This window comes from Pogoniulus pusillus, chromosome 6 (genome assembly GCF_015220805.1).
Source record: "Pogoniulus pusillus isolate bPogPus1 chromosome 6, bPogPus1.pri, whole genome shotgun sequence".
Lineage (NCBI taxonomy): Eukaryota > Metazoa > Chordata > Aves > Piciformes > Lybiidae > Pogoniulus > Pogoniulus pusillus.
Genome location: NC_087269.1, coordinates 45,033,761 through 46,187,193, shown reverse-complemented (window position 1 = coordinate 46,187,193; position 1,153,433 = coordinate 45,033,761). Strand labels below are relative to the sequence as shown.

Sequence of the window (1,153,433 nt, the reverse complement as noted above, 5' to 3'; positions counted from 1 at the left end):
CTTTAGAGATGAAAATGCAGTGCCACAAGTACGAGAAAACACGCAGCGTGCAGTTCAGGATTTTCACTGCCAGATACAGAAGCTATCCCAACTTTGGTCCATGCTACCTGACCTTATCCCAGAATCTACAAAGAAGAAGTCATCTAATATGCTGGTTGGTACCTAGTGCCCTGTGCTAGCTTGTGGACCTCATTGCTGTCTACAACTACCAGAAGGGAGGAGGTAGCCAGGTGGGTGTTGGTCTCTTCTGCCAGCCAAGCAGCAACAGAACAAGGGGACACAGTCTCAAGTTGTGCCAGGGGAGGTCTAGGCTGGATGTTAGGAGGAAGTTGTTGGCAGAGAGAGTGATTGGCATTGGAATGGGCTGCCCAGGGAGGTGGTGGAGTCACCATCCCCGGAGGTGTTCAAGAAAAGCCTGGCTGAGGCACTTAGTGCCATGGTCTGTTTACTGGCTAGGGCTGGGTGCTAGGTTGGACTGGATGATCTTGGAGGTCTCTTCCAACCTGGTTGATTCTATGATTCTATGAATTATAGTGCTAAGAATACTGACAATTCTCCTTCCTTCCCTCTTGCTCTGCTCAGATGTTGCTGTTTTTTTTTCAGAAAGCCTTAGTGAAGAGTTCATGTTAACTTAGCAAGACCACTAAGGACACTAGTAAGGAGCTGTTGGCTGCAAGAATCTTGCTTATGAAAGTCAGGACATGCTCAGAGTATGCTTATGAAGTGTGAATCCTCTCACCCCAAAAAGTAACAAAACAGTTAACTTGCAGAACTTTTAAATAAGCAATGTAGTAAGGGCCAGACGAGGCACGCAGCCAGTGTATCTTCTGGTTTTAATAGTTCCTGTTTAGATCTACACAAGCTGCAGAACTAGCAAAATTTGAGGGGTAGGGAGATGCATCTGAAAAAAAACTGTAAAAAAGAAACCCACAGTTAAGTGGCATCATAAAATACAGGACTGGGGTTTGCCACTTAAATGAAGTGTGTGACCTTTGTTCCTTGGTGATAAAAGCTACCACTTGTGCAAAGCGAAGTTTGTAAGAATTCAGTGTGTTCCTTAAATCCAGTTTGAAGCTAAAGAGATTTTCTCTTTTTTTTTTTTTTGCCTTAATCTGACTGGACTTTGTTAACCTGAACTTTATAAATAAAGCCCTCCTGATTTTTAATGCTGGAAAAATTACTCTTTTGTTTCCTGCCACTGTTTCAGCTCAAAAACACTTGTGCAAGGTTTCACAATACTCTAAAGCCCAAAATCTGACATCATTCAGATAGCTGTGTTGGTAACACAACTACCAATGGTAGCAAAAGTCAGAGGCCTAACATCCACTGCTTCCTACCATCCAAACCATTTCATTCTATAACCTTGCTAAGAACAGGATACCACAGTGATTACTGAGCTACTCTTGCTGCTCATGTTGGTTGTAGTGAACTTGTAGTACCAAATCAGGAAGTGAAATGTGCAATTAAATACCTGCTGTGTTGCAGCTTAGTTATCATTGCATGTTAGCACTCTGTAAAGTCCGCCTCACAAATCCTCAACAAAGCATGTAACATGAGGGATATAAATAAAACCCCATTATTACACTTAATCAGTGAGCTTTCACCTCTTCAAACCTTACCTTTATGCCTCGTTTATGGGAGTCATGCAAAATGATCAGACTGAACTTATTTCAGCAGGTTTTGCTTGAGAAATGTGCCCCTCTAGACCTTTTTGGTTGCTATGAGGAAGCTCACAGCTTCAGCTAACAGAAGGGCAGCACCACAATGGCAGGGGCAATGCAAATTCATCCTGAGTAGCAGAAGCAGAAGCGTGGGCGCACATTTGAGTGTATTAGCTGGGTGGGCAGATGAAGAGATAAATGTGCACAGTCACTGCTCATACACAAGGAATATGATACACAACTTCAGGAAAAAAGACAGGAGGTTTTCCCTTGGCCTTCAGAAAAGCAATCTCATTAGGTCCATGGAAACACGTGCCAAAAAGCTCACTGTTCCCCGCGTCATTTAGCTGGGTCTTGATGGTCTCTGCACAAGCTTTATCGTTTGGTCACGAATTATTTTAGATCCTTGATCAAGGAAAATCCTCAGGCTTACAAAATTCTCCTTGGCAACACACTGAAAACCCAGCGTCCTCTGATGCCTCTGATTCTTATGTGAGCGGGGACACTAATGATAATGACCCTCTGCTGAGTATGCTACTTGTCTAGAGGCCTATGTCAACTACACCACTACATTTCAGAGTGGACAGGGACAAACTATTTGTTTGCTCTTCAAGCCCCTTGGGCCCTGTCATATGCTATTTGTTCTTGCATTAAGAGGTAGTTTGACTCAGCTGTGCTGACATTTCCTTCAAGTCAGTGTATTCCGCTCATGCAGTAGCAGCTACTAGAGCAGTAAGTGCAGACTTGAGCCCCAGCAACAATCCTTTTAAGTGGCTTTTTTGATTCATATCCAGGGCTTTTCACATTTTTACTGGTCACTCTGGAATCCAAAATGACACTATTTTTTTTAAGCTAGCTTTGCTATTTGATATTCAGGCAACATAACCAGTTTATTTTTAACATGCCTGTTCGTCAGTAACGTGCAGCAAAACCTGTGACTGTGAAATGATGAACAAGTGATCTGATATCACTGCATGGCATCAGAGACACCAAATGGTTCTACTCTTCTTCTCCATGAAAAGAGAGACCTGATAGGTGATTACTCTGCTACTCACAGCTTTACTGCCTTTTCTTTCCACTTGCTAATTAAATTCTACTTCTTATTGGAAGAGATGCCCTTCTGTTCACACCTCCACAGGAGAAGGATCCATTTTTTTTCCTGTTGGAGCTCCAGTAATTTTAAAATTATACCCACATCCTTGTATAGAATCATAGAATCAAGCAGGTTGGAAGAGACCTCCAACATCATCCACTCCAACCTAGCACCCAGCCCTAGCCAGTCCACTAGACCATGGCACTAAGTGCCTCATCCAGGCTTTTCTTGAACACCCCCAGGCACGGCGACTCCACCACCTCCCTGAACAGCCCATTCCAAGGCCAATCACTCTCTCTGCCAACAACTTCCTCCTAACATCCAGCCTAGACCTCCCCTGGCACAACTTCAGACTGTGTCCCCTTGTTCTGTTGCTGGTTGCCTGGCAGAAGAGACCAACCCCCAGCTGGCTACAACCTCCCTTCAGGTAGTTATAGACAGCAATGAGGTCCCCCCTGAGCCTCCTCTTCTCCAGGCTAAACAACCACAGCTCCCTCAGCCTCTCATTAATGGGACAGACTTCTGTTGATGTAAACTAGATAGAAATAACCATGACAATGTAGAGCATTTTCCCAGTTAATTTGCATTTGTAGCTATAGTTGGGATTGGAAGGCTTCATTTGTGATTGACTGGATTCTTCTGTGCTGCATCAGTGTGATTCTGCTCGTGTCATCTGATGTGATGCAGGAATTAGTTCGAACAGGGCCTTTATACTTGTGACTCTAGACCATCTGCATACAAAGCACATTTGTATGCCTATCATCTATTTATTCAGCTAGTAATTTATTGACATTTAGAGATGAGAACATCAAAAGGATGACACTGAAAAGATGCCTTCTATCTATGCATCTGGATCATAATTGGCAATACACTTTCTACTTATGTGTGAGTAAATCTCAAAAATTCCCACATTCTAAGTCTAAATAAGCAACTCTGCAATCTCCTGTCAAGATGTCCCAGGGAATTGCTAAGATACAGCTTCTGTTCTCTGTTCTAGTCCAGTCATAAAGTTTTATCTCAGGATTTAAAACCTCTTCCTTGATTTGACCCTACCAGCATGGAGATCTACAGAGCACTTTCAACACTACCTTAACTCTAGGGCTGCTCAGAGCTGAAGTCACAGCTCCGATTACCACTCACAAATTAACTCCCCACATATTCCTCGTTTGCGTGTTGCACCCTTTTTGTTCTCCCCATCCTCTCTAGATTCAGGACCACAGCTGAACAAAAGTCTGTAAAGTAGCCAGCTGTATCTGTGGGAGGGACAGGGGTGAAGACGGCTTTGAAAAGAAGCTTTTAAAGTAAATTTAGGGAAAATATTGCAAAGATAAATATCAGCCCGAGACATGACAGTGCTTTAGCTGATTTACCTCTGGTGCACTTTCAGCTGACATACACTAAAGATTTCTGGGCAGGAAAGCAAGTACCTGTCACTTCAGGTAATTTACAAGGACACAAAATAGCAGATAATACAGCCCACCTTTGTTTATCTGAAAGGAGAAAAGCGCTTGGCCATTACACACAGAGCTTAACAGAGCTCTCCTCTGATTCAATCCACTTTGTCTTATTTAGCACCCTGAACTAAAGTTTAGTCAGTGCAGATAAAGGGTAAGACAAAGAGACAGTTTGGTCTGGGGAGGGGCTGAGGGTGCCAACAGGACGCCGGTGAATAAATTTAGCAGCGAGGGTGAAGAGGAAGAAAACAATGTCTGGATTTGGAAGCCTGGCAAGTTCTCCAGTCGCTGCTCGACCTGTGTTTAGCAATTCTGATGTGCTACTGAGCAGACAGCTCAGGCTCAGGATGACTACTCTCCCTCAGTCCCTCTCCGGCAGGCAATGAAAGCAGGCTCTACTTTGAAAATCTTCCCCCATCATGCAAACTGACACAGGCATGCTTTTCAAAAACCCACAGCCAATCTGTTGATCATTACTTATTTACAAAGGCCTTCGGGCAGAAAGTCCTGTAAAAACCATACTTGATACAGTATACACTAGCTTTTTCTGCTTGTGGAAAAAAGTACCCCTAAGGCTACCTCAAACCATCACTTTCTATTGCACATAAAATGTACCGTGTAACACTAAAGTATTTAATATATATGGTATAATATATCTACAGGAAAGGCATTTGGGTAGAAGTATGTTACCCTGTATTTGGTAATTTGATGTTTTGCTGAAGGCTATGACTTGAAAAAGCCTGCACCTAGTACAGAGGACCTGTCATCTCAGTACCCAAGAGCCAATAGAATAAAGAAGTACCCTTAAGCAGCAAAACTTTGACACAGCTTTGAAGCGTACGAAAACAGTGTAACTCCCCAGAATTATTATTACTCAAGATCAAAGAAATGAGGCATACTTTACATAGCAAACAGGGACAGTGTGCTCAGCTCCAAATGTTTCAGCTCTTTCCCTCTCTCCCTCTCTTTATTTCCACTTCCCCAAAATTAAGGGGGGAAATCTACCACATATTTAAAACTCTAAGTGGTTAGAACTGCTAGCACCGGATAAGAGTGATGTCCAAAGGTAAGTAAATTGAAAACAATGCTAGAATGACAACTGGCACCATAAAAATGAGAAGCTTGCCAGAATGTTTGAATTATTCTTCCTCATGAACTGTAAACAAGCATGTAAATCACTGTCATATGGGCAAAGCTGAGCTAACAGGAAGGCAGAGAACTTTTAATGATACATTTAAGAGAAATAGATGGTCAATAGGAAAAAAAAAACATCCACATCTGGGTGCATTTTCCTGTGTGAATCAATCTCAATTCTGGTTCTGCAGTCTAAACAGAGATGAAGAGGACTAGTAGAAGTGATGTCCTTGAGTATGCCCTATATTGTGGTAACAATGGAGAAATATGGATGCTTTTGTAAGTGGTCAAAGAGAATTTCCCTCTACGTACTGAAAAACAGACGGGAATATGAACTAGCTGGATCCAGAACAATCAGAGAATAGAATCACTGTCAACAACAAAACAAAAGTCAGGAGCACTTTTCTATATGGAAGGAACTATATGTTCCTATCAACTTTTTTCACTCTGTGAACACATAGCAATTAACAGTTACGCATACACTCAAACCCCAAACCACACAAACGTTCCTGGGTTTGTAGGCAAATAAGCTTACATTGTCCTGTGCATACACATAGATGCACGGGAAAATCTCTGCTGTGACACTTAGCTCTGGATACAATTATGGACCCAGATTCTAGCCTAGGAATTCTCAGTCTGCAAACCCGGAGCAGAAGCAGCCTCCTTGTAGAAAACTCCACGTCTACCATCTGACCGTGGTCTGACTCCCTTCGGCAAGCAAAAGGTGGAGCACGGCCAGGCAGAGTGCTAATGCCCTATTAATTTAACAGATTCCAATTTCTTGATGTAGTTACAGTTCTAACAAATCTCTTAGAGGCAATCTGTCCTGTGGAAGGAAACTACATAATTACACAAAGGCATACTGGTGTAAAATAACGTGCATGTATCAACGGGGGGAAAATATCACTAACAAGATGATCTTTTTATCATCCACTTTTAGAGTATACACTTCCCCCTCAAAAATCCCTGTACTTCATAATTGATGTGCTTTTAGCCTGAGTAAAACTGCATTAGTTTTGAACTTTGCTTTGGCAAGTACATAGATTATTAGACTTTTTTATCAGTCTAAATCAATTAACAGAAATTTGATTTCAATCGACAGGATAAAAGGAAGGTAATATTCAGGTTCATTTTTGATTGTGATGATACATCTCACATATGGCCTTAAGTACAGAAAACAGTACTCAGAGGGAATCCGACAAAAAGAGAATTGCCTAAGGCAAACGAACCACATGAGTTCCCCTGATTGGTTAGTGCTATCATTAGTGCCACTGCTGTTTAAGAACTACACACGGACAGGACAGGGTGACAGCTAAGACTTTAAAGCCTATGTATTTTTCAAACAGCTTTTCAAACTGTTTTTCATGACAGAATTTTTTTCAGCTCTATCATTAACTGCTGACAAGCTGACAGAATAAATACTTCAGCCTTTCAGAAACCATCTAACAATCTTTTCTTCCTCCCCCTCCCCTTATTTTTGATGTAGGGGGAGGAGAGGAGGAAGGAAGGAAGGAAGAAAGGAGATGAAGATATGAGTTTCTAACAGACTTACCTCATCAGTTTGGGCGAAGAGTTGGGTGAATTCCGCATGCCTCCGTTGCGCTGCTTTTTTTTGGGTGACAGTGTCGAGGGCTGCTCATCTTCAACTGGAAATACAAGGGACTCGTGAGATGAAGTACCGCTCCGAGTGCAATACCAAGCACAAGTGAAGTACCAAAGAACACACACTCTATGTCCATTCACGCACTGATACTTCATTGCTAACACAGGCCCAACAGTAATAGAAGTCAAATACAAGTTAGTTGAAGAGATTGGTTTGAAGGAGAAGCAGGGAAGAATACCAGGGTTTGAACAAAGGCGTTCAAATTGGGTTCATACTTCAAAAACAAAGGCGAGGGAACCGCATTTGGGTTATTCTTAAGAGTTATTTTCAGTTAATCTGCGCTACAGAAAAGTGGAATTAGTGCTCTGCTATATCCCCAGAAAGATAAAGCACTATTGGTAATACCAACAGAACAGCTGCCAGCCTGCTTTTGCTAACGAACTAGACACCAGTTGGTTCTTGCTCCTCACATGCCAAACAACAGAGTCTTCATGAAGAGATGTAAAATATTCAATGCCTTGATGTTCAATGATTCAGTTAGTTGGGAATGTGAATGCAGCCTGCCATTGTGCACGGATCTCCAGCACAAGTCAGACCTCATCGCTCTGCCCTTCTCACAAAAGGGAATTTTAACAGGAGTGAACAGAATGAGGTTAAATGGAAGTGGGAAGACAATACCTGTATAACAGAGGATGCATGTGTTATGCAATCTTTTAACGAGGATGAGGTGCATTTTCAACGACAGATCAACTTCCAGAGGTAAAATCATTCACGGTTTTGCCAATCATAAACTACTAGCAGACAACCTACGCCACAATATGTACTGCTTAAACAAGGGCAGCTTCCTAATAACTCATCTGTAAGAGTCAACCATCATCTTCACTGTTTCAAGATTGTTACAGCACTTGATAATCTCTGCAAAAAGTTTTCATGTGCTATCAAAGGGAATTATCCTATGCCTGTTTTCACAAATTCACACTAATGCTGGATTATTCTAATAGAAGGAAGGAAAAAGAATGGGTTTTCTCATCCTATTGTTATCTGAAAAATTAACTAGAAGATGATGTAACTCATGTCTAGGAAGCTGTTGCTTTACAGCTAAAAGGGAAGAGATTAGTAGCAGTAGTAGTAGCCATATTAAAAAGAGCTTAATACACATTAGGAGTGCACAAGCAGAGGCTGGAAGAAAATTCTAATTACACAGGAACAACAACAAAACCTGGATAAATTTCATCTGGCACAGTCTCATCTGGGAAGAAAATAAGCAATATCCTTCTTCTATAACCCTCTTCTGACACTTTTTTACTACAGACTGGATTATGGCCTGTCATGTCTGTCTGCCCAAGTACTGCTATGGAACTTCATTTTGTCTTGGTCCTGACCAAAGGACTGGACCCTGAAAAGACAGATGTGCTGTCTTTTGAAATGACCTGGCATCACCTAACACATCAATGGAATCAAAACAAAAGGAAATACTGCCCCCCCCCCCCCCCCCCCAAAAAAAAAAAAAAAAAAAAGAACTCAAAATCTAACTCCAGAATAGATGCCCCAAAGCATGGTAATTCTTAGATCAGAGCAATGACTGTCTAGTAAGGATTCATTACACTTCTTTTCTTCTCAGGCAGCATCACCAAAGAAAAAGCCACTTCATTATCGTTCAACTTTCCTCTTTTTCCAACTCGGAGTCCTATGGTGGAAATGCTCATTGATGAGTAGCCAACTACCATTCCTTGTTTGGCTGAACACTCTCAAAAACACAAACTGACTTTTTTCTTCCTTTAACAGTATGCCTGGGTCAAAGTAGATCACTTCAGTATTTAGCTTGTATTTAGTTTGTAACATGAAGTGAATAAGCATGGAATTATTTTGTTAGTAGTATCTTTCTATTTCCAATTCTAAGGCAATACAGACTACCCTCTGCAAATCACTTTCTTGGAAATGGCCTCATCTTATTTTAAAGTTGTCTATCCAAAAGTTTTCTGCATACTATCCCACACAAACAATAGGCTGCTTTCAAGACATAGAGTGTGCTCTCTTGTTCTTTCTAGGATATAAATACTCAGTTCCAATCTGTAAATCCACCACATAAAAGATCAAAGCAACAAGAAGCACACAAAAAACCTGACTTCCAGAAACTGCCTACAACTGATACATTTTGCTCTCTTGGTAGTAATAATAATTCTCAATTTCACTCAATTTATCCTGCTACCATGGGGCTACAGAATATTTGTCAAGAGATGCAACGTTGCACTAGAAGTCAAGTGTATTGTTATACTACGTTAACAGTTTAAGTGACAGATACAGCCATCAGGACCACCTGCAAAATCTTACATTAACACAAGGCAACTGTAGACCACATCATAGCCAGAAATATTTCTATGAAGAGGAGTAGATACTACTAAAATACAGCACTTTCCCAAGTTTTTACCTATCTAATAAGACTACTGTTTGAGCCTTCTAAATAGTGAAAGTTAGCACAATAAGGACCTTTTGTACTAGATGGTCCAACATTTTTGCTCTGCAGTCCTACCAGGTGGTGCTACACTGCAAGCCAATTAAAAACCCAAAGCCTTACTAGTAATCACCCTGAATAACCATTTGTAGAACTAGATTTTTAACAGTCTGCACTTACTTCTGATACTGTATTTATAATAAATAAGGCATGTGTTTGTCATATTCAAACCATGCCTGGAAAGTCTAAGGTTAATGTGACTCATTAGTCAATACCTGTTAGAACAAAGCCTCCTACGGAACCTCAATTTGGTGCTAATGCAATGCTTTGCTTAAGCAAGAAGGGCATTTCTTACAACTGCAGCAGTAAAAGGTGATTTATCTCAATTATAGCACATCCAAAGAAGATTTTGTTTTACAATGAGATCTGTGAGTAGATTTTACAGGGAACCTGCAACTTAGAAATGTGGCCCCCTAAGAATGAGAGAAGGGAATCCACGAAGCTGAAATATGTGAATGGTATATAATGGACACCATTACTTATGGCTTTGTTCCCAAAACTTGTTGCAATGATAAATCACAAGTGGTTTCTTAACAGTAAGTAGGATATAAAATATATTTAATTCTTGTCCTTCAGATATTCTTATCAACTTCCTGCATATGTAAAGAAATAGATCTAGCAAAATTTTTAGTAAAGCCATAAAATATCATTTTAGTTTCATGGTTCCTGTGCCTGCACTGATTTAAAAAGGAGTCTTAAATTTGCTTGTTCTTGTGAAAGACAACTGTACTTGAATAATGGCCTGTGGTACATGACAACTCAGCTCTGAAGCTGTATGTTTGACCTAGTGCTTCTGTTAATGAGTCCTCATTTCTAGTATTTTATGTCTTTATGCTACAGCTTTTGTATTAAAATGCAGTCATATTATTTTGTGCAGACTTTCTTTACCAGCTTTCATAAAACTTGCAGATAAGTTCAAGAACTGGACACATCATTTTACAGAATTGAACTTAATCCAGCCTCTGAACTGTAAAAAAAAGTCAAGACCTTCTTTGCACATCCCTAAGTATAACACTTAACAGGCTGTTGTAACAATCCAGTGCTCACTCATCTAATAGGAAGAGAACCTAATGGTTTTGCAGTTCAGGAAGACTCTGTGCTAGGGAAATGTCAGGCGAGCCTAACGAGGCTTCAGATGCTCCAGATTACGGTGGAGTTTACAGTTACATCGATGTTTTAACGTGTTTGCTTATTCTTGAGTAAAGATAATTCATTATTTCAATGACATAACCTCCAGACTATGTTCCACGAATTGATTAAAGATGTGCTGATAATTTTTACAGCCTTAATGTGGAACTGAACATCTGTAACAACATATTCCTTGACTTTTATCCTCGTTTCATTTTTTTAAGCAAAATAAAGGGGATGTCTTTCAGAGGCAGTGGATGAGTTCATAACTTTTTTCTTCATCATTTTGTTGCTATTTTTTAATCAAATCTGTCTCCTTCACTGCCTCTCCCATGTCACCAGCAGAACAGTTTACAGACACTGCTCTTTAGACCAGATACTGGAAATAACATGTATGTTACTGAACATCATACAAGCTGGAATACCTGGTGAGCTCCTTCTGCCTAGCTTGTAAACCCTTCAGAGCAAATAAGCCGTATGAAGGTAAAGCACAAACCACTCAGAAACATTAGTTGACTAGCTATCTCAATTAACTTATTAATCACCACATCTTGAGAAACCCACATCTGTAAGCACTTAACAGAGCATTAGTAATGTCACAGATCGAAAACAGACTGCAAAACCATGCACAAACCAATCTGTATTGCCTTATGCATACAACTATGGGGCTACCTACGGAGATCTTGGTTCAACCCCGGCTTTTGGGAGTGGTAGCGGTATTTTACAGGCAAGCTGAGTGCCCTTTGCAATCTACAGTAGGTAGATTTTCCTTGTTCAACAGAACTCTCTGAGTTATGTTGCAGCAGCGAGGGGTTGTTGGGTAGGAAGAGGCTCCCTTTACGGTTATTAACAAGTGGAACGGGTTCCGAGATTCCTTCAGTGGACTTGGCACCAACCAGTGCATTAGTAGTTGCATTCTTGAATTGATCTGAACCTTTTGGGTAACTTGATCTAGCTGCATTCTTTACTTCTAAATAATAAGAAAAAAATTACATTAATGTCTTAGTACCAAAAATTATTTCCAACCACAGGCATGAATCAGTTTTGATACTATATGGAATTGCAAGAATCTAAAGCTTAAAGTATAGGTTTCTACAGCTGAAATAAAGGTTCATATCTCCAGCTTTCTTAAGATTTTTTTTTAATGGCTTTTTATAAAAGAATACTTATAAAAGGATTATTCCACAATATTATCATCTTGAAGCAATAATCCCATCCTTGGGTAAGTGTGTCTGAGGCAACACTTATTTCCCACATGTTGATAAAGGCTTTGAGATTTACTAGCTGTGGAAGATGTTGATTCCTTTGAATCTACTGAAAATGACAGGGGAGACAGAGCACTCTGCAGCTATTAAAATAAATAAGGAACCATAGAAAAAAGTCAGGTCAACACTTCCAAATTGTGCACACATACTTATGGAATTAAACTGATGTTTTGAAATCTCCATCAAAATTGTTGGGTGTTCAGAAGGGCTGAATACTGTACATTTCAGAGGTCATACATAGCACCTCAGGGGAAAAAAAAGCTGCTAATAAATTTATATGTCTTAAATATGGCTTATACCTTGAAAATGTGCTTCTTAGTCTTCCATATCTAATATATCAAAGCAAATTAAACAAACAAACAAAAGCCAGATGAATATCTCTAACAAATGTCATCCTCTGTAAATAACAACACTAAAACATTTTGCTGGTAAAAAGATGCAGTAACAATCTTCTCCTAATGAGTATATGGCAGAAAATAAAGTATATTACTGAGTCACTGAGATCTTAGGAGGTGAGGAAGTTAGGTAGGTAGTTTATGGACTGAAAACCTTGCAGCATTATTTCCATACATTGCGATGGCCTTAAAGTTTCCACAAAGAACTTCAAGTAGACAGCAGCTCCCAATTATTTGAGGAGACTGGCATGTTTTTTGGCATCTTGGTCTTGTTTATCATCAGCTAGAAGCACTACCTAGTTTGCCATTGGTGTTCAAGCATAAAATCTGTTTTTCTCATGAAAAATGGTGATAATCCTTGAATTACACAAGTGATCTGAATGCGTTTTTTAAACAGGTTAAACTATTTGCTGACAAAGTATCCATTGCCAACCAAAGATAGCTAAACTGATACTTCGTTACTTCCACTCTGAGGTGCACAATGAAACAGTGAGAACAGAACCGGAGTTATTCTGCTCTTTGCTAATAGTATTAACATCTAAAGTGTAATGTTAGTAACACGAAGCCATGAGAGTTCACATAGACTTTAAATCACTGGAGGATGGCATATACCTTTGATTAGCAAAACTGTCACAAAGAAGTTGTGCATCATATTAGAGACTCAACAATTACCAATCTTACCTCAGAATTACTGGGGTTTTGTCAAATCTTGCACTTCTATCTTTCATATTCTTTCAGTGAAACAGTTTTCAGGTGATAGAATATATCTGCAGAGACCTATCTCCCTGCAGAAGTCACCGGTCAAATCATAGAATCATAGAATCAACCAGGTTGGAAGAGACCTCCAAGACCATGCGGTCCAGCCTAGCACCCAGCCCTAGCCAGTCAACCAGACCATGGCACTAAGTGCCTCATCCAGGCTTTTCTCCAGGCACAGCAACTCCACCACCTCCCTGGGCAGCCCATTCCAGTGGCAAACCACTCTCTCTGGGACGACCTTCCTCCTAACATCCAGCCTGTACATTTAAACGCTTTGAGACGCACTGATCCAGTTCTCTTTTTAAACTACAGACAGTGATACTGGAAATAATCTTTGTAGACCTACACGTCTGCAAAGTATCTTCAAAGGCAGTGGTAGAAGACCAAAATCTATTAATAAAGCTTAATCACCCTCCAATCAAGCAGGTTAAGAAACATCAAAATCTTTTTGCAGTCTCTTCTGGAGATAGACTCAGATACAAGACCTGACTACTAAGCACTAAGCTTCCATAACAGTGCGTGTCTCATGGCACATCCCATGCAGACATAAGCAAGCCTTCCCAACATTCTGTGCTTGCAGTGGCATAGCATGAGCCAGAACTAAAGTACCTTGTCTTTTGTTATGCCTTATTAGCTTGAGTTTGGCATCATATTTAATAGCATCACATGATCCTGCTCAGGATTAAGGCAGACTGAGCTGCTTAATACAAGCCTACTTCCCCTTATTTCCAACAGTGTGGATAGGAACTGCCACTGGAAAGCAAGACATTAAAACGTGGGGATAACAGAGTTGCCCTTTTCTGGTCAAAGTATTCCATATTTAAAAGTTATAACTACCAATCTCAGCCCACGAACTCCAATCTCCTGCCTCTGACAAGACCTCAGCAGCTTCTGATGAAAACGGAAGACACTTCAGAGTGAATGACTAAGAAATACCTCACTCATAGGACAAACTCCTTTCTAGCTCCAACAGCCTATGGCTCTTGTCTTTTTTCTCTGTCTTGAAAAGCAATGCTCACAGTATAATCCATCTTCAGTAGAGATAATTATCTCTTTCTTGATTCCTCTAATGTAATAATGTTTTTTTTTTTACTCTGGAAGACTAGAACTGTTTTTTTTTTTTCAGTTTAAACAGCCTGCCAAATTATACATGCACACTGTGCCACAAGCACAAACTTGTCAGGAAATGTATGGATCTATATGTGCAAACACACAGGTGCAATTTTGAACACATGCCATTATTGTGCTCTCAGGTTAAGCAGTATTACACGACTAGGTGAAAAATACAGGCCAATAAAGTCCCTTATGCAGAAAGCAAAACATTTATGCTTTTATAGCATCCTGTTGCTCATCAAAGGCACTTTCTTCTTCTTATAATTTCTTAAAAGTCTGATTGGATGCTTGCATCACCATGTGGGTTGAGTTCCAAAGAAAACAGATTTAGGAAACAAAGACTGCTGTTAATCATATGGAACTAAATACATCCCTACATACCGGCACTGCCTCACTAGGTTTGGCAACCAAACTGTCTGGGCTCGGGTAATTTGTTGTGCCGCTGCGCAACGTTAAACCGCAGCCTCTAAATCCACAAGAGTTCTCCTCCAAGTAAGTGATGAGTTTAGCACCGCTGAGTCTACTAAAAGAAAACTGCTTTCTAATCATATCACGTTAGTTTTTCCTCTAATATGACATATGTCTTCATTTTCAGTGCAAATGGTCACAGGACAAGCGTGCTGCCTGCATTGTTTATCGTGCCAAATTTCATGAGAACTCTTCAGGACACTTGTCATGAATTTGTAAGGCATTATTACTGTTAACTAAGAATAGAGACAGCTTCTGGCCATTCTGAGAGCAAACTGTGAATAGCTTTTTGAGAATGATAGAAAGAAGTGAGTAAGAGTAGAATAAGAGTAAGAAATTCCATTTTTTTTCTACGGCATTTCTTAATTGTACCCTGGGCGAACACAACCTGCTTTTGGTAAATGCTGTATGGAACTTGCCCAAGAAAGCTATCAAGACAGATACAAAATAATGTGTATTTAACGTGAGATATAAATATGCTTTACATAAAAGTATTTTGAAGCTGCATATTCTTTCTCCCACCCTGAAAGACTCCCTTTCAGGCTGAATGGCTATACACTTGCCTACAGACCGCATTAGGGAATCATGTCTGTTTCTATTTCTATACCTTTTATTTAGTATAATGAAGATAATTTTAAATGCAATCTGCAACTCCCTGAACATTTTTAAAACAACCAATGCAGTTAATTTAATGCCTATGGCAATCTCTGTTTATTCTCTGTGAGTGTACACTTGCCATAACTTACAACAGGGCTGAGCTTTAATTTAAATGGAACAAGGCAGAATACCAGTCCAGTGCTTTCAACAAAATGGCTGAAACTGGCTTCAGCATGATTTGCCTGGAAGGGAAGATGAAAATGTGTTTTAAAGGAGAAAAAATATCCTGACCAAAACCAGACATTCTAAACAACCACCACTGATACCCACTGCTCCGTGCCTCCCCCATCTCTATCAGCTGCCAGGCTTGCAGCACCGTTTTTCGCCAGACACTAGCACAGTGTTTTCCTTCATAGTCAGCCATCAGCCAGGGCTGTCACTTGCAGATACTTCATTTTTGTTTCAGTCTAATTCATACTGCACCCCCTTAATCTCTGTAGTGAGTAATGCCATGTCACTGTGCAGATATGCCAGATGCACTGCCAGTAGTACTGAGAGCGTTTTCAGCGATGAAACAACCTTGGTTTGAAAAAAAAATTATTCCTCCCCCCAACTTCACTGCTCTCCTTCTCCTAAGCATCTTCCTAGCTGACCTCCAAAGGAACAATCATCGTTCTGCAGTCTGGCATGTCTTCCACAAAGCTCAGCTTTCATCTGGTGGGTAAAGACAAGCTGAAACTCTGTACTATCAAATGGAAATGGAAATAATCAATCTGTTAATCGAGTTTTTGGCTACCAGAGTTCTTTGGATGGAAGTGGCAGTCCCTCTTTCAATGACAAGCCTCTTTAGGCTTTGCTACCTACCACTCTGTGAATAAAGCAACTGAAAATACCCACAGCAATTCCTCCAAACTGTCAGCTGTTGCTGTGATTCCACCCAGCACCCCCTGTACAAGACAACAGATTAACCATTAGGCTAGATATGTTGAAAATATACAGCTTCAACCTTTCCCCAGCTAGCTCAGAGCGATGTATAGATGATTATTTCAACCGTCAGCTGCCGCATAGACTTAAACCCCTGCACAATAACTCCTGGATTCATCTGCCCCTTGTCAAACTCACACAGCTTTAGTTTGAGCATACAGAGTGTGGCAGTTTCACTGCGGATCTAGAATAATCCAGACGGCTGCTGTCTCTTTGTTAACAGGAAGCTAAACTGATGAGTTTGTAATGCATTTCTTATCAAAGGTAGCTTTAGAAAAGAAAATATGCCTAATCAGTTGGCACTGGAATTTAGCAAGGTACTGAGATATGGTTTGTTATTTGATGGGGAAAAAACATAGTATTAATCCCCTTTTAAAAATCACTTTACACCAGTAAACTATTTATTCTACACATTTACATGATTTTTTTGGTGGTAACAGAGGTAATGAAATGATTGACAAGAAACTACAATGCAATGATTCTTGATGAGATCCAGGCATTTTCATTTTCCAAAGTGCTGAGCACTATTTGCTTGGTGTCTGAAATGGTAATTCACATTAATCAGGATTACTGTTTTGGTTTCCATGTGCATTACAAACTCAGGGGAATGATATATATATATATATAAAGAGAAAATGTATATAAAGAGAAAATTATATATATAAAGAGAAAATTATATATATAAAGAGAAACAGATAGGCTGCATATCTCTACATACTAGCACCACTAGAAAAGCAGGTGAAGCTCACTCGCTTTTGCTTGCAGTGTGTGCTATCTGAAGCAGATAAGAAAATATCAGGATCCAAGAATGTCAGGAACACATCACCTCAGAACATTTTACAAAGATGCTTACATGAGACGTGCTCTTTGAAACACAGCAGCCCAAGAAACATCTTTTTTTGTTTCCCCCCCACCTTTTGGTCCCTGGCTCGCACGTTTTAGCTAAAGGCATATAAAACTGAATGACAAAAGCATTGCTTTACTCCTACTTTTCCTCTTGACATCCAGTGCTTAAATTTTAGTCTTAATTCTCCTCTCACATAAAGGACTGGAATTCAGCTACAAATATAATCTTCACTTTTGTTTTTCCTAGAATGATGTAAAAAAATAGTCAATAGAAAATGTGGAATGTTGCTAGGCTGGATCTTGTTATGTATCCCAGACAGCTGCTCTGATACTCTCTGAAACGTAAGCTACTGAGCTTTTAGGGTTAAATGCCTATAGAATGAAAGATAGACTGCAAAGGTGTTTATAAATGCAGCAAAATATTTTCATGAAGAAAGTCCAGGGTATGGTTTCACATTATTTTTAGGGGCAGAGCCACCCCCTACAATTACTTCCACAGTTACTTGCTCTTTTCTTCTCTGGTTTAATTCAAGAGCATAATTATTGAGGATGCTTTACAGTTACACAGCTATACCAGTTGTTATCACTTCTCTAATACTTCTCTATTACTATGTTCTGTAACAGCAAGTAAAGTGATTTAAAGCTGTTCAAATTGTGTCAGAGAAAACACAATGACTTCAGTGGGCTGTAGATCAGGAGTTGTTCATAGCTCATGCATCAGGGTGGAAGCTGATAAAACGGGGCAGGAAGAAAGCCTTTCCCATATACACAGCATTTTACAACTGACTTGGAAAATTTAGAGAAGAAAAGCTTCAGATTTCATCAGCTTGGTTTCTTGTTTCTATATAGCAGTATACAGACATTAAGAAACTATTTGTACGTAAGAACCATCTTTTCTTTCCTCTGACAAATGTGTGCAGTAGAAAAAAGAAGCTGCTTTATGTATTTCCTAATAAAACCCTACATTGTATTTAGATTGTCATGGGTCCACTGAATTTTGAACATCCTTCCTTAATCAGATACTACTATTCCCCACAGATTTTTATGATTTTTAGTCTCCATTCTCCACTGCCTCTTCAATTCATGATTCACTCTGCAACTATTTAAGTAATTACTTTGTTATTGGGAAAATGTCAAAAGAAAAGTTAAACCACCCTCACATCAGAGGCTTATTTTACCTCTGTCCATTTAATTGTCCAGTTGACTTCTGCACATGTTGCACTTATATGTACTATTTGGGTGAAGTGGTTGAGTTTTTAAGTAGCAAGGTGGGTGCTGGTCACATCTGCCCAGTAACAAGTGACAGGATGAGAGGAAATGGCCTCAAGTTGTGCCAGTGGAGGTTTAGATTGGATATTAGAAGAAACCTCTTCACTGAAGGGGTTCTCATACACTGGAATAAGCTCCCCCAGGAGGTGGTTGAATCCCTATCCCTGGAGGTGTTTAAAAGATGCAGAGATACAGTACTAAGCTTTTGCACCAACAGCAGAGTTAGACAGCAGTTGGACTCAATTACCTTAAGGTTTTTTTCCCAACCAACACAATTCCATGATTCCATGAAAATAAAATATGGAAAAGAGTGAAGAAAGGGAGATGCACCTAAATTGCAGGACTTGAAACAGAACATGGTCTGTGTCCATGGGTGTAAGACATGAAGACAAACATCAAAGTGAATTGAACTTTATCTTTTGAGGGTGCACTTTGGAGAACAAGGAAGCTGCAAGTCTCTCATCAGGTATGGCAAAGTGTAAATCGTCTGAGTTAGCTTTCAAACTTCGTCATTTGAGTCTGGAAAGCTGTTCTGCTGTCTGAACACAGAGAAGGGATAACAGCAAAATCTTAGTCCTATGTGTCAGAAAAGAGCTGCTCAGGCTCTGTGCATCTTACTGCGTCACAAGCAGCTCCAATTCTAGACCTCCAGCTGCCCCATGCAGCAAAACCAAAGTGCAAAAGGATTGGTCAAAGCCATGTTAACTTTTTAATATACTACCTGATGATGCCACGATCTGCAAATCTCTTGACTTACATTTAGTTCTACTGCTGACCTGTTAACAACAGCCTTGGGTTGCTTATGGCCTCAGAGAGGATTTTGAGACCAACTGTAAAGGACACTGAAGAAGAAGCTGCAGCAACGAAGGTAGACTGTAGTTACTTGGGTCTGCCAAACTGCAGGGGAAGTCTGTCCTGTTTCCAGAAAGTAAGGGAAGTCTCTCCTTTGTGACTCAATACACTCACAATCTGCTCAACCAGTGAAGACAACAACTATTTCTGAAAGGCAGCTCATCACTGTGGCAATTCAGTGGGAAAACAGACAAACCAGAGAAGTAACTGCAGCAAAAAGTAAGCACAAGAGTCTTTGGTGATTGCTCTGCTCCTTGGGATTTGAAATCTTGTACTCTTCCTCAGAAAGAGAGAGCACTTCAGCCCAGAGGAAAGCGACAGGTATATCCTGACTCCTTTGGAATAGAACTACCCAAATTTCAGCTAGGTCTTCTAACTGCTTCCTTCCTGAGAACATTGGGAAGTGTATATTTCAGCCTGCAGAAATCTAATCAGAATTGTTACTTTGTTTTCCAGTTCTAAGTGCCAATTTGTCTCAATATATTAAAGATTTCCATCATCATTCCAACCTGCACATTCTGAAACTTTACACTTATCTTTTACCTACCCTGCTCAAGGTCAGAAGTAAATCTGTGACTGAAGTGTTTTGATTAACACATTTCCTAAAGAAGATACAGTAGGTCCCCGTGCCCATTTCCCTACCAGCACAGAACAGATTTTCATAAACCTCCTATAAATCTAGAGGACTTATTCTTAACTCATAAGATTTACCACTTTAATTCTTCCTCTACTTCCCTGTAAGTTGTCTTGATTCTCAAACACAAAACCTAGAGGACATCACAGTGTCTGAGGTCTTGGTGTTTTGGTTTGTTTATTTTAAGCTCTTTAAACATTTCTCCATTCAATTTATTCTCTCTTTTGGCTGTTGTTTACCCTTGTTTAAAAAAAAAGTGTAGAAGGATCTGTCTCTGAACAACTGAAATCTTGACATTTAAGTCTGGCTTTCTTATAGTTGGTCTTATCCAACTTTCATCCACATCAGGGGAAATACTTCCATTCATTAAATTTTTATAGGATCAGGCTCAGTGCTTCTCAATACTCTTTCAAGTTCAGCTGTAATATTCATCTGTAATATTAATTCCTGGATGGAAGTTTCCACACAAGTGTTACCTGTGAGATCACAATAGCAATGAAACTAAGTACAAATAGCTGGGGATGTCTACAAACACACTGGTTTTAGAGACAAGTGCTTATACTGTATATACCTATATGGAAACACTTCTATACGACCAAAAAGAGCCATATGAAATATTACAAATCTGGGCTCCTTTTTAACTAAAATCGTTTCCTCACAAAAGCAAAAAGATAAGGAAGTTTTTGGAGGCTTTTGAGTCACCTCTTATTTCTAAGCCAGCACCACCACCTGCTGGTTACACAGGGCTTCAAGCTCCAGTGCTGTTTTTCTGTCTTCAGCTCTATGCAGCAGTCTAGAACAGTTAATTCTCAGCTGCTCTTACACACAGAAATATTATCGCCAAAAGATAGATCTTTAGCAGGTTGTTTGCAGTTTAACAATACTGTTACCTGAAGTACAGCTTTCATAAACGCAGGGAATATGAACTGTTATTAAACCAATTCTCTTATGCAAAGTACTGTAAGTCACAGGGTAAATATCCACATTTATCAAACAGATTGAACCTGCTGTATTAAAAAAGGGTTAGCACACGTTGCTTTTACCATTAACAGATATACAGTTAAATACACTTTGCAATGCTAAGAAATCAGTCCTGTTATATTTAGAATAGAACAGAATCAACCAGGTTGGAAGAGACCTCCAACATCAGCCAGTCCGACCTAGCACCCAGCCCTAGCCAGTCAACTAGACCATGGCACCAAGTGCCTCATCCATGCTTTTCTTGAACACCTCCAGGGATGGTGACTCCACCACCTCCCTGGGCAGCCCATTCCAATGCCAATCACTCTCTCTGTGAAGAACTTCCTCCTAACATCCAGCCTATATTTCCCCCAGCACAACTTGAGACTGTGTCCTCTTGTTCTATTGGTGCCTACATTAGTGAGTTCTATTCTTGGGTAGCTCTAGTTTTTCTCTGAATAAATGCATCCAAAAAAATAATAACACCTGGAAATATACTAATATTTTTTAAATATTTAAAAAACCCAAAACAATCAAACAAAACCCCAACCATCCAAAAAAACAAACCCAAACCCCAAACCAAACAACTCTAACAAAAAAAAAACAACAAACCAACAACCACAAACCCAAAACAACGACAACAAAACCCCACAAGGTAAAAATAATCCTGATTAAATCTATCAAATGATAGCAAAAAGAGCAATAGCAAAAAAGGAGATAGAATGTAATTCCCTGTTGTGGGAAATTAGGGAAGTGTAACACACAACCTCCAGCTGAACAATGGCAAAACAAAGGAACTACGCCAATGCAATACTAATTACTGTTTAAAAAGCAATGGAAATGTGCTGTCTACTTCTGACTCTATCTGCAAAAGAAGCAAAAAAGAACGAACACTTACATCTCTGCCAAAGCAATCAGTAGTTTGGCTGAAATCTATTGCTATGAGGAAGCAAAGGTTGGCAATATCACAAGAGTGAAAATAAAGAATAAGCTGCAAAATACAACCTCAGTAACTAATAGCAATGTTACGTAGAACAGTGTTTTAATCTCTCACAGACAGTGTACTCTAAAGGATGGATGGATGTAGCAAGGTTCATACCTGTTGTATTAAACCAAAATAAGATCAAAATATCTCCACACAATTTTCTTTAAATTACTTTCACAAATTCCCTCTAATTATTTCTCTAATACTATAAAATGCTGCACTGATAACAGTGTAGAAGTTAGAGCTGAACTATTCAGAATTATTTTAAGAGGCATTTCACATTCTCTTCATGTAAGTCTAACTGTGAAAGCACACAAACTAACAATGGAGAGAGCAAATGACAGTGAATCTACCAAACTAAACTCATAGAATCATAGAATCAAGCAGGTTGGAAGAGACCTCCAACATCATCCAGTCCAACCTATCCCTCAGCCCTAGCCAGTAAACAGACCATGGCACCAAGTGCCTCATCCAGGCTTTTCTTCAACACCTCCAGGGATGGTGCCTCCACCACCTCCCTGGGCAGCCCATTCCAATGCCAATCACTCTCTCTGCCAACAACTTCCTCCTAACATCCAGCCTAGACTTCCCCTGGCACAACTTGAGACTGTGTCCCCTCGTTCTATTGCTGGTTGCCTTGGAGAAGAGACCAACCCCACTTGGCTACAACTTCCCTTCAGCTATTTGAAGACTGCAATGAGGTCGCCTCTGAGCCTCCTCTTCTCCAGGCTGCACATCCCCAGCTCCCTCAGCCTCTCCTCATGGGGTTTGTGTTCCAGGACTGTCACCAGCTTCATCCCCCTTCTCTGGACACGTAGCCAGCTTTCCAAAACACAAAGTTAAGTATGTTCTCCCACTTCATTTTTCAGTTTGGTACTAAAGCTACACATGGATGTTGAGCTTGCTTTAGTTCACAAGGATTATGCCAATCATGCAAAGAGATCACAAGACATGACCAGGGATGGCTCTAAAATGAAAACTTCATCTAAGGTGAATACACTGTGCTACGTACTCCTGGTTTCATTAACCCAATCCTGATGAGGATATGGACATTACCAGAGAAAGTGATGGCAGCCTAACACCAGCACCCTCCCTGTCACATAATGCACCAAAAGGAGAGAATTTTGGATAGGAACCTGTCAGTAGTGAATTAGCCACTAAGGTTACTTAGTTGTGTCCTGCAGAACACTTGGTGTGCTCAGTGTTCTATCAGGGATATAAATTACACTGTGTGAGTATGGAATTAAATACAGAGGATGTCCACTTTCAAAGCAGATAGCACAAGAAGGAAAGAGGAATGACTTAAGAAATTGAAAAGAAAATCCTGCAGAAAACCACTGAACTGCCAGCACTTCTGCTATCATTATCACACAAATTCCACAATAAAGCCCTTGGTCACCTGGAGGAGGAGTAACCCTCTCCAACAACAGAAAAGACTGCTATATAAGGTTTTCTAAGATTTACAGGTCACTTACTGCACTGAAAGTAACTATATCAACTACAAATGCCACAGGATGTCAATACATTTGGAAATAGTAGTGCTGCCAGATGTTTTAAGAGTCAGATACTGAAAGCATCCAGCAATCCAATGCTCAGGAGACACTGACAGCTGTCAAGAAAGTCATCTTCCAAAAGCAAATTGCTTGGAGTTCTACCTCTAAAGATTTTGTCCTGCTTGAGGAGAAAGAAGAGGACAGACAAAAGACTCATATGCTAAAGTCAGATTACAAACAAATGCATATTTTGACATATTTTATATTCCTCATAGGCAGAACTCAAAAAGACACTGCTGAAGAAATCCACCGTCCCCAAGGGACAACTCCAGGAAGCCTGTGGGACTTGACTGTTGAGGCTGAATACATAAGCCTACAGCTAACATTCTTGCACTCCCTCAAGCTCCAATTTTAGATGCAAAGGAAGAGCTTATCTGCCTAACAGCAGAGCTACCAGTAAACCTGAATGAATAAGCTGCAGCATTCAATCAGGCACTCAAAAAGACCATTAAAGTTTGATCAGCTTCTAAATGTGAAATCCTGAATCCAAAACCAAAGTACATATTTTCAGTGAAGCAGGGTACTGTATCTTCAGAACTCATTCAGAAAATAAAGGGGGGAGGGGGAAAGAAGTCTGACAGACCAGGCTGGGTGTCTGGAGTTCCAAGAATGGCAGAGTTACACAACAATGGCATACTGCAATGCACAGATGCGGCACTAATTCGTACTACATAAATCAACATGCAGAAGGATCTGGTGCCAATGGGTTAAAAGAATGTCAGTTCCTGCCCTTACAAAATTACAGACCCAGGTAATACTAGAAAAAATTAGGCTGTAAGAGCACAGATCCTTGGTTTGATTTCTGCCCCTGCAAACCCTGTGTTTACCTCTCTTCCTGACATAACCAAAGGATTTTGCCGAGTCAGATAACTCTTCAAAGTGCAAGATGCTGGTAAGTTGGGCTCCTGGCATGGAAGGATCCTGTTTACCAACTAGGATTACATTATTGACTACAGTCTCTGCAGATCCTTGAGTTATGATTATTACCACAGAACCTGTGCTGACAAAAAGACTGTCCCAAGTGCACCCTTTAATTGCCTTCCCCCTTTGTCTGAACAGTGAAATCAGGAAGGTGTATCTTATTACCCAATCAACACACACACAATAATTTAGGGTTTTCTTCATTTTCCCTTGGACTATTCTTCTATGGAATGTAAGATCTGGGTGCAGTTGCTCTTGCTTTTAGGAACTATGGAAAAAATTAGACCTGCTTTAGAACTCATTTAATTTTCACCAGATGATTTTTTGCAGGAAATGAACCCAAAACTCCATTTTAATTTCTACACAAAGTATAGTTTGTCAAAAATTGAATTTCAATAGCACTCTGAAAAGGTGCAACCTCACACAACAGGATACATACTTCTCTGTGGCATATCAAAAGCAGTTATTGGCATCCAAGACTAAGTAAAATGCATTTTGGTATTTTATTGCTTCTCTTGGCATTAGAAAAGTTTGTTGACTTTGTTTAGTGCCAAGTTAAACAGGAGGTATCTCATGTGAAAAATAAGACATGATACAAAACTGATTATGAGTCCAGTTTGACTATTAGTGAGAAATACTAGCAAGTCATCTGAAAAGCTGGGAGATGTTTCCTGTATGGTGGGGAAGTCTAGGCTGGATGTTAGGAGGAAATTCTCCCCAGAGAGAGTGATTGGCATTGGAATGGGCTGCCCAGGGAGGTGGTGGAGGCACCATCCCTGGAGGTGTTCAAGCAAAGCCTGGATGAGGCACTTAGTGCCATGGTCTAGATGACTGGCTAGGGCTGGGTGCTAGGTTGGCCTGGCTGAGCTTGGAGGTCTGTTCCAACCTGGTTGATTCTAGGATTCTATAAGGACAGTAGATAGTGGAAGCCAGAAAAGCTTTTCAGATGGTAATCTCACTACTTTTCACCCTGCTGCTGTTTCCTTATGGGAATTATATGTGAACACCTGCATCTCTCAGCACTGTACCACTTTGTTGCCACCCATCCTGTAGGCTGACTGATTACAGAGAGCCTGTCAGTCCCTGTGTGCTCCAGTAGATCAGGAATAACTGCTATAGAGATAAAGCATGAATGAAAAAAAACACAGAATCATAGAACAGTTTAGGTTAGAAGGGACCTTAAAGCTCACTGAGTTCCAAACCTTCACCACAGGCAGGGACACCTCCTACTAGAACAGGTCGCTCAAGGCCTCATCCAACCTGGCCTTGAACACCTCCAGGGAGGGAGCAGCCACAACCTCCCTGGGCAAACTCATTCCAGTGTCTCACCACCCTCACTGGAAAGAACTTCCCAACATCTGGTTTAAATCTCCCCTCTTCAAGTTTAAACCCATCACTCCTCATCCTCTCATTACAACACCTTGCAAACAGTCCCTCCCCAGCCTCCCTGTAGGCCCCCTTCAGATACTGGAAGGCCACTGCAAGGTCTCCTCGAAGCCTTCTCTTCTCCAGGCTGAGGAGCCCCAACTCTTGTAGCCTGTCCTCAGAGCAGAGGTGCTCCAGCCCTGTGATCATCTTTGTGACCCTCCTCTGGACTTGCTCTAACAGTTCCATGTCCTTCTTGTGTTGGGGGCTCCAGAACTGCACACAGTGCTCCAGGTGGGGTCTGCTGAGAGCAGAGTAAAGGGGCAGAATCCCCTCCCCTGCCCTGCTGGCCACACTGCCCTTGCTGCAGCCCAGCACACAGTTGCTGTCTGGGCTGCACTCACACTGCAGGCTCATGCTGAGCTTTTCATCAACCCAGACCCCCAGGTCCTTTTCCTCAGGGCTGCTCTCAGCCATTTGCCACCCAGCCTGGGTTTGTGCTTGAGATTACACCAACCCAGGTGCAGGACCTTACACTTGGCCTTGTTGAATGTCATGAGGTTGGCCTGGGCCCACCTCTCCAGGCCCCTCTGGATGCCATCCTTGCTCCCTAGCAAGTCGACTGTACCACACAGCTTGGTGTCATCTGCAAACATGCTGAGGGTGCACTGATTCCTCTGTCCATGTTGCTGACAGAGATGTTAAACAGCACTGACCCCTGAGGGATGCCACTTGTCCCTGGGCTCCAGGTGGACATTGTGCTGTTGATCACCACTCTCTGCATGTGACCATGCAGCCAATTCCTTATCCAGCAGTGCTCCACCCATCAAGTCTGTGTTTCTCCAGTTTGCTGACCGGGATGTCAGGTGGGGCAGAGTCAAATGCCTCAGTCAGGTCCAGGTAGATGTCAGTTGCCCTTCCCTTGTCCACTGTTGCTGTGATTTCACTCTAAAAAGCCACCAAATTTGTCAGGCATGATTTGCCCTTGGTGCAGCCATTGCTGGTTACCACCAATCACCTTTGCTTTGTTTTCTATTTGCCTTAGCAGAGCTTTCAGGAGGATCTGCTCATGATATTGCCAGGCACAGAGGGGAGACTGACTGGTCTGTAGTTCCCAAGGTCTTCCTTTTTTCCCTTCTTGAAGATGGGATACTCCCATAATTACAAAGAAAATTAAACCTTACTGTAAGACACCACTGAGAGAAAAAGTCTACATTACTCTGATCAGATTAGCCCATGAGCCTGTGACAAGCTGGTGAAAAAGGGCAGGTTTGGGTCAGGTCAGGAGACTGATTACAGGCACTGAGAAAGGCTTGTTAATGAAACATGCTATCAATTTGCAACTCTCACTTTTGCCTCACTTTACTCATGGAACAGGAATAAGCACCATTTCTACATTAGGCTCAAATTGTTTTTACTTCCAGAGGACTCCTAGTTCTATTAGCTGATGGAACTTTATCAGCTAGGCAATTGCTTATCTTGACTGCTAAATTGCTGTCTGTGCTGAACAACTTCTGTTTTTCCTAGAAGTCCAAGCAGCATGTCCTATATGGGATCATTCAAGCACCACAGGAGAGGGCCTGGCTGTCGAATAAACCATGCACATTGTTAGATGGCACACCTACTATTCCACTCTGCCAAGGGTTTGCTCAATAACAGAACCTCCATTTCTTGTTGCCTGTCTTCCTCCACAGTACAGCTATGATGATGTGAAATCTCTCTTCCCATTGTCAGACATGCTATGTCAGGCAACACAGAACACCACCAAGTTAGGGAGTGAAGATAATGTCAGGAACATGAAAATGCAGAAAGCAACACGCTTAGTGCAAGCAAAATCTTCTATGCAAGAAGGAACAAAGGAAATTGCATGACAAAGATCAAAGCTGTTATAATGACTTTCTGGATTTCCTTCAGCAGTTTCTCACAGTAAACAAGGCCTGCATTCCTGCTGAACTTTAGAAGCAGCTAAAAGCTGCAGAAGGCTTCCTAAAGCTTTTTTCCCCCCAAGTCTGGAAGCAGACAAACGGAAGCTATTCGAGTCCTCCTAGATAGGATTTCCTTTCAAAACCTCCCTAAATTAGAGAGTAGCAAGGCAGTGCTGGTAATTTCCCCATGCCTCCTTTACAGCATGTACACAGATCACTTTCCTCTTCTCTTTGCTGTGTATCTATGACCTCCTTCAGAAAAGCAGCCTCTGCAGGGGAATTGCTACAGAAAAGGACACCTAGGCTTGAATCCACTACTTCAAAACGTAAAGATCTCAAAGCATTTCCTAGCACAAAACATAATACACTGAGAATAGAATAGTCTCAGTCTCTGGATGGAAAAAGAACTATAGAGAATCAGTGGCACAGTCAAGATTGGGATCTTTGCCTTGTGCCATTTTTTTACATTTGCATGGGTCACACAAACTAAACTGTCTAGGTTAGTTTTTAACCAGATGACACTGGCCACTTTGTACACTGTAATAATGCCTTTCCCACCCTTCCTTGTCAGAATAATTGTACTGTGCTAACAAAACCTGACTGGTAACAGCGAAGCATGTGTGCAAGGCAGCATACAGTATGTTTCCAAAAGTCACTGATAGAATCATAGAATCAAGCAGGTTGGAACAGACCTCCAAGGTCACCCAGTCCAACCTAGCACCCAGCCCTAGCCACTCAACCAGACCATGGCACTAAGTGCCTCAGCCAGGCTTTGCTTCAACACCTCCAGGGATGGTGACTCCACCACCTCCCTGGGCAGCCCATTCCAATGCCAATCACTCTCTCTGGGAAGAACTTCCTCCTAATATCCAGCCTATACTTCCCCTGGCACAACTTGAGACTGTGTCCCCTTGTTTTGTTGCTGGTTGCCTGGGAGAAGAGACCAACCCCCACCTGGCTACAGCCTCCCTCCAGGTAGTAATGAATCACAGCATTACAGCATTCAGCAACAAACTATCACGAGTTATATCACTGTATTGTAAAAAGGAGAGCTAACAGAAGCTAGTGATTAGTCTCAAATGGTACAACTGAACTTCAGAGAAATGAATGCATCTCTGATTTCTTACAGAGAAATTGAAACTCCTCATCTGTCCAACCCTCTCCCATCTACTATAACCTCAGTCAAAACAATGATACAGTATGGTTGCTTGTTCAGCGACACCTCAAGACCCACATATGGAGTTATGTGACAACCACCTCCTCTTTTCATGTAGCACATAAACATTTCATCAGGTTATGTATCCTGCCATGTACAAATACCTGACAAGTTTCTAGGTACTCAGAAAGTACAACGACTCAGAAAAATGGGTCTTGCAAGCTGCTTCCAGGCAGAGGGCTGGGCCACTCTGTGTACCTACATGGAACCTGACCAAATCTGGAGATCTCTGGTTCTAGTTCAAAGGACACTCCTGCTTAAGGTAAGCCTTAGGCTGGTTGCCTCAGGTTCTAGTTGTAGCAGTATGAACCACATAATACTGCAGAACCACAGAATATCTTAGATTGGAAAGGCCCTTCAAGAACATCGAGTCCAATCATTAGTTTCACACTGACAAGTCCCTGACTAAACCAAATCCCTTAGCACAACATCTAATCACTGTGAATGGCTATGGTTGGAAAGGACCACCAGGATCAGCCAAGTCCAACCTTCATCCCAGTATCCTTCATCACTAGACCACAGCCTCAAGCACCATACCCACTCTCCTTTTAAACACCTCCAGGGATGGTGACTCCACACCTCCCTGGGCAGCCTGTTCCAGTGCCTGACCACCTACTCAGTAAAGAACTTTCTCTGAACATCCAACCTAAACCTCCCCTGACACAACTAACATGACATTAGTGGTCACACTGTAGCTTAAGTGACTATTTACCTGATTAAACCTATGCATATATGAAATACACTAGGGATCTCAAAGGAATAATTGGATGGTGGAAACACTGCTTGATTTTTTCCTTCATTCTGCTGTTTTTATACCAAAATGAAACAAAAAAGCATCTGCTGGAGAAGGTCCAGTGGAGGGCTACAAGGATGATTAGGGAATTGGAGCACATGCCTTATGAGGAGAGGCTGAGGGACATGGGGCTGCTTAGTCTGCAAAAAAGAGAAGACTGAGAGGGCATTTAATAAATGTCTATAACTATCCGAGGGTTGGGTGTCAGGAGAGGATGGATGGACAGGCTCTTCTCACTTGCTCCCTGGGATAGGACACGGAGCAATGGATGTAAGTTGCAGCCAAAGAGGTTCTGCTCAAGACAAGGGGGAACTTCTTTACTGCAAGGATCACAGAGCACTGGCACAGGCTCCCCAGAGAGGTTGTGGAGTCTCCTACTCTGGACACTTTCAAGGCCTGTCTGGATGGGTTCCTCTGTGACCTGAGCTAGACTGTGTGGTCCTGCTCTGGCAGGGGGGTTTGCCTCGATGATCTCCTTGGGTCCCTTCCAACCCCCTGCCATCCTGTGACAAACAGGAGCAGTCCTGTTCATAACAAGCTGAGCACATTTTAATTTGCTTTGCAGGGCTTTTAATCTATTTGTAAAATAATAAACTGTATTCTACTTTATATGTTGATACTATGTTGTGGACTGGTATATATTTTGGTAAGAATCTCCTTCTATACATTCCAATAACTTCAGATCACACAAAATGCAGAAGACATAGGCCAGAGGACTTCTTTTTTATGAATGGGAAGGAGAAATAGTCCCAGCCAGTGAACCTATTCTTCCCTAAATTAAAACAGGAGCCAACCAATAAGGATATCAAATGAGAAGAAGTGTTCTAATACAAGAGTATGAGAAGTACATGCTTTATGAATTAACTATTCATTTTAATTTGGAAGCAGTCTGAAAAGAACATGAACTACACATCAAAGTGTATGAGCTGATAGCTTTCTGCTGTTGTTGGTTCAGTATTAATTTGAGACCTTGCCCAATAACATCAACACAAATTAGCTAAGACTCAAAACAGCTATCAGCTTCGGGGACCTATCCTGAAAAGTGGTGCTAACAACTTCCCAGCATCAATGAGCTTCTCGATCCTGCAGCTGTTTTTAAAAGCTTCCTCCCAAAGGCACATTTAGAACTGAATTAAATGCAACTTTGAGTTAATTAACGTTTTAAATGATAATGAATACAATGTAGATTCATAGAAGGCATTTACATTGTGTTATAAAACTGATAAAAATTTAATAAGTCTTTGTTAATAAGTTATGTCTCTCCAGACTCATAAAGCCTAAGGCAGTCAGTGCTGTAGTCTAGGGTCTAATCCAGGTTCCTAATGCCAGTGGTATAACGAAGCAGAAGACTGACTTGACACTTGACATTTGCTCTAAGCCGGCTCTGGATCAAGCCACTGCTTGTTCATAAATACTTTATTTCATATAGTAAAGGTCAGAATTTGGGCTCAAGGCAGGACTATGACAGAAATGCTCAAGCTGAAACCGAGCCAGCTCTGGCATCTGTCGCTTGAAATAGCTTGGAAACAGCAGAGGAGGAGACCTAACCGGCTAGCATCTGTCCCACACCAAGGAGGTAACAGGAAGAATCTGCTGCCTGGTGGTAAGGAACTGTCATGGTGAGTTTCATGACAACCAGCCACACTCAGGAACTAAAAATGCAAACATAATTTCCATGTCACCTTGCATAAGACCCTCTGCTAAATTCACTCCACAGGATGCAGCCAGCATCTCTTCTAGCTTGTCCCCATCAAAGCAAACCACTCACTAGTCTCTGTGACTCAGGTAGGAATCACTACTCAATGTAAAGGCCTACAGGAACTACAGGCAGACTTCTGCTTCTCCCACCTTCCTAATTCTTCAGATGTTCTGCTGAACTTAGCAGCGCCTCTATCCCATGCTGATGTGAGAGTTCAACTCCTTGTTACAGACACTGCAGATAGGCCAGAGCTCCCTTTCATCAGCCCAGTGGTACCTGTTGCATCACAAAACTCATAGGAAAAGACATCTGTTTCATTACTGATATTTTCTAGTCATGAGCAATGAATCGGATTGCCTCACATTTACCATTCTATCATCTGAAAAGGAACAGCCTGGTTTGGGAGGCTTGTTTTGCTTTTATGCTGCTCTTGCATTTCCACATCTATATGGCCATATTCTATCCAAAAGAAAGCTACAAAATGTAGGGTCCCTGGAGATTCCTCACACTCACCAATGTCAGCCTTCACACAGACTACCAGAGCATGCCAAAACATGTTTTCTCACAGGCTGAATTAGAAATGCCTGGGTCTAGTATCAAGAATGTCCTGGGAGGTGTAGATTCCCATGGCAATGGGCACAGTTCTCCCTTGGAATGTGAGCTTTTGCTGTTCCTGAGAAGCACAGGCATACGGTGATAAAGAAACAAAGAAATGACGTGGTTCAGGTTAAGATTCTGTCTGTATCAATTAATCATTTGCATGGCAATCCCTAAGATTTGGAATAGACCTAAGCAGAAACATCACACTTATTAGGAACAGAATTGCACTGAACATCACCCCAGTTTTTTCAGTGGCTAAGTGCCCCTCTTCATTATAATCTGCTTCAGTCTCAAGGGCAAAAAACACTTGCACTGTTTGACTCCTATTCATGTATCAATCTAGCAAAAACAGTTCAACCTGAAAAAAATCAGACCCACAAAAGAATTTAAATTCTATTTCCTTGCACCTAGAAAGATCATATCCTTTTTTTTTTTTGTCAGACAACAGCCTATAAACTCAAAAGCTATCTTAATATGCTTGTATTAAATCAAAAGATGATTTCCATTTGCTGGAAGTACAGGCAACAATATAATAACAGAGGAACTCACTCACAGTGAAAAATGCACTCCACTGTTACTTTCTCTACAGACTACACAATTAGTACACTAAATCCTGTGTGCACCATTAAACATGTAAATTTATATCACCCACTCCCCATCAGATTCCTACAAACAGCATTCATTCTTACAGAAGCTACTGATTGTTTCAGGAAGTTTCACACAATGGTTTGTGATTTTATTTACCTTGGGGAAAAAAAAAAAAGCCTACTTTTATAACAAAAAGGGGGAAAAAAGGAAGAAGAAAGAAAGAAATGCATTAAGCAATTGCAGAAGCAAACCAACGCAACTGGGGCACCACGACCAAAGCAAGCCCTGTAATAGTATAATGACCTTTAATGAGTGTCTGGGGAAACAATACAGTCCTAGCATAAAAGACAAAGGGCAAAACCCATCATGGCTCCACTGACACTAATTTAAAATGATTTTCAGAACAACTAAAGAATGTAAGAGAGGTAATCTGATCCACCAATCTGACCTCACTTTGATTCTGGGGCCCTGCTGCTGCCATTTCTAATTGTCAAACACTCTACATTTCACATCTGCTCATATTTAATGAAAAGCTGACTCTTGCCACTACTCCTGGAGTTAACTAGCTCTGTCAAGATGGGCATCAGGCGACCCCTCTGCACCGCAAAGAAAACACGCTGACTGCTATTGAAGCCCCGCCAGCAAAACCTTGCCTGTGTCTATATGCATTAATTGGAAAAGAAAGGCTTATGCTGCTTTGCACAGAGTGTGAATTGGTATTGATTTTTGTACTTATTACTAACAAAGGTGACTAGTCTCACAAGGGGAAGAGTGAGATCCCTTTTGAGTTGATAGAGTGATGAAAGGGGGAAAAGGCCTTTGAAAGATAGGATGCTAACATTCCACAAAGCTGTCAATATCACTTATCCTTCAAAATACAACATGGATCTAATGTGTTTCCCAAAAAGATTGGTTTTGGTGGAAATAATATCACTACTGTGGAGGTTTTTGGCTCAGCAGGCAACACAAGCACAAGCGTTTACTTTATATGCCTCTGTAGAGTCTTAAGTGAACTTGAAAGTTATGGTAAATCTACAAATTACGTTTTTTCTTTCCTTGCCAAGAAGTGTTGACAGCAGAAATTTTACCCACTTTTAAGGGGCTTACTCATTTAGCCTGCTCTGGTTGCTGTTAACACCAGCACCAGGATCCAAAGACATACTCTCTGTAACGGTCACTGTATGGAAGCTATACCAGGCACTGTGTTACTGAGGCTGTTAGGCCGTGTAAGTGACACTGTCTGCAGCAATTCTCAATCCAGGAACATTTCTTTTCCACTTTTCTTAACAACATAAACTTTGCTACGTTTTACTCTGACAAAGGCTACACTTTAGTATTTAATCTTTAAAGCATAAAAGCTCCTCTAACTTAGAAGAGGACTTCAAACTGAGGGCACTCTCCCCTAAAACAGTGAGTTACAGTGAAGTAGATAAAACCAAGGACAATCAGAGTGCTCATATGCATACACTGAGAGAAGATTTCTGGTAAAAATCTCTAAGAAATTCTGATCTATTTTTTTGGTAACATTTGACTGACACACTCTTCAGACAAAAAACTTGGTATTGTTAAATGCTCCAGATTTATAGGCGGAAAAATAGTTCAAATGTCAGAAGTCATTCACTGTTTCAAAAGTACACTACAACACACATATGGTATCAAAAGGCAACCAGATGCATCCTCTGCTAGCTACATTATACTCTGAGCAGTGGAAGGCATTTTCATCTGTGATGACTTGCAGTGTGAAGCGGACATGCTTCCTGATCCAAACTTAGAAACAAATCAGAACAACTCTAAGAGTTTTCCTGTACCATTTGAGGAGGGAAAGGAAAATAATTCTCCTGACAAGTTCTACTTCTGCCTGTTATGAATGTCTAAAGAGGATCAGAAAGTGAAGAAAAAATATTTATATCACTGTCTCTTTAAACAATCTTCCTCAATTGTTGACACCACACTGACAACACAAGCTTTGGAAACCCAAAGAATTAACAGCTATGTAGCACTGTTGTAAGTTCTCTGTCTTCTCCCTTCTTTCTAAGGAGGTTCTGGGGCATATTCCAGAATGATACTGTCCTATGGAACAGATTCTCCAGTTAATTTCAAAAGGTCTGCATCAGGAATCATAGAATCAACCAGGTTGGAAGAGACCTCCAAGAGCATCCAGTCCAACCTAGTACCCAGCCCGAGCCACTCAACCAGACCACGGCACTAAGTGCCTCAGCCAGGCTTTTTTTGAACACCTCCAGGGATGGTGACTCTACCACCTCCCTGGGCAGCCCATTCCAATGCCAATCACTCTCTCTGCCAACAACTTCCTCCTAACATCCAGCCTAGACTTCCTCCGGCACAACTTGAGACTGTGTTCCCTTGTTCTGTTGCTGGTTGCCTGGCAGAAGAGACCAACCCCACCTGGCTACAGCCTCCCTTCAGGTAGTTGGACACAGCAATGAGGTCAGCCCTGAGCCTCCTCTTCTCCAGGCTAAACACCCCCAGCTTCCTCAGCCTCTCCTCATAGGGTTTGTGTTCCAGGCCCCTCACCAGCTTTGTTGCCCTTCTCTGGACACCTTCCAGCACCTCAACATCTCTCTTGAACTGAGGAACCCAGAACTGGACACAGCACTCATGGTGTGGCCTGACCAGTGCTGAGTACAGGAAGTCTACATCAGGCCAGTCCTTCTAAAACGGCACAAAGTACAACCATTTCTACTGTTTGTGGTTGCAGTATCAGGTGGAAGTTCCTGCTTCATAGAGAATACTACAAACAAAAATAAAGATAATGGTAGAGGTATAGAACAGAACTCCAGCTGCTACAGTTCAGTTACTCACTTGTATCCTGCATGCTTGCTGCCTACTGAATGCTGCTCTAGTGGCAGAACTGTTAAAGCTGCCTGCTTGGCACCAGTCACAGATGTAGATATAGGCCAGTCTGTCTGCTGCAGCGCTTATTATTAACTAGTGACAACTCATACTGTATGAATTGAATTAACGTCACCAAACCACACACCTAAAAGTTCTTGTGTGCTATTGCAAGAGCATGCTTCATAAAGAGCATACAAAGCAAAATAATGGGTTACATGGTTTTGGTATAAAAAAAAATCAACTAAACCAGAAATATACATACAGAGCTGGACTGAAATTTGGGGTTGGCTTGTCAGAAAAGCATCAGCCCAGTAAAACTCACAGAATTACAATGTACGACACAAGACAGGGATGATACCACAGACATCACAGACATGGAACAGCATGTGTTGGTGTAAAACTTACAGGCACGTAAACTGGTGGAGCAATCATTAACAGAGACAGAAGAAAGTGGGAAGGCTCTCTCAAGGGTGTCCATGTTACTATGTACATTGCCTGACATGCAAGAGCAGTCACGCTCACAGCGTCCGCAATCAAAACAACATGCCAGTTTCATTCTCTTGTAGATGGACATCTTGGCTATAACCATGTGTTGGATGGGAGGAGAGGAAGAGCAGCAGGTTAATGGCAAGGTTATATATATAACAAGGCAGCTGGAAGGTAATTTAAGGGATTTAATACAGGCCTTAGTTCATGTTAACAGTCTTGACCCAGGAAAAAAAAATGCAATGAAATTACTGATAACACTTTGGCTGTACATTAAAAGTAGGGCAAAAGATAAATTACTCTTTCTTTACGTTCAGTCTTACAGGGTGACCACAGACATGGGTGAGAATTACTGTTTATAGTCAAGTATTTGGATCAAAAAAAGAACACAGCAAACTGAGAAAATTCTAAGAATATTTGTTTTCCCTTGGCACAATTAATATTACTGGGCTAAAATGAAAACAAACATCTCAAGTTGCTAATTAATTAAGATATTTTTGGTCTGTCCTGTGAAAAATAAAGACTTTAATGTATATATATACATATATATATATATATGTATGTATGCATGTATGTATACACACACGAAAACACACATGTATTCTGATATACACACATCCACACACACATATACATTTTACACATACATATGTATATATACATATATAAAAATATCTATTTACACTAATAATTGCTCCAGATTAAACTGTGCCAGGGAACACTTTTCTTGCAACCAATTACACATCACTAAAAGAGATACAAGAGGTTTGTAAAACCCTCTGGAAAAATTTACTTCGTTTGAAATAGATCTTCGGGAATTCAAATTGAGTCTTGACCAAGTACCAGAGTTTGTCCATATGAGAGACATAACTAGTAATGGTAAATATGCTTGACATTAAAATCAGTTCACAAATAAGGCATCACCAAAAGCACACAGACATTGGTCCACTGAAACACACTGAACCAATCACTGGCATGTTTTCTGCTCTGCACTGAAAGGCAAATCGAGAACCACGTAGCTGAACGTCCAAATGGGGGCTAATTCCCACAGAACTGACAAGCTAGACTAGAACATTTGTACCCTCAGTCATCCAAAGGCTCTTGTCACGTCTTTCTAGAAGGATGTCTCACCCCATTTTAGAAATGTCTGTGTCATTGCCACTGGCCAATTTGGTACCTAAATCAGAGGTACGTTTCAGGTCGAGGAAACGCAAAGGCCACTGAGATCGTTTCACTTGTTGCACTGAACCAACACTTTTGGTAATGGCTTAGACTGAACTGACTCAATTGTACTAAAAACAAAACAGAACACGGACAGGCAAAAGCAAAACTTTCAAGGGAATGCAGAAACAAGGTACTGTTTCTCTGGCCTGTACTTCCCATTTAGGATGGCATATTTGCCTTGTGGTAATAGCATTCAGTTCAAAATCATTTCTCTTATTTTTTTCCCAGTTAATGCCACAGTCACCTGAGAAGAGGGACTGAAATCACTCAAATGGGTCAAGTCCTGTTCTAAGGCCTTGATGACTTGCCATACAGTGTACTTGTCAAGCAAGGGTAACATTATGATAGTGGAAAACAGGCATTGAGGGAGATGAATGAGTGATCTCTTCAGCAGCGACTCCATTCCTCTACAACTTTGCCCACATGACTAATGCCAGGTTCTTTTGGCATCCTAGAGGAGTTATCTTACAGCTGTTCAGAAAGTCATCATGCAGCACCAGGCTTGTTCATTGCATTGTACACCATTCCTCAGAGCTTGGCTTTTATTAAGAAGGTTTCCACTGCAGCTTTTGATGCATAAACATTCCAAGTACAGAGAAAATTCAAAACAGCATTTGTTTTCCTACGGTTTCCCTCTGTCTAATTCTTTCCAATACATTCTTTAAAATTGAAAAGTTGGGCAGGAAAAGAACAATTAAATATGTTACTAAAAAAGTGAAAGTCTTTCCATTGTGCCTATTTCATTATTTTCACTTGAGAGAAAGAAAGAAAGAAAGAAAGAAAGAAAGGCATCTTTGAGACATACTGACAATAGATGAGGTAAAAGGCAGGCCCATTTTCTTCTAATTATAGCTGTTTTGAAGGACTTTGTATAACCAAATGCTGTAGCAAAACACACTGCTCAGAACTTCTCAACTGCTAGGTCACTGGTTAGTAACAGTCCCTGGCTTTTGTTCACTTGCAGCCATATCTTGTAAACAGTCAATAACAGGGTTAGGACACATTTATGAGAATTAATCATCCTTAAGGACAAAGACAGTTGGGAAAGAAAAGTTTTTGTACCATTGTCAAGAGACTTAAACCAATGAAGTGGGAAATTTAAGCCCTTCTGCTCAACAGGGAAAGGACTCTGCGGTGCCTCTCAAAAGCAATGCCCTTTCAGGGACTGTTTTTAACTATTATTATCAGTTGTTACAGAGATCATGCATCATTTCAGTATTTCACACAACCAACATGCAGAAAACAGGCTTGAACCTGGAAATATAAGTAGCAGAAATGACTGGCAATAAGGGTTTCAACCAGTATATAAGCAACTGCATATCAGAGCAATACATCTTAGAAAGAAATCATGCTGCAACTCTTCATTCCTTTTACACAGTCATTGTTACATTCATACCAAATACAATACTCATTTTCTTTCCAATAAAACAGAACAATGGATTGTTAGTAGGGATGAGTAGTGACAAGATCAGACAGACAGCGATGAGTTTAAATGGTACAGCCACACATACATGATTTCCTATACAACCTCCAAAAACACTGATGGGAAACACAAATCAGCAGAGAGACAGAGGGACCTTAAGAACAACCTCTGGGTGGGTGTTACGTTCATTTGACACCTGTAGCACCTGCCTAAAGATCAACTCATTTCTACTCATAGAAATGTTATGGATGTTGAAGAGAACTGTTATGTGCAAGTAGGGACATAAAGGAAATGACTTCCCTATTTTCAACTGAATAATAAGTGGATGGAAAGGGAGAACAGATCCTTCTACTCAGTATGATGACAATCCCACAGCATCTATAAAACGAATTAGTAAAAATATCATGGGGAATTATCATGGCCAAGGAAATGAGACTACTTCATCTACTGACAAAAGAAGGCATTTCTGGCCAAAAGTTGTCCCAGGCCTTCCCTTATTCTAATAAGGAAGGAATGAGCTTTAGATGTCTAAACTAGAAAAACTTTCCCATAGCAAAAGCTCCAAAAATTCAGTAAAAATTTCTAGATTGTCTGGATCTGAGGTGTTACTTAGAGTTCAGAAACAGCACTTGGAAAGATTTCCAGCTGCAAAAATAAGCCAAGGAAACTGTAGATGGTTCAATACCTAGGACGTCAAGGCACAGCTCCTTCTTTAAAAGCAAGCATTACAAAGCATCCCTTCATCTTTGCTGGGGTTTTGTTGCTGTTGTCGTGGGGGGGGGGTTGGTTTTTGAAACCAGAGTCTCCTCAATCTTCCTCCTCCACTCAGCTCTACGGCAGCTCTTGTGACCTCAACAATGAGTAGATCTACGAGGACATCTAGTGGCTGTCTACGAGATAACAGCTGGTGAAGAACATGAGCTGAGGTTTCCAGACCAGCAGAAGGCAGAAAAAGGTCTCACCTCACTTAAGAATTGAAATGCCTACAGTGTCATTTCAATTCCTCAGGTTCTCATGATCCACACTGTAAGTAAAACAGCAGCATTAAAGGACGACTAGACTGATCTGATCGCCTTATAGCAATGCTGGTTTGCATCATGAGACTGAAACACTGAAAGGACTTTCCATGGTTCCGGTCTCCTGAAAAATACAGCAGCGTATCTCAAACTGTTTGTGAGAATTTGTTTTCTCTTGACACAGCTGGCAAAGCAGAACAACTTCAAGACCATAAAGACAGTTTGTTCACTGCCCTGCAGTTCTTTCAGTCAAAGGCAATTTGTTGCTTCTTTTGCTGGAATTCACAGAGTCCTCTGTCAAAACTGTACAAACAGCAGGTGACCTGAGTGAACATTCTGCACTATTTTGGTAGCTGTAAGAATGACTCACAAGTTTCGAAGCAAGGGCGAATTTATAGACCAATTCATTGTCATTTTCAAATCTGATCATGACCTTTCCTTCGTTACCTTAAAGAAGACTCTCAGCCAGTGTACTATGAAAGCTAACTGTACTTCTGAACAAACTGAAGCTATTGGGGAAATGGAAAAAACCCCAAAAGCACCATGTCCAACTATATGGTCTTTTCTTTTCTTGTACTCTTTTAGAATGAAGAGATCTTATTTGCTTATGTATTATTATTTAAACTGATTTCTCTGTACCAGAAAGACCTTGGCATAGAAATGTATTTTTCAAAAAATACATTACCTCAAATAAATCCAAATTGGTTCTAGCATTTTCCCTCCAACTCAATGCAATTCCTCATTTTATCCATGGAAATGAGTTTCTTTCGGGATTATTACTTGGCATTGAGTATTATCGTGTTGACTTGTTTCACAACCTCCCTTTCTGTGCTGTCCTGTGCTCCTGCTGTGTCATTCCATTGTCTGAAACCAGATCTTTTGGAGACATTCCTCTTCCTTCTCTGTATCCTTTCTACTACAAGAGTGTCGCACTCCTTTAGGGCAGCTTGCAGACACCACAATTAAGTTAAATAGTAAATAATGGTAATGAATCATAAACTGAGAGTATCTGGTGCAATACTGGGAAAGTGTCATAGCTTCACTTATTTAGAAGAGCTGCAGATACATGGTATGCTCAGCAGCCTCAGTCTGGTACAGTAATGCCTCACTGCAGCTATGAAACATCTGATCCCTCTTGCTGTTTGAAAGAACAAGCCCACATAATACCAGCACTGCCTTACAACTAGTACACGTCTCTGCAGTGCTTGTATTTCTAAGCAGAAAGTTCTTTCCATGTCCCAAATGCTCTTTTAATTTAAATTATCATGACTGTACACACCAAGGGCCTGACAAGAGCCTTCATAGATTCTGTACGCTTTAAAGTTGTATGACTTAGATTGATATGAAGTGGTCTATAAAGTTCATATCCTACACATAATAATAATACTACTAATGTAAAATGTTACCATGTAGGTACTGAAAAGTGAGTGTGGTTCTACTCATGTGATAAATTTCAAAGCCAGTAAGCTGAGGAAAACAATCACTGCAGCTTGTTTTGTGTTGGAAATATCGGTAGGTTTATACACACAAATCTAACTCTGTCTGGCTGCCCCCTAATCTCCCTTTTTCGCCTGTGAGGAGAAAGGAGTCAGAGAAGGGCAGTAAAAGCCTGCTGTGCTGCTCTTTGTGTCAGCTATGCAATGGAACAGACACAGTACAAAAAAGTACCTGAAGACGGATCTGACACTTAACTGGCAAACAGTGCTACAGTGGTAATTGTCCCAGCCTGACTGATACCCTATAAACTCTCCAGATACCTCTGGAGCAATTTGAAGGAAATAACTACTGCCAAGATCTCACTTGGAAGTTGGGATTGAAAAATAAAGTTGTGGGAAAAAGGTGGCAAAAAGGTGCAAGACAGGAAAACTGCTGTATTTTCTTCAACGTCACCCTAATGTCCACGGGTGTAAACGATGAGAAACTTGTGGGTATGACGTCACTGCTACATGCAACATAAAGAAAGAAAAGAACCAAAATACTGAACAAAAATACTCTCTGCTAGAGAAAGACAGGTTGGACCGCACTCTGGGCTACAGGGAACCCATTTTTACTCACAATAGATCACTATCAGTGTGCAGTTAAAATATAGTAGGGGCCGTGTTCCAAGGCAGCAAGAGGAAAAATAAATCAAAAGTTTGTCAATTGTCATAGGTTACAAGAAATTCCTTCAAACAAATCAATGTACATATGAGACATCCCCTCGGGGGTTCAACCCCCACCTCTCACAGCAAGCACTGGAAAAAATATAGAGAGAATTAGACCATAGCTGTTGCACAAAATGAAAGAAACAGGAGTAGGAGGTCGTCCAGCTCAGAGATTTCATCCCAACATGGCTGTGCTTTATACAAATATACACATGTATTTGGCCCCTTGTTGCAAAAGCTGCAGTTCAATGGAATAGGAAGGAGACTGGAAACATTTCAGAAAACATTAACAATCTGTGAATAAAATTTCCACATCAGCTTTTCCCCAGACAATGTGATGGCAGCACTCTAGGTTACTCAAGAAGTGTGATGGGTAAGGAGAAAGGGATGACAAAGAATCTGCAAAAGGAAAGCGAGGTTACAGTTATCCCCAGCCTTGTGGAAGAGTACTGATCTGCTCTGAATTATTAACATTTGGCCTAACAGGTTTGGACAAATGGCTGTGTAGGTCATACTCACGTTTGGACCCCACATAAGCACGAGCTAATCTTCAGACACTCTCTAAATTACTGTGCAACCTCAGATGCATTATTAAAGAACGCAGTTTTCAAGTGTCACAGGAAGATGTATTAATTAATGCCACCATAATTAAGTTTCCCATGTAAAAATGTTCTTTCATGTCTAATTCACCTGGATGTGTCAATATGTTTGCATACAACCTTTCAGCTCATTTTCCCCTTTCAGCTGCCTCTAGACACTGTGTTACTTGGTAATTAAAATACATTTATCATATAGGACTACATACATGCATGTGTAACGATTTGCAGCCTTTGAACATCAAATTGAAGTACTAGCTGTTGACAGATCAGTTGACAGCTTCCTAATTCAGCAGGGAAGAGCTTTCTTAATTCATGCTTTGTTTTGGTTAGGCTGCATTTTTAAGCCCCATGAGTTGCATAGCTTACAGATGGGTAGCACAGCAAAGATCTTTTCAGAAGTGATTAGTGATTTGAAAGCTAAAACTAGCGTTTTACTTGAACAGTAGACTGCACCAGAATCAGGCCCCATAAAACAGATCTCAAGGCTGCCACCAAAATTCCAGAGACAAAAATTCCCTAACTACTGTTGAAATTTTTCATTGACACTTTCTGCCCATTGACAGAACCTTCAAAGCGAAGCAATTGTCTTATTCCTCATAGTTGTGAGCACGCTCCCAAATGAAAGCTGTTCTCAGCAGGACTGAGCTGGCAGCTATCATGGAATCTGTACCCACGTGTGTGTGCAGGTAGGAAAGTAGAGGGGCGTGGGCAGATGAGGGCAAAGGGAAGGCAGTGAAAGATTTTACTCTCACTGAAAGTATTTTCTATTTTCAACTGACTCAGAGGATTCTCTCCTTAACGAGAAGTGCCTTCCTTCAGTGCCCGCTGTAGGAGCAATGAGAGCTGCTTCCTTCCTCTGCCTCACTAACTCCATCATTTTGTTTCTCCACTTTTCCAGTATCCTTTAATTTACTGGACTGATACATGTGACCATGCCTTTTCTTGTGCTACAAGAAGACGTTGCCTCTCTCACCTCTCCATGGCCCTACTGCTGATTAGGTATCCATTGTGTTCACTGCCTCCAAGGATACTGTTCTGTCCCTGGTTTCCCAGTACTGAGGAGGTTACACTGATTCTCATTGATGTACAATGAAAGTTTCTTGCCTTTTAGAGTATTAATTCCTGATTCCTATCTGATAAGATTTCAATGAAAAATGCAGGTCTCATAATGAAATTAGAAATATTTAGGAACTCTCCTAATACAGCATGTGTAAAAAGCATGCACTATACAAGGGAGCAGTAGAGAAGAAAATACAAAATAAATAGGTTTAGGGTTTTTTTGGGGGGGTGTTGTTTGTTTGTTTGGGTTTTGTTGGTTTTTGTTGTTGTTGTTGCTTTCCACAATTGAACAGGTAACATATTTCTCTTTAATATATTTGAGTGTGCAACTTACAGGCAATCTGAGGCATCTGCAACTGGCTTTACCAAAACTTACTCAGCAGCCTCAGTGGCTTTGGTCTACTACTTTGTTGCACAAAGGGAGAGAGAGGTAGGAAAGGAGTTTCTTGTAAAACTCATGTGATGTTTTTTTATTTCCAAAATCATCTTCATAAATTCTTCAATTTCAGACACCTTCTAAAGGCAGAGAATGTCCAGTTTAAACTTTCTTCCATCCTCTTAAGACAGCACAGTGATAAGACTATGACTGAATGCATAAATGAGAGAGAGGTTCTTCCCTTTTCAAAATAATGGTAAAATGGATGTGATCAAACTCTTCTGAAATCTTTCAGTTAGCCTTATCAGTACTTTTGAACTGAATGATCTTTGCCATGACAGCACACTAGGAGATGTACATAAATATTTAGACATTTGTCGAGAGATGGATCCCTAAGTCCTTTTGATATCCATTTTACCAATACTCAAGTCAGACACATCTTTGGCTAAAATATGGTTCTGATAGTCCCTGAAAAGAGTCCTTCCAAAGTATAGATAAAATGCTAACCTCTAGGTATTTATAAAAATACAAAGTCTAATCACAATTCCAAAACTCAATTATCTCTTCATGAAATGTTACAAACAATTGAAAGAGTAGACTTTAACCAAACGAACCACAGCATCACAGCTATTGAATCGTCTAAAAGGGCGTACGTAAGAGGCACTAAAATTTCATCTCTTCCAGATAATCCCTTCTTCCAGTTAAATTAATTGTTTCTTTCAAGAGTTATATGATGTAATATTATAGTTGTGGGGTTGTTTTTTCCTTTCACAGTACAGTGTTGAACAAGACACACTAAATTTCTTTATAGAAAACTATTGCAGTTGCTGGATTTCTGCATGGTATGGGTGAGAGCAGAACTTGACTGTGACCTTGTTCTTAACTGAGAAACCTCCACTGCTACATATAGCTAGATTGAATTCTTCAGATTTTGGTAGCTTTGGACCACAATGAACTTTTTAATGAAGAAACAGGTGTGAATGGTGTGAAATACAACAAAAGCATAGGGGCTTCAGAAATGCAAGTGGTACTTACTATGTCATTTCTTAGCACCATGTAAAACATGTAAAGATATGTACAGCTACCCCTTAAAGATGAACACTTCATGAAAGGGAGAGGCAGTGAGAGAAATATTACTTACGCCGTTTGCAGCCACATTTTTTAATCCTTTTGGGATCAGTGATGTCATCATGACAGGCCTTGCAGTAAAAAAATGCCCTGGAGAGACAGAATGGAAAAACTGACACATTTCTTAACACACAGAAATTAAATTAGTCCCACATTTCCTCTTGTTGCAGTGCCAGATTAATGAAACGTGCCAGCAGTAATTTCCTTTAATCTCTGAAAACGCTTCAACGTTGAAAGTAGGAAACATTTGCTGCAAGAACATTCATTTCAAACATAAAACTCCAAATCAGTGCTTCTTTGAATATACTTCTATTAAAATATAACAGGGCGAAGGGATGATAGTTATGACACAGCGTATCAGTTAATTTGTCTTTCATCTTAGAAAAAAGAGCATCCAATGAATTTTGTCACCAAATACATAATTCATTCTTTGTTCTTATCAGACATATCAGCTTTTTTGTATTAAAGGCTGTCTAGCACCCTGGGCCAACCTTTCATGCTGGTCACAAGCAGGACTTCACTGAATATGAACATAAATATGAACGTGAATGAAACGAGAGATTGCAATGTGACAGTAACATCAGATATGCTCTCTACAAAAAAAACCCAAACAAAACCAGAAGGGAAAATCTACTCAAAATAAGTTCCTAAGTAATAAATAAATGAAAGAACTGAAATAATCTTGATTCAAACTAAGTTTCGTCCTTCACCGTCAAGGTTTCTATTCCTGCTATCAAATGGCTTGCCACTAGGTGAAGCACTTGGTGAACTAAGGAAGCAGAAAAAGGTAAACATTTGACTTTTACATATGATCAAAACAAAATTCCAGTTTAATAAACTGCCCTTAGACTGCCCACATGAAGGGTTTATCACACCTGTCAAGATAACGAGTCACGTAAGGCTGCTGTGACACACTGCACGAGGATCACCAAGCTAGGCTCTATCTGGACAGTTAGAATTCACTAGCATTTCTGACAGTGCTAACAAATTATATCTCCTCCTTAACCTGCTGACATTTCCCTGTACTTAACCACATTCAAGATAAGTCAGCTCAATGCCTATCTTCCCAACCCTCTCCCACTGCACAGTTTTCAACATAAACTGACAGTAAGAACCCGAACTGCCACTGTGCCCATGGGTTTGGTAACAGTATTGAATGGATGGATTGCTACAACAGTAGGGAGATCACTAGAGCAGAACAATCTGTAGTCCAAAACATAGTAAGAAGAAAAAAACAATATTAATACACAACCTCTGAATAAACACAGCCTTTGGCAGTTCAGCTAGAATGACTGCTACCAATCCTTTTTAGACTAATTAGTGTCCATCCCAGGTGTAACTGTGTTAAAAGTAATGTTCAGAAATATGAACTGGATACCTAATTCAAGCAGTTATCTGAATTATTTTCACATCTGAATAACAGCCCTGGTAATGAAGTGGCTCATCAGGAGAAAAGTCTAGCATATGAGACATGCACCACAGAATACAAATTTACATTTGCAGTAAGAACTTGCTGAGTGTTATTAACCAAAATGGTATGCTGGTTACTAATAGAAGATGTAAATCCTAATTGCAGCAAGCTTAATTCCGCAAATAAATGTTGAGGAAGATTACTCTTTCAGACTGTGAAATTGTCTGACTATTCCAAGGAGGCAGAATGTACAATGGGAAAGCATCCTCTGTGCCATTTGTATACTTCTCTGAAAAAAAATGTCTGGATTTCATCAATTGTTTTGTTTGGAAAAGACCTTTAATCATCAAGTTCAACCATGATCTGACTCTGCCAAGTCTGCTCCTAAACCATGTCTTTGAGCAACGTATCTGTGCATCTTCTCAACCACCTCCCTGGGGAGTCCATATCAGTGTTCCCTTTTTAGGGAAGTTAGTTCTAACATCCAGCCTAAACTTCTCCTAGTGCAAATTGAGGCCATTATTATTCAGGAGAAGAGACATACATTCATATCAGTACAATCTTCTTTCAAGCAGTTGTAGACACCGTAGGGAGGTAACGGTCTTCAAAATCTCCTTCCATCAAAAAGAAAACAAACTCTCTCCAAGGATATTAGAATTAGTTCTTTCTTCTTGAGTTGTCATCAAGACATAAGCAACTGTCTCCAATTATTACAACTTCTCCTCAATCCAACTGTAAGCTCTTCTATTGAATAAGAATACACCATCACTAACATTTCCTCAAACTTAATGCATGAATTGGATATAGTCAACTTCTACAGATCCTGTTTCTAAAGTCCACAGCAGGGCAAATGTCCTTAAGAGTACCTTCAATCTTATGTGCAGTGGCTGAAGCAGTGATTAATGTAATAAAATTATGCTTAGAATTATAAAATCATAGAATCAACCAGGTTGGAAGAGACTTCCAAGATCATCCAGTCCAACCTCATAGCTGTCTACAACTACATGAAGGGAGGCTGTAGCCAGGTGGGGGTTGGCCTCTTCTCCCAGGCAACCAGCAACAGAACAAGGGGACACAGCCTCAAGTTATGCCAGGGGGAAGTCTAGGCTGGATGTTAGGAGGAAGTTCTTGCCAGAGAGAGTGATTGGCATTGGAATGGGCTGCCCAGGGAGATGGTGGAGTCGCTGTCCCTGGAGGTGTTCGAGCAAAGCCTGGCTGAGGCACTTAGTGCCATGGTCTAGTTGACTGGATAGGGCTGGAGTCTAGGTTGGCTTGGATGATCTTGGAGGTCTCTTCCAACCTGGTTGATTCTATGATTCTAATTCCATTGAGATGAATTATAGAGAAATCCTACAAAAACAGTCTAAACTTTCTAGCAGGATTCAGAAAACAAAATTATTTTCTCTTTGCATCTCCTGTAACATTATTTGGCTTCCTTAATATTTGGGACTGCAGGCATGGTTGGTCCACCAGAGCATCAATTTAATTTCCCCTAAGAATCTTTCAACAGATAACAATGAAGGAGATGTGTTTACATGTGAAGGAAAAACCCCAAAATTAAATACCTTATGTTTAAATTTAAAGATAAGAAGACACAAGTTACCTTTTTACTTCTTTGGCATCACTTGCAATGAAGAATCCTAGAGTACCCTCTTGAATCTTGACATGGTTTCCAGGATTGATTAATATACTGCTCAGTGAAACAAGAACAAAAACAACAGAACATAAGTTTAATTTATTTCTAACTGGAAAGTTTAATTTCTTTTAACTGATTCTGTCATAGGGGACCCACTAGTTAGGAAAGGCTGCAAAGAAGTTTCAAATCATTCTTCCTTGAAATTTCTAATCAAATAGCAGTTTTCCATCCTTTTTACAAAATCTGAAGTTTGAGATATGCCTCTGCCTATAATCACATCATTTAAGTGTTTAGAACTGTTTTCTTGTGTTTTACATTAAATATTGACTATATGAAATAACAAAGAATCTCTAAAACACAAAGAGTGAACCTTAGCATTTCAGCATTCTTGCTCTGTCATACGAAGCGGTGAGGAACTCACAGCATGGTGAAAAGGGAAGAACCAGCAACCACCACTTAATACCAATAAAAAACAATTTAGGAAACTAAACCCTTGGATGCAAATTTTGGCCAATTGCTAGCGAAATCTCATGTTAATGGGACCCCTATCTGAACATTTCATGTTATTGTTTAAGATAATAAATGCACACATACACTGGAGGGGAATGGTACAAGACAACCAGTCACGACAGCTGAAACAACAGAAAAATGAAAAGCAACTTGTAAAAACACTGCTAAGCAGCCATCAAAGAACAAAAATAACCCAACCACGCTGACAGAAGAGCCTTGCCTAAATCTGATGAAGGAAATCATAAACTGCTATGTAGAAGTGAGGTACTCCATGTCTCCCTATGAAACATGATTTTTATTTTCATGAAAATGTAACAATAGTTTTTAGGCAAGGCACTGGGAAAAGTACCAAGTTGAATATGAATATACAGATAAATGTAAATGTATTCTCCAGTAGATTTTATTAATGTGTGATACAACTAAGCTTGTGACTTGTTAAAACTTAGCAATGCTTGACAAAACTTCTTTGGTTTTAATCTTTTATGGAAGCTTAGCCTTTCTAAGTCCAAAGGTAGTATTCAGATACACAGCCAATTCACAGTAAATAAAGACTACCAGCAATCTAAATGCTTGTGGCTTTAGGGCAAATTGACTTTGGGGAAATAGAGATACAAAATTAAATAAAGCTCATTTCTGAACAGACATGTTACTAACACTTGAAAGTCTTTCATGTTATTGTTAGGTGGAAAAATAACAGCTCTCAACATGTATCTCAGCATCTATTGATTCTATGATTGTAGGATCTCATCCAAGGGGTTACTTATCATCTACATATTAGCAATAAATTAGTGTGGCAACAAATCTACCTAGAAGCTTTATGAGCACATGGGTTTGTGTGATTACACACACCCATAAGACCCTATGGGAAGAACAGGCAGGCAGCAGAACAAAGTGCTCATGAATTAAGAACTAAAAGGCTGGTTGTGCAGCCATAATTCAGCCCCCATCAAGTAGATGCTTGGATTATGAAATAATTCCTAATTCAATGGATGCAAATTATGAAATAATTCCTAATTCAATGGATGCAAACTTTATCTCTCAGAGTCTGGAAACTTTGTACAGTGGTATGTTATTGTCATTATTCAAGGTATGGCTTCTTGTAGTTTAACTTCCTTATAAATCATTGGTAAACTTTTCTTAGGTATTTTTTATGCAGTGTTCATCACTACAGCACTCAAAACCACCACTAAGTCTTTCTGTCCAAAGCATTTATCGTGTTTGCAACTGTGCTATGTTTCAGTCTCTACTGAAAACATGGAGACTTGCTTCTTTCCTGTCTGCTAGTACTTAATCTGCTATTATACTCTAAATTTAATTTGTTGTATCAAAAAATATTCTAGAGATGCTAGGCTCATTTATTTCTACTATGCTGATCTTTCTAAAATACTCATAGACTTGGAATATGGTTTGCATTGGGTATTTTGGTACAAATGGGTACTGCTCTGTCAGAAAAACACTCTCTTTTTGACCCTATTTCATCATTTGTCCTTAATCACAGAAGTGATTTTACAGCTTTTCAGTGAAAATAGATGAAACCTTTTCTTTAATGAGATTCATCTTTTCCCTACCTCCTCTTCTTTAATTAGATGAATCTTTTCCCTACCTCTCCCCCCACATTCTTAAATGTAGATAGCCAAAAATCCTACTAAAAACACTTAAACTCCACAAGCTGAGTCAAACAGTGAAAATGTGAATGTTCACTCCCCCTCACAGAACTTAAAATCTGACAAAGAAACAAGCAAACGAAGCAGGTCCTTAAAGAAGCAGTGAACATAATCTTATGTCAGAAGTAAGCGGTTTCCTTTAAGATGTAATATATTGTGACCAGGATTTTGTATCTCAAGGTGTTCTGAGACACACAGAATTAATCCAGATGGGTCAGTGTATAGACTTTATTTTTGGTCAGCTTTTATACTTCATCCACATAGGCTTATTTTCACAAATACAAAGTATTTATTGTCACAAAATATGGATGTGGTCACAGTGTGATCTAAGCGGCAAAATCTTCTGCCGGGGACAGAAATTATCTTGCCCCATCACTGCTACTGGCAGAGTTAGAGCAAAGGCTCATAAAGCTTATACTTAACTAGAGCAAAAGCTTGAGTAATTACTACTGAGTCTACATGGATTTATTAAATATGCTGCTTATTAAAGCAGCAATTGAATGATTTCTTGTGAGACCTGTAGTATCATTAGCTAAAGTTATGCTTTGATAAGCACTGACTCTAATATGTACAGCAAGGGAAATGTTTCAAATTAAAAGAATAGAATAGAGAGAACAGAAGAGGACAGAGAAAACTAAAACAGGCTCATGAGCATACCATGAAGAATGTATGCATCGATTACTAAGATATGTGTGCATCCAGTTAAGCAGCTCATGAAGATATGCATATTTAGATATCCCCACAGCTGAGAAGATAAGTACATGGCAAAGTAAATTAGAGTTTTAAGCAAGAAAGCTTCAACTAATATCTCATTTTTATGCATCTCCAAGGTTGGGGAGTTTTGCAGATATAGGAAGTTGTAGAAAAAGGGAAATAAGGACTTAAACTCATTATGTCTACCAGCAATATATCTATATATCTAATACATATGCACTCTCTGCCATGCATTGGGGGGAAAAAAAAGCTGTTCCAAGTGACATCCCTGACTTCTCCAAATGCATCCTTTTATTATAAAACATAACTGGATTTTTTCAGTCTCCTAAAGCAGCTCATGAAATTATGCAAGGAAGGCCCACATATTTTCAAACCTTCTAAGAATTTTGATCACATTTTATACCTTTTTCACATTTCTAGTTTAAGTTACCTCAGAAACTAACAAAGTTAACAGCAAGCTCAAAGAACTTTTAGTCATAATTTCCTTAGCAATTCCACTTCCAGAACAACATTCCTCTGCACAAAGCTTTTCATGACAGAGATCACATGTCACTGCAAAGAAATAATTACCTCCTGCTTCTTCACACAACATTTAGAACACGTGGCCATATAAATAACATGTTTAAGAGGAATTTAATGTACTTCACCAGCATGAAGAGAAGCCAGTTCCATTAGTCTATGATAATACAACAACTTGCAAGCCACTTCAGAACAGAATATGCAGTCTGAAAATCTCCACTTTACACTTATCTGATGTCTAGCAAAAGTTAGTCTATTTACTAAAGATTTGCATGGTGACTACAAGCAAGATCACACAACTGAGAAGAAAGAAAATGTCACACATCAAGAAATGTAGACATCACCCTTGAATTTGGTTCTGCTTTCATGAATCACTGAATAAATCACAGAATGTTTTGAGTTGGAAGAGACCTTTAAAGATCTTCTGGTTCCAACACAGAGAGGAGTATTTTACAACAGAACAGATTGGGCATATCCAACCCAATCTTGAACTCTTAAAGGTTAGGCACAACACTACCTATACAGTTGAAACTGAATTCCCAGACTGAACTACTAGCAGGTGAAGCACACATGGAAACTGGTGCACATTTTACATGCACAGCTGAGAGGAGAGGAGAGGGGAGGGGAGGAGAGGAGAGGAAGAGAGGAGAGGAAGAGAGAAGAGGAAGAGAGGAGAAGAAGAGAGAAGAAGAAGAGAGGAGAAGAAGAGAGAAGAAGAAGAGAGGAGAAGAAGAGAGGAGAAGAAGAGAGGAGAAGAAGAGAGAAGAAGAGAGGAGAAGAAGAGAGGAGAAGAAGAGAGAAGAAGAAAGGAGAAGAAGAGAGAAGAGAGGAGAAGAGAAACATGAAAAAATCAACTGCAATCATGAAAATTTTAGACAAGTGCTTAAGGATTTCTTTGACTGTGAAATGAAAGTGTAAGATTGGACATTATGTCAATGGAGAAGAGAGATCTGTTAGCATCTCTGACAGTCTGTTAATTTTGTTCTGTTTACTCACTGATTGGATTATATATTTCTGATGTTTTAAATATACATACCACCATCAGTAAAATAGAGATACATATAAATATCTGTTAAGCAATCCTTTTTTACCTGAAACTAGCCCAGAATATGAGCATTGCTCAAGACCTTTTTGGTAGTGTATGGCTGGTTTATTGGCTGCATAATATAACAATATGACTCAGATAAATATGGTATTATGTCTTCCTTTAAAGCATTGAAAGTGAGCTGAGTTTTTGATCACCACTTGCAGGTCTTCTGAGTTTTGCTGAACTTAAACACATCTGATGGAGAACCTGACAGTCGAAGGTTTGAACTGTAGAACAACTCCTGAACACAGTTTGGGGCAGAACTAATTCCCTCCAACTATTTATTTTCTACTCATTTCTGCTGTTGGATGGTTTTATTTGTCTACTGCTTTCAAATATCATACATGTTGGACTCAAAGTATGCTTCTTGGGTTGAAATAGCACTAGAAACCTTGAAGGCTGATATCTTTTCATAAAGACACAACCAATCAGCTTTAGTGTCTGTGTATTGGTCAGCCACCTGCTAAGTGATCTGACTCTGCAATTTGCTTTGCATAGTTTGAGTAGGCTTCCATTACTGCTGAGGTTGTAAATGTACAGATCTTTGAACTCTTAATGTAGACACAGCATTTATACAGTAGATGACTCTCAGCTTTGTGTAACTGTCAGTCTTCTCTGAGAGAAAAACTGGGTTCTTATTAAGATGGTAAAGGTACAGCGAAGGTCTTGAAACTGCTGACAAGGGCATGTGGAGATGCCTGCTAGTACAGCACAGAAAATAAGCAATGGCAACAACATTTTAACAGCACTATAGGAAGACTGAAAACTGGAAAATGAAATTAAGGTCAATCATCTGTAGAGACTTACTCTTCAAGAATTACTGTAAGAATTTTCTTTGTCAACAGCCTCATTTTTTGTATTATTTTTGTTCTTACTTGGAAAGCTACATTTTACAAAGCACTAAAGGTGGGATTCATCTCATCTGTCTCAGAATGGAAGGAGCTCTCAAGAAATTTCTCTCTTCCCTTGCAATCATGGACTTGAATAACTGAAAGAAGATTAGACACCTAATGTTGAGATTGATAGAAGTTAGGTAAAATGAATCCCCATTATCAGTGACCAGCTTAGCATTCCTGCAGCAAGGAAACTTGTCTGATTCAGTAAAAGGCCCTCTATTTTAATTTCTTTTCCAGATTTATGGCTACCCTTGGAACTGCCATCAGCCTTGTCTTTAAAAAAAATAAAAAGAGAGATAGGAAAAAAAATATCATTTTTGGAATTAAATGTAACAAAAATGGTAAAATTTTGACTCAACAAATGACAAGAGCTGCAACAACTCTGTTTGAAACCTTGTGGTAGATGTGCTGTACCATTCCCCATGTGACTGAAACAACAGCAACACCATCTAGTAATAAGGAAGATGTTATGTAATTGTTATGAACATATTACCTCAAGCAGGACTATGTGGTAGTACTGACTAGAGATACCACATTTCCACATAAAAAGACAACTACTGTTCTGGATTGTTTCCTGCCATGCCCAGATGAAATCCACTGCTATGAGCATAATTGCCTCTTAAAGTATACCATGTCCTTTGCACAACCAGAGAACTGGAATCACAAAATTAGCTTGAGACAGTATTTTTTGCTTCAGGGTACGCTTTGACACGGAGTGTGAGGGTAGGTGCACAAATCCCACAGTGGGAGTTGCGTGCGTACCAGCTTCACACTGATTGTAACAAGTGTTGCTTCTTTCTTCTGGGCTCTATCATTGGCATTAATTCAGATCCATATTGCTCTACACACAAAAATCCAGGAAGACAATAAAAAGAGTACAAGGCAAAAGACACAATGCACATTACATGCTACAATATAGTAAAGCTTAATTCCTATAAGCATATAAAAGGTTGCTCCCAGGAGTTAAGTAGTCTACAACATCAACTACAAAGTTAGGATCTACAGGATGTATGCGAGGTATTTTATTGAGGCATAGTCCAAACTAGTTCAATGGTGCTGGTGAATTAAATACACTTTTAAACAATGAAATTACTTCTGGTTCCAGAAGCACAATGAAGCAGCACAATGTATTTTATTCTGGGAGCAAGCAACTTCACTTGGTACAGCACTTCTTCATACTGCTCATCATGCCAGCATTAACATGCCTTCACCACAAGATAATATATACTTAAAAGCAAGAAGCAAAGTAGAGGTGCAACAACTACAGATCCTTGAAGATGCTAAGTGTTGCAGTAACTTCTCTGCAGTTGGATCATATCAATAATGCCAAGCTGACAGGAAGCCACCTCTCTTTTCACACATCTACCCAGAAACCAGAGGAGAATTAAAACAAATGAAATAACACATACAACACAGACAAGAGAACAGACATGGAAAGTACAGCTTGTAGAGTATGTCTGGACAATGAGAATGTGCCTCCAAAGAGGAACACTGACAGTCAGACGGACTTGTATTAGCAACTATGAAGACAAAGCTGGGAGGAGGAAAAGAGGCAAGAAGAGGATGTAAAAGAGTACACCTTATTTCCTTCATCCAAACCAACAGCGGCGAGACAGAATGTAGACAAGAGAGGGGCTCACAGTATGGGATGTGAGAAGGAAAATGCAGAACATGCCATCTCAAAGAAAACCAAAAGCTGATACAGTCAGTGACATTTTGATCAAGAAGCTTAGTGTCATTAAAATGAACGTGACATACAGTACAAACTGTCCGTGATGCTTTCACTGGACCAGTACAACAGCGTTAATGAATACTGCACTATGAATAACTAGGCTCAAAAGAGGACCAACAATGCAAAATGAAAAAGGTATTTGGTTGTTCATGGAAGATGAGACTACAAGAGAAGATGTATTCTAAGACACGTTTTGAAGAAAGACTCTGGGGAAAGGACATCAGTGATTATGGAGACAGTAAGGCCACCCAAGGGCCGGCAAAGACAAACCACGCATCGTCATGATGATACAGAACAAATGAAAAAGGAGGAGGGGAGATGTTAACTGTAAAGTCTGCTTTTCAAATGTAACAGTCTGACACAGCAATGATTCCACAAGGGGAAAGAAAAAAGCCTAAAAAACTTCATAGTGTTTTATTTTGTACTTCCTGCAAAGAAGTTAGTGCGTGAGTCACAAGAACCAACGGAGAGATGAAATGCTATGCTCTCTCCTCTTTGAGACTGGGGGCTCATATATAAATATACACACAGATATAGAGAGATATATACACACACACATAGACAGCTAAATATATATATATGTATGTATATATGTGTGTGTATATACAGAGAAAGATAGACAAAGATGTTATCTTCCTGTGTTCTTGGCAAGGAATTAGTCCTGAAGTTAGAAGGAGTGGAGGTAGGATTGAGGTTGGAAGGAAAGGTAACGAAGAGGGCATACCGCTTTCGGCTTCTGCAAACGACAAGAAAAGAATTGCAAATCAAACACTTGGATAAGAAATCAACTGACACCAAAGCAAAAGCAAAAAAAACCTTTAGTTAGAAGTCTTCGAGGCTCAAAGGTTTTTCTGCCGAGAATGAGAACAAATATATGGACAGACAAAGAGAAAATTTAACAAGAGGAGTAAACAAGGGTTGCAGGAGGGAAGAATTCTGGTTAGGATTTCCTTGCTTACTAATGGGAAAAGACAAAAACAACCAAACCAACAAAACAGGAGTAAAAGGAAGGCAAAAGTATCTCTAAAGGAGACTTTAAAGAAGGAGCTTGAAAGGCTGTATTTCGAACTAATATATTTTTCTATCTATTCAGCCAGCTCTGCTGAGACATTTTCAGGTTGATGTTCTCCATGTTCTTCTAACATTTTTTTCTACAAGGGCAAAAAACCACCCCACCTCTCTACAAATGAACTAAGAAAGACCAATTTTAAAGCTGAAGTATTTGGCTAGTATCAGAGACACACAGACTTAAGAAGCGTTTCCTGCTCTTAATAACTTACTATAATATTCCCAGATACTAACTGGAGATGAAGGAATGGTTAACACACTGTGGCCTGGAACTACTTAAAATAGCAGTTGGTCAGAAACCTACTAAATTCAGTTAGCATTTTGTCAATGCAGAGGTTTCTTTGATATCTGAATAGCAATTTAAAACATTATTAAACACATAAAAGTCTTAAAAACTAACCAGTTTTAGTTCATCTTCCAGATATCTCAATGAGAAACAGCTGCCCAGGTATGAAATCTTTACCCATCATTTGAAAACAACTTTGCATTTACCATATCTGTGACTGTATTGCCTACGTTTAGCCTAGAAAAAGATTAAATCCTGCTTACAATTAACAAGCTAACATTGTCAAAACTTGTTATCAAGGTGTGCTTACTGTGTCCTGCACCTTTATTTGGAGTCAGGAAAAAAGGAGAAAAATAAAAGGCAGCTGCAAGCAGGAAGCTCAGCTATCTCTAACTTGTATATTAACCTTAGCTTGAGTAGAGTTCTGATGATTTCTAATTACTGTTGATCTCAAATTCCCCATGGTTGAGATAACAGAAAATGGCTGCAAATCAGAAAGCTTTAGAAATCTGTCATCTAGGAGACTGCCTGAAAATTAAAAACAAATAAAAGAAAAAAGAAAAAGAAATGCATATGCCATTCCAAATGTAATAAGGACATTAACAAAGGGAGTGAAAATTCTGCCCTGACTTAAAATAGTACTAGGATTTATCATTAAAACTGAAGTGAAAATTTAAAGGAAGGAATTTCAATCTAGAATGGCCTCACATTGCCACTCTTCTGAATTCACTTTGTGCTGCTGTAGCTCTGAGTGCAATGTGATGATGAAACTAATCTTAAAAGGAAATTCCTCATGTAGAAAGAAAAAATGGGACACAAATTTTATGGATAGAGATATTCTATTATTATTGGCTAACAAAAATTCAACTGATAGGGCTAAGATCTTCTCATCCATTAGGCAGAAAGAATGATTTGAAAATCTCCTCTGCTCCTCAAGGCACTGGTCCTAGATCTGTTTCAGTTTTGTGAGGAAACACTAGCTTGTAATATTCTCAATTCTTAATTATATTTGTCTTTGTAAAACCTCTCAACAGTTTGCAAAATATGAACCTAAACTACACTCATAAAACAAATCAGCACATATCTACTGCTGCTGGCTCTCGCCAAGAGCAAACACTAAACGTTTTTAAAGTGAAACACAATCAGTTTCTCTTTCACCCTTACAAAGAAATGCCAATGAAGAACTTATGATATGAAATCAAATTAAATATTTCCAAAGTCAACATCAATAAGGACGATTGGCAAATGACAAATGGATCTTGTGTAAAGGCAGTTTGCATTTGCAAACCATGTCCTAGTTTTTATCTTCATTTTCCATCTTTTTGTTTATTATGAAGTAAAGAAATGCAAGTACACCCAAGAAGTGAGAAACTGAAGTTCTGGGCTGTTACCTTTCTGGTTAGACTAAAAGGCTCCAGTTCAGAAAACCACAAATATGTACTTAACATATTTGGGTGGAAGAGCACAGGGAAGATACTCTGCAGGTAGCTATGCGATTCACCAAACTGTGATTATAAAACTCTAAGTGACCAATAAGACAGCAAATATAACTGTGGATCAGAGTTATAAGGAAATGCAAATGTGTAGCCTACGTGTTCTCTTCTTGTTACAGACATAGTCACAAAATCCAGCTGTTAACAGCCCTTTCTTAGTATTGCTTCCTGAAATTTTAGGCCCTTTTAATTACAAACTGTTACCTGCATGGCTTTAAATAAGAAGGCACATGTGATTGTATCACATTGTGTTACTCTTTTTGGAATCCTCTGCATCACCTTGTGATGAAGAATTCAACCCAACTCCCACTGAAGTTAGGGTAAAGAATTATATAGGAGCCATGCATTAACTGTTATTACTGAAAAAAGACTGTGATATCAGCACTTATGTAAGTAAATGATAACTGGAGTCATGACAACATGAAGTTGAGCAATAAATCTCAGGAGAATCAACAGAAGCCTAATAGTTTCTAGTAATGGAAATACAAAATCTGGAAAACAGTTCCATTGATGTTCCTGGTGTACTTTTTTTTTCTTAGAAGACAGTAAACCGTTCAGAGACAAAAGAGTAATTTACCATTTCTTTTACATCAGCTAAAGTTGAGTACGATCACTCAGTGGCAAAGTGGCATGAGAGCCCATGAGAATTGGAAAAACGTTGGAAAATTCTGGTATTTCAGAAAAAAAGGATTTTTTAAACAACACAATGTGGATGGAAATAACATCCAAAAGCACATACACCACTTCACACATCATTTTATAATATATGAAAGAACTAAACAAAAGCAACCACTTAGCACAGAAATCTCTTCTAAATTGTTGCAACATTGAATTTTCATTGTCGAATGCTCCATGTTTTATAGGTATTAATAAGTAAACACTACAATATTTAACAATCATCATGAAAATAATATTCCTGCACCTCAAGATTTGTGGCATGACCTGCAGTGACATAACTGTGATGAGAAACAATTGCCTTCTAAAGCTTCTGTAACCAGTGGTCAAAGGTAAGATGAACTAACATGCAGCACTTCATCTTTACTACTGCAGTCCAGAATACAGTTTCTGACACAAGTAAATAAACTTGAGCTCAGAGTCAGCGCTGTTGTATTTCTATTCTATGAACCTCCACCTATTGCAGAGCACATTTATAACACTTTTGTTTTACAAAAATGAATGTACTGTAAAGCCCTGATGGTCAAGCTGATAGAAGAGCGACGTATCCTTGGATCTGTACGGGCTTTTGTAAAGTAACCCCCATAAAATGCTTTTCCTATCTATCAAACCATACTAATAATATTTTTTTTTTGAGAAAAAGAGTCATCCAGTTGGTAATTTCAAGGCTAAAATTAATCTTTTCTGGTTTCATGATGCTACAGTCTACAACTACCTGAAGGGAGGTTGTAGCCAGGTGGGGGTTGGCCTCTTCTCCCAGCCAACCGGCAACAGAACAAGGGGACGCAGTCTCAAGTTGTGCCAGGGGAAGTATAGGCTGGATGTTAGGAGGAAGTTGTTGGCAGAGAGAGTGATTGGCATTGGAATGGGCTGCCCAGGGAGGTGGTGGAGTCACTGTCCCTGGAGGTGTTCAAGAAAAGCCTGGCTGAGGTACTTAGTGCCATGGTCTAGTTGAGTGGCTAGGGCTGGGTGCTAGGTTGGACTGGATGATTTTGGATGTCTCTTCCAACCTGGTTGATTCCATGATTCTATTTGTGTAAAAAGCAAGTTTTGTCAGAATGGATACCATATAAATTCTATGTTTATCCTGTATTTTTGTTTGTCTTGTATTCTGTCTGGCTCAGCTCTTACAAACTAATTGAAATTAAATTACTATTTGAGAATACACATAGTTACAATCAGTTTTGATGCCACATCTGTTTCCTCCTTTTCCATTTTCAGTAAAAGAAGTTAAAACTGATGGACTATGAACAAAAAGATTGTAAGTTTTAAAGTAAAACTTAACTGCACTTCTAGACATGAGACATATATTGCTGTCCCTCAACCTTCCACTAAATGTTCTAACTTGAATTAATTTTCAAGGAGAAGAACAGGGCAGAAATAAAGGCTATATGAAATGGTGCAATATAATGGTATGCTAATTATACTCTGAAACATTTGAAAAGTATAAGAATAGCTATGCTCATTCGGGGGGGGGGGGGGGTGGGGGGGGGGGGTGGGGGAAGGGGGGGAGGAAAAATAAGAAAAAAAAGAAATAAAGCAGGCCAAATTCTTCAGAGTGCATTCCAGAAAGTCAAAATTTCTAGGCATAGGACATACCTGCTTTCTCGTTTTTCCGACTTGTATTCTATGGCTATCATTAAGAGCTTTAGTTTCGCAAACACCAGTCTGAAAGAAAAGAGACCCAGAGTCAATCCTTTTCCCTATCAACATCACTTGGGTAGAAAGGGGTGCAGGGTTTTCTCAGAGGACTTCAGTATCTTCCCCCACTTTTTCAGTTATCTAAACACAGAATATATATTAAGGTTTGAAGACAGCACACATTTTCCTAAAAATACAAACTGCCAGATTGAGAACAGTAGTACAAGCACAGCCACACCATGCCTTAAAAACAGAAGTCATGATGTAAACCAAAAAATTGCATTTCTCTGTAGTTATGGATGTCTTAAAGTAAGTTTCCAAACCTTTGCTGGAACTCAGTGACATCTGTTCCTTATAAAATGTGTAGGCACTGAACTAATATGACAGTATACTAATGTCAGTATTTGCCAGCTACAGTCACAGAGGAGTATGACTGGTAGTAATATCTGACCAGTATATAGGAAGTACACTCTGATACTCTAATATAGATTTTTTTTCAGTAATACAAGTGTCCATTTATAACAAAAACCTCAAGGATGATGTTCATAGACTTGTGACAGCACAAGGCTATTTATTTCAAGCTAATAGGTTCTGTGAGAATAAACAAACCAATCATTTAGGAAAAAACAACTCCAAATCACTTCCCATTTTTTGTGACTGAAGTGTGTGCAAATCCAGTGCCACTCACTTCCTGTTCCATCAATTTGTCACAAACTATTCTAGGGCTCACTTTCCAATCAGATGGGTGCCATCTGCTGCGGCACAGCGCTCACTGCTTCTCTACAAACTTCCTCGCTTCACTGTTATTAGCATTTTTAAAGATACTACAACAATATTCATTGTCTTCAAGCAAATTAAGCAATATTCTGCACATTTCACATCACTCACATACTTAGCAGAAAACAAGGAGCTGTCTGAACTGATAATAATCCTTATGTGACTTATATCTGTCACAGTAACACGACATACACTGCCCAGGGTAACACACATCAGTAACATCCAATGTTGTCTGTATATACACACAAATTAGTGTTATGTACCAGCTTCAGCCAGTGGTGGCTAACAAGGCCAAAAGCAGGTGAGCAAAATCTATTTGCTGCTCACAGCGCTGCATAGCACCACCATTACTAGGTGAATTTGAGCTGAGTATTGAACAGTTTTTGGTTGCTGACCTGTCAGTACATTACGAAAACAATGACTATAAGAAATGTCAATACAGAACTCTACAGTGATTTTTTTCTTCTGTATTACCCACATCAAATATTATCTTGGTTCCTCATTTGAAATTGCAATTGAAGTGCTGTCAAGCAGGAATAGATCCTACTCCAGTCCACATTTGGCTAGGGATTTTCACATATTTTTGTGTGTTGTTCTGCTAAACAAAGCTATCATTCCACTGTTCTTTCTGCCTCCTATGAAAGTTCATCAGGTTGGAATAAGAAAACTAAGTAATGACATTGATCCTAACAGAGCTCTACTGAAGATTTTAAACACAAAGAAACCAAGCTTGCTTTATAAAAGTGGGCATTGTTACTTTTCTAGGTATGGAGAGAAAATAACGTCTGCCACATATAGAGTCCTGAAAGAATAAACCACAATTTGTCCAGTACTTACTAACCCAGTAAACATTACTTGTGCCAAGAGTAGTGCAAACCAAATTACCCAAAACCACAGTTGAATAATAGCCTAGGATAAAGCTCTTAAATTAACAGGACTGGTTCTTTCAGAGAGTGAAGTGAGTCAAGAGTCAAAAAGTACTTAAGATTCCTTTCACCCTCTAAGACAATTCAGAAATCTAACTAGAGAGAATGATCCAAACACAGAAGCAAGAACTTAGCAGTTACAGGTTGTTCATGTTGTCCTTGCTTTGTGAAAGATTGCTTTGTGCTACTGCAAAGATCAGAAAAGTTGGGAGACATGAGAGAAGCTGAGCCAAAATAATTTTTCTTTACAGAACAGACAGTATCTTACTACTATTTCCTCTTCTAAGAATACAACCTGTAGAAGATTTTCTCAGTTATCTAGTCAGACACCAAACTCTTCAGAGTCGAGTCTCTCTCTTTCTAAGTGACTGAACAATGCTAGGAGAAGAGGAAATATGACTATCCTAAAGTACCTGTGTTTGCAGCCACAGTACTTACCACAGAAAGTGTAAGGACTTTCAGTCTCAAGACTGGCTTATGCTATGGTTATATACTATAAGCTGCAAGTAAACTTTCCTCATCTCAGAACTAATGTGTCACCTCACTTTTTAGAAGTGGTTTGTAACAAGTTCCAAAGAGGTCTGGATGCCACACTGCTTATATGGCTCCACTACATCGGTTTTGATCAACAGTTTCCTTGAAATGAGACATAAGCCAAGACAGTGACACTGACAATCACTATTCAAAGAATGGGAACCATCACTCGAAACAATAGGACAGCACTCATGAGTGAGTAACTCAGTTTAAACGGATTCCTAATGAATTTGTTCAGCACTGGAAACATTCATGCCTTCATTTACAGTCAGTTAGCTCCAAATCTCTTCTGGAAACAGTCATTACAATGTTTGGAGTACTTCCATGTTTATTTTATTGGATCCCATCTGATGCAACAATATTAGGACTGCAGCAGAGTGAAGAAGTCTCCTACAGAAACCCTAGATGTCACTTTGAGTGAAAGTAAATACTTATGTGCTTCACATGTATTGCTACTTACTCACAAACTGCAGGGAAGGACAAACCCACAAAGGCACTGGACAGATATTCTGTATACATTTCATTTGCAACTCCTTCCAAGTAGTACTTCTGCCACGTATCCTCCTCAATCTGAAACACAAAAACACAGATGCAGTGTTCTGAGTACAACCAAAAGCCTTCTTCAACATTTACAATTGCTTAAACATGAATCAGATTTTAACAAATAAGTCAGTAGAGTGCTACAGCAATTAATATGGCTGGGTTTTTTTTTTACAGGATTTCCTATCTTGTAAAACCAAGTCCATGCAGTTAGAAAATCAAACACCTGATGTAAAAACAATACACTTAATGCTTGGAAAGCACATTCAGCATGAGGTGAAGGTAGTTTCTCAGTTTTATACTCCTGAAAATTCTCCAGTGAAATGGTTGCATTATACTGTTATATGTGAGTCTCTCCATTTTCACCTTGTTTAGAAGCTGATCAGCAGTCAAAACTCTTTGTTTTCTTCTCAGTGTCTATAACTAACAGGAAAACATGAGAAAGGCACTGACCAAATTTATTCAATGGTCACCAGTGCTTTGGGACAACAGCTGGAGAAAAACCTTTACTGCAAATTTCACCTTTACTGTTGAAGACAGGAAAGAGAGTCAGGAGTGCTGCAGGACTACCATCAAAAGTTCAATGTATTTTCCACGTGTGAGTTTCCAGGGATATTTGAGATCTGCATGGAATCCCACCTAGCTTCCAGCTGCTGTCCTGGCATCTCTATAAAGTTTTTTTCTGTCAATTAGCATCAAACACATATATTAAGGCAAGTGGATCAAGTCCCTTAGTATCTACCAGCAGGAATTGACATATAATTCAGAATAGCATACACAAAGCTAGCTGATACGGTGAATGTGGCATAAGGTGAAGCTGTTCCTGTTTTTGCTGGTTTGAGAATAATTGGCATATTTTTATGAGAGAAATTAGATCATTGGTTGTAAAAAGAAAACCATGATTAAGTCTATATCATTCATGGGTTTGTTGAAAGGGATAAAAAGCCAAAATGTAAACAATTTGCCCCACTTTGCTCTGGGATGCTTCTCCCTTCCACATCCCCTTCACTCTAATATAGTCCACTGACCTTGGCTAACCAAGTAACAAGTAAGCTTTGCTAGTTGTTTTGTCTGTCTGGGAAGGAAGAGGGAGAGAAAGAGGTTTTGAGCCCCTTCTGGGCAGTTTTCTTGTCTGGGAGGGAGTTTGGATTCCTGTATTATTTCTAATTTGTATATAACTGTAAGTACTTGTAAATAACGTGTCTATATATGCTTGTACATTTTGCTGTGCTGTAAATAAAGCTTCATCTGACTTCCAAGCCATCTGAGCTGGAGGGGGCAGAGGAGAAGTTCCTGACCCCCCAAAACTGTTGAAATCCCAGCTCTCTACATGTCTTCCATGACATTTGCCTGAAGTTTCACTGTGATTCCCAGTGAGAACTTCTCAAGCAAACTACCACAAAAAACATGCAGCCTGAAAATACCTAAGGCTTCACATCAAACAGTTGCTTCCCTATTTATTACATCACATTAAAACAGAGCAAAACTTTCAACCACAACAGGACATTTGTGATGGTTTGGGTGTTACTCGCTGGCCCCTACACTTTGGAAATCAGCCAGACTACACTCAGCCAGCTCTGGAAATTGAATGAAGCTTATTATTTACAGCTTAGCACAATATACAAGCAGATACTCAGTTATATACATATAACTGAATATAACATATTCAGTTACAGACAGAAATATACAAGTCAAAAGGTAATACAGAAACACAACAGCCCTCCCAGAAACCTGAGTCCCTAAAAGGGGCTCCCAACCACTCTTCCACCTTCTCCCACTCTTCTCTACCTCACCCCAGACATTGCCTTGTGCCCAAGGAAGAATGGAGGGTCAGCTGGGGGGTTAGGAAGCAGGTGGATTAATCAGGTCAAGTTAGAGAAGAATGCAGCCCAGAGCTCGGACAGAGAGCAACTCCCTTATCTATGTTTGGATTCTTGCTCTTACACCTCTCAGCAAGCCTATGAAGGAAGTAGACATCACCACTGTTTCCCTTTCACAGCCTGTAAATCTAGTTCTACTCACCAAAACATTCTAGCTAGCTTCAAACTAGCACAACATTCCTGCACCTAATTATGTCTCTGGCTTTATTCCCTTACTGTGCTATATAGTGTGAACAGAGAACTTCGTATTTGCAAGAATTATACACAGCACCAAAAATATCTGTATGGTAATTCAGCATATGTACACACAAAATATCTGCATGGTAATTCAGCATATGTACACACAAACTATCTGTATGGTAGTTCAGAACATGTAAAGTTAGAGAGCAATATACCAGACTAGGAAAAAACAATGACAGATATATTTACATATATAATTTACTATTGACATGACCACCACATTTTCATTAATCACAGCCTATCTGATGAAATGGTTAAAAAAAAAAGTCAAGAGAGATTGAGAGATTGGCATTTTCTTTAAACAGGCACGTGCTTTTTAAGAGAATGGAAGTATTTATCTTGCAATTTAGTTCACATCTCACATCTGTACTTTATTCTTTGCCAAAAGAGAAAGTCTCTAACTCCACTGGTTAGGTAGGCCCATTCTACATTTTACAGGGAAGAAAGTCAGATAGAAGTGAGTTAGATGTGAAGGCCAAAAAGTCTGGCATAATGAAAAAAACAGTGTATCAAAAAATATTGGTTGAGATTTGCAAAGCTACCTGAAAGGCTCAAGTACTGAATACTGATGGATTTAGAGAAGAACCTGGATAACTACAGATCATAGAATGGTTTAAGTTGGAAGGGACCTCAAGGATCATCCAGTTCCAACTCCCTGCCATAAGGCAGGGACACCTCCCACCACAACCCCACTAGATTACTTAAACATTTCACAATTGGTGCTTTTCTTACACCTGAGCTTTTCACAAAGCTGAGTGTGTTTTGTGTAAAGAGAGGACAACACTAATCCTGCAGGGCAAGAGAGCTGTAGTCAGAGTAAGTGAAAGAAAGAAAAAAAAGAGGCATGCTTCATAAATTAGTGCAGGTAAGACTCAAGTGCATTAATCTGAAGTCACAGAGACAGAGTAATGGAAACTAGCTATGAATGAGACAGATGGAATTTTTTTCCCATTACATAGAGAACTCTCAGCATTAGAGAAATTCTTAACAATGACCTGAGTCCAGTAACAGAAACAACTTGCTACTGGCTTGAAAATTTCACACAGCTACATTACTGCCTACTACATCAAATGCCCTGAACAATAACCAGCCAATGATTCAGTAGTATAAACCACCTTATGGCAGCAAAACGCAGGCCTGTGTGTTCTTTTGGGTAAAAGCATCATGATGCAGCAGGAGGAGTACAGGGACTGTTATGAACATAAATCAGAAATGACAATATAAAGGTACATGTCTGTCACTACTCAAGAAAAAGAGTAATACAGGGGATGTGAGTGACTTGGGTAAAGCTGTCTGAATTATTTTGTTTTGCTATTCAGCAATAAATGAAACCGAGAAAAACATCTTTAAGTAAAAATGTATCTTTGTTGTGTCAAACTACAGCTGCTTTAAAACAGCATTAACACAAAAAGGTATTGTTTAACACACAGAACTTAAAGGAAATTCAAAAACAGATAAACATTTAAGATGGGAAAGCTTAAAGCACATACTCTGGTCACCAGATAGTTCAGGTCTGCCACCAGCAAAATAGTCTATGCATCTACACTGTATCCAGCAACTGGCATTCTGCTTCTCCAAAAACTAACTCACAGCCAGCAGTCAAGACTTTTTTAATTTCCCCTGGGTATTAATTCTATTTTTCCTTAAACTGCTTTGCTTATATTTTTGCTTCATCAGTTGTAATTACTGGGATGTACTGAGAGTATCATAGAATCATAGAATCAACCTGGTTGGAAGAGACCTCCAAGGTCACCCAGTCCAACCTAGCACCCAGCCCTAGCCAGTCAACCAGACCATGGCACTAAGTGCTTCATCCAGGCTTTTCTTGAACACCCCCAGGGATGGCAACTCCACCACCTCCCTGGGCAGCCCATTTCAATGCCAAATCACTCTCTCTGGCAAGAACTTCCACCTAACATCCAGCCTATATGTCACAGAACTCTGAACCCATCCATGCCAAGAGCCTAGGTGGCTGAGTTATGAGCAATACCAGTTTCAGCAGCATAACATGTGCTGGTTTACCATGGGGACACCCTACCTTTTGTGATGGCAGCTGACCAGCTCTACAATCTATGCATCTCCAGTCAGATAGGGCGAGCATCACTTGCCGTTTGATCAATAGAGTCACTCAGTATCCTCTGCTGTATCTTGTTCATCACTGTAGTTTCCAGTATATGTATCTCTCTGGGATTCCAGTATTTGAGCTATAATAAACCATACCCAGTTGGAACTGTACCCAGAGGGGGTCACCTGTGTGTGTGCACTTCCTGGACCCTAAAGAACCCACTGGAACAAGAACCCACTTGCATATGTTCCTGTGTGGCCTACTCTAGCTCTAGCAGGGGGGGTGGGACACAGTCTCAAGTTGCGCCGGGGGAAGTACAGGCTGGATTTTAGGAGGAAGTTCTTCCCAGAGAGAGTGATTGGCATTGGAATGGGCTGCCCAGGGAGGTGGTGGAGGCACCATCCCTGGAAGTGTTCAAGAGAAGACTGGATGAGGCACTTAGTGCCATGGTCTAGTTAAGTGGATAGGCCTGGGGGATAGGTTAGACTGGATGATCTTGGGGGGTCTCTTCCAACCTGCTTGATTCTATGATTTTGAACTCCTTCCAACCCCTAACATTCTGTGATTCTGTGACACTGTGAATGTTCTCAAAAAGAGAAGAACTGGATTTTTTTTTAGGAAAACAGTGAAATATAAATTAATTAATTAATTTAAAAAATATTTTCTTCTCCTGTTGATACAGAATCATAGAATCAACCAGGTTGGAAGAGACCTCCAAGATCATCCAGTCCAACCTGGCACCCAAGTAATCAGATACTTTAGTTCTGGACAAGTAAACAACTGCAAAAATAAATTACAGTATGGAGATGTTTCAAATCAGACATTCCCTGATGAGTGGGCTGCAAATGATCAAGAGAAACTTCTTGCACAGAAATTGCTTCACCACTCAGAGAGCATGTAGGATGCTAAAAGGGATTTTTATTGTGTTACTCTCCATCAGAGAGAAGTTAGAACACATTTTTTTTATAACCTTTTTATTTATGTGAGCCTTGCAAATGTTGCTGATCAGCAACACTTTATACACAGAAAATAAAGTGCAGGCTTGGTAAGAAATAAGGGCAGGGCCATGTTTGTAACCTCTCATCTACTTTGTGGCTTCTTGGATTAATGCCACATGGAATTGGAACAAAAAAAAATACAAATAGATTATGTGTTTTTCCTTTCTACTTTCTTCCCTTGCCTTCTTGTCTTCAGGCAGACGGTTTTGGAGTAAGAAATTGCAGATTAGACTTCAGTTAAGGTCTCATTCTTAGTCAAGGACCAACAAAGGACTGGAAAAAAACTAACTCATCCACAAAGTAAGGACCAAGTTTCATAGATACTGGCTAGTGCTAAATTCATGTAATCACTAGAATGCTCTGTGAGATCTTATGGCTCAATGTCTTTCTTGTAGTGAGGCCCAAAACTGAACACAGTATTCAAAGTATGGTCTCACCAGAGCTGAATACAGGGGCATGAACACTTCCCTTCTCCTGCTAGCCACACTATTCCTCATAGAGGCCAGGATGCTGTTGGTCTTGGCCACCTGAGCACACTGCTGGCTCATGTTTAGCCAGTTGTCAGCCAGCATCCCCTGGTCCTTTTCTGCTGGACAGTTTTCCGGCCACTTTTCCCCAGACCCAAATTTAGAGCCAACACTTGGCCTTGCTAAAATTCATGCAACTGACCTCAGCCCATGAATTCAGCCTCTTGAGATCACTCTGCAGAGCACTCCTACATTCAAGGAGATCAACACTCACAAAGATATAAATGTTGAATAAGAACACAACAATTAAACAAGGACAACTCTAATCCAATTAAGAACATGCTAATCAATTGAGGACAGGTCTATTCCTTTTTTTGATTTGGACCTCCTTTACTCCTTAAATATTGCACACCTCAAGCACACCACCAGGCAGTAAGAAAAGGCACTTCCACATGCCTTTTCTTACATGAAATGAGCATCTGTATTTATGAAAGACTGCATGGTTCAAAGGAGAAAATTTTGCATATTATTCTGTTGTTTTTATCACTTAAATTAAATAACCAACATGCTTCCAGCTTATACTGTGGCAGGATGAGTAAGTGCAACATTCCAGAAGGACAAAAAGACAGTGCAACTGGTGTTTGATGTAGTAACAAGGAATCATTCACTAACTTTTAGTGGTGACCACATTATACATTATTAAGTACACAGTATTTTCTATTTACTTGGACATGAAATCATAGCAAAATGTTACCTCAGGATGCTCTGTTGGTTGGAATGAACAGTAAGAAACAGTTTTTTTTTTTCAGAAACCTTATAAAGCCAAGAGGAAGTTTTAACACATAGGAACAAAAAAATAAGTTATTCCTAGGAAGAAAGGTAAAGAGTAACTTGGACCTCACACAGAATGAGCCATACCGCCACAGTGACTTGAATCTGTATCTTTCGAGTTCCTCTCTAGTACTCTAAGCACATGTTTCTTTCCCTATGTCACATCATAATTCTGTCTCCTGGATAGTAAAAAAAACCCAATTATCCACTGATTTAGTAGCCTGTATGAAGAACAGTTGGAAAACCATGAGGTGTATCTGGAAACAAGAAGAAATTTAATCTGATCCTTTTTCCAAGTCACTCCTAGTTAGAGTCTAAGCTATTTCCTAGCTAGACATGGCAACAGAGACATGAAAAAGCAATGTACATCTTGCAAGAACGACCATTAGTACTGCAGGAACAAACACTAACCCTTAATAGACTCAGGTCTATGCTCTGGCAGTGAAAATATCAGCAGGTCTGTAGCCCCAGCTGATGTAACAATGCCAATAGCTACATGAGAGAGATTGAGCATATCTGAATCTGATAATCATAGAATCAACCAGGTTGCAACAGACCTCCAAGATCACCCAGTCCAACCTAGCACCCAGCCCTAGCCAGCCATCTAGACCATGGCACTAAGTGCCTCATCCAGGCTTTTCTTGCACACCTCCAGGGACGGCGACTCCACCACTTCCCTGGGCAGCCCATTCCAGTGGCAATCACTCTCTCTGTCAAGGTCTAAGTCTCACTGTCAAGACAGAGAACTAATGCTAAAGTTGAAGTGTGACCTAGGACCTTTAATTTTTCAAGAAAAACCAGAGAAAGGATGGTGTAAGGAAGTAATACAAAGAAAATTCCTTTACAGCACAATAAAAGCAGCTGTAAAGTTGCTAGCACTTGAACATGCTCAGCTCATCATCACCAAGGAAAGAGCACAAGACAGTACAAATCCCTTGAGAATAATTTCAGCTGTTTGGAAGAAGATCATCCATTGGATATTGTAGAGGTATTTTTATTCCATCAGTGAACCTTACCTAACTCCGTAATTAAAAACTCACAAAAAGTGCAGCAAATTAATGAGTTAATTCTATTCACCACCTCTATAGCACTTGAGTCTTTCAGTTACATTGTTAAAGTGCTCTTCATTGCTATGGTCTAATTTTCACCATACGTGCGCCACTATGTGGTATTTTGTCTATGTTAACAGGCAATGCAGGAGTTCTCAATGGTCTTCCCAAAATTACAAAGTTCCTATCAAAAAGTTGCTACCCATTTCCTTTCCAAAACAAACATAACATTTTCTCTACACCAGGGCAATCTTCTTGAGCCTTTTTAACAAGCTGTTTTCATAGAAGCACAGAATCAACCAGGTTGGAAGAGACCTCCAGGATCATCCAGTCCAACCTAGCACCCAGCCCTAGCCAGTCAACTAGACCACGGCACTAAGTGCCTCATTCAGCCTTTTCTTCAACACCTCCAGGGATGGTGACTCCACCACCTCCCTGGGCAGCCCATTCCAATGCCAATCACTCTCTCTCTGCCAACAACTTCCTCCTAACATCCAGCCTAGACTTCCCACAGCACAACCTGAGACTGTGTCCCTTGTTCTATTACTAGTTGCCTGGGAGAAGAGACCAACCCCCACCTGGCTACTTGTAAATGGCAAACAGGTTTTCAACCACAGCAGTTTTTAATCCCCAGACTCTATGATTAAATTTACATTCGAGCAGATCTCTTAGAGAATAAATGTCCTTGGTAACAGTCTATGTTAACATTTGAAAGGAATCAGGAGCAGCAATTCCTTTGTATATAGAATGATACTTGTTGCTATAAAAAGTCTGGGCAATAGAAAGTCAGGTCACAGGTGTAATGTTGCTTTTTTTTCCTTAACATATTATTTGTTGTGCAACTGATCTTTTTTGCTTTGAGCTTTTACAGAACCTGAATCTTTCTGAGCTGATTTCCTTTTTGCTCAATGTGGTGCCAAACAGAACATAAAAGATTCCATGAGGGATCACATTACTAAAACCAAAAGGAAACTATTAGGAACAAGTAGAGTATTTTGAGGTTTCTTCATTTGTTTCACCTCTGCTGCCAGGCAGATTGCTTACACAAATCATTTTGCTATGAAGTAACACACAATGAGTTGGATGCGTACAGAGTCACCATCAATCACGTTCCTTTGTGTTTGACTGACCAAGTATTTATGGCATGCTAGATTAGCAACTAATCACATTGTGAAGGAGGAGGAACAAACATACATTTCAAGCTTTAAAAAAATACAGAAGTTTCAGTACATTTTCCTTGCATCTCCTAAATTGTGGAAGACTCCACTTCTAACCTTGACCTTATGAAGGTCTGAGAATGCTCTAAATGAAAAGGAGTGTTAGTTCTTTTAGGGAGTGAATATCTTTTCAGTAGAGTCTTTTTAGAACAATTCCAATCAATGTAGCTGCTCTCCTACAATACACTGGTATTTCATGGCCACCACTCACTAAGAGTCTTCTCTTTCAGATAGTCTTTAGAGTGAGGCAGCATGAAGAAAACATCCTTTCAACCAGGTAAAGAAAAAAATTGTTGTCACCAACGAAGTAGGATTCTCATGAAGAAATGTGTCTCAGTTCCTGCATGTTTATTTTGATTTAGAAGTCAACAGACTCAGAGATCTTTGGAAATTATGACATGCATTTTACTTACCTGGAAAATTAATTCTCAGCTAAGTAGCAGACAGTTTTTGACTAGTACTAAGAGAGTTTTGCATTCTCCCAACTCATTAGTCTATGACATTTTTTCTCTCAGTGTCATCTGAGGATGACATCTGAAGTAACACAAGTTGAGGTATGTCTGCACATGATTCTGTTTATAACTGTACATCATCACAGATACAACAGAAAAGCTGCTATTAATAGCTCCTTCCAATCCCATTGCTGGTTTTATGCTTACTCTGTGTACAAAGAAATGGTAAGATATCATCCAAGCACTGTAAGGCCTTGCAAAGCTGAACCTTCAGCTTGCAACTGCTCATCAGTCAGTCAGTCCAGTCTGTCACAGCACTTAAACCGTTACAAGAGTGTATTATAAAATAAGAAACTGTAGGACTGAAGGTGAGTAAGACACAGGCATAAGTCTTTAGATACATTCTCTAGAAAGATGCTGCAGATTTGCTGGGTTTGACTTGTTTCAATACCTTAACTACAAACAGAGGCCATAAATGTCTCTAATACATAGTCACAGCCGGTTCTCAGAAGTCTGTCATTACTGAACTGGAACTTCTTCTTTTTCTCAGAACATGAATAAAGACACAAAACTCCTAACTGCAGACAGCACAGCACAGAGCCCAAGCTTGCTTCCATAACGAAAACTGACATTTTGGTGACTGTATACAATAGTTTGGGAAAACTCTGACACACAGGAGACTGCTGTCTCCAGAGGATACCTTAGGATTTCAGAACTCTGTAATGAGAAAATGCACTCACTGTCCTGCACTAAGGTGCACTTGAATGAAAATCTGTCCCCACATGAGAAAGGCAGGACTATGGCTGGTTTTTTTTCCCCAGGCATTGCAGAAATGACACAAAGTGGACCATGGCCTGTCTTGTACTGCAGTGTTTCCCATCCCATTAATAAAACTCATGGGACTGGAAAGTGTTTTATGGAAAAGTCATTTATGTTTGGAATCAGTGTCCCAGAAGGGGTTGAGGAAGGATGCCCTGAGTGCTTCAATCAAGGCTTTGGTCTAGTGAACTTGTAGAGCTGCAATGTAAGTCTGGGAATAATTTGGTTTATATTTTGTCATGTAAATCCAAAAGAGCACATTGAGTGAGGAGAAACAAACACGCAAAAGATGTTGTAGGAAGTTCAGGCTTCAGTTCCAACACATGTTCCTTATTTACTCTCACAGCCAGAAATCCACTGTTTATTTCATATGAAAGACCAAAAATGCTAAGTTCTTTTTTACTGGGCACATTGCTGCTATATGAGACATATATAAATCATATTTCTGTTTTAGCAGCAGGGGCTTTTCTCACAGATAAACATGTGGTTTGCTTAAAACAAAGCAAAACACAAACCATCAAAAATACCTCCCCAGAAATGGATGATACTTTGAAAAATCATTTAAAGGTCAAACACTTGCTAAGTAAAACTGAAAACATCACTTGACAGAACTTGGCTCATAGCCAAATTTGCAGTGGAAAACTTTTGTTTGGAAGTATGTACGAGGTTTTCTTTCTGTCTTACAAAATCTGCTAATGTATTCCTATCTGCTTTGTATTTGAGGCATGTTCTCTACTCAACTCACTGACAACTCGAATTGCAGACTAATACGCTCTAACGAGACAAGACATTACCTTTATGAATGATCTCATAGAGAAGAGGTTGGCTAACATTGTTGAAAGGCCTGGTGCCAGGCAGCTCTGGGCTATGAAACCCAGCTTGAGCTCAGCAAGACAGATTGCATCGTCCCCTTCTTTCCAGTTCCAGCTTGGGATATTCAGCAGATGGGCCTGTAAAACAAACACACAAACAAAAACATCCCACATGTGAAGAACCAGAAATACTTCCTGAAAACCAGGACAGGAGTGAGGGAGAGAGCAGTGAATTGTTTTAACTGTTACTGGCTTGACTTTTCCTGAGGCAGAAGCACTCCAAATATCCGAGAGTTAAATGATCTGATAAGAAATTATTACACACAAAACCATACACTTCTCAAGCCATCTTCTGGCTGTGACTCTCTGCCCAGCTCATCCTCACACCGGAATGAGCCACAGACTGCTGCAAAGTTTTTCTTCCTCTGGCTTATATAGCACTTTGAGCTACTCTCTGACCGATAAGGCATGTACATAATGCACAGGAACCCAGTGTAACTGTGGCGGTAGGCTTGATAGAGCAAACATGGGCTCATCCATGCCCAGACACGTTCCCCTGCCCCACCCTCCTTCTGTGCTGAGCAAAGAGGGCAAAAGCCCTGACCTCACCTAATAAAGTGAAGCCTGGCAAAACACCATTCTGATTGACTCATCTATGTGCAATGCTCCATAAGTCTTGGGCTGCATATGGATAAAAGGGATAAGCAGGTAGCACAGGGCTGCTGCTGCTTCATTTTACATCCTGAATTTGCCTAAGGAACAAGCTCTAAACGCCTGCATGCAATTGGACTGCATAGCCAGCCAAACCTTGCGCTGCGACTGCACATGGCAAGACATCCTGGCTGCACCTGAAAGTCTCCTGCTAAGACCAGAAGTGCTGGAGATACACAGATCGTCCAGAGGAGCCAGGAGACAAGGTCAGAGATTGTCTGCCTCCTTTCCCCAGAAGTCTGGGAAGAATCAAGCCTCAGGGGCCAACAAGACAGAGTTCCACATGCTTTGGGCACTGCCTGATTTATACTTTGTGAGGAAATACTTAAAAGCCTCTTCCAGTATAATATTTGCATTTGCCACTTTAAGAAATAAATGATCTAGTTTTGCCTGTTCCCTGCATGTATAGCTTTCCAACCCATGTGCTTCTGAACCTGTGAATAAGTTTTCTGGGAAGTTTTAAAGTTAATATATAGTTTTCATAGTTATTAACAATTATTGCCTGGATATCAAAATTAATACAGATTATTAACGTTGCATAATCCCTCACAAACTTAAGCTACAACTCATGTAAAGTTGCAACCTTTATAGGTATACAACATCTGTCTTCTCAATTTCATTCCTTCCATCCTGAAGCACAGCACTTGACTTAGTGAAAATCCAAACTAAAATCCAAAAGTATTTTTTTTTCTTCTTTTTGTTTAAAGGCCACAAATCTACCATCAAAACTTTGCTAAATTCCTTTCTAACGTGGACTTAGAATTTTGATCTCCACAGTAATTTTAGCAACAAATTCCACAACTGAATATTATTTTATATGAAAAAAAATCCTTATTTTGTAGCTGCTACTTAGCAATTTCCAATCTACATTGTCATGTAAGAAACAAAAAGATCACAGTAAGCCTACAGGAAGATGATAATTCTATGCAAGTTTTTCTTGCATCTTGAATCTACATAGAACTGACTTCAGGTGACTTTCCTAGAGGACACCAATTTATCTGGAGTGGCCTTAGTGTAATTAGCTAAGCAAAACTTACAGAAGTGGATTATTTAAAAGGTCATCTGGAATCAGTAATAATCATGGACACTGTAGCTTTAAGAGGTAGATCCTAGATGATCTATCTCCTGGATTTTGTTAAGATCTCTTGAATATATAAAAACTGAAACACTTTGTAACTGGATTACATTGGCTTATTAGGATGTTTTTGTCTGGAGAGAAAAACACTACCAGAGGGTCTACTAAAACGTGGCACAAGTGATTGTCACACAGCCAAAAACTCCAGGAGGAGACACTTTTGGTCTTCACATTACCTTATTGTGATACTGCAGCATCTGAGTGATAATTCTTATCTTCGGGTGGTAATTCTTTATGGAAATAACTCTGAAAATAAAATACAAAATTAATTACAACAACTTCTAGATGGTAGATATTTAGACAACGTTTCTCAGTACCTCTACTTTACTGTGCTGTCAAGTGGCATAATTAAAACTTCACCCTCTTGTCCACCTGACTGAAAAGGATCACAGAGAGAGTGATTTCCCATTGGAATGGGCTGCCCAGGGAGGTGGTGGAGTCACTGTCCCTGGAGGTGGTCAAGAAAAGACTGGATGAGGCACTTAGTGCCATGGTCTGGTTGAGTGGCTAGGGCTGGGTGCTAGGTTGGACTGGATGATGTTGGAGGTCTCTTCCAACCTGGTTGATTCTATGATTCTATGATACTGATTGAAGTCAGACCTATATAATACTTATACCTAGCCAAATTCAGTTAGGAATTATTGACTAATAGTAGAGAATATAAAATTTCAGGAATTATTAAATAGAATAGTTTGCTTTAATGGAATTTGCAGATAGAAGAGACTTGTCTGGGCAGCTGTGTTCAGATACTATACTCATTCTGTTAACCAAATAATACATTTGCAATTATATTCATTTCTTCAAATCAACATAATTGATCAAGTTTAAAAAAGAAAAATAACAGCAGAACAGAATCTCTTTCTTTCTGCACCACCCTATATAGTTTATAGTTGCCAGATATTCATCAAGTTTAAGTATCTTATAAAAATCCAAATGTAATCTCATCTTAATTGTAATGACTGACTGTAAAATGCAATATTAAAACTAATGCTTGAACACTGAACTCGTCAATTATGGGGCTACCTCCATAATCTGCAGCTTGATTGCATTCCTAATTATTTAATGATTTTAATACATACTCAACTGTTTACAATTTAGCAGTGGCTGGAAAGAAAAACGTTTGAGGAATGAGTGGATTCATGATGTGTTATAAAGAGAGAAATATACAATTTAAAAACAATAATGTCCTGAGAAAAAGAAAGGAACAAGCTAAAAAACTCTGTTCTAGAAAACCAAGAATCAAACCAACCAACCAAAACCTGATTTATTATGGAATCACCAGTCTGAGAAGACTGAAATCCATATTTGCATTAGTGTTTTGCAGTAAGTATCTTGCAAACTGCTAATCTGGGTTGTGCTTTGAAGCATATCAAAGCCAGAGTATGAAAGAGGTTTGCAAAAAGTTGTGTATGTGATTTTAATTAATGTTATCTTTTGGATGGAGAAAATAAGTCTTCCTCTTAATTTTCCATTCCTTGCTCAATTATTTAATCAAGCATTCCATTTAGTTGAATTAAGTTCATACACATGTGAGAGAACACCAGAGAATTCCACTCTCAAAATTACACTTTGGCATTTTATTACAGTGGATGAATTAAATCTGTTAAGAAGGCACTAATCTGCAACTGAAATATTGTAACGTATTTATGTAATTAATGTCAAAAATGAAGTGATTCACATTGCAGCTCAAAAGCATGCCTGGGAAATTAAATTAGGCATAGTTAAGTTACCTACCTTCCACAGATAACCAGATCTATTTTGCACAGAGAACTTTTTCCAGAGGAGTAATTTTATTAATTAAGAAAACCAAAAATATTCTGCCCTTCCTTATATTCACAGCTTGCAAAGACCTAACAGGCTGGTAAAAGTGTTTGCTAACACTAGCCTATTCTGTGTTAGATCATTTGCAGCAAATTACTGACATTTTAAAAAGGACAGATCATTAAAATTTGAGTTGTATTAACAAACCACAAAAAAGGGAAGGGCTTAGGCTTGTTGCAAGTCAGGCTGTCATCTCCTGAGTGAATCTTTCAGCTCCTTTTATTACAAATCATAAGGAAAGAAGCAGAGTATGATCTGATGATCCCTAATGTGGTCAATGCCTTGTTAAGCAAAAGGAGCAACTTTTCATCTTCAGTGTAAAAATTAGGGCTGGAGCAAGGAGACCACTGTATCACTACTATCACAAAGTAGGTAACTTGCTACCACCTGTAATTGTAGTGCAATTACTTGCAGGAGTAGATATATCAAGAGGCAATGAGGTATAAAGTGAGTAAGGGTCCTTCTGTCCCATCACTGACAGAAGTCCATGCAGTACGTGCACTCACGTAACATACTGTTGTGACAAAGCAACTGTGTTCCCTGTCCTCTGATCTCTCCTGGGACTGTGGCCAACTACAAATATTTAAACCTTAGGTCCTACAAAATGAGGAAAAGAACCAAAATCTCTGCTCCAAGCCACCCTTCCAACACACTCTTTCTAAAGCAGTTAATTAAAACAATTCAGGCAAGGCTTTAGGGTATCCTTACCGTTGATATTTTGGAGAAACAATTTGTGTGCTAAAAGTAATCTCGCAATGTTCCTCAAGCACAACAGATGAGCATTAAAGCTGTGTGTGGCAACTGCCATTCCAGACACCTATTCAGAGTCACAGGCTCAAAAAACCTATGAAATTACCTCATAATGTTGGAGGCATCTTCAGCATCGGGGTCAGCGCAGTATTTGTTGGCAAGGATTAGGCACGCATCTGCCGACTCTATCTGAGACACCCAAGAGAAAGCCAACATGAATAGCAACATCTCTTTCCAGGTCTTCTTTTACCGTGCAGTACTAGAGAATTCAACACTGCCGTCACAAGTGTGGATGCCAGTTCTCAGTACTGCTAATAAGAAATGCTCAGGGGCTAACCTGAGTTCATGTGAGTGATTACAACACTCTCATATAAAAACTGCAGTCTCTTGAACACTGTTTGTGATGCCACCCAGAGGGACCTGAACGAGCTTGAGCAGTGAACCACATGAGGTTCAACAGGGCCAAGTGCAAGGTCTCGCACTCAGGTTCAGGCAATTCTTGGTATCAGTATGAAGGAATTGGGAGTGGCCTTCTGGGCAGGACTCCAACAGTACTGGCAGGTGAGAAGCTGGACATGAGCTGGCAGTGTGCACTCGCAGCCCAGAAAGTCACTCATATCCTGGGCTGCACCAAAAGAAGCTTGGCCAGCAGGCTGAGGTGGGTGATTCTGCCACTCCATTCCAATGAGACCTCATCTGCAGTACTGTGTCCAGCTCTGGAGCACAAGAAGGAAATGGACCTGCAGAAGTAAGTCCAGATGAGAGCCACAAAATGACCAGAGATGGAGCACCTCTGACATAGAGGAAGGCCTGGACAAGAGAGGGCTCTGGAGAGCCTTTAGAGCACCTGTTCAGTACTTGCATGGGGCCTGTCAGACGGATGAGGAAAGGCCTGTTGTGACAGCAGGGAACAGTTTTAAACTCAAAGAGATGTAATCAAGAACATTTTGCACAGTGAGGGTGGTGAACCACTGGGACAGGTTGCCCAGAGAGGTGGCAAATACATCATCCCTGATGGCTTCTGAGGAGAGGCTGGGGGACCTGGGGCTTTTCAGTCTGGAGAAAAGAAGACTTAGAGGGGATTTGATCAATGTTTGTAAGTATCTGAAGGCTGCCAGGAGCAGGGGGACAGGCTCTGCTCACTGCTCCCTGGGACAGGACAAGGAGCAACAAGTGTAAGTTGCAGCAAAAGAGGTTCTGCCTCAGCACAAGGGGGAACTTTACTGTGAGGGTCCCAGAGCACTGGAACAGGATCCCCAGAGAGGTTGTGGAGTCTCCTTCTCTGGAGCCTTTCAAGGCCTGTCTGGATGTGCTCCTCTGTGATCTGTGATAGATAGGATTGTCCTGCTCCAGCAGAGGGGTTGGACTTGATTATCTCTTTGGGTCCCTTCCAACCCCTAACATCCTGTGATCCTAGAAACATTCATGTTCAGGTTAGATGGAGCTCTGAGTAGTTAAGCAGTTAAATTATTAAGTCAGCTGAGACATAAAGGTGTGAATGGACTTATTTTCTGTAACAAAATATTGAAATTTATACCCCTCAATGCATAGGAAGTTTCCAAGTATCAATATAACACTGCCACAAGTCCTGCAGCTTTGGAATGTGTACAGCCACCTATTAGATAGGATGAGGTGCTGAACTGACGACTGAGCACCAGTTTCAGAAAGCATTAGGAGGAGAACTGATCTGCTCATGGGATCTCTATGATTTCAAAACCTATAGCCCTATTTAACTCAAACAGACGTCAAAGGTATTTTTTAGTGTATACAATCAATAGACAGAACACAACAGAAAGAACACAAACCAGAAAATAGCAACACACAATGAGATGGTCATAATTAACACATTTTGTTCTGATGAACTGAAACGGTTTCTGTAGCCAAAGTGGACAAAAGAAATGACTAGTGCTCCAGAGAGTGATAATGTTGCACTAAAATATTCTTGGATTAAGCAGCTGCTTTATATCCCAGTGACTAGAAGTAGAAATAGGAGGAGAAAAGAGTTAATGCTGTAATGGACAGCTTGCTATCTTTGGGGTTTATTTTTTCAATTTAAGGGTCATTCTTTGCTTCAAATAATTTACCACGGAGAATTTTAGACAAGAAAATAATCTCCTTTTAGCTACCAAAGAATCTTAAATTGGATTCTTTTCTTTTTTTACAGGACTCTAGATAATAGAAAAAGGATTTGACAGGTGAAAAATTGTTTTCTAACCTTTCTGATGAGGTTAAGTATTTAAGCAATTACTGTAAGACAATGCTCTATTATATCAAACATTAATGTGAAGTAGACTCCTGAACTAAACTCCAGTGAATATTTTGTGGAGTTCAATGGCAGGGCAGACAATGTCTCTTAAGTCACTGTTACTGTAACATTTGGGATCTACAAGTAGAAGATATGAAGATGCAAGGAATAAAAGGTTTATATGAAAAGATATTATTTATTAGACAAGCTAAGAGATGGAAAAACAATCTTTGGGGGTTACTTGATGATGAGTTTTACTCTTTATGTCCAAATAATGCAATGCATACTTAAAAATAAATACATACATGACTAAATAACAATTAACAGGACAACAGAACAACATAGCTATTACCTTCACTCTTGCCAGGTCATGGGGATTAAGGACTGAACCCTGATAAAATTCCACCTGAGTGAAGTGTCGTTTAAAAAGAGCTTCCAGCTCAAGGTTAGGGGAGATACTGTAGACACAAGAGCAAAGAAGTCATCAGTTTCCAGATCTGTCCCATTTCCTTGATTTATTCATTTTAGGCATTCAGATGTCTGCTGACACTTTTACTGTGGTATGGAAAGAGTATGCAGTGTTTAAAAGACAAATAATATACTGCTTTCACTTCCTTACCTGTTTAGAGGGTTTCTAGCCCACTTCTCTTAGCCACTGCACACTCATCATAGACATGAATCCAGAAGAATTGATGCTAACACCTGAAAATGTCCTTACACAGTGCTCTCCACAGAAATTGTCCGGTAAGACAATCATCCTCTCCATGTCCCCACTATCCTCAAAACACTTAATTGCTTCAAATAGGAGAGAGCAATGCAGGATAAGTAAAACCCAGAAAAGAAACCCTACAGAGACCCCAGAGCCTATATAATTGCTTCAGGTAACAGAGATCAATGCAGAATAAGTAAAACCCAAAGAAGAAACTGTGTAGGGACCCTGGGGGCTGTATGAGCTAAAATTACAACAGTGATGCTATGACTTTCCGTTGTCCCGGCAGGGCATGGATCCTGCTAGACTACTACGCTCCCCCTCCCTTTGCAGGGTGCAGCAGTTGAGCCCAGGAGCGGACAAAACAAACGATGGAGGGCTGGCTCTAGTGAGCCTGCCCTAAGAGGGTAGCAATCCAAGACCATGCTCAGGTGTCTCTTGCAACCCCAGCCACGTGTCTGATTGCCTTCCTGGGAATATATGTGTAGCTCACACGAGGCACAACTCTCTGAGTTCACTGGCCAAAACTCCTGATGCTCGTGCCTATTGGCCAGCTGGATTTAAAAACTGCATTTAATAGGAGCATGATTTGAAGAAGCCCAACTTTCTGGCTTTCTTCTTCAGCCTCTCTTAGCAACTCATTAACTAGGTTCCTGCCTGCAGCAAACTTACTCACAGCAGCCAGGGTTCTGCAGCAGTAGCAGCTTACAGCGACTCGGTTTCCCTCTCCTTCCCTCTGCCTTGGAATGTATCATATTTTACCCTCAGGATTATAACTGTGGTTTTTCGGCAGTGTCTGCGTACAGGAAACTTCCTGGGAAATCTGCACATTGTGAGTATTTGGGCCAATCTGTGCTACTCAGCAAGCATGTATGGTCCACCTTGTGACCTGTGCTGCCTGTGGCATAGTTACAATTTTCCTGTCTCCACATATCTATTTTTCCAAGTTCTGACTGTTGAGACTGTTTAATTCTGTGCTCAGAAATACCCCTTCTGTACGTACTTGCTGTTGACTGAGAATCCAAACAAATTTCATGCAATCCAGTGAATTACTGAATATTAATAAACACTATTCACACCAGGAAATTAATATCCCTATTTCATAATTCAATATTAATCATAACATCTGTCTCATTTAATTTTGTTACTAATAAAAAACATATTAAATGGATCACAATCTATTACCTAATGTGGCACCAACCTGGTGAATACCTTTTCTGATGCCATTCATTATAAACATAAGGGATTTAATAGCCATATAGTTAAGTGCATGAGATCTTTGTCATGCCAGATGCTGCATTCAGTGAGAAAATGAGAGATGCACACAACTACTTGTCTGTGAAGGCACAGAAGAAAGCAGGCACAAACAAGAAGCCAGCTGGCAAACTCCCTTCATGTACATATACAGTCTCCTGATTCCTATCACCAAGCATTTCTGCCATGAAATATGAATCTCCACTTTCTCTCACAGGTAATTCTTGCTGCTTCTTAGAGAAGTGAAGAAAGCAAGCAAGTTACTTGAGGATATCATCTGTAGCTCAATTTGAAAGGACAAAATAAAATCATTGTGGAAGTGCTACTGATTCTTAGTTCTTCATGCTCCTTTGCTGAACCATCACAAATGATTTGTTAACTTTCTTTGACAAGTACAGAACTTGCTACTAAAAGCAAAAGTATTACTGATTCATATGTTCCATCATTTCTAAATAGATGCCACTCCCTCCACAGCAGAAAAATCTTGCATACTGTCTTCTTCTCTAGCAGCTTTTCCCATAGGCATAACTACCTGAAGTTCCATTACGTTGCAATGCAGAACCTGCTACAAGCAGCAACCACCCTAAGACACCTCTGCAAATCCCACACCAAAAATATGGTTAAGCATGCACACATGGGCAAAAGAGTGGCATTAATTATTGCAACAGAAGAATTATTTTCTACACTATGCCTGTAATGTATCTCCTTTATATTGACACTAATTCTGCACCTGTGTTTTCTTTATGTCAGTAATCTGCAATATGGAAAAAGGATTTGCGCTAGCAAAATCAAAGGTAAAAATGTGTTTTCAGAGAGCATACCTTCATGTGATGGACAGCACCTTCCACTAAATTCACTTAAGTTTTTTCATAGTTTCAACAGAAATATTTGCCACTAAATTATCACATCTTATTTATTAGTATTTCACCATATTTCATCATTCCATTTCCACTTCAACTGCACTTTTAGGTATCTACCTCACAACCAAGACATTTGGGTCTGAACTCTGCTTAGAACACTTATACTTAGCAAAGGTTTATTAAAAATAGCAGCAAACAACTCTTTACTCAAACTAGATTGGTAACAAAAGTAATTAATTTTTCAGCTATTTGGAGCTTGAAAGATCCTCTGGCTTCTCAAAAAAGGATACAGCTTCATTTAACAAGTTTTAGTACCGATTATAAAACTAATCTTGAAAGATTACTCACTTATGCAGAAAGACGATTTCTACGTTGACATCATCCCTATCCTTGTGCAGAAAGTCCTTCAGGAAGTTGGACACACTTTCAAGTGTTATGTGACCACAGACAACTATGTGCCTGTTACAGAAAAATCAGAGTTAATCTTGCAAAAAAGGTAAAACAAACAAGCTAGAAAGCAGAGAAGGAAATGGTAATTTCTTGGCCAAAAAAAGAGCATTAATCTCTTCTTGATGCTTGTCTAGAGCCTATTCCATGAAGTCAGAGAAGGAAAACATCAGTTCCAACAGGTGCTTTGCAACTGCAAATAGACACACACTTGCAAAGACTACTACAAAACATTCAGCTAAGTTGTATCACATATTTAACAGTAAGTAGCATAATTTATATATATGTTTATACACTGTATTAACCACTCTGTGTTCCAGCCATATTTATTCCTTCTACACAGCTTTCTCCACATATTTCCTCCTCCACTGAAATTTACTGTTGAAATTTTTGAGTTATGACATAATGAGACAGCAAATCTCTCTAAAATGATTCCATTTTTTCCCACAGTTTGAACTAGCCACTTAGGACCACAAACACAGTACAAGCCATGCCAAAAAAGGCCAAAAATCTGCAAAAAGAGGAAATCTTCTTTCCTTTTAATAACTCCCATTGTAACTCCTACTATTGCATCACTGCAACAGACTGATTGAAAAGAAATAGATCAGTGTCTGCATAGACTATGACATCACAGGTGTTTCTATTGTTCCACACTTTCATTACTAGATGTATCTGACCATGTAAGATGGAAGCACAATATAAATTCTGAAAGGCTAAAGAAAAGGCCTAGGACATTGCACTCTTCCTCCTTCCTTATTGTAAAGTCCAAAAATTTGTGATTAGAATATCCTATACTGCCTCAAAACTGCCTTCAGGGAATAAACTGAACTGCAGCTTCCACTACTGTCCAGGGTTTAAGATGGGGATTGATTTTGATAACTGTTTTACTAAGACTTCCCACAACCACATCGCTCTCAGAAGTCAGAAAGAGAGTATGGAGACAATTCCTGATCTAACAGAAACTTTGTCATATCCTCTATGCACAAACACCACAAATAAGCAAGTTCACAAACTTATTTGGCACCTGAGTTGCCAAACGTGAAGTATAGTCGTGACAAGGGTAGACCATCCATGCCTCACCTACATCATAATTGTTCTGTGAGAAACTCAGCGACGTGGAACCCTCACTGGTTGGAAACATCAAAAAATAGATGGCAGCAATAATTATGTAACGAGTTATGAGTCTGTTCTTGTTTTGTAATTTGATGCTAGATGAAATGTGTTTGAGAAGTGCATAGAACTCACTGGAGAATCGTGCAGAACAAAGAATAAATCAGTGGTATGCATTATGCAGAGAATATCACCATCATATGCAGTTACTTTTGCAATGGGTTCAGATTATGACTAGGAAAGCAAATCACGATAAAGCATTGTATCAGTCCAGCATATCATATGATACAGTTTTACTATTGCCACTTCTTAAATAGCTCAGTGCAGTTCTCAAGCTTCATTTTGGACTATGATAAACTCAACTCCTTTTGCATGAGTTCCTACTGCCATCACTGGGACTCAAATGCAAATTCAGAAAAAGCAGCAATCCAAAACTTCAGGAGGTTAATTCCTTTTAACAGACAGGGAATATGTTTACATGAGACTCAGCACGCTGGCTTTTACAAACATGGCACTCTATATTACAGACATTTATTCCAGAACTAGCTATCCAGAGGGTCTGCTTTGGCTTCAGTGAGATTTTGAGTAGTAAGCATACAGATCAATGAGTTCTTAGACTGTAAACACTTTTAAACAGAGAAGAAAAAAAACCAAACCAGAGTTAAAGATTCCCTGGGTTATGACGTGGCAGGTACAGTGGCAGAAAACAAAATATAAAACATGTTAGTTCCTTCTCTTTTGGTATAAGAGGTCCTTAAGAGCTTTCCTCTGGGATCTCTGCAGCTTGACAGAGTCTCAGTAGCCTCTGTACTGGATAAATCATGTCTGTATTACACAGTTATGATGCACTCTTGCTGAGTTTCTCTAGTGGTCAATTTCCTGAGCTGCCAGCACTGTTTGTATGTGTGATTGCACTCACGGTTAGGTCAAGATAACAACCTTCAACAGAGGAGGGTAAAATAGTATTCCAAGCACCAAGACACAGATTCACCACTCTACAGATCAATGTAAATGGAAAAAAATGAGGAAGCTCAGATTCTAAAGAGATATTTAAACTTTGTAATTTACTGGATCTCAATTCTGAACACATTGCACATGACAGACTAAGTTAGAGTAATACATTAGGATGTTTTAGCTATTCAGTGTGTTCAGCTGTTAAGCTATTCAGCACCCTTCCTGAGTGTAAAGCCATCTAGCACCAAGAGCTATGCAGGCTGAACAAAATTATAAGTAACAACTAAAAATACTAATTTAGAAGTCATAGAATCAAGCAAGTTGGAAGAGACCTCTAAGATTATCCAGTCCAACCTAGCACCCAACCCTAGCCAGTCAACTAGACCATGGCACCAAGTGCCTCAGCCAGGCTTTGCTTGAACACCTCCAGGGACGGTGACTCCACCACCTCCCTGGGCAGCCCATTCCAATGCCAATCACTCTCTGTGAAGAACTTCCTCCTAACAGCCAGCCTATACTTCCCCCGGCACAACTTCAGACTGTGTCCTCTTATTCTGTTGCTGGGTGCCTGGGAGAAGAGACCAACCCCTACCTGGCTACAGCCTCCCTTCAGGTAGCTGAGGACAGCAATGAGGCCACCCCTGAGCCTCCTCTTCTCCATGATAAACAACCCCAGCATTCCTTGGACTTTCTGTTCTTGCTTTCTAAGATGATCAATTTTAAAGTATGGGTAATATTTTCTTCAAATGTTTCCATCTATTACTAAGTAAGAAATTAAACTTTTCCATTTGCATAAATAATGTCAATTATTTTAAATCAATTTTTATACTAGAAAAAAATCTTCTTGAATGCATCCACTTTGTACAGGTTTAGCAGAATCTCTTGAAAGCTCTGGTGCTACACTGCATTCCTGTGCAGGCAATTTGCCTCCTACCTAGGAGATTTCACTTAATATGAATTTTCTACCATTCATCAGAGTCAACATTTTAAAAATTCAGATAAAGTGAGGAGAAAAACTAGAAGCCAGCTAGAGCCTGCAACCCAAATTACTCTGCTATGGAAGGAATTTTCATAGGAAAAAAAAAGATGACAAGGTAATTAAGGTAGGAAAAGATCTCCACAGTTTATCTACTGCAAAACAATCCCACTAGAAGTAGATACATTTGGTATTCAGTCCAATTATGATTTTCATTCAGTAGGGTTTCATAGCAACCTGCTTCAGTGAAAAGAAACCCTTTGGCTGTCAAATCCTCTTGCATCAGCATTGATTCTTTTGAAAGTGCCAGAAGGTATCTGCAACATAGTTTGATTTTAGCACTCTGATCTGAGGCTGGATGTGATCTATTCTCTTTGCTGCTCTTAAATAGTGGAAGACAGCATGTGTACAGTGATTGCAATAAAAACTCCTGGGTTTCAAACAGTAGCTTTTGATAAGATCTTAGCATTAATGTTTGGTTGAGACACCCCCAAAACAAAAACAACAACAAAAAAAAGTCTCCTTTTAATAGAAATTATATTTTAGCTTTGAAGTAGAAAGAAATTGAGAACAGATTTCCTACTTGCCCAGAGAGAGTTATTAGGTACATTACTTAAGAAAATCTGGAGAGTTTATATTGTTCCAATCTGTCCTGTATATGATTTGAAGATTTATAGCTTCCTCTGTTTGTTCTAATAACCATTCCCTTCCCATATACAACCCAATTTTTTTCCAGGTACTGAGAGTTTAAGTAAAACCAAGCCATTGGGTATCTTTAGCATTGAGCCAGAGTTGGTTGGTAGGAAAACTGTATTAATACTTCTGAGTCAACAGAAATGTCTAAAATATGCCTGAACCTTTTGTTTATGAAACATCTCACCAAGTAAACAACCAGTATGATTGATTGTTTAGTTTTTGTGGGGTTTTTTCCATTCTTTATAAACTAAATTTAGTAATTCCTTTGTAATATTGAAAATCACAATTCAGGAATTCAGAGATTTTTAATCCTGACAAGTATTCAGTAGAATTAAGGTTTCCATTAGATGTCATATAACAGAGGTGAAACAGATTGAATGTACCAGTAGAAATCCCTATTTTATGATAGTGATGCTGCAAAAAAAAAGTTCTGTTGCTGAATCAAAACCTTATCCGGAGCCATAAAGTCAGACTAATCCATTCTCTCACATAGCTACTTATCATTCTCAAAATCAGTGGCCAAATATGAAGAACCAGCTGATTCTACCTGTGAACCTACATAACTGAAATTCTCTACAGTGTATTTTTTCCCCACTCAATTATTGGCACGATGATACATTTGCTATGAATACACTAGCTTGTAAAGTCAACAAAAATAGTGATAAATGGTCCAAAGCTACCACAGATACAAACAGCTTTGGAAAGGAAAATAAATAAGCAAAAGCTAAACCATCTAGAATTCCGAGATGAAGATAATTGAGAACATGCACTTCATCCATGCCAATGAAAACAAGAGTCGCTGTGCACAGAATCCTTCAGAAAGTATCTCTGCATGGTTCTTCCTTCAGAGGACACAATACAAAAGGCAAATCTTTGGCCTGTTTATTTTTAAAGAAATTACAGCCATTTTATTGGAATGAGTATAAAGAACTTGAAAAAACTGACTCTAACTAGTGTGTCATAATAAATCAAAGACAAGAAACACAAAATTCCCTGCAGCACTCAGTTGAATACATGGTGTTCGCTTGTCAAGTGAATAAATGAAGTGTGATGTGTATTGATCTAGATGCCTGCATCAAACTATAATATTTATATCAAATACATATGCACAAATCTTCTGCCAGGCAACCAGCAACAGAACAAGGGGACACAGTCTCAAGTTGTGCTGGGGAAAGTCTAGGCTGCATGTTAGGAGGAAGTTCTTGCCAGAGAGAGTGATTGGCACTGGAATGGGCAGCCCAGGGAGGTGGTGGAGTCACCATCCCTGGAGGTGTTCAAGCAAAGCCTGGATGAGGCACTTGGTGCCATGGTCTGGTTGATTGGGTAGGGCTGGGTGCTAGGTTGGACTGGATGATCTTGGAGGTCTCTTCCAACCTGGTTGATTCTATGATTTCTGTTCCTAGTTGTCAGTTGCACAACTTGAGGCTGTGTCCCCTTGTTCTATTGCTGGTTGTCTGGCAAAAGAGACCAACCCTGACCTGGTTACAGCCTCCCTTCAGGTAGTTGGACACAGCAAGGAGGTCACCCCTGAGCCTCCTCTTCTCCAGGCTAAACAACCCCAGCTCCCTTAGCCTCTCCTCATAGGGGTTGTGTTCCAGGCCCCTCACCAGCTTTGTTGCCCTTCTCTGGACACATTCCAGCACCTCAACATCTCTCTTGAATAGAGAGGCCCAGAACTGGACACAGTACTCAAGGTGTGGCCTGACCAGTGCTGAGTACAAGGGAAGAATAACCTCCCTCGTCCTACTGGCCACACTGCTCCTGATGCAGGCCAGGATGCCATTGGCTCTCTTGGCCACCTGGGCACACTGCTGCCTCATCTTCAGCCTACTATCCACCAGTACCCCCAGGTCCCTTTCTTCCTGGCTGCTTTCCAGCCTCTCTGTCCCCAGCCTGTACTAAAGCTGCTGTGATTAATTCTGACAAACCATCTGCTCTATCCCAGAGGTTCCATACCCTTTGGAATCTTTCTTATACTTTAAGTAAAGAAAAAGGAATCAGTTAATACCAGAAAACACTAAGAGCTACACTCAGTATACATTACAAATAAGTGGATGGGTCATTGTTCATGTGAGGCATTTGAAAGTTACCTCTGATGCAGATATTTACTTTGTGACCAATACAATATACAGAGAACGAAGAATCAAGAAGTAATAATTTCAAATGCTCTTAAACATAAAATTGGTAATCCATGACAAACAGTCACAGAAGACCCTAATTAGCTGTGCATTATTACAGCTATAAAATTAAACCAAGTGCACTTAGACAAATCTAGGTTTCAGTCTTGCTCAGTGAATACTGCTCATGTGTCGCAGGTAATCTCTAATTAGAAATTGTTTCTGAAGCATATAGATACAGGGCACAGAAAAATTCACTTACACAGGTCCTCTAGTATTTAATGCTCATCTAAGGGTGATTTCTACTAGACAGGGTGCACTGAAGATGCTTTAATTCTGGGTAAAAAGCACACTCTCTTGTTTAAACTGCATGTTAGCACTTGCACCTAAGTCTGTTTGCAACAGAGCATCATCAGAAGAGATTCACTGTGAGCTGCTCTCTCTGCTTCACCTTAGTTACAGCTAAATGAGTTTACATTACATTTTATGATCCTAGGAATTGCACAATGTTTGCTTCTAAAACAAGTTAAGAAGCAATAGCTAATATCCTTTGGTTGATGTATACCTTTGAAAATGCAATAAGAAAGCACAGGGATTTGTTTCTCCCAGGGTCTGGATTAGTTAAGAGGCTTGCCCTGTACTTTAAAGTACAGGATGAATATTCATTCAGTCTTGATGGCAAGATTACTTAGAGTATTTCTGCTTCCATAAAAAAAGGCTACAGAATTTCAGCACAACAGAGCTATGTTACCACAGAAGTAAGCTCATCAGGTAGTATAAACCAAATTAAAAACTGTTAAATGCTGTGGCATGCACAAGAAGTCCACATTAGAAATCTTACAGTAAAATGCAGGAGTAAGCCACATCTCTATCATTAGCATCTCATTTGAAAACAGACCTTAATCTGCTGTTCTAATCCCTCCAAAACTTGGGCTTCCTTCTAATGTTTTCTGCAGCAAACACCACACACACAAAACTCTTTGTTACTAATTTTGAAACACTTTGCAAATCATTTCCCTATAAAAAATTGTTATGGGCCCAGCATTACTCATCTTAAAATTGCCTTATGCAGTTTCTGAAAGCTCAATGCATAAGCAAATAAGTAAAGCCTTTGTAAACAACAGAGGAGTTAGCCAAGGCTTTAAGACTGTGGAGTGTTTCATTGCTGACCAGAGCCAGTGCATTTCGCCACCAAATATCACAGCTAATTTTCTGTGACAGAACAGGAGTGAAAACAAAAAGTCATCATTCATTCAAACTTACTGATCTATTGATCTGTTCACCAGTTCTGCCCTCTCATCATGCACTGCCTGGAATGCCCATGCTTCAAGTCATGGCCTGTCTATTTTGCAGATTCATAAAGCAGATTCAGTATTTCCTGGGTCAACATTTGGACAGCAACAACTGCTCTGCTGATGCCAGACAGAAGTTTCTTTAGAGTTTAGGCAGGACAAAGGAAAACCTGATTTTTTTACAATCCACACTAGAAATATCCAGTCTGTGTTGCTACTGTAGGAGTGGAATGTGACTTGAAATGTAGAATACACATTTTTTAAGAAGTCATAATGTTGTTATATGTCACTTCCCACATTTTCCTGGAGCATAAACCCTACGAGTAGAGGCTGAAGGAGCTGGGGTTGTTTAGCCTGGAGAAGAGGAGGCTCAGGGGAGACCTCATTGCTCTCTACAACTACCTGAGGGGAAGTTGTAGCCAGGTGGGGGTTGGTCTCTTCTCCCAGGCAACCAGCAACAGAACAAGGGGACACAGTCTCAAGTTGTGCCGGGGGAGGTCTAGGCTGGATGTTAGGAGGAAGTTGTTGCCAGAGAGAGTGATTGGCATTGGAATGGACTGCCCAGGGAGGTGGTGGAGTCACCGTCCCTGGAGGTGTTCAAGAAGAGCCTGGATGAGGCACTTAGTGCCATGGTCTAGTTGACTGGATAGGGCTGGGGGATAGGTTAGACTGGATGATCTTAGAGGTCTCTTCCAACCTGCTTGGTTCTATGATTCTATTATTTTCTTTCTTGCTTTTCATTATAGTTTAATGTGCATGCAAAATTGGGGGGGGGGGAGTTTGTCCTATTAGTTCTATCTGTCAGTCTAACACTCATCAGATTTTCTTTATCACTAAGTGAGACTTCATTTGGAAGAATGGTTAGCAAATGGGAAATAGAGACACCTCTGGGAATCATAATGCAATCTCTGTCACATTCTCTTACTACATTCTCATCCCACTGGAAAACAATACATATTGTATTGAATTATTTAATATAATAATATATCTCACTGTCACTGGAGCTATGCCTCTCATTACTGCAGCAAATGGACCTCTGCCAAACTAGTTGGATAAGCCTTACATTTTTTTTCTTCTAATTTTAATCAGATTCAAATGTCTAATGAGTCCAAGATGGCCTGTCAACTTCAATTATCCGTTTGTCTTTCTGTTTACCATATCTATCTGTCTACAGTTTTTATTTTACTCTGTGAAGTCTAGATACTGAATCCCATGTTTCCTTCTGGAAAGAATCTCTACCAGATGATTGTTCCTGTTGATATGTTGATGATTTGCTAATTTATGGCTTGTAAATATAAGAAATATGAAGAAATCTCTGGGAAGCAGAGCAGATCACGACAGAAGACAAACAAGAGTTTTTACTGTGACTTCATTAAAATATAGTTTTGAATCTCATACATTAGCTACAGTACTGCCTCTGGATTTTATTGTGATGTTTTTAAACTGTAGCAGTTTAGCATAAAGCATGAGTGTTTGCTGTTGGGACAACAGAAGTAGTTTATATATCCACACATATGCACACAAAATAACAAATCATCCCTCTTCCTGCCAATATCTATTCATGTAAAACCATGTTTTGTTTGCTGCTCTCATAAAGAATTTCCATTGGATTGGACAGCAGTTTGCATGAAGAAGGAAAAAAAATGACAGTGCATGGAATTAAAAGTCAACAATTCAACGTAAAGTCTGAAAAAAATCATTGTTATGCAACCCCTCTTTCAGCCCAGCAATTCAGAGATGTTCTTCCAGTCTGCTTTGCAAAGCTTTGTGCGGGCTGATTTACAGTAAGCTCATGTCTTCCACTGGAAACTAGCTCACAGAGTTAAAATCCAGTCTCATCACATGAACACAGAAATGAAGCAACTGAGCAAGAAAAATTCTCAAGTCAATTAGCAAACGTAGAATAAAGGTTAATTATAAACTAGCAGAGGTGAAACCAATCCAGATCTTTAGCTAAATCTCAGACCTGTCCTGTGTAATGTGAACATTATAAATAAACAACCCTTGGTTGCTGTTGAGGGATCTTTTGCTTAAAGAAAGTAACACAGGTGATGTTATAAATTCTACTTTGGCTAGAACTGAATGTCTAACTTCCAAATATCACAAAAAGTGTGCAACAGCAAAAGTCTACTTACTCAAACCAAAGAATTTCTTAAAGGAAATCCCTGTCTCCTAATACTGACTGCCTGAACTTCATCGGTAAGAGGTCAGTTGGAGCACTGCTGAAAAACCCCAAATGCTCACTGACTCTGCCAGCCTCCCAGAGGCAAACATGCATGAGATAATCTGTAGGTTTGTTGCTATATTCTAAAATACCCTAACAGTCTACAAGCTATGGTGATAACAGTGGCAGACAACTGTTCAGACTCTTGCAATATTTCAAATTAAAAAGATCACTTTAAAATGATCCATTGAGTACTAACACCACAGACAGGTTACAGGAAGAGCCTAAACAGAATAAGTAAAAATTGAAAGTCCTGAAGAGAAATGAGCTAAATGTAGATAGGGTGTAGGAAGTAGCTAATGGCAAAGGGGAAAAACTTCATTAACACTCAAGCTATAGACCATTTCAGTTTGTGACTGATGAAAGAATCTCAAGCAAGCAAAAAAGCATTACAGTTCCTCTTCTTTTATATATATAATTCTGTCTTATTTTCTAAATTGAAGTGTATAGAATTTTTATAATGCTGGAATAGAAGGTCAGGTTTTTCCCTTCTCCATTCAGCTACATTACACATTCAAACAGAATTATTATATCCTGGTTTTTAGAAAAAATGAAGATGAACTTTGCACAATTAAATTTAGCTGCTGCTGAAAGTGCTTTCCCAATTCAATTTTCAGTGTCTGCTATCTTCATGAAACGTTTTTTTATGGCTATCTTTGCATCATTTTATTCAGTAACGACTTCAGAAAGAAGCAATGGCTTTTTGTGCTGCCCATAAGTAACGTACAAAGGCCAGTTGAGCTTGTGCACTGACCATCTGACTGCAGCGCATCAAGGCATACAGTAAGAAAATTAGAGTCTCCCGATGAGTGGATCTGCCTGGTTTGGCAACACTTTCATCACCTACAGAGCAGATTTCATGGCTTGTACATTTGAAATCCAAGACAAGGATTGTTAACTTTTTTGTAACTTAGCATTTTTTTTGCACAAGGTTGTGATTGGATCAAAGTCACTGCCTTGCTTGTCATTTAACCTGTCTGTTTGGTCTCAGTCACATTCTGTATGGGTTTACTTGTATATATTCTGGTGTATATATATATACAAAAATGAATACTGTTATTTGGTGAAACTGAATCAAATATTAATGTAAAATCAAATTCCTGCTTTGCATTCTGTAAGACCTCAAAAGTCTCATTAGATAAATATGTTGCAACATATGAAACCAAAAATTCCCCATGGACTTTTTAAACAAAACTATCTAGCATCTTCTAACTATTGGCAATTCCATATTGCCCACAAACTACTTCTGTATCTATGTGTCTCTTCTGAGACAGAAACAAGCTTTGTTATAATGCAAAATGATTCCTATACAGATTACAAGTCCTTTGAAGACTCCACTGACTGAAAAGCAAAATGAAATGCCAGACTGAATCTGCGGGCATGTTGGTTGTATCTTCTTCAGTAAGTAGTTTGGAGAAATAATTCTTATGAATACACTCTAGATATTTCAACAATTAAAATTCTAGACAAAAGCTTAGTATTGCTGTACTAAAAGATACATAATCACATGTTAACTTCCCACCTAAATGTTTAATCATCATATAGAAGCATGTTATTCCACAGACACAGTTCATAAGGCAACATGTATAAACATATATAAAAATGCTACAAAGCAGATTCCATGTAGTTATCTCTTGGAGAAAGTTAAAAACTCTAAGCTTTTAAGAGCTGAATCTACATCTTTCAACAACTCTTTCAATGTAGCTGTTTTAATTTGTACATGTATTTAATTTTATCTGATAACTTTGTGATGTTAGCAATAGAACTGTAGTTTCTCATTACATTTGCTGCCAGAATCTATGCTTAGTTGCCCAACTAAAGACCTTATATTAATAATTACTACCACATGCCCATGTCCCAAGCAAAGGAAACCATTGGTTCTGACAATCCATTATCAAAACACTGAATTACAAATGAAAGAGAAATTGGCCAAACACAACATTTCATCAGTCTTGTTCTACTGACTGCAAAAGCAACACCAAATGAGGGCTGCTAATGGCATTTCACTGTGCAGTTCCCAAGCTTAGACCCACGTGAGTAAAAGATATCTTTAAACTACTTAGTAATTAATAACTGAAGCAGAAAACAATGCATAAAGTAATTCAAACAGCTTGTATGTTGATGATAGAGCTGAATTTCAAATGACAAGTTATAGGAGCAGCTAGAGATGAGCAGAGAAAGGCCTGCCAAGAGAGTGAGCTAAAACCAAACAGCACGTGGAAATAAAGACAAGGCCAAAAGATGAAAACAAAAATAAAGCAAGCCCCAAAGCTAGCAGAAGCCTGCAATCCGACATTGAGCTTTTCATGAGCTGAGGTTCTGACTGAAGGTCAGGTCCAAATTTAGAGATGACTGAGCAATGCTGGGTACTAGTGACAATGGAGAAAGGGAGAAATAAAACTGGATGTGAAACATACTTTATCCATCTATCCTTCTGCTATAACTCCTTTGGAGCCTCAAAAACAGAGGTGTAAGTGCTGTTTGAAAAGGTTTGGGGTTTTTGAAATCAAGTATGAATACTATATGAAACTGAGTAGGCCTCTGTCACAAATAAACATTTAGGGGAATTAATACTACTACTCCATCTCAGAAGTAAATTAAGCCCTTCCAGAAATCTAGTAGGTGAATTATGATGCAAGTTTCCAACATTAGTGTTTACAGAAAAATATTATGAGAGCATCTCAAAAAAGAGAAGTACTGAAGTTTTCAATTGTGTCATCTAATTGTTGGAATATTACTGAACATGCAATATAAGAAGCTGTATCTAAAGGAAAATCTTTGATTTGTCCATTCAGTGTTGTAAAACGGTACTCTTAGAAGTATTTCTGGGCCATTTGTAGTCTTTCTGATCCACAGAGAGAAGAAAAAGCTTCATAAAGTCATAATCCACATTTATAAAATGATTCATAGGTGGTGATTTTACATTAATAAAGTAAAACCACATCTTCTTAAAGTAAGGAGAGGGATAATTAATTAGATGTGTTCAGTGAAGTACCATCTGTATGTCATATGGGAAGGATCCTAAATGACTTGTCTTTTAGGGCAAATATCTCTGCCAGTCAATGTCTCGATGATATGTAATTAAACAGAAGACAGCAAGACTAAAGGTGATATAGAGGAGAAACTGCTATATCATCAAGTAGTTCAATAAAGGATGTATCCCTACAGGTCTTGATAATGAGAATGCCAGAAAGAGCAGGGAGGTGTCTCCGCCCATGGCAGGGAGGTTGGAGTAGATAATCTCTGAGGTGCCTTTCGACCTGAGTCACTCCCTGTGACTTTCTGTGTATCTGCTGTTCAAACAACCTGAGTCACTCCCTGTGACCCTTCTGTGTATCTGCTCTTTGAACAACCTGAGTCACTCTCTGTGACTCTCTGTGTATCTGCTGTTTGAACAACGAGAAACAGCACTATCAGACTTCTGACATAATCACTCTAATGGAGTAACCTGATCTCAACAAATCTCTTATTTTGCACTGTAATAAACCCAAGTTTTCTGATCTGAGCTGTTTGAAAATAATTTGAATTATCATTGTCATGGGTTAAGAGATGACCTCTTGATAATCTGATGCTCCAAACTATGAAGCAGTAAGTCACCCTTGTTGCAGAAGCTAACTGCATATGCAATAGCACCAGTTTCTACAAGGCACATCAGAGTTGTCTGAGTGGTAGCCAAGGTCTACCAAAGTAGGGACAAAATGTTGTGACTTGTACCATAGCATGGCCCAGGTCTCTAATTACATAGTGTGACAACTTTTTAGTGGTAACATCTGATGGCAAGGAAAACAGCCTCATAAGCTGCCAGCCAGCTATTACCACCTTCAGGGACTCTTCAAAGTCACACAAGCACACCTGGTCTCTTTTGACTTACTTTCTGCCTCGGGTTGAGTTAAAAGTCCCGCCGTATTTCTTCCGATTAAGGATGAGAGCAGCAATTTCTGGCACGTAGCGAGCAAACATTGCCTACATGCATGGAACAAGAACACAAAAAAAAAGAAAAAAAAAAAAAGAAAATGGCATGCAGAGAGTGTTCTACTGCAGCAGAGCCAGCAGAGCCTCTTGGGATACTTACTTTCTTCCACTAACCGCACTATAGGAACCACCATATTTCTTGCGGTTTCCTATTAACTCTATGATTTCAGGGACGTAGCTGGCAAACATGGCCTAAGAAGAAGATAGGAGACAGAAGAAAAGACTAAAAAGAGAGGCCAAAGAAAGGGGGATGCTGAATATTTTCAGAAGGTATGTATCTTTTAAGATCTGAAAATTCAAAAGATCTATGAGGTTGTTTAAAAAGAAAACATGAAAAATGTAAAAGTTCTTAGCAAGCAAAACAAGAGGGTTCAATGTAAAAGTTTGTCCTGGAGAAGGTACACACCTTATAAATTCAGAAAATGGTCAAAAAAGGAAAACTAGGCACACAAAAGAAAACAAGAACAAAATTAAACTGGTATCTAATCATAAAATACAGTTGTGTCTAGTTCTTCCTAAAGAAGGGAGGGTTAAAAAAAAACCATCCAAGCTCCAGTACAAAAAACACAACCCAGGTGATACCATGACTATTACATTTCTATTTTAAAAGACAGAGTTGCCCCCCATCCCAGTCATCAGGATTCAAAATAAGACAAAACCAAAAAGGAATTGGGGGTTATACCTCCTGTAAAGAAACAAAAAAAAGTCACTCCCCCCGCCCCAAAAAAATATTCTTTCCAAAAGGTTCTGGTTTTAAAAGGACTGGAATAACACGGGATAGGAAAAAAAAAGCTCTGGAGGAGAAAACAAAAATCGTTCTGCCATGTTTTGTCCAACAAACATCTTCCTTGTGGCTGGATACTTCAAAGAGCTACTGCCAGTTGACATGGGTTTTGTCTTCATGTGTCATGAACATAGAGGAGAATGCATATATTTATGTTCAGATATATACAGTCATATATATGCATCTCTGTGTGTCTCATACGTAGCATTCCTAACGTGAACAATATACATACCACCTCTGGAAGATGTATGTATATGTGAAACCAATACATGAGAGTGAAGTAACAACATACACATGTATGTGCTGGATAGATACTGGGAGTCGTCCCTAAAGCACTTACCTTGCACAGTGTAAATATTAAAATAAAGCCTGCTGGTTTAGAGAATAATATTACCACAGGTCCTACAATATTACAAACAATGACAAATAATACAAAAGTTGACATAAAGCAATTTGTAACTTTTGTGTTATGTACAAAGGACGAGAATTTGGTGACAGGAAAGGATACTGGTTATGGCCACATGACAATTTGTGAGTTCAAATTGTGCCTACATGACATGAAAGGATGTCTGAAATTAAAGCTGATGCAGTTTGCCATCATTTTGATCAGACAAGCTGCTCTTTAAGGCAGTCCAAAGCCACAGTGTTTGTTGGAATTCCGGGAAGGAACACAGAAGGGAGGGTAGGACATCTGAAACCGCAAAGTGCCTTTAAGTATCAATAGCAGCCTCCAAAAAATGCACTACAACCACTACATGTACTACATTACAAATAACACTATTAAGTTGAAATATTAAAGCACTTTATGTATTCACATGCATTACTCATTTAAATGGATTAGAATAAGTCTGACTTTACTAAACTGGGCTAATTTCACAAGCTCTGCCAAAATATTTCGCTACAGAAGAAAAAGCCAAATCAACTACAGCATATTAAACATATTTAAATGTTTTATAATTAATTGTAATTCACTAATCCAGGATTGAGCTGGATAGGATCAACTACTAAGGTAACTGGAATAATAATAACTATGATTAATAATTCAAAAAAGAGTTTTTACCAATCCCCCAAGGATGAAGAAGACCATGAAAAGGCGCCCAAGTGTTGTTTTTGCATAAACATCTCCGTAGCCAACAGTGGACATTGTGACCATCAGTAAATAAACACATTCCCAGTATGTCAGTGGTTGATTATTTTGGAAATTTTCCCATGGATCCCCTGAGTTCTCCACCTAAATTATACAAGAAAACACATGATTAATTGACAGAGTCATACCACAAATTCTTTCTACTGATGTATGCATTTGTGCATCTGGCATGCAATATAAACTCTGGACACTTTCCTACAGTTTATTTTGAACAAATACAGCATCTAACTCCATCCCAACCATAGCACTATAGTCCTTCAACCAAAATACATAGCCTTACCACTCTCACTATGTATGAGAGTTAGCTTTTCCATGCACCACTAAATAATATAACTTACTAATACAGATAGGTAAATTCATTTTATAACAACTTCTTTGGAACTTCTAAAGTGTCAATTTTACTTGTAATGTAATTATTGCTTCTAACTTAAAGCATTATTTAGTTATTCAAGTCATTAGTGACATGCTACATTCCGTAGTAACTACTTCTTTTCCAAGAAGCACACTGTTTTATGTAACAAAGACATAAATTTATCAGTGGAAAAGGAGCAGGTGCTCTAAAATACTTTTCATAGTAGAAAGTTTGATTCCTACAGTAGAGAAAGTTTGATTCCTACTTATGCAAGAACAGAGAAGCTTAATTAAAACAAAACAAAAAAGCCCCTACAACAACAATAAATAAAACCCAAAACCCCAACCAACCAAAGAATTCCCCAAACCCCCAAATCCAACAAGAAAAAAAACCCCAACCCATCCAACTGATCAAAACCCACCACAATCCAAGCCTTAGAAAATAAAATTATCATGTCTTTTGGGTTGTTGTTTAAAAATAGAGAAAGATGTGTCTGTCAAGTGCAAAAATGTGGTTATCTATGAATGAGAAATAGATCATAAATTAAACACACAAAATTCCAGTGCAACTTTCTAAGAGCAAAAATTAAATGACTGCCTGGCACAAGAAGAAGATAAACATTCTGAATTTAATCTTTTCTGTCTGGATGCAGCTCAAGGTAATTCAAGTGAAGTCAATGAAATTGCTCAGGACTAAACATCAATAACATTAAATTACACTATTAGCCCAAAATCATTCCTAAATAAGTTAGCACTGCCAGCAGCTTGACATTTTCCTGATTCTAAGCTGATCATAAAATGTACTTAAAGGACAAACACTTTACCACCTTAAGCATTAAAAACTACTAGGTTATAAGGCTTAAAATACATAACTGACATTACCCATAATTACCTACATAGGTATATTCATATTTATGAATTCATGTAGGCTTTTACACTATCTAACTGGGATTTTCCAGGTATTGTTAAGTGCAGAACAAAACCTAGTACAAAAGTACATGTTATTAGTGAAGTGAAACTGAAAGCCACACCAAAAAGATTTGGGATTTAAAAACGGAAGTGAAGGAAATCACCGCTACAAAAATTTCTGTCTACAGCATTATCCACCCCATTACTACTGGAAATACAACAGAACTGCTTTCTTCTGCCACAACCATCGAGTCCCTCAGTATAACTTCAGTTCTGCCATCCCCTTCCAGGAAGCACTCCAAGCAGTTGTTTAGGAAACGTTGCCATCTACTGGTACTTTGTAATTGATCAAGAAGTTCCAATAGTTCCAAGGTTCATATTTTATCACTGAGGTTAATGATGTATTACTGTTCAGAATCAGTTTTGAATAGAAGCCTAAAATTTGGGCAGCTGTGATGTCTCTTTGATTGTAGCCTCTGTTCTGGGATTATCCAGAGCATGGCAAATTCATGTAATAAAGCAGCTCAAGAGAGCAGATGATTCACAAGAAACAGCCGAGGAAGTATCCTCAAAGACACTTACCAAATGTATGAACCCAGCTGCTGTCAGCCACGTGCTGATAAATATAGAGCACAGATTCACTAGCTTGATGGAATTACTGAAAGCAAACAAAACCCAGGTTAGTTTCTGGTAACGGGAACTTCAGCCTGTAATTCATCACACACTGTTATTACGTAGCTGTATACGAATGCACACTTTAGACTCAAAGACTCTGATGATGATTTATGAAGAAGAGCAGGCTCCCTGAAAAAATTAATCAGAAGCTTGTGCAAAATATGTATTCTTTTGTCCTTGAAGAGATCACATTTGCATAGGTAGCTTGAGAAGAAAATCCCACTGCTTTTGAGTGCAGTAAGAGAAAAAGAAACCTTAGCTACATCTATTCATAATCAAAGAAATAGAAATGAATAGCACTTTTTCATCCATAATGAGTACACTCATCTTATTTGTCATTACTATACACTTCAACAATTAGTTTCATGTAAACCTTCATGCTTGCAGGTCCAGTGAATTAAACTGAGCAATGCCAATCAATGCTAGCTGCTGAACACTGACTGACTTTAAAAGACTTTTTCACTTTTCATAGGATTCTTCTCTGTTCTTTGGGCTTTTGACCCCAGATGTGCAGAGGCTTTAAACAATAATCACAAGAGGTTGTTCTTGTTGGATACTTGCCACATGCTAACAGTTGCAACCATGACCACACAGTAAGACTATTTTCCTGCACTTACAGCAAACAACTCCTGAGCTACCACAGCCACTCTGTAAAAGCCACATTGTTAAGAATGAAAAAGAAGATGACTCCCAAACTAAATAACTTAGGCACTTTACAGTTCCTGTGTGAAGGTCTCGGTAATTTCTGCCATTCTGCTCACTTGAACTCCTACAGACTTCTTTGTGGGAATTCAAGTGAAGACAGAGGATTTGATATTTGACATTCATTTCTTAAATGAAAATTTCTATTTTCTCATTATTTGTATATATGTAACCACACACACACACACACATATACACACACACACACACACACATTAGCCAAACTTTGCAAACTCATGTTTAGTCTGAACTGTGTGCCATGTTCATTTTTGGGCCACTCACTACAAGGAGGACATTGAGATGCTGCAGTGTACCAAAGAGCAACTAAGCTGGTGAAGGGCCTTGAAAAGAAATCTTATGAGGAGCGTAGAATCATAGAATCAACCAGGTTGGAAGAGACCTCCAAGATCATCCAGTCCAACCTAGCACCCAGCCCTAGCCACTCAACCAGACCATGCCACAGAGTGCCTCAGCCAGGCTTTGCTTGAACACTGTCATGGAGGGTAGCAGAAGCCCTTAGCAGGCCTCCCTGTTGTAAAAGTTGCAGTGTCTCACATTTTAAGCCAGAAGCATCGTAAAACCAAAACAATCTTCCAGTCCCATGAGAAGTTTCCTCCCTAGAGGAGGTAAAAGGTAAACATGGGCCTTGTTTTCCAACTTTTGGCCTTGGTTCCCATGCACACTGAGCACCTGCTGCTGGGCCGAGCTTTGGGTGGTCCTACAGGTTGTTTTGGTAAGGACTGTCCAATTGTATAGGTTAATTGTAATTTTGTGCCAATCTGTAAGAATAACGTAAAATAGCTTGGACTGGAGGGTTACACCTCTTTTGAACATTATAAATGGTGTGCCTGCCTGGATCGAAGCTTGCTTGCTTGCTTGAGCTTGCTGGTACCTGCTCCTACCTGCTCGCTCGCTCGCCTGCCTGCCTGCCTCGTTCCTGCCGCGGTGCCCTCACGTTCCTGATCGGCCCTGCCCGACGAGGGGCCCGCAGAGGCCTGAAGCTGCTTGGGCCCGATCCTGACGAACAAAGGGACACCGCCCAAACCTCGAACCCTGCTAATCTGAACCGCTGAATCGTGAGTAAACCAAAGAAAGAACTCCTCACCTAAAGACTGAGTAACTTTAAAGACTCAAAAGAACTCTAAAGAAATCACAGACTCTCCTTTATCTGCTATTTTCTGAACTGTTATTCTACAACTTCAATCCTAAAAGAACTCAGGTGGGGAATTTAGTTCGGGAGGGGATCTCCGTGTTTGAGCAATAAATCGCTTGAAATCCACAAGTGAGCCTTCGAGTATTTTCCCCACAACCTCCCAAACTACCTTCCGTGACAAACACCTCCAACAGAACAAGGGGACACAGTCTCAAGTTGTGCCAAGGGAAGTCTAGGCTGGATGTTAGGAGGAAGTTGTTGCCAGAGAGAGTGATTGGCATTGGAATGGGCTGCCCAGGGAGGTGGTGGAGTGGCTGTGCCTGGAGGTGTTCAAGAAAAGCCTGCATGAGGCACTTAGTGCCATGGTCTATTTGACTGGACAGGGCTGGGTGCTAGGTTGGACTGGAAGATCTTGGAGGTCTCTTCCAACCTGCTTGATTCTATTGTATTCTAAAGCTCCATTATTACAGACTAAATATCATCCACCTGAACCTAGGAGAGGCTCCTGTTACAAATAACATGTCAGTCTCCACATATTAGTGTAATACAAGTAAATGACAACAGCCATTAAGAATAAACATTTACATTACTTATTTTGCACAGGTTTTGCAGATTCATTGAGCATTGTAGCTTATTTCTCCTCTATGAAATACTCCCTCTCATTCTGTCGGAGTCTAAATATAGATGAAGGATTAGTCACAAAATTTTCCTCCTCTTTAAGCTTTTTCCAGCATCTGTACAAAATCCCTTACTGTGAGTCCTGCCTAAGCCTCTGTAGTTTTGTTTGGAACATCAGAGAACAGTGAAGGAAATTTCTGACTGAACACCACACCATTTCTTCTATTCCATCAAGCAGAGGAGGAAAAAAAAAACCATTGAGTAAAACAGATCTCATTTCAAATTGGGGAAGCATACAGATCCTTGGCAGAGTACAGTCTTTTAATATGACATTCTAAAATTTTGACTTAGTGGTTGTTTTCAAACATAATTAAGATTTTTTTTCAGGTATTTTAATAATTATCTTAACTTTCCCATGCTAATCTCCTCACTGACTCTATTTTTGCATCCTTTCATCTCTTTCCTTGGATTCCAGTGTTTGGAATGGCTTTTCTACCTATTGCTTAAACAATATGTGCTCCATTCATCCTCATAGCTCTGTCACTAATTCCAGGAATAATTCTTAGAATGAAATAATTTCTTTATTAAGGTGAAAGGGAAAGGAAGACAAAATTTCTTATTTAATTACACAGAATATTAAAAAACACAGCAGTACCATTTATAACCTAACTCATCTTCTCAGTGATTACTTGTCATCATTGCTGTCTGCAACTACCTAAAGGGAGGTTGTAGCCAGGTGGGGGTTGGTCTCTTCTCCCAGACAACCAGCAATAGAACAAGGGACACAGTCTCAAGTTGTGCCAAGGGAAGTCTAGGCTGGATGTTAGGAGGAAGTTGTTGGCAGAGAGAGTGATTGGCATTGGAATGGGCTGCCCAGGGAGGTGGTGGAGTCACCGTCCCTGGAGGTGTTCAAGAAAAGACTGGATGAGGCCCTTAGTGCCATGGTCTAGTTGACTGGCTAGGGCTGGGTGCTAGGTTGGACTGGATGCTCTTGGAGGTCTCTTCCAACCTGGTTGATTCTATGATCTATACCATGCGCACTGAAATGCCTCTAGTTGAATTAGTTCCCTATTCTTCTCATATAAACATCTCTTGCCAAATATTTCAAACAATAAAAAGTGTACTTTTTTTTCCATCTATCACTTCAGAGCTAGTAACAAGGTATTTCATTTGCTCTCTTTTCAGTAGTTCAAACCTTGACCTTATTTTTTGGTCTTTATGCTCACAAACAGAATATTCCCTTGAAAATTTTGCTAAATTCTTAAAGATAAATTGCATGAAATGCTAATATATCTTGATGCTATATGTTTTTTAACCCATCCCTGAGCCACACAATGTTGCAATAGCTGGTCAAAAGTATACAACACAGTATTGGAGTTTAAGGTAATAATATCAGTTTAAGACCATTGTATGTAACTGAAATTACTGCTTGAATTTAGTCATTTTTATTGAATTAAAAACAAATTCACTGTGATTACTACTTGAACTGTTCTAACTCTTGCAAAATTACACTACAGATTCTTCATTAATAACAATTATCATTCTTTTTGTTGTTGTTGTTGTTGAGAAGAAATAGAAACTCTCAATTAAAAAGTAGTTGAGTACTGTAACAGAGAAAGCATACCCAGCACAAGAACCTTGTTTGTGGTGATACACAAGAATATGTTGACAAGGAAATTTCTTTTTGAGGTTAGCAGCAGCAGGAATGAGTTCTTCATTGTTTTGCTTTCTAAAACTCATGCAAGGCAATAAATAAAACCCAAGGCACTCACACGGTCAAATTAGTCTGGTGTAACTAGAATTTTTCTAAAGTAAACATTGTTCTGTTGATTTAATTTGACTCATCCATTTGAAACAAAAAAAACAACCTTTTATGAAACTTTATAGTTCCTAATTCAGGTACAAACCAGAGCTGATATGTCCCTCTATTGAAAAAGCAGGAATAGGGAGAGACATAAAAATATCTTTTGAAGCACAGATGGGTTTTAATATAGATAAATAGTGATTATCTTCTGGGGTCAATCGAGCAAACTGACAGAGTCAGGTAAGAAAGCTTTACAGTAACCTAAGAAAACTTTACAGGCTTCCTGATATCAACATTTGAAGCTTACAGATATTTAGACATTCATATAAAGAATCATGGAGATGCTGATATCTAAACTGGGAGTAAATTTTGCAGCAGAGAAATTGTATTTGAACAGGTCAGCCTTCAATAAGCTAGCTCTGAATACAGTGAATGTGACTAATGAGGTATTCTTTCACCTTTGCATCTTGAAGTCTATAAATCCAACACTCCTGAGGGAGGTTTTAGCCTTTATCCAAAATCCTTTCAGTTGATGTGACTTCACTATTGACTGGCATTTCTTTTGGTGAGGTGGTTCTGTCTGCTAACTGCAAACTCACTGAATATTCTAAGCTCCTGCACAAATTACTCTCTTTTAACATCCTGGTAGTATTCTTAGCTACTGCACTGCATCTTCCTGTATATACTTTGATTGCTTTATTTGACAAGAACTGGATTCATTACAGTCACACAGGTGAAGACAGATAGTGTGAGAGTTTTGCAGCTAAAAGAATAGCTCCAAGGGTTGAAGAAACAGCTGTTTACCTTGAGGGTGCACAATCTCAAGGATCTACTTCCCCATCACTACCAATTCATACGGCAAGTAAAGGGAGTTGCTTGCTTATAAACCCCTTATATATGCATCATCAACTGGTGACGAGAGCCTAGGATTTCAGAGTGGAACTGAGTTTACAGTAATTATTGGAAGCTGAATTGAATACTTCACCTAGAGCATTTTAAGGAATGATGAAAGGCAATGTGTCCTCAGCTGCAAAGCATGGGACAGTTCTCATTTATTTTCTTCCAAGTTATCTTTTTGTTCACAACTGTGTGCGGTTGTTCACAACTCTGTGTGCTGCTTCTGCACAACTGTTGTGAATTAATAGCCCACAGCATCAGTGAAAGCCAGAAAGTTCCTTGGGAGTACAGAAATTAAATAAATGCTAATTACAACTATTGCAATCTTAAGATAGTTCAGTGTAAAATTAATTTTTGATAGGTTTTGTTGAAGAAGGCTGCTCAGTTAAAAACAACAAACCCAAACCAAAGAGGCCACAGTGATTATTTCTCAAAATACTTTCTAACTGTATTCTGTTCAATCAATTTTTATTTTTGCTTTTCTAAGGCAGCAGAATATGGACTGATTTCATGGAAAGAAGCAATAGTTAATCAGTGCAGAGCTCTGTAATTCATTTTGCTTTTAATTTATCAGCACACAGTCAAGCACTTCAATTTAACAATAACCTAAACGATTCATGTTGTCACCAATGCAACTAACTCAGTACAGGAGAAAAGGTCTTACCTTGTTTTAAGAATATTCAGAAACTGCAAAATTTCTGAAAACTGTATCAGCCTAAGGGCTCTTAAAAATCTTAAACCTGCAATAAAGAAGAAAAAAAAAATCTAGTAAAGAATAATTCAGATTATAGCAACATTTGTCACTTACAATGACAGTGATCAATTAAATCAACACAGGTAGCATACCTTTGAAATGTTCTTCCATTATTTAATGGTTCCAAGCTCCTTACCAGGTCTACTGCAAATGGTTTTAAAATTATTTCCCTAATAGCTGAAGTATCCTACCAGAAAGCCTTAGTTTATGTAGGCAGCCATGGGATGAGATTTAGCATAGGAGCTAAAAGCTACAGGGTAAAAATATCGCTGAGGCTCTGCTGGCAGATCTAGTGCATATGTCCTTCTCTTCCAGGCTGTCAATGACACATACAGATATGAAACTCCCCAATTCTCCAGGCTCCTACATTGCTTAGTGAAAACTAAGAGATTATGGGCAAGAGAGCTGATAACCTGGGTATATACCTGATTAAATTGGTAAATCTTAATGACGTAAAATCTTTTATTGTAATAATGCTCCCTCTCCCCACCCTAATTTCAAAACTCTCAAGCAGACCAATTACACAGTCTCTCTTTTAAATGGCCAATCTGCTCTAATTCTTCCCATCAGACTCCACCTACAGGAATTGGTGACACTTTGGCTATTAAAGTAGTAACTATTTCTAGGAAGAAACAGCATTTTGGTGTTGAAATCAGGTTGTGTGAACAGCAGCTCCCACACAGCTACAGAGCTGGTGAGACGTACACAGAGAGAGTGTGTGCAAGAGAAAACACTATAGAAGATTAAGGGCTTAAATTATTAAAAGAGACTTATGCTGATAGTAGATAATTTGCCTGCATATCTTTGGCATATGAATAAAGTACATTGTGTATTATACACATGCACAGCTTATAAAATAAGGCTTTCAGGATCATTTTTATTAGACAGTACAGCCAGGAGTTATATAAATATTGTGTAACAGGGTATTGTGACTGCCACAGTTAGGCCCAGGACAGCTTCTTCTCATGCATACTCTATTTTATCCAATTCCAGTCCTGTAACCATTTTAATTTCCAGAAGCTTAAGGAAAGGTTCTGACAAGCATATAAACCTGGTGACAGCCTTCATCATCTCAGCAGAGCTGAGAGGTTTCCCTCATGAGCAAAGATGTATATATTGAGATGCATTTAAAGCAAAGCTTTATTTCTGCAGTATTCTTGGGAAGCTGTTCTATCCAATTTTTACTCTTGCTAAGACTCAAAAGTAACTTTAACAAAGTAAAAAGAAAATCATTCCTATGGCATAAATCTAAAGCTTCTTTTTAATTACTATGGTACCTCTGAAGATCAATCACAACTTGAAAATTGGATTTGGGGATCTACATTTAAAGTAGTAGAATTATCCTTAATAAAGATAAACTTCCCACCTATTTGCAAATACCCAAATTCTTACAATGCATAAAAGAGACTGGAGTTGCTGAGAAATCAAATGATAGAATGAAGAGACTATGGCTTCAGAGTATTTTTTGTGAGAAACGAAAATCATCACGGAGTAAGCTCGGCACAGTTTTAAAGCCTACGCTATTTTAAACAATTCCTTTCAGAGAATAGGACTTGTTACACTTCTCAAGACTCAAATAGGTCTATTATTGGAATGCTACATCTGTATGATAGAATATAGACACATATTTCACAGAATGGGTCGGAAGGGATCTTTAAAGATCATTTAGTCCAACTCATCTGCAGTGAGCAGGGGCATCTTTAACCAGATTGGGTCAATCAAGAGATCCAGCCAGCCAGACCTTGAATGTTTCCAGGCATGGGCCTTCTACCACCTCTTTAGGCAACTTGTTCCAGTGTTTTACCACCCTCAGCACAAAAGATTTATTCCTGTATCTATTCTAAATGCACCTGTTAGGAGGAAGTTCTTCCCAGAGAGAGACTGGCACTGGAATGGGCTGCCCAGGGAGGTGGTGGAGTCACCGTCCCTGAAGGTGTTCAAGAAAAGCCTGGATGAGGCACTTAGTGCCATGGTCTGGTTGACTAGCTAGGGCTGGGTGCTAGGTTGGACTGGATGATCCTGGAGGTCTCTTCCAAGCTGGTTGATTCTATGATCACCAAGAGTCAGTCAAAACAACTCTACGTGTTAGAGACAAATTCTGCCATTCGATGCAGCAGTGTGCACATGTCCTGTAACATCAGGTTAGACACGGGTGGTCTACTGACAACACACACTAACTCTGGCTGAACCAAAACAAGGGGGAAAGGAACTCTTATTCTTGAGTTGTTACTTCTAAACTTGATTGTGAAGGGGATAAGAGATGCTGTGTTTGAATCAATGTGTTTGGTTCTAAAAATATTTCATCCCATTGACCACGTGACCCTCTAGCAAATGATGTGCATTTTGAAAGGCTGCAGCTAATTCAGAGGTTTGAGCCTTCAAATCGACTGCAAAAAGCTGCTGCTAAGAATAAACTGTAAGCTTACGACTCAGATGAAATTATTCTGCCCCTAAATGTATGATTATTTGTATCACCTTGAACTTAGCAAGGGGATGATGAATTAACTGAATGAATCCTAAAGGAAAAGTCCATAAACCAATTCATTCTGATGCTGATATTCATGAAGCACGGACGTGTGCTTGCACTAATGCATGCATCCATAAACTGATGACACAGTAAACCTCGCAGCAATAACCTTGTTGCAATGAGACAGTAGTCAAACTAAAACCAGCTTAAATTATTTAGTAGGTATCTCCCTAGGAATCTACATAAGATCCAAACAAGTAAACCAGAAGATATTTAGATGGATCTGATGAGTAATTATTGACAAAACATCAAACATCTTTAAAAATAACCTGCCTCTGACAACTGAACATCTGTAATCAGTACCAGAATCTCCCAGCCTATGCTCCCTCTCTGTTTTGAAATGAAATCTGACTCAGGACTGAAAAGATCAACTGACTGAGAAAAGAGTTTTTTCCTATTTACCTGTGCATCCAGATCAGTAAGCAAAACTCTGTAATAGGAGCACTAACAAGAATCCCCATTTTCCTGCAGCTGTTTCAGCTACAGATACAAATGTGTACATCTCTCTTTCCTCAGCAGTATTTGGGAAGGTGTTTTATACATGCGGGGAAGAATTCTTCCTTAATACGAAATAACTCCAGAAGCATAATACATTTAAATGATAAAATTAGTAGCTGAGAGAGGGTAACTTGCTTCTGTATTACAGTAAGGTCTACCCTAATGTTGCCCATTTCATAGGACTCTACCTGACAAAGTAAACTGAAAACTGCAGGATGGAATTCTCAGGAAATACTTGCTGGTTTGGCACTATTATGTCACTAACTTTCTTCTTGGCAAGAGTTGTTCTATCAGAATTTTCTTATGGGATCTGACTGGAATAGGATACAATCTTCTATACTGTAATTTGTATAAAAGAATAGCAGAATATTTTATTTACCTAGAAAACACCTCTAACAGCAGGTAAACTAGACAGATAAAACAAAAGGTCTCTTCAGTTTGTCAGTCTTCTGATTCTAAACTGATGACTACAGCATGCTTCTGAGCATATTTCAGCTGCAATGCCTTGAATGAAGCTAAGACATTTATAGATTTCTAGACCAGTAAAAAAAATTGGGGATTATCAAACCAGATTTCTTTACCAATATGAGACAAGTCATTTTAGTCAATAGTTACCGCATCATCTACATTCACTGGAATTGCACAACTTCCCCATATACCACAGTGAAAGTACTCGTTTAGACAGCTGTGTTGTCTGCACAACTAATGGAGCATTTTCAAAGTACACTGAAAACTTCACGTGTCTAATATAATTTTTACTATGTAAATTCCTGGATAACACACATGGTTTCATTTTACTTCAGATTCTGAGCATTCAACCTGGGATCTTTAAAAACATAAACAGCAACAAAAGCAACACCTGACTCCCAGAGATCAAACGCCTACCTCCTGAAATTTAGATGTGAATAACTGTCACATCCACACCCTCCAAGACAGTTTTAAAGGGTCATTAAGAGAAGCCAGATACTGACCAAAAAAATGAATCTGTCCCAAGTATTAGAAAAATCAGTGATCTCTGCAATAAGAAACAACACATTTTTGTTAAAATGCTGGGCTACATCTAGAATATAACAGGAGTATTTTTACTCATTTCAGTTCTGTAAGGTGAGGTGCTACTGCTTTCTGACTCTTTACTAATCATAGAATCAACCAGCTTGGAAGAGACCTCCAAGACCACCCAGTCCAACCTAGCACCCAGCCCTAGCCAGTCAACCAGACCATGGCACCAAGTGCCTCATCCAGGCTTTGCTTCAACACCTCCAGGGATGGTGACTCCACCACCTCCCTGGGCAGCCCTTTCCAATGTCAATCACTCTCTCTGCCAACAGCTTCCTCCTAACATCCAGCCTAGACCTCCCCTGGCACAACTTCAGACTGTGTCCCCTTGTTCTGTTGGTGGTTGTCTGGGAGAAGAGACCAACCCCACCTGGCTACAGCCTCCCTTCAGGTAGTTGTAGACAGCAGTGAGGTCCCCCCTGAGCCTCCTCTTCTGCAGGCTGCCCACCCCCAGCTCCCTCAGCCTCTCCTTATGCTTTAGACCAGAACAGCAATATAAACATGACAAATAAGCTATCTGCCAGAAGAGGTAAAATTACAGTAGAAAATTATTTTTCTATAAAGTTTACAAGAAACCAGACAACATTATCCTAAGATTTACAGCCTCAAAGGTACTGAAATGCAGTATTTTCCTGTCTGACAGTTTTTTCAGTCTGTCTGACTGATGATTTCCATGGGATTCACATCCAGCAGCAGCCAGGATTACTCAGAAGTTACAAACCCCCGGAACAAGGAAAACTACCATTCTATGTCTATGAAGGGTAAAAGGAGGAAATCACAACAAATTCCTCTGTCTTTAAATAGATTCTAAAGAAGAAACAAACTGACATATTTCTTCACACAACATGAGAGGTCAATCAACCAGAAGGGAATCAAGCATTCCATAATTTGTCATCAACAAGGTAGATAATCCCTTTCTTGCTGCCATATGCTGTGTTTTCTTGCCTACTGACAATACCATCTCCAAAATATTGGTGTAAGGATTAAATAAGCATAGACTATGCATACCATTTCTGACAAACTATTCACCCATTCACCAGAATGCTATCTTCACCACAGCTATCAATGTCTACTGGGGTTGTTTAGCCTGGAGACGAGGAGGCTCAGGGGGGACCTCACTGCTGTCTACAACTACCTGAAGGGAGGCTGTAGCCAGGTGGGGGTTGATCTCTTCTGCCAGGCAACCAGCAACAGAACAAGGGGACACAGTCTCAAGTTGTGCCAGGGGAAGTCTAGGCTGGATGTTAGGAGGAAGTTCTTCCCAGAGAGAGTGATTGGCATTGGAATGGGCTGCCCAGGGAGGTGGTGGAGTCACCATCCCTGGAGGTGTTGAAGAAAAGCCTGGCTGAGGCACTTAGTGCCATGGTCTAGTTGACTGGCTAGGGCTGGGTGCTAGGTTGGACTGGATGATCTTGGAGGTCTCTTCCAACCTGGTTGATTCTATGATACTTCTACCCTGTATCTCATTAGTTTAAGTAAGACTGAACAAACCAGAATCCACATTTAGGAAATCACAATCTTTTTCTGAGACACATATAAAAAAAGACCTAATTCTTAGGATGCAAAATAACCCTATCCTGAATGCCTTCACATAGTGCAGCAGGGCAACCTGAGATTTCACGCCACATAGATAGGTTTGAAAATGAAAGCTCAAAGGAAAACGTAAGAAATAGCATGGCAGGAAAAGAATCTGCAACTCTTTGGTAGTAACACAGCCAAAATATTGTGATATATCTCTCTGCTGTTGCTATGCAAGTGTGTAAGCAGATAAAACAGTCCACAGCATCAAAAATACATCAGTACTCTGTGACCCATCACCGACAAGCTGCTTCAAGTTCAGAATCAGCATCGATGGTACACTAACTGCGTTCAAACAGTGCTGTATCAAAGACTTACTAATAACCTCTCCACTTCATGCCTTCACATGTTTAAAATAACAACAGACATTATCAAAAGTATTTCCTCATAACTCCAACCTTGCAGAATATTACATCTACCCTTCAGTAAAGACTGGGTTACTTGATTCAGGTCAGCACTGAATTCTGAGGGAGATAGGAATGCACTACAACCTGAACTCCTACAGCATTGTCATGAAGCTGAAAATTCAAACACCTTTTCAGAGAAAGAGCAACGCTAGCACCAAAGTCAGAATCACAAACCACCGCTCTGAAGAAGCAGTTTAGAGCTGGACCTTACCCCAGTACGAGCCAACCCTGTAACAAGAGGCCAAGGAGTTTCGAAGAGTTTGCTGCTCCTCCTTGTCGGGGAGGTTGTGTCCCGCTTTGAGACGGTATCCATTTGGGAACAGTTCGCCAAGGGATTTCTTACGCCTCCGGGGACCTTTGTACGTTTCTGTACGTGTGCCTCCAGAAGCGTTGTGGTAGACTAAAATCTTGCTGGGAATCATGACTGTGTAGCTTCAGGAGCACTGCATGTAAGAACTGTGGTCCAGTCTTCCGTCAGCATCCACTAACAGTGAAGGCAGTCATATATTTACCCTTCCTTTTGCTAACAGCAACGCGCAGAGACAGCTCAGAGGTCCTTCTTTAACAGGACTTCTCTTTGGAAACAGGTTTATCTAACAGTACACATGACCATGTGAAATCCACCTTTACATGTTGTCACCAAAAGTATAATCTAGTCCATTTCTGTCAGCACAAAACAAATAGAATTGATTCACATCCAAAATTCAGCCTCACAAAATGGACTAAGAGTATGACAAACTGCGTGGGCAAAACAAATCACAGCAGCAGGCAGGCAGTGCAGATGCTGCTCTGATCTGTGATGTATTAGAGCTTAAAATGCATCTTCTATCCGGATATTACCACATAAGCTTCTTTCAGATACACCAAACAACCACACTTCATTGATCCAAAACCCACAAAGGTGATGCTGTTCACTTTGAATGAGCAGGTACTCTCATAAAGAATATAGTTCTTGTAGTTTATGTACATAAAGGGAATTGCTTACTGTGTATTATTTTCTTTGGCAACTTTACATATCTGCCTTGCAGTTAAAGCCAGGATTCAGAAGGCACAGGTCACATAATCAGCCAACTCTCACAGGATTTATCCCAGATGAAATTAAAAAGCAACACAAATAAACACAACCCTTCATCTAATCCCAGTTAATGACATCTGTATTACTAAAGGGAAAAACCATCAACGATTTAGCCAGAGCAAGAAAGAGCACAGTGAATAGAGACTGGATTCTCGTTCAGTCATCTCCCATCTCATTCAGTCAGAAAAAGCTCTTCACGGAAAGTGTAAATGGGAGCTATTATCTCCCACAATATGTGATATGTTTGCTTAATCAATTTGCCTGCTTTGAGCCTAACACACAAACCTCATCTTGAAAAATCTACCTTCATTTCAAGGAATGTGCTTCTGATTCCCACGTTTTGTCCCCAGAGGAGCCACAAACATGTATATGCTAAAAATACACCAATGCCATCTGGAGTACAATGCAAAGCACACACAAAAATAGGCTGCAACATGTGCTTATAGGAAATGTGCAGGATCTCAAAGCACTTTGGAAATGTTACTAAAGGGTGACAGTGCCAAATATAGAAATGGAGAGAACAGTACAGACAAATTGCAGATTTCAACTGAGTGAATCAAAGGTAAACCACTTCCATGACTCCTCTGCATTGTAACCTGCACACTGTTTTTACAACCAACACAGTCACCTTGCCACTGGCCACGCCAGTAAAACTTCACTCAGTCTAGTAGCTGTTGGGTTTGACTCTTTACGTGTGCATGGAGATATATATAATCAGTCTGTGAACACTTGAGAATCGTTCCTCTCAAACTGGAGAGCCTGAACAAAGCAGTACTTATCTGTGCTACTAATCACATCTTGTAGAGCTCGAACTGAAATAATGTCCTACTTACTTTTTACCATATAAGGGATATCAGATATGATTTTTCTTTCTTATTGTATTGCATCTTGAATAGTAGCATAATCTTGGTATTATACAATTTAATGGATGAAAACGTTTGGGTGTAGAATCCATTTACCTTGTGAGCCTGGAACATCTCTAAAGAAAAGAAGCACCCAAGTAATAAATAGCAGGAGCCAAGCTGTTTAGTTTACATAATCTGTGTTTTGGTTTTAGTAATTTGACAGCATTCCTGTAATTCTGTCATCTCTCTGACACGGCTAGATTTTTATCCATTTCTTCCCTTCTTACAGAGCACTGCAGACACCACAACCTGAAAACACAAATTAAATGGCAAAAGCTGGAAATCAAGCTAAAAGAAAAAACAATGAAAACAAAAACCGTCTGAATTGCAGCAGCAGCAGGATGATGACAGATTGTGCTTGAATCACAGAGCCACACAGTAGTGTGCATTACTTTCCTGGGCAGATATTTCTGCTTTCAAATGGAACAACTTTTAGCATTTTGTCTTACTACCTGGTTACACAAAGCAGCTTCTTGTTTGCAGTGAAAGTACAGTTCTCTACCATCTAGATTACCTATTACTTGACCAAATTTTTGTTATTAGATGCAAAATTCAAGTTGCTCTCATAGGCTAAACTATTTTTTCTTCAGTTGCCAAGAAAACTACCTATTAGGTGGCCCACCATCTAGCTCAGATTAGCATGACTGAAAATCTGAAGCCCTGATGCGAGCAGGTTAAGACTGTGTCAATACAAAAACTGTGCTGTTTCCAGGATTTCTGTACTTTTGCCTATCTCTATGAAGGATGCAGTTGACAGTCTCCTGGTCTGAGGTAGACTTAAGAAGTTCTCCACTCCGCGTTACCAGAAACACCAAAGATGTGTGCAGATTGCTCTAAAACATTTACTCCAAGAACAGTAATTCTGTTCTAAGGAGCTGTAGGATACCTAGTTAAAATCTGTTGTAACTTCAGTGTAGCCAAGCTATGTAAAGCTTGTTACAAGTGAAGGTTTTCATATTTTTAACCTAAGTGTATGACTGGAGCATAGCCTTCCATGACAGTCCCTGAATCTGCCAAACAAATTAATTGATTGCTACAATTAGATAACTACTTGTTTTCAAAGTCCATCGTAATGTGAAACTATTCACCTCATAGGCAGATGAAGAAAGCAGCCTTCTCAGCACCTGAGCTCCATTTTACCTTTGCCTACACAAGAACCTTGTCCTATTTTACAAGGCTGCCCAGGGAGGTGGTGGAGTCACTGTCCCTGGAGGTGTTCAAGAAAAGCCTGGATGAGGCACTTGGTGCCATGGTCTGGTTGACTGGCTAGGGCTGGGTGCTAGGTTGGACTGGATGAGCTTGGAGATCTCTTCCAACCTGCTTGATTCTATGATTATATAAGAGAAGAATACACCTGTTGGCATAGACAACTAATGTATTGGGTAGAAGTGGGTGTCTAAGTTATTGTTCTCTAAAGCAGAAGTTAGAAAAGGGATAATGGTGGTTTTGTAGTGTACTGTCTGAACCATAGAACAGTTTGGGTTGGAAAGAAACTGCAAAGGTCATCTAGTCCAACCTTCCTTCAGGGAGCAAGGACATCCTCCACACCTGTTTGTGGCTGCCTAGAAGCATCACCTGAAAAAAAATTAAGGGAAAAAAAACCACCCAGAAAAAAAGAAGGAAACCTGATAAGGGGAAACCTACTGTAGAGGGAAGCAACTCTATTATATCCAGAGACCATTCTCTCCTTGGAAATCCATTTCTAATTTCTTTTACAACAAGGTAAGAGAGAATGTTCCACACATTATCCTTCCTCTTTCAAGTTGCTGCCTCTGAAACTACTTTGCAAATACCAACATTTTACAATGTAAAATTTGCAATGGTCCTATTGTTGTATTAGTCATAGGAAACAAAACACCAAACTCCAACAACACCAACACCAAAAACCCACCGACCAACCAAGCCACCAACCAAATCTCTTAAAAAGAGCAAAACCAAACCAACCAACACCAAAAAACCCTCACCCATCAATAAAAAAACCCTCGTGTGTTTGATCATAAAAACCTATTCAGGTTGGCAAAAAACTGACCTTTTTGGTACAGCTTTGTGGCGTTGTCTGTGGGTTATGATGGAAACAGAACAATCTAATGTTCATTATGTGAGGCATTTACTTATTAATGTCACTAAATGATTTAAAAGGTAATTTCCTAAGCCAAACTTGACTTCATGTTGTTGCATTAGTTACTTTTTTTTTAAAATCTCTCAGTCTTGAAGTCTTCAAACTAGCAAGAGAAAGCTTGGCAGTATTGATAACGAGAACAGTCACCAGATATGAAAACATCGACTTTGTGACTTTCTACCACTTCAGTCAACGACTATCTCCTATTCCACAGGACAAACAGTAGTGAAGGAATAGCAGATCTTTACAGAAAATCAGAATGTATTGTCTTGCAAACATTGTATTTCATAAAGGAAGCTTTAGACCACCAAATTTATCATGCTTCTATTTTTAACAAGAGACTGAATGCATGAAGAGGAGGATAAACAATATTTATGTTTGCTTCTTAGGGAAAATAGAGCTAGGGAGAAAATAAATTTATTCATCTTTTTTTTTTTGTGTGTGTGTGTATTTGCTTTTTTATGTTACAGTAATCCCTTCTAGATACTGAAATGATTTTTTGAGAAGTGCTTACTTTACTGATGATGCTATTACAATCCAGAGAGCCCTTGAAATAGGAGGTTACACCTCTGCGAGCTACCGTTGCAGAAAGGTGGCACTGAAGGTGAGAAACCTAGGGTTTGCTTTTCAAGCTGCCCATTACAACTCAAGAAAGAGTAATTTTACTTCCTGAATAATTAGGAGCTAGAATCTTGTACAATTTTCCCTGGCATTCACCAGGAACAAACAGCACAGGGATGTGCTAGTCCCAGAGGCTGTGATCATGGGGCAGGACAAATGCAAAGGACAAAGGCCATATCTAAAGCCTGACTCATGCTGCAGAACGTTGGTTTTTAAAAAGACCTGTAATTCTGCCTATCTTTGCTTCTCTGAGTTAGAAGGCATAGGCCATAACTGCCAAAGAAACAATGAAATAAGACTTGAAAGGTTGTCAAATATGTAACTCCTAATAAACTATTATGAAACAACACATCCTAGCCATAGAAGCTTCTTGAATTGTATGAAGACAACATTTAAAGGATAAATATGAGCAGATACATGCAGGTATTAATCATGAAAAAACACATCACGGAATTCTGTATGTGATTAGATCCAAGTGTAAAAAAAAAAGTTTCTGTTTTCTGACCAGATCAGATTCAAGCTTCACAAAATATTTATGCCTGTCCAAGAGAATGGATGTCCATTTACTGAAAGTATACAACAATTCCTTGCATGTGCTATAAATTTACATTCTAATAGCAAGGAACAGAGTATTTCACAGCAGCCACAGCATTAAGAATGTGGGCATAAAACTTCAAAGACTACAGAGTTTTAACTGTTTTTTTGCAAACATGGCTGCTATATCAATCCATACATCACTTACCAGTATCCTTTATTCTACCCCTGGCCAGTACTAAAAAACAGCCTTCACCTACTCAGTACTACTGCATCCTTCTAAAATACAATTTCTAAGAGCTGCAAGTCAGTTCAGCACTAACTCTGAATCAAGAATAAATCCAGTAAAGAGAGTAGCATTCACAAGTCTTCACTTCAAATTCATGTCAGGCAGAAAATTCTGTGATCTGCCAACCAAGAAGCAAATCCTCAGAAAGCTTCAAGTGCATCCAAATGCTTGTACTAATTGGCCAGTTACCAAATCACTGAGAACAGCCAGGCAAAATTTCTACATTAGAGTACATTACAACCAGTGCCTACAAAAGCAGGTGTCTGGTATTTCCTAGAAGATGCTGTTCCTCCAAATCTGTGTCATTTGCTATTGTACTCCAAAAGCAACATATTTCTTCTATGATTTTTTAATTCAAGCTCAGCCACCTGCAGTTACTTCATTTATCACCACTAATCTTGAATCTGTTCTATCTACCACTTAAACTAAATCTATTACATTAAATTTCTGAACTTGTTTCAGTGCAAGTCCTTACTGAGGCACCAGAAAAAAAGCAAACCTTAATTCTGCCAGTTTCATTAAGAGTCTTGGGGCTCCAAGACAGGCATTAAGATCTTACCTGCAACATAACACAGGAACATGTAACACCTCAACATTCAGAGTATGAGTATTTTTTGGGCTAAGCCTGTCATTCACTCAGGAAAAATCAAGGTATGTCCTCTACCCATGGGGACAAGAGGAAGCAATGACAATTGACATTAGTACTGTCCTTGTGTTTCTCTGCTCTACTGTCTTTTAGCTAACTTGCTTGACTTTTCATCAATGGAGGAGAGACAAGAAGAAGCAGATTATCATGATTGTGTGCCACAATATTCATAAGAATTCTTCCTGAATGTTATGACAAATAGGTATTTGTGCAATTAACATTGTGAGAACTTAAATGCCTATTGTGAATATCACTTGAGCTCATACCCTGCCAATGCCTTCTCTGTGAAAACTGAACTGATTAAGGTATCTAGAAGAAAGCAAAAATGTGTTGTCTTCAATAAAATATAAATATGATACAGTCCATTCAGTGACATATTAACAAGGCACCAGGCAGATTGAGTATTCAGAACCAAATTTTCACTAAATTGCTTCTGATCCATGTTTGAAGGCATACAAAGAAATGCTACTACAAAGAAAAGCACATAAAAAAAACAATCCTAAGAAAGTTGACAGCATTTAGCTTCCATTACATATAAATAACTTATAAATGTAGGTAAAATTACACAAAACACTTTAAAGCTTCATAAAATACCCTAGCTTTGCGAGAAATAGAGAATTTGGATGTGTATTCAAAGTTTTTGCCAATAGATGGCAGGAATACACAATACTTAACCAACAAAACCCCAGCTAATGATTGCAAATGTAAGGTGCTAAGAGAGGGATAGTTTGGAGACCTCTGGATGCATTTATGTTTTGGAGCTCTCAATTTTCCTCTCACACTGCTATCCCTACAATTTAACTGTCAGAGAACTCATCTGCATACCTAAGGTGATGATCTAAGTTCCATTATAATAGATAAGTTTTCTATAAGGAATCAAGTTCTGCAGATGAAAATATGGTTACAGAATGATTTATCAGGAGAGGTTACATCAAAAACTTCTACAGTGTATAGAAACAAATGTTTTCATGTCACAGACTTAAAGCTTCATCTTGAAGCACACTTCCTAGATGGCCAGGTGGCATTCACACTATCAGTTTAACTATCTTAAGACATTCCTTTTTCTTCCAAGCCATGTATCTCTTTTGACAGAGTGAAGACAACTTCACTCTCTGACTCACAAAAATATCTTAAGGTCTACCAGACATATTGGAGAGTCTTCTCAGACCGGGAACTTATACTGAGTCCACAAGCCTCACCCAAAATTAAGATGTCTGTAAGAGAACTTGGACAAAATGTAACAGCAGTCCCCTCTTTCCCACAGTTGTGCTAATCACCACAGTGAGAGATTTGTTGTCCATACTGTACATATGTCTACATTTGTACCTGTTGTCCATCTTCTTCACTGCACTGTAAATCTGGAATTATTTTCTGAGCAAAGCTTCAGCAGCATATAATAAAATGGGTGTCAGGGAAGAAGAATGAGGAGAAAAAAATCTTCCCTGCTTAAAATTCTGTACAGTAGAATAGAAGAAGCATATGGTCAGGAAAGGGAAATGCACTGTGTTTTCTATCTTTAATTTCTGTGATCCAGCAGATGAGACTCTGTCAAATCCATATATTAGGCTTTATTTAAACCACTGTAGTTCTAAGGCTGGTTACTCCTCATTCACATGCCCTTGTAAATGTGAACCCAAGATCATATTTCATACGTGTAATCTTCCCCTAAGAACAGCATTCTGCCAAGGCAATTGTTTTCTCAAGTCAGTCTGCTTATAACGTCAGCATTTCCTTTTTTATAAGCACACAAGTACACAATAAGCTTTTCAGTTATTTGAGGAATCTTTCCTATCAAAGATAGAATAGCAGGTTTAAATGGTGAGTAGAGCTTTTGTAAATCATTACTCGATGTAACCCTAAGATGTTCATTTGTTGCAGGGCTCTCCAACTTGGCACACTGCAAGATATCCAAAGAAATGAAGATATGAATCTGAAACTTAGTTATGATACTCAAATCTTGACTACTTTTTGTTAACAAAATGATTTTTACCATGGCATTGTTTCTCCCATTGGAACTTTTTTGTTTTCATCCAAAAACCCCTTTTTAGCCTCCCTTCACTCAGAATATAAGGACAGTATCCAGACTCAGCAATGCACCATTCGCTTGACATTAACCCTCAAAATGATCTGCAAAATTTCAAGAGCCAGAAATTCCACCCTTTCTGTTATCATTCTTTTCTTGGGAGGATTCTCTCAACTCCACAGAATCCTGCATTTGAAGTGGAAAACTACTGTCACTATCAGAAAGTTCCCTGTACTGTGTTGTGCAAAGAAATATAGAATCATCGAATCATCAAATCAACCAGGTGGGAAGAGACCTCCAACGTCATCCAGTGCAACCTATCCTCCAGCCCTAGCCAGTCAGCTTAGACCATGGCACTAAGTGCCTCAGCCAGGCTTTGCTTGAACACCTTCACAGACAGCGACTCCACCACCTTGGGCAGCCCATTCCAATGCCAATCACTCCCTCTGGCAATAACTTCCTCCTAACATCCAGCCTAGACTTCCCCTGACACAACTTCAGACTGTGTCCCCTTGTTCTGTTGCTGGGTGCCTGGGAGAAGAGACCAACCCCCACCTGGCTACAGCCTCCCTTCAGGTAGTTGTAGATAGCAATGAGGTCACTCCTGAGCCTCCTCTTCTCCAGGCTAAACACCCCCAGCTCCCTCAGCCTCTCCTCATGGGGTTTGTGTTCCAGGCCTTTCACCAGCCTTGTCGCCCTTCTCTGGACACCTTCCAGTATCTCAACATCATAGCTTTAGTTTGTGTGTCAGTATCTACACAAATATTACTGTTTACAGAAGAATGTTGGAAAAGTATCACAGGGATCTAGATGAAAACACAGTGACATTCGTATCTGCACAGGTTCAAGTCAGAGTGCAAAACTTTTTTACACTAAATGTCAAAGCAATGTATATATTAAACTGCAGGTTCTTTTTTTTTTCTTACTCTCCACCTATTATTTCAATAACATAATGATCATTCCATGAGCCAGCTCTATTATGCTCATGTACTTCCTTTTCTTACAGTGTCATGTGCTTGCAAAAATGATATCCCAGAAGTTCTAACAGATTTATCAAATCTAAACAGTTCATATTTTGAAGGCATTACATGATGTTGTTCCTACTACTGTATTTTAGACAGTGGTCATCCTACCAGTCCTGGAAACCTCTTGATGCAAAAGCAAAATCTAATCTGTCTTGCATGTTGAATTTGGCTTGCACATTGGAATCTAGGTCAAAGATTAGGTTTGCATCTGAGTACTGACTATTATTTTTTATTCAGAAGTCAGCATTTTGAGACAATAAAATGTATTTTATGAACAACTGAAAGCAAAGTAGTAGCAGAAAAGGTAGAAGGCTTCACATGTTAAGAGCTACATGGAAACAGTGTAAGATTAATAGCTTTCCACTATGGTACACTAAAAGATCAGACATTCAGATGGCACATCCTCTACTATACATCTCTCAATGACATTTAACGCTCCAAAGGCAAAAGTTTATTTTTTATTTAGGATGTTTGGGGGTTTTTTTGTTTGTTTTGTTTTGTTGGTTGGTTGGTTGGGTTTTTTGCTGGTTTGGGTTCTTTTTTTGTTTGTTTTTTTAACAATGAGCTTATGGTTTATTATCAGTTAACTAAAACAGGACAGTTCTTGTGAAATCAGAGAGCCACATTCTAGTGACTTGCATTCTGTGTAGTACTCAGATAAACTTGGCACAGACGACTGATACCAATCAACACTGAAAGAAACTGGAAAGTCTCTGATGCTTATTATACACCAGACAATGTATTCATCTGGGCTCCTAAATAATCTTGAAACTTAAGGCATATAAAGGAATTCTGCTTAATCAGTAACACATTCTTAAAACATGCATAGAATGATTGGGATACACTGAAGTCTGAGCTGTTAAATGACTTCCACATCACCTAAGATCGAACACTCTCTACTTAGCTCTCTGAAGTGCTAACCTCCATGTGAACCCTATTTCCACAGAGACACATCACAGTATCATCAGGGTTGGAAGAGACCTCACAGATCATCAAGTCCAACCCTTTACTAGAGAGCTCAAGCCTAGACCATGGCACCATGCACATGGTGCAGAAACTAGAACTTATATACTCTGAATAATCCTCAGCACAATGACATCTCTTTCAACTACAAAAATAAACCAGAAAATAGGCATCTGACCTGAAACTATAACCAATATCCTTCAAACATCCTCCCTTCTCTTCCACAACCAGTCCTGTCATTGTGTTATCCATAACTATGCCCAAAGTATTTGAGCTCCAGTGGCAGAGTAAATGTTGCTATTTCTTTAAAAGGTGTCAAGGAATAGAAAAGCTTCATTAATTCACTTCAGCATATCAGACTCTCTTTCACAGCCTCTGCAAACTATAACTTACTGATGTAGATTACACTTGTGTCAGGAACTCCAGTAAATCCTGAACTAGTTAATGATTTTACTATGGAGGATTTTCCCTAAAGAGAAAAGCCCTTTGGAATAAAGCTAGTGGAAGCAGGTGCAAAGCTCAAACACTGAAATGCGTCAATAGGTGCTTATTTAAAAACAAATCTGTGCATCAGCAGGTGATAAAACTGTCAGAAGGATTCCATGCAAAACCAGGTGAAGTGTTTTTACAAACAAGAAAGCAAGAAAAGGTCACTTTGGTGTAATGAAGAAAGATGGAAATCCTTTCAGTTCTATGAATAAGTGCAATGTTTAACTGCTGGCAAAATGACATAAATCTGGTAAAAACTATGCAGCAGAAACTGCTAAATGGGTAAATTCATTGTTTCTGTTGGCACTGTTAATTAGATTGCTGTGTCACCATGAGTCAAGTCAATTATGCAGTCACTTTGACAAAGGGTTATTTGTCTCACATAATTATCTCTTTGCTTCATTTACCATATTTTGCAGGTTTCCTAATTTTTCATTTCATATCACTGTTCCTTAGATTCTGTGATTATAGTTTCTGACCTCTAGATTGTTTTCACCTCCAATGATTTTAATATCAGAGTTCTAGGAAACTGTTACATCACATTCAAGTGTGAAAATACATCTCTAATTCAAACAATTCAAAGAATCTGGGACTGAGTTACAGCTAGTGAAATCAGCAATTTTCTTTTAAGCACAAGCTTGGTTTAGATTCACATACTTTCATTTCTATTTTATTTCCTATCATAATATGGAACTGGATGAGATTTTCTCCTTCTGAAAGCATTACTTCATTTTATGTACTCGGCAGAAGCATGTCATGAAGACAATAATCACATGAGGATCTGCAGTGATCTTTTCTGGCTGTTTTATCACTTTCTTCTATGGCACACTAATAACCACTGATGTACACAGTATGAACTCTAATGTGTGTGCGTTATGTATTTATTAATCTTTGTTTTCCCAACAGCAATTCATCAATAATTTTTGCATCTCTACATTTCTGTATCAAGTTGAAAACGCATCACTACAAAAGATTATTTCTTTTACTTTCCATGTGAAACACTTGAAGTGACTACTTCAGTTTTCAGGGATGAGTGCCTGTATTTCTGGAGAGATGGATTGTCAAATAGTGATGCTTCACATGTTGTCTAAAGACACAGCATTTACAAAGTATGCCACTTCTAGGAACTTTCCCCTGAATAAAACCTCACAAGTTTTGACCTTCATTTTACTTAACTAGAGAGAACACACAATTTCTACAAGAAACTTCATATGCTGCATTATGTGTATTCTTGAACTGAGTTATTTTCTCTGCATTGCTTCATTTTGTATACTCTTACATACAGCATAGGCTTTTCTAATGTGTTTCTACACTGTATAGGTACATCAGTGTTTCAAAAATGTTGGTAGCAGTCTGAGGTATTTGCTACTCACAAGTTTCTAAACACATGACAGGTAAGCTCAGCAGGTACCTACACAAATTTCAGTGCTTTTAAAATTCAACTACATTGGCTCGACCTGTGAAAAAAACCCCTAGATTTCATTGTGTACAGCAATTGATGGCAATCCAGTGCAGTGCATTAATGCTCTGGATCACCTGTTCAAGTTCAAGTAAGCTGAAACAACTATATGAAGTTCACAGTTCTATTAAAAATCAGGCACGTTACACAGTAATTTACCACGGGAGTTGACCACCACTTAAGAGTAGGAGATTATATTAATGAATCAAGAACAAAATGGATTTAAGTGCTTCTTCTGACATAAACCCACCTTTCTGCTAAAATGGTGAATTCATTGCAAAACAAACATTTTTCTGCTTCCATGATGTCACAAGATGAAGTATTTCTCCATCAGAATGTTAAGAGTTTAAGTATTTTTATAAGAGAAATTAAAAGGAAATAATATTTTACTTACCAAGCCAACTTCTGTTTAAATATACTGACACAAACACTGGAGGAACCGTGAAGAAATCAACTACTGAATTAACTTCTAGCCAAAACCATAGCTTGTCATTGGCTGCTATGAACTGAAAAAGAGAAAAACAACAAATGATGTGATGAAAGAATCAGATTGTGCTGCTGGTGGTTTCAAGCATGTGCAATATCTTCCATTCTAAAATATTAAACTTCAAAGTTAGTGAAGAAGCAATTGATGCTTTAGGTCAACTCAGACAAAATAACATGTGTCAACCACCAAGTCTTTCTCGTGCATTGCTTGGTAAAAGATCATTTCTATGATGAGTTGTAGTATCTGCACTGAAACACATTTTCTCTGCATTTTAACAACATGTCAGTGATTTTAGAAGAGTACAGAGGTATCACATTTGCTGTAGCACACCAACATCTTGGTGAATTTACTGTTCTCAAGTTTGTAAATAAGTGATAGTCTACAAAGAGTCCCATTGTCATCTTGCCCAGAGGTAATCACCAGGATGACTTCTACAAGGCACAACTCAGGACTAAGGACACTTCTCCTTCCTGACTACAAAATCAGCTTAGAGAAAACTGGCAAAATTGGATGACAAGGTCATCATAGTTCCAACTTGCCTATTCACCTGTGTGCTTAAATGAAGCCAAACTACTACTCACACTCAAGTAATAATTAAATCATATGCTTTTATATACATATGAAATATAAATACAAACAAAAAAAGAATTACTGCACCACAGATATTTAACAGAGAAATTTTACTCATGGAAATCTTAAAACATAGACAAAGATATTTCAAACCAGGGTGCTTGGGTTTTAATTACTGACAATGTGCACGGTCTCTTTTGCAAAGCAAATACTGACATTCTCTAGCCACTTAATCTACTTGGCCCTAGAATCACTTCACAGCTTGAACAGAATTTTGTTATGGTGCACACTAACTTTGCTCTACATAGAATATTAAGAAAGGAGACTCTACTGATATCAAGAATGTCAAAATTATACTTAAGAAGACAAACAACATGAGCAGCATTTGCCTTGGAAAAGAGTCAAACCCAAAAATAAACTGACGTTTTGTTAGTTGTATTTACTCAATATCAATGCTCCAGCATGGAAACGATACAAAAATATCCCATTTCAGCAGAAGCTTTCTATTCACTTGTGTTGAATTTAGAAGTAGTCAAAATATTTGGAAGTAAAAGCTCTTTAAGCTGTCAGATTGATATTTTCATAACCTGCAATATATGTTCTAATCAGCATTTACCTTTCCACAGTCCACAACGTTTAGGCTTTCAAATAGGTTAAAGGGTTATCAAACAATGAAAATAAAGTCAGCTGAATGTAAAGGCTGCTCATATTTTTAGAAGGAAACTAGCAACTAAGAAAAGCCAATTTAATTACACAAGCAATGCTATCATGCTTGACCATCCTGTTCTTGTAGAAGCATTAGCATAATTCCGTCACTGACAAAGAATTACTTCCATACCTGCTGCATCTTTGCCATACTCTATCACTTGACTGTGTGCTAGCTTGCGCAATTTTAACTTCGTCAGCAGTTTGTAGACTTCCCTTCTGAGTTCTCACATAGTTAGATACTAGCCAACAAAGATTTTTAAATGGATATGTGCATGTCTAAACAAGTATTTTCTAGAACTGAAAATAAGCTAATATTTATATAATTGCTGGAAGAACAGATGGAGAAGGATGGGACAGTAAAATACTCCTTCGCTTTGAAGAAAGCTCATCATCGATCAGTGCTGGGTCCAGTGCTGTTCAACATCTTCATCAATGATGTTGATGAGGGGACAGTGTCTGCTCAGCAAGTTTGCTGATGAGACCAAACTGGGAGGCTTGGTTGATGTAGCTGAAGGCTGTATAGCCATCCAGCAAGACTTGGACAGACTGGAGAGCTGGGCACAGAGGCACCAGATGAGGTTCGCTAAGGACAAGAGCAGAGTTCTGCATCTGGGGATATTTACTATTACTACCTAAACGTTCTCAATCAAATGCTTTGCTCATGCCATTTAGCAATCAGTTTAATTTTGTCTAGCCATTGTAAAGCCACCCTATATTCAAATAGTCTAATTAGCTATATTGCCTCTCTGTCCCCTCAAGAGACATACCAAAGATATGCTACTTACACGCAGGCCGAAGTAGAGTAGGAAGAACACATTGAAAGCCATGTCGATCTGTAATGTGAAATCTTTGTAGAAATTCTGGCAAGATTCTATTGGGCTATTTGAAAGAAAAAGAAATCAGAAGAAATTGTCAGTATTTGAGTTTCTACTATATGGAATTTTTAATGTATTTCTTTAGAGACCAGGATTCAGAAATCACATCTCTGTTTTCCAGTTGTTCACGAGATACGAGCAAGCATTTCAAATCAATTCATTCAGTTAGTCATTCATACAGTCTTTATATTCACCTCTTCAGGTAATATGTGAGAATTAACATGCAAATACCTTTAAGTTAAGGACAAGCAGGAGAATACCTAAGGATTCTTTAGCCCCATATTAACCCTTAAAGAACTGACTTCTTTCTATAGGAGACATACCTATGATACTTTAGCAGCAAACCTAACAAGCACAAAGTCACGGTGAAACGTTCCATGTTCTCAATTGATGTAATTACATAGAACCTTAAAGGAGAAGGAGTTGCTTAGGAATACATTACCCATTAGCAACCTAGGGTACTTAGTCTTGCAGAATCCCTTGTTTACAAGAAGTTGGTTTGGGTTTGGCTTTTTCTCCTTGTTCTGACTTCTTTTTTCGTGTATAGCTATTTAATGTACTTTATGGACAGTACTATGAACCGAGTAGAAAAGCAGCATAGCCCACTGGTAAAATTAAATAACAACATAAATTGAGGAAGAATTTGAAGCAGTACTCTAAGGGTTAATTTCTGCATGCAGCTTAATTTAAATACCTTTGTGTGTGTCAGGCAGCCATTGCAAATTCTAGCTTATTATATTGTGCTTTATTTAACAGTGAGACAGGTCCAAAGCATACTCTATACAAACTGGTACTTAACAGTTTCATCTAAGGAAGGGGCTAATTCCCAAAAGCATGATGAGTGATTTATTTGTGAGGTTGCTAAAATAGGTGGGTGAAGCCACAGAACAATGTTGACGTCACAGACCAAACTGAAAGTCGTCCCAATATATGCTGGTGTATATACTATATATACATAATGTCCCCCCATATATACATATATATACACACACATATATTGCAAATGATCATGTCTCATCACAAGGTAATAAAGTGGAAAAATAGAAAATTTGATCATTTGGAGTTCAGGAAAACATTCTTTTTGGAAAGAAGAAACTTCTTTGGCTTCCCAGCTCAAATAAATCACTGGATGTAAAGGTAATACCAGTTAGTATAGCTGTAGCTCTGCAAATATAATGCTAGACTGCTCAACAAGCAAGAGTCTATGCCTTATGAATGTAAGTTACCTAACTGAAGGCATAAAGGAAATTACCTGGGCTACCAGGTCATTACACATGCAGCCATATTTTCCATTCCTTGTATACATTACAGGTCAAACAAGTTAAGTACAGCATGCCCTCTCCTTTCTTTAGATGCATGAATGTATACAGCAAAATTCTCCTTGATGTACAATAGGTTTATATTTTATGAAGCTTCAGTGCTATTGGAAATTAGATTAAAATAACTTTTAAGCTATCTGCAAAGTCATTTAAGTTATGAAACACTTCTGTTATACTTCAAACAAAGTTGATTTACAAAAGCAGGCAAAAGGGAAGAGAAGTTAAATGTTAACATACAGGACTGAAAACAATGCCTCATACTTTACAAATAAAGTGGATGTCATTTCAGAACCAAACAGGATCATTTTCCGGATGTCATTATTGAGAACAAAGGATTTTGTCAAAATAAGGTAGGCCACTCAGCCACCATGGACTCTACCAACAGACATCACAGGAAACAGAGCAGAAGCAAATGGAAGAGGTGTGCACCACCCCAGAGGCTTGAACACTTAATTCCAGGTTAGGTTCCTGTTAAAGCTGCAGAAATCTACTGAAGCTAATGGTATTCCATAGATTTATAACCAGGACAGAGAGAGTTTCATTATCTTCCTTTCCACAGTTATTTAGTACCTGTAGTGATTGTTAGGTAAGGTCAGCTAATGTTGCAGCTAACAAGTGTACTCTTGTACCACTGGCTTTTACAAAAACCTACAAGGTCTGAAATTAGCTAAAGCACATTTTAATCATGTTTGCAAACCACTCAGCACAGCAGACCACAATTCTGAGTTCATACTTTTGGTTAGCTAATACCAGAGCAACTTTCTCTACTAGTCATACCCCTAAAGCACCCTTCATGCCGTCAGAGGTGATCTCTCTCAATTTTTGTTATCCACTTTGATGGCAAACAAAATGTCCTTTACTCTTCTCTTTCGTTTTTTTGTCTTAATAATGATTATTTTGTCAGAAGGGCATGGCACTAAGGCTAGAGTACTCACAGGATGCTTTATACAAGATTGAATTTTTTCCAGATTAAATTTTAGTGACATTGTTCAGTTTGGATTTTTATTGTTTCATCAGGAGCACACATATGAGCCAAGAGAAAATTATATGGTCGCTAGTGTTCATCATTGCATCATTTGGTCTGCTGCAGAAAGGAAGTCAATTTGAACCTCCTCTTTACACTGCGTTTCCCAAAACCAGAAGTGCTCTAGTTCTTAACAGTCCCAGATAGTGATGTGCTGAGGTCTCCATGACTAACATTATCTGTTTTAAACTAAAATCAGATGACTTGTCCTATGGAATATCAACCCTTTAGGTCAGCAAAGGGTTCACCTTTGAAGGAAGTAACAAACAGTTAAAAATGTTTGTATTACTCTTCAATTTAAGCATGCTTCACTGTAAGCATGGGTTTAATGCATTTATATTGCTAAAATCCAGAATAAAACACACTAAAATCAATGGAATAACATTATAATAGCAATTATAGGAAAGATTTAACAGAACTGGATAAAAATTACAGTAAGGATGTAACTCTAAATGCAATATATATGTGTTATATGCATTTGTGATGGTTTGAAAGAGCCTCATTAATTTGCTACCATAAACTTAGGGAAAAGAAACCCCAACAAACTGCTGCAGCCATGACTACTTCTGTTTTAAAAGTAAAACCTCACAGCATCAATTTCAGTTGAGCTAACATAGGGATACTCTGCTGATGTTCTATCAAGGGATACAGTTCCTGCAGTTTCCCTTTGCCCCACCATCTTCTTACGCAAATGAAGTAACTGCTACAATCATGCCTGGGTTACACAAGCAAGACTTGAGAGTCTGTTTTGTTCAACGTTTACACCATGTCGTCCTCTGCTGAAACTGTGTGCTTTGGCCTACAATCAACATAAAAACTGCATCTAGGGAAATAACAATGGAGTTAGTTTGCCTAATTTGTGATAAAGACAGAACCTTATTTGGTTCTTCAGGCATACACTGCAGTCTGTTCATTTTCTCCCTTCCTCTCCTGCTTTTTAAACACTGCTATTCACTTCAGATTCACAGAATGGCTTAGGTTGGAAGGGACTTCAAAGATCATCCAGATCCAACTACCTGCCATAGGCAGGGACACTTCCCACTAGAACAGGTCATTGCATCCATTTATTTTTCTGTTCATTAGTAGTGTATTTTTATAGTAACACCAGCAGTTCTAAAGCCCAATTAAACAGGCATTAGAGACAAACTAGTCAAGCAAACAAGAGTGATTAAAAGAGAAGTAATAAAACTACTCTAGTTAAAACTGCACAGATGGAGCAAAATTTTGACCAAGTGTTCCCAGCACCCTTAAACACTTTTCACAGCCAGCATTTAAGCAATACTTTTCATGACACCTTTATTGCAGCTAAACAACTGATCAAACCCTGTGATCACTGCTGTTTAAATAACTATTTTTGTCACAAGTTTATTTCATGTATTTATTGTTCTCAGTTAATTCTGCTTCATTTGAAATTTTTCTAATGCATTTGAAATGCTTCTACCAGCATTACTCTTTCAGTAGCCACAGAATGAGTAGGAGAGGGCAAAAACCAGCATGCACTTAAATATTTGCTGAAATTACTTGTTTCTGTGAGTGTATTAATATGAAACTTCACACAAAAACACTCTTCATAGAGAACTTCCAGGATTCTGCAACTGCAACAGAGTTGAAATAAATCTTGAGTGTTTTTTATCATTTGCCCTCTTGACAGGAGCTGTAAATCCCTTATCTCCAACTTCAGATCAAAGCCTAGACATGTCTTAACGCCACAGTACAATCACTGCCATTATGAACACACGGAAGTAAGGGGAAGAAATTCTACATTTATTCAGACTTCAGGCCACTTTTGCAATCATCATGACATCTGTCTGAAATATGTGGCACAAAAAGAATACCCCACCCTAATAGGAAAGGTTGTGGACACCCAGTTTGGCATCTGAAATTGCTATCCAACAGAGAATTTAAAGTTCCCTGTTCCAAGGAAGTGAACTTGTGAATTTTTGGCATGCCACATGGGTCAGCTCCTTATATTTTTGTTTGTTTTTTTTTTAAACAGGCCTGCAAAGACTAAGATGGATGAAAATTTATATCTATGTATAATTATATATCAAAATACAAAATATTAAGACACATCAATCTAGTTAAATTTGGCCAAAGGCTTTGAAGACAGAAAGTTTTATGCAAAAGAAATCAACCACCACAAAAAAACCCTGTAACTTCAGGAACTTATGCTAGTATCATACCAAAGCTGCTACACCTTTGGAACTTTAAGAAGTTAGTGAAACAAAAAAAAAAGGAAAAAAAAAATCAGTGGATTGTCCCAGTTTAGGTTTTTAATTTTGGGAAGGAAGGTTATGTTCTGAGAGGTGGTACAAAAGCTAAATCAATTACTGAAATCAGACTTTTAAAAATCTAAATTCTTGTATCATGTAGAATGTAAAAGTCCAAAAAAAAAAAAAAAAAAGAATAAAAAAAAAACCTGCTACAAACTTCAGGTGCCCAAGAAAGAAATACAACTGCCTGAACAATATGACAAATGAGGAGCTTCTCATTTTCTCTGCTCATGACTGTTTTTATATTGCAGAAAAGTACATGATATGAAAAAGCAATAGTAAAATGTATGCTTTCTATCAGAAGCAATGTCCACCAATGAAAGCAAATTATAAAGGAAAGTGTAAGTATGTATAAAACCAGCAACATAGGCTGCTAAAATATAATCAACATAAGTGCAAAACTCATCAAGATCACTCAGTATTCAGAAGCACTTTAGTACCTCATAATTTAAAGACATTCCATTCACCTCTTCTCACTTTCAATTTTTATTTCAATGCAATTAATACATATTAATTTGGCAACAATTACATATAATTAATACATATTAATTTGGCAACAAAACTGTCTATTATGTGTTTTTTTAACTATTCTGTCTTATGGCAAGCTCCTCTTTAATACTGAATTTCCCCAGACTTATAGGCAAATCCAAATTTTATGAAGTTTAGAGTTAAAAAAATGCTTGGCACAACTTGGCCATGATTATTTTTACTCCTTTCATACACATTTTTAGCAGTATAGCAAAAGAAAATTTAAGGGAACAATGGTTAGGCTTTTTGACTGTGTTTCAGTGATGTAGTACTGAAGTAGAATTAAAGAAAAAGCCAGATGTATCTTCTAGTAAAAGCAACATTAATTTGATGCAAAATACTTTCTGTACCTTTAACCATGGTTTAGTTGTGCAGCTCAGAAGGAAGTAAGCAGTTAACATCATCTTACTGGAACAGGCATGAACATAGAGCAAAATTGTAAGCGTGGATGCCTATTAAATGTCAACCTAGTAAAACAAATAGCATAACTGAAACAACTCAGGAAGAATAAACGAGAGCCAAAGGTGTCAGACACCTCACAGTGATAGTATTTTTCTTACATCAAGTGGCTTTCATTATTAATTAAGGTAGTCACACAGTGGGGGGAAGAGGAGAGGGTCTTTTCTTGCAGCATGTATACTGGTCAGAAGGTGCCTTGGTAAGTGACTCAATTTAGAGGGCCTTTCATTGAGTCATAACATCAATGAGTTCATTATTTTTTTCAAGGCAAATATCTTCTAATTTACTTCACTCTCCCTTCACAGGGAGTTCCTCCAACAAAAGTTCCTCCAACAGGGAACTTTTCATTCAGTTAGAAATGCAGGATACACAGAAGGAGTTAAGTTGGTTCCCTTCCCAAAATGGAAGAATAGCCAGTTAGATGAGAAAAAGTTGAGGGCAAGGGGAAGACCCACTCTGCCTATAGCAGCAGCACAGTGTAATCTGCCTTCACAGCCCTGTATTTTAGGATCCATAGGCCTGAGAATCCCTAGTTACAGACATTCTGCATGCCTGGAGCTAGTGAGTGAAGCAGGAACAAACCCTTTCTCACTGCATATTGCAGACAGTTACGAATTGATAGCCAAGGACAATGCTGTGATTATATCTTCTGTCTTCTTTGTCATTGATAAAGATTCATTTAAAACATTTTTGACCACTCAGCCTCTTACTTCTAAATCCCCAGCTAACTGCTTATCCTATGCACACACATGTACACTGCTGGAGAACTTTGGGCTCCCAACACATTGCAGTGTCAAGTCCTGCACCTTCTCTCTTACATTCAGAGCCAAGATGTTGATCACGCTTGGTTGTCTCTCTCTCATCTTTTTTCATTGTACCTTCCTCCTACCTGGACTACATACTGGCTGTTACCTATCTTTCACTTCCTCCAAAAAACACCATAGAAACATTCCTGCACAACTCAGTGGGACTTTGCCAAGTACCCTTCTTTGATTCTCCATCTCTCCTTTGCTTATCGAATTAAACTGCATTTGTCTTTCTGGCCACAAAAACTCTGCGATTTCATCATGTGTTGAATTCACTTTGGATTCCTCTGCCTACTATCTCGTTTCCAAACCCATTCCTGCCTTGGTGGAGTGGCCTCCCTTCTTCATTTTGAGAGGCATCTTTCTCTTTCACATTCCTTTGAGAATGCATTGCTGACATGATTGACAATCAGCATCCTCATTGTTCCATTTTGAAGTAAACAAGCAGAATACAAGTCTGATCCAAACAAAAGATGAATTAACAAATAATGTGAAATGAAGCTATCTGCTAAGATTTCTTGACTACACCTTAATCTACACTTTATAAATTAAAAGCACCACAAGGAAAATGCTCTATAGAAACAAAGCAGGAACGTCTGTAGCTCTGCTTATCCCTCCTTTCTTTTCCTAACTCCTATCACAACATCTTCTGTCATTCTTTTTGAAATCTGACAGATCACAAACAGGCATTAGAAAACTACCCTTCTATTTCTAGCCTAATTAAAGAATGAATCACAACTCATCTGTTTTGCAGATTTCTTCTACAACTAAGTACTTCTATATTCTCTCCCCAGCACATAAGCTTTTTAGACACATCTGGGGCAAAAATTAACAGATTCCCTTATTCTCCTTCAAAAAAAAACTAACTAAAAAAAAAAAACACCTACAGAAAAAACAAGCAGCAACAGCATCACTTAGTAAAGATTTTTCTAAGAATCAGAGACATAGACATTGTTTTTCCTTCCAGCTCTTTCATTTTTCTGGATCTCATGGTAAAAGGATGAAGTATAGATGTGGGATTTTTTCAGTGGTGGGCAGCACACAGAGCATATGTTTTTTTGCAAAACACACTATTGACATCTTCACTGGTATTTCATAAGGTTTGTTGAGAACCACATACTAAGTAGGAAAAGTGTATTATTTTGTTTAGCATTGTTTTTTAATTGCTTACCATAAGCTGACAACATTACCAACTCTAAATAGTACTTACATCACCTTGACAAAACCTTTCTGAAGGCAAGCCAATTTTAAGAGAGCAATAGAGAAACAATGCCAGGGACCACCTTTTTAATCAAAGACTTCTGAGTGATACCACTAACATATTAAAGAGAAAAAACAGCAGTATTGTTTCAAATAATATTACTAGCTTTTTTGACAGGAGTTAATAAACTACTTCATTCAATAAGCATTCAATAAAATGCTTATACCCAATATGCTGTGTTATAGATTCTGTTCAACTGCATATTGTATTTACTACAGCTGACCATTTTGCATGTTTCTACTTTGTAATGAGACCTCTTTCTCTTAATCTCTTATTATTTAATGTGTTCTTTAATATTCTTTAGCAGTGTATCAAGGAGTAGTAAGTTGTTGTATCTGTTTTCTCACCAAGGAACAGAAAATTGGTGACATGAGAATGCAAACACGATATGATGCTGCAAAAAGATCACTGATCCCTTTTCCATGTTGACAGTGAACTGAACAAATGCAAACGGATCAACTTTTCAAGAAGTGTATCAGAAGCAAAAGAACTTTTTCAATCAATGAATATATTTAAACACTGGAAGAGGTTTGTAGGAAGAATGGTGAATCTCAGACTGTTAAAACAGTGGTTAAGTACATTTCAGCCTTGACTATATGGACCACTTAAAGTCCTTGTGTTTGCATACATCAACAGAATAATCTACATATGGATATTTCTACAGTCTTCTGCAGGAGAGGACCTACAAGTCATTGATCTCTTATTTAAGTCTTTGAATAAATTTATGTATAGCCACTCTTACCTTGCATCTGAAGGAAGAGTGACAGTTCCTGAGACTCCTTCTTGTTCTATCTAATCTATTTTGCAGCTGCTGTCTTTTAAAACTACTCAGAGGTGCTTTCCACGTTGGCTATCCACTTTCCTCAACATCAAATTTTCAACAGCTCACCACCATCACTGGTTTCCAGCTCTAAACACTCCTCCAGGACAGTGTCTTTTAATTACCATACTATTCTGTTGATCCTTTTAAAACTTGAACTTTTAAACTTGTCCAGCATCTGACTGCATTTTCAAAACACAGGCACCATCTCCAAAAATGAGTCTGTCCTAAATCTATACTATTAGACTCTAAATTAGCATTCTTTCCTTTTGTGCATCACAATAAAACTGAGCTCTAATTTTCTGCTTGACACACAAAACAGATTACTCCAGATGATTTTAAATATTCTTTTCATGTTTCATGCTTCTTTGCAGACTGTAATTAAAAAGAGATAAACTTGTCCTATGAAATTTAGTCTAAATTTAACTGAAAATAAAGAATATCAGACAAACTGGAGTGTTAAAATACTTCTTTCATCTGTCTTTTCTGCACTTCCTTTCTGCAATGCTGCAATGAAATTATCTGGCTACTCTCTACCTTTTACTGAGTAGTAGTAAACTTCAGCTTAAGCTATATTATTTTACCTAAATGTCAGTGGGTAATGTAATTAAGCAATGAAAGCCAGAAGTACTGCAAGTGGTAGAAAACTGACATCACATTATGGGATCAGCTTTTCTTGACAGGCTTTTTAGTGCATGCACCCAAATCTATTCTCATCTATAAAAAGCTATCTGCATTGTGTTAATGGTAACTCTAAGGCAGTCCCTAAACAATGGTTACACCAAGCAGGAAATGTTTCATATTTCAAACACACACATAACTGTAAGCATCAATCATCTACATTCCTTTGAAGCATCTGCATAAAGCCAGAAAATATAGTCCCAAAGTCATTTTCATTATTCCAGATTCATTCTCATTTCCTCATGAAGATCTTTTGGCTTTATCAGCATAAGAGGTTTTTAAGCACCCTAGTCATTTAATACCTGAGATACATTCAGGGTGCCATTAGGTCACGGAGCTCAACTACTTCCAATACAAACTACAACACACTTAGTATCCCTGTAAATTCTCACAAAGAAGTCTCTGATTTTATACTTGTTCCACTTCACTAAGAATAGTTAACAGGTGAGCTGAAGTAAAATAAACGTTCAACTACCAACAGCAACCATCTTAGACCTCTGAACACATTCTCAGCATCACATCAGATTAAATCTCAGCATCACATCATACCAACTGCTGACTTAATCCAGGTACTACTCATTCTCTACAGATATGAACACTTATGGTAGGCCCTCCTGTCAGTTTCCCTTTTCCTTTCCCTGGACTCATGGAGTATTACCACACATACCTTTCTAACACAAAACACATGTACACAGTTTCTGGATGCATATACTGTGGCTTACTTCCCACATGCATAAACCTGGAATCTAGCAAATTTTTCTACATAGAAATTTTCATGTCACAGCTGTTCCAGCTGTGGGACCCAATTATTTACCAGAACTGTCTTAAGAGCAAATTACCACACTCTTACACAAAAAAATGCTGCTTTTATAAAAGGCTTACTGAATAGCCATAATTGCCAAAAAAGAGAAAGACTTAAAACCGTAACAGGAAAAAAACGACAAAGATATTTCAGCTCATTTCTAGTTTAACTTTTCAGACATGAAAACTAGCCTGGATCCTGAGTGACAGTCACAATCACAGTGGCTTTTCTGAGTGAGAAAGGCAAAGTACTTTTTAGGCAGATTAATGACACTATGCCTTTCTTTTTTCAGCTGTCATGGTATTTCCATTAACAACGGGAAGAAGGTACTGCCAACACCTATAGCAGTTGCTCAGATCAATTATCACAAGCTTGATGCACAGTTACATGGCATCAGTGTAAGAAGAGGATTATAATTATGTTAAAAATTAATATATAGTGGCCCCCTTTTTTCCTACTATCATCTCAAAATGGCTTGCATTGTATCATCCAACATCTTTTTTCTCCTGGCTGCTGTGTGTGGGATCTGTAGCTAGGTTTATATACTGACCTACTAGAAAAATCAGAAGGACTAACTTAGTAATCCAATTTGCAAATGTTTCAAGAAAAAGAATTCCACATTGGCATGTGTCTATGCTTGATCAGTTTTACAGTCCTAAAAGTATTTTTGTCTGTTATAAGAAAAGCACCTGCTATTAGGTGGACTATAGGAAGAACCTCAACATTAAAGAACAAAAACACACCGCCTAAGTAATCCCAAATAATAGGTACTCTCAGGGCAGCAGAGCATCAACATGTGGGTAGCATGACAAGTTATGGCAACTGGTGTTGTTTTGTATTGTTTTGAAACTAATGCAATTTTTCAGTTCCTGCTTAAAAGTTCCCACTAAGAGTATGTTTCCTTTCTATATAGCAATCTGTTCACAATGATGGTTTCTCAAAAATCATAACATGTTATATTATAGATCCTTGAAGTTAAAATGCATGGAATAACGTTTATTCATCAAGCACAAAATGTAACCTCTGGAAACATGCACTCTACATTTGCACTGACAGACAGCACTACCAACTTGTGTTCAGACACAGTGTTTTGAGTCACTTTCCAAAGTGCTGTTTCATCATTTTATCATCAGGAACAATAGGTTTAGCATTAAACCATTAGCTTCTACTGTGCTGACAAAAGATTTGAGTACATTTAAGCACACAGGAAATACAGGTTGTTTAGGATGGTCACAAGGTCATTTTTAAATGGAACAGCGAGCAGTGTTACAATTCTTCACGTAAAACTTTCTCTCAGTGGGCTTTTGTAAATCAGAGCATTTTAAACCATTTTGCAGGCTATTAAATGTGATAAAAAACCCTGTTGTGCTTCGAAATTCTTCACAAACTGTGACTTTGGAGAAATTATTATTCAGAATCTTACCTCTTTTCTCTGTCCACCTGCTGCTGAAGCTGACAGCAGGGAAAGGTTTATCTTTTTGAACACAACTGGCATCATTCAGCCATTGGCAGAAGAGAGCAGTTATTAACATTCTTTCTTTCCCACATTTTGACCACACTGCGGTTATCTACCTTGTCAATAAAACACCGTAATATGCAGGAAATTTAAAGTAGATAGACCTGATACATATTATGCCCTATTCAGTCTAGAAAAGCTTAATTAAATATATTAATAAGCATAATTTACATCTGCCCAAGCTTTCTAATTTAATGGATTTTTTTAAACTCCAGTTCATGCACTTAATGCTGTAGACTGCATTCAGTGTAAACGCCATTATGAGAAGCTCTTTGGCATGCACAGGCAATACAAGAATAAATTATAATTAATCCCATAGACAACCAAAAAAGGTGAAGTTGCATCATGCAATGAAACCACAGCTTGGCCTGGGCTGCCATGCAGAAAAAAACCTACATCAATGAGTCTGCTGTACGGCTCCTAGGTAAGAGTTGATATGAAAGAGGTGAGTTATTTCAGCAATGAAGTCACAGGCTGAAAATGTTTATATTACTGTCAACAAAATACTGTACATAGCACCAGTATTACTCTGAGGGGAAAAAGATGCTTGTAGAGAGGACAAAAAGGATGAGAAAGAGAAGGGAAAGGAGGAATTATAAATTACAGTACCAAGTCTGAAATCCAATTGGTCATTTTTAATAAGCATTCTGTTATTTCACTCAGTGTAATCTCATTGGAGTTTTGAAAGTAAACCTCAATTTTCAGTGTATTTTGCAAAAAAACCCAAATGGATGAAATGAGATACAGGGTAACATAAAAATGTCCACAGTGCTCAGAAACTCAGGAATAACTGAAGATAATAAATACATAGGTATGTAGAAGTGAATTTTTCAGGGCAGTGCACAAGATCTAAAAAACCAGCTTCTTCTGACTTGAAGGCATAATGTATTGTACTGAATGAATATGGGTGAAACAAGGAATGCACTGGTATGAGTGATTTATTCAGCCACCTTCTGCTGCTTCTCTAGCAAAAGATATCTTTCTGCTGAATAAAGCAGGGTTTTTTGCAAAAATTATGGTTATTCTGAAATTGCCTTTGTCTTACTCACCTTCATAGCTGTGCTGAATGTAAAAATGTGACCTGAACCACTGGGAGTTCACCTAGCCTGTTTTAAAGGCATGTACACTAGGCATGATTCCATGAAATAGTTGACCAGGTAATTTGTTTTAATGCAATGCTTACATAATCAAACCTACCCTGTGCTATAAAAAGTATGATGCTGTAACACTACAACATGTCATTATGTGTGTCCTATTACAAGGTTTTTTCCTTGTTTTTCAATATGTATTCTATTTTCAAGCAGCTTCTCTTAACTGGCCTTTTATCACACTATTTTTATCACAGTTCCCAAATATATCAACTAATTATGCAGGACTACTCCTCAAGGCACAATAAAAATCATTTTATCATGAAAAGTAGAATTTCATCTACTGTATAAAGTTTTATATAGCATTTACTGGTGTTCCATTGGCAGAGCAATTGGTTTTGGTATCGTTTTTATGCACTGATACCTATAAAAAAATCTCATTTAGCAAATTGCCAGAGAAATTGATATAAAAATAAAAATCAGCTTCACTGAAAGTAAAATTATTTTGCAGAATCCAGAAACTGCTCAAAAGATTTGCAGAAGAAATTTTCAGCATCTTTTGACAGATAAAGAAATACTACATATTCCAGTTCTTAAAACCTTCAGATGTGCCATTCTTAAATAGTGAAATATGCATTCTTTTTCCAGCAACACACTTCCATCCTTTTCACAGGACAGAACTTGCAATCATAGAAGCAACGAGGTTGGAAGAGACCTCCAAGCTCATCCAGTCCAACCTAGCACCCAGCCCTAGCCAGTCAATAAGACCATGGCACTAAGTGCCTCATCCAGGCTTTTCTTGACCACCTCCAGGGACAGTGACTCCACCACCTCCCTGGGCAGCCCATTCCAATGACTCATATTGCTTTTCCCACTATGTGCTATCTAGCAAGGCTAGCAGGATGCTTTATTAATTGTACACCAAAGCTGTGAATATTTTCTTGGATACAGAGGTATGCACTTACAAACTGCTGCACTGTTCATGCAAATGTTATTGACTAGGAAAAAGGTTACAGACTCAAGATAGATTTAAGCACTGCTGACACGCCTAGTAGTAACCTAGTAAGTTGTTTAAGGCAAGCAGATGAGGAGCCCAGCAATCTAGAAACTGAACTTGCGAAGGTGTACCATCCAAAGGGGTACTGTGCAGTCAGTAACAAGAATTACAGCATACACTGTAAATCCTGTAACATGTATGTATGTACCACAACATAAAGTACATCATGTATGTATGACTTTCCCCCATTGTTGTGGAAATAAAATAATCCATTTTCTTCTTATTTGACAAACATTGAACTAGCAAAAGATGAAAAGCAACCTCTATATTTACTCTTAATAAAAATAATAAACAGGTAATGTTTCATCTAACTACAGCAGAAAAGCCCTCAAGACACAGCAGAACACTGAGCTGTCCTCAATGCTGTGGTTTCATCACTCTAAATATGAACATAACAATGTAAAAACAAAAATGAGACAAAGCATGTCCTTGGTATCTGCTATTACTGCAGCAGAGGATAAGAGAACCTACAAGGACTTCTGAGGATCAGGTTAAATTACATTTTAACATACACCTTCATATCAGTTTGTTGTCCTGTCTTGCTATAAAAACAACCAGTCTTGAGAGACCAGGTTATTAGGTTAAAAAAGAGATCCAGTGGTCAAATTAGTAAATAAAAGTGACATGAACAATATTCTGCCAAGCTGTGTGCTAACAGAACTGTTACTATCTGTATAATCCCTTTAAGTCTTTTAACTGGGTTTCATTTAACCAGGTGCCTGAGTTGCTAAGTTTGAACACTTCTAAATTGATGACAATAAACAAGTGATAGGAAGTAGAGAGTGACTGGGTTCACATCCATTACACCATGCTGATTTGAACAATTACACTGCTGCTGCATTTTAGCTACAAAATCAAATGCACTGGAGTTTCAAAATTTCCCTAGGTGGCCAAGGTTATTCAATTCTCATCAGACACAGGCTTATGACAGAGAGCTGGTCTAGAGAAAAAGCATTCTTTTCCATGAGCAGTGCCTTAAGATGTTCTGCTAAAAGAGGTCTCAGGGAGAGCACTCAATAGTGTGGGCAGATCTATTTTCCTGATGATGCTGCCTAAGTATGTTTTATTACAAAGCTGTCAGATTGACAGACCTAAAATTCTGTGTTAAGAACTGGCGAGGAGTTGCAGCTAACTGAAAAAAACCACACATTTTCATAACAGTTTTATTAAGGGGAAAAAAAAAGCCAATAAAGCCTCTTTAAAAAAATAATTATTTAAAAGTATTTTGCAATTATTTGTCCTAGAACTGCTGGAAACAAAATTTTTCATGTGACAAATCTATGCATTTGACCCCAAAGCAGTAGCACCTGCGGGCAAAACTTTCATATCCCACTTAATTCAGCAGGAGTTCTGAGTGCTCAATACTTCTGTGAATTAGAACATTAAACCATTGGGCTCAGATGTTTAATTTTGGATACTAAAATTTAAAGATTTAGCATTTAAGATTACTACAGGTAAGAAACATTTGTGCATTATAATTTGAGAGGATTATTATTTCTACTGCCATAGAAAATGATGCAAGCATTTAAATAATTTCCTTGCCTCATCACAAGCAATAAAAGAATTCTCAGTTGGGAGAAAATAAGCAAAGCTTGCTTTTGGTGAGATCAGATATTGCTGCACTACTTGAAGTCCTTCTATCTGTGCAACAACAGAATGCATGCACCTACCTTTAATTCAGGGTGCGCTAGTTGTTTCACTTGTGACTATTATTCTCTGTACTCTTTACTATCTCTTTGGCACATCTCACAGAAGGCACTCTGGAAAGCTAGAAGAACTAGAATTCTGAACACCAAGGAAAATAACCTCCAAACTTCATTACTCACAGAACCATCAACCCATTAATACTGCACATCTTGGCTCTAGCTGAATAAGAGCAATTAGACTGGCCTGACAAGTCCATAGAGGTCTTCCATGCCTTCTTGCTTCTTGTTTAGATGGGATGGACTACCATAAGCAGTATCTCGTAATTCATTCAACCTTATCCAGCAGTTTGCACGCATCCCTGAGGCCTTAAGAGGCTGTATTTATCCTACATAATGGCTACAAATCATTGCACTTCACTGACAGACGTGCTTTTACACTCATAATAAGTCTGACAGCAAGCCTTAGGAAAAATAAAGGAGTTGAAAGATATGTTCCCAACTGTTTGTGACACTACTTCAGTTCTGTACCAGTAAATAAACATATGCATATAGAACAACTCTATTCTTCCATAAGCATTAAAGTTTGCTGATCATTTACATTCAAAAGCTACACTAGGCTACGCAAGCAGTATATTGTTTTATACCTTCCCTTTTCCATTAGTAAGACTAATGAAGTACTGGGCTTAAAAAAAAACAAAACAAACCAACAACGACAACCACCAAACAGTAGAATAAAATATCTTAAACTTCCTCCTCTGATAATGTTTTCAGAAAACCTGAGCAAAGTTGTCATGGCAGCATTACTATTCTGCACGTGCATCAAGGAACACTGCAGTTAAACATATTGAAGGATTTAATACTATGGAAATGCATAACTGAAGAGTGATAGATACTCATTACATGCACAGCTAAAATAATCTGTGTGCCTGCAAAGTGTGGAAAGTTTTTATTTACTAGACTGACAATGATTGTGCTTTGCTATAGACTGGGCATACGTCGTCAGTGCTTATGATTTTATCTTAACTGGTAACATAAGCAGTTATAACGAGAAGCATAACAATTTTGTTATGTTCATTATGTACAGAAATTAAGTATCAATTTTTTTTTCATTCCATACAAATATGTTACAATACTTTTGTTTTGTATAGACAACAAAGCCTAAACAGTGCACAAGAAAGAATTTACTGCATATTTTCATTGTTCAAGGGTCTCCTTCTAGGCTTGTGCAAATTTTAACAACATAATCCTTTTCTACTTACAGGTATTTAGATTGTGAGTGTAGAGAGGCAGATATAAACAATTTGAATATTAAATGCATTTCAAGTTCATGATGTTCACATAAATGACATTAGAAAAATGCATATCACATATCATCCATGCTGTAAGTCTTGCATTGCCTTCAAACTTATTTTAGAAAGAAAAGGTAAATGATGTACTAACAGACTACCTTTTCTTGATATAGTATTTATATAAAGTTATGAGATAACTAATTGAGATGATTGACAATTCCCCTGGAATTTTTTGAGGGATTTCTCTTACAAATTTTCTCATTTTACTTGACAAGGCTCAAATCTGTTGACCTGAAGGTACACTCATTTTTCCTCCTATTTCTTTTACTTCACAAGGAGGCACAAGATGTCAGGGGTTGGAAGGGACCCAAAGAGACCATCAAGTCTAACCCCAATGCCAGAGCAGGATCATACAGTCTAGCTCAGGTCACAGAGGAACACATCCAGACAGGCCTTGAAAGTCTCCAGAGAAGGAGACTCCACAACCTCTCTGGGGAGCCAGTTCCAGAGGTCTGTGACCCTTACAGTAAAGAAGTTCCCTCTTGTGTTGAGTTGTTGTACATCACAAGCCACTAAGCTACATCAACTTGCTTCTGATGAGAGCAAGCATTTGCATTTTAACTGAAGTACAATTTATGGTTTGATAAAGTGCTTCTTTCAGGGAAAAAAAATCATTCCTCATGTGAACAAACACATAATTGAAAACTCCTCTTTTTATCTTCACAGAATATTTCAATGGGCAGCCACTCACATGTTGATATTTTACTCCTTATTTCCTATTTGACTTTGTCCAGAATCAGCTTAGAATCATAGAATCATAGAATCAACCAGGATGGAAGAGACCTCTAAGCTCATCCAGTCCAACCTAGCACCCAGCCCTAGCCACTCACCTAGACCATGGCACTAAGTGCCTCATCCAGTCTTTTCTTGAACACCTCCAGGGTGACTCCACCACCTCCCTGGGCAGCCCATTCCAATGCCAATCACTCTGTGAAAAACTCCCTCCTAACATCCAGCCTATACTTCCCCTGGCACTTTTATTTCTTCCTCAAAGACATAACCAAATCACATATCAATCCTCAATAAATCAAAGCCATCAAGTTTCCTACGCTCTACACCATTCACTTTTTCTGTCCCTATTGAGTGAGTATCTGCAATCTCCCATATATGCTTCCATAGAATAGAGGTAACAAACCAAGCTTCAAAGGGCTTTGGGTATTTAGAATCTATAAAGCTCTACAAACATTCTTTGATACAAACTACTTTTTCCAGTGGAAAATTGCTATCAGGCTGGAGGTTGATGGCATGCTTTAGACAGCATGCATGTCATCTTCTCATATGGGTTAGGAAGCTGCAAACCTTAAAAAACACTGGTGCAGATCCTCAGATACACATTTTAAATCACTTCTGCCCAAGCCTTTTCAAAAAGCTTCCAGATACATGTGTAAAATGAAACATGGCAGATTTCACACCTTTCCTTTGCTTAAGAAAAGGAAGACAGGCTTACAAAATGCATTCGTATATACTTCATCACCTACTTGCAACCCTCTGTGAATACCAAAAAAGAATGTAACTCCAAAGACTGCTTACAAAAAAGTTGCAAAAAAAAAATCAATCTTCAGTGTAATGTTTGTCAACTTTAAGATCTAAAATTCAGACACTGAAAAATCTGCCTTTAAATAAATGTTGTCAATCTGACAAATACCTTTTTTTCCTCCCCATTCTTGTGGTCTTCCCTTACCACTACCTCTAAACTGCTCCTGTTTGCTTGTTTACTGAAAGTTGACATTTAATTTTCTGTTGCCTTCTCCCTGTCTCCTCTCAGACCTGGAGGCATTCAGACTTGAGGGTTTGGTTTGAGGGTTTTTTTGCCTGTTGGCAGACAGTAAAGGAGAAAGCACCAAATGTTCACCAGGTGCTACCCCTTGAGTGAGAGACAATGTTGGATTACTCTCAAGAGATTCTGTTCTTATGCAGTCAAACCATTTCTTTTCATTTCTCTCCTGTCTGAGAGGTTATTCCACTGAATAATCTACACAAGCAGGTTCATTCTCACCTCTGCAAATCTGATAAATCTGTTAGTGACACTCCAAATGCATACAAAAGAATTCTGATTTACTTTTGTTAGTCACTTACATGAAAAACCCAAGATTTATCTATGTAGCAACCAGTGCCTGAGAATTTCCTTCCTAAAACTCACCTACATATCAACATCTCCTACAATGCAAAAATGCACTGACAGATGCATTAGTTATGATTACAAAGGACAACTAATAAGAACAAGCGTGTCAAAAATGCTTTTAATAGTTTGCCTTATTAATAGTGACCATCAGACCAACATCTGTCTAAAAATCAAGAGAGAATTTAGAAGAAAAACAGTATTTAGAAGGGTAGAAATTCAACCAACTTTACAAAATTAATGCTTAAGAGGGAATTTTGCCTGATTTTAACAATAATAGCAAGAATTTACCCTAACAACTTCATGGGGGGGGAGGAGGGGGGGGAAGAGGAGGGTCAGAAATGGTGGAATGGTGAGGGAGGGTTGGCATCATCTCCTGAACAAAAAATACATATTAAAAAGCCCTTGTGACTGGAAGAAGAAAAAGAAACTCATGGAGCTAGATGCACCAGTGAAGAAAACCAGTCCAAGCAAGTGAATATTCAACCCTGTGGAAAATTTTAATGGCTGAGGTGCAAAGGAGTTTTTGGATGAAACTATTACCACAGGCTTACGTATAGGAGGTTAGCCAGGAGGTGCAAGGTTATAAATTGCTGCTTTTACTTTTAAGTAAGAGCTGCAAAGTATTCTTTGGGATATTGATTTCTTAATCTCTCTTCCCCAGTAAGTGCTCCCAAAATTGGCTTCTGCACTAAAAATTAATTTACAGGTCTTTAAGCAGAAAAAAAAAAAAAAGGACAACAAAAAAAACATTTTATGGCTCTTATACTAACGTAACTAAGATGGAACAAACTCAAAATGATCACTTATATGCACTGGTTTATTTTGTAGTACTACCTAATGTTATTTTCCATTAAAGCAAAAAAGTAATTACAAATATATGCATCATTAAGAAAATGTCCTTCCTATATAGCCTATGCTTTCTGATGGCACTGGCAAACAGGCAGCTGCAGTTTGACCACACATAATGAAACAGAGGACTTGCATTTCCCCAATTCATCACATCATAAAGGCTACCTTGATTGTTGCAGAGGAAGCCTACAAGTAAAGGATCCTATTGTTTGGATGTGAGTAGATCTCTGTAAAACTATCTGTATAAATATTAGCAAAAGTTATTCTAATATTAAAAGGCAACAATAATATGAAAGAAAACCAAGGTAAAATGCTAACTGGTACTTTGATAACAAAGGAAAGCAATACAAATATATGTAGGAAGAAAACATTCTGAAATCAGTTCACAGAAGTTCTAGAATGACTACTGGGCTGCAGAAATTACATCGTGGTTTTCCTGAGAAAACAATTACAGAAGTCCTTAGGTCCACTCTTTCCTACACAGAAGAGAACTATATTCATAACAGTACTGGTGCTAGAGATTCAAGTTTAAGACTATTTAAATTCAACACTTACATTAGCATAAGCACTGAAGGATATACAGATTTTAACATTTATTAATCTTCAAATTATCTTATCAAGGTTTAACCTCTAAATGAAAACCAATGAAACAAAACCTAAAGAAACCAACTCCTTGACTGTTTCCCAAAACACCTACAAGAAGTCTGACTTTTAACTAACAATTTTTAGTATCTTACTCCTATTTCCAAACACATCATAATCAATATCTGCTAACAGAAATCAACTACAAAGAAATCAGTCTTTTTTGTCAACTTTTTTCCTTTAGTAACATTTTACATATTAAGACTGCCTGAAAGCTTGAAGAGTGATATACCATCACACTGACAGCTTACTGAAGTTGTGGAATAATTGAGTTCTCCTGATAAAAATCTCAGTGCCAGCCAGTGAGCTCATGGAAGCCTGAAAGGTTCCCTGACAACAAACATCACCATTATTACAGCAGAAAGATTTACTCTAAGTCTGTAACTCTGAAGTTCTCACTGTAAAACATCTTAATTCAGCAGTCAGAAGTCCTTCACCTCTCTACACAGAAACTCTTCAGTTGGCCTTGCCAAGTCATCTATAGCTTGACACCCAGCAGAGATTTCCAAGCCTGCTATATAATATAGTCTGAGTTGATGGCAGCCACAAGTACCTTAACATGCCACATCTTTGCAATCTCTGCTGTTAGCAGTATTTTAAGTCTCACCAAACAGATGTCATTATGTGTAACGTCTCAGTAAGAGCCAACACATGTGTTACATAGCTGATAGATTTCCTGCCAAGATAAATAGCATGGACATCATGCAGGCAGGTCTATTACTGCCATCCACCATGTGGCACACTACAGCACTTGCACACGTGCAAGAAAATGTTCCAGTATAACCTCCAGACCACAGACACTGAACTTAAGTGGACAGTGGTTCTTTGCAGACTAGAAACATCTGAGTGCTCTATCCATATGTCTATCAAATGCATGGAAATTCTGTTTAATTTAAACAAATTCATTCATCTTGCTACAAATTGAACTAATAACTTCCAGTCTATTAAATAATGTTCCAAATAGATTTAGTACTAAATCTGCACATATGTCAGACCACAAGGGATCACCAAAACATTAACATCAGTGATCACATTCTGAGACACTCAAGTTAGGAAGCTACTACTTTGAAACCCATAACAATTATAAAAGGTCTTATCCAGTATTGTTTTGAAATGTATGCAGCTATTTGGCCACCTGCATTTAAACCACTTAAAACAGTCAGCTCTTTTTCCTTCTCTTTTCAGAAAGCAGCAGTTCTCTCCAAACATTCTATTTGCACAAAAGAAAGGTACTCCACCAAAGCAGAATTATTCACTGCTTCCCTAGTTTGGGAAGATTCCAATCTCCAGTGCAATGAAAAGATTAAAACTTTAGTGGTTACATCAGCCAAAAGAAACAGTCCACAAATGAACTCCAGTGTACAGCAGGATACGCAGCCAATCACTTGCCAGTTCTCTGATCTAATTTGTTAAAGGCTAATAAACAACTTTGACAGACTGAAGAATGGTCCTAATCTTAAGTGGGAGCCTCATTACTCAAATGAAGAGTTTTCAGTCTTGGGATGAGAGATCAATATTATCATGAATTATTTAACAATAGATGTTGATATTATTTTAAAGGGCACATACTGCATGACACTCGAGGACTAAGCAAGCAATCACCATGTGAAACAGTGACTTGTTAACATGCAATTAAAGAGATTTACGTTTCTACTAGATAAAAAGTACTGGCATGAATACAAAGGTCTCACAACTATCAATAATTTTGTATCTATTATTACTACAAAAGACTTTTGTCAAAATGATCTTATGGTTTTACTGATTTGCTTTAAAGCAGGAATCATAATCACATTGTTAGATTGTGCCAAATCCTCTAATGCTTTAATGTATTGAACAGGTATAGTATGACTCTAACAGCAGCACTGGTTCTGTGACCAGTCAAGCCATGCTCTAGGGAAAGGTGCATGTTACAAATACTAAAACTACCACAGAAATAATTCTTCAGCAAGGAGCAGACAGAATGAATTCACTTTTTATATTACCATGGCAAATAAAGCTGACTTCCTTTTCAGCCATAGTAAAAGCCTGTTGGGTGCCCCCTTCGTTTAAATGTACAATTTAAACACCCAGTGGAACGGCTAAGAGCTGGTCCAGAGAAGCTGCTATTTTTCTCTTGACTAGTGCAAGGAAGCAAAAGGATTCCTTTCCCACATTACTGGCAATATATAACTGTCCTGGAAGGCCAATAGGCCTGAAACACATCCTGGCCTGCACCACCCTTCCACTGATGGGGGGTGCAAGGGTGGGAGGAAAACTAAGGCTTGGGCCATTATGTCCCCTCCCAAAGTGATAAACAGGTACCCACAGGTGTTTAGGTACTTGTTGGTGTCTTGTCCAAGGAAGGGTAAGCAAGCCCTGGTTTCACCTAATACAGTCAGTTTGGCAAATGCCACTTTGATTGGTGAATCTCTGTGGCCAAAGGAGCCAATACACTCGGGCAAAGAATATAAATTGAGCTAAACTGTAAGCAGTTGAGCTGCTTCTGCCCCAGTGTGTGCTGTTCTGCTCTGCTCACACAACGTGCCCTGCCGCACTGCTCTTGGCTTGGACAATGTGTTCTGCTCTGCCTGATGCTTCAGACCATCTTAGACTTCATGTTTTGGGCCTGAACTACCTGGAAACTTAAGTGCCTCACGATGTGGTGAGAAGTGCCACTGACATCATGCTCTGCGCATATCTGCAAGAGATCCTGCCTGCACTTCCACATCAAAAGGAACTGGGATCAGGTCAGAGATCATTTGCCTCTTTCCCAGCACCCTGCTAGAGCCTGGGAAGATCTAGAAGCCTCTCAACTGCTATCAAGACACTAGGTAGTTCCAATACCACCATAGAGGAGCCAGGGACTATCTCTGAATTCTTACTCCACCGCTCTGAGTTGAACAGAGTTTCCATAGGGCTCCAGGCTGCTTGTTTATAAGTGGGGCAGAGCCATTTTGTGGCTAAGCCTTTCCAGTGTTCTGATTCTCCTAAATTACTCAATTGCCCATAAGCATCCTTGTGAAGATCTTCCCAATGGAATTACAACCCAAATTTAACTAGTTTGTATCTAGTTCATGGGCAGGGATTTTTTGGAAATAGAGTAACTACGTATTTTATAATCCCTGTTTCATTAATTGCCCAAACTAAACCATTTATGGTGCAGTGAGCACAGGGTAATTCAGTTGTGGAATTTCTTCACAAGAAAGGATGCATTATCACAGGAATCCATTCAACCTGGGTGGAGGAAAGGCGCAAAAGTCCAGAGACTATTACAGCAAAACTAGCTAAGGGTTATGACCCTGGGATTTATGAGTCTACACCAGTCTCACGAATGGCAGCAGTTTATGGCAGAGGCAGGTCCCTGCAGCAGGCAGTCAGGATGTGATAGTCCAAAAGCAGGGACCATGCGCTTTCTTGTTACAGCTCTTCCAGATGCTCCTCAAGATCCCCCTCAAGGTCCAACTAGGTAATGTGTCCAGCTGTCATATATATATATATATATATATATATATATATATATATATATATATATCTCCTGGGGCAATTTGCTCTTCCCTGTTCAAGCCTGCAGGAGTGGGAGAAGGAACTTCATGCCTACTTCTATCGACATGCCAAACCCCCAGAGCTGGAGACAGCAGGGTGGAAAACAGTTTTGTGCTCCATTCAAACTTCCAGAAAGACAGAGACTTGGGTGTGCCCTGCCACAATAACTTAGCAGTAAATATGTATTCAACACTAAATAACCACTTAGTCCTTACATATGTGGGATTGGTATTTTATACATGCACCTCCTTTTGAAAGACGTTTTCCTCCCTTAATTGCTGGTTAAATTGTGTATCTATGTATTTATCTGAATACAGTGGCCTGAATTTATCTTTTTTCTCCCTATTTCTGTTGGCCTCCAACAGATCTCTATGTCTCACACAGAACATGTCAGGGCCTAAATAGTTGCTGTTGCTTCTACCATACAATATCATCACCCTACCTTCCTCATTCCCTGTAATGCCTTTTCACACACAAGGATTTAAAGAGTTCTGTCTCAGATGTGTTCCTACATCAGTTTCTTTGAACTGACTCTGAATTACACCATGATCACATCATGATTCTTTCCTCATGTTGTATGTTGTTTCAGAGCCCACAAGTTCAGGTGGTCTCCCTAGTTCACATAAAGTGTATCCCATTCTATCAGTATTTGATGTAAAAGCCTGCATCAGATGCCAAGTGGGGGATGGAAAAGATCTGGCAGCTGGCATGAGTGGGAGTAAGCAGCCTAAGGAGAGTATGCAAAATGCAGTAATGAATGACACTTTTTATTGTTATCAGAAAATAAGCCTGGGTTTGCCAAAGAATCTGACCTGCTATTCAAAACTGTATTTCTAACCTGCAATTCTATCTTACTGCTGTTGTACAAATGGAATGTTGTATATCACTAATATTTGGAAAAGGAGGGAAAGGTATCAGCCTAAAGAATGTTATTGTTCTGCCTTTTTTGGGGGCCTGAATCCGTTAGAGCTGAGAATCTTCGCTGCTTTACCTGTGTTTGGTGGTTCCCTACAGAACATGTAAGTTTTAAGCATATATGGATGCACACATACATCTAGAGAAATGAGAACATATCTATGTATTACATGCTAAAAAGCTAAAAAAAACCCAATGCAAAACAGAACAGAAACATTAATGTGTATTTTGTATTTGAGAGCAGTGTGCTAAGCAGCATAACATATATACTCATATTAAAGCCTTATTAAATGAGCTTGCCCTAGTAAAAGAGTTTCTTTTAAGCAAAGATCTGTGTAGTGTATAGCATCTGAAACATTTAGGTGCTAATAATGTTCATTTCCTATTGACCTGAATAAAGTCAGAACCACAAAATATTCCTTTTGTATTACTTGAGCAAGTGTTTGAAGAGTGAAGGCTTGGTTCTGTGTCTGTGATTAATATAGAGAGCTAATTAAGGGAATAATCTTTTTAAGTTCAGAACACCAACACTGCAGATGCCAAAATTATTTGCCTATTACTATAAGGTCTTCCTGGTGCTGTTTCATTTTGCTTTAAAAGGATCTTTAGTGAATCTCTCCTAAACACATGAGGAAAGAATACATTTGCAACATGCCTTGACATAATTGATTGCATATCCTGGTTTTGTACATATGGATCTCAACTGAACAATTTCTAGCTGTAATTGTTGTCTCTGCATTATCTTTTGTATGTAGCACTCTCCTTAGCTGTTTCAAAATATATTTCAGGATAGACAAGTTGCAATTCCCTACTGAAAGTAATTTCTTAGTATGAAAATCACTTATCAAAGGTGCTCCATCTAAAATAGTTCAATTTCTATCACTGTTAAGGAGGAAAGTCGTAGAAGTTCGCAAGTAATCTACAACATGACCACTGGGGGTCATTCATTTTACACAAACAACCTAGTACAGTAAAGTATTTACTGGTTTTGAACAGGACTAAAGTTTCTAGTATTATTTCTGAAGAGAAGAACACTCAGAGGTTAATACCCAGAGATGAACCACCTCTGTTCTCTGACTTTAAATGGCAAGGGGGGGGAACATCATGCTTAACTGTTCAAAGAGCTAGCCAGAATAGGATCAAAAATCTGAAATAAACAGGCATATCATTCAATTCTGATATAAAAAAAAAACCCAACTAAACAAAATCCCAACCAACCAACACCACCACCTCCCCCCTGCAAAAAAAAAAAAAAAGACTAAAACCAACCAAAGAAACCCACAGCTTTTCCAGACTTTTCCTTAGTTTTCAAGGCAGCAAACAGGAAATTGAAGCTCCTCTTATAAGGATTTTGAAAAATGAATCTCTCATCTACCTTACATGATTTACAAGTGCTTTTTTCAAACTGCCTGCCCTCTTCCCAAGCACTGCACAGACATCTCAATGAAAACAGACATGAATGTCAACACTGGGTGAAAAGCAAGCATTTGATTCATGAAGTCGTACGTGCCAAAGAAACCCCTGTAGAGTCTAGATCCTACGCGCTCGTTTGGCAGTCCACTGGAAAGAGCACTTTAAAAATTAAACTGCAGTTTTGAAATAAAACCCAGGTAATGTTCACCAAAGGTTCCAAAAACTTCTGTAAGGAAATAAAGCCTAGGTGCCTGCACATAATGCCTCACATCCCAGATCTGTAGAACTTCAGCAAGTAGTTCATTTTATCCTAAATACAATCTTGATTTATATACAGAGATGTACTCGTAGTTAAGAAAATGAAGGACACACCCCCCCTAAAACTTAGCTCTTCCCATTAGGAAAACCAACTGGGAAGCACAAATGTGTAGGCAGTATTTGTCCCACCTTTGGAGTAAATCCAAGTTATCCTTTGCCTTTGAAAAATCATGAATTTTGGGGCTGAAGTTCATTGCAGAAATGTATGACATCACATCTTTGGAATAGCTTACACTTTCTAATCTGTTCTGCTTAAACACCCCACCTGCACTTTATTTCAATGCTGCCAAACCTGCCTACACATCACTGCATTTAAAAAAAAACCCAACCAAACCCAAAAATCAACCCTTAAACTTTCTTTCAAAGGCAATGTATCCCACCCATCTTTGTTTAAAATTTTGCACTGCCAGAAAGAGAAACAAGTGCCTCCCTCCTGCTTAAGGAATCCAGTAGTTTAAATTTAATATAGACTCATTGCCATTTATGTCCTGGAAAAGATATCCTGTACTGACATATTTTTCACAACCCTGTGACTTAGCAACAGTGTTTGGAGAACAGAGAAAAAAAAAATACCAATCCACACACTGTTCTTGATATTCACTGGTCTGCATCTCATATTACATGCCATGGTGAGAGCTATTCAGGTACATTTGTTCTTCTGAAGGTTAACAAAAGTATTATTTACTTCCACATTATGGAGTCAAGCATCATATGTATTTATTTTGAAGAAGAAAATCCATATCCAGGAAGAACAATGCCTCTTTCTAATGGTTTGCTGAGTGTCTAGGACTATTCTGTTCCTTCCTCTTTTACAGAATTTCACAAGGCACCACAAACTTAGGCTGTTGCAGTGAAACTGTCTAGTAAAAGTAACAACACAGATTTTTTTATTCTATCCATTAAAGCCTTTGCATTTTTTTCTTCATATTCTATACATCACAGGAGTGGTGTGACAAACTGGGCAAAGAAAGCAGAGAAATGCAGAAGCAGCTACAGCAAAGTATTCTGCTGCTCTACGTGCACAGGATAGTCAGGTTTTAAGAGCACATCTTTAGAGGCTTCATCAGACTGAAAGAAACTGAATCCTGAACTTTGGTTGAAATAATAAAAAGCTTCTGCAATGTGAGCTAAAGAAAAACTTTTCTTCCAAACTAACAGCGTGTTACCATTTTTGTTTTATCTTTGGGCAGCAGTAAAACCAGAAAGCACTGTATCAACTTGGCTTTTCATGAATAACAGGAGGACAACAAGAAAATGCAGAGTTTTTACTGAAATGAAGCCCTCAGAATCACTGAAATACTATGTACAGCAGTATCTAACTGGACTGCAAAATGCTTGAACCAGAATGTTAATCTTAAATGCCAAAGTGCTCTGAAAAAAAAAAGCTGCTACAATGACTCAGTCTAAAAAGTTGTACTATTTTAAGAAAATTAAAATGAGATTAATAAGTGCAGTCACTATAAGAAAAAAGAGGATTAAAATGTGACTTGCACATGGCTAGAGATATCTCCACAAAACATTACAGTGCAAGGATCACTAAGAGGACAAAGGAAGGTAAGTGGAAGATGAAGAAAAATATTTGCATTGAAAGTTAACACTTTTTGACAGCAAGGTCAGTTAACCACTGAAATTAGTTCTTTACATAAATGGGAACTTTGCTTAACACATCACAGCTGTAAAATGAAGTCTTTGTTATATTTCTGGTCAGAAGATATCAGTTTAAAGCAAAATACTGCAGGAGCTTCTATATTAAGAAATGTGCCAAAATAATCAAAATAGGCCCTTTAGAGTAAATCCACTAAGCAGGGGTACTTCAACAATCTCCTTTAGTCTTTTGCACAATCCACAACCATGGTAATTAGGGGAAAAAAACCCAAACAACTACTTACAAAAACCTGAACTTGAGAGATCACAGTATGTTTATATGCATTTAAGCACGGACTGAAAATGTTAAGTATGCCATAATTTTACAGGAAGCTATTACCAATAGCTGTCATGAGAAATTTAAATCTTAGCTGTATTTCTTCTTTTGAGCACCAGACTACCAGACTCGCATTGTCTAACGACTCTTATAGGTGTCACACACCTTTGCAAACTTCTGCAATCTTCTACATGATAAGAATTAATCATTTCAGGGATGCTGCAATGAAACCAACTTGTACAGAACCCACTATTTCTAATGCTTATCAAGGTGCAGATGATGTAAGAAATTTATCAGTGAACATCCTGGAAACAACACTGCTTCGATACAGTTTTATGCGTCACCAAAATGTTTTACACAAGTGGCTGTCCCCCTTTTTTTGAGGCCAAGTAACTCCCTCCAGTACCTGATGCATAAATATGCCAGAAGCTCAAAGTTTTGCTAAAGGACAGCCAGGCCTACTGCCTCTAGTTGCACCAGGTTTTATAAGAGGAATAAAAACTTTGAGTATTGAAGTGAGCAAGATCTACTACAATGTAACAAATGGCATTCTTAATATTAATCACCTTCATATTCTAAGTTATCTCACTGAGGCATGTATATCCATACCCTATTAAATGTACCTTAAGCTGCATACAGATGATCACTTGGTCACCATTAACTTGCAGCACACTGGCTGTGCAGATTTCAAGTGCCTCACAAACAAAAGGACACAGTATTGTAATGGTCTGTTACAGCTTCTGTACACAGTAATCAGATATTACAACTCCCTTTGTGAAGCTTGTGCTCTGTCAGGGCTCAAGAGGGTGTTAATAAAAAAGGAGAGCAGAGGGAAAAAAAAAAGAGTGGGATTGTGATGTTCACTGAATTGCTCAAAATGCTAGCAAATGACAGGGGAGAGAGGAAAGCATGCAGGTATTCATGTTCATATAAAGGGGATTTCTTTTTGCTCTCTTTCCAGCATTTTTGGATGTCAGCTCTGAGATCTACTGAAGACATAGCTTTTTTTCTTCCCCAGCTGCTTAATTAACATGGCAGCTGGCCCTGTGACTATGTCAGAAACAACATATGCATCAAAAGTGGAATGGGTGTCCTTGCCACAAGGAATTCTATTTTAAAGCAGAAATGACTCATTAACTACTGGGGTGTCCCAAAAGCTACAATTTGTCAAGCTGTCAGGGATAAGGCAGGAAAAAAAAGGAAAAGAGGTCATGTCTTTATTTGTGTCTGTAGCTTGAAAAGCAGAGAGTACAACACTGTACACCCAACTCCACTCTGAAAGGGAATCTTCTACGCAAGCCATGATTTGAAAACAACTCTATGGTGTCTGCTATTCCTAAAACCTTGTCTAAGTTATCTACTCTTTTATTAGACAGACTTTTAAATCTGCCTAGTGGTAAGAAAGAATGCTATTGAGTGTGCACAACTAATCTGTCTACAAGGAAAGAAAGGATGCAATGAAAGGATTTGCAGATGTATCACATGCTTTGGGATAAAAAAAAAGTAGAGATTCACTTGATTAATTGCAAGAGACCTCCAAGCTCAGCCAGTCCAACCTAGCACCCAGCCCTAGCCAGTCAACTAGACCATGGCACCAAGTGCCTCATCCAGGCTTTGCTTCAACACCTCCAGAGATGGTGACTCCACCACCTCCCTGGGCAGCCCATTCCAATGCCAATCACTCTCTCTGGGAAGAACTTCATCCTAACATCCAGCCTTAGATACCCTTGCCACTCTGCAGGCTTAGATTCTCAGAGCAACAACACGATCTTTTTCTTTCAGTGTCCCAAGACACAGTCTCCTTTACATTACAGAAGACATACCAATCAAATAGTCTAATAGTCCTACATAATAATCAAATAGTCCTAGATAATAATCAAATAGTCAAACAGTCCTACCAACGAGGCTATCACCAAATATACGTACAACTGAGATAGCAGGTATTTTATTTTCTTCCAAGCTCATTTTTGCAGGAAATTCCACAACCACTCTAGGTTATCTATTCCAGTATTTCACTGCTGTCACAGCTATCAAACATTCCTTAAGATCCAAACTAAATCACCACGGAGGTGACCTTTGGGTAGTTTTCCATTTATCTCTTGAAATGGTGCCATGTCTGCTCTCCCTGCATCACTAAGTGGAGCGTTTTTTAATTCCCTAGGCTAAAAAAAAACCCTTTCCCAATAATCACTCCTCAGTCCTTCAACTTAGCTGGTACAAGAAATTTCTTAGACTTTTCTGCTAGTTTGAGCCTAGCTAGAACATTTTGGTAGAGAAGGATTAGATTACAGGCTGTGAAAGAGAAACAGGAAGATGTCAACTTCACTCATAGGCTTGCTGAGAAGTATAAGAACAAGAATCCAAACATAGATAGGAGTCATTCTTCTACTTGGGAGCTCTGAGATGCATTTTTCTCTCTAGCCTCTCTGCCATCTCTCTGATTAATCCACTTTGCTTCCTAATCCCCTGGCTGAACCTCCATTCTTCCTTGGGACTGGGGTAAGGTTGAGAGGGGTGGGAGAAGGTGGAAGGGCAGTTGGGAGCCTCTCCTGGGGACTCAGATTTCTGGGAGGGCTGTTGTGTTTCTGTAGTACCTTTTATCTTGTACATTTCTGTATATACTGTAAATATCTATACATTGTGCTAAGCTGTAAATATAAGCTTCATTCAAACTTCCAGAGCCGGCTGAGTCTAGTCTGGGTGATTTCTAAAGTGTGGAGGGGCAGGGAACACCCAAACCATCACAACTTTTCATTATACTTGTTTTTCCCCAGACTCTCTCATTAGCTTGTCTAGTTTTGATACAGTGATGTAGAAAAAGAAGCACGCTTTAAGGCCTGACCAAGGCTTAACATAGTCTTCTGGTACTAGTCTACAAACTGCACCACTGTGAAATTTTTCCTTTCCTTGGCACAAAAAAACTGAAAGCAAGGCTTGAGTGCAAAATCCTCCTTCCTCTGAAAGTTTTCTTATGCAACTAATAGCCTGCAGCTAGCAGGCGATTCAAATTAGACATCACTTAATTTGGCCTTCAAATTTCTACACCTAGAGGTAGAGAGCAACATACCATGCTCTCCTGTAAACATGCCAGCGACACAAATGTTTGCCAGTACTGAGACAAATTTAATTGTTATCCAGTGGAAACTGGACAAGGAAAAATTAATACTGAAAGGCATTAGCAAATTCCACCTAGTCCTTAAAAAATCTATCTGATTCTTGAAATATAATACTCTCATTTATCCAGCTAATATTCTAACAGCACTGGAAATTTCAACTGTGTAAGAATTTTCCTGTGAAAAAATGAGGACTCACCTTCCTGAAGTCCAACACTTAAGCCTGTTATGTTCAGTATAAACACTATTAATTCAAGATACAGATATTCACACAGAGACCTATTAGGTAACACCGTGATACAAATAAAGTAATTAACTATCAGTGTGTGTATAGAGTTTTGCTGTTTAAAATTGCTGCACTATTTTTGGACTAGCAAAGCCATACAATCCTGAACTTCAGTGACTCCCTAGCACGCAACTGACAGCAGTTACAAAGCAGCTTTGCAGAAAAGGATCTGATGATCTTGGTATATAAGTTGACTATAAGCCTGCAATGCCAAATTCAGAGACACAGCAGCATCAGAGCAGCCTTCGGTCTCTGAAGGTAAATTAGAAAGTCTAAAGACAGGAGGAGTCTCCCTTGGAAGAGGAAGATGATTACATTAGAGACCATCTAATCAAGTTGGACACCCACAAATCTATGGGAACCAGTGTGATGCACCCACAAGTTCTGAGGGAGCCTGACACTATCCATCATCTTGAAAGGTTACAAAGAACAGGAGGTGAATGAAGATTGAAGGAAAGACAGTGTCACTCCCTGCATCTGATAAAGGGTGGTAATTTTCCTTGCCTTTCTTTTTGTTGTTAATGTATTTGTAAAAACTATTTTTGTTACCCCTCACAGGAGCTGCCAGGCTGAGTTCTAGCTGGGCTTTTGCCCTTCTTCTGTCCTCTCTGCACGGCCTAACTAAATCCCTGTACTTTTTTCAATTGCATTATCCTATACTCTTGAACAACTAATCCACAATCCTAAACAGACCAAGTCTCTTACTCCCACAGAGCAGAATGTGATCAGTGTCAATGAAATCTTACTTTGTGGTGGCTGAAAGTACATCTTCAGACTCTTTCTCTCATCACAGCATTGATAAAATGCATATGGAAATAAGGAAAATCTGCAGAGTCACTTTTGACAGCTTCAGAAACATTGAAAAGTACAAGGAATGTATAGGATAGACACAAAGCTCATTTTAAAAAATCCATTTAGAAATCAAATCACACATCAGAAAAAGGCCATTTCCCTTATGGTATATTGAAGACAAATTCTGTAGGTTTACATTTTGGAAGTATTCAAGTGGGTATAAGATATAGATAAAGGAGATTTTCTATTATCAGTGTGCAAAAGAAGCAAGTACTTCTGAAATCTCAGATATGCAAAGACATAAATAACATTAAGAAATTAGAGTTGCCTATCAGCTGAGCTACTTTATTTTCTACACATATAAAGAAATAAAGCTGTCTGATTAAGAATGCAACACTTGAGAACAAGCTCAAGGCTTGGCATGGATCTATACGTCTGTGTGTATGTTTGTATAAATCTCCCTATTCACAGTGCCACTGCTGCTCTTACATCCAGCTGTTTTACACTCATTGCCAGATGGCACTTTGGTGTACAACTCCAATCAAGCACAATATGTGACACAGTAGTAAAAAAAACCAGTACACTGATGCCTCTGAAAATAAAAACTCAGGAAAACTACTCTGAAAAGCACATGTGACTAGAACATATCAAGCAAGCAGTGAATGTTCTTACATTTTCACTTTGCCTCTGATGAGCTTTGCTACTTCTACACTGACAGCAGTTTCCAGTGAAGGAAGTCCAGTAAATGAGGTAAACCTCAAGAGCCAGGGTATTGTTAACTGCTCATTAGAAAGCAGTTCTCTGGCAAAAACAAAATGAAAATCAATGCCTATAAAAATTTAGATTTATGGTGGCATTTCACATTGTATTGTACCCCAGAATAGGAAGCAAAACCAGAGTATCAAAGGATACTCACATCACAAACAATCTCCATTTTATTGTCATTGTAAGAAGTAGTAAATGGGAGCTGTTGCTGTCTTAGTGAGTCCTCTGCTAGTGCTTTTACTCACCATGCCTAAAGACAATCATGACTAGCAAATATCATTCCCTACTCTGTTGGAGTCACTAACTCAGTAAAATATGTGGAAGGCAGCATGACAAACATAACCAGAAAAGAGCAATTCATCTTTAATGCCAATGCAAATAAAACTCAGAGAAGTATTTCTATGTGCTAAAACACCTTTCACAAGCAGAAAAAGAAACAGAAGTGGGCACAGGAAGAGAAGTCTGTTACAACTAAACATGTATGGAACATGAAGAAGTATTGGCACTCATCAAGTTCTAGTCTACTGCAGCATATTCATCACACTCTGGAGAACCAACTCAAGACTGCACATCAAGGCAGATTATGTTCTTAAGAATTAAGAAAAAAATCCATTATTTCTTCACCTTGAGAAAGTAAATTATATAAAATTTTAAAGGAACTGGGAAAGAATCATCATTAGCCCTAGTCTATATTAAAATGAGTTACTTCCTTAATCAAAAATACTCTAAGTCAATTCTTATGACTTCATAGAATGTTCTGCTACTATTCAAACTAAAGCTGGAAAACAAATATTAAAGCGAACAAAACTCTAAAAGTAAAGAAGTAATTATTTGGTTATTTGTTAATTAAAGATTAAAATAATTCATGCTACTGATACATTATATTATCTGCTTGACACATGTTCATGTTTAATTGCTATTTCCAATATTTAATATCACCATTGTTCCAAAAAAACAGTATTTTATGAATGAAATTCTACAAGTAAAGGGATGAAAGCATTTAGTCCTCACTAAAAGTGAGAGATTTCCTACCAGAACGTGACAGGATTCAATTGACAGGATGCCAGCAGCAACTTCTCTTCTAAATATAGTCTCGATTTAAAGACTGAAATATTCCATTAATTGCTACTATGCATCACTGAAAATGTACATATTCACTTTAAAGAAAAAAGTTCTTCTATATATTTTGCAGTATTAGGAGACTATGATTGAACCTGGTGACTTGTAAGTAGAAGCATTTAATAAACAAATATTCTTAGTGAAGGGTACTGAAACAATCCCCCACTTCAAAATTAATGACCTTAATTCTTTCCACTAAGAATGATTCTTTTTGTGATTTAAGTTACAACATTCCTTAAAAAACAACCATTGCTTCTTACCAGGAAAAGTCAACTCATATTAGATCAGATGTATTGGCTCACAACTGTGCCCACATTTCATAAGGGAGTACGATGCAAGGATCTCCAAGTTTGTGCTAGAACCACAGTTAGTACAGATGTATTATGGCAACAGAGAGCTGCTTACTTGGCTCCGCTGAGATGCAGGACTAACTGGTACGGATGATGAAACCATACTATTTTCTGACCTCATCATGCACTTAAGGATCTTAAATAGACTGATATGTAGCTACATTTGATGAGACGTTGCTGAAATAGGTCTTGAGTCAGCTGATTACAATACAAAAGAAATGAGAAAGTAAGCCAAAACAAACCAATCCAACATAAAAATCCCCACAACAAATCTACCAAAAAAATCCCAAACAACCAAAAACATAACAAAAAACCCTACCCACATACAAAGAGAGACAAAGACATGTGTGTGGGGAGAAAGCAGGGTAACAGAAAGGGCTTTTTTAAAAAGGAAGTGTGCAACTGGACAACATTAAAATGAAGTCGCAGAATTTAAACTGCATCCAAAAGCTAAATGCCAGCTGAAAACCCACAGAAACCTACAATCAAAACATGGCTCTATCCCCACTGAAAGATCAGCCAAAAAGCTCATAGTACTACATGGATCAGGTGGCCCATGGAGAGCTTGTGCACACCAATGTCCCTTGTTGTCAGTTTTCCTGATTTCCACAATGCAATACCTAAAATCACCACATAATCCATTAGTTTCACAACAGACAATCGTTCCAACAAACAGCTGCATTTTGTTGGTCTGAAATTGCAATTGAAGTAGAAACAGGTTTTATCCTATTTGACATTTTTTACCTAGAAATGTTAGGCACCCAGAAGCTTTGCCATTGTGCTTTAAAAAGGTCTTTAAAATATTGTCAGAAAATCACCACCTTATCTGCTTCAGTGGCGAAGCAGATTCTTATTCAAGAAAACAACGTTACAATTCCAGGAACATTCACCATAATGGTAAGAAGGAAAAAAAAAGTGTTTTCGTTTCAAGGGAGCTCAAGATAGACTTTGAGTTTTCTCACCACTGGGTTCTCCTTCACAAAATCTCTGCCTTAGTTATTTGTGTTATGCTTGACACATGTAGGCTACAATGGCATTGCCTGAAACACCCAATACAGAGCTGGCATCAAGCATGCCTTTACTAGTGCTAGCACCTAAGTGTCAGTGTGTACAGGTGTCAACAGTCAAATGCCTGCTTTTGTGAGTCGTGTGACCACTGCCATTACAGTCAGCTAGGCTGGTGACTTCAGCACACTATCTTAACCCTTGCATTAATGGCAATACTAAAACTAGTACAGCAAAAAGCAGCCCATAGGTAGTATTAGAGCTTTAAAATGCTGTTAATACTTCAGAAAATCATCCTCCCCACAGCAACTAGATTCAAAAGAATAATATTTTAATATTATATTTAAAGAATACCTTTTTAATGGTTTCTTCTGCATTAGGCTACTGATTAGCCTGTTACACCACTGAGAGTGTTGAGCTTGATATGAAAACACAGGTGGAGTATGAGAGAGGATATTCTTAGTTACACTGGTTTGTATCAAATCACCACAGAGCCTAAAATACCAGGATGAAATTTCCTATTGCCTGGGCAAAACTGTAACAATATATGACAATAATGATGGAAATCTGGGGGGAAAAAAAATGTTCTGATGCTTTGCAGATTTTTACTGGCTCACCTTATCTTGTGAGAAATCTATCAAACCCAGGAGCCGGAAATGTGAACAGACATGCAAGATGCGATGCTCACACCATCAAGTTCATTCAGAGTTTAGCAGAGATGCTTCTGTCAGTCTCCTAAGACCTTCTTTGCCTGGAAACTGTACTTTTCAGCAAATAGTCTTCCCTTTGTTTCTTATCCTAGTCTTGATTTTGAAAGATTCTACATTTCCCAATGAACAAAAACCTGTAATTTTGCAACAGTATATATAATTTCAATACAGGAAGTATATCTTCTCTCTATTCATTTCATGAATCCAATGTGACTGTGTTTGGTCTAGTGTATATAAGATCTTTTTCCCATTACTGAGTTATTTTAGCAGAGCATTCACTATTACAACATTGTTTGCACTCAGGTGATGAGACCAAGCTTTGATTTGAAGTAGATGAATGGAGCAACTTAAAGATGTGCAACTACTGTAAGAAAAGAGGGAAAGGAAGATGTAGCAGAATACTCACTTTGACGAATCTATGAAGTATATTACAAGAGCACCAATACTAAGAGCGAAGACTAAGACAACCTACAAAATAAAAGAAGAGAGTAATTATTCAGAAGTGTTGGAGTGAAACCTGCTTTCCTTAACAAACAAAAAAGGGCAATGAAAATAAACCATAACATTTTCTTCTTGTTTTGGCTGTTATTTTCTTTAGAAAGCTTCTCCTCCATGCATTTCAAACATTATATACTATCACTGAGTGCTTCCTTGCATTGAAAAAGAGACAGAATTTGAACTCTCAATCTGGGAAAAATCTTCCAAGACACTGCTATCATAATTCATATAACTGCCACTAAAATACAAGTATCTAAACTTTGCAAGAAGCTCCAAATACCCATCTACACCAAACGGTGATGTGTGTATGCAAAACTCTATCATTCCTCCGCTATAACTTCCCTGATTTTAAACCAAGGCTTGTTTTCTCTTCTGTTGCATTGCAGTTGACATCTCCCAAAATCACAGAAAGGGCATCAGAAAAGAATGGTATCTTAAATTCTATTTTTATCCTGCTTGCAAAGAAACTTGTTTTTTCTTTGTGAAGTAACAGAAGCATTGAGCTGAAACTGAATACGTCAAGTGTGTGAAGAAAAGCAAGACCTGACCCAATCATGTTAATGCAGTATTACAATCAAATGAAAAAGAAAATTACTATGTTTCCATGCTATACAAAATGATCCTCAGGTGCAAGTTTTTCTTCCATGTTCCCAGCTAAAAAAGCTGAAGGCAAACTTGGTTATTCTAATCCATGAGAGACAATTGCCGAGTCTAGTTGTGGATTTGGATTAGTCTTTGTCAGAGGGGCATGGGAGAGAATATGTAATCTGGGAACTTATGATGCTTGAAAAAAAAGCATGAACATAGACAAGCTGATGCTCCAAACTTCCAGCACCTAGAATCTAAGGGAGGAAAAAGGCACATGCAAATTACTGCCTTTTCAAATAGGCCATGAGAAGAAGTTGCTTCCTCTATTTATTATTCTAATGCATTTGGCACAACATTGCAATTGCTACACATCTATTATAACTTCTCTCTGTCTGGCAGCAAAGACTCTTTTCATTTATAACAACTTATTGTTTGTTTGAGAAATGTGAAGTTATATGCTAGCAGCTATGCTGACTAAACACTTAGTATCAAGCCAAAAATAAACACCAATCCAATTAAAGAAGGGGGAAAGCAAACCACGGAATAGTTGCCACCTATCCTTAAAAAAAAAACACATAAAAATACAAATTTATTTACAGTGCCCAAAAAAACTGTACAATGCCTTTTATAGGCAGGAGTCAGGTAAAGAGCAAATGAAAGCCAATTAAAGAGAACTGTAAAAATGCTTTGTTACATACTGCTAGCAAGTTGCTCCAGAAGAGCTTTGACTGCTCTGTTGCAGTCAAACTGCAGTAAAGCTTTAAGCATCCGCAGAAAGGGAAGAGAGGGTGGGGAAGGGAGAACTAAACAAAGAGACAACAACAACAACAAAAAAATGAAGCAAAACAACCAACCAACCTCTGGAAATTTTATTAAGAGAGCAACAACATCATAAAATTGCAGGGAAAGTATAGAGTCATTGAGAAAATACTTCCAAAAGTAAGCCTGCCCAGATTTCCTTACTAGATCTACGTAACAAAAGGATACAGTGATAACCCAAGGGGTGGCACTGTTTCCCTTTACAACTTGCACCGAACTCGTCCCGGTACTACTGAAGAAGGATGGGACAACGGAAAGGCTGTTTACGGTAGGGGAGAGCTAGGGTTCCTACCTCCACAGCAACAAGTAATGTAAGGACACTACTGCAGGAACTTCAATCTCTGGTTACTATGCAGTATCTGAATGTTCCAGAGAACAGGGACCAGAAGTCACTTAGCAAATTCTTCCTTGTACAGATCAGAACTATCCAGACATCATTAAAGTAAGATAGCATAAACCTCAAAAGTAAAGCAAGAAATTTAAGAAAAATGAGTTGTCCATTGTTATGTTCCTCTTAAGTGTTAAAATAAGAAGCACAAGGAAAAAAGCAACAACGTTCAGGAGTCCTGTAACCTCCAGTACTTTAGGGCATCCAAGAGTCAGTCCTTTGTTATCTGATATCAATCTGTTGCATACTGTTCCTCAGAAATATCTGTATGAAATACTTATTCTAAGGTTAATTTTTTCAGCACTAAGCCTACGGCACTTCATGGAATACATTAAGTAGTTCATTATTAATACTTTTATAGTCAGTTTTAATTTCTAAATCCACACAGTCAACTACAGAACTATTTAACTTCTTCATAAAAGGCTTTAAAATAAGACTCTATTAGCTTTTATATTTCAAAGTATTTCAGGAGAATACAAATTATTTATTACCATAAGACTACATCCTCAAGAATCTACTAATTTTCCAACATCAATTTGCCTTAGTAGTATGTCAGTAGACTGAGATTTCAATGTAACTTGAATGAAAATTTACATACTTCAAATACAAACCCCAAGCTTCCTTTACAAATTATTCCCATTTTGATGGTTATTTTTCTAACATAAAAACAGAATTTACTTCTCTGGGTTTGTTAGGAATTATAGGATGGATGTTAGGAGGAAGTTCTTCACAGAGAGAGTGATTTGCCATTGGAATGGGCTGCCCAGGGAGGTGGTGGAGTCACCATCTCTGGAGGTGTTCAGGAAAAGCCTGGATGAGGCACTTAGTGCCATGGTCTAGCTGACTGGCTAGGGCTGGGTGCTAGGTTGGACTGGATGATCTTGGAGGTCTCTTCCAACCTGGCTGATTCTATGACTCTATGACACGCCAGTTGCAAGTTCACTCTAGGACACGCACCAGCATCTGTGCAATTGTAACAGCAAGACTTGAGCAAGTATAGACTACGGAAGAGCCAAAGTGGCTTACTTAAACTGATGTCTCATTAACTGATACCCTTTATGCAAACAACGAAATTCAGAAAGCATTCCATGTAGGCAAGGACATAAGTGCTACTAAATTATGCACCACAGCTGCTATAAGCAGCTGAGCAATTGATATCACTTAGGTTACTATAAATATAAATGGAGTAAGTGCTATTTACTATGACACAATATAGATTCTTGATCTAAAACATCAGTGTTCTCCACTCACTATTTTTGGTAGCACTTGATTAAGCTGTTTTTATTAATATTACCTTTGAATAGATCACAGTAAACTAATGCAGCTGTGTGATGTTAAATTATACAACTCATATTAATTCATCTAACCACACAGACTTCAGAACTTTTTGATTGTCAAGGCAAATAAAAAGTTAAATATGGTTTTGAAACAATCAATAGTAAATTCCCACCATACCCAGACAGCGAGGAGTGAAGATCTCTAAGATCCATAAGGAGAGCCTGGTGCTGTGCTCTGGATGGAACTGTATATTGCTGTTTTCCTGGGTTTAAATATATTGCCCCATCTCCAGTCTTTTTGCTTCTATTTCTTTACCCTGTCCCTCCCAGGCCAGTGTATAAGTAACTAAAACCACAAAGGCAGAAGTACAAAATTGCTGCCATTTTACTCTCTGAGGTCATGAATTATCAGGGACTCTTGTTGGCAGCATGGGTTCACAAAGGGCAGGTCCTGTTTGATAAACCTGTCCTCTTCCTATGACAATGTGACCTGCTTAGTATATGAAGGAAAAGCTGTGGGTACTGTTTACCTGGACATTAGTAAAGCCTTTGACTCTGTCTCGTACAGCACCCTCCTGGAGGAACTGGCTGCTCATGGCTTGGATGGGTGTGTATGCTGAATGGCTGGGCCCAAAAGCTGTGTGGAGTGCAATCCAGTTGGCAGTCAGTCAGCACTGGTGTTTGGCAGGGCTCACTGCTGGGGCCAGTTCTTTTTAATGTCTCTATAGAAAAGCCTGCATGAGAGGACTGAATGCACCCTCAATGAAGTTTGCAGTACCAGGTACAGTGTGACAAGCAGGAAGTGGAGAAGCCACACCTTGAGTACTCTGTTCAGTTCTGGGGCCCCCACTACAAGAAAGACATCGAGGGAAGGGCAACAAAGCTGGTGAAGGGTCTAGAGAACAGGAGTGAATGAGGGAACTGGAGTTGTTTAGTCAGGAGAAAAGGAGGGTGAGTGGGACACCTTCTCACCCTCTAGCTGAAAAGCGGTTGTAAAGAGTTAGGTGCCAGGCTCTTCCCCCTAGTAACAAGAGATAGGAGAACGACCTCAAGTTGCTCCAGGGAAGGTTTAGACGGGATATCAGAAGAAACATCTTCACTGAAAGGGTTCTCAAACCCTATAACAGGCTGACCAGGGAGCTGGTTTAATCTCCAATTCTGGAGGTGTTTAAAAGACATGCAGATGTGGTGGTAAGGGGCACAGTTTAGCACTGGCCATCTTAGAGTTAGACAACATTTGGACTCAATGATTTAGATCTTCTCCAACTAAAACGATTTGAAAATTCTACAAATAGTTCCTCGTTTTGTCTTCTTTTTTTAATACTAAGTCATTTTTTTCCCTCAGCTTTCCACTGACATATTGAAAAGAAAATGAACATTTCTGTTCAATCCATAAATTTGACAAGATTGAGATTTTCTAATTAGTGAAAAAATACAAGAGAAAAAGTCCCATCTGTTAACAGTGTTCTCTAGCGTGCAGTTAATTAGGTTTGTTTGGAGAGTGCCTGGCAATAAGACCAATTAAAGTGCATGCAACTTTTCCAATTCAGTATTTCATCTCCTTAGTCAAAAAATCAGCAGTACTTTCTATCACAATGTGTTCTTTTCTAGAGCTAACTGCACAGCATTATATATATGTAAATATGCATGTGTGTGCACACACATACATACATATATATATATATATATACATGGAGGTGGCATTTTGGGTGGCTTTGGTTGTTTTATTTTTGCTCCTTCCAACCTAAAGCATCAAGGAAAGAGTCTTACTCTTTCTGGTGTAGCACCTACACAAAAAAAAAACCCAAATCAGACATCTCCACTTGAGCATTGAATATCTTTAAAGCATAAAAGTGCCACTAACTTATAGAATTAAAATGGCCTCAAAGTCATAGCCAGAATCTGTATACTCAATATAGAAAAAAAAAAATCTAACTATAAGGGTTAAAGAATAGGGAATTTATTACCTGAAATGAAAAAGGAAATCAAGTAAGTAATCATTTGCCAACAGTTACCACACTCCTGTATCTGAAATACCACAATACAGAAATGAAAATTAATAAACTATTAAAAAATACTTGTGGTAAATGCTATCTTTTTAAATTAAGCAATTTTTGTATTTTTAAGTGGTATTTCTTTAAAACAAATGAAAAACCAAACCCCAAGCAAATTAATTTCACTGCTCATCTCTTTACTTCATCGTAGTATATTCCTCATTAGTCCCCATCAACAATTTTTTACCTGAACAACGACACAAGAGAACATGTAAAAAAAAAAAATCAAAGGAAAATAAGATGGAAATGAAACAATGGTGATAAAAAGGCCAAAAAAAGAGTAAAATAACAGGGTAAGGAAAAGGCTGTGCCTTCTAAATTATGAAATCTGAAATGTGTGTCTAGAGATAAGGGTTTGGGGTAAAAACAAGCACTAGCAATTGCTCTCAGGAAGAAGTAAAATTGCAAATGTGGACCTTATGAGTATTTAGGCATGATTCTGAAATCCATAGTGTGTTGTTACCATGTCATACATACCAACACTGCTGCTAAAGGAACTTCAACTTTTATTGCAATGTCCTAAGAAATATCTAAAAGGAACTTCTTTGCGAATGGATTGCTTCAAGGATACCATTTAATGACATTATCTACCTTACACACTCAAATTATAAATCCACATTTTATGGCAGACAAAAGGAATCCTCACATTTCTCAGTCATTTAGACATTAGTCTGACAAGCAACCTATAAAACAGACACTTGTGCCAATAAATGTTGGAAGAGAAATTAGAGGATTAATTCAAAGAGGTTAGTTCCTCTTGCCAAGGTTTTATGGTCAAACGAGCTGTGCAAGTTGTTTTACTCAGATTCACTGTTATTATTTCTAAATTCTCAAATAGCAGATCTCTACATAGAAACATTTTCACATAATCACAGCATGTTGGGGGTTGGGAGAGACCGCCAGGGACCATCAAGCTCAAACCCTCTGCCAAAGCAGGATCACCTAGAGCAGGCTACACAGGAATGCATCCAGGCAAGTTTTGAAAGTCTTCACAGAAGGAGACTCCACAACCTCTCTTCTCAACTGTTCCGATTCTTTGTCACAAGACACATGCAGCAAAGGGGGAGGCATTTGTGGAAATAGTCTCTGAAGACATGGAAAGTTCTTGGTCTCAATAAAGCCCAGTGAAATTCTATTCACAAAAAAGAAATGGTCAAATTGCTCAGCACACAATAAAGCACTTGAAAACTTGTCAACGAACATACACTAAAAGAGTATGAAAACAAGACTGTCACTGCTAACTGCATCTGATTAACTGCACAAACAGTTGACTGCTGCAGTAGTCAACACTACAGCCCTCATTTTCCATTTAGCATTACCTAATGTGGTGGGGCTTTTCTTAAACATTTTGTAAACTAATTTCCCCAATCATAGTATTTCCACTTCTGTGTCCAGAACAAACGTGGAATGTAACAACTGTTGACAGCTACAAATTAAGGAAGCCTTGTATTCATTGTCAAGTTCTGTTATAGATCTAGGAAAAGCTACAGCTGTTTTTATAAACTTCTAAAGAGAAGTAGCCATCAACAATGTGACTTTTTTAAACAGGGATCACTACACCTGCAGAGATTTCCATGCTGATTTGTAGAAGCCCACTGTTCCTCAAGTCACAAGGTCTACCCAGTGATTAGGCACAGCTTACTGGTCTAGTTGACTGGCTAGGGCTGGGTGAAAGGTTGGACTGGATGATCTCAGAGGTTTCTTCCAATCTGGTCGATTCTAAGATTCTAAGGTACAGTTACTGCCAATACCAATACCTACTAACTGCACCAGAAACTTTTTTGTGGCAATGAAATTAAGTATCAAATAATGGACATCAATTAGGGTTTCCCTTTTTCTCTGATGTTGTCCTTCAGTCATCCTTCCAAAACTGACAGCTTTTACTGATAAAGGAAGATCTCTCTTATACCAACCTGCTTTAAAGACTGAAAAAGTGACCTTTTTTGATCATTCTGAATGAAATCAAACCTATTTAATCAACCAGCTTTATGTGAGAAATTGTAAACACAAAAAGCTGCCTTTAATTAGCATGCAGAAGAAAACTATGTAGGGAGCAAATCTGAGCAATGACTGGAAACTGGCACCAGCTAGATTTCAGACACTGTACTAAATTGAGATATCTGATAATTCTAAACAAGAGAATTCACCTTATCTCACTGGAAAACAGAAAACAAGAACAGCCTAACATTTTTCCAGGGGCTATTTCAAAATATAATTCTAATCAGAACTCTCAATTGACCAGGGAAATGTAAATATAGACAAATGTGAGCTCTTTTGTTTTTAGACTAATTTGAACTGAAAAGCCTGCCAATTAATTCTCTGACAGAGTCATTAATCATGTGATATGAGATCTCAGTGTAATTAGATAATACAATTTAGCAGTTTCACTGGAGCAGTAGTGAAATGTTCAGGGTTGTGGTGATCTCAGTTTGCAGGGAGGAAAGCCATTCGCAACGGGCTTTGGAAGTAAACAGAACAAACATTCATACAGTATACTGATGGGTGGAGCACTGCTGCATAAGGAATTGGCTGGATGATTGCACACAGTGAGTGGTGATCAACAGCACAACGTCCACCTGGAGCCCAGTGACAAGTGGCATTCCTCAGGGGTCAGTGCTGGCACCAGTGCTGTTTAACATCTCTGTCAGCAACATGGACAGAGGAATCAGTGCACCCTCAGCATGTTTGCAGATGACACCAAGCTGTGTGGTACAGTCAACTTGCAAGAGGGCAGGGATCCATCCAGAGGGACCTGGACAGACTCATGACATTCAACAACCCAAGGTCCTGCACCTGGGTTGGTGCAATTCCAAACACAAATCCAGGCTGGGTGGCAAATGGCTGGAGAGCAGCCCTGAGGAAAAGGACCTGAGAGTCTGGGTTTAATGAAAAGCTTAACATGAACCAGCAGTATGCTCATACAGCCCAGACAGTGAACCATGTCCTGGGCTGCATCAAGAGAAGCATGACCAGCAGGGCAAGGAAGGGGATTCTGTCCCTTTACTCTGCTCTTGTCAGACCCCACCTGCAGTACTGTGTGCAGTTCTGGAGCCCCCAACACAAGAAGAACACTGAACAGCTGGAGCAAGTCCAGAGGAGGGTCACAAATATGATCAGAGGGTTGGAGCACCTCTGTTATGAAGACAGGCTATTAGAGTTGGGGCTCTTCAGCCTGGAGAAGAGGCTTCAAGAAGACCTTGTAGTAGCCTTCCAGTATCTGTATGACAGGATGAGAGCTAATGTGTTTAAACTGGCAGAGGGGAGATTCAAACTAGATGTTAGGAAGAAGTTCTTTACTTGGAGGGTGGTGAAACACTGGAATAGGTTGCCCAGGGAGGCTGCGGATGCTCCCTCCCTGGAGGTGTTCAAGGCCAGGTTGGATGAGGCCTTGAGCGACCTGTTCTAGTGGGAGGTGTCCCTGCCTCTGGCAGGGGGTTGGAACTCGATGGTCTTGAGGTCCCTTCCAACCTGAACCATTTTGTGATTCTATTCTATGATCCTACTCCTTTAAAACACATGAGCATAATTTTTCCATTTCTCTTATGCAAACTCTGCACAGGTATAGTTAGTTAGATGCTACTACAGGTGAAATCCTGATTCACAGTCTGATATAAGGCTACTCTGACATGTAGAGGGTTTTTCACACTTTGGTATTTCAGATAAAGGCACAGAAGCCTTTGATGCCATCACTTACAGGCACAGGTGATTTGCATACTGAACCATGAAGGAAATGCTGAGGATATGCTGTGAGTACTGTCAATCTGGAATTATGATTCAACATCATGTACCAGGTAAGAAATTCACATGAAGTATGAAGTGGAATCAATGATTTGCAACTGTCACTAAATACTAATGCAGAAAAAGGACGATGCAGCAAACAGGGATGTAGGCAATAACATGGCAAGCAAAGGGAAACAAGTTGTTTTAACACAACAAACCTTTACTTGTGGTGAATGCTTTTTCTGGTCTATGAGGACACAAAGACTGGTTTATTCAGCAAATTTTCCTGCAGATTATCTTTCCTGTGTTGCTATGTGGCTGTAATTCTAAAAGTGAAAGCTTTCTAATGAGCCTTTGTAATGTAATTTAAAGAAAAAAACTGTACAATTAAAGGCTTGCAGAACCAACTTCCAGTGTAATTCTGTCTTACCTTTAAAAAACAATACAGCAGTAGCCACTAAATGTGGCCTTGAACCCAACTGTTACTTCAGCTGATCCTTTTCTCTTGCTACTGAGAATACTATGTCAGGTCCTTTATCTTTCACCTGGTGTTATTGCTTTTGTTGTTTGGTGGTTGGGGGTTTTTTTTACATAATAGGAAGAGTTTAATTCTAAGACAACTGCATATACTGGGGTTCAAGAATTGTGTGTGCTGGAAGGAAAAAGAGTATCTCGTGTGAGCTACAGAAAATCTAGCAGCAAATGTTATGAGAGAGAGAGGGGTTTTCTCTGAATGAGTAGTGCAGAATCTGGCCCAGATTCAGACCAGGTAAAGTATACCACTGAAGTACAAGCTCTCTTCCTTTGTGTTTTTTAATGTGCTTTCTTTCCCTCCCTCCCTCCTGAAACTCTACTCACTGTTTATCTCCTATACAGACTTAGTCATATGCTGCTTTACTTAAAGTTTTGAAACAGGTCATCCAGAGTCTAAGGCAGAAATTCTGACAGCCATATGTGAGGAAATCACCTTTTTACCACATGCTTTTTAGATATAACAGCCATTTAAGCCCTTAGCCCAGGATGAGAAATTTCTCTCCAAGTGGTAGGCTCCTAACCGGCTCCTTTCCTCCGTGGCACTGCATCAGAAGACTCACTTCCTTGACGCTTAATCTCCTCTAAAGACATTGCTGCTATCATTCAGCAAGCATGAAGGAAAATGTAGCAGGTGAAAAAAAAGCAGCATCAACAATAAGTGGGCTACTTGGTTTTGTATCAAATCAAAATGGGCTCCACCAACGACTTCCTCCTTCTGCTACACCAGCTCAAGACCCTCCTGCTTAAGACCAAAAAAACCCAACAAACAAACAAGGAGACAATCAAAGCTAGTCCAATTAACACTTAAAAAAATGCTTATACCAAATCTGAGAAACATTTATATTCTGGTGATGACACTGCACGTGAATAAATACTAGCAAGCCTAATGCTAACAATTAATTTGCTTTCTGAAAAGCTTGGCTGACATGCTTCCTCTCTGACTCCCAGACCGAGCTGGATGAAAGATACCTTAGTATTCATAATTCCAAACACTAAATTAAGTTAAAATTCCTTTTGCTGATTGCCTAAAACCTCAGAACACCCCCCTGATCAAAACAATCTTGCAACAAAAACCTATGTAAAAGTCTGCCAAGGCAACTGAACACTGCTGACTCAGTAAGGAAGTCCACCTACTGATTCATTAACATGATTGCCAACAGCGCTGATGTATTCCTTGGATGTCTTTTCTTTAAGCAGTTTCTCCACTCATACTTTGGATTCATATTGCAGTTCCAGGTATATCAAGCATCAGGAAGACTAAACACACATCCATATCTGCTTGCATACCTGACTTGAAAGCTGCAGGTTTTTCTTAACTACAAGAGGATGTCAGTGATAAAAAAGGACTGGTCACTTGGCAGAAATAAATTTATATATTCACACTGTCAAACCAGCCCACTTGGAATTAAATCTGGCAAGGGATGTCAAACATACCAAGGAGGGCTTCTGCAAGTACATCAGTAGAAAAAGGAAGACTAGGGAAACTGTGGGACCACTAGTGAATGAGGTGGGTGACCTGGTGACAGAGGATACAGAGAAGGCATAGCTACTAAATGTCTTCTTTGTTTCAGTCTTTACTGCTAAGACCAGGCCCAGGAATCCCAGTCTCTGAAAGTAAAATAGAAAGTCTGGAGATACGAATGCTCTCCTTCATAGAAGAGAACTGTGTTACAGATCATCCAGGCAAGACAGACACTCACAAATCCATGGGACCTAATGGGATGCATCCACAAGTTCTGAGGTGGTCAGTAGATGCTACTGCTAAGACACTATGCACCATATTTGAAAGGTCATGGAGAACAGGAGAGGTGATTGAGGACTGGAGGAAAGGCAATGTCACCACAGCCTTCAAAAGGGGCAACAAAGAGAACCCAGGAAACTACAGGCCAGTCAGCCCTACCCCCATCCATGGAAAGGTTATGGAATGGCTCACTCTGGAGGTTTATCTCTAAGAATGTGGAGAAAAAGAACGTTATTGAGAGTGATCAGCATGGATTCACCAAGCAGAAATCATGCTTGGCCAATCTGATAACCTTCTATGATGGAATGACTAACAGGATAGATGAGGGAAGAGCTGTCTGCCTCAACTTGGGCATGACTTTTGACACTGTCAGCCATAACATCCTCATAGGATGAAAGAAAATTTATTTTCTTACAAGTCGATGGAGCACTGTAGCAGGCTGCCCAGAGAGTGGGAACTTTCAAAACCTGCCGGGACATGTTATAGGCTGGATGTTAGGAGGAAGTTCTTCACAGAGAGAGTGATTGGCACTGGAATGGGCTGCCCAGGGAGGTGGTGGAGTCACCATCCCTGGGGGTGTTCAAGAGAAGACTGGATGAGGCACTCAGTGCCATGGTCTAGTTGACTGGATAGGGCTGGGTTCTAGGTTGGACTGGATGATCTTGGAGGTCTCTCCCAACCTGGTTGAGTCTATAATTCTATGTTCCTGTGCATGCTTTAGGTGAACCTGCTTTATCAGGACGGTTGGACTAAACGAACCCCAGAGGTCCACACCAACCCCTACCACTCTCTGATAACAAGAACATTCTGCAGGGCTACTCCTTGATGTAAAACATGGCCAGGAAGACTGGCTTTCATGAATGAATAGACATTTGCTGGAGCGGGTGACACACACAGTTTGAACTATGCAGCTGTAAAACAGGCGCTGTGCCACTGACAGTGCGCTTGTAAGCTGCACATTAACAGAGCAAGCCATCTTATTTTTATTCCAGTTTGTTGGTGGATTAGGAGTAAATGACCACTGTACTGAATACACAGAGCATCTGTTTAGATTGTGTTAATGCTGATCACTTCTCGTATTTCCCCAGAAGAAAGCCTGTTGTGTGATTCATCAAAACTTAAGTACAACTCCCTTCCTCTTATCTATCTGAATTATGTCTGAATCAAATCTGAAAACAGCAAATCTCTGCACTAAACATTTTTAAACTGCATGAAATTAATTACATGAAAAAAAGAAAATAATTCAGACTAAACTAGTTGTAAAATAGCTTATTAATACTTCTAAATTCTGGACAAAAGTAGAATAACTATTAAACAGATGCATAAGGCTAACAGAAGCAAACCCCTTTGACTGATCTTTAGCCAAAAAGAATTAAAGATGGTAAAAGCCAAGCCCTCCAATGCCCCTCAAAAATGTAACCTTTTAGAAAAGCCTTAACTTCTAAAGCAAAAACTTTCTTAGGTAAAAAATAACAGAGAGCAGATAAAACCTTCTCCCCCAGTTTCCTCAGAATTCTATATTTATATCTAACTCTTCACTTAAGTGTACAAACAGTAGGAGTCAGTACATTCATGCATGTTCAGTCCATGTTTTCAAAAGCTTGTCCAAGGCCACAGAGGCTAGAAACTGAAAGTGTTAGAAGTTAGTTTCTAGAAAGCATGCTGGCGCCCAAATAACCTAAATCGACCCTGCTCCAGTATAAAACCATTGCCCCTCATCATATTGCTGCAAGCCCTTCTAAACAGTCCTTCCCCATCCCTCATACACAGCCCCTTCAGCTATTGAAATACAGATACAAGTTCTCCTCAGAGTCTTCTTCAGACTGAACAATCTCAATTCTTTCAGCCTGTTCCCACAGGACAGCTGTTCTAGCCCTCTGATCTTCTTGGTGGCCCTCCTCTGGACTCTCTCCAACAGGTCCACATCTCTCTTGTACTGGAGGCGCCCAGAGCTGAACACAGTACTACAGGAGAGGTCTCACCAGAGCAGAGTGGCAGAAATACCTCTCTTGAGGTGCTGGACACCCTTCTCAAGTTGTGCCAGGCAAAGTATAGGCTGGATGTGAGGAGAAAGTTCTTGCCAGAGAGAGTGACTGGCATTGGAATGGGCTGCCCAGGGAGATGGTGGTGTCACCATCCCTGGAGGTGTTGAAGAAAAGCCTGGATGAGGCACTTGGTGCCATGGTCTAGTTTGACTGGCTAGGGCTGGGTGCTGGGTTGGACTGGATGATCTTGGAGGTCTCTTCCAAGCCGGCTTACTCTATGATTCTGTTGATGCAGCCCAGGATGCAATTTCCCTTCTGGGCTGCAAGTAGTTGGCTCACGTTAAGTCAAATGTGTATTATTAATAAAGATGAACAACAAAATTAATCTCTTCTGTGTTACTTGCAGTCCACTCGTGATAGCAGCATATAAACGTAGTCTATCACATCTTGCCAAACTGTATCAGTTCGGTCTGTCACTACAGTTTGAGAGACATAATATGACCATCACAAAACACCACAAAAAAAAACAAAGCCCCCACAGCCCAACCACTATTTTTTTCGGTCCATCTAGTGATAAAATTAGAAAGTAATAACATTTTGCCACAATGAATCATTTTAATAGTAGAAAACTGTGATTTCAACATGTAGAAACCCCACTGTTTAAAAAATTGTTTTATTATGAGGATAATCTGGATATAGACTTGGGCATTGTAAATGCTTTGGAATCTTTTATTCATAATATTGCTTATTGTAAGTTACAAAGCTGGTGATCTTGAACACCATTACAGGACAGTTTAGTTTTCATAGTGCAGTCTGTGCAACAATATTCAAGTAAAAAATACATTTAAAAAACTATCAAAATCTATAAAAGCCTCTGGGTTCAAAATGTACCAACAGATGTTCTGTATGCTGAATTTATAGCAACAGCTTAAGTCCTCCCACCACAGTAAATTACTGGGAAATGGAAGCATTTTTTTGCAATAATAGAATAAAAGATAACCATATGCACTATTACAGTATAGATTTCATTATTATAGTAAGGGTAAATGAAACCTAACTCTAATGTCAAACCACAGGAGAAAGACAGTTGTCAAAATACAGAACCATAGAACCAACCAGGCTGGAAGAGATCTCCAAGATCATCCAGTCCAACCTGTCACCCAGGCCTAGACAATCAACTAGACCATGGTACTAAGTACACCAACCAGCCTTTTCTTGAACACCTCTAGAGACAGCAATTCCACCACTTCCCTGAGCAGCCCACTCCAATGGCAAATGACTCTCTGGGAAGAACTTCCTCCTAACATCCAGCACAGACCTCCTCTGGCACAGCTTGAGACTGTGTCCCCTTGTTCTGTTGCTGGGTGCCTGGGAGAAGAGACCAATCCACCTGGCTACAGCCTCCCTTCAGGTAGTTCTTTCACATGACCCATATTTTTTCAAGAGGTCAAGCGACACCAAAAATGAAGATTGAGCACAAAGATTATGTCAGGTTGTGATGACAAATTTCCTCTTTCCTTCTCATAAATACAGAAAAATTCAGAAAAATACATATGTTATACACGATGATTGGATCAATTTGCCATCCTGGGCGTTTTCAGGCATGTTTATGTTCAACAGCATTACATTTTATGACAATAAAAATAAACCTCAATTAATTAGCATTTTGGTGGAAACATACACACAGAGGTAAGAGGGGAAGTCCATCCATTCTACAACAGCCAATGACCAGTGGGAAGGTTACACACCTTGCACATAGTGCACGAGACTCTTATTTTTTTTTAAATCAGAGCCTCCACTGCATCTCTCTCAATGCCTCTAAGCTGAAATGTTCTGGTATGTGTAAATAATTAAATACCCTTTCAAAGAGAAACGTGCCACATCTCTCACACCCAACTTAAGTGATGAGTTAAGTCATTATTAACAGCTCCAGAGAACTGTTCTTACAGCCTCTTTTCTCTTCTCTCTCTCGAGGTCTCCTTCTTTTAATTTTGAATTATCATTTCCAAGCAATATGGTTTACCCAAAAGTATAGTGAAAATTACAAGCAGATATTTACAGTATATACAGTTATATACAGAAATATACAAGATAAAAGGTAATACAGAAACACAACAGCCCTCCCAGAAACCTGAGTCCCCAGGAGGGGCTCCCAACCACCCTTCCACCTTCTCCCACCCCACAGCTCAGGCAGAGAGCGACTCCCTTATCTATGCTTATACTCTTGCTCTTATACATCTCAGCAAGCCTATGAGTGAAGTAGACAGCACCACTGTTTGTCTTTCAAAGCCTGTGATCTAGTTCTTCTCACCAAAACATTCTAGCTAGCTTCAAACTAGCACAGGCTTGGTTTTGTTTTGCTTAGTACTATATAGAGAACATTTAGATTAAGACAGTTTTCACTTTACTATTGTTTAGAGTTACTATGGCACTGACCAGTGGAAAGCTATATCGCTAGGGATAGTGCAAAGCTACCTCATTATAATTAGTCTATTAGATGGGGGGAGTTGCACCATTCAGGTGTGATCAGGAGTAGGAACTCCTGTGATTTTACTAAGTGGCAGTTTTGTTCAAGATGAGACATTTATTGAGTAATTTATACCTTAGCCTGCTTCAAGGACTCAAACTGAACTACAGGGCAACTTTGTGTGAGGGAGGCTGAGACTATGTGTCCTCATATTCAGGACAAAGCCTGCGTTTCAAAACATCTCCATTACATCCATGAATGCAAATATTTTGCTTTTCTGATAAACCTCTGACCTAACATTAATAGTTTGGGTTTTTTTTTAACTATAGAACATTCCCATGCATTTGGTCTTTCATAAAAGTAGACCTTCATACAAAATCTTTGTTTTGAAGTTGAGTAATTGGCAAAGAGCAACTTCTGGGCATTGTGTAAAAGATGATAGGCAGAAACAGTTTGGGTTTGTCTTGGGTTTTATAGCAGCCAGTTTCGCTCCTTTATCTCTTTTTGGCAATGAAAAATACCAACTTTTTGCCAAAGGAAATATAAGCATTGACAATGCGCTGAGGCAAGCAAATTATGTAGGACTTTGTTTCATGAAAGTAAATTGCAACAAGACTGCCAAAAAAACCAACAGTGATCCATTACACATCAAAAGACAGTAAGCTTAAGCCCAGCTCCATTTATTATGCAACAAACTGAAGACTCTAATGCCTTCAGCATAAAAGTTTGATAAGTAGCTGTCCATTTCAATCAGATTTGTGCAAACTGCTTTACTTCACTGGTTACAGGTTTGAATTTTTGTGTTTAACTTACATAGTCAAATTCATTTCATTATGCAAATCTTCCATTAAAAATATTAATTAGGTAAATTCAACTGCTATAGACAAAATTCTGAGTTTATACTTTAAAATGTTACACAGAATTTTATAATACAGCAGCACAATACCTCTAGCACTAAATAACCTACTTTTCTGATACTCCATCAGAGTTTGTACAAGGAAGGAAAAGGAAAAAAAAATCAGGATAATAATCATCAGAAAAAAAACAAGTTAGAGAAGAGTAGTTTTAGATTGAATGCTAGGAACAAGTTCTTTACCATGAAGGTGGTAGAATGCTAGAACAGGTTACCCAGGAAGACAGTTGAGGCCTCATCCCTGGAAATATTCAAGGTGAGGCTCAAGAAGACTCTGGGCAACATGATCCAGGGGAGGATGTCCCCGCTTACTGAAGGGATGATTGACTAGACCTTTGGAGATCCTTTCCAAATCAAAATATTCTATGATCCTATAGGTTTATTACTTTCCATTAGTTACAAAGCCACAGTAATTAAAACAAACAAAAAAAGGCAAAAAATTAAAACAAGCTTTACTAGTCCAGTGAGCTACTCCATCTGTCCCAAGAAGCTAAATAAAAGCACAAGTAGAGGTGTAACATCAGGGGGTTCATCACAATAACCTTAACCTTAAAATGACTGTTAAAAGTTTTCATCTGTTGCTCGGTTTTGGGTTTTGTTTGTTTGTGGGGGTTTCATATGTTTGGGTTTTTCATTTTTCTTTTTTTTAGTAAGTGCTCTCCAAGGACAGTGTGTATGTCTTGTATGGAAAAGCAGGAGTGCACAGCAGAATCACTCCTCTCTCCCTTGTCTTTATCCAGCCAACTGATCATGGCAAGATCATGGAGCAGATCCTCCTAATGGCTCTGCTAAGGCAAATGGAACACAAAGCAAAGGTGATTGGTGGTAACCAGCAATGGTTTCACCAAGAGCAAGTCATGCCTGACAGACGTAGTGGCTTTTTAAGATGAAGCAATAGCGGATAAGGGAAGGGCAACTGACATCTACCTGGACCTGACTGAGGCATTTGACTCTGCCCCACCTGACATCCCGGTCAGCAAACTGGAGAAACACCGACTTGATGGGTGGAGCACTGCCGGATAAGGAATTGGCTGCATGGTCACATGCAGAGAGTGGTGATCAACAGCACAATGTCCACCTGGAGCACAGTGACAAGTGGCATCCCTCAGGGGTCAGTGCTGTTTAACATCTCTGTCAGCAACATGGACAGAGGAATCAGTGCACCCTCAGCATGTTTGCAGATGACACCAAGCTGTGTGGCACAGTCGACTTGCTAGGGAGCAGGGATCCATCCAGAGATACCTGGACAGGCTGGAGAGGTGGGCCCAGGCCAACCTCATGACATTCAACAAGGCCAAGCAGAAGGTCCTACACCTGGGTTGGTGCAATTCCAAACACAAATCAAGGCTGGGTGGCAAATGGCTGGAGAGCAGCCCTGAGGAAAAGGACCTGGGGGTCGGGTTTAACGGAAAGCTCAACATGAGCCAGCAGTGTGCATGTGCAGCAGAGACAGCAACTGTGTGCCGGGCTGCATCAAGGGCAGTGTGGCCAGCAGGGCAAGGGAGGGGATTCTGTCCCTTTACATCAGACCCCACCTGGAGTACTGTGTGCAGTTCTGGAGCCCCCAACACAAGAAGGACATGGAACTGTTAGAGCAAGTCCAGAGGAGGGTCACAAAGATGATCAGAGGGCTGGAGCATTTTGTAATGACACGATGAAGAGTAATGGGTTTAAACTGGAAGAGGGGAGATTCAAACTCGATGTTAGGAAAGGACTTTTTACAGTGAGGGTGGTGAGACACTGGAATAGGTTTGCCCAGGGAGATGGTCCCTGGAGCTCTTTCCCTGGATGTGTTCAAGGCCAGGTTGGATGAGGCCTTGAGCAACCTGTTCTAGTGGGACGTGCCTCTGCCTATGGCGAGGGGTTGGAACTGGATGATCTTTGAGGTCCCTTCCACCCTAAGCCATTGTATGATTCTAAGTGCTGAATACCCTGAGATTCTGTCAGTCTTAGTGTATCCTCACTGTCACTGTACTCCATTACTGACACTAAAATACAAGAAATCACATTAATAACTAATGTTTACATTATAAATAAAGCCAATTAAATGGTTTAAAAGTAGACAAAGGAAAAAAAATGCTATCACCCAAGTAAGTTCTATTGAACTGCACTTAGAATCTATAAGGAAGCAATGCTACTCCTACCATGAGTATCTTCAGTTTCAAATAAACTAATTTTGGCATATGTAAACGAGATGCTTGCATGTATTAACTTTTATTTAGCTTTAAAACTCCACATCTCTTAAGTTTCTCTGTTTATAACATAGACATTTTCTTCACACCACTTCTTTCACATCATGCAGGCTGACACAGTTGAAAAGTAGGCCATCCAAGTTTTGCATGAAGAGTGTACTTCAAAATACATTCTGGCACCTTATAGTGAAAGACTCAGGTTATCCTTTGCTAATACTTGCACAGCTGAGATGTGCTTTGAACTACCTGAGAGGAAGACCATAACTCATCGAGACTCTGTGAAAATGGAATTTGCTTTAAACACATACAGATTTTTTTTTTCAATTACTAGCTTTATGTTTATTTTGAATTTCTTATATCCATTGCATATTTGGCTAAAATTCACTTCAAGCAATGAATCTGACAGAACCTGGACAGTACCAAATCAAATTCTAGTTTGAACCAACATCTTGCACTCACCTAGTGTTATTTTCCTATTTTTAGTGGTATTACAACTTCAAGTTCTGTAGTTTTAATTATCAACAGTGTAGCAGCATGCATTAGCTTTTTGATGTCACTGCAAGAAAGTTGTATTATTCATAAGCTTCTTGTTGATATGACTACAATAACGTTGTAGCTATGAGCTTGAGAGCTTCTTTAGTGGCAACTACATGGAGTCTGGTTTATGACACATCCATGCTTATTTTTCTGCACAATTTGCCACCCATCACCAAACAACCCAGAGTGAACTTTTTAGCTAAATATTTTCTTTCTCATTAAATTATACTGAATGCTGTCATTGATAGTTTTGTATTATTTCTTGGAGTCAAAATTTGGGGAGGCCTGAAAAAAATGGCTGATGTGACAATAACCAATATAAACCAGATACAAAAAGAAGTTTCGACTTTGGAGAATGATAACGATGGAAATTGTGCACATTCAGTAGTATTAAAATGAGACACTTGTTCAAAACATCAAAAAAAGCTGGTGCATACAAAGAGATAGAGGGTAGAAAACAACATTCAACAAAACTTAAAACACCTGAAAATTATTTAAAAATATTAATCTTTATATACTATTTTTTCAGCTTAGGAATGAAGACAGAATTTTTAGCATCATTCAGTTCAGAAAGCTTAAACTATAGTTAAGGATAAATCATACAGTAGAAACTACTGATCTTCTGCATTCACCAACTGAATATGCTATTTTCACCCAGTACATCTTCATTCAAAAATACACATTTGGTATTTTCTGGTATTAAAACAAACATGTATTTTCCCATGTTATTTGGAGAAAAAGTCAATGTATTATTTCAATGAATTAGAAAATAAATGGACTTAAAATTTGATTTCAGAAATGATTGTATTCTAATAGATAAATTTTATGTGCTATGTATGAAAACTACTGAATCATAGAATCAACCAGGTTGGAAGAGACCTCCAAGATCATCCAGTCCAACCTAGCACCCAGCCCTATCCAGTCAACCAGAACACAGCACTAAGTGCCTCAGCCAGGCTTTTCTTGAACACCTCCAGGGATGGTGACTCCACCACCTCCCTGGGCAGCCCATTCCAATGCCAATCACTCTCTCTGCCAACAACTTCCTCCTAACAACCAGCCTAGACTTCTCCCGGCCCAACTTGAGACTGTGTCTCCTTGTTCTATTGGTTCTATGCAACATCTAAAACAGTACCAAATGCAACCTTAATTGCACCAACTTGTCAGAGGCACAAAATAATCTAGCCTTTTATCTATTTCCATCAGTCTAATTATTCTTTTACAGTCTTTACTTTGTTTCAAAGTGCAGCTGCTTATTACTGTTTAAGTATTATCCATCTGGAAATGCATCTTCCTCTCAAGGGCCTTACTGTTTTACTAACTAGCAATAACTAACTTCCTCAGTGAGTTTCCCATTGCAAAGGCACTCATTAAATTTCACATTTTCAAGTGTTTACTGCTTTGTTCCCAGAGTAAACACTGGGAAGTGTTGCTGGGGGAAGGAAAATAAATAAACCTTCCTGTGTATGTTATGAATAAGTAACAAAACCGAAAGTGCATTATCAGGTTTGGCTTATTGTTCTTAGCTCCAATACACTGTTGCAGCATAACAACTTATTATGTCTATGCATTAGTAGTAATAGGATCACTTGCCTTCACTTGAATTAATTCTGTCTCACTGAATGTCTTTTTCTGAGATCTACATAGTTGGTACAGGGGTAAAGAGAACCTAATATTGTTTAATTTTGTCGTGTCCAGAGTGACATTAAAGTTACAAGTCTTCTGAGAGAGCCAACTTGAATTTTGACTGAATAGCCAACTCTACCTTTATCCTGACATAATGTTAATGTCAGGCAGTATCTAATTTAAACTAGCAAATATCTTCTAAGCTTCTATGAAAAAATAAAAGGCAAAAATATTTACAGAATTTTCCCCTCATACCAACATAATTCATTTTTAGCAACTTTCTTGTCATCACAAACTACATTAAACAAGCTAGAAAGAAGTAGAGCCTATTGTCTCTTGTCACTTACATCAATAGTTCTTTTTCTGTCAGACTCTGTTCTCCTTTCTTTTATTGTTTTACATTCTCCCACAATTTCTCCACAGACATTTTCTTCTTCATGAATAATGTTCTTCAGACTTCTAGGTAAGAAGATGCTCTATGTCTGCAGACAACTTTAAATAGGTATGCCTGGGCTGTTTGGCCCCACTAGGGACAATGGCTGACTTTGCCAGTGTGGCAATTCCTACCTGGCTCCCTGCCTCTCCACTATCTGTTAACTAGACATAAACGTCTGGGACAAACATGCTTTTTCTGCCTTTTACAAAAGAGCTTCCACATGGGAAACACCTCCTATTCAAAGTAATTATTTGGGTAGACACTTATGTAAGCCATGGATTAGTGACAGCACACAGATAGACAACAGCCCTGGACTGAGAAGTGGTACATTTCTGGAGCACATGTATGGCTGCAGGAAACACAGGAAAGCAGGACCTGAATGCATTAGACACAGTGATACGGGGAAAATAAGGAAGGAAAACCAGGTATGTTTTGAGTGAAAGAGTAGTTTAGGGTTCTACCTTAAAGATGCAATACGTGGGGATGTTCAATAAGGTGCTGGGGAAAACAGGCTAAGTCCAGTAGTAGTTTGTAGAAAAAGGAGGATGAGATATTCCCTGTAAACTACAAGTGATATCACATATTTCAAACTATTCTGATTTTCATCAAGTCAAGCTGCCAAGTCTCCTCCTATTTAGTCATTAGTTGTACTAAAATAACCTTATATGAACTGCTTCCTTATCATCAATTGCATTGCTTCCCCATAAAGCTTCATAGCAGAAAGTCCACAAAATTATGGCAAAAGCAATAGCCCAAGGAAACAAAAAAGCCAAAGGTGGATGGAATCATAATATATGGGTCAGGTAAGGGGAGAGATAGGCATCTAGGATAATACATATCACACTAAAGTTTGAGATCTGAATACAGTTATTTACCCTTGAAACATTTAGATTACCAAATCCTGACCTCAAAACAGTAAAACAGCTTCCCCTTTCAGCAAGTCAGCAGTTGACAGCCTACTCAAAAGTCTTTACAACAATGTCATCAGAATCTTGTCTATTTCACTCTAGTGCAAAACATTTAAACACTATTTAGTTTCAGACTCTGTGAAGGGAGGGCTAAATATAGGATTCAACATTCTACCATTATTAAAGATTATTTTGTTGAACATACTCAAGGTACAATGCAAATGTTAAGAGGATGCATCCAGTACCTTTTGAAAAGGTAAACCAAGCTGTGGACTTGGACAGATAAACATTCATTTGCAAGGTGTTCAACCCCAGATTACAAGACAAACCTGTATTTTGAATTGTAACCAATCTGCTTCCTGTGTGCTCTACCCCTTCAAGAACAGGTATATTCTTTTAAACAGGATCTCAGTCTTCACAAACAGCTGGGAGAAATTTACTACTAAAATAAAGTCTGGCACTGGTATATGCTGTTATGTAGGTGTATCTGGTAAAACAGCTCTCAGAAGTTTTCCCCACAAATTCAAATCATTGAATTGTTTTGGTTGAATTGAACCTTAAAGATCATCAAGTACAACCATTACCTGCCAAGTTTGGTACTAAACCATGTCCCTTAGCACCATATCTGTGCATCTTCTAAATACCTCAACCAGCTCCCTGGGCCGCCTATTACAATGTTTGAGAAACCTTTCAGTGAAGAAGTTTCTAAACCTTCCCTGGAGCAACTTGAGGCCATTTCCTCTCCTCCTATCCCTTGTTACTAGGGGTAATAAAGTGACACCTAACTCACTACGACCTCCTTTCAGCTAGTATTAGAGATTGACAAGGTGTCCCCTCAGTCTCCTTTTCTCCTGACTAAACAACTCCAGTTTCCTCAGACAAACCTCATCAGACCTGTTTGCCTGACCACTTCACCAGCTTTGTTGTCCTTCCCTGTATATACTCCAGCGACTCAATGTCTGCCCTGTAGTGAGGATCCCAAAACTGAACACAGCAGTCAAGGTGTGGCCTCACCAGTGCTGAATGCAGGGGCACAATGACCTCCTGGATCTGCTCGTCACAGTATTCCTGATACAGCCCAGAACGTTCTTGGCCTTACTGACCACAGTGATGGCTCCTGTTTAGGCAGCTGTCAATCAACATCCCCAGGTCCCTCTCTGCTGGGTGGCCTTCCTGCAATTCTCTGCCAAGCCTGCAGCGTTGTACAGGCTTGTTGTGACCCGAGTGCAGGATCCAGCCCTTGGCCTCAGCCCATTGATGCAGCCTGTCCAGGTCCTTCTGTAAAGCAGATCAACATTACTTCCCAGATTAGTGTCATCTGCAAACTGAGCGGGCACTCAATCTCCTTGTCCAGATCATTGATAAGGATATTAAGCAGAACCGGTCTTAATACTGAGGCCTGAGGAACACCACTTGTGACCATCTGCCACCTGGCTTTAACGCCATTCACCACGACTCTTTTGGTGAAACCAACTATTTATTCATGTTTTTACCCAGCAAAACATCCACTCATCCAAGCCATAAGCAACCAGCTTCTCCAGGAAGATGCTGTGGGAGGCAGTATGTCAAAGGCTTTACTGAAGTCCAAGTAGAAAACATACACAGCCCTTCCCTCATCTACTATGTAGGTCATCTCACTGTAGAAGCAGACCAGGTTCACAAAGCAGGACCTGCATTTCATGAACCCACACTGACCAAGCCTCATCACCTGGTTCTCCTGCATCTTCTGTGTAACGGTACTTAAAATTATCTGCTCCACCATACTCCCAAGCACTAAAGTCAGACTAACAGATCTGTAGTTTCTCAGATCCTCTTTTTTGTAGGTGAGCATCACATTTACCAATTTCCAGACAACTGGGACCTTCCTGCATATCCAGAACTGCTGATAAATGATGTAAATAATGTATTTGTTAGCCTGAGCAAGACCAAAATTTCAGCTAGGTATTGAGCATGCATTCCCTTGCATTTTCAGCAAAGATTTTGATCTCTACTGCTACCTAACAGACAGTAAACATAAGTAGAAATATATTGTTGGCAAACAAAAATAGTGATAGATACAGAAACCAATCTTCTATTTAGAGAAGAGAAAATCCCCATTACAGCAGAAATGAAACATCACCCATTATATTTAAGAAAACATTTACCTATAGAGCTGGTTTAATTGATTATAAAGCATCATGGAAGTATCTGAACTTACTTTACAGTGGATGACAGATAAGAACTTGATTAAATGAAAGCTGATTTTCTGGTTTGGCACACAGACATCTACTTGCTTTAAAAGAAAGTTCATGTAAGGGCACTAGCATAATCTCCTTTGAGCATGTCTAAACCTCCAAGCTCCCTTGATACATCAGCCAGAAAACCAGACAAAAAGGTTACCATCACTTTTGTGTCAAAACCTCTTTGAGTGCTTTGCCACATGAGGTGAATATTTGACTCATCTGAAAATTCCTGGCAAAGACAACTACAATATTAGCAGAGTTTAGGGGTTTGTTACTGCTTATTAACAGCACATAGTTTACTTCCTTTAGATGACAGCAACTCTATGGCACCACATTACATAACGCATAAACTTCCCAAGAAACCAGGTAAATGACCAGGCATGTAATATATTAAGCTCCAACTGCACTCTCTATACTGCCACAAACACCTCAATTGGCTTTCATAAAATTAGCTTGGATGCCTTAGTATCACCAAATAGACTCTAAAGAGCAGAACTGATTAATTCAGAGTTAGATAACATCTTGAAAACAACAACTGCGCTGTGCTGATGGACGTGTAACATAGATGTACAAGTAACACTCTATTGCTGTAATCCAAACTGAATAATGGCAATGTGTTTCAGTGGGTTTACAGGGTAAACTAAAAGCATCAAAGAGCACTGCTCAAGCAACTACTGAACACTGTCATCTTTCATGTTAACTACTACTTTATATACCAAATTTCTTAATGCAACAGAAAGACTTAGAATACAGTGTGCAATACCTGAATGGGGACAGATATGCACGAGGCTTGCACACAAAAAGCTACTCAACCTACATGAATGTTGTGCATGGAAGCTCACTGACAAGCTAAACAAGATAAATACTACACATATTTATTTGTAAACCAGAAACAAGATGTTACAGCATTTAAAGCTTTTTATTAGTATACCTATAAGTCCTCCAACATGAATTTTAATCACACACACTTGCCTCTAGCATTTCAACAGAAGTTCTTTCAATAGAAGGGAATTTTTTTCACCTACCAGTGAAATCACTCTCTCTGCCAACAACTTCCTACTAACATCCAGCCCACACTTCCCCCCGCACAACTTGAGACTGTGTCCCCTTGTTCTGTTGCTGGTTGCCTGGGAGAAGACACCAACCCCCACCTGGCTACAACCTCCCTTCAGGTAGTTGTAGACAGCACTGAGGTCACCCCTGAGCCTCCTCTTCTCCAGACTAAACACCCCCAGCTCCCTCAGCCTCTCCTCACAGGGTTTGTGTTCCAGGCCCCTCACCAGCTTCATTGCCCTTCTCTGGACACCTTCCAGCACCTCAACATCTCTCTTGAATTGAGGGGCCCAGAACTGGACACAGCACTCAAGGTGTGGCCTGACCAGTGCTGAGTACAAGGGCAGAATAAACTCCCTTGTCCTGCTGGTCACACTATTCCTGATGCAGGCCAGGATGCCATTGGCTCTCTTGGCCACCTGGGCACACTGCTGACTCATCTTCAGCTACTCTCTACCAGTACCCCCAGGTCCCTTTCTTCCTGGCTGCTCTCAGCCACTCTGTCCCCAGCCTGTTGTGCTGCTTGGGGTTGTTGTGGCCAAAGTGTAGAACCCTGCACTTGGCCTTGTTAAATCTCATCCCACTGGCCTCTGCCCACCCATCCAGCCTGTCCAGGTCCCTCTGCAGGGCTCTCTTACCATCCAACAGATCAACACCTGCTCTGAGCTTGGTGTCATCTGCAAACTTACTGGTGCTGGACTCAATCTCCTGGTCCAAATCATCAATAAAGATATTGAACAGGACTGGGCCCCGCACTAATCCTTGGGGAACACCACTAGTGACAGCTGCCACTTGGATGTGGCACCATTCACCACCACTCTCTGAGCCCTGCCCTCCAGCTAATTCTTGACCCAGCACAGAGTGAATCTGTCCAAGCCACAAGCTGCCAGCTTTGCAAGGAGCTTGTTGTGGCAGACAGTGTCAAAGGCTCTGCTGAAGTTGAAGTAGACTATATCCACAGCCTGACCCACATTCACCAGGTGGGAAACCTGATCATAAAAGGAGATCAGGTGCATTGTGCTTTCTTTTCAATCACAGAAATATTGTTTGAAATGCAAAACTTCATCAGGAAGCTGAGGCATCCACTGCCAGCCACTAAAAAATAAAAATACTCCATCAAGAGGTCGGCACAGCACTCAAACTTTTCCCAAAGAGATTATGGAATCTCTATCCTCAAAGGCTTTAAAGACTCAGCTAAATGAAACCAGAGCTGACTTAATATGTTTTGTAGTTCACCACAGCAAGGATTCACTCATGCAAAACTTTAGAAAGTTCTATAAAGTATATCTTACAATAATCTCTTGGGGTTCATACACTTAAGGAGCCTGAACAGCTCACCAACAGAACTATCAGTAAGATAAAAGCAGAAACTGAAAGGACTGGAAAATAAAATACAGCAAGTTCAATTCACCACTCTATAGAAAATGCACAAAATAAAACAAAAATAGCTGAAAATTAATATTTAGGCTTTCTCATTCAAGGCAATGGTAATAACATGGGTAAGTTGGTATTTTCAAGTTGTATGATGTTGTTTCTCATAGTAATATTCCCTTAAAATCAAGAGGTTTGGCAGTTACATGATTGCAAAATCTATTTTAATTTTCAATAGTCTTTTCAGCTGGAGACCCTGAGGTCTTTGCTGCAGTTCTTATAAATAGACTTTGACCTCAATATCCTGAGATTAGGCAAGCCCTTAAAGAGTTACAGTTAAAAGCATTACCTTTAAAGCATTAGAGTAGACAAGTAGTCACATTTCATACCGAACTATGACTTTCATCTAACACAAGTGTCACGTTAATTTAGGAAAGGTATCTGTACAAGAAAAACAGCACTCCTCTCAACCAGTTTTCTCTGAACCATGTGGCTCAGCATATTTGATTTCACTCAGCAAGTGCCATATATATATACACACACACATATACACACACACATATATACACATATATATATAGAATCATAGAATCAACCAGGTTGGAAGAGACCTCCAAGATCATCCAGTCCAACCTAGCACCCTGCCCTATCCAATCAACTAGACCATGGCACTAAGTGCCTCATCCAGGCTTTTCTTGAACACCCCCAGGGACGGTGCCTCCACCACCTCCCTGGGCAGCCCATTCCAATGGGAAATCACTCTCTCTGTGAAGAACTTCTTCCTAATGTCCAGCCTAGACCTACCCTGGCACAACTTGAGACTGTGTCCCCTTGTTCTGTTGCTGGTTACCTGGGAGAAGAGGCCACCCCCCACCTGGCTACAATGCCCTTTCAGGTAGTTGTAGACAGTAATAAGATCACCCCTGAGCCTCCTCTTCTCCAGGCTAAAAAGGCCCAGCTCCCTCAACCTCTCCTCATAGGATTTGTGCTCCAGGCCCCTCACCAGCTTCATTGCCCTTCTCTGGACATGTTCCAGCACCTCAACATCCTTCTTGAATTGAGGGGCCCAGAACTGGACACAGTACACACATATATATATAATAGGGATGTGCTTCACGAAACTTTGCAACGCTTTATTCCACTGGATGGAAAGCCAGACAAACACTTAGGACTGTATTCTCCCCTTAATGCATATATACCTTCTGTCATTTCTAATGATACCTAATTACACTCAGTGGCCTATTCACCACCTCCTATTCAACTTACTGACTGAAACAGGGCTTGTGCCTTAGTGTGCAGTACTACCTAAAGCCCATGCACAAGGAAGCAATTGCCCTTTCTCCATATTATTAGATTCTCTTGCACCTTCCAAACACTGCATTTTATTTAGAGGTTGGAGGATGGCAAATATAAGCTAATCTAAAGCAATACAAAACAAAAAAAATATTTAATATTATTTGTTTAAATTATTTTGCCTCTTTGCTGCCTATTGTATCCTGGTAAAAGGAGTTGGGACCATAGTGCATGTATTTTTGCCACAGGTTATCTGCATCACTGTAAAGCACTAGCCTGCTGGAAACACACAGAGAAGAGAAACAGCATGATCACCTTGCTTCAAATCAAGTTAACTTATAAGTAGGTGCAGAAATCAAGCTATCCTTTCATGGACAGCAAGTTGAATATATTTTCTTTAGCCCAGCACTGGTAAGATATGGGCGAAGAGGAGAAAATAGTTTATGAGGAGAAATTACAAAGATTTAGCCAGGCTACAAATGCAGCAATTGCATTACAGAAAGAAAAGCTACTACCACTACAAAATCACTTTAAAAATAAGGTTATTGAGGACTTGGCAGTTTAAATACATACTACAGTAAACCTCACTTGCAGGCCCTTCTACTTTCTACGAATGAGGCTGCAGCATTGAAAATACTTGGAAATTTATCAATTACAGCTAGGGCCTGAGCATTACATGGCTTCCTAGCATCATTTATTGCTGAACTGAGATCCCAAGTCAGAGCTTTGATTTCTTAAACTGTCAATGACATGTACTCAGGAAAAAGTGAATCGGCAGTGTTACCTGCTTCACACTTGAAACAACATGAAGCAATTGCCTGGACAAATACAAGCTGTCAAAATAACCTCCCTACAGTTAAGATCTTATTATCTTCTAAACACTTCTATTCTGTAAATATAAGGTTATGAGTTTTCATTTATTAGAAGTCTACAGTTCCCATTATGTTGAAGCCAAGCCCATCAACATTTTATATTTGTTTCCTCTCTATTTTATCCAACTTCTCAGTAACTAGAAACCAGTTGATACTTCTGCATTAGCCTTTAGAGGTCAGCAGATTATCAAGGAGACAGTGATAGGAGTCAGAAGAACAACGTATTTAAAATAATAAATACAGTTCCTTAGGAAATAATGTCATTCAGGAACAGAAACATGTGAAGTGGAGCAATGGAATGAGACTATAAATTCTCTTTGTTCTAAGTGGAGATCAAGGATATCGCTGCAAGAACTATGAATAGAAGAATGATGAGCAGAACTTCAGATTCTTTGACACTTTTCCTCAGTACATTTTCATTAGCCTTCTAACATACGCTGTGGAAAAGGACACTATCACAATAACATAAGCTAAAATAGAGAAATTAAGGGTAATGAAGCAAATTCACCTTGTTAAATATCAGAATTGATACTTGTATATTACAAGATCATAGAAAGTGTCAATATTTTGGTAAAGTTTAAAGAAAAATGTATATTCATTCAACACTTTTTTTCTGACTCAAGTTCTGTCCAAATTCAAATATCCCTATCACTTAAGAAATAGTTCCAGGGCTTGCTAAAGCTTTTACCACAGTCCCATAGTCACAGTAAATAACCTAAATAAATAGAATATATATACCATATCCAGAGCTGGCATACACAGAAGCACCTCCAGTAACCAGTTACGTTGCCATTACAGCATTTTGGGCCTTTACAGATCTCCTATAATCAAAAGCATATTTTCACATTAAAATTAACAATCAGTGCTACAACTAATCCTTTCTTCTCCACGTAACTCCAGGACACTGAAGTAAAGGTGTTCTAAGCAAGAATGTGTTACTTATATCACACATACATCAGCTCCAGCAGAATGTTTCTTTATGCCTTTATCAGGTGGACTTCCTGCCCAAAATTTGACAAACTGCCTAACTTTAGAACACTTTTAGGAAAGAAAAAAAATATTTTTTGTTTTAATAATATATATATTTTTGTAATAATACATGGATGATACAAAACTAATGTTTCACTTAGTTCTCTAAATGATTTAAGCTGGAATATCATGTACAGACATCCAAAATTTCAGAAAACACAGGTGAGTCTGAGAGCTTTCTCAACCAGTTATCACAGCTGGCAGAGGATTCTGTCCTCCTTCAGGAATGGAGCTTAAAGGAACATGCCAACATTGCCTCAGCAGCTGAGTATTACATATGCCTCCTCTACCTCTGCATTTTCCTGCAGTCTCAGACAATCTAAGTTCATCTTGAGCAAAAGGAGAAACCTCACATTAATTTCAGAATGATGGTTGGCTTGGACCATTAAGTAAAAAGCACCAATTATCGTAATTGGCCTGTGGTAAAGGTAATGCCTAATTCTATAATCTGGCACCATTAAAATAACAACATTAATGGGGAGGTGGATTCTTTGGTCTTTAAAAAGCCAACCAAGAAACAACAAAGCAAAAAAAGCCAACTTAACAACAACAACAACCCAACCCAGCAGTATTACCCTTTTTTCTTGTAGAGTTAACTTTATTTGTTTTCTAGCAATAATTATCATAGCCTCCAGAAACTGTACTCATGGGTTAGACTCCTAGGCTACTTAAAATTATATTATTAGCTTATCAGGATAAGGAAAGCAAAATGTTAATTAAGGGTGCACTGCATTTTCTACAATTCTTTTCATACAGAATGTACAATCCCTGCTCTGGTCTTTGCCTGAGCTCTGCTGCAGCTCAGTCTCTGCCTGGCTCTGTATCTCGTGGACCCAGACCCTGATCCTGTCCCACTGACCTGACATACACCTGACTTTTTCCCATAGATGAGTTAATACTGACTTTTTCCCATAGATGAGTTAATACTGACTTTTTCCCATAGATGAGTTAATACTGACTTTTTCCCATAGATGAGTTAATACTGACATGTAAAGCTCTGAAATGGAGGGAGATTATTAGAGGCCAATACAGATCAATGAACATGTTCAATTTTGGAGGCAATGTAAGAGTAACAAACAGCAGAGCTATGCCTCTCACTGCACTGCATATTTGTGATTAAAGACTACTTTACATTTGTTTTCCATAGCTAAGACTTCCTGTCCTGTACTGACTACAGGCTCATTATAATCCATTCAGCACTCCTGCTGTAACATTCATAAGGTGATTCGTAAACACTGTGACATGACTGCATAAAAGAAACAGATGTGAGGTCCCAAGCACTGGCTGGATAAATGAGGAGAATGAATTGCAATGAGAATTTCTAGTGACTAATGTAGCAGCAAGAAAAACTCAAAGACTCTTTTGGTATACGCCACTACTTCGTATTACAGAATCACAAAATTAATTAGGTTGGAAAAAATCAAGCCCAAGTGCCACACCCAATATCTTTTTAAACACTTCTAGGGACGGTGACTCCACTATCTCCCCAAGCAGCCCATTCCAATGCCAATCACTCTCCTGCAAAGAATTTTTTCCTAATATCCAGCCTAAACATGCCCTGGCACAGCTTGAGACTGTGTCCTCCCATTCTGTCACTGGGTGCCTAGGAGAAGAGACCAACCCCCACCTGGCCACAACCTCCTTTCAGATAGTTGGCAGACAGTGACTGCACTCAGGATGATCTGTTCCATTTTGCATGGCACTGAGGTCAGCCTGACAGGTCTGTAATTTCCTGGGTCCTCCTTTTAACGCTACTTGTGGATGGGCACCACTCTAGCCAACTTGCAGTCATCAGGGACCTCTCCAGTGAGCCATGACTGATGATAAATGATGGAGAGTAGCTTGGCCAGCTCATCTGCCAGGTCCCATAGACTTGAGAGGATCCAAGAGCCTCAACAAGTCCCTGAATGCTTCCTCCTGGATTACAGAGGGACTCTTCTGCTCCCTGACCCCATCTACCCGGTCAGGAGGCATGTTATCCTGAAGACAACCTATCTTACTAATGAAAATCAAGTAAAAAAGATGTTGATTACCTCTGTCTTTCCTCATTTTTCATTACTATGGTCCCTTTCACATTCAAGACAAAACTTATTACTTTTGCTCAGCTTCATTGTGTAATACACCTTATTTCACTTGATCTGTTCATAGAAACATAAACATCAAGGACATGGCACATGAAATCATAGAATCATAGAATCAACCAGGTTGGAAGAGACCTCCAAGATCACCCAGTCCAACCTAGCACCCAGCCCTAGCCAGTCAACTAGACCATGGCACTAAGTGCCTCATCCAGGCTTCTCTTAAACACCTCCAGAGACGGTGACTCCACCACCTCCCTGGGCAGCCCATTCCAATGCCAATCACTCTCTCTGCCAACAACTTCCTCCTAACATCCAGCCTAGACTTCCCCCAGCACAACTTGAGACTGTGTCCCCTTGTTCTGTTGCTGGTTGCCTGGCAGAAGAGACCAACCCCCAGCTGGCTACAACCTCCCTTCAGGTAGTTGTAGACAGCAATGAGGTCCCCCCTGAGCCTCCTCTTCTCCAGGCTCAACAACTGAGGTACAATGCATTCAAAATAGAACAAAAACTTTTAAAACCCTGGAAATATATCATAAAGTAAATTCTTTGCTCCCTGTAAGCAATTCATGCATCATGCAGCACCTGAATTGGCTAATGCAGTTTAAATTCTTGACTTAGAACCCAGTAAGCTCAATAAAAGTCATTCCACTGATGTCATTTGGCTTTGGATTAGGCCCTCAGCTGACAGATGTCATTAAATTATTGACCTGTTCCCTGTGCTTCTTCTGCCAGTCACTCCACTTCCACCATGATTCCACACAACCCGTCACAGAAAATGGATGGACTTTTTACACAGTCACATTAACAAATCCTGATAGCCAACAGAAATACTCAATTGCATTGCCAATAGCAATATTTAAGTGTATAGGTATTCATTTTCCAGCATATTCCAGCTAGTGCTACATCTTGGCTTAGTCAGCTTGCACCAATGAGATCATTTTTGGCTTTTAATTTGCAATTTAGTATTTGGAAATTAACAGCTTTGAACTCCATTAAGTGGAGTTTGCAACATCCCCTAATCATTCCAAGCACCTTTTAATTCCTAGCTTATAGAAGTCAAATTTTATAATGCACAATTTATACGCACATTATGACACAGGATAGGGTGAATACTTGAATTTTATTTACTTTCCTATAAAAGATTTCATTCTTTTATGCTTTTGTCCTTATCTTTATGTGGTAGTTTACTTTTTGCCTATCACACACTGTTTGTCTGGGTACTCAAGAACAAAGCAATAGCAACAAAAGTATTTCAGATAATTTGGGAACACTGAATGCCAACTGCACTCTCACCAAACCTCAGGGAAAAAGGTACTTTCAAAATGTATTTTATCTGTGAATAGTAGTCATATAGTGCTTTAAATGACAGCAGAGTCAATGTCTAGAAAGTCTCTAAAATCTATTCCATAAAAAAGGCAATTTAGTGATCCTGGAGGTTTGAATACATCACAAGCAATTAAAACTGGGTGTAAGGCAGATTGTAGATCTCTCTTCCTTTTAAACCACTGTAGGCTTGGCAATGGTCCTCTCAAGACTCTCCACATGATCCAGAAATAAACCCTGCTATATAGGTTAGAGTGAAACATGAGAGCTCACAGAAAAGGAAATACTGCTTTGTAGGAGAACTGTGCCCAGAAGAGCTTCAGGCTTTAAAGAACTAATAAATCTGGCCTCCTGCAGATGCTATTCTAGTAACATAGCAATTCTCCCCTTTGTGCATCTGTCTGGTTCACTACATGCCATGAAATGTGCTATGAAGTTCGTTATGTCTGGTTAGCAAAGCTAGTAGTGAATGGGAAATAGCACCATCTGAAAAAAGAGTATGACAAGCAGGAAAAAACTCCCTGATGCTTCTTAAAGTATCCTATAATTCTGCTCTGCTATTTTCTTTCTATTTCTCTAAAGACAATAAGAACTGGAGATAGTTATTGATTATACACTGTTACTACTTTCAACATTTCAAAGAATTAGGTATGTGATTAGATATAAGAGGGGTTCTTGATTTCTCCATGCACTAAAGAAAACAGGTATAAACCTGTCTGTGATTTCTACTGAGAGACTTGAGGGGCATCACTGCAAAGTAAATCAGTCAACAACCAATTTAGTCACAAAACAATAAAGAGATTACCCCATGCGCCTGCACATAAGAAAACAGCCTGAGGTTAATCTTGCAAATACAGTAATTAGGAACCTTATTTTGAGGAAGTTATTACACTAAAGAAAGTGCCTCTTCACTAAGACTATTGATTGCAGACTAATGAGCTTTCTAAACTGAAGTTAATAAATAAATCAGTTTGGCAAGATTCTGTTTTACACTTTAGAACAGTTAAGTCCAAAAATGATTCTTCTTTCAGTCAGATTTTGTCTCCCAGGCACCATGCAGGATAATGCTACGATGAGCAATGCAAGAAAATAAAAATGTATGTTAAACCAAGCTTTCTTGTTACTACTTCTTATATTGTATTCTTACAACATGCATGAACGTTCATTTTAGTAAATTCAGTCCAAGCACTGAGACAGAAGAGAGGGACAGAAGAGGATGCAATGCTATCCTTCTTGTTCTTGCCAGTAGTTCCTATTAAAAGACCTCCTCCTAATGGAAGTGAGAATGTATTACCTTGATTGACACACACTGTCTTCTCAGTGCTGGTGTTATGTTTCACTTTGACCACTTACTTCAGCAACCTGTGTTTTTCATTTCTTAAAATCATCTCCACTGTACTCCTGAAGCATTTGATTTGAACAATGTTAATGTCACGTGGTGAGGTGGGAGCAGAGTGCCAAAGGGAAATGCTACACAGACTTACCTCCCACTTTCACATCATCTTATAAAGACAAATGACTGCAAAATAAACAATCATTTTCTTAATCATAACAGTTACCAGGAAAAAGGCTACCTCTAGATTTTAAGCCCATAGAAATTACTGAAATGGCACTTCAGTTAGAGACAATGAGCCAATGCAAATATTTTTATACATACGCACAAGCACATGGATTTATGCAAAAATGGACTTCAGTGGAAAAAGGACTAGGTTTTTCAGAAGCATTTAAGAGCTTTGGTAAAAACTGGTCTCAAATACCTACGTAATTTAAGAAAAATAAAGACAATCTACTTTTCTTGATACCTACTAGTTCAAAAAGACTTTAACCACAACTAAATATGTAAGTATGAATGGCAATCTGTTTTCCAAAACAAAAATCAACAAGAAAAAAAAATGTCAGAGTTCAAATTCCATATGCTGGTAGACTTTTTCCAAAGTCCAAGCAGAAGGACTTTTATAATGGGATTATTGCTATCATGGATTGAACCTCACAGAAAAAAAAAAAAGAAAAGAAAAGAAAAAAAAAAATCACAAGAAAAATAAGGAACAAGGCTGAGTCCCAAAGGACTAAGTTCTACAGAAAGCAATTCATGGCTCTGCTCATGGAAACAGCATCAACAGAACCGGAAGACAAACACAAAGGGATCTGCAAATGTAAACCACATAAAACTTGGGTAAGAAAGACTTTCAGTATTTAAACAAGATGGTCATAAATAAAGTTAGAAAGAAAACTCCCTAATTATTATTTTCATGGTAACAGAACAAATTTTTTGGTTGCTTTTTCTAACACTTATGAAGAGGCTGACCTTGCCAACAGTGGTAACAGCACTGGTGCCAGCTCTAGGATTTTTAAAGCTCAAGGCAAGCTAAAATCTATCTGGCACAATCCAGAAATTGTTCACACAATAAAAAGCCCAATGAAAACTTCTTTGCCTCTAGCCACCACCTGTTCTGCCCATATGTGATCATTGAAAATCTAGTATAAACCATACCTTCTTCACTAGTCATTATACACAGATGAAAGCAATCTTTCCTTTTTAAAATGCATAACCAGTATATAGAGGAGAGAAAATTACACCAGATCTCACTCACTAAACTCAGATTCCCACCTTCACTTGCTACAGTGATGTACCCCTTTGGAGCATATCCCACAAATACTTGTATTGCATTGGACATACTTTTATTCTATAATCTGGATTTAAAAACCTCTAGAAATCTAACGTCAGGTTCTAGCAGAACAGAATTAAGTAGGTGGGAGCATGGAAAAATCACAAAGCAAAACTTTCCTTTCTTTTCATATATTACAATCTCAAGAATTTACTTTCTAGTGCTGGCTCCAGGATCTCATGATTCCATGAACTGCAAGCTCAAACATGCAAAATACCACTTAATGAGGGGCTTTAAGAGCTGGTCATGGATAACTGAAATCATTTGAATTCAGCAGATTCCTAATCCTTTAAATATGTCCTAAATACTTTAATATTAGTTCACAGAATGAATTACAAAGTTTATTTTCACTAAGTTTCTGCCCCTTCACACTAGGCAGCATAATTCATTATAAGGCTGCTTGCATTCATCTGCCTACTACTGTGGCATAGTGTTCACTGAACATTTCAGGTTTCCCATTACTTTAAGTTTTTCTTTTTAAGCATCAACAGCCTGGATGTAATTAAATGACTGTAAAATACAACAGATGGATTCAATCCTTATATATTGAGGAGGGGAAATATATATATGTATATATATCTCAACAGACAAGGATAAGACGGAGTGCATGTGTGTGAGAGGAAGGGGAAGAATGAAGCAAGCCTAACCTTTAGCAATAGAAGTTCAGGGGTTTGGAATCTGCAGTCAATGCAAAAAGTGTCTAAAGACAGTTTAAAGTCCATAAAGAAACTAGTTATTACAAATGACCAGTTAGGGAAGTTAAGAGACACACAGAACAAGATTAAAAGGAGAACTTTATCGCAATTCTTGAGAATTACAGTTATTGTAAAAGGAGCTTCGCCTCTACCACCAATTCAACAACTCTGCAAAAATCTAAAATTGGGAAATTTCTGACCTAGTATTCCACCTCAAAAACTTGCACTCGGCTCATATGGATAGACCAAATGAATGATAGCAAATGAAGTTTTTCTAGTATAACACAGTGCCCATCTGCATCTAATCTTTACTTATGTGTTAGTGCTCAAACTTTTTGCTAGCATCCTCATAAACCATGAAAATCAGGCAGCACTGCTAGAAAGCAGCTCCTGACAGTATACACTGCCAGAGTCTTAACTGCATTGGTACTGTGATATGAAGTCTTCAGTCTTCTCAATTGTCAACCTTGTGCTCTTCTCCAGAATTACAAGGAAGAAAAAAGACGCAAAATAGTATGATGTCTGCATTTAACTTCCTGAGATTAAATATGCAGCTAATTGTATATGTCACTGAAAATCTTCGCCAATACAAGTCTAAGTCAAAGTGATTATCTGTGAAGTTTTCCTTTTTGTCACAAAGTGAATTAAAACATTCATGTGCACACCATAACCAGGAATCCAGTCTTATTCATGACTTTTTGAAAGCAAGTGTCTCTTTGCACTTCATGTAAAGAACATCAGATCTACATAATAAAATGCATGATGTCAGCTACTGTGTCTGGATGCTGTAAAAAGATGCAAAACATCTTGATGCTGTATTTAAATTGACAGGGCTTACTATATTGGGAGGTTTTGCTGTCTCAGTGGGAGCCTGAGGATGTTGCTGTCAAACCAAGAGGCACAATTGCCCTGTGAAGGGAGCCCTGTCAACTTCTTTTGCATCTTCCACAGTAATTTCTTTTCCATGTTGTTCACACTTGGAAACTCCATGCACTTAATTCATTTTCAGATCCACATCTTCAAGTTGTCAGTCATTTGAAACGAATTCCCCACACAATTCTTTTCCATCAAAGTTAAATAGTAATGGAATCACATCAGAGCTATACTTTCTGGTCAGAGTCAGCACCACCAGAGCAATTAACTGTTACTTACTGAAAGGCAAATGAAAACCTCAGCAGCAGTGAAACTATTGAGCAAGCCACTGTACATATAATAATATATATACACACTTATACTTCATAGATTTCTGCTTATCAAAAGTTAGATCTCATGCAAATCAGATTAAGATGCATTATACAAGAAAAGTCATACATTCAGTACAGTAAACAAACCCTCTCTGACCCAGGAAAAAATAATGCTGCTTGTGGCATATCTCAACTTTGCAAAATCCACTTGACAGTTCAGTTTGGTTCAAGTAGACTGAGAAGGAAGGGAAAACAACACAGAAACAAAGATTTCTCTAAGCCTGACATTCAGATACGTTTTTACAACCCTCCATTAAGCTGTCTTACCTGAACCCAGCAGAAATGGAAAGAAAGGTAAGCTGCCCTTCAGATCCACAAGAATCAAACAAAAGAGTGGTTAAAAAAAAAAACTCAGTTCTATCCTTAGTCTCTCTGAACTCCGTGTTATTGATACATGATATAGAATGCTACACAAACCTCCCATAGTTTTCTATCCCAACAAAGGTTTTGAGATTGTTGAATAAACATATATTTCACAGTCATATGTACTTTTGGAACCTTTTAGTTGCAGGCATTAGAATTCCAATCCTTATTTACAGATCAAGAAACCAATTGAATTAAGGGGTTTATTTCTAAATAACAATTTCAGGCCTAGATCCATTAAGGTGGACAAGTACTACTATGAGTGAATATCCCTGCCACTGGACTCTAATTGTCTATTAGCCTTAGATACTGGTTGTACTTCAGTATAGACATGGAAATGGAGGATTATTTTCTCTTGTAAATAAAACACAACTTGAACACTCTTAAGTGGGTTTAGAAATTAACATTCTAATTATCTCTGTATTAAAACATAGGTTTGTCAATGGGTTGCTGGTGGTGCTGTGCTTAATTGACAGATAACAAAAAATTTAAGTTAGATGACTACTGTCAGTCAGAAGAAAAAAAAGCTGAAATTTGCATTTTGGAAAATTAAGCCCTAAGGTCAGGTAATGAAAATAAAACAGAAAGAACCTACTCTGTCCTCTCCTACTACATGATCAGATCAGTGCTTTGCCTTGGGCCTTGAGCATGAGCAGAAACAAAAAGTGAGTCACTAAAAGAGGTGTGGGCTTGGAGCACAGCAGGCTTCAAGCCCACAGAGAGCTCTGCCTCCATCATCTGCATTACATTCTTGGAGTGGCAGCACATTTGGTCAGGTTACCATCACCGAAAAAGCTTTTTTTCCAAAAACCAAGTCACTAGAGTCAATGTTCAGTTATTACTGAGTCCCAAAACAGTACATCCATCCGCTGAAAGAAGTGTATAATTAAAAGCTCCGTTACATCAACCATACATTCCATACAATTCCCTTGTCAATTGTGGAAGGCATTAAGCCAAATTCTCTTCTGGGGCTTCCCTTCAGTGCAATTCAGATCGACTCACGATTCAGCCCATCTCTTGGCTATTAACAAGCAGAAGAGACTGCGGGGGTGTGTCTAAACTACAACAGAGAAACAATTCATCTGCAGAAGGGCCCATGGTTCATTACTTTCTGAACAATCCCATTTCAGCCAAGTCATCCTTGTACAACTGCAACTACAGTGAAAGGCACGGCTTTTGTGTTTGCCTCTTCAAAAAGGGATCTGGGTTTGAGGACAAGACTTGTTCACAACGCTACACACTGTGGCACACGCAATCAGACTCCAAAAGATTCCCTGTGACAGAACGCTGTGCCATCTAGAGTGAAACAATAGCATAAGTGTTAGGAAGTGAGTTAATGCCTTTTAGCCTCGTGGACTGACTTAACAGTTTTAAAAGGCATCGGCATTTAGGACACCGAGTACAATCTTTTCCCGATGACATGAAGCTTGGGCTTTCACTGTGCTACATAGCTGAGGCTTAATACCCACTAGGACAGCTATATTAGCTCCACAAGAGTACATCCCACACAACACCTACTGAGGCTTTACTCTGTTTCTATTTTTCTAAACTACCTCAGAACTGACTTACATCTCTTTATAAACATAACAGAGTTTATAAATGAAAAGAACCCTTAATGAATATTGAAACAAACAAAAATGAAATATAGTGTAACGCTTATATCTTTGCCAACAACAGGCTGTAACAATGCATTCATTAATTTTCCCTGTTATCAGTGATTGCTGAAACAATCTATTCAACACATTCTTTTCACAGTTTTCATATTCCATGCTTATGTTTGTCCCAGGATAGAAGATATCATGCTTCAACTAAAACTGCTTTTAGACAATAAGAGTTTTGTCAGTATTTAACAGAATTGATGGCTGCTTATGTTCCAGGAATAGGTACACATTAAGAAGAGCTCTGAATGTAACACAACTCCCTCTATATGGACTAAAATCTGCTTAAGAGGTGAGTAGTTCATAGGTTATATCTTCAAGAGTATATATTTGACTCAGGCTTTTCAATAATGGCAATCACCTAACAATGAAAAATTCCCAAAATCAGAAGTCTATCAACCTTCCTATCAAAACAAATGCATGAAAGTTGACATCTATATGAACTCTGCTATGCTTTACAAGCTAAGGCAAGTTTAGCCCTGGTGCTAAATTTCACAAATGTAAAAGTAGACATGCAGCAAATCACATTTCTTCCCCTCCAGGTATGACAAGTATTCCTATGCCATTTGACAGAATTAACATTTATTTATATTGCTCATAAAACTATACATTATTAATCAGCTTTTCACAGCCCAAATCCTTTTTCTTACATAAGAATGATGCATAACACCATTCCCTAGAGAAGCTACTGGTTTTGATAAGCAAAAAATCCAAGGAAGGCTTGGATGGATCCAGCATTTTGTAAGTGGAAAACGTGACTATAAAATATCTATAAATGTATTTTTAAACTATGAGATAAACTCACCAGATTAGGGTGAGATTATTGACACCATTAAATTTATTTGAAACTAATCCCTTGGTCATCAATTAAATTTATTATTTAACCAATAAATTATTAGCAATTTTTGAGTACTAATTTCTTGATTGCCATAATTACTAATGCAATAATATCATGTACTGCACACTTACTGGCATACCAAAGGAGGATTAGTTAATATGTAAGCATAGCACAACAGGGAAGGAGAAGAGAAGCAGCAAAAAACATGGCCCTAACTACATTTGCCTCAAAACAAATCAATACAATAGCAGATGTTAAGGATTCACATTCTATAGATTGTATTTTCTTAACTTCTTCAGTCTGAAAGGAGGAGATGCAACTCTTTTTATCCTTCTGTCACAGAGTATGATGTCAAACTCTCTGGGGAACTGAGGCATGCTTTACACGTACATTTTCTAGGATTAGAGCCAATGGCTGGCTCTTAACAGTTGCAAATGGAAATTTACTCTTCACATTAAAATAACTTTTCACCCTTATTTATACTTTTTGCAGTGGAACTGTATTTGCAAGAGTCAAAACACGGGTTTTGTATCTAATTCAAAACCTTTTACGCAAGTAAAAGCATCAGGACAATCCATGCAAGCTTCACTCACTATGCATTCCTGTATAGTGCTCAATAACTTGTAGCTGAGTTACAAAAAAAAATACTATGGACTGCAGAACTAATCCTGTATACGATCCAGATACATACATCTACAGGGAATGTCTCAAACATTTATGTAAAACTACCCTAAAATGTTACAATCTTTGTGTTTCTCAGCTTAAACACTCTGGAGTCTCACTATTGAGATGCCTCAGTCACACATTTCTACTCTATGTAAGCAACTAACCAAAATTCATCAATTGATTACATAACAAATACTTGAACTATGAAGGCATCACTCCTGTCTGAAATAGACAAAAGTATTTAAGAGAATGTCTTCTTGCTGTTGTTGTTTTGGTTTTCTTTGGTTGGTTTTGTAGCTTGGATATCAAACTATATTAGAGGTGTGGTGTTACTATTATAAACATAAAACTGAAACACCTGTCACTTTTCTAACACTTTATCACAGTGGTACTGGGTGAGTGAGGTCGGGGGGTGTCAGTATTTAAGTAAATGTTTGAATCAACAAGTGTATTCAGTTTTTAGGATTCTCCTACAGTTAAGGTTATCATTTTACAACAACTATTTGAGGATCCTGGAAGGACAAAGGAAAGACAGAGAACAAAGCAGAAATAAATGGCATGAACAAACAGACAGAAATATTTCTGGACAGATACTGATTTGCATTCTAGTCTTGGATTTATGGCAAACTAATAGCAAAACGTTCAAGGAGTTTGTCAAGGGAAGGAAAAAACAAAATTGTTAGGGAAAGGAGAGTAAGAGCACCCCAGGAATCGTCTACAGTCCTTCAGAAGATGTTTCTGGCATATCTTTCAGTCCTGCAGCTTTACTCTGCACCAGAAATTCCACATTAAATTTAAGTATCCTACTTACTTTTTATAGCCCCTGTTACCATAGTATCTAACCACCAGTTATAGGAAACAGCAGGTTCCACAAGGTAAGGAAATGCTGTAAGACAAGTTTCAGAAGGGGGAAGACACGCTGAGTAGCTGAGTGTCTCATGCAAGGTCCCTTACAAAGCCCACTGCAAGTGACAAGAATAAATAGCTCACAAAACCCATACTACTTTATAAAGTGTTGGGCCATCTTGCCATCTGAAAGGGAAAAGGAAGATCTCTGAACAAACACTCATGAAACCAACAGCTCTGGCTTCATCTTCTCGTTAGTGTTGTTCCTTCAATTAACACAAAACTGGTATCTGAAGGTAGCAGTGCCAGTGAGTAAAAAATCATTATTAAAAGAAGAAATGCTATTCCTCGCTGAAGAACACAACTCCTGCCCATTGCAAGGGCCAGCTGCACTGTCTGACGAGCACAATGCACTGCCATTGCCTGCCAGTGCTATTCCAGCTTGGAACAAACATCACAGCAATTGCTTTTTCCCTTTGGAAGAGCCTTGGGATTCACACAATGACTCCAACGGAACAATGCCAATTTAAGAGGCAATACCTATACACAGACACTTGCTCAGGAGGGATTTCAGGCCAGCTTTCCTCCTGCAAAAGCTACTGTGGTCGTGTGAGGGGTCCCAGGTTCCCCTGATAAAACTACAGCGACCGAGGCCCATCCTAGGGGCCGGACCTGGTGGCCTCAGGATGTTGCAATATTGTTACCGTACTCCATTTTCCAGTAGCACAGGTTAAAAGCTGTGCCTGGTTGATACCCCTCCCTCTGTCCCCTCTCTTCTCGGCGGGAGGAACGCACCTCCCTCCTTACCTGGCGGCTTCTGCCGGGAGACGGCTTCCAGCCGGCAGCCCATTTCGAGCTGCGTCACGCAGGCTGCGGCGGCCTGCAGGCCCCCCACGGGGCGGGCAGGGGGCGCTTGTGGCCTACCCTCAGGCCTGCCGAGGGTGGGAGGTGTGGAACGTTCTAGACGGCTTCAGTCCGACAGACTTAACGTGTGGAGGCATTCATTGCCCCCGCCTGCCTCCTGCACACATGCACTAGCACATGGCATCTCTCTTCAAACTTGCAGTCCCCTGTGCACTATTCTCATTCTCACTCCCTAAAAGGGGTAAGAGTCACTGCTGCTGCCCAGGGCTGGGTAGCTCTTGGCCTGAAACCACAGCAGCTACCAAAGATGGCATCAGACGAGGAAGCGGCAAGAGTCTCTCTGCCTTGTGTTCCCAATCCACACAAAGTTTGGGCAGAGATTAAACACACAAACGTTTAGAACGAATCTGCCTCAACAAAAGCCACCTCTGCTACAGATGGCTGCATTTCAGCAGTGCCTGCAGCAGCAGTCAATCAGCAAAGAAACACCCAAAGCCCAGTGCTAACAATGCACCACACAGTAAATAAATGCTATTTAGCAGATGTCCCTTCAGCAGGAATGCAGCTTAGGTAAGAAAGAGAAGACTTCTGCCTTGCTGTCTGAAAATGATGGACTAGAGAACAGAGGAAACATCCCCTACCAGCTCGGTGCAGACACACAATGTTAGAATAGGCTGGGTTAGGTTGGAAAGGATCTCACAGATCACCCAGTTCCAACCCACACACACAGGCAGGGACACCTCCCACTACAACAGGTCACTCAAGGCCTCATCCAACCTGGCCTTGAACACCTCCAGGGAGGGAGCATCCACAGCCTCCCTGGGCAACCTGTGCCAGTGTCTCACCACTCTCACTGCAAAGAGCCTTTTCCTAACACCTAGTTTAAATCTCCCCTCCTCCAGTTTAAACCCATTAGTCCTCAGCTTGTCATTACAAGACCTTGTAAACAGTCCCTCCCCAGCCTTCCTGTAGGTCCCCTTCAGATACTGGAAGGCTACTCTAAGGTCTCCTCAAAGCCTTCTCTCCTCCAGGCTGAAAAGACCCAACTCTTGTAGCCTGTTTGACCATCTTCATGGCCCTCCCTTGGACTCACTCCAACAGTTCAGTGTCCTTCTTGTGCTGGGGGCTCCAGAACTGCACACAGTGCTCCAGGTGGGGTCTGCCGAGAGCAGAGTTAAAGGGGGAGAATCCCCTCCCCTGCCCTGCTTGTCACACCTGTCTTGCTGCAGCCCAGCACACAGTTGCTGTCTGGGCTGCACACGCACACTGCCTGCTCCTATTGAGCTTTCCATCAACCAGTATCCCCAGGTCCTTTTCCTCAGAGCTGCTCTCCAGCCATTTGACACCCAGCCTGTATCTGTGCTTGGGATTGCACTGACCCAGGTGCAGGACCTTACACTTAGCCTTGTTGAATGTCATAAGGTTGGCCTGGGCCCACCTCTCCAGGTCCTCATGGGTGGCATCCCTGCCCTCCAGCAAGTCAACTGTGCCACACAGCTTTGGTGTCATCTGCAAACTTGCTGAGGGTGCACTGATTCCTCTGTCCATATTGCTGACAGATGTTAAACAGCACTGGTGCCAGCACTGACCCCTGAGGGATGCCACTTGTCACTGGGCTCCAGGGGGGCATTGTGCCACTGACCACAACTCTCCACGAGCAAACATCCAGCCAATTCTTTACCCAGTAAGACACGGTTCAACTGGCTTGTGAAAAATGTCAGGCAGGACTGTATCAATCTTCTATCTGCACTTGCTGTGAGATCCTCTAAACCAGCCAAGTACTCAGCTTTCAGTATTTCTGTTCTTTTCAACTGTCCAGCTGACTGATTTGTCTACTCAGAGGCAGGCTCTGCAGAGCAGACATCCCTTCTTAATACTTGTAAAAGTTCCTACGTGGAACCAGTCTCAGCTTGGTCTTTTAAACTGCAACATAGTGTCAACGCAGGAGTTAACTACAATGTGGCAATGAGGTATTTAAATGCGCCAATGAAACCTGAACAAAAACCTTCTGGGTTTGGAGACAGAAAACCCACCATGAACAGCTCTGGTAGAAGTATCTGAAAAAGAGCCAGGCTCTTAGCTGGTATTTTTAAAGTGCTTCCCTGACAGGAAAACTATGACCATTATATCTCTGACCCTCATGATTTCCTAGGACAGAGAACAGATAGATACAAGACTAATCAAACTTAGGAAGTAAGCTGAGAAATTGATGATGCAGATCATATTTACATTACAATAAATATAAAGAGCACCAACAAAGTGCTATGGCAAACGTTAAGAATTGAGCAAGCCAAAACAGGATTAAACCATGTCAAGCACGTATCTTCTGTTTTTAAGAGTTCATCTGGCTGCAAATGGTTCTCATCTCTAATCCAAGTAGTGCAGTTGTAACAGATGTTGCTTTAATAAAATGATCTGTGTCGGTGATGCTTATTAACCTGAACACAACAACATGAGATGTACTGTGCCAGTGACCATCCCCTTTGATACCAATTTCTGCTCCTCTCAGTGGAAATCAAGTTGGCAAAAACACATTTCAAAACACAGTGCAACAGGCCTCGGAAGATCACCGAGGGAATAGTTTAAAGGATAAATTTGTGCAAGGCATGGACATCATACCAGGCAGGATGCCCAAGACAGCTGCAATATATTGCTTTGAACACCTATTTTGCGCAGCTCATTTATCTATCACATCATTACCAAGGACTAACAGACCTATTTTTAGAGCACTGCTTATAAATAAATACACGTATACAAAAATAGATGTCTATAATATAATACAATAAAATGTGTGTTATTAGTATAACAACACATCTTTATTCTTCAACCACCAGATATGACCATTATTTGACAATTAGAAGCAGGGGTGGAAAAGTCTGACATCTGCAGGAGACCTAAGGACTCAGCAGGGTTAGGTAGACACTACACACAGAAAACTCAGTATTTGTTTGTGGATAACCCAAACCCTCTTCTGGGGCTCTGAAAAAGGCCTTAATTTTTAATGGAATTTTAAAATTACAATAAAGTATTAGCCTTGCAAACAGAGCAGAGTTCTTATTGCTAGCTCATTAAATGATTTGCAAATTCTGCTCCTGATCATGCTGCTAACTCCTAACTTCACTCAGCACATATTTGGTTAGATGAATATTCTCCCTTTATTGCTGAGGGGGTTTCAATAGTCCATGCAGATATAAAACCTGGAATGGAAGTTCATTCTAGTATTTTGCAGTTAGACATTGTGAAAACTCAGAAATCTCCCAACACCTTATGAACAAGTATAAGGAAAGACCCTACACTTATATCTGCTTACTATCCAAACTAAGATCCCCTGAAAAAAATGGAACTGAACATGTCAAAAAAATGTCACTTATAACCAATGCTGCTTCTTCCATGCAAGCAACATCTTTCAGAGAAGAATAACTCTACCTTTCATCTGTAACTTGTAGAAATGGTCAGATCTCTTCCTCAATATATACTAAGTACAGAATTACAGATTGGAAAATAGAGGCAAATTTGATGCTGAAGACCTAAGTAATGTATGTAATGGTATAATAGATCTAATCTCTCTCTCCATAACAGGCACTGCCTCTCTAGCAACCTTCCTCCTATTCCTGAAAATATCTGAGCATTTTATTCTTTTGTTATTGTTCTTTGCCTTAACTTCTGAGAGCATCTCTGGCCCTTTACATCTCCATGTGCTCATCCACATGAGAGTTCAATAATGCTTTCTACACACATCTACATAAGAGTCAGCAGTGTCCAGTCACAATATGCAAGAACTGCAGTCAGAATTCAGACATGCATCAAAACTAAAAAGGGAATAAGAACATCCATGTTTTTATTCCAATACATTAAAAATTAGTTTTAAAAAAATAGTAATTTTGCTTTTCATTATATTAAATTTATGAAGCTGTATTCAGTTTAAGGAAACTACAGAGAAAAAAAATAGACTGATTTCAAGGTTCAGACACATTTCCAGTTCAAGAACTAAGTCCCAAGATAATTAATTCTCAATAGGAATTTATTACAGTTTGTAAATGAAATCATCTATTCACTATCTTTTCCCTGACAAAGATTCTTGATACATAAATTAATCTCTCAATTTGACCTCAGTTCCATCACCTCCTACTCTCACCTCTCCTCAAATATGAAGAGTCATTCATTTGGAAATCCTATTAGTTCTCTATTAATAACAGAATGACCTTCTAGTCAAAATGACTGTCTTCTTAAGTAAAATTTGTTGTTCACTTGTATTTTGCAATAGAGAATTGCCACACTTAACTCTGCTGGCACTTAAATCATTACTAAACTGGATTAACTTCATATTTGCTTCACAATTCACACACACTGCTACGTCAGTTTAACCAGCACAGATATATAGGCTGGATGTTAGGAGGAAGTTGTTGGCAGAGAGAGTGATTGGCATTGGAATGGGCTGCCCAGGGAGGTGGTGGAGTCACCATCCCTGGAGGTGTTGAAGCAAAGCCTGGCTGAGGCACTTGGTGCCATGGTCTGGTTGACTGGCTAGGGCTGGGTGCTAGGTTGGACTGAATGATCTTGGAGGTCTCTTCCAACCTGGTTGATTCTATGATTCTATGATTAATGGGCTTAGATTAGTGGGCAGTTTCATACTCCACTCATTATTCATGTCTGACAACATCAAGGTCTTCAGGAGAAGTTCTGAAAACAACTGAGGAGTACCTAGCCTTTACAAGTATTTTTCTTACATCAGGCAGATGGCAGTCACTTTCCATGGCTGTTCACTGTTTCCACATGTTTCACACTCCTGCTAAACCTTGGTGGGGAGGGTTAGGTGACACAATCCAAACTATTCATAACATAACACACACCACAAATGTGTATACCATACAGGCTGACACAGCTTAAACATTTTTAAAAGCTTCCTGATGGAATTGCTCTATGTTAAATCTGCTTCCTGCCTTCCATACTGAAATTAGTGCAGAAAGGTTACATTATTTGAAACAGGTTTTCTCGTTCCATGGGCTCTAACCTTCCTGTGATTAGAGATAGGAGCTCAGAACCCAGCCCACTTCTGAGAACTTTTACACACAAAAGACTTCTTATCAAGGGTGGTTCTAAATTTTTTCTGCACCATTATTGATTTTACTTTTTGGACACTTTTGTATGTTTCATAATGGTATTATCTAAAATTTCCTGCCCTTATTAACAGGATATTGCCCTGATTGACTCTAATACTAATATCAAGGGTAAGGAAATGCTGCCCTACAGCTGGGTAATATTCCATTACCATGTTATGTAATACTGAGGCACTTGTTAGTATGCAGCTTAAGAAAGATATTTGGCTTATCTGGAACACCTGCTTTGCTTTGAACGAATATTGAAGATAGAAGTGAAGACTGAATATATGAGGGAGCCTGCCTCACTAGCATAGTTTTTGGTAAGTCTTGTCTTACCAGGGGTTTTAATGCTGGGCAATATAGTCCTAGAGGATTTTTCAGCAATTAAAATTTTCTTCCCCTGCTCAAGAACTCTGGAAAGAATATTCAGCATTGCTTAAACTTCCCCAAGTAAACCACTACATCTGATGATTTGAGGATTAGAAAACAGCAGTAAAGGCACACAACTTGAAGTTTTAATGCTTTTATTCTAAATCAGGTCATTTATTTCTATTCTGTTATACACTATGCAGTAGGTATCTATGTCAGAGATCTGGAACTCCTTCTACTGAATGTTTAATTTAAGGCAGTATTTTTACAAGCAAGGAATTTTGCATCTCCAAAATAACCTACCAAAGAGGCTCCTGAAGCTTCTGCAAATAAAAGGTCAACAGAACTACTGATAGTTACTTATTCCTCCTGAAAGTACCCAAATTCTGGCATTTTAGAATAATTCTGTAAGTAAAATATATATATAAATATGCAAATTAAATTATATTTGATTATTTTAAGGTAACAACAGTTGAAAACTTCACATCTGGAAGACAGATACAGTCTCAGACAATACCCTGGCAATGCATTTTCCTAATGATTCCTAATGAAATGTAGGACTGAAATGACATAGTAAGAGCCAAAGCATAGTTACTGTATGTATCCTAGCTAGTTACAGCTTGGAGTATGAATTTATTCTTAGCTAACTGAAAGTTTAAAATGACAAAAAAAAACCCAACCAAATATTCACAGAGTTAAAGCCTTTCTTTGCTTTCCACAGTAGAAACGGGAATTACCAATGACAATAAACTATAATTGCCGGGCACTCTAGTTAAGTATCAACTTACTGCTTTTAACTGTACAAATGCTAAAGAAGCAATGGGGAGATTCGGGATTTCTGTAGCATTATAATAAGATGCAGAATTTACTGGGATGATGCATTGTATCAGTGATAAACTTAAATTTGAAAATCATGTCATTGGAAGCAAAATGGGGTACAGTGTTGTGTGACAACGCACTAGAACATAAATGTAAGGGTGCTGAAAGCAAGGGAAGAGCTAGGAAACTCCTCTTAGTTTCCTGACCTCCCAGGCACCAGAAGCAGACAGGATGAAGTTCATTTAATGAGCACAAAGAGGCCACAAAGCTGTATCCTGTGATCATCATGCTCGCAGGTATTCTTCCAGACTATAGTCTGTATATGCACTCCAGATCATCATAAAAGAAGTCAGGCAAGAGCTAGGATTTCCCGTCCTTTTGCAAGACTGCACACTGTAATACCCAATGCCAACGTAAAATGACAAGGAATTTGAGCTTTAGCTATCTTGTGGGGGTTTTGTTTGTTTTTTTTTTTTGGGTGGGAAGAGTCTGCTGGGTGGGCTTCAGGTTGGGGCATGGGGAGAGGTCGCTGGCTTCTGCCGTCTGCACTTTTTGCTTCACTTTTGTGCACATCGTCTAAGGTAATTGTGCATTGTATCATTTTCAGTAAACCTCTTCATCTCAACCCAAAGGGGGGTTCTGTGTATGTTACCTTCTCTCCATCTGGGAGGGGAGGGGGGGGGGGGGGGGCTGTGAGAGCAGGCTGTGTTAACCCAGTAAAATGCCTGCTACAGACCAAACCTAGTTCAATACATTCAGGGAAGAGTTAAAGCAAATGAGCTAGCAAATGAGTGACATCCCGGTCAGCAAAGAAGCTTCCAGTCCTCCAAAGCAAATTGCTAAACATGCTCAGTTTGCTGATTTTTCTATCTGAATTCAAGCCACTATCTCTGCGTTCAGATGTGCTACATATATTGAACTTTTCTGTCTATATATGGATCTTTTATTATTTCAGTCACGTTTCAATATTGACCTAGTTTAACACAACTGGAACGCCACTGAAATCAGTTAAATTCAGACATAGAGTGCCACAAGATGAAACACAGTGCAGATCCTCAGCTCTCAGAATCATTATGAAATTAAAAAATCCATCTTAATCCACAGGAAATGTCATATAAATGTGTGTACAGCAAATGCTGAGGTTTGAGCGCTTCTAATTGTTCTCTAATGATGTGGTATTATTTACCTGAAAACCAGAGGATTCTTTAACAACCCACATCACTTATGTCATGAAAGACTGATGTGAATTTTAGCTGCAATACCTGGAAACTCAAACTACCATATCAGGAGAACCTAGTATCAGCCTTTCTATGGCTCTTTCAACCAGTTAATGTCATCTTGGAACACAAGGCAGCCACCACCCAACTACTGAAAGGCTTTGTTCTGCATCACAATCCAAGAGAAATTACAGGAATGACAGCAGTTACAGCAAGTTAACAGCAACTCACAGAGGTACACAGGGACAGATTTCTCATATGGGGACTAATGCAGCATTAGCTTTTTCATTAGCTACAGCTTTCTGTTCTCACATCATACCATCCACAAATGGCTACTGCAGAGTGCCACAGCTTCACCACGGAACTCTAAAGCAGCATGATTCAGTGACTTCCAAAAACTAGCCAAATGCTATTTTATGACATGAAAATATCAACTTGCACAACGTTATTTCTAGAAAACCTTCTTGCATAGGAACTTAAGGTGGGATTTCCAAATCAAATACAAACCACTATAATCCAGGTATGCTTCAGTTATAAAGTAGTTCAATTTCACTGGCTTTCAGCAGCATTGAACATGGGGAAACACACAGATTTGTCTTGTTTCTGGAAAACTGACTGGAGAATTATCTAATACTGTTTTCCCTGAGGGCCATAAGCAAACAGGCATCAAGAGAATGAAAAACCAGAAATAATACAACAACCACATACTATCACAGCAAGATAATGAGACATCCACGTACACTCCCTGATAGTCACCAAGAGAGATTTCCCATAATTAAATTAAACTAAATGTCAAGTTAAATCAACATCCATTCTTCAGATGCAGGGAATATACATAATTAAGGTTTATCTCTATTTTATATCATTCATAATGTTTTGGGGAAAGAGGTGAATATTGCATATGAACAAGACACAAACAAGACTAATTAGACTAGAGTCAAAACAAATGTAATAAGACTTCTGTATAAATCCCAGGACAAGTTATAATGCCAGCTCTACCTTCCCTTGCATCTTTCTTTTATCTCACAAGGGGGACAAAGCATAGCTATGTTTCTTCATAGCATCTGGACAACCTCAGGATTTCCATTGAGCAGCAAAATGCCTTCAACTTTTCTCTCTTTATTTGATGAAATAAACTGCATTAAAGTACACCATAGAGGGAGTACAGTTAGATCATTCCAACTTGGTAAATGTCACATAACGCAAACAATGCATTGAAGAGTAATGCAGCTTACTACCAGGTACATCACAGCCTAAAGTCTATCCCTTTTATAACATCACATCTTACATTTTGCTTTGAGTCACACTAGATAGGTGGTGTTCCTTCTGACTGACAGGGAAAATCTTGAGTCATTTGCATCGTTGTGACAAGCTAAGATTCTTCTGGATTATAGAACCAAAGAATCAACCAGGTTAGAAGAGACCTCCAAGATCACCCAGGCCAACCTAGCACCCAGCCCTATCCAGTCAACCAGACCATGGCACTAAGTGCCTCATCCAGGCTTTGCTTGAACACCTCCAGGGATGGTGACTCCACCACCTCCCTGGGCAGCCCATTCCAAAGCCACTCACTCTCTCTGCCAACAGATCAACACCTGCTCCTAGCTTGGTTTAGACATGTTCAGACATGACTACAAAGCAAGGTGCAAACAGGGTTTGCCATGACTCTATACTTCCAAGACACATCAATTTCAAAGATTTCAGACATATTTTTAAGCATATGGTCAATAATAAATTATTTTTTTGGTTGAACTTAAGAGGGAATGGAAACATGTTCAGTTCACAGGTACAGTGAGCTCTGAAGTAAAACAGACTTTCAGACATTAAATATACTCTTTCATATAGGAAATACTAAGTTTTAATTCCTCTCCAAGTTCTGATACCCAAGAAAGAGTGAGGAAATATCCACTTCTACCTACAGCAGTGGACAATCTTCTATACATGACTCACAGAATCACAGAACTTTAGAGGTTGGAAGGGACCTCCAGAGATCATTGAGTCCAACCTCCCTGCCAAGGCAAGATCACCTATGGTAGGCATCCCAGCAGGTTTTGAAAGTCCCCAGAGAAGGAGACTCCACAACCTCTCTGGGCAGCCTGTAGGCCACAATTTATTTAGCTAAAAGTTTCTTAGCACATATTGCACTATTTAACCATGCAGAAGGCATTCTGCTCTAGATACTACATCACAGCAGCCTTCTCCCTAAGCATTTTACAGTCTAGATAGGGAAGAAAACAAAGATGGTAGTCAGTGCTACAGCCAACACTAAAGCCAAGGAAGATGCACAATTGGTGCTGCAGAATGCATCAGTGACACCCAGTCCCAATTTGCAGCATTAAGCCACAGACACATTCTGTACATCATATATACATACTGCATATATTACACAGATATTCTTCTATGCTTCTATACATAAATACGCACACACACTCTTTTAGTGATCCACTAACCTATCTTGATGTCATTTCCTACTCAAAAATGCCAGTACAGTACCTATTCCTTCCATTTGCATGTTAAGAACAATTCCCTCTGCTTTGATAAGCAAAACAATCAAGGCCAATTTAGTTTTGCCACAGCAAGCAGCAAGATCCTGATGAGTTCAGCATAATGGGAAAATCTTCTGCCAACTCAGAGACATAATAAATTTTTAATGTTAATTAAGAACTGAAACACAATGTGACAGTGTAAGCTTTTAAATTTAAGACTCTTGTTGAGAGCTTACTTCAAATTATACCTTCCTTCTCTAATATTAAGAGTAATTAAGTAAATAGGCTGAAAATATTTACAAATTTGTCAAGCTTGGGAAAAAAAAAGGTAGAATGCAGGAGCTGGAACTGATATGATCCTCCAGCTGCTCACAGACTGAAAAATAAATAAATAAGCTGTAATATTTAAACTGGTTCCACTGAAGATGTGAAATCAGACTGGAGAGGAAACAAAGCAGTCTAGTCTCTAAATTACTCCAAACAGGAAGAAACAGGTGTCTGGTTTAGGTGCTTCCACTGTCACCTACACGTAGCCCAAATAAAATCATCATGGGATCAGAATAGAGACCACATGGTTAATTCTTCTCAGTTTAAAGCATCATCTCTCTTTTCCTTACCTCAAGTGCATTGGATCAAAAAGCAATAGGGGCCAAATGTGACAACTTCTATTGTGCATCTGGTTGTGATTCTCACGAAACAATCTCAGGATCACTGAGGATCAGTTATGTGGGTGGTGGCTGTCAACAAAGCATAATGAATGGGCACATGAAGAAGCCCAGAGAAATAAGCTTAGGCTTTCCCTCTTCCAAACATGATTTTTTTGTCTTCACTAAGCCAGCAAGTGGTGCCACTTCAGCACACCCAAACAACCACCTCTCCTCACTGTATCTCCCTATATATTCCCCTGAGACAAAGATATGTGAAATTCTTTAAGCCTTCTTGTTCAGTCTGGAAAACAAGCGAGTTTTCAAGTTGTTCAGCTTCACAGCTAAAACCTTTCAGTGCATTTCAATCCAGAGTCTTCTCCATGCAATTTAAAAAAAGCGAAAAGCAGTATAAAAATGGTGTTAAGGAGCTTGAAGAGAACTAAACACCAAAAAAGATAAAAACCCAACAAGATAGGGACTCACCTGAAATATGGAAAGTGTGAGTGGATAAAAGGAAAAGAAAAAAAATGGGCAAAGTAAGAGAGACGTTGAAAAAATAGAAAAGTATGATGAGAGAACAACTGTCATTAGATATTTGATGGGAAAGAGATAAGCAGAGAGGCTGATAGCTGTGCAGTAAGACTTGATGCCTCAGGAACTTCTTTTAAGCACAGATTTGTAATACTGACGCAGTGCAGCATATCTAAAAGCAGAATTAGCAGGATGTTGTCAAAGATTTTTAACCTAAGTCTCTGCATATAATGAAGTATTTGGATATGTGGTTAAAGAGATAAGCAAATAGTACTGTCAGAATAGAAGCTACTAACAATAATTTGCTTACAAAAGCAAGGTTCTCTCACTTTCAGTCACCTGAACAGACTACCAACTAATCAAATATTGAGATAAAAACCTAAGGAATTATTAAAGAGTAGGGACCAAATACAAGCTTCTGCAATTGTTGTAGTATAAGATCATAATTTAACTTTAATGATCAGGTAGAGTGTTGAATTCCTAGTGTCTTCTGAATTTTAATCCTGTCTTCCTGGGTTTGAGTCTCCTATCTTCTTTCCAACATAACTGAACTGAAAGCCATCTTGGAAAGTATCTTGCATGCACTTGTGTCTTTGAAGTGCTTAGCAAAGCATAGCTCTGACTCAGGAGACAGCATGAAAATCTTACCCTTTTTACACATTTCTTTGCTTCCTAAACCTAGTCAAGGCTTCTTTAATTTATTTTTTTAGCCACAAAACACTAAGAACTTAAGATCTATCGTATTAGAAGCACAGTTCAATCTAACAGTTGTTCAGTAGTGCTGAAGTGGCAAACGAGAGGCAATATAACAAATGAATAAATACACAGACGAACACACATAAAGCCTTCACATTCTGAGCACATATGAAAAGCTATGTGGAAGAAGTGATTTTCTTGACAACTTCTAGCTTAGGTAGGTTGTTTTTTTTCCCCTTTGCTGGTAGATATGTCTGCCTTTTACATGAACTCTCAGCCTGTGTATCATGATGCTGACACTACCTCTGTCTTCCTGGAAAAAGGGGTTTTTTCCTTTTTTGAACATTCTATGCTCTTTTGATGTCTAACCTGAGTGTTTATGTTAGAACTGAGGAATGTAAAAGAACTTTATCGTTTGCTCAATGTTAAGAAAAGTTACATACTGAAGCATTCTTACCATAATGAAGGTGTCTTGCATTAGCAAATCTTGCTGATGAAACATCATTTGTACTAGGCAACTGCTTTTGCCATTAGAAACAGACTTGCCTGGTAAGATAACCTCTGCCAAAGTAACTGCACCTGCAATAGGACATCTGTAAGCACAGATATTTTACCATCCTATTCCTAACTGCTGTACTGGGGATGGGAGAGGAAATTAGTAAGTCACTGAATCCTAAGTCATGCCTTAGTGGCCTGTGGTCATCATCTCACTGAACAACACAGAGTGGATCACTGTCTTCCATGAATGGTGTCAGACAGCCACATGAAGTGTAGCACTGAAAAGTCAAATATTGCTGCCTCAGTGTGAAAAACAACTTTCCAGGTTGTGTCTTACACACACACAATCCAGATGAAGCACTGTTACATATCTGTCAGAATGTTAAGCTATGCTACTTCTCTTCTGTGGCAATTCACATCAGGTAAAGTTACATTTCCAATCACAGCTAAGTGAAACCATTATGTTGTCAAGACATTTCATAATATTAGCAGTGGATTGATAGTCTTTTCAAGTTACTCTTTCAAAATACTTCTCTGAAGAAATGTTTTGCAATCTATTATACTAATTAATACATTACCAGATCTATTGATTTTTAAAGAAAATGCTGCTACTAATACAATGCTTTCCTGATAGAATCTATTCTCTTTCCAGAAGAGTGGCTTAACCTGGAATAAACCTGGCCAAACGTGGGGGATTCTAGCACAAGAAACAAAACATCATCTTCATTTTGCTTTTCAAACTGACATCAATAAAGCTGAAATATGCCTCCCACACAAGAAAATCTATTCATTTCTGCTGTCTCTACTCAGTAAAATACTATGGGGCTTCATTGCTGCAATGTTTTGGATAAGCACAAAAAGAAAGTACTTGGAGGAAAGGAAAAACACCGAGCATTCTGCTCTGCATTACACCTTGCTTTATTACACAGTAGTACTGAAAGCTCTACATGAGTGCTGGGAAGAAACTCATCTATAGACCAAAAGATAATACCTGATGCAGTAGCAGGAAAGCAGGCAATATTTCACAGGAAATTTGCCTTTTTAACAGTTCTTCCAGAACATTGGATCTGTCAACAACCCTAAGTTTTGGGGGGGTTGGTTTTTTGAGGGTTGTTTGGGTTTTGGGGTTTTTAAGTTGTTTGGGTTTTTTTTTTTCAGTGATTTCAACACCAAGACTAAAACTCCTTTTATTTATTGTCTCACATGGATTTATCCATGACAGTTGAAGGGTAATCTGTGTGGCAACAAAGAGAAATATCCTTACTGTCCCATGTCAAGTTCTATAGGACACACAACAAAAAGATTGTATGCAAAAAGTCAATCATGAGAGTGGTTCCAAAAGTGCTTTCTTCCTATGATTTCCTATCAATGCTTTCAACAATTTTAAATGAGAAGCAACACCCTGCTTGCAATTCATTCCTAGACAGAGAAATAGAATTACTTCAAAATTCAACCCTTTGCTACCAAGTTTTCTCAAATGAAGAGACTTCTAAGTAATGTTTATTAATCCAAGGAAATTTTCTGTTGAGCATTATTATCAAATTTGTAAGTACCTTAATCTCTGCGTGATGCAGAGATTCAGAAGTGAGGAAATCCTGTGTTTGTGTAACATTTAGTAAGACCCAGTCAAAAAACAGATGAAGTCATCACATTGTGCATTAAAAAGCAGGTATGTTTCTGTCACTGTACTGCTGCAGAAGCCTAATCAAATCTAACTCTTACACTTGAAAACCTACACATACAGTTTAAATAATTTACTATTATGGCCAAACTCTTCTCCCACTGAATAAACAGAAAACACTCACAGAATCACAACTTTCTGTTTCCTTTGTCTTTTGAGACTCTATGTACTGAAGTAAGAATAACTATTATACTGATCTACATAACCATACTTGTACACTCATCAGACCTTCAGCAGTCTGTAAGCAGAACAAATGCCACCAGGTAATCCTATACGACACTGCATTTACCCTGACACTTTCTGGTTCACCTCACCTTCCTACAAAACTGTGAAAAGGAACAGAAAGATCCAATTCATTATTTATTTCCCAGCATATACCAAGGAGGAAAAAAAGTGAGGAGGTTGGGGGGTGGGGAGGGTGCAGGGCAAAGGCTTCCAGAATGATGCACAATAAAGACCTGGTAAGTTTGAAAATGTTTAGTAGAGTTTTCAGTGTCAGCTTCCCATTTTGAAACTCAGAGACTGCAAATAGAAGCATGGTATTCCAGAACTGAAACAATCCAGAGACCTGAAAGTGCATTATAGGACCATATAAAACCAGCATGTCTCCAAGCACATAAAAATATGTTTCAGCCAAATTTTTTGCACAAACTGTTGCTGTTACCACCATTAAATAGGAGGAGTTTTAACAGGATTTCACTTCCATTCCACACCATCTGAACTTCTGCCAAGTTCCCTGGAGCAGGCAAGTTTTTCTGCCTTGTTTCAGTTCTAAAGCCTATTTGTCTTCCTTTAAGAAAAATCTCATTACTAGTTTAACCTCTAGACTTGTTTCTGCATTTCTTCTAAGACGACAAGTGTCTGCAGTTCTGATGAAGTGTCATTTGACTCTGACAGGAACAAGCTTTCCCCAATAGGTTATGCTCATCCTTGAAAACAGAAGACTACAACTGTCCTCAATTAAACCAGTGTAAATATGGATTGACTGCACTAACTCTGATGAAATTACACTGTCATGGCTGAGACCAAAATTTGACCCAGAGGTTCGCATATAACTTTTTGTTTTGAAATGCTTCCAGTTTTACAGTTCCAGAGGTTCTTTTTTTCCCCCTCTTCTGGACTAGTTTTTGACATTCCCATAATGAAGCATATTACACATTTTTTTAACCCAAACAATTAGGTAGGGAAAGGTAATTCAAACAACACATTGGCAGCAACAACAAATGTAATCACTTTGTAAGCTAAACTACACTTTCTATACACTCCTCTTTTTTTGCTATCAAATACAGAATGCATTTTCTTCCTACAATACTCGACTGTGTTTCAATGGCACTTGGAAGTGCTCTTTAAAGCAGACTAATCTCCTGTCACCTTTTCCTACGTGGGGAGTTTAAAATTGAAACTAATTGCATCAAAATAAATAAATAAAACCCCCAAGCAACAAAAGCTTATCAGCTTTTTAATCACCTTGCTCAAGACAGCTTTTCCTGGATGTTCAAAATGCATGTCTACTTCAAAATACAGAAAACAGCCAAAAACTGAAAACCAGTCAATACTACTTTTCTCCTAGTACAAGATCATAGAGTTGGAGAATAGCTTAGGTGGGAAGGAACATTAAATATCATCTACTCCAACCTCTCCACCATGGGCAGTGATTCCTCTCAGCTAGACTCAGCCGCTCAAGGCCTGATTCAACCTGGCCTTGGACACCCCTAGGGAGGAGCACTCCTGGCCAGCCTGTTCCAGAGTCCCACCACCCTTGTACTGAAGAGCTTCTTGTAAGATCCAGTCTAAAGATGAAACAGTAGAACTAGTGTTTAGTTCATCTTTAATCAAGGCTCCCCAAGTGAAACCTATGCTTTAGCCAAATTCTAGTCAGCTATTCACTGGCATTCAGCAGATCTCTTTTGCATCTCTCAAGCTCAAACTAATCTGGCATCCAAGACCAGTAAGAGAGGATCAGAAGGCACTTACTGTCCTTCCTTTGTCATCACCTTTTTAATGTCTAAACCAGAATTCTTGGACACAGCTTTGCACTTTGCTAGAGAAACATGAGGACTTTGTACATGAATAAAACTCTAGAAAACTCACAAGAGAAGCATATAACTTTCTGAAAGTGTAAGAGAAGCAAAAGTGTACTGCTTTCTTTTCAACCTGACAGCAAGCCATAGTTTCTCAAAGTACACTAGTTATTGTTTGCTACCTCTTCGGGGTAAAGCACAAGAAATGACAGCACATTTCATACTAATAAATCACATACATTAACTGCATCTTTAAGGCTACGAGTGCCTTTTGTTGTTCTTATAGAGAGTCTGCCAAAGTATAAAACCATCAGGTTCAGTCCTTTGCCAGCCCCATGCTCACACTCCTATTGAGGACTTGGAAACAGTAAAATAGACACTATTTAGCTGGTGCACTTTATCACCTTTCAGTTGAAGGCAACTCTGTTTGTCTAACTGAGTGGATCAGGACTCCCTACAAAAAGATGCCTTGGCAAGCAGATCCCTTTCTCCTATCTCGTAGACTGGAGATAGTCTAATGTTTATAGAAAACATGCTTTTGTGGAGTACTGTTTAAAACAAAAACCTCTACTGCTAATTTAATCCTCATTATTATCTCAAGTGTATAATGGGGAAAAGAAGTTAAAGGACCAATTTTACAAATAAAGTAGTTAATCTGCCACAGAAACAGTTTCTGTTCCTGATCTGAAACAGAATCCTTGAATTTACCATTGAAACCTCCCAGTCTGGTAATACCTGATATATGTTTTAATGAAAACTACATATTAAATCCTCGTTATGTTCAGTATGCCATTATTTGCTGAAGAAAGCTGGGAATCCTGACACCTGAATCCCAAAATATCAAATGGGGATGTCTAATGCAAAAGAGATGCAAAGAGATCACATTAAAAGAAAGAAAAGCAACACCAACCAGATAATACTCAACTCACCCTCAAAAGAAAACTAGGGTTTTTTTAAACCAGTTAAAGAAACCCCAAAAGCCACACCAGCTGGAACTCATTAAAGTAGCTAGTTTTTAACTACTTCCCCTAGTTTTTCTTCTGGATAAGCAAGACAGCATGACTGCATTCCATTGTAACACGATGCAGTATGGCTGGAGTGGAAAACTGTTCAGTTTAACTGCTCACTGGTCTCAAACTTTTGTTGGTCAAACAAATCTTCATTTCAGGATTGTGTTTAAACTATTTGTTCTATGCTTGTGTTGCTAACATAAGCAATAGAACTTCCTTCCAGTAATGCCATTACATTCAAGTCACAAAGGAATAAATTAGGCTCCTGAATTGTGTAACGCATTTGAGAGGCTTAAAAAAGGTCTTTGACATCAACTAACAAAAATGGAAACATTAAACATGTTACTGGCTAGAGGCAGCTTATAAACTATTGGGGTTTAGAGTCATTTTCATACCTAACAGGTTGCTAAGGGTTTCATTTGTATTAAAATCACAAGGCTTTACCAAATGGGCATCTGAACTGCAGAAAAATGATCAGTCTGATATCTTATAGACAGCTCTCTTAATGTATTGTATTTTATTTCACACAGATACTGTTTGTTGTTAAAAAACTTAATACTCCTGACAACCTACCTTTGTAAACCAGATAAAACTGCCATGTCTAATCTGCAGCAAAGACTCCTTATACCAACCACAGTATATATTTTCCAAGTATTTGTATTCCATGGAAAGGCAAATCTATCTAATTGCCAATTCTCATGCCAAGGCAAATATTGCTGTATAATATTTAAAACCAAATGAGTACCTGTAAATGAAACCTAATAGCAGGTAATAAAGCTGTTTACAATTAGCATGCTAATTCTGAAAGTGCAACAAAAAAGGAAGATTTATTTTCCAATCCCTATTCCTCAATCAGAAAGAGAATAAAGAACTCCCTTTTGAGGAGCTAATATGAGTATACTTCATGATACTGAGTAATATAAAGCTAACGTTTCTCAGGCCAATGATTACTTTGAGGCAAACAGAAAGGTTTTCAACTCTGGCTTCTCCATATTCCTGCAATTCCACATCAGTGAATTAACTCATGTGATTATGTCAGATTTAGCTTTTTTACTTTAACTTCAAGATACATTCTCTTACAGGAAATCAGAAAAAGATCTCATATGGGCAGGCATTTCATTTGCAGAAGTTCAAGGGGTTCAGACTGCAACAGAACTGCATGATTAAAAAATAGTTCCTTTCATATCAAGACCCATCAGCCACAAAGAGACTAAGAGTAACTAGTGTTGATGCCCAAGGCTCTTTCCAAAAGAGAATACATAATGAGACTAATGGACTGAATGGTAAGGAAAAACTCAGATTGTTTATCTGTCTGCACCTATCAGGCCCAAAAGGGATAAAAAAGCAGAAGTGCCAAACAAAAACGTGAAGAAACAGAGTCTATATAGTATAAACATATTTTGATACATGAGTAGCCTATGTCCTGAACAAAACCACAAAGGAACAGAGCCTACATAGTACAAACTTATTTTGATACATGAGTATGCTATGCCTCATTTCAAAATATGGAAGTAATTAATATATATAGAAATATGGTATGTGTGTGTATAGATAGATATATATATGCATTTATATAAGAAGAACATAACATACAATTAATAACACTACCTAGATTTCACTATCTAGAACAAAAACATATTTTGGACCTGAAAGTGTGCATTGCAAGAAAGGGGAAAAAACCTCCACTGAATTCAGCATTTTTTCTAAAGTTGACTTATAGTAACTTTTTTACAAGCCTGAGTAACAATTCTTAATCCCAGACTGCACAGAGGGAGAACAGCAAGTTTAGGCACAAGTTAAAAATCACTCCTTAATGTTAAGAGTTGAGAACAGAAGCCATGCTAAATGTCCACTCCTGTGCTGCGTTCATTGACTCACACTGCTCATGTTAGGAAATTAAGAGGTACTGTTAGGGCCTGCACAACCTATTGTACGTCCTCTAGCTGGCCCTTCAAAGAGAGGATTCTGCTCAATTAATTCCTCCCATGGGTTTAAGCCAGTGGCTGACAACTTTTTCCAGTCTAGAGACTCCCACAAATCTTCTGCTGTACTTAACAAACAGCATTCGGCAGCTGTAAACCTATAAACTGCTGGCATGGTTTTCTTGGGTTCTTTTCACAGCTTTCTACAGCAGCAATATGAAAACCAAACTCACCCAACACAACTTTGCAATATTTACAAAGCAAAGAAACGAGGCAAATCAGAAAAAATGATCTCTACAAAAATCTTACTCCAACAAATTTCTGGAGCTTGCCAGTAAACCATCTACAGGCTTCTCGAGCACCTGCTGATGTGACATGCAAGACCTCTGTTCCACATGCTGATTTGTGGTGCTGCTCTGTACTGTGGAAGAAATCCTGATCTGTGTGTACTTCATGATTGTCAATAATATCTCAGAATCCTTTAAGTATGGTCCAGTTGATTGGCTAGGGCTGGGTGCTAGGTTGGACTGGACGATCTTGGAGATCTCTTCCAACCTGCTTGATTCTATGATTCTATAGCCAAACCTCTATTTCTTCCTTGGGACTGGGGTAAGGTTGAGAGGGGTAGGGGGAAGGTGCAGGGGTGGTTGGGAGCCCCTCCTGGGGACTCAGGTTTCTGGGAGGGGAGTTGTGTTTCTGTATTACCTTTTACCTTGTCTATTTCTGTCTATAACTGTACATAATGTACATATCTGCTTGTATATTGTCCTAGCTATAAATAATAAGCTTCATTCATATTTCCATAGCTGACTGAGCCTACTCTGTGTGGTGATTTCTGAAAGTGTGGGGGGGCAGGGAATACCCAAACCATCACAAGCGAAGAGCAGAAGTATCTTGATGTAGATCAGGATGCTCAGAGCCACATCCAACCTAACTTTGAATGCTTCCACAGATAGGGCTTCCACAACCTGCTCAAGTGTTGAACCACCTTCATCACAAAATTTTCTTCCTTCTATCTAGTCTAAATCTCTCATCCTTTAGTTTAAAACCATTACCTCTTGTTGTGTTGCAACATGCCTTGCTAAGAAAGATGGTTCCCATTTTTCTTATAGATCCCCTCTTTATGTACTGAAAAGCCACAGTAAGATCTCCCAGAGCTTCCTCTTCCCCAGGCTAAAAATAAAATTTAAAAATAAAAAATTCTGCACTTACAGAGTGCATCTTGATCATATTCACTGAAACAAACCTTCAGACATAAGCAATGACAAATTTGCTCAGTTATTTGGTGAAAACAAAAGCACTCTTGAAAAAAGAAGTGAGGAAACTCTGCTAATATTCAAAAATGACCCAGATGAATTCATGTTTTTTCACACCTGTGCTGGGTTTCCATAGAATCAACCAGGTTGGAAGAGACCTCCAAGATCATCCAGTCCAACCTAGCACCCAGCCCTAGCCAGTCATCCAGACCATGGCACTAAGGGCCTCAGCCAGGCTTAGCTTCAACACCTCCAGGCATGGTGACTCCACCACCTCCCTGGGCAGCCCATTCCAATGCCAATCACTCTCTCTGCCAACAACTTCCTACTAACATCCAGCCTAGACTTCCCCCAGCTCAACTTGAGACTGTGTCCCCTTGTTGTGTTGCTGGTTGCCTGGGAGAATACACCAACCCCACCTGGCTACAACCTCCCTTCAGGTAGCTGCAGACAGCAATGAGGTCCCCCCTGAGCCTCCTCTTCTCCAGCCTAAACAACCCCAAAGATAACACTAGGCCAGGCTTTTGAAGAGTAGCCATATGTGACACTTGAGCTTTTTAACACAGCTTAAAGCAGAGCAGTGAAATCTCTAATTTAGCCTAACCAACAGAAGTGACTCTTTCAGGTTCTATACACATACGCATGGTTGCTAAGCTGCAGCATGAAGTAAAAATGGCAGCAAGTAGCAGCATTCACCCAGCCCAAACACCCCAAAACAAACACAGATCAACTGTCCAGGCGGCACACACCCTTCAGTCTGGAATTCAAGATTCCCCACGCACAGTTCACCTTGAGAGAATTTGGCTTGCTTAGATCTAAAAACTAAAACCAAGGCAACCAAAGGTGCAAGGCCAGACTTAGTTCCTTTTCCTCAGAGGCTGGTTTAAACAGGATAAATCAGAAAATTAAAGAGAGAAAAAAGCTGTTGCAAGCATTCTGCATGAACACCCAAGTGTGCGCTATGTGCTCTTGATTGTACCAAGATACACAGCTACACTTTCTCAAGGCACACTCAGTAGCATCAGAATTCATGTTATAGGATTGAATATAATGGGGGACAACAGCAAGGGAAATTATGCTTCTCTGGGCCAAAACTTAGTGTTCTGCTGCTCTCTGCAGCAGGCTCATGATGGTATCCCATTTTGTAGGTCACAACAATAAGATACATTGCTCAAGCTACTTAGGTATGAAGAATGTTTGAAGATTTTTACCCTGACAGACATAAACTGGTTATTTTTAGCTGTGTGTAGGAGTCTCATGTTTTCAGATGAGAGGACTATGGTCACCTGACACAACTGGGTGGCTTAGTTTGCCAGCAGTGTAAAGAGATACTCATCACAAGGTACAATTGGATCCCATACTGTGGCAGAGCTAGCTTATAGCTTAGCAAAGCATGGCATTCAACTCATTCAACTTCAACAAAAATTACTGAATAGTTGTCAAAAAAAAATTGATTTTAGTAGACATAAAAATTAACTATTAACCCAGTGGTTTTTGTTTGTTAGAGCCACTACCTTAGCAGTTGGTTCCATTTGCTGCACACCAGAGCACAAGTCATTGATGGCAAATCTGCAGAAATCATACACAGATTTAGCTTCTAAAATGTGTGTCATCACATCAGCATTTTGAATGCACATGCAAAGAGACAAAAATAAAATACCAACTGCATCATGAGAGCAGTCCTTTACATGGGAATGCTATAAACACCTGGAGGGGAAGACACTTGTCTCCTCTGGTGAGCTCTGCAAACATGCTTCATTTGCAATGGTTGTCCCCAGATCTTTTGTTTGATCTCTGACTATTGTCAGTGGCCCATGGGGGGAAGGCCAATTTCCTTGGCACTGCACTCTTATGAGGACAGAACATAGCATTATCAGAAGGAACACTTCTGCATTTATGTAGCTTCCATCTAGCTGTACCTAAGAAGCAGAAAGAATTTCTACATGCATAATTGTAGTGATATGGTCTTAGATATTTTTCAGCAATGAAACAGAAGTCACACTCTATAACAGCAGCTTCCCTCAGTCAGTTTTGCTACAACTAAACACTAACCATGTTTTTGACTTACTCTAAATAACCATGCTGTTCAAAAACTGACACAACATGACTTTTAAAAGTGTTTGCTCTTCTCTCTTTTAATGACAGAATGCCACAAATGCCTTAATTTAGAAACAGAGGGATTGGCAAATGTCAAAGATGTAGCATAGTGTTAATTATTCCCACTGTAGAAAGCCATGTGCTTTATAATAACCACATAGATTCTTCCAGCATGGGCACCTATATAAAAGTCCCTGCAGCAAAGCAGAAAGTTTCTGAAGATAACCTCACAGTAGGTGACTCCTATGGCAGCAGCTACAAGCTGACTGAAACCTCACAGGAGCACAGTAGACTACAGTGAGATTCAACTTACAAAACAAAGGCTGTTACAAATTATCAAATTTAGGATAAATATCTATGACTTAGAAAATGAAGTGCATAGATCATACACATTTCCATACTCAGAGAGATAAGAATTCAAATGCAAGCTTTAAAGACCAAGTAAGGCCAAGTTCTTAGTATAGCTCATGTCATTCTTTCATGCAATGTGTTCACCTTTTTCTTCAGCCAAATTTCTTCCTATATTACATAATGACAGCAGACAATAATTTCTCAGTTTTGCCTCATACTGATAAATTCTCTAACACTTTTTTGTTGTTGTTGTGAGAGAAGGTCCACTGAAACCATAGCATTTTCACAAATCAGGAGATGACTATCTTACAGGTGTATTGCTAACCAGGAATAGCACAGCTACATCACAATGCTGAATAGTATAATGCTAAAGAAATACATACACTAAAAGAACTTTCTCCCTCACAGAACTGTGAGTGGAAGCTCACCCCCTGATCCACAACAAAACCCTTGCAAAACATTCCTCAGCACTGTCAATAATAAATCAGCGTTAAGGAAAAAAGAAAATGCATAAATGGAACTTAAACTAGCTGCAGTTACCATAGAAACCAGCAAGACTTGCTTAACACTTCCTACTCTATTCCATTATCATTCAGTATCTCATGAACACAAATGGAGAAGCATTATTGCCATTCCTATGGAAACAGCCCACATTGTTGTTAGAGGAGATTAAAGCAATCGAGAAGACACCTCTTGGATGTGCCGCCAAGGAGTAATTAATAAAAGAAGTCCATTTTCAGTAGAGAGAAGCAGAATCCAAACTACTCCTCCTGAATAACACTTAAGAAACAAACATCAGCAAGCAGTTTATAGCCTGTGAATAACTGTGTTGAATGGAACTGCACAGTTGCAGTAACACACTGAAAAGGTGCATACTGCCTTTGCACAAATGTCTTGATCAGAATCTGCCCTTTAGTCTTCACGACATTTCTCCTGTTTGTTTACTAGGGTGAGAAAAATCAAACTTCTATGCATATAGAAGTCTACAGTATCTATAACATATAATCTAGGACATCTACAACACAAGTTTTACCATCCAGAAGACCAAAACCGATACTGTTAAAGAAGATTCATGTACATTCAAATGACTGTGTATGAAAGCTAAGATGCTTTCCCATCACTACCTTCCAACTAGATAAATGCCACCTAATTTTGTTTGTCTCTGTTAAACTTTTGATCTAGTGCTTAGAAAGTATGAACGTAACCTGTTAAGAAAGCTGTCCAGAGCCAGTTCAGTTGCCTGTCTAGCCCACAGACAAACTTCTGACAGTATTAATATGAGACATTTTCTACATCATCTGTTTATTTACCATATCCAGAGACAGTATTTATTTCAGGGAACTTTTCATGATCATGTCCAAATCCTTCCTCAGCTGTATCTACCAGTTCCAGCTTCAGATCCATCTAAGATTGGATTTTTTTCCCCCTTGATACACTGCCCTGCTGGTTCTTATTTATGCTCACACACCCCTCAATGACACAGGCTGAATTTTGATTGAATAGCTAGGACACTGCACTTATCACTGGGATTTAGGTGATTTCTAGCCTTCAGGCTTAAATTAGAGCAAGAAACACAGCTCTGAGATTTGTCATTTTTAATGCTGAAGATGTCAGAACTTGCAAAAGATCACTGCAACACTTCTCAGATGATCACTACGTCAGTTCAACCAAGATAACATGTAGTGCTAAAAGCAGCAAAGGGAACATGCTCTCAAACCACTGACAGAAGTCAGCATTTAGCATAACCCAATGGGCAGAAGGTAGCTTTAGGGAAAAGTAATCAAAATAGTATTATTGCAGAGCTAAATAAGACAATAGCAACTGAGCCTGTAAAAGATTTGACTGAGAAGTGCAAATTCTTTTCTCTTCATCCCTCCCCCAATCCAAACAATGGCTTCATACAGAAAAACTCACTCACAGTAAAATATTTCTTAACCAAACTAGGAAAAAAAATCAGGAAGATAACTTCTCTTCCAAAGAGAAGTTCCAAAGTTTCCCTGGGACTCTCTGAAGTTTCAAATGAGATATAACTGACTGCAGCCACTGTTTGGCAAGAACATACGTTCTAACATGTGAACTCATCATAACCACACAGGGGACAGATTTTATCACAGTGACCTCCACAGAAAACGTCTATCAGTTAAGTATGATTTGACCTGGTTATGAAGTAATTGTATTCAAATAAAGTGAAAACTGTAAAGCTTTTCCAGTGGCACTTCAAACCATGGACTATCAGTACCTGATCTGTGACTGTATTTGAAACATAAAACTGTTCACAAGTCTGAAGCACTTGAGTTAATAAAGAAGGAAACATAAAATTGTTGCTAGTCTAACAGAAGTACCACAAACCCCACTGCATGGTCAAGTCAACCTTTGCTTTGTATTCTGACCACTAGCTACAGTTCTAACCCTGTGCTTATTGTCTAAGTTGGCTCCCATTTTTGCTAGCATAACTTTACTGCCAGAAAAGTAGGCCTAGCACAGTTCAAGATCACGGTGCCACAATACTGAAATAGGCTGAAAATCAGTTAGCTTTTCTTACTTACTGCCTCTGCTTCTCTCTTGCAGTGGGAATTGGTTTACTACTTCACTTCTAAAATGGAAATTTGGGAGTGATGCAATACTGCTGCAACAAACCAATCAAGAATTCACCACTAATGGTGGGATGCAGCTTCTGTTTAAAAATCATCTATGAAGTAAGAACATAGGAAACTTACAAGTACTCTGCCAGTTAATGTCTGGGCAGATATCATGACTCCTGCCCAATCCTTCACAGAGGTCATCCATCCCACTTCTGCTGCCACATTCTCTTCTTTTTCATCTGTTGTTTTGCAGGCCCCATCTGCCTGTGTATCTCCTGCACCATTGATCTTCTGGGCCTCCTACAAAATAAGTATTCAGATTAGTTAACGTTTAGCAATTCAAATGTGAGAGTCACTTAGCAGTTGAGGCTAAAAAACGCGATGAAAAAAGCAAACCAGCCTTCCTGGATTCCTGCTAGATGAAATGAAGCTTCTAGTTGGCCATATTTTTGTAGAGATGATACAAACAGATGTGTTCTATGACGTGCCAGGCTAACAACTCCATAATACTACTCTCCTTGACTCTTACAAACATGTATTTGGCATCAAATATGCTCTATGTTCCTTTTTTGTAAGCACCGTAACTGTCAAGCGATACATACGCACTTATTGAGCTACACACAAAGGAGTTTATCAGCACACACCGAAGGACTTCTGGATATGTTAGCTCTAGGTGTGAGCGTATTTTATGTACTATTTTAATTTGCTCTCACTAGAATTAATTATCATCAGGCTGGTGAAGGGCCTGGAACACAAACCCTGTGAGGAGAGGCTGAGGGAGCTGGGGGTGTGCAGCCTGGAGAAAAGGAGGCTCAGGGCAGACCTCATTGCTGTCTACAACTACCTGAAGGGTGGATGCAGCCAGGTGGGGTTGGTCTCTTCTCCCAGGCAAGCAGCAACAGAACAAGGGGACACAGTCTGAAGTTGAGCTGGGGGAAGTCTAGGCTGGATGTTAGGAAGAAGTTGTTGGCAGAGAGAGTGATTGGCATTGGAATGGGCTGCCCAGGGAGGTGGTGGAGGCACCGTCCCTGGAGGTGTTCAAGAGAAGCCTGGATGAGGCACTTAGTGCCATGGTCTGGTTGACTGGGTAGGGCTGGGTGCTAGGTTGGACTGGATCATCTTGGAGGTCTCTTCCAACCTGGTTGATTCTATGATTTATGATTCTAAACCTTCACTGAGAAGCATAATGGAACAAGACAATAATTATCAAGTGTGGGGGGAACAAAATAGACCACAGAGCCTCCACAGAGACCTACCATGCTATCAGTGAACCAGTGTTTCAAACAAAGTGCTTAATATATCATAGAAATTTTTCTGTCAGTAAATGGCTCTCAAAGAACAGAGAGATGGAAATTAAAAAGGTGCCTGAGCTGCAGTGAACTGCCTGATGAGTCAGATGCACTGGAATTCCTATCAGTCTCTCAGGGATGCTGCAGCAAGGACGTTGTGCTCTGTCACTGCCTGCTACGTGCTAGTCACAGATGCTGCACAAAAAGCAAGGGAAATGATAGTAAAAGCCAGCCTGCAATGCACAGTGTTTAAAACATATCATATGCAAAGTATCAGCCTGTGCCATGAGTATGCCTTTGGTGACAGCATGATATTAATGACTTCCTGAATCCTTGACAAGTTATGCTAAACAAGTGCAGGGGAGACAGCAAAACCCAGTGCTGAGGCAAGTACTGCACCTATGTGCTTCAAGCACTCTGCATACACCAACAGCTGGAAAGAGCTTGTTGGTGGATGACTTGTCTGCCTCCACCAAGCAGGAAATCAGTTGCAGCTCATTCCCTTTGGGATATCCACTACACAAGCAAAGATGTTTGACGCCGCTTCAGTGATGATTACTACAGTAGGAATATTACACCATCATGGTCAAAACACAGAGCTGTGAGATGGCCTTGAGCACCCAGCTGGACATAAAGGCACAGGTACTTCCTGAACTAATAAAGCAGTTGCACTGAATCTGTCAGCAAAGGATAGTAGAGTAAGGCTAAAAACACAATATGGAGACCAAGAGTTGATTTTAGAAAAGCTCAGCACTGTAGCTTAATTAGTTAACCAGATTCTTCTGCTAATTCCCCTCCCAAAATGCAGGACCTCTCTTCTTACACACTGTACACTGTGGCTATAGTCAAAACCAACCAATTACTCAGTTACAACATAATCCCTAAGCAAATAACCAAGGAGAATATAAAGGCCACACTGTATTTGCATAACTGGACCTCATTCCCTGACAAATTTGGGTGCAGTCAATCAGATGTTCTGCACCCAGCACACGCACAGAGCGCAAGCCACAAACGTTAGCTCATTGCTCAGCACGATGACAAATGGCACAGCACAAGCCATTTAGAGAGTAGTGCTTGGCTAAGGACAGTGTGTGTGACCCATATCACCACCAATTCACACAGATCAGCTCCCATATGGATCAGCCTTGACCACCATCACTGTTTTGATTATACACCAGGAAAGAGAAATCTCGTTCCTTTGGGGTTGTTGAGTGGCTGGCACAGCTGTATATGCCAGACATCAGAATGCAACAGAAGGCTGAGGTTCAGGCAACCTAGATACATCTCCAAGACCTTGGCTGCACTCACAGGCCTCTCTGGCCCTGGCCACTTTACCCCACCGTCTGCTCCAACCCTGCCTGTGGCCCAGGACACAAGCCCAGCCCAGCCCAAGGCCACCAGTTCCCTACAAGTGCAGTTCCACCCAGCCCAGGGCCCCTTCCCACTGCTAACTGTAAGAACTTGTCTTTCAGCCACATCAGCTTTTACTGCACAGTCCAGCTCTACACAGCACAGCAGACTCTTTTACTCCATACAAATTTACAGTAAATAAGAGTATTAATATGACTTCACTCTGAAAGGAGGTATAATTACACCTTCCTCTCAGATTAGAGCTGAGATAGAACTCAGTCACCAGAGAAGTCATCGTGAGGATAAACTACAGACTTCCTTGGATTTTGACACCAGCACTGCTATTTAAAATTTTAGAGATGTACACATGGGTGAAAACATTCAGAATCGTAGATTTGGGCATTTTAAGTTGCAGGCCTACAGACAGCTACAGACAAAAGCAACCAAACCAAACCATCAATCAAACAAAAGTCAGTCTTACGGTAGTGAACTGGAGAGTACTACAGCTGGAAAATTCTGTTACTGTTGACATCCTTCGTCCTTTCCCCCAAGCTTTTTGCTCACTATATCAAACTGACTTTTACAGATATCATTACTCACAGGATTGGAAAATAAAAATTCCCAAGAGTCAATAAAATAGTAGACAATTTTTTTCATTGAAGAAAAAAAAAAGGTAGCTTTTATACTTTCAAAAGGTTCTGGAGTCCTAGAGCTTCTGCTGTATTGGTTTTTGGGTGCCAACAGAACAGAGCAGCAAGACATGACAAAGCTATGCAGTACTTGATTCTCTGAAGGTACTGAGGTCTGTAATACATGTGAATTGCTGTACTGCTGCATTTGTACTACTTGTTTTGCCTCCACTGAAATCTCCCACCCATATTATTTCTTAATTAAAACACAAATTAAACAATCATCCCCTGCCGAGCATCATTTGGAGCAGAGTCCCACAATCAGCTACAGAGCAAGCCTAACTCCTGCTATTACTGCAACAGTAACTAACATACTCTGTTTCTTTTTAGATCTCTCTACTGTATATATTTTTGCTACAATTGGTACTATGCAGCATTCACATGCGTTTGGATATTGCACCTTTTTTTTATCTACATGGCCAGCTGTTTACTTAATAGCAGTTAAGTATCAAGAAAAGTTTATTCCCAAGTCACTATGCCATCGTGCAGAGGCCACGTAAGGAGATTGAAAGGTCACCACTGTTCACACTGTGTACAAATCAGCCCTGGTATTAACTGTGTAGTCCTGGGCAATTGCTATTTCTCCACCTCAATGCACTGAGTAACCAACACCTGGAAAAGGTGCCTAAAAAAATAACCTGACTGTGATGGTAATTGCTCAATTATTTATAGGTTCAGCAGCTACAAGTAAGGTAGTAGTAGCTTTATCCACTCTGCTCACCTGTTGTTTCACAAAGCAGTCATTATTTTAATTACTTGACAGTGACTTTTAGGCATAATCTAAGAAGTGTATTTTGTGACACATGTATTCCCTGAAATTAATGATAAAATGGAACAGTAAGTATGATAAGGTAAGCACCTTACAGGAATGAGGACTCAGTGTTTTAGCAACAGAACCACTGATTTAAGCAGGTTGGAAAAGACCTTTAGGATCATCAAGTCCAACCTATCACCTAACTCTTCTGACTAAACCCTGCCACTAAGAGCCTCATGCAGCCAACTCTGAAACACCTCCAGGGATGGGGACTCCACCACCTCCCCAGGCAGCCCATTCCAGTGGCCAATCACTATTTCCATAAAGAACTTCTTCCTAATGTCCAGCCTAAACCTGCCCTGGCACAGCTTGAGACCGTGTCAAAAAGGTCACACAGTTTGACATAGACTTGGAACAGAAACTGCAATGCTTGGTCTCAGATTTTCACCAATAACTATTAAGATTACACAAGTAGTGTGATGCTTAAACACAGGAACATTAAGCAAGCAGGCTTCAAAAAAGGAAGAGACACTAAAAACCAGTTATTGTTTTAGAAAATGTAGTCCTGCCTGCTCAACTTTATCTCTCTCCAGAGAATCTATACAAACACAGAATTAATGCACAAACAGTCTATTGAACACAATAAAAACAGCTGGCTGAGTGATTTCTAGAGCAAAGAACTGGGAGACATGCCAAGTCCCTCTTCTGCCATTTTTAAAGTCCTCAGTTGCATTCAAGTCTTCACCACAGAGCTATACTACAGAAGAAAGAGCAGTTTCTGTTGAATAGGGATCTTAAAAAAGAAATACATTTAGGATTTTAAGTGTTTCATTATTACACATGGTAGACGATGTGGGCCACAGGATTGCATGGACTCATTAAGTAACACACACTCAAAAGATACTGATAAAGATTGTTAGAGTAGCTACACAAAAGAACTGCAAGACATAAGTGTGAAAAAGAAGCAATGAAGACATGAACTAGAAAACCCAAGTCTGAGTAATGATGCAGGGCAAATAAAAGCAGATGATAAAAACAGAGCTCACTGAAGTTAAAGAAAACAGGGAGAATGCAGGAGGATTGCTCAGTATGACCTTTCAACACCAGCTGTTAAAATCACACTTAGGCAAACACACAAACAGGTTCAAGTTAGCAAAGCTTTATAAGAGGAGTTACATAAGCTTTATGTTCAGAAGTTTGTGTGAATAATTTGCTTTGTATTTATTAACAAAAATCCTTTTTTTGGCCTTTCTTACTGATTCATGAAACTGGCCTAAAACTACATAAGTTAAATGACAGTCTGCAAGAAGTAAATAAATAAACCAGGACAAGTCAGTGACTCACAGGTTAGAAGTGTTAACTAAAAACATTCCCCTCAGTTTTAGTCCATATTAATACATTTATTTTCTTTAGTCAACAGAGCATTTCTTATTAATTTCCTTTATGAAGGCCAAATTATCATCACATTAAAATATCCCCTAAAGAACCCATTCAGTTTAAAAAATAGCAGACAAAGGGGCAAATCAAGCATTTAGTTGTATTAATAGGGACACTACACTTAAATCAAAGGAGATGCCATTGTTCTTTGGCCACTACATGCCATACAACTACTCACATTAGGCAAATTAGACAATTCCTATGCAAGAGAGAATATTATTAACTTCCAATTTATTAGACAGGGAAGGGATTCTTAATAGTAAAGCATAAAGAAGGGAGAAAGGGTGCATGCATTTTCCTCCTACTTAATACAAGAGTGCTGTGTCCAGTTCTGGACCCCTCAATTCAAGAAGGATGTTGAGGTGCTGAAGGTGCCCAGAGAAGGGCAATGAAGCTGGTGAGGGGCCTGGAACACAAACCCTATGAGGAGAGGCTGAGGGAGCTGGGGGTGTGCAGCCTGCAGAAGAGGAGGCTCAGGGGGGACCTCACTGCTGTCTACAACTACCTGAAGGGAGGTTGTAGCCAGCTGGGGGTTGGTCTCTTCTCCCAGGCAAGCAGCAACAGAACAAGGGGACACAGTCTCAAGTTGTGCCAGGGGAAGTCTAGGCTGGATGTTAGGAGGAAGTTGTTGGCAGAGAGAGTGATTGGCATTGGAATGGGCTGCCCAGGGAGGTGGTGGAGTCTCCATCCCTGGAGATGTTAAAGAAAAGCCTGGATGAGGCACTTAGTGCCATGGTCTGGTTGACTGGCTAGGGTTGGGTGCTAGGTTGGACTGGGTGACCTTGGAGCTCTCTTCCAGCTTGGTTGATTCTAAGACAATTCAAAGAAAGCACTGAATTGAAAATAAAATTGACAGAGACATTATCATGAAACGAACACTACCAAATTAGCTACATCCTATTGACTAATTAACCCAGTAGAAATGTCTTTTGTTAAAGATGATAAAACAAGTATAATTCAATGGAAACTTGTCACAAGCAATACAAAGCACATTTCACTTACTGTCTACATATGTAACTCATTTTTGTGATGCTACATAAATCCAAGTGTTCCAAAGTGCTCAATGAATGGGAAAAAAAGGTCTTAAAAGATAAGGGGGAAAGTAATAAGCACTGGGGAAATTACCTTGCTTGTTTAGCTTGATTACAGGAAGTACTCCAGATGATTGAATGTAATTTTGTTATTGTTAACATTAATGCCCAACTCCAATTCAACTTTTTCAATCACCACCTCTTGGCACATTTTTTACTACTCTAAAAGGATGAAAAACACATTGAAAAAATAATCCCGTTGATTTTGGTCCATTTTAAGAGAAGAATTATCAGTAAACCTCTGAGCATCTAAATTATGGGAATAGTTTTGACAAAACAATTACGTAGCAGATATTCAAAAGGGGAAATTGCTGGAAAAAAAACTTATGCTATACCAGGGCCATTCCAAATTAAAAAGGTCACTAAAAGATTACAAGAGTAGGTGGCTTATTTTGCTAAGAAATATATATATATTAATAAAACATAGGAAAACAGTATTAAACTGCTTTGTCAGTAGGATTAATTAGCAATGTTTTTTCAGTTGCACACTTCAGCCTTCTCAGTTACAGAAGAGGAAGCTTTTACCTATTATCAAACAGCATGCTTGCTTTGATTATATTAACCTCCTATCACTTCCTTGCTTCTTGTATCAGAGGTACCTGAGAGAAAGAGATGCAAACTACATTGTAGAAGGAATTCTTCCCCTCTTCTGTGTATTGCAGAATAATAACAACTGCTACTCAAAATCTCCTTTGTGATGCCCAAAAATCACAAAGACTCATGGAAAAACATTGCATAGTTTCAGAGAGTTTCTAAGCACAATGGAAAATAATACTCAAAACTCCCTTTGTTGAATTGTGGAATTACCTTAATAATGCAGTGATGTTAATTTCAGGTATTCATTTGATTCAAATCAAACATTTTCATGTGTAAGGTATGGATTTAAGCCCTTGTGGTCCCTATTTCACAGGAAACAGCAAATTACTAGTACCATGGGGGAGTATAAGCACCACAGTATCATAAAGCATGTGGATCAACAATGACTTGAAATGTGATGGAGGATCATCCTGTTATCTGCCAAATTAGATAAACCAGTCCTCTCTAAGGCCTCTTCTGATTCAAGGATCATATAAAATATTTATGCTGATTGTATTAAAATGTACGAGGAAATCACAATGTATTAAAAGCAACTCTCTGTAGGATACAAAGTGTTACATATCTAAGCCTTTACTGACACACAGAATTAATTTCCAGTGTGCAGCACAAATATTTGAAGAGCTGCAGGTCAGCCAATAAGTAATTCAAAGTATTTAACAGAACACAAGTGTTTGCACCTCAGCAAACACAGAGTGTAATGCAGCTTTCAGACATGAAAAACTTAGTGGGGCAGTGGAGTTCTGGGGGGAGAGGAGAAGGGAAAGAATCAGAGAGCACACAGGAATTTGGAGCAATGTCATACAGCTGTAACTACCAAAAATATTGAACACTAAACATTTCCCCCTACAGGACCAGCCATTTCACACTGCTAGAAATATTTAAGTGCTATTATTCAATCAAGTAGCTATGATCTTATTCATTACCCACTGCTATGGAAACAACTTTGTGTAATCTGAGCCTCACAACTCCCTTGCATAAATGATTCAGCAGACAAAAGTTTTCAGACCTAAAAGAAGAAAAATCCCTGGTAGATAAATTTCTTTTAGGTAATGTACAATACCTTGGTGCACTTCCCAGACACTAAATATCAGCATGCAAATTATCAGTACTTTTAGACTACAAACACAGCTGGTACATTTAGGATGGAAAGTGATGTGCAGTTCCTGCAAATCCACAGATACTGACAGAAATGTAAGGCAGAGAAGAAAGGCAAGTCAAATTCTTGGCCTGCATACTAGGGCTCCATTAAGTTTTAATTACACCATACAGAATGAGGACAAGGTCAGCAAATTCTCTTTGACTTTCTTAACCTCATCATTTTAAAGAACAGGAATAACCTGAACTGACACAGGGATCATCTGCTTCTCTTGTGGGTGTACCGGTGATGCACTGCTAGGAATTGGTGCATGACTGTGACATTGAACACAGCCTTCATAAGCAATCAGAAATTGGACTAGTGGAAAATGAAGATACACAGTGCCCATTCTTGGCTGTCAAAACACAAAGAACTTTATCTAAGTCTTCTTGCTCAGGGCAGGATTCAATCTGCCTGGACCAAAACTTGTAGATAAAGCTTCTACTCCGACTAATCATTTTCTAAATGAGCATCGCAAATCTTTTACGTTCCTCACAGACCTGAACTGTTAAAAGCAGAGTTGTGTTAGCAGGACAAGGCCAGTGAGGTGCTTAAAGGCAGACATTGGTCTGTCTCATGAGTTTGCAGGTTTGGGCTTTAAGATTTATCAAACTAACAAATAGTGCAGAAGTCACCAAAAAAACCATCTCTGAATACTAACTCAGTTTATGAAGTATGCATGCTACAGCAAGCAGGTATTGTTCACTGATCAGGAAAGGTAACTAACAGAGGTAAGAAGACAGGCAAATGTTTAGGCCTTTTGCCAACATTAAACAGTAGCAAGAAAGAAAATAAAGCATTTAACAGTCATTAAATCATCAGAGAATACTGAGTTTAACTAATGCTTAACCTTTAGAAAAGCAGAAGTTAACAAGAAGTAAAAAGTCTAATGGTACTACAGAGCTTTCAATCTTGAAAAGAGGTGAAAAATCAATCATGACTTCTGTTTCTATCTTGTAATTTTATGATCATTTGGTAACTTCATCACAGGACCTAGAACTCCATTGTTTTCTTTTAGGTTTTACATGAACTACTGCAGTAAAGAGTTTGCAGCAGCATCAAACAGCTAACCAAAGCAGGCTGTCATACTTTACACTATTTGCAAGGTGTGTTTTACACAATCTCCTCCTCAATTTGAAGTCTTCATCTATGGTGCTTCCTAATTTGCTCACACAGCTTCCTAAGATACAGGTGCCCCCCCCTAACTTATTTGTGAATAAGATTAATTGACAACAGCCCTGCAGTATAGTATAAAGTTTTCAATTTTACCTTTACAAGTTCTTTAAAAAAAAAAAGGGGGGGGGAGAATTAATAAAGCTCTAGTTAAAAAAAAATGAATTATCCTTACATCAGCAATTCACATATTCCAAATCACCAGACTTCAGTTTGTTCAGTTAAAAGACACTGAGATTAGACATACAACTAGAGGATGCATTTGAGAAATCATAGAACCAACCAGGTTGGAAGAGACCTCCAAGATCATCCAGTCCAACCTAGCACCCAGCCCTAGCCAGTCAACCAGACCATGGCACTAAGTGCCTCAGCCAGGCTTTTCTTGAACACCTCCAGGGATGGTGACTCCACCACCTCCCTGGGCAGCCCATTCCAATAGCAGGAATGCACTCAGAGAAATAAATATACTTCAGATTCAGCTCATGGAAAACAGAAGATGTACAAAGTCTAAGAACAGCTTATTTTCTAGTTTAAAAGTATGAATTTCATCTTCACAGACTTGTGTAACACAAAAATTGGGATCTCCAGGCTCCAAAAGGCGTAAGTCATAGGAAACATGATTCCCATTTTCTCTACCGATACGTGGCTCTAAGATGAAGTTTCAAGGATCTTTTTCTTCCTGGCCACTTTCTAAACCCTCACTGTCACCATGAGATGCACTGTGCATAATTCAAGTGCTTGGTTTTACTAATGCTTGTGAAGTGCTCAGGATGCTAAACGTGATGTGCAACACTTAAGTAGTTCTACTTTCAATTGCTGATGGTGTCTATATTGGTACCAATTACTGCCTTGTCTTAACTAAAAGCATCTGGAAATCCTCACCCTAGGTTGCAAAAGGCTTCCACTGAATAGAATTAAATTCTGGTGAAGAAAAAAAGCTTCACCCTTAAGTTATGTATCATATTCTACGAGAGGGCTCTCTGTGGAAACAAGGTTTCCTTCTTGTTCATTGGATCGATAAAAAATGTAGAGAAAATTCAAATGAAAAAATCTTACCTTAAATTCAGTTCTTCTTTCTTTCAAGATTAAAAATCTATAAAACAATTTCATTTCTGCAAGTTCAGTTCAGAGCCTCCATGGGATTGTTTAGCCTGGAGAAGAGGAGACTCAGGGGAGACTTTATTGCTGTCTACAACTACCTGAGGGGTGGTTGTGGCCAGGAGGAGGTTGCTCTCTTCTCTCAGGTGGCCAGCACCAGAACGAGAGGACACAGCCTCAGGCTTGAGATGAGGAGAAAGTTCTTCACTGAGAGAGTCATTGGACACTGGAATGGGCTGCCCGGGGAGGTGGTGGAGTCGCCGTCCCTGGGGCTGTTCAAGGCAGGATTGGACGTGGCACTTGGTGCCATGGTCTAGCCTTGAGCTCTGTGGTAAAGGGTTGGACTTGATGATCTGTGAGGTCTCTTCCAACCTTGGTGATACTGTGATAGATTTTCTAAGCACCTTCTATTGCCACTTCAAGTGCTAGCACTGAGTACTGGAAAGATGAGCAGCAGCAGCACACATCCTTCTGGATGCAATTCAGCCAGCCTCCTGGGGTGACAGCAGATGTTTCTGTTATTCCTCACGTATTGTGGGAGCCAATACTAACTCAGGGTAGGAGCCAAACACTGAAATAAAGACTGACAGTGGGAATAATATTATGGTCCAATGGGCACTGAGGTCACTGTTTAACTAAGTTAAGGCATCCATGAAAGGACACGTGCCAAATGACCAAAATGGTTACACAGCCTTGCAGCTTGATGGGAAATAATAATAATGATAATAAAACAACACCTTCAATTAAAAACTACCATTAGGGAGAGTCTAAACTCAGTAGTGCATGTGACAAGGCTACCACAACTGCAACACTGGCATAAGAAAAGCTACCAGATCTGACTCCAGAGGAAGCATGAAAGTTGCATTCTTTCATACAAAGAAATTCAACCATACAGGAATTCTCCCAGATTAGCAGTCACATACTTTTAGTTTATGTAGTGAAGTTTTCTTTTTCTGAAGATACATTGAATAGCAGCACTGAACATTTTCTTTTTTAAATATATTATGAAATAATGACAATTTCAGGAAGAAATTTAACTCAGAAGTGAAAACTTTCTTGTGGGCTCTGTCTACAGTGATTACTTTAAATTACACAGAAAATAAGATTATAATTTTCAGAGAAGTTCTAAGGGACAAGTTGAAAAACCAAACCACCTCACTCACTGTGACATCTTTTCCAAGCCATGACAAATGTCATGTTAAGAAGTTTTGAAGAGACAGTTGAACTATTTTATTCTAAAAGCTATCTGAAGCATGTCTTTTTTATTTCTTTTAAGAAAAAAGGCCACATACAACTTTCATTTTCATGGGGTGCTTCCCAAATACTCTATTCAGTTCATCTTAAGCTTCATTTTCAATGGCACTTAAAATAGCTGTAAGACAAGCTCCTGTACAGCTAGAAGAATGGAGGGAAATAGAGTTATTCAATTCCCACACACCTCTGTTAGAAGTAGGACAAGCTTCCCATTGCAAGTGATATTCCTAACTACATTAAATGACTCACTTCAGTTCGTAGGAAGAGGAGCATCACAGGTATGAATACAAATCATGTTCCTGGCTAGCAAGGAGTTTTCAGACCTTTTAATAATCAATTCTAGGTTATTGGTATGCAGCTTTGAGTCTGCTTCCTGACACCTCAGCTACCCAGCATCCCAATGGTGGTGGCATCACTGGCTTGCTGCGATCCAGAGCCTGGAGCTCAGAAGAACGCCTTCACTGCCCAGAGGCCTAACAACAGTGATACTTATTATCACCAGTCACCAAGAAAAAAACTAAACCCCAAGTTTTTAAAAATGTATGCTGTTCTGCTGTGCTCTGCACTCCCTGTCATCAGGGAGGTCTGCTGGGATCCAAGTGGGGCAAGCTTTTCATCAGCATAGGGAGATCAATTATGAGAATGCCAGCCCTGCTGGAAGCCAGACTTGAACTGCTGTTTGTAAGATGGCTGAAGCAGAACAGCAAAAAGTATAAAACTAAATGGAACACTTAACAGGCCTGCAGGTCTTACTGTAACAGAAGTGTTCTCCCTGCCCCGTTCCTCCAGATGGCATACAGCAAGACAAAAGTCAGCTACTGATAGTTCCTGAACATAACCTTTGTTTTTAAAAGTGCAAGGAAGTTGAGGATGCTACTGTGGTCAAAATGAAATACAGACACTTTTATTTCCACAATTAAAATGTACCTAGTAATAAAATGCTGCCTGCTCTCCCCAGCCATTCTGTCTTAGAGATGGAAACCTAACAGTGCCTTCTGTTGTAGGCTTTGCAGTCACTGTGGCTGCTCTTTTAAGTACAGCTTTGCCTTTCTCTAGGAGATTTAGGTTATTATTTCAAGCCCAAATGTACTTAACAGATAAATGTCTACTGCTCTGCAGACTGTGGCAGTCTGTGTGTTGCAACAGTAGCATAAATTGGAGATTATTTTCTGATTCAGAGCACTGCAAATGTTTTTAAACAAGTACCATGCCCTTCATGTCATCTCTAACACCAGAGATGAGATCAATCAATTTTGCTTTTATCAGTATGTTGTGCTCATTGCCAGGTGCAAGTTAAAAACATTACAGTACATAAACCAGTAATGTTTGATTACCACACCTGGATTTTCCAGTGCTACTCTGTTGTGTAGCTGGGGGCAGGGTGGGGGTGTTACTGTTTTACACAGTGAAAGGATGAGAAAGTCTGTAACATCTTCTGGGTACAAATTAAACAACAAAAGAACATCAACATCACTAGAGATTAAGGAAAAGATGAGTTAAGGATGGATACCTCTCCCCTTAAGAATAATTGAAAGTAGAAAGAAATTTCTTTTTCTTAGCTTAGGTATATCTGCTGCCTCTAAACTTCAGCCCCCCTTATATCTTGGTGCCTGTTGTGCTGTCATTTACCTGCTTACCAGCAACCTAAAGATACAATGCTAGACTACATTTACTGTATCAACTACATTGCTGAGTCACACTCCAGAACCCTATAGACATTTTTACCATGCAATATTCATGCCAAGTGATCAATTATGCAAACATAATTTTTATACATAAGACCTTTATGGTTATTTCATACAAAGTTTAAATCTATTTTAACTAAAAAACATACATACTAACTTAAAATCACAAAAATCAATCAGGTTGGAGGAGACCTCCAAGATCATCCAGTCTAACCTAGCACCCAGCCCTAGCCACTCAACCAGACCATGGCACTAAGTGCCTCAGCCAGGCTTTTCTTGAACACCTCCAGGGACAGTGACTCCACCACCTCCCTGGGCAGCCCATTCCAATGCCAATCACTCTCTCTGCCAACAACTTCCTCCTAACATCCAGCCTAGACTTCCCTTGGCACACTTTGAGACCATATCCCCTTGTTCTGTTGCTGCTTGCCTGGCAGAAGAGACCAACCCCACCTGGCTACAGCCTCCCTTCAGGTAGTTGTAGACAGCAATGAGATCCCCCCTGAGCCTCCTCTTCTCTAGGCTAAACAACCCCAGCTCCCTCAGCCTCTCCTCATAAGGTTTGTGTTCCCAGCCTCTCACCAGCTCTGTCACCCGAGAAGTAACAACTGCTTCCATCTGTTTTGATTTATGAAAACCAGGATTCCATCTTATGTCTCAGCACTGGTAACATCCAGCATTCAATAAGCTGAAGTATCACTTCTATAACCAGTGTAGTGAACAGTTAAGCAGGCCAACCACAGAAGTGCAAGCAGAAAGGGCCTATGTTCAATCCTTAATGCACACCAAGAACGGCGATATTTAGTCATGGAGAACATCAAAACATCCTCGAGCGTTTCTGAAGCATTACTCCAGGGTTCAAATGGTGTCAGGCAGTTCTATAACAGTTACTATTTTAACAACAACAAAGAAGCAGCTACATGGAAATTTCCAAACAGTCCTATAATAGTAACTCATTTACTATTTAGTAGCAACACTTCTGAAAGGTATGTTTGTAGAACAGAGCAGACAGTTCATGGAAGCTCCACTACAGAGTACTTCCCTTTATCTTCCTTGGAGAACTGCTATATGAACATCAGATTGAATAGGTCTTTAAATTCTTATTGTGCTCATTAGTAGTACTTTGCTTTTATTGCATTCAAATAGTCTTCAAATTTATTTTGTTTTGGCTGTTGGATTAAATCAATAACACAATGCATCTACATCAGATTGAATTACAGGCACCAGGATTTGGTTCGCTGAACTCAAATAGTGCTCATTCAATATTCAAAAAGTTCATGAACAAAACAATTTTGCTTGGGGTTGTTCAGTGTGGAGAAGAGGAGGCTCAGGGGGACCTCGATGCTGTTTACAACTATCTGAAGGGAGGCTGTAGCCAAGTAGGGGTTGGTCTCTTCTCCCAGGCAAGCAGCAACAGAACAAGGGGACACAGTCTCAAGTTGTGCCAGGGGAGGTCTAGGCTGGATGTTAGGAGGAAGTTGTTGGCAGAGAGTGATTGGCATTGGAATGGGCTGCCCAGGGACGTGGTGGAGTCACCGTGCCTGAAGGTGTTCAAGAATATAATAGAATCACAGAATCAGCCAGGGTGGAAGAGACCTCCACGATCATCCAGTCCAACCAAGCACCCAGCCCTAGCCAGTCAACCAGACCATGGCACTAAGTGCCTCAGCCAGGCTTTGCTTCAACACCTTCAGGGATGGTGACTCCTCCACCTCCCTGGGCAGCCCATTCCAATGCCAATCACTCTGTCTGTGAAGAACTTTCTCCCAACATCCATCCTGCACTTCCCCCAGCTCAACTTGAGACTGTGTCCCCTTGTTCTGTTGCTGGTTGCCTGGCAGAAGAGACCAACCCCCAGCTGGCTACAACCTCCCTTCAGGCAGTTGTAGACAGCAATGAGGTCTTCATACAGGATGAGAAAAAGAAGTCTAGAGCACTTGGATTTTATTGAGAGAACACTTTCCACCCAGTTTTAATTTGCTTAGATAACAAATGTTCTGTGATAAGCAAATGCAGATACAGATGTAGGAAATGGCAGGATGGAAGCAATTTCCCACCCAGTTTGATTGCACCCTCCAGGATTTGGGCTTGTGTAGTAATGAAAGTATCCATCAACAACTCTTACACAGTTGTGTAACACTGATAAAGCTTCTGCATCTCCACAGCCTGAACAAGAAAAAAATCAACAACTTCTTGCATGCATGGAAACTCAAGTGTGTGCTAATCACCTACAAAATACAACTTCTTGAGAATGACCTTAAACTCATCATGTTTTGCTTTTGCTTTCACATATGCTACTACAAATTATCTTTCCCATGAACTTCAGAATGCATTTCTATTAAACTTTACCCCTACATAAAGGAGTTTTGAAACTTTATATGGGTTTAGACAGCAGCCTCTACAGTCAAAAAGCTGAATGTTGATGCTGCAGATGTTATCTATACATAAGGCTACGTCAGGGAGTATGTTCCTTGCATTATCCAGCTTACAGGTAGAAGGAAAAAGAGCTACAAAATACAGACAAAAAGTCAAAGAAATCTGACTTGAAGCTTATGAACACAATCGAGCCTCTACACATCTGTGTTTTCACTGCCTTCACATTTGCACTGTTGCTACACCTTGGGGGAAAAAACCCAAAAGAAAATAAGAACCCCAGAACAGAAATATACATTCCTGATTGTTTTTAAGAGACACATGAAGCTTGCATTGGCTCTGATGCTTTTCATTTGTCATTCTTCATGTGCTCCTTTAAAAAGTCTCCTGAAGCACTGGGGGAATCACTGTGTAACAACATCATTTCACAAGGGCAGAGATAGAAAGTGTCACTCTGTAATTGAGGGACAGCTGGCTGTTACTATGATAATGATATGTCAAATGAAGTTTTTTTTCCCCATTGGACTATGTTGCTACCCCTGATAATAGGTTAAATTCCCAGAATTAAAACCCCATTGATAAGGATTTGAAAGCCTCAGCTTAAGACTAGTCTTCCATATGTGCCTGCTCTCACAGAAACCAGTGAATTCTACTCCATATCTGCCCACAAAAGCAAACGACCAGAACCAGAACATAGTTACAAGGAACACTGTTAGACTATAAATGGTTATTAACTGAGACAAAGTGCATGCCATAGATGCACCTGATTGTAGTCTAGAAAAATGTCTGTGACTGGAAAAACACCAAAAGCCTGAACGTTTCATTACTTCATCTAAAACATCAGAGCAACAGAATTATTTCTTAGGCATATTTGATGCCACTGGGCAGTATTTATTTTTTTTATAACTGTTTCTGCCACGAAAATTAAGCAATAACTGAAAAGACAGAAAAAAGAAGAACTACGTTTTTTAACATATTCTGATCTGACATAAAAGCCAACAGTGCATGAGAAAAGTGTATTTGCAGTTCACAGTGTAAGCCATCATAAACTACAGCTCTCTTATGTCTCAAAGAAACTAGTTTCCCTACGTGTAAAAGGCAGCAAACTCCAACCCTGACCTAAATGCAGTTGGCTCTGAGTAACTGAAGACCACAAGACAGCGCTCATGAGCTTTGGTCTCAAACACAGCACTGCATCTCTGAATGGGTTTCTCTAACGTCTAAACACAGCTCCATGTTGGAGAACAAGTTCCAACTGATTTTAACGGGAGCTCGTTTTAGGCTGGTGTACACAAACACCACATGTTTACCATTCACTACAGATGCTAGATGCATCATATTGCCCACTGAATTTACAAGGCTGAGCTGCTGCAGGCTAGAATAATACCTCCTTTGCACCAAATGAATTTTGTTTACTGCCTTCGCTGTTCAGTGAGTGAAAAAAACATCAAGTTTGGAGCTGAAAATGTAATAGAATCAGTAGATAAACTCTGTGGCTCTGTGCAGCTAATTGTTTTGCTTTTGGCTATGGCATATGTATTAGTCGACTGCTAATTTCACAGTCTGATACTGCTTCTTTATAGTAGCAGAGGAAAATGCTACTCTAGTGACCCCTTCAAATAGGCTGATAAATATGTATTCCACCCTTCTGCAAGCTGCTTGATGCACTCCTCACCCACTGTTATTCTTCCCTTTGATGGAGCCTGAAACAGTCCCCTCTTTTAGCTCAGTCTTGCCATTGTCAAGGCAAATTCATACATGCTCCAATTTATATACTCCTAGCTTATTCTATATGCAAAAAGGAATCTGAATTTTCCTGTTGACAGAAATCCTCTCACAAATCTATGGTGCCTCTATTTAGGTTTGAGGGGTTCACACTGCTATATACCTGTAAAAATCTTCAAGACAACTATCACCAGCACATTTGTCTGCAGATGGACAAATCAAGACTGAAGACATCTCACTACTGTATGTACATGACTACACTCTCCAGTTCTATTTGAGATTAATATTCCTTCTAGGAACAGCAAGCATGGCTACTGCAGTTAATTCAGACCTACCTAGCTCTTAAGGACTGAGACGAAGACACAACACTGTAGCTGTAAGGGTGGCTGAAAAAACTAAAGCTTTGGCTAATCCCCAAATTATTTTAATACCATGGAGTGAAAGCAGTGTTTCTAATGTTATCTTTAGAGCAAGTAAAATGAGAAGAACACTCAAACCTATCAAATCCATACAGAACAGTGGATCACACAAGAACAACTATAGTAAAAGAAAACAAAATCAAGAACAAACAGAACAAAACTAAAAAGCAAGTCTGAAGAGACAAACCCTGCTGGTTTAATTCAAACACATATTTCTTTCCATTGCAAGACCAGAGTACAATTGTATGCTCTCCCACCACTAACATACCAGGAGTTATCTGTAATATTTCAGCGTGGAAGAACCCATAACTGTTGCAGTCCAATATTTAAGTGAAATGTCTCCTCTGTTTTTTTTTCCCTGAGAGTTATTTTGGTTTGATTTCTTTAAGGAGAAGGGATTCTTGCATAATTAAGGTGAGGATGTCAAAGCTAAGCAGTAAACAGGAGATGGAAAATGAGCAGAATTAGGGGAATTGAGACACTCACTCTAGACATGTCAAGAACAAGAGGACCTGGAATGCCTAAGTGTTTGGTATACTTATGTATGAAACCCAAAACATGCAAAAATAATCCCCATGCATTCAAACTTTCAAGTTCTTACTTATTAATTTAGTAAATACATATAAAAGCATGTATATACATAAAACACATGCAGGGCAAGCACACAATTTTAGATCCTGGGCAACACAAATCTGGTTTCCTATAGAACAGATCTTCACCATTGCCTAGCAACCACAGCTATTTTTATCAACTGTAATAATTCAACATTTAAGTTATCTTTACTGAGATTTGGGGGGAGATCAGTTAAGCCTCACCTCTCCCCATCTGTCTCTCCAACACTCTGAGGTTTTAAACACAAAAATCAGTCCTTCATAGAATCCAAGTCAGGATAATTTCAGCACATAAAGTGCAAATTAGAGACCAATTCTACGTGACAGAAGAGGAGACAATTCAGCAAACACTCTTTAAGGACACATTTATAGATAGTTGACTTTTACTTCCACTTCCTATTTTCCAAACCTGTAGATCCCAACACACTAAGAAAGAGTCAGTGCAGCTAATGTTGTGTCACTATGCATGGCACAACTGCTTCTTGTTTTAAGGGCCAACTCCTAACAGAATAGCTTCAGAGTAAGAAAGGCCTCTCACTGCATGTTAGAAGCTGCTGCAGTGATTTTAATTACAAAATCCACTGGAAGTGAACCAATAGTATTACCAGGAGATTTTGTACAAACAAGTGGAAAGAAGTGAAGTTGCCCTGCAAGGATTGGGTCAAAACACGACACAGAAGGGGGTGAGAGTTCAAACCAAGAAAACAGGTACAGTGCTTTCTTGTATTTAAAGCCTGTGGCCATCAACATAAAAGATATATTACATGAGAATAATATCCCTCTTACCCTCCTCCCCTGACACTATGGAAATCACCCAGACTAGACTCAGCTGGCTCTGAATATTTGAATGAAGCTTATATTTACAGCTAGCACAATATACAAGCAGATATTTACAGTATATACAGTTATAGACAGACATATACAAGGTAAAAGGCAATACAGAAACACAACAGCCCTCCCAGAAACCTGAGTCCCCAGGAGGGGCTCCCAACGGCCCCCCTTCACCTTCTCCCACTCCCCTACCTTAACCTAGACATTGCCTTGTGCCCCAAGGAAGACAAGAGGGTTAGGAAGCAAAGTGGATTAATCAGAGAAATGGAGAGTGAGGTTAGAGAGGAAAAATGCAGCCTGGACAAAGAGTGACTCCCTTATCTATGTTTGGATTCTTGTTCTTATACATCTCAGCAAGCCTATGAGTGAAGTAGACATCACCCTTGTTTCCCTTTCACAGCCTGTGATCTAATTCTTCTCACCAAAACACTCCAGCTAGCTTCAAACTAGCACAGTGTAGAAGATCTGAGAGGTGAGGTATTAATAGACTTGGTCTGGCACATTCAAACTACTTGGGATATCTTGAAGACAATCCTCTGTATCTTGCTGCACATCTGAACACAGGTTTATGTATTTTTAACATGTTCTGTCATTACTTTTTGAAAAATCAGAATCAAAAAGACCAGAAGTACATAGTTTAAGTGAAAAACTAAATTGTGATGCATCCACACAGCACCAGAGGGAAAAAGATGTCTCTATGGCAATCCTCACGATGAAAAGAAGCGCTGTTAATACATATATAATCTGAAAATGCACAAGATGGAAACCTCTGAAGGAAAGATGAACCCAAATACAGCCTTTACCTACAAGTTTCCACAACTACTACATATAGGTGTGAAATCTACAGAACCTTGCTCCAAAGTACCCTCCTGGAAAGGTTACCACTTCCCACCAACTAACACAGTTGGGTCACAGAGTACAATCTTCTGCACTGTCTTCAGGTAAGAACATGAACACCAGCGTGAGAAAAACTCAGAGGTTCCTCTCAAATAAGCATTTTTCTTGCTTTAGAGTCAGGGAAACTGCAACACAAGGAAGTTCAGGCATGGGCCAATGACACCAGCTTAATTTTCAGTACTGGATTCCTGGAGCAGAAACTACCTAATTGCTTTCTCATGTGCTACGGTTTGGAAAAGTGAGCAATTAAAACATCACAGAGAATAGAACTGGGGGGAAATTAGCTAATGCTACTTTCATAATTAGGGTTATTTTCTCTTCCCCAGTAAGTTAGTATGTATGTTGGGATATAAACCAAAAGGCAGTTGCAATTGATTCTTTCCTACGAGATGCACGAAGTATTTGCTGTGTGGAAACTGAGGCAATGCAGGTATTTTCTCTGTAAAACACTATCAAGGCCTGTAAAATTGTTTTACTCTGTGGGAGCTTTCCCAGAAATGTGTTCAGGCAAGGGAGTATTTCTCAGCTCTTTCTTTTGGAATTTTAGTTCTTTCTACAGTACTTCCAGGAAGCCTGATGGAAAACAGGCTGATGCCCAAGAATCACATTCTGTCATGCTTCACTGTACTGCCTCAGAAAAAAACATGGATATACACAAAAGCAAAATATGTATCATTTGATCCTTTAAACACCTTTTCTTTTTGCTCTCCACTACAGTGGGTCAGTGGTAAAACCACAGCTAGCCTCACTCATTTTACTAGCGATTATCATAGAATCAACCAGGTTGGAAGAGACCTCCAAGATCATCCAGTCCAACCTAGCACCCAGCCCTAGCCAGTCGACCAGACCATGGCACTAAGTGCCTCATCCAGGCTTTTCTTGAACACCTCCAGGGATGGTGACTCCACCACCTCCCTGAGCAGCCCATTCCAATGCCAATCACTCTCTCTGCCAACAGCTTCCTCCTAACATCCAGCCTAGACTTCCCCCGGCACAGCTTGAGACTGTGTCCCCTTGTTCTGTTGCTGGTTGCCTGGCAGAAGAGACCAACCCCACCTGGCTACAGCCTCCCTTCAGGTAGTTGTAGACAGCAATGAGGTCTGCCCTGAGCCTCCTCTTCTGCAGGCTGCACACCCCCAGCTCCCTCAGCCTCTCCTCACAGGGCTGTGCTCCAGGCCCCTCACCAGCTTTGTTGCCCTTCTCTGGACACCTTCCAGCACCTCAACATCTCTCTTGAATTGAGGGGCCCAGAACTGGACACAGCACTCAAGGTGTGGCCTGACCAGTGCTGAGCACAGGGGAAAAATAACCTCTCTTGTCCTACTGGCCACACTGCTCCTGATACAGAGAGTCCAAGAGTTTAATTCTACATAGGTGTCATGTCAGAAAGTTCAGATCTCTAAACCATGCCATCCATGCAGGTGTGTTGGAAACATTTAAAATATTATTTCCCAAATAGAAGTGAAGTTTAATGATACTTTAACAAAAAAACCTTCCTGGCTGAGATACTCACAATGTTTATGTCTTACCTTATAAACATCATTTTGAGTATCTCCTAAGGTACAAGTGTGCTAGTTTGAGCCTAGCTAGAATGTTTTGGCAAGAAGAACTAGGTTACAGCCTGTGAAAGGAAAACAAGGCTGGTGTCTACCTCACTCATAGGCTTGCTGAGATGTATAAAAATCATAACATAGATAACACACTCAACACTTATGCTAGGTACTGGCTGAGCTATGTCTCTAACCTCACCCCTCTCTGCCATTTCTTTGATTAATCCACTTTGCTTCCTAACCCCCCTGACTGAACCTCCAATCTTCCTTGGGACTGGGGTAGGGTTGAGAGGGGTAGGGGGAAGGTAAAGAGGTGTTTGGGAGCCCTTCCTGGGGACTCAGGTTTCTGGGAGGGGAGTTGTGTTTCTGTATTACATTGCAATTTTTACATTGTATATTTCTGTATATACCTGCTTGTATACTGTGCTAGCTGGAAATATAAGCTTCATTTATATTTCCAGAGCTGGCTGAGCCTAGTCTGGCTGATTTCCAAAGTGTAGGGGCGGGGGGGAACACTCAAACCATCACAAAAAGGTTTGCTTTTGGAGCTTTGGGTATTATTATAATTGTGAATTATTATCTCTTACATTGGCTCTGTTCTTCCAACAGCCATCAAAAGAAGAATCTTCAAACTACCTATTTTCCAAAGACATGTCCTAGTTATCAGTTTATTCATGCCTAGATTTCTATCATTACACATTTTCTCCAACGTTATCATGTGTGGTAATAGCAGTGTAAATGAGGAGCCATGCCAATAAAATTTTAGGTGAAAAAAAAACCAAGAATAAGCACAAGGAACAGCAGCTCTATGACTTTACAAGGCAAGTGGGGAAAATAAATTCCAAAAGGACTGTAAAACTTCTGGCCTCAGTAATTTTTTTTCAAACTATAATCTCATAAGGTCACTAAAAAGGAATAACTTGGTTTGGTCTTTTTCCCCTTGAACTCCTCTTGTTCTCCCCCTTGGAACACTTTCCAGTCTAGGCAATGAAATGGTTACTTCATTCCTCACTAGTAGTTGGCTACCAGTTGACCAATAGCTGTAATTAACCATAAATCTGGCCATAAACAGAACAGAGATGTTTTTCAATGCAACAAGAGGACTATTTAATAAATAGGATATTAAAAATTAACAGATTCAACATGTAATAAAGTGAGCTGCATTTACTGCCTATGATAATGTGGAATAAAATTTTTAAAATGAGAAAGAACTTCTACACATTTTAACCTCTTTTTTTAAGCTGTTGTTTCAGTCATTCAAGCTCGTATGAAAACTAGGTCAGGTCACAATTTCATTCATGTAACTCCATGTTTCTCTTTCCATTCAGTTTTCATTCTTCTGTGGCTTCAAAAATTGGGAAAATTACTGCAAGGAATCATTCAGAATTGTGCAGTTTGATTTATTTACATTTTTTAAACTGTTTGAGTGGCTTAAGATCAAGCCAACTTGATGCAGTGTGCCCAGGTGGCCAAGAGAGCCAAGGGCATCTTGGCCTGGATCAGGAGCAGTGTGGCCAGTAGGACAAAGGAGGTTATTCTGCCCCTGTGCTCAACACTGCTCAGGCCACACCTTGATTCCTGTGTCCAGTTCTGGGCTACTCAATTCAAGAGAGATGTTGAGGTGCTGGAAGGTGTCCAGAGGAGAGTGTCAAAGGTGGTGAAAGGCCTGGAACACAAACCCTATGAGGAGAGGCTGAGGGAGCTGGGGGTGTGCAGCCTGGAGAAGAGGAGGCTCAGGGGGGACCTCATTGCTGCCTACAGCTACCTGAAGGGAGGCTGTAGCCAGGTGGGAGTTGGTCTCTTCTCCCAGACAAGCAGCAACAGAAGAAGGGGACACAGTCTCAAGTTTTGCCAAGGAGGGACTAGGCTGGATGTTAGGAGGAAGTTCTTCACAGAGAGTGATTTGCCATTGGAATGGGCTGCCCAGGGAGGTGGTGGAGTCACCATCCCTGGAGATGTTCAAGAAAAGCCTGGATGAGGCACTTAGTGCCATGGTCTAGATGACTGGCTAGGGCTGGGTGCTAGGTTGGACTGGATGCTCTTGGAGGTCTCTTCCAACCTGGTTGACTCTATGATGCAAGGAAATATTCCCAGCAAATAAGCATTTCTGAATCAGAATAAAAATCTAAGATTGTACTTTCTACTTGCTAGCACTCTCCTCTTCAGAAAGGGGAGAAAAGAAACAAGAAAGGATGCTAAGAAAGATCGGAGTGAGTTATCTCACAACTTTGCACCTAATGTTAGAGTAGCAGGAGCAAATCTCCACATTTTTATAGTCAGAACTTTCCATCAGAAGTTGTCATTAAGAAGACCTGATAACTGTTTTAGGATTTGCTTAAGCATCTGAAAGAAACTGAGAAAACCCAAACCACAAACTTTCTGATGGACAGCTACAGGATGGCATCATTTGTTACACTTAACTTTACCCATGTTCTTGCTATTAACCTCGATTTCTGTCTACTGAACAAGAAAAGATCTCTGAGTACGGAATAAAATGTAAACTCTTTTGTTGATTGCACTGTAAGTGCAGCTGATTTTGCAGAACACAACGTTAATTAAAACTTCCATTTTTGTTAGGCAGAGTTCAGACACATTTAAATTACCACTCGGTTCAGAGCCACACCTAAACCTCTTTCACAAGGCTTAATTAATGAACATTTGTTGCATCCTCAAATACATAGTACAACTGAAGACAAACCACACTATGCTATATCACAAAATAAAAGCTGCATTGAACACTCATTTGCTTTTCAAATTTGTAGCTTATGAAACAAGCTGTCTGCGATGAGTTCTAAGCACAATGCTCTGGAAAGGTGTTTGAATGCAGATGCTAGACTGGCAAAGACAAGCCAGAAAACCTACCCTAAAACCACTAACACTCAATTCCACTCTGTCTGCTGGTAGACTAATGCTTGAGTTAGAATCATTAATGCTTTGTCACTTTCGAAGCAATGGAAAACTTTATGCTTCCTCTAGCTTACCAAGTCCTGGGACTCCTCAAGGCAAGATAGGACGTGGCACTTGGTGCCATGGTCTAGCCTTGAGCTCTGTGGTAAAGGGTTGGACTTGATAATCTACGAGGTCTCTTCCAACCTTGGTGATACTGTGATACTGTGAAGATGTTACCAGGTATGACCTGAGGACGCAGTCTCAAGCTGTGCCAGGGGAAGTCTAGGCTGGATGTTAGGAGGAAGCTCTTGACAGAGAAAGTGATTGGCATTGGAATGGGCTGCCCAGGGAGGTGGTGGAGTCACCGTCCCTGGAGATGTTCAAGAAAAGCCTGGATGAAACACTTGGTGCCATGGTCTAGGTGACTGCCTAGGGCTGGGGGATAAGTTTAACTGGATGATCTTGGAGGTCTCTTCCAACCTGCTTGATTCTGTGATTCTATGACAACAGATCTAAACCTTCCATTATCCTGGAGATGACAGACTTAGTCATTTACAGAGTTCTGCTATTACAATGCCAAACAAGCAGTATTACATTTAAGATTTTCAAACCACTTACCACTAGAAGTACACTACAGTTTGTCAGTTTTTAGTCTGTGATGTCTTAAATGACCTACTTTTTTCACAAACTGAAACAGCTAAGTATACACCTTCCTGAGGGGGGGGGGGGGGGGGGGGGAAACACCAAAAAACTTCAACTAACTTAGAAAATCCTGACCATTTATGAGCCTGCTTTTAATTTTCCTTCAGTTGCTGATGTTTTGGCTGTTTCAACAGCAAGGTGTTGACAAAAGTGAAAAGGCTTTCAGAGAAAAATGTTTTAAATCATCAACTCTTTGAAAGAATTACTTAAAAAGGAAGATCCACAATCGGTATTTGTAATTGATCACTAAACTATCTAAAGATTGCTGCTTACATCAACAGAAGTAACACCACAAAAGACAGAAAAATCTTGTAGCTATCAGAGTAATACAAGAAATGATACCAAATAATCAGGTTTTTAGAATTACTCAACCAGAATGTTAAGAATCAGAACTATTTATAAAGGATGATGGGAGATGGAAAAGTTTATCACTGGCTAGGATACATAGAAGAAAAACCTAAAGGACTGATGCAGAATAAATGTGTACCATTGCTGTTAAATAGCTAGAAATGTCATTCAGCTTTCTAAAATCCTGAAGTAACATGCATGCTTACAGAGTGAAAAAACTAAATGCACAGCTGAATTTCTAAGTGTGGGCACTGACCTAGAATTGTAGGTTAATGTCACAATTTAAAAGTCACAGAAAAAATTGTTAGTAGCAGCAGGGAGAATATATTTGGGTTGAATAATGCAATCACGAATGTATGGAAGTTAATTTCTGGTCACCTTACTCTGCTACTTCTAACTACAGGATAAATTATATATGCTGCCCAATAAATAAAGCAACAGTGCTTATTCACTAAGCAGCAAGAGTATCTGTATTGTCGACATAAACACGGGCAAACGGCAAACAGGAAAGCAAGCCAAGAGAGATTTAATTGGCATCCCACTGAGGTCTTGGCTTCTGTGATTCAGAAGCTCTAAAAACTGGGCTTTTTCTTCCATATAAATATTTCAAGGGAGACAGGATCAAAGTCTCTTCCATTTTGCAGGTATCTTAATACCTTTCATCCCAACTAAATGTAAAAATAGTTAGAAATGACACTCTGAAATGGCAGCCAGAAAACTCTTCCTCTGAAAAGGGCTGAGTGGAACCATCTAAACCAATTAAAGGCACCTGGTGATATGACTGGCAAGCTCTACAGAATCAAATGCAAAGTGGCAAACATCCAGCAGAGACAAATTAGGATGCGAGACAGGGAATTATGAATTTTTAGACTCTAATGCTGAAAACAGACCTCAAATGGAAAATACTCCCATTTCACTATTCTCTCTCTCCCTGCCTCCTCAGCCTAAATAAACAATCTAGGTTTCATTTCCTGAAAACAGGTTCTTGCAAAACTTCCATCCTTGCTCAAGAACAGGAAAGGATGTGGAATACTACCAGAGTGCACAATGCAGACTACATCCACGGACTACATCCATATGTTCTCCACTTCATTATCAACCCATGCATTCTATCTGCAATTCTCCGTCACAGATGAACTGCTTCTGAGATAGTGTGCCTACTTAGCAAGCTTCACTTGCTAATCAGAGCTCTAGTACAAGATCTTGTTCAGAAAGCTAATGGAGAATCAATAACACAACTGGATGAAGACACACACTTCAGACTTCCCAATTGACCGTGCATGTATTTTATTCATTCAACGTCAGTTGAACAACTCAACTCCCCAGATAAGTGGTACAGTAAGATGGTTTTGTTGAACTAAACATGATAGGGAAAAAAACCCACAGATTATAAGCAAATTGGGCGGGGGGGGCTGTTTTTTAGGGATTTAAGGAGTGAAAAATAAATAAAATGAAGTTTGCTGTCAGCCACAGGAAAAGATAAGGTCAAAGTAGTTACGAGGACAAAACTTCTCTGTGCCTTAGAAAGGTTCTCAGAAACAGACCTATTTGAGCCTTTGCCTACACTAGATAGGTTACTAGCATATGCAATATGCAGAATGCAGGGAGACAGTTCTCCCTGTCACGAGTGGAGAAAGTGTATGGATGTTTCAAGACTACTGGTCTATGCCATGGCTGCCTGTGGATTCATAAGCACCTTGTATCTTGCCTATTACACTTGAGTGTTTTTCACATTGGAGTTGTTGTACTGATTACATACAAGAGGTGTTTGAACTTCTTCAGCTCACAGCAAAACTCACACAGAATGAGCATAACTCACTGTATCTGAACTACACTAGTACTATGAGTAGTTTATTGCTATTCCAAGGGGGGGAAAAAGGTAAAACCAGGAATTAAGGCCACAGTAATGCTTGACTGAAGAGGTTTCCATGTCACGTTCTACCAACGTTAGCAGGCTAGGCATCATACACAGACCAGCTACATCTAATTCAAAAATAATAATTACACATTGCTTTTGAAATTCACTTTTCAAGCCAGTAGGCACAGAGACAGTGTGTAAGAGTATGGATTTCATGAAGGTTGAAGGAAGCAATGAAAGACACAAACAAGAATGACGAAAGACAGTATCCAGAGGAATGGGACAAGCTTCCTGCTGAGACTTTAAATGGAACAAAATTTGAAATTCATTCCACCATAAATAAGCCCTGTTAAATTCATAATTGTCATTTACACTGCCACAGCACTGCACTTAGAATTTAAAACCAAATGTAGTTTATGGCATCTACACACAAGAATTGAAGTGCAACATAACTTCATAATAGCTCATGTTTCTGAAACTATGTCCTACAGAGATCCAAACCTCTCTATGTTCAGACCTCTTCTTAATGCTAAGCTATTTATGACCAGCAGTAGGGTAAAGTGTACTCCATCAACAGTCTAGATTCTCAGGTAACAGCACTTACAGACTGGTGATGCTTAGTATCTCCAAAAAAACTCAAACAGTAATTCTGATTTACAGGAGGACAATCACACATTAAATGGAACCAAGGCTACCCTTAGTGTGCAGAAATTACTTCCATTACTAAACAGAAAAAGTTTCAAGTAATCCTGTTTAAAAAGTTTAGTCATGTTGAAGATATCAAGGTGCTGAAAGAGAAGTACCAAGAGTCCTTTCCAGTGGCAATGTTACAACACCAAGTCCTGCTTACCTTACCTACTGGCCCATGTCCCACTAGACTGTGAGAGACTGAAGACATATCACAGTGAACTGGGCTCCTTCTTCAGCTCTGACTTCTAACAGCCGCAGCAATCTATCAGCCAGTCACTATCTTTCTTAGCAATCTTATCTTTAGCTGCCTAGCAACAAGAGACTGCTTTGTAAAAACCCTGATAGAACTTATCAATGACTTAAACTCCCACACAGTTACTCTATGCCCCCTAAAAAACCAAACAACCAAACCCAAGAAAACCCACAAACAACCCAGGGAAATCATCTGCCTTAAAGGCCCATCGATAGCAATTAACATTATCTTTAAAACATACCAAAACCATTCTAAGCAGATTGGCAAAGTCTACAGTTACCAGAAGCAGATGAAGAGCTATATTCAAGAGTGCATTTCATATTTGGGATAGGGAAATTCTAATGCCCACACGACAGTCCTGCAATCTACAGTGCATGTAAATTAACTTCTAACTTCTTAACAGATAACCATTGGCAAGAGCAAACTGGAAGCCATGTTTCCACTATTAACTCCTCGCCCACCTCTCTGATAAATTCTATTTATCTGGGCCATTAGGAACCATAGAATCATAGAATCAACTGGGTTGGAAGAGACCTCCAAGATCATCCAGTCCAACCTATCACCCAGCCCTAACCAATCAACTAGACCATGGCACTAAGTGCCTCATCCAGTCTTTTCTTGAAGACCCCCAGGGACGGTGCCTCCACCACTTCCCTGGGCAGCCTCCATTATGTTAGGATTTCTTCATGTTTCCTTATGAAGCTGCAACAAGATCATAATATCAATCAACTGCAAACAGGCCACCAATCCACAGAGATTTTCCCAGTACCAACAAAAAAGCCTGTGACATGACAGAGGTTCTGAGGTCTCCCATGTCCAAAAGGCTTTCTCATCTTTCCTATTTTGCTTTCAACAAGAAGGACTAAAATGAAGTAATAATAACTGCAGAATAACTCCTGCCATGGTCTGTCTTGTCAGCGTGACCAGAACAGCGACAAGAGAACCTACTGTAATATTGTTGTTGTCTTCATTTCCAAAACCTGTGGGTTTATATCCATAGTGACATGTGGAAAGCTGCCAAGGACAGCCATAACTTCATCATATTTCTAGGGGCTGGGGGATAGGTTGGACTGGATGATCTTGGAGGTCTCTTCCAACCTGGTTGATTCTATGATTCCATAACCACTGAGGGTGTTTAAGAGACACGTGATTATGGAGAAAACAACCAAAACACCACAGTGTACTTTCTTGCTCCAGAGATATTAAGCACCAAAGACTACCTGCAATAATTCCCTCTCAAACCACACAGACTCTTCAAGTGTGACCGACCACTCTGCAAGTTCCAGCACGTAAGAAAATGAAACAAGCAGGAAATACTGTACTCATGTTTCAGTAAAATAACATGCAGGTTATCTAGTTAAAGACACCAGCATTTTTCCAGGGAAGATTCTGCTCAGTAGGAGCCAACTTCCTCATTCTGGGGTTGCATTTATTTTTACCCCTTTTGCTCTGCAGCCTCGAAGGCTTTTAAGTAATTCAGAATGAGCATTACAAAAATTAGCCTAAATCAGTAAACACAGAGTTGAAAATCTACTTTAATGATGACATCATTTTGAGCTATATCAACAAAAAAGCTGTTCTGAATATTCAGTTTCCTTCAAGCTAAGAGAGGTAAACGTCCTATCCTTATCCTTTAAGGTCCACACGTGCAGCTCTTTAACAGTTTGTTTTTCCTTCCTAATAATAGAGTAAGGAAAAGAAGTGCTCATGCTCCTGTAGCAGTGTTACTCAGTGTTCCACTTAGAGGGAGCACAGAGTTCAGTCAGTGAGCTCTTTTAGCACTCCTCTCCAAAGGCCAGACAGCAGAAAGGGCTTGATGGCAATTAACTTTTTCCAAATACACACCAGAAAACTTCATCCTTCAGTTTGTGCTCATATTTATACATGCACATGCTCAAGATTCCTATATATTTTCATGTGTTAAAATGTCTTCTTCATTAGGCACTAAACAAAATAGACAGCACGCACATTACCCTTATGCAAGACGGAAACAGAGCTCCAAAGTCTCAAGTACCCTATGGGAAATATTGGTGGAGCACAAGTATTCATTATAGAAACTGATTATATTCTCCCTTCTTAAAGCCTTAAGGTTATTTTCATAATCTCCCTTCCCAGAACTGGGTCACCTTCACTTCTTGCTCCGCATTCCCTCTCCGCCCCTACCAACATATCTGGTTTACTAGCACTAATTACCTTCGTTTATAATAAATTCAAATAAGAAAAGAATGAGGAAAAGTATTCCAGCAATGCAAGAACTGCCTCTAAAAACAGCAAGGGGATCAGAATCGAGCAGGAGACAAACTAAATCCTTTCTTCTCAAATTTCTAACAGAAGCACAGATCAACTTTCAGGAGAGAAAATGCAAATCCGACTGTTACCTGTACTCACTGCTTTCACTCCATAATAACTGCACTGTTGCCTCTTCTGGAACACCAGCACATCACCCACTTACATGACATGTTTTGTTTGGACACAGTTTGGCAGTACACAAGGTAATGGTACACTGTGAACAACAGACATTGTAAGATTGAACCAGTATGTGTTAAACACAGTTCTTGAAGCAGGAGATGAACAGCAGCCCATCCTATGGTCTCTCCTGGGATGACCATGAATTACAAATGCAAGGCACATAAGGCAGGCCCACCTGGGGAGAAGTAACACACATTAGGGGCAAGGCAACAATCATAGAATCAACCAGGTTGGAAGAGACCTCCAACATCATCCAGTCCAACCTAGCACCCAGCCCTAGCCAGTCAACTACACCATGGCACTAAGTGCCTCAGCCAGGCTTTGCTTGAACACCTCCAGGGATGGTGACTCCACCACCTCCCTGGGCAGCCCATTCCAATGCCAATCACTTTCTCTGTGAAGAACTTCCTTCTAACATCCAGCCTAGACTTCCCCCTGGCACAACTTGAGACTGTGTCCTCAGGTCCAAAACTAGAAATACAGGAGAAAATGATAAAAGGGTAAGAAAGAAATGAGCAGCTAAGACTGGACATTACAAAACCAAACAAACAAATCTATGCAGCCAAGATGGCAATGCCTCCAACTTCTGAAATTGTGCACTATGTAAACGTAGGGGGAAGCAAAACACAGGGAAGTGAAAGCAGTAAGGACTAGAGGAAAACAGGAAAGTTGGTTCTGCCGGTGATGAGCAATTAATAGAATGAGGGACTGCAATCATAGTAAAACTATTTCCTAATTAAAATAATTATAATAGCTGGCCTTTAAGAAGATGTATTTATAGTAAGTGTGACAAGCTATTAGGGATTCAATTTAGATCAAAAGTCTCAAATGATGTCTTTAGGTATGGGGGAAGTGGGTTGCTGGTAGGCACAATAACTCTTCTCGTATTAGAGTAATTTGTCTCTGGCAAGAGACATAACTGAAAGTATTCATCAAGATCAGAATTTAGAAAGCTTCTGTGCACATGGATACATGAAGACTGCAAAGCACAACACATTCAATAAACTACTGAAGTCCTCCTCAAATGGCACTCCATTGAGGATATTTATGTCATAGATTTTCTTATACAAATAGCACCTCTTCAAATTCTTCAGGTTTGATTCGCTTGCTCCGTTTTTAATGCATTTCTATACAGCATACATTAAAACCTACAAGATAGAATCAGAAGATTCTCATGGTTGGTTTCTTTGCTATAATACCTGAAACCTCTTATGTCTGAGAAATTTTTACAGATCCAGAAAGTCTAAAACAGTAATATTAAGACTGAAATTGTCTACATTGAGGTATCTAAAAAGCATGGAACTTTAGAGGCAAGTGAAGAATACAGGCAGGAAAAAAAATCCCATGAAAATAATCTTAAGGTTTTCCAAGTTCTCTATTTTCATCACCTTTGATGGTAACAAAACCCTTCTCCTGCCGTGTATATTGCTCAACCAGGTGTGTCTTAAAAAGTAAACATACTTTGTGCTGCATGAGATCTCTTGAAACCTGACCAAGAGGTGTTGATAGTAAACAAAGACCTTATTGCCAGCAGCATTCAGCAGAAAAGCCAGTTCACATCACTCCAACCTGGTAGACTACACATTCACATTTTAATTCATGTAATCCATCCAAATCTTTTTATCATTCATTTACTCACATGTCAGAAAGTACAGCAATACACAGAAGAACAGTGTAAAATTATGAATTCTAAGAAAACTACCCTGACTGGTACTTCTAAATTCAGCTGTTGTCATTAGCATTCACTCTCCAGCAACAGCTTTGTCTCATCACATTTCCAGTGCTTGTCTGCTCCATAACCCTAAAGCCTTGCCTCTAGACAACTGAAGGCCATTTGACTCACCTTTTTGATTCCATTTCATTCCTCAGACACTACTTCCCAGGAGTCATTTTTTCCTCTGTAACTCTGATTGCTGTGCCATTCCATGTGCTGATGTACATTTTTCTTCTGCCCCACCATTATTATCTACAGTGATTTATTGATTTTGTCCCCTCGGCACAGCAGCATATTAATAATCCAGAGATCAATATGTCAGGGTTCCCTTTAGCAACATGGGAAACTCATTCACTACCACAGATAACAAAATAGAGCTCTCCTGATAACAGGACTAAATGGATAAGTAAAAGACTAAGTGGTCCTGCATCTAGGAATTATACAATCAGTCAGGGTTGGAAGGGACCACAACAATCATTAGTTCCAACTCCCCTGCCATGGCAGGACACCCTACCCTAGATCAGGAATACATAACCCAGGAGTGCAGCTCAGACTAGGATCCACCTGGCTGGAGAAAAGTCCTGTGAAAAGGGACCTGGGGGCCTTGGTGGACAAGCTGAGCAGGAGTGAACAATGTGCTGCAATAGCAAAGAAAGCCAATTGGATGCTGGGCTGCATCAACAAGAGTGCTACCAGCAGAAAATAAAGAACTCAGCACTTCTTAGGGCACTGCCAGAGTATGCCCTGCAATTCTGGTCCCCACCGTACAAAACAGATGCAGACAGGCTGGAAAGTGTCCAGAGCAGGGCTGCAAGCAAGGTTGAAGGGCTAGAAGACCTTAGGGGAGAACAGGGTTTGTTCAGCCTTGAGAAGAAAAGGCTTAGGAGATGCACTATTATCATGTACCAGTACACAAAGGGTGGCTATCCGGACAATGGAGAGTCCCTCTTGACAAGGAGTCACAGGGAAAAGACAAGGAGCAAGAGGGACAGGCTGCCCCTGCAAGGAGCACTTAGACTAGAAGACTAGAAAGGTTGAGCCAGATGACCCTTGGGGTCTTGTCCAACCTTCTGCCCTGTCATATTGTGATAATCTAGCATACCGCTGGCATTAATTGGAGCACGTCACAGTGATTATTAAATTGGCAATTAATAGAATCCATCTCCCAAGGATCTGCAGAACAATTATCTAACAAACCTATGAGGTAGACTAGGCTTAACTCTCAGCTGTTCTCAAATTCACCTTAGCCTGTGAAAAACACAGAAAGAGTGAAAAAGTTCTACTTTGTCCCACTTCAAAAAGGGCTTCAAGACCCAGGGGGGATTGGTCGAAGGACAGGTAGCACAGGTAGTGTTTTCTTTAATACCTTTAGTAGCAGGAAAGACTCCACTGAGCATGGAAAGGAGTAGGCAAACACAGGTAACATTTATGTGGCACCAGAACTACTGGGGACAAAGAGTCCAGCTGTCTCAAAAGGGGAGAAAGTTTTTTGTGTACAAGTTGGTGAGGCTCCTTGTTAGGTTTGAGGAGAGAGTTGTGGTGGACCAAGTTCACTGGGAATAAGCCTGGGGATGGCATGCCCACATTGGGTAAAATCAATAGCCCAGCTCAAGTGCATCTGTACCAATGCACGCAACAAGCAGAAGGAACTAGAAGCCACTGTGCAGCAGGACAGCTATGACACAGTTACCATCACAGAAACGCAGTGGGATGACTGTCATGACTGAAGCACTGCAGTCAATGGCTCTAAGTTCTTCAGAAGATTGTCTACAACTTGGCAATTGTGATGGTAAGGTCAGGTGCTTATGGGTAATGATTTGGGGGGGGGAGGAGGAAAACAAGGCAGATACCCTCTGGGGAGTCTGTTTCAGACCAACCAACCAGGCCAGCCACTGTTCTCACGGGAGACCTTAATTTAGCAGATATCTGCTGGAAACACAACACAGAAGAGAAACAATCTAAGAAGTTTCTGGAGTGAGTGGAAGATAACTTCCCAGCACAGCCAGTAAATGAGTCTAGCAGGGGAGGAGCCTTGCTGGAGCTACTGTTTACACACAGGGCAGGACTGGTGGGTGGTATGGTGTTTGGAGGCCATCTTGGGCACAGTGACCATGACATTATAACATTTTCATATCTTGAAGTAAGGAGTTGGGGGACCTGGACGGTTCAGGATGCTGGTTAAGAGCATCCCTTGGCTAGCACAGCTTGAGTACTGGGCTCAGTTCTGGGTGCCACAGTATAAGACAGACATTCAGATCCTGGAGCATGCCCAGAGAAGAACAAGGCTGGCGAGAGGTTTGGAGGACAATTCATATGAGGCATGGTTGAGGGAGCTAGACTTGTCAGTCTGAAGAAGAGGAAGTTAAGGGGAGACCTTATTGCTCTCTACAACTACCTAAAAGGAACTGGTATTGAGGCCAACAAAAGGATGAGAGGAAATGGGTTTAATTGTTCCAGAGGAGGACATTACAAAAGCCTTCTTTGCTGAGAGAGTGGTGAGGCATTGGAACACACTGCCCAGGGAGGTGAAGGCATCAGCATCCCTGGAGGTGGTCAAGAAGCATGTAGACATGACACTTAGCCGTGACACTAAACTATAGTTTAGTGGTAATGGTAGTTGGGTTCATATGGGGCTCAATGATCCTGAAATCTTTTCCAACCTTAACGATTCTATGATGTTAGTGACTTTTGTGGAGAAAAACAATATGGGTAGTTGTGATTCTGCTGGCTTTGCTGTCTAAGTTAATACATCAAGAACTCAATGGACAGCACCAAATCGTTCTACACAAATCATATCAAAAAGATAAGACAGATTACATACTCTTCAAAGGTATAAATCATTAAGCACAACACTTTCAAAGTATCTATATTCAACTGTTTAAGTCTAATTATTTAAAGTATATGTACCATCAGCTTCATCTCTCCACAGTGTTGTTAAGCTTCAAAGGTTTCACTATGCACTTAACACAGCCATTAGTGCACCACTGTCATGAAATTACTTCAAATCAGCAATATTTATTATGTCATTGTAAGTACACACACAACAGGAAGAAAAACTGCATCATATGTCCCTGAATTCTAAAACTAAGTTATTTTTAAGCTGTATGCTATACTTCTTCCTCAAATAATGTAACTTAAGCATCTTCTATACTGCATTCTGAATAATACACTGAAAATAAGAGTAGTTAACAACTGCCTCTGCTGACAGTACTTCAACTCCAATTTAGACAGATCTGATCCAAGAGAGGAAGAACATGCACGTCCTTTGCACACTTCTATCAGAAAGACTGATGGCAGTGAAGGTTAACAGAACAATCCAAAAGCACTTTATTCTACAGCACTGCAATGAGTTCTTAAGTCCCTTCGTTTTACTTAATCAAAGCAGAGAATTCATTTTAGATTTGCAGAGTTCATTTGTCAAACTGAATTAAATTTTTGATAAGCCATAGTTAAATTTTTCATAACATAATGACCTGAAGTGTAATGGCCCTTTCACTTGCTTCTCTTATGCCTTCCCCCATTTCCATGCTATCAGCCAGAGTGAAGGGCACAAGCACTGAAGGAAGAGAGACATCAGCTGCTTTTAAACACTGAATACTAGACTATTCACAAAGCTTTGGGCAAAGCATGAATATTCATGAAGCAGTATGTCTGCACATACTGTACCATGATTAGGATCAAGAGTGGCATCCAGGAATCAAACTTTCTTAACAGTACATCCAGATTGACTTTTGAGGGTCTGTCCCTCACAATTTTTGTTATATATTGCAGATGCAACAAATTAGCTATTTCTTACCTATTTGGTCAGACAGTTTTGCATTAAATCCTTTCCCACCAAGACTAAACATTGAGGAAAACTATCTTTTTTTTTTTTTTTTTTTTCTGAGCTTTCTCCACAAACTAAGTTTCTAACCTTTGCCTTCTACTGTTTCAGCTTCTCATCCTCTGGAAATTCCTGCAGACTGTTCTGAGGCAACCACGGTCATGCAGACTGCACTGGAACTAAAGGTTCTTGCTACAGGGTTCATGACGCCTGATAGTTCTATCAAACAATTTCTACTGCCAAGGTCAGCCCTGCTTGAATTTGTGACAATTAAATTAATGTGATATGTAAAAATGCAAATCTACCTATGGAATGTATATAGATTACATGAACACACCAAAAATACCCCTGTCATTTGGCAAGAGGAAGAGGAGGCAGAGGTAGGTGTGTCTGACTTGTTTCTGACAAGCTTCCAGTTTCACTAACTCCATACAGCATTTCTCTAATTAATTTTACCAAGTGCTCAAAAAGCACCTGTTTTCTTTGAATTCATATAGTCAGCAGGGAGTTACCTTTTCTTTTATATGAAACACTGTGTTAGTGATGCATCAAAACCAAGTTTTGGATCCCCAAACCACTTTAATAGCATTACTCAAGTCAGAGAATCATAGAATCAACCAGGTTGGAAGAGACCTCCAAGATCATACAGTCCAACCTAGCACCCAGCCCTAGCCACTCAACTAGACCATGGCACTAAGTGCCTCAGCCAGGCTTTTCTTGAACACCTCCAGGGATGGTGGCTCCACCACCTCCCTGGGCAGCCCATTCCAATGCCAATCACTCTCTGCCAACAACTTCCCCCTAACATCCAGCCTAGACTTCCCCCAGCTCAACTTGAGACTGTGTCCCCTTGTTCTGTTGCTGCTTGCCTGGCAGAAGAGACCAACCCCACCTGGCTACAGCCTCCCTTCAGGTAGTTGTAGACAGCAATGAGGTCCCCCCTGAGCCTCCTCTTCTCCAGGCTAAACAACCCCAGCTCCTTCAGCCTCCCCTCATAGGGTTCATGCTCCAGGCCTCTCACCAACTTCGTCACCCCTCCCTGGGCAAGCACCTCAGAAGGTCACCTTGTCTGCTCGAAACAGGGATGATATTGAATTCAAAACAGGCTGCTTTGGACACTGTCCAACTAGGTCTTTAAATATGGTTCTTTGCCCTGGATGGTGTTCCCTCTCTCCATTGCACCAGAAATCCTTGTCAGAATATACGGCAGGATATGCCGTAGCTGATGACTGCTTTATAAAGTAGGCAAGTTAAGATAATCATTTCATTCTGTCTCAATTTATCACAAAGCTAATGAGAGGATTCACTTATATCCCAGGTTGATACAATTCAGCATTCATTTTAGTAATGAGTAGGAAGACAAATGTTATTTCATTGGCTTGTGCTGCTAGTGGAATGTTAAATGGAGTCACCGTCCCTGGAGACGTTGAAGAAAAGCCTGGATGAGGCACTTAGTGCCATGGTCTAGTTGACTGGCTAGGGCTGGCTGCTAGGTTAGGCTGGATGACCTTGGAGGTCTCTTCCAACCTGGTTGATTCTATGATTCTATGCAATCCACTTGCAGCCTTCTTATTAAACTAGCAACTATTTTTTTCTACTTTCCTTCTAGTTCATAATAAAGCTAAAAGAAAAGAACAAAGCAATGTTAAGCATCTGTGAATAATGAGGAGACTGTTCCAGGCTTCCCAGTACAATAAAGATACAGGATGCTGGTCTCCAACACATAAGGCTTGCCTGACTGAAGCAACATCTGTATCTGAATCTAAATAGCTTACATGCTATTGAAATAAAACAGAACCACCACAGAACCATAGAGCCACAGAATTGAGTTGGAAGAGACCTTTAAGATCATCAAGTCCAAGTGTTAACCCAGAACTGCCAAGTCCACCACTAAACCATGTCCCTTGGAACCACATCTACACAATCTGAAATTCACTCAGGGATGATGACTCCACCACTGCCCTGGGCAGCCTGTTCCAGGGCTTGCCAACCCGTTCAGGGAAGAATTTTTTCCCAATCATGCAGACTGACAGAATGATAGGGGTGGGAAGGGACTTGTGGAGATCACCTAGTCCAACCCCTTTGCTAAAGCAGGCACCCCTAAATCAGGTTGTGCAGGAATATGTCCAAGTGGGTTCTGCAAGTCTGCAGAGCAGGATACTCTACAACCTTCCTGGGCAGCCTCCTCCAGGGTTCTGGCACCCTCAAAGTAGATTCTCCTTGAATGCAACTACATGACAACAAACCATTACTACAAGCAATTCAAAAGTGGCTTTGGTGTTACTAAATCTTCAGTATGACCAGCAAATGACTACACATGAGATTAGGACTCTCATAAAAGATTCAGCCTCCCTTATGCAAATAGCCACCTTCCATAAATAAACTGTATTTGAATAAAAGCAGTCCTCCGTGCCATCAAAACTTAGTTTCTGTTCAGAACTGACATGCTTCATAGAAGTCACCATGGATTTGTAAGAGCAAGTACTGCCCAAAAAATAAAAAAGACCATGCATGGAACCCATATTTTCCGTGTCAGACTATAACTTTGATGCCAGCCACCTGTGTGAAGGTGACAAAAGTTTCAGAGATGTTTTCATGTGTTCAAATCTGCACAGAATTGAAATTGGGATGCATCAAGAAGAGTATGCCAAGCAGCTAAAGGGAGGTTAACCACCCACCCCACCCTGCCTGGTAAAGTCACATCTGGAATACTATTTCCAGCTCTGGGCTCTCCATTTCAAGGACATGGAGTTGCTGGAAAGGGTACAGAAAATGCCTACAACCATTAATAAAGGACTAGAAGATCTCCCTCATGAGGCAAAAATGGAGAATGGGGTCTTTTTTCAGTGTGTACACTTGTACATTCCAGAACAAGTATCAGGATTTAATTCAACAGAAATGTGTTTCAGAAAACAAACATTATCCAGAATGAAGAAAGACTGCTCAAGGAAACAGCCACTAGAATTGCTCAAGGACAATGTCAGAACTAATGGGCTGCCCAGGGAGGTGGTGGAGTCACCACCCCTGGAGGTGTTCAAGAAAAGATTGGGTGAGGCACTGAGTGCCATGGTCTGGTTGACTGGACAGAGCTGGGTGCTAGGTTGGAGTGGATGATCTTGGAGGTCTCTTCCAGCCTGGTTGATCCTATGATTCTATTAGATTTGGTTGGTTTTGAACTCAGATGAACTAAATCTACACATCTCAGTTGAGCTAAGATAGAAAATGAGGAGGAAAACATGCAGAAATATGTGTTCTTAAAACTTAAAAGGGGAAAATGTTTTTCTCTTGGGAATCACTGCATTTGAGTACCCACTGGAAACATATGCATCGATGAAACATCTCTGATGGTCATCCAGAGACATCAGATCAATGTGCATTCCTTTAAAAATAATTACATTTTAAAGGATTTCTTTCTAGTAATGAGACTACTTGAAGAACATCTTATCATTAAGTACCAGTAAACAAACACCTACAGGACAGAAATGCTGATACTCACATAGATGAGGCAAGGTGACCCATCCACTGAGGAAAACCAACAAAAGTCCATATCAGACCAAAGCACAACATGCTCCCAAATGTTGCTCTGATATTTAAAATGCAGGGTAGCAGTACTTCTCCCTCATTTACATAGCAACAATAGGAAAAACAACCAAGGTCTCTAAAAAACTAAAGACAATTTCCCTGGCAGGTCCAGAGGCGGGCCATGAAAAAGATATGGGGTTTGGAGCACTCCTGCTATGAAGACAAGCTGAGATGGGATTGCTCAGCCTGGAAAAGACAAGGCTCTGGGGAGAACTAATAAGTCTTCCAGCGCCTGAAGGGGGCCTACAAGAAGGATGGAGAGCAACTGTTTACAAAGCTGTAGTGACAGAGTAAGCAGCAATGGCTTCAAACTCGAGAGAAGCAGATTTAGACTGGATGTTAGGAACAGGTTGCCTGAGGAGTTGTTTGGGACCCCATCCTTGGAGATGTTCTAAGTGCGCCTCAATGGGCTCTGGCAACCCAAGAGGATGCCCCTGCTTACTGCAGAGGAGATTCAACTAGATGACATTCAGAGGTCCCTCCCAACTCAGACCATTCTAGGATTCTATGAAAAAAATCCCAAGGCAGCCACAGACCCACCCACAGTCCAGATATTTCTTCAAACTTCTTCCACCTTGTAGGAAAGTATGAAGACCTGCCTTGTATTTATCTGAAGCTCAAGAACAGAATCACAGAGCAAGGTAAAACAGATTTCTGTGTTTCCTCTTCTGTTTTCCCAAAAGGCATCCCATAAAGGAATCTTATAACATGCCACACACAGCCTATTTCACCAGCTAGGTGTACATCTAAACAATATCCTTCCCAAAGCTGCCTGCCTCCTCTGAAAGTATTCAAGCAAATCTTTCTCCATACTCCCAAGGTGCTAAGTAGACAAACTCTGAACAGTCGTTTAAGAGCCGCTCCAAGACTCCACAGCATTTTCCCTGGGGTACTACAGTCTGTGGTTTGCATATCAGTGTCAGATAAGGCTGACACTGTTTGGTGCATCCAGGAAAAAAAAAGACAAGAGCATAGCAATGGCTCAGATTTACACAGTTTTAATCCCGCATAATTCCACAATAGGCCCCGTGCCGGTTGGTTCTCATTGGTTGGCTCTGGGCTTCCAAAGGCATGTAGCCAGTAGGAAACATTAGACAAAAAGACTTAGGTGGAATTAGGTGGCATTTAGCCTGGATGAATCTGGGCCATACTATGCTATCCCATTTCTGAAAGCCCTCACAGTGCCAGTATATTCTGACCAACAAATACGTAACAGATGGATTACTGGAGAAGAACTGCATCTGAGTGACACCTCATGCCAAGATCTTTGCACATAGAATCAGTGGCTGGTTCCCATACGTATCTTCAGTTGCTCCAGCAACACTAGGTTCACAGCATTTCATGGCCTGGGGTACAGTGGGATAGGAAAGGAAACATCCAGTTCACAAACTGACCTTTTTCCTCACTGATACAGCCTATGTATAGCAATACCAAAAATAGCTGATCTGTGACATGCTGCTCAAGCTTTTACCCTCTCCCTTTGCTTAAAGGATTCAATCTTTCCGAACTGTTACTGTCCAATTACTGTAATAATAAAAGCATCAAATAGATCAAGAGCCAAGGGAAATTAGCAGCGTATCTCCCAAGAGTGCTAAGAGCAAAAAACTATGTTCAATCCATGTCACTACAATCATTTATTGTACCCCTAAACACTTAAGATATATTATTTTTAATATATATGTCCAAATAAATTAGAAGATACACAGACTGCTATAAGGAATTTATTTGAGTTTCATCATAATCTTCATACTACATTCCCTTGTACTTTTGCTTCTCTGATGTGTGATGCATAGTGACAGAGCATTACCAATTTATTTCCAGATGTGTCATGGCATAAACCCATCTTCTAACAATGGGAAAGGCTGGAGACTTAACAGCGAGGCCATAACTCAGTGGTCTTCATACCGGGGTGCTCAAGATAATCCATTGGGGTGTAGGAAGAAAGTATTAGAACTTCAGTAGCACATCTGGTTAAGTAAATACACATCTATTCAGGCTGCAAGCTCAGCAGTCTTTTTTCAGCCATGGGGTATATAATCTAAGATTTTTGGAGACCACTGCCCTAGCTGATTCTCCAAACCACGTGGGGGCATGTCATTCAGATGTTCACCCCCAAGTAGTGAAAAACATTTGCCTTCACACTGGGTATATGCAGACCTCCTAAGCTTTCTGGGGAAACCACTTCACAAAAAAACAGGAGCTAAGTATTCTTCATCAGGTTACAAGCAAATTTCAATTCAAATGTTTTCCATTGCTATGGAGCAGGCAATCACTCGAGCATCCAAACCACATTTTTTCTTCTTTTAAGGCAACACTTCTCTTTAGCTTTGCCAAATCTGAAACCCAACTATGATTACCACGTTCAATCATTAATGTGTTTTGATCTTATACTTCAGTAAATTCTCAGCTAAGCCAAAGCAAGTCTTTGAGAAACATCACAAATACCTCAACAGTTCTTCGGTATACTGAAATAAAAACTTGATCAAACTGTACATGACTGTCATTCTTTTAATTAACTGGGAATTTTCCATCATTTAGATTAATATTTCTAATATTTTAGGGTGGTTCAATTAAGTGCAATTAAACATGCACACACTTTAATTAAATGACTAATTACGAACAAGTGATGTGTACGTAGAGAAACTTTTAACTTGAAATCTATGCAGTTAGACAGATGATCACTGATGAGCCTTTGACAAACTCAGCAGAGACACCATGAGAAATAAACATTCTTACTTCTTACAAACCTCTACCAAGACTCTGTAACACAGATGCTGCTGTCACAGGGGAAGGCTTTAGAATGGTAAGGCTGAGATGCCACACCACAGGCAACTGAAATCTTTCTGTGCAAATTCTGCTGTGTTACTTGCATAGAAACTATCAGCAGCTTTTGTTAATCTGCTGCAACTAGTCTGGGATTAGGAGAACTCAAATGAGAACATGCACTAATGAGTACTGTTACTGTTACACCTGTATCATTTTGTACTCTGGCAGAGATTTACTTTCAAGGCAGAGAGGTTATCTATTATTTTCCTCTACACAAACCGTCCCATTTACAAGCCAAGCACAGAAACAAATTACTCCTCTAAGAGTCATTCAAGCAACACTGAAACTGGATGGGGCACTTGGTGCCATGGTCTAGTTGACTGGCTAGGGCTGAGGGATGGTTTGGACTTGGTTTGGATGATCTTGGAGGTCTCTTCCAACCTGGTTGATTCAATGAGATTCTGTGATTCTATGAAACACATGGCTCTGAATACATGGTATGGTTTTAAGATTTCTTCCATAAACTGTCTTTGATCCACTGACAGAAACATCAAAGAAGCATTAGGGATATCCTATAATCCTTCTAACTATTCCATACATATCAATGCCACACTTAAACCTTTACATTATACAGCTATAAACAAATTTGCTCTTTGAGGCAAAATAAATTCAGAAAGAAGATCTCTTACCACAAGACAAAGCTCTGTAACCTCAACATTAATACTCAGGGCTCAGAACTAGAGCATGCTGAAATGCAATGCATTAAAAATTCAAGTAAACACACAGTTGGAAGATCTCAGTTGATCTCCTTACTACTTATTTGTGCAAAACAGTTCTAGTTCCACAAGAATAATAATCTATCCTACTCAATCTCCCTGCATAGGAGAAAAACAGATGAAAGTTCCAATACAGGTATGGGATTCAAAGTCAGCAAATGAAAGAAAACCTCATCAAGACTCTAAGGATTTAGAGAATAGGTAGAACCATAAATTAAGGGAAAGGGGATAGAGCAACTTCTGTGGTTAAGTTTAGATACACCATTTCTCTGTATCTTCTACAACAGATGGAGCACAAGTGATTTCAAGGACACACAAGAAACTGTTAGAGATTTGAACTTTTCAGTCATCAGCATGGACCTAGTTAGCATAATCTGTCACCTGTTTAGTAACAAGCGATAACAATTACATCTCCATAAGTAATAAGTCCAGGTCATAGAACAATACACAGTGTTGGCATAAACCTCAGTGGAACACACAAGAACCAGTGCGACAAGGAAATGAAATTATCTTCTCAGAGCCTCAAGAGGTATCTTTGCAGTGTGACCTGGCATGCACAGCCACATCTTCTCAGGAAGAACAGGTTACATTGCATTTTTCTTTGCACTGTGCAAAGGGAAGCCATTTCTTTTAGTGCCAAGTCAAATACCTTTCATAACAAATACTTCAGTGACATGGACAGAGGAATTAAGTGCACCCTCAGCAAGTCTGCAGATGACACCAAGCTGTGTGGCACAGTCGACTTGCTAGAGGGCAGGCATGCCATCCAGAGGGACCTGGACAGGCTGGAGAGGTGGGTCCAGGTCCCTTCCAACCTAAACCATTCTATGATTGTATTTAAAGAAGAGGAGAAAATTTGAAGACTGAAAAGCAGAAGCATAATGCATTAATCAGTGTTCCCATTTCTGAAGCAGGTTTGTTGGTCTTTGTCCCACTCTGACAGCTAATTAACACCTTACAGGAGCAGCACCAGTTTCTTAAGTCACATATTCACCTTCCATTAGTCTTCATAGCAAATTACTGGAAGACAGCACTCTTAAGAAACAACCACACTAATTCTTACTCTCAGATACTTTGAAATGAAGGTGGAATCTAGATATCATTTGGAACACTATTTAACAACTATTTATTTGAACATGTTAACAAGCAGACAGCAACCCAATATGTGTAAATGACTCTTGACAACATGGTTTAATCTTTCAGAAACAAGGTAGGACACAGAGCATAACAAGCTGTGCGCGTTGCACTTACCAAACGACAGACATCATCAAGAAATACTGGCTACATCTTTCTTTTAAGCAGTCCAAGCAGCTGGGATGTCAGACACAACAGAACAGGAGTTGCAGGTGGGAAAAGGATCACATTTATTACTCATTATTGAAAACTTCAGCTTCCTGTTTTAGTTGTGAGGGTTTGTCTTCAACCCTCACAACTGATAATGCAGAAGGATCTACTGTCATAGTTCACACTGCATGCACTTCTATCCTGCCTTTGTCTATTTAGTTTAACAGTCCTCTTAGCAATGGGCTTAAAAACACCCATTTCAGTGCCCAATCCATGCAACTGCTACATGACCTAAGAAGTCAAAAAATAACCAACTTAAGATTCCAGTCAAGTATTTAAACATGACCATAACTCAAGTTTTAATCCTCTGACAATCTCCTTTCTAGAAGCAGAAATATGGGAAGAGAGTATTTTCCATTCCGCACTTCAACACATCCATCCCCTGTGACCGATACACAGTGTATTCTCACACACACACCAGCTGTAACATTAAGTCTATCTAAATAAAAAAGACAGACCAAAAAAGAAGAAATGTTGTCTATCTCTGCATCACTGAAATTCATATTATGTGTTCAAGATGTTTTAGACATGAGACAAATAAAAAGGTGAGACCCTTCTCACCTCTACAGAATTACCTAGGAACTGAAAAACAGGTCACTGAATTTTAATTACAGATAGAGTTGCTCTCTGTATCAAACCACAGTTTAACTTCTCTTCACCCCAAGCACAGGAAAAACTTTTACAGAGCACAGATGTAAACACAACTATAGCTGCAAAGCTGGGGGTTACATCAGGCACTGCAGCTTGTGCAGGGCATGCGAAGTTTCTTCTCTAATGGAAGGCTCTTCAGGCACAGGCAAGCTGCCTTTCTACACAATTCCTAAAGGCTGTCCTTTCTACTAGTATTTTCCAGCATAAAAAAGTCATTCTAAAGAACAGCATTCTAGAATTAAGCATTCAAACTCTGGAGGCTGGATTTTCACAGAGTCACAGCACAGTATGGATTGGAAGAGATCATCCAGCTTTAATTCCACGGGGACCTCAGCTTTCCTTGTTGCATCTCTACATACTCTGCCAGTACCCTGTACTCTTACTAAGTGGCTGGTCCTTTCTTCCACATAATTTGAACTTTCTTATTCAATATGAGCTTATCTAGGAGCTCCTTGTTCACCCACGTAAGTCTCCTGTCTCTTTGATTGACTTCTTCAAGAGATGCACTGCTCTTGATCTTGTGGGAGGTGGTGCTTGAATATTAACCCTTCCTTCTGTAGTTCTAACACATGGAATTCTTCCAAGTAGGTCTCTGAAGAGGTCAAAGTTGGCCCTTTTGAAGTCCAGGGTTGCAATGCCACTAATATACCCTGCTACTTCCTTATGCACTCCTGAACTCAACCATCCCATGCTCACTGCAGCCAAGGCTGCCCAACCTTCATGTTCCCAACTACACTTTTGTTCATTAGCACAAGGTCCAGAAGTGCACCCCCTCTCTTAAGGTCCTCCAGCATCTGTGTCAAAAATGCAGTGCAGGAGGCTCCTGGGCTGTTTGTGCCTTTCCAGCAACTATCAGGGTCAGTGAGGTCCCCCATGATGATCAGGGCATACAATGGTGAGGGTACTTCAGCTGTATGCAGAAAGCCTTATTGGCTTCCTCTTCCTGGATCAGAAAGTCTGTTGTAAACATCCACTACAAAGTCACCCATGTTAGCTTGTCCCTGAGAAGCTGTGCCTGATGGTACAACAGAACACAATCAACACTTTTGCAGGGGCATGGCTCTCTGTTGACAGCTCAATCAAATGTACACACAGTCTTAGACATACTGCCACTGGCTAAAACAGATATAGGTTAACAGAGAGCAAATTCAAGCATTCAAGCATAAACCATTCCAGAAGCTAAAATAAATCAGTAATTAAGTGACACTTTTCAGAAATATAATTTTAGTTCTCATTTCCTTCTTTCTAAATACTTTGCTGGCTGTTATTTTGAGAGGGCTATTAACTGCTAGGTTATTTTTAATGTCCTGCATGTGACAGATGTCTCTGAAATAAAAGGCAGCTGAAGGACAGATTCTTTTTCCAGGATGGCTTTTACGTCCAGTGTAGCTGTGAGAATCAACCCCAAACATCCTCTAATCAACACAGAAATCACCCTGACAGCTTTCATACAAATGGCTCTTTAAAACCACTGTTTTTCCTCTTCTTAAAGGAGGTCTGTGTTTGCAGAGAAGAAAATATGGTTAACTGGGAAATTCACTACAAGTGGCATCTCAGTCAAAATTGAGGCAGGGCATAAGGAAATTTGAGCTAAAAAGTGTCCTACAGCCATAAATCTGTAATTGCTTTTGCTGCCAATGCCATTAAAATGATAAGCAGGACCACCATACAGGCTCTTAAGTCAACAGTTCCTGACCAAGCAGCCAGATACTAAGTAGTTAATATGGAAAAAAGAAGAGGAAAAGGGAGAAAAGAGAAAAGCAGACACAGAAGAACCTCTGTGGTAAAGACAGTAGTAAATGAGTTACTCATTACCGTCTGGGTTACTGTAAGAACTAAAAATGTATGCATAACACAGTATCAGACTGGGTCTGCACGACACAGACATTCCTGAAGACAGCAGATAAAGGACAGATAAAGCAGACAGTAGCACACAGCCCCCATCTCTCGCTCAGGCCAAAAAGAAAATCAGACCACTCAAGAATAAAGTGTGGATTCTGTACCAAAATGCTTAAGAGCATTAAGAGCAATGCATAAGAGTAATAACCAGCCCTACGTGGTTTAGACAGAAGATCCCTTCCTCTGAGTCAGCATCTGGGCCTGGGTATTAGTGAAGTTTGAAATCTTCCATTACATGCTCAAGAGCCTGTTCATACAGCTGTGAAGCAGTTCATTGTTCACTGACAGGCTCTTCCCTGCCCTGGTACCGTTGCACTAGTACCACAGCCTTAAGTCACACTTGGATCACAATGAAAGGATAGCTGTGATGAGAAACACAGCCCATCATTACTCCTTTTTGAGTAGGTTACATCAGTCCTTTTGGATGTTGCTGAGGCAGAACGTATAACAGGTGCCAGAAAAATCCATCTGTACTCCTTGGAAGTGCCAAAACACACAGAACTGGAAAGTGCTGCCACAGACACGCTCAGGTCAAAAACGACCACAGAAGACAGAGCAAACCACCAGCCAAGCAATCTACTAATTTATGGCAGCAGCTCTATTCTTGCCCCAGTTAGAAATAAAAGGCAAAGTTTCACAGTGCCAGTACTTAGTTGCCTGGTATTTGTTATTAATCCAATGTTTAAAAGATACAAGCTAGATGTTATTACAGTTGTTTTGCCTACGGAGCTATTGCATGAAAGCACAGCAAAGGAGACAGACAAGAAGGACAAACATTGCACATTTCACTTGCATCCTGTATATTAGAACCTACAGTACCAAAATAAATGTGAATGCACAAATGCTGCCTTAGAAACTGCTGCTGCTTCAATTCTGATTTGACAAAACTAATTCTATGTCAATCTCTTGTGAATACTTTCATTATTTGCCTGTGACATAACATGAACCTCAAAATGTTTATATACAAGGAACCTAAGTGATCAGAAACCTTCTTGCTACACATACTGGGGACAATGGAAGGAGGAGCTCACTGAACCTTCCAGTCTGCTAAAAAGCTAGCGATTATTGGAAATTAAAGCCATTTCTAGGACTTGAATAACTAATTTCACCATTCACTTACTGGCTTTGACTCTTATGGGCTGTATACAATTCATGAGCACACCACAACAACAATCTTACATGAATCCTAAGATATAATGTGACGGCCAAAGCAGAGGCTGAAAAGTCTGGAATAGCATTCTGGACAGAATTAGAATTAGATTACTGCCTCAAGCAAAATACCTTCCTTTATCATCATTTACATATTCCTTCTATTGCTTTCTACTGATGGTTACATTACACACTCCATGTGAAATTCACCTTAGTTTTGGAACATCTAATTAGAATGCCAGTCTCAGATGGAAAAATAAGATGTAAGGAGTTAAAAAGAAGCACTTTTATTTTGAGTGACAACGCAATGGAACAGGCTGCCCAGAGAGGCTGTGGAGTCTCCTTCCTGATGGTTTCCAAAACCAACCTGCAAGCAATGTGATCTAGGTGAAACTGCTTTAGCAGGGCTGTTGAACTACATGATCTCCAGAAGTCCTTTCCAACCCTTACCATTCTATGACTCAAAACCCTAATGACTTTTCCTGCCAGCTTACACTTGGATTACGAACGATACTGCAGGTTTGTAAGACAATCTGAAAACCCTTTTATTAACAGGCAATACAATATAAATAACACTTCTCCATTTTGTCATTTGAAGTGGAAAAGAGAAATGAACACGTGGCATAGTTTCTGAACTCCATTCAAGAATATGGTGACATGAGGACATACATGATATGATGTCCTTCAGTAAACTTGTGCATCTTAGTAGACAAGATACTATTTACTACGGGTTTTTTTAGTAAAATAGATTAAGCCAGTTAAGTTAAAAGAATGAATTCTTGGTGAGCAAGCCTAAATTCTCCATTTAGGCAGTGCTTCGAAGACAGAAATGCTTAGGTGATATGTCCTCAGACAAAAGTTCTAATGCAACAGGGCAACAGCTTCCTTTGTAAAGATGCAGTTTTACATCACGTCAGCTTCAGAGTCACAATGTGCAATGACTTACATCACACCTTTTTACTTCAGGAGAGACTCAAGGAGACAGCAAGAGAATAAAGCAATTAGCTACACCAGCTTTGAGCCCTCACATGCCTATTCTTTCTCCTGGTGCAAGAACACAAAGTTAATTGCTGACACAATTTTCAGCTAGTAGGATTTGTATCTTTAGCTCAGCCGGACCTGAATATTATTTTCAGACCTGAAAGCACTATAGATAGCTCTTGCTATTTCCTAACTGTCATACAAAACTATAAAGGACTTTCAGAAAGTTTGTATAGCCCTGGGAGCAGTCAGTTCTCATTCTCTGGTGAAGTTCAGTCCCACAGTAATAGCTGCTCACGGCAAAGCTTAAGACACCTGGAAACTAAATTTTCTTCTCTAGCAGAGTTTCCCCCTGTCATTCCTCTCCTTTCCACTTCAGTAGCATCTTGTGCCCTTCCTTCTTTATTCTGCCCTTTCCACTTAGTTTGTTTCTCTGTCAGATTAAGCAGATTCACACAGATTTTTTCCACTGTTAGTTAAAAAAATCCAAGCAAGAATGAAAAAAAAAAAAGAAAAAGAAAAAAAACAGCAAAACATTGCCACTGTTTGATGGCATATGTGGAGATGGACTGCCTCCTCTCTGGGGGGAACATCTGTAACCACATCTGAATCACAGAATCAACCAGGTTGGAAGAGACCTCCAAGATCATCCACTCCAACCTAGCATCCAGCCCTGTCCAGTCAACCAGACCATGGCACTAAGTGCCTCAGCCAGGCTTTTCTTGAACACCTCCAGGGACAGTGACTCCACCACCTCCCTGGGCAGCCCATTCCAATGCCAATCACTCTCTCTGCCACCAACTTCCTCCTAACATCCAGCCTAGACCTCCCCCAGCACAATTTGAGACTGTGTCCCCTTGTTCTGTTGCTGCTTGCCTGGGAGAAGAGACCAAACCCCCACCTGACTAAACACACACTGCTGATTTGCAGTTGAAGTTACCAAGCACATAATTTACTCTCCGTGATGGCTAGTTACAACCCTGGACTAGCACTGGACAGATCCTTCTAATAGCATAAACGAAGGAGGACAGGTGGGGGCATGCAGAATAAGCCACCAAGTACAGTAACAGAGTGACAGCTAGCACAAGAACATACAGCAAGGCACCAACCACAGTTCAGGCCTGGCTGCAGCCAAACCCCATGCAGCCTCTTACAACAGCTCACCAACCCTCGCTGGGATGGGGAGTAAAACTGAGAGAAAGTGGCAATGCCCTGCATGCTGAGTTAAGAAGAGGCGAAGACAACAACCTCAAGACATAACAATGAGGGAGAACAGTAATACTGATGAAACTAATACATACAGCAAGTGACACAAAATGCAGCACTGACAGCAATAGCCCAAACTGTCCCAGCCAATTCCTTATCCAGCAGTGCTCCATCCAGCAAGTCTGTGTTTTTCCAGTATGTCATGTGGGACAGAGTGAAATGCCTTACTCAGGTCCAGGTAGATGATGTCACTTGCCCTTCCCTTGTCCACTCTTGCTGTGGCTTCATAAAAAGCCACTACATTTGTCAGGCATGATTTGCCCTTGGTGCAGCCACTGCTAGTAAACACCAATCACCTCTGCTCTGTGTTCCATTTGCCTTAGCAGAGACTCCAGGACGATCTGCTCCATGATCTTGCCAGGCAGAGAGATGACACTAGTCTATAATTCCCAGGGTCATCCCTTTTTCCCTTCTTAAAGATGGGGGTTATGTTTGCTCTCTTCCTGTCAGCAAGAACTTTGCCCATCTGCCATGACCTTCCAAACCTAATGGACAGTGGCACAGCAGCAACACTACCAAAAGGCTACCAGGCTTCCAAAAGTAGCATCCAGGCTTCCAAAAGTAGCATCAAGCAGAAGTGGAGCTGCCCTTGGAAAGGCATTTGCCTCAATTATCTTCACTAACATTCTCAGTTGTACTGTTCCAGTTATTTTTCTCCTATCTAGATATATTTGGTTAATCTTGGCCAACATAACAATATTCATAGCTGTAAGAGCTAATTTAAGACTGGGAATAAAAGCATCTAGCAGTTATCATTTTTTGAACAGTACAGACACTCCAGCCTTAAGAATCTACTCTCCATGACATAATAGGACTGCACTGACTGCCTCTATTTTATTTCTCCCCTCTTGGGGAAACACCACAAGATTAAAACACTGAACAAGTAGTGTTCAGGTTTTACAGAACAGTATTTTCTTTAGTCCTTGGAGAAAGAAACCTACTTTTTCTAACACCATTTTTAATTATACTTACTTAACAGGGATATTCTTTTGTATTGGTAAACCTGAGCAGAGCTTCATTACTAAAGAAGAACTGTCTGGTCCAGTCTAACATTACTGAAAAATAACTGCCTGGTCCAGTTTAACACAGTATTCTCTCTGCTGGTGATCATTCAAAACCCACTATAGACACCAAGATGGATGCTCTACTAGAAATCTAGACTGAAGGGCCTTTGACAGCTTTTCAAGTTTGGCCTTGAACTGCTCTCAAATATCTGTCCATTACTCATTCCCTATCTTGCATTGCAGAGAAGATTCTGGAGCCAAAGCATCCCAGTTTCAGTACTGTCTGTGGATTTATTTCATAGAATTGTAGAATCATAGAATCAAGCCGGTTGGAAGAGACCTCCAAGATCATCCAGTCCAACTTAGCACCCAGTCCTAGCCAGTTAACTAGACCACGGCACCAAGTTACCAAATAAATCACTCTATGTCTCAAAACAGAGTTTAAAGCAATTAGTATTTCTGGTGCTTATAACTGAACAGTTGATAGACATCCATTTGTGCAGACACTTAGGAACACAAATCACCTGGCACAGAGAACAAAACAAATGCTTGAGACCTCAGGGGAACCAAGGAAAACGTTCAAGCTATGTAATGACCTGAAATGATCTGAAATGAATATTAAGCCAGAATTACAGCAGATGCTTTGAACAGCTTTCAAAAGATTAGAATCCATAGGATTGACTGAAGTAGACTACACGCTTTCTAGCTCGGTGGTGCGCTATTACCTTACATTCACTTGAAGTGAACACTTCACAGTTATTTGCACACTACCTTGCAGCACTGCAATCCACACTTCCCCTGTTCTGACTCTGCTCACAAAGACTGGTGTCCTTTTTCTGAACTGATTATGTAAAAGCCAAACAACCTCTACTTCCCAAGATACAAGACCACAACTGTATGCTGTCCAACATACAGCACAACTGAAGACGACAACCATCTTTCAGAAAGAAGCTTAAACTGATGTTTAAGTCTGAGCTCTATGGAAACAGAAATGCTACTTCAGGTATTTTTGTGTATCACTGTTACAGTTGTCTGAACAAAGTAAAAGTGTTACTGGGCAACTCCCATCAGTAAGCCACACTCATTCATCACAAGACTAACAGGTCTACCGTTGACTTAGCCGAAAGCCTATTCACTCTGAAAGAGCTTCACAAGAAAATAAAACAACTTCATAAAACCTGTTTTGGAATTTCAGCACCATTAGCCCAGAAGGAGCTAGTTTAATCTGTTTTTTAACACTACTGCCCAACTTGGAAATGATGTTGGAATGTTTTCCTAGCTAAGTAAATGATCCTTTTCCCCTGGTTCTTCTGCAGTTATTGCCTATTTTTTCATCGACTAGCTCCTTGGTGATGACTTCTACTTAGCTATTTCCAGACTCAAAGTCATTCAGGATTATTTAAAAGTCAAACCATTGGAATGTAAAGTTATTTTTACATCTGTATTGAACTGTTCATTATCTATCTGACATTTGGAGAATAATTAAGGACAGGCAGCTAAGGTAATTTTTCCTAATTAGAACAGTATCTGTACAGTTTGTGACAAAGCTTGAAACTGAAAACTGTTTCTTAAAGGATTGTTTTCTCTATCTGAAACTAACAGACCTGATCCAGACTCTGGAAGACTGCTGGAACTGATTGCATTTATATTGATAAAAACATCATGAAAGCATTTCCATCTGAAAAGCTGGAAGTGAAAAGATATTTTGCTAATTCAGAAGAAAATACTCATGACAAAGGGCTCACATAAATTAGACAAGGTCAGTGTTGGGTAACCTTTTTAATGTTGAAGACTCTAGCATTTATACACCTCAACCAGAAGTGAAATTGTTGTTCATTATGCTAAAATTATTACTATAAAGTAGTAACAATATTACTACAATAAATATTTTTTTCCAGGAAGAATAGTTTCAGTTCAAATAAAGCATTTCAACTCACTTTTGATTTGAGAAATTTTCCTTATAAAACACCCTCACAGCTTCAATTTATTTAATCAGGTGAAAAACACGGCAAGAAGTACATCACTACATTATACCATATTATTTATCCATTTCCTTTTTCAAACACCACTGAAATGCACAGTTTGAGGTCTGCTTTTCTTTTAAGCAAGTCTTAATTTTTCACTGGTTAGATACTATAATCATTCAGTGCCATCCACTGATAAGAAACATAGCAACATGGCAATCAGTAGGCACCGCTCACTCAAGTAGTGGGGGTTGAAGGATATTTTACCATTCTTAAACACTGCGCCCTAGATAAGAGAAACCCTACCCTTACAACCTCACTGCAACTATTCAATGCCTTCTACTGAAATACACAGGTACTAAGCCATTCCTGGAACTATCCGACTGTGAAAGCCTGCTCTGCACCAGTGCTGAAAGCTCCCCACACCAGCCATTCTGGATGACATCTTCTCATGCAGTTATGATTTCTGGTTTGTGTGGCCTCATCTCACTCTTTATGTGGAAAGCTCTGCTTCAGAAGACTAAAGAAACATTTGAGAAAAAGGCTGCAATTGCAATACATTATTATTTTTAAAAAACATATAAATTTAGAGCTTTCAGCTTCATGTTTTTCCCCATTCTGTACTGCTCAATCATTAGCATATTCATATTTTCTGGATCGTGCTATCAAAATCTACATAACAGAGATGAACTCCCTCACACAGCAAATATGTGTGAACATCTCTTAGCAACAACTGGTCATGAGCCAGCAAGGAAACTTAACAGTGATCCCACTTAAAACATCCCACTTATGCATACCAAATGATAATGCCATCAGTAAAAATACAAACTGTTCACTAAAGCAGCATGCGCTTGAATGCTTGAAATTGAATCTTCCCCGCAGAAGACAGACACCAGAAGGAGCTGTGCTTTGTCCTTGACAGCTATTCCAAGAACACTTGCAAGGGAACAGTAATGTGTGCTCCTGTCCCCAACTGTTTCTTTTCCAAAATCTTTCACATTCAGGCATTGCTTAAAATTCATACGCACATAATAAGCCTTCATTACCATCACTGGGGCAAAAAAGGAAGAGAAAGAGGGAAAGCATTTGACAGCTTTCTGTGTTACTCAACCATCTGGTAGTTTTGCCAGACTAATATAGGTACCAACTACTGCAGCATTTAAAAAACAACAAACCACAGACTTCCTAAATGGCCTCTATAGAGATGCCCAAAAAATAAGGGTGAGCTTAACGTCAGTAGCCTGCAAACTGCACGCATAACAACAAGAACAACTATCAGAATGATTTTAAGGTTCTTAAGTCAAGGCAACTTTATGCATTCCTCCTACTGAATGGATGGCTCTAGCAAAAGAAAACAAGTTGAAAATAATTAATCTGATCTCCCAGAACATTGTCTTCTCTCACCCTCTTCTGTCCAGTAAAGCAGGTTAATCAGAGAAATATTTATACCTTCTCTCCTTTGTCATCATAAAGAGTTCATCACTATGATGGACATTTATACTTCAAATGCAATAATCCTGTCAAAAGTAATGTCACATTTATATGCCAACAGAGAGATGTGGTGAATTATTTCATGTGCACACTTTGTTTTCTGCTGTTTGCCTTGGACAGAAGGTTTAGCTGCTCATGGCAGTTAATTACACTTACTAGAGTTACACTGAATTTACCTGGAACTTTTGGCAGCTTACTGTAGGCTACAGAACATGCTTAGCTCCATGTAGTATACTTCTCAAAGGGTTGCTATATATTAGGTCAAAGGCATTTAAGTATTCACAAATGTATTTGGAGCAGGTGGGAAGAGACCACTGGCATTTTAAGAATAAATGACAAAGAGATGAGTGAACTAGTTCAGAAAGCTGCCTAAAAATAAAGTTTGACCTGACTTTTGTGCAATATGTAGATCACACATGAGTGGAGAGGGACCAGAACTAACAGGAGTAAATTTTCCCTGAGCAAGGTAATAAGTAAGTCAAACACCACAGATGATGTGCTGTGGAAGGAAGAGAAGCAAGTGTAATGGGAAAGGAAGCAAAAAACCAAGCAATGCCTTCACTAATTTTAGTCCAGTGTCTTGAAATAATTCTTTCGCTCAGGCAGCAAGTTGCAATGGCCTAGAATGTATGAAAGGACACTAACCACTAAAAACAGAGGCACTAAGAAAGATACTGGAGAATATTTGCAAAGTACCTTTTCAATAGAAATGTGGCTGCACATCCTCAGAAGACATATTTACTCCAAAAGATGTGTTCAGAGTTCTTAGGAAAAGGCACCACACACTTTAACAGAGAAGTTAGTGCCTACATTAAATGGAAAACTAAAGCTATCTCAGCTCATTGCACCTTCTGTAACATCTAACACCTTCTGAAGTACTCCTGGCTTTTGTCACCTTTTATTTGCCCTTATCTCAACAACAGATATGCAGTTTTTCATCTTTAATTCTTCGATACACATGGACTTGTTTGAATTACAACAGCTTCACTGAATATCATATTGCCATTCAGCTAGCTGTGACAGAAATATCAGTCTGAATTACCACGTAGGAGAAGCAGCCCCTTACTGAAGTTAAGACCATTATCTCTGCCAGATACTTGATTCAAAAGCACCCAGCTTCAGTGTGGGTTGTATAACATTTTTAACACTAGCATATATTGAGTAAAAAGGAAATTATTCTTAAATATTCAGTACAAAACTATCAAAATGTTTAGTAGCTTATCAGTTCAATCCTTTCATACTCATTTTAAGCATATACTATTGAGAAGTCTCTGAAACTACAAATACTTGTTCCAAAATTACTTGGTAGATTCTAATACCTGTTATCAGGCAGCTATAAATGGTTCTCCTCCATATACTGGAAGACCATTTATACATTATCCATATCTTAGGAACTCTGAAGTCTTAAGTTGACTTCTCACAGATGGCTTAAGTAAATGTATTTGCTGGCTATATGAGCAGGACACTTACTATGCAGATGTGATTCTATGAAACCATATATCAGTAAGTTCAGAGTAGCTCTGAGGAAGTGCTCTAAGTAATAGACATGGGTATTAATGAGCTGTGTGCAGACTCTGCATAGCTTAAGGTAAAGCAGCAAGTCTATGTTGAATAGCAAGAGAGTACAATGCATAGCCATACATAAGGGATGTAAATTACTTCAACTACCTTAGTCATCTTCTATAATAACTTAAAAATAAAAAGGAATTAAAACACATTTGCTTGTTTTGGTTTTTGTTTGTTTTGGTTTTTTTTCTGATAAGTCAGGTTCCAAGAATCTTAACAATTAAGAAAACAGTCTGAGCTGAAGCTCTATTTTGCTGCAATCCTGTTTGCAACTTCATATACGTTGCACAAATTAAGTCCTCTGCTTTACTAAAGCAGGACAATGTTTTTACCTTTAAGCACATCTAAGGCTGAGAGTGGATTAAGTAAAGCCAGCACACAAAGCATACTCCCAATGCTTTCCAATAATTATGAAACCACTTGAAGTGTGATGCTGGAGAAAACCTTGGGGCACCAGCAATTCAAACTGGGTTTTAAGAATTAAGGATGCATATGCCACCTGCCTAGATGCATGAGCAAGTTAGAGGCTTGGTGTCACTAGGTACTGGCTTCTGAGGCAAGAGTGCCCCCAGCATGCAGAGGGTTCATACTTACAAATATATCCAAGCTCATCCCACAGCCAAAGTAGCATAGACATAAGTCAGCACTGAATAAACATGGGCAACTAGTAACCTTCAAAATCAGTACATGAAATTAATGAACATCAACAGAAGGGCACTAGGAATTCCCCATCTGTACTGCACCTTATGATTCACTCCATCACCATGTGAAATGGAGAAAGACAGCATGTCTGTTTCATGAAATATGATGGCCCATTTTTGGGACTTGAAAATTTCTCTCTTCACAAGGTTGTTAATAATGTAGCCTCATGTAAGCCTGAAAGAGGACATGGTAACCATGAATCACCTGTCTGATGAGCAGGTATTTGTAGACCACTGGAAACTGAGGATGGTAAACGATACCATAGACAACTACCTGAAGGGAGGCTGTAGCCAGCTGGGGGTTGGTCTCTTCTCCCAGGCAACCAGCAACAGAACAAGGGGACACAGTCTCAAGTTGTGTCGGGGGAAGTCTAGGCTGGATGTTAGGAGGAAGTTGTTGCCAGAGAGAGTGAGTGGCATTGGAATGGGCTGCCCAGGGAGGTGGTGGAGGCACTGTCCCTGGAGATGTTAAAGCAACGACAGGATGAGGCACTTAGTGTTATGGCCTAGTTGATTGGATAGGGCTGGGTGCTAGGTTGGACTGGCTAATCTTGGAGGTCTCTTCCAACCTGCTTGATTCTATGATTCTCAAGATAACCACCACCAGTACAGTATCCTGCAAGACTTGAAAGAGCTTTTCATCTAAAATCTGCCAATGCCAAGAACACTAAATTATCACAAATTGCAAGAGGAAGTATACAGAACAAAATTGGCTTAAGCCCACAGTGATACTTTCAGATAAAAAACTCTTACCAATATTCTAAATTAATACAATTTTACAATGGATTTATTCTGTTCTAGTCAACTAAAAGCATACGAGATGCACAGTCTAACAGACTGAAGCCAGAGAATAAAGCAGAAGCCATTCTCTTCTGATTTGATTAGTAATTATGCATGCCATTTGTTGTTATGCAGCTGAACTGACTCAAAGTTCTGCATTAGTCCTCATATTGCAGCCCTTTCACATGGAAAATGGCCAGCTTGAGTGTACTCCCACATTGCAACGATCATGCCATGAAATGGCTGTGAACCACAGATGGTGCCAGCAGAGATCTATCCATTCCCATCTTTAGTCAGTCTGCCAGCAGGGAAGTGCATTGGCTGCAGAGTACCCACCCCCCGGAGCTCCAGCAGCAGCACCAGTCTGTTTGCCACAGACAAGCGGCTTACCTGCCCATGCCTGTCTCTCTAGTCTGAAGATGCATTCTGCATTCCCTGCACTCAAAATCCCCTGTGCACTGCTGACACTGCAGCACTTCTTTCAACTCCTTATTAAGCTACTTATCTCCTGCTCTGGTCCACAAGCCAGTTCTCACTCACAGACAAGCTCAGTGCAGACATTAAGGACACAGTGACCTCTAATACTGCTCCAAAACTGGTAAAGCCTCAGCTTTTCTCCCATGTAACTGTTTCTTTAGGTGATATCTTTGTGAAAGTATCAAATATTTCAACATAACTAACATTCATTATTTTCTGAGTAGCCATCCAACAAGGAACCGTGAACTACTAAGCACAAATGATACCATTAGCATATGGCTCCATCTGTTTAAAAACCTTCAGTATCCTTTCAAACGTGTGAAGATAGTCCTGTATTATGGTTTTAGCAAACATCCCATCCTTCCTTTCTTATCATGATTAACAGATAGCAAAAGCCCAAAGCATTAGCCTAGCCAGCAGAAATACCAGGTGTCTAGAACAGAAATTAGGACAAATGCTCTCATAGCATTGAGTTAACATAGTGGATAAACAGGGGAGAAAAGGGAAAAACTCCAAAGTATTTAACTGGCTCAGTCTAAAAGTGGCCTAGGACACAGTGCTGAGACAACAGCAGAAAGCAGCTTTGGCAGCACAGCCTCTGGTCAGCAGAGAACAGGGCAGGTGCAGTTCAACGGCATCTGCTTTATTATTGTTCTGCCAGTAAAGCACACCAGTATCTCAGAAGGCTAAAACATTCATTATAGACTAATACACAGAAATCATATCTTGCCCATCCTGTCAAAATACCAACAGACATTGATAGGAGCAAACACTCACAGATGTGTAATCGTGCACAAAGATGTGTAATAACGCACAACAACTCTCTTCCACTTACATTTTTCTGAAGAGTTTGCCTGTGAAGTCCAGCCAGATCCTGCTTTTCCTTAGTGCTCACTTCTAGCCTCAAAGACTCGTTACTTTTGCATAATCTAAACCACTGACCACTGTTACTGAGCACTATTTTGCTAGCTAAAAAAAAAAAACAAAAACAGAAGAAATCCGTGAAAAGCTACAATTGGAAGGATGTTTGCATTAAGGATGCTCACATTTATCACTTGCAGAAGACATACAGCAGATATTATCCAAGTGAGAACTGGCAATATTAGGTGCATAAAGTACAAAATCGTTACCTGAGTGTAGTTCAGATTGGTACATGTAAGTTCACTTGAGCACCACAGGTGGCCACAGTTTCACACAAGACTGTGTGATGCCTTCTGCAAGCAAACAGGGGCTTAGCGCTGCAACTGTTATGTTACACTGTCAGTTAATACTTAAATGCAAACTATTTTCCTATCAAAAAATGTTTCAACTAAATAAAACTGAAGTAATAAAAAGAATCTATTTTTATCTGTTTTCAGTTGTCCCAGGGCAAAACTGTGGGACAAGTTCACATGCACACAATTGTAGGATCAAAACGGGGTCAACTCCATTTTTTCTCCAACTAGTGTCCATATCACATATTACTGTTCATACAGTAGATCACAAAGCCTAAAATCTTAAAGTGAGCTAAAAATTACCTCTTTTTCTTTCCACTCTCTTTAGCCACAACCTACACTAAATAAGGTGAAATCATTAGGACACACCATCACATCTGCATCTGCTCAGCAGTTTGTTCTGCAACATGCAAAAAGATACAGAAAGAGAACACCAACAGAAAAAACAGAAGGTTTATGATGCAATCTGCTGTCCATGGCCACTGTCTGCAGAGCTCACAGGAGCATGTAACTGGCACCTACTTTCAGCCACAGAGCAAACATCAAGCTACTTAGAAATAAAGTCAACTAAAAATCTTTACTGTTCAGCATTTTCCTCTATGACTTAGGATAATAAAACTGTTCATAATTTTTCTCTCCCTTTACAAAATATTTTAATAACTGCTCAGGGAAGGGCTATGCCTGTCAAAATACTAGACAAGTAGGCTACTCCTTGTACTACACCCTGCTCTGGGGCCTAGAGTAAGAAATACCTCTTGTGCAGCTCTCCATAGAGTCAGCAAAAGCATTGCTAGAGGCAAAAACACTCCCTCAGCTGCCTGAGCTGGAGTACACACCAGATCTAGACATGGTCTCCCCTGGGCAACTGGAATGCTTGGAAATAAACAGTATTTTCCAAACTGCTTTGGAAAGAATTGACTATCTATTACTGACCTAATCATTCTGGTGACAGGGAGAGGTATTCATTTATTTTAAATAAGGGAAGGGATGAACAGTGAAATATTTCACCCCTTGAGGCAAGCCAGGCCAAAATTCCTCCTTCAAAATAACAGAAAGGTAACTTTTCACTCTTCCTAAATCAAGATTAGGCTTTTCATCTGTGATCTTTCACATTCTCAACCAGTGTCTTAACAGAGTTCTGTTCTATCACAAAGAGGAATACATTTAAAAGAACCCCATCACATACCAAAAACCAACCACACAAACACCTTAACAAACCCAACTATCAGCCTCTGTGCACTCAATTTGTAACAGACAGGATGTTAAGGAGGAAAGAAAAAAAACACAGACACACACCACCACCCAAACATGGCTCAGGAAAGTTTCAGTCTTCAAGCTACTTGTGAAAAATAACTGAGATCAAACAAGCAAGGAAAAATTCAGAGTAGAATTTACATCTCTAAGCAGCATGGAAGTTATGCAGTCCAACAGTCCACATCACTCATTTGGATGTGTGAAATGCCCTGGAGAGGCTTGAATCCTAAAGCAGCTCTCTCAAAGTAAAGGATGAAATAGTGCATGATAAACCAACTTGCAGGGATCCTTTTAAAGCTATTCCAACTGGAAATAAGCAGTATTCTCAAGGAGCAGCAAAGGAGAAACAGTTATGCCCGATATGCTTTGCTTTGTTTCTAAGCCAGAAGGAAGTAGTCTGAAGAGCCTCTTTCCAATCTTTAAGAGATGTGTTAACACAAGGGGACAGGGAAAGATTCCTTGTAGCTGCAAGGAACTCACCACATAGTAAATGGATTACTGCTCACAGGAGAACAAGAATGGCCAACAGGAAGAACTGATATAATTGACCTTCTTAACTTCCCAAAGGGAGAAGATATTACATTTTTTTCCTGAAGGGGTTTATAAATAAAGATAAAATAAAGACTCTGAAACCAACACTTAACAAAAACAATTTTCTGTATAGGCCATAGTCTGATTTTTTCCATTATGCAAGTAATCCACTCTTCAGCATCTTCTACATAGTTAATCTTGGCTGTAAGATACAACGTTTTGATAAGAAGTTTCCTGTTTCAGTTAAATTCAGTAGAATTACCCAGGTGAGGAATGATGGCTTAGTCAGTGGCTAAGATTCTGACAAACAGTTTCTGTCAACAATGGTAACAAAATAATAATCACAATCAAGGAACTAGACATTTTAGGAAGTTAACATACTTGCTAAACACAAAAGCATATAAAAGGTGACATGGGGTGTATTGGGAAGAGTGTGTCCAGCAGATCAAGGGAGGTTCTCCTCCCCCTCTACTCTGCCCTGGGGAGACCTCATCTTGAATACTTCCTTCAGTTTTGGGCTTCTCACTTGAAGAGGGACAGGGATCTGCTGGAGAGGGTCCAGCAGAGGGCTACAAGGATGATTAGGGGACTGGAGGGCATGGCTGATGAGGAGAGGCTGAGAGACCTGGGGCTGCTTAGTCTGGAGAAAAGAAGACTTAGAAGGGATTTGATAAATCATTATAAGTATCTGAGGGCTGGCCAGGATGGGGGGGGGACAGGCTCTGCTCACTGCTCCCTGGGATAGGATAAGGAGCAATGGGTGTCAGTTGCAGTAACAGAGGTTCTGCCTCAACACAAGGGGGAACTTCTTTACTGTAAGAGTCCCAGAGCATTGGAACAGGCTCCCCAGAGAGGTTGTGGAGTCTCCTTCTCTGGAGACTTTCAAGGTCTGTCTGGATGTGTTCCTCTGTGATCTGTGTAAGATAGCAGCTGGGAGAGGACAAAGAGCAAAGGGAGAACTTAGCCCAGGCACTAGCACTCCTTCAGACCACAGGGGTCAGGCAGCACACAAGCCATGCTGCACCTCTGCTTGTGAAGCCGCCAAGGTTTGCTAGACCATGCTGGTTTTACTCACACCTCTGAAATCTCTAACAGCTCGCTCTTGAGTTTTCCCTGAACACTTAGCATAGGTTTTAACTTGGAAAGGAAGAGTTAATTAAGGTTTCTCTCCTTTTTTTTAGTTCATCTCTGCCTGCCTGGTTACAGTAAAACAGCTAGATTTCCAACTACCAACACATTGTGTCTTCCCATGCTGAGAGCTGTTCGATGGACAACCTGTATAGCTTTAAACATGTTCTAAATCCTTCAGTTTGGCAGAGTACTTTGTTACACATTAAACATGCATTACATCTTATCAGTAGTACCTACCATCTCATTTCCAGAATAACAGGAGAAGAAAAAAACAACAAAAAATTCAATCAACTAAAGCTGTGCAGACACAGTATAAATCCAAGTGAGATCTTAATCCTTACCAGTTACAACTGATTAAATAACAGATGTTTACTACATTAAGGAACATTTCCTTTTAAGACATTGACAAATGAGACACCTAACTCTCTGAAATGCTAGGCAAAAGGCTTCCTCAGAAAAAGTAGTAGTTAAGTAGTTGATGGAGCTGCTGTCTAGATGAATACTCTTCAAGTATGAAAGTTCATTAGCTTTCATCCTTATTATTCCGTTTCCAGCATTAGTTCAACAAAGAACCTGAAATTCTAACTGCTGTCAAGTGAAATCTGATCTTCTAGGGATACTTATTGTAAAAAGGCACAAATCTTACAGTGTTACTGTTTAGTGTTAGATAGTGAACAAGTGAGTAATACATTAACTTAGCAAGTCAAATGTCCTCTCTTATCAGCAGTCCTGAAGGTCCGTAAACATGAAAAAGGTTTGAAGCTTTAGTCAGGTTTCTCTCCATTGTGATCTTTGTAACTCAGAGAAGCAGAAAATTCTCCAAATCACCTCGCAGCCCAAGGTGAAGAAAAGGCATCTGAAATAACTAGGGCTCAAGTTACTATCTTCCACTGAAATTATGCTCCTTAGTTTTTAATCCAAACTTTCATCTACATGTAAGAAACCAAAGACCTCTAGATTTTCTGGGCTTAAAAAACGTATGTTTCTGTACAAATCCTGCTACTTCATTTTATTCTGGGCTGTACAGAATTTTCTTCTATCCCATTTGTTACCCCATTCTATTTCTTCCCTTTGCTGAATCATCCCCTCTCCCTTCTGGTAATTTACCTTATGGAAGGCCAATGCAACAGTTGTATTTTTCAGTCTCTGTCTCTTCCTCCTCGTCTTTCCGACAGCAACAATATATTCTACTATTGTCATTTAATGTCTGGAGTGTTACATCATGATTTATTGAAGCAAAACAGAGCTAAATTGTAGTTAAGCCTCTATCTTAAAATCTGTATGTCTAGAGCTGTAGAACTTGGCACTTAAGCCTGGTCTATGAGTTGCATGTGAGAAGAAAAAGAGGAAGAGCTCGCAAATCTTGAAATTCCAACAGTCTGTTCTTCATTCACATTTAACTTAGCCTAAAGAATCTCCCCTCTTGAACAAATGAGAGATTTTACAATAGACAAAAGTTAGTTTACACACTATTCTTTAAAACACACAACAGAGGATATTACAGAGAATTGGAGAGGAAGATTATAAATCCTGCCTAAATTTCAGGTATGTACTTAGAAGGTACAGACAGCAGGAAAGGTAGCAGCAATTCCAAACCAGGCTGATGTCCATCAGAAATAAACTGTGAGGATCTAAGAAGTTCAAGTGTGGATGAACAACATGCACAAAATGCAGCTTATGCCCACTGTTTTGTCACTGAATTAGTCACCAGCGATTCCTCCTGAAACGCTTCTGAAGTTTCCCACACTGTGGTGTATTTTCAGAGCTTTCTGAGTCATTGGGCCAGGAAGGAGACACTCCTGGGTACATTATCTCCCGGAAAAAATGTCAAGACACACTAAACCCTATTTACCATCATAAAGTACATGCTTCCCACTGGAACCCAAATCCAGTTTCAGAGTGAAAAGCCAAGAAGATGGAGAAAAAAAATAAAGAAGCAAAAAGCAGTCCCTCAATTCTAAATACTAGCAAATTTAAGTGTGACAGAAGAGATATTTCTGTTATTATTTTGAAGACAGTTCAATTCCTCTCTCTGCAGAGTACTTTCAACAAAGCCCAGAAGTACCAATTAAGCTATTTTGGTTTTATTATTGTTTGGCTGATAAAAGCCACAAACTAACTTGAGGTAGATTATACCACCTTCAGCCATGCTAAATAATAGCTCGTCTCTGAACAATTTAATATGATTTGATTTTAAAAGACCTATAGTATCAGTCAATGAAATTAAGAGTACTAAACCTCTAGTTATATTTATGCTACTTTTGTGTGGCATTTGTACATCTGCTCCAAAAGACATGAAACCAGATATATTTTGTTTTAAGAAGTGCTCCAGTAAGATGTATTGCTAGGTAGAGGTGCAACTTCAGAAGGAAAGAAGGGATGACCATGATAAGAGTGAAGGAGCTTCCATCACTAAGTATCATATTTTCTTTACTCACTGCAGACCAAACTATTTTCTGGTATTCTGCAAACAACAAAAAGTGAAGAAGGTGGAGGTAATTCCATAGGCTTCAGAACCCAGCCATAGATTCAAGCTAGATTTATCAGAGAAAGCAGTCTCTGCATCCACACAGCTGGTTAACAAGTTAGAGGTGTACTCAACATGTACACTATTCAAGATCAGTAAAGTGTCAATACTTCCTGAAAGGTGGGCATTCATTTTTCTTGCAGCACCTCCATTCCCCCCAATCTACCATTCAATTGTCTATCAAATCTAAAACCAAGGACCTCTAAAGAACCAACAACATATCACTGACACTCAGAAAAACCCAGAGAATCTCTCCACTCACTGCTCTTCTGAGAGCAGCAGGCAGAACAGTCATGAGTCATGCTGGTTTATCAACCATGTTCCAGATCAGGGCATCTCATTTTTCAGTAGGGTTTAGATGACTGAGTAGGCACTGGAATGCTTTATAGCAAATGTATTAACCTAAACTAGCTTAACCTTATATAAGTGAATTTAAACTGTCAAGCTACTGGAAAACAGAACAGGAAAGAGCAGTAAACACTGTGAAGAGTCTTATATCAGCAGGCCAAAAGGAGTAAAGTATAGGAAAAGATGCACACTAGCAGCCTGGATATGCTTTATGATGATGATAAAAGAAAAGGTCTCTGGGTTTTGAGCTTCACCACAAGATTCTGAAGATTAAACTACATGCTTCTTTTATGTGTTATTTTCTTACATAGTTTTACAGCAACAAGCTTTTACACTCCAATTGTTTGGAGGGTAGAGGGCCGAGTTCCTTAATTTTTTCATTTGTATTTGAGGATCAAAATTGGGGAATATATTTTTTTCCTCCTGACAGAGAACAAAGTAAAACAAAGATAAGAATTTGCCACGTTCAAAAACCCAAAAAAACCCACAAGCCCAATCAGTAAGTCCTGCTCGGCGTTAGGATGACTCCAGATCCCATTCCACAACTAATTTCCTTTCCTGCTTATGAGTCATTTACCTGGATGAGTCTATGTGCTAAATAAGGCTTTGCTACTCTGAATGTGTTGATTTTGTCCTTGCTAGAATTCTACATATGTTGTTACTGTTTCTGCTCCATGTCCCATAATTAAGTCAGAAATGTTTCTAGCACTCCAGAGTGGTTTCTGAGGTAATGCCACAGAAAGCCTTCATAGGATTGTGGACAGCACACAGCATATGCTACAGGAGTAGGCTATCCTACTCAACGTTAACATTGATGGCTGCAGTAAAATAAAAGCTATTTTCTCTGTTGTATACTACAGCTTCCTTACTCAAACAAACAGCTGAAACACGTGAAAAGAGTTCCAGCACTGCACATTTCTGTGCAGTCAGGGGGACAGTGGAAGTAACAAGCCAGGAAATGAAAAAATGCATGGATGACAGCATCTCACTGCATGAAAACCAGAACTGACCTTCAAGATGATTCAGTTACTGGTGGTATCTTTGCAGTACTTTAGCTTCTCAAAACAATCCATAAAGTTTACAGTTAAAAGCTACTTTAAAATGAGTAAATTCATATTCATATTGTATGAAATGCAGAAGCAAATGCATCTGGGATGCTTCCTAGCAAAATGTTGCAAGCTGAGTTTGTACAAAGATCAGCCAAATGATTCAGATTTGAACAAGTCTCCTATTTACAAATATCACTTCCTGATGTCCCTCTGCAGTATCTGTGTGAGTGAGAGGAAAAAGCAAAAATTCTGCTGATGAAATGATGAATAACAACTGCCACCAAGAGCACATCACACCCTTTCAAAATGGATTGCATAGGTTGTATCTAACTATGGAAAACACTGCAGAACAGACAACAAGATCATGATTATTTCTGAGGACTATCTCCTTTGCCATTTTACTTTACAACCATGACTTCTTGCCAAGCTATGTATTTTTATATTGACATACACTACACAAACTAGTGCTGTTTTGATACTGAAAGCAGCAGTATCAGAGGTAAATGCTTCCACAGGTGAATGAGGAAAACAAAACTTCAGTGATAAATTTGCACAGACACTAGGAGAAAAATCCTCATTACTGCATTCTCCACAGCTGTCAATCCTTGTCAGTGATGCAGTTTAACCTTACAAAAGAGATTTCAAACCAGTATATTCTGCTGACTACCACAGCATTCATCAAGCAGAGATGGTACCACTCAATACATACATATTCTGACTACAGAGGGACAGTCAAAGCAAAATAAGACAGTGGCTTATGCAGTGAATAGGCAAAACTGACCCAAGATACTAGAATTAAATCATTCCAGGTTGTGCACTTTCTGTGAATGTGATTAGACCAATTAACAATCCAATACTTACATATCCTTTAGCACTGTCATTACAAGCACTCTTGTCCAGATTTAGACAGCACTGTCTGCATTACTGATCTTTTCATACCTCTTCTTACTATGAACTGCTATTCTAGAAGATCTTAGGCTATAATTTTTTTAAATGCATAAACATAGTAAATACCAACAAAATAATCACACACTGTGTGGAACATAGCAGAATTTGTTTCCACTGCAGCATGGTAGGACTTTTTATTCTCAACTGAATCCTGCAGCTTCACTATATTAGATGCTCACAGAAAAATCTGTGCTTTCTTCTCATATAAAAAAAAGTACAGCCTACATAATTTGTGCAGAACAGAAACAGCAAAAGCTTGCTTTGGAAAAATATATCCTCTATTAATCTATGGATCAACAAGAAAAAATATTCCTCCACATATTGACCCTGAACCACAGGGAAACAACTACCCCGATGTCATACCAGTATTTTATTCACTTGCCTTCCCATGTCTACATACTGGGGTTGTAGCAACAAAGTCAGATTACACTACCACTTGTTTAAATTGCTTCTGAAATGAATCTGCAGATGTCAAATCATTTTAAGTTATGACTAATCAATGTAAAATCATCATGTTGCAAAATACAGTAACTATCTTCTCTACTGATTGCCAGAAATCCAAGATGACTCTGACCTTTTCTTACTTTTAAAACAAATGTCTTGTCAGCAAAGATTTTACCCTTAGAAACACTTTTAAATAATTATTATAATGCATATTTGTATATCCTTCAATATTTGCCATCCTGATTACACTGGATGTCTTCTGTTATGTTCCCCTTTTATCGCAGCTTTATTAGGAAAAAGAAATGTTAAGTTTTCATAAAGGCTTTGCCCTTTCTTTGATACACATCCTCAATAAATAAGTCCTCACATGCTGACCACTTGAAACGTAAGGTGTCATATTCTATCTTCTTGCTTTGCCACCTGACACTTTAGCCAGAAATCTGTATCATTGGTCATACTCAAGACTTTTCCTTATATCAACAAAAAAAACTAACCTTTTCTCTAATTTGAAGAGGCAGTACCTTCTGGGCTCTAAAATCTGAATGGCAAGAAATAAACAGGTGTTTTTAGCAACCTCCTGAAGATCAAAAGCATGAATTTGCACATCTCTCGCACAAGGTTACAGGACAAAGCAAAAGCTGCCCAGAGGGATGACTGAACTACTTCAGACTGAACCACTTGCCAGAGCAAGGCAGCCCTGCCTCTTTGTAGCATCAAAACTACATTCAGCAGCTCTTGTTCTACAGCAGGCACAAACATAAGCCAGCAGAGCCCTCTAATTTAATTTCCAATCAAATTGTTCTCCAACTAGGTAAGAAAATTTAGTCTAATCGATTTCAAATCCCTTAGGCTGCTATGGAAAAAAAATCATCCATGTAGTCAAGTCATAACTACTGACAAGCACCTGCCTGATAGCTGGGAGACTAAGAACATTAGAGGAGTTGAGAAGATATCACACCACTCTCCTCTATTAGTGAAAACCAATTCATACACTAAATAGTTATCATTTAAAAATATTGTCCAAGATGTCATTTTCATACATTTATTCTCCATAAAATTCAAATACAATCTGTAGGCCTTGGTTGGTTGGTGGAATAAGGGGGTTTTGCTTGTTCTTATTTAGGGGATTTTTTTAAACCTGATTTTAACATCTGTTTTCTGCAGAACTATCTTTGTTTAGGTTTCAGTGCTCTGGATTTCTCTTGAAGGGAATTTAGACCTCAGTTACAAAATCAATGCTCATTTTTTGAATCTCATTAAGTACTAGACTGAAGTAAATGTATAAAAAGTATAAATGCATATATAATTATCTAAAAGAAAAAAAAATCTAGGTTCATTTTTATGACTTGGCCTTCATTGGGAAAGGCAATTCCAAGGCTAACCTAACTTATTCTGACCCATTAACAGACCTCCTTTTCTCTGCACACATTACGTATTCTGCACTAATTAGAAAGTTAATATGCACTCTGTGTAAGGCAGTCTGCCTGGCTTGAGAATAGGAGCTGTGCTTCATCTCCTCTCCAATCAATAATCTATAAACTAGGGTTGAATGTGCAGCTTGTCTGCCAGTAAGCTGAAGCTGAGATCTCCTCATCTTTTCTAAGTCTTTCCTTTTACTTCATGGTTCAATCACCTCTGTGAAAAGGACCACTTCATAAATAAGTAAATAAATAACCAAAGCTTTAAGTACTCTAGATTGTCATTTTTTTCCCTGCAGAACATTTTTCAGAGGTAGTGAATACAGATTTTAGTGAAGTCTGGAAAACACCTGTAAAAAGATGTGTGTTGTCCAGCCTTCCACTAGAAATTGAGGTCCACTGTGAAATGCAGTACCTCACAGAGCACCTTGTATGAAGTTCTACTGTTGAAGTTATTAAATCTATGGAGATACAGGAATTTGTAAGTTTTCAACTTCAAAGGTATTCCTTAGGTATGCAACACACACACAAGACTGCTGTATACAAAACTCTATTATTTCAGCTTTCCATTAATTTATTCATTTTACCACCATACAGGTACATTTTGGCAGTTTCCCTTCACCATGCTTAGCATTTAAACCCTGGGATCCACAAAGCTACTATAGCTGACAAACTACTCAGACTAGTGCAGCCTTTTCTGTGACCTCAGAATTTAGACAGGTATGCAGAAGAGCTGCACAGATTTTTAAATGGCAGTAGAAAAAAGAAAAACACAAAAAGCAGTAGAATGGTATTATTATGATTATGTCTACAGGTCTGGCAGGTTAGCTGATATCAAACATTCTGTTTTATGCAAATGATCTAATTCTTTCTTGTACTTATTCTGTTGCTGCATTACAATAATTTCATAAAGTAGAATCAACCAGTTTGAAGAGACCTCCAAGCTCACCCAGTCCAACCTAGCACCCAGCCCTAGCCAGTCATCTAGACCACGGCACTAAGTGCCTCACCCAGGCCTTTCTTGAATGCCTTCATGGTTGGTGACTGATATTTATGTCTTCACTTATGGACTCATGTTGCCATGTAATTAATATTACTAAGTTTTTCCAGGAATTCTTTCCAATTTTTCCTCACCCTGGAAGATGAAAGAAACCACAGTCTTTAATAGAGAAGACAGCTAGGATGGATTTTTGTTCTCTTCTTCCTATTCAATACAAATACAACTGTAAAGAAACCAGAAAACTACATTATTAAGAGTATAAGAACTCCATAAAGTAAATACTTGTACCTATAGATCCAGAAAGCAAATACCTATCTACAGCTTCTGCATGAGCAAATCTCTTCCATGTAAGATTTCTTTGGGAGATGCAAGTGTTGTGTGTAAACACACAGTGCATTAGCGATAGCCTGAATTGTAACTGATACTTGATCTTCTCAATTTATGTTCAGATAAGAGGAGACTGGGGAAGGGAGCACTCTTACAAGTCTTAACTTTAAATATTTAATTTTAAGAAGTGTTATTTTAGCTACAGTGACAAAACTAAAGCTATCTATGCATTTCAGTTATTTGTCAGCTCTTGTCCCATAAGTAAACACCACGTTACCAGGAAAGAAAAAAAAAGTCATTTCAAGGTTATAAATTCCTTCAGAGCATTCCAGTAAATAGTATTTGAATTGACAAGCTGGGTTTGGGAAATTTCCAAGTTTACCTATGCACCCCAGTTAAGTGAAAAGCAGACAGGTGGCTTACAAATTTACTGCTACAACGTGTAAGATATGAAGTTAAAGCAACCAGCAGAGTAGCAACATGGTATTCTCCAAAAATTTTAATGCAGATAGTACTAAGATCAATTTAAAAGAAAATACTAAAAGGCTATGAAAGAGGAGAACCTGAGTATTCTTGTGCTTTTGGGCTCTTCTAACTTTTGCATCTGCCTACTGGTTTAGCATTCCAGCTTCTTAACATAGAATCATAGAACCAACCAGGTTGGAAGAGACCTCCAAGGTCATCCAGGCCAACCTAGCACCCAGCCCTAGCCAGTCAACTAGACCATGGCACTAAGCGCCTCATCCAATCTTTTCTTCAACACCTCCAGGGACGGTGACTCCACCACCTCCCTGGGCAGCCCATTCCAATGGCATCAATCCCAGCTTCTCTGCCATTACTCCAGCTGTAACTTGGGGAGCAAGCTGTCATTTAGTAACTGAGTGCAGACTATCGTGCACGTTACTGTAAAAGCCCTGCTATGAGTTGTTTGCTTTGTTTCCCATTCTCTCCTCCAGCCATGCCCTGAAAGATGGTCCTCTGAAGGAAGAGAGAAGACATCCAGCATTTCCATCGCAATGCACTGCTTCTCAGTTAACTGTCACTTCCTACGAAGTTCACACTTGGCCATTAATCTAAGGAGGGACAGAGAGTATGCCATACATCCGGAGGGAAGCATCACTGCTTCCCCACCCATAATGAGTCAGATAACCCTCAGCATGGAATCTAAAGAAAACAGAAACAATACACAGATGCATTTGAATAAAGCAAGAGGCCAATTGCTGCTGTAGCCAAGAAGGAAAAAAATAATATTTAAATCACACAGACTCACTCATTCTAAAATCAATTTCACATAGGGAAAATGAAACAATCAATAAGAATCCCATAAATTTTCTTTTTCCTTATTTTGCAAGGATAAACAGAGATCTGGATGATTCTGTGAGTTTTAAAGAAACCCACACGTTCCCTGAAACTTTCAGCCTGTCACAAGCTCAGCTTGGTAGAAAATGTTTCCATCTGCAGTTGAAATACTCACGGGGTCAGGAGAACTACGGATTTCTCTGTTGTTTCAGATCTCAAGACACTGTGCTGATATTTAAAGCTGCACTAAGGACAGCATCCAAGAGGAATGTTTTCGACTGCACTATAAATGCATAGCAGGACACACATCTCTGTGGGGCAAACAGCTAATTCTGTCAACACCTGCAGCAGAAAACCTGAGGGGAAGAGCTGCACAGATGCACTTGCCATAGAATGTAAATTAAAAGTCACAGGGGACAACACAAGAATGAAAATCAAGAGGGACAGTATGAAAGCCAGAAGAGGAGATCAGGTTTTACATTTCATGCTCACAATTCTAAAACACTTGCCACCAAACCAGTCATACATACTGCTGGCAGACAGACACTGCCTTTGGGACATGACTTCTATTTTTAATTTCTGGGGCTCTGCTCTATTCAGTGTGCAGGCAAGGATGGGGAAATTCCTTAAATGAAAACCTCCTGAAGACTAAAGCAATTCAGCATGAAAGTGATTTCTAGATGCACTATCTCCTCCTTCCTACATTTTGTTGAGAAATAACTCAAATGCCTGCCTCAGAGCTGGAAGCAGTCATCTGCTTTTACAAACCTAGCTGATCAGACTTTACTTGCTGTATTTTGCACAGTGACATCATGATTTAATTTTATTGCTATGGTTGCATATACTGTGTAACAGCAGGACTGTTACTGCTCAAGATAGAGCGCCTATCTGGATAACAGGGCCATGAAATATTGTGCTACCTCTCCAAGATCAATCTCAATCAAAACTTACCTAGCAAAAGCATACCTGGCACGAGGGAGCTCAATACCTCTCTAAGCTGACTCAAGGAGAAAAACAGTTTAGATTTCATTCACTGACAAACAAGCAATCATTTAAGCAGCTCTACACTGAAGAGCAGAATGTATGCACTTTTTCCTCTCCCTGGCTCAAATCTTATTGTTGCTCCTTCTCTCTGTTAAGATTTTTCCTTTACAAGAAATGCTGAAATCCAGTGCAAATGGGAGAGGAACCCAACTTCTTAAATAACAGCATTTTATTGGAAAATAAATGTTTAGCCTCTCTTCAAATGATGCTTTAAGGATGCACAAAATTGTCTGTTCTGCACAACCTCTGGTCTGGGTGAAGGGCAGTTACAAGCACGCATGGAGTGGGTAACAGCAGCAGGTTTCAGCAACCACTCACGCACTGAGCGCCGAGGGCTGCATCTGGGATCAGTAAGGGCAGTTTTACCTTAGAGGGACACTCCTGCCATTCCCTTCAACCCAATGAGCTGAAAACTCCACGTGGTGAGGAGCACTTCCCACCACAGGAAACCTGTGAACTATCTTTGAAAGTTTCCAGTTACAAGTGGCATTTCAGTATCAGTCAGCTGCCAGGAAGAAAGCTGTGACAGATCAAACCTGAGTCCAAGGCAACTCCATGAAAACCTCAAGTCCAAGTGAGCATTTGGCCATCCTTTCCTCAGTTAGACCATCTCTAAAAAACCCAAAATCAAACCTAAAATTCCTTTAAAGGATACAGAGCTTCTTTTAACTTCTTTTTAAATGTAGTGGGAGAGTATTTTTTCCTTCTATCAACTTGAAAGACTTTATGCAACAAAGCTCCAAGTAAATTCACAGTAATGTTTCATAATCTGCTGTAAATAACAAAGGATCTACTACCTCAGTGTCCTCACCCAACATAGGTCTACTAAAATCTTGGGCAAAGAGCCAAATTCTGGATTTGTGAATATGCATGTGCCTCTCATTGACTTCACTGTGAGCCATCTGAATGCATCTGAAAGCTGAAGTTGTCTCTAATTCAGGTTTCAAGCCTGATGAACCAGTAATAATCAAGTGATCTGCTCCATTTTTGCCCTGTATTTTTAATAAGATACATTAACAGTAAGATTAGGTAAAACAAATAAAGCACAAACAGAAATTTCAATATACAATACCTCACTGAACATTTTAAGCATGTTTAAGTCAAGGACTGGAGAAGTTTGGTGGAAAAAAAAGAGATCCATCCGTGATGGCTATAATTTACAAAGCATATTTACTGCACACAAGAACAAGGTAAGTAATACAGATCAGTTCACTGGGTTCAGTTTTACTTACTGCATAAAACACGTATCAGAAAAGTGTCCTATCAAGAAAGCAAAAAGGCCCAGTGCAGGGAAAGTGACTGACAGTAAAACCAGCAGGGAGAGTAGAAAAACACACGAGGGTCAGATGGAACAGCAGCAACCTGATCAGTGCAAGGGAGAGGCAAAATAGCAGGTAACAGGTGCAACTCAATTCTCTGAACCAAGGCCATGAAACTGGATTTTCTCATTATGTTGCTCTATCACATCTTGACACTTTGAAGTATGCTTTAGATCTTTGAGATGGTGTATTCACACACAGACATTCACACATGCCCATCTAACAATTAATGCTGCTAAAAACTGCCACAGAAAACTGCTGTAAGCATGGTAATGGGGCTCCCGTGATACAGACTGTGGTCTGAACTAGGATTGCATTTTCTCTTTGTCCTGGAAGGACAAAAATCCATCTGTATTCTCTGTAAGGCAAACATTTCACTAAACAGTTTCAGCAAATGTCAATACTGTGATTCAAACTTACCATGCTTGTTAGTTGCACTGTTTGCTAAACCAGATTGATAAGATTTGATTGATTGCAATTTTCATAATAAATCTGACAATACCACCAATGTTCATGTCAATGAGTAGCTTCAAGCCACTACCACTGATTTCTAAATAAAGTTCAAATCAGTTGTCAGTTAACATCCCCTTGAGGATATTTTGGCCCACATAAATACAATTCTTCCTGATTAATTTATAGAAACTAATTTAATAAGTAATGAGACTATTCTCCCAGTTGAGCTGAAAAAGTGAAACAAAATATGCATGTGTCCCTTGAGAAGATGAGATAAAATGGAAGTACTTATAAACCAGGGACCTTCCATTTTGGTGTAGAAAGTAGTTCTAAACATTGCTGTACCTCTGCACTTCTAACACTAGAACTCCGCAGATGACATGACTGCTGCAAGAAAAATCAGTCCAACCTCTGAGACAGAATGGCACCAGCTTTTCCTGAAAGCAAACCAGCAGCAGTTGAAGAATGACCACAGATTCCTTCCTTGTCAGCACCAAAGGCAGTCAGGTTTCCCACCACCAACCCAAAACTCCCAAGAAATCACAAACAGCTTTTACAACACTGACCATCAGCAATTTCTTTCTTGCTTTTAGCAGCACTTCACAAACAAGGCAAATACAACTGGACATAAGCTTCCATGGACTCTTCTTCATGACAGCATTTACTAAAGTGAATCTTCTACAAGTAACCACAGAGATGAACAATATTAAAGCAACATTTCAATATCACTAAAACAAAGGGCAAAAGGTAGTCCCTTGAAGATGGTAACTCGGCATCTGCTGCACACTATGGGGGAAAAAAAAGAACCCATATGCCAACCCTGTTTTCTAAATGCCAACCCTGTTTTCTAACTGATCCATTACCAGTTGTTTCTCAACTGAAAACGAGTTTCATGTTCCCACTAAAGCATTCCACAACTGGCTCCAAGACTGCTTATTATGGGAAGGTGAGGTCTCTTTACCACATTTTTTCCTGATCAGCCTTCCTGCTGTCAGCATACCCAATTCTTACCTCGAGTGAGTCTGCTCACTCCCTCCTTGCACTCCCAAAGCTGCTTCTACCTGAACAAGCTCATTGTTCCCAGGGCAGAAGAGTCTCCTCTTCCCTTGAAGAAGCCATTTGACCTGACCCAGGCTATCACGGGCTGCACTGCACAGAACTGTCTGTCTTCTTGTTAGTCATACCCTTTCAACAAATGTAGCAAGTTATAAATAGACATAACCAATATTTCACCATAGAATCACAGAATCAACCAGGCTGGAAGAGATCTCCAAGATCATCCAGTCCAACCTAGCACCCAGCCCTAGCCAGTACACTTCTATGGTCAACTGTCCTAATTTAGCTTAGGGTGACCTGCTTAGTTCCAACTACTTTGGACTCTTGTTGTGTTGGGTAGTAGTAATTACTCAAAAGCTACTCCCCACTCCCAGTAAGAACATTTTCCATTTGAATTTTGCATTTCCATACAAATATTAAGTTCATCATTAACTAAGGCCAAGATTTTATTCTGAAAAATAACTCTTTTTTTTTTTCATTTTGGGGACTCACAGGAGGGCTGGGGAGGGATTATTTACAAGGTCTTGAAATGACAAGCTGAGAAGTAACGGGTTTAAACTGGCAGAGGGGAGATTTAAACTAGACATTAGGAAAGGATTCTTTACAGTGAGGGTGGTGAGACACTGGCACAGGTTGCCCAGGGAGGCTGTGGATGCTCCCTCCCTGGAGGTGTTCAAGGGCAGGTTGGATGGGGCCTTGAGCGACCTGTTCTAGTGGGAGGTGTCCCTGCCTGTGGCAGGGGGCTGGAACTGGGTGATCTATGAGATTACTTCCAACCTGAACCATTCTATGATCATATGATTAACTTAGAAGGGAGTTTCTAATAAATATATCCAGAAATAACCATTTCATAGAATCACAGAGCAGTCTGGGTTGAAAGGCACCTCCCAATGTCATCTAGTCCAACCCCTTCTGCAGCAAGCAGGGACATCTCAACTAGCTCAGGTTGCCCAAAGTCCTGTCAAGCCTCATCTTAAATATCTCCAGGGATGGGGCCCTAACCATCCCCCTGGGCAGCCTGCTCCAGTGCTCCACCACCATCATGGTAAAGAACTTGCTGCTAACATCCAACCTAAAACTCCTCCTAGAAACTCTGGTTTGAAGTCAGTGCCCCTCATCCTCATCACAGGCCTTTGTCAACAGTCTCTCTCCATCCTTCATGCAGGCCTCCTTCAGGTACTTGCAGGCTGCTACTGGGTCAGCCCAGAGCCTCCTCTTTCCTAGGGCCCAATAGTTCCAGACCCCTCAGCCTGTCAGAGGTGCTCCAACCCTGTGGTGGTTTAAAACTAATACTTCAGTGTCTTAATTACAAACAAGACATAGGAAAGCTCCAAAGACAACCAGAAAAACTAGTACAGAGTAAATGCAGTAGGCTGTTGGATGCTGACCTTGGCTGAGACTTCTATTTACGGCCAAGTAGGTAGCAGCAGTGAGGTCTGATTTCTCTCTGGGGGGAAAGCAATTCCCTTGTCCCTTGTCCAGAGGGGCAGGGGAACAATTTGAGGGGTTTTGTGTTATTTCTGATTTGTAAATATAATTGAGTATGTGTTTTGTACATGTACATCACATTTCATGCTTTTAGACTTTTTAGCTTGCTTGTAAGTATGGCTTCATTTTGCTTCCAAGCCTTCTGAGGTGGCCTGGTTACTTGATTTTGGGGGTGATTTCAACCCACCACAAACTCCCTGATGACTTTTGTGGCCCTCCTCTGGACCCACTCCATCCAGTCCACATCTGCTCTGCGTTGAGGGCTCCAGACACAGAGCAGTAGCCCAGATGAAGCCTCACCAGAGCAAAGTGGCAGAATCACGTCTCTGGACCTGCTGGCAATGCATCTTTTGATGCAACCAGGATGCAATTGGCCTTCTGGGTTGAAAGCATGCACTGTCTGCTCATGTCCAGCTTCTCATCCACCAGCACCCAAGCTATTTTCTACAGGGCTACTTGCTATCACGACATCTGCCAGTCTGTGTTGACAGCAAGGATTGTTCTAGCCCTGCACTTGCTCTTGATAAACCTCATGATTCACCTGGGCCCACGTGTCCAACTTCTCCAGGTCCCTCTGGATGACATCCCATCTCTCTGGGATATCAACAGCACCACTCAGCTTGGTGTCATCTGCACTGTTCCCCACCCCTTTTTCCTCCTTCAGTCTGGGGATGGTTTTAAAGGCACCAATATCACAAGGCTTTCCCCAAACAAGCTTGACTACCCCTAAATGATGGCCTGCATCCCATTTCAGGACCTGGTTGCTTCTCTGATGGGTATGTCTCTAGTTACCTTAAAATCATCTCCAACTGGTATTGAAGGAAGGCTAAGTATGACAGCCTAGAGTTCAGCATGGGCTCCAAAGCCTGCCTTACAGAAGCAGCTAGCCCAAGCAGATCAGCGTGCTGCCAAAATGTCTCTGTTGTTATTACTTGAACTATCTAAAGTTAGCAACGCTGTCCCCACCAGCTTCAGTTCCACCTATGACTGCTGTGGAGACACTCTGACTATTCAAAACACACAGGTTCTCCCACAAGGAGTAATTTTCACATGATCTGCAGAAATACATGGTTCTGTTCCTCCTTTCCTCCCCACCCAGCTGCCAAAACAGTAGGCATTTCCTTAAAAACACCCTGCTGAATTTCTAAAGATGGTGTACATGTATAAATAGAAGTGGTTTGGCACAGTAAGATCCCAGGCAGTAAAGTGGCTCACTAACTCACAACACAGAAGAAAGATAGCCAAAAGAATGGCAGAGATGTATAGTCAAAATTACTTTCAAACTATGGAGGAGAAACACAAACTTGAAAGTAATAAAAAAAAAATCTCTCATGATTTCTAAAAGCAGTGAGAGTTAATTCCCAAGGGTGAAAAGAAGTTAGCTGCCTGTCTTCTGCAATGGAAAGTTATTTGATCGGGCCCAAAGGCTATTTTCATAACCTGCCACCTCCATTTAAAGCAATTATCTGTTCTATAGGTCCAGCTCCCTTTTGCTCTCACTGACTAATTCTAGCCATCCTCAGAAATTCTATTCTAAGCCTTATTTAGGAAGAAAAAGTCATGGTTTTTCCACAGATATTAATCATATTAAAAGACTTCCCTTATTTTGCAGCATCCTATATTCAGACAGAATTTCCAGGATAAAGACTACTAGCATGCATTTCACAAAGAATTATGTAGTGGCATAAACAGAACCCATCAGAGCCATGTGTTCAAAGGCATCCCTTTTTCTGCACAATTACAACACCTGAACCATGGAGGCCCAAACAGTAACTAGTACTGCTCAGAAACACTATCTACCAACACTGCAATACCTATTAGGAGGACCAAGTGAGAAGCTAGGACACTGCTGAAACATTAACTTTGCAATTCACTGACTAGTTACTTTATCTTTGATACAACAGCTGCCCAGAAGCCCAAGTCCTCCCTGCAAGCTCCACTCCAGCAATTATCTCCCTATGGATCACTACTGGGGGACATTACTATTGTTTTAAATTGAAGAACAGGGGGAGGAATCATTTCTGAAAACACAGAGCTTGACCTGCTGATCATTTCAAAGTTTGGAACCTACACAAAAAACATCCAGCACAAGTTGTACAAGCTGAACAGCAGGTGCCACGTTGTACTGGAGATGGTTAAGATCACCAAATCCAGCCACTAAACCAACACTGATAGGTCACCACTAAACCATGGCCCTAAGCTTTTACACATCTTTTTACTATCTCCAGGGATGGCAACTCCACCACTTCCCTGGGCAGCACATTCCAATGCTTGACAATCTTTTCCATAAAGACATTTTTCCTAATACCCAAACTAAACCTTCCTTGGCACAACTTGAGGCTGTTGCCTCTCGTCCTGTCACTTGTTACTTGAGAGAACAGACTGACTACCACCTCACTATGATCTCCTCCCTCAGGTAAGTGTAAAGGAGGTTTCCTCTCCAGCTGCTTTTCTTCATATTAAATCCCAGTTCCTTCAAGCACTCCTCATAAGCCTTGGTCTCCAGACCTTCACCAGCTTCGCTGCCCTTCCTTGGGCACAACCCAGAAACTCAATGCCTTTCTTGTAGTGAAGGGTCTAAACTCACAGTATTTGAGGTACAGCCTCACGAGTGCCAAGTACAGGAGGTCAAGCACTTCCCTAGTCCTGCTGGCCATCCAGTTCCTGATGGAGGCCAGGATGCTGTCAGCCTTCTTGGCTACCTGGGCACATTTAAGCAGATCATGATGAAGCCCCTCAGGTTTCCTTCTGCTAGGCAGCCTTGTAGCCACTCTTCCCCAAGCCCATAGCACTGCATGGGGTTGTTGTGACCCAAGTGCAGGACGTGGCACTTAACCTTGCTGAACCTGACACCATTGGCTTTGCCCGCGGATCCAGCTATCCAGATCCCTCTGTACAGCCTCACCTCCTGCAAGCACACAAATACACCCACCTAACTGGGTGGCATTTCCTGGCTGGTACTCCCTCAGAGCTGTGCCTCTTCCCTGAGCCCTTTTGTGTTTGAACACACAATCCCCTATTCATTTTTCCTGCGCACACTGGATGACAAGTTCTGCAATACGGATGCTGAAACACAGCCAATATTTACACAAGTTTTACTCCAGCTTCTGTGCAACAAGAGCTGATAAGGTACTTTTTCAGGTTTTGTTACTTTTAATTTTACAGAGTACAGATAAAACTAATCTACATGCCACGCAAGGAGCTAGGTCAGATAGCAAGAAAAAAACCTCTTAGCTATTATAGCAGCAGCATTATGTAAGTATTTGATGATGCACTTGATTGCCTCGGCTGGTCTCCTGCCAGGCTAGTAACATTCCTGTCTCAGGTAGCCTGGGTAAAGGCACTGAAGATTTAGGGATGGATACAAAGAAGTATCAACTAATCACTGCAGTGGGTTTGCTGTATAACATGTACATTCGCCTTGTCAGCCAAGAGCACCTCTTTCTCTACAGGTCAGTGTGATGCAACTGAGAAACTAGGAGCAGAAGCAGCAACACAACCTCTTATCCAGGATCGCATACAAATTGAAGTGAAAGAAGGTACAGTCACCATGTTCTCAGCTCAGGTTCACTATGTCATACTCACTATCACAGGGCAGTTCTTAAGATGGCAGAAAACAAATTACTGCTTTTCACTCATCAAGCCTGTCTGTTCTAGCTTTGCCTCAAGAGAATTTTCTGATTCCTCATGGAAGCTGGGAAGTGGCATACTCTCAGAGAGAGAATATGCTAGCTAAGCAATCCTCTTCCTGCCTTGTAAAAATCTTGCTACTTCATCTTCCAGACATTCATGCTTACGAGTCCTATTTAATACTCCTTAAATATTCATGTCTTTTTAGTCATACTGCCCTCAGTGCTCTGCACTCAGATTCCAGCAGCAACCACACATGAGCCACACTGCACACTCCCATAGTGGTTTGTAAACTTCTGACTTCTGTTGTTTTACAGCTTTTACCAAATGAGGGTCAGCACTCTTTCAAAACAGACTTAAGTATTTTATCAGTGGGCCTTTGGTAGCATCCAAGTTCATCTGGACATGAACTTCTTCTACCAGAGTCAATTACAGTCAAGGACAAGGCAGACAAACTGCACTGGACAGCAAACACATGGGAGCAGTCACCACTGACCGCTTGACTCCACAAAGCCAGGCTGCTACTGCCGTCTGCTAGTGTGACAAAGTGGTTCAAGTTCAAAGGGCTGCAGCTATTGCTGAGATGAACCATGAAGCAGTAGCCACTGTCTGATCCTGCTCTTTTGTCAACAACAGCACTGTTAGCCCACTCTTACATGCCCTTTCCATCTCCTTCCTCTTCTCAGCCCACTAGCTCTCCTCATCAGAACACCAGGATCCAGGTCCTTTATCTCTTCCCAAGCCAGTTCTCTCACACCTTTTATTTTTGCTGTCTTTATTTTTTCTTACTCTTTAGCTTATTCTCTTATAAACAAGTCCACTCTCAAATTCAAAGTATCAGTAACACAACACTTGCCTGCCACCCCACTGCTTATCCTGCTGATCTGTTACAGCTTTTCCTTTATGTGTTGTCTCCTTATTTCCACTGGTCTGTAAGCAAGGGGAGACAGGCTGATATGCAATACTGACTTTTTGTGCACTGTCTTCTTCATAACTCCCATCAAAATGCTGCTGCTGCATTTCCTGTAATTATTTGTACATATATAAATATATATTTATTTCACCTTACATGGAATGAGATGATGCAAGTATCGATGGTTTAAAGCCTATTTTCTTAACAGCAACATTTTTAGTTTGAAAAAAACAAACCCTTCTTTTTTCTTTTTCTATTCAGATCAGCCTTTCCCATAAAGATGATCATACCTTGACTGCAAGTGGTAATATTTGTAAGATGCACAGGGAATAGGCCCTTGGAAGCAATCTGTAAGAATGTTTTCTTCTGACTTGATAAAGTCTCCTGATATTCAAGCATTACCACTTATTTGAGTGTTCTTGGGCTAGAGGTTGCCAGTGTTTGTCAGCCCTTCAGAAGGCTGGCACTACTGCTCTGGCAAGTTTGTTGTTTCAAAGACTCTCATTACAATAGAGTACCTAAATCAAAGCCCAGGGCAGTATTCTAACAGTAAATATTCCTTGTTGAGGTACATTTGTACAATGGTATCACTGCAGACTATCTGCGTGTTCCTATCCTGCCATACCTATGGGACCCATAGCACCTGCTGAACTCCACAGTGGTACCTAATCAGGAAAGGGCAAAGGCTGCCAAGGTACTACTTTGACTAGCAGACTGAGCTCAGTGCAAACACCAACTACTGTCACGGAGACCTTAACTCTCACAACACAATGAAAGACAATGAGCTTGACTGACAATTAGGAATCCCTCTTCTAAATCAAGCTTGATCTTCTAACCAATGCAAGGGCTGGGCCAAATTCATCATCAACACATGCCTGCTACCAACAGTGATATGGAAGAGACCAGTCTTGAACAGATCACTTGTCCTACTTATTTGTAAAGTGCTTTACAAATAAGCCACAATTGGCAACTCAGAAGATCAAGATATGCCTCTCAAGTTAACTGCCTAGGTAGAGTCTTTCAGAAGTTACCTAGAGTCAGCCTTTCACAGATCACAGACAATCCACTTTCAGAGCAACCACACATGTAAAGAAATGCTGAATTCTTGAGAACTGAAGGCAACCAGGGCAGCACAAAGACCTGTCTGTGGCCACTATGGTACAGAACACCTTCACTTCCACAGCCACTCCATCAGTGATACTGAACCCAGCACTCCTTTGCAGAAACTAGAAAAAACCAGAAGCTTCACTAGCTTGGAGGCACTCACTTTAATTGTTCTTTATACTTGCATACTATAATTTACAGCAGCTGAATGATCTAAACCATCTAGTCTGGCCATCTCACCTCACTGTGCCAGTGACACCTAGGTACTTTTCTTCACTTTCCTTAGTGATTATGTTAGGCTGATTTAATAGATACATAGAAAGAAAAAAAGTACTAAAATTTATTTTGGATCTCAGCATTTGGGAGGAGCTGTCAGCATTTCTGCACTCTGCTTCTCAACATAACCTGCAGAAAGTCAGCTAAGTAATAACAGAATCTAATCAACAGGTTTAATAAACCCCCATGCTTTAGACTCCTCTCTTTGAAAGCTGACGATGATCTGTCCGCAAGCACACAGCATTACCCTCACCCATGACCAGTTGACAGCACAGCCATTAAATGAACAGCACTTCACTTCCCCTAAAGCTGCAACCTGCTTTTCTTGAACAAACATCTACATAATTCATTTTAGGTAATTAAATCCTGATACAGCCTTTGTTTCACAACACTGCATTCTCTTTTCTCATACTCCATAGGTACCTCACTTTCAAACTAGGTTTTTCATAAGCATCCCACAAGTACAAACTGTTCATGTATTTTGTACTTCACAGTGTTGCAAGTCTAGTAAAACACATGTTCTTGACAACAGAAACACAGACAGCTCCATCATGCTGTTTAAATTGCTCTAAGTGCATTTAACCCAGTCAGCTTCTCAGATTACTAACTCTCTGCATCTTTAAAGGACATATTACATGCACAAGATATACTATGTAATTTCTCCCTCCTTAAAGCCACATGCCACTGTGTCTACAAACATTATGTTGTGTTTACTTTGTTGGCCTGGTGAGGGGCATCCTCATCCTGAATCATAATTTCACTCTATTTTCAGTTTTCATGACATTAAGTAGCTGGACTAGCACCAATGACCTGCACATATCTAAGTATCTTCAAAAGCATTCTTCAAGTAGCTGTAATACATAGTATACATTACAGCTAAGGATGAAGAGAAGACATTTCACAGCAGGTCTGTTAAGTGAACTTAGATTCCTGACTTGAGCTCCAGTGCCAAGATGTACTGAGAGATGAAGCATCAGCAGTGCAACAGACCAGTGCTGCCGCAGACCTCAGTAGCATCAAAGCAATATCCAAAGGACAACCAATTTGATGTGACACAAAGGCTCAAGGCAACTTAAAACACAGTGAAATTTAAGCAACCCATACGTTAATTCAGCTCTTCCAGTGAGAGCAAACCAAACTATTTCAGTTGTTTCTTTTTAAAAGGGATTTTTTTCCCTCAGAAGTTCTTTTAGTCAAGACTTTTGGCCAGCTTTAGAATCACTGATTTTCAGCAGGAAACCAAAAATACTCTACTGACTATGGAGAAGCTCCTGTGGTTCCATCTTACACTGTACCTTCCAGAACTAAGAACAAGAGAAAAGATGAAGATGACATTTCCACTGGTGGCAAACATCCTAGTTATGGCATCCTACACTAGGCTTTGGGGGATATAATTAGTTAAGCTGCACTTGAAAAAAACATACTCTGTCAGAGTTAAAAGGACAAAAATCAAAGGCTGCTGAGATAAAATTTAACTCAACACTAGACACTACATTTTACTGGAAACTCTTGGGCTATGTATTTTTTTCTTTTGAATTTACAAAATCTTTCCCATCTCTTGCATCATCTTTTCACATCTACAGCACTAATAAATACTATTTGGCGTTTTGTAAATATGACCAGGATTAAATTATCAGTTTAAAACTAGCAGCAACAAGTGATAACCATTATCTGGCATCTGCCACTTTGTAGCCTGTGATATATATTAGTAGGTTTATTGTTGGCTGTGATGGAAATGTGCCAGAAAGAAAATGCATCACATAGATGGTGACACTTCTTGTCTTCAATGCTCTGGTCTAGCACCTGAGTTGATGAACATGACACTGCAAAATTCCTTTTCCCTGAAAAACTCCCATCACTTAAAGAAACACAACTTTCCACTACAGAAATTACCACGTGCCACTGGAAATGACCACATTCCACAGCTAAGCTCACAGCAGGATTTCCCTCTTTCCCCTCTTTAAGACCTTCATTAATATATGTGTGCAAACACAGAAAAATGTGTTAGGGTTTGGGTTTTTTACCTGGGGTCTACTCAACAACAATCTCAACATGAACTCAACAGGTGCTCATGAGGAGTTTCAGTCTGCACTAACTTGAAAAAAGTATACCTGGACACAAAGCTAAGAATTTGTGTTGCTGAAATCCCAGTTTACTGCAAAGTAGAGAGGGGGGGAAAACCCACCCACAAATGATGCTAAATAAAATTCAATGCTTTACACGTCACAGAAAGTGTAAAGAAATTACCTCTATTCTCCCATTCTCTGTCTTGTCTCTTTTCAAATAAAGTTATAGTAGAAATAATATTTCCTCTCCAATTATATGTACAGGTGAGAGATACATACACAGCTATGGTGGATTAGGAACTCTGCCCCCCACTCTCTGATATTTACCAGACCAGCTCAGAAGGTCTGGAAATAAAATGAAGCTGTATTTAGAGCATGGTAAAATTCACAAGCATAAATACACAAGTGTTTGCAATTACATACACCTCAGAAATAAAACAGAAATCCAAACTCCCACTTGGACAAAGGAAACTGCCCAGAAGGGCCCAAAGCCACACACACATGCATACCCTTTTTTCTTCCCCCTCTAGCTCAGACAAAACAAAAGCAGAAGCCAGCAAAGCTTACCTCTTAGTTGCCGAGATTAGAGGTGAGGTATCAGAGCAGATCAGGGTCAAAAGGAAGTGATTATATCTAAAGACACAGACCAGACAGAGACACCAACAGGACAATGTCCCAGGGCAAAGTGAGAGAACTTTGTTTCTATTTTGACTTTTTATCCCTCTCAGCAAAACAACGAATGGTACTGACAATCATCACTATTTCCTTTTCACAAGCAACAATCTAATTCCTCTCATGAAAATATTCCCACTGGCCTCAAACCAGCACAAGGGCAATCTCTCACACACATACCCCTCCCGTGGTTTCTTTCCTCCTCTTTCCAGAAAAGAAACTCTTTTCTTCTGGTATCTGAAGGTGGAGATTGATTATGCTAGTCATTCTAAAATACAGCAGGCATTTCAGACGAGTTCTTCAAAGTAAGTTGAGCTGTGATTACTGAGAAACAGAATCAAAGGGAAAGAGGAATTTGTGACTGATCGTTGGTTTGGTTGGTTTGCTATTCACAAAACCCCACAGCCTTGATTCTGTGCAGCTATGCTTTAAAGTGTCAATAAAACCAACTTGGTTTCCCCCAGCTTTCTCTTCCCAAAAAACATTGAAAAGATGTTTAAATGTGGTGTCACAAAACCCAGCTTCAGAAGAAACTAAGCAAGTGTAATAGGATTAGCTGTTGCTACTATACTACACAACTTTTAGGCAAGCAAAGCAAATCTATAACCTGTTCACATGCTTTTTATATACTAAGTCACCATATATGCACGATCACACAGTTCCCATACGTGCGTGCATGCATGCTATGCTTATACCACAACCTTTGTAACAGCACATGCTATGGAGTCACCACTCAAGTACTAACCACAGCTGAAACTGAAGTTCCACACTTGTGGAATCACCTTAAGGAAGTGTACAGTGAAGGAATTCTGTTCATCTCCCGTTCCCTCACTTTGCCACAAATGGTTGATGTAAGGGGAGCAGGCTCATTTCTTCTCAAGTGTAATCCACTTGCCAGACATGAGAAGACCCAGAAACTCTCTACTAATTATTTTGGCTAAATGCTTCCAACCAGAATCAGCTTACACAAGCTGAATGGTACTGAAAGAGCTGAAAGCATTAGCCAGCTGTGCCTCTGAAACAAGTGATTTCCAAGACGATAGCGTCTTCCAGCCAACTGATGCAAAAGCAGTATTCGGCACGGCACACTGCAAATGAACAGAAGAATCACCACTGCTGTCCTCCAAGTACTGAGTTCAATTTTATTTGCACTTGCAGCACGTTTGGCTAAAATACAGCACACTTGATGAGTGCATCTTCTCAGTTCTCACAGCTACAAGTCCGACAGCCTGCGCTCTTGCCCACCTCCCTTTGAACGGGCAGGACACAGACACACTACATCATGCTACAAAGCCTCTAAGGTTATCAGATACCATTTGGGGCAGCAATGCATACTCCTTACTACCACAGACACTTGTCAAGAAGACTTTTGGACATGCATTTTAAGACATTCCTTCCTGGTTTTCTAGATATTCCTAACGTCTTTCCATTCCTTCCACTGCAACCTAAAAACATTCCCAAAAATCAGAACAGCTGATCTTTCATAATGAGCACATTGTTCTTTGAAGGAGACTGATTCTGGTCATGCTGTGGGTGCTCTTTTTCTTGTTTGTGTTCAGTTTTTACTCAAGCTAATATACAGACATGCAAGCATAGCTTCATTGGTATTCATTTTTTGCCAGAGAAGTTATGTCAGTTAAAAAGTCCTTATTTTAAAGACAACTGCCATTCTTCCTTGTGAAACAAATACTGTGTAACACAAAGGCTTTCTAGCAAATTTAATAAGGCACTTTCAATTTTAACAATAACTAATAGGCCTGTTTCATGTTTCATATATCTAGGACCTTCCACCTTACCATAAAGAAACCCCTCAAACTCTCTTCTTACCTGAAGAGACTAACACCCATCAGCATCCCATTTAACTAACTATAGGAAAAGCTCCCTTGACAACTGGAAATAATTTAACACTATTGCCAATCATTAAGAAGCAAATCCAGCACACTCTTTAGACAATTCTTCTAGAAGTCACTATAAACTTTAGGTATGTATGCACAGTAAGAATTTACATAAATTCACCACAAGAAAAGATTTCAGAGAGCCACAAAGCAAACCTCCTATGCATCAAGCCTTTGTTAAAAGCAGAAGCTTCCCACTAAAAGCGACAGATGAGAAGCAACACTATTAGGAATCAACACTGCTACAACATCAAGTAGAAAGGACAAATGAGGAGGTTGAATTCATACACTTCTGATATCAGGGCTGTCTTTCCTTAGGAAATTCCACTACCCAGGGCTGCTTTGATTTTGACACAGGTTCATGTGACAATTACATCATCCACTACATTTATCATCATTTATGTAATTTTTATCAATCTTGAAGTAACATTTCTTAGAGTAGACATTTAGACAACACCTTTGATTTACTCCACTAAATAAACCACTACAACATAAAACTTGGGTTTTTTTTCCCCTCTTCTCCTCAAAATGTCCCTAGGTCTATCTCGTATTTTCATGACATCTTACACACCAAAAATCACCCTTTACTTCACAATCTTCAGGTGTCACCCATCTTGCACAAAACCATTCCACAGGCAGGAAACTGGCCAGACAGATACTACATCTCTTAACTAAAAGAAAAAAAGGCAAACCTTTGTGCCTCCTACAAGTATTTTTTGGTGGCCAGAGCAACATATTTGGGTTTAAAACACTGTCCCAGAACCTTACCGGCTTACTATATAGAGAGATGCTGATTTTTACTTGCTGAAGTTTTCTTTACCAATACTCATCACCCCACAAGCATTAACACAGGCAGGCACAGATTCTGGTGGAGCTCTTGGTGATTCATTACCACATACATACTTTCCACCAAAAAATATTTGTTGGTGGGGCTCTCATGACTCACCTTCAATGCACTTTTTCTCCATTATCATGGTCCCTTGATGGAGTGTTGGTGATTCATCAATGCACAATCAGTCATCATAAAACTCAAGCAGTTTGCCAGGTGACTACATTGTGGCTTCTGCTTGCTGAATTAATTCAAGTATTCTTCCCCACCAGTCAGTATCACACAGGTGAGCTGTGTCATTGCTATTCCCATGGTCCCAATCCTTCCTGGTTTTGTCTTGGCCACGTATTACTGGGGGCCAATGGAACATCTTTTCTTAGCATTTAATTTCTCATTTTCTGTGTGATAAACTAACTACAGATAAAATAAACACTTCAGAAAACTAACATCACTGTGAAGGTACTCTCAGGTAACCCATTAGGCTGAATCTCAGTATCAGGAAAACATTATGCCAGTTACAACATTACAGAAGTTAATGATGCTAACCAGAAGTCCTGCAGTACACAGTTTATGCTCACTAACTATAGACTTGTCCCTAGCCCAGATCAGTTTTTTTTTTGTCTAGAAGAATATAACTCTATTGTAAGACAGTGGGAAGGAATCTTGAAGCAGAGGCCAGGAATTTCATATTCTTTTAAACTTTTAAAAATAAAACAAAGCCACCTTTTTTTTTTAATGGAGGGGTGGGAATTCAACAAAAAAATATCTCCACATAAACCCCACAGAGAGCAAACTCCAACAAAGCTCCAAAAGAAGTCTCTGCTGGATAAAAACCATGAAAACCTCTGAAAGGGCAGAAGCAAAGGGCATAGGTACAGAACAGCTGAAAATGTCCCAGCACAGAAAGCCCAAGTCCTGCCAATGCATTAGCCTGTAAGAGTCACATAGAACAGAAAGGATGCTGCATGGAAGTAATAGTGCTGCTCTAACAACATTCCTCATTGTGCTGCTCTCTACCCCCAACACCCAAAACTTGGGAGTGTTCACATTTTGACCAACCAACTGAAGACACAAAAGGTGCTGAAAACTCTAGAAAGGAAAAATAGTTCTGTAGTCACCATTACCAATATGTTTAGGGAAGACTTTTAGACTCCAAATTATTAGTAGAGATCACTGTCCCCCTTGGTGTCCTGTCACAAGCTTCTCCTTTGCCGTGTGTTTCCAAATGGCCTCCATATAGAATCAGTCACTTAAACACATGAGTATCAGGTATTTAATCACAACCAAAAGCATTTCTCAAAGGAGTTATCTCTGATATACTTCCACAGCTGTAAAAGTGAGACTATAAATCACCCTTTCTACACTGTGCTGTATTTGAGGTTACAGCCTTCAATTACCAGCACTCTTCCTGCTCCTTGCTCATTTGCACCACAAAAAGAAGTCTAAACAGGTAATATGTTTTGTGCTGCTGCCAGTGGCAAAGACTTACAGCCCATGTATGGAATTATGAACTGGATACTTAGGTCATATCACTTTAGTTGTGGTCCTCATGATGTCCTTCAGCAAGCAAAGAATGCTATCGGTGCACTTCAGAGGGTGAGTATTAACACTGACTGCAGACAAGGGAAGTTCTCAGCAGTATGATCAAAGTTGTGTGACCAGAGTTTAAGTTTCTGTTTAAAAGGGAGAGAGGACATCTCACATACCCCTCTAACTACAACAGGCTGCACCTGGAAAAGTACACTAAACCAAACAAACCACAGGAAATACAGAGCAAGACCTTGTGCAGCTCCACTGTCTCCCAAAAATGATTGCAGCCAGCATTTCTGTGCACACCCTCTGACTCAAACTGGGATCTAATGGAAAAGGATGAATAAAACAAGTACCCACCTCAAGTGGAATAAGGAAGCAAGCTATGAATTCTTGATCAATTACTCAAAGCTCAGCAAGACATGAGCCCATAGCTTCCGCAAACTCATGCCAGAGTGGATGTGGTTTTCCAGTTGCGTAGATGAGTAAAACCTCACTGCTGTTAGTCTCTCCCATAAAAATGTGTTTAGATTTAGATACAAGGCATGACTCGAGAGACTGCTTTCATATAGAAAAAAACAGTGTCAATTTAATCCAGACAGAGTTGGAGCAAAACAGCCTGATCTCCAAGGCTGTCAGGAGGACACCCTTTCACCCTCCTGCAACCAAGAGGCACACTAACAAGCCACACATCAAGAGAACCAAGTGGAGCCTTTTAACAACAGTGAATACTCACAACCCAGTGGAAACAGCATGCCTGAGCCGTGGTTGCTACTGCTACTTGTGATGTAGGTTATGCCTTCCATCATCCAACCACTACCTCATCACCAGAAGATTGTACATAGAGCCCTAGATAAGTGCAACACAGCATATAATCAAATGCAAAAGCATGACAAAAAAAACAAGAATACTCTCAGAACACTACAAATTTCTCCCTAGATGACACTAAGAAAGCTGTGCTTCATCTGCATATTTGAGTGCCAGATGTGATAAAAATAGACCAAAACTCTAAGATTGTACAGAAAAAAGGAACTTAGAAGTGACTATATACTGTTGCACATTATATCCCACAACACAACAGGTCCAAGAACATACAGCAGCATCCTTTTCTCCTCTGTTACCCAATTACTTAACTTGTACAGTCATATATAAAGCCTGGTCAATTTTAATTGACATTTAAAGATAAACTTTTTAATTATTGCTTCTGCATCTTTCATGAGACTACATTCTAAAAGCAAAAGTGAGACACCAATTAGAACATATTTTAGGGAAGATAAACTAACACTGGTTTCATGTGCTAATAATCAAATCCAGCTAAACAGCCTTACTGGTTATGTACTGCATATAAATTGAAGTTCTACACTACTTGTACTTTTTCCCAACTACATAATTACAAAAGCTTGAACAATAAAAACTGTGCTTTTTAGGCCAGAGTTCCTTAGACATAATTGCACACAAAGCTTTGTGAAGCATATGAGAAATTACCATAAAATGGTAAAAAATACCCATAAAACCAGGCCATGCAGCCACTACAGAAAAAGCAGTCCTGTATTACCCATTAACTTAGTTTTCATAGCATTACCCAGCATATCTTTTGTTATGACAGCTGCAAAATTACCCCATTACTCAGTCCTCTTCTCCCTGCTCGGTGCTACATCCCTGTTCGCCTTTTGCACACATCCATCCACATATGCCCTGCTGCACTGGCAAACTCAGATCTGTATTAGCTGTGGCACTCGTATTTATTCCTTCTTCCCTTCAAATCAGCCCCATACCAATTCATCACTTCCCTAGCCTGCATCGTCAACGTAACTCATTTCAGCTACTGCACTTCCCTCTCAAGGTGCCTTTCATCACCACATCTAGTCCATGTCATTAACAACTGCCTTCTCTTGCACTAGCAGAAGGATGGGGTTGACCACGCTCCCCTTGTTGTACGCTGATACACTGCAGCAGCTTTGCTAACATTCAAAGAAACTCTCTCTTCACAGTGGCATGATACAAGTGTGTAACATTGAGGTAAACAAACACACTTTGAGAGCCATCTCTCACTGCTGGACAGTTCTTCCAAATATAGCTAACTCATTACAAGCTAACGGAGGCAGCTTTCAGACTTGGGAATCAGACCCTGGGCTCGCCAAGATCATAAAAAGTAACAAGAGTAATATCACAGTTCATTTTCTGCCCTAAATCGTTATCTTCCTACATAAAACTGGCAAAAAGCCCAACTCAGGTGCTATTAAAAACACAGAAAGGAATACTGAACCATGCCAGTAAGAGATCAGATTTCACAGATCTTGCTGAACTGAAAGTTTGCTTATCAAATGTTACAATTCTCTGCTCACTGATAACCAGAAAGAAGCTGTGCTTCCTAACTGGGTTTACCAGAGCAAAATGCCAATATTTAACATATTCTGTAGAACTTCACTAAGAATTTTAAAGACAGCCCTCTCAAAAAAGTTGAAACTCTGAGGAACGCACAAAAATAGTTGTAAAAAATGTTATATATATAATGGGAGACAAAGCAAACACAATGGCAATGCCAGTGTCATAGTTGTCTGGATGCCATTTCAAAGCCAGAAAGAATTCAAAATACAACCAGTAAACCATACAGTCCAGGTTGATCTTAGGTCATTTTCTCTTAAAGCTTAGATGACCAAGCATCTTTGTGCACAACAAACCAGACAGCCCAGGAGTTTCTGCATCATACCTGCATCCACATCATGGAAGTTTTTTAGCATTGAGACTTCACTCTCACAGGTATGAGGCCAATATGTTTTCTATTGCTCCATACTGGGCCATATGAGACCATTACAAGTAAAAAACGTGCTCCATTTAGGCAGGGCCAGATGCCACACAGGTAGTGTTACAGAACGACTCCCCCACATCTGGCCACAGCTACAACACAACCCACTGCCCAGCACACCACATTGGCAGAAAGGGTGGAAAAAACAACCAAAAATGTCCTACTTGTACCTTTAGGCTTTTCATCAGGTGGCTTTTTGTTTTGACGCAGGAGTGGAAATTTCCTGCAATGATGAAGGCTCATCACTAATAGACTGTGGGCAAAACATGCTTACCATCTTAAACCATATTCATATTTGAGATAGTTCTATTTTGAACAAATTAGAAGACCAGTGCAGAAACTCAGACCACGAAACTGTTTTCTCAAAATAACTGTGTGTGGTCTCAGAGGTCGACTCTCACCTAAATGAACCCCTTGTCCTCATTACATCGGAGCAACAGGGGTGAGGGGCAGGGAGGATGTGGCCAAATGTCACAGGACAAGTTATAAATTTGGTCATATTCAGCCACTCTGTACTATCATCTCATATAATTAAGATCCCATTTTCACCCCATTTACACAAGCAGCTTCAGTTGCCCACTGTGCTATCATCTCAGTCTGACTGAAGACAAACGCACCTAAAGCTTCTCCTTAGAGATAAACTGAGCTACACCTGATGCCACATCTTAACTTGCCTCAGACTTGGCATTGGTTTTGCATGACTCAATAAATGAGCTATTAGAGATAACAGCTATAAATGTATAATCTGATCATGTCTTCTAGATGACTAACAAATTAATCAATAGTATGCCATTTTACTGTCCCACTAAAGCCAGTGCTACAATCTCTGTTAAGGCACACGTTGTTGTGATGAAAGCACACATTTCTGTGTTCCCTCATGTATGTAAAGACTGTTATGTGGGGCTACAGATATTAGAAGCACCAATATTTTATCTTCTTGTCTCCACAGAACAGCAGATGCCACCACAACAGAAATATTACTATGGGAAATGGGTGAAGAATTACATTATCACAGAATGTTAGGGTGGGGAAGGGACCCTGACAAATCATCTAGTCCAATCCCTTTGCAGAGTAGGATCACTTATACCAGATCACACAGGGACACACACAGGCAGGTCTTGAGTAACTCCAGAGAGGGAGGAATGCTGAAGAGCCTGCTTTCTAGAAGCTCATGACAGTGTAGATCTAGACTTAAACTTTTAGTTTACATGTTGCAAGCATTAAACGGACTTGGGAAAGCTTCTGCCATCTGTGGCTCACTCCGAAAAAGTGCTCAAGGTAGAAAAGCCTAATGAGGTGTAAATCTCACCTGTGTGTTTTACATCCTTCTCAAGCTGCATCATCTGCCTTCACATCTAACCCAAGATCTTCCATACAGACTCTACAAGGCTGGTTTACACTTCAAGTTTTTTCCACAGTACCAGCTTTTTTTTTTTTAAATATATAATCTACCTTTCATATTTTTGACTATGAAGCTTTAGAGACTTGAAGCCTGTGCTTGACTAAGGGTCAAAGCTTGATTTTCATTTACTCTGTGCTGATGTCTAAGAGATACTGGTGCTAGATTCATAGAAATATGTGGCAATCTCACATGGAAAAATCATTATGTAGCTCTCCAACTTACATTAAAATATCACATTTTCTGGTGAATGGTAACAACAGAGCAGACTTCCCAATTACCTTACTCCAAAGTAAATGCAAATAAGGCATTGAGGGAAGGAAGGAAGGATGGATATTGTGATTCTTGTATTTCAGTGTGGGGTCACAGCTGTGCCAAGCTTACCTGCTTCTACTTAAACCCCAATTATCTAGTAAAGCTGAAATAGCTGCAAATAGGACCATCACTATACTCTGGAATCACACAAGTTTCTCCTTTTTCCATGATGTAGTATATTCTTAGCTTCTTTCCTAAAGCTTGAATAAAGCCAAGCATTTTTTTTCCATGCTTTTTTCTTGGAATTTCCATATGTTGTTTGTATTTAGGAAATCCTTTCATCAACAGCAAACAAAAAATACTCTCCTCACACGGCTGCCATTCCAAAGGTCACCAAAAAAAAATCATTTTTTAAAGCTGCCTTTTCTAAGATACATACAATGACTCTGTAATTTCAGCCTCCATTTTCATAAAGCAAGCTTCTGGTTCCTGTGGTGGGCTTGAATTATTCTCATTTCACTACATATATTTGTTTCCTTTAGTATCCCAGGCCTGTCTTAAACCCCACAACTTTCACATTAGCCTTCAAATGCTCTACAGAAACATAAATGGCAATCTATTTAAAGAACTGTTTTTCTAGCACCAGAGAGCAGCAATTTAACTTTGGATAGAATGCAAAGTCAGTGAAAGAAGTGTTTGGATGATAAATCAAGACCAATAATGACGTTCCACAATCTTTCCTATTTACACTGGATAAAAAGAGGGCCCTGGACACTGACCAAGCAAATGTAAAAAGAGTTCTTTTTCTCTAGCAACAAGCTTCCTACAGACTTTCCAAGCCTCCCGCCCTCCTTATTGAATCATTCATCCTGAATGATGTGGTACCTGTTGGCTTTTCCCCCCCACCCACCCTCTCTGCTTCTCATCTTTTAGGGCAAACTCCTTTAAGAAAAACACTCCACCCATAGCTGCTATTCTTCACTCCTTTTCTGCTGAAGTTTCAGTGTCTTCCTTGCTTGGGCAGCAAGAACAAAAGCTGCTGAATTCCTCTGTATATTGCAGTTTGGCTTCCTATAAATCAGGCCTGTGACTAACATCAATTTCTGATATTGCTGGGTTTAGCCAAGCCTCAAGAATATTTTCAAGTCTACCACTGTACCCATTCAGCACTCTGCTTTCCCTGTCCAAAGCTTGAGCATTCTCTCCCACACAAATGTTCTGGGATGGCAGATATGCACCTTCTTTGCCTAGGTGACTTCCATGCCTTGCTGCTAAGGCTCAACTGCCTGGATCTCTGTTTTCCGTCAGCAGGTTTTGGTTGTTCTCCCTCCTCTTCAGCAAAGTTACAGAATGCACAATTTCAGAAGAGCAGATGCAGGAAAAGTCAGTAAGAAATGCCATCTTACTCGTGCAAGATGAACAAAGGAGGTCTCCACAGAGGCTCAGGGGGCTGGGCTGATGGGATGCAACAAGGATTGCAGACACATGTGGTGCTGGGGGAGACGCACAGAGGCATTTTGTAGGTTCTCACATGGTCTGATATTTCTCATCTTCTTATTCTCCCAAACTCAACTTTCCATCCAAACACAGAACTGACTTATTTCCTAGCTTCATTCCCAACTCTCAGTAATTACGTATGTGTATTTATGCTTGGGATAATTTTCACTTGGAGCTTCTTGCCAGATTTCATTTCGGGTAAACACCTTTGAGTACCTGAAGCTAAATCTGTTAAGTATAATATTCCTTGCTCCTCTCTCTTTTCCTGGAGCGCTTCCACGTGCACTTACACAGCTGCTATACTCCACTTAACTGATGACTGATGTTTTTCATATCCATGTATGCTTTTCCTCAATAGCTGTTGTCCAGCTCTAACTTCCTATTCCTACATAGCAGTAACACTTCAGCAGCTGCTTTCGCATTACACCTGGATATTTTATATCTGTACTTTACAGTGATCCTAGAGCAGCTACTTACAACACATATTGTCTCATTTCAGATTAAGAGAGTTCCTGTAAAGAAAAGAAATACATTTGTTCAAATTTTGGACATCTCTCCTAAACTTATTGGACAGGCATTCTTGTTTCAATAAGAATCTTCTCTTCCACCATTATGCAGCCCTACATTATGCTCCAGGATCTGTAGGTACCTAAAATACTGAGTAACAGTACAGAATTCAGTAATTATAAGGCATATTCAGTACTTCTCTTTGGGCTGTTTGTTCTTTTTTTTTTTTTCCTCCTCCTTCTTTAATTATTCATCTCTATGGAAAACTTCTAATAGTCACAAATTCACTATAAAATCAAGAGATTTCATCTGGAAAGAGTCTTCTCAGGGGAACACCAAATCCCTGCCATTCTTGGGTTTTTAAACTCATTAACCTCCTTACAACTGTTATCAGGAGACTTTCAACACTTAAATAACCCAACAGCTAACACTTCCAAAAGCTGGAATGTCACTGCAAATGGCTTTGGACCTGGAGTGCTGGAAAACTGCCAGTTCTGGACAAGGACTGACTGAGTTTACATAGAATTCTTGGACTGGATTCTCAATCCCCATATTTGGATTTCAGGCTTCGACACTGACCTATTTGTATCTCTAATAGTAATACATTATGCAGTTAAGAATTTCATACTAATGTAAGAATGTCACCTGACATGGGCTTCAGTATGAACTGGGAGTTCTCAGAATATCACAGAATGATGTTTATGTTCTAATCAGACAACAATTATTAAGTGCAAGTTCAAATTTTTCTTTCAAATACTTGCTAAGTGCATTATAAAAAAACACAAACACCACAACACCATCACCACTTCTGAACCTACGGAGTGCTACTTACCTTCAGGAATGAGGAATTACCCTAGCAATTTCTACCACCTTCAGTTCTGAGGAAAGACCTTCAGTTAGTCAGCTCAACACAGCTGTAGGACTGCTTCTGCAGAACTCCTTTACTGAAGCCTGCATCAACTTGAACTTCAACTCAAAACTGCTGGGAAAATTATCAGCATGAGACTTCATGAGTTGTCCTGACACTTGGGTATCAAGACATCTTGTAAAACAGACTTCAGTAATGACTGAGTAATGAGGAACTCTAAAAATCTTTAGACAAAGAAATATACAGACTGCCAAGAAAGTTGCACCCAAAACTAGACAGATCTCTATCATCACACCCCAGAGCCCTGCAGCCAGACATCACCTTATTCCAATTCCTGTACGATGCACGCACTACCTGGAACTCACCACTTACCCCCAGGGTACCAACACCATTAGGAGAACACCAAAAGAGCCTGGACACAAATATGTGCTGGTACTAAGTAGCATACTGTAATGTATTACTTAGAGTACGCCCCAGCTTTGGATTATTTTGAATGAGTATCACCCCAAGACAGCCTATTCGAAGTTATCTGTGCAAAGTCACAAACGGCTTTCTTAGCAAAAGGAACAGAGCACAGGGTAATGAGAGGAAAAGCAGGGGTAACAGAGTTGATATATGGTGGCACAAATAGTGAGGATTTTAAATCTGTGGTGATATATAGATTTCATTGCAAAATTACTCAAACAGCAAAGTGTTTAGCACTACAACAGAAATGAAACTAGGGAGAACAAGAACACTATTTTTTGCTATGGCATCTCTCGATGCACTGTACCACAGTACTGTAGTCCTGAAGGATAAAATTCAACTAAAAAGAAATACTAAATCTACATTAACAGAGCCCTCTGAATGGCATCAGCTGTACATTCACCAGCTAGAGTGTAAATGCCACACGAAGATACTATCTCAGAGAGCACTAGACTCTGGTGACTAAAATGGCAGTAAGTATCCAAGGAAAGTCACTCCAGATAACACTATCAAAAGTTCACCTTTTCAGTAGCGTTTGACTGTGTGGATACTTTCCAAAATTTCACTCTGGACTGACAGAAACGGCAGTTTCCCAGAAGCACTTACACAGTACATACTTATAAAGTATCATTAGTGGGCTGTGATCAAAAAAATATACTCTAGCTTTTCTTCCATGCAACCACATGTAGAAGTTTTAAGAGATGGCTTATTTCAAATGACCAAAACCTATTTGATGCTAACTTCTGAAACCTATTTCTACCAGTAACTGCATTAAGACATGCTGCTACTATCAGTGTGTAAAATTCTTTTAAGAACTTGGTTATCCTCAATTTTTTTTTTAACCAGGAAAGGATAAAGCAGAAAACTTCTGTTTTAAACATTATCTGGTCACCGAGGTAAGCACCTACACACACCGCATGCTTTACTTCTTAAATTCTATAGTAACAGAGGTTCATCCAAGCAGGGGAAAAGAATCACAGTGTACAGCACTAAGGTAATCAGAAAACCATCTGGATAAATTCAAACAGTTAAGATATCATTTCTCAAAGAAACTGAGCACTCACAGCTCCAGCTTAAGTCAGACTAAAAACATCTTGCTACCTTCAGAAGCCAAAGACTTCAGGGCTTCTGCTTATTTCTGCTACACTGATCAACCAGTTCCAACTTGGAAGCCACTTTCCTAGACTAAATCTAGATCAGCACAGACAAAGATGCTCAGTGAAGTACTCATGAGAAGGCAAGAGAGAAAAAAGTGAGACATGCTACTTTCTGGTGGACCAAAACACCCTAAGGGCACTTATTTTTAAATTAAGACTGCTATATTCTGATGTTTTAATCTACCACACATTTTTCTACTCATCTGACAAACCATGGAGTACCCAAGTTTCTGCAAATAACTATTTCAGACTTCTCTCTGCAGAGCAGCACAGCCTGGGGTGTCATCCCTCTATTTCCCACACAGACATACAGAAGGTTTGGTGCTCTTTCTGTAACTCCTGGTAATTAACCTTGCCAAAACTCTGCCACTAGCCAGGCACTACGAACTGGAACTGACTGCCCTAAGAGACTGTGGTGTCTCCTACGGAGAGATTCAATTTCAGTCGCACATGTTCCTGTGCAAGCTGCTCTGAGGTAGTAAACCTGCTTAACAAAGGGAGTTGCACAAGAGATGATATCCAGAGGTCTTGTCCAATCCCTACCCTTTTGTCCGTCTGTGATTCTATTATGACACTCAATACAGAAACAGGCTTTCATGTTCTAATGTCACCACTCAGGAAAAAAAAAAACAGTAACCTGCAAACATGGAGTGATAGTCTCTAGGTAGATTGCCACATGTACCTCACTCTGCGTTGACAGCATCACCTTCAGATATGAAATAAAACACAATTCAGGAGTTAAATCCATAAACACTGCCTTGAAAATTTAAGTGACCGCTGCAATACAACAGTAAGCACTGATCAAAAACAGTGTAGGAACAGCCTAGAAAAATCATGAATGTAGCAAGCACTTAAAAAAAATTACATAACATTCAACATTTTCTTTTCACTGTCTTCTCAGACAGAGCCATACCTTAACCAGGGAAACATGCAAAGAATACAACTGGTCAGAGAGCATAGACGTTTTACATAGCCTTTAAAGACAAATCAATTAACACTCCCCCAAAGCTACAAAGACCTGTAAAGACTTACCAAAGTAAGATTTATGGAAGAATACTCTGAATCAATCTTAGGTCTTAACTTTGTAATATGAAATTAAAACAAACATTTAAAAGCCAAATATTGATCTCCTATCAAAGTCAAACAAACAAACCAACCACCCCACACTTCAATAGCCTCCTTTCATTTCCCTAAGTTAAAAAAAAAACACAAACCACCAGTTAAAATGACAGTTCTGTAACTACTCTCTGGAAACTATACTCTGAAAACTATTTAACAAAAATGGATTCAATCCTCTCCAGTATGAAAAGATGATCAACATCTATACAGTCTTACAAACCACCTAGAATCTTCCATTTCAGAGCTGGAAATTCAAATGAGACAAATGAGGTAAGTGCCTTCCAAGCTTCACATGAAATACTCTCCTTGCAGTTTGTTTTGTTGGCTAGGATTGTTTCAACTACAAAAAACTGAAGTGAGAGGTGGGTAGCAAGAAACAAAAGCAGAGAGAATAGCATTTGACTTACAGGCTGGTAATGAGATCAATTGTTTTTGTTAAGCTGGATAAAATTTTAGCTACTAAGCTCCTAAGTTCACAGAAAGCTCTATGGTCTACTTTCTCCACTTGTTGTAAAGTCATGCCAGAAGGGTCAGGCACCTGCTCTGCCCAGATGAAATGCATCTCTTCAGAAATGATGCATTAGAAGTCCTCTATCAGCCATTGGCTCCATAACATAGGCAACGACACAGAAATCATCCCAAACTGGTGCCACAATAAAAGGGGAATGTGTGCTAAGGAGCCCTGCCAAACTACAAACCCTGCACTGCAAACAGATACTGCCCTTTAATCTCTTTGAGGCCATTTCTGTTCTAATCTAATTCACTTCTTCCCAGCATTTATACTGCTTACCTTTTGCATGCCTTCCAAAGTGGTAATACAATTCAATTTTTACAGTCATTTTTACATTCTTATTCCCACTGATGCAATGACTGCATTGGAAGAATTGCAGAGAACTTCAAGAGCAAGGGAACTCTGGCAACAAAAATGACTGTGTAGTGATTTTTGTATTCTTCTTACATAAATACAAATCTGGGAGCAAAACCTAGCAGGCAGGAGACTTTTCCTGATTTTTCCCTTGGATAATAGCTTTTCAAGCTTTAAAAAGGTATTTTCCTGAAATACGACTCTTTTGTTTTGTTTCAATGTCAACATATATTTGCTTTCAAACAAACCCACACAGGGGATTTTATGTTGTTTATAGGTTAGGTGAAATGCATTTTTCTTATTAATAATGCTTTTCAGCAATACAACAGGAACAAGCATTTCAAACTATTACATTAATCCTTTCGCCTTAAAAGCAACACTATATAAAAAGCAAACAGCCTAACACCAAGATTAGTCTTATGCTTGTGATGTGTCACAAGCAACATTAAGGGTTATATAATGCAATATATGTTTATTCTGGCTCAAGTTCTTTCACCTGCTCTCCGTGGCATTGCTTGCACTACTACATGAGTCTATGTTAGATGAACTGATTTACCCCATATCATAGGCTTTCAAAGAAGTAAAGTACTAACCAGAATTGTTTCTTTCCTAGCTTGGATACCAATCTAGACAGAGAGACAATTTTCCTTTAATAACTGAATACAATATTCACAAATGAGCATCTGGGGAGAAGACATGTTCATTAAAGCAGCTAAAAATAGTACTACCAACAAGCAGATCTTGAACTGGAAACCTCCCTAGATTCTAAAATTAACCTTATTCTTTAAGTCCAGTGTGGATATGGTTTGGTTTGTTTCTAATAGCAATGCAGTGAGCACATTCAAAGTGCCTGCATATAGATTAAGTGAATACCACATACCAAATACTGAGCCAGACAGATTCCCTCCTGGTCATCAGTCTTCATTCCCTCCATTTTGTTAGTTTTCTATTCTTAGAAATTCACCAACACACTACAACTAAAATGTCTTTTTACCCAAAATAAAGATTGCTATTCCTTTCATACTCTGCTTGTCTGGAAAAAAAAAAAGGCACAACCAAAGTCAAAGCACCACCACAAAAACAAACCAGTTCTCATTAAGGGAACTTAATATGGTACAGTAAGTTTCAACCACCTGTAGCTCCTTAAAAAGAGCAACTCAGCATCCCTTTATAAATCTAGAAAATGGGGCCAGTGGATGTACACTACCAAAACCCATCTGTTTGATGGGTTGATCACTGGGTTGCTTTCACAGAATCACAGAACATTACAAGCCAGAAGGGACCTTCACAGATCAAGTCCAACCCCTGCCAAGCAGGATCACCTAGAGTAGCCTGCACAGGAATGCATGCAAGACGGTTATGAAAGTCTCCAGAGAAGCAGACTCCACAACCTCTCTGGGCAGCCTGTTCCAGGGCTCTTTCACCCTCACTGTAAACAAGTTTCACAGAACGTCAGGGGCTGGAAGGGACCAACTCCACCACCAAAGCAGGTTTCTCCTCATGTTGATGTGAAACCTGTGTTCCAGTTGGTAGCCTTTGCTCCTTATCGCTGCAGACCACTGAAAAGAGATTGGCCCCATCCACTCGACACCCACTCCTCAGATATTTGTACATATTGACGAGATCTCTTCTGTGGAGTGGGGAAAATCCTGCCCATCTCCTGGCTTTCTCCTCACTACCTGCTTTCAGATCATATCACATATGAGGCAGAGGATCACCCTCCTCTTTCAAGTTGGTAACAAGCTCGGCATAGCTATTCCTGCAGCTCTATGACCTCTGAATACCACAATGTAGAGTTCAGATTGACCTAGCATCTTATAAAGTCTATTTCTGACTTTACAGTGCTCCTTGTGGAGAGTGGAATATTCAAAAAAACACTATCCTAGAGCCCTATTAATGACTACTTCCCACTTGCAGAAACACACCGAAAACCACAAGCCTTTCAGCCCTTGAAATGGAATTTAAATGGCACACGTGCATTGACACAAAGAGGAACGAATGTTCTCTCAAACATACCAATAACAACCAGCTTAAAATGAGTGCTGCCACCTCTCTGAAGCCTGTCTCCATAAAAGATGCACTACATCTCTCCTGATGTTAAAATATTCTCCTAAGTTTTTAGCTCCAAGTGTCACAGAAATGGACAAGAATATCCAAGTTTACCTTCAGAGGTCTGGTGACATGTTTAAAGAGTGTTAGCTCACGACTACATAACCCAAACAGAAACTTGAGGCCAGCAGACAAATAGCAACAACTTGTAAATAAATCCTGAAGAAACTAGTGATTTGTTTTTAAAACACTTTACATCACCACAGCATTTTCTACAGGACCTGCACTGAATTGAACCACTCTTTTAAAATTCCTGAAAGTATCTTTTGTTAACATTAGAATGATCTAATCCTTAACCATTATTTATTAGAAATTAACCCAAACAAACCAAAATAAGATGATCATGTGCATTCAGGCATCCAGGAACCAACATCAATTTAATTACAGGAGTGAAGTACCCTCTATTTTCACCGATATAAATGACTAAAGCCTCACTATGGTGTTAAGATGTGATTTGTTCTGAGACCAAGTGATGGCATTTCCATCAGCTCTTGGAGCACATCCTCACTCACCTAGAACTGTTAGAGCCAGCAACTCTAAAAATCTCAGGCATTATATTTTTCTGTAGGAGTTACACAATAGCTTACACTAAGAGACTATTTAAAATCCAAAGTGTATTTTACAAACCAACAGAAACTACAGCCTTACACTCACTGCTGAAAACAAGCCATTCCCAGGACCAAAGCTATTTGTCCCAAGGAAAAAAAACACAATCCCATCTCAGAAACAGTTACAAAACTTCAATAGTTTTTTTTTTTTTAAAGCCAGCATTTAAAATTCCTCCTCTACTTCTTGTTCATAAACAATCACCTGAATCTCTCCTAGAACTTTTAACTGTAACTGAAGCTACCACTACCTTTGACTACCCTTCTAATAAATGTTTGGAAAATAAAGGCTCCAGAGTTCTCAGTGACAGCAAAAGCACCCTGAAAAGTCTCAGTTTCAACCTCTTACCACCTGTTGTTTCAGACTAGATCAAACAGGCAACTGCTTCAAACAACCTGTCTCAAACCCATTTTCCTCTCCCTTTTAGCCAGCACCTATGGATAATGCCTTCACCCACACAGACTCCATACGCTTGCCAAAACTCTCAGAAAAATCAACTGAGAAAAAAAAAATAGTAATAGTTTTGGTACTGTCATTCTGAAATTAATCAATAGCTCTGTGACAAACCAACATCCATGACATTTTAAGGCAATAAGATGTCATCCAAAGCCACAGACTTACCTCCATCTTCAGCGTTCTGGTTCTCTGACCCAGCCCCAGCAGCCAGCCTGAAGCAGCTCACCAGGGCCAGCACAGCTGAGGCAAATTGAAAGCCAATGAGCACAAGTGTAAACCATCCCAAATCATCACCGATTCTGAAAGTTAACTCCTTATTTGGCACTGCAATTTTTCATGCCTAAGCACCTGTTTTCTGCAGGTGTTGACCAAGGTTCCCCACACTGAGCTAAACAACAGTGAGCTTTCTTTTTAAAATACACATAACAAGCATAATGTCTTCAACTGGAAAGCAGAAAAACCAAATACTTTGTCCCTTCAACTCACATATCCTTTAGCTGGCAGCTCAAAAAACACCAAGGTTTTCCTATAGAACCTATCATTTCACTTACCATTACAACTTTATCACACATTCCAGCAAAGCAGCTATCATTATTCTAGCAAGTATCAAGACTGTGCTAGTTTGAAGCTAGGTAGAATATTTTGGTGAGAAGAACTAGATTACAGGCTGTGAAAGAAAAACAGTGGTGATGTCTACTTCACTCACAGGCTTACTGAGACACACAAGAAGAAGAATCAAAACATAGATAAGGCACTACGGCTGCTAGGGAGCTCCAAGCTGCATCTCTCTCCAATCTCTCTGCCGTCTTTCTGATTAATCCACTTTGCTTCCTAACCCCCTGGCCGAACCTCCATTCTTCCTTGGGACTGGGGTAAGGTTGAGAAAGAAGGGGGGAGAAGGTGGAAGGGTGGTTGGGAGCCCCTCCTGGGGACTCAGGTTTCTGGGAGGGGAGTTGTGTTTCTGTAGTGCCTTTTACCTTGTCTATTTCTGTCTATAACTGTATATACTGTAACTATCTGCTTGTATATTCTGCTAAGCTGTAAATAATAAGCTTCATTCAATTTCCAGAGCTGGCTGAGTCTAGTCTGTGTGATTTCCAAAGTGGGGGGAGTGGGGGGGGTGGGGGGGGGGGGTGGGCAGGGAACACCCAAGCCATCACACAGGACTGTGAAGATTTTTGCATTTTCTTCTCTCAGGGACAACAGATCTGTAAAATGAAACCTGCTCTTCTGAACTCATGAAAAGACAGCACCATAACTTAGACATTTAAAGCAGAGTCAGAGAAAGAAAATCAGCATTTAGACAAGAAAAATTCTGTATGGCCTTAAACTAAAAGCAGGACCCTTTCTCAGTCAGAGACATCATTCCTGAAGCATATAATCCACACCTCCCTAGAAAAGGCACAGCATAACAAAGTGACACAACCTGTGTGCTAAAGACAGCAGAGAAATAGCATTACCACAGAGAACAAAAGGAAAAAGTATGCATTATAGCTGAAAGCAAAATAATGTAAACATAAAACCAGTAGGCTACTCCTTCTGAGGCTGAAAGAATCAGAAGGCTTTCAAAATAAATGGGAATAGAAGAAAACTAATATGAAAAGACAGAAAAACTTCACACATAACAAATCCATTTATCAGAAGCATATAATCAAAGTATTAAAACTCTCCCTCGTGTGAAAAGATGTTTGCATCACATGTAGACAGACACTGCAATATTTTCTTCCCAGTTGTGTTCTTCTGATTACAAGGAAAAAATAAGGTGCTTTCCTCCAGCCCTTACAACCCAAGGCTTTATCAGCTGCCTTACAAAACAATATTTACAGCATAACATAGAAAATGCGAGAACATCACCCATCTGCCTGTTGATCAGCAAACTCCCTTTCAAAAGAAGCCCTGTTAAACCACCCACAGCCAAAGGATTTACCACATAGGGAAGCATCTGACATGCTCTGTATCAGCTACAACACCCATTACAGATCAAAGAAGCTAGTAACCTGTTTCAAGTGATCTCTAACCAGCAGACTTACCCATGCACAAGCACAACGCGACTGACTTTAATGGAGCTCGTACTAGAAACATCTACAAGGTACTTGAACAAATGTCAGAGGTCAGGGCAGGGCGGGCCCCTAAACGAGCCACAGGTGTTCTCTATTGACCTTCCCCAAGGGAAGAGAAAGGCAGTAAGGGAGAAACACTTTTGAAGTGGAAAACTACTGTCATGAAAATAATGATAATTAAACACATACAAACCCTCTATTGAACCTAACTCCTCTGACAGCAATTACCATTACTAGTGATGCTGTGGGCAGGTACCAGGGAAGCCCCAGACTGAATTTGGCAGCAGATGAGAACTGGATTCAGAAACTCATGGATCAGGATTGAAGGCAGAAAAGGCAGAGCAGTCTCTGGATGCTGATCATTGAAGAAAAGAGTTTAACCCTTCTGATTTCTTAACTTTATACTGACAAATATGCAATGGAATACCTTGTTGGGCAGTTTAGGGACACCTGAACTCTACCCTCCTGCCTCCTGGTGCAGCCTTTTACTTTCTGCACCCTCAGTGTAATACAAAGATTCAGTGGTGAATTTGGTCTGTACAGCAATCTTTAGTACTAGCTAGAAACATCAAGCATTGTCACTTACAGAAGCAGACACTGTCTGTGAAAAAATGCCATTAACTACAGAAAGTGCAGTTAATCAGCAAAGACTGAGCTGAAATGTAAAATCACTGAACAGACTTAGTTCTGCCCTAACGCAAATCAGGACAACACAGAATAAATCTGATATATTTCACTCTATTTTTGTAACGTTAAGGTCACCCTAAAATTATTTAGGGTTTTGTTTTTTTCAATACTTATCTGCAATAATGATTCCACTAGATTTGAAATATGAAATTAATACAACACTAACAGTGCTAGTCTCATTAATAATAGACAATTTAAAGTGAGCCAGCTTTTTAGTTTAACAAATAAAGGCTAAACCCTTACATAAAACTGCAAAAGTTATCATGAGAAATGAATTAACTGTAACAAGAAAGAAAATGCCAAATAGTTAGCATTTGCTTGGACAAAGGGGAGCAAAACTCTGTTACAAATTTATTCCTCAGTATATAAAAAGCAATACAAATATAACACAGTAGAGTCCTATCTTAACAATTATAGTGACAAGCCACTCAAAATTCTGGCTGTTATGCCACAATTGTTGATGATCATAGAATCACAGAATCAAGCAGGTTGGAAGAGACCTCCAAGATCATCCAGTCCAACCTAGCACCCAGCCCTAGTCATCTAGACCATGGCACTAAATGCCTCATCCAGGCTTTTATTGAAGACATCCAGGGACAGTGACTCCACCACCTCCCTGGGCAGCCCATTCCAATGCCAATCACTCTGTGAAGAACTTCCTCCTAACATCCAGCCTATTTCCCAGCTCTTCTGGCCTGGTGATAAGACTTGGTGGGCTTTTCTCTACTCCATACAGATATGATATGTAAATTACGTAGTGAAGCTAATGGCATGCAGAAGGACTTGCAGGACTTGGGGCTGCAGCTGCATGTGTCTCTGTCCTGCAGGTGATGCAGGGGGCCAGGGACCTTAGCCAGTACCACTAACTGTGCACGTACTGCAGTTCTAAAAAAAGAGCCAATATTTACTGTTGCACACCAACTTGCAGCAGAGGTGCCACGATAGTATATTATCAGCAGTTCTCAAATTCTCATTTCTAAGGGACGCTGGCAGAACGTTTCAGTCCTGACCAGAATGGAAACATACCTCCTAAGATTTTTAAATATTATGCTTCTAATGTTGAAATCTCTGACAAAATGGCCACAAGCCAAACAAATACACCTTCCTGCAATAAAAGAAAAAAGCTTTTAAAAGCTTAAAATGTCAACATAAGACTCAGTCTATTAAGACGCCTGATTCATCTAGAACACTGTGAACATTTAGGCCTGGCTCCAAAACCATTAAAGTTCTCAGGACTGCCTCCCTCTACTTCAACAGGCTTCAGATAATGCTCACCATTTCTGTAACTCTCAAACAAATACATGTAATATATCATCTCAAAGCAAACTGAACTCAACACATTTCAGTGGCAGCACATTTATTTAAACAAAGCCGTGCATACTATAAATGGAAATGAAGCGTTCCTCTCAAAGATGCAAACCCCATGTGTTCTCAGGCTATAAATACCACTGTGATTCCAAATGGGCCCTTCCTGACCAGTTCATCTCCAACAGGCTTGGAAGATCAGTATCTTTCTTTCCTATTTATTCATCCAGCCATATGAGTGGTGGAAGTGCTAACTTCTGCTGCATTTCCATCTTCTGTTGCTACCCAAGGTGAGCCACGTGCTGCAAAGTGCTCACACTTACAAACCATGAGGTCCAATCTGCAACTTGTGTGCTAAGCCCTGTGTAAAACTGGCATAAATGCCAGTCTAGTCTCCTGATCTAATCAAGCCTTGAACTCACTTGGCAGACTGGAAGACTTCGGCACTGCAGCCCCATAAGGAAGGTCAAGAAGTTGGTTGGACTTCACGATCCTTATGGGTCACTTCAACTTGAGATATTCTGATTCTAAACTTTCAATGTAGCGCCACATGAACTCATTCTAGAATCACAGTATTTTATATAGTCCTTCTCCTTTTGTCACTGAAATGATATGTGGGGGAGAAAAATATTCTTTAACCATTAACACCCACGCATAATGTTTCAGCAATCTTTCCCTTAGAAAAACTCCGCAAGCAGTACTCACTGTGTCCTTCTCAGACTTCTGATAATTCAGTAACTTTCATACATGTCAAACAGATAATGTTATGCAGCATGACTTGGTATGTCTAATAGAACCAGAAGGATACCCCACTCTCTCATCTCACCAGGCTCACTCAAACTGCTGCTGTACAATCTCGTACTACAGAATGTCCCACTGGTGCTGAATGAGCCCAGGCTGACCTTGTCAAGGCATTATTACTGTTGTGGAGTCTGAGCTGTGTTGCACACAATAGCAGTGCCAGTCTCTGATGAACACTGACCAGTGCTCTCTATTTTCTCTGCTGACTAGAGATTACTGCTGCTTTTTCAGATTTGTCCCAGGAAGGGCACTCCATGACTAAAATTCCCAATCCACTTTCTCGCAGTAGTCCAGGACAGACATGTACCATCATTGTTTTGTTCTTAATTTTACTCCTTAGGTTCTGCCCCGTGGAGATTGTTCTTAGGACTAGCACTCTCCACGTTTTCAGTGTTTCTATATCTGCACCTGCAAACTGTCCTCATTCTGCATGCAGAAATTCCGCCACAACAAAACTGCGTACGTAGATCACCGTCACTTAAAAGCTTTTTGTTCTGTATTACTGAGCTAACATGGGAAAAGATGTGAAAATTAATGTTTTCCAGCCAGCATTTTCAGCTTTGCAAACACGTAAGACTTGCAAATTCTGAGTGTAGATTTTCTCCTTAAATGTACATTGCAAAGCCTTGAAAATAAATATGACACTGCATCAAAATAACGCTCTGGTAGAGACTGCTTGGATTACAGCTTAAATCCTTGTCCTTACATTTTCTTTCTTCTGTATGCATAACCAATTTTAGCATGTAAAATGTGAAATCCTTTCTGAGCTCCAGAGACCTAAAGGTGTCTTCTCAGCACACATCTCTCCATACCAGTACCTTTTTTCAGTTCTAAAAAACCCATCTGCAAAGACTTTTTCTTCAGTCCTTGACCACTCCACTATGTCCATCTCTCAACTGGCAACCTGTCTGATGGGACACTCTCGGAGTAATTACGTACAGACCACCTGATAGCCATGAGACAGGAACAATTCAGCGCCTTCAGCCAGGCTGTGCATGTGACTAATGAGCAAAATGCATTACAGTCTGCTGCTAATCCCATGAGCCCTGCAGTTGTTCATGTGCCTCTGCTCAGTACATCTTCAAGAGTCAAGGTGAGGTTTCCATTACTAAAGGGATCTCCTGCATTTTGTGCCCACATGCACTCATACTTTCCTCAAGCTGTATTTTGAGAGTATTGCCTTGTTTTGAGCTTGTTTCTTTAATTTCACTTGGAGAGGATGTTTATGCAGGTACTGCTAGGAAATTGACAAACCTAGCACTGTGACAGCCAGTTTAGTACAAACAATTTTTTAGGGGAAACTTACATTTTTTTCACTTCCAATTTTTCTCAGGCCTTAAAGGTCTGGATGAGAAATCTTACCTTTGCAAAGAAGACTTCTGCAAATACTGTACCTCCAGAGAAAAAAATTCCCTGCATAACAAATGGGAATGTTGATTGGTTTCTGCTGACCAAACCTAGCGCTGTGTTCTTTATTAAACTTCCCAAATACATAGACCAATGTAAAAGAAGACAACTGTGGCTTGTCATTTCAGGCTAGCAACATCATTTAATTTCGTATGTGTGCATAGTCCTGGGTTGTGGAGAGGAAAAGCTCTTCACAACACTGAAATCAAGTGAACTATAGCATAGCAATAAAGATTACACTTTAGCTGATGAGCCTTGAAGGCATAAGGCACTTAAAGGGTGCCACTCTTTAGGGAAGCAAGAAGCAATGACACAGGGTCCAGAATCACATTCTTCCAAAGGACACAAAATTCACTTCATTCTGTACTGGACAGGAGCCATCTGGGGCCCAAACTTTTGCTCTCTTAGTCCACTGCTCCTGCCTACTAGTTAGAAATTCCTTTAAAGCAGCATAGGCATATCACAGTACCAGATAATGTGAGTGGAAAATGCCTTTCAGACACATAAGAAAGGGAATAGAAAATTGACATAAGCAAAAGAACTACAGATTGTGCAATACCCATTTAGTTACTCTGTACCATGCACTTCACCATTCATATTTATTTTATTTTTCTGTTACATCCAGGCACAAACCTAACTTATGGCATCAGAGTCCAGCCCACTGAATTTCAGTCACACAGCCTACTCCTCATGAAATACGAGGAATGAGTTGGTCAAAGGACAAAGAAAAAGTGCAGTTCTTTGACAACATCTAAGCACTCCTCCAAATGTGGACACTGAGGAGAAAACTAGTGTTTGCTAGGTTACTGCAATGTGATTATAAATACTTTGGAAAAAAATATATCTGAAATTATATTCCATATTAAGTAAACGAATATAAAGACTTCAACTGTAATGATTCACTGGAAAGAAACTGAAAACACAGGTCAAGATTTACAATTTTCTTCTTGACAGATCTTTTTATATGTTAACTTGCAATGCAAGCATGGAGCATAAACCCCTTAAAACGTCAGCAATCATCTTTAGCACATGATTAATATTTATATTCTATTCAGATATGACATAAAATGGCAACATTTACTGTTCTGCTCCCCAAAGTTTTTACATTCTCAACTCACATTATCTTGCCTTTATCTCCAAGAAAAAGAAAAGACCAACCCAAGGTAACATTTCATACTGCAAAGTGTTAAACTGTTTATATCATGCCTTACAACTCCAACCTTAAATTCAATGTCTTAAGGAGGGAAAAGAAAAAAACAAACCAACAAACACAAAAACCCACAGTCTAAATCCCTCTATGCAGCCATTTAAAAGGGTAACAGCCCCAAATCAAGTCAGCAATCACTGATGAATCTGAGGAATCCAATTAAGTGCTTAGAACATAGCAGGGGTAAAATAAAACCTTTTGCAGTTCCTTGCAATAACATATATGGACACAGGTGTTAGCACAGGAACTGAATTATTTACTAAGAAGCTACAGAGCATAGACACAGGAAAGATTTTGTTTTGCTCCCTCAACGGGACCTTTCTTCATGTAGATGGTGAGACAGTGTTGGATAACCCAACTCTGGTAGCAACCTGTAGAGCAGCAGATGAGGCAGCACCAAGAAGAAAAGGTTGTAAGAGGCAGAAAACTTCTTCAGTCCCACAGTGGGAGGAGCTACTTCTTGTAAAATTGCTTTTGCTATCAGGTCTGATATAGTTGGAATTCACATTTTTCACCCAAGTTAACGTGCAGCACAACGCAGGTGTTTGATAACAGCAAAGTTTAAGACATTTTCAGTTGTTTCTTTATTTAGCCTGTATACTCTAAACCCTATAAAGGTCTTTTGGAATAACTATTTACTACTTATACACACAAAATTCCCTTCAATTCCTTAATTTAGCATGTAAGGAATGCAGGACTAGCCCTTGAAAGTTCTTTTTCATCAGAGGTTTGAAAACCCTTACAAGCGGAACAGAACCAGTCTATAAAGAGATTTACATCTCCCCCTACCTGCAAAGTCTTTTGTCCTCTTGACCCCAGGGAACGATATTCATGGACAGGGACACTTCAGGTCTTAAATGCAAAATAAACTTAACTCTCCCAACCGGACAGGGCAGTATGCCAAATCATTCAAACTAGAAACGTTGGAAACCCTCAATGATGCCTGTCATTTAGCAAAAGTTTTAAAGGCAATCTGGACATGGCTTTTGGCCCTGGTTAAGAAGTGAATGCTCTGCTTCAACTACGTCCCAACAGGGGACTGTCAGACCACCAACACCTGCAAAGACACTGCACAAGAAGCTTGTGTACAAGTCTCTAATTTTTCATTCTCTCAAGGAAAGAAGCATGAGACGACAACTTGCAGGATTTTCTTTTTCATCATCCCTGGTAGTCCTTGCAGATTTGTCTCATGTGGGAAGGAAAATGCTAAAGACAGAAGGAACTGCATAAATCTTTAACTATCCACATATTCTTCAAGGCCACCTTTTACTGTGGCCGGAAATGGTTATTTTACTGGACACACGTTATCACAAATCCATTTGAGCTTTGTCATCATACTTGACTAGCACCTCTCTAAGAAAGTTCAGGTTTGGTCTTGAATGAAATAAAGAAATGCCTATAGAGAAGCAATACTGTGTGGTAAGCTTTCTGATGTCTGAGGCCAAATTAAAGAGCTTTTATTTATTCCTTCTCTCCAGCAACCACTTATCCCACACATAGGCCAAGTTCACTGCAACTGTTCTACTTCCACCTGCAACGAGGTTTGTTTATGCAACTGGAACTGGATGCCCACCACACTGAACCCAAACAAACAACAAACAAGTACCACAACTTCTCACACTCTTGTTTCTTGTTTGCCCTAAGCCTGAGATCTTTTGTACAGCTGGGTTACATGCTGTACAAAGTGTTTTTAGTGAAGAGAGGACCAGAAAATGGAGAAGACAGCTTACTGGATGTCAAAGCAAGCCAGCAACCCAGCAACCATATATTAAAAGGTGTATGTGTTTTTGAGGGTGTCTGTGTGCCAGGAATAACTGAAGCAGATATTATTCCATTTGTAATCCAAAAAATGTGAAAAGGAAAGGGGAGAAACTCCAGCTGCTGGTCTATTCTGGGGTCTGTCAAAATACACTTTCACAATTACAGTCTTAACACTTTCTATCCCGTTCGCCTTAAGTGAAGATCAAAGTCTGGACCCGAGAAAGTTCTTAGCGCTCTTATGTCCCGGTGTGAAAAGAGACGCTTCAACTTCAGGTACTAACTCGGCTTTTTTCCAAGTGGTAATATACGAAAATCAAAGGGGCAGAGAAGTTTCCTCAAAGATTTTGCACTTAAGCTAAAAGAATAGTGACCTAGTGTGTTACTCGCCAATGCACTAAGTACTTCTAAATTCTGCAAGGGATCTGATCAAGCACAAGTGTCAACGATTCTCAAGGACTGGAACTACCTTTTAAAATACTTACTTGAGCAGTTTACTCTTTCGGTTTCCAAAGTTTGCCATGCCACAAGAGAAGTGCGAGTTTTGATCAGCAAACACACACTTCCCGCCCCGGCACCAACTGCGGTGGAGGGAAGCGTGTTAATCAACTTCGGAACCACGCTGCCCCACCACGCCGGCGTGTGCCTCGGCAAGAGCCAGCTGACGCAGGGTGCAACTTAAACAGGGTATCCCTCTGTGGGCTGACAGGGAGAGGGGAGGGACAGGGGGACACCGTCTCAGGGCTGCACCCAACATCTGGTGGCCTTTCCAGCTACGCTCCCCCAAAATGTTGCTGCCGACAGCCTGTGACGACCCTACCACAAGAGCAGACAACACACAGCACACTGCCATCCATCAACAGTTCTACCAGCGTTTCCTCCAGAGCCGCTTCGCCCAGGTGCCCTGGTCTACGAAGCTGGGCTCCTACTACTTCTCACCACCACCACCACCGCACCAAACCACCACCGACACCAAAGGGCAAAGTGGAGGGGGAGTTACCTTGTTTTTGACTCCGCAGTGGCAGCAGACAGTCCACAGGTACTTGAGGGTCCTCCACAGCAGGATGATAAACAGTCCCCCAAAGAAAGTGACCATGGATGAGGCGAGGAAAGCCCACCACATGCGCTGTCCGCGGCTATCACAAGGCACCTCCATGGTCACCGGGATGATGAGCGCATCCATCTTGGGCACATTGACGGGGGAGGAGGACGAGTCTGTGTTGAGATTGTTGGCGTTGATATTGTTACTCATTCTAATGCCGCCGCTGCCGCCCGAGTAGGAGCCGCCGCCGCTGCCATTTGCCATAGCTAACAGCGAGCCGGGCGCGCAGGGGCTTCCGAGAGCTCCTCCCGCCGCCAGCGCCCCCAAAAAAACCCATCACCAGCCATATTGCTGCTGCTCCTGCCGCTGCTGCTCAGCACAGAAGGAAAAAATGTATTTTTTTTTTAAGAATCAAAACAAACAAACCAACCCAACAGAAAAAGAAGATGTAAAAAAGCGACGGCACAATGGCCGGGTCCCTCTTGGGAACCGACAGGCCGGCGAATTCCGAGCGTCCTCCTTGTACGGCAAAAATAGTATTTTAAAATTTAAAAATAATAGCAAGGTGGTCTCCTCCTCAGACTCCCACCCCTTCCTTCTCCCGCATACACAGCCCCCACCCCGCCCACCCCCAGGAAAAAAACCATCCGCCACCACAAACTGATGCCTCAGAGCGTCTCTCCAAGATACCCAGCGCTGCAACCCCGCTGCCGCCAGCGGGATCTCTCAGCCTCCGCCGCGGATCTTCCCCGAAGTCGTCTGTTATTATTGTTAATAGTCTTTAACTTGTTATTAGCGATACTCAGTACCCACGCACACCCCCCTTCTCCTCCTCCTCCTCCTCTTCTTCCAAGTCCAGCCCCTTCCTCTCCTCTTTTCCCCTCGGTGCCGGCAGCAGCCTCCTGTGGCTCCTAAGGATTCATGCTCCGCTGGCCCATCTGTGCGTGCGCTGCCGCTGCTGCCGCCGCCTCCTCGCCCATCCTTCAGGAGCTCCCTCCAGGGCGCAGGCTGTCGCTCAGGCTGTTGCTCCCACACGCGCAGAGGCGCCTCTGCCGCCGGCTCCCCGCCCCTCCCAAGCTGCCGCCGGGGAACGCGACGGCCCCGCAACCGCGGCCCTCTCCGCAGGGAGAGGATGCTGGGCCGGCCCGGGACGCCGCTCTGCTGTTGCCACCGAGGGTGGGGGCGCCGGCTCAGGCGGGCTCCTGGCCCCCCATGGGCAGCGCCGTTGCGGCACCGCCGCGCTCCACACCCTGCGGCGCTCGGTCCCGCTTGCGGGGCCGCTGAGGCACTAAGCGATGGCTCCGGAGGACTGCGGAGGGGTGGGCAGGGGCGGGAGGGTGGTGTCGAGGCGCCTCACAGGTGGCGGCGAGGCGGTGCCCGGCCGCGCCGGGGAGCTGCAGGTCCAACAAGTCCCTGTGGCCCAGGCGGGTCCATGGCGGCCGCCGGCGCGCAGCGCTGTCCGCAGCCGCGGTGGGGCGGGGGCGGGCGGTGTGGCGGCTGTCGTGACGCAGCGGCTAACGCACGGCGCTGCCGCGGCCCCCGCACCCGCGCGCTGCCTCGCGCTGCCCGCCTGCCCCACCGCGCGCCCACCGCGGGCCGCGGCAGCGCGAGCGCAGCCCCCGCGGGGTGGGCGGGGGGAGGCAGTGCGCGCGGCGGGCGCGGGCCGGAGGCGGCTGAGTTGCAGCAGCAGGTGCCCGGGGAGGCGAGGGCGGGAGGGGGCAGCGGGCGGGAACGGGATGTGCCGCGCTGGAAACGCCGGGAGGGAGCCGCCGTGCGGGTCTGGCCGCTGCGGGCTGGCCTGCTTTGTCTGCGACTGACCGCGGGGAATACTGCAAACGCACCGCGAATGGCTGCGCGTCCCAGGAACGTTCCTGAAATTAACCCCCAGAGATAGAAACAGCCCTTTAAAATGACCGCCGGGGAGGGCAATCCGGAAAGAACACCTGGGGAGCTGCCTGCTGTGCGCTTTTCCCATTCCCACCGCCAAGCAGGGGTGTTTGTTTGTTTGTTTGTTTGTTTGTAAAGATTCCTGTTCGCCACATGGGCTGCTCCCGCGGTTGTCGGAACAAGGTGTTACGGGATCATCCTGACGCCGTTCCAAGGGTAAAAGACAACAGCAGCCTCTCTGGGGGTGACATTTCCTTGTCTGACCTCGTCACTACCCCTGCACAGAGCCACCATTATGAAATAATAATCGCTTAACCTTTACTAGGAGTTCCTGTTGCTGCATCTGGCTGAGGTCGGCTTATCTTTGCTTTCTACTTTAGTGATGGTAATGAGATTTTATGAGTTCTCAAAAGGTTTTTATGGGGCTCTCTAATGCACACATCCACCTCCACTGTTTTGTGCAGTACACCACCAGTTGTCTAGCTGTGTGAGTTTCTCACATCTCATTCTAATCTACTCCTTCAGTCCATTCCTTTAAGGGAGGGCTTCTTTTCTCCAGAGGGGAGGAAGAAGAGGTCTCTGAATAGAAAAGAATTCAGACAGTAACATGGAGATGGGAAAATACTACATTACTGTAGTCCAGTGCACCTCAAGCAGTTCCTTCCCAGGAGGCTGTTGTAGGGGAATTAAGCAGATGACTTTTAGATGCAGAAAACAGGTTGTAAAGAAACTGCATGGCACAGCTGCCACATGTAACCCCAAATTGGGCTGCCACATCTGCTACACCCCTTCCCATGTCTTCCAAATGTTATGACAAGTTCACATCCCCCTGGACATGGGCACAGAACTTGGTCCTGACAGTCGTTTGCTCCGTGTCCCTGGGATGGTGTTTAAGGAGAACGCTTTTCACATCTGAACACATGCATACAGATCCTTTCATCCATCAGTGAACACCAGGAGAGGAACAAGCGCAGGAGCAGCATCTTCAGAAAGTGCCAGGTACTTGAAGTTCTTTCAGCTAATGGAAACCACAAGCTCTGTGCAATGAACAAGACCTGGCCAATGAACAACGGTAGCACAGCACAGCTCAGAAGCTTTTACATGGTGCAGCTTCTTCTATATTCTGGTCTGGTAGATGACAAGGTCTGAGTTTCTCAAGCCACAGATGTGGCATATGTTTCCCTTGCTGTAGTTTCAGAAGGCCTAAAAGATTTGCCAGGGAGGCTGAAATTTTAAAGTCTCTTCCTCTACTTCATGCATTCAGAAGATCTGAGCTAGCAAGTATTTATTTGACTCTATGTACTGTTGCAGCTGAGCACTGTAGACACTGGTTTCATGAGCACTTCAAATGCAAACAGGACCACTAGCCATCCCTATAATACTGTACTCATGAATACAAAGGATGGTCCTAAACAAAAACACAGACTGAACCAAAGCAAATATACCACAGGGTATAGGGTGTACGTTAAAAATAACATCATTTGAATGCATTTGTGCATTTTCACACAGATTTGAACAGGGATGGGAGACTTATTATGATCACTTGTACAACACTGATTTTAAATCCTGCTGCTCAAAAAGCAACAAACACATACACTGAGAGGTCTTGTTTATAAATGTCACACTCTATATCCAGAGAAAAGACCTTTCTGTTACCTGCGTAACTGTTATCTGTTGCTGTTACCTCTATAAACAAAACTCCTCTTGTTTATATAAACAGGTCTCCGTTGTATAAATATTTATGATTAAACTCACATACTGAGGTAAACTCCTTGATATCAACTGCTGAGACTTACATAACCAGTGAAAAGCTTGCTAAACTGGAATGATCTGCTAAAGACAAAGCATATGGAAGGTAGGTTAAGTTTTTTGTGTGTGTTCACCAGTTTGTAGGCAGAGGTACAAATGATACATCAATGAGTATCATTCTAGTAAAGTACCATTAGAGCTAACTACTTCATGAGTAAGTGAAGGCCTGCTTTCTGCTATGGATTTTATAACGTGGAGTTTGAAAAAGCACACAGGGGCTGCATGTTTCATTTACTGCATGTCACGTTGCCTTTGGGCCAAACAAGCTTTTCTCTCTCTGTTTCCTGGAGATGCTTATTCTGAGCAAACATAAAACGTAGGTGGATTCATTTTCAGATAAGTTTTCTATTTAACATTTCAACACAAGAGCTAAAATTTTACTTATTTAACTGCATCCTATTTACGGAACATAACGAGTGCTGTGTTTACCTGTATTCTTCCTCTTGCTATCATAAAGCATAGTCCAGGGTGCAATTATGCCAGCTCAACGTAAATCCAGAGGGTTTGGTTCCACAGATCTGTATTTTAGCAGCAAGGAAAATAACTCCTCTTTATGTAAAACAGTTCCCTCTTGTGGATATTGTGTGTACAGATAAAGTATTTAAAATATTCTTCAAACCTGGATCTTTACAATGAAAAACAAAACAACCACAGAATACCACCCTCCATTCAGCAACATTCTCAACACACAGGACAATCCAGCTTTTAGCAATTAAATATGCAATTAAGGAATGCATTTAATCAGATATAACTTACCTGCCTTTTCAATAGCAAACTATTTAATTAAGTGCATTGAACACAACAAAGCCAAATGAAGTTGCCTGACTGTACCTGTATAAATCAAGTATAAATCACAGTGGGGTTTTTGGCTTATACAAGGGAATCTTCTGCACATTTCAATAAAGAAAAACACACAGTATATAAAGAACAGGAAACCAGTTAAGATTTCCAAGGGTTCATGCACAAACTACTGAAAACACAGAAACTCTTTGGAGTGGTAAGCCTTTCAATTACAATTAAAGAATCCATGCAAGTAAGTGATGTGGCTTCACTAGTTACCAAATATTGCACCAAGAAGTAATGTGGTATGACAGTTAAAAAAAAATATATTAATGGACTAATAATACAACATATTTATTTCCTCTAAATGACTAGATTATGTGTTTGGTTGATTTTTCCTCACAAAATCAAATGTGAAAGACTAACCATGTAGTCTCCAGTTTTGATGAAAGTCATTTGGTCTGAGACTGGAGAAATGACTGGAGAAATGGTAGGAAATAATTGTATGTTATTATCTTGACAAGAATTACATTTGAAAAGGCTAGAAAATCTTTACCTATACCAAGATAACAACTTTCTTTGCCACAACTCATTTGTTCAGTGATTATATGTAAAACTTTCCTGTTTGGTTAAAGGCATAAACATTGAAGAAGCAGCTCAAGGTTTTCTAAAGGCAAATACTTCTCCAGGGTATAAAAGTCGAAGTTCCAGCTAGGTATGTATCTATCCTCTCACCACCAGGCTTCAGGCTGCTACTTGAATAGTCCCTTACACGATGCACTAGCGTTACCTCATGTAATAGTTTAAGCAGCATAAATATTTACTGTTTGTAACCCACAGCTTCCTTCTGTACATTGCTGCTGTCCCCACAGAAGATTCTGTTGGGTTTTCTGCAATGTCAGTAGCAGTGGCAGAGTAGGAACTTACACATAGAAGTAAAATTTTCAAAATAGTTAACACAGTTTGCTAGTCAAGGGACTAGGTCTGTATTCCTGAGTCAGCAGGGTATTGGATCCTGACTTCATGTGATGGAGGCACAATGTAAACCAGACATATAATGCATAATTAATTCCAAGCTTCACTTTCTTACTATACATTACTGTTCCTACTTTGCACATGGGAGAAGGGTGAAAAATAAGCTAATTTGTAGTAATTAGATGCGTACTGGAAACAAAACAGCATCATTAAATAATTCTGAGATCTTTTTGTTGTAATGCAACAAAATGTAATGTTTGCTCTCTGAGACACTGAGGAAGATCTTGTGTCAATGTAAAACGCACCTAAGTGCGGATCTGCTGTCCTCGAAGAATCTAGAGAGGAAATATTTTCAGGCAGTAATACTAACATGCATAAAAGAGTAGCATGGCTGCATGTAACTATATTAGCATATGGCAAATTGTTATCTTTAGCATTTATTCTTTTCATGGAACTCAAACTATTTCAATAGAGATTCATTGAAAATACTCTTTAGATATTTCACATTTAGCCAATCTGTTCAAACAGTGAAGTACATATTTAGCATGATAATAGACTGACCTCTCTAACACTTTCTTTTATCAAAGAACTTTGCAAATATGAGTACATTCAACTTCATCATATCTCTCTGTAACAGTATATCTGAACACTATTCTTGGCTGTGCGGTTATGCAATGATTTCCTTGAATTAGTTAAAATGTTCATATTGAAATCTGCTTTGGCACTTAACCCTGGCAAAATGCTCCAGCTGGCAGGACAACAGCATCTCTCAGCAGAATGCTTGAATGGGTCACTCAGTCATTCCAAGTGATCATCTCCAGAGTACTGGAACCCTCACACTCAATCCAGCCAAATAAAATGTTAAAGGAAATCCCTTGTTCATGTCAATCCATACAGCATGAATAGAAATTTAATAACAAATAGGACTGACTTCTTTTTAAATAAGGTAATTCTTGGATGTTCTTATATTTTGTTTCATATTTAGGCCTAAGTGTACTTCCTTGTCTTCCCTTTCCTCTTACCAAATGTTTTGAAATATGTGATGTTTGGTTAGATGTGATATTTCTTGCCAGCAGGACCGCTTCATATTGGAAAATGAGTATGGGTTATGCATTAGCAGAATGTTAAGGAGATATGGCTAGCATTTGAGAAGAGTGACAGCTGAAATGATGACTTTAGGAGCAATCTTAAGTAGCTATACTACAGACTCCAGTGTCTCTAAGTGCATTTAACAAATATCAATCTGCACTCTTGATTCCTGCAAACCAGAGCCAGTTTATTAGCATTTGTACTAATGTGGTTTTTTTCCTTTCAGTCAGGGAATTTACCACAGGAGAGAAGGAGGAAGATATCAGGAGATATTCTGAAGACAGCAGCAGTAAGCACTGTTAAAACACACGTAGGCTAAAAAAGAAGACAGAGAACCAGCAGTTAAACAATGCACCAAAGCAAATCAAATAAAGGAAAAAGGACCTTTGAAATGCCTCCCAAACCATTAGTTCCCCTTTTTTTCAGTAGTCCTTGACATTCATCCAAACCGTGGAAGCAGCTAACCCTCCACACCACACTGAATGATAATGAGAGAACAGAGAAATAAGTTCTGTGAAGTGGTATACAGAGATCGAACCCAGAAGTAGAATAAAAACTCTCTATTTTTTTTTGTGTTGATTTTGTGGAGTTGTAGCAAACCAGTACTGTAATATCACCCTTCAAACATATTGGTGCAACACCAGGACTTTCTTTGGCACCACTTCACAACTTTGTTTTGTGAAAGATGCTCTTCAGTTCTTCATGAAACATTGGCATTCTTTTGTCCTTCCAGATAGGCCTAGAAATTTCTAATGGAGTAATAGAGCAAATATTACAGACATACAGGAAATACTTAAGTCCTTTATGTGCCACCACCAGGAAAACACAAAGCAGTGTCTCCCATACCTTTGTGCAGTTTACAGCAGTGGTGTTCCCACTGTGGCTACGACTTACTGGCTACAAAGAAATCATCACAGAACCACTCAGATATCGCCATAGTGACTGCAAAGATCTTTTTTTACTGTATTAAATTTGGAAGAATACATGGTTATCGTCTCATCTGTTAATATTGTCCCTTTCATTTTACTTATCATCTTGCATACTGAAAACGCATAGGACCCATATCTTTATTTAATTGTTTTTAGGAACCATTTGGCTTTGACTCTAATCCCTTCTAAGACACGATTAAGAGAGAAGAGTGGATGAAGAAGCTTCACTGTAAAACATAAGTCTGAAGATGCCTCTTTGCATTGGGCAATTCTCTTAAGTCCAGTGCTAGCTTTGCCATGTGGCACTTGCAGAAAGATTGCAATCAGCAGCCCAGCCTTAATGTACTGTAAGGCTCCAAAGTCTGAAAAAATTACTTGGATAGCAAAGTAATAGTAGCAGGACTATAGTGCTGCTCTACTCCAGCTAGGCCAATGGGAATCTTCACAGGAGTCAGTTAATTGTGAAAAACAAAGAAAAATATGAAGGTGTATGTATACTGAAACCAGGCTCCCAGAAAACCAGATGTAAATCTGCTTAGCCCTGAGAAATCAGACATCAGACAAAGTGAAACCATAGAGGAGAGCCCATAAGCTTGCAAGCAGCCACTCCATTTATTCTCAGTTTATTGCATACTTACACTTTGTTCTCTCCAGGATATACTCAAATGTAGTGACTTGGTGGTTTTGACAATAACATCATTTCAGGAAGAACAGAATTTGCTTTGCTTTCTTGTCTCTTACCCTTCTCTGGATCTTAACAGCTGAAAACTGAAAATTTGGAAATGAAATTAAATTAGAACAGAAATAAATCAGGACCACTTTATTTATCAAGCATCAACCCATACAGTAAGGTTTGAAAAGCCAAATCTCAACGTAATCAGAAGGGACTCTTTTTCATCTCACTATGTAAGTGTATATCCACCATAGAGTTTTTCCAATAGTAGGAAGAGATAGAGTCCAGTTAATGAGCCATCCTGCTTTGATCCAGCAAAGCACTTAAACAGGTGTCTAATGTTATGCACAAGTAATCTCACAGAATCCCATCACTGAGTCACATGTTTAAAATGAAGCATGTGTTTTAGGTCCAGAGTGACAAGACTCAGCACCTTGTATGATTAAGTGACTGGTAAGCTGCAGGGGTTGTGTATAAGTCATGTCCTCAGTTGCTTGCTGACTTCATCAGCACTTCTGTCTTACCAAGGTAGTGTGCGATATAGAGGTGACCTTTAGTTGCAGAATTAATATAGCTTTAGAATTTCATTTCTTATTTGGAACTGGATGTTCTTCAATTAACAACATAATGAAGAAAACAATGCCAAATTTATCCACACTTTTGGAAGGACTGGTGATTAACTGACATGATTTTTCACATTCCTGATAAAAGATGAGGCTCTGGAAGACTCTTCTAAAGACATACTTTTCTGTTTTCTCACCAAAAGATCCAAATATGTGCTCTCACATGTCAATGGCACTGCTAAGGATCAAATAAATACCAGTAGTCACAGATATGTGTCAGATGTCAGAGCTCTGCTAGTGTGGCAGTCTCATATGCAGTATTAAGCCTCTAGCAGGCCATTAAACAAAGTACCTTCATAATGAATTCAAACTAACTGAAGCTAAGGCCACAATAAAAAGGCAGTATTTTCCAATAGGTCTTATAATCTTCTTTTCTTATGTGAAATTCAGTGGAATGTTTGGGTATTTAATGGCAATCAACAAAAGGAAACGTCATCTATGACCTTTATCTGCAGCTTCTGAATGGTATAATAATGGTGGAAGCAAAAGTTATTAACTCAGTAGCCTCATATGCCACATCTACTAATATTCATGGCTTTAACCTGATCCTCAGGCAGATGTTAATTTCTGATTCTAATTCAAAATATGGTCAGAAGTTATCTAAGTCATATGGAAAAATGCATAGCTGGTTTGTGGTTTATGTGGTGGGTGCAGTTCTGCCTTTGAATACAACTCTAGAGCCACATCAGTGAAAGATACCCATAGACATCTAATAATAATCATAATAATAATTTACATGTGCATATCTAATAATAGGCTCATTTGTGATCAGTGTAGCAATATTTTTGGGGAGAAAACACAATAAAACACCTCTTTTCATAAATGTTCACAGGTAGATATCCTACAGATAATTTTCAGTTATTAAAAACATGCAGTTTTAGGCAATGGAATGCTAAACTGTATTTAAGCTTGAGATGTATTAATCACAAACCATCCACCTAGTCACCACCTCAGCTAAGTCTCATTTAAAATCTCTGACAATAAGCTCTTGTCTATTGTATTACTCTATCTCACAGAACTGGATTTTCCAGCATCTCTTTTACTAAAAGGAAGTTCACTGCTATGCATGCAATAATACATTATTGTGCATCCAACCTCAGTATGTGAGAAACAAATACAGAACCACAGCATTTCTTAGATTGGAAAAGACCTTCAAGATCATTGGGTCCAATCATTAGTTTCATACTGACAAGTCCTTGACTAAACCAAATCCCTCAGCACAACATCTAATCACTATGAATGGCTATGGTTGGAAAGGACCAATAAGTACAATCTCTTGACAGTAACTTAATACTTTTAATTTTTACATAGGGGTTGGTTTGCAAGTTTTATGGTAGCTGAACATAACCTGTTTTTCATTAATTATGGCTAATTGATAAATGCATATTATGAAATGCTACTTAATGTAACAACATTTATGAAGTTTGTAATCAATACCTTTTTTTTCCCCTCTGAATTTTCACAATATCATATTTCAAGTGTTTTCCTTTTTGTGTGAAGATAATAGCTAACTTAGAACTTTTTAAGGTCTATAAATTGATGAAGTTTTATAAGCATCTATGTCTCTTAGGATCAAGACAGATGAGATGCAAAGATCTGTAAAGTGTTTATCACTCACAATTGAAAGGACAACATTTTAAGTACTAGAGAATCTTTAAGACATATTAAAATGCCTTAATACAGAATCATTGGTAATTCAGTAGGCTAACTATGGTCCTGAAGGAACTCTAGTCATGTGGTTATACGTACTCTGATACAAAAGAGAGACTCACTACTAACTTGCTTTCTTTGAAGGAAACTCAACTTCCTTATCTAAACAGAAAGCTCATAAAACAATATCTCTTTTGTTTGCGGAAAGATTCAGCTAAGTAGAGAGAGGTAATCATGAGCAAATTATTTACTAACTGCAGAAGAGCAGTAGGACAATGGAAGTTTGTCAAGGGCAGGTCACCATTAATATAAACACTGGTTTAATAAACAATATTTAGACAATACACTTCATTCATTGTGCATCAGGTCAGTGCCTTTCAATTGACAGGCACTGTCAACTATTAAGGATGTATTTAAATCCTAACTGATGTGTCAATACAACACAAATCTGTGTGCACTGCAAGAACCACAAATAATATATTAAAGTAGGGGGTTTTTTCACTATCAATAGAGTAAAAGACATAACCTAGACTGTATTAAACTTTGTGCTTTAAAAAGAGGGTGATTTTGTAGCTACCCTCTGATAGCAACTAAAACATACAGCCAAGCTCTGCCTTCCCTTTTGTAAAACCAATAAATGCCCTCCAGACTCTAATAAATTCAGTATTATCCATTCTGAAGCACTGAGTGCCATCTGTCCAACTGTGTCTGGATTAATACCAGGTCTAAGGAAATAATAAAGGTAGAGCTATTTGATTCTTTGGAGAATCAGATCAGGGCTTCTTTACTTTCTTCACTTTGTTTCAGCTTCTTCAAAACTCCCATGTTACCTGATTCTGACCTTAGACTTATGCTTCTGCAGTACAGAAACATTTTTTCTTATCATCTCAGTCTGAGTATAACAAAAATATCCCAGTTCTGTAGCTTGTTAAGCTCTCCTAGATGATGGATGAGATCATTATCAACTCAAGAATCTGAGGATAAAACATATTGAGGATAAGCTGTATATTGAAGTCGATGTTTTTCAGTTATTCTACACTATGACCGAAGACAGCTCTAGACTTGGCCCTCCTAAGCAGGAAGACATGAGGCAACATTCAATCAAGGACTCTACAATGGAAATGGATGTTCAAGTCCAAGATAGCTTTTTTAGTATCTGGTTACAAAGGAAATGGATGGTGTAGGTTCAGTTATATTCCACTGTTTTTCCCAGTTGATGATCTGAAAATTCAGACTGGCTTTCTCTTCAGCTGTGGTCCCTTGGACGTGGGTCAGTGCACACACATTTCCTGTTGTATTTGCCTCACAACGCCCAACATCTCTTGTATAATGAGTACATGCTTTTGAATACTAGACACAGGCATTTAGACATCTTCTAAACCAGGCAGTGTAACTATTACTAGAAAGCACTACAGATGGCTGACTAATTGAACCATGGAAAGCATTATCACACCATTTCTCAATTTAGAGCTCAGCATTCATTTGAGTTTAATCCCATTTCATTACTGTTATAATTCTACATGAAATTAAAGGGAATTTAAGATTTGCACAACTGTGTGTGGCCATTTTGCAGTCCTCTGAACTACACTTCATTTCCAGCCAGTCCTAAGAGACCACTGAAAACTATGATTTGTTTATTTTGTGAGGGTTCAGGGTCGTAGCTTGGTTACTAAAGCAGAAGCCCCAAAGCCAAGATGCACAGGCAGCCTTGGCTCTGTGACCTTGAACAAGTCACATGTTTCTCCATGAGTTTCACGCTTGCTTCTCTGCAGAGGGTATTGTGGGGATCAACATTTCTACCACATTCTTACACCTTTACATGGGAGGCACTGTAAAAGCTCAAAGCACAACATCCATAATATCTACACACATATTTTTCCAGTTTATCTCAAACATCCAGCATAGGCTTCTGTGTTTGTACTAACCTTCAGGTCTTCTCCAATAAAACAGACTATAGCAACTACTTGTTTAAAGTTGTTTTGCACTAGATTAACTGAATGCCAGAGAGAATGATACTAGGTCACCTTCTTAAAATGGCCTGAATACCAGCAGAAGATTAAGAAATGGTGGGAGCAACTATATTTTGTTACACTGAAAGCATTACAGGCAAAGTGTATATGAGCAAAGTGACATTCAGCAACAGATTGAATTGCGTTATGATAAACTAAAAATGGCAGAGAGACTCAGCCCTCTGGAAGATTTTCCATCTTGATAATCAGTTGATTGACATGGGTGGGTTCCACTAAGAAACTATGATTTTTAGGTTGTAAAAAAGCCTCCTTGTGATCTAACATGGTTTTACTCTTACCACAATGGCATTGTGATCTGCAGCTGCTTTTCAGGAACCACAGGATCGCAGGATGTTAGGGGTTGGAAGGGACCCAAGGAGATCATCAAGTGCATCCCCCCAGGAATCCTGGATCATTCTTTTAAAAATCATCTAATTCTTAAATTTCCCAGCAGTGGCACAACAGCAGCTGAAACCAAATCCTCATTGTACCAGATCATACATGACATGAATATGGCCTTACATCTGGCCAGAACACCTGCAGTGACAGCCTATAATTAACTGTTGCTATGACTTTATTTAAGGTCATGTGTGTCAAAATACAGTTTGAGTTCCAAGGTTCTCAATACTGTACATTTATGCAGCTTGTGGTTTCTCCTGGACTATGATAATGCAGAACCTGAGAATGTGGGTTACTTTAATAGCACTTATAGAGACACGCTTCAGAAAGCAGCCCTTTGTGCTGTGTTAGTATAGGTGAAACAAGGAGAGGAATGGAAAATACCCAGGAGCAGACAAAGCTTTCAGTGACAGCTTTAGGAGGAGAGAAACAAACACAGGACAGTATGGGCCAAAGAAAGACAGAATGAAAAGACAAACACTTCACTGAATTTTTCTGTTTGTACAGTGAGTTACCTTTTCCATATTTTTTGGCTGTTTTCCTAAATGAATAAAAATGTGTGCAAGGCTTTCTCCAGTCAAGATTAAGCAAGTAGCAGTTTGTTTACAATGTATAATCCTGGGTGATGTTTCTAACTGATACAGCATGATATTATTGGACTATTAAGCATGACAATTTGCACTCTGTATTAAACTTCTAGTATGTCCATGTGTGTGTATTTTATGGAGATTTTAATGAAAGACAGGATGCAATTAAACCTTCACTTCATGTGTTGCACTTTTAATATATTACAGGATCAATTTCCTGCATTATATTTCAGACTGAATGGCTGATGGACTTTTTGTTTGGTTTTGGTTGGTTGGATGGATTTTAAGTTGGCTTTTGTGAAAGAAAGGTGAGGGGTGAGAATAAACTTCCTAACTAGCCAGTATCAATGAAAGGAGAATATTATTTTGCAGGCCTAGAAACCTCCAGCTGAGAAGAAAATCTGCTTTATTCGTGTACCATGAGCTAGGTCAGTCAGTCACTGGCAGCTAGCAAGCAAGTCTCAGTGGTCTACAGCAATCCTGCTGCTGGATCATATTCTCTGAGAACATACATGGACAAAGGTACAAATTGCATCAGCAGCAACAGCTGGGTGAAATAAGATTTAACTGCTTATTGGAAGCAGATGGTGGGCTGCTAGATAAAGTCTAAAGCTGCCCTGGAGGAGCAGGAGCAGACTTGAGAGATGTTGCAGCAGGCAGGAACTGAAAGCATTAATATAAAGACTTTGTAGGATGAACATGCTGAGGCACTCGTTCCCAATGTCTCCCTACCTCTATTGTGAATGTTAAGGGCTGCAAGCAGGAGAAAGACAAATTATAGAGACAGATGGAGAGTCAGTGAGGCAGAGAAATACAGGTGCTATATGAACAGATGGAGTAAGGTGCGGGGGGGAAGAAATGAAGAGTGCTAAGTCTGGGAGTCACTGGCCTCTGCTTATCTCTGGATGCACAAAATTCTGCAGGTGTACAACAGTTCAGCCTTGGAGGCATATTCAGAAATTAGTTACAGTACTGTTTTTTTCAGATAATTCATTCCTTCACACAAGGGACATTCCCTCCACTACATGCATTAAAACAAGTTGACTTAGTTTGAATACATCTCACTGCTACAAGATTTCCCAAATGATATCTTGTGACAGAGCAGAACTAAATATCACTAAGAGCCCTTTTCTTATCAGTCTCATGGCAATGTCTTTTTTTTCCTCACTCTAGACCACATTAGTTTGCAGACTAGTGTTAGACACAGTGGCAAAGCTGGAATATTCTAGTTTTCAATCCCAAGACTGATAGTATTTCTGTCCCAAAACATGATGCCAGTAGAGGTACTCAGTTTGGTCAGTCATATGATAAACTCAAACTGCCTTCACCAAATACCATATCAAAACTTCACCTTCCCATTATACAGCAAAGCACAATCTCACCATCTGACATTGATCACCTCCATTTCCCTTTTGTAGCAAAAGGTCAAAACCCAACTTTTATCCTCAAAATAATTACTTGACAACTTAGAAAACTGTGACTTAACTCTCAAAATCAAAATGACAATTTATTTACTCTGTACTTTCACTGATTTAGCACAGGGAAATGTGATTATGATTGAGAACACCCTGTAACAGAGCTTGCTCTGTGAAACCCAGAAGGTTTATCTTAACACAAGTGCTCACTGGTATCAGTCTGGGTTTTTGAACTAGGTTGGCTGGAAATCTTTTGATTGACAGATTCAAAAGCTACAGCAGCTATGCCTAAGTTCAGCTAGGGAGACAGCTTCTCAGTAGAAGCTGGACTCAGGTTGAGGCCCTTAATGTCCAAGAAGCATTTCTTAACTATTCAGCTCTGATTAAATGGCACACTTGCCTATCATCCCGAGGGCTCACTTTTGAATGCCCTCTTAGAAGCAATGTAAGTTTGTAAGAGAGGCATGGCATCTTCTTCCATTTATTACTATGTTGTCTTCTATTAAACTTTTGGAAAACAAGGATTTAGTGTTCCAGGAATTACTTACTGGTTATCACTGATCACAATGCTCTCAGCTTCTCTAATTTTGAAGAGAGTCTCTGGTTCCTTCCTGTAGCAGCATGTCTATTAAAACAAACAAACAAAAGGTTATTTATTATCTTCTCATTTAATCCAGAAGTTAGAAGGGAAAGTATCTCTTGTGTCAACCAGTCTGTACTCTTTCAGGAAGAAGACTTTTTCCTTTCACACATTTTAAAATGTAAGCTTTGCAGGACTTAGATACTTCAGCTTGGTTAAGAGCATTGTCAGTGGAAGGAAAATGTTCCATCTTGAAAGACTATTTTTTGAGCTCCAACAGAGATATTAAAGTCTGCATTCATAATTTCAGCTTCTGTGTCTTGTCCACTGCAACACTTCCATGCAAACACCTGATACCATTATAAATACTGATATTAAACAATGTCAATGCTCAAGTCTTTTCTGGCAAGAGAGCAGAATGAACATGAATGCACACAAATGCTACAGAATAGACCGGGATCCCAAGGCAGCATCCTCGTGAGCGCTGTCACCCTCAATTTATGAATGCTCTTTTGAGACATTCTGTATAACCCTTTGTAACCCTTTGCTTGGTCTTTGGTTCCACCTTGTTATCTCAGTTTAGTTAGCTTTAGCTATCAGTGATTTACATCAGTATTTCATCATAAAATCAGAATGATATCACAAGGGTCTGCCAGCTGGCTGATGAGCAAAGTTGAATGCTTATTAGATTTTGAAGGCAAGAGACTACCATTTTAGTAGAATTATGCAAGTCATGTAGTCCTACTACAATAAGATGTCTCATAAAGTATTAGCTCTGGGAACACTGCAGGATAGAGCATACATTAAGCAGATTAAAAACAAATAGGAGGTGGCAAAAGGCAACTGCAGCCATTTAAGGAATGATCACAAGATCCATTGGACAGAGTCAACACCCTTAATGTGGAATCACTCTTGCGCAAAATTGAGCATTTGAGCCTGCTGTAGAGACATAGTCAGAGCAGCAGCAAGAAGACTGTCACTGACTACCCTGAGAAACAGTGAATAACTTAATGCAAGCAACCACCAGTACCACAGGATGCTCCTGTCCTGAAGCAGCAAAGTATCTGAAAGACAGTTGTATTCTAAGAGAGTAAAATATTAAGATGTGTGCATCTGCACAACTACTGTTTCTACAGTTGCAAAATCCTTCTTTGCTCAGCTAATGTATTTAAAGGAATTTATTCTTTGACTCATGCAACACATGCAAGAGCTGAAATCTGGGACAAAAAGTTGATTTTCAGCATGAACTCAATTATCAGAAAAGGTGCCCGTAGAGAGGAGAAAAGGGACTTTACCATCCAACCTGCTTTTAAAAAGTGCTTTGGCCTCATTCCATATGCTTGATCTTTTATGATCCATGGAGCAAAGAGGGTAAATTCACAGGAGCAAAACTGTTCAGAATTTTGTTTTGACTTGTGCACAAATACACACAAGAAAATGTATCAAGCTGACATTCACTAGGATGCCAGATGCACCCAAGGTCTTGCTGACATTGGCAGCCCTACAGGGGCAATCTGTATATAAGGACAACATGTTCTTGAGCAATTCCTCCTAATGAGGTAGGCGTGCAGATTAGTTCCTTTAATATCTCTGGCATGAAGTCTTGTCTTTTTTGCTTATGAACTGAGCACTGCAGAATCATTGGAGGACGATGGTGAATAACACCACTTGTTAGCAGGTGAATGAGACCCTGAAACAGATATCCAAAATCTTCCTCTCCATCTAATATAAAATATTCTCCCCCTCTTAAATGGAGACAGGCAGCTTACTAAAATGGTCCAAAAAAGCCTGTATCATAAGCATTTTACCATCTCCCATGAGCATGGAATTACAAAAGGGAAATCATACAGGCTGTAAAAATTAGTCTTAAAACTATTCTAATTCAAGCATGCCATATAAAACACTAAACTATGCATCTCCTGCTTTTGGGAACGGATGTTCTCTAGACAAACTGAGTTAATTTCAGGCCTGTCCAGTTTTATTTCAGTATCTCAAATTAGTAATATATTGTAATACTTTTTCAAAAGAACACACTAAACGTCCTTCATTTACTTAGGAACTGGTTGAATGCATCACAGCTTATCTCTCATCAGAAATGAGCAATCCTGCATAAACAGTTGTGGGCCAAATAGCCTCTGTTATGATACTATGACAGTGCAGTATACTCTGAGTTCTGTTGAACTACTCCAAGAAGCAGCAGCATGCAGTAAGAAATAAATGGCTTTCAAGTATTTCCTACTCTGCTCACAGTGGTAGAATGAAGCAGGGAACCATGACTACAAATTTAAGGAAAGCTGTGGCAAGGTTTTCCCCTACAAAAGATTTTAAATGCTTTATGGGTCAGGATTAAAACATTCTTCACCTCTATGGTCCTTACACATGCTGCTTAAATCTGGTTTTGTGAATGGAACAATTACCCAGGAAAATAACACCTATTTCTCTCATCCCTTCCCCTCAAAAGGTCTTATTAACCTTAGAGTTCTTTAGCCTATCAATATATTGCTGGTATCTTTCCAAAGTGAACACTTTGCTTTTCTAGCTATAGTTCTAGGAGCAAATCCTACTCTATTCTGGCCAAGTGAACTCATGAAGTGTGAATTGCTGGCATGGAAAGTGCTGTTTCATACTGAACTGCAGTAATTTCATTTAAAAGAAGAAGTGGGGATTTTAATTTAAACGTTATTTAATACTTCCCTTATGGTCCCTCAATGTGTGCATCCTTGATACACAAGAAGACAGGTGAGGATTTCTCCCTACAGTCTTGGTTGAAAAGCTGCATTAAACATAACTATAAAGACAGCATATCTAGGTATGTTATTGATTTAGTCATGGAACTTGGATGTCCTAATCAGGATGAGTTGCATTGAACTGCAACTCTATAACTATCATCCATTCATAAACCTTTGGTTTGCATTTCCTTCTCATTTCACAAGGTTGCTTAATGAAGTGAATACTCATAGCTTCAGTCACTATTTTTAGCAGCTGTTTCCTTTACAATACCTATTGACTCCAGTTCAAAACTTAACTACCTTTATGAAGACAATTGTGCTCCTCCTTCCACTTAGCAATAATTATTGGCTTAGTTCAATCCTTCAACTTCAATGGGAGAGCCCCCATTGGGATGATCCACGTTAGCAATACAATCACTTAAATTGTATTATTCATGTTTCCTGGCATTGACAGAGGCATTACCAGGTGCTTAAGGCAATCATATGGCTAACAAGATCAGCTAGTTATTTCCATCTATGTGACATGAATAGGCTTCACCAAAGTGAGAGAAATGCCAGAGTTATGAAAGGCAGAGCAGAGACATCATATTTATTTTGTGCTTCAGGCTCATTAGCTCTAATTAGCTGTCAAGCCAATTAGACTGAACAGATATACCAAACCTCCTCCCTATAAGACCAGCTCAAGTACCTGAGCCAGGGACTGGGGAACTTCATGACCACTTGATGTTTCCAGTCTCTTTCACTCCTGTAGTGCAGTAGCAGGAACAGCAACTTGAACACTCGATTTTGCAATGGAATGAGGAAAGGATACAGCATAAAGCAGTGACAACTTGAACTTGATGTAATACAGAGAGAGCCCTTGCTGGGTCTGCCTCAATGATCTGCAAATTGCTAAACATTGTGTTTCCTTTTGTTACCTTCCTATTTATTACAAGACATCCCTAAGATACAGGGAAGGGACAGAAATCTCCCTGCATTTATTCTTCAGCTGAGAACCAGCACAGGGTTTATGTTTCCCTTAAACCCTCAAAACAAGGATTAAGTGTGACTTGACTGCTGTTGGCCTAGCTAGTTCTTTTACAGAGGTGTGAAATTCATCTGATCTGATCATAGCAAAAATATTTTAATCTCCTCTCCCAACTGGTATCAAAACTAATTTCTGCAGAACAAACCTTTTACAGGAACAGCTGCAATAGCCATAGGTGTGGGGACAGAAGGAGAACCCTTGAATTGCACAAGCAGTTTTAAGCTCTACTGAGGCCTAGAGCTATTTTAAGGGAATTGTGTTTGTCCTGTTTTTAAAGCAGCTAGTTTTGTGTGTTGTGCATCTTGGTTTATTCACATGTATTATGACTATATTTCAATTTTATTCCACTTCCTGAAAAAATAATACATTATTAACTCTGTACTATTATGTTTAGTCTAACAGTTTTCTAAGTAGGATGGTGGTACTCAGTTATCTCATTATGAACTTGAAAGCTACATCTTTAAGTCCTCATTTAATGTTTCAGGTAAAATCAAAACATTGACATACATAGCCTGGAAAATTAAAAGTATTGACCCAAAGATGGCTGAAGGTCAAGTTGTTATGACAGTGACTTCTGAATAAACACATAAATAAACATCACTTACTTATCAGATGGGAATTATGACACTGGAGTTGAGGTCATTCTGAAATTAGACCTCCTACATCAAAGGTTTCAATCAGGCTCCCAGCACTAAAGATTTCAGTAAAGCTCTAACAGAGCTTTTGTATATCCAATCCTCACTGTGACACCTGTAGAAAAGTATGACAAATATTGTCTCACTCACAGCTGGAATATATGGAGACAGGTAGGTTAACCTACACAAAATGACAAAATCAAATGTGTACTAAGCAGCTAGGAATGACAGTTCTCATTCCCACTCGGTGATACCTAATTGGAACATCTCTCTATGTGCTGCATTGGCATGTTTTACTGTGTAGAAGAGGTATGCACATGCTGTTCCACACTCATTACTGAAGCAAGTCAACTTTCCATGGCCCCTCTAACGCCTCACAAGCGTGACATGTCTGGTATGCATCACTCCAAACATGTGAGCTGTTAATTGCCACAGTACAAGATTTCCCTTGGAGGAGAATTCCCATGGTGAGGCTGGTCTGCAGAGCCTTTTCTGTGCTCCTTAGGAGACAGCTGTTAGAACAGATGACAAAGTCTGAAAACAAATCGAGACAAGCATGGCTTTGAGATGTGGAACTGCTGGTTTAGAAATGCCAAGAGATTCGCATTAGAGCATGGCTAGAGAGGTGGAGTTCCTGCAAGACTTCACGGTTTGCATTTGGCACACACAATGTACACTAATTGAAGGACACACAGCTGGGAGGAAGTGTTTGACTGTACAACATGTATGTCATCTATGTTTTTCATGAAGGTAAGTGATAACACCAAAAAAAAACAATCTATGCAGGCAAGCAACCTGCTTCGTTTGGGCACCACCTGAAATGGGGACAGGGACTCTACAGATTTAACATTAATGATTATCATTAAGTTTCCCAGAGTGATTTTGGGTGCCTTCAGGATGCCAAATCTGAGACACTGTTAGACATGACTGTTGCTCCAGTAAATTCTTCTGAAATCACTTCCAGTGGTCACATACTAAATGCCCAAAATAAGATGCAGCCCAACTGAGTGGTCAATTCTAGATTTCCTGACTTCTGTAATGACTGATTTGTCCCTTTTCTTTTTGGAGTAAAGAGAATTCAACACAATTCTACTAGAAGAATATCCAGTCCCTACAGGCAACATACTCTGTCTGCTTCAGCCACAGAGAATGAAATTTTGTAGTAATAGGCAGCTGGCAATATGTCTCAGCTGGCAGAGTTTTAATAAGTAAATAAAATGCCTGAAATTACAACATATAATTCCAAGAAAGTGAGAGTACCAAATTACAGCCTGTCTGCTGAAAAATATAAACTCATGCAGTGAGGGGTAATATATTCTACTACATGAAAGCTGTTTGTAACTACTAAGTTATGACATGATGTTTTCTTTAATTGGGAGTTATGCTTATGCTTAGATTGTCATCAATTCTTTGTTGCAACTTACCTCTACATTTTTAGACAGAAGCTCAAATTAAGCTTAATATGAAATTATTATAAATATTCAAATATTTTTTAATATATCATGAAATAATTAGCAGAGACCCTCAAAGGTCACCTTGTCCAACCCCTCTGCTGTGAGCAGAGACATATCTAACTAGACCACCCTGCCCAGGGCCACATCAAGTTTGACCTTGAATGTCTCCAGGGACAGGGCCTCAACCACATCCCTGGGCAGCCTATTCCAGTATTTTCCCACTAGCATTATAAAGAACTTCCTCCTAAATATCCAACCTAAATCTACTCTGCCTTAATTTAAAACCACTGCCTCTCATCCTATTGCTACGAGCCCTTCTAAACAGTTCTTCTCCAGTCTTCCTTTAGGCCCCCTCAGATGTTGAAATGCAGCTATAAGGTCTCCCCAGAGCCTTCTTTTCTCCAGATTGAACAGACTCAATTCTTTCAGGCTGCCTTCATAGGACAGGAGCAGTAACAACAGAACAGGCACTTCTTTCTTTCTTTCCAGTCCACAACACTATATGTGCTCAGAAGGACTTTGAATAAGAAGAATTTGTATTATTCTTTGAGCTGTGTTGGAAAAGAGATTCTTTACTATAAAATGTACATTTTCACCTTCCAGCAAAGATGAGTGGATTTGACTGCAACTGCTAACAAGAAAACTAAAATTGAAACCTGTATCCAGCTCCTGAAAGGTTCTCTCCATCAAGGCTATTTTTATGACCTTTACAAGAAATGCTAAATAGTTAATCTGGACCTTCTAAACAAGGCAATATTTTCTTAGACTTTTTAACCAAAAAGTATACCACTTTTTATGGTAATGTGCATAAATCAAATTATTTTCACATCAAGCCTGCTTTTCCCTAGGTTTTGCTCAGCTAAAATGGTATTTTCTAAGGCAGAAACATGATCTTCTATATGAGAGAAAAAAAAAGTGCCCTTGTTGTATTGAGTGTAATTTTCTGAGTGGTTCATCATGATTGAGCCTATGGAAACACTGTAACACCTTGAACAGCACTGACTAGGCAGCTGAAACAGGATAAACATGTTAGAAACCTAGCATCTTGCCCAGGGAGGTGGTGGAGTTGCTGTCCCTAGAGGGGTTAAAAAAAAGACTGGATGAGGCACTCAGTGCCATGGTCTAGTTGAATGGACAGGGCTGCCTGCTAGGTTGGACTGGATGAGCTTGGAGGTCTCTTCCAACCTGGTTGATTTAATGATTTTATAACATTTTGCTCTTCCTTTTTAGAATAAAAATAATTTAAATTAAAAACAAACAACAAAAAACTAAACCCTGACAAACAAGAATAAAGCCCAAACACCCCAAAAAAGTGAAGCAAATCCTGTAGTTATCCAGTGGCTAAATTTTACTGCATACATAATTTGCCTACACTGAATAGTTTTTACAGGGAAGGTATTTCCTCCTAGAAACATGTTCTGTCATGGCAACCTCTTTAGGAAGCAGATTATTTCTTTGCAGGTTCCTATGTAAACAGAACAATCTAACATAACATAATGCAATAAAGACAATAATAAATAATATAATCTGAGGGGCCTGGAGAATAAATCTTTTTAAGAATAAATCTTACGAAAAGCAACTGAAGAGCTGGAGCTATTTAGTCTGAAGAAAAGGAAGATCAGTGGAGACCTGAAAGGATGTTGTACAGAGTTTGGTGCTGGTCACTTCTCACAGGTAATTATTGATAGAACAAGAGGAAAAGACCTCAAATTGCAGCAGGGTTTAGACTGGACATCAGGGTAAAAAAATTCACAGAAAGAATAGTCAGGCGTTGGAATGGACTGCCCAGGCAGGTGGTTGAGTCACCAACCCTGAATGTGTTGAAAGGTTGCTTAGATGTGGTGCTTAGAGATGTGGTTTAGGGGTGAAATTTGCAGAGTAGGGTCAATGGCTGGACTTGGTGATCCCAAGGGTCTTTTCCAACCCCAGTGATTCTGTGATAATATAACATCATATAACATCATAAGTCATAATGACATACTTCTGAAAGTAACATGTAGTGCATACAGAATATTACTCTGTGAGGTTTTTCTCAGACTTCCAATTTTTTTAACCAACAGTGGATTTGTCTTACCTCACAATAACCTTTTACCTGGAGAAAACCTAAAAATAATTCTGACCTCTTTGTAGGTGACATCAGAAAATAGAAATGCTTCTCCAAACAGCTAATTGCTCCCCTTCTGCCCTTTAACTGCAGTATCAGAACCTGCCAGTTCCTCCCATCGTATCTTTGGATCTCCTGCTCCTCCCAGAGTCAGCTCTAAAATGTAAAAACTACACAATTTGTTGTCTTGAAGCTGTCATAGTTTTGACATCTCCCTTCTAAAACCAAACTAGTTAATGAGTAAAACAGGTATTGATGCTTCCTCAAAGTGGGCATTAGATTTGTTGATTTCTCAGTAGCAATTTTTGCAGGAAAAGGAGACTGTCAACTGTCATCATCACAGCTTTTTGGAGGTTCAACCAAGATGAAAAGTGAAAATTTTCAACTTAGGCTCCAGCATGTCCAACTTTACATGTGTCTAGTTCCAAATCTTTTTTCCCCAAATAATTTAGTAACTCCTATGAATTAGAAACCTTGACCTATGATTTTAGTTGAATCCATAAACACACAGCAATCGATTGTCATTTCAAGTTGCAAAAATGAACTTTTGTGTTAGATACATAGGATAAATGCCACCTGATTTTAGTGGCATAATGGTTTTAAACTGTTATGCTCCTTTTGCAATTGCTAGCATATGTTAGTCAAAAATATTTCAGCATAAAAATCATAGAATCATAGAATCAAGCAGGTTGGAAGAGACCTCCAAGATCATCCATTCCAACCTAGCACCCAGCCCTAGCCAGTCAACCAGACCATGGCACTAAGTGCCTCAGCCAGGCTTTTCTTGAACACCTCCAGGGACAGTGACTCCACCACCTCCCTGGGCAGCCCATTCCAATGCCAATCACTCTCTCTGCCAACAACTTCCTCCTAACACCCAGCCTATATTTCCTCCAGCACAACCTGAGACTGTGTCCCCTTGTTCTATTGGTGGTTGCCTGGGAGAAGAGACCAACCCCCACCTGGCTACAGCCTCCCTTCAGGTAGTTGTAGACAGCAATGAGGTCACCCCTGAGCCTCCTCTTCTCTAGGCTAAACACCCCCAGCAAATGCAACCAAGTAAATAGCAGCAGTGCTAATGCAAAGAAAGTTAAACTTTTGAACCTCTCATGTTTCTTTAAGCCCTGCAAAACTGAGGAGAGAGAATATTTTTCATCACTACACATAAAGTGAAGCACACTCATTTGTCATTTTGTTTTTCAAACATTTAGTTTTTATATGAATGAGTTTGGCCTCTAAAATCACTGGAACTAAAAAATGGTAGAGAAAATGTTAAACAAATCTAGCCTAATACACATTTTAGCACTGCTTTAGGCAGCAACAAAAGTAATTTATTTTTACTTTTAACTCTAAGAAAAAGCCTTTTGCATTTAAAATGTAACTGTCTTTGTGGAAAAGACCAGAATCAGCTGGTGTCAAATGAAATGCCAAAATGTTTGCAAAATACAGAGAGTAAGATAAAATTCAGTCCTGAGTCCTAAGTAAGCCAGACTGTGTCCACAGTGCTCTTATTAGCCTATACATAAAAAATGGGTTTGCTTATTTCAGACAGTTGTCAAATCTCAATCCATTGACTTAATTTCCTTGAAGCAATGATTAGTTACACTGTTTAATAGGAATGAAATCATACCCTGGATGATTCTTCTGAATTTTGCTAGCCTAACACTCCAGGTTGTTGCTAAATGCTGGGTTTCACTGTTGACAGTCTGTGCAGTTTCACAGTCAAGACAAAAAAGAAGCTTTTGCTGACTTATACCTGGGTGTATTTCGACCTGTGCCATTTCCCTGATAGCCCCTGTGTGATAGATAGTTAACATGCAGCATATGCAATGGTGACAGGTCTACTTGTAACAGAGAATGGGGAGGGGCCTGTGTCCTGGGGATTACAGACTTAGTTTTGGGTTGGGGGAAAATTCAGGGGGTTCTCTATGGATTTTGTATTTGCTTTGTAATTTCTTTCTGTATCCCTCTTTCCAAATATAATTCTGTTTTCTCTCCCATTCGTTTGAGAGCATCATTCCGTCTGCTCTTTAAAAAACATGACACCCTCAAACTTTTGAGCCATGATCCTCTAACTGTCCATTACTCTGACCCATGAGCAAGGCTCCAAGTGGGAACAGCAGGCCTCCACACCTGCTGTCATCATTTATTCTCCCTTCAGCTGCCATGCTTGGGAAAACACACGGAGCTGTAGCACTGGGGCATGATACATCCATATGCTATAAAGAAAAGGCAGGTTCAGTCTGGCTTCAGCTGGCCAGATTCACCTCCATCTTCTCAGGCAAACATCTTAGCCTTGGCTACTTTATCTCTGACTCTTTACAGTCTGCTTCTTCTTCCCTGCGTGCCTTTAACCAAAGGAAAGATAGTATTTCTTTTGGCAGACAGGCAATTACTGCTTTCAGCCACACAGCTCTCTCCCAGCTATTGACTGCATTACCTTCAAAACAAGGTAGTGTCAGAAAATTTATGTAACAAGTTTAGGCTCAGTCTTCCATTTGAAATATCAGGCAAAACAAAAGAGCACATCTCAGGTTAATGACAAAGAGCTCCACTTAGAGCAATTGCTCAAAATATGCTCCCAGGGCCTTTATTTGACAGTCTGCATCAAGAATTTAGAGTATTTATCTTGATCACTGCATAAAAAGAATGGTTCCCTATTGTAAATATAAAGCATTTTCCTATTTCTTAAAAGGAATTTGTGAATTAATCCTCCCTTAGCTCTCTTCCTTCCATAATCAATGCAAGAAATAGTATTTGAAGCAGACAAATTGTATGGCTTGCACTAATATACTCAACTGATAGTCAAGCAAAGTTGTTCTCAGGTGGTAATGTACAGAAAATATTACTTTATCAGAAGGCAAAAAATATGTCCTGATTCTTAGATGTGATGCTTTAAAAATCCACAGTAAAGCTGTGGTGTCTGAGCTGTGTGGTTCCCACTACTTAATCTATCACAGTATAAAACAGAACAGCACATGATGAAGTAGAGTGCTAAGTAGAAGAGACAATCCATGTGCTACAGGAAGAGCTTGGAACATTTTGGCTGACTCGGTTAGCTCCATCTTACAACAAGCTTTTAAATCAGGGATGAGTGATTGGCATTGGAATGGGCTGCCCAGGGAGGTGGTGGAGTCACCATCCCTGGAGGCGTTCAAGAAATGCCTGGATGAGGCACTTAGTGCCATGGTCTGGTTGACTGGCTAGGGCTGGGTGCTAGGTGGGACTGGATGGTCTTGGAGGTCTCTTCCAACCTCATTGATTCTATGATTCTATGTGCATGGGTTCTGATGGCCACTTCATTCTAAGATACCAAAGCCCCAGACTTAGAAGGCTGAAATGATTTCACTTACTTGAAGTTCTCATATTGATTTCAGTAGTAGTAATAATGTCCAGCCACACATATTTTTTAAGAACAAATTGGCAGTTATTAGCATTATTGGTAGGAATGTTTTAATTGCTGCTTTCCTTATTATTTTAAATATTACTGCAGCATAGGAAAAACTTCTGAAACACATTTTTCAAGCAAATTTCTTTAAGTTACTGGCAGCATATGTGAACATGCTCTTTGATATCTATAGTAAATGAGTTTACCTATTGAAAAGATTCAGCAAATAACCTTGGAAAGATATTCCCTACAAAAGACAGTCTTCTGAGACCATTTCATTCAAGGTCCTCTTTGGAGAGGGGCAACAAAGATTCATTTCATTCAAGGTCCTCTTTGGAGAGGGGCAACAAAGATTCATTTCATTCAAGGTCCTCTTTTGAGAGGGGCAACAAAGATTCATTTCATTCAAGGTCTTCTTTTGAGAGGGGCAAGAAAGATTTTTTTTTTTCCAAAAATTTGTTTCCCCTTAGATTGGGAAATAAACTTGAACCACAACATCATCTCACAGAGTACCTCAGATCACAAACTACTCAGTCAGTGATGCCAAATCTTCAGAAATAACCATTAGATCAGAGTTGAAGCCATGACTGAAAGTGACAGTTTCTATATTCCATCACCAAATCCCTTTGGGTCCATAATGCAACCATGTGTCATGAACCAGCTGCTGTGGGAGGAAAGTCTCTTCACTTACAGGCCTTCTTTATTCTCCTGCTCCAAAGCAAGGGGGCACCTGCAGATAAGTCTTAGTAGCCAACACTGTGCTTCTCTGGAAAGCTACAAAAACCTCCATGTTCACATAAAAGGTATTGAGAGAGTAAAGCTGCCTGCCCAACAGTGGCAGTAGGAACTGTATGCCACAGTTGTACCCAGCCTTGAATTTTTACTGCATGCTTGCAGAGGCCAGCTCAGCTCTGGTGCACTGCTTGCTCTTCCAGAAGGAAAGGCTTTAATCCTTTTATCCTGTGGAGCCAGCTACTTTATGGCAAGAGTCATTACAGTGTTATCTGTGATTAGCAATCGTCTTCTCCACTGAGCCCACATACTCTCACTGAGGCAAAACAAAGATTTTCTTCTCTCAGGTTTCTTATGTCATCAAAAATAGAGCTGAACACACCATACTCAGCCATTTTGTACATTTGGGTACTGCTCTGTGCAGTATGTGTGAGCTCTTTGCTCAATGTATTTTCAAACTCTTAAGCATCTGCTACTTAAGTAATGGATCTAGCTGGAAAAAAAAGTTTCTTCTTTAATCTTTACAGGGACATATGAGTGCATTCCTCCTCCAAAGAACAGAAGTTAATGGCTTTCTCTTTGCAGAGGTACATTTGATTATTCATTTCATATGGACAAGGGCTGTGTGGGTACTCTGAGATGTAATATTTGATTTCTAGGCCCCTGTCAGAAACAGCAGTTAAGATCATTCAACACTTTCATTTAATAAAGGCAGCTAAAAAGGGATAGCCCTAATGGAAACCCTGGCACATCTTATCCATCCTGAAAAATGATGTCTCTCATAGGAAACACTGTGGCTCTAAAAAACAAGATCCCTCACTGCCCTTAGCTTTCTTTTGAGCAAACTGAAGTCATTCAGATTCTACAGACACTATTCACAGTACCTTAAAAAGGGAAATCTCATCCTTGCAGGACCTGCCAAGGGAGAACAAAATAATATGAGGGAAAATTGTGTGAAGGGATTTGAAAACCCCAAATCCACAAGAGAGCTATTATTAGCTGACAGATTCAGATTTCATTTCTGCTAGAAAAAAAATCAGACATTAGGGACACTTCATCATTAGCAACAGAACAGAAAATAAAATGCAGTGACTTTTACCCTATATCTTAGTTGAAACAAAACAGACACTTGAACCAAAAACCGTTCTCAAATTAGAAGTACAAATCAATATAGTCAAGACAGGTTACTGGAGAGTTTGCCAAATTATGTCTCAGAGGAAAAGCAAAAGTTTTAACCTTTCCTAATAATAGTTGTTTCTCATGAAGAAGCTAGGTTGGCCACATAGGCTTCCCAAAATTAGTGGGTTGAACTGTAACAGGAGACTAAAAGTTCTTCCATAAATGACTGAAACACTTTTTGGGGGAACATTTCAATAAAAGTGGCAGAAAGTAAAAAAATAACTTTCCTTTCTTCCCCTGTTTCTTTTCACCTTTTCTATTTCTGTAATCTTTCTGCTCATAGAAAAGAAGCACAGAGAAAAAGAAAGCAAACAGCTTTAAAACCCAAAAATATTGCTCTTCTAAAGAGCTCGGAAGTTTCATCAAGAACAAACAAACAAATAAAACAACTTTAAACTGAGTAAGTGTAAAAAACCTGTTTCATTGTTTCACACCAACTATTCAGTAGCCAGAAGCAAAGAGGACACACATGTAAGTTACTGAGCTATTGCGTTATTCTTTCAAGCTTGTGTTCTCTTCCTAGACTTGACATTGACCTGCAGGAAGATCTTTACCAAACCACACCTTTCATGCTTTTTTTTCCTGCCTTCTTAACGTTCTTGATGTTTTATACTGTACAATAACATGATGCTAAAATCACAGCCATACCTCGGGATGCATGTTCTGTTTGATGTCTCTCCTTCTTCCATCTAACTAGGCAAGGTTAAGGAAGAGTTACACCTCTGTAAATCTTGACATCTTCCATATTTTCCACTCAAATATGGAAAACTAAAATTAAAAGGCTTCATAAATTGCTATTTTCCATGAAAGTAGAAGTGATTAATAATTCAAAAGCAGCATTCAAATAATGGTCAATCTTAGGCTGTGCTTGGTAATAACTAGGAATAACAGTAATCATAGAAGAATCATAGAATCAACCAGGTTGGAAGAGACCTCCAAGATCTTCCAGTCCAACCTAGCACCCAGCCTTGCCCAGTCAACTAGACCACAGCACTAAGTGCCTCATCCAGGCTTTTCTTGAACACCTCTAGGGACAGTGACTCCACCACCTCCCTGGGCAGCCCATTCCAATGTCAATCACTCTCTCTGCCAACAACTTCCTCCTAACATCCAGCCTAGACCTCCCTCAGCAGCGACAGCATTAGAAAATGCTTGTATAGTTTTCCTCCTTAAGCCCTATAAAACTTGCATTCATATTTCATTTTCTGTTCCTTACATTCTAATTCTTTGTTTTTCACATGCATCACTATACAACAAAAAATAATCACAGAATGAACCAGGTTGAAAGAGACCTCCAAGATCATTAAGTCCAACCTATAAATGTAACAGATTTCTTACTTCTTCCTTTTCCTCTTCCACTAAAAAGCTGATGAGCAGGGAGAATGAAGGTTTTTACATTTACTGATATTCCTCTCTTCTGTCTAATGTGTCTGTACAAATGTTGCTAGCAACATGAAATACAGAAAGGGGAGGGTCCAAAACTAGAGGCTCTGCAAGGAGCTGGTTACATGGAACAGCCAGGGCACAGGAATTCAAGGCAGGAAAGCCTACAAAGCCCTACAAAGCTTTATACCAATAGTTACCATCTGTTAATGAAAAAAAGAGAGAGGGGCAGCTTCTGCAACATAGACCACTTCTGTGGTTAAGATCTTCTGTAACACAATGCATTTCCTCCCCTTTTCAGCTTGAATGTGCTAAATAAATAACTAGACTGTAAAACATGGCAGAAGAATATTAAAGGCCATTAAGATGTGAAATGACCTGTCTGCTGGTGTAGTTCTAACCCTCTGTTGTGAAAATTTATGTAATTCATATGGGACTCAGCACTGCCAGAAGTCTCTGATGTGTGAGAAATGAGACAAACTTCCAGCAAACTTTCTTCTGCCAGTTATATGTTCCACTTATACAAGTATAGATATGTGTTACAAGGTTAAAAACCAGTCCAAAGGCAGAGAGAAGTCAAGCCAGGAACCCAAAATGCTCTCTATGCTGCTGGTTATTAACCTAGCTGTGGCTTGAGCTCTACTTTCCACATTCTGCTGGGAAAAGCTCTGGAGATCTGCTGACAGACTGATGCACAGAGCTTATCCAGATCAAAGGGAGAAAAGCTGAAGTTCTCACAAAGGCAGCAGATGTGAAACAACTTTGAGCATTACCTGCTACTTGGCATGTCTAGCAAAGCATAGCCTTTCACACTGCCACTGCAGCTGAGTTAACTTCTGAGATCAAACTAAGACACACGAGGAAGCAGAACGGGACGTGTAACAGCAGATCTCTGCTTCCTCTTCTCAATGTGGGCAGTCATGGGAGCCATACCTGGACCCAAGAGTATCCAGAGTCGAAATCTCTGACTTGATTTGGACACCATATTCTCCTCTTCCTTTCATTCTGAGGCCCAGGCAGGCAAAAAGCCAGCACTGCTCCACAAAATCTGCGTAGCACTTTGCGCTTTCTTCTAACAACTGTTCCAGTGCTTCACAAACTTCTGTGCAGATTAAGAAGAAAATGCAGAATGAGATTAGTGTTTAAAAATGGCAATTTCTTTTAGAATTATTTTCCTTCTAGCTTCTTTAGCCTGAGGGGTTGCTCTTTGCCAGGGGACACTCACTTTTCAACTCCAGTTCTGAACTGTGAAAGTAATAATACTCATTTACATTAAAAGTTTCCATGTTCTAGACTACAGCAAAATCCATGTAAGAAATGTTTCTGTTGACTGATGCTGTTACTATGCCAGCAAAAGACAGCACTGTACAACTCTTCCCATTCTGCCATCTAAAAGCAAAACTTTACTGTATGGCCTTATTGCAACAGATAAAGCTCTTGGATCTCTGCAGAGTCAACTTGCTAAGATACTATCCAGATGTACATGCTGTTTCACAACTTTCCACTTGCTCTGCAGCCCACATATATAACCTAGCACAACCTGAAGCCCCTTGGGATCTATAAACTGCTAAGTTTATAAGCACCACTGTTTCACCTTTCTCTAGATAGCATTTTGCATTAGAATCATAGAATCACAGAATCATTGAATCAATCAGGTTGGAAGAGACCTCCAAGATCATCCAGGCCAACCTAGCACCCAGCCCTAGCCAGTCATCTAGACCATGGCGCTAAATGCCTCATCCAGGCTTTTATTGAACACCTCCAGGGATGGCGACTCCACCATTCTACTTAAGCATTTAAAATTTCCTTGTGTAAAAGCATCAAAACATAAAATACTTAAAGGGAAAACAGCTCCAACTGATACAGGTACAGAGCCAAAAAGCACTTGCAAAATAGGAATTGAGCAAGAAGGAGAGCACAGTGAATTACAGAGGTCTGAGGAAAAAAATGTTAAGTCAAGGAGGAAGAGAGTTTGCTCTTTGAAGTCAGCTGAAGAACTATCAATATAACTTGTTTCACACTAACTTCTTTGGCTTACATTTCACATTCTTTTTGTTGATATATGTGTGCATATATACTCAAACACACACACAAGTGAAACAACTGAGATTTTCCAGATTCATCTGGGACAGTGTCTCTTTTCACAGTATCACAGTATCACCAAGGTTGGAAGAGACCTCACAGATCATCAAGTCCAACCCTTTACCACAGAGCTCAAGGCCAGACCATGGCACCAAGTGCCACGTCCAACCTTGCCTTGAACAGCTCCAGGGACGGCGACTCCACCACCTCCCTGGGCAGCCCATTCCAGTAGCCAATGACTCTCTCAGTGAAGAACTTTCTCCTCACCTCAAGCCTAAATTTCCCCTGGCACAGCCTGAGGCTGTGTCCTCTCGTTCTGGTGCTGGCCATCTGAGAGAAGAGAGCAACCTCCTCCTGGCCACAACCACCTCTCAGGTAGTTGTAGACAGCAATAAGGTCACCCCTGAGCCTCCTCTTCTCCAGGCAACTGGAGATTACTGACTGTAATCTCTTCCATTGAGTACTGGAATATCTAGAAGGAATATATTTTAAAAAGACAGGAATGAGTTGAAATGACAGACACATCAACTAATCCTTGTAATCCCTAACACTGCCATACAGTATGTGGTATATCTGAGGAACAAAAGGCATCACAAAGGGTTTGGTCTTGCAGGAACATTTTACTTACCTGAGCTTGAGGAAAATGAGAAGAAATAAAAGCACAACTGAGGAAACAGGAAGGTTTCAACTGAGTTCACAGTCTGTTGGAGATGCTAATTGCTGGGAAGGCTGCTTTGTCCATTCCTTTTGGCATCACTAATCAAATAGCTTCCTGGGTCAGCTCCTGCAGTCTGTAATTTGTAACAGAGTGTGTTTGATAGCTATCCAGCACTGTGCTGCTACCATGCTGTAAGAACTTTGGAATCTACCACTATCTACAAGTTTCTCATTCCCACATCCCTTCTGCTAATGCTTTTCATTAGAATGCACTGAGCTTTTTTTATTAAAGGTTATCTATTTTAACACTTGTGCTATGAGTAGGTAGTGATACATTTCTTTCTTCCCCTTTCCTGGAATACAGCTGCTTTGGGAGTTAGTTTGTTTGCCTAAAGTTGCAAGATTTCGGATAGCTCACATTCCCAATGTCTAGTTGGGGATAAAAGCTGTGAATCTTACCCTGTACATGACAGAAATGCAGATTTGCAGAGCTTTGTGACCGGCAGTGAAAATCAAAAGTTGCATCTTTTGACCAGTCCCTCATATTGCTTTAGTCCCTTTACTTTGGTTGAAAGTTATTTCTTCTAACTTGTACCACATAAGGCTAATGCATGCAGGAAATTACTGGAGAACACCTTGTGGGAAGGATTATCCAAGAACATCCAACACTCCTGTGTTCATGCCCGTCATCTCTGTTCTACATTCCCTGCAGCTCATTTGCAATTGTTAAGCTTGTCCTGTAGGTTAATGCAATCATTCACCCAGCTAAGTTCAGCTTCTGCTAGCCATGTAGATGCTGCAGACAAATTCAGCTAGAAAACTTGCCTGGGAAGCTAAATAAATACTCAGACAGTGAGCCCACACTGAGCTCCAGTCTGCCACAGCAGTGCTGGTAGCAGTATTTCATTTGTCTACTTTAAAGGTAGTTTCATTACTTGTGTGTTAGATACAGTCATGACAGTGTTGATAATGTTCTCAAGGGACGTACAGGATTGTAGAGCAGCAGGAAATCTTGGAACTGAATCCAGCAAAGGCTGTAATATACAACAAGTACTTCTTCAAGTACATCAACAGGAACGGGAGTCCCAGGAAAAACGTGGCCCTGCTGCTGGACAAGCTGGTCTGGAGCACGAGGCAGAGCATGATAGCAGAGCACCACGAGACAAAGCACGATGGCAGAGAGCACGAGGCAAAAGCAGCAAAAGCACACTGCTTGCAACTTAGCTCCATTTATTAACTGCCTGAATCTAATGGCTCTTTTCTCCACAGACATTCACAAATTAGAATGGCTCTTTGTCAAAACTGACCATATTAGGTGAAACCAGGAGCTTGCTTTTCCATCTTTGGGAAAACACAGGGCATGCATAAACGAGTGTATGCACCCTGTTTACCACTGCAAAGCAGAACAAGACTGGGCAAGTCTTGGACCCTCAAACTGGGTGTCTCCAAGCCTTTTGTCTTCTCTCCCGCACTTTGCTCCCCAGCTCAGCAGAGGGAAGAGGACTGTGGGACTGAGCTTGAGCAAGCCAGGACATGTATCAGGCCTACATTGGACTTCCATGACAGATGCCATTGGCCTTCTTGGCCACCTGGGCACATTGCTGGCTCACATTCAGTCTGTTGTTGACCAGGTCCCATTCTTCCTTTCCTTCAGTGGTAGCCAATGAGCAACAGGTACAAAACAGAACACAGAAGGTTTCACTTGAACTTGAGAAACTGATTTACTTGGAGGGTGACAGAGCACTGGAACAGACTGCCCAGAGAGTTTCCTCCTTTGGAGGCTTTAAAAAAACTACCTGGATGTGTTCCTGTGCACCCCGCGGGACCTAGGGGTACTTGCATTAGCAGGGGAGTTGGACTAGATGATCTCTAGAGGTCCCTTCTAAATTCTGCCATCACCCAACTCAGGACACCCATTTTCAGGCCACCCACTTTCAGGCAACCATGCAATAGATGTCTGTCTAGTTCAAGAGCCACACAACATCTGTTCTACCCTTACGGTACAGACCACAGAACAGCACCATAAGGGTACCACAGTAAAAGATAGTGTCAATCCTCATGTGCCTCATGAAGAGAACAGGATGGGTATGGGGAAATCACACTTAGAGCTTCATAAATGAAGCTTGTGAATTACTTTGAGTAGTGATTGTGCAGAGAGGGAAATGGAAATCTGCAGTGAAGCTTAGCAGGCTGATCAGGGTCCTCCTCACCTTGACTGAAGAAAATGGTTTTACATAAAGAATGGTTTCTTATCTACAAATGACTGTACAAGTTACAATGAAAGAAATTTGAGTTTGATGTCTAGCTTCTTAGTTCCTGGGGCAATTTGCTGGGAAATTGCATCCACAGCCCTCTGCCAAGGTGATCCAGGCTGGAGAAAAACCTTGGTGAGATTCAAGAAGCCCATTTATTTCAGTTTTGGGTGCAGTTAAATTTAGCATAGATAGGCTTTCTTAATAGTAATTATTATTTTAAATTGTCTGAAGTACTTACCAAAGAAAATTTGTGCCCACTTACGCCATCCTGTATCTAACAGCTCAGGCTCTGATCTGAGTCTTAATGCAACTCATGTGGTATCAGTTATAAATGGGAACTGTGCAGAACAAGTGACATAGTGTATCTGAGAAGAAGCTAGCAAAAAAACCAAAAACCAAAAAGGCAAAAGAAAGCTAATTCTGAAAAGAAGATTCTTGGAATAGAATTTGAATATGTTGATGGAACTCTACAGAAAGCAACATATTCCTCTGCAAAGACCTTGCTGGAGCCAAGAACCTCTTTTCACTCATCTTAAATTATTACATTATATAAATGCAGAAGTTGTCTGTGTTTTTAGAAAAGAAAGAAAACTCTCTCTTAGCAATATTCACATACTCTTGGGGATGCAGAATCTTTGATCAGCCATTACATTATGCAGCTTTTCAGATGTCTCTACCTCCCAGATTCTGATGACTGAAACATGTTTAGAACAAGAAGAGCTATAATTGTAAAGATTTGTGCCTTTTGGAAAAGTCATAGCTAATGATAGTTTTTTTTAATGAGCTTCTCAGCACTCTGTATCTTCTAGAGGGCTTGTGGGAGGAAAGGATTATGTGTTCCTGGCTGCTCCCTTTAGTTCCTCATTCTGCTTCTGAAATCTCTTCTATACCATTCTGATGTAACTACTGTGAAAAACAAAACAACCCTCAATAACAAGCCAACCAACTAGCAGAGACCTGGAGTGTTTTGTGCATTTATCAGTTGCATCTTAGCCCATTCAGAGAAACAGAGAACTACTGTTTTTTGGAAGCTACTCACCCAAACAGTTCCTGTGAACACAAGTGCTGTCCATTTTTCTCAGGTCTCTTTTCTCTACCTTGAAAACAGAAAACTGGCTGACATTTTTCAGTGCAAACAACTTTGTACCAGAAATTTTAGCTGACTGGTTAAATGTGACTTTTTTCAAGAACACTGATTTTACATAGATTTATATGAAAATGCAGTAGCTTTTATTATTCATTTGAATGTTGTCTTAAAGAATTGCTCCAGTGTTTCATACAACAAACTATTTATATTCTTTAGCATCTTTTCTCCCTCAGGAGCTAGGATTCCTCACTGAACTATGTAATGACCAAGATTCCCTATCCAAAGGTGACTATGGTGTGCAACCATTGCCATGTGTACCAGCTGTACAAGAAGTGCACCAATCCATTTTAAGTCTGAAATAGAGCTGTTTTCATCCAGAATATTGCATGGGTTATTTCCTGTGGTTTCATTTATGTAAATTTTCTCATTGTTCATATAACAACTGAGATGTTCTGTGGTAAAATTATTCAGTACAGATGGTGTGATATGTAATCCAATTAATGTGATATGAGTTTAGTTCTATTCATAAACAAATTCAAACCATTAAACATACTAAACATCAGAGACTTACTACTATTAATGAAACAAAAACCAGGTCTAATTGATGTAATTGTTGAAATTATGGTAGCAGCCTTCTCCCTCTATTCTATGGCTTCTAAATTCACAGAATCACAGAATGAGGGGTTGGAGGGGATCTCTGGACATCACCCAGTCCAGCCCCCCCGCTAACACACGTGTACTGAGATCAGGTTGCACCAGAATGTAACCAGGAGGGTTTTGAAAGTCTCCAAAGGAGGAGACTCCACAACCTCTCTGAGCAGCCTCTTCCAGTGCTTCATCACCTTCACTGTAAAGAAGTTTCTCCTTAAGTTCAAGTGAAACCTCCTGTGTTCTAGTTGGTACCTGCTGCCCTTTGTCTTATTATTGGCTACCACTGAGAAAAGCCCAGCCCCCAACCTCATAACCTCCACCCTTTATCTATTTACAAGCATTTCTAAGATCCTTTCTTGGGTTTCTATCTTGCAGACTAAAGAGCACCAGATTTCTCAGCCTTTCCTTGTAAGAGAGATGCTCCAGTCCCCTGATAATCATCGTAGTCCTCTACTGGACTTTCTCCAGTATTTGAACTGGGAAGCCCAAAACTAGACACAGCACTCCAGGTGCAGCCTCACCAGGGCTGAGCAGAGTGTGCAGAGAACCTCCTCCAACGTGCTGGCCACACTGTTAATACACTGCAGAATACTACTGGCCTAAAAGAAAGATGTGGACACACTGGAACATGTCCAGAGAAGGGCCACGAGGATGATCAGAGTGCTGGAGCACCTCTCCTATGAAGACAGACTGAGAGAGTTGGCACTGTTCAGTCTGGAGAAGAGAAGGCTATGAGAAGACCTCATTGTGGCTTTCCAGTATATGAAGTAGGCCTACAGGGAAGCTGGTGAGGGATATTGTAGTATGTTGGGTAGTGACAGGACTAAGGGGAACGGAGTAAAACTACAAGTGGGTAGATTCAGAATGGATGTTAGGAAGAAGTTCTTCACCATGAGGGTGGTGAGACACTGGAAAAGGTTTCCCAGAGAGGTGATGGAAACCCCAACCCTGGAGGTCTTTAATGCCAGGCTGGATGCGGCTCTAAGCAACCTGATTCTAGCATGAATTGTCCTTACCCATAGCAGGGGGGTTGGAACTAGATGATCCTTGAGGTCTCTTCTAGCCCTGACAATTCTATGAATCTCTGATTCTTGACCACGAGATCAATACAGTTGCTTCTACAGACATATTATATAGTGGTGAGAAAATGAAGTTCAAACTCCTTTTAAAAAATCCAGAAGTCAGTACAAACACCAACAACAATCTCGTTATTTTTTAGTTGCTTTAGCAGCTAGCACATTTCTGCCTGAAATGAAGACACCCCCTGCTTTTTCTGGTAATTAATGTCAGAGTGACACTGAGAACATGCATTTCTATTATCTAAAATATTTGACCAGAAATACTTCCTGCTCCTTTTTATCTCAGTAAACATCAGGGGAAAAAAAAATGTATTGGCTATCTTTCCTTTGCACTATTCATTTGAAGATGAAGAATAACAGGAACTGCAAACACAGAGTGGGGAACAGTCACACCCATGTCAACTAAATTGACAGTATATGGAAAAATGCTAGTGAATTCACTACATATTTAATTTTACAATCACTTCAGCTTGAACAGCATATCTGGGAAAGCTCCTTATGTCTACAAGGTTTTATCAGAAGAGAACATTTATTATAGTTGTCTAGGCAACATGAGCCCTGTGGAAATATAAATCAGAGCTTAAGAAGGTTTTGTTTTTAAACTCTGAAATAAAACAGAAGAAAAATAAAGACAACTAGGTGAGCAGAACTTTATGATCTGGTCTCTGTTGAATCCATGAAATGACCAGATCTATTGCAGGTTAAAGTATTCCACCTAGCTTTGGACTGATGAAACTTTGAATGGAGTGCAGTCTTCAAACGAGAGCCAGGACCAAAGCACTGAGAAAGGTGCAAGCAAGCTGAATGAAGCCCCACATTAAAATATCAATCAGAGTAATAGGCTTACAGAAACAGACCCTTTGCAAAATTACAGGGAATTGAGTAGAAAATAGAAGACTGAAGGCATTCATGAATGTGATGCAAGAATTATTTAATTGTTCCCCATGGCAATTGGTATTCCCACCTTCAGAAGCAATGCTAAAATAAATCCAGCTTAAATAGAGAGATTAAGCTGTTAATTAATTCACATCTTCAATATCAGCAGTTTCTGAGCACAGACTGTATGAAAGATGTTGATGTGGGGTTTTTTTTGTCCTTGTAAAGTTGTAAAGAAATAGTTTCAAAAGTTTACAAAAATAAAATACATTCTATCCCATGAATATATATATGGGATATAGTCTGTATATTGCTGGGAAAAAAACAAACAGTAATCCCTTTCCCTCGTGCACTGCCCAAGACTAGCACAAAGTTGGGTGTCTGCAGGACTGTCACCTGTGCAGCAGATGGACTTGGACAGGGCTCCGCCTGAGCAGGCACGCAGTCTGTCCTGCAGAAGTATCTGGTGCCACCATTACCTTTGTATTAACATTTACCTGGAATCATGAATTTGAAATCATGAATCAAAGTCTAATAACTTTTCTGCTGTTGTTTTAATTAAAAGGTTCATCTAGTGGCAATTGCAGAGGCAGAGCAGAGACTATTTGCAACCCTAAGGAAATAGCCCTCAAGAGCTGCTACTGCTCTCATCACTAGTTTTGGGGCAATAGGAATCATGTGGTGAAAGTCAAAGATACAGCTGAAAGATTTCAAGCTAAACAGCATATAAACCTAATTGCAGCAGAAGACAGAGAAGAAAGTACTCTAGTACTCAAAACCCAAATTGACTCACCAGTGATTTCAGGCTGGAAAAAGATTTCAAGTTAATTTTTGTCTGCACTTTCCCAGGATGCCAGCTGTGGCATGTTATGTAAAGATCTTATTTTCTGTTCCTCTTGCTAGACAATAACTGTAGTACATTTCTAGCTTGGCACCAGCAAGGCCAAATACATTTCTTTCCTCTGTTAGCAATCACTAGTAAAATGACACAGGAAACAATCAGTTAAACCTGACCTGACACCAACCAGATATCAAACAGACTCAATATGATACATTCCATTGTTGTGATCTTACTGATGCTGTTACTTTAAAAAAGAAACTGTGATCTAAAACAAATTAAAAAAGGGATAGTCAAAGACTGAAGTTACTCTAACTCAGAGTGAATTCCAAAAATTTCACTAGCACCTTTTTTAGAACTTTTGTCCTTTCTTAGTCTCAAAACCTAATCTTATTACAGATAATGTTATCAAAGCATTCTCAAGGACACTAAGAGATGAAATTTTATGAAGCAGAAGCATGTCTGGGTAGAAATCACTCAATGTCCCAGTAAGACATTTCTGTTCTATCTCAAAGAAAAGCTCAAAACCTCCTGATTTAAAAAAAAACTTGTTTCTGTCAAGGTAAAAAAAAAAGGAGAACTAATAAAAATTGACATCTTCCTGTACTTTTCTTTATTGTTCTTCCTTCTTTACCACAATGACCTAGTATGTACCAAACCACCTTGCATCATTAGTATCATAGAATCAACCAGGTTGGAAGAGACCTCCAAGATCATCCAGTCCAACCTAGCACCCAGCCCTAGCCAGTCAACCAGACCATGGCACTAAGTGCCTCATCCAGGCTTTGCTTGAACACCTCCAGGGATGGTGACTCCACCACCTCCCTGGGCAGCCCATTCCAATGGCAAATCTCTTTCTATGTCAAGAACTTCCTCCTAACATCTATGCATTAGGGCAGATATGCAATGCCCACCAATGGTTTTGAAACTTGTTCTTGCCTTCAGTTTAGATGTAGTAAGGTACAGTAACATCATCTGCAAGAAATACTTTTTCATTTGTGATACATATCTGTATTAAGAGAAAACTGCTCCCAAGTACAACTTGCTCAGCCCAACAAAATCAAAGGGTAAAGATGCAAATGACTTAAGAGTACTTACCAAAGCTCTGTAAGGAAAGAACATATTTTTTCAAGAAGCTGGCATACCTCAGGATTACCCATTGATGTAAGTCTTCCTTTCGTCTACTCACTGGTTAAGAATTTGCCTTGGTTAGACTTGCTAAATGTTATCTTTCTGGAGGTAGTTGTTGTATTTCATTCTTCTATACTGCCCATTACTATAGTATCTGTGATGCAGTTATCTTCAATGCAAGCTGGTGAAACAAACATTTTATTGATGGGTAATAGACATAAAAGGCTCCTAAGACTGCACCCAGGATCTCAGGAAATCTGACATGTGAAACCTCACTACACACAAACTATTTTCTCTCTTTTGCTTTCTTCTATTTTTTATGACAGTTTAGAGTCTGTGGGTGATTCCTGATAGTAACAGTAGAAAAGCAGGGGAAAGGAAACCTAAGGTATGTTCTGAGTTTCTTGATACACAAGAATCTTCCTTCTCATTTAGATGGGGATGGTTTGCAGTGCCAGCAAAGTCTCATTACATTGAATTAAACTGGACTGTGCTTGAAGCAGTTGTTTTGACTAGACTTAAATGCTTCATCCATTGTGATCCTGTGGATTCCAAATAAAGACAAGTAAATGGTGGCAGGATCATGTAGATATTCCCAAAGAAGTTGCCAGACTTTGTTTTGTTTCTTGTCTCACAGGTGGAAAATTGTGCACTTATAGAAGTAAGAAGGAAAATTATGTTATGCTGACTTGTCACAACTGCCTGCAATAAAGTGTTCTCAATACACTCTAGTGTAAAAGCTGCCACAGTGTCCTCAGAGACAAGGTTTGCTCATGACAAGGTGGTTGAATGATCTCAGTACCTGAAATGGGAGCATGATGACAAGCACAGAAGACAAATAAAAGTAGTTGCTCACTAGTTCAATCTCTTTCCATTTGATGCTTGCTGCTGATGCCATTGCAGATGAAAGCATCGTATATCTTGTGCAGAACCTGTCTGGAGACTCAGACTTGGCAGCTTTAAGAAAAAAACCCAAAGTGATGGTCACTATTCCTCTGATCATCAAGAGATCCTTCTGCTTTACTAATGGAATCCAGTGAAAGTTTGTTGGAGGATTTTCCATGCATGGGAATATCACAGGATCACAGGATGTTAGGGGTTGGAAAGGACTCAAGGAGATCATTGAGTCCAATCCCCCTGCCAGAGCAGGACAATCCTATCTAACACAGATCACAGAGGAACACATCCAGACAGGCCTTGAAAGCCTCCAGAGAAGGAGACCCCACAACCTCTCTGGGGAGCCTGTTCCAGTGCTCTGGGACCCTTACAGTAAAGAAGTCCCCCCTCATGTTGAGGCAGAACCTCTTCTGCTGTGATTTACACCCATTGTTCCTTGTCCTGTCACAGGGAGCAAGTGAGCAGAGCCTGTCCCTCCCCGTCCTGGCCAACCCTCACATACTTATAAACATTTATCAAATCCCTTTTAAGCCTTCTCTGTTGCAGACTAAAAAGCCCCAGGTCGCTCAGCCTCTCCTCATAAGCCATGCCCTCCAGTCCCATAATCATCCTTGTAGCCCTCTGCTGGACCCTCTCCAGAAGATCCCTGTCCCTCTTAAACTGGGGAGCCCAAAACTGAACACAGAATTCAAGATGAGGTCTCACCAGGGCAGAGTAGAGGGGGAGGAGAACCTTCCTTGGTCTGCTGGACACACTCTTCCCAATACACCCCAGGATCCCATTGGCCTTCTTGGCCACAAGGGCACATTGCTGTGCCATGGGTAACTTGTTACCCACCAGGACCCCCAGATCCTTCTCCACAGGGCTGCTTTCCAGCAGATCACCTCCCAGCCTCTACTGGTGAAGAGTATTATTCCTTCCCAGATGCAGGACTCTGCACTTGTCCTTGTTGATCTTCATCCAGTTCCTCTGTGCCCAGCTCTCCAGTCTGTCCAGCTCTCTCTGGATAGCTGCACAGCCTTCCAGATACAACAACTATCTGAATAACTTTACCAGACTTTACTGCAGCTGCTTTAAAAATGTGCATGTATTCTGAAACCCCAAAACAGCTGCAGGCAAACGAGACCAGATACTGTATTGATATAAGGACTGTGAAGGAAATGAGGAAGACAAAGACGATGACAAAGAAGAAATCAGCTTTTGACTGTCTAGGTTCATCCTCCAATTATTTTATCTCAGGTAATATTTCCATTCTTTCAATACCCATTATAATAAACTATAAATAATCTCTGGTCTAGCAGCTGAAACATGTCATTAGACATGCTGTTTTCATAATGGTAACTCTCATCAGAAGCAAATCAAAGACTGTCAGTTAGTATTTGGGTTTAACACAAACACATTCATTTTGTGATGGTTACTAAATGTTTTGTGCTTCTACCAAGTAGCATTTGTGAAGTATAATGTGGGGTGATAGTCTTAAACAACTGGAAGTAAAACGTAGAAGTATGATGCTATATTCCAGCTGGTGAACTGGGTGGTCCATTCTTTCATTTCCTGGTATTTCCTGTATAAATCTGGCTGGCAGCTTTCCAAGTCTAGACATATCAAGAGATTTTTTTGATTTTTATTTCTTAATATCTCATGACTGACCTCCTCTCCAGGTGGTTACTTCAAAAGCAGGGGCTACTTTCATTATACTGTGGCCTACAGTTCCAACTTGATCTGTTTGTTATGTCAGCCCATGAAGTGCTGCGTAGCATTGTGCTCTCAATAACTCCTGCTGTGCCTGCATGTATAAAACAAGATTGCCAGAACTAGGAAACAGCTTTGGTATGAATAACTACTTTCTCTGACCTTCACCTTTGTGTTGTGAATTACAGCATTCATTTTATATCATAATGACAGCTAATATAAACACATAGTTAATGTATTTTAAGGCTGTGTCTATGAGGAGGGCAGACATGTTACTACTTAGCCATTGCAATAAGGCAACAGTAAAGCTGCAGTCAATGTAGTAAGGAAAAAGGATATCTGAAATAATTATTCAGTATCACATATCAGTTGGGGAAAGCCATCATAAAATAAGCAATTTCTACTATAAACTGATTTTGGACAGGTTTGTTGCCTGATCTGTTCTCAACACAAATGCTAAGACACACAAAATAGAACGGAGACAACAACATTACCCCATCATGTCTGACTGCATCCTGTTCTTAAAAACTACACCTTTAGCAAACCTCTACATATCAGGAAGTCACAGGCTCAAAAGGATCAAAGCAGGAGTGGCATCCTGTGGAGGATATGTAGAATTAAAAAAGTAAGAACATATCATGCAATGGTTAATGTGAAGCCTCTTTTCCCTGTACAGCTATGTTGAGCTGGTACATCAATACTTGACAGCAACCTCTCAAATATTTTGTCAAATTAAATTACACTGTTAGAGCTCTACTACATGTTTGTGCAGGAGTCCATTTTTTATTTGAACCACATCAAACTAAGCTCTTAAAATTTGTTAAAGATGCTACTCAGTGAGTTACTGGGTGTGGGAGAAATGTAACTTTTCACCCTCAGGGCTCTTTGGTTGCAAGAGCACTCATAAAATATCACAGAAATGATCTTTAATGATAGGATCCCTTCCCTCCAAACCCTATCAGAATTATACTTGGTCCACCTAGCTTATGGAGTTAATGTTCATAAGGACTGTACTCCTGGTAAACACCTCAGTAATTTAGCACTTGAGAGAATCATACAAAGCTGAAACCCCTTGTCTATCATTGTTCTGGATCCTTCAGCAGTGGCATCTAATTATGCCACAAGAGGACATTCTCTCTTGATTTCAAAAGAATGCAAGATTACACCTACTGAGAATAACATTTTCCTGTTAATTATGCTATGTTTTACATTACATGAAATGATGAATTAGAGGACTTAAGGCTTTGCAGAACAATGACATCTCTGAGTGTGAAATGAGTTAAAAACTAAAAATAAAATGCAAAAAACTTAACAGCATTCCAAACTTCTGATTATACTCTAAATATATAGAACCCCTTATGTTCTATTACGTGCCATATTCTGATACATTCTAAATACAATGAAGATGTATCTGTAGCTCATAAATGGGAAATGCTGCTCACCAAATATGTTTCTGTCTTGATAAAAGCACACAGGCTGCTACACACTGAAGCCTCCTATTAAAATAACATAGGAATAATAATGTACACAAAGCCCCACTAGTGTTTGTGTTTTCCTCAGTATAGCCCATGGCAAAACCTCATGGATTACAACAGCAGCTCTTCTCAGTGAGCAGTTCTGCTTACTTTTACTGCAGGTGAAACTGTATCTCTGTAATCTTTGGAACCCTTAGTATTTTCCATTGCCACATCAACAGCTGCTAGCAAGTGCTCAGCCTTTTTTTCGAGTGCATGACTCTCTGCCCATGTCCCCAGTCAGCTTGCTCCACGAGGTCACATCAGGAGTACACTTGTTGCACTGTTTGAAGTGTCATCTCCTCCCATCTAGAAACTAATCTCAGCACCTGATTTATGCCAACCCAAAGATGGAAGTAACAACAATATTTAGGTGTAAACCACTCTACATATACTCATTTTTGGGGCAATAGACCAATTTAATTAAGACCAGTGAGAAGCCTGTTTTAGCTAAATGAATATTAATTACTGAAGTACAAAATAATAATGCAGTTATGAGTTTAGGCAATGGTTGTTTTAAGTGTGCTTTCTATTAATTTGGTTCAAATCAGTTTTGAGTAGGTACCATGTAAGGGCATAGGCAGCCAGCAGATTACTCTTGCGTGCTGTATGAAAAATGGGATATTGAACTCCATGACCTCCTATCTGTCATCATCAGTTCCTTTCCAAGAGCATCAATTTCCCTCCTCTCATGGTCACTCACTCTGGGAAGAGAATCATAATAGTATAGTTCATGTAACCAAACATAGTCAGACACAAAACAGCATATATTTTTTAAACCACAGTAGACCCTGGAGTTTACAAAAAAGTTAAAAATCCAAATTAAAATCACTCTCCTTAAAGTGTTCCTGAATTGAAAAGCTCCTAAGCTTCTAAACAAAACCACGTAATAAAAGTTTACATAAATTCACAGGGGAATTGCCATTTGGAATCACAAGCAATATGCCAACTGAGGGACATAGATGTACACAGACATCCTGTTTCAGATCATGGTCTGAGGTAGCTGCTTTAATGGAAGATGCAAGGAGCTAACTATATACAGGGGAAGTTGTGTAAAACAAAAATGCCTGCAATGCCAGTAACTTTCCTGGTTCTAACAAATTCTTGGCCCCAAAGATGAGTGTTTCATATTTACTTAGCCTTGTCACAGGAAGACACTGATCATGGCAAATTCCTTGCTCTCACATAAGTGATTTTCTCCTTTTCTCTGCTGAAGCTTCTGTACTCTTCATTTGATACTCTGAGTGAATTTCGCCTTTTTCAAACAGAGAAATGGAGCTGAAGAGATGAAGAGTATAATAAATCCCTTATTACAATGGAGTGATAAAGTTTATGGCCTTCTTCAGCTCATACCATTTGCAGATATGGGTCATCATTTATAATGTGAATCACTTATAATGACACCATCTGGATATGCTGAAGATACTACTAAACAAAGCTGCAAAACACAACCATAAAAGTACACTCATTATTGTTGTTATTATTTGGTCTCTTTTAATAAAGTGTGTGTCCAGTGTGCCAAGCCATAACAAGTGATATTAACAAACTTCACCTACTTTAGAAAGAATCTATTATCATTAATGAAGACAGTCACAGATTTACCAGTGACGTGTGTAATGACAATGTCCCTTGGACAAATAACTTTTTCTGGTTACAACATAAAAGATTTGAAGGTATTATCAAGCTGACAAGGCTGCCAACATAAAGTGTGCAGGCAATTATTTGAGTACATTGATGGCTGTATTATTCACATCGAGTATTCAAACACAACAGATGCTCTTTTCTTTTTTGATGGACATGATTTTCATAAGCATTATTCTTTATGATGCAGAGCAGTATGTAAGTTGTTTGGTTTGGTTTACAAAGGGCTAGGCTTAGAGTATTTTGTTACTATGAAGGGATATACTCTGTGCAAACCATATTTACCTGCCTTGTTTAATTCCCATTCCATTTGTCTGTTTCTGCAGAACCTAGAAAACTGTTCAGTTGTCTGCTGTCTCATTAAAATAATAAGAAGCTTTGAGGATACATCATTCAGGAAATCCACTTGTGGAGTTTGCCAGGTCCACAAGGACAGCAGTAAAGTTAACACATACTGACATGTACCTGAATGAAATGGGTAGAGAAGAATTCGGTGACCAGAATGGAAGTAGAATGAAAGTTTATCACAGAAGCAGTTTTCCTGTCCAATCATTGCTTTGAGAAGTTGTTAATGAGATAAATCCACATCAGATCCTGACACTAAAAAAATTGAAAAACTAAGAAGAAGAAGAAACAACAGTCAATGTCTTGTTTCACATGGGAATGTATATTTTAGTTTTTAATGTGTTCTACTCTTTGATGCTGTTTCGTTACTTCTGTTGCAGAAGCATTAACCTGAGAATGAGAGCGGTAGCCACTCTAGACAGCATCCTCCCTCTTCCCATAGGCACAATTAGTAGGTGCTGATGAAAGAGCAGTGCCCAGGATGGGGCTTCCTTGTTTATGTTTTTCTTGCCAATAGCTGTGTGCAGTTCACATTTAGCAATCACTGATGGACTCCAGACCTGCAGATCCATTTGCAAAGCCAAGCATGCTCTTCACCCCCACAAAACTTGTAGCAACAAATATATGAACAAAGGAAATTTTTTTGTGTGTGTGTGTATATACACACAGAGAACAAAAAAAGTAGTATTTTATTTTGTTCACGTGATGCACAAAAATCCATCTCAGATTTTGAGATGTGGGATAATTTATTTCTATTCATCTTCTCTACATCATTCATTAAGGGCAATCAATATTCCCCTACAGAATTCTCATCTGTTTTTGCATCTCAGTAGTTTCATACCTTTGATTTTTCTTATTAGAACTAGAAAACTTTTAAACTTGTCATTTTAAGAGGCTCAGAGCCTCTGACAAAGCACATAGTGCCAAGGACTATGTTTCACAGATTTGTACAGAAAATGTTTACTATTCTAATTCCTTATTTACATTTGAACTACAATAACTGTTACATTGCTCAAAAAGTATTCTAGAAAGGTCAAAATATGTAAGAAAGAGTCTACACACAGAGACAAACTATTAGCTATTAATCACATTAGCTACACGTATCTGTATTTTCCACCCTCTGAATATTGCCTTGCAATTGCAACTGCCTGTTGAGTGAATCACCTCAAAGAACTTGGGTCACCCTTTTTCTCTCTTTTATAGATAACAGAGGAATATGCTACTGGCAACCTCCTGGTGAAAGCCAAAGAGTTTAGTCCTCCCCTTTGTTTTCTATTATTTGGCTCTTAATTTTGAGGTGCACTACTTTCATTTCAGGGTTACTAAACTGCCCTCATAGACCTCACAAAGGGCTTTATTCCATGCTGTCTGAAAACCGTAACATGTACTAATAACTTAGAATCCTTACCTCAGGAGGCCTTTGGCAGTGCCAACAAGCACAGAGGTGTGAGGTGTGGCTGTCTCTTCTATAAAGGCTCTCTCACCTCTTCTATAGTGTATTGTAGTTGTCTCTGTGTCTGCTAATTATATTCTTTATTACAATTTCTACTAATTTGCCTAGTATGCAAGCCAGACCAACTTGCATCTACAGTTAGACAATATGCAGTCATCCCTGGATCCAAGTTGTAAACATTCCAACCTCTGTGCCTCTGACAGCATTTTGAGGAGCACATAACATACCATATTACTACACAAGCAATTTCTTGAACATGAAGCTACATAATCTCAGATCCTGGCACTTTTTACTACCATGATGGGCAGACTTCTGTAAAACACACCTCTTCTAGGACTTCTTCAGATTAAGACCTCATCACTTAATACTTCACTAAAAAAGTCTGGAAGAACTTCAATCACCTTCTCCTTGAATATTGATGCAACCAATACATTTAGCTGTTCAGCAACAGCTTTTATCTTCCCTGACTGCTCCTTTGGTACCTGGATCAAGTGCGCTCCAAACACCTCTCAAAACCTTCCCAGCTTCTGATGTGATAAAACTAAATTTTGTTTCTACTTCTCATCTCTCTAACAGGATGCTTCAGTTTTATCTTTTACTTGCAAAAGGTTATGTTTATTCATGGTTGCCTGCTTGGAAATAATTTCTGCTTTGAAGACACTTTTTATTATCTTATTTCCTTTCAACTGCTATGCAATTATATTGGCTTTTGAAGGTCATTAAAATAAAATGCTATTGCAAGGTATTTGTTTCAGCACTTTCTCTCACAAGAAATACTGTTCTTTATAGACTGTCCCTGCTACTGTTTGATCTTAAGCTAGTACATCTGATGGCAAAACAGCAAGTCACAGCACAGTATAGAATGCCATAATCTACATTGTGCTCCTCATCCCATTTCTGTAAAATGTCATGATATATTTTCCTTTTAATGCATAAACCATCTGATTTGATTACGTGATACAGGCTGACATCTCTTATTCATTGGATAGCTCTCGATACATATGAACACCAAAATCAAGGACACCATTTAATAATTTCTTCTTCCTAGATAAGCACTCAGCATAGTAATTAGAGGAGCAGCTATTTTCTAGACATGTCTCTAAGCCTGGAATGATTATTCTATACTACAGAAAACAGATGCTCTTTTAATTAGAAGCAGAAAATCTGAGTTTCCACTAGCAACATCCAAGAGTACGTTTTACTCTGTTGGAGATAAAACACAAACTTCACAAAAGTTCTACCATCTTCTGTTATGTAAATGTCTGCTTACATGGACATCTGCTAGAAGGCATCAGCTGACTTTAAATATGTGCATCTCCATGTGGCTCCAACAGTCATCCCCTTTATGGGGAAAGGACTACTGTGAGCTGCTCTTTAACATTAGTGGTCAAGACCTGCCGCTTTTTAAACAGAGGATCCTGGATTCTATCACCAGTGCTGTCTATATGCAACTTAGCTGCTGCAGTCCACAACTATATATAGAACCAGATTTATTACTATGGCTGTGTTACCGAGAGCAGATCCAGCATGATAGAAGGAAAAACATTCATTCTGTTGTGTTCAGAAACATCTCCTGGACTCTGCTTATCTTTCTCTCTTTTATAGCCATGACGGCAGTGATAGATGCCTAAAAAATACCTCAGCCAGAATACATCTGGGCAGAGAAGACAAAATGAAATGTGACCTCTCAAAAACCGGTAGTTTTATAACAGCAAAAAGGCAATAGCACCACATAGTAAATGACCACTTCAGGCACACAAAGAAACCAAACCCATATGATCAGCACGAATCATTCCATGTCTAAATGTGGACAATAAGAATGAGAAGGGAAAAGTACAGTCTTGTTTACAATACCCTCTCTTGAGTTTTGGGCAGACATCCCAAAAATAACAGCCAACAAGTCACAACAGAAAGCATGGCCTGGACCTTAACTTCTTTTGGCTCTACATAAGGTAAAAGTTAGCTACAGCATTTTTTTGTTCACGGTACAGGGTTGTCCATGACTACACAGTTAAGACAATTCTTCCACATTGTTTTGACTGTCTGAAATTGCATCCTCTTCACCAAGCATTTCTAAAGGCAGCAATATCCTAACAGTGCAATTTTTCCCAGTTTGAAGTCTCAGTTGGAATCTGAGAGGTAAGAGTGCAAGAGATACCCTGTTGGCTTAAGACAACGCAATCAATCATGAGACTTGCCTAAGCTGACCCAGTATCTTAAATACTCTGAAAGCCTTAGAATCACTGGTGTCTACCAAAGTCTGATAGCTCTCATGAAAGGGAGACATCTCCTTCTTCAGCTCTTAATTACTTTAAAGAATGAGAAGAGGACAATCAACTAACGGAACATTACTTCAATTGTTTCACTAGCCCTAATGACAGTTGTGGTAATTAGCTCAATACACTCTCACTGGATATGAGCAAAAAGAAGTTTCGGGTGTTTAGGTTGTACTGCCATACTGAATATGTACAATATCTCAACTAGCTTGCAGTGTCTGCCCTTAAGCAGATCACAGGACATCTGAATGCCGACTGTAGCTGCTTGTTACTATAGAGAGGAGAGTGTGGGAGGCAAGCCGTAGAGTTTTAAATAGGCTTTAAGACCTAGAAAAAAGCCTGAGTCAACTGCAGAGAATAGGGGAGAGTGAAGGGAAGGAAAACTGATATAGTGAGATGCATAAGCAGATGGGCAAGACTTGTAACAGTTGGTGTCTTCCTCAGGGCCTCAGTGTTTAGAATTAGGGACTGAGAGAGACTGATTTAATATTAAAATATTTCTAGCTCTTGCCCAGATGATTTCAACATGAAATTTGTAATGGCCTCTCTGAATTTATACATCATTTTAATGAAAACAGTGAATCCTTTAGAGAGGGGGGAAGATTTCAGGGGACATGTAATTCATACTATTTATCTATTGAAAGCTAAAACTTTCTTACTGTAAATATGGTCTCTTGAGGGTCAGTACTACTTTGACAGAATGACATGTAAGTATAAAGGGAACAAGTAAGATAGTGGAGAGCAGAAAGGTAAGAAAACACTCTTGTTTACTTCCTTTGTAATTGTCTTAGTACACAGTAAAATCTAGCTTCAAATTACATAGTGACATCCAAAGTGCATCTAGGAATCATGGTAGTTGGGTGTAGAGATTGGAGGACGGATTGTAGCTGTGTCTTCATTTTCTCTGCCAAGACAGAAGATGTGATATTTCCAAGGAATAAGCTTTTCTATAGTAAAACCCTTTTTATTTTACAATTCAGAGAATAGAGTGGCAAATATATCTGGGGCCTCCCTCTGATCACTATCACAGCTCTAAGGATCCTCAAGCACTGCAAAAATGAATTCTTCCATTCAGATGCAAGAGTGACCAAACCAGTCTTATACCTACATTGGAGAAGCATAAATGGTGGTTTGGGCATACTAAATGTCAAGCTCAAGGTCACGTAGCAAAGGAGAAGCAGATCTTGGAATAAAACAGGACAAGCCTATAATTCCCGGTCCCTTTTGGCTGGCATTCTTTCCTATTCCTATGCTTGAGTCTGATGACTCTACAGCACTGCAAATACCAGCCAGTCCTTCAGCACAGAAGGACAGGGTTTGCTTTAATGCTATTTTTAGTTAAGCAGATCCCAGTTTTAAATCTGCAACGCCTTCATTTTCAATATCGTGATTATGTTTAATGTTCCATGAGAAGATGAGGGGATTAGTATGAATCAGAAAGCACAATGCAGCGTAGGCAGCACCATGCTGCCTTCTGAAACACCAGCACAGAGCAGGCAGGAGCTCCAGTGGTGGCTTTATATGGGGAGCAGGCATTAGGCAGCTGGACATGTCAGCTGGGTGCCTCATCAGGCAGCTGATGCAAGTGGAAGGTCAAGAACACATTTACTATTTACTGAATTTGTAAATTACTAATTATTCACCTCACTAAGCAAGGCAGATTCATTGACTGCATGTGACATCCCCCCTCCTAACTCTAAGTGCATGTGGAAGAGTAAGAATTCTCAGCTATATTCTGATAGATGGAAGTAATTAAAGTGGCATAAGGGCATAAGGAGTTATAATTGAAGGGCACAAGGAGTTATAATAGGTAGGTCACTTCCACATTTGTCAGAAAACAGGTGTAGGAATAAAATCCTGCTGTGCACTAAAAAAAGCAGTGCTCTCTGACTGAAGCCTTGCTAACCAGGAGAAGGTAAGATGTGGTATCTGCATCTAATGAAAGCAGTGGCATAGGAGTTAGAGAGGCCTTCCTTTACATTTGCAGGTTTCAGCTGTGGGAGATGAGACAGAAGACAGAAAGGCTACCTCTGAGCTTGGGAGATTTCAGCAGTACTGGACAACAGAAGCTATGGGAGCTACAATGCATGAAAAAAGCCTGCCAAGAGAAGCAGCAAAGAAAGAGTCTGCAATATGACAGTCAGAGTGCCTTGAACCAATAAAACAGATTTTTTCTTCTTCCTGCCCTATGTCAGCAAAAGAGATGGTTTTGGAAATAAACTATTCAAGAATTAGTAAGAAAGAGACCTGAAGTGGAGTATATCCTCATCACAACTTGGGAAATGACTAAATTTCTTTTGCCTTCAGGTGCCTTTTGGTCTGCCTAGACTGAGGCAGGCATAAATAAGATGGATCAACAAAGACATTGCTAACATAAGGATGCTCCACTGTGGAGGCTAGGAAGGTGGTAGCTTTTACTGAATAAACCCAAATGAAAACTTGAGGAGACTATATCCAACTCCTTGCTTGCAGTTAGTTATGCCAAACAAATGTCTAATCAGACAGGTCTTCCTCTCCAAAAGCATATTCTTGTGCAGGGAAATAGATGCCAGAAGAAGAATCAAAGCACGGCACTTCTGTAATGAATAGAGTTAAACAAAGCAGTTAAACTTTCTACACAATCTTTGGTTGCTGCATTATTTAACAAGATCCTTGGGGAAAGGGGATGAAATATTAACCACTTCCTGTACTTGACTGCGCAGACAAGAATGGGAGTGAAGATTAATAAATGAGCAGATCTTCCAAGGATGAAGATAAGGAGGGCAGTACAGAAAGCTCAAGAAAATAACTTCTCCAGTAAAGACACTTTATACATAGTCAATATTCGGCATGGAGGAATGGAATTAAGGGTCAATAGTAGCCCATGAATGTGACTGGTTTCTATGCTATTGGAAAAACAAAAGCAAACATTCCATGTGGGATAGATGAACTTTAAAACTAACAAAAAACCCCAACCCTAAAGTGCTGATTTCTGGGGGGGGGGAACCACAGTAGTGAAAAGCAGCCATTAAGTTCAAAAGAGAGTATGAAAGTAAAAAGTATTTTGAAGAAGAAGTTCTATATCAAGACAATTCTAAGCAAGTAATTCAATTCATACATACTACTAGAAGCCAGGCTTTAAAGACAGTCTTCACACACTGCAAGCAGGGGAAGTGAAGCAATGCACTCAAGAGAGGCAGCTGAAGAGTACTCTGCTAGATATGGCAAACAGCACTGAGTTTTGTGATGGCAACCTTTGTTTCTTGATTCTGGATGTGTATTAGAAAGTGTATCAGAAGTAAGGTGGCTTTGCGATTACAGAGCTCTGCGGCTTTCTCCTTTTTCTTTTTAATTCCTGTCCTTATTTTTTAGAGTTGGAATACTTTAATAAAGACATTCATGGGAAGAGGCAGCTCAAGACTTTTTCAATCACAGTTTGATTTGCAGACCCTACATTACCTTAAAATGCATGAAATTACACCTGACATTTTGAAAGATCTATTTCAAAAGGTAAAAAGTTCTGCCAGCTTCAGAAACCATTTCATGCAGCTCAAGACCCAGTGGATAGATTCCTAAGCCAAGGCACTGCCACAGAGCATTTCAGTCTTGCTGCATATGTACCATGCATATACATACACTGTTTCAGACTATATGTGACACTGTTCCTCTAAGCCTTCTGAACACAATTCATGACATTAAGTGCATCCCAGATTTTTTGTAGGTGCTGTTGCAAGTTAAGATCTCATGTCAATTACCGGTTTCCTACCATGGCTCTATGGTAGGCAACTTCAGTGAAGTTTGAACACAGCTCTGGAGAACTAAAGTTGTAAAGAACACTTGAAAAACTCCATGATGACATGCTGAGTACATCTACAGTACTTTGAAACTGTTCATATTAAAGGATAGCACACTCCAAGGGTAGCAGCACACAGGTCAGTGGGGCACTAACTCAGTATGGGAGCTGACTTCTAAGTAAGTTGAAGAGGAGGCAGCAGGTCATGTCCTAATTACAGAAAAGTTTTCTTTTAACTGTTCCTTTAAAAGCTGTCACATTATAAAAGAAGTAACATTCCCATTCCATTATGAAAGAGAATTATGGGACAAAACCTGACAAAACTACTGTGCAATATAATGCAAACAGTAGAGACAGAAAGGCAGGCAACTACCTCCTATATGCGAGTATGTCTAGAAACTGCTTATCCTTTGTTTTCATCTTCTCCCAACCAGAAAAAAGCCACACAGTGATCCAGGGAAACTCTTGACAGACATAAACCTCACACTTGTCATGCAATATTCATATTACCTCTGAGTCTGAGCAGTACCTTAATGGCCTTGTGTGCTTCACCTTTATTCCCTTCTGGCATGAATTTCATCTGTTTGCCTTTTTTGCTGAATAGAATAATCAAAAAGTGATACTCACTAGACTTAGAGATCCCTGGGACATTGGGGATTAACATGATTATGGATCCTCATAGAATCATAGAATCAACCAGGTTGGAAGCGACCTCCAAGATCATCCAGTCCAGCCTAGCACCCAGCCCTAGCCAGTCAACTAGACCGTGGCACTAAGTGCCTCATCCAGGCTTTGCTTGAACACCTCCACGGATGGTGACTCCACCACCTCCCTGGGCAGCCCATTCCAATGGCAGTTGTTGGAAGGAACAGCAAAATGTGATGGATTAAATTGCAATTACTTATCAAGTCTTTTAAGTAAACACACTCTCTCTCTCTCTCTCTCTCTCTCTCTATATATATATATATATATATATATATATATATATATATGTGCTACAGTTTTCCTTTGTTTTCCACAGACTGGAAGCTTCTGTTGGAGAAGAGAGGCAGCAGGGAGATTCAGATTTTACATGAACTGCTAGTGACCCCCAGGTGCTGTTTTGTCAGTGCCTCTGCTGCACTGCCTCAGAGCCTCATCCACCCACAGGCTGAGCTTTCATAAGTCCATTAGAAATAAACTGCAAAATAATTACTGCAGTGCTTGGCTCCAGATCTAACTTGAAAAGTGCTAAGTCATCAACTCTACGAGCTGTAAATTATCAGTTATGATCACTCTCAATGAAAAAATATGAGAGCTACAGCTTCTTGAAAGCACATCTAGACATAGCTTAAATCCAGTTCAATTAAAATAAAAACATATGAAGAAAATATATAATGCTCTCTCCAGTGGCTTGTGGTGCCTTTGGCACAAAGAGAGGAGTGGATAAGGACAGCTTTGAGCCTGAGCTCATGCCATCCTGGGTATGTGGGTCATTGTGGTACTTCTCCATATTCTTAAAGAGAATTGTGACCACTTTCCTTTTCTTAGTTCTATTTCCCTTTTTTTTGCCTGACTCAAGGGAAAAACTAACATCTAGACAACGGATTAATAATCCAGGAGACAAAGGTAATAGAAGAAAAAACAACTGTATGAATTTCCTATGACTTCCACATTTACTAATATTCTCTAAGTCATTTCTGCAGTAAGTTTCTGACCTAAAGACTCTACATAATTTAAATGTTTTTTGAAACCCTAGCCTTGCAGAGCCCTTGATAAATAGCTCATGTGAGCCATTTCCATTACTTTGACTGATGCCAGGCTCCTTTTGCAAATAGTTTTGTCTTAGAGTTCAACATTTGCCTTCTTTAAATACTTTACTTTTATTTATCTAGGATTAGCTGTTTCATAAACATTCTTTGCCACAGATTTCTTCAAACCTCTTATGTTGACAGAGTACTTCAGCAAGGAACACTGCTCATAGACAGTATTATCCATTTTCTTAAAAGAGAGACAAAATGTACTTTCAGTTAGCTGCCCATCTTTGTTAATAGGTTATTAATGTTCCATCTTTGTTAAGAGGTTATTAATGTTAAACAATTAAGAAGTGTATATCCAGTTATTGTGGAAACTCCAGTACCAGCACACTTAAGTACCTCAGAATCTGGGCAGAAAATCATAGAATCAAACAGGTTGGGAGAGACCTCCAAGATCATCCAGTCCAACCTAGCACCCAGCCCTAGCCACTCATCTAGACCATGGCACTAAGTGTTTCTATGAGGAAAGAAGGTACTGATGGTCCTACCTTACAGCCTAAAAGCAAAGCCTAGATAGGCCAAACAGCCTTCTAGGAATGTCCTGAGGCTTCAACAGCAAGGAAAACACAACCACAGCCTCGGAGAGAATTTTTCCTCTTTCCTGAGGAAAAAGGAGAACTGTTTTACTCAACTATCTCCTTCACCCCTGCCCCTCTTTTCTTGGGGATTTTTTCCTCTTTCCCAAGGAAAAAGGAGAACTGTTTTACCCAACTATCTCCTTCACCCCCACCCCCTTTTCCTGGAGATTTTTTCCTCTTTCCTGAGGAAAAAGGAGAACTGTTTTACTCAACTATCTCCTTCACCCCTACCCCCCTTTTCTTGGGGATTTTTATCCCTTTCCTGAGGAAAAAGGAGAACTGTTTTACCCAACTATTTCCTCCACCCCACACCCCCGTGTAAGCAGGCTGCAAGCAGTAAACTCCCAGCAGTGAGCCTGGTGTGGTACGTCCAAAATCCCAGACCAGCAGGAAACAACCTCCCAGTGTGAGCCAAGAGCTGCCCAGGGCTGGATGGCAGCAGTGACTCTTGCCCCTTCTAGAGAGCAGGAATGAGCACAGTGCACAGGGACTGCAAGTTTCCAGAGAGGTTCCATTTTCCAGTGCCCATATGCCAAGGGCAGCCAGGGAGAGCGGGGACACGCACAAGCCAAGCCAAGCCTGTTGGACTAGAAGCATCTAGAACCCTCCAGCCCTTGCACCCTCGGCAGGCCTGAGAATAAGCCAGGACTGCCCCTGCTCCCCCCCACCTTAGGCCTCCATGCCCGAGGAGGCCGCATGGCGCAGCTCAAGCTCCCTGCCAGCTGGAGCCATCTCCCACACACACACACACGGAGCAAGGAGTGCAGGGAGAGGAGAGGGAAGAGAGCAGAGACAGCAGCCAGGCCCCAGCTGATGCACCGTGATGCCGGAACACAGGCCAGAGCAGCAGCATTAGCACACCCTGGGACGGCCCCGGCCAGCCCTGCCACAGGCCCTGGTCTCTGCAGTTGTGTTAAGGGAACCTGGAACCCCCTCCACCTGCCACACAGTGCTCAACAGAGACCCAGCCAGCCCCAGAGCTTGGGTCGCAGCCACCCCAACGGCAGCAGCTGCAAAGCCAGACGGCTCTCCTGCTCCCTGCCTTGCAGCTGCATCAAAGCCATTTATCACTGCAGAGCAGTGTGGCCGACACCCAGTACACATGGGCCCTGACAGGGGCCAGCAGAGGCCAGCAGCAGCCTCCTGGGGGGTGGCCTCTTCTCCCAGGCAACCAGCAACAGAAGAAGGGGACACAGTCTCAAGTTGTGCCAGGGTAGGTATAGGCTGGATATTAGGAAGAAGTTCTTCACATAGAGAGTGATTTCCCATTGGAATGGGCTGCCCAGGGAGGTGGTGGAGGCACCGTCCCTGGGGGTCTTCAAGAAAAGCCTGGATGAGGCACTTAGTGCCATGGTCTGGTTGACTGGATAGGGCTGGGGGATAGGTTGGACTGGATGCTCTTGGAGGTCTCTTCCAACCTGCTTGATTCTATGATTCTATGATTCCTAACGCTTCAGAGCCTGCTGGCTGGACACGGTCAGGCACACAGGCTGTGGCCCTCTGGCTAACAAGTGCCCAGAGGGGAAAACCAAAGCCCTAGAGGACACACGGCCTCAGGAGGGCAGACGCTGCAGAAGGTGGGTTGGAACACTGGAAAGGGAGCTGTTCTAGCTGACAACTAGTCAGCAAAACATGACACGTTCTAAACGTCCTGGGGATTGCTTCAACTCAACTACCTGTCGGGAGTGAAGTGCTTCTGTTCTGCAGGCTCCTGCTTACTCCGTTTCAGCAGCAGTGTGAAGCACTGCAGCGTGTCCCCACCCTCACCCCTGCCCAAGGTCAGCGCTGCAGCTGTCCTTTGAAAGAACTCAGCAGGCATCACGGGTTTGCTGTTAAAGGAGGCTGCTCAGGTAGAAGAGAGCGTCATCTTTCCTGTGCCACAGCAAGGAAGGATTCTCTTCCTGCTAACAGCAAACAGGAGAGATGGGGCTGTAAAGCTGCACCTGCCCTTCCCTGGGCTACAGGATAATGGCTGAGAAGGGCCAGCAGAAGAGAAGAGACAGGCAACAGCACTGTGAACCCCACTCAGCACTGATGCCATCAGAGTCACTCAGGAATATTCCAGGCACGAGCCTTCGTTTTAGTGTCTCTGACACTTGGTCTACTTTCTGACTCCCAGGGGTACTGAGGCAGGATGTATTTTAGCACACCATGAAAAGTCCCAAAGCATTGTGAAGGATTTACTGAGATAACTTCCAATGAAAAATGCAGGAGTCTTTACAAGTATCCCATTTACTTCTAACTCTCAAGTTAAAAAAACCACAAATGCTTTGACTAGATAAATATTTATAATAGATTGTCATATGCATGCAATGCATAATGCCTTCCAAGTGCTTCCACAAGCTAGAAACAGAGAAACAGTCAAAGCTAAAAAAGCCATATTTGGAGTGAAAAATGGAAATAGTTTAAAAAAAAACCCACCCCTTCTCTTAGAAGAGAAATTTTGATGTATGGGCTGTTGCAAGTCAAGCAGGCTGTAAGGATTATAGTTAGAATTTGGCCAGAGTATCAGCCAGGATATCATACTTGTAGAAGAGAATAGCTGTCAGTAATAGAAACAAATAAGCAACAGGAGCCTGCCAAAGAAAGAAGACCTCTGTACCTGTGAGTAGCCTGGAACCTGTGCTCAGAAGTCACCTGTGTACAGCACTTTTGGAGCTCCTTCCTGCAATGTCCTGGGTTTCCTGGTAGGAAGTATCCCCTGAAATAAATAATTTACTGTCCAAAATTAGGTGCATGATGCCCAATATATGCAGTGTAATTGTACTAATTTGTTTTACAAAGCCCTTGGAACATAGATGGTTCTCAGTTAGTGTAGGTTTTTCCTCACTCAAGCAGCAACCCCCACTTTTCTGAACACCACTGCCTTTTTAAGTCAGACTTCCATGGACAAACTGCCAACACAACAGCAACGTTAACAGGTGGAAGCCCTGGGCTCTTTCAGTGCACGCCTACATCTTCTGCAGCTATAAAACATCTTTGTGAGCTCATCATGCTGGCAAAGTTAGCCAAAAAGATGTGTATTCCAGTGCTGCTGCTGCTGCTGTCAATAGTCACTTGACAGCCTGATGGCAGGAAGGCTTACTACTGCAGACCTGACCTCAGCCTTTACTGCTCTGAGTACTTCTCAAATATCAACTTCCACTTTCTCTCATGTCACAAAATGGCATTTTCTTTACTGGGAAAGACTGAAGTGACATACATTTGCTCCACAACCATTAAAGTTCTCTTCAGAAGCAAAATTTTGGGTAGACAGACACACAGCTAACTGTGATAAGTGCTCTAAGGTTTGCACTAAATACATTCATACATATTCTGTTAGCCAGTTTACTGCAGCTTAGCTACTGGAAGTTGTATCTGTGAAATGCATAGCTTCATTGCCTATATATTAGAAATTGCACTGTTGCACTTGAACCCTCTCTATTTCCCTGCTTTTAAAGTCTGATTGCCAAATCTAGTAGCTTTTGTAACAGACAGTGGGTACAGATGAGTTAAGGAATTTTCACAATGATGAAAAAGCATTTGACCATTTGACTCAGCAGCAAGGCAGAACTGAGAAGTCAGCAGGGTGAAATGCTGCTTCCCTCCTGTCATTTTGCTGTTGAAACTCAGCTGGGTTCTGCAAAGCAGCAAATACTCTGTGACAAACAAACAACACCCTCTATTTTGCATCTCAGCTGCTGTCTCAGCAGCTCCAGACCATCCCCCTTCACCAGACAGACATACTACTTAAAAGGATTTTATGTTAACATTTTCTTCCATGTACAGTAGTTCTATAAATTTTCCTATTCAGGCTACAACACAGGATCCACAAATGAGATCACAGTTATACAAAATTATAGATCAAAAGCTACAGCCCCAAGTCAACAAGACTGCCTAGGAAATGGGGATAGCATTATTCTTCAACCAAGCTGACTTAGATTTATGCTAGTGCAAGGATATTATGGCTGTAGCACTTTCCTCTTCTCCTTTCAACTCTGCTGAGATTTTCATGGGATATCTAACGTCAAACCAAACTGAGCTGCCTGGGAATATTCCAGACAGCCACCATTTTCCAGAAATAGGGGATAATCTTTAGGTCCACATCTAGTAACTTCTGATTTCCTTCCTTATTTGTGCCTCTTCCAACACCATAGTATATTGAATGCAACCTCAGCTTTGAACAGAAATATCAGTTACACACAGAGGGAACAGCCATCTGTAAGCTACTATCCTTCCTCCTTCTAGTCACAATACACATCAAAAACATCTAAACAGATAAAAGTAACTTTCAAAACCATGTGGCTGGTAGAATCTTCCTTATGTACAACTACAGGTGAGCATTTCTTTGAAAGCATCCTTTGTGATCCTCATCCTAAGCTAGTGTCACTCTAGATGGTTTTGTTCACGTAAGTCGCAGTACATTCACTAACTCTCACTTTGGTAAAATAGAAAGCTACTATGTCAAAGGAAGATGTTCTGAAGGGGTTTTAGCTGGATGTCTTGTTTTATGTAACTTACAGACACATTTCTGACAAGCAGCACATTAAGGCAAACATGAATGGTAACTGAGCAGGATACAAAGAGACTGTTCTCAGAAATGTCTCATCAATAAACACCATAAAAGAGTTGCGTCAAGAAAGAGCAGTCCATCAACCAGCACGCGCCATCTGCAGTAAATAATGAAAACATAAACAGGAGAGCAATAAGGAAGGGCAGGCAAGGAGTACAAATGATATCACTGAAACACAAACAAAATAGCAAGGTGACTGGAGAAATCAGAGGGTATCTCCTGCAAAGGGAAATTGTGCATCTTCCCATGATACGAGAGATAAGTACGGGAGTAGAAAGTGAAATGCATGGATTCGTTCTTTTATCAAAGATGTTAGAGTTAAGGGAATTGAATCCTTTGTGTTTGCAAAGTCACTTGAGAAAAATAATGTGAACTTATTTTTAATTGAAGTGCTTACACATATCTCATGGCATCAGGAATGCTCTCAGCAGAATTCAAGAAGCTTCTGTTTCTGCAGTGTAACTCACTTCAAAATGCTTCTGTTCTTCAGTGAGTGTATCCATGCTGTCCATTTTGGTCTGAGTAATCAATGTCAAATTCAGCTGTCTACATTAACTGCCTGAAGCACCTCCAAACAGGCAGGAAGTAAATGAGAAATGGAAAAGAGATGCACCAAAGAAGAAAATTACAGACTATGAGGGCTCATTTTATCGTGTGCTGCAGGCAGAGTTTGTCTCTCAAGGTATTGAGTAAGTACAAACGCAGTCTTAGATTCACCCAACAGATGCACAAACCACATTGCACAGAAAACAAGATAGCATTCTCACTAGAAACATCGTAAGAAACTACACTGAAGATAAAACTTGGAATCTATTTATTCTCGAGTTCTTACAGCACATGCATTTTATTTATTAGAAGCCAGCATCCACATATGAAGTGCGACCTTGTAACTTTTAGTAGCCGAAGCATAAGCACAACCAGTTGTGATGGAAACTCCAGATTATCTGTTCTCGTCTTTTGACCTTCAAGTGCCATGTTTCTATCTGTATTTAATATCCTTGTATGACAGGGGCAATGACTTTGTAGGGAATGTCAGAAACATGGGCACTAACATCCTTTCGCACTGTCCCAAGCGCTGCAGGTTGAGCCTGTGTTGAAGGCTGCTGCACACCAGTAGCTGAGCAGCTGGCACTTCTCCTTTCTAGACAAAAAAGACTGACCACAGAAAATCAATGGGAAGCACCTCCAGTTTTCAAGCACATTGAGGATAGCACTAGAGAGTTGATCTTGTAGTGATCTGCATAGCATGATGCAGCTTCTAGTCATGAATCCCTTTCTGTCATTAATGGAAGGGGGAGAATATTGCTACTTGGTTCTTGTTGGAAATCAAGGCTGTAATATCACTGCCTGTCAGCTCTCCTGCATGTAAAACTACATAAAGGGTTTGGCTGAGCTGGAGTTAATTCTCCTAGGAGCATCCTTCTAGTGCTGTGTTTTGCAGTGCTGTAGCTGAGTGTTGATAACACATCATTTTGGCTATTGATGAACCAAATACCAAGGCTGTCTTTTTCCAACATTTCCCTGTCCTGAGAGTAGAATGAAGGGTGTGGAAGATCTTGGGAGGCCGCAGAGCCAGGCCAGTTGACGCAAACTAGCCAAAACTGACCACATGGCATCAGCGCAGATATAAAAGGTAAGTGAAAGAGGGAAGTGTGGGGGCATTTGTTGATGCCATTTGTCCCCTGGAACAACTGCTACGTGTCTTGGAGCCCTGCTTCCCAGGCGTGACTGACCACTGTCTGCTGATGGGAAGTGGAGAACGAGAGCTCTTTTTGCTTTTGCTTCACACTATTAAAATTGCTTCTAGCTTATTACCAGCCTTGTCTTGGATTTTCTTCTCTCCCCTGTCTATCTAAGAAGGGGAGTGATGGAACGGCTTTGGTGGGCATTTGGCCCCCATTCAGGGCCAAACCACCACAAACTACAACTACCAAAAGGACACCTAACAAAGACTAATCTTCCAGTATCAAAGAGCAGCAGATCATAGCTAACTCCATTAAGAAACTAAGCACTCATGTGGTCTATTTTTCCTTCAAATTGTTGCCTTTGTTCAAGTTTTCCTAAAGGAAAAAGGAAGCACCCTAAAAGAAAAATGCTTACATCTTGTTGGAAAGGCTGATTTATGTCCATCTCTGCCTCTATCAGGTTAAAACTGACTGATGCTGACTGCAACTCTGGATGGAGACCACAGCAATACCCATTATGTGTACTGCCCAGATGTATAAATTCAACTTTACCTAGAAAAAACCCAAACAAAACAAAACCCAAACAAAACCCCCAAACGACCCCAAAACCCAAACAAAACAGAAAGAGAAAAGCCACCAAATCCACCACAAGAGTAACACATTTGTCTTTTATGTCTTCCTGCATTTAAAACATGAAAAAAAAGTATGTTCATGCCCCTACCATCCCGTTCCTCAAAGATAAGAATTTTTGAGCTGCTAAGCAATGACAAAAGGCTGTAACAAGTTCTGCCTCTGAGCAGCAGGAGAAACTCTATTGCCTTCACTTTCACTAGAACAAGAGTGCAAAGCATCTTCTGAAAGGTCAGAAGAAATAAGAACAGAATGATGTAAGAAGTAAACTCAGAGAAATGCTGATTATGAGATACTGAAATGTTATTTCCTGGAGTAATTATTTGCCTCAGTGAGTGCACTGAAATCAGCAACAGTAAGGTAGTTTGACACCTTACACTATGTCATGTAGCACAGTTCCATTAAGCTACATACTCAGAATAAATCTCTCTCCTTGATGTAACTACAGAGTATTATACTAATATACTCTTCTTAAAACCCCTTATGAATTGTTAAAAGTTAGTGTCTCTACCTGCTTCTCAACATCCTAGCTGTAAAACAGGACACAGCTCTGCATCTGTAAGACATCTGTAAGAAGATGCTAAGCTGCACATAAATGACTCTGTAATCCCTTGGGATAGAACACAGGCTCTTCCAAGAATCAGACACCAAAAAATGCCCTTGCAAACCACCAGTAACATGGAGGTCTGCCTCTCACAGATCACTTGGCTGTTGAAGCTTATTTTCCTGTTTGAAACAGCAGGTAACCATTCATTCACCTCCCTGCTTCAATCTCTCTCTATATGTGGCTACAGTTTGTACAAACAGGTAAGCCACCTGTAAAAACCAGGCAATTAAAACATCTTTAGAGTGCACACATGGTCTCAAAGCAGATGGGGGAAAAAGAAAAAGGAGAGGCACTCTGGGGCCCCAGAGTGAGACAAGTAAGAAACGCAGCCACTGTCCAGCAACCCAAAGCACAGCAAGCACAGAGGCAAGGAGAGCTGTACCACAGCCCTGCTCCTTGTGCCAGAGTGAGACTGCTTCTTTTGCCCTTTGAAGGTAGAGGTTAGCACTGGCAACAGGACACAGATCACTTTACAACCTGCATAGAGAGGTGCCTGTAATTTGAATAAGGAAATTTAGAAGAGAAAGGTCATGGCCCAATACACAGATTGCCAAAGTAAAGATATGTAGCCACTTCTCATGAGGCACTGAGACAATATGCATAAGCTGCATACAAGACAGCAACACATGGCAGAGGAGTCTGTTGACAGCTGTATTACATTAGTGCCTACACAAAAGGTTACAAAGCCATTACTTTTTTTCGAGAAGCAGTCTAATGTTAGAAGTTGGCACCTAAAATGTGTATGTGTCAGCAGGAAAAACAAAAATAACTTTTATCACTGAATTCTGGACCCTTAAGATATAATGCTCCAAAGTCAACATAACTAAATAATAATATTTCATATACTTGCATCTCAAATGACTTCCTGCACAAATTTGTGTGGCTATACCTTAAAAGACTGTAGAGAGCTCCAACTATGCCATGAAAGGAATGCTACTCAAGCTGTACGTGTTTCTGTAACAGGAAAAGCTGCATATCTGTGCAGGCTTATACAACAGTGACTTCTGCTGTGAAAGCCTTGTCAAACCAGCATATCTGTTATGAAGGTTAACACTTTCAGGTATTGCTGCAGTAACTCAAAAAACCTGCATCTATTTCAAACAGAATTTAACAACATGCTTGTGGCAGGAACATTTACAGTGTGCAAGTCTTCAGATCCTGTTCTACTCCTACAGCAAGGGGCAGTGTTTGTATTACTGGGACAAAGATGGGAACAAAACCCAGACAGTTCACTAGTCCCAAAACAAAACTTTCTCATTACCAGGAACTTCTGAATAGTGAATTTTGAACACAGGTGGGTTCAAAACAGTTTTCAGTGCTTTTATCTGGTATCTTGACCTGATACCACTGTATCTTATCTGAGCTAAAAGCAGGAGCAGCATTAGTGAACTTCTATGGTGCCCGCATCCTAGAAGCAAGCAGGGAAAAGTCTAACACCACATTTAACAGCCTTCACCAGTAAGGAAAAGCATGCAATAAAGTAATAGACTTTGGAGCTCTGAAGAAGTTCCTGTTTGTTTTGGTTTTGAGTTTGTTGTGAGTTTTGTTTTGGTTTTTTTTAATATTCATTTTAAAAGAATAGTTTCAAGAACAAACCTACCTATGAAAAAAGAGCCCATGAATCCTCAGAAACTTTCACAGGCCTGTCTTCTGAAAACACAATTGCTAATGAAGGAAAAACATCTGTTACCCATGAATTAGAACTAGTTAAACGTCCATCAAAAGAATATTTGACTAAACACAAGAACTGTTTGTACTCCTCTATGCTTAAAGCCTATTTCCTTGCCTCTGTATTCATGAATAGGTGGAAAATAACTCTCTGCACAGTCTATACACATTGAGTTAGTCAGCATACACAGTCACAAAGGCTTTCCATTTTAAGTCATACCTTTTCAAAGTAGGACTTGACACCAAGCCAGGCAGCTTGATGCTCTCTCATGCTTTTTGCATACTTTAGAGACTAGATTATTATTGTCTAGTCTCGACTAAAGGTCTGTGGCCATACAAGGCTCAGTATGCCTTCATCAATTTAGAGTGATTGCTACAAAATATCCCTGAATAAATGTTTGGATTTAGCACTAGAAATGTGAGATTTACAGATCAGAAAAATGCAACACTTCTTAATATACATTCAGACTCAAATGATTTTGTTTTTACATGCCCTGTGTGACAACTGTGGATTTACAGTCATCCCAAAGGCTGCAAGTTCTCACCACTGACTTTGCTGATATTTTGTGTCTTATGGAAGAAACTGTTACAGAATACATATTCTTTTGTTTTCTTAAACCTAAATATGACTGGCTAGTTTGGGTGGTTTTGATCATTGAAGTACTGAATGAGTGACAAAACCAAGAGACACATTTTCTGCCACGCTTGTGACCGTGGGGACAATAGTTTAACAGCCTGCTCTTAAACTTGCAAGAAAACCCAGTGCTATACAAAACACAGCTGTCAATGAGCTGTTGCATCAATAAAAAACAGAGTGTCAGAGATAGTTTGGTGTGTCACTTTGTGCCAAGGAAGAGTTTCTTGAAGTTTTAAAGAACAATGAAATGAATTGAAAGTTGTCTTCCATGTATTATTGTTTCTGCTGAACAAATAATGTTGAAATTTTTTTTCACCTGGTGGGAGGTTTTTTTTTACTGACTCTTAGCATACTGGGAAATGAAAGATTTAGTCTCTATCACATACCAGAAATACATTTTTTTTCCCCCTTTTATAGCACTACATTCTGTCCTATACCCAAACTAAACTTTTAACAATGAATAATTACACAGTAATAATTCTTGAGGAGCTGGTTTAAGGCAGCTTTCAAAAGGTGCTTTATTTCTAGAAATTATTACACATTTCCCTGAAAATAGTGAAAAAGGAGGAATAAGAGGAAATAAAAAGCATTCCTTCCATTGAAACTTAATGCCTTGTTTCAGCATTAATCAAATAAACTATTAACTTCCAATTCATTTACATGCTCCAAATCTGACTCATGACCTCCAAACACCTTTCTCAGGTATGCATATTAAAAATCAACCAGAAGGCTGAATAACTGAAACCCAGAAGGTGAGAGTGTTGTTGTTTTATGTAACCCATCAGCTTTGTTCTGAACCAGCTTGCTATTTCTCTGTTTCACACTGACTAATAAATCATCTACTGGTCATTCATTATTTGCAGTTAGCACTGAGTTGCAGGGTTTTTCTGATACTTGCAGAATTAACTCTTTTCACACAAAGAACCAATCATAAAGACCCTCTAAGTTAAGAAAATGATTTGGGGTGTCAATGAATAATAATTTCATTAGTATTTAATAATTAATAACCCATTCATAACAGGTGGAACAAACCCTTATTTAAATGAAGGCCAAATCCAATAAGGACACAAAAAAGAGAAGTAAACCCCAAATGGCTGAAATAGACCAGGTTTACATTTAACATGCTTGGAAGTTGTTTCTGCATTGAAGACCTCTGTATGAATTCAGTGAAAAAATAACAAACCATCCCTGTTTGAAAGAGTAAAAAAAGATTGCAGCAGAGCTAGGAACTAGCTGTAAACAGACTCTTCCTCACTCCAATAAATTTCACTGCCCTGTGATAGGAGAAAAAAGTGTTGTTTTTATTACCTGGAAGGCAACATTTTCATGTATCCAAGTGGTAGTTAAACTAACTTCCCAAAGTAGCTTGATCAATCTAGAAAAGATGCAGAGAAGAGGCAGCAAGAATGAAAAACCTGCTGTTTAAAAACTTCAGTTTGTTGCATCTAGTAACTATAAAAGCTGGAAGCGCTCTGCAGCACAAAGTACATATATTGAGGCAGAGCAGTTAAAATGGTATTTTGCAACAGAAAGTATTAAGATGCCACAGATCAAATGATTTCTAAAAATTAGGAAGTCAGTTTTTGAGAGTCTCATTGTGAGAATACTGAGAGCAAGACAGAAAACTACTTTAAAACTCTAATTCATTTCCTATTTGCTGCAGGTAAGAGATCTGAGACAGGTTTTAACAGCCCATGACTTTCAACATCCAGTACTGCCTGTCTGCTGTTGTTCTTTCCACTAATGACTGACAGTACAGAGGGCGTAAAATGAAACCTGGGGCTTAGTGCAAGAGTAAGGTGGAAAAGAAACAATAAATATGACTGTTTCCTTGGAGTTCCGGTATTTCAGAACTCTTTTAATAAGCTTGTCTCTAGCAGCTTCAGCTGCTCCCAAGTTAGAGCAAAACCTGTTAAAAGTCCAATAACGAGAGTTTCCTTCTAGCGAAGGTAAAGCACCGTTTGTGTATCTCAGTAATTTGCATCTGTGCTATCACAGAATCAGAACAGTGCAGAGGGAGAACCAAATTAATTCAAGGATTAGAGCCTCTGCAAGCCAACAAAAGGTCATCAAATCCTACAGGAGGCGTGTGGACTTTCTCAAGTCATCTCCTACTGCTTACAAAGTAGGTTCTTTTACAACTGTACTGCTGACACTGCTGGAAACACAGTGAGGCATCACTTTCAGAAACTGCAGATCTGGAATCTTAAGGAAACATTCTCTGAAATTGAAGGATACTGAATGCTGGAGTGGATCAGCTGCCACTGTTCACAAGATCATCAGCACAGAATCACAGAATTAACCAGGTGGAAAAGACCTCTAGGATCCAATCTATCATCTAACTCATCTAATTAACTCAACCACGGCACTAAGTGCCTCAGCCAGTCTCCTTTTAAACGCCTCCAGGGATGGTGACTCCACCACCTCCCCAGGCAGCCCATTCCAATGAGCAATGACTCTTTTCATGAAGAATTTCTTCCTAACATCCAGCCTAAACCTGCCCTGGGACAGTTTGAGACTGTGTCCCCTTGTTCAGTCACTGGGTGCCTGGGAAAAGAGACCAACTCCCACCTAGCTACAATCTCCTTCCAGGTAGTTATAGCAATAAGGATAAGGTCTCCCCTGGGCCTCCTCTTCTCCAGGCTAAACAACCCCAGCTCAGGTTGGTCAAGCAGGATCTGCCCCTCCTAAATCTGTGCTGGCTGGGCCTGACCCCCTGGCCATCCTGTAGGTGTTCTGTGATTGCAGTCAGGATGATCTGCTCCATTTTCTCGCATCAACTGAGGTCAGGCTGACAGGTCTGTAATCTCCTGGGTTCTCCTTCTGACCCTCATGCATGGGCACCACATTGAACAGCTTCTGGACTTCAGGGACCTCTCCAGTGAGCCATGACTCTTGGTAAATGATGGAGAGCGGCTTGGTGAGCTCATCTGCCAGCCATCTCATCACCCTAGGATGGATCCCATTGGACCAGATCCCATAGCAGTGATCATAAAAAGGCTATAGAATGAAACCTGTAATTATTACACAACTGCACAGTGTGCTTTATTAAACAAACAGACTTCACATAATATCCCAAAATACTTTAGCATTAGAGAACAGGGTGAGGAACAGGGTTATTAGGTTGCACCAGCAATGGAAAAAAATATTGGAGTTTAGATGTGCAAGGTGTTAAGAAGCAATGTAACAAGTGAATCATGAAGCAAGGAATTGCAGCAAACAGGAAGGCTGCACTGGATAGGACAGACCTCAAAAGATTTATCTAGCAGGAGGAAAACTATAAAGCCAAGGTAATTCTCACAACTGGCATCTCACTCCCATGCTGAGAAAAATGTCATGGAGCACTTGCCAAAACTGTGTGTGGTTAGACTGAAGAAAAGCAACAACTGGAAGGAAAAACACAGAAGCAGTTGTGGATCTGAAACCTCGTTTTCAACATGGAAGGCACAAAACTACCACTGTGGAGCCAGGACTGGAACCATCTTGCTGGAGTTAACTCACAATAAGACATTATGAAGTATCCCACAGAGAAGCACAGCTGTGGACTGGAGCCAGTGCAGCCCTAAGATTTCCTTACTTCATGCCATTGGAAGACAGCTCTGATGCCATTCTGTGCAGGGACAGCAGAGCAGTACCTGCAGCAGGAATTCAAGTCTCTTGGATTTCCAGTCTTGCAGCTCAGAGAATCTCTACCATGTAGGGCCAGGAAGGGAAGGATATACACCTGATTCTCAGAACTTCATTTCTGTTACTTCACAGCTGTGAAATTGTCTCTCTGGCATAAAATATGTGGTACCACCCAGAGAAATTAATTCTAAATAACTGAACTGCAGATCAGTCAGAGCAGGCCTCAGCATATCACACTGCATTTGCAGCTATTAAACATGCATTCTTTACTACAGTACAAGTGAGGACATCAAAGTGTGAGTATCCATTTGTATGTTAGAAACACATCTGCAGCCTAAAGCTCCACAAGGCCACACAGTACAGTCAACCCCAGGTAAAAGTCACAGACATTTGCACTATGGGATCAACCTTAAGGCTGCTAAGGACTTTGAACCTCTGCCACTGTCCTGGAAATCAGATCAGCCTGTGGTTTCTTCAGTAACTGCACTTCCTCCTCTTTGCATCACAAACCTAGCTGTTAGTATAATGATGTGAACGACTGCTTGCACTCTCAAGTCATAACATTCTAATAAAAAAACAACTTTCTACCTTTTGCCTTCAGAACTTGTGTCTGACTCCATGGGAACAACCCCCTCAAAATGCTGTAACTAACTCTTTTTATCACAGAGCTGTAAGACTTACAATTGCATTTAGAGTCCTTGCACATATTTAGACAAAATGATGCCTTTTCAAGCCTCCTATGGTTGACACTGACCAAACAGGATGAAAGATAAAATCTTAGGTTTGTCACAGGTAAACCACAAATAGTCTAATTAGGATAAACAACCAGATGATTTGAGCACCTAACCGCTAAGTTCAAATGCCAAGAATCTGTGGAGCAGGCACACTTGGCAAATAAAGAAATGACAGTGATTTTAATTGATGGACAATATTGCTAACAACATGTGATGAATCTGCAACACCACCAGATGCAAAAGTTGGGGGGAAAAGGTCAATTCTTCTGAAAATCCAAGTCATCATCTGCAGAAAGCTGATCATCTCCTGCCTTAGAGGAAGGGCACAGAGGGGACTGCATAACAAATGTCATTCACATTTGTACTGAAAAACAATTTAAAAGAAGAAAGTGATGGCAAATAGAAATGAAAATTCATCAAGAAGGATTCTTCTTCAAGCTACTGAAAGTATAAAATGTTTTCACAGACTTGTTTGCAACTTAGGAGACATCAGTGTGTTGTTAAAGATGCAGTATGTACATGGATTAAGGTAAGAGTAAACTGCTCTTTTAGTTTTCTAAGCTTTTAGTAGATCTTTAGGAAGATGGGGACAATGCAAAATGATAAGAAAGAGCACACTGGACAGTTAGGAAGTGGAGTTTGGGAGCAGAAAAGTAGTTTTGTGCTTTAAGCTGGGTGTAGAGAAGATGGTGGTGGTGGTGGTTCAGCGTGGGATTGTTCATTTTCCTTAATTAGCAAAACAGTATTGGACCTTCTCTTTATACCGTGAACAAGCAGAGGAAAAGGCCATAAATTGAGATACTGTAATCTGGAAGCTTCCCCAGCCACTGCTAGCATTCCCTGCAGTATGAGCAATGCACTTCCAGCATACAATGTACTGTTAACAGAACACAGCAGTAACAGGTCACTTGCTGTAATACAAACTAAGTCACAAAACACAAAGAGTTTGGTTATTTGCTTCCTAAAATAATGATTACATCTCTGACATTTTCCTTCCTACATTTTAAGGAAAAGAAAACCACCAAGCCCACATATATTTTCAGAACTTGTGTGTGTTAAGAAAATAAAATCTGAAATAGAACAGGAAAATTAATTCCACACAGGGGAAAAAAAATCACTGCACCTCAAACAGGTGTATTTTGCTGAGAAAAATTAATTACAAACACTTACTTGAATGAGATCTACTGAAATCAGAACACCTTTAATACCCCTAACTTTTAACCTAAGTTACAAGAGTGAAGAAACAAAATACAAAAATCAAAACCAAACCAAACAACCAACCCCCCCCCAAAAAAAAAAAACCAAAAGAAGAAACAAACAAAAAGACACACACACAAATTTCTGTATTGGAGGTCTAAGAAGTTATTTTCAGTACTGAAAATACTTTTAATTGTTTTAGTGATAAAATGCTTTTTATGCACAGTTGAAAAGAAGAACAGCTTTTAGATACAGAACTACAAATTCATCTAAAATAACTTGTCAAGTAAAAATGAATGATTCTTACAAGAGAACTGAACAATCCCAAATTCAGTAGGTATATTCACACTTAAGTAACAGGATCCCTTATTCAGGTGGTTTTTAGATGGCTCACGTCACTTGGGTTGTGCATTTCATAGAATCAACCAGGGTGGAGGAGACCTCCAAGATCATCCAGTCCAACCTATTTATAAGAAAGAAGTCCAACTGAACAGCTCACACATCTGCTACCAAAATGTACTTTCTCAGTGAAGAACACCAAGACATTTTCTAAGAAAAAGTACAAAGTTTTTAAAAAGAGACCACTTGAAAAGCATCCTACTGTAGGAGGAAGCATCACTGGAGCTGACAGAGGAGCTGTAACAGAATGCACAGGAAGCGGTGCTTTTTAACTACTGTTAGTTTCCTACTGTAGGTCTGGGACCCTTACCAGTTGCTGCACAAGACCCAGTGTCTGCCTTGTTCAGTACCTGTATTTTTCACAGTAGTCTCTTCAGTCTCCAAGCCAGTGCACATTTTTCCAATGCCAGTGTATTTTCAAAGGAAATGGAAGAAGAATCTTAACAATGACACAGAGCTTTATACATAAGTCTTGAAAAGTTTACAAGACTGTATTTCAACCACACACACGCATTTAGGAAGGCTGTTAAACACTGCTTAAGATAACACTGAAGGATTATGACACGGCCTCCAAATTTACCAGACACTGAAAAAGGACTGTCATCTGAAGAGGAGAGGCTGGAAGCTGTCAGAGGGCGATTCTGGACCTGGCAAGTCAGGTCAATGTGAGCAGAATGGAAGGTTTGAAAGCACGCAGACGCTTGTTAACAACAGATCACACATTTGGGCTGTAATTAGCTTCAGCCATTATATGGCAGTTTAGCTACAGGGAAATAAAATTCAAAGATGATGATTTCCAGCTGACAGCTAATATGCTGCATGGGTGCTGATGAGCATGAGGATGACACTTTCAGACCTTGGTCACCTTGCTATATTCAAGTACTTTTTAAATGCCCCCAGAAGTATATCCTTTATTTAAACATCTACACATAATCCCTCATTTCAGAACGATGGCCAAATCTAGTTGCCACGTGTAGTATTATAAAACAAAATGGTGTGTCAGGGAACTGTTTCACTGACTACAGGAATCTTTCTAGTGTTTAACCAAGACTTCCATTCTACTTCCTCATCATCAGAAGATACGCAAGGTATAGCTGTTACTAACCTGCCAGAACGTGCTTATTTTCTTCACCCTTCATTAGAGGATAGCATGATGGTGAGTTGTTTTTTTTCAAGACAAGCAGATTAGGTGCAAGTCCCATCTCAGGCCTGAAAGCTAGGTATGCACCAATCCTAATTAATACTGAAGGTGACTACTTGGCATCTGAGAATAAAGCAAGCAGAGAATTCAGTACACAACTAAGTTCCCCAAGCTTTCACATAACTAATTGGACAGAGCAGATTGGTCTGTATGAAGTGTAAAAAACTGAACTACAAACTTCTATGCTGTGCCTTTAAGCTAATGATTCGTGTCTTGGCCTGTTAGGTTTTCCCTGGCTTTCAGTGACACTTGAAAATAACAGTGGTAGACTTGCTCACCTCTCGAGGCCTCCATCCAATCAATTGCATTTCCACTTGAAATTCTCAACACCACTGGGCCAGAATGTTAAAAATATGTAAATATAAACCAACACCTCACTTCTTGTCTCCTATGGGTTTTGAATATCTTCAGTATCTACATATGAAAGACTTGTCAAACCCACAAAATTGCAGCCTATTCTGTCCAAGGTGAGCAGCTGAACCTGTATGCATCAGTTGTAGACAGAAGATAAACACAAAGATGATGTTAGCTATATGCACCTTTTACACAGAAGTCAAGTTATAGAAATTGACCTTTATTTAGTAATCAGTTTCTTTAACTTCTTTTTCAGTTTTTGATACAAAGTGACATTTCCATTTTAGTACAGAAAACTCATGTCAGAACAGTACCTGTCTGTTTCAGTTGTACCACTGGAGTCTACTCTGACCTCAGACTTTAAAGAAAAAAACCAAACAAACAGTAAGATAAAAAAAAAACAAACTCTGTCCCTCATCATGAGAAGTACTTTGGACCAGGAGTTCATCCATACCATTTCCTACTTTTTCATTTCTATATATATATATATATATATACAGTATTAGAATAGTATGGTATAATACTATCTAAAATACTATATATATTTATATGCATTATAGTTCAAAATCTTCTCTCTCTATAGTATAACAACTATATAAACCCGACAAAAAGTATTTTGAACTATAAAACAGCATCTGTAAAACAGGATTTAAATTTAGGATCTATCTTCCAAGAACTGTGCAAGAAGAATCCCTTTTTTAATTAAAAAAAACCCTAAATCTGCAAACAGAAGCAAAACTACAGCCTGTAGTGTAAAACTAGACACCGTATACAATGAAATGTAACAATCAGTGACCAAGAAGCAGTTCCACCCAGGTGGTATTATTAAAACCACAATACAGTACCTAAGAATCATGGCACTAGAGACAGAAGAGACAGGTACAAAACATGTGTTAAGAACAGAGTCAGAAGTGCAAAAAAAAACCACCAAAAAGGGACCAGATACAATGGAGTTTGGTACAACAAGTCAATAAGTATTGCAACCAAAACTAAAGGATCACTTATTCTTGGACAGAGGAAACACTAACAATTTAGTACCTTTCTAAAGGCTTTTAATCAAAGCCCTAAAAGTGTGGCTGCTCTTAAATAAAAACAATCTATGTGAATGCTACACACTGAAATACAAAGCTTAAGAATTACCCTGCATAATTGCACCAACATAAGCTTTCCATATTTACAGGATCTAAAAGTGACAGAACACAGCATGCTGGGCCTAGCTTATGATGCTTCCCCACCAGTACTTAATCCAGGCCCAACAACCAAAAGTCGGTGTTGCTCAACACACATTAGGCTTGGATTGTTCAGATATATTATAACATTTAAATATCAGATTCATGCATAAAACAAAAAAAGAGATCTTTGACAGACAAGGGTTGAGAGGATAGAAACAGTGGTCTGCCCTGTAAAAGAGTGTACTTCCTTAGGAGCTTACTCCCAAGACGTACCGATTCAATCCCACATCATCACCTGGACGTCAGCCATGTGCTTAGAAACGTTCCAAATCACACCTAAGAGTCACATTGTGCACAAATCATTTGCTCCTATTCACAACTTTCACCCCGTTCTGAAGAGTTAGCTCATGAATTGAAAGAACACAAAGTTCAAAACAAAACAAACCCAAAAAAGCCAACAAAACGAGAAAAGGACATTCAAGTAAACAACAACCACCAAATACTTCGAGAAGGTTTTGTAAACTTGTCATTCTACAGGGTTTTGCAGCATTGTTAAATTCATTAGTCATGGACAAGTACATGCAGGTTGCAACCCCTTGTGACAACCTGACATGTGGACACATACAATGTAAGAGACAAGCGCAGAAGTGATCTACCCCTTTCCATACGCCTCCTTGAGTCCTTGTGTGTTCAGTGTTATCATTCCCCTTCGTGAAACAGAAATCACTTGTGGCTATCTTTAGAAAAGACAGGGTTCATTGGATAGAAAGTTAGTTATTTACATCTGCAAAGCAGTTTCACAGCAAAGAAATCTACAGTGGGCCAGCTGGAATCCACAGGACTTTGTTTTGTTCTTGATCAACAGTTGTCATAATTTGAGTGCAAATGCTTGAAAGTGCTCCTCCCTGGACAATACCTACGGAAAAGAACACATCACACACCCCCAACAGATTAGACTGAAACAAACAGCTACGACTAATTACAATGAGCAGTCATCCTCATTTTTCTGCAAAGAGTTTCATCAGGAGACTACTACACAACACATCATTTGTCAGATGCATAACTTAAAACAGGAGTACACAGAGCAGACAGAACCAGCATTCAATGTACAAGTTTTTTCTGTGAGCTCTTAAAACAGGCCAGGAAAGCCACAGAACTGATGCCTATAATCAACTGAGACAAGTGTTTTGCTAGCAGCCTCCATGTACTATTTTCAGAGGCATTAGGTGGCAGAGTTTAAGGCTAAAGATGGTCAGAACCTGCAATAATAAACCTCCCCTGCTCAGTATGCAGCGTTAAGAGTTTTATATTTATGTGGTAATATACACAGAGACTAAAGCTGTAGCAACTAGACATTATTTACAAATATTACAAGTAAATTATGAGGCAGCTCAAAGACTCTTGAGCTAAGTAAAGCAGCAGTGCTTGCTACTTCAACTCTTATTTTCAGCTACATTCAAGGAACAAAAGGCCAACAGCAAGCAACTCTCTGAAAATCAATTCAAAAGACAAATGAACACCTTGCATTCTACCGTGGCCAAACATCACAGGCATAAAAAGTAGAAATGCCAACACTGACACAGGAGAGGAGACTTTAAAAGTGTGGAACTTCATGACATGAGAAATATGTCAGTAAGCTTCTGGCCTCAGTTACCACTAATGCTGGAAAAATACACAACGTCTTACAAATGTCTTTTGCAAAGACAGAATTTGATCTTGCATAAAATACTACTTAACTCTGCAGCATATTCTACATTTTATGATGTCAGCTGAGTTTAGATCCAGAACACAGTAACATGCAAGGTCTAGGAAAGGTGACAAATAGTAGTAAGGAAGTGCTCACAACTTGGTACACAAAACAAAACTAGCCTGAGTCATAAGCCCCAAAATGTACTTGGTGAAGTAGTCCCAGAGCTCATCCGATAGAGCATGTCATAAAGCTTCATGTGGAAGCTATCATGTCCAACATACCCAACGACAGGCTTATATGCACATCATCATAACTTCAACAAGCTTACATGCCAACACATTTTGAACACCAATCCTCTCTGACTACCAGCATCTGGAAATGCTGATGACAGCAGGAGTTACTGCACTTGGCACTAACAGAGGAAGGTCCTTCCCACAGGGCATGTGAGCAGATAGACTCAGGGCTCTCTTGGACTGACTGTTCGGTTTTGGTTTGCTTGATTTGCAGTTTGAAACTAACATACTCCCTACCTGGTATAAAACCAAAAATACTTGGTTATAAACAAAACATTTTCAGAATCTCACCAGGTCACAAAGTTCATCACATGCTAAAACAAAACCATGTCAATGCAAGGAATAGTACTTTTATCTTGAGGTTTCTTCTCTCAATAAAACAAAATACAAGAGCATGAAGCTGCCAAAAGTAGAGTGCTCTCTGAAGGAACACAGGATTTTCTGAATGAATTACAGTGTAACTGTTCCTATTAATATTTTGATTAAATACTAACCTGTAAAGTACTTGCTATACTCTTGTTCTATTTTTAGAGCTGTCTCAAACTGTTCTTTGGAATGTTTTTGTGTAACTTTGTCCCTCAGGAAGATTGGGTCCTTTTGCTCTCTGCAAGAAAAAGCAAAGGAGGAAAGAAGAAAAGAAAAACCTTGTGTAAGAGCATATCTTTTTTTTTACGGACTCGCATCTTGAGGAAAATGCACAAGCCTTCTTAATTAGCAAGCACAATCCCGTGCAGAGAGTGCCATCTACTGCGTTTCCGCAGTATCAACAGAGTTACCAGCAGCATTTCACTCCTAACAAGTTCACTTTCCATAAGAGCACTCCTTTAAAATCTCAGAGAAAGGGGGCCGGGGGAGAAAGAGTTTCATTTTTCCAGTTCTCTCAAACACTCCAGTACTCCCTACACAAAGCTGGGCTCAAGGGCCACTCTTTTAAGAGCTCAATATCAAGCACTGAATCAGCCTATGCATGATACTTTTTGAGATCACAGTTTCTCTGTTACCCAAGCTGTTGGAAACACTAAGAAAAATATATAGAGAAATGCAAACGGTAAAATAAATCAATTTTATTCTGATCAAAGCTTGCAACACTCTTCTCAAAATGTGACTTGGGGTCCCCCCCAGGGGCTAGAATTTATAATCTATTAGTAAGGTCATATAGATGGGTAGTGAAACAAGATAAGCATCGTTTGTGACAGCAGTGAGAAAAGCAGCACGATTTTACTTTGCTGCACGGGGCTTTGGAGAACGGCAGCAGAACCAGGGCTAGATCAAAAAGGCTGTTTTGAAAACCTTTGGTGCTCATAACAGGCAGAGACAACATGTCAAGTACATCATATTTTGATGGCTGCTATAAATCCCTGCTTGTCAAGCTCAATTGCTCTCTATTACTTTCCAAAAAGAGATAGAACTGTAATGCTCACCATTCCACTTCCAAAAGAGCTCAAGATTTGACAATTCTATTTATCATTCAGGTGCATGATCCTGCAGTGGTGAGCAAATACGCCTTACTACTTTGTCTTGCTTCTGCTCAAAGGGTTGATACTTCTCTATTAAATAGATAGTCTATATACAGATGAAGAATATTAGTGGTCTTCAATTTTCATAATGAAGACAGCAGAAGTATGAAATCTCTCCAGAGAGTTTCTTAATACTTACATTAGGAGACTGTACCAGTTCTTGGCAAATAAATCTATCAAAATGTGCATAGGCCTGCTCAAACATTAGGGGAGGGACTGGGGATTGCAACTCTTGTGTTCTGCTTCTGGCTATACTTGAGCAGGAAATTTCCAATACTGAAAAAGCATGACCTGAGAAGACACAGTACAGATAGTCCATGGCAAAAGGGGATTCCTTTACTGTTTTCACTGGAGGATGAGGGTGGGAAAGCTGAGGTTACGAATCATATTTGGTTCCAGTAAGAAGATGAACAGCAGTTCTTTGTCACAGTCACCACTTAATCCTCAGTGGATCTCACTGGTGTCTGCCTTACTGTTTAACACAAAGGTGAGCAGAAAAGATCTGAAAGTCTTGTGGAGTACATAACAGTTTAGTCTCAGTTTCTTGGCAAATTTCACTCAATTGTCATGCAACCAAAGCAAAGTTAAAACCATTTACCTCACAGCGCTTTCTGTAAGGATTACTTTTCCCCATTTTAAAGAGATTTAAAACTGACTAGGATGAAAGAAACCAAGGTAATGAGCTTATTTTAAGCTAAAATAAACAACCCTGAACTATACCCCTTCTCAGACTTACTTGATTTGCTTAGCATTTTTGTAGCGAATAAAAATGACAATAGGGTAGATATGAACACTGTGGAGCCGTTCGATGGCATGAGGAGCGATGTCAAGCAGACAATGACAATCCTAAGATCAAATGTAAATGCAAAACACTCATTCAGTTAAAGAGCACAAGCACACGTGCAAATCCCTCATTTCTTCCCCCTATTTACATCACAGCAACCCAAGAGACTTTTCTTGTACATTTAGCATTTTGGGGTTAATGAGCAATTTAGACCCAAAGGATTTCAAACAAAGAGAAGATGACAAACTGCAAGAAATTGCATTCATAGTCCCAAAAGCATGTGCTGATAGAAATAAAAGTATTTGAAGAGCTAATGAAATGAAAACTCAGACTGGAATATATGTAATAAATTGCTTCCAATTTTAAATTACACAGAATCACAGAATGTCAGGGGCTGGAAGATACCTTCAAAGATCATCCAGTCCAACCCCCCTGCCAGAGCAGGATCACCTATACCAGATCACACTGGAACAGGTCCAAACAGGTTCTGAATACCTCCAGGGAGACTCCACAACCCCCCGGGGCAGCTTGTTCCAGCATTCTGTCACCCTCACTGTAAAAAAATTCCTCCTCGTGTTTATATGGAACTTCCTGTGCCTCAATTTCCACCTTTTGTCCTGGTTTTGGGCATTACTGAGAAGAGCCTGGCTCCAGCCTCCTGGCACTCACCCTTTACATATTTGTCAACATTGACGTAGTCACCCCTCAGTCTCCTCTTCTCCAAGCTAAAGAGCCCCAGCTCCCACAGTCTCTCCTCACAAGAGAAATGTTCCATTCCCTTAATAGTCATACTGATTTTCTCTTTCAGAAATCGTAAGCAAATGTTAGTGTTGAAGGACTAAGACTTTCTGTGTGGCTTGACAGAAAACTGTAAGCCATGTACAGATATTTGCTATCACCTACCCCCAGGATTATTAGGGTTTTTCATGTTCCATAGGACTGCATTAAATAGAAGAGTAAAAATAAAATTCAACTCTCACTTGGGGAGTAGGCAGTTGAATCTCCAGAATCTTAGAAAATAATTGCTATCTTCATGTAATAATACAACCATTCCTTCTTCCTACAAAGGTAAGCTAGCATAAAACAAGCTTTGGACACTAACATGCCAAAGCAAGGTAACTTTTACTTTACTCAGCAGCCTGGGGAACCATTCTCTGAATGTCTCAAAGAAAGGTCAAAACTAACAATTTCCAGTCCCCCAACAAACTGTGATTGTATACTGCAAATTGTACAAAGCACTGTAGCACTAAAAGTCACTCACCTTTTCTGTTATCTCTTTTATGGAAGCTACAGTTGTAACATCAAAATGTCCACTCCTCCGTTTATAATCAATGAACAGACAATCCTTCACACCCCGTTCAATGGCTTGCTGGGAAGCTTTCATAACCTCTGTTTGATAGAGCCAGAAAAGATTCATTCTCACTACTGCTCCTAAGGCACAGAATAGGTCTAACAAAACAGCGTCTCCTTAGTTAGATTCTTAAGGTTCATTTCTATGTTTGTGGAACATTCAGTTCAGCTACAGACCTGTTACCAAAATGCAAGAGTAAATCAGTTGCATTTGCATACTTACCAAGAGGACACCTGCAAAATTTCCCAGGAGATTCTTTGACCAACATGTCTTTCACAGCATCAAGTAAAGGTCCTAGAATAAGGACAGGTCTGGGCGAGGTACAGTCCACTTTCTGTACGCGCTGGTACGCCAGACTGGCAGAATCTACACCAGGAGAAGATGCATACAACTATAAATGCTTTTCCTGACACACCTCAGGTATAGATGCATAGACATAGTGGGTATAGACAGATGCATACTAACACTGATGATGAAAACAACTCCCTCACAAGGGATAAGGGCCTTGACAAGTAAAAAATTCTCACTAGCCACTATTACAGTTTTTTCCCCTGACAGCTCAAAATAGACTATTTTTTCAATTGAACCTGGTGCTTCTCCCACTACCCTCACCTGCAATTTACCACAAACAATTCTTCCTTTCTCCTAAGAAGTGTAAACAAGATGCCATATTTAGTTCTCTGGTTTGGCTTGCTGAGCTCTTTGAATGAAGTGAGCATTGTAACCCCCATGAGTTTTGTAGGGGTGTGAAGAAATAAGTGACAACTTTGGAGTGGTGTCCAGGATTTAAGTCTAGACTAAGCGACCTGGACAGAAAATAAGGAGGTGAAAGGAAAATCAAAACCATGCATCAGAAAGCAACCTCCCTCTGCAAATGGCAATTCATGCTAATGGCCCTAAAAACAAGCTATGAAAGCCAAACATTAATTTGAAGCACTCTGGTTTGTTATTTTCTTTTAATTGCTATTAAAACTAACATAGATAATGGGATATATGATCACCATCTGTAACCACACCAACCAGAAAGCAACAGTATTCAGTGTGTCATGCTGCAGTTGTTTACAATGAAAGAGAAGGAAAGTCAACCTCCTGCCAAGTATATAACAAAGGTACTTACCATCCAAGAAAGGAATTGAGTCTGTACTGATTGTATCAAGAGCCAGTAAATCCTTTCCATCTTTGGAGCCACTTCGTTTGTGCTTGTGCTTTCTTCTGAAGAATGACCGCCGTGCTGCAGCTGACAATGTCTTAGATGAACTGTTTTCATCTTTAGCCTCAGACATGCTGTGTCTCCTGTAGAATTCCTGATCCATCCTATTATCAAACAAACCATCTGGTTGGTATTTTAACTCACACTTTGAATTTTTCTAACAAGAAACTGCAGTGCTGCTTCTGGAACGCACTGGAAATACTCATCTCGAGTCTTAACCAAGTTTCATCATCGAAAAGTAAACAGGAACAAACTGTAACACACAAAATAATAAGCATCTGAAAACCACACACTGTCACTGCTTCCTCAGCATACTCACACACAGCACAGGGGGTGACCACTCTGATAGGCAGGGCAAAATTCTCCAACACAGCAGTGTGCGTGTACTTGTCAGTGAAGTCAGCCTCATGCAGAGGGCAAGATCCTATTCTTTCTAGGAAGCTGTGTAATATATACACATCCTAACAACTAACTTAACAGCAATCAAAAATAGCCATGTTATTCTACACAATTCTACACCAGCACAAATATTTTGTCCACTTAACAGGTGTAAAATGTATTTGGTTTTACTGTCCATCTTCCAGTAACAAGTCCTATCTATCAATGATGTGTATGGGTCTGCATGTGTATGTTGTACTTCCACACATACCATGTAGTACTACACTTCCAGAGTCAGAATTCATTTTCAGTTATGACATGGAGAAAAGACTATTAGAAAGGAAGGAAGGAAACAAAAAAAAACAAGTAAACTTAAAATGAAAAACATACTTTGACCACTGAGTGACAACTAATGTGATTTCAGTAACTATATAAAAAAGTCAGTTCCTGCATACTCCTTTACTAACTGCTCTAGCAACATTATGACACTGTGGTGTCAGCTGCTGCCCATAGGTAAGTAAAGACAATGGTACTTTCCAAGAACTGCTGTGATATCCTTGCATTTGAGCATTTTTTGCTCTGGCTACTCTTGATCTTTTTCCTTAATTATTTATCACAACATTGGTCTATGTATACTTTCAAATATGGCTTCTAGTTTACTATTTAGTAGCACTAAAATCAACTTGACAGAGCAATATATTTAATCTAACATTATTAAAATCTGCCATCCCTAAAATGACATGTCTAAGAATTACTGTGTCCCAGCAAGAAGAGAAGCAAAGAAGCTCTTCATACTACATCTAACTATCATAGAATCAACCAGGTTGGAAGAGACCTCCAAGATCATCCAGTCCAACCTAGCACCCAGCCCTAGCCAGTCAACCAGACCATGGCACTAAGTGCCTCATCCAGGCATTTCTTGAACACCTCCAGCCATGGTGCCTCCACCACCTCCCTGGGCAGCCCATTCCAATGCCAGTCACTCTGCCAACAACTTCCTCCTAACATCCAGCCTGTACTTCCTCCGGCACAACTTGTGACTGTGTCCCCTTGCTCTATTGCTGGTTGCCTGGCAGAAGAGGCCAACCCCACCTGGCTGCAATGTCCCTTCAGGTAGTTGTAGACAGCAACGAGGTCACCCCTGAGCTTCCTCTTCTCTAGACTTAACAACCCCAGCTCCCTCAGCCTCTCCTCACAGGGTTTGTGCTCCAGTCAGACTTCAAACACAAAGGCTGTAACTGAGGTCACTCACATGTATTTACTTGGAATCTGTCCTCTTTCCAGCTTCTGAGCATTTTCATCGAGCTGCCAAGCCATCCAGCAACCAAAGTTTCCCTGTGGTAGAGTGTCATCAACATACAAAATGTCATCCTTCTTAAAGCTTAAATCCTGATCCACCTCTGCGAGACGGTCATAAAGTGCTCTGGAAAGAAAGACATAAACAGGCTCTGCAACTGATCTCCAAAAGCTCAGGAGAAAACTATACATACTTATCTAAAGAGAAGTTGATGAGATTAGCAGCACACTCTACCTTTCAAAAGCATGCAAGTTTCCAGTGCAAGTGCAGACTTACTATGCTAGAGATTGTGTGTTCACAGACAGAGACTTGCTGGGATAAAGCAGTAAACTTTGAACTGAAAAAAATTAGTCAAGGTGCTGTCCTATCTCTCTCGGGATGCTCAGCATATTATCCTAACAGCCTTATGCTGTCATTATCAGCCACACTCAAATACCTGATATAGAATCCATCTCCAGGAAGCTCTTTTATCTTATTGAACTCTTCTATTCTGTATTGAGTCTTAATTTTGATGTTTTCTCCAGGCTTCAACATTTCAAGATAAGCTTCCTCAGCTGTTTTATTTCGCATATCAATGGACCCATACTGCAAAACAAGGAACAGAAACTCTGAGGTATCAAATTGTATCTTAACAGGCAATAGAATTAGACAAGCTTAAAAAGCATGAGAAACAACTTTTTCCCCTTGTCAGGCTCTTTATAGAAGCAACTCTTGCCACTCAGCTCCACTACAATTTGAACCTCAACACGTCCATCAGGAGACAATACCCAAGCGAACACAGCAGATACACACACAGAGACAGTCTGAAATTTTCCAAGTGTAAGCTCAGAATCATAAAATTAACACTGGAAAGAATCTAGTATTTTTTACCTCAAGTATCATGTCACCCAAGACTAGTCCATCAGGTCCTTTTGCTGGGCTATCGTCATCAACATCTGAGACAAATATGCCATACAGGTTTCCACCACATATCTGGATTCCAAGATCCACTTGGGACTTTTTAACAACAACAGTTCTAGGTTCAGGGGTCCTTTTGTTTGTATTCACAGGGCCCCTTTTGACAGGAAGAAATAACACATGCACTTCAGCTTTAAAACTTGCATTACATGCAATCAACTAGTCATCTGAAAAATACATATTTAAGTAGTTAGCACTCAAAATAGGTCACCTACAGACACAGCCTTCTAAGATGAACATCATATACATAACAGATCTTCTTAAATAAACCAATGTTGTACTAAACTTATTCATGCCTTGCAGTTTGAAAATGTGCTAGTTTGAAGCAGGCTAGAATGTTTTGGTGAGAAGAACTAGGTTACAGGCTGTGGAAAGAAAACAATGATGATGTCTACTTTGCTCATAGGCTTGCTGAGATGTATAGGAACATGAAATAAAAACATTAGGTAACCACTCTCACTTGGGCTGATGGCTGAGCTGCATCTCTCTAACCTCACCCTTCATTTGGACTAACTCACTTTGCTTCCTAACCCCCTGGCTGAACCTCTGTTCTTCCTTGGGACTGGGGTAAGTTGAGAGGGGTAGGGGAAGGTGAAGGGGTGGTTGAGAGCCCCTCCTGGGGACTCAGGTTTCTGGGAGGGGAGTTGTGCTTCTGTATCACCTTTTACCTTGCCTATTTCTGTCTATAACTGCATATACTGTAAATATCTGCTTGTATATTGTGCCAGCTGTAAATAAACAGCTTCATTCATATTCCCAGAGCCGGGCGAGTCTAGTCTAGGTGATTTCTAAGGTGTGAATGGGAGGGTGAGGAACACCCAAACTATCACATCCATTTAACTTGCCTGCTGACTTACTCCAATCAGATACAGCATTCACCTTCACTTGTTTTTTAATAACCTTCACATCCACCCTAGTATTCTTGTCCATAAAGCACAAATGTTACTCTCTACCTTAAGGAATTCCGGGGACTGGTAGTTGGTGTGGTTTGCTTGGATGGAGGCGTCATAGTGCCTTCATCCTGTTCACTCACAGTATCGATTACGGAATGATTGTCAGGTGTGGCAGCTCCACTGCCTTGAGGAGTGGAATGATTACTCACAGGTTCCAGTCGAGAACTGAGAGAACAAAAAAAAAATGAAAGGAAGACTGATGGGTTACTGTTCTGCCAATGGCAAGTATTTTCCACATTAAGTCTTGAATTTGGCTGTAAATTAAGTATAATGTAACAAAAAATCCTCCCAACAAGCCAGCATACTAAATAAGAGATGGTCACCATAAGTCTGAAAGAAAGCTAGAGCTTGGTTTTAAAGTGTGGTTGTGCAGCCAATTGGAATGGATTTCACTACTAGGTTATGTGCCTTCTCTAATTAATTTTTGGAAACTCCAGCTATAGAATCATAGAACCAACCCGGTTGGAAGAGACCTCCAAGATCATCCAGTCCAACCTATCACCCAGCCCTATCCAGTCAACTAGACCATGGCAGAAAACATCAAAACCTTTTTGAAGTACTACAATCTCCTAATCCTAGGAAGAAGTCATCTTTTGTTTGAGCTTAATGCATTTAAGGATCATGCTCAAAGAAGAACACAAATATAGCTGATGCATCAAGCGTTTCTTGTTGAGAAGCACGTTCCCTTGTTACATTGCTAAACAGACACACTTATCAGCACAAATGTGTGGATGTTTGCAAACATTACCTGTACAGAAGCTATCTCCTAGTTAAGTAACTGCAGGGAGCAGAGAACTGTTTTGTTGGGTTTTTGATCAAAGCCTAGCCAGCCTTACCTTGACCGCGAATGATTTCCAAGCTGGTACATATGTGGGTTGTACTGAGCCAGAATAGTAATGGTGTCGCACTGCTGCCCAATGATTAGTCGAGCCTGTTGCTCTGTAGCATTTCTCAGATTTATTCCATTAAACTACAGGGGGAAAAATGCACAAAGCAGGATCTCAGGTTTTCAGATCAAAACTAGCAAATTCATTCTTTCGGTCTCCTCATTAAACTACTGTCTAAATGCTGATTGATTGCCACTGGGGTAATTGGGAAGGTGGAAATGCTGCTACACAATGCTTCCTGAAGTTTACTCTTCAGAAAGAATGACTGTAGTTTAACAACTGTTTGGTAACCTGGCCATAAGTTCAAAAACCTTTTTACTGTTTAAAGACATATGTATCCCAAGCTCTGCTAGGATTTGGTACAGCTAATCTGAACTAACTACAGATTTTCAGATTGATGATCAATCAGGTTCACTGCAGTATCATCCCCACACTGTGCAACAGAAGATACTTTAACATTCACAAGCATGAACAGGTCTAACACTTGCAAAGTAGCTCTGTTTTCTACAAAATGCTCCTCCACATTTAGCTAATACTGTAGAAATAACTGGGCTGTAGGTAAGGCCTGCCTTAGTACCTTTTAAACCAGGTACCTCAGGTGAGGATATGGGCACAGCAAGAGCAGCATGAAACCTGATGCAAGTTACCTGCATGAACTCACCTTATCAGGCAGAGTATGGCACTGGAATTCTAATAAGTACCAAAACTAGCTACTTTATAGTTTAATTATATATATATAAAAATGCAATGCAGACCTATCACCAATTGACATCATATTTTATGAGAAAGCCTGACAAAGTCTCAACCAACACAATTATGACATGTACCCTTTGCTACATCTCACAGCACACAAGCTTCCACACAAGATACTCTTGAGGAAGGCAATTTAGTCTGCAGTTATGAACTGGTTTCACTAAGCCATAGGAATAATAAGCAAACAATTACCTCTAGCAACTGATCACCATACTCAAGGCCAGCTTGATGGGCAATGCTCCCACCTGTTACTTTAGAGACAAATATTCCACCGTTTTCTCCGCTCACGATGGAAATCCCTAGTGGCTCTGAACCCTTCTGCACTTTAACATGACGTGGCTCTTCCATGTAGGGCCTTTTAGAGGAGACAGTTAGAACTCACTTGGACAAAATTGCACTTGAACCATCACAATGTTGAAATTACATGCAATACTTTGTGTATGTCTGAACTGTAAAAATACAATAGGTTTAAACAATCACTGAGAAAAGTACTGCCAACTGTCTTAAATGCATTCCTTCAAGACATGCAACATACAGTGGCAGAAGTTGATATAACAAGTACAGGACTGCTCTAAAACATTATGGGAAATGTGAATTATAAATAGTATGGGGATGAAGTAGGTAGGAAAGAAGCTTCCAGATGCATATTACGTAAAAATAACTGGACCACTGTATATATGCCATGTACAAACTATATTCCAGAAGTGAAGGCTACAAATATAAATGCTGGGAGTCTTTATTACTACTGAAAAGAAACTTCATAAATAACAAGATGGTAAAGCAAAGGACACAACTATCAGATTTCAAACTTGTATGCAGGGAAACATAAATTAGTAATGAAAATAAGCAGTTGCAAACTCAAGCTATTAAGACAGCTGTTTGCATGGTAGCATTACAATTACCATGCAAATTGTCCTCAGGGCAATCATCCAAACATGTAAAATAGCACCAAGTGCGCAATACTGCTCGAGAAGGACAACCTTATATCAGGCAAACCTCAAACTCCTTAGTGATGAGAACCTAGGCCTAGGAGCCAGAGGGATTCTGAGAAAAGACCTATTACGGAACAGATATCTGAAAGACGTAGAAAATTGGAAAAGACAACACTTAGAAAAAGACACACAGCAGTAAGACACTAGTGAGTACAACAAGAGAAAGGCTTACACCAAGGAAAACCCTGACACATGCCTCTTTTCTACCCCCACAGTCAGGATGTATTCACCTGTACAAACAGGGCTGGTACCTTCATGATGCATACAGAAAAACAGTAGCCTCCCAAAAAACGCCAGTCCACATTACCGTGAACTTAATAATGTCTACACAGCAGCAGGCATCATGAGGTAGTAATAGCTGAGCTTCTTCTAAATGAAACAGCTTGGGTACCAGTGGCCAGTCCAGTTTTCATTTTAATACCTTTATGCTAAACTTCCACTAATTGGGGTGTTCTCTTTCCTCCCATCATTGTGTCATACAAGCACTCTCTGACTTGTGCCAACTGCTTCAACTATTTTAACTGTGCTATTTAGAGACCTGATGCGTTAACTCAACTTCACTCACTGCTACTACTGTGAGCCAGGCTGAGGACAGGTATCTTTGAAAAGAGTAAGATTTGGGGAGGCAGACAGAGAGAAGATGACAAATATACTATGCTTACTGTCACAGCCTTGGAAGACATCTATTTGGTAGCCTTGTGCAGCAGGGGCATAGTAATTTGACAGCTTACAAACACATAAAAGATCAAACTGGCTACTGATATAACATCAACATCACTGTTAGAGGCAATGCCCTCAGAGCTTCTCTCTGGATGTGATGAAGGTATGGCAGGTTCACTACTGCTCATTACAAGCACCTAAGACATATTACCTGAAGCTTAATACCACAAAAATCAAGGCATTCTACCTCTAGAAAAAATAAAATTGCATCTTTCTGAAATGTATGTATTCTGCCTTTCTGGTTTTTCATCTACACATGCATTTATTTTGTCTGTATTGCACTGGAATAAGATTCTAGTAAATGCAAAATGCAAGGTACCTAGTAAAGCTTGTAGTAGGAAATCAATAGTGAAACCAAATGGTAACATTAAAAACGCATCTTACTTGGTAGGCAGTGTTACTAAAATCAAGTACACTCTTCTATAGCAGTCAGACTGCTTGCCACAATCACTAAATACTTATTAGAAAGTCTTTGTTGATCCAGTTTTTAGTTCTCATTTAAATTAAAATCAACAGGACAAACAAAAGCACTGATGGATTTTTTCCATCTGTATTACTGTTACTACTACTACCACAGTTTGGGGGAAGGCCAAGTGAGCTCCTTGTGCTCTGTGGAGAACAGAAAGCATTTTAAGAGCCATTTAAAATACTACCTAGACATTTCCAAACATTTTCTTATAATAGACTTAAATTAGCTACTTCTCTAAATTAACTCCTTGTTTTACTTAGTCTTGGGGGGGTTTCTGGGATTTGGTTTTGTTTGTGGTGTGTTTCGGTTTGGGGTTTCTTTGTTGTTGTTGTGTTGTGTTTTGTTTTAAAAACCAAACAACCAACAAGCAAAACAACCCACAACTTGGAATGACATTGGTTTTAGAAAGTCAATTAGGGCAGAGTAAAAGCCAGAGTAAAAGGGCTGGAACCTGACTGTGCTTCAGTGAAAAAATCTCTTATTCCCCAAAGATCAGAATATCTGTCTTGCATCCAGAGATACAAAGTTATAGAGGTGTCAAAGCTGTAATTTTCAGATGAACATTATGCGTCATCAGTCGTGTGAAAGAAGGAATTCTGACTTGGAATTTGCAAGTGACAATTAGAAGAACACTTATATGAGAACAGAGAGTACATGTAGCACAAGTCACATTGAAGAAAATTCACACACTTCCATTCCCTTTCAAAGTAACACTGCCCTTCATACACAATATACACTTTAGAATTACTCAGTAATAACCAGTACTTCAAAGGACACAGAAGTTTCACATAAAATTGAATGAGTAACTTTTTATTACTACCAGAGAACTTATAACACACACTATCCTTCCTACTTTACCATCCACACTTCTTATGGCCAGTACTTCCACAGAAATCAAGCAATACAAAGGGGTCGTGATGGCCACACACATGTACTGTGTTGCAACACATCACAGCTCCTTTACACTGCCAGAATGGCACTCAACTGCCCTACTATAAACAAAAGCATGATTCAGATCGGTGCTGTAGTATTCAATGCTTTCAATTAATGCAAACCTATTCCTATATTGTCAGCACAGATCATGGTAAATTAAAATCACATTTCTAAGACAGACTCCATAAGCAACAAGCATATAAAATATTAATCATGAAATATAGAAAGTTGTTAAAACACAAGGCTCGTGTTTTTAAGAACTATACCAGGTTCAAATTCTGCAGGCACATACTTAACACTGTTGTTACTAGCAGTCTGGTACAAAGGGATCACTCACAGTAGTAAAATAGCATCTGTACAAATAGCATTTGTACATAGGCATATGTTCTTGCACAGTTATGTTTTCAGTCTTTCACGTTACCTGGCTAAACTGAACCAAGGCACAACATTCTCATATTCTACAATGCTAAGGCACCTCATACTTAGCTATCAAATGTTTCTAGAACTTAACTTCATTTACTTTTTCAGAGTACAGAACAAGCTGAAGGTGTGTGTTTCTATTTAGGTCACTTACTTGGTGTGGCTGTTAATCCAACATAGGAGAAATAAAACCTTTATGGAATCCCTTAATTCTGTAAACTCAAGAGGCACTATTCAGCTTTGAACATTAAAAAAAGCCTGTGTAAATATCTCTCACATACTTTGTAAAGAAAACAGAAACAGTAAGAAGGACCTGAAGTGCACTACTGCCCCCACATAGGTGTCAGTTAAAATTAAATGCTCACATTCCTTCACCCCAATAGACAAATGTACAGAAATCTCTCAGACACATTTGTACTGAAGGCAAATACCATGGGGACCTTACCTATCTTTTCTACGTTCTCCACCAGACACTGGGCTAATGGAAATCCTAGGTAACGTAGAAAGGGAGTTCTGAGACTGGCTGCTGGCGAAGGAAGATGTTTCCAAGTTAAGGGGTGACTGTGGAGGAGTAATCAAGCTGGGACTGCTACATTCAGAGTGTGACAAAGAGCCTATGGAAAATTAACAGTTGAGTTTTTGTATCCTGCATCTGCTGTAGTCTGGAGATATACAACATAGTTGAAGACACCATACACATTTGAGACAAGAAAGAGGATCAATTGTTCATCAGTATTCTATTAACCATGTATAGAGCTTATGGAAATCAGGCAACTATTTTCAGACAGTGCAAATTTACTGTCCTTAATATCTACACATCAAATCTGTTCTCTCTAAGTATGCATGCAGCTACTACCATCCTCAACAAGGATAGGTTCCAGACAAGCTGGCAGAGTTGCCGTCTCTCGAGATGTTTAAAAGGAGACTGGATGTGGCACTTAATCCCATGGTTTAGTTAATTAGAAGGTATTAGGTTATAGGTTGGACTTGACCATCTCAAAGTTCTTTTCCACTTTTCCAACCTGGTTAATTCTGTGATTGTTACTTTTTTAATACACTACTTAGGTGACTTTAGAGCATGGAAAACTCGTAACAGTTTTTAGTAGAAAACTGGAGGTTTTTAACATCTCTATGGGAAAACCCAAACTTTTTAACCTGAATAAAAAATTGTCATCTTTAGATTTTGGAGCAACCTGATTGAACAGCTGCAAATGCTTTGGATTGGCAATACTAAAAACAGTATGACTAAAATTACTTATGAAATAATTCACCTCTGTCAGAGCCCATCATGGACCTTGGATATCTTGGTGTTAAAGGGATCTTAATTCGTTCTGTTCTGTATTGCAAGTTGCTCGAAGAACCTATTTGTACAACAAGAAAGCATTACAATGACAAAGTAAAAGTAAACACATGTGACAAAGAAGTACATTAAGATTCTGTTTCTTTTCTGGCCTCTAGATATATGCACGAGCCGTGGTGGCTACGCCCATACGTATCATGCACATCACATTTCTAGTAAATGGTCTTGATTAAATACTCAGTATGAGCAGGAACACAAACATGCATCAAAAAAAAGTTACTGCACAATGGAAAATTCAAAAACCCTCTAAAATGTTAAAATGTCATTGCTACAAAGCAAGCATTTGCTTTGGTATTACTAGGATAGGTATAAAAAAATCTTGTATGTCTAGCAAGTAAACATAAGTAATTCATCTTCCAACAATAAAGTTTACATTAGGCCATTAGTCACCCTTGATTTTTCATTCTGGGGGCTCTCTCTTCTTTCCAGCTCACTGAACTTCAAAAATGCCTTCTTTTTATAAAGGTAATTTCAAATGGTGACAGGCACAGAGAGGAGCATCACTCACATAGACAGAGCATTTTGACAAGACTAAAGAATGAAATCAAGTCAGCTACTTCCAGGGAACATCTTTACTCACAAAGCAACAAGAATATGAAACAAAAGGAAACACAGGAAACCTTTAGGCATTGATAGCATTATGACAATCCCATAATGCATCTACTTAAGGAATTTTCCATTTATCCTTCACCTCCAATATACAACAGTCCCAGAGGAAATAAACCAGAAAACCCAGTTACCAAGTCTTGCACTGGAAGGCAATGAATTTGAGCCATGAGATGCTCTTGTGCGTGAATTTTCAGAGTAGTCGTTGGAGTGTTTATGACTCAGGTCCAAACTCAAGCGACCTTGATGCTGGGAACTACATAGAAAGAAAAGGAGAATAGGGCAACACTTAGAACTAAGCAAAGCACCTCAGCAAACAACAAACTGGCCAAAAGTTATCCTTGTGTCACTAACTAAAATGAACGCTCCTCTCCTTCCTACTTTCCAGTTGTGCCATCACATTACAGTTGAAAAGAAATCAGAAAGGAGTATTGCCTACAGTGCAAGGATTAAAAGGGAAATAATTGTTTCAACAAGAGTAAGAAAAGCATTATAAAGTATTTCATAAAGATAATCGTTTCTTTTTCAGTATCAGCCAGTGGAGCAGAGGGAAACCTAATGCACTGTTTACCCAAAGACAGATAAGCAGCTGGTATATCACTTATATTCTGGCACAAAAGAACACACTACACTGCAGCTGCACTCTGCACTGTATTAAATGAGTACCAGAAGCAGTTGCACCCTCATGAAAACAAAAATAGAAGGAGATACAAATTTCCAATCACCTGGGATGCAGGTGCTGATGGCATATTTGGCTGGCCACTGACGGGCAATTGCTGGTGTGAACTCTATGGCTCCAGGCAGTATAGATAGGATTTCTCATGACAGCAGTTACTGCAGGGCATGGTGCTAAGCTTCTTGGTACTGTACCTGCTTAAGATGATGAAATCACATTCTTACCAACCTAATAAGCATATCAACTAAAGATTTATAATACACTTAAATACTTCTATAATTATGTTATGTAGCAGTCTGTAACATGAACATAAATACATATTATGAGCATACAAATACATTTCTAAGCATCACATGGCACCTAAGTAGCTTATTTGGTTTATGACTAGATCATTACAGAATTATACAGTGAAATCATTCACATTAGAAGATTTTTAACTGCACTGCTACCTAAAAGATGTTCTCTGTTTTCAAATATCAAACTTTTTTATACAGCAAAATAATTCCACATTTCTCTTTGACCAGCCAACTGACAGGAATGACAGTTTTTATTTGGTGCTTGAACTGACTGCTGCTAAAGCAATTCTTCTGTTATCTCAACGACTTCCACTTCTAGTGTGTCCTATGACTTCAAATGATAGCATTTAAATATTTATGAAACGTAATACTCAAGTTGTTCTTTTAAGTACACTCATCCTTCAGTACTCAGACAAAGCCCATTTAGCAATTTCCTCCTAAATGAGTGGGCAGCATACAATAGCATACCCCTGCTCCCAATATTGAGACATACAATTGTATTGACTAATGCAGGTTTTACTTGGAGTTAGTATGCAAAAGTACCATGATACATCTTTTCCTTAGAAAAAAAGTATTATTTCTACAATTACCAGAAGACAGACAGAAATGTGAAAGAAATCACAGAGCAAAAGCTTCTTCCATCTGAGCTACTGGTGAACACGTCCTTACTTCCTGAAAATTGACTGGACCAACTGAAGCTGTCTATTGTTCCAAATACACAAGTCATTATCTCTGTTACAGGCCACCCAACCAGGAAGAGAAGGTGGATGTATTATTCTATAAACAACTGCATGTTGTCTCAACGCTGCCAGCCCTTGTTCTTGTAGGTGACTTTAACCTGCCAGATATCTGCTGAAAACCTAACACAGCAGAGGGGGCAGTCTAGAAAGAGCATAGAAGGTAGCTTCTTGACACAGCTGCTGTGCCAGCCTACTAGAGGTGAGGCTCTGTTTGACCTGCTGTTACAAAGAGAGAAGGGCTGGTGGGAGATGTGGTGGTTGGAGGCTGTCTGCGGTGCAGTGACCACAAAACAATTAAGCTCTCAATACGCAGTGAAGCTGGCAGGGGCACCACCAAAACATCCACACTGAACTTCCAGAGGGCAGACTTCGGCTTATTCAAAGAACTCAAAGGGTACCGTGGGAAAAAGCCTTTAAAGACAAAAGGGCCCAGGATGGGTGAGCCTACTTCAAGTAAGAAATCTCAAAGGCACAGGAACAAGCTGTGCCGATTTGCCAAGGAATACGACCAGCCTGGATGGGAGTGGGACTTGTGAAGGGATTAAGGGAAAACCAAGACCTTCATTTCGTGTTCACTTTCAGAAATACAGGAAATCTTATCTGTCTCCCTAATGGATAGGCTACCTCTTGTTCACCATTAGTGTACTCCAAACTCCTCTGCACAGAAACTGACCAAATGTCCTCCTGCCAGGAGTTGCTCAGTTTCCTTAATGGTTCTTAAGCAGAGTGGACTTCTACAAAGTCCAAAATCTGATGAGATTACAGGACACCATAGGAATAGGTTTTGTGAGTCATATTTGTCACAGCTAATTCCCAACATTACCCACTACGGACAAATTCCTTGAGACATTCCTACAGAGTATCTACACCTCCTGCCACTCACTTGCTGACATGCTGCCAGCATATAACGCAGCAGGCACAAAGCCATCACTGTGCCTAGCAGACCGTTTTGGTGAGTATGGTGCCCACTCCTGTAGCTCTGGAGACAGATGTTCCTCGCTAGCTGGAGCATACTTCTGCACCTACAAAACAACACAGAAACTGCATTACAGGAAGCTGGAGAGGCAGTAAGAAAGAAAAGAGAAAGCCAAACTCTCTAAGTTGTAAGCAACTTCCAACTTTCTACTGTGTGATTCTGTGAACGTGCTTGCTATGCCTATATCTTTCACTGATGCTACTCACTTCCACAACTTCTTTCTCCTTTTTAGGCCAGTGTTTGAAACTACTTCCCTTCACAGTAAAGCATGCAGCATTTAGTTATGGTTCTCCTTTAAAACATTGCTTTCTCAGGACATTTTGACTCTTTCTTCAGCCACTATCACAAGTTCTTCCTAAATAAGACCTGGCTGACAAGTCACAAAGTATCCTCCTCTGAGCCTGTATTTTCAGATACCTGTGGAACAATCTCACTTCAACAAAGCAATTCAGGTTTTGGAACCGGACACAAGAATAGCTCAGATACTGACAGCAATGATAGGGAGCTACAAGTTCAGAGCTCAGCATGCAGAGTTTAAAAGTTTAAAATGCACAACCTGTATCAGGAGACTCAAGTCTGTAATAAGTGAAAACTATTACAGAAAAGGTACTTACAGGTTTTGTGGCAACTGTTATCCCTTACACAGTGAGTGTCAAAACCACTATGTCCCAGCTAGCAGACTTACTGCCCCACTGAAGGAGAATGAGCGGTTGTGTGGGGCTTGGTTGTTGGTTGGGGATAAACCACAATAATAACGCAGAATTTTCTGGACATTACTATTAACAAAAGGCTTAAAGGTCTCTCTAACTATTGTACCTCCAAAATTTTAAGGAATGCAAAATGGAATACAACAGAAGCAGCCAGAAAAAGACAAACCAAGTTGCCATTTGTTCTCTTATATCACTATTTTTTGCAGAATAAAGCTCCAAATGTTGCACTACTTCCAATTCAACTCTGCTGTCTGCATTGCTCCTAAAACTCCATGAGGAGTTTGAGATTCTCCAGGTATAAACAAGTATTGGAAAAGAAAATGATACTTTAAGTCATTATTTATGTGACCATATCCAGGCAAACACAACACATTCTGAAACTTCAGATTTTAGTAGACAAGAAATTATCTGCCAGCTGAGCAAATCTGAGGCTGTGAACCTGAAACTACATCACTACATTATATAAGCAGCATCATCAGTATCTACTTCCAAGATCACAACACTTCTTTTGCACCTGCTGTGGTAAACATGAAACACAAGCTTCACAGCAGGGTTAACAAACTACACTTTCATTCTGAACTGCACTATTAAACCATACTCTCAGAAACAGTCCAACTTTATGGTGTTGTGTGCCTAACACCATATCAATTTCAGACTACATCTACAAAATTACACAAGAACTTAGAAAAAACAACAGTAACTTGCACTGTCAGATGGGCACCCAATCTGACTTCTGTAAAGCTCCACGGGCTTTCTTTTCAGCTTTTCTTTGTATTTTGATTTACTTTTTTTTTCCTCTAAGCTGTCAAAACCACCCAATAAAATCCAGATCTCCCAAAAAGTAGCACTACTGCTTCCCTGGCTGATATGCAGAACCCTATTATTCTGTTTGGTGGCCATCACAACCTGCAAGTCCATGAATTGGCTTTGCAATTTGTGATACTCCAAGTGCCATCTGAGTCTGAGGAAGCTTCTCAAGGCACCTGGATTTTGAGAACATGCACCCAAAACCACACTAAAAATTCACTTGAAGATTTCTAGTTTTGTGACTCAATATAAGAAGGTTCTACCTGAAGTGCAGGATTAGGAATGGGCATAGGGGTTATTTTATGCCTCAGAGCAGGAGCTGATTTGGGCCTTGGTCTTTTAATTTCTGGCTCTTCAACTCTTTGAAAGCCAATGTCGTCTTCACAGGATTTCCGGGAAGAGAGGTGAGAGCAATCGATTCCCTCCTCCCGATAGTAATGCCCAGCATTCCTGCTGCGCCCCTTGAGAGTAGCAGAGTCCTGTTTGAGTGCCAAGGAAACTGGAGCTTGGGCAGTGGCTGGGCTGGTAGGTGGTGAACCAGTTGTTACTGTGGACTCCGATGCAGAGCTTGCCTGCTGCTTATGTTTAAATTTGATAGAGTCACTTCTCTTAGGAGGAGTTGGAGGAGTTGAAGCCACTTCAGCTTTTGATGGCTGAGGTGAATGGCCTGTGACCTGATTAGGGGCAAGGTATTCCAGTTTAGGAGGAGTTGGTGGTCTTTTGAAGGTGTCTGGGTCAAAGATAGATTTCCTTTGTTTTGGCTTTTTGTACACAGAGAATTTTTCTGTTTCTGTTGCTGAGATATTAACCATGACTTTCGGCCAGGTCCCACCACTATGCTTACTGCCATGTGCTTTGTCAAATGTGGTCTCAACCATCATACAGTCAGCTCCTGTGGGTTCATAAGGCAGCCTCCTGTTGTTCATGTCAACAGCTCCATAGCCTTGCTCTCCATATGTCTCTGGGTTAAAGGAGCTGAGACTGTGTTCTGAATTACTGTGGCAGCTGTGCACTGTGTTCCGCCGTGAGTCTATTCGCAGCGTGTTACTAGGGAAAGCTTTGTGATCACAAAACGAACCGCTGCCCTGATCACTTTGGACCTTCTTCCCATCCAGGATGTCTGGATTGAAAATGTCAGTCTGAGTGGAGCTATTGAGTTTCATATTTCTTTTATTTTGGGCTTGTAATTCGGGTGCATGAACCCTGCAGTTGGATATTTTCTCGGAATCCTTCAGATTTTCAAATATGTTTTGACCACTCCAAGATGAACTTTGAGGAAACACCTGAAACAAAACACACACGTGACCAACTTACTATTAGCTGATTGCTGCTTTGTGTGAGGCACATTCTAGCCTCAAAAATCAAGAGGTTTACCTATAGCTGAATCTACACTAGAAGGAGTACAGATACAGTTGGGAAAGGTCTGATAAAATGTTACAGATTCAACGCAGAGAGTATTTGATAAAATGAATAATTCTAGAAGGGCAGAGCCACACAGTGACAGAAGCACTGAACTGACAGTGAAGGGGCCTGCATTTTGACTCTGCCTCATGTTAAGGGATGCTTTCACTGCTCATTTCACCTTGAACATTTTACCTTTTTACTCTCTTAAAACCTCAGGCTCTCTGGAGCTGGACTTACCCTCAGCAAAATGGGATTCCAAACTAAATATGTGAGACAGAACAGTATTTTTTATAGCAATAACCCTCAATGAGGAAGTCTTGTACTTAATCCTCACAACAGTCAGAGTTCAGTTTTCTGCACAACTCATTCCTGACTAAAAGCAAACCTCTCTGTAGTCAGCAGGCAGTTTGTCTTTAATGTAAAAAACTGCTGCAGTTCTGAAGCAGAAACCAAGAAGAAAGAACAAACCATGTTAGGAGCAATTTCATGTGACCAGCAAACAAATGGAAAAGAAGCAAAAGCAGTAAGATTCATTTCCTACTGGGTACCAAAACAGTCTTACTTTTAGAAATAACTCTTGAGTGTAGCACCAGTGAAACACATCCCAATAGTCTTATTTTTAGCACAGACTATCTCATGACATTATATTAATTATTTCATATATTCTTCCCTAAATATCTAAAACAATTCTGTATTAGTTCAAGGAAATGATACGAATTCCTACTCACCTTCATCAGTGACAGGGTAAGGGAATCCCTACAGTTCCGTAGCAAAGCTTCGCATTCAGTAAGCGACTTATTGTCTAGTGCAATGCCATTGATCTACACACAAAAAAACCCACAAGAGCCATCTGTAAATCCAAAGGTAGCAGGCAGGGAGCACCTCTGAGATGGGGAAAATACTAGTTTTATACATACACATGACTTAAGTCTGGTTGACCTTATCCTGTCATCTTCCATTCTCCGCTAAAAAAAACCCAAGCCTTCTAACTACAATTTTGCTGCTCCTCCTAGAGACAGAGAGCAAGACTTGCTTCACTACCTTAGGCTCTATGCATGTACATAGCTACAGTAACCACCAGCCATTTCACAGCAGTTCATAAATCAGGCTGGTAAGGCTACAAATGTACACATGAAAAAAATTCCTCCTCGAGAAGGATGACATTTGTGATACCATAGTTTGAAAGGAACCTTTCATCCAACCAAGGAAAGCGTTTTTGGAACTGACCTTTCTTATTCAGTATAAATATCACAAGTATCACTATATATGTATAAACACAGGTCTGAAGAGTATGTCAGCATGTCTCTCAAAAACTCTCATATGAGCTAACCATAGACAATAGCCTGCACATGATATTGCTCACAGAATACACACACAGTATTTTCTAATAAGCATTGACTGAATAGTAGGAAAAGGTGTAATACAAAGAAAGCAAATAATTAATTGGAAAAGTTTAGGATTTTAAAGACTGGCAACAATGAGACTATATTAAAAAAAAAAAGAAAGAAAAAAGATAATGCATTCCTAAGACTTACAGCAATTATTCTGTCTCCCACAGAAAGGGAACCCTCTTTGGCAGCTGGGCTTCCTGGCACAAGAGCGGCAACAAATACTCCATTTTCTAGACTGACCCCACTATCTGAAAGAGACACACAAAAAATTCATTTACCCCTATCTTCAAATACCTGCATTATGTCTGACCTGCCTGCACAAGAAAGAAATGGAACCACCACAGCAATTGAATTTCCATTTCTGAAAATCTTTCTGAAGCACTAAGAACACAGGGGGACAGAATAAAGATCTTGGGTGTCTGAAAATCTACTAGAGTCATACAAAGCTAGGGTGACTGAAGGGTTTAACAGTCTTGTTTAGACTCCCAGTAACACTTCAGACAGGCAGCTGGCTACAACTGAGAATTCAGAAAGCAACCAAAAAATCAGAAGCCATTACAGAAATTAGAAAACCTGTCCTTACAGAATAAAACCTAAACTGACAAAATAAAGCTAACACTAATATCAGCATTCATAGTTTGCTAAAGGCAATTAATGAGAATCTCTATCTAGGAGGAAATAACCATTTAAGTGGAATTTCAGTAAAAGCTCAGAACATGTACCTTCATGCTAAGATCATTTTTGGCTGACCAAACAAATACCATTTACATATGTCCTTTATAGTCATTACCTTTGTGTCCAGAAACATTGATGTGAAGTGGTGTTATCACTCGCCCACCTAACGATTTCCTTCTTCGAACCACCATGTTAATAACACCTCCTCCATTTAGAACAGCTTTTATAACTTGCTTTTTATCCTTATTTGTAAGATCCACATCATTTATCTTCAGCAACCAATCATTCACTCTAGTGGAGTAAGATAAATAAGCAGGTCAGGGTTATAAGCATACTTTGCTAGATGCAGCATATCAATAACATTCCCCAAGGGATGCAACAGAGCCGATCTCTATACACTGGTCCTTAATTATTTGGAAGTCTCAGTTCCTGTGAAAGCATTAAATAGTAGATAAAGGAAAACCCAGACTTCTAGTTTGCACTTAGTGGACAAAAATATATCTTCACATCACTCACAGACTTGTAGAATGGTTTAGGTTGGAAGGGACCTCAAAGATTACCTGGTTCCAACTCCCCACCATAGGCAGAGACAGCTCCCACTAGAACAGGTTTTCTTTGTTGCACTAGTCCTAATTCCTGGTGCTGGCTGACACGTGCTGGGCAACTCACCAGGTAGACTTTCCCCTACATCCTCCTCTACCTGAGCCTCAGTTTCTAGTGCCCCATATCTGTCGTACAAGGGCAGCTGGTTAGACTGAGAACAGCAGGCTACTCCTTATTTAAAAGTAACTCTTAGCTACTCCTTATTTCAAAGTAAATCTTTGGAATTATTGACAACCTCATATTGACACTGAGAACAGAAGCAGGTTTCCAGTTATGCCATGCTCTACTCTCCTTCATTCTTGTCCTCACCCAATAGCTCACCTTCACGTTATTCCAAATATGTCAATAAATAGATCAGTTTATGGAGATAATAAATGGGAGCAGGTGGGACACAGAAACAAAAGAACATTTCACACACTGTTGACTTTTAGGGGATGAGCCAAACTGTTTAATTTCTGTACTGCTTTTACGCATTGACCTTCTCACAGTGCAATTTCCCAACTAACACTACTAATATACATAAGACCAATAATAAAAAATAACCTTCACAAAAAGAAAAACAAAAAAAAAAGCCTATTTACAATGTGATCATTTTTATATCACCAACAAAAGACAAGCATATTCCAGAGTCAAACCCTACCTTAATCGACCATCAGCAATACTTCCTTTGTCTACTTTGGTAACGAAGATCCCACAGTCTCCAGGGAGGTATGGTTCATTCACGCCTTCTGCCACATCAAAGCCAAGTGCCTTTAAGTCCATATCATCCTAATAAATATTATTAACAAGTGACTCAGTTGCACTGGCAAACATTGTGTCTGTTAGCAAGAGAGATTACTGCTTTACTATGCACTGACATTCACGGTGTAGCTGTTCGAGGCAAATTCTTATGTCTTGTACTTCAATAAGTAAGTTCCCAACTGCATTAGTTGTTAAGGTATCCTCTGGTATTAAAGCAATCATTTCCTCTCAGATTTCAGCTGAAATACTGGAGAAAAGGAGCTTCACCACAAACAAACATGAAAGCAGAAGAGCATGTGAGAAAGCACTTTCAGGCAGAAAGTATTGTAAGGTAAGACATTTGATGTGCAATGGGAGAACAATGTTCCCCAAGAATAGGCATACGGAAAAAACAACTAAGTAAGGAAACATCACTGTGTCTCAGTGAGGAACTCAGAAAAGCATCTGCTTTGATATGACTAGTGACCAGAAGCAAATGGCTCTAACATTACAAGTGTTCATCTCTAAGTACAGATTACAAGTGATACTCTACAAACCCTGGACCAAAATATTCCATCTGCAACATGAGAAGCGAAAGACATATTTAACAAATCAGTCACTGAACTGAACAGGGAAATTTCAACTCAGTGCTCGCTTTGGTTAATAACAAGTCACTGTAAAAAAAAACTATAATTAAAAAAAAACTACCCCAAAACCAAAATGCAAACACCTAAACTCCTAAAACAACCTAAAAACAATCAAACAAATGAAACTAAAGAAAAAAAAAAACTAAATCCAAATGATGAAAAAAACTCAAACCACAACCAAAAAAAAAAACCCAAACCAACAAAACCTCACACAAAAAAGCTGTTAAATAAACTGAGACCAGCTGATCACAAACTGATTTCTTACTGTTTATTTTCGTGTTCAATAGTACACATAGAAATTAGGGAACTCTTATCTGAAATAATTCATCTCAGTATACCAAAGAGAATCAATCAATCATAGAATCAATCATAGAATCAACCAGGTTGGAAGAGACCTCCAAGATCAGCCAGTCCAACCTAGCACCCAGCCCCAGCCAGTCAACTACACCATGGCACTAAGTGCCTCATCCATTCTTGACCACCTCCAGGGATGGTGACTCCACCATAGACCTTAAAGTAGATATGCACAGCATGGTTCTAGACGTGGTTCGATGACTTATCCTCTTCAAATCAGAAGAGCATGAAGTCTTGAGGGAGTGTAAAAAAATGCCCAATCAAAGCTGAAGTTAAACCATGCAAAAATTAGAGTAGTCACCAGAAATTAAATTGAGCTGAATCTGCCAAAAATATACTGAAGTTGAGTCTTGCAAATGCTCTAAGAGAAAACTTTCAGGGGCAGGGCATGGGGCTGTCACAAAATAAACACTGAGTAGCAATCACAGTACGATTGCACAGCCTTAGAACTGAAAAATCAATATTATTTCCCTCAGTGTCCAGCTGAGTGATTATGCAGAACAAAAGCTTAAGCAGCCAAGTGAAGCTAAATCAAAACTAAAAGGATTTACATGTATTCAAATGTGCAATCTCCATCCTGAAATTTAAATGCTAGTAGGTCAGCAAAGATACCTCATCAAGCCTGACACAAAATTATTACTACAATTTGACAGCGACAAGTGAAAGAGATCAGCATCTTATGTGATCCCAGATTTTCAAGGTGACTGACAACACTGCACTAAAATATGTGTTGTTCGTGAATAAATGCAATACTTGAAAAATTCTAACCACTAAATCTAAGTAAAAATAGGAGACAACTTAATGTAAAATCTTAAGCACTTCATGCATAGATCGTGACATGGCCTGTAAGTGACATGGCCTGTAAGAACAGAGGACTGGGACCTCTGACATGAGTGCTGCTCTCAAATCTTGTTTCAGCTGTTTCAGCACTGCCATTTTTTAAATGAATTGCTAACTGTAAGATCACTAAATGTTCAAGTTTAACATTTTAATAATACATGAGTAGGAGAAGGTACTCTGCATGATCCAATGTCAAAACTATTTTTATTGATTATTCAACTGAAGAAAAAAACAGAGCTTGTGTGTAACAGCTTAGATTACCAACTACTGTCACCTACATGTTACTGCACATGCTGCATGCGTGCATGAGGTGCCTTGCACAACAACAGTCAACTTAAAAACTATGGATCCCAGCTGTTTTTAGTCATACCTAGCAGCAAGATGTTATAATTGACTTCAATGCTGTCCAGTAAACAAGGCAATGCAGTTTATGGTTTTGACTTACTCTGTCTTTTTCAAATTCAACCACTTCTGTTTCCCATTCCAGAGAATCTGTGTCTATGGCTGAGTCATGGGAACTATGGGCCATCAACTGCCGGAATCTGGCCTCCTTTTCTAACTGATTCTCCATCTTCTCCCTAGACAAAGAAAAGGTTTGCAGACACACACAGCCCTTTTAAATTAACTGATTCATGTTGTTGTTGTGAGATACTTTATATCTTGCTTTCCAAACCAAAAATCCAAGCTGTGCCAAAGATCTGCCCCATGCTCCCGTATTTCCAATGCTGTTGGGCAGCAATCAAATTCACTTTCCTTTTCTACATATTGTCCTAACACAGTCTTAGCTTTTTGCATTATTTTTACATGACTGAAGTGCACAACCAGACTTCTAACATCTCCCAAAATACATTTAATATAACCTCAGATGAGCTGCATGATTTTGCTCAGGATAAGTTGGGTATGATAAATATCAAAAGCAAACACAACCCACTGAGATGATATATGATGCACACATTCCTTGCATTCACATATCAATGAGAATACAGCTGGAAGGAACTGACTGGAGTTAATCTGACTTCAGTGCAAGAATCACATATTGCCTAAGTGAATTTCCACAACACAAAGCTTAGAATATGTTTCTAATTAATATGATAAAAGGGTTAAGATAGTAAGACTTTGGATCCTTCCCTTCACAATAACTGCCACAACAACTAAACGCTTCCACATGCGGTATCATGAATACCTGCTAACCACAGCTATATAACATACAGGTCACTTGCAAAGACAGCTAACAAACCAGAGGTTTTATCACAAACTTTCAAGCAGCTTGATGATTTCTCTTACTTCAGCTCCTTCAGTTCACGGACAGCATCATTTTTCTGCTTTCTCATGTCATCCAGATTGCGAAGGGCTTCAGCCAAGTCACTCACAGCTCGATCTCTTTCCCTCCTTAGGTTGTCACACAAAGTCCTTCCAAAAGCAAACAATTTCTATTTAGTTACTTAAAAACTTATAAAAAATAACAAACTGGTTTTAACACTTCACATAGTTAATGTAAAATTTCAAGGCGGTTGCAGAAGATCACTAAAAAAGTGTAAGAAAAAATATAAATCACACACATTAGGCGAAGATAATAGAAACTTCCTTTGTCCCTCTAAAACTTTATTTCTACTTAAACTAGCTAAAAAAATATATATTTTTTCCCTTGGTTCCTTACATATGTTTAATACTAAATACATTGAGTGCTTTTTGTGAAATGCCCCCTGCAGGCTAAGAACTATTAGCAGTACTAAAACTAGGACAGACTTAGCTATGTCATGCCTAAAAGAAGATGCAATTCGTTGTGCCTACATAGCAATGCTGTCAGGCTCCATGGTATTTACTCAAGACATGCAGTGTAAAGTATCTTTTAAGATGGCTTCAACCTCAGGAAAAAAAAACAACAAAACAAGACAAAAAACACCAAACCCCACCAAAAAATCCACCTAACCTCCAAAAATCCCAGCAAAACAAAAAGGAAGCAAACAAAGCCACAAAGAAACTATTATCACCCTAATGCAGATATTGAACAAAGTGCCAGTGAAATTCAGCAAGTGTTAGAATTACACAAGCTGTTACAAAGGTCATTCACGAACCCTACAGCATGCATTTACCGTATACTTTCCCTTTCTGCAACAATCTTATCCCGCTCTTGGAAAGCCCAATCCCTCCTACACTTGGCTACTTCTGCTTCCTGGACAGCTTCCTTCAGTTCTTGTGACATGGCCTCATATTGTTTCCGAAGCATTTCAATTTCTTTGTTTGCTCTTTCTATGTCTAAGGTAGCAGAATCTTGTATCTAGGAATCAAGAAATATAGTTCAGTATTTCAAGCACATTTTTAGGTCAAGCATACATAAACAGCTTTTACTACACAAGTTGCCTGGTGTATTTAATTTCCATGTTTTCCCCAAAAATGTTTCTTTATTTTAAAAGCAACTTTGGGGAAAAAGAAAATAAAAACTGCTGTTAGTAGATTTCATTCAGCTGCACACAAACTTGTGCAAACACAACCTACATGAACAAGAAACGTCAGCTCAAAATAATATTCCAAGCTTCTGTCTTGTTCTGTTTAGCAGAAAAGAAGTCAGGAATGTTTAGAAATCAGATATACTATTATACACAGTTATAATATAGATCTCCTGTATTAACATCTGTTATTTACTCTGGGACTAGACATACACACTCACATCACAGATGTGATTCACACAGGACCCTTAACTCCAAACCAGAGAAAAAGTATTAAAAAAACCCTGTTTGAATGGTTCTTGGTCTAGGTAGAACTTACTTTCTTCTTAACTTACTCCTTTAACACTATTTTGAACAAAAGAGATGATGACAGATAGCCCTGTAAAAGCTTGCAGCACAATAAATACAACCCAACTACAACAGCATAGCACAACAGGAGCACTGAAGAGAGATGCTTGAAAACAAGTGTGTGTATTATATTCCAATAATATAAATCAGTCTAATGAATTTGACCAGATTTGTCATTTGATTAAACTCTGGAGCAAAGTTCTTACAGACTAGAACGCAAGTACATCAAAGAGAGACTAGGAAGCCTCAATTAATACACTTTAAAGGCTCTTCTTCTCCTCTAAGTCCACTTGCAGGAAACCAAAAAGTCTGCATCAGGAAGTTTACTACCCACAGAGAGGCATAAATTATCTGAATATCCTATTTATACTAAGAACATGTACACTTAAGCAAATTTACAATTACACTTCAAATAACTTCCTTTATACAGCATTAGGAAGAATTAACATCTTGAGCTGGTCACAGGCATGAACACCACAGGTAACAAATTGCCTAGCCACCTGTTCAATCACAGAATTTCATTTGCCATTTATTTTTACAACCAGAAACTTAGTATGAAGCATGACTGTATTTCTTTCAAACAAAAAGGTCCATTGTTATATCTCTAAGAACCTATGTGCATTTACATGTAAATGTTTTAGAGTGACTCGAGGAAGAATGTGAGAAGACCTCTAATATGTCCAGACCTTCAACTAATTCCTGGAAATTAAAGACCTTTTGAAGCTAAGAGAATGGTACCATGAAGACTTGCAATACCTGACGGGCTTGATAATATTCCCTTAGTAGATGGTCTCTCTGGATGATAGCTTCTGTTCTCTCTTTCCTGGCAACATCTCTTTCTTCTTTCACTGTCTCTATATCCTTGCAAGCTTGGTCAAGTTCCTTTTGGGCCTCGGCTTTGTCCTTTACTTCATGACAGTACTTTTCCAGCAGTTCATTCCTCTCACAAATTGCTCGATCTCTTTCCACTAGAGCAGAGTTCAGCTCCTACAAGAAGATACACTGTTTGCATTATGCTAAGTACAGAGGGAAATGGCTAATCTTTCCAGCTGGAGATACACTGATGCCTGGAAAGCCTCAAGAGTTTACCAGCAATATTGTAAACCAACGGGAGCAGAACATGATTGTGCTTGCATTACATACAAGTAAGTACCAGCAAAGAATATTAAATGTAGGATTAAAGATATCACACCATCACATTAGCATAGTGCTGTGCTGAAAGTAAGCAAGAATCTGAGAGTGCTTAAGGTTCTGTACAATCTAAATGAGGGATGATTATTAACTAGTCAGACTTGGTGTTTTGTTTTGCATGGTAGCTTTTTCATTTGGTTGGTTGGTTTCAGTGCTGTTTGGTTTGTGTTTCTCTTAACAAAAACACTTCAAATACAGCAAAGGGTGAGGATATATTACAAGTATTTTTAAGCAATTGTCTCAGTTTATAGTAGTGAAATAATTTAGACAACCCAGCTTCATCTTATAGCTTCCCCATGAGTGATACAGGGAAGTTCAAGTCACATCAGTACGATATCAAGAGGTGAACTACAGTTAGAAGCACAGTATGACATCAAGTAGAATGATAGTACATTCAACTACAATAATTAAACTACTTTGTAATTTAAGTAAATGAAGAAAAGGCACAAATACTTAAGAATAGAAGGACATGATGCCATAAAAATTACTTCAATTCTATTTTTCTCTAGTTTGAAAGGAACCTAGATTATTTGAGGTATCAATGGCAACTGCATTTTACCGTACTAACATAAGTGGGTTTGAGATACAGCTTCTAATTAAGACTGTTAAAACACTTCTGTAACCATACTAAAAAATATGTCTATATTTTGCTGTAGAGTAGCAGACAAGCACTAGAGTGAATGACTCTCTGAACTTTAGATATATCCAAGCATGCAAATTACTACAACACTTCTAAACTTTTCAGCACCAGCAAGTGCATCTGTTCTTCAGCACCTTTGAAGAGAGAAATTCCTGACCCACCTGGTGATGCAGAAATGTTTTAGTACTGGAGGTAATGTTTTTCACAGCATAATGACAATCTGTGTAAAATGTGCATTCAAAACTTACACAAAATTATTAAGTCCTTTCCTGCATGCAGCTGAAAGTCATCAAGTATCAAAGCAGAGGAAAAGTTTTCAGCAAGCCCTTCATCAAACAAGAATTTAGAGTACTTCAAGGTGATTGGACAAAATACATATTGCCACACTTTATTCCAGCATACTCAATATCAACTGAGTAAAAGCAGCCATTGCCTCCAGTGGTCAGCAGTAAAATTTCACCTCTGTCTTTCCTGTGACATTTGCACAAAATTACAACATGACAGCACAGGGCAATGTGCCATTTGAAGCTGACTACAACAGCTTCTGCTTGGAAACATTAGAATAGTTTGGTTTGAAGAATGATTCTGAATGTGTTAAGATTTTTTATGTCTGAAGGAGGTTTACAAATCTAAATATAGCACAATAAGGATAAAATTTAGATTAAAACACAACAGGTCTACTAAAACAGAGGAGAAAGCTGAATACCACTGAGGTGAAACACGTCTTTCTGACTATTTGCCTAGGGAAAAGTTTATGACAAACAAAAACGAGACTGGGGAAAGCAGAAGAGGAAATCTAGAACATCCAGTCCATAGCTTTGAGTGGCCAGACTCACGAGAGCCTAATCCCAAACTGTCCCTAAGGCAAAATCCTGAGACTGCTATCATTTATGAATGCCAGACTATTTGTACATTTGTCATGTAAATCAACCCATTACATCTGGGCATCTCTAGCTAATAAAGCTTAGATATCTAACTACAAAACTGACTGACCTCATCAATAACCCATCACAATACAATGCTTAAAAACCAATGACTTCGTTTCACTCGCTTTTGCTTTTCTTTGGGCACAAAAAGACTGGCAAACTCACGCTCTGGGGAAGACATCACATTTAAACTTACCTAAACAGACTCAGTGTTGTTTTAATCAGTTAATGGGCACTATATGTATTGGGACACTTAAAGCTGCTATACCTCCTAAGGAAAGCGGAGACCGTTACATGACATTTTGGCAAGCACTAGACCAAGTGACAGGATTAATCCTACATACGTAGGGGCATCTTTCTGGATACTATTTCAAGTGAATGTATCATTTGACCAATACATTTTTTCCCACCTTTCAAACATTTGCCTTGCCAGCCTAGAAAATTCTTTAAGCATTTATTGCAGCGAGCCACTACTGTGTGACACAGGAACACGTCTGTGCAAAAGCAGAAGAGTCACAGCTTCAGGAAAGATAAAAAAGAAACAAAAAGAACACTCCCAGTACTGATATGTCATAGAATCATAGAATCAACCAGGTTGGAAGAGACTTCCAAGCTCATCCAGTCCAACCTATCCCCCAGCCCTACCCAGTCAACTACACCATGGCACTAAGTGCCTTCTAGAACATTTTAGATGCAGGTGTTCCTGCTTTCTGAAGGGACAGCTCTGAGAGTGAAGAAAAAAGTGCATATTTGTGCCCTGCCAGCAATACACTCACCAGTCCTAGGCTGCTTCTGGTTCATTAGCACTCCTTCACGTTCTCCAAACACTCCACGTACTTACAATAATTTCTTGTCCCTAAAAGCACTTTTGGCAGTCACACAATGACAGATAGATCAAACAGGAGAAGAATGACCAATTGTGGCTATTTTCATCAGTATTCCTTATCAGCAACTTTAGTTCTGCTGAAGTCAATGGACATTTCTATGGCTTCATGGCTTTGACAAAAGTAGAAAAGGTAGGAAACACAAATTTAAACCTCCCTAAATAGGCTAAATTACTCAACTCAACTACAAAGGGTTGAAAATTCAATTCTTAGAAAGAGAAGTTATTTTAAAAGCTCTGATGCCATACATCACAATCCACATTATGTCCCTTAACAATGGTGTCATTAAAATTAAGTTTCCCACCTTTTTTTCCACATCTTTTAATAAAGGGCATTTTCTTCAGACCTAACGCTATGAAAAAAGTAACATGAAATTCAGAGGCAATGGACTAGGTTTGCTTGCATCTATTTCATGCTAAATTAAGTACCTGTAAACCACAGGCTGAGGTGAATGCATGTCAGCTGAAATGAAACAGCAGCAAACTGTGGTTTGGCAATCTTAATGGCATCCTTATAATATAGTTGGATTTTAAGCATTTCAAGAACATACTGCTAAGAAATACAACGTTCACTTTAAGGCATGCCTGCGTTGTAGTGAAAAATGGTCAAAATATTCTCTTTACAGGCAGAAAAAGGGCAAATGAGTTAAGAACATGCATGTCTTAGGCTTTGCTTAAGTAATTGAGACTACTTTCTGATGTACCGTTTTAAGGCAGAGCAGATAGCGTCCTGTGGGTCCTGTAGAGGTCAGAAGTAAAAAAATAATGTTTAGAGCTATACTGTTACAGGGCACAGAAGACTAACACAGTGAAGGAAGCAGAAGAGAATTAAGTCTAGTGAAGAGGAAATTTAAACTGACAGGTACCCTACTCAAACACAGAAATTCAATGAATTGATAGGACAAAGGAGTGCCATAGGAAAACACCAACACAAACTCCTCTTTGCAGCGCATTCTGATTTCCCATTAATCAATTACACTTTGTGATTTTGGCACCAACAACCTGTACTTATTTCCTTTCACCACTGTAGCAATAGGTTAGTACCTGTCTTAAAGCTTCCATCTCCTCACTAGCCACTCGCTTCTCAGAAGAAGTGTTCTTCAGTTTGGACTCTGCAAGCTCCAGCTCAGTTTGAAGCTTATCTACCTCTTTGATTACTTGATCTCTCTCACTCATAATGAGGCGGTATTCATTGAAAACAGAATCTCTTTCTTCCTTGTATTTTTCTGCATCCTTTGTTGCTTTCAGCTGCATTGTTTTGAACCTTGTCACCTCTGACTGCAATCGCTCCATCTCTCTTTGCAACTCTTTGTTTTGTGCAGTGGCACTGCTTAGTTCCTGCTGTACCGATTCAAACCTAAAACAAGCAGAAACACGAGTAAGATACTTGTTCCTAATTTTCAGACATGAAGGATTTGGCTGGATAGCCAAATGTATCCACTGCTAAAACACAACTGAAGAGGACTTCTTAGACAATGCACTCTCACTGTGGCAAAATACCAGTGACACTTCAGGAATATAAGAGAAACTTTTCAAGGAACTGAAATAATTGACAAAAATATTGTCAGAAATAATAATTAATTCCATAAATAAATGTCTAATGAATCACTCTGAAAGGATCACAGAATGCTGGTACTGTTTACCAGCACAAGTTTACCTTGTGAGATGACCTCTGCTTATTTTATAAGTTAATTCCTTCTAGCACAGTCTCAGATATGTTGGAAGAGGGGACACTACTACAGAAACTGACAAATACACAACTTCCACGTGCTCAAATATGTGGAGGAAATAGAGGAGGATAAAAAACAAGTCCACAACAAAAATATATACAATGGAACTAAGCTCAGGCCATTAAAACATTACTGTTTGTTTTCATCAGTAGATCATCCAGTAAAACTACAATGTGAAACATCTAAACACTTCAAAAAATTACTTTCAACACTAACAGATAAAAATATGTATTTTACCACTACAAGCTACAAAGCTTGCATCAATTTATGACAACAAATAATTCCACACACAAGTTCAGAATTAGGTTTGAAAATCAGCTTCTCCAATGAGCAAAGCATAAGCCACCAGTGTGCCCAGGTGGCCAATAGTGCCAATGGCATCCTGGCCTGGATTAGGAGCATTGTGGCCAGTAGGACGAGGGAGGTTATTCTGCCCCTGTACTCAACACTGCTCAGGCCACACCTTGAGTGAAAAAGAAGTCCAGAACTAAAGCAAAGTGATTAAAATGCAACCATTTCTGAAGTTCAGTTTGATCACTGGTTCACAGGAATATGAATAACTTCCATTCAATTCCTACCAGTAACCTCTTCTCAGTACCAAACCACACTGCCACCTCAAAGAGACCTACAGAGCAAGGCCATATATAAACCAAATGCTTCTGCATGCATCAGCATGGTTGCAGTGTTGGTTGGGGTACAGGTGAGGCTTTCCCTAATTTTCAGCAATCCATGGCAGCTTATATTACATAATTTATTCTATTATTACACATATTTTCCTATAACTCAATTAGATAACTCACAACTAAGCACATGCTACTGATGTGTAAATTATCTATGCTCAATCTCACCTTTTTCAAATACTAAAGTGTATGGATGTGGAAAAAAATCCCTGGGCTTTTTTTTTCCTGCTTTGGGTCTGTGGGATATGTCACTGAAAACATTCTCAGTACACTCATGGATGTTCTTTGGAGTCCTCAGGTATATTAGCACATATGGTTAATGCACACAGAGTTAGCTGTGCAGGTTTAGGATTAAGAAGTGAAGGGAAGTTAAGCATGGTGTGACATGGTGTCTGTGCAATTGAGTTGCTTGTTGCAGCAGCACCTCCGCAGTGCTTCCCAGACATCTGCCTCCAGTGAACTTTGCTGCCAGCCTGAAGCTCTGTCTCAGGAGTTGCACAGCCTGCAGTTCTTGTATAACTAGAAAAACTTATGTTTGGGAATACCTTCATTTGCTAAACATCTTGTAGAAATTATATCCTCTTATTGACTTGGATTTTTCCACTTAAATGAAGATATATATGTTGACAAGCTCACTACCCACTAAGGAGTTAGTCTGGAACACTAAGTATAAGGTTTAACAAAACTCTGGGTGTATTTGACTCCTGTGTCTACAACTAGAAAGGAGTCTGAAATGCAGAATATCCCTTTTCCATTTGACCTAAACAACAGTTACAATTCCTTATACAACTCCAAAACTCTAGTTGGGAAATCCTTTCCTCAAAATACCCCATTTTACCCTAGAAAAAAAAATCAAATAAATTAAATATTCTTAACTAGAAAAACCTGCCTATTCATCACACCAAAACAACACACACTAGAGAAGAAGTTCTAAAGAAGGTGACACAAAGTATTGGCAATTTTAGCACAGAGAAGGGAAGATTATTGATTTATAGTATGGTTTGGGTTGGAAAGGGCCTCTAAAGGTAATCCAGTCTAGCTCCCCTGCAGTGAGCAGGGACATCCTCCACTACATTGGGTTGCTCACAGCCTTGTTGAGCCTGACTTTAAATATCTCAAACGATGTGGCCTCAACTATCTCCCTGGGAAACCTGTCCTAGTGTTCCACCAGCCTCACAGCGAAGAACTTCTTCCTAACATCCACCCTAAACCATTTCTGTAGTTTCACCTATCACCACAGTCTCTCTCCAGCCTTCTTGTAGGCTCTCTTTCAGGTACTGGAAGGTGGCTCTTAGATCTCCTCAGAGCCTTCTCCTCTCTGGGCTGATCAACTCCAGTTCCCTCCGCTTGTCTTCACAGCAGACATGTTCCAGCTTCCCGATTACCTTCCTGGCCCTGCTCTGGATGGGCTCCATCAGGTCCATGTCCTTCCTCTGTTGAAGGCTCCACAGCTGGACGTAGTGTTCCAGGTGAGGTCTCACCAGAGCAAAGTAAAGTTGCAGAATCACCTCTCTCAACATGCAGACCACACTTCTTTGGGGCTGCTCTCAATTTCATTATCCTCCAGCCTGTACTGATACGTAGGATTGCCCTGACCTAGGTACAGGACCTAGATATTACATGAGAATTTTTTTACTGCCTTCACAAAATACCTGAAAAGTATCAAAACTTGGTTATACCTTCTAAGAGAGGATGAATATTGCTGCTGAAAATGTATTGCTGTGTCCCTTTGCTTCATTAACATGTCAATTTGTTTCTGAAGCCGTCTGTTTTCCTCCTCAGCCTGTTCTAGGCGGCTTAGATCCGTATTGTGACTTGCAATCTTCTCATTGTACCTTTTCCTTAGGGCATCATAATCCTTTTTCACACCCTCTAACTTGTCCATTGCAGTATCATAAAGTTTATTTAATATTTCTGATGATCCATTTTGCTTCATAACCTAAGGAAAAAAAAAAGCCAGAAACTGTATTACTAAACTCCGATTTTAATCAGTCCAATAAACTCTATGCAAAATGTATATGAAACATTAGAACAAAAATAAATTAACTCATTCTAATAAATATTTTTAATGACTAAGGAAACACTGAACCTCTTGAATTCATTTAAGGAAGAATCTGTTTTATAACAACTTAAAAGAGCACAAATTTCTTAAAGTCTCTCTCTAATGCTGTTACCAAAAGCTATCAAACCAATGTTGTTTCCAAGCACATCTTAGTTTTAGCAAGAGACATTCATAGATGAGCAAGACGATAGCTGTAATTCAGGAAACGGCCACGAGGTGGCACTCGTGACAGGTTGTCTGCATCCCCCATGCAGATTCAACAATGGAAGACTTCAAGAGAAGAAAATCTACCCTAAAAACATGACTTGTGCGTACATTTTAACATTCGCACACTACTGTATCTGAGAACGACTTAGACAGGTTCCTGTTTCAAAAGCTATCTAAAACATGTGAACAGGAAGTGAAAAATCCATTTAAACATTAATAAATCTGACCTCAATCTTAGTTTCAAATTAGTTTCTACTGCCATAAAATCCATGTTGTAAACAGAATTGTTGATGATAAATGGCCAGCAACAAACATCAACAGGAGACTACTAATGAGCTTCAGCAAAACCAGGCCTTCCTTCTCAGAAGGCAAAAAAACATGTTCCTGAAAGGCAATCTTACCTTTTTTTTCATTCTTTTCTTTTAAACTGTAACCTGGCTTCAAAGAAGCAGTGGGAAGAAACAGGAATGCTCTGTGTCAAGATAGGCCAATTTACAGAATCCTAATATTAGCCTACAAAGGTTATGCCCCTAACTAGCTGAAAACCAGTGTTAAAACATTAGCAAGAACAAGACAGAAAACATGAGCTCTCCATAAAAATGAAATCAAACATACAGCATCTACCCTACATGCACAAACTGGCTTATCTTCTTGTGTCTTAGAGTAAGGACCAAGTCCCAAACATGGAAGAACCTGGATGTCTGAAGAACAACAACCAAAAGATGACCAATAAGAGACTGACTGCTTTCTGCCTTCTACTTACTGTCCACACCTAGCAGATAACTACAAAGGAAACCACTTCTCTATATGAACAAGGTAAGAAAGACCAAGTTCTTCAGCTTGATATTGGTCTCCTCCAAGATATGGAAAAGCAATGTGGTTCCTAAGTTCATAGAATGGTCCTGCAGCAAGGCTGCACTTTGGTGAATCTCACTGACATAGCTATTTCCACATACATCTCTACCCTCAGGGGATTCATCAGCACAACCCATAGAGAGCTGGACCCATGAACAGTTAGCAAACTTGACTGAACCACTTCAGATAAGTTAACCTTGATGAACCACATGCATGAAGTGTAAAACACGTAATGATTTCAAGCTGCTCAAGAGAGCTGTTCTTCTGAAGACTACTTCCCAAAACATTCTGAAAAGATGTTTGAGAAGCAAGTATTTGAGAATTCCAACAGAAACAAACCACTTCAGACTGTCTAAAACATATATGGAATGCCTTTTCGATGAAAACACTAAAAAAAAAGGACAAATATACTAGAAACTGGATGGAATTCAGCATAAACTTGCTAACAGATTTGACAGAGGAAGACAGAAACACCATAAACAGGAAGCAGCATAATAAGGAAAGTCTCCTGTTCAAAATCCCAGTCTGAGAACAGTAAATAGTCCCAGCTGGACAAAAAAAAACAGCCATGGCAACAAGAAACTTCATATGTGAGCACAGCAGATTGCACCAGTTTGAAGCTAGCTAGAATGTTTTGGTGAGAACAACTAGATTACAGGCTGTGAAAGGAAAACAATGGTGATGTCTACTTCACTCATAGGCTTGCTGAGATGTATAAGAACAAGAACACAAACATAGACAAGGGAGACGCTCTCTGGCCGGGCTGTGGGCTGCATTTTTCTCCCTCTCTAACCTAACCTGCCGTCTTTGACTAATCCACCTGCCTCCTAACCCCCCCTGGCCGAACCTCCATTCTTCCTTGGGCACAAGGCAAGATCTGGGGTAAGGTAGAGAGGGGTGGGAGGAGGTGGAAGGGTGGATAGGAGCCCTTCCTGGGGACTCTGGTTTGGCCGTTGTGTTTCTGTATTACCTTTTACCTTGTATATTCTTGTCTATAACTGTATATACCATAAATATCTGCTTGTCTATTGTGCTAAGCTGTAAACAATAAGCTTCACTCAATTTCCAGAGCTGGCTGAATCTAGTCTGGGTGATTTCCAAAGTGTGTGGGGGGTGGGGAACACCCAAACCACCACCCAGATACTTAAGCTGGTCAGCTGCTGCACAGCAAATCCATGACAATCCCATGCGAAGAGTAACCCGATCAAAACGTTTTGCTGTTTGAGGCCACCAAGCTGTTATGTTTTACTATGTCCTGATGACAAAACAACACATACAAGGGACTAACAAAGAGCTAGACTAATTCAGATGAGCACTAATGTGGACAAGATTAACACTCTTGGTGATCCTTCTGATATGCTGTGACAGAGAAGACACACAACTTTCTCACTGCGAATTACCTAGACAGTCCTGTGTCAACATCATCATTAAAGCTCTAAAGAAAAATGAGTGTCTTGAAATCAATGCTGACAGTGGCTCTTCAGCAGTCTTCTGTGCACCCAGAATTTCAAATGTCAGTGAAGAACCTCAAAATACAACAGCCTTCTCTTGCAGACTGGGAAACTGAGGCATGGAACAATTATGTCATTTGCTTGGGTTTACACAGCAAACTACCTCTATCTTCAGAACCAAGCCACTGAACCATTACACAGCAGAACTCTCAAGACAATGTCAGAGAATGCAATCAGAAGGAAACACAAACCTTCTCTCTTCTTTGCACCACCTCTCAAGCACCTCCAGCTGGCTCTGACCTTTGCCATCCTACCCTAGCAAATAATTATTTTTGTTTGCATAGGTTTTGCTTCTGAAGCCTAATGTTGGACTTGCAAGTTTACCCCTGTGGATTAGCCTACACAGAGTAAACCAAGACAGCCTGTTTAACCATTCCACGTGTTACTGTAACTACTTCAAGTGGCTTTTCCACAGGTGAACTACACACCTGGTAAGACTAGCTGTTCCCATTCATCTTACTTTTTTTGTGTTCTCAGATTGTGTGCACAACATTGGCCTGGAGACATGTGGTCTGCTACATACAGTTCTGAGAAGTCCACTTCTTCCAGTCCTGAAAACCTTGTCTGTTTTGTTTGTTTATTTCAAGTTCACAAACATTTAGCAAGCTGTAGCTTTGCTCTCATTGAATAGAGTCTGCAAGCTCAGTCATTTCATTAATGCTTATGGTATAACCAGAACAAATTCAAACAACAAAAGCCACAAAAAACCCCAAATCCAATCAAGACCAAACAAATCTCATCCCTGTTGCTTATTTTTCTACTGCAGTCTCTTCCAAAACACAAACATAGAATACAAGTTTAAAGATAGCCCTGTTCCATAAAATACCCAAGAATTAGAATTATTGCTTAATCACTTTGCAACTTCAAGATAGATTTTTGATGCCTGTCCACCCACTCTACAAAGCACAAACAAGCATATACAATCTTCCTCAGGTACATTTATTTCATCTCTGCATCAAAAACTGTATCACCTAAAAATCTGTGTCTCATTCTTTTTCCCAGTTAGAGAGAGAAAAGCAATTAGTACCCAACATGTCCTTTTCTCCCCTAGTGCTGCAAAAGGTAAGGGGGATGTTTTAAAATCAGCAAGATAAAATTTTATTGGCTTTTCAATGATCAATTTATGCAATTCTTCTGGCATAAACATCACAAGCTAGAGCTTACCTGCTGCTGCTGGCTGCGCAGGTCTGTTATCTCTTTCTGATCCTCGTCATGAAGTCTCTTCATCTCCTCACAAGACTGCTGGAGGTGATTGTGTTCTCGCACCAACTGTGTGTTTTTCCTCTTCAAGGTATCCATGTCCTCCTTCAGCTGGGACTGGTCGTTCAGCAGCCGACTGTGCAACGTGCTGTCACAGGACACAAACAATGCTCTTAAGAGACCAATGTGCAAGGGCAAAGTCCCGGACAAATTCATTTCAACAATGAGTTTCCTACCAAGAAAGAAGGTCAAACTAACTCCATTGTGCATATTTCAATTTTATAAGCACCTGAGAAAGAAAACAAACCAACTAACCAACCCCTAAACCAACAACTACTAAAAACCCCTCAGAAACCAAGAGGAGCATAAACATGAGAACAGGTGTAAGTACAGAGTACTCAAACCACATTATCAGAGGTGATGCATTTGTGCCCTCCACCAAAGCCACTTCATAATGTTGTGGGTTTAAGACTAGAGAGTTCCTTAAGGTCATAGAATCATAGAATCAACCAGGTTGGAAGAGACCTCCAAGATCATCAGTCCAACCTAACACCCAGCCCTAGTCAATCAACCAGACCATGGCACTAAGTGCCTCAGCCAGGCTTTGCTTGAACACCTCCAGGGACAGTGCCTCCACCACCTCCCTGGGCAGCCCATTCCAATGCCAATCACTCTCTCTGCCAACAACTTCCTCCTAACATCCAGCCTAGACCTCCCCCAGCACAACTTGAGACTGTGTCCCCTTGTTCTGTTGCTGGTTGCCTGGCAGAAGAGGCCACCCCCCTCCTAGCTACAGTGTCCCTTCAGGTAGTTGTAGACAGTAATGAGGTCCTCCAGAAAGGGCTAAGTAGGTCCAGAGTGGACTGGAGGAAAACATAATCATTTGTTATTTCATGCCATAATGCCTGCATCTCCTCTTTCCAAACGTGCAGCACAGGCTGCTTCAGTTCTTTGCCTCTCTTCTCCACTCTGGACATGTGTGATGTTGTCTCCTTGTGGCAGAGAGGCCCTGCTCTGGCCTTGGCTGGCAGCTACACCACTGGGCCTGTTAAGGCCTGTGGTGGGCCTGGGTCTAGCGTGGGGGCAGCTCAGCCTGCTCTGGGCCCTGCTGAGGCTGAGTGGGGAGGAGGTTTTCAGAAGCCCCTGGAAGGTTTTGGCCCAGTGGTCGCAGGTGGAGAGCTGGGCCTAACTCATAGATGAACTCCTTTTGCCCGAATATCCTTTGTGTAGAGGTGCACACAGAATTTCCATTTCAACAGCCAACCAGTGGGGAACACTCTGATCTGAAGCCTTGGTAAGGCATAAAATACCTTTTCTGTCCTTTTGCCCCGGGCACCTCGTGGCTCAGAACTAGGACACACACAGCTATTTTAAAAGCAAGCAGCCAGACAAACACAAATGGTGGAATGTGAGCATCAGGCACTCCTGGAGATAATGGGAATCACTTCCACTTCATCTCGGGCCCTCAGCTAAGCAGCAGCTAACTGAATTACCAATGAGAAGTATAAAAATCTTCTTGCATGTCACTGTTTTGCAAACCAACTGAAAGACAGTAAAAGCACACTATGTACTTTGCAACTACATTCAAGCAGGTCAAATGCTATCAAAGTTCCCCCAAGCTTCGTGACCCAAGCCACAATTATTTAAAGAAATACACTGTCACTTGAAAATTAAAGCACTGAGAGCCTCTCAACGTGCTAGTTTGAAGCAGGCTAGAATGTTTTGGTGAGAAGAACTAGATTATAGGCTGCGGAAAGAAAACAGTGGTGATGTCTACTGCACTCACAGGCTTGATGAGATGTATGAAAATAGAAGTCAAAACACAGATAAGACACTTGGCACTTCACTCTCACTGGGGCTGCTGGCTGAGCTGCATCTCTCTAACCTCACCCTCCTTTTTGGACTAATCCACTTTGCTTCCTAACCCCCCTGGCTAAACCTCTATTTCTTCCTTGGGACTGGGGGAAGGTTGAGTGGAAGGTGAAGGGGTGGTTGAGAGTCCCTCCTGGGGACTCAGGTTTCTGGGAGGGGAGTTGTGTTTCTGTATTACCTTTTTCCTTGTCTATTTCTGTCTATAACTGTACATACTGTAAATATCTGCTTGTATATTGTGCTAGCTGTAAATATATGCTTCATTCATATTTCCAGAGCCAGCTGAGTCAAGTTTGGGTGATTTCCAAAGTGTGGGGGGGGCAGGCAACACCCAAACCATCACATTCAAGGAGGATACAATTCAGATTATAATTTAAGGTAGTAGGTTAAAAGTAGACCACACCACTGCTGAGGAAGAGCAGAAAAATCTGTTGAACTTATTTTACTGCTACAGGTCAAACAGAATGACACTTGCTGAACACCAGCAAGTATTTTTGTTGTTGAGACAGAATGATCCTAAGTGAACACTCACATCTGCTGTGTTTGAAATCAATGTTGATTAAAAAAAAGGTCCCACAAGACTGAATAGAACTACTTGATATTTGAAGACAATATATTGCTCCCCTTATGAAATGTCAGTGTTGTCTGCACAGAACCAAAAGCATTTCTTAAAAAGGTTTCTTTAAAATCAGAAGAGCTTGCTCTACATTTCTGACAAGTTATATTCACACAATTAAACGCATATAATCTTTGCATGCAGTTTATTAATCTGATGTTATGCAGAAGAATATGGTATTTTCAGTTCTTTGGAACGGGAACTTGTTTTGGTTTTGAAAGCATGGAGATGTAAAAACTGCTGCAAAAGAAGATAACATCTGAATAGCATATTCTACTCAGTTCCTCTCTTCACCCAGAGAATTAGTCACAGGATGAGCAGGAACTGCACACATGGCTTTCAACATGTTTGCTCATGTTCTGGGTACCCAAACTCTGTTAGTGAGCTTCAGTCATCCTGAAGTTTTCACAGTATCACAGTATCACAGTATCACCAAGGTTGGAAGAGACCTCACAGATCATCAAGTCCAACCCTTTACCACAGTTTCAGAAGGAAACCAAATTATTTAAATTCAAGTAAAAAGGTTCTTCTGATAAAAAGAACTACCTCTTAATCAAGTCAAATTTGCTATACTGTACTTTCTTCTAACTAGTGAGCTTGTACTAAGTGCAAATTGAAAAGCCTGTACTTGTATATACACACCCTTTTCCAGAAGCCTGGATTGTTTGCCTATATTCTGGGTATATTTTGAGTATTTCAATAAATCTTTCTACCTTTTAAAGCTCAGTTTTTCTCCTAATATGAAAGGGTAAATCATAGGATGGTTTAGGTTGGAAGGGACCTCAAGGACCATCCAGTGCAAACTCCTGCCATAGGCAGGGATACCTCCCACTAGAACAGTATAGGTACTATAAATACTGTTATATATAGCATAAATCCTTTTATACTGTAATGAAAATACCTAAAGAGTGTAACACAGTATGGTTTCAGGAGCAACAAAACTCTTACAGAAGGTGAGCAAAACTCTTCTTTTTTGGGCATAAAGAAACATTTGACATCAACACTGGAGAGATGTAGGTAATTCAGCTCTGAAATAAATTCATCTACAATGTTCAGAGCACTAATGCTTTGCACTGTATCAATGAGCAAATTAAAGTACTTGAAAACCCTCAAAAAGGAACTCAGCTCTTTATAAAGAATCCCCAAAGCTATATCTGCACCTATCAATAACCTATTTTCAGGTTTTGAAAGCAGACTGTGAGAGAATTGTGCCTGTATTTAAGGCTTGAAAAGCTATACATGAAAGTGCTATGTAAGAACAAGCATTCTGCAATGAAAACAAACACTGTCATAAAATACTAGTCATACTTCACAGCCATATACTCTATCTGACATGTGGATTTAAATGAAACTTTAAGAATGTATTTGCATTTCTATTTCTGAGCTTTCTTCCTTTGAAAGAATACACATTCCTACTCATAGCAACAACTCATTCCTAAACAGAAACACGTGCTACAATCACCATTTTCTCTCTATTTTATGGCATTTTAATTTACAATTGCCCTAAGCCTGTGCTACAACTTAGAGAAATCATGAGATCTATCAAAGCCTATTTAAAAAAGAGGAGATTGCATTCTCACAAATGAAATTCTCCTCACCAACCTGGCAGTGAGACTGCTGGATGGCAATTGCAAGTCAGTAACTAGGCTTTCCTTGTCAGTGTCCCATCAAGAGATCAGAGATTTCCATCTCAAATTCCTCAAGATAAAACAAGCAATCCATACTTAACCATTTCAAGTAAGCCAAAACCATTTTAGCTGATGTAGGCAAACATAAATTTTGCCATGACAGCAGACAAACAGAATAAAAAATTGAATGTGTTCTAATACTTTATGAACTGGAGAAGACAGGTAAACTCTTACCTTGTACAGCTTTACGAATACTTACTGATAAAAATCTGCCTCTTTTGCCGCTTCTTCACACCTTTTTAGTGTCTTGGTGTGTTGATTCTGCAAAGACTGTAAGTCTGACATGGCCTTCATGCACTGAATCTTCAGTCTTTCATAATCATGATTTGGTTTTGGACTAGGCCTAGCATGAAAAAGCAATATGAAGTTAAGCATCAGCTACTACAGAGAAGGAAAATTCAGGACAATTCCTATCCAGTACAATCACATAACTGCACCTTTAGGTTACGTTTATGATTTAGTTTACATACAGATCACTTCCCATTGAGATGCAACCACAAACAAAGATTCACTGCCTTTAACACATTCTAGTTTTACATTGAGATGTAACATCTAACAATGAGAAAACTCTGCCCATCGCTAAGGCAGCCTCTCTTCTGAGCAGCAGCATTATCAGAGTAGAACCACCACTTGCTGCAAGAATAAGGCAATCATAGTATGCTTGACTTCCAGGTACTATGTCATAAAAACTCTGAAGGAAAAAGCATTGAGCTGCAGTGACTGTGGCTGAAAAGAGGCTGCCAAAGTCAAGTGGAGGCACGTGGAGACCTGGCCTAGAAAAAAACTACTCATCTAGGCAACAGCTGGAGGACTTTGGCTATAGCTCCCCATGAGAAAAATTAAGGTTAGGGTTGAGAGAAAAACTGGCAGAAACTGAGCAGTTTCACTAAGTAAGCACTGAATTGAAATGATGTGAGCAAGCTGCTCTGATGGATTACACATTGCTGTTCTTTTGAAGTACTACAAATGAATCAGAGAACATGTCAGAATCTACCTCGCATGTCCATAGGGAAACCCCTATAATACAATCCCCAATAAGCAATTTTTAGTATGCTGAATAAAACCAACATCAGCCAAAAGGAATTTCTGACTTTTTTTTTTTTTCAGTGCATCAGGATGATTGGGAGAGTAGAAACTTTTAAAGATAATCTACCTTGTCAAGCACTGACCGATACAGATTACGTCTACAATGTGTGGTTCTTGAACACAGTACCTTTATTTAGCAGAAAAAATGATAAATCACACTAGAAACTAAAGCAGGATTATGTCTTCTGGTTTTGAAACACTAAGCTTCTAAAATAGACTCTAAACTGAACTGTTGCTCTTATGCAGAATCATACAATTGTTGCACCAGAGAATTTTCTCTTTTCAAAACAAAGGTTCCGACCTCTGTCCCCATGTCATCTCCTATGCCTAGGCAAAGAAAGAACCCAAACAAACCAACAACCCCTCCCTCAAAAATATCTGCCACAAACACACCCCCCCAAAAAAGTAACTGCTTTCTAATTGATCTCTGTTTATTCTCGTATCTCGTTTTCTCCACTGCTGTACAGATCTCCCTCCTTCCCTTCCTTCCAAGCAGCTTCAACGTAAGCACAGCCTGAAAAGCAATCAGAACCATCTTTGCATCAAATGCAAACCATGAACAACATGGATTCTGGAACAGAAATGCAGCTGGCAATTGAATCAGAACGAAAATAACTTCACACTGCTGCAATGGGGAGAGTCAATGGGAAGAAATAAAATTCACAAATGCCAGTCACATCTGATTCACAGATTTTCTGCAAGTGTGCATAGGGAACAAAAGCAGCTTACAGCAACCCAGTTGCATTTCTGTTGCTGAGTAGCAAGGCATTCCATTGTAAGTCCTCTTTTTCCCTTTTTCAGAGAACTACTGCTGGCAAAAAAAATTGAAAAACAAACAAACAAAACCTTTAAAAAAACAAAACAAAAACAAACAAGCAAAAAACCCAAACAAAACCCAACCAACCAAAAAACCAACCCCAAAAACCCAACCACCACCACCAAAAACACAACAAACGAAAACCACAAAACCAAGACAAACCCCCAAACCTCCTGGACTGAAAGACTTTCAGCAACAGTTAAAAGCTACATTCACATAAAAGGAACCAAATACAATCATAGAATCAGCCAGGTTGGAAGAGACCTCCAAGATTATCCAGTCCAACCTAGCACCCAGCCCAAGTTACATCTACAGGGATGTCTTTTAGGGTTTGTTTTGTAACTCACTCTTCAGAGTTATCAAAAGAAGTAGTAAATTAATCCAGTGTTACAGATATTACCACAACTACTGCAGTGTTTTCTCTTTTAAAAGTTGAAGTAGAAATAATTTTGAAATGTTCATGCCCTTGACAGAATCTTTAACCCCCCCAAGTATGGACTTAAATTAGACTTCAAAGTGCAATTGTTTGAAATTGACACCATCTGTCACTAAAATGACATTTACCTAAGAACAGCTTAACACTCAGATGAAACATTATGCTTACTGAGACCCATTAACACACATTCATATTAAGCTTACAATCATAAACACAAATTCAAGCAAAACATTTCAGTGCATACACTTTTTCTAAAGGTCAACTACTGGCTCCATCTCAAACCTATCATGAGAGTTTGTTCTATAAGTCTAACATCCATCACAGTATTTATATAACCCAGGTAATATTCTGGAAAGCAAAAGCAAAACCCACACAAAACCGAATCAAAAAAAACACAACTTGTTATAAACATATGGATACCATGTTAGTAGTTAGAGAAGCTAGCCTACCTCCCCAGTGAGGAAGGAACAACATCCAGCAGTAACATCCTATATTTTAACTCACCTACAAGAAATAAGCACCTGGATAGACAAAATTCTGTGTTCCACAGTGCTGCTCCAAGCAGCAAGAGAGAGAGGCCCAGGAGGAATATTCAACAGAAGTCAAAAATCAAAATGATTACCCCACAGTGGTTCAAGTGCATATAGTGGCTGACTATTGTTTAAATAAGACCACCACAGTTTCCTGTTAAAACGTCTCACAAAACACAGAAAAGTATTATTTTAATGAAAGATATAATAGTGTCAGTCACTATTTTGGAAGCACTGGTGCATATGTTAGCAAAATTTCAAGTGCTAAAGGTCCAACTGTTTTTCTGACTTTCATATAACAACACTAAAAACTACTTCTATTCCAGTGGAATTACCCTTAGCATAAGTCAAGACCACAGCAAGACTAATATTTACCTTTCCAAGGTAAAAAGCTAATGCCAATGGTGGATTCAACACAGAGGCACCCCAACTTTGAAGCTCACCCAACAACTTGAAAATGTTGTAATTTACTATCACAACAAGAATTCTAGATTACACACAAACCAGTCTCCTTTCAAAAAACAGTTTTCAGAGGTTTTACCTGTATTGCAGTTCTCATCTACTAATAAATAAGTAGTAACAACAGCAAGTTTTAAGTCTATAAAACACGCCTTGAGGACACTAAATTATTTGGTCAAATCTCTGCTTCATCACCACAACACATGCACACATACAGTCACTGTCAAGTGACAGAAACAAGCATATTATAAGCAATCCTAATTCTGTCCAGCAGGATGACACATGTCCATCTGATTCAGCACATCACAATTCACTTCTGTGGCTCCTCTTCCACCACTCTAGACTTAGTCAACACTAATTTTGGAAAACAGCTCAGTTTTGCAGCTGCCAGTCTTCACAGCCAGCACAGCACAGCCTGTGACTGCGCTGCAAGCTCCAACTGTTTTGAAGCTCACCATTGTGAGACATGTCAAGATTTGCCTCTACACCACCTGGTACGGCTACAGTAAAAGCAGCATCCACATCCAGAATCATAGAACTGTTTCAATTGGAAAAGACCTCTAAGATCATAGACTCCAACTAAAAAGCAACAGAAGCTTTCCAGAAAAGCAACAGCCATTTCTGGGTAGTAGAAGTCACCATCTGAAAAATAACCTTTCCGCTATCACGTAACAGTCGCAGTATTTGGGCTCTGACCCTTAGAAAGATGAAGAGCAGTTTTACATGAAGAAAGAATGCAAAAAGAAGTTAAAACGGTCCCAAACCAAAACAAATACACAAGAAAACTTTCTGAAAACATAGGTGTGGATGTGAAGAGTCGTTGCTTTTATACTGAAGGCAAAGAAGTCTACTAGTAGACTTCATTCATCTCCCACACTTCCAAGACTTGTTTGTAAGGCAGCATCCTTCATCTAACATTTGCTGTCCAAGCACTGTGCAAATGTTATGTTTGTTTTGATTAGTTGTTCTTTAAGCTGTAAAGACAACATACAAACCTTACACTGGCAGCAGAAGAGTAATTTGACAATTAAAAAGAAAGGTAAAAAAAAACTAGACAGCTCATCAGAACCTTATTAATAGCATCCTGGACTAAGAAGAATATAATTGTGAACTGTAAATCGTCAGTGCCTAAGCTTTAGTGACTTTAAATGAGAAATCACACTGTATAAATAAGCAACTGGAAACTATAGATAAGATGCTGACATCTGAAAACCTTTTCCTCTCACCCCTGTAACGCTTAGAACACAACACTCTTAAAGCAGCACTCAGAACTCATGAGAAGAGGAAGGAGGCATTAACATGACTAGCATAGAATTGAATAAAATGCCCATTCCAGTTCACTGGTTCAAATCTTGACCTTATCTCATAAGGACAAAAAGTTAAATTAACCACCTGACCACATACAGAGTTGATGAAGTAGTAGGTACCACTGCCACCAACACACGGAAGTTCAGAAAAGCCATGCATCATGGCAGCAAGCCCCAGAAAAATCTGTTCTTGGCTCTTATTTCAGACTGACTTTCTCCAAGATTCAAAAAATCTGTCTTACATGTTCTTACTGCAGACAAGAAGTACCTGGCTCAGCATGGCCAAAGTCACATGTATAATTCTAATGATCCTTAACTCTCTAAAATACATAATTCTGTCACCTAGCCAAAAAAAAAAGCCATACCTGCAATTAACTCAATCTGCCTGAATACCATCTTCATAATTTATAAACCTTCAAATCTGAATGAGCTGTATAAGACTGTTAGACATGAACTGACTTTCAGGACATGTTATTTTCATTTGGCAACATCCATAACTTCTCAGTGGAGGAGAGCTTCTTTTTCTCAGCATGTTAATGCTTTGCCATGGGAAACTGTATCCCCTAAAAAACACTCTCCCCTCAACACAAGTCCAAACCTCTCTCCTTGCAGAAACGTGGCAATAGCTGAACTTTTTTAAACTCTCCTGATCTCTGTCCTACAGCCAAGTACTCAGAGCTACTTCCCTCTCTTCACTCTTACTTTCAAAACAATAAATGCTTGAGCCATTGTCATCTTTCTCTTCCCACAAAATAACTTAAGGAGCCTCAACAACTTGTTTGCTTTCTTTGCCAAGAAGAAAGATGACTCCTATTCCTCTCATTCCCAGTGCAAAATTCCTGGAGAAAGTGGGAGTAGATATTCACAGGCAGCTCAGAAACTCATATGTGGTCACCTATGCATGTACCTCTCACCAAGCTACAAGTAGGTTACAAGCAACAAATACACATTGGAGTATCTGCAATACCTTGCTGTTTTCTTTACAAGAAAGCAGGAATTAAGACACTTGAAAACACCAATGAGGACTAAAGTACAATGTTACATTTCCTTTTTCTTCTTTTTTACCTGCAGTCATCAAAAGTTGATCCAGGAGACGACAGAGCAAGTTGTTTGCGCAGCTCATCCCTCTCTCGAGTTACCTGTCGCAGCTGATACAGTATTGTCTCTAGCTTCTCACTCATCTGTCTTGTCTCTGTTACAGGTGGTGGAGATGATGGTTTACCACTCGTACCTGACCAAGATAAAAAAGATCTGGCAATCAGAGAGCTCCTCAAAAGAACAACACAACTTCACTTAAGTAAATAGTAATTAAAAAAAATTGATCTGTGGTTTTCAGCTTTTATTTTCATTGTAGAATCTTGTTCCAAAATTAAGCAAGCCATGAAGTTTTCATCAGGGAGCTGACACAAGGGTAACTCCAGTCAGATTCCAGGCTAGCAGAAAGGCCCTACATGTGTTGCAAGTTAATCTGCATGCATAAGTTCCTTGCTCACTCATTAATTTACAAGTTGTCCAAAAGGCAAATTTGCTGTCACAAATGCAAATACCTCAGATACAACCACACTGAAAGCAGTCATAAGTAGGAAGTTATTCCAATACAGAACTATGTTCTTGCTTGAGAAACAAAAAAAAGTTACCTTTACCTACTGATATGAGCAACCACAAACTGCTTCAGCACAGGGGCTCTCTAGCTCTTCCTTTATCTAGTGCCATACTATTCTGGTATGAGCTACTGCCAGCTTTTCTTTTGTGCCTAATTCATATGTTCTCACATGTTGTAAATGATGAGCACAGTACATGAAGTTAAAGATCCGACTTTTCAACAAATCATGAGAAAGGGGTTTTGTTTGTATCAACACTCCTTAAAATGATCAAATTAGTCACTGCAACCAACTGGACCACACAACACATTTCCTCCAATGGGTAGAGATACATTAATGAGCTTTGTAAGAGCTTTTAATTTTCAGCTTTGTTAATAACAGAGCTGAAAGATGATGCTTACTGTCCTCTCAGACGATACCTATGCAAAAAGGTCATCTTCCACCTTAGAGATGAATCTAGTATGGTCTTTCACAACATGGGCTGCCCAGGGAGGTGGTGGAGTCCCCATCCCTGGTGGTGTTCAAGAAAAGACCGGATGAGGCACTTGATGCCATGGTCTGGTTTACTGGCTAGGGCTGGGTGCTAGGTTGGACTGGGTGATCTTGGAGGTCTCTTCCAACCTGGTTGATTCTATGATTTTATGCTGACCATGTACTCAACTGTAATTTTTGCTCTGCTCATTTTAATTGCAGATGCACAAGAGTAAACTCAAAGATATAGGTCGTAGATGTGAAAGTTAAAGAACTAAAGATATCACTATTTTCTATTCAATGGAGAATTCTAGAACATGTTTGCACACTTATACAAGTGAAACAAGCTGCTGACATATGCATTAACTTGTTGGGATGTGCTTTTATTATGCCTACTTTTAAAATGAAGAAACAAGAAATACAACAGTGAAATAATCATAGAATCAGCCAGGTTGGAAGAGACCTCCAAGATCATCCAGTCCAACCTAGCACCCAGCCCTATCCAATCAACTAGACCATGCTGTTCTCTGATCATTTATTTTCAAAGGAAGAATTTAAACCCATGTTATTTCATCTGATCAAATGCTAATGAGATGAAGGATTGGCTTTTTGGAAGGAAAAAACTCCCTTCAACTTCTAAGTAGAACTACCTATGCTTTCAAGGTGTCACACCAAGAAAACTGCTACCATACAAATAGCATCTAGCATAACAGGATCCCTGTTCTTGTTACTTTCAGCTGTTACTGCAGTAATTCTGTAGTGAGACTTTCTGAGCAGACTGTTCTACTCTGCTGCATAATCGTGTGTGTAAATATGCTGAACAGGAAACTGAAGAAATAGAAGTATGCATTCTGCAGAAAGGCACAAACTTTTGTCACTCAGGAGAATTCTCAATGGAAGCTGCATTTGGGCTTTCTCCTACTACTTTGCTTTGCTCCTTCATCCTGATGGAGCCCCTTCCTTTATCTACAAGGGCTAAGACTTACTTTTTCTTTTTGAAAAAGAACCATTCCACATATTTTTGAGGCAAGATTATGTAGAAACCAGTAATAGTACAAATTCACTACCTTAGGTTCCTGATGTGGGGAAAAAACCCAAACAGACAGGTGAAAAACTCAGAATATGCACTTGTTTGGAATATTTTGGACACATCTGTGAGCAGGGAATTTCATAAACAAGTGAAAAGGTAAAGGCAATAAAACCTAATTCAGGCACTGACAGACAGCATGGTCTTGGGTAAGCTCAGTGGCAACCTGCACAGCTTCTCACTTGAAGTCACATCAAACTACATACAACCCTGAAAAAGTCCACCTCTCTTCCTTACAGAGAAGTTCAAAAGCTTATCTGTCATCCTGGGGCTGTTTACAATCAAAAGAGATGAACAGAATTGAAAGGGTGCAAGACAAAGAAGAAGATCATCAGGAAGGCTGCAGTACTTGACCTGCAGAAAAGAGCACTGGATTAACAAGAGAACATCACTACTACCAGTGTAAATCCCAGCAGCAGTTCCATGAACCATGTTAACTAGACGAATCCCACACAGGCATCCAACATTTGCTACCAGAATCTAAAATGCTGCAAAAGGAGGCACGAGTTACATGTTGCCCCTACCTCTTCCCCCACACATTTAATAGCATCACAGTGGGAATCACCTTCAAGCAAGGAGAACACTTGTGCACATCGTCCCAAAAACATGCCAGAAAGCACAAGAGTGCTTTAAATAGGGACAGGGCAAGTAATCTTGGTAAAGAAGCCTTCTCAAATAATGCAGACTATTTGCCTTAGAGAATCATAGAATCAACCAGGTTGGAAGAGACCTCCAGGATCATCCAGTCCAACCTAGCACCCAGCCCTCGCCAGTCAACCAGACCATGGCATCAAGTGCCTCAGCCAGGCTTTTCCTGAACACCTCCAGGAATGGTGACTCCACCACCTCCCTGGGCAGCCCATTCCAATGCCAATCACTCTCTCTGCCAACAACTTCCTCCTAACATCCAGCCTAGACCTCCCCCAGCACTACTTGAGACTGTGTCCCCTTGTTCTGTTGCTGGTTGTCTGGGAGAAGAGATCAATCCTCACCGGGCTACAGCCTCCCTTCAGGTAGTTGTAGACAGCAGTGAGGTCCCCCCTGAGCCTCCTCTTCTCCAGGCTGCACACCCCCAGCTCCCTCAGCCTCTCCTCATAGGGTTTGTGTTCTAGGCCCCTCACCAGCTTTGTCGTCCTCATGTGGACACCTTCCAGCACCTCAACATCTCTCTTGAATTGAGGAGCCCAGAACTGGACACAGCACTCAAGGTGTGGCCTGACCAGTGCTGAGTACAGGGGCAGAATAACCTCCCTCGTCCTAATGGCCACACTGCTCCTGATGCAGGCCAGGATGCCATTGGCTCTCTTGCCCACCTGGGCACACTGCTGGCTCATCTTCAGCTACTATCTACCAGTACCCCCAGGTCCCTTTCTGCCTGCCCGTTCTCCATCCGCTCTGTCCCCAGCCTGTAGCGCTGCTTGGGGTTGTTGTGGCCAAAGCATAGAACCCTGCACTTGGCCTTGGTAAATCTCATCCCATTGGCCTCTACCCACTCATCCAGCCTGACAAGGTCCTCTGCAAGGCTCTCCTACCCTCCTAAGTACTAGAAAAGGCTGGTTTTCATTAACTTGTCACTTTGTAGTACTACATCAACAAATACTTCAATTTCAAATGCCATGACACTGCTGTCAATGCCCAGAGATGTGTATGTTTTAAGTGCTGAAAAAACAGCAGGTCAGCATGTATTCCACCTCTTAGCCTCAAAATGAGTACAGAAAGTTTACCTTGGCTTGATTTAGTTAACATCCTTACGTTTTCAACAGGTCTCATACATCTTAAGTCAGATTTGTGGATGTTCAAAACAAAAACAAAACAAAAAAAAAAAAAATCAAATCAGTAAGCTCTAATTAGAAAAATTCAATAGACTTCATATCCTTTGAAAAGGCTTTTATAGTTGAATGCTAAAAGCCTTTAGTTGCATCTGACATCCTGATGCAGTAGGGAAATGCTTACAGTTTTGGTTTGTGAGGTTTATCTTCCCATTTGCCTACAAGTTTAACACAACAGTATTTCCTTTCTGCACTTTAACCAGTCAAACTGGTCTTAGAATATATGAGCCTGAAGGCTAAATCTCTACTGTGCCAACCAGTGCTGTCCCAGACAACCTGCATCTGAAAACGTATTTACTGCCTGTGCAATTCATTTATCTGCTTTGACAATATGCACAACTCATCCCTCATGTGAACTACACTTGGGTTTTGAGATGTCAGTCACATTGAAGTCACCTTCCTGGCCAGCCTGCAGGTAAGTGGCAGTCCAACTCACTGAAGCAGCTAAGAGCAGGGATGTGTCATGAGGGCAAAATTCTTTTTGTGCACAACGCAGTACATGCATTAGGTCCTGAGTACGCAGTGACCTTACCTAAAGTAGAATTTTGCAGGAAATCTATCACAGAAGAGCCTAAATTTTTGCAAGAAATCCATCAGAGAACATATCTGCCATAATTACAGTCCACTAGTCAGCTTCAGAGTTAGGAATATGGTAGCACATTTCTTGAAGGGGGGGGGGGGGGGGGGGGGAAATTAAGATAAAGAGGCCTGGGAAACTTGTCAAACTGACCAAGACATAGCATAATGCCAACTCCATATAATGCTGAAGTGGGAAAATAGCCATCAGCAAAAGCAGATACTCTCAAGAAATATTATGAACATATTTCAAAGTATAATCTCATTCCTCTTTAAGAAGTACACCTGTATCAAAAGTTCAACTAATGCAAACCAAAATTGCTCACAAGCAAGCAGAACACCTGAATTTTACAATGAGTTTTTAAACTCATTTGACAAATTTGTGCCTGTTCCTGCTTGCAAACAAGGAGAATATTCCTTGTACAGTCAAGCCTTTGTCATTCTTTTCTTTCATAAAAAATAAAACCAGCAGGAATGTTTATAAAACTGTTTCTTTATGGCCCAGTACATCATGATAGGAAACATTTTAAAGAGAGACTTGCAAGATACACTGCAAAGCATGACCAAGAGGCTTTCTCTCCAAGCTCAGGAAGAAAAGATTTATGCCCATGTACAAAAACATGTGCTAAAATATTTATTTCCTTTCAATAATTTATGAGGACCAGAACAGGACTGCATAGCAGAATTTATCATTTAGATGCATTTTTCAGATGTACCTTTTCAAGTGGTCTTGAAATAGTGGAGACCACAGAACAGACTTGCATGCAGGTGAAATACAACATCTGTAAAACCCAGCAGCAGTACACCGAGGAAAAGAAACTGAAAGGTAAAATAAGGAGCTGTGGAAACAGTTTGATCTGACATATAACCCAATGGGTTATGAAGGCAGTGAGGATCATGAAACATGCAAGAACAAAGGAACGGGTAGCAATTCAGTATTTGTTTTAACGTGGAATATAACAATCTAAACAAACTCAGCAGCATGTAAAACAAACTTTCAGCTTCAGTAATTTTAAGACTACAGAAAGAAGTGAACAGTGATTCCAGAAAGATGAACATGAAAGAGAATCTACAACCTAATATGCAAACCCAGCAAGACGGCTAAGTGCAAACAGCAAACACACCAATTTGAAAGGTCCTTGATGAATTTCACTAACATTACACACAGCACAATTCATTGTCAAGACTAAGGAAAACACAGCTGAAGCTTCTGAATTGGAATATTTGGGAGCTTCCTGATGGGAGAGCTCAAACTCTACGTTTGTCAGGCTTGCAACTGACCCAGACAAAAGCGTCCAATCCAAACCCAAGGGGGACAACATCTAGGATCAACCACTGCACACCAACCAACAATAAGAGACTTGAACACTTGTTCCTCCACACCATCTCCATCACAGAAGTCATACACATCACCTCACCATACTGTTTCATAGACCAAAAAGAAAATTGCTGACAGAATTGATTTCCTGAATGTACAGACTGATAAAGAGCCTTAGAGAGTACTGAATGGCACCACCTTGCAGACATGCTGTCTGAAGTGAAGAAAAAGGGTATTCACACACACTGTATTTCAAGTCAAAACATTACAGTCTAACCAGCTCTTCAGAAAGCTCTCCAACGAGATGTCAAATATTAAGATGATGACATAGCAAACAAAGTACTACAAGGTACACAGTTATTCATTAGTGGTTCTTAACCCACATGTATGCAGAATCAAGAGAACTTAAAGAGACCAAGAAGCAACTCTTTTGTTACATGAAATGGTAAAACACAAATAACAACAGAAAAAAAACCCTGCACAAAACTCCATCCAAAACCCCAACCCAATGCCAAAAATAATCTCAATGTTTCTCTGAACTTCTGGACTTTTTTTCAAAACCAAACCAAACAAATAGGGCATCACATTCACTGAGTAACTCTTGGGTACCTCTGACATGACAGAAGCTAAGCGAACACTACACTGCAACTGAGACATGCCTTGAAATGGACACGCCAAAAGCCAGTGAAAATCTTTTAAAGCTATTTAAAGTGATTACTTAGAGAGGAAAGTTATTAACAAATACAGTGAAAAGCAGGTCAAGGTATTAAGGATCAATCCTGAAGACATCTATATGATTCATGAACACACAGTATCACAGTATCATCAGGTTTGGAAGAGACCTCACAGATCAAGTCCAACCCTTTACCACAGAGCTCAAGGCTAGACCATGGCACCAAGTGCCACGTCCAATCCTGCCTTGAACAGCTCCAGGGACGGCGACTCCACCACCTCCCCGGGCAGCCCATTCCAGTGTCCAATGACTCTCTCAGTGAAGAACTTTCTCCTCACCTCCAGCCTAAATCTCCCCTGGCGCAGCCTGAGGCTGTGTCCTCTCGTTCTGGTGCTGGCCACCTGAGAGAAGAGAGCAACCTCCTCCTGGCCACAACCACCCCTCAGGTAGTTGTAGACAGCAATAAGGTCACCCCTGAGCCTCCTCTTCTCCAGGCTAACCAATCCCAGCTCCCTCAGCCTCTCCTCGTAGGGCTGTGCTCAAGGCCTCTCCCCAGCCTCGTCGCCCTTCTCTGGACACGCTCAAGCATCTCAATGTCCCTTCTAAACTGGGGGGCCCAGAACTGAACACAGCACTCAAGGTGTGGTCTAACCAGTGCAGAGTACAGAGGCAGAATGACCTCCCTGCGCCTGCTGACCACACCATTCCTGACGCAAACAGAATAAAAGAGATGGAGAGTGAAGTTACTTTTAAGTTTGTGGAAAAAAAAGGTTTGCTTCACAAAAAGTCTTAGTTCCAGTAAATTAAACAGTCATTATTCAGAGCAAAAGACAAGAAAATCACACAGGAAATAAGTCTATACAGAGAGGTTTAATTAATCATTGAGGTCAAAAGTTACAGGAAAATGACTGTAAATAAAGAGACTGATTGGAAAGAGGTGGAATGTCAAAGGCAATCACTGCAATACAGGGAAGTACCTTTTCTCATTCATTTGTGGCCTTTCAGGAGGTGCAGTATTTTCACTTGTTCCTTTGCTAATGTGTTAATTGTTGATATAGTTACCAAATATAATTTGTGTTTCACAAAAATAAAAGAGAGAGAGGAAATAAAAAGCAAAGAAATATAAGAAACTGCCAGGGAGAAATAAACAGAACACTTTTAGATAAAGAAAGAGCATTTATCTTCCACTGAGAGAATATCACAAACAATTGCTTTATTATACACAGCTGCAGAAAGCATGAAAGAATAAATCACAAACAAACATAAAAGGACAGCTGTCAGAGTGACCAACAGGAAAATGGGAAAACAAAGAGTGCACACTAATAAGGCATTACCATCTGATATGAGGGGAGTGATGTTTGCTTTGCAGACTGAGTAACTTGAATTGCAATTAGTGAAAAACTAGCTGTAAATAGCTTGTCAGGCTAATAAGCTAACAAAGCACTATCAAGGAAACACTGTCAGCTCAAGTCAAAGCTTGATGAGCTTGGTAAGGATAGAAATACAATGGCTGGAAGCAAAAGACAAAATTGCAGTGCAAGGGTTGGTGTTTGTTACAGACTGGTATACAAATTCCCACAGGAAAAGGCAGCACAGTGATGTAAACAGTGGAGAGGAAGAGAAAACACTTATGACTGACAAAATAATACTATTTTTGAAGAACTGAACAACTGAAAAAATAACAGTCTGATAAAAGTTCAGAGATGCAGCTGATAAAATGCCATGTGGAACGACGAGGACACAATATCGACAGCTGTATTTACAGCAATGCAAAGAGGCTGTGGAATGAATTTGATGTGGAACAGAAGGCATTTTCCAATCCAAAAATCCTCTCATTAGGATCTTGGTGTATTTTCAAAGAATGGAAGAGCATATACAATGCCTTTCTGTTAAAAACTCACCAGGAAAGAGTCAGAGCCTGATTCCTACATGCCAGCTGCTGATAGGGCCGGGGGATAGGTTGGACTGGATGATCTTCAAGGTCTCTTCCCACCTGGTTGATTCTATGATTCTATAAAACCACCCCTCAATCTATCAACAACCACCAACAACCCCAATAAGCAAAACTCATCAACAACAAAAAACAAACCACAAAAACAAACAACCAAGCAAAATAAAATAAAACCAAGTCCCCCAAAAGCTGTGCACTGAGGAGGGGAGGAAGAAGCAGGGGTTTTAAGCACTGAAGAAAAGTGCCAAGTTTCACTGTGGTTCTAGACTAAGTAAAAAACAGCTTGATTCCAGAAATGACAATACTGTCAATGCATCATAGTGCTTAGGTCAGTAATATGTACTGGAGGTTACGCAAATAATATTAAGAGTCTTGAAACCTACCCTTTAAAGTCAATTCACAGAGGCTTCTTTAGGCAACATGGGCCAGAAAAGTAACTTAATCTGGCTTGTGAAAAAAACATGGAAATAGAAAGCTGGAAATCATGAGTAAATAATTGAGAGGTGCACATCAATCTCCACAGAGTATTCTCTACTGGGGTACAGAAACATCTTATCCAATCTTCCTGTTCAAGCAGGACCACCTAGAGACACTTGTCCAGATCTGGTTAGAGTGCTTGGTGAGCATTTATCTTCAAAATTATAGATGTCAAATGATTGATTGCACTGTACCCACTGGCACTTCCCCCTCCAACCCCCAAAGGCAGTCTTTATTCTGTGTTTTTTTGCTCGCCTTTATCATGAGCATTCACTTGGGAGACTGGCCAGTGACTGTCATGTGTAACTGTTATTGGTGACACTGTTGTTCCGTGCCTGACAAGCCAGACACTGAATCTCCATAAATAATTATTCTGATGTCAGAGATGCAGGATTGTAATTCCGTTCAGAGTCTGCCAGGCACGGGGAGTGGACAAAGAAGGATGTATCTGTTTACACACAAAAATCTCTGTCATTAGCCATGAGCAAAGAAAGAGAAAATACAGAGAGGGCATGACAACTTAAGGAGTATCTGTTCCTTTGTGGGGAAGAAGGTAGAGCTAAAGCACAATGGTGGGATGGAGATATTACAGCAATTAATATTGTGTCTCCTGTGGCAGTCATCACTGAATGTCTGCCATTAAAAGCATCTATTTTACATGCACAGCATGAACTTTACCAACACATGGGAAAGAGAAGAGGGAAAAAGAGAATACTGTCATCTAAACATATTTTCAATGGCAAGGAAAAAAAAAAGACCAATCTGGAAGGTGCAACAACCTGCCCTTCTGCATTTTCATCACATATGATACAATGATAAAGGCACATAGACCTATTGTGAAGGCAGATAAACCCATGAAGAAGAGTTTCCTGTCCAGCGTTGCTTCCCTGATGCTACACAGGTGGGAAAACAGGCTCACACTCAACTGCTTATTCTATCACATGCAGGGGAGGCTTGGACATTAATTCCTGTTGCATCCCTCATGCCTGCAGCCCTATCTGTGCTGGGAAAGAAGGAAAAAAAAAAAAAAGCTTGTATGACAACACAGTAATCAGGTTAGCCTAGGCCTAAACTCTTCTGAGTCACATTGCTTCCCTCCTCTCTCATCTTTCCCTCTTCCTTTCCAAATCCTAACATTAGGCTTAATTTGATTGAGAGTTAACCCACCTGCTCTCAGAACTACTGTTTTGAGAACAATCATCTTAGTGCTACTTAAACTTAGTTCTCAGACCAGCATCTTTTTTTCTGAAAAAAAAGTGCATTGCTATATATGTCACCTTCATAAATTAACTTGGAAACCCAGGACAGCTGTAAAGCACAGAATCCTATCAGTATCCTGGCTTATCATAAAATTAACCAGGTTCGAAGAGACCTGCAAGATCATTCAGTCCAACCTAGCCCCAAGCCTTGCCCAGTCAACTAGACCATGGCACTAAGTGCCTCAGCCAGGCTTTCCTTGAACACCTCCAAGGATGGTGACTCCACCACCTCCCTGGGCAGCCCATTCCAATGCCAATCACTCTCTCTGCCAACAACTTCCTCCTAACATCCAGCCTAGACTTCCTCCGGCACAACTTGAGACTGTGTCCCCTTGTTCTATTGCTGGTTGCTTGCGAGAAGAGACCAACCCCCACCTGGCTACAGCCTCCCTTCAGGTAGTTGGAAGTATTTCAGAAAAAGATCATTTAAAACAGACTGCTGGCCAGAGAAACCACCTCCAACAATAGCTAGGGTGACTAAGGTTGGAAAGAAAAGATGGTGTACATGGATATATCCTTCCCTAGTTACTTCCATTAACTACAGAGTTGAAAGACTGCAAATGAAAGACTTTATGATCTCCCCTAGATAGATGTTACACTCTCTGTTTCCTCCTTATCTGGACTTAACTTGTGCTCCAAATACCTTTCTCATTTCTTCTGAAGGGTCAAATGTTTCTCAGCTGTTTGACAAACAGCAGCAAGGTAAACCAGAAATAAAAATTCATTAAATATTAATGAAAAAAACCTGTTTCACACTCAGAAATAATAAAATAGAACCCTTTCTCAGCTTCATCATGACAGTCCATGTAAGTGGGGAAATGAAAACACCGCTTCATATATACATGCAGCTATTAGCGGTGAACAGAATCTATTCCAAAGCTTACACTGTCTCTAAACAACAAGCTATTGACTTCTTGTCACTGATGCATTAATTTCACAGATTAAATTTAGGCTTTCCACTGCACAGAATATCCCATGTGAATATGTATTCCAGTGAGATGGTGATGAAATAAGGGGAAGAGGTATGTGAAATTCCTGAAACTCTCTAACAAGGCAGTATTTGTTGGGATGCCATTCAAAGTAGCTACAAGAAGCCTTTAGGGAACTGGCAGGCAGTTTCAGTTACAACGGTCTGGCATCCAACAAATCTGACTGAAGCATTGCAGTGACTTGTAAACTGCCTATCAGGGTACACTGGTAATTAAGCAAATAAATCTTGCTACTGCTATCACACCAAAAATATTCTCTCTTTCAGAACAAGATGCAAAGGAGGAAAAACCAGTTGGGGAAAAAAGCTTGTTATTAACAAGCAATACTTGTTAGCAACAAGTCTGGTTATAGACCACAAAACAAACAGGCCAACTTCCAACATCCCTGGCAGCTATTGGATTAAATATCTACCTCACTTTAACCACTTGGATTGAAACTAAGAAGCAGCTAGATGACAAGTTTTAATGGTGGGTCATGTAATTGCTCACTGCACATACCAAAGGCATGCAATACTTCCAAGGACAGACTCCTCAGATAAAATACACAAATCAGAGTTCAGTATGAGCTTTGATGTTCTCACATATGATGAAAGTATTGTTGGAAAGAGTTCAGTTCTGACTCATATATAGGAATAAGGGATGTCTCAGAAGGTACATGCCAATTTCCAAGTAAGTGTTTAGAAACAAGAATCCCACACTTGCATAAGATCCTTTTGTCAAGGAAATCAACAGAATTGAAAACATCCAAGTCCTGTGTTCAGAGAATAGGGTACAGATCTGAGAACAGATCTGTAGCTTGCAAGTGGTCACTGATAAAGCAAAAGTTCTCTTCATGATGGCAAACCCTAGCTGTTTTCCTGCCTACCTTGTAAAGTGCAGTGCATTAAGAGAGTTACAAAACTTGGAAAGACAATAACCACAAAAATCCCCCCAAAACATATATGTTTAAGTGTACTTTTCCATTTTAAAATCAGGAACATGTAACTAGAAAGGACCACCTGCATCTTCTCTCTCAGGCATTACTCCATCCAATTATTCCACAAACTTATTTAACTCCCTTCTTTGGAAGGCTCTTTTTTCATTCTGGTTGTCCTAAAACTGTAGGAACTTACTTCTTCCTGTTTTCAGCCCAAACTTATTCACAGCAAATTAATCATACCCTTCCTTCAAGTAATAGCATTCAAGTGTGATCTTGATAAAAATCAAACTAACATGTCACAGCTTCACATATTTTCAGCAAATACTTCTTGTTCCTGCATGCTGGAGGTAAAAGTTCAACTCAGTGACTGCAACAAACACCTACTCGACAGACAACTGACTTGCCTGGTGCTGTCAGGGAAGTCTAGAGATGGCAAATGCCACACTGGAACTTTAAAGATGCAAGAGCCTACACGCCCTATGTAAGCAAATGACTTTTACATGGATTATACAAATAAATTCTACTGTGAAAGCAAAGATGAATAAAAGGGACGACTAACACAGAATATAAAGCCATTCATTGCAGGCAGGGAAAAAAGAGGTTAAAGCTTGCAGCCACTTCCAAAAGTTTAAAAGGCTGCCTATGACTGTGACTAATAATATTTCAAACTTCTATGTTATTTTTCACTCTTGACTACAATTTTCATATCTCCACATATACATATATGCATGCATATATTTTATTTGCACAGATTTGTATATGCCTAATGTTGCCATTTTTACATCATTTGACTAATTAGTTCATAGAGTAGCTGAGTATATAATTTAATACACCCCAGTATAAGAGATTTTATTTGCAACAGCTGTACATAGCCACAAGAAGGCTTAACTTGCACTCTTAGATGATGGATATACTTCTTCTTGGTGAAGATGCATGGTTACTATTGTGAATTCATGACCAGAATTCCTCTACCCTAGCAAGAAGCAACTTTAAAAACGTTTATTCTCCCAGCTCCCTAAACACACAGTTATGAAGTTGACAGATTCATACTTTACTCACCAACGCTACTCAGAGAACTGCTGCTTTCAGAATCAGAAGGCATTATTGACAGCACACTGTAAGTGGACCCTAAAAACAGGAAAAAAAGAGAGTATTACTTTTTGTTGTTTTCCTTTCTCCCAAACAAAGCTCATCATTCCTTTTCTTGATACCATACACGTCAAACACAGTAAAGAGAACACAGATCACTAATGCATTAAGTCCCATAGGAACACTAACACTGCACTGTGTGCACCCAGTACACACTCCTGTGTACTGAGTAGGAAATGATTTTGGGTGAAAGGGTAAAAAACAGTTCAGCAAAACACTGAACTTGTACAGTAGTTATTCCAGACTTGTTGAAAATAGACAATATGTTTCTATATTGCAAAGAATACATATGATAGCTGTGACAAGTCTAAGCTATTTTGGTTTCATACCTTCTTATACAAACCAACTTCTGTTTCATTGTGTGATTCAATTCTTATTCTCAAACTTCCTCCAGACAGAAATATCATTTAGTTTGTAAATAAATTTTGTTTTCAACTATTTACCAGTTTTCAGTATCTGACTTTAAAAGCAAGGACCTACAAAGCCATCTACTGTTACAGGCTATACTAAGTTTTTCACCTATTAATAGACAGAGCCCCCTATTATTTCAGTTAGGAGTATGCTAGATTTTACTTACTAGAAGAACTAGAAAAACAGGTCCTACTTCAAACCCTTTAAAACTATACAGCTCCACCATCCCTCACAAACAGGATAAACATGCTGCACTAAAGACAGAGAGTGATTATGTGCTAAAGTCATTTGAAATCCAGTCCATTTTCAGCACTAGCCAGCATGCAAGACATGTCTTCACAAAAGCCAAGCTCAGTTGCAATGCTTTCAGGAGCTGCCTTTCCTATAGTTCCCCTTATGTCTTACACTCCTTTCTTCCAGTCTCCCTGAAATTAAGAACTAAAAGCTGAGAAGCAGCAGAAGATTAAATATATGGATCTAGCACTGAAATAAAGAAAGGACAGGCTAGAAAATAAAAAAGCAATCCTAGTTTTCACTCATTTCCTTTGCTTCTTACTAGGGAAAGACATGACATCTCTAACTACCACAATCCTAAACACAGGAAATAACAAAAGTGTGAAATAAAAGTGAATTAAAAAAACACAACCAAACACATTCACTTAGGGCCAGATCTTCAGCTACTAAGTAACATGGACCCCAACTTGGATGGTGCCTGTGTTTATTATCTTCAATTTGATCTGAGGAGTTGCATAGGCAAAGGTACATTTAAACAACTAGTTGAATGTAATGAAAATTCCCTCCAAGCAAACCACTAGTTTTGTTAGCAGACACTGAAGAGAAGTACCAGAAGAGAGACTGAATCTTGAAGCAGAGTGTTCAACTTGAGAAACCTCTGTGAAAGTTATTCAAAACACATTGGTTACAAATAATTCCAGGTGATTGTATGGGATGTAGTTTTTATTTTGGTTCTGATTTCTAAATGAAACATCTAACAAGCATGTCACTAGAACATTGGCTTCAGATGAAAAAAAACAATCTGCTGGGCCTTGCTGCTTCCATTTCAGACATTTTCACAGAACAGTTTAGACTCTGTCTGCATTTAATGAAAGCTTATTACAACCAAAATGCTTTCTGCATTAAATAAAATCAGCCTCTTTGCATACTCTAAACTCATATGACTTGTAGTATGTCTTGTAGTCTGGACTTAAAATGATTAAATTCACAAGGAAAGCTCAAAAAAGCAGACAAATATATTAATGTATGACCTGTTTATGACAGACAACATGTACCAGGATGTTATCAAAACTGCTTGGGACTTAAGCACAGTAACATCTTGTGCTGAGATATGACACTGCATTACACCCAGCAATTTAAGGCAAAATTGCCCACTTCAGTTTCCCTGAAAGGAAGAAGAAGAGTCTCACACGAGAACTTTTCTGATTGTGAGCTGCTTTCACTTCTTATTTAAGAATGGAGAAATAGACTAAAAATCTCATCATCTTAGCTGATCTTGCTTTTATTTACATTCAACCAACATTAATCCTCTCCTCTCCATTTCTTCCTGCATTAAAAGCCAGAGCCAGGACTTACAAGTTAAATTCTGGTCTGTGGAGCACATAAAAAGCTGACTTCATGAGGGGAGGCATATGACTCTCCCCAGTGATGTTCTTAAAACACCAGCTTAGATTTGCAAATGCAAGACCTGGTATGCATGGCACGTTATCACAGGAAAATCTACAATGGTTGAGAGAGGAAAAAATCATCTGACTCATTCATAATTCCTTACTTCTGACAAAAAAAAACCCAAAAACCCACCAAACCACACAAAACCACCTAACAAAAAAAAAAAAAAAAAAAAAACAACCCACCCTAGCAGCATTTGTCTAGCTTGCAAGGCTGTTTGTGGGTGTGTTTGGTTTTAATTTGTTTATAGGCTACCCAGGATATGAGTCCATCATCTGTAACGGATGTTCCTTCTGTCATCAGAAGTGCTATCAGTGAGTGATGGAAACAATAAGCAGAGGACACTACATCATTTTTTTTTAATACTAAAATTCATCTTTAGGTATTGAACACATTCAGGCTGAAGTAGCATCATACCCAACATATTTGACTTGATCAAACCAGCAATACCAGAAAATGATCCAAGATATCATTTCCTCACCCTATAGGATGCCTCCTCACAAAGGAAAATGCCCCAAATCACCCCAACAGAAATCCATACACAGGCAAAAAAGCAAGGAAAAAGGCCCAAACTAGGTTCTGTGAATGAAGACTTTTTCATGAGCTCCACGACCACAGTGTTTTAACAAGTTGTTGCAAAACTATCCTCTCTTCACCACAGACTTGCTAAGCTATTTTCCAATCTGTTTCAAACTCTTCAAACATTTTGACTGTCCACATTTCCACATTGCACAAAAAAATAAGATAATACAGAGAAAAAAAATCATGAAGGCTAATGTTGAAAGTGCCTCACACCTAGGGATTCACATGTCTTTCAAGGTACTTTTTCCAAATGCTTCTCTCTTATATTTTTTCACTACTATTCACCTCTCACACCAAAGTCTCTCAGTATAAAAACTTGTTAGAAGTAGTGAATTAAAATAAAATGTAGCAATTGCTACATAATTCTTAAAAGTCAAAATCATAACTTGAAATAACAGGGTTCTGACAAGCAAACCAGATACTATTCATACTTAATTAAAAGGAAAATCAAAGCAAGCACAACTGTTTTTCACATATACACACTCAAACAGAGAGGGGAAAAAAAGAGGAGAAGCATCCTGTCTTTGAGGCTTGCTTTTGGGCCTCTTTTTTTGCTCATGTAGATTTAAGCTTTGCATCAGCTCCTGAATGCATTCAAAGGCTTGACCAGCGCAAAGGGATTTAAATATTGCTAGAGTACACACTTGAGAATCTCAAGAACCCTATTTCCTTCCATTTTCAACAATTCAAGCAAGGCCAATTTCCTTATTACTGCCCTTATTTGTCAGATGACTGGAGGGTCACCTAGAAATTTGCCAATTCAGTAAAGGAACTAGATGCTTAGCTGTGGAAGTCTCCTCCAGGGACAGCAGAGGAACAGGAACTGCAGTTTGCCCCCATCTTTCACACACTGTACACACAGAAACAGTCATATATACTATCCTTGCTAAGACAGACAGTGATGGTGGAATGAAAACAATACAAACACCCAAACAAGTTATATATCCAAAGACAGCATCTTTTGTCCAAACAATGAATTTCCTCATCTGCAATGACAAACCTAGACTGATGGAATTGAATTCCACTAAACTAAGACAGAACATAATCACAGAATGTTAGGGGCTGGAAAGGACCTCCAAAGATCATCTAGTCCAACAGTCCTGCCAGAGCAGGATCACCTATATCAGATCACACAGAAACACATCCAAGCAGGTTTTGAGTATCTCCAGAGAGGGAGACTCCACAAATCCCCTGGGCAGCCTGTCCCAGTGTTCCATCATCCTCACAGTGAATATTTTTTTTCATCACTTTTATGTGGAACCTCCTATGCCTCAGCTTTCATCCATTGCCTCTTGCCCTGTCACTGGGCACCATCAAGGAGAGCCTGGCTGCATCCTCTTGATGATCACCCTGTACATATTTATATACATTAATGAGGTCACCCCTCAGTCTGCTATTCTCCAAGCTGAAGTGCCCCAACTCCCTCAGTCTCTCCTTGGACTGTTGGACTCTTTCAAGTAGCTCCCTGTCCCTCTTGAACTGAGGGGTCCAGAACTGGACACAATACTGCAGATGTAGCCTCACCAGGGCAGAGTAGAGGAAAACCTCTCCTGACCTCCTCGCCACACTTCTTGTAATACACCCCAGAACATTTTTCTCTTCTGTCTTTCCAATACTTAACTGTGAAACACCACATAACACTGCACATCACCTGTACTTCAAGAAGGGACTAACCTCAAAGTGAAGGTTCCAAATCAAATTTGCACTTGATACCTTCTTGAAGAACATAGCACAAAGGATCACTTAAAATATCTTTTAGGACAAAAACACAAATTATTGAATAAATTCTGTGAAAAAAACCACACTGTCTTCAAACCTCCTTATGTTACAACAAGCTTAATATCAGGATTGCCATGGTTGCACAGAAAGTCCATACAAATACCTGTACACATGCAGGCTCTGCTCAAGGCTGTAAGATGTACCCAAAGGGACTGCAGTGGCAAAATAATATGCAACGATTCAGCTTTTCAAGATTCATTGTACAAATGCTTTCAATTTGTGGGATCTTTTTATCCAAAACATGTATTTCACACTCAAATATTGATAGTAATATCTATAATTCAAATAAAGCAATTTCATCTACCAAAATCTGCTGTTTTAACTAAATGGCTACCTATAAATAATTACTTCGCCAGACAAATTCAGCATAAGGGCAATGAGGCAAGTGTACTGAATTTGTTTCACTGTGGGAAGAAGCAATGCTTTATTCAAAAAGCAATAGGTGTTTTTCCCCACAAGATGGAGAGTGCTTTGATCTTAGCTGCAAAGCTCTTGGTACACAGAGAGTGATTTGCCATTGGAATGGGCTGCCCAGGGAGGTGATGGAGTCACCGTCCCTGGAGGTGTTCAAGAAAGGACTGGATGAGGCACTTAGTGCCATGGTCTAGTTGACTGGCTAGTTGATCTTGGAGGTCTCTTCCAACCTGCTTGATTCTATGATTAATCTGTCAAGAACTGCATGAAAAGCTGTGACACACAACTCGTCAGTTAAACATCTTGCCCAACAAGGAACACTTAGCTCATTGTACAACTGAGACTGGAAGGAGCATTTCTCCTGCTGAAATGTCTTTTGCTACACCTCTACTTTAAAGAATGATAAACAACTGCCTCTGCTCCCCTGCTGTGTCATTCCCATTGTTAATTAAAGTCCCCTCTCCCTCCCCAGCACAGTGACTGCTAGCTGATTCAGCTTCTCAGCAAATGAATTTTCTGATGGAGGTCCAACGCACCGGATGAGAGGGCAGCATGACAAACATTTGTTTATTCACATCTCCATGCACCAAACCAAACTGACTTTGGCAGGGCTCCTACTTGCTGTGGGGGAACAAAAAAGTTTGATTAAAACTGGAAATGATCCAAATTACAACATTTCCATTGCTCTTATAACAAAGCTACTCAAGGAACCTAAGACCACACCAATCTGGCATGCTTCATCTCTGAGGCTATTCTTTCCTTGGCAGCCTGTGAAACCAGGTTTGTTAGAAACCATGAGACTTTCTTGCAAATTGTAAGATGTTCAGATGCTAAATTCTGACCTCACACAAGGTCATCAATTGGGTATTTGCTTCCAGCCATGTCACATTTATTTGACGTTTCACTGCCATCTATCTTTAAGGCAGCTGTCACTAGTGGTCTTCCCCAAGGATCAGAGCTGGGCCCAGTCCTGTTCAACATCTTTATGGATGATCTGGACAAGGACACTGAGTCCAGCATCAGTATGTTTGCAGATGACATCAAGCTAGGAGCAGGTGTGGAGCCATTGGAGGGTAGGAGAGTGCTGCAGTGGGACCTTGCCAGGCTGGACAGGTGGGCAGAGGCCAACGGGATGAGATTTAACAAGTGCAGGGTTCTACACTTTGGCCAGTGGCATCCTGGCCTATATCAGGAGCAGTGTTGCCAGTAGAAAAAGGGAGATTGTTCTTCCCCTGTACTCAGCACTGGTCAGGCCACACCTTGAGTCCTGTGTCCAGTTCTGGGCTCCTCAATTCAAGAGAGATGTTGAGGTGCTGGAAGGTGTCCACAGGAGGGCAACAAAGCTGGTGAGGGGCCTGGAACACAAACCCCATGAAGAGAGGCTGAGGGAGCTGGGTTTTTTTAGCCTGGAGAAGAAGCAGCTCAGGGGGGACCTCATTGCTGTCTACAACTACCTGAAGGGACATTTTAGCCAGGTGGGGTTGGTCGCTTCTGCCAGGCAAGCAGCAACACAACAAGGGGACACAGTCTCAAGTTGTGCCAGGGTAGGTCTAGGCTGGATGTTAGGAGGAAGTTGTTAGCAGAGAGAGTGATTGGCATTGGAATGGGCTGCCCAGGGAGGTGGTGGAGCCACTGTCCCTGGAGGTGTCCAACAAAAGGCTGGATGAGTCACTTGGTGCCATGGGTGCTAGGTTGGACTGGATGAGCTTGGAGGTTGTTAAAATGGAAAAAAAACTATATGCACTGTCATGCAGAAGAGGGCTCATATCCCAGCTGCTTCTCTGATTACACTGATTGGTACTTGAAATGGCAATAGAATGAGATCTATCTAAGCTAAAAAATTTGATCTAAGATTTATTATCTTGGCTAGTTTACTTCCCCCCCTCCCCAACATTCTACTTGATTTAAGAAAACAAAAAAAAGTAAGGAAGAATAAACCATACAGCTTTTCTACCCCTCCTGTTCATGTAGAGCAGGAAACCCTGCTGTCAGCAGTCATTTCATATTAAATACATATGTATTTATTCTATAGGAACAGAGTCCATGGCTCAAGTCAGTAAAAAGAGATACAAGTGTCTGTTACCAACAGGTTTCAGGCCTAAGTCCTCTTCAGGACGTGCAATGACAAGGTCATCAGAACTATGTGAACGCTATTAGCACACAGCAAGCACTGAACAACAAAAGAAACGTTGAGTTCATGGGAAAGTAACTCAAGCCCCTGTCTAAAACTGGACGAATTGAAGCAAGCGTTCTGCACGCACCTAGGCAGTTTCTCTCTGGACATGGGCAGGTGTTCACAAAGGTAACAGCTTCACCAGACACCTCTGAAAACTGATACCACCTCAGAAGAGCTGGGGAGCAGGTAACGACATCAATTAAGAACATCTGAACCACAGACTGTACTTTTGCATAGGACAAACACGCAGATAAAAAGAAATCACACCTAAGCCCTCATTTAAATAACGCAATTAAGGATGTCCTGAAGTGCCCTGTAGTACTGAGTGCTTATTACAGAAGTCTACTACATATGAACTATTCACAACAATAATTTGTTGCAGAAATCCCCTGGGGTAAACTTCATGCCTCTCCTGGTTGCAGCTGCACCACCCACAGGAACTTTTAATCCCTCACCAGAGATAACCTTTGGCTGTGATGATGGCAGCTACAGGCTGACAATCTCCTCCACTGGCACAGGCACTGCCAGAGCATGGGAGTCCATCTTCCCCCAGTATACACAGAGAATAGCACAGGAAAATGCTTCTTAAGCTTCCTAATGGCAGAAGTAATGTAACACTGAATACAGTAAGAAGGCGTTCTCCCCTACATACCAGAGTGGGCATGCATACAAATGCTCACTCTACCTGGGAGCTATGAGCAGAGAATGCTGCAAAGTACAGAATTCAGCTGGAAGCAATTATGGTACACATTCCTCTCCCTCTTTTTGCCTCTCCTCTGCAGGATGTGAGTGCTGCTACTTTCCTTCTCTCACAGTAATGGCAGGGCAAGGAAGAGCCAGCATTATCAGCCTCTGCTGTGGCTTGACAGAGTAGGGATGCAGCCCTGCATGGCCACAGGGTGCTTGACAGTACTGAAGTTTTCTTTTTTAGACATAAATATTCCCAGTGCCTACTCCTTCTGGCTTCATCTTTTATGTAATTCCTTGATGACAGACCCTGTTTGGAGACCAAACCAATTTTAGCCTAGAGAGCATTTCTCCTATATAGCAAAGGTATCAACACGCTAGACAGGCCTTTTAATCTTCTGGAAATCATTATTTTGGGAGAAAGCAACTGTAACTGCTGCAACTTTAGCAAGTCACAGGGGTTAATTACTTTTAAATGGTTTAACTATGACCTTTTAAGCCAGTAGGTATGGGTTACCAAGTAAGTAACTGCAGCAAGCACACAAAGAGGAACCGGGAACTTGAGGTACCACAGACATCCTGGTAGGTCTTAGCAAGGGCACGATTCTTCCAAGCCAAACATTCACCATTAGTTCAGCTATAATGAGGAAAACAAAGCCTGTAATGCAGGTAGCCAAATGCTATCAGCTCCATCAATTCTGGAAAAGGTTTCAAAGCTTATTGCTTTGATGATAAATCTAGAGCAGACTGAAATCACACTCTTAACCAGGAAGCATCATGCTAGTTAGCATTAGGTGACAGCACACACTGAGCCCTGGAGTCTGAGGAAGAGATTAATGCCACAATTTCAGCAAAGGCACCTGCTGTCCAGCATGCTACTCCAAAAGCAAATACAGTGTCCTGGTCCACTATGACAGCCACAGGAGAAAAGAGGAAAAAACTCCAAGACTACAGCACTGTAGAAGTATACAACCTGACATACTGGACAGCACAAGTCAAAGCTGTTGAGAAGAGAAACAGCTTTCCATCAAGAGAGATGATTGAGGCAATGAACAAGCCACAGAACATGAAGGATTGGAAAGGACCTCAAAAGATCATCTAGTCCAATGCCCCTGTCAGAGACGGGTCACCTAGAGTAGGTCACTCAGCAATGCATGCAGGTATGTTTTGAATGTCTCCACAGAAGGAGACTGAAAAACCTCTCTGGGCAGCCTGTTCCAATGTTCTGTAACCCTCACAGTTAAAAAAAGTTATTTTCTATGTGGAATCTCCTATGCTCCAGCTTGCACCCACTGCACCTTGTCCTATCACTGGATATCACTGAGAAGAGTCTGACTCCATCCTTCTGACACTTGACCTTCCACAAGCTCATAAACAAGTCTCCTCCAGACTAAGGAGATGCAGCTCCCTCAGCCTTTCCTTACAAGGCAGATGTTCCAACTCCCCAAAATCAACACTGAATAGTACTCGTCCCAGTACTAACCCCTAAGAGAGACCACATAGATGCAGGCCTCTAACTGGATTGTCTCACTGACCACAACTCTCTGACTTCTTCCCTTTAACCATATCACAGTACACCTCACTACTTGATTGTCCAGCACTTGCTCAGTTCAGCTGCAAGGATGCTGTGGAAGACAGTGTCAAACACTTTATTGAGATCAAGATAAACCACTTCTACTGCACAACCATTATCTATCCCATCTATCCACCTGGTTATGTCCCCATAAAAGCCTATCAAGCTGGTTAAACATGACTTTCTCTTTGTTCTCAGTTGGGCACTGAACAAGTCAAGATCTGTTGCGCTTGGAAAGTTACCTGTTACACTGCTGCTGTTTGCCCTCACCCTCCTCTCACTTGCAGAGGATGCTGCCTTCCCACCAGCACCATTTGTCAGGAATGGAGGTTGAGTGAGGACAGCTTTAACATCCAGGTTCAGCTACTGGTGCCAACACAGACTTAAATAAGCATGTCAGGTGGTCTGAGAGAGCAGACAGACTGCATAACACTTAGCAACCTCTTAATTTATTCACAAAAATACTCGCATACTACTCTGCTCATATCATCAACAGAAGAGGCAGTAAAAATAATGCCTCCATAGGTAGCCTTGAAATAGACTTTATAGAGATTTAACAAGAGGCTCTGAGACCTTCTCTTCATTTTAAATCTCTGGTGAACCAGCCTTCTTTATACCTTCCTCCTTCAACAGGTTCTGAAGGTGCTGGGGATGGCTCTGAAGAAGACTGTGTCACCAAGAGCAGCTGCCATTGGGATCAAGGGTTTAATTTCATTTCCCATTTCAGCAGTAGCCATGAGAGCATCAGTGAGGCCAAAGGTTTGCAAAGGACAGAAACAGCAGAAAACTGCTGCGTTGCGGTGATTTGAGAGGTCGCAAGTTCCCTTAATACCACCACAGTGACAGGGTCCCATCTCAGGGGATGGGCCTGGTCATCCCCAGAAATCACGACTTTGTTATTCAATCCCATAATCCTGCAATCATTTTCTAAGTGGGAAGCAAAATCAAACCTCTCTCCTTACCTTTCAGCTCTCTGGAGAAACTCTCATCTGGGTAACTAATGGGATAGTAAACCTGCCTGCAGCTTTCAAGGCTGCAGTGAATTTCAAGCTGCACAATAATGGCCTGCTTGAGCCTAACGAGACACAACAGGGGGAAAAGAAAACGAGCACTGAGGTTTTTGTGGTTTAGCCTGGTATGGGAAGATTTTGGGGGAATTCTCATGCATCCTGTATCTGGTTTTGGTGTTAAGGATTCATGTAATCCCTATCTTTTCCTCTACATCTTTAACATTTTTCTGTATTCCTCTCCAATTCAGCATTATTATGTTACTGCCTGTTTTTTAAAGTGAAATAATCAAGTCTGTCCACTCTTAAACAAAATGTTGACAAGGACCCACTTGTTCCCCCCAAAAAACGCCACACATAACCAATCAAACTCACAAGGAAACGACCAACCAAAATATAACCATTGCACTTACCGTTTGCATCACACACATGCTGCTTTCAGTATGAAACACTGGCATGCAGTTAAGCAATGATTAAATCATAATCAAACTCATGCAATTCCTACACAGGAAGAAAAGGTTCTCTTTCAACCCCCCCCCCCCCCCAGAAGAACAGGTTGAGATGAATTAGCATGGCAATAACAATACATCTCATGTACACTACAATGAAGACCAAATTCAACATGAAGAAGTGCTTAGGAAATCATTACATAAACACAAGTTGAGCCTGAGCACTGTTTAGAAGCACAGGTTTAAAATCTACCCTATCATGATCTACAATAATCTTTGCTATTGAATTTTTTTCCTACAACACATTTCACCATTTTGTTTATTATTGCATTGTACTGTATCATCTCCTGTTGTTACAGAATTACTTTGATTCTATATTTCTGTAAGATGAATCAAGAGTATGCAAGATACTTCAATTATCAACAGCTAACTTACACTCTTTTTTCCACATCTGTTACACTGCTGCAGGATTGTAATGTTAACAATACCTAGTTTAAAAGAAAGTAAAATACACACAAAGCAAAACTGTAATACAAAAAACCCCACCCACAATCAAACAACTGGAAGCAATTGTTCAAAGGTCAGTATAGGAAAACTGAACTGATAACTGGAGCTCAATTTAACAGTTCTTTCTATTCCAATCCTGTTATACACCTTCTCAGAGGAAGTACTCTATGTTCTTTCTGTTTGAGTAATACCTCCCAAAAAAATGACATTTTAAGCACAGCAGAACATTCATCAGAAACAAGTGAGAATTTTAGTTTTGTTCCATTAGGAAGTGGTTCACATTTCAATATCCACAATGCAGCAAATCCCCAAAGGTTTGTAATTTGTATGAAAGCATGTAACCATCTCATTTCTTTCCTATATAACATCAGTGGAAAACTTCAGAGAAAATTTCAATTTAGTGCCCAAAAAAGAAGGTTCATAGCATGTAACTCTTTATGGAATTTCTCTCTCTCTCCCTGTGCTACACTTTATCCTACTGGGAAAACAAATCCTGAGGCTTTCCACTTGAAGAGATAAATTTGCTTAATAATTAGTGATGCACATGTAGATTCTGTTTTACTTAAAATGCAGAGAAGCTTCCAGAGATACTAAATAAATCAGTGCTTTAGAAAAAGGCAGAGAATGGAGAAAATAAGGAAACAAGGAAGGAAAATAAATCCAAGACAACGTAGATATCCCTGAAAGAAAAAAAAACCAAACCCAAAAAAATCCACAAACCCACAAAAAAAAAAAAAAAAAAAAAAAAAAAAAAAAAAAACAAAGAACCCACCCCCCAAACATATCCTAAATTTGTTTCTAACCAAAGAAAACCAGTCTTCATAGACCTTTAGATTCCCAGATTGTTTTGACAGAGGGTCAAGACAGATAACCTACACACTACCATCCCCGGTATGAAGACAATGGGACAAGCCAGCAAGAATGAATCCAGACAGCACTGTTGTTTTTCAGCACATTCTCTGCATGTGTGTAGTAACAGATCCTGAAAGGTATGCATTTGCAGACTGATCACATCATTTTTCATTATCATGAAAGATGCTCTTCTCTGTTCCCTAGACAAATGATCAGAGACACAACTCAATGCAGAAATGCAAATGAATACTTGGGAAAACAAACAGAACAGTACACAAACACTCTCCTCTCACATGAGATCTACCTGTCATAGTCTTCTGTACTAGAAACAGGAGTCTTATAATAAATAACACAATAAAGTTGCTGTCTTCAGGAAGGATGTAAGCTGAGGGACAGTTGCTAAGACCTCTGCATTGCCTAAGCAAACTCTCTGTGCTACCCAATCATTTAATGAGAAAATAAAGCTGGTGACTTGCCACTAGCTCCATGCATGTGAAACATCAACTGATTGTTCAGTATTTTTAGCTATCCAAGAAAAACTAAGCAGGAATATCCTCCCAGGCATACAAGAGAATGCTTACAATTCAGAACTGAGCTCAAGTTGCCATCAAAAAGATCTGGAACCTGTTCCATTTTGAAAACATCTGAAGCTTCCCCATTAAAAAAAGCTAAAACATAGCCTCAAGTTCTTTTCGTTATGCCATGCAAAAGCAATTATCACATGGAAAGTGGGGGAGTCAGGAAAACTTGGAAAAATGAAATCTTGGATAGCTGAGCTGACATGTCCCTTTGGATAAGTAAGCAAGATCTCTGGAACAGAAACCTGTACTAGGGAAGCTAGGTTTATTAAATAAGGCAGAGAAAGTGCCCTGGCTGGTTACAGAACTCACCTCACGCCTGCTCTTTAGAGGTTGAACTCATGCACATGTTCCTGGAAATGTAAATACTAACCTCTACTATGAATCACTTCATATTTGTGCACAGTATATCAGCATCATCTTATTTTCAAGATGACATTCATGACTTATATGCTTTTAAAAATGTGTTATTTCTGGTTCCTCAGCTTGCCCTACGAAGAGAGCCTATTTTCACAGATTAAACGCTTACCCACTGACTCATGCCTGCATGCTCAGTATGTGTCCTCTGGCCAGAGAGGTTCATCATTCATCAGAAAGAATATGCTGGCAGATTTGGACTTGGGATGGTTTACTCACACAAGTAACTGCACATTTGTCACCTGCACAAATTAACAGAAGCTACAAATATAAGCACCATCGAGAGAATAAATAGCAGTGGTAATGGGCAGCTAAAAAGAGTGCAAAACTTAGTACTTCATATAAATACTGAAAATAAACATTTGAACAAACTATAGATCAAGGAACCAGGCCATCATGTTTCATTGGACATGCAGAGAAGCACTAGAATTTGCCTTCCATTGTACTTACAAACCATTCTACTCACATGAAGCAGGCAAGAAAAACAACTACTAGAGCTAGCAGGAACAGGATAAGGAAATCCACACTGGCATCAGCAAAGTTATTCTTGGTCCACATAGGAATAAAATGTAAAAGAGACAACCATACTCCTTTATATTTCCCTACTACTAGAAATCAGACTACGAAGGAACCTGTTGGCCTTGTAGTATTCTCACCCCTCCCAAGATAAATTGGCTCCTATCCCTTCCTTAGATCTCACCATAGAAAGAGACCCAATCCTAGCTCTTCATGACCATCTTTCATCTGCTTCCCAAGACAGTTTAGCTTCATCCTGAAAGCAATCTCTTCTAATGCTTTAGTTTTTGGTTTTGCCTGTCTTAGCAAGTAAATGGCAAGTACCTTCATGGCTGTGGGGAGAGGGAGCCCTGAAAGGGGGACTGCACCTTCCCTAAAGTATACATTATCATTTTTATTTTAAAGAGCAGGTCTAATTTCCCCATGTCAAACCTCTATAGTTGCAAGGTCAACAGGCAAGTGCAGCAGCCTACACTTAGAAGAATATAAAAACATGTCTAGTGATGACTCAAAGACAGTATGCCCATTCATTGCACACTAAACATCTTTTGTCCTTCCCACAAACAATGACAATGAAGTCTGAATGATAGCTGAGGGGTTTAGACAGCCAGAAGTTTTATCCAGCACTACTCAACATGGGAGGTGGGGAGGAATCCATCAAGCTTATGAACTGTTAAATTATTGGACATATTCTCCAAATTTAATGGAAATTAGAAAGCTTTCCAAGAAACTGCCAGCACAGTAGTATCACTCACAGCAGCTCAAAGTTTATCCAATGATAAAGCTTTGACAGACCAGAAACATCCAGAAATACTGCACTGTTGGGAATAATGCAGGCATGGAAGAAGATAGCACAAAAGAACTGGGAATAGACTGTTTGCAGTGCAGCACGGGAATTAACAGCAGGAACAGTCATGAGGAAAATCCTGTGGTGTGAGAGGAAACTCACCTACTGAGGAGCAACATCAGTGCTAACACATGCATCAGTGTCACACTCTCTATGGCAAAATTCCAGGGCACTTGAAGGAATGTGTTGTGTCTCTGTGACCAGAAAGTACAAGCACAGATAGCCTCAAATGCCTCCCAACTAGCACAAATAACAAAAGCAGGAGGAATAACCAAGGAAGTTTTCTTGAATGTGCACTCTGAACCTCTTTATGGCACAAGAGCTCTCCTGCTGCTGTGACTGCTGATTTCGCAGTGACAGCTCAGCCTGAAACACAGCTCTGAACTTCACATACTGACAAACAGCAGGTACAGTGCAAGAAAAACCCAGAAAATAAACCACTGCCCTGTGAAGCAAAATAAATCTCTAAATGGTTGACGTCTTCCCCGTGCATTTTGGTATCATGATAACACTTTCTAAGTTAAAATCTAGACACAGTAAAACACCAATGTGAAAACCAAAAATTAATGTTAAAACAAGGACTTTTTTCCACTGAAAAAAAACAAACTTTCAGCAACCTTGAAGAAAATAAACAGACAAACCTGGACAGTAGAGCCTACAACTGCAATTTAGCATGCATATGCTTTCCACAGCAACACTACAGCTTTAACTAACAGCATGTTTCAGGAGCAATAATATGCATGGACCAGGAGACCTAAAGCAGAAACCACAACTCTGATTTTAAGAAGTCCTATTGCCTCTGTGCTTTGCCATGAATGGCAGCAAAGCTGTCAGCATGGATTGTAGAGAAGAAAACTATAACGACAAAACTCACTCTGCTACCAAAACAGAAGTTCCAACACAGCACTATTGTGGTTGTTAAAAAGTGAGGCCTAAAAAACTGTGCTTATTGTCAAAGCAGTGGATGTAGCAAAAGTTTCAGAAGAGTGAGCTTTGGGAATGCTTTTAGACTGCCAGAGAAAGGGATGAAATTGAGAACCTGTAGAAACTGGAGCTACAGCTGGTGCCAATGTGTTTTTGCCTTAATGCTGCTATGTCAGCTCAGACAGCAGATGGTGCCACCAACAGTGGATGCCAATTGCCATTTAATAGACTACCTCTGTCTGAAAAAGAAGCTGCAGACTGTTCAAATCTTAGTCTTCACATGAAGCTAACTGTGGTCCCCATTCTGCTTACTTTTCCTCCTCAAAACAGTCGTAGAATCTCTTTATGATATGCAGGAGGCACACTACCATCTCAGCACAGCCCCAGCAGAAGACAACTGCTGTGCACCAGTAACTCCCACTTTAAACCGGTCACTAGTGGTGTCCCTCAGGGATCAGTGCTGGGCCCCATCCTCTTTAACATCTTCATAGATGATCTGGATGAGGGCATGGAGTCAGTCATCAGCAAGTTTGCAGATGACACTAAGCTGGGGGCAGGTGTGGCTGGGTTGGAGAGCAGAAGGGCTCTGCAGCGGGACCTTGACCGCCTGGACAGATGGGCAGAGTCCAATGGGATGGGGTTCAATAGCTCCAAGTGCAGGGTGCTGCACTTTGGCCACAACAACCCCATGCAGAGATACAGGCTGGGGTCAGAGTGGCTGGAGAGCAGCCAGACAGAAAGGGATCTGGGGGTGCTGATTGATACCCACCTGAACATGAGCCAGCAGTGTGCCCAGGTGGCCAAGAGAGCCAGTGGCATCCTGGCCTGCATCAGGAATGGTGTGGTCAGCAGGAGCTGGGAGGTCATTCTGCTCCTGTACTCTGCACTGCTTAGACCACACCTTGAGTACTGTGTTCAGTTCTGGGCCCCCCAGTTTAGAAGGGACATTGAGATGCTTGAACGTGTCCAGAGAAGGGCGACGAGGCTGGGGAGAGGCCTTGAGCACAGCCCTACGAGGAGAGGCTGAGGGAGCTGGGATTGGTTAGCCTGGAGAAGAGGAGGCTCAGGGGTGACCTTATTGCTGTCTACAACTACCTGAGGGGAGGTTGTGACCAGGAGGAGGTTGCTCTCTTCTCTCAGGTGGCCAGCACCAGAACGAGAGGACACAGCCTCAGGCTGCACCAGGGGAGATTTAGGCTGGAGGTGAGGAGAAAGTTCTTCACTGAGAGAGTCATTGGACACTGGAATGGGCTGCCCGGGGAGGTGGAGGAGTCGCCGTCCCTGGAGCTGTTCAAGGCAGGATTGGACGTGGCACTTGGTGCCATGCTCTAGCCTTGAGCTCTGTGGTAAAGGGTTGGACTTGATGATCTGTGAGGTCTCTTCCAATCCTGATGATACTGTGATACTGTGACTACTTTAGTGTGGAACAAGAAGCTGATAGGTAGGTTGAAATGCTATTTGTCTTTCAAAACTTAGCATGTGATCATTTACTGCAATTTGCTCATTCTAAAATCTGTTCTCACTTCTCAAATGATACACTACTGCACAAGTAGAAGACACATTAGAATGGGTATTATTTAGGTTTCATATCTTCAGCAAATAATGCTGAATAAAATCTCCTTCATCTGAATGCAGTGGTATACATTACAGGTGTGCCTAGCAACCCAGGTGTGTAGGTACAAAAAGGCTCTGGGAATGTTTTGACATCAGCTACACACACCACTGTTTTCCTTGCATTCTTCACAATAAGCTCATTTACAAACAAGAGTTTCATAAAAACCAACAGCTCCAAACTGCAGCCCCACTTGTGACCAAACCTACCTTCTAGGACAGCCTGGCAAGCTTCAGAATTGACACTTGTCAGCCATGCCCCACTCGAGACACTGTACAGAACCAACATTGTGACAGTAAATTAAATTCTACAAGAAAAGCTAGGCATTAGTGGCCCTTGTTCCATCCAAAATACAGGTCGTGGTGTATCAAATACAGCAATTTCTGATTGATTTTACAGCTGCAAACTCAAGACTTTGGTTGAAGCACTACAAAAATTCCAATGGGAATTAAAATGAAAACACCACAAAACTAAACAAACAACAGATGAAACAACAACAACAAAAATTGGTGGATGAGGAATATACAGAAAGGCTAATGCCACACCTGAAGATGGTGACTAGGCAAGAACTCCTTTTGCATAGAAGTCACTCGTAGAAAGCCCAAGCTGTCAGAAAAAAAAAGGTTTGTAATGCCTTATTTTTTTCAGTCTCGGCTGTTATTAAGATTATATCCTCATTGTATAAAGGACAGAAGCTATAAACTGATTCACACATCCAGAACTTTAACACCACACTTAAGACTTATTTGTTCCATGAAACTATGATTTAGTTATGAGCCATACAGATCGATTAGTGCCATGGTCTAGTTGATTGGCTAGGGCTGGGTGCTAGGTTGGACTGGATGATCTTGGAGGTCTCTTCCAACCTTGCTGATTCTATTATGTTCTTGAGAATTTTCCCATGAGCTGCTTCAGCTATCGCCAGTCTGTTACCAGAAATCAGTTAATAGTTTGTCTCCAGAAAAGCTGGCTTTGTAGAAACTGATAGAAGATCTGAAAGGATACATGACTGCCTGCTACAGGTTCTGTACAAAGCTACCAAGGTAACACGGCTCTAGAAGAAATTACTCCACAACACGTATATGGCTATAATGTATATGAGGTGGACAGGGCAGAACACACACACAAAAAACAAGTACTTTCATTTGAAGGAAAAAAGAATTACTTTCCCCTATGTGTGGCTTTTAATCAAAACCACAGGAAGTCTGAGCGGTTGGGACTTCAGCTAACAGCCTCCTATGCTACAGAACACTGAAAGACAGAGTGAAATACGACATCGTTATAGCCAAACCATCAGAAAAGCCTGATTCTGGTCTCACAATGTTTTCACTTATTCAATGCTGCAGAATTCCTACCAGGAACCACACAAGGTAATCACTGGACTGGACATCAGACTGATTTGCCAATAGAAATGTTTTTCCTTTTTCAAAGGGATTTAGCAACATATTTCCACTATGGTTTGTTTGTTAACAGCAACTTCCTGTATTTTACAGTCAATCTACTGCAGAGAATGTCTGAAATATGCCAATACACTTCTCGAGACCAATCAATGCTGTAATCAAAAGCCTCAGAAGGGGAATAGCATAAAGGAGGTATAAAAGGAAAAAACATAACATGCATTTTTTCCATTTCCCTTCCAAAACCAAGCAGAACTCCCACAAAGCCACTGAGCACCCATGCAATCAGTCCAACTTCCCAATACCTTTCAGCACAGTTTTACAGTAACACATTTCTGCCTCTGCTCTCTTCCAACACCTCTTCCATCACAACTCCAAAGATTACAAGTTGACCATACTGGCAGGATCTCCTTTATGTTGCTCTCAAGCCAGCAAGGCTTTGTCATTATCACATCATTATTGTTTTCCTCATTAAGTCTGAGTTTCACAAACAGGCCTCTGACTAAAGCCAAACAAGTTTGCTTAATCATCATAGTCATTTATTACCTGGTTTCAAGTGCTTGCAGAATGTATTTGTATTAAAGGGGCAAGAAGATATACAATCAGCATTAACAATCCCAGGAGCAATATCTGAATAAAAATCAACACAAATTCATCTCTTGTATGCAAATCAGTTAAGATACAGTTTCAAAATACCTCACATGCTTCCTGGCATGACCATAAAACAGAAAGCTCTTATAAAACAACATCTCCATTAACCTCAATTAGTGGTTTTCCAAATCCTTGAAACGATAACACAGTGTGCATGAATCAACATTTTTCTGCTTCAAATTTTATTCTCAGTACTAAGGTATTAATCCATACAGGTCTGGAGAAGGAATCCTAAAATTGATTTTAACTATAAAAGGATTAAGAGTCTTCATGCAAGAGCTGTTGAAGAGAAGCAAAAAAGCTAGAAATAAACAAAATAAACAAAAACCCCACACACAACAACCACCGACAGAAAAACAAACCAAAAAACCTTAACAACCCTCCTAGTCAGCTCTATGAGGAAAAAAAAATCCCGAGTTTAAGACAAGACACAAGCATAACACCTGCAAAAACCCAGATTGAAAAGTCTAAGTCTCCTAACCCACTTCAAGCTGCACATACAGCACAGAGCAGCCAACTTCAGAGAAGAAACCCAACAAAACACACCGTAGATATCCTCCTGGACTTTGTGCTGCTAGTGGAAACGTAACCCGAACTGCACGTTTTACTGAAGCCCAAGCCAGCAGGGGGCTGGCTGCTGCTCGGGTCCTGAAGCAGTGCAACCAGCCAGGCACACAAAGGGCTGTTGTTCTAAGGCAGCACAAGGGTGGTGGCTGAACCAGTTGGCCCAGTACCTTACCGTGGGGCCTGTGGGACATCAAAGGCTAGCTGTGACCTGAACAGACAATTAGGATGTGTTGGTGTAGAGTTACAAAGTTCTAAGAGGTCACTCACCATGGTAGTAGAGCAGCACACCCCCTTTAAAAGCAGACTACTTGCTCCTTCGCAAAATTAGCTTTCAGGTTCTCCCCAAATCTAGAGAAGCATCTTCCACACTGGGTTTCCCCTGGATAAAGCTTGCTGCAACACTAAAAGTGCAATTACTGCGAAGAGCTTGAACATACATGTAACATAAAAGTAGATACTGTGGTTATCTTAAAGATCCAGGTAACCATGTTAACCAAGACACTGGTGAGGAAGGGGGTGAGCAGCTGTGGTCTAATTAGCAAAGGCAAAAATCACATCCCTATGCAGCGAGACTCAAGATGCAGCAATAAAGTACAACATTCCCTTCAGAAAAAATAATCACCACATAAAGTAAAGGTTATGTTTTGTACATATACTAGAAAAACAGTTCAGGACATAACTTGTCACAAAGAAATCCAGTTGGCTTTCTTCTCTGTTAAAAACTCTGTCAGAGCCGACATCATCTATCCCACCACTTGACACTGCTCTTTCTCATCAACTCAAGTCCCATGGGGCTGTCCTACAACTACTTCATCTCTCAGTAATGCTGCTGCCCAAGACAACTTCCCCCTTGAACCAGTAGTTCTAGATGTGCATGCAAAACTATTTCAGACCTGAAGCAACCCAAAATTGTCTAGTCATCTAGTCCAACCTCCCTGCCAGAGCAGGATCACCTATCCCAGATCACACGGGAACACATCCAGGCGGGTGGTGAACATCTCATGCACATGCTTATGCACCTTGTTAAACTGACCTTTTTAAGTGATGCTGTTTAAAGAAGGTCCCTGGGAATTTGGTTTTTTCTTCCTCCTATTTTTCTTTAAGACACGAGAGGTTATCTCTCGAAACCTCAACAAAATGCCTTGCATCCAAACCGCTGTTGCTACAAAGTTGTAAAAATCAGCAGCAATAAACAACCACCCACAACACAACAGTTCTAAAGTTACATTGTAACAGCTGAAACTAACCAAAATAGAAGACAAGGGTGTATTTTCCCCTCTTTCTCCTCTTACCACATCAGCAGAAGAGATAGAATTTCCATGTTCACAGAGTGCATCCTGTTTCCAGAGCACACTGAATGTTAACTCCTTTCCAAATAACAATTCTTAGAAACAGATGAGATTCATCCAGAACACCTCTGGAACAGAAGAGTTAAACCAACAAGGCTGACATCATAGCTCAACCTCAGCATTGTAGTTTACAAAATAAACTGTTTATTTTAGGAAAATGTAATATTTTTCAGAAGTAAAAAGGTTATCATTAATAATATACACCCAACTCAAAGGGGTTCAGAATATTCACATCAATATCAGAGCTATGTTCAACAGCATTAAATTACAACACATAGAAAAGGACTATTTTTAATAGCACTCAATAATCTTTGAAAACATTACTATGATCAGAAAAGTAATTTCTACTTGCTTTTTCCTATTATTACAAAGGCAAAGAGCAGTAAGTGGTATGGCATAAGAGTAAGATCAAGAGAAATAAACTAGATGGCATGGGAATATAGTTATATATACTTAAACTATTCCTGAATTATTAAAAAAAAAGGAAAGATCAAAATGTTTCCATTTGCCCTGTAACCACTGTTCTTTTAGAAAGGACTTTTCAGCTCTATTTATGTAGACTGTGAATTCTAATTAAGATACAGCTGTAAGTCAGGATCCTCCATCACACAATTAATCTTAAACCCAACCTCCAAGTGAGTAGAGTACAGACGAAGCTCAGACAGATGTAATCACAAAGCCCATCAGCAGTAAGCCACTGGGAGAGGCTGCAGGCTTTTCTCAATTTCTTCTTTGTACTGGGTGGGTGGTTGTTTTTGTCAAAATGTCCTAGGAAGATGAAGCTATTGTGATACAGTCATGGCACTGTAGTATTAGCTTTAGTTTACATCATGCATTTTAAGGCACTGATTTTGAAAACAATGACAATTGCACCCCTATTTCTGCACTAAGACAAGGCTGGAGAGGACACTGCATTCCCAGATTCATTTCTGTTCTTTAGGATGAACTCTTCCCTGTTTAAAATCTCTCCAGCTGTAAAACTGCATTTTATCAGTATTCTAAATCTGTGAGACTTATTGTTGAGAAAATATAATTTTTAACATAAATTGCACAAAACCTCCAAAATGTGACCTGGCAAGTCATTCATGCTTTCCTAACATGATCTGCTCTGCCATAGAATTGGGGCTGTTCAGCCCAGAGAAGAGAAAGTTCAAAGGAGACCTTATAGCTGAGGGGGGACCTACAGCAAGGCTGTCTGGAGACAGACTGTTTATAAGGGCTTGTATTGGTAGGACAAGGGCCAACGTCTTCAAACTGGAGCAGGGCAGATTTAGGTTAGACATGAAGAGGAAGTTCATTAAAATGAGAGTGGTAGAACAGTAGAACAGGCTGCCCAGGACCCATTACTCAAGACATTGAAGATCAGACTCAATGTGGCCCTGGGCAACTTCATCTACTTGAAGGAGTCCTTGCTCACTGCAGGAGGGTTGGACAAGATGACCTTTGAGGTTGTCTTCCAATCAAATGCAATCTCTGAATACATAAACAGCATTCATATTCCCATATTAGCTTGCTCTGAGTAACAGAAACCCTCTACAAAAGCCTTCAATTAGCTACTATTGCTAGAATCCATCCATTCATGGAAGTAAGCAATTTCTGCCAATTTTGAGAAGAGACAAAAATACCCTGATACATCTAAGAATCAAATTTCCACGTGAAAGTAAACTGACTTCTTCAGCTCAAAAGATAAACTTGGCAATCCCATTTCTAAATACAGTACAGCAACACTAACTTACAGCATCAACGCTGAAAAGGAATATCCAAGAGTAAGGCATATCAACATCTGATATTTTTCACTAACTGTAAACTCATATAGATAACAGAATGAGACTTTGAAGGACTCAAAGTTCCTTTGTTTAAACTCAGTTCCTCATCTGAGGAAGTTAGAGAGAAAAAAATATATTTGATAATTTAAATTGTGGTAATTTATCCATACTTAATGAAAAAAACAGAATTACCCAAGGACTAGTTAAGAAAGAAATCTGTAAAATTTCCCCAGGCTGATGTAAAATTAAGATTAAAAAAATCCACTTTTACTTTTAAGTAAGTTTTAAAAAGAAAAAGTAGTTTCAGTGATATGAACAAGCATTACTTTCACATACCCAAATTTTATCCTCAGAAGGCTGTGGGTATACATATTTAAAACATACTTACTAAAAAATGTTGGAACAGAAAGATGTAACTTCTCTAAATCACTTTTGTCTAGCATAACAGAAGAAATCAAGGAAGATTTCATTTGTCCAAGAACATTCAAAAGTCCTTTTAGGAAATACCCAGCTACTGGTGCACTCTGCAACTCAACAGTCAGGCACAGATAATGAATTACAACTTCCCAACATGCCCCACCTATTTACTGCCCTTATCTACTGCCCAGAACAACTCTGTTAGCCACAATAAGTTTGTAACAAACATCAGACATCTTCTATTTTATGTAATTTCTTGAAATCAGAAGGTGTGTGCTGTGTTTCTTATATGTTTATCTTCTACACAGCAAAAGAGAGAACAGCAGAAGCAGCTCCTATATTCCTTAGTTTACTGCCACACAGGATCTTACCATAAGTTCTATTTAAGATCACACTGCTCAGAGGGATAGGCAGAACAACATTAAACATACATTTAGATTCAAGTTCTGTAGTGCTGAGCAAGTATTCACTTAAATCAGTATATTACATTTCCTTGCCCTTTAATGTGTATAAGTTTGTGTGCCTCAGGAGTGCATATACATAACAGGTCCCCTAAGACCAAATCACCAGGAAAGGACACCAAACGGTCAGTAAAGCTAAGAAGCCTTCAGAATGTACTGCATGTGAAATGAAAAAACACAAGGACACCAAAAAAATGAGAACAAAGACTATCTAGCCAAATAAGACTGCCCTCCATCAGCCAACAAAGGTCTCTTGAAATCACTGAGACAACTAAGCACGCTTTTAGTGATTTTCTTTGATCTAGAAAAGAAAGCATTTTTAACACTATGAATTCTACAGAAGATGCAGCTATTACCCAACAACTGACACTAGTTAAAATTAAATCCAAGGCCAAGGTCTCATGATCTAATCTGCAAGGTCAGAAATCCTAAAGCCCCAATGATTCCAAGTCACCTCCTCTCACTGCCACAAGGCTGGGGAATTAGTCTTTAAAACTGTAAAGCTCTAATCATGACACATACATTATCCTTCACAAGCTATCATTTTACCACAATGTGCTATGAAATTATTTTAGCAATTACTGTGGGTTTGTGTCTTTCACAGTCATGATAATGTATGCAAACATACTTCAGCAAAATCTTAACTTGGAGTTGGTGGTTTCATGTTGTTTTGGTGGGGGGAGGGGGATGGGTTTTTGTTTGTTTGTGCTTGGCTTTATTCTTTGTTGATTTTTTTTTTGGGGGGGTGTTTCATTTTGTTTTTTCTTTATTCTTCTCTTAAATGCACTGTAGGAATGACGTAGGTTATTTTGATAAAAGAGAACTGGTCTTTCAAAGTTCCAGCTACTTTACCAAAAATTTCTCATTGCAAAAGCATGTATTAAAAATTTCTATGCATACATGTATGCACAGAAATGCATTTGATGACATGAATCCACAGAACATTTTATGTGGATTTCTTACAGCAGCTGCAGCAGCTTTCAGGTACAATCTGGCTCATATGTCCATGAGAAAGCTAAACAGACTCAGAGCAAAACCAATAAACTCAACAGTGTATTGTCATTAATGCAGGCTTGCTGAAGAAAAAGAGTACCCTCCAGAGATGCTGAGTGTAGCATCCTCAAAATCCTTACAAGAGAGTGCACTGTATAGCAGAGCATGTGCAGTAAATTGCTCATCACTGTAGCCAAGTAATAGCCATGCTGCTATAGTCCTTTCTGTTAAGAGGGGGAAAAACTATGAGCACTGTCAAGTGAAAATGTTCTAAGTGAATTCCTTCCTAAGAAGACCTCTTTTGTGATTCTGAGGGGCTTTACTACTGCTTTTTGTGATGTTATTATTCCTAAAATTTGGGTTATACCTACACAGCTTATTCCAAGTCAAGGCCAACTCAAGAAATGCATGATAGAGCAGCTGACAACACCAACCCAGGTGAGTAATTACAAGGAAAAGCCTGCTGTTGTTTAAGGTTTGCCAAGGTTTTTGCTTTCTTTGAGGGGTGAGGCTGTGATTTATTGGGTTTTTTTTGCTGTTGAAGATTAAGTTTCATATTATTTTTAACTACACCTACTTAAGTCAAATGGCCTTTAACAAACTGAAAGAGCAAATCTGTTAGAAGTACAGATAAAGGCTAAGCAAGCTCCCAAATAACAGCAGTCTTCTCATATAAGCAGTCAAAAGGGAAAAAACAGACTGGACATTCAAGATTATTTTAATATTAATAAGTCATACCTGGTGGTTTTTTGGTGATGCACATAGCCTCAACGAAAACCTTTTGATAAGTTGATTTCACTACCATTAAACATATACACACCATCTGAAAAACAGACTATCATCACAATCTAAATGTAGAATAGATCTCCTTTAAAATCTTTGTGAATGTTCACAAGATCATGTACAAGGTGCTTAAGAAAACTTTAAAACTACATCACAAGAAGATTTCTTGAAAGAAGTCACTAAAACCACATCTGTCAATATCCTGTCAACTTCTCGGTGAACAGCTCCCCACAGCTCAGTCAACTCCTCCTTCTGCAAAATGTGGAAGGAAAACAACTTGAAATTATATTACTGCTCCAGAACAGCAAAATCACATGGTTACCCATATCTCTTCCTAGAGTTATTTTTCTTTAACAGTATGCAACAGGAGAAAGTTATACAAAAGAACAAATAAGAAACAACAATCCAAAAAGGAGATAAATAGCTTTAGGATTAGAGATTTACACATTATTTTGCTGTGTGGAAGTTGAGCCAACTGTATTTTGTAATTTTGATAAGGATAGGTTCCACACCAGCTTTATTAACCCAAACTAAAAGTTGTGATGCTTTTATAGAAAACCATATATACTTGCTGCCTTGTCTGTCTCTAAAGGAAATAATACACTTGAAAAGCAAGGACACTAACATCAGCAGGACACAGCTCATCTACACCAAGCAAGTCCAGAATTTCAATTACATCAATCCCTAGGATAATGCCTCTTCCTACAGTACAGCTACATTTTCCCAAACTCCATTTTGAGCACTGTTAAGAAGCAAACAGCCATTAGCCTCAATCTCTGAGGCTCAAACATACAAGCAATACTTTACTGAAGACATGGTCCAATTCACACAGCTTCGCACGCAAGGCGTGGACCCCACCAACAACTGCACGTGCCTAACTTGATGCGTGTAAGTGGGGATTACTCACATGCTGGAAGGTAAGTACATGAATAAGAAGCATGCTCATGAATCAGCAATTATATGCAGGTAAAATAGAAAGGCAAAGTAAAAAGAGATGGGACAAGAAAGTAATTATAATGCATTAATAATTCTACAAGTGAATGCTCCCAACTGGACGGTACAAAAGCTAAGTAGGAAGTTTAAAGAACGCTGGCTTGGAGTGTCTGGGGTGGGGAGGAAGAGAGAGCATTCATTTATCATGCAAACACAATAAATTGTCAACTATGTAAAACGTCTGCCCAAACCCAACCTTCAGATTGCCCCCCTTTACCCAATCCCCCCAAAACTCCCCAGCTGAAATACTCAGTGGCTTTACATTCCTGCTTGCTTTCTCTAGTTATAGACCACTTGCAAAGCTTCCAAATTGCAGACACATACAACTTTTAAGGTTGGAAGTGAACTCTCAGATCAAGTCCAACCGCCTGACTAGAGTTCCCCATCTCACCCCTACTACCGCACCACCGCCGCTCACACTGCTGCCCACGGCCTGCCTGCCTGCCCGCCCCCTCCGCTCACACTGCTGCCCACGGCCTGCCTGCCTGCCCGCCCCCTCCGCTCACACTGCTGCCCACGGCCTGCCTGCCTGCCCGCCCCCTCCGCTCACACTGCTGCCCACGGCCTGCCTGCCTGCCCGCCCCCTCCGCTCACACTGCTGCCCACGGCCTGCCTGCCTGCCCGCCCCCTCCGCTCACACTGCTGCCCACGGCCTGCCTGCCCGCCCCCTCCGCTCACACTGCTGCCCACGGCCTGCCTGCCTGCCCCCTCCGCTCACACTGCTGCCCACGGCCTGCCTGCCCGCCCCCTCCGCTCACACTGCTGCCCACGGCCTGCCTGCCTGCCTGCCCCCTCCGCTCACACTGCTGCCCACGGCCTGCCTGCCTGCCCGCCCCCTCCGCTCACACTGCTGCCCACGGCCTGCCTGCCTGCCCGCCCCCTCCGCTCACACTGCTGCCCACGGCCTGCCTGCCTGCCTGCCCCCTCCGCTCACACTGCTGCCCACGGCCTGCCTGCCTGCCCGCCCCCTCCGCTCACACTGCTGCCCGCGCCCGGCCCGCCCGCCCCCTCCGCTCACACTGCTGCCCACGGCCTGCCTGCCCGCCCCCTCCGCTCACACTGCTGCCCACGGCCTGCCTGCCTGCCCGCCCCCTCCGCTCACACTGCTGCCCACGGCCTGCCTGCCCGCCCCCTCCGCTCACACTGCTGCCCACGGCCTGCCTGCCTGCCTGCCCCCTCCGCTCACACTGCTGCCCACGGCCTGCCTGCCTGCCCGCCCCCTCCGCTCACACTGCTGCCCGCGCCCGGCCCGCCCGCCCCCTCCGCTCACACTGCTGCCCACGGCCTGCCTGCCTGCCCGCCCCCTCCGCTCACACTGCTGCCCGCGCCCGGCCCGCCCGCCCCCTCCGCTCACACTGCTGCCCACGGCCTGCCTGCCCGCCCCCCTCCGCTCACACTGCTGCCCCCGGCCTGCCTGCCTGCCCGCCCCCTCCGCTCACACTGCTGCCCACGGCCTGCCTGCCTGCCCGCCCCCTCCGCTCACACTGCTGCCCGCGCCCGGCCCGCCCGCCCCCTCCGCTCACACTGCTGCCCACGGCCTGCCTGCCTGCCCGCCCCCTCCGCTCACACTGCTGCCCGCGCCCGGCCCGCCCGCCCCCTCCGCTCACACTGCTGCCCACGGCCTGCCTGCCCGCCCCCTCCGCTCACACTGCTGCCCACGGCCTGCCTGCCTGCCCGCCCCCTCCGCTCACACTGCTGCCCACGGCCTGCCTGCCCGCCCCCTCCGCTCACACTGCTGCCCACGGCCTGCCTGCCCGCCCCCTCCGCTCACACTGCTGCCCACGGCCTGCCTGCCTGCCCCCTCCGCTCACACTGCTGCCCACGGCCTGCCTGCCTGCCCGCCCCCTCCGCTCACACTGCTGCCCGCGCCCGGCCCGCCCGCCCCCTCCGCTCACACTGCTGCCCACGGCCTGCCTGCCTGCCCGCCCCCTCCGCTCACACTGCTGCCCGCGCCCGGCCCGCCCGCCCCCTCCGCTCACACTGCTGCCCACGGCCTGCCTGCCCGCCCCCTCCGCTCACACTGCTGCCCACGGCCTGCCTGCCTGCCCGCCCCCTCCGCTCACACTGCTGCCCACGGCCTGCCTGCCCGCCCCCTCCGCTCACACTGCTGCCCACGGCCTGCCTGCCTGCCTGCCCCCTCCGCTCACACTGCTGCCCACGGCCTGCCTGCCTGCCCGCCCCCTCCGCTCACACTGCTGCCCGCGCCCGGCCCGCCCGCCCCCTCCGCTCACACTGCTGCCCACGGCCTGCCTGCCTGCCCGCCCCCTCCGCTCACACTGCTGCCCGCGCCCGGCCCGCCCGCCCCCTCCGCTCACACTGCTGCCCACGGCCTGCCTGCCTGCCCGCCCCCTCCGCTCACACTGCTGCCCGCGCCCGGCCCGCCCGCCCCCTTGGCGGCGTTCCCTAGGCACGTTTAAATAGCCCGCGGTTGCTCCCGGCAGCACCCACGCCATGCACGTCCGCCTCGCTCCAAGAGGCTTCCGGCGGGACTGTGCTCCTACCCTGGATGCCGGTACCGAAAAGCCCCCGGCCCGCCTCCAGCTAGCAGCCAGTGCTTACTGGTACTGCTACTGAGACCACGCCGAGAGGGTTCTATAGGAGACTGCAGCATTATACACGAGGAGAGCGTTATGAGGAAGTGCTGCGTTATACCTGTCGGTGAGGTACTGCATTGTAGTCAGGTGCTCCTTTCCTATAACGTGGCATACATCCCCATCCCACACCGCAATGATGCACCCATATACGACCTCGCACCCCTCTGTAACACTGTGCTCAAACACAGAGGCTGTCGCCTATCTGCACACACCCAAGGGATCTGCTTCCCAGCATGGACGGAGCAGAGCACTCAGTCCACCTGGTTGCCCAGCTCAGCCCTTCGATATCACAGCATCGAGAGGGTGGTATTCTTGGGCAGTGGTCTGGTCTAAACCAAAATGCTACTAAGGGAAGAGAACTGCAGAATGAACAGCTTCCCACCACATTCTCCATCAGACGTGGAGTTGTATAGAAGTACATTGCTGTGTAAGGATGCAGTGTTACAGAACACAATGCAACACGGGAGTACCTAGTACACATTGTACCATGCGCCTCCTTCAACACTTCAGTAATTCTATCTTGCATTGACAATCATTAATATGCCAAAGGAACTCTAAGAACTCCACAATACAGCTCTTTTGGAAGAGCTGGGCTCCAACACTGAGGACGCAGGAACACCACTTGCCTCTTCAGTAGACAGCTCTTTACTTTTACGTGCTTTCATTACCAAACAATCAGCCTCAAGCCAAAGCTCAGTCAATGTGATGCTTCCAGCCCCCACATCAGAATGATTCAGTTCTAAATTATCATGGTTCAGAAAAAAAGCAGCCAAAGACTTGCATCTTGAAGGTCACAATGTTTCAGCACTGACTCCTCCATATAATTTGGAAAATCATGGAAGCCTATATGCCTCCAGTTCACTATTATAGCTCTTACCATCCAGTGTTAAAACTAACAAGGTTTTTCCATCTTGGTCAATATTAAAACCACTTGACATAAAAGAATTGTTTTATGTATAGCATATGAAGACTGTTCATATAAAAAAAAACCCAAACAAACCCCAAAATACAGGAACTAATTGCCTCACACTGTTAACACCAAAAACATGCTGGGGACTGAAAGCTCTGAAAAATTAAACTCATGTCTTTGAGATAGTACAGTCTAAGAACTTCTTTGGGGAAAAAAAAAGCATAAGTAGAAGGAATTTATCAAAACTTACAGGTATCTTTCTAACAACCAGAGGTTTGAGCAAGAAATTATAATACTGTAAATTAACAACAGGTAGGGTTAGGACTAAAAGAGAAAGATAAAAAAAAGTTAACAGGGAAGGGAAGCAAGGAAGAAAATTTAAAGAAACAAAGGGAAACAGAGGCTGAGGGAGCTGGGCTTGTTTAGCCTGGAGAAGAGGAGGCTCAGGGGTGACCTTATTGCTGTCTACAACTACCTGAGGGGTGGTTGTGGCCAGGAGGAGGTTGCTCTCTTCTCTCAGGTGGCCAGCGCCAGAACAAGAGGACACAGCCTCAGGCTGCGCCAGGGGAGATTTAGGCTTGAGGTGAGGAGAAAGTTCTTTACTAAGAGAGTCATTGGACACTGGAATGGGCTGCCCGAGGAGGTGGTGGAGTCGCCGTCCCTGGGGCACTTCAAGGCAAGGTTGGACGTGGCACTTGGTGCCATGGTCTAGCCTTGAGCTCTGTGGTAAAGGGCTGGACTTGATGATCTGTGAGGCCTCTTCCAACCCTAATGATACTGTGATACTGTGAAAAGACAGAATGTGGTAAAAGCAAGTAGGGAAAAAACCCACAAACAGCAAACAAACAAACAACAACAAGAAAACCAAAACAAGAAACCACACCACTTAACTCAACTGCAGGCTGCTACCAGAACTGGACAGCCCAGAGTCGCTAGCCATACAGTGCCTGTTGTCTTCAGTACCCAAATCTGAGGTCCAAAAACCTAACAGCAAACATCACTGATGAAAACTGCAGACAGCAGTGAGACCGAGAATGCTAATTAAATCAAGCTAAAGATGTGAACCTTTAAGACATGCAATCTTTAGTTTTGGCATATTAATAAGGAGTGAGTTACAGAAAGTTGTTGGCTTATTTTACTGATCGTGTTCGAAACTTACGCTTCTATTTCAGAATACTCATCCAAGTAACAAGCTAGAAGAACCTCTCAAAAATGTATTCATCTCTTGTTTTCCCTAACTTTGTAAGACAACCAAGTCTAGTATGTGTCCAAAGCAACTTGACAGCTCTATGCAATGATACCACAAAAAATCATTACCATTCATTTTACTCTGATGAAAATTAGGTCCCCGTGAGTTCACTGTGGCCAGCTTTTTTCCCCATCCCCTCTCTCAGCACAGCAAAAATGCAATTGAGAAGTACTGTCATTTCCTTCTTTGGGATTGAGCCTGCTTTCATTCACTTCTCATTAGCCATTTCATTGGGAATATCCCTCTAGACACCTGACTGAAATTTCCTGGGGTTTTTTTTAGCTGGGCAATGCCAAGAGTTAACACAAATGTGAGATCATCGGAAGACATGGGTACGGCAAAACTAGCACTGGGCATTTTCTCAAGTTTAATTATTGCTCAGCACTGCCTAAGATCTGTACTTCTCTTAACATGACTTTTGAACACTGCCTGATTTTTCATCTGCACAGTTTATACAATCCTGTAACAAGGCCTGTGAAGCTACCCCGGAAACTAATAACAGGTCTGGAAAAAGCCACACACCGTGCTCCATTTTTCCCACTCTTCAATGTTCAGCAACAGAAGGAAGTGTAAATGGTAGTTAATTGCAAAATTGTCAGTTCAGTCCTTGAGTCAATAAATTATGCTTTTACAATTCCTACTCATACTCTCTCCTTTCCCAGGGAATGCACACTTGCAGCATTATTAGTCATCTCCGAGTGCTTCTACTGTCTTCTTCCCTTACCTCACAAACAGCCTCTCTAGCTTCCCTTTCTGCATTTCCTCCTAACAGACACCACATCCCACCTCCACATCTCCCATCCTTACTCCATAGTCTCTCAGCTTCTCACTGGCTCAAGTTCTCACTCCTCTCACCATCTACCAGTCAAGGTTTTGATGGGATTGCTCAGCAATTTGTGGGTGACACGGAAGAGGGGGTGCAACAGAGGCCTCAGCCCCAAGGAGTCACACTCCCAGCTCCTCAGAGACAACCCTGGAACTACTGTTTCTTGTAGGTATCCTCAGTGTTGCCAGCAAGATTAGTGGATCCCAGCTCTCCATCTCCTAAATTCACAACATATTAGAGCTTGACTTGGTTGTTTGTTTAGGTGAGTTTTCTGTTTGTTTTGTTGGGTTTGGCTGTTTTTTTTTAATACATTGCAAGACTCTGCAATGTTTAAAAGAGAACTGTGACCAGATGAGATAGTCTGAAACAACTTGCTCCTTTTTATAAAGCAAAAAGAGGAAGCTGATATAGTCCTTTTGAAAAGCTACAAAAGTTAAGAATTCTAACTTTTCCCTACTCCTATAAGTGCCTACATTTAGGTTTTGGATTGGAAATTAACATCTCTAACTGAAGTCAGAAAAATAAGTCTTACTAAATAAAAGGAAAAATTTCCAAGTCAATCTACAACCACTTTCATTCTTTCCCCTTAAATGTCTTACTGAAAAAAAAAAAACACCACACCCCAACAAAGTCAGTTTAGAAATTCTGAAGTCTTTAAACTGTTAAATAAAACACTCCTGAAACCTAACATGCTCTGCTTTTAAACTTCAAAATGATGCTCAATCTTTACAGTTACAAAACCACTATGTTAAACTTACAGGCACATACTCACTGATGGCAGCTGTATGGGTACAAAATAATATACTAAACCGACTGCTAGTATACAACTGAAAATTGTGTACTTCTGAAACCAAAGCAAAGATTGAAGATAAAGCACCAGGAGCACCACTGTAGCCCCACAAGTTCATCTTAGGAAAAAATTCCCACCTTGCCAACCAAATCTGTCTTTTTCCTATGTTTTAAATATAAAAATGTAAATACAAAGCTTTAAACTATCTGAAGCAGTCTAAAGCCTACATAGTCTCATTAGATCTCTGGTACTTCAAAAAAGAAATAAAGGGCTAAACATCTCTAATAGTATTTGTCTCTATAAAGCATCTTCCACTGTATTCTCATCTTGGGCAAACTTTACCTCACAAAACCCAAAGGATATCAACTCTAAGAACGAATAATTATCTGCTTTGCAAGATATCCAAGAGATAATTAAATGTTACCAAGTCATTTATTTCCACATTAGACGGGATATGGCATTTCACACACGCATAATTGAGGTCATTTGCCAAACGAAGGATTTAATAATAATCCGTCAGTTCATCCCAAAATAAAGAAATAAAAGCACTTTGCATAGTAAAGAAATTAAATCACCCCCTGTGCAAAGTAATGGGGAGGTTTTTAACTGGCCAGGCTTTCACGTGGTTGGAGCCAAATTCTCACAAAAACATTGATACATACAAAGCAGAACCTAATAATCAAAGGTCTTATTCAAGAAAGTACTAATGTCTCTAACCACGACTGAGTGAAACACAGCAGACTACACTTTATCTCCTGCTTTGACAGAAAGTAGTTCTCTGCTTGATTTTTCACTCTGCTTACTGACACTGTTAGGCACAGAGTGTTCAAATCAGAAACAAAACAAATTTAAAACTATACATTTCACTGGAGAAACTGTGATCTTCAAAGCACTATATAAGCTTAGATTAAAACAAGCAATTACAAACTTCTATAGAGGACAAATATATCCAAGTAGGAACTGAATGGGGGGAAAACTCTAAAGATTTCTATTAGGAAAGTTCCTTGTACTGGTAAAGACAGTTATCTATACTGGAAGTGTTTTGGCAATTACTAGGATCTCAGTTCTTTCCCTTTAGCAGCCCTACTGCTTACTTCCCTCTACATTGCTTAGACAAATACTTAATAGTGTCAGCTCTACAAGAGCTGCTGGTATAAATAACAACCTGAGCTTCCATCTGAGTTTATATATCACCCTTAGAGTACAATAGGAGGTGATCCTTAAAATGAGAAGGAAGAAAACATAATAAAACAGGAAGTAATGGTACATATTAACACATACTGAAATGGAAGGAAACTCACTCCTTTGGTATAGAGAGCAGACTGTATGCTGACTCTTGCAACTGTGAACAAACTTAGGTTGACAATTACCTTCCCATTTCCACCTCAACAGCAACAGATCAGAAAAAGAAATTATCAAACAAGAAGTTATTGTTTACAAGTAATTCCTCCCTTAACAAGGGAATGTACTTCACGCCAGCCTCTTCTTCCAAACAACAGTCAAAATAAGTGTACTTTTGTACGATGTACTTCTTTTGTCAAATACTAATGCTAATTTAAAAATTAATTCAACTGGATATGTTCAATTAAAGTAAGTCTAAGATGTGCCTTTCAAGAACAGAGGCATTTTAAGTAATACATGCCGATGACTGTTTCGGGTCATCTCAGGTATTCAGAGATACGGAAACCAAGAGTTGTCCTTGCTACCTGTTTACAGTTTGCTGCTACACGAAAAGGAACTTGACTCATCAGCCTTCAACATCACCAGCGAAAAAGAGCAGAACTCCAAAGCAGCAAGTGAAGACAAGTGTTCAGACTTCCTACACCGAGGTACTAGAGTGAAACTCATTTACACCTGAATGCACATACAAAGAAGAACCTTTCCACCCCAGTTGCCCTTAGACATTAACTCTTTGCACAACATACTCAGGACAAACTCACACATAAGATTTTTCGGAGGTGTACAGTGGGCACATAAGCAGCCTCAAGACTTGTTAGCATGAGATCTCATCAGAGGGTAAAGTTGGAATACGTGCAACAGTGTTTTAAGGCTCAAGCTCTTCACCTTCCTCAGTGCATGAAGGTTCTTAAACTCGCTCTTAGCAATCTCCTATGTACTACTTCATAAACATGTTTACTGCAAAGGAAACAAAACCATAAATCTCAAATTTAGTTCTTTATTACTACTGATAAATTAAATAAATGATGTCAAGGAAACATCTTTCCCCACACAGATATTAAACTCAAATCAGTCTTATGAACACGTTGGGTCAAGGAGGATATCGTTCATTTTGCCAATCAAACTACTTTTCCCTTGAGAGCTCAGTGTTGGGAGACATTTTGCAACTCCCAACTTGTATTTTAAAAATAAAGAATATTAATAAAGCCAACATCTACTTCATTTTTTCCCCTGCCATTCATGTTTTACATCTCTGTTTTCAAGGCTAGGAAAGTTAGTACCCCAGTACCATTACTGTACCTTCTTAACAAGATAAGACCAAGCATTACCCTAATTATATAAAAACACGATGGGTCCAATCCTGAAAAGCAGTGAGTGCCCTCATCTCCCATTGATGTCAGACCACATAATGTTACGAGTGTTGACATCTATTGTTCAGTCCATTTTTGCCCCTCCTGTGAGGTCCTGCCATATAATCATTACAAAAGGCCATACACTGTAATATACTGATATAAAACAAAACATAAGACCCTCACACGTTGTTTTGTGCTTAAGAAACTCATAGCATCGAGACCATAACTGAAATAAGGGCAGATTACACAACTGCATATGCAAATACTGCTTTCCAAACAGAAGCAGCTCTCAAAGGGTTTTATGGTCTTAAAGAAATGGTATAGTTTGTAAGAGCCAAGACGCCCTACCAATACAGCTCCTTGTGTAAACAGGTAGTCAACCTGAAATTCCCAAATCTGGAAGGAAAAAACAAAGTAAGAGAGACCTCACATTTCTCTATCAGTCAGCTTAGACACACACTGGAAGAAAACACCTACACATCACCTAGACAAGAGATATTCCCTATCTATAACACAAAAACTCTCATTTACTTGAAGTATTCCTTGTCCAGTAACACAGCTGCACTTGCAAGGCCCTGTGTATCATCACTAATGCTTTTTAAATTATGATTACAAAGATACTGTCCATTACAAAGATACTGTCCATGTAAAAGTAAACTGTGATTTGGTTTGGAAGGGAATACACAGACCTATGGGTCAAATGCCCAACCAAGTTAAGAAGGAGGTTTATACTCGTATTCTTCTGCCGGCAAGTCAGCTGTTTTCCTGGTCTAACCACCAAGAACAGTTACAACACCACAGACTAAAACATGTGTTTGTCCGCAGAAAAACAGTTACAGTATTTATTCAAACGCGCATCTGCTGGAGTCCTGCCAGCCAGCCTATTCCGGCAGACTGGCTGCAGGAGGGAGTTACACAGCTCTGCCGGGTCAAGAAGCGACTCTTAACACCACCGGCGGCCCTAGAGGAGCTCAGGGGAGGAAAACTCTCTCGGGTTAGCACTCCCTTAGCCACAGGCATCAGGGAGTGGGAAGAGCAGCAAGAAGCAGGCTAAAGAAGTGGCTTCTCCGAAGAGCACAGTACAGCATCCCCAGACCTCTCTGGGACCAGTACCAGCGCGCTCGCCCGAAAAGGAAAGGGCCGGGAGCACAAAACAAGAGCCGAGAGCTCGGGAACAAGCACATTTAAGTTCCCCCCATCCCGCCAAACAAAACGGGACCCCCACTCACAGCCGTCCCGCTGCTTTCCAAACATCAGGAGGGGAGGCCCCGAGGGGCCCGTATTACCGAGCCGGCCCTCTGCCTCAGCGGGGATGGGCAGGGGATGCCGCTGTCCTCTTCCACCTTCCCCGTACCCCACGGCCCCACTCACCGGCAGTCTCGGCCGCCACCGGCGTCCCCGCCACGCCGTTCAGGTAGAGGATGGAGAGCAGGTGGGGCTGCGTCTTCTCCAGAGCCACCCGCAGATCCTGGAAGTGGTCCCGGTCTTTGGCCAGCAACAAGGCGATGAGCAGCTCGGCCTTCCCGCCGCCGGCCGCCTCCAGGTCGCGCAGGTCCCGGGGGCCGAGAGCGCCGGCGGCCTCTAGTAGCTCCACTACCTTATCCACCTCGGTCATGGCCTGCGCAAGGCTCTGACGGCACTGGGCGAGCAGCTCCTTGTGCTTCGGCTCCATGGCCGCGGCAGGCCGCCGCCAACCAAACTTGGCCCGCCGCGGCCGCGCACCACCGCCGCCCCCTGCCCCCGCCGCTCCTCCACCGCCACCTCCGGGGAGGCGCGGGCCGAGGCGGAGCGCTGCCGGCCGCCCTCCTCCGGCACCCCCGCGGCGGCCCCCGGCGAAACTTCGTCCCACGGTAGAGGCGCGGACCTCGGCCAGGACCTGGGCCGAGAGCGGCTTTGCTTCTTCCTCCTCCTCCCGCGCTCCCCCTAAAGCGGATGGGGGGCGAGCAGCTGTCGGGGGCTGCTACTCCTTTTCCTTCGCTAGCTGCCGACCCTCTCGTCTCCTTGCAGCTTCCCAACCCCGAGCGGCGTTAACAACTTCTCCTCTTCATTGCTGCCACCGGGAGCAGGAGCTACGGGAAGGACCGCTGCCGCCTCCTGGGCACCCCCCACCCCCCTGTGGGGCAGCCCAGACAACTTCTCAGCTCTGCACAGGCCACACGGCCGCGGGGCGAGGAAGGGGGGTGGGGGGAGACGGCCTCAGCTCCAAGCGCCTCCTTTCATTCGCGGGCGCACGCAGCCATATTGGTTGCACAAGGCTGCCGCCCGCGCCGAGGCAGAGCTGCGGCAGCGCCTTGTCTGCCCGCCCGCCTGCCCACACGCCGCAGCCGCTCCCCCTTCTGCCCAGCTCGCTCCCTGGCCCTCAGTCAGGGGATTCCCGCCGCTCCTCGGGCACAGAGGTTGGGCGCCAGCACCCGGGTGGGCCGAGTGTCGGAAGGCTCACATCCCTTTCGTTTTCTCCAGTCATCCCGTTCCGCGCCAGGTACAGGCTGACCTGTAGGAGATGGCTCCACTCCTGCCCCCGGGAAAGTGAGGCTTCTCCGGGGCCGCAGGGACAAGCCCCGGCTGTCCCAGCGGCGAGACAAAGGCTCCGGGGCGGTGCCCATCCCCGGTTGTGGGGGGTCGGGTGGGCACAGAGGGGACCAGGGCTTGTGGGCCATCCCGGGCCTGAAGCCGGCCGCGTCGGCGGGAAGCTGCCGCTGCCCTCGCCTGGAGCGCGGGAGCCTGTTGCTAGTGCCCGCGGTGGAGCTCCCGGGCCAGGCCTTCACCGGGCGGCCGCTTCAGCCAGCAAAATGTACCGCATCTGAAGCTGGGGAAGGTAAAACATCGAAGTAATAACAGACCATATGGAGCTCTGTCCATTAAAATTTACAGAGCCCTGAAGTTTACAAACAAAAAGTCCAGTCAATAATACCTGTTAGCTCCTCTGCCCCCTCAAATGTCGGCGTTTCGTGGGTAGCCAGACACCACACCTCTCAGTCTGAAGGTAAACAGTCTGCCAACACTGTTTGCACCAAATGGTACCTTAAATGGCATCGACTGTGGGATAAACACAAGCAGTTACCGTCTTAAATTCCTAATTTATGTGACAGACTTGTTCCTGGTACCTTTCACAACTAATGGTGGCTCCCAACAGGGGCATTAGCAGTGTCTGTGTTATCCCCATTACATCTCGCAGCACCTGAAACCTTCTGAAAGCCCCCTGCCCAAACACCTATATGCCTTATTTAGTCTCCGGAGAGCTGAACTTAAATGAGGTCCAGGAGAAGGCAGTTGTTCTCTAAAAGTGCAATTTATCACACCAATTTGGGGAACGCAGGTGATGACCTCAGTTTCAAGTCACCTTATGTAGTTGAACGGGTGGTGACAATGATGATATCTCTCAACGTGAAAGCAGTCTTGGGTTATGTACATAATCATGGTATGCATTCTTACTGCTATTACTGGAGGCAGATACAGAATAAAAGGGTTTAGAGATTTTTCTCAACCCTAAAAGGCATTACTTAAAATAATACTTAGAGTATAGCATGGTTTTGAAACAAGTCTTTTCATGTTTGGTCCATTGTTTCTTGCGCTCTTGCAGATGCTTCTAATATTGCATCTATGGTTTCTTAGAAACATTATTAGAAGAAATACACTGAGATTAGCTGTGTTGGCCAATGACTAATGTAAATTCCTGCAAACTGAGTTCTTTCTAGACGGTTCAAATCTGCCTTTTTCCACTATGTCGGGCAAAGTTGTGTCAGGGAAGTGGTTGTGCATTCCAGAAGCACTAGTTAACACCATTATGTGTTAATTGTTGTCTTCAGATCAGCAAAACGTGGTGGAAACAAAACAGAATGAAAAGCTACCTGTGAGAGATGAAACCTATCTGATGTCACCTAGTGCATTTGATGTAGACACCACTCTCAGGTGGCATGAAGGCAGTCCTCTCCTGTGCCTGGAACAGAAGGTAGGATGAGTAATTGTGTGATTGAAGGCTTTCATAAGGCAAATACACAAGAAGACCAAAGATTGCACAATTTTTTCAAACATTTTGTTGTTGTTGTTGTTGTTTTTATCTTAGTGGTCCTTTAACAATATTGTTTTAGTGTGTGTGTATTTCCTGTTAAGGAAACAAGTCACCATGTTTCCTAATTGGGTGTTATCGGAAGAGCTGTACTTTAGATCTATGCAGCAACCCTCCACGACTTGAAATAATAAAGAACGGTCTTGGTTTTCATCCTCTGCCTGGCTCTTTGCTGGAGGTTGCAGCAACATAGGAAGGCATAGTTCAGGCAGGGTATAACTCCAATATTTTGAGTCCCATTCAAAAATCTAGAGGGGAGTGTGTCTTGGCAAGTGTTTGCTTTGGACTCAGTTTACTCTTGCTTTTCCCCAATGTGTGTTTTAGTCCTTTGCCTTCTCTTTTAGATAAATATAATTCCTTTTACCCTGCAATGCCTGCCTTGCTTGCAGATTACATCTCACATTGCTATTGCTCAGATGGTGCCAGGGAGAGCAGGTAAATTCCCATCATAGCAGGCTTCTTTCTTTCTGTGTAAGAAAGGGAGCTTGCTGCTACTTCAGTTGCTTGACTTAAGATAGATCTTCCCTAGCAAGTGCAGGGAAAGTCTTCAAAAGACTTAGCGACATATATCATGTTTGAAGACACACTAGGAAACATGTACATTAATTATGCCAACTCTTTATGAAGTGATCAAAATTCAGATCAGTACAGTACCCCAGAATCTACAGTTCTACTGCTAAAGTATGCCTTTGAAGTCTGAGAAACATTTGGGGAAGAAGATGGAGACATGTAGAGAGAAACTGGGATTTGTTTTCATTCAAATCTTCTCAAAAAGTACAGGAGAAACACTGGTGGTGGCATACATAAATCAAATAGAGATAAAACATGCAAGGCTTAAGAAGGTGTCAAACTCTGGGAGTTTTCAAAAGCACAATCTGGAATTTGGAAAATTGAGTGTCTGGCATATCTGCTTCTGCAAAACATCCCTCTGTCTAGTTAAGACTTAGGCAGCAAAGGATTTTTAAGTCCTTGCAGAAATTTCTGTTTAGAGGACAGGATCATCCTCAGCACAAGCATTAGGTTTCAGCAAGCCACAGACCATCAGCTAGACTTTTTGTTGTTAAGTTCATGTAACTGTGCAGTATATGAAATCACAGAATATTAACTACAAAGAAAAAAAGGAAAATATGCAAACTTTGAAAATATTAAGATCAATAACATGATTCAGCCTGTAGTGTAAGAAGATTTTGTTCTTGTAATTGCCAATATATCTGTTTTATTATGCAATAATCATCTTGTTTGTGTATGTGAACTCAGCACATTTCCTGAAATACAATGTTGTGTCATACATTCACATTAGGAACTAAAAAGAGATTCAGATTGACATAATCTAGCACATAGTTCCCTCTATAAAAGTCTGTCTCCCATAAAGATCAGAGAATTTCAGGCTGGAACAAAGAAAGCTCTGAGCATCATGGCAATCAAGCAGGAAAGGGAAATAGGAGAGCAAAGAGAAAGACAAAGTAGAGGAAGAGAGAAAAGAAAAGCCTACCTGCTTTCAAGATGTATTTCAGTAAGACAGTATAGGATGTTACACCTGCAATGGCAGGGTTTGCACCCAGTAACTGTTCTTCTGTCATGCAGACTCTGCTTGCAAAAGCTGTTAGGTGATGAGACATATTCTACATCAGTCATCCGTATATTGAGCAACACTGTTGTATTACCTTACCCAGGTATTTTCTGACAAGGCACCCTTTAGAAACATCTGGGCTTTGAATTAGATTTCTTATACATACTTTAATAGGACCTTTAATAGGATGACAGTTCTCCACACCAAAAACACCTGTCATTCCTCAGAGTCCTCCTCCTCCACACCTACCTGCCTACTGCTCGCTGAGACACAGCAGCAGCTCTGCTGCTATGGTTCTACTGGTAAATCCCTTCCTCAGTATCAATCTGAACCAGTTAGAAATTCTAACAGCCAGAAGCTGAGGATTTTCTTCAGAACTAGAAGGGTTTTCCTACTATTTTTAAATACATGGGAGAAATTTTAGTTGTATTTTAATTTTGGACCCCTTATGATATATGTCTTCAGACTGGCAGCCCTGTATGCTAAGAACTGTCAAGCTAAGCTTCTCATGTAATCATATGATTTAAGCAGAAATGGGTTTAGAGAAAATTATTGAGAGATTTAGAGCAAGTTAATGACACCACTGTGAATCCTGGGAAGGAAGATTATACGGTCTCTAAGACAGCTATAGCAAAAATACAAGTGATCATCAAGTTGAGATTAGTGCTGTCTAGATACAAAGTAAGCATCTAGATACAAAGTAAGCACCACAGAGATTTTATAACGGGTGTTATATGAAGCACTAGCAGCTAAGCAGTTCTCAGCACAAGTTTGTTTTGTCAAGTCGATGTAACTGATAGACAATTAATGAGCATTTGCACAGCAGACTAGTCTAATGGGCCAGCAGAGCAAAAGATCTTATTTGCCCATTAAAGGACAAAAAAACCCCAACACGAGCAGTCTCTGCACCGTCCTACTTAAATATCACCCCAGAAATGGGCTATGCTCATAGATCCTGTGGTCCTCAGCACTCCTGCTGATGCTGAGGACCAGGGAAGCTGCTGTCAGACCCTCACAAAAGCATAAGGATCATTATCCCCCTAAAAATGTGTAACTATGAACTCCAGGTAATGGTTCAGCACTTTTTAAAGTGAATTTATGCTGTGAAGGAAAGCAGACTAGAGGATTATATTACACTTTTTGGTGTTTGTTTTGGTGTTTTGTTTTGTTTTCCTTTCCTTCTTTCCATATTTTAAAACCTATCAGCCATTTAATCTCACATTGTACTAGGCAGTTCTCAGAGAACAGTTGTTTTGGCCCATTCCCATGCTAGGCAGGGTCTGAACTGGTAATTTGAATTGAAAAGATCAGACAGTTGTTTCCATTAACTTCAGCAAGAAAAAACACCACCATCCAGAGCCTGTTGAAAAAGCTAATAAAATAATAACACAAAAATGTACTTCATCAACTAAGTATTCACCTGTTAAAAGAGGAAGAAAAAACCTGGAACACAAACCCTTGAGAGAGACTGAGGGAGCTGGGGTTGTTTAGGCTAGAGAAGAGGAGGCTCAGGGGGGCATCTCATTGCTGTCTACAACTACCTAAAGGGAGGTTGTAGTCAGGTGGGGTTAGTCTCTTCTGCCAGGCAACCAGCAACAGAACAAGGGGACACAGTCTCAAGTTGTGCTGGGGGAAGTCTAGGCTGGATGTTAGGAGGAAGTTCTTCCCAGAGAGAGTGATTGGCACTGGAATGGGCTGCCCAGGGAGGTGGTGGAGTCACCGTCCCTGGAGATGTTCAAGAGAAGACTGGATAAGGCACTTGGTGCCATGGTCTAGTTGACTGGATAGGGCTGGCTAATCTTGGAGGTGTCTTCCAACCTGGTTGATTCTATGATTCTTCCTCTGGGACAGAATACCTAACAGGAAGGGTGATTGGTTGTTTGGATGTCTGGTTGAGGAGAAGAAAAGCTGGGCTCCTCCTGAAGCTGTGAATACACATGGTCTCCTTTGTTTCTCAGACAACTGCTTCTCAAAAACAGACAGCAAAACAAAACCAGCAATGCTACAGAGACACATTAGTGGTAATTCTACAGGGCTGTAAAAATATCAGTTTCCATAAGGAAGGTACCCTGCAAGCACAACTCCCAGTACCCATCTGCTTAGAACTGAAGAGGAGAGCAGTTTAATTTTCTTTATGAAACTGGACTGATTTGTGATGTGGTCAACTTTAAGAAGTGAGATGTTGAATAGCATCTTTAAGAGCTGTTGCTTGCAGTTTGTTACCCAGTTCAGTTTTCAAGTCAAGCCAAGAGAGGCTTTTTATACCAACCATTTGCTTTTACTTCTTTTAGCACTAATGGGGACATAAAAGCAAATGGGTGCCCTAAACATCCTGGGGGGTATAACTTCTATAAACAAGCCATGCACAAGCAGGGAATTTGTAAGAGAACCCAAACTGCACTTGAAGGAGGTAAACGGATGTAACAGTAAAGACTCCAGAGTAAACCTTGTCACAGTTTTACTAGCTTCATTTGCTGTCAGCAATGAGTATTTTCAAACTGGATTTGAATCTAAAATCTCTTGAAGAAGGAAAGGTATTTTCTTACGTTCCACTTCATATTTGAAGCCTCATCTGCTAAGAACTACGTATGTACTTTTAATAGCAAGTAGTTCCTTCTCCTCCCTAACAGGATTTAAGAGTTGAACACATACCAGTTAAAAGCTAAGTTTTTGAGGGTCTTCAAATCAAATAAATGACCTAGGGATTAATCCAAGACTCTTTGAAAAAAACACTGATCTTCCTATTGATTTTAAAGACCTTTGATTCAGTTGTCTCGGTCATTATCTACCAAAATATACAGAGTTTATTCTACCCTTAGAAAATGTAGTATGCTAGAAGAAATGCCACCCAAGAGAAGTTGTTTTGATAAGAATATCATTCCTGCCAGACATTAGCCTAATGGCTATAGAAAGAACAAAAAAATTCTCATCATGCCTAGCAGGTAGAATGCTTGCAGAGCCACAGGAGATAGTGCCTGAGACTCACAAAAATCATAGAGATGGTGAGCATGGGACAGTGCTTTAATTGTGGGACAGATGAAGCTGATGAAAGAGGTTTCTGATGCTAAATAGAAGCCAATAATCCTTGAAAACTCCAGGGCAGACCAGATATCTCTAGTCCAAGCCTAAATAGCTCTCTCGTGAAATGGAGACAGGTATGCATATAACTGTGGTTTGCTGTGTTTAGATACCATGCAACACCTGCCTTTTCACACAAGATCCAGTCCCACAGCTTGTCCTTTTTGCAAACCTTAAGCTAAACAGGTAACACAAGTAGCAGACCAGCTCTTAAAAAAATCTGTACCCAGCAGATATGCATATAAGAATAGACCAATACTCAGATTTGGGTGTACTCCAAAAGCTTATAATGCACAGAAGCAGATAAGCAGGATTGTGGGGTGCATCCAGCTGGAGGGGATTACTGTTGCTTCATAATGAAATGCTCTAGCATTCTAAGTTAATCTGCCTTATGATATAGGAGAAGCATTTCTATTGTGCTCTCATGAATTGTGCACAGTTTTACAAGTGAAAACTGCAGAAATGTAGATTGTCAGAAGGTTGAAAAATATGATGGTCTTCAAGCAGATCCTGTGTGTCACATCCATAGCTAAGACTTTTTGTTTCTGTAGCCTTAAAGCCTATCAGTAGAGTTTTTGTTCTGCTGTTTGACAGATAAATTGGTTTCTGTTTACATAAATACTATGGAAATTCCATATACTTCTGCTTTGAGAACAAAGTTACTTTTAACATTACAGGACATTCCTTGGGCAGGAGGGGGAAACGAGGTAGGATGTGAATGACAAAGAGGATAAAGTCAAAGAGAAACTCTTTTACAACTTGCTGTGTTCAGTTTGATCGAGGAAAGCAGACTATGGGCCAAGATGCAACTAAAGACTGAGGAGTGTTTAACATGACAAAAATACTTCACTTAACTAGACTCAGATCTGAAAACACTAACACAAAGTAACTGCTAAGTTTTGCTCTAATTTAGAAGGCAAAAGAAATACAGTCTCTGCACTAGTCTACATGTTTTGGATGGAAAAGCCATCAGAAGCTTCCAGAGTGAAATAATGTCTCAGCCTGGCATATTACCAGCTTCCACAAGGTTTGGTCATCCACTTTAAACTGAGCTTCACATCTCCAACACATCTGTATTTTTCCCCCTCACAACACTGAAGTAAAAATTAAACATTTAACAGTTCAAGTCAACCAGTATTCTTAAAAGAAAGATGCCAGAATCGTAATTTAAAACTTAAATGACTATGAATGCTCAGAATTTGTCAGAATTAAGCAACAACAACAAAACAAAACCCCAACAACTCCCAAACCAAACAGAAAACACCAAGCTTAGTACTAATGGGAAAAGAATATATGCAGCATGCCCTACAATGAGCAGAAACACCTGAGACAAAGTTCTGAGCAGCGTGGAAGACTTCAAAAGGATTTAGGTTAAAATTTTATTCTTTCTGAATGAAGTCTGCAGCAATGATGCTTAGAGAAGTGTTGTGCAATTGTCTGAAATTTACAAAGATGCATTAACTGGTAGGAATTTGATGGATAGAAATGTTTAATATAATGCACATATCAAAGCTTATTCATTTCTGCCAAGTTCTCTAATTGGTTTCCAGGGGACTTGGATTAAGCCTCAATTTGGTAATAAAATTACTGTGCAAAAGTGTAACTTAAAAAGTCTTCAACTCTAGTAGGGATATTCCACAAGGACAAATACACTTCATCAGCAAGGCAAGCCAAATATTATCCTTTTTACCATGGTCTATTTGTACTGTTAGAATTTTTTCCCCTTAACTCATCTCCAGAGTTGCCACCCTCCCCTTCCAAGAATATTAATGGCAGGAAAGAGCTTCACGACTTTGCCCTGTCCTTTTCCTGCTGAAGTTAGTATGTGTCTTGCACCTGACTTCAAGAGCAGTAAGGTCTACTCCTTTTCCACTTCATGTGGAAGATGAATCAACAAAAAGGACTATACATGGCAAGTGCTAATCAAATTGTTTAATCCACACACCCTGGCAGTTAAAACCTAGGAAGCCAAGCACACGCCATTTACCAAGTGTTCTGTATGACATGTAGGTTTTTCACAAGCACAGCTCCTTCACTCATCTTGATGAATCTATGCCTTTCCCAGTCATGTTGCTAAGGAGAGACTATTATAATTTAATAGTATTTAATAGAGTGAATCTGAGGTACAAAGAGCCTAAAGATTTCCCCAGGTCATACAAGTGTGCAGCAGCAGCATTTAACCAATTCTAGATGTGCCAGCTACATACCCAGCTGATGATTGCTTCTCTTGATTTTTATTCTAAGCAGAACACAGACAAACACAAGCAAGGGAAACAATGTTGGTGTCACATAAGGGGGAAGGACCAGAAGCAGTCAAGAGAGAAAAGCAGAGAATTAAACTGCTCAACTACTGTTTTCAGTGCTGAAGCAGAGGTGTCTTCCATTTCAGTTTAGAACACAAATACCTTCCCTCCTGTAACAGAGTCATTTTTTTTCCCAAAGGTATTTGACCAGAATTGTAATTTTGATGGCAGTAAATTTCCACATCCAGATGTGCTGAGGAGGTATTTTTTCCTTGAATGGTTTAATTATACTGCAGGCAAAGGTTCATGTAACATTGCATGGCTGAGCTGAAGCCAACTAGTGGTGCAGTACGGTTGACAGAGCACCGCTGCAGGAAAACAGTGTCACCAGCAGTGACAGTCACTATAGGCCCAGAAGGGAAGAATCTGTGTGAGAAACAAGGGCAAGGAAGAAGAAATAAATGTAAGGGGGAACTAGAAAATGCACAGCAGTGGCATATGTCAGAAGAACTAAGAATCTTCTTGAAAATGGAAGTTTAAAAGGAAGCTTCTGATTTAACTGAAAAATACCTGCACGATCTGTGTTGAATGCTCAGCTAACATTTTAGCGTCATTGCACTGGAGAAGTGCAGGGGGCAGGGTGCAAGGTGTGTATGAAGGAGATACTCCACCCTTCAGCGGCAAGTCACCCAGTATCACTGCTGGTGCACCCCATTATGCAGTATCACTGCACTGTGATATGGCCAATGTTAAAGGTTAAGCCTCTAGGGGGCTGGGAGATGGTCTGGATCCTGACTCCAAGTGCAAAAGCTTAGCCCACTCCCACTTTCTGTCTGCAACACTACAAAAGCAGGTGAACTTCCTGCTCTCTCTCTGCTTGCCTCACCCGAAGAGCAACACCCTTGCTGCTCCAGCTTTGCTATGTGGCCAGCCAACCACGTGGCGGACCAGCTACCTTCTCAATCTATCTCCATTCATTGTCATCCATCTGGTTTTATATATGTATTTTTTGTACCTGTTTTTCCCTGCTCTTATACCTCTGTAAACTCCATTACTTGAAATACCCTTTATTTATTGTAAGTTATTTTTAACATTTTCAAACTTGAGAGGCTATCCACCTGATCTTCATAGATGTTGTGGATCTCTCTTAGCACGAGACACAAACCCAAGAATCTGGTTGATGGAATTTCTGCAGCTTGCCCCAGGAGCGGCAATTATATTAAAAACTCCTCCAATAGGGATTTTCCAGGAACGATTCTGATTTTACTGCACATGTCAACACTAAAAGACAGTTGTTTATGTGCTCTCCTTACAGACAGACCTTCCATGTGGGCTGAACCAGAATGCAGCAAGCACAGCAGTTTTTACATTTAACCATAATTGTGTACACTTGGTTGAAAGAGTCAAACAGATATAACTACTGAAGACAATACTTCAGAGTTATTACTCATTATTAAGAACCATCTAATGAATAAATGATTTAATTATCAGTTGTCACAGCCAATTACAGGAATCTCCAGTAGAAATGAAAAAAATCTCAGTCCTCAGGAATTCATACCTGATTTCCACTCATTTCCATTGCTTGCAGTGGGACTCCTTGAAGAGATTACAAATCTTTGCCTATCACTTTTCTCAGCTGGTACTTTCCTGTTTCTCCCTAAGTGAACATGACCTTGGACTCTGCTGTGCTGCTGTGTCCTCTTGCTTATCTTTACATTCCCTGTCTTTTCAGCTTTCTTCCATCCATCCTCAGCACCTGCAGAAACCACCATATTTCTGTGCAACCTCCTGTGCAGCGTAAATCATTGCTTTGAAAAGGGACATGCAGTTACTCCTGGTCTTGCACGCTTGGACTCACAAGGACTCTTTGGATTAAGAGACATCTTTCACCAACTGTTACACACGGTGGCTTTACAGCTAACTAGATGAAACTAGTGATGAACACTGTACAAAAAGAACCTTATGGCCAAGAGAGTCCTTAACTACAGCCAGCCAATATGATGTTCTCACTTTAAAGACCACGGTGATTTGAGTAACGCATATGACAGGAACTAACAAACTAACAAAGCTAAAGGCAGCCCTGTAGCTTTCAGACATGAAAGAAGTCATTGTTCATAAATCTTGCTGTTTTCAGCTGTCTGTATACAGAGAAGACAACCTGTTTCATATCATTTTCACTCCTAAACATTGGTCTCTTACATCCCAGTATCACCTTCAAATGTTTTTACCAGCCCTGCTTTCTGCAGTAGCTGAAGAATGTGAGATGCTACCCAGTGAACTGCCAGAACTTCATGCTTCAGAGAAGCTCTGGGAGCTATATTTAAGTACTCACTATAGAGAACGAACGCAGACGGTAGCAATCACTGCTGCATGGAAAGCGCTGTGGCAGAAGACACCTTTCCTTTCACAGTACAGACACACAGTTCTCCCACTTGTCAGGAGCAACTTGATATGTTCCTTTGAGAATGACTTCAGCCTTCTACTTAAGTGCTACTTTTTTGTTGTTCCCATCTGGCTTAAAGAAAGATAAACAGTCCTCATTAATGCATTACAAAGCATATCTGGATTCTCTTTCTCCTTTTTAGGAAATTGCCTTAATCTGCTCCCTCCTCTATATGATTGTAACAGGTAAACTTCCTTCTCGTTGTTGTCTTTCAGCCCTGATAATGCAAAAAAACATCTAAAAGAGAAGAACAAAGCATTGCTACCCAAACACCTCTTTTCCCAAAACAAAACACTGCTCTCTAGTGGAAGATGGTGAAATGATCTAATTCCCTTAGAAGGGATGGTTTACTTATTTTAATCAGTTGCAGGAAACCAATTCATTTTCACAAGTACTGGCATACAAGAACAGGAGGGTTGATTTATTTCAGTTGTTCAGATGAGATTTGAGTATTTAATCCTCAAGATAAATTCACTATGCATTTATGTCAATGCAGTAATCACATCCAAATAACCTACCAGGTATTTGTTAACTCATTTTCTGATTTGATCCCTTTTAGTTTTGTCTGATCTTAAACACTGTAAGAGAACACAGGGCAATCTTTCCTATTTTCTTACTATTCCCCACACATATTTAATGACTCTCAAGACTTTTCTAGTTCCATATATCTTTAGCTAATGCCTTTGAAGATAAAATATTCCTATGTTGCATTCACAGGAATTTAGGCAAATAGGCAGGTACTGTTTACTATGAGTTCCTAGCTGTTCCTGTCTGTAAGCACAGTGAAATAAAACTGAGGAATTATGTGGTGCAGGGTATAAGCAGAAGGAACCACAAGTGCTCAGACATCAAAGAGTATGTGTATTCACAGAACTCGATTTTATCCTACTTGAGTTCATTTCAGCCTTCATTTGCTTCCCCCTCCCTCTTATTTTGAAAAACCCAAAACAAACCAAACACTCCCCCCCACCCAAAAAAAACCCCAAAACAAAACCACCCCCAAACCCCACCAAAACAAACAAGAACTCAAAACAAAACAAACCCCACACCACCAAAAAGGGAATAGCCCATACTAAGCTTCTTCAAGTTAGGAACTAAAAGCAGCCCAGTTCTAGGTTTATTCCCAGCTTCCCCTAGTGATAAGAGGAAACCTACCCAGCATGTGCTGCCCTCTTCTCATCTCTCATCAGAGACAAGACACAAAGCAGCTTCCTGACAAACCTAAGAAAGTAGGTTTGTACTTTTTGCTCAGTGTGTCATGGTAGGCCTGAGTAGGCCAAAATAGGTCTGTCCATGTCCTGGCCTGCCAAAGCATGTTTTTCTCTCCCCCTCCTCCTGCCATGGGGAGAAGTAATCACATCAAGAAATAAACAAGAAAGGTTTACAGTTTCTTTATTTCTGCCCTCTTTTTATTGTCATATTAAAGACAATGATAGCAGATGTAATTTACTGAATAACATGAATAAGTAAACCCACCACTTAAATACAGTGAAATGCATCTTTTTACATGAAAAAAGGTGGTTACTCACTCTGAGACCAGTTCTGCTCATTTACACCTTCATAAGAATATTTATTCACAAAACTACCAAGCACTTTGAGTAAAATTTGCCCAGATATAGTGAAGTGCTCATGCACAGGAAGTGTTCTGGGCTTCCCTCCATTTGGGCCCAGGTGTATTGTACTTACATCTTATCAAAGAAATTGAGCTAGACTTCTATACAGATACATCAGCCATTGGCAATCTCACTGAGATCACAAAGGAAATGAACTTACTCTGATGTTTCTGTTGTTAAATGGAAGACAGCAAAATACATATGGCTTTTAGTGCAGAGAATGCATTACAGTCTCTATCTTTACCCTGCCAAAATTTAGGCAGAAGTTCACCTCAGTATCGCACTGGAAGTCCAAAATAATTTGAGAATAGCTATGCTGAGTTTCACTCCAGGTCTTCTCTGCATGGAGGGCAAGTGAAAAAATAAACACCATGGCACCTTAGGACTTACAGCAACTAATGTACATTCTCTGACTTTCAGTTGATACATGAAGAAAAACTGCAGCACAAAATCATTCGTTTTCAAATGCAAGATCCTTCAGCAGCCTGCTTTTATCTCATCACTGAACAACTTCAGCTTCTCTCACTGTTTGTGCTGTGTGGTTTCTCTCTAACCTTGACCCATGTTATGATTTGATACTGAATATCTGAATAATGCTGAGGGAAAATAGAAAGAAGATACTTTTCCTCCAAATGTAAACATACTACACTTGAAGTAACTCAAAAATCTCTACTCATTCTGAAGACTGCTCTAGTGGGCTAAAGATTACCATAGTTCCAAATTATTTCATGACAAGGCATGAAAACAGCTTCATTTTCTATGTGAAGTTTATCTATTCAAACAGAACTAGGTTGTTTGGATGATCTTGAACAGTTATGAAACTTTGCCTTAACTAAGACTGCTAAAAATGACAGATTCCAACAGCATAAGAGCTGCTATACTATGAAAAGCTATTTATGATTTGTAATGCTTTTATAACAGTCTTCTCAGAACTTGTTAACAGCTTTATGATCTGTAGCTTTTTGCAAGTACCTCACAAAGCACAATTCTGGGGGAAAAAACAAAACAACAAACATTTACTGGATAGTAATTTAGGATTAAAAAAACCCAACAAAACACTAGCAAAGAGCAAATGTTTCAAACACATTCAACAGCACTCCCTAAGTTTACCTCAGTATGAACGACTCAGAGATCCAGCTGTAGCTTTCTCACATCCCTGATTTTAGCAGCTAGATTGACCTCTGCAGCTCCACTTGAAAGGCCATTTTCAAGGCACTGTGTGCAAGCACACAGAACTGTCTCACAGTTTTGGTTTTATTTATCACATCCAATGATGCATGTCTGATACTGAGTTAATAAGAACAGTTTCCACCCATTAACACAAAGATCCAGTTTTAGCACATAAAAGGAAAATGTTGTCAGCTTTTGCTTTGTGGTGCAGAGAAGCCTCTCCTTTCAAGATCTGTAGCAGCAACAGGAGGTAAACAATGGGAGGATCCTTTGGATGGTATTTCACGTAGCAGTTCACAGTAATTGAGGCTGACAACTGATAATACACATTTCTTAACGTCAGTTAAGCTTTCCAGCTATTTCTTCTTTTGCTACCTTGTACTACCTTCAAGTGCTATGTAACAATGGGAATATGAAACTCATTGTTATCAAATATCAGAGGCCTCCGAGGAGGGGTTGATTCTTTGTCTGCTTTGTGCAACAGTTTAAAAAGCCCTGTTCCAATATTCATCGGAATTCCCATGATGATGCACTCAGAAACACCTAGGGGGAAAGAAAAGACAAATTAAATACCTGAAGAGGAAGGATTTATTAAACTATTTTCATTTGCCCATTCTGTGTGCATTGTCTGTCAAGTCTTCTTGAACCCCACACATTAAAACCCAAGGTCTCTTCACTAACTGAAATTAGATTTTATGGTAATCAGTTCAGTATGTTATTTCATTTGTGCTGTTTAAAACTCCCAACTGGAAAATCTCAACCTAACCTAAAGAAAGAGCTTCAGAAGGTTTGTTTTTGGAGAGGACACATTCCAACTAGTACCAGTAACAGAAGATGAAAGGCAAAGGTACTTTATGACTATTCTCCAACTCAGCGCTAAGACTTCAATCAAATGTGGCCTAGTTCCCTTGACACCCCAGCAGCTTCTCAGTGGAAGAGACATGACACTCCTTTGCATGTTCACAACTCAACAAGTGCTTGGTTGGCATGTTAAGATTTCAGTTTGCCCAGGTTATCTTTGATGGCTGTAACATTTTCACAGCAATGCACTGACACATTTACACTCCAGATTTACTGATGTGTTCAACTTCTCCAACGTTCCACATGAAAAACCATCTAGCAGATACCAGTGGTTCCTTCTCTTGGCATGCTGTTATGATCCAAATGACACACATTCTCAGGAGTAGAATTACATTCCTTCACTTAGAGGTTTAAGAAAACATGAATAAATGCCTGTACCTTTGAAGGCACAAAGAATGAAAATCGATTTGCTTTAAAATTCAGCAGAGATTTGATTGGTAATTGAAATGCATATGAATGAAGATTCTGTATCTTTGCTCTTAGACTACTGCTGCATTTCCACTATGTATTTTCCAACATTATATAATTATAGAATCAACCAGGTTGGAAGAGACCTCCAAGCTCATCCAGTCCAACCTAGCACCCAGCCCTAGCCAGTCAACTAGACCATGGCACCAAGTGCCTCATCCAGGCTTTTCTTGAGCACCTCCAGGGATGGATTTAAAAATCTTGTGCAAAACACAATTCTTAGGAGTCACTATTTATTTCAGCCCCTAACGCATGCCAGTTACAATCAATAAACCAATTGTTTCTAACACCTAGCACCTACAGTTGACTTTGAGTACACATCAGCTTTCCTTGGCAACATCTAAAAATTGTTCCTGCTCTGGAGATGCAAAACTTGGAGTGTTCAGAGTTGCTTTTCACAGCAATTCAAAGAGATAACTAGTGATAATCAGGGTAAGGCAGCTGCACAGCACCTTTTCATATGAGTATCACTTCTTCAGTTTAGGAAGACAGACAACAGTTCTCTGTTCTGTCCTTTCCTTTTCCTTATTTGAACCAAATCATTTTTATAAAGGGCAACTTGAAAAGATCTTTGCTCTCCACTTTATTCAAAACAGGATTTTATCAGCTCAGAGAGAACTTAGAGCAAACATTTTCTTTTCCTTACTGTCCAAGATGGGATCAGTCTCCCATAGAATTTTTGCTTTAATCACTGGCACATACTAATTGAACAAAAAACCCCAACCAACCAAAATAACAAAAATATAAACCCTAAAAATCCCACAGGCAGAAAGTGGCAGAGTTCTTAAAATACAAACCAGTAACACAAAGGTTCCTCACAGATTTCATCAATTCAGAACATACACTGTCCACAAAGCACTGGTTAACACTGGCTACGCTTTCTAAGACCACCTACAAACATGAGCTAGTAACCTCCACATAATACACTCGTAGTTTTGTACTTCACTAGGACCTGGAAACTCCAAATGAGCAGTTACAGCTGAGGGATGAACAGATGAACAGGTTGAAACCAACTTGATTTCATCTTTTCTCTATTTAACCTACCAGACAAAGACTTGTTAACAGATGTATGTAGCTTAGAGGAGAATGAAATCTGGCAGGAATGGAGATGAAGGAGATTTTCTCCAAATGAAAATTCAATTCCCAATATTAGAGTACATAGCAGAAATACAAAATTAAGAGACTAAACAGAATGGCAAAACTACTCTATTTGAATTTTCTGTTTGGCTGTAGGAATGTCTGCACACACGCATCTGAATTTAAACTTCTATCAGATTCCTTCATGAATTCAGTGAGAAAATGATTCAGTGGGTATTAATGAACTGAGCTTTAAAATTGCAAAGCAGATAGATCTAAAAAGGAATTTCTCAAGACATGGATCTTCTCTCTTCTGTTAATGGAGCAGGATAAACAAGGCTTGTAATTAAAAAAAACAAACACAACTTTTATCTGTTTACATGAGAACTAACTGAAGAGTTACGTGACTCCACTCTAAGCCATCATTCTGCACAGTACACTACTCACATATGTATGAAGACATTTATGTCTTCCTATCTCTTGTTAGGAATGAAAATACAACCTAAATACTGGATGGGGCACAGGATTCTTTAATCAGCCCAAGGTGTGGAAGACACACAAACTTTCCAAACTGAAAACACTGAACTACTGTTATCAGGACAAATTTCCTGGTATTGCACTGGCCAATGTGGTGAGAAGTAAAATGGAAGTAATGAAAGTCTACCCTAAGTAACATCCAACAAATGTCCAATTGACTTAAAAATCTCCAACTGAGACTAGAATTAGAGAAACATTCACCATACTTCTAGGATCAAGTAAGGATTAGCCTTAGACGTGAAGTTTTTGACATTTAAGATGAACAGAAAGCGTAGCAAGGGCAAAAATCCAGTGCTTTGAGGAGGTTTACAGATGCTGGGTAAAGGCCACAAACTGCAATCAAATTTGCAATACCTACCACAAACAGAATCCTTCTGTCCAAAGTAAGCAGCATCAAAGAGATGGTCTGCAGTCTTTTCAAAAGAAGCCAGCATCAACACACTTTCCTTCATTTTTGCCAGTCCAAACCTGGTAATGCCCAGCACTTCACCCTTGATTGATGGAAAAACCAAAAGAAAGACTATCATAGTACTGGCTGGAGGTCAGTTCTGTTTGCTAAAGCAGCAAATGAAGCAAACAACAGAAATGTAGCTTTTATTCTAATGCACACAAGAAGCAAGTAATAAGGTTACCAACTCCAATACAGCACTGCCATAATATGCTACTTGACAGTTAAACATCCTGAAGGTTAACAGCTTCATAGTAATCAATGTCTAAATAAACCAGAAGTGATTATTCTTACAACACAGAAACTGTTAGAAACGGTTAAGAGGCTTGGAGCAAGAACATTTTAAAGAAACATGGCCATGAGGAAAAACACAAAACAAAGAACACAGAATTATAAACTAGTGGTCAAGCTACAGGGTTCCATGTGGTGGGAGAGCACTATCTGAAGGTACTGCTTACTGTCTACTGATAAACCTAACTTCAGCTGCCCAGAGATTCCAGATGTTAAATCTTCACTTTTTCATTCTCCAAAAAGAGAGTCCTTAGCTTTTCAAATTAACTTGGCTGGCTTCGGCCTCTTTTTCTAACATCCTAAAGCACTGCACACTGATGCCCTTTTCCACTGCTGTGTTGCAGCCACACACAGTCAGCCCTGGGGACTGCTGCAGCTCAGTACAACAAAGCCCTACAGTTGTGAGAGAAGTCAGAACTCCATCCACTTCACTCAAATTAAACCCTTGCACTCTGGCAGGCCAAGTGGAAAATCTTACTTCACCGAGTGTACTCAAATCTAAAACCCACATCAGTTGCGAAGGACAGAAAGTCAATCAATAATGATCTGATATTATAATACTAACAAGTTGTGGAAGATGGTTCATACTCCATATGTAATCTGATTCTATTTGTAATGTCTGCATCCTCTGGAGTCTTTAAACAGTGCAGCTGCTGTGAACCACACCCCGTGTGGCTTTCTGCACAGCAAGCCTTCAACTGCCTGCGTGGTTACCCGAACGGCTTATTTTCATACCACACTTTTTAGGATTCCTGTTTCAAACATGAAATTATGATTCCCTACATACCATGGAATCACAGAATTATCAGGGTTGGAAGGAACTTCAAGGGTCACCTAGTTCCAACTCCCCTGCCATGGGCAGGGACACATGACACTAGATCAATTATATCAACTTGTTCTCAGTTCAAATACACCTTGTCCTCTCTGTACTAAAGAGCTTGACTAATCAAGCATTTTGGTTGCTAAACAATGGTATTTTCTCAGTACAATTTGTAATTGTTTTAACCTAGAACTGATTTTCATCTCCCAGGCTCACTCATCCTTTCCAATCTGGTAACAGTCATTTGTATAAACAGGCACCATTTAGAAAAGGCAGAGTACAAACCTTGTAAGTCATTAGGTCAGACAGCAACATCACATGTCTCCTGTCAATGCTCATGCCGTGGTTCACCATTGTATACTGAATCTCATTGATAATGGTTGTCCGAGCAGCTTCAATTCCCAGTGTCTTCTCTACCTATATGACAGATTATGTTAGACTACTGAGGAGCCAAATGTCTGCAGCAAGTACATGTCTGGAACATGCACCATCTGATCCAGCACATTTCCACTGCTAGCATTCTGCATTTCTGTGTTTTAGAAGTGTTTACAGAAAAAACTTCTGTAACCCAACAGTGCTGCCAGTTTGGTTATTCTCTTGTGTTAATGCATTCTGACAACTATTAGTGAAATCAGGCTTGATATCAGCTGCTGCATCAGAACACAAAAACTCCCTCACAGTACCCATTTAAATATTACCTCGTAAGTGTTGTTGGAGGATGTTTTTGTTCCTTTCACTCCATGAGTCGCCATAACAGCTCGTAGATTATCTCCTTCAACTAGAAGCTTGTATTTTTCCTTTCCACTTTGTTCATCAATATGAATGACAGCTCGGGAAACCTCTGGTATACCTTGCACTACAACCTTCACAACACAAAAAGGAACTTTTCTACTGCATTACTGTACATAAAGAGTAGTCAGTAGTCTTTATCAGCATACAAATCTATATAGAAGCTGCCACCTTTAGAGTAAATGCTCAGTTAAAATATGTATGAACTCAAATTTCCTGCTTTTGAATACACTACTGCAACCACAACATTCACAATGTAATATAAACTTCACTCACTACCTATATATTACGTCTTATGCCAGGTGTTGTCATACTCAGATCCAGCTCTTAGAATGCTGGTAGAGCTACACAATCATAGAATCAACCAGCTTGGAAGAGACCTCCAAGATCATCCAGTCCAACCTATCCCCCAGCCCTATCAAGTCAACCAGACCATGGCACCAAGTGCCTCATCCAGTCTTTTCTTGAACATGTCCAGGGACGGTGACTCCACCACCTCCCTGGGCAGCCCATTCCAATGGGAAAGCACTCTCTCTGTGAAGAACTTCCTCCTAACACCCAGCCTATACTTCCCCTGGCACAACTTGAGACTGTGTCCCCTTGTTCTGTTGCTGGTTGCCTGGGAGAAGAGATCAACCCCCACCTGGCTACAGCCTCCCTTTAGGTAGTTGTAGACAGCAATGAGGTCAGCCCTGAGCCTCCTCTTCTCCAGGCTAAACAACCCCAGCTCCCTCAGCAAGGGCAATGAAGGGCACCCTGCCAGTAACAGGGTTCATTTATCACTATTTTAAGTCTAAAGTAGACAGTTTACCCAGAAAGCTGCAAAAATGCCATATCCTGTCATGTAGTTCAATCCTAGATGCAGCTGGAAAAAGACACAACTTCCAGGCAACTGTTGCAGTCAGAATGCTTCAATAGAGGTTCTAAGGCAAGCATTACAGCTTCAGCTTCATTTATAGAGATCAGTAATGGAGGCTTAGTTTCAGCTGTACAGCAGTAGCACTACAGTCCAAGAACTATGGATTCAGACTATCTTCTATGTCAGTGCTGATGATGATTATTTTATCTTTCACCTTAGAACCCTAAACTGTTATTGCTGATGACCTCCAGCAAAGCGTGAGACAGCCTGTTTTACCTTTGGTAGTTCTTCCTTCAGGGACTGCAATACGTAGTACATGGAACTCTTGCTGTTTTCCCGAGGGGTCACACACACAACTGCCTCTCCGTGGACCGCAATATCCCCAGGCTTTACTCTGAGTTTAGATATGCAAATGGAGTAGCGCACGGTCTCTGCATTCACCTGTGGCAGAACCCACCCAGCAAGCATCAGGGCATCTCTCTTAGCTTATACACAACTGCTCAAACACATGCAGCAGTCTCTCAACAGAGTATCAAGAAGTATAAATTAGAACAACGAACAGAAATTGTTGCTGTTAGAAGTTGCATGCAATATTATCAGTCTGTATTTCACAGCACTTGCATCTTTGTATTTAGAAAGACACAGAAAACGAATGTCTGTTCCCTCACTCCCAAACAAAGGAAAAACTATTCACTTCATAAGGAAAAAGGGGAAAGGAAAAGCAATCCAGATGTCATGTAGTCAAAGAACATCCTTCATTCACTTACTTTTTTTTAACTTCCCCTGGTCTGATTTCTGTTTTCTGAGATAAGATTAAGAGATGCTTTGGAACTTACCCAAAGCAGATTTTGTTTAAGATTTTAGCATCTCACCTCTAACCTCAGTAGTCTAATGCGCTCTAGAGACAGCTTCACTAGGATGAAGCAGTCATCTGGAAGAAACACTTCCTCAATGTATTCTGAAATCTTGAAGAGATAAGGACAAAACAGCGTAAGGAAATTGTTGAAGTACCCCATTAGCAATTAGCTAATGTTTACATTTAAAACATTATCCATAATGCAATTACTCCTACCTCTCCTAATAAAGTTTTCTCAATCCTTCCTTTAACCAGACGGGCAAAATCAGGATCATCATCTTTGTCCAGCTGTGCTGTTATAATAGGGGTGCTACAAAGAATAAACACGCACACACAAGACAGGAAATTCTCAGATAGATTACTGATGGCAGTTTTGAATTACAGTTTGCCTTATGGCATCTTCTGGAGACCATTTGATAAGCACAAGAGGCAAAAGAGACCTTCAGCTTCCTCAGGCACATTTAAAAAACCCTACTGTTTATGTAAAAAACTAAAGATACACAAGATTGTAAGAGCATAGATCAGTGACTATTTTCATGTGCTAATGCAGCACTATTTTAAGTATGGCTTCAAGGATGCCTAGTAATAGGCATGCCTCAACTACCATTGAACACTAGAGAGTTATGCAATATAAAAGAGACACCCAACTTAATTTGGTTTCCAGGAAAACAAAATCATCCCTTCTCTAACTTCAAGCATCATGGTTGGACAGACATATGATTTCTTCTGTTTTTGTATTCCATGGATTTTATATTGTTTACTATATTAAAGAGAACAGGGAAATGCTACCACAGACTACAAATTTATCCATCAGGTTTCACTTAGGCAATGGGAAAAAAAACCCAACCAAAACCAAAAATCCCCAAACAACACAAGTACCTAATGGCCTTTGAAGCATTAATGATTTCTTTGATTCTTGGCACACCTAAAGTAATGTTCATTGAAGCAACGCCAGCAAAATGGAAAGTCTTGAGAGTCATCTGTGTGCCGGGTTCACCAATGCTCTGTGCACAAAGAGCTCCTACTGCAGATCCAGGCTCCATCTGTGCCCTGGTAAAGAAAGTTCATTTTAAAAAACACAGGAAGAGATGCAGAACTCAAAAGGTACAGAATGCTAAGCAAGCAAAGAAAGAAACTATTCCTGTAGATACGAGAAGTTTGCTAATGGTTTCTTAAATAAACACATAGAGGAGAGGTTAAAATGTCACCAATAAGCAAGACACAGATCTCATGCAAGTGAAGAAGATAATCCCATTATGCAGGCATTCCAGAGATCCTGTGTAACATTCCTAACAGAAAAGACAACTCTGCTTCCTAAGCAGGAAGCTGTAGATTCAGGAAAATTCCACATAGTAGCATTTCCAAAACTACTCTTACATGTTTAGCATATGAGAGCTTTATTAAGTCTTTTTTAAGAAATTACTACGCAGATCAGTTTTTAATCAGAACAAAATCCAGGCATTAATGCCTTCTTGTTTTCAACTTATGCAAAAGTCCTATACTGATGACCTACTTTCCATCCAAGTTATGGCTGTAATGGACTCATTCACACATCTGCCCGTTTCTACATGTACTCTGAAAACTGCTTGTCCTTATAGAACAAAAAATGAATCATAGAATCAACCAGGTTGGAAGAGACCTCCAAGATCATCTGGTCCAACTTAGCACCCAGCCCTGTCCAATCAACTAGACCATGGCACTAAGAACCCTGATAAGACAACGGCAGTGTAAAGAAGAAGAGCACTACACTGGTTTAAATCCTCTATGATTCTGTTCAGGTCCTGCAGTTAGCACTCTTCAGCCTGCAGAGAGTGCAGTGTGATCTGCATTTCTGGGGCAAACACAGCTTTGAAGTTAAAGCACAACACCACTTCCTACAGCAATCTAACTTACAGCAGCTTCTTGCATTTTCCCAGATGAGTTCTTATGAATTAATAATACTGTGTAATAGTGATCTAACTTGCAAAATCTAAAGGAATTAATTCTGATCCACTGTAACAACACTAACTGAATAGAGGGTTTTTTTCCACTATTATTTGGAGATGTCTTTATTTTCATGTTCTATTTACTAAAAACTGCTGAAATCCTAGCTGAGAGATTTCTCTTGGTAAAATGACAGTAGTCTAGAAACCAAAAACAGTCATCATAGCAATTAGATCCTTTCCAAGGGCACCAACTTTCAGCTGTCAGAAAGGCTTAGTATGAAAATGCTGAAACAACCCAATATGGTAAGACAGGCAGTTCCTGTCGAAGAACACTTAAGACAAGTGTAAGCAAGTCATCCTAGTAACTGAAAGCAGAGAACTGGTAATTGAGCTCTGTGGTAAAGGGTTGGACTTGATCTATGAGGTCTCTTCCAACCTTGGTGATACTGTGATACAGTGTTTTAAAACAGTCAAGCATGTCAGGAGTTTAACATATACCTGCATTTCCTAGGAAACATTACTAGGACATAAGTGATGCAGGTAAGTGTGAGGCTACAAAACAGATATCACCAATGAACAAATTCAAGCAGTCTACAGAAATGAAGGAGTTTTCAACAGCTAGTAAGAGATGGAAATATCCACACTATCATTATCTTGCTAGAGAACAAAAAGCCCCAACCAAACCAGAGACATAACAAGGACATGTTACACAAAGCGTGACGCAAGTCTTCAGGCTGTAGATCAAGAATAACTGACAAGGTTCACACAGATTTCAAAGTCATCAATAAAAGCATTACTTTGCATGGACTCTGGAGGTTTGGACCACTTTCCTGCAATATGGGGAGGAAGGAGATGTGTCTGTCTTTAACAAGCCCACTGTAGACAGAAATGCCTTTTTAAGTTTGCATTCTACCTTTATCTTGCAACGTTTAGATTATTTGGGCAACTATTCCTTACCCTTTTCTTTATACTGCATTCACAGCACAACCAATGCTCATACAGGAAAAAACCAGCATAGTAGACTCTCAGATTGCAAACAAAGCAAGAGATACCAAATTGGAAGCAGGGAGAGTGATAAATGGAAGGAAAATAACGGACTAAACATTTACCTCATGTATTTGTCCCTACAAGTCTCTAGAAACTTCTCTAGTTGTGTTGGGGTAATCCTATCCAACTGATACAAAACTCGTGGCTGAAAAGAGAATAAAAGAGTTAGAAAGGCAAAAGCTTACAAAGATTTCAAATAACTACATAATGACCCCTTGAAATGATTTACCTCTGTTGTGCCATTGTCATTAATACCATACTTGTCTCTAGTCTTTTTTATCTTCTCTGAAACAGCTTTGATGAATTTCTTAATTTCCTGAAATCACATTAAAACAACAGTAAGCAATACCATCATCTTCATACTGAAGTCTTCAGCAGTCATTTGCTTTGAGCTTCAGACAGAATGTTGACAGTGATAAATCAACAATGCACAACATGGAGAGAGGAACATCAACACTTTAGACACACAGGTATAGTAGAATTTAGCAAACCAGATCGACTCTTACATAACTACAAATTTGCAGCAGTACCTGAGGAATCTGGTCCATATTTCCTAAGCACACTCTGAAAACTTCAGTGATTTGGCTTTGGTTGATCCTTCTTTCCTACCCATCACTTACTGAAACCAACTAAAACCAATCTCTGTGTACTGACACAAATATATACTTACTCATTTCCAGCATTAAAAATAAGTCAAAGCAGAAACCTGTGGCATGAGAAGTACATAAAGGACACCTGCTGCACTTGAGAGATTTGAGATATGTTTTATTGGAAGAGGGGAAAAAAACAAACAGACTCAAAACTTATATATACAAGTCAGCTGCTACCTAACATTTAACCTCTCTGCTGTGGACAGGTCTGGCAGATAATTGCATGTAACACATAGTAGTACCCAAGCCTCTCATTCTTACCAGGTTTACTCAAAAGTAGTTTTAGCAGTCTTGACTGGAGAATAAACTGAGGCAATACAGCCAAAAAAGTATTCAGTATTATGCTTTGGATACAGATATGTACACTAGAAGGCATGAAATAGGAGGTCTATGATTAAACTCATCCATGAAAGGGGACTCAGTTCAAGTCCCAACCACAACGCAGGCTTACTGAAACCAATACATTAAAACAAAAAGCAAGAGAAAATCCTTTTGATCAACTTCAACAATGGCTTAATAAAGCCTCCATGAAGGAGTAAATAGTTTGATTTTTTGCCTTCTTTTAAACCCTTTCTGTGCCATTAGTCCTGCCTGACAAATAGGATAATGATGATATAATATCACATCTTCTTCATACTGTACTGGACTCCTTCCAACCACCAGCCAGACACTGACAATCACTTGCTATTTTAAAATGTGTTTTACACAACTGAATCCATAAACACTATGAAACCACTTCTATTGCATCCCAACAAAACCTTCAGGTTCTTAAAGTAACAATATTTTTACTTATATTCAAGGTACTTTCAGACAGTAGATTTTCTGTGAGTATCAGAACAAAGTTCAAATCCAAGAACTCACAAAAGGAGATGCTTCAAGTAGGTTGTTTCCCTGTTTAGATGACTAAAAGATGCATTCATATATTTCTGCCCCTTTTGCAGAGAAATATTTTTTTTTACAATTTAAAGGTTTTCTCACCCTGAAATCTCTGCATGAAACTCTGATAAGTTTTAAGTAATAATGTGGTATAATAAAAATTAATCTCCCTAGCATAGATACATTAAAAAAGAAGGAATATTTCAGGACTTGCAGAAGGTCACCCAGAACATTTGATCTGGAGAAGAAAAAGTATTCAGCAGAGATCTTAAAAACTAATTCTATCTTGAAAGATGCTTCTTTTGTGGAGAAGTAAGAAAGGAGGAAGAGGAAAAAGGTTGAAGGTGTAACTCTAACTTCCTCCAGTACGCTGGTGACTAAGTTCTTCTAAAAGTTGACCTACCTACTCATGTAAAAGCAGGTGGCAGTAACAGCAAACCATACCACCAGTACCACCTCCTCTAAACAAGTTATCATGCTAGCAGAAAAGTTAGTCACATGATTACTTGAAGAAAAGGCAGACCAAAATAGCATAGGACCACAAACAGCATTATGGCAAAGTACTTATTAGTCAACTTTTCCTCTTGCATAATACCCGAGTACAGAAATGGAAATTAAAAAATCTCCCATATATTAAATCATTATAGATCATTCTGAAATATAAACATAAGATACTGAAATTTATTTCCATGCAGTAGAACCAAGAAAAACAAAAGATCAATCTCTCAAGAGATTTATTTTTCCTTATCAGAGGTTTTATTCATGCACAAGAACTAGGAGAGGGAATGACCTAATCCTCTCAATTTTCCATGATCTCTTGGCAGTTTAGCCAAACTATGGATTAATTCATGCTATCAACAGAAAGAAAATGTAGCTCACTTTTTTGCTGAGCCTGTTTCTATGGAGCTATCATCTTCCATGTAACACTGTCCTCTATCAGCACAGCTATGTAACTTCCAGAGTAAGCTCAATCAATCAGTACTTTTTTCACATAGTCTAAATCTATGAAGTCTTTTAGTCTTGACCTGATAACAAAGAAGCACCACATGTCTCAGTAAGTGGGCCTTGTTAGCTTCTACAGTTCAGTGTAGAAAGCCTGGCCACACAGGCATTTCCATCACATTTCCTAGCAGTGAAGTTAGTGGATCATTTCCACACATGAAGCACTGCAAATGTAACAGTCTTCACAGTTAAGAAGCCCATGAAAATACAGAGTGGTACTGACAACTGCACAAGACTCAACAATAAGCCCTTCAAGTTCAGGCAGGTCCATGCCAGTACCAACTGGCTGCATGCTGAGCCTTTTCCACCTCTGCAGCACACTCCTCAGTGTTCATATTCTCTACTCCCCCTGAAAAACAACCTCAGAAAAAAATCATGTTCCTTTTCAAATGGTGAGGATTTCTAACAACTGTCTTGATTTCATCAGGAACAAAAAATGCCCTTCATTATATCTTCATCTACTCAAATATGTGAGAGATTAACACAACTGAAACTATACCTGCTTTTTTCATCAGCTGAATTCCCTTCAGTGAGGGCAGAGCATAGGCAGAAAAAAAGGCTATTTACATATACTGTTTTCTGTATGGCTAAGCCAGTTGTAGGAGCCTCCTGGTAAAATAACAGCAGTAAGAAATATTTCTGTTCTGGAAAGGAAAAGTAGAGGAAGGCATAGGGAAGCATGAGAAAAATGTGCTAACATCCCTGAATGTTGAACCAATGAGCTTCAGAAAGAAAAGTCATGCACTAAAAAAATGATTCCTCAAATCCTTGGATGTAGCTATGGGAATTAATTACTATGTCATGGTTGTCACCATAAGAAAGGAATTGCATCAATTAGTGTAATAAACACCTATACTGTAATTTAACAAGCAGTAATGTATATATGCTAGTCAGTTACTTCAGCACTATACACACATCTCTAGCTAGAAAGCACTAACATGAATGCTTACACAGCACACACACATGCTACAGTTACCTCATTATATTTTTCATAACCTGTCTCAGTTAATGCCTTCAAGGATGAACAGAAAAAAAAAAAGAGAAAAGGAAAGAAGAAAATGTAATAGTATCTGAACTGTAAACTCTTAAACTAATTACCATTAAGGTGATGTGCTTTCATCATTAGTAACAATCACTCAGATTTTCCTGGTATGATTAAAAATATGTACACCTCAAAGATCTCAAAGCTTCATTTCTAAACTCTAACATCAGTATACTGCATATTCTTTTCCTTCAGAGATTCAGTTAAGATTTACAACACATTTCAAGAATGGATATAATTGTTCTTTAAAACTCAGGTCTAGCAATGGAGTTGCAAATCAGGTGTATAATCAACTGCTACTAGTTCTTTTATCAGCTGCTCCGAAGCACTCTGGTCTACTAAAATGCAGCCCTTCAAAAGCAGGTCACTAAATACAGCTTGATCTCATCACTGCCAGTGATCAGAAAATCCATCAAGGTAATGACTTTGTGTCCAGGGGCTGGTTAATTCTGCAGTTTTTATCACTGCCTAAGCAGTCTCAGGTGTGCCTGCCCTCATGAATGTTGTTTCAGAGAAACAAACTGATGTGTACAATTCCAAGTGCAGGCAACCATGTAAATATTCACTCATCCTTCAGACACACAAGTACTCCCCAGAAGATAGGGGAGCAAAGCACTTCCTATGACAGAAGATTTTTTCCTGGATTAGTATCATAAGAAGCTCAAGTAAGTAGGTGCAAAGCCTACAGCTGGTGTTTCTACTACAGGAAAACAAGCAAATGAGTGGAAACAATTATTCAGACAGGTGATGACATCAAGACACATGCATCATGGGGAATATAGGACTCAGTCATAGTGTTTTCTTATAGAGTCAATGAGTACCATTAAATTTCTGATGTCCCAAGGGAAGCATGTAACTAGAGAGAAATTTTAGCAAGATCTCTCAGAGCAGTGGCACCTTCTACTCAAAAATCACTAGATTTTTTTCTCTTTTCTAAAGTTCCCTGTGGTGAGCACCACCAACTACTGCAGTAACAATGAAAATCAGTCCTATCTTCCCACTGTACAGGAATATATTACTGGAAAAACTACTACTGGCACTAATACATAAAATCCAGCCATTGTTCCAATAGATTGCAGGACCATTTATTTTAGCTTCCTTCATTTAGAAGGAAAAATTATTCATAGTGTGATAAAGGATTGAGATAATTACCTGCAGAAAACTGTCTTGGCAGCAAAGAAATTCATTCTTCTTCATGATAGACTCAGATGTCAGGACCAATTCATTTTTACTAAGGGCTGGTTCACTTCGGCATGGATACACAGCCTTAAGAGAGGAGAAATTATTTCTTCACATAAAACCTTAGCACAAAAACTTCATTAGAAAGACAAAGAAAATACATATATGCAATTGATAAACAGTATCTGGGTTTGGTGGGGCTTCTGGGGGGGGGGGGCTTTGGTTGCTTGTGGTTTCTGTGGTTTGTTTGTTTAATATATAATACCAGGCTACTGTGAATAGGCCTACATACAATTCCACTCATGTAAATCTGACCATGTACACACACACACACTTTACTACTAGGAATTTATTCCATTCACATAGCAGAATCTGAACAGTCATCTCAGCAAAAGGCTTTTAGCTTTCAGAACATGGAGAGATCAACCAAACTACAAAAGCCAAACAACACTGTTCTTCAAACTTCACAGTATATTCAGAATTATGCATCGGGCCTCTGACCTAAGCACCAAAAATAAGCCTGTCTTGGCTTAATGCAGAATTCATGGAATCCAAGTACAACCTACTACCCAAGCAAGCCAGCAGTATCTTCTCTTGGGAGCTGACTATTAGGCCATTTAGTGCCCTCTGTATCTAAACACAGAGGAAAATTCTGGGTTTCACAGCTTACAATTTGGCCCTAGTTTGGTCTGTTCTAATGTAAAAAAATATACCTGTAATGCATGAACTCAAAAAGGTCCTTTCAAAATACATTCCTCAATTACAACAATTTTCCTCATTATTTATTACTTCCTCCAACTTGTTTGTTAACAAACTGTGATGGTTTGGGTGTTGCCTGCCCGCCCACACTTTGGAAATCACCCAGACTAGACTCAGCTGGCTCTGGAAATATGAATGAAGATTATATTTACAGCTGGCACAATATACAAGCAGATATTTACAGTATATACAGAAGTAGGCAAGGTAAAAAGGTAATACAGAAACACAACAGCCCTCCCAGAAACCTGAGTCCCCAGAAGGGGCTCCTAACCGTCCCTACACCTTCCCCCTACCCCTCTCAACCTTACCTCAGTCCCAAGGAAGAAAGAGAGGTTCGGCCAGGGGGTTAGGAAGCAAAGTGGATTAGTCCAAAATGAAGGGTGAGGTTAGAGAGTAAGAAGCAGCTCAGCCAGCAGCCCCAGTGAGAGTGGTTATCTATGTTTTTATTTCTTGTTCCTATACATCTCAGCAGGACTATGAGGGAAATAGACATCACCACTGTTTTCTTTCCACAGCCTGTAATCTAGTTCTTCTCACCAGAACATTCTAGCCTGCTTCAAACTAGCACGCAAGCTTTTCACACACTCAGCAAAGATTTCAGTAATCCTTACTCTGATATTGTCTAGAACTCGCTTGAACTCCAGCGGTTCATCCTTCCCTTCCATGGCTGCAGGATCCAAGCCATCTCCTCCATAAATGAACTGTATAATGTCACCAGTAGAACTTCTGACTGTCAAATCATACTGTGAACAAAGATCTTCGAGCGATTTCACTAGCCGCCTCTGGAGCAAAGAAAAATACACGTGAAAAAATTAAGGGCACAAGGAAAGTAAATGAGAACTTTGAAAACAAAAGTAGATATTGATTTGGACTGCAAAAAAGCAAAGAAAATAGATTCTGACAGATTAAGAGGCATGAAAATCTATTTTAAGTCACACATTGCACCCAGGGCTTTACTGTACATTCTGCAGAGCATGAAAGCCATCAGTAATAAAGCAAAGCAACAACACAACTCTCCACATTTAGAAATTCCACCGTAAAGGAAACATGATACAAGCTACAAGAGTCTATTCTAGCTGAGCAAGTGGTGTGGATTTTTTCAGGTAATATTCATAATCTTCCAATCACTTGTTTGTTTGCATTTGGAAGCAAAACTATTTTCACTGTCAAACCCCCAAAAGTTCAACCACTTTCCTCCCCTCTCTTTATAAAAGAAGGCAGGCCATGAAATATCAGTCCTTATAAACTTGTTCCATAAAAGTAAATAAGTTCACTAAAGAATATAAACGGGCAATTAATGTGAGAAAAAAGCTAAAATGAAAGAAAAGTTTGTTGGTTTTTGGTTTGTTGTCAATTCTTGTTATTGTTTTAAATACCTGCTTTGGACTGGATGCTCTTGGAGATTTCTTCCAACCTGCTTGATTCTATGATTCTATGAATCAGAAACTGCAGTGCAATTTGTGTCTTTCAGGAAATGATGATGATATTTTTAATGTGTTTTTAATGGAGTTAGCTATGGGTCATAGAACATTGAAAATACCCATGTATTGCAGAGATATTTTGAAACTGGTACTTTTAAAACCCTTATTTTTTTTTTCCTGGAAATATACACAAGCTTTGACTCAGAAGACACATACAAATGTAACTGAGGGAAAGGTGAGATGTTGGTGGAGTCACTGTCCCTGGACGCGTTCAAGAAAAGCCTGGATGAGGCACTTAGTGCCATGGTCTGGTTGATTGGATAGGGCTGGGTGCTAGGTTGGACTGGATGATCTTGGAGGTCTCTTCCAACCTGGTTGATTCTATGATTCTGTGTTAACCAAAGTCTGTGTGCCACAATGTATTCATAATTCTAATATATTGCTTATTGCATTTGTGTATTTTTATGTATGGTTACACACATGCAAATATGAGTGTTAGTTTGCTGGTCTAGTTAGACACCCACATCAACTCTCTGTTACACAAAAACATACACCATGGATGCACTCCTCCCCCATCCCTCACCTCCACATGCACATAAAGAAGTATCCTCCTTTTACAAGGCTGACAAAACACCAACTCCACTAACTTGCCTGCATATATCCAGTTTCAGCTGTTTTTACAGCGGTGTCAACCAGACCCTCTCGACCAGCCATTGTATGAAAGAAGAACTCAGTGGGAGTCAACCCAGAATAGAAGCTGTTCGCAACAAATCCTTTTGCAGCTGGAAGCTACAGAGAAAAGCAGGGAAACCCAAGGTAAGTTCAATGTACATATGCATGCTGTAAAAACAGGCTGTATGTCATCCAAATTCCTTCAGCTTGCTAACAAATATACACCCAAACACAGAGCAACTCATTCAGATGCATTGAGCTGTGAAGTTCAGTGTCAGTAATTCAAATCTGAACAGACTTCACAACTCTTGCCCTGTTCTCCCAAACTAATCTAAATGACTTTTTCGACCCTCCTGCAAGCCTCTAGCCACTCCTTGCAAACACTACACCAACTTCTAACACTTCAGCCTTCCTTAGAAATTGCAAGAGTGATAAGAATGTTCATTTTGCAAAGGTATTTGCAGTGCTGAAGACGAAAGAACCCAGAGGAAAAAAAAATAAGAATGGATGCACACACAACTAACTCTTTTTGTTTGTCCTCACCTCTGAGAGAGCTCTTGACTAAAGAACTTTATGCAGCCATTCCTTTAAGTCAAAAAACAACACAAAACTGCCTCCCAGATCACACAGAATCATGTACAGCTTACAAAGAAGTTCACCTTAGAAGATGACCTTTCGCTGTTTTTTATCTAAATCAGTACAAAAGCTCTAGTGGAAATTTACTTTTTTCTTTCTCACCTAACCTAGAAACCATTTCTTCTTCTTTCATTTATTCAGCACAGAAAAGATTTTACATCACAGAACTCAGAAATTGAAATTTAGTGACATTAATTGGCATTTAGTGACAAATTCAAGTGCCATGGCTGCCATCTGACACCTGACTAGCACACTCACAAGATTGATGGCTGGTACCTACAATCTTCTCTGCTAACCATTACATTTCAGATCACAGTTTAGAAAATTAGCTAATCTCACTAAATTACATTAACAAGTGCTGGAGAGTCCTAATTGCTTCATGTAGAACAGAATTCAAATACGGAATATTCAGAGCAATCCATGATGTCTACCTATTATAGTGGGAAAAAACTCCAATGACATACTCAAGATTGGTTTATCTGGCATGTCTCAGCTGTCTTTAATGTACCAAGACACATCCAGAAGTGTCTTAGTGCAGTGAAACACAACACAAAAAAATTTAGAACACTTAAAAGAAATAAAAATGTAGACCTACACCAATTTTAATAAATGAGTAAAGGCCAAAAAAGACTTAGATATAAAAATACAACCTAACCAGACATCCTGTGGCAATTCACAACACTACCCAAATGACAATCTGAAAGTGATTTCTTCACAGTAAATTTCTTTGGAGTATTGTAGATATACAGAATTACCTTGGAATGCTTCTCAAAGTGAGGCAAGGATCTGTTCTCAAATCCATCAGGAACTCGGGACCCACTGATAGCCTGCTGACCTACACAAGCAATCATCTGGGATATATTAATAAATGAGCCTGGAAAGAGCGAAAACAAACAGAAAACAAAGCGATGGTCACAGATGTGGAACATCCTCTGATGAGCTGGCTTCACTTCTATGAAGCCCTATTATGAGCTATGTAATTTGTCAAAACTGCACTTCAAATTTCAACAGTTAAAGAAGCTTTTCTGCTACTTGTCCTGTCAATTTCAGCATTTATGCAGTGACTACTAAGTTAGTCCACAATATAGCTAAATCTTGGTTTGTAATTCTTTTGGGGGGTGATAAACATTCATGCTGCCATCATTTGACCAGTTCTTGCACTACGGATTGTGTTTGATAGAACTGCTTCACAATTCCTTCAACACACATACCTTAACCCTGGTTCTAATCAAGGGCTTGGTGTCTATCAGTATTACTAGACCAAATTAAGTCTCAGAGAATTAAATGATTAACTCAGAAGTTTTAGCTGCTGAACATGTTTGCAAACAGGTCCTTCCCCCAGAAAATCATGCACTCAAGATTTTGGTACTTCTTTAGTAGTACCATGTGTTATGCCAAGCCTTTCCACACTTTATCACAGAGCAAGAAACAAAGGCAGAGTTAAATGATTACTGGAGATTCTCAAAGAATAAGAATTTGAATGTAACCCAAATATTTACTACGCTGGTGGTGCTTCAGAAACAAGGCAGTGAAGATGGCTTAGAAATACTACTTTCAATTCTTAATTTCTCATTTGCAGTTGAATTTTGTGTGTGGTATTATTTTTAATTGTACTAAAATGTAAAGATACAAAAACTAGATCAGATGAATTCTCATGAACTATACCCAACCTGGAGTCACTCCAAATCTATACCAGATGAACAGTGGCACAACTAAGCATGTGAAAATAAGCTACAGAGTAGCAATTTTGAGAACAGTGGTGGAGTAAGCTTTCTACTTCGAACCTCAGCTAAACCTACCTTTAGAACCACAAAGAGCCATGATAAGGGGACTGTTGCTCTTGTCCAGTTCTCTGAGACAGGCACTGCCAGCATGATCTCTGATAACTGAGAGTTCTTTAAGGATTAAGGCCTGAAATACAAGGTTTCAGAGACTCAGCATTCATTAAAACCACAATACACAGAGAGTGCTCTATCACTTCAGTAGCCATAAGGCAGTAAAGAGAAAGAAATAAAGACCCTGCTTTGGGCAAAACATAACTTCTAACTCGCACAAAAAGCTGGCTGCACAAGGAGTCTTTGTTGAAGTAAGACAGGGGTAGCCAGGGACATGATAACCTCTTTTGTCAGCAGCACCAACCTATGGTGAAGTAAGCACTGAACCAAGCTCTAGGTCTTGCTGTGCCATGTGAAAGATGACCACACGAAATTAAAAAGGGGCTCTGTGCTGCTTTCTTTGTTAAGAACATAGTAACTGTAATTAAAAAAATATTCTAAAGAAATTCACTGATGTCTAACAAGTGGAACAGTGGAAAAGGATGCAAAAAACTTCAGACTGTTACTTGAAACCAGAAAACTGTGCCAGTACTTCACCATCAGGTGGGATTCTCTGGTTAGTTCTTGTTAGATTACTTTTTTCTTTTCTGGCATTTTTAAATGTAAAAAATAGATATTGACCAGCCACAAAGACAAATGAAACCACTGAAGACAACGAAAAGAATGTTCTTCATCTGGCTTCATTAGGTCTTTAAGGAGCTATTGGGCAACACTCACTCTCTTCATGGCAACTCCTACAAGAAAAAGGTTTTTAGCCTGGCATAGCCAAAGTCTTATGTAACTTTTTGCCCCAATAAAGAGCAAGAAAACACTTGCATATACACTGATCTAAAGGAATGCTTTGCTTCTTGGATTAGGCTCTTTGCCACTCCTGTTATTTATTAACTTACCAAATAGTAATAAATAGAATTAATCTCATACTGCTAAAAATAATTAATCCCATTTACAGACATCATTTTATTCTTTTCTATGTCAGCCCAATACATTCAGCCAGGAGGAAAGGAGTATCTCAGTTTAGTATTTAGCTAACATTTTTAGATGCATATGAGCAGCTAGATGTTAAGCCTGAACAGACTCAGTTCCAACAGTGTACCAAAAGACCTCGTTTACACTGTTTGCTCACATTTTGAGGTTTCAGAAGACAACTCTGAACATCACAATTGACATGAATATACTCCAAACATATACTGATTTGAATGAAAAATGTTACCTCTAGTGTCTCCTCTGCAGTACAACCAGGCTGCTGCTGTAGCTTGCCAGTGTTCAGAGCTTCTATATACTCATCACATTTCTTATAGCCAGCATTCAGGAGCTCATACTTAGCTTTTAGCAGACCCTGCCCAGGTGTTACATCACCAATTCCAATTGAAAACCCACGATTAGCTATTATTGGGAAAAAAAATACATATACTGATAACTCAATCTCAGATATGTAAAACAAACTAAACCTAGGAAGTATTATCATTGGGAACTTTGTTATTTCCTCCCATTATGTAATCATCATAACCACAGTCAGCTGTTTCTCCACTTATGTCAACTCACAACTCCCGTGTTTGGTATTTAAGCACAGTACATCATATTTGAAGAAAAAAATCCTTAAGGAAATGGACTTACAAAGATAAACTGGAGCAAGTCTGGCTAGTCGTGACATGGCATCTGCAGCTTCTACCTGTCCCCAGTCTCTCAGCAAGATGTAGAAGATGTTGTTCTTGGATCCTGAACCTAAGGTTCCTTTGTCCATGCTGCCGCTCATTAACTCACTGTTTTGAATTGTGACATCTAGAAATAAAACGCCAAAACTGAACATTACCTCAACTCCAGCAATCCTTTATGCAGTAAATTTTTAAGTAAGAGTTCTGTCCATGAACAGAACAAAATCTAAATATGTATTTAATATATCTGTGTAAGTATGCAAGTGGAACAGCTTACAACCTGACTGAAACAACTTGGGCTAAAATTTATTGCCCTTCATCATTTGGAAGTGAACTGTGTTCAAGACTTGTGAGGAACACTGTGCATTAAAACGAAAATCAACTGAAAATAAACTCAGCCTCATTCATCAGAATAAAGTCTTCAATCTTATTTGCTGGATTCAGATGTCTATTTTAATCACAAGTAACATTACCATCTTGCCTGTAGTCCTGTACAATCTGCCTCTTTTAGATTACTTCATTTTGCTTCATCAGGAACCTTCAATTTCAAGCACTGAATCTTCTTTGTAAGTTTCAGCCTTTAACCAGTTTGAAAGTATCTTCTGTACATGGACATTATGTACATTTTTCTAAGAGAACAGTACAATGTATGTTCATGTTCAACTTCACTATGCATGTTACAAAGAACTGGCCTATGTAGATGGATCCAATTTAAGTGAATCCCAAAATTTTGGAACCAGAAGTCAGCGCTCTGACACTTCTTATATACAATGAGAATATGCTACCAGGGCTCCTTGAGACTATGGAGAATTTGCAGAGAAATTGCTGAAGTAAATTACTGTGGCTTCAGAAATTAAGTTTCTTCAGAGAACTAGACAGAGCCACCAATGAAATCCAGAAGTTTCCTGCAACACCTGCTACTGCTCAACTCCACAAACAGAAATTCTTCCCTTGCTTCCTGAACTGAAAGGACTCTGGAGCAAAAGAAGATAGCCTATGCTCACACAGGACTGCTTTGCTGCCTTTCACCCCACACTCCTTACAGGCCAAAAATCACTGTGCTACCCTGTTCATGACCAACTTTGCGATCAGAGAGTGGTCCTCTGTTCTAAAGGAATCTATGAGTCTACTGGAGCTTAGGGGGGACTCCTCATTGGGAAATTCTTTCTCACATCAACCTTGTGTGACAGAATCGTTGTATGCCAGTGGCTCCTCCTCGGTTCCTTAACTCTCACTTTTAAGTGGCAAGGAACTGAATTCATCCTTCCTGCTCAGGGTATCACTCAGTTGTTACCACAACAATGTTAAATAAGCAAAGCCCTGCTTATGCCCTACAGCCTCTCAACACTGATGCTTTTGTGTTCCAGCTGCCACTGACTTTTCCAACTGGGAGAATACAGATGCCTTAGTATCCTAGGGATTCCTATCTTCCCTACCTATCCTAACTCCTTTCACTGTTTAACTTCTAATCTCTCTATCAGTACCCCCACTTAACACACTGAGTGTTTTCATTTGGTGTCTGTGCAATCAACTTCCCAAGCTTCTTGGCTTTCATCTTTCTCACCTTCAAAAAATATCTCAACAAGTCTAACATCATATGTGAGGATTCTCTTTTACAAGAAAACATTAAAGTCCTCTCTGTGGTATTCAGCATGAATTCCACTAGCATAATTTTATTTCTCATTCCAACAACACTAATGTGAAGTAGTGCTTTAATTCCTACAGTGAAATCAGCAGCAGCAAAACCAACAAGGAATAGTTACAATTTCTTTGGAGACTCCCAAAACACAGCTTTAGCATTGTCACTCACAAGAGTCATTGTAGCAGAGGTCTTCTCCTTTGCCACAATACTGTTTGCCCTTGGTTCGTAGATTTGCTTTCACAGGACAGTCGTCACTGGGTTTGAGAATGAGGCTGAAAACCTGTTTTCCTGTCCAGAGTGTTACAGGCTTAGAAAAACAAAGGACAAAAAACAGGATTACAGAGCTGATACTACAACTACAGTAAAACAGCAAGCAAGAATTTGACTGTAAAATCCTCTATAGAGTCTCTCTCTATACCAAATTTCACTCCTAGAAGTACATAGCAGTATTCCTTTGAATAGGTAAATATTCTGCACTCTTACAGGTATAAAACCCCTGACTTCTGAATGGTTATCCTTTACAGAGGCTATGTGCATGAAGTTAGAGAAATATACTCTACTGCTTCTACTTACTGTCCTGTCCCACTTTCTGGTAGGGAATGAGTAGTGCTGCTGCTGCTGCTGTCACTTCATTTCTCAAAGAGATTGCAACACTTGTAATTCCTTCCTTATTTAGTGCCTTTGGTTTAAATTTTTAGAAGGTTAAAGATTCATGTATTCATATACTTCCCCTCAGCTGTAGTTAAATGTAAATAACTGTCACAGCTAGTGCTAAAAGTATTAATTTGGAGTGACAGAAACAGTAGAAGAATCTCTGCTCCTGGCCATTAGCAGAAGTTACGAAAGCCACGTTAGATACTGCGCACAACGTTCTGACCTTGCTTTAGTCTTATTCACTTCAACTTCCTGAATTTCCCTAATGCTACACTTAAAAAACTGTATACACCTAACAGCACACCATTATTTAAGAAACTTGAACACATACTGAATTGTCTCAGAACAATACTGTTTACCTCAAATCCAAAATTAATCAGATATCCTTAAATATCTGTGAATAAAGGTTTAACAGACTGCAGCTTAATAAACTGTACTACAGCTCTCTTAAATTTCTAGCAAATAGACAAATATTCATAGCAAATATTTTGTGTATGTGATGTAACAACGAAAACACAAATGAAACGCTCTAATCTTTAATACACTGCAAGGTTGGCAACTAAAACTACTTCCCAGGTTCAACAGATCCACTGAAACCTAGAACTTTCCAGCACTTACGGAAATTACTTGAGGGCACCCAGGCAACAGCACAGTTTCTCCACTTAGCCCCATATCAGCATGCACAGCTACTAATAGTGTGCTTGCCAAGAACCATATCTTCTACTAACCTCTAAGAGCCAAAGTAGTCTGTTGCACAGTAGTAGCAAACCTGTTCTTGAATCCTAAAGGAACCCTTGCATCTGGACTACACCAGATCAACTCTGGTCAGCATCAGAAACTATCAAATAGATTCTGCATAGATTTTCCGCATAGATTTTCCAAATACAACATCTCATATAAAACTAATGTCAGAGAAAACAAAATTGATCTCTGCTGAGAACATCATTAGGTCAAGAACACAACAGAGGAAGTCTCAGTAACATTGAAAACCAATTTGACACACCTTCAGAATTGCTGGAGGTGGAAGACGAACTTTGATCTTTTCATCCTTGCCGACCAGGATAGAAGCAATAATCTGACAGGCTTTAGCTCGATCAAAAAATGTATCTTTCAACGTGAGAAGATAGGCACCTAAGATGTAAAAAAACGTGGCAGATCAAAATGAGTTAAAATTTAACTGCTACTGCATATTCAGCACCGATGATTTGATTTAATAATGGTTAGCTACTTACTATGCAATATGACAGTCATTTAGACAGCTTCAGCTGTAAATCCTTTCCAGAATTTTCATTGCTCAACACTCAAGTTTCTAAAAATTGGAACCAGTGCACTTTATGTATAATCTGCTCTCTCCCACAAACTGCATCCCATAGGTAGAATAATGCCTTGGCATTAATTTCTGCACTTTCTTTCTTAGATTTATTGGACACTCCCCAAAGAGGCATGGAAACTTGAAGGCACTTACTGTAGGTTAAAACCTATTTTGGATTAACGAATTTAACTCTTTTACCATAATCATAAGCAGTTCACATTCCCTACTTAACACATGCAAAGGTCTCAATCATTCATTTTCTCAATCAGGGAAACACTGCAAAAGGTAATAATAATTATTGTAGCTACAAAGGCAGACAGTGCCAGAAGCGATTCTGAACACACTGTTATATTTCAGACACAGTGCTCTCACTTTCATCATGTCACTTTGACACGTGAAAGGAGATTTTAGTTAATACAGAAAAGTCCTGTGATTCTGAAGAAAAGAGTTAAATCACACAGTTCTAAGATAATGTTACATGCACACACCTGTGAGGAAATCCTGAATAGCAGCAATAAGAGGTTCTCCATTTCTCGGTGTTACCAAGTTTGCTTTTGTCTGTATGACACAAGAAGCACAAGAATTACACATCTGAAGAGACTGCTATTGTATTTTATTCAGAAGGACACTTACCACGCTAGACAGTTATGTTTGCAGAAATGGCAGAAGCTTATTCTAAATCAAAGGACAGCTCTCTTCAGAAAAACAGAAAAAATACAGTCCATGCAAATTTGAGAACAGCTACTGGAAACTATACATTCTGTGTCCACAGCACAAACTGCAATCCACTTGATGTGTTTGGTAAGCTACTGTTCAAATAGGACACAGAGGAGAAGACAAGCTAGCTGTGAAAACCTGTCAAGGGACAGAAGGGCTTATGCCCATCACAGGGAGCTACTGTCCCTGCTGATCCATAATAAAGCTAGCCACTTCCACTAGCCTCATTTTCTGACGTCTTACTCATACTACTGCATCAGGTGCTCACCACTACCTACACAGCACAGCTCTGCCTGAACATAGGCCCATACAAACCTGATTTGCACACTCAGAAAGGGAGGGGAAAAAAAGGTAGAGGAAGGGTTTTCAGTTGATTTACACAGACTATTTTACTCCGCTGCTACACAGGTATCAGTTTACACCAGTATACATAGAGACCAGAAGGAAAAGGGAAAGGCATACAAGTCTGAAGAGTGTAACAAGAAAAATGCAGCTGCACACTCAAAGGCAGGGACATCTAATTTTAGCAGGGCCTTCTGTGATGGGACAAGGGGTAACTGAACTTAAAGAGGGAAGATTTGCATCGGGTACAGGGAAAAATGTTTGTAGAACAAGGGTGGTGAAACACTGGTACACACTGTCCAGAGATGTGGTTGAAGGCCCCTTCCTAGAAACACGATGGACAGGGCTCTGAGCAACAAGATCTAGCTAGAGAAGTCTATGCTCACGGTAAGGGGTAGGGCTAGGTGTCCTTTGAAGGTCCCTTGCAACCCAAACCATTTTATTATTCTGTGATATCCAAAGCAGTTACTGCATTTAGTCACCCCAAAAGAGCAGTGTACCAGAAAATCCTCCAAGTGATGCTCCTAACCACTTCCACACCAGAGATCAATACTTGGAATCACTGAATCTTCTTTTTACTTCCCCTTTCTTCTCCCTCTTTTCTCTGCCCTTAAGAGCCTACAGTCTCCTGCCTTGTCTAGTAAACTGTCATCACCAGTACAAGAACAATATTGCTGCCTCATTTCCAGTTGGCCTGTCTCCAATTGCTGGGCTGTCAGACCAGGAAACAAGGCATCTATCTGGTGACAGAGACACCTATTTTGGTAGCAATCACTAAGAAGTCAGGCAGAAACACACCAGTGACATTTACTTACTCAAAGCAACTGAGTTTTACACAGATCCTAAGGTTAAGTTTCTTAGATTAGCATTTTGTAACAATCCTAATTTATTCTGAATTCCTTTTTGCAGAGTTTTCAGCCAGCTTCACAGTTGTACATTATCTATACCCAAGAAGATTGATACAGTTTTCAGACTTCACATGCAAGTGAAGCAATACAGAGCTCAGCCCATCTGAGGTTCCGACCTCAACGTTATCTACCTACCCCCATCAAAACAAGTGCTTCTGCTTTTGCTTCCTCTGTCTGAGGAAGGTGAAGGTTCATCTCATCTCCATCAAAGTCCGCATTGTAGGGCGTACAGACGCATTCATTAAATCTGAATGTTCTATGAGGCTTTACTCTTGCCTGGAAAGAAAAAAATACCAATGCAGATGCAGCCGAGCACATTCAGGGATGCACTGCCTCTAAGCCAGGATGAGCATGCGCTTACAATGTGAGCCATGATGCTCAGCTTATGTAGAGAGGGCTGCCGGTTGAACAGGACTATGTCACCATCTATCAGATGTCGCTCCACAATGTCACCAAACTTCAGCTCCTGGGCCATCTTCTCTCGGTTTCCATACTTCAAGAACCTTAAGAGTAACAGATAACAATGGACTCAGAAGAAATAAAGTCAGAAAAAATGTCAACACATCTGAAAATCAGTTATGAGTTTAAATGTAAGTTCTTCCATTACACCTTCAAGTATTTGTTTTACAGTAACTGGAAGACAAAACGAGTGTGGATTGCATCATTAAACAGCAGCCCTACTGCTATTTTAAATAATGACTGTGTATGTGACATTAACCTGTTGTTATTAGTCAACAAGTAAGAAAAAAGTCTACTTTTAAAATAAAGTCACAAATTTGTGTACCATGCAGTATGGGGAGGTTCACTCACATACTACCACTTAGAACTACCCCTAAACTGACTGATGATTTTCTCATGAAAACAGCCAGGAGACATAACTAAAACTCTTTCTTTTCATTCATCACTGCACTACATCCTCTATTTCATACAGGAAAGACTCAGTCATTAAAAACCCACAAACAACAAAAATCTAGTTGCAATTCACTATCATTAGTATGAGCACTTAAACTCCATAGATTAACTAAAAAAGCCAAATAAATAAAACTGAACTGTAGACGACACCTGAGGAGATACTGACTTTTTTTTCATACTGTCCTTTGCAGAAGATAAGATTACAAAAGTAAGTTAGTCTGTGTAGATAAAACTGTTCTCACACAAAAGTAAGAATTGGTTGACAGGGAGAAATAAGAAGTGAATCATTACAGATAAGCACGATACCTTTTCATCTGTGTGTGCCTTTGCTGTATGAAGTTAGCTCCAGGATGAACATCAGGACCATTACGGACAAGTTTCCTCATAAAATTAATATTTGCTTTGTTCACCTAATGCACAAAGAGCTCAGTCAGAAACAAAGGAAATATGTTTCAGGACCTCTTGGTCTGGCCAGTAGCTTTTGCGTTTTCAAATGTTATGCTCAACTGATGATCCCCCTGAGCCTCCAGCTGTTGAAGGGAACAGGCAGGAGGGAAGAGAGGAGGAAAACTAATCTTAAAGTAAAATATTAGAGGGAAATTAAAAATCTGGGAAGTAAATTCAGAAATAAAAATTTCCAACCACTCTTCACATATGTACACCAACAAACACATGAAGCTTTCCAGGAGTTCAAACAACACCAAGCAAAACTGTTCTCTTGCTATGCTGCTCCTTACACCACATGCCTACAGGGTACTTGCTACCAACTTCATTTACCAGCAGCAACAGAACTGACAATGAACAACATTTAAAATACAAAGCTTCTACGACAAGGCTATAAAGAGGGCAACACTGAGGTCCTGTTAATAGAAAAAGTTTTGATTCTACACTACTTACCTTTTCAGGAAATGTTAGTATTTTAGCAACGTGAACAGGAACTGCTACTTCATCTATTCTTAAGTTTGGATCAGGTGAAATCACTGTTCTGCCAGAGAAATCCACTCGCTTTCCAGACAGATTGCCTCGAAATCGACCTAACAAAACAAGCAAGTGAAAACTTTTATACAGAATTGTTTGCAACAAAATTAGAATGTCTTCAACGTACATCACTGAAGCACACACCAGCATTAGTGGAGAGATGCTTTAGAATAGCAAATATATATGGCTTAATCAAAAAAACTCAGAAACTTTCCAGACAAACCTTGCTTTCCCTTCAGTCTCTGAACAAAACCTCTGGTCCATTTTTTAGGTGCCATGTTGAGAGGAATTCCTGAGAGCTCACTATTAATGTATAGAGCACATTGCAGTTGAAGAAAGTCCCAGTCTTCCATGATCATCTGTGTTTTGGCTCCTGATATCCTATGCTAAAGTGAAACAATCACCCAGAAAACAAATATGAGGTATATTATACTAGCAAAGATTTTTTTCTCATGCAACTTTTCTTCTGAAAATCCTCATACATTGGAATAAAAAAGCAAAACCACTTCACAGCTAGATGCATGTTGCCAGAGCATAAGCACTTTCACAATAGAACCCAGTGAAAACATTTTTAGCTAGTATCAGTTTTGGACAAACATTCACAAGAGTAAGTCTTATGTCACTGAAGTTAAGCCAATATAAATTACCAGCCAGAAAAATCAGTAGTAATTAATAACTTTCCCACTATGGGATAGACAGTGCTCACTTGATGATTTTTTTTGGCCAGGCCAAAGCCCACTTTTGAAAAGCCTGAAAGGCATTAGTCTGCTAGAAATCTTCTAAACAAATGACACATTTTGAAACTTATTTTTAGTCTCAATTTGATGAGCATGTGTGATGGTTTGTGTGTTACTTGCCCCCCCAACTCTTATGAAATCAGTCAGACTAGACTCATGACAGCTGGAAATTAAGGAATGAAGCTTTATATGTACAGCTTAGCACAATATACAAGCAGATATTTACAATATATACAGAAATATACAAGTAATACTGAAACACAACAGCCCTCCCAGAAAGCAGTCCTCAGGAAGGGCTCCTCTTACCACCTTCTTTCCACCCCTCTACCTTATCCGTGGCTTTGCCTTACGTGCAAGGTGAGTTTGCAGGATCAGCCAAGGGGTTAGAAAGCAGAAGGATGAGGTACACAGAAAGCAGGTCAGGGAGAAAAGTACAGGCACCTGCTGTGACAGAGACCCACTGTCCTATCTATGTTTGTGGTCTTGTTTTTATAGATCTCAGCAAGCCTATGAGTGAAGTAGACATCACCATTGTTTCCTTTTCACAGCCTATAATCTCGTTTCTCTCACTAAAATATTCCAGGTAGCCTCAAACTAACACAACATGCTAACTGAAACCTGGTTTCTCAAAAATGGATGGTGGAGTAAAAAATGACAATGATACAGCAGATGAAGAAAGTCTACATGAATAAAAAGCAACTAACAGATAAAATGGCTTTGTTATGATCACTCAAAAAGTGTCACAGTCATGGGAGGGTAGGGGGTTGGAAGAGAGAAATGGAGGAAAAAGAAAAGAGATAAAAACAAACCAAACCACGAAAACCCCACAAATATGAAAACACAACAAGGAAGAGCCAAGTTTATGGATCAGAACTGAAATGAAAAAACATTTCCTACTATCCACTAGCATATCTTTAGCAGGTACTATATGGCAAGCAGTCAGCCAGTTGGCTACATTTCACAGATTCATAGAATGGTTTAGGTTGGAAGAGACCTTGTAGATCACCTAGTCCAAACCTCCTGCCATTGGCAGGGACACCTTCCACTAGACCAGGTTGCTCAAGGCTTCATCCAACCTGGCCCTGAACACCTCCACTGAGGGGGTATTTATGACTTCCCTGGGTAACCTGTTCCATTGTCCTGCCACCCTCACTGTAAGGAATTTCTTGCTAATATCTAGTCTAATTTTACCCTCCTCAAGCTTAAAGGCATTCCCTCTCATCCTGTCACTACAAGTCCTTGTAACAAGTTCCCTCCCAGTTTTCTTGGTAGACCTCTTCCAAGTACTGGAAAGATGCTGTAAGGTCTCTATTTCTCTGAAAGAAATTCCCAAGGATATTGCAGCACATATAAATTGTAAGCAGTAGGACAGGTAAAATCATTTGCTATGTTCAATTCTAATGAAATCTTTTGGAAGGCAAAGGTATCTGAGAGCCTAAAGGATGACTCACTTTTTTAATAACATCATTGAGGAAAATTATCTCTGTCAGTTTCATGGTCAAGTCATCTTCATTGGTGCCAGACTTCAAGTCGCTCACGACAGAGGGTCTGATACACAGTGGAGGCACTAGAAGTCGAGTGAGGATCAAATCTGAAGGTTTACCTGCTTCTGGGTTCATCAGAAGCAGAGGGATGTCTTCTGCTGGGATTCTTTTAAAGAGGTTCAATACTACCAAAGGATTCAAGTTTTCCTGCAAAAGCCGTCAGAGAATGAAGAGAACAAGCCATCATATAAAAGTTTCCAAGCTCCTCTCCTCCCCTTCCCTGATTTAATGGTTGTTCAAAAGCAGGGTACTTTAAAAAGACAAAGAGAGAAGAACTTTGCATGCAAACAAAACTATGTTTTGCTCCATTCATTCTGAACTCTTTTGGAGTTTCAGATACAAACTTGTTATACTCACTCCTTCCTTTTTTCCTCATCATGTTACTCTCTTCTCTAAACAAGTAGCCAAGTGTATGTCAAAGAGTTTGCCAAAGAAACTCAGTAAACCTCTTCCAACTTACAGTTCATAGTATTATTTCAGTTAGTAGAAATGCACACAAATCACAGTACTTCACAGACTGTTTTTCAAAACTTCACAGTACTCCTCTGAGAAAATTCAGATATTCACTACTTGGTGTCCAAATATGTACCCTGCAATCTTTCAAGCTTGCAAAAATCAGAAGGAAACAAAACTGCACACACTGTAAAGATGAACAAACCAAAACGTTTAGATAACTAAGTCTTCTCTTTCTCGTTTTCAACATTAGGTTCTCCTGAAGAAATCTTTTTTCTCTTTATTTTAATCATTTTGGTTTTACAGTAAATCTACATGTGCATGCAGAGTTCATACAGGCCTATATTTCTTCTTTGCTTTCTAGCTTATGAAAAGTACAATATACCAAGAGCATTGCCTTTTCTTTCCCACAGAAAGCTACGTATCAGAACATACCAACAAACTGTTTCTCATTATAGACAAGCTAGCATGACTGCAACAAATACAAACACTCTTTAAGTGCTTGTTGGTCTATCAAACCACTGCAAGGTTTCTCATGCTACATGATAACCTTTGAGGAGTTTTATTTCATGCAGAAAAAAACTTTTAAGTCACAAACAAATTTACCTGTGCTCTTCCCAGTAGGGGTTCTACTTCTTTGTTGTGTTCTATGGCTGTTTCAAAGGACTGAAGAAAAGTAGATACTACTGGATCCACAGCTTTCTTATTGGTCTTGTACTTCTCATGTATTATTTTCAACAAACCACACTTCTTCACAGTTCCTGCAAGCAAACGAACATGGGTGTGCTTTTTATTGTCTTCTTTTTTTTGTGTGCATGTTTTTATGTTTTAAAACGTTGTGGGGGGGGGGAAAAGACAAGACCAAAAAACCCAAATCAAGTCATGTCTCCTTCTATGGCTGGCTTGGTGCACCTAGATGATGATGCAGCCACTGAAGCCAAAAGCAGGTGCTCTAGCCCACACTAAAACACAGGTTCACCTCCATCTATCACAGCAGGGTTTTTTTAAGCAGAAGTTTTCACATCAAAAACAAGACACTAGGATGTGCCATTTACATATCATCCCACTACTTTCTAAAGTAATTTTGGAAGTGATTTGTGAGAAAAATTTTCATTTAATGTAAGTAACATTATTCATAAAACCTGCACAGACTACTACAAACTCAATTATTTTTACTCAAGTATGCTAACCTACCATTTAATTTGGTAAATGCCTATTATTTGTGCTCCCTCATGTGGCACTTGCTCCCTACTTATTCAGGCTGTTGATCATTACAACAAGCCACAATTTCAACGAGTTAAAAAACAAACTTCTAAGTTATGAATTAACCATTCACTATAAATCTGTTACGCTATAATCTTTTTACAGCAGAATCATCTGATCAGTGTAAAAAAATATTTTGAAAAATAAATGTGAGATCTTCTTAAGATACTTTGCCCTGAAGAACAAAATGCAGCATAATTCAAGATGATCACAGTTCAAATACAGTCAAACTGCAGAACATACCCTCCTAGAGGATGAAAAGCACATTTAATCTTTACAAAAAACACACTGATGAAAAGTGAAGTTCAATTAAAATTGAAGTCTACAAATATTTCTATGTTAAGGTATTGATCACTGACAATAGGTCCCAATAGTTAAAAAAATAAAGTCTACAAATACTTCTATGTTAAGGTAGTGATCACTGACAATAGGTCCCAATATTTTAAAAAACATATTAAACAGGGCTTTTTCCCATTATTCCAGTGGTTGCAGCCATGAAGCTAGCACATAAACCAAACTCAGCAACTACAACAATGTCTATATCCACGTAAAGGAGATGTTAACAAGCACACGGCTGGCATTAAGAGTGCAATCACCCATTTCTTAATGAAGGCCAGAAGGAATATCCCCTAGCTGTGGAATGAACAAGCATATTTGATTATTTTGAGGTTATCACAACTGGCAAGGCAAAAAACATCACAGTAGACAACTTCACTAAGTGTTGAAGTCAGCACTCACCATTAAAGGCACCACAGTAAGGACAAGTGTTTTTCTTTCGGCACTTTTCAGACACTTTCTTTTTTAGCCCTCTCTTCTGAAGATATGTAAGGCCAGGGCGCTTTAAGTAATCAGAAAACTGCTTTTTTTCTTCCACTGACAGCATGATATGGCAACAGGTTTTGCATATCATCTTTAATGTAAATACATATAGGCACAGTTGTTAGGCATTCAGAAATGTTACACTTTCTGCTAACTTAATGCTTTCAACAGAGGGTAATTTTTTGAATGAAACAGTACCATCTTGGTTGAAAGACCAATTCATATACTGCATCATCACACAGAAAAGAGAAAAAGACTGTCAGCTTGGCAGATCCTTATCTAAGCTCTGAACAATCTTAAAAATCCCCATAAACCAAGGAGAGCTTTTATTTAATGGGATGTCACAATAACATGTTACGCTGCATACATTGAACTCAAAGTACTGCAGAGAAATAATGCATTGAACTATTCAGTTTGAGATGTCATAAACCAAACCAGATCTATTATTAAGATGCATTATATTATTAATACAACCTTACTCTGATCTTTTCAATTGCTCTTTCAAGCATCATCTTCCCTGATAATTTCCTCTTTCTGGACCAGAAACTGTCAACAAATCATAGTAGTATTTACCTGTAAGATGCCTATCACAGCTTTGAAGTACCCAACATGAAAACATGGTAGTTCTAAGTCAATGTACCCATAATGTCCTAAACAATCAGCCAGATTCTTCCCACAGGTTTCACAGGGACGGTCTTTCTCACTGGTTCCCTTTGGGAGAAGGAGAAGAGGAGGAAAAGAAATGCATAGCTGTAATCGACTGAATACACAGAAAATAGAACAGTTCTTAAGGTAGTTAGCTATACTGACTGCAGAGCTGCTCCTTTTTCCTAGCATCAAGAACATATCAGTAGAATTACATTCACTCCAGTCCTTAAGAAAAACGTCTTTCATACACAGCCTCTACTATTACCAGTGACATTAACTCATATAGCTACTGCAACTGAGCTACAGCCCACTCATCTACAACACGGCATTTCGTAGATGTCTCTGGGACATCTTGGCAGAAAGAACTTAGCACCTGCCTCAAAAGAATGTTTTCCTGAATCATCTGAAAGCAAAGTAGCTGTCTCTGCCAGCCCACACAATTCGAGAATAGACATGTTTCTATATATTTTGCACGAGCATTAAGTTTCAGCCATCCCAACAAATTTTTAACCCCTTCAGGTCATTCTACTGCAATCTTCAGGACAAAAAGGCTGTTTCTCACCATGCGATGGTCAAGTACTCCATACTGCAGCGGAGAATGATGGTTGTCCTGACTATACAGGTTTTTGCTCACCACTTGAATGTGAGCCTGCTGACGCATCTCCTCTGGGGATTTCATGCCAAAGCAGATGTGGCTTCTAGAATGGAAATGTCACACGTGTGTGGGTGCACATATGTATTCAGAAATGCTTAGATTCACGGGCATGCACACACATGCCTTTAAAAGCAATGAGAAGCTTATTCACCATGTATCTGGAATATCTTTCTGGCTAACTGCAAAAACAGAGATGCTTTCAAGCGAGCCACTGACATATCTAGGGGAATTACTGATGTTCTTGGGCAGCCTCACAGCTGCCCACGCGTAGCTGGCGCACCCGTAAGCCTCTCCAGAAGGACAAGCCGAGCCAAGCCCATGCAGGCCTGTGGAAGTGCAGCCCAGACCAGGGCTTTTAAAAGTGGACTGGGCGTAACACCGGCCCCCCTCCGCTCCTCTGCACACGAAATTCCTTCCCGGCCCCTTTCACAGGCGTTGTGCCCTACCCGGAGCCTTCAGCCGCTCACCATTACAGGTATCCGGCCCAGGGCGCAGAGCGCCGCACAGCCCCCGCGGTGCCAGCCGGCAGCGTGACGATGCCCCTGGAGCCTCTCGCCGCACAGCCCCCGCGGTGCCAGCCGGCAGCGTGACGATGCCCCCGGAGCCTCGCCCCGCACAGCCCCCGCGGTGCCAGCCGGCAGCGTGACGATGCCCCCGGAGCCTCCGGCCGCACAGGCTTGCATCACTTACATTTTTTTCGCCACATCCGTCTCCCTGAACTGCTCCTTCACCATGGTGGCAGCAGCGGCGGCAGGCCGCCCGCGTCCAGCCCGACCACACGCGGCGCGATCCCACGACTGCGGAGGGCACTCTCCCTCTGGAGCACTCCCTGACGGGCCGGAGCTGAGGTCCTCCTGTGCCGCTCCTCCCGACCCTGTCCGGAAGGACTCCAGCAGCAGCCCTGCCTTCGTCCGGTCGTTTGTCCTGGACGCCTCTCACACCGACGGCACTCTCAGGGCCCACAGGCGCTCCGGTTGCCGATTGTAGGACTGTTACAAATCAACCACCGTCGCCCTCACCAGGAGCTATGTGGCCAAGCTTACTTCAGAGCTCTGCAGATAGCTTCCCCATAGCAGCCCTAGCTCAGACCCTGGGCATCAGCGGCGAGGCAGAGCACGACGGCAGAACCAACCCTGCGCCGGCGTCAGTACACAGCGGGCAGGCGCGCATCAGGACACGGCTGGCAGCATGCTCCAGCCCCCTCGGGCAGCGCACGCCGCGCCCCTAAACTATCAGTACCCAGCGAGCAGGCGCGCATCAGGACACGGCTGGCAGCGCACGCCGCGTCCGCAACTATCAGGCGCACTTTGGGCACCTCTACGCCACCTCCGGGGCTGGCTCTGGGGACGCCATACCTAGGCGCAGCCCCGCCCCCAAGGCGAGGGCCCTCATGCGCCGCCTTGTGATTGGCTGCGGGGAGCCTCCTTCCTTTCCTCGCTTGCTGGCACAGCGCTCGCTGCAAAGATGGTGAGTGTCTGAGTTTGGTTTAAGGCAATCTCTTCAGCTCTGCTGCCATCCCGCCACCGCGGGCTTCTCCGGCTGCCGGGTTGTGATGGGCTGAGCTGCGTTGAACGGGCTGAGGGGATATGGAGGAAATGGAGCGGGCGCTTGTTGTCACGTTTGGAGCCGGGGCTCCTGCGGCCTGGCGCGTCGCTGCCGGTTGCAGAGGCGAGCTCCGCGCCGCGGGCCGGGGCATGTGCTAGGCCCGATGTGTTTCAGTGCTGCTGGTCTGTGAGAGCTGCCCAAGGGTTTGGTAATACCGTAGCATGCAACTTAAGGTGCGAAAGGGACGGCGAGGGCAGATACTCCTGTCATAGAATAATTGAATGGTTGGCATCATCTAGTTGTAAACCTCGTGTGCCGTGGGTAGGAACACCTGCTGCTGCTTCAGATTGCTGAAGGCTCCATCCAACACGGCTTTGAACGCTTAAAGGACTAGAGCTTCTGCAACTCCGGGCAGTCTGTTGTGGTGCCTCACCACCTTCATGGAGAAGGACTTACTGATGTGGAATCTAGGTGTAGCTTCTTCCTGCTTTAAGCCATTATTTCTTTTGTCACCACATACCTTTGTATAAACCTCTTTCAGCTAACCAGCAGGGCCCTTTTCAAGTACTGCAGTCTCCCGTATTTTAGGGTTATGGCTCTCTTACCTGAGAGCGTTAAAGGAGTAGAAATGTTAGATCCTAAAGGAAACCTTCACGTGCAGGAAACCAGAATAGGTTTAAGGAAGCTTCTTTTGGGTTGTTGTGCTTGGGCTTGTAACCCATGTGTTCATTAAAAGTTCCTTCAGCTTTTCAGATGGGTAGAGCTCTGTACATTGCCCTGTTCAGAAACTGGGGATGAGGCTGTTGGCTTTTCAGCATACTATTTAGCCATGATTTTTGTAGTCCAGGACTAGCCCAATTAGGTTATAAGGTCATTGCCAACACGCAGGAGACTACTGACTTGCTGTGCTATGTATTATTTCTGTCTGCATTTAACGTTTGAATTGTATCTGTAGCTGTTCTGGTTTTTGTATCTTCTCTTGCAGAATGACACAGTGACTATCAGAACCAGGAAGTTCATGACAAACAGACTCCTTCAGCGCAAGCAGATGGTAAGGGAGTACACAAAATAGCTTTGAATTATTTTCTGGGCTAGGGTTTAGCCACTTTGAAGAGGCTCTTAAAATCTTCAGGTTCTTGTTCTGGGAGCTTATAGATTTAGATGTGTTGCTTTGTGCTGAAAGTGTTTAACAGATGTGGTTTTGTGGGACTCAGCTGTGTTAGGTTTGTGGTTTGACTCAATCTTATATGTCTAACTGATTCTATGGATCTGTAGGGTTAGGAACGCTTCTGTATCAACTGAATAACACTTTGTACCTCAGTGGTGGGTTAAGCCTTAAGCTTATGATGGGACTGTAGCATGTAGCTGTATTGTATATTGACCTTTTCATACAACATGTAAAAATTCTTTCTTAGGTGATTGATGTTCTTCATCCTGGGAAGGCCACAGTTCCCAAAACAGAAATCAGGGAAAAGTTGGCAAAAATGTACAAGACGACCCCGGATGTAATTTTCGTCTTCGGCTTCAGAACTCACTTTGGTGGTGGCAAGACAACAGGTTTTGGCATGATTTATGATTCCCTGGACTATGCAAAGAAAAACGAACCAAAGCACAGGCTTGCCAGGGTAAGTTGTTTCCCAGCAAGTCGGAAACAATTAGGATGGGTTTTAAACGTTGGTTTTCTTTCGTGACTTACATATGTAAAAGCTAAAATCTTACGAAAAGTACCGTTGGTGTACTCAAGAGTTGTAGAAGATCTTAAGAATGCAGGTTAGCTTACTGTATTTTAAGGGAAACATGGCAGGTAAAGGTGCTGTTGCCAGTGATGTCTGGCAGGAATGAAAATATTTGTCCTATTAAAGGTCTCGAGGAAGCATTAGAGATGCTGCTGATCTAGTAGCTGCTTGAGTGCTTCTATTTTGTGTTGAATCATTTGCTAGTGAACTTGTCTCACTATTTATCTACTATTTCAGGTTTAAATAATATTTGAAGAGTCCAGAAATAGTAGAACTTGAATTCAAAGTTACAATCAGTGAAACAATGTTCAGTGCAGCTTTAACTGTTTTTTATAGCACGGCCTGTATGAAAAAAAGAAGACTTCTAGGAAGCAGCGAAAGGAGCGTAAGAACAGAATGAAGAAAGTCAGAGGCACAGCCAAGGCAAATGTTGGTGCAGGCAAAAAGGTAAGATGAGAACATCTGTAAGTCAGAGTGAGCATGTTGCCTTGGCATGTTGATGAGAAATTCTTCAACAGAATAACATTGTTTTTCTTCGTTTCTTTCACCTGTTCTACTGGATAACAGAAGGTAATCTGTGTGGTGGTGTAATAGCTTGTTATCAGCCCAGTAGCTTAGTTTTGCTTCTCACTGCTGCAAGCTTAGCTGATACAACATGAAACAATGCTTCTTAAATGCTTGTTTCCTACGTGTCACTCAAGCTGAAGTTAAGCTTCCATAAATCTAACAATATTGCTCTAATTGCATAATTTAGTATTGCAATATACATATTAGGCTGTTTTAACACTTGTTACTGGAACTACTGACGAATCTGATGTTTATTCCATGTTACCGTTATTTATGGTGTTAAATATAGAAGAAATTTTGTTAAGGATGGGTGCTGTTGAAGGCAATGAGGGCAATGTATAAACAGAAATAAGTTGGAATGCTTGCTTTACTCTGGGTTTAGGTAAGTGATTCCAAAGATGTTTTCCCCTGGTGGGAGCTTCCTGTGCTGTGGCCAAAACTTGTGTCAGCTTGGAGGGAGGCAGAACTCCTCTATTCTCAAACTATCCAAAAGCTCACCAAAACTGAGCAGTAGCCTAGGTATGAAGGTGGTCATCTTCATTGGCAGCTTTTTGTTCTCTGGAAAATACTAAGCTGTGCATTCAGTGGGTTTTCTAAAGTCTTCTAACAAGAAGAGGGCAGTGGGGTTTGATGCTTAGTTCTGTAGCTGCTGAAGTATCTTGACCTTTAGTAATCTTCACTTTTGCTTTTTTCCCACTTTCTTGGAATTCTCCATCAGAAATGAAGTATCTAGCAGGTACTGAAAATGAGCATGGATGTGGTGACTGAATTAGACATCACTGAAATGTGTGTGCGTTCTTTTAACTGGAGCACTGTACTGCCTTGTATACGTGCATGTTTGCTGTAAACTTGCTTCTGTCCTGTAAGGATTCAGATACTTCATCATGAACTTTTTTCTGTGTGATTTAGAAAACAAATTTGACTAATAGCAAGCCAGACACGTGAAACTAGTGAAGCAACATTAAATAAGGAATTCCCAGTGAGAAGAAATCCAAGGAACTCAATGCCGTTGATTGAAGGCATTGGTTCAGAAAGCCCCAGGTTCTCATTCAAAGTAGTACAGTGCAATTGCATGAGTCATCTTTGTGTGACAGTAGTTGTGTATGTTTGTGAAAACTAAGTTGCGTCATAACTCGGTGTATTTGAGACGAGTTGGAAATGACAAGAGTTGTAGACTATTAGCCTGCAATACTCCAAGTTAACACATGAACTACAATGAAATAAGTCTTCATGGAATCAGTCTTACCACTGGATGGAAGTAAAACAATATGCTATGAACTACTAGATGAGATAACCTCTACATAAGATTTGGAGTCTTTTTGCTTTAACACTGTGTTATGATTAGAGTCCATCAGCTGTTTATAATATACCATCCCAAATTAGCATTTGGTATAGTAGTAATACCAAAATACACTCGCTTGTCAATGACAGAGGAGTCATTTAATAGCACACTGATACCAGGATAACCTTCTTTTCAAGAGTATTCACTTGAAGGTAGCTGTTTTGAGTGTTAATGCAAAATGGCTGAGTCACTTCAATTAGTAAAGCTCTCCAGATCATAGAAATTCTTCAGAAATTGAAGACCAGGATTGTTTGCTATGATAACTGTAGAGCAGATGCAACCTCTGTATCAAGTGCTTCTCAAAGTAGCATGTAGTCTCAGTAGTAGGTGAACTATGACTTTTAGTTGTTGTTTTTTCCTGTCTTTTAAAATGATCTTCTGGTTGATAAGCATGCATTGTTCATCAGTTGTGTTAATCTTTGTGTCCTTGCATTAAACTTAACGACAGTTTCTATGTTTGCTGGAGAACAGTGCACTTGTTTCTGAAAGCTCTGTCTAGAAAAATGCATGTCTAGACACTGGAGTAGCATGGTTCATCATCCTTTGTCACAGCTATATGGAGTTTTTTAGTAGGAGTCCTGGAATATGTTTTGAAGTCTACCTATACAATCTGTGAAAGCTGTTTATCTCAGAAATGCATAGGCACTCGATTCTGAGGTATCTTCAGGCAAGTCTCTATTGTTGTGAGTTCTATACCATATAGTCATGAAAATTTTAGAAATGGTGAATCATACTTGAATAGTTCCTTTTGACCTTTAAAGCCAGAAGTTAATTATGCTGCTGACTGACTTAATTTTTCTCTTGCACTTCCTTTCACTTATATTCATTCAGAATTCCTCTTCTGATTTGCCTGCAGTTTCACAAGTACTTTGACATAGTTTGTGGTATTTAATCTAGTCTGCAGCTAAATCATACTTTAAGATAATTTTGTATCTAAACTATTGTTTGCTGAGCTCATAAAAGTTTTAACAAGTAGATGTGGATGTCTCTCAGCTAGTGTTTGCATTTAGAGCAGTGACCTGTACGCTCTGGGATATTGAAATGCAAGAAAAAACATTGAAAACCTCCACCCTGCTGGTAATGTCATAGCCTTTGACATATGAGCCTTTCAAACAAACAGTTTTATTTAGAAACACTTGATCCAACAGAAGAGTGAACAGGTAGGCACTTCAAGCCATTGTAGCCTGTAGATATGAGCTAAACGTGCAACTGCCTTCTGACAATGGCTTAAGCTTTAAACAGCTGTTGCCAGGTTCTGTTTTCAGTTTGAGGGAATGTGTGAAGGCTAAGTCTTGAGCCTCTGTAGCAGTCAAAGGCTATCACATTACACTGTGGTAGTTAGAAAAAGCATATTGTGTCAGTAAAAAGCATTAAAGGTCTGATTCCTCCAGTAGTAAACCTTGAATAAAACTGTTCTCTTATTAATAAATGCTTTATCTTTTTCAGTAAATGAGCACACATCAGATGGAAAATGGATAACAGGTATGACTTCTGACTGCTATGAAGGGGTAGACATTCAGTAGTTTGTAGTTGTTAGTAGATCTAATGTTATTTTAGGCAATGCGTGTGATATTTTTGATACAGAACCCAGTGCAAGAGTTGAAGTACAAGAAAGACTTCGATATTTACAAGTTGCTTACTACTGAATTGGTGATTTATGTGACTTATACTTAATGAAATGCTTGATTAGTCTAAAGACTGAAATTATCAGTTCAGAATTGCTGTTGCTAAACTGTTGATTATTTAGTGTTATTGTAAACAAGGCTTATGTTTTCCTGTTGTAGGTATGCCAAGGACAGGATAGTTCACCGTAGTGCTGTAATTTCCATTTGGAGGGCAAATTTCTGTTGCTTTCTTAGAGACACTTAAGTAAATTGCTGATAGACAAACCTGATACTCTTTCAGACTGGTCTTAAACTGGTTTTTAACTATCTTTGCTGCAGAAACAAGTTATATGTGTTGTGGGCAGTAACTGTTTATTAGAAATAGTTTGAGAAGCAACTTGAACAGTCTGTCGGCAAACTGAGTATAATGCCTTAAACACAGAGCTGGTAAAACAGTTGCTGTTTCTTGAGCTCTTCTACAGAAGTGCCATAACCCAGGCTTTTGTTATTATTTGACAATACTGTGAAATTTTGAACTTTTATGTTCTAAGAAAGGCAGCATGGTTCACCTGACTGGTTTGAAAAAGGCTTTTTTCAGGTATGAGTGGAAAGACTTTTAATCGTGTAGCACTGATCCATCTTTTCCTTTACAGACTAGATGATTCTGTGAAGAAGTATGGGATTATTCTGGAAAGAACCATGTCATCTGGCTTTAACATCAAATAAACTATGCCAATAAAATCTTGCTTTGCCCTTCAGTTCTGATTTGAAAGCTACTATTTCAACAAGACCAAGTTCAGTATCTTGCATCTGGGTCGGGGCAATCCCAAGCTCAAATCCAGGCTGGGCAGTGAGTGGCTGGAGAGCAGCCCTGAGTAGAGGGACCTGGGGGTGCTGCTGGACGACAAGCTCAACGTGAGCCAGCAGTGTACACGTGCAGCCCAGAGTGCCAACCAGATCCTGGGCTGCATCAGGAGAAGTGTGGCCAGCCATTGGAGGGAGGTGATTCTTCCCCTCTACTCTGCTCTGGTGAGACCCCACCTGGAGGGGTTTGTCCAATTCTGGAGCCCCCATTATAAAAAGGATGTGGATGTGCTGGAGTGTGTCCAGAGAAGGGCCACTGGGATGATCACAGGGCTGGAGCAGCTCTGCTGTGAGGACAGACTGAAAAGAGTTGGGGCTGTTCAGTCTGGAGAAGAGGAGGCTGCAAGGTGACCTTGTGGCCTCCCAGTATCTGAAGGGGGCCTACAAAAAAGCTGGGGAAGGAGTTTTCAGGATATCAGGGAGTGACAGGACTAGGAGTGAAGCTGGAGATGGGTAGGTTCAGGCTGGTTGTGAGGAGGAAATTGTTGAGCATGAGTGGTGAGACCCTGGAATGGGTTGCCCAGGGAGGTGGTTGAGGCCTTGTCCCTGGAAGCATTTAAGGCCAGGCTGGATGGGACTCTGGCCAGCCTGATGTAGGGTAGGGTGTCCCTGCCCATGGCAGGGGGGTTGGGACTAGATGATCCTTGTCCCAACCCTGCCTGATTTTAGGATTTTGTACTATGTGAGAAAATTCAATTGGTGCACTGTTGGCATTGTGTTTTCAGAGCCAAGCAACCACTGTTTCGATTATCAATTTGAAGCAAATCTATAGATAGTAGTGACACTTAATGCCAAGCAGGCAATGTTAGTTCATGGAGGTGGGTATGCTTTTGTTATCTGGTGTTCAGTCTAATTTGGAAAGTCCTTCTAAGGTGTACTTGTTTGTCTGCCTATGTTATGTAGACCCATAGAATATAGCTGAACAGAAAACAAAACATGGGCATGGATATTCAGAGCTGCATACTTCCACAGCTACAGCCTTTGCTAATGAAGGAATTGGGCATGAGTTGCCTTCATTCTTGAGTTGCCAGGACAGGTGTTGGAGTGTCTGTGGTCTGCAAACTGAAGTACACACCTAATTTTTCATCTGGTAGCTTTAAAGGATTCATTTAAGGTTGGATTAGTGGCTGGATGAGTGGATGGTGAAACAGCTGTTACTTCTAAAGTAATAGTTTTGATTTGGAAAGCTTGTGGAGGTTAAAAGGCTTTTTTGCTTGGCAGACAGACCTTCAAAGGTAGGTAGCTATTAGATGTTCTTCCTTATTGTATACATGTACTCAATTCAGGAGAATTGGTGGAGAAGTATTAAAAGCAGCATTTGTGCACTAAATTCTTAAGTCTGTAGATAAGTTTTGAGTAAGTGATAGTAAGCTTTTGGCAAACAAAGCTTGTAAGGAATATGGAGCAAATGTAGAACTTCAACTTGTTCTGAAGGTAGTACCTGTACTAAACTTTCTGTGTATAATGGTCAACATCAAAGGTCATGCTGTTAAATGTAGTTGAACAATCACTAGGGGGTGATGTGAACATAGCAATGCAAGACAGCAACAGAAAGAAGACTTCCATAGCCATTTGTCATAAGATAGGCTGAAAAGAAGATGAATTCTCTCCTGTCAAGTCAACTCCTTTGAGTTTTTCCACTGTTTTGCAATATTCTGGGTTGATGTATCTTTCTTTGTCCTGTCATTCCACCTGGAACCTTGCAAGCGATGGAAGAGCTGTCATCTGAAATCTCGGTGCTTCATCCGGCTGGAGATGTTAGCAACTCTTCCTGTGAGTTTCTGTTCTGCCAGCACTTTGCCTTCCTGGACTACAGTGTAAGCAATGTGTAGCAGATGTTCTGTAATTCAGGAGTTTAATGCATATGTCATGCTGCGAAGACTATAGGTTAATCCCCTTTCCTGTGGGAGGTACAACAATTAAGTGGAGAGAACTGATGAACAGGAATCTTCACTTCTTTCCCTACTGTGAGCTAAAGGTACCCTTTTATTTCCTGCTGGTCTTGGCACAGCCTATCTATAGATACTAGTTTCTGTCATTATTGCCTGCTTTTACACTTTAGCCTGACCTTCAAATTTCATCATCTCAAGTATTTTACTATTGGTTGACCAATCTGGAGTCCAAAGTAGACTGAACTTGTAAATTAAACCATTGATGAATAACCTCAAATTGGTATATATGGAAGGGCTTTCATTAACATTTTTACTGGCTAAGACTTGAGTGTTTTTTTACAGAGGATACAATTGTCTCAAAAAATGTTTAGGACTTGTAGGAAGGAATCAGAATTGCATAATTGGAGTACTAAGAACACATGAAATCTTCCTGCGAAATACTCAAAAAGATGGGCAGAAGCCTCAGGGCTTGATTTAACTGAAACTGGATCAAGTAGTTAAGCTTCTTGCTGAGGCTTCATCTCTGTTCAGTGAGATGCAAGGGGCAGCCAGGTAATGGTGGCCTCTAGCTGGAGGTGCTTGTCTAGAAGGCAAAAGACAAACCAGAGCAGATCAAAGAAACAGTTACCATGGAAGCAGAGTCTGGAGGACCAGAGATAAGTGTCCTGGCATCATAAACACAGTAACAGTTGGTATATAGATGAAAGATTAACATCTGATGTCACTTGGGCAATGAGGTTGCTTTGGCTAGGGAAGCAGTTTGTAGCAGGCTTGAGGAAAAAAATGCTGAGGGGAAAAAATGAAGCTGATCTGCTACAAGAAGGCTGGCACCAATCAATAGAGGGGTAGAAGGATGATGTGGGTTGTTGCAGTTACCAGAAAATGTGTTGAGGAATAAAGTATGAAGATGGATATCAAATCTTTGCCACACTTGGAAGAAACTTGTCCATATTATTCTGATCAGTTTCTGTATAAAATTAATATCATTAGTTTCCTACACAAATGAGAGGCTGAGGCAGCTGGGGTTGTTTAGCCTAGAGAAGAGGAGGCTCAGGGGTGACCTCATTGCTGTCTACAACTACCTGAATGGAGGTTGTAGCCAGGTGGGGGTTGGTCTCTTCTCCCAAGCGACCAGCACAGAAAAAGGGGACAGTCTCAAGTTGTGCTGGGGCAAGTACAGGCTGGATGTTAGGAGGTAGTTCTTGCCAGAGAGTGATTTGAATTGGAATGGGCTGCCCAGGGAGGTGGTGGAGTCACCATCCCTGGAGGTGTTCAAGTAAAGCCTGGCTGAGGCACTTAGTGCCATGGTCTAGTTGACTGGCTAGGGCTGGGTGCTAGGTGGGACTGGGTGATCTTGGAGGTCACTTCCAACCTGACTGATTCTATGATCTTCTAAGATTCTATGATCTTCTATGATCACTGTCCAACAGTAGCTGTTTAGATTTGTACAGTAAGTGTGAAATTCTGATTGTGAATCTTTCCTGCTCATGTGCTGCTGTTGGAGAAACTACATACACTGAGCCCTTTTTTTTGACAGGTATCTTCATGGTCCTGAGACAACATGAGTGTTTAGGGGAAAATATGTATATATATATTAATGCTGGTGAAGTGTCATCTAAGCACAGGAACTTTACAACAGAGGTAGCAAATTTCTTTTATGCATTAAATTTCTAACATGATAACAATATGACTGAGTTATTTCTATAAACACATTTGTTATGATCCCTCTAAGGTGAGAAATTAAAATGTTTAAATAACCTTTGACAAGTTGGTGTCAGGAAAATAGGCACATCCTAGTAAGTTAATGCTTTTGGACTCGTATGTTTTCAAGGGATTAAATGGAAACTTGGCCTTCTGTTTGTAGCTAACATTTGTGCACTCTTGTTATGTCCTTAAAAATTTCCCTGTGGAATTTTATCCTCATCTAAAATTCAGTTAAATTTCTTCCTAGTTTTGGTTTTCGCTCTCTGTAAAGGCTCTGGCTAATGGAACAGCTCTAAGAGTGGTTGAAAGACACATTGTGTGCTAGAAGGTAATTTTGTGTTTTACAAGAGCTGGTTGTGGACAGCCACTGCTGCTAATAAAAAGCTCCATCTTCCTTTCCAGTTACTGCAGTTCATGCACAGATCTAAAATAAGGTCAAGTAGTGTGCTGAAGCAGAAGGACATTCAGAGCATGCGTCTCTTAAGGCAGTACATGTTTATAACAGCCAAAACTGAGTACAGTGCTACACTGAGGTAGATGGTAATGGTTTGTACTTGAGTTCATTGGGTTAAAAAGAGTTTGTTACCCAATGAATCTGGCCAGAATACAAACTGACCTGCATCAGAGGAAGCGTGCTTCACTGCATGTCATGATCTAACTTGATTGTACTGCTACCCTGTTACACCTTTTGCTAGTCTAAGCCAGGCATCACTGGTGTTGATTTGGTAACAGTTTTCAATCACTAGTAATACAAGTTTCCTGCAACAAATTTATTCAGGTCCATACCTCCTGCAAATGTTGGCTGTATGTAGAAAAAGGACTGACACTCCAGATTTTCAGTATTTTCTGTTCAACAGCCAATGTAAAAATCACAGTGGAAGTGGCTTAATGTTTCTAAATTCAAGGGGGCAACAGGTTGTTTGCTTTTCTTTTAAATGCTGATCAATAGGTTTTGCCTAGTTTGTTTCATTGGTTCACTTAAAATTGGATGGATCACACTAGAGAGCAGAAATGAAATTAAGCCTTATTATCTGTTTTTTAGAGGCAAGTAGAGGGGTGTTGTAAAATTCAAGAGCTGTCAGAAGTCATGTTTTAAGTATGTATTTCAAATGATCAGTTCTGATTGCTGAAGAAAATCAGGTTGATCTGCAGGGCTTTACAATAGGCAAGACTGAAGGTAAGGACATGGGATTTGAGAAACAGCTTCATATTCACATACAAATATTAAACCCTTATGATTTTGAGGAATTAATTGAGTATATTTCACTTGAACAGCATAGTGTTTGGGTTTTTTTAAAGCCAAAGTCCTATATTAATCATAAAACAGAAAACATGGTGAAATTGAATTGCCTAAACTCAAAGAAATGACAAGTAATCGTGGCATTAAACACAAAGTAAAATGCACATCAACATATTTTGTCATATTTTTATGTGGAAAGACTTCACAGGCATAAATGTGAGTTGCCTTTTGTGACTCTTTGGAACATAATAAACCATCTCCTTTCACTGTGATAAATCAGTGCTTTAAAATACCTTTTGTTCAGCAGTATTCTTTTGGTTCCTGGCAGTACTTCATAGGTGTGGCATGTCTGGTGACCTGGAGAAAAGTCTCAGTGTACAACTAAGGTACTTTACAGAAGCTTTACCATGGTGCTGCCCAGACCAAACCTTGGAAAGTCTCCTTAGGAAAAACTTGAGCCAGTCTTGAAGACAGTTGTAGGCTGTCTTAGCAGTAAGTTCCAGACTGTTAGAGATTTGTATGCCTGCTTCACACATGAAATGCAGAAGGATAAAGTAAAAAGCTATTTTTAAAGTACCTGAGTGTTTTACAACAATAAGTACAAATGTATGCAAATAGATGGTTTAAGTTGGAAGGGCCCCACAATAATCATCCAGTCCAAACACCTCACTAAGCTAAAGCCCTGTTAGGCAAGGCACTGTCCAGATGCTTCTTAAACACTGGCACATGGGGTATAGACCACCTCTCTAGCATACCTGTTCAGTTTTTGACCCCCTTGGTAACTAAATGATTCATGATGCAAGCAAGTCTCAAAGAGCTTTGCTTCTGGTCATTATCTGTAACAGTCTGGTTGATAGCAGTGTAACCTTTATGTTTCAGCCCAGCAGCTAGTCCATGTTTGATGTTTCAGCCAGTGCTATCACCTGGGTGCAATGCTCCTACCTATGAGCAGATAATGCTTTCTGCTGGGTTCAGGTAGCTCATTAGATTAATTGTCTTTCTGTAAAAGCTCTCTTTAGAGGTTATGGGACTCCTTGATAGTCTTTTAACCATTTCTGCTGCATAGCAGATGCCTTAGACAGATTTCCTTGTCTCAGAAACACATTTCCAGTACTTCATGTGGGGCTTAACTTTGACTTTTGTCAGTGATGATAGACCAATATTGTATTTCTCTCTTCTCAGAACTCAGCTGTGCCCATAACTGACTGCTGAACTAAAGGTACTTTTCTGTGGCTTACAACTCATTCAGAATTTTTGTCCCTCTGTTCATTAGTCTAAAACCACTACTGATTTTAATGTTTGAAGTGTGTGTGTATGGGGGAAGTAGTTATTAACCCTAGTCTCTTCTTATCCTCTAGTCTCTTTTTATCCCCTTCTGTCCCACTCACCCTGCCAGTTCCTTTTGCTACCTAAAGAACTGTCTTGAAATGCAAAACCACTTGTAAAATACTTTGTGGGGTTGGCTGAGTACTGAAGATGTTTATTTTTTTTATTATTTAGCCATTCTCTATCTACACAAGCTTCAAAAGCAAGTATCTTGCTTTTCAATGAAGGTGGGGACAGAAAACATCTTAGATTCTCCAAGACATTGTGCATAGTAATCCTTCAGCCAGCAGAGGACTGTAGAACCACATATCGTGCAGTTATTGATGCAAAAATCTTCCGTCGTGAAGAGTAAGGAGAAAACCTGTGTTGCAAACTATGTAGTCAAGACAGGCTCATAAGCACGGGAAAAGAGTGAAAAGGGAGAGTGCCTGCCTTTTGTTTCTTTCTAATTAAAGAATGTAATTTGCCCCAGGTTCCCCTTGCCGATGAAGATCTATGGCAGTTGTGTTTACATTTTGAAGCACATAGCCAAGGAGGGGTACTTCCTATGGCAACTATACTGAACCTTTTGGGGGAATGACAACACTACAGGAATCATGGCATGTTCCCTAAAGGAAAACATACTTCATCTGTAATGAATATTATGTCTGCATAAACTAATGGCACAACCTCCTATTCGGTTTATGGAAAATAAAACAGGCCCATATGCTGCTGCTTTTAGAGTTTGGGTGTTTAAATTAAATGTTGTTTAATGAATGTTCAAGCACATTTGCTCCAAAAGTTGTGCTCGGTGTAGCAGCTTTTTTCCCTCTATCTTCAGTCTTACCTAGAATATTAAGACATTACAAGAGAGTGCTAAAGCTGAGGCATCTGTTTCAAACGAAAATCTGGATATTAAAATGCCGGAGCAGATGAGAGAGGAAATGAAGACATACAGTGAGGGGTTTGTACAATTTTTTTGTCTTGTAATTAAGACTGAGAAAGCTTTGATATGCATGGCACTCTTTAAAAAACAGGAATATTCACTGTGCTTTACTGCAGCTGCAGTTTGGGTACATTAGTGGTACATTCACCCTTCTCCATGTTTCCTATAGGAGGAGTTAACTGAGCTTTTTCACTACGTGTGGGCCAGATGCCTGTGTAGGGATAGCAGAGGCTGCTTTCTAGAGACATTTGCATCCCTGTAGGACTATAGGCAGCGTCTAGATTTCGTACCTCCATGTGGTGCAGATTGGCTAGAGGCACTCCATAAAAGCTGGCATTCACTCGCTGCCAGTAGCAAGGGTTTAACTTTTTTCATTGTCTGGCGTTAGGCTGGATCCCTCCCTCAGTAGAATAAACTCACCACAACACAGATTTTTTTTTTTTAAGTCAGGGAGAGATGAAATTGTATTTCATATAGTTTAAGTATAACAGTATAAAGAGAAATAAACTATTAGAGAGGGGGGAAAAAAAAATAACCTTAAGGAAGATGGGGAGGGGGTCAAGTGGTGGCGAAGCAGTGAAAACAGCAGCCAAACAGCAGCGGGGGAAGATAGCAGGCAGGTGCAGCTCAAGCAGCAGAAGCCAGCAAGGGAAAAGAGCAAGCTGTGCTTCTAGACATAAAGCTCTTGATGCTCCAGTGAAATTATATTAACTTATTCATTGTTGCCACTGTATGGCCTATCCCTGGAATGTTCACCTCTCCCCTATGTCTGAGCTAGAAAATCAGCTTAAACGGCCACAGTCATCTGCCTCCACCTCTAAGTCAAGTAGAAACAGGAGTCTGGAAGAAATCTTAAGGAAGCCAGATCTGTCCTATTGATTTGATTACCTTATTGAACGATTTAGAACACTTAGATCCAAAATAGATCAGGTGTCATCACAGGTCAATAACTGCACTGTGAGAGGATACTTTGAGCTGGGAAGGAACCTACAGCTACAAATAGGTGCTTGAATTCAGTCTCCAAAACAGGCCTACTGCTTAAATGTTCTTCCTGATAAAGTGGCTCCTGCCAGACACAGGGCAGGAGGAGGAGGAAAGGAGAACGAGCTGGTCTTGTTATGAGTTTATAAAGAGATAGCAGAATTATGGGATTGAATAACAATCTTCTAGTCCCCACAAGATGTTTTAACCCTATAATCTCAACCTGGGGCACTTGTTTTTACTGCACAAGTGCAATATTGTCGATATACAGTGAAGCCCTCTGCAGAGAGTAATTGATACATGGATAAAATACTGAAACCATTCCCTGATGCTGTAAATCTAAAGGAAGGCTAAGACTATTACATGAGAAAAACAAATACACAAACCCTCAAATTCCTTACAATTCTTCTTCAGAGCTTGCCTGGCCTATCTCATTCCACTCTCTCTACTGAGCTGGGTTATTAAGCATCTGATAGTGCAAGAACAGAACAAGAAATTGCCTAGCCAATGAGGTGTCATCCGAAAGTGGTTAACCTATTCCAGGTGTGTAGGAGGACATAAATTCACCATTGATCTGCCTCTTGTAGTATGTGTTAGGGATCTCCAATTAGAAAAAGAAATCTCTACAAATACTAGAAAAATACAATGAAATTAACAATAGTCCTAATTTCTTCTCATACTGCAACAGGAAATTGCACAGTTATGGTCACTCTACAATAAGCAGCCAGAGTTCTACCCTGAAATAGTGATTTCATTTTGCATCTCAATTCTGAGCTCCTAAAATTTGCACTATATAGACAAATATTTTTGTTTTCTTAAATACTTGATATGATTGAGAAAGACTTAATTCTTTTAAAATGTGGCTGTATGTTAAACTTCTTCATGATGCAATCCAGTGAGTACATCTACTCATTGTAGTTAAACAGTTCTTCCTGATTTTAGCATTTATTCTTCTATGGAGCCAACCCAGACAACAAAGGGAAATGAGCTATCCCTTGTTAGCCATCACTGCTCATGGATTGCTATCAGCTACTATCTTCTAAATTCTCTATGTGCACAGGAGTGACAAAAAAAGACCCCACCCAAACTCAAATATTGGGATATTTTTGGAGTCAGACTGCACTGGGAGTGAGTATGTGTGAGTGTGCTGAATTTACAGATAATCTGCTCCTTCTACTTAAGGAATAAATACAGTCAGAGCAATTTTATATTATGCAGATAGGATGACTAAAGTGTAAGTGACTGGAAAATGGTTTCCCAAGTCACCACTGTCTGTTTGATTTCAAGTTTCTGGAGTCCTCTGTCAGACAGCACCCTGGCCAGTTCAGGATTCAGAATTTAGCCCACAATTTCCATTTTGTTTCCTTAACATCACTGCTTTTGAAGGGCTCCTACCCTTCACCAATTGTAGTATGTTTAAACTGCAGAGAGCCAACTATTCTCCAACCACAAAAACATGAATACTTCTTCCCCCTGTCACACTTTAAAACATGCTAGCTCTTTCTTCCTCACCTTTGTTTCTTGTCAGCTGTAACAAATGCAAACTGTCCCTAAGGAGAAAACAAACACTTGCTGTAGTATGCAAACACTCTATGAATTTGTGACATCAGTGCTAACATGGCTTGTTTCAGCACCAATTTAAAACCCATTCTCCTGCACCTTATGTCAGCTCTTCCTGCTTATCTATCCAGCCTCTTCCAGGTTTGTCATATTAATCTGGCATCCACCCTTTTCAATGCTAAAATGTGTTATCCCCCCCTTTCTACAGCAGCATGCATGGTAAACATTGCAATGGTTTTGCAGTCTCCTTTGTGCTGTATAGGAAAGATGATGAAAGAGACTGTAGAGAACAATTGTGCATCATGGATCTAGCCCTCAGGATAGGAATGATGCTGATGACAACCTGTCAAACACTAAACTTGTGGTGTTGTTTGGATGAAAGAATGCAAATGAGGGATAAGGAGAAAATAAAAGCTTCAGGATGGGCAAGGGGGATTTTCCAACAACAATATAGTAAACGTTGTCAGAGTGCTTGTGATCGCAAGCTATACAAGCCTCCACTGTTGGGAGCCAGAAATGTCTCCACCTCATCTACAGTCCTTCCTGAAGACATAATGCCTGAAAGAAAAGAAATCCAAATAGATTCCACTAGCTGCAACATGAAAATTTGCTTTATTAAAGTCTTTGAAAGCAGAATGCAGGAGTCTTTCCTTACTACCTGCCAAGAGTTGTCTGGATGTAGACTATGACATTTAATGCATTTCCATGTCATTCTGGGTTTGTGTGTATGGCAATTTCACATCATTTTAGGAAAATGGATAACTGGCATAACTCCTTCATGTAAATGTTCTCACATGGTCTCAGTTTACCTTCTAACAATTTATCTCAGCTTGATTGGACAGTGAAATCAGTCCTGGTTTCTGGTATAACGGAGACCTTTAGGACTATGTATTTAACTACTGGTGCTCCTAGTAAGGCTACAGTTCAACACTTTGGGGGAATAAGAAGAATAACAATGCCTAAGTTTGTGAGATGTATTTCCACACTTTACTAAAGACAAAGAACCATTATGCTGTAAATCATACTTGTTTTTTTCCTAGAAGATTGCTGGTAATTATGCCATGTGTGAAGAAATCCATTCCCAGAATACACATGAGTATCTTTGAGAGGGAAGAATTCTGTTTTCACAGAATCACAGAAACATTCAGGTCAGAAAAGACCCTCAGAATCACCATGTCCAACTGATAACCCTACTCTACAAGGTTCATCCTAAACCATATACCCAAGCATCTCATCTAAATGACTTTTAGACACATCCAGGGGTGGTGACTCAACCACCTCCCTGGGCAGCCCATTCCAAGATCTGACTACTCTTCCTATGAAAAAAACCCACACCTGAATATCTAGTCTAACCCTACCCAGTTGTAGTTTGAGGACATTCCTTCTCGTTCTATCACTATTTACCTCTGAGAAGAGACCAGCATCAGCCCCAGCTCCTTCAGTTACTCTTTGTAAGATTTATTTTCCAGGCCCTTCGCCAGCTTTGTTGTCCTCCTCTGCACTCACTCCAGCACCCTGACATCTCTCTTGTAATGAGGTGCCCAAAACTGAACACAATACTAGAGGTGTGGCATCACCAGAGCAGAGTACAAGGGGACAATCACCTCCCTCCTCCTGCTGGACAAGGTATTTCTAATACAAGCCAGGATGCCATTGGCCGCCTTTGCCACCTGGGCACACTGCTTGCTCATGCTCAGTTGATTGTCAGTTGGTAGGCAGCTTTCCTTCCACACATCTTTTTGGCAACGTGGTGCAAATGCAATCACAAAAGGGTAAGCAGCATTAGGTAGATTGACTTCAAAGAGCAAAGCTGATTCTCTGCAGTCTTACCTCTGTGTTAACCCTCCCCCTTGCTTCCCCCCATTGCCTTGCAGGTAGGACATTGAAATAAGTTGTATATGAGGAACAGAGAGTAATCAGAGCACAGCAGTCTTTCTTGATTTATTACTTCATTCATTAATCCATATATAAAATGCAATTTAGGACATGGCTCAGAAATCCTCAGTCTGACATGTTCTCACATATTTGATAAATGATTCCACTGAAAGAGGTTTGTAGGGCATCTGCAGTAAATTCTGCCGAGATCTATTTCTCAAAACATTTTTACACTTTCATATCAAATTAGAGGATATCTCACAGATAAGGATAAGTGATGGGATTTCTATCAGTTGGATGCATGTGGAGGAGTACAAGTAACCAGCTCAATAAGAAAGGCTCAGCTTCAGGACAGTCCTCTTGAAAAGAATTCTCAGTACTGTTTCTTGCAGCACAAAGTTGTTAATAGTCATTGAGATGTTTGAAGACATTGATATAAATACTATTTAATTATCCAAAGGAAGAAACACTGTGATATATGGATTCCATCTAAGTTGATCCGGGCAGAACCTGGACGCTTGTTTAGGGGGAGCTGAACAAAATTTTAATACAGTAGTCACACAATCTCCATGTACAGGACCAGGACATCAGCAAGTCTTTAAACTAGGAAACAGCATTCCTTTGATTAGGCTGGAGAAGAGTGGTGAAATGAAGAGTTTCAGTTTTCAAGAACCTTACTCTCCTTCCAAACTGTCTCCAGAATACACACCCATCACTGCACCGTCCTTAGGCTTTCCTCTGCCCTTCCATCCTATTTTTGATACTCATTTCTGTACATAATATTCCCTTCTCCTAGGTTCTTTCTTTCTTCCCTAAGGATTTTGCCAGACTATCCTTCCAGTTCACGCCACATACGAAGTGGTGAAGAAAACGAGTGTCACTAGCAGGAATCTGTGGGAAGGTGTCTTCACATGCCTGCAGGTAAGAAGAATGTGCACCCAACCAAGGTAAATACAGTCACCTGCCACTCTGCTTTATCAAACTATGAGGTGATGTATGAAAAAAAATGCTTGTGGACCTTGATTCTTCTGAGGCATTGTATGATCTGTGTGCTTATTGTATGGTAATATGCACATACACACAGGGACGTGTACAAGTGCATGCCGGTGCTCCTGCTGTTTGAATGGGGCTACAAGCAACCTGAGCTAGAGGAAGGTTTTTTTCTGCCTCTGGCAGGAGAGTTGGAACTAGGTTTTTTTTAAGGTTCCTTCCAACCCAAGCCATACTATGAGGATGATTTTAAAACCTCAGATCTAAAAAAAACCCCAAGGTTATATTGACTTTGTAGGAACACAAACCCTAGAACCTCTATTTGCTCTTTTTTTTTTTGTCTGTATTTTGTTGAGAAAGTTGCAAATACAATTAACACTCCTAATAACTGCATCTTTCTTCCATTCTTGCTTTAATTCAAGCACCTTTTGTCCATTTCTCAAAACAAATTGTAGAAGATATCTTCCTAAAAACCAGATGTGAATTCAGTGAGTCTGGATTCTTATAGAAACACAGCTGCAACATTACCTTTATATCTGCACTGAGCATGCTGTGCTGTGGTTCTCAATCATATGTTTAATTTTTCTGTGCATAGACAGGTTTTGCTGCTGTGCAAAGGACATCTCTCTGCTACCCTTGAGTAATATCCTCTAGCTTTACTCAGCCTGAAAATAGTTATCAGAAAGTTATTACAGCTGTTTTGTTTGCATAAAGCGCTCATGCCTCCTGTTTTAATGTCCAGACAGCACTAGCTTGATTAGTCTAATGAATGAATAGGTCTTCTAGTATCTACTAAGTTTATTGTCCTAGATGTAATGTGCTAGGTCTAATTGTACAATGTGTCCAGCCAAGACTGTTCTGAAAAACTCTATTTCTTTGATGTTTTGGCCCAACACATTTCAGAAGGGAGAGAACAGGCTGATCTCTCATCTGTTTTCCTAAAGTTTGTCAAAGCAATAAAGCATCCTAGAAATGTTATAGTTCTGCCCTACTAAACTGCCAAACAAAAAACCTGTGAATCCCTTCTATCTGGGGCAATCTGGATGGATTGGATAGCACTTGAGAGAGAACCTAAAAGAAGGGCCATCTTTTGATTTCCAGCTGACACACAGCATACAACAAAAGAAGTGGAGGACAGCACGTGATTATACAATGTTCTTCTCCAAAGGGATTAAAAGAATAAATGTGTAAGAGATGTTACTTTTCTTTCTTATTAATCTACTTGAAGGTGCTGAGATCTTACCAAGAAGAGATCCTATCAAAACATACCAGTGCACTGTGAATGGAAACAATAGAAAAAACTGGGTAAAATACAACCAAAGTAGCTCAGACTGGTCTTTTTTTTTAAAGGGAGAATAACAATTTTTTCCCCTCTCTATTTGTTCTATGGAAGAAAAAGGTTGATGGTGTACCAAAAGACTCCTAGAGGGCAGAACAGCCTTACAGGTTGATCAGCATCTGCCCTGAGAGGAAGGGTTGTATCTAATCCCAGCTGTGGGTACTGATTCTGTAAAAGACACAGAAGCAGCTCAATTTCTGTGCAGCAGGGTTACCAGGTCAGTAGTGTAATAGCTTCTTTTTATCAGAGCCGGGTGAGGCAGAGGGGTTTTCTACTGCTATCCTTGGGGCCTGGATTTCCTACCCTGATGGCTGCTCAGAGTCTGAAAGCCCAGAGAAAAAGAAGATCAGGAGCAATGGCTGAAAGATTCAATAGCTCATTTCCTCTGGATAAGATGGTGGAAGAACAACTGCTTAACTGAGATGTGTTTGAATGCTCTGGGGATCATCAGCTTAACCTACAATTCAAGGAGAGCAGCCTTAAGAAGTTATGAACTCAGATAAAGATAGACAAACTCTGGGATCTCTCTCTAAGACTGCCAAAGCTTTGCCGCTTTTATTCATCAATTGGAGATGCTTAAAAGAAAGAGCAAGATATTAAATGTGTGAGTGAAACAGTGTCTTCACTGTCTTTTTAATTACAAACAAAAGACAATATAGCAAAGTCAAAAGAGCATCCTGTTAAACTGATAGAGAAATACACTAGAAAGAAATATCTAGAAGTAAGGTCTCTTTTTATAACAGCTTTTGCTTATTAGCCCCTTAGGTTTTGACCCAAAGGGTGGCTTTACAAAAAGGCATTCTCTAGTTCAGTCAGTATTTCCAGATAGCCTAGAAAGGAAATCTGGACTATGGAGATGTACTCAGTCTCTGTTTATTTCAAGTTGTGTTTTAACTTGCTGATGCCATGCGCAGCTGTAGCACACAAGACAAAGACATGCAGGGCTCGCTGCATATGTGTCTATAGACTTACTTGTTGCACCACCTTTTCAGTTGTATTACTGAGTATTGTAAGGAGGGCTGTGACTTCCAAGGTGTCCTGAGCTAACAGAGCCTGCTCTCACAAGCCCCTCTCTCCGCAAGAGAAGGTCTAATATGGATTGTCTTGGGTTAACACAGCCCACTCTCACAAGGCCCACTCTCTCCCTGCACCTAAGGGAGGGAAAGTAACACAAAAAAAACCCTCTGGGTTGAGATGAAGAGTGTCACTGGGAATGGTGCAATGCACAATTACCTTAGCCCATTTGCAGAAAAGCACAGCAAAATGCAGAAGCAGCAGCAGCAGAAGCCAGCAATAAAACAGGTTCCCTACCCAAGCACATAGAAGCCCACCCAGCAGAAAAAAAACAACACCCAAAATTGTATCCTGATCCAGTGTTGGAACGTTCAACACTGAACTAAATCTTTGTGAACAATTCCATATCAGAAGGAAAGTTTTGTCCTAATGGCAACTTTCTGAGGGTGTCTGATTTCCTGAAGATGTGAATCTAAATCATTAACCACTTCAAAAATCTTTGCAAGTTTGGTGCCATAATTCTTTGTTGCAGAAATATTTTCTTGTATGGTGCATCAGAAAGCTGTTCTGATTGCTGTACTGGTAGCTTTGCTCAAATGCCATCAGTAACTCTACAATCAAAAACAGTACAAGCACTGCTTACCCTTCAGCTCTGGATCTGTCCTTTTGCAAAATGGAAGCACTTCTCTTTCTGAAATGGCCTTTTAATGTCATCTAATGCTGCTACTTTCCTCCTCAGTGGAATTCTATGCAAACTATGATGATGCACCTCTGAAAGAAGTTTGAATCCTGCTTTGCAAACATTTATATATGTTTATAAATTGGTCCCAACATATCCTGTTTCCCTATTTTTGAGTTCTGAATATTAATAGGATAATTTCTGATCTCTTCTATTTCATCAACATACATACACATAAATTCATGTGGCAGTTTAAAGCCAATTAAAATTTATAAGCCGCAAGTAGTGAGTGAAATTCTAAGGATTAATTTACTCACTGGAGTATTAATCTGTGTAATATAGTAGGTTATCCTTCAGTAAACTTGGCTATATGGAGATAGGGAGATACATTTCCCTGCATGTTTTACTGTAAATGCAGTAATTGGTCCCAGTGGGCTGTTGAGCTTGAATGGTTACAGCCAGCAGTACCACTGCAGCGCTGGTATGAACCCCAGGAGAAAGAACAGTATCAGCAATATGAAATCCAGTTGTGTTTATCTAGCAAGATCCATCTTGCCTTTCATTTCCTGCTCAGAGTTTCAGCTCATGAAAGAAAAAATGAAATACATAAAATTAATTAAAATAGAAAAAACAACCCTTTCTATGAATATCAGAAAGCATAACCTATTCCCTGTACCTCCCCAAACCTCTCCACTGAAGGAAGCAATTGAGAAGGGATTGAAGAAGAGAGGCAGCAATCAGAAGTTATCTAACTTTGGTCAGAATGAGCTTCCTCTTTAAGGCTTGCGAGTTGGAAAACCTAATTGATCTAACCTAGTAAATCTGACTTTTGTTAATGGGTTTTTAACTACCATTTATTCAGCTAATGATCTTGCTGATAGGGAGCAGGAACAGAAAGCTGGTGCCAGATCCAGGGTTTTAATTTATCTCCTTTCCTCTCTGCTTCAAGGTGTGCTTCTGCTCAAACATCTTCTACCCTCCTCCTAAGTTATTAACGGTGAGCTTGCTGTGAACAGCCCCCTAAAATTTATATGTCTTTATAACAAAAATATGAATAAAGCTGAAAAAAAAGCCAAAACCACAAAAAAATCCCCAAAGAAACCCAAACCACAAGCCAGGTGTCAAGGGAGTCTGGAAATAAGTTGTTTTCAGGGGTTTCTCTGGGAAAACCCAGTCAGGACAAGCAAATGAATAAATAAATATGCTGCATAAACTTGTATCATTGAGAACTGAGGTTTCAGGATGAAGAGCTGCAGTTAAAGAATCCCTCACCTAACAGAAGCTAAGCTTGGTATTCAGCCCTGGCTTTTCACTGCTCTTGTTAGCTGTGGGTTGGAAAGCCAGCATCCCTGTTGCTACCTCACATTACTGGATTTATCTACCATATTCCCTCTGAGAGGGGTGATACTGAAAAGCCAAATCCTGCCCAACTGCCTTTGTTTAGATGGCTTGTGAATTATCCCTGTCCAGCTTTCTGATTCTAATTCTTGTGTTAATCAATGTGAGGCAGAAAAGCAGGTAATGGAGGGGGAAAAAAGCAAAAAAATAAAGGGCAAAATGTCTTTCTGCAGGTAATTCCATGTCAGAAGGGAACAGAACACAAGTTCCTCTCCTTGGTAGGCCCTGCTCTGTCTCCTAGGCTGTGCATCCTTCCAGACCCTTCTTCCTGGTCCCTAAATGTCAGGTTCTTGAGTAACTGTCTGTCCCTTGGGCAAGTTTAATCATGCTGAGGCAGACTGTAACCTTGCAGGCTGATATGTGGCAGTGAAAAAAAGTAAGCAGAAATTATGGTATGGCTCAGGGCTTATCAGTTACTGATTGCCAGCTGCACTTCATGCTAGGCTGTGTGTCAAAAAGTCATGTTAGTGCTGCATTTCAAGAAAGTGGGGAAGAACTGGCTGGTTTCTGGCCTCTTCACAGGACCAACACTGTGACAGAGACTGAAATGAAGACATTGGATTGAAAGGTTTTTAACTGAAATGATTCCAGTGTGCACTTACATGTGCAATTAAGCTAAAAGACCCTTAATAAGTTGAACTCTAAATTTTTTTGGCAGTATAGAAACAGGGACATATATAACACAGTTGCTCTGAGAGGAGGTGGGGAACGGCTTGCAAAGGTATACCAAAGGATCTGCTTCTAGGAGTAGAAATTACCTTTCAAGTTTCATACATGTGACATAAAAGGCAGCCTTCATCTCATTCAAGTTCAAATTCATGATATCTGGTTTTAAATGTACTTCATTTTATACAGGCATGTACTCTGAAGAAAACACATTCAAAAATGGTCTGGGATGCTGGATCTATTCACTTTCTCCTCACTCCACTCCAATATCTTTTCTACTCATCTTGGCTAACAGAAAAGAAACGTAAGCCTCGCTGGTTGTTTTGTTTGTCTGTCTGTCTGCAAAAGTCAAGGTGTCAGTCTGGGTGTTTGTATGCTGAGGCTAGTGACACCACAGCATGATTTGCATGCTCACTCTGCAGATGGAAAGCTCCAAGACTCAAGGGTCAGGACCAAGACTAAGACGGAGGTGTTGGTCTGTGGAAGTTTGTTATCCTAGGCTGAAAAGCCCTGAATGGGTTGTGTAAGAAATGTCATAAGTTACAAACCTTGCATGTTTTGTTTTTGATAAGAGAGGTGCTAGAGATAATAGAGGGTCCCTTCACCCTGCCCCAGGCTGGCTTTTGCCTTCCAACCTCCCAGCTGCAAGCTGGCAGTGGAGTAGTGGAGACAGTATACATCAGTGCCTGAAGATGCAGCAGTGCATTGTTATCATAGAATTCTAGAATCGTAGAATCAAGAGGGTTGGAAGAGACCTCCAAGATCATCCAGTCCAACCTAGCACCCAGCCCTAGCCAGTCAACTAGACCATGGCACTAAGTGCCTCAGCCAGGCTTTTCTTGAACACCTCCAGGGATGGTGACTCCACCATCTCCCTGGGCTGCCCATTCCAATGCCAATCATTCTCTCTGGCAAGAACTTTCTCCTAGCATCCAGCCTATACCTCCCCCAGCACAATCTGACACTGTGTCCCCTTGTTCTGTTGCTGCTTGCCTGGCAGACGCTTTCTTGCCATGTCATGGGAGAAGATGTTGCATTAATCAGCTGTTTAGGCTCCTCTGCTGTCCCCAGGCTCTGCCTCGCTCAGCCACCACCAGATCGCTGTGAGGTGTCAGAGGAAGAGCTGCCTGCAGTGCAGGGATAGTCTACATGGTTCTGTGCTCCTGCAGTTTGGATCTTCTGCCATCCCATGTAGGAGAGAAGTGAGTATGATCATGTAGCCCTTGACACTATGATAACAAATCTCTTCAAGTACTTCATATTTCACATTTTAGCAAAGTAGTGTGCACATGGGAAAATATGTTTTATTGGAGTTTTCCAGGCAGTATTCCCACCACCCTCCTGACAACAATGTTTTTCTAAACAATGTCAGAGTAGTCAAGCAGAGTGGTCTTGAATTTTTCCAATGGACTACATAAAACACCATGCTTTAGTACCAAACTAACAGTGAAGGGAAGGACAGGCCAGCTAGTTTTTAGCACTTATTTTTTAAAGGAGAGCTTCTTCTACTCATACACACACGAGAGTTTAAAGGTTATTTTACGGGCTGGGTCATGAACTGCTGTGCCAGACAGACACATAGCTGCTGCTCTTACTGATATTTCCCACATCCTAGTTTCTCATACCACAGGAAGATCTAGCTTCTAGAGGACAAGTCTTGTGAGCAGTGGCTGAGGGAGCTGGGATTGTTTAGCCTGGAGGAAAGGAGGCTGAGGGGAGATCTTAAAAGGAAGTTGTAGCAAATTGGGTGTCAATCTCTCTCCCAGTACTGAATGATAGGAGATGAGGAAATGGCTTCAATTTGTACCAGGAGAGGTTTAAGTTGGATATTAGGGAAATTAGAAGTGCTATCAAGCATTAGATCAGGTTGCCAGGGAAGCAATGAAGCCAACATCCTCAGAGGCACATAAAAAACTTGTAGATGTTATGTTTAGGGACATGGTACACTGGAGACGCAGCAGTGCTGGGTTAGTGGCTGGACTAGATGATCTTCAATGTGCCTTCCAACTAAAGCAATTCTGTGATCCTTTACACTTTTCCTAAGGTGACTGCTATTATAAAGAAAAACCCTAAGGCTGATTTAGGAAAAAGAAAGAAGCATCAGAAAGAATTAATTCCTGAAGCTCTGATGACTGATAATTGAATTGGATATTTAATGTGAATTAATGACTTGGATTTGCTGTTTTCATCCTGCACACAGTGAAGAAATCATTATTGCTGTAGGATTACTTAAAAACTTCTGCTTAAAAAAAAGAAAGAAACAAATAACAAACTTGTACACACCAATACATGTACCATAGCTTCCACCACAAGACCCTCTAAAAGAACTTTTAAAAAATGGACTAAAAAGCATCTTAGATGCTGGCAGGTTACATAGGTTTTTTGAATTCCCATACTGCATGTAAAGTAAAAGTATAATTTACTTTTTACTTTTACTACCTTAGACTGGTAAGTTATTTTATTATCAGTGGAAAGTTGGGTATATAGCCACCATCAGCTTATATCTGGTTTTATTTTAAAGGAAAATGGTACAATTCTAAATTGACAGTGGGCTGCTAGCACAATATTTACCTTTCTGCTGAAGGTCACAGGCTATGGCAAGCCACAGCTATGCCAGCTCTGTGATCCAAGTGGCTCCGGAGAAATCATGTATTACCCAAGAAGAATGGTTGTGGAGAGACCACAAACACGGGCAGTGAGGTGTTGAGGACACTTCAAGCTGGTGGTTTCAGGAGCATTAAGCGTTAACAGTCAGTGGCTTCTGTGTTTCTATGACTATTTAAATCACAGAGGTCATAGAATCACAGAACGTCAGGGGCTGCAAGGGATCTCGAAAGATCATCCAGTCCAACCTCCTTGCCAGAGCAGGATCACCTATCCCAGATCACAGAGGAACTTGTCCAGGCAGGTTTTGAATATTTCCAGAGAAGGAGACTCCACAACCCCCCTAGGCAGCATGCTCCAGTGTTCTGTCACCCTCACAGGGAAAAAATTCCTCCTCCTATGCCTCGACTTCCACGCATTGCCCCTTGGCCTGTCACCAGGCAACACTGAGCAGAGCCTGGCTCCATCCTCCTGGCACTCACCTTTTATGAACTTATAAACAGTGACGAGGCCACTCCCTCAGCCTCATAAGTACAATCATTGCACTTGGTCAGGTCTCACTCTTCACTGCACAGTATTGGTATTATGAATATGCACAAGCTGTGCTGGTGGGGAAGGGCACAAAGGCTGCAGTTTCACACAACTATGAACCTTGTGCTCTAGACATAATTTCCACAAACAGTAATACATTTGGGTAATGTACAAAACTTTGTCTTGTTCATTGCTTACTGCATGGGACCCCTAAGAAGTCGTATATGCTACACAGGAGTACTGTACCTCTTGTGAGTCCTCGCAGTTGAACCCTCATTTGAAGAGGATTACAAAGGCAATATGGCAACATGACAGTTTAAGATCTACCTGTCAAAAAATGTGATTCCCTGTGCATTGCAGTTATTGGTGAAGCCTGGGTGCAGTCTGAGCTTGAAAAGTGAGATAGGGTCTTTCCTGTGCTGCCCGTGTGTTTCCCAGTGCTAGTCATGCCTTCTTTGCTAGATCCTATGTGGATAGAATCACAATCCCATCTGCTCCTCAAGCTGTTTCCTTATTTTTAGGTTTATGCTGTACTGGGGCCTTTTTCCCTGCAGCAGCAACATGCTTTGCCTCTCTGGCTGAGGTTTAAAATACAAGGATGGTGATATTGGTTCATATCAGGCCATGGCAGCATTGCTGCTTTACCACACAAATTGGTATGTTCCAGTGGCCCTGAACTCTGCCTTGCTCTGACAAAATAACGGTATGCTCATGCACAGAATATGCTAAATGTTTTGTTTCATCCTTATTCAGGGAAACTCAGATTCCCATCAGTCAGAAAGACATAGGTTTTCCTTAAAGTTTTTAAGCCCTCTGTTGTGCATAGACATCAGTGAGCAGCTTGCAAGCTGTTACAAAAGTGAAGTCATCTTTTTTTTTTAATTCATGATATATTGCCAAATCCCAGGACCATCTCTTCTGTCAGCACTGTATGCTGCTCTGATGCTCAGCTAGAGAGTGTGCTACCTAAGTAGAAATGACTATTTTGAAGCCTAAGGATTTGGTGATATTTAGGAGACAAGTCCAGTCTTGCTCTGTATGTCTGTGGATATATTAAAAAATATAGAACGTTCCTGTACTCACAATTGTTGTATTTATTATTGTTTTAGCACCATTAAAGAAGGGCCAACTAATATTTTTGGAACAGCCTTAAGGAGAATGTGGTTTAAATGTTAATAAATTTAAACTCAACATTGTGTGCTTCATTAACATTAATATTTAATTTAATGGTGTCAAAAGATTAATGTCAGTGTTTATGTCTGAAAAATGCAAAGATGTTGCAGGACAGTATTTAGCTTTGCTATGCTTTAGAAAATATTACTGAGGAAAATACACTGCAATTGTACAAATATTCCTCTCCTTTCCCTTACCCCTCCTGAAATGTCTCCATTCTCTCATTCCTTATTCTGAAAAGTAAGATACAGAGTTCTAATAGGGACACTGATTAAATATTCTACTCTGTAATTTATGCAAAAAAGAATCCCAACAGGAATCAAGGACTCTGAGAATCTGTTGTGAAATAATTATCCTGAATGACATTGTAGAAATGGTCCATGAGGATGTTGTCAATAATACATTACATAAAATCTGTTTGAAATAAACCTTGAAAATTACATGATATTCACGGGAACCTGAAAGAGTTATCAGTAAACAAATTTAATCAGCTTGATGTTATGCATACCACTCAACCTCTTATTATCTGATCATCTAGGTTTTGGAATGCTATGGGGAATTGCATGACAATTAATACTAAGAGCTGTAGAAGCTCATGCAGTGGCAGCAGAACTACCTGATTCTCTTCATTTTTGCTCAGCTCACTTCACTGGCATCCATTTCTTTCTGCCACAGAGTCTTTAGTGATGCCTACTGGTAGTCACCTGACTCATTTTTCTTGCTGCCATTCTGTTAACAAGAAGGCACTTTTTAACAAAGAATGAACCTGCTTGACAATTAAATAATCCTGTTTATTCCTACCTACTGTGAAATGGTTACACCAATGTCTAGACACATCTTGTCATTATATCCAAACTGCACTGTGATAATGGAAGCCAAAGCACAAAATCAAGTGCAGCATAAACTACATGCTAGCTCATGTACAGATTCAGTGATGCTTCTTATGGTAAAAAGCAGGACCATGGGGACTCTGTTGCAAGTAAGTCCAGAAGAGGTGGCATCTACTTCACTGGAATCAGTAGAAATTTTCCTGCTGACCTCACAAGGATAAAGAGGATTGGAACTTTAGTTACCTGAAATTTATTTTTTCAGGCAATTTGTTACTACACATCTACCAAGAAAGTCTTACAAAAGGCAAACAATATGCTAGAGGACTTGATGGGAGCTTCAAAACTTCCATTTAGTAAGAAGAGAAACGGTGCAGACTTCATTGGTATGTCTTTCTTTTGTGAGGTCATTGGTCACTCATACACTTGCACCTAGTAGTTCACCTTAGTATACCCTTTTAGTTGTACATGCACATTGCTTACAAAGATTTAGGAGGAAGTTCTTCGCAGAGAGAGTGATTGGCATTGGAATGGGCTGCCCAGGGAGGTGGTGGAGTCACCGTCCCTGGAGGTGTTCAGGAAAAGCCTGGATAAGGCACTCAGTGCCATGGTCTAGTTGACTGGCTAGGGCTGGGTGCTAGGTTGGACTGGATGATCTTGGAGGTCTCTCCAACCTGGTTGATTCTATGATTCTGTGATTTTCTGATTTGCAAATGTATTTGGATGAACTCAGGTGATATTAGAAATGTGCTATGATGCCCCTGGTCAAGACAGTGCTTCAGTAGTTTTGAATACACATGGGGGAATTCTGCCAAGGAAGACAGTGTCCTTTCACAGAGAAGCTGTCAGTTTCATTACAAATTATTCCCTCAATTTGGTGTATGTCAAGGTGCAGAAAAGGATTCAGATTCATTATTTAAAAATAACCCAGATTACAGATAGGAATCAGCTATTATGCTCTAAGCTTATAGCTTTGCCCAAAGACTGTCTAATCTTTAGGCAAGTCACAACAGAAGTTACTTTCGCAACTGTAAATGAGGAGTATATAATATTTTCTGAAATAAAGGACAAGTACTTCTTGATCTTAGCAAGTTGTGCATTGGCATCTTGAGACACCTCTCCTCGTTAAGGTCACCACAAAACGCACAGATCATCTTGTGTTTAGATGAAGAGAGATATAATTGCTTGAAAGAGTATTTTTCTTGATGGTAGCATTGTGAAGGAATGTGAAGGTATTGTCATTCCTGTAATTTCTCTCTGACCTTCCCTTTGGGATATAAATGAATCCAGTAAAATGAATATGCCTGTTTTCCAAGACATATCTGTCTCTGCTTTCAGTATCACTCAAGTACAAGGCCTTTGGTCATCTTGGATTTTATTTCTCTTCTCTGCCTTTTCCAATTACCATTGTCAGGATTGAACTCAGCTGAATAACTAGTAACAAGGTTTTGAGTGTCCTATGTTGCTGCAGCCTCAAAAGAGGTGTTAGTCTGGTGTGTTTTGCCCAGCAGTTACCAGCCTGTGCAACTCCTCACATCTGTTCATCTTCACATCTGAGAGCTCAGCAAAACATGGTCCTGTCCCATAGGCATTTGAGGTCAAACTTCTGTTATAGCTGAGGTCAGATTGCAAGCTCAGGGTATGAAGGATGAGTGAATTTGGTTTTTGATAAGTCAAGCTTACAAGCTGTCAGGTAGTATCATACTTTGGGAGCTTATCTAGTGATGCTGATTTGCTTGTTGCTTATCTAGTTCTACATGTTTGTCCATATATGCTTGCTTTGCTTTTAATAACTAAAAATAACATATAAAATTGGAACACAATGTAAATACAATGAAGATTTGCAGTAAATGTGTATGCCTGAATGTAAAGCTCATTTAGGTAACAAACAAGTATATGCATACTTGGACCGCTCGCATAGAACCTAGTCCTATAAGCTGCTTAGGCGTATGAGCTACGTTAGTCCTTACTGAAGCATCAGTGTAGTGGTGGAAATAATGTGAGAAACTATGGTAGTAAACACCAAGGTTTCATATGAAGACTTCCAGCATCAATCCATGAGTTCCCAGGAAATGCACAATGATTTTTAGGGATGACTGTGCTGACCAAGTCAAGACACCCTATAGTAATAAATGCAACAATAAACATTTTCTCCATTATCTCTAAAACAAAGTTGTTTTTAACTTTCATATATATCTGCATTCAGTTAATAACAACCACAGATAGAACAAGAATTAGCATCCTATTTCCTCCATTTTAGTTTATGATGACTGTTGTCTAGGTATCAGACTTCAATTTGACTGTTGAAGGCATCCAAACTCGTGGACTGCAGGCAGAATTGGTATAGCAAAGCTGGCTTAGTTTAATTCTAGTTCACCTGGACCATTTATAAGAACTTACTGTGTCACTTGCACTATTTTGCTTTTCAATAGAAAGAAATGGCTAAAACACATAAGTGTATGCAGATCTCTAGCAATGGTCTGCTGACACAGGCTCTGCGAGAATATTTTGGCATAAGCCCTCACTCAAAACCAAACATGGATTTATAGTCCTCTCCAGAATGGAACAGAGAAAATAGTTTGCTCTAGGAGAACAGAATTTACTAGTGGATTCAAGAATTATTTCAGCAAATTATGATAGCACTGGATGTGGCAATATCATGGTATTGTTTTATTGGAAATTAGATTCCAAAGCAGCAGACACATGAATAAAAGCCTCAGTTATGGAGCTATAGTGTTTTAATGCCATCTGTTAACAGTTTGTTCCTTATGCCACAACATGTGTACCTCTGGAAGAAGAAACACCATTGAATGAAAGGTGTGAAGAGGTAAAACACACCAAACTATACTCCCACTTAAAATAAATAGTGTTATTTTTGGAGTCTAATGTGGTGCAAACATTTACATTTGCAAAACCACACAAGCTGGCAGGTTTTCTGCTTCATCCTCTCTATTTTGAAGGTAAATAACCTAGAGATCTTTTTGATAAGAGTGCTTGTCAAACTTGACACATGATTTGTTTGCTGCTGTAAATAATGTCTTGTAGATCATGGAATTGTTTAGGTTGGAAAAGATCTTTAAAATCACTGAGTCCAACTCTAAACCTCACACTGTCAAGTCCATCACTAAATCCTGTCTCTAAATGCCACATCTAGATGGTTTTAAGATACCTCCAGGAATGGTGACTCAACCACTTCCCTGGGCAGCCTGTTCCAGTGCTTGACAACATTTTTGGTGAACATTTTTTTTCCTGATATCCAACTGACACCTGCCCTAGCATAGTCTGACATTTCCTCTTGTCCTGTCACTTGTTGAATGAAAGAAATGTAGCAGTCCTACCAACATGGGGATTTCATAGGTGGCTCTGGAACTCTTTACAAAGGTTTGGGCAGTTGACAGGCCAGGTAATTGTATTATGGTTATTTATGACCAGTTTATTACATTCTTGACTCTTACTTTAAGTACTTGAGATATTTGCTACCTATTGAGCTTTAGGTAATTATTATTTTTCCACCAATGGACAGTATTTGGATTCTCAACCAACTACATGACACTCCTGGGCTACTGGCTAGCCAAATATAACATTGAACTTGCTAAGATGAGGGCAGGACAGGTGGAAACAGATGCAACAACTACACAGCTGTGTGCAGACACACAGCATGTCTTGCCTCTAATACTGATCTCAGCACTAAGGTGAAACCTCCAAAGAGCAAAACCTCAGCTTCAACGTTTATTGTAAATAGCACATATGTAAGATGTATTCTAGTATGACACAATGAAACCAAAATTAACGTGGCCTAAAAATTAGGGGTCTCTGTGCTTAGGGGCAAAATAAGGATGTCAGAAGAAGAACCTGTTGTAGTGATTAGACATGGTTATCAGTCTGGTTGTGACCTGCAATGCAGTTCTTAACAGTTTCCAAATCTTTCAAGCTTTTTTGTCTTCTACAAATCCAAAAGCAGGTGTAGACTGTGTATGGTCTCTATTACACCCCAAAAGCTGGGAGTGCAGTGTCTGGTGGTGGTGATGATGAAACACTTGCCCTACTCATGCTCTTCTTAAATGGGAAAAGCGAAACTTAGCTGAGTACCTGTGGAACTTTTACTACACAGAAGTACTATAAGATGCTGTCTGTAAAGCACTTGGAGATATTGTAAGAGTATGTGGTTGAATTACATTTTTATTGTCTAGCTTGCTATTCTGCATGAAGGATATGTCTCTGTATGATGTGTATTGCATATTCAAATATGACCAGGCACACATAATGTCTGCATATGCATTTGTTTGAATTCATTTGAGCTGTTAGTGGCAGCAAATACTGCTTAAAACTAAACTAAACCCAGACTGTGTAATTAGTAGCCTTTGCTAAGGTTTTGCCCAGGATGAGATCACGATTAAGAAATACTGGATGCAAAACCTTCATCATGATTGAACTCTTTCTCTCAATTCTTGTGCTATACAGCTTTTTCAGGCTGTTGCTCTCTTCCTGAACAGGAACTGTGATTTAGATTCCTTACCTGTGTCATTGGGGTATGGAATACGTTTGGGTGGATGTTACCATTTTAAATTAGAGTAAATCAGGAGTAATCTTAAAGGCTTTCATGTGAAATAACATTTAGTGACAGCAGTGGTTGGGTAGAAGAACAGCTGGATCCCCAGTGTTTGTTGCACAGTTCTTTCTACTTGAACAATAATCCTGCTGATCTGGGTTGCTTACTTTCATTCTCTGTCAGGTTGCACTAAGCAGGTTTTCTGTTTAGGAATCAGTCTACAAACTGCAGAACAGAGCTGGCAATGCTGTAGCATCAGTCAGCCTTGTAAGGAATGGAGCTGCTGTCAGGCTAGAACAAGCTGAGACAAAAGCTGGGTCAGGTTTTGCCCAGAGTGAGGTAAAGCTAACATGTTAAAATAAGAAAATGTGATGGAGGGAGAGGAACTGACGACATCAGAAAGACAGCCCAACAGAGAGGCTACAGGAAGCACAGAAAAATGGTATCAGTGAAAGAATAAGAAAACTGGTGAGGGAGAGAAACTGAGGAAAGGTAGTTATAAATAAACAAACTTACTTAGGAAGGGCAGAGACTGTGTGAATAAAAAAGCTTAGCAATGATTGGAATAATTTTCTATTCTAAAATTCAAAATACACATGTATTCATTGATGGGAGGAGGGAAAGGATAGAAATGGTGAATGCTGACTGATTTCCAACAGAGCTTTTCACATCATTATGTTTGCTTAACTTTGGCACTAGCTTCAGGTATTTTCACTGTCTTAATGCATCAAGCTCCTGACTAGGCAAGAAGACTATTGAAGGCTTCTTCTGTTTCCCAGTAGATATGAGCATACCATGATTTTACCTTCAGAATTGATTAGAAACATTTGCTTTTGAAATAATAAAGGTCCCCCCTTCTCATGACTAGCTTTAAAGGAATGCTGTTTATGAACCTAGCAGCGATCTGGGAGTCAGGTGTGGCTTCAGCACTCCAGCACAGTACATGCACATCTCTGTAGACTTGAATGATGTCACTGAAGTTGGCAAGGTTGTTCTAATGCTTAAAACTCCTTGAGTGTTTCAGTACCTTGTTCATCATCTTGCTGACCTGACATCCCAGTTATATTCTCACAGGTTGTTCTGGTTCACTGAACCAGATAGGTTCACTCAACCTTAAGGTGAATAACAGGGCAAAGTAGATAGTTGTCTTATGTCTTCAGGTGGTTGTGGCATACAACAATGCTACAGTAGGAAAAGGACAGTGACATTGCTAAAGGGCCAGAAGTCTGCAATACCTAAGAAAATGAGCTGGTAAAATGAGAACTGACAAAATAATTGGTAGATGGAGTTCACTCTTGCCTCTCAAAGGTCAGATTTGACACTTGCTTCAACCAACTGTTCAGGATTTGATCTACCACAAGATATGTGACCATGAAATAGTAGAGTTTAAGAACCTCAAGGCATCAAGGAGGGTGCATAGCAAACTCACTACTCTGGACTTCGGAAGAGTAGGCATTAGCCTCTTCAGGGACCTCTTTGTCAGGATGCAATGGGAAAAAAACTCTGGAAGGAAGGGGGGCCCAAAAAAGCTGGTCAGTGTTCAAGGATCACCTCCTTCAGGCCCAGGAGCAAGCATCCCAAAAAAGCAGAAGTCAGGTAAGAATGTCAGGAGGCCTGCAGAGATGAATAGAGAGCTCCTGGACACACTCAGATGCAAGAAGAAAGCCTACAAAGAGTAGAAGCAAGGACAGGGAACCTGGGACAAATACACAGAAATTGTTTGTGCCACCAGAGCTCAGGTTAGGAAAGCTACAAGACAGCTAGAACTGAATCTGGCTAGGGACATCAAAGGGAACAAGCAGAACAAGATCATACCTGAGCTGCCAGACTAATCTACCCTTTTGGGGCAAATCTAAGAGTTGTTTGCTGTCTTGAAACTTTTTCTCCAGCAGTGCTAAAAGAAGCTACAAGTCAAATGCAAACAAAATGTCTTCTGCTTCCAAGCTACACCTAATTGGTACCTACTGCTGAATTGCACCATAGTTCAATCTGTCCCAAAGTAACGTTTTTGTCACTTAAGCAACCGAAGGCCAAGCGGTTTTCCTACAAGTTCTAAAGGCTTTTGCCATGTGATACAGCAAGTGAGATGGTAAAACCTGGGGGAGGGTATTAAGATAAAGAAAAAACTCCAAGTAGCTCTTGACAGATGGTGCTTGAAAATGAGTATCTCCTTGGCACCATGAATGCTCCCTGAGGGGTTCTTCATTCTCCAACTCTTTCTCTTTCTTTTTTCCCTTCACTTGCTCCCTGACACTTCCCTTCATTTGCTGTAATTTAAATGAAAGCACAGAAAAGACATATTTGGTTTTAATATGTAAAGAGCTACTTCTGGGTTTGAAGCAGCCATTTAACATGCAGGATGAGTGAGAAGAGAAATGGAGGCTGGGGCTGCTGGCTGTCAGTTCCTGCCACAGCAGTCGTTGCCATTGCTTGGCTGCTATCAAAGATTCATCAGGGGGGAAGTTGCTGCTTTGCAGACAAAAATAACAGATGGTCGCTCGTGTTTGCCTTACTCCAGGGGCCTTGCCACAATGTACCAGGTCCAAGAGAATTTGCATTACTGGGGGTGTTTGCTTTTTGTGTGTGTGCTCATGCATATTTGAACAGATTTTTTTGGGTTTGGATTTTATACACTTGCTAATGAATTTAATGATGAACCTATAGATTTCCTGAGCTGCTTACAGGATGTGTTGGTTTTGAAGTGAGTTTTAATTAAATTTTCTAGTGCTCATCCACAATTTAGCACTGTTCTGTTGCAAAACAAGCTTCTTACCACAGGTGGCAGGGCATGAATGTGACTCAGAAAAAAAAAGCTCTCCCTGCTGCCAACCCAAATAAACATGGTTCATTTTGGAAAAATACTGATCACATTTTTTTTGTCTTTAGGGAACTAAATACTGCGTGGGCAAAATAAATGTCTGTTTCACTTGAAGATAAATAGAGCAGAATAAAATAATTAGGGTTTGAAATACTGTATTTCTCTATCTTCAAACTTTTTTTTCCCTTGAAATTAATTGGCTTTGTCTTTTCTGTAAAGTTACTTAAAACTTAACATATAACTCCTCAAAATGAGATACCTCTCATATAGTGTGTATGGCCAAAAAATGTGACCTTTAGAATTTTTTGCTTGTTTGTTGTATTGTTTTGGGGCTTTATCTGGTTTTCTTAACAGTATGGGTTCCTCTTAACAAGCTCTCATTTGGTATTCAGACATACAACCTGAAGTCATTGTCAGCTATCGTGGAACGTATCTCTGAAGAATTGGCATTGCAAAGAAGCAAAGCTATTGCTATTCACACACTCACAGACTTTTCTCACTCTATTAGCAGTTTTCTCTCGGATATTTTCAATTTATTTTCATGCCATATGAGAGTTATCACTTTGGCTAACAACTTGTGTTTCCAGGATAAAGAAATCTTCCACTTACTAGGGTGGCCTGTGGCCTCTTGCTAGGGCACAGGGCCAGATCTCCCCCACGCTGGCAATTAAATCCTTTCCATAAGTCAATTCTTGGGAGACAGACAACAGCTTTGTAAAGCAATCATGCTCCTTTGTTCTCTGCACTCTTGTTGTGTGAGCAGACTTGAAGATTTAGTTTGATTTTTGCTTACATTTTATTTCTGTTCCATGAACGTGGCTTCTGTGGTTCAGAAAAGTATTGTTCCTTATGTAACATGCAATTTGGCTACCAAGGGTGTTGCTCCTGTTTCTAAAGCTTGTCACTGGCCACAGCTACAGAAGGGTCACTCAAGCTGGTAATTCTAGCAGTATTAAATTATCTGAGTTACCTAGCTAATCTGCCTGGTTTATGTGTTCAGATGAACTGCCTGCCCAAGTTGGGTCAGGAAGGACTAATTTCAGAAGAAAAATTCATAGAATCATAGAATCAACCAGGTTGGAAGACACCTCCAAGATCAGCCACTCCAACCTAGCACCCAGCCCTAGCCAGTCAACTAGACCATGGCACTAAGTGCCTCATCCAGTCTTTTCTTGAACACCTAGCTTTCTTTTATAAGGTTTATTTATCATAGATGGATGTTCATTACGATCTTTGAGACTGCTTCCTTCTCTTGCAGAGGATACAAACTATTTTGCAGTGTCCTGTGCTTTTGTTCTTTTTCTATCATACTACAGACTTTACTTCTGCTATTAAAACAGTGATTGTTTCTGTCCAATGGGGCATGGGGTACTGGTAAATTCTTCCACACTACTGATAAAGTTTATAATTCTTAGCAATAGTACTCAGTAATATCACTGGCTTCATTTTTTCCTTAGGTGTCCTTGTGTATGACTACCTTCTGAAAGAAAACTACAAAGAACATGAGACTCAGAGTCTCCTGAGTGGAAAACTTGTTCCTAACTTTCTTAGGCGATAGAGCATTTTCCTCCAGCTGGAATATTTACACAGAAATGTGTTTCCCTTCATCATCCCATGTCATGTGGTAGAATTATCGACATGATGCATACTGCACTTATTTCAGCAGTAAAGGCAGGCTGCAGTTCTGGGATCTGCAAACAACTAAAGCTCTTGTAGGTGAATTATCGTTAGGGATGCTTCATACTTCGTAAAGCAAGAGAGGAGTAAAAAAACAGTCTTCCAATGACTGAGCAAGCATTTCCTGGACTTCCTGGAAAGAGAATCAGGCACACAGTGCTGGAGAAGTAGATGCATGGATGCAATGGGTTATATAAGCAGAAAATAAAAATAGTTGAAGACTACTCTCTCAAGTTTTCACTGGCAACCACAGAGAACACACAACACATTAATATGACACTTGGTTTTCATTGCTGGTGTCAGATTTAACTTGCTATTTTCCCTTGGCCATGGAAACGAGGCATCCACAGGGTGCAGCTGCACTAAATTTACATTCTGCTACAAAAGCTTATTTTCATTTAATATTCATCTAATACCACATTGTAACTACAGCTTTAAAACAGCTTTTAAACACCAGTGCTATGATACAAGGAGAGGCCTTGATTTACTTTCAGGTGTTCAAGGATGTTAATTAAAAAGATCAGTTTGTCCACTGAAGTGAAAACTTCTAGTTTCATGAGATCTGTGCCACAGTGTTTTATTCTACTTCTGGAAACTTCTAAAAGTATTTTGGAGTACATGTGGATGTGCAGTTAATATGGAGTGTGATGATTCTATGATTCTATTCTATGATTCAAAACCTGCAAAGAGTAGCCTATTGCGGGAGCAATGATAAATAAAACACTGATCTAGTGTCAGTCTACTGTTTGGCTCCAGAGGGCTTCTGTCTGAGACAAAAGAACTGCTACTTCTTGTGCACACACCGGAGGCAATGCACATTTGGCATGTGCACACAGGTGGATGTAGTAGTCTTGAATGGTACATACTTCATACCAAGCTTGTATGTGTCAAGACAGTGATTTCTGATTGCTTTAACTTTGAGAGAAGGTGAGCAAAAGTTGGTAAAGTTGGTTAGCAAAGAATGGCAATGAGGCTCTGTGGCCAGATGAGAGCTTGTGGGAAACAATCACCTAGGTCTGGGGATGATTCTCAGAAACTCATATAGAATGGTTTTGGTTGGCAGGGACCTCAAGGATCATCTAGTTCCAACTCCCTGCCATAGGCAGGGACACCTCCCACCAGAACAGGTTGCTCGAGGCCTCATCCAACCTGGCCTTGAACATCTCCAGGGAGGGAGCAGCCATAACCTCTCTGGGCAACCTGTGCCAGTGTTTTACCACCCTCACTGTACAGAAATTCTTCCTAACAGCTAGTTTAAATCTCCCCTCTGACAGTTTAAACTCATACAAAATTATAGACTGTAGAACCCATAGGACATGGGTAACTGATTGTAAAATACTACACATGCATGTATACCCAATGTATAGATGTTTGGCAAATGAAAATTGTTACTGTACTTTTGACTTCAGTAGACCTTTTGATGTTAGAAGGAGAAAGATGCTGGCTCTCTGTATTCGTTATGATGATGAAGGGCAACATAATCTATTGGCAAAAGCTATCATTTTAGACACACAGAAGTATGGCCAACTGATAAAATGTATTTTGCTGTGTTACTAAAGTTATTTTTTAACTCTATAAACAGATAAAGTAGTTGACAACATGAGTTGGAGTCATGTTTAACCAGCCCTGAAACTAAAATCTTTCCTAACAATGCTGATAGAACTAAGATTTTTCTCAGTAGTGCTTCTCTAAACCCTGCTTCTGGCTCACACATAGCTATGAACACATTTTAAAACTATTATAAATGTAACTAACAGTCAAACTGATGCTTTGTAGCATCAGTGAGGGTCTACTGAGTGTTGCATATATGTAAGCAGAGATTTCAACTCTGTTACCCTTTACTGCATGCAATTATCATTACAAGTCAAGTATATATCCAAAATCTAAACATTTTACACTCTAAAGCACTAAAACCTGAAGAGGTTCACAGTCTTTGAGAGAGCTGTTTAAAAGCTTGATATTTCAGCAAGATTCTCCTGGGAGAACAGGGTTTTCATTTCTGTATGACTCTTTTGAAAAGGTTCCAAACTCCAACACAGATAAAGTGTTGGCATCCTGAATCCCAGGAATACTCAAGCAATTTTTAGTGTTGGTACTAATTCAAATATGAAAACATTTAAAAAGAAAAATAAATGGGAAATCAGAAGAAACACTCTTTTAGTTTTAATAACTTGTGCTCCCTTTGCTCCATAGCAAACAAACACAGGAGTATGGTTTAGAATTCACTCAGACTTCACACCTCTCTTTTTCTCCCTTACATGGAGACCTTCCCAGGAAATGTCTGTTTTTGAGAGATGTTTTTGTCCCTAAAATATTGACTGTGGGTTATTTTTTGGTTTGCTGTTGTTTGTTTTGGTTTTTGTGACTGTTGGTTTTCTATAAAATGTTTTTTCTTTTCATTCCAATTGGAAAAGATACTAAAAAGCCATCTGCATGCAAATGCTTCTTCATGTGTTGCATCTTTCTCATCAAAGTGCCTTACTGTTTAAAAACCTGCACTGTTTGGCCCTGAGATGTTAAGTATACTTTGATGCAACTTGGCCATTTATAGTGTGGTCAAGAGAATAATGCTGAGTGATCTCCTCTAAGAGTCCACAGCCACTATTGGTTAACTTATTTTTCACACTCTTTGAAGAAGTAATTCTCTCCAAAAAGAAAAAAAAAGAAGCTGGTCATAAAAACTAACCACAGCAAGACACCACTCTCTCAACAAACAATAAATAAATTCAAGACAAACAAAAAACACTCACCTGTGAAGACCATTAGCAAGTATGCAGACAATATCATCCTGAGTAGTGAGTGCCCCCTGCAGCTCCCCATAATTAAAGCAGTTTAAAATAAGAAGAGCTTATCTCAACTGACAGTCTAAAGAGCATGATTTTTGGCTGTCCTGAGACAAACTTCCTATGTACTCTGCAGCACGTGTATTCACAAAGTAGCCAGAAGTCCAAGCCTTATGCCAAAATACCTTGGAAGACACCCGTTTTGATGCAGTACTTCCTCACAAATAATTTTACAGTCTGAGTTGTGCCTCTGAAACAGTTTAAGCTGAATGAACCAACTTGCTGTAACCACTAAGCTAGGATTAATTTCAATCTTGCTGATTACTCAGTGTATGTCCTATGCAGGGTAGCTTCTCTGCTCTTCAAATATGGTCTTTCTCTTTGCAGTGTCTCATCTCTTTGTATCATTTCCATGATTGCCATATATGGCAGTGGATATGTGCTTGATCCATCTGGAATTGGTCACTTGGAAATTTGTTGTTAATGGCAGATGCTTCAAAGGAAGGAGAAGCATTCCAAAAGAGAGAGGGAGTAACTTCCTAGGCAGTCGAATGAACTCTTATGCTGTGACAGAAAACTGCTGCATACATGTCAGCAAAGTTTGTTTCTAGCTAGTCTTGGTCTGACTAAATGGTGACAAATTCAAACTGGGGACCTTTGTGCACATATTGAAAACTCGGAAATAACCTAGAAATAAAACTAGCCATAGACACAGTTATCTTAAAATGAGTTTTCATCTTGGTGCATCAAAGCTACACTGTGATGTTTCTGGTGACAGCAGTGAGGAGAAGCAGGGACGTCTTCCTACCTGCATCTAGACTGTTCTTTTATGGCGTGCAAAAGGTGAGACCGGTTGAAAGTTACATTGCAAACACATGCAAATAACATTATAATGCAAATAACTGAGCTAGCAGCTATGATTATTTACCTACAACAGTCCTGAAGCACATGCAAGATCCTTAACATAATGTAAATATTAAAAGACACATATGCACAGAGTATGAATCAAGGCAAGTAAGTGCTGGGGAGAGGTGGGAACAATCTGAGAATGAGGTACAGAAGACACTTGTGCTGGAGTTTGTCTGTAGTTGATAACACATCTACCTCTCAGTCTTTCATGAATGTTTGAATTTCTACTTTAAGAGAGGTGAATGAGAGTGCACTGTGCCAAGGTCATTTTGCTAGCTTTGTTATTGAGAAAGCAGTACCAGCTTATGGCAAAACAAGTCCTGCTGTTTCTCCTTCACCCCTAGCCTGCATCAGATCCTCAGGCAGTAGAAGCTGTTGTCTGGAAACCTGAAGTTGCAAACAAGTAGGAGTCAATAGGGCACAATGTCTTGTCAGTGGGAAGGCCTGGTCAAACAGTAGTAAGAGACAGTGGAAATGAAGTCACTGCAATAATTTATCAAACCCTATAGAAGCAGACTAATGTACCACACAAATCAAGTACCTACATTTCCTATAAGGGGTTGAAATTATGTTGAACTAGGTATATGTTGCTTGATGTGATGAAGCCATCAGAACACCTGAATTAGAAAATTTATTGTAACAAGTAAATATTAAAATCTGTACTAGATGCTGTAGATCACTCAAGCAAGTTCTGTGCAGGAAATCAAGACTGAAGCAACAAAGCACCCAATTCTTGTTAAGTTGTCTTGATAGAATGGTTTCATCAAACTATTTAGCAATCACAATTGAACCCTGTAATAAAAGGCTCAGACTGGGCCTTGTCATCTTGTTTACCTCCTGACTGCATCATAAAGTTCCTGCACATCTCTGGGACAATAGCTCAGTATAACCCTCTCTGTTCTCTAATAGTGAAAATAGGACTATACTTTTCCTTCTGTCCCACTTTTGTCTGTTGAAGAGTGCAGTCTGAATAGTCACTATTTGCCTAGTTCAAGGTATTTCTTATTCTACCTGCAGTTTGCATGAAATTATGTAAAATAGCTTAAAAAAACCCTCAAGTAATGAAACTGCATCCTTCACTCATCTAGTTTTATAAGAACTCTGTTGGTTTTCTATTTCCCTTCCAGCTTTATATAGCACAGTTCAAAGAAAAATGTTAAAGACAAATATATTTGTCATAATGGTGTCTTGTTGCAAAGAGTTGGTTTAGCTGAGCTCTTTAGATAAACTGAAGAAATGTGCAATTCTTTCTGCTTTCTCCAAGTGCTAGCAGACCCTAGGAGTGTGTGAATAAGTTGTAGGGAATGTGAACAAGTTGATCTGTTCACAGAACTCATGCTGGGAAAACCAAATGTTCAGGTATAGAAAAAGCCTTTAGTCACTTCGCATTTTCTGTCTTTATACTGCAACAGTTTCTGTGTCTTGAGGATCTTATGAGAGGTGTTAGGGTGTTGATTGTAGACTGTTCTGGGTTCAGATTCCACAGAATATACATATATATGACTTTGAGATGCTACTTGAGACAGTATATTCTGAGAACTTCCCTTCAGTTTATAAAGTTTATAACCTGAATCCATGGTGATGAATAATAGGCCTGGCAAGGACAGAGTTAAAGGCTTTACCTTCCTCTCTTTAGACCACCAGATGCTTTTCAATGTGCTAACAAGGATGGGTGGATTAGCAGGTGCTTCATGCAGGAAGGCTAATGGGGTTCATTGGCAATTGGGGATATGAAACAGCAGGGAAGAGTAGGAGAGATTGGGGTCTGGAAGACAGTGTTGGTGGGGTTTCTGGCTCAATAAGACTGCTCAATCTATGCTGCAGCTGCCTCCATTTTTTTGTTCTATGACAAATGGGAAACTTAAATATATATATTTCATTTGTGTGTCCTTGGTGATGAATACTGTGGAGTTTATTCTCCTTGCTTGTGAGCACTGGTGTCTATGGTTAATCGGACTGCAATTCTTACTGTTTCATGTAATTATATTGCCTGTGCTCATTCTGTGCACACTCAGTTAATAGCTGAGAATGTCCTGAGAAAGATTGTGCCCTGAACTGCCAAGACTCACCTTAATGGGGGTAGACCACAGATGGTATGAATTTCCTTTCCAAAGTTCCTTTGCTTCATCTGAGCTGTCACGGTGAGTTAACCAGCTTCATTTGATCAGTGCAGCTGAGTCACTTATGAGGGTACCAAAGTTGGTGGAAAGCACTAAAGAAAACAGCTCTGCCAAATCTTAGAGCTATTCAGGGTCTGCCCATCCACTCCCTCAAGAAAGGAAAGTTTCAAACCCTCTTCTTTTCCAGAGTTTTTTTGTTTTGTCTTTTAGGATCAAAAGAAATTGTTTTCACTCTTTCCCTCACCCAAGTAAAAGCAGCTATTGCAAAGCGTTTTGTACATACAGGAGATCAGCCTTGTAGGTTGTGCTGCTTCATCAAGCCAAAATGTAAGCAAATACCTGACATCAAGAAAGATCCAGACTGCCTGGCTTCTAGAATAACTCTAGTATAGCTATGTTTGTTTCAATTACAAGCAAGAGTATCAAGAATATCTTGAAACTCTCTATGTAAGAGAGGATATATATTTTCAAATAGACAATTTCTCTTCTACCTCAGCCATGCACACTGTTCTTCTCACCAGTCTTAGCCTGCCATATTGGGACTAAATTTATTATAGCTTTCTAGTTCTAACCAAGAGTGTCAAAACTATGGCTCCTAAAGGGACATACTTAGTTACAAATGAATGGAAGTTTATTGATATTTGTGCCTGGGAAGACTATGGAGCAAATTCTCTTAGAAGCTCTCATAAGGCACACAGAGGCGAGACAGGTGATAAAATGAGAGACAACACAGCTTCACTAAAGACAAATCCTGCCCTGTGAACCTAGTGGCCTACTATGACATTGTGATTACTGGACAAAGGATGACCTATGGATGTCATCTATCTGGACTTCTGCAAGGCCTTTGACATGGGCCCCCACAACATCCTAGTAGCCAAGCTGAAGAGACACAGATACATTAGGAAGACTGCTGAGTGAATAGGAGATTGGCTGGATGGTCACATCCATAGGGCAGCTGTCAATGCCTCAGTGTCTAAGTGGAGATGAGTGACAAGCAGTGTACCTCAGGGGTCTGTACTGGAACCAGTAATGTTTAATATTTTTAATCAAAGATATAGACAGTGGGATTGAGTGCACCATCAGCAAATTGGCAGATGACACCACCCTGAGTGGTGCTGTCAATATGCTAAAGCAATGGGATGTCATAGAAGACCTGGACAAGCTGGAGAGTCGGACCCAGGTCAATCTCATAAGATTCAACAGGACTGAGTGCAGAGTCCTGCACCTGGGTCAGAACAAGCCCCAACAGGCTGGTGGAAGAGACAATAGAAAGCAGCCCTGAGGAAAAGGACTTGGGAGTTCTGGATTATGAGAAGTTGGTTGTGAACCACCAATGTGCAACTGCAGCCTACAAGAAGGCTGGAGAGGGACTGTTTATAAACACAAGGGGCAATGGTTTTAAATTAGAGAAGAGTAGATTTAGATGGGATATTAGGAAGAGGTTCTTTACCATGAGGCTGGTGGCACACTGGAACAGATTACCAGAGAGGCAGCTGAGGCCCCATCCTTGGAGGTATTCAAGGTCAAGCTCAACAAGGCTTTCAACAATCTGATCTAGTGGGGGATGTCCCTGCGCACTGCAGGGCATTTTGACTGGATAGCCTTTGGAGGTCCCTTCCAACCCAAACCATTCTATGATCTTTATACTTCATAGTGAATATATTTAGAGTCTTTACAGAGATACCTTGAGAATTTTGGATCAATTAGTTATCAATGTAAACATCAGTTTACTCCTAAATGTCTGAAATAAACGTGATAAGAGTCAATTACAGTCTCTTACATTAACCTCCACTTTACATGATTTTCTGAAGTAATTTCCACCTAATGTCAATGGGATTTGCTCTTCCAATAAGGCATGCTATTTTGATTATATACTTACTTCAAAAAAGTAAAAGTTTACCAGAAATCTGCTCTAATTCTGATTTAAACAAAATATTTCTAGTTCATGCTTTGATCTTCAGGGGCTTCCAGTGCTTTGCTCCTAGTTATGAATTTTCTGCAAGTTTAGTATCTCATCTTTTCTTGTTGTGTTAGAATATCAACAAGCTGTGACTAAGCCTTCCTTCTACTAAGCTGTTTGGAAGTCTTGTCATTACCTGTTGTTAGAGTATTTTGTTCCTCACATTATTTCTACTACTTACTCTCTAAGAAATGTCAGGCTTTTCAGTATCCTGTTTCTAGATACTAACGTATTTTTACTGCCATTAAAACTTAACTTGCAGGTCTGCTTGTGTCATAGGTTAATAAAAGTATAGATACTCTCAGATGCTTGAATGCAATTTAGTATTCTTTACTGTTGAACTCTATTCATCTGTTTTGTCTATCTTAGCACCAGTTACTAGTTTAATTTAGATCCAAGCTTAAGTGCATGTCTAAGCTTGGGTCCATCTATTTTGAAAACTACACAGGGCCTGGTCATATTTTTGCCCAACCCAAAGGCTGATTTTTTAATTATTATTTTACTGCTTATTTAAAACCAAACAAACACAAACCAAACTAACCAAGCCACGCTGCTGTATCAGCCTAGATGAAAGTATTGAGAGTCATGACACATAACAAGTTAAAAACTGAGAAAGTGAAGAGCAAGCACTTGAAAGTTTTGCGTATTTGAACACCCAAGCTTACTTCTGAAGAAGACATTCTGGTGAAAGACCTTCTTCAATCTTTACAGATACATAAGGTCCTGTCCAACATGTTGAAATTAAAAACATCTTCCAGCTGAATGTGATTTTCTTCTGCATATCTCTTAACAGATAATGCATTTGTCTTTCCCCTTCTGGAATATAAATTAGCATTTTACTATGAAAGCTTCAGTTTGTTTTATCCTGCACTTTATTACTGTGAATATGATAGCAGAAGTCCTGGAGTTTGCAGTGCCTCATCTAAGGGAGACACTTAAATAAGGATTTAAATAATTCAGTAAAGGTATAGTTCACAGAATGGATGATGCTGGAAGCTCACTGCAACACAGTATATTTTTATCAGTGGAGAAGGTGCAATGGTCCTGCTTCTATTCAAATGAATGTAACTTTTTAATAGTTTGGAGAAAATAGAAATACAGTACAAATAACAATTTGAAGACTTCCAAAACATAGCCCATCATGATCTCACAGAACCTGCACTCAAGGACAGATCTGAAATTTAATAGCTCCAAAAATCAAGTGAGGTTTTGTTCAGACTCATATCTACAGACTATGCAATTCTGAAAAAAAATGCTTCAAATCTTAAAGAATTAAGTCCCTTCCCTAACGTATTTGGATTTGTTCTTTTCTGCTTCAGCTTTCAATGCAAAAAGGTCAATTTTATCAGATTGAAAACAAACACATGGGTTAAGTACCCACCTTCAGAGACACTGCAGACTAAATCATGGCCATTTAGGTATTATAATAGACTTCTTGGACCTTAACTTAAAACTCCAAAAGCTTCCTCCTTTTTCTATTGTAATACAGTCCAAACGCTGCCACGTTCATCAAGGTGGCAACTACCAGGCCTTTTGGAAAATGTCAGAATTGGAAACACTTGAGGGCAGGCCAGAATCAACAGAGGAAAGAAGAAAGAAAAGTTTCTTTACAATAAATACTGGCCAAACAAGGAATACCAGTAGCATGACTGCTACAATAACTTCCCAATTCCAGTCCACTCTTTTCACCTTGGCATAATATGCAGGGTATGACCAAATCTTGTTCATTACCACATCATTTGCAACATTTATTTTCTAGTGGACAACCACCTGGCACACTGGCCCAGACAGCACTCAAAGACAGAATTAAAAAAAAATATATATAAATTACCAAGAAGATGAAAACTTGCCACCAAACTGTCCTTTGTTGTATTCTAAGACCAATGCAAACAACCTTAGGCTGTATAATTACAGAAGAAACATTTCAATAATATGCAGAAGTCTATAATATTAAAATAAACCAAAAAGTTTATTTCCTTCCACCAGAAGACTGCTTGATATATTAAATATTTAGTATGATCTCTTAGATCTGTTCATACGAACAAATAGAAGGTTTTTCTTTTCCAATGCAAATTGAGTAGCTCACAAAAAGTTTTGAAGCAGTTGCTAAACACAAGTCAGGTTTCTTTTTCTTTTGATTGGCCTCACTCTACTCAATGAGTTACTTCTTATATGTGACTGAAGGATTCATGTACAAGTCAGAAATATCTTTCTATTGGCTGACTCCCCAGAGCCGACAGAGTAAGGGCAGCATTCCACTACAGTGAAGTCCTTTATACCTCTGAGTTGGAGTCTGTTGCTGTACAGATCTGAAAATCTTCTTATGGTCTTTATATTCAGAGCAGAATATTGTTAGTTTCTTTTCATTATCTAGTTGTCTTCATTTCCAAAAGGAAAGACCTTACATGAGATTTTTTTATTCTACTAACCCCTCCTGGAATTTTAGGGGGAAAAAAAGGCAATAAACCAGTAATAATTAAATAAAAGTGAAAAGAGTTGTTTTGGTAGTCATATTCAGTTTGGGAAAGCATTTTTTTTAATATCACATTGTACAATGTGCAATCAGTACAGGTCAAGAATTGCTCCACTAAAAGACAGATCATGGAGATTTGGGATCAATAAACAGAAATCAAGACTCTGTGTCAGAAGCATTTATCACAACATATAAAAAGTCATAAGCATGGTCCCAAAAAAGTGAATTAAATGACAGATCAATTAACAGGCAATCTAAAGTTTTGAAAAGAAACATCACAACATGCCAAGTTGAAATCCAACACTTGAACTAGTGTAGTTTTGGAACCATACAGAGTTGTCTCAAATTCAACATTGTTTCCATGTCAGAAGAAAGCATTTGCACTTTCAGAACTGAAGCTCTGTGTCATCTTAGTTCTACAGAGCCCAAATGTGTTTTTCAAAGCATCTTCTAGACAAGCTGGCAACACGTCAACGAGTATGAAAATCATAGTGATCATCTGAAATTCACAATACATAGTTTTGCTGTGCTCTTAAGAACTTTTCTGCTGGGCTGAGTGGGCTTCTGTCCTCATCACAGATTACTGTCACACAGAAGCAGCACCACCACACACATTGATATGCTAGTCACATCCATCGGGAAACTGCAATCAGGTACTCAATAATAATGCAAGTCACATAATCTGGACTGCTGCCGCAGTGATCTGATTCATGACGGTGCCTTGATGCAAATAACAAGGACGCCAGGACCAGAAGATACAGGATCTTGTCCTTATAGTACAGATGCTGTTTTCAAGACGGAACATTTTATTCTCTCGCTTCTCCTGCAGCTATGCAGTGTAACTACATTCCCTCTTTTAACCTCTGGCTGAGCAACGGCATTGTGCAATACATCGTAAAGAAAAGAAAAGGAAGAGTACTGTGAAGTGGGTGTTGGAGAAACAAACACAGTTTAATCACTAAGATGCTACTGTCTTTTCAGTGCTGTGGCACTATTTTCCCATCGTCTTTGCCACTGGGTGAAAAACTTCTCTAATAGCCTTGAAGCACTGAGTATAAAGAAAAGGTTAATCAGGTTTAAATTGATTACTGATCAAATACATAATTTTCTATTATGTTAAGCAGGCATTTCTGTGTGAGTTTTTTTCCTGTTTAGCTGCCACACTAAGTAATTCTATGGAGATTTTGTGTGCATGTGTGTAAATTGCAACACAATAACCAGTTACACCATGAAAATACTAATTCATATGATTTTTATTTATTTATTGTCCTACCATGCCAATGAAAGAGCTAGCACCATATTATCCCATAGAACAATCCTGAGTGAGGTTCACCTTCAATATATTCTGTAGAAGAAACACTAAACTGAAGCAATAGTGACCTGTTGTCGAGTGACACTTAATACAAAGACTGAGCAGGAGAATACAATGACTTAATTTGTCCAGATTTTTCTCACAATATAAGAGATTATATATATGCACTGCAAATTCATAAAAGAATACTTCTTTTTTTTTCTCTGAAAGAAGGGTTCTGTCTTTTTACCTTCATTCCTCTCCTTTTATCCAAGAAAAATGGTTTGAACATGAAAAATCGAGAATAAGATAAAATACATAGAATTATTAACATTTTGTTTTCTTTACATACACTACATTCTTTCCCTTCTCAGCTAGTGAAATGTAGCCCTTACACATACATACATATCCACACTAACTTGAGGGTATGAAGAGAACATAGATTTGAAATGCAGAACTTCTAACAGGAACCATGGCAGCATAGCAGCTGCATGGGATCAAAATATTTACATCTCATATGGTACAATAGAACTCTGTAGGAATAAACTTTTTTTTTCCCGCCCTTTTAAAGTTATAAGTGGCCAGATGCTAATCATAGATCATATCAGAATCATGGCAGAACACCCAATACAGATACTGGAGGACAGGCACTAACATGGAGTGATATACCACTTCAATCCTGGTGAAGTGTGGTGTTCTTCCAATTCCAAAGGTGTATTAACAGATCACAGATAATATCTCTAGAGTATCTATTCCTATAGAACACAGATGTGAAATTATATCCTTTGCTAACACTATGGAAGCCTGCTGGATAAAACGCTGCTGCACAAAAGGAAATGTTTTCTTTGGAGAAAGAGTGAGGGCTTTTAAAATTATGTCATAATCCACTGCTCACAGCAGATCTTCTATAACTCTAGTGGCCCCCTTCAGATACTGGAAGGTCACTACAAGGTCTCCTCGAAGCCTTCTCTTCTCCAGGCTGAAAAGCCCCAGCTCTCATAGGCTCAAACCCTTTGATCATCTTCTTGGCCCTGCTCTGGATTTGCTCCAACATTTCAATGTCCTTATTGTGCTGGGGGCTCCAGAACTGTACGCAGTACTCCAAGAGGAGTCTCATGAGGGCAGAGTAAAGGGAGAGAATCAACTCCCTTGTCCTCCTGGGGAGAGGGCAAGGAGGCAGAGAAGTAGGAAGAAAGAGGAAAAGAATACACCTTTATTTTCTATTAACTGCAGTTTAGCAGTAGCCTTCTCCAGTACTACTGTAGTTTAGGTGGGAGATGAAAAGAAACATCAGTCTTAGACTTTATGAAGATCATGGTATGTAACTACCAACATTTTAGATATATTACAGTCAAGGTACAGAAAAGAAAAAAAGAAAACCAAAATTAGCACCTGAAAGAACTTGCCTTCTTGTCGGTTTTGCTATTTTGATATTTGTCCCACATAGTAAAACAGAACTTCCTACATCATGTAACAAATAAACCCACAGAAAATCAAGTCTTTTTGCAAACATCTCAAACTAAAGCCAAACAAATTATTTACTATCTGCTGCCTCTTTAAATGTGTAAGATCGTGTAAAGCATTCTTAAACTGAAGCAACACAACTGGCTACATAGTGTACCAGTGATTGATCCATGGAAAAAGAGTCACCAGAATATTTTCAGACTGCATAGTACTTTTTAGTTTCAAGCATGATGAAGAAACAATGCAACTATGATTTGATTAATCTATTCAGGTAGCATCCTCAAATAGAAAAAACACCATATGTTTTTTTGCCTACAGTGAATGCCAAATACTTCTTTCAGTTGTGTACGTGAGAACACTCCTAATACTAAGTTACCATTTAATCCAGCAATGTAAGCAGCAACATTTTCTCACAGAAACCCTGTGACTGTCACAAAGCACCATCTGTCCATGCCTGTACAATCACTCTGGGAAAACCTGTATTGTGTGGTTATCCACCTTACCTATGGTATGTTGATGTGGCTATCTGCAAAGTGGCATCAGAGCCTGGCTAATTCAACAACCCTGGGACTGATGCACTGTTTTTCATTCCAGTGAATCTTGGTAAATTTATATACCTCCTGTAAGCAAATATTACTAGATCTGAAAAAAAAACTTTAGCTCATGTTCAGCACACAGTTTACATACATCACCTTAATACAGCTCTGGAATTGTTCAGTTGCATGACTAAATGAGAGAGAACTGACATGCAGTAAAGCTCAAGGCCACTAATAATGTCACTACACCAAACATTTATTGCAAAGCCACTGACACTTTTTCCACGACCCCTCAAGTCACATCGCTCATATTCTGCTCTGCAGTATGTTGAATGCTTAATATTCTGCATCACTTTTTATGACAGGTTAAAGATGACCCATTACTGTGGTTTTCCCCAGAACTTTTGCAAAGCTTGACATTTCAAATGCTGCATCTGAGTTAATGCTACTAATGCATTATCACAAAACAAATGTAATGCAAAACTATAGCATCAAAACTGCTTCATGAGATATGGCATTGTTAAGTGGTTGGTACTGTTGACTGTGCACTAAGGTGGCACTTGTAGCATTAAATATCACACAAATTACACAGTATCACACAGTATTATCAGGGTTGGAAGAGACCTCACAGATCATCAAGTCCAACCCTTTACCACAGAGCTCAAGGCTAGACCATGGCACCAAGTGCCACGTCCAATCCTGCCTTCAACAGCTCCAGGGACGGCGACTCCACCACCTCCCCGGGCAGCCCATTCCAGTGTCCAATGACTCTCTGAGTGAAGAACTTTCTCCTCACCTCGAGCCTAAATCTCCCCTTCTACGGTCAAGAATAGAATGAAGCTTCACACAAGAGTTGCTATGATTCATGTGGCATCACACCAACCTTTAAGAAATACCCTTGCAGAAATGCTTAGAAGCCAAAGCACTGAACTGTTGACAATACCATAGGACTCCTATTTCCTTTGGTTTTCTGACTGCAAAGACTAGCTCTACACCTGAAAGGGCTGAAACCTCCTTTGTGTGTACACTTCACACTGTCAAGCAAATGACAACAACGGTCCTATGATACCAGCCTGCAGCATTTACACTCAGCATTTGACCAGCAGATGAGAGAGGGGTAGCAGGACACCAGACAGCCTAACAAAGGATCTGGGCCAACCACTTGCTTGCGTTGCATTCACTTCCTACACCCGAACAAGATGGGAGTTTTCATAGTGATTTATTAAAAAAATAAACAGCATCAAAGAAGTATGGTCCAACTTACTTACCCAGCTGAGGAGTCTGCTTGGTCTGCCTCTCAACTATATATCGTTGATGCCACAGAAGTCAGCAGGAGCGCAGGAACCATCCCGCAGCGCACAGGTGACACCGAGCACATCTCTAGCACAGAGCAAAGCAGTCACAGGCAGATAAAGCTCTACCCTTGAATCCTATCCCCTGGCTGGCTCCTGGGGATGCCTCCTTTTGCCTTTTCCCGAGCAGCACAGCTGACCTGTGCCAGTATAGCTCTTGCCCAGCTCTGAAACCACCGGGGCCTCCAGGGCGTCCACAGGCTTGGTCTGCCGGGATCGGCCTCTCGCTGGTGCTCGCTTCTGGCCTTCAACCAGCTGAAAGCTTTGGTGGAGGTAGAAGGACCTGTCTCCAGTCCTGCCCTAGGGCAGCTCACACTCTCCCCTGGAGGGACCTTCTCGCAGAGCTCGTCCCGGCTGCTGCCTTCCTTAGCTCCCCTGAGGCGCGGCCCGGGCCGCGGCCCGCTCTGCTCTGACAGAGCTCCGTCAGGCGCCCCCGGGCGGTTGCCGGCCGCGGCGCGCGGGGCGAGCCCCTCAGGCGGCCTTGGCTCCGCTTGGCGCTGAAGTCAAACCTGCCCAGGGGACGTCTTTCGGAGCCGGGAGGAGCCTAGCTTGTGGTGAGGGTTTTCCTTGCTTCGGGGTTTGCTTCTTGTCTGCTTGATTACTTGGAGATAGAGGGGTGGGAAACGATTTTGTTGTCCCAAAACTTGAAATGTAATGACAGTTAAGTATGGGGTTCTTAGGTTCTCCTGGCACCGCCTCATACAAGTTTTAGTGTTGGCTAATTTAGATGACGTTTGAGGGGACTGATTGCTTTCCTTGGCGTGGGGTGGTTTTGGAGGGGGTGTTTGGGTTTTGGGGCTTTGTTTGGGGTGCTGGCAGTGTTGCTGTGATGAGCCAGCAGTGTGCCCAGGTGGCCAAGAGAGCCAGTGGCATCCTGGCCTGCATCAGGAATGGTGTGGTCAGCAGGAGCAGGGAGGTCATTCTGCCCCTGTACTCTGCACTGGTTAGACCACACCTTGAGTGCTGTGTTCAGTTCTGGGCCCCCCAGTTTAGGAGGGACACTGAGATGCTTGAGCGTGTCCAGAGAAGGGCGACGAGGCTGGGGAGAGGCCTTGAGCACAGCCCTACGAGGAGAGGCTGAGGGAGCTGGGATTGGTTAGCCTGGAGAAGAGGAGGCTCAGGGGAAACCTTATTGCTGTCTACAACTACCTGAGGGGAGGTTGTGGCCAGGGGGAGGTTGCTCTCTTCTCTCAGGTGGCCAGCACCAGAACAAGAGGACACAGCCTCAGGCTGCACCAGGGGAGATTTAGGCTGGAGGTGAGGAGAAAGTTCTTCACTGAGAGAGTCATTGGACACTGGAATGGGCTGCCCGGGGAGGTGGTGGCGTCGCCGTCCCTGGGGCTGTTGAAGGCAGGATTGGACGTGGCACTTGGTGCCATGGTCTAGCCTTGAGCTCTGTGGTAAAGGGTTGGACTTGATGATCTGTGAGGTCTCTTCCAACCCTGATGGTACTGTGATACTGTGAGACTGTGATTGAGGCTTTGTTTGGGGTGGTGGCAGTGTTGCTGTGGGATATTTGGGGTTTGAGGCTTTGTTTGTTTGGGGTGGTGGCAGTGTTGCTGTGGGATATTTGGGTTTTGAGGCTCTGTTTGTTTGGGGTGGTGGCAGTGTTGTTGTGGGATATTTGGGTTGTGAGGCTTTGTTTGGAGTGGTGGCAGTGTTGCTGTGGGTATTTGGGTTTTGAGGCTTTGTTTGTTTGGAGTGGTGGCAGTGTTGCTGTGGGATATTTGGGTTTTGAGGCTCTGTTTGTTTGGGGTGGTGGCAGTGTTGCTGTGGGATATTTGGGTTTAGAGGCTTTGTTTGGGGTGGTGGCAGTGTTGCTGTGGGATATTTGGGTTTAGAGGCTTTGATGTTTGGAGTGGTGGCAGTGTTGCTGTGGGATATTTGGGTTTTGAGGCTTTGTTTGGGGTGGTGGCAGTGTTGCTGTGGGATATTTGGGTTTAGAGGCTTTGTTTGTTTGGAGTGGTGGCAGTGTTGCTGTGGGTATTTGGGTTTTGAGGCTTTGTTTGTTTGGGGTGGTGGCAGTGTTGCTGTGGGCTATTTGGGTTTAGAGGCTTTGTTTGTTTGGAGTGGTGGCAGTGTTGCTGTGGGTATTGGGGGTTTGAGGCTTTGTTTGTTTGGGGTGGTGGCAGTGTTGTTGTGGGTATTTGGGTTTTGAGGCTTTGTTTGTTTGGGGTGGTGGCAGTGTTGCTGTGGGTATTTGGGTTTTGAGGCTCTGTTTGTTTGGGGTGGTGGCAGTGTTGTGGATATTTGGGTTTTGAGGCTCTGTTTGTTTGGGGTGGTGGCAGTGTTGTGGGTATTTGGGTTTTGAGGCTCTGTTTGCTTGGGGTGGTGGCAGTGTTGCTGTGGGGTATTTGGGTTTTGAGGCTCTGTTTGTTTGTTTGGAGTGGTGGCAGTGTTGCTGTGGGTATTTGGGTTTTGAGGCTTTGTTTGTTTGGAGTGGTGGCAGTGTTGCTGTGGGTATTTGGGTTTTGAGGCTTTGTTTGTTTGGAGTGATGGCAGTGTTGTTGTGGGTATTTGGGTTTTGAGGCTTTGTTTGTTTGGGGTGGTGGCAGTGTTGCTGTGGGGTATTTGGGTTTAGAGGCTTTGTTTGTTTGGGGTGGTGGCAGTGTTGTTGTGGGTATTTGGGTTTAGAGGCTTTGTTTGTTTGGAGTGGTGGCAGTGTTGCTGTGGGTATTTGGGTTTTGAGGCTTTGTTTGTTTGGAGTGGTGGCAGTGTTGCTGTGGGTATTTGGGTTTAGAGGCTTTGTTTGGGGTGGTGGCAGTGTTGCTGTGGGGTATTTGGGTTTAGAGGCTTTGTTTGTTTGGGGTGGTGGCAGTGTTGTTGTGGGTATTTGGGTTTAGAGGCTTTGTTTGTTTGGAGTGGTGGCAGTGTTGTTGTGGGTATTTGGGTTTAGAGGCTTTGTTTGTTTGGAGTGGTGGCAGTGTTGCTGTGGGTATTTGGGTTTTGAGGCTTTGTTTGTTTGGGGTGGTGGCAGTGTTGTTGTGGGTATTTGGGTTTTGAGGCTTTGTTTGTTTGGGGTGGTGGCAGTGTTGTTGTGGATATTTGGGTTTTGAGGCTCTGTTTGTTTGTTTGGAGTGGTGGCAGTGTTGTTGTGGGTATTTGGGTTTTGAGGCTCTGTTTGTTTGTTTGGAGTGGTGGCAGTGTTGCTGTGGGTATTTGGGTTTTGAGGCTTTGTTTGTTTGGAGTGGTGGCAGTGTTGCTGTGGGTATTTGGGTTTTGAGGCTTTGTTTGTTTGGAGTGGTGGCAGTGTTGTTGTGGGTATTTGGGTTTTGAGGCTTTGTTTGTTTGGGGTGGTGGCAGTGTTGTTGTGGATATTTGGGTTTTGAGGCTCTGTTTGCTTGGGGTGGTGGCAGTGTTGCTGTGGGGTATTTGGGGTTTTAGGCTTTGTTTGTTTGGAGTGGTAGCAGGTGGTGTTGTTTTAGCATTATGTTTAGCCTGAAAGAAACTTCCCTTTACTACTGCCTTTCAATAACACAGGTTACAGTAAAGGAGTCAAATTGTTTTAAACTGAGTAATTCAGAAGTTCAGGGCCATTTTCCATTAGAAATTTACTAATCAAAATTATATCCAAATTGAATCCAGTATAAAACCAAAGCCTAGAATTGAAAAAGCATTTCCAGATTCTATTTCAATGCTCTATGTGCTGCCACATATTACTATTATTGAATTCAGCAGGAAATGCCATGTAAGTTGAGTATTGGTATCAGATTGTTGATTTTTGAAGTTTGATGGTTTGGGGGTTTTGGGGGTTTTGTTTTTTAAAGAGATTATTTTCTCTTTTCTGATCTTCTGAATATGTGCTGCTCTTGGACAGCAATGGAAAAGCTCCCAAAAGAAGTGCTGGCAAGGAATGAATCATTTGTAAGCAATTGCTTGCTCATTGCATGCTTCTCTAAGGTCAGAGTTAATAAAACTCTCTCAAGCCAGCATGGCCAAATATTTTATACAACTGCACAAAGCTGATGAGTTAAGAAGGGGTCTCTTATTTGCCTTCTAATAATGAGGAAAAGGTTATCTAGGAATTATATGATGAAAGCCTGCATGAAGCTCCTTGTTCTCCATCAAGACAGCACAGAGTTCCTTACCATATAAGAATTTTTGCCAGAGCCAGTTCCTTTCATAAAAGGATACTTTGGCTATGAGGTTCCCAAATTTGAGATAATTGGCTGCATTGCTGTGGGCTTCAGATTATTTTTATCTTACAAGAGGGATAGAAAAACACAGAGGAAATGTAACTTCTTCACCACAGCACAGAGAGAAGGCTGAATGACTGACAGCTCCTGGCTTGTTTTATAAGCATCCCTTGAGAATATTCTGCTCACAGATGTGCTTCAAAAGAACAGCAGTAGGTGGTAAACAAACACTATACACTTTTCACTAAGGGGCTTCAGTTCTCTCTTCTTTATTTTGAGCTATCAGATATGCAGCAAACCACTGCTACAACGTAGCTTCTTGAAATGTATTTCCAACATAAAATAAACAGTGTATGTGCACACACAAAACTCTTAGTTGTGACATTACCTTTTAATGAAATAGAAATGTCTTTGCATAAAGAAATTTGTGTTTATTTAACAAAATATCTAAATAAAACCCAAAAGTGTTTTTGTCTTCCAGATCAAACTCTAATGAAGTATAATTTTCAGTGACAGAGAAAAATGCTCTGTTATTTTTTCTCCCAACTGATGAGACATATTAAAAACAAAGAATGCTGTTACAGAGTAATATAATTTTCTGCTTGAGATAACACTTAACATATAGATAATGGGTTAAACTTTTTAAGTCAGAAATGTGCTTGATTAAATTATCCTTTCTAGTCTTAACCCTAGAGAATTAAGGGAAAACAGACTCCAGAATTGTTCTGACACTCTGACCCAACAGTTAATCAACTTCACCTAGCAAAAATTTGATTGGAACTTTTCTGTATTCAGTTTTCAGACATCCGTGCTTATTATGATTCTCCTGTTAGATAAAAAAGGTATTTGATCATTGCCTACAAGTGCAGGTACAACAACATAGCTACCAAGATAATGCCTAAACCTCCTGACCACCTAAATGTATTGTACTCCTTAAATCTCTCACTGAAGACCGTATTTCAAATACATCATGGTTTTTTTTTCCCTAGACCTTACTTCCTGTCAGAGTGCTATTGAAAATGTGGGCCAAGCACAAAGCATCTCAGCACTGGTCCAGAGCTTTGTACCAAACTGTACACAAAGACATAATGTCATCCTTACTTGTTCTCTATTCACTTGCTCAGGGTTCACATTGGCCATTGGCACACTTGGAGCTCATATCAAGTCACTAATCTGTTACAGAGACCACAGAATCACTGCTGTATAAGATACAGCTCCCTATTCAGTAACTGTGGATTAGTTGACCCTAGTTGTCTGACCTCACTGGCAGTGTAAAAACCGCTGTTATTTGAACAGACATGGGTCACCACATGGTGTCAACTGCTCTAGAGTGTTGTCCTTTTTGCTTTGCTGTTTATCATGCTGCTTGGCCCTTGTATAAATAAGCGCTTAAGTATGTGCTTGAAGATTAACTGCCAACTGCCCTAGAGTGGGGAAACACAAGTTTGCGTTTATGAAGCTGTGATCCAGTTTAGTCCTAGAAGCGAGGTTGCTCTCAGCAGGTCAGATGATGCTCTGTATTCCTGTGTGTCAATTGCTTTTAATACCTGAGCTCTCAGAGTTAGCAGGTTACCTCTGCTCTCCTCTGCAGCCAGGAGCAATTGAATATAATGAGACAAAGTGCTTTCCTGCATAAGAGGGACTACACTGATCTTGGCTGTAAGGAGTCCAGCTGAGGAATAAAACTCTCCTCCTCAATCCCCAGTCATTTTACATCTACCTGGGGGGAAATCCTGTTTGCTTTTCTCCATACTTCTGTGTCTCTTAAGTTCTTAAAGCCATTTCATATGCTGCCTTGCACTTCTTTTTGAGTTCTGTAATAATATGGAAAGACATTAGAAAGCCTGGTGTAAAAAAAAAACAACAAAAAAACCCCCAAAACTCCCTGATGTGTGTGTGGGAAGTTCATCTGAAAGTGAAAAAGTAATAAAGGCACAAAACCACACAGAACCACCCCCCCTCTCCAAACCAAATAACTCCCCCTCAAAAATCCCAAACCAAAACAATAAAATTACTTACCCTCCCACAGGAAAAAAAAAAAAACCAAAAACACAAAACAAACAAGTGAGAAAACCCACAAATCCAAACCCATAAAATCCAACCCCTGCATAATCAAAGAGCAACTCACTAAACCAGGGGTTCACTTAGTAAACGAATGGCTGAATGCAGACACCAAACCTCATTTTAAGCTCCACTTTTGTTAATTGGATAAAGTCAGACAATAGCAACCCCAAAATTGGATGTATGGATCCAGCTGAAAAGGCAGGAATAGGAAAAAAATGCTGGAGATGATCTTGCTGATGTTGTTAATACATCAAAGTATAAAGACATTTATATGCTTATACATGAAATGCTGCCATGGCAGAAGACAAGGCTGTGTCTTGCATGTAACAGCCTACTGATATTAACAAAAAAGCATCCCCCTTCAGGAGCCCTACTAAACCCATTATACTAACATTGCAGTAGGAGCACTTGGTGAGTTACCTGCCAGGCTATTGAAGCCTACAAGCTTTGGTTGCCTAGAGTACAAATTCACCTACTACTACTTCTGTTCTGCAACTAGTCTGCAAGACTCTAATGCTATGTTAAAGAAGTATGTGTGTATGTTATTATAATATATATATTATTATGTGTATAGTATATATAATAATATAAATGCATACACATATATATATCCTACAGAGGAAAAATCCACTTCCTTTATAGCTTCCCAAGGCTATCACTACTTTAAGATCATCAGTATAGTCATGGTAAATTCTGGTTCACCTGCACTTCCCTTTCTCTTACATGGTAACAGCAACTATATACAGATTAGTCTCTTAATCCTCTTCTACTGAAGCAAATCGAAACATTAACTGAAAACAAAATTGTTCCATGCAAAAAAAAAACAAAAAAACAAACAAACAAAAAAAAAAAAACTGGAAGAGAAGAGAGGTGATGACTGTAATTGTCAGTGAGATAAACCAGTAAGTAAATGTACTATCTACTTGTCCTGAGGCTTTCAGAGTGATTTGAAAATACTGGCCGGAGCTTCACAATGGAGAGGAAAGTTCAATGCTCCCATTCAGTCTAGTGTTGAAGCATCAAGCCATGGCAAAAACTTGTGGTAAATCTACAGAAATACTGTGAGACTGTATTCTCTCAGTATGATGAGGAAAGCAGCTCAAGGTGCTTGTGACCAACCTCCTCCCACCAGTTGCAGCTGATATTTGAGATTACATTGCAAAAACAACACCATCTAAAGAAGTAGGCTGTACATTTGTGATACAGTTATGTGAACATGCTCCTTGCAGAAGTCCTCTTTAGAGTGTAAGATGACACTAAAAGGATCCAATGATTTGCTGCACATTAAGGAGTTTGTGGCAGAAGCAGAATAGGAACTCAAGCCATGACCTTTAACACAAACTTTATTTTCTCTTTTGACAGCAAAGGATCCCAGTAGCCTACCATGTACAGAAAAAAAACAAACCCACAACAGTGTATTTCCAATGGATGCTCAGCATTTTGAAGAGGAAGTTTATAGATGTTAAGTGTTTGAGCATTGTGAAGAAGTTTTCCATTTTGGAATCTACTCTCCTCTTCCAAAAGCTGTGCTTCAAAAGAATTAGTGGAAGTGTGTTAGTTTTTTTTCTTCATTTAGACAGCTGGGTTCTCATGTTAATTGGCTTAAATTAACTGTAAAATATGGAGGTTAGAGGGTGAGTTGGCTCGGTGCAATATTGAGCTCATGACAATATACAATTCTCAGAAAAGCTCCTTGGGATAGAGAATTATCCAGTCCAAAGCATGTCTGCTTACAAGAACACACGTTCTGAGTTGTGTGCATTAAGAAGTACTGCTGTATGAAGCGCTGATTTTAAAAAGTGTTCTTGCAATTTTTTCCTTCTCTGCTGTAAGCTAAAATAGCTCCTAGGATCTATTGCAGAATCTGCACTAGATGGAGGACAGAATAACTTTTGTCTCCTATAAGTCTTTCATGCTCCCAACCACAGCTTATTGCAGTCCCATGGCCAAGCTGTGAGGAGAACAGTAGTGGAATTACTGTGCCAACTAATAAATCTCTTTCCAAAAGAACTGAAGTGTACAGTACAAGGGACTGAATTATTCAGTAATGCACTTGGCACTGGAGATGTGCAACTGCCACTTTTCTTTAGCATCACCAACTTTGTCTGTCAACATGGTTTCTATATTCATTCTTGCCACAGAGGTGCAAGTCATATGAACTAGCTGTCATTTATGTCAACCGTGTGTTGTCTCCTCATTTGGTACCTCCCATCTTGTGGCATTGTCTCAGGAATCCAAACAACCAAAGGTATCTCCATCCCAGAAACAGCTACCTGTATTAAATCAAATCCTAGCCTAGATAAAACTCTGCCCATCTCAACTCTATCACTGGACCAGAATGCCCTAAAAACCCAGAACTTTTGACTAAACTGAAGACCTCTGGAGATCTGCTAAGTTTATACAATGACATGAACAGAAACACAGAACCATGAGGCAAGTTTCTAGCAGTAGAGGAAATATAATAAGCACACACACAAAATAAAGGAATACACATACATGCAGAAGCTGTTTGCAGTGCTAGTGTTTTGCAGGCTGTGGCAGGTCCTGTTCTTGGATTTACTTACTCTCCTTTTTCTTCATCAGAGAATGTCAGGGTCTGGAAGGGACCTCCAAAGATCATACAATTCAACTGCCCTGCCAGAGCAGGATCACCTATACCAGATCACATAGGAACATGTCCAGGCAGGTTTTGAATATCACCAGAGGGAAACTCACAATCCCCCTGGGCAGCCTGTTCCAGTGTTCTGTCACCCTTAGTGAAAAAATTCCTCCTCATGTTTCCATGTTTCCTATGCCTCAACTTCCACCCATTGCCCCTTGCCCTGTCATTCAACATCACCGATGTGGCCCTTTTGATTTGCTTCCTGCATAGTCTCACGACAATAGTTCTGAGTGACCTACTCCTTCTTCCAATGACCACAGAATTTAGTTTTCTCTCTTAAGCAGCAACCAAACCTCAATTGAATCATGCTGACCTTATTCCCCATCCTTTGGCACACAAGAATGGACAGTTCCTGCACCTGGAAGAGTTTCCTTTTGAACAGTGTCCATGCTTGTGGATTCCTTGGCCCATTAGGACACTGTTTCTGAAAGGACTGTGTTCACCAGTCTCCAAAACAGCAAACTGCCTGCTGGAAGCCCTAGGTTGCAGTTCAGGGCAAATAGAAGTACTGTCTCCAGGAGACATGAACTAGTATAGTAGGTGCAGAATTATAGATGCTTAAAAATGAACACCCAGCACAGTGGGAGATGATCTTAGAAAGCATTAAGGAAGTAATATGGGGTAATATATTAAAACAGGAATAGCTTAAGGTTGTACTAAGAAGTATTGCCTGAACTGTATGCTACATTCAAAAAAACTTTCCAGTAAACATCTTTTTCAGGATTTACTTTTAACAGTCTAATAGAAATTACTTTTAGGGTTTTTACTTTGAAGAAAATATGCTAGCTTTTATATCTTAACGATGGATAGAAATTTTGTCTGAGACTTGGGCTCTTTAAAGTACATGGTAAACATACCATGAAGGAGAAGTAAATAACCCTCAATGGGATATGGAGAATGAGGGCAAATGCTGCTTTTGTTCTGTGTCAGTCCAGTGCCTTCATTATAAGTCCATGTAAATATTAATCTTGCATGCTGTAGATAACAGTAGAGCAATAAGGTGGACTTCTTTGGGCAAAGGCACACCAGGCTGAACTGGAAACAATACTTCAGAGATGTTTTGTTGTTTGTCTTGGGAAACAAACAGTTCATTGCAGAATAGAGTGAAGTTCAGATAGGAGTCCTGACAATGATATAGTATGATAGAGTGTATTGCCACTTTATTTTTATAGTGTCTTCGCTGGAAATTATGTCTCAAAGACTTTATGTGGTTAGATAATACAGATGTAAAGTTCAATGGTAGCAAGGAGAGAGAAATGAAGACTTTTAAGGAGAGAGGGGAGAATCTGTTTTCAATTGATATTTGGAAGACAGATGGCAAATTAGTATGGCAGAGACTTTTTGAAGAAAAATGCTTTTGCTAGATGGCAGGTAGTGTGGGGAAGTATCTCTTTAGAGAAGGGTGGACAGAGTACTGTATGTGTGCAACCATAGCTGAACTGAAACTCCCGCTTGCTTTCCAGCACCTACTTTGCAGCACACATTTTGTGGCTGTTGTTTTCATAAATACATACACCCAGACCTAGATTTCATTGGGTTATATTTATGCCAATCATAGTTAAATCACTTTCTGACTTGTGCTGATTTAATTGAAATAAAAGCAAACCATTAAAAGCTTTTATTCCTGTACATCACTGTTCATGGTGAGTTTAATGTCTTTCTCAACTTTATGTTGGGTTTTTCTACAAGACTGTCTTGAACAAAAAGTCTTCACTTGAAGATTTTACTTAATTTGTTGCTAGTTGACACACTGATGTTTACACCTGGTACAGACCATTCCTTACTTGTAGTTTTTTTTTTCCAGAAGCTTGTGCTCAGCATGAAATTGTGCTGAATGTGAGAGCCTCTTGAAAACTGAAGCTGGAGTTGCTGGACCTGACTTGGAGAGAAGTGCCATCAGGTTAGTGGAATTTATTTATGCTTCTGTCCATATAAATTGATCCCAGCTGAGTTGAGTATTCACAACAGCAAGGTTATTGCAAAGAAGATAATAGCCTTTCAAGTTCAAACGTGCAAAGTAAATGCAATCTGTGTATGCTTAGAACGTGCACAATATTGCATGGTGTGGCCATCTAATGTGCAGTTGCAAGTATCCAGAGGTCTACTGCTAACTTTGCTATAGCAGTGACATTATGCAGAGGATCCTCAGTGTCATATGCATGTATGAGAAGTCCACTTCTTTTTTTTGCACTTGTCAGTTGTTTCCTAAAGTGATTCTGTTCATAAACTCTGAACTGGAAGATTACTGTAGGTTTCAAACATCTTCTAAGCAAGGTTATGTTTGTTTATGCATTCATTCAGATGAAGAGGCTGTAACGGACTGGTCACTGCAGCATCTGTCTGTAACAGGCCTGAATCACTGATAAATTGCTGTGTAACTGCAGGAAGTCCTGGTTGGAATGACTCTTTGAGGTTCTGCAATTTCTCAGGCATACATGTAGAGTAGACCAGGCACAAGCATTTTGTTTGGAAGATTGGGGTTTTTTAGACATATTTGCTGGTCACTTACAAGGAATTAATCATCAGTCTTAACAAGGACTGTTTACTTGAAAATTATTTGATAAATGTTTATAAGTATCTGAAGGCTGACCAGGAGGGGGGGGGGATGACACACAGGCTCTGCTCACTTGCTCCCTGTGATAGGACAAGGAGCAATGGGTGTAATTAGCAGCACAAGAGGTCCCACCTCAACACAAGGAGGAACTTCTTTACTGTAAGGGTCACAGAACACTGGAACAGGCTGCCCAGAGAGGTCTTGGAGTCTCCTTCTCTGGAGACTTTCAAGGTCTGTCTGGATGTGTTCCTCTGTGATCTCTGTTAGATAGTATTGTCCTGCTCTGGCAGTGGGGTTGGACTCAATGATCTCTTTGGGTCCCTTCCAACCCCTAACATCCTATCATCCTATGATCAGAGGAACTGAACAAGTAATGTATGTTACCAAAGGCTATGGGAAGGTGATAAGAGACATGAATGAATGCTGGGTGAAAGAATCAATAAAACTGAAATACTTTAACTCTAGAAATAGAACTTAAGCTCAGTTCTCTGACTCTTCTCTGATGTTCTCAGCAGTAACCATAATTTTCTCATGAAGTTGGAGGTGCAGATCTTGAATCTTTTGAATGTCTTCTTTCCAGTTTCTCTTTGTTTATATGGAACAGAATATGCTGTCCTTTATTTAAAATATTTTAAGAAGATTTTCATCAGTATAACAAAGTTGTAAGTCACCATCCTATTGGTTTCCACTATGCTTTGTACTTTTGAAAAACACTGTATCAGCATTTACTTCTGAATTGTACTTGTTGTTGTCATTGTTCACTTACAAGAAGTACATTAACACCTTCTGTCACTACCAACAGGAGAATCACAGCTAACTTATAAAATGCCTTTATGCTGAAAATACCTTTGAAAAGATTGTCCATGGAATAATTAGAATATAGAAGCAATCTTCTTGAGGAAACTATTTCAGCAAGTTTAAGAATTCTCTTGATTGGCTTTCCCCCTCTGTTGGTTCAAGAATGAGATGAAATTTTCTATCTTTCAGCTCCTGCAACTGTAGTTATTAAAGATCTGTCATGGCACACCATAAAACGTGGTTTTAAAAACCATGTTTGTTTTTTAGCCTAATAGTGCTAGAAAGCTAAGCTGAAAGTGATACATAACACATATATTATAATGTGCCTGTGATAATGTTGCAGTCTTCAGTTTGAATGATTTGTATTAATTGTCAAAATTATTGTCAAACACAATTTTCTGACAAAGCTGATTCTTCCCTCCCTGGTTTAATTGACTTAATTTGTTTGCCATAGTCTAATAGATTTGCTATTACCTCATTTAAGGATTTATTTTATGCCTTTCAATCATTTGCTAGTAAGCATTATGAAATAACAGGTAAAGCCTTCAGGATTTCTTAGACATGAAAGAGTAACTTGGACAAAAGTCCAAATGAGGGGATGAAGAATTCCTCAGGTGTTACCTGTATGAGGGTTATAGTTTGCCTGTGAATTCATGCTGGTATATTTGTGCTGTCTGTTTGAAGTACTGAGGCAACTTAAACTAGGACAAGACCTTAACATTATCACTTTTCTTTGACACTTATTTGACTCAAGTCAGCAGTCACAGGAAGCTCTTAAACAAAGCAGAGAAATAAATTCACAATCCATTCACAGAGTAGTTTCTACAGTTAGTTTAACAGCCAGGCCCTGACTGTGCCATAAATATCCTGTAACCAAAGGCAGTCCACAACACTTGTGCCTTGCATTTGTGTAACCAAAATGAGATTAATCACACTTCTCAGTAACATGAGTGGTTTGTGTTTTTTTTTGATTATGAGTGTTCTTAACTTTGTACTGCAAAGGGATGAGTAAATAAATGTTGCTTATGACATAGTAGTTCTTGGAAACCTGCTTGTATGAGCACCAGTCTTTCTGTTGACACAGGACTTTGCTTAATAGAAAAAATATATCTTCAGAGTTTTTTTCTAGTTTGTACCTTACTGTCCCACCTATTCACTTCTTTAGTTCTTATTTTAAGAGAATTATGGGACTCTGTATCTGAACACCATGAGGGATTCTCTTATGATTTAATGGTAGGAAGAGAGAAGCACACTCAAACATCTGAACACCATGATTTTCTCATGATTTAGTGCTAGGAGGAGAGAAGCACACTCAAAGCAAGAGTGTATGAAAGAAAACTATAGTCTCTGAGTTATTTTAAGCAGCAAAACTATGATGCTGGGTGATTTCCAAGTTGTAAATAACTGTTTAATACTCATGAACACACATTATTTTCTGTGTAGCAGTTTGTTGCTCAGTCTGTGCAGTTAAATGTCAAAAGATTCAGTGTGTTGCTAATAAAGAAATACAGTTCCTAAAATGTTTTCCTTAACAGCCATATATTTTATGTTGCTTAGAATGTTTATTTTTTTTTTTTTATATCTTCTCAATGTAATTCCTAATGAGCAATAATGAAATTTAGTAGTATGTCAGTCCTGACACGATTATTGAACAGGTTGTCCGTGTTCAGAAATGAATATTTCATTCACTCCAACTTCAGATAATAGTGCTATTGCTGCTTCAAAATGAATCCCAGGAGCCCAGCTGGCAAAGGATACCTAGGAGAGATTGTCAGGGTAAAGTCTGACTGATCTAACCACATCTGTAGTCACTGACTGACATCCAAGTTCCTTAGCTCTTGGGAGATACTGACAAAAGAGTGAACATAACTCATGTTTTGTATGGGTGATTAAATCAAACCTTTCAGTGACAGTCTTAGCAAACTAACAGTCTGAGGGAAAAAAAGGGATCTTTTTCCCTCCACCTCTCATCTCATTTCATAATCAAACTTTCTAGATTTAAAAAGCAGAATGTAGAGTGAAAATCAAATTATTATTAATGTTTTTTTTTTGTTCTACAATTTGTTTCTAATAATAAAAGTTTAGGATGGGGTAAGAATAATCTTTAATGACAAACAGAAATTATTTCAAGGTCTTCTCATAATTAAAAAAATGTTTAGAGTTTAACTATAACTCTTCAGTGCTCTTAGGCTCCTTTTGAGGAATCCTGTTGTTCATGATGTCTAAGAGTATTTTAGCAGTTCAGAAATGTACAACCAGATCTTAGAAATAAAGGTGTAAAAAACTTCTCAGTTTGGGGAAAAAAGACCCTAGAGACTGAGAAACCATCAACAAACCATAACAATATCAGAGTGCTGTGTATATTGTTGAGTATTTTCTCATTTGATTAACACATTAGATGGAAATTTTGTGTGTTTTACCAGAATATGAGTGGACAGTTAAAGAGGCAGAACTCTCTTTTCTGTTCTCTGATTAAATGTACTTGAAATACATGATTGCTTTTATACTCCTGATTATAGTAGTAACATTCATACCTTTCAGTCTGGCTCATATTGAAAATGTTAAGATAATCTGTCACACTGCGTTAGCTCTGCTATGCCTCTATTGCTACTGTGATCAATATGAGAGGTGAAGGCAAGATACTGGCACATTTTTTAAACTATCATGTTTCTTAGATCTATCTGAAAGTTTCAGTGTAGCATAGGAATTATCATGGAAGTTAAAATGGTTACTGTCCATGTTACTCTGCATCATTTGGAAGGATCTGTTCTTCTGGCTCCCTTAAAATGGAAATACATAATTAGCACAATAATTCTTTTTAAGACTTGGTGATTGTTTGTAATGCACAGACTTAACTGTTTGTTCCCTGATAGTCTTCATTGACATAGTGTTTAAAGAGTAAGTTAAGGATAGCACAAAATGTGTATTTACTGTCTAGCTTGATGAACCATCATGAAGAGCTCCAGAAATACTATTTTTGTGAAGCCAAATTTGTTGGTAACAAATCTCAGAATCAGGTGCACGATTCAGGTAGGAAAGCAGCTCTAAGAATACTATGGTCCTTAGAGCTGGAAAAGACACAAATTTTATTTCCAAGTCCTGAATTTGGGTCACCTTCTTCCTTTTTAAAGCTCTTGACTTTTCCCCGTTTCTCATGCAAGTGAACGAATTAAACTTCTAAAGGCTGGAAAAAGTACAAAATTCTCCCATGTATGTAGGAGGAAAAGAAAAGGAGCAGTAGAGGGGAGACTGCTTGGAACAGAATGCAGAAGGGGATTTGCTAGTAATAAAGAATGGCAAGTTTTGATCACAAGGAAGATAAGAAATAATCAGACAAGTCCCACATCTTAAGTGATCCCAAAGGGAAAGATTGTCTTTCAGTATAGAGATGCTGACTAGAACAGGTTTGCCTGTACTAAGCAGTTAGGGTGTTGTCAGAGCAGCTTGGTTATATGTTATTTCAATCTTATTATTCACCATAAATGCTAATAAATGAAATTAATAATGGCTGGCTGACATAAGCCTCGCAGCCATAAAAATTAAGATTCCCCTCTTAACAGGCAGATGAGGAACTTGCAGTCAGCAAGCAGCTCATCTCCATTTTTGACCTTGTGTCTAAACAAAGATCCACTAAAAGGAGGAGAAGAGTAGGCACTTTGGGACACTAATTCAACTTAATGCTGAGTATGATTGAAGCCATCTCTGCGGGCAGTAAAGTATACACTCCATAAGGTCTTGGAATAATGGCATGTTGTAAATTCATTTAATTTTAAAAGCTTACTCAAACATAGACTTACTAGAAGCATTTCAGCTTTAGTGTGAATCTTGAGTCTGAGTGGTTTGGGGGCTTTTTATATTCTTGAATGTTTTGTTTGTTTGTTCTGGTTGTGGGGGACGGGGAGGTGTTTGGTTGGGTTGTTGTGTTCTGTTTGATATTGTTTTAACCTCTAGCCTCATCAGGCAGCAGTTACTTAATTACAGCTCCGGCTTTAAACATTCAATAACTTGCCTACAGATTGCACTACTACTGTGGGGTCACTCAGAGCAGAGAGCATGTGGATTGCTTTAATGGTTTGTCAATTTCCTTTGTAATAAGTTAATTTAAAAAAAAAAAACTGTTTAAAGAAAAGTACTGTCCTGTGTACTTGCATCTCTATAGTGTGTAGTATAAATTCTGCCCATCGGATGTGTGTGCAGGGCAGTAGCAGAAAAATGAGCAGGCATGTGTTGGTATTGCAGCACATGTAATCAGCTCTCTCTAGCCAGGCTGAAAAACCCCTGTAACCTCAGAGTGAACTCTAGCTCCAGCTCTGCACTAAGAGTAGAGAAGCAACACAACATCATGGTATGCTCTCATAGGCTGATTTCCTCCTGAAGGCATGAACATTGGTTCTTAGTTTGTCATAAATTCATTTTTCTACAGAGTATTACTTTTAAAGGGTTCATCTAGGCTTTACAGGGTGTTCTTTTGCTATCTTTTAAAAACATAAAAATATCATTTGCTATTAAAGACAATTATCACAGAATCACAAAAACATTCAGGTTGGAAAAGACCCTCAGGATCACCAAGTCCAACTGATAACCTTACTCTGCAAGGTTCACCCCTAAACCATATCCCCAAGCACCACATCGAAACGGCCTTTAACCATATCCACAGCTGGTGACTCAACCACCCCCCTGCGGGCAGCCCATTCCAATGCCTGACTGCTCTTTCTGTGGAAAAAAAAATTTCCTAATGTCCTAGTGTTCTTCAGCTAGTCAGTAATTCTTCTTTGGATTTTCTGATATAATGGGAATTGTCAAAATGCATGTTGGTGCATGACACAAGCAGTGCCCCCACAGGTATATAGAAAAAACTTGCCCCAAAAGGGGCAGAATTGCTACCCTTCCACCAGGGACAGGTTTCTTGCATCCATCACTGGAACAGGCTGTCCAGAGAGGTTGTGGAGCCTCCATCCCTGGAAACTTTCAAAACTCACCTGGGTGCATTCCTGTGCGAACTACCTTAGGTGATCCTGCCTTGGCAGGGCGGTTGGACTTCATGATCTCTGGACGTCCCTTCCAACCTCCCTTCCAACCCCTCTGATGAGGTTATGAATCTGCTTTTCTCAGTTCTCTGCAATTCAATTGTCTGTTTGACTAAGAGAGGTGATGGGACCTTCCAATTTAATAGCACAGACATTTTGGATGGCTCCTCCTGGCATTTGCCCACACTTGCCCTGACCTTCAGAGAGCCACCTTTGCATGGACTCTCTTGTGAAAGCAAGTAGATGCAATTATCTGGTGAACTTGCATGATTTTTTCTTAATGATAGTATTGTGAGGCAACATTACGTTAATTTGTGCAAGCAGAGATCAAATGCTATGGGAAAGTATTTGTTATTTACCTGATATACTTCTAATTAGGCTTTTAATTAGCACTTTGGAAAGCTTTTCTTTTTTTTTTTCCCTAAGAATATCTGCAGAAAACCATTGCATGAATTTTCTTGCAACCTGACACAAGTGGACTGTTCTCACTTAATCTTATGTATAGCTGTGATTACAGTTTATTGTGATGTGATTACAGTCGATCATGAACTCTGTTTAAAAGTGAATTCTTCAGCCCAAACTTCCATGATTTCTACGACTGACAGATACTGAATGTAAAAGTCATAGCAGAAAATTCATGGGTAAGTGATATCTAACTGCACCTACTGTGGTAAGAAGCAGTGAGGATTAGAAAACTTGGAGAATTAGTGCTTATGTGACTTATGTGCTTAAGCTGTTTCCTGAACAGGGATTAATTTATTCATACAGTTCTGCTTTCTACACATCTAAAGATGTGGTATGTCAGAATGAATGTCATTTCAATGGTGGTGTATAAACTTTCTTGTTAAGGTAGGACCAGGAGGGTCTTTCAAATGTAGGAGACTGCAGTACAAAAGATTAACTAAAACATTGCTTTGCACCAGGGTTTCGATACTGTACCAGTAGGGCTTTTCTTAATGTATTCACAATGTAAAATATTTTTGCATACATTAGCAGTTATATATTTTAAAACCTGGTATAAAGTAAGTTCTGGTGGTCTCTTAAACAAAACCACTTCACTTGCAGTAGCTTGGGAAGGTATTCCGTCTAGTTTTGCATTTAAATGGGAGCTATGCTGCTGCTTGAATTCATTAGTCTGCCCCCTGCTAGGAAATAAAAGTGTGTTGGCCATTTCCTGGGGAAGGAAGATCTCACCTATGGAGATAAAGAAGGAGTAATAGATGGGTGGGGAGTGGGAAATTGGTATATTTTTGCCAAGCAGTTCTGATTTTCATTAAAGGATATTTGGAGATCTGCAAGTATTTGTTCTCGGTTTCACAAAAAAAAGGAAAACTAACAGTGAGCAATTTGCCACACTTGCTTTGTTCTAAATGGTACACATCATTGTATGAGAATTATTGGAAAAGTCTTTGATTCTCTTCTTCAGCAGAAAACCCTTCTTTTTCTGTTAAACATTGGAATTGTTCCCTGATATCAAGACCTAAGTAGTTAATATTGAGCAAATATCTTCCTTTTTTCTTCTTTTTCCCTGTCTCAGTAGCCATGAAGAGTAAGTACATCTACAGCATTCCACAGTGTATCTTTGATAGAAGTGTCTCAGCAGGGTTGTTCAATTCTCTCTGACCTCTGACAATCCCTTTCCCTTCTGTAAAAGCAGAAATGTCTCCTAATATGAACACTCTAGTGGTGGATTTTTTAGCTGCTACTCTACATGTTTCAAAATGGTTAAGTTCAGGTCTTATTCTAAGAAGAGTATGAAGTGACAAGAGAAGTGAACTCTGTACTTAACTCACAGCTACCTTCTGGAATAGTTTTTCCACAGTTTGACATTTCCCTTACTGTAAAGTATATCACTCCCCATGCATTAGGCTCTGTTAGTTTCAGAAGCCTGCTGTGGTTGATGTTTTGTAAATCCATCTACATGTGTAATTCTTTCCTAGTACTCAGATAAATACACTGACTCTCCTGCTCCAAACCAGAGAGTGAGAGAAAAATGAATCTGTTCTTTGGCAGGGAAAGACAAAGTTGTGTCTGTAATCAGAATCAGTTTTCTCTTTGGAAAAGCTTTTGAAAGTATGTGAATAAGTAGTAAGCATTTTTTAAGCAGAACTGAGATAGAATCAGGAAATTATTTTGGGGGAAAAAAACCCCAAACTTGCAAAGATAGAACCAGCTTATTTTTCTCCAGCTGAAAGGACCTTTAGTTCAGCACTGTAGCACAATTTTAACATGCGAACATTCTCAAGATTAGTTTTCTCAAGATTGCTACAGGATGTTACAAGCTTTCACCAGAAATCTGACATCATATTCATGTGCCTGGAGTAGCTGTAGCTAAATGTATATACAAATTGCAAATTGTTGTACCAGAGCTCTGTGGTAAGTCCTCTCTGTCAGTGCTTAGCATTTTGTGTTTGTGAATCTATACTGGAAACAGCCAACAGTGACTTGGAGTATGTATGTTTTTACATAGTTTGTTCACCTGCACTGTATGCTTTTCACAATTAAAAAAGTCAGCTATTATAATAGCAGTCATGATAACACATATTCTCCAAATTCTGGGCTTTAGTACTAATTCTTGTAGAGCACATGCTTATATACTGCCTAGGGCTGGGTGCTGGGTTGGACTGGATGATCTTGGAGGTCTCTTCCAACCTGGTTGATTCTGTGATTCTATGAACCCTAGCCTAGGTGAAAAATGGCAGAGAAAAAGCAGACTACACCATAACCTTAATTACATAATTGAATAGTTAAAATTAGTCCTTGAATTTTTTTCTCTGTTTGGGTTTCATTTGGTTTTGCCACATGCCTGCTTTTGCTTTGCCCACTCTGCCCTGCCACATTATGCTCTGCTTTGCCTGCAACGACTTTCAAGATGCTGACAGAACTCCCCTAAAGTGTTTGAGTACTGTCAGATACTATTTTGTGAGTAAACATTCAAAGCCTCTTTGTAAGAAATTCTGTACCTAGATTCTAAACTAAGAACCTCTTCCCAGTTTAATTTTTGTATTTGCTAGTTATTTGTTAAGTGTTCTAGGTTGCCTGTTCCCTGTGTGTATAAATATCCAAACCATGCATTTGGAACACTGTAAATAAGTTTTCTGCTGAGATTTAATGTTAGTAAACAATTTTCATAGTTATTAACAATCTTCACCTGGATATGAAAATTAATATTGATTATTAAACTAGCATAATTCATAATACTGTCGTGCAGGAATTCAGGTATGCAGGAAGCCAGCAGGGCAGGACAGCACAAGGAGTGATTCAGTTTTTGGGATGCTGATCTACTAGATATGACATCTAGTTGGAAATCCCAGTACTGTCATATCTTTCCTATAGTAACACAATTAGGAGCATCTTTTGAGGCACTGACTATCTGGCTGCAAATGTCTCTGTCCTCCATTTACACTTACAGCAATGCCTTACATGACTAGAGCAATGTTAAGCAAAAATAAATGAATCCTGAGTACAATATAAATGACATAAAACCAAGGATGATGTCCCAAATGTCTGTGGAGAAAAGGGGCAATTTTATCCCCAGTGGCCAACATTTGGTCTCCTATAAACTTGAACAATCTGCCTGTAGTAAACAGTCTTCTTAGAATTTGCTTCTGTGCTGGTTTATAGGAGCATACAATTCTGAATGTGCAGATACTTTTTTATCTCCCTAGATTCCTGATTTTTACTTGTATTAACATTTTAATAAACAAAATTTTTGCAATGTTAGTAGTTTGAGGGGGAATGTAATTTCATGCTAGAGGATGAAACATTCCATTTCTTCTTACATGTTGTTATAAACCAAAGAAAACCTGAGGTAAATGAAGATACAATTTTATATTTACAATGTACAACACTCTTGCCAAAAGATGCTGCTTCTTTAGTCAACCTCCTATGCCTCAAATTGACAGTAATTAGGATTACTGTAATAAAGAGGACCCTGAAGAATATTAGAATGAAGCTCGTGCTAAAATATGCCCAAGCTTTACAGATAAGAGCTGGCATTTTGAATATCCTTTTAGAATGAGAACAGTCCTGTAATATAAAAACCATCAGCTTAAAAAATTCTCTCTAGGGAGAGAATATGCTTGCATGTTTTGGTTTTAATTTCTGTAAGGCTAAATATTATGGGAAATACAGAATCTGCTTTGCTGGTCTCCACCCCCCTCACATCCTGTCCCTTTCCCCCTCCCCCCTCCAAATTAGATTCTGAATTTCTGGCAAAAATGTTCTCCTGAGCTGCTCTTGACTTATGAAATGGGAAATAAAGATTTCACAGTCAAGATGTAGCTTTATCACAAAAGAATTATTCAACTCAATGTTGCAGATATTTTTCCCTTGATTGCAAAAGGTTAAACTTTATAGTATGTTTGGCTGTGAATTTGGGTACTTAATTCTAATGTGATTTCATTTCATGTGTTCAGGAACACAGACTGCAAGTGGGTCTGAAGCAGCCTAGCTGATGGATCGCTTTTCCTGAGATGGCACATTGCCACTTGTGTCAGATCCTCCTTAGTGTACTAGAGCAGATGTGGCAGGTGCAGTGCTCTCACCAAAAGCCTCCGTGCCTTCTGTGTTTGGCTGAAAAAAGATGGCTACATCCTTGTTGTCATGTCTAGCAATTTCTGGTGGGTCCCATGACAGTTACAACTTTTAGACCAATTTATACAGGATATCTATCCAAACACAGAAAACACAATCCTATGCTCATTTTCGCATCCTATTTTATACTGAACCAAGGCTGTTGCGATATTTCTTCTTTCTAGCTATTGGTTGGAGAGGGAGAATACCAAGTGATGGGGTCACTAATGTAAAGGTAACAAATGCATTGCAGTCATAATTTCTAATTTGCATATCTGTACCCTTTTAGCTTAAAGGTGTGCTAACATTTTCTGTTGAGGAGTATTTGTCTGGATGTATAATGGAGTATTCTCCATTATACATCTGTTATACATTCTCCATTATACATCTCCATTATATATACTTATACATCTCCATTATATATACATATACATCTCCATTATACAATCTATTGAGGAGTATTTTTCTGGATGGATAATGCAGTAGTGAGGAGCTCTAGTCATCTGCTAATATATTGATATGAGCTATATGACACCTCTCTATTTTCAGGGGCGATATTTTGAGCCTGCTGCCCTAAAGAGTTGAGCCTTCTGCTTCTCTGGTACAGTAACTGATCGCCCCATATGCAACTTTAAAAGACACATTAAGCAGAAAGAGTAGGCTTTAAAACTCACATTTGATGGAATATTATTTTTCCAGCTTGTAATCTTATAAATTCTTTACCAGATGTAGTTTAAAGAAGCACAGAGCCATGCCAACTATCCATAAATGATCATATTTGTAAAAGATTATTTTTTTAAAGAGAACTGACTTCCTGTGTCATTCCCTTTCTTTTCAGTCTTGCCTTTTGCTGAAAGCAGCTGTTTGAGTATGTCTTATCAAGCTTAGAAAGGGTCAGGAATCAAACTAATTACTTCTGTTATTTAAAATAGTCTCCTTTAACATAGAAAAGCATTCATCAGCCTTCAGTAACTGTCACTGTTGTAAGAGAAAAGTAAATATAAGCCACTTATTTGTGGGTTTAAAACCATATTGTGAGATATTAATGTGTAGCAACTGAATATAAGTGTGTGATTAAAATCAACTATTCAAACACTGTATTTCTAGATGGAAACAATCTGTCATTATTAAATTGATTTCTTTGAACTGCTATTTATTGTTAAGATGAACATTTTTAACAATTACATTTACACTACAAATCGTAAATGTGATTTATGACTTAAATGGTTAATTTACTTCAGTTGATGATGCACCTTTGCTGCCAATTACCCAACAGTAAGTTTACAGGACTTAAAATTTATTTTTCACATAACACTTCATCTCCAAGAGAAGGGAACTCAGTCACAAACAAATCAAACAGGCAGGTCTCGGGACAAAGCCTGTCTTTTCTACCATGAGAAATCTGCAAGCTGCTCACTAAGTGGAGGCTGCCTTTATTTTAGTTGCCTTTATTACCTGTAAGGTGATTTCCTTATTAGACAATGGGCACCTTGTAACAGTGAGTACTCAAAAAAAGAGCACACTCCATAACTGCTCTCTTCTCATTAGCAGACTATTGAATGAATAATCTTATAGCATTGGGGTGGATTTTCTGATTGCCTAGTAATTTCAGGCAGTTGTGCATGGACAGGGAAGAATGCCTTCTGTATATGTGTGTGTGTGTGTATATATATATATATACACATATGTAAGCATATGTGCATGTCAAATCAGCTTCTCTATGACACATTACTAAAGATTTAGATTTTAAATATGTATCTGTCTATGCAAGACATAAAAAGGCAACAGGTTGATGGCCTTGCAGTCACAATGGGTGTGTTAATGAACTTAGATGATTTTCTGAATCGTAGCACTACAAAAGAACAAGCAAAAAACCCCCAAAACACCAAAACCAACCAACCACCACGAAATCCTACCCACTTCTGAATTAATCCAGATAACCTCAAACAACATCAAAAACCTAACTCACAAACCAGCTCTGTAGCAGTCTGCACAGTGTTTCAGCCAGAAATCTAGGGATGAGTTAAACTGTAGCTATAAGAGGAAGGAATATACACCTGCAGCATGTTACGGTCATTAAAATCATTGGCAGCCAGATTTTTTCTTGAGGTACATATATTTTCCATTTATTAAGAGGAAAATGTTATCTATTATTTTGTAGAGAATTTAAACTATATATTGAATGATAAAAGTATAGCCTCTCCAGGCTTGTATAGGTAGCCAGTTATGTCTTGATATGCAGGATTTATAAGTGCAATTACAATAAAAAGAAAGAGTGATCTAGTTTCATTTTAGGCTCTCTTTATAAGATGCCACATCAGGTACATGTGAAATCAGATGTCAATATTAAGTTTCTGTCTGTGAAATTGTCTTGCACTACTGTTTGGTCTCCGTGAATTTACTGAGCTCCAATTTCAAAGTAACATTGGGTTTCTTGTCTAGCTACTCTGAAACTGTCTTCTTGTAGGACTACTTGGAATAATATTAATTACTAAAGTAGTTATTTGATCCTTAATCTACATTTAGCAGTTTTTACCCCTCCTTGATGTTTATTGCTAAATATACTTCCCAAGTCAGATATTCTTTGTGAGCACTTATTTTGCTAGTAAAATAAAGCTGTCCTAATCTCTCAGCAGACACTTCAATTTTCTAGTGATTCTAATGGGCCCTCTGCATTTGTTCCCATTTGAATTCACTGTTCTTGCATACACCTGATGAGAACTGTATATAGTATTTTGACATCTTTCTGAAGACGTGTGCAGTAGCGCTCATTTGCCAGATCCTAACGCACATATTTCAGACCTGCCTTTATTCCTAGCTTGCAGATAAATGTGAAATAGAATCAATCCTAAAATCTTTCTTAGGTGTCTAATAGCTTGTTCTGTTTAATTGTTGACTAAGAATGGATATTCTTGAAAGTGGCGCAGAGATGGTGGCAGTGTGGATTACATACTGCTGTATAGTTTTTAGATCTCCATACTCTCTGCTGATAGAGGATTTAAGGACAGGACTATGATGTATGCCAGGATGGATGGTGGATTAGTGAAAACACTCAAAAATTTCAGCAGAGATGTTTTTCTTGTTCTTTCTCTTGAATGTATCTGGCATACTTTTAAAAAAGCTCAGTCTGACAACTTTTCTTTGGAGTTTGGAGACATGTAACAGATAGGAGAGATTTCATTTTGCCAGTAGTACATTTGTTCAAATGGAGATTGTAAAAGATACTGTAACTTGGAACTGTTCTCTTGTAATGCCTTTGCCCAGCACAGTGAGAATTAATTTACCGTTAGTACAACCTGCAGACTTTGTCCCTTTTGATTTCCCACTTAAGTAACACTGTTTTCATCACACCCATGCAATTTCACTCTCTTGTACATGCCACAGAAAGCAGCCTTTTGGGTAAAGCTCTTCAGTTTTTTGTTATCATTCCTTTAGAGATGAGTGAGTGGAGGTTACTTCAGTATAACAGTGAAGGCACCAAGAAGAACTTATCCCAGGGGCGAGAAACTGAGCAAAGGTATTAAGAAATACTTAATTTGTTCTGTGAAGTACAGGTAAGGCAGGAATTAAACATGCATATCCATTTCAGCCCTCCTGGCATGCACACTGAGCAGGAGCATGCAGCTGCTTTCCCTGCTGTTTGTGTATGCACACAGGTGTGTAGGTGTACACAGTCATGTTATATGCTCACGTACAACTATCCTGTCCAGCTATCCTAGATCTATCCTGGGAATCTTTATTAATTGCCTTGTGTCACCCTTGAGCACTCCTCAAAAGTGATAGGCTGTGATCATTGTCAAGCTCTTTAGCTGCAGTGGTGTGTAATTCATAGGCCACTGGTGCAGTCAAAACCAAAATGTGGTATTTGCCTTTTCAAGATAACCTGAAAGCTAGAATTTAGGATCTCTGTTAGCTTTGGCTGTTTCTTACAATTTCATTTCAGTGATGCTCCAGACGGAATGTTCACATGTTATTTAATTGGAGATTCCTAAGAACACTGGAAATAGGAACTTTCATCAGTTCCTGAACTGTAAATCCATGTCTTTAGTCCCTCTTTAGAGGTAGCTTTTCTCTCAAATACATAGATTTGGATTTATACACTTCATATTACTCAAGAAAGGTTAAAAGTACTGCCATTAATGTTTCAGTGCCTCAGTTTACCACTCTGTAATAAGATACTAAAGCTTTCTGATTTAACAAGTGTGTTGTCAGTTTTAATTTTTGATGTTTACAAAATACTCTTATCTTAAATGCAAGGAGCTTAGCAGTGCCATGTGTTAATAAGCATGAGTGCTCTGGAAATGTCTAGCACTAAACTCTATGCATACTCAGCCTTTTCATCACAAGTTTCCAAGGAAATAGTTTACATGGAATTGCAGCATGCTGGGATTCCTGAATGTTAGTAGAAAGGCTAATTCCTGTGCAAACACAAACTTGGTGTTGTGAGAGTATGATTACACTCAGTCACAGGAGAAGGGCTTGAAAGAGTGTGAAGACATGGAAAGCCTGAAGGCTTAGATCTCGCCCAGTGAAAAAAAAAAGTAAGTTACTAATTCAGAATAGGAATAACTGGGCAGAGGATATTGTCACAGCCTTCAATATCTACCTGATGTAAAGTTCCTTTGCACAGCTTGGCTGTGTGAAGGGGTCCTTAGGGAAAGGTGAGAAAGTGGTCCTCCAATACTTTCAGCTGATCCATCATTTTGAGAGAAGCCAGTCCACAATATAGGAAATGCCATCTTTACATAGAAAAAGAAATATGTGTGGGAATGCTACATGACAAATGTAGAAGTAATTAATATGGATACTTTTTCATTCCTGTCATTGCTGCTGTGGCTTTTAATGTTTTTACCTATGACATGTCACTTTTAAACCATCATTTCATAATTAAGAAAATACATATCAGTCAGCATTGAATCTATTTTTATGAAATTAAAAGTCATGTATAAACGTATGTGAAAAATTAGCAATGGAAGGAAGTAGCACAGAAGTATAATTTCTGTTAATAACAATACATTTATATGTCTTTTAAAATTCATTTCCACTCATTCCATTCAAGAGACATTTTGTTAGGTGCCAGACTGAATTGCTTGTATTGAGGAACTTCAGACTCCTCTGAGGTATAGGTGGTATTCAAATACCGTGGAACACAGTGCAAGGCTTCATGAAGATGAAGCATTTGGCCCTAGTTAAAAGATCCAAATTGTAAAAGAAATTGCTGAGGACTCCTCTGTTGTGAATTAGATGGGATGGCTGCCTGATCTATTTGGTCAACTTAAACTCTAAGTCATTTATGAAAGAGTAGAAAGCAAATGCTCTCCAGATGTGGGATGAACATGTAATTTCAGCACTTTTAGCTCATTTCAATTATGTCATGGTGAAATAGATTGTATCAGTATGGGTGTGAAAAAACTATCTTTGACTCAGCGTGCAACTTAAACCACACTAGCTCACGTTTTGGCAAAGGGTCTGTAATACTTGTTGATCAGGATCTCATGAAAGTACTATGAAGACTTTTTTTCAGAGCAGTTGCTTTGAAAATATCACAGGATCACAAGATGTTAGGCGTTGGAAGGGACCCAAGGAGATCATTGAGTCCAACCCCCCTGCCAGAGCAGGACAATACTATCTAGCACAGATCACAGAGAAACACATCCAGACAGACCTTGAAAGTCTCCAGAGGAGGAGACTCCACAACCTCACTGGGGAGCCTGTTCCAGTGCTCTGTGACCTTTAGAGTAAAGAAGTTCCTCCTTGTGTTGAGGTGGGACCTCTTGTTCTGCAGCTTACACCCTTTGCTCCTTGTCCTATCACAGGGAGCAAGTGAGCAGAACCTGTCCCTCCTCTCCTGACTAGCCCTCAGATATTTATAAACATTTATTAATTCCTCTCTCAGCGTCCCTCCACCGCACTCAGTTTTCTCTTTTCCAGACTAAAAACCCCCAGGTCACTCAGCCTCTCCTCATAAGCCATGTCCTAATCATCCTGTAGCCCTCTGCTGGACTATCCATCAGATCCTTGTCCCTCTTAAACTGGGGAGCCCAAAATTGGGGCTATCCTTCTGTCTCCTCTCTGGGCTGCTTTAAAAGCTAGTTGTATTGTCTTTTGAGTGCAGTGTAGGTGTGTTCTGCAGCTACTTTAAAACCCTTCAGCTAATCATATGTCTTGTTCTCATCTCCACAAAGTGTCAGTACTGAAATTAAGGCTCCCTCTGACCCTGACTACTTTCTGGTAGTGTTTTATCTTAGTTGTTTTTAAGCCATGTAGAAGCATTTTAGGAGTATTGCCGTTGATTTCTGTGGTACCCAGGTTGTGGCTGTGCAATTTGTTTGATTTCTTCAACTGCAAAACCTTTAAACTGCAACCTGTAGGAGGTTCTTGTTAGAATCTCATTAGCAATATATCACCCTTATTAATGAGCTGTTCATAAATTACACTCCTAGAGGCAGTTACATATGAGTGTATGTATCAGTGTTCCTACGAGGCTTTGCTTACACAGATTGCAACCTATTCAATGATCTAGGAGACATTACAAAAGCAGATAAACACTACAACAATAGACTATTTATATCCCTCTGATTCCAGCAGAGCTCTGTTAAATGTTGGGGTTTTGTTTCTTTGTTCCTCTGTAGTCTCGCACTGAATGAAGGGGTTTGGCTGTGCAGTGTTTTATTCTGTGAGTTGTAGCTACTGGAGCTGAGGCTGGTGGCTGCCTGGCAGTATTAGACAGGTTACAGCAGGTGGCACTGTTTGAAGACTTTTGCTTGGAACTTTATTCTTGCAGTACGGATGAGTCTGTTGATACATGATCATTGTTTTATTGGCTCTTTATGGGGATATAAACAATGCATACAGTCTGAAGAAGTGTATGCATGTGTCCTTTTGTGTAATGAATAGACACAACTCTTGCATGTTTTCCTAAGCATGTCAAATGTATTAAAGAGTTTTCTTCATTGTATTATAAATAATGAAGAAAACTTATCTTAATAATGTTTGGACTGATGCTTGGACCATGTGTGAACAGCTCTTGTGAGACATTCTGGAGAAGTAATAGTGTTTAATTCTACGTAATGAGGTTTAAGGATTTTTGAAGTGCTTAGAGGTCTCTAAAAAATATGAAAATACTTTTTAAAGCACGCAGATTTATTTTTTAATGTCCTCTTTACTTCGGTCATCACGGCATGAGAGGCAAAGCACTACCTGGTGTTGCTTAGATAATAGCTCTGATTATGATGGAAGGGAGATTTGTTGTTGCATTGCTTTTCCAGCATAATAAATGACATAATAAATATTTATTCTGTTAAATGCATTGATGGATAAATGTGTCTAGGTGGATGCACATATGTATGCATTTTTAGAGTCACAGTCTACTCTCACACTAGTTTTGTAGCGGGGAGATTTCTCTGGGCCACTTCACTAACATGGGTGTCAACAAAACCAGAACTGGTTTATATGTGAAAAATATAAGCACCATTCTTACCTTAAGTCTTAGCGTGGCTGTTTAATAATTGTATTTAGCAAAAATATTGAAATGCTACAGATAAATTATTTCTCTCTTTAAAAAAAGAAAAGGCTGGGGGAGATGGTTGAAGAGAAGGCATTTTAACAGCATGTGCTGGTTTCTGCCACTGTTCCTTTTCTAATGTAAGAGTTATTTTTAGCAGTGGAAAGTGCAAAGCATGTTTAAGAGAAATAGGCTGGAAAATGTGACATGCATAACCCATCTTTGTGGGTGGATGAGGTTTCTCTATCAGGGTTGCTCTGTTTGGTCTCATTTGCATCCTCTTGCTGTGTGCCATGCTTTTTTGAATTACAGATGTGTTTTTGTGGCTTAGAAAGCCTGTCCAAGAATATCTCTGCAGGACTGGAAAATATATTTAAATGATATAACATACAAGCTAGTGATGGTGTTATAATCAGTTCTGGGAAGAAATAATTCTTGATGTTTTGATTCAGTATTTGTACTTTTTATTTATCAGCCTTAGACTAATACCAGAGCTAGAGTGAGAAGGATGCATTTGACATGGTTTAAAAATAATACTGCATTTTGCCGGATCAGGAAATAAATACTTCAGTTGTTATTTCTAGGGATGAGCAGTACATTTCTGAGCAGAACTGAGCAACAGGACTCAAGATTTGTGTTTTCTTGCCACCTCTTTTCTCAATTCTGCCACTGGCCTCTTGGAACACTTATTTTCATTGTGATATGTTTTGCTTGCCTTAACCTTTAAATTGAGGATAGTGATGATGAATTTTTTGTGTGACCACTTACACATGTTTGGATGAAATGTATTGTGCAATGATTTATTACTTCTCACATGTTTTGCTTCTGCCATCTGCCTGTTCACTGGTCTGCTTATTCAGATGGAAGGACCCATGCTACATCCTGATTTTTTTTATCCCCCCCCCCCTTTTATTGTGTTGAAAATGGAGAGCTTGGATGATGCCAATTAATTGGTGATTAGGTAAATGAATGTTATGTAAAAGAAAGTAGTTTCTCTGAGGACTACATATTTACTGATGGTCTGAAGACAGGAGAGTTCAGGGAAAGTCTCTACTTACACAGTCGTGTAGTAGAGAGAAAGTTGAGAGGAAAATGTCTTTTGTGTATATGGGAATCTGCAGCTCCCAGAAAGTTCAGAGAGGGAGAACTTGGCTCTTATTTGTCAATACCGCCATTTCCTCACCAAGTTGGTGATCCACTCCCTAATCAGTTTGACTACCAGCTTGATGGGTGTTATTACCATCTGAACAATGGATTGACTGTTCAGGTGAAACAGTGTCAGTCTTTGGGTATCTAAGATTACAGTTCCTGTGATTGTGCCTGTTATTTTCATTTCCTCCCCCAAGATTTGTCATGTTACAGATGTTTGAGCCCAGTAACCAGTCAGTATAACTGACCATAATACTAAACTATTAAGTGTTTCCAGTCCTATCTCATCACCATCAGATGTCTTTTTTATGGTTCTTGCAGGTAGCATAACACACATACCTCGACACAGGCCCACATATGTGTATCCGTCCACCTGTCTGTCTGTCTATCTATCCATCCATAAAAAGCTTATCTTCACCTGGTATTTGCTCAGTCTGTCTTTTTGCCCTGATGGGTGAATGCAGCAATTGACAATTCTTTGATATTTACATCAACCTCCAAAATTCACTCCACAGTCCACCGAGAAGTCTATTGCTATTTTACTTTTTAGCTGTGATAGAGTTCAAATTATTTATAGAGAGACATAGAAATTGTAATGTATGCATCTCTGTAAAGTGTTGGTCCTTTATTGTAACACCACTGTCATTGGAAAAAATTCCTTCCTTAGGTCTAGTTTACATCTAACTTCTTTTGCTTTCATACCATTATCCTTTGTCCTATCACAACAGGCCTTCTTTCTTGTAGGCCCCCTTTAAGTACTGGAAGGCTTAAGATCTCCTGAGAACCCTTTTTTCTCCAGGCTGCACAACCCCAATGCTCAGCCTTTCATCAGAAGAGAGGTTTTCCATCCATCTGATCAATTTTGTGGCCCTACTCTGAACCTAATCAAACACGTCCATGTCTGTCTTGTGCTGCAGACAGCAGAGATGACATAATACTCCAGGTGAGGTCTCTTCAGGGCAGAGTAGAAGGGGAGAATTGCATCATTTGGTGTGATGGTCACGTTTCTCTCCAAGTTGCTTCATAAATAGGTCTTGTCCTTAAAGAAGACTCAGTTTTATTGGCTTTTTACTTTGTGTGGAGTTTTGGGAGTCCAGTTTGCCTCTTAACCAGTGCAAGAAGTAAAATGCATGCATACTGCATAAAGTCTCACACAGTTGTATAAATGCAATCTATTATATTTTTCTAAGTGCAGCTTTTTAATATGGAAATGTTGAAAGCATTAGATTTTACTCCAGGGTTACCACAAGTTCTGTAGAGAAATAATCTACATTTTGGTTCTGTGTGCCAAATAATTCTGAGTACTTGACCCTTAATTATTTAAAACCTTGTTTATGAAACATCCATGTATTTACTGTGCAGAAACCATCCTTGATACTTGAAATCTGATCATCTAAATGTGTTCCTTGATCCAAATGACTTTGAGATAATCAAGGTTGTAAGCTTCATGCATTTGGGCTAATTCTTTGCAGTATCTCTGGTCTTAGTCAAAGTATTTAAGGTGCTGAAAGAGGTTGTGACAATGAACTTGTACAGCACTGATTAGCAGGACTAACATTTACATGTAACATGTAAATGGACCATGCTATCTGAAAAGGTAAAGGTCTCTGGAGGAAGGACCACGGTGCATTTTGTAGGCTGAGTGAGTACCATTATCAGCTCTTCACATTCATAGGGACATGACAGGTTTTTTTGCTTCTCCATTAAATAGCCCTGTTCAGGTGATGCTTTGTATTTAGTGCAGTTAAATGGCTGAAAACCAGAAGAGACATATCTGTGAGGAAGGGGGGGAGGAAGACTCAAACAAAACCCAAACCCCAAACCTTGGAAGTTTATCTGTATCTATATAGACACACACACACACATATATATATATATATATATATACATGATGTATTTTTTTAAATTCATACCATTTCTTTTGTTCTAGTCTGCAGAACAACTTTCATTGTTTTAAGATTTTTTTTTCCCCCAAAGCTATCAGCTTTGGATGTCTTGATGCACACCCTTGCCTGTTTCACAGGGGTAGATGTTAGATCTTACTATGAAGTTAGTGTCTCCAATTGGGCACCGAGAGATGCTTTTAAAAGCTTAGGACTGCATAATGTTGATGTAATACTTCATTGCTCATTGTCCTATATTCTGTTACTTATTTTCACTGCTTTTGTGAGAATGTGAATGATTAAAGTTCATAAGGATATGCACCAGGCAAATGAAATAACAGAGGTTCATTATCTTAGAGCCATTTGTAAAGTAACCGCTTTGAGATGATTTACAGTTTACATAGTGTTGTGAATATTGGTATGAATTTCTCTTTGCTTCTACAGGTGCTGATTTCCAAAGGAAAACGTAACCTCCAATTCCCAGCACACTGATCTGTCTAAACACAATTTGACATGCGTTGCTATTAGCTTAGCACCTTATCAAATAATGTGCCCTGATAAAGATAAAAGGTTTTACAACCTTGCCGCCTTTGTTTCTGTGTGCGTTCACCCACAGAGACAGCTCTGCAGCAGCTAATAATTAACACAAAAGACAAAGACAAATCTATATGGCTCAGTGTTGGAGGCTCCAACATGCATGTTAAGCAGCTGGGGAAGTGAAATTTACAGCAAGAGGGTCTAAATGGGATCTTCAAAGGAGGCTTTAGAATGAATTGAAGTTGGACTTTGTAAAATCTTGCTTTAACATGAAGGAGCAGATGTCAAACCGTTGTCTGGAAGGCAGCTCAGCTCTGTGTGTCAGAGTATTTACTCAGACCTTCAGAGAAGCTCTTCGTGATCTGTTAGCAGTAACCCTGTGTTGCTTTACACATCCACTGTCAGCAAAGTATCTGAGAAAGAAATAAAGTATGCTACAAAAATCGACCAGAGAGATGATACAAAATATTCACTGAATTGAAGTCTGCCTTTCTGCCTTTCAAACTTATTTTTGTCTTTGTCTGTGTATGCAGCTTTAAGTAGTGCCTTGGGGGACTAAGGCCAATCCCATGCTAACTTTCTCTGCTTCACTTCCAAGGGCAAAGGCTCCTGTGATAATGTTTTCTTGAGTCATCCAGTGTAGTGGTTCTGGGCTTCACACACCCACTCTGCCAGTGAATTCACCCAGACTAGACTCAGCCAGCTGAAGTTAAGGAATGAAGCTTTATATTCACAGCTTAGCATAATATACAAGCAGATATTTACAATACATTGCAGGTATTTACAGCTAGGTACAGAAATATACAAGTTAAAAGTAATACAGAAACACAATACTCCTCCCAGAAATCAGAGTGCCTAGGAGGGGCTCCCAGCCACCCTTCCACCTTCTTTCCACCCCCCACTCTTATCGCAGTATCTGCCTTACATGCAAGATGAGTTGGAAGGATCGGCAAGGGGGATTATAAGCACAATGATTAGTTGGCTTACACAGACCTGGCTAGAAGCCATTAATATGGCAGAAACCAGGGTGAAACACAGACTGGCTTATCTATGTTTGTGTCCTTGTTTTTAAACATCTCAGCAAACCTATGAGTTAAGTAGACATCACTATTGTTGTCTTTTCACAGCCTATAATCTATTCTTTCTAATCAAAATATTCCAATTAACTTGAAACCAGTGCATCATTAACCTACCTAGCATCTTAAATATGACCTTAGCCAGACTAGATGCTGCAAAAAAAGAATTGGTCTGGCATTATAGGGGGCTGAGAAGCTGTTTAGATCTCCTCTCCTCCCTCTAAAAAACAAACAAGTACTGTAAAAGTAAGAATCTTATTTTTAGACTAATAAGGCACTATTTTATTGTCTGAATAAATCTGAATTCCTTTTTAATCGAGAGCAGTGAGTTGCTTATTAGTTGTAAAAATTAGGTCGGAATTCTAGTTACATGTAAGCATGTTCTGTTTTTCATCTTAGTCAATGAAAGCCAGGCCTGTGCAGACACTTGACAAACTAAGTGTCAATAGGTGCCATGGGAGATTTTCAGAACTGTGTATCTGCATGTCCTCTTAAAAATTGCTGAACATCCATCTGTGTTGTAAAGCTTATGAATGTCTCTCCACAATCTGATTCTGGGTTCCTCTGAAAATTTTAATGAGTAATAATTCCTTCATGTTATATCCTTTTTTTCCCCTGTCCTAATATAAAAAAAATATGATCTTGATAGAATGGAAAAGTGTTCGTAACAATGAAGTGAAAGGAGGGAGACAGTGAAAGGGAGAAGAGAAACATTATTTCTAACAAAATAAGTAGGAGATACTTCAGTTCAGTATAATTTGTACTGCTACACTGGCTTTTAATCCATCACCCTATCAAAACAATAAAGTGAAGCTGGAAGATTAGAATGAGTTAAAGGCCCAAATGCCCACAGAGACAGCCGGTAGAGCAAGCTAGAGACAAAACAGTGGTACTTTGAGGTTGTCTGTAGATTGGATGTTTCACTTGGAAACATTTTGGTGTCACAGCAGACTTGTGAAGTTATAGTTTGGCTGAAATCTTTAAGAGGAGCCTAAGGAACATTGATACCAAATTCCCTCTGAGTTTGAGTAAGACTTTGCAGTCATTTGGCAGTATTTTTTTCCTTGAGCTTTCTCTTTAAGGCATCTCTCAAAATCCTGGTAAAATAAATGTGCATGCTTTTTCTCTTGATATATCTTTCCAAAGGGGTATTTTCTGCCTGGTGTTTAGTGTTTGATGGCTTATGATGCTAGAGATGTCTCCTGTTCTGTTCTGACTTCATTAATAATGCTGATGATAGGTTTTTATTCTGTGAACCAACAGAGTTTCAAGCAGATTTCATGTGCTGTGGAAGTGTAATGTCAGGCCAAACCCCTACTCTCCTGTGTGTCTCTTCCAAATGTGCAATGGAAGCAGGTAGTACTATTGCTTGTGGATTGATTAAAACACAGAATCACAGAATGACAGGGCTTGGAAGGGACCTCAAAAGATAGTGTAGTCTAATCCCCCTGCCAGAGCAGGATCACCTATACCAGATCACAGAGGAACACGTCCAGGTGGGTTTTGAATACCTCCAGAGATGGAGACTCTATGAATTTGGTGAGTGTTATGCGATAGCCTTACTAGTACAAATCTGCTGACCTGTATAAATTCAGCATCCCAGCAAAGGCAGTGCTCTGTATTTGTTGGCAGAACAAGGTGAAACAGTGAAAACTTTTTTCTTTACCAAGTTCTTCGTATTTTTCTGAAATAAAATAGTTTGTTCTCTCAGTTTGCTTTCTAAATCACTGAAATAGATTAAAAGGATTACCCAGCTCCCAAAACCTACATGTTAGTCTTGCCTGAGTTGAAAAGAAAAATGTCAGAAAACCATATTAACATGAGTAGCTGCTTGCTTTATGATGTTTGTGATTTGTGCATTTGGCAGCTGTTTGTTCTCAATCACTAAGCTTACCAGAGTTGCCTCTGTTGGTAAATGCAACACTGGAAGCTGTCTTAGAGTACTGAATTGCAATGAAAAGCAATGCTGAGAAGAGGCCACAAAGGTTTCTTGGAGAAAATCTAACAAATGCAGGATCTCTGGGGACAGATTTGGGCAAGGCACCTAGTTCATAATGCTGTTCAGTGAGATTGAAGTAAGCAGTACTTGGGAGTTTGTGACAGAAGATGTAGTTACAAAATGCAGGGTGATATTAGCGGTGAAAGCCCTAAGCGAAACACCCCAGATTCTACAGTCTTTTTCCATAGGCTGATGTCTGCCTCTCTCAAAGAATTGGAAGAGCTTGTATCCCTTCACAGAACTGTGCAGCTCACTATTGCTTTTAGGTAAATATTGTAAAGGCAACAACAGCATAAGTGAAAGGAGTACTGAGTAAGTGAGTGAGGTGATGATGAAACTAGTTGCTTACACAAAGATGGATATTCCCTGAATTACTATTCTTAATATTGATCTTTGGATCAACAGTACTTCATAAAACGTTGTTGTGGTCATATTTGGTACCTTTTCAGTTAGTGAACTATCAAATCACATAGCATGAAGATGGAATTTATGTCTATATTCCTGACCCTGTAAGCACATACACAAACAAATAACCAGCTACGTGTCTGTCAGTAAATCAACTGGTTTTTCAGTAGGTGAAGAGTCAGAGTGAGATTTTTCAGACCTTGATTTTCCTTACTCTGAAGACATTGGAAAATCGTTCTCATTGACATTTTGATTGAGACTTTGTGAAGATTTATTGATATTTTACTTAACAAAATTAGGCATAATCCAGTGCAACAATGTCAGAAGGAAGGAAGGTCCACTCATAAGGCCAAGGCATAAGGCAGTCTGTGCTCCTGTTTGAGCACGTTGGTAAAACAGGCTAATGGAGGAGGACAGGAAATATAAAGAGACCTGATGGAACTGAAAGTAGTAAGAGGCACCTTGTGAAATGGTGACACAGTCTACTTCCCTCCTTGGACTAGGCTGATGGTACTGCCCCAGATATATACATGGGGAAGGTATTAATGTAATTCTTTCACTCTACTGAATGTAGATGTGTTCTTTGTCTAAAGTGTATGCTGATATCAATGAATACAACACCCTTGAAATTGCTGGGTAGATAGATCTGTACCTATATGTTCTGCTGACAAAAGGAGATGGAAGAATAAAATGGGTGAGATTTAACTGGTCTGAGAATACCAGTTAACTGATAAGAGAAGTGTTGGGCTGGGCTGATGGCAGATGTCTCAGCTTCAACAACCACTAATATTTTCCCAACTGTACAAGCAGTGAATAGAGTCTGAAGCCTGAAGTATTATTTTCAATCAGTTTCTTTATTTGCAAAAAGAAACATCCATCTAGAAATAATTTCATTAATATTAATACTTTTAAAAGGTTAAGCATCTAAAATTATATTTCATTAGCATGACATATTTGTGGTTTAATATTTTCATTCCTATTAGCTGGTGACAAACTGAGATTTACCACTTGTGTCATGACCAACTTGAGAACTTCCTCATCTTTCTTAAAGATTTACAGCTCACAGAAGAAGGATAGATTAGTCATTGAGTTGTGATTTATTCTCTGACTGACCCTGCTCTGGCAAATAAACTTTCTTTGAAGGCTTTTGGTTTTGAGAGAGGCTTTTTGGTAAGTCTGTTAGTATTCTTGTAACTCAAACAGTTCTCTCACATAGTTTCATGCTGCAGAACAAGTTGTGCATTGCAAGCATTTGGGCCTGAGAGGATTAATAATATTACTTATGATTTTATTTGCATTGTAGCAACTTCTGTTCAAGTAGCGGAGCCAGTTTGTGCTGGGCACTGTACATCTTTAATAAAAGAACTGCAATATCTGTTTATACATTGAAACCATAGGTGGAAGAAAAATGCAAGGTAATGTGGAGATGATACCTAGAGTAACAGCAATGGCTGAACTTGAGCAAAGGTGAAAGAAAAAATAGTGGTAACTTGGAGTTGGGTTTTCCTGCTGGGTTTAAAAGCTGTTATGTTGAGACAGGGAGTTTCAGATTAAATTCTGAAAGACATGATGTCTGTGCAATAGTTATGATTTCTGGTATTTCAGCTCAAGTTAATTCATTCCTATGAATGCATCTCCCCTTAGTGTCTTACAGTTTCACAGACATAGTTTTGTGGCCATTTACATAATTATCTAAGTGGGCAGCTCTTTGTCCCTTATCAAACCTTTCCCTTCAGGACCTCCTGATTATTTTTCTTTTTTTTTTTTTTTTTGCAATCTTTTGAAGTCCAGCCCATGATTTCTGGGGTGTAGGTATTGGCTTGATTAACTTCAAAGAGACACACCACTGACTATCATATTAGCTTGGCAGTTGGCCTCCAGCAGACACTGTGACTGTGAATGGAATTGAGAAGCTTTACTCTAGGTATCTCTTTTTTTTCTTTCCTAGGGCGATGACAAAATAATTAAAGATGAAGGTTAAACAATGTCATTGAAGTGTATGTTCATTTGCTAGCTTCTGGTATCTGCTGTAGCTTTAAATGGAGAGAGGTATAACATGCAACTAATTGTGTGTGTCTGTGTTTTACTGCTTTGCTGCCCCGTGAAGTATCCTGAAGAATGCAGAGACATGGCAGAATTGTAATTAAATTCCTCTCCCAGACTTCTGGGAGTTTGAAGTAGCAGGAGATGTGGAAGGATACTGTTTACATGTTGTGTCTTTTTTGTTTGTTTTGTGAGTCTGTTTATTTGTTGTTTATTTTTGTTGTTGTAGCTGATATTTTAGAAACTACTCTTGAGTCCCTGTTTTCTGTGCAGTGCTAAAGATCTAAAGGTCAATGCAACATTGTTTTTTTACTATGATGAATCCATAAACTGTCATGTATAATCATTTGTATAAACTGTGTTCACTTGATGTCAGTTGTGTATTTCTTGCTGCACTAGTTTTCTGTACCTTTATTTTTGTATAAGAGATCTAGAGATATCACCTGGTAATAGAACTATTTAGTCATAAAGAGATATGTGAGATGTGAAAAAACTTTGTGACGTTTTGATAAAGAAAAGGCTGAGGGAGCTGGGGTTGTTTAACCTCGAGAAGAGGAGGCTCAGTGGTGACCTCCCTGCTGTCTATAACTACCTGAAGGGAGGTTGTAGCCAGGTGGAGGTTGGTCTCTTCTCCCAGGCAACCAGCAATAGAACAAGGGAACACAGTCTCAAGTTGTGCTGTGGGAAGTCTAGGCTGGATGTTAGGAGGAAGTTCTTCCCAGAGAGAGTGACTGGCATTGGAAAGGGCTGCCCAGGGAGGTGGTGGAGTCACCACCCCTGGAGGTGTTCAAGAAGAGCCTGGATGAGGCACTTAGTGCCATGGTTTAGTTGACTGGATGGGGCTGGGTGCTAGGTTGGACCTGGTTGATTCTGTGTTTTCTTGATAGAGACTGTCTCTGTATGCTGTTTGGGATGGTATGATTGCATGTTATTTTTCCTAATAATCCTCTTTTCAGTCTTTGATTTCTGTATGCAAATTATAGATACCCAAATGTAAACTCACTTACACATGATGAGATTGAAGCTTAAATATGTGCAGACTGTGAGCAAGTTTGGGGTATTTTGAGGTAGAAAGCATGGTTGGTAGTGGTCAATTTCAGTGTCCTTCTTACTGTGATTTACAAGAAGACAATATGTGAAGACATATTTAAAACTCCAAGAAACTGCATTTGTACAGTGCATGGGACTCGATGTTTTTGTGATGATGATAAATAGAGAAGCATTTAAGGGAACTATTCATGTCAGATAAGACATTCATGAAGATTATTTTCATAGCAGTTGGAAATTAATTGGGTTACCTAGTTATAAGAATGGGTCTCAGATTATCTAATGATATGAAGAAATTAGATCAATGAGCACTGTTTTAGATATTTTGATGGTACAGGTACGCCATGACTGCATCTTGGTCAGCTCATTACTCACTTGACAGATCTCACTTGTAGAAATTTAATGCACTGCAATCTCATACAATCCTCTGTACAAACAAGACTGCACAAGTTATGCAATAAAACTCTGTACCTGACATATGCAATTAAAGGAGAAATGAGAAATTAAGAATTCAGTCCCATGGAAGCACTTGCATGTCTCATTCCAGAAACAAGACCTAACCATAAAACACTCCAATTAATACTAAATACTGCATATTACTTGATTACAATTCAGCAAACTTTTTTGGCAGGTCACAGCAGGGTGGCTTGATTTAAATCACCAATTGTAATAATGATTTACATTAGCAGGCAGGAAACCCGTATTTAAATAATTAAATTTAATCCATACTTAATTATTTTCCTAGAGAATGTTTAAATACTATTGGTTGTTAAAAAACAATTAAAACACAATGAACTGCTACCAGATATAATCTTATGCTAATAATTGGTAGTATCTTTGCTAACAAAGAGGGTATATTAAAATATATATGTGAGCAATTATATCACATATTATTCATTTTTTAATTGTATTATATTGGAGAATGATGAGTGATGTTTGTTGTCTGCTTTGAGGATCTCACTTCCTGAAATGAAAATTAAATGATTCATTAAGTTATTTAAGGGGAAAAAGAAACTGTAAGGACTGGACACATAATTCAATAAAACCCCAACATATTCTTTGAAAGTTTGACCTTTTTTTAGTAGAGTCACTCTACAGAAGTGATTACACTATTCTCTATCCAAAGCAAAGCATTCAGTTTAGTCCAGAGCTGGGTGTTCACATGAATCTTTAGATGTTCAGACTATTTTGAACAGCTGTCAGAATTTTAGAGTGTGCACATTTCATAGTCTTCTGCATCTTTTCTATTCACGGATAGGAAAAGAACATCCTCCCTCCATTTTCAACTTAAAATGGGACTTGTTGATAAGGAGTTTATCCCAGTAAAGAAATATCAGAGCCATTTTTGGTAGATCTGAACTGCTGAGAAATGATGAAAAGTGGCTTGACAAGTTGTGTGCTTTCTCTGCAGCAAGTCACTCCTGAAGAAGTTCACTCTACCACTCTACTAGTATCCAAGAGGGGGGGGTTTGCAGCAGGGTTTACTGTCATCTTAAGAATGTTTGCATCATCCATCTTGTGATCAGCTAATTTCTGTGCAGTTTTTGTTGGCTGAAAGGAGGTGGATCTATGACTCGTATCTAATTCTTAAAGTACCACTTCTGGTGGTACTTTAGATGGCCTTTTCCTAACTCAGCCTTATCCCTGTGTTAACCACTGAACAGGACTGCCCAGGGATTTGCTGGAAAAAAGCAAATGTCACTCCAGTCTTCAAAAAAGGACATGAAGGAAGACCCAGGCAACTACAGACCAGTCAGCCTCACCTCCATCCCTAGAAAGGTGATGGAGCAGCCTAGCCTGGAGGCCGTCTCTAACCACATGGAAAAAAAAGAGGGTTATCACGAGAAGCCAACATGAATTTACCAAGGGAAGATCTTGCTTGACTAATCTGATAGCCTTCTATGATACCAGGACAAAATGGGTATACAGAGGAAGAGCTGTGAATGCCATATACCTTGACTTAAGTAAGGCTTTGGATACTGTCTCCCACAACATCCTCCTAGATAAGCTCAGGAGAGGTAGCATAGACTGTTGATCTGTAAGGTGGATCAAAAACTGGCTTGACAATGGAGTTCAGAGATTTGTCATCAGTGGCACAGCATCAAGTTGGAGGCCTGTAGGTAGTGATGTTCCTCAGGGATCAATACTGGGTCCAGTTTTGTTCAATATCTTTATCAATGATCTGGATGAGGACATGGAGTGTACTCTCATCGGGTTCACTGATGATACAAAATTCAGGGGAGGAGGGTGGCTGACACCCTATCAGGCTGTGCTGCCATCCAACAAGATCTGGATAGTCTGGAGTACTGGGGGAAGGCAAACCTTATGAATTTCAGTAAGGACAAGTGCAGAGTCTTGCATCTGGGGAGGAATAGCAGCAGGCACCGCTGCAGGTTGGGAGCTGCCCTGATGGAAAGCACCTTGTGGAGGCAGACCTTGGAGTCCTGGTGGGCAGTGAGTTCTCCATAGGACAGCAATGTGCCCTTGTGGCCAAGAGAGCCAATGACATCCTGGAGTGCATCAAGAAAAGTGTGTCCAGCAGGCCTAGGGATGTTCTCCCCCTCTGCTCTGCCCTGGTGAGACCACACCTGGAATAGTGTGTCCAGTTTTGGGCTCCCCAGTTCAAGAGACAGAGACTTGCTGTAAGGAGTCCAGTGGAGAGCCACAAGGATGACTGTGGGTGGGTGTCAAGTGGATGGGGTAATCTCTATTTGGTGGTCAGCAACAATAAGACAAGGAGCAATGGCTACAAACTGGAACACAGAAAGTTTCACCTCAGCATGAGAATAAACTTCTTTACAATAAGACTAATGGAGCCCTGGAACAGGCTGCCCAGAGAGATTGTGGAGTCTCCATCTCTGGAGGCTTTCAAAACCAGCCTGGATGCATTCCTGTGCAGACCACCCTAGGTGATCCTGCTTTGGCAGGGAGGTTGGACTCAATGATCTGTGGAGGTCCTTTCCAACCTCTAAGGTTCTGTGATGTTGTGATTTTGAGCAAAGCTGTGCGGCATGACAATAAGGAGCCTCCTTCCCTATTGGCAGGATTTACCATCCCAACAAGTGTACCTTTCCCTTTAATAATGCACTGGGCAAAATGATATATTTTCTTCTTTCTTCCTTATAAGGATGAATTCATGAGAAGCCAGTCCAGCTGGTGCTGATTTGAACAGCCCTGTGATGTGAGGAGAAAGGCAAATCTGCATTCTCTGCAGTAGGACCCTGGAAATGATCTCAACTGTCATGTCAGATGAAAATTCATGAGCCTATACTGTCACCATGTGAGGCAGCATAATAGAATATCATCTCGTTCGTATAAATTTCTGTTTTCTTCCCCTGCCACTTGTCTTTTTAGCTATTAAACAGGGTTAAGGGCCCTCTTGTCACTGTTATTAATACAGAGATTCTGCATCAAGGAGGCTTTTTGCCCTTCTATTCCTTGGGAAGTTTCTCGAAATACTAGAATTAGAAGTGAAGATAAAAGCTCAGAAAAAAAAAAAAAGGAGACTGAGAAAAGGGTAGATATTCAGCAGCTCTTTTTCAGGAAAGAATACTCAAGGGAGATTATACATGTAATCAGATAGTTTAGAAACACTTCTCTTCCCTGCTGATATAAGAGAGGGAAACTAGATCTAAACAGTAGATCTGTGGCCTCACTATGGAGCATATTAGAATAGGCTACAGTCTAAATTCTTATCAAATGATCTTTAATGTTAGGGGCTTGTTGTTGTTGATTTTAGCTGCTAAATGATTCCAGTTACTACAGGGATTTGCACTTCAGGTTTCCTGGCTCAGGGAACTGAACTTTCCCTTCAGGAGGATTACCACTAGCTCCTATAGACCTAATCAACATAAACGTTCAGCCCAGCAGGCAGGTGTCACGGCAGCAGTTGGTTTACAAGGTAAGTACGTGGAAGATGTGAGAAGTTCAGAATTAGCAATGCAAGTCTTCTGTCATTTTTATCATTGGACGCTGCAGGGAGGATCTGATTAAATGGATATTCAACTCTTTGCATTAATGTGCACCCAATTTTAATTTGCATATAATTAACATCACCAAAAATCTAATTTTATTATTTCCTGTTGGAAAGCAGATCTCTGGCAGCAAGGAGCTGCGTGCACTTGCTAAAGGCTGTTATAAATTGCTTTATCTTGTACGTCTTCTTTTTTTACTGCTTCTTTTTCCTGCATCATACTAATTTCAGCATCTCTTTTGTTTGGTGTAGAATGCGACATCCAGGTTGTTTCCTGAACTCTGTTGCTTTATATGTTGTTTGTCTGATAGGTCTTTTATGCAAAATAACCTTGTAGACCTAGCAATCTCCAAATGCCCTCTATGCTTTCACTGAGATACATGTTCGGAGGTAGGATACGTGGTATAAATCCCAGCATAGGCAGCTGACTTGGATGTCAGAGGTTCTTAGTTCTACCCAAATCTTGACATCTATCTGGGAAGTGACAGGAAGTATATCAGTTCACCTCTGCACCTTTGATTGAATTTTTCATTAGAAAACTCTGCCACCAAAGGTTATTGGAACTCCTTTACATCAGAATATTGAGTTAGTCAAAGGTTTACATGTTGAATGACATCCCTAGAATCTCCACATCTGTAGAAATGCAGCACACAGAGTACCTTCCTATTAAATTGTATTGAAGCAGTCCATCATCTGGGGAGTGAAATAATCATATCAATACATGGAATGCATGCTAATTTCTGAATAGCTTGGAGGGAAAGCTTACACTTTTCTTAATCCTGAATTTGAGCAGTGTTCATGTCTGTGCATTTCCCTGGCATTTACTTCAAAGTCACATGAATGGGAATAGATTTTAGTCCAGTAATTAACAGTTTCAAAAGCATTTAGCATCTGGAATTAGATGGCCCAATATTTTCTCAGTTGACTCTGAATCAGAGTATAGGTACATAAAATTTCTTTACTTAGCTCCAGTATTTTGTGACTATTTTCTACAAACCATCAGACGTGTGAGTGCTGTATGATGAGACTAAATGCTTGTAGTTGGCAAAATGTAAGTTTTGCAGTGTATTGGAGGCTGAAAAGCCTTAGCATATCTAGTTCCTAGGCAGAGTTAGAGCAAAAGAAGTTCTTTGAAAGGCTCAGAGATGAGTGTAGCAGCTGTTACTATTTATAATTGTACCAGGAGGCTGAAGATAATTATTGGTGCTATGCTGTGCAACTCTGTTTTAGTTTGGTTGCACTGATCATTTGAAGAAACATCTGTAATGGAGTATGCTGGTTTAACCTATAGAAGCAATTTGAATCTTAATTCGAGCTGTTTTTTCCTGATCTGGATACTTAGTACATCTGTCATTCACTAGCATATGGTCTTTGTATCCTGAGTAGTTTACCTGTCCTTGGGCCTGTATCTGCCAGGTGAAAAGTTTCTGCATTTTATGCAGTCCATAAGTGGCAGCAAATCACTGCTGGAAAGAAATTGCAGTAATTAGCTACTGTGGTCACAGTTAACTCTGTGGGAGAGGTGTTAGGGCTAAATGATGTTATTGTGGCATTTCTGCTGAAACGAACGATAACAGCATAACAAGATTTAGAATTAGTTTTTGAATAATCAGGAAATGTAAGCAAGCAAGTCATAAATTAGCATCTTCCTTCTCCTAACAACAGTCTGACTGTGTCATATGTTGCCGGTGGGACTTCCTTAATGAGCAGTAGGGATGACTTAACATAGGCAAAGCAAGTTTGAGGCTCACTGAGAATTGACACAAAGCGCATAAGCTCAATTCAAGAATTTCTCTAAATAGGCACACTGAAAGTGTTTACAGAAGACAGATTTTTTTTATGTGCTGCATCCTTAAAATGCATTTGTCTTGTCACAGGCACAAGAGTTCGAATGAAGCACTGAAGATCAGATAATCTCAAGAATGTAGACATTTAGTTCTTATTTAAGTGTTTCTAAGCCTATGGAGGAGAAATCAGTAGGAGTGACACTGATTAGGCTAATGCCATACTATTAGTACTGTTTTTACTATGACTTTTCCCTCACCAGATCCCCAGCACCTATTATTACTGGAATAATAAGGCATATTGTAGACAGTGCTGGCTCTGCATATTGGAATCTGAGATATATATGACTACTACCCATTGACCCACTATGAGTTTCTCTCCCGTGGAAGGGAATGGAGCATGACTCAAGCACGTTTCTTGCCCAGTTATGGATGCTGTACTTTTTTGGTGCAAGCAATTGCCACGTATCTCTGGAAACTAAAGAAAGATTCCTAGTCATGCTTTTTGCAGCTGTATAAAGAACTGAAGGTGGAACTGGCTGAGATTTTTATTTCCATTTGCCAGTTGTCTTTGCTAGCCAAATTCCTTTATCTGATGTGAGCTGAGGTTTTCCTGATTCATAATTTGGTAATCATAATGTTAACCTGATTAATAATTGATAATAATTAAGATGTTGGAATAGCATTCAGAAAGCATTTATTTTCTGAGGCACCTGGAAAGGTGCAAAATGTGAAATCTTTGCAAAATACAGAATATCTGCAGTTGAAGACCATGGTGGCAAATTCAGCTTGTCCAAATGTGTCTGCAGCTTTTTCTTTTTCAATTACCTAAATAAAGTATTGAATTTGGAAATCAGTAGAAACAACATACCACAGAAGTGCTGGGTATTAGGACTTGGAAGTACATGGGTTAAAGCACATGTTTAGCCACAGAAAGTCTAAGGCTCTGAAAATCTACAAATGAAATATAATAACTTATTTTCAGCATCTGACTGGGAAAAAAAACCAAACATTTTTTCCAATAGTCACTATTCTAATTTAGTAGAAGGAAGCTTTTACATGGTTGTTGTTGCCAAGGTAACCACTTCCTTCATACCCATGTGTTCAGCATATGTGTATCACTTTATCTCTTAGCTCTCAGAGGCAATATCATGGCATTGCATTTGGAAAATTATTGCTTTTTTTTTTTTTTTTAAGTGTATAAAACCTCTTAACATCTAGAAGATTCATTAAATGATCTGACTCAAGAGAGACTTAAATTATTGGGTTTTTTTAATGTTAAAGTTCTGAATGTGATTGAGTCTTGTTACCTACTCAGACTGAGTGCAAAAGTAGATTTGAAAAAAAAAAAAAACAAGTCAGTGTCAATATTTTATTTCTGATATATTTGTGCAGTGATTTATGGGTTATACATACACACAGGCATATATAAAAATGGATTGTGTATGCAGAATGGATTGACAAAACACTGAAATTCTTTACCTTTCTTGTAGTTTAAATATTACAGCACTAAAATCTATTTATCTGACCACTGGACCCACTTTAGAGTGGCCACTGGAGCCATTGGTGTCAACAGAAGTATTCACATAAGATTATTTGTGATGTTGTGGTGACTTCAGAGATACTATTTAAGATTTGCTCCTGTGCAGTTTGCGTGGTAACCAGCAAAGAATGAGCTTTTGATGATTTCAGTATTTGCTGATAATCTCAAAAATGTTTGGCAACAGAGCCAGTGGAGAGGTTTCAAAAAGGGGAAAACAAACAAACAAAACCCAAAACAACAAACAAAACCACACAAAAAAGGGAGAGTTGTGATATGAGCATAATGAACAGAGTAAAAATAGCATTGTTAAGTGCACTGCATGCCTCACTTTCTGCCTTTCAGAAAACCATCATGTGTCTTAAACTAAAAAAAATCATGGACATTTCTTCTTGCTTAAAGTTTTTTGCCTAAGAGGATGATCAGAGAGCTGGAGCACCTCTCCTGTGAGCACAGGCTGAGAGAGCTGAGGTTGTTCAGTTTGGAGAAGGCTCTGAGGAGACCTTATTGTGGCCTTTCAGTGTCTGAAGGGAGCTACAAGAAAAGTGGTGAGAGGGATTTTTTCAGATTTTGGGTAGTGATAGGACTAGAGGGAACTAGAAGTGGGTAGATTTAGAGCAGGTGTTAGGAAGGGTCATGAGACACTGGAACAGGTTGCCCAAAGAGGTGTCGCAAAGCCCCATCTGTGGAAGTTTTTAAGGCCAGACTGGATGCTGCTCTGGGCAACCTGATTTGGTGGAAGGTGTCCCTGGCCATGGCAGGGGAGTTGGAACTAGATGATCCTTGAGATCCCTTCCAATCCTGACAGTTTTATGATTCTGTGTGGCAAAAAATCCCAAAGACACTTTGAGCTGTTTTCCTATTCACACATGTATAAAATTTAAATAGATACATAGGTAAAAAAGATTGTGCTAAAATATTTATCTTCAGTGGCATTCACTATTGATATTTTGGACCTTTTCTTACATTTTAAAGCTTCCAAAAAGTATATATTTTTGTTTATTATTTGTGTCTCTTTTTTTTACCTTAGAACCTAAGATAAAATTTGGGTTATGTGATGATCATTAGAGAGGAAAAGATTGATTTAACAGCCACTAGTTAAGGTCCTTTGAGTAAGCTATGAGTGAAAAACAATTAAGTTTGTCCATAGTAGCTGAAGTGTAAAACTTGGCATATTTCAAAATCTGCCTGTGCTTATTTTGAGATCTCACTCTCAGCATTTACCATCCATGTACTCCAACATTTTAAGCTGAACCCAAAGAACATGGAAACTAGTTAAAATGTTGTCCTTGGATCATATTTCTATTTAATGTCATTGGTACCTTCTCGATGAAGCAACTCTGAAAAACCAAATTTCATGAACTCATGTTTTGAGCAAGCAGTTTGCTCAATAGAGGCAGTGCAAATGACTTGCCTCTTGATCATCCTTGTCTTCATAAACTCGCTGGACACTGGACTTTTTAGGACTTAGTGCTGCAGTGTCTTAAAACTGCAGACATTTTTAATGCATTTCTTCCTACTTGCAGAATAAATCACCAAGTCTCTGTTTTTGAGGTTTTTTACACTTAATCTTTTAACTGTTTTTATTTCTTTGCGTTGTAATACAAAATATCCATCTCAGTTGACTGTCCTGGTCAGAGGAAGCCAAACTGGGCACAGTGATCTTTTATTTTGGTGTTGGAGAGCAGACCCTGCAGAAGATAATCTTAGTACTAGTGCCTGAGTTTCCTCTTGGAGAAAACTGCCTGGAGTGTTTCTAGAGGTGAGCCTCTGAGACCTGTCGTTGTGGAGGCAGGGAATTAACATGGCCAAGTCAGGAATAGATTTAAAAATGGAATGATTTTATTTTCCTGAACCCCCACCCCCAAAACTATATGGAGAAATTATTTGAGTTTAATTAGCAGACTCAGTTTGCTCGAGAATTTCTTACACAGGATACTATGGATAAATGTGGCTATTTTAGAGGTCAGGAAAGGGAAAGGGCTAAGCTGTAAACACAACTTTCCCCCATTATTAATCAGGCTGAGCAGAAAGATTACTCCCAGGTGAGCTAGGCTGTCTGACAGGAAGGGCAGAGCAGATGCTTGCCAGCTCTCTCGCTTTCAAAAGGCAGCTGAGGAGCCTTAGGCCTATGGAGCTTGCCCAGAAGGGTGCTTACAGTGGGGAGCTCTCCTAACCCGGGCAGGCCCAGTCCCTCAGCAGCTTGTCCTTCGCGGCGCCAGGGGCCTCTCTCCACAGCAACTGTCCAGGCGGGGGAGAACTCTAAGGCGGGAGCCCAAGGTAGGAAGTGCCCCAATGCTTATACCTGTCCTTGACAAGGAGTCCATTTGCCACGTGGTAGGCGCAAAGACCACAGCCCGATCCCAGCGCAGGCGTCTGCACGGGACACCTCTCCTGCCAGAAGGACCCTTTGCTTCCCTTCCCTCTCTTCAAGCCCACAGGGCAAGGGTGCGGGGAAGGTTTTTGTGCCTTTCCTCGCCCCTTCGAACCACAGAGTGAGAGGAATTTTGGGGGACCCAGGACTGCTGGACTCCTCTGCATTGTGGAGGGCCATCTGTGTACAGGTAGGGCCTTGTAGGTACTTAACCTGTGTCAGAATGTTGCTGTGAGAGGTTTGTATCTGTTGGTGTGCTCTGGTTTGTTAGAGTGATTGAGTGATAGGAAACAGAGCTTCATGCTTTTTACCCTTGCCTTTCATATACAACTTCCTTGATTTAATGATTCAAGAGCTTCAAAGAATGCACTTGAACATGGAATACAAATTGTATTGGGAAAGGAGTATCATTTTCTGATCATAACTCTACTTTAGACTTGTTATCAATATGTGTGGTGTTTGAACTGGATCTAGCCAAGATGGCTGAACAAACCCAGTACATCTGTCCTTTTGCTACCATGTAGTATTCTGGCAAAACTAAGCCAGAACTGGATGTCAATTTGCTGTTCCATCATATGCCTCACCTTTTTTTCTGATAGGGATGTCTTTTACTTGGTGTTCTGGAAAAGTCATGCTATCTGGACACATACAAGTGAAATTGTGCATGTCTGGAAGGACCATTTCAGTGCTGTTTCCAGAGATGTTGTGCTGTTGTACTGGTTCCTTGTTGACTTTCATGTCATCTTCATTTCTACTTTTACATTCTTTTCTAACTTGAAGGAAATAAGTTGTATTGAGCAAGTCCCCTTAAGCTAATCTGCAAAGTCAGTGTGGTCTCTGTATTGGACGTGCTCCCTTCTAGCTGTCAATTTTGTTACCAAGTACTGCTCTACACCAACATTTGTTAGTGATTTGTGGGGGCTAATTTCAAGTCCAGGTGCTGAGCAAGTTAAGAAGTATCAGTTTCCTGCAGTAAAGTAGTAAATCCCCAGAGGTTTTGTGTCCTCATACCCAAATTCCTCTCAAGTTAAATATATGCTTCTGTAGTTTTACTTAACAATGAAAGTTGGATTTGGCTGGTTTGATGCAGTGTCATGAAAAAAAGGGTATAAACATTTTCTTTTTGTTATCTGTGATCATTTATGGGTTTGTATTTCTAAATTCCACTTAGTTGGTTTGGTTGTGTCCCAGTTTGAGGCCATGAGCTTCCCAGGTCTGGAGGACAGAAGTGATTGTCTTTTTGGCGAGTAGGAAGGAAGACACTGCACACTGACTGGAGGTTTAAAGAGATAGTCTGTTTTCTAGGGCATGTATGTAAAAGGCAATCAGGTGGAATGAATACATCCACAAGCTAAGCCAGGTCTATTGCACTAAAACTACCTAGAAATACTCCACTGCCTCCACCACCAGCAGCCCTGAGAGCAGGCCGGAACTGCCCCCTCCTCCCCCACCTTAGGCCTACAGGGCCTCAGCAGGCTGCATGGTGCAGGTCGTAATTCCCTGCCAGCCAGAAGCCATCTCCTGAACACAAACCATGAGACAGGAAGGAATGCACACTCTTCCTGGAGAGGAATGGTGAAGGGAGGGGAGGCAGGGAGGAAAAGAGAGTGGTATTGCCCAGGCACTGGTTTGTAAGCTGTGATACCAGAAAGCAGACTAGGATAATGACATTACAACATCCTGGGATGACCAGGTCCATCCCATGGCATGAGTCTTGGTCTCTGTAGTTTTCTTAAGGGAACCTGAGACCCCTCAAACAGCCACAGTTTTTTTATTGTTGTTGTTTTTCTTTTGTTCTCTCACGTGGCTCGCAGGTGTGCTGTGTGGGTTTGCTGGTTTCAATTTTTAATTTGTTTTGTTTTACTTCTGTTGTTGGTTTTGTGTGGTTTTTGTTGGGTTGTTTTTTTGTGGGTTGGGCTTTTTTCCTGTTTTCTCTAAGGGCATCCGGATCTCTCAAGCATTCCTAGTCCTCAGCTGTGCTAATTAACAGTGGTGGTGCTTTAGATCAGTTACACATCATGTTGTGGTTGGAAAAGAAAATCAACCTTGGGATACTCATCCTGGCAGTCTACCTCATGTCTGACATTGCCTCTGGTTTTTGCCATTCGCCAAGTGGAATGAATTAGAAATGGGGAAGCTATGAATAATTTTGTGTTACTGAAAGCACATGTGTGAAAGCTAAGAAAACACTTTTATTTGAAGTAAGTTTCTTGTCCTCAACTTTAAAATATTCTATTCTATCAGTTTTTTAGTAAAGAACCACCACCACTTGGCTTAGGGTTGGTTGTATGGCACAGCACATGTCTGTGGGGTCAGTAACTTTTTGAAGAGGGATAGGGCAGACAGCTGAGGGCAGTAGCATTAAACCACTTTGCTGGATGGTGTCTGGAAGAGCCTTAAGTGTAAGATCCAACTTAAGAGTGGATGCTACAGCAGTGAAATGTTTGGAAGTATGTTTGAGGGGCAGAAATTCAGCTCTTTGCGGATTCCAGGGAGTGATTTGTGCTCTCGGAAGCATCTTTGAAAACTGAAGAGGTGAACTGGAAGGAAAGTTGTAAGGAATAGGACAGGTTGAAAGTAAAGAGGAAATAATGATACCTTCTATTTGAAAAATAAATCTTGGTTTTTTTTAAAACAAAGAGTGGAACTCACATGAAGATGGTAGAAATAAACCACCACTTCTACAACTACCTGAAGGGTGGTTGTGGCCAGGAGGAGGTTGCTCTCTTCTCTCAGGTGGCCAGCACCAGAACAAGAGGACACAGCCTCAAGCTGCACCAGGGGAAATTTAGGCTGGAGGTGAGGAGAAAGTTCTTCACTGAGAGAGTCATTGGACACTGGAATGGGCTGCCCGGGGAGGTGGTGGAGTCGCTGTCCCTGGGGCTGTTCAAGGCAAGGTTGGACGTGGCACTTGGTGCCATGGTCTAGCCTTGAGCTCTGTGGTAAAGGGTTGGACTTGATGATCTGTGAGGTCTCTTCCAACCCTGACGATACTGTAAATACTTCATGAAACAACACCACCACTACCTTTTTTTAAAAGACATTTTTTTACATGTCTGTTTAGTTACAATGCCAGATTCAGAACCTGCTTACATTTCGTGTGCTGTATTCAGCAGGTGCCTGACAACTTCTTGGTTTGCACAGCTGGCATCCAGAAATCCCAGCAGTTCTCTTATCCTGCCACCACTTAGCTCCTGCACAATACGTCCTCTGAAATCAGAGAATTTCTTTGTAGTTAGATGACTGTATGGGACTTTTGCCTGTGATGTTCCATATGTCTAAGTTTTATTTGCACATAAAATTTCATCAGTCATGAGTAAGAGATCCCTCATGCCAGCCACAGATTCTTTGATAAAGAGAAGACTCTGGGGGAGGGAATGGATTCTGCAATGGAAGGAGGAATAAAATATCCTGGTATAAAGCAAGATTGTACTGGCATACTGCAGCTACACTGGAGATAGTGCCTAAAGAATTGAGGTACTTAAGATAGTGACATTGGTGCAGAAACAATGTCCAGACTATGGTTATGAATTTGTATGTGTATGGAGTGACCTAAAAGTCACATGAATGGAATTTTTCAACTGGTTTGTACAGATGTTTTGGTTTACAAATGTTTGAAAAACTCTATTTACAAACTGAAATTGCAGCAGTATGGAAGGAAATCAAAGTACAAATTAGGATCAAAGCAGATGAGAAAAGTGCGATGGAGAATGGGGACTATACTCTGTTACAGAGGAGTCTTTCAGGTTAAGCTTTCAAAAAACCCATACATTCTAAACAAGAACTTTTCTAAATGTGTACAGCTACACAAACATTTAACAATGTTGTTCCAGATCTGCATTATTGTGTTTCACTTTGGCCATTTGTTAAGAAAGGATGGGTTCATTTTGTGAAAGCAGCGGCAGGCTACCAGTTTGCATAAGCTGAACAAAAATGGTAAGTTTTTAGTACAAATACACTCCGTGTTTGATAGAGACTGATAGCTCTGGGGTCAGAAGAAATAACCTCTGAATGTTGTTTTACTTAGCTGTTTTTTTTTTTCTTTAAGAGCTTCCCTTGAATACAAGTTCAGTCTGAAATTCTCATGCATTAACTGAAGAGGCTAGGTTTGCATGTCATTAACAGCCGTTACTAATTGGTGGCTCCTACTCATTAAAGAACATGCTGGGGTTAGGGAGAACAACTTGTATTTTTTCATGGCATTTAAGCACACAATATGCTTGTGAGTGGAAAGATTTCATTTGAGACCACTCAGGTTTAGCAACATTAGCATTTCTAGAGTAGGTTAGACTGGAGCTGCAGGTATCCCCAGGACAGGAGGCTCGCCCTCAGTACTTGGAAAATGTGGTTTTGGAGGGGTGATTCAGAGCAGCCTTTTGGTCTGTAGCTGTGTCCACAGAAGCAAGAGGAGTATGGCTCCTCTGTGCTTAGCCAAGCTCTGGTCTCTAGCAGTCTTTGGACAGCAATTTTGATTGAGACTAAATATAGGACCAATATCATGTCTCAAAAGAGTGCAGCAAAATGGAATTGTGTCTTCCTGTGTTGTTTGGGGTACCTCAGGCTGGGCACATATTGTGTTATTCATTTGGAAAGTGTGGGTTGGTTTCTTTAGTTTGTTATTTTTGTTCTGTGGAGTGGAACCATTTGCTTGCCTTCCTTAATGTAGCCCCTGCTTCCCGTAGGTAGTGGTACACTTGATGTCTGTTTCCAGAGCATGGTATGCTAATAAATCCTAGCAGTAATTCTAAGAGCTGCTAGAGTTTTTTCAGTGTGTATCTCTGTTATGCTTCTTGGTACAGGCTCTCAAGCAAGTGACCCCATGAAGTGTGATGATAGCAGTTTTGATTAGTTTCTCTGCTGGGGGGAGATGAGAGAGGAAGCCTTCCTGCTTCTTCTGCCTACTGAGTGGCTCTGTAGGACAAGTCACACACTGTTGGGCTGACTTCAAGATTAATGTTAACCTTTTATCAAATTCCTCTTTCTATTGACATTTTACTTTAATCTGCTGGATTGCATTATTGGGTCAGTCCTTAAACGTCTTTTGCATATGGCCTTCCAGATTTATCTGGCTGGTTTGGATTTCAACTTGAAACATATCCCTAATGTATGCTTTTGTGTAGTTATTTGCTGATGATAATAAGTGAGTTATATGTAATAAATTGGTGGAGGTCTTCCTGGGAGTAGTTTTGTTACATAGAAGCTGCCTATACTAGATATTTTACACTCTTCAGGCATCACAGTGGTACTGCAGTGGTATAGCAGTCACAGGAAAACTGACTTACTTTCCAGTATATCAGTATTTCTGTATCAAAATTAAATTGTTCTAATTTAAACAAAGACCAATCCAAAACCCCAATCAATGAAAAACAAACAAATAAACCAACCAAAATTAGCGACTGAATTCATGGAGAATCAAGATAGTACTTGAAATCTGAGGGATTAGCATTTTGTGGATACACTACTAATATTAACAACAAATGACCATATATTTCTCTCCTGAGCCTCAAAAAGCCCCATGTTTGAAGGCCTGCACCTGAGACGAATGAGACAGAAATAGTACTTTACTTAAATGTTAAACTGAGGAGGATTTTCTATTTCCTTGAGTTTTGCAATAAAACAATAGCAACTTGCAGCGTCTTCCTGCAAAAGACATTCTGGGAGTGATTTATGTGTATTTTGTTGTTGAGAGCTATGTTTAGTACAATAGCAGCACAGCAAAATACCGAATTTGTGTAATAGTTGAAAGATGAGGAGTTCCCTCCTTGGGAAGTGTTTTAATCACAACATGGGTTTGCTGGAGACAGGTTTTTTTCCCACTTCCCTGGGCTGCCCTACTCCCCACAAAAATATTTCTTGGATGTAATTTTATAAGCCTCAGAAGTAAGTAATCCTCAGCAAGGATGCTTTTTAGCACTATGGAGAAGTCCACCAAGCTGTATTAGAAATAGGACAAACATTCCTATTACCTTATCATAATCTTGCCAATAGTAATTAAAAAATCTGGAATTCCATTTTGTCTGGTGGCACAATTTTACCAGGTAATTCCCAGGAGGTCTTGAAAGGCCATTATGGGACATTGCTGATGGCTGCTTGGTGCTGTGAAGGGGTAGCTCATTAAAAGGTACACTGTTGTGGGAGAACAGAGAAGCACCATCCTGCTTTTCCAGTGGTGGTGATTCCCCAGACAGAAGCCCCGCTATATAACTTGTAGTCAGAGTCATCTCTTTCTAGATAAGCTTCTGTATTTTTGTGGGCATGTGTGAATGTTGTGGGAAATGACAGCTTGCTGCTGTTTCTTGGTTGGCATAGAGGCTGCTGGAGGCCACAACAAACAGGATGAGTCCAATGTCATCCCATAAGCTGCAGAAAGATAGAGCTGGGTAGTGGAGGGCAGTACTGTTTCAAGAAGCATTGGAAGGCAAATTCTGCAGCTGAAAATAGAAGATTGCTGCTAACTGAAAATTTGACCTATTTTGATCTGGAAAATGTCAAAATATTTTGACAGTATTGGAAAATTCTCCTCTCCTCTTTCTTAAACATATTAAAAAACCCCTTCTGGCTAAAGAGAGCTGGCTTGGCCAATTATTTCAGTTTTCATGGGGAACTGTGGAGACTGTTTAAACTTCTGAAATCAGCTGTTCTGGGAGGTAAATTGTGGCAGTGGAGCAAAAGCCGTAGGGTAGCAGGGCTTGCCAGTGGTGAGGAGAAAATAGGTGGTGTGCTAGTTTGAAGCAAGCTAGAATGTTTTGGTACATTTGTTCATGTCTGAGTGCGTGCCTGCCAGATGAAACCCTAGCCCCTCACATCCAGCTGTACAGCCACTGCTTCGGCTGTCTATGTGACTGACAGGTAATTTCTCTGCTTGGAGTGTGGTCTGTGGCCTTACCTTCTGTAAATACCCTCTCCTGATGGATTACCTCATACATGTCACAGAGAACCTTCATCTGTCAGGAGGTTCAGATTTGCTACAAACGGTGTGGTTTTATGAGCCTTTTCCTCAGGCAAGAAACTCCCACGAGCATCAGAGTAAGGACTGAATTGGTTTCATTGGCTGTTAAATGTGGTTGTCAGCTTGGTTTAGAAATAGAATACAGCACGGAACTTCAGTTGTCTATCCTATTGTTATGTTGCTGAGTCCTTTTCACTCTTCTCTGGCTCCGGCGTCTTTAATCCTGTTTAGAAGGAAAAAAAAAAAAAAATTAAAGATGACTGAAGTTAAGAATGAGCTGTTAACTTCATTGAAATCATTGGAAATGTTACCTTTAGGGGCAAACTTTCCCCAAAAGAATTTATTCTCAAATAATCTGTTCAGCACTCAAAGATTTATCCATGGAGAGTTGTAGAATCATAGGTTGGAAGTGACCCGTGACGGTCATCCAGTTCAACTTCCCTGAAGTGGGCAGGGATGTCTTTAACTAGATGTTGCTCAGGGTCCTCTCAAGTCTGACCTTGAATGTCTCTAGAGATGGGGTCTCCATCACATCTCTGGGCAGCCTCCTGCAGTATTTCACTACCTTAATTCCAAAGAACTTCCTCCTAGTGTCAAATTGAAATCTACCCTGTTCTGGGTTCAAAACATTGTCACTTGTTGTGTTGCTACATGTCCTTCTGAACAGTCCCTCCCCAGCCTTCATGCAGGTCCTCTTCAGATATTGAAAAGCTGTTGTTAGGTCACCTGGCAGGATTACCTTACTGAACCTCATGAGTTTGTCCTGAGCCTGTTTCCCACATAATAAGTACATAAAACATCGATCAACTGAAACAACCCCAACCCCAAAACAAAGTCCCAAGCTCCCAAACAGAAAAGAAAAAAAAAAAAGGGGGGTGGGGTGGGGTGGGTGGGTGGGGTGTGTTTTGCACTATCACAGCAACCCAAGCATGAATCCTTAGCTGAAGTAGTAGTGCTTACCCTGATCTTTGTAGACTCACTGCCAATGTAGCAGCAGCTTGAGTCAACTTAGTGGATAAGAACGATGCACTTAGAGATGAGAGGTTCTTCACACTCTGTATAGCACTTTAAAATGCTAAGTACTTCCATATTTGGGAGTACTTAGCTTTTCATCTCTACAATAACTTAAAAAACAAAACAAAAACAAACCCAAGCCCTAGAGCTCATATTAGGCCCTAGTAAGTGTTTGCGTTGATATTAATAAATCTTCAGGGAAAACACATAATTTCCTGACTGATATTTATAATTTGGCACCTGCTTCTTAAGAAGATATTTAAAACATGTAAAAACAGTGTTAAGCTACCTCATTCATTTTGATTGGATGGTATCATATGGTAACTGATACAGCGCTGCCTGCCAGTAATAGTCATTAACATTTCAAATCAAAGAGTATTAGACAATCAGAGCACCCACTTCATAACTATGGTTTGTTTTTCCCCCCCCCCCCCCCCCCCCCCGGTATTCCTTTCTCCCCTTTTCTTTTAAGGGTACTTAATTCCTAAGTTACAATGTTGCTAATCTTTGTGCCATGAGTGTGTTTCAGGGTTTTAGAAAGGGCATTAGCACTAATGAAATGCAGAAAATTCAAAGCAATGTAAACAAGCAAAGGCAGTGGATGATAAAACAGACAAACCAGATGCATCAGAGCTACAGAATTACCTTTTAACCCTGGCAAATGTGTCTTGGTCTGACCTGGGTGGGAAAGGAAGTAGCTGAGCATCAACCCTGGTTCAGATTCTTGGCTCCTTGAAGCTGACAGTACAAAAATAATCCTACAGCAGATGTGAGTGTTTCGTATGCAGTGTGGATTGTGATCCCCTATGTCTAAGTCCTACCCTAGCAGCCTGAAGAAGTCTTTAGTCCTGTGTGACCTAAATTAGTCAATATTATAGCTCTTTTCTTGTAGCTGAATAGTGGTGCCCACTGATGTTGAAGAACTACAACGTGCATGAAGCAGAACTGTGGGATCATTTCAACAGTTAAAATTCACTTTAACAGAATGAGAAAGTACATTCAAGTATCTGATCCACACATTTGTATTGTGGAATCAGCTGAGTTGTGCTGTCAGCTGCAGTGCTCCCTAAGCTGCTATATACTCATGTACATGTCAAGGATTTAAAACATCTGAATCTTACAGTTCTCTACATTGAACATGTAGAATTGCTGATGGATGGCAATGAGTGGCAGGTGATGAGGACAAATAGGGGGTTGTGTTGTGTCATGTTTTGTGGTTTGGGTAGTTTTGCTTTTTGTTCTGTTTTGTTACTATGTTTTAAAATTCTGTTACAGTATCCAAGTACTGCACATGATGTTAGTCCTTCAGTGCTACTTTTCTACCAAGAGAAGACAGGTGCTAGAGGCTAAATACGGTTCTCTGAAATTAGAAAAGAGTTCAGGAAGCTTGTGAAAGTTCGAACGTTTTTCAATCTATGAGCTGTGGTAGACTTGCAAAACTGTTCGATCTCCAGCTATCCAAATCACAATTTAAATGAGGTGATTTCTGTATTTGCAACTTAAATTTACTTAAAAAGCTTAATAATTTTTAGAGGAACAGTGCTGTTAGCTGGGAAGGTCAGATTCTGTCTGACTTTAAAGAGGGATGATCAGAATTACATAGTTACAGCTTTATTGCACAGGTTTGGTATAATCTCATAGCTGCTTGGTTTAGTCCCTTTCTCTGTGTCTGCTGTCTGTGATTGTCTTACTACCATTTTATCATCATCTTATCATGTTATACACTAGACTAGAGGTTAATATATCTCATTGCAGAGAGGGTCATAAAGCAAAACCGTCTTTACTGAAGGAGTGACAGATTAGAGGACAACCACAATAACGAGGTTTGTTGTGAACATAGAGCCTCCTCTATAAAAGTCTTCCAGCATCTTGCGTGTGTTTTCAGCTGCAACTTCATTAAGAAGCAATATGATGTGGTGGTCAGATGGCTAAGGAATGATACAATGAAATTATGTAATGACAAAGATGGAGCAGAAACTGCTGTCTTCAGCAGTGACATAGAGACTAATGCCAGAGAGCAGTTCTGCCTCCTATCCTGAGTAAGGCACTATAGACCTTTATTCTAAAATAGCAATGCGAAAATATGTGCCCTATAAATACAATGTGGCTTGACTTAGAGGTACTGAATAATAAAAGAAATACTACTTTTATGGTGTTTGTGTTTTGTTTCTCAATTGGGTCAGGTTTTGTTCTGCTATACTAAAGAAAGCCTTAGCACCCAATAACAGGCAAGACTACAGAAATCATGTCATGGTTTTAGAATGGATGGAAACTCTTTAACCTCTCCCATAGGAGTGAAAGGATTGGAAAGAATTGGAAGTTTAAATGGAAGTACTATTCACAACTACATACAGCAGTACAAAACCATAACAAATACACAAAATCTTATTGAGCCTCCATCCCAGGCTTTACCATAGTCTCACTAGGCCAACATCATCCAAAAACATCCCCTGCCAAGCAGGCCTCAATGCTCCCTCCCACTTCCAGTCCTCCCTACCCAGTCCCAAATGATGCAGGAGAAAAATGAGTCAGGCTGTTCAAGGCCAAAAGCCTCAACTCTCCCATAAATACCAGCTCAGCACACTGTGGGGAGAGAGGGGAAAAGGTGGCAGGAGAGACAGAATTGTCCGTTTGTACAGAGGAGATGCAGGAATGATAGGCATGAAATAACACAATTACACCTTTCCAGTGTCCACTGCCAGGGCTATCAAGGCCATCTGGGGGACTGTACTCTCTGGTTCAAGACATCCAGTCTTAAACTCATAACAAATGTGCAGTACAGCAAGTGAGGATAAATATCAATTAACATAGCACCATGATCATGTTCAAGAAAATGTGACTAAATCTGTTGAGTTCTATAGAATTATTTTTTCCTATTTTTCCACGTATGATGCTATTTATTAGTTAGGTAAAACTTGTTATAGTTGGTTACTATGCTTTGAAATGTTACTCCCCATGTTTGTAACATTCTTCTCTTGGAAAATCAGTATTAGTGATTGCTTTAATTTCTTACTGATCATTGCTTTAATTTCTTACTGGTTTTACACTCCTCAAAACAGAAGCAGCAAGAGTTTACAGTCAGATTTTACTGTGTGAAAGATTCTTGACACGCAAATATTATGAACTTCCAAGCATAAGTACAGGGGGAGGTGTAAAGATTGTAGATTCTTACTGGAGTGCTCAAAAGGATATATAATTCATTTCATACCCTTTCAAGACATGATAGTCTCCCTCTCTTCATCCTTAAGGAACTCTTTAAACCCTCAAAACTGGCAGTAAGATTACCTCATGGTGATCTCTTTTTTTGGCTTTCTTTTTCCTAGTAAAATTGTGAAGTCCCTAATCCAGTCTTTTATCTTGTATTCACAATTATAATGTCAAGATGGAATAATTTGCCTTTATCTCCAAGGTGGCAGCTATGTAGAAACTTCAAAAGGGGCAGTTTTACCAGCATCTGAAGACTCTTGTTAATTACTATATCTTGAAGTGAAATAAAGCAGGACGAAAAATGCTATTTCTCTTTGACAATCTTGTAAAAATATCAGTGATGAAGTAGTATGTTTTAAGTACTTTAAGAATGCATTTAACTGAGATCAAGACCGTTCTGATCATGGTGCAGGTTAATCTCTGCAGGATACATTATAGAAGGATGCATGTGTGTGTAGAAGGATGCATGTGTGTGTGGCACTGATGGTTTAGAAAGCTCTTAAGTGGAAATAGTTTTATTCTGTTTTCATATTGAAATTGACTGAAATGAGTTAGTAATGGTCTTTATTTCCAGGGTGCACAAAGGCTCATTTTGCTATGTCTTCCAAATATAAATTTACTGATTTTGCTCCTTTTTTCACAAACTTTCTGTGCTTTGTTTTCAGATTTGTGCTATTTTCACTACTGTTGGCTGCACATGACCTAACTAATGTAAAGCCAGACTGTATATGTTAATGTATGTTATAATCAGAGAATACTAGTAGTATATTAACTGTAAATTTCTACAAGACAGGTTTGAGGTGATAGTTCCGCATTGAGTATAGTTTTGTCTATGTGCTACTTTTGCAGAGGCTGAGTGAAGCTGTTTGGATCAATCAGTGGAGTATTACTTGCATCATAGATTGAGTGCTATATGAAAGCACTCCACAGAGCTTAGGCCAATCATCAGAATCTGGAGATGTGTTCTTTTCTTTTAAAGGTCTCTTACATTAGTCTCTGAAAAACTGAAGAAGGTTGCAGTAAGCAACCAGTTAATTCCTTGTTAATACCAAATAAATATTTAGTCTCATAACAAGTAAAAACAAGCTCAGATTTTTAGAAAGTACAGAGATTTTCATTTTTTTGAATCTGGTTTAATATGCATCTATATATATAATGAAATACATACTGTAAGCTGAAGTGAATAACTGAGTAAGCTTAGCTGATGTTGGTGCTAGAACACTGTTTCTTTACTTGTAACTACCCCTGGAATTGTAGCTTCGTGAATTTGGTATTACATTAGCAATGGCTCCGAGTGGTTTTTAAATAACAACTGTTAGACGAGACCAGTAGCCATTGCTTCAGTGTCCATCTATTAGTAGAAGCCAATAGGTGATGCTCCTAAGGAAGATGTTAGTGCTGTAAAAAGCTTAAGCAATTTTAAGGACTTTGCCTGGGTAAGGGAAAGAACACCCTTCCTTGGTAACCACAGGAATGGACAGGAGGTGACAATTCTCATCGAAGGAGCTGGTCATTCCTTACTTTCAGCAGTGCTGCTCACCCCAAGTATTGGTCTATTTGTGCTTTATTCATTCAGTATGGTGTCTTTAATACCAAGCTAAAAATACAAACCAAATAAATCACAGAATTAAACAAGTTGGAAAAGACCTCTAGGATCATTCAGTCCAACCTATTACCTAACTCTTCAAATTAAACCATGGCATTAACTGCCTAATTCAATCTCCACCACCTCCCCGGGCAGCTCATTCCAATGCCAGTTGCTCTTTCCATGAAGGATTTCTTCCTCATGTCCAGCCTAAACCTGCCCTGGCACAGTTTGAGACTGTGTCCTCTTCTTCTGTCACTGGGTGCTTGGGAGAAGAGAGCAATGTCTGCCTTGCTACAACCTCTTTCCAGGTAGTTGTAGACAGCAATGAGGTCCCCCCTGAGCCTCCTCTTCTCAAGGCTGAACAACCCCACCTCCCTCAGCTGCTCCTCATAAGGCTGTGCTCCAGCCCCCTGTCCAGCCTTGTTGCCCTTCTCTGAGCACGTTCAATCCCTTCAACATCTTTCATTAGCATAACCTTGTAATGGTCTTTTAGAAGGGAAGACTTGTAGTAGTCAACCAAATCTCTCGCCCACCTTTGCATGGATTTTTTTAAAACTAGCTGAATTCTGAAGAGAAAGGGAAAGTATTTCAGAAACTTATCTGGAATTTCATTCAGACCTTGAATTAGTGAGAATAGAGCTAATTTCTGAGAATAAGCCTGAGAGGGATATCAAAGCACTGAGAAGCAACCAATTAATATGTATGGAATTCTCTCGGAGTATGAAGAGTACACACAAATAAATGCAGCTGTGCTGCATCCTGAGGGGTTTCAGTTGCAGTTTTTTTCAGATCAACTGAAACAGGAGGCAGGTAACAGCAGTGCACTGACACTGTACCACACTTCCAGGTCTGTAGTGACTCAAATGAAGTTTTTAGGGATGTACCTCCTTCTTGTGTTCCTTTGTAAAATAGGATCTGCTGTCCATATCCAGAGACTTAATAAATAAATGGGGAAAAAGGCTGTTTCATTCTTCTCTGTATCATTTAATCTGTGGGTATTGATTCACAGGTTTAATTAGCTTGCTTTCTTTTACAAAATGTACTCTTGTGAGAAGCAAAAAATTCTCAGTATTTGAAAAAATGCTTTTTTGGTACATGCATACTTTGGTTACTAAAGTTATACTTGCAGTGCTTTGAAAAATGGTAGTTGTTAGCTTACTGGGAACTTGTAAAAGTAAAAACAGTGAGAGAGCCTGTTTCCAGTCTGCTGGGTGGATGTGTAGTATGCTCTCCAGGGGAAACAAAGTTTTTCACAGTCACTGTAATTCACTCTTTAAAAGCATCTGAGGGAAAGGTCTGTGTTGAGAGGACTATGCATCGCGGATTCTAAGTGCATGCTTTAGACGTTTATCAGCTCTTTTCTGCTCATCTACTATCAGCTAATCTATTGCAGAATAATTGTTTGTCTGAAACAGTTCAGCAAAAATTTATCATACTGGCAAGTCCTAACTCAGATATTTAAATGCTGGAATGTCTGTCTCAGTAAGTAACACACAGATCAATTCAACACTACATGTTAATTTACTCCATGAACACCCTAATCCAGCAAAACAGTTAAATAAAACCCCATTGAAGTCAATATAATTGAGGTTATATACCATCCTTCAGTATTTTTTGTGTTAAGGCCCAAGTACTTTCTCTTTTCAAAGAAAATGCTCTTCAGCTTCTGGCTCTTAGATACTCTTGCTCATTAAAATAAATACTGCAACCTGATTATGTGACTAAGAAGGAGGTCACTACTCTCCACTTGCCTAAGCACATATGTCTTGCATTGAGAAATACATGAGGATAGAGAACTGAGAGGCTGATGACAGGTTGGCTCTGTGAGATAGGTACTGGTGAGATGACAGACTGAATTACTTCACAGAAAGAGAAGTAGAAAGGAACTTTATGTACACACGTTTGAAGTAAATACAAGTTATTGTAGAGTAGTTGTTTTCATGCAATTTCTTCTAATTTGATGCCTTGTTGCAGTAAAGAGTCAGCAACCTTTTGTTTTAAGAGCTTACATTTCCTGAAAACAAAACAGTTGGATCTTGTTCAGGAATAGCTATTCTAGAATCTGTGCTCTGGAAATGTTAAATGAAAAATCCTAACTTCCTGGAAGTAATACTGTGAGTATGATGCCATCAGAGATGAGGGTGCACATCTTGCACTGGTAAGAGGATGAAAGGGACAGTGCTGAAAAAGGGTAGAGTGTAACTAAGGACAGAGTGTCATGTGGATTACAGAAATTAGCTGACAAACTTAACAGTTCTTTTGTATTCTTTACAGGTGTTGTTCCTGAGATGTTTGTCTTTGTCCTCCTGAAGGTCTCCTTTTCTGTGAACATGAGGTAAGACACTAATGTGTACTCTAAAGTGTTTGGGAACTCTTAAAATTTATGTTTTGAGCTCTGTATTTTGAAACCTTCTGGTCAGTATGTACCTCTACCAAAGCTGTTGCTATAGATCACAGCATTTTGCAAGAGAATTGAAGTGTAAGGAAGACACACATGATAAATACAGCTGACTGTCTCTAAGGTGTGTTTGACCTTGAGCATTTTGTATGTAATTCATTAGAAGTACCTGCTTTGCCTGCAAGACAGTGTATATAACATTCATCTCCTGTTCTCTTCATGTTATTACAACTTAACATTTTGGTTAAAATCAGAAATGTCTTCCACCCACATAAGATTCTCGTAGGCAGTTCTGTTGCTCTGCTGTCTCTGTTCCTGTCCTTGTCCTTTCATTTTTGCCTAATACTCAAGAAGCTTTATTGTGAAACTTCTATAGGGTTACCACTCTCCACTTGGACTGCCACATGACACAGTACCATGCTCCAAGGACAAGGATTTTGTGGTCTGTGATGTTCTCTTTCTGAGTAGCATCCCTGAAAATTTCCAAGCAGAGAAGTAGAAACAGTACAGTTCTCTAATAAGATTTCGGTTGAAATGTGACACAAAGCTCTTGTCCTTGAGGAAATGCTAACATGACTAAACCTAGATTTGAGATCATTTTGCAGTAGTGCTGGAATTGAAACTATAATGGCTATGCTCAGCTTGGACTGGAGGCATGATGCTGTCAGGATGTCACTCTTGTATTCATGATTCAAATAGCAAGACCCATCCTAAAGAGCTGGCACTACTGGATCTATGGCAGCTGTTGCAATGCATAATTAATGCAGCCTTGGGATACAGTTTCAAATGCTCTGTGTCAGTGCAGGCAGTGTTTTCAATAGTCAAATATTTGTGATTAACTTTTAAATGACATACAGATTTCTGTAAAATTGGGTGAAGAGAGATGAAGCATTCCCAAATAGGTTGTAACTGAGAGATTCCAGTGGAAATTAGTCTCATTTTCATGTTCTACAAAGAGAAAGGAAAACATGATTTAATGTTTGCTTTGAGCAGTTTTGGGCAATGTACAGCATAAACAACAAAATTAGTATAAGAAACAAACTTTTGGTTAGCTATTTCAGACTGAAGTAGGTCAGAAAATATACAGGAGGAAATAATAATTATATCTATGTCTGGGTAATGGGATTAGGTAGTGCTGAAGCGAGCTGATAGGTGAAGAGGGTTTCTTAAGGAGACAATTTAGTCAGCAAGGTAGGTAGCATTTATATCAAAAGCAGTTTTCCTGGCAGGCAGAAAAAAAAAAAACAAACATAAATACAGCTTCCTTTCCTGTGTGACAGCCAATGCCATTGCAAGAGAGTCTTGTTCTATAGCTGTGATCTTGGCTCCCACAAACAGACGATGTTACTGGAGCATACACTTAGTGTTCAGTTGTACCTTAACCCACATGTGCTTGATTAGCTGAAAATAAGCTGTAATAAGAAACTGTCCAGGGGATCAAGGATAACAGGATGTCAGGGGCTGGAAGGGACCCAAAGAGATCAGCGAATCCAGTTCCTCTGTCAAAGCAGGACCTTACAGTCTAGCTCAGGTCACAGAGGAATGCATCCAGACAGGCCTTGAAAGTCTCTAGAGAAGGAGACTCCACAACCTCTCTGGGGAGCCTGTTCCAGTGCTCTGTGACCCTTACAGTAAAGAAGTTCCCTCTTGTGTTGAGGTGGAAGCCCTATCGCATGGAGCAAGTGAGCAGAGCCTGTACCTTCCCTCCTGACACCCAGCCCTCAGATATTTATAGACATTTATCAAATCCCCTCTCAGTCTTCTCTTCTCCAGACTAAAAAGTCCCAGGTCCTTCACACTCTCTCCTCCTAAGGCAGTGCTCCAGACCCCTAATCATCCTCGTAGCCCTCTGCTGGATGTTCTCCATCAGATCCCTGTCCCTCTTGAAATGGGGAGCCCAAAACTGAACACAGTACTGCCATTTTTACATAAAGGGAAAAGGTGCTCTAAAGAATCACTGTGCCTGTTGTGCTGTGCATTTGGCTTTGTTAAGCAGTACCTGTGTAGCAGTAGCAGAGAATCTCTGGGCAGGGCTGTAATTATGCTATCTATACTTTTCTTCTTTTGGTGCTTATTGTCCAAGTGCATGTGAAACATAAACCAGAGCTGTGGGAAAGACTCAGATTTGAAAGTCTACTCTCTCTGTCTCTTCATTGCTGCAGTGCATGTGTTTTTACAAGAGTATCCCTTGTTGCATATGAATTATGTAAATTACTTGAATTATATTCCAAATGCCCACAGTAGAAAACCTGCTTCATGTGTGAAATTTAACTGAGGAAGAGCAGAACTGATTTTGAAATTTAGATCCTGCTCTGCCTGTTTTACACTTGGATCAAAGTACTGAAGTTTTGTTAATTTTAAACAGCTGAGAACTTGAGGTGGTATCTCCTCTATACAGATAAAGATATCTCAATATGCTCATAAGTATACTGTAATTTTAGTGTTTTTTTTTTTTTAATGCCTTGAATGTAATTCAAATATGTAAACAAATCACTTGTAGCCTGAATGAAAAAAAGAGTGCTTGGCTGTGTCTAAAACTAGGATTTTTCAAGGTAGAGGTCTTTGAGAGATACAAAGATATATAGACTTGATTTTATTCATTCTTTACAACGTAGAAGGCTATGACTAGGGAGAGCAGTTCAAACTTAAAATAAATTACTTTCTATCAGTTAAAGAATCTCCACTTAGCAGTACTAATAAAGGACATTTTGCTTCATCTGTTATTTATGTGCTGCCCTGTATTTAAAAAACAAACCGATGCAATTGAAAGCTTGTGTCAGCCACAGAATGAAATCAGCAGTAAACTCATCTTCTTTGTGATGGTAACTAATTTTTCTACAGTTTTTAAACGAGTGTGGTGGTTGTTTTGTTTGCTTGCTTGTTTGTTTTTTATCTTCAAGGGCAGGCAGTCCAGCTCTGAAAGAATACCTTCTGCACAGGTACTTAAAAATAGTGGAATTAATCACCAGACCTGCCAGAGAACTCTCCATTGCTACATGTAATTGCAGAAGGCTCTGAAAAATCTAGAGCAGGGAAGGCTGTCTTTTCTAGGAGTTATTTTTTAATTAATGATTCTGAGAAGCCTGAAAAAATGTTGTGAGGACCACAGAGGCTCTGGTAAACACACTCCTCTATTCAAAGAATGATCACTAATGGGCTTGCACTGGAATGTGCAATTCTGAATATGGCTAATGATTGCTGCTGCTGGATTGTGTAACAGAAGGAAAAAAGGCATCAAATTGAATAGTTGTGTATTTGCTACATGAAGAGACAAATATCTGTAATACATCTGCTCTAAGTCATTTATGTATGCACATCTAATTTATTAGGAAATTGGTATCTGCACATTTCAACAAAGGCCACTTTGATATGAAAAAAATCAGAAGGGAGATGATGTATTGCACTTAAAGCACAAGCCCAGCCAACAAAATAATGAATGCAAACCCAAGAGAGGGGAGACCTGAATTGAAGGATTTTTTCTTTCCTTAGCTATACAAGGCAGATGGGGATAATACTTTGCTCTTTTCCACAACTCTTACTGACAAGTTCGTGGTTATTTTATTTACAGACTGCACTGTGAGCAATTTCTGCCCTGTTTATATGAATAGACTTGTTTGGTTACACTCAAGATAGGTGTATAACAGAACTTAGAGTGAAAAGAGGAAATTGTTCTTCTGCAGAGAATAATCCCTAATTAATAGATGAAATTTTATTAATAGTTATGGCTTATTATGTGTTTCTGGAGCAATGGACAAACATTACCTAGCCTGAGCTTCATGTAAATAAGGAAAGGGCTAGCATCACAGGGGAGAAGTGAGGGCGTCTTGTCATGGTGATGCTCAAATGAGCCAGAACAAAGGATCTGTTTGGAAAGAAGTTACATTAGGATTTGGTCCAGTTACTTCATATGTGTCCCTTTTTGTTGTCAACCACAGAAGGCTACCCCACAATGGGTGGTCCTGCCGAAGACCATTTAGATACAACAGAAGTCGTCTCCTCATAAAAGTACAAGTAATTTTTCATCTACATATAACACTGACCTGAAATGCTTATGGGGGCTGGGGTTTATTTTATTGTTTTGTTTAGTATCAAAGACTTGTAACAATTCTGCAGTGTAGTTCTGACCTTTTCATATACAGAACTAAGTGGTAAAGGAAATTTGGTTTCTTGTCAGCATTACTTCTCCCCTTTTTCTTATGGTCCATACTAGGCTTTTCTTTAGAGCCTTGATGGGGATATTGTTGTTGCAGTTAGGCTGTAAAGACCCTCAGCTGCCACTGCCAACATGTTTTCCAGCAGAAATAGATTAGCTCAAATGACAGGATCCAGGCAAAAGTCCAGCTTTAATGTCTGATGCCTTATAGAGAACCAGCAGCATGCACTACATGGCTTAGCTGCACTTTGCTGTCAACATGTGCTATATTCAAGGTTTGCTTTTTCCTTTTCTTAGAAGCCATTTTAAATTCAGGGGTATAGAACAGAACTCTTTTCTTGTAAAGAAAATATGCTGTAGGATGAGATGAAAGGGTAGAAGAAAAATATGGGATGATGACAGGGGAAATATTACAAGAGAAAAAGATCAGTTAAGCACATCAGTCTGATTTGTGAAACATTAAATTAAGCAAATTTCTAAGGGGCTAATAATTATTTGGAGTGATTTGTTGGAGATCAGGTAATGAGTAAGCTCATTGGTGCCACCTTTTCTTGTAGGATTCCTTGGATTTGAACTTTCAAAAGTGGAATTAGTTCAAAATTCCAAGGAAAAGGGACTGTAAAATCCCCAGTGAGTCTAGTGATCATTCCTGAGGGCAAAAACACAGGCTTAGCTTCAAAACTGTGGTAAAATCAGCTTTGTAAGAAAGCAAAATGTATATTTACACAGATGAACCCCTCAAAGTGCTGATTGTTTCTGTGATTGTTGTGGTCTGTATCTCTGCCTCTCTGCCTCTGACACTGTAGTTAAGAAGAATTAATTACCATGGAAGCCTTGTTAAGACTGTGAAAAGGGGCTAAAATGGATAGGATTCCATATTGTGAGCTTATTCCTTGTGGAAAATAAAGAACAAGACAAAATGTTTATGGGAGATTGGAGTGTCAGGGTATAAGAAGACTTCACCTGAAGAAGAGGTAGAGAATGTTATGATGATTTGAGAAAAATGAAATCTGTGAGACCAAAGACCGAGTACTCTCCCTCGCTCTTTCTGTCTCTCTCTTCCCCCCCCCTATAACTTCATATTTTGGGAAAAAATAATATTGATTTGTAATTTTCGGGAAAAGTGCTTTAGGAAATCATAACTTGAGGAACATGGACATGGGGAAGGATCTAGGTAAATAAATTGTGAAAACAAAATATTTCCTGGAGAACATATTCAACTCAAGACTGGATGAGGCACTTAGTGCCGTAGTCGAGTTGACTGGATTGGGTTGGGGGATAGGTTGGACTGGATGATCTTGGAGGTCTCTTCCAACCTGGTTGATTCTATTCTATTTGTAGGTTATGAGAAGTGGAAGCGGACAAGAGATGTTGTTAAGACAAAAGATGGTGTAAAAATTGTTCTAGAGTGCTATTCTATTTAAAAGTGCTATATTTAGTGCAGAACAAAAAGACAGGTCAGAAAACAAAGGAGTGTGCATCTCTGTGGGAGTTGTATTTGGCAGAGCTGAAGGCTTGGTTCCATGGTTAGATGTTAGCAATGTCTCCAACTTCAGTCAATAAAAAAAAACCCGAGCTGTCTAAATGTAGTGGATCAGGAAATGGGTATGAGATGCAGGAGAAGCAGATTTGAGTGCAGTTTCACCAGGGGCCTGCCTAAAGTGTTTGTGCTGCAGTGTGGCATGTTCATGTGACTGTGTTTTGTGATTAGTGCTCAATACAACTTCACCTTCTCATTTTGGTGGTTTTTGTTTGAGTTTTTTTTTTCCCCTCAAAAACTTAATTCAGGTGAGAAGAGTAAAAGGTGAAATAAAAGGGCAATACTGCAGATTAAACAGACATCTACTTGTGGTTAATAAAATACTTCTGATCAATCCAAAATGAATATTCCAGACTTGAACTGATCTAGCCCTCTTACAACCCAACAAAATCCAGAAACAGCTCAGTTGGCCCAGCTGTACAGCTGACTTAAGGAGTGTCAGTAGCCCACCTCTCTTTCCTGTTGCTTGCCAAGGTTTAGTGTTGGGAATGGAGGCTCCATTTACAATTGACAGTGCCCTCTTTAACAAAAACTCTAGAGTTCTTTCAGGCTTTTGGTGTTATTTTGGACAAATATAAATTAGAAAAATCCTAATTTCAGTGACAACAAGTGAGTTTAAAACACCCCTTGCCAACACAACTGCTCGTGGTAAGCATACTGGGGAGTTAGAACAGAGGAAATGTGGTTCTCATGTTTACTGAGTGTATGTGTGTTTATTTTTGTCATATCTATGTAAAAACACTAGGATTCCACAATAAGGGATTGTTTTCTCCTAGGCTATAGGTCAGATGATAAGGATTGGATTCACATACACAAAACAAAAAGGCATGCACATAAGAGGGCAAGGTGGATGGGAAGTTGTGATTGCCTTACTGCATTGCTGTAGTCGTTAGTCACTGACAATACCCTTCAAGCTGGTAGGATCAGCGAGAGGGCAGGTCAAGGATATGAGCAACAGACTGCTCCACTGAAAAGAGAGGACAAAGCAGCTGAAAAGACCAGAGCATTTAATGTGCAAAGATGGTGCAACAGAAAGTGATGCAACAGCTAAGTACTCCACAGTGAGTTCCATTTAAAAGTAAAGATACGGCTTGTATTGTCTTGTGCAAATTCTTCCAGGCCTTGCTGAATAGTTTGACTGGTTTGTTTTTTTTTTTTTCTGGAGTGAGCTGTCCTTGTGAAGAAAATTTCTTAAGAGAAAGGTCTTGGATCGCATCGTATTTATTATACCAAGGGGCGTGCAAAAGGCTCGTGTGCCCTATGGTACTTGGTGTCTTCTGCACCCAATTCTTTACTGTTAAGGCAAATGTCAGGAATCCCAGATTTCTAAAACCACTGGGAAAAGCTGGAGCAGTCTGAGGTAGAGGAGGATTACAGTATCACAGATGATCATGCTGTGGAACTCTTAATACGGAGTTGCTGCAAATCTCATTGCTGAAAAGGCTCACTGATGTCATTGTGAAGATGTTCCTGTCTGTCTTTGAAAGGTGGTGGTGTGCTTGAACTAGGAAAGGTCCCCTCCAGCCTCCACTATGCTGTAATTAAGTAATATTGAGCCTTTCCTGACAGTGAATGAAACTTTTTGTCTAAGTCTCTACTGTCAGAGGGATGCATGAAGTAAGTCATTAGAATCATAGAATCAACCAGGTTGGAAGAGACCTCCAGGATCATCCAGTCCAACCTATCACCCAGCCCTATCCAACCAGACCATGGCACTAAGTGCCTCATCCAGGCTTTTCTTGAAGGCCCCCAGGGACGGTGCCTCCACCACCTTCCTGGGCAGCCCATTCCAATGGGAAATCACTCTTTCTGTGAAGAACTTTTCCCTAACATCCAGCCTATACCTACCCTGGCACAACTTGATTCTGTGTCCCCTTGTTCTATTGCTGGTTGCCTGGGAGAAGAGGCCACCGCCCACCTGGCTACAATGCCCCTTCAGGTAGTTGTAGACAGCAATGAGATCACCCCTGAGCCTCCTCTTCTCCAGGCTAAACAGGCCCAGCTCCCTCAACCTCTCCTCATAGGATTTGTGCTCCAGGCCCCTCACCAGCTTTGTTGCCCTTCTCTGGACATGTTCCAGCACCTCAACATCTCTCTTGAATTGAGGGGCCCAGAACTGGACACAGTACTCAAGGTGTGGTCTGACCAGTGCTGAGTACAGGGGCAGAATAACCTCCCCTGTCCTACTTGCCACACTGTTCCTGATGCAAGCCAGGATGCCATTGGAATGATAAGGCTTTTACTGGCATGGACATACAAGCCCTTTGTTTGAAAACCTGTCTACAGGGCTTCTTCTTAGATTACCTAGAGATGACATGCTCCATGGATGATCCTAGACTTCATAAAATCAATTATTAAATTTCCACTGGGAATAGAATGCAACTGGTGGGCTCAGGGAGTGCTACAATGTCATAAATACAGTTGTTGTCTTCTCAGGAGTACCTTGGGGAGCAGGGTTTTGTAAGTAAAAATCTGTTTCCTGCTTGCCCTCTGTCTTGTAGCTTCACCTGAAAACTGCTGGACTTCGATACTTGTGGCATATCTGCTGAAACTGCAGTGGAGAGTCCACAGATGAGAGACACTATCATAGCAAAAAGAGAAGGTTGATCCAAATTTCTGTGGTTTGTTTGTTTTTTAATTTATTTTTTTTTATTAACCAAGTCACTTGAATATGCAGACTATCTGCCAGATACTCTGTTCACATGGCATAAATAGAGGTTTCCTTCCAAAATGTATTTGGTCTAGTACAGATATTCAAGAAATCTCCATAAATCTTAATGTGCTGTTGGAGAAATTTCTTTCTAACCCTTGCTTGTCCAGCTCAGTTAAATCGTAAGTTATTAAAGACACTAGCTGGCTTATGTATGTATGTGGGTGCCTACAGACTAGCTGTGGACTCAATGTGCTATTGTAAGAGAGTGAAAAAATTATGTGAAGGCTTCAATAATACCTGTCAGTTGATAACACTTCTATAAGATGTAGTTGAGTGGAAGGTTATGGAGTGGGATCAGATCAGTCTACTCTGTTTTAATTAGTTACTCTGGTAGTAGAACTGCTTCTTGTTCTGGCATGTGTTTAACCTTATACTCTAAATAGTTTGTGCTGTCTCTGGCCTAAAAGTGGAAGAAGACATAATCAGAAAATGAAAAATCAGTGAGACTGTGGTGTGTTTTTTACTGATTTCTGTGCAGGATCTTTTAGAAGTTCATGTTTTACTTGTAAAGGAGGTGGCTATAAATATGTCCATTGCTGTCTATGTGTTTGGTTGGAACTTTTTTTTTTCTAATTCAATTTGTTTTCTCCCTCATTTTCTCAAGTTTAGTTTTGGCATAGCAGCAGAAATATTTTGATAATTCAGCAATACAAAATTGATATTGGAAAGCTTTGTTACTGGACAGTGCTGTGCGTTAGCAGTTTTATTTTGTCTAATAACATCAGAAGAGGAGGCTCTCAGGGGTGACCTCATTGCTGTCTACAACTACCTGAAGGGAGGTTGTAGCCAGGTGGGGGTTGGTCTCTTCTCCCAGGCAACCAGCAACAGAACAAGGGGACACAGTCTCAAGTTGTGCTGGGGGAAGTCTAGGCTGGATGTTAGGAGCAAGTTCTTCCCAGAGAGAGTGACTGGCATGGGAATGGGCTGCCCAGGGAGGTGGTGGAGTCATCATCCCTGGAGGTGTTCAAGAAGAGCCTGGATGAGGCATTTAGTGCCATGGTCTAGTTGACTGGATGGGGCTGGGTGCTAGGTTGGACTGGGTGATCTTGGAGGTCTCTTCCAACCTGCTTGGTTCTATTCTATCATTATTATATTAGAAAAAAAACATAATCTATTCCTGAATATTTGTCAGAGAAGATAACTTCTCTCTGGACAGAAGGAGTTCTCATAGCAAAGTTACCACATTCATGGACATACATTTACTATTCCTGATGAGAATGAATGTTTGTATTTCTTTTCTTAGTCAGTTTGCTCATTCTTGATTTGTCTACGAAGAAGCAGGACTGAATGTTCTGCAGTATATGTGAAACATTGGTGGTTATTTCCAAACTATATCCCTAATAACTGGCACACAGGTTTTGTTATTGAGGTATCTGTGAGTCACTGATAAAAGGAGAAGGTTTTTTCTCAGGTATTTTTAACAAATGACCCTTTCTATGCCTTCTCTGGGTGTACAAACAGATGTCTGGCTAAGCCAGAAATGAACAATATGAGCGCAGAGAGGTAGTGACAAGTTTTGTTTGGCTACAAACTTGAGAGTAGCCCACCAGCTAAATTTCCCATTTGATATAAAGAGGTTAGGTTGCTACTGTGCAGTGTCACTCTGGCCACACTGGTGCTGCCCAAGAAGTACAGGAAATCAATGGTGGCTGACAGATTAGAGTTGTGGGTACAATTTGCTGCTTGTCTCATTCATTGCTCTAAGATGAAAGAAACCTACAGCAGTTCTTCTGCTAGGATAAAATTGCTTCTCTTTGTGTGTCAGTTATGGTGCTTGATTTAGCAAAGGACCCAACAAACTCTTACTTCCCCATCGGATTTGTCCATGCCCTTCATGACTCCAGAGGGGGATCAGTGTAACAGTTTCTTGGTTGTTTCTTTTCCAGTTATTAGTGATACAGGTAGTCCGAGTACTGAGATACAGCTTTAGTTGATTGCAGGTCATGTAGCCAAGCTAAAGGCTGCAACTAATGACAAATATATTCCAAGGTGTTTGAGAAACAAACCTGCTTTGTTCAACACTGATGGGCTGTTGTGCTTGACAAAATGTCCATGAGTCTGCTGCTAACCTGATAGCTGTATTTAGGCAAGTAGCTTGTGGAAGTGATGGAAACAGATACACATGAAACTTGGTTCTCTTTCAGAGCTGTAATATTGCCAGAAACAGACTTTCAGAAAATTCATTTCTCCTAATTAAAGACTCTGTTGTGTCATTGCAGGCAGTGAAATCAGAAAGCCCTTTTTATTACTTAGTTGATAGTTAAATACAGGAGAAAATGTTTTTATTTACAGAACCAAGAGATCAGATTGCTGCATTTTTTCTCCTTTCTGTTGGAGACATTGAAATACCTATGGTAGGTGCTAAGTAAAAACTTCTAAGCCTTAGGCTCTTTGCATTCTGATACTGGAAATATGAATATATGCATTCATTTAATGCCATGTATGTATGAAATAATGAATCTCAGGCAATTAACACACCAACAGTTTGACTATTAACATGGCATATGCTTTTGTGTTTGTTTTTGATATGATTTTTCTCACTGGTTTCTAAGAGAATGCATTGAAGGTCTAAAAAGAGATATTTGAAGGTCTAAAAACAGAGATTTTGGATAGAACTCTCTTTTCTGTGTATAGAAATTGTATTTTCTGTTGTTGAGGGTGAGCTGGAAATGGCAGAGGAAGAGAAAGGCTTGCATGTTAGACGAGTCAATTCAGAATGTAGCTGGAGAGGGGAACAAGCACACCATACTGAATTTTGGCAAATGAAGTGTATCTACTTGACACTAAATACTGCTAGTGTAGTAGTGCAGCATGATGGTCAGACTTAAAACTGAGGTACACATTTGTTCACCTCTGTTCAAGAATGATGAACTCAAACTAAAACAGGTACACAGATTGCTGTGAGGTTAATGAAAAGCCTGTTTTATGTGAAGAGACTGAAAAGAAATTGCTCATTTAACTTAGAAGAGGAAGCTGAGTGGGATCTGAGTGCTATTTTGATGAATATGTCAAAAATGTGGAGGTAGATAAAACAGGGAGGGAAAAGAGATGAGCTACTTAATCTAAAGGACGGGCACGGGAACAAATGGATATAAACTGGTCATGAATAAATTTAAGGTTGGAAATTAGAAGAAGGTTCCTTGCCATCAAAAGAGTCAGACTTTGGAATAGCCTTTTAATTAGAGTATCAGGGGCAAGAAATTACCAAGGACATTACGTGATAAGGTGCTACTGATAGCATGAGACTGGAATTGGTGAATAGGGAAATATGTTTCAGGCTCACTTTCTTTATGCTTTCATACAGTCATGCATATCTGTCTAGATGCAATGTTACAGAAATGAGCTGGCCATAGAGCAAGAATCTATCCTTGAACTGAACAGTTTACAGTAAAAAATTGTAAGGATGAAGTCAGTGTATTTAGAGGTAGCCAGAACATAAATAAGAAAATTCAGAAGCATCTCCAAATTATAGGGATCAAAAGGTGGGGTGGGTAAAAAATACATGATTTAGATTATGCAATAATATCTCATCTCAGATTATATATTGAAAGGAGTAATGGTGGCTTGCCATTCTTTTGCTCCAGCCTTTTGTAATATTACTTTTGTAGGAGATATAGGAAAAAGTTAACAGGTTTGTGGTGTACTTCAGGGAGAGCAGACTGGACTTGGGAGTGAGAGTTGTACATAATTATTTCATTGCCAGCCTGTGTCCCTTTACATCCAAAGCACTGCTACGTTATTGCAAATGGATAATTCAGTTATACTTGGGTTTATGAGAACTAAGAAGAAAGCTGCAAGACCCTCATTAGGTTAATTTATATGATGTCACTAATTAAAACTAGTTCACAGTTCTATATTAAATATTGATTCTGTTACTTTATCTGATATAAAGCCCATTCTGTTTGGTGTAGTTATGGATGCTGCTTAAGTATTTAGGGTAAGATGGATTGCCAAAGTAACAAAGATGTGTTCACTCTTAGAATGGCTTTGAACTTGTGTGAGCCAGTGAGGCTGCAGATGCCCTCATCCTCTGTCATCAGACCTTTCTGATATTAGCATGAAGCCACACTAGGCACATGAGCAGTCATGCAGTACAGCTGAGCAGATCACAAATCTTCTGCCTGCCATCTAGTTGCTGCTTTTCAAATGGGACTTGCAGCTCCCACTAGGTGAGTGCTCACCTCACTTCTTTAGAAGTGGGAGTGAAAGGTGCTCATTACAGGCTGGTGCCTCCTTGAAATAAGCATCAAAGAACTAAAACTTGTGCACTGAGCTCCAGTCTCAGCTGGAAGGGGATTTGAGTGCTACCTCTCAGCTAAGAACGGCTTCGAATGAGTCTGTGCCATGGCTGCTTCCTCTGTGTGTTAGTATAACCAAAAAAATAGCACTGATCTTAAGTGCACATTTTGTCTCCACACACTAAAATGACCTTGAATCACAATCAAGTAAGAAAATGTGGTGGTACTTAGGCTGTGAGTTTTTTCAAGTTGTATATATTGTAACTGAAACCCAGACAAGTGCACCTAGACAACTGAAATAGAGGCATTTCTGCTGGAAATACTCTGTAAGGCACAAACTCCCAATAGTATGATAAATATTTACCTTTTAATAACACTAATGACCTTAATAGAAGGTAGTCCTAGGGATTAATGAGCATCTGAGGTTAATAGAATCAGCTCCACCCAACCAATCATTAATCCAGAGCCAGTGCCCTAGCCTTAGATCATTAGTGCTTAAAAACAAAATCAATTTTATGTGGTTTGGGGCACCTTTTGACCAGCAACAGCCACAATACAAATTCTTAATTTTGAAAATGACCTTTCTGCTTGATTTTTCTCTTTTTCGTCCTTACATTGCTCACTGTTCAGTAATGTGAAAACACAAAATGAAAATGCCAAATTTCAGCATGCTGTGATTTGAAATGCCTGGTTTATTAAGTCCTGGATCGTGTTGATAATAGAAGTATAATGGATTTTTACTTGGAGCGTTTCAAGATTCCCAAGCCTTACAAATGGAAGTTCTTAATGACTTGAAAGTATTTCCTGAAAACTTTGGATGCCATGTTTGAATTCAGCACAGTATTAAATAGGCTGGGTTTCTGCATGTCCTGCATCTATAGGTATGTTCTGCTTAAGGAGCTGTGCCCATAAACACTTGTGCTAATGATTGCTTTTACCAACAAATGTTGAATTTTGGGGGATTTTCAGAATACTAAACTAAATGGTAGAAAAATTCCAGTATCATTAGGTGTTTTGTTGGAGACTACAAAGGACTAATTTTTCTGATCTAGTGCATATGTATTTCTCCTTTTGAGCTGAATGCTAGAAGTGTAAACACTGATAGTAACGAGCCTTTACATTTTATAAAACATAAGGTTGAGCAGACAAAAATGATGCCACAACGTTGCTCTCATACGGGTAACATGCACTGGAAACAAGTACTGATAACCTCCTGAACTGCATAGACTGAGTCCTGTCCCCTCCCTGTTGGTATATGTCATGTACAAACTTAAATGCAGTACACTATTTTTATGATGGTTCAGATGTTAAGCTTCCTTGGTAAAATGGAGCTCTGTAATTAAAACTCCCTGCTATGTACAGATCTGATTATGAAGTATACAAGCTAAAGGAAATTGTTCGGGCCAAGGAAACAGTCTCAAGCACAAGGTTTTAATAACAACAGTCCCATTTTTAAGGTGTGAGCATCTGAATAGGGAACTCTCGTCTTTTGTGCCCTAGTGCCAGCAGCTATCTGATCTTAACCTGCAGCAGTAAGCTCACCGGAAGCCTAACTTTAAAAGCTGCTACTCAGACCTTACTGCAGAACATCATACATGGGTAGAGTGTCTTTTTTTTATGTATGCATGGTGTGTATATATACATACATGTGTAGTCAAAATACAAGAAAGGCATTATCAAGAATCATCATCTTCGCAAAATGTCATTACTAAAAAGTATTACTTAGAATGGCTTTTTGTCTGTTGTTTTAAAGTACTCTGCTCTCCTTTAGTGCAGAATAGCTTCTTGCTTAACTCCCTATGTTTTATTAAAACACTCAGAGTGGAATCCTAGCCCATTGCATTCAGTGGCAAAAGAACCTTTTATTGTCAGTGTTATTGTACCTAAACATGAAAATTTATGAGATTGAAAACAGTGCCCCTACCATAACCCCAAAATGTAAAAAAACCCAGAGACCAGAGGAAAATAACGTACTGAAAATTGACAGAAAATCCATTGGGCTATTTCAGTGTCAAGGCTTCCATTCTAAGGAATTCTGCCCATATTTTGGAAAATATTTCAGTTGTGGTAGAATATGTTCCAAATATTTTATTCACTTGAGAACTGTAATTGTCACACCTCTCCTCTAAATTTTATCTTAAGTATGACTGTTAGCTGCTAACACAACACTGTGTCTACTGGGCATAATTGTAAATGCCTGAAATTTCATTTGAAACCTTTTTTGTTTGATTTTTGGGTTTGTTTTGTTGGTGTCCCCTTTGAAATAATCAGCAATTACTCAAGTATAGTGACACTAGAGTCTGTTGCACTGTGGGGAAATGTTCACGTCATTTTTGCTGGCAGAGGGTAAGAAGTTCACACAAGCAAACGCTCCCCCAAAGGATGCAGCAGAGCATTACTGAAGTTGGTTTTTTAAATAGCAGTATTGGATTTCATAAATGTTTCTCTAGGATAATTTATTTACTGTTTAAATACCACTCACAATCTTATTCTAATAACTGCCTGGCCCTTCGTAGTGAAGCGATGGGAGAGCTTGGTGAGGCTATAAAAGAAAGGGCTGCTGCGGAGCCGGAGGTGGCGGCGGGCTGTGCGGCAGCCGCTGCTACGCGGTGTTCTGCAGCCCCATAAACAACGTGCTAACGAGCACCGGATAATGGCCGTGGATGCTTCATCGTTTCTTTCCCTGCAATTGAGCTGAAATGTTAAAAATATGGTAGGTTTGGTGGATTTTTTTTTAACAGTCTTTCTAGGAGAAAACAAATTATTTTGTTTGCTCTACGCCACCTTTTTAATAGCGTCTTATGGTATCACACAGAAGAGCAAACAAAATACATTCAGCAGCTGCAGAGAGCAACAGAGGAGCCGGTATTTCCTCCGGTGAATAAAATCAATTGCATCTTCAGAAGAGGTGTTTCCTTAAAACAAAGAAGAAAACAGGAGAGAGAACAGCCACCGCTGCCCCTTCCCCCCCAGCCCCCCCGCCCTGGCCGCGGCCGTGTGCCGGCGTTCGTGTGTCGGCTGTAGGTGTCACTGCGCTCATGGCTTTGGGGTCAGGTGCCTGGGATGTCATTGCAACCATTGAGCTGTCCACATTATTGAACGAGTCGGCGTTCAGATGTTCAGCATGCATGGGACATTGTCTGCTGGGCTGTTTGAGGCGCTGGCAGCAGAAGGTGACATCTGGTGACTAATGGGCTCAGATGTGAAAGCCGTTCCCACAGTTCCGTGGGCTGCAGCTGCTCTGCCACCGCGCAAGATGCAGGAAACGGGGAGAGAAGAGTATCGCTAGGAGAAATCAATGCCTTCTGATTTCAGATGAAGTATATAACATGGCCCCGGCTGCAGACATTTTCCAGCCAGGGTCTTCTGATAAATGACAGCAGGACGCAAGCACGGCACTCTGTCTTGTCTCCATTTACTTACCTCAACCGATCAACTTCTAACGGAATGGCTCCACCTTAGGAAACAAAGATGGACCCTTTCCAGCCAAAGTCTAGCCTCTGCTCCTTATTTTATCAGGCATCGCTCTGTCAAGAGCCAAACCACTCTGGTTTTGGTCTAAGCTCGGCTCCTCATCCTCTCCCTGTAATGCTTTTAAAAGGGAACCAGAGCTCTGGCTGTTTTCGCACAGGCAGGTATGTGTGAGGAGAAACTCATCTGTCATTTAAACTCTCTGAAACAAAGACTAAGCCAGAACGTGGTGCCCACATATTTCATGTTTGATCCACTGATCAGATGTGATTTGTCAAATTCTTTGAAATGGCAGGGAGGAGCCACAGGAAGAGCTCGGTGCTGCAGATGGTAAAAACTCTGTTATTAGCAGATGACAGCACAAACCACCGAGTGGAAAAGCACAGATAAATTCATGGCTGGAAGTTATTGTTTACAGCAGCAAAAGGATTAAAGCGGGGCTTTGTCATGTGTGGGGGGAAGGGAGCTGGGAGGTGAGAAAGGAGCATTCCTTAGTTCTTGTGCCCTTCCACTACAAGAAAATCAGCGTGATGGGTGTTAGGGAGTCACTAAAAAAAAGCTGACAGGAGACAGGAAAAGCAAGGACCTGAAAAGAGAGAGCTGTTTTGCTGTGCACGCACAGATAATCACATGATCTTCCATCATCCGAGCCTCTAGTGTGACGGAGGGAGGATAGTCACACGCATCAGCCTCATAAAATCTGCAAAAGCACTGCTCTTAATTCAGCCATCGGCTGCTTCCAGACCTCACGCAGGGAATTACAACGAAATTCTATTTGCAGACTGACATCCCTAATGCTGCTGTGTCCTTATGTTTACTTCAGTTAACTGTCAGCCCTTATAAAGTGCACTGCGCTACAGCTGCTGCTGTGGAAAAGAAAACCCTCAGAGTAGCTGCTTTGGGGGAGGTATTTGAGGGAAACATAAATAGAAGAAGCAGGAGGCAAAAAGAAACGAAATAAAATCTACTGGTGTATCTGCACAATGCGAGACTCAAAGCAGAGATCATTCAACCCTTGGTTTCCATGCAATTCTTGGGTTTTAGTCTTTGCTGATAAAATATTTAACAGCCATCTTAGCACTCAGCATAGCAATAACCTAAGAACATCCCAGTTCTCAGCCCCCATTGAGACAGAATTCCAGTGATGTGAAGTTCTCTCTCTCCCCATATGATGTGCTGTCTAGCCTAGCTCTAGTTCCCGTGTAGATTTAAAGGGGGGGTAAAAAGAAAGAAAGAAAAAAGGCATCTCAGTTGCAGCATGCCCTGTTTCCTGGAAGCTAAGATGACCCTGGTACTGTTATGTCTATTGCTCAGGTAACTGGTTTCCTGCTTTTAAAAACACAACAAGATAAAAGCTACTTAATTATGGTTCCAGTTATGATGGAACTCCCTGATAAAGATGGTTTATTTTCATGTGGACATAAACTGAAGTGCAATTTCTGCTTCCGCTCCTGGGAGTGTGCTTTATGGGGAAAAAAGACAAACCAACATGGAAATGTTGGTGGGTAGAAGTCAGTACTTTATAGAAGATTCCCACCACTGTATTATTTTACCATCATGATTTCTTGTGACATTTCATCCAGAAATGCAGTAGATAAATTGCTGGATCGTGATGTAACATGTGGGGTGGGGATTTTTTCTCTTGTCTTTTGGAATTGGTAGACGGTGACCACTGCCATTTTGACTGAGCAGCGTCTTTCCAACATCTTTAGAAAATTGGTCCTTAAAGGCTTTTTGGAAGAGGGAACAGTATCAGTTCTTGACATTTTTATTAGAACTGTCATGGATTTTGGTAGTTCTCTACTTGCCAGAATCAGGAAGTTGCACCATTCACTCATTTGCTGTGATTAAATAAGTAAATAAGCCTCACCCTTTCTCATGAGAAGTTTGGAATTTGGTGAGGCTCAGAAATTGCTGATCAAGTGCAAAGGCTCTGAAGTTTATCATTTGAAAATGATATATCATTCTAAATTTAGCATATTTAGGTTGCTGAACTGAATGGATGCCTATGACCTGATTCCTTGTAGGAAAAGTAGAACAAATATTATGATTTTATTTAAGATTGCCTAGATCCAGTTATACATTGCGTACAGTGTCCCCAGAACTCAGCTTTTCAGGTGGAGTTTCTGCATTGAACCCCAGAGCTCATGCAGAGTTATGAAGTAGGTATGTTTTATTACAGCACAAAGTAGGTATGTTTTATTGCAGCGCTGGGTGCAGGCAGGATTGCTCCATCAGTCCTGCACATCCCATGCTGGCACAAGCCACAGTTTGTCACAAGAGCAGGCATATTCATAATAGGAAGTAGGGTTATTACAATTATTTCTTGGAGTTCATTAGCATAAGTATTTTCCAACCCTGGTGGTCTGGAATGGTTATCTGCGATGAACATGCCACACAGTCTTCCTTCCAGGGTCTTTCTCATCTCTGGTCATGCAGACCCTTCTTTGTTGCTGATGTCAGGCTATCCCTGCTTCTCCTTCATCTCCTCCCTGCTCTCCTTAGTCACTTCAGGCCTGGGTTTACTAATTTTGGAAGAGTATAATCACACAGTAATTAATTACCTCTCCATTAGACAGTCTCTACCTTTTATTAATGAAATATTTAGCACTTGCATGCCCTGGAGCCAGGGCCTTGAAATACAGAGAGCAGCAGGTTGTCGAAGACCACTAGTTGAAAGAGAACAGGTGAAGGTGTAAGGGCAGGGGAAGAGAGACATATTGAGGAAGAGCACTGTTAGATGTAGGGTGGGCAGTGTGAAATAGCCTTTAGAGAAGCCTCTTAGAAAGAACATGGACTGGTAGCATAGCCTAAGCAAGGCTTTTTAGAGCACGGTATTGCTTAGGTAGTGACTTTAAGTGTCTTGGAGGAAGTTTCATGATAAATCTTGCATTTTAAAGATTTTTAAATGAGCTACAAGTACCCTTTTCTTTTAACTGCCAAATGACATTTTGTTACTGTGTGGAATAAGTAATTTTTTTTCCAATTTGTGATAAATTCCTAATGCTTGAGCAATAACAAAACTTCTTTTCTTACTGAAACTGAGCCCTACAACTCTTTTCTATGGATATCAGTTAGTTTGTCTTTAATCATAAATGAAGTAGTGTTACAAGCAAGTTCCTTTCAATATCACTGATATCAGGGTGTCTTAAGTTGTTTAGCTTTCCAAGGCTTCTGTTTTCCCATTTGTACTGTGACAAGTTTTGTGGCTTTTCATTGTCCAAGTGAAATCACAAAGAACTTATTTGAGCTGAATCTCACTGTGTTTCCAAAATAATGAACAGCTTCTCCAGAGAAGCAGTTTTCTCTGGATAGTTTGAGAAGACACAGTGGATCTTTACATATATTGTTATTCACCTTCCAGGAACTCTGTAGAGTCTCCATAGTAGTCTTTCTAAAATTTTCTGGAAAGATTGTTGCAATATATAATAGCAACAACCTTCAGAGCTTCAAGCGTTGCACATGCAGATGCTTTGATTGGCTGGCCTTGTTACAACCACGTTGTTATTCCTAGCTGTAAGATCTAGAAAATTAATCTGTCAACCTCATGCTGTGTCTTCATGCTTGGGTTTTCTGTTTGTTTCCCAAGAAAACAAAGGTTAAAGCATAGTAGCTGTGGCCATGGAAGCCAGTGAAGGAGGCATTTAGGAGACAGCATAACCCTCTGTATCTCTCAGAGCTGGAGGGAGATGGATGAGAACATACTCTTTTTCATGTGGAACACCTGCACTTCCCATGTAATTCTAAGAAACTTGTTAAAGGCTGCTCAGCTAATATGAATTGTCTTCCCCCCCACCCCCTTCGGTGAGAGCCTGTTAGGATGATAAAACGGACAGAAAGTATACGGAGTGAAGAAGCATTTGTAGTCTTCCTTGTGCGAACCTGGATCTGTAGGGTGTGCTCAGGCACATAAAAAGGACAATTCTCAGTGCTCAGCAATTTCTGTCATATACTCCGTTATTAGTTCTATGTCTGTATTGCTAATAACCTGCATCTCTAAAGCATGGAGGATGAGTGAAAGCCCAATCTGATTCTCATTACATTTCTAGTAACAGGGACTCGGCTAAAGGTATTGCTGTTATTAGCACTTACTGATGCCTTTGCTGGTAGAGTGTTAGTGAAAATGAAGTTAGAGAAGAGTGAAGGCTATGCTTTTTCTCTAGCAAGCAACTGGGTTTGAGGCCAACCTCAAATTAGTGCAATGGAAATGTACTATTTTGAGAATTTGTTGTGGGAGTGGAAGTTTATATTTACTTAGGATGCACTTTCAGAAGCTCCCATTGCTTCCTGGGCTGTGGTTGCTGAGGTTATATAGTCATCTGATGCTTAGAACTGCTCCACTGAACTGTGCTTTTCCCTATGAAGGAAAACATTTGCTGAACTAAAGACTGCATCAAATTGGGATGAAGGTAAATTTCTTATAGCTGATTTTATTTTCTGGCTTTCTGGAAAGTGTTGTCCTCTGTTACAAACCCTCTGCACAACCTCTGCTTCTGCTAGAATCACAAATGTATGTATGTGATCATACATACTCTGAAGTTTGATGTCATTACGTTGATTTGAAATAACTTCCAATATGCAATTGTTCCAAGTGGTATCCTTGATTTTCCTAACTGAAGTATCTAAATTCTTACGTGAAAATAGCTATAAGCTGTTATGGTGACTGATTTAACCTAGTGTCAGAAATGTTCAGGTTATTCTGCTGTTACGAATCCTGCGCTGTTTTTCTAGGCAAATGAGCAGAGTTAATAACATTACAACAATAAGGCATTTACTATTTACCAAAAACATTTAGCTGTGGTGTCTCTGGGGATTTATTTGGAATATCTGTATTTTCACAGCTGCAAAATACAGGTGGTGTGGGTTGTTGTTGAATGACTATGACATGTTTTTCAAAGGCAGAAAAATGAAGTCAACAGTCACGCGACTAATTGACAATCATTAGTGAGTTGATCTTTTGCACCAATTGTTGGTTTAAGGCTTGAAAAATCTATCATTATCCCTGACAGCAAAAATTAGCCTGGTGAGATTCCAGCTCTCAGTTGACTAATTAACTTCTCTAATGCAGATAGACTTCCACCAGGTACACTTAGGAAATACAGCCATGGCAAGAACGGTAAAAATCCTCAGACAACAATTCATTTGAAGGTAGTTTCTCTTGGGAACTGTGATGTCAGGTGATAGATGAGCAGTCTGTCAAGCACTGAAGGAATTAAGTAAAGAAAACGCTTTCTTGGTTGCCTTAAAGGAGATGGTCATGCCTAAAGTGAAATATCTTATCAGAATTCCAAAATCTGATTTTTAGATTAGGGAGCTAACAAGTGCTATCTTCAAAATTATATCCAACCCAGTTGGTGCTTATGATTTGAATCTTTTCTTGCAGGAACTGCTAGGTTGATAGTTAGCACTGCTGAAGCAAAACCCTTCTTAAAAATCAGCACTGCAAACCTGCAGTGTAGCTGAAAGTGGATTGGTAATTTTGTACTATTTGACTACTTTTGAAAATTGCACTTCTAATTCTGTAGCAACGAAGTTATTAATGGAAAAAAAGACTGTAATTAATATTCAACTGGGATATAGAGGTGAAAATACTAATACTAATAACGAATTTTGAAGTGGTGGGTGTATCACAGCAGATACGTAAAGGTCTGTCAGGGAAAACTTGACATTTCCTCTTTTGACTGAGAATGATCCAGCAAAAAGGCATGTTAGTAATGGTAAGTAGCCAAATGCTAGATGGAAAGCATGACATGACATGCAGTATGAAGAGATGAGGCATGTCCATTGTGTTTCTCAAGATTTTTTTTGCTTCATTTTGTTGTTATTCATTAAGCTGAGATTGCAACAATGATATAGCTTGACAAGACAGTATTTAAAACATATGATTATGCTCTGCACACTGATGTATTTCATATCATTTGGACACTCCCATGGCTTTGTATTCTGATCCATTACTATCATAGACTTTTTCTGACAACCTAATGAGTTTATGTCATTAGTTTTGTCTTCATCTACCTCTGGGTGTTCTGTATGGTTGTGAAATAATATGTGCAACTTTTCAAATGCTTTTTAACAGAGTGGTTTCACATAACTTATCATCCTCTCACATTTTATTTCTAAGTACATGTGTTCAGTGGAAATATTGGAGTCTAGTGCTGCTCAGACATGTTGATACCAGCTTTTAATGTTGGTTGCTTGTAGATATTCAATTGATGGAGCAACTTAAGTGTCTGATTGTGTTTATATATTTCTGCCAGGTTTAAATGCTGTGATATTTCTTTCTGTTTTCTTGTGATTAATCCCCATCCCCAAAGGAAAAAATAAGGCCCAACCAAAACAAACAAACAAACAAAACCACCAAAAACCCACAACACAGAAAACAGAGTTTGATTCAAGCTTCAGGAGCTGGGATGGTTTGCCTCCCCACCCTTCAGAAATCATCCCAGCCTAGACTCAGCCAGCTCTGGAAATATGAATGAAGCTTTATGTTTACAGCTAGCACAATATACAAGCAGATATTTACAGTATATACAGTTATAGACAGAAATATACAAGGTAAAAGGTAATACAGAAACACAACTCCCCTCCCAGAAACCTGAGTCCCCAGGAGGGGCTCCCAACCGCCCTTCCACCTTCTCCCACCCCTCTACCTTACCTCAACCCCAAGGAAGAATGGAGGGTTGGCCAGGGGATTAGGCATCAAAGTGGATTAGTCAGAGATATGTCAGAGAGGCTAGAGAGAGAGATGCAGCTCAGCCAGTTCCCCCAGAAGAGGTACCTTATCTATGTTTGGTTTCTTGTTCTTATACCTCTCAGCAAGCCTGTGAGTGAATTAGACATCACCATTGTTTTTTTTCTCTTTCACAGCCTGCCATCTAATCCTTCTCACCAAAACATTCTAGCTAGGCTTAAACTAGCACAGGAGTTACTTTTAACCACTCAAGAACTGCTAACATTACACACCAAAGTCAGAATAATTAGTCAGTGTGTAACTCAAAACAATTCAGGGCAGGAGAGGCTCTTACCCTCTCAGCTGCAGTATTGCAACATGCTGCAATGGAGAGAGCAGGTCCAGACTGGTCACTTACTCTGTTTGAATACCAAAGTATTCAAAACAGTGTTACTTCCAAGTGTACATGTGCATTTTTTTCCACACAAAAAAAAATGGCATGTGTGTGCACTTGTGGTTAAGTGTGATCTGAATTGATCTGCCCTGCACCCAAGTATGTAAATGGTTGGTCAGTTACTAATGAATAATTTTAGTCCTTAAACTCAGAACGGCATACATGTGTTCTTTGTCCACTCATTTTTCTCAACTCACTTTTGTCCATGTCCATCATGTACTTGTAGAAATCCTACTGGCCTAAGTGCATTTCACTTGCAACTGGTTCTTTCCATTTTTTCTGTTGTCCTCAGTGGTTTTATTCCTTAATGTGGATTGCAGTGGCTAATTTGTTTCATTTGGGTCTTCCTTTGTGAGCTGTGGTTGCGGACAAAGTCTTGCATTGAATCTTACTTCAGTGATATACTTAAAACCAGAATCAGGCCCTCAGCAGTTACTTGAATGTTTAATTTGCTACGTGGTAAGATCAGTAAACATGTACTCCAGCACTGGTCACATATCAAAGGCATTCTAGAGAAACCAAATGTGCCATATGAGAACTATGTGCTGTCACAATTGCAGATGCTACACTGCATCTTGCTTCGGTAGGAGGAGTTTCTGCATTCCACCCTTGGCTGTATCACCAAGGTTGGAAGAGACCTCATAGATCATCAAGTCCAACCTGTTACCACAGAGCTCAAGGCTGGACCATGGTACCAAATGCCACGTCCAATCCTGCCTTGAACAGCTCCAGGGATGGTGACTCCACCACCTTCCTGGGCAGCCCATTCCAGTGTCCAATGACTCTCTCAGTGAAGAACTTTCTCCTCACCTCAAGACTAAATTTCCCCCAGCATAGCTTGAGGCTGTGTCCTCTTGTTCTGGTGCTGGCCACCTGAGAGAAGAGAGCAACCTCCTCCTGGCAACAACCACCCTTCAGGTAGTTGTAGACAGCAATAAGGTCTCCCTTGAGCCTCTTGTTCTCCAGGCTAAACAATCCCAGCTCCCTCAGCCTCTCTTCATAGGGCTTCTGCTCAAGGCCTGAACATCTCTGGGAAAATCGTACTGTCTGTTTTCTCATTTGAAGAATGAGGTCTGAATGGCTTACTTCACAGGAAAGCTAAGTAATAGCTTGCAAAATTCTGAACATTTAAAATGTTCTGTACTTTACATACCATTGTTTAACTAAAATATATAAAGCAACACAACATGCCTTGTTACTGCTTCTCGTGCAGTACCAATTGGTTTCTCTCTATTGTGTCTGTCCCCCCTCCAATTAATTTCTCTTTCTGTATGCTGTTTTAAGATTACCTAATTACCTCTAAATAAAAGGAAATGTGTTTCTGTTTTTTTTTTTAATGGCAGAGCTTAATTTTTACCGATCTTATTAAATAGTAATATTAATAAGACTTAACAGTTTTCATACAAAGAGAGAGTGAGCTATGGAAAACATGAATATGTTTAACTAGCATAAATCAGCTTCAGCCATTTTCATTTCCACTGTGTATTAGGTACTTTCTGTAAAAGAAGAGAATTAGACATGAAAGAATGAATTTTGACTTCATTGCTTATAAATTATTAATACCTTTATGACTTGAGTTACCCAAAGAGTAGCCATGCAAAGAATGATTAGAAAGGTGCAGCTTTCTTGAAGTTTAAGAAGCCAAAACAACAGGGTGTTGCCCATTTCAGCTTTTGTTTAAGGCCTATTTGGTTTGACAGTCATATTTCCATGAGTTTTCCCATGTGGTTATGTACACTTTTATATGTGTTCTTGCAAAGGTGGTATTGTACTTTGATTGTCTCTGCTTTTATATCTACCTCTTGACCTCCCAGTCACATTTTAGCAGTTCTGTGGTTTAACTATATGTTGACTATTTCCTTTTGGGCCACTGATATGGCAAATTCCCTGAGGTTGGTGTTTTGGGTTTTTTCAACCTGCAGCTCTGCTTTCCTTCCTGTTCTCAGAGGGACTTCTGTGCTGCTGCAATTGTCTCCTGTTCATTTCTTCAGTCCTCTATTATGGACTCATCTCCACTTGTTTCTTTTTAGATACTCAAGTGAATTTTAACTGCTTTGGTTTTCTTTTATGTTTTTTCCTCCCAGTTTGAATGTTCCCTTTTAGTCTGTTCCTACTGTTTCTTTACCCAACTCTTTCCTATTCTCAGCCCTTGGCCATGTCTGTCTTGGCAAGGTTGACCCTCTGGGATTGCTTCAGTGGCTTGGTGAGTCTTTAGGAGTAGGAGATTTAGGTATCTGAAGGCTGGCCAGGAGTGGGGGGACAGGCTTTTTTCACTTGCTCCCTGTCATAGGACAAGAAGCAATGGGTGTAAGTTGCAGCAAAAGAGGTTCTGCCTTAACACAAGGGGGAACTTCTTTACTGTAAGGGTCACAGAGCGCTGGAACAGGCTCCCCAGGGAGGTTGTGGAGTCTCCTTCTCTGGAGCCTTTCAAGGCCTGTCAGGATGTGTTACTCTGTGATGTGTGTTAGATAGGATTGTCCTGCTCTGGCAGGAGGGTTGGACTTGATCTCTCTGGGTCACTTTGAACCCCTAACATCCTGTGATATAAAGATATTTGATCTGAAATACTTTTTGTTGTAATTATTTGTACTGCTGAAAGAAATTGCAGTGTTATTTACAGAAAAGTACATGTTTAATGTATACCTTTGGTAGCTGTTGGGAGTTTTGCCACAACTTGTATCACAACTTGTGGTTCAAAATTTCATACTCCAGTGGCAGTCTCTTTCACATCTTGCCTGATGTGAATAGTCATTTACTTTTGGCTTTGATTTTGTTTTGTCTAATTTTGCAAACATTTATGCTCACCAAGGAATTTTGGCTCAGATTCTATAGCCACTGAGAAATGCTGATATTACCAAGTGGCTGGAGAGCAGCCAGGCAGAGAGAGACCTGGGGCTACTGGCCGACAGCCAACTGAACATGAGCCAGCAGTGCGCCCAGGTGGCCAAGAAGGCCGTTGGCATCCTGGCCTATATCAGGAATGGTGTGGCCAGCAGGACCAGGGAATTCATTCTGCCTCTGTACTCAGCACTGGTTAGGCCATACCTTGAGTACTGTATCCAGTTCTGGGCAAAGTTCTTTAAGAAAGATGTTGAAGTGCTTGAACATGTCCAGAGAAGGGCAGCAAGGCTGGTGAGGGAGCTGCAGCACAGCCCTACGAGGAGCAGCTGAGGTTCTTTAGCCTGAAGAAGAGGAGGCTTGGGGGAGACCTCATTGCTGTCTACAACTACCTGAAAGGAGTTTGTAGCCAGGTGGGGTTGGTCTCTTCTCCCAAGCACCCAGTGACTGAACAAGGGGACACAGTCTCAAGCTGTGCCAGAGTAGGTTTAGGCTGGGTATTGGGAACAAATTCTTCACGGAAAGAGTGATTTGCCATTGGAATGGGCTGCCTGGGGAGATGGTGGAGTCACCATCCCTAGAGGTGTTTAAAAATACATTGTATGAGGCAGTGCCATGGTTTAGTTAATTAGAAGGGTTAGGTGATAGGTTGGACTTGATGATCCTAGAGGTCTTTTCCAACCTGGTTGATTCTGTGATTCTCTGTAGTGCTGATACTCTGAAAGGCACAGTCAGACCAGATTGCATGTTCTGGACTTTATGCCCCAGTCTTCAAATCAAGTTATACGAGTGCTGAGGCATTAGTGATGCTGTAATATTATAGTGTTTTATGTGATGTGGAAGTATCTAGTAATCTCTGATAAAAGGATCTCAAAAGCTATTAAAATTTTGTGCTAAATTATAAAAGAAAGAACAGAAGCTTCTCTGTTATTCCTTCTTTATTGCCAGATGGATTAGTGTTAAGATAATGAATATCCAAGGAATTAAACATGATTTGTCACTTGTTGCAAAGTGTTGCCCAGAATCGTAATCCATCATCTCTTTTTCACAAAAGAAGCTTAATCTATGAATGAGATCTCAGAGCTATTACTATCTTCATAAGAAATGCCTACTGCCACTATTAATATGAAAGCAGGCTAAGCTGCAGCAGTTTAGCAGTCAAGGCAGGACCTAAGGGTTTTAATGAGGGTACCTGCGTTTACAGTAATGGGTTAACTTTACTCCTGGTTGCCATCATGTGTGACTATTCTGTTTTTCCCTGCAGCATGCAACAAGCAGAAGGAATGGTCAGCAACTTAAAATATGAAATGCTGGAAAGGTCATGATACTACAGGATGCCATTGTTTTTCTCAGCTGTCTTGCAATTAGGATATCTTGCTCTTGTAGCAAGAGTCATAATGAGAACTGTAATGAATACAACTTACAGCTGTTCCTCTCACCCAGAAGCTGAAAACAAAGGACAGGTGAATTTGTACTAATGAGGACCCAGGCAAAGTAGCTTTTATTTTGGTGAACAATTGTTTCTCATTCATGTGGTTGTGCTTACACTGGAATTGTGCAAGAAGAAAAGGATAGTTAGATTGACTTCTACATGAGAGGATTATTTGAAGGATATTTTGAGTCAAACTTTTTAAGATTAATAGAAGTTTGGTGAATTTGCATTATTAAAAAATATATATACATACATATTTGGAATGTCTATGATTAGGATAATAAACTTAGGTTGAAAAGATCCAAGTCCTGGCCAGAGAACTGATGTAGAATTTAGTGAAGATTATTCCAAGACTGATGATATTGGTGGAAGATTTGGGAAAGCTATCTGTAAAGCTTCAGTGTCCAAGATACCATGAAGCAGTTGCTGAGGGAATTGTTCATATGAATGAAGCATTTTTGCCACAGCAGTGCCCTTGGGCAATGAAGATGGCTAAAGAAGCTTCTTTAGGCCCGTCTCTCCTGGAGGTGCTGTAGGTAGGAAGAGAGCTGTTGGAGATGGGCTTACAAGGTGTTAAATCAGTTAAAATTGTGCATTATGCTATTCTTCCTTCTTGCAATTTATGGAAAAGTATCTCTGGAAGATGGTTAAGTTTGTGTCTTTAGCCTTTATGGTAGCTGCAAAGTAATGAAGCTCTGTAGTTTTACTCAGCAACTCTAGAAGCTTTACTGGAACCATTTGTGAAGTGGAGTGGCATTTCTTTCTGTCGTCCACTACTATTCAGCATCGCCTCTGGAAAGTGTATTTTCTTTGGCATTAATCAAGATAATAATGCACTTTACATGGCTTCTTTTGGTTCTCTGTTTTGTTTCAGTATCTTGACTATCTTTTAAATAATAATTGCAGTAAGTTTGGGTAACTTGTGTCAGAGCTTCCTCACTACAAAGCATGATGCCCGCTGTGTCTGTCAGTCTGGGCAGTATTCTCATTACTTACTAGGCAATGACTGCTGGTCACATAGCTGTGCTAGTAATCATCTTTCAATCAGGTAAACAAAAGTATAGGAACAACTCTTTTTGAAGGCCCTGGGTTATCTGTAGTATTCTGGATGTCTGATCCTTTGCTTGGAGACTGCTAACAATCACATGTTAGACTCTTGCTGTAACCAGAAAAACACATGTGACATAAAAAAGCCATTATTATTTTTTGTCCTGATTTATGACAGAAGCTTTAAACAGTGGTAACATGAAAAGGTTCTAAGAGTGATTTTTTTTCACTAGAGTTGCATAGTATGTCCAAACACTTCCCAAACTCCTAACAGAAATATATAGAAGCCTTGCAGATACTTCTGTAAATGCTTTGCTTTTGATGAAGAGGATATCAGGAACTTACACAGATCAGCGTTTGTGGTTCTCAGGTATACAGTGCACATTTCAGACTGCACAGCTCACGGGAGGAGAAGTGATGGATGACATACAAGAAAACTCTCTACTGAGTTAGGTTCTGCACTTCTGAAAAGCTCCAGTAGGCTGGAATTCATTCTTAGGCTCTGTATCCCACGGGTCACAAGCTGAATCTCCATGATTATATGTCAGGTCCTTTGCACTACCATGAAAAAGCTTGTAGCCGAATCTGGGTGTATTTCCTACAGAACATCTAAACATCAGTGGAGGGAGTCTTTCCAGTGACTTCAGTGGGCTCTGAATCTCGCTGTAACTCACTGTTTAAAGCATTACAAATAGAAGATCTGGAGGCAGGAGCATATTTGCATATCTCCTTAACCCCCTGAAATACTAGAAGAATTTGAATTTTTATGCCTTTTGACTTTGAGACTTTTATCCTTCTTTCCCCCTCTCCTCTTATCTAATCCCTGCCCTCCCTTTGATTTTAGCCTCCATTCTGTGACGCTCTTTTCTATATCACTTTTCTCTCTTTGGGGATGAGGAACAGGATCTGGTTAGATTTATAAACTGTGTCAAAAAGAGATACAGACTGTAGGGCTAAACAACTTGCATACTTTTTAGGCTGTTAATATTTCAAATGTTCCTTGTTTAGGGATTTTTATATTAGTACATACTTTAAAAATACTTCATCAATGTAAACCCATTGAAAACAAAGCAGAGAAACGAGCCAATATTTCAGAACACTTTCTGATGACAAAATTAGCACTAAAATGTCCAAGCTATTCAGGTTTTCAGGGGTACTCGATGGGAATGGACTCCCTAGAAGGATGTGACTCTGAGTTTACACAGTCTTTGAATTGCAAGGTATATGTTCTTAAGGTTAAATGAATAAGATGATTTAATTTTCTGCCCTCAGTGAGAAGCCCTCAGAGTTGTACAGAGTCAGTTATTTACCTAACTGGTTCACTGACAGACTATTTGCTGTTATACAAAGTGAAGGGGAAATACCAACATGGTCTCGTTGGTCTTAGGTCACAGATGAAACAGAGTCCATAAAGCTTTTTCAGGTAATAATCCTTGTTTCTCACTAGTGTAGGTAGGAAAGTATTAGTGGGAAGGTATCCCTGATGCAAAAGGGTTGCTTTATTAGGTTACACTGTTGCTGTAAATGTTTCCTAATTATCCCTGTTATGGTAGAAATCTGGAAAAGTGTAAATTGAGTGCTTTGCATAATTTATAAAAGCTGAATGGTTCCTAATTAGTTCTCTTAGGTTAATGATACAGCAGCCTCATTTTTTCGTGGCCCTGAGCAATGACCTTTACCCTCCCCATTTTTAACACTTTCTTTTAGTTCAAAAACATGTGGTGACCTTCCTCATCTCAAATGATCTTTGGGAGACATAATGCTTTGGAAAATGTTACAAATCCCTTCTCCCCTCTCCCTTTGAACGTAAAGAAACGCTCTGCTTTCTGTAGGCAGAGTAAAAGCCTGATTTACCCAGATCCTCTGAAGAATGCTGGGGAAGTGCATTCCTTCAGTGTTTTCATAGAAACTGACGCGAGCTGCGTTAGCAGAAGCTGTGAAAATGGCGAGGTGAGGGAGAGAAAAACCTCTCTCAAAAGAATTCTAAAATAACATTTTGCATCCTCGAGTAATTCCCAGCTCTCCCTGGCAACCATTCATTTCTTCCCAACAGCAGAGATTTGCAGTATGAAACTGGATTGGTGTGCTTTTCCCATGGGGCTCTCTATCTCTTCATCCACTGCCTAGGGTAAAAAGCAATGCATACGTTTACAATATAAATGTGATTTAATCGACCTCCCTGTCAGCCAGAAATGGCAAGCATATCAAACAAGCCCAAGATGTTAGGAAGAAAAAATCATAAATTATTCCAGTGATGAGTTTCTGAGCAGCATTTTGGACTGCTAGATGATTCTGTGTAAAGCTGTTCCTTGAAACAATAATTAAGATAATGCTGTGTGACAAGGAGAAAAATGTTCAGCTTTGTATGAAATGTGCTTTATGTTTACAAAGCTGAATGTTCCCTATATTGATCAAAATTTCCCTTAGCTGCTGCAGTGCAAAGCTAGAACTAATTGAATGATTCACCATCTGTATTTCCAAGTCCTTATTTATTTTATGCTATGCAAACCCAGTTGGCTTCTTAAGGAGGAAGTTGATAGGTTTCTTTATGGGTGAGTCCCTGTGGGTGGATCTCTGTGCTTTTGTATTGTAAGGTCTTCAGTAACAGTGTTTGAGCTGTCAGTGTACAGCTATGTGGAAAACAGGGATTTTTAAATAATACAATTCTTCTTTTGATTTCTCTTGCTTGAAAGACACTGAAATTGTCCTTGAGGAGATAAGCAAAAGGATTTTTTAGTGAGGAAGCACTCAGAATCATTATGCCACTTAGCTTAGCTAAAAGAGCCCCTTCTGCAATTGTTTTCTATTCATAGGCACAAATACATGTTTTATTTACATGCCTTTTATACTTCAAAATAGGGGAAAGGTGGAAAAAGGTTTTTTTCACGGATGAGACAGTTCCTTATATCAATATGATCACACTTGGTTCCTCCTCTGTGCCTTTGTCTCCCAGCAATGAATTTCTTTCTCTGTTTCCTATGCGTGTTTAGTTGGCTTTGTTGGGTTTTTTTTTGTCTTTTTACCCCATGGCCTGCCCCCCCCCCCCCCAATTACAATGTGGATCAAATCACAAGAACCTTAGTTCATAACTTCATACTGCCATTTTTGTTCCCCTCGATATCTTCCTACAAAATAACTGGTTGTGTCAAGATAAGATAGTGGGAGGGATCAAACTGTATATTTGTGTGTGCTCTGACTGGATCTTCAGGCAACTTCCCCTTTCTGACTTTCAGTGTTGCTGTTTTTACTGTTGTGCCATTGCATGTATCTCTTCACTATCAGTGTAGTGGCAGTAGTTGTTGGAAAGCTAATTGTACTTTCATTCTTAAGACTAGAGATTTGGCACTTCGTTAACTTCTTTTAGTCTGCTTCATCCTCCATTACAGTGCTTAATTTGTTAATTTGGGGCTGGTTTTAGGTTGTGAGGTTTTTTTGGTGGTTTTGGTTTTTGGTTTGGTTATTATTTTTCTTTTTTCCCCCCCTGCTAGACAGTTACAGCTCTACAGCCTCACCTCTATCAACACTTGCTTCATATCTGCCTGTTACAACTAAGGTTTTGGTTAAAACCAATTATAATTTAGTGCATTTTTTCCAAGTAACTTCCTACATTTTAGTGTTTTGACCTGATGTAATATGCTTCTTTCAAACTTCTTTGACAGAATGTGCCATTTTTGAACTCTACACTTGGATTTTTGGCTCTAGCACACTTTGAATTACTGCCTTTTCCCCCTCTTGTGAATAAATTACAGTTCCTAGCTCTTAGAGGACTGTCATACTGTCTCCTCCACTGACCTCATGTTCTTCATTCACTTGAAAATTTCTTGTTATTTATCTTAACCTCTTGTGTAACTTTGCTTTCTTCCTCTGCAATGCATTTTCTTTTTGTGCTTTCAGAACTTCAATGTATAATCTTCCTGGTCTTCTTTTGTGCCTGATGTTTTACCTCTTAAAGGTCTTTACAACAAGGCTGATATCTCTAGTATCTTGGCAAGACTCCAGTTTAACTAATTGCATTCTGTCTTTCTAAATTCTTCTTAGCTTTTCAATTGAATGTGATGGTCTCTCTCCCCCTGCCCTCTGCTATTGTGTGCATTGCTAAGGAGTTAGTACCTGTGCTTCAGCCCGCGATTTCCCTGCTGTGTTGTTCTGTCTGATGTGCTTTGGCAGAAAGGGAAAATTTAAGATACTGTTAATCATTTTAGCATGTAAACCACACCTTCATTATGGTTTACTTCAATTGACTTACAGCTTGTTCTCATTCATTGCTTCTCACTGTTATTCCAATAGGTTCAGTGTCCTGTTTGTACTACCAGGCACTTGTGCAGTACTTTGGGTTTTTCATTCAGTGCATGGTTCGCTCTTTTACTTTTCCTGTCATGGGTATTGATCCTCCATACTTCTTTCCCTTCCTCGTATTACTTCTGCTTTTTCTTCTGTGCTTTAATGTATTTTATTTCTAGAGAAGCTCTTTCTGTTCACGTGGGTCATAGAATCATAGAATCAACCAGGTTGGAAGAGACCTCCAAGATCATCCAGTCCAACCTAGCACCCAGCAATTAGACCATGGCACTAAGTGCCTTATCCAGTCTTTTCTTGAACACAAAGTCAAGTCCTGGTCTACTCGCAAAGGGTGATCAGGGTCCTGATCTAATCACAAAGGACTGATATGAATGTATGTCCTATTGCTTTCATGATTACGTGTGCATGATTATCTTCCCCTACTGTGCATGCCTCAAAAGACAGACCGAACTGTCAGAGCTCTATGGGGACATCCAGTAGGCATAAGGTAAGGTCCACCTCTATTTATTGGTCTTGTGTACAATCCAAGGTGAGTGATGTTGCTGCATATAGATGATGAGATTGTAATGTCTCAGACCTCCGTAGTGGCCATGTCACACGAGGGATTGTGTGACATTTATGGTCCTGTTTTTTGCAGTACTGTCCTGAATTACATGTCATTGTGCAGGAATGGATGTGGTGATGAGCTGTGTCTCTTCATAGCAACCAACAGTTGGTTCTTACAACTTGCTCCAAAATGTTTTGGAGGCAGAAGTACACTGAAGATCAGAAACAGAATTCACTGGTTTTTATCGCTTTGGCCTCTCAGATAGGAAGGTGACTGTCATGCTGCTGAGCGAGAGCCGTAACAAGTAAAATAGGGTGGAGGTGCCACTTTCCCTGAGCTTTCCCCCTGTTTCTTAACAGAAATGTGTTTTGTGAAATGTGTGTGACACAATGAATAGATACTGCTCACTCTTGGTATAAGATGAATGTGTTGGAACAAAATACAAAGTGAACTGGATGCGCAGGGATGAACATCATGGAGAAATCTTAAGAGCTTGGCTATTGTGTAAGAGTTTGTCTGATGACTTGATATAATCTGTATGAGTCATATCAGAGTCTACAATGAGATAATGAGGTTAGCTAGGCTTGGAGCACCATAAACCTTTGGGACATGAGAAGGATTTTTTTTTTTTAATTCCTCCAAACAGGTCCATGTGTTTGATTAAACAAGTACAGCTTGCATAAAGTGCAAGGTGTCTGAAAGAAGACTGCTGCTGCTCTGCTAGGTGTATGATTACAGCATCATGTAAAATGTAGCAAAATCACTGGAAAGATGGTGATTAAATAGCTTGAAAACAGAACTGTACTCATCAGAACACTTTTATCTCAAAATCTCACACACAGTGTAATTTAGGGCTCATATTATTCTGTTAGTCTTTAAACCAGCGTCTGTTAGCTGTCTCCAGACATTGACATTTATTGTGCAGTGTCTTTAAGCCTTCAGGTGTTCCTCAGCTCAGGAAAAAAAGGTCTGTATTAATACTTATATTAATGTCAGTAGATCCTATTGCAAAGAGTCTAATCTAGGAACTGGATCAAAAAGAGTGTTCAAGAGCAAGGCTTATAATTAAGGAAAAGCAATAATATATCTGTCATAACCATAGAAACAGTCTAGTTGAACTATAGGCATGAGAGTATTCGTGTGACTGCAGATCCATGTGACAGGGTGTACACTTGTGTGACTGATTCAACAATAATTGAAGACTTAGAGATGCAAAGCAGCATGGGGAGAGCATAGCAAGTGGAAATTAAATACAGGGTGGGGAGATATGTGGTTTTCTTGCTAACTGGATTATTTGCATATTCAAATCTAGATGTAGAACCTTCTCTTATTCAGTGAATTAGCTGCAGCCAAGAATAATGGGCTTCTCCCTGCCCTCCTCCACACTGTGGTACAGGGAAAGAAAGGCTGTGCTGTAAAAGTCATGTATTGTGTTTCCTTTCATTGCCATGAAAACAGTGCTAAAAAGAGACAGTGCTTACAAATCAGCATTAAGTAGTAGGAAAACAATCTACTTGAACAATAAACGCTGTGGCATTGCTAAAGAATACAGTTCGAAACCTGGCACATTGTTGCTATTGCTGTGAGCAGATGGACTGAAAGCTCATTCACTGCCAAGCCTCCTTAAACCCCCCACACCAGACGTGGCTGCATGGCAGGATGTTGGAGTGAGTGGCAGCTTGCTAACCTCCCCCTAGCATTTGGGGTTTTTTTACTCAATTCTGTGGATATAAGAGTTTATAGTATATAAATCCTCATGAATATATAGGTACCTACAAAAATGCTAATGGTAACTGTGACCTCATATGTATGTCCTATGGATAACTGGCTGCTTTACTGCTATTATTTAAGATGATGCAAACTGCTGCCCAAATGCTGTCACAGCACTACCATGGGCGCTGAATGCTTCAGGGCAGGGCTGAGCAGCAGACCTGAGCACCACAGGGTGACTGCAGAAGAAAGTGCGCAGTCCTACCATCTGGTGACCAGCAATTGTTTCTAAAAGCAGAGTAGTGTTTCTCAACTGGTAGACTGTGGCACTTACGAGGTTTATTTACAGTGGCTGTCAGGAAAAGTGAAAAGGACATTACTACAAGTCTTTCTACGGTACAAAGCAAAAATGTACTCCTTCACACACCACCACTCTCAAGACCAAATAACTGTCAGCCTGTTGCTGCATGCAAATAATATTTCAGTTTTTTCTTTCTGGTATTTTTTTTTTCTTTCTGGCCCTTATAACTAATGTAAGATTGTTGTGGGAAAGAATCCTTTAAATAAAGATATTTTGAAGTGGAAGCTATGTTCTAGAATAGTAATTTTCACTAATGACTGTTAAGAAAAGCAAGGCTTCCTGTCACTTGAGACTCCTCTTGAAACAAGTGCTGAAAATATGCTAGGCTGTGGCACCAAGTGCTAAGTGTGGCACAAAGAACAACAGGGCTTATAAATAATCCCATTATAGCAGCAGTTCATGACCTTCAGTTTGGATGGCATCAGGTTGCCTGAGCTAGATCTAAACATCTTGTGTGACAATGTTGTGCAGAGTCTTCTCTGATCAGTCAAATCATGCCAAAATTTTGGTTTTAAGCCTGATAAAAATATTATTATAATCAGAGTTCACTTGAAGCTGTTTCTCCTTGAACTGCTTGCTTTCATAATTGTGGGTACCATCCTGAAAACAAGTCTTCTGATCCACAAGCACTTTGACTCAGTTCTAGACTTTTTGGTTCCCTAGAGACTCTATTCACAAAGGGGAAATGTACAGCTGAAAGGAACAAGTCTGCACCTTCTAGAGAAAGCTGGCTGTTGAAAGGGCAGAGCAGAAATACACTGAATCTCTCAGTACTTCAGCCAAGAGATTAGTAGCCAAGATAAGGATAGAAAAATATAATTACTCTAACTTCATTTTTCTCCCTTAAAAAAATGTGAGAGTAGGCAACACCTTCACAATGCTGATTCCCAGCTTTCTATCTCCCTATCAGGTTTGTATTACTTCAAGTGTGTGGAAGACTTAGTGGTAAAACTAAGTGAATGATTTATGGTGAGCAGCTTATTTGATGAATTACTGAAACTCACTTTTCTGTTTGAGAAGAAAGTTTCTAGTAGATGACTATTTCTTATAACACGCATTATTCAAGTTTACTCAAATACTTTTTTTTGGTTTGGTTTGAATTTTTCTCCTGAAGATGATGATTTACTGCAAGCAGCTTTCCAGGTGCTGAGCAGGAACAGACTTTTGACACCGCAACTGCTGCCCAGAGCCACAAGGGAGAGTTTGTGTCTCCACCTGGCTGAACATTCCCTTGAAACTGAGGAAAAGTACTCAGAAAAAAGGCAATGTTCAGACTGATTTTCATGTAGACAGACAATAATGGGTTTGAAATTCCTTAATCTTTTCTCTTTTGGGTCACAGAGGCATTGCATGAGATGCCATTCTTATTAGGTGAAAGGATAATGTAGGCTTTATTTGCCATGGGTGCAGTTGAGATTTCAATTTCTCCTGTCATGTTCATGCAAAGCAATTTTCTGCATCTTCTTGGACATGCTAGGAAAGGAACCTGTCAGACCCCTATCTACTGCTTTTAATTGCTTCTGTGTTGGGGCCATGTAAAAGGTGTGCTTTATTTTTAAGGAATTATTTTTTCTCACCTGTGCTAAGCAATGGACCATCTCACCCCAAATCATCTTTTATGGTGTAAAGCTTTTATGTGCTTAAGTTACAATAGGAAATACTATTGGGATTTATGAAACCAAAGTTCTTTGCAGTAAGTGTGATGGCCAAATACTCAAGAGTCTATTTTTCAACTGAATGTATTCAATGAGGAGCAGATCTGCACTGGGCTCTGTGATCTTACCAACCCTAGTGAGGAAAAACTGGTGTTGGAAATGGAGAGTTGAGAAAATCAGTTGGCAAACTGAGTGAGAGAGGAATATTTGGTAATCTGTAGACCAGGCTCAGGGAATAGCACTGAAATAGAGCTTAAACATTATAGCTTTTGCTCACAGTCAACCACTGGGGTTTCTTTGGAGAGATTTTGTAGATGTTGGAGACATAGTTCTAAGAAAGGAGCAAAGTAAGAGTTAAGGCATTAATAGCAGGTAATGTCCTCTTAACTTTTGGGAGAGGAATTTGTACCAGCAAATCTTAGCAATTCGTTGTCTATATATTTTCTGTTTTCTTGAGTTGTCTGTATAGAATTATTTTTACATATGGAAAACACACTATATAAATTGCCTTATACTCTAGATAGCATGAAAGGTGGCAAGTTATGCCTTCAGGAAGCTGTGTAGCACCTCACCAGATCTTAGCTGGTGGAACAGACTGTGGTGTGAAGATGCCGTGTCTTTTAGCAGAGATGTTCTTAGAGCCCATCTTAGTCTGTTCTGCATTTACCTGTGAAATGAAGAAATTTGTACTGCATACCCAGGATATATTACTTCAGTTAAGGTGGGGGGAAATTAGTATTGCTGGTTTCTATGTGAAACATGTAGAACTAGGGAAGATTTGACAGGGATGGGATGAAATAAGTTAAGGGTGCAGTTTAACAACGTGTCCAACCTATGTCACAAGAAATTATTTGGAATTTTACTTGGCTTACACCTTCAGATTTTCCTTAGAAAAGGAGTTGTTTCCATAGTAACAGCCACATTACATGGTTCTATACTTCTGATACCTCCGAGATAGACCAGCATTGCAAAGAAATGTGCTTCTCAATGTCATGTAAAAATCCTTTTGCTTGTTAGTAAGAAAAATCCCATTTTCAGCGAAGTGAGGCACATGTTTGAGATTTCTAGACTATGGTTAACTTGTTTATACTCTCCTTTTTGACCGCTGCCTCATTTATTATAGGTGGTGCTTATATTGCTGCCCATTAAGATGCCTGATGCTTCCCATTACAGGCTTTTGTTTTCAGCTGCTTACAGCTTTACAAAACGCTGTTTTGACTGATGCTTTCTGTTCAGAATTTCTGCTTTGCATTGTGTCCTTTTGGAGTGTCTGAGAGCCTTGTAACTATTTCTGAGAATTATTATATGTGTGTTTTTATTTTCTAGCTTAATCAGTTGGTGGATCTTTTAGAAAAGATTTCTCTGTCCCTTCTGGGCAAAACCCTGGTTTAGGGTATGCCTTCTGCCACCCTATCCTCTCATCCTGATTTTTCACTCCCTTACAGATTTCTGCATTCTCTCAGTAACCATGCTGTTAGTTCCTGACTTTCGTATGCTGCTGGGAAATCTTGATAACATGCTGCTAATACACACACGTGTTTTAATAGTGCCTATGTACATACAGACACAGCTCATACATGTATGCACTTAAGTAGGTTCCAGTGGTTGTCTGACCAGTGCAAGGTATAGCAATACTATTCCATTAATGTCAGAAGAGTAAGAAATCAGACACAGATACTAGAGTAATTGGAAGATGAAGACAGGACATAACTCTAGCTCTTAACAATTCAACGAGTCAATGAAGAATCCAAAGTGGTAAGCAGCTCAGCAGTATGAGCATGTTAATTTGCAGCCGGTTCAGAAGCTGCCATGGAGACTGTCAATACCTCAGAGATTTCTTAATGAATTTTCAAAACAATGTGCTCTTGGTTCCTGGAGTTGAATGCTGTGCTGTGATTCATTCCTGTCAGAAATGTACCGAGCCACTATCTCCAAGTCCAGCGCTGTTCCGTGCATGCAGAATTACTTCTCTGGCTCTTGGTATGACACAGCAAGGAATTTTCTTATGATGTCTTGGTACTCTGTCACTGTTAAGTGTTGTTAATTTGTCTGAACCACAGTGCTGAACAAATCCACTTTCTGACACCCAAATTCTTTCTTTCGTTGGAGCTTAGAATATTGCATGATATTGCTTACCAAATTCCTTCTGGAAGCACCTTTCTTCTGGCACCTGAAACAGGCAGAAATCTGTCTGCAGAGCTCTGCAGAGTCCCTCAGCTGTTTCAGCTCTTTCTGTTTTCTAAAGAGAACACACATGGGGTTGTAAAGGTCATGTTATTTAGTACAGAAGTGACAAGTGAACCGTTACCTTCTGCAGCCTCCACCGTGCTTCTTTCATGACTGGTGCTTTGATTTGTCACTGGGGTGGCCTCCTCCAGTCACCTCCTTGCATGACTGTAGCCAGTGCTTTCATTTCACTTCCTAGTGCAGATCTAAAGGGCTCGGTTCATAACAGCAAACTGCCATTCCTAACCTGTCAGGCAGCAAACAAATCAAACTTAGTAATGCAAACAAGTCCAGTAATACATGAATCTCTGAGGCACCAAAGACAGCAGAAGACACGTTTGTAGGTGGACACCGGCTACATTATGCTCTGACTGTAACACTTTATTTTGACAAGTTAGAAGATTTGTGGTCTCTTTGTCAGAATTTTGATAGCTCTCTAACTTTGGCATTATTGATCAAGTTGTGTGTAAAGACAAGTTTGTTGTGGGAGATTTTCAGAGCACATAAATGTACTCAATCTGAATGGTGGACATCATTTGCTGACCCTAAAGACTTTTCAGGGAAACAAGTAAAGATGACAAGACATGCACCATATGGTGGTCTGTATTAGGTCACTCTGTTTGCTGTACTGAAGTCATTTAGCTACTCTTACTTGCAATAACTCTTCTAAGAGTGAGGAAATAGTGTATTGGACATAAGCAGAAATACAGCAGAAAAACAAAATGTAGAAATTCTGTCAGTTGGCCTTGGGACCAAGCCAGGAAACCTGTGCTGAAGTAGCAGAATGTGAGTTGTATTCTTTGCAGCAGGTAATAGTTTGGAGGAAAGCCTGGAAGTAAGACCTGCAAAGTGAAGGAGATAACATGCCTCGTTGTTAGGGTGTGCTTTGCTGGGTTTTGGCTTGTTTGTTAGTTTGCTTTTTCTTACAGCTGTCTTGGAATCTTTCTGTGTTTTGTCTTCTCCTAACTCATTTAATTCAGCACAAAAGGGCATAATAGTAGCTAGAAGCTGAAGCAAGATAATTAACTCCAAGGCTAGATGTAAGATTTTAAAAGCAAGAGGAATTAAACAGAACAGTGCACCTACAGCTGTAGTGGGGTTTATGTCCCTTGCAATCTTCCAATCAACACTGGATGTGTTTCTAGTAGATCTACTTAGCACAAAGGTTGATGCAGAGTTGTCTAGATTAGAAACTATGGTCTGTGTATACTAAGTCACACCATAAGATGAAAAACTGAGTGTTGGGATGATGACTTTGTGTTCCCTAATGGGCAGCTATTTTAATTTTACCTGATGCCAGAATTCTCAAGTAAAACTGCCTGAAAGTGTAGCTTCTTTCTTTCATACGAGTGCAAATACATAAATGGATAGATAATATTATAGAACTGATATATTGTGTTATCAAAGAGGCAGTTCTTAATACATGTTGAAATTAGATCAGCATAGGTCTATCTTTGTCTTCATAGTGAGTTCATTGCCTTGAGGTCTGTTTGTTGGATCATTGTCTTGGTTTTCCTTCACAGTTCTGAGAGGATTGTAATTCAGAACCAGAAGTGCAGACTTCACACCTCAAAAAATATTGAGCGTTAGGATGACAACGTGTCTTGAACCAGATCTGAAGGGTCATCATACTGAGCTATAAAAGGAAGTAGGAAATTAATTTCACTAAGTGCAAATAAACATTCAGGTGAAGGAATAATGTCCTCTGTGTGTGTATGTATATATAGTTATACAGAGAGAGAGTGCAATGGTTCTACATCAGCTATTCACACCTATGGAGTCACAGAATCACAGGATGTTAGAGATTGGAAGGGACCTCAAAGGATTGTCTAGTCTAACCTTCCTGACAGAGCAGGATCACCTAGACCAGATCACACAGGAATGCATCCAGGTGGGTTATGAATATCTGCAAAGAAGGAGACTCCACAACCCCTGGGCAGCCTGTTCCAGTTTCACACTCACACTGAAAAAAATTTCCCTCATGTTTACATAGAACTTCCTCTGCTTCAACTTCCCCCCCATTGCCCCTTGTCCTGTCTTTGGGCATCACTGGGGAAAGCCTTACTGCATCTTCCTGGCACCCACTCCTTACATATTTATAAACCCTCAGCAGTATCTCTGTAGCAGGATTGTTGCCTGCACACTTTATGATCAGTAGGATTTTTGAGAACTGAAATAAGCCATCTGTAAGCAGTATTCACCAATTCTGGTCTGTGATATTTTGGTGGCTTGAGCTTTTGGCTTACTGGGGACTCTTAATCCCTATTTTGTTGCTTTCCATGGAGGCTTTTCTTGTAGCTGTATGAGGAATACTATTTACTCATCATCAGAAAGTGATCCATGCATCTGTGAAGAGAGTTAAGCATTGATCTTGGAGGTCTCTTCCAACCTGGTTGATTCTGTGTTGACTGGATAGGGTAGGGTGCTAGGTTGGACTGGATGATCTTGGAACTCTCTTCCAACCTGGTTGATTCTATGATTCTATTAAGTAGTGCTTCCTGTGCCAAAAAAACCCCAACATGTAAGCTTCTGCCAAAAAATGTAACTCAACTGTAACTTGATGGTCCTATTTGCATGCACCAAAGGTCTAGCCCTGCTGTGTTTGTGTAGATATTACTAAAATACTTAGGAGAATGTTTACTTAATTTTTTCAAAGTGACAGCCAGAGGACTTCAGCTACATGGGTCCTGTTCAAGTCAGTGAGGCTGTTGCTGATAAATCCCACACAAAACATGGAATGCTGTAGAACTACAAAATACAATTTTCTATTGCTGTACTGCAGAGCCACAGAATACCTCTGACCTTTTTTTTTTGGATGCAGCTAGCTAGAGATAGTGCACAGCCCTGAATGTAATGTTGTGCTACTGTCAGGAGAACAAGCTGATGTCGTTTGTCCTGGTGGTTTGTGGTATATTTACTGTAGAGTCACACCTATTTCAATGTTATGCCCATACAGTTACTCCATCTGTGATGATAATTTCTCATTATTTCTTTTTGCAGTAGCATTGAAATTCTGTTTTGAATTCTATTTTTAAGTTTAAAAAGCTCTGAAGTTTAAAATCATTGCAGGGTTTGACCTTTGCTGTGGTTATGAAGAATGCTGCTTGGATGATTTAAAAGGAAAGTCCTCTTGGTTTTTATTTGCAGTATGTCTAGATTACTGTTAATTACTTTTGCCACTTGAGGGTTTTGAGCATATGTGAAAACCAAAATGGTGAACAGTTGAACTCCTTCAAGAGGGGATAGTGGTGTAGTTTCTGTCAACTTGATTTTGCCATTATTTCAGTTACATCTGAGGTAACACTTTTCCATTTACCCTCATTCTCTCTGAATGCTTTTTGTATTCTGAAAATTACTCTGAAGTTAAACATATCCATTCTTCTTTCCTTTTTAATTCGTGCTTAGCAAATACTAAGGAGACTAAGCTGCTTATTTTGTTATTGTAGAAAGAGTATTAGTGGGAAAGAACTTGCTTACTTGCAGGAGCTTTGCTGAAAGCTTAGCATATCGTGACCTTTGCTTACTCTCTAGCCTGCAATGGTGCAGTAAGGGATTTCAAAGAAACTGCTGGGAAGAGAAATGTGTGAAGAAAAGTTACACCAGGAGTAAGCATTGTGGTAACCCCATTAACATTAATCACCTTTTTGCAGTGAGTAAGGCAGCCTTTCAGCATACTATTGGAGAAAAGGAACAATAAAACAAAAACCTCTGTGCTTTTGCCATCTACCACACCACAGCTGGCTCTACGTTTGTGAAGTGGGGAGTATCTTCTCTGGTTTACAACGTGTATCCATTATAAACACTAGATGAGTTTTCCTTCTTCAAAGTAAAATGAATTTACCTTTGGGAAAAACAAACCATGGGGTCTGAACTGAGACCTACTCTCATCAGCTGGAGCATTCAGGAAGTTCCTAATTTAATGAACAAACCTAAAAGGTTTGGCAACTGTTGAAAATCTTTGTGTTGATATATGTATATACACATACATGTATACATGCTCATATATAGTTGAAAATTGACTTGTGTTAAGAGCATGTAGTCCCTGGAGGTGTTCAAGAAAAGCCTGGACGAGGCACTTAGTGCCATGGTCTAGTTGACTGGATGATCTTGGAGGTCTCTTCCAACCTGGTTGATTCTATGATTCTAATAGAGGCCAAGAGACAATAGACAGATAAAAAAAATCACAACATAGGAGAATGGAAAGCATTTTCTAGCTTATTTGGAGTTATTGTAGTCTATCTCCAGCTTAGTTTTTTATATATATATGGGTGTATTTTTAAACAAGTGTTTGAAGACATGCATTGAATGCTGTGAAGAGATGTTTGCAGCCTAGCAGGGGAGGACATACAATGGTTACTACTACAAAATGCAAATACAGACTGCCATTATGGTCTGGACAGAAGTTTCTGCATTGACATTACTGAATGGAAAAATTTAGCTAGGGCAGAGATAAATGATGAAGAGTCTTGGATCTGAGGCCAAGTAGTTGTATATGCCTTAGGCCAAGTAAAGTTACCTGGCTCCCAATAAGTGCTGTACTTCTATACAGTAGGTGTAGGCTGAAATGTACTGGAGCTAAGTATAGTTTTCTAAATGTGATTTTCTGTCACTTTTCAAGGGAGTAGCCTAGAAAAGAAATTTCATATTAATAGATATGGTTTCTCAGTTCCTGTATACTTTGGTGTTGCTTACCTTTCTGCATGAAAAGATCTCCTTGTTTATGGGTATGTAATGTAACAGCAGCTGATTAGATGCTATTAAAGAGCAAACAAGCAAACAGAGGAAAAAAATCAGTGTCTGAGTGAAAACAGTATCTCTGTAGTCTGAAGCCAGAAATAGTTTGAGTAATTCCTTGGTGCATAACGGTGTGGCAGTAGTAATACCACAAACTCTGCTAGAATACCTTTCTACCAAAATATGAGAAGGGAATGTCTGCTCTCACCAGTTGGAAGGGGGTCCTCCTTACACAGAAATGAACATACCTGTTTTCCAGTGAGTTGAGGAACCAGAGGGAATACTTGTTAAGGTTAGTTTCCTAACATCAGCATGATCCTTTCATTGTGTCTAAATGTCAAACAGGAAGGGCACTACAGTCCATGTCATCCAGGCAGCTATGCTGTTCTTAGCAGACTTTTGGCCTGGTTCTTGGAGGCCTCGTGCTTCACAGGCAGTCACTTTCAATGCTTCACAGTCCTTACCATCAGGAAGATTTTGTCTGGTGTACTGTGTATTGATTATTCCTTATTGCAGTCCAGGTTTGTTCCTTTTTGTCCTGGCCACCATGATTAACAGAAATAGGTCATTTATAGAGCATTACTCATCTTGTATTAGGATTTTATTTCAATACTGTATTAATGCTTCCACCTAATTTTGTCTAGTAGGGCTAAACTTTTATTTTACTTTACTCTTCCCATGTCACTTCTGTTTGTTGTTTTCTTTAGCACTCATACTGAATAGTGCATGTATTCCTTAAGATGTAGCTCTCAAACTAACACTAGATCAAATACTTTTTTTTTAAAGAGTGGAGGAGAACACAAATTTGTTAAGTCTGAAATTTGCTTTTGAATTGTTTTGCCCTAAGAGGGTGATAAAGGAAAAAGGAATGCAATAGAAGGAAAGTGAGGACATTTTGTCCTAGATAGATAAACCTTTTGGAAGCAACCACTTGGTGTTGAAATGTAGAAAACTCCAAAGGAAGGAAAAAAATGTTTCATTTGTTGGTGTACAGGTGGTTTTGTTTAGCAGGTATAGGATTCTTCAGAATAAATGGAAAACAGTTATCCTGAAGCAGCAAGCTAGAGCTGCTTTGACTTTGTGTTAGAGTATATTGTCAGTATGTGCACACACAAAGAAAACCAAGGTGGCACAGCTCTTCACAGAAAGAAATATCCAGGTTCTGGGAATACAGACTATGCTAAAGTAGAAAGAGAAACTCATCCTTCTGGTTGCACTGCAACTTGCAAACAATCTCTTAGAAAAATGGCGCTTTTCAAGAAGACTTGTTCTCATCCATTTGTAACTTCTGTCTGTTCCTCCATTTACCTCTTAGTACTCCTCTCTGCAGTGCTTTTCTGCCATTGCTGTTTCCTGGTGGAAAAAGTAGGGAGTTGGCAGCTTTGCTTGTGTTAGCAAGCTGGAGACTGCTTCTACTCTTCAACTTGGGGGGTGCAAGAAACATTGGTGCCCAAGGTATTATTTTCTTCCCTTTACCAGTTAGAGAAAAGGTGGCAGAAAGATGAATAATGAATATCAATTCCTGGCTTATGCTGTAGCAAGGATTGTGGGTTTTATGACAATGGGATGGATGTACTTTGGTGACTATAATCATTTAATAAGGGATGGAATACACCTGCTTGAAGAGGTAAGGGAATCTTTGATAGCAGGCTGACCAGCTTGATGAAAGTAGTTTTAAACTGAAGGACTTGATGAAAGTCAAGATTGAAACCCTCATGCCAGACCAACCAGACCAGCAGCAAATGTTCTATTGTTGTCTTGCAAGAGGAGAGCCAGAAAGTCAGCTGCCTCAAAGATGTGTACAACTATGTTGGATCTCCTTGTGTCCTTCCAAGGAAACCACCTCACCTGAGTACCCCTCTAAAATTCCTATACATCAGTGCATGCAACATGGGGAATAAACAGGAGGAAATAGAGGTGTGGGTGTGGCCACATGGTCATGATCTCATTGCATTTGTGGTGACATGGTGGAATGGCTTGCATGACTGCAATGCTGTCATGGACAGCTGCCTACTTATAAAGAAAGACAGGCCAGCAAGGCAAGCTGGTGACATTGCTCTTTATGTGAGAGAGCAGCTGGAATGTAAGTATGGGGCTAGGCACTTTTCAGTGATCCCCAGTGATAGGACGAGGGGCACAAACTAGAACACAGAAGCTTTTACTTGAACACAAGGAGAAACTTCTTTAAGGATGATGGAGCACTGGAACAGGATGCCCAGGAAGGTTGTGGTCTCCTTTTCTGCAGACTTTGAAAACCCTTCTGGATGCATTCCTAAGCAACCTGATCTAGGAGAGCTTTTATTTAGCAGAGGGGTTGGACTGAACGATCTCTGGAGTTGCCTTCCAGCCCCTACCATTCTGTGAGTCTGTTATTACTGTACAAGAAATTGTCTCTCTGCATGTCAGCAATTTGCCAGCCACTGGGACAAAATAACTGGGTTTGTAGCACTTGACACAGTAAGGGACTGAAACTGTGCTATTGCTCTTCCAGGTTTGCTTGTATCTCTTGATGTAAAACTGCTTGAGCTGGAACTGCTCACAGTCTTTCTAATTCATCAGGCCTCTCAAATTAGTTTTGATAATTGCTAGTTGACAAGATCTTTGCCTGCTGATCCTTAGGCACTTCACTGCTTTGAGATCTTCACGTCTAAAAGAAATAAGAAAAAAATCAAGATGTCTGGCTGGTGTTTGACTATACGACTGGAGTACTAACTCCTAAGAAATGGAAATTGCTTTCTCACCCTTGACCTTTCACATTGATCTTTATACTCTTGTTGAACTGTTTCCACTCGTGGCAGTTTGAAAGTGTTTGAGAAGGATGTAATTCCTCCTGTCTTAATGGTTGCTGTTCACACAGAATGACTCTGTGTAAATGTGTGAGAGGCAGAAGGTTTATAGTTCTTTCTGTGGCTCAGGCCATAACTTAAGGAACTTCACTAAGAAATCTGACACCTTAGGCTGCTGCTGGGGTCATTCTGAAAAGGTACCTGAACTAGATGTTAAAACTTTAAGAAGGAACCCATGGCTCTCGAGTGTTTTCATAACCTGCTGAAAAATAGCATTGGCTTGCCTGCCGTGTAGGATTCCTTTTCTCCTGGAAATATTTGGAGAGTCTGGACAGGGAAACATATGAAAAGGGGAAAATACTGGAATTGTGTGTAATTAGCAGATAATTGTTATAAAGTGAGTCACAGTGAGATAAAAGTAGCTGCTCTTTCCCCTGTAAATAGCATGATTAGTTTATCTTAATTAGCAAAGAGAAAGTATAGTTAAAAAATTATTTCACTGACATCCAGTTCATTTGCTTATGTATGGTCTCTGGCTTCAAGCTTACTCTTCCTGCAGCCATTTCCTGGGAAAAGGAGCACTGTAAGCTTGGAAGATGAAAGCTTGTACAGTTAAAATATTTTTGCAGCCTGCTCCTTTTGATATCACTTAAGAAGCACGGTTAGCAGATTCTTCTCTCAACAAACTATTATGCCACCAGGCTGCAACAAAGATGGAACAGGAGGGAAGACAAGGAGATGGAAGTCATCAGAAGTGTTAGTCATACAGCTTTTTGCTCTGTTCTCATCTGAGATTGCATTCTGCAGCACTATTAGTCAACTAAATCAGTGGTGTACAAGCATGAGGTAGCTCCAGTGAAAGGTAATCAGTGATAATGCCTGTTTTAATGTGACACTCTTCATGCAGAGATTACTATTGTGTTCTCAGACTGCACTTGAGAGAGTTTCCTGCCATGTTGTACAGACAATTTAAAATGTAATTAAGAAGATGGACTGCTAAAAAAAAATTAGTTAACAAGTAAAAGCACAATAAGGACAAGAAATACTTCTGAAAAGTAGATGCAGGGAAGGCAAGAATCTTTCATCAGAGAAATAGAAAAGCATTGTGAGGGAAATGGAAAAATAAGACTAGACAAATGATGTGGAGGGAGTGTGGGACTTTTTTGTTGCTCTGTGTTAGAGTAATTATTAATTGATTAACCAATTAATCTTGTACGTGCTGGGTACACCAGCTTAACTCAGAGATAGCATTTGGTAACTGGCCCTCTCCTAGATACCTGCCACCTAGACTCCTGTTTTTGCATTTAGGGATGAGTGCTAACAATCTTTCAGGCTTTTAAAGGACTATTTTTTTTTGAAAGGACATTGAAGATTGCTTTCAATTTCTGTTATGCTCTCCTTATATAAATGTCAAAGTCATTGCTGAGGAAAATACAACAGCTAAAAGATAATAGCTAAAATGGTCTAATTTATGAAGAATATCCCAGAGAAGACAGAGAAATTTTGTTGAGCTGTGCAGGGCTATTCTACGCTAACTAAAAACACACAGGGAGCTGTTGAAGCAGTGTCTTCGGTGGCTGATTGGAGATTTTGACTCTGTGAGTTGTATAAATGAATCTATAAAGTAGAAGTGAACTATTTATCTTCTCTGGCTTGCTTGATTTAATTTGCACCTGGCAGATGTGTTACCTTGAGGCAGTAAAATGGAGATTGTATGCTCTATCCCAGTAGGGGTTTCCACAGTGTGCAGGTGATACACCGTCCCCTGCACCAGTTGACTGCCACATCCAGTTGGCAGCCAGTCACAAGTGGTGTGCCCCAGGGGTCAGTGCTGGGCCCAGTCCTGTTTACTATCTTCATTGATTATCTGGACGAGAGGATTGAATTCACCATCAGTAAGTTTGCAGACAACACCAAGTTGGGAGCATGTGTTGATCTGTTAGAGGGTAGGAGGGCCCTGCAGAGGGACTTGGACAGGCTGGATAGATGGGCACAGTCCAACGCCTTGAGTTTTGACAAGGCCAAGTGCTGGGTGCTGCACTTTGGCCTCAACTACCCCATACAACACTACAGGCTGGGGACAGAGTGGCTGGAGAGCAGCCAGGCTGAGAGGGACCTGGGGGTACCCATTGACAGCTGACTGAACATAAGCCAGCAGTGTGCCCAGGTGACACATGGCCAGTGGCATCCTGGCCAGTATCAGGAATAGTGTGGCCAGCAGGACCAGGGAAGTCATTCTGCCCCTGTGCTCAGTGCTGGTCAGGCCACATCTTGAGTACTGTCTAGTTCTCGGCCCTACCATTTAAGAGGAGGAGACCTTATTGCTGTCTACAACTATCTGAAAAGGAGGTTGTAGCCAGGCGGGGGTTGGTCTCTTCTCCCAGGCACCCAGTGGCAGAACAAGAGGACACAGTCTCAAACTGTGCCAGGGCAGGCTTCTGTTATATATATGAGTCCTTGATGGCTTAACAGGAGATATTGCTGTTCAGCTGCCTACCATTGTACTCAGGAGTCTTCTGTTAGTGAAAAGTAGCAACACAAATATCAAAGTTCCTCAATATCCAAAATCTGGCAAACTATTTGGGATTCTCTAAGTTTCAAATCATACACAGTATTCAGGGCTTGTAGAGGTGATTTCCTTGCTATCCACACTTTCTGCCACCCACATAATTTCTGAGGAAATCCATACAAACTGTGACTTGTTCTGAAGATGCTTGCTCACCTCTTGGTTTTGTACTTAGGACATGTGGTGTAGGTAGAAGCTAGAGACGTGAGGTTGGGTTTAATGACTAACCTACCGTAGAGTGGTGCAGCTTCTGTCAGTATATCCACCTATCATCCAACTAGGTTACATCTTGCTTCTCCATATAAGAAGAAAAAGCAGCTTCCTCATCAACCCCCAATACTGAAGTATGTGGTGTCAGTTGATTTGTTAAGTGGCACCCAACACACACCTTCCCCCGTCTGCCCCCCCCCCCCCCAGTTGGCATCTGTGCAGAAACAGAAATTTGCATGATATTTTCTTCTCTATGACTGTAGTGAAGCTATGATTTCCTATATCCATACCCTGGACATTTTCCTCTCTATTCCTGTAGTGAAAGTGTGATTTCCATACCCTGTTTGGACAGTCGTTTCTGTCAAGTCATTTTTCCTTCTAATATTTGCTTTGCAGAACTGACCCTGTCTGCTGTTTGCTTCTACTGTCTTGGGAAATCCTTTAATTGTCTCAGTGTCCAAAGAGTTTTAAAACTTGAGCTTGCTATGAAAAAAGCCTCACTCAGAGTTTTTTCATTCATTAACACTAATTAGAACTCACTGTGCATTGTTATTGCACTTTTATGTTGCCATAAAAATCATTAAACCTCTACAGAATCACTCATCTCTACCCTAATATAAAAACTCTGCAGCGGTGTGTATAAAATGAATATATTGCCCATCAGCTAGGGGCAGAATTGGGAGGTAATGAGGGTTTATTTTACTTCTGTACCTGCTTTCAGCCTAAAGCTGCTAAAACACAACATAAACAGCAATTAAATATGAAGAGGTTTGCTTCTAGAACCTAATGTAGTGAAGCACCCCTTTGTCTACAAAGCAGATCTTAGGCTGGGCTCTTGTTCAGTGTGGTTTTGTATTCCAGTAGCCTAGCCTTTGCACTCGTGCAGTATGGTCATGTTTCTTGGAAATCTGTGCATATAGTTTAATTCAAATGTGTAATATATGGTCATGGATGGTCTTGTACAATTTGTGACATACCAAGAGGATCAGTATCCTAGACATTATTTGTTATGGGTTGCTCAGGTTGTGATTACTTTCTCCTGTTCAAAATAGTCAATTCAGTCTTAATTAAAATCATTAAATTACTCACTGGAGATTATTTCCCCTTAGACTCAGTTATTTATACTAAATTTAGGATTGTTAGTTCTGCAGGTGTATATCTCTTTTATCCAGAATATATATATTGAAAAATTGATTGTGATAACCAACAGTAGTCCTGAAAACCTTCACATTGTGTAGCCAAGCTATAACAAATATTTCCTGCTATAGGAAAATCATCCTGTAGTTCTGACATGTGCAGTACCAACTAGTTATTTTTTAGAATGACATCCTCTAGTGGTACTCTGAGGGATTTATTGTTTTGTGTATGAAATAGAGCAGATAAGAAACCTCTGGTTGGATATGGCATGCACCTGTGGAAAATGCCTGTGCGTATCTGTTTGTGTACTTTGCACACATTCGATGCCTCTACTAAGACAATCAGCCTCGAAGAGAGTCATTTCTTTTGCAGTAAAGGCACACTAAGGTGATTCCTCTTTAGACAGGTAATTATTCTGAAATAATTTTTGTCCAAACATACTGTGCTTATGTACAAAGTGATGAAACTTGAAACTGGGTCCTACTATTCCACTTTTTATGACCTTTTGAACACTCTTACTACTTCTAATTTTGAAGCGGTTGTCACAGAGCAAGTGAACAAGTATTTACCTAACACTCTAAGAAGAATGTTTTTGCATCTTGAGAAATGATTTCACTTGCCAGCTAATTAAAAAAAAATGCTATACAAAGGCCAGACCTGCAAACTGTTGAAAGGCTATGAGCTTTTCTTTGTCTCCTCCTGCTGTTCTAAGTCTTGTATTCCCCACCCTTTGCTAAACCATGCTCAAGGAACAGGAACTTTTTTTTGTGAGAGGGTGTGTGTTTTTTCCTTCGCCAATTGCTGGTTTTGCATGCTACCTTCTAGATACACTTTCATACAAGGCAGTATTTCTTTTTATTGCCAATTATCTGACATGAATCTGGAATATGTAAATTCAGCTGCATCCTTCTCATTTCCCTTAGTGTGACCACCACTCAATGTACTAGAAATAGACTCTCTTCACAGATAGGATGCCAGTAGCCCCTCTTACCTTAGAGAAGACTTTTTCAGTAGAAAGCTGCTCTTATAAGGCCATTTCTTTTTCACGTAGACATGTTCTTTAAATAGCAAATTTGTTCCAACGTCTCTGAAATTGTAGTGGAGTACTCTACAGAATATGGTTATGTACTTGGGAAATCAGCATAGTAAATGTAATAAATTATGCATATCTGAAAGGAAGTTCCAGGAGAGAAGCTACAGAATTCATTTAGTAAAAGTGAGATATTGCAGTTGCTTTTTTTGGGGCAGAGTCTCTGACAAAATGGTATGGCTCCTAATCGGCTTGCATGCATTACAACATTAGAATTCTTTGTAAGTGATTCCACTGAGGGAGAGAAAGCTAAGAAATGAGCTAACTGGAACCTCTGTAAAAGATTTGTAGTATAGCAATCAATTGGACTGTCATTTCTGGCCTGCAGGATCAGCTACATGTGTCCTGCTTACAACCTGAAAACAGCTTGTTCTCTTCAAATCCAAGTATCAGGAGTGAACAATCATGAGACCAGTATTTCTGACAGCAGTTTGACAGTGAGTAGGATGAAAGAGGCAAAACAGTAGACTTACCACTGTTTTCATACTCCAGGTGGAATTCTCTTCATGCCTGTTAGGATGGAGGTAACACTGCCTTGCTGGAAAGGGTGCTTGGAGATGATATTCAAGTGCACAGCACTCAAAAGAAAGCTCCACATCTCCATTTCTCTTCTCTCCACTTCCTCACAGCAGGGACATTCATTAAATGTGAACTGAATATGTACACAAAGTGTCTCACAAAGGCATTTATTTGATATCTTATAGTTCCTAAGGGTGGTTAACATGCTGACTGATCTGGGGGTGATGAGCGTGGGCCTCAAGTAATAAGCAATGGACATATTGAACTGTGCTTTAATAAGCAGCAAATTTCAATCTATATATAATAATAATAATGTCTTGGAGGAAGGTTTGTTTGGTCTTGAGATTGAGCTGTAATTCCATCAATGCAGATCTAGGGAGCTGTGCTGTCTGAACAGAACAAATTCAGCTCTGTTGCCTCAGACTTGCTGTGGCATGGCCTTGCCTCTTTCAGGAGATTTAATGCTGTGTATTATTGGTCTTTGTAGTGGATTCACTTGGTGTTATTGCTCTCCACAACTGTCTTAAAGGAGGTTGTAGCAAGGTCTCTTCTCCTAACAGGTGGCAGGAAGAGAGGAAATGGCTGCAGATTGCACCAGGGATGGTTTAGGTTGGACGTTAAGAAAAGGTTGTCAAGCACTGGAACAGGTTGTCCATAAAAGTGATTGAATTGTTGTCCTTGGAGGTACTTCCATATGTATAGGTGTGGTACTTACAAACATGGTTTTAGCGGTGGATTTGGTAGTGTTAGGTTAATGGTTGGAACTGATGATCCTAAAGGTCTTTTCCAGCCTAAATGATTCCATAATTTATTTCCTGAATGTGGAAGAGAAGCTTTCCTTTTCCTTATTGCTATCACTGAATGGCAGAATTTATCAGCAGAGTTTGTGGACTATGCTTTGTCTATAAACAAAGACTGAACAAACTCTGCTTAGGCAGCAGTGTTTGTATAGACAAAGACACCTGATATATGAGCATCCAAATCTCAGCAACCATTGGAGAGAGAAGCTGCTTCCCCTCCTCAGGGCTCTTGAGACTGTGTGTTTAGTGAGGAGCCTGAGATGCCATAACATTACCCTCTTTGCCAGTAGTAAAAACATTGGGAATCTTAGGAAGTAGTTTTTAAGTTTTAGAGCTTTTGTAGAATCTTTATGGTTTCTAAATAATCATAGGAATAGCCCAGGTCTTGGCTAACACAGCAGCATTTCCTAGTTGGGCGAGTGTTGGGCTGTGAGGAGAGGAAAAGATATATCGCTGTTTGTTTGCTTAGCGCTCCTCCCCTAGGCAGCATATGGATTTGTTTTGCTTTCTCACCTGCGCGGTGGTTTTTCCTCTTTGCCTGGATAATCCTGTGAAACTGGAATCCTCATCAGCCCTGGCCTTGTGTTTTACTTCTGCTCTCTGGCATACTGTGGCAGACTTTTTTTCCTCTCCCAGTGTGTAAAAATAGCAAGTGGAAGTTTTTATCTGTTATTACAGCAATGAGGTGCAGGGCCCACTGTGTAGTTCTGGCTTGGTACAGTCCCCATGCTTTTGGAGTCACAGCCTAATTTGAGCCGGATCAATAAAGAGATTATTAAATAACTGAGCTCTTCCATTTGAGAGGCTTTGCCTCTGAGGCACTTTTTACTTTCACCTCTGACTTGAGCAACACTGAAACAATCAATATTGACTAAAAAAAAATACAGGCTGTGAGAAAATATTTCTCTCTGAGGGTTAACTGCAGAATGATCTCACTGTTGTGATGCATTGTTAGTAGCATTCCTTTTATTTGTGCAGATTCTTTTGCAACTGTATGCAGATGAAACCTCCATCTCTGACTTTTGCCTGTCATTTAGTATACTTTAATTTCAACATTCCTTTCTCATGCAGTTCTACCACTGTAAACTTTTTCCTCCAAGTGTCCCACCAGTGCAAGCCATGAGGTTTGGTAGGATAGAGGACTCGGTTCTAAGGATGATTCACTCCTGAACACTTTCTGTCCTTGATTTCTCTCTTTAGACCAACGTGTCAGTAGGATATTGTATGAGCCAGCATCACGTGTAACAGTTCTTACTGTTTTCAGGACTACACTAGTCTAACTTCTGATTAAAATCTAGTCTAACTTCTGATTAAAATCAAAGCTTCCACTGCAGTCTTTCAAGTACTTTGCATTTTATTTGCTACCTAAATGAGTAAGTTGATTTTATTTTATTATTTAATGATTGTTCATAACTTTTAATATTTTCAAGTCTTAATAGTTGGGTGTTTTTAAGAAGGTAAATATTAATTTCTGTCCCTGAAGATACTGCAGTCTGTCCTAGTGCTTCTAAAAATTCACATTGTATCCTATTTTATCCAGTAGAAAAAAATGATGTGGGTGAGCTGCATATTTCTTGTCTGATATTATCTTTCTCTGGTTTGAGTAATGCTTCAAAAGTTCATTAACAGGCAATAAAAAATAAAAGCCCAAGGAACAGAAAGATTCCAGCTGTCACCTAGTCCTGGTAGGACTAAGGTGAACCGAGAAGGTTCAGATAAGATGTATCAAATGTGGTTTGCTCTTCAGAAGAATAGGTACTACTATAATTTTTCTGAGTTTGAGTTGTGGTACTGATGATGGTTAGTACTTCATTGGCAAATCTTGCAGCAGAGTGACTAGACATTTGAGACCTGGAAGGAATTTCTGCTGTCAAAAAGTGTGACATGTACTTCTGATTTTTCACCCTTAAACTCTGAAAACCTCTGGTATTGTTACGTTCAACCACACAGTTCACTGTCTACTTTGCTCCAAATACGCAGTTTTTCTGTCTTGCATATACACTTTCAGTTTAGCCCATTTCTTTTGCTCCAGTTTCAGTCTTTCAAGCATGTAAAGAGTACAACAATGGACATGATTGTTGAGGTACACTTTTTGAGCTGCTTTAGATGTGTTGGTTGCTGTTGATTACAGTGGTTTTATTTCTTTGTTTGGTGGGGAGTTGTCTTGGTTTTTATCATCTTGTTTTTCTTTTCATGAAGATACAGTTCTGTATGAAATGTGAATCTTGCCAAGTTGCTGTTTGCTGGGTTTTCGGAAGTACTGAATCTCTTTTCGCTGTCTCTGTTTTGTGAGACAGGTACAGTGGGGCAGAGCTCAGCAGGCAAGGGAAAGGTAGAAGTTCAGTTGGTTGGGGTTTTTTTGGGTGGCTTATTTAGCCTGTTACTCTGTCAATTGCATTTACAAGGTTGCCTCACTAATAATTTTTATAGACATAGCAAACTACTGCTCAGGAGGTAACAGTCAACCAACAGCCTGGTGGGAGCTTATGCAAGCAGCTGTGTCACAGGGAAAGTACCCATGTACATAAACTTCATTGCGTGATCCTGCAGCCAGCTTCTGGTGTTGAAGGTCCTGAGTGCATGTCAGCTTCTTGCCAGCTTGCTACTAGAGGGAAGTTTTCCTTACGAAGCAGGAATACATTCTCAAAGCAGTTATAGGGTAATGTACTGAAGTATATTTGGAGTTTTATGCTACCTTTTGTTTTCTTGCTGTGTTTTTCAGACTAATAGATGTTTCTCCATGCGGGTGTTAAAGTAGCAACCAATACCAGAATATTTCTTTTTATGCTGATTAAGTCCTTATTCTGTAAGTCTTTTTTTTTTTTTTTTAAAGGTATTTTATTAAAAAAAAAACTATTAGTCAATGGTAATTTGACCAAATGATTTTTTCCTGCAATGACTTCACCCTTGCCATGAACTTGAAAACAAAATAAAAGCACAGCTGTTTAGGAAAAAAAGATGGTTTCAAAGAAAACGGGACAGCAAAAGTTTAGGTTTGTGCAAATGATTCAATGATGGATAAGAAACCACAAAGATCTATTTAAGTAAGAGGGAAACAGAAAACATTTCTGTATGCACCCGTCATTTTTCCTACTTGAATTCCTGTGGACTGCTGGATGTTTGTGAAGTACAAACTGTCCTGAATGAACAGGTTTTGCATTCAGCAGTGAAGACTCCAAAAATCCTGCCGACTTGCTGGCTTCAGTGGCAAGCACCTCTTGATTTCTGCTGAAATATCTTTTAGCTGGCATCTTCATTCTGTTTTTTTTCAAAGTGCTCTGCTATTTACTGGAAATAAAAAAATAGAGAAAAATCTTCATGAAGACAATTTTTTTTTTTTTCCATTTTCCTGGTGAGCAGAGGCTCTTCATGAGTGTCTGAAATAAATTTGTGCTTGCAATCTGGAGTGTATTTTCAAAAGAGGGATGAATGACCTGTACCTTTAAACTCTGTTCACTCTAAAGCAAAAGCAAGGGCTTAATGAGTCTAACAGGTAATTGGGACATACAGTTGAGAATTAAACAACCAAATATTGAAAACATTTAATGTCTGAGCTCTGAAATTACTAGTGTGCCTGTTTGGAGCGTGAGTTAGTGAGGAGGATTGGTACAATGTGATAAAGACATTGGCTTTATACAAAGCTCATTGCAACCATAACAGAGAGTTAACCAAACTGTGCTGTCAGTCTGATCCTCAAGTATCATTTTTGGCCAAAGTAGATGGTGCTACTTTTCCAAGAATAATGCAGTGTTTACTTAAAAGCATTGAAAGAAGGTGACTTTGGAGTGTCTCAGTAAGGATGGGTCAGATCTTGTGAAATGCTTGGAGAAATTAAAGGCTTAATTAACTGCATCAGATACAGCAGCCATGCTGTTACACAGAAATAGGTTGCATTATGGATGCTGTAATGATGATAGTACCTGTTATTTTGAGCCCTGTTTGGCAAACTAGTGCAACTAAACAAGAATGTTTACTTCAACTATTTTTTACTTGCATTCAAATTATTTCAACAGATTATACACCCAGAAAATATAATAAAATGCTTTATTATAAGGGCCTTTTTCTTAATGCAGTATTATCATTGGAAGAGTACCAGAGAATGATTGCAGGATGATAATATAACCTTTGACCTCCATAGTGTCTCTAAAGCTTGGCATTTTTCACTGCTAGTAAAGTATTTCTGCTGCCAAGACACAGAGTATTGTTAATATTGGACCTTCCACAAATATTATGTTCGTCTTGGTGGAAGTTAATAGTGGTGTCCTATCACTGAGCACCACATAGTCCATTCTTGTTCTTTTGTCCCCTGCCCTTTAAATATTTATAAACACTGATAAGGTCCCTGCTCTGTCTTCTTTCCTCCGGTCTAAAAATCCCCATGTCTCTCAGCCCGTACTTGTAAGAAATGCTCCAGTTTCCTAACCATCTTTCTAGTCTACTTTGGACTCTCTGTAGTCTCCCTGTCTCTTGAACTGAGGACCCCAGAACTGGGTGCAACAGTCCAGGTGTGGTCTCGCCAGGACAGATTAGAAGAGGAAGAGAACGTCACTCAACCTTACACTCTTCTTAATGAACCCCAGAATACTGTTGGTCACCATGGCCACAAGGGTACATTCCTGGCTCAGGGTGAACTACTTGTTCACTAGTACCCCTTCTCCTCTTTCTTCACAGACTTGGTTCCTGCCTAACCTGTACTGGTGTATGGTATTATTCCTGGCCAGGTGCACTTGCCCTGGTTGAACTTTGAGTTTCATCTCTGCCCAATTCTCCAGCCTGTTCAGATCTCAGTGAATTGCAGCACAGCCCTCTGATGTGTCAGCCACTCCTCCCGTTTTTGTTCCATAAGCAAACTTCCTGAGAGTGCACTCTGTTCCTTCACCCAGGTTATTGATGAAGATACTGAGCAAGACTGGACTCAGCACTGGCCCCTGGGGAAAAGCACTAGATGCAGGCCTCCGAGTAGACCCTGCAGCATTGACCACAACCCTCTGTACTCTGTTATTCACCAAGTTCTCACTCCACCTAATCGTTCACTTATCTAACTCACACTTCCTAAACTTACCTATGAGGCTGTTACAGGAAACAGTGTCAGAAGCCTTGCTGAAATTGAGGTAGACAACATCTGCTGCTCTCCCCTCATCTACTCAGCTGGTCACACCATTAGTGAAGGCTGTCAGCTTGGCCAAGTATGGTTTCTCCTTTGTGAATTCATGCTGACTACTTCTGATAATCTTTACCTTCACAACCTTAGAGAGGCTTAAGTTTTTTCTGTGAGTTCGTGACAAGTATTTTCTGCTTGCTTTCCACAAACACACATGAAGATGCTGAGAGTCTTCACACCTATGCTCTTACAAACCAAGAACCATTTCTTTCCATCTCCAGAAAACCTTGAGATGAAACTTATTAGTTAACAAAAACCCTCCCATCACCCTCGATAATCACAGCTACTAAAATGGCATTGTTTTCTTCCTGTATTATTAGTGTTCAATAGCTGTAACCTTTCTCTGCGGATAAAACCAAATCCAACGCTGAGGATTTAACTGTGCTTAGCATTATTTTTAGTTGTATTTTAAAAATGTGTGATGCATGTCTTCTTCTTAATATGATTGTGATTTTAGTACTGAATTTCTTAGGAAATTAAAGCAACTTACTGTTAGCTAAGTAAGGTATTCTGTAAGATGGTGTTTAATTCTTTGTCTGAGCCCTGCTATATAATAGAAGAGCAGTGCAATTTCACTGCTGGATTCTGGCTGTTGAGAACTAGTCTCTTCAATCTGTTGTGATTTGCAGTTAGACAAGTCCTTATGAGTTGTGTTTGCTTATGCATAAAACTCTTTACATCTATTTTTCTAGCAAAGCTATTTAGAGACCTGTAGTGTGACAAAATCTTCCTTCTCAATAGCAATAAATATTCAATAAGGAGCCCAGCCTTGTGTTCTCACGTTAGCTCTAAGTGTCCTTTGTAGCACATAGCAATAAAAGGAGCAGCCTGTCTTCCAACTTGCTAAAGGGCACTTGAGAGGAAAAGAAGCAAATCCACACGTTTAAATGAAAACCAGTTAGCTGTAACGATCTTGTTGATGCTTTGACTATTAGTCCTCCTGTCAGCTGCAGAATGCACTTTCTGCCCTGAGCCTCCTTGCAGGCCTGGTTAACCTTTAGTTTCTGCGCACTAGACACTTTAGGAAAGTTACTAGAAAAACAGCTTGTGTAGTATTTGTGCTTTGGGTTTTTACAACACTGTGTATAGGGGAATTCCATGTGATTCCTACTACTTGTGGTATATTACAGTAGTACTTTAACGACAGTTGCTTGAAAGAGCTTCAGAATTTGGGGTTGGTTTCGTCTCTTCAACTGAGGAAGCAGACTGGTGGTTTTTTTGCCACTCTTCAAATGTCTCTTTTAATGTTTTACACTTTGATTGACAGGAAAAAAAAGGCAGCATGTATTAGCTGTTCACTTGCTTGAATGTTGTCTAGGGAGTGAAAAAAGATCTGTGCTTTGATGTGTTGTGAATGGGCTGATATGAGCTTTGGGGATTAGTGTCTGAGTTGCTGGGTTCCCCATCTGGGAAAATAATTCAATTTTTTTTTTTTAAGAAAGGACTGTAAAAGGCCTTGAGGCCAGTGCAGCTTGAAAGAATTGTTCACCAGGAGTCCAACAGAAAGAGCCTCTGGCATTCCAGTTTTATTTGCAGGCCATATTTCAAAACAAGTGTAATGAAATCCAGATCTCAGTGCATATCTGCTGATAAAGTTAACAGTATTAAAAATCTCCCCAGCACACTTGGTTCCAGTGAAGTACAAGCTCTTGCCTCCTAGGGCTCCATGTGCTGGCTTGTACACAGTAAGAGGCTAGAGAAAGGTCTTTCTGTCTCTCTCTTTTTGCTTCTGAGTTTAAAGTAACGAGGCCAGCTGTCCTGTCTAAATGAATCAACACTCAGGTTCAGCTATTTTCCTTCCATTACACTCTAGGGAGAGGAAGTCCTTGGTACTCAGCAGGAGTTTTGTTTCCTGAAATCCACAAACCCTGGCTTGTGTCTGGATCACAGTTTAGGGCAAAACTCCACATTGTACTAGAAGTTAGTATGATTTCCTGTGTAACCTGAAATGGTTCTACATGGGTGGACTGAAGTGATCTGGCTCTTGTAGCCCAAACACATTTTTTTGTAACCCCAAAGAAAGACTACACAGCTTGGCAGTTTATTATGAAAATAGATATTCTGTTGCTAATACACGTGTTGCTAATACTGCTGTTTCTTCTCTATTATCTATATATTAGCTATATTTTAATTGTTTAATATATATTTCTTATATATACTGCATCTGGGGCAGGGCAATCCTGAGCACCAATATAGACTGGGCAGTGACTGGCTTGAAAGCAGGCCTGAGGAGAGGCACTTGAGGTGCTGGTGGATGAGAAGCTCAATATGACTGATTCTGTGATATACTTACCTATATAATACATATATTATTATACAGTTTATTAATCTTTTTAGTTATATTTCATTAGATTTAGTTATTAGTTAATTATTGAGTTACATGATTACTTCAGAATTCTTTCTTTCCCACAAATATTCTGGCAACCAATCCTACTTCTGTATTCTCTAAAATGCCTGGCTTGATTGTTAAGGATTCTCCTTTCATGTCATGGAATCAGTCAGGGTTGGAAGGGACCACAAGGATCAGCCAGTTCCAACCCCCCTGCCTTGGGCAGGGACACCCTACCCTAGACCAAGCTGCCCACAGCCTCATCCAACCTGGCCTTAAACAGCTCCAGCCAGGGGTCCTCAACCGCCTCCCTGTGCAACCCATTCCAGGGTCTCACCAATCTCATGCTCAACAGCTTCCTCCTCTCAGCCAGTCTCAATCTCCCCATCTCCAGCTTTGTTCCATTCCCCCTAGTCCTGGCACTCCCTGCTAGCCTGAAAAGTCCTTCTCCAGCTTTTTTGTAGGCCCCCTTCAGATACTGGAAGGCCACAAGAAGGTCACTTTGAAGCCTCTTCTTCTCCAGACTGAACAGCCTCATCTCTTTCAGTTTAAAATGTCCTAAAATGGCAAAGGAGCAAATCAGATATGGAACAAATGTCTCTCTTTTTTTTTTTTTTTCCTACTTAGTTGAAATATATCTTTCTTATTTTGTGCTAGAAGATATTGCTGAAACATGGGTTTGGGAAAGACTGGGTCAGTGAACTTGAACAGGAGAAAAGAGATGCTAACATACAGCAAGTGCCTAGGAGATGGCTGTTAGATTTTTTTGTTCCAAGACATGTAAATGTTGAATGTGGTATGAACAGAAAAGGCAAGATGATGCCCCAGTGCTTTAAAAGCATGGAAAGTCAGTGCATGGTCTTTAGTTCTTCTTCCTTCCCAGTTTTGTCACTGGTGCACTCTGCCTTTAGCAGGAGCTGGAAGACTTGTGAAATAAGAGAGTCTTTGGGGATAAACAGGCAGAAAGAGTATTGTTGGAGTGAGGTGACAAAAACTCTGAAAATTGCTTCTGTGGCTGCTCTGCTGAATTTGTACAATCAAGATCTGTGACTGGAAATCTGACTGCCTGTTTAAGGAACCCGTGGGAGGGCTGGAACAAACACTTCCTATTCCAAGGCGGCGTTATAGCACAACATTAATCCAGTCCTCTAGAGAAGCTGGAAATGGTAGGGAAGAGAGCAGTGATCCCAACCAATGTTTAACCCTGACTGGCAGCTAAGCCCCAAACAGACTCTCCTGGTGGGATGGGGACAGAGTGAGGGGAATAGAAGAGTAAAAGTGAGAAAACTGAGATAAAGACCATTTTATAGGTAAAATCAAAGCCACACCTGAAAGCAAAGCAAAACAAGGAATTCATTCACCATTTCCAGGCAGGTATTCTGCTGCCTCCAGGAAGGCAGGACTCCATCACACCTTAACAGTTGCTAGGGAAGACAAAACACCATAACTCTGAATGCCCACCCCTCCCATTCTTCCCCCAGCTCTGTATGCTAAACATCATGTCATATGGTACAGGATGTCACTTTGATGTCAGCTGTCCCAGCTGTGTCCACTCCCACCTTGTGCATCCTCAGCTTGCTTGCTGGTGGGGTAGTGTGAGGTGCAGAAAAGGCTTTGATCTGTGTAAGCACTGCTCAGCAATAACTAAAACATTCCTGTGCTATCAACAGTTTTTCCAGCACAGATCCCAAACGTAGCCCCAGACCAGCTACTGGGAAGAAAGTTAACTCCACCCCAGCCTAAACCAGCAAACAACTGAGCTGTTCAGTGTTTCCAGAGTGATGCCAGGTTTGTGACATCACTAAGGGAATGCACGACTATGAGTCATGAATGCAGTGCTGTGATAGGAATGTCCCAGTGATGTTGTGCTTTATTTACCTTTATGTTGTGGTGGCTGTTTCTATGTCCATTTTTATTGATGAATCTCACGTTAACAGAGCTTCAGCACAGCATGAAAGACTGTGAAATTGATAGTGTTTTCTGGACAGTGCTGTGGAGCTGCCTGTATGTGGTTAACAGTTTGTTCAGCATACTGCAATGTACAGGAAAAAACACCCTTGTTATATGTACTAATTGCCTTTTGGAGGAGTGTAGTCAATAATATTTTTACACATTTTATTAGCATTAGTTAGTAGAATCAAGTAGGAATTACTGTGATATTATCCTTTGTATTACCACAAGAATCAGTGAAGAGAACGTTCAGTGACCTGAAATTAAGGTATTGTTCTTAATTTTGTTTGTTCTCGTGTATTTTGCATCCTGTCACTATCAAAGGGAGAAGAAACATCATGTTTATTACATGTCTCTTAAGGAGAGTTTGCTGAGCATCAAGTGTGTACTTCTCATCAAACAGTGGGCCTGATCTAAGCCTGGATTTCTCAGTCAAATGTGCTTTGTCCAGTCTGACAGAACTATTTAATTTTTGGCATCAGCTCTCAGCACGGAGAGCAGATGATATAATACTTCCAGGAAAGTACCATGGAACATTCTATTTGCAGATGACTTGTTTGTGTGGTAGCCAGTGAAAAAAAAACAGTAGAGAGGAGCTGGATTGAGGCAGTAGGGACCAATGAACAAGTACATGCAGAGAGTGTAAAGGAAGGTAAAGTAAGTGCTAGGAGGACTGAGATGGTGAAGGAAATGATAAATATTGGGGAAAGAGAAAACAAAACAATAACAACAAAAACAGCAACCCCCTCCCAAACAAGCAACCAAAATAACCAACCAAGCAATGAAACAAATCAAAAACCCCAAACCAAACCAGCAACAAAACAACAAAAATCCCCAAACAAATTACTATCCATAAAGAGAGAGCAAAGTGATTGACTCGATTAGGGAAGTGGAGAAAGATATTAGAAATGAGTAACTGGAGGAAAGAAAAGACAAGAGAGGTTTGCTGGAGCTGCATAAGCAAAGAAATAGCTATTGAGGAGCTGTTACTGTGTGACCCAGTGTGTAATGCTAATATAACTGCATCATCGAAAGGAAAGTGTTCTAGTCGTTTGTTGCACTCTCTACCAGTTAGACTTATTTCAGCCTGCAACTTAGTTAACTCTTGAGATCCACCAGTGATTCCAGAAACAGTTATAGACTTTATCTCTTTGCAATTTGATGGCAGTAAAGTACACTGAGCACCTGTGTCAACTACAGCTCTGTATTTCCAAACTTTTGGACTGCCAGGCCACTGAATGAATGCATTCCAATAGATTCAGTTTTCTGCGCTGTCTTTCTCCTCCTGGCTGGAGGCAGGGCACCTCTAATGCTGAACATGGCATGTGGGGTGCACACAATGATTAGTGCTACCGTGGGAGAAATGGCAATTGTTAGAATAATTGCAGTTGCTCTGGGGAGTTAAAGAAGTAACAGCTACCTTTCTGGCATTGGTGCCTCTCTTTCTGCCACTCTGCAGTTCCCTGACTTTTCAAAAGAACTGAAGTAGGTTGACCATCTCACTTGTTCATCTTTGCACCAATTTGGTCATGCAGGATTATCCAAAATGACCCATGTGATTTCTGATGTCTAGGTGGAATTTGTCTCTGAGGCCAGAATTGCCTTCCAGGAGGTGAATGTCTCTTTCTGATGGCAGAAACATGCACCCATTCAGAAGGCAAAGGGATGGTATCTTCTGCAAATTAGATATGAAAGTTTTAAGTTCCTCCTTCCATTCTTTCGTGCTATCTTTTATACCATCTTTTATCTTTGTACCCAGAGTTCTTATGTGTGCTAGTTTGAGCCTAGCTAGAATGTTTGGGTGAGAAGGATTAGATGGCAGGCTGTGAAAGAGAAAAAAAAAACAATGGTGATATCTAACTCACTCATAGGCTTGCTGAGGGAACAAGAAAGCAAACATAGATAAGGTACCTCTTCTGGGGGAACTGGCTGAGCTGCATCTCTCTCTCTATCCTCTCTGCTGTCTCTCTGACTAATCCACTTTGCTTCCTAACCTCCTGGCTGAACCTCCATTCTTCCTTGGGACTGGGGTAAGGTTGAGAGAGGTGGGAGAAGGTGGAAGGGTGGTTGGGAGCCCGTTCTGGGGACTCAGGTTTCTTGGACAGGAGTTGTGTTTCTGTAGTACCTTTTACCTTGTATATCTCTGTATATATTGTAAAAATCTTCTTGTATATTGTGCTAGCTGTAAATAGAAGCTTCATTCATATTTCCAGAGCCGCCTGGGTCTAGTCTGGGTGATTTCTAAAGTGGGGGAGGGCAGGGAACACCCAAACCACTGCATTATGGCAGAGATAAGGGGACAGTGAGACAAACTGTCCTCGATCTGCCTCATTTGGTCAGTGAATTCACCAACAGTGAGAGGCCAAGATGTTAGGGTAAGATGAAGGAGCAAGTTTAATAAGCTTGTGAGACCTGCTCCAAGAGGAATGTCATCAGGCTATGTGTGAGACGATGAAATCCATTTGACATATCGAGACTGTAGTTCCAGTGTGAAATCTAGATTGAAGCAGGAGGCTGTAAAGATGAAGGAACACTCATTTATGTAATCTTTGAGTTAATTTTTTTTTTTAATGAAACTGTGTGTATATGTTATTTTACACAAGGTCCTTGTAAATATTAACCTGTAACATGCTTATCAGACTGTTTTCAGATTCTAGCTCTCCCTTTCAGCTTTAACTGTTCCATGTGGTCATTTGGTATTAGCATTTAATTGTATGTTAAGTGGATATGAGTTCCAACAACAAAAAGTTGCACAGGAAAAGCTGAATGCACTCTGCCATGGATGTTTGGTCCAGGAAGCCTGTGCAAGCTGGCACCATTCCTGTACTTTGCTTGCTTATGGCTACCAAACACTTAGATTTCTCCTGGGTTAACTTTGCTGCTGAAGTGCAGAATCCTGATTTTGTAAAATGTGCAAGAATGACAGCATGGCAAAAATGATTGTACCAAATAAAAGGCACTTGTCTTCATGTCAAAGACCCTTCATCTTCAGTTCCTGCTTTACCTATCGTTCTCTCAGGCTGCTGAGATTTTTTTATTCTGAGTTTAATGGGGCTCTTATGTCTTTCTTTATCACTTGCTTATTGTATTTTCTGATTATCAGCTTCTAGTTCTCTACCACAATCTTCTTACCTCTTTCAAATCATTCTTTCCACCTGCTGTTTTTTTCTGTAATGCATATAAATATTTCACTGAGCTGATTCTCTGCTATGCTGACAGTATTAATCTAAGTTTTTATTGTGACACAGTATTTAGCTCAGGTGGGTCACAAATCAGCTGCAAGTATTTCAAGAAAGAAGCATAGCAGAGTTAAAATATATATTTCTATTTTTTCTTTTCATGTTGTCTTAAATATGATCACTGACAGCTGTTGTCTTGAGTGAGGCATGTTGGGTCTCACCTGCAGAATCTTGTCTCCAAAGACTGAACGTGGTACTCTTAGACAACTTACGGCTTACTGCCCCTAGGCTGGTAAAATTCACATGTGTGGTCTGAATTGAACAGATGGTCACAGCAAATGCTCACCAGGGTTAAAGTGAAACAATGAGGAGTGCTTCAATAGGGTTTTGGGAAACAGGTAAAGCAATTGGAAATGAGGTGGTCTGTTGTTGTGGCAGCCAAAAGAAAGGGGATTTTGAAGGAGGTGGTGTAGTTTGCAGAGTGCTGGTAAAGAAAAGGTTGTTAGGGTTTGTCTATATAACGTTATGGGGAAGTTTATAATAGTTTGAAGAAGTTGAGAATGGGCAGAATGAGTTAGGTGGTTCTGAGGGCTGCATATGAAACTGAGGACTCCTTTCTCCATACCTTTCACCTAACCTGCTTTCTTCCAGGCAGCTGTCAGGGGATGGAGAAACTTTTCTTTCCAGAAACCTCCACTACTTACTTCTATAAACCTTTTCCATTTTCTGACACCTGTCAGCTGTTACCTTATCAGTGGAGAGAGACAACTTGAACTTTTTCTGATGTGCAAAGAGAAAGGACGTGGGCATGACAAGAAGAGCAGAACAATCTTGTTTCTGGTGCGAGCAAGAGAATCAGTTTCTAAACAAATGGCATGTATTTTTGTATACCTTGAAGAACTGAAGACCTTCATGGTTTGCACAGTTCTAGATCTTCTGTTAAAAAGGGTTTCTTAATTATAGTCCTGTGCTCTAAGTAGAGTTCATTTTTACCTCTCCCAACCTGTACTTTTCAGGCCAGTGTCTCCAGAAGAGGAGGGTAAAGAGGTAAATTAAGGGTTATAAACACTGATGAGCAAACTTCTTGAATATACATTAGTGGACAAACATTCATTTTTGTAATGCTGAACTCAGCTGCTGACATCTGACTTAAACTTCTGAAGCAAAATTGCTTGGATGATGAGCATGGGAAGTGCTACTGCTGCGATGTTTGCTATTTACTTGCATTTTAACTAGGAATGCCTGCTGTATGTATTCTTAACATATGTTAACCTCTCTGCTGCACTTCTTGCCAAGAAACTGTCACAAAGATATTTAGCAAAAGAAACTGCATAGGAAACATTGCTCTTGTACTGGAGTGCCTGGTGTAACTAATTGGGCATATATAATGGGAGAGTGAAGATAAATAAAGCTACATATGTACTGTGTTTAGGTAAAGCGTGTGATAGTTTGCATCATTATTATAATCTTTTCAAATGTTAGTAACCTCCAGAAAGACACAATTAAAAAGAATCAGCTAAAAAAACAAGTGATGGAAATATACTCCAGCATGAACCTTCTCTGAGGCTCAGTGTTGACAATACTGGGCAGAGTCATGCAGGGCTGTTGTTGCAAACACCCTAAGCACAAGTCTTTGTTTATTTTGTGAGTTTTTTTTTTTACCTTTTCCAGTCAGGCCTCCTGCCTCCTATCCTTTCATCTCAGACTATCAGGAAAAGCTGCCGTTTAATTGGAAGACATTTTCAGAGTATACTGTTTAATAGTATTTTCTCCAAATAAATGAAATAGTAATTTCTGTTGAAAGTAATTTGATTTTGCCCATCCTGCTGAGTAATACAGTTTATTTTCTGAGAAGTAAATGGATACAGAAGAGGAGCTTTGGCTGTCATCTTAAAGCAAGAGCAGCATTTGGGACATAGCGCAAGCAGGACCTGCACAGTGTGCAGCACAGCAATGATGGTTTATGCAGAGAGCGGCAAGCTAGAAAGGAAAATGGAGTAGCTGATGGCACATCAGGTCATCTTGCAAATAGATTTTAGATGCACAAAGTGGATTAGAGAAGAAAGTCTCAGATCTTTTATCTGTTATTCTCTCCAGTAACTAAATTTCTTCAGAACTGTAGATAGTTTCCCTTCCCTTGCCCTTCCTCTGGACTGTGTATTTTTTCAGGCATGCAAGGGATTTTTGTTTTCTTTAATTTGGAAAGCCTTTCTCAGCTCAGCAATGCTGCTTGGCACAGGAAGTACAATAAGAGTCAAGAGAGATTGAACTGTTATCCCTACAAAGAGAACTGGAAAATAATGTGTGTGCTGTTGTGTTTAACACTTTGCTGTGTCCGTCTCTTGTTTAACTCCGATTATAAGTATGAAGTTCCCAGTGAGGTAATACAAACCAGTGATTGCCCAAAAGGCAGAGCGACGAAGTGGGTGGTCTTGTAACTTCCATTGTTAAGTTTAAGTTACAAAATAGAGTTACAGTACTGCTGGTTTTCATTCCAGACACTAGAATGCTTCATCATTGTGGCTTTAATGGTGTGATGCTGTAATGGTGTCATTTGCCTCTGAACCTCTGTAGCTACAACCCCAGAAACCAAGTGGACGACCACGTGTCTCATTTGGAGCTCTCTGCCAAGGACTCCATTGTCACTCGCAGCCACATACAGAATGTTTTTAATGTCTGGACCAGTTTGAACAGGTCCCAAGCTCACTGCATAGATTACTTCTTACTTCATCTGATCAAAGGCTGCTTCTTGTTCAGGTCCCCACTCAAAATAGTTTCTCTTGCAAGTCACATCATGCAGAGGTTTGGCAATCTGACTGAATCCAGCAATGTGTAGTCTCCCAAATCCCACTGCACCCAAGAAAAGAGAGTGTCCTTCTTACTTGTGATGTTGCTCACATCTTCACTCTGGTATGATGATTCTTTCAGGTAGCAGTGGTTTCTTTTCTTGTGTTCCATAGGTTGATTATAAGTCCTTACATCTGAGCTTTCAATTGCCTGAGTGCTGGCACGCTCTTTGTGAAGCTGTGGCAGTCAGGGTGCATCGCATTTTGCTGCAGAGCTTGTAATTCGATTTGTCAGGACATACAGATAATACTCAATGATTCTTCCAAAAATGAATGGTAGAGGTTTAATTTCTAGCCAGATTATCTTGGACTTCCATCCTCTGCCATCTGGCTGTATCTAACAGAAACTTCCATTAATTACTATGTGTGAGCTTTGGTCAGCTCCAGCTGTAGCCCAAGGACGTGCAAGATGTACAGGGCAATTTGCCCAAGATAACTTTGCCTGCTTTTTGAGCAGTCGCTTATCAGGTTTAGTTACACTTGGTATTATTTCTCATTCTGTGTACAATTGTTCTCTACACATGGACTAAAAAAAAAATAGATGATTGAAACAAATCACTGCTCTCCTGTAGCTGTTCCTGTCCTCAAGATTTAACAGCATTTTTGCTTTAGAAAAATGCTTGTAAAGCCTTTGCAGGCTGCTCTTAAGTGCAGCTAGTATCAGGAAATGTGCTCCTGGATTCCTTGCCATCAGGAACAGCACAAGAGATGTACGGTGGCAGGTACACTTTTGGTGCCTGCCATCCCACCTGCAGTCTGCTGCTAATATGATTCCTGTTGTGATGTGTGCTGCAGCAGCTCTAGATGCTGCAGGGTATCTGTTTACCTTCTTAGCTCTCTCTTTTCTACTCTGCTTTGGATTTGTGACTAGCATTTTCCATGTGTGTGCACGCACGTGTGACTGTAAAGCTGTTCTTGCTGCCTTGCAGACATCATGCTCCCCTGTTTATAAAAACGACTGCTAACCCAGGTCTGAGGGTTTAGGATATTAACTGACGTACCACCAGGGCTTTCATGAACTTTGTGCCCTAAGCTATCCCAAAGGGTGTGAAAACTTCTGAACTGTGCTCTTTAGTTATCCAAGCCTCTGCTGTCATTCAAATGAACTGACCTGATGGAATGAATGAATCAAAGTATGAGGAGATGTTGAAAATCAGCAAAGGTTAGAGATAAAGGAAAGAAAATTTATAAATGTGGATAGACATTTTTATACCTTTGCACATATTTGCACTGACTTGTGATTTTTTTTCCAGAAGATTTTTCTTCAGGTGCTGTAGGTTGAGGGCGAAAAGATTATACAGGGGGAGGAATGATCAGAATTTGAAGACCAATTTGGAGTATTCTTCTAGAATTATCTTTCCAGCAACAGAAGGTTTGAAATTCCTCTTGCCAGTTCTTAAAATTCCAGGGGTCATTGGAGCACACAAACTTCAGAAAGCAAGCTATGTGCGATTAGAAGGGCAGAAAACTTGAAAGAACAGCAACAGATTCCTCCTGAATTTTGATGGACCTCGTGCCTGGCCAGGGGACACAGTAGCAAGTGATGATTTTGAAGACAAAGACAGGTCCCATTGTGCTGTTTACAGCATTCATTCTAGGATTTCTGAAACTAAACTTACTATTGCAATGAACATCCTTCATCTTAGACCTGGAAGCTGCTCAGAAAATAAGAAACTTTGTATGGCTTTTCACAGTTCTGCTACTTGATAGATGAGTCTAGATAGATCTGAATTCAGTCCCTTTTCATACTTGTGTTACATGATGGGACATTTTGCTCTGAGTGTTTTTAATCCCAGGGAGATAAAAAAAATTAATGGCACAAGACAGGGGAAGACTTCACTAATCACGTAGAATAAAACTAAATAATGTTAGCAATCTGTTTGCAAACCTGTCTTGGGCATAGATTTCCTTTGAATCTAAGGTCTTACAGCATAGCTCTGCCCTGCTCTTCCACAGTTCATAGAATCAACCAGGTCGGAAGGGACCTCCAAGATCATCCAGTCCAACCTATCCCCCAGCCCTAGCCAGTCAACCAGACCATGGCACTAAGTGCCTCAGCCGGGCTTTGCTTCAACACCTCCAGGGACGGTGACTCCACCACCTCCCTGGGCAGCCCATTCCAATGGCAGGTGCACAGATGAAAAGTAATTCCTAACTGCTCTGTCTTTAATTCTGGATACACTAGTATCCATGTTTTTCTCATTCATTTCCTGTGCTTTTGAAAGACACTGGAATTTCTTTCCTCTGTTTGCATTCTTTCTTCTGCTTGAACTCCACGTTCCATAGGGACGGTGCTTACAAAAGGTGGGTGCTTGCATTCTTCCTGATTAGTATAAACTCTTTAAGAAAAGATCCAACAACAAATTTGATAGTTTACATATTAATTAAGATCAAACTCATTCTTTGCACACAGAAAGTATTTTCTTGATATTAAAGAACCCAAAACCTTTCTACTTTGTTTGCTTGGCTGAAATCAGGTTACCGTCAATGAATTTCAATGTGCCAGTGTCTCTGGGTGGCTAGTGGTTTAAACTGTTACTGTTAATTCAAAGTCATTGCAGGGCTGTGGAGTTGTTTTCATAATAATCAAAGATCCCATGGATGTCCTTCCTGACTGTAATCAAATCTGTCTCTTGAATTTCCTGGTTTAGTTTTTTAATGGCAAAAAAAATAATAACAAGAGAAGGTTTTTTTCTCTTTGAAACCTAAATGCAGTTACATTGTTACAAAGTGATTTTTTGATCAGATATTATATTGAGGTAAATCCAGCACAGTAGACATCTGGCGACTCTGAATAGGACTGAAGTATATGCATAGTAATTTGGGGCTTTTAAACTATTAATAAACAATCCTTAGCAGCTTTTATCTCTTAGACTTTGCTTGAATAGACAGTTATGCTTTTATACCATGAAACAAATTAACAAATGCTGGGTCAAGTAGTGAAGCTATTCCTATTTTTTGGAATAATAAATTCTACCACAGCTCCTAAGTCAGCATGACTCCTAAGTGTGAGTTAACATTAAACTAAATGTTAACTTGCTGTTCCTTACTGTTGTCCAGGAGTCTGTTTAAATACTTACACCTCACACAAAAAAGTACAGAGAAAAACTGTAGAGTAAGACCTCTGGCGTCTTGATGCTGCATTAAGATGCTGAGTTGTATGTTTGCTGTGTACTTGGCAGTATGTAATTCTGCTGAGAACACTGGGTAAGGAAGCAGCAAACTCTACAAACGCTTTGCCAACTCTGCTACTCTGAGTAAAAAACCTCCAGTTGTACTCTCTGAGAAGAAAGAAGAATTGATTCATTCATGTACACATGTATTTGCACCTATCTTCTGTAAGAGTCATTTCTATGTGTGAAGGCAAGATTTTTGCAGACATTTTCGTTAATTTAAAGGGGTTTTTGTTTTTTTTTTTTCTGTCACCTAACTATAATAGTTTTGCATGTAAATTCATGTATTTAAATAAGACCTTGAAGCATAATTACAGGCACCAATTAGTTAATTGTAAACAGATTCACATTAAACATCTTTGTGCAGCGAATTTGCAGTGAAAGTAGCAGACAGTTCCTGAAGTAGCTAATGTGTGAAATTACATAAAGATTGCTATCGCTGTGGTGGATGGCAAGTGACATTTGTTTTTTGGTGTTTCTAGTAGTTGAGCATTAAGTTGCCTCACTACATGCATGTTGTAACTGGCAGTTAATAGAATGCAGAGGCAACCTGTAGTTCATTGGGGATTGTGAAACCTGTTCAGGGTGCCACAGAAATAGCGATTAATATATATTGAGTTTGTTGCTAACCAGATCTGTAGTAGAGCTGGTTTGTGTACTTTGGCTGTTGAGATCTATCATTCAGATAATGTTGCTAGCTATTTGAAGAGAATTGATGGATCCTTGTGTCAAATTTGGAAGAAATGGTTTAACAAAGCTGAAGTGAGCAAGTAGCAGAGATGACTGGAGGAAATATAATGGCCTTTCGTATAGTGGGTCAGTTCAAGAGATGGTACTTTCTAATGCTCTTCAAAGATATAAAGCTGTAAAATATATATTATTCCATTATTCTTGTTTACCTGTATTCCTCCTCCCTTCCCATCTCCCTTTACCCCAGTGGATCTATAAAGCCTCTGAAAAATCTGGTGAATGGTGTGTGTATCCTTTGGGAAGTGAGCTTTTACTCATAGTGCTCCCCAGAACAGCGACTGAGAACAGTGGGAAATCAAGTGCTGGTGGTTTTGTCAGCTTTGCATTAAGTAGCAGGAGAATAGGTTATTTGCTATGGAATTCACTTCAGATAGTCAAGATACAAAGTTCAACATCACTCATCAACAGACCACAGGAACAGAATTGAGAGAACAGGCAAGCATAAAATAAGCAAGCACATATGAAGTTGTGTGCACCGAATGGCATCATCACAGAACAGCAGCAGCATGCAGCCTGTGTAATCTAAGCCTGTTCTTTACAGTGTGAGTGCTCCATGTAGCATGGGCACGGCTGTGAAGTCTATCCATGAAAAAGCAGAGTACTTCACCTTACTGTTACAGACTCCCTTTGAAATAAATGCTGTGAACACAAACTGAAGTAATCTTCCTCCATCCTTTCCTTTCCGTTGGCATGTTTCTTGCAGTGCTTTAAAGCATCTCATAATGTAGAAGATATTTCTGCCCATGCCTCTGAGATCTGGATAAACCTGGCTAGCTTGGGCTGAATTTCTCTGTTGTCTATTGGATGTTACTGCCTGTAAAAACATGAAATGCTTTTGTGTAAAATTTGGTTCCACTGCTTGACTCAATGACTTCTAAGCAATGGTGAATTGATTCTGTGTCATGCAAGCCAGAAATAATTTTAACAGGTTCTCTGTTGATTCTCTTTAACTTAATAATATGCTTCATTCACCTTATTAAAGGAGTAAAACTGAAAGAAGGACACTTTGCCATTATCTGGGACAATGCTTAGAAATACCATTTGACACTTCTAGTTGTATGTTTCCTGTTGTTTAGCAGCCAAGGTGAAGTGTGAAGGACTGCAACAGGTATAACTTGAAGTGAGATGAGCCAGGATTAACACATGCCTTTATTCCTAATGTGTTTGGTGTGAGATGAAATACATTCACCAAAACTGTTGTTAGAACAAACCAGTTAGATGTTTTTGAAAAGAGGATATGTATCATCCTATGATAATAGCTTACACTCTGCAAGTGAAATAGCCTAATTCAAAGAGAATTTCAGTCAGCACCTTTTGGAAATCAAGCTCAAGTGACTACTGAGGAAAGAGCAGCCCATGGACTGATTTTTCCTCAAAGAATGAGAACAAGAGTTACATGCACTTGATTCTCCATGGGGTGTGACATACTGTGTGAACCCTTGGATATCAGGTTGTTTGAAATACAGTTTCACAAAATGAGAGAAGTAAAGTAATATTTTTGATTCAGTGTGCCATGAGCAAATTATACCACTACTGCCCTGCTGAGCAGTTCCTGACATGCAAATGGGAGGATGGCTTAAAATGAAGAGTAGCTGGTGAGGTGGTAAGGCAAAAAGTTCAACAGAGGACAACAGCAAGTGAAGAACTGTCTTCCCAGCTTCCTTATGAAACGTGACTGAATTTTACAGTTTGGACTTGTCTCTTTGAGCTTCAGTGGGTTGCCTGGGCATTAGTCTGGAACGTGTGGGGTAATTGGATATGATTAATTTCTTTTTACTAATTGTGGCTTGCTGTACATGTTTCTATTGATCAAGTACAGACAAAGAGTGCGTCAACATACAACACTGAACAGCAACTTTATACTGCAGCACCAGGTATATCATTATGCAAGGTTCTTATACAGGACACACCATGACACAAAATGCAGAAAACTGCCATGAATTATGCAGTGATGTATGAATGAACTCCTCCTGCTTTCATGTATATTTTATACAGCAAATCACAACTTCCAGGCCTACTGCATACACTGATAATTTGTTTTGCAAACTGCCAGCCTTATTGCATCTTAGCCATGTCTAAAACAATTTAGTGTGTAGTATTTGAGGCAATTATAAGTGATTATGGATTGATGTTTCACTGAAAGCTGATTTTATTTGAACCTTAGAATCCTGCTCTGCTAACATTTGTATAAATGAGTGACTGGTGGATTTTAAGCATTATTAATAAGTTTAGTAGCCAAACTCTTCAAGGTTTCTAAGCCTGTTACCTTTTTATTAATTCCTTGCCTCCCCTTTTTAAATTTAACTGACAAATTAAGCTTAATTAATTCCTGCCTTTCTGAACCAATCCTTCTGATTGAGGTGCTGGTTCTTTAAATGGCTGAAATATCTTTCAATTTCAACTGTGAAATTGGAGAATATTGGAAAGAAATGATGAGTTGGATGTGGTTTGATCTTTCCCCCTCTCCTTCCCCATCATCAGAGTTCTTTTTCCTCCAGCTCCATGTTGGCTAGACCTTGGAGCTTCTAGGAGAGCATAAAGAAACAAACAGCTTCTGGAGTGAAGTGTAGGCAGTAAGCGATTGCAAACTCTAACAGCTTTCTTGGCATCTGCTTGGCAGTTTTATGTAGTCAGACACTTCCTTTTATTTAGTGCTTTGTTAAATCAGGAGTTTATAGATTTTTAAGTATTTCACATTGTGTGCAGCTCTAAGGCTCAGTCTGTACCATCCTGGAATGGAAATTGCTTATCTGGAGGGCATACTTTCTCTCTCCTCACTCCCCATGTGTTTCAATCTCTTGTCTTTAAAAACTTCGATCAGAAAGGGTGGAATTATGATTGGGCTTTGGTGTGAGAGCAGTGCAGTGTTAAACAATAAATGTCTGGCTGAGTAGTGCTCTGTCCCATCTTATACACTGATTTTTGATACTGCATGTACATAAAAACAATCTATTGCTGTGCTATGGAAAGTTCATCTGGTAAGGGATTCTCTGGGCTAAAATTCTGTAGAGGGTGCAAAAGTAGCTACCATGTAACAATTGCCATTGGAACGGGCTGCCTAGGGAGGCGGTTGAGTCGCTGTCCCTGGCGGTGTTCAGGAAAAGCCTGGCTGAGGCACTTAGTGCCATGGTCTAGTTGACTGGATAGGGCTGGGTGCTAGGTTGGACTGGATGATCTTGGAGGTCTGGTCCAACCTGTTTGATTCTATGAATACCTTTTTCTCTGGAAATGTAGGGTAAACAAATAATTGAGCATAACAATCAAAGATTTATGGAAGCTGGTTCAGGTAACTAAGTTATGTGCTTATTTACCTGAGTAGTTGAACTTTTCATTCACATTAGACAAAATAGTAGAATGGTTTAGGTTGGAAGGGACCTCAGAGATCATCTAGTTCCAAACTCCCTGCCATAGACAGGGACAACTGCCACCAGAACAGGTCACTCAAGGCCTCATCTAACGTGGCCTTGAGCACCTGGTATCTACGAAGGTGTTCAGTACTTGTGTGATGTTCTGTAAGTGACAGTGTAGTCTAAGCAATTTACAGTCAGCATTTTGTATAACTACACCTATTTGGAGTACTTTTTGACAATTATGTGAAAACATTGAGAGCCACAGGCAAGAGATTCTCATTGTGTTAGGATATGTACACAAATATAAAGCAAGTAAATTGTTCCGACCTTCCTTTCTGTGTAATGAAGTACTGGTAGCGGTGTATCTTTTGAGCAAAAAGTGATTTAATAGCTAGCATAACCCCTAACGTTTTATTTGTCATATTCTCTTTATGATAGGAAATGTATTCAGTTGAATGTTTTGGCTTGCATTGTTATTAGAAAAAAAATCACTACCATAATCACCTTCTCTCTGCAATGGTCTTTAAAACGGTCTGAGCACAGGAACAGGAAAACCACAGAATGAACAATATCAGTGACCAGCATAATACTCAAAGGGCACAGCTGGGTTGAAGAATATGGGTACCTTTTGTGATCTGGAAGTAAATCTTGTTCGTTGTATGATAATCTTAGGTCAGCTTCTTGTTGCTGAGAGAAAAGTATTAGGTTTACTATGTTTCCACAACAAATGCTGCAGAAAGATTTCTCTGTCTCTTAATGCCAGTGATGTAATCACTGTTGTGGGAAAATGTACCAAGTCACTAATGAGATTGGACTCCAAAGTATTGTAAGGTCCTTGACTTTGCACTGGTAGCTCTGAAGACTGGAAATAATTCTTGGAGGATTTAGCAGCTTGGTTGTTTCTGCCTTGTCTCCTAGTGTCCTTCTTCTGTTTGTCACCAGGCTCAGCAGCATGTTTTATCTGCATGTTGAGCTAACCTAGGAAACCAAAGAGCCTGCTTTTGAGTTTATAATGACTCTGTAGTGACTCTTTTTGTTGCACTTCAAATGTATCAACTGGTGATGCAATCTTGCTGCAGCAGAAAATGGCACTGGATGTGCCAGCTGCCTTTCAGTCTCCATAGCCAATCTTGTGCCCCATGGGTATGTGTCCAAACACAATGCACTCGTGGAAAAAAAAGTAGTGTGTGTATCTATAGTATGTATGTGTGTAGATAAATGACAATTTTGATCATACCTCACTGACAGTGTAAAGACAGCATAAATCTGTATCTGCAGCAGTTTTGTTGTCTCCTGCTTCATGAGTCTTGTCTTTATAAAAGCGTGCTTCTTTTGTCTACTAATTCACAATGCAGTGCATTCACTGCATATGCGAAATGCTTTGCCTACCTATTATCTACTTACACATATATTGCATAATCTTTTCTAATTGATGATCTGGACGAGGGCATTGAGTCCAGCATCACTAAGTTTGCAGATGACACCAAGCTAGGAGCAGGTGTGAATCTGTTGGAGTGTAGGAGAGCCCTGCAGAGGGACCTTGACAGACTGGATGGGATGAGATTTAACAAGGCCAAGTGCTGGGTTCTGAACTTTGGCCACAACAACCCCAAGCAGTGTTACAGGCTGGGGACAGAGTGGCTGGAGAGCAGCCAGGAGGAAAGGGACCTGAGGGTACTGGTAGATAGTAGGCTGAAGATGAGCCAGCAGTGTGCCCAGGTGGCCAAGAGAGCCAATGGCATCCTGGCCTGTATCTGGTTTTCAAAACATTGCATAATTTTTGGCTGTACAAAAGTCAGGCTTTTAGCAGTCTGTAATAAGTGTTACTGAGTCATGTACAGGCACAGCAGAAGGTGTTGGACTATTTTGTCAGAGCTTTCTGCGTTGTCATCCCTTATCTACCCCAGACGACATGTGGTAGGCAAAACACTCTCTGTCAGACTCTGAGTGAGCTCGCGTGCTAGGTTTCGGCAGTCCTTGATTTACTCTCCTGTTATTAGCACTGGATTCACAGTAGTAGTCTAGGTGTGATGGGTTATGCTAATAATAAGCAGCACTGTGGGCAGAGCTTCCCATTGCATTTAGGCATTAAAAAAATCTTCTCTAGTAATTCTTACTAGAATTAATAGAGAGGGAAAGCTGGTCCAGGGAAGAGATGAACCTGGTGAGGTGTTGACAGGTAACACCTGAATTGTGTGGACTGTGTAACTGTCCCTTACAGCCAGGTGTTCTCTCATGCGATGGGGAGGAGCTAAGGAAGGAGAATAGGAATGAAAATGCACCTTCAGTGCCTGGGAGGCACAGTGCTGAGTCGTCTGCGTTGTACCAGTTCACTGCAACTGCCTGGCCTCTGTTGCACTGACTTTCTCTTGTTTTGGAAACCTAAATTCATGACATCTTGACTTGAGAATTTGCACCTTTTGGTGTGTGGGGGTAACAGAGGCTTACCCTTTAATTTCTTGAAGCTTGAGGTTAGGGAAACATGTTTGTCCACAACACAAATCTGTCATGAGCAGATGGTTCTTAAGACTCCCTAATTCCTTAGATGAAAAAATAGATTATGTCCCTTCTATTATTACTCTCAATATATAATTTTCTCTTCAATATTAGTCAAATGCAGACTAAAGAACAAAGATGGTGAAGGGCCTGGAACACAAACCCTATGAGGAGAGGCTGAGGGAGCTGGGGGTGTGCAGCCTGGAGAAGAGGAGGCTCAGGGGTGACCTCACTGCTGTCTACAACTACCTGAAGGGACATTGTAGCCAGGTGGGGGTTGGCCTCTTCTCCCAGGCAACTAGCAACAGAACAAGGGGACAGTCTCAAGTTGTGCCCGGGTAAGTATAGGCTGGATGTTAGGAGGAAGGTCTTCACAGAGAGAGTGATTTGCCATTGGAATGGGCTGCCCAGGGAGGTGGTGGAGTCACCATCCCTTGAGGTCTTCAAGAAAAGCCTGGATGAGGCACTCGGTGCCATGGTCTAGTTGACGGGGCAGGGCTGGGTGCTAGGTTGGATTGGATGATCTTGGAGGTTTCTTCCAACCTGGTTGGTTCTATGATTCAAAGAAGAAACAAAGGCTATTGTGAAACGATTTACCCTTGTCCTTCCCATACATACACAAACACATGTAAATAGATGCTGTGTTCTTTTCACCTAAAAATCAAAGCCCTAGGTCATACTTACCTGACAAATTTTGGGTGTTCTCACATAGGGAGGGAATAATACCAGTTACTCAGCTTGTGCTGTAAGTTAAACAGTAGTTAGAAAAAACAACCCAAAATAATAATAATGGAGGCAAACATTTTCTCAGGATGAATGCATATTGACAGAATAGCTATTTGGGGGCTGCTGCTTAGTCATGCTTTTGCACCCTAAATTTTGCTGCCCTTTTTGTATGCAGTGGAGTGAATCTGTGTAAGCATTGCAGTGCAGTTCTAGGGAGATGCTTCACCTAGCCATGAACCCAGGAAAGCTGCAGAAAGCTTTCAGGGAAAGGTGCAGCATTATAAATATTTTAAAGCTTGCTGTGAGCAGGGAAAAGTGTGACATATGTTTTACATTTCAGTGCCTGCTATGGTACCATTATTTCAGAACCTGTCGCCTTTTGTAGGCTATGCACTCATAGACAAATGCCATCGCTTCAAAACCAATAGCTAAGCTGCCTCTTTTCATGCTGTTTTGTTCAGTTCCATCTGACAGTTAAAAAATGTTTGTTGTTCCCCCTTCCACTCTCACACCCTCTTCTAAGTGATCTGACCTAAAAAGACTGTAGTGTACAGCTGAGCTTAAAACACAAACATTGCCTTTGAAAGCTGTATCGTTCCTGTTTGTCTGGGGATGCAGCCAGGGGAAAAAAGAAGAAGAATCACAGTGTTGGAATGATGCAAGTTGTAGATAAAGCTGTTTCCTTAGAAAGGGAGGAGATGTGTTCAGATTTGCTTGAGGAGCAGGAAGACTGAATTCTGTATTCAAGGGGAAACAATTGCTGATCTTTTTCCCTTTTTGCTATTTTTCTTTCCCTCTCTGTTTGAAAAGCTCTGCTTTCTGAAGCATTACTATCAGCAATGGGGAAAGGAGACTTAGTAATGAGATGCCTCTGAGGTCCTTCTATGGGCCAGCAAAGGCCAAGGACTCAAACCACTCCTTCTGGGTTCTTATCTTCTCTTTCTCTTCACTAAGTGTTACCTACTTACTGGGATTAAAATACATAGAAGAGCATGAAACATGTTGGGATATACTTGATTAATTCACAATGTATGATTAACTCTTTGCTGGCAACTTTCTTGTTTGTTTTTTTTAGAGTGTATTTTCAGTATCATGGAATCATTTCCGAAATTGCATCTGAAATATGATGATATTTCACATCGTGGCTTTGAACTCCCTTATGAGAAATCCAGAACTGTTTGACCTGACACTTTCTCATGTTTAGGTGATAGCTAATTTTAAGTCACCATGAGAAATAACATCTGTACCCATTGTGCAAAATGGAGGGGAGGGGGAATGCAGATTTAAATGCAGTCTATCTTCAATCTCTTCTTTCATTAGAAATGCCATCAGTTAAATATTCTAAAGGTGCCTGAATAATTAAAATCAGAAGACTTCAGGGGCAATCTCTTAACATTTTCATTCAAGAACAAATTCTTTTTAGACCCGTACTAAAGGAATGAGTTTGTATGCCACTGCTATAGGTTATGTTTGGCTGTTTGTTCAGAACCCATCTGAACAGGAGAAAGGAGTAGAGATTGTGGAAATACAATCCCACAGGAAATTTGAGGTCCAGCTAGAAAATTGAGCATAAACCCAGACCTGCTCAGGTAAAAGTTAATGGTGCCTTGGGGATACTCAAATGAACTACATGTTCAGAGGTCTTTACCTGCTCTGTTTTGATTTTGTGGTTTGGTTGTTTTTTCTTTGGTTTAGCATGTGTTAATTCCATAAAGTTTGACTTTCTGAAAGAAACACTGTTCAGTTTTAATTTGGATCATAATGTAAACTAACCGAGTGAAATCTATAGCTTGTATGATGTGATAAGGCAGAATAGCCAACAAGAAGTTCTTTCTAGCCTCCAGAAGTAGGTTTGCACTAGCAAATATTCATAGCACTCTTGTAGACCTCTCTGCACGCCTAAGATTTTGTAAGCTGAAGAAAAGGCATCAAACATGTCTAAAATTGAGTGATTAATTCTAGAATGATTTTTTCCTTCAGAATTGTGAGGGTTTTTTTCTTGACTCCCAATGAATTTTGAACTTCAAAGGGTTGTCTGCTACTGACAGTGAGAGAAACAGCCAGAGAAAAGATATATCAAATTTGAGCTATTACTCTAGCATTTCTTTTACTTTCTGCATGACAAAAATAGAGGGAATAAATACCCACTTTAAAAAATGTTTTTCAAAATTAAGATGCATAATGAGTGATTTAAATATATTCAGTGCTCTATAAGTGCTCACAGACCTATTTCTTTTATACTTCTTGTCATCTTTGTTCTTGCATTTGACACCTTTAGGCTGACAGAGGAACTCAGGCCTGACTTCAAGCTGGACAGGGCAAAAAGGTAAAGATTGTAGTGTTGCTCCAGCTGTACTTTGGTAAAATAGTAGGCAGACAGTACAACCAGTCCAGTATTCAGTGAAGCCATTGAAGAGCATTCATTTTTCTTCCATATTTGGTGTTCTTCTTGCAATATATTTAGCTCAATAGTTGACAATTGCATGTTAACAGTGAGGAGTAATTAATTTCAGAATCTTGATATGTGCTCACAATGTGGATGGCACAGATTGTCTTTGTTGCTAATGAGCTGTATAAAGGTTCCTTCTTAGAGCCAGAGTTCTGTGTGCTGTTCAACAGGCAAATTAGAAACAGGTAATGTGCAGAGGTAGGTGATTGTCAGGAATCCATTGTGTTTTCCTGGTAAAATTTTTGTAAGAAGTCCTAAAGGTGCTGTATTGAAGTATTATCTCATAATAGTGATTTCCTTAGCTGGAAGCCATAGGCTTGCAGATTTTAGAGATGATCTATTGACAAAACAAATAAAGGTTGAAAAGGAGATGGATGTGTTCCTGGATTTGATAGAAATCTCAAGAGCCCTCCTATTCTCTTCTCACATCTCCCCTAATTCCTTAAATATTACACTTGCTGACAACTATTTCCACTGTTTGGTGAACTAAAATGATGTGTGGGGAGGTTAACGGTTTTATTTTCTGAGGCCACCACAGGAAGAGAAGATTACTGAAAGGGTGTTGAGTCTGAATGGAGAATTGGTCTGAAACCGCAAAATCTGAGACGGAGAGGTGCAGTCTCAAATTGATTGTGTTCAGACTCGGATATAAGGGACGTTCTTGGGCATCTTGCAGAGAAAGCTGTCCAAGCCACAAGCATGCTTGGTTGAAATGAATCTGTGTTTGAATCTGACTTCAGAGTGCTTATAGATTCTGGTTGAACATGTTTAGGACCAATGTAGACCCATGAATCCTCATCTGATTCATTTAAGAATGATAATGCTTTGGCTGAGCGAGTTCTGTAATGTAACTTCAAATTTCACAGATTACCAGAGAGATGATTTTTTTTAAGTTAGTGGAAAAAGCTGTCATTTATGTACTCTGGGGTGGGAAGAACAGATGATATTTTTTTAAAATGCCAGTGACTTCTGCGTCCTCCTTCTCTGTTCCTTAGAAGACATCAGCATAATCTCTTTGATCTTAACCATTGTAAGTACTGAGCCTGCAGGTAGTAGGCACAACTCAGTAAAACTTAGTGATATCCTTAGCCTGCTCACAGCCAATGCTGTTGATTTGAGTGAAACTGGTTTACACTTCTACTCATAGCAGTGGGAAACAGCCCAAGTGGCAGCCCAGATTTCTTAGTTGTTTAAACACAGAAAGTTCATTGATGTCTTCTGAAATCAGATGCTTCTGAAGCTACTCAGGGCTGCCTATGTTCAAGTGTGAAAATTTTCTCTAGAAGAGTCAACAGTAAGAACATATGCTGCCACTTTAATCTTCACTGGAAATCGACATGCTTTTTTCTTATCATCCTGGATAGCTTTTGCTAAAGGAACAAATTGAAGTGTTTTGTTTAAATATTGAACTTAGCACATGAGTGTAATGCTCTAAGCAGACTTCATGTGCTGGGCTGAAGCTTCCATGGAAACAGAATCATAGAATCACAGAAAGATTCCGGTTGGAGAAAACACCAGGATCATCAAGTCCAACCATTATTCCTACTCTACAAAGGTCACCCTTAAACTATGTTCTTGAGCACCACATCCAAATGACTTTTAACCACATCGAGGGTTCAGACTCAACCACCTCCCCGGGCATCCCATTCCAATGCCTGACCAATCTTTCTGTGAATAAATGCTTCCTAATGTCCAGTCTAAACCCACCCAGTCACAGCTTGAGGCCATCCCCTCTTGTTGTAAGCCTACACCTTGTTGTATTCGCTGTGAGGGCAGGAGGAGGACAGCTTTATCACTTTCACGCTCTGTATCTCGATGCTGTGCAAAGCCACCAAAATGAAAAGGTGTTCATTTTATTTTAAAAACCTTTTCCCTCTGTGGCAACATCCAGCTGAGTTTCAGAGAACTTTTTGACTTTAAAAAACCAAACAAACCTTTGCCTGACAAAACCCCCAATCTTTATTGTCTAACCTTTCATTCTGCAAAATACTCCAGCAATTACCATTGCAGCCAAGCATAGAGTTGATTTTGCACCTGGTAGGTGTCAAGTAAGACCAGAGATTTGACATGCATACGGAGCCCTCTAGAATTGTCATGTAGAAAATGTTAAACCGGAAGCTTATAGAGTGAGGAATGAATAATTAGCAAGGTCATCTGAAGTATGTGGGTTGAAGTTGTCTTTTATCCAACAGTGCTCAGGGAAGGCATCAGCTTTACTTAAATTGGAAGGGTTTAGGGAATCAGAGAGGGTGATGTTGTACTCAATACAGCCCAAGACTAATGGGCCTTTGGACATAGAACAGCAGTTAGCCACATTTGGCCATATTAGGTAAAGCCATAGGCATTCTTTACCCAAATTTGGAGAAAGCATAGGCCTTGCACAAGGCAGGCACAAGCTAAGCATGTCTTCCTTGCTTACCACAGGATGTAAATAAGTCTGGGCAGGCCAGAGTCCTTAGACTCAGTGGCTCCAGGTTCTTTGTCCTCTTTCCCACTGTTGCTTCTCCCCAGACCAGAAAGAGGACGAGTGGAAAAACGTGCGTGGGCAAGCCAGGACACATGTAAGCCTATTTTGGCCTGCTTAGGCCTACCATGACAGCTTGACAGACTGCCAGCTATTCAATGTAGTAATCAACAGGATGCACTACAAATAAAAAGTTAAGTAGATCATGATACAGATGAAATAATTCTTGTGTTTATGAACTACACTGAAAAATCTTCATACCCTTCAGGTAAAACCCAGCTGGTAACTGTGCCATTTAAAAGGGATATGTTGCTAATATAAACCATAGTGCACAGAAACTGTGGAAAGACACTTGTGACATTGCACTTAATGCTTTTTCCAATAACACAAAAATGCCTCTGAGTCTTCTCTGTAGACAGAGCTTGATATTAGGCAACACCCATAGCTTTACACACTAGCCATAATTATTTGCCAGTAGATGGAGTAGTTAAATCAAATGTCTGTCATTTGCTATTGAATCAGTTTCTCATGACAGTTGCTGTAGCTGCCTGACACCATTAAACTCTTGAATGCTTTCTAGTAGGATGGTTGCAGTTGTTCCTGTCTGCTTTGGCTGTAGTGATAAACATGAGTAGTTACACGTCTTTCAACAAAGTAAGTTTTTCTCCTTTTTCCTCTTGGACACCAGACCAGCCTGACAGCATATTTGATAGCATCTCCTACATCTCTTTGCAGGAATTTGTTTTCCTTTCCTGTGACTTTCTGTCAAAAATAGGGATACCTGGAAAACATCAAAATCAACTATTCACAATGCTAACTGCTGACTACTAATCAAAAGCTCTCTTTTATTAGGGGAGAGAAATGCTTCAGGTTTTGTGCAGATTTTCGCTCTGTCATGAGGAGACACATGATGACTCTGTCCTTTCACAACATCACATGGCACGCTGGAGCAGTTGGTTACATACTAAACCACACCACCTGGGTAAACATATGCAGCAGGTTATTATTTACTGAAGTTGGAAGTACTAAAATGGTAGAGATTACGTATCTTTACCCATTCTGTTTCTCTCAACTTTGACTTCCCTGGCAGTCATCTTTGAGTCAGTAACTTTCAGAGTGCCTGGGTTTTCCCTTTCTGCATCTCATCTTCATGATGCCACAGTTATGTGTTGCTGCACTCATCATTTCTCTTTCAGGGACAGAAAGCAGCATTTTTTGTCTCCTTTAACAGTAGTGAGATTTCTGCAAAGTTGTTTGCACTTCACTGAAAGAGCAGAGAAGAAAGGCTGTAGAGTCTCCTAGTGGGTTTTTTGGAAAGGTTAATGTAAACAATCCAAACACATTTTAGCATCAGGTCAGTTGCAGACTTGCTAAAATTAGCCCAGGATTCTCTTCTTAGAAAGGTAGTAGCTGCAGTTTCTAGACTTAAACCAGATGTGGTCTGCAAAGTGTAATTGTTTGAAAAATCTGTAATACAAATTGGAATGTTTGGAAACCATCCTTTAGTGCTGTATTGCTTTATAACATTGCAGCATTTCTCTTGCTCAGTGAGGTGAGAAAACAGTAACAAATAATTGGGGCTAGAAAGCAGTTAAAATATCCAAACACTTATCTAGGTTGTATGTTTAAAAAGCTTTGTGTGTTGCAGTGTTACAGATATGTTAAGTATCACAGAATCCTAGAATCAGTCAGGGTTGGAAGGGACCACAAGGATCAGCCAGTTCCAACCCCCCTGCCGTGGGCAGGGACACCTTACCCTAGAGCAGGCTGCCCACATCCTCATCCAGCTTGGCCTTAAACACCTCTAGGCATGGGGTCTCAACCACCTCCCTGGGCAACTCATTCCAGACTCTCACCACTGTCATGCTGAACAATTTCCTCCTCACATCCAGCCTGAATTTACCCCTCTCCAGCTTCTCTCCATTCCCCCTAGTCCTGTCACTCCCTGATATCCTGAAAAATCCTTCCTCAGCTTTTTTGTAGCCCCCCCTTCAGCTACTGAAATGCTCAGTATCTGGCACAAAAAAGTTTTCCTGCTTAAATAGAGATAGGAAAGAAACCCACACGTAGACAGTGAACAAAGGACTCACAAGAATTGAAAGAATTTTTCTCCTCCTCAAACTGAAGCATTCAGTTGACTCTAATTTTCCAGATGTTCTAAAATGCGAATTAAAAAAAAAAAAAAAAAAATATCTGTTTCTTTAGCTGTACCTGGGGAAAGAGAAAAGGTGAAAAGGAATTGCCCTGAAATGAAAAAAAAGATAAAGCAGGATTTAGTTCTGCTGTACCCTTTAGTGCAAAGAGTAGAATATAGTAGTTCTAAATCTAATGGAAATGATGGTCATTTTTTTGTGTTTAGCTGTATAACTAGCAATTCCCCCCCTAAGTCATGACTACAGGGACTAGAGAATCTGGTTAGGTAAATTATTAACTGATGTTCCAAGTACTGAAGGACACTGGGAATTCAGGGCTAGTTGTATACTATTTCAGTTATTTGTGCATTGGTTCCAGTGGTGATAGATCAGGGATAATTTGACTTCACATATTTCTTAATGATTCTGAAGCAAATTTGCAACACCTGTGTTAGCTGACCTGTTACACAATCCAAAATGGAGATAAAGAAAAGGAGGAAAAAAAGATAATGGAACCTATGTGAGGCTGGGGTAGTCTGCATACCAATGAACATACACAAGAGCCAGTGCTCTGTGTCCAAAAAAGAAAATCCCCAAACCATATTCAGCCACTAATAGAAAATGGTTCAATCCAAAGGCATGTGTCATCTATTCAGTGAAAGAAAGGCAGCAGGGAACTGTATACTAGCAAAATGAGTGCCCTTAGAAAGTCCATGAAGAACAGGTAGAGATAGAAGTGCAGGATCAAAGCTTCAGAGCCTTGTCGACAACTGAAATATGAACATCAGATGTTTTCAAACGCCCTTCGAATAGATTTCCACATTAGAACCTCATGCTTATTGCACATACTCTAAAGTTCTGTTTGAAGAGAAACCTTTCAAGCTCAAATCTATACCTCATTTGCTGCATTGAGTAACTTCTAAATAGTTCCTTGCTGCCACCTTTATGCAGTTTGTCAGACCTAACTCTCTTCTCTTTGTGGATCAGCCAGAAAGGTGTGCGAGCTACCTACTTATTTAATTGCCCTTCTGTGGATCACGCTTCTTGCTTAGTCACTTTGAAATATCAAAAGTATTATCCATTCTCTCCCCAGTGATCTGATATCTGTCAGGAAAATCTCTATCCACTTTGTTGCTGAGCTGTGCCTAACTGCAAGAGCAGTAATTTGTTTTATAGTCAAGGGGTTCCTTGCAAATTTCCCCGAAAGGAGCTATGCTATACTGTATTTGGATACAGGAAGAAATAAAAAGTTACACTATTTTTGTAGAATAATATTTGGTTTGGTAGTTCCAGCTAAATGCAAGATCATTAAAACTCCAGCTGAGTGGAGTGAACAAAAGCCTTCTTCGATTTAAGGTTATTATTTCATGTTCAGAAATACTGTTTTGTTGGTATCATACTACCTTGGTCTTGCATATTCTTCAGCATGCAGAACCTAGGTTTTCTGACACAGCAATAACCTTTCTGTCTGCTTCAGTGGAACCTGAAAAAATCTGTGCTAGCTTCCAAATCTTTGAAGTGAAAGGATTTTGTGTGATTGATATGTAATTAGGAGGATACAGGTAAGTGAGCTGCTTGTTTCAAAGTGAGTTCAGCAGATCATTGTTGAAATGGCCATCTTTCTGATCCTCTAGCACAGCACACTGGTGAAGCATGCCAGGCTGTTCCAGCTTGAATGGGATTTAGTGCAGGCTCTTTGCAGACTCAGCACTGCAGAAGTGTCAGAGGCAGGGGAAAAATGTTTTCTACCCTTTAGTGCATGTGTAACACAGGTGATTTTTATTTAACATAGTAACTATTGGGATGTGATTTAACAAGGCCAAGTGCAGGGTTCTACACTTTGGCCACAACAACCCCAAGCAGTGCTACAGGCTGGGGACAGAGTGGCTGGAGAGCAGCCAGGAAGAAAGGGACCTGAGAGTGCTGGTAGATAGTAGGCTGCATATGAGCCAGCAGTGTGCCCAGGTGGCCAGGAGAGCCAATCACATCCTGACCTGGATCAGGAACAGTGTGGCCAGGAGGACAAGGGAGGTGTTCCTTCCCCTGTACTCAACACTGGTCAGGCCACACCTTGAATGCTGTGTCCAGTTCTGGGCTCCTCAATTTGAGAGATGGTGAGATAGTGGAACGTGTCCAGGGAAGGGCGACAAAGCTGGTGAGCACAGGCCCTATGAGGAGAGGCTGAGGGAGCTGGGGTTGTTTAGCCTGGAGAAGAGGGGGCTCAGGGGGTACCTCATTGCTGTCTACAGCTACCTGAAGGGAGGTTGTAGCCAGGTGGGGGTTGAAGACTTCTCCCAGGCAACCAGCAACAGAACAAGGGGACACAGTCTCAAGTTGTGCCAGAGGAGGTCTAGGCTGGATGTTAGGAGGAAGTTCTTGCCAGAGAGAGTGATTGGCATTGGAATGGGCTGCCCAGGGAGGTGGTGGAGTCACCATCCCTGGAGGTGTTCAAGAAAAGACTGGTTGAGGCAATTAATGCCATGGTCTAGTTGATTGGGTAGAGCTGGGTGCTAGGCTGGACTGCATGATCTTGGAGGTCTCTTCCAAACTGGTTAATTCTATGATTGTATTACAATGTGTTCATGTTGTCACTGGTCTTAAATTTTGATAGCATTTTTTTTCTTCAGCAAAGATACCTATCAAAAGTACAAAGCCTCAAGGTTTTTGTCTGCACCAGACTCTTTTTTACTTAATTTCAAGTTAATTGTCAAGTAATGTCAGGTATTCAGCATGTTCATAAAAACTGATATGATACTTCATAGCGGTTTGCCCAAGGCTATGCATTTTTAGTGTTGTACTTCCTTTAACAGTTAGCTAAAGTTAGCCATTTGCAGCAGCTATTGGAAGCACTTTGGACACTTAATATATAATGTTGCAGTATTCTGGTCCTCAGTTTTTCCTTAACACCATATATCTGGCTTCCCTATTTGTTATATTGAGAACTGGACATTTGCTTGTTTAAGTCATTGGAACATCTGCTGCTCCAAGCCTGACTTGTTTTGAGCTGCAACAAATTTACAAGTCCCTTTTCTGAAATACAGCTTCAAGTGACCACCAGCCAGAAAGTGGTTTACGTTTGGTTAGTTGTATTCCTTTTTTCCAGCACAGCAAACGTAGGAAGTGAGCATTTCTTGGAACAGTTCCTGCATTTGCTGTTAGTGGTCAGCTCCTCAGCTCTGCCACCTGAGAGGCAGTTTGTTCAGACAGTGCCCATTTTGCAATGAGACAAAGGGTGACTGTCTACAGAGTAGCCAAATTCTTCCCGGGTTTTCATTCGCAGTACGATGTGAACTCTACCGAGAGTGCAGATTAGCATAGAATCTTTACAGCATGAAACCTTGAGGAGCTCGTCTGCCTTTTGCAAATCAGATTTACTCTCTCATCCCATCTAATTGATCATTTAGAGCTCTGCCCCTGAGACACATCTCTTTAGCTAAGCATCTACCATCTTCTTGTCAGGGTTTTATCTTCGGTCTGAAGAACCACAGCTTTATGAATATGCTTTTCTCTACTTCAGTTTTCTTGTTGTCAGGAAAAAAAGATCTGTTTTTCTCTGTATGTATACACTTCCATTTACACACACACATGCACACTTAAACCCACACTTTTTCAAATGGCCTGATGAATGTATAGAACTGCAAAATAGATCTGCCTTCATGCCTGACAGGCTGCTGGAAATGGAGTTGATTGAATATGACTCAGACCTTCAGTCTCATTGTCCAATTCATCAGTGGATGCACTGCAGGCTCATTGATTATATGTAAGACCAGCAGGAATGCTTGCCTTGCTTCATGGGGCTGCCTGTATTGAGCTATTATAAACACCCTTCTCTCTGCTGTGAGCATGTAAATAAGTTCAGGTCACTTAAAACTGGCAACTTAGTCACATTATTAATAAAAGAGGAAGAAATGAAGGCACAGTTCTTTCCAGGAAGGAGTACATTATATTAATAAAACAAAGAGGAAGAAATAAAGGCACAGATCTTTCCAGGAAGGAGTATATTATTTTATTAATAAAAGAGGAAGAAATTAAGGCAAAGTTCTTTCCAGGAGAAGTTGATTTCAGCCAGATCTGGGACCACATATTGTGAATGATCAACTGGGGTTTTGATGAAAACTAAATTTTTTTTATAGATAGTGTAGATATTTATTCTTTTAGGACTGAAAAATGAGTATTTCCGTATGTGGGGCTTAATGTAGACTGAAATTCAAAATTCACAAAAGATTGTAAATGGAAATGGTTTTCCATAAGGAAGCATGATACAAACATGAGAAATTCTGAAAGTGTATTTCTTCTAATAATTATGTTTTTCCTTCTGTATTCAGGCTGAAATTCAGCAACTTTTCTCTCTCTTCATAAAGCATTTTGTGAAATCTTTATTATCTGGGAGAAGAGACAGTGTAATGAAACTACTCAACCCCACCCCCTATCATCTTCGTCCCAGTTCAGGAAAAAGAATCAGGAGCGTGAAGGAATGCTGCTTTTTTCACACACACACACATATAAAGTAGGTCATAATATTTGCTTGCTAAGCACTGCCAAATTTGCAGCAAGCTCTTGCCATGGCATGCTATAACATACAACCATGCAGCTTCTCCTCTGGAGATATTTACCTTACAGGATTTATGGCGTTTTCTATAACCAAAGCAGCATTTGTGCTGCTCCAGCGTGGAGGAGGAGGAGGCTGGTGATGTTGGAAGGGCAGCTTGAATATACGAAGTAGATTAGAAGCTGCTCGTAACACAGTGTGCTGTTGCTGTTTGCGCTGATCTCATTGGTTTGCTTACACGCCCTGATTTTGCTCTCCCTCAGACCAACTCCCTGTACCTTACGTTTCCCGAGTACTCCGTTCAGTGCTGCTCACACTGAGAGAACTAAATCCGATCAGCCAGTGGAGTTTGCAGAATAGCCTGTGCACGCCCAACTTTCATGCTGGCAGAGGAGAGGCTCTGAAAAAGTCAGCTGCCTTTCTTCTTCTGTTTGTTTTTAACTGGCAAGTCCTTAGGCCTGGGATACCAAGCCTTCCACCAACCTCGGCTGCTGCTGTGGTTGTTTTTTCATGGCTTTTGAAAGGAATTTTCCTGCTGACTGCTAGGGGCTCTGAATGTTGTCTTGTTAGTTTGGTAGCTCACGTGGCATATTCAGATTTAGCACCCTGTGTTTCTGAGTGGAAGTGTATTCTGAGTTTAACATGTCTGAAAATATGAGAGTTTCCACAAAAAAAACCTAACCTCTTGATCTTTGTGTGCTTTGTTGTAGCTAGTGGAGGAAGTCAAACATCTACTGTCCTAAATATACAAAGAGCAAATATTGAAACAGATTTAGTTTAGAAGAACAAAATCAAATCTGATGATGATTATGCACAGATGTATGCTGGCATGTGTTGAACTCTTGCTGCTCTGGGTTTGTAATTGTGTGATCCTTTCAGAAACAAGTTGCTTGATGGAACCACACATTGATAAGTTGTGTTGGTTAAATGTGCATGCAGTGTATCCAAGAATTCCCTGCCATCTATGGATGTGCAGTATTCTGCACTGTTGTTACTGTACAAAGTGTTGCAACTGAATCATAGAATCAACCAGGTTGGAAGGGACCTCCAAGATCATCCAGTCCAACCTATCACCCTGCCCTATCCAATCAACTAGACCATGGCACTAAGTGCCTCATCCAGTCTTTTCTTGAAGACCCCCAGGGACGGTACCTCCACCACCTCCCTGGGCAGCCCATTCCAATGGGAAATCACTCTCTCTGTGAAGAACTTCTTCCTTATATCCAGCCTAGACCTACCCTGGCACAACTTGAGACTGTGTCCCGTTGTTCTATTGCTGGTTACCTGGGAGAAGAGGCCACCCCCTACCTGGCTACAATGCCCTTTCAGGTAGTTGTAGACAGTAATAAGATCACCCCTGAGCCTCCTCTTCTCCAGGCTAAACAGGCCCAGCTCCCTCAACCTCTCTTCATAGGATTTGTGCTCCAGGCCCCTCACCAGCTTTGTTGCCCTTCTCTGGACATGTTCCAGCACCTCAGCATCCTTCTTGAAGTTAGCACCTGTGCTAATAGTCAGCTTCCTAGGTAGTGGGTTTTGCCATTTTTGTTTGGTTTTCAGCTGTTGGTTACCTCTGGTTTGTGGATTAGTTTAAGTCTTAGTAAGTGTCTAGAATCTGACCTGTTTGAAAGATGACAGAACAAATTTAAGTGCTGTAAAAAGGCAATCCTGCATGGTCTTCATGTCCTGAAAGTTAAAATGTCAGAAATACCAGTTTCTCTTGCTCGAATTTGAAACATGGATGAATCTTTTAGAAGCTTTGACAAACTTGAAAGAAACTTCTGAACATTCATGCATTTAGTTGAGCTGAACCCAAATTTCAGACACTTTGAGACTCTCGAGATCTTTGCATGAATGAGATTACAGCCAGTGCCCAATAGAGATGAGAAGCTGCATTAAGTGCATTGAACTGTTTGGCCTCAGCAATGGGGATGCCTCCAGAGCGGCCCAGGACAGGGTCTTCAGGATGTAAGCTGTTGTCATGGCTTCAGATTCCTCCCTAATGTTCAGTTCACAATAGCAGAAGGATTAAGTGCTTCGAGGAAGGGCTTGAAATGGAGTTTGTGGTGAGATGGAGAAAGGGGATTCAAAAAATCTACTCTGGCTGCTTTCCAGCAGGGGATATACATAATGGAAAATGATGTCATGTAGTGGAGAATGCAGAAAAATTCTTTAAGCAGGAGGGAAAAAAGTGGAGTTGATGAAAAGTGGAGAGAGACAGGTCTTGTGATTATATATATTTTTATGTATATGTGTGTGTGTGTGTGCATGCATGCACACATGTTTGTCATTTGTCTGGCTTCCCCTTTTCCAGCAAAGTGGTTAAGAGGCCATAATACTTTTAACAGAATCAGCAACAGTGGCAGCAGTATGGAGCAAGCAAAAATGGATGAAATGTGTTTAGCCTCTGCTTCCTTCAAGCTTTTCATTAGAGTATTGTAGATTACTGCAGCAAAAATGTGATTCAGTTCAAAAAAATGACTTTAAACAAAGCCAGATGTACTTAAGTAGCAAAATATCCAGAAGAAATGACTTAATGTACAAGCTATGTGTGGATTAATGTAACTCCCTGATCCTCCCCCTACCCAATATCTCTCTTCCCCTCAAAGAAACCCAAAATGAAAACAAAGCAGAGGGCTTTTAAAAAGCCATCCCAAACCATAGAAGCTAAGAATCTGGGACTTGCAGCCAAGCCAATCACCGTAAGGCAATTTGCTAATGCTTTTGGCAGGAGCGATCTCGTTCAGCTTGTCTGCCTGCCGTGCTAGCAAACTAGCATTTATCCATATGTGAAATGTTGTATTTCTCCTAACAATATTTGAACATGTTTTCTTCTAGGAAAACTTAATTTTACTGTTGCAGCAGAGAAAATAAATTACTTGAAAAGCAAGGCATTGTTTATAGTTGATCTAGAGATACCTGTTGTTATCTCCTCTTAAAAAGACAACTTGGAAGCAATCTGCATCCTTCCCAAACTCTCAGAACATATTTCACGGATCAGGTCATGTGTTTTTACTTCAAAACTGTATGAAACTTGGTCAGTGAAATTTGCCCATAACAGTAGATATAAAATTGTCACTAATAGTAGCAAGTGGTTAGGGGAGCCTTACTCCACTGCCATTCTGGATCTTTCTGCTGTAGATGAGAAATATCAAAATGAATTTTTACTGTCAGAAGTGTTTATACACAGGTGTGTCACAATCCTCGTTGCAAGGAATTGTTCAGATGACATTTGGGCAGTGAAGAATGTGACCTCCATTGCAACTCATTAGGCCTTCAGAGAACTTTATGTAGATTTAATATCCGGAGCTTGACGTGATGGCTCCCAGATGCTCAGGAGGGAAAGCCTCTCAGAACCAAAAATGGGTTTAGTTTGGGATTTATTTTATTAAGACTTAAAACTTTTAATTTATTTCATTCCATGTTTCTATATATCCCAAGAGCTCCCAAGAAGTGTACTGGACTACTATCCAAGGGAAAACTTGCTTGAATTTAAACACCTTTTTGAAAATCTGATTGGCTGTAGTCTTCTGCTGACAGAATTCTTTCTTTAACTGCACAGGAATTCCATTAAGTTCAATTAAAATTCTTACTGCTGATGCTTAATTTACTCTCCTTAGGTTAATCTGAATGGAAAAAAAAAACCCAAGAAGCTACTTGGGCTCTTGTTATGGAGATATTTTTTTCCCACACTTCTCTACCATAGAATGGTTTAGGTTGGAAGTGACCTCAAAGCTCATCTAGTTTCAACCCCCCTCTCTAGGCAGGGACACCTCCCACTAGAACAGGTCACTCAAGACCTCATCCAGCATGGCCTTGAGCACCTCCAGGGCATTAATCTGCCAGTTCCCTCAGGACCCATGGTTGGACCTTGTCAGGCCCCATGGGCTTGTGCACGTTCAGATTCCTTAGATGCTCATAAGCATGGTCTTCAGTTATAGTGGGCAGATCTTCCTTCTCCCAGTCCTTACTTTTGCTCTCTGGGACTTGGACGTTGTGGTTGGAGCCCTTGCTGTTGAAGACTGAGGCAAAGAAGTCATGAAGCACCTCAGCCTTATCTTCCTCCTTTATCATCAGCTCTCCATTTCCCTTCTGGAAGGGTCTCACATTCTCCTTACTCCTCCTTTTCTCACTAATATACCTGAAGAAGTTCTTCTTGTTCCCCTTGATGTCAGATCTAATTGTAGCTGTCCTTTAGCTTTCCTAACCTGAGCTCCGGTTGCACAAACAATTTCTTTGTACTCATCTCAGGTTCCCTGTGCTTGCTTCCACTCTTTGTAGGCTTTCTTCTTACATCTGAGCGTGTCCAGGAGCTCTGTATCCATCCATGCTGGCCTCCTGACATTCTTACTTGCCTTATTCTTTTTTGGAATGCATTGCTTCTGGGCCTGAAGGAGGTGATCCTTGAACACTGACCAACTTTCCTGGGCCTCCCTTCCTTCCAGAGTGTTTTCCCATGGCACCCTGACAAGGAGGTCCCTGAAGAGGGTGAAATCTGTTCTTCTGAAGTCCAGAGTAGTGAGTTTGCTATGCACCCTCCTTAATGCCTTGAGGATCTTAAACTGTACTATTTCATGGTCACTGCAGCCAAGGCTACCCTTCAGCTTCTCTTCACTCACCAGCCCCTCCTTGTTGGTGAGGACTAGGTCCAGCATAGCACCTTTTCTTTTGGGTTCCTCTACCACTTGGAGGAGAAAGTTATCATCAGTGCATTCCAGGAACCTCTTAGATTGCTGCTGCTCTGCTGTGTTGTCCTTCCAACAGATATCAGGGTGTTTGAAGTCCCCCACGAGGACCAGGGCCTGTGATCCTGAAGCTTCTCTCAGTTGTTTGTAAAGTGCCTCCTCTGCTTCACCCTCTTGATCAGGATCTGTAGCAGACTCCTGCTATGATGATGTCACCTTCCCCTGCCATCCCTTTAACTTTTACCCATAAACTCTCTGGTTTTGCATTGCACATCCCAGGTGGAGCTCCATGGACTCTTGTTTATCATTAAAGTAGAGGGCAACACCTCCTCCTCTTCTCCCCTGCCTGTCTCTCCTGAAGAGACTATAACCATCTATGCCCAATCTCCAATCGTGAGACCCATTCCATCTTGTCTCAGTGATGCCAATGACATCATAACCCTGTGGACTTGCACAGATTTGCAGTTGTTCCTGTTTGTTCCCCATGCTTCTTGCATTAGTGCAGAGGCATTTCAGCTGTGCCTTTGTTGGAGCTGACTTGCTGACTCATTTTTCTTTGGGAAGAATTTTTCTCAGTCTGTACTCCAGCCCTAGGGTCGCATCCAACCTGTCCATGCTCAGGCACCTTTGTAGCTCTCAACCTATCTCCACCCCTCATGTCATCACTACCACGTGGTGTTTTCCTCTTGGCAGCTACTACCTGAACTGGATCTGGCTCATCTCTGCAAGACTTTGACTGCACTAGATCGACCCCAGCCTGCTTCTGGGCATCAGGTTGAGAGCACTTACTGGTCCCCCATTGCTCCCACACCGGTGTATCCTCCTACACTGTGCCAGATGAAAGCCTGATGACTTTATCCCCCTCTCCCTTCAGATCCCCATCAAACCCAACTGCTTGCTTTCTTCTTTTCAGTAGTGATGTGACAGAAAAATCTCTACCACTGGAAGATGATGCCTAACAAACAGAAAATGATATAACAACTCAGAGGTCATATTTCATTAAAATGGTTTCAGGAGGTACCAGCAATCCTCTTGAGGACTCTGGTGTTAGCAGCTAGTTTGGTGCTGGTTTAACTTACCTTGTAAGTACATGTAAAGGTACCAATTAACAAGGTAAAATTATGAGATGGCTGTGTCTATGGAAAGGCAAAGTCAAGGGGACTGGAAATATTTGGATGCATTATTGAAACAAAGAAACCAGGAAAGCAGTGGTGACTGATTTGAATATTGTGATCCCTGCTGTGTCTCATTTCCTAAAACTAGGATATTTTGTCTGCTGGAACAGCTGGGCTTTTTGTCTCTTTTCTTTGCTCCATGCAGAGATTCTCTGTCTGGTTTTGATTTCTGCCAGGTAGTTTTAAAGTTTTCACTGAAGTTATTGGTTGGAATTAGCAGTGTTATTTGTTGCCATCCTCTTGAATGAGGAAATCCAAATCTTTGGTGTTTTTGTTTTACAGTGTCTCCATGATATTTGACTTTAAAGTCTAATGTGCTCTGGAGGTCAGCTTCAAATGGTTTAATGGATTTTGTAACTTTTTAGTTAGCATTAGAAAAAAAGTAGTGAAGGTGCTCAGAAGCTGAACGTTGGGTTTGTTTTCTTCTGTGACATGAGAGGCAAAGAGCCTCTGTTAATTTCTTTAGTGAGCACTGAGCTGTGATGTGCTTCCACTCCTATAACTTCTAGGTTTTATCCTGAAGATGCTGCTGCTGAGCTACAGCACAAGTATCAGAGACATGTGGTTAAGAGAGGGGAAGTGTATCTTGTAGATCACTCTGCAAGATTCTTAAACATCTTAGAAAGAAAAAAGAATTTTGGAGCAAGTTTATCTCCTCAGGACTCTTTGAAACTCTATTTTTATTTCTTTTTTTTCATCTGTTGATTTTCATTCACAGCTCTTCTCCCTTATTTGCAGCAGAATCTCTCAGGTTACCAGGTCATGCTGGACTTTTGGTGTCTGTTTGTTCTTGCAGAGAGAGCTGTATAAACAGTGAGGGTGTGGTGTTGTTTGGGAGTTTTAACTAGCTTTGAGGCTTGCTTTTTTCCATTTATTTTCTCTTCTTTTTCACCTCTCTCTCTCTGTGGGGTAGAACAGGGAAATACTTGCTTTGGGTCTTTTCAGCATTGCAGGCCCTGGTGGTTATAACAGGCCAGTGGACCCTGTCCTCTGTGTACCACTGGCAGCCATTTATACAGTGGAGCAGTTATGAGGGCAAGGCCAGCTAAGTGCTTCTCACAAAAGAGATGACAAATAAATCAAGCTAAGAAGTCTGAACATGAGTGATTGGTGAAGGAAATGCTTTCCTGAAAAGCAGTGATGATGATGGTGATGCAGTTGTAGCCCCACGTGTTTATTCACAAAAGTAATGATGCAGCTCAACAATAGTTCCCACAGCCAATGGAAGAAATCTGCATTACTTCATCGTGCATAGTCTAGATGTTAAAATTCACAACTTCAAATCTGGTGTGAGTCAGGGAGGAGACAGTGGTGCTACTGCAATATGGCACTGGAGAGACAGGCTGCAGCAGTCTGTGTTACCGCTTGGCTCACCTCACTGTAGTAGGTGATGGCCTAGTCACAGGCCAAGGGGTGAAGAGGAAGCTCTCGAAGGCTTGCATGAAGTATTTGTGCCCGAAGCTTGAATCCAAATCCTGAGCAACACTGAAGCTTGCAGTCTGGTGAAGTTCCTGCTGACTGGAAAAGGGCAAACTTAAAGGCCATCTTCAGGAAGGGAACTACAGACCAGTCAGTCTGGCTGCTCAGGGAGGCTGTGGCTGCTCCCTCCCTGCAGGTGTTCAAGGCCAGGCTGGATGAGGCCTTGAGTGACCTGCTCTAATGGGAGGTGTCCCTGCCTATGTGAGGGGGTCGGAACTGGATGATCCTTGAGGTCCTTTCCAACCTAAACCATTCTAGGATTATGTCTTTTTTCTGCCGCTCCTTAAGTAACTCTGAGTGAAGTAGTGCAGGGAAGATGTTTGGAAGGAAGCATTGGTCAGGTATGTAGCAGTAGAACTGAACACCTGATGTCTTTGGTGTAGGTTTGTAAGACACTTGATTTTGGTTGTGTGTTTTGTTGTTTCTCCCCCCCATGTTGCAGCAGCTTACCGGATGACAGCAAAATGACTGACATCTACGCTGGAGTGTAGCAGAGGCATTGTAGATGGGCCTAGCTGCTCCACACAATCACATCTAGTGTGGCAAGAAGAAAAGTGATGAGTTTTATTCATGAGGCAGGCCACTCTATCTAATTATAGAACTATTATATTGTATCACAGTATCAACAAGGTTGGAAGAGACCTCATAGATCATCAAGTCCAACCCTTTACCACAATTCTCAAGGCTAGACCATGGCACCAAGTGTCAGAGAACACAGATCTAAGTTCTCCTAGGTCCCAGACCACGAGCTTTAAGGGAAGCATGAATGCACTTGGAAGTATATATGCTCTGTCATATCTATGCTCTGTCATTTAGTCAGCAGTTACTTTCAGGGAACTTTCTCTTCACTCATTTGATCAGTGGACTCTGAGAGAATGTAAAGACAGAATTTCAAGCAAAACAGCATTCAGGGATGGAAGAGTTTTTTAATATCATTTTTTTATTTAACACTTTTTGTCACTTTTTAATCATTTTTTATTTACCACAACACTATTTCAGATAACAGACATTTAGAATTGCTAATGTTTTGCAGTTGGTAGCAGCACTACAACTGGATCTAGGGGCCCTGTCACTGACAACCGTGGTAAGGTACCCTCAGGTTTGATCCCTGAGATTTAATGCAGCGTACAAGAGTACTGTTCACTTCTTTTTATGTCATAATTTCTTTCTTCATGAGGCTGGAAAAATTAAATGACTTAGACCTGTCTCTTCTTTCAGGTTGGAGTACTCTGTAGGTATCAATATCCCTTCAGTTTAGTATCTCTAAACTTTGTATACTGTGTGACTGATAAAGAATTCTGGAATTCAATTTTTCCCAGTACAAGAACGCAAATATTGACTTGCAGTGACATTCATATGTGTTGATGTCTTCTGTATTTCACCTGCACTGTTGTGACTGTGTTCTTCTATTGTGTTGGAAAATAGCTGCTCCTGGGTCAAGGTGGTTCAAATGACCATAACAATCTTTATCATATGTTGTATGTTCTAAGAAAATAGTAAGTACAAAACATTTTGCACATGAAAAATCTGTTTTGCTAAAAAGAGATGCACTACAGGCTGCCTACAGCTTCTAGAGGCAAGTAGCTGAGTAGGCAAGAGCAGCATGGTATGCCTGGAAAATAGACACATGTGATTTCTACTACTGCTTGCTTCATTAGACTCTGAAAGGTTTACTGTTTGAGGGGGTGGGGGTGACAGGGTGAGGGGTAGGAGGCAGGGAGGAAATGTGTGTAACCACTTTTCCTACTCTCCTTCTTCCTTTTCATATATTCCAGAGGCACAAATAGCAGGACCTAGTGAAAAGAAGCTATTACCTTTAGCTTGTCTTTGAGACAGAGAAAATGTGTTAGGAGAAATGAGGAGGAGGAGCAGCACAGGGTTGATTTAGCATAGCAGTAGAAAGATTTAATTTCTTTCAGTAGCTGGACATAAGTGTTGTGACAAATAATGTCATACATCTGAGAAAGTGACTCCCAAGGAGCAGATTGTGAACTTCTTGCTCTTTTATTAAAGAGACTAAAAGAGCCCCACAAAATAAACAAACCAAAAAAGCCTAGAACATTCTTCTCTCAAGATACAGCCAGTCAATTTTTATAACATCATCTTGGTTTGTATTAAAACCTTATCCCTTTAAATGAGTCTGTAATTTAGTGTGAAAATATTCTTACGTGCTTAACACAAAATCTTTGAGACCTTCCAGTGATGTGAAGCATAACCTTGTCTTAAAATCTATCCCTGGGGGTGTTCAAGAGAAGACTGGCTGAGGCACTTAGTGCCATGGTCTAGTTGAGTGCCTAGGGCTGGGTGCTAGGTTGGACTGGATGATCTTGGAGGTCTCTTCCAACCTGGTTGATTCTATGATTCTCTAAAGGGCTATAGGGTTACTGTTCACTGTGAGTAACAAAATCTGAGTTATGTGTAAAGTTTCAAATAAAGTTAAACCCATTCTAAATGCATCTCTGTGGAACAATAGGGAAGAATATTTACTCACCTGTAGATTTGGTTTTGCAGTTTTGTGACTTGTACACAGAAGTCAGGCAATTTACTTGAGTCCAAATTTTTTGATTGTTTGGAGGGGACCAAAATATGTTGGATTTTCAGAATATATGCACAGTGTTTACAAGTGGATTAACACTGGGAAGTAACTTATCTCCAGTGCCCCAGAATATAATGTTTTGCATTTTACTGCTCCGTCAGTAGTTAATTCACTACTTTAAGGCAGAATTATACTGCGGTGTCTGATTTCTTCTAAGGCACTAAGAGATCTTAATTACACCATTCACAAAGTCAAATCTAACTATTTTTTCTACTCCAGGGAGTCCAGAGGTTTTTTTTTCTTTTCAGGGCATGCAATTTAAGTGTAGCTATATTGTAGTTTCTTCTATATCTCTATGGTGCTTCAGAACCTGCTTGTCATATGAGGAACTAAATTTAAGAGCTGTCTTTTTTTCCAGTGTATTTTTATGTTTTGTATGGTGGTGAAACACTGGCACAGGTTGCCCAGGGAGGTGCTCCCTCCCTGGGGATGTTCAAGGTCAGGTTGAACAAGGCCTCGAGCAACCTGTTCTAGTGGGAGGTGTCCCTGCTTATGGCAGGAGGTTGGAACTAGATGATCTTTGAGGTCCCTTCCAACATAAACCGTTCTTTGATTCTATAATCCTTATGCTTTGTAGTCTTTGCTTTATATATGTCTTCCTTCAGCTTACAGGAATAATTTATGTTTAACCTGTGGTTCCCATGGTTATTTGTGTTTGGTAGGAAAACTGTAATGAGAAAGATGTTATTTGCTGTTCATTTCATATTGAGTAAATCAGATCTGCAGGACAGACTAAATAGCTCAGACATGAGCTGGGTAAAGTCTGCTTGGGGCATGTTTGATCTGCACCTGAACCCAGGCACTTATTTCTCAGTCACTTACCAAACAGTGAAGATGAGGTACCATGAAGCTTGGTACCAAATAATCTAACCCCTGTAAATTCTTAATGTTCAGAGAAATTGCTTAAACAAATAAATGCACCCTGTTTGGTGAATACCTATAATTTGAAGCTACTTCAAGGTGAAAGATAGGATGCTTTGATCAAATACACAGGATTGCCAGCTTGCCATTTGGAGGCCAGTCAGACTGATGTTTGTTTTAGCACAAACAGTCATGAATCCATGAACTTTGATGCAATCGTGGCTGCTGTTTATACTGAAGCATGGTGGGAAAGCACCTTGATATCAGGAGTCTGAGTAGCATTAGAGTTTGTGAAGAGTGCAGGGCAGATATGATCAAGGAGGAAAAAATCCCTAAATGAATTTTATACTGGGAGGAGAATTTGAGAAGATTGTTGTGAAAGAAAATAATTCAAAGGGGTTTCTTTATGCATTGAAGGTGATCTTTCAGTTTGAAGGGTTTGAAAAAAAAGTATCTTCCACTTTGCCATAGTTTTGTGTTCAGATAAGCAGAATTTACAAAACCAGCTATTTCCAAACCTTGGGCTTCAGTGAAGTCTTAGAAAGACTGACATTTTAAACAAAAGCAGTGCATGTTAAAATTTGATGGGTTTCTTTTTGAAAATAACCTTCAATATTCAACCAGATAAACTTGTTGAAATAGCTCAATTGTTTCAGTTCTCCACTCTTGGCAGTGTACCTTCTGATGGCACCAAGTAAGGTGGAAGGCCAGTGTAATGGAGGGGTATTAATTGATGCAAGATGGTATTTTTTCCAAATTAATATTATTGATTAATTTTGGTATTCAGGAGTCTTGTCCCTCCCCAACCACTAATTTTAATAATAATCAGGTTCTTTTGCAATGATCATGGAAACATTATACAGATTATGGAAACATTATACAGATTATGGAAACATTATACAGATTATAACATAGGATCTAGAACATTGAAGAAACAACTAGAAACAGCACAATATGAAACTCAATAGAACTGGAAGAGAAGGTTCTTGTGATCAATTATACCACTTGTCAACTAGATGGACTCAAGGAACTTCTGTGTGCTTATGGCAGAAAGCTAAGTTTCACTTGGATTCAGTTACAGAGTTTGATAAAGAGGCTTTGAGTATTTACTCACAAAAATTAGCTCCTGACTTGCAGGGCTAGCTACAGCTTCAGACACCACCCAAACATTTTCATGGGGTTCTGCTGGTGTCTTCTCAGCTGCTGAGGCTTGTAATTCTTCTTAGGCTTTGCAGGCTGATGGGGAAAGAGGCAGACTATCTCTGACCTGTTCCTGATCCCTGTGAATGATCTGTGTACCTCCAGGGCTTTCTGTCCTAGCATGAGACTTGGCAGGATGTCTTGGCAGATGTGCAGTCTTGGCAAAGATGTCACACTGGCTACAAAGGCCAATTGCATGGAGGCATTTATGCCTATTCCCTGGCAAACTTGAGCAAGGTAGTTCCAGGCATACAAACTCAAAGGACTAGAGATTGTTCATCAGCAGAGCTAACTTACGGCTCAGCATGGCATGGCAGAATGCAATAAGGCAGTGAGGCAGAGCTCTACCAGAAGCAGAGAGCACATTAAGGCAGAGACGATGGCAGTAAGAGTAAGCAAGCACATTGTTTTACTCTTTTATCAGTGTAGTCTGAGACTAATAGACCTTTGGACACAAAATAGCCAATCAGAATGGCAGTTAGCTGAACTTGGCTGTGATGGTTGTTTATAGACAAGCTTATTGCAGCACACGGTTTTGGTATTTTGGTTAAAAGAAGCGCTCCTCAACTGCTCAGTTAGACATCATTGGAGACTTAGGTTAGATGGAAATGGCAAGGTTCCTTTCAACGTTGAAGTTTTGCAGCATTAAGTGTGTGACTGATACTGAAGTTCTCCAAGCTAGGCTTGTATCACTAAGCTAAGCTGTTTTTATCAGAGATACTCTGCTTGTAATGCTTACGCTGAAGTTGCTTAAATGATTCTCATGCAGAAAGTTCATGGAAGAGCTCCTTAGTATGGTTTTTAAACATGACACAGTCATTGTACCTCTTTTTAAAGCTACAGAGATACTACTGAAGAGGAATAAAACTGTTGAAATGTATTGAGTTCAGGCTGACTCCTGTCACTTTGGCTAACAGGTAGGAAGAAATGCATGATCCTTGCTCACAACAAAATGCTTCAGATGATGGAGCACTGTATTGTGAAAACCAGCAAATAGGAAAATCTTTCCTGAAAGAACTCAGCAGGATCTGTGACTCTTCCCTATCTGGTCTCTTACACAGCCAGTTTTGCTTTCCTTTACATAGTATAATATACTGTTAATTGCTTATTGCCAGTCTGAGCAGGACCTCTTGTCACAAAACAAGAGGCAAGAAAAATAGTATGTTGGCTTTAAAAATCATATAACCTGTTGTTGCAGAGGTTCTCCTCTGAGTTCTTCAGGAGGCTGACTAGAGGTGGTGTTTCTGGTAATGCTAGAATCTGTTTTGAGTTTACTTTTTCCTCCTTTTGCCTGCTTTTCTTTCAAATACATTTTCTGTTAGAACTGCATGATTTCTGTTCCTGGTAGTTTACTCTGTGATCTCATGGCTACAGCTGAATAAGCTTCAAAAATGTTACCTTGCCTTAGACTTCAGATTATATCTTTCAACATTTCCATTTAGCTCTCATTTTGAAGAAGAAAAACACACAGGGGAGGCGGAATAAGCCAAAGTCTTTATAAAAACACTGTTGGAAACTCCAGAAGGCAATCTGAGCAAACTCCTCATTTGTATGGCTAGCATGTAGTGTACATTTTTGCAGCAACCATAAATAATTGGGTGTTGTGAGTGCTGTTCTGTGAATTGCAGAAAACATTATTCCACCAAACGTTGCAGGCTGTGGAACGTGCAAAATGGTCCATGTCTGGAAGACTAGGCTTGGTGGTTCTGAAAGGGAGGAGGAGGGGGCAATGTAACCTGATAGAGACTGTCAGTTACTTCTTGTGGATAACAGCTGGCTCTCAAGTCCTTAACTTCAAGGCCAGTAGGTATTAATGGTGTTTAGTAAGACTAATAATGCAGCATTTTCTCCCTAAAACACTGATAAATGGCATGCTCTTAAAAGGCTGTCTGGAAGCATTTTGCTGCTGTTGCTTGCAGTGCTAGTGAATATGAAGCAGAACTCCAGTGACTGAAGTCAAGCAGGCTGGATTAAAATCAACAGTGTTTCAGAGAGTTACTTTCAACCTACGTAACTACTCTAATTGAATTTGCCACATGGCCCCAAAGCAGTTGTACTTGTGCAAGTAAGCGCCCAAAGTGATGAGGTGTCTTGGGAAGCAGGAGAGCTTCTGAAACCAGGTTAATATACTATGAAACTTTACAACCCTTATTGCTTATAGAAGCAGGTCCTGTGCACCTGCTTAGTCATACTGATGCTGGCAGGGCAAATGAGTTTTTATAGGATTGGTCCTTCAATTGTGTATTTTTGTGTCTTTTCTGCTGGCAACTGCAAGTGTTAGAATTCTTATAGACCTTCATCGGGAAAAGTGCTGCCAGTCAGATCTAATGGAACATTTCTCATTTCACTTGGTGATGTTTGTTACTTCTAATGTCAAGAAGATTAAGTATGAAAAATAAAATACTGGAAAAATAAAATTCTGGGTAGCATGAAATGGTGGAACAGGTTGGCCAGGGATGTGATTGAGGCCCTGGCCCCTGGCGAGGTTCAAAATCAGACTTGATGGGGCCCTGGGCAGCCTGATCTATTTGGAGGTGATGCTCACTCCAGGCACGGTTGGGCAAGATGGCCTTTGAGGGTCCCTTCCAACCTGATGCAGTCTGTGAATCTGTGAAATGTCCTGAGAATGAAGAGAGTTTTTTCTTCTTAACACCAGTTTTTCGATCTGAGGCTGTGGTGGGAGGCAATCTATTTTCATTCATATCTCTTGATCACAGGGCAAATAAGCATGGCAGAAATAGTTCACAGATTTTGGAAACATGACTGACAAATTCAACTAAGACAAAAATTATCATTTTAAACATTATTCTTAATTCTACTCTGTAGGTTTTGGTACTGTGCCCCACAGACACAGACTGTGCCTTCCACCTTCACAAATTTTCACTGATGCACAAAACACACCAAAGCTTTTATTGCAGTTCTTGACAAAACAACCATGTATCTCTGATGGAGAGAATCAGAGGAAGGCCACAAAGGTGATCCAAGGGCTGGAATGCCTCTCCTCTGAGGGTAGGCTGAGGGAGATGGGGTTCTTCAGCCTAGAGGAGACTCCAGGGGGACCTTACAGCTGCCTTCCAATATCTGAAGGGATCCTACAGGAAGACTGGGGAGGGACTTTTCATAAGGGTGTCTAGCAAATAGGGCAAGGGGGAATGGTTTTAAGCTGAGAGAGAATAAGTTTAGGCTCGGCCTTAGGAAGAAGCTCTTCAGTATGAGTGTGGTGAGACTCTGGAATAGGTCATGGATGCCTCCTCCCTGGAGGTGCTGAAGGCCAGGTTGGGCAAGGCTGTGAGCGACCAAGTCTAATTGAGAGCCATTCTTGTCCATGGCAGGGAGGTTGGAGTAGAAGATCTTTAAAATACCTTCCAACTCAAGTCACTCTAAGATTCTATGATTATTTTGAAGTTGTAGAACAAAACAGTAGATGAGGTGATAACGTGGATCTTTCTATAAAGGAGAAGATGTGGAAATGGGAACTGGAGATAGAAATTGTTTCTGACAGTGCTATGGATCTCTTGTGCCATCTTGGACAAATCACTTAACTTTCTCCATAAATCAGAAAATTGAATTAGTACATAAATAGCTTTCTAAAACTAGTAACTAATTCACTTGTTGTGGAATGGAAATAATAGTATTGCTTTCACTCATTGGATAATGGGAATACTGCTACAATAGGCTGTATGAAATACTTACAATGAAGAGTATGCAGAAGGACTGCAAAATGGGTGCCTCTACTCACTTTAAGTTTTATGCCAGATCCTTTTTTTGGTGGTTGTTCTTTCTGCTTTCAGGGATTCACTGCAGCAATGAATGAGGCTTTCTAGGGAATGCAGCTGCTCAGTCTTGGAATTAATATGTAAATGCTCTTCTCTTATTGAAGCAAGGGAGGAAGATGGAACATAGCTGTATTTTCTCTAATCAACACACTCCCTCTTTCATCTGGAACTACAACAAAGCTGACTGTCAGCCACACAAATAATAGAATATTTGGTTTTTTCAGAGATAAACACATCCAGAAGCATACTTTCCTTGAAAGCTTTTACTGACCAACCCAAACAGTATTTTAATTCACTGAAAAATATATATATTTAGAACCATTCATACACAAATCTCTCATGATTTTCCACTAAAACAAATAGAACAAACTAAGTACATTGGCAGAATGCTAACTTCAGCTGCAGAAACATCACCACCACTGGAGTTTTGCAAACTGCAAATTCATGTATCATAACTATCACCCTTGTAAAAAAGTCCAGTTCTACCCACAGATTCACAGGTAGAGGTCCACCAGAATCAGCTCAAGTCTGATTTGTGGAAGGAGTGAGTAAAAATGTTACCAAGAGGAATAATGATATTTTACAGTTTGCTCAGCACAGCTCTAATGCAACAAATGGATGTGTGAGATGCTAGAAAAGCAGGCCTACTGTCTTTAGATCACCTGTGTAAATAGGAAACGTTTCAGGACTCTGAAAGATACCTAAGTACCTCCATATCACCAAATGAGCTGTATGGAGAGGATCAGTGAATCCATGCAGAGTTGTAATAGAGCAGAGAAAATGGTACAAGTTGTTATTTTGAAGATTGCTTTTGATACTGTATAGTATGCACTGAGATTGAGGAATAAACTGAAACTAGTGTGTGACAGGTCTTGTATGCCTTTTTACTGATGCTTAATTTAGTTTTTTTTTCATTTTTAGCCTGGTGTATTCATCTTTACACTTGTCTGCAATTTCTTTGGACAGTTAAGGCAACAGTAGAATAAAACTTGAGCAAAGATTGCAGTACAGGGCTGAAGCTAAAATCAAGATCCAAAGTCAAAACCAGGAACTCAAAGTCGATAAAGCAAGCTGTTAGAAAACAGTGTAAAGACTGAAGCTGAAATTGCAGGGCAGGCTTAATCAATAGCTTGGCTGCTGATCTGAGAATAAACAGAACTATTTGTATGTGAAGAATGAAAAATATGAGAAGGGAACTTTAACTTCTAAGATATATCTAAACTATGTAACCTTTGCACTGAAATATTATGTTAACAGGGGCAATTGGCCATGTCAGTTATAAGTGACAGCATAGTAGTGAATGCAGTCTATAAGTTGTATTTTGAACTTATCATAAAATTGAAAGACAAAAGTGGTCCAGAAAGAGTCAAGACACACTTCATTTGGAGGGATAAAACCACCCAATATATCAATTAGCAGGTTGTGTATGGCATGAATTGAATGATATCAAATTTACCAGATGCATTTATTAAACCTAATATTCCTGTCTTTGACTATTCCCTTTTAGAGGTCTTTTTAGTGAAATATTTAGATAGTGGTGACACACTAAGTTCTTTCTCCTTTCCTATTGTAGAAGTGTTGCATAGAGATGGGTGAGTGTCATGGATTGAGTTGAATCTGCTGCCATTATTCATACCATGCTGTAGTCATGCCAGCTTCAATAATGAAACTACTGGCTGGAGCAAAGTGTTATGGGGCTTGAAGTTCAGATCCTAACATGTTCTGGTTGCTGCTTCTGTTTTCTGGGGGTTTGGGTGTTGTCTTTTATGCTGGGATGGGGGATCAGGGAGTAGTTTTCTTCCTTGGGCTTCTGTCTCACTTGCTTCTGCTTGCTGCTGCTTTGCACTGTGCCTTTTCAGCAAATATGCCAAGGTAATTATGCATCTTGTACTGTGTTCATCTGATTTTGGTCAGTAAACTCTATTCTTTCTTCACTTTTTTTTTGGTCTCAATGCCAAACATTTGTGTTACTTTTCTCTCACTTCTGTGTTGGCCAAATAGGTTAGCACACTGGTCTGCTTTGATCTGTTTTGTTCTGATTTAAACCATTGCAGTACAGCACAGTGGAGAAAGATGAGAAAATAGTAACAATGAAGATGCCTGAAAGGTAGTAGGATAGTAAGATAAAATGCAAAACAACTGCTTCAACTGCCTTCCCTGCATTGTTGGCCCCACTTCAATTTTGCCCCTAATTTTAACACAGTCAAGGAGGTTTTGATACAAATTTGTGATCTATAAGATACCTTTACATGTTGTATCACTTGGAATTATTGCTTTTGGATTTATGGAATATTTGGTTACCTTTAGATTGGTATTAAATATATCCTTAGAAGCCACCTACAGTTTATTGACAGATTAAGTGCATTTCTCTGTAAATCTATGGGATTCTGCTTTGCACCCACAACAAAATCCTATTTGGAATCAACCCAGGACATACCATAATCTCTCACAGAGCAGAGAGCCCTTTAAAAATGCCATTTCTCCACAAGCATACCCAACTATGAGTATGAAACCTGTCCCTGCATTCAGTGATTAGAGTTCATTTTGGTTTTGTGGGCACTAAATAAAAACACTCTTCAAAAACTCAGTTACCTGCAAAACCTTTAGTCAATCAAGACCTTTCATGAAACAGTTCCTGCCAGGAAGTCTTAGAGGCAAACTCTAATTTGTCTTCTGAAATTACAGAGCTACTTTTAAAAGTGGATGGGGTTTATTTATTTAATCAGGATAGATGCTTCTAACTTACAGGAAAATGGGTGACCATGAATGTGATGATTAAGGCTTCACCAGTTAAATCTTTCATGGCACAGGTGTGCCACTCACAATACTATTTAATGTTTTAGATGAAGGGCAGTAAAATCCTTGGGAGAAATTCTCTCTGGGTCTTGTCTCACTTCCTTGCCTGCATTCAGCCAGACAGTTAGTTGTCTGTGAACATAGCAGTGGCCAGTACCCCAGCTGCCTTCTTTGGTATGTTAATTCCCGGGAGTGTGGGTCCCCTATGAATACAAAACAAAGTGGCAGTGATCAGTTCTGTGGTAAGAAAGGGGGAGTGTGTGGACACGATTAAAATGGGCTCAGAAGGTGGGTTTGTATTTTATGGTATGCTCTTCTACACTTGCCTTAGTTTTCCTCTTCCTAATCCATTGCTTCTAAAACATGTTGCTAATATGTCAGTGCAAAAGAGATAGTGTGTTGGAATTCTAGGTGAACTTCAAAACTATACCACTTTAGTTGGTATGACGTTTGTCCAATGTATTCTGTGTGTAATTCATGGTTGAACTCTTTCAGAAGGGCAGAAGTTCTGTATATGGTGTGTTTGAGACCGATTGTATTTTCTAGAGACAGGAATCATCTTCCATACTAGTTACAGCTTCAAATCTTTTCACATGTCTGTGATAAGTTGCTTGAATATCCAGGACAGATGGTAGTAAATAGTTGCCAAATTAATTTTTCACCAAAATCATGTACTGAATTTGGAATCTTCATCGATCTCAACAGGAAATGCAATTTGTCTTAGTACTAAGTTCTTGCTTGAAAGCTGTCAACCTCTGTTTGCTAAGTTCACTCTGAATAAATAGCAGAATATCAGAGTACCATCAAATTCTCATCCTCACCATAGCTCCCTTACCTCTACTTTTTGTGTTATGTTTGATGTCACCATAGAAATCCTGTATTTATTCACAAATGAGGAGGTTCAGAATAAATCTTCATCACTGAGAAGAGCTGTCAAAATCTTCTCATCAGGCAGGTGTAGTTTGTGACACTGATTCTTTTTCCTTCCTTTCATTGTAATACCCTGGTTCCTCCTACACTGAGGTGGATTGATCTTGTCAGCATCTGTGCCATATGGTGAGGGTTTCTCACGTGTATTTGATAGATACAGAACTAGAGGGACAGTTTGTCTTGCTGTTTTGAGAGAGTTTTCAAGCTCAGTGCTGCTTTCTTCTAACTCAAAGCCAAAAATGTGATTATTAGAAATCCAGAAAGCATATTACTGTGGAGTCCAGGATTTTATGTGAGCTGACCTTAATGATCTTGTCTGGAGGAATCCAAGTTTGTCATATCACCTGGGAGACACCATAGCATTTATCTGTCCTTTGTGAGCACAGGTGACCATGATGATTTTCATGGTGGGTATCAACTTCCAGTACCAACCTTTTATTGCACTGAACATAGTTTCCCAAGTTCTTTTTGTGGATTCTGGATGTCTTGTCATTTTTTGTGCCTGCTGATTTTAATGCTTTGTACAGGGCTTTATGTAGTAATGATCTAGAACATCTTTGTGTATATGCACAGGTGTATGTGTGTTCTGTAAATATACATATATGTGTGCTCACATGCATCAACTACTGATGACTCAATGGTACACTGCTCAGGGTGTGTTCCTTTGCCTACTTTAAAAGAGGTTGTCCTGAGAAGTCAGATACTTCCCTCAAAGTATGCATACAGGAACACAAAAAGCAGCACCTAGATACTGGAACATTTATATATGCTGAAGAGCAAAAATAAACTTTCAGTTCTGTGCAAAACTTGTACTTAAAAGGAAAATGTTCATCCCTCTTCTCTATACTTCAAGGGCTGTATAGCAAAATAGTAATTAGCCTGTGAGGAAACATCTGATTCAGTTGCAGTTGTTAGAAATGCATTTAGCTGCACACTAAGTCTGTGAAACTGGAAATGGTGCTGTGCAGAAAGAAGTCAGTGTTGATATAAATGTGATTAGGTCTAGACAAAGAACGTTCAGACCTGTCTTCAAGAACTTTTTGTGCTCTTATCCTCTGGGAAATGTCATGGCAGAAGCTCAGACATAGCAGCACTCAGAACACCAGCAAAAAGCAGTGGAAATTGTACTGATGAGGTACTGTCACCCCTGCATTAGACCCACAGAGATTCTGTACAGAAAACTATGGATGGAGCTTCTTGGGCAAACTGAATCTGCTCTATGCTTCCCTCTCTGAGGGGGAATAAACCAGGTGGGACAGCTTTCAATTCTTCAAGCACAGCCAACCAAATCAGCTTGGTTAAATTATTTATGCCAGGAGCTGAAAGTGAGGTTGCATGAGCAATGTATTCTCTTTAGTAAAACCAGGATGCAGGACTGGGAGAGGGAAAGAACCTTGACTAGTCAGATAGGATTTTTATAAATTGAGCCTGAGTAGAGGCAAAGAGGAAAGAAAAGTGAAAAATAAAGCAGGTTTAAGAGGGCACAGCAAATTCTGCTTCATGCATTGTTTCCCAGACCCAGTGCTTTTGTAAAGGTGCTATGTCTCTGACTGATACAATTACATTATCTTCATAGAAGGAATTTTAAGGAGTTCTTAACTTACAAAGTCTTCAAATTTATAAATGTCAGAGCTGACCTTGCACAACCTTACTCTATCTGGAAACAAACCACACTCTAATACTTACTTTCAGACCCCCAGGTGCTAGTTGCAGGATTCTCTCCAATGGCCCATTCATTTATTTTTTTTGCAGCAGATGTGGGCAGCCACCTTGTTGAATCACTTCTTGAAGAAAGGAGTATTATCTCAGTGTAGTTTAAATCAACACTTCTAGAAATCTGAAACTTAGACAAGTTTTAGAATCTTGTCTTCAACTCCAGTGGTTACTTGGCTCAAGTATATGAAACACTTCCACTGGAAACAAAGAAAACATAATGTTTCTGACAGTTTTTGCTATCCCTGTCAGAGATATTCAATTAAAGGTGGTTCTTGAGACCACTGTACAGCTGTGAGCAAATGTTTGAGCAGTCTAAAATAAATTATTCTACTATGGATCCAGGATGGACAGCATGCCTGCCCTTTGCATCTCTAGCCATACAAATCACAGGGTGAGCAATAGCTTCTTTAATGATGGGACTTCTTTGCACCTGAAGTTACATAGCAAAACCACTATTCTGAGTTCTGCTTTCCCCTGCAAAGCTTAGGCTGGCAGGTTAGGCTGGCAGGATTCTTTTGATAGTTTAAGTTTGATGTATTCTGTGTAGCTTTCCTTGCTTCTAGCCTTCTCCTAGTACATTTATTCTACAAGCTTTGAGTCAGCAACCATCTTCAGCACCCACCTATTAGAGTGATTATTGTTTTACAATATATTACATCTTCCATTTGGGCCTCACTGTTCCCTTTATGTAAACATAAAATGGGAAACTGTTACATTTGTACCTTGAGGTACACTACATGTGTAGAAAGACAGCTTTAGACTTGTGGTGCTTTGATAAATTAATGCCTGTTGCAAAAGAAAAAAATCCTGTCATAATTGTACACAAACTGTACAATTATGAATCTTCAGAGGCAACCAATTCTTTCATTTCACTCCCTTTGATGAAAAGAGCTGTACACTGGAAAAAAATCCTTTGGAAAAAAAGGCAAAGCAGCAGTTGGGGGAGGAAAAAAATCCCAGATAGTGTCTTGGGTATTTAGGAAATATGTGAAGGTATTTTTGATTGAAGATTAAATTAAGAAAAATCAAAATTGGCCTAAAAATAGTCTCTCAACAAAACCTTGAGTCATTGGATGAAAATTTATTTGGTTCTGCTGAAAGATGGTTTCCAATGTATTTGCTTCTCTACCTTTCTCCCACCTTGGCTGCCTCACAGTACTTCTGCCCCCATACTGTTTCCAGACAGCCACCTTCACCAATGCTCTTGAGTCCTCCCAGTCCTCCACTGGTGGAGCATCACGCACCCATATCTGCAGATAAAAGAGAATGCAGATAATTGTAGAACCTTCTGTTAGTGACAAGTAGGCTGTCTCTCAACTGTCACTTTTCACATCACTTACAGAAACTACTCCTCTTTATGATCTTCTCTGTTTCAAAAAGACTGGATGAGGCACTTAGTTCCATGATCTAGTTGACTGGACAGGACTGGGTGATAGGTTGGACTGGATGATCTTGAGGGTCTCTACCAACCTGGTTGATTCTATGAAGTCAGATATCATGGAAAATTGCTAAAGGATTCAGAAGTTATTAAACTGGGATAATGGACCTGCTGGAGTGTTCCATAGAACGTTATCTTAAAATTAAGCCAAAATATTTTGTTCTTATCATAGAATCAACCAGGTTGGAAGAGACCTCCAAATTCATTCAGGCCAACCTAGCAGCCCTAGCCAGTCAACCAGACCATGACACTAAGTGCCTCAGCCAGGCTTTGCTTGAACACCTCCAGGGATGGCAACTCCACCACCTCCCCAGGCAGCCCATTCCAATGGCAAATCACTCTCTCTGTCTAGTGTAGAAAAATATGACTATGAACACATTTCATGGTTGAAATGAATAAATTTCATTTTTATAAAAATGTAGTCTTGTTGCACTATTGAATAATTCAGAGTTCCTCATTCAATTAAAAAAAATACTGAAGCCAAAGATTTGGAAGGACAAATATTTTGCACTAAACTGAGGTATTTGTAATGTGCTTCTCAAATTGAATTAAAAATTAATTCTTTCTCCATTAAACTATGGAGTAATAATTTTTTTTGTTAACATGAGCAAAATAATTTGATTGAATTATACACTGGTTTATATTTTGTCAGCTTCCAAACATTAACTCTTTATTTTGTATTAAAACAAATGGCACTTTATTAAACATCTCGTTCAGTCAAGGAGCAGACTTCAGCGTTAATGAGTCCTTTTCTGTTATCCTCTGACCTGTATTCTACCTTTGCCTATTTAAAGGGGGGAAAAAAGAGAAGAAAAACTTGTCATCTGTTTCACTTGTAGGTATTAACATGCTCTGCAAGAAAAATCTGTGACTTCCTCTTTGAGATATGCTCTTTAAGTGATGTGGTAGAAAGTAGTGCACTGAGAGCCAGCCAAAATAAATCAAAACCTATCATGCAGATATTCAAATATTCTTAGAAGCCTGAAAATGCAAACAAGCATTGGTTAAATTTTTGTGAGTGCCTAAGTCAAATGCCTAACTCACTAATTTCAGTGGGATTTAGCTGTCTAACCTGCCTAAGTGATTTTGAAAAATAACACAAGCTGCCTGCTCACATCACTAGGTGCCTAAACACTTTGGGCAAATCTGTCCCTGAATGCTCTTAATAAAGAAAAATGACACATCAAAATGTGGGAGCACAGTCTCAAAGAAGGATCAGAACAACGTTGCAAAAAAATCTGATTTGGCCTTACAAGAGATTGTGACTGGTGACTCTTGGTTCCCAGGTTTGTTGTAAGTGGAAATAACTTTCTGCAAACTATTTCATAGAATCATAGAATCAAGCAGGTTGGAAGAGACCTCCAAGATCACCCAGGCCAACCTAGCACCCAGCTCTACCCAATCAACTAGACCATGGCACTAAGTGCCTCAGCCAGGCTTTGCTTGAACACCTCCAGGGATGGTGCCTCCACCACCTCCCTGGGCAGCCCATTCCAGTGCCAATCACTCTCTCTGCCAACAACTTCCTCCTAATATCCAGCCTGTACTTCCCCCAGTACAACTTGAGACTGTGTCCCCTTGTTCTGTTGCTGGTTGTCTGGGAGAAGAGACTAACCCCCACCTGGCTACAGCCTCCCTTCAGGTAGTTGTAGACAGCAATGAGGTCCCCCCTGAGCCTCCTCTTCTCCAGACTAAACACCCCCAGCTCCCTCAGCCTCTCCTTATAGGGTTTGTATGCCTCAAATGATTTTTTTATCTGTTTATGCTTAACCAGCAAGATCTAGACAATGATAATAGTCAACCAAATAGAACTTGAGTACAGTCCCAGGTCCTTGCACTGTAAACACAGAATGTTCCTTCTGCTGTAAGTTACACCTGCTACTGAACACGAAGCACTCCAATGATCTTAGCAATATTCTTTCATGAACAGCCTTATTTAAGAAAATGTGTTCAATGTTAACTATCCATGCACTGCACAACAGTGCCTATTGAAGTTTAATTACTGTAAGTAGCATATGCAGTGATTCATGCAATTAATGGCAAATTACACATTAAAAGCAAAACTAAAAAAAAAAATCAATGTTTTTGTTAGTGGCACACACAAACCTACAATTAATATTTAAGCATCCAGTCATCAGCCATATAGATGCTGAAGCACTAGCAAAGTTGGTGTAGATGCTGAAGCACTAGCAAAGTTGGTGTAGATGCTGAAGCACTAGCAAAGTTAGGTTAGTTACTGAAGCACTAGCAAAATTAGGTTAGATACTGAAGCACTAGCAAAGTTGGTGTAGATACTGAAGCACTAGCAAAGTTGGTGTAGATACTGAAGCACTAGCAAAGTTGGTGTAGATACTGAAGCACTAGCAAAGTTGGTGTAGATACTGAAGCACTAGCAAAGTTGGTGTAGATACTGAAGCACTAGCAAAGTTGGTGTAGATACTGAAGCACTAGCAAAGTTGGTGTAGATACTGAAGCACTAGCAAAATTAGGTTAGATACTGAAGCACTAGCAAAGTTGGTGTAGAAACTGAAGCACTAGCAAAGTTGATGTAGAAACTGAAGCACTAGCAAAGTTGAGCATCAGTCAATATGTCAAACATCCTTTTCTAAGTTCTATACAGGAAGCAATACATAAATATGTACAAGTCAAATGGGGCTATAAGCTAAAAAAAAATCCACTTGTAGAAGGAAGAAAATTTGGGGGGAAAGTCATATCCATTCCATTTTCTTGCCATTAACCTTTCGCCAAAAATCATATCCCAAACAGAGAAAAGCGTAGGGATTTGGTAAGATGGTTTCTTTGGAAGTTGTCTTTTTCTTCGTGGTAGTTGTTAGATTATTTCTTTTTTCATGTTTTAAATAATTCAGTTGTTCTTGTGCTCTCACTTCTTAATTATATAATATTTGAGACAATTAATATTGTCTAATAGGAGCTTAGTTAGGAATCACTAAAGAGAGAGGGCAGTCTAGGATTTGACTGGTTGAAATTTCTGCTTTGTCTCAGAACTGTGATTATGCAGGTTTGGGCTTCTTATTCTACTTGGCACTTCAATTTCTGTCTGTAAAGTGGGGATAACACACTTCTTTGTCTCGCAGGAATATGGCTGTGAATAAACACATTACAGTTGATATTGCTGTCAAATTCTTTACTTTGGAGATACTGTTAAGATAAGTATCTTATGTGGATTTGAGTGTAAAACACACTTCACTCATAATGTAGTGACTTGGAAAATACATACATACATTCATATGTACAGCAAGATAGTTTTGATACAGCAGAAAGTAGGCTAAGCTAAAAATGAGCATGCATTTGGGTGTACAGCAGAGTTTCTGACAATTTTCTGATACTGATTTGGGGTAATCCAATAATGTACTTCACTGAGGCCTCGAAAATGCTGATGTTATTGCTGTCTTCTGTGCAGGTGGTTCTAATTTACTGCTGTGTTCTACAAAGTATGCAAAGTCTTTCATTGTTAGTGTAGATTGGCAGCTCTCAGCAGAAATAACAGGATTCTAGACTGTACATCCTTATAACTGGCTAAATATCTTCAAAGGTGGAAACCACAGAGAGCCACATATGAGTTGCACAACAGTAATTCTAGTACCAACTCATTGGGTTTGTGGTTTTTGGGTTTTTTTTACCTAACAGGTGGCAATTCTTTATCATGAAATTCTGAATGTCAAGGAATTCAGTATATAGTTCTGAAAAAAAGGTGGTTCTTTAATCATGCTTAAAGTACAATTTTTGCCTATGCACTTAATTCTGTGAGTAGCCAGTTACAAGCTGGAGGGGTTGTAATATGTTTTGTAGATCACTGAAGCACAAAAGAAGGTCCTTCAGTGCCTGTTAAATATCAGAAATGCAGTTCAACCTCAACAAACTTGTTAGCCCTTTTTAAAAAAGGGTCACAGTAAGAGAGGCTGTCTTGTAACATTGCTGGAAAATACTGAGAACCTCAAGTTCTTTCCTGGTTTTAATTCTGCTCTTTCACATTCCCTTTCCCCCTCCGTATTCAAGTAAACACATCTAAGTCCCTGACTGTTGCTATCCTCCTTCTTTCCAGCCCTGAGCAAAATGCCTTTGAGCAGTGACTGCTAGTCACATCAAACAGCATCTGAATGAGTAGCAGTTTTGTGAGGTTCTGTCCTGGGTTAGCACAGCCTGCTCTCACAGGCTCTACTGTCTCTCCACACAGACAGAAAGGGAAGTAACACAACTCTCTCAGAACTCTGGGTTGAGATAAAGAGGTTTACTGAGATAGAACAATGCATGACAAAATAGTTTCCCTGACTCAAGCACACCACCACCCAAGTAGGCATCAGCCATCCCAGAATCAAAGCCCAGCACCACAAACCCAGAACAGAAAGCCTCTCATGTTACAGTTTGAATTTCAAGACCCATGACAGAAAGGCTCCACCCAGCACTTTCATCTGGAAGCTTGCATAAAGGCAGCATGGTATTGAATATTGTCAGCAGATTCAACTCCAGCGCACAACTGTGAGGAAGGATGAGAGCACTAAACTAGTTTTAACTTGTGACCTAACTAATGGGTTGAACCTAAGTTTCCCAAGGTAAAAGTTTATTGCCCTTACCTTTCATGTGAAAAGCCATTTAGGCTACTTATAGAACACTTCTCTTGAGAGGCAGTGTCAGGTTGATGTGCTGCAGCATGAAATAGGAGGGTGAATATGTGTGACATTCACGGACTAGTGAATAGAGCTAGTTTACTGTGAAATGAACTAACTAGCAAAATCAACAAGATAGCTCTAACACCAACTACTTCTTGCTTTCTTCAAGATGATACTGGCTCATCTGCGAGTGGGTACTGATTCCGACACGTTCTTAACAACACTGACGTATTTGGGAATGTTTAAATGATAGAACTTGTTCTCATCTTTATTATAAATGCATTAGAAAAGATCATGTGGCTTAGAGGAATTAAAAGAATGGTGGCAGTTGCTTATTGTTTCATTATCACAGTGCTAAGGATTCAGCTCTGCAGGGGCTCCTTATCTATATTGGGCACCTACCCTTTTCAGATATCTAGGCCACTCAGGAGCGGTCATCTGCAGACAAAGTGCACTTTGCTATACAAAGGTTTGTTTTGTATTGAAAGACTAAGCAATGCTATTGAAAGATATATTGTTGCTTGCTTAGCTTGTGGTCTGGAACAAGGGTGCTATAGGCAGTTTGGAAGTCTCTGGGGCACTAACATATTTAGTAGTTCTTAGAACCTCCTTAGGTTTAGGGAATAATGAGACACAAGGTCTTAAAGGTCTTTTTAAATTTTTCATGTTATCTAAAAGTTAATAGCTTGAGGGGGAAAAAAAGCCTTGTAAATTCATAATGTGTGAAGACATCTTACTGTTTCAAAGTCACAGTAGTTGTTAGCGTGCTCAATGTATAATGGCAGTGCCTAAGAGTGAAGACAGTTTAGCGTGATAAACTTACAAGCAATAGCTTTAAATTGCTGAAGTCAAGCCAGTAGCATAAATACATCTTTCCCAATACTTCATACATTCTTCACTTGATAAAATAGAGGAGAAAATGCATTTAAAATATAGGTATCAGTCAGGTAATTTTAGTAAATTCAGAATGATTTATCGTTTCCCTTCCCTAACTGAAATGTAGGTGAGTTTGCCAACTAGAAATTTCAAGTAAGCAGAAGGGGGAACAGAAAAAAACCAACCCCAAAACAAGTTAAGAAGTCCAAACTCAGTATTATGCCATTAAATACTTGTGAAGTTTATTGCCTTTCTGTCGTCGTTACATTACAGGTGAATGTATTGCTCATCACTGGGAATATGAAGTGTTCTGCTATGCAAAACCTCAGATTCTGAGATATAAAAATCACACAGAACAATAGACTGAATTATGTGCATTGCCTGAGGCAGTGAAAAAGACCAGAGAGGATCAGGAGTTAGTTTCTTGGCAGGTAGAATATTGAAAATGATAATGAAAAGATCTGACCTTCTCGAAGTGGGCTACAATAACTTTTCTCTTCTATGTAAATGCAGATTGAGATATGGAAAGGTGGCATTCCTTGCCCATAACTTTTTAGCTGAGCTGTATCAGGATCAGAAATGGAAACTGGTTTTCATGAAGGTGTCTAGCCTACTTTTTCCAGAGGGAAAAGTTTTTAAAGATTTTAGAAGATCTTGCATGTGAAATCTTGGCTTTCAAATATTCCAGCTCTTATTGATTTCTTAATAGTAAATCTTAACAGTATGTTGGGTTTTTTTCCTCTTCTATTTCAAAGACCTTACATACTTTGTAGAAGACAAAGTGAACCACTAAAGTTACATATTTAACACTGCCCTTTAACTGGGATTGAGAAATGAAAATATTCTGCATTTTCCCATTCTGTCTTTCTCATCAGAACCTGTGTAAGAGCAAGGTAGTCAACAGAGATGGCAGTGGGGTGAAAATGACTGTGTTCTGGGAGGTTTATAAATCCTGGGATCATCCCAGATGCTTTTCTTTTCAGTCTTGCTTCATGCATTTTGTTTATACTTAAACTGAACACATTCCTTAAAATTACCTTGCTTCATTTCATAGAATCATAGAATGGTAGTGGTTGAAAGGGACTTCTGGAGATCATCTAGTCAAAGCCCAAAGCAGAATCGCCTATAGCAGGCCACAGAGGAATGTGTCCAGGAAGGCTTTGAAGATGTCTGGAGAAGAAGACTTCGCAGCCTTTTCCAGTGCTCCATCACCCTCACTGTAAAAATTTTTCCTTACGTTGTGGTGGAACATCCTATGTTCCAGAGGGTGTCTGTTGTCCCTTGCCCTGTTACAGAGCACTGCTGAATAGACTGGCCCCTTCTTCTTGACACCCACCCTTCAGACATGAATAAGATCCCCTCTTAGTCTTCACTTTTCATTCTTTCTAAGTCATAGCCAATAGATATTGAGTAACAGTTACTTTCCATTACTGTTATGCTTTTGAATTCTAATAACACCATTGGTCAAGTACAACATGTAGAAGAAAACAGTTTGTGTTTCAAGCTGATGTGTCCTGTAGAACAGCTGGTACAGCTGTTCTCTAGCTGAACACCAGAAAGGTGGCAATGCTGTCATATTTTCCTTTATCTTTTGTTAGGCTGAGTGCAGTGAAAAACGTAACATATATATATATATATATTTAATTTTTGTCTTGTTTATTTTTATTGTGCATTTTTTGTTTCTTCATAGTTTAATTCTGAGAGAGATTTCACCTAACAACGTTCACATAAGAAATGTGATAGCACATTCTAAGTTGAGTAGCTGCTTCTTCAAGTCAGAATATGTTATACCAGTTTAAACTGAGAGAAGCAGCTAACCAGAAACCTCAGTGAAAACACAAGCAGCTTCTCTCCTAATGGCACCTATGCAGTCAGGTTAGCTTGGCAGAAAAAGCAAGCTGGGCCAGATGCAAACCTCTTGATGTAACAGGTGAGATGAAACCTTTTTCTGATGTAGTCATATACATGTTCTTGCTTAGCATGACTTGACCCCATGATAGAAAGTTGTCTTTGGTTCTGACAAGTACCACTTCATGCAACCAGCAGTGTTTGGTCTCTGTTCTAGTTCATCTGTCCATAAGACTTCATCAGCAAAACTATTTTGTGCCAGACCAAGCGTACCTACTTGAGGTTCTGCAGTGACTCCCAGAGAGGACTACTCTGACTGCCAACCTTGTTTCAGTTAATAAATTAAAATCAAACTGACTTCTTATTCTTTTTGTGCTCAAAAGAAAGAGTGGTTAGTACTGTTAAGTAACTCAGGTCTGCAGTTTTATGAGGTGAGCATACACATATGAATTATAGCCGTGGCCTTTCAAAGAACAAGCCTCAGAGCAACGTTGACCAGTGTGGTGCAGACTTTATTCTGCAAAGACCCAGAGTACTGCTGGAGATTTCTTACTGTTCTGCTTTCAATTATTTAGTAAAGTGTGAAAATTGTGGTAGCTCTTTTTAAAATTATTGTGATTATTTCTTGATTGCTTGGTTGTCTGTTGATTTTTGTGAGGGTTTTTTGTTTTGTCTTGTTTCATACTTCATTTGTTATTCAGTGATGATGCCTGAACTGAAATTTTCTATCAAAGTGAGTTTATTAAATCAGAGTTACTGATAGAATCCAAGTTGGGAGATGCATGGCCTAACTTCTCCTGGTTTTCTTGGTTTTCAGCCAGCCACCTTGCCAGCTAGCTGCCTACTAGCTGATGTGTAACCTGACAGGCTTCCTAAGTTTCCAGTGTTCTGTCCTGTAGGTTGATGGGCAGCGAGGCTCCCCTGCTGCCCACTGGAATGGTTGCCAGGCTTCCCAAGCTGAGTCTCTGCAGGTGCAAATCCTGCTATCCCATCAAGAAAGTAATTTGTTTCTATAAGCAAGACATTATACCCTCAGGCAATTAGTAAGGCGCTGATTTTGGCAACAGGGAATGGAAATCTGACAGCGTGGGGAGATACCTAGGGAGTTGTGATCTAAGTAATTCTTAACAGAAAACCACTTTGGATGACTTGAATTTTGTGTTCCGAGGATAAAAGAAAAAGTCTTAGAATACAGAAAAGGCTTCACATATGGAGAAAGTGTTATATGGAAAAATTCCACTTCAGCTTTGTCTTTTGGTAGAAAAGCTTACTTTGTGACTTCACTTCAATGATTTTTAAAGGCATTTTGAGGAGTTTCTGACATCTTTATGCCTATATTTTAGAGAGCTCTCAGCTGTGCACATCTAATTTTATATCAGAGGTCAGTTCTGGGGTCAGTCATATTTCACAGGCTTTGCAGTCATTTCTGTATTGGAAAGTCAAATCTACACTGTGCATAGGAACTATTAGAAACAAATGGTACATGTTTTCATTCTTGCCCACCTGCAAAGATGTTTCCTTAATGGCTACAGCCATGAAAACCATTACTCTAAATTGATTTACAGTCTACAGGATGCTGCCTTTGGGGAGATTTCTCTCTCTAAAATGTGTATATATATATATGTGTGTGTGTGTGTGTATTATATACACACGTGAGATAAAGCACAGCAGGATGCAGAAAGAGATAAATCCAATAGGCCTGGATTTAGAACAGGGACTGCAAGAAGGTCTGCATACCAGTGGTGTGTATAGCTGCTTCGTTGATGGGCCTGGTTTTTGTTTCCAATGTGTTTCAGTCTATTTTTCTTTGGTGGATTAGTAGTTTGGAAAATGTGGTGACATGAACTTGGATCTTACAGAGGTCAGTATCTGGCAGACAAGCTGTATGCTAGCATGTTAGGTACATGAAGAGCTGCAAGATCAGCTTAAGGGTTACAATTTCTGTACTGTTAGAGCAAACTTGTGGATGTATACATGAAAGGCAACTCCAACAAGTTCATTTTTGCATAATTGTTGATATGTACTCTAAATTGCTGTCAAAGTGATTTCACAGAATAGAATGAGTCAGGGTTGGAAGGGACCACAAGGATCATCTAGTTCCAAACCCCCTGCCATGGGCAGGGACTCCCTACCCTAGATCAGGTTGGCCACAGCCTCATCCAGCCTGGCCTTAAACATCTCCAGGGACGGGGCTTACCTCAGATGTTGCCTTGTGCCCAAGGAAGAATGAAGGGTCAGCCAGGGGTGTTGGGAAGCAGGTGGATTAATTAGAGAGGTGGAAGGTGAGGTTAGAGAGATGCAGCCCAGAACCCGGACAGAGAGTGACTCCTTTGTGTTTGGATTCTTGTTCCTATATCACTCAGCAAGCCTATGAGCGAAGTAGCCATCACCATTGTTTGCCTTTCACAGCCTGTAATCTAGCTCTTCTCACCAAAACATTCTAGCCTGCTTCAAACTAGCACAATGATCTTGGAGGTCTCTTCCAACCTGGTTGATTCTATGATTCTAATATCTTTCCTTAGTTGCTAGCTCTGACCATGAAGACTTCAGTTTTGGCTGAAGTATTTTAACATCTGCTCTTTTTATCCATTTGGCTGTATTAAATGAAGACAGCAAGGAGAACATTATATAAAATAAGATTAAAAAAATAAAGACCACTGGTGAGAGATCCATTTTTGAGAACAATTTCACCTTCTCAGGAAGCTGCATTTATAAGATTCAAATACTTTCTTGGTTGTATAAGATTTTAACTTGTGCTTCTGTATGAAACAACAAAGTCCAGGAGCTTATTCTGGAGGAGTATACAGGGAGAGATCAAATAAATTCCTTGTGATGTCTACTGTGATTCAGTCAAAAAGGTTAACTTCTTACATAGTTTTGATGAGACCATAGATTCTGCACCAAGCATCTCTCTCCTTTGTTTGTCTTCTAATACTCCTTCTGAATAAATCCCATGTCAAAATAGAATTATGTGGGATATTGTTTTCACTAATAAAATATTTTTAATAATGAGAAAGTGCTGTCATGTAGCAAAACTCTGAGAGCTTGGAATCAAATACCTGACAAGCTATTTTCTTTTCTTTTGGCTCTTGAGTTTAAAGAGCTCACTTTAAAAGTCCGTTAATGTTACTTTAGAATATATTTGATCCAGCTTCACTAGGCTGCAGGCTGCCTCCAGGAGCTGAGGAGTTTTATAGTCAGAAGCATTGCTGAGCATTTCTAATGTCCTTAGGATGGAGAGGTATGGCCCCTAGAGAGGAAGGAGAAAGTACAATGCTTTTCACGTATCAGGTGCCATGTGCAAGTTCAGTGTTTTTGCTTTGTACCATTAGCAGCAGCAAAGTGAAGGCTTTTAGAAAAGCAAGTTGCTCTGTAGTTCCAGACCCTTCTGTCAACTGATAGCCTTTAACTCATTCTTCTGTGCAGATGGGCATGAATGGTCACTCTTGCTGAAAGTGAACCAGACAGGGGAGGAGAGTGCTCTGAGAGGTAATAGATGTTGGCCTGCCCGCTTTGCTTTCTCCTAAATAGCTTGGGGCTGTAGGTGCTGCAGTTCAGTCACTATACCTGGCATTAAACTTGCAGCTGCATGTTGTTTTTCCTGGCTGAAAGAGGCCACCATGGAAGGTTACGATCTCAGTTCTAAAGAATTGTTTTTCTTTGGAGGCCAGGTTAGGCCTCCAAAAACTGCAGATGAGTTCAACACTTAGCCAAAGAGTTTTAATGAAAGAACAGTGGGTTTGCACAAAGTTTACCTGTTACAGTTTGTGTCTGCTTAAGCCTGTGGAGGTCTGGAGACTCTACAGAGCTCTGGTACTTCCAGGATACATTTAGGATTTCACAAATACAGCTTTGCCATACAGCTTAGTGGGTTGTGCTTAGCTCTTTTTATGGCTGCCTCGTGCATTTTTTGAACTGGAAAAGTCTGTTGACTCGAAGGAAAATACAGGATATCAAAGTAATGCTGTGACTCATTTTTGAGGAATAAATCAATGGAGAAAACCGTCAGTCTGAAACATCAGGACATGAAAAGTAAATCTGTCTTTAAAATAACTTCTTTTTTTATGACCTGCCTCTTGAGTTAATTACAATGACTTAATTAATTTACCTGGAATTATTGTCAGTTCATGGAGAACACTTGCACCAAGTTGATATGTTCCTTTTATGTTCCTCACTAAACTTCAGGAAATAATTCTTTATTTGAGGTGATAAAGGAGAGAAAGTGAAAAAAAAAAAACCCAGAACCCCACCTCTAGAAATTCAAAATATCTTTACTCTTGCATTTCCCCTCATTTGCCATGCAAAACATAGTAGTTCATATTTCCCCCATTTTCCTCTCCCTGTGTTCACTCTGTCTTCCATCCTGAAGTCAAAGAACTCAACCCCATGGTGTCCAGATAAATACATTGTATAGAGTGATTTACTTTCTGGAGAATGATCTGATGTACTGATGGGAGCTAACAGAGAGGGTTGAGTCTCATAATACCGAGCTATTCATCACATCTTTGATGAAGTTGTTAGTCTTCTCTGAGACTGTAAGGCCTGGATGACAAAGCTACAGGACCTCATGTGTTCTGTGTCTTAGTTAAAGATTCAAGTGCTACTTGATGGCCATAATGAATCATTGCTGACTTGACAGAAGTAAGTCATGTGTTTTCAGTTGCATGTGCATTTGTACCAGTTGCACAGATGTCATTCACTCTAACAGTAGCCTAATTTGCATTCTTAGTGCACAATCCATGGATTAAATGATTGTATGAGACTGAAATCCTACCTTTCTGCTGGAAATTGTTATTCCAAGCTAAGGTTAGACCTACATCTGAGTCATAAAAGGTAAATCTCTCTGGTATGATTGCACTGAAAAGATGTCTAGTTGTTGGAGAGTTGATGCAAATCATATTCTCATTCTTAAATCAAGTGTATTCCTTTGATGCAGATAGTTATCAGAATTTTCCTCTGCATTCCCATGTACAATACTTTTTTACAGTAAGTAAAAGAAAGAAGCTGGCAGACAAGGTTCAGTGGAAACTCTTAGAATCTGCCAAGTTAGGGGTTTGGTGATGTTAATATGTAGAGTTTTCTGGCATGAAAAATGAAGTGAAAGTTTATCACAGCGAACAATGATCTTCTCATTATATCACAAAGGGTAATTGTATCTATTTTTCATCAAAGTATATTGGGAATGGATCCTAATGTGTCCAGTAACCTGAAAAAAAAATGTGAGTGTCAATTAAACCTCAAGAGGAGGTTTTGCCAAAATCTCAGCTGGTGTGCATTGATACTGTTCCCTTCCAAACAGTGAAGTTGCATTTATTTATATCAGTCAACCATCTGGGCTTGTGTTTTAGAATCTGCATCTGATCTTCAGGAATCTGGAATTCAGTCAGTCTCTGTGTTACATTTAATTTTATATTGAGAGGACTCAATCTTATATTCTCCCTTCAGAGTCCATTCTCAGTTTTCTCATGTGCACCTCTCTCATTCCAGTGGTGACTTTTCTGATATGCAGAGTTGGTTTGCTCTCACTCTAGTCCTTATAGAAGACTGCTAGTCAGGGATACTCCACACAAAATTACTTTGCAAATAGGTACACAGCATGCAGCATCCCACTAGACATGATGGAGAATCATCCTCTAGGGATTTAGTGGAGACCTGAGCACTCAGCATTACATCTTCTCTCTGTCTTGTTTCTGACACTTGGCTTGTTTAGAAGTTACTGAATGCTATAATTTCCTGGGATAGCAGCTGTTTTCCTGAGAGAGTAGGTGTTCCTTTTGCACTATGTTAACTAAAGCTGCATATGATCATGCAGAGGGCATCCTGGCTCTCTCAGAGGAAGGGAAACCAACCAAGCAATGCCAATCCATGGTCTGGTTTGCTCAGTGTTATTTGAAGGTGTATGGAAGTGACAGCTACTTCCAAGCTAATGAAAATGTATTTATTTATTTGTGTGTCTATGTACTTATCTATTTCTTTATTTTGGAAATACATAGAATGATTTTGATTTTTTTCCTTTTTGTTTGCATGAAATTGAGACATTTGGGAGTTTTTCAAGGTAAAACCTAAAAAAAAAAAAAAGGCTCCAAGATGCTAACGAGTACTCTCTTGCTAAAGAGATGAGATCTGGGAAACCTGGGCTCATTACATTGTTGTCCCCTGCTCATTTCAGCAAGCAGCCTCCCATATCACCAGTGAGTGTCCCACTCCCACCCTGAGATGCCATTCTCCCATGACTTGTGAGAAATTTCAGCCTGAACCCAAGAAGCCAACTCCATAATCTTTGGAGCGGAGAAGTTACTAATCTGTTCTCATTACTGTTGTTCAAGCTTAAGTTAGTGGAATATTGCATGGAACTGGAGTCTACCTGATTTTCATATCAACTTAGCTGCATGAATAGAAACCTCAAATTCTACTGTAAAACCTTAGAAGAGTTGTTTCTCTTTGCATATAAACTTTTCAGATGTTTGAACAAAGAAATGCCCAGAGGAGTGGAAATACAAACAGAAGTTTCCCAAGGTGTCGGAAAGTTTAGATTTGCTTTGCTTTAAAATCTGAGACTAGATTCTGAGTTAGTTTTGAGTGTCTTCAAATACACATTTAATGTTACTATACATGAAATAGTTCTCAAAGACCGTTTTCTCTGATCCCTCAAATTTCTGAATGGTGTCTTTAAGTGCTCATTCCCTTATAATGTGCTGTTAGTTTAAATTTGTTCTGCTTGCTGCCAGATGTTCTGTTTTCTGAAACTTCTTTCACCTGCTTTTCATGGTGCAATATGATCTCAGATGGCATATTTTCTGTCTTGACTTAAGTGCTGTTATTCAGGGGTGCAATAGTTGATTTCTTGCTGCTACTTTGATTTTAGATCCATATTCTCACTGAAAATTATGTTATTTATAATGTAGCAATGGGGACACCTGCTCTAGACATATGAGAATGTTCTAGTGACATAACCAGCCACCAATAATAGAAACAGCACTCTGGGCCTTCATTTTAAACCATGCGATGCTTCCATGCAGTGCCAAGTCAAACATCATAATTCCACCCACTGAGAAATAACTATTCCCCTGGGAGGGAGCAAGTGTGAGAGAGAAAGATTCATGTTCATTTTGAGTACTAAATGACTTCTGAATATCCCTGTGTAATAGCACTTGGCTTTGGTGTCAGGTGTTTCTTCTGTATTGATGTTAGAATCCAAGACTAATAGGAAGAATTTTATTGTGTTGCTCTTCCATGGTTGAAAACAGAGTGGCATATATTTTGAAAGTGTTGGAGTTGTAAAATTTAAGGGAATTGCAACAGAAGTAGTTTCAGCCTGCTAGTTACAGAAATCCTTTTGGCATGACTTGATTTTTATTCACCATTTAAACCTTATAGCAGTGAGATTGTTGACTTACACAGAGACCACCATTGCAATTAATATCCCTGTAAAGGCTTCTGTGCCAAGCTGACCCTTACAGGGCCTGCAGTCATTTCACAATCTGTGCTGTGAGATATCAGGTGTGCAGAGTATTACATTTCTAATGGAAACAATGCTTTGCTGTCCTGAAACCTGTACTGAGACACTCTAATGTACGGATTTGTTATCTCTTGCTAACCTGATGCTGTCAATATCTGCGTCACCTCTGTACATCTATACCCTATTTGGAGACAGTCCATGATAAAGCTATGAAGCAGCTCTTTGATTTCCAACCCCCCTCCTTTTTTGTGTTGGTGTTATTTTTATATCCATGAAGACCAGTCTGATTTCTGAAGATCTTCATTAAGATCAAACAAACAGTTTCTCTCCTCAAAGAGCACAATGAAAGTAATCTTCTCCCAAGCAGCCATCATGGCTTGTCACAAATGGCTTGTCTGAGTTAGACTTAGGTTACAAGACTAATAAAAGACAATAGAATTTCCCCTGACATCTAACTTATCAACTCTTGGGCAGATTTGTTTTTCTCATAAAAACTTTGGAATTACTGTGTTGCTTTCTTCAGGAATAATTTTCCTACCTAAGTGTTATAGTTTTGCAACTAGCCGAATTTCCAGACTTTTGGAAAGCATCCTGACCACTCTTGAATTGCATACCATGTGCTATATATGGAAAGGTTCTGCAAATACTTGCAAATCTGCAAATATTTGTTGTTCAGAATCACTCAGCAATGTTTCAAGTGAGTAAAAGCCTCTGGAGCATACATAAAGGATGTTCTTCCTATGTCTTTGCTGTTTATTGTGGCTGTCACTGTGTGTTGGCATGGCAGTGTTTCTGTAGGATGACTAATTAAGTATGGCTAATAAAGATTGAGGAAAATATGATGAATTTACTGTGCTTCTGAAACAGTGTGAACTTAGGAATGTGTTAATTCTTTTTTTCCTCTGAAAAGAAATGTTTCAGACTTATGTAACTGTTAGGAGTTTGGGGAAGTGGTTAGCTGCCAGTGCCACAACTCGAGGGATGAATACAGTTGTTAGCTTCAGACACACGCCCTTTGCCATCACTCATATCAGAGTTCATACAGAGATTAGTATATACAAGGCAAGTAACAATAAATCCATAATAATTGTCTGACTCAAATGATTCTTCATGCATAGTCTTGCCATCGTTCATCTACCTGTAAATATTGTCATTCTCTAAAGTATACCTTCACTGAGACAAATGCCATAACAGAAACGTTGGAAAGCAGTAAAAAAAGTTTAAGAGGTTCTTAGACCTTTTTTCATCAGCAAAGAAAACTGCCAATCAAAAGGTTCTGTGTCTGCCAGTGGATTTCAGCTGGCAGCTAACTGTTTCCTCTCCATCATCTTCTGCTCTATGTGAAAATTTTGTGCATAGCAATTAACCTTTTTTTTAGCAGGCTGGTATCCTTCTAAACCCAGTTACAAGTGGGAAGTGAAACTGGCTTCTTCTCAAAAGACAGAGGTCCATTCCACCTGATGTTGCTACTCGCATATGGTAGAGATATGTGCCATGTAACCTCACTCTGACAAGCTACCTCAGGAAGCTTTAAGAAATCCAACCAAAATGTAGCAATAATTCCCCCAGACACACACAGAGCATCCTTGTGCGATGCCTTGTTCCTATAGAGGAATAAGACAGCGTTTAGGTGATCAGTGCTACATGATCCTAAATGATTGGTAATTAAACACTTCACCTAAACTACTTTAAAGAAGGGGATGTCACTTAGTAATAGATTTTCAGAAAGTGGAAGACTTGAAGCCATTTATTAATCCTCCCTTTCTTAATGATGACTGTTCTTTTGGGTAAAAAATAGAAGATTTTCCACTTAGCTTCAGATGTTTTCAGTGTCAAACAGAAAGCATTTAAAGGATATTTTGTCTTATTTCAAGAGGGCCAAAGCAGACATGATTCCAATGAAAATGAATGGCAACTGTGAATGCTTGTACCCATTTATGTTAGGTAATAACTAGATTTGTTGGTATCTAAAGGATACATATGACATTCTGTCAGCCTTGATATCAATGGGATTTTTGCTTTTGAGAGGAATGGGATCAGGATCCTCTAACCAAAAAAAACCCCAAACCTTTGTAAACCTTCATACACCATGTCTGAAATTGAAAGATGGATGATTAATTTGTCTTTTCTGCTAGAATTTTTAAGAAGTCAGTAAAATGCAATGCTACACATTGTAGACTATTGGTACTAAGATCCAGATTTTAAGTGCTTTCAAAGCTACTGGTGTAGCAACAGGAGAAGGTAAAATTTTAGGGAAAATCTCTTGAACCATGGAAATGTAATCACCATAGCAGATTTCTCTTGAAAACTATTTGGCACCTGCATCACAGTGTTTTTTCCTGTACTTTAGGCTTCTTCTTCATTCCTTTTTCCACAGGTTTTCTTTCCTGGAGTAGGTATTTTAAATGGGACTAGAATATGAGTAGTTTTGAGGATCTTAACAGCATTGGCATATGAAATCAAAACTAGCTATACTAGCTTCAGAAGAGTTTTTAAGTATCAGAAGTAGCATGTGTGCTATTGAGTAATAGTAACAGCTGTCAAAAGGGCTAATAAAAAGTAACCATCTGCATTTTCCTTAGGGATTGCACTTCCTACCTGTATTTTTACATATGAATAGTTGGTATGAAAAATAACAGGTATTTAAAACACCTGTATAAAGAAAGTTAAGTTGTATGGAATTTAGTTAGCTGAAAGATGGAAATAGGATCAACTTTCAATTGCAGACTGTGTCTCACAGGGAACCCACTGATTTGTCTTCATGGTCAGGAAAAATCTCATCAGAACCTACCTTTCACAATAATTTATAGAGGGTCCAAAACAAGGTCTTTTGAGCTGTCCTTGTTACAAGGGAGTGAAATGTTGAAGGATGACAGCCAACCTGCTAAAATATGCAAGAAGTATGCAAAGGAACATACTAGGGTCAGAACAGAAGTTATTAGGAAGTAAGACCACAGCAAGGGAAGAAAGATATCATTGAGACACAGGTCAAAGAGCTCTTAGGAGAAATGATCTTTGCAAATGAAAAGTTCAGGACGATACAGGGAGCCTGTTCCTAAATAGTCATTTAGTATCTCAGAATTGCATTATCTTCCCATTGTATCATTAGTTGATTGTAGCTACCTTTTTATAAGTAGGGAGGTCTTTATATGAAAATATTCCATGGCACAGACTTGTTGTATTCCTGCTGATAGTTTAATTTTACAATAGCAGCCTCTTGTTTTATTATTTTACTGTAATTTCACAAAGTGTTCTCTGATAACAAGACTTCTGCCATGGTATTAAATTGTGTCTCACCAAATTTGGGATTCTTTTAGTTTGTTGTTTCTTAGCTTTTCATTTCATTGACTGTCTCACTGTGGAAGTGAGTGTGCCCTGTACATTTTCTGCAGGAGTCTCTGTCATGTTTTGTAAATGCCCTGTTCCAGTTTGAAACTGGCAGAAGTTCTCAAAAGTCAAAATTCATACCAAACAGAGATGTACATGAGGACCATTTTGTTGGTGTAATAAAATAAAGATACTGCAATGTCAATAGTCTGTTCCTATAAGAACTGTCTGAATTAGGATTAGATTGGAATGTGCAACTAGTTTCTAGACCTGGATGTTTGGAATGATTTCCTTGTAGTCAGTTTAACAGACCAGTAAAGGATGTCCTGGGCATAGAAACATATTCAACTCACTTAATGCTAGAACAGCCCCACTTCTCTAGTTTTCATGCATAGACCATAAAAGAGAGAGCAGACTAGGGTTTTCTGACAGCTGAGTAAGCTTCAGCTGCTGGAACAGAGCAAGACGTTGTGAGACCTAAATTTATTGCCTAGATTGTAACAAACTGAAACACATTCTGGTCAAAAGCTACACTGTCAGTAGAATTAGTAAGGCAACTGTAAGCAAACTTCAGCTGCTACAGAGCTTAGAGAGGAAATTTTGCTTACCCTGTAAATATTGTGAAGTGTTTGATGCATGATGTGTTTGGCCACTGCAGAAGACAGGTTTCTGGACTTGACAGACAAAAGAAAGTACAATGTGACATCTGCTTTATGAGTACAGTGTAATCATCTTCTGTGTAAGAGGAAGAATCCATTTATTTTCTGGTTAACATGAATGATGATAAATCCCACAAATCTCTGGCTTCCATTCAATTCTTAAAGAAGCAGATATAGAGTAAGCAGCTAAGTAATAAAGATGTCCACCAGTCAGTTAGGACTTCTCAAGACAGAAGTTCAGAGGAGTCACCACATGTGAACGAAGATGACTTGTCAACAGAGAATGGTCTTTTCACTGAACTATTTTGTCAGCTTTTGGTGTAATAGGTGCAACATAAGGCTGCTGATGCTAGAGGACACTGTATAAATGCATACACTACTATTGTGGAGACTGGAGCTGAAAAAGCTGCATGTTTTTAATTTGGAGGGTAAGGGCTATGTGGTTGACAATGGGAAGGGGAGATCAAAGAAGTGTATGTCAGGTGGCCACAGAGGAACGTCAAAGTTATAGCAGGAACCGGTGCTTTTAATTTCCTGTGGTACTAGTAGAAAAGAGAGATTTTGAATTTTGCTTGCCAGAATTGTTGAAGAAATACCTAACAGCCGTTCTGTGAAAAAGAGATGCTGGATAAGTTGTTAATTTTAGAGGATTTCCTTAGCTGATGCATTAAACTACTGAGCTTCGTGAAGGTAGATTTCAGATAGATGCGCAAAGTGCTTCAGAATTCTGTGAGATGAAAGACTGTAAATCCACGAGATTAATTGATGCATTTCATGCTTTTAATTTCTGAAAATCCTCCTCATTCCTGATGAAGGGGTTTGCCATGGTTCATTATGTAACCACTGCCTTTGGGCTTCCCCCACAGACTTAAGAGTGCAGCAGTCTAAAATTAGTCTTAAAAGGTCATTACGAAAATATCGGTCTGCAACTTCATTTACTTGCTAAATGTATCTTAGTAGCTGAAAACAGTGTACATTTACATAGACAGAATTTACTGTACTTAAAATAAACTATTTAGACCATTTGCCTTTGAAAATAACCCTAAGAGCAGCATAGATGCTGCCAAAGTTTTCCTGGAACTGGTGTGCTGAAGTATCAAAGTAGCTGTCAACAGAGACGCTGCCTTCCCTCTGTCTGTGACTACTGTACTTCTCTGCTTTTACTTTTGTTTTGTTTTTCAGGTAGTTTATAATTAGTTCATTGAAAATGTAAAATCCATGTGGGAAAAACAGAGAAACCAATAACTATCTCCCCACTTTCCCCAGTCTGTGTGGGAAGGTGTTTCAAATGCCCTGGAAGAATGGAAAAAAATATGTTTAAATCGCTAGGTTCACAAAAATGTTTCTGTGACTTAAATTATCTTTGCAATTGCATGTGTGCTGAAAGTTACTTTACTAATTTAATTAGTAATTAGTCTGCTAATACTTCAGCTTTCCAGAATAGACATATTTAAGACAATTTTAATTAAAAATGGTTTATCTTAACCAGATTCAGATTTCCATGCTAATAAAATTTATACATATTGACGTTCCAAAAAATTATCTATCTAAGTTGCAAAATTAAATCCTTATGTATTTTTTTAGCATAATAAAGCTAAAGATTGGAAATGAAGTTAAAAAAGTAGTCATATATAACCACGAAGTTAAACGGATATGTCCACATTCAATACAGCAGAAGGAAACACAAATTCTGTCACTCAAAAAGGAGTATACCTTTATTTGGAGAAATGATTAAAGTGTACAAAGTAAAATAAAATTAAAATTGGTTACTCAGATTAAAAAAAAATTGATATTAATTTCTATTAAGATCCAGTCATTTATGTTGACTCAACGTCAGTCACTACTGTAAAATCCAAGTCAAGAGCTGGTTTGATTTCACATCGGAAGACTGTCAGCATTGCCTCTCCAATATTAAGTATGATGGGAAAATCACTTAACATTGTCATATTTTGGTATAAAAATACTCTGATAGAACAGCATATCTGGACTAATGGATATGAATTTATTAACTCTGAAAAACTGTATTTTGAAAGTCAAGGTCATTAAGAAATTGTCTGCAGTCTGGAAATGTACAGCTTCTACTGTGTATGTAAATGCCATGCAGGAAATGCTCTCTAGACATACCATCGGGAATGCACAATCCGTTGCTCTGAAGAGAGTAACTGCTGGGAGAATTGATGTGAATGTAGTTTCTTTTCTCAGTAGAAGGCTCCTGAAGAGAGCCTAACTTCAGGATTTAGCCTAACTTCAAGGAATTTGTTTTGTGGAAATATAATACATTACGCTATGCTACACTGAAAGGTTAGGGATTCATCACCTTAGGTGGAAGATGCATAGCTACTTGGCTGACAGGCATATGAATGTGTTGCCTTGACTGCCTTAATCTAGCTCTGATGATTCTTGTATTTCCTCATTCAGGGCTGAGCCTGAGAACTCTTTGTGGTGGCATCTCCAACATTCTCCACCAACTTTTCTCCTTTTTCTAGAATTAGGTAAGGGGTAGAATCCATTTAAGGAGATTTGGTCATTTAGATGTGAATTAAAATGCACCTATGTTAGAGTTAGGATCCAGACAAACTGTCTTTGATATGGTAATACATTTTTTTTCAACATTTATTCCATAGCCATTTATGGTGAAGGTAATGGAGAGAGACTGGCATAAAACTCATGCCAGCTTTGGCCGGCGATGTGAGATGCATAGGTAGATGTATAAAAGATCCTGACTCAAGTCATGATAAGCCAGTATTATGCAGATTTTAGTTTGGCTTTCTCTAAGAAGAAGGTTTATTTATCCATACTGACTTTATCTGGCTGCCTGTGACCCCTCATTAATTTTTAACCCCCGTGTCTGCTTTCAAATCCAGTCTGAAAGAATATGAATTTCTAACGTAAATGCCACAGTGCAAGTTCTGAAACTTGCAAGCCAGTGAAAGCAGAGAGACTCTGTAAGCTGAAGCTTGTACCTCTGCGAGTGTACAAGTCCATCGGCATGTTGCTGTGAGCACTGCAGCATACTTCCTTAGCTTAAATGCTCAAGCAGTCATTCCTCTGGTATCTGAAATCATTTTCCAGGGAGGTTTTGTAGTTCTGTGAACCAGGTTTGGAAAGTGCTGCTTAGAGATGGCATCATCTTTCTGAATACTGAACGGAAAATGGCTGGACTGCAGGTGACTGTTAGAGGTGACCAGTGGTCTCTTGTTTCAATGGAGAGAGTTTTCATGTAAGGTTAATGAAGAATTTCTGGAAGAAAGTAATTGATCTTTAAACATTTGAGTATAAAGGCATCATCACCTCATCGGGTTACTGGTAGATAGTAGCGGAAGATGAGGCAGCAGTGTGCCCAGGTGGCCACGAGAGCAAATGGCATCCTGGCCTGCATCAGGAGCAGTGTGGCCAGTAGGGCAAGGGAGGTTATTCTGCCCCTGTACTCAGCACTGGTCAGGCCACACCTTGAGTGCTGTGTCCAGTTCTGGGCTCCTCAATTCAAGAGAGATGTTGAGGTGCTGGAAGGTGTCCACAGGAGGGCGACAAAGCTGGTGAGGGGCCTGGAACACAAACCCTATGAGGAGAGGCTGAGGGAGCTGGGGGTGTGCAGCCTGGAGAAGAGGAGGCTCAGGGGGGACCTCAGTGCTGTCTACAACTACCTGAAGGGAGATTGTAGCCAGGTGGGGTTGGTCTCTTCTGCCAGACAACCAGCAACAGAACAAGGGGACACAGTCTCAAGTTGTGCCAGGGTAGGTCTAGGCTGGATGTTAGGAGGAAGTTGTTGGCAGAGAGAGTGCTTGGCATTGGAATGGGCTGCCCAGGGAGGTGGTGGAGGCACCATCCGTGGAGGTATTGTGTAAAAGCCTGGCTGAGGCACTTAGTGCCATGGTCTAGTTGACTGGCTAGGGCTGGGTGCTAGGTTGGACTGGCTGATCTTGGAGGCCTCTTCCAGTCTGGTTGATTCTGTGATTCTAAAGGTAGCATTTAAGGCAGTTAAAATTATCTTCCCTTGTCTGAATTTCTAGTTGAGGTATTATTTTTGTTAGAGTTGCTGTCGGCATGACTGGAGGAGCAGTTGCTGTGCTTCTAGAGCAGGCCCGCAGGGTGCTGGCGGGTTCAAGCAGCCAAGGCCCAGACGCACCCATCGAAGGCAGCGGCACAGTGCAGGCGGTGGTCACAGAGCTGACAGGCGCATGGAATGCTCGTGCGCTCTGCCAGCTTGAGACCACAGGGTTACAGCTCTTCTGAGGACTGGAAGATTCTTATTCAATCCATAGTTCTGCTGTCTCCTTAGCAACTCACAGCAAGGTCAGTTTGCTCTCCTTTCCTCCTGCTCCTGCCCTGTGTGTGTGGCGGGAGGGACATGGAAGCAGTAGGCCTCCAGAGCCTCAGTAGGCCTCTGTGGGTGGCAGAGGTGGGGGGGGGGGGGGCAAGATTGGATTCACTTTTTGAGTTTGGGGAAAAAATCCCAGGGGATTTGCCAGGGATGTGGTAATGGCTTTATAATGTCTATCTCTGTGTTTCTCTCTAAAGATGATTCTGGGGGGTTATTTCTCCAATGTCGATTGAGAGTGGAGTTTCTGTGGCTGGCTCTAAAAGCCACCACACGCAGCAGAACAGCAGCACTTGGACTTCACTGTGTGGGGCCTTGCATAGAATTGTGGCTTCATCTGCATGAAGCAATGAAAAGACAGAGCAGGTAGAAGGGGCCCTGGATTTAAGCACCCTGACAGGATTGCACTTAGGAGAGTTGTGTCCAGAGGTGACTGAAACACTGCAAGCTCCGTCTGGAGCTGGGGTAATTATGGCATTTGCTGTTGTGTTCCACGCATGTACTAGAAGCAGGTAATTAATGTGTAGATGTAATTGTGTGTGTGTGTTTGTGAAATCAAAACTACAAATGAGTCTGAGCAAAATAATGGCATCTTCATCCAGATTGCTCTAGTTGTTGGTGCATGTCATGAATAACAGGCACAAACTGGTGTCCATGCAAGTTAAGGCTTCAAGAGAGTTTGCAGGAATCAAGCAATCAGGCCTGGGCACGAGGGGAGACTGATCTACCCCAACGCACACCCTCTGGCTTCAGTTTTCTCTTTTTATACCCTAAGTTCTAAGAAAAGGTTGGGCTTTCTTTATCAGTGTTTAGGAATGTGAGATGTCTCTTCCACACAGGCCTCCTTTTATCCGGTGGTCCCTCTGGTAATTTTTGATGAAGTAAGGGGTCTTGTTTAAGTGTCCTCATGAACTTCAAAGTCTTGGTTCTTCTGTTTGCTCATGCAAAAAAAGTGGCACCAGGAGGAATGCATTTCCATTTAAACATGCAATAGACTATCTCTTCCACATGCCTCCCTCCTTCACCAATCTAATTACTCTTACCTTTGAGATGGTGGTGCACGCAGGAATGCAGTTTTATTCAAACCCCCCTTCCTCCTTGTCTGTGACCCCTTGCCACGAATTGATCAGATCAAACATATGATTCTATATATTTCTCACAGTGCATCTGTTTTCAGTTGTTTGATGAGAAAGGGTAAATGCATCTGTCAGTGTTTATTTGCCCCATACTTGGTTTCAGTTTTTTTTAGTAGAAGACTAAATTGAAACGTCTATAAAGAAAGTTATCCTAATCTGGAACCATATTAGAGGTTTACAATATGTACTGGACACAGCATCTCAAAACAAAACCAATGTTTGTTCTAAAACTGCTTCTGAACCCACATTTTTTTTTTTTTCATTGTTGAAATGTTTAAGAATTAGCTCTTACATCCTCATCAGAAAATCAAAGATGTTGTAGATCTAGAATTTGGAAGTGTTCTCCAGGTATCCCAGCCCCACAAAGAACTGCAATTTGAAACTTCTCCGATAAACTTGTGTTATTATTGTGGAGGTCCTCAAAGTTTCTGGTTTCAAATCAAGTTGGTGTCCAGTGAAAGCAATATTTTATGGCCAGAAAAGTTCCTGTTTTCGTTCTTTTTAAGTCCTCTCTTAATCATTACATACTTTACTAGCCTGACTTGAAAGTGACCCTTTTACCCTTACTTGGTGCCATGGTCTAGCCTTGAGCTCTGTGGTAAAGGGTTGGACTCAATGATCTATGAGGTCTCTTCCAACCTTGGTGATACTGTGATACCCAAATTAAATAGGAACCCAGAGGCTCAGAATTTTGCTTGACTGAAAACACATACATGTGTTGTGTTGGATCTGGCGAGGAAGACAGATCAGACATTCCCATCTCTTATTGCTCCCAGACACTAATTTTTGAGCAGCAGTTCATTATCTTTTCAGTTGCACTGATAGCACAGCTTTTGAAAGTAAACTGCAAGCCAGTAGTCTCCAAGATTGCTGGTTTTAGAAAAGCAACTAAGCAAAAACCCCCAATCCTCTACAATAAGAAAGAGTCTGACCTTAAATAAAGATAATTTCCACTCTGTAATGCAACCTGATGAACAGCAGTATTGGTAGAACAGAGGCTGAGAACAATGATGCAGGGATTGTTAGCTAGAGCTGGTAAGATCACAAATCACATTTTTCTGCATGTCTTGGGGGCTTTCTCCTCCAGGTTTGGTGCATTGTCTAAATCTGAAACTTTTCAAGTTAACTGGGAAGGCAATTTAAACTTAATGACAAGATAATTGTTCATTTTATGTAAACACAATGAAAGATTACAAAAATGTAGCAATAAGGTCAGTGGAAGCAGCTGGAAGCAGCTCATGGCAGAGAAATGAAGGAAATGGATTTTGAATACTCTTGGATTATGTGAAATCTCTACTAAAAGATGCTTATATAAGTCTGAGACATTCAAAAATAATTTCCTAAACTGTCTTTCTCAAGTGGGACTCATTTTTACCTGCCTGAAAGTTTAAAACTTCAAAACTATAACATTTTGTAGGACAAACCTAGAAGTTTAAAATTACTGAACTATGTTTGTTAGAAAAAAAAACCCTAAACTTTTTAAACTACAAACGCAACCCTAAAGCCATATGATAAGCCCTTCAGGGGAAAAAAAAACCAAAACCATAAAAAAAAAAAAAGAGAGAACTATTAATTTAAAATTAAACCCACAATTCTTTAGTTTATTAAACACACTTAACAGATGTTCCTTCATAGTGGTCAGGAAAACTAAAATGCAAGGAGGGTTTTATTGTTGCTTTATGTTATCCAACCTTGTATCATTGTTGGTATTTAAAAGTAGATGAACCTTTATTATATATAACTCATTATATTCTTACTGCAGTTCTGACTGGTATTGAAGGGTTTGTTGAACATGAGTTTCTAGCTTTGGTAGAAGGCTGAGTTCAACTTGCAGAAGATTAATGAGCAGATCTGATTGCAAACTCTGTAAACAAAGCTTGATAAGATCACTTTTGTTGCTGACAGTTACATTATTTGTTTTGTTTTGCTCAGGTCCTGGTAAAAAGTCCACTGAGGCCATTGCAAGAGCAGTATTGTAGGAAGGAAGACCTCACATTATGATGGTCTGGGATGCCATGGGTTCCACTTCTGATTTAGTTGCAGTTGTCCATTGTGATCTTGGGTAAGTCACTTGCCTTCTTTCTGTTTTAGCAGCAATTACAATTCTCTCTATCTCACAAGACAATTTAAACTAAATAGGAAGATGATGAGACACAGTTCTATATATGCAGTGACTTCATAGCGTGAGTGCTTGTTACTGTCCGTGTTGTAATCAGTTGTAAAAATGTTCTATTTCACTATCACTGTTTTGGGGATTATTGCCTGTGCTGTTTTCCTCAAGTGCCTCTTTCTCTCAGGGACATTTTAAAGAATATACAAAGTGGTCATTTACCTAGAACCTAGATTGCCAATCTTGACTTTGCTTTAAAAATTGTGTTCAAAGAGTACCCAGCTAAAACAGTAATCTGCTTCCTTTCCTCCATGAGAAGGTAAGTAAGAGATGGTAACAGCTATTGTTGGGCAGGGAAGTATCCCCGTGCCCTCACTTACACATCCTTTCTTTGCAACTGGAAGGTTGACTACCTATTCCTCCAATTTACTCCTCTGCAGGAGAGCTAGCTCTGTTCTAGCTACTCTTTCAGTCTGCTTACCCTGAAACCCAAAGGTTGAGGAGAGAAGGGGTTTCTGCAGTGAAGACTTTAAGGAAAGATCTTGAACTGCACTAGGAATCACTAGTTAAAGAGGAAAGGCTTGCTTACTTCCTCTAGGAAGGTGGAAGGTTTTTCATACACTAGTGTTTGACCAAACATCGCTGAACCTTACTTGTAGTGCATGAATGAATAGGCATGGAGATAACAGAAAAAAGTTGTTTTGACTTATAGAATTCTGGTTATAGATTTCTACTTAGAAGAGACCTTTTCCATGTTTTGATAGCTGTTGTTTTATTAATCTCTATCTATGGTGTGGTAAAAAACATCCTGGCTATTGTAGTTTATGTTCAAAAGCTGTCCAAACAGCTGCTTTTGTTGTGTTTATAGCCATATGCCACTTAAAGCTTGTTTGATCTCCTTAAATGACCCTAGTGTGCATTCTTATGCAATCCTATTTTAAAGAGATTTAGGTGCCTACAGCTGGAAACAGACTTGAACTGGGATTTTGCAGAACCATGTAACAATCTGACTTGCACCGAAATCACTGGCTGTCAGGCTGCTGTTAAATCCCTCTGGATTCCTTTCTATCCTCTTAGAAATCTGAGTGACCTTGAGAAGAACCTGCAGAGTCCTTATGTTATCCCAGGGAAAGCGAGAACTCCCACGGGGCTGCCTGTTGTGTGATAGTGCTGAAGTAAGAATGCTTGAAAAGTTGAACTTCATAGCTTGGTTGAGAGATCAGATGGAACAGAGAAGTGTTCACATAGCAACCAAATCACAGAAAAATTATAGATGTGGAGGTGAAGGTCATTAGCTATTTTTCTTTTATTTTATTTGACTGCTGCTCAGGCCTTGATAATGGTGACAACTTCTGAGCAGTTCTCAGAGACTAGATACAGTGTGTCCTGAGCAGTTCTCAGAGACTAGATACAGTGTGTCCTGAGCAGTTCTCAGAGACTAGATACAGTGTGTCCTGAGCAGTTCTCAGAGACTAGATACAGTGTGTCCTGCTACAGTTTGTACCATGACAAACAGGAGGACTCACAATGGTCTGCTCTGGAATTTAAATGTATAGGAACGGTTGTGTATTTCCTAAACCTGCCATGTTTGTGTCTTTGGAACGATAAATTGAGGCTATTTCAGAGTACAGTGGGAATCAAGATGTTAATTTAAAGCAAGGAGGCAATGATGGAGCAGGGAGACAGTAGCTCGTGGCTAAAAGGCTGATCACAAGTTAAACTAGCAAGCTCTATAAAATTACTTCTTTAGTAGTGAAAAGTGAATCTCTTGTAACTGAAAAGCAAGCCTGTTATGTAGCTTGAGTTAAAAATTTCCTCTATTTATGTTGTGACAACCTGTGTTCCTTTTGGCTACAGCCTCAAAGCTCTTAAGGATCAGTTGTAAGGGAAAACTCACTGAGGGACTTTGAGGCTACTGTAAGGCACTTTGACGAATTGTTGCTCACTCATGTTGTTCTGCTTTGCTGCAGCTTCAAGAAACCATCCCTTTTTCCAGCCTTATGCTTCTTTCTTTTTTATACTACGCTTTTAAGGTTCCTGTTGTAGTACTTCACTACTGAAAACTGGTTTTCTCCTGTCTTTTATATGGCACTACTCTGTGTGCTTGCTGTGCAGTTGAGGTGAATTTGAAAAGCACAGAGAGAGACGGGTTTGAAAATGGACTCCCAAACCTTAGTTCTACCTGGGCTGGAAGAGCAATTTGCATATGAACTCTGCCTCATTGCTTAAGTGCCTGTTAATCCATAGGCACCTCGTTTTTTTAGCTGTAAGGCTGCTTTAGTACATGTTCACGGTGTGGTGCTCTGCTGTGCAGAGCCTCAAGTCTGTCTGAAGTAATAGCACAAAATCTTGCAGATAGATGACTCCAGAAGCAATCTGACTGCATTAGCCTTGTCTTGGAATGAGCTAACACATGTCCATTTGTTCAAAGACCTGAGTTTAGCTATCTTCATTGAATAGGAGCAGCAAGAAAGGACTAGCATGCAACTGAAAAGTGCTTGTAGGAAAGTTGTTTTCTAGAGGGTGCCTTTTCTTTCACCAGTTACACTTAAACTGAAGGCCAGGATTAGTGTACCTGTATATAATATGCTGGGTTGCTTCTGCTGTGCAGAGTCCATCGGTATAATGCCTTTTGTGATAGTTCACTTCTGTTTGACTAGGCATTGACAACTGGAACCTGTCTCTGAAACAAGAGAGTTCTTGTGATTCCTTGTGTAATTTTGAAGTAAAAATGGAACTTTGCATCATCTCTAAGCTACAATCAAGTTAGGCTTATTTTATTAAGCAAGGTTATAGATGAGCTTGAAGTGTCCTTGAAGTGTTTTGTATGTGTGCTGTCTTAAGCCAGCTACAGAAATTTTTCAGTCTCAGATCATATGTGTGATTTCTAGAAAAAAAAAAAAAAGAATAAAAAGGGAAAAAGAACAAAGGGAAATAAATCTGTAGTAATAGTTTTGTATTTAAATTTTGTATGCAGCATCCAAAGGTGTCAGTTGTTCCTGGTTTTGATAGCTAAACAAGCACAAGAGCAATTGGAACCAGCTGACTGATACAATTGGAATGCTCTTCCCAAAAAAGGTGTGAGTTGAGGGGGATGATGAACAAAATACGTAGAAACAAGGAATATTTAGAACTTGGTTAAAATAGAAAAAGTGAATTGATTCTGTGTCTAAAAAATATTAGCCACAAGAGAAGAAAATGGGAATGGATAGCATCGTTTGGTTAGTTGTAGCTGGACTTATGATCAACTCCACAAAGTAATAGAATTACATTAAAGGATCTAATGCAGTTTACGTGTCTATCAAGAATAAGCATTGATGATTCTGCTGCAAAGTGGAAAAGATCAGTGGAGATGGATTTGTTCTGGTTTTGTCAATTACAACACTCTACATGCAAAGAACATGGTTGGATTTTTTGCCCATTTAGATGTTGGGCTTTGTTTTAGTGTTTCATTGAAATAAGCTGTCTCGACTTTAGGGTGCTATTCAGCCTGCAGAGATTTTTGCGCTTGTACTCTATTTATAGCTGGTATTTATTTTCAGCGGGGGAGATGTGTAGGCTTTGTATGGGGTGCTTGTAAATCTGTACCACATCTGCAGGTGTGGTCATTTTATCTATTAGCTCAATGCTGTTTTCAAGTTTCTCTGGGGATGAGTGATCTGCGAACTGCAATAACATAAAATGTTATATTGAAAGTAATGGTTTATAGTGTAGTGATTCCCATTTTCTAGTCCCCAAGCTCTGATTCCTCTGCAAGCAAAATCTTTCACAGGTATAATCATCAGTTCATTGACAAACTTAAGAATGTGGTTAATTTTAAACATGTGAATAGTTCCCTAGATATGTCATTAAAAGGGTACCAATAGTAGAACTTCACATTTCATACAGTATTTAGCAAATACAGGCAAAGGATACAGGTGTACTGAAGTCAGAGGTTTTTTCCAAAGTGTCATTTTTAGTTCATGGTGTATTAAAGGCATCAGTGTAAGAATGAAAGCATGTACACAATGGCAGCAGGCTTAGCCTTAAAGTTTATAGCATTTATAAGGAAATGTGAGTCCTGAGGGCATTTTGAAGGACTGTATCACTCTATTGTATATTACTATATTTAATCCCTTGATTATCACAGGTTTATATAAAGATATCTAATGCAGTAACTGGAAAAAAAAAGTTATGGAAGCAAAAAAAGGACAGATTCACTAAAATATCTGCATTTACACTCTATATCCAATGCCTTGATGTATAAAATCTCTAGAATAAAGCAATTTGCAAGCCATAATCATTACATCAGAGGCTGAACTGAAAATTTTCTGTGGACATCAAACTCTGAAATAAAACAATGAAAGAACATTGCTAAAAAGGAATGTATACTAAAAAAACAAGAACCTGCAGTATGATGGGTTCCATGGCTTTAGATTATTTAAATAGAAGAAATCTATAGAAGATACCTAGGAAAATGTTGTAATTTATTGTTGTTATTATAAAAATACAGTTGCTAGTTATCCTAACTTTTGCACTAAAGAATTCCTTCTTGTGATGTGATTTCTGCTACTGGAAGAAATTTTCCTAAAAATGGCCTTATCTTTATTTGGTGGAAAATTTACCTCCAGTAGACTGACTTGGTTGGTTCTGAAATTACATTTCCCCTTCTGTTTGCAGCCTTGGCTCCTGACTGCTAACACTGTCTGTTTTTTGTAGCTCTTAGCTTAGTTATAAAAAGAAAATATTCATCTGCTAGACAACTGTCTTTTCTACCAAAGTAAAAAGTTCCTTTCAAGTTTCTGTGTTAGTGCAACAGCTTTCTAAGAAGAGCTGAAATTGATCATGTAATAAATAATTTTAATCAAAATTTTCTAACTAATAGAAACATTACCTGGTATCCTACGTGACTCAGAGCTTTGAACTTTACACCAGCATATCTTCACTCCCACATTTTACAGCTGAGATTTGCAGACACGATGGCACTGTGTTCTGGGATAGGAAAGCTAATATAAGTTTAAAAGGCTATGAAAGCACAAATGGAGGCACTAAGACATATATACGAAAAGCAGAAATACATAACTATTCCTGTTGAGAACTATGCTGACCATGCCTAGCTGTCATAAATTCCTTTAAGGTTGGTCACCTAATCAGTGTATTTATACTCCAACACTAGAAGAGATCACACTACTAGGACATCTGATAAATAAACTGGGCCATCTGCCTAAAAGTTGATGGAACAACACAGAACACAAAATGAATGAAACCAAACAAAAAAGTTTATAATCTCTGCAATTTCAGCACAGATAGTTTCTCATTTATATAAAAATGTAATTAGAGCAAGTGTGTTGTCATTGGAAAGACCAATTTCCACACTTCTGCACTCTTGCACTCCTAATGGAAAAGAAAACAGAGTGAGTGTTGCCTCTAACACCTGTGCCTCTAGGTCCAAGATCTAAAGCAAATGATGGAGAAGAAATAGGGCTGGGAAGAATCATCCTTCTCCCTCCATCACACACAATCTTGCAACCAACTCAAGCTGAGTTAATTTTAATGAAAAAAGGGAGTTAATCCTTGCATGCAATATTACATTGAACTAGGTGTTAATTTTCCTTCTTTCTTCAGCAAACAGTCATGAAGGAGAAATAAATGAGTATTCAGATACTAAGTCCAGTACCAGAAAATTAGTCTGTGTTAAACTGGCTTTCCCTTCATTGAAGTAACTTCCCATTCAAAGAGAATTCTTATTATATCAGACAAAGATGTATTCCAAGTTCATCCTGCTAACTGTTGTAGTCTGAACTAGATGATTTTCCGTACTAAAGTGAAGGGTGTTTTAGTAATGTACTCATTTAATGTGTTCCTGTACTATCTTCATGAAACTACAAACTGGCTTGCATTCTGTGCAGTTCCTCAGTTGTGCTTGTCCAAGGTGGATTGTGTGTGTCTGCTGCATGGGTGGTATGCTATAAATTTTGGTTCTCTCTTTCTTTAAATCTGAAGTGGATGTTAGATGAATCCCAGACCTGCCCTGTAATAAAACACATAAAAGTGTCCCTGGAGAATGATATTTAGGGTAGGTGTTGCCAAAGTACAGATTACTCTTCCAGAACCTTTCTAGCATATCCTGGCTGTGCCTTCAAGGAGAGCATTGTTAGAAGAATTACAGAATGTTGGAGGTTGGAAGGGACATCCAGAGATCGAGTCCAAAGCCCTTGCCAAAAGCAGGATCACCTAGGGTAATCTGAACAGGAATGCATCCAGGCGGGTGCTATGTCTCTGGATAGCTGAGAGATCCCTCATGTTTTGGGAATTCTCTGCAACTGTAAGGCACATAATCCAACAGGTTTTTGATATTTTCACATCTTTGGTAGTTGATCTCAGATAATTCAGTGAGCCAGATTTCCTCTATAGACTTGGATGTCACTCCTTGCTAGGACAGTGGGGACAGCAGGTGAAAACACAGTTCCAGTCTACTTTATATGTAATAGATCTAGTTAATTTTGATCAAGAGACAGAATGAGATGTCATTTCAAAGAATTTAGTATGACTTAGAAGAAAGAGTTTGGTAGGCACAAAATTTAAGCAATGTGATCAGCTCACAAATTCTTCTGCTATTAATACAGTTCTGATTTTTTTTTTGCGCTACTTGAGAGTGTTTTTCTTCAAAGCAAATTATGTAGTGTCCTTTCCAAACTTTCCTGTGTAAGAAGTCTGATTTTTGTACTGATGTATATTTATATATATACACATTTTACCATATATATTTGGATTATTTTCCTGCACATGCAATCACTTAAATTAAAATAACAGGTAACTTCTACTCGAATTGCAAAATCAGTTCCCTCATCTTAAAGCTGTAAACAGTCCTGTTGAGTGCAAGCACACTGAAAACATGTAAAATTTGCTTTTGTGCTTGCCACAGAAAATATGTTTTAAAATTAGACTGGAGTGTTTTATAACTATGATTGTGAACTATGGTGTGAAAATCATGGCAGGGTCATCTCAAGTCCTTTTATTCTTAATATTTGTCATGTTTTTGTTTTGCACTGAAGCAGTGGTCATTGTCTCTTAGATGCAGAAGGAGTGTATTTTTAAAGAGTTGTATTTTCTTTCTCTCCTCTTGCAAACTGTTTTGTCTGCCTGTGACTATTTTTTAAACCGTGCACAGTCCAGATATTCCAGATTTCAGACGTCCAAAATTCCATTAGTGATCCCTGGCTTTTAAATAAGTGGCAATTCTGGTAATGTTAAAGTATGTCTAATACAGAGCTCAATCCGCAAACGCCAGTCAAGCAGCTGGCATTTAGGCAGACATTGATCAAAAGATGCTACTCCTGATTTTGTGAGGTCTGCCAAGATGAAAATATTTCTTTCAGTCTGGCTTTGCCATTAAGGCACTTCTGTCTCTCTCTCTCGAGTTAAGCCAGATCTCTTTCATGCTAGCATTCAAGCATGTTTTAGCCAGAGAAAACAGGCTCCCTAAAGCCATCAGAATAATGGGGTGATTTTGAAATCTCCTCTGGGTTCAATAAAAGGCAGTAGTTTGGGTGAAATTTCTCTGATAGGACTTTCTGTTAATGCTTATCTAGATAATGCATCTTCCAAATGTTCTGGATAAAGTGTTTGTGATATTAAGAAGACTTTGTCATAGAACTCCACAGATGGTTTTTCTACATCTTTTTTATTATGAGCTGGAGTTGGTATTTCACAGCTACGTTGAAGGGTATTTTGTATTCTTTCTGAATATAGCTATAGTCATATTGAGGTCCCCAGGGAAATGAAGGGAGAGTAGACTTTTAGAAGACAAGCTTGTTGAAATGAATGCAGTGGTTGCTGCTGACTGCCAGTGGAGTTATCATGGTACAAATTCTTCTTATCCTCTTTAATATGATATCTCCTCAATAACATGGGTTTTGAATGCCTGGTGGCATCAAAAGAAATGGTGTATCGCAGTGCTCCAGTTGCAGATTAAATGTGTATTTTTGATTGATTTGTATCTTTGGAAAGCTAAAGGAAAAAATTATTTTCCATGGATGCAAGTAACCATAGCTCCATTGATTTTTGTTGTAACTTTAAAGATCGCAGTCATCTTAGGGCCTGACCTTCTAGTCAAAGGCTAACTACTAAAGCAGACTCACTTCAAATATGTTGCAAAATGGAATTTAGTTTTGGCTTACTCCTTCCAATTTCTAGTTCATATGGAAACACACAGAAGGAACATTGTAAAAATTGTTGTTATTATTTAAATGCAGCCTGATACTTGAGCTCCTGCATGGAACTTTGATTGGCAGAATTAAAAGCAAATTAGGTAAACTTTCTGATAAGCATTTAAGTGTTCTAGTAATTATCTCAGTTGAGAGATCTACAAGCTGTCTCATATTATTGTAAGTATTAATTTACTAATTTAAACTGAAGTGAAACACTTCTGATACATGTGGACATTCTTTTTTTTCCCCAAAAACCAGTATTTTAAATTACATCTTCTTCTTCCATGAGTGGCCAGGAATATGTTATCCATAAAGGAGACAGCTGACTTAATATACCTAAATTGTTAGTTTGGGTGCATTTATTTGTAGTTTTGCAAGTAGAGTTGCAGTTAAGTACTCTGCGATGCTGGTTGCAGGGCAATACCGGAGGGCCTGACTATCTAGAGAATAGAAAGCTAACAGCTTTAACTGTTCTTCTCTTACTGTACAATATGCAGCCCAGCTCTCTGCAGTTGTGTGTGGCTAGCTGGCTGCCTACTCAATTCATGTTATCTGATGAGCCTGGGTAATCATGGCACGTGTTTTTTTACTCTCGTCCTGCCTGGAATTTCCTGATTTGTAATTTACTCTTTGAGCTGAGTACCAGGTAGGTGGTATTTTTCAAACCATGCTTGATTCTACTCTTGTTTTCATTCCTCTGGCAAGACATGCAACACAGGGCCATGACAGCATTTTCATATCTTCCTAGTTCTCACATATGCTTGCTTACAGTCATGTAGGTATGAGCCAAGAATCAGAATCAATTGATGTGTTGGAGGTAGCAGATGACTGTGTTCTGCTGTATTGTCTCAGTTAGAGGGTTGGAAACACTTTCAGAGATATCATCTGCATTTTATTAAAGATTGTGTCAAACAGACCTGACTTCTCTGTCATTTTCAATTACACAAACTGTTACTCTTCAAGTTTTTTGAGTACAAAATGCTCTTGAGCAACTATTTCAAGAGAAAGGGAGCATGTCTTAGAAAAGCATCAGAAAACTAGTGCATAAGTTTGTGTGCATGTATGTGTACCTGTGTCCCTGTCAGTGGGACTTACAGTGGAGGTTCCAACAAGTAATGTTTCATCTAAACCATTTTTTTTTTCATTGTTTATTATTACCTATATTTGATTTCTGTGGCTGATCAGCTCTAGGATTCACTAACAATGCACATTTTACTAATCACCTATACCTGCTAAGTACAAACTCTTGTTTTCTTTCTGCACTGGTTTGCTTTACATGTCACAGCTTTAGAAACTCAGCATTCAGAAACACACACAAGGCCTTGACACTGTTGACAGTTCTTATAAAAAGGCTATGAACAGTTCTGTTGGTGGGCCTAGACCCAGGTACAGCATTTTGCAACAGTGCTGGATATAGCTTTGAAAATGCCTGGCTTTAATTAAACTCTCAAAACCTTCAAAGTGCTCTCCAATTTCTGTCTCTTTCAACTTGTCAGCAGATCACAAATCCATTTCCAAGCTGTTTGATCTTCCAGAATCCACAGAAGACATTGCAGCAATCAGCCATCCCTGTAATGCTGTTCTATCTGATGTGTTCTCTGCATTGGATGCTACTGTGTATGCAGTGGTATAGTGCGAGGTGATGCAACAAACAGCTCCACTTGCTTCACTTTACACTATCTGTGGGTGAAGACTTAAAATTTCTATCAGAACATGCATTTGGCTATCTCAGGGTCACTTCAGTGACTTTATGGAGGAACTCAGAATTATTTGTGGCTATATGCAGAGAAAACCTTATTATTCCCTCTGTAGGGAATTCTAGCACTATCTAGATTTTTTTTTTTCCCCCCAAGCTTTGGGAATCTTACCAGAACTGAAATTCTCTGATTAAAGGTTTAACTGTTCAATGTGTGATTGTTCAATTTGTTCTTGCAAAAATCCACAGCAATAGAACGTCTCCATACTGAGTGTTTGAATGGTGGTGATTTCCCCTTAGGGAAAGAAACAAGACAGGGGATCACCAATCTGAAATTACTTTTAAGGGTTATGTTCCCCATAACTAGAGAAAAACTGTGAGGAAAAAATGGGGAGACCAGCACCCATAATAAGTGGACTGTGTATTTCTTTGCAGTAGGATTGTTGCTATTTCACTATGTTCTGTAAATGGCTCCTCTAAGGAGCTGGCTTGCAACTGCGTCTGTTCCCCCATCCCCTGTTGTCAAAATGATAACATGAAATACATCTGAATGACCTGATTTCTTAGGACAAGTTGACCTGTTTAACTGTTCAGTCTTTTGCCATAAGCTTCAAGTGCCAGTTTTCTAGGGATCTTTTTGGAAATATGTAGAAAGCATATTCTATAGATGCAGTCAATGTAAGGGGAAGAAACATCACTGAATCCTGGTGTTACGAATTTAGTCCTAAAGAATAGAGGCATCTGGAGCTTTGTAGTCTTCTTTGCTGTGTTCAGCATGGAGGAAATCTTTACAGTTATGAAAAAACTTAAACTGGGACAGATCTTCTGCTGATATAGATTGTCCTTACTCATTCATCTTTAGTATGCTAATGATCTTATTACACTTGAACCTCTATGAAAATATTTCCATTATATCATGAAACATTTTTCAGATCGATGTGAGCCCTGTTTGCTGTAACAGCAAATACTGCATTATCTCAAGCAGCTTAAGATAGTCACACACATATACAACCTCCAAAAAAAATGAAATTTTGAATATGTAAGAAGATAATTTATCTTAAAAATTTTGGTCAACACTGAATAATCTGAAGTGCTGCTGTTGTGGTCTCTTGTTTCCATACATATCTAGAAAACATTCAGGTGCTCCTGAAATGAAAATATAAAATCTTTGACTGTGAGTAGCTGAAAATGTTTTATGAAAGTTGATTTTATACTAAAATGTGTCTTTCTGCAAGCAAATAGCCTTTAAGAGCCAAATATTAGTACAAAAGCTTTATTAATGTTTTCTATCGTGGGCTTTATGTGACAGGGATATGGAAAGCACAGGCAGCATTTAAAACCAGCAACTTATATTTTATTTTCATGTGCTTTTTTATTCAGGTTCTTGTTCAATCTGTTGTCTTGCAGTAGTCTCCCTCTAAGACATCTCTGACTTCATAATTTCAGATTTTTGCTTAAATGGATTCAGATTTTGCTGTCAGAGAGATGAAGATGGTGACAATATTATACTGGATAATCAAATTATCGCTCGAAGCAATAAACACATACAAATATTTTCTTTAATGATAGATTTACAATGAACTACAAAATTGAACATCAGACAAACCGCTTTGAATCAATTACCCTTATTAATGCTTGAATTTTTACTGATGTAGGTATTCTCAGCCTGTTTTGTGCTCTTGGATTTGTGGGATGGAAAGCCATTCCTCATGCATGCAACTAAGATAAATCATTTGGAAAGACAAAACTTCTTCAATATTTTGTCTTGAAAACTGCAGAATCACCTTCTATCCAAAGCACTGAAATATATAAAATGTCAGAATTAAGCATAGTATTTAACTTTCCTTGATGGCATAATCACTTTATTTCTGGAGTCTGTTTGCTTCAGTCTGTCTTGAAACTGGCCCCATGTGCTACCTCAGGCCTGTTATGCATGTTATGGTAACTCATAGAGTTATGTCTGGGGTAGACTGACAGTTAATACTACCTGCTTCTTCAATAACTCTATTTGTATGGATTCCCTTAGCAGAATGAATGCTTTAACTGATAGGACAGTGAAACAACACAGGAATGCTTTTCTGTGACTAAATAGAAACTGCAGAAAATTAAGTGATTTTTCTTTTTTTAGACAGAAAACAGGCAACACTGGCACAGTGCTGCTCATGGATGCCTTAATCTTCTGGAAATGATTTTATATTGTTTAATCGGTTCTAATGATGGACGTTTGCTGTGCATCTTAATGTCAGTACATGCTAGTTGCTTCTGAATGGGAGAGACATTTGTGTTTTAGCCATTCTGCCAGTTAGTGAAGTGCCTCCATTGGGATTTTTTTCTGGTTGGTTGGGTTTGGTGAAAATTTTAGAAAGCAAGGGGAATATGTGGCACAGGTAACTTTTCTTGATGTTCAGGTATCAGACCCTACAGCATTCATTGCCTGAGTGAAGCTATAAATATGGAAAACTGATGGCACCTCCTTTATAGCTTTCAGCATAGTACTTCTTTGCAAACTAGCATTATTTCTATTCCTTTACAGTGATTTTAAGTATCAATATAGTAATGATTTCTATCCTCCACAGGAAAAATCTCAGATTATGTTTATTGTCAGATAAACTTGTGCACCTCCCCAGTTACAGCAATTCATGGTCGTTGCACCACCTACACTTTATTCCTTGATTTTGTTACTAGTGGTTCTCACGGTTTTGTAATAGCTAAGGCATGGGTCCCTTGATATCCAAGTTCTGTGCTGTGATATGCATTGAAGGAAATTTTGAATTCAATGCAGTTTCAAAAAGAGGGTGATGTAAGCACTGAGGTGGCTACACCTATTTTCAAACAGTGCTTGACCAAAGAAGAGATCACTTTAATCCCACTGGGCATATAAGCAGATGCTCAGCTTTACGCTTCCCAAGCAGGACGTGATTATCTATACTGAAGTTCACAAGAATTTCATCCATTTAGGCTCTCACAAAGAAGCATTCAGCACACACCATATTTTAATGAAGTTTCATGAAATTCTTAATGGAATCACAGCAACAGAATAGTAATCACAGAATCAAAGAATGCTAAGGGCTGGAAGGAACCTCAAAAGATCATCTAGTCCAACCCCCTGCAGAGTGGGATCACCTATACCAAAATGGCATGACTCTAGTACTATTTCCCCAATGAATAGTATAGATTGTTTTGTCTCTTCTACATACTTCCTTATTTCTGAGTGCCATGTTATATCTTTCTCCTAAACAAATATTTCATACAAGCAGTAAGCCTGCAATCTATTGCATTGTACTTCTGATACGGACTGAGAATACGGTGGAACTGAGGTCCCCTTTGAGTTTCTGCTATCCAGTGTATCAGTCAGGTATTAAGTGCATGTGAATATATAGGTCATTCAGTATTAATTAACTGCATTTCAAAAGCAACCTGTAACATTTCAAAGAAGCCTACTTACTCTCAGGTGTAAAATTACTTTTTTCAATATGCATGCTTGACCTCAGTATGCTGTGTTATTTAGTTTTGGGGTGTTTTTTTTGGTTTTTGGGAGTGTTTTAGATGATTGTTTATGAACTTAGTAATTAGTGAACTATTACATGAGATTTAAATTTTCATGCCCTCCTGTCCTTTATATTGTGCAGTGTAAGGGAGAGCAAAGGTATGAGGGTGGTAACGTAACAGCAGTAACCAAGATGTTAAGTCATTCTATCTATTTAGGATGGTGACAATTTCACACACTCAACTGTCAGTACAAGACAAAATATGGCCATGAGAAGTTTAAATTTTTGATGAGTGGTTTTGCAAGTTTTATCTCCTAATTAGTACAGGCTTACAACTCAGTACTGAATGCATCTGAATAAATTAATTCTTTTTATAGAAAAGCTTTTTTTTTTTTGTTTCTTAATGAAATAGTTACCAGAAAACCTGCACCAGTAATGTAGGTTTAAATTGCATCATGCTACCATATCATTGTGAGACACTTTCAACAGAAGGATCAGGTTTATATTTTGTGCCATTATTCCTAGAATAATACAAACCTTGATTAGATTTCCATCTCCTGGCAACAGGTCAGAAAGTCAGGATGGTGCATATCCACCTTCTTATTTCTGATGTTAATTTCTGGCGTTATGGATCTTCTGAGATGAAAATCCTAGGCAGAGCTGTCATTTGATTTCTAAGTTTGTGTCAGGGATGTGTGTGATCTAACATGACGTCAGTAGGTATCGCCAGACTTAATATAAAAACTGCCACATTGTCATAGTGTACTCGAAGCACACTGTATTGACAGGTTCCTATTGCTGTTCATTGAGGTAATTACTTCATTTTAGCATAGCAGAATCCAGGAACCAGTGGAATCAGATCTGAGATAACCAAGCAGCCCCTAAGAATGCAGTGAGGTCATTGTAGGAAGGACTATGTTGTTAACTGAGTTCACTCACTAATGAAACTGTCTTGATCAAAATCTGTTGCCCTATGAGTTTTGTCTGTTTTGGGTAGGGGAACCACACAAGCCTGTTTTGGCATTTGATAACTGTGTTCAAGGTAAGTTTAAAGTTACATGTTGAGCCTCTTTTGATTTCAACACTCTAAGATTCTGAGCTGCCAGCAGCAGACAGCACTGCCTGGTACCACTATATCCAAAGACACATCTGGACCCATATGCTTTGAGAAGGGAGAAGTGGGAAAGATTGGAATTCTCCAGTGGGAAAAACTTTTGTTGGAAATGTTCTCATTTTACTGTCATCTATGTCAGTATTCCTTAACAGAGAATACAAAAGACGCTAGGAACAAGAGTTGTTTCTGGATATTTTTCCTGGGATGTTACTGAGCCAATTATTTGTAGAGAACATTTGTGGATCCAAGCTCAGATTTTAAATTGACCTTTTCCCAAAATCAAAGTCTGACATCGTGGTTCAAGCCTGTTGCTCTAAGAAAGTTAGATCCTGCTTTTTCCTGGCCACTTCTGATGCTTGGAGGCACTAATGCAGTAATAACTTGATAGAGTAGGAAATGGTCTTATTAAGCACTGTCTTGTTCTAGCAAACCATACCCCTGTTGATCTAATGTTAGGCCAGCTGTTAATAATTTTACAAGCAGAGCATGAAATAGCAGCTTGATACCTGCTAAAGGGCAGCTACAACACTGCATAAGAACATTTAAATGTGCTACCCATAGTGAGCAGGTGTTAATGCTATTTCAAGGAGTGTCAGTGAGGAGTCTTTGATATCGTGATTGGGATACTTGCTATTACATCCATAGCGACGGCTCCAATTGGCAAGATTAAAAAGGCAAAATTAAAAAAGGAATTATTTCATGCCCTAAAGTGCAGATAACAGCAGTTACATCTCTGCTATGTGGCTCAGCTTGGCAGTAGGGTTCTTTCTTACAGGTTTTCATGGTCTGCACAGTTCTTAAATTCTCTTTCTGTTTCACTTAGCATCCTCCCTTACATCTTCGTAGCTAACCTGGATTCTTTCCTGGGTGTTTTAATGTGATATTTGTTTGAATATGAGGTTAGGAATAAGAAATATATGTTTACAGGAAATAAAGCCACCAAGCAGACAATGTTGTGAGGCACTTTGAGTCTAAATGTGTAAATATCAGTTTAATTTCCATCATTTAACAAATAAGTAACTGAGGTGCAACAAGGTGAAGTTTTCCAAAGCTACTCAGAGCTTCTGAATCCAAGTGTTCTAAGGAATTGTGCTGGCAGCCCCACCCAAACAAAGAGAAATTACTTTAGCAGATTAAAATGGTTGGGTGGTAACTACAGCTAGACCACGTATTTCAGTTGAAGTTATTTAAAATCACAGAATCAACCATGTATGGACATCTTGATTTTGGGTCCCTAACCTAAACATATCCACAACAGTGGAGTAATCAGCACCCTGTACTCATGCTGTGAGGATAGGATGCACATTAATGGGAACTAACTAGGGAAGACTGAGGTAATGAGGAGACGCTGGAGAAAGCGGCTTCAGAAACCTCAAACAGAAACCTCACTGTGGCTGAGTTTATATTGTTATTTGTTCCACTGAAGGAGCTGATGAAGTTGCTAATTGAAACTCATACCAAAGCAATGGCTCAGACAGTGGATTTGGTGTATGGAGTTACTACTTCGACTTTTGGCCTTATCATCACTGTGCCACTCATCTCAATACTTTCATGGTCCTTCTGCTGGCAAGGCACCACCTCCAGCAGTAGACAGTAGGGCACACTGAACTTCGGGATTTTGAATCTCCTTTGAGTACTGATAGGCATAAAGGTAATTTTACAACTGATGGTTTCTACACTTGTGAAGGGTTATTTGTTTATGATATTAAGAGCTGTAAGAGACCTAATTTTTTCTTACAGAAGGGATTATTGCTCTTCCAGTGCCTTGCAGTCATAGCTGCAATCACCACAGATGTCTGAGTGGGATCATCTTTGTTATGAGGAGGTGTTAGAGGCAGTAACTGTAAGGACATTTTTCCTGAGGGAAAATCAGCCTCTGCAGCTGATTGCCTCATTGGTACCGAGTGGGCTGAATTTTCGTTGTCTGGTCACATGTAAGTCTATTACAGATCTAGAAAGGGACTGAAGGATGCTTCATAGCTGATGAACCTTACAGGTAGCTGGCCATTTGACTTACTTTCTGTGGGCTTATTATTTTAATGCTATTTGTATTTGATTGAATTTCATTGTAGTTATTGGCTAATTGATTTAGCTGGGATGCTTAGTGGATCCCTGAAGAGGCATTGTGATTAGCTTACATCCAAATAGATTATTTTCTCTTCCTCATTATTTATATTTGTAGTGAAACCAATAAATATGCATAATTTCCACATTTCTGTGTAGTAATAGTGTAAAATACACAAGAAACTTGAAAAATCATGCATGGCTTCGTAGCCTGTAATATATAATCACCTTTGCAGATCAGTTTTTTGCTGATTTTTTTTTTTAAGCCTGCAAGCTGAAATTGGTACTGTCTCAGGCAGTGACATTAATGTTTTTTTGTCAATGAGACAGAACCTTTCTAGTGTTTTATGTCATTAAATAAGCAGTGTGATGCATATTTTAAAACACTAATCTTTGCATGCAAGCATCAGGTTAAAATAATTCACATGGCAAAATTATGGATAAAAATACCCCTGGGAAGCATAACATATTCCCTAAGCAGTGAAAATCTGATATAATAAGAAACATTCCATTTTAAAACCAATTTTTATTTAGTTAAGCTAGAAAGTTTTTCTGACTGCCTTTCAAAAGAAAGATTATTTCTGCCCAATCTGTAGATGGAGCAAAGGAATATTTTTCTGCTTAGAGTGACACTTAAGTTTGCCATGGTTGCTTTCAGTTGCTGTTGGAATTTTGCCTAACAGGTCATATCCTGCAATATCTCCCTCTGTATTCTTCAATGAAGCAAAAGATACAGTATGTGAAAAGAAGACCTCCTTTGCATTGTGTGACCTGAAGTGAGCAAATAATTACATCTTAACAGAATCTAGAATATTCTGTTTAAAGTTTGACACATTTTCTAAACAAATATGGAAAGCAATATTTTGCCTAAGACAAAATTGCAGGCAATAAAATGAGCCATTAGTTCAAACTTTCATTCTAAAACATTGGAGACATTTTCCAAAGCACATTTAAGGGTCTTGAAATAAGATAAGCATTTTGATTTATCCAAACTTGCCTTTTTTTTTTTTTTGTTAAAATGCAGTGTATTTTGTGAAAAACAAATAAACAACAGCAACAGAATTGTGGGATAGGACTTTGGGTTTGATGGAGCTAAGTTTTCTGCCCAAACATAGAAGTATTTTTTAATACTCTTTCAAAGCATTTTAATAAATGCAAATTTAACTCTAAAACATTTACTGAGGCAAGAAATTTGATGTAATAGATTTCAGATATGACTGGAAAGTTAAGCTCATGCTTTAAAAAAGGTGATCGTGGAACTCTCTATGCCAGGATTATTGACTTTTTCTCTCAACTCTTGTTCAGGTGTTCAGATCAGCACTGTAAGGCTAAGGGACATAAAACAACAGAAAAACATGTTTATTCAAAGGCCCTCTGTGCTAAAAATCACAAGAAATTGTGACAGGACTCAGTTCTAGGCTCTACAACCACAGCATGTGCTGTACTGGGTCATGCAAAGCAGCTACTTGGAACTGGTGGTGTATCTCTACAGTGTATCCTCACCAGTCCACATGCAGTCTGTATGGTAGTCATGTGCCTTGTTGTGTCTCTAGAAGAGATGCTGGGATAGAATTGATAGAGATCCAGCTGCTCTTTGCCTTCTAATTGAAGTCTCCTTATCTTACTTGCTGTATCCTTGTGAAGGAACTTGCCATGTTTCAGCTCTTCTAGAATAGTAGAGTGATTTCTAGTCCTCAGGGCTGTAGCTCTAGCAGCTTACAACAGTTCAGATTTAGCAGGAAATGTAAAGCAGGGCAGTTGTCCCTAGGAACCCCTGTGAGCTAAGAAACTGTGAATAAAATTGGTTGGATGACAATAAAGAGGATGGGTTGCCAAGAGCTTGAGCTAATGACATGGACTGTGAGAAAATATGATCATTTATTTACAGTAGGTTTACTATTATATATTGATCTCTGCTAGGTTTCAACTGCTTTTCTCTATTGAATTTTTCTCTAAATGCCATTTAAATAGACTTTTTTTCTTAATCCCATATTCTTCTGTTAAATTATTTTATTTTCCAGTTCCAGCTTTAGTTTGGGGTGGGTTTTGAGGGGACTTTTTAGATACTCTATTGTGCTAGTTTGAAGCTAGCTAGATTACAGGCTGTGAAATACAAACCAGAGTGATGTCTACTTCACTTAGAGGCTTGCTGAGAGGTGTAAGAACAAGAATTCAAACATAGATAAAGCACTTCTTCTGCTTGGAAGCTCAGGGCTGCATTTCTCTCTCTAGCCTCTTTGCTGTCTCTCTGATTAATCCACTTTGCTTCCTAACCCCCTGGCTGAACCTCCATTCTTTCTTGGGACTGGGGTAAGGTTGAGAGGGGTGGGAGAAGGTAAAAGGGCAGTTTGGAGCCCCTCCTGGGGACTCAGGTTCCTGGGAGGGCTGTTGTGTTTCTGTATTACCTTTTTACCTTGTATATTTCTGTATGAGCTTCATTCAAATTTCCAGAGCTGGCTGAGTCTAGTCTGGGTGATGTCCAAAGTGTGGGGGGGAGGGCAGGAACACCCAAACCACTACACATATTCTTGATGTTTTCCTTACTTTAAGAAAATATTTACACATCATGGCTTGTTCATTTGCAAGCATTAGCTCTGTTCTATATCTGTGTTTTACTTTATGCATTATTATATTTCAATGCAGGAGCCTGTGTAATTGGCTTATTTATGCCAAGTCTTCTCTGATTTCTTTAGTTTTATTTATACTCTTTACTTGTTCCCAAACATACCTATTCTCTTCTACATAAATATTCACCGTTCCAGTAGTCAAAGAATACCACTCTGGGTACAGCAATATGTTTAATAAGTCTACAGGAATTTAGTTCATTTTTTAATAAGTAAGATTTCTATCCCCTTTTCTCCTGTTATGGCATGTCTAGAACTCCAGTAATACCTTGGGAATGATGGACAAGATAAGCCTTCTTGTCACCTACCACTCTATACGTATGAGCATGTGTGGCATGACAGAAGAGCTGAAATATTTGACCTATTGTACCATTAGTAACACTTTTTGTTACTAATGTTTGTGTAGGGCACCACATCCAGGAGTTATCAACTGCATTGAAAGAATGACAATCAGATGACCAAACGATGGTCAACTAAGAACCTTGAAATAGACCTGCCCATGTCTTTTCCTTGGGTAAGCCTATCAGATAGAATATAAGGCTTTTAAATTCAAAAGTCCAGATTTTACTGTACTTAAAAAGGTGATAGATAAAACTAAAAAAGCCTTGAAATGGAGAGATGAGACAAAATAGAGGCTTCATAAACCAGTTTCATCCTGCCTACTGGGTGTTTATCTGTATCCTTACTTCTAGGCTTGGTTTCAATCACCTCAAGCTACATTTATGTTTACAGGTACTGTAGGACATAGAAGTGTTTTTTGTAGAGCAAATTATTTGATACTAAGGCAGTGACATGAACCCACACATGTTTCAGAGGGGTGTTCTGATCTTAATCTAGTCCTACTGATGGAATGACTAGTAGATGCCAGAGCACATTAAGGGTGCTCCTGTAAAACATTTTCCAGGTTAATTTCACCTTAAAAAAAATCCTACTTACCTGTTTCAAATCAGCTCCATGAAGTGAAACAATGCATGGTACATGTGGAAAAGCAGGAAATTAGCTTTTAAAAAAATCCCTTTTCAGCTAGCAAAATATTTCTGTAGATACACTTTGGGGATTTTCTGAATAGCTGTCTCTCCAATTCCCCTTGCTGTCCTCTAATGCATTATTGTATGCTCCCTGGGATTCCCATAAACATTTCATCAGAGCCTCTGTGCCTTGTAGTGATTCTTTTGTTCTCTTCCCCTTCCACTCCTCACAGGTTGTTTCAGCTTTCCAAGCCTGAGCAGACTGTTTTCTTTTTCCCGGAAGACAGCATTCTCCCTCTCAAGTGCTTCATCTGACCAAGTATATATGTCTTTTTAAAGGACATATATAGATATATAATGACAAAGAAATGAAGCAAGTATTATCTGTAATAATCTTGCAGCATAGTTTAATCCAAAGACATGACCTATTTAGCTGTATGGAAATAATTTGGCTAGCAATGTTGTGCATGACATTAGAATTAGTGTAAGCACAGCAAAGGCAGAAAGGCCAGTGGTAACTCTGAATGTCGGGTCTGTGATGTGGGGCCATAAAGCTTAATGAAAGCAATAGAAAGACATTTCTCTTATATGTTTACTTGTTTGGTTTTTTTCCTGTTGATAAGTCATCTGTCAACTGGATGTGTTTCAACAAATTTGTTGGTTGCAATTACTCAGCAGATGTTTGTTAATATATTTGAGGCACAGAATTGCTGACAAACTGTTTTCTGTGAATAGCCCTGTTAGTGTTGGCTGTTCATTGTTTATATTTGCAGTTTGAATTGTTTTGACAGCATGCACATTCCTCTGGTTGAATATAGTTGTTTGTAGGACCAGGTTTCCTCATTGGCATTCGTTCAAGTTTAATTTTATGTGAAAATAGTTTTAACTTCATTATGATTGTCATTCTCCTTCACCTGAAGGAACTTGGCTTAAGTTGTCACAGAAGGTAACTCAAATGCAAATGTGGTTAGAAACAGCTTAGTCCTTACAGGTAAGGGTTTGCAGGTTTTTTGGTCAGCTCATCTTTTCACTTATGTGAAGATGCAATTTTTGGTGTGTCTTTCATTTAAAAGGTTTGTGTGTTATACTGCTTTTTTATGCTGATGAACTGTAGTGGTCAGTAACTGACGTTTCTGTTTTGGACACTCTTTGTTCAAAATAATACTTTCCATTTGTCTGAGATAGGACTGTGGAGATGCACTGAGCACTGAAGTCAAAATGGGTCAAATGTGCATAGAAAATATTTGCTGTGTGAATAGTTTTGGTTCTTGTTTTCTCCAGAGCTTGTGGTTAATGAATTCACAAATACTTAAAATTAATTGAACTGAGCTGCTTTTGGAAAATGGAAATTTTATTTCAAAGCAAACAAGCAGCCTTTCTGATTGTTGCAATAAGTATGCAAATTATTTTTAGAGTTCAGTTTTGCCAAAGTCAGGTTTCCAAAAACGTTGACTCTTGTGTGTAAAAGTCTGTGCACCTTGTTTTAGAATACTATCACTAAGCCTGTTAAGTGTTTCTTTATTTGAGTTCACTGTTTTGACTTCTCAAGTTTGACTGCTCAGTTTCCATTCCTGATGTCGTTCCTTGCAAAGAGAGATAGAAATGTCCTCATATTTCAGGGGAAAATGAGGTTCCCACGTAAGGGCTTAGTATCAGATGTTGAAAATTGCTGGAGCTGAAAATGCTGTGTACCACTTGTGAGGTCCACTTCAGACACATTTCAGAGAGAGAAGGCTCAAAACTTTGCACAGAAAACTTTTCACAGCAACCTCTTTTCACACTTTCATCAGGGTTTCAGCTGATAAACATAATTCTTTCCAGTTTCTTCTTTCCTCACTGGATGAATCCACATTTCTTTCCATCCCATAACTAATAAATTGAACTATAATATTAACCATTTCCTGCTTCCTAGATGTATCTTCTGTTTATTTCTGCTAGGAAGTCATTGAGAATTAAGATTCTTCAATCCAGAAAATGAACCCTAGACAGCTGAACAGAAATTAAGAGTATCATGGACACAGAGCTATTGTCTGCCTCAAGGACAAAATATTTCAGTGGTTTATTTTCCTGTGGCTTGGTTTGTTTGTTTGTTGTAAGGTTGGATTTTTAAACATAGTAGCTTATGTCCATTGCTATTTCAGGGATTTCTTGAAAAATACCATATGTATACTTATATATAATGCCAGTAAAGAGCCATATCAACCTATTAATGAAAAAGCTGTAATCCTAAATTTACTGGAATCTTCCAGCTTTTTGGCTGGCAGTTAAACCTATTATGTAAACAATACACTTCATTGAGTTATGTTTTATAGATGGAGAGAATATTAGAAATCAATCACAATGCAGACTGAAAATTAAGTCTTGTGGTTAAGCACCTCTGAGTGATACTATTTGAAAAGTTGACTACAAATAAATATGTCAATTGCTATGGAGCCTACATCTGAAATAGAAAGATGATTATTCATTTTACGTCTCTGAGAATGAGAATGTCTTCAGAGCTTCGGAGTATGTTGTGTGTGGTAAGAGGGACAAAAGAGTGGACTGTAATTGACAGACAAGCTGTAATAAGATACTGCACACAAATTCTAAGAGAAGTAAGTTTAAAAGAGGTCAAGAGGCTCAAGTTTCCCTCTATTTAAATCAAATGGAATAACGATGAATAAGGAAACACTACTAAAATGTCAAGTAAATGCTCACATCGGATTGATTCTGCTGAGATTGAGTGACTTACCTTAACCTTACCCTAGGTGGTCATCCAGGCAATAAATGAGGTGACCATTGTTGTGGTAGGCCTGATAGGCTTATACATGTCCTGGCTTGCCCAGGCATGTTTTTCTGCTTTCTCTCTTTCTGTTTTGGGGAGAACCGTGGGAAAGAGGACAAAGAACCTGGAGCCACTGAGTCTAAGGACTCTGGCCTGCCCAGACTTGTTTACATCCTGTAGTAGACAAGGTACACATGCTTAGTTTGTGCCTGCCTTGCGCAAGGCCTATGCTTTTCCCAAATTTGGATAAAGCAAGCCTATAGTTTCACCTGATATGGTCAAACTTGGCCAAACTTTTTTCCATGGCTGTGCAAAGAACTGATTGTAATTAAAATTAGTGGTCAGGGCTGGTGAGAGTTCTGAATATATTAATTACCCCTCCATAACAATTGTACAGCAATTGCCCAACACAGTTGCTTTAATTTGGGTCACATAATTATCATAAACTCACAGCAGTGTTTTCAATGTTGACCCAGCAGCAAATTCTGTTTGCCACAGAAAACAATTCCTAACTAGCAAGCATTTAGCATAAACCAACAAGTCACGGCTGAGAGCTGGTTTTATGTTGGGTTATTATTTGTGTATTTTAAAGCCTCTCTTCTCTGAAATTTTTCTCAGTCTAATTCTTCTGAAGTCAGCAGAATTGTTTTAGATTGAGTCGGAAGAAAAATGAATCTGGCCCACCAGATACTGCAAGTAGTTAAAATAAACTCTTTCTCTGACAGTGGTTTCAGATAACCAGATGTTTATTATTATTATTAAAGTCGCCATCTTGCTTAAAGAACTGAGGACTGCTTTTCCTTTGGCCACACTGCCAAAGGTTTACTTTGAGGGAGAGCACACCTTTACTTACTGTTCCCTGCTGCAGTAACAGGGGTATTGGATTAAGCCCTAGTGTGATTTCCAAATGCAAAACAGGCAAGAGAAGAGTCTCCTTCTTTTGCAGTCCCTGTTTACATCTCTGCAAAGGAACAAGAGCAGATAAAATGACAACATGTCCTCAAGGAAATTTGTCCCAATTTCCATTGTATAATGATTAATTTAATTCTCTGCATGAGTCTAAATACACTGCTCTTAAATGAAAAGACCAGCCCTGGAAATCTGCTGAGACACCAATATTATCACAGTAATAACAATTCTCCTTTCTTCTTCTTCAAATTTATCCAGAACTCTTCTGAGACTTTGTAACACAGAGATTCCTTGACTGTACCCCTTAAGAAAACTGTCTGGTCACCACTGAACTTCATCATAGTTTTAAGTTTCTGAAGTGACCAAGCTTTTATGTCTGCCTTACTCGAATCAAAGTCTTGATGCAAGTCAGTACCATAAATATCAAAGTTTCGCATCGTACTTTAAGAGTTTAGAGTTAATTCAGTACTAATACATGCATCTTTATCTCTGAATTTCCATTGAGTTATGCATTAATTTCTGTAGCTATCTTTATTCCATGACATACAACTGGCATGATAAAATACCTCTTTTGAGTCAATCTCTTCAAGTGAAATAAACTCATGTACTCCAGTGAAATAAGACCATTCCTCACTGGTGTTTGGACTGCATGTTTCTCCTGAGTAGAAGCAAAATGGAAAAGGAAAGAAGGCTAATTTTGCTTTATAAACCATCCAGAGTTTTCAGATTTGTATTTAGTTCTACTATGTTATTTTTCCCATGCTTAAATAAGCTGAACACTAAGTGTTCACATGGGTGGCAATAAAACCTTTAGGAAGCATTTCTAATAAAAGAACAGTAGCTTGTGAAATGTGCTGCGGTGACGTGCAGTGAGTGTAGTGGTTCACCTTGAACACTTCTTTTATTGAACACTTTGGGGCAAGAATGTCTTATTGTGTGTAAAAGCTTCTCATGTATGGTATGGAGACCTTATGTGCTCTTTCCTTCCTGCCCTTTTACTCCTCCTCTTTTTATTCAAGGATGCAGCTGCCAGACATAGAGCTGTGCTCCTGTACAGTCTTCCTTGGAGGCCTTGTGAAATCAAGTTGCTTGCTGTGTGCCAGCATAGCTTTTATTCCTCCGAAGACAGAGCTATGAGCCTGCATCCAGCTCCAAGAAAGCAGGCAGGCTATGATGGGGGGAAAAAAAATCCATTTTATTCACTGCACTGTTTCATCTTTTTAAGTAGTTGGCATCTGCAGCTGGTTGTGGCAGGGAAAACCTACAAACATCGCACTTGATGTTAATAAATGTGTTTGCCATTAAGTGGCTGTTGTAATGCTTTGCTTGTTTGCCTTTCTGTGTGCACTTTCATCCTTCACTGTAACACTACTGCTGCCTTGTAATTTGTCTCAGATGTTTACATTGCTGGTTGCAGGTATACAAACCTCTTAGATCAAGCAACTGCTCAGACGCTTGATGCAAGGATCTGTTTAGGGTCTTTCCTATTCTGTCTGCCAAATTCAGACACAGCCTTGTTACGTGGAATACAAACTGCCTTCTAGTCATAGGCTACATTTCACTGCTCCTTGACTCTGGAGTCAATGGTACAAACCATTAAGGAGTTTATGTGAGATCTTCAGTGCAGCCACTGATTTTACCAGAGTCTAACAATGTCTCCTGTGGCAGCTTTCTATCTCTCCAGAACAGCTGGAGCAGCTATTCCTAGAATCCTCTGAGTGAAGTCCATATTTCAAATAAGTGAAAGAGGATCATCTAACAGTGTTCTCAGTGGAATGGCAGCCATTATCTCCTCCTGAGCATGCCTGCTAGAAAGAAAGAAGGCATTTCAGAGCAGCACATCTGCAGTTCTTTCAGCTGTTGGTGAGATGGTTTCACATAGACGGAAGGGACACTTCTCCTCCCTTCTGAAAACTACCCTCTCTTCTTTCTCCTCCATGCAAAATGTGACAACTTGATAACATTCAGATCCTGACTAATGAATGTGCTTGCAGCTATTTGGACCCAATCTGTACATAGAAGGGGAGGCATGCTGCTCTCTGGCAGCTTTGGGAGCCTGTTTTCAGCAAAACATACAAATGTATGCTTGACTCTATGTGACTCTAGTGAGACTTACGCATGTCATTCCTGTGATGATGCTGTACTGAACTGAGAGGAGTATGTAGAAGCCTGAATACACTGATACCTATGAGACAAGGGGAGAAGAAATGAGGGGAAAATTCTCCTTCCTTTGTTCCTCTTACAGCTGGGCAAAGGTTTTACACTGTGAATTAACAAAAGGAGAGATGGGAAAATGAGAGTCCTTTAAAAATAAGCGTTCATACAGGCTCACAAATTTGGTTCTGTATGTAGTAGAAGGTATTATAACAGAAAAGCACAAGTAGGAGCTAATGTCCTTTCTCATAAAAGAACATAAAACAATATGTTATGGTATTTCCTTTGGTTGCCATCAGTAGTGATAAGTTTAGGGTTTTGTGGATGTCCTCTAGCTTGCAGCAACATGGTTATAAGAAGTAAGAGCAGCTCCGTGGTTGCAAAGCAGCATGACCAAGGTAACTGAAATTAAATCCCCTGCAGTGGAAAATGAGCACTTTCTGGCATTCCAGCCTATAAACTATCCTAGCTTCCTGTGTATGATAATTTCCCTGCTATATGCTATTCTGGGCTGAGATAAGATGCGCTATTTTCAAAGGAATAAGCAGCTTTGCATTGCCCCCATGTGCATTCTGCTCTGGTAGTCTGTCTCCAGCTAAGTCACTTGCTTTTACATCAGGTGGTTTTCTCCAAGGTCCAGGGGATAGAGTGAGAGAGACCTAAGGATTAATAGTTCGGCAGCATAGAAATATAACAAGATGTGAACTTCTTAGAGCCATGCAAAACAGGAGTATAAAAAGAGAGTAGTAATAGGAGAAACTAAGGCAGAGACTACATGATATTGTAAAGGTCTGGGGGCAAATCTATAGGCTAATGGGAATTCAGAAAGCAAGGTAAGGAGGGAAGGATCTAGCCTTGCCTTATATATAGTTTCTCTTAATATGAAGAATAAGACTGATTCCTCAAAGCTGCTTGTCTGCCTTGCACCAGAGAACAAACCTACAGCAAGAGATCCCTCTAATGAGTAGAAATGTGTGCTCCCAAACCACCACAGAGACCTGTTTGTCTCTCCCCAGCTTTAGGATTCCTTGTAAAGCAATTCTTTATGGCACTGAGACAGAGGGGTGACAGCTATGTCCAACCTGCAACAGTAGCAAAGGGCCAGAGGTGGACTGGAAATGAGGGATGTGTCAAGGGTGCCAAAGACTAGCGTCCTCAAAAGAACAGGGTCATTAGTTGCTTCTGTTTTGTCTTTTCACCAAGGTAAACCTGAATTAAGCTCTCTGTTGATGTTGTTTTCATTTGCACTGATACATTCTTCCAGGTGTTACAGGCAGTTTAGCTTTACTGCCTGTCACCTCTGCTGTCTTGGAGCTATGGCATGAAAATGTACTTGTTCTTCAAGCTTGTCCAGAGATCTGTGGACTACAGCTGAATGATTAGAATGATCCTGGCATGTTCTGAGGGAGGGGAAAGCAGAATCTTCTTGGTGCTTTGAGCAGGCTTTGCCATTGCAGGTGTTGGGACTGAGAATTTTCAGTTCTAATTCAGTGTTTCAAGACATGTGAATGGTGGTAAGGGTATGTTTTATAATGTGTAATTATCTCTTTTTAGCAGTGAGCACCTCAATGTTGTTTTGATTGTGATACCTCCACATCTCCTGATTAAATCAAAGCTAGGTTAGATCATTAGGATTAAGGATGTAAATTAATTGTAATTATATCAGAGCAAGCCAAATTAGTGAGTCATCAGTAATATAAGCAATGATAAATGGCATCTAATTCTGTATAATAATTAATTGGGTCCTTCCACTAAATAAGACCCGACACATTGGTCCTTCGTCAGTCCTCTAAAGGCTAGTTAGCCTTGGGCACTTCTGACATGAAACAATTACAAAGGTTCTAAAAGCAGAAAACCAACATGTTTTCCCCAGTTTTCATTTTGAGCTCTGACACCCTGCATTTTATATGCTTCTACTAGTTTTCTTTTAATTAGGCCTACCCCTCTTGTGTTTCTCTTCTTGTCTGTGTCTGTCATCCTTGATAGCTGATTGCGAAAACTGTGCTGCCCAGAGAGCTCTGAAAGAAAGAGTCCAACAAGCTGGAAAGAACAACCAGAAAATGACTAGTACTGGTCATTTGACTGGATTGACCCCTCAGAGGAGGGCTGATTTCTGAAGCAATTACAAAGTTGGGTAAATAAGGGTAAAATGGAAACATTTTTCTAGCGGGAAGTAAACATCAAGTCAGCAAGAAATTACTTTAAGGAACCTCCAGATACAAACTAAGGAATGCAACATTTCAGCTGGTTGTCAAGCAGTCCCCTCTTTCCCTCTCCTCTTCATGGGGAGATACATGAAAATTTGAGTGGAGCCACCTTTTGAAACCAATCTAGGAAGTCTGAGAGTACTTGAACAGTGTTTACTGTAATTCTGGATGCTGTTGCACTGTAAATAACACATGCCACAGATATTTCTAAATTATTTTCTTGTTATGTCACAACTCAATTGCAACATTTAATATTGTTGCTACACTTAGTATCTGTGTTTGGATATGAAACCCAGAGTTCTATCCTTCCTGGGAGGTTATGCTCAGAAGTTTACCAGGGCAGCCCAAACTGAGAAGCAGAGTTGTTATCTGTGCAGTTTTTCACTGTATGTACTATTAACCATTTACAAATAGCAAGAAATGTGTTCTTACTCTGAGGACTGCATCATTTTTCTCTCTGAGTGCATCTGTGTTTGGAGACTCCAGTAGAGTGATGTCACAGGGTGAACTCAGAACTCTGGGCAGAGCCTCCTGCCTCCCTGCTATCCTCTGGTGAAGATCACAGTTTCTTCTGCTTGCTTGCCGGAGTGTGTGTCTCTGACTGAGACAAGGCTTAAGAGGAAACTAGACCTGTAATGCAGAGATTCAACTAACGTAGGAAGGAGGATCTGGAATCACAGAGCCTGTAGGGAAGAGTGTCTGGAAACCAGTGCATGATGTGATATGTCTGAGAGAAGCCAAAAGAGCAGATTTGTAACAAGTACTGTGGAGTGCAGCACGCTCTCTACCAGGTCTGCAAAGACACAGGTTTTAGGCAGTCATTTTCCAAACAATTGGAATGGTTGAAGTAATTGTTTCCAACCTACAGCATGCTTTACTCTAGCAGTCGTTTGAGCTGAGTTTATCCTTTGCATCTGCATGCACTGAGACAGATCAGGGAGCACTCACACATTTTCTTCTAGCTAAACCGCAAAAGAAAGGTAAAAAAACACCTGACTTAAACTGAGAGGAAATCAGGACAGAAAATTCAGCTGTGGAGGACACTTGAATGTGCCTTTATGTACATTTTAAAATGAGGTGCAGTGTAAAGTAGACTTAACACACTGTACAAAGTTAACAATCTATGACTTCATGGGTCAGGGGCTGTGTTCTGCAGATGTAAAACTAAAGGCCAACCTGCTTCTGCATGGGTCTCTATTGCCATATGTGTATCTGAAAGTGCTGTCTCTAAAGATAAAAGCAGTGCCTCTGACTTGTAATACAAGTTACACAGCAGTTGATTCATGTCAATTACATTCTTCCACAGAAGTTTTTCCTTATCTTTCAAAACAGTTAACTTTTATGGAAAAATAGTACTGAAAAAGCATTTCCAATAATAATATATCTCTTTTCCAGTATCACACATTTCATATTCAATATCTGTATTTAAAGCTAACATTGAGCTGGTTTTATTTTAAGATATGTCAGATATGTTTTATCTTTTTTCTCAAATTATTTCACAGAATCACAGTATTTGGTTTGGAAGTGATCTCTAGAGATCTAGTCCAACTCCTCTACCAGAGCAAGCTCACCTAGAACAGGCTGCACAGTGTGGATGGCGTCCAGTCGGGTTTTATATGACTCCAGAAATGGAGACTCCACCGCCTCTCTGGGCAGCCTGTTCCAGTGGTCTACTGCCCTCAAGGTAAAGAAGTTCCCTCTCATGTTTAGGTCGAGCTTCCTGTGTTCAAGTTTGTGCCCATTACCTCTTGTCCTTTTCTGGGCACGACTGAAAAAGACTGGCCTCATCCTCCTGACACCCACCCTTTAAGTATTTCTAGGCTTTGAGGAGTTTTCCCCTCAGTTTTTCCTTCTGTAGGCTAGTCAAGTCCCTCAGCCTTTCTTCATCAGATTTTCTAGTCTCCTAATCATCTCCTAGCCTAATGTCATTGTGCTTTTTACAGCTCTATGGAGAACTCTATTTGATGTTCAGTTATGCTAGAGCAAGGTAGAATTTCTTTATAATACATTTGCCTAATTGCTAGATGTCATGAAATCAGGTATCTGGGGTAAGATCATCTCCTGTTTGTCCTACACAATTTGTTGCTAAGATTGCTTGCTCCTGAATTCTTCCTACTTTTAAATCCTGCCGGTGCTACTTCTGCATGAGCTAGAGCTCATTTTTGTCAATAAAAGCCAGTGACATTCATAGCCCTGTAATCAATTACTTGGCTATTTGGCCAAAGATCTGTTGTACAGTAAACATTTATGCACTCAGAGTGCCTCAAGGCCTGCATAATCATTTGGCATACACCATTTGGCCCACAAGTGTAGCGTGGCCTTGCTCACAAAATACATTCATGACAGCAATTGGTAGCAGCATGTTCACAGGGTAATGGAAACAGTATATTTAGTGCTGGGTATGACAGAATGGGTGAGTAGCCTGAGAATCTTTTAACCAAAACGTTTTCTACTGCAATCTAGGTTCCTATGCAAACGTACCTGAAAGAATAGCTGTAGAAGTACATGCTGACACACATACATCTGCACTGGGAAGTACATTTTTATGCCTTTTTGGATTGAAAAGAAATAATAAATTACGACATCTAAAGAGATCGTTAAAATTTGTATTGAATGAAACACTGAATGACCTGTGCTAAAATCTGAGAGAACTTATAGCATACATTTGGGAAATATAATATGAAAGGGATAAAAAGATTCAGCTGTGTTGCAGAACACAAGGGTGGAAGGAAAGTAGGGGAAAAAAATGTTCCATTTATAAGTCAGATCTGTTGGTGCTCTCTCTTCTTGCTAACTGCCTTCTTCACATCCAGCGCTATGCTGTCACAGGAGCTATGTGCAAAACACCTGTCTCCATGAAGCAAGATCTCAAAATGCAAAACAAAAATCTCTTGCTTTTTAAAATTCATCTCTTGATTTTGTGTCACTTGAATATTTTTATGCCTTCATGTTTATTTATATTTATTGACATGTGGGATTACCAATATTGCTTTCAACAGTCACAAAAGAAGAAGAGCAAACAAATTAGACATAGAAAATTACAAGAAATTCATAAAGTAGACAGTTTCCCTAATTTAGATGTGGACAAGTGAAAATTGAGATCAGATCTCCAGAGATGAATTAGTAAGGTAGTCATGGGTAATTTGATCATAAATGCATTCTCACGGGGAAGGATCATTCTTATTGAAACCAACTGCAAAACTTTTATCAGGGTTTCTGACTCTTATTTGATAAAGCAGACCTGAGCTGATACCCTCTGCAGCTGATGTCCACTGAGCGGCAGTGAAACTGTGTCTGCAGCGTGCCATTCCTTGGGGCTGGTGCAGTGTAGAATCAGGGGCAGCAGTGATTAGAAAGGGTTGGTTGGGACAGGCTATCTGTACCAGGCATGATCCCTTATGTCTGCTAAACTTCTGTGCTTTTTAGGTAAACTTTTATGCTTTTCATAAATTGGTTTAGGAAGGCAGATGAACAGCTTTTTGCACTGGAATCAGAAAAACCCAAAGGTCTCTTAGAACAACTCGATTGATACATAGAAGAATCAGAAATCTAAATGAATCCTTAACTTACCTCTGTCATCTTGGGAATGCTTGGCTCTCAGCTGCATCTTAATGGTTCAAATAAAGTACATGCTTCACTTCATGTTTTGAAGAATTATTTTCTTTTGAGAGAGCTTCTTTTTAAGGCCAGGTAGGAATTCAACTGAATCTGAAGCACAAGAGGTGGTTTCACAGACTGATGGTGGGAGGAGGTATAAAACATTTGATTGCTTGGTGAGGATTTTTAACAGATTAAATAATTCTGCTAATAGGACACAGGACATAAACTGTTGGATACTGAGAAAAAAACCTAAAGGTCTGAAAGACAGATTTTTAAAGGTAGACTATTTTCAAAGGCCAGGTTTCTAGGAGGGTTGTGAATACAGCACTCTGAGAACTAAGTTGTGAATGACTGACATAAAGTCAAAAGCATAGGCTCAGAACCTCTTCTCTACCACAGTTCAGATGTCTTGTTCTCCCTAGACATGCACAATGAAACTACTGCTTCTACTTATACATAGAACTTTCTTTGTCTTTCTCAGAATCAAACTATTAAAGGTCAATCTTAGGGTTAACCAGTTCATCCTCAGAACTGTGCTGCTCTCCACCTAAGCCTGTTTGTTAGAAGCACCGAATGAAACAAATGTGCACACCTAGTCATGAATTCCAGGCGAAAGAGGGAAGTTATGTTCCCTTGCAGTCAAAAAGACGCTGGAAGGAAGAGATTATAGGTGTACCCTTTAATATTAAAAGAGTGAGTTAAAACCACTGTGTGAAATGGTTGAGGAATTGGTCTTTCTGTGGTCTGAGGAGGTTGTATGTGTTTTGAGTAGGTATGGTGAAACAGATTGAGCAAGAAAATCTGATTTGTGATTTTTTTTTTCTGGGACTTAGGAGATTCGGTAGTCTCCTTGACAGTGGCTGTGACTTGGACAGTACCATCAAAAATATTATTTCTTTGCCTTCCCAAGGTTTTCATGAAAAGTTGGTAGGTTTGAAATGTGTTTGTCACTATGGTTAGATTGGGATTGGGGTTTTTTTATAAAATTCATTTTTCTTAGAGAAGCAACTGGCAACCTGCCCTTAAATGAGATTTTTGTGCACTTCTACTGTTGATTTTTGCAGACAGCATGTGTGTATGTGTTTACACTCTGAATACCACACCTAGAACCTTTACAAATCTCTCCTTCAAAGTGACAAAATTGTTTTGAGAAAGAGGACTTCAATTCCTCTAAGTGAACCTGTTCTGTCAAGATGATGTCCAGAGGCCCCTTCCAACTCCTATCATACTGCGATTCTGTGATTCCTGGTCAGATAAATGAATGTAAATCCTGGGATTTACAGCACATAAACACATTCTGCTTTAGCTTTGCTTAATTTTTTTCTTCCTCTAATGGCACTTTCTCTTTACACTAGGCTTAAGCACTTCTATTTCATCATGAATACTTTCGTGGTATGGGGAAAAGAATACTCAAATGTCATTAGTTGCAGAACCTAAAGAAATAATCTCTAACTTGATAATGATTCTGCAAATAAGGTAGAGCCACTTCATGTTAGTAATATGCCCCCAGTACAGGGGTGAATAAAAGCTTGAGTTTACTGTGGTTCAGTGTACTTTATTCCAGTGTTAAATACCTGTGTTCCTGGTGGTAGAAGCCTGTTTCTTCACAGAGAGAGTGATTGGCATTTGAAAGGGCTGCCCAGGGAGGTGATGGAGTCACTGCCCCTGGAGGTGTTCAAGAAAAGCCTGGATGAGGCACTCAGTGCCATGGTCTAGATGAGTGGCTAGGGCTGGGTGCTAGGTTGGACTAGATGATCTTGGTGGTCTCTTCCAACCTGGTTGATTCTATGATTCTATGATTCTGTGGAGTGCTTAGTTGCCAGTTACAGTTGAAACATGATGTGCAGTACTATTAAAACAAAATAAAGTATTTCTGAGTTGCACATATTTCCTTAAATTGCACTACCTAAAAAAAAAAAAAACCACCTCTCTTTGGTTCAACACACGTTTATTTTATATATAAACAAAGAGAGATACTACATTAATGCAAATAAGTATATATAAGACTACCTTACACTTATCTTCACATTGAATCATCATTTATCTGGTTATCTTAAAATATTTTGTAACTCTAAGTACATTTCACACCATCTGAGACGTTTAGAACACACTTTACATAAGCTTGGGTAAAGGGACTTGTGTAGTAGCAAAACAGAACCCTCCAGTCCTCACTCGATATCTGCTCTAGCCATTAAAATATTTTTGCTTGGTGGAAATTTTATTCCACAAGACAATAATACGTGTGAAAACTTGAAATGCTAAGTGTTCCAAATAAAGGAATAAAATAATATTTAATAGTTGTGGTGTTGGAAGAGATGAATCATGGTTTGCAGACACTGTATTGTTGAGCTTTTTTTTCCTCTCATTACTAACATTCTCTTGGGAAGAGCTTGTCTCATACATATTCAGATGTAGCACATCCCACATGGTCCTTCAATTTAAACTGCATTTTTCTTCTTTCCACAGCATACTTGTTTTGTAATAATCATGCATGATAACAATTCTTAGAATTATCTCTGACAAATTGTGATTACAAACAGAAGTGAAAGCTGCAGGGACATGTCTTATATATTGCTTCAATCTTTCATTTTCTAAGTAAGGTATTCCTCCTAAAGGGTAGTAGAACCTAATCCAGTGGGAGTCTTTTGTTCCCTGCTGGAAAAGGAATTTGAGCTGGTTTTTGTTACTATGTGCTGTATAACTTGTAAGATATAGTGTAAGAAAAAGGGAATCCCACAGAAAACCCTTTTGGTTGAGTTTTTGTTTCATGAACTGTGTGAATGAGAGATGGAAAGAGAAGCATTCAAAGTGGGGTAAGATGTTCACATATTGAAAGAGCTGAGATAGACTTCAGGAAATCTGCTGTCTGTTCCTGCTTCCTCTTACTGTCAGCTTGAGCAAGTGACTTCACCTGTGCATGCCTCCGATGCTAGTGTATGAAATGGAAATAGCCACGTCGTTTGTCATCTTGCCTGGTTTGTGTCTGAGCTTACAGGGAAGAAATACTTAGGCTACACTTCTTCTGAGGAGAGACTTCAGTAGGGTCCTAATCTCAGCCAGGTATTTTGAGTATTTCTCGTTGTGACAAAAGTAGCAAAAACACTCCAGACTTCTGCAGAGCTACACATTGTGTGTCATAGCTGACTATGTTACACTGTTGTAAGGCAATCAGCAGGCATTGTAGTTAGATTTGGAGTCTGCATGATAATCCTGATATGTTTGATGCTTAATTTCTTTGCATTGTAACCTATGACTTTACCTTATTTGTGACTAGGTGGAATCAGAGTGCTGTGTCCTATGTAGATGCACACAACATTATTGTGCTCCCCAACTAGTTTTCCCCCAGGTTAGGTACTTCCAGCAATCTCCTTGCTTCTCTTTATGATAAGGCACATAGCTGGCATTAGCATTAATGAGAACTGCATGCACACTTGGGGAGAGAATCCATGCCTCTGGGCATATTTAATTGCTATCAGACCAGGACTTCTTCCACGTAATGTAAGGTATGCATAGAACATGTTAATAAAACTGAGAGAAAAAGGACTTTAGGAAGGCATGTGTGTTGCTCTGTGGGGAAGCTCTGCCGGCACAGAGAGACACAGAGATGGCAGACAGGAGGAAATGTCAGATTTGAGGGGTGCATTTGCTATAGTATGGCTGTAACTGATAGTTTGGGATTTCTTTTCTAGTGTACAATCAAGACATGCTGCTGAGAACGATTAGCTGTAGAAGCAAGATGCTAACTTTTTTCTTTAAATCCCCTTTCCTTCCTGCATGAGGCTTGGAGGTTGCTGTGCTGCCTCTTGCTCTGACTTTCCGGTGACCTTGCATTAAGTTGTAGTGAAGAGGAATAAACTCAGTGAAGGGAAGATTAAAAGGCATATAATTATATTTGAGGAAGTGGAAAGAGAGCTAGGAAAGTGCAGAAGGGTCTAGTGCCTGTACTCCAGTCCTAATTCTGACTTCCTCTGTAACTGCTTTGATTCCCATTAGGATCTACTCTTCAAAATAAAGCAAAAAAAAAAAAAAACCTTTAATTTTTCTGTCCCACAAAGTACAGTGTAACTTTTCCAAAATAAGGTCTGAATGTAAGCATATAATGCACAGCAAAAACTCAAGCAGGTCAGTGACTTCATGTACAGAAAGAGAAGGCTTCTTTGGAAATGCACACTCATTTGTCCAAAACACTTTTCTGTTTAAAAGGCAGAGTTTTGGACTAGAGTTGGTTAGACAGTTCTTATGGATGGTTACATTATAGGACCTATATACTCAGGAATGAGTGTACACTGATGTATTGTGCCATACTATATTCCTTCTGATGCCATACCAAGTTATGGAATTCACTAGATCAGTGGATTCAAGGTTCTACAATAAAGTTGAACACAGAGAAATTAATATAACTTACAGGCTGGATGTGAGGAGGAAGTTCTTCACAGAGAGAGTGATTTCCCATTGGAATGGGCTGCCCAGGGAGGTGGTGGAGTCACCATCCCTGGAGGTGTTCAAGAAAAGCCTGGCTGAGGCACTTAGTGCCATGGTCTAGATGACTGGCTAGGGCTGGGTGCTAGGTTGGACTGGATGATCTTGGAGGTGTCTTCCAACCTGGTTGGTTCTATGATTCTTTCTCTGGAATGCCTCTCACATCACAGAAACAAAGCTATCCTATACCTTTGAGCCATACCGAGTGTTTTAGTCCCACTATACTGTACCAGGTTTCTGTACAAGTAGGAAGAGGAAGGCACAATTGTGGCTTCTCCACAAAACTGTGACTCGCAGCCACTCTGAAAGCTGTAGGGCCAATGACTAGAAGAAACCTTTTGAAAGCTGTAATTTATACCATTTATGTTTAATGCACAGTTAATCTATGAAGTGAAGGAAAATGAAGGCAATTTAGATGTATCTGTCCATAAAATAGGTCACCAAAGAGCTGTTTTAATATGACACTAGTAAGAGCAGGGTCACAATGAAATAATGCTGGAATGTGATCAAATGAATGTGTATAATTTCATGTAAACAGTGACAGTGGAATTTCACGAGGAACTACATCAGATCAGCAATGCACCAGTTTCCAGGCCATTTAATGAATACACAGTATTTAATACTGGCAATGGAAGTCTGTATATGCCTGTAGATGATTTCTAATTAAAGAATAGGAGGTTCAGCTGAAGAGCAGGGCTAAGCAATGTGCATTCAAAGCATTAGGAGTAGCCTACTCATTTAGTGATGCATTATTATGCTCTTTCTTTTGGCTATCTCTTTAGTTTTCTGAAGTTAAGTACGTTACATATGGGAAACAGATTGAAGTACATTAATTGCCTTATTCATCACATCATTAAAATTATAGGTCTTGCTGCAGACTAGCTGCAACATCTTATTGTGTTTCTGGTACATATCATTAATAAAAGCGCTCCTGCTAGTGGTATGCAAAATAGCTGTACAGTGATTTGGGGCTCACTTATGCAACATATTGCTACAAACTATTGTAATACCCCTGGCACTCACTTAAACTCATTGGGCTAGTGATGGAATTAATGAGGCCGGTGCTGCTGCAGTATGCTGAGCACGCTCAGCTCCTTGGCTGCTCTTTGTCTGCAGCGAGGCTCTCGTCTTTCAGAACTGGCTGCCGCTCTGTCTCCAGGGCTGAGCCTAGGATCAGATAATGAACAGCGTATCAGTGCAATGGAGGGGGTAGGTGGTGATGGGAGAAGACTTATTATTCCTTCACTCTCAAACAAAACAAAATCATTGAACTGTCAGGGTCATTAAGGACCCTGGGGTTGTCATGGAAACGACCTTTGGGGGTTTATGGCTGTTAATGCATGAGTGACTATCTGTATTATATGTGTGTGGAAGGGGTCACCGTTTTCTTGGTGGCTTCTAAAAAAAGCTGGGTTGGATGGCTAATGCTCAGAAAGGAATCTCTGTGCTCTGTGGTATGACTAACTATTTTGAATGTGGCAGACTTTGAAGGGGCAGGTGGGAATGAAAAGCCTTACTGACAAATATTTAGACAGAACCATAATTACACTTGAATTATGTTTCTGTAGCAATTCAACTTTATTTCCAAGTTTCAGGAAATAAACTCAAATTCCCTCCTTTTAGAACATGTAGAAAACACCCTGAAAGCAAATAATGTTGCTTCAGATTGTTTCAGTATAACAATGCAGAGCAATATTTAGGAACTGGCAGTAAATTTTAGAGCTGTCACAGCTAGAGATAAAAATAATCTTAGCCTACACAACTAATAACATCTTCCTCCTTCTGATACAGACTTTCTATACGACCTTGGACATTTCATTTAACTGATGATTCCATTAAAGACAATGCAAACTATCAATTGACTTCCAATTTGTAATAACAGTGTCACTGAAAATGACGGAGATTTGATTTTGAGAATATGGTTTTAAGGCTATAATTACCAAAAGGAGAGGCTACAGTAAAAGTACACCAAAGATTAGCTTTGCCTTATTTTTTACAATCTCAACTGGAAGTCATCCTTGCATTTTGCTTTATCAGCTGCTCTCTACTGGCTGATTAACAATTATATGGTTATGCTTCAGTTTTCAGTAGGAAGTTCAGCACTTGCCTCTACATAAAGAGATAAAAGAGGGGGGATGGGAAGACAAAGAAGCAGCAAAGCAAGGATGATATTAATGATTCCATTTAAAAGCAGTGAGGAAATACCAACCACCTAGAAGCCAGAAATACTAAGGATGAAAAACATCAGTAGCAGTTCTTTTAAAGTCACTTTTCAGAATTGTGAGGCACTTAGTATCTATTCAGTATGAGTCTTCAGATCGTTATTTGTCGCTGAAAATCGCGGCCAGAGTCAGGCTACCAACACCAGTGCAGTTAAAAGTCATGCTCCCGTTTGTTGCAGTGATACAGTGACTTATATGATCACTTGGAAGAGGCATGCACAGCTAACTTACTTCAGGATTGGTAGACACATAAGGCACAGATAGGCTAAGGCTGTGTGTGAGGTACAGATAGGGTAAGGCTTAACAGAAACATTTATGGGTTAGCCTCTTGCGGCGAGCAGATCCTGCCCTCTTGCAGCTGGACGTGGGGGGTTGTTTCATCACCTTAGTTCCTGCCTCCAGGATGGGCTCAAGGACGCTCTTCGCAGCACGGGTTGCTCATGTCGAATAGATCGTGTCCTCTGTCAGCAAGAAATCCATCCACAGTTATTCCAGTTAAAAAAAAGGAAGTAGAAGTTTATGTAACCTGTGTTGTAGAGGATGAAAACTAAGTTTGACCATACTCAATCCAGTATCCCTGGTTTCACACATATATTTTGTTTTGGTCTTTCAGTTGGCTCTGCAAAATCACCTCATCTTTCTTGACTTTCACTTTTCCTCTGTAAAGCAAAAACATTCACACTTTTGCATTTCATACATACCTTATAGTAAAGATCTTAAGCTACTCATAAATATTCCTGACACTGCAGTCAATAGCAGGCTGCCAGCTACAGGTGTATCTTCCCTCCTCTTTGTGCAGCCTTGGAAGTTCCTTAGAGTGGTTGGGCACAGCAAACACAGCAACAAGATTGCTGAAAGGTGTGTATTGGTGCACTTGGTGTATTGAAAAAATATGATTTCCCCTATGTTGCATTCATTACACCTCCTCTTTAACTGATTAAGAAGATAAAATAATGTCACTGAATCTATTTGAGCTGCTGTTAAACCAGAGCAGTTTAAAAAAAAAAAAAAAAAAAAAAAAGGAACTGTTTGGCTTTTTCATGTTTATAATTCTGATGAAAATATTGAAGTAAGAGCACAAAACAAGTTTGAAGAGTCTTACTAGACTGTCATTCCCCAGACTGTAGGGATCTCTGTATGTCAACGTCTAATGTGGGATTAGAGGCTTTCTGGCCCAAATTCTCTTCAGTGTTATCTTGCAATTAATTTTATGTCTTCCTGTACTGAAAGAAAAATAAATTGTGAAAGCTCAGGACTGAATTTAGTCAAGGTGTATTAAATTTGCTTAAATGCAAAGCTTTGCATTAGCCTACATTCCCTTGAACTGGCAGAAATGCACACCAGAAGATTGTAGGCTTTAAGAACTGCTGATTTGACATGCCAGCCACTTGTGACGCTGGTCATACTCTCCTCTTCCTATTTTCTGTGCCCTCCTTGGGTTTTGTCTTTGTCTTTTTCTGCCTTTCCTGCTCCTCTGAACATTCCTTGCATCTGCTTCTCCAGGATCTCATCGTTGTCACCGCAACCCCCAGACAGCTACAAATTTGGAAAGTTAGATAATTAGGATAGGTTACTTTGCTGCTCTCTAAACTGACAATAGTACATTAGCTAAGAAATGTATATCTAACACCTTATTGTGCTTGGTTTGTTTTGTCTCATATTATCCCGCCAATCATTTTGATATCAAGACTAACAGCATGTTGGGGGGAGGTGGTTAAATCTAAAAGATATAGTAAATATCAGGTTGTTTGTTGATCAAATACATTTCCTGCCAAAGACCAGTTTCCAAAATAACTTTTTTTTTGTGCTATGTGGACTGAAGAAAAGTTTTATATACTTAATTTTTGTTAGACAACTATCTTTTTAACACTTCCAAGATCATTACAAATCACTTAGAATCTAGAATCCTTCCTAGCATATTTTATTTATTATCTGTTATAAATGTGGTTGTATAAATAAACAGAGATACAGAGTAAGAGAAACACTCCCTTGGCCACTCTCTACAAGTTGTTACATATTTCAATGCACTGATTTTCTGCACCCTCTTCCTGTTGTTTTGGTTAATGTGGTGCATTTCAACAGGTGAATAATTCAGATCATAACATATTGTTTATTTTCCTTCATCTCTATTCTTTGCACTCACATTTCAGTTTCAGCAAGAGCTTCATGAAGGATGAAATTCGAATCAGGAGAAATTTGTTAGATTCACAACTACTGCCAATGTAAGCTGAGCTAGCTCCAGTGTTTTCTCCTAAACTGTGCTCATTTACACCAGTTCAGAATCTTCTTTGCTATGACACTTTGACAGCAGCCTAAAGGAAGTTTAACAGAGGAATACCATGCAAACCAACCAGGATCAAAAAAGTTGATGTTGTTAATTTTCTCCTGTTGTAATTACACCAAGTTCTGAATCACCCTTAGGTTTGTTCAGTGCCAGGGAATCTGAACTTACATAAAATCTGACATAACTTATATGACATGAACAGCAATTCATGAATTAATTGAGAAGCAGAGTGTTTTTCAAAAGTCACATCATGAACAGCATCAAGAATGTAGTAAAAAAAAAAATGCCTCTTCAGCCCATTGAGGCTCATTTCTTTTAGTACTATTTTCTTTAAAGGGGTACTGATTGTATTTTGAAGGACACAAGAGAACCTTGGGTTCCCTACTTCTGCACCATTTCTTGGTCAGGTAGTATCTGAGACATTAGTCCTTCTGGGATAAATAATTCCAGTGTCAGGTATGAAATGATTCCTTTCCATTTTACCCGCTGTTATAAAATGTGTGCTTAGTTATCTCTTAGCAACATCCATAATCTTAAAATCAGAAATATTTCTGTTAATACAGTCCTCTTGATCCTGCCTCAGCTTTCAGATTATAGGGGTTAAGTACTATAAATGATCTGTATTGTCATTGCTTCTGTTCGTACAGTCAACCAAGTCATCACTGTTCTCTCTGAACCTTCTCACATGTTATAATATCTACTTTTGTACAGCTGGCTTGAATGGTTCACTGGTAATCTGAGCAGAGTTCCTGGTCTGTTTCCTCACCTTTGAATAATGAGGATATTTAGCACTGTTAAGAAAATGTTTGTGTTTTGCATTTCAAATGTTACTGTGCCAACATGCACTATAGGGGAAATCTGCCTCACTCATACACAGTCAATGTCAACAGTCTTTCAAATAAACTCTTCGTGAGGGCAGAGAGATGAAATTCAAACATCCCAATCTATAGGCAGGTCACAACTGAGCTATAACAAAGGATCTTGACATCTGTTATTTCATTCCTGAGGGCGGAAAAAAAGGTTGGGGCCACTCTGCTTCTGGGCTTATCCCTAGGATTTCTTCTCTAAGTCTCCTTCCTACTGCTTCTACTGTGCCAGTTTACTCAGGTCTGAAATGAAGTTTCAGCATGCAGCATAAAGTGTGAATTTACATAGTTTGCCAGATCACAATATCTTAGGCTGCTCTGTTGTCTGCACAAGCTAATGGGAAGGACCTTTGTTTTCATATGAGCACTCTGTACCTGCTTTGACAGAAAACACCACTCTTAACAACTGAGAGTAAATGCACATTTATTTTTGTTGAACACTCGAGGCTGTGGCAGAGAGTCAGATTTTTCTGCCCCCTGAAAAGCAGAGCGTGTCCATTTCAAAATTAGCTATCACTTTTTAAAGCGAATTTTGACTTTTAAATTTTTTAATTTGGATTGAAAATGCTTACTGAGAAGCATGTGACAAAAATAGTATATTTTTCAATTAAAATATTGTGGGGCTGGTTGGTTGTTTTCTTCAAAAATCCCTTTGAAAAAACGTGATGTACCGAAACCCTGTGAAGTAATGGTTGAAACATGATGTCATGTTCAACAGAGAAGTTACCAGTTCTGCAGTGGAATATACACTTGCAAGTATTTGTTAATTTGAGTGACTTTTAAACTAAACTATATCAGATCAACAAGTCCACACTGAAAACCAGGAGTAATTTCTTCATCTAAGTGAGTAACAGTTTAAACACAGAGGCTAGGTTGTACGGGTTATCTGGTATAAACTATTCCCTCCACTGTAGGCAGGCACTGTGCATGTGCACAGTGCAGCACATGAGGCAGCAGAAGATTAAGTATCTGTTTTAGTCAGAGGAATTTCTGAGTGTGCTTGGAAGACTTGGGAGCAAAGGAGAGAGAAGGCACTTAAATTAGCTTAATTGAGCTGTATAGCCACATCACACAGGTGAATAATTATTTCATCTCTTTGAGTGACCCATACCTCAGAAAAGGCCAGGGCTATCTGCCTGAAACAATGGGTCAACTCTCACTTATCCCTGGACACTGCAATGTTTTTATCTTCTTTTTCAAAGTCATTCACAGAAATTCTAAATGCTATTTTAGTTCAGATGCCCAAGGCATCCTGATGCCTACCTCTTCACTCTATAACACGAATGTTTGCTTTCATGTTATTTCCTCCAGTACACTACCTATTTCTTACCGAGATTTTTATCTATACTCAGCTCTCCATTCCCAGATTTCTCTAATAGCTTGTTTGAAGACAAGGGAAATGTGGTAGTTCTAATCTTTCTGGCCTTCAGTACAGCATGTGATACAGTGCCACATGGGAAATTATTGGTCAAGGCAAGATGGGGATTAGTGCAAGAAGTGTGAAGTGGATAAGGAACTGGCTAAAAAGAACTGACCAAGTATTGTGCTGAAAGGGAAAGGAAATCCACAGGCAGGTAGGTCCTCAAGGACCACTCTTAGGATTAATCTTGGTATTTTCATTAATGACTTGTGCACAGAAAATAGACATGAGCTAATAACAGTTGATAAGGTCAAGATAAGAGTAGCATTGCCTACAAGCAGGAGGACAAGAATATCACAATAGAACTGGATGCTGGTCTGTATTAATAGGGGTGAGATGTAATTTAATGATCAAATCAAAAAGCAAGAATTCTTACTATAATTGAGAAGCTATACAAGTGGAAACTATGGGAGAAAGAAAAATTGTGAGCCTTTTAGTGGATCACAGTTGAACAATGAATCACCAGTAAAATACAGCTGTGGAAAATGTGTGATCTGAGGGTGTGTCTAGTCGAACAAATTATATGGGCAAACACTGATAGCATTGCAGTAAGTTTGGGTAAGATTTCTTTTAGAATGGTGAAGTACCTTGATCTCTTAAGCAAGAAAGATCATAGAATCAGTCAGAGTTGCAATAGACCACAAGGATCATTTATTTCCAACCCCCCTGCCGTGGGCAGGGCCACCTCACACTAGATCAGGCTGTCTAGAGCCTCATAAACATCTCCAGGGATGGGGCTTCCACCACTTCCCTGGACAACCCATTCCAGGGTCTCACCACCCTCAGGTGAAGAACTTCTTCCTAACAGCCAGTCTGAATCTACTCATTTCTGGCTTTGTTCCATTCCCCCTAGTCCTATCACTACCTGACATACTAAGAAGTTCATTTATAAATTGTAATGAAGACTGAAAGTGGTTGTGAGATGTTAAAACAAACGTAAGATTAATAAAAATGTATCTAAACATCTGTCCTCATTCAGTGGCTGCCACAATGGTTTGTGAGGTCTTAAAGAGTGGTAAGAATTGATAAGAGCCTTGAATGTCTTTAGGCAGGAAGAACTGGTCCAGGAAGCAATAATCTGAATGGACAGAGGTTTGGAGCTGTTACAGTGGCAGGTTTTTAAGGAATTTAATATAGTGCTTGCTCTTATGCTAAACCAGCCTATCTTCCAAAGTGCTTTTGCTTTCCCTCTGCAGTCATAGCATCTTTCACCTTTGTCCTCACAAATATGTGGGAGATTTCTACTGAAATATATTTGCATTGATGTAATTATTTAGAAATCTCCTCTGCATTCTGTTGTGAAGAATATAAAAGGGACTGGCCATGAGAACAGGGACTAAAGGCAGAGTCTCATGGATTAATCCTTTTCCTCTTCTCCATGAGGATAACAGATGGACGCTTTTCTTCAGACTCACTTGCTGTTTTGAATCCAAGCAGCAGGGTGATACTTCTGGCAGCAGTCCAGTCAGTAGCAGCAGGTCAGCTGTAAGGGGGAAACAGGGCACTCTCCCTTACTGCACATAGATGGCCATGTGTGTTCCAACCTAAAGCAGCCCTGCTGTGTATGACAAAGCATGGAACCCCCTGAAGCCCAGGTCTCAGGAGGAGAACAAAAATAAAATCCCTGTCTTTATGAATACCTTTGCTAAGTGCAAGAGGACTGAAAAGGCAGGGAAAGTATGAAAGGAGGAGGCTACAGAAATATCCTGTTTAATCCATTCTTCTGGGCAGTTCAGAGAAAACTGTGTGACCCAGGTGAGAAATAAGTTTTGTGAGGGTGTCTGTTATTGGTGCCTGATCTGACCAATCACTTAATGCAGGGTGCTGCTGTTTGAAAAACCTGTGCACTGATGCTATTTTTCATGTTGTATTTTCTTTCAAAGACTCAGAAAGGATGCCCAGGCACTTGCAGTATATAAATGACTGGGTTTAATCGAGTTAATGGAAGCAGCAGTGGTATGATCAGAGTAATTTTTTATCAAAATTATATCATCTCCTATATTATCTAAGAAAAAATTTAGATCAGGCTGTACTTTTTCTGATATCCAGGCTAACCCACCCACAGATTGTTTGACACAATATTGCAAGATAATATACTGTAGGATCTTAAGGATCACATCAGTCTTAAACTGCATAGAGTAGGACTTTAATGTGCATAAAATTCAGTAATACGTTCTTATTCATGTGACTTTGTTGGTGGAAATGTGAAAGACATGCCTCTGAGCCAGGGCACCACACCATCAATACGAAACACCATACGATGAAGTCAGAACTTCCCTGAGATACAGTAAGAACAAAGGTGCCAGATGTGTAGCTTCTTGGCAATGTTTTAAAGTCTGTATTAAAGGCTGGAGTTAAAGGCAAAATTTGATGTTAATTCCATCAATCTCAGAAAAAAAGATTTCTGGATAGTTTCCCCTTTGTATGGCTTTTTTTTTTTTTTTAAAAAGATTTAAGTAAATAAAAGCATTTAACATAAAACAATTTATGTAATTACTTTGTAAGGGCTGACTGTTGTTCTCTTGGGGCAGTTAATATAGGTTTCAAGCCTTAAGGAGATAAAACACATACTTGGTTTTACATACGTGAGCAAACTGAAAACAAACAGAAATATCAAACACCTCAGATGAATACATTTCTTCAGGGCTTGAGATTTGGTCATCTGCAACAAAAAGGTCCCCTTCTGGGAGCTAAGTTGAAACTTCCAGTTAGGTGTGGAGCCCTTAAGCTTGCATTATTAATGTAGTTTCTAAAGAAAAATGGAGTTGGTGGCAAGTTTGTATACAGAGCAAATTATCATGCTAGCTCTCTTACCAAATCTCTTCTCTAAGAACATTATTTTCTACTTTTGTGAGGCTCAAAATAATATAAGCTTCAAGTAAGTAGGAAATAGAATTTATGAGTAGGAATAAAGTGAATTGCTTGATACAAACACTGCTTTATTAAAAAAGATTCTAAATAAGTAATTAAACTGTGTTTTATTTTTTGTTTTGAAATGTATTGTAAGAGGTCCTGGCAGGCTGGCTGTATTGAAATCTGATGCTTTAATACATGCCACCCTTAGTAGAGTTGCAATGAGCAGTTCTGAGTAGACAGGAAGAGGGCTGTGTTGGAAGATTAGTGAGACAAGGATGCTGAAAGGTACATTGCTTCACGCTTCTGCAGTGCTCCTGAGTGCAGGTGTGGTTTGAAACTGTACAACAGTGCAAAGCCTTTACAGGGTAACAAAGGTCATGATGGTAAAATAATCCAGTAACAGAGAGACTGCAAAAGACCACAGTGCCAGCAAACAGATGACAGGTTCATGTGTGATTTACATGGAGTATTAATTGATTAACCCTGAGAGGCCTATGGGTGATTACCGTGCTGATGAATAATTTCTCATGCTGTTATGTGGGCCCTTCCTTTCCTCGTGCATGCTCCCAAGTGCTCTGAGCATTATCCCTGTGATGTTCTTCCTACAGCCTAAAGACATCTCTCTCTGGGTTTTTTTTTTCTTCCCTCTTCTGCTGTTGGCTTACATGGTCCAGTCTGCCTGTGGACTTGCTTTTTGAAAGGGCAGTAGAGGTGAAAGCCAGAAGTGATGTGGCCAAGCCTGGTCACAGATCATACCACTGTGGCCTCTTTTACCTGTGCCCATGAAAATTGGAAAACAGGTGGAGAACAGGTCTCCTGGTTTTGTTCTCTTGACAAGCATCAGCAACCGACTCGGAAGAGAGTACAAAAACCACAGCAGCTTATTCGTGTAGGCAATACTGAGGGTCTGAACAGATGCTATTTCATTGCACCAGCTACATTTAGGCTGACTCTGGCACCTGTGTCTTTTTTTCTCTTTCAAAACACTAATTAAAAGTTAGTCTTTTCCATGAAATTTGGAGAAACATTACAAGGGAATTGATTTTCAAGTTCCCAAAAATAAAGTTGATTGAGAGATTTCCACTTAGTATTTCTTGCTTCACAGCTTGACTTTATAATGTCTGGTGTGACAAAATGAGAAAATATTTGAGAAATGAAGGTATTATTATAGAAATAAACAGTGATTGTTTTTCTTTGGTTAATGTTTCCTTTAATTTCCTAAAGTATGCTGGATTGTGTGTTAATGTAACCAGATACTCAGTACATTCCAGGTCTTGTTATTGTAACTAATGATTTGCCCTGAAATTTGCTCCCAGTATGTAATAGTACTTACGTATATGGGTGGCTTAGAGCTAATTACCACACAGTTCTTTTTATTAGGACTGTAAAGATTAGTAGCCCACACAAATTTATGAAGAAAAATACACATTTACAAGCACATTGATCTGATTAAGCCTGAGAACCATCGTTTTGAGCATAAATAGAGGTAAATCTGTAAATGAGTACACGTGGAAAAAGAGTGATTTGTAAAGGAATGTCTGCTGTTGGTTTTCTTTGTGAAAAGGCAGATGTTTTTCACTTGAGAGTTTTATGTAGCTTTATTTGGAGTTTGATTTTTTATGAGGTAATACTCATCCTGAGAAGAGTCAAGGTCATCAGATGTGCTGGTTTGAGGCTAACTGGAATATTTTTACTGAGACAAGTTGAATCCTTAGCTGTGAGAAGAAAGACAAAGACAACAGTACCCTCTATCACTCATTCTTCTGCTGAGCAACTCAACCAGTCAAACTATTGATAAGACACTCACCTCTCACACACTGCTCAGCCCTCAGTACTGCTCCTTCTCTCAGGTGGTCTGTGTGTGGTTGCCTCTGCATTAACTCTATCTGACCCAACTCTTTATTTCCCCTAACCTTCTTCTTGTCTTTTTCACGTCTCACCTCAGATCTCTCTGGATCTAGCATGTGAGATATACAGGGGTTGATCTGGTTATTTCTGGAGAGAGGGGGGAGGTGGTTTGAGTCAGGAGCCTCCTGGCAGTCTGATTGCTGGGAGGGGTATTGTGTTTCTCTATTACTTTTAACTTGTGTATAGCTGCATCTATTTGTACTATATTGTAAATATCTCCTTGTATATTGTGCTAAGCTCTAAATATAGCTTCATTCCTTAGATTCCTGTCAGCTGAGTCTAGTCTGGGTGATTTCATTGGGGTGGGTGTGTAAATTCCAAACCATCTCAGCAGATTTGAAGATCAGGTGTGTTTATGTGCCTATGCATGTTTGTGTTGCTCCCATCTTCAGTATAAATTGCATGGTTGTAATGCACTCTGAAGATTATTGTATCATACCTATCTACATACATGGCAAGACCATAATAAGATAGTTCCATTCTTCGAGGTCTCTTCCAACCTGGTTGATTCTATGATTCTATGATTTTTTTTTTCCAAAATCAGGTATATTGCAAACTCCCTTGGTGGGATAATAGCTTGCCAGGTGAAGTAGATCTCCTAAACTTGTAAGTTGATCTATTTTGAAGGAACTTTCCCCCCTGTCTCTAAAAGCTACTGTAGTATACATGTGAATTCTAAATACATTAAGAAAAGAAATGCTTAAATTCTAGCATATTTTAATCACAGAATCACAGAATGTCAGGAGCTGGAAGGGACCTCAAAAGTTCATCTTATCCAACCTCCCTGCCAGAGCAGAATCACCTCTACCAGATCACAGAGGAACACGTCCAGGAGGGTTTTGGTTATCTCCAGAGAGGGAGACTCCACAAGTCCCCTGGGCAGCCTGTTGCAGTGTTCTGTCACACTCACGCTGAAAAAATTCCTCCTGATTACATGAACCGTCCAATGCCTCAGTATGTTCTTGGAGATGGTCAATTTTATTTTTTATATTAAATGAAGCCTTTTAATGGTTTCTGCAGGAATCATCCATGGAAGCACCCGAGGAAGACATTGTGGACTCAAATTTTTTGTGTGTCTTCCGTTCTTTGTTCTTTACAGATAGTATATTTAAGTTATTGTGTGAAAAACAATGCAGTAGATAGCAGGACTCGAGTGTATTTTTTTTTATATGTCACATTTAACTGGGATTAGGTGAAATGTGCTACACATTTGCAGAAATACTGTGCTGATATATATTGCACACAGCTGCACACATAAGTTGTGCACGGTGGTAGACTTATACATTAAAAAACAAGCCCTGACATGAGAAATTACAACATGAAGTGAACAATTACAGTGTTTTTATTATAATTATTGTTTCTTTATACTGTAATCCTTTATTCCTTGTCTCAAATTCTGACTTATTCAACCGCTTTTGGTGTCCTTTGTTGAGCAGAATTCACTCAAGTGTTTTTTTATCATTGTAGTTTGTGCTTCTGTTTCTGTTTCAGACTTTATTTTGTATATTTTATGTACACAGAGAGCTTTCCTTTCTAGAATCCTTTAAAACAGTTCAATGTCTGTCTATGAACCCAGATTATTTCTTTGGTCATTTGGAGGAAGTAAGCCAGTTTCAATTAGAATAAGGACTAGGATGTTTGAAATGATTTCCATATATTTTATAGGTGGTATTCTCATTCCTTTTCCCACCCCTGCAGACTAAGTAAGAGGACCAAATATCCATATGTAGGAAATAGGATAAGTGCCTTAGTGAGAGCTGTGGGGCTCAGCCAGTGCTGTCTCACAGGCTGGACTGTCTGCGTCGCCTTCTACATTGCTGAATCTCAGTTTACTCATTTAAACATGTTTAGAGTGCTCATATACAGAATAAAAATCATTTGCTGACTGGGATTTTGTACATCAGCCCTTGGCTCATTTCCTAGTGTTTGGAAACTTCCTTGCTTTCTGTGGATGATTAACTAGGCCTACCTTAGAGGCTGCATGCTAGTGACAGGATACTGACGCTGGCGTTGTCCAAAGATGCTAACTGCTAAAACACATGCATGGTTTGGCTGTGCACTAAGCTGTAGTAAATTCCAGAAGGTATTCCGTGCCAGCTGTTAAAGTCACCTTGGTAGTGCTCAATACAGTCTCTTGTTCTTAAGGATTTATTCAGCTTTAAGGCCTGGAAATTTCTTGTCTAGCGTCAGAAACTACAGCAGTTCTCTCTACTGAGGCTGTCTGGAGATTCAGACAAATACTATGTGATGATCTGCCTATGTTGCCAAGCTGTTGTTCTCGCTGAAACCCAGAGTGACAGGAGCCCGTGAAAGTAGCTGAGATTTCCATCTCCTCAAGTGGACCAGAAACCTGACTAGCCAGCACTTAGCTGTGGATTTATGTGAAATTCTGACTGTGAGAATATACATGAGGCAAAGAGAGACCAGAAAAAGATCAGTAGTGCAGAAGGTATAACTGTTAGGCGGGAGAGAAAAGATGACTGTAGCAAACAAGTCAGATGTGTTTCTTATATTTCAGTCCCTGTGGTCATAGTTGCAAGTAGTTTTTTGTTATTTTGAATACCTAGATTCAGTTGTATAAATATTTGATTTATCTTCACGTGTTCCGTCTGGGGAAAGTGCCCAAACAATCGCTCTTCCTAGTAATAGTGTTAGGATAAATCCTCAGGAATGCTGAACATCTGCATCTTTCTTGGGAGAGCAACTGAGACTGCAGGTGTTCAGCACAATAAAGGCTTCTGGATGACTTAGACTGCATCCAGGCCTTAACACTTTTACCTTGTCGGGATTCAAAGATGTGGTTTTCCCCTGAGCCCTGGAGAGAATGATTTTGTAACATGGGATATATTGGCACTTCAGTTCCCAGGAAAATAAGCTGCATGTACTTATATCACCTACTGGTTGCAGCATCACCAGGCATCTTTCATCTCTTTACCTCATCAAGTTAGGATGGAACCTGAGGAACTCTTCACATTCAGGAGTGATTTTTTTTTCCCCTCAGGAGGACATTTAAGATAATTAGAAGTACTTTACCTGAGGAAGCAGCACAATGGCACTGAACAGAAGTGCTTGATGAGTCATATTATTTACTGTCAAATAGAGGCAGCCTATGCTTTTTATTTCTGTTTTGAAAAGCTGCATTCTGGGAGGTACCATCCAGTAATTGGGCACATGTGTAAACAAAGCATATATCCAGCTTGAGTTACTTGCACGACAGCAGCAGAAAGATTATCATCATAACATCTTTCACAGAATATTTCACATCAGCCACAGCTGTATTTCTCAATCTTTATTATATCTATTATGCAAACACAGAAGATTTTTTGAGTCAGCAGAAACTCAGTAAGCTGATGTATATTGTTTGGGCTGCCTTGCAAATCACTTGCCCTAATCGCCTAAGAGTTGATTAAAGTGGAGCTTGATTGGTTAATTTGCTTTCAGACTTGGAGAACCCATGAAATTGATTATTAAAGTAGTTATTAAGATATGTGGTATGCCACTCGTTCTTAGGATTTAGCTGTATCCTAAAAACAAACAAGAATTTATGGATCATTATTTAAAAAAGCCAACCAAAACTAAAACAAAACAAAAAAAAACTCCCAAGTGCTTCCCTCCTGTTTGTCTACTCTGCTTTTAAAATAAGCAAATTTTCATTAATATCCCTATTTCATAGAATCACAGAATCAACCAGGTTGGAAGAGACCTCCAAGCTCATCCAGTCCAACCTAGCACCCAGCCCTATCCAATCAACTAGACCATGGCACTAAGTGCCTCATCCAGGCTTTGCTTGAACACCTCCAGGGACGGTGCCTCCACCACATGCAGGCATGTGACTTCTTTTTATAGTTGCTGTCTGCATCTTCCTTCTGTTGATTAATTCCTCTGTACAATGCCTTGAGGAGTTAGTGTGTGAACTATCCCATCTAATAGATCTTGCTTGAGCGTGTCCAGAGAAGGGCGACGAGGCTGGGGAGAGGCCTTGAGCACAGCCCTACGAGGAGAGGCTGAGAGAGCTGGGATTGGTTAGCCTGGAGAAGAGGAGGCTCAGGGGTGACCTTATTGCTGTCTACAACTACCTGAGGGGTGGTTGTGGCCAGGAGGAGGTTGCTCTCTTCTCTCAGGTGGCCAGCGCCAGAACGAGAGGACACAGCCTCAGGCTGCTCCAGGGGAGATTTAGGCTGGAGGTGAGGAGAAAGTTCTTCACTGAGAGAGTCATTGGACACTGGAATGGGCTGCCCGGGGAGGTGGTGGAGTTGCCGTCCCTGGAGCTGTTCAAGGCAGGATTGGACGTGGCACTTGGTGCCATGGTCTGGCCTTGAGCTGTGTGGTAAAGGGTTGGACTTGATGATCTGTGAGGTCTTTTCCAACCGTGTTGATACTGTGATACTGTGATCTGCTAAGTGCATTTATGAAGACATCTTCAGGCAACAGTATCATCATACACTATAGTTAGAGAAGGTATTGTCTTGGGTCCTGTCCTTACTGGTAAACAACTATGTCTGTGTATTTCCTAGTGTCTGATATTTTCTAGTGCCTAATTTCTGCCTGATATTTGGGGGGGGGGGGGGGGGAGTGCCAATAACTGCTATACTAAAGTTGTACACAAAAAAAAAAATGTTTGCATGCTTTACATCTGCTCATTTCTTTCTTGGGTAAACAGAGTGCCCTTTAGAAGGGTATTTTTTTTTCAAATTTTCATGAATTATTCAAAAGCTTTGAGAGGGGAAAAAACATAAAAAAAGGCTGCATGCAAATTCCTGGTCTTTTAGCTGACTTTTTGCAAACACTGCTGTCTTCCAAGAGCTGGGAATTCTCAGAAACCCAGTTTGTACAGATTAAATTCAAGCTAAGTAACCTGCATGGAGTGGTGATTTGCTACCTGTATCTTTAAGGAAGTATAGCAGTACATTTTCATTCTGAACAGGCACCATCCCTACTGCTGTATACTGCATTTTCCAGCCAGATTCCACTCTGCCAATTGATTAGAGACTTTTCATGTTGCTAAAGGACAGTGAATTGCTGCAGATCAAATTCTAGCAACAAACAGAAGTGACCTCCTCTACTTACTGGGAGGAATTCGAAAAAGAAAAAGCATACAGAATCATTGAATGGATTAGGTTGGAAGGGACCTCAAAGATCATCCAGTTTCAACCTTCTGCCATAAGCAGGGACACCTCCCACTAGAACAGGTCACTCCAGACCTCATCCAACCTGTCTTTGCACACTTCCAGGGAGGAAGCGTTCATAACCTCCCTGGGAAACCTGTTCCAGTGTCTCACCACCCTCACTGTAAGGAAGCCTTTCCTAACAGCTAGTTTGAATCTCCTCTCTTCAAGTTTAAACCCATTACCCCTCATCCTGTTATTACAAAAGCTTGTAAATAGTTCCTCCCCAGCCTTCCTGTAGACCCCCTTCAAATACTGGAAGGCCACTATAAGGTCTCCTCAAAGCATTCTCTTCTCCATGCTGAAGAGCCTCAGCTCTTGTAACCTGTCTTCATAGCAGAGGTGCTCCAGCCCTCTGATCATCTTCTTGTCCCTCCTTTAGACTCACTCCGACAGTTCGATTTCCTTCTTGTCTTGGGGGCTCCAGAACTACACCAAATAGCACCCAGAGACCATCCAGAGGTGCCATCTGGAACTGTCATTGCTGTTGTAGCAAATAGCATCCAGAGACCATTTGGATGCCATCACCTTTCTGCTTCATGCAGAGAGCACTTGTAGGTCTTGGAGAATCATTCAGGCACTACCATTGCAGCCTTTATTGAGATTTTTGAACTGTAAGTAAGTAATCAGCACGACAAAATACATATTCTCAGTATCTCCTAGGATAAAGAAATGCAGGACAAGGGCTTTGGGAAAAAAAACCTTCAATTTCTCATCTCTTCCATGTATTTTAATGATATTTTTATTCACATTATTTAATAACACCTTGTGTTCTGATATATTTTTGAACAATGGTTCAAAGCCACATTTTTCCCCTAGTGCACATTTGATGTGCACCTGTAGCAGATCTCTCATATTACCTTTCTCTAAATGGATTCTGATCACCAAAAATGCTCTGAGGACTGAAAGAGTGGCTGCCAGGAGGAATGAGACTCCTTTTTTATAAGGAGTCACATGAAAAAGGCAAGATTAATGGGTACAAATTACTCCTGGGGACGTTCTGATTGTGCTCCAGAAGAAAAAAATTCACCATAAGAGCAGTTAGACATTTGAATAATCTCATGAGGGAAGTAGTGAATTCCTCCACATTGGCCAATTTTAAGACTCAACTTGACAGGCTGCAGGGCCATCTCATTTAAACTATATTTTGACCTAGAAAGGTTGGACCAGATGATTTTTGGGTTCTCTTCCAACCTGGCATTCTGTGATCCTGTGATCATGCATATGTGCTACATATATACATACAGCTGTACTACTTCTGTGACTTGTAAGAAGTCAGTCTTTTACCCAAGGTTCTTTCCACTGCTGTTTGCTGTGCTTCCATTGTATAGACAATGTGGTTTCCACCCAGAAAGAAGGAATCTCAAGTAGATAAATGCTACACCTGAAAGAAATGTGTGAGGAGTCACTTACACAATTGCAAAATGAGGTATATGTAGTTCTTGGAGACTGTACAGCACCAGTGTACTATCAGTATTTCTAAGCCAGTTTCATAACTTTCTCATTTCAAAACCTGACTTTTGAAAAGTTTGGGGTTTTTGGAAAATGAATATTTTAGAGTTAAAGTTTTAACAACAGAAAAAACCCAACCAACAACAAAACAAGAAAAAAAAAATCAGCCTACAGCTATTATTTCTGGTAGCTTTTATATAACCAATAAAAACGGTCTGCTGACTTCCAAACGCACTCTAATTGAGTGGCATGAACTTTAATTAATTAAATGGTTGCTTTTATTTTTAGCTGAATTAAGATATTAAATCTGTTTCTTTTTCAAGAAAATGAAACCAAATGGTGTGCTACAAAACACTAACATTCAAGACATTATTAGACATGACTTGGTGAAAGTTTCCCATCGCTGTTAAATGCTCAAGCAGTAGCTGCTCCCAAACAGGCTGTTATAACAGATGCACTGCAAACAAAAGGAGATGTAGGTTGCAGAATAGCCTGTATTCATAGAATCAACCAGGTTGGAAGAGACCTCCAAGATCATCCAGTCCAACCTATCACCCAGCCCTAGCCAGTCAGCTAGACCATGTCACTAAGTGCCTCATCCAGGCTTTTCCTGAACACCTCCAGGCACAGTGACTCCACCACCTCCCTGGGCAGCCCATTCCAATGCCAGTCACACTCTCTGTCAAGAGCTTCCTCCTAACATCCAGCCTATACTTCCCCCAGCACAGCTTGAGACTGTCTCCCCTTGTTCTGTTGCTGCTTGCCTGGCAGAAGAGACCAACCCCCACCTGCCTACAGCCTCCCTTCAGGTAGTTGTATTTACACTAGCTGGTCCCAAAATAATATGGGTCTTACTCAGAGGCTCAGAATGTCCTCTTGGATTTACTTAGTACAATGTCCCCCAAATTTTAGTGGTATTTACTTCTCAGGCTTTACTGGATTCTTTAGCTGCATTGCACTTCTTAAATTCCAGCTTCCTGTGCTAACTTCTCCCCATTTCCCACTCACACTTATATGCCCCAAGTTCCTTTTCAAATGAAGGTACAATTCTGCAAAAATGTATACACATATTCTAATCAGTTAGCCATGATTAATTTAGTTCTATGAACCAGTAGTTAATCTAATGATACTATGACTGAAAAATCATTTTGCATGAAGATTTTCTCACTTTGAGTATATTTTCACTGGAATTAATTGAATCTTTCCCCACTGCTCCAGGATATTATTCTGAAATATGAGAAATTACTGGACCTGCCTTTTTGGTAGCGATTGTGTAATGTGCAGTCAAAGAAGGCAAAATGCCATTAAATTTAGTGGCTGACTTTATTTGTCTTTCCCAGTGTCTTTCCAGAAGGAGGATGCTAGATATTTTGTGTCTCCATTTTGATATTGCTTTCAATATTTCTTGTTTTTGTGACCTAGCTGCTATCTGTTCCTCTTGGATGAGGAACTGTAGTTCTGTGCACCACTTCCTTGCATTCTGCTTTCCAGCTGTGTGAAGCATAGACACTTGTTCTAATCTCCAATGGGTTATAGACATCTGATTTCAAGTTAACGTCTACTTACAGTACAGAAGTCAGTAATATATGCATGTGTGCTGACCTAACATGACCTCACTACAGTCAGAACAGCTTTTAATGGCCAGTGGGACCTTGCAGGTTATGTTTCTGTCTTCACTGGTATGTAAAAGCCAGTCCTATCATGATTGTTCATGGCCATGCAGCTGATTACATTTTTCTGCAATCAGTGCCATTTGGGGTATGTATTATCAATTCTGTGCCCTGAGGCATAGGACAGAGACCTGTTTCTCAGGCAGCTGTGGATTAAAAAAAAAAAAAAAAGATTTTTGTGAAGGTCTCTGGAAGTATGAAAGAAGTATTATTGATCACATCTCTAGAATACAAGAGTAATGATCAGACGTGATATAAAGCCTTGCAAGGACTTACCAGTGGAAAGTAGGTTTGCGTCAAATCCTGCCTTCTCCTTTTTGTATACCAAGAGTGAAATTGAGCCCATGTAGCATTGTTTTTGAACAGAGCTCTTGCTAGAGATGTGTGCATAAAGGCATTGGAAGAAAGTTGGTCTGTATGCACTTAGCACCATTCATATTCCCTAATATTCCCCCAAACCATTACATAAGCATGTAACTCTCGTCTTGTTAAATCTTTGGATTTGTGTCCAGATTTCTTTATGGGGTTTTATTTGTTACTGGGGTTTCCCCCCAGAGTGAATTAAAACAAACAAACAAACAAAAGTCAATTGTTTGGTATCAGGGTAGCCTGAAGGGGGCCTCTTCTCCCAGGCAACCAGCAATAGAACAAGGGGACACAGTCTCAAGTTGTGCCAGGGTAGGTATAGGCTGGATGTTAGGAAGAAGTTCTTCACAGAAAGAGTGATTTCCCATTGGAATGGGCTGCCCAGGGAGGTGGTGGAGGCACCGTCCCTGGGGGTCTTCAAGAAAAGCCTGGATGAGGCACTTAGTGCCATGGTCTAGTTGATTGGTTAGGGCTGGGTGATAGGTTGGACTGGATGATCTTGGAGGTCTCTTCCAACCTGGTTGATTCTATGATTCTATGATTCTACAAGAAAGCCAGGAGGGGACTTTTTACACGAGTTTCTATTGATAGGACAAGAGGGAATTGTGTTATATTTAGGGAGAGTAGATTTGGACTAGATATTAGGAAGAAATTATTTATAGCAAGGGTGGTGAGACATTGGCACAGCTTGCCCAGGGAGGTCATGGATGTACCCTCCCTGGAGGTGTTCAAGGCCAGGTTAGATGAGGCCTTGAGCAGCCTGGTCTAGTGGAAGGTGTCCCTGCCCAGAGTAGGGGGTTGGACCTGCATGATCTTCAAGGTCCCTTCCAACCTAAATCATTCTATAAATCTATGAAACCTCATTCTTTGCATGAAAAAGCCATATGCAAGCTTGGATATAAAAATAAGAGCTTGTTGAATTATATATTAAACTTTTGGGACTACCTGCTGCTTCATGTTTGAAATGTCTTATTCATCTGCTGTGAATTGTCATTTAGAAGGGCATGTATATTTCACAGGTCATTTAGGGTCCGAACTTCAGATTATTAAAAGTAGTCATAATAAGTAGACATTTCTGTGTCTGCTTTGTCACCATCTAAGAGAACAAGGGCCAGACTACTGAAAAGTGGAAAAAATATTAACTGTGAATGGAAAACAATGATAAAGTTAGTGAAGATGTATTTTGGCAGTATTTTTTTAATTTACAAGCAATATTTTTACTGCAAATGATTGCCATTTTCAAAAATGCTATGCATGAAATTAAAGGTTAAATCCAGAGCTGCAGAATTAGCATCAAAGTCTGATAAACAGGTTTAACATTGTTTCAGAAATGCCACGTGTTCTTCTTTTGAGTGTGTCTGAATAGACATACAAGGCATTAAAAAAGAGCATGTTTAGCTAAATCTTTCCTGCAACCATGTTCACCAGGTTGTTAAAATTGTCAGCTTAGTTCTGACTTTGTATTAAATGTATGTTTATAAATGGTCTCTAAAGTGCTAGCAAAATTCTTATAGAGGTTTTGATAAGCAATTGTTTTATATGTTTATGAAGTCAAACAGCTTCAACAGATGGTGGAAAAAACAACTCTTAAACATATGCCTTACTTTGTTGCTCTTGAAGTATGATTCTGTGGTTAATCTAGTTCTTTAAATACCATGCTGAGTTGAAGAATAATTGAAGGGCTGCACAAGACTCATGTCACAAAGATCAGAAGAGAAAAAAAAATTCTCCAGAACTGGTAGATTGCTCCTCCCAATCAGAGCATTATTTGTTCTGGCTGCTTTTAACCTGTATCCCAAGTGACTGACAGGCATCTTCTACAGGAAAAGAATAAAGTGCATCCACTGAGCTAGATTCTTCTTAACAGAGGGCACCAAACTGGGGCTGTCTACTGGGGTCTTCAAGAAAAGCCTGGATGAGGCACTTAGTGCCATGGTCTAGTTGATTGGATAGGGCTGGGTGATAGGTTGGACTGGATGATCTTGGAGGTCTCTTCCAACCTGGTTGATTCTATGATTCTATGAATTGATGATCTGGAGCCAGAAAATAATGTTGTCATCTTCTTACAGTCTTAAACAAAGAGCTCTGCTAAAGCAGGAGGCTAATACAAATAATTTTTGTGATGTTGGAAAAAACATGTCCCGTGTACCTAGATAGCAGCTATTCCTTTGGTCCAATACTTAAGGCTTTCAGTGGTTTTAATCCTCTGTTGCCATCTTATATACCTGGTTAGCAACCAGCTCCTCTTCACTTTTTGTCATACCCAATAACATTCACTTCTTTTCAGCTGCCATGGGCAACTTCTGAGGCTCTTTTTGTCGCTGCTTCATGTCAGAATTGTAATGGTTTGTGCCCAAAGAATGCTGTTCTCCTAGGACACGCTGCCAGAGAATATTAGCACCCAAAATAGTCCTGGAAGGGTTTGAGAATACATATTCATGCTTTTCAGACTCCTAAGCTTCTTTTGGGGTTGCTGGTTCAGGTGAAAAGTTGCTTTCATGTACTGTCCAACAGTGATTAATCACTTCCAGTAAACCAGCAATAACCAATAATGGATATGCTTTGTAGAGAAGTTTTGGATATGTTTTATGGATAAGGTTTATCCCAGCAGATCATTATTTTGACTACTGTATTACAAAAAAATCAAACCCAAAACCAGAAGAAATAAGGAAAATTCCGTTTAAGAGCAAATCTGACCCCATTTTCTGGATGACACTTAAGATCTCTGACAAATACCACAACAAGATGACAGGATGCTGCCTCTTAAAGCACACCTAGCTGTTGCCTCTCCATTTATAACAGAGTTTTCACCAAAAGTTAGCACATGTGATGTTAAAAACACATCTTGACAACCCTCAATTTCCCTCCTGCTTTGTAGGAAGCTACAATGCAGCAACTTTAATTGATTCTGTCAAGACTGTGAGAAATGAATGGAATTTCCTTTAGGCATTTGCAAGAAGACAATGTTACTTCTGAAGTATATCTATTTATTTTCTTTTTTTTCTTTTCTCATCCATATTTGCTTTTGGACCAGTAAATCAGTGTGGCACATCTCTACTACTACAAACCTCTTAGGACTCGCATTTTTTCAAATCACATAGCAAAATTGGGTTTGGAGAGACCAAGTATGACCCATTAATAAAACAGTTGTTGAAACTGAGGCACAAGTTCACCTCTCCTGCACATAAATACACAAGCCCAAGCACACAGACACATAACCATACTGTACACTTCCAAAGTCACCATGTCATTCCATATTATCCCTGTCTTCTTGTACTCAGTCTACCAAAGTCTGCAGGTCTTGCTTGTACTACAGCTGCTTTGTGTAGATGCACTGTGTCATTCCAGGAAGACTTTTACCTGTACTCCCATCAAACCAGCAGTAAGTTCCTTCCTTAATGGTGTCTCAAATACTGAGTTAATCACAAGATAACAGGATGTCAGGGTTTGGAAGGGACCCAAAGAGATCATCAAATCCAACCCCACTGCCAGAGCAGGACCATAATATAGCTCAGGTCACAGCGGAATGCACCCAGCTGGGCCTTGAAAGTCTCTAGAGAAGGAGACTCCGCAACATCTCTGGGGAGCCTGTTCCAGTGCTCTGTGACCCTTACAGTAAAGAAGTTCCCTCTTGTGTTGAGGTGGAAGCTCCTGTGCTGCAGCTTACATCCATTGCTCCTTGCCCTATCACTTCCCTCCTGGCACCCAGCCCTCAGATATTTATAGACATTTATCAAATCCCCTCTCAGTTTTCTCTTCTCCAGACTAAAAAGTCCCAGGTCCTTCAGACTCTCCTCCTAAGGCAGTGCTCCAGACCCCTAATCATCCTCGTAGCCCTCTGCTGGATGTTCTCCATCAGATCCCTGTCCTTCTTGAAATGGGGAGCCCAAAACTGAACACAGTACTCAAGATGGGGTCTCACCAGGCCAGAATAGAGGGGGAGATCCTCCCTTGATCTGCTGATTAATAGTGACAGTCACCAGAGGTAAAGAGACTCAGCCTCTTTGGTCAGAAATTTGACTCTGGGAATTTTTTTGGAACTTTCTCTGTTCTCTCTTCCCTATGGAGAGATCTTATTCCTTTGGAGACAGATCAGAAAGTCTCCTACTGCTCAGCAAGTCTCAGGGGAGACAGCTCACGGCATCTTTAACATTCACTTTTTTTAAGGGATGGAAAGAGCCCCATCTACTCCTCCCACCTTGTGATGGTTTGGGGGTTACCCCGCCCCCCCACACTTTTGTATTTGCCCCAGCTAACTCAGACGGACCCTGGGAATATAGATGAAGCAATTTATTTACAGCTAGCAGAATTTACAAGCAGCTATTTACACTATATACAGTTATATACAATTATATACAATTATATACAAAGGATAAACAATACAAAAGCACAACTCCCCTCCCAGAAACCAAGGTCCCCAGGAGGGGCTTTCAAACCACCCCAACACCTCCCCCCCGGCCCTCTCAACCTTACCCCAGTTCTCAGGAAGAAGAGAGGTGCAGCCAAGAGGTTAGGGAGCAGGGTTAATAGGAGCAGGGTTAATGAGATGTGACCAGGTCTAAGGCAAAAGCAAGAGAGAGAAACAAAAATGGAGAAAAAGTCTTTCTTCTTCCCAGAGTTCTCAGCGTAACTGTGAGAGAAGTTGACATCAATTGTTTTTCATTTCACTGCCCGTTATCTAGTTCTGTTACCAAAACATCCCAGCTTGCTTCAAACTAGCACAATCCACCCCTTGTCTACTTCGCTCAGAGTATCGCTGAGAATTATCCAATCTAATCTAAACCAATATTTACACTAAAACAATATATACAAGTTCAGTTCACACTTCAATCAGATGTAGGTGATTCAAAAGCTCAGAACAGGGACTCCCAGGTGATGTTGGGTTCGTGCTCACGTACTGTAGATTCTATCGTAGATTCTCTCAGTGTTGGGCGCCGATGTTACCTAGAACAGAAAACTCCTAACAACTTGAATTTAAACTCTCTCAGCTAAGGTTAAATTTCTCTGTGGAATACACTGGATTTCACCATTCTCCTGCATTACCCAGTATGTATGACCAGGACCTTCAGCAGAAACCACCCCTCGGACAGGTTTCCCTTCGCCCAAAGGAGAAAATACCCAAACAGTTTTCCCTAACAGATTCTTCTCATGTATAACAGGAACTTTATCACCGTCTACTGTTTGGACCAAATCTGATTGTGCAGGTCCTGCTCTGTTTACTGAACCTCTACTATTTACCAACCAGGTAGCTTCTGCTAAATGTTTGTCCCAGTTTTTCAGAGTTCTACCCCCCATGGCTTTTAGGGTGGTTTTCAGCAAACCGTTGTAGCGCTCAACCTTCCCTGAAGCTGGTGCATAGTAGGGTATGTGATAGATCCATTCAATACCATGCTCTTTGGCCCAGTTTTTCACAAGATTGTTCTTGAAATGAGTACCATTGTCTGACTCAATTCTCTCTGGAGTTCCATGTCTCCACAAGATTTGTCTCTCCAAACCAACAATAGTGTTACGTGCAGTAGCATGTGGAACTGGATAGGTTTCCAACCATCCAGTGCTGGCTTCTACCATCGTCAGCACATACTGCTTGCCAGAACGAGATCGAGGTAAAGTGATGTAGTCAATCTGCCAGGCTTCACCATACTTATACTTTGACCATCTCTCACCATACCATAAGGGCTTGATTCGCTTAGCCTGCTTAATAGCAGCACAAATGTCACAGTCATAGATGACTTGGGTGATAGCGTCCATGGACAAGTCAATTGACCTATCACGAGCCCATCGGTATGTTCCATCTCTGCCTTGATGTCCAGATGAGTCATGGGCCCACCGAGCTAAGAACAGCTCACCTCGGTGTTTCCAATCAAGGTCAATGTCAAGTTCAGAGTTGGTATCAACTTGAGCAATCTTAGCAGCTTGATCTGCCTTCTGATTATGTTGATGTTCCTCAGTGGCTCTGCTCTTAGGCATGTGTGCATCTACGTGCCGCACCTTCACTGGAGTTTTCTCCAGCCGTGCATCAATGTCCTGCCATAGATCAGCACACCAAATAGGCTTTCCTTTCCTCTGCCAACCATTCTTCTTCCAGTCCTTCAGCCAACCCCACAGAGCATTGGCTACCATCCACGAGTCGGTGTAGAGGTAAAGGATAGGCCAATTCTCACGTTCAGCCACATCAAGAGCAAGTTGAACAGCTTTTACCTCAGCGAACTGACTGGATTCTCCTTCGCCATCTTTCGTTTCGGTAACTCTCCTGGTTGGACTCCAAACTGCTGACTTCCATATTCGCTTGTTCCCAACAAGACGACAGGAACCATCTGTGAACAAAGCATAGTTCTTTTCCTGATCAGAGAGATCACCATAGGGAGGAGCTTCCTCAGCACGAGATATTTTCTCCTCTGGAGGTTTGGAACAGTCTGTGCCTTCCGGCCAGTTGGTGATCACCTCCACTAGACCAGGTCGGTCAAGATTACCTATTCGTGCTCGTTGAGTTATCAAAGCCATCCATTTAGACCAGGTTGCATCTGTGGCATGATGAGGTGATGAACCTTTGCCTTTGAACATCCAGTTAAGAACTGGCAGTCTAGGAGCTAAAAGCAATTGTGACTCAGTTCCAATCACTTCAGAAGCTGCTTTCACTCCCTCATAGGCTGCTAGAATCTCTTTCTCAGTTGCAGTGTAATTTGTCTCTGAATCTCTGTAACAACGTCCCCAGAAACCAAGTGGACGACCACGTGTCTCATTTGGAGCTCTCTGCCAAAGACTCCAAGTTGGACCATTGTCACTGGCAGCCGTGTACAGAATGTTCTTAATGTCCGGACCAGATCTCACAGGTCCTAAGCCCACTGCATGGACTATTTCTCGTTTGATTTGATCAAAGGCTGCTTGTTGTTCAGGTCCCCACTCAAAATTGTTTCTCTTACGAGTCACATCATGCAGAGGTTTGACAATCTGACTGAAACCAGGAATGTGTAGTCTCCAAAATCCCACCAAACCAAGAAAAGAAAGTGTGTCCTTCTTACTGGTGGGAACAGCCATGGTAGAGACTTTGTTGATCACATCCTGAGGAATGTAACGTCGACCATCCTGCCACCGCACTCCCAGAAACTGAATTTCTTTGGCAGGTCCTTTGACCTTGTCTCTCTTAATGGCAAAACCTGCTTGCAACAGAATGTCAATGATTTTGTTACCTTTCTCGAAGACTTCCTCAGCAGTTTGGCCCCACACAATGATGTCGTCGATGTACTGGATGTGCTCTGGAGCTTTACCTTTCTCCAGTGCATTGTGGATGACTGAGTGACAGATGGTTGAGCTGTGTTTCCACCCCTGAGGCAAACGATTGAACTGGTACTGGATTCCTCTCCAGGTGAATGCAAACTGAGGCCTGCACTCCTTTGCTATGGGAATAGAGAAGAAAGCATTAGCAATGTCTATGGTTGCATACCATTTAGCCTCCTTCGATTCCAGCTCGTACTGGAGTTCCAGCATGTCCGGCACAGCTGCACTCATGGGTGGTGTCACCTCGTTGAGGGCACGAAAGTCAACTGTCAGTCTCCAGTCGCCCGTAGGTTTGCGCACAGGCCAGATGGGACTGTTGAAAGGTGAATGAGCTTTCTCGATGACAGCCTGACTCTCCAATTGATGAATCAGCTGATGAATGGGCAACAAAGAGTCACGGTTAGTTCTGTACTGCCTATGATGAACAGTTTGAGTTGCAATTGGCACTTCCAGGTCCTCTATGTCATGATGTCCCACAACTGCAGATTCATCAGAAAGTTCAGGTCTAACAGACAATTTCAATTTATCATCCTCAATCTCTACAGATGCTATTCCAAAAGCCCATTTATGACCCTTAGGATCTTTGAAACAACCTTGTCTCAAAAAGTCAATTCCCAGAATGCAAGGCGCATCAGGACCAGTTACAATAGTATGTGTCTTCCACTCTTTACCAGTTAAACTGATCTCAGCCTTTACCTTAGTTAACTCTTGAGATCCACCAGTGATTCCAAAAATAGAAATGGACTCTGTCCCTTTGCAATTAGATGGCAATAAAGTACACTGAGCACCTGTGTCAACCAAAGCCCTGTATTTCCGAACTCTTGAACTGCCAGGCCACCTAATGAATACATTCCAATAGATTCGGTTCTCTCCACTATCCCTTTCCTCCTCCTGGCTGGAGGCAGGGCACCCCTAATGCTGAACATGGCATGTGGGGTGTACACAATGATTGGTGTTGTTGTGAGAGGAACTGCAACTGTTGGAACAATTGCAGTTGCTCTCGGGAGCTGAAGAAGTGACAGCTACCTTTCGGGCATTACTGCCTCTGTTTCTGCCACTCTGCAGATCCCTGACTCTCTTTGAAAGAGCTGAAGTAGGTTTACCATCCCATTTGTTCATGTTCTCACCATATTTGTCACGCAGAAGTATCCACAGTGACGCACGTGATTGCTGCTGTCTGGGTGGAATTTGTCTCCTCCTGGGCTGGAATTGCCTTGCAGGAGGTGGGCGTCTGTTCCTGACTGCAGAAACATGCACCCATTCAGATGATGCAGGAATGGTATCCTTTACCAGATTGGAAATTGAGGTTGTAAGGTCCTCCTTCAGTTCTTTCATGGTATTCTCAAAACCATCTTTCATACTCTTTATTTCAGAAGTCATAGTTTTTATGGCACAGATTATACCAGAATGTGACAAGCTGTCCTCTATCTGCCTGAGCTGGTCAGTGAATTCACCAACAGTGAAAGATCTTCCATTGTCACTCCTTGCTAGAAATTTACTGGCCAAGATGTTAGCATAGGATGAAGGAGCAAGCTTAATCAGCTTCTTCATGAGACCTGTTCCCAAAGGAATATCGTCAGGCTCATGAGTGCCATGATCTCCATAAAGCACTTCCTTCACAGCAAACTCCTTCAGAAGCTTAATTCCCTGCTCAACGGTGTTCCACTTCTTGGCAGCCCATGGCAAATCATCTCGGGAAGGATATCTCATAGCCACAGCCAACAAAAGGCGTGTCCACAAGCTAACCCTACCAAGAGGACTTGCTAGGTGTTTGTCCACTCCACTCTCCTTAGTGAGTGGTCCCAGCTGCTTGGCAGACTTGTCTCCTACCTGCAGAGCATTAGCACCAATGCCACGGCATCTCACTAGCCAGCTTAAGATTGGCTCACCTGATTCTCTTGTGTATTCCTTCCTAACTTCCCTGACCTCTCTGAGTGGATCCTTTGAGCCTTGGATGTCATCTTCCTCCTCTTCTTCCTGTTGTTCTGGTGGTGCCGGGCCTAACACAATCTTCCTCGTAGCATTCCTAAACTCATGGGAACCATCCTCTCTCCTGGCAGCTAACCTCACAGCGCTCCTCTCACTTGAGTATTGTTGTCTCAGCACATCTACAAGGTCTCGCAGACTAACTGCCTCCTCTTCCTCCTCTTGCTGCTGACCACCAGACGTCCCCTGTCTTACATCCTCCTGCGAACCACTCTTTGTTTTAGCTTTTGCCTTAGCAGGTGCCAGAAGGGCCTGAGCAGCAACAGACTTGGATGTGTCTGCTGGAGGATTTGAATTTTTAGGAGTCTGACTTGGAGGGTTTGAATCCTTAGGGGTCTGACCTGGAGCTTGTGAGTTCAAATCTGCCTTGCTTTTAACAGGAGGATTTTGGTTCTGGTCTGCTGGCTGGGGGTTCGAATTGGCTGAGCTGGTGTCATTAGGATTTGGACTGACTGGGCTAGCGTTACCAGCACTAGTAGTATTATTAACATTAGTGGGATTATTTGCCTGTCCTCCTGGGATGCCTGCCAACCCTGACTTGTTTTCATTTTTGCTAGGAACATTCTGATTTTGGGTATTTGCCTGTGCTCCTGAGGCTCCTGCTGAACTCTGCGGCTTGTTTTGGTTATCCTTATCATTGTTTACGTTAGTGGCGGGAACGCTGGCTGTGTTCCCAGAACCTACAGAGGAGGGTGGAGAGGCTGGCATGGGGGAAGCCGATAACTGTGTTCCCTTGTTTTGCTGTGAAAGAGACTGCTTCTGAGACACAGAAATTTTCCTAGCTCTTACAGAAGCTGGTTTTGAATTTTTCACACATAATGCCAAAATTAATATGAATATTAAAATCATGAGGCAAATATTAAAAATTGTGAGAAGAAAAACAGTTTTACACGAGCATGTACCTATACAAACAGTTGGAATTCCTGTCTTAGGCTGAATAACTCTCATTAGAGCCATATTTAAAGCAGAATTTCCATTGATTGTCACATTATTGACCAGAGCTCCAGTAATGTCCTTGGTAATATTCTCAGAGATATTAAAACCAGCATAACCAAGAATAAAATCACCCCAGCTCCAGAACATATCTGAAACCTTAGCTTTAGCCTTATTATAAGCCAGATCAATGAAATAAGCAACAATTTGAGCTTTTATCCAATTAAATGCCAAGTAAACAAAACCAGACCAGAGCAATGCACCAACCAAATACAATAGCTGCTTGATTAGCTTCATCTTAATTCCCAGAGCTAATTTCCACTCACTGAAATATCTAGCCCCACGTTGGGAAAGCCAATTAAAAAATGTGATGGTTTGGGGGTTACCCCGCCCCCCCACACTTTTGTATTTGCCCCAGCTAACTCAGACGGACCCTGGGAATATAGATGAAGCAATTTATTTACAGCTAGCAGAATTTACAAGCAGCTATTTACACTATATACAGTTATATACAATTATATACAATTATATACAAAGGATAAACAATACAAAAGCACAACTCCCCTCCCAGAAACCAAGGTCCCCAGGAGGGGCTTTCAAACCACCCCAACACCTCCCCCCCGGCCCTCTCAACCTTACCCCAGTTCTCAGGAAGAAGAGAGGTGCAGCCAAGAGGTTAGGGAGCAGGGTTAATAGGAGCAGGGTTAATGAGATGTGACCAGGTCTAAGGCAAAAGCAAGAGAGAGAAACAAAAATGGAGAAAAAGTCTTTCTTCTTCCCAGAGTTCTCAGCGTAACTGTGAGAGAAGTTGACATCAATTGTTTTTCATTTCACTGCCCGTTATCTAGTTCTGTTACCAAAACATCCCAGCTTGCTTCAAACTAGCACACACCTCCAGATCTCTCCCTCCCTTCTGCCCCTTGCCCCGAGCAATGAAAGCTGGATTTGGCACTGGGCAGAGGCCAGCTCATGTCCCATCTTTCACATCCTGAGCAGCAAACTGCTCCTTTCAGCAAAGCAGTTAAACACATGCTTACATCCTATTGACTTTCTAGCACTCAAACATATGCTTAACAGCTTGGCTGAATTGGGGTAGACTTAAGCAAATGATTAAGTGCTTCTCTGTATCAGATGTCAAAGGAAGGGGGAATATTTGCCAGCTCTGCTTTTAATCTTCCGTCTTACCATTCAGTTTTCATAGACAATTCTGGGCCAAGTAACCTGTCTTTGAAATACTGTATCTCTTGCAGGTGTATATATGTTTTTGTCTGGTTAACCAGCATGAAGTACAGTACATGAGACAGGCTGCTTCTCGCTTTCCTCCTCCTGGCACATTTCTCAGGCTGCTTCCATTGAGTTACTTTTTCATATATTGATTCTGGAAGAAAGTATTGACCGCTCGTTTCAATACTGCCCAGCATAGCTAGATGTAGCAATTTACCTCTCCAAAGGCAGAAATGAGCAAACTCCCACCGAGACAGCCATCCATTGATTAACATCAAATACTCACAGCCTTTAATGTCATTCTGTACCTAGACTCCTATATTATTAGGCAGTGTCTGGTTCAGAAAACACAGGGATATAAATCCAATTCCATTTTTACCCCCTCCCAAGAGAAGGAGATTCAGAGGTACAACACAATCCAACCAAAGCATAAATCTGCAACTGAAGCTTAGGAGCACATATCAGGCAGCAATTTTCTGGTGCAAGCTGTTGAATTGTTTTCCACTGCTCTCTTTCTTTTTCTCCATCGCCATGCAAGTAGCTGGCTGTTCAGTAACACAACCTCCTTTTTACACCTAAACAAAAACTTCATAGCCTGTGCTTTGTTCCCTGCTGAGTATAGCCATCGTAAGGGCATTTCTTTTCTTGCACTGACATGCCGATGGAACTAGAGATCCTTTAGGTAAGGGCTAAGCTTTGATACTTTTTTAGAGCAGTTTGAGACATTTTGGCTGTTCTGATTTGATGTGCAGTAATTTGCCACTCTTAATCAGCAGAGACAGACACTAATGAACTGGTGTCAAATTCCCTAGCTCTAAAGCAGGTATTGCATAGCAGTGTTTGTGCTGTCTGTTAATGAAATACTTCACGTTTCTAAATAGCAAAGCTTTTTAATTGTGGCTGGGACCTGATTTGCTTTTTTCTTTCTGAAATATTTGATACAGTTGGACCTTTCCTGAACTTCTGCCTTTACCAGTGTTAAGATCAACTTTTCTAGAAAGCACCTATACACATGGGGTTATTTTTACCATGAAGAGCTTGGCAGCTTCAAATTTCACATGGCTTCTACAGAGACAAGAAGCTACAGCTGGTAGCACATGAGGCTGGGTTGCATTAGCCTTTAAAACTGGGGAAACTGTTTGTGTTTTCTTCAAGACTAAGATTAATACAATGAATATATATAGCTTTGAACACTTTTTGGAAGTCTTGGGTTTAGTCCATTCACTCTCCTTGGGGGTGATGTGATTTCATTATATAAATACTTCCCAGGAGTAAACAGCATGGAGACAAAAGAGCTAACGAAAGTAAGTCTGCCATGAATTAAAACAGGTTGGAAATTTGAAGAGGCTTTTACTACGTAAGAGAAAGATCTTGGAATAGCTTTCTAGATGGAATAAAACTGATTAGATGTCTAATAAACTGTGTCAGAGGTTAATACCATGGTGAAAAGTGTAATATGAAATGGGTGCTAGTATTCCAGAGAAACAGGATTTGATGGCCCAGGAAGCCATTTTTGTGTGCTTCATGTCTAGCATATATGATACTGGAATGATGCTCAGGCAGCATAGCTTGCAGTCATTGTTAGTTATAGAGGAAGTTAAAATGTCTCTAATTTGATTAATAGGTGCTGAGTTGTCATGCACTGTATATAAATGAGATATGAAATACAGATTAAAAAACAAACACACAAACAAAACATTGCATACCTATACCATTCTATCCTAGTCTTGTGTTTCACTGCATACAGGCACAGAAATTTTGCTTGGACGCAGTAAATGGCAAAATCTAAACCTACAGCTTCACTGGTTACGTAACTCTGCCAGTCAAAGGAAGAGGAGAGTCAGTGGGAGGAGCAGGCCAAGCAACCCTGCAGCATGACTGCAGCATGGGTAATGATGTGTGTGATGGGTAATGGCCACTATGTCTGTGCATCTCTGGCTGATTATCCAGCCTTCTAATGGCCTACAGAGGTTCCCGTGGACAAGCATTATGAGAAGTATATGCAGTCTGCAGTGCATGGTGGGAAAACGGTCATGAGGTGGTTGGAGCCCACCTTGGCATATACAAAGATGTGAGGAGGGTAAGGCATTCCTCCTGCTGCTCTTGTGCCATGACCAAATGAATAAACCAAAGGGCTCTGCATCGTACATCTCGTCTCAGCTGCTGGCTTCCTAATCCAATTTTGCTTTCCCTAATACTAAATAGGCTGGTCTGCTTAATTGACACATAACCCCACACAGTCAAAAAGTTTAATGGAGCAATGGATGTAGGCAAAGGTAGCCTCTAGGTTGCTGGTTTGATTCAGTATCACTTTGTCCTTAACTCTTCTGAGTTCTGTGGATTTCAATAGCTTATTTCTTCTCCAAATGTGGGCAGTAGGGACACTTCATTGTTACATATTTAAGTGATTTCTGAACCAGCAAAGCCAGCTTTCCCTTAATATCAGCTGAGAGACTAAAAAAAGTGAACTGGTCTCTCTGAGCATCTATTTACTTTGCAGGGATAAAACGAAACAGAACTGTGAAGAAGGTGTCCAGTGACATATATTGCAGAAATGCATTCCTAATAGAGAACTTGCAGAGAATTCCAGCACTGAGACATGTGCACTGTGCAGTCGTTATTTAATGACCTTCTGTGGCTTCTGGCTGGAGACAGGCCTGGAAAGAGTTAACACTCCCTCTGACTGAAGGGAAGTCCACAGCTGCATTCCCTAAGCAGTGGGATTTCCAGCCTCTGGGCTGACCCAGCTGTCAAGAATTAAGTAGTTCCTCAGCACTCTCTAAAAGGGAGGTGCTCTGAGGGGCTGGTTTGGCTCTGATTAGGGGTTAGGTTCTTAGTGAGGGAGAGCAGGGAAAAACATGAGCTCAAAAGAAAAACACTCTCTTTTTCTTGCCTTTTCTCTCCCTGTATGAGATTCAAACCTTGCACAAAGTTCTTTCAAACTTTCCTTTTAAGCTCCTGTACATGGGCAGATAGGGTGTAAGTGTGAGTTAGCCTGTTAGAAGCATTAAGAAAAGAGTTGTTCTTTTTTCTCAGGTCTTGCTACTATTAGGGGATAAAGAGTTCCCAGCCATGGATCTTCTTAAAAGTTGGGGAGGCTTACTTTTGATAACCATGACTTGTCATGGAACTTCATGGTAGTGTGGCATAAAACTGAGTGCTCTTTCTATCAAGTACAGTTACTCTTCTCTCTGAAGTCCAGGTGGTGGCAGGCATAATTTTTTCAAACTTCATTAGAAAGCTGCCACTCTGTTAGGTGGCATTCCATTAGAGGCAGTAAGTCACCCAAGCAGCTACAAGACAGGCTGATGAGGAGGAGAACTTGGTAGTCATTTGAAAGATTAAACCTGTCAGTTCTGCAGAGCTCAACTATGTGAGCTTAATTTTAAGAAATGGTAGGCAACCATATATTAATAATTGTAAGGGTACCCTCAAGCAACTCTGTTTACAGAAATCTGTGTTTTTCCCCAGACTGTTCTTTTGACAGGATTGTTGGGTGGTTTTTGTTTGTTTGGGGGGGTTGCTTGTTCATTTTCACAAGAAATGCATCTTTTATGCGTGTTTTGAGCGAAGATTTTTGCTCTGGGGCAAAAAGAGGTCTCTGTGCCACCTCCCCATTTTGTATAACCTGATGTCTGACTGCCTTTTCTGTCTATATTCACTTTGGTATATGTGTCTAGATGAACATGGCAGTTTTTCATTGAATTTGGTGGTTTTGCTGCTTTATCCTGTGTAGCACAGATATTATAATCCTGTAGCTATGGCCTCACTTTGCTTTACTGTGAGAATGTTTGATACCAGAAGTCTACTTTCATTGCATAGTATTGTCACAGAAGGCCAAAAACAAGTTTAATATGTGTCCTGGCTTGTCCAGGCATTACCCCCACTCCCCTTCTCTCCTTCTGGAGTGGGGAGCAGCATGGGGAAAGGATAAAAGCACCTGGAGACACTGAGTCTGCTGCTGTTCACATTCTGTGGTAAGCAAGGTGCATACACTTTTCTCATGTGCAGGCTGGTGTTCTCCCAAATCTAGCTGAAGCAAGCCCCTGGCTTCATCTAACATGGTTAGTTTTGGCAAAGTGCCACTCTAGTTGGTGAATCTCCATTGTCCAATGGAGCAGTGATGACTCAGGCAAGCGATGAATGTAAACCACTCACCGTGCCTTGTCTCGTTTTGCCATGATTTGCCTTGGGGACCAGGAAGCCTTGTTGCTTCAAAACAGCTTTGCTGTGTAACAACAACCTTTGATGCTTCGAGCTTGTCTACCTGCAAACTGCCATGCCCGAGTCTGCCAGGGAGAGGTATTAAGTGCCTTCACACCGAAGGCAAGAGTCATTACTGAAAGCTGCCTGAAACCCACAGTCAGCCTCAGCATGAATTGAAAGCAATAAGCTGCACTTAGCTGGAGAGCTTGTTTATGGAGGCCTCACCACAGCCTGTGTGGTGAGAGAGAGCACGTTACTTGTGCCAAAGCCACAGGATACCATGCTTGCCTGCACACCTGTGAACCTTCATGCTGAGTCTGGAGCCCTGGAAAGGACACTGTCCACCTCAGAAGGACCTAGACAAGGTCAGAAGACCCTGCAATCCCCAGCACCATGCCAGAGTCCTGGGGAAACTCCAAAAGCTTCCAGTGGTTACCGTACCACTGACAGAACTCCTCCAAGTGTTTTGGGTACTGTCTGGAACTCTAATGCAACCCTGGAAATCCAGAGATAGTAATTTGTGAGTAAACATTTCAGAAAGCCTCTTTGTAATTAAAGCCCTTTGCTTTGGTTCTGTTTGCTCTGCTTACTGTAAGCACAATTGTGCCTTCTGCTTTGGCAGGAAGGAGCCTCCCGAGTCCCCCTAAAGGGCAAGCAGCATATCACAGCACAAGAATCTCCACAAACTTGCTGTCTATTCGCTGGTTTTGCTAAGTTGTTTGGTGCTGCCCTATGCACTGTATGTGTTCTGTAATCTAGTCAGAAAACCGAGCACAAAGACCTTGCAAATAAGATAAGGAAAAATTGTCATTAATCAACACATTAATATTTTTATTAATATTTAATATTTCATAGTTATTCATAACAGATAGGTTTGGGAGGAGAACAGCATATGACAATATTTTGTACAAACATCTTGAACAAGCAGTCAGAGAGACAGACAGAGCTATACAACCACAGTAGCTGCTAAGCCACTGAGGTATGGAAAGTGACTCCTCCTTGATGCTCCTTGTGCAAGCTGTTGGCTGACAAGGAACCGTCACAGTTGCTGGCAGCTTGCTAGCTCATCCTTGTTCATATCAATGTCCCTTTTTGGATTTGATAAAACATCAGTGGTATGGCAATACTTCCAGAGGACAGAATCTACTCATGGTAGTCAGGCAGCACTTGACAGCATTTTGACTCTCTTGCTCATAATGATTCCATTTAATTTTTTATTTAATATACTATAAAGATTTATTCTTCATTGCTTTAAGGATACAATAAAACATGTCTTTAACTTTTTTCTTTTCAAGTTACTTTATATGGTGTGGAGAGGTCTTTACTGAAAAGATCCTCACATCACCCCACAAAGCCACAGGTTCTGGTTTTAGAAGGCCAGACTAAGACTACCTCTCATATGAGCAGCACCAATCTCTCAGAGCCATATGGGGAGGAAGGGCCAGCAGGCTTTACTGGACTACTGATGTTCAATGCTAAGTCCACTATAGCTGTAACTTACCAGCTTAAACCGCCACCTTCTGTATTTTTAATTGGTTAAGAATGAGAGTTCTTCTCTTCACTGCAGGACAAGGAAATGTATTTTCTATGGCAAAGAGCAGCTGCAGGGTGTGGGCATGGCTATTATGAAATAATCATGCCCGCAGGGATCGGGGAGGCATTTGGTTCTGCCTCGTGCCTCCTAAGAACCGTAGGGTGCAATTGCTGTGCGATGGTAGCCTCCCTGTCATTTTGTATTATTTAACAAATTCCACTGCATCCTCTTCAAGCTCTGCCTTGAGGTTACTGTAAAGAATCTGCCATACTGACTGCATCAACAGTTCACCTCCTATTTGACTTTAGTGCTGCCATCAAAATAGCAGGGGACTGTTATGTGTGATGCAGGAGGGGGAAGATTATATAGTTGTGCAGTTTAACTCCCAGACCCTATTAGAAGGGCAGTCCTGTGTTTCAAGAGGCACGTAAATTGACCAGATCATAGACTAATTCATTAGCACCTAAATCTGAAGGACTGTCAGTTGTCTGATTCACACAATACCTGTTTTACACAAGGAATGATTACAGTGCTCCCTTCCAGTATTACGTTATCACTTCACCTCGTGTATTTCCAGACTGTTGTACTTTAAATGGTCAAGTGTAGTCAGTTGAGCAACTGATTTGTATTTGAGTAGTGTGTCTTCAAGAAAAGCTTCCTATTTTAATTTGAACATATCAAATGAGTCATTTTTGGCCATGATAGTTTGTTCTGATTGTAAGTTTTCACTGGTGGACAAGTGGGTTTCGCTTTTAGCAAACTAAATATTGGCATCAACATCTTCTAGCTCTGTAAAGCCTTCTCTTTGATTTCAAGAAGCCTTTGCAATGAGTCTGCTCTTCAGTTACCTTTGGAAAACTCTAATTAAATGGAGATCATTGCCTTTGCTTTTCCCTGCTTCTCTACCTTGAACCCTTTTGTTGTTCTTTTCATGTCTTTGTCCTTAGACCTATTATTCTTGTCTCAAGCTAATTATTTCATTTTGATTTTATAGCATCTGTCAAACACTCTAGGCATTTTCCATAAATTAAATGTACGAGCTTCAACTGAAAGCTTAGCATAAACAATGTAGAACAGTCCCATCAAATAATCATCACACTCAAAACTGCGTCTCACTGTTTCTTGGCTCAGTATATCAGCTAGCATAATGAAGCTTATGGTGATGGCTCTTTTCCTCTACATGTGGTAAAAAAGGAAAAATAAGAAATGCTCTTCCTTGTATTGTGCCAATAATTCTGAAGTTTGGGACTCTTCCCATTGACTTCAGTAATTTTTATATTAGATATAATCTTTACAAAGCTATTTGACAATAACATTTCAGCTATTATTGAAGTTTAGCTTTTTTGTGGAACAAGAAGAATGAAGTTGTTGTCCCAGAAGTTTTATTCTATGTAAAAATGATAGAGTGATGAAAATGCAACTTCAGGTTACATCACAGATTTACCTTAACACTATTAAATAATCATTTAGGAAAATACTTACTCTGCCATAATGAATTTGCTTCATTTCTTTGTGTTACTAAATGATTCAGAACTAGAAAATCACTGAATTAAAGAAATGCCTAATAAATAGTCTGGCCAGCTCATATACCTTAATATTTCTGAGTTGTTGCAAATCTGATTTATGGTTTAATGAGGTAGGGTATGATTATGTATAACCTTTAGTATGGTATTCAACACTGCAGGATCTGACCACTTCTCACATCTTGATGACTGTTTTACTCAAAGAGGAAACAGCAGAACATTATTGTGATTTCATAGAACCTGAGGTGATTTACAGCAAAATTACAGCACTGGCAGGAAAAGAACTTCTGGGTCATCAAAGTCCACTCTCCTGCTGTTACAGCAGCAGCAGAGTAAAACTCTGCTTGCAGGCTTAGTAAACCCCATCTTTAAACAAACTCTTTTGCTATATTCAAATTTTGTTTCTCCAGTGGCTGAAATACTTTTCTGCTAAACTTTTCTGTCCAGTTTAATACTACTTTGTCCTTAAGCCTTGTAAGCTCTGTTATAGACCTGTTTGACTCATTAGATATATTTATAGGCTGCAATCATAGCTATTAATAAAACAAACAGAGAAAACAAGCTGAGCTCTCTTAACTTCCTTGGAGAGCAAAATCTTCCAAGGTATTTGATAGTCCTGCTAAAACCTTTTTGCATACTTCTTGTGAACTAGTTCTTTTTTGTTGAATGTGGGCAGTGCAGAGTAAGTTGTACCTGTGCTCTATACTTTTCAGAGTGCAGTTTGTACTCTCCCACTTCTGCTGGAAGCAGTAGGACTGACATATTCCAGACTTTTTAATTCCATAAAAATGTAGCATTAAGTGGTTCCCAGTTACTCTGAGACCTGTAGAAAATGTAGGTCTTCATGTTCCAGTACAGAAATCGTCAGTTGATAGTGGTAATTAATATTAGTCCCTAAACATGTAAGTTTGTTGACTTGTTTATTCTCACATGTAAGTAGTATGATGCACCTTGAGTAAGACTTGGAACGCCATATCTTAAATCTTATGCTATGACCACAGGACTCATCTTCTACTTTCTACTGTCTGTGAAAGATGTGCATTTTCCATCTAAAATGCTGCCTGAGGCCAAGAAAAGTTTGCATCTGAAATGATAGCCAGTTAAAAGGATTCCATTTCTTCAGTAGTAAAAGTTGTTCTTTATTATCATTCTCTGCAAATATATGTAGTGTAAACCTATTAGGGCATGGATTTTGCCCCTCAAGAAATGTTCACTACACAGAAATAACAAACTAAAATAAGCCCAAGTAAGAAAGTAGTCATTTTCAGAAGATTTATTTTTATGGTGTTTATGCTAGCCTTTAGTCCAGTTTGACTCAGCTAACTAAGCAATTTGTAGTTTCTTCCTGACATATTTTAATCTCTGTTGAACACATTAGAGTAATGAACTTTGTGTGGGACATAATAGTAGGTGATACCTGCGATCTGAAACTCATTTGTGGTACAGAGATTGCCATTAGAATTCAGATCCAAGCACAGAGCCTTTATTTACTTTCCCCAAGCTAAAGCATTCTTTTCCTTAAAAAAAACAAATGCTGAAGATATTAATTTGCCAAGTAAGAATTTCTTAAGGAAAAAAAAAAAGGCATTACATTATTATAAGCTCTCCTTATTAAATAAAGAAAAAGGAGAAAACTGTGTTCCTCACTTGATCTCAGGTCTGCAATGCAGATATACTGACTACATATTTCTATTATCTGTATCCATAACTCATTGCATAAATTGAGTTATTTCAGGTCCTATTTCTTCCACATTGTCTTGAGCAAATCCTTTAACTCTCCAGAATCCTTTACCTCTTGCTAGTGCTTCGTTAGAGAAAGGCCTGTGCAGAGATCAGCATAAGAGAGCCTTCATCTGTACTGAATGCTTCAGCATCTACTGAAAAAAAAAAACTCTTGTCAGAAAAAAATGAAAACTTTGCCTTCTAAAGGAGAGAAAAGCTTCTGAAATGTCAGGTGAGAAGAGTCTTCCGAATAAAAGCGCTGCAAAAGGAGTCTGCAGAAATCATGCATTTGTTTTCTTGTAGAGAAAAGAATACATTTAAATAATTGTTTCCATCTCTAAGGCTTGTGTGTCCTCCTGACCTTTCTGGGGAAGTCACCTGTCTCTCAAGTGCAGCCATCTGTTTAAGATTGGGTTGCCACACTAAACTATCAAGTAAAGAAGGAAATTGGGTAAAAGAGCGACTGCAGCTGCAGTAGTATAAAAATGTAAGTCAGCAGCATTAACTAAGATCTTGGATTTTTTGTCAGTTTACTGTGGTAGATAATCTAACTTAAAATGAGAGTACGTATCTCAGGTTTCCTGCTGTATCTGAGTCATATGGTCCAGTTATTACCTTGTGAATGCTCTTTGGAGGTTGCTGTAGTCCTCTTCATTGTGTTCCTTAGGCAATCCTTCTGAACATTGCATGCAACCTCATAAAGGAGTATAGTACAAGCTGTCTTCTGCTCTGCTTTCAGTTCTCCTGTGTTTCTGGTTTACATTTCAAGAAACTCTGTGTGGTTTCTTCACTCAAACAAAACCAGGTAAATTTCATGTTTCAGTACAAAGGGAAATGGAAACTCTTGTTATTAGGGTATTGGATGAGACTCAGGAGACTGGGTAAAATTCATGTATGACCTCTACAAGTCCTTTAGTCGCCCTGTGCCTTGGTTTCTAAACTGTAGAATCTAGTATTACCTATCTGCTGAATGGGAAAGTTGAAGGGTGGGTGCACTGCATGACTATCTCTGAAGAGTAAAATATTATCTCCAAAGCATTTGACTGGTGCAATTTAATGTGTGCTGCTACTGCACCATGAGCTCTGAAGATGATAAAATTTAAAACTTTCACTGTGCAAATTTTACTCCTGTGTTAACAGCAATTTGTTTGCTTGTGGTAAGGCAAATCTCTCCCTCTGTGTTTTCTAAGGCAGAGCTTCCATTTCCTTGGACTCATCTGCAGTAAAAAGAATTGGTATTAAACTGACAAGTTGTTTCCAGCTGCTGCAAGCATGTCATTAAAAAGATCTTCCTAATCAACACATCAGTGTTCTTGATATCTGTCATACAACTTAGATCATATGTGTCCCTTCCTATGAGAAAGAGCCATACTGTAAACATTCTTTCATTACCTTAAGTCTCATGTCAGAAGAACATATTTCTGGCACGTCCAGCTCCCACTAATAATGGTGGCTACAGATCTCGGAGCACACTCCTTGATTATCATTCCCTTGCATGCCTTTCCTGATTCCTGACAAGTTTTAGAAAAACAAATGCACACTTTGCATGAAATCAGCTGTACATATTGCTAACAGATTGCTGAACAATCTGATAACGAAGCCACTTAAGGCTTATCACTCCGTTTCTATTCTTTGCTCACTCTGGTAGATGAGAGTCTCTTAAACTGTCCCTAACTAGGCCTTTCAAACCACTGATGCTGTTTATTATTACTCTTTTTTCTCTTCTGGACTTTTTATTGCAAATCTTGTGTTTATGTAACTAATTACACTCTTCCCTTCTTTTGCTTCCCTTCACCTTTGATACTGTTTCTATAGGGTAAGTAGCTGCTCCTGGTTTTCACTTGTACATGTGCACTTTCGTGTTAACAACTAGAATCTGGCTTGACCGTAATTCAGATGTCAGATTGGATTGAAGCCATACCTTGGAAGATGTGCATTTGAAATGGCAGGGAGTAAGTGACTGGTAATGAAAAATAGGCATTTGTTTTGTCAGAACCCTAGCAAATCATTTATTGGAGAGCATATTCTAATGATTGCCACCCACACCTACCAGATGTGTCATTGGAGATTAGACCCAATCCCTAACAAATGTGTTGCTTGATGTCACAGGATCGCAGGATATTAGGGGTTGGAAGAGACCCAAGGACCTGGCACCATTGATCACTACCCTCTGAACTCTTATCTTGCAACCAGTTCCTAACCCCACTCACTGCCTGCTCTTCCATCCCACACTTCCTCAGCTTGCTTGCTAAAATGTCATGGGAGACAGTGACAAAGGCCTTGCTAAGGCCAAGGTATCACAGTATCACAGTATCACCAAGGTTGGAAGAGACCTCACAGATCATCAAGTCCAACCCTTTACCACAGTGCCCAAGGCTAGACCATGGCACCAAGTGCCACATCCAACCTTGCCTTGAACTGCCCCAGGGACGACGACTCCACCACCTCCCCAGGCAGCCCATTCCAGTGCCCAATGACTCTCTCAGTGAAGAACTTTCTCCTCACCTCGAGCCGAAATTTCCCCTGGCGCAGCCTGAGGCTGTGTCCTCTCGTTCTGGAGCTGGCCACCTGAGAGAAGAGAGCAACCTCCCCCTGGCCACAACCACCCTTCAGGTAGTTGTAGACAGCAATAAGGTCACCCCTGAGCCTCCTCTTCTCCAGGCTAAACAACCCCAGCTCCCTAAGCCTCTCCTCGTAGGGCTGTGCTCAAGGCCTCTCACCAGCCTTGTCGCCCTTCTCTGGACACGCTCAAGCATCTCAATGTCCTTCCTAAACTGGGGGGCCCAGAACTGAACGCAGTACTCGAGGTGTGGTCTGACCAGTGCAGAGTACAGGGGCAGAATGACCTCCCTGCTCCTGCTGACCACACCACTCCTGATGCAGGCCAGGATGCCACTGGCTCTCTTGGCCACCTGGGCACACTGCTGGCTCATGTTCAGGCGGGTATCAATCAGCACCCCCAGATCCCTCTCTGTCTGGCTGCTCTCCAGCCACTCCGACCCCAGCCTGTATCTCTGCATGGGGTTGTTGTGGCCAAAGTGCAGCACCCTGCACTTTGAGCTATTGAACCCCATCCCATTGGCCTCTGCCCATCTGTACTGGCGGTCAAGGTCCCGCTGCAGAGCCCTTCTGCCCTCCAGCTCAGTCACATCTGCCCCCAGCTTAGTGTCATCTGCAAACTTGCTGATGACTGACTCGATGCCCTCATCCAGATCATCTATGAAGATGTTAAAGAGGATGGGGCCCAGCACAGATCCCTGAGGGACACCACTAGTGACTGGCCGCCAGCTGGATGTGGCACCATTCACCACCACTCTCTGGGTCCGGCCCTCCAGCCAGTTCCTAACCCAGCACAGAGTGTTACCATCCAAGCCGCGGGCTGACAGCTTAGCCAGCAGTTTGCTGTGGGGGACAGTGTCAAAGGCCTTGCTGAAGTCCAGATAGACCACATCCACAGGCCTCCCCACATCCACCAAGCGGGTCACCTGATCATAGAAGGAGATCAGGTTGGAGAGGCAGGATCTGCCCTTCCTAAACCCATGCTGGCTGGACCTGAGATCCTTGCCATCCCTCAGGTGCGCAGTTATTTGCCCCAAGAGAACCTGCTCCATCAGTTTCCCTGGCACTGAGGTCAGGCTGACAGGTCTGTAGTTCCCAGGTTCCTCCATCCGACCCTTTTTGTGGATGGGGACCACGTTGGCCATTTTCCAGTCTCCTGGGACCTCTCCGGTGAGCCAGGACTGCTGGAAAATGATGGAGAGTGGCTTGGCCAGCTCAGCTGCCAGCTCTCTCAGCACCCTGGGATGGATCCCATCTGGTCCCATGGACTTGTGGGTGTCCAGGTGGCTCAGCAGGTCCTGAACTAATTCCTCATGAATTTCCAGGGGAACACACTGCTCCCCGACTCCATCCCCCAGTTTAAGAGGCCATTTGCCTCCTCCTCCTCTCTCCTTACTGTTGAAAACTGAGGCGAAGAAGGCATTCAGGACCTCTGCCTTTGCTTCATCATCAGTTATAGTGTTCCCCTCCTGGTCCAGTAAGGAGTGGAGGCTCTTCTTGCCCTTCCTTTTAGCATTGATAAATTTATAAAAGTGTTTTTTGTTAACTTTCACGGAAGTGGCCAGCCTAAGTTCTAGCTGAGCCTTAGCCTCTCTAATTTTTCTCCTACATAGTCTGGCTACCTCCTTAAACACATCAGGAGAAGCCTTCCCCTCCTTCCAGAGGCGATACACCCTCTTTTTTTCCCCCACTTCCTTCAGGAGCTCTTTGCTCATCCAGGCTGGTCGCCTCCCCCTGCGGCTCATCTTTCGGCACGTGGGAACTGCCAGTTCCTGTGCCTTCAAGAGCTCCTGTTTAAAGTAAGTCCAACCATCCTGGACCCCTTTGTTCTCAAGAACTGCTGCCCAGGGGACATTGGAAATAAGTTCCTTGAGCAAATTGAAGTTTGCCCTCCTAAAGTCCAAGGTGTAGGTTTTGTTGAAGTGCCTCCCTACCTCCCTGTATATTGAAAACTCCACTAACTCGTGGTCGCTACACCCCAGGCAGCCTCCCACTATCACATCTCCTACCAGCCCTTCTCTGTTGGAGAGCAGCAGGTCAAGCTGAGCTTGACCCCTGGTAGGCTCGTTTAACAGTTGGGTCATGAAGCTGTCCTCCATGCACTCCAGAAATCTCCTGGACTGCCTCCTCTCTGCTGAATTAAGTTCCCAGCAGATATCTGGCAGGTTAAAGTCACCCACAAGGACAAGATCTGAAGATCTTGAGACAGCCTCCAACTGTTTGTAAAATATCTCATCTGTTCCCTCATCCTGGTTGGGTGGTCTGTAACAGACTCCAACCAGGATGTCAGATTTATTAGTCCTACCTCTGATTTTAATCCACAGGGTCTCTACCCCTTCATCCCTCACTTCTAGCTCAATGGCATGGAGTGACTCTCTAATATACAGGGCCACCCCTCCTCCTCTTCTCCCTTGCCTATCTCTCCTGAAAAGGTTATATCCCTCCAGTATAACAGCCCAGTCATGTCTGTCGTCCCACCAAGTTTCTGAAATGGCAACTACATCGTAGTCCCCCTGGTGGACCAGGACTTCCAGTTCCTCCTGTTTGTTACCCAAGCTGCGTGCATTGGTGTAGATACACTTCAGCTGGGCTCTCGATTCAATTGTCCTTAGTTTCCTTCCATCTCTCTCCTTCTCAGAGAGAGTAATTTCCTCACCCACCCCCTTCAGACCTAGTAGACTACATCCACTGCTCTCCCTGAATCTACCCATTCAGTTATGGCATCATAAAATGCTATTGGGTTAAAGCATGACTTGCCCTTGCTAAATCCATGCTGACTACTCGTGGTAACCTTCTTCTCTTCCAAGTGCCTTGAGATGCCCTCCAGCAGGAGCTGCTCCATCATTTTTCCAGGGATGGAGGTGAGGCTGACTGGTCTGTAGTTTCCTGGAACCTCTTTCTTGCCCTGTTTGAAGACTGGAGTGCCATTGGCTCTGCTCCAGTCCTCAGGCACCCCTCCTGTCTGCCACGATTTGGCAAAGATGATGGAGAGTGGTAGAGCAATAATCTCAGACAGTTCTCTCAGCACCCTTGGGTGCATCTCATCAGGGTCCAGGGACTTGTGAATGTTTAATGTGTGTAACTGATCCCTAACCCAGTCTGCACTGACCAGTGGGGAGTGTTCCCTCCTCCAGGCTTCCTCTCCTTCATTCAGGGTGTGGAGTCCATAGGGGAGTTCAGCCTTAGGTGTAAAGACTGAAGCAAGAAGGCATTCAGCAGCTCTGCCTTCTCTTCATCCTCAGTTATCAAGGCTGCCTCCTCGTTCAGCACTGCCCCCACACCTTCCTCGTTCTTCCTTTTTCTAGTGATGGATTTGAAGAAGCCTTTCTTGTTCTGTTTTATTTCTTCTGCCAGCTTCAGTTCCAAGAGGGCTTTGGCCTTCCTTGCTGTTTTCCTACAAGCCCTGACTACTTCTCTATAGTTCTCCCAAGTGACCAATCCCTTCTACCTGAATTGTACGATTCCTTCTTCCCTGAGATTTCCTTCAGGAGCTCCTTATTCAACCATGCAGGTCTCCTAGCATGACCAAGCACATCCTAGCATGAGGAATTGACTTGAAAACTATGCTTCACCATCTCTTCTAGTGCAAGAATTACCTGGATTCAAGTTATGACAGGGTTAAAAGAGCAAAAGGTAATGTACAGCAGAGAGGCCACACAGTAGGATATTTTGGACGGTGAAGGTTTACGTCATTTATGAAAGTCATGCAGTACTGGAAGAAAACTCTGGTTTGCATTATTTAAACATAGAGGAATATTTCCTCTAGCTCATAAATTCTCTAAACTGCAGAAATTACTGAATACCAAAGGATTGTATCACAGAGGTATTGCTGTGCAATGCCTGCAATGGCATTTTGGCCTATGGCAAATGCCTATGGTTGGCAGTAGTGGGCTCAGTGGAAGGAGTGTGACAGAGACATAGACTCCTGACCCTCTCATTTAAACTAGTGTAATGCAACTGAGGAAGTGAAACTGTGAAGAGATTGTCTGTGTTTGAGAGGAAGCATGAGCATCATAGCAGATTATCCCTGCAAAGGAGTAGATGTGCACAGTATTGTCCGTGTAAGTTAATGATTTCCATCATTACAAATGACGTGACATGAAAAGCACAATGAGGAAGGGCTCTGTTTGTGAGCGTATTTGGGTTCACATATATAAGATAAATGTGTGTGTGTCAGTTTATTATAATCTGTCTAAATGAAACTCTGCACTGACTAATAGTTTTATTTTCTGCAGTGATCCTGTTCACTGGTGCATATGTAAAAAAAATGGGATTAGACGATCCTTGCCTCACATTTATCTTTCTGTGTGTTTTATGGCTATAACAGTCAAGGGTAATAGCACCAGATATTGTTTAACAGTTCAAGGAAAAGGCAGAAAATATGTCAGGCTTTAGACTGGAGCTCCTGAAGGCAGCAATGACTAAGACCCTATAAATATTTCCTGTTGGTCCAGCAGCTGCAGAAATGAGTTAGGTTTCCCCACCCATGTGTTTTAAGCCTTCACAGTGCCATCCCTTCTTCGTGAACTGTATTTAAAATGTAAATAAAAAGAAGGCTTTTAGGAGATTTAACTGTTTCCCTTGGTATTTAAATTATTCAATTATAACTAAAGCTATTAAAATACAGTTAATTAAAATGGTTAGATTGTTTTCCTTTGCACTGATCACAGCATTGCCCTACTTCTCCCTCTAGCTGTTTAATTCCTATTAAAAATGATAATGCTTTGCTTTATTCATAAATGCAGTAACCTTACATATATTCTTCAAGTGATCTTTTTGGTACAAGCTGTGCTGGTTTTCTTCTTGCCTAGCACTGAAGCGGAAATTCTGCTGTAGTCTTTAGAGGTTTAATCAGGAGCAAGAGAACTCAGAATTTAAACATCAGCACTGCCATGTTCTGAGAAACAGCAAAGCTCCCAGTAAAAAAGCTTTGGGTTTATTTTGACGCAATATACTGTCCTTAGGGACCAGAAGAGAACCCTGGAGGTTAATAAAAGATAGAACCTAAATAAAGGTTTCGTAACTCTCAATACAAACTTGCCAGGTCTACACTTCTAAATATTTCATCTGAATAGTTTCATAACAGCCTGTTGGGAATAGTAATCCAGATGAAGTGTGGAGGGATAAGTCCTTTAAAAGTATAAAAGATGCCAAGGCAAGTTCATCTCATCTTATCTTTATCTTCACTGATAAGGAGACAAATCTACCCTGCTGGGTTTTGGCATTGCAATTAGAACACTGCAACCCTTCTTTTTCCCTCAAGGTCACAGAGACCTTCCTTGTAAGACACTTATTGTCTCTTTTGAGAGGCAAAGTTAAGTTATAATGCAATGAGGTCTTGATAGCCTCATACTCTGAGGTAAAATACAAAAGAAGCTTATTTGTCTCTTTAAAGCTTTGCTTGGATTTGTGTATTATGAGACAAATGTCTGTGGAGGCACAAAGTTTGTTATGTAGCTATGATAAGAATAGTGGCATCAAGAGAAGATGAGGATAATGGGCCAGGAGGGCCAAACCTTGATGTGTCTTTGATCATCAATGCACTGAGGAGCTACACATATAACGCCATGTCCACAACATTGATTTTTCCCTGCCTTGTTGGAGAAAGCTCAGAGGGAGGGATGTGGATATGTTGCTAAAGAAGCAAGAGCCTGAAGTAATTTAGCATTGTTTCATCTCCACAAGTATCTGCACAGAGGGAGAGCACACGGCCTGGGAATATGACAGTTGATATGATTACATTTATGGGCCACTGCTGAAATTCCAGCTTTGCTGGAGCAGATGGCAGAACTCCTTTGGATTTCAAGTTGACTACTCTTGATTATTTTCATGTAATAATAGTTTCACTAGAAAATACTTTCTCATTCATGTTTCTCAAAGGCACTGAAGGCTTTAGGTGTTGCTACCCTACCTGCAGTAGGTATTTATGAACCATCAACGACCATAACAGGAGTGTAAGCAGAGAATACAATAAACTAGAGAACTGAATTGGGAGACTGTGGCAGGGCAGTCCAGAATCCCTTCTTCCCCAGCCTCCATCTCCGGAGGTTTGAATGGAGGAAGAAGAAGGTGCAAAACTGGTTTACCCTTCACCCCCCAAACAAAAAAAAAAGCAGGCTGACTGACATGAGATGAAATAGTAAAGTAGTGCAACAAGCCAAGTTTCAAACTTTGTATTTCACTCACATCTTCTGCACTGCTACTGCAAGGAACCCTTGCTGATCTATTGTCACACTGTCTCTTCTTATTTGTTCCTATTATGAATGAGAACAATTTGCTCCACAAAGCATTCTGGATGGTAGTACAGATTAAATCACTGGACAATGAAAAAGACTGGCTAATTAATTTTGAGGTTATTATGCCTTGGTCAATTTGCTATTGACAGGACATAAAAGCAAGACTGAACTTAAAATTCCTCTTGAAATGGAGTTAATGTTAATGAGAAACTCATCTGCAAATCTTATATTTGGGGCAAGTTTAGGAACTGTCTAAGCAATCCTAATTTGTAAAAGATTTAAAAGATTTTCTCATGACATAGGACATAATACCTAAGATCTTGTCTGTCATTACTTTCTAATAGTCCAAAGTTTATACTTTTGAAGAAAATATTATTATTTTTAGACTGCTAGTGAGAAGCTTTGCAGGTGCAAAGTAGCTGCTTCCTGGAGATGGCAATATTTTGTTGCAGGTGGCTGATGGGTTCCCTGTTGCATTGCTCTTTCGTGGTAAAAACAATTGAAAAGAATTAATCAAAAAAACCCCCAGATCTTAAAATCTGAAATGCAGAACAGTTTTCCTGTAGTTGAAAGTATACATGGTAAGAGCTCCAGTGTTAAATTGTATGAAGGGAGAATAAAGATCAGAGAGCCTGTTTGAGTGTGTGCTGCAGTGACTGAGCACACCCTGTGAAGCATAAGGACTGCACATCAGTTATAACTGCAGCTTATCCTGACTTTTAAGGATGTATTCATCCCATGTATGGTCTTTGACATCTGTCTTATGGTTATGTAAAGGTTTCTGATGACATGCCTGGCTGCTAATCTTGGATCAAGGTCAGTTCCAGTCATAGTTTCATGCAGTGAGAGCAGGGCCAATGATCTGTTTGTGCATCGCCAGTGCTAGTAGCATTCATGTACACACTGCCACCGGTGTCCTACTGAATGCTGTTCTGTAGTGCCTTTTCTTCATCTCATGTGGATGCACATTTATTTAACATCATGGGTTTAGCATGTAGCTCTGTGGCCTGATCATTTGTGTTACAAATCAATTAAAGTACAAAATAAGATATCCAAAGATAATGAGCCTTTAGAATGTCTTTGCAAGGGTTCAAAAAAATGCTTAATATGTGATGAGTAGCAGCTGAAAATGGTAGTTAATGGTAGGCATTTTGGTACAACATCAATCAGATCACAGAATTCTTTGATGTCTTCCTGCAAAGTTTCCTAACTTGGAAATCTGACTGGTTTGTGATTGTGGGGTATTTTGGTTAAAAATATTTATTCAAGAGAATAACTTTGCTACACAAAGTAGAAATTCCTTCTGGTATTGCTTTAACAACAACAATGTGCTAGTTTGAGGCCAATTGGAATATTTTAGTGAGGAAAATTAGATTATAGGCTGTGAAAAGGAAACAGTGGTGATGTCCACTCATAGGCTTGATGAGATGCATAAAAACAAGAACACAAATACAGATAAAACAGTGTGTAGTGTGTCTGTATCTCTGTCGGTGCCTGCAGGCCTCTGCTGTGTAACCCAAACAATTCTGCTTCTATCCCCCCTTGTTGATCCTCACAGCTGTTCTTGACCATAAGGCAAACTCTCTAGGTAGAGGGGTGGAAAGAAGGTGGAAGGATGGTGGTCAGGAGCCCCTCTTGGGGACTCTGATTTCTGGGGGGGCTGTTGTGTTCCTGTATTACCTTTAACTTGTATGTTTCTGTATGTAGCTGTAAATATTGTAACTATCTGCTTGTATATTGTGCTAAGCTGAAAATACAAAGCTACATTCCTTCACTTCCAGTCACCTGAGCCTAGTCTGGGTGATTTCATAAGGGGGGGGGGGGGGGCAGGTAACACCCAAACCATCACAAACAACAAAAAAGCATTGTTGTTTGGTTTATTTTTTTCCACTCAAACCTGACATATAAATATATCTCTATACATATATATATATATTTGCTCATGTATATGTGCCTCCAAAGAGAATAGTCAGGCACAGGACTGAACCCATGTGCAAATCAGTTAATACCCCACTAAGCTGCTCTGGGCCAGAGTGAACAGCTATTGCAGTCCCAGAAACACCTGGGGAGAAAGGAGACACAACACATCCTTATATCTGACAGGCTGTAGTGTCAAACAGTGACATATTATGAGTGTATTCTCCAAGGATGTGGTAAGCTGCTGCTATACATGCTGTTTCAGTGACCCTGGAGGTGTTTTACTTGAGCCCACATAGCTACCACTGGCTATCCTGTGGAATTGCTACCCCCTAATACTGCCTCTTTAGTACCACTGAATGGCTAGTCCCCATGCAACCTTGACATGTCCTATTATCTTTGAGCTCCAGTAGTATGCAATCAAAGTTTTCATTACCTTCTAGCTGCACTGGATTTGCTTCTGTGTTTGTAAGCTATTTTCAAGTCTCTCTCTCTTATTCTTTCTTTTTGGCCAGTATGCAGATTCTTGTTGTGTAACTAGTCTGTTGTAACAGCTGCTGTTCTGCAAACAAGAGCTTCTAAGATGCATGCAGAATGCATGGGATTGCAAAATATTCCCTAGCTGACCAACCACAAGCTGCAAACTTGTTTTCTTACATGAGCTTAGGGAAAAAACCATCCTGCAGAAGCCAGCCCCATGCACATGCTGACATCTTCTGTAGGGAAAAACTTTTAGTTTGTATACTGGGCTAGGCTCTCTTGGTTAGATGAGTTAGTGTGCAAGATAAGAAAGAGGATTAAACAGCTACTTCAGGCAATACAGCAATAGGGAGGTTGGGGACTCTCTTAGAGACTACAACTTCTGTCAAGGGCTTCTGGGACTTCTTCTGTTAAGGACACTCTAAGACTCCATAATGCTGGGGATTTTGGAGTGCTGTAATAAAGGACTTCTGAGAGGACTTCTGAGATTCTCTACTCTCTGCATTTCTGGAATTCTCTTGTGGAGCAGTGGGGTTCATGCCCATTCATTCGTGATGCAAATGGCACCCCAAAGTGGGGCAGGTTACAATACTGCATGACTCATTCTCCCACTTGAAAAATCTCACCTTGGGCGGGCCCTGCCGGCTCTCAGTTATCTGTCTCTGCTACACTAGCACATTCTTATGCTCTTCTTTGGACAGCCCTTCTGTTGACAGGCAGGATGTTTTCCAGTGACCAACTGACAGTCTGGTTTTCAAGGTCTCTAGTGTAGACACTGTGCATTATAGTATCTGTGATTGTATCCTGTTTCAGACTCAATGGCAAAACCACACCTCTTAATATTTCCATGTCTTTACTTAAACAACATTTACTTGTCAAGACTGTAAATTGAGAGGCTTGAAGAGTTTTTCTGTTGATTTCACTAATGGAAGTCATCAGTCTAGTATAAGGCTGAGAGAATGTGCTCCAAATTACTGATGTTGTGGTAAGTTTGTTTATTTAAATCATACTATTTTGTTTCAAGAGAACAAATCTGAAGTCTGTTTATTAGAAACTCAGTAACTTGTCTAGGAACAGAGAGTATGTCCCAGTTCTGAATCTTGTACAGAATCTATGAAGAAATGATACTTAGGTGTGAGAATTCATTGAATGTTTTAAAAGAATGATCTCTGAAAATTATGCTTTGTCTACAAACAGTAGAGAGATATCTTCACTTTAGAGAAATCTCATTCACATTCTTTGGAAAAGATCATCAGCTGCACCTGGCAGTACTGTGTCCAGCTCTTTTGAGTACTGTGTCCAGCTCTTTTGAGTACTGTGTCCAGCTCTGTTGAGTGCTGTGTCCAGTTCTGGGCCCCTCAATTCAAGAGAGATGTTGAGGTGCTGGAATGTGTCCAGAGAAGGGCAACAAAGCTGGTGAGGGGCCTGGAACACAAACCCTATGGGGAGAGGCTGAGGGAGCTGGGGGTGTGCAGCCTGGAGAAGAGGAGGCTCTGGGACAACCTTATTGCTGTCTACAACTACCTGAAGGGACACTGTAACCAGGTAGGGGGTGGCCTCTTCTCCCAGGCAACCAGCAACAGAACAAGGGGACACAGTCTCAAGTTGTGCCAGGGGAAGTCTAGGCTGGATGTTAGGAGGAAATTGTCAGCAGAGAGAGTGACTGGCATTAGAATGGGCTGCCCAGGGAGGTGGTGGAGTCACCATCCCTGGGGGTGTTCAAGAAAAGCCTGCATGAGGCACTCAGTGCCATGGTCTACTTGACTGGACAGGCTGGGTGCTAAGTTGGACTGGATGATCTTGGAGGTCTCTTCCAGCCTGGTTGATTCTATGAGCTGGCATGGTTGGAGGTGGTGGAGAAACACACTTGTCAATTACACAAGTGATTTCTGGTATTTAAACTGTTCTGGGGTCACTGTGCACCCCAAAGTACTTTTGACAACCATTGGAACTGCTCTAGTTCATGTCCTGTCACAAGGCTTCATTTCAGACCCCGAGAGGCCCATCAGAGAAAACACTGTCATCTTTTGTCAAGTGTTCAAATTTTCTAACTAAGGCAGCAAACTAGTGAAGAATGGAGGCCTGAGATCAATATCTGGGAGATAACTTGCATGATTAATAAGACAAGGAAATCAATTATAAACTATTAAAATGTATTAAAAGCTATGAATCAAGTCAACCAGAGCTGAGCACTATGATGGAAAATGGGGCAGATGGACTACAAAATGCAGTGGTCTCCAAAAAATAGATTTTGTAAAGCTTTTATATGAACGATAATGACATTTCAAAAAGGAATATGGGCATTTGCTCTTTGTGATGTGATTTGAAAAGGAGGAGCTATTTTTGACAACTAAGTAGAATGATTTTTTCAGAGTATGAGAATTTTTTGATGTTGTGAATCTCTTGGCAATGGGAGGGAGAAGTTAAAAGTAGAATTAAGAACTTTGAAAATTAGATTTTTCATGTGTTTATTCCTGCTATTGAAAATATAGGTGATTAGAGAATATGCAGGGTGAGACTTCAGCATTAATCAAGGAAAAAGAAGTTTTATAAGTCTGTTTTCCAGGCACCTGTGCCTGGGCCAACAGAATTATTCATGACATGTTTCTCATGTAGAGGGCTGACTGTGATTGGAGTTTTACTCTTTCAGCTGGTTTGGGAACTGTCTCTCAAAGCTAATGATATAGCGTAGCATGTTCATACAAAGTGCTAATGATTTCTTCATGTTGATGCAAATATGTAAATAAGGATCACAGTTAATGAAGGGTTCATTTAGTTCATTGCTGTATGGTTTTTTTCTGCTACAACAGAGCATTATTTTAAGTTCTTTATCTCTTAGTGAATTTTAACTTAAGTAGGGGATTGTATTGAAAAAATACTTTCATTCTCCTAATTCCTCTGGTTTTAACAACAGACAAAAAGCTAACCTCAACAAATAGCACATGCCACTGCCCCTCTCCTCTCTAATACTCTCCTGGCCAATGCTAGGATAGCATTTTTCTTTGTTAATAAAAACATTGGGTTTAGTCAGTAAATGTTCTAATATATTAGTTGTTCTGCAGCCCTGTCTTCCTTTTTTTCTTCTCAAATCCTAAGCATTCAGTGTAGGGATATATATAGTCAACATTGCCATGGTAAGGACTACTGATCTGCAAAGGTAATAAACACTGATGGCACTTTTATACAGCTGGATGTTGCCATTATTTTCATCTCCAATGTATCAGCAATGTAAAAATCACTGACAGCACTAATATTAGTACTAGCAGTGGTGAAGTCCAGAAGCCCTTGAGTCTGGGTAGAGGCTGAGGAATGACACTGGAAAAGCAGCGTGAATTACCAACCACCATCTCAGCAGGAGCTTCTCTCCCATGTCTTTAGAATATGGAAGAGCTTTACAAAATCTTGGTGTTCTTTTGTTGCATTATGCAGTAAAACTTTTCTCCCTGACCCTTCCAGGGATTAAAGGGTGAACAAAGGGTATGGTGAGCTTTGTAAATCACAAATAAGACTTCTTAAAGTGTAAATATCTATCCCTTAAGCATCTCTTACTGAAAGTCAGTTCACACACCAGTTTTGGTAACCTTGTCTGCATAAGCACAATATAAATGTTAGCTATATAGTATGACTATAAATGCATCATAATTATCCATCTATGCTTTTAAAACTTATTAGTGGTTTTGAGAAACATCCTCTCTGTGAACGCTGAAACACTCAAACCCATTTGTCACCTCTCATAATAGGAGCTGACTATGCAATTACAAATACTAATATGTCCATGACTTAACTATTATAGCTGCTTTACCAGGAACCTCTCCAGATTCAAGACCTTTTCACGTAACACCAGAAAGAAATGTTTATATGGTTTTGAATGGTTGCCACATTTTCCATTTGAATGACTTATAACTAAAGTGGTCCATTTTTATTTTCTTCCACTTTATTCAGACCCTAGAACAAATGATGGCAACAGTCCATGAGCTTTGGTTATTATGATGCTTGAAATCAAAATAATAATAATAGTAATAATAATTATTATTATTATCATCATCATCCTTTATGTGATCTTCTGTTGAAAAGTCCAGTGCCAATACTGGAAATCTTCCTTCCACAGACATACATTCTAGTAAAATCTAAGGTATCATACTTTGAGATTCAAGGTCAACAAGCAATAGAAATTAACTTGATTAGCAGTTCTCCAGTTTCACCTGTAATAATTACTCCTATTTTGATACACCACCACAAAGATTTATCTATCAGTGGATTTTTTAGATCTGTTTCCTGTTTGTAATATGAGTTTTATCTCTCAAATTTGCTGCAAATTTTGGGAAGAAATAACAGGTTACATTTTAACCTATTCCAACCTTAAGGAGTGGTTAGGTGGATAGTTACATTTGTCCCTCTTCAGCAGAGTGTTTCAGCACATGCTTAAGGCTCAGTGAAGACAGGGAGATACGAGTTATGTGCTAACAGCTATATGTGGAAATTATGTTTGTGCCTGAGTACCTTGCAGAATGGAGGTGGACTTCCCAAGTGAATGAAGTAGATTGAAATGCCTCTGTCATTCCCCTGGGTTGAAAAATGCATTTCCAGCTCATGCAAGTTCTGCATAAAGGAAATGGAAGCCACAGAGTACAATCCTATCCTCAGCAAGCCATGCAAATCAGGACAGAAGCCCTTTAGTTTCATGCTAGAGTATACTAGATCTTTGAAATTACATTTGCCTTCACTCTAACCCACTTGCTAATTTCCATCTGCACTTTATGTTCAGTGATTGAAATCAAAATCTATACTTTGTATTTTCTGTCTTTGAAGTTGGTATTTAAAATGACAATAAGAAGAAGAACAGAGATAACACAACTTCTGTTTTTAAATGTAACAAAATAACTTTAAAAAAGACAACCTGGAGAGTTTCTCCACATGATTTAATCTTTTTAGATACTTATTTTTCATGTTTTAAGGTAATGCCTTCTTTTTATCTGCTGGGCAAGCTCCTCTTTTTCTTGTGGAAGAGCTTCTCATCTCTGTTGCAATGGAGTTGTACAAGAACACATTTGCATTAAAATATCCTTTTTTCTGGCAGTATTTTTTTGATCTGGAACAAACAAGTGTAGACTATTGCGTGTGGTGCAGACTATTGTATGTGCCCTTGTTCCCAGGCTAATTGTAATGAACAACCTATGAAAATCTTCATGGAGCAGAACAGATCTTCATATAACTTGAAATAACAAAAACTTGCAAACTTCAAATTCAGTCACAAACTCAAGTGCAAAAATCCTTTCTTCTCTACTCTGTGACTGGATGTTCCTGCATAAGAGTGAATTAAATTGATAGATTTGTTAATTCAAAGGAAGGAAAGGGAAAAATTTGGTGTCCTTACTCCATTAGCATGCCTTGTTCTGAGCACAGGACAGAGGTTTGAGTAGTTCAAGTTGTGTCCCTGGCCTTCTGAGAGTGCAGAGGAGGGCAACAGGGCTGGTGAGTGAATTTTATAAAGAGTGACTGAAGGAGCTGGGGCTGTTTAGTTTAGAAAAGAGGAGGCTGAGGGGAGACCTCACTGCTGTCTATTGCTATCTGAAAGGACCTTGTGGAGAGATTGGTGCTGGTCTCTTCTCACAGGTAATTAGTGATAGAACAAGATGGGATGTCCTCAAGCTGCGACTGGGTAGATTTAGACCAGATATTAGGAAAACATTTTCACAGAAAGAGTGATCAAGCATTGGAATGGGCAGCCCAGGGAGCTGCCCAGGTTGAGTGTTATGGAAGGCCTAAATAGGCGTGAACATGTACTGGCTTGCCCAGACATGTTTTTCTGCTCTCCCTCTCTCTGATCTGGGGAGAAGCAACCACGGGAAGGAGGACAAAGAACCTGGAGCTACTGACTGTAAGGACATTGGCCTGGCCAGACTTGTTCTGTTATATTACTGCAGAAACAGCTAAGGTTAAAGAAGTACATCATTCTAAAGCGTACAGAGGACAGACAGGCCTGAGTCTCCATGGGTGTTATGAAAATGAGAGAGAATGTAGAACAAATGTGAGAGCTTTCAATTCTAGTCTAATATCACTTTCCTTGGTTTAACGTATTCATCCAAGCCCAGGCCAGCATTAGGTTGTTTCTGCTATATTTGATTAGGAACCTGTTTGGAAACAAAGTCTTTTGTGAGCTTTTTGGGGGTTAGCAAAGAGAAATTCTGAATGTTGCTCTAAGCCTCTGAGCTCAAGGTGATTCAAAGTTTGATTCGTTAGTGACAAACCCCTTATGGTTTTAATTAATGCTGCTGTTCAGACTCTTGGCAGTAGACAGGAACTCCTTATAGATGTATCCTTAACTGTAGGTTTGTGGACATTACTTCAGTGTATCAGATGTATTAACTCCTATTTCCATCTCCTCTCTTTTCTGTAGAACAAATGGCAGAACAGTCTGGAAAGGGAGCATTACTACTAGCCTGCAGTAGCCTCTAGTGGCCTGAGGCAACTGGTTGTATGCAAACCAACAAACACTGCTAACACCCATGGCTTAACTTTTTTAGGCACACGTAGGTTAAATACATATTTGTAGCTATTGTATTTGAGGTAAGACTTGGTCTAGGGCCAGTGTAGTTCAAGAGAAAATAAGGTTTCATGTACATTTTCAGCAGAGCAGGAAAACAAGTCTGAATCTGAATTTCTGTTTGTTGTGTTAAAGCATTAGCTGCAAGGCCTGTCCTGAAGATGTAATCACCATGGTAGAGTGGATGTTAACTTTGCACAGAAGTACATGCTTGATCGTGGCTTTCAGGCCAGCCAACCTGTTCATGTCTAAAAGATCTCTGAACTGTGCTACTGATGGAAAGAAGCATAAGCTCCCTTTTATGCATTTTACCAAAAGCATTTTTAACATTAAGAAAATGCTGTCACAAGTGCTAAGCTACTAGTTTTAACAACAAAATAAACATTTTCTGGGGCAACACAAATCAGATCTTGAGGAAATCAATGAGCTGGTCTTAATACTAGTTTAGAATTCAGTATTGGATTAGTACCAATGAGTCTTAGGAACTATGAAACTTCAGAGCATGGCTGCTCACACAGAAGCCCTGAAAGAAGTGATTTGAACTGAGAATGGCTGAGTATTTTTCTGCTGAAATCAAAATACTGTGTTGGTTTTGAATTAACGGAATCAGAGACAAATAGAAAACTTCCATGCTTGAATTTATATATGGTGCCTAATGATTTCCTTCATCTTCCCCTTGATGGGGATGCTACATGATGGATATTAAAAGAGCCCTCTGATTAGCAGAAATACAATGGTCAGCAGCTTAGAAATATTAAACCTAGAAGAGAGGACTCATTTTACTATTGTTATGAGATTGTTTCAAGTCATCTTAGGCTGTTGTCTGCCATCTTCCTTGTGTGGGTGTTACAGTATCATTTAGACATAGACACGTAGAATGCGCTGTCTCTCTACAATCAAAGGGTGACAGCTTCATCCATCTCCCAGTTAATTTTAAAAACTGACAAAAATAGTGAAAAGAAAGACACAAGTGCTGGCCAACTGTCAAGATAGTAATCTCAGGACTCCTGATGACCTAGAAAAGTACTCAAGAAGCCAGAAAGTGCAGATACAATGCTCTTAGCCACTGGTCTTCGTTCAACAGAGACACACACTGGTCAAAGGCTCAGGAAGAATCTTCTCAATAAAATGATTACTTAGCTCAAGGCAATTTGGTATTGGATTTCTGGAAATTCCATTTTCCTTTATGTATCTTGTTGAATTGAAAGGCAAAGCCTCCTTGCCCTTAATTCCTATGATTTATGAGTATAACTCAAGTTTACTGCATTTTCATACAGTCCCTTTGAACAAATCAAATGTGAAACCTGAGACTCATTCTGCTAACACCTAAGACACATTGTTCATTGCTTTTATTAACAAGTCAAGCTTTAATTTTTATTTCAGTCAAGTCTTTCTCTGTGGAGTCACAAGAAAAAGTGAGATTGGTATCATCAAGCACCTGCTTTGGCTTGAACTCTAGAGAAGCATCTCTCCCTCTACTGACTCTATAGGGATCTAGATAGTAATTTCTCACTTCATCACCTGAGTTAGGAGTGTAAAATGAAGTTCTATGAGTGCTCCCTGACTGCCACAATTCTACAGAAATGTCACTTCAAGTTGTATTAAAAGAACTGACTAAAAAGATCTGACAACAGCCAGCCACTCAGTAGTTGTTCACTGGTGATTTGAAGCAAAGTATTAGCGTTATGTAACCCAGCTGTCATCGCTGGCATAACTGGTTTAGAACAGGTCCCTCCTCTGGTAAAGTAAATTTGCTACAACTTAGAATTTTGGAATGTCAGAGAAAAAATGAAATAGTATTTTGGCACAGTTTAAACTAAAAATAATAGTATAAGAAGAATAAACTACTACAGAAATATAATAATAATATTAAGGAAGATGGGAAAGGGGTCAAGCAGCAGCCAAAACAGCAGGGGAAGATAGCAGTGGGCACAGCAGAAGCAGCAGAGGCAGGAAGGCATCACTGGTTTGCAAACATTAGATAATCTATAGTTTGAAACCAATGCATGAATCAAGTTTTTGCATTTTATAACAGTCTGTCTTGGTAGCAAAAAGCTATTACCCACAGGAAAGGGAAAAAAAATCATTAATTCTGCATTCCTTTATAACCTGCTTGGTTTATAATCATATAATCCTCAGCTTTTGTGTTATAACTCTGAAAGAAAAGGTGATCTCAAAGGAAGAAGGATAGGAATATTAGGCCAGGGTGATTACTTTCACCCAATATCCATTCCCAGAGATACTGAATGCTTTACCCCACTCTCATTGCACATGCGATGTCCTCTTTCAGCACTCATCTGACAGCAGAGTCAAGTCAGGTGTCAATCCTAACTAAAGCTACCCTGTTTTCATTTCTTTAATTGTCATTCTTCCTTTTGGATCCCTGGGCAATCATGAAAACATAAGCATTTAGAGAAGAAAAGTAGCAGGCATATGCAACTGAAGGATGAGAAAGGACTGTCCTGTTGACAGAAGCACAGACTGGTGTCAATTTTAATCCAGAATGAAAATATTCTCTTGGTTAAGAGAAGTATAAGATTTAATCATTGCACCATAATCCATTGACGTCCATGTTTACATGAGGAAATGTACCAGTATAGCTACTGCAAAATAAATTGTTGTGGAAGAGTTAACTGTGTGGCCACAGTAGAAATCACTGTCATCTTACAAGAATTACTCCAGAATATTATAGTTTTTACTAATGTCTCCTTGAAAAACTGCTCCAGAACAATTGTATTAGCCACTTTACTTAGACAACAGATAAACCACTGATTGCATTCTTGGACAGTTGGCAAAAGTCAGGCTGCTTACATAGTGTAGATAGAGCATGCAGGCATTTTCTGAGTTAACACCTGATAATTCACCTTTGTTCTTTTGTGTTCTGCTGAACTGTAGATGCTGTCTATTTGTTGGAGAAGGGAATCAAATGTACTCTGATACTTCAGAATCTCAGAAACAGATCCAGTGGTATAGTATTACTTATGAAACCATTAGTGCAGCAGAACTGTAGTTTCCAGTTCGTAATCCTTCTTAAGACCAGAGTGGACTAACCCAAATGTGTGCACACCTCAGTGCTCAGATTTTCAAGTTGCTCTGTTGCTCATTATTGTTATGTGGAGGAAAGGGCAAAGCAGTCTGGATAGTATAAAACACACATTTCACCAGTGGAACGTTGCCCAGCCTTTCAATCAAATTCAGTCAAGCCTTTTGGAGTTAAAAATAGTACAGCATGTTTTCTTTCCCCTTTCTTCTTGTGTACTTCTTGGATCTTTGATAGCATACAGGAATCAGTAGACCTTAAATTAACTTTTTTGAGCTCAAGAAAGTGTGGAACATGTGGTCCTTGGATTCCCAGGGAGTCAGGTATAACTCAGACTTATCTGCTACATAGCATGTCTGTTTTGATTAGGAGGAAAAAAATTATGTTCAGAAATGGTAAAAAATACAGTACATTTACCTCCTTTCATTTTCTAGCATGTCTTCAGGCAGCTGCTGGTTTCTCAGAAGTTACTTATCTTTCATTTGAAAACTTGCAGCACAAGATTTTAACTCCTACATTTGGAAGATGTGATTGGAAAGCTTGGAAAATGTGATTATCCATTGATAAAAAAATGACTCTTTCAAAATAATCCAGAAAGAATAACTGCAGTAAAAACTCTCACCATTTTTTATGCATAGCTCACATTTGTGTTATTTTAAAACAGTTGGTATTGGCAGAATTAGGAAGAGAAGTCTTTAAAGAGGATAGGATGAAATATGTCCCAGGTGTCCTCACCCCTGAATGGCTGATGACTTTAGCTAAATATATCTCTGATATTCACAAGGAGTGACAGGATGATCCTGTTGTAAAAGCATGACTATCTCCCATAGCACTGGGAAACTGGAGCACTGAATTTCATTCTGCCTTCCATCCTTTAAAAATCAAACCAGGAAAACATAGTCCTTTATCTTTGTGTCTGAGATCCATATACATAAAAGAGAGATAATGACAATATTTTCCATTTCTGGGATGGTACTTCTTTTTTTTAATGCATAATTTAAGTTGTGTGGATACTTAATAACCAAATATGAGAGTGACTCTTTAATCAGGATTGTGAATTTACTTCACTAAGTGTCATGGAACTCTTCTGTGACAGACAAATGTGTATCATTTTTATAAGAGTAGAAGGCATTCTTGTGGTGACCGACCTGTGTCACTTGAGTTGCATAACTCCTGCCACATAACCTTAACTTTAGGTAGTGTTTTCATAAGGTCCATAATTTCCAGGTTTGTTTTGTTTGTTTTCTAATGATGGAATTTGAATGTTCTGAGTGATGAGAATGAGTCAGCAGTGGAAGCAAGAACCTCACTTGTAGTATACGAAAAGCTCGTCAATGATTAGGGGATATTTTAATTAAAAATGGTAGTTTGTTTAAGGAATGGTCAAATGTGACTTAGAACCACCTTTATTGCTTACTAGTGATGTACATGGAATCATCTGTAACTGTGGGCTCCACAGCAAATGAAAGACAGGTCCCGAGGAGATCTGAAGCACCTCTTATGAGGACAGACTGGAGAAGAGAAGATTCCAGGGAGACCTTATTGCAGCAGCATTCGAGAACTTAAGGGGGACCTACAGCAGAGATGAGGATGGACTCTTTATCAGGGGGTGCAGTAACAGGACAAGGGGCAATAGTTTTAAACTGAAAGAAGGTAGATTCAAATTAGTTATTAGGAATAAAGTCTTCACTGTGAGGGGAGGTAACAGCTTCTCCAGAGAACTTGTGGATGTGCCATCTCTGGAAGCGTTCAAAGCCAGGTCAGATAGGGCTTTTAGATTAGATATTAGGAAGAAATTCTATACTATGACAATTGTGAGATACTGTAACCAGGTGCTCAGAAAAGTTGTGGCTGCACCCTCCCTGCAAGTGTTCAGGGACAGGTTGGATGAGGCTTTGAGCAACCTGATCTAGTAGAAGGTGTACCTGCTCATAGCAGAGTGTTGGAACTAGATGATCTTTAAGGTGTCTTCCAGCTGAAACCATTCCATGATTCTATGATACGTAACCACCTCAAAAGCTATGAGGGCTTGCAATATGCATTAAAAGCACTTGTTGCCTACTTATTAACTGTCTACAAACCATTTAAATTAATTCTTTATGTGAAATGTGACTAACTTGAGCTCCAGGTTCTGATTTTAAGCTCCAACCTGCAGACTGTCTTACATTGACAGTGTGTCTCTAAGACCACTGTTTCACCCTAGATACAGAGCTATGACTCTGTGATTTTTTGCCTTAACATCATTACTTGTGTACTCTCTGTCTTCTCCTCCTCCAGCTATATGGGAAGAGATGTTTCAACAAATAATGGACAGCATTCATAGCAGGAGGCTCCTAGTGTTATTACAATCCCTTGCTTATATCTGTAAAATGTCAAGAGCAGTGGTCAGCTCCACCATTATTTCTTCAGAACAACTCAAATATACAAACATGAACTATTCAATTTATTGCCCACTTCTTTTCTTTTGGTCATTGACAGCTCCTTATATAAAAGCATATTCTAGTCAAATACCTGCTAGCTCTTCATTTCTGGTCTTTAGAATGTTTTCCTTCGTGGTGTGCCTGCAGCCCAGCAAGTGCAGTGCTATTTGTGGCAGTTTAGAGAGCTCAACACCAGCCAAGCCTTTTAGTATGAAATGTGTGTATGTGAGCAGAGGGAGTGGTGAGAAATGCCTGGACCAGCACATGGTGTGCCAAATTCATTCTGGGAGGAGAAGCTTGTGAATGAGTGATGAGTTCAATGCAGGGTTAAGCAACTGTGCTGTAACTCCTTAAGAGATAGGTTTGAATATCAAGCTGTTTGTCTCAGTTTGAAATGAACACACAGAAATACTTAACCATTCAAGGAATGCAGAGTTGGCTCAGGGCTCTGCGGAGTTACTGCTGGCATTGCACTGGTGGTTAGCAGTGATTCTGGACAATTTAAGGATTAGTCTGTCACTGTAGTGATCAATCCCAGGCAGATGAGTGTCAAACCAACCGTGCTTGCAAGCATGGCCTCGTGGGACCGCTGCTGCAATTAAACAAAACTTCTCTTATGCAGCACTGTGTGGTTTTAGTTTTCACTTCAGAGTTATCTGAGGGAGGCATTCTTCTGGGGAACTGCATTTCACCAGTGCTGGCTTCTCTGAGATGTGATGGTTTAAGTATCAGTACTGCATTTTCTGCTCTCCTTTCTTGCTGGGGCAGACTCTATAAATTAGATAGTAGTGGTTTCCTCAGTGTGGTACTTGTTCAATACCACAGACTGTTCTTTTACTTCACTGTTTATAAACTGAGGATATTATTCCAGTTATTTTAAATTCTCTCATTCATAATATATTCATAAAATCTTTCAGAAGCTGAAGGAATGAAAATGAAGTCATTTTAAAATCTCTGGTATAGCAGATTATCATGACTGAAACAGCTTCTGTGTGTTTACATATGTGAACTGAGTTGATATGTTGATCGAATTCCTGCTAGATATCAACATCATAAAAATTGTGACGATGACTGACAGCAGCTAATGTGCTTTTGATTGTCAGCTGTTGGAAGGAAGTAGCTGGAAATCTAATGGATGAACATTTCTTATACTTAACTCTTTGCATTTTGTCCTTATTTGAGATTTGCAGCATGCAAGAGTACAGAATTTTGTTACACTGTTTGTTCTGTGCTCCTTGCTCATCCGCTCGGGTCTTTTGCCTCCCCTGCTCGATTTCTTACACCTGAGGATGCACTGATCTTGAGCCTGGAGGAGGTGGTGCTTGAGTATTAACCATCTCTCCTCTGCCCCCTACCTTCTAGAGCCCTAGCCCATGGGATTCCTCCAAGTAGGTCTGAAATAGGCAGAGTTGTGTCTTCTCAAGTCCAGGGTTGCAATCCTACATGCTACTCTGCTACTTTGTAGCACGATCCTGAACTCTACCATTTCATGGTCACTGCAGCCAAGGCTGCTCCCAACCTTCATGTCCCTGACCAGACCTTTTTTGTTCACTGTCACAGGGTCCAGCACCTTGCACTCAAGTACTTACATCTGAGTGGAAATCTGAGAAGATTGTGTGAATTTGAAAACATCCTGGAAATGTAGAGCTAAAATTGCTTCAAGGAATAGTTGAACCTAAGCAGACCTGTACCTGGGTAGTCTAACAATTTTTTTCCAGATTTGAAGCTTTAGGTTTTAAACAGGAGAATTCTTTCCTCCCTGTACAAACACCTAGTTTAGCTGTTGCAGAACCCTGATTAGCTTGCCATGGGAACATGGTCAAGGCCCCACAGATCAATGTGATCAAGGTGAAGCCACATGAACTCCAGACAATTCAATGTGAGTTATGCCAGAGACCTTTACTGATCATTTTGGTTCTCAATATATACCCTCAGGGCATAGGGCACATGCCTACACATTAGCATAATTAGTCAAGGACAACCCACTCCATCAGCATAAACCTTGCCTTGCTTTCCTCATTGAGGAGGTGTCCATTATCTGTCCTTTCTGAGGTAAGGTAGCCAGCAGCTGGTGGGAACCAAGGTCAGCATCTGCCTGTTATTATTCTTCTTCACTTTGCGTTCCCACATTTAGCCACTTGAAAACAGGAAACTTCCATCATAAAAGAACATACCTGCTTTTCTGACATACTGAGCACCTTCCCTTTCTCTGTCTTTTATGAACTGAGTAGAGGCAAGATTCACAGGACCTGAACTGTGCTTGAATGACACACTGGTCTGTTCAGTCTCTCTGCACAGGTGTGAATTGTGCCCAGAGTGCTGAGAATTTGCCCATGCTGCTTTGCAGTTAGGATAGGCAGTCATCTGGAATCTACTTCAAGAGACAGAAGATTGTATACACAGCTAGTACATGGAGATGATTTTCCTTTAAAAATGATAGCCCCAGCTTACATATTTGAGATAAGTGATGCAGCTCTGCCCTGCAGCAAAGCCTTATTCTGCATGTCATGTGGTTGTTACGTTAGGAATATATCCTGCTTCTAAATAGAAATACCTGCTGCACCAGTTTTGGTAGCAAAGAAGTGAAAGTCCTTGTTAGTGGAACTATTTATCATACAATTTTCTGTCAATTCATTTTCTCTAATCAAATCCACATGACTTGAACACACTTACCACACCTCCCTAAGCAGTGAGTATTAGCATGTTTGAAGAAGTGAAAATCTGGATGAGTACTTGCGCTGCATTTGCACAGGAATGTAATGGCAACTGGGTGAAAGAATAGGAAAGAGAGAAGCCACTCCAATGGCTGTGTTGTGACAGATGCTGGTATATAGCTGCCTTCAAAATTCCCATGGGACTTGAGAGAAACAAAAGGTGCTAGTCTCTCTAGCTTGGCAAAACTGCAGTTGCACGTCCTACCTCTTTCAGTTTCTCTTTAAATGAGTCTAAGGAGTGAATGTATGCCTAGTGATATAATTTTTATGAAAACAAGACTGACACTAGGAAATGCTTGGAATGTTCATAAAATACATTTCATTCTGAACAGTTTTTGTTGCAGAGGCAAACCTAGTGTGGGGTGAACTGGCATTGAAACAAAAATTACAGTGTAGCATGAGATATACACAGTACTGTGTGCTGGTTTCAAAGCTGCATCTCTTCCACTGGTTCCACTGCTGATTGCACTACCGGTTATGGGATTTCAGCACTCTCAAAGCTGCATCTCTTCCAGTGATTCCACTGTTGATTGCACTACCGGTTATGGGATTTCAGCACTCTCAAAGCTGCATCTCTTCCAGTGATTCCACTGTTGATTGCACTACCGGTTATGGGATTTCAGCACTCTCAAAGCTGCATCTCTTCCAGTGATTCCACTGTTGATTGCACTACCGGTTATGGGATTTCAGCACTCTCAAAGCTGCATCTCTTCCAGTGATTCCACTGTTGATTGCACTACCAGTTACGGGATTTCAGCACTCTCAAAGCTGCATCTCTTCCAGTGATTCCACTGCTGATTGCACTACCAGTTATGGGATTTCAGCACTCTCAAAGCTGCATCTCTTCCACTGGTTCCACTGCTGATTGCACTACCGGTTATGGGATTTCAGCACTCTCAAAGCTGCATCTCTTCCACTGGTTCCACTGTTGATTGCACTACCGGTTATGGGATTTCAGCACTCTCAAAGATACATCTCTTCCACTGGTTCCACTGCTGATTGCACTACTGGTTATGGGATTTTGGCACTCTGCCTCCTCTAATAGGATCAACATGCTTTTACACCTCTAAAGCAACATAAAGAGGTGTGGTTTTCCTAATTTGTTCCTTTTAGACTCTCAAAATCAAATAAAATCTCTTGTCCCACCTAGATCATTTCATTCTCTTACCCCATCTTCTTTCACTGCTAGTGCCTGAAAGTTAGTGGAAAGCCTGTAACTGAATTGCAGAGAGATCTTGTGCAGCTAAATAGATATTTTCAAAGTGGAAAACAAAACAAACAGCAACAACAAACACCACAAAAATCAGCCACAAGGAGATCTGCTTCTTAAAGGAGAGAAACAAAATAGGAAAATGTCTCAATTTCTATGATTTTTCAGCCCACTGGTTGTTGTGAAACATATTTGTGACTTTTTGCCCTGACACTTTTAGCATCTCAGATATTGGTTGCTGCTGCTATTGCTAGAGAAAATGTTAAAATCCTGGGAATTTATTTAATATAGAAACACAGGCACACAAATGTTGTTTATTGCCTTTATTGCATTCTTTTAAGCTTAGTCTGTTCTGCAAATATTTCAGTGCTATAACTGAGCAGAGTGCAAAAGATTGTGGGTAAGAGAAACTAAAGCTATGTAAAAGACCACAGCGGCACACTTGTAGCTTGAGTGCTTGCAGTTCTTATGGAATCTGAACAACTTTGGTTCTTAGTAGCACAGCAGACAGAGAGGCTGACAGGGAACCTGTTCTTCCTGAGCTTCCTTGCAGTACTCTACCTCCTAATCAGGTCAATTACAGCATTTGCATGGGCAGTATTCCCCATTCTTTCCACACACTTTGCTGCTTTGTTGACATCAGTTTACTTTATTTAGCCAGTTGATACTATAACATGATATTGAAAGCTGCTGGAAGCTTCAGTCAAAAGACTTTTTTTTTTCTTTTAAATCCATGTTTCTTGAAAAATAGGATTTCTGCCATCACAGGAACATATTTTTCTCTTTTTCTGTCTTTGTCTTTATGCTGTTTTCTCCCTCATCCTAGAGCAGCTCTGACTTCAAAAGTCCTAACTGCTGGAAAAGATGTACACTGTCAGATTTTTTCCCAGCTTCTCACCCTTCATTCCTTCAGGAACAGGCAGACTATTTTACAGAAGCCTTGGTCCTGAAACCCCAGGCTACCACAGGTGGGCAGCAGGCAGTCAAATGGGACAAAGCCAAGTAAGAACACATCAGTGCTAGGGACCTTTCAGCTTATCACCTGATAACAAAATCCATCTTCATCATAGAAGTCTCCCAGTTGCCACGGGATTTGATTGAATATGTATTGCTAAGGCCCAGCAGGTGTTGGGAGTTGCAACCAGGTGCTCTGGTATAACTATGGATGTACAGTCTGTCTAGTAATAGTGAATTTAACTGCAAGAAGAATGGACCTAATTTCAGGGTGAGCCACAAGCTGCACACAGCCCCAGCTTGGCTGGAGGAGGTGCCTTTTGAACAAGACCAAACAGCTCTTCAGTTCCAGAGAAATAAACTGATTAAAAGGAACCTGCATTCAGTAGAGGGATGTAGAAAGAATTTAGAGAGAAAGGTAACCAGAGGGGAAATATTTCTAAGGAAGTGATGCCATGCCTGAGAATTGTGTGTTTTCAAGCAGCCATTCCACAAATTCCATCTTTATGCTCTACAAAACTTTATAAGAAACATTACCAGTGGATAAAACAACACAAAAATGTTTTTAACATTGTCTTTATTTCCATCTAATCCATGGTATAATGTTACATATAAAGTGCGTAAACCTGCCTGTTGGTGTTCCAGACTGGAACTGAGAATGGATGAGATCTGTTACCTGAATTTCAAGTAAGTAAATGAGAAAATCACATTATTGAGCTGAACCTTTGGCCTAGACTGAACTTTCAAAAGTTTGAGCTATTTTTTTTCTCAAATTCATGCAGATCTGTCCTTTTGCTTTAGGCCAGAGTAGGCATGAGAGAAATTAAGAATCAGCAGGGAATAATATTTAAGCATGGTTGGAGGTGCCAAAACGGCCTCAAATCTTCGCTTGTGAGCCCATCTCTGAGATTTAGTGTCAGGTTCAAATTTTCCATCTCTTTTCTGTTAAGTAGATGAAAACAGAAGTTGCTGATCTGAGCTGGACTTGCCCATTGAAAATTTCCAGCCTGGTTCCTCAGAGTCATGCATGCATCTTCTTAAGGCAGCTGGAAAGCATACAGATTTATTTATCTGCAATCCTAACTTCTCCAGCAAACAGTAGCTACAGCAGATTGCTCAAGCCAGCATATAATGAAAAAACACTATTTTTTAAAGGAAAAGCCTCTCCTTTCTCCCAGCAGTTCAAGTCCTGGCATGCAGAGCCCATTGTTTAATAAAGCTCTTCTTTCCTGCTTCTCTGTGGTCTCTCAGACAGTTTTCTGAAGAAAAGTGAATTGCAACTTTTCACTCAGCCACAACAAGGACATACTTCACCCCTTGGGAGGGATTACATTATGCAAACCAGAGAGAATCTCCTGTATTGCTTCTTCTCCTCCCATGTGACAACTCTGCTTTCTAAATACAAGAAACTGTTCGAAGCAGGCTAGCTGTGGAGGCGGCTTTGATGTCCTGCCATCACACTGAGCTGTGGAAAGCCTTCTTGTTGTCTTATGTAGGGAGCAGTTGAGTATATCAAAGGGAAGATAGGATGTTAAATTTTTATTGATGAATGTTTAATAGTCTGGGTTGTAAGCTGTCATGAGCAATGCAGTAAAAGGATTCATTCTGAATCTCACTGTTTGCCATAGAGTGCCTGAAAGTGATTAGTCTTTAAAGAGTACAAATCTTTTTTCTTTCTTTTTTTTTCTCTTTGCCAGCAATTTATTTTCTGAAGCAGATTAAAAGAAATCTATCATGGTACTTAGGAACGAGTCAAGTGGGCACATTAGGTTAATACACCAGCCTCTCAGCTTGAGGCTTGAGTTTGAATCAGGATTACAGCAAAAAAGGCAATGAATGTAGCACTGCTTTCTGGAGTCTCACTAAAGTGGCAAGTTTGGCTCTGTCCCACTGGATTTTGGGTCATGCAATCTCATGAGCTGCGATTTTATACCTCATAAAACCTGAAGTATGATTATCGAGCGATGTGCTCAACACTGGACAACCCAAGGATACAGCAAGATGATAGCTGAGGCCTAAGCTGTTTCCCTTCCCTGCTCCACCCAAAAATTCCAAATAAACCTATTTCCCTACTTCCTGAAACACTCAAGTCTCAAAATAAAGGTAAAGGGAGCCATTTTAAAACCACTGCTCTCTCATTCCCCACTCCTCATTGGGGAAAAAATATATGCCTAATATAACATCTAATACACACTCTGAAAAGAAACCTGTGCCAATACAAGAGAAACTCTGAAGAATTTCATGTCATGGGTTTCATATCATTGTAGGGTAGGCTTGTAAAACTAAGTGCTTCTAGAGACACAGAGCAAGGAAGGAACAGAAATTGCACAAAGGCTGAAAGAGAATAGAGAGAGAAAAAGAGGCAAAAGCATTGCAGGAGGTTGCGTGGTTGGCACATGTTTCATTACCCTGCCAGGCAATTATGGGCACTGTAGTCTGAGTGATGCTTGACAAAGGTTCAAGAAGCAAAAAGTTTTCTTATCGTAGATGTGATTTAGGATCAAGGTTTAATAGCTTTAACCAGCTATGGCTGGATGTTAGGAGGAAGTTCTTCCCAGAGGGAGTGATTTCCCATTGGAATGGGCTGCCCAGAGAGGTGGTGGAGGCACCATCCCTGGGGGTTTTCAAGAAAAGCCTGGATGAGGCACTTGGTGCCATGGTCTGGTTGACTGGCTAGGGCTGGGGGATAGGTTGGACTGGATGATCTTGGAGGTCTCTTTCAACTTGGTTGATTCTATGATTCTAAGACACTTGAGTTTACAAAGTTTTAGTGGAGTACAAGTGCAGTTGTGAGAAAGATGCCAGATAAAACAGCTTTAGGTTTAGATCAGTAGTGTTATTTTGTTGAACTCTGCTGAATATATAAACTAACATCCCTTAACTGCTGCCCTGCTCTGTAGAGAAGAGTTTTTTCAGATGAAGAAAAAATATTATCTTTTATGATTCCTAATCAACCTTGATCACAGCTAACTTAGTGACTTTTGACAGCATGAGAAGCATTTGCATGCTGTGAATCCATATTTATCCACTAAGAAATGGGTTGAGCTACTTCATTCATTACCTCCTAGATTTCTAAGCAACTATCAGATAACGATTTTTGTTTACTACTGTCTGAGCTGGTGATGAAAATTTCCCTCAGTCTGAGGCTGTGTTATAAGTAGATTAACTTCCCAACCGTTGTCACTGCCATACTGCTTTTTGAAAAGGTTGTTTTTCTCTCAGTTATCCAAACAAGACAAGATGAAACAATGGGGATTTAACCCTGGCTTAAAGTCTAATGGCCATGCAGACCTATGGAGACAAACTGGTGAGGAAGAATTCTGTGTATGTGTCATTTAGGAGGTGGCTGGGGATGAACTTACACAGAGGGACACATATGTGCCTGTGCCTTACACGCTTGCAGTCTCTGGCTTACACATCTGTGCAAAAGCATGTGAGTGAAAATCTGCACCACCTCTTTGTTGTCTGTGTGTTGATTAAAGGCAGGTGGTGCTTCCCTTTCTTGCAACGAACAGTTCTGGTTTCTGCTTTATTTTTACTTTTTAAGGGAGATTCTGTTTGCATAAAGAAACCTGCCATAAATCTACTCTTTGAAATACAGGGAGCTCTATGTAAGCACCTTGAAAGGCAGCTTTAGAAGGGTTATAAGTGCTTAAGTGGACCCATAGAGTAACTGCATACAATTTTCAGTCTCAATTACAAGAGGCTGTAGAGGTAAGAGATGATAGGATTTTCCCAAAATATTGCTTGGGATTAGAAGACTCTTGGGTTTTTTTCCCTTGGATGGCAGACTTTGAAAGTCTACTTAGTGCAAAGTTTCCATTACTTTCCAAAAGACATGCTTTACTACAGCTCTGGAGTTTTTTCATTCTCTGCATATCCTTGACAAAGTGACTCATAGTTCTGTGGCGAATCAAAGGGAAACAAACAACTAATTAGATCATTATGAATTATTTTCTGTAAATTATATAGGTTACAATAATTCTTTGGTGTAGGCATCAAATCTTAACATACATTTATTTAAAGTCAGTCTAATAAACCATGGGAATATTATGAGTAGTAATAAACAAATTAATTTCATAATGATTCTTTTAAACTTACTCTATAATAAGAGCAAGCACTGCCAGGTGGCTCTTTGCTCTTTGAGAAGACAATTGAAAATTGGAAAAATACCTGGAGAGCATTATCTCATTGGAATCTTTCTCAGACCAAGCAGGCTTCAGACAGAACACTTCTTGATGCAGTAACTGAGCTTATCCAGTGTATGTCAGATAAGAATGACCAAAAAAAATTGTTTAAAAAGGTATTTTGGATTGGAAATTATTTTAGATTGGACAATTGTTGCAGAACTCTGATGAGCTTGCCACGGGAACATGGTCAAGGCCCCACAGATCAGTGCGATCAAGGTGAAGCCACATGAACTCCAGACAATTCAATGTGAGTTATGCCAGAGACCTTTACTGATCATTTCATCTCTCAATATATACCCTCAGGGCATAGGGCACATGCCTACACATTAGCATAATTAGTCAAGGACAACCCACTCCATCAGCATAAACCTTGCCTTGCTTTCCTCATTGAGGAGGTGTCCATTATCTGTCCTTTCTGAGATAAGGTAGCCAGCAGCTGGTGGGAACCAAGGTCAGCATCTGCCTGTTATTATCCTTCTTCACTTTGCATTCCCACAGACAATATTAAAGCATGTGTTGCTGGGACAAAGGAGTCTTTTTCTTTTATTCAAAAGATAAACCAACAACAACAAAACCCAACAACAAAAGCACTACTTTAATGTTTCTAACTGTCTTACCTTATTTTACTATTTTTCACTCTGAGTTTGATTCTCTCTCTGAAATAAATCACCTATGAGTGCTCAAGCCAGGCCAAAAATGACTATGGGAATGTAGCATAGAGGCTGAGCAAGAAACTTGTTGACATCATGGCAGGTGCTGTCACAGAAGCAAGACTTCTCTTTTGCAGTGTCTCGTTCCAGTAATTCTTAGGTTTGCTTTGATTTAGTGCTTGATTTTCTGGTGTCACCTAGTGACTCTATTCCTGCACAGAAATGATGCACAAAAATAAGTATTTTGGGGGCTTAGGGCCTACATACACGGTCTTCTCAACAGAACAGTTTGACAAGTGGACAAAAGTAGCAAAAGGTATCTTAGAAGATAGTAATTAGAGGAAAAAAGAGTGGTTTTCCATACATTTGCCTGATATGCTTCTAAAAGCTTATGTTTAAAGACAGCAGTGTGCTTCAGCTAGGTAAAAGATTTTTTTTCCATGTGCATGTCTGTGCCAAGCACATTTTAACCATGTGTATAGGAGTGTTTTTAAGCAGTTTCTGAAGTTAACAAAGTAAATGATCTGTGTCGTTAGAGCAAAATGTGTTAACATCTTAGATGTGTGGGTGAGCCTCAATCTTGACTGGAGAAGTTGGTTTAAATTTATAAAAATGAAAACAAAAAAAGGTGACAGGTTTTAGGTGGCTGCAGGAGCTTTCATTCCATTATCCCAATCTGTGTCTACAAGTGCAGCACACAAGGATGACTAACATCATCTAACTAGATGACTAACTAGAGGGAGTAATGTCTCTGGTAGAGTGCACGACTAGATTATAGCAGTATTCCTGAAGGCTGTGCCATCTCTGTGAGGCACAGGCATATGAGCTGGTGTAGGGATTTTCCATTGCTTTCAATGAAGATATCTGTGATTTTACCAAGCTCAGAGTTCCCAGGACAGCTTAGAGGGTGATAGCTAAGATCTGAGGGCCTCTTCAGACTGCGACGTCTGATTTTATAATGTTTATGCAGCCTCTTTGAATGCATTCACAGCACAGCAAACTTGGGCCTTAGATTTATAACAGGTGATGATGTGGTCTGGGCCTCCTAACAGCTTGCAGTCATTTAGTAATTGCATATATAAAAGGAAAAGTTAACGAAGAGAAATGTCTGTGTTTTGAAGTAAGGAATTCTGCTGACACTATGGATTCTGCAAGCACAATGTGCTCAGTGAAAGTACTTGAACCTTGAAATAGAAATACAGACCTCTTAATTAATCTTTCTGTTATTCTACAAAGTGCAAAGAAAACTAATAAGAGAATTTTCCTGTTAATTACAAATTGAGCCTCTGTGTGTTTGATTGTGTGGTGGGGAGAACGTTGGACCAGGGCAACACAATGTTACACATCCTATGTAATTAAGTAGGAGGGGTAGTTTTATGAGGCTGCAGTAAGCCATTATTTATGTGGATGGAATATTTATGAGAAAACTACTTTTTAACATTGCCTTTGCTCAAGTTATAGCAGAATCATAGAATCAAACAGGTTGGAAGAGACTTCCAAGATCATCCAGTCCAATGTATCACCCAGCCCCAGTCAACCAACCAGACCATGGCACTACATGCCTTATGCAGTCTTTTCTTGAACACCTCCAGGGACAGTGACTCCACCACCTCCCTGGGCAGCCCATTCCAATGCCAATCACTTTCTCTGCCAACAATTTCCTCCTAACATCCAGCCTAGACCTCCCCTGGCACAACTTGAGACTGTGTCCCCTTCTTCTGTTGCTGGTTGCCTGAGAGAAGAGACCAACCCCACCTGGCTACAGCCTCCCTTCAGGTAGTTGTAGACAGCAATGAGGTCCCCCCTGAGCCTCCTCTTCTCCAGGCTAAACACCCCCAGCTCCCTCAGCCTCTCCTCATAGGGTTTGTGTTCCAGGCCTCTCACCAGCTTTGTCACCCTTCTGTGGACACGTTCCAGCACCTCAGCATCTCTCTTGAATTGAGGGGCCCAGAACTGGACACAGTACTCAAGGTGTGGCCTGACCAGTGCTGAGTACAGGGGCAGAATAACCTCCCTTGTCCTACTGGCCACACTGCTCCTGATGCAGGCCAGGATGCCAGTGGCTCTGTTGGCCACCTGGGCACACTGCTGCCTCATCATCAGCTAGTATCTACCTGTATCCCCAGGTCACTCTCTGCCTGGCTGCTCTCAGCCACTCTGTCCCCAGCCTGTAGCACTGCTTGGGGTTGTTGTGGCCAAAGTGCAGAACCCTGTAGTTAGACTTGTTAAATCTCATCCCGTTGGCTTCTGCCCACCCATCCAGCCTGTCAAGGTCCCTCTGCAGGGCTCTCCTACCCTCCAACAGATCAACACCTGCTCCTAGCTTGGTGTCATCTGCAAACTTACTGATGCTGGACTCAATCCCTTCATCCAGATCATCAGTAAAGATATTGAACAGGACTTGGCCCAGCACTGATCCTTGGGGAACATCACTAGTGACAGCTGCCAACTGGATGTGGCCCTGCCCTCCAGCCAGTTTTTGACCCATATCAGAGTGAATCTGTCCAAGCCATGAGCTGCCAGCTTTGCCAGGAGCTTGTTGTGGCAGACAGTGTCAAAGGCTTTGCTGCAGTCCAGGCAGACTACAGCCACAGCCTGACCCACATTCAGGAGGCAGGTAACCTGATCATAAAAGGAGTTCAGGTTGGTCAGGCAGGACCTGCCCTTCCTAAACCCATGCTGGCTGGGCCTGATCCCTTGGCCATCCTGTAGGTGCTTTGTGATGGCACTCAAGATAACCTATTCCATGACCTTGCCTAGCACTGAGGTCAGACTGACAGGTCTGTAATTTCCCATTTTCTCCCTCTGGCCCTTCTTGTGGATGGGCATCACATTGGACAGCCTCCAGTCTCCAGGGACCTCTCCAGCAAGCCAGGACTGCTGATAAATGATGGAGAGTGCCTTGGCCAACTCATCTGCCAGCTCTCTCAGCACCCTAGGATGGATCCCATCTGGTCAACTGATGTCATCTACCTGCACCTGAGTGAGGCACTTGACTCAGTCCCACATGACATCCTAGTCACCCAACTGGGGAAACATGAATTTAATGGGTGTAGCACTGCTAGATAAGGAACTGGATGGATGACTGCATGCCGAAAGTGGTAGTCAATGGCACAATGTCCACCTGGAGACCAGTGACGAGTGGTGTCCCTCAGAGGTCAGTGCTGGCACCAGTGCCGTTTAACATCTTTGTCAGAAACAGGGACGGAGGAATCGAGTTGGCCCAGGCCAACCTCATGAAATTCAGTAAGGCCAAGTGTAAGGTCCTGCACCTGGGTTGATGCAATCGCAAGCACAAATCCAGGCTGGGTAGTGAATGGCTGGAGAGCAGCCCTGAAGTAAAGGACCTGAGGGTCTGGGTTCATGAAAAGCTCAGCATGAGCCAGCAGTGTGTGTGTGCAGCACAAACAGCAACTGTGTCCTGGGCTGCATCAAGAGAAGCGTGGCCAACAGGACAAGAGAGATGATTCTCCTCCTTTACTCTGCTCTCATCAGGCCCCACCTGGAGTACTGTGTGTAGTTCTGGAGTCCCTAACATGGGAACAACATCAAACTGTTAGGGTGAGTCCAGGTTGTGGATGCTCCCTCCCTGGAGGTGTTCAAGGCCATGTTGGATGAGGCCTTGAGTGACCTGTTCTAGTGGAAGTGTCCCTGCCTATGGCAGGGGGTTGGAACTAGATGATCTTTGAGGTCCCTTCCAACCTAAATTGTTCTATGATTCTGTGCTATAACATCAATAAACAATTTACATAATTACATTCACTTTTTGCCTGGTTATTAATATTAATAATCATAATTCATATTACATCAATAACCTTTGGTCCCTTCCAAGCCAATTCGTTCTGTGATTCTATGATACTGTTGTATGCTTTTGGGGCAGCTGAGACACAACCTGTGCTTTAATTTCCATCTCAGTTAAAGGGCTAAAGCTGGGCAGTGTCAGTACTCCCAGGTGGCTAGCTGAAGATCACAAAGAAAATCACTGCATGCAGCTGTGACCAGGATAACAGAAGCTCTTACATCTAGACAACTCCTTCACTGTAATATGTAGCCTGGACAGAACAATATTAATGGAGTAGGAGCTCAGCCCTGTTTTCTTCTTCTGGCAAATCTATGCCTGCCTTTCTCCCCGCCTCTCTCAGCAGTACTTTGTTCAAATTACCTTGCACAATTTTGTAGCACATCTGAATTCTTGTCCTATCAGAATGTATGCTCACAAATGTTATGATTTGTGCACATTGCTCAGGATTACAATATAATACAATCAAGGAGGTAAAAAAAGGGTACATTTAATGTGCCTTGCGAATGAAATATTGGCAGAATGGGATGTGTTGAATCTTGCTTTTCTTCTGCCCCACAGGGGAGAAACTGAATTAATTCATCATTTTGCTTAAGCATGGAAGAGGGCACCATTAAAGAAAGCTTAGAGGAAAGAGAATTAAAATGATAGGGCACAATCATTTTAATCACTTGGGCTCAGCTTCATAAAACGAGGTGAAATTCCTTTTCATTGGTCTTCAGAGTACATGGATTTCATGCATGATTCCTCATCGACTTGTCTGCGGTACATAATTAAAAACTTTGTGATTCTTTTTTAATATGCCCTATATAATTCAGTGAATGCTGTGTTGAGAAAGATTGGATTGTCTTTTTTTTCTTTTACCTATCATTTTTTCACTGTTATCCTCCCAGAAAGTAGCAATTACTGAAGTAAACACATATACACCGGAGTAAGAAAACCTCCTGTGTGGCAATATTAGCTGGACTTGACCTGGCAAACAGATCTGCTAGAATAAAGAAGTTTGTTCTTAAGAAATAAAAAGAGGAGGAGGAGAAGTGGGAGGGATCAAAAGCTTAACATTTAGAGTGCCACTGGGAAAAAAATAGGTTAATTATGTACAACAAATAAACAGGGAAGAGCAGAGACAGATTTCTTTAAACAGGCAGTCTCTGAGACCTCTCAGAGAAGGTGGAACTTGTGCCTCCGGTAGAGCTCAGCAACTTTGTGATGGTTTGGGGGTTACCCCGCCCCCCCACACTTTTGAATTTGCCCCAGCTAACTCAGACGGACCCTGGGAATATAGATGAAGCAATTTATTTACAGCTAGCAGAATTTACAAGCAGCTATTTACAATACATACAGTTATATACAATTATATACAGAAATATATAAAGGATAAACAATACAAAAGCACAACTCCCCTCCCAGAAACCTGAGTCCCCAGGAGGGGCTCTCAAACCACCCCAACACCTCCCCCCGGCCCTCTCAACCTTACCCCAGTTCTCAGGAAGAAAAGAGGTGCAGCCAAGAGGTTAGGGAGCAAGGTTAGTAGGAGCAGGGTTAATGAGATGTGACCAGGTCTAAGGCAAAAGCAAGAGTGAGAAACAAAATGGAGAATAAGTCTTTCTTCTTCCCAGAGTTCTCAGCGTGACTGTGAGAGAAGTAGACACAATTGTTTTTCATTTCACTGCCCGTTATCTAGTTCTTTTACCAAAACATTCCAGCTTGCTTCAAACTAACACAATCCACCCCTTGTCTACTTCGCTCAGAGTATCGCTGAGAATTATCCAATCTAATCTAAACCAATATTTACACTAAAACAATATATACAAGTTCAGTTCACACTTCAATCAGATGTAGGTGATTCAAAAGCTCAGAACAGGGACTCCCAGGTGATGTTGGGTTCGTGCTCACGTACTGTAGATTCTATCGTAGATTCTCTCAGTGTTGGGCGCCGATGTTACCTAGAACAGAAAACTCCTAACAGCTTATATTAGACACTCTGAATTTAAACTCTCTCAGCTAAGGTTAAATTTCTCTGTGGAATACACTGGATTTCACCATTCTCCTGCATTACCCAGTAGGTATGACCAGGACCTTCAGCAGAAACCACCCCTCGGACAGGTTTCCCTTCGCCCGAAGGAGAAAATACCCAAACAGTTTTCCCTAACAGATTCTTCTCACGTACAACAGGAACTTTATCACCGTCTACTGTTTGGACCAAATCTGATTGTGCAGGTCCTGCTCTGTTTACTGAACCTCTACTATTTACCAACCAAGTAGCTTGTGCTAAATGTTTGTCCCAGTTTTTCAGAGTTCCACCCCTCATGGCTTTTAGGGTGGTTTTCAGCAAACCATTGTAGCGCTCAATCTTCCCTGAAGCTGGTGCATAGTAGGGTATGTGATAGATCCATTCAATACCATGCTCTTTGGCCCAGTTTTTCACAAGATTGTTCTTGAAATGAGTACCATTGTCTGACTCGATTCTCTCTGGAGTTCCATGTCTCCACAAGATCTGTCTCTCCAAACCAACAATGGTGTTACGTGCAGTAGCATGTGGAACTGGATAGGTTTCCAACCATCCGGTGCTGGCTTCTACCATCGTTAGCACATACTGCTTGCCAGAACGTGATCGAGGTAAAGTGATGTAGTCAATCTGCCAGGCTTCACCATACTTGTACTTTGACCATCTCTCACCATACCATAAGGGCTTGATTCGCTTAGCCTGCTTAATAGCAGCACAAATGTCACAGTCATAGATGACTTGGGTGATAGCGTCCATGGACAAGTCAATTGACCTATCACGAGCCCATCGGTATGTTCCATCTCTGCCTTGATGTCCAGATGAGTCATGGGCCCACCGAGCTAAGAACAGCTCACCTCGGTGTTTCCAATCAAGGTCAATGTCAAGTTCAGAGTTGGTATCAACTTGAGCAATCTTAGCAGCTTGATCTGCCTTCTGGTTGTGGTGATGTTCCTCAGTTGCTCTGCTCTTAGGCATGTGTGCATCTACGTGCCGCACCTTCACTGGAGTTTTCTCCAGCCGTGCATCAATGTCCTGCCATAGATCAGCACACCAAATAGGCTTTCCTTTCCTCTGCCAACCATTCTTCTTCCAGTCCTTTAGCCAACCCCATAGAGCATTGGCTACCATCCACGAGTCGGTGTAGAGGTAAAGGATAGGCCAATTCTCACGTTCAGCCACATCAAGAGCAAGTTGAACAGCTTTTACCTCAGCGAACTGACTGGATTCTCCTTCTCCATCTTTCGTTTCGGTAACTCTCCTGGTTGGACTCCAAACCGCTGACTTCCATCTTCGCTTGTTCCCAACAAGACGACAGGAACCATCTGTGAACAAAGCATAGTTCTTTTCCTGATCAGAGAGATCACCATAGGGAGGAGCTTCCTCAGCACGAGTTATTTTCTCCTCTGGAGGTTTGGAACAGTCTGTGCCTTCCGGCCAGTTGGTGATCACCTCCACCAGACCAGGTCGATCAAGATTACCCATTCGTGCTCGTTGGGTTATCAAAGCCATCCATTTAGACCAGGTTGCATCTGTGGCATGATGCGGTGATGAACCTTTGCCCTTGAACATCCAGTTAAGAACTGGCAGTCTAGGAGCTAAAAGCAATTGTGACTCAGTTCCAATCACTTCAGAAGCTGCTTTCACTCCTTCATAGGCTGCTAGAATCTCTTTCTCAGTTGCAGTGTAATTTGTCTCTGAACCTCTGTAACAACGTCCCCAGAAATCAAGTGGACGACCACGTGTCTCATTTGGAGCTCTCTGCCAAAGACTCCAAGTTGGACCATTGTCACTGGCAGCCGTGTACAGAATGTTCTTAATGTCCGGACCAGATCTCACAGGTCCCAAACCCACTGCATGGACTACTTCTTGCTTGATCTGATCAAAGGCTGCTTGTTGTTCAGGTCCCCACTCAAAATTGTTTCTCTTACGAGTCACATCATGCAGAGGTTTGACAATCTGACTGAAACCAGGAATGTGTAGTCTCCAAAATCCCACCACACCAAGAAAAGAAAGTGTGTCCTTCTTACTGGTGGGAACTGCCATGGTAGAGACTTTGTTGATCACATCCTGAGGAATGTAACGGCGACCATCCTGCCACCGCACTCCCAGAAACTGAATTTCTCTGGCAGGTCCTTTGACCTTGTCTCTCTTAATGGCAAAACCTGCTTGCAACAGAATGTCAATGATTTTGTTACCTTTCTCGAAGACTTCCTCAGCAGTTTGGCCCCACACAATGATGTCGTCGATGTACTGGATGTGCTCTGGAGCTTTACCTTTCTCCAGTGCATTGTGGATGACTGAGTGACAGATGGTTGAGCTGTGTTTCCACCCCTGAGGCAAACGATTGAACTGGTACTGGATTCCTCTCCAGGTGAATGCAAACTGAGGCCTGCACTCCTTTGCTATGGGAATAGAGAAGAAAGCATTAGCAATGTCTATGGTTGCATACCATTTAGCCTCCTTCGATTCCAGCTCGTACTGGAGTTCCAGCATGTCCGGCACAGCTGCACTCATGGGTGGCGTCACCTCGTTGAGGGCACGAAAGTCAACTGTGAGTCTCCAGTCGCCCGTAGGTTTGCGCACAGGCCAGATGGGACTGTTGAAAGGTGAATGAGCTTTCTCGATGACAGCCTGACTCTCCAATTGATGAATCAGCTGATGAATGGGCAACAAAGAGTCACGGTTAGTTCTGTACTGCCTATGATGAACAGTTTGAGTTGCAATTGGCACTTCCAGGTCCTCTATGTCATGATGTCCCACAACTGCAGATTCATCAGAAAGTTCAGGTCTAATAGACAATTTCAATTTATCATCCTCAATCTCTACAGATGCTATTCCAAAAGCCCATTTATGACCCTTAGGATCTTTGAAACAACCTTGTCTCAAAAAGTCAATTCCCAGAATGCAAGGCGCATCAGGACCAGTTACAATAGTATGTGTCTTCCACTCTTTACCAGTTAAACTGATCTCAGCTTGTACCTTAGTTAACTCTTGAGATCCACCAGTGATTCCAAAGATAGATATGGACTCTGTCCCTTTGCAATTAGATGGCAATAAAGTACACTGACCACCTGTGTCAACTAAAGCCCTGTATTTCCGAACTCTTGAACTGCCAGGCCACCTAATGAATACATTCCAATAGATTCGGTTCTCTCCACTGTCCCTTTCCTCCTCCTGGCTGGAGGCAGGGCACCCCTAATGCTGAACATGGCATGTAGGGTGTACACAATGATTGGTGTGGTTGTGAGAGGAACTGCAACTGTTGGAACAATTGCAGTTGCTCTCAGGAGCTGAAGAAGTGACAGCTACTTTCCTGGCATTATTGCCTCTGTTTCTGCCACTCTGCAGATCCCTGACTCTCTTTGAAAGAGCTGAAGTAGGTTTACCATCCCATTTGTTCATGTTCTCACCGTATGTGTCACGCAGAAGTATCCACAGTGACGCACGTGATTGCTGCTGTCTGGGTGGAATTTGTCTCCTCCTAGGCTGGAATTGCCTTGCAGGAGGTGGGCGTCTGTTCCTGACTGCAGAAACATGCACCCATTCAGATGATGCAGGAACGGTATCCTTTACCAGATTGGTAATGTTTTTGAGATCCTCCTTCAGTTCTTTCATGCTCTCCTTGATGCCATCTCTAATCTCTGTACCTAGAGTTTTTATGGCAGAGACTAGACCAGAATGTGACAAGCTGTCCTCAATCTGCCTGAGCTGATCAGTGAATTCACCAACAGTGAAAGATCTTCCATTATCACTCCTTGCTAGGAACTTACTGGCCAAGATGTTAGCATAGGATGAAGGAGCAAGCTTAATCAGCTTCTTCATGAGACCTGTTCCCAAAGGAATATCGTCAGGCTCATGAGTGCCATGATCTCCATAAAGCACTTCCTTCACAGCAAACTCCTTCAGAAGCTTAATTCCCTGCTCAACGGTGTTCCACTTCTTGGCAGCCCATGGCAAATCATCTCGGGAAGGATATCTCATAGCCACAGCCAACAGAAGGCGTGTCCACAAACTAACCCTACCAAGAGGACTTGCCAGGTGTTTGTCCACTCCACTCTCCTTAGTGAGTGGTCCCAGCTGCTTGGCAGACTTGTCTCCTACCTGCAGAGCATTAGCACCAATGCCACGGCATCTCACTAGCCAGCTTAAAATTGGCTCACCTGATTCCCTTGTGTATTCCTTCCTAACTTCCCTGACCTCTCTGAGTGGATCCTTTGAGCCTTGGATGTCATCTTCCTCCTCTTCCTCCTGTTGTTCTGGTGGTGCCGGGCCTAACACAATCTTCCTCATAGCATTCCTAAACTCATGGGAACCATCCTCTCTCTTGGCAGCTAACCTCACAGCACTCCTCTCACTTGAGTATTGTTGTCTCAGCACATCTACAAGGTCTCGTAGACTAACTGCCTCCTCTTCCTCCTCTTGCTGCTGATCACCAGAGGTCCCCTGTCTTACATCCTCCTGCGAACCACTCTTTGTCTTAGCTTTTGCCTTAGCAGGTGCCAGAAGGGCCTGAGCAGCAACAGACTTGGATGTGTCTGCTGGTGGGTTTGAATCTTTAGGGGTCTGACTTGGAGCTTGTGAGTTCAAATCTGCCTTGCTTTTAACAGGAGGATTTTGGTTCTGGTCTGCTGGCTGGGGGTTTGAATTGGCTGAGCTGGTGTCATTAGGATTTGGACTGACTGGGCTAGCGTTACCAGCATTAGCATTAGCATTAGTGGGATTATTTGCCTGTCCTCCTGGGATGCCTGCCAACCCTGAGGTGTTATCATTTTTGCTGGGAACATTCTGATTTTGGGTACCTGCCTGTGCTCCTGAGGCTCCTGCTAAACTCTGCGGCTTGTTTTGGTTATCCTTATCATTGTTTACGTTATTGGCGGGAACACTGGCTGTCTTCCCAGCACTCGGAGAAGGAGGGGCAGAGGCTGGCAAGGGGGAAGCTGGTAACTGTGTTCCCTTGTTTTGCTGTGAAAGAGACTGCTTCTGAGACACAGAAATTTTCCTAGCTCTTACAGAAGCTGGTTTTGAATTTTTCACACATAATGCCAAAATTAATATGAAATTTAAAACTACAAGAGCCAGTATAATGCCCAGCATCCCTGCCATGCTCTGTTTCGAGTAGAAATCCTTGCATGGATTTGGCATTTCAGTTTGGGGCTGGATGACCCTCATGAGAGCAGTAGATAAAGCAGCATTTTGACTGATCGTCACATTATTGACAAAAACTCTTGTAATATCACTAGTAATATTCTCAGTGACACTAAAACCAGCATAACCAAGAATGAAATCACCCCAGCTCCAGAACATATCTGAAACCTTAGCTTTAGCCTTATTATAAGCCAGATCAATGAAATAAGCAACAATTTGGCCTTTTAACCAACTAAATGCCAAGAAAACAAAACCAGACCAGAGCAATGCACCAACCAAATACAATAGCTGCTTGATTAGCTTCATCTTAATTCCCAGAGCTAATTTCCGACACTCAAAAATCTCTAGCCCCACGTTGGGAAAGCCAATTAAAAAAAATGATGGTTTGGGGGTTACCCCGCCCCCCCACACTTTTGAATTTGCCCCAGCTAACTCAGACGGACCCTGGGAATATAGATGAAGCAATTTATTTACAGCTAGCAGAATTTACAAGCAGCTATTTACAATACATACAGTTATATACAATTATATACAGAAATATACAAAGGATAAACAATACAAAAGCACAACTCCCCTCCCAGAAACCTGAGTCCCCAGGAGGGGCTCTCAAACCACCCCAACACCTCCCCCCGGCCCTCTCAACCTTACCCCAGTTCTCAGGAAGAAAAGAGGTGCAGCCAAGAGGTTAGGGAGCAAGGTTAGTAGGAGCAGGGTTAATGAGATGTGACCAGGTCTAAGGCAAAAGCAAGAGTGAGAAACAAAATGGAGAATAAGTCTTTCTTCTTCCCAGAGTTCTCAGCGTGACTGTGAGAGAAGTAGACACAATTGTTTTTCATTTCACTGCCCGTTATCTAGTTCTTTTACCAAAACATTCCAGCTTGCTTCAAACTAGCACAAACTTCTTTTCCTCTGGTCTCCCAAAACAAAATGACAGCTACTGCTTTGTGACTGCTTTATCAACCACTGAACTGGGACATGGAAGTAAAAGGTTTAGTTATGCAGGTGGCATCGTTACACAGAAGCTGGCACAGTGCAGGATACAACATCAGAATTTATATGGGAGCATCAGACCTTGAACCTTGGTTAGTCCTGGCCTTTGTCTTTTGTTATTTGCCATGGAAAATCTTCCTCAGGTACTACATTGTCTTAAGCACATCTCTGAAAAGGGCTTCTCAGTAAGAGAGCTGGTTCACAGTAACCACAACTGGGAAAAAAAATACAGAAAGATTTTCTTTATATTCCTACAAAACAGAGATGGGGAACAGCTTTATCAGCCATTCAGTTGCTTTCCTACAAGTCAAAAACAGAGCATGTGGAGAAGTTAATGTGAAATGCAAGCATTGGTATGTTAAAAAAAACCCACACCAAACCCAAGTAAACAAAAACCCACCAAAAAAACCCCAACCACACAAAAAACACTCTGAGATTTGAAAGCCCAACAAGAAGAGGACCTGCGTAATCATGAAGGAGGAAAATCTATTTAGGGCTTAGTGAAGCACTCGTCGATCATCAAGTGGGTTCTTGGCTACCTTGGCAAGAGTTAACATCTAAGTTATAGGTATAGGCAGAGTCAAACAAGGCAGAGACAGCCACTGGGAGAAGAGCTAAAATTCCTTCCTGAGTTGAGGTGGGTCAGTGGGGTAAGGGAAGCCTTGGATCTGGATGGGGGCTCATGCAAGGGTGTAATCAAGCCTCACACAGCTGTCCACTGAAGGGTCTCTCTTATTACACCCTGGAGCATAGAGAGTCAGTCCTGAAAACACAGTTTGGGTAGAAATACAGATCAGATACAACAGCTGGCAGAAGGGTCTTTAGAATTTCAGAAAGGTCTTTAGAGTTGCATCTCAGTGTAGGGGGATTCACTTTGGGGTATTTCTTTTGCTTTTATGTAATGTGTATTGTCAACTAAGTATACGTTTCAATTCTTTTAGAGCAAATTAAGCCTCGCCTTTCCTTTTACCTCGATCTAAGCCATAGCAGTGCACATTCAGGGTCAGAGGCAAAAGAACACAGCGCTAGGGTCTCCATCTCCAGATCTGTCATTGTCAAGACAGATTTTCCCATTCCTGCAAATGATTTCAGAACCAGGCCCTGAACTGTTATGTCTCTGTATACAAACATGTTCTCTATCTGTGACTGTGCACTGCTGCGTAGACGTGTGTGATGCTTTGTGTATGTGTGCATATATGTGTGTATTTACATACACATTCTCACCAACACAAATATATATTTAAGGTTTACAGTTCTGGAAAACCTAGTGAATAATGTAAATAATTAAAGCAGATGCCTCACAGAAAATACTGCTCAGACCCCTTCATTTAAATTCAGCCTCTTATTCGCACTTGGTGATACACTCTGCCGTATGAATTATGGATTCCTGTTTGTATCTCTCACACTACACATGAATGTTTGATAAAGATTGTTTCCAATGTTATATTTGTCAAAATGCTCATCTAAAATTCAGTCAGAAATGCTTTTCAGTAATTATGTATTGACTTAGCACTCTAAAAAAGAAAAAAAAGGTAACAAAGAGGGGGGGAAAAGGAAAAAACTAAGAGAAAGCTAAATGATATTATCATTGTTTTTCCTGAATATTTGTGCTAAATAAGTCTAAGAGACTGGCAGGATTTGCTGCCAAAATTCCTTATTTATACTCCATCCAAATGGAGCCAAGGCAGCTACAGTATGTTTTTCACACTTCTCTACAAATGCTTCAGCCTCAGTGCTTTGTCTTGTGAGGAAAAAGGCTGCTTTTATGCTAAATTATTCGTAATGACTTTGTGAAGTGGATTAATATCCAGAAGGAGTCTGAATTCACACTGGAGAAATATCAAATTTTCATCCTTAGGGAATCAAGATAGTCTTATTATAAGGTTTCTAGGAGGAGAAAAAAATAAATAATGCATTAATGTCCACAATAATTTTTACATTTATTTTCTTTTGCTGTGTGTGAAATTCCAGCTGCTGAGGAGAGATCCAACTAGAGAAAATCAAAATATGTTTTCCCATTTTATCTGGAAATCTATGTCATGCCTTAAAATTCTACCCTATTTTCCCCTTCCTTTGTGCACTCATCTTCCATTTTACCAGTCTGTACAGGGCTCAGATGTCCAGAAGGGACACTCCTCAGCTCTATCTGCATGCAACAGGAAGGGCAAAACAATAGGTGCATATCTGCAGCTTCAAACGGTGACTACTGGGGAACTAGTGCCTACAGTGTGTGTGCTTGGAAAAGCAGGGTTACTTTAAATTGGCTCTAGTCTAGCTTCATGCACCGACCTCCTGTCATGAACTGGCACATGTAGCTATGCTCCTGGAGTGTGTTTTCCAGTTAGTTTCATTTGAAAGGAATCCACTGCTCTCCAAGAGCAAACCAAGGCACAGTAAATGGAGGAAACTGGAAGACTTGTTTTAAAAGGACAAGCTTTATCTCATCTGAAATTCTAACATAAATGTACATATTGAATTCGGCAGATGTTGGATCAGTATGAAAGGCTCAGATGGAGCCATCACTCATCCTTTTTTTTCAGGAGAATCAAGTTAGAAGAGATTGAGGCACCAAGCAGGTGTGGCTACTGGTGTGAACTTTCTGTGGAGAAAGCATTATAATGAAGTGTACAGTAACTGAGCTTCTTGATTGCATGTTGTTCTTAGTTAGGGGGAAGCCCCCTGAAATACTGGCAATAGTAATTTTAATTCTCTCAATCTGCGGTGCATCTGTGTATCTTTTAAAGAACTAGAGGACTAGTACAAGGAAGGTTATGTTTCCCCTCTAAACAGTTAGCAGTAATATTTCATAGAATCATAGAATCAACCAGGTTGGAAGAGACCTCCAAGATCATCCAATCCAACCTAGCACCCAGCCCTAGCCAGTCAACTAGACCATGGCACTAAGTGCCTCATCCAGGCTGTTCTTGAACACCTCCAGGAATGGTGACTCCACCACCTCCCTGGGCAGCCCATTCCAATGCCAATCACTCTCTCTGGGAAGAACTTCCTCCTAACATCCAGCCTAGACTTCCCTTGGCACAACTTGAGACTGTGTCCCCTTGTTCTATTGCTGGTTGCCTGGGAGAAAAGACCAACCCCCACCTGGCTGCAACCTCTCTTGAGGTAGTTGTAGACAGCTATGAGGTCACCCCTGAGCCTCCTCTTCTCCAGGCCCCAGCTTCCTCAGCCTCTCCCCATAGGGTTTGTGATTCATTTTCACCTATCTACCAGCCCCTGCTGCACATTTAGCTGAGGAACAGCCTGTACTCCTCAGCACATGGTCAGCTGTAAGGAGATAAAAAACAGTTTTCTTTACAGAAAGACCTCACTTCCTTTTCCAAGTGCAATAACCATTCCTTCATTTCTGTTCACCTGCATATTCTCCTAGTGTTATCTGAAATCTTTTCATGATTGTGTTCAAAGTCCAAAATGCAATGATAATGAAAAGAGAGATTCATAATGGGCAGCCTAATGGTGACAAATTTCAAACTTGTTTCAGTAATACGTCACATAAAGTGCTTGATCATTAACCTGTCCTAGATACATCTGTGCTCCACATCACCAGAGATACCAGCCGTTTTCCAGTCTTTCTTCATGACCAGTCCTCACAACATGCTAATGATGTAAATGCTTTTACCCTTTCATAGCGGATGGGAAAATGCCATACAAGGAGTGGCATGTCCAACTTCACCTATTCAGACCACCCTCAAAAACCTCCTTTATGCAGTGTCATGAGGTAAAGAATAACTGAAAACTTTTACAACTTAATATCATATAGGACTTGTCTTGAAGAAGACAAAGAGAAGACCTCAAGTGCTCTATTTCTTCAGCAGTACTTTGCAGCCTGCTGCATACATACCTGTGAAAGAGACAAAGAAAAAAGTGTCCATCAGGGTGTGCAGTTGCTGTTCTGCAAAGCAGAATGAAAAATCCCAACCACTCCCTTCCATCTGATCTGTCTTTCACAACTGTTGCTGTATTTTGCAAACATTTTTCAGGTTACTTCAGGATGTGTTGTCTTCTCTTAAATTCAAATTTATGAGTAGCTAATGGGGACTGATGACTGTTTGTGTTTCACAAGTTTCATTTGTCAGTCATAATTCTGATGGGAATTTTTGTTGCTCTTTCTTGTTTTTCTTTTGAATTATCCTGTACAGTAAGTGAAGCCCTAGACATCTGCCACAGTAGAGAAGGAATAGTCTTTTACTTTGTGACAAATTACACTGAATGTGTGAAGGAATATCCTAAATGTAAGAGGCGTACATTTTGTACCTGATAAGGCCAAAAAAGAGAAAACAGGAAATCCCAGTTGTAGATTTCTCAACTGGGGTATCTCTATTTAGCCACCAGTACTTCTGCCACTTCTTTCCAGAGCACTTACAAATCTCATTTGAATTCAGCTGCTGTGACAGACATTCTCTCTTGCTTCCCTGGAGTTTACACCTGGGAAAATCGTGCTGCAAGGCTCTTCTGGGACAAGCAGGGTTGTAAAGCTAGCATGATCACTCTTGTTTGAGTAGCTGCTGCAATGTAAAGTTTAAACATTTCTAAGACAGCAACAAGTGCCTAAATGGTGCAGTGGCCCTGCTGACTTTCTGGATGCAACTGCTATATTTCACTCTTTCATAAAGCATTTGTTAGAATCTCCATTATGGAAGCCATCATTGCCTTCCTATGGAACATGATGAAAGAATTTCTCTTTGTAGTTTCTAGAGGCTTGTCCTTCAGGGAGTGCTGCAACTCACATAATGTCAGCAGATATGTGTGTGAGCATTCACGTGTCTATCCATCTGTTTAATAAATGCTACACAGCAGTTACTTCACCTAAGGAAATTATTACGCCACATATGGCCACCACTATGACATATTTCAACACAAAGTACTACATATTTGAAATGTCAAGTCCTTTTAAAAAAGTAAATTTTGTACTAGTTGTAGATATCCATGGACACAAGCACAGATGCTGTCAGCATCTCCTAGGAAATAGTGTGAAAATACTTACTGAAGGTGGTGCTTTCACCTTGTAGCCAAGAGAAGTCATCACCTCTGCTTCTTAGGCTGGATGTACCCTAGTGATGGGAAAGCTTCATAGTAAATGGCTATTATGTTTGCTGAAGGCATTATTGGCATTAATCAGATGCATGCCATCAAAGCAAAGCATCCTAAGGCATGACATGTAATGCCTAGCATGACAACATTTTTAGGTCAATAAATACTTTCTTTACAATGGAGTTGTACAGGGGTCTTCTGTATCTGAATGGATGAGACCTGAATATACTCTGAAACAAAGTCCACCGGTGAGGGGGAAAGTCAGAATATTCTGTCTCTTGTATCTTTAATTTGTTGCATCACACCATGGTTTCCCTTTTTGTTTTGGAAATCAGTGAAATATTTCTGGTATCAGACCAGATCCTGAAGTGCAGTCCCTCTCACAGCATTTCAGATAGTAGTAAAACAAGATTATGGAATACTACACAAAAAGAATCTTGTCCTGCACAGCAGTAATTTATTGGCTGTGTTTTTTTGCATCGGTAGCCATAAGAAATCATTATTGGTTCCTCTTCCACTGCATATTTATATACTGTGGTTAAAGAAGAGTTACTGCACAGGTTGGGTTAATGGAGGCATATTCCCCTGAGCCAGAAGTACACACTGGCTTTAAGATGGGGATGGGTACTTTATTATGGTCTATGACTGATTTCAATGCTGCTTTATCATCTGCTAGCATGCACACACAAACTAATAAGCTATTCACTGCTTTTTGCCCCTGAGGGCACCTTTCAATAAGGCAAGTCATTGATTTTTACCATCAGACACACAGACCATAAGCCATTCCCTGTGTCGTTCTATCCCAGTGGTGCGTTCTGCAGGGGAAATCGGTCATTTTTGTCACACACACACCAGCAATAATCTAGTTCAGATGCCCAGATACTTACTTCACCTCCGTTGGAAGTACTGTTGATATTAAGCTCTTCTGCAATCCTGTCAGCACAGTTTTTAATAAAAATACTTTGATGCAATGCTGAGGCCATATACAAAGGGCAGAATATACTTTTTTTTACCCCTGACAACTTGTCTCTAGTACATAAATCAGCAGCTGACTGTCACTGCCACTCTTTCATGCATTCCTAACAGGGAGCCCAAAGCCTGAATTGCAGTAATGTATAGAATCAAAGCCAATGCCTTTTAAGTTACTTGTATTTCTTCTAAGTCTATGAGGGTCTTTCTTACAGCCTTAAGGCCTTAAAATTTTTTTTTTCTCTTTTATAAACCAAGAGTACTTAAACTTTATGAACTAGTTAATCTTATTTAAGAAATAAAAGACATATTGTGGACCATTGTGGTTTTAATCACTGCCACTGTCTTCTACTTTGGCTCTGTTAATGTGCTTTAAATCTATCAACTCTATTTCTTAAAGCTGATCAGACCGAAAGAACCCAGATACTTAGCTGATCTAGAGCAGAATAGTTTGGATTTCAGTGGAAGCACACTGATGTCTTGCACCAGAGAATATGGCCATCCTGTAGACTTTTTTTCCCACTTATTTACCTCCCTCTTCAGCAAATTCTCCTTAGGAAAATAGTTGACATGTCAGTTAGAGCATCGTCCTCAGCTAAGGAGATGTAAGGAAGAGGGCCAGCACAGCAGCTCATCTCTCCCTCTCATCTCTTCTTCAGCCATCTGGCTAAAGCAGCAAAGGGAAGAGTTAACTCAATACCTGATACGCTATGATGCTTGAAATGCTGAAAGCATCCTGGCCTGTCTAGAAAAGTGACCTGTAATGGCCTTAAACTATCTTAGCTTCATCTGAAATCTTAGTGACAATTCCCTCTGGGCCACTTGTGGACAGAAGACATGACAACTCATAGCTTTCACTTCCAGTGAAGTAAAGCAGCTTTTAACAGCTTTACTGGTTCATATGATGTGGATTATATTTTTTTATGTGCTATATACTTCACACTATCTGCAGTATAGCTAATCTTTAAACAATCAGAAGTATCACAGTTTAAGTATTGGAGGCAGAAAGTTTTCCCAGCCACAAATAAGGATTCCCTAAAACTAAGTTTTAGGAAGTAAATCAATTATATAATTGATCCTAGAGGTCTTTTCCAACCTGGTTAATGCTGTGATTCTGTGAATATCTCCTGCAATGTCATATTACATGATCAAATGGTCATCTTCGACCTCGAGAATTAAGGAGTGTTGTTATTTTAGCAAAGGAAGTTTCAAGTTCTGCTTATCCAAAGATGGAGAGAAGGACTATTTGTTTCAAGGAGAACTAGGAAATGGGAATATTTACAAGAGAGGTGTTGAGAATGAAAAAAAAAAAAAAGTAAAAATCAGAACCATTCCAGCTCATAAAACATCAGAAGAAATCTGCTTCTCCAAACTTAATATCAAAGGATCACTATTTCTTCTAACAGTCTCTCTGAGCAAAGCAATTCAGTCTCAGATTGCTAATTAAACCATTGCAAAAAAACCCTAAACGAAGCACCCCCATGCCTGACTAACAACTCAAATCTCAAAGGCTTTCATAATTGAAAGTGGAAGAAATTAAATTAAGGAAATATTAGAGAGTTAATGAATGACAAAAAACTGTATTTGGTCTTGGAACAAAAATCAAGGCGTTGTCTTCCCTAGCCATGGGAGAGCATACATTCAAATCCCTGTCAGCAAACACCTTTTACAGGGCCTCAGATCCTTTGTCCAGACAAGTAGCTTGTATCCTATGAGGACCAATCTTACCTTGTTTTCTTCTCATTTTGTCTGGATTTATAAAATAGCTGTTTAGTTATATCCCAAGCTGTCCCTTAAGATTTGTCTCAAGGGCTCTAGGAAAAGAAGCATTTGAAATTCATGTATTTGGTCCTTCAGCTGGGACATGTGTTTCCAGCTCCCCTCTCTGCCTCTCATGTGCATCAGGGTGAAAAGGCCTCCCATGGCTCTGATTAAGGTGTTCCTCACTTCCATGCAGGCACGGCTCCTAACTGACAGCAGCTCCACAGAGCTCAGTGCTGAGGGAAAGTTAAGATTCATGTGTCTCTTCTGATGCAAAACTTTAATCACCTGCTACAGTGCAAGTGCTATGCTTTAGGAATATTTCTAGTTGAGGTGATAAATGAGTGGCAAGTAAAATAAACATCTCCTTGCGCATGCCCTACTGTTAGAAAACTACAATGTGAAGATCACAGATGTCAGTCTCCTTTCTCCACATTCAAGTGGAAACATAGCAATGGGAAAATAATTTACCCAAACATGTGAATATATATTTATTCCTGAACAGAGACCTTCTGCAATTTCACAGAATCTAACCACGGTCTCTTCTTTTTACCTTGTCTTCCTCTACTGTCAGTTTTACCTCCTACAAGCATTATCAGCTAGATCTTGTTAATGGAAAACATTTATTTGGATTTAGAAAAAGCTTTGGTGCTGTGACAGCAGGCTTTGGAATGCATCTTTGTTAGAAAGCTGCTGTTATTTCCTAGATTCTGTGGGTGTTTGTGTGTGTGTGCATTTGGAGTTGGGGGGATCATGAAAGCTTTGATGAAATGCCATGGGTGATATGCATGGCTGAGCTGTCAGGCATGTGCCCAAGCAGTGAAGTGGTGAGAGCTCCAATCTCATTTCTCACTTCTCACAGACAGGTGAAGTGAAGTTTTCAGATGGCAGTTCCTGCCCTTGCTGGTAACAAACTGCGACATACCACTCCTTCCCATTATAGAGCAAACCAAGTGACAGAGAAGTGAGCCTCCCCCTTGGATTTAATCCTTCTGGGGTGCATTTTGTACACAATCCCTAGGTCCAGGATGCTTTGTGAGCAGAAAGTAGCTCGCACCAGATAAGCTCTTTTGACTGAAATTGCAATCAGTTTCTGTGGGCATTTGGATTGAGCTGGAGAAAGATTGCATTTTATTCTTTTCTTCTCTTCCCTTCCCCTTCAAACAGTAACTGCATACCCAGTGCAGTGGGTTTAACTTCAGTGAGGATAAAACTACCGGAGAAAATGGTCTCACCTGAACCATTCACCATCAGTGAGCTTTTGGATCTCAGAGAAGCCCTTTCCCTGCAGGTTGCAAAAGATGAAGGCAAACTCTTTAAGGATTACTCACTTATCAGGCTTGTGATGTCTGTGCCTGGAAAGTGTGATCTATGACCAGTGGAAATGTGGCAGAAGATTTTCGTGGAAGTTCCAGAACTGCTCTTTCTATAGAATGTAATTGCCTTGTAATGAGTGTCTTAATATCAGCTCATTGTGCACAGAGCTGTCTTTCAAAGGGAGAAGAACTCAGCTCACAGGTAAAATATTTTGAAATGAGAAGCAACGTTTTATCTGGAATCTGCTTTGCATTTAAGCAGAGGCACGTTTCAACATTAAACATCCCTCTTCCTCATAGTTTCATTAAGGACTAGATTGCTGACATGGAATTTTCACAGGCATCAGGTCTCTTGGACCATCATTAGTTTTCTATTACTATGTTTGAAGTCTTCATGTCACACAATTACAGAGTCAAAATCACTATGAGACTTCATAGGAGGTGCTTTGTAGATAGACATTAAGTCTCACACAAATTCAGTGTCAAAGCTTTAGAGGAAACATAGGATTTCTCTCCTGATTTCAGAGGAAAGATGCTGACAGAAAGCTGATAAGGAGCAGCCCCCAGATCTGGAAAAGTGCTGCATTGTTCTATCCACCTGCTCATGGAGTACTGTTTCAGAAAGTATACATCTAAATGAAGTATTAAATTATTCTTCCATTTTTCATGTGACAAATCTTCATCTGTTTTCCTGCATGATTATTACACAGTTGAACAAGTCTCACCAGTCCTGGTGACACTGACAAGAGTGTCACAATGTTAGATTTAAATTTCCCCTTCACCAATCTCATCAAAATATTTCTAGTGTTACCTGCCTCAGCAGCTTGTCTTGCTGAGTATTGTACTCTTAGAACCACGGCCTTTCTCTTGCAGTTTGGCCCAGTTAGGTAGGCTGCTTTAGAAGCAGCCAACACCTTTACTGGTGTCCATGAGGTGCTTGGACATCATACTTGCACCTGCATGTGGTGACAGGTGAAGCCATGTCTCAGTGGTGGCATGGCTATGACTTGGAGTTGCCTTATATACCATGTTTGCTGCATGCACAATGCACCTAAGGGCAATTTATGGAAGTAGCCCCACATAAGAGGAACACTGAACAACAGAAAAGAATAAAAACTTAACCACAAAAGGCACTTTTTAGCCTTTGCTTTGAATATGTGACTTCACCCAAATTCTGTGTGGGCTGTTTGCTCACAGAAATGGAATTAAGAGTGGTCAAAAATGCTTGAAAATTAATAAATCCAGGCTTTGCTAACTGGGTGACAGAAGTGTGTTTGCCTGACTCAAAACTGAAACAGATGCTTTGAGCAAGCCAGCGTTTGTGTTTCAGATTTAATAGCAGCATCAAAAAGTATTTCAGCCTGTGTAGATGCAAAGAAGGTAGTATTGTCACAACTAACTGTTGTTTAGAGTAATGGTAGTTACATCTGCTAGAACTTTGTGTCAGTGCAGTAGTGTAGCTGATCATAGTTCTGGTGCTTGTCATACAAAGCACAGTGCCTACTCGTACTAAAAGATCCTACTTATATTGTCGGAGAGGGAGGTTCATGGATCACCAACAGGAATTTGTGATGTATTGACTCTGAAGTAGGCAGTATGATCCAACTTATACAATTGTCTAAAATTATAGTTTTTGTAATTGTACTGAAACTTCTCCTTACAGCCCATGAAGCTTTTTTTGTTGGCTCTGGCCAAAGACTTCCAATGAGTTTTCAAGTGTAGCACCAAGTAGACAATCAGGAGAAAGAAAGGACCCAACAGCCTTCTCTGAAGTGGGGCACTGGAAGGAAACTTGAAGCATTTTCAAGAAAAGGAAGAAGTCCATCTCCTAACAAGTGCTTATTTTGATATTTATTTCCTAGGCATATAACATCTGCAGTTACATTAATTTGATTTTTCCCCATGTTATACATCTGGGCTTTATTTCTCTTTCTAAACACAGGACTCTTTATGAGGCAGGTCTTCCCAAAGACTTGTAGCTCTTCTTAGTAATCAGTCACGCCCAGATGAGTGGTTTTAATTATCAGCATATGGCTAAATCACAGCCTTATGGAAAAGACATATTTGGGTCATCTTGTGCAGCTCAGTGGCAGCGTGAGATTGTTTGCTACAGGACATCTTGGAGCGTTTTGTCCTGTCCACCCTATATAAAGCATAGTGGATTCCCACGGTTCTCTTCAAGGATTGTTTCATAGGCTAATAAATCCTGCCACTGGGACTTCTTTTTTCCAATACTCACGAGGCCAAGCAATATCTTAATTTGAAAAGACTGAAAATTATTTTAATCTTACACTTCTGTGATGCTCTAGAGGTGCAGTGGTTATTGCTAGGAGAGATGTTTTCCTCTTGTCCCATGCTGGGCAAGGAACTACCCAGGAGCAGAGAACAGAAGTTATAGTTACTCCTCTGGGGGAGTGAAAGAGAAAATGCTGAACACTGGCTGGAAGTTTAAAGGGAGATTCTATTTACAGGTCTGTAGGTACAGAAGGAGCCCTACAAAGAGAGGCTGAGGGAGCTGGGATTGGTTAGCCTGGAGCAGAGGAGGCTCAGGTGTGACCTTATTGCTGTCTTACAGGGGAGGTTGTAGCCAGGGGGAGGTTGCTCTCTTCTCTCAGGTGGCCAGCACCAGAACGAGAGGACACAGCCTCAGGCTGCGCCAGGGGAGATTTAGGCTTGAGGTGAGGAGAAAGTTCTTCACTGAGAGAGTCATTGGACACTGGAATGGGCTGCCCGGGGAGGTGGTGGAGTCGCCGTCCCTGGAGCTGCTCAAGGCAGGACTGGACGTGGCACTTGGTGCCATGGTCTGGCCTTGAGCTCTGTGGTAAAGGGTTGGACTTGATGATCTGTGAGGTCTCTTCCAACCCTGGTGATACTGTGGAGGCATTCAGGTAGAATGAATGCATTCATAAACTAGGCCAGGTCTAATGGGCTAAAACCTTCTTCTGTGCCATTGGACCGGAATGCGAGGGAGGCAGCCGGGCTGCAGGAATTAAAGGTAAAAAAGACAGTGTATAGGGCCTTCGGAAAAAAGGGGAGGTTCCCCAGGGAAAGTTCCAGGACGTCGCTAGGTCTCGAATCCTCCAGCCCACCCAATCCTAGCAGGCCTGAGAGCAGGCAAAGCTACCCCCCGGCCCTTCAGGCCTGCGGGGCTCCAGCAGCCCGTGTGACACAGCTCCAAACTGCCTGCCGGCCCTTCAGGCCTGCGGGGCTCCAGCAGCCCGTGTGATGCAGCTCCAAACTGCCTGCCTGCCCTTCAGCCTGCGGGGCTCCAGCAGCCCGTGTGACGCAGCTCCAAACTGCCTGCCGGCCCTTCAGCCTGCGGGGCTCCAGCAGCCCGTGTGATGCAGCTCCAAACTGCCTGCCTGCCCTTCAGCCTGCGGGGCTCCAGCAGCCCGTGTGACGCAGCTCCAAACTGCCTGCCTGCCCTTCAGGCCTGCGGGGCTCCAGCAGCCCGTGTGACGCAGCTCCAAACTGCCTGCCTGCCCTTCAGCCTGCGGGGCTCCAGCAGCCCGTGTGACGCAGCTCCAAACTGCCTGCCTGCCCTTCAGCCTGCGGGGCTCCAGCAGCCCGTGTGACGCAGCTCCAAACTGCCTGCCTGCCGGCAGCCGCCGCCCGCACACCCTGAGGCGAGCAGCGGGAGAGAGGAGACGTGCAGCGAGGAGAGGCATGGAGAGAGGGCAGGACCAGCCAGGCACTGCTTTGCAAGCTGTGATACTGTAAAGTGGAAGAGAATAACAGTGTCCCAATATGCTAGGGTGAGCAGGCCCAGCCCTTGGGACTCTCTCTCTCTTTGGAGGGCTGTGACTCTGTGCTCCCTTAAGGGATCCCGGGCCACAAAGCCACCGCCATTGCGATGTCACAGTACTCAGGTATTGTTCTAACCCGCCTGTGATAGCTTTTGGGTTGTTAGAACCAATGAATGCAGATTTTGAAAGCCAGATAGCAATGCTGGAAAAGCTCATGCTGGGAACCTTCATGCTGTGCCCTCCCTCGGGTTTGGGGATTTGGGGAGGTTTTCTGTTTGGTTTGGGGCTTTTTTTTTTCCCATTTGTTTTCCTCCTGATTGCAGTTTCCATTTTAGAAAGCTTATAACTTCCTCCTCCTGGAAGTTTTGAGTGATATTAGTGAGAAAAGACTTCACTTCTGGAAATAGTCCCTGTCACCTTGCTGGTTGCAGCGCTTTGCTCCAAAGTGTGTGGTGCCACTCGACTGCAATAAGCTGTGCTGCACACATTTTAGCTATGTGTTTCCTCCTCTTCCCCTTTATTTTACCTGCTTTAATTATAGTGGAACAATTCATTTGCCATCACAAGGAGTATCTGGCAGCACAAAGTAAAGCTGTGCCAAATTGCTGATGATACAGCATTGTGCCAGATCATACACTGTTTCTACCAGTGACTGCATCTGCTGCTTGCCCTTGGTGGTTCAGCTGATAAAGCTGACAGCTCTGATTCGTTTCTGTTATTTTTTGGAGGGGCAGGATACTTCCTTTCCTGCTACCTCTTGAAAACTTTATACCTGAAAATAATTGTCAAAATGTTTTAAATTAGAGAATGCTAAATTAGAGTTGGTTTTATTTTTGAGCCAGATAAAGGATTGTTCTGTCCTAATTTTTTACTTAATATCTATATCACAGTCAGAGTCAGGTCCCAGCTGGAAAAAATCTGACTAGCATCACTGAAAACTGTACCAAAGCCTGCCAGTATCACTGAGAACTCTACCAAAGCCTGACAGTATTCTCCATGATGCAAATTTGTGGATACAAGCTTCAGTCTTTCCAATCAACAAGTGCCTGTGCTCTTGCCTGTGCTCTTGGGAGTTTAATGATTACCTCTGCAGTTTGCTTTAGAGAACATCCATGGCTTAACTGGCCCATTTCCTGAAAAGATTTATGCATTAGTTTCATGCTTGATCTAACCCTGAAATAAAAGAGTAAGTGCATCTTCAGAAAATGAAGGAAGTCATTGCTGAGAAAGACCAAAATGCAAGTATTTTTTAAACATATTTAATAGGAGTAAGAGGCACTATGATTAAAATCAAACATCTTTCATATAACTTGAAAGGATATGAGTGTTGTGTGGGTCTGCACCTCACATTAATTTTTCACAGCTGAGTAAATAGGTACATATTTTTGTCCATTACTTTGTGCAATATCTGTAAGAAGGGAGTCTGGTATCACAGGGTTTCCTGGGAATATGATCAAGCCTGTGTCTGCCAGTGGCATGCATTGGTATAAATGTATTGATATAAATTACTACAAAAGGTGCAAGACCACAGGGAATGACATGCCACATGTCACAAACTGTTCTAATCTTCTTGTGCTGTTTAAGCACTTTCAGTCTGGTTGTGTCCCCTGTGACTTGGGGCTGCATCTTCCTCCTGGATTAACTCTGCTGACTTTAAACAAACAAACAAAAAGCTTCTTTTTAAAAAAAAGATGATGTCAACTGAATGCAGAAATTGGTGTATGGTGTTTGAAGTCTTTCAGTAAATTGTAAAATATGATGAGGTTAATAATTTGCATTGACTAATCATCAGGAAGTCTGAATTATGTTTATCCTGGATTAATTACATTAAAACACAAAAGGGTGAATACAATAAGTGTCACTATTATTAAGTAACTTCCATGCTGCTCCTTCCAAGTGGAAGTAGTATGAAAGCAATCTTTGCAGCTCCTCTTCTTGACAAATTTCTTGCAGAATATAGACCAGACGAGACTAAGTCTGAATGCTGCAAAAACACATCTACAGTCTGGCTGCACTGGGCTTATTCTAGAAATCATGAGAAAGCTTTAATTTAACATAAATCTAAGCTTTCAAAATAATGCAAGTATAATCAGGAGTCCATAATGGAGAATTCATTGAGGATCATTTGTCATTGTATTAAAGGGAGACTAGGCAGAGATCAGAAGCACTGGTTGTCCCAGTGCCCTCCCTTTCACCCCTAGCATCAAGCATTAAGCTTCTTACAACTCTTCTGGATTTTTCAGCTGTTGGTCCTGTTACAAATATATCTCTGCTTTTTAACATCACAACTAACTCCTTTCTGCTTAGAAAGCCTGTCAGGCCTCCTCAGTAGTGATCATCGCGATAATCAGATGGTTCAAATCGGTACTTACAGATGCAGGGAAGAGCAAGGAAAAGATCTAGTCAATGGCTGTGTGTGCAACACTGACCAAAGGACAGTTGCAGTTATTAATACTCTCCATGTTTTAATATACAGGTAGATGTAAGAAATTTCCTGTAAATATGAGTACCTCTAACACCTTGCCTGACAGCTAAAGAGTACTTTGACTGAGTAGTGTGTATAGCATGAATATACTGTGAGTAGTGTATGAAATGCTTGCTAACATTAAAGGTTTGTGAATAAGGTGAAAATTTTAGGTGCCTGAAGGTGGAACAGAGTCTTTAAATAGCTCAGCCATTCCTGCCATTGAAAAACATCTGCAGCATCCCTCAGTTTATAAGGTAATAGGGGGAACTGGAGCAGTGGTCACAAACAATCCATATCCATGGTTGTCTTTGCCCAGACATGGAAACCAAATTACATGCATCTTCAGATACCTGATTTTATATGAATGTTAAGTATAAATATTTGTGAAGAATTCACTGTTAAATAAAGGCTCCAGACTCTCTTTATATGCTGCAATTCTATTTATCCGCTGGACAGAGCTGCCTGGCTTGCCATTAATAATTGAAAAGAATCACAGAGTCACCAGTCTTCGGTTGTTTTTGGTGTCTGGTTTTGTGTTCTCTAGATTTTACTGCCAGCAAATTAGTCAAGCTTTTAAATTCCTTTTAATGATGCTTACTTTGGATTATGTTTTTACTATTTCTACTTTATGTTTGCAGGGTGAACATGACAGAAGAAAAGACTGAAGAAAGGCTAAAGCTACTCAGTGAGAAATAAAAGAACCATGGAAACAAAAAGCTGAAAGGTAAAGAGCAAAGCAAAAGACTACTACCTTATAAATCATGCCTAAATCACAAAGATTTAGCCAGAGATCTTGTTTTGATTACAGAAAGTAGGAGATTTTTAATTTGGACTGGCCTTAGTAAGTCTGAGCAAAGCCTGATCTATGTCGATTCCCTTTTGCAGTCAGTTCTGGTCCAGGGATGATATTTGAAAGAGACTACACAAGAAAATGAAAACTATAGAAAATTCTGTGTTTAGTTGGTTGGAGAGTTGTGAAGCATAGATGCTTCAAGAAAATAACATTGAAGATACTTCCTTTTGATTAGTCTTTATAGACTAATGTCTTTATTATTCTCTCAACGTGACTTTTCTCCATCTTGATTCCCTCAATCTCTTTTCTACCTTTTTTTGTTTCAAGGTTTGTTTCAAATCAATAGTAGGATCTTCAAATACTAATCTCTCACTAAGTGGAGAATGTCTTAACAGAACAGTATGGATAAGTCAAAGGCTATTAGTTGTGCTTACTGGCTGTAATAAAATGAAAATGCCTACTGGTGGCTCTCCATTTGTAATGGGGATGGGTGATTTCTTCCTCCATGTCTCTTGAATCTGAATCATTTTCAAATGCCAAATGAGTTTTCGAAACATGCATCCAGTGAACATACAAAGATGTGTTTGCAGCAGAGGCAGCCACTTGCAGATTGCTTTACTTAAAGTGCTTCCAGAGGTGGCATTGCCTAATGGGGAAAAAGGCTACAAACCAGGTAAGAAATGCCATGTTTTTTCCTTTCTTCACTTGAAATTCTCCATAGAAATTTTGTTGTTAATCACTTCACAAGTTCCCAAGTCTGCTGAACTTGGAAAATTACAAAATACATCCTTCTGGAAGTTTCTATTAGAATATTTGCAAATCCAGCTGATGATAAATGGAGTATATGAGCTCCAATTTTTCTTCTACCACTACCTAAAAGTAGATTGTAGTGAGGCTGGAGCTGGTCTCTTCTCCCGAATTACTAATGATAGGACCAGAGGAAATGGCCTCAAGCTGCATCAGGGGAGGTTTGGGTTGGATGTTTGGAGGAAATTCTTTACTGAGTGGGTGGTCAGGCACTGGAACAGGCTGCCCAGGGGGGTGTGGTGTCACCATCCCTGGAGGTGTTTTAAAAAAGAGTGGATGTGGCACTTGAGGCTATGGTCTAGTGATTAAGGGTGCTGGGATGAAGGTTGGACTGGATGATCCTGGTGGTCCTTTCCAACCATAGTGATTCATAGTGATTAGATGTTGTGCTGAGAGATGTGGTTTAGTCAAGGACTTGTCAGTGTGAAACTAATGATTGGAGTCGATGATCTTGAAGGTCTTTTGCAATCTAAGACATTCTGTGATTCTTAATCATCTACCTAACTCAAAGGTACAAAATTAAAGTTGGAGAGTTTATTTTCAATCTGTACAAGGAAGTTCTAGTTTTGTTTTGTTTTGTTTTTCTTGTTTCACCTAGGATATTTTTTAATACAGTAAATGAAATCCTGGTAGTTACACAAAACAGCATCATTAAACAAGCAAAGGTATGAAGTGTTTGATTTATTGTGGCTTTTTGTAGTCACAGAAAACCAAGCTGGCACCTTTAATGCAGACACAGATGTCAGACATCTTGTGAAGAGAACCAACATGCTGTATTATGATTTACTTGGCAACACAGTGCAGAAAAAAAGGGAAAATTGTTTGGCTGTAGGATAGACAGTTGATTTGAATGTACCTCCTAGCCAAACAGTCACACTGAACTGATTATATTATCACAAGCTCATCTTTCTCCCAGAGAGAACTGTGTCTCCCTTTCCATTTCACACTAATTCTTGTTTTCAGCATTGCCACTGTGTGACTTTTCTGTCCAGTCTTGCAGTGCCATCAAAGGTGAAATTTTAAAACATATTTTCTGTGATTAAGCAAAAGGGCTGGGGAGGATTAAAACAGAAGTAATCACAAAAGCTTAAGTAACAGTAACTACTTTTTTACACATGGAAATGTTGAGGGATGTTTCCTTCAGTAAGGACAGGAACAGAACATAATCATCTATCATAGCCATCTTCCTTTGTTCATAGCTATGAAAGGTTGTCTATACAGACACTTTAGCCTGCCACTCCATTGCTCATCCTTCTGACCCAAACTCCACTTCTACACCGTGGGTACATTTCTGTAAAATCTCAGCGCACCTCTTTCAGTTTCATTTTTCACTGGTTTCATGATCCTCTGGTGCTGCATTCAAGTAGCATCCCTCCCTTCATGTGTTCTTGGAGGTCTCTTCCAGCCTGGTTGATTCTATGAAAAGGCTTTTTTGTTGTCCTCCACTTTTTGATAGGAAAATGAGAATGTTGGAAATAGAAACACTGATCTGCCATGCAGTGGGACTTTACATTGTCTCAAAACGGCTGTCTTTATGAGCTGATTAAAGGCCTGTTGTAAGGAAAACCATAAAAAAAGTATTTAATAGTTCTTGGTCACATGAAGGAAAAGAAAGGGGTGGAGGCAGAGGAAAAATAATATTAATACAACTTTCCATTTTCTCACATGGACAGTTGGCAATATTGTGTTTTTCCAATTAAGATGATAGCATCTGGACCACTGTAATCCTTAAGGTTGTAAACTGTGTTACGTTGCCCTCTCCAGAGTGGATTCATCAGTCAGATGGGAATAATTTATCTGATTAAAAAGAAAGGCACTGCCTATAATTTTAATGTAGGTTGGCTATTTACTTTTTTTCATCTCACATGCATTGTGAGAAATAATTTGTTTAAAGCAGTGGTTGGGAATAGAAAGCCTGCAATGAAGTAAAGGAAACCTCTTTTTTTATTCTCCCTTCTCTGTTCAAAAATACCTAATATCAAAGAGTTAAGCTTGGGATTTAATGATTTTAAGCTTTGTAACCTGCTAGATTAGATTTATTACATGCTGGAGTTTATTCTAACAGTGCTGTTCAGGCTACCTGCAGAGTGGAAAGACAACCATGCAGCTTTGGAAAGGAAGAGCAATATGGTAGATGGGGCTGTTTGACAGCTGCCACAAAGCCAGGTAGGGCAAGGAACAGCAGAGGGAAAAGAGAATCAGCAGCACCAAGAGGCTGGGAAATCCTCGGCAAACCTCAGAAAGAATTAGGAAGGAGCAACTTAAAGGAACCTGAGAGGAACTGAAATGAGTTTCCCTGAGTCAATTGCTTTAGTCCTTTCTCTGGCATTCTGCTCCACCTTTGGTTAAGAGAAATCCAATTAATGCTATTACCTTGTAAAAGCACAATAGAGGCTGCAAAACCGTACTTAGAAGCCCAGGAGATAACTTGATAATGGCTGTTTCTGCTCTGCCTGTTTGAAACACTTGCAGAACTAATGTGAAAAATTAAAAAGAATCTATCAATGATTTCTGCATCTCTGTAAAAAGAAGGAATTTCTTTTAGTTTCTTCTAAGCTTTATGTGTTAGGAGTTCAGAGCTAAGGTTCTAGTTTGGACAACTTGCCTGCTGACTCATAATTTCTGATATGCAGCCTAACTACTTAAATTCAAAGAAAGTCTGCCTTTAGAAAGAAATCTAGGGCTCTCAGAGAGCTAACAAACCTTCCCTTGTGCAAGCCTCTTGCTTGAATCTTGTGTGAATACTTACAGCACTTCCTATGCTGAAATGGGAACTCTCCACACCTGCTCTGAGCAGGAGCAAGAGATGATAAAAACTGTGAGAGGGCAAGATATTTTCTCTACAGCTTTTCTCAGGACTTGCGGTAAGCAGCAGCTCCTGAAATATTGAAGGAGAAAGGATAGCTAAACTCTTTCTGAACCTTTCAGCTTTTTTTAGCATGGGATAAAAATAAAAAAAAATCTTTCCTTTTTTTCCCCAAGGAGCTGACTTACACTGATTCTAGATCATTCACAACTTTTCATAGTAAGTCCTAGTTCTTCTTGGCTTTTGTACTTCCCTCCCTATGTGGCATAGTCATACCTGATGCTGCCATAGTTCAACATATTCCAGGAGGTGTGAGCAACAAGCATAGGTAGAGTATCAGCAAATATTTGATCATAAGCAAGAACTTTGAATGGAAGTTAAGCTTTAATGTTTTGGAGAAGAAAAGCTTTGATAGAGGGAAGTATTATGGGGTTTGTGCTAGTGTGCTGGAAGGCTAGTAGGCCTATTAGATGTTCTGGCTTGCGCCACCCTTCTGCTGATGGGGGAAGCAAGGGTGGGAGCAAGACATAATGGCTTGGGCCATTATGTCTCCTCCCAAAGTGATAAATGGGTATCCACAGGTGTTTAGTTACTCGTTGGTGTCTTGCCCAAATAAGGGTGAGCAAGCCCTGGTTTCACCTAATATGGTCAGTTTGGCAAATGCTATTTTGATTGGTAGATCTCCGTGGCCAAAAGAGACTTTGCACTCAGACAAGTAATAGAAATTGAGCTAAGTTGCAAGCAGTTGTGCTGCTTCTGCCTTGCTGCCTCTGCCTCACAGAGCTGCCTCTGCCTCGCTGCTCTTGGACAGCGTGTTCTGCTCTGCCTTGTGTTTCTGACTAGCTTAGCTCTGATATTTTGGGCCTGAACTACCTGAAAACTTAAGTGCCTCCAGTTTCCCAGGAGAAGGCGTTTAAGTGCCTCACGACGTGGCAAGAAGTGCCACCGACATTGTGTTCCTTGTACATCTGCAAGGGATCCTGCCTGCACACACCTCTGCAAACCTCCATGCCAGGAGGAACCAGGATAAGGTCAGAGATCATCTGCCTCTTTGCCAGCACCCTGGGGAGATCTGGAAGCCTCTCAATGGCCAAGCAGTTCCAACATGCCACAAAGGAGCCAGGGACTGCCTTAAAATTTCTACTCCACTGCAGTGAGTAGAACAGACTTTCCCTAGGGCTCCAGGCTGCCTTTTATTTGTAAGTGAGGCAAAACCATTTTGTGGCTAAATTTTCCAATGGTCTGATTCTCCTAAATGAATGAATTCCCCATAAGCATCCTTGTGAAGATTTTCCCAACTGAACTAGAACCCAAATGTAACTAATGAGTATACAGTTGTGGGCAGGGCTTTCCAGAAATAAAAAGAACTACATATTTTATAGTTCCTGCCTAGTTAATTGCCCCGACTAAATCAGCTAGACTGTAAGTGCTGGCGTGTTGACAGAAACGCTTTGGCAATTTCTGTCTGGCTTGTTTCTGTACATCAAAGAAACTGCAGTTTGAACGTTATTGTTCTACCAAATGAAGTACTGATGGCAAAGTAGTTGTGTGTTAGCCTTGACAGTGAGGCTAAGATTTTAGAAACATGTTTTATTTGTGCTTGTAAAGCAAGAGTGGAGTGAGCACACAAAGTACTTTTTTATCCTCAAAAATGCTGTTCAGGTGCCTGAAGTTGTGAGCGCATAGCTTCTCTATAGCAGCAGTGAGAAGGAGAGCTGGGATTTGCTGGGCAGATGAAGATTTGGGAAGAGAGCTTTATACTTTTAGCTGTGAAAAGCAGAAGTGTATTTCAACTTCAGCTTAGTGTACAGAGGTGTGCTGAGATTCTGCAACCTTGTATGAGCTCGAAGCACAGAATAAAATGTCTTCCTCTCAGAACAGTTGTGTTTAGCTTCCCATGGAGTAGAAAAATTCACTTAACTCCATGATTTTGAAAAATCATGTAAACTGTTAGCTTCATCCTCAAAAGCAGCCTTAGAAAGTTAGATAAGACAGACTGTGATTTCATATTCTCTAATGCAATGCAGAAATCTAAAGGAATGTCATAGACAGCTTGCCCTTATAACAATGTTCTTCTGATGGCAGACACTAACATTCTCCTTATAATGTCATACAGGCACAGTACATTTGCCGTTGCCTTTGCAGTAGATGTGGGTGGCACAGCTGCTTCACTAGCATATAGCTGAAGCTGGTCTTGTAGTCCGTGATTGCCACCTACAAGAGCTGCCATGGGGAGAACTCTTCAGCATCCAGAATCTTTTGTGTTTTGCATGAGTGAACTGCAAGTGGCTCTAAACCCCTGATCCCACCATAGCTCTCTAAAACTGTGTGTGAATTGACAGCACCAAACTGACTTGCATTAATCTTTGCTATGCACTGGTACACCAGCTTTATTGCTAATCTTAGTATACTCACTATCTGAATTAGTTTATTATTAAAAGATGAGCCATGGCAAACTCCTGCTAATCTCTCCTCCCTCATCTCCCTGTCGCTAATAACAACCAATTTATGTTTTTTTAAGTAATTTTTTAGCTGACAATCTTCTGAGTTTCCTTTTGGTGTAACTGGGAATGTATAAATAGTAGTGTTTTCATGCCCTGGGCAGCCCAATTATATGTGGAGGTCTCCCTGCTCACTGTGGGGGCAATTGAACAAGATGACTTTTAAGGGTCCCTTCCAACCCAATGCAAGCTGTAAATCTGTAATTAATTAATATATGTAATACTCAAAAAGGCTTAGGCAGACAATCAAACAGTTCTGTAAAGGAAAAAGCACAAAGTGGTTAAAAGCAAGGAGCAATCTGTGTTTACATAATCACAGGAGTACCTTGCCAGTACTAAACTTGCAGTTTCCCTTGTGAGCTTATCTAGCAGCCCATGTGTGGGGCACAGTCCTGTGGTGGAAAGTGTCTTCTGGGCACAAATAGAATCATAGAATGCAGAATCGACCAGTTTGGAAGAGACTTCCAAGGTCATCCAATCCAACCTATTACCCAGCCCTATCCAATCAACTAGACCGTGGCACTAAGTGCCTCAACCAGGCTTTTCTTGAACATCTCCAGGGATGGCAACTCCACTACCTCCCTGGGCAGCCCATTCCAATGCCAATCACTCTCTCTGGGAGGAACTTTCTCCTAACATCTAGCCTATATCTCCCCTGGCACAACTTGAGACTGTGTCCCCTTGTTCTGTTGCTGGTTGCCTGGGAGAAGAGACGAACCCCCACCTGGCTACAACCTCCCTTCAGGTAGTTGTAGACAGCAATGAGGTCACCGTGAGCCTCCTCCAGGCTGCACACCTCCAGCTCCCTCAGCTTCTCCTCATAGGGTTTGTGTTCCAGGCCTTTCACCAGCTTCGTCACCCTTCTCTGGACACACTCCACTATCTCAACATCTCTAGCAATAAATCTTCTCCCTTGAAGGAACTTGCTGCATTGTAGAGCTAAACCAGTGTGTTATAAATTCATGGTCTAGCACTTGATGTCAGAGAAGAGAAACTGATACCTGACCAGAGAAAATACAAAGCTTAGTTGCCCCATTGCTGTGCAATAGGAAATGGAATAAAGGAGCATGTGGTAGTGTTTAATTGGTGTGAGAGACATTCAAGTACTTTTTTCCAGATGAAATAAATGTCTTTAGCTTCAGTGCCTTAAGTGCTAGATGGAGAGTCTACCTCTTCTGAGGACAAATAATGGCGGGAGTTGCAAAAAACTGCTGGCTAGCCTCTAGAAGGCAGACCTGTAAACTGCAGGGGCAAATGAGATGGGAGAATAATGTCTCATATTGAGCCATCATTTCTGGTATTAATTGGTGATTATATAACAGTTTTACCATATCATTTTTTTCCATTTTCAACACACAGAAGAGATGTGCTCATATACCCCAGCCAAGAATCTGACATAATAATTTTGGGAAGCTTCTTGTTTCTTTTATGTACACAAGAGTTTTATGTAAAGAGTGTGGCATGAATGTTACCTGGCCCAGTTTTTGTATATGATTGTCTTCATCTTTTTTTCTCACATGGTACACTTGTAAAGTTTATAAGCAAGCAATGTGTCATTTTTCTACTGAGTCTTGAAATCACGAGCTTCCAGTTTATTGCAGAAATGGCAGAGATCCTACATCATTTGTTCTATAAGACTCTAACCCCATGTGCTTGACTGAAATTTCTACTTGGGATACTTTACTCAAATTCACCCAAAAGGCATCTACATCGGGATAGCTCATTGAAAAGTTAAAGAACACTTGTGGATGAAAGGTGCTTTCATAGAGTACATAAAGCATTAGGAGTAGGTCTTCAAATGTTGCTTGTCTGGGGCTTTGATGCAATACCTAGAAATAGCCTTTTCCTGAAATGACAGCATCGTGCAGTTGTTTGAATAATTTGTTTGGAGCAATATCTGTGATTTCTGAGATGCACTGGGAATTCTAATTCAGACTTGCATATGTTGGAAATAAACACTTAAAATCACTAGGCTGGTAAAATGCACAAGCTACTTTTTATGGGTTTGAGTATCAGTGGGGCTTGTTTTCAGTTGCAATAAAAATGATCTCTTTAAAGAAAGGCTCATTACAGAGAGGAAATTTGGTGGAGTTTCTTTTTTCAAATGCTGACCAATAAAATAAGAAGGGTCTTCATCAAAGGGGAGAACTGTAAGCAAACATTGGATAGAGAGGGGAAGGGGGGGAAAGTGAGGTTTAAAAGCTAGATACTGGATTCAGGAGGGAGGATAGAATAGTGATGAGGGGTAAAATGCTGGAGAAAGCAGATTATGAAATGGAGAGTAAGATTAAGAGAAAGAGCAGAGCAAGCAAGAGAAAAAGCACAAGAAGCAGTGCTGGAATTAGGCCAGCGCTGAGTTGTGACAGTTCACACAAGAGCCCTGATAGCTCTAGTAATGAGGGTCAGACTAATCAAAATTTGTCCTCCACCAATTCCAGTGGTTAAATCCCAGTCCTGATGAGGGAAAGACAGAGTAATGCAGAATGAGAAAGAGCTCTCCAGTGTGACCAGGAAAACACTTATTCTTCTCTCATGTATTATATGTTTAAATATATTTTTTCCAAGCTGTAAATTTTCCTCTGTTTCGAGCACTCAGAGAATTATCACTGACACTGAACATAAGTGGAATTCAATCAAGCTCCAACTTTAAACAGCAGGCTTGAGGAGATCTCTTAATTTTTGATACAGATATATATTACTTTAAAATATTTCTGTATTCAAAAACCAAATGTTAAAATATGGGGAGAAATTAACTGAAAAAAAAAGAAGACACCGGGAACTACAAAACAGTCAGTGTCACCTCTGTGCCTGGCAAGATCATGAGCAGATCCTCCTGAAGGCTCTGCTAAGGCAAATGGATCACAAAGCAGAGGTGATTGGTGATAACCAGCATGGCTGCACCAAGGGCAAATCATGCCTGACAAATGTAGTGGCTTTTTATGGTGAAGTAACAGCAACAGTGGACAAGGGACCTGAGTAAGGCATTTGACTTTCTCACAAATGACATCCTGGTCACTCAAACTGTAAAAACATAGACTTGCTGGGTGAAGCACTGCTGGATAAGGAATTTGCTGGATGATTGCACACAGAGGGTGGTGATCAGTGGCACAATGTCCACCTGGAGACCAGTGACAAGTGTGGCTGATTATTTCTTTAAGAAGTAATTTCTTACAGAGCCTTCTGTAGTTAAGATTAACAATAATATAGAAGAGGAAGATGAGGGAATATCTGCAGCTAACAATTTATACCAGGAGAAGGTCTTGTCATTCTTGTCTATTTTATCCATCATTGAATCGTTGCAGGAAAGAGATTAGACAAAGGATCTTTGACTTGGTCCAAAGCAGGGTCTCCTTTGTGTAAATTAAGTTAATAAACTTTTAAGAACAAAATACAGTTTTAAATATTAGGCTAGAATAATTTTTAAAACAGAAAGATTTTTTCAGAATGACTGCCTAGTGTTATGGAAAAGTAATTATGAAGAGTAAAGGACGTGCCCAGTATTTTTCATTTAAGGTAGGAAAGACCTGTCAATACACATGAAATTTATGGAACATAATTCCTGATTTTCACTCACACCAATTTAATGGAAAGGCAGCTTTGCTGAGGTAATGCTGATATAAAATACACTGAAGATATGCCCAAGTGATGGGGCACCTAATTCAGCCAATTATATAAACACATGCTTCGATTTGTTCCTGTTTGTAACATAGGCTTGCATGTTCTGTTACTTCATTATCATCAAGTTTACATCAGCTATAGCATTGTTCAAAAACTCTAAGTAATTTCAGAATGTAAGCAGAGCTGGAGGCCGTGCAAAAAATGTGTTCCCTGCAGCTTCTTGGTCCTACAAAGGGTGCAAGCATACCTTGCATCTAGACTCTCCCCAGTAGAACTCCTCATAGATGTCATGAGAAGGCTTTCCCAGCACAAAAAGTGCTTTCTGTAGCTAGGTAAGAAGATGTTTTGATCTTGAATTCTTTTGGAATCTGTTTTCATATTTAGTAAATGCCAGCTACTCTGTTAATGTGCTTAGATAATATAGTGATTGGCACCTCAGAAATACTGAAGATAAACAGATAAAAGGATTCCAGATGCATCCTTTGAATTTTTAATACGGAGATTTTGCATTGTCCAGTGATGAAAATAAATCATCTGTGGAAAGACAAAACTGTTTTTCCATTAGTATCACTCACTGAGGACATTTTTATACATTCAGTGTCTGATAGCATCTTAAACTTAATCACTTTGCCATTTGTAGCAACAAGATATGCCACTTGACAAGCACTTTTGTTTCTTTTTTGTTTTCCTTTTTCTTTTTTTTACAAGCTCTAAAGCCTGTCTGTTGGAAATTGTCACCATACTGTATTTTTCATGTCATTTTTCCCTTTGTGTAGTCCCTTTAGGCTACTCTAATGGAGCTGATGATCAGGTTAATTTCTCTGATGCAAACTATTTTAATTACAAAAACCCACTATAGTTCTGGAATAACATTAAATTCCAGAGAAACCAAAGAAATTGGGAAATCAGTTTATTGATTCTTAGAATCAGAGTTTTCAACTAGCACTGAAACAAAAGCAAACCACTATATCACAGTTCTTTGGGGGATCCAGTATCACCATAACTGGGCTTGACTTTGCTTTTATTTTGTTTGTTGCACTTAAATGCCTCTTCTCAATAACTCTTTCTGAAATCACATGTAAGCTAACTATTCTATCTAGGTAATGTTGATCAGTGGACAGTTTCCTATTTGCCCTTGCTTTAGGACAGTGGTTTAAGTTGTAATATCTATGGTGAAAGAGTGGTCAAAGCTATTGGCTTCAACAACATGTGATCTGTCCTGAAACACCACAGAATTTTAAGATAGTGCTTCCTGCTGAAATAAGCCAACTCTCAGTATTTGATAGGCACTCTATAAAATAAGAATAATTTACCAAAACCTAACAAATTCAAAATGTGTTGTTTTCCATTGTGAAATTACCTGATCGATTTTTGGGCAGTACTCATATCTGATTTACAGTTAAGATTCTTTCTATATCACAGAATGCTAGGCGTTAGGAAAGACCTTGGAAGATCATCTAGTCCAGCCTCCCTGCCAGAGCAGGATCACCTAGAGTAGGTCACACAGGAATGCATCCAGGTGGGTTTTCAGTGTCTCCAGTGATGGAGACTCCACAACCTCTCTGGGCAACCTGTTTCAGTGCTGAGTCACCCTCACATCAAAAAGGTTTCTCCTTATGCTCATGTGGAACCTCCTATGCTTCACCTTGCACCCACTTCCCCTTGTCCTATCACTGAGCATCACTAAGAGCCAGGCTTCATGTATGTGTTTCTGTTACTTGACTAAGTTGTCTTTTACTACAGATCCTTGAACTCTCTTTGAAATTCCAGACTCGAATCAGCTAGAATCTGTTGTGCAAATGTTAGGAATGAAAGAGGTTTCAGGTGTCTTCCACAACATATGCTATTTTATTTTTTCCTGAACTGCCCCTACTGTAGTTTCTAAAGGAAAAGGTGCTGGATAAATAATGACTAACATCCCTCATTCAATTTTCCAGATGAGTTCATGAACTTTTAAAGTCTTTAGCCAATGTGAGTTTTTTTTATGCAAGGCATCCTAATAATGTAGAATTTCATAAGTGACATTGTATATTTTATAAATGAATTTCAAGTTCATGCTAAATTATTATGGACTTACATGTTCCATACACTTTGCTACCAAAAGAGTTCATCGTGGTTAATGTTATTACAGTGAACACCAAAGGAATTAATGATTTGCACTTACAGAGTGGTACCAATGTAAAGAAAAGAAAGTTGGCCTAATTAAGTTCCAGAAACCACTCTGAGTCTCTGCTGCGTTGTGGCAACTGCTATTCACATTAATTAATGGAGAAATCTCTCATAGAGAATTGTTTTTAGAATTGCTCAAAGAGACACCAGGAACTATTTCTGATTATTTGTTTGTTTGTTTATTTGTTACTGTTGTTCAGGATATCTTGGTCAAGCACTCTCCATGTTAAGCTCCTACATTATAGTCAATAATGAACTGGAGGTTGTAATCTTTCATTGAGCTGAAGTTGGGTGACAATATTGCTCTGAGGGGACACTGAACAGGGAATTAAACCACAGGCCTAGAAATCAATTGTTTTCTTGCAGTAAGCAGAATTACTGGACAATACTTCATGGACTTAACTCCCCTTTTGAATTACTTGCTGCCCTCACGCCAAATCTGTCACACAAATGAATGCTATACTGAATTGTCTTAGATTTTAGCTTTCAAACATTTCATTTCATCATGATTTGGTGTTTCAGTTCAAGGGGTGAAAAGATGTGTTTTTGCATATTGTTTGCTTTTTGGTCGATAAAGTGAACAGGTAGAAAACACTTTATTTGTGGCATTTTTGGTGACCTGCCTAGTTCATTTGCAGCATCCCTTAACTGTTGTTGCATAATATGAACATTTTTGGACTTGGATTCACACAACAAAAATAGCTATGAAAAATTTGCTTTTCCTCTTCTTCTACTGAAATTCTTGGAAACGTTTGTACTTTTACCCTTCTAATAGATCTGTTTGGAAATCCCATTCAAGCTGGATTTGGACCAGTTTGGAAATTCTGTTCAAGCAGCATTTTTCAAACCTCAATTCCCTTAAGCACATGCTTCATATGTTAGACATGTTTAAATTCCCTTGATTTAAAGACATGTACTTAAAGACATTGCTGAGTATCGAAGGGCATGAGCATGTACTTAAATGCTTTACTGATAAAAGGAACAATCTGTTGATTTAATCTACATTTAATGCAACTTAAATCACCTTTACTTGTTATCCAGTAGTCAAAACTTTACCCCATCTCTACTAAACAAACAGTTCTTCATTAAGCTGTGCTCTGGTGATGGAAATAGGAAAAGCTGCATAAACTACTACAGGCTGGGGACAAAGTGACTGGAGAGCAGGCAGGAAGAAAGGGACCTAGGGGTACTGGTAGATAGTAGGCTGAAGATGAGCCAGCAGTGTGCCCAGGTGGCCAAGAGAGCCAATGGCATCCTGGCCTGGATCAGGAACAGTGTGGCCAGCAGGACAAGGGAGGTTATTCTTCCCCTGTACTCAACACTGGTCAGGCCACACCTTGAGTCCTCTGTCCAGTTCTGGGCCCCTCAGTTCAAGAGAGATGTTGAGGTGCTGGAACATGTCCAAAGAAGGGCAATGAATCTGGTGAGGGGCCTGGTACACAAACCATATGAAGAGAGGCTGAGGGAGCTGGGGTTATTTAGCTTGGAGAAGAGGAGGCTCAGGGGTGACCTCATTGCTGTCTACAACTACCTGAAGGGAGGTTGTAGCCAGGTGGGGGTTGGTCTCTTCTGCCAGGCAACCAGCAACACAACAAGGGAACACAGTCTCAAGTTGTGCCAGGGGAGATATAGGCTGGATGAGGCACTTAGTGCCATGGTCTAGTTGACTGGGTAGGACTGGGTGATAGGTTGAACTGGATGATCTTGGAGGTCTCTTCCAAACTGGTTGATTCTATGATTCTATTCTATGATTCTGTGATTTATCTTTTGTATTGGTTGTAAATTACACTTTCCAGCACTATGGTCTCATTGCAAATAAAAGAGAGGATTGAGACAGTAAAAACGAGAAGGGAGTAAAAATGAGAAGGGAGAAGAGGAGTTTGGTTGTTAAAGTCATATATTCAGTGTAACACCAGAACGATTCAAGATACTTTATGTTCTTAATATTTTTCTTTCTATATACAGAACGGTGTGCAATACATCTCTTCCCCCTTACACTACCAATTTATATTCAGGATACTCTAATGAAGTACATCTTGAGTCTCCTTTTCATGGCTAATGAGGAGACAACAAGAATTTGACTAATACTAGTACAATTACTGGAGCAGTGAAGCATGCATTTCTGATTAGACGTGATAATTTGCAAGGCTGGGCTCTTCACATTAAGTTTGCAAACAGTTTAAAAATCACTTCCTCTATTTATCCAAGCTAATCTTCGTTTAATGACTCCAGACCTGACAAAAGAAAGAGAAAATGTCTCTTAAAATCCCATACTTCATTTATGAAGCTTGTAGATAGAGCAAAGGTGCCATTTATAGTAAGTCTTTTCCAAAAGACTTTCTGGTGAAGCCATGTAGCTGACTTTTTATAATGCAGTGGTGTGTTTCTTAATCTTGTAATACTCAGGCTCTGTCATGTAGAGGTTTGTTTTCTTTGTCCAGGTTTAGAACTTTTCCTACAGATTTTGGCTCTTTTGTTTTGTTTATTTTCCTTCTACTTCACTTTTTCAATTTAATATGGAATTATCCATAGAAGGTGAATATTTTTGTCACTTTTTTTAAAGAAAATGTTTGTATATATTAACTGTTGATGGTGGTGCTAAAGAAGTGTCCATCAGTTAGTAGCATCATAGGCAGTTATATTCTAATAGAAATTTGGCTTGTACCGGTCCTGTTTGGTTTTTTTAGTTCTCATTTTTTAGGCTGATTTTCAACATTTGCTCTTGAAGCAAAGCTTCCTGAGACAACAACAATTCAGAGTTCTTGATTAATTTAATTAAGCACATAGAAACAGATCTTGCTGCCATGTATCCTAGCTGTGACTGTAAAGAAGGAACTTGTGTTAGAGTCTTTAACAGAGTTCACCAAGTCTGCAAATGAATTGCCAGTTGTTATGCCTGTGCCAGTGTTGACTTGGATCACACAGTGGCACCATAACACTGTAATTCCTTTCACCATCATTTAAAACTGAGTAAAAACACATCCAAACTCAGGATACTGGCCTAGGAAGATAGAAAGGATTTCAGACTCTGACTGACATACATATTTTCTAGTTGTCCCTAAATTGTGTAGAAGTAGATGCAGAGAGTGAGGCTCAAATGCATATATTTACTCACTGACATAACTTTCAGGAGGCGTGATTGGCTGTGTCTAACTTTTGTTGTGAAAGACTGACTCTGAGATTTCCCTGTCTGTTTTACTTAGAGATACCAAATAGCCTTTTGTTTCCACGGGAAAACTCTGGCTGTTGCAAGGATTGTGTGGAAGAGACAGAAAACGTGCATCAACTTCCTGAGGAAGTTATTTGTGTCAGGGAGGAGAGAGTCCCTAGAGAGGTTTTGACAGGCTGCATTGAAAAGACATTTTTAAATATCGAGGGTATCTGAATCTTCTTCCTCTTCTAGACACAAAGGAGATAAAAATAGAACATTTTCATTTTCAGCTCTTGGGGTTGGCAGGTTTCTAAAACTGATCTGTGAATTCCCAGTAGTAGGGCATCCTCCCTGAAGACTGGGACAGAAGGGTGGAGGGAGTGCAAAATTCTATCACATTTTTGCTGTTACTAATGTGATGGAAGCTGGCCAGTGCAGCTTCAGAAATGGAAAAAGCAAATAAGGGATTTTCTTTTTGTGCTCTGCAGTCTCCCCTGGTGGTCCTAATCAGGCCAGCTGTCTGATTTCACTCTTCTTCCTCATTACATAGTAACAGATTTAAGGAACAGAAGATAGCATGTCTATCATTTCCATAGAATTCTTTTTTTTTCTTTAATTAGGATAACTCTGCATAAAACTATAGGAACTGAGGAAGCAATCTCTCATCAAAGAAAAAGCACAAAGGCTCACTGCTGAATGGGATGGGTGCCTTGGTGACAGAGGATGCAGATAAGGCGGAGCTGCCGAATGCCTTCTTTGTCTCCATCTATACTCAAGAGCCCCACACCCCTGAGGCCACAGAGGGAGACAAGATTAAGGAGGAGGTTTCCTTGGTTGATGGGGACTGAGTTAGTGAGGACTGGGTTAGGGAACAGTTAAGTAAACTGAACATCTGTAAGTCCATGAGTCCTGATGGCGTGCGCCCATGAGTGCTGAAGGAGCTGGCAGAGGGCATTGCCAGACCACTCTCTGTCATCTTTGGTAAGTCATAGGGACAGGAGAGGTGCCTGGGGATTGCAGGAGGGCAAACATCACTCCAGTCTTCAAAAAGGGTGAGAAGGAGGACCCAGGTAACTATAGACTGGTCAGCCTCACCTCTGTCCCCAGAAAGGTAATGGAGCAGCTTATCCTCAGCGCTTTGCTTAGCCACATCAAGGACAAGAAGGTCACTGGGAGCAGTCAACATGGTTTTACAAAGGAGAAGTCATGTTTGACCAAGCTGATAACCTTCTATGAGGATGTAACTAGATGGATAGGTGATGGAAGAGCAGTGGATGTGCTTTACCTTGGCTTCAGTAAAGCATTTGACATTGTCTCCCAGAGCATCCTCATAGCTAAACTGAGGAGGTATGGTCTGGGTGATGGAGTAGTGAGGTGGATTGGGACTGGTTAAAGGAAAGAAGTCAGAGAGTTGTGGTCAGTGGGACAGAGTCTAATTGGAGGCCTGTAACTAGTGCAGTCCCTCAGGAGGCAGTACTGGGGGCAGTATTGTTTAATGTATTTATTAATGACCTGAGTGAGGGCATGGAGTGCACTGTCAGCAAGTTTGCTGGCAACACCAAGCTGGGTAGAGTGGCTGCCACACTGGAGAGTTGTGCTGCCATTCAGAGAGACTTAGACAGGCTGGAGAATTGGGCAGGGAGAAGTTCAACAGGGGCAAGTGTAGAGTTGTGCACCTGGGAAAGAACAATCCCACATATCAGTGTAGGTTGGGGATTGAACTACTGGAGAGCAGTGAAGGGGAGAAGGACTTGGGAGTCCTGGTGGATGGAAGGATGACCACGAGCCAGCAGTGTGCTCTTGTGGCCAGGAAGGCCAATGTCACTCTGGGGTGTATTAGAAGGGGTGTGGTTAGTAGATCAAGGAAGGTTCTTGACCTTTAAGAGTCTTAAATCTCTTCTTTCCTTTAACTCTGCCCTGGTGAGGCCTCATCTGGAGTATTGTGTCCAGTTCTGGGCCCCCCAGCTCAAGAAGGACAGGGAGCTGCTTGAGAGAGTCCAGTGCAGAGCCACAAAAATGATTAAGGAAGTTGAACATCTTCCTTATGAGGAGAGACTGAGAGAGCTGGGGCTCTTTAGCTTGGAAAGGAGACAGCTAAGGGGTGATCTGATTGGTGTTTATAAATATGTAAGGGGTGAGTGCCAGGAGGATGGAGCCAGCCTCTTTTCAGTGATGCCCAGTGACCGGACAAGGGCAATGGGTGGAAGTTGAGGCATAGGAGGTTCCATGTGAACCTGAGGAGGAATTTTTTCACTGTGAAGGTGATGGAGCACTGGAGCAGGCTGCCCAGGGAGGTTGTAGAGTCTCTCTCTCTGGAAATATTCAAGAGCCCTCTGGATGCGTTCCAGTGTGATCTGCTCTAGGTGATCCTGCTCTGGCAGGGGGACTGGACCAGATGATCTTTTGAGGTCCCTTCCAGCTCCTGACATTCTATGATTCTATCACACACTATAATCAGGGCCAGGAAGAATTGTAATGTCCTCGCATGTTCCTTGTCCCCTGAGCTATGAGAGCTATTGTTCTTAAACTCCTGCATGTGCTGTATATAATTGATACTGTTTTATAAGAAGTTTCTTGCTTCTAACCAGAAAAGCAGTATTGGAAAGGAAGACAGGTTTTGCAGCTGCTTTATACACTGGGAAGCAGCTTATCCCCCACAGGTGAAGGCAAAGATACTATATTGATGTCTTCATTCTATTTGGATTGTGCTTGTGGTTACTGGGAAGTTTCCTCACTGCCACTCAAAGAGCAGCCCCAAGCCTAGTGTCCAGTATTGTCTGTAATCTCCAAAGCTGCCCAGGAAGCTTTGAAGAGGAATATTGACTTGCGTTTCCTTCTTCCCTGTGCCTCAATGCAGAGCATTGGAAGAGTGGAGCTAGTCCCTCTCTAGATGCCTGTGTAATTGAGATGCACTATGATGGGACAGATCATTTACAGAATAGAAGAATTATAGAATGTTGGAGTTGGAAGGCACTTCTTAAGATTATCTAGTCTAAATCCACTGCCAGAGCAGGTTCAGCTAGAACAGGTTGCTTTAGAATTCTTAATAAGCCACCAGATGAGATTTTATAGGAAATGTTTGCTTAAAACCAGGGTTAAGTTAGTGCAATTAAGTGATAAAAAGACAGAAGCAAAAAATAAGTCATCAAACTTCAATTTATCGTCCTCACTAACTGATCAGTGGTTCCAGCTTATAAGGTTGGCTAATGAACTACTGTTGTTTTTTCTGGGGCTCATACTTTGGAAAATTCCTAGGGCTACATAATTCCCACTCCTTTTGAAGCAGATAATTAGTGGAGCTACCCTGAGTTAATTCTGCTATTTAAGATTCCAAATGAAAAAGCACTTTAGTTTTTCTCTTTTTATTTTCACATCTCTCTAATTGTATAAAAGGCAGGACAGGTTAACCCTGCCTTTTATAAGGACTGGTTGGTAATTTTTAATTTGTATTCTCTGGTGGATATAGCAAAGTGCATATTACCTGGTAGTCAAACAAAGTCTGATTTGGATCCCTTTGAAAGCAACGAGAGCCTTTTTTCTAGACCTTGTAGTTTCATAGTAGATTTATCCCCTGTACTCCTTTTAAAAGAAACAAAATCACTTGCAAGCTGGGGAAAAACAATGAACTCAAGTTTAGTGGAAATAGTATGTGGCCAGGAACATCTATTAAAGAAGGTTTTTAGTTGAAGGTGGTGGCAACATTTGGAAGGCATGCTTTCACTTGATCTCAAAGCTGAGTCATTGTTTAAAATAGATCCAGCATAGCTGTCATGCATATATATATGAAAAGGCACATTGCTACTGTTTTGAATATGCTCTTGATAAAACATTGTTTATTCTGTTGACAGTTCCTTAAAAAAGAAATATAGCAAAAAAATCTTCCCAATACTTCTTCATTGTCATGATCAATATAGTGGAGCACCATTTCAAGTATGCAAAGAGTGACTACACCTTTATCTTTCACTCAGTAGTCCTAATTTCTACATAGCAATGTCTTTGCTTGGTCTCCCTACCTTGCTGTAGTTTACAAGGAGAAGAATCTGGGGCATAATCAGGCAGCCCAAATTCTATTTTATAAATAACATCCAGAATCCTGGTGCTGGGTTTGCTGACAGTTTGCCAGGTACCATGTTCTACTACACAGAGGTATCACCTTTCCCTACTGAGATTACTCGCACGGAAGTGTTCATGAATCCTTGCTTTTGTCCAGGAGGAAAAAAACATTCTGTGCTTGAGGCATTAGCATAGAGATCTGGAAATCTGAGCTCAAAAATTAAGCAGCATGTCCCCAAATGTGCAGAAGAGTTTGTACAGTAAAAAGCAAGTGTCAGAATGGCCTGTTTGTAAAATGGAAATATTTTTCTTTTCTTTGTTTGCATGGATCATGAACTCCTTAAGGATTAGATGGTGGTGCTGTAATCACAGAAATAATATTTGGGTTTTCCCAGGGCATTTTAATTCCATCATGAGGAGTGTTGAAGTAAGATTGACTGATCAGCTGGGAAACCACTGTGAATTCCAGGTTTACCCAGTCCCTCAGGTTATTAACACCTCACTGTGCATCTGAATCATTTGAATCCTGGTTTCCTAAGGAAAGAAGGTTTATGTAAGCATCTTTACCTATCTTCCCTTTTTGAAGGTTTGTGAATAGAATTCTTAACAATATTAAATTTCGAAGTAATGAAAACATCTTCTCCTGTAAAGCAAATATCCTATTAGTATATCCACTGGAGAGAGCAAAAAAAAAGTGTCACTTAAATTCTTTCTAAAGTAAAACCACATAGGATAGCACTTCATGAATGCTTAACTGCTTGAAGAAAAATTACAAAGAAAAGAAAGAAAAAGAAACATCTTTTGGAGTTGTTGCAGTTTTGGATGTTAGAGAATTCCTTTTTTCAACTAAAGCTTCTTTCTTGTATGAATTCTCTGTTTTCAGAAAAGGAGCAGTAGAAAAAGTTCACTGGATGTTGAACTAGGATGAGTTCACACATTCAATTAAAAGCCAATCAACTAGAAGATAAGTCCAGTGGAAAACAGATGTGGTTAGCTCCAGTGCTCATGGAATAACTTGTTCTCTGCAGATTCCTTGTTACTGCTTCCTCAGATGTGACCTGTCCCCTCTAATTATTACACTGTCTCAAACTTGTTCACATGTTCCACTGACTTAGAGTAACTCTTGAACAAAGCCAATCACCCTTAAGTTTGGAATAAACAGGGATTGAGCTATTTCTTAGGTTACCACTTAGAAAAGAAGACTCTTAAATGGTAGTGTCCCTTTCCATTTAGTTGTTAGTCTGAAGATGGTACTATGTGTTAGAAGAGTCTTTTCATGACATCTTTCAGTAACTTCATTTTTGCCACCTTGGGACACAGGACTCTGCTTCTGGAACACCTTGCAGTGAATGTTATGCTTTCTTTTGTTGCATCAGAGAGCCTCTTAGCTGTGCAGTTACTTGCAAACCTTGTTTGGTCACTTTTCCATTTTTTTGAGCTCCATGCCTAAACATTGAATTTCAGACATTTTGAAATATGCAACTTTTGAACTCAGGCTTTAGTTCATCTTCATGGAGCTTTCTGACATAGCCCATAAAACAGACAATGCAGTTGTCGCAAGACAATATTATTAATGATTCTATAGCTAATTACCAGGCTTGTTCCTATTCATAGGCCCTTTGCTTGTGAGTGTGGTGTAGGCAGATAAAAAGTGAGTTTCACTCCACTACCAGTGAGCACTTAGCCTAGGTGTATCACTACCTCAAAAGCAGATTTTATGCCAGGGGACCATGAGTGTTTTTATATGCAAAGCCCTGGGATATAACTGATGGTGTCTGGATGTGGACTGCCGTTGAAAATGTGCAGGATGTTTGGTATTGTCAGAATGGGAAGTCCAGCTACAAGTAAAACAGATGTAATGGATGGGTGCATATACACAGCAATGTACCATGTATCCTGAGAAGGCCTGTTTGGGACTCTGCTTTCCTCCTGGTGTGCAAGAGAAACTTATTTTTGTGTGCATTTCCCATTAATCCTGGAAAAAAGTGTTTCCTGCCATAGAAACCTTAAGCCACATGTTAGATTTGTTGGTCATGAAAGTTAAAACAATTAACTCATTCAGGAGGCAGGAATTTTAATTGAGAGCACGGAGGCTGAAAAACAAGTGACTTATTCATGAGTAGAATTATACCTTTTCCCGTCCTGTTCCTCTAAATATTTAGTCATATAAAAGCTTGGGTTAGACCAACAGCAGCAGAAGAAAACATTGCACTTAGATTTGATATTCTGTGAGTCAGTGGAAGTTGGTAGCACACAGCTATATTTATCTTGTCCTGTCATTTCAAATGTAGCTTACCCTACTCTACGGAATCATTTCTTATAGATGCTAGCAGCAATTCTTGCCATCTCATACTTGGGTTTGTTTGGGTTTTTTTAAGTCAAACTGGTTTATTTTAGACAAGTTGCTTCATACCCTGTTCAGAAATGAAATGTTTTCTTTGTGCATGGGCTTTGACAGAAATGAAGAAAAATCTCATCCATTTTCCTCAGCTGTCCTTACCTCATATGAAGGAAAGCATTCACAGCTGTCTCTGGTGTCCTGCAGTGCAATAATTTTTCCCTGAGGCAGACTAATACCCGAAAACCTGCTGATATGGCTGCTTGCCTTCTGTGGTACTATAACGTCTGGATGCTGGGAGTAGGAGTATGCTCCCTGTAAATTTCCATTATGCCCAATACCCCTTTAACCAAACTCAGATCTTGCTATTTGAACTAACAGAGAAGGTACAAAGATTTTCACTGGCTATGAGATGAATCATTTTCAAAATGCTCCAGGGAGCTATCCACATAGATCTTACTGAAAATCAACAAGATTCATACTCAGCAGAAAATTCTCCTTGGACAATTACTGCAGACACATATTAGCAATTCCTCTAAAAGAGATCTCCAGCCCTGGATAGGTTATCTTCTTTCTCCTCCTTTGTCACTGGGCCTCTTTTACTCATATAGCTTATACTGGACAATGCCATGCTACTGAGCTGTGTGCTCACTGTCAAGTTGGCTTGAACTGGTTCAAACATCAATTGCTGCTCCAATACCCCTTTTTAAGGAGGCCGCATGAAATGCGTGTGCTAAAGTCTGCATGAAATGAAGATAAACCAAATGTAAACTTAGATGAGATAATTAACACATCTTTGTAAAGTACTTGTAAGAACTTACAAGAAACTATTCCACAGTTCTTTAAGGCAAGGACATAAAAGCCTTGTAAACTTAATGAAGTTCCCCTTTTACTCTTGGAAGGAATCTAAACTGGAAACTTGTTTAGGGTCAAGAAAATGTAAATTGCAGTGTATCTGAAACATTTCACCCTCAAATCAATTAATTCTGAATTCATATGCTGAAGAAAAAAAAATAACCTTTACAGATCTGTCCTGTAATATATAAACAGAGAGGTTCAGACACTTTATTCCAGTGATGCTAAACAGTACAACAATGAGTTGTAAAAGTGCTGGTGAGAAATAAGATCTTGATGAACAGAAAAGTGGATAATGTATTTCCTGGAGGACATCCAGACTTTTTCTTTTTGTGGAAGGAGACTTTCCAAGTTTTAGCATTGAATGAGATAATGGAACTGAATATCAGTTGCTGCATGAATAGAGGGAAAAAAATTAAGCCTGGCATATGCAAGAGGAAAATTCTTCTCTAACCTGCAGCAGCAAAAATTGGGAACCCAGTGTGGTTCCATAATCCATGCTTAACATTATAGTAGCACCTGCAGTATGGCGCTGCAAACTCAGGCAATGTATATATAAATACCACAGCAAAATCAGGTCTCTGTAAAGAAAAAAATAATACCCATTTCCTGTGGGTTGAAGTCAATAGTGGCTGCACCCTAAGAAGGTCAGAATTAAACTTGACGCATTCATTCAATTTTGTTAAATTGAAGTATGTGACTCCTGATGCTAAAAACTGTTATTCTTTCCTGGGTATCCAGGGTTTTATCCCATTATGTGCTGACCTCACTTGTATAATTGGCAAATGGGTATTCCATTAAAAGTAAAAGCTTTTTTATTTCATTTTGTCCATGTGCTTCCATTTTTAATGTCCATCTTCTTAGTGACCAGGCATTTACCAGGTTCACTAACTTTCTGTAGATGACTGTATATCGTGGCCCCATTGCTCTGGAGTCAATCTCTATGCTTTTGTTTCTTTTTATTTACTTAAGGAAATGAACAGGTCTGTCTTGTCTGGACTGGCCATCCTCTAAGATCAGAGTAAGCTGCTGCTTTCAGATGCCAAGACAAATACTGCTTATTAGATAGAAATACACAGTTCCTAAACTGAAGCACATCAGGACTTCTTACATTCAGGCTCTTCTCTAGCATTTCTTGTAGTTAGAGACTGATGAGTGCATGATATCCTGTATGACAAAGCTGGATTTCAATCTATTTTTCTGTGGACAACTGTGTACATCTTTGTCAGGTCATTAATTTGCACCATTACTTGAGTTTGACTAGTTCAACAGTTAAAGAAAGACAGAGATGGGACCAATATGTCTTTCCTAGAGGTTTCAAATCAGTGATAACAAGGGGATATAGCCATTTCTGGTCAGAATTACCAGTTCAAGTGTAAAGTTGTTGAGTGTTTAGCTTTGGACAAATATTTACCAATTAATTTTGTCTTTGCAGTGGAAAGATAATAGATCATATCCTCCAGGTCCTTTATACTAAAAACAAACCCAAAACCAACCAACCAACCAAACAAAAACTCACAACCAAACAAAACAACAACAAAGCCAAAACACACACACACAAGAGATGTACTCTTATCAGAGATCCATTTCTATAAACAAATCCTCAACTGCATACTTTTAGGAGGCAGCCAGTAATTCAAAGTTTTCTAGTAAGTATGTTAAAGCATCTTGTAAACTAGTCTGAATAATGCCATAGGTGGGGAAAGCTTGGAAACACAAAAGTGGTTGTCCATTGTCTTTGATTTCAGGGCTGACCTGCAGAAGGACTCTGTCTAGAATCTGTCACCTTTGAGAATCAAAAGTTTAGAGGAAATGAGTCAGTCAGTACAGCTGCAGGGGCCTGAGAACAAACTTGCTATGGAAACTACTTTTGAAAACATCTTGCTGTCAACTCAAATTTTTCAAAACCCAAATGCTAGAACAAGCATTTGTCCTGAGAGCTGAAATCCACTTTTTGATTAGTTCCCCTTACAGCTAACTGTGATTTTTATTTTCCCCCCTTAATTTCACTGTCCACCACTGTTCCAGTTCAGCATGCTGATTTTTTTCCAGAGCTGAAGTCTCTTTAGAACAGAGTCCCTTTGACCAAGTGTAGAGAGGAATAGTTCTAGTAAGAGAGGAAAATACTTTCAAGAGCTTCTTAAAGTGTACAAAATAAGCCTCACATTTCTTCACAGGGAACAACTCTTTTTCTGGAGTAGGGGATCAGAGGATGAGGGGAAAGCTGTTCACCTACAAAATCATAGACTTACATTCTGCACAGGGCAAGTTTTAGCCAGCTGAAGGTTTTGCACAAATTCCTGTGTTAGAAGATCTGTAACTTCAGTGTAGGCAATTGGGGAATGTCTGAGTTCTGGGGTCATTAATCCAGTTGCCTCTAAAGAGCTTTAGATCAGTCCTTAACTAAGCACAAACACTAGCTTTAACGTTTTTAAGAATGTACCAGCTGTGGCACACTCTTAAAAAGAGTGCTATGACTTGATATGCAGATTTATCCCCCCCCCCCCCCCCCCCCCCCAAGTTTGTGGAGCTGCTAACTAGCTTCTGAAATCTTTTTCCTAATCTAAGTGTGCCTGAGCAAAGGAAGTGTAAAGGGTTAACCCTCCTGGGGAAGTGGTCTTGACCCTGACCCCAGGTTGTCAGCAGTACCATCATCGTTTCCTGCTGCTCTTTGTTTTACCACGTGGCCATAACCCACGAGTTGGACAAACCATTGCCATCAAATCTGGCTGAAGCTACATATTTTGTATCTTGTTTACCCTTCCCTATACCTTTGTAACTTCCCTACCTCAGATACCTTTTATTTATTCTTAAACTTTTCTTCTTTTATCTTCCAAATCACAGTGAGATTATTTATTTGGGTGTGCTTATCTTTCCTCTCTCTACACCTAATTCTTTTCCTTGGGGAAAGAAGGAGCAAGAGGGAAGGGCATCCTATAAATTGTTATTGGTTCTCTTAACTGTATTTGAGTCTCTGGGAAATTTAAATTAGAACCGAGGCAGGAAGGTATAAGCACTGAGGAAGTGCTAAAGTCAAGACCTGGACTTGGGGAAACTACTTTGGAGTTGCTAATGCATTTTCCCTACTAAAATCATGTAGCTGCCAGCATCCAATGTTGTTTTCTTTTATAAACACTACTAAATGATGAAAGAGAGATGTACCTCATGTACCTTCAGGTAAACTGGCACGCATTCAGAAGTGATTGAAGTGGAGAGGAGGTGGGGTTTCCATTAGCAGTTACTGGTAGGGTCTGGTTCATATTAGAATGGAATTTCTGAGCCTTGGGAATGTATTACTTGGGAATGTATTACTCAAACAGTGGTTGCTATAGGAAGTATGTGGTCATCTGTATTATTCTACATGTAGAGAAAACACATGCATACTGACAATTTCCTGGGATTTGAGTACCTTGGGTGAAGTTAAGGGACTCTAGGAATGTTATACATGTAATTTAATATCTTGCATTTGTCATCTTTACACTCACCATCATAATAATTATGTACAGGCCTCAGGAATCTGTGTGGGCTGCAGTCTGTCAGCAGTATACCATTTTGTATTTTCCATTTCAGTTTTGTCTAGGACAAGATGATGATTTGGAACAGCAAGAGTAGATCTACCAAAGGCAACTTGTGCCTGACCAACTTGGTAGCCTACCTACTAGGATGAAATAATTGGTTCTGTGTACTAGATGCACTAGGTACTAGGTAGGGTATATGTCTTTTATTCCAGCTCAATGATATAAGGGAAAAAAGTTACACAGAGGTCAAATTAATATTATTGGATATTTGGAGTCTATAATTTATTCACAAAGCAATGTGGAAAACACCTATACTGTAAATATGTAGTCCCTATTAATGTCTGCAGTACCTAGCAATATTTTGGTTTCCTTCAGCATTTACCTGGATGTCAGATGGTAGGAGAGACTGACTGGGTAAGGCAAGGTCATTCAGCTTCCAGCCCTGTCTGTGCAGTGAAGATTTCCTGTAATTGTACATGGTGTAGTTACAGCCCTCTGGCTGATCAGGCAATGGTTAATATCCTGCTTCCCAAAGACCGGGAAATGTAAGAGTTTTGATTCCAGCAACAGGTACATTCAAGCATCACTTCAAATTCCCTATCTCAACAGTTGCTGCATGCCAAGTGCATACACTAAGTGCTGTAATATTCCTTCAAGAGGCAATATTATCAAGTATCTGTGTCACCAGACAGTGTGTAGTAACTACATGTGCTGAAATGCTCTGGGTTTTCCTAGCTCTATGCAAGCTGACAGAAGAAATTAGACAACAACAAAACCAAACCAAGCCATGCATAGAAGTATAAAGAAACAGGAGGTCTTAGATTCAGGACACTTACTCTGTACTGAAGAACTAAAAATATGTTAGTACAGACAGAGCTTGACAGTATACAGCATTGGAAATTCTATCTTTTCCAACATGTGTCTCTCAAAGCAGTAAGCATATTTATGAGGTTTGGATTGGACTTCCTGTTTTAGACATTATTCTGTGAACAGATTCCGTCACTTCCCTACTACTGCACAAAACCAGCTTATTGTAAGAAAGAGGGCTCAAAGACTAAGGTCAGTTTTTCCATGCTCCATGCAACCAAGAGCAACTGAAACTGGGACAAAAAGTGGTAGGGTGTGTGGAGGTGGTGATGCGGAGCTTCCACTGATGCCTGGTCATTAACTTCAGCTTTGGGAGCTACCAAAATGTTGCCAAACAGCTCAAACTGGCCTGGGGACTGTTGCTTCTCCATGAGCAGATAAATAGGCCAGATGGTCTCTGATTTTACTACTGTTTCTAGTATCAATGATGAGTCTTGGTCCCTACAGAGCAATACACCTTCTAAACATTGAACTTTTTAATTCACCTTTTGACCTCATAGAAACAATGTGATTATTAGAAGACACAGTAAAATGGCTAAAAGAAAAGTCTGAATGGGAGGAAGAAAAGGCAGCAATGCTTGTCTCCTTCCATTTCAGACTGGCAAAGTCTAGAAATCTGTTTTGAACAGATGCACTTCCATTTGTGTTTGCTATAAACCAAAGCTATTTCAGGAAAAAAATGGGAGGAGACTGTTTTTTTCTTTGCCATTTCTGTTCCTTTCAGTATACCAAAACAACAACAACAACAAAATTAAAACCAACCACACAACCAAGTGAGAAAACATCAAAAATTTCACCAAGCAATCTCCAGAGATTATGCTAAGAAGTGCATTAGAAAGCTGGAAGAATCCAGTTTTAATGTTTTATCTTCATTGCTTATTGAAGAGAGTATTTGCCATACCTGCATGCAGCATGGAAACTTGTAACAGAGTGGAAGGATGAGTTTTAGACAATCTGGAGCTGGAACTCAGGCAGTACTCAGGCAGTGATTTTGCAATTGGTGCATAATATGGAGAGTGCTCGTGTTAATAATTCTGTTAACATTAGAGTTTCACAGTCAGGCGGTTGAATGCTGCACTGCTCAAAATCATCTACATTTATGGTGGGAAAATCAGCATAGCAGTCTCATAAATATGCTTTTTTCTCAGTGGGAGATAAGAGTGTAGTAATTTCAGAGGAAAGAATGTGTTGAAAGTGCAGTTCATTTCTTTGTTAGCACACTCTGTGCTTTCTAGAGTGGAGAGTTCTCAATGTGTTCTAGGAAGTAAACTGGAAAGAGCTATTAAAGGCATATCCCTTTGCTTTAGAATCATAGCAAGGTAGGGGTTGGAAAAGACCTTTGAAAGATCATCTAGTCCAACCCCACTGCTAAAACAAATACATCCAGATCAGGTTGTGTAAGAACCCGTTCAAGTGGGATTTGAGTCTCCAGTTCTCAATCCACCTCACTGTCCACTAATCTTACCTACACTTCCTAAGCTTACCTATGAGGATGTTATGGGAGACATTGTGAAACACCTGAGTGAAGCTGAGGCAGACAACATCCACTGCTCTCTCCTCATCTACCCATGTGGTCACACCATCACATAGGCGGCTATCAGATTGATCGAGCATGATTTCTTCTTCGTGAATCCATGCTGGCCATTCCTAACGATCCTTACCTCTATGTGCTTAGAAAAGACCTCCAGAATGAGTTGTTCCACCATATTTCCAGTGACAGAGGTGGCCTGTATTTTCCTGGGTCGTCCTTCTTGCTCTTTAAGGTTAGAGTGACACTGACTTTCATCCAGTCCTCAGGCATCTCCCCTGTTTTCCGTGGCCTTTCAAAAATGATGGAGATTGAGTTAGCAATAAAATTAGACAGCTCCTTCAGTACTTGCGCATTCCATCAGCCCCATGAATTTGTTTTAGGATATGGCACTTTGCATTTTCATTTTTAGGGAGATGGTGAATAATTGATAAGAACAGGCAAATCTCCACTAACATCAGTGCAGCTGCATTCATTTAAATCAGTTGAGGATCTGATTCACTGTATGACAAAATGTCTCGACTAATAGAATTAGCTAAAGCTGCAATCAAAGCCCAGTAGGGATGTGGATTGTTGCAACAAGGTATAATACGGGGGGAGGGGGAATACAAAGCTGAAAGTTTCCAATATATGTGACCATGTTCAGCTATATCTGCTGTTCCGTTTTGTTCATATTTGTTGATGTGGTAAGTGGGGTACTGTGCCAGGATGAGAGGAGACAGCTAGCTGAGTGGAGAGTTTGCCTCATAATTATGAAAATTACCTTTGCCTTCATTCAAGTTACAGGTATGTAAATGTAGATCTGTGGCTGCTGGAAGAGCAGCAGAGAGAGCTGCTATCAGAACGTACATTGTCCATTTTGTTAGTCAATGTTTGGTTCACTTTAGAAAAATCACTCTTTATGCTTCAGCTTTCTCATTCCCAGAGCTGTCTGGCCAGATCTCTGAGTCAGGGTTTGCTCCTGCTCTGTGCCTGTCATCATGCCTCCTGCAATGAATCTGGCCCTCATGTAGCTGATGTGCCCTGTCTCTCTCCAGCAGCACCTATTAGAACGTATCCAGTAATCACCAGGAATAAATACCTGTAACCCAAATCCCCTGACTATCAAGAAGTACAAGCTTGACAAGGACAACATTTTCCAACCCAGCCTTTGACTCAGTTTATTGAAGTGGACCTTTGCTGCCTATGGTCATTTTTTTCCCCAGACTATCACAATATCCAGGAGCCTCAGCTTTTCGCTTGGCTGCTGGTCTAAGCTGGAAGGCAGGAGACAAGAGCATGAAACACTTTATCACTGCCACTGTAAACTGTTTGTGTATTTACTGTGGAAATATGTTTCTGTGAGGGGTCAGACTGTAGTACCTTGTACCTTGTCAGCAGAAACATACTTCAGTGCATCCTGTTCCCACTAACAGGGCTCTTTGTTTACATTCAGTTCTGCGTGAGCAAAGGTATGGTTCTTTTATGTCTTAGTAGTAAGGTGGGTACAAAGGGAAAAGTTCTTCTGGTAATATTTGTGCATAAAATACAAGTCACCATTCAAAACAAGGCATTGTATCGTGGTGTCAGCAAACCCAAACCAAAATGTTTCAAACGAAGATTATATTGTAATGATGCCATAAGGCACAGACAAGTGAATGAATGAAGAATGTTGGTTATCAATATTATTAATTCCTTCTCTAGCAACAGAAAGAAATCATGCAATAAGAAAGACTCCAGAACAGAGGAGCATAAAAGCAGAATCCCCAGTGCAATGGGCCAGGAGGCAGTTCCTCTTGATTGAGAGCAGGTTCTTCTCTCTTCCTCCACGGTCCCTGTTTGTTTCCTCCAGGATTCATATTTCCTAGTAATGGATAGAAATCCATAGCTAATGGCAATTATAGTGTAAAGGAAAAGCTACTCTCCTTAGGTGAACTTTGGAGCAAATTTCTGTCCTGGGAATTGTTGTGGTGGCTGAGGGAAGTGTCTTAATTTCCCTGTAAGCCTATAAGGAGGCTATAGTATTGGTCTCACATTTTTTACTTCTAGCACCTCAGTTTCCTTACTTGCAGGTTCTCTGTTTCAAATACATTAATTTTGAAGTGTCTTAGCTTTCGTGAAGCACAGTTTTCAAACCTCATTTCAGTTTCACATTTAGTTTGAGGAGGTTTAATAATTTTTCAGAGATTAGGTAAAATTATTAATGACTAATAGATTTATGATGAGCAGAAGATAGTACAGTGGTACTAAATGGTGGGGTGCATTGCTCAAAGCTGGATCTAATATGTTCACCAGACTTGGGGTCATCTGAGCTGGATTTCAAGTCAGACACACACCAAAAAAAAAAAAAAAAAAAAGGTAGGAACAGAGAAACTTAGAGAAGTGGAAAAATACTGGAGTCTCTGAGTGAAGAGGTGAACATTCCAGGGAAAGGCCATAAAATGGCAACAGTGGATAAGTTAATAGAATTTCACTGGAGCACCAAAAGCTTTGTCTGGAAGCACAGACTTTGCTGCTTCTGCTGATTTTGTTGTGCTCACTGCTGTCTTCCTCTGCCGCCGTTTTGGCTGCTGCTTTGCTTCTTTGCCACTGCTTGTCCCCATCCCCATCTTCTCTAAGGTTACTATATTCCGTAGTAGTTTGTTCTATCTATACTGTAATATTTAGTTTAAACTGTAAAAAATACTATTTCTTTTTTTCTGACTTTCCAAACTCTCAATTGTAGTGAATTTACTCTGAGGCAGAGTCTCTGAGGGAGACATTCACTCTAACCCATCACAAGACTATTCAGAAAAATAAGGGAATCTGCAGGGCTTGTCTAGGAGTTACAGGATTACCAACAGTAGAGTTTTCAGGCTGTAAAGCTTTAGAACTGTGTGGCAGTTTTCTATCCATTGTGTGCTTGCAAGTTGAGAAGAGCTGGACTTTCCATTTCTCGACGACTCAAAGCAATGTGAATTTGGTCAGGGACTGGCAAAATTAAACAGTAGGTGGTTTAGTGCTGTCTGCTAGCACCAGTTGACAGCCTTTTTCAGATTAGGTTTTAGTAGCAAATTAGCTAGCAAAGTCACTGGAATAAACTGCATTCAACTGATGTGACAGTACATTGGAGTCTAGTAAAAATTAATTCTGTATGGCTAAATTGTGTATAGTGTGGATTGCTTCTAATTTACCGCAACAAAACAAATATTTGTAGTTCTTTGCAGTGTCCCACTCCATAAAATACCTTCTTTCCTCCAAGATGCAGACTGGGACAATTAAACACCTTTGTAACAGTAGTTCTATTCTTTAAGAGCCTGAAAGATAAACTCTGAGAAGAAACTTCTGTACACATGTCAGATTTTCTGGTATAATTTAATGCATTTTGATAAATTCTTTGTTTTCTCTCTCTATGCTTTTCAGAGCGCTCTCTTGAGCAAGCATGTGTACTCTAGGGTTCAGAAAAACAAGATTCTGTGATTCTATGATTGTTGCAATTCAAACACAGTCATTTTTCTACCAAATGTCTGGAGCCATTAACTGTGGTGCCTGAAAATTCTGTTGTGTTTTTTTTTTCCAAACCGAAGGGGAAAAGGGTTGTGAATGTATGTGAATTGAAATTCCACTATCTCTTGGTCTATCTATTAACTTGAATTTGAGAAAAGGCTAAATTCTATTTCAGCTAAAACTTTCTTGAGGTGTTGAGCAACAAAGCCAAATGGTTACCAAAAAAAATTCTGAATAACTAAGAGAAAGTTTTCCCAATACAATCTAAGCTGTATTGCTTGAATGACTGTGCTTCAGGCTTCAAAGCAGAGCAAATAGAGCCTCCAGTTCTATCCCTATGGGATGGAATCCACTGAGGAGAGATTTTGTCATTGCAGACATACTTTCTGGTTCTAAGTCTGAAGATGTCTGCAAGGAGTAGGTATCTTTAGGAGACATTATGTGTCTTCAGGAGGGTAAGTTTTGAAAGAAAAATAATTGTCTTGAAGTGTTCATATGCTCTTCAGTGCAAATACACAACCTGAAAGTCCTAGCAGATTTTGGCTTTATCAACAAATTGAGAGTAGGACTGATAATTTCTACACTGTGACTTACCAAAGAACAGTGGTTTAGCCGTCTGTTCACCATAGAAAATTTGAGAGAGAAGGTCTCTCTGAAGGTTGATCACTCCTCTAATTTACTTTGCACAGTATCTAGCATCGTAACTGGGATCCCAGAATTGTTGATGTTGACAGGGAGCTTTTGAGACCATTCAACAAACTACTCTATTCAAGCAAGGTTACTAAGATAAAACAGGTTGCTCTTGATTGTGTTGAGTCAGGTATTGAGTATCTCCAAGGATGGAGACTTTATAACCTCTCTGGGCAATTTGTTCTCTCTTCAGGTTGTGAGTTTAGTTAGATAGCAAATTAATGTGTTTCATTTCATGCCCATTGCCTCATTTGTATCCAGTAGCAAACAACAGACTATCAGAAAATAGTTCTTTGCTAATGTTGCACAAAAGTAATAGTTTGCCTCATTGAAACTTTTTTCTCGTTGCACCTCCCGTAGCCTTGCAGTGGCACGAGCAAGACAGGCAACAAGTTCAACTCTTCTATGTAGGCCTGTTGACCTTTGGTGAACCAGACATTGCAAAATATATAAATCTAGAGCAGAAAATCTCTTGTTTTAACACTGTTTTAGTCTACAGCTCAAAGTGCTCCAGATGAAATGAGGTCATGCAAACATGTGGTCATGCAAACATGTGGTCATGCCCAAAGCCAAGGAGTAGCTGACTAGAGCAGAGAACAGCTTTTGTGTTAGACCTCCAAACAAGCCTAGGGTCAAGGGACAACCTGTTGTGTAGCTTCAGCTGTCCTGTTGGAAACATTACAGACATGAGCCTTCACTTAAATACATTACCAAGCCTTTTCTGCCCTTTCCCTTAGCACAGTTTGGAACTATTTTTCTCAGTAAGCGTAAACCTGTCTGAGACTGTGAGGTCACTGCATGTGTTTTGATCAGATCCCACACTCTTCTCCAAAGAAGATGGGTTTTGGTTGGAAGGGACCTTAAAGATCATCTACTTACAACTCCATTGGCAGGGGCACCTTCCACTAGACCAGATTGCTCAAGACTTCTATCCTGGTCTTGAACACCTCCAGGGAGGAGGCATCCATGACCTCCCTGGACAACCTGTGTCTCACCACCCTCACTGTAATGAATTTCTCCCTCATATCTAGGGTAGATCTACCCTCTTCAAACTCCAGTCCATTCCTTCTTCTCCTATCACTAGAAGCCCTTGTAAAAAGTCTCTTCCCAGATTTCTTTTAGATCTCCTGTTCTACAGACCAGGTACTGGAAGGCTGCTATAAGGTCTCCCCAGAGCCTTCTCTTCCCAGGCTGAACAGCCCCAACTCTCTCATTGTGTCCCCATAGTGGACCTGCTCCAGTGCTCTGATCATCTTTGTAGCCCTCCTCTGCACCCCCTTGAGCAATTCAATGTCCCCCTTATGCTGGTGGCACAAGACCTGGATACAGTACTTCATGTTGGGTCCCATAAAAGCAGAGTAGAATGGGGAGAATCAGTTCTCTCATCCTGCTGGCCACGCTTCTATTGATGCAGCCTAGGATAAAGTTGGCCTTCTGGACTGCAAGCACAGATTGTTGGCTCATGCTGAGTTTTTTGTCAGCTGACACTCCCAAGTCCTTCTCCTCAGGACTGCTCTTAAGCAAAGTGTAACCCCACCTTTTTTAACACAGTCACACTTACTGGATCTCTAAGGGAAATAGTCACGAGAGAGAACTGTTGCATTTAAACTGCTTTTCTAAAGAATCCTTACTTTGGGAGGTCTTCCTCTTTATTTAAAAAGCAACTTGTCGCATCAGAATCCTGAGCAAAACATGCATGAGAGATGAGGTACATTTGTAATACACTGACAACTCCCAGAAGTTGGCAGTGCTGATCCAAGTCCTCTGAGAAGGGCAATGCAGCACCCCCAGATGCTCGGAGCTGCTTGGAGACAGATTGGCTGCTAAGGGTAACCCTGAGCTTGGTCACGCAGGATTGGGAAATCCTCAGATGGTCACTGTATAGTAAAGAAAACCCTCCTGAGATGGGAGCACCATCTGCTCACAAAGTCTTTAGGGCTTATATACTGGAAAGCTCAGTTTGTGGACAGAAACAGAATATATTTGTATTAGAAAATTAGGATTTGGCATGATCAAACTACCAAACAAAACCCAAACTGTGGGTAAATAGTAAGTATATAATGTAGAGAAGAAGATCAAGAAGAAAAAAGCTAAGTGCCTACATGAGCTCTGAGATTAATTTCCACTAGAATAATAATTCTAAAAGGCATCTATTTTCCTTACAATCATAAGTTAATCACACAATATGCTTCTGACAGGCATTATGAATGTAGGAAATAGGTCTAGTTTTTCAGACTGTCAAACAAACTGATAAGCCATGCCAGTAAGTTCACCAAACCTGTGTTACTTAAAATGGTGTTTCATTGACATATGCTTCTTACTGTTACATGTACCTATATTCCTAAATAAAATCAATTATGCATGTATAATCACCTATTATTTATTAAGCCCTGCAATTGCTTGCATATTCTGGTAGGCACACTGAGAATCTATTTACTGTAATATGTCTTTGTGAACAATAGCTTGGGAACTGCTACTGTAGCTATGTGTTAGAACCAGCATTAAATGTGAAAATTTTGGGACTAGAAGGAAAGATAATATTTATGTTTGTTTAGCTTTGTTGCCATGGTACTTAAAATAGTTTCTATGGGAATGAAAACAAATTGGTAAATTAATGTTACCCACTCTATGAGTACTACAGGGTTGGGTTTTTTAACAGCTGCTAACCCCAGTTGCATTGATTTGCTCAGCTGCTTTAAAAAGGAAAAAAGAAAAAAACCCTAGTAGAAATCATTATTTCAAGTGATATTTGGATAAAGACACAGAAGGTGACTATGAAATAAAAGGGGGAAATGCTTACAGTGACTGACCCAAGTAAAAGAAATCAGAAATTTAGGCTAAATAACATTCACCACTTAGATTATTCAGTGTGAGAGATATGACTGAAGTAGTCCTCTAAGATGGGGTCATTCTGCTGTTTCCTTGGCTTGGAGGAGTGCACACATGTATGCAAACATGTTCTATAGACTGCATTTCTGATAAAACTACAACTGTTTTAAGCTGGACTTCCATTGCAGAATGGCTATCTTGTATGTAATGCAGAACTGCAGGGTGGTTATGCAATTCAGGTGTCACAGAAGGATGACAAGAAATACTGCAGTGTGAAATGTGTGTGCACCTGTTTGCATCTCTGCCTCCAAAGGCATGCATCTAGTTGATCTTCCTCTTTTATTAGATATTCTTTCATCTCAAATTATCAGGAAGAATTGCTAACATTGATTAACTTTAGAGACAGCCTCAGCTGAAAGTCTGAATTTGTGTGTAAGGTACATTTGGTAAATTTTAAAGGCAGGACTGCTGGAATTTCTCCTTTTCAAATGAGCTCCTTTTTAGCTTTTGAAGTAACTCAAATTCATATGGACTAGAATTAAAGAAAATATTCACAGGAAGTGCATAATGAAGGTAGTGGGAAAGGGAGAGTCAAATTTTAAACAAACATGTTTCTTTTAAGAGTTTTACTACAGTTTCACACATGCCCAGATCTGTTATGAGTCATAACCAGATTAAACTGCTCAACCTGTTGAGATGTCTTCAGTATATGATGGGTTTTTTCATGGATATTTTGTAACACTTTGGTATAAACTTCAAACCTTTTCTTGTTAGTGCTCTCTATAGGTTTGTGCAACTGACAGCTTTAGAGATCAGTCAGTGGTACTTGGACTAGAGCAGTGCCCTGCAGAAGGGCTCTCCCAGCTTCCAGCTTTGCCAGTACAAGCAAGCCTTGCTTTATCGTACAAATTTTCAGACAGAACTGTTCTTTACACTTACACTGCGTCTGTTCCTGGGGACAGGAGACAAATTTTATGCTGAGAATCAGGCCCATGGTCACAGTTGCCTCAACCAGAGCATGATGCTATTTAATCCTAAAGTCTCCAAAATCATAGCAAAGAGTTTTAATTCATTAAGAGTTTTCACTTTTTTTTCAGCCTCTAGATATTTGTCATTCAACTTGGTATTTTTGCCTGCATGTGATCAACCACACGCTGAAATGTTATTGATAAATGATCTTAATTTTCACCAGCTACATTCAGCAATAAACTAGTTAATTTTGTTCTGCTTAAAATGTACTTATTGAAGTGCCGCTTTGGAGTTTTATCTTTTCAAAGTAGGATTACAGTTCTGCCCAACATCAGAATAAAAACCCTGAGCAAACATCAGAGCTTGTGCTGCAATGCAAAGAGTCACAGGGAGAGCACCATTTCTGATCCTCATACTTGATTCCAGTGATCTCCAGCAGTATTTGGGAAGGTTACCTGGTGACCAGCTGCACAAACACTCTACCTGGTGCCTCCAGCAAGCAAATGCCTGCTTGTACAAACCCAAAAACCTTCTGTGCAAACAAACATCACAAATAAATACCAGAGTGGGGACTGTTCCAATTAAACAGTTGTAAAAATACAAATTAAAAATGTTTGTGGTTTCACATCTTGATTATAAAGCAAAGAAAGTATCTGCAAGCATGAGTTAGAGCAAATAATACTTTCCATCCAGCTGTACAGGCAAAGGTCTAAGATGTTGGTTGTAATATTTAGTAGTTAGTTACAAAAACAAGGAACATCTAGCTCTTTTCTGGGCTCACTTTCAAACAGACCACCTCAGTCTGAAGCGCCATTGAACATATTTTTGTTTTGGTTTGTTGTTTGTCTTTTTTTTACTAAGAAGCCTGATTAATTAGTTTAAAATCATAACAAAGTAAAAGATTTTATATTTAAGCAAAGTCTGCTTGCTTAAAACATGTCAAAGCCACATAAATTCAGAGTAGTTCAGCCCACAAAGAGGAAAAACTGCATTCAAAACTACTCATAAAGTTATCTTGCCCCTGACAGGAGAAGTGGACTTTGGAGAATAAACAATACTTGCTATAGAGGATATGACACTATTAAAAATAAGTATAAATTTGTAGTATCACAGAATCAGCCACAGTGGAAAAGACCTTAAAGATCATCAAGTCCAACCTATTAGCCAGCACCATCTAATCAACTAAACCATAATCTTGGCCACAGCAAAGTTTTGTCATTTTCACAGTATCTTCAAAAGATTAAAACAGTTTCTGTAACTGAATTGCAAACATGTTTTGAAAAAAGAAATGAAACAAAGGCAATAATTTAGCTTTCAATTGAATGTGTCTACATTGTGCTCTAAATCTTTTAATTTTTGATCATGTCACTATTACATCAGTTTTGTGCTTTTAGAATTTAGTAGAAATATGAGGATAGTCTACAATAATATACGCAGGAAAACTGGAGATTTTCTTATTCCAGCCCTGCCAACATCAAGGAACAGCTCCCAAAGTCTTGGAGCATATTATATAAATCTTTCAGAAGAAATTCCTTTACAATCCACCTGGGAATCATGTTGGCAAACAGTTCAACATGAGGAGGTTGTAGTCAGGTGGGGGTTGGTCTCTTCTGCCAGACAACCAGCAACAGAACAAGGGGACACAGTCTCAGGTTGTGCCGGGGGAAGTATAGGCTGGATGTTAGAAGGAAGTTCTTCATAGAGAGAGTGATTGGCATTGGAATGGGCTGCCCAGGGAGGTGGTGGAGGCACTGTCCCTGGGGGTGTTGAAGAAAAGCCTGGATGAGGCACTTAGTGCCATGGTCTAGTTGACTGGCTAGGGCTGGATGGTAGGTTGGACTGGATGATCTCTTCCAACCTGGCTGATTCTATGATTCTAATATGTAGTAAACTTACAGATGTTGTGCGCAGTCTTACTTAACCAAAATAAGGGGTTTATTTACTACTGACTATTGATAAGTTGTCCAATAAAAAAGCTGTTGAGAATAGTATGGGGTTTTTTCCCCTTACACCTAAAGCCTGGTCATGCAATGACATATCTCAGGAAAATAAATTTATGTTAATAAAGCAGTAAAATGATAAAAGAAGAAATATTTCTACACTTGAAGTTTCACTTGTGACAACAGACAATTCTACAACATCCAATAGTCCAGCTTCTGCTGGATAACTAATTACAAAGAGTGACAAAGATTTTTCTGCACTCCTGAACTTCCACTCCCCATGAATTTGCATGATAAGCTAATTATATGGATTGTGTGGGTCTGTAATTTAAACATTTACTTCAGTAATGCATTAGGGCAATTTTTAGAACTTGGAAAATATTGTCTGAATCTACCTACATCTGCTACTAGTGTGAAACAGGAAGGCTTTTCTGTATGTCCTGAGTTTGGACTAGGAGAATTAGATTAATTGGTTTATGCCCTTTGAAAGGAAAGATAATATAAGAATATAAGCAGTTCAGAAAAAGAAAACTAGATGTTGGTCTGATGTTAGCACCGTGGGAATGTCTGGAAAATTATTTTAAGAAGTCTGTGAAGGCAGCAGAAATCAAGGCTACTTCTAATCCAAGAAAAAAGGAATGGAAATTTCTTATGAATTCCAGTAAGGAATTTCGTAAAGAAATATTTCTTTACACAGAACTACTCTTAGACATCATTAGAAGAGCAGGGGGAAATCTCTCGTGTCCTCTGCTCAGACCTACTAATACACATGGTCTTGATTAAGCATTATCAGTTGTTGTTTGGCACACTATTAGCTATTTTATGTGAGAGTCTTCTTGTGTGAGTCTGGTCATAGCAACAGTGTTATGGTAGCTTTTGTCCTGTGAGCAGGTCCATTACATTCACTGGGATTGCTGTCCTGAGTAAAAATTCCCTGACAAGACAGAGTCCTTTATCTGTTTTAGCTTAAACACAAGTCTCTTTTTTTGCAAAGCACCAGTAAATCCTCAGGCAACAGAGCTATATTTTCAAGCATACAAATTAGAACGGAGAACTCTGCTAACAGCTGTATGTGGCATTTTGTTCCATCTTTCTTCCTTCTCATACTGAGCACAGTGTTTCTGCCCTCCCCCCAAAAGCCTGTAGAACTAGTAAGACATAAATATTTTTCAGGAGTTGGAAGCAACTTTAGACTACAAATTCAATCCAAAGCTTATGTCTTTGTTACATTCCCCAATTGCTCAGTAAGAGACTTCAATCTGGAGGAGATGCTAAGTGAAATAAAGAACAACGTTGGCTCAGGATCTAGGCAGTGAAACCATTACTGATCCCTATGGACATGGACTACTTGCAACAACTATGAGTGATATTCCAACTCTTTCTCTTGCTACTGTTGTATGAAAAATATACGTAAACATATGTTCTGCCACTGAGCCTTTCAAAACACGTCAGCTTCTTTTGTTTTTAAAATTGGTCAAGTATTAAGGGCTAGTCCCAGTGTTTACACAGAGAGTCTCTTGATATAAATAAGGTGAAGAGGTGTTTTTTTCTCTCTCTAAAATGTTACTCTCTGTTTCCTGTTTTCAGGTTTCTCAATTTAACCCTAACCTTGGCTGTCACTTGTATTTTAAGTTCCGTATATCCAGGCAAGAGATTCCATAGAAATTAAATTGGGAGGATTTTCCACACTAGTTATTTTTAATACGGAAACTCCTTGATGGAAACAAAAGGATCACTTTTTTCCTCCACTTGAGCTATGACCCAAGAAGTTTTCTTGTGTTTTGCACCACAGCTAGACAAAATGATAGTGCAGACAAATCATCATTGAAAAGGTGGTGAATAGTGCAATAAAGAGTAAAAGCAGGGCAACCTTTCATCACCACTGCAGTACAGCTGCCAGGGCCTGATAGCATTTTCCATTCCATTCTACTGACAAATCAATGGCAGGAGAAACTGGAAGATATAAAATAAAAATCTTTGTTGTTTTCCAGATAAATGCAGTTACTAAAAAAAGGAGAATGATAATCTCTGGTTGACTTTGGTCAATGGCCTCAAGCTATGCTAGGGAAGAAGCCTTTAGGCTCACATAGGCATGGTGAGGGGTAGAGCAATTTGGGACTTGGGTGGAGGGAATAGACTGCAGTTTGTAAGTATGATGGACATGTTCTAAAATTAAGACTTATTCAATGAGGAATCTGTTCTTAGCTATATTGTAAAGACAACTGGCTACCAGGGGATGAGTTTTGTAGGCTGGTAGGAGCAATTCCACTGAACTTGGTAGGAACATCATTGGTTTTCAGCTGAAAACTACAGAGCGCAGCATTAACTAGTCTGAGAACAGAAGCAGTTTTGAGGTCTAGATAAAAAAGAGTACAAGATAAAATGTAATTTTTTACTTGGAATAATGAAAGTAAGTGTCTGAAAATCTATTTGAAAATTACAGAGTGAACATTGTGAACATTGCTCTGTGTTAAGTATTTAGTGCTTCCACTCAAAATACTGAATCTACTGCTTCACTAATGAATAAATAAGGTCACAAGTCTTCCGGAAAAAATGAGGCCAGTGTTGATGCAGTGAAAGGACAAGTTCTCTAGTGGTGACATCGAGAGTAAAAGGGAGCAAGTAGGAAGGCAAGGGAGAGTCTTCACCTCTGCAGGCAGACTGTAGCTGGGGAAATGCTCCGCCTCCTGCCTACTCCATGTGTTCAGCTCAGAAACCTCCTTGTGCCCAGACATGGTGTGCAGACTCTCTCCAGGACTGGGCAGCAGGGAAGGAGGATTCTACTGATGCTCTGAGGTGTCTCAGATGACACTTGAAAACATATGGCAGGGGTGTGCCATAGCGACCTCCATCCTCTAGAGGTCTATCCCAACCTGAAAGATTGTCTCGGGACACTGTTGACTAAGGAGGTTATTTTAAGATGTGCACTAATGGAACTTCATTTTTATAATTGGAAAAACATAATAGTATGAGAACAGCTTAATGATGTTCCTTGCTAAATTTGTATCCTTATTCAGGAACAGATAGGAGATAACAGGAAAGTGTGAACTGGGAATGGTTATGTGTGTTCCTGTTGTGATCAGAAAGTTCTTTGTGAATTTTAAAGAGAGTCTGTTTCCTTGTAAAATATTCTAATTTCTAAGTAGAATATTCATCTGAGTGAGTCTTATGCTAACGTATCAAAGAAAAATGTGTTTATCTTACTTTGTCTTACTTCCATACCTTTAGACATTTCATTTATTTTCTTGCTCTGGCAAGAAGGTGACTACTGTGACTATGTGTATGAAATCTACTTGCCTTTTGCTTGCTTTTTTAAAGCGTTATTACTTTGTTGATGAGATTTGTGTCCATCATCAGTAAATTTGGAGATGACACCAAGGTAAGAGCAGGTGTCAATGTGTTGGAGGGTAGGACAGCCCTGCAGAGGGACTTTGACAGGCTGGATGGGTGGGTAGGGGACAATGGGATGAGACTGAACAAGGCCAAGTGCAGGGTTCTATGCTTTGGCCACAACAACCCCAAGCGGCACTACAGGCTGGGGACAGAGTGAATGGAGAGCAGGCAGGAAGAAAGGGACCTGAAGGTACTGGTAGATAGTAGCTGAAGATGAGCCAGCAGTGTGCCCAGGTGCCAAGAGAGCCAATGGCATCCTGGCCTGGATCAGGAACAGTGTGGCCGGTAGGATGAGAGAGGTTATTCTGCCCCTGTACTCAGCACTGGTCAGGCCACACCTTGAGTGCTGTGTCCAGTTCTGGGCCCCTCAATTCAAGAGAGATGTTGAGGTGCTGGAAGGTGTCCACAGGAGGGCGACAAAGCTGGTGAGAGGCCTGGAACACAAAAACCCTATGAGGAGAGGCTGAGGGAGCTGGGGGTGTTTAGCCTGGAGAAGAGGAGGCTCAGGGGGGACCCCATTGCTGTCTACAACTACCTGAAGGGAGGTTGTAGCCAGGTGGGGTTGGTCTCTTCTGCCAGGCAATCAGCAACAGAACAAGGGAACACAGTCTCAAGTTGTGCCAGGGGAAGTCTAGGCTGGATGTTAGGAGGAAGTTCTTCCCAGAGAGAGTGATTGGCATTGGAATGGGCTGTCCAGGGAGGTGGTGGAGTCACCATCCCTGGAGGTGTTCCAGAACAGCCTGGTTGAGGCACTTAGTGCCATGGTCTAGTTGACTGGCTAGGGCTGGGTGCTAGGTTGGACTGGCTGATCTTGGAGGTCTCTTCCAGTCTGGTTGATTCTAGGATTCTATGTTTGCTCTCAATTTGTCAAGTGGGTTAATTAAAACATCTTTCTTGTCAGAATTCCTTACCTTTTAAAAAGTACCTCCTACAAATTATTATATTCATCCACATTTAACAAATCTTTGATTCTGTATGCTTGTTGTTTATAGCCATTTGGTAGATGACAAAATTATTTGTAGCTCTGAGATATTTATGTCTTTCTCTCTTTTAGTCTTGTGAGTTAGTTTTGTTTGTCTAGCTTCTGATTTGATCCCTTGAACATTCGAAGCACAGTGTTACTGATTAAGGAAAGATGAAGTAGCTCTTATACCATTTTAGGCATGATCTTAGACTAAAGTAAATCATATTCTGTGGGTTTACAGGATCATGTCAATTAAACCAGAAGCTAACTGAATCTCAGAAATATTACATTATTATCATATATATATGTATAACAGTTGAAAATTTTCTTTTTTGCATTTTTTTTACTGGCTCCATCTATTACATGGAACAGTTCCTATGAAGGAGAATTCTTCATGCCCAAAAAAGGAGTTACTTTGTTTTGTTGAAAGATTTTGGCTCTAGTGTGATAAGAATGTAGCATGGCTCAGATGTTTCTCATTAGTCCCAGTGCTAGCTTCTTTCCAGATAAATGTGAACTCTTTCTTGAAAATGAGAAAAACAGTATCATGACACCGAGGCCACAAAAATAGATCTCCTATTAGGAAAAAAACATTAAAAAATAAAACAAATCCCAAAGCAGCATTCATATTTACCTAAAAAGACAAGGACTCGGAAAAATATTTCACTATCTACTAAACTTTAAGAGTACCTCAAGGTGAAGCATCTTTACACAAGCAAGAGCAAAACTCATATTGGCTTCAAGAAAAGAAAGACATTTCACCTGATTTTATATGTCTCTGCATAACTGTTGGAATGAATATAGGACTGAAGTACCTGTGGTGGGGGATAAGCCTTTGTTCTTGGATATCTGGGCTGTCATGTCTCTGACCAGTTGTCCTCAGCCAGAACAGCAATTTGTGGAGCACATGTAAGATCCTATTTCATTTTGGCTCCTTGGAGAGGTGACTGCTTATTCAGTGGTTGCTTCTCTGGGCGAGAGGCAGTCCAGGCACTATCAGAAAGCAACTGTATCTGAAGGAATAGACTTATTTCTGAATTGCACCATCATCTTCCTGGACTTGTGCAAAGCATTTATCCTGTCCTGAATTACATCCTTGTCTCTAAATTGCAGAGACATGGATTTGATGAATGAACTACTTGGTGGATGAGGAAATGGCTGGATGGTTGCACTCAAGCCATTACAACTAATGGCTTGATACCCGAGTAGAGACAAATGACAAGGGACTAGTGATATTTAAAACTTTGTTGGTGATGTAGACATTGGGATCAAGGGTGCCCTCAGGAGCTTCACCAACAACACCAACCAGTGTGGTGTGATTGGCATGCTGGAGGGAAAGGATGCCTTCCAGAGAGACCTTGAGAGGCTTGAGAGGTGGGCCCTTGCAAGTTCAACAACAAGGACCCAGTACAAGGTTCTGCACATGGGTCAGGATAATACAGAGCACAAATATAAGCTAGTTGATGAGAAGAGCAGCCCTATGGAGGACTTTGTTGGTTGAAGAGCTAGCAATAGACGTTTGCAGCCCAGAAAATCATCTGTATCTTGGGTCATATCAAGAGAAATGTGACTAGCAGACTGAGGGAGGTGATTCTCACCCTCTGCTTTGCTCTCATGAATACTGGAATGCTGTGTTCAGCTCTGGAAGCTCAAATGGGTCCAGAGGAGGGTTATGAAGATGATCAGGGGACTGGAACACCAGCCCTGCAAGGACCAGCTGAGAGAGCTGGAGTCGTTCATCCTGAAAAAGAGAAGGCTCTGGTGAGACCTTACAACAGCATTCCAGTGCTTAAAGGGGCCCTACAAGAAGGGTGAGGAGGGTGTTTGTCAGTGAGTGTGGTGATAGGACAAGGGGTCCTGTGAGAAGGTTGATGCAGATTAAATATTAGGAAGACATGCATTGTGAGGGTGGTGGGACACTAGAACAAGTTGCTCTGAGAAGTGTGGATGCCCTCTCCCTGGAAGCGTTCAAAGCCATGTTGGATGGGGCCTTGAGCAATCTGATGTAGTGGAAAGTCTTCCTGCCCATCGCAGAGGGGTCCCTTCTGTTCCAAACCACCTATGATTCTATGATCTTAACAAAAGGCTCATGTAAGAAGACTAACTACTCAAAGTGCCTTTTCTGTATGAATATAATTCATGTCCTGGTTCAAAGCAATAAGTGTGTAGACAAAGTAATCCATAGCTAAATGAATAAAGAAGCATCATTTTATTGAATTTCTCTACACAGAACTGTTTACTAACCTACTGGTGTCTAGATTGTGCTATCTTTCCTCTTTAAAACAGACACAAGCTGCTGCTGTTGTTGTTACAAAATTTACTATTCACACAGGATATCATAAAAACAGCAAGCAGGTATTTTCAGAGGACATTAACTCTTTCAGTAAGATGGGTTTGATTTTATAGCAGTAGATTGAATATACAGGAAGGGAGGCAGCAGTCAAATAAATCTAACTCAATGAGGCTACAAAGTTATTTCATACCTAAACTTAAATACATTATGAATGCTTTTTGCTCAAGTCATGATATCTTCAATGTATTTAAAAGTTTCCTACCCACATCAAAGCACATCCAGAAACACCTGGATTTCAGTGCCATTCAGCTGCAGAATGCTGAGCATGGCATTGATCTGTATCTCCTTGTGTAGTAAATGAGTGTGGCTCTGTCAGCCTAACTAGATCTTCGCTAAAGCAAAAGCTGAAGATTTGATGTGTATTCCTTTCCCTCCCCCCTTTTTTTTTTTTTTAATAGACTATTGCTTAAACCCAGTATGAATTACAACAGGGATAAACAATACAGAAGCATTTCTTTAATAGAGTTAGTTGCATGTTTCAGATCATTGGCAGCTGGAGCAAAATTGAGTGAAACAATATGTACAAATCATCAAAGGGTTTCTAACCTCTTCCAAGTCTCTCAGTGTAAAAGCATTTCAGTTATTTGCCCTTACACATGCTGCAGAGAATAAATACATATCATCAGCAAGGCTACAGGTAAACTTCTAAGTCTTGATGCTTGATGTCTAAATGCCTGTGAAAAGGTACAGCTAGCCATATGAGGAAATGCATCCATTGGTTTGTAGATTAGCTTTGAGTCAAGAACACATGAAAGTAGAAGAGATTGTGTATGCTGGGAATGCAGGGATAGGGAGCTGTGTGCTTTAAGGTAGCTGTCTGTCAAGAAGTTTTTGAAAATGAATGAGGACAAACCTTTTTTCCTTTTTGCCCCCTCATACTGTCCTGTTGCTGTCCATCTTTGTAAAACTGAGGGTATTATTTATCGAAGAAACCAACTGCATCTGTCTTTTTTGTCCTTTGCACATGTTGTTATTTCTTGGCAGTCTCCAGGCTCCTTTTATCTTGCAAGGTGTGTTCCCCTTTCACATTCCATATAAGAGGTTACTACATTTCCCTTGCTTTTCACCTTTTATCCCACCATTTGTTAAGGACAGACTTCTCTTTGCAGAGTAAGTGAATGAATAAAAACCACCTCTGCAGATCTGGGTGCAGCAAAGCTCAACTTCATACAAGTAGAGAGACATTTCAAAAGAATCCTTGAGCCAAGGACAAGCAAAGAAAACTAACTTTTCAAAGAGCAAAAAATGCAATCAAGTATGATTTTCACAAGATGATTCTAATGGAAGAGGAAAGACGATTAGGGTCAGTCAGTCATTAGTTGAAGCAAACTGGAAAGTTTTACATGAGGACTAGCTCAATGATCTGGATTGGGAGAGTGAGAAGGTGCTTGGCAAGTTAAGTAGAGAACTCAGGATGATACCCAGTAACCGTAAGAGTTTTAAGGCAAAGAAATTGTAGCTCAACATTAACATGTGGTCTTGAAGAGACAAAAAGCTAGAAAAGAGACTTAGTTCACTATGAGTTTGGAAAATCAGAGACAATTCAAATGTATCATAGGATATAATCTTTGGGTTACAAGAGCAAGAGCAGTGCAAGTTTCCTGCAGGGCTGGGGGGACAGAATTTGCAGAGTCCCTGCCTGCTTCATGCCTTGCTCAACTGTTTTTTAGTCTATCTCTGTCAGAAACAAGGCCTTCATACAGCATACAGACCATTTAAATAAGAAAAGTCAACCGTTAGCTGAGATTGGAAGCCTCTCTGATGCCCTAACTATGCAAACAATCTCAGTCAATAGCCACTGCAGACTGCAACTTAAATTAGTTTCACAAGTACCTGACTGTGCCTTTCTTTTAGACTTTTTTCCTCCATCCCCCATCTGCAGGGGCACGTTCATACAGAAAAGGCACAAGAGGAAAGATTAAAGTGAATTTAAACTGGACACCTTCTGCACTCAGGTAGCTGTGTCCTTTGTTTGTGATTAACTTGCAGCCCTTCCCCAACACTAAGCTGTATTTTTCATTCTCAGCAAATCATCCGACCAGATGCTCCTCTTGACATGTGGAGAGAAGTCACAGATTTGGAGGCTTTCTCGATTTGTGTTAGCTAATGTAACAGTTATTATAGCTACATTCTCAATATTGGAGAAACATGCTTCCCTGACTTGCTGTGATGTCTTGTCAAAGTAGCTTTCAGAAAACACAAGTAGCTATTACTTGGTTTACTCTCTCTTAAGTTCATTTTTCAAGTGGCATGAAATTAATTTTTTCACTTTGAGTTACTTCTTTGTTATTAGTTTTCAGTGTGAAATGCTTAAATTAGAACCTTTTTTTTTCCCCCTCCTCCTAAAAAGAGAACCTGATAGTAGTGACCATGCTGCTGGGATGGAATGTTGATGCCAAACCAGTTCTGGAGGTCAGTGGTTATTGTTAGTACCATACTGCAGATACACTTTCTGCGGTACATTGTAGCTGCAGACACAGAGGAGGAGAGCATTGTACTCAGTGTACCATACAGACAAGAAGCAGGAATAGATAGTGATGAGATAACCTTCAGTAATTAGAGACTTGTTTAGATTCCATGCTTGGCCAGTGTGCAGTTCATCTTGACACACTGCATCCGCACAAAGCTGATGAACAAATGCTGTCTGGGTGTTTTCAGTTCATAAAAATCTAAATGTGTGTGCTTGGATGAACTTCACTTAAAACTCTGTTATTGTGCTAGCTTCATATGAATCTCTGTGAGGGACACTGTGGCACAGAGCTCCTTGTATATTAATTCGTTCTGATATTTGACTTGAACATTATGCTGTTACTCTGAGTACTAAGTAGAGAGTTAAGAGAAGAGAATTTCATGTGTATATCAGGCCAGGGGAGAATTATCAGTGGTCTAAGAATCTATTCACATATAGTGTGCAGAGCAATGCAATATCAGCAGTGATATTAACAGCGTCTCTAAGTTTTCAGTGAAAAGCATGTGCTTACACATATTGTAATGTCTGTATATCTTTTATCTGTCTGTAATATATTTTATCAGCTGGATGTAGGTAAATACACATCTGTGTTGTGTAGGTTGCTACATTATACTGGAGGGAGTGAAAATGTGAGTAGGTACCTCAGATTGTTTCAAATCTGGGTAGAACAAATAAGCCTTCATTTTTAAAGCCCTCAGTCAAAGGACTGTACCTGCATGGCACTTAATTTTTCTTCCTTGGAACAGTGAAGGGCTGAAATGACCTTGTCGTTTCAAGGAGTCTACAGCAGTGATTTCAAACCTGACACTAAGATCAATCACTAAATCATTCCTCTTAGCTGAACTGACTCATTGCCTATTTGCCCACCATGAAAAAAAGGAAAGAAAACAGCAAAGTCCTTTAGTGCTCCTCTTGTATTTCAAAGCCAGTCTTGTGTAAATGCTGTCCTACACTATATGCTATCCAGGCATATACCAGCCAACCTTTCTAGTACAGAAGCTGCATGTAATTTAATCAATTATTCCAGAAGCAGCAGGAATAATTAACCTACATCTCCCCTACTCAGTAAGCGAGCCCATGACAGCTCTGTCTACAGTGTCTGCAAGTCTGCTTCATAAACCCACAGCCCTATTTCCTTCCCCTTTCCCCAAGATGCTTATGATTTTTCCCTCATATCCTTAATGTCCATGCTCCCCCACCTCATGTTCATAGAATCACCCCCTATTGGAATGTCACATGTTCTTCCCTAGCTTCATACTGTTCTGTGACCTCTCCCACCCTTTCCCTGCCCTCTCTCTACATACGTTTTGGCTTTCTGCTGTGCCAGGCCCCAAGTACATCTATTTGTGCTGACTGGCAAGCTGTGCTGATCAGGCAGTCCACACACACATGCGACTCCCCAGCTAGCAGCTGCCAGCTGAATGAAGAAAGCCTTCTTTCTCCATGTCTTTTCCTCAGAGAAAGAATTAATACGGTCATTTTCTCTCTTCTACCAACTCCTGATTTTCATTAAACTCCTAGGAGAGGAAGATTTTTGAAACCTCTATCCTGAAGGCATTGTCAGATGTCGTTAAAATTGGCTGGCAGGTTCAAGATCATTAGGGTCAGGACTGGCAGAGAGGCTGGTAGCGCAATTGCGTTCTTTCGTTCCTTAGAAACCTGACTGAAAAAAGTGGATTTGACAGTGTAATTGATACAAGAGTTTGTGAGCAAAATAAGTGATACTGACAAAAGTAACTTTAATTTGATACTAATTTGTCTGCAGTAAGCTTTTTGCCAGTATTTTTAAAATCTCTTTAAGGATTATGTCCTCAGTACCAGCAAAAGTGGTCTCCTGGTCTAAATCTTGATTAGAGGGCAAAATGTTTTCCCAGCCCCAACAGATCACACTGTAGAGAAAAAATACAAGGATTGGCTTAATTAGAAATTCTGCAACAGCAAACTTAGTTGTATTGTTTCCAGTCTGGGACACAATGCACTCAGTGTTCTTTGAAATTTCCTGTTTCCATAACACTCATCAGGAAATAGTGGATATATGGTATATAGACTCCTATGCCAAGCATGCTCGATAACACTCCTCTGCTTATTCTGGACGGAGTGTTTGCCCTGAAGTGAATGTGATCAAAAGAGGGGGACAGGAAAGAGCAGTGAAAAATTCAGGTTCGTTGTGCAGGGAAGTTAGGGGAAAAAAAAAAAAAAGGAGATTTGTGCATGGTTAAAACCTTTAAGTGCAGAAATGCAGTGCTGTGTAGAGAGACCAGATGACTTCCTGAGTAACTTGAACCCCAGGTCTGGCAACAATTTACAGTTTTCCCTTGGAAGCATTTCTCAACTCAATATACCTCAGTTGTCCTTTCATGAAGTGTTCATAGTCTACCTGCTTCACCTGGGTGTTGAAAGGTTTCATTAGTTAATACTTGAAGATTATAAACTAAGCAAGTGCCATGTAACTGCAACATATACCTTTTATTAATTCCCACAAGATATTTTGATCAGACTCTTCAGCTGCAGAGTCATCAGGAGATCTCACAGCTGACAACTGTGGCAGCAATTTTTCCTTTACTGAATTGAGCCCCTAGGAGATAATGATTGACTGCTAATAAGTTTATTCAAATAAATAAGGGGAGAAGGAAGGTTTTGCCTCATGTGCAACAGACAAAGAAGGAAAATATCCAAGGCAAAGTGATTTCCACTGAAAGTCAGTGACCATCTTATGGCATGTGTTGGAACTAGATCCTAGGAATGGAAGAAGATTTACAGTATTTCCTGCAGTCTGGAGGTTTATGATGAATTTCAGCCTGCACATAGTTCACTATTTCAGAAAGAAACCTCTGTAAGAACAAGCAGTGAAATCTGTCCTATAGCAGAGAAGCTTTGCAAGGTAAATGTTTATAAACCTTTCATATGAAGTTAATGATGCTTATTAAAAAGTTAAAAGCGGTCATTCACGATGACTTTTTTTTAGAGCAATTTTATCATCACACTCTGCTCGCTGAATTAATGGCCAGCTCAGTTACTTATTTGATTTATAGTGAGTGCTGGCCAGATTATACAATTTACTTCATTAAATATTTAGGGGGGGTTGAGGTTGTAATCATTTATAAAGTCTTCAGTGTCTGCAGTATCTGTGGTACTATGACTTCAGCCCTTGAAGTAATTCCAGATGTTGGATCCCTTTCCGTACTCTCAAGATCACAACTTGCCTTAGAGAATTGTATTTATATTATTTTTTTTCTCACAACCACTTCTAGCTCTGTGAAATTTGTCATGTTGTCTTCTCCAGCTCAAGGCTGGAAGCAGGGGCATGCCATTCATAACTGCAGGGAATATATGGCCAAACACACTTCATGCTTACACAGACTTGATTTGGACTAGGACAACAAGCTGTTACTTGACTGGGATTACCATCTAAGTAGGTGAGGAATTAGACCTTTACAATCTGTGTGTTCATGGCTGTGGAAAATGGCAACTCTTAATGCCAAATGCTAACAGTTTCTGGTTACTTTGAAAAAACTTCACTAATTAAAATATTGTGTATATACTGTGACTACAATTTCAGAAAAAGAGAACATAAGTTCATTGATAGCACTGGGCCTTACATATGTGCTTAAAGTTAAACATATGTTGCTTACTGTATGAGAAGGAACTCTTGAATCAGTTTCATTTGGGAATTTTTATTGCTGTTGAGGGGGGCATGTGTGTTTAGTTTGGTTTGGGTTTTTTTGAGAGGAAGAAGGGTGCAGTTTTCTCACAAGGCAGAAAGCATCAGTCCATCCTCTCGTCATCTCTACCTTTCCATTTCCTTCTCCTTCACTTTCTACAAAGAGATTTCTATAAAGCAGTCCACTCATTACTCCTGTACTCCACTTACAGGAGGTCAGAATTGTATTTCACTTGGATACTGGGAAATACTAAGTTATCTCTTCTTCTTTGCTTCCTCAGCGTTGCTGGCAGTTGTCCTCTCTTTTTGCAAATAGTGTCTTGTCTAATAATGATTTATGAGTTCAAGTTTGCTCTAGATTCTTTAGGTCATATTTGCTTTAAATAAGAAGGAATTTGTGGTGGGTTAGGAACTTTCCCCCCAACACACTATTGAAATTTACCAGACCAGCTGGGATGGCTTGGAAGTAAGATGAAGCTGTATTTACAGCAAAGCAAAAATGTCAAGCATATATACACACAATGTATTTACAATGGCATACAAATTAGAAACAATACAGAAATCCAAACTCCCTCCCAGACAGAGGAACCTCCCAGAAAGGGCTCAAAGCTACCCTCTCTTTCTCCCTCTGCTTTTCCAGACAGACAAACAAAAACAACCAGCAAAGCTTAGGTTGGTATTTGTTAGTGGAGAGATTATAGCAGAGCAGAGGAAAAAACAAATAGGAGCAGCATATCAGAACCGAGTGGGACAAATTGTTTGCTTTTTGGCTTTTTATCCCTTTCAGCAGTGAAATGATACAGACTTCATTTTTTTTTTTCACAAGCAGTGATCTAATTTCTCTCATTAAAATGTTTCGACTTGCCTTAAACCAGCACAGAAGTGACAACTTCACATCTGTCAAGAAAGGAAAGCTCTACTTTCTCCTTATACCTTTTGCAACTTCAGAGTGAAAGTCTCTCGAGTCCTTAGAGGAAGCAGACTTGACCTGGGTTTTGAGGGTTTCCTATAGTCAGGAACACCCTCTTCCTTTTTGTCACCCACACGAGCAGATCTCAGGTCTGCTGCCTTCTAGAGAAGTACCAACACTGGGGTTGTTCCTGTTGTTTGTACAAAACAGCAATGTCATAAGGACTTTGAATTTGGTCTTTAGACTGTGGACATGGGTGAGAAATGACATACACAGGTTGCATTTATCCAGTTTGGGTGAATGTTCTTGGAAACTGCACACACGAATGGACTTGCCCATTGGCCTTGTGTCTTGTCAAAATTACAGGAAAGACTGCACAGTTTGATACTCGCATCCAGGCTTTCTGCTGGTAGAATTCAGCCTGGATTTCACAAGAGGAAAGACAATTCATATTTAATTGAGTCCAAGGTTCTTAGGAAAATATTGTTTGCTTTTGTAGGTGGATGTATCTGAGGAAGAATATCTGAATTTCAGTCTTTAAAAGTATTCACTGAAACTGTTAAATCTCTATTTAGCCTTCAGAGTTCAGTTTAGGAATTACTACTTGGGCTGATTAAAACATGCTAAAAAGCAGCCACTACTAGGTTATTTCAAGTCTGCATGCTTATTAAAACCAGAGAGCATGTGAAACAATGTTATAGTCCCTTAACTAACAGTTTATCTTGCATGAAGGAAAATACCATTATATCGGTCTTGATGAAACCTAATTGCTATTGGACTGTGATCACATTAACTGCTTTGTACTCCTGGAGTTACACTTTAAAGGTGAATTTCTCAGTGCATTAATAAGCTTAGTTTATATCAGAGTCTTGTTGAGAAGTATTTTGTGAGTTGTGTTGATCAAACATCATTTTGATCCCTTATACTTGGAATTAGACCTGATTAAATTCTACAGAAGTCATCTTCCTGACAACAACCTTTTTTCTGCTCACAATCACACAAAAAGAAATCCCTGGATCCCAACTGTGCCTGTAATGAAGGTGAATTGTGTTTAATGACTTAAAGAGTGCCATTTCGTGCTTAACAGTTTATGTATTGCAAATTACCCTGTAAATACTCTGTTTCTAGATCAAATTAATTGTATAACAACTTGTGCTGAGAGGCAGTGAATTTTCTTTGCTATTTTAGCTCCCAAAGTCTGGCAGCTTTAAATAGTTTTTTTTTAAACAATTCTACTTGTAAGCTTTCTCTTACTACCGTATGAGCACTTGAACACAGACATGGAATCAATGATGTATGTTGCCCTTTGGTATTTAAAACTCTAAGACGTTATTACATTTAGTGGACTTTGACTTGCTTGCTTTTTTTAATAAGCCAGTGCACTGGAAATTGCACAAATTCATATTTTATGCTGATAACTCATTAGACGAAAAAGAACTGGCTGAGTTGAGCTCACCTATGATTACTATGACCTTACATGGAGTTATCCCTGATTGTACCTTGGCTAAATGCAATTTACTCTCCAAGTGATGGATTCAAAACATTTTCAACTACATCAGAGTCCAGCATCAGTTGACTTTGCAATGAACATCCAGACTCAGGGACTGGGTCAAAGAAGTAGTGTGAAAGGAGGCGACAAAGACAGAAGTGATCTGCTCATATCTGAGAAATGAGTGGCAAGACAGAAGTTTTACTTCCTGAGCTCTTACTCCTTTGCTTTATTTCCCTACCATCTCTTCTGCCTTAGTAATGTGCTTGTGCAGTATACTTATTCTCATTGCTCTGTTGCTTCATTTAATAATAAATAACCATAATCAAGATGGTCTCTTGTGCTGGTTTGCAGCTAATTGGAATATTTTAAAGAGAGAAATTAGATCATTGGCTGTGAAAAAGAAAAATAATAGTGATGTCTGCATCACTCATTGGTTCTGCTGAGAGATCTGTGGTAGCCAAAACATAGATTCCCCATCTCTGGCTGCTGCTTGCCGTGTTAACTGTCTCTGCTTGAATCACTGTTAGTCTCTTTTCCAAGAACCCAAGGAACATTTTCCTCAAAGCTATTGCCATCTGTCTGAGAAGAATCAGGGCTGTTGGCAAAGATTAAAAGTGTTGTGGTACTTAAATGATCTTTAAGGAAAAGCTTCAGGCTACTGATTTTGGATCAATACGAAATCACATAAGTTACTTCTCACTGAAGTCAGTCTTCATGTTCAGCAATGGGAAGGTGAGCCAGGTTCTTAGAGGATGTGAAAGTATTTCATTTGGAAAATATCCCCAGAAACCTCTGCAATCTCCTACCCTACTAGCATTTTCTTGTCTTCAGCCAGTGTTCTGATTTTCACTGTGCTGTTTCTGGCAGCCACCCATTTGTCAAGGGCTGTGTCAAATGCAAGTCTTAAACACTGAAGTGTACTACTGTGCAGGTGTGTAATTCAGTGCTGACCTTCCCATGAGACTGGAGCATCCAATGACATCTACTTCAAAAGCACTTGGAACATCAATACTGCGATTGATATATTTGCAGCAGCTTCATATCAAAAACTGGCTTTAAGAAGGGAATAAAGAAACTGCGGGCTCAGGTAGATTTGAGAAAGGCAGTAATGATCAAAACTTGAAGAACCTGGGAATCTAGTAACTGATCTAAGTGGAGACTTCTGAAAGTAAACAGTCTTGCAGTGTGTACACAGAATCACATCAATCTAGCTCAATTAGGCAGTATTTCTAAACATGGGGTTTGGCTGCGGAAATCCTTACAGCAATTCGAACTTTCCTTACAGTAATCTAAAATTAAAGCTGAGATGTGAATGCAAAGGATGTTATAGTGGCTGCTGCAGAAGCCAGAACATACTGAAAGGCACTTTACCACTGCAGTGCTGTCCACAAGGGAATTTGCACTAGTATACATCAACTGGCATTTAACATTACTTTCTTTCTTTGCGAAATAAGAGTAATGCAACAACATTTGGCTCATTTGAAACTTAGCTTTCAATGTTCATGTGGTTAAATGGGCCTTTATGTTTACCACCTTGTGTTTTCATCTTTGCAAACAGTCACCAAGAGAAGGGAATTGGGGAAAAAAATCCACATCTTGAACCAGAAACCAACAAGAATGAGGTATTTTATACTTAACCAATTCTTGTCCCACTTGGCATTCTCCTGCCAGGAACATGCTGTAAAACTTAAATCCTCTTTAGCCACACCTGAATGCCAGTGTAATAAGCAAGATGGAACAGTCCAGGAGAAAATTAATAATTCTGTCCTTAGAGCAGGGCTGCTCTGCTATGCTGCATGTAAGACATGAGCCAGATATTGAGTACTATTAAAAAATCAAATGCTTGAATAGCTTCTTGTTAAGTGACCATTGTCTATTTTATGAAGTGCAAGTCCAGGAGAAACAATTGTATATGATCATTTATTTAAAGAATGTATCATACCCCCCAAAATAAGCAATTTTGCTTTGGAACTTTTAAAGTACTTGACTGTACAACCAACCTTTAGCACGCCTTTCTAATATACAGTTTGTTATTTAATTTTTTTTAGCCCATCTGCTAATTTCCTGTGTTTCAGTAGCTGACTTCTCAAAATATATCTGTACTGATTGGTTTTTAAATGCCTATTTACATTGTATAAATAAGAGCCACACAAAAAATGCAAACAAGGATGTGTAAGCTCAGCTACAGCAGTACTGAGGTAAAACAGATTGGCTTAATTACAAGAGCTTTTCATGATGAAGTTCTAGTGGGAGAATATTTCATTGCTTAGCCAAATGTTGGGAATTAGCATGTGAGGGAGATAACACAGTTCATTTGTTCTTGAGAGCCCTGTAGTGTGAGGTAGGGAGTTTAAATATTTTAGTTACAACAACTTTGAAGGCAGGAATTAATCTTGAAGAGATTTCTGTGCTTTTCTTTTTGGTTGGTTTCTTAGTCACTTTTGTTGTGCTTTTGTTGTTGTTGCTGTTTTAACACAATGTTGCGGAGGGCAGTAATAATTCGTGGCCGAGAAGAAAATTTATCAAAAATAGATATTTTTTATTTTTACAAAACCCGCCCCCACAACTATATATACAAAGATTAATTTCGTTTGATAAACAGGTTCAGTTGCATGAGAATTCTACGAGGATACCATTAATAATCTGACTATATATATTTGGAAGTCAGTTTTTGGAAAAGGCTTTAGCTATTAATTAATAGCGGTTTTCTTACTAAATTAAGCTAAGCCAAATAACTCACTCAGGCTGGCTCGTGCAGTCGGTCTTCCTCCTCCAGCGGCTACAGGAGTCGTTAAGAGTCGTTAAGGGTCGTTAGGCAGACAAAGGTGTGCCTAACACCAAGGCAAGTCCTTAGTCTCTCTGCCGTCCAGGCACAGGAGAGTGAGCGAACTCGTCCAGGCACACGTAAAATCCAAAGCGGGAACCCCAAAGGCGGGAAGACCCCCAATATTTATACCCTTCGCTAGACAAAGGGCAGAGTTACCACACTTTAGGCGCGAAAGCGCACGGCCAATCCCAGCCTGGCTCCAGCGCGGGAACTCACGGGGCAGTCCCCGCCCCCTTCTCGGCTGCAGGGCAGGCGAGGGGGGGGGAAACCAGGCGGCTTTTCCCCTTTCCCCCCGAAGTCCGGGCAGGAGAGGAATTTAGGGGTACAGGACTCCAGGACATCCCACCCCGGTGGTAATGAGCATCTTTGTCTAGAACTTGAGTGAGAGGTGATCCCCCTTCAATTTAGGAACCTATTAATATATATATATGGCTTAGCCTTTTCCAACATTAACAATACATTAATCGCCCCAACAATATTTAACAATACTTAACAAGGCTTAACAATAGCCCAAACGGTATTAAATAAAGCTACACAGTCAATTTGAAGATTGCTCTGTTCCTGGTAGAGCAACCAAGTTCATGGCAGAGCCTTAGATGCTCTGAGTCCATGGCTGGAGGTCACAGTCCGTGGGTCCGGATGCCATCATCCACTGGCCACCCCGGTGATATGACTCCGTCTCTCGTGTAGCTGGTTCTCCTTTTCCCAGGTGCTGGTCAGGTGGTCAGGAACTGGTCCTCTGCCTCGACCTTAACCTGTAAGGAGACAAAATCTGCCTCGGCCTATAAAGGCCAGGCTTAGCAATTAATAGTTGGGGACGATCCACCGTGCACTGATCCGGTGGCCTTTTGTACTGGGGCAGGTGGTCAGTGACCACGTGGCTCACCTAGGCAGCAGGTCTTTATTCTGGGGGCTTCTGTAGCTCTCCCCGTGACTGCTGACCATTAAAAGCTGCCGAGCCACTATTACAGTAATTCAGTGTTTAGCCTCCCGTGTGGGAGACGAGAAAGGGTTAACCTTTCTGTCTGGGGACGAGCTGCAGTTCCCAGCGGGGGGGCTGCCGCTTCTGGGCGAGCCACTTCGGGAGCCACCGCTGGGCTTCTCGCGGCTGCCTCTGGATTTTGCAGCCGATTTCTGAAGGCACCGCACTAGATCCTTCAGCTGCCAGTCTGCCAGCTGCCTTAAAACAGTTTTTGGTACCCCTAAAGTCAGGGCTTGTCTATACCAACTGTTCTTTTCTCTGGGTCTCCAGTCACTCTGTTGGTCTCTGCCCCTTCCCCTCGGGGAGAAGCCTGAAGGACCGGTCCCCCTGCGGGGGCAGTCCTGCACTGGCCGGACCTGCCTGTGCAGAGTCCTGGGATTTTCTGGGGGAGAAGCACGAGACTGTCTCTCCCCAGCCCCTTTTCCTTCAGGAGACCCAAACCCAAACTGCAGCCCGTGGGCGTTCAAGTCAGTTAACAGTTCAGCCCAAGTCATTACGTGCTCTTTAGCACCATCGTTCTCTGCATTTTCTCCAAGCACACGTTCAATTTTCTCAACATTCTTCATTAGTTGGATTTGCAGAGTTGCTGGCAAACCCTTCATAATAGGGTGCAGTCTCTCCGGGTCCACAGGGGCATAAAACGGGCAATCGTAATGTCCCTTATCATAGATAGCCTGGACACAGGCAAGTCTGCGGAGAGCAGTGATGAGCTCAGAGGAGCTGGTGACCTTTAGTTCCGTCGGCTCCCCCCGGTAGGCTGGACGGACACTACTTGCCCAGTAAGCTATCCGAGCGGTGAGGCTGTGTGTCCCCTCGGGTTCACGTGTCAGGAACACATCGTCCCCCCAGTCTCCAGCAGCTTCCTGCGAGTCTAGAAGGACCCGGTCCCCACCGGCTCGGGACACTCGATACACATAGTCAGCGACTGAGTCCCCAGGATCTCTCGCATATTTGACTTGTAAGTCACTGAGCTGTGCATCTGTAAACTGTTTTTTGATCACGGTGGTCCCTGCACCGCCTTTTCTGCCCTTCACGGACTCATTCCTGATCACAGGCAACACGTGCTTGTGCACCGCGGCGCCCTCCTCACCGGAGCTCTCTTCTCCGCTAGCTACGGGAGAGTCCGGTCGGGACCTGCGCTTTCTGCGTGGCTTTGAGGCTTTCTGCCGCGCAGAGGCATGTGCAGAGGAATTCTCTGCGTCTCTGGCAGAGTCTTTTGTGCCTGGTTTCGGGGAACTTCTCTCCCCCGAAGAGCCCCTCGGGGCATTCTCTGCCTTTCTCCCCGATTCCCGCGAATCACTCCATTCAAATTCAGACACGGAGACCGAAGAGGTGGTGTCTGCAGGCGTTACAAGCCTTTCTTTCATCCGGGCAGTCAGTGCCGCGGTCAGGCTCTTTGTCTGCGCCAGCATGCTTTCCCAGATACTTTGGCATTTAGCTTTTTCGGCTAATAAATCCTTTTCCAAGGCCTGAATTCTTTTTTCATAATTTTCAAATTCGGCCAGAGTCTGGGTCACGACTGACCCCAGAACAACAGAGAAATGCTCCGTTGGAGACTCAGAAATCACAGGGTCTGAGCGCTCAGCTAATTTCTCCAGGATTTTCTCCGGATTTTTACAATTTTTCTGAGCCCAAATTAAATCAAGACCTGTGATTAGGCATCCCTTTTCTTGTAGAAATTCTATGATTGAACTACCCAGCATACACTGCGCCATAATGTTGCGGAGGGCAGTAATAATTCGTGGCCGAGAAGAAAATTTATCAAAAATAGATATTTTTTATTTTTACAAAACCCGCCCCCACAACTATATATACAAAGATTAATTTCGTTTGATAAACAGGTTCAGTTGCATGAGAATTCTACGAGGATACCATTAATAATCTGACTATATATATTTGGAAGTCAGTTTTTGGAAAAGGCTTTAGCTATTAATTAATAGCGGTTTTCTTACTAAATTAAGCTAAGCCAAATAACTCACTCAGGCTGGCTCGTGCAGTCGGTCTTCCTCCTCCAGCGGCTACAGGAGTCGTTAAGAGTCGTTAAGGGTCGTTAGGCAGACAAAGGTGTGCCTAACACCAAGGCAAGTCCTTAGTCTCTCTGCCGTCCAGGCACAGGAGAGTGAGCGAACTCGTCCAGGCACACGTAAAATCCAAAGCGGGAACCCCAAAGGCGGGAAGACCCCCAATATTTATACCCTTCGCTAGACAAAGGGCAGAGTTACCACACTTTAGGCGCGAAAGCGCACGGCCAATCCCAGCCTGGCTCCAGCGCGGGAACTCACGGGGCAGTCCCCGCCCCCTTCTCGGCTGCAGGGCAGGCGAGGGGGGGGGGAAACCAGGCGGCTTTTCCCCTTTCCCCCCGAAGTCCGGGCAGGAGAGGAATTTAGGGGTACAGGACTCCAGGACACACAAGCAACAAACTTTACTGAATTACTCAAATTTGACTGGAAACTGCACTGCTGCAGAAGAAGGTGGAAGACTGCTAAGGCTGTAAGTAACCTGATTTCTATGTATCTCATCAAAGTCTTTGTATCAGTTGGTGTTTTTTTTTGGTGCTGTTCTAGTAGGAGTAGTGATATATTTGACTGTGATACTCATTGTGGAATATTTTATGTTGTCATATAGTAAAAAAAAAAGGAGAGAAATTGAGCTGCATAATCTCAAAAGTGTTAGAAAATGAAAGATTCTTCAATTCCTGTCTTAAACTGTTGCTTAGCCATAGCTTGTTGAATATTTGGTGTTTGTGCTCTGTGAGGTGGATGCATTCCATTTGGGATAGTTATAAACCCTTTCTGCTATAGGTAAAGGTCTGACATGTAGACTTCTCTTGCATAAATGTTTGCTCTCCATTGAGATTCTTTTGATGATCTAAAGCCTTACAGTTGTTTGCCACTGAGATACATAGCTCTCCTGAGCAAGAACAACTCGTTATTAACTTCACCTTATGCAGTGTTCATGAAGCAGTTCTTCTGCAGCTGTGCACATTGGTGTGTATATTAATAAGGACTCTGGCCACCAGTTCCAATAGCTATGCTGTGATGCAAGGTAGATTTTACTTATGGACACTGCAGTTTACAGAGACATTGGTGCTGTATGCAAGAGTAAAATTAATCTTGTGTGCATTTAGGAAATGAGTTATTTGTCCCTTTGCTTCCTCTTAACTATAATTATCCTTTCTAAACACATGAAGCTAATGTGTTTAACTCTTGGTGTTCTTACGGGTTGGGAATTGTGGAGCTCCATAGTATGGAAGCTGCATTGTCTGTACACTCTGTGCTGTTATCCAGTGAGGTGATGGATGACCTGTCTCTTCCTTAGTGGGAGTTCTTAATACAGATGTGGAAGTGACCAGATAAGGGGAAAAGAAAATTACTGCTAAATTCTCCTCACAGCAGGGATAACCTAGCATAAGCCATATCCTCACTGAGTGAGTTGGAGGTGGGTAGTCAATTCATTTTAGAAGGCACACTGGGAAGTCCAAAGAAGAACTCCCTAAGGTGGGCCAGGTTCTCTTGACATTGAAAACTGCCTGAATATGTATGCCTGGGTAGCTACTGCCTTTAAGAAAATGAAAATAAAATAGTTTTTAAATGTTTGCATCCATGTACTGTAATAGACCTACTCTTGCAGCTGTTAGTCTTAACATGTATTCTGTTCGTTCTAGCTCCTACAGCTTTGGTCACATCTAAGATGCATTATGCTTCTGAAGCCATTCAGTAGCATGTAAAAATTGGATATTTCTCAGGTGTTACATTTTAGTGTTGCAAAGAGGAGGGAATGTTACTAACTCTTCAAGGCAAAAGACCTTATGAACATAAAATTCTCAGTTTTCTCAGACCTGGTGGGGTTGTCAAGCACTGGACCAGGTGGGCCAGGAAAGTGGTTAAATCCCTATCCCTGGAGATACTTAATAGATGTATAAATATGGGGCTTAGGAACAAGGTTTAGCAATGAACTTGGTAGTTTTCGGTTAATGGTTGGACTCAGTGATCTTAAAGGTCTTTTCCAGCCTAAGCAATGTTATGATTCTAAGATCATGAAAGTGCTTCCAATAAGAATGACTGCTTTAAAAGATGGCTTTCCATGCACACAGAGTGAAGAAATGCTGAGGATGTGCTAGAATAAGTCTGATTTTGTGGAGCTGTCAAATTCTTTAACACTCATCTTGTAATCTAAACTGCAGAAATGTTGCAAACAAAACCAATTCCTGGGATTCTGTGTCCTTCCTCTGGCTGCTTATGACTTTCCACTCAGTTCACTCCTTTTCCCTTATGTAGATGATGGTGGCTCAGCTCCCAGGAGAAAAAGCTGATACCAGTTAACATTCTATCATTGAACACAACTGCTCTGAATTTTAATAGGTAGGTCTTCTGCATCTGCAAGTAACATATGGCCAGCACAGAGCTACAACTTCAAGAGTCTCTTCCTGCATACATCTCTATCAGGTAGCTGTGGAATGGAAACTTGTCACTTGAGCAAAGGCATTTAAAGCAGGCAAGCTGTGGGAAGATAAAATATGTAGGCATGCTACAGTTAATGTCAAGTATCCTAATGTGTTCTTAATATAATCTTTCTGACTTTGCAATTGCGTACAGTGATATCCTATAGCACTTAAAAGACAAAATGCTTCCAGGGTGGTGCAACTGGTAACACATACGTACATCTTTTGTTAGCAGGAAAAGTCTTCAGTCAAGCAGGAAAGCTCATCTAAGCCTGCAGCTTCCCCTTTCCCTGAAGGGAAGCATTGTTACTAAAGGGTGTATTCCAGCTGCAGCAGCTAGAGCTGTAGCAACTTCACAGTCTCAGAGGCAGCTGAAAATGATACACCTGAAAATATTATTTACATGGTTTCACCACTCATACGCCTACTGCCCAAAGCTGCTACCCTGCTCTCCTACAAAGTAGCTGTCGTTTTTAGACCATATTTGCCATTTCAATCACATCTTTTTTGCTTTTGCATGAAAACAGGTATTGAATTTTTTCACTGTCTTGAAACAGGAATTGCAACATCCTGTGCATCTGAAAGCAGTACTTGAATGTTGGAAAACAGCTACCTCTTATCTTTAGCAGCATGTGTACAGATCTGGCTGCAAGAGTCAGTCACAGGTAGATGAAGGCATGGTGGGAAAGATGATTGTTCTTTTGGGGAAGGAGCAAGGATTTATTCCTCTAAACTTTGACTAGTTATGGTAAATGTTCCTTACCCCATTTATTGCAAATGGGAGACTTGTCTAGGCAAGCAAAATCTGCATGAAGGTACTCCATGTAGGTAGAATAAGATGATACTCAGGTTGACACACTGCATTGCACTGGCATAATGATATATGGTTATGGCTAGTGTAGATCTCTCTCAGCTGTATGTGCTTTGAAGCGTGAAGAGGATAAGTGACTCGTACAAGGCCATTCTGCAGATCAGTCATGGAGCAAAAAAATGTAGTGGCCTTAAAAGCTAATTATCAGTCAGGAGACAAAATCATTACTCTGAGAACACTTTAATAATAATAATAATAAAACACCTACCAACCAAACAGAAAGCCTCAACAACAACCAAAAAAACCCAACCACCTTGTGCTTTTGTTTGAGTTTGGAATGGTAAGCTGGGCCTTTGGAAGATGATGCTATGTTGTTGGGATTTTTATTTTTATTGCCACACCCCATCTTGAGTAAATACTGTTCTTGGGGAAAAATCATCTTTCCCTTTAAGTTAAAGAAGAGTTACACATAGTAACTCTTTCTGCTACAGAATATTTTACTAACTAGGCAAATATCAATATGGATATTTAAAACCCAGGTAAACAGGATACCTGGGAAGCTACCTCCTGAGGAAACTACCTTTTCAGAGTGTGCCATTTACCATGGCTGCCTGATGGTCTGTCACAGCTTTTCCCCACAGCACTGCTTACTCTACTAGCACAAAAGAGCTCTAGAAGGCATTTTGCTGTCTGAGGTACCTTGGCTGCAGTTGCTGGGCATACATTTTTATACTCCTTCCATGAAGTAACCATATGCTACCTGTGGCCTTCTTCTTCTGAAAAGTTCCTTAGGTTATTGGTTTAACCAGTGACGTCTTTGCAATGCATCTCTCAATTCCAGTGACTTAGTTTTGTTCTCTGTGCATTTGGAAATGTTTGTGGTTTCCCCTCCCTCAGTTAAATGCTGCTTCATTCCTTGCCTATAAGGGAGGTTCCTTATGGGAATAAGCTGTGTCTTTAAACAGGATGACTCTAGACTCCTAGCTGGCATAAATCACCACTGCTCTCTTCACTTTGAAGCTGTGCTGATTTGCTGTTCCTGAGTTTCTGCCCTAATATCTATTCAGGACACAAACAGCAGTGAGGTTATCAGTTGGGAGTGGCCAGTTTTCAAGAATACAAAAAGCTACTGTAGTTCACACACAAAAATTGTCAGGGTGGAAATTAGAGACTGTGCAGGGAAGGCATCCCCCCCCCCCCCCCCCCCTTTTTTTTTTTCCCCTTTGTTCTTTCATGGAGAAAAAGAAAAGCTCTGGGTTTTAGTACTGCTACCGTGCAAGAATTCAAGGATTATTACAGTGTTCTGGCAAAAGCTGTATTTGTGTCCATGCCATTTGTAGGCATTAGCACAAGATAACAAGATACCAGTCAGAAAGAGGACAACACAACTTACTAACCAGTCCCATTGTTCACATATTCCACTTGAAATAATGGCAGTTGTTAGCACAAGCTGCTTGCTTCCAAAAAAAAATTAAATGAGAGCCTTAACTTTCCTTGGATGGCAAATGGAGAACACTGTGACTTTGGATGCCTCTGCTCTAGTGTGACATCCTCTCTGTGAAAGATTGGATTCTGTGTCTGGAGCTTTTGCTGCTTGCAGCCTGGGGAATGTGCAGGCTTATGAGAAATGGGATCAGTTTCTTCAACACCAACATTGCAGTTAGCCCAAAGAGAGCTCCTGACCTAAACATGCCTGTTAAATGGAGAAGGGAAGGCTTCCATGTGCACACTGGGTGCATGTCCCTAGTGTGGCTCTGGCTGTTGACCAAAACTAAAGACAGTATCTTGGGCTTCAAATAGATACTCTTACACTCTTAGCTTTCAAGTTCGTTTTCTTAGCCAGGTTTATGCTACAGAGCTCTCCCTCCCTGCCCTTCCCTGGAGTCACACTTTTGGCTGTTGCTTTCTCCACATCTATATTTTCTTTTGTTTCTGTTAAACAGCCACAGGAGCACCAATACAACTGTAAAAATTCCAAATTTGAAAACTTTCCAAAATGCCCTTGCCATAGCATCCATTGTCTTATACATGTGTCTTCTCTATTTCTAACCCTCTTACTTGAAGGGTTTTGGTTTCCTTTGTAGGTGAAGTAAGCTAGGGCAGCTTTTTCTGTTCAAAGCCTTGCTTAAGAGCACCACTTGATGTTGGTCAAGGCTCTGTTTGTGTCGTGGTAGGTTTGAATAGGCCAAAATAGGCTTACACATGTCCTGGCTTGACCAGACATGTTTTTCTGCTATGGTGAGAAGCAAACATTGGAAAGAGGACAAAGAACCTGAAGCCATTAATTCTAAGGACTCTGGGTTGCCCAGCCTTGTTTACATCCTGTGGTAAACAAGGTACACATGGTTAGCTTAGGCCTTGCACAAGGCAGACACATGTTTTCCCCTATTTGGGTAAAGCAAGCCTATGGATTCACCTAACATAACTGTCTTTCTGATTGGCTACTCTGTGTCCAAAGGCCAATTAGTCTCAGGCTGTATTGATAAAAATAGATGAGCAGGTAACACAATGTGCTCTGCCGCTGTATTGATGTCTGCCATTGCCTGGTGTTATTGCTCTCTGCTCCTGGCAGTATACTATCTTACTGCCTTATTGCATCCTGAACTGCCTGGAAACTTCCTGCCTCAAGTTTACCAAGAACAGGCTCTAAATGCCTCCGTGCAATTGGCCTGCATAGCCAGCATGACACTGTGCTGAGACTGCACAACTCAAGGCATCCTGCCTACACCTGCCAAGACAGGAAGCCCTAGAGATACACAGATCACCCAGAGAAACCAGGACCAGGTCAGAGATATTCTGCCTCCTTTCCCAAGCACTCTGTGAAGCCTGGGCAAAATCAAGCCTCAGTGTCTGACAAGACAGTAACAGAATTCCCTGAAGGCATTTGGTTACTGTCTGAAGCTGTAGCTAGCCCTGTGAGTCAGGAGATGTTTCGTGAGTAAATACTTAAAGCCTCTTGCAATTCACCATTGCCTTCTGCCGTAAGCAGAAAGGAGCTTCCTGAGTCCATCTAGTGGGCAAGTGGTATATTGACCACAAGAACTTTCTCTTCCAGTCAATTAATGTCTAGATCTAGTTATTCCTCTGTATAATGTTTCCATGACCATGCAAAGAACTGATTATTATTAAAATTAGTGGTCAGAGGGGTGAGACTCTGAAATATCAAAATTAATGAACTATTAATTTTTTAAAAATGATATCTCACAGTAATTACCTCTCCATTATAGTTTGTCCACTTTCTCATTAAGCCTTTGTCAGTTTCAACATGATGCTGTTTGACACTTTAAGCTGATCCAGTGACAAATGCTATGAAAATGAACTAATGATTAGTACATTGCTCTCTTGCCCCTTGGCTGACTGCCACAGCACCATCACCAGACTGAAGTGGTGAACAGAGTAAATCTTGAAGAAAATAAATGAATTTTCTGTTTGTTCTTTCAGTAGTGAGGTTTTTTCTGCCAGTGCAGTGCTCTGAGCAGGTTCAGTGTGAGGTTAGAGAAGTGCAAGGTTTGGCTCAAGCAGAAATGACAGAACTACATGCCAAGGGTGGGGAGCAGGGTGAGGCACGTCATTAGTCTGGCGTAATTGCTTGCTGCCACACTATGCTGCCCTGCCACTACCCAAGGCCATATACTGCAGGAGGTCATATGCCCCCTGGAGTCGAGACCATACAGCATCTGCCTTGCCCAGCCAAGGCAGAAGGCTGGCAGAGCATGCCAGTTTGAGCCTCAACCTGCACCTGATGAAGCTGCACCACTGTCTGCTAGTGATTTATACACACACTCCAGCCTAGAACCTGGCCCCAGATCTTGTGGCTGTGTTCTAACAATGCACAGCACTTTTGTGCCAACAGAAAGGCATTTTCTTCTTAATGCAAAGGGTTTAAGGGAGTCTCACCCAGGAAGGAATTCCTGTTTCATCAGGCTCTGGAAGGTTGCTAGCAGAAGTGTGAACATGCCTGTCCCTGATGTGGGACCACAGCACTTCATACAATCAGTATACACATAAATCCAAGGTAAATACACTGGAAAGCCAGTCTCTGACTCCCAATGTGTGGTGCCTTTGATCTCAATTGCTTTGTAATTTCTGGCAAATGGAGGAAAGATGACCAGACACAACAAGGCCAGGGAGGAATATGTCTTTGCTTTCTACTACCCCATTTCTCCCTCTTCTGCTAAGAGTAAACTTTAATTTTCAATAGGAAAAATAAATCTAGCTAGACCATACATACAAAGAATTGTTTTTAAAATGAATTTTAGTTGAAGGAAAACATTGCCTTATTACAGTCATGCTTTTAAGCTGTATTAGCAGGATAAATTAGATCTTTAGAGTAGAAGCAAGGGATGATACACAGACAAAGAGCAGAAGGGTTTTATTCTGCTCTTGAAGCCCCCCTGTACCCTGTCTCCCAAAAAATGAGGATGAATGCATAACTAACTATCAGATTGCTGTATTTAGTGCTCTCCAAGCGAATTAGCAACACTGGCATTTGAATTTGTCATTTTATTGTCTTTGGCTGCGTAGCTGGCCCTTCTTGGACTTGAAAATATCATGCAGGTAGATAAGTTAGACTCAATAGAGGATAAAACTTTTCTTTATACCGAGACAGATTGATAAATAGTACAACCTGGGATGCCCCATCCCATTGTGCATGTGATGACATCACCAGCTCCACTGGGACTGTTGTGGCCTTTTGCACATTGTAGAATGTGTTACCAGTCAGCTTGTAACCAATCTCTTTACCATGACCCCTTCAGATAAGCTCGTTCCAAAAAAAGGTCTTGGGTGCCTTTCAAAGGTAGTAGAGTTTCAGGAGCCAATGGGGCAAGTTGGCTATCATTTTGATTTTGAAATATTCCCAATGGGAATATACTTGAAAGGCTTTTCTTTCTATTTCCCGTTAGGCAGAATTCAGGCATTCAGTACCATTACACTTTCTAATTATGCATTTTCAGTTTCCTTCTTTGCTTACCCTGCTCTGGCAGATCCCTTGTAACCTCCTACATTCTGTGATATACAGAATGGATGAGTTCAGGAAACTCCTTCATCCAAAAGAGAATAAACCCAAGCCATTTCCCCTTCCAGCCAGATTGAGTCTCTTTCTCAGTTCACTTCAAAATGCAATGATTTTAATTTTTCTTCCAACCAGGCAATTCTGTGATTATCAGCTGCTCAAGGAACTGTGTTGGCATTAGAGAAGCATAACACAGGGGCAGAAAGAAACAGTTAAGGGCAGAAAGTATATAAATCAGCACAATGATCAAAATACTGCTGGCTAAATAAAACTCCAGAGTACATATGGAGCAGGATAGAAAACCAGTCAAACAAGATACCCTAAAAGTAAGGCTCACTCGGTTTACCTTTATGTTCTTGGCTTAGTTGACATCGATTGAGGCATCAGGCTACCAGCTCCTCTGCTGCCCTCAAAACCATACAAGATTCAGGTGATATTCTCTACTTCAGAGTGCTCTAATCCGAATTCTCTCCTTCTAGTCAGAGCATGAGGTGCAACTTTTGTCTCTTGTGAGCAGATATGCTGGAAAGCTGAAACTTTGGGCCAATAGGGAGGCTGCACCTGTGACACAGGTATGGAATAAATATTCACAGTGAGAAGGAGAGTCTTTGCTGAAGGTTATTTAATAAGCAAAAGTTATACTGTGGATAAAAGAGAATAAGTGGTTTTAAAGCACCTTCAGTCTAACAGATTATATGTTACAGAGCTATTTCTTTATGTTAAGTCTTTAACCATACATTACGATGATGCTTTGTCTTGTCCTTTTTTTAAACTGCTTTCTGTGCTTGTACTCTTGATCAATATTCAAAGAGCTAATCATCTTTTCTAACATTTTCCTTACTAAAGCCAGATAAGCAGCCTTTTTGGTTTCACAGCTAATTACTCGCAAAGGAGTTACATGGTTCTGAATAAAATATATGTGAATGATAGGTAGATTTGGGATATTGTTTTCTTTTTAGTCTGAAAGGCACAAGATAGTGAGAAAATAAATACAGTCTTTGAACTCTCTTAATCAGTAGAAAATTCAGAGTAAAAGCCCAACTAGTGACCATGATGATATTGGTTTCACTGTGACAAATAAATACCCTATATGCAACAAAATTTATCCTAAGACAATGACTGTGGTGCTTTCAAAGTAGAACACCTTATCTCTTCTGTTTGCTTTATAGGAGCTTCTGTCTGTGTAAAATAATACAACCAACTTCTGCAGATAGTATATCTGCTTATCTCACAGAGAACTTTGTTCATGGTTTTGTTGCTGAAGTGTTCAGGGTTGCATCAAGAACTCATGCTAAAAGCTTAACTTAGTTTTGAGGGGCAGGCTCAAATATTCTTTTTCAGGAATATCCTGTAGGGTGCAACTCCATTATGCATTACTGTTAGGATGGCAAAGGGGCTTATTGTGCTTATTTTAAAGCTGTTTGAGGAGGACTCAGTTGTGAATAGCTTTTGAAATATGGGGCATCTCTAAGTTTCTTTGCTTTTTCTGGTTCTTCTATATTAATCTTGTGTGTCAACTGCAGGACTTCAGAAGCTGTTTTGTCACTGCCATATCTCTTAAGATCTGCTTTTGATTGCAACGCTTCACACGAAAACTAAGACTTTTCTGCACCCATCCTATAAATGCTGTGATATTGTCAACTTTTTGAACTTGTGCATTTCCTGTTCTCTTTAAAGTAGTTGGTCTCATTTTCAGAACTGTGCAGGGTGAGGATTGCCATTTCCATCAATTATAACAAAGAGCTATGAGAAAGACATGGAGCTGGGGTTCAGGGAATGAGACAGATGCTCTTTGCCCCTCCCCAAAGGAGTAAATGAAAGCCCTCCACACGAGATTGGAAAGATTTGGAAATTTAGATGGAAGTACTAGTCACAACCATACAGAACAGTATGGAAATATACAAAATGCACAAATTCATATTCAGCATCACAATCTTATTAGGCCAAAACATACCAAAGCCTCCCCCTCAACCAGGCCTCCTCCCAGATCTCTCTGCCTTCCCTACCCCTGCCCCATACTTCCCTACCCAGGCCCAAATGATGCAGTGAAAATCATCCTGGCTACTCAAGGCTAGGAGACAGCTACTCTTCCCCATACACTTAGAGATGAGGTCCATCTGGGAACATAGAGAAAGAGAAAAGGGTCAGAAACTGACTATGCAGCCAGTTTATAAAGGGCTCGCAAAATTGTGGGTATGGAGTAACATAGATTACACTGTTCCTGTTCCCCCTTCATGGCCAGTCTACCCCCTTGGAAGACTGTACTCAATGGTTAAGACATCCCAGTTTCTTAAACCCGTAACACAAGGTTCTCTTGTAGATTCAGGGACTTGACCCTGCATCGTCTGACAATTTCATTAAGACACATGTGTTACAAAAGCTATTTCTGTGGTGAGGTCCAAGAGAAATGAATGTAAAAGGTCTGAATAAGTCTGTTTTGAGTAAAGGCTTTCCTTATGTACTGCATCAGGTTTCCTCTTTGGAAAATCATGGTAGTATTTATGCATTGCAGAAGATTACAATGGCAGGATTATTGTCAGGTATGTAGTGTATGTGTTTAGAAGCATGCAGAATATGAGAGATTTCTCAAGCAAAGGAGTTTAGCTATGTTAATTGTATTATCTGTATCACCAAGGACTGAAAAGCACTGTACTTGATTATATTGATTTCTAGTGTAAAATTTTGTTTGGAGGCTCATATCTGTAAAGGAAATGTGAGATCTGGATTTCAAACCTTTTTTTTTTTAACCATACTAATTCAATTTTAAGAAGGCATTGTATCTGATTACTTTACCTGCAACACACACTAAAAGCTGAACAAAAATACTTCATCTCCAGCTTTCCCAAAGCAGAAGCAATGCTCTGGGTTTTGCAGGGCAGATGACTGTGTAAGTAACCAAGCATAATGACTGCTTGTTTAGTAAAACTGAATTAGGAAGTCATATTTTGTTCAGAATCTCCTCTAACCCACACATGCCTTTCCAAAGAACTCCCACTAACTGTTCCTCAACCTATTCAGGTAAAAGAAACCAACAAAGAAAGAACTAAGGAACCTATGGGCAGACTGTCTAGAAGTTGTGGACTGAAGGGTTGTGGAGGCTTAGAGGAAATCTCTTTTCTTTGACTAATGTTTTGCTGGATAAGCAAAAACTTCAGTGGTCTTTTGCTATCAAATTTGCTTTCCATCTTTAAATTCCCGAATTTTGTGTTACTAGGTCTACACTACTACATGTTTGTGTTTTGCAGTATTGATTCTAGCAGAGACGAATTATCTGTAGCCCTGACCTGCAGCACTCTCTATGAGCAGTTCTTTGCCTCTTCTATGCAAATAGTTCAATTAAAGTGTCATTCTTGTGTAACATGTTTGCCAGGCAAGGTATTCATTTTAAGGCTGCTAAACCTATTCTGTGTAGCCATTGCTGAACTTTCCTCTCTTGGGAGGAAATGTTAGTTGATAACTGTAAATGTTATGTAAGTAAATTAGAATAATCTACTAGGACACTGTTAACTGAGCAGCTTGGCTTGAGCTGACTGTGAAGAGAAGAGCAGAGCTATTACAGTTGTGACATCGATAAACGAGTACAGCAACATATCTGGGATACCAGGAAACTACTGAAACTAACCTAGCTCCTGGTGATACTTCCCAACCTAAAATCTGTGAACACGTGCAAATACATTTCTAGGTAGTTAGCTACTAGCTATAACTAGTGCAAGATAAAGAGGCCAGTGATAGTAGGTTAGAAATTTAATTTGCACCTTAGCAAAACTGACTTCAGTTGTTTGACCTTGCTTTAACTTCAGTAAGTCCACTTCTCCATTAGTAACGTGAAAGAAGTAATTCCTTTTTCCATAGTTTTGCCTGACTGCCCTACTTAGACTGTAAAGTCTTTGGAACAACTGCTGTCTGATCTAATGTGCATGTACAGAGCAGAGCACAATGAAGTCCTGATCTCGGCAGGAGCCCCATCTGCTACTGCTGAGATAAATGATCTTTTCAGTACTGGTTGTTTTTTAATCTCTTTAAATTACCATAAATACATTTTTAAAGCCATATGCTTTCATTCTATATCCCACTCCACTGAAGGAGTCTGTGTTTCTGTGGAAATATAATTATGTAACCACATAATTAAAGACTGCTTCATACCCTGTACATGCAAGGAGGCTGATCTGAGGTCAAGTGCCAGACTGATCTGCCACTTTGTAGGTTTCAAGTGTGTAAACTTACTTCAGAAAGGTTGTTCTAAATGTATTTTTATGTATGTAGTTTTATACTCTTTCAAGGAAAGAGGGTTCTATTGAATTGCAATTAGTTCAATGAAACTGGAATTGGTTTGTAGCAGAAGGAACTGTGATTATGAGTAGACCTATTAGTTTTTTGGGATTGGGTGTCTAGTGTTGAATGCTTAACAAGGAAATCCAATGAACAATTCTCATGTTGTGTTGAGAAAGAGACATGCCATAGTGGCCTGTAGCCCACAGGGTCAGATGGGTCAGAACAGACAGGTTAACATGAGCCTTAGGGGCAGGATGATATTCTTTAAGTTGTGGGGTTTTTTTTCTCTACTCATTTCTGCTGCCTCAGCACCTGTCCTATGAGGACAGGCTGGGAGAGTGGGGGGCTGTTCAGTCTGGAGAAGAGAAGGCTCTGAGAAGACCTTGTTGCAGCCTTCCAGTATCTGAAGGGAGCCTACAGGAAAGCTGGTGAGGGACATGTTGAGATGTTTGATAGTGTTAGGACTAGGGGGAATGGATCCAAACTAGAGGAGAGTAGATTTAGATTAGGTATTAGGAAGTTCTTCACCATAAGGGTGGTGAGACACTGGAACAGATTGTCCAAATAGGTGGTGGAAACCTCATTCCTGGAATTAAGGCCAGGCTGGATGTGGCTCTGGGCAACCTGATCTAGTGGAAAGTGTCCCTGCCCATGACAGTGATGTTGGAACTAGATGATCCTTGAGGTCCCTTCCAACCCTGACAATTCTGTGATTCTGTGTGTTTGCAGTTCAACACGTAGCACTGCCGTTACTTTGGCAGTGGAATAAGCCTAGTGTTATAATGTTTGTTAGGGTTTTGGCTGAGTACCCCAAATTTCTAGTGTATTAAAAATGTTTTAAAAGAAGTGACTTATACAAACTGCAAAAGGAATATGTAGGCTGAGCAAAGACCACGTCTCTAAACAGGCGTTTTGTCGCTGTCAATGCTGAGCATTTTGCCTTAAGTGATGGAAGTGCTGCAGCTTTTAAAAAACACCCTAAGTTTCTTTAAGAACAGATATTATTATTCAACCAGGACTACCACCATTTTCTGTGTAACAGCATCTAAGTATAAGGGTCATTATGTCTCAACAAGCCTTTCTCTTTCATGCTTTGAAGAACAAGAGTAACCCTTGCATTACCTGAGCACTGAAACTTATACTGCAGGGGATATGTGTAGAAAAGCAGGTGCAGAATGATATCTTGAGTCGTTTCCCTGCAGTCCAGACTCAGATTAATAGTATTGGTTTAGTTGTTTTTTTCTTTCTGAACAGAGAAGCTGTCTACACCTAGAGCTCTACTACATTCATGCAGTTTAAGTTACCACAGAAATTATTTTGTTGCAGTGATGTTTTAAGAGTTGTTTGTGGTTTCTTGCAGTCCTTCTTCTGGGTTTTTGTTGCTTTAATGGGTTTGGGGTTGGTTGTGGTTTTTGGTGGGTTTGGTTTTGGGCTTCTTTTTTATGTGACACAGGAGAGATTAGAGATTTACATACAGAAAAACTCTCCTTCCTCAAGAAATCTAGCAAACAATGAAACCTTGCAAGAAAACCAAGGTAATTGTCGGTAATTGTGAGATTCTCACTAACACAATCCTCTGCTCAGTTGGATGTGTACACAGCATCCATTTCTGCCAATAGAAGCTACATACACAAATTGAGGGTACAATAGGGCCATTTATGTTTAGATTCCTTTACATAAAATGAATTACAGGGTTTTTTTCCCCTCTCTCTGGTAGCAGACTGCTTATTAAACAAAATCAAACATTCACATGTATAAAATGTAACACTCAGTATTTTTCATAAGTTAAAGTTCTGCAAGCTGTACTTGGTAGTAAGATAATTTATCATTATTGAAATAAAATACTTTTAGTGTGGTTCATATGTAAATTAATTCAGTGGATAAGAAAAAAAACTCTTTGGAGGTTGATGCTATCTGTTTATCTTTGAATGGCTTTTCCTAATAACAGACTCTTGGTGCTCTCTTTTGGCCTTCCACCCAGTCTTGAGGTACCCAACAAATAAAGTAGCACAGTTCAGTGTCATCCCCATATTACCATTACCATTCATTTAAATTCAGTGTTGGCTTCAGTTTCCAGTGATGGTGGCCACACAGATTTTTTGGGGGGGTTTTGTTTGTTCTTGAAACAGTGCAGACTTCACAAGAAGCTTTGCCTCATGCTTGCCTAGCTGCTAGCACTTTCCAGCAACAGGCAGGTTTGTCTGGCACATGCAGGGCACTCCTGTGCTTGCAGTGCGGCCTCAGCTGCTGACTGTTCAACCCTCACATGAAGCTTCACCACCTATGTTAACAAGATGCCAGTATTGTGAAGAGTGAAAGCATCCTGTAGCTAAGGAGGATTTCTCATGCCCTGGGTAGTTAGATAGGCCAAAGCAAACTGCCTGGTCCTCTGTGAAAGTGGTCATTCTTTCATCTTCACTCCTCTTCAGAGGACAAAAATCCGTGTTAAAAATTATTTCTCATTATTTTTTAATTTTTATTTTTCAAGCACCCTTTAATACCAGAAAAAAAATGAGATTTTGATGGTGGGTGATGAACCCTTTAACTTTGATCTCATTAGCGTGAGCAGCATGTTTAAAATTAGCCTGCTAAAGCAGTTAGAACTGAAATGAAAAATGAACAAACTGGATTTAGAACTGCTTTTTATTCTGGATCAGGTTCCTTCCCAAAGACTTCTTCCAAATTAAAAATATTGGATTGTTTGGTGGATGTGTTTTATCTTGTAAAAGGGGAAAATTTTTTTTATGTGTTCAAAGTCTCTCTCACGTTATTTTATTAGCTGTAACTATGAAAAATTAATTCTCACTTCTCTTAGCTGATATTTCCTGGATGATAGGCAGAGCGGGAACATGAGATCATAGAATCAACCAGACTGGAAGAGACCTCCAGGATCATCCAGTCCAACCTAGCACCCAGCCCGAGCCAGTCAACCAGACCATGGCACTAAGTGCCTCAGTCAGGCTTTTCTTGAACACCTCTAGGGACGGTGCCTCCACCACCTCCCTGGGCAGCCCATTCAATGCCAATCACTCTCTCTGGGAAGAACTTCCTCCTAACATCCAGCCTGTACTTCCCCCAGCACAGCTTGATTCTGTGTCCCCTTGTTCTGTTGGTGGTTGTCTGGGAGAAAAGACCAACCCCCACCTGGCTACAGCCTCCCTTCAGGTAGTTGTAGACAGCAATGAGGTCACCCCTGAGCCTCCTCTTCTCCAGGCTGCACACCCCCGCTCCCTCAGCCTCTCCTCATAGGGTTTGTGTTCCAGGCCCCTCACCAGCTTTGTTGCCCTTCTCTGGACACCTTCCAGCACCTCAACATCTCTCTTGAATTGAGGAGCCCAGAACTGGACACAGTACTCAAGGTGTGGCCTGACCAGTGCTGAGTACAAGGGAAGAATAACCTCTCTCATCCTAATGGCCACACTATTCCTGACACAGGCCAGGATGCCATTGGCTCTCTTGGCCACCTGGGCACACTGCTGGCTTATCTTCAGCTACTATCTACCTGTACCCCCAGGTCCCTTTCTTCCTGGCTGCTCTCCAGCCACTCTGTCCCCAGCCTGTAGCGCTGCTTGGGGTTGTTGTGGCCAAAGCATAGAACCCTGCACTTGGCCTTGTTCAATCTCACCCCACTGGCCTCTGCCCACCCATCCAGCCTGTCTAGGTCCCTCTGCAGGGCTCTCCTACCTTCCAGCAGATCAACACCTGCTCCTAGCTTGGTGTCATCTGCAAGCTTACTGACGCTGGACATCACTAAAGACAGGTGCTGACAAACTGTATCAAAACGCTGAAATTAAAAGAAAAAAATATTTTTGGTTGTTATTTCAAAAAAACAAGTCATCAAAGTATTTCTCAAAATTAGCACACAATTGTTACACCATCAAGTTCATCATTTAGTTTCAGTTTAGTTGTGTGCTTTCAGGTGCTTTTGATCAGCCCTGTTCACACCCCCTGGTTGACGATGCACTGATATTTCAGTCATTGCTAAGTACAGGTTTTTCTATTTCCCATGTTCTGCCAGAGAGCAGGTGCACAAGAAGGTGGGAGAGAGCAGAACGAGGACAGCTGACCTGAACTGACCCAAATGATGTTCTATACCATACAGTGTTATGCTCAACTGTAGTGGGCTGGGGAGCTTGCCCTGGCAGACCAACTGAAATTTACCAGAGCAGCTCAAATGGCTTGGAAGTAAGATGAAGCTATGTTTACAGCAAAGCTAAATTTACAAGAACATACAAACAATATATTTACCATTGTATACAAATTATACAGAAATCCAGACTTCCCTCTTGAACAAAGAAACTGCCCAGAAGGGGCTCAGAGCCACCCTCTGTCTCTCCCAGACAGATAGAAAACCCAAATAACCAGCAAAGCTCACACGTTAGCTGGGGCTGGTGGAAGAGATTAGAGAGTGGTGAATAGATCCAATGTTCAGGAGCAAAGAAGAACAAATTGGTTATGCTTTAACTTTTTGTAGTTTTTGCAAACCAATGAATGCTATAGAATTTATTTCTCCTTTTTGTTATATTTCTTTTCATTGGCATTAGTTTTACTGTTCTCATTGTTTCTTTTGGTTATCAAATTGTTCTTCTCTCAACCCATGAGTTCTGAGATGTTTTTTCTCACTGATTCTTCCCACCCTGGGGGCAGGCAGGGGTGAATGAGTGGCTGCGTGGTGCTTAGCTGCTGACTGGGGTTCAACCATGACAAAAAGATAAGAATTTGTATCTCAGATTTAGTTGCCCTAGAAATTTCCAGAAGTAGTCTTATTGGCCGTATAAAACTCGTTTAGCAAAGTGGTTCTCTTAAGACTAACTAAACTTAGTTGTTCTTGAAGACTAACTAAAACTTTGCAGGTTTGTTTTAACCAATGACCAACTTGCATTGTCTTTTATTGGTGACTACTATCTGTTTCTTTCATTAGGTTATTTGCTCTGGTCTCTTCATTTTGACATATTCTATCAGAGAGAAAAAGTTTGTTCCTGTTCTGACACATGAGATAGTTGCTGGGAGTTACCCAGGGATTTGAGGGAGTGAGAGGTGGGAGAAAGAAGCTGAACTCCATGTATTTCATAAGGGATAAACCAGAAGGCAAGTCAGAGCAGAAACCTTAAGAGGTGCTTTCTGGGTTTTGTCAGTTTGTCTCACTGTCTCAGAGGAGTGTATTCACAGCATGAAGTGATGGTGGACATGAGAAAAAGAACAGTCACAGAAAAAAAGTGCCTGTGGCTGTATTACCTCAGGCTGTGATCTTGTGAAACCCTGTGTACCATGTCAGGTCAGGAGATCTGTAGGTGGGCTGAAGAGCTTCAGCATCCACACAGGAACTGGTGGATGTGCTGGAGCATGTAGCAGTTGCCTTTCTCTGCATCTGTGTTGAATCTGTGTCATAATATATTTGCCTCTCTGTGTGTGGTGGAGCTTTCATATTATGTAGACATTTGTCAATTTATCTGCACTGAGGTAAAATGTTTTCCTCTGAACACCACAAAGAGTACACACGTGAGACACTAGGAAAGGAGGGGAAATCATAAGGAACTGGTGCACTGTCTTCTAATAACCATATAAAACACTACAAGTGTCAGTAAGTATATGGGAAATATTAGTTACAGAGTCTAGGCTGAGGCTTCTGTTCTATTTCCCAGTGACTGTTTTGCATTGCACAATGCTAGAGGTGGTGTGTGCGTAGTTACCAGCAGCTGAATTCAGGACTTCATTGAAATAAAACTGGCTGCCCTAATTATGGTAGCCTTTTAACGAGAGTACAAAACATCTGGAGATGGCCAGAGTAGTAATGCTTCTACACAAAAAAGAAATTCCAACAGATTTAAAGCACGGTGGTACAAATAACTGTTCATGTTGTGAACTGGCTGGACGATTCGGTATCTGTCTGATTTACCTTTCATGTACAACTGAAGAAACACTGACACCTCCATAGATGCCCCAGGTACTAATCTTGCTGTGGTGCACCAAAGAGTAAATCCCATATCCACTTCTTCCATGCAGGTCAATATATTCAACCTGTTCTCTGTGCAGTTGCCCACACTAGGCTGTCCTGAAACTGGCCAGAGAGGCATTCATTTGACTCATTTTGTATTTTCACAGTCATAGGACAGAAGCAGTGAGTGTAGAGTAAACTGACACACACAAACCACATTTGAACACACACACATGATAAAGAAAACACTGGAATAAGATGAACAGAAATGTTGTGAAGTTACTAGCTGTGGAGGTATTCAAAAGTTGACAATAATGTATTGGGCAACCAATTCTATTTGGCCCTGCTTGAGCAGAGGAGTTGGACTAGATGATCTCTTGAAGTCCCTTCCAACACCAACCATTCCATGTCCCCGTGTCTTCTTGAAGATCTTTTTCCAAAAGCTCAGGTTTCTTTCATTTTGTACATGTGTGTAACTCCACACAACATGAAAAACAGAACTTGAGCTCCCATCTTTAAGGCTGATCCTGCCAGAGTATGCAGCTTATCTTTTCACTGCTTTCTCCTGGCATCACTGCCCATGCCAAAGCCTAAGGATGCAGAAGGGCCTCAGCATACACTGATCTGTCAAGAGTATCATCTGAAACTCAGAGCTAAACTCTTGGTAAAAACTGACCCCAAGCTGTGGGGCTGCACTATGGAGCAGTCTGGCCCAGCAAAGGATATGGCCCCACGCCTGGGAGCTCTTGCTGCTTGTGGCTCACTCCTTTTCTCTTAGGACAGTGGAGATGATCACCATTTAAGTCAACAAGCTTCTCTACTTCAGTGCTCTGCATGGCAAATTGTAGTGCAGAGCAGATGTGACTGTCCATTAGTGGGAAGTTCAGCCCTGTGGTGTTGAAGAAAAGGTTTCTTTGAACACCATCTGCTGTATCAGTCACAATTTCTTCAGCTGAGGGCAGAAACCTCAATGCAGTGCCCTTGTTTGTTAAAGCCTCTTCCCAAACAGACAACGCCTGGCATGCTTTCTGTTTTCCTTCTGGCAGAGTGCTTCAGCTTCCAGCTTTGTCAACGTACGGCTGCGTAAGGGTTCTTTTCCCTGAGAGGTGGCTGTGTGTGGATGTGTACATGTGCACACACACAGAAGGTTGTATTTGCCTAAAGAAAAAAAATTGTTAGCAAATTATCTCATTGTCTTTTGGCTATCGTAATCCCCTTCAAGCCTCAACACAACACTATGCATGTTTGATCAAGTCACCACTGAAGAGAAAGATTGCACTCTTCTTGCCAACTGGACCACCTACACCTTCGTATCACTATTGTTGTTGTCAAATGTTATTGTTACAAGGAGGCACAAAGTGTGCAGATCTTTCTTTAATATGGGAGCAGCCAATTTAATGGAACATTGCTGATTAACACAGCCTGCACAGAGTATGCTGGCATACCTTTGACAAAACTTTGTTACAGCTGAGTGGATTACAGAACACTTCTTGAAGGCTTAGGGACTGGCACTGTGCCAGAGACCTTAAAAAAAATGAAAATGCAGCTTGCTTTCTCCTTTTTCCTGAAGAAATCTCAAAGCAGAAGCACTGACCTTGGCAAGCTTCTCACACTAAGTTTTCCAGTAGGCAAAAGCCACTGTAAATCAAACCAGAATAATCCTGTGTGTGTTTTTGTTTTCACACAGGCTGCTAGGATTGCACTTAAGGACCTGATTTTTATTACTAAAGGAATGTTTTTAAATCATCAAGACCTAGAGCATGTTGTGAGCTTAGTCCAAATTTCATCATCATCTTTTGCAATTTGCCCAACACCCTGGCTCTGTGCTCCCATGGAAATACAATTTACTTCAGTTTGCAAAAGTCATCACAATCTACGAGCGCAAAGAAAGAAACCTGCAGAACTGAAAATGAGCAATAAAATCACGACAAAATCTGCCACCTAGATTCATTCCCCTAAAGCAGAAAAATAAGATAAACAGTGCTTCTCTTTCTCTCTGAGTTATTATTAGCTCAGTATTATTTATCATGCAGCTTGGAAATCTTCAAGGGTTACAGTTTATTCTTTATACATGGCTTTGGGGAGCCTTTTGACTCTGATGAGGATTGTAACATGACATTGTTTTGGAAATGAAAACTCTGCACAGATTATTTTCCACATTATCTAGATAATAGAGCTGGTAGATGGGATTGAGTCTAGCTGGAGTAGGCAGTTGTTACTCGTTTGAATTATGGAAATTTGCACAACAAAAACAAAGCAAACAAAAAAACCCACATAGCTTGCACTTAGTCTTATAATAAGGACTATTAAAACTGGATAGCTATTTAATTACATCTCCATGTGTTCTTCTATGCTAATCATTAATCGATATGTTCCCTGATCTTGTTTGCAAGCTTTGTCTTTCTGTACATCAAGGTCAGCTAAACACATATTTAGATCAGAAGAGATTGACAAAGCCTGTATTAATATAAGTGAGACTTACTGTGTGTTACAGCAAGCTTTCCTGACTGGGGGCTTCCAAGCCCTCATAAAATATTGCATCTTCAACTTGGACTAAATATCTCTCTCTCCATGTACATATTATGGTGGTTTTTATAATTAACAGCTCACAGTTATTAAACAGTATAAAAGCCATATGTGTGAGTAAGTACTATAGGATACTGGTAGTGGGTTTTTTCCTCTTCCTCCTTTTTCTCCATTTTTTTCAATCCAGATTTTTTATGTTATTTCTGGGGTCCAGCACTGGTTGGCATGGTCAAGTTCTCAAACCCACCACAGCTATGTCTATCAAAGTATTGGATTTGTAGGGCTGTGAAGCACACAGACGAACCACGAGATACAAGTCTGTAGGAAACGGTCTTCCCTTATGAGTTTTCTGAGTGTGCTGCTGGAGCATTTGCAAAGTTCATGATTACAAGCTTATTAACTGGATCTGGTTTGCAAGAGTCATGGTTTACAACTGCCATTTTTGTTTCTTTTTGTGCTGTAAGTAAAGCATGTTTGTACAGATTGCCAAACAAGCATAGGCTCACAGGTACTGGGGGCAGCTACACAACTTAATCCTCAGCCTACGTTTTTTCCTGACATTCTTTTTTTTCCCTTGTGAATCTTCTTCAGCTGGCTTCTTACCTTTTGTTTCCCACCACCAGAATAAAAGCTTCTACATCCATATGTGCTCTGGGGCAAGAATTACACTGTGAGAAACCACCTGAACCAACACTAAAAAATAATGAAAATAACTGCACTAAGGACTTTTGTCTACTGCTTCATCTTCTGCATTTTACGTTTTCCTGTGTAAAAGGTTCAACAGATGCAAATCCCCTAGATTGTACTGTAGGAGTAGTGTGTTTTACTTCAGCCAAAACCAATGCTGAAGGTATTTGGCTTAAAATAAAAGTATCCATATGGACTTTTACTATTTAACTCTTCTGGTTTCATAATCTAGTTTTACTTACATCTCTAGAGAAACAAGTCATACTAATTGAAGACCTAGCATGTAGCTTAAGAGTGAGTCTAATGGGAAGGGAAGGAAGAAGGAATAGTCTACCCTTAAATAGTCACATATCAAACTGAAAGATCATTAAAAGCCAGGAATGTCTTCTTAGCCATCTGTATTTTGTAGCTTTTATTTACAAACATAACAGTATGTGAGGGTGTCTTGGGGCAAGGCAGGCAGGCAGGAAAAATATTCTGATACATGGTTAAGCCTGACTAATTTTGGCCAGTTTAAAGCTGACAGGCACCTTGTAACTTCAAAGATAGATGCTGGTATAGTTGGGGGCAGAGGAGTTCCTCTGGTTATACAGCTTTCCTCATCTCTTGGTGCAGCACTGGGGAGGGAGCTGTGCCAATTCATGTTGCTAGATGAATTTGCATTTTCCTGTAAGTGTTGTGGTATGGTCAGGAAAATGATCTCTTAGACAGAATATCTGTGAAGTGTCTTGCCCAAATATACACATACAGCAAAATAACTTTTGCATCTTCTGTAAATAACATTGGTGCACAAAGGCCTAAGCACTGCTTGTGTATCAAGGTGATAGATGTCTTATAAATACTTAAGCTTGATAGAAATGGCACTGACTAGATCATTGCCTCCCCTATGCAGATTTGATAAGCTTTTTGGCAGGTCTTTCTGCAGTGCACAGTAATAACTAGATGGATGTTCTCTGCATGTACATGTATTTTGGTGGGTTGGAGTGTCAGAACAGAGTCTTTGTTGGTAAAACACTACTTAAGGGCTTTATGTAGTGGCAGATTTAGAAGAGTGGAAGAGCAGCATGAAATCTGTCTTGAATACCTGCATGTGGTTATCATTTAGCAAAAAAAAAGTGGTCTGGTTTGGTATGCAACAGCAGCTCAGCTGACAGCACTCTTACACCTTAAAGGTGCCAGGTGTTGATATCAGTCCAGCGTGATTTGTTAAATGAACCATAATGATGATGAAGGTGTGGGTGATTTGAGGGTTTGGCTGGTTGGATTGCTTGGATGTTTAACAAATACACAAACTGTGCAGGAGTTTTTAGTAGAGGGCACATTTGGTAAACTACAGTTGAAGCATGATATGATGGGATGTCATGTCTCACCAGTATATCTATAATATCTTCTGCCTTTCGGCGTAGATATTTGTTGTGGGTTTAGCCCATTGAATCTGCTGATGTGAATTCAATACCATGCTGCCATCGTGCCAGCTTTTGAATGGAAGTGCTGGCTAGAGCATAGTATCATGGGGCTTGTAGTTCAAATTGTAACATGAGAGGCTTCCTGTGTCCAGTTGCTGCTTCCAGCCTAATCTTTTTTACCAAGAATTGTGCCCTTGCTGTCTGTCATTCAAACAAACAGTTGTCTTCTATCAGTCATGAGTCTCTTCCAACCTGGGTGATTCTATGATTCTGTGATCTGTAGAAAGAATCCTGTACACTTCAGCTAGTTCTCAAACATACATGAAGTTCTTAACATTGCTAATCCTTTGAAATCATAGAATCTGAGATTCTCACCAAAAATTCAAGAGAGATTTGGCTACAGATTGCTACTTAAATTGGCTAAGGCTTTACAGTACTACTGATTGCTTTCTGCATTGTAGTCTAAACCACTTGTCACTTCAGGAGCTAATCATGTGTGCCAGAGAGCACATATAGAAACTCATCGTATCTGCTAAATATCCTGATCTGTGGCAGCAACATGGAAGAGGATGATGACTTTGACACTTGCAAAGTGACTTAAGAACCTGTGACTTAATTAATCTTGATGCTGGTTGAATTAAGAACACTTTCTTGCTGGTTACCTCACCTTTTGCTTGGAGGTTTTTGTGATTAATTCTTTGCAAAAGTCTTACTAGCCCACATGTGTAAAGCCTTACCAGCCCACATGTGTAAAGCCCTATGAAAGCAAAATTCAGTGGACTTTGTGGACAGTCCGTTATAAACCCACAAATACAAAGGAACCAAAAACTCAACCAGAGGACTACTTCTGATTCTCTGTCTTTAGCATGCTGTGGTGTGTTTAGAGATTACAGCACATATGGTCTGTAAAATTACCCACCATTTAAATGTTTGCAATATATGGTAGTACAATTGAACTGGAAGAACTGATGTTAGTGTTAAAATGACAGAAAGCAGAATTATACAGCTGAGACTAAATATCTGCTCTTTAATTCTGACATCACACCCCTGAACCAGAAGGGTTCTCCAGGCAGTGTATGCCTTGCGCACCAAATGTTCTGCACCACCTCTGCAGAACATCTTACCATGAAGATCACTTCAGGTAGTTATCTGTGTAAGTAGTTTTGCAATACTTTAGTGAAATATGATATGCTATTATAACAGCTTAAAAAAGTCATCAGTATTTCATGCAGAGAAATATAAGGAGTTTCTCAACATAGGGACAATTTATTGTACCTACTCAACACAGATGCTCTTCAATGGGAATTACAGAAGCACAGCAATCTAAAAATACTATCCTGATAATAATACAGATCATAATCACACTGATGTAAATCTAAGGTCACACCCACAGTCTGCTTTTTTGCGCTACATATTTGACAAAATAGAAGAGATTTAATTCCTGGTCAGAGGGAGCTAAAGGAGCTCAGATTTGTCTCACAACAGCTCAGCAATACAGCTGGAATTGTCTTTACCTGCTTGTCTTTACCAACTCCTCACTCAGTCTTTAACATAAGTGGAAGAGGAATCCTGTTATTGATTGAACACTTTGCTTTTATCCAACCTACATTAGGCTTGAAGTAGATCTCTCTTGTCAAAGAAATTGTAATACAGCTTTCTCATAGTGAAAAGGGGTTCCTAGGTGCTGCAAGGTCTTTTGTTACTCCTAAAATAAGTCACATCTGTTTGGATAAGCAATGGCAGCAGTGCCAGCTTCTACACGGTGACAACTAGTGCTGCACAAATTGATGTGCCACCTTAACACAGCAAGATTGATTAAACATTTCCCTGCCTTTCCCTTCCCCCCTCCCAAAAGAAAAAGAGAACAATGTTCTTAGCCTGACCTCTTTTTCTTTGCATGTCAAGTGAACAAAAATCACCCTTTGCTGTACTTGTGGGGACAGATATTGATCTTGGACACAGAGATGCAAACCATAGTAACTCCTTGGAAGCTGAAGGAGTTGCTCCTAACATTGGTCTGTGAAACTGAGGTCAGACTCCAGCCACTGACCTCTAAGCTTTACTTCTTGCCCCATGAGAATCAGTGTATCTAATAAATACATCAGTGCTGCAAAGAGTGCTAGCCATTTGACAGAAGTGAAAATTTAGTATCTGCTATTATTGATGCTGATAATGCAAAACATTGATGTATGTCACAATCTCTATACATTTTCTTTGTGGTCCTGTCTATCCCAAATGCATTGATATTTCTGCAACACATTATGAGCAGTAGTATCAACATTTAATTTCCATTAAAGTGGTTTGGTTTGGTTTGGTTTGGTTTGGTTTTTTAGGGAAATCACCTAAGCCTCATCCCATAACACCGCTACCACTTACTGTGCAACAGATGTTTTATGCTCAGTTTGTGTCATTTCCACTCTCTTTAGAAATTGGGAGACACAGATACAGCCAGACTCAGGACAAATCCCTTCAGCCCTTCCTTTAAATCTTTCTTTGGGTTGTATAATAAACCTGAGGTGGAAAAGTGCATTAAACTTGAGCTCAAATAAACATCATAACATTTGTACATTTGGAAAAAGAAAATATTGGCATGATAGAAGGAAGACTTAATGAACTCTTATCAGTTAATGTGATAACCTACAGACAGATGATGATGCACAAAAAAGTAGAAGCTGTTTTCTCTAGAATTCAAACATAAAAATGTAAGTTCTCACACCAGTCACTAGTGATGCCTTAGTTACAAAAAACTAGCAAGTGCAGCTCTTTCCTAGTGAAATGGCACAGCAGCTAAGTGCCACTGCACTGTTGGGTTATCAGGACACTTCCTGAAAAAGGCTTGGAAAATATTGCAAACTCTGTAACCAGGTTTATGCAGAACCTTTAAAGCGTTGTGCTGACGCCGGCTGTCGTTGGGCTTTTTGCTCCCATGAATGGTTCACATGTATAGGAACCAAATATAATGGTTCCCATGAACAGAAGAACTACAGAAATACAATCATTAGTGTCATCAATTATAATTAAGCTTTTGTAAGCAAGAAATACATTTAGAATAAAACCACACACTCTGAAGAAAAATAAATACTTCTTGGTGCTTAAATCTGTTTTCTGCAGATTCTTGCACTCATTGGAGGTTTAATATGCATAGGAAGCTTTTGTGGCAGAGCAGTGAGTTCCATTACTATGATGAAGACAAAACAGTGCTTCTTGCTAATGTAGGGGTTTTTCTTTCTCTTTCATTCCCCCCCCCCCCCCCCCCCCCCCACCTTTCAAATCTAGCTCCATTTGATTTTACATTATCTTGCTGATAAGCAGTTTTTATGGCTTATCAATTGTGGTACACCATTGAGAAACTAAGTTAGCTGATACTTTCTGTTCTTTCTGCTTATGAGTCAGCTGCTGTATTTTCTTAACAGAGAAACAATGACTGTGGATGGGAGAAAATGAGGAATAAATGGCAATCAGACAGTGTCCGTAGTCATAAAAATTGACTGTATGGTTTTGTGGCCAAGAGAGAGCGTTCAGAGAACTAACAGCAATTCCAGGCAAGAGCTGTGCAAATACAATGCTACTTGTGAGCATAAATTCAGAAAGAGACAGAATGCTATGCAAAGTGAACAACCACTCACAGTTCAAACGTTTTTTTTTTCCTCAAACACTGTTAGTACAAGATTTAACAGACTTTGCACTTTAAAAGTAATTCAGTGTTGTTGCCTTGCCTCTCAGAGGATGGAGAATATTTTTGCTGTCATTTCCCTGAGATGGTACTGTTTCCTGCTGCTTTAAAATAAATGATTTATTGTAGCTTCAGGCTTTCACTCTTAAGATTTTCTGTATATGATACATTACTTACCTTAGCACTCCTGTTTATATATTTACATTGCTCTCATCTCAGTGGTTCCCAGACTCCTATGCACCAACACGCCTTCTACTCCCTGCAGAGGAAGAGCCTAAGTCATTAATGCTTTCTTATCCTTGATGATTTTATTAAATGAAGTTTAATTACTTCCATTGCTTTTGTATAACATAATCTAGTGCTCATTTACTCTATTATTACCATTCAGAGAAATTAAACCAGGGTGCATATGCATCAGTACACACTAAGCATGATGTAAGGCCAGGCATAGTTAATTTCTCTCTGTTATAGCTATGCAGATTGATCGTTTAAAACAAAACAAAAGGCAAACCAATATGTAGGAATTGGTTTTCACTTGTATTAAGGCTACTTCCTATCACTTGTCATAAATAAGTATTTTGGTTAAAAGTGTCTCTATTTTTAGTTTCTTACCTTTTGTTCACTGTATTTTTCACTTTTGAGCACTCTTTAGCAGAGTGGTGTCAAATGGTAAAATACTGAATGTGGGGGGGAAAGTGATACTAGCTACTCAAAGTTATTTAACTCAGCTGCAAGTCTTACTCCTCTTACAAATGGTAACATTAACGTCAGCCTCAGCTTCAGGGAGAGAAGTTGTGGCACTCGGTGATAAATAGTTCTACAAAGGTACCCAGTCTAGTTTAGTCCTCCCCCTGCCTCTACACGACAGCTTTTACCCTTGTCACAACTCCCATCTTTGTTGGCCTCAAGTCCATCATCTCCCAGCTCTGGGTGGAAGATCTGGGAGTTCCACACCTCCCTCCCTCCCTGGAAAGCACTGCCACAAATGCCATCATTTGCGGAGCTGCCTGGTTTAGGGAGGTTTTTTTTCTGCTCCCAGTCTGACAGAAAGCCAGTGACCTTTTTTTTTTTTTACAGAAAGTGCTGAAAAAAATTGGTTCTTCTAAAAATTTTAGTTTCTTTAAAAGCTTGCCAAAAGGGGAACCCTGAAACTAAGGAATACCCAAATCCTCATTCATTTTTGCAAAGTGTACTGTTTGTGTCAGAGGATTTGCTTAAAAAATTTTCTGAACCATCCACTTTTGAAATGTATCCCTCCAGTAGCCTTCTTTAACCCTTTGCAAAGGATCATCTGCATGTGTTTGATGTAGAATATTTTAGTAGAGAAATGTTGCTTTTTCTTTCCTGTTTCCATGTGGTAGGGTGTTAAGAGATTGCTTTTTCTGTCCCCTGTCAATAAGTGACCTGCCTTAACCAGGCACTCAGAAATGAATCATAACACTTGTCAGCCTGAGCTAACCACTCCAAGGCTGTCTGTAGCAGCGCTTGCTGTTCATTTCTCTGCACAAGGGTTGGTGTCATTATGCCTTTGGAAGTGAATTTTATTCATGGAAAAGTCAGAGATGCAGGAAGTCCCTCAGCTGCATCTCCATTGTCTTTTTCATTCTGGTCATGAAATCAGAATGGGTATAACAGTGCAGAACTGGGATGTAGCAGCTGAGATAGAGGTAGTCTTACAGGGGCACAGGGAAAAAATGGTTAACTGTTTTAAAAGCATCTTTAGCAAGTGTTTTGGAGGTGTTCTGTTAGGTCCTGGCAAAATCTAAAGTAAATGTTAACCACAGATAGTCAAAAGAATCCAGGAACTTCACCACTGCTGTAAACAGTTGCTATGGAGTTGACTTCTGTGTAATTCATCTCTGAAAGCTGTAAAGATCATACATCTGTCTCAAAGAGAAATTCTTCTCTAGTTAACCTGGTTTTCAAATGCAAAGACTATAGGGGAGCAAGAAGTATTTTCTCTTTCAGACTGACAAATTCCAAGAAGAGAAGGAAGCAAAAGCAATACAGGAAAAACTGAGTCTGGACCAGTAATTAATAAGTCATCTAGAAAAGTTATCAGTTTAATTTATTTTATCTAAAATATTAGTAGCCTGCTTTGAGTTCCTGTGCCTACATTTTGAAACTGAGCTGATTTTCACATTAAGGTGCTAAAATGGGAGTCTTCTAGAGGTATTGGAGAGCATACCTTATCTTGAACAAACTCCTGTGTGTTGCAGTGTAAGACCTTGTACTTTCCCTTCTTCTGACAGCATTGCAAGAAGGAAAATTAAATCTGATTCTCTGAAAGAAAGAAGCAGAAGACTAATTTGTTGACTGTACTGTTAATGCCATTTTAAAAAACCCAAAACTTTGCATTTATTTGGAGTCCACTGAAAGACAAGAGAGCAGCCTGTCACACAGGTTGGAGGGAAATTGAGGTATCAGCTTGCTAGAGAATATATACACAGAAAAATGTTACCCTGACAGCAAGAACCCCTGGGAGAATTCCCACAAGTTACAAAACAACTAATAGTCTAAGAAAGATATTTTGTCTTAGTTATTTATTAAATAATGAGTATAAGGCAGATTTTATTTTTAGACATAGTTTTTATTTTAGTACTAAATTATTTTGCTGATAGAAAATATTCAAGACACAACTGCTGTATTTTATAAAACCAAAAAAAAAAAAGGAACATGTAATCAGAGCAGTCAAGATAAAAGTCTTTTACTTACTATAATCCCCTCTTTCATGATCTCAGAAAAGTAATTATTTTCTCTCTCTGCTTACTTTGAAGGAAGATTGTCTTCTTCTATCTAATACTCATGTACTTAAAGATTTCTAAAGAGACAGTGGATGCAGAAGGGGTTTGGAGGTCTTGGATTCAGTTTGAAAGTGCCACCATGTCTGCATGGCCGATGTGACAAGTGAACCTGTATCTAGTGTCCAGTTTGCAGTAAGAGGGAAATGGCAGTGGTATGTCGATTCTGAGAATAGATAGGACTGTTCAGGAGATCTTCTGCATAGTTCAGTTTGAGTTTTGTTATTTACCTAGGCTGTTTCAGTCTTGACTTCTGAGTAAGGTTTGTGTCTGTCCATCTTTTAAAATACTTAAGCATTTTCCAATGAAAGCAGTGCATACCATATTTAGAGTCCTATGTTTTCCCACTTGGAACAACTAGCACCATGGGGATAGTATTCCAAGACACAGTTTATTTTGTTTGTAATGCTGAAATTGTCATTAGCTCATCGTTCAGAGCTCATAGTCATTTTTTGGCTCAATCATTAGTATTTATTCCAAGGAGAGAAAAGCCTTTCTTAAATCCTATGTTAGTTTCTGTTTGCATTTCTATCAAGAAAAGTGCTGCTAGCTACAGCTCCCTACTCAACACACTGTTGTACCTTACCTAATGTCTCAGCACCAAAGGCAGCAATCTGTATTTAGAATTGAATATCAGAGGTTTCTTGAAAGTAAACATCAGAGGTTTCTTGAAAGTAAAAATGTACAGTGACCTGTACCTGTTCCATGTGTACTGTACTCATTATCATTGTGAAGAAAATCTCTCTCTCTTAGTTGTGCATGTCCTTCCACAGACAGTACACCACCCATGGTTGGCAAGTAGGTGATGAGTTTCAAGGCATTCTTGTGTTCAGTCTTGCAGAATTGTCCAAAATCATTTTCCTATTCTGCTTACCTTGCTTGCCTGTGATGGAGTTGATGTGCTCTTTGTTTTTCTTTCCTTTTTGAGTAGATGTTTTGTGTTTGCCACTTCAGAGTTCTCTAGCGTCTGCTTGGAAATTATCAAAGTTTATAGCACACATTTTCAAATTAACATTCTTAAATATGCTCACCAAATCTGTTACTGCTCCCCAAAAGCATATTTCCTTGTTAAACTGCACTTGAACACAAGTAAGTATGCATTCACAGAGAATTTTCAAATAGATGATCAACAAATTTTGCAGAGATATTTCATGCAAAGTGTGACACTTATTTAAGGCAAATGTTTTCTAATACAATACCATACAGGTCACCAAAGCCAACAGGTTCTGGGTGTCCTTTCTGCATTGTTGTGATGCCAGTGACTCTCAAAGTTACCTAGTCAGAGAGGACCTTCTAATGCAATGGTTGGAAATTTTTCCTCCAACTATTTTGAGATTTCAAATTGTGACTATATGCAGAGACTAAAACCATGACAAGAGCAAGCAGGATGATATCTCATACAACCCTTAAAATAATATGTATGAAAAATCTTTAAATGCATGCTTATATTCAAGTGGCTTTTCCAATCCCACACTTTATCCCAAAATCCAAGGACTGTGGTTTTTTTCCCCATACATTCTTTCTCCCCAAACTCCATGAAGTATCTGAAAGTCATTCTGCTTTCTTTCTCCATTGGAAATTCTCATTTAAAAGTGGAAATTCTCATTTAGAAGTAGGTATCACTTCCAATCTCCGCTGATAATTCCTTTGATATGAAAAGCAGAACAGATTCCAGTTTGCAAGTATATACTTGCATAGCTTTACCAGAGACTATCAGTTCTCATCCTGAGACTTCAATCCTGGGCTATTTCATTCACCAGGAGAGAGACTCACATGTAACAGATGTACAATTTTTGCATTGTCACTTTGCCACTATTTTTCAGTTTCATGTTCTTTGGCATTCAACATACTTTTCCTACCAAATAATCTGTAAGATGCCAGTGTGTAATACTTTGTGATAGTATTGGCAGTGTTATGAAAGGGAAAGAAGTTGCTGGTCAATACATTCTTCAGACATTCACAACATTTTCACCTCCTGACTATTTCAGAGTCAATGCTGGCAGCATTGATTTCCCCCTGAAGTAGCAAGCACCACGTTTCGGAGCTGAGACTGTTGATCACTTTAATAGCAACCTTTTCAAACACTGGGGAAAAAAAAAAGCCAGTGACCATACCCTGCCTGCTAGAAACCTCCACCCCATCTCACTATTCCATGCTAGGTAAAATAAGTATACAGAGTGAGAAGGATTATTGCACAACAGGTCTGGGTTCTTTCTGAGGGCCTCCCTTTCCCCGTATTGTGCCTGTGTTGTAAGTGAAGTTTATTTGCAAATTCTCAAAGCTTGCCAGGAATCAGTTTCAGAGAAATGTTTGTGCTTATGTAGAACTTAGTGGGTTTTATAAACATTCTTTTTTTCTTTTCTCTTTATTTCTGTCAGCTTCCTTACCTTTTAACTATTGGCTTCCTTAGGACAAAAGAGTCATATGAACACAGTCCGTCTTGGTCAGACAGACAAAGTCTACACCTTTCTGAATGTCTGGAAGGTGCCTCATATTTCAAAGTATGCCCACAAAGGAGCATTAAAAAGCACATGGCTGAATTTCTGACTCCAGGTTTGAACAGAAATAGGCCTCAATTCCACAAACTGAATGGCTTCTGGAGTGCTGAGTTTAACTGTTTCATTTCAGCCCAATACACTGTGGAGTTCAAGTCTTAGACTGAGCAGCTGGAAAGTTCAAAGAAGAATCTGGGGCAAATGCTTCTGCCTCAGTCACATACTGCATGATCTCAAACCTTAAAGAAAGATTCAGCCAAGCAGACCAGACCAGGTCAACTGAACATACCTTTTGGTGGCACAGAAGTTATTTCAGCTGGTGCTCTTTTTCCTGCCTTTTTTTCCTCTGTGTCCCCCAGGTTCTCAAAACTTAGCCTGAACCTTCATAAAGATGGAGTCCAAGTTTCTGGTTTGTCACCAAACTCTGGAAGCAGGCAAATTTCCCAAAGTTCGTGGTTTCATTCCAAATGTTCACAGAGTTTTAAATTCTATCCAGGAGCTCTCTTCTGTGTTTTACAGAGAGCAAAATTCACAAATCTGGCTACTTACTGAAATTGTAACAATTTCATCCACCTATGGAGTACAGTATAGTCATCGTTTGTAGGCAGCAAAGGAATACCTTAACAGCTGGGAATTTACATTGTTTCCATGGTTACAATAATAAATACAGTGGTGATCTGCCCAGAGCAGCTCTTGTTTCTCAAAAGGATCTTTAAATCACTTGCATTTTCCAAGCTTATTATTTAATTGTGATCATCTAAAAGCTGGGATTTTTTTGTTACACTAGACACTACAGTTGTTGCAAGACAATGCACTTTCTTATTACTTAAAATCATATAATTAGTGGGGTAAGTTAATGTTGCATTCTGTGCTTATTCTGACAATCGCTGTCCTGAAACAGAAACATCTTTAAACTGACAGTAGAGATATTGCAGCATCTTGGATTTCACCATTTTTATTCTTATGCATGGGAATTGTGGAAGTTAATTAGCTCCAAGATTTGGCTGAATACTGAGAAGAGAACTGATGAAAAATCAGTAGTAGGTTCATTTGGAGGAAAAACAAAACTGTTGCTTTGTAGGCTTTTGGAGCCAGTAACTGTTCTCACATGCATTTAAACAGTACCTAAAATAACAGGACACTGATGCAGTACAGTCATGATTATTCACAAACTCTTTAAATCAAAATTGACAGGAAAAGATCACTGTGTAAGTTGTACATCAACATTATTCATTCTTCAGACCATTGCCAGAATCTTTACACTATGTTTTGTTACCTAGTTGGCCTAAAGGAAAACATCTCTTGAATCTGCCTGCATTGTGATCAAGCTCTCTGCATCCCATCTCTTGAATCTGCCTGCATTGTGATCAAGCTCTCTGCATCAGCCATTTTAATGGAAATTATGTGTTTCAGTATTTCTCTTACTGAAGAGTTAAAGACCCTCTCTTTCTGAAGTAAAGAGAATTTCTTCATATGTATTTCTTCCTTTTGGAATCAAATGGAGATGTTGTTGACATGGTCAATTTGAGCAGGAATTTTACTTCCTAAAGTAAATAGATACTGTTTCCAGCTGAAATGAGAACAGACAGCTTTGGAAGGGAGAATTTCATGAGCTGCACTGAAATATGGCAGGTGAGGAAAGGCAGCAGTACTCCTGGGAGCCAGTGCTTTTAATGACCAGAGGCAGTCAGCAGGTATGCTGAGCAAAGCTGCTATGTCCTACTCATTTTTTTTTTATTGTATCAAAGCCAGGTTTGGTTTATAAATTCTGGGGTTTAGACCTCTCTTTCATTATCTGTGAAGAGCTATTTGAGCATCTCTTTTGAATGACTAGCTACATTTGGACGCTGGGAGAAGGAGGGGCAGAGCCTGGGAGCTAATGCTAGATGTTGATTTTACTGAGACAGCCTGGCCCAATGCATGGCTTATGAAAGATTCGGTAATTATTCTATTAGGTTCCTTCCCCAGGCTCAGGATTCAAATTATGCAGGCTGAATATGTGGCAAAACAGATTTAAAAATGCATTTAAGGCAAGATGCTGTCTGGGCTGAATACAGACCCACTGCAACTTGCCAGCAAAACAGTCAGCCAAAGAGGAGAATTCAAGAGGGAGTCTGTCTGGATTTAAATGTTGACCAGGCTTTAGGCTGATATATCAGCTGAAAGGCTGCAGAGAGAAGCAGCATGTCTCAGGAATCCTTTCTGGTTTGTAAAGATTAGTAACTCCCAAGTGTTCTCTTTAGTGTAAAGATAACCATGCTTAAGAAATTACTTGGCTACACTTGTTTTCCTAGCCTGTCTTCCACATTGATTTGGAGTAATCTTTTTAAACAAGACATGAAATTCAGTGGGAATATATCTTAAGCACCAGGAGCTTGAAGGAATAATGTGCTTGCTGATGATCTGAGGCAGCAACAAGGCAGAGCAGTGCTCCAGGAGAGAGCAGCTGGTGCTGCTGCAGTCACCCTTTGGCATCCACCTGCCAAGCGACACACCCCAGCTCTGCTCAAGTTTGGCTGGGTGTAGGAGCACTGAAATCCCACATCAGGGATTTAATCAGAGTGGTTGATGTCTGCCTGCAATAGACTTGCACCAAGTTTTGCCAGCTGCTAAGTGCGAATGATGCCCGAAAGTATAGTGACAAATTCTTGGTAGTGGACTGCGGTCCTGTGAATCAACCACAAAACCAGCAACTGCAGTAAAGGATTGAGTCATGCCAAGTGTGAAGGCAGGCAAAATTCTTAGTTCCTTAGATGCATGAAAGCTGTCTATCAACATTATTGATAGTGTTGCTTTCAAGCAGAAATCAAGGATGAATCAGTGTTATTGAATGCATGAGGTCCAAAAGCTGTAATGGAAAACATAAGCACAGTTGCCCACATGGCAATATTTTACTAAGCCTTTGTGACTTAATAAAGGCCAGGGCAAAGATTCTTATTTCTTCCTTTCGCCCAGCACTATGATGCTCAGCTCCTCAGAACTGGGCGTATTTCTGATTCTTATTCTTTAAAATACACCATTTATTCTTGAGAAGCCATCACTTTTGAGGTAACCTGCGGAATTTAGCCTGCTCAGGTCTGCTCCTGCAGTGCAGCCAGAAGTAACCATATCCAGCTGACTACTTCTGGCAAAGAGCTGTGGACTGGCTTAGTTTGGTTTGGATTTAACATAAAAATGTCATCAAAAAGAAGCTCCAAGGACTTAAGGAATGGCTGAAAAAACAAACCAGTCACTTATTAGCTGGAGAATTAACCATGTGTAATAAGGATTTTTTAGGAAGTCTATGCAAGATGTTACCTTGGAATGAATGTATTCTTGATTAGCAGAATACTCCATAATCACAGCAAGTTAGTCAGACCCAGGACTTTAGCTTTTCTCCTGTTACTGTTCTCTGAACACATGCAAGATAAGAAGTTGGGAGAATTACATTGTAACCATTTAAAATCTCTTTTAGGAACACTGCTACCTTTTTGTATTGATTTCAGACAGGCCATTATAATCTGGGGATGGAGGAGTGGAGGAGCAGGGAGCAGGTACATAATTCTATGGAAAATCAGCTGGTTTGTGCTGTTTAGTATAAAAATATACAAAACATGCCAATGTTTTGATCATGAGGCAAATTTGAAAGGTAACCAGTGCCAGGTAGCAATACAATGTCAGCAGGCATTATGAAGATTCAGTGAATTTGGAAGTCTGTTTAGTTGGTACATAGTTTTTATATCCTTGACTAGTAGAACTAACAAGGTCAGGGTATCAGATCTGATCTCAAATACCTTTTGTAGCATACACTTTGGAATATATAAGTATAAGCCTTCTGCTTTTACACATTTGCATCTTTCATGCTATTGAAAAGGTAATTACTTTTTTTTTCCTATCCATTTTCATTATTACCAGATTTATTATAACTTATATGTAGGCTATTTAAACCATCTCTGTTATCCTAATGGTGAACTTGCTCTCAGAAGAGGGAGAATCAGAAGAACTAGACAACTTTTCTAAAGTGGGTTTTGATGCAGCTCAATAAACATTCAGTTTTCAGTGTGGCTCAAGGTTTGTATCAGGCTCAGAGCACAGCCACCACAAGAGTTCGACGATCAGTATTTTGTACTGCTACTCTAATTAAAGGCTTTGAGGGGCAAAAATCAAGTCCAGTGTGACTAATCTTCATACTACCTCCATAACAATTATCCTAGCTTTACCGTGCGATGCGTTTATGTCCTTTTTTCCACTGAACACGGTCCAAACATAAGTTACATGGCTCTTGATTTAATTTTCTCCCTAATTTTTCTAATGTCTCTTTGGCTGCCTACAACACTAAATCTTGTTGACCTCAGATATATGCACTGGTGGAGGGAGACGAAGTGGACAGTAGACTTCTGTGCTAAGGAACATGATGGATGCTGTTACTTCACTTAGTGATGCTTCCTGAACTGTTGCTGTTTTTCAGTATATGGTGTCAACACCTGTAAAATATTGCACACTGGTAATTGATGGGTGGGACAAGTGCTGGTGAGCCAATCATGAGCTGCAAATCAAGAGCCTGTTTCCTATAGCAAGAATCTAATATGGTAAAGCAGTGCTCTGTTCAGCTTTGGCATTAATGCTTTCATTCCCAGAACCATGCAAATAACATCCTTATTTGGTAAAACTGGGTACAAACTCTCAGTATCATACAAAGTAGTTCTCCTCATGTTTCCATTAGAGAATAAAACATGCTTTGATGACTTGCAAGAAAAACTAAATGTTCTTTTTTTCTTAAGCCACTTATTTCTAAAATGATAATCTCTCTCCAGTGGACATTTTCCCATGCTGGCAGACTTTGCTTCTTTGGCACATCTTTGTTCTTTTTTTAACACAGTCTAGATAAGGGACAGATAGGCATCTTTACAGGTGTGTCACAAGATGGGGCACATATAGGCTCAGCTACTTCAATTTGCCTTTACAAATAAAGAAAGAGCATAGAAACAAGAAGCAAAGTCCACTGGAAACTTAGGAATTCATGCTTAAATGACATGTCCTTCTCCATTCCCTCTTACTGTGGATGTAAGTGTGTAACTCTTACTAGGACACAGAGACTCTGTGATTTAACTAGTTATGTGTGTTTAATGCTGTGCAGGAAGCTGCAGTTTGGAAGCAGGTGATGTTTGGTGCCTTAGGCCATTAACCAACACAACATTAACAACTGTCCATGACTCACCTCAGCTGGAAAAGAAAGTCTGAGAGTGGGACATAGCTGAGTCTCTGGGTCAATCTGGTCTTATCTTACTTCCATCCTATATATTTACTTTGCAGAAAATATTTTTCTCCTCAATATACAAGAAAGATCTCAAAAGAAATACAGTAGAGATGCCAAAGAGTTTAATGCATTGTGCACAGAGAGTAGATTCAATGTGCTCTACACAGAGGTTAGATGCTGCATCACCAGGGATGATGGAGTCAACAGTTTCTAGACAGTCTTGCACATGATTTGCCATTGGAATGGGCTGCCAAGGAAGATGGTGGAGTCACCATCCCTGGAGGTGTTCAAGAAAAGCCTGGCTGAGGCACTTAGTGCCATGGTCTAGATGACTGGCTAGGGCTGGGTGCTAGGTTGGACTGGATGATGTTGGAGGTCTCTTCCAACCTGTTTGAGTCTATGATTCTGTGATTTTATGTTTGCAAAGTGAGAGCAATTGCTTCCCTAGAAATGGAGGAAGCTTTATGTTTTGACTAAAGGCAGTTCTTTGAGTATAGTCCTATATATGTTTGTGTGAGCACAGTAGGATGAGCCATGGAAAGAGTCACCTCTATTGTTTCTTAGCATAAACATTCCTGTTACCTAAATCACCATCTATCCACCTCTTAGATCTCACTGGTGGAATGAAGCAAGAGAAGTCCTACATCATGGCTTTTAAGATGGGTATTTTTTTCTCAGTGATGAAGGCAGCTTGGAGTTCACCTATCAGCAACATGCTGTGAAATTTTGTCACCACCAATGACTTACTCCCTTCACTAATTCATCAAGGCAGCAAACTCGGCTAAGTTTTCACGTAACTGTCTCTTTAAGGTATGCAAATCTACCTAATATTAAGGGGAGGGAAAGTACATAGTACATACTTTTTTCTGTATATTACTGTTTTAATTTCAAAATTAACACAATGGCTGATGAAGCAGCACATGGGAAGTCATTAACATTTAAATTAGATGGGATGGAGGGTGGTCCAGTAAGGCATCTGAGTTTTCTGTGTGGCAAGTCCACCTTTTTGTTCAAAGCTGTGATGTTTAACCATACACCCATCAACTTTCCTTTAAAATATTCCAGCTGTGCCATTTTGGGCATAGTCGTGAACGTGGGTGGTTGTGACTTTCTCTGTTTTGAGCAGAGCCCAGAGCAGTCATATCAGCATTAGGTAATGACACCCTAGAGCTGACAGGCTTCCAAAACCTCTTTTTGTCTCACGACTGGTACAAATCTTTATAATTGATTTGGATTGTGGGGCTGGTAATAGAGCACTGAGTAGCAATTAATGCTAACATTTTAGTTTCATTTCATTCTGTCACATATGCTTGACACTCTTTTTATGTGTGAGATTGTCAGGTATAAAGCTATGTGTCTCATTATATGCCTATTTCTCACCTCCCTTCATATCACTGCCAGAAGTGATGCAGGGAAAGCCTCCCCTACTCTTAATTCTTTTAATTCATTGGTTTTGCAAGAAGTTTATATTCCTATAAATTGGATCAATTGCCACTGTAGCCTTATTAGAAGTAAACACTTGGGAGAAAAAATCTGCTTCCATGTAAAATACAAAGAATTTTTTTCAAGCCTTAAATAAATGCATTTCCTTTGTCATGGTGCCATTTGGAAACAAATATATATTTAGTAGTGAATTATGTATGCTTCTTCTCAACTGAAAAAGTTGTCTGTGCAAATCAAGGCTGGCATTGGTACTTGGGAGTCCCAGTGGAGTCCAGTGAGCCAGGCTCCAATGTTAAAAAAAAATCAGAGAAGTTTCTCATCTTTCAGGTATTTATTCATTTGGTGAGTGGATATTCTTCTTCTGGATGGGGCACTTAGTGCCATGGTTTAGTTAATGAGAATGGTCAGGTGATAGGTTGGACTTGATGATCCTAGAGGTCTTTTCCAACCTGATTAATTCTGTGATTCTTGAGATTTGGTTTTGGTGGCCCAGGATCCATTGTAAGGCTTCCATTCTAGGTCACTGTGAAACTGCAGGCTGCTTACTTTGAAACTTTACTGATTCTCTAGCAAGTGTTTCCAGTTGGTGGGGGGAAAATTCATGACGTATTCAGTGTGCTAATACATTTATCTTGGCTCTTTTTTTGCCAATGCTGGGAATTTTTATCAACGTGGTAAAAAACACTGCCTTTGCTATCAACTCATCTTACACACATCTACTTGGGGATTTATCAGTGTCAAATGGGACAAGACAGTTTCAAAACATATTTAAAAGGCAAACCTGTGACATGACAAATAATGTAAGAGTGCCTGATCCAAAAGGGATCACAAAGAGCCTCTAACAAGTGTATGAATCCCTGCCATCCAGATTTCTGCCTCTGCATGATAAGGGTTTGTACGTAAGCTGGAAGGCAACTAACAGGATAAATCCCACCTCTGTTGACAGCTTTGTGTGTGTGAGTCCAACAGAAGTCACTTCTAGTGCTTTAGTGGGGAAGTTCTTCAAACCTGGAGGAGACTGGAGTACTGCTGGCAGAGGCTATCCTCTTTTTTTGAATACTCTAAAGTGTAGCCTGAAAGAGAAGGCAGGCAGGAAAGATGCATGGGGCTGGCAGCTTTTTCTCACACAGTGCTTCTTTCTTTGAGTCAGCATGTGGGCTGAGCCAGCAGTTTTTGTACTGCTGGTGAGCCTGATGGTGAGGTGACTTACTAAGCAAGTAATTCAAGTAGGGTTGACTGAACAATCTAGCTATGAAGGCTTCCCAACACATTTCTATTTCAGTTTAAAGAACTTGAGTGAGTTTCAATTGATTTTGTCACTTATTCAACTGTGAGGTGCAGTCAGGATTGAGACTGAGATTTGGGATTCCTTATTCCCTGTTTTCAGTCATCTATTGAAAATAAATACAATAAACTGAGAACCCATGGTACAAAATTGGAAGAACTGAAAATCTGGGGAAAAAAATAGTGAAATCAAAGAAATAAAAGTCTTTTAAATTTGCTTTTTATTTAATACATTAAATCCTTTGGAAAATATTAGCTAGCTCATGCATGTTGAAGGCCTTCAAACTGCAAAAATATTAGCTGTGCATTAAAGAGTTAATGAAGAGTTAATCTTGGCCCATTGTCTAGGCAGTTTCAGTCTTCCAGTCATTAGTAATTCTGTTTCCTCAGAATATGTCATTTCTCTCAGCTTTTCATCCTAGGCTAGTTTATGCCATGCTGCTTTGCACTTTCTTGGGGAAAAACGTTTGAAAACCCAAACACCGCCAACTGCTTTCTTTCGCTGTTACCAAATACGTGAATGTTATTGCTGGATCACTAATCAAAGGCCATCAAGAAGAGTCACTGCTTTAAAGCTTTTTGTGTTCTCCTTTTGCCAGGGCTGCCTGTGCAGTAGTTTTGATGACGTAGTTGGTGTCATGGCATCATTATGACCTCTTAAAGTGTATCGTGCAACATGAATGAGTCATTTGCAAATGTAGACAGGCTGAGGGGGAATTAATTAATGCCTTATTATATAATTTTTAAGTCTCTCTAATATCTTTCCTTTTTATGCAAGTTTAGCAGTTTTTCAAAACCCCATGTGAGCTAACTCATGTTAGAAGGAGCTTAGTAACAGCTTTATTTCTTGGTATTAATACATATGTTACTTAAAAAGCAAAACATTGTTAGATAGCATGGAGATGCAGCTGTTTAGAATTCACAGTCCTCTTTCTCTATACCATGCACTTGGTACCTGGCAGAACTACTACAATGCAAAACAGGTACTAGATGCTCAAAATATCTGTGTGTATTTATCTACATGTGTACATATACCTATGGATGTACACCCACTGATGTCATAAGCATATGTGCATATATATCACAAACCTCTGTAAAGAGACATTCTTTTCCTGGATGATCTGCTAGCATTTATCAGTTTTATCCTTCTAATGATTGATACTTTTTTCTATGATGTGCTGCTTGATACATGTGACTTTATGGATTTAACAGTTTCATTAATTTGAGAGGTTTCCTCTCTGAAGTAAAATGGCTTAGTGTGACAAAGGAAGTATAAATGAATTGATTTGTCACCTATCAGAATGTAATCCAGCACTAATTTCATTACCGTGCTTATTGCCCTTCAATTGTTTGCAGACTTAAAATGCTACATAACATCCCTGTATCAACTGACAGAGGAAAAATGCAAATGAAACTGGGTTTCACAAATAACCTTCAGATTATTGATGCTTCACATGAATTTTTGTTCCTTAAGGCACAGTATTCCTTGAGATAAGCAAAATATTTATCTGAGTATTTTAAGTGAACCTGGTCTCCCAAGCAAACAATAGACAAGGTGTCAGAACTTCATTTGAATATGTAACACTTGTTAAGGAGGGCTGCATGCATCCAACAGGATATGGGTTCTCTCTAAGACAGACTTCTTCATACCTATCATTAGTGGGATTGTAAAACAATTGTATAAAATACCAACTGTGAGTATTTGGAAAGACATAGGATGAGTTGTTCAGCATACACAACTGGGGTTTTCAGAGAGGTAAGCTGAAATGACCCAAAATCAAGATGCTAAATTTTCCCAAGTGTCTTCATAAGTGCCAAACTCAAAATATATGGCTTTGTTCTCTTTTCACATGTTGTGAAAAGGTAATTTTGTGTTGGAATGAACCAGGAACATTCCATGTGATGTGTTGCCCGTGACCCTGGTGGATGTGGGGAAGGCTGTGGATGTAGTCTACCTAGACTTTAGCAAAGCCATTGACACTGTTTGCCATAGCAAACTCCTGGGAAAGCTGGTAGCCCATGGCTTTGACAGAGGCACTCTATATTGGGTTAAGGATTGGGCCAGGCCCAGAGAGTGGTGGTGAGCATTGCTGCATCCAGTTGGTGGTTAGTCACTAGTGTTAGTCACCTAACATGATGTTATATGAATTTTTAAAAGCAATAAAGATTTGCTTTCTTTTTCCGGTTGTAGGACACAAGAGAGATCATACAAGTGGGTAAAAGCAATAAAGAAGAAAATATCACCCCTTTGAGATTACACAGTAGTTGTGACATTCTTAGGTGTTTGAGATGACCAGTTTCTGTCTATTGGATACAAAACTGCTCCAATGAAACTGAAGAAAACACTGACCAGGCCTGGATGGGGCACTTAGTGCCATGGTCTAGTTGACTGGACAGGGCTGGGTGCTAGGTTGGACTGGATGATCTTGGAGCTCTCTTCCAACCTGGTTGATTCTATGATTCTGTAAATGTCAAGAGAGCTGTTTACCTATAAACATGTGATATTTCATTAGTACTTCTCAAGGTCTTGGAATCATGGTTCCTGTAATAGGAAGAGTCCAAGGTAAATTAGTAGTTATCTATAGAAAAGTATAGCCTTAAGTTATTTTTTTTAATTCCATGGATAAACCCACAAACATCACCATTAATGGTGTTTGACTTTCATTATGTCAATGTGTAGGGTATTTTCATTACAGCTTGTACAACAGAACATTACAGCTTGAATTTAGAAACAAAGACTTAGTGCCATGGTCTAGTTGATTGCATAGGGCTGGGGGATAGGTTGGACTGGATGATCTTGGGGGTCTCTTCCAACCTGGTTGATTCTATAATTCTATGATTCTGTGATTCTATGATTCTTTTTCAACTGATTAAAACAACTTTAAGGGATGAGAGTAAGCCAAATCTTCTGTGGAAATTTTCTTCCCAAATACATTGAGTTGCTTTAAATTTCTAGGTATATCTTGTGCAAAATTAGCTTGATTTCAGTAGCTCCAGAAATAAAATATGCTGCCCTTCCAATAAGACACAGAAGTGGGTAATTTTTTTTTCTTTAAACCATGTTGTATTTGCTGAAACTGATTTCAGCATAATTCATCCCATTTGGAGAATTTACACAGCATTTGCCAGAAGAATTTGGCTTTTAAAAAATTCTGTGGCTGAGTGCCAAAAAAGCTGAGCTGGAAGGGATGACAGCAGTATTATTGTCGCCCTTATGATGAATAAGTCATGTAGTGGATTCCTGTCCCTGTGAGTGGGGAGGTGTAGAGAAGGCCAGCAGTCAGCCAAAGTCCTTATCACTGGGTGATGAATGTGCTCCTGAGCTGCAAGGCAGCCTGTGTTTTTCTATGATCCTTGTCACAATCTCATGGTAAATTTACCACTGGTAGATTATAGTTTTTGGTGTCCTCCATTGTACAGTGAGCAAATGTCACTACTGGTTTGCCTGCGAGGAAAAGGATGTAAGTGCCCATGATTAATGATGTGAACACTATCTAGCAGCAGGAGCCCATCAACCTGTGACAACTTTCTATTCCAGGGGCATTAAACTCCTAAATGCTGTCACAGTCCCACAATAGATCGTAACAGGCAGCAAGGAACGAGAAACAGGAAGAAGTTTCATAAACCTTTTCATTTCTTTTAAATAGATTGATTTTACTAGTAGTTATTTTTGCCTCCATTATTTTGTTAGAGCACAACAAAAGTTTGGAAAAAGGACAATTTCAGCTGTCTCCCAATCTATTTAGCAAATATTGATTCCCTTCTGGCTGTTCCTGCTGGAGTGTGACCATTACTATGCTCTCTGTTTGCTACTTTATTTGCTCACAAACATGATCTACAAAGGCCAGCACTGTTCTGAGAGCAGGGCATTTGTTAACATAATTGCTGCAAGAACACACAACTTTGGTCCTGCCTAGGTGGAATATGAACAGTAGCTAATTCTTTCCCTTCTAGAGAATCAGAATTGGCAGATATCTTAAAAGGCAGAATTTTGTTCTTTCTTTCTACAGATGATCTTTAAAATCAAATATTGTTGGCAAAAATACAAGACTGGAAATCTCTTACCAAAAAATCTTGAGGAGTCTATTTACTAGGAACAAAATAATCAGAATATGATCTGTAGTGATTGCTCCCACAACTATACAGCACGAGGAAGCTTAAGTAGAATGACCAAGTGACAATATTAAGAAGGGACATTTTGGCCCTTGTTGGAAATCAGAAATTGTGAGGCGGCTGAGTGCATATATACCCAATCCCTTCTCTGATCACCTGCTTGCAGCAGAGCTGCTGCCTCTACAGAGCTGCTTGTGGTGGGATACAAACATGGGAAAGGTTGGATGAGCAACAGTTCCTCTCTCTGAGTATTGCCTGAGGAGGAAAGCATGCTCCAGGGATGGGAGGAGAGACAAAAAAATAAGAGGTTCTAGCACTTGGCAGAAGTGGCTGATGGTAAAAGGGCAAGTTTGCTTGGCACAGAGAAGGGAAGCTGTGAGGATTGTGGTTCTCAACACATCTGAGTTTACTAGAGAACTGCAGCTGTGTCTTGAAGACACAAACAGGCCTCAGTGAAGCAGCAGACATACACCAAAATCTATGACTGCATCCTTCTGAGACGCAGCACTGAGATCAGGGCCTGCAGCATGGCTCCTGGGAGCACGTTCTGCCCAGGACACAACTGATTCACCTTGTGATGCTTTCTCTCACATGTGCTATCTTACATATTTCATTTCAAATCACCTATTACAATCAACAGTGCAGTGTTCCAATCTCAAACTACTAACTTCTCACAGCTGTGCTTAGCAGATTCCTAGCTTTCCTAAGAGAGCAGCAACCTGCAGTTAGAAGCTGAGTTCTTTTAAGTTGCTGTTTCTTTCTTCCTCACACTCTACCTTCTGTATTTATGTGGTACAGCTGTGGATGAACCTTGAGATGGAGTATTACGTTCTGAAGTGTGGAAAAAACACTTGAGCATATTGAGACAGCCTATATATATTCAACTTAGGAAATGCATACTGATTGGAAAGAAGAAGGGTAATGATCAAAGTCATTCAGGAAGATCCTAGATGTAAAATTTGCAAATAAATTTGTACAAAATCTTCCCAAAAATAAGGGCACATAGTCCTACATCCCATTTTGATCTCTTAAGTATGAGAGTCAACTGCAAAGTTCAGATCCCAAATATCTGTATTGGGTTTGTATTCAGGGTTTTGACACTGATCTACTCCAGAATGTTCATTAGAATGCGTTGTAGTAGAGAGAGAGAAGAGAAAGGAAGAGGTCACTTACCTGTAGCTTGTCTTGATTTTTCATACCTTCAGTAAAAAACTTCAAATCCCATTCACAGAGTCACAGAATAGTAGTGGTTGGAAGGGTCCTCTGGAGATCTACCAGTGCAAAGTGCCTGCTAAAGCAGGTTGCATAGGAAACATGTCTAGGCAGGTTTTGAAAGTCTCCTAGAGCAGGTTGCATAGGAACATGTCTAGGCAGGTTTTGAAAGTCTCCAGAGAGGGAGACTTCAGAGCCTCTCTGGGCAGCCTGTTCCAGTGTTCTGTCACCCTCAAAGTAAAGTCAATCTTGGCACTCAAAAAGATCTCTTTGGGCACAAGTGTGGTAAGACAGGCTGGGATTCTGCGAAGAAATGAAGCAAGACATCTGATACATGGACTATAACAGAAATAAGTAGCACAGAGCACCTTTGAGGGTTGAATATTCCAGAAGGTGACCCAGTGCCTTGGCATTTCCTTGACATGTGAAAAGAAGTGTAAAATAGAAAACTTTCTTCTGGTTTTGTAGTATCTCTGACTAGGAAAGACTGAAATACATTCTTCAAGGCACTTAATCATTGTAGCACTGAGGCACTAAAACCACAAAGATCCTGGAATCATTCAAATATAATATGAGTGAAAAAAGCACCTGCTTTTGACATGAGAACAATCCTGTATTTGTGTATATTAAAACTGAACCAAGATCCTTAGATTGTGAGAATTCAAGGAGTCTTTGCATGTTCACCATTATTCAAGAAGTCTGACAAAACCAGCTCCTCTTGGAGGTTTGAATTTGAATTTGCTCCAAGGAAAATCTGTTGTGACTGGATTAATTCTGGAAGAAAATATCATTGCTGGTTGTTGCTATTTCAGTGTATCAGCACAATAATAATATCATACAAAATTTAGATGGGAATTTAGATTGTGCAGCACAATGCACTGGATCTCTAACCCTATCTGCACCTTCTAGGGACAGAGATAGCAATAACGTTGCCACAGGCTAGCAAGGAGGCATCCAGACTGGACTGTTGTTGGTAACAAGAATGTACAAGGATAAGAACTGGGCACGGCCCACAGCAGCTACCTTTATCAGTAAGAAAAGGGTCTTTATGTGTTAATTACACCAGCCACAGCCCCTGCCTGTGTGATGGTTTCGTTTGTTACAGGGAGCATAGAGAGATGGGATGTGGAGACTGGTTTTCACAGCAAAGGCAGCCAGTATAAGAGTAGTGCTAGAAATTTGGAAGGACAGACTGTATGAGGATGTTAAGCCAGAGATTCCTTTGATTCAGTCAATCAGTTCCCAAAATAATGTAATTAGATTTCTGAAAATACAGAAGCAACTTGGGTGTTTTGGGGGGAGGAAGCAAAGGCGAATTCTGTTCCTTTTGCAGCAGCGTAATTCCAACATCCTTTCACAGCTGTAAATCTCCCTCTGAATGCTTTGAAAGTCTTTTTGAGTGTTAAAAGCTTGGGTGGTCAAGGTCAGGTGAGTTTCTTCCTCCCTCTTCCCCAGACAATGAATACTTTTGAGAGACCTACCCTTCTAGTTAGGTTTCGTTAGCTGCACTTTTTATATCCCTCTCCCTACAGGAAACAAAGAGGCACACAGTGAGCTCAGGGCTCCACTGAAGGCCTGTATAATTCCTTAGCACAGATTTAAAAGGGAAAAATCCTCTCTTTTCTTGCATATTCCCAGAAGACATGATCAATATCTAGCAAACGGGTGTAGACGTAGGTCCATTCACTCCTGTATGTTACAATGCTCTCTTCTGAGCCATACCTGAGAATATTATGTTGCACAAAACAACAACAAGCGCCAAACAAATAAAATGCACTGCTCCTGAAACAGAAACAGTCTTTCCTGGGCCATATTCAAGTCCTGCTTCCCTCACATGCAGAAAATACTGCATGTGGCAATCCTACCTTTTACTCATGAATCCAGTTTTGAATGCCTGCTTTGACTTGTGACAGAATAGCACAGACTGTTGCAGATAATAGGATACATGAGGCATTTTGGCAGAGAGCAGCTTCAAAACTCTGGCTTGTTTCAACAGCCATTTTAAAGGCATGGGGTGAGGTTCTGAAAAGACCTTGCTTTCTCAATGCCATTGGAATGGGCTGCCCAGGGAGGTGGTTGTCACCGTCCCTGGAGGTGATCAAGAAAAGACTGAATGAGGCACTTAGTGCCATGGTCTAGGTGACTGGCTAGGATTGGGTGCCAAGTTGGACTGGATGATCTTGGAGGACTCTTCCAACCTGGTTGATTCTATGATTCCATTCTATGATTCCATTCTATGATTACCTTAAAAAAATCACTCATTTACCTCTGTAAAAATGCTGCAGGTAGCTGCATTTCTCAGATTAAACTACAGTCTGCAGCATCTATATCACATCAGTTCCTTTGATTTTTAAAATCCTTGTCTCCTCATTTTTGTCTTATATCAATAACATTTCTATACCTTTGAAAATGGAGATCAGATTATTAGGACCCTTTCACGTCAGATCTTGAGATGCTTGCTCATGTTATGAAACAGAACCAAGATTTAATCAGGGTTACCTACCATGCTGCCTATGATTTCCTCTGATCTACACTGACAGGTCAGCTGTGGTCATCATTATGTCAGGTCCAAATACAACTAAATTTTATAATGAAAGCAAGGGCACAGATAGCAAGTTTAAAGAAACAGAGTGCACCATTTGTTGTGCATGCAGCTGTGTGTACTGGGTATGTAGAAGGAGTGGTAAAAGTGATGGTTCAGACCATGTCTATAATTCATAGCTAAATCTGCACTTCAGACTTTATTATCAGCAGAATTTTTAAGAGGTGCTCTTCTCTCAGTGGGGTCTAAAAAGCAGGTGTATTGTGACTGCAGTGGGTATCTTCAAAAGCATGACCTTCCAGAAACTGCATGGACCTCTCAGAAAAGACATCACAGCTTTTGCAAGAGCTGGAACAGTGCCAGAACTACCTAGCTGCAGGATTAATTCTCAGCTCTTCAGAGTCCTCCATTGTACATCTAAATTGAATTAAGGAGTGAATCCTAAATTCCTTTGGTTTCAGCAAGCCTTTGGATCTAAGTAACTCTATATATCAGGATTTTAGTGTTGGATAATCTAATTTATTGAAGAATATTGTCATTTCTGCCAGTAACTGATCAAAGCAAAACCTTTAACTTCTTGCATGTATCTATAGAAGAGTTGGGGGTTTTTTGTCTCCCTTTTTTCCCCTCCAGAAAAGAATCCAGAATATTTACAATATAGATAGTGGTGTTTTTACCATCTCTTTCTGTCAGTTTACATGTATCAAGAGAGTTCTAACTGGGGCTTGATTTTTTTCCCTTTCTTTAAACTTACGAAGCCTTCCTTCTCTTTCTGAGATGTGGTAGAACAAACATCTGTTTCTTCAAGAACATTATAGTCCAGATTTATCATTTTGGAAGACTAAATCTGGATTTCTGAACGCAAGATGCTGGCATTCACATACACCTGCTTATGGTTTGCATTTGAACTGGTCTGTGTAATGAAAGTTTTAAGAACAAGGTCATCATATCCATAACTCAAGTCCCCTATTGTATGGATGCCTGGCACGAGATTAATTTTAATGGATCACATTCAGAACCTCCTGAAAATTAAATGCCTCCAATGTAGAACAAAAAAACAACAACACCCAGACTGACTTCTTAGGATGGGAGCAGGATGCTAAGTGGGACAAAAAGTATGCTGTGATTTAAAAGCATGCCATATATAGACAAACAAGCTAGAAACTCTTACTGTTTGCTCTTGCCTAAATCTAGAACTTTCCTATAAGCCAGCTGCATGATCTGATGCAGTCAGGCACAATGCCAGCTGTTCTGCTAGGTCTCATTACCTGCATTTACTAACAGCCATGTATATTACTATTCTAACCCAGTCACTAGTCTGTGTCCTAAACCATATTTTAGCAGGATTCAGTCCCAGCTTCAAGTCAAGCACATGTTTCAGTGTTTGAGTGGCTTGCACAAAACCCACTATCTTCCTAATTCAAGGGCAACACTATAATATGAACTACTCTGACTGGGTTAAACCTTAACCAAGCCTGAATGCAGTATCTGTCACTCCTAGAGCAGGGTCCAAGCTCCTGCCTCTGAACTGCCTCAGAGTCACATTTCTCCTTCGCTTGCTCCTCTTCACTCTGCAATTGATGCTTTGTGGATACTGTCAAGTTGATGTGATCAGAGCATTCACCAGCTGGGTCCCCACTGCAAACTCCTCAGCAATTCCCTGATGTCACTGGGAAATTGCCAGCACCCTACTGTATAGTAGTAGTTCGTTTCTAATTACTATAGAGTATTTGCAAGGGGATAGAGGCAAACATTTCTTCTCTGGGTGCACAGAATCTATAGAAGGCTTCCCTGGCAGAGAAACCCAGGTGCTGCCCTGATTGAAGGAGTAAGTTCCAAATGTCAGCAAGGCTATTTGAACGGGAGGAAATAATTGGGGCCTTTGTTTGAAATTTCCCCTTTGTTTCTTGTAGCTATTTTATATTTATCAAACCTAAGTAATGTCATTATCTGTCACACCTAGCAAGACAGTAGCATAAAGAACCACCACAGCAGCTCTTAAGGACTGCTGTCATGCTGGTAAGCGAACCACATTAAACCCTCTGCTGCACTGCCAAAGACCAAACTCACCCACTTCCTGGGATGGCTCTGCTGCAAATTCACCACTCAGGCATACTGACAGTTGAAAACCAGGCTAGCCTTTGCAGAGGCTTTATCAAGCATGGAAATTCTCTGCATGAACTGTCAGAACATGCTAAAATCAAAGGCCTCATTGCAGTAAAAATGTAGATGGCCTAGGTGACCCGGGCCCCAGTGCTGTTAAAACTGTATTTAAGCATATAAAGGAATACTTCTGCTACTCTTTTTCCATTCTACATATCTGTCCCTAGCTTTGAGTAGGAAATATCACCAGCACCTCCAACTATAAAGAAAATGCTGTCTGTTTCTACTGCTGGCAGTTCCATTACTCTGCACAGACAGGGTGCTTCTCTCTGAAAAATCATGCTGTAAACTGCACAGACAATCAGCTGTTGTGATTCTGTCTTTGCTGTCTATTTCCCCACTCACTCTCTGCCAGAGAAGATTACCATTTTCTGAAGCAATGTGAGAAATTCCTCTATTTCTACTAGAAATCAGAAAAAATGAATTATTTAGCTCTCTATTACAGCTATTTAATAACCTTCTTTAGCCAAAATTTACTAAATAGCAGCGCTGTCCTTGCCACATCCAGTCACTCAAAACTTTGGGAAGACGGTGCCCTATTGCAGAAGCTTCATTATTCAACATCCCTTGGGTGAATTACAACCCCAGAAGATGCCTGCTTCAGCCCAGAACATGGCTGTCAGTTGAGAGTTTGCTTATAAACAGCATGTGCACATGCAGACCTGTGTTCTAGGACTCCTTAAGGGCTCAGGTATCTCCTCTGTAGCTGAACACCTTCTCCACCTGGAGAATCAAACCCCCATTTAGTGAGGTGGGGGAGCAAATAAGGAAAAGGGACTACATTCCTGCCATTTTCTGTTGCTGTGAACCTTCTCTTCAAGACTGCAGCAGATGTGATATAGAATATATCAGATAGGGCCCTTGTGAGAAGAAAGGAATTGACTGTTGCAAAGTGGTGCAATGGGAGCCATATATAAATACTAAGATAAATACAGATTTGATAAATTACTAGCAGTGGCACTAGAGGGAACGATGTAAGATGGTGCAGTCAAGCTTTTTCATCTCTGACTCTCCTGACCTTAGAGAAGACATGCCTTTCCAGAACATTTCACCCAAGGCATAATGCTTTAGACATTTTAGAAATAATTACCCCTTGAGGTTCTAGGATAGTGAAATGTAGCTGCAGGTCTTCAAGTGTGCTGGTATATGGATGTCAGTTTCAGAATAAAAAAAGGTACAATAGGTCCACATCTCTTAGCCCTGTTTGCCAGTGCTGATGTGTGTATAAGGACTGAAAAAGCATGGTATCTGCACAAACTCATCTTCTTGGCTGCACCTCATGCCCAGCACCCCTAAGGCTTCCAGCACCATGGGAGAAGAGAAGTGTAAGTCTTTTGGATTTACTTTCAGCTCCTCTAGAGCTGAGGATTTGTCCCAGATAACTGTGATGAGCAACCATTTACCTTAGCTCTGCATATGCCAGCACTTAAAAGCCAATTTAATAGAAAGGATTTTGAGCAAATAGTGAAAGGGCAATAGCACGTTTTGCTTCTAGCTCCTTGTTTCTCAGAGCTGTTAAGAAAAGAGATAATTTGCTGCAGAGAAAGTACAGTACATATGTCTTTACAAGAATGTGTTTATTAAAGAACATCTCTGTAAGGATGCATAAATGCAGGCACACGCAGAAAATGTCAGCTTATGTGAGTTCCTGCAATGGTTCACATTCACATCTTGTTACTTAGCACCTTCTTAAAGGTCTTTTTTGTACAGTCTACAAGATGTTTTGTCTTGCATCACTTTGCCTGACAGAAGTATTACTTACACTAAAATCCTTAATGTGAGATGCCCTATACAGAAGTTGTTTCATTTAATAACATTCATTGTATTAGTTCCCCCTAAAGTAATCGCTTTGATGAGAAGGCACTCTGTGTTCCTTTATTTGATCTGGGAATAAAATTATCTTGTCTTTACTTCACTATCTCTTTTCTTTTGCTCTAGGATAAATAAACATGAAGCTGTCACTGCAGAGCAGGCACTGCCTCTCCCTGTTATAAACCTTTTGATTTCAGTTTTGAGAGAATTTCTCAGCACAATGATCCTTTTAGAATATGTTTGACTTGCAGATACGTCAGTCATGACAGAGCTCCTGCCATCCCAGTAGTTTATATCATAGAATCACAGAATGCTAGGCATTGGAATGAACCTCTAGAAATCATCAGATCCAACGTCCCTGCAAAGCAGGACTGCTTAGAGCACCTTTCTCTCCTTCTCATAGAAGTGATGAGTTTGTTTATTATGAAGAAATTATTTAAGGTATCAGGCACTAATCTTAATATAATCATTGTTATAGTAAGCAAAATCACCAGTTGTGAGATGTGAGATCTCTTACACCAGTAAAACATACTGCAGCACTCTGGTCCATAAAGTCTTACTTGAAGTGCTTGACTTTTGCACTATTCACCTACATTGCTGTGATGGTCTGAGTGCTACCTGCCCCCCCCCCCCCCCCCCCCCCCCCCCCTTTTTTTTTTGTAAAATCACCCAGACTAGACTGAGAGACTCTGGAAATTGAATGAAGCTTTATGTTTACAGCTTAGCACAATATACAAGCAGATATTTACAGTATATACAGTTATAGACAGAAATAGACACGGTAAAAGGTAATACAGAAACACAACTCCCCTCCCAGAAACCTGAGTCCCCAGGAGGGGCTCCCCACAGCCCTTCCACCTTCTCCCACCCCTCTACCTTACCTCAACTCCAAGGAAGATTGGAGGGTCGGACAGGGGGGTTAGGAAGCAAGTGGATTAATCAGGGAGACAGAGGGTGAGGTTAGAGAGAGAAATGCAGCCCACAGCCCGGACAAAGAGCGACTCCCTTATCTATATTTACACTCTAGTTCTTATATATCTCAGCAAGCCTGTGAGTGAAGTAGACATCACCACTGTTTCACTTTCACACCTTGTAGTCTAGTTCTTCTCACCAAAACATTCCAGCTAGCTTCAAACTAGCACAATTGCTGACACCAGGTAGCCAGGTCCACAGAATTGTCTCCTACATTTTGGTAAGGTCACAGATCAACACTTCTTTGTCTTTGTAAGAAGCAGGCAAAATCTTCATGTTATCTGTTTTTCTTTGGAAGCAAGGAGACCTTGAGTAATCTCTACTTTATAATTTTCATTAAGTAAAGACTTGAGTAATTAAGCATTCATGTTAGTTGAGTGTTGGGGAATGTTAATGATGAGAATGGTGCCTTTTACTCAGGTCAGAGAAACAGCCATTGTTGTCAACCTTACGCCACACATAACTTCACAACAACTTCCAGCATAGAAAGAGTATCATCTGGGGAATAATGATAATGTTGTGTATTGTACACATTTGTTATTATTCTTAGTTGGAGAATCAAACCACAAAACCACTCATGCTAAGACTTGTCACCTCCTCCAGATGGTATTGCTACTGCCTGCCACATTCACCAAGGAGCTGCAACATCCACCGTGTAAATATTGGAGATGTTGGTCTAGGATGTGGCAACTTCTTGGCAATACAAAACACCACAAGCCAAAAAGGGAAAAATAAGATCCAAATACTGTGGAAGAAATTACTCTGTCACAGACATTGTTTCTTTCTAAAGCATGGTGATACCACTTTGAGCCCCTGCTGCAGTATTACATCCACTTGCCTTTGTGGCTCTTTAGCTGTGGACTTCCAGAAAACTGTAAACATGGATTGCTGTTTGTTTACTGGAAACACTTAATCTACTAAACATCAACAAAATTCTCTGTCAGAAAGCCAGAAATTCCTGGATTTATTTACTAAAAAAGAATCTATGAAATCATGAAATATGTATCTTGTATGCTTTTAATTCTTAGGGAACATCAGTAAGAAAGACCAATTTGCATGATTTCTCAAAATCCAAATTGGTAATCTATTTGAGAAACCACAAGGGCCTCGGGGTGGATTTAAATGAAATGTTATTATTTGCAGATTTCCGTCCACCTTACAAGATGCCAAGGTCCCTTCTGCAACATTATGCTGATGACTGGATAGTTCTAGGGGATGGTGAGGAGATACACAGTCACAGGGAGCCCAGTGACCATTTCAAATCTAATCCAAGTAAGTATTGTTCATTTCATCTTTAATTTTATTGAAGTAGGTGTGTCCATGCAGTTATTAAACTGGTGGATATCTGAAAGAGGCATATGAGAAAGTTGACTGTGTTGCTGCAGTTAGCCAGAAGGTTGTAAAAAGCCATCTTCCAAATGGCTGTATTTATTTGGTAGCTCCTGTGAAGAAGCTGGCAGCTCAAGAGAACAAAAACCTCATCATCATTAGCCAGAAGACTGGCACGCTCACATAAAAGTGCTGTATTTTTTTAGGGTTTTCTTGCCTAAAGAACAGCCTTTTTTTTGTTCAAATAACATCTGAAAGTTAGTGGAAAGGAAGTGGCTTTATGGGGCAAAGAGAAATGCAGGGGCTAGACATCTTTTGAGAAGATGGAAATCCATTTATCACCCAGGTACAGAGCATCGAAGGCCAACTTCAGGACTTGAGTAAAGTAAAATACCAGGGCATAGAACACTTCTGCTACCTCCCAGTTGTCACTTAGTACAGTGCAACTGCAAGGTTAAAAGTAAGTGAACTGTAAAATTGGGTGCTCCATTTATCATAAAAAGACCATTCAATTTTATTTACCTCTAGTTGATTTTCATCACTGTTGAGAGGACCATCATCAGCAAACCGTCAAGCACTCTTCTCACCCTGTGTGAGACTTTGTTATTGTTTAACCTTGAATCTTTTGTTGCTATAATTCAAAGATCTGTACGTCCATCCACTTCTTAACACTGGAAAAGGAGGGCTTATGACTCAGTCTGTTTCTTTGGTGCCTTAGGAGGCTTTCAGGATTCTATCTTATTATGCTGCCAGTAGAGGAGGATCCTCTGGCCTGAGATTTACTGTTCAAGCCTCAAACATGGTTATCCAAGCCAGCTCCCCACCTCATCATCCTTGCACTGCCCCACACTGCACTGCCCTAGGGAGTGAGTGCCTTCACTCCAGCTGCAAACTTCCTGAGAAATGAAAACAGAGCAAAGTAAGCTCAGGCTTTTTAGTCCCAAATCATCCAAGTTTGATGACAGGAGGGCTGTCTTTTTTTTTCCTAATTGCCTTTAAGTTAGACAAACTGTAAGTGAAATAATATGAACAAAGAGCAGCTAGCCTTTGTAGTGAAAGAATGAACATTATAGATTACAGGGTGAGGGACAGGGCTCGAAAGATGGCAGTTCAGCAGCCAGTCAGAATCACCAACTAAATTTTTCTTTACTTACTTCAGGGGTTTTAGTGCCCAGTGAAAGGACATCAAAAAGATTTAGACACAGGCTGTAATGAACACTGACAAAAGTATTGAGAAACTGTAACTGGAAAAGCATTTGCAATACTCCTTTTTGAGAATTACTGTCATAATTACACCAGTTTAGAAAGCAATACCTTTGTAAGTGGTTTTACCCCATCATATATCACACTAGGGATTATAGCATTTTAATGACCTTGGTGGCTAAATTGTGCAACATCTATAATAGTATGAAATCCAGGAGAGTTTTTGACCCACTGAGACCAAAGAAAGATCTCCTGCTGACTTTGTTGGAGCCAGTGATATCAATCCTAATTTTCCAGGTGTAGCCAGCTCTAGTCACAAGAAGGGTTTATATTTTCCTTGTACTCAGCATATGAGTGACCTGATATTTTTCATATAGCTATACTACAAATGCCCTGAATTTTGTTTCATGAAAGATGTTATGACATAGAATACTCTGTTTCTTCATGAAACATGCACCTTATAATAGCAGTTACTGTGAGGGTGATATATACATCCTTATTTCTCCTGTCACCAAATAAAATGAAATTCATAGACCTTCTCTTAGCTACCGTGATACATATTTTATGGTTAAATAAGGCCTTGAAAATGAAAATCTTCTGCCTTTCTCATGAGGTGTATAGTACCAAATTAAATGAGCAAGTTACATTAAGGCACCTGCAAACCTTGAAAAGGCTTGTTCATTCTTCCCATGGATAATAAACTCACCCGTCAAACATCTTCTGGAGAGCAAGCCAAGGAAAGCGAACATCACCTTGCCTTAGCTTGCCTTATATGTTTTCATTTTGTTTCTGAATTTGGGCATATCTTCTGAAGGTATTTGAATGGATAGGGCTGGGGGATAGGTTGGACTGGATGATCTTGGAGGTTTCTTCCAACCTGGTTGATTCTATGATTCTAAGATAGCTCTATAAGAGACTGATAGATACCTAAGGATCGGTTTGCACATGAAAAGGTCATAATCGATCCTTGGGTACTCCATGAAGCATCATACAGTCTGTTGTGCAATTTCAGAAGTAAATCAGAAGAACTAGTTGAAATAAAAGGAGGTTAGAAAGCTCACTTTCTTTCAGCTGTAGAAAGTATGTATTGTGTTAGACAAGGTGTTAACTGAAAACATGTTTTAACTAACACGGTGATAAATATGGCCAAGCACCAATATTTTCTCCAGTGTGCAAGCTGCCCTTGAAAAAGCCTGAAGAGATTCCCACTGGTCTCTGCAGAATCTAGCTTGAGCTCCTCTGCAGGAATTAGTTTGTGCCAGTAGAAGTAAGAAGTCCCTTGGGATGTTGCTGCTGCTTTTGCTGAGGCATTTATTTTTGTAATAACTGGTTGGCTGATGGGAGATGGGAAGTCATGACCACAGCTCATGCATGCAAAACTTCACACCATTCATCCTTGTCAGAAGAGCCCTTTGCAAAGATAGAAATGGCAAGAGCCATCAACCTTAGGGCTTCCTGCACTCTGATGGCCACTTACTGTGCATTTAGAAGCAGCTTCTCTCCTAGCATTCTTCAACGCCTGCTGGTGCCTTCCAGAATCCAGCAGGCGAAGCCCACACTTGGGCTGTGGGGTATCAAAAGCTGAGGGCATCAGAAAATCACAGCATTTTCCTGGCTCATAACAGAGCTAATAAAATGCAATTCTTATCAAGAAGCCTCCCTCACTACTTACAATTTCTAGTGGTTGCCCACACCATATTATCGTTCAATAATCCTTTTTTCTAGCTTGGCTCCTAGGCACCTCCTGGCTAACAGCCCAGCACCTTTTAAGGAGCTATTCTTCTAGCCTCCCAAACTGCCGCCAGACTTCTCTCTTATTGCTTTCAAATCTATCCACCACCTTGAAGGAAAAGATAGCAGATTGGTTAGTCAAAGAAGAAATGAGGTTGTTCTCCTTCCATCGCCATACTCTGGCACTTGATGAAAACTGAAATGAAAATAAGGCTGAAGGAGCCTTTGACAGTGACACAGCACTTCCTCATCACATGTGCTCATCTATCAGTGCTTGCAGACATTTGTGCATGGAGCAGAGCCCTGCAGAACTGGCTGGTTTTCACATTTGCAAGAGTTGTGTTCTCACTTATTTCCTACTTTCTTACCAGCAGGTCCAGCCACATCCAGAACCTACTTGTATTGGTATCTCTACTAGCTTTGTTAGAACTCCCTTTTCTAGTCTTTAAACAAGCTTGGAACCCCACTTATTCCTCTTCTGAATCATAACTTAAGCCAAACTTGACTTGAGGTCCACAATATCTGAAACTGGAGACAGAAATCTTGGGCAGAATAGGAAACAGGTAACTCTGCTGCTCTTGCAAGTGCTTGAACATAGACGTAGCGTTTTCTAATAACAATCTCCAGCTGCCAGTTACTTGTTCAAAATGAAACACATAGACTGCAGAGGGAAGAAAGTTGTCTCTAGGTTAAAAGAAGTGTTGTCAAACATCTGTGTGCCACCTGGTAGCCTTAACCAACGTTCTTCCCTCCTCCCAGCTGTTGCGTGCCTTGCTATCCACCCCCACTCTGGCAGTGATTGCACTTAAGTGAGTTTTGACCTATAGCACGATGCCAGTATCTGCAGACTTCACTATCTTTCACCAAGTCCAAACTTCCATTGGAGTTCACCTGGGGAAGTAATTGGAAAAAGTGATGAAGAGCCTCAAAACATGGTTTGGAGCATCAGAGTGCTCTGGGATCCACTAGGAACAGAAGCACTTGTACATTATGTAGCCTCTATGGAAAGTCACGAGTCCCCTGCATATGCACCCAGCCGAACAGTGTTGGGCAGCTGGAACACCTTCCTGAGCTGTGATAGGAACATCAAAGGCCAGCGAATCTCAGGGTCCTAGCTCCCTCTCCTGGCAGAGCAGCGTAGTGGTAATAGAAGCCGGGGGGGGGGGGAGTTGTTCCCCTCGGCACAGAAAGACTGAACTCGGAGCTGCAGTTCTACAAAGGCAGCGCAGCAGAAGTGTTCCCCAGCCAGCAACGGCTCCTCTCCACAAGGAGCCCAGTGGTAATACTGCAGCTACAGTTCTACCAGGAGATTAATACAGGATTAGCAAAGGCAGAATCTATTCTAGTGAAGAACATCTGTGACATAGCTTCAGCTGCCTAAAAAATATGTACTTGAGCCCAGATAAAACTCCATTGCTGCACATTATCTGCAGTTCTTAAACTCGGGGGTGGTGCAGTTTATTCTCTAATACTTTGATACCAGAATGACTCATGCACTACTCTACTGTGATTCCTCTCCACCACCACAGCTGCCTTCTGTTTGCTCTTTTCTGTAAACACCAAGCCCACAGAGTGCTTCCCCATAATTTAAATTACCTCTTGAGAAACACACATCTCTTTGGCTAGGAAATGTACAACACAGAGGCTCTCTTTAGCAGTCTCCAGCCCTTCAGAAGCATGTGTTGCATCTCCACATGCGAAAGCACAGCTTATTGGTCCTAAATCCTGAGAAGAACTGACAGCATCCCTGCTTAGTGAAACAACCACTGCCACCAGGACCTTGAATGTGACATCTGTGACATCACCAAAGTTGAATGTCTGACTCACAGTTGAGCCAGGGTTCTTCTTGGCTGGCAGCACATGCTTCTACTGCCTTTGAGAACAGTCTTCCTCTTAAAGCAGTGAAAGACAGTGGGAGCTCACCCCAAGCACACAAGCCACTAAGAGTGACCTGACCTGAGAGTGCTCCACTGACACTGCAGCACCCACTCCTTCCAGGCTCACCACCAGCATGGTGCAATGGGAGCCCAGCCTGGAACTGGTCCTGTTGTATAGAGAGGTTCACGCAGTGTGGCTGTCTCAGTGATTACCCTTGAGCAGCTTGGATTGGGTACATCAGCAGTATAGCTCTGTAACATTTTGACTCAGTTGTTCTGTACTTTCACACCAAGGGTGGCTGAAGTCAGCCAAAAGCCTCCCTAGTGAGTGAGCGGGCTGGGACTGACAGGCATGGGGCCTGTTAGCATTCAACCTTCTCCACTCTTGCTGTTTCTGCTAAGTAGAAACGAGCTTTCCTGTGCAAGTCAAAACTCTCTTAGTTGTTTGCAATGGTCTTTTTTAGAAGATTGAGGGCTTTTTCAGGTTTTGGTGAGGAGTTTAAGCTCTAGCTTATGAGAAGCAGGGGGCAGCTTACAGATGTGTATGCTGGTTTCTTTGTGGTTGTGTCTTCTAGGTTTCACACTAGTGCTATTTTCCCAAGGCAATGGTCTTTTGCAGGTCAGAGGCTTGTGTCAGGAGGCTGCCTCTTTCTCCAGCACCAACTGCAGCTCTTGCTGAAATGGTGAGGCCTTAAGCATGCTTTCACAGGTCCATAAGGCAAAGCTAAAGCTGTGCAGAAGACATTTAGTCAAACTGAGGCTGTGGCTCATAAAACAATCCATTATAAGATAACTATTCTGCTTATGGGAGACTTTCTGTATATTAGTCACAATTAAGTTATTGTTTCTTCCTCAGGGAGAGAAAAGGACATATTGAAGGAGGGAGAGAAAGACAAAGGGGAAAGTGTGCTTCTGGGTATTGCAAAGTTCTCTAAACTTTACTACAAGATTTTGCTTGTGTGCTTATCAATTTCATGCCTGGTATTGTGTTCAACTCACCTGCCCTACTGTAAAGCAAAATTTCTTGAAGAAACAGAAGTTTCTCTGCTGAAAATGCTCGTATGGGTCCTTAGCCAGCCCTTATTCCTGCACTCATCATTTTGTGCTGTACTGAGGAATGTTAGCTTATGAGTATCTGAGAGCTGACTTCAGTTAAAGATGATGTAAGAAAACATAAGACTTTTTGTGACCTGAAAAACATTGGTTTATTTTTTTAACTTTATCTCTCTTAGTCTTTTGTTCCTAGCAGTTATTAAGTTTCTGTGATAAAAATGAAGCTCAATATTATTCTACTATAGTCTGGAATATGTCTCACAGCCAATCACTAAACAGTGGCACATACTCCCAGCTTACCTAGCATTGCTAATCTTAACTGATTATGTCTAGTTACATTTGTTCAAGCTGTTTTTCAGACTGAGGGTATATTTTCAGGCACCTGAGTATGCTCATGGTTTTTCATGTAACACTGTCTTTTAGAGCTAAAGGTACTTTTCTCAGTTTGTACACATTTTCTTGAACTAGAGGAAGAGTATTCGTGTACTTCAAGTTCTGCTTCCCCACAATTCAGGATCTTGCCCCTTGTCTGATAGTCTGTCTTGTGACACAGCTAACATTGCAAGAAGGGGATGTGACTTTTCCTTTTTCTATATGCGTTTTCATCTGCCCTCCAGCAAGAGTAGGTAAGCAGTTTAAAATCTGAGAAACAGTTTGTGGCCTCAAACAGAGAAAGGGAAGATGAGTCAGCAAAGACAAAAGTTTCCCACATTAAAGATCACTGGATGAAGTGGTGATGTCAGTCCTTCTGAACAGCAGCAATCCCAGGCTGGGCTCCTCTTCTGAACCCAAAAGTCTGCACTTCCCGAATCAACTGGGCCAGTGCTGGGCTTGCTTTCACCACCATTACTCATGTAAGAAGCCCTGTTCACACCACTGACTGCACATGTGGTTTATGTGGTCTGTAGCCATGAGAACAGCAGGCAGTCTATTCACTAAACTTTGCAATTGATCACAAAGGGATGTGGGAAAGTTCTCTGTCAGCCAGAGTCCTTAGATCAGATCAGGCCATCTCTCGGGAAGGGACAGTCAAAGTGGTTGGGGCTAACAGACAAATTATGGCGCAAAACAACCGCACAGGTTTTTATGCAGTGACCAGATGAAATGCTGGTCTCTTAACCTCACATTTTTTAAGATGAGGAGTGTGGTAGGTATGCCTTTAGGCGTACATGGTGGGTTGTAAGTAGGTGCTAACTCTTTTATTTATATTGCAGAGTCATGTATCCACGGGTAGACTGTCATTCTGCCTCCCAAGTACTTGTTTAGGGAGAGACCTTAAAATGCACTGTTTTGTGCAAAAAACATGCAGCCCTTTGCTTCCAACAGCAGCTGATGTAGTAGGGAAAGAGTTGTCCACAGAGCAGTTTGGCCACACCATTTGGGCAGACCAGCACTCTTATACTGGAGCCAGGAATGTTGCAACTGATTGTGTTCACTAAACTATGTTATATCAACTGTATCCATGTCAGAGGAGCATGTCCAAGACTAGTTACAGTTAACAAGGCCCTATTTGAGGGGAAAAAATGGGACCAGAGTGAAATTTTGGAGTGTTTCAAGTACAATATAAGCAGTATGAACAGATGAACACCAAGGAATGGTAAGATGCTTGTTCCATGCAAATATTATCAGTGGGGGAAAAAATAGAGCAAAGAAATCAGAAAATAATAGAATGAACTATACCAAACACTTTTCCTGAATAGAGTCTGCATTTCCTATGGGATTCAGTTGAAAGCAGGAAGAGAGGGGGGAAAAAAATAGAAGAGCAGAAACTGCTTGCAACACAAAACAAACCTTGAGTGCCAAGAACATGCTCCAGATTTGTTTAAAGATGCCTGGCTCTTATCTCAGCCTTGATTCGTCACAGTTTACACCCAGAATTATGCAGAATTCAAGGACCTCCCTCCTGTGGGGTTAGTGGGTTACACTCAGCACTGAAACCCAGGACACAAAGAGCTGTTTAATTATTCAGTCCAGGCTGCTTTTAGTTGTTAATGGAAATAAACAATAGGAACAGCAATAATTACATTATTTTACATTTTGTAGGTGAAATTATTTTTTCCTTTAACTGCATAATCTGGGGAGGACAGGGCCTGTGTAAAGGAGGGGTTGTGCTTCTTGTGACACAAAAGGTTAGTCTGCCTATGACTGTAGAGAAGGAAAAGGAAAACACAGCCATAAAAGTGACAGTACGGGTGAAGAATCGTGGTGAATCTGTAATGCACCACTGAAAAGATGCAGGAGAAAACATAACAAAGTGAAAGTCTCCTTATATCTGTCCTACTACCCCAAAGTGGGAATTAATTTGAAGAAGAAAAGCTGTTGTCCTCATTGGCTCACATCACTTGTGATGCTGAAGCAATACAATTACCATAATTACCACCTTTCTGCAAAAAAATGTGCTACTGGTTTGCCACTCTGAATTTTGTTCTAGCACCTACTGCAGATAGTACCAATCAGGAGATAATGGCACATACTGCAGAGAGTTGAAAAGCAAACACAGTAAATCTTGAAGCACCAGCCACACAAGATGTCAAAGCACATTAAAAACACAGGAGCACCTCCAAGTATTAGCTAGTGTTCCTGTTACAAGTAACAGCTGACCAAAGATTAAGTGTAAAACCAATCCTGGCAAACGAATGCCACTCTGGTAGCAGACAAAAGCAATTTAGAATCAATGTGTCTAAATGCAGGGCTTCTGCAATAGGTCAGACTTAGCATTTCATTAATTGAGCCCTGTTTTGAAAGCAGGCTGTGGCAACAGGGAAGAAAGAAGCAGGCAAAAATTAAAAATACAATAAAATAAAATATTTTAAAAGTCAAAATCATATTAAACCGCCACCAAAATGGATCATTTTAAGCCCAAATGCAACACTGTTGCGTAAAGGGGATATCAAATTAGAGTAATCATTTGTAAGGTCCATCAGCTTCCTGCCCTGCTGTGGCTGTCCAGGGGGCAAGCTACAGACTGAGTTCTCCTGGCTGGAAGAGGCTGTAAAACCCTGGTTAAACAGGTATCTGTTTGGATAAGGCTTAAAGCAAAGCAGGCTAAAGGACTTGTTCAATTGATGAGACTTAACAGTACTGGTCACTATTCTCTTGCCTTCTCAATCTGACTGACTGTGGTTACTGGTCTGCACCACTTGGAGGCTGGATGGGGAGGATAAGCCAAAACTTTTTTTTAACATCATTTTTTAAAGCCTTCTTTTAAAAAAAGCATTTCAACTGTAGAATACACAAGCCAGAGTTATTTAAAAGGCTAAGTTTAACTTCTGAACCACCTCCAGTTTTCTATTCCTTCCTTCTGTCTTCCCCTCCCTGGTTTTATACCGTTGAAAAAGCTGGGATCGAAAGGGAAAAGGAAAGAGCAGTGGGGAAAGTGCCAGATCTCTATACTTGGTCTTTGACTCATTCTTTAAATGTTTGAAAAAATTGGGGTAGCAGAAAAAATCTTGAGGTTGTACACCATGGGTTTTTTCACCATGATATTTCATACTGCTTATTGGTCAGGTGGAGGTTAATATTTGGGTAAATTTGGACTAAAAGAACAGTGGGGTGTTCTTTGTGGAACTAATACAAATGCTGCTTTGTCAACCTTACATTGAGGGAAAGCTACAGTGTGACCTTTTTGTGTTCTGCACAGAAGATAAGGAGTTACTGCAGGTGACAGTGGAGGAAATGAAAGTTTGAGCTTGTGTTGCAGAAGGAAAAGGATTAATGTGCAAATGATGCTCAAAGAGAAGGATTAGACTGTGCATGACATGGAGAAGAGAGGTCATACATACGTCATGGAAGGAGCATGGTGGTGTGATACAGGGCAGGAAATCAGAAAGAAAATTAAATGGAGAAGAGGGACTACAATTGTGCAAGTGTGGCTAGAAGACAAGGGGGGTAATGGGCAAAAAAGTAAGGAAAGAAAGAAACGGCTGTGTTCCTGAGTAAGGAAGTACAGCTTATTCTATGGCCAAGCACCTACATTTTTCAGACGAAAGAGAGCTGTGCCCTCAGTAGTCTAAAGGAACACACCATATTCGCAAATACTTTGAATACATTGAATACATTGAATAATGGCATCTCAGATAGACACTTTGTCATCTTGACCTCAACTTCCCTACAGATAAGGAGCTGGCTCCCTCTTAGATTTTTTTTTTTTTTCCCTTATCCCTCTAATGAAAAGTAAGTGCCTCACAAATCACCATCGCTTTCTAAAGAAATAAGAATATCGTTCCCAGAATAAACCACAGGTGAGACTGGGTGCAACAAGCGAGCACAGCAGATCTGCTGGGCTTCCAGGCGTTTTCTTCCTAGTTAGGAATCTCAGTCTCCGGGCTCTAAGATTGATGGTTCTTATCTACATATGAATAGCAAAGCGGTGCAATCCTAGGCAGAAGATCTTTGTTGTTCCCTTTAAAGAAAGGAAAAACCTTAAATATCCTGCTCGGTTAGAAAGATATGTATGAAAGAGGTTTTTACTTCAGGAAGAAGTGTTTCAGCCAATCTCTCTGTGCAAGTAGAGATGTAAATTTCCACAACACAGTGGCCAGCAAACCCCCACTTTGGTTGTGCATTTGTAAGGTGTTATGTAGGTAAGGCATGTGTTCGTGGTTAGGGCTGCGGTGAGCTGCACTGGTTTTGTATCACGAGAATGGATAATAACGTGTGAATATAGGAATTGTTTCTACCTTCACTATGCCAATTGCTGGTTCGAGACTTCCCGGTTATTTGGAGGTTTGTTTGTTTTCACACCAGGATCCTGACAATCAGTTACTCATAACATGTCATTCTCAAATGCAGTGCAACACTTTGTACCAGGAACTGCATTTGAGAGAAGGTGAAGCTGGGGTCAAACGCATTCCTGCTAATTGCACCGATTGCAGGAGAGTTATTCCATGATTGAATTTGCTGTCTGATGTTAAAGGGAGTAGTTGCTAATTGCTTTTAAGGAGGACCCAGAAAAATGACTGGGGTCTGGACAGTAACTCCCTGCCCAAGCCTGCTGGGCGCATGCGCTGCTGCACACAGGCAAGATAAGCGCTGCTAATCTTTCGGGGGAGTGCGGTATGTGAGGAGGATGTACAGGTCAAATAGTGTGTGAGGGCTTGGAGTGGTGGAAAATGGATTTCTGTATGTCGATTTGTTTTGCACTGGTGGTACTGAGAGTGCAGAGGAAATCTACCATACTGATCTGGTTTCCTCAAAGCTGCTGCCAGTGCGGTGGCATGGCCACCAGCTCATTTCTGTGATGCTTCTACAATGCACTGATTGTCCTCAGAGCCTGCATCTACTGTTACCACAGTTCTATCAGGCAGCATAGAGGTTTCCTTCCTCATCATTTTATTACAATTTTCATGTTTATCCAATCTTTAATATCTTCTTGAGTTGAAAGAAATCGCAGGTGGGGCAAGGAGAGCCACACAGGTCTGGGTTTTATGCAGAATATCTAGATCATTGATGTGTAGTGTCACAAGGACAACTGAGCTCTGCCTCTCTGATGTAATTTATGATTTTCTATATCAAATTAAGCCTCAACTCATGATCTTAAATTCCTTCATTTTTCCCACTTTTCCCCAAAATCCTTGCTCCCAAAACCTTTCCTACTCAGAGGCCAAAGTTCTGAAAACTATCTGGAACAGTATCCTGTTGTGATGGTTTGGGGGTTACCCCGCCCCCCCACACTTTTGAATTTGCCCCAGCTAGCTCAGACGGACCCTGGGAATATAGATGAAGCAATTTATTTACAGCTAGCAGAATTTACAAGCAGCTATTTACAATATATACAGTTATATACAATTATATACAGAAATATACAAAGGATAAACAATACAAAAGCACAACTCCCCTCCCAGAAACCTGAGTCCCCAGGAGGGGCTCTCAAACCACCCCAACACCTCCCCCCGGCCCTCTCAACCTTACCCCAGTTCTCAGGAAGAAGAGAGGTGCAGCCAAGAGGTTAGGGAGCAAGGTTAGTAGGAGCAGGGTTAATGAGATGTGACCAGGTCTAAGGCCAAAGCAAGAGTGAGAAACAAAATGGAGAATGTTTTCTTCTTCTTCCCAGAGTTCTCAGCGTGACTGTGAGAGAAGTAGACACAATTGTTTTTCATTTCACTGCCTGTTATCTAGTTCTTTTACCAAAACATTCCAGCTTGCTTCAAACTAGCACAATCCACCCCTTGTCTACTTCGCTCAGAGTATCGCTGAGAATTATCCAATCTAACCTAAACCAATATTTACACTAAAACAATATATACAAGTTGAGTTCACACTTCAATCAGATGTAGGTGATTCAAAAGCTCAGAACAGGGACTCCCAGATGATGTTGGGTTTGTGCTCACATACTGTAGATTCTATCGTAGATTCTCTCAGTGTTGGGCGCCGATGTTACCTAGAACAGAAAACTCCTAACAGCTTGAATTTAAACTCTCTCAGCTAAGGTTAGATTTCTCTGTGGAATACACTGGATTTCACCATTCTCCTGCATTACCCAGTATGTATGACCAGGACCTTCAGCAGAAACCACCCCTCGGACAGGTTTCCCTTCGCCCGAAGGAGAAAATACCCAAACAGCTTTCCCTAACAGATTCTTTTCACGTACAACAGGAACTTTATCACCGTCTACTGTTTGGACCAAATCTGATTGTGCAGGTCCTGCTCTGTTTACTGAACCTCTACTATTTACCAACCAAGTAGCTTGTGCTAAATGTTTGTCCCAGTTTTTCAGAGTTCCACCCCCCATGGCTTTTAGGGTGGTTTTCAGCAAACCATTGTAGCGTTCAATCTTCCCTGAAGCTGGTGCATAGTAGGGTATGTGATAGATCCATTCAATACCATGCTCTTTGGCCCAGTTTTTCACAAGATTGTTCTTGAAATGAGTACCATTGTCTGACTCAATTCTGTCTGGAGTTCCATGTCTCCACAAGATTTGTCTCTCCAAACCAACAATAGTGTTACGTGCAGTAGCATGTGGAACTGGATAGGTTTCCAGCCATCCAGTGCTGGCTTCTACCATCGTCAGCACATACTGCTTGCCAGAACGTGATCAAGGTAAAGTGATGTAGTCAATCTGCCAGGCTTCACCATACTTGTACTTTGACCATCTATCACCATACCATAAGGGCTTGATTCGCTTAGCCTGCTTAATAGCAGCACAAATGTCACAGTCATAGATGACTTGGGTGATAGCGTCCATGGACAAGTCAATTGACCTATCGCGAGCCCATCGGTATGTTCCATCTCTGCCTTGATGTCCAGATGAGTCATGGGCCCACCGAGCTAAGAACAGCTCACCTCGGTGTTTCCAATCAAGGTCAATGTCAAGATCAGAGTTGGTATCAACTTGATCAATCTTAGCAGCTTGATCTGCCTTCTGATTGTGGTGATGTTCCTCATTGGCTCTGCTCTTAGGCATGTGTGCGTCTACGTGCCGCACCTTCACTGGAGTTTTCTCCAGCCGTGCATCAATGTCCTGCCATAGATCAGCACACCAAATAGGCTTTCCTTTCCTCTGCCAACCATTCTTCTTCCAGTCCTTTAGCCAACCCCATAGAGCATTGGCTACCATCCACGAGTCGGTGTAGAGGTAAAGGATAGGCCAATTCTCACGTTCAGCCACATCAAGAGCAAGTTGAACAGCTTTTACCTCAGCGAACTGACTGGATTCTCCTTCGCCATCTTTCGTTTCGGTAACTCTCCTGGTTGGACTCCAAACCGCTGACTTCCATATTCGCTTGTTCCCAACAAGACGACAGGAACCATCTGTGAACAAAGCATAGTTCTTTTCCTGATCAGAGAGATCACCATAGGGAGGAGCTTCCTCAGCACGAGTTATTTTCTCCTCTGGAGGTTTGGAACAGTCTGTGCCTTCCGGCCAGTTGGTGATCACCTCCACCAGACCAGGTCGGTCAAGATTACCCATTCGTGCTCGCTGGGTTATCAAAGCCATCCATTTAGACCAGGTTGCATCTGTGGCATGATGAGGTGATGAACCTTTGCCTTTGAACATCCAGTTAAGAACTGGCAGTCTAGGAGCTAAAAGCAATTGTGACTCAGTTCCAATCACTTCAGAAGCTGCTTTCACTCCCTCATAGGCTGCTAGAATCTCTTTCTCAGTTGCAGTGTAATTTGTCTCTGAACCTCTGTAACAACGTCCCCAGAAACCAAGTGGACGACCACGTGTCTCATGTGGAGCTCTCTGCCAGAGACTCCAAGTTGGACCATTGTCACTGGCAGCCGTGTACAGAATGTTCTTAATGTCCGGACCAGATCTCACAGGTCCTAAGCCCACTGCATGGACTACTTCTCGCTTAATCTGATCAAAGGCTGCTTGTTGTTCAGGTCCCCACTCGAAATTGTTTCTCTTACGAGTCACATCATGCAGAGGTTTGACAATCTGACTGAAACCAGGAATGTGTAGTCTCCAAAATCCCACCACACCAAGAAAAGCAAGTGTGTCCTTCTTACTGGTGGGAACTGCCATGGTAGAGACTTTGTTGATCACATCCTGAGGAATGTAACGGCGACCATCCTGCCACCGCACTCCCAGAAACTGAATTTCTCTGGCAGGTCCTTTGACCTTGTCTCTCTTAATGGCAAAACCTGCTTGCAACAGAATGTCAATGATTTTGTTACCTTTCTCGAAGACTTCTTCAGCAGTTTGGCCCCACACAATGATGTCGTCGATGTACTGGATGTGCTCTGGAGCTTTACCTTTCTCCAGTGCATTGTGGATGACTGAGTGACAGATGGTTGAGCTGTGTTTCCACCCCTGAGGCAAACGATTGAACTGGTACTGGATTCCTCTCCAGGTGAATGCAAACTGAGGCCTGCACTCCTTTGCTATGGGAATAGAGAAGAAAGCATTAGCAATGTCTATGGTTGCATACCATTTAGCCTCCTTTGATTCCAGCTCGTACTGGAGTTCCAGCATGTCTGGCACAGCTGCACTCATGGGTGGCGTCACCTCGTTGAGGGCACGAAAGTCAACTGTCAGTCTCCAGTCGCCCGTAGGTTTGCGCACAGGCCAGATGGGACTGTTGAAAGGTGAATGAGCTTTCTCGATGACAGCCTGACTCTCCAGTTGACGAATCAGCTGATGAATGGGCAACAAAGAGTCACGGTTAGTTCTGTACTGCCTATGATGAACAGTTTGAGTTGCAATTGGCACTTCCAGGTCCTCTATGTCATGATGTCCCACAACTGCAGATTCATCAGAAAGTTCAGGCCTAACAGACAACTTCAATTTATCATCCTCAATCTCTACAGATGCTATTCCAAAAGCCCATTTATGACCCTTAGGATCTTTGAAACAACCTTGTCTCAAAAAGTCAATTCCCAGAATGCAAGGCGCATCAGGACCAGTTACAATAGTATGTGTCTTCCACTCTTTACCAGTTAAACTGATCTCAGCCTGTATCTTAGTTAACTCTTGAGATCCACCTGTGATTCCAAAGATAGAAATGGACTCTGTCCCCTTACAATTAGATGGCAATAAAGTACACTGAGCACCTGTGTCAACTAAAGCCCTGTATTTCCGAACTCTTGAACTGCCAGGCCACCTAATGAATACATTCCAATAGATTCGGTTCTCACCACTATCCCTTTCCTCCTCCTGGCTGGAGGCAGGGCACCCCTAATGCTGAACATGGCATGTGGGGTGTACACAGTGATTGGTATTACTGTGAGAGGAACTGCAACTGTTGGAACAATTGCAGTTGCTCTCGGGAGCTGAAGAAGTGACAGCTACTTTCCTGGCATTGCTGCCTCTGTTTCTGCCACTCTGCAGATCCCTGACCCTCTTTGAAAGAGCTGAAGTAGGTTTACCATCCCATTTGTTCATGTTCTCCCCGTATGTGTCACGCAGAAGTATCCACAGTGACGCACGTGATTGCTGCTGTCTAGGTGGAATTTGTCTCCTCCTGGGCTGGAATTGCCTTGCAGGAGGTGGGCGTCTGTTCCTGATTGCAGAAACATTCACCCATTCAGATGATGCAGGAATAGTATCCTTTACCAGATTTTTGAGATCCTCCTTCAGTTCTTTCATAGTATCTTTAATCTCTGTAGTCATAGTTTTTATGGCACAGATTATACCAGAATGTGACAAACTGTCCTCAATCTGCCTGAGCTGATCAGTGAATTCACCAACAGTGAAAGATCTTCCATTATCACTCCTTGCTAGGAATTTACTGGCCAAGATGTTAGCATAGGACGAAGGAGCAAGCTTAATCAGCTTCTTCATGAGACCTGTTCCCAAAGGAATATCATCAGGCTCATGAGTACCATGATTTCCATAAAGCACTTCCTTCACAGCAAACTCCTTCAGAAGCTTAATTCCCTGCTCAACGGTGTTCCACTTCTTGGCAGCCCATGGCAAATCATCTCGGGAAGGATATCTCATAGCCACAGCCAACAGAAGGCGTGTCCACAAGCTAACCCTACCAAGAGGACTTGCCAGGTGTTTGTCCACTCCACTCTCCTTAGTGAGTGGTCCCAGCTGCTTGGCAGACTTGTCTCCTACCTGCAGAGCATTAGCACCAATGCCACGGCATCTCACTAGCCAGCTTAGGATTGGCTCACCTGATTCCCTTGTGTATTCCTTCCTAACTTCCCTGACCTCTCTGAGTGGATCCTTGGAGCCTTGGATGTCATCTTCCTCCTCTTCCTCCTGTTGATCTGGTGGTGCTGGGCCTAACACAATCTTCCTCATAGCATTCCTAAACTCATTGGAACCATCCTCTCTCCTGGCAGCTAACCTCACAGCACTCCTCTCACTTGAGTATTGTTGTCTCAGCACATCTACAAGGTCTCGCAGACTAACTACCTCCTCTTCCTCCTCTTGCTGCTGATCACCAGAGGTCCCCTGTCTTACATCCTCCTGTGAACCACTCTTTGTCTTAGCTTTTGCCTTAGCAGGTGCCAGAAGGGCCTGAGCAGCAACAGACTTGGATGTGTCTGCTGGAGGATTTGAATTTTTAGGAGTCTGACTTGGAGGGTTTGAATCCTTAGGAGTCTGACCTGGAGCATTTGAATTATTGGAGGTCTGACTTGGAGCATTTGTATCCTTAGGGGTCTGACCTGGAGCTTGTGAGTTCAAATCTGCCTTGCTTTTAACAGGAGGATTTTGGTTCTGGTCTGCTGGCTGGGGGTTTGAATTAGCTGAGCTGGTGTCATTAGGATTTGGACTGACTGGGCTAGCGTTACCAGCATTAGCATTAGCATTAGTGGGATTATTTGCCTGTCCTGCTGGGATGCCTGCCAACCCTGACTTGTTTTCATTTTTGCTAGGAACATTCTGATTTTGGGTACCTGTCTGTGCTCCTGAGGCTCCTGCTAAACTCTGACCATTATTTTTGTTTTTGCTATCATTGTTTACGTTAGTGGTGGGAACACTGGCTGTGTTCCCAGCACTTGGAGAAGGAGGGGCAGAGGCTGGCAAGGGGGAAGCCGATAACTGTGTTCCCTTGTTTTGCTGTGAAAGCGACTGCTTCTGAGACACAGAAGTTTTCCCAGCTCTTACAGAAACTGGTTTTGAATTTTTCACCAATAATGCCAAAATTAATATGAATATTAAAATCATGAGGCAAATATTAAAAATTGTGAGAAGAAAAACAGTTTTACACGAGCATGTACCTAAGCAAACAGTTGGAATTCCTGTCTTAGGCTGAATAACTCTCATTAGAGCCATATTTAAAGCAGAATTTCCATTGATTGTCACATTATTGACCAGAGCTCCTGTAATGTCCTTGGTAATATTCTCAGAGATATTAAAACCAGCATAACCAAGAATAAAATCACCCCAGCTCCAGAACATATCTGAAACCTTAGCTTTAGCCTTATTATAAGCCAGATCAATGAAATAAGCAACAATTTGACCTTTTAACCAACTAAATGCCAAGAAAACAAAACCAGACCAGAGCAATGCACCAACCAAATACAATAGCTGCTTGATTAGCTTCATCTTAATTCCCAGAGCTAATTTCCACTCACTGAAATATCTAGCCCCACGTTGGGAAAGCCAATTTAAAAATGTGATGGTTTGGGGGTTACCCCGCCCCCCCACACTTTTGAATTTGCCCCAGCTAGCTCAGACGGACCCTGGGAATATAGATGAAGCAATTTATTTACAGCTAGCAGAATTTACAAGCAGCTATTTACAATATATACAGTTATATACAATTATATACAGAAATATACAAAGGATAAACAATACAAAAGCACAACTCCCCTCCCAGAAACCTGAGTCCCCAGGAGGGGCTCTCAAACCACCCCAACACCTCCCCCCGGCCCTCTCAACCTTACCCCAGTTCTCAGGAAGAAGAGAGGTGCAGCCAAGAGGTTAGGGAGCAAGGTTAGTAGGAGCAGGGTTAATGAGATGTGACCAGGTCTAAGGCCAAAGCAAGAGTGAGAAACAAAATGGAGAATGTTTTCTTCTTCTTCCCAGAGTTCTCAGCGTGACTGTGAGAGAAGTAGACACAATTGTTTTTCATTTCACTGCCTGTTATCTAGTTCTTTTACCAAAACATTCCAGCTTGCTTCAAACTAGCACACCTGTTTTGTTGGAATTTCTGTTGGCAGAGTCCTCCTGCACCTTACTGCTGAGAAGAGTGCAGCCCTGCAAAGGAAGGGTAGTCCCCTGGGGTTTGGAAACATTTGCCAGATTCCTACACAAGGAAGTATATGGGGATGATCTACAAAGATCTATTTGCTAAATTTCTTCAAGCTTGGGATGAAATTCATAAACTAAGAAACAACACAGTGATTTGCAACAACCTGAGATTGCTTGGTTTGTAGAGGTCTTACTAGTGGGCACCTTAGAAGATGGAGAAAGCTGCAGTCTATCTTATTCTATCCTTGCTGGACTAAAAAGCCAGAGGCAGTAAACAGAATTTTGGCTGACGAGTTTTGTTTCAAGTTATTTGGGAGGATGTAGCAAAGCTGTTAGACTGACTTTCTGTACTGAGTTCTAGCTGTCATTTTTCTTTGCTTGCTGTCTGTTACAGCTGGGCACAGGCTCCCGTTTAAAGCTTTTCTCTTTTCAGAGGGTGTAACTCCTAATGCTCAGGTAGACTTCTGCAAGTACACTGCTTTCAGTATGCCTTTGCTGAGTAAGGCTGTGATGCAGGGAGGAGATTGCCCTAACAATTGAAATTTAAGAGGTTCACTGCTCAGAAAAGTCAATGGAAGATTCTCCTTTGGCACAAAAAGGAAAGGAACAGGGCATAAGAACCAACACCAGCAGTGTAATTCTGTTGTATGCAAAGGAAAAGATAGTGTAACACCAGCTAAGAATCTGAATTATGCATGTCAAATTTGAAATGTAACAGGTAAAGGTTAGATTCTGAAACTCTTGCTTAAAAGGGCTTTGCAAAAGATCCACAATGCTGTTTGCAGACATTCTCCCCTGCTAATGTGTGGCCTGGGCTCAGGCTTCAGTAAGTGTTTCCCAGGAGGCAGGTGGTGACTGTGGAGAAAGTTTTGCTTGGCACTCAGGAGAAACTCCACAGTTTTCACCTCAAGCTTGTATAGTTTAAAATGAGTCAATGATGACCTGAACCTGATATCTATAAGCAAAATCACCAACCACATGCAGACAGCATCAACACTGCCTTACAGACAATCTGATACCATGTTTCTGGTGCTCCGGCAGGGCACCCTCGAGCAGAGAAAAGTGGTTGGCACTGGTCCCACGGAAGCTATGGCTTGAGGATGGGAATCCTCTAGTTTATCATTAGGTCTACCATTTACCAATGCTTCTTTCCCAGGTAGAAACACCAAAGACAGGCAGCGGTATGGCTGCTTCTCTGTTGGGTAAATGACTAACAAGGTGTGTTCGCTTACAAAGGAACCAAGAATGACCAAATTAAATGTGATCTGGTGGGACAGTTCTCTGATTTTGTTCTTCCCACAGACTGGTATTTTGCAACCCAAGGTTTCAGTTCAGACCCACTATTCAGAAAGACATTTGAAAGCAAGGCAGAGGGAAATAATTTCCTCGTTAACCAACCTGTGTTGTGAGAGATTCTGTTCTCTCTGTTAAATATGATGAAATTGCTAACCCAAATAGCTCCCTGCCCATCATTTAGGGATTAGTGACTTCATTAACACAAGCAGAACAGACACAGAGAGATGAACTTGGAGTTTGGCAAGTTCAAAGCTTCCCAGTCTGAGATGAGAAAGCAAGGAAACTCTCATAGCAGTGACAGTATTTGAGCCTTTTAACAAATAGAACTAGTGATAAAAGCTTGGGAGCCAATCAGCCATGCCCATCCCTGGTGTAAACCTGGTATTCTTCCAATTCAAACAATAGAAGAGGGGCAAACAAGAAAAATCCTTGGTAGCAAATGTGACTAGATGAAGCAAACAGTAAAGACTCTCCTGAAGCTGCAACTCATCACACAATTAGTTTCTTAACAGCTTCACCATTCAGATGGCCTTTTCCCTGGCACAGTGCCACACCAGCCAAATAAATCAGCTTTACATTCATGACTGTCAATCAGAACTGCAGCTCCTGATCTCCAAAGCTAAGCTGCAAAGCCCAATTGAAAAGGAGAAGGAAAAGAAGGCTGAATAGTTAGGTGGAAACAGGGCAATGTGGAAAGGAGGATATAGCCAAACAGCAGTGGACTAATACTTGGAGGTATTCAAGAGCCTTTGCAGATGAGAAGAGCTTGCCAAAAGCAGTTTTGTAAGCAAAGACTCTAATGTCTGCAGCCTTATTGTTGAGATTAAAAGGGATCATTTGGAACGACAGTGAAGTGGAATGCATATTTAATTAGAGAAATCAATGAACCCACATGATTGGGAAGGGGCAAATAATTTCCGTCTCCTGCTGCCCCTACTCAGCAGCATTTCAGACTGCAGGCATTGTGAGTGGGTCCGGTGTGTGGTACCTCGCTAGCACAGCAGAGCGGACTTTGCGGTTGCTGTTTCGTACGTGGAGGCGCTGTGAAGGGAAGAAGGAGCAGGCTGCTCCCTCATGTGAATGCTGTCGTCTTCAGAAATGAGCAACTGCTAGGAAAGAAAGCAATCACTAAGCACTTGAAACTACGAGGCTCTAGGGTTAGCCACAAATAGGCATAGTCACAACAGCCAGACACATTGGGCTGTAAAATAAAGCCGAATCGAATATTTTTTACAACAGTGTTGCGTTTGGAAGCTAGCTGAAAATTGTTTGACACAATCCTTTCTGCCTGTAAACATTTTGTCCAAAAAATTTACCCCTGCATATGTCAATTACAGTAGAGAAAAATCACAGCACAGATTTTTTCTGAAATGTTTTGAGGTTTATTTGAGTGCTGGCATCTCAGTGTTCTTCTCTCGTGTGATTTAGAAAGCGTGGAGCAGCAAAGTGAAAGTAAAATCAGCAGCTAACCTCTGGCTGAGTCAAAGCAAATAATACTAACTGGTCACTACATAGGGCATTTTCGCTTCATTTTCTCGTGGTTTCATTACATCTTGAAATACAAAAGGTTTTAAAAGGTTTCCTTCTGGACAGCTGTGTTACTTAGTACTTAGGTAACTCTGGGAAAATGTCCTCTGACTTCATACAAGCAGCTTTTAAATGAAAGCCAGATTATTTTCGATACTTACACTCAGAGAAGCAGAACTGACATTTTCTGCAGCGTATGCAAGAGCTAGCTGACAAAAACATGAAGTTTGGCATTAAGTAACCACTGAAGTTTGTTTGGTTTGCGGTTGTGGGGTTTGCCAGGGGGAAGATATGAAATTTAACCAAAAATAGCTTCAAAGAAAGAGTGTGTTAATTTGAAACAAGAAAATGAATTCCTGGCATTCTTTGGAAAGCTCGTCTATGTAACATGCCTTATAGCTCTCCTAGAACACTGCAGAAAGGAAGGAATTTTCTTGCAACAACACTTTGGGATTAACCCAGCTATTTTGCCCAAGGCATGATTTAAGGCACTTTCTTATTTAACACGATTTGTGTTAATATTTGCATAAGAATTCTTACTTTGCAACTATTTCTAGAGTAATGAATGCCACTGAAATCAGTGAGTTTCCAACAAAGATTACTTTGCCCTCGTCCCGTTTCCTTCGCTTTATTTCTTTGTCTTAGCATCCAGAATTACCCACAATTACTTGTTATCAGGTCTAAAAATTTGGCAGCACTTCAAAAAAGCATTAAAAGCTGATTGCAAGAGTTCCTGTTCAAGCCAATACCTGTCAACCTAAACCAGTGCAGCACTCATGATCATTTCAATTGATACTTCTAGATTAAATTACCCAGCCCGTAAACTAGCTGAGTTAATCCACTTGAATCCATGAAGTGAAACTACTATTGATTCATAATTCACACCCTGAAGTGATATGATAATACAGAGACTTTGTTTGTACCCTCATTTGGCTTCTGTGGGAATGGCTTGTGGCTTTCGGAAGGCAAGGCACCCTATCTGTGGCAAAGTTTGTTTCGTTATCTAGAACAAAGGAGTTGGGCTCTATGGAAAAACACAGTGGTCTACAAATAAATCTAAAGACTTATAAAGACTTTCAGTATTGCTAAAACGCTGTTAAATTTACCTGTCAACAGGTGTAAAGACATTCTAGGAGATGTTGAGGTGCTGGAACGTGTCCAGAGAAGGGCCAGGAGAAGTATAGGCTGGATGTTAGGAGGAAGTTCTTCCCAGAGAGAGTGACTGGCATTGGAATGGGCTGCCCAGGGAGGTGGTGGAGTCACCATCCCTGGAGGTGTTTAAGAAAAGCCTGCATGAGGCACTTAGTGCTATGGTCTAGTTGACTGGCTAGGGCTGGGTGCTAGGTTGGACTGGATGATCTTAGAAGTCTCTTCCAACCTGGCTGATTCTATGATTCTATGTTCGTTCCTGCCATGGCAGGGGGGTTGGAACTAGGGTGATCCTTGAGGTCCCTTCCAGCCCTGACAGTTCTGTGAGTCTATGATTCTATGTTTGGTTTACTGGAAGAAATGAACCTACCTTCTAAAACTGAGCCAGAGTTCTGTATATAATAGTGATAATTTTCAAAGTACTGCTGATAAAAACACAGTCATAAGTTATTCTAAAATACTTGGCTGTATATTCTTACTTTTAATTATAAATTCCCTCATTTTGACATGTTCTGATCAGCAATACTGAAACCAAATCCACAGGGAATTAGAACTCTTCACAGCAGTCTCAACTCAGAATCCATCAAGCCTCATGGGTTTTGGTTGTTGGCTGTTGTTTTTTTCCTTTGTGCATATACCTAGAAGGCAAAGATACTCATCACCATAACCAACCCCACAGACTGCAATTTCAATCTTATTTACAACACTATAAATCAGAGTAACTTCACTGTGGCCAAGGGAGTTACTCTGGATTTATACTCATAAGTGTAACAAATATAAAACATGATTTAGTGCCAGTTAGGATGTTGTTTGATTATCACAGAACTCATGATGGAGGCTTTTTGATTTGCAATAAAGTATCCTCTCTTTCATGCATCTTCAGTGACATGAACACAACATTTTGAACAGAATTCCCATTTTCTGTGGAAAAAAGGAATGCTACATTCTTACAAATAATTCCATTTTCTTTAGGAAAATTGCTTTGGTGGAAAGTGCCTGACCTGATTTAAGCCAAAGTCATGATTCAAACAAACAGGCTGCTGCTCAGCAGACATTCAAGGAAGAGCAAGCACATATGCATCTCCATGTGGTTACACCTACATCCACGTGTAGAATACAGGAAGGATGGGACAGTAGCTAAGGTGGTATGAGAGTAACTTGGGTTTCATTCAGTAGTAGGTTTTGTTTCCATAAAAATAAAACCATACCAAATGTCATTTCAGATTAAAGAAAATCTTCCTGTTTTCTACTCTTAAGGAAACCATACTGATCATTCCTTACTCTGGCTGTTGGGAAGTCCAGCTCCTATCTAAATAGAAAATGAAAGCTGTTAATGTTACAAAATACTAAACTATTCATGATGTTTGAATTGAGTTTTGTGGCCCTGAAACTGGATTTCAAAGTGAATAAGCAGATTGCAAGTGAAAAATCTGAATACAAGGAAGTCTCTCAGGCCTCAGCTGAGGATCAAGCTTGCTCCATGACTGAGAACGTGTGGCCAGTAGGACGAGGGAGGTTATTCTGCCCCTGTACTCAGCACTGGTCAGGCCACACCTTGAGTGCTGTGTCCAGTTCTGGGCTCCTCAATTCAAGAGAGATGTTGAGGTGCTGGAAGGTGTCCAGAGAAGGGCAACAAAGCTGGTGAGGGGCCTGGAACACAAACCCTATGAGGAGAGGCTGAGGGAGCTGGGGGTGTTTAGCCTGCAGAAGAGGAGGCTCAGGGGGGACCTCATTGCTCTCTACAACTACCTGAAGGGAGGCTGTAGCCAGGTGGGGTTGGTCTCTTCTGCCAGACAACCACCAGGGGGACACAGTCTCAAGTTGTGCCAGGGGAGGTCTAGGCTGGATGTTAGGAGGAAGTTGTTGCCAGAGAGAGTGATTGGCATTGGAATGGGCTGCCCAGGGAGGTGGTGGAGTCACCATCCCTGGAGGTGTTCAAGAAAAGCCTGGATGAGGCACTTAGTGCCATGGTCTGGTTGAGTGGCTAGGGCTGGGTGCTAGGTTGGACTGGATGATCTTGGAGATTTCTTCCAACCTGGCTGATTCTATGGTGTCACCTAGGCCTTCACAGCTATCTTGCTCTTAGGAAAGCAATACTTTGAAGATCTCTGCCACAGTGTCTCTTTGTATTAGTTCTGTATCATGAGGTAAATACATGGGGGCCATCTGCGCAAGCCTAAAGAGCAAGGCCCCATCCTGGCACAGTGCTTTCTTCACTGGAAGCAGCTCAGGCAACACGGACAGCATTTCCATGTAGACAAACTCCTCTCGTTCTGTCCCCTAAACCGCAAGATTTCCTGCAGAGTATGTCCAATTCCCCTCCTGTTCTCTAGAGGCAAGGGCCGGCCGCAGGCAGTGCTGGGTGCCTCTCTCCTTTGTTCTGCGCTGCAGAGGACCGAGGCCCGGCGGTGTGGCGGGAGAGGGCTGCTGTCTGCAGCCGGGGACTGCTGTCGGCAGCTCTGCCGCCGCTCTGCCCGGCCGCCTCCGAGTGCTCCCGCTGCAAGGGAGATGGCCGCTGACGATGGATTTCAACCACTGCTCTCCTCCCTTCCTCCTCCTCTTTCTCCCTGCGTTTCCCGGCGCTGCCGGAGGGTTCTGCTGGCTGCCTGAAGGCGCTGCCTTGCCGTAGGTAGGTCCCAGTGCTGAGGGGTGCAGCGAGGGGCACAGGCTGGTTTGGGTCTGCAGCGCAGGCCCTCCGTGAATGAAGCTTATTACGATAAAAATCGATGAGTAAAATCAAGGCTGCAGCATTCCATGCTAGCTGAGTGCATCTGTTTTTTCTCACCTCCAAAGTGAATCAATATGGCTTTAAATCATTTCCCTGATGCCTGAATTTCTTACCTTGCGCTTCTATTAGCCCAGCCCTGCAGCTGCCTCGGCATTCCTACCTCCTCTTTTCAGTCTCTCTACCCTAGCTGCTCCTTGTTGCCTTCCCTTAAAAATATGTGCAAAAATCTCACTGGAGAAGCTCAGTTTTGCTCCTGTGTCATCTTCTTCCACACACACACACACACACACACATTTGCCGTTGCTTTCAGCCGCACACATACTCATTGCAGTGCCTTCATGCGTGCGCTGCTGGCTCTGACGCATCCCTCTCCCTCACAGGCACACACACTGCCTCAAGTAATGTCTGCTGAGCAGGAGTTACTCTTCTCATGTGCTGCTTACCGAGGAAGCACTCATCATTGTTTGCAATTCTGTCTGACAAAGACATTAATGCTTAAAAAAAAAAAAAAGAAAAGAAAGAATCTCTTCAGCCCTGGTGCTTTGTTCTCTCCCATACACCTTCACCCCACTCGAGGCAGGCCAATTTGAGTGTAAACCGATCACTAGTGCTAAAAATAGAAGACCTCTACACAGATAAAGCCATGCTTTTGGGACTGCCCCATTTTTCTAGATCCTGTCTAATCTTGGATTTGGGTTGTCCGGGACATGAGGTATCACTGATGGTATAAAAAAGCCTTTGGAGATGCTTATGCATCATCTGAGTACATTCAGACACAAGTGGTAAGCCCAGAGAAAACTGCAGTCCACCAGTGCAACGTGGGAGTCCCCTGAATTCCTTTATCATTTCAGTGGCTCACATCAATGTAGTAGCTGCTTATCCCAGGCAGAGCTCTGGGCTTACAAATCCAAACTGCTTTTTTGACAGCATCACCACCTTTTTTCTTTTATATATATATATATATATATATGTAGGGATTTTTTACCTTGTAGTGCTCTGTCACTAATTTTGCATTTGGAGGTGCTTTAATATGCCTAGTCACCCACTCCCAGTATCTAGAAGATCATGGCTTGCTTCTGATTAGCACAGTTCACTTGAGTGACATGCTGGAAGCAAACATTTAAAACATAACAAAATGCAAATATGCCCAAATTAACCTCCAGAAAAATATGTTACATTACAAAGTACTTTGAGAGGTAGACAGAGAGTATGAGTTTGCAGAGGTTTGTGATATTAATAAAATGCATCACAAATGGTTGCTTAGAAATTTGCCTTCTGAATAATGCAGAAAGGTGCCTTTTTTTTCTTTAAGGAAGGGGTGGAGGGACAAGATGATGACATTCCTGACCACCTTTTGTCTCACTCTGTTTCCGTTTCTAGAACCACTGAAGTAAAAGGGTTTGCTTGTGGTGCATAATTTTTCAATCTGCCAAGACCCAAATATATGGCAATATATGGCCATATGATCTAATATATGGCAATGGCCCAGAATGAGAGACACAGAAATTACTCATGAAGCTTCTTTAAGTGTGAAAGACTCCTTCTGTAACCCCAGTTTAATGACTCTGCATTTAAGGAGTAGTTGATTTTCACCAAGAGAAGTGAAAATCAGCCAAATTTGCCTTGGTGGTGTTAAGACAAGTAACATTCCTGCAGGGAGGTATTCCTGAGAGCTGCACTGGGATAAAAGATGCAATCTTACCCAAGCTATTTGAGTTGGTTCTTCTTTTTTACCCTCACTGGTAGTAGTGAATATACTTTTTCACTAAACACTGCAGCTAGACTTATAGTTTTGATAGCAAAAAAATAGTCACTCCTCCTAGAAAAGAAGCTTATGTCCTGGCCTTATCCTTAGTCTCCACAACGCTTTTCTGCAGATACTCATTTGCCTGTGAGCATGACTTCTTTCTAATCCCCTGACACAGCCAAAAATAGTGGTGTCCTCTGAAAGCAAGTAAAATGCTTTAAAGTAACCTATTCTATCCAAACAAGAGTTGGTATAAAGTTTTAATATTAGCTCAGTGTTCAAGTTATCACTGTTGCTGTAGTGAGGGGAGTTGCTATGAAATCCTTTGACAAGTCCCACCACTGCATTGTTCATTGCAGCTGTTCAGTGTCTGAGTGCAGAAGACTGCATCAAAGGAAGCATGGCCAGCAGATCGAGAGTGGTGGTTCTGCCTCTTTGCTCTGCTCTGGTAAGACCTCACCTGCAGTCCAGCTCTGCAGCCCTCAGTAAGGGGAGGACATGGACCTGATGGAGCAGGAGCAGAGGGGGGCCGTGCAAACGGTCAGGGAGTTGGAACACCTCTCCTACAAAGATGGGCCAAGAGAGCTGGGGTTGTTCATCTTGGAGAAGAGAAGGCTCCTGGGAGATGTAATAGCAGCCTTGCAGTACCTGAAGGGGGCCTATGAGAAGGCTGGAGAAGGGCTGTTTACAAAGGCCTGTAGTGATAGGACAAGGGGCAATGGTTTCAAACTAGAGAAGAGTAGTTTTAGGTTGGATGCTAGGAACAGGTTCTTTACCATGAGGGTGGTGAATACTGGAACAGGTTGCTTAGGGAGGTAGTTGAGGCCTCATCCCTGGAGATACTCAAGGTGAGGCTTAACAGGGCTCTGGACAACGTGATGTAGTTGAGGATGTCCCTAGTTAATGCAGAGGGAGTTGGACTAGCTGACCTTTGGCGATCCCTTCCAGCCCAAAGCAGTCTATTATTCTATGAAAACCACACAGATGAGCACAGTTGCTTGTGACTGCACACAGTAGCACACACTCTTCAAGCCTTATGAGTATATAATGTGATAAACACAATAGAGCAGTGAAAGAGAAGGAAACAGCCGTAACTGTGATGATGATGAGCACATAAAAATCACGCAGAAGAAGCAGCAGCAGCAGCATATGACCACCCCAGTCTCCCAACGGTTGTTGTGCCGTTGCTTGGCAAGCTGTCTGTCTGCGGCTATTGCTTCGCTGCACTTAGTCATAAACGAAAGCTATCTAAAGCTAATGACCACAGTGCCCACCCTAATCATGCATTTGAGATATTAATAAAAATAATTTATGTCATGTGACTGCTTTTTAACTAGCTGCTTTCAGGACTTCAGATGAGGATTATAAAAGACGTGCATTTATAAATTATTAGCCTTGAGCACATAAGCACTGCATACTATGGGGAGCACTTTTGTAGCACTTTAAATTAATTTATTGTTATTCATTCCAGCTGTCTGTGATGTAAACCTTTGGCTATAAATTTGTACCATCATCCAACACACCATTAAACTAAAGTGGTGCCCGTGCTGGAGAATATAATAAAACATATGAATAAGATTTCTGTGGGGACATGTTTTAAAAACTCTCTCCTCAGTTAATGACACAAGAAAAGTGAGATAACATAGTCACCCTCTAACTATGCATTCATTAAAATACATCTGATGAGGGTAGGGGAAGACTTCCATTGAGTTCTGGCTCAATGTTTTTTCTTCACCAGATTATTTCAATTCATGTCCTATCTCAAGCAAAAGGCCTTGTCTGAAGCTACCATGAAGTCACTGCTAAGACTGCCAGAGGATTTTTGTGGGATCTGAACTTCTCAGTAGCTGAAATAGCTCCTGAAGACTGAATTGTGGCAGTATAAGAGCAGAGCAGTTTTACTGCCTTATCTCCTCTGCAGAGTAGCATTCTTTCTCTTACAGATCACCATATGGGTAACTAAACCTTATCCATATGACTAACAGCATAGTGTCTTAATCTACTGAACAGCATAGAGATGTTCTGTACCAGCCCATTGGGTTACAATTTCCTAAAGTTTAAAGCAAGTTGTGATCATGCAGTGCTCTACCATCGCTTTACTCTTGCCATATAGGTCTTGCACTGCTCATATGCTTGTTAATACTTTCTGCCACTTTTGTGACTTCTGCCAAGTCTGCTTGGAAGCAGTCCTCCTGCCCATCTCACTTCTCCACTGAGATCAGTAAAGTTTGTCAGCTGGTATCTCAGGTTTAGGCTCCTGATCTCAAATACAGGTATTATATGAAAACAGACAAAAACCTACATTTCATCTTCTCAGCTGACATAATATAGCACAACTCCATTAATTTGTACTAGCTGCTAATATATCCCACACCTTTCAGGTTATACCTTTCTGAGTTATTCACCCAGTTGCAGGACTTGAGGGAAATTAACTGAGAGCAGAAAATGGTACTCATAAAGAATATGTTTTTAATTATAACAAATCTCATTAATATAAAAACTAGTTTGGTGGAATAAAGTTTTATTTTATTTCTATATCTGTCTAAAATTTCAGGGTTTGAGGATCTGAGTCTTTGACTTGAGATCGCCTCTAAACGATTAACAAGCAGGATGTCTGAACTACTTGAGAATACGCATGCTGGGGGATGTATTGACTGCTCTTTATATGCGAGCGTTAGCACTTGATGGTAGGAAGATTGTATAGCAAGACCTTGCCAGGGAGTTTTGTTTTGATAAAACTGCAGAAAGAAACTGGATCCCAGAACTGAATTCTGCTCTGGATAGTTTTTTAAAAGACTGTTGCTTCTTGGATTAAATGTACCAAAGCAGAAGTAACATATGGACAATCTTTTTCAGTCTGATCTGCATGTCACAGCAAGACTCTCATGGAGATCTGCACAAGAGGGAAAGATAGCTGTGGGGTGGAGTATGCAGAAGTAACTTGAGAATTATTGACATTTTTCTTAAAAGTAGGTGAGAGATCAGGTTTGCTTATTCATGTTAACCCTGCCTATCTGAACACAGCATAAAGCACTACCAACTTGCACTTTTATATCACTTTCAGTGAAAAGAAAACACAATTATGGCAATCTTCTGCCTGATTAAAAAATGTCTTTCAGCTTTTTGCCTAGATACAGGACCTTCATCTGCTAACTAGCACACAAGGAATTAATAGTCGTTTAAACTCCCTTCACACATTATGACAAGAAATATAAGCCAGGCGCCTGAGATGCAAAAGGATGATGATTCCTGAGTTAGAGGGTGGGTTTTAGCTGCTCCCTTTGCTGAGTCCAAATGGTCACAACAGTCAGTGTTGGTTTTGGCTCTCCCTTACTGTAATGATTCCCTATTCATATGAAGTTTCCTTTGCATTAAGATGTGCCCTGCTACTTCTAGCTTCAGTGTTAGTCTTCACCAGCAATTTTTCCACTCTATCTGAAGGTATATGCAGACCAGCTCCTGCTTTTTTACTGATGTACTAACATGGAGCCGTTTTGCTAAGATAATTTGTTTTTTTAATTAACTTAGTACAAAGGACAAAACCTTGGTAGTGTGGGGAAAAAATGTATCTAGAGCTTCTATTAATTGATTTATCACTGTTACTAGACATTCTTTTTATTATGTAAGGAGAGTTTCTTTTCTTGTAAAACATAGCTTATAATTACTATGTAACTTAGTCTCAAAAGAAGGGATTGTGTTGTGTTTAAGTTGCAGGAGCTAATGTGAGAGCATTCATCTCCCAGCTGCTAATTAATCTGTTCAGGTTTCTTTACTGATTACATACAAAGAAGGTACCTTTTGTTTTGGTTTGGTTTTGCTTTCTTTGTGTTTGTTGCTTTGAGGTTTGTTTGTTTTTCCTCATTACTTAAGCTGTCATCTTTTAGGAGTTGACTGTATTGACTTCTTTCTACCAAAGTTTGCCTAAGTCCTCTAAAGATGTCTCATGGAGAGGAGCTCTTCTCTTTAGTTTCCATGTTTCCACTGGCATTGGATATACCTGCTGTACAAGCTGTTTAATCTCCCCTTGTTTGGGAAATCTTTAGTCCCTTATAGCCCCTCCAGACAGGTATGAGGACATCTGTGTTTGCCAAGTAGTCAAGAAGCCCCCAGTACCTGAAGAGGCCAACTCTGATATGACAAAAGATAATGGGTAGATGCCAAGAACTGAAGATAACATAAAAGTATAGCAGCCCTACCTCTGCAGTTCGATGAAAGTAGTCACTAAAGCAAGTGCTACATGAATGGTATGCTTCTATCTTTCATCTGCACAGCTGCCCACAGACAGCTGTGGAAAGATCATCTGAAGAGGGCTGGTACCTGTTCATCCCCTAGCTGAGCTCACAGACATAGGGGTCTGTGTACTCAGGAGGGCATCTGCTTCTATGTGAGTCGTTAAAGTGATTGCCATGCCTGCCACATCCCCACCTCACAGACATATGCTAGTATTTGTGGTACTGTCAAAATATGCTTTAAAGCCAGTTTCAGCAGCAAGCTTGCTTAGCTTCCTTGCCAGGAAATGTTAATTACTCTGGTGCAGTCTTCTGTTTTCTGTGGCTCAATAACTATTAATTTACATCATTTGGAATAACACTTACATTTTTTTATTAAAACCCAATAAAATCAAATCAATGCAGTGTAAAGTATACAATAGCAAAATGAAAACCTCTTTTTTATATATACTGGAGCATCCCTAATAAAATTTCATTGTTGATTCAAGCAGCTTGTCTATTCTAATCTAATGAGAAGCCGTCAAGTTTCCCTTTAGCATTTTGGAAATTACTAAAAATGTAATGGCAAAAGAATGAAATAATTAACCTCCAAGTTGTAAGTCAATATCATGATGCAAATGCTGCTGCATTCATCTCTCTGCGTCGCATCACCTATGCACCTGACAGTCCTTGGAATTCATTTTGAATCAGGATGGAGGTTAACTTTTATTTATAGCTGTAATTAGAAAAAGACTAGCACTGATGGAGACTGCTCCATTGCTGGAAAGTGTCACCACAGAGTAAATTCTAAAACAATTTTTTTTTGTTTTAACAGGTCAAAGAGCAAGACAAATGAATCACTTCTTCCCAGGACAACCTGTTTGTTCCTTAGAACCTGATAATTCACCGGAATGTAGATTTGAAAGCGTTTTAGAGAAGAATCCCCTGGCTGTTCTTTCTGCTCCAACTACACTGTGTGCTGCAGAGCCTGGGAAGGCAGCTCATGCCGTTCATCTCGTGGTTCCTAGGCTCCCTGCAGTAATGGCTGGGCAAAACCAACATTGTCGGGTAGCTGAAATCTCCATTCCTGCCCCCTGTCGTTGAAGGCACAGAAGCTGTAGGACTCATCCAATTGTGTTCCAATCAGCAGCTGCACCAGGTAAGTCCTCCCTCAGCCTAGTGAGATGTTCCCTGCCACTAAGGAACACTTTGCCCTTTACAGCACAAGCTCCAGTTTCCACTACTGTGATGGTGTGCACATTTCTGAGCACATCCACAGTGATTACAGCTTTTAGGAGTTACCCAGAACAGAAAGAACAGTGTAACTTTAATCCTGTGGATGGGCAGTTCACCATTTTCTTTCTACAGACAGAACTATTATGGGTTTGTGTTTGATGTGAAATTTTTCACAGTGGTTTGATAGATGGTCCTTTTAAATGTGTGACATGATCCAGATATGACAGTACATTTTTCAAAGCCATTAGACAGCTCTGGTAGCTGCTGACAGTGGGCTGGGAGGACAAGTGTCGCTGAGATAAAAACGCATCAGCTAGATTAATTTGAAAGAGATAGAGAACTCACCAAAAAGGATGGAAACTCCTGCTTTGCGACAGGTACTGCCAATGCAGGCATGAGGAGTGCATACCAAAAAAGGACAACCGACCAAACAAACACAACAACTTTTCAGGTTGAGATTACTTGGTCTGAATTGTCTTCAGAAATTCCAAAGTGTGGCAGTGTGTCACTGAGACAGCATAAAATAGTGTAATTTGTTGTCTCTACGTGGGATCTGTGTATGCACCGGTCTTCCCCTCTGCACAGGGAGTTGTGATGTAACCACCATTTTCTTGCTATGGTAAATAAGTCTAAGGTTTCAGTCTACCACAAAAATTTATGTTAGTCCATCCTGCTTTTTGTGTGCAGTGTTACGTATTTAGTAAGTTCTGTTCTCTGTGTGGTAAAGCTTAACTGCTCCTGACTGACTTACTGATACCTGCTCCAACTAAGCTAACACCTGCTTCAACTAAGCTCATACCTGCTCCAACTAAGCTAATACCTGCTCCAACTAAGCTAACACCTGCTTCAACTAAGCTAATACCTGCTCCAACTAAGCTAACACCTGCTTCAACTAAGCTAATACCTGCTCCAACTAAGCTAAGCCAAGCCCTGCAAGAGTAGAATGATTATTTATGTTGTGTAAGTCTTTCAGACTCTCCAAATATGGGTCTTCATCATATTATTAACTTCAGACATATCAGTAGGTCCCACTGAGGTTAAAAAGATGTGATTTAGGGTGCTGATGTGACTATCAATTAAGAAAAAAGCTGGGAAACTTTTCCTTCACAAGAGTAATTGATTGCTTGTAGAATAAATTCTTTCAGAAGCTACCACTTGATCTGTATTTGAAGAGCATAGGAGTGAGCTTTATGCTAGTAATCTCCTACTGCAGAACTGATGAGTTTCAATAACACTGTAGTGTTTTCAAATAGAAACAGATGTTCTTTTGGACATCCTACAACAGAAAATCAATAGTAGGTGAGCCATAAGTAGATCTTCCCTCTGAGAGGGTTTCACCATGATAGCTGTACAGGAATGAACTCATCAGTGCAATGTTCTAAACAGAGTGACATTAAAACCAGTAAGTTTCCATGGCAGGCTTGTCAAATTCCCGCTATTTGGGAATCAGATAAATGACGATGCGCTATAATTACCCTCCAGAGGAACTGTGTACTGTTTTCCATCTGGGGGTGAAGTAGCCTGCTGTTCAGTTGTTAACATGTATTTGCACTGCATTTTTGTGTGGATAAGCTGTCTAGAAAGGTAGGGGGAGAGGCTCTGAAAACACACAAGAAGATTATTTCTACCCCAAAATGCTTACTGTTGATCTTAATTTGACAAAGGAGAGCCAGGGCAAGAAACAGAGATGAAGCAGGGTATTTGCTTTTATTCAGAAGTTTGTGTAGAAGGAGTAGTAGAAACTGGAGGGCCCAAATGTCATGAACACATAAGCACATTCCTTTGGGACAGAAAATGTTTTCAAGGCTCTAAATATTTCACTGATCTTCTCACTCAGGTAACATAGCAAGGCACCACATGAATGTGTAAGAAGGATTTTCCAGTGCTGCTCCTTCCTTTCTTTTAATGGGTGTCATAACACAGAGAGAAATATTAGATGCAAACAAGCCCTATGGTTTTCATTGTGGTTAGTCTGATGGTTCTGGTTTGCTTTAAGTGGAAGTTGATGAACAATGGTTTAAAAGGAGAAAAGGAAAACGGCCCCAGCACTGAGGTCAGCCAGCCACTTCCTACACCCATCTGGTTTGGTTTATTTTTTTTTAATTAAGTTTGGCTTAAATTAATGATGACAGCTTAAAGAGAACTCTTTCACCTATTTAGCTTACTTCACACGTGAAACCGAGTCCCTTCTGTCCAATCGCATTTTGTTACAAGACTTGCAGTTAGGTTCCTAAAACTCCCTGGTTTCTCCCCCCTTCATTTTGTCATCTCTCTGCTCTGCCATTGCCCTTTGCCCTTCTGTGCCCTTTCAAGGGAGGGCTAAAGCGACTGCTACTGTATGGAAACAAAGTGCCTCCTAATTGATCATTAATACTGCTGGAGTGTGAGGATACTGCGAATTGCTAGATCAAGCCCATTTATTGCAGCTTCTGGGTCAGCTCTTCAGATGATATAAATCAGCATTCCTTCCTGCCTTTCTCACAAGCTCGGTGTAGGCTTGCACTGTGGAGGAGCTGGTCTGGTGGCTTCAGTCTGCAGCTCTGCACAAGCACCAGACCTTACAGAGCTTTTGTCCAGCAAACCAAAGCGTATTTTCTGCTTCAGAACAATGGGAGTTCATTTCAGGAAGTGTGAGGATTTGCAGCTCTAGAAATACCTGCTCTAATGGTCTGCAATTTAGGTGTTGAGACAGAGAAATAGAAATCTTTATTTTTCAGAAAAATTACTACTTAAACCAAGAAGTTTCCTGATCCTGTGAGATGCCAGAGAATTGCCTTGTCCCAGGGGCCTGTCTAAGCCACTAAAATCCCTACTTCTTTCAACAAGCTTCATGCTTACTGTAGAAACATCATCTGGTCTAGGGGGCTTGGCTTCATCAACACGGGAGTTACTTAAACCTCTGAAAAGTTATCAGCCTGTGCCTTCTCTGCAGGCTTGACTGCTTTTCTTTCCCAGTTAGGGATGGGGGGGAGGGTGTTGGTTTGTCTGTTTGTTTATTCCCCCTGATGGGGAGACTTCACTTAGGTTTAAGGTAAGAGCTGATGAGTCATAATCAAAATAACTAATGAAGTGCCACTCCTTGTACCTCTCCTCACTTGGTAGAAAAGCAGTAAGAATTGCATCATCATTCACTGCAGACATAAACATGATTGCTATGGATGCAGTCCTGTGTAAACAGTAGAAATGTCTTAAATTAAAATTAATCCAATGGCCTGAGTGGTACCAAGTTTGGCAAGGCATACAAAGCTACCCAGGGAATGGTTCTTAGCCACGCTCTCAAGAAAGCTGTCAAAACCAAAGAGACTTGCAGTGGATTGGTGATTCATGAATTAGAACTAGATTGTGTCTCGTTCACTTCATTCTGTACAGTGAAAGTGGGGAGGTGGGGCTGCACTTAATAAGGTAATAGCAAATCAGTCTCACACCTGATCTGAATCTCTGACAGAAATCAGCATGAGCTGGGAAGAGGAACGGAAGAGGCATTCCTGAGTGAGTGTTTTTTTCCTTTGCAATATGATCTCTAAGTTACAACTTGGCCATGTTTGCAAATGTTTTATGATGCTTAGTTATAAGAATGTTGTACATTTTGCTGTCATATATTATTGCTGAAATTACTATAAGGCAGATAAAAGATCAAGTGCAGTCTGCAGATACAAGGTGAAATCTGTAGAGGTTTCTGGGCCAAATTCAGTTAGGATATTAAATAGGTGTGTCTGTATCATATAAAACTGTGCAAATTAGGGTGAATGGCAAAGTGACATAAACTGTGATTTGGTACTTTATATGTGTACAAGTTGAGGGTCTAAAACCAAAAGCAGTTGAAAAAAGGTCCTTATCTCTCTCTGCTCTCCTTCCAAATGACCTTAGCTATCTGTTTTGTTTTGGATGCTTTGTTTTCTGCTTCATTACAAAGATATTTAGCTTGAGTTTGAGACAAAACCAGAAATATTTGAAGAGTGTAATGACATTGTTGCCTTTCAAGCAAATTTACAGCATCTATTTCACTGTTTGCACAAATTCATGCACAACTTTGACTGGCATTGATCTGCGCTTTGAAAAATGTTCTTCTGTGATGAAAGTTGCTTCTTCACTTGAAAAAAATCTCCACCTATATTTCTTGTCTTTGTTTAAGGTGTTAACAACCAGATACTAACATCTTGTTTTCAGTTTTGTGTCTGCTGAAGACACTGCTTGAATTTTGGCATTTCTTTTACTGGCAGTAGCTACAATGGTCCAGGCTTTAATCACCAGCAACTGTAGAAATGAGAATAGCATTGCAAAAGCAAACATCCCCTTGAAGATCAGTCCAATTCACATCTGTGTGTGCACTTTTTTCCCCCTAGTGTTACACTCCAATTTAGTAAGATTTTGTATACCTTGGGAATTAATTCTTGGCTCTTTTCCCACCTCCAAGCTAACATCATGCATAAAATACTGTACAGGGAATGGTGATGTGAGATGGGAGGAGTATCTTTTGCCTGGCTTATTTCAGAGGAAAATGATACAGAATTTAGCTTATTGCTTTGCACAGCCATAAACCTCCACAGAATTCCTCCAGAAATCAAACAGACCAGTTGTGCTAGCCAAACCTGGCAGATGCAGAAGTCTAACAAAAGTCTGAGTTGTTCTGATATTCAATATTCAACTTTTCACACTCTAAATAGATGGTAACACACAGAAAGGGACTTGCATGCTCTGGACCACTGAAAATGCTGTTGCTTCCTGATGGCCATCCCACCCCTTTTGAAGAAGTTACTGGAGCAGGGGTGGCAGAAGACAGTTTCTCTGCTCTTGGGCCATGCCAGTTCACAGCACCATGTATTAATTCCAACAGATGTTGATTTCAGTTTGTGTTAACATGCTCATCTGTGAGCTGCAGCATGACTCCTGTTAGATTTAGGAGAGCTAAGGTTATCACCTCAACAGTAAACTCTTTAGCCACCAAGCTCGAATCATGATTCAATTATGAATCAGTGTTCTTAATTAATTCTCCTTTATAAAAGCCCAAAGCAATCAGTATGATGCCAATGAACAAAGTCCCAGCTGACAATCTGATTGTTTCCTCAATATAAATTTGGAAAAAATAAGAGACTAAAACCTAAATGGCTCCTTGGAGGAATGGATTGGGTCATTAATAGATCACATGCACACTTCAAAAATCTTGCATCTTAACCATTTAACCCTCACAGCTTATCAGGATGAAAATAGCTGCTGTTCTGAAGGAATGACCCACCTTTCTTTAAACCAAATTACATCAGTAGAAAGAGGAGATTACATTTTCCTGAGAAAGACAATTTCAACTACTCTCCCACATTTTGATGCATTGAAGGTTTAGTTCTTTTAAAAAAACAAGCATGCAAACATCAAAACACTTCACAAGTTGGACACAAATAGCTCATAAACATCGTGACTCTCCACTTGTTTAGAACTCCTTTCTAGTCTTCTTTGTACTCAGTCCTGTATAATTCAGAAATGTGAGGAGATATGCAAAAAGAAAGCAATGTTTGGCTTCTTCCCCTCAATAAAGGCTGTTAGAATCTGACAGGTTTATTACAGAATGTAGTTACACACATTCAAGTTACAAATGCATTTTAAGGCTCAGCTTCTGTGGCAGTAAGCCACGCTTGAAAAGGAGATAAGGGCTGCCACAGACCAGCGGTCAAAACACCTTTGCAGGACCATTCTGGCGTCCCCGTCTGAGCTGGCATGAGGCTAAGAAGAAACCACAGCTTGGACATGGCTCATCTGAGATACTGAGGTCGAAACATAGGGTGCCTGGACTGAGTGAGAAGAGATCTGAGGGCAGGAGTGTGTCTTAAGCCATCCAAGAGCTAGGGATAGCCATGGGCTGCACCAGGGTGCCACTGCTGTGGCGATGCGGGGCCCAGGCTGTGTGTTGCTTGCAAGCAGAGCACAGGCTCTGACTCCAGCTGCTTCCTAGCCATGTGTGCAAGTTCCAGGGGGTGCATTTGGACACCTGGAGACCCCTGGAGTGCCTGTAGCCATGTAAGCATGGGCTACAGCAGTGAACCCTAACAAAACAGAGAGGTGCAGGCTGCATAAGGCCTTGATAAAATGTTTTCTCAGGTAGATGTCTTTCTCAAGGGAAGAGTGGGGGAAACCATTTACAAACAGAGATCTTCTAAACTCTAAGGGAAGAACCAGAATGTGATCTGGGCAATAAGACTGCAATAGGGTGTTGATTTATTTATTGAGTTTTAATCAGTTAAAAGGGAGCCAGCTGAAGGAAACAATGCTAGAGAAGAACTAGCACACAGCAGGTGCCTTAGAGGGACAGCGGGAAGGAGCAGGGGAAGAAGACTGATGAGAGTGAGCAGCCAGAGAAAAGCCTCTGGAAGGTTCGGGCATGCAGGCAGCTGCACTCATGCTTTATGTCACTGCAGAACATTAAATGAGCGCTTAAAAAGGTAATTAGCACCTTTTCATTGGACCAGAAATCAAAGGTGTAATTTACCAGAAGTCAGTGAACAATGTAAGAGATCTAATTTAATCACATTGCACAGCTTAGCCAGGCTGAGAAGTCAGAAGCCTATCGTGGCTGAACAGCTGCATTCCCAGCAACGCCATTTTCGTTACCCTGATAGGAGACTGCCGCTGTCCCCAGAAGCACACTGGGTGCAGGCGGTGAAGGGAGATAGGGTATCGGTGCTATTTAAATTCTCCTGCACGGTTCTCATTGTTTTACAATAAAAGCAGAGGGTCTGTGATATACAGAAGAGAAAGCTCTTGTCCAGAAGAGGCAGCAATTTGTAGCCAGTGTTTGGCATCACAGTTCAGACGTTCTCTTGCACAGCCTGTGTAGACAGGATCAGACTGCACCAAAGTTCAGGCAGATGGGGAGGAAATTGAGGATTTATTTGACCTCATTGTAGATTAAAGGCAATCTTTCAATACTCAGATTTCAGTTTACACTTTGGACTGTCCAATCCTGCCTTAAGGATCTGGAATGGATGATTCAGCTTGCTTCTAGTTTTGGTGTCAAGCAAAGTGTTCCAAGGATCAATAAAAGAAAAATCCAGTGCTAACACACAAGTGCCGTGTTAAGAAACAGGGTTTTACTGCAGGTATTTTTCAAGCCATAGCCACACCACAAGGCATATTGCCTTCATTGAGATTCCTTAAATAAAAACATGGACTGCATGTGAGCACAACTGCAAAATTAACTAACTACCAAAGCTGCAGTACAACAAATTATACCACTTAATGAGGATTAAACTTTGCCCCCTGAACACTACTACTTCTCCAAGATTCCTGTGGTGGTTTTTTTCTCATGCTAAATCACAGTATCACAGTATCACAGTATCACCAAGGTTGGAAGAGACCTCACAGATCATCAAGTCCAACCCTTTACCACAGTGCCCAAGGCTAGACCATGGCACCAAGTGCCACATCCAACCTTGCCTTGAACTGCCCCAGGGACGACGACTCCACCACCTCCCCAGGCAGCCCATTCCAGTGCCCAATGACTCTCTCAGTGAAGAACTTTCTCCTCACCTCGAGCCGAAATTTCCCCTGGCGCAGCCTGAGGCTGTGTCCTCTTGTTCTGGAGCTGGCCACCTGAGAGAAGAGAGCAACCTCCTCCTGGCCACAACCACCCTTCAGGTAGTTGTAGACAGCAATAATGTGCATGTCTGTCTCTGTTTGGAAAAACTTCAAGTTCTAACCGTGGTAGCCAGGATTCTAGATTAAAATTGCTAATTCTACTGGCCAGCTTTTGGCAAACAGAGACAGATCCCCTGCCATCATCCCTCCAAAGGGAGGCACTAGGACCCAAACTGCAGAACAGGACTGTCTGTATTCGTATGCAGCTCCTCTATAATTGAGGATGGTGCAGCCAGAAGATAACAGACTTGGAGATGATGTGGCCTCTACTAAATGTATAAAGAGAAAAAATCCTGCTGACCCCTATTTGATAGTTCAGACCTCATTTTCTTAGAGCAGCAACCTGAAAACAAACAAATTAACACCCCAGCATACATAATAAACATAATTTAATGGGACTGCACAAACTGAAATTTCAAGTTCTCAACCTTTGTGTCTAGTTTATCTAAGGACTCGCTCTTGCAGAAGTGCAGGTAACTCAGAGTTGGGCAGAGCAGGGAATAGTCCAAACAGTTATCCTTCCAGTTCATGAAAACTGAAAAAGCACTGATCAAAGTACACAATCTGACAATCTCTAAGATCCAGTGTGCTTAAGGAACATACAACAAGCAAGAAGTGTGTGCCTTTACTGAAAGACACTTGCTCAACTCAAACAATGTATTACCATACTCCTAATTGTTATATCTAAATATAGATTGGCCTAAGCACATTGGCAAGGGAAAATAGATTGTAAAATGCATCTTGAAATACTGTTGAGTCAGCTCCTGGGACATGAGGTGTTAAATATCTGAATCTCTGGCTGATTTCAGTGGTTTTATGTTGCTTAACCACACTGTTAAGCTGTATTGTTGCAAACTTCTGGCAGGTTAAAATTAGCTTCTACACTTTCAGCACTTTCAGGTGTAGGCTGATACCTTCTAAACATCTCTTTCCCGTGTTTATACTTTTTCCCTACCAAACATTTGTTTCTGCAATTAGCCTCTTTTTCCTTTTTTTCCTTTTTTTCCCTTTTTTTCCTTTTTTCATTTATTTTAGTTCTATAGTATAAAGATTGATCATTTCAGCTTCCATTGTCAAGATGTGCCATGTGCTGCTGCTTGCTTTGTATTGCAGCCTGGTATCACTCTCTTGCACACCTGACTATTCTTGTGTATGCTTTCTTTTCTTTGCCCGTGGATCTGATATGCTGTTACCTATATTCTCTATTCATCACTAATATCCTATAAAAGCACTTGAAAGACTTGGACCTAGAGGATGAGCCCACATTAACTGAATTAGGATATTAAGGGAAAAGATATTTGTTTGTACAGCATGGAAGAGAAAGACCTAGAATGGAAGAATTATATTTCACTGTATCTGTTAATGAGTGGCTAATGGGAGAGAATCTGACATAGGTACTGTGATTCACAGAATCACAGAATTAACCAGGTTGGAAAAGACCTCTAGGATCATCGAGTCCAACCTATCACCTAACCCTTCTAATCAACTAACCCATGGCACTAAGTGCCTCATCCAGCCTCCTCTTAAACACCTCCAAGGACAGGGACTCCACCATCTCCCCCAGCAGCCCATTCCAATGCCAATCATTCTTTCTGTGAAGAATTTCTTCCTAACATCCAGCCTGGACCTCCCCTGGCACAGCTTGATGCTGTGTCTTCTTGCTCTGTCACTGGGTGCCTGGCAGAAGAGACCAACCCCTGCCTGTCTGCAGCCTCCTTTTAGGTAGCTGTAGAGAGCAATGAGGTCTGCCCTGAGCCGCCTCTTCTCCAGGCTGAATAACCCCAGCTCCCTCAGCTGCTCCTCACAGGGCTTCCGATACCTAAATTCTGTACCTAAATGAAATGTATTATGGCCTGCCTTTGAAAGAAAAAAAAAAAAATAGCAGTGATTAAATGTTAAAAATAAATTGCTCCAGATTTTTGTTAGTAAAATGGGGAAAGGGGCCTTAAATCACCGCATTTATTGCTTTCCCATCACTAATATTTTAAAGCAATCCTCTTAAAACACTTCTGAAATGCTTCAGAAATCTCCAAGAGAGTTTCAAGCGATTATACAACAAAGGACTTTAAAATAACCATTGTATAGTCATGTGGTGACTCGCAATACAGCCCCTGTTTCTTTGTCTCTTAATTACGACCATGTACTGTACTTGAGGACTGTATTAAAATGTACAGCAGGCCATGCTTCCAGAACAACCTTATACTATGAATGGCAGGATAAGCATGAGCCAGGAGATGAAAGATGTGATTGACATGACATATTCTTTGGCATAAGCCTTTGAAGGTAATTAACAGGCTAAATTTTTATCCAACATCACAGGTACAGATGCATACAGAAAAATAACATAGATGGGACAAGCAAGTTGCAGTACTGTTGATGTCCCCAGTCTTTGGACATGTGCAGAACAGAGGTTAAAACTATTAGAAATATAAGAAGGGATTTTGATTTAGCAGATTACAAACAGCAGGGCTTGACTACTGGTTTTATTGAAAAGCAGAATGAAGAGAGGGAGAAAAATCTTGATTTACTTCAGGTTGCTTAGTCTGAATCCTGTGCAAAGGTCTGAGGGACTGCTGTTTTGTCCTTGGAAAGCCTGCTTTTGTTGATTTGTGAAAACGCTGCATCTTTCCCTGGTAAAGGACTCTGATGGTGTTTTCTTGTGCCTCAGCTTCACACTGAAATGTCTTCAAGTTCAAATATGCCATGATGGACTTCAATTGATTTCCAGTCAAGGCTCCTTAAATCACGTGTCTGAAAAGTCCACTTCTTAGTGGCAGCCTATTTCTCCCATTTTAAGTAGTTTGCAGTTCTTCACTTTTACAGCAAAATATATTTCCATGCAAAAGTTATCTGAGGGGAAGAAAAAGAGGACAGAACCAGTGCACCAGATTCGGCATGGTGTGACTGTGCCCTGTGAAGTGCTGCAGCCAGAGAGACCGCAGTTCTGCCTCTATATATAGACATGGATGCTAGAATGGTAACAGTTCAATGGACAGAAAGCATAGTGAGGAAAATTACGTTTCAAAGAGCCCCTTTCTCTTTTCCCCTTGCACCTGCTGCAGCCACAGCAGTCTGACCACAGGTGTACTTGATATTTATAAAGTTCAATTCAGTCACTCGCCTCAGAAACACTGGGGAAAAAAATCCCCATGCACAAAAGCTGTTAAAATGGTCTGCTGTGTGGTACATGAGGCTGATGAGCATTGCATGTAATGATGCCCTTGGATCTTCTTCCCTGGGCCTGGGTCAGACCTCTCCTTCTATTAAACAAAAACATTTTTACCAGGTTCGTGGCCTGTGAATTGGAGCCGGAGATGTTAGTACAGGTAAAACTTTCAAAGGAAAAGGATTCTGGGGAGAAGAGCATTTATTAAACTTCTTCAGTTCCTCATTCTGATAAGGAAAAGATCTTCAATGCAATAAAAAAATAGTTCAGTCTTTTGAAAAGGCACAATCTCGCCTACTTACAAGTGCAACACACGAGATGCTAAAATGGATTCTAGCAGTCCTTACTACTTCTGTCCAAGGTGTCCAAGAGTCACCTGTCCATACTGCTACATTGTTCTAAGCTGACAGCAGAAGTGTGTAAGCCTACTTTCTAGACGAGGGGTCCTCAAACTTTTCAATCAGAGGGCCAGGCACTGTTCCTTGGACACTGCTGGGGGCCAGACTATAGTTTGGTTCCAGCCAGGCCGAGAGGGTGCTTGGGAGGCGGGCGAGCGGATTAAGTGTCTGTCGTGGAGGCAGGGAATTAATGTGGCTGAGTCAGGAATATATATAAAAATAGAATTATTGTATTTTCCTGAAAACCCGCCCCCAAAACTATATACAGACATTAATTTAGTTGTAATTAGCAGACTCAGCTAGATTGAGAAGATCTTACAAGGATACCATAGGCAAATGTGACTATTTTGGAAGTCAGGAGTTGGAAAAGGCTAAGCTGCTAAATAATGCATTCCCCACTATTAATCAGGCTGAGCCAAAAGTTTCCTCACAGGTGAGCCAGGCTGGCTGAAAGGGCGCTCCAGATGCTTGTCCTCTTGCTCTCTTTCAAAAGACCTCTGAGGCTCGTTAAGGCCTATCAAGCCTGCATAAAGTGGATGCTTATGGTGGGAAGCTGTCCAAAGCAGGGAGGGTCCTGTGCCTCAGGAGCTTGTCCTTCGGAGCACCAGGGGACTCTTTCTGCAGGAACTATCCAGGAGGCGGAGAACTCTAAGGCAGGAACCCCAAGGCAGGAAGTCCCCCAGTATTTATACCCTTCCTAGACAAAGAGCAGAGTTACCACTGCCTAGGCACAAAGACCACAGCCAATCCCCATCCCAATCCCAGCACGGGCACTGCACAGGCACCCCTTGTGCCAGAAGGGCCCCTTGCTCCCGTGGGCATCTGGAATGGCAGAAAGCTAGCAGGGATGTGGAGCAAAGGAAACTGCTATACTGCACTTGTACAGGCAATAGAAGGAAAAGAACAGCTAGAAATGACCATAAAAAGGGATAAGAATTAGCCTGTGGAAGGGATGCTGATGTCAGAGAGTACAGCAACCTAAGCAAAAGATGTCTGCAGGGCAGCTTGGCTCTCCCACATAACTATGTGAAGCTTTCAGAAGTGTTTAGCATTAGCTTAATTCTAGCACTCATGTGAGGAGAAAAACTTACATTGATTTCTAATTGATTTCATTAATATTTTATCAGAACGTGGCCAAGCATCACCTCAGACTTACATGTTCATGGTGCCCTTACTCCCTAGGAGATTTATTGTTTCAAGAGCAGAACTCTACAGAGCAGAGACCATGACCACTGCCTGACTAGAGGGCATCACACACACACAATGAGTGCTCCAGGAAATATTCCAGCGAGTTCAGGGAGGCATCAGTTCATGGCATAGGCAGGCAGGAGACCTCACGCATGACTGAAGAATCTATTCAAGAATTCAAACTGTGCCAGCATGATCCAAGATTTCTTCTGCAGTAGTGTCTTACAGGCCATTATAAGGTCCTAACACACTCACCTTGTTTGGATGAAAACTTCTGATCCTGGTAATGCACATGTTACATCCTCACAATTGTAACACACTATGAGAGTCTTAGATGTGCTGGTCCAGAATAAACAGAATATGAGAACAGGGCTACCTCTGTTCAAGAGGAGATAAAGCCTTTTCCTGAGCAGGAAATCATGTCCTTACCTGAGCATCACCCAGAATGAAATTGCAGAATGCAAGCCTTATATGGGAGATATTTTTTTTGTACTACCCCAAGGTCACCAGATCTCCAAGAAGGCAAACTTAAAGTTTCAAAACATTCTTTCTCACTGCCATTTCTCAAGACAACAATTGTTCTGTGAAACCTCTATCACATGATTTGTTTTTTCTTCTCTAATACTTTTCAGTGAAACAAAGTGAAACTTGATAGAAATGCAGCAGTAAATTTGAATTTTATGAGTATTCAGATAGTAAGTTAGGTCTTTGAAGAATCCTAAATTGACTTTCAATTCATTATTTATTTTATCAGGTTAAAAAATCAAGTAAGCTGTTTAACAAACTCTATATGTTTCCTAGAATCCCAAACAAATGGCTGTGCAAGAGATTCTTAACGCTGACATGACAGCTGTCAGGGGAGACAGACTATCTTGGAACTAGATGATCTTTAAGGTCCCTTCCAGCCCAAATCATTCTATGAATTCATGGATCGATGAAAATCAGCAGTCCAGTCATCCTTGTGTGAGGACAGAGCTGAGTAAACCACCAAAAAACCAAAAAATGGTAGACCATCCTGGGCAAGAGGGAGAGGGAAGCTCAGGCTTCTTTGTTGTACAGGGAAAGTACCAAGTGACAGTGAACACAAAGGTATTGCTGGTTTTCTTGCTGTTATTCTGGAGGCTTTTCTTATGCAGACTCCATTTCGTGTATTTGCCAGTCTTGTTGTGAAGACAATCTAAAAGTGCACCTTGAAAGAATGTAAAAGGCTCATCCTTGGCACCACAGCTCTGTCAAAAGGTGAAATGGTCATGTATATTGGCGTGCTAAAAGTCAGCCTACTCAATGAGATTTTAAAGCATAGTAACATATAAAGTTTGGTAGGTTAAGTATTTCATTTCATAGTTCATATGCATGTATCTTATTCCTGTATGATTTATATATATTAGCCTAGAAAAGAGGAGGCTCAGGGCTGACTTCATTGCTGTCTACAACTCCTGAAGGGAGACCTCATTGCTGTCTACAACTCTCTGAAGGGAGGTTGTAGCCAGGTGGGGTTGGGCTCTTCTACCAGGCAACCAGCAACAGAACAAGGGGACACAGTCTCAAGTTGTGCCAGGGGAAGTCTAGGCTGGATGTTAGGAGGAGGTTCTTGCCAGAGAGAGTGGTTGGCATTGGAATCATAGAATCATAGAATCAACCAGGTTGGAAGAGACCTCCAAGATCATCCAGTCCAACTTGGCTGCCCAGGGAGGTGATGGAGTCACCATCCCTGGAGTTGTTCAAGAAAAGACTGGATGAACAACTTGGTGCCATGGTCTAGTTGACTGGCTAGGGCTGGGTGCTAGGTTGGACTGGATGATCTTGGAGGTCTCTTCCAACCTGATTGATTCTATGGTTGTATTTAAGGTTAAATTGTAGCAAATAGGTCAGACTCATATCTATTTGTTTCCTTCCCAAAATTGAGCCAGTTACTTTTAAGTAGTAAAAATTAAGGATTTTTGATAACAAATGTTTTCAGAGAACTTAACATTTTAGCTGCTGGAAGTCATTATGAACAATACCAGCAACTCAATCCACACAGCAGCAGCAAGGTAAATGAATGGCAGTGTAAACATCTCTGAAAATAACTAGAAAGGAGAAAATGTTCCAGGAGACCAATATGATGTATGTTGGTTTTTTTCTGGTGTTCATTTCCTTTGCTCCATGTGGTCAAGACTGGGCAAAAGTTGGAAAACCGAATCTGGTATAGTGTCTGGGAACAGTATACACCACGATGGGTTGGCATATAGCGTAATATGCAGAGGACTAACCAGAAAGGCTACTTACTTATTTATATGAAAGAGGCTTTAGTATCTGTTAGGTAGCTTAAAATGGCTACACTTACAGACATTCAAGTCCTTTATGGCCCCAAAGCTTTAAAATTAAATCTAAAAAATTAACTTACCAATTAATCATTGCAGACTCCATGACTGCACACAGGTAAAGCAGCATGCTACATAGCTATCTGGTGGCCTACAAGTGTAATCACATAATTTTAACCCTGGCACAATGCTGGAAGAGTGCAGACCTCTTGCTTTCTTCTTTCAAAAAGGTTCTTATAATCTGCATTGGTTGCACTTCACTACATTGCAAATAACAGTGGCGCTAAAGGCTTTCTTAGATATACTTGAAAGGCGTCCCTAGAGAACCTGAAATGGCAATTAACTTTGGAACAGAGAAAATTGTACTCCCTCTGCATTTCCATTCCTCTGCCCCTAAAGGCAGGACACTAATCCTTGTCCTGCTATACAGACCATGCTCAGTCATTGACATGAGGAGCTGGTGGTTGCTGCTTCCCAACAGGCTCTTGGTCATTACAGTAAGAGGGAAAAATGACTGAGCTGATTGATGTTATTGTTCTGATTATGTGTGTTTTTGATGGCTTAGAAAGGGAAATTAGAACATGCTTATTTTTATCTATATCACGGTATCAACAAGGTTGGAAGAGACCTCACAGATCATCAAGTCCAACCCTTTACCACAGAGCTCAAGGCTAGACCATGGCACCAAGTGCCACGTCCAATCCTGCCTTGAACAGCTCCAGGGACGGCGACTCCACCACCTCCCTGGGCAGCCCATTCCAGTGTCCAATGACTCTCTCAGGGAAGAACTTTCTCCTCACCTCCAGCCTAAATCTCCCCTGGCGTAGCTTGAGGCTGTGTCCTCTCGTTCTGGTGTTGGCCACCTGAGAGAAGAGAGCAACCTCCTCCTGGCCACAACCACGCTTCAGGTAGTTGTAGACAGCAATAAGGTCTCCCCTGAGCCTCCTCCTCTCCAGGCTAACCAATCCCAGCTCCCTCAGCCTCTCCTTGTAGGGCTGTGCTCAAGGCCTCTCCCCAGCCTCGTCACCCTTCTCTGGACACGCTCAAGCATCTCAATGTCCCTCCTAAACTGGGGGGCCCAGAACTGAACACAGTACTCAAGATGAGGTCTAACCAGTGCAGAGTACAGGGGCAGAATGACCTCCCTGCTCCTGCTGACCACACCATTCCTGATGCAGGCCAGGATGCCACTGGCTCTCTTGGCCACCTGGGCACACTGCTGGCTCATGTTCAGGCGGGTATCAATCAGCACCCCCAGATCCCTCTCTGTCTGGCTGCTCTGCAGCCACTCCAACCCCATCTGTTGTGGAAGGCAGAAGCAGTCACAAGAACTAACAGGAACTGTGGTACTATGGACAAGAGAGTGTGTGATGAATGGAGACTTTAAAACTTCTGGGTTTTAACAAGTGAGCTATAGAACTCTCCAAGTAAAGGCATAGTTTGGCGTGTAGGAGGATTGAAAAATGAAGAGTAAGAATCACAGAATCAGCCAGGTTGGAAGAGACCTCCAAGCTCGTCCAGTCCAATCCATCACCCAGCCCCATCCAGTCAACTAGACCAATTGGGAGGGGGTGTGTGTTGGCAGGGGGGAGGGGAATCAAGCCTCAGACCTTTTAGATTAATTTTCTATGATAATCTTATCCTTGTACTTCTAAAATCATTAAGAGTTTCAAAGAGCACTGAAATCCTTCTGTATTTTTAATACACATATTCATTAAAATATTATAAATATACTTAGTGGTAAAAAGCAGATAGCCACATCAGATAAAATTTATCAGCAAGATGGTTATTGCCTACACCCCTCCCCTCAGCTGTTCAAGTCCAATCTGCGTCCTTCCCTCTCGCTGCCCATGACACAACAAATGCGCCACCAAGAGCAAAGACCTGCGCACAGTGGTAGCTGTTGCTGATGTGCAGAGCAAGTCTGATACAAACACATTTTTGTTACAGTGCAAGATTTGCCATGTTGGTGTAAATCTTTGTGTGGAGAACTTCACCATGATCACACTACGCATAGATAGAAGCACATTAATCAGCACAACATGAATGTCAGTGTAAGTTAGTTTAAGAAGTCTAAGCTGATACAAAATGAAACAAACTCCCTTTGGACCTGCCTGGTGTAGGATGTTTTCTGTAGCAGATCTGCATCTTAATTTTAAAGCTAAACTTATATTTTACCTCCTATCTGGTCTTCCCTTTGTTTTGCCGTGGTCTTTGGCAGGCAACAGAGATATCGCAAACTGCCATGACCATACCTTGAACTGGCAGTCAAAGCTTTTGCCTTTGCCTGGAGGGCTTTGGCCAGCTTTGTCACTTCCTCTGAATTGCTCCTATCTCTTGCACACATGGTGTTTTATCTGCCAGTAAATAGGGGAACCTGGTCAGTCTCAGTGTGGTCCATAATGATAATAACAAAAGATATAAATCAAATTAACTTCTTTTGACTTTGAAGGAAGTGTTATAGATTTGCTATAAGAGTTTATTCAAGCGGAGGCATTCTTGAAGATTACTCTGCCATAAGGGGATTTACTTTATTTATGGATCTATACTAAGGGCAGAAATAAAGGCTAGACTGTGACTTTGCTCCAAGGCCTCAGTATGAGTACTCAGCTGCAAAACAGTAGCAGTAAAACAAAGCACCTTTGGAAGCTCAGAGGAGAAAGACATGGAAGAAAAAAGTTCTATAAGCTCATACCTGTAAACAAAGTCAGATGCTTCCTTCTCTCTTTTTAATCACCTCAGCTGCTCTGACCAGGGAATCCAGCAACTACAGTGACATTCCAAATTCATCCATCTAGCCAACCCACCTGCCCAGGTCTTACTTCATCATCTACTTCTCATAAACTCCTATACTAACACTGCAGCGCATGTCTGTGTGTCAGCTGCCCATGCACAGCATCTGATGCCACAAAATAGCAGAGATAGTCCATGGAGCAGTTACCTTACTGCAGTGGATTCACAGGCTTGGGGTTTGAGATTTTGGGGTTTTTTTTTTTGCAAAAGGCAGTATGTTCCTGTTCCCATGTTTGCTCACTACATTCTGTATGTTTCTGGTAGAATAAAATACCTCTTCATTCCAAGCAGCACTATGAATTGACTAGAGGTCACTAAAAATCCTTCACAAAACATGACCACCACCATTATGAGGTGTCTGAGGGACTGACTTGTCATAGTTTCAGTCAAAAAAGAAAAAAAATTACCCTCCACATAGTGATGTTAGAAAAGATCCTCCTTTGATGAACTTGGATTGGTGAATTAAGAGATTTCTCCTCAGAGTTATGCTGTCCAGTTAATGTTTTCCTGTTTCTCAGTAGCATCAGGCTTAGGTTAAGTTCTGGTATCTGCCTTTACAGGCTCAGAAGTAAGAGAATGACTTAAAACTCAATGCACTACACCATGGACTTTCTCCTCTCCCAGCCTGCCAATTATTGAACTGTTAAAACCATGATGGGATTTATTGTTCCTGTTCCCTTATTAAATGCAGTGTACTCAAATAAGACTATTTGACAGTTGCAAATCTGATTTCTTCTGCTTGTCTTCTCCACGATAGGTTTCCAGTAGTGCCTCAGAAGGCAGGTCTGGTCTTCTCTTTCAGAAAGGACCTTTGTTTATGACAGCTGCCTTCTTACTCTCTAGAAAAGCAGTGAGAGGGTCTCAAAGCCTCCAGAAGCCTTGGCCGTGTACAGGCAACTTCTGCAAGATGGGAACAGAAGTGCGCTCTGTGCTGGCTGGAATTTCCTTTCTCAGGAGTTGCAGCTGGCAGTCTGGGCCTCCCAAAGATGACAGCAATGAAGTCCTTTTTTCCAGACTAAATAATCATGCTAATGTAAGCAGCTCTCTCTGGGGCTTGAATATTTTTAACAAGATTCTTTTGATTCAAATCAAGCAGGTCTCTTAACCTCTTACTCTTCCAGAAGCAAAAAAGGCTTTTGGAACTTCCAGGAACGCAGTAAGAGCAGAGACTGCTATTTATCTCTCCCCTTTGATCTCATTCACAAATGTCTTCACCATTTTCTGTGCATTTGGATAAACCTTTCTGAAAGCTCCTCAGCTTGAAAGAAAGCCTCACATACCTCCAAAACATGACAGAGACTATACTACAGACTAGAGCAAGTTTCAGATCAAGCCTCATGCATTTTAAGTGATCAGTTCTTTACCAACAAGCTTCACAAGCTGTATGTAAAGTTTCTGCCAGTCCATCAAGGCTTCCTTGCAAAACACTGTCAAGCACAGAAGTTTCTTGAGAAACTTCAACTCTGCTAAAGGAAAGAGACTTGCAATGAACACGAGTGTATATTGGGTTTCAGCTTTGAACTGAATTACAAAATTTCAGGATTTTCCTCAGTAGCTCTTTCATTTTAAAAGTGCTCCTCTAGTTGGTAAAGACTCAGAGATGCCAGTTCTAGGAGCATTTGTGGATGTAGCTCTCAGGTTTCAGTAGAGGGACCTCTCTGACACTGTGCATTATGTGAAGAGACACAGTGCAGCTAGATACACCCTGCAGGTGAGCTGTGAAGCACAGCCACTGGCCATTGTCATCAGTGATTAAGTAAGCCACCTCTCACTAGCAAAATATTTCACAGGTCTTCAAACTCGAGCAACTGCTGTAGTGCCCAGCATCCTAAGTTGAGTAAGAACTCATAAGCTGGATACAAAAGATGGGTATAACATCTTGGTAGCTGATGACCTCAGTATTGCACAGAAATAGTCATAGGACTGAAGCTTTTATCCTCAAATGTTGAAGTATAGACTGAGTTCTTATCTTTTCAAATTCCTTAGGTACTGCCAAACACTGATTTTTTTTCCCCCTGTTCTATTGATAATGTGGTTATGTATCTGCTGCACTGCAGTAAAAGGTAAAACAATTATCATATATTGTTTACCCTTCTGTTTTGGAGTACTACAAAGCTCAATTGAAGGGTGATATAAATGCATGAAATACACTACTGACATACAAAACCTTGCTATCACTTCAGCACAGAAAGTCAAAAGATAAGACCTGTTAAATGCTCTGGCTCCCCTGAAAAAACCTCAAACACTCCTTTCCATATTGAGAGTTTCAGGTAAACCCTTCCTTAAACCCATACTGTTTAGCAGTTTTGCTTCCATCCCCATGTGTTTGCTTCTTTAGTATACAAGAGAGGCCAGTCTGCACTAGCTATGGAAATGTCATTTTTTGCCTTCTCATCAGAACCCAAAAGCGATTGAGACCTCCTTTGATGCCTTATCCCCATTAGAGGTTAAGCAGCATTTCTATGTATTCTGAGTGATGTTAGTGCTGATCCTTGGCTTCAGAAGATGAATGCTCACCTACGCACCGGATCCAATTAACATTCTTTTATGACTGCGTCCACATTGTTCTTAATAAGCATACTCTTTGGTGAGAGTGAATATTTACCTTGTGGCATTAAATCCATAGTTCTCTATCACAGTCTTTAATGACCATATAGCAAATGATCACCCCAACACCCTGGCTATATTCCAGTTCAAGTAATTATGTTCTGCCTTTCTTAATTTCCTTTCGAGAATAATTGGAGCTGATTAGAGTCTTCACTAGTTACCCTAAACTGCTCTACAGCCTGCCCACATCTCAGGGCTTCAAGGACTTAATCATAGCTCCCAACAGGTGAAATATTGATAGGTGATCTCTCTGATTACTCCATCTTTTTATCACATACAAATCCATTAATTATTTTAACACCAAATTAAGGCATCTGCCAAATTCAGCTCTGTAGGCGCTGTTGACTCTGCCATCTCTATACTGCTAATTGCCTAGGGACATAAGTCAGGAGCAAAAATTATCTTAGAAATTTGTGAAGTCATTGATTTTTAGGAAGCTGATGATAGGAAACTCCTGTGCCTTTTATGCACCTCTGACTTCATCTACATTAGCAAGCCACTAGGCACAGTGAGAGCAGCTCAGTAGGACAGTGCAACTGGCTGTGAGTGCTCTACATCTACAATATGTGTGATCTGGCATTTTATTTTAGCTTATATTTAGCTTGATTTAGTGGACTGTGGTTTAAATGCATCCTACAGATCTCTTCTGTCCCTGCAAAGGGTTGAAGCAGCACTGGCGTGTTACCTGAAGCAGAACTTTAGGGTTGGTTTCCTCCAAAAGAAATATTTTAGCTTATATTTAGCTTGATTTAGTGGACTGTGGTTTAAATGTATCCTACAGATCTCTTCTGTCCCTGCAAGGGGTTGAAGCAGCACTGGCGTGTTACCTGAAGCAGAACCTTTGGCTTGGTTTCCTCCAAAAGAAAGACAATTGACATGCATTAAAACAGCAAATCCAACTAGTGCAGGATAAATGGGGGTGGCAGAGATTTGGTGAAAAGCTACTCTCATGTTCTGAATGGTAAAATGTTTGGGGAGCCATGTACATCAAAACAGATTGTTGTTTATCTAAGGACTGTGAAGGGACAATAGACCTTAACAGGGGACTATTTTCTGACTAACAATGAGACTAGACAATAATAAGGAAACATATAACTGACTCATAATGTTCAAAGGAAGTTTTTGGGGAGGAGAGAGGAAAAGACATTCATGGCTTTCAGTAGCCTGGTGGGGGTGTGGTCTTCAGGAAAAAGACTCTTGAGCCTTAAGGAAACTGCTCCAGATGGTAAAGAATCTGAGAGTTTATTTGATATGTGGTGGTTTATTTTCAAGTTACTCCAGAGAGACCAAGCAAAGAAGCATTTTGTACTGCAAAGCAGTTAAAACGTGGAGGAGGTCTCAGTACTGCAGGAACTGTCACAGCTAGGGCAGCGGATATGGGGCCTCAGAAGCACTTTACAGGGTACCAAAATATTGCATCACAGTAATATGAAAAATATTCAGCATTGGGAGGAAACTATTAGAAAAGGGCCTTTTTTTTTTCCTCCCTTCTGATTGAGTCAAATCACAGATCCACATCTACTTTGAAGTTACTTCCATTTAAAATAATACAAAAATAGTTTAATTTTAGAAACCTTCTACCAAAAAAAGGAAAAGCAAAGTGAAGAGAGGGTGTTACCAGTTTGGTTTTCCTCTCTGTGAAGTTATTGTTGTGAGGAAAAAACTCAACAAACTCATCTACAGCCTTTTCCCCCCTCTTTATTGTTTTCCCCAGAAAAAGAAATATGCCTGTGCAAGCAGACTGGTCCACTCTTGCGCTAGTTTGAAACTAGCTAGAATGTTTTGGTGAGAAGGATTAGATCACAGGCTGTGAAAGGGAAACAGGATGATGTCTACTTCACTCATAGGCTTGCTGAGAAGTATAAGAACATGAATCCAAACATAGATAAGACACTACTTCTTCTTCTTGGGGCATTGTCTGAGCTGCACTTCTGTCTAGTCTCTCTGCCATCTCTCTGTTTAATCCACTTTGCTTCCTAACCCCGTGGCCGAGCCTCCATTCTTCCTTGCAACTGGGGTAAGGTTGAGAGGTGAGGGGAGAAGGTGGAAGGATGGTTGGGAGCCCCTCCTGGGGACTCAGGTTTCTGTGTTACCTTTTACCTTGTATATTTCTATATATAACTGTATGTACTGTAACTATCCGCTTGTATATTGAGCTAAGCTGTAAATATAAGCTTCATTCCTATTTCCAGAGCCAGCTGAGACTAGTCTGGGTGGTTTCCAAGGTGGGGTGGGGGGGCAGCAGGTAACACCCAAACCATCACAAGTCTGGTCTTTAGTCCAAATGCACCCAGTAGTTCTCTGGATGCACCATACAGCCCAGCAATTTCTTGCATGATGTGGAAGTCAGTCTCTCAAAAAATAAATAGCTTTAAATAGCTTAGCAGAAGCCAAAGCTGAGGTGTCCTAAAATGAGGGATTTGGATGGCTCTTAGGAAAGTGCAATCTCAAGTTCTTATGAAATATGCCATTTAGCACTCACTGCTCTCTAGTAACATTCTTTCACTTCACTGTTTATATTTACTCATCTTTCTCTGCCTTCTGATCTTTGCCATAGCTTTGTCATTTTCCGTTCACTTCACTAACATGAAATGCAAACAGTGTGCAATCAAATAACACATGGCCAGGGAAATGACAGGGAACATGGTGTCCTAGACCAGGAATTACCCTGAGGAGGCAGGGAAGATTTCAGTTATTTTGGGTCATTACATGTCTTTATGGTGTCCTATATTACCAGATAGGAAACATCTCTATCTGGGGACATAGGATTGGAAGGGGATACCTAAGTAATCCAAAGTGATCACTGTAATAGTGTGGGAGATATCCAATGGTATCTTCAGAATGACAACTCCAGGTGTCCAGGTGGCCAAGAGAGCCAATGGCATCCTGGCCTGGATCAGGAACAGTGTGGCCAGCAGGACAAAGGAGGTTATTCTGCCCCTGTACTCAACACTGGTCAGGCCACACCTTGAGTACTGTGTCCAGTTCTGGGCCACTCAATTCAAGAGAGATGCTGAGGTGCTGGAAGGTGTCCAGAGAAGGGTGATGAAGCTGGTGAGGGGCCTGGAACACAAACTCTATGAGGTGCTAGGTTAGACTGGATGATCTTGGAGGTCTCTTCCAACGTGGTTGATTCTATGATTCCACATCCTCAGCAAAAAAAGTCCTTCATAATGTTCCCCACAAAAAAAAACACCTCTCAACTAAAAAAAAAAAAAAAAAAAAAAAAAAAGGCAGTTTTTGAAAGGCCTGGATGAGGCACTTGGTGCCATGGTCTAGTTGACTGCATAGGGCTGGGGGATAGGTTGGACTGGATGATCTTGGAGGTCTCTTCCAACCTGGTTGATTCTATGATCCTATGATGTATCACAGCCACAAGATGTAGATCAGAAATCACATGACTACTGTCACCACAGCAGGACTTACCAAATAAAACTTAAAAAATACACAGCAAATGTATTCCATGTTATAGGGAAAAAAAAAAAAAAAGAAAAAGACATTTTTAAATGGGAGGAATTTTTTTTATTGCACAGAAAGCTGGTGATCAGTTTAATTCTGAGGATCTGATACACATTGGCCATACACCCTGAAGAATGTAATGCCAGCCATGTCTTGGGCCAACCAAGTCCTCTTCTGATTCAAACATTTGCTATAAGAGAGGGGCAAGGGTAAGCTGTCCACATGCAATGAAGTAATCTGTCCCTTGTCTCACGAAAGAGAGTGAAATAGCGTAGTGAAATCATGCTCCATCTGCCTGTCTTCTGCCTTGCAGTGCAAGTTCTGTTACCATTATTCCATCAGAGTTAGAAAACAGATGCCAGTAGCATTAAAAATGTGCTTCTTTCACAAATTACAGATTGCAGATAACCATGGGGAGTGTCTGCAGCACTTTAGTCTTTAGTTTTGTCACTGACATCTGCGCTGAACCAACTGTAGGTGCCTGTTACCCAGTAAGAGCTGCTGAAGTCCTGTTATATCTACAGTACCTGCAATGGGGGATCAGCTGCCTGGTGGAGTTGCTCCTTCATGGCAGGGTGGTAGGGTTTATGACTGACCCCCTCTGACACTCTTCTGAGCAGAGGACAGCTGTTACTAAACTGTCACATTTCTTCCAAAAGCTATGGATGAGCACACGGGGGTGAGCACACTGCTCTATAAGTCCCACACCAATTATTTTAACGACTGCAGGGCTTTCTGGGTGGGTACAGAATGTCACAGCTGTGTCAGGAACCCAGCATCTGACTGAAAACGCTCCTAGGGGTCCACTTATTCATGGACAGATGCATAAGCTAACAACAAACATCCCACCACCCTTACTACCATGATAGTTGTAACTACAAGAACTCAAGGTAAACTCCTGCAGTATTCAGCCCTAATTCTCAGTCAATGAGAACTGTCTCAACTAAACTGGCAGTGCAACAGCAGAAGTATTTGAAACTCCACTTAGAAGTAAATATTGGCATAGTTTGAAGGGATTAACTAAGGTGACTGGGCTCTTGTTTAAAACTTTTTAACATACAAAGTAGCCTTTTACAAAATCTTCGTGCTGTTTAGAGATGCTGTTTCTTGTGATAAAATGGGAAAAGGGGAAAACTTACTCTAAAAGTGTAGAAGAATCTCATCTTCTTAAATACCTTTAAATGACCAGCTCTAAGAATAATACCTCTCATAAAACCACACATCAGGTGGCTTTGTGTATGGCTTACTAACAGACAGTAGATGACATCACCTTGGCAGCAAAGAGGTAAATAGATTAGATTTCCCAAACTATATTCTTTAGTGTTAGCAACGTAAAGTTGTTGGTCTTGAATCATAATTGTTTGGCTACTTCTATTTCTGATGAGTGCAGATTATGTATTTTGTGTCTCCACATCAGTCACTCCACATGTACAATGGGAATGTTACCTGTAATATCAGCCACAGAAGAGTTTTGGATAGAGGGATGGATGGACTTATTGATCTGGGTCTCACCACACTTTCCTGATTCCAGTGGGAAGACCAATTGATAACCCAGAGCCCATGACCCATACAAAATGCCTGGGGAGGTGGTGGAGTCGTCGTCCCTGGGGCAGTTCAAGGCAAGGTTGGATGTGGCACTTGGTGCCATGGTCTAGCCTTGGGCACTGTGGTAAAGGGTTGGACTTGATGATCTGTGAGGTCTCTTCCAACCTTGGTGATACTGTGATACTGTGATACTGTGAAAATGAGGGAGTGGCTTCTCCCCAGCTGCATGGTGGATAAACTGCATGGAACATTAGTGCCTAACCCTACACTTACTTCCAGATGGTTCTGCAGCGTGCTGCTCCCCCCATAGCTGTCTGTGCGTGACAGTGGGTCTGTGCATGAGATGGCCAGGGTGGAGGACAAAAAGTGTCCCATATACTGCCTTGTCTCAGAGGCAGCCAGGCACAGCTGAGGCAAAGCTAGCCCTGCCACATCCAGCTGCACGCACAAAAAACTGCAGCATGCTCTGATTGCTGGAGAAGAAACCTGGGCTATTAAAGAAATGAAGTGGCAACAAGAACAGATAGATAGCAACATCAAAAAACATTCCCAGTGTTCTCTCTGCAAAAATCCTGGAATGAAATCTTTGGCTTAGTAAACTGTTTCTTTTAGCAAAATAAATTTTCAAATGCTACAGTGCTGAACAGTGTCATAAAACAAAAGCCATCACATTATTCTTGAATGAAGTTTAATAAAAATCAAAGCAAAGCAATTATGTGAATTTTCAAGAAGATCACCTCTTCCTTCCCTGAGGTAAAAAAAAGAATGAATTCAGGAAATCATTAGAATCAGAACCTGGCATTGCACAACAGAGCTAGTATTTGCTGTGCAAAGTCAAACAGCAATCTCCTCCCAGGCTAAGAGCCTCCTTACTGAAGCTGCTGGAATGGAAATTCCACCTACAGGTGAAGAAGGGTAATTAAGGAGGCACAAGAATTTCTTTGTAGTAAGGCTGACTTTTCTGCTCTGGAGCAGGCTTCATCTTTTCAAGTATTTATGTTCAGTACTCATACTGAAAGAAAATGGGACATGCTGTAGTACTCAGAGCTGCTCACAGCTCTCCATAACCAGATACATGCGAATTAGCACCCATTAACACCTACTGTATAGCATTTTCTGCTCTCACTCCCATGTAAATCCAGAGGGCCCAAATTATCACTGCCTTCTACCTTCCGTGGCCGTTTAGGTTGATGGAGACCATACACTTTTCAGCTGGAAAATGCAGTTCAAGCAAAATTCAACTCTTCTGTGAGAATGTCTTAATTTCAATGAAATTTTCAAAGGCAGGGAGTAGAAATGCAGTATTTCAACACTCTCGTTTGTTTTGATAAGAGGAAACCTTTCATGCTGACTCACTGCTTTTGTTTCCAATGTTACAGTATACTAAATATTGCAATATTGATATTACTGTTTAATATTTTCAGGGCAACTTTGTTTTTAAAAGAATTTAAAAGAAATCTTCAACATGCCAACTTTTTTTTTTCTCCAGATTCTGAATAAAAACAAATTCTGAAGTAGAAATTTACAATAAAGCTAGACATACATCACATGGCAGTCAGACTCAAAGCAATTCCACTGACTTCAGAGGAGGAGCTTTAGCTTTCAGCATTGTTCCAGGATAGCAAAAGTATGCCCTTTGTGTTATCATAGAATCAACCAGGTTGGAAGAAATCTCCAAGATCATCCAGTCCAGCCTAGCACCCAGCCCTAGCCAGTCAACCAGACCATGGCACTAAGTGCCTCAGCCAGGCTTTTCTTTGAACATCTCCAGGGACGGTGCCTCCACCACCTCCCTGGGCAGCCCATTCCAATGCCAATCACTCTCTCTGCCAACAACTTCCTCCTAACATCCAGCCTGTACTTCCCCCAGCACAGCATGAGACTGTGTCCCCTTGTTCTGTTGCTGGTTGCCTGGGAGAAGAGACCACCCACTGGCTACAACCTCCCTTCAGGTACTTGTAGAGAGCAATGAGGTCCACTCTGAGCCTCCTCTTCTCCAGGCTAAACAACCCCAGCTCCCTCAGCCTCTCCTCATAGGGTTTGTGTTCCAGGCCCCTCACCAGCTTTGTCGCTTTTCTCTGGACACCTTCCAGCACCTCAACGTCTCTCTTGAATTGAGGGGCCCAGAACTGGACACAGTACTCAAGGTGTGGCCTGACCAGTGCTGAGTACAGAGGCAGAATTACCTGCCTTTTTCTACTGGCCACACTGTTCCTGATCCAGGCCAGGATGCCATTGGCTCTCTTGGCCACCTGGGCACACTGCTGGCTCATCTTCAGCTACTATCTACCTGTACCCCCAGGTCCCTTTCTTCCTGGCTGCTCTCCAGCCACTCTGTCCCCAGCCTGTAGTGCTGCTTGGGGTTGTTGTGGTCAAAGTGCAGAACCCTGCACTTGGCCTTGTAATGACCTGTCTTGAAGCCACTTCTACATATTGGGACTATTTTGGCCCTTGCCTATCAGATAGGGTCTAACTGCTGCGTGCCAGCTGCGAAAAGAAAAGAAAATGCCAGAAAGGAAATACAGAGAAGTAGCATTTGTAAAAAAGAATTTCATCCCAAGTCAGGAAGCCATTAATTGAAGTCAAACTTGCTGCATGAACCATTGTTTAAAACCAAACCTGTAGAATCATTAACAACAAGAGGAAATCAAAGGGCTGCTGTTTCAGCATGTATACTGGGAAAATATGTATAGATAGAGATGAAATAACAAAATCCCACAGCTAAAGACATGGCTTAAAGAGTTATTTTTCTGCTTTTAAAATTCCAATGGCAAGGGAAAGTGGAACAAGTGTAATTCTGCTTGGAACAACAGCGTCATCCTTCTTTAAAAGACCATGCAGAGCAAACAAACAACTGTTAGTATGCTTCTTTTTGTAGCCATACATTATGGCACTGCAAGTAGGAAATAACTGCCTGGCTTTGTGTCACACTAGGCACGGATTTACAGGGCTGTGCCTGCTCTGCAAAGGGAAAACATCACAGGCAGTTTGTAGCAGGTCAGTAAGAATGACACATTTAGGTGGTTTAGGTTCCACTTAAATGATGATGGCTCAACATAGGGATTTAAAATATGCAGGCACTGTTGCAGACTTGTTGGAACAAGGCACCTGACAATGCAGTTTCACCATCAGGAACAGGTTGAAGTACAGGTTCTGGTCATGCAGCTGCCACTGATTGTTGAGTAAATCATGATGCTTAGATTTAGAAGAATGTCTTCTGCTGCTGAGTGTTTCATTTCTGAATATTCAGAAAAGGACACCTTCACCATGGACAGGTTTGAAACAGACACAGTTCATACACTTCAGTATTCCCTGATGAATAACCTGCTGTCTCGGCATTCCTTGTGTAAGAATCTCTCTGAGCAACCAGTTCATTTCACAACAAGCACCTGTTATGCACATTGATATGTATATATTTGTATTTACTTAGGTCTAGGTGCTTTTAACAATATTTATTGACACTATTCATGCAGGTCAAAAGAATTGCACAGATGTTTAGTTTTTAAACAAGCTGTCTGCTAACTGCAGATATTTACAAGCCCAGGCTATCAACTTGAGACATGTTTCTAACAATAAACAGACAATATTGAGTTCCTGACAACTCCTCCAGCCTAGAAAGTCCTAAAGAGAAAACAAATTATTCATTGAATCATAGAATGGTTTGGGTTGGAAGGCACCTCTAAAGGTCATCTAGTCCAACCTCCACTGCAGGGATATTCTCCACTAGATCAAGTTCCCCAGAGCCTTATTGAGCCTGATCTTGAATATCTCCAGGAATGGGGCCTTAACCACCTCCCTGAGCAACCTGTTCTGGTGTTCCACCACACTCATGGTAAAGAACTTGTTTGTAACATCCAATCTAAATTTACTCTTCTCTGATTTCAAATCATTGTCCCTTGTCCTATCACTTACAGGCCTTTGTAAACAGTCCCTCTCCAGCCTTCTTGTAGGTCCCCTTTAGGTACTGTAGGGGGCTAATTGGTCTTCCTTCCCTTCTCCAGGCTGAACAACCCCAGCTCCTTCAGCCTGTCTATGGAGGAGAGGTGATCCAGCACCTTGATCATCTTCGTGGCCCTCCTCTGCACCCTCTCCATCAGCTCACGTCTTTCCTGTGTTGAGCACTCCAGAGCTGGACACAGTACTCCAGATGAGTTCTTCCCAGAGTAGACTAAAGTGGCAGAATCTCTTCTCTCGACCTGCTGGCCACATTTGTTTTCATACAGGCCAGCTGTGGCTCAGTAGCCAATTGTCTTCAGTCCTAGTGGTACGGAGCATGGCTAGTGTGCTGAGTTGTAGTAAATGTAGATGATACCAACGTAGAGCTTTTTGATCCGTGTATACAGGGTTAGGTTTAAACAAGTAACATATGTATTTATGAGTCCTATAAACCTTCCCAAAGCTTTGTTGCAAATCCTGAGGAAGCTCTTATTTGTGTCTTGGCTTAAGGTATTAAGTCTTGGTAGTTTAAAACTGACTGTTTTTTTTCACTGACTGTTGAGGTGTCCATGAGTGAAGATGGTTAGCTGTGTACAAACGAGTGAGACTGCAGTTGTGCTGTGGGGACCAACAAGCATACTTAGAGTCAAATGGTGGGAGTGTGGGGTGTGTATTAAGAATATGTTTTGCATGTAGTGTTTTTGAAGTGGTTTATGAATGCAGATAACTTCCAGTGACTGAAAACAGCACTTCACTTAAGTCATTAAGATCTCAGACAATATGTTTTGCAATGGAAAGCTTTTCAGTGTGATGCTCAGCAGTGCTCTGAATTCATAGCATCTTATGTTATGTTGCTGTGCTTCCTGAACAGCCCCTTGTGTGCCTGGCATAAGGATAATGCTCTACTGAGCTGCTCAGATATGCTGGTGGAGGTCATACTTGTATTTGCTGTTTTCATATGAGGGGATGAACACTGTGTGTTTCTAAAGCTGTGCTTCCTATATGTGCCTGGAGTTGTTAAGGAATAGTTAATTCCACAAGACCCTAAAGAACCATGGAGCACAACGGCAAAGGCTCTAGTAAGCAGCTGTCCAGTGGAAGACTCAGTCTTGGTCTGCGGCATGTGATGGTGGGGAGGAATAGGTGGGTGAACTGGGGAAGTGCTTGAGGGAAGGTCTGGGTGTTCCCCAGAGAAAACCTGCAAGTTTGCCTCTAAAGAGCTGAAGGCAGGAAGAATGGCTGAAGTCTAGGGGGGAATATTTTCTATTCTATTTTCTATATTTTCTATTTTATCTCAGGAAAAACACTGAGATAAAATCAACCTGAACCTCCAGTGTACACCTCCTGTGCTAAGGCAGCGCAGGGTGCTGGGAAATCTATCCCAATTCAAGCAGTGCCAGGATACATCCACTGACATATTCAGTGGAGTATGACAAGGCCTCTGGGAGAGGGAGCAAACTGGTAATATCAGCAAGTGATTACCACAGAGGCAAAAAGGAACACAAATTCATTTCTTCTCTTGTTCTCACTGCCTAAATGGGAAAGCTGGGACACTGAGCAGATAAAGTGGGGGAATACTTGGTCTTTACTTATAACCTACCATGAAAAAGTCACTGTGTTGTAGGAGATTTTTAGAAGTTGTTTTTGTTTTGGGGGTTGTTTTTTTTTAAATTCTGAAAAGAGACTCTGAAAGAAACTGTGCCCAGGCATGACAGCTGTGTTTGATGATGAAGCAGTGTCCTCTCTCCACTCGTTGATGCCAAAATCTTTGTATTTTATGTAAGAAGTGTGTTCTCCTGAGTTTCCTCCTCCTCCTCCCCTTCCCCACTAGCTTACATGAATGACACTTTTGCCATGACAAATCCATGAGTGTCTTAAAAATTTACCATGAAAACCCTGGAGCTTTAATTATTGTGCATTTACATAATTAGTGCAAATACATGCAATTACCATGTGTACCTACACAATTACCAGCTACAATGATGTACTAACAATCCTTATTAAACTTTAGCAGCGGGGGGAGGGGGGAAGGATGCACTGATTGTATGCATAAGCATCATTTGTAGTTTTGTCTTTCTTCTTCTATCACTTATTTGAAATAGCTGTGAGTGTTTGGGGTGTGGGGTGTGGGTAAACATGCTGAAAGCAGTGACACACTAAAAGTAGGTCAATAAGCTGTCCAAATTAGACTTCTAGTGTGAGGAAAATGCAACAGATATTCCCAGCAATGCTACCAGTAGCCTCTGCAGTTAATGCAATACTGTCATTTCTTGATTACCCATAGGTTAATTATCCAAATTGTGAGGTAACAATACTGCATCAGTGTCTGCAGCCTCACTCATATCTGTAGGTCACTTGAGTAGAATCCTCAAATTTTTGTCACATCTGAACTCTTCCTCTAGCTTCAAATGTGCAACCGAAGCCCTCATGATGTGCCCCTGGGCTGCCATGTTTAGCTGAATGTCTACTATGGGGGGAAAACAAACCGTTTTCACAATATTTATGTATATAATTTAATTACTCTTTGAATTAAAACTGGGGCTGGGGGGATGGATAGTTTCAGCCCTTGAGAGCTCTCTTTTGTAAAATACATGTTTTCTTTCTTGTAGAAGAAAAATGAATGTAAAAATCCCAAGCCATGGGAAGCTTGCTAATTCAAAAGTTCCCTGGGCTCTTCTGTTCTCTAGGAATTTCAGCAGCCTCTCCTTGTCTTGGTTCACAGACAATAAAATGCAGCAAATGATGCATTAGGGACCACACCTCTTTCTATTGTCTTCGCTTTTGCACATATTCTCCCATTCAACTGTAAGGAATTTGTTGCCCGTGGTACTTTTGTGAGAGCACCTTACTGTGAAGTTCTTCACTGTTCTTCTGCCCTGCATAGCCCCCCAGAAAAACTGTCTGCTGGCTTTTGGTTGGTTGGTTTCCCACATCTCACAGATCACAGCTGATGGAGTTGATGGACTTCTGTGCCACTTGCACATATGCCTGTGGAGCATACAGCTGCACAAGAGCCTGGGCTTGGTTTGGTCTTTTACCTCTTATTGCAGAGTAGAAAATCATACTGTTTGTTAAGGCAGACTAAAAACTAGTCTAACTGTTGCCACTAAATGCATAAATATTTTGGGCTCTCAGGCACGTTTTATGACCACTCTGGTAATTAGTGAATGAAATCCCATGCCCCAGAACGTTTACTTGTGTAAATAACTTATGGTTGTTTATTCATATTTTATGACTTCTTTTTTTTTTTTAATGTATTAACCATCCCTTGTGATACAAAACAGAGTTGGTTAGAGAAGAAAATAAACTGTGTTGTGTGCTGAACAGGAAGACCCAGATAGTTCTCTCTGGGACAATAATGGGCCCTTGTGGCCAACAGGGCCAATAGTATCCAGGTGCATCCAATTCTGGGCTACTCTGTCCAGTTCTGGGCCCCTCAATTCAAGAGAGATGTTGAGGTGCTGGAACATGTCCAGAGAAGGGCAACAAAGCTGGTGAGGGGCCTGGAACACAAACCCTATGCGGAGAGACTGAGGGAGCCGGGGTTGTTTAGCCTGGAGAAGAAGAGGCTCAAGGGTGGCCTCACTGCTGTCTACAACTACCTGAAGGGAGGCTGTAGCCAGGTGGGGGGTGGCCTCTTCTCCAAGACAACCAGCAATAGGACAAGGGGACACAGTCTCAAGTTGTGCCGGGGTAAGTACAGGCTGGATGTTAGGAGGAAGTTCTTCACAGAGAGAGTGATTGGCATTGGAATGGGCTGCCCAGGGAGGTGGTGGAGTTGCTGTCCCTGGAGGTGTTCAAGAAAAGTCTGCATGAGGCACTTAGTGCCATGGTCTAGTTGACTGGCTAGGGCTGGGTGCTAGGTTGGACTGGATGATCTTGGAGGTCTCTTCCAACCTGGTTGATTCTGATTCTAAGAAAAGTGTGTCCAGCAGGTCTAGGTAGGTTCTTCTCCCCCTTTACTTCGCCCTGGTGAGACCACACATGGAATATACTGTGCTCAGTTTTGGGCGCCTCAGTTCAAGAGAGACAGGGACCTGCTAGAGAGAGTCCAGTGGAGAGCCACAAGGATGATTAGGGGACTTGAGCATCTCCCCCATGAAGAGAGACTGAGAGACCTGAGGCTGTTTAGTCTTGAGAATACTGAGAGAGGATCTGACCAATGCTTACAAATATCTGAAGCGTGGGTGTCAAGTGGATGGGACAAATCTTGTTTTGGTGGTGCATAGTAACAAGGACAAGGAACAATGGATACATATTTGAACATAGAAGGTTTCACCTCAACATGAGGAGAAACTTCTTTACAATGAGGGTAATGGAGCACTGGAACAGGCTTCCCAGAGAAGTTGGGGGGGGTCTCCTTCTCTGGAGACTTTCAAAATGCACCTAGATGCATTCTTCTGTGGACTACCCTAGGTGATCTTGCTTTTGGCAGGGGGCTGAACTCAGTGATCTCTGGACATCCCTTCCAAGCTCTAACATTCTGTGATTCTGTGACCCGCTGAGAATCTAGTAGTACACATGTTTAAGGCTACATTTTATTTAGCACAATTAGCTGTGTTTTGAACCATTATAATGTTCTGTCAAGCTCTGTCTGACACAAAGCAGCCCTCGTTGTCCTTACAATAACATCTTATTTTATTGTTGTTTGTTCTCCTTTCACATTGCCAGGCTGGCTACATTACACTAAAATCTGACACAGAAACTCAGTCCAGAGTTCAGCCTAAGAGTTCTCCATTTGATGCTGGTGTTATTTGTCATTTCTGTCTCCTGACTGCATCAGATAAGAGATGAAAACAAGGGGAGAAACAGAGTCAGACTTCAACATTCACGGTCCACACACGGCTGCATTTGTTGTGCTTTAAATCTCATTACCTCTCTCCATTAAATCTCAATAAGGCTAAAAGAAGTCCTGCTTACTATCAATATCTGGCAGTAGGAAGTCAAATGATTGAAAGATGGAGTAGTATTTCCTCTACCATCTATGACATGGGAATCCACACCATGGACATCTCTGCTAACATACCAAGTGAAATGCTTTCAAGGCAGTAACATGCATGTCTGGTTTTATGCAAAGTTACCTCGTTGCATTACTTGGAACAGATTAAAATAAGTTCCTGACATTTGTGGTCATGCAAAATCCTAGGGTATTTTTTTCTGTTAGAGCATGATGTTGCAAGTAACTCTCTGGTCATCTTCCAGCTTTGCTAATAATATTCTGCCTGAATATATTCAGAATATGTGTTTAAACTTGGATGAGGTTTTGTTTTTTTTCTCTTTTTCCACCTGAAACTTTATGGTAGCCAGAAAAAGAGTTTAATAGCAACAGGACTGACTAAAGTCCCTGTTTACAAACCTCACCTACAATGTTTGGAAGTTATTTGCTTTATGGGCAAGGTTTGCACAAGTCAAGTGGCTTCGCCCCAGACTGTATTTTGATTTGAGATGCTTCGTTCTTGAATTTGGACTTTTATTTGGCTCTGACAGGGCAATGTCTTTCTCTTCTTCAGAAGGAAAGACTGTATGCAGTTAGTATTGTTTATATCCTCATAAAAGTATACTTCTGGTGCTATATATATAACATGTTTACAATGCTGTGTTTCCTCAGCTAGCATATATTAAGTTCCTTTTTACAGTGTGAGCACATGACAGGCCTTCCAATCCATTCAGTTCTTCTTTGCCTTTGTTTTTAAGGTGTATCCTTCACTCTTGGAGGCATACATCCTGGATTTCTGTGTTTTAGATTTCTAAGTATGTGGAACAATTTGCAGATGGCCAGCATAAGTAGCTGTGTGGTTCAGAAAGAATGACTGTAAAAGGAGGCATGTGTGTAAAAACCCATAAAAGACAAGATGTGATGCTTCAGTGACTAAAAAATGCCTTGATGCTCCTTTCCTTCTCTGTTGCACTGAAGCTCCTTCTGAGGGATCTAGTCCCTCACTTTAGTCACAAATGACTAAGGCAGTATAAATTGAGGAGGACCAAAGAAGGATCAAATGTAAGACAATATGCAAATGTTTTCATGCCTCAAAAGGAAAAAGGAGAAAAAGCTAAAACTTCCAGCCACTTTTGTCTTAATGCCTCATAATTGTTTGCAATTTGTTTGTCTCAGTAAAATTGTTTACTTCTTCCTCGAGGACTCCAGTTGCGTAACTGCAAATTTCCTTAATGTCT

The 1,153,433-nt window shown here is 40.3% G+C and overlaps 4 protein-coding genes and 3 long non-coding RNA genes across 50 annotated transcripts in view; 3 read left to right on the top strand and 4 right to left on the bottom strand.

The window, feature by feature from the left end:
- KCNMA1 (potassium calcium-activated channel subfamily M alpha 1) overlaps positions 1 to 348,910 on the bottom strand; it is a 416,512-nt gene extending 67,602 nt beyond the window's left edge. For 8 of the 30 annotated variants that reach the window (XM_064145471.1, XM_064145472.1, XM_064145474.1 and 5 more), the window contains exons 1-21: positions 348,264 to 348,910; positions 233,199 to 233,363; positions 164,421 to 164,482; positions 127,454 to 127,547; positions 125,298 to 125,409; positions 106,600 to 106,675; positions 100,669 to 100,744; positions 98,740 to 98,910; positions 96,996 to 97,087; positions 83,456 to 83,566; positions 80,637 to 80,742; positions 78,146 to 78,228; positions 75,645 to 75,714; positions 73,605 to 73,760; positions 62,713 to 62,822; positions 59,974 to 60,042; positions 55,577 to 55,588; positions 47,698 to 47,784; positions 44,697 to 44,773; positions 35,634 to 35,807; positions 6,895 to 6,988 (exon numbers count right to left, since the gene is read on the bottom strand). In XM_064145471.1, coding sequence (XP_064001541.1) covers positions 6,895 to 6,988; positions 35,634 to 35,807; positions 44,697 to 44,773; positions 47,698 to 47,784; positions 55,577 to 55,588; positions 59,974 to 60,042; positions 62,713 to 62,822; positions 73,605 to 73,760; positions 75,645 to 75,714; positions 78,146 to 78,228; positions 80,637 to 80,742; positions 83,456 to 83,566; positions 96,996 to 97,087; positions 98,740 to 98,910; positions 100,669 to 100,744; positions 106,600 to 106,675; positions 125,298 to 125,409; positions 127,454 to 127,547; positions 164,421 to 164,482; positions 233,199 to 233,363; positions 348,264 to 348,569 — 2,303 coding nt within the window. In that variant the 5' untranslated portion in view covers positions 348,570 to 348,910. The remainder of the gene's footprint in view (positions 1 to 6,894; positions 6,989 to 35,633; positions 35,808 to 44,696; positions 44,774 to 47,697; positions 47,785 to 55,576; positions 55,589 to 59,973; positions 60,043 to 62,712; positions 62,823 to 73,604; positions 73,761 to 75,644; positions 75,715 to 78,145; positions 78,229 to 80,636; positions 80,743 to 83,455; positions 83,567 to 96,995; positions 97,088 to 98,739; positions 98,911 to 100,668; positions 100,745 to 106,599; positions 106,676 to 125,297; positions 125,410 to 127,453; positions 127,548 to 164,420; positions 164,483 to 233,198; positions 233,364 to 348,263) is intronic. The other 22 variants (XM_064145473.1, XM_064145499.1, XM_064145476.1 and 19 more) reach the window with 3 other exon arrangements.
- Positions 348,911 to 349,184: 274 nt separating this feature from the next.
- Positions 349,185 to 355,154, top strand: LOC135176384 (uncharacterized). 5 transcript variants are annotated; one of them, XR_010302628.1, is made up of 3 exons: positions 349,185 to 349,624; positions 350,331 to 352,047; positions 355,072 to 355,154. It is a non-coding gene; the product is annotated as an uncharacterized LOC135176384 (long non-coding RNA). The 5 variants fall into 5 exon arrangements; XR_010302626.1 differs by lacking the exon at positions 349,185 to 349,624 and adding an exon at positions 349,908 to 349,995; XR_010302629.1 differs by lacking the exon at positions 349,185 to 349,624 and having other exon boundaries at positions 350,038 to 350,577; positions 351,913 to 352,047.
- Positions 355,012 to 379,415, bottom strand: LOC135176383 (uncharacterized). The gene is made up of 5 exons (XR_010302624.1): positions 379,275 to 379,415; positions 368,072 to 368,216; positions 363,679 to 363,755; positions 356,413 to 356,542; positions 355,012 to 355,160 (listed from the first exon to the last, which is right to left on the bottom strand). It is a non-coding gene; the product is annotated as an uncharacterized LOC135176383 (long non-coding RNA).
- A 43,036-nt stretch (positions 379,416 to 422,451) lies between these two features.
- Positions 422,452 to 526,725, bottom strand: DLG5 (discs large MAGUK scaffold protein 5). 4 transcript variants are annotated; one of them, XM_064145466.1, is made up of 34 exons: positions 526,286 to 526,725; positions 489,534 to 489,602; positions 476,390 to 476,555; positions 470,889 to 471,032; positions 466,478 to 466,661; positions 462,358 to 462,617; positions 459,313 to 459,625; positions 455,385 to 455,615; positions 453,927 to 454,111; positions 453,118 to 453,243; positions 452,279 to 452,411; positions 449,913 to 450,040; positions 448,785 to 448,960; positions 448,139 to 448,242; positions 447,332 to 447,424; positions 445,463 to 446,482; positions 443,590 to 443,728; positions 441,720 to 441,867; positions 441,129 to 441,250; positions 440,300 to 440,389; positions 439,474 to 439,642; positions 436,491 to 436,568; positions 435,687 to 435,849; positions 434,691 to 434,824; positions 433,855 to 434,019; positions 432,815 to 432,998; positions 432,381 to 432,529; positions 431,900 to 432,070; positions 430,177 to 430,373; positions 429,282 to 429,425; positions 428,970 to 429,097; positions 427,661 to 427,770; positions 425,902 to 426,011; positions 422,452 to 424,340 (listed from the first exon to the last, which is right to left on the bottom strand). In XM_064145466.1, the coding sequence occupies exons 1-34, from the start codon at positions 526,584 to 526,586 to the stop codon at positions 424,237 to 424,239; spliced, it is 6,138 nt and encodes a 2,045-aa protein (XP_064001536.1). In that variant the 5' UTR covers positions 526,587 to 526,725; the 3' UTR covers positions 422,452 to 424,236. The 4 variants fall into 4 exon arrangements, with proteins under 4 accessions (XP_064001536.1, XP_064001537.1, XP_064001538.1 ...); XM_064145467.1 differs by having other exon boundaries at positions 441,720 to 441,864; XM_064145468.1 differs by lacking the exon at positions 436,491 to 436,568.
- A 12,976-nt stretch (positions 526,726 to 539,701) lies between these two features.
- On the bottom strand, positions 539,702 to 577,722 carry POLR3A (RNA polymerase III subunit A). Its single transcript, XM_064145458.1, has 31 exons — positions 577,074 to 577,722; positions 576,291 to 576,426; positions 575,654 to 575,791; positions 575,000 to 575,171; positions 573,605 to 573,759; positions 572,453 to 572,692; positions 570,488 to 570,650; positions 570,184 to 570,320; positions 569,593 to 569,696; positions 568,736 to 568,877; positions 568,510 to 568,650; positions 566,896 to 566,965; positions 566,099 to 566,226; positions 564,610 to 564,748; positions 562,762 to 562,926; positions 562,358 to 562,530; positions 561,112 to 561,223; positions 560,068 to 560,186; positions 558,656 to 558,793; positions 557,195 to 557,365; positions 555,798 to 555,911; positions 551,305 to 551,391; positions 551,138 to 551,220; positions 548,983 to 549,153; positions 548,320 to 548,413; positions 548,120 to 548,212; positions 547,524 to 547,688; positions 546,298 to 546,462; positions 545,885 to 546,016; positions 544,399 to 544,531; positions 539,702 to 541,640 (listed from the first exon to the last, which is right to left on the bottom strand). The coding sequence occupies exons 1-31, from the start codon at positions 577,115 to 577,117 to the stop codon at positions 541,492 to 541,494; spliced, it is 4,173 nt and encodes a 1,390-aa protein (XP_064001528.1). The 5' UTR covers positions 577,118 to 577,722; the 3' UTR covers positions 539,702 to 541,491.
- Positions 577,723 to 577,762: 40 nt separating this feature from the next.
- Positions 577,763 to 1,087,734, top strand: RPS24 (ribosomal protein S24). Of its 6 annotated transcripts, XM_064145460.1 has the most exons (7): positions 577,765 to 577,850; positions 578,914 to 578,979; positions 579,344 to 579,553; positions 580,001 to 580,111; positions 580,950 to 580,967; positions 583,020 to 583,055; positions 583,831 to 583,918. In XM_064145460.1, the coding sequence occupies exons 1-5, from the start codon at positions 577,848 to 577,850 to the stop codon at positions 580,953 to 580,955; spliced, it is 396 nt and encodes a 131-aa protein (XP_064001530.1). In that variant the 5' UTR covers positions 577,765 to 577,847; the 3' UTR covers positions 580,956 to 580,967; positions 583,020 to 583,055; positions 583,831 to 583,918. The 6 variants fall into 6 exon arrangements, with proteins under 6 accessions (XP_064001531.1, XP_064001534.1, XP_064001533.1 ...); XM_064145461.1 differs by lacking the exons at positions 583,020 to 583,055; positions 583,831 to 583,918 and adding an exon at positions 714,004 to 714,014 and having other exon boundaries at positions 577,763 to 577,850; XM_064145462.1 differs by lacking the exon at positions 580,950 to 580,967 and having other exon boundaries at positions 577,767 to 577,850.
- LOC135176378 (uncharacterized) lies at positions 679,526 to 712,258 on the top strand. Of its 3 annotated transcripts, none has more exons than XR_010302622.1 (3): positions 679,526 to 679,733; positions 694,860 to 694,920; positions 710,443 to 712,258. It is a non-coding gene; the product is annotated as an uncharacterized LOC135176378 (long non-coding RNA). The 3 variants fall into 3 exon arrangements; XR_010302621.1 differs by lacking the exon at positions 710,443 to 712,258 and adding an exon at positions 703,178 to 703,365; XR_010302620.1 differs by lacking the exon at positions 710,443 to 712,258 and adding an exon at positions 709,128 to 709,936 and having other exon boundaries at positions 679,528 to 679,733.
- Positions 1,087,735 to 1,153,433: the final 65,699 nt, after the last annotated feature.

What these genes read in the sequence shown, in the direction of transcription:
- DLG5 (XM_064145466.1), bottom strand. Translation starts at nt 526,586, where the DNA reads ATGGAGCCGAAGCACAAGGAGCTGCTCGCCCAGTGCCGTCAGAGCCTT. An exon ending in CGTGAACTGAAGGAGCTGAA is followed by an intron (nt 452,412 to 453,117) that starts GTAAGAGAAATC and finishes TTCTTTGTCTAG; the next exon opens with GGAGAAGATGGAGAATCAGT. An exon ending in CATCAGCACCTGCATCCCAG is followed by an intron (nt 441,251 to 441,719) that starts GTGATTGGAAAT and finishes CTTTCTATGTAG; the next exon opens with TTCCCAGCATCAAGGTCGCT.
- POLR3A (XM_064145458.1), bottom strand. Translation starts at nt 577,117, where the DNA reads ATGGTGAAGGAGCAGTTCAGGGAGACGGATGTGGCGAAAAAAAT. An exon ending in CTGTGATAGGCATCTTACAG is followed by an intron (nt 575,172 to 575,653) that starts GTAAATACTACT and finishes TTTACATTAAAG; the next exon opens with ATGATATGCAAAACCTGTTG. An exon ending in CACCTCCAGCAATTCTGAAG is followed by an intron (nt 564,749 to 566,098) that starts GTGTGTCAAATT and finishes TGTTTTTCTAAG; the next exon opens with CCTGTAACACTCTGGACAGG.
- RPS24 (XM_064145459.1), top strand. An exon ending in TCCTTCAGCGCAAGCAGATG is followed by an intron (nt 578,980 to 579,343) that starts GTAAGGGAGTAC and finishes ATTCTTTCTTAG; the next exon opens with GTGATTGATGTTCTTCATCC. An exon ending in CAAAGCACAGGCTTGCCAGG is followed by an intron (nt 579,554 to 580,000) that starts GTAAGTTGTTTC and finishes TGTTTTTTATAG; the next exon opens with CACGGCCTGTATGAAAAAAA.